Source organism: Pipra filicauda, unplaced genomic scaffold (assembly GCF_003945595.2).
Source record: "Pipra filicauda isolate LSUMZ 115617 unplaced genomic scaffold, ASM394559v2 scaffold202_size1376763_pilon, whole genome shotgun sequence".
NCBI lineage: Eukaryota > Metazoa > Chordata > Aves > Passeriformes > Pipridae > Pipra > Pipra filicauda.
In genome coordinates this window covers 1,330-1,154,762 of record NW_024104313.1, presented here as the reverse complement: position 1 = coordinate 1,154,762, position 1,153,433 = coordinate 1,330, and the positions used below count along the sequence as shown (strand labels likewise).

Sequence of the window (1,153,433 nt, the reverse complement as noted above, 5' to 3'; positions counted from 1 at the left end):
GTTTGGACAGAGCTGTTGCATGTTCTGACCCTGCTCTAAAAGATGCTGCTAGAAATTTCTGCCTTGCCTCCAGCTTCTGGTTAACAAAGTTCATGCTGTCTTAATTTCTCACCATTTAACAAGCTGCTTGCTCCCAAGTGCAGCTAGCTTAATCAAAACAGGCTGTTGTTCACTCACCCTCTGGAACTCAGCTGTCCTATACGTGAAACACGTACAACAGACTTTGCCATTCCTACATAAATGTGAGGATTTGCAAACTCACAGGCTCCCACAACTGCCTGCAGTGCTCAAACTTGCCCCCTCCCCTGGGATGCAGGACAGAAGCATCTTGATGTAATTGTTCCACAGGGCCACTGGGTCATGGGAACTGATGCCACAGGAGACTTACTAGTCTCCTGGGCCTCCCTTGGGGTCCTACAGCCTCCAGAAGCTGGGCTGTCTCCAGGGGATGGACTGGGGCTGGCTGCTCAGCAAGGGGTGTCTGGAGGCTCTCTGCAGCCAGAGGCATCCCTGTGGAGGGGCTCTTGCTCCTCGTCTTGTTCTAGATGTGCCATAACTTAGCACAAGAGTAGAGCATGATGATGGGGGAACAGAAATGCAACCAGAGTTCTTCCTAATTCCATAGGACCTGTTGCCATCTTTAGACTGCCAAGTACTTGTACAGCCTGGCTGGCACCTCTGATTCCACACCTGCTCCCTAGTGAGCTTAACCTCCTTTACCTGCATGGTGTCACTGCTGGAGGAGGCACCTGGAGGAACAAATCGTGCCTGTTGGTGGCTGCTGGCTCATGGTGGGCTCATATTGATCAGGAGGCGGGGTTGCTGCTGAACAAAGCATCATCCCCTTGCTGCAGGCAGTTCATAAGGAGGATGTGCTTGCCTGTCAGCTATTTTTATTAGTATTTGTGCTAGAGCAGTGGCCATGAACTCCTGGCAGACATGCAGGGATTAGTAGCCTCACTGCTGGCAGGACAAGAGTACAAGAGGACCCTGGTTCCAGCCTTTCTTCCCCCACCATGTCCCAGAATCATCAAGTGTAGGAGAGTGATGGGCTTTGCTGCCCCCCCAGCAGGAAAGAGGGGCTGGGAGAAGAAGCTGGATTTGGAGAGAATGGGCAGGAACAGGTGACTGGGAGCTGGAGGTGATGTTGCAGCTGGGGCAGAGACTGGGAGGAAATTTCCCTTGAATCACTCTGAGTGATTTTAATTTTCTAGCCAGGGGCAGGGTGTCTATCTGGTAGGGCGGATTAAATGTTTCTTCCTTCCTTCACTCCTTCCCCCTGCAATACCCAAGCATCAGCTCCCCCCTCTGTAGCCACTTGCACTCCATTTTTTGTGAGGTGAAATACTGTGTCTCAGAAGATTTAGTGGTTTTTGGTTTGTTCCAAGAAATCCCAAATACACCTACAAATGGAGCTTTCACCACAAACACTTGGGACAATTTTGGGAAAAAAATATGGAAAGTTTGCTTTAACTTTAAAAAAAAACTGTTTTCTTTACCAATGGCAAAATATTTTGATTTTGTCACACAGCAAATCTGACACCACCACCTGCCACTTGTTTCACCTCACCTTCAGATCCACTTGTGCTGAAGACTGTGAACTCTTCCTGGATAATCTCATGTAGCAACTTGCTGTCTTTATAGTCTTCAAAAGTCTTAAAAACTCATCCACCTGCAGAATGCATCCCCTCGAGAGGGTCTTGTAACTGAATTCCTGGTTTTCCAACCTGTCCTGGTCTCTTACTGCTCTCACTTTTCCCTCCCTGTCCCAACCTTTAAGGCATTTTGAAGGGCTCTCTAAATGGCTTCTCCAAGTCTCATCTTCTTTAATCCCTCGACACAAAAGAACACCAGGGGGTTTGCACTGCTGGTGGTGATGTTGAAAGTACAAGAGTCTGAATGGCAGCAATTCAGGAAGTCTATGTTTCACAATGGTTGTGAGTCTGACAGCACGGCAAAGATAAAGAATGCCATGGCAGTGACCAAGGTGGTGAGGTCAAGTCTCATTTGGAGGGCTCTTTTAGACAGTGATGAACAAGACCAAACTGGAGGGATATGGGATGAGTGGGTTAAAAATGAAGTAATTAATGGCTGAAGTGAAGATAATTATTGCATTGTTGCTCCCAGAGGCCTCAGCAAGCAGAGTTTGTGAGTTCTCCATTTGGTGAAATCCTCCATCCCACTAAGCACACAGGATAGGCTCCAAGGAAGAGCACACTCATGAGATGAGTCAGGCCAACTGCGCTGGTGCCATGCCAGGGACGGGACCCTCAGGCACTGCACTGCAGCTGTCACAAGGAGGGAACCAGAGTTGTACACAGAGCAGAAAACAACGTCCAGTGCCAAGAGATGGCTGAGAAGCTCCCCAGAAACTGCAGGTAACTGCAGGCCCACTCCATGTGCATGGAGATCACATCAGTGATGGCCAGATAGGAAATGCACAGTAAATTTGCTGCTGTTCATCCTGGAACACAGATATTGGAGGGTGATTGCATTCCCACAGAATCTTGAAGAGGAGCTGGGAAGCACTCACCTGACAAAGACTGCCTTCAGAAATAGCATGCTGTCTTCTCAGCCCTTGGACTCAGTCTTATTATGCTTTGCTGAGTCTGTAATGAGGAACAAATGTTCAACTCTGTCACAGTGTCATTTGAACTGAGAACTGTTTCCTCTGTCAGCAAGTAGAGGGTGTCCTGCCATCAGTTTGTATTACTGAAGCTGATGGTAAAATATCATAATTTCATTTTTATATAGTTTAAAAGTTCATAAGTATTACAATTCAGAGAGATTGCAAACAATTTAATTTTTCATGAGTCCAGCATATTAGAAATAGAATAGTCTCTGAATGTTGCTTAAATTACTGATCTTCATTTTGTGGATCAATATTAGGAATCCAGAGCCCCAAAGCAATGAAAGATGCTTCTCTTCTTCTGATAAAACCCCATAAAGTATGACCATGTTAGCAAATAATCTGTATTACAATATGTTTCATCAGCTACTAAGTACTTACTATGGAAATCAATCTGATAAAATCATAACTATCATTAAAAAAATCACATTTTAAAGTCTTGTTTATGTAACAGAACAGTTTGTAATATTTTACAGAACACAAAGTCGTTGATCAAAGTGATCTGTGTCCCCCTGTGTCAAAATGGTAATTAATGCATTGTGTTAATACATAACTATACACAATGTATACATAACTATGTATACATAACTCACAGTATCATTTTATCTTGCACCTTTTGCTATCTGGTGTAGCATGCTCATATTTATGTAGACTTGGAAAAGTAAAAAGTACTAAGCATCTTTTACCCAATTTATGGTAATAACAGCTGATAATGTTCAATGCTTTGTGCGACTAGGGCCTACATTTTCCATGAGTCATGAACTTGTAATTTGTCTCCAAGGACCTAACCAGGGGTGCAGCACTAATCTCTCCAGTTCAGTGTGCTGACTTCAATCTGTTCTCTATATTCATCAGAAAAGGGGAGAAGCTGGTTGTGTCCTAGGCTTATGCTCCCTGAGGCTGTGTCTCCTTGCCTTGAGACACAGCCTCAATGTCTCTGAGGAAGGGCTGGGTAGTCAACTTTGTCACCATGACCTTCCCCAGTGTGTCCTTTGTTATCTCGTGTCAACAAAGGCGAAGAACCACCTTACTGGTCTGCTTTTATAGAGCTAATAGGGAATGTGCAAGGGCATTTTAAAACTCTATAAGTAAGAATAAAACCCTACGATTGCTCTTTAAAAATAAGCCTATTAAAAAAAATTAAGTTTGGGATGAAGTCTTTATTCTGCTGCATTTGATCTCTGAGTTTTGAATGAAATGGCAAAACCCCTTTAGGCTGTTTAAATATTTATTTGTGGACTCAATTAAAAAAGACTCAGAAAAATGGACTACTAGGTGGCATTGATTAAAAACAATAAGCCAACAGATATTACAATTCAAATTATTTTTCTTCTTTTGCAGGCAAAGTAGGCCAGAGGTATTTGCAAAGACTCTTGTTTTATACTTACAGCACCCACACCTACTATTCTCATATTCGCCTTGCTGGGGCAGAACATGAGCTTTGTGGCAGCCTCACGTGCTTTTTCGTTTCTCATGAAGGAGTAAGTGTTGCGGTCACAACACTTGTTGTTATGGTTGTTTAAGGCTATTCTGGTCTCTAGGGAATCAGGAGTTAGCCACCTTCTTTCTCTGACAATTTTCTTGCTTGCAGGACCTGAAAAACAAAGCAAATGGGATGCTAAAGGCTCCATTGCTTCTACAGGAATGGAAGGTCGCAGATATACCCATGAACTAGATTAAAGCCAAATAAGCAGACTTCATTAGTACCAGTGTTTCAGACAAAGCACTTGAATCCAGAATTCCCAGAGCAGAGTAGATGCAGAGGAGAATATACTGATTTTTTTTCCACTCATCTGAAGTGATATCATCAATATGCTGAAGTGGGAATGCAGGACTAGGTGGGAACTCTTACTTTGCAAAGACCAATTTCTTGTTATTACATTAAAAAATATAATCCCATCTATAAGCTGATCATACTCCTTCCTCAATGTATTAAGGATCTTCTGGCCTTTCTTCTCCCAGTTTGTTCAGAAACTGCAGTCCTCTGATGACCAGATCAGTTTCCAGCCCAGATGCACTATCGTGCCAGAGGTGATACAATCTTGTCAGCCAGAACAAGGTGTTCTGACATTTTTAGATAATGTCTGACAGAAGTAATCGTGGAATTTCCGAGCTGGAGGGAAAAAATGTGCTTCACAGGCAGTTTTCTTCAATTTTTCAGGACAAAAATTTAAGTCAAGATTCAAGCAAATTTCAAGCCAAGGAGTGAGCTTTGCTAGAGGTTTCAATGGGAGCTGCTGCAGTAATTAAAATGTTTAAGATATGTGCTTAGAAAATATTACTTTTATTTTGAATAATGCCAGCATGCTACTTTTTGCAGACAGTGGGTACTTGTGCATGTGAAGAATTGCAGACATTCAGTGGCAGCCACCATGCTCATGGCAAGGGGAACCCCAGCTAATCTGGCTCATGACTTCTTCACCAAGCAAGTGTTGCACAGCCTGTAGATGAGCCATGTGGGAGGAAAGCGAAAGACAAAGCCAAGGCAGGTCACCGCATGCACTTGGAAAAGCTGCAGGGTTGATGTTGTAACTGGAGGGACAGCACAAAAGTTTGAAGCCAATGCAATGGCAGAATTACTGTTTTAAGGTCTGCTTGTTTTCAAATCAGCTGTCAAACAGACAGTTTGGCAGCCTGGGCCTTTATCTAGCTCCAGGAGGACATCTCTGGCTTCTACAGCCATCAGATTATGAAGATATCCAAGTGCAGAAAGGACCAGGGCAGAGGCTCAAAAAGGAAAAACTTCCCCTCCTTTCCCCAGAAGTGTTTCCAAATCCTCATCTGAGCTTGGCTTTGGCATATGAGAAAGAAATGACCCTAGAAGGGAAGGGCCACCTGTTCCTATTTCAGAAGAATTTTTACTCCTATACAATGTTTTGTATGGAAAGAAAAGTTTTGCAGCACATGAACATATGATTTGTCTCGTAGTGCTACAAAAAGTCATGTCTGAGAGCGATACAAGGGGCTGATCTGCTTGTGATATAATGGTGTATTTGAGATATGTGAGAAACAAGCAAAAATATGAGTATTGCCACTCTGGAAGATTGTACCAGCTACTACAGTCGGGGAGTGCTCTCAGTTGTGAACTAGGGCAGAGAATGTATCTCCTGTTGCATTAACATAAAGGACTGTTCTTGGAAGCCAGAAGGTATAATTAGGCTTACTCAATCACATATTTCCACTGGGGAAGTCTGTTTCACCACTGACACAAGGAGATGAATGCTTGAAAAGCCTGGCCTTGTTTTGCCTGGCACGATGTTTCTTCAGGAATCATGCACCTACAATTTAATGATCATCCCAAGAAAGGTTTGCATTTGCAATTATGGGACAGGCAGTGCCACCCCCTCAGCTGTTTTTCCCAGCTGATGAAAATGTGAAGACTGAAGCATTTAAGCCTTGATTGAATAAAGTGCCTGAACACAGGCTAGAATTTAGATGGTGTTACTTAAACCATGCTCTCATGCCATGCCAACTTGAGCTTGCCTTTCAGAAGAGTTTGTGGTTTATATACCATACAAAGCCTTTGTATTCAGAGGCTCCACCCTGATTCTATCCTCAGGTGCACATACCGGTTTGCTTAAGTAGCTGAGAAGATACAAGGAACCCCTGTAAAACTAGTTAGTTGGGATCAGGAAGCACTCTACAGCCTGGTTTTGGGCTCACAAAACTGTACTGTAGTTTAATTCTGCCAAAGCAGGATTAGCACATGGCCATGGAGACTATCACAGGTGATAGGAACAAAAAAAAAAGCATGTTTACAGATTCTGGCCAGCATCTCCTCATATTGCCTTCTCTGTCCCAGTGCAGTCATCAAACCACCAGTCATGATCCAAGACACACGGACTCCAGTGACTCGTCTGCCATGTGAGGGATGAACCCCACTGCCTTGCCATCCTGACATGGTGCTGCCAGTGGCTTGGGGGGTAACCAGCCACTGTCTCCACAGCTTTCCTGGAGCTCCCTATCCCGTGCAGATCATCATTAGCATATGGAGGCAGGAGCAGGTGAGTGCCATGACCTCCCTCATCACCGCTATGTGGGGATGTGACTGCTGGTAGGCCCTTTAGCACCAGCTTCAGAAATTCATTCATCTGCATGGTCCCTGGTACCAAGGCAAGCCACAGCAATAGCAGGAAGGGTAGATGGTGCACACCAAGGATGGCACAACAGCTCTGCACCAGTGCTGGATGTCTGTGCCTTGTCTGCAGAGCCAACGGGGCACTGCTGGCCCAGAACAGTGGTGGCCTGCCAGCAGCTGACTGCTGTGAGGCCATTTCCTTGCTCTGTGCTTTTGCAGTTCTGCTCCTGCCCTATTAATGTCAGTATATTGTTTATTTGAAAAGGAGAGGTCAGCATGTCACCCTTCCAGCATCTGTTTCAGGACTCTGTCACTGGAGTTGCCTTCCAGCTCTGAATGATGGCACTCCATCTCTATGCAGTGTCAAAAGACAGCTCTGATTTTGGTCTTTAGCCATCACAATGTCTCTAAAACTTTCCAGTGCAAAAAAGAGATACAGTCCATCAGGTTATTTTACTAATCTTTTTACCTACTTTTTTTTCTTCTGACTCATATGGCTTCTACACTGCCAACTATACTTTGGTCTCTTACTATTTCTTCCTTCCCCCATCCCTGTCTCTCAAATAAAACAACACCAGAAACTAAGCTCTTCTTCAGCTAGGAGAGTAATAAATTTAATTTTGGCAAGATACATGTATAAATATTATACATGTTGTATACTATACAGTCATCTGGATGATTGGTACATTCGGCCTTGATGAGGAGGTACTGTCTAGCTGTGACTGACACCTTGCTATCTCCTTCCATCAATCCATATTTGGAGGAGTACTAAGGAAACAGCTTTGTTGAGAACATAGATCAGAGACTGATTTCTTTGTAGCTCAGCAGAACAGTCCACATAACAACATAGTTGGAGAAAATGTATTAAGTGCACTTAAATGTGCCTTGAGTCACGCTTGTAAACTCTGCTCTTCAACCTCACTGAGAAGGTATATTCCTGTCAGTGGGAATGTGGATGCTTGTAAACCACAACAAGTTATTAAAAGATTAAGACAGGAACAGTGAGAAAAAAAATATCATAATGAGGCAGAGAAACAGGATAGATGATACAGAGCTGCCAACCTTCAATCTTTTCAGCATTAGGTGCCTTGTGAGCTGTTAAAGTGCAGTTAAGTGCTTTGTTGCCAGGGCTATGTTCCATAGGTTTTACTGGGACTGTGTTGGCCTGGGAGCTGGTGGTAACCTGAACATTTCTGTGATACTCTGGCTCTACTCTGCACAACCAGCTCAGGCCCACTCCATCTCACCATGGGTGCATAAGCAGACACGACTGCCCACTTGGGACATGCCCTGAAGCCCTTCCTATGGCTGGTTCCATTGTGACCAGCAACACATATTGCATGGCCAAGAGCCACACAGAGATGCTGGTGTGTTGCTCATAGGGCAAGAAAAATCATGTGTCCTTGTCATCAAAAGATAAAGGGAAAGCATGACAAGGAAGAAAAAATGTAGTCCTAGGAAATGTATTCAGCAGGAAATAAAGGCAGCAGTAGTCCCTGGAGTATCTAAATTTTGAAGAAAATACTTTCTCTTAACAAAAGACTGAGACTTCAAGTGACTGAATATATTTTAGTCCCTCCTCCCTGTTAAGAGGAGGGAGAAAGCAGTGGTGTCTTTAACCCTTCCAAGTCAGAGGAAGAAGGAACCTTATGTTTTGATGCAGGAAGAAGAAATGGAATTTCTAAAAAATGCAGAACTTCAGGTCCTTTATCTCCAGCTGCAAATTGGTTGGTTGTTGTTCACTACACAACTTATTGTGTTACCTTAACTCTGCAGGGTAAATGCTGTTACCAAACCAAACTATGAATAGAAGAGGACAAGTCAATACTGTTTCTGAAAGCAAACTGATGACACAGCAAAACTTGCTGAAACTTTGGCAAGATGTACCCCTACATCACCGTGGGAGCTAGAAATCCTAATCTGGAGTTCTCAAGAGCAGCCTTTGTTCATGTGCAGGGTCTGAACTGTTACCTTGTTTACTGACACTGATTTCCCTGTGATGACTTACTACAGCTCAGCATCTTGTCCCATTTTTGTTGAAGATATAAAGGAGAAAGTTGAAAAAAAAAATATTTAAAAAAGCCAATACTCCTTGTGTTTACTGTAATAGAATCAAACTCATTTCTTATTGTGTTTGTGAGGTTGAAGTAGTAGGTGAATGCCTTGTATTTTTAGTATTTATATTACTCTGCTATGTAAGTATCTCACAGATTTGAAGTTGTCTCCCAGTGCTCCCAAGTTACTCCCATTTTGCAGAGGAGGAATTTTGATGACATTGAGGAAGTCTGAAACAGAGTAAACACAGGCCTCATGATTTCTACCATCCATCATTGTTTTTTACTCTTGCTACATTGTAAAAGTTTATTTTTTCAGAAAATATAATGGCTTTTTTATATTTTAGGACTCTAGATCTACTCCAGATATATACACTTAATATATAGAAGAGACAGTTGTGTGTTTTCACTCAGTGATTTTCTGACTTTATGCATTAAACCTACTGCATGAGCTTGTTTTGCACTTGTGTTCAAGCTGAATCACCTTGAAAAGTAAAAATTATCTCTCAGTCTGTATTTTGGCTTTGGAAAGAGAGGGGTATTAGAAGCAATTTAAAAATAATAGAAGAGCTTTACTCAAAGGAAAATGTTCAGCTACTTGGGAGTTTCATTTTAAAAATTCATCATTTGGGAAAAATCCTAAAGCAGTACAAAATATTTCCCTTCTGAAATGATGTTTTGATGCGCTGTGCTCTGGTTCATCTCTGTTAGTCAGGCTCTCCGTTGGACACCAAGAGAAAAGAGAAGTGTGATACGAAGTTATATTCCATGGTGCACTGTGGGAGGTTCAGTTCAACAAAGGAGAAATGAGACATGAGAAAACTGGGCTACAGTTTCCCTGCAGAACAACAATGTGATATGCATAGTGAAATATTAATTTTTAAAATACTGAATTAATTAATGGACCTTTAGACCACTTCAGTTCTGATGGAAAGTCCTGTTTTAAACCGGAGCATTGCATAGCAATACGCACCTCATTCAGACATCATTACAAAGCTCTTGTTGTTTACTGCTCATTATCTAATTACAATCATACACAGTAGTTACATTTGCAAGCATGCCATTAGATGACTTGTAAAGATGTTGCCCTAAGGAGTCACAGACCTATCCTGGCTGAGTCCAAAGAGTATCCAGAAAAAGCTGTCAACAATTCCTGTGTCATCTAGGTTAATTTTTTTTAACTACCAGTGCCTCCATACAGCACTTATCATTCTTTAAATAATTTTCCAGTATGACGAATCCTCAAGAGCATAGCTATTTCTCTTGTGCAGAGGGCAGGGAGTTAGGTGGACCACCAGACTCCAGGTGAAAAATCCTGGCTGTTCAGTGAACCCAGCCAAAGAAATTAAGGTTTCACGGTAACATGCATCAAGCATCTCAGCCACCTATTCCTGCAGTGCAGAGAGCAAATAAAGAATAACGGCTAACTCCTGTGATAAGTTGGAAATGCATGTAAATGATGAACATGTGATACAGAACAAAAATAAAAAGGGGTAAAAGAAAGAAAACAGGTAGATTACTACAATCAAGAGTAAACATTATTTCAGGGCAGTCTTTCTTACTAGGAGCAGGCACTTGATATAATTTAGTCTGACCAGCAACTCTATTTCAAGAAGGATTTGGACATCTATTGATGAGAACATCCAGAAACAACACAGGTTGAAGGATAGAGCACCATGGCACCAGACCCTTCTTTCATTAACCTTATCAGTAATACAAAATGTCTTGGTCTGTATGCAGTAACTGGATATAACCACACCATCTTATCTCAACCTAAACAAAGTAGAAAGCTAAGTTTACTGGCTACTTGGCACTCAAAGCTTTTCTTCCAACATTTTGTCATGGAAAGCTCTGACTCATCTCTGTCATGCCTTAGTCACATTTTCTGATCTGTAACTTCTGCTTTGCACAATTAAAACTAAAATGGTTTAAACTGCCTATATTTGTTAATCAAATATACCAAGTTATTACTTCCATTCTTACCCTATTGTCTCCCCAGTCGTTTCCTGTATTGTCTTACATATATAAAATAAAAATGTAGAAACAAAATACTGCTTCCTGTATTGTCTTACACTACATAGCAGTGGTGGCCCTAACGCTCAGTTGCTGTTGGGGCTGCCAGCAGACAGGTGCAGTTTATTTTCTCTTTTGATGCATGATGTTGCTGGGTTTGGTGTTAGCATTTGTGCCCTCAGTGACCAGACCAAGAGGGAAATAAGACATACTGATTTTAGCTAGGGTAGATTTCCACTGGGGACAGACCCCACTGTCTTCAAGGTAAGAGCTGCCACCTGCTAGGAATGTAAGGACTGAAGGATAGGCCTACAGACAGTTGAAAACCCCTTGAAAAAAAAACTATAGGGGATAAACATGAGCAGTAGGAAACCTTGTTATTTTATATTACTTTTCCCAAGCTCACAGCATCACTATGAGCTCCTCACTTGCTGATACTCTCTGCTTCCCACCTCTATCTGATTTGGGAAACTCCCTGCAATTTACTCTGTCTGCTTCCTCACAGCACCATAGCAGAACAGAGGAATGAGCTCATATCCAGAACACTGTGTGTGCTGCACCCAGCTGGGTAAACATGGCCATCTGATATCACATGAATATGTCTGAGCACCCAAACTGGCCAATTTCCCTCTGGTTTTGGGGTTGCACATGTGGAGCCAGTTGTGTCCCCACCACATCCCATCAGAAACATTACTGAGCAGTGCACACCTCGCCCTGGGGCCGGCCAGCTGAATCTCTGCTCCTGCTGACATCGCCCCTGAGTGCCGAGCCCTGGCACGTCAGCCAGGACTGCGCAGGTCGGAAAAAAAGAAGGTGCGGCTCAAGTCAGGAGCAGGAACATCTCCAAATCCTCCCTTGCTCTCAGGACAGTTAGTCCATGAAGTCACACATAAACAAGTCCTCTAACCTTCCACCAGTCTGGGCAACACAGTAATGGGCCAGCCATCTCACTTTGCTTCCAGAGATCTGCACACCATTTTGGGCCCCACCTATCCCTGACTTTCTGTCTGCTATTAACTACCCTTTTCTCATCAGCATTTTCAGAACAAAACCTAAAATTCGTGAATCATTAAAAAACATCTCTGACCAAGAATAGAAGTGTATTCTGAAAATAGCTTTACCAAACTATTTTAGGGGTCTGTATGATCCCAATAGCAACTATAAACTGCTCATATCTTACTAGCAACCTTCTTCTTACCTCAGGTAAGGTTTTTCCCAGCTTTCAGTACACCCAGCTTTCAGACCCTCTGCCACAGGCTCTAAATCCACTTTCATAAACAACATGTGGTGGGTCTTAACCACCCACAAAATAATACGATTAATTCACCTTTACCAACTGAAGTTGTCAAAATGTCTCAGTAGGATTAAGCAGTAATCCTTGATTTAGAGCCTGCTATTCCATACTGTTCTCATGAAAACACAATCTTATGATTGCCCTTAAGAGGATTTTACAACTGACATTAACAGTTAGACTCTAGACTTAGTTGCCTTTGTCTTTCATTTCTTGAATTTTAACTCCTACCACAACCTTACTTTTAGCTATGAACAGATGATCCCTGCTGGCCTCAAAACTTGCTGGTGACACATACTTTCACCTTGCTTTGCAGAAACTAACAATAAATTCAGGTCTCACACTTGTTCCAATAAAACACAATCCATCAATTACCAGCCTTTAGGGAACTGGCATGGACTAGCATCATGGCTGATACAAGTAGGATAAAAGATGTCTAGCAAGTTCTGTGGTGAGTTTTGGGTTAGGGTAACCTTAACTCTAAATTTACCCCCAGCCGAACTCCTACTTTAATGATAATTCTCATATCACTTATTGAGGAGTAACTATAAGTCATAATGGCTCTTCCAGACTCTGTGAGACTTAGTGGGTCATAAGACATTTATGACCCATGCATTTCTTAGAGTCACAGAATGGTTTGGGTTGGAAGGGACTTTAAAGATCATCTAGTTCCAACCTCCCTGCCAGGGGCAGGGCACTTTTCACTAGATCAGGTTGCTCAAAGCCCCATCCAGCCTGGCCTGGAATGCTTCCAGGGATGGGGCATCCACAGCTTCTCTGGGCAACCCATTCCACTGCCTCACCGCTCTTACAGTGAAGAATTTTTTCCTAATATCTAATCTAAACCCTATCAGTTTGAAGGTATTTCTCCTTGTTTTATCACTACATGCCCTTGTAAGAAGTCCCTCTCCAGCTTGTCCCCAGTGTGCCCCTATTTGCTCTCCACAGCACCCTAGAGCCCCCCCTGTTTAGGCTTTGGCCATCTTACAACCCCTCTGTTTTTCAGTGTGCCCCTCAGCTCTCTGTTAGTGGTTTACACGCAGATCTTCAGTCTACACTCTCAAACCTAAGCCCAAATCCTAACCTGTGTTTGAGCTGAATAATTATGGAATGAATTTCAGCTGTGAAGTGGTAATGACTGAATGACCATCAGGAAAAATTGCACTGCCTGAAAGTGCTACCAAAGCTCATCCCTGAAGGGTTTTTGTTATGGCTCATGTAAGTATATAGTTAGGAGATCTGACTCCTGGGTACACAGGGGCTCTTTTACATGCTGGCCCTTGTATCAACCACATAAACCTCTTAATTTGGTTTATAAATCCTAGGTTGTTGGGTTCTGTTTAATGAATGAATTGTGAGTTCTTTACAGGTTACCTTCTGCTTCCAGGAACTGGAGATATAAGAACATGAAATTATTCAAAGACTCAAAAAAAAAAAAAAGTAACACTGCTAACTTCCTTCATAGAACGTATTTTCAAGTGTTAGTACATTCAGTTTACATCTACTGCAAAGCTACTCTGTCCCACCAAGTTAGTATCTGAGAGAAAATTTTTAGGATAAATTATAATTTATATCATACCTTCCTCTATATTCAGTTTAGATTGAAATTAAAAGAGTATCCATGTTGCCCATCATGTCTTTACTGTCAATACTAATTTCTAGTCTCAAGTTCTGTTCAGGTTCCATGTTTTGCTATTGTAGCCCCCTTGGTCAATATCTGAATAGTTAAACTGGTTCAGAAATAGCCGCTCCATCTCTTGGCAGCATCTGATACAAACACTGCAGCAGTCAGCAGGCACGGAGTCGCACTGTGCTATTCACCCTTCCTGTTACTCCCGAAATCACCAAGGATAAGCTGTGTCTGTGACCTATTCCCCTCAAGTTCAGGTTTCACTCGGCTGCCCTGGCCATGTAGATGGCGATTGATGGTGCTCCAGGGACCAGTCATGAAGGAGATGCTGTGTGCGTGAGGGAGGTCTCACAAACCAGCTGGCCCAATGAGACTCGGAGGGCAGGGCAGAGTTGGGTTTGGATTGCATTTGCGCCATGGGCTGCAAACACAAGTACCTGGTCAATCTTAAAATGTTACTCCTATGTATATTTCATTTTTGGGGAAAGGAACAAGTGGTTTTTTTTCAGAAGTAGCTTGAAATTTTTGGTCCTGTAGGTGTTGAATGTAAGGGAGATTACAACTTAAGCCAACAAAAAACAATTAGAAGTTGTTTTTTTTTTTCACTCTGTTCCTTTCCTAACTTGATTCTGACCCTCCATATGGGGTCATTTATTTCTCACACCAGTTAGTAGCTCTTCCCATTTGGGGATTTGGTAGTTTTAGTGAAACATCTAAAGGAGAAGACCAAGCAAACTCTCTCCTTTTTTGGCTAAGAATGTTTGTTCTGCTAACATCTGAATATAAAAAACAACCTAATACTTGGGGCAAAAGCAGGGGACATCCTCAGGGGATTTTTTCAAAGAGTTTATCTGCTCCTAGGTTTGTTTGAACTTTTCAGGGGAGACTGTTTAAATCTCAAGAACAGTTTTTTGGTTTGCATCAGCATTTGTTTTGTTTTGTTTTGTTTTGTTTTTTTTTCTTTGTAGAATAATCTCAAGATACAGTTTTTACCTAGAGGAATGGATGTATGAGACTAACTCAATAATGGGCTACTTTCTTTGCTCTGTGCTTTCTTTCTTTCTTTCTTGCATTAGTTTTCCTTCCTTCCTTCCTTCCTTCCTTCCTTCATTCCCTTCCTCCCTCCCTCCTTTCCTTCTTATTTCTTTCTCTTTCTTTTCTTTGTCTCTTTCCTTCTCTTTCTTTTTCTTCCTCACCTTCTTTTTTCTTTCTTTTTTCATTCTCCTTCTCTGTCCTTCTCACTTTCCTGTTCTCTCATATTAAAATTATAAAAAAAATTTACAGATCAACTTTTATTTTTTTTAGATGGCATGTGGTGGCACAGTTCTAAATTGAGATTTTTCCCTTGGATTTTAACATCCCCAAATAGATTTCCTACTCACTTTGTGTTTGTTTGTTTAAACTAAGTCTCTTGGTATTGTAGCAGCTCAGGACAACTTTCCATATACTGCCATTCAGTTCCCACAAGAGTTAACTCCCAGGCTTTCAGCTAGATGAGTTGGCCAGTTACTGAGTGATGCCATTTGAAGCTCAGCCTCAGATGATGAGCTTGGGACCCTTTATTTGGCATGCCTCAGACTTTTGGAGCAATGGGAGAACTGCACACTTCTTTTTGAGGGAGTCATGGTCACAGTCACTATTTGTTCTCCCTCTTACCAAAGGCAAATGGTTGGAGAAGGTAACCTTCAGCTTCTTCAAGGAAGTTCTTCAACAGCTTCAGGGAAATCTGAACAGATCATGGATGTATCCGGAAGGAGAGGGTTCTTTCCGTCCTTGTCTCTGAACGCTCTCATGTGGGAATGACCTTAGTAAGTCAAGAACTTTTTCCTTTTTGTTTTACTATCCAGAGGAAAACTCCTTTTATACAGTAATAGAAACCAAGAGCTTTCTTGAGTATTTCCATACTTTGAGTCTTTCTTTCAGTCTTTTTTTGTTTTAGTATTTTCATTCTTTTTTTCCTTATTTGTTTTAACTCTTGAAATAGATAGCTTCTCTTCTCCTTTTCTCCTGTGAAGCTTTACTATACTTCCAGCAGCACACTGTTTGAGCTCCTTCCCTCTGCAGTTTTTGCAGAACATTGGTTTTGGGAGGCTTTCCACTCATTCTAGTCACTGCATTTACTTGTTGTATTCACATTAATTTCTCTATCACATGCCCAGCTATGCTGTTTGTTTTCTTCAACTATCTGAGATGGTGGCACGGTCAACATACAGGTGGGATCACAATTAACAGTTTCGTGGAGGTTTAGATGCCAGCATGCCCTAAGGCTTCCCAGGTTGTTTACTGAATGCGCTTTCTTAGACTATGATATCTTAAGAAGCTGTTTTGAAACCAGGAAATGCAAGGCTTATGAGAGAAAATTTATGACTGGGGTGAATGGCTCTGTTTAAATAACCATTGCAAAAGGTGCCCCAGTAAGACTTCTTTACCTTGCATTTGATGTTCTTATATGGGTAAATTCTCATTATGGCATGTTAATGAACAAAGTTGTTTATATGAATAAACCAAGTCAGCTAGGCAAGCTTATTGTCAACAATTACTCCCTCTTAACATCAGTAAATCTGCAAGGGTCTTAAATGTGGCTGTGTATCATCACAGAGGTAGCTGGGAAGTTAACAGGGAAAGGCACATGACATATTTTTATGAAAATCAGCTGAAGCCAATGCTACTAATTCTCCATTATGAGATAAAAGGAGACATAGAAAAGGAGAACGTACCCCATAATTCAGCAAAGCAACAGTTAAAACCATTATAACAATGGGAGGGAACATGAACAACTTGTAATGATGATGATGAACATGATGTGATTAACATCTCCTTATGATGGTTTGGATTTATAATGTTCATAAGACACCTGCAGTTGTGCTAAGTGTTCAGAGTGTGTAAACATGGTTAAATTACGTTATGTTGTGATGAATGACATTTTAAGTGGATAAAAAATTGCTCTCTCAACTTCCCTCCACCTCTGTACTTGGGGGGAATACACTGCTGAGTAACTACATACTATTTTGATTTACTTATTAAATCCCTTTCTGGAAAACTGATGTCGGTATCAATTTTTTTCTTTAGACAAAAAACCTATGAGCCAAATTCAGCTGAAATACATATGTTTAACTTATTATTAGTGCCATTAGTCTCAATAGAGCTGAATAGACCTCTCTGGGAACAATCTAGGGCTGTAAGAAGAGCCACCAAAGCTATTTGTGATGACTGTATCAAGAAACTTTGCAATATGATTGAGATACTCCTTATCCAAGAGCTCTTTGAAAGAATCTCATATGCTGACCCCTGTACAGAAGAAAGCTCAAGATTTCTGCTAGCATGATGGGCTTAGTGATCTTTAAGATTGCCAAAAGTAGTTCTAACTGGGTTTCAGCTAGCATCAGTATGTCAAAACTGGTTTTCCTTTTGCCAAGGCCTTCAAGTAAGACCAGAAATTGAGGGTCCGCAAAACAGAAAGAAAAGGGGGAGGGGAGGAGCACACAATGCTCACAGTATATTTTTATACATATTTACAGAAGGAAGAGCTGTGCTATCCAAACTTGAGCTTTCCCCATGGATGAGTCAAACATAACGTTTCATCCCAGCGAAGGCACAGAGAACATCTCAATGCACAGAAACATTTCTACACAGGAAAGGGTCTGGGAGATATTGACCCCACTTTGGGTAATTATGATCATCTCCTTCCTGGGTTTTTGTGAAAATGGAATTGTCCTCTGGTGCCTCTGCTTCCAGATCAAAAGAAACCCATTCACTGCGTATATCACACACCTGTCCATTGCTGATATCTCCTTACTGCTTTGTACATTTATTCTGTCAATTGAGTACATTGCTGGTTTTGGATTTGCATATGGTTTTTACTATTATATCACCACCATACTATCTATCATCTTCCTTCTTGGCTATAATACTGGTCTCTATCTCCTGACAGCCATCAGTATTGAGAGGTGTCTGTCTATTGTTTACCCCATCTGGTACCGATGCCACCGGTCACAGCACCAATCGGCAATTGTGTGTGCAATCCTGTGGACTCTGTCTTTTCTGATGACAGTAGCCGAATATTTAACATGCAAAGATGATTCAACAAAGGAAAAATTCGACAACGGCAACCATTGCCAAGCACTGCTCATCTTCACGTGGATCCTGACTTTCATGATCTTCATTCCTCTAATGATTCTGTCCAGCCTGATCTTAGTTATCAGGATTCATCGTAACTCCCTGAGACCTCATTCGTCAAAGCTCTACATCATCATTGTGGCCACGGTCATTGTCTTCCTCATCTTTGCCATGCCTATGAGGCTGTTGTATCTTCTGAATTATCACCACTGGTCATCTTTGCTCAGCCAGCAGAACCACGTCACCGTCGTTCTCTCCACCGTTAACAGTAGCATCAACCCCCTTGTTTACTTCTTTGTAGGAAGCAGCAAGAAGAAGAGGTTCAAGGAAAGCCTCAAAGTGGTTCTTAGTAGAGCGCTCACTGATGGGTTGCGGCCGAGAAGCCAGGAAGTTGGCATGAGTTTGGATATAGCTGAAACAATTTTCTAAAGCTTAGGGGCAAAACTCTAGGGGCAAATAATTGGACTTGGAAGGTCTAATAAACCACTGCAAAACTAAAAGTATTTTTCTTCCATAGAATGTAAAAAGCAGTAGTGAAATGGTATTGTTATCTTTGGTGGTTGAGCAATGGAAAAATACGGACTAGAATAAAGATAACTTTTATTTGTATTTTTTTAATTATTCAAACACATGCTACATCCTGATGTGACTATGTCAGTCAAAGATACCACAGTGGAAAAGAGACAGGCCAACAGAGAATATAAAAAAAGGACACAGAAATATGTTATAAATAGTGTGACATTTATACAAGCACCAAGCAGCCATAAATGCTATTGAAGTCATCAGGGCCTGTGTGTATTTGCATTTTTAAAAGTCAAATCCACTAAACACAGGATTCACGTTACATACTGGGATTTGGTTTCAACTGTTTCCAGCTTGTTGAAGTGCGCAAAAGAGCTGCTCCCTTGGGGAAATAGAAGAAGAAATCCACGTATGAGAATAAGTCCCCATACATAGCCAAGCACATACAGTGTAGCTTTGGTCTAGCAAGAAATCAAAGTATATATTAAATAGTCTAATTCATCTGCCTTTAAGGGGCTACTTCAGAGTCTGTTTTCAAAGTATATGTTGCACAATTTCCAGTGACATCAACATGTCTCTGAGTCCTTGGATAATTTGGTACCTGACACATAGGAGTTTCTGCCAATATAGGGATGTTGTCAACTCACAGAGGGCTTTTGCCCTAATTATGAGGGTTGGCTTATCCCCAAAGTGTCAGTGTTCCTGTGGGTTTAGTTATTCAAGGAGTCTGTAAGAAAATCAGTCCCAACATTTGCTGTCCCAGACACTTACTTAGTATTTATCTGTTCTCTGGAGAATATATATTCCCCATGTGTCTCTCTGTTTTATAACAATCGGTTTTGGATAAACAGAAGAAAGGAAGGTGTGCCTCACACAATGAGTGACTGGACACAATGAGTGACTGGGGCTACACCCCAGGCACACTGTTCCAGCTACCTGTCTCCTTCTGCTATATGCCAGGGTACTGGGGTTGGTATTTTGTGGAATTTATTCCCAGGGCCACTTGCCCAACTATAGCCAAGCTGCAGAGTGCAGAGGAAGACAACAGCAAAGACGGGATGGGGCCAGGTCAGCTTTAGCACACAGAACATGGGAGGTCTGGGCAGTCAGAGTGCTGTGGCACTTTCGAAGAGACATATGTTTGCTTCTGGCCCCTGTGGAGCTCCAAATTCATCAGGAGCTGAGACCTCCCATCACAAGCAAAAGCAGCATCTTCAGCTTCCCGCCAAGTTTCCATTGGCACACTTAATAGCTAACTGGGGAAAGAAAAATACAACCTACCCCTCCTTTGTTGAAAGATTGCCAGTCCTGGAATAAAGAAGATGGTAGGTTAAGACCGAGGATTGGATGGGAATTCATACAGAGAAGAGATCTCAGAAGGATAAATGTTCTTTCTGTGCATGTGCCCCTTTCTCCTTACATTAAAGTGTTTCAATATGCCATTGCAGAAAAGACTCAGGAGAAGGAAGAGGTTACCCTTATGTCTTCCTGACTCTCTTACTCCATTAAGACCTTTATCTATGACAGCCCCTCTGCTTGTCCCAGTTTTTGTCCTTGAAACTCTAGTGCCAGGCTTGTCACCTCTATTGATTCAGGTAGTAGGTAAGTGCAGTCTGCTACTCTCTTAGGGCAGAGATCTGCTGTACTGCTGGAATGGCACATCAGCTGAGCAGCTCCCCATTGCTGATGGTGAGTGCAGGATAGGGCAAATAGGTCTGTGGACATGTTGGGAGGGACAGGGGGGAAAGAGTGATGTCCACATGCACATAATATGGGTGTGCATGCACCTGCTGGGAGCTGGGGGACTGTTGGGAAATTTGTCAACACTGATAAATGCCATAAACTTGAATACTAGGATAGATCTAGCCCCCCTATCCCCCCAAAAACCCAGACCCTTCTCTAAAGCCATTCCCTACCCTTACCTCAAGACTCCTTGCAATAATCACATGGAGAACCAGAGAGAGCGGCAACATTGCAGGAAGCATGTTTAAGACATGCTTCCACTGTAACCACACATGTAACTCAGTTCTCTCAAGAGTGCTTCAGGTGAGATAAGGCATATTATTTACAGTATGTAAACATACCCAGATTACTATGCTAGGTTTGGGTTAAGGATCACTGTGCATGCAGCCAGGCACTAGAGCTGAAGATGCAATAATAGGCAGCAGGGCAATCTGGATGCTTATGAGCTGAACAGGTGCTCTAGGACTTATGGCTTCTTACCCCTTTTCACCTGTGCCTGGCCATGACCTCAAATTTTGGCAAACTGTCCATAGATCTGTTCACAGAGCAGACAAAATTAACACTCAGCATGAGATGAACATCCAGAAGGATGAATAAGAATGAATATTTAACAGTTGAAAAATTATTAATGCTTCCCAGTCCACAGATAAAAATAACTTATGGGTGTTCTTTCTTCTTTATCCCAGCACCTGATGACTGTTCTCTGTGCAGACAGGCAAGGGGAACTAATAAGCATATGATTACATGATTTAAAAAGGAAAAAAAAAGGCAAGACAGGGAAAATGTGACAATTTGTTGCACAACAAGGATGTGATTCTCCACCAGCTTGCATTTTGAAAAATTATTTGCATCTGTGGAAGAGGTTGAAATAACATTGTGCAGATCAGATAGTGTAAACACACTGTAGTGGTGCAGAACAGAAAAGATTGTCTTGAGGGTAAAGTACTAGCCGTGGAGTTTAGAAATGTGGGTTCTATTTTAAGGCAGTATTGGCATCTAATTTTTCTGTTCCTCTCTTTCCTGACTATAAAATGAGGGTATATTATTTTGCTCCCAGTGTAGTGCCTCCACATTTACACTATAGACGCTTCAGAACAGCAGCTATCTCTCGTTATCTCTTGTAATGTCCAGGTCAATAAGGTGCAGTCAAGACATGGAATTATTCAGGGAAGTCATGCTGGATATAGCACTTACTTTGTTAAAAGTCCCTTTACCAGACTTCTGTTCTACTTGATACTAATGAGTGTTGTGAAATATAAAAGTATGGCTAGAAATACAGGAGGAAGTCACTTCCCTAGGCACAGAAGAGTTTTTGCTGTTGCCCTGGATGAAGAGGATGATACGGAGCAGTTTGCTGTGCAGGTTCAGGCCCAAAATGATGTGATAAGTTTATGCAGCAGCTTTCCTCTATAACTCACAGAGATGAGGAAGAAGATATTGCCCAGTTTACTTCTAGCCTGGAGCACACCCTGGGAAACCCTCTAAGGGAAATTGAAATGCTTCTCAGTTGCACTGGTTGCTGCTGTAGAAAAAAAACTCTCTCGCACCCTTTCCTAGCATGAGAACAATCTACAAGTGCACAACATTCCCTGGTAAAATGCCTCAGGTCACTTTGTGGGGAGAGGATAAGAGCAACAGTTCAATTGCAGGGTTCTCCAAAAAAATACTAGATAGAACGCCCACAAAGTCCAGGAGCCCGTGATGTCTGGCTCTTTATGTGCACCGGCACTCCTTCTCAAGTTCTCCCACTCTGCCAGTCTCAGGGGGAGCGTAATCCACAGAATGGGTTTTGTAAGCAGAGAGAAGCAAGTATTTTTATGTATAGTCTACAAATAGATGTAAAACTTTTAAGAGCTATGTGCAGAAGATGAAGTGAACACCTTAGTGTCACCGTTCTATCTCAGAACAAAAAGACATTTGCTTAAATGCATTGGAGGAGGGTGCTCTATGCTCTATGTCATCTTTGGTCTATCTGGATTTAATTTTTGACTCAAAGAGTGACATATGTGTTTCAGATATAACTTTTTTTTTAATATTATTTATAGGAAAAAAGTTCTCTTTGTTACAAGTGAAGTATTTCAAATGAATACATACTCTAAGCTCAGTGAAGATACTCAATTACATACTACAGCAAATTGTAATTATTTTGTGAAAATAAATACATACAACCAGTAATTTTTGTTTTGGTTAATACTGATTTTTTTTCCTCCCTGGGCTTGGCCTGGAATGGACCTGCCTGTAGCCAGAGGACAGGCTGAGCCTGTCAGACCAGTGTCTCAGCAATAAACATCTCTATTTCTAACCTTGGCATGGCTGAGGTCCTCTGTAAATATAGCTCTCTTCACTACCTATATTTTTTATTATCTGCTCTCTTTTGTTCTTTGATCTGCTAGCATATACAACGTTTCAGTACAACACTGGCCTCTGTTTCTTAGCAGCATTCAGTGTTGAGAAACTTTTATCTGTACTTTTGCCCACAGGATTTCATGTTGCCTCCCAAAGCACCATTCAGCTACTGCGCATGCCATCCTGTGGCTTCTCCCTTGTTTAATCCCTATAGCAGAAGACTTTAGGCCTACAGCACAGCTATTTTAAGTCCTTGGGCAGTCACAGTAAAATATCCATCTCTCAACTTTCTATCCATCCTGAGTTTCCTACTGTGTACTCCACTCATACTTCCCTTCAGTTTGATCCTTGGCATAAGGCTTGTAAAATTCTGCAGAGACTGGATGCCTCCTACCCTGTCTTCTCAGAGTCACTGCAGCCATTATGTTCTTCTCTTGGCCATGCTCGTGAGATCATGTACCTCCTGTAGCATTAGGGTAACAAAACGCTGCCAAAAGGATTGAACAAGCTTTCACCGTCATCAAACACGGTGTCAGTCTCCTCATTATTGCTTTGTGTGGAGTTGCAAGAAAAATAAGACACAGAAAATTCCTCCAAGCAGTTTTATGAAGCCTTCAAAGATGAATTACTGCTAGCTTGTCAGAAAGCTCCAACACCTTTTTCAGAGACCATGCTCTGAGGCTCAAGCACACATTAGAACATTGTGAAGGTTAAAAGCTAAGACAAATAATATACAGAGAAAAATTTTTTTTTCTTGTTTGGCACAAACTTTCTATCCTATTTTGGATGAGAACATACATGGTATTTCCTAATATTACTTTTTTTCAGCTGCTAAGGAAATAACTGTCTGAAAATTTCAGTATTTACTACTAGTAATTTTTCCATCACAGTGTTTATTCACTTCAGTAAGGGTGAACTGCAAGATTTTCTTTCCCATTAAAAGATCTATCATGTCTTTAAATGTCATGTCAGTACATGAGAAAATGCCAGAAAACCCTTCAAAACAATGGTTATTCCATGTTAATCCGATGAATATTTCTTAACACATTCACTATAATATTTATGCGTATTCTGTTCATTTAACTCTGGTTCTGACTGAAAAAAAGGCAAGGAAAATCTGGATTACTTGCATTGACTCAGGTGAAGATATTACAGATTCAAAACAGTGCAGTTTGGAGATCTTCTTGTCTTGTGATCTACATGTCATATTATTATGATCTAATGCGAATCTCTAATTGAACCATTTATGCAATACTGTTATTTGGTATTTATCCTCTAGTGGCTTAACTGGGCCTTCATATATACACTGACATCTTTCTCTACCCTATCTCCTTCAGCAACTTGTGAATATAAAACAAACAGGGCAATGCCGTGTCTATTATTAAAAAACCAGTTTGTTACTTTTCTTCTAAATGAGTTAATATGTAACCTTGTTTCTTGCACTTCTACTTCAGATATCTTGAAATGTTTTACAGACAAATGTAATGGAAATAAAATGTGTATTTAAAAGACATTTAATGTTGGCCTAAACGTATTTATGAACGTGGCTATGCAAACAAATTATATGCATGGACAGAATAAATCAATAAATTCTACCAAGGCAGAGTGATAGAAGAATCACCTGAATAAAAGTAAACCACATATTTTAGTCCTCAACAAATAGCATATTATGCAAGAAATGTCTTGCTTAGCTTCTTTTCCCCTGAGAGGACTATGAAGAAAATGTAGGTTGGGCCTTGATGCTTTAAACAAAACCAATGTGATTATTTCTCTGCTGTGTATGAAGTTTATTAATGTATATTTATAAATGATGCTGAAGATGGCATTTTGATTTTAGTGTCTTTCAGCTACATGGGAAGGAAGTCACACTACATAGAGCCAGGAAAAATGAAGCAAACCAGAAATTTATCAGCAAAGCAAAACAAGGAATTAATTCACTGCTTCCCATGGGCAGGCAGGTGTTCAGCTATCCCCAGGAAAGTAGGGCTCCATCATGCATAACAGTGACTTGGGAAGACAAACGTTGTCACTTTGAACATCCTCCCCCTTCCTCCTTCTTCCCCCAGCTCTATATGCTGAACATGGTGCCATGTGGTCTGGGATATCCTTTGGGTCAGTTGGGGTCAGCTGTCCTGGCTGAGTCCCCTCCCAACTCCTCATGCACCCCCAGCCCACTCACTGGTGGAGTGGGGTGAGAAGCAGAAAAGGCCTTGATGCCGTGTGAGCACTGCTCAAAAATAACGAAACCATCTCTGTATTATCAACACCATTTACAGCACAGATCCAAACCACAGCCCCATACCAGCAACTGTGAAGAAAATTAACCCTACCCCAGCCAAAACCCACACAGTGAGGTGGCAGGAAGTTATTTTTTCCTATTAGCACATCCTTCTGTGCTGAGCTGCAATTTACATTAGGATAATCATGTTACAGATGAAGTCCCAGATGCTGGAAAGTGAAACATTTCATCTTCAGAAGTTAAAATGTCATTGGAAAAATCAAGTTATTGGAGAGGAAAGCATGATGGATTACCATTTTTGGAAAGAAATGGTGATATTTTTGGAATACATGGTTAATAATAACAGATAACAGCCTGGGAGATTGCTGACAAATATAAGTCAGGAATGAAACAGAGGGGACTGTCAGCAAATTATTCTGGAATAACAAATACATTTGGGGACACTTTCATTTTGAAATTCTGCCTTGCAAGGTGGGACTGTGTTTGCTACCACCACACTTATATCTGCTCATCTGACAGAATACTCTCTGGGAACACAGCAAGGTAGGTCAGCAAGAGCAGGTCCACATTACATGCTAGACTGGTACTGGAACAGGCCACAGAACTGAAGGATGGTATCTAACTCAGAGATGGCTGTTAACATGAGACCACAGAGACAAAAGCTCGTGGGAGATGAACAGACCAAAGTGTGAAGAGAGACACAGAAGTAAAAACATGCAGGACTGGATAACAACATTTAAAACACAGAAGACTCTTTTGCTCTACATTTACTGCATTGGTAAGGTGCCTTGAGGTTAAATCACTCATGATAAATTTCTAGTAGGTGCTTTAAATGAAACAGGATTAGCAGAGAAATCAAATCATATTCCTCTGACATAAAAAACTTTTGCTAGTGAAATTTCATTGACTACCAGCGAAAGTATCACTGGTTTACTCTGGTGAAGTGGTTTGTATCTTACTTACTTATATCTTACTTGCTCCACTTGGTGCCAAATGCACCAAGTAACCCAGGCCCTAGCTGGTGAATCAGATCCTTCGAAATTATAAAATTCTGATCCAAGCATAAATCACCAAGAGTCATATGCCTTGAAAATTGGACCAAAGATGTGAAAAGAGATGGAGGAATACAGAAAAGCTCTATAGATTTGCTCAAGAACGGCCTTGACTAAGGGCATCTTATAATCTTCTGAGCCACAGTACAAAATAGTACTCTTTTCAGTGCGTACACCAAGTACAGCATGTAAGGACTTTCCCAGCAGTACAAAGATTTTAAATAAAGTCTACATGTTCAGAAAAAGTTGATGGTTTTTTATAGTTTCATTGAACAGTATCATCTAGATTAGGAAATGTCATTAATTATCTCTCTAACAGCACTGGGAAGCCTAAACCTAAGTCTGCAAAACAAGGTCATCAGGCACTCTATTCCTCAACAGTCTTATTTTAAATTTTTTTAAAGCAGGATAATTCATTGTAACAAATCAGGAGGTAACTCTTATCAGGAGCTTGCCTTTAAATATGCTAAAGAGAGTACAAGCTGAACAGAAAAGGAAGGAAAAGGAGTAGAAAGAATTAAAGACTGAATAATCAGCAAAAAGGAGCATTTGGAAATAATGAAAATGGGTGTAATATTAGGAAGACTAAAATATAGGTGGAGCAAGCAAGAAAATAAGAAAGAAGAGAGAACTACCCTGTGAGCAGTACATCTGTGCTTTTTGAAGAACAGCACAGCTCCACAGAAGAGCCTTACGAAGTTTTCACAAAGTATAAAAGTAATTATTTTGTTCTGGTATAGTCTTACAGACAGATAGAAATAAACCATCCAGACCTCATTGGAGAAAAAATTTTCCACAATCAAATGTAAAAACAGCTCTGGACGCTGAAATTTTTTTGTTCCTATTTATTGAAAAGACAGAGAACAGGTATGAGTGTCAAAGGAAACTGAGACAGTAAAAGTAGAAATGAGCTGCCTCTCAGCCAGCCTGAACTGCACAGCTGATACCGGCCACATGAAGCAAGACTGTGAGTCAGAAGAATGTGAAATGATGTGACATTTGGCACCTGGCAAGCTGAAAGAAAGAATCCTAGAGCATCTATGTATCCATCATCTTTTCATGATACCCTGCCCACTGAAAACCATCCATAACATGGAAGTTGCAGTGTGACTTTAAGGTATTCTGGGATTTACTCAACGTAACTAGCAGTCATTATGCTGAGCCTCTCCTGAGCAAAAGGAAAAGGTAAGAAAGATTAAGACATTTACATAATTTCAGAATATTTTAATACTGTGCCATGGTATCTAATTAGCTGAGATGCCAATATTGTTAAGCATGGAGAGTAGGTGTTTACATTATTATTTATGAATTAAACATTCCTGCCTATTTGCAAAACATAGTTGAGGATACAGTAATTTTGCCTCCTAAAAGCTAAGAAAATATATAGTAAATGGAAACAGTCACAGGATTGGAATCTGCAAACTTTTACTTTATAATTTTATTTTAAAGGTATTTGTCCTTATAATGTCATTTCAGTATTTCTGCAGCTGTGTTGCTATCCTTGCTGTGTTGCAACTTTGGTTCATTGTTAGGCTGATGCATATGTATTAGCATAGCAGATGAAAGCAGAATTTCTGTTGGTTTTTTTTTCCTTTCCAAAGGGGACTTTTTCCCCCAGATATTTCAATTTCTTTCATTCTTGCTAAATAACTCTTCACATACTTTTCTCTGTATAAAAAGACACTGCTCTGAAGTCACTGAGTCTTGTGAAAATATAGGGGCTTAAGCATACAGAGTGGTACAAAGAATGAAGAATGTAACTCTAAATATCTTCATCCTTTTTTTACTAAACAACTTTGAATTAACTCTTATCAGATAATTTAAATTAACTGTTTCTATACTGCCAGGCCATGACACTGCAATCTTTACATGTATTCTTAATGTTAGCGAGGTAAGCAGTCACACTGTCTTCAGTGGAGTCACTCACATGCTTAAATATATGCAAAGATAATTTTAGGAATAAAGCTTTATTTGCAGAAACCCAGGTAGCTAGTAATATCAGCAGTTACAGTATGTTTGCCTGCTCTGCTGTCTGCAGTGAATTTCCTGGTCAATACATTTTTAATTCAACTTTGTAAGCAGAGGCAGAATTTCCAGTAAATCTTATATATTTGCACTGCTCTGTTTAGAGTGATGCTGATACTGCCAGCAGAGCAGCAAAGTTTAAGAAACATAACCACAGAAATAATAGACTTTGTATTCCTTTTGTCAACTGATTTGTCTTCTTCTGAGCCTTTGAGTTTGTGTCATTAAGCTTGTCTTTAAACTATACAGGCTGGAGTCATAAAAGCAGACAAGGGAGATTCTTAAGCAATCAGATTTGGAGCTTTAAGGAATGCACTGAAGGTTAAAATAAAAGAGCAAGAATTCACAATAATCCGTCATACAGTAGTAGAAAACTATAGAGGATAATAGCATTTACCCAGTCTTTTTCATTAATTTTTTTTTTGGGTTATGAGCAAAGGCAGATCACTTATTGTTTCATGTCATAACTTTCTTTCCAGCATAAATACTGAAGTTCTTCCTCTCTTCATGAGCTGAGGACAATGCTATTAGGTTTGTCTGTGATAAGTCTAAAAGCTAAATTGCCACTACAGCTTAACAGACCAACCAATGTGGTGGTTGGTCTTCCTCCTCCTCCCCTGCTCTTCTACGAGGATTCATCACTTCACTAAGCTGCTACAACTGCTGAGCTAGCAGGAAAATATTCCCAGTTTCTTTTAGAAGGAGTTTTTTTCTGTTGGACTAATGAACTGAATTGAGTGGCTTCACACAAGTATCAGCATCTCATGCAAGCAGACAGGCAGTGGGAAGCAATTAGCTTGACTGAGCTGTACTTCTGGCTCCTCTGGTTGGGTGAAACTTCACAGCAGCTACAAGTGATGCTACTCGGGGCCTCCTCCCCCTGCAGCACTTGCCATGCCTTCCTCTCCCTCTCCTTGAGCTAGTGGTGGTGTTTGTGCAGATACGTAGTGAGCCAAGTCAGTCAGGCAACAGATACAGCTGAAAACTTACACAAAGCCATCAGAATAGGATTTTAGCTTTCAGCCAGCTGACTGCCCTGCTGCAGAACTAACGCTACTGAAAAGGAGGAAAGTAGAATATCTGAGAGAAAAGAGAGTAAAAGGAGTAGATCACAGCAGCCTGGAATCAGGCTAAACTGCCACAGAGGCAGATCTTCAGTGCTGTCTTATTCCCTTGGGTGCCAGGGAATGGGGCAAGAAAAACCAAAATTATTTCACTTGTAGGCCTTTTACATTTCTTTGTACAAATGGGTTTTGGAAAGCATTCATAATTAGTGAAGAGAGTTTCTTCACACAAGTAAGACAGCTGTCTGTTTAGCTAGTGTAATTTTTATTTTTCTTTCATTCTCCCCACCTTTATGCCTCTTCTCACTCTGAACAGTGTTCTTCTTAACTTCTGTAAAATTTAACTGTTAAGTACCTTAACACTCCAGTTAATCTTAACACTCCAGTTAAAATTTTCTAAATCCTGGAAATAATTACACAAGCTCTGGGCCAGATGGCTTTTCTTGGTAGTGCAGGAAGCAATGGAGGTAGAACTGTGTGTGTTCCACTTCCTCCTGACAAGGCTGCTGCCTTGGGCAAGCCACCCCTCCTGTTCTGAAATGGAGTAATTTCTAGACCACACCAGTCTCCCCACTGCATTAATAATTCTTGCAGCCAGAAAGCCACATTGCTGCCGTTGCTTCCTTAGTCTTCATTCCTAATGGGCCTAGTTTTCTGCTCTCTCCCAAGATTTCACAGCATGTTTCAAGTGACTTGTTTAAAACTCCATTAAAGTTTTCCAAACAGGATTTCTCAGACTCGATCACCAAGCCACAGAATGGGTCAGGTTGGAAGGGACCACAGTGGGTGGTCATCATAAAGGACATTGCATACAATTACATCCAGACAGTTCTTGTGTATCTCCAGTGAGGGGGACTCCACAACCTCTCTGGGCAATCTGTTCCAGTGCTCAGTCACCGGCACAGTGAAGATCTTCCTCATATTCAGGTGGAACTTCCTGTGCATCAGTTTCTGCCCGTTGCCTCGTGTCCTAGTGCTTGGCACCACCGACAAGAGGCTTGGCTCCATCCTCTTGGCACCCTCCCTTCAGACACTGCTAGACACTGATGAGCTCCGCTCTCAGTTGTCTCTTCTCGAGACGAATTCCCTGAGCTTTTCCTCGTAGGAGAGATGCTCCATTCCCTAACCCTTTGTTGCCCTCCGCTGGAGCCGCTCCAGGACACCCCAAGCCCTCACAGCGCTCCCCACAGGGCGAGCCCCCGCACACCCCACACGGCAAAGGCCGGCACGGCACCGCCCCGACTCTGCTCCTGGCAGCTCCCAGCTGCGCAGGCTGCGCTCCAGTGGAGGGATGCCCCATCCCCGGGGCTCCCGGCGCCCCCACGGACAGACACACAGACACAAACTCAGACACACGAGCCCGGATATCGCGGTCCCAGTTCCGGATCACGGACTGACTCCGCCCTCCTGGACGCGGGGGGGCGCGTCACGTGCGCGCCGTGCCCGCACATGGCGCCGGTCACGTGAAGGGGCGGGGGCGCGCGGCAGTCACATGACGCGCGGCCGGCCGCCTGCCGTCCCGGGGTACTGCCGGCTATGGCGCCCGTGGCCTCGATGGCGCCCGTGGCCCCGCTCCTCGTCATCGCCCTCCTGGCGCTCTCCCCGCCGCCAGGGGCGGCCGCCGCCGCCCTCAGCGACCCCTACCGGCAGCTGTGCAGGTGGGCGGCCGGCGGGACGGGAGGGGGCGGCGGGAGAAGGGCTGTAGCCGGGGGGATGCGGGGAGAGGGGGCTGTCCCGGTGCCCGTGCCGCCCCTGCCCTCTGCGGGGCCGCAGGAGCGCAGCGCCTGCGCTCGGCACGGTGGGCTCGGCAGGGCGGGCCCAGCCCCCCAGGCGGCCTGAGCGGGCGTTTTGGTGGCCGGTTGCAGGGAGGGTGAGGCCGGGGAGCGGCGGGCGGGTGTCTCGGGTGGGGGCCGAGGCTGGCCCGTGGCGAGCACCCAGCGGGGCTGGGGGGCTGGAGGAGCCCTCCGGTGGGCTGGGGGATTTCGGCGGCGTGAGGCCGGTCCCCGCCGGGACCTCCTCGCGTCGCTCTCTGCAGACGGAATTTGCAGATGAGAAGATGAGACTTGCTCTGTGCAAGTCGCCTGTAGTCAGGACTGCTGGTTTGTGCCACTGTGGCCATTCTAGTGTGGGAAAAACCCAAAGTGGTTTGGAAGGGATGTCACTTGATAGTCACTTGATACTAAGGGTATCATCACGTGCCATTAAGTTACTTACAGGTGAGTTAAGAAAGCTTTGAGAAGTGCTATGTCGAAATGGCACTATTCTTCGTGTTTTGGCATGTTTCTAGTCTAATTTCAGCCATGAATTTAGTCTGGCACTAATATCTTGCTGGTCCTAATTTCTTCATTATTTAGGTGGAATACACAGAGCACATACAAGAACATGTTATCTCAATCAGTGGCACTGGGCAGGCACCAATGTAACACGGTGAATGTAGCACTGAGGGCAGAGTTTGGATTGCTGGAGGGAATAGGTTCTCTGCCTGGTGGAATTTGGGTTATGATATTGTTAAATAATGAAAAAGTAGGTTTGCTTGCAAAATTAACCCATGAGGCTGGCAAAATATGGTTTTGTCAGATGACCAGCCTAGTTGTAGAATTGGGACAGAAGCGAGAAACTATTCTGTAGCTTCTGGAGGGACTTTAACTCCTGACAAACCATTTTTTAAATAAAAAACACCCTAAATGATTTGGTTCTCAAGCAGTTCCTACTTAGAGAAGTATGTTAAGTCCCGTCAATATCTGTCTTGGTTTTGTTGCATGTCTGTGAGGAGAGGAATATTTGAGAGTGCCTTAAGGAGACGTGCAGTCTCTTTTTGGATGCAAATTACTTCAGCTAGTTTCATTTTGTTGCTGGCAAGTGAAAATAGTTTGCAAATAGATAGCACAATCAGCAGTTTTCCTTTTAAGATGGACCACTTCAAAAAACTTGCATTTTCTGTTGTGCCATGGCTTTTGTGCCAACTGCTTTGAAGGACCTATACCTAGTAATCTAGAATGAGTAAAGGAAAAAAGAAGAGCCTATGGTCTGATAGGTGGGAAGTCCCCATGGGGTTGTGGTTAAGTGTCTTCTTAGGTACCGTTGCCAAAAATCTATACCAAGTGAATGATGATACAAGTAACACAAACACACTACTATTGTATGTCTCAGCTGACAGATACAGTGAGGGTGTGCAGGACAAGTCCCTGGCCAACCTATTTTTGTACTGGCTTAAGACAAGGTTTTTATTTTTTACAACTGCTAAGAAATGAGTGTCCTGGCTTTTATGTGTTGTAATAGATGGGCCTGGTGAAACTGCAGCAGCTTCTATGTCTGGTGTGTGAATGTCAAGGTGGGCAAGGAAGAAAACTGTTGGGAGTTAGAAGAGGCACTGGCTCTCCTGTAAGTAAGAGCAGGAAAGCTGTTTTGCAGGGAGAGGAGGAAAGCTGTCAAAACTGTTTTGCGCAAGAACTGTGGCATGAGGCTACTTAAACTTGAGCTGGTGGTTTTCATTGTTTGTTTTGTATAGCCTTACTGCAGTATGCTTGGACAGTCTGGGGAAAGAAGAAAACCTTTAATTGTCTGAAACTTTGCCTAATGTTATGGTTTCGGTAACTGATTTCATTTTGCTTTCTCCTTTGTTCATGTGAGCTCTGACAGCTGACTGTGCTGTCATGTGACTTGCAGTTGGAATTCTCATTTTATCTTCTGCGTAGAGGTTTCTCCAGGATTGCTGCAGTATGAGCACCTGGGAAAGAATACAGGGAACTGGTTGGATATAAGAAGTTGCTAGATAGTTTGGTTTCTTTCTCTGTTTTTCTTATTCCCTTTATGTTTTTCATGTTACAATGCAGGAAAAATTCTGGAGTTGGACTTAAATAACTGTTCACAAAATTAACTGTACTTCAGTAGAAAGCCTGACGTAACATTGGGGGAGTTACTGGAAGTTTCTTTCTGTCCTTTCTGAAAAATTTGTAGAAAATGCTTTGGTTGTGATGGTTGGGCAGCAAATACAAACTGCATCCTCTGTGTGCTGTTTTGCCTGAAAATTTACACTGGATGAGAGGTGATTTAATGACAGGTGATGTTTTTGCTCCCTTGCAAGGATAGGAGTTGTTGCATAACTTCAATGATTTTTAGACTTGTGAATGGAAGGAAATCTCAAACTGCTGTACAACACAGGATTGCTGTCACGCAGACTTCCATTTTTGGGGTTGTAAGTCAATTCTACTTTACATTTAATGTTATGGTTTTTAATAACAGCTCCTAGAGCTGGCTGTATGATGTACAGTTCTGTTCATCCAAACATCGTCTCTTCAGCCTTTGTCATGAAACCACAACTCTGCTCATGTGTGCTGCTTGAAACCCTGGGGTTAGCATTCAGCTTGGCCCTGGTGAAGAAGCATGTGCTGACTACAGAGAGGTGACCTTTGGGTGCACTTGCTCAGCTCTGTTAAGTGCTTTGACATATTGAAGTGGGAGATGTAATAAATAAGTTATTACTGGACTTATTTGCCTGTATGCATGGTTGCTTCACATGCCTGGGAAGCTCTCATTATAATGGTGTGAATGTGATTTCTCAGCACATGAGCCTGCGATAGTTCTTGTGTACTTCAAATTGCTATCCCTTTTCGTAGGCATTCTGTAAAATGATGTAATAGATGTGGTTTAGTGTGCAGCATGAAAGACCAGATGTCTTTTGGATGGAAAAAGCCGAAGAGCTTGTGGTGTAGCTGTAAGGGTATTACACGTTACATGTTCTAGAAAACTTGTCTGAAGACATATGGTGTGCATGATAGTTGGAAAAGGTGATGGGTAAGCTAGGGCAGAACTAAGCATGGGTGGGGATGTATTAAAAATCTCTTGTAGCATAGCAATGGCTGTACTTTGTGCCATTCAAGCTTGCATTTGCTGTAAGGAGAGATTGCTTTGACTGGAGATTTCTTTACCATACATATTTGTGTGACAATGGTAGCCACATCTAATAGTGATTTCTGTGGTGAGTGAGCTGCAAGCTTCAAATTTGCAGTGACCATCCTGGAAATTTTGCTGGTTGAAACTGCCCATAAAGAACTTCAGATACTGTTGAATCTCTTCACTGTTCTGGTAGCTGAGGAGCTTCCATGCACAAAATTCTGTGGATGGATAGTCATGATAGTCATATATGGAGCTGCTTTCTAACTGTGGTTGTAGGTTGCCTTGTCTTTCTGCCAGATCGTCTGTGTAACACCCCCTCAGCAAAAGGAGCCGTTTCAGTGCATTCCCCAGAGAGGAAACTATGCTTTACAGCTGTTTGGAGCAGGGTGTACTGTTCTTCCTAGCAGTCATCCCTCGGGTAACAGTTTAAGAACCAAAAAGCTTGAACCATAGTTGTGAGAATGGTGGCAATAGTCTTTCTGGTACTCTGCTGCATTTGAAGTGGTTCACTAGTGCTCAGACTCTCTGGCATGGGGACACGTGTTGTGACAACCGATAGCCATCTGCACCTCGTCTGACTCCAGTGCATCAGCTGCTGATCACAAGGGAAAAAAAAAAAAGTGGAGCTCTTATTTGATTTTAAAGCTTGCTGAAAAATAGTTTCATTTTCTTTTTCATGCTTTTGCTTCAGTGTCTTAAAACAACACTAGGTAGTTGGAAAGGCTGACCCGCAGGCAAGGTTATTCCCAGTATCTTGCTTGGACCTTGCTTGCACAACTGTTTTTGACAGTGGCCTGGGCTAGCTCTGCCTCCTTCCCTGCCTCCAGCTGCTGGTTCATGGCCAGAAACTACTGTAAGCCAGACTGGGAACTGGTGAGGCTCAGTCCCTTCTCCACTCACACACACCTGTTGTTTTTGCTGAGTTAATTTCGAGAGAGGACAGTCCCTGGGCCCAGCTTGTGTCGGGTGCTGAGGCCAGCAACACTGTGTAGAGACAGGAGGAGAGCCTGCCCTGGGGGCATTGACATGGGTGTGTGTTTCATACCTCGTAACTGTGGGATAGTTCACAGTTGGATTTATAAGAAAAGAGGAGTCATGCTGTGGTTTCAGCAAAAGTAACTGACAGTTTTAATCAAGGCAGACACCATGTTTGAGCCCAGATCTTGAGCTGCACCAGAAATGGTTGCTTGAATGGTTTAATCTGTGAGGTAGCAGCTGTATTAAGCCCCCTGGATCAGAGGGTGCATTGCACCCACCCCATGACCACAGCTGTTACTTTTTAAAGCTGTTGGTATAGCAGCTCCCTAAACTAGCTCAACTGCATGGAATGCAGGATAGCTTAAGCCCTTCAGACAAGATAGCTTCGTCTGGCCGTGGTGAGGAGGTAGTTACATCAGGCATCACCACTGGTGGAGGAGGGTGCTCAGCAAGCTGGAGGAAGCCAGTCCATGTGACTCACATGGCCAGGATGGGCAATGTGATTGCCAACAGATTGTTTCCATTATGGGTTGCAGTGGAGAGGTCAGCTTGTATCTTATTGGAAAGTAGAGCAGATGCAACTTGAAACTATTCCCAGGTACTGATTTAATGCCAGGAGCCTTTTCTCGTGAGAGAAATAATTCTTGCTTTTACTGTGAAAGTTTATTTTGTATCTCTCTGAGAACAGCTGCTTATGCTACCTCCAGGCTGCTGTTACTCCCAATGCATAAATCCTACCTTGCTCCTTACACACATTTTTAGAAAAAAAAACTCCCTATAACTTCCTTGAAAGTAATGCTACTCTGAAACTGCACTAAATTTTCATTTATATGTGCCCTTGAAGTTGTGTTTTGGAACATGATTAAACGTCAGATTTCTTATTTCCTTTGTGTGGAAATAACCTTCCCTGTCCAGGTGCCTGTGAAAGGGTGGAGGGAAGGACTGGCTTCAGAGACTGCTTTGCTTTTGTTCTCTAAACTGCTCGCCTTGTTTCTATTTTGCTTCTGGCCTGTGGGTGAACTGACTCGAAGCTGTTGATTTCCTCTGTTTCATAACATGGAACTGGGAAAGCAAACCCTTAGTCTCTGACTGATAATTCTGTTGTGTGAGGGACTTATCTGTTTTTGAATGAAACAAGAATTTTTTAACTTACCAGTTCTCTATAAAAAAACAACATGCTGAAGAAACACTCCAGCTTGATCAAAACCTTTGTGCTGTAGTATTATTTGTTACATTTTTGTCATGTGCCAAAACCAGTCAACAAAGAGTACCGGAGCCCTTGAGAAATTTTCAGTGAAATGGTGACTTTCTGGGGCTTCACTGTGAAGAAGTTGGGTTTGGACTGAAACACATTTTGTCCTGGATGTAAAACCAGGTTTAGCCTTTCTGTTTTCAGAGCCCTTGAAGATAGGTTCTTCCAACTTTTTATGTTTGTATTGTCAAGCTTTTTCCCATTGCTGAACTTGGTTATTCTGTAGCTTAATTATCATCTTCATCCTGCGTCAATTTTGCCTTTATCCACTTCAGAAACACAAGAGACTAGCTCAGAGAACTAATCAGTACGATTGTAAAATGTCAGATATGCCTGCTTATGAGGAAAGAAAAATGGCAAGTGTTTGTCTAGGATTGAGACACAGTCCTTGAATATTATGTAGTTTTATTGGTGTCTTGGGTATGACTCAGTACCTGGCAAGTTATTTTTGAACCTTATTAGAATATAAAGGCTCATTATATATGAAGATTTTCGTCTTAGTTTTTTGAGTTCACAGAGAGAACTCTCTTGCATCTGTCCCTAACTTGTTCCAGCCGTTAGCATACTGAAATTATTATCGCTGCTGTAGTACAGGGAAGCCAGGGGACCTGTAGTCAGTAATTAAAATGGAAAACTATGTGATATCTTACTACTGACTCTTTGATTAAATATGGGATGCACTGGGTTTGAGAGGAGTTCTCAGAGGTTTTAAAATCTAGAGTAAAGTAGCTGAACTGTTGCTTCCCCTTTCTTACCCAAGGACTGGACTTCAGAGTGGAACAAGAATGATTTCCCTTTTTAGGAGGATCTGGGGTATGATAGTGGGAAGTGGTGCAACACCTATGAGCCAGAGATTAAGAGAAACGAACCTTACAGGTGAAGCTTCACATCAGTTTAGATTTCTAGATTAAGACATGTTTCTGTGGATCAGTTACTCACTCTATGTGAGTTGTAAATAATAGGAATGCCTAATAAGTCACTGTGCTGTCCTCAGTTTTTTGATGTGATGAGTCTATATTAATCCTACTGAAGTTTCCACTGGGGATAGAAGGGAAGCTGGAGAATCTGTTGTGTTACAAAAATCCATAGTGTCCAGAGGATGCAGGCTGCTGCCAGTGCCAGAAGAGGAGTAGCTGAGCCAAGCTGATGGCAAACATTTATTGAGCTGTGCTTCTTTAACAGAGCTTGGCCAGAGCACTCTGCTAGTAAGCCAGGCTGTCTAAAGAGTTCCTGGCTCTAAACTAGCTGACCTGGGCCTGCCTCAAAACTGAGTGATGCTGCATCATGTGACTGACCACATCTCACTGCAGTCCTAGTGCCTGCTGTGAGGGGAAGGGACTCCTTGCTTTACCTCTGAACTATGCTTAATTTAATTTTTTTTCTGCTGTTACTGTGATTTATTCCCTGCTGTATTTAACCAGAGCCTCGTGTTCCTTTCCCAGTTTCTAGACAGCTGACTTTCTGATATGGCTGTAGCTAGATAGTGTGATCTTTCACTGCATCTCTTGTGGATAGCTCTGCTTGGTTTCCAGCTTATGACATTACCCTTCAGAAACTGTCCTTCTGATACATATATAGATATGTATATATATAACATGTAAAATGCATAAAGGTGCAGCTAGGCCCTAATAAGCACTATTAGCATCTTTTAGCCTGAATGCTGTGAGAATCTCGACCCCAATTTTGATCCTGAAGCTGGGTGGCTCCACTGCGGACAGGCAGGATGAAACCTAGACTTAGCACTTCTGCCACTGTTATTGGGTATTGCTAAAGTGCAGTAGTGTGGGGCCTGCCAAAGATGTCTGAGAAATTTATCAGGCTGTCAAGGAAAAAGGATGACTGCGGTGATAGACCTAGTCAGAGTGGTTTTCACAGAGATTTGACAGGGAAGAATGTGTGATTGGGTGTTCAAGAAAGGGAAAAATGGACCTGATGTATGCTCCACAAGTGGTTAAATATGTTCTTGGTCCCTCCACCATAGCAATTATTTCTGGTATTTACAAATATAGAGCACAAATATGAATCTCAAGTTAGTGGTGCTCTTAGCTTTAAACTTCGTTATTTCAGGGACTGCTATCTAGAGGGTGACAGTTAGGACAACATGAATACCAACTAACAGGCTTTTTTTTCTTTTCAGTTACACTTGGAAAGCAATTGATACAGACAAAGAGGTAGTTTACAAAATAAACTTCTGTTATGGTGTTGAGGAGTGTGGAAGCACAACTGCAGTCTGTGCCTATGACATCAAAAAGAAGACCTATCTGTCTGTAGGTAAGTAAACAAGTGTCTTTCCTTCTAAGTAGTTCACAGTCATGTTAGTGGATGGTCTTATAACTATTGCAAACTGTGTTAGCGAAGATTTTTTTCTTTGCTTCTCAGAACAGTGTAGAACTTTGTTCTGTTGAGGATTTACTGGGATTTGGGAAAACATGATCTGGTTGTAGATAACCACTGTATGGGACAGTGAAACGTATCTTATGGTCTAGTTAACTGTAATCTAGTGTGAAACTATGCAAGGCTGTCTCAAGTAGAAATAAGTGCATCTGTCTGTGGCAGGATATGCGCTATGCACAGCTTTGTTTGAAGCTCAATACTGAGCACAGTAGTGGACGGAGCTTGAAGTATAGCTCTTAACTATGCCACAGCCTAAACTGATGTAACTTCAGCGTTTTGTTCAGAGTCAGGTTGCTCTCTGTAATGCAGACTTGGAGTACTGCTACGCTTCTGAGGTGTCATCCTTAAGTTGTTACACACAGAAAGGAAGTCAATTACAAGCAGTCCTGTGGTTTCGGTTACACTTGTGAAAGCTGGTGACTGCTTCAGTAGATCACAGATGTCCTTGGTATTCTGAGGAGTGGTGAGCTTGTGCATGCTGATCTAAATACGAAGCTGGCATATTCCTGTCCACATGCTTGCATATGATTTTATCAGTCAGAAGCACCTTGTGCTCTGAATGTTATTTGTGTACTTATTTTCATGGATATTTGTCACTTTCAAAGTTGCTTTTCTGTTTTGGCTAATGAAACAATAATACATGAATATTGATCAAAAGGCTTTCTGATAGTTGACTGTTACTTCTAATAGAATAAAGCAATAGCTTTCTGAAGAATAGTATCTCTTCAGACTGCCTCTTAGTATCTGCAGATCCAAAGTCTGATTTAGCATGCTTACCAGTCTTGCCTGCCATTGGCAGGCAGTTCTTACAAGAAGCTGTGAGTCTTCAGTAAAGGTGTTTGAGCCTGAACTGGTGGAAGATGGTGTGGAGGAAAATGTCTCTCACCTGTATGCCGATGCACAGCAGCTAACTACTTTCTGTTCTCCCCCTGCCTCTCTGCTAACAGAGATACTTTGGTTTCAGTCTGGGGTCAATCAGTGCTTTTCAAACAAACTGTTAGTGTTGGAACCCAGGCTTACAGAATTGCTGAGTGCCTGAATAAAGGTATATCCAAACCCCAGTTTTCTGGGATGACTGGTTAGATCACGTTTATGTTCAAACTACAATTGCATGTAGTAGCATCCTCTCTGAGGATTGTGACACCTCAGAGCTTTTGATGCTGTTAATGTTTCAATCCTAAAATGTACAGCAAGAATTTTGTTTTCTGCTGATGTGGGTCTCAGCTCCTATGCAGTTGAGGCTTTCAGTTGCCTGTGGATTAGAAAAGAAAGCAGCATCTGAGCATCTGTTTTAACATGCTGCTTTAAGTGAGACTGTAACGTGACAGTTGGAGTGAGCTTGAGGAGGTCTCTTCTTCCCATGGAAGTGTGGGAACTAGAGGCTTGTGTAGGTTTTGTTCCATATTTCTTATGGAAAGAGGAAGGAAGAACAGAGCTGGGTGATGACTATGAGCAGTATCAAATATTCCTCTGTATGCAAACCTTGAATATCTTATTGCTTGACTGCTACTGAATGGAAGAGGATTTAGCAAGAGATATACTGTGGTCTTGCAGAGGCTGTTTGAACAGACTTTCAAAAGTTAATCCAGAAATCCTATTAAAGTAGGCCATGTTTTTAACCACCTTGCAATAAATTAAGAAATCAAGGCAGTGCAGTTAACATTGTCAATGAATTTTGCTTTGTTTTTTTGGTCAAATTGTCTTAGTTTTGTTCTTGCTCATGATTGTCTGAGGCTTATTAGTGATGCCTGCCATGCTTCTTCATACTACCTCTAGTTGCATTGGAGCTTCATCATCATCACACTGGGTTTAAATCATGCTAATGGATTATCAAGCTTCTTACTTGTTAAAAAATTAAAAACGTCACTCTTATTGAGAAGAAGAATCTCTTTGATCCAGGGCTAGGCCAGTGTAAATTCTGAGTGTAGATTCCAGTTATTTAAGACAGCTAAACCCACATATTTATCTTCAAGCAATCCAGATGGTATGAGATTAGCTGTACTCAGCTTTGGGGTACAAGTAAAGGACTTTGATTTGGGAGAAGGGCAATTTGTCAGCTTATAAACTTAAAGTTGTAAGCTTTCTTCAAATATGGGCTTAATTAGTTCTGTTTGTTCTTTCAGAAAAAAAAGTCACTGCAAACAATTGTTTTGTTTTTAAATATCATCCATGCAGGGAGTGGCAGCTCTCAAAGTGATATGTAGCTCTTAGGTTTAAGAGAGCTGCATGGTACCTTGGCTAGCATCAGTGCTGGAACTCATAAAACCTGAAGATGGCCTTTTGATAACACAGGAAATATAAAAGGTAGAAACCACATGTATCATCTTTCTGCCCAGTTTTCTGACTTCTTTTAATTTTAAGACTATATTACTTGGATGCAGTATAGTTTTGCTTGCCTTCCATAAGGGGATAACAGGCTGGGCAAAGCTCCAACAAGTGTTTTTAGGATGAAACATTTGGCCTAGGTGCAAAGCTGCTATCTGCAATGATTACAGATTTGACTGGCTTTCTCCTTAGTGTAGACATAAACAAAAATGGAAAGGGGGAAGCTGGTAAATGCGTTTTATGGTGTTCTCTATAGTTTAAGCCAATGTCTTTGAAGAATTAAAATCCAGCTATCAAAAAAAGTAGACAGGCTGGAGTTACCATGTACGATCTAAAAGGACTTGGTGTTTAATACTAACCAAAATAGGTTTGAGCAGGAACATTTCACTGGCCTGAGCTGGTGCTCATCATGACTTGAAATGTGCTCCACCTTTCCCCTTCACGTCAAGTGCTGTGGAGGAGAGGAATATGCAGTGATGCAGCACTGACCCCAGTCTTCATGCAGCACACAAACTGTGCTAAAGGGAATGGGAAATGGAGGGGATTTGCACCGAGGCAATAGATATGTGCTGGGTTTGTCTGCAGGCAGTGCCAGTCCCGAGGCATCAGTGGGTTCTTTGTTAAGTAGACTTAAGATTAAGTAGAGCCAGCAATGTGCACTCACAGCCCAGAAAGCCAGCTGTATCAAAAGCAGTGTGGGCAGCAGGTTGAGGGAGGTGGTTCTGCCCCTCTTCTTTGCTCTGATGAGACCCCACCTGGAGAACTGCCTCTGGCTCTGGGGTCCTCAGCATAGGAAAGACGTGGACCTGCAGGAGTGGGTCCAGAGGAGGCTCACAAAGGAGGACTGGAGCATCTCTCCTATGAAGACAGAGTTGAGGTTGTTTAGCTTGGAGAAGAGAAGACTCCAGGGAGATCTCATTGCAGCCATCCAGTTTTTATAGGGGATTTGTAAGAAGAATGAGGACTGACTTAGCAGGGCCTGTAGTGATAAAACAGGAGGTAATAATTTTAAACCAAAGGAGGGCAGATTCAGACTATGCATAAGGAAGAAATTTTTTAGGATGAGGGTGGTGAGGCATTGGAACAGGTTGTCCAGAAAGGTTGTAGATGCCCCATCCCTGAAAGTGTTCAAGGTTGGACTGGACAGGGCTCTAAGCACTGAAATAGTTGAAGATTTCCCTGCTCATTGCAGAAAGGTCCCTTCCAAGCCAAGGCACTCTGATAGACTCTTTCTCATCTTGTACCAATGCTATTTGTATAAATGGCATAAAGGCTGAGAAGCTGATAAATAGAAGCTGGTAGGAGGAAGGAGTGAACTGTGCTTGAAACTAGTTGGTAACAGCTTTCTGTTGGAGTCCTGTAGCCCTTGTTCCTAAGGCAGTGACTAGTTTGTAGTAGCACCTGCTGTTGTACTGCTTAAGATTGCAAGTGTTTGCTAAAAGGTAGGAGTGTGATTAGATTCAAACACTATCTTAACTTGGATCCAAGCTTTCAAATTGGAAGAACCACAAGGATCATCCTCGGTTGCATTGTCTTCAGCTAGACTGGTATGTCTGTATACCTTGTGCTTGAAATTAGCCCCTGTCTGTTGAGCTTCTGTGAAGCTATTATATTATGATAACACCCTTTCTTTTTTTTCCCCTCCATTTTTAAACCCTAGGTGACTTAGGCTTGCTGAGTGTTTCTGAAAGTCTTCTGGAGCTCAACACTACACGTGACTGCTTGCAGCAAGGCAGTAAACACCAAATTCAAAGCAATATTAACTTCCTGTGTGGGAAAACACTGGTAAGTCTAAATCCTCTGCTCTTCAATGGAAATAGAAGGTAATTCTAACTTGCTTTTTAGGGAGACTTGCTGTATTTTTGGATGTACTAATTACTGAACTTCCTAGCTTTAAAGAAAAGCCAGTTATGTTTTAGTGTTAAGGTCATGATTTACTTGGACTTTCAAAATTCAGTCCCAGTAGAAAATAGTTGCAGATCTAGAGTTTAGCTCTGATCATGGGCTAATGTTTTTACGGGGATTGCATTGTAGTAGTTTATTAGCGTAATATGGAGGAATGAGTCAACAGTGTACAGGGTGCCATAACAATGTGAGCTGTTGTTTAAATGTTGGCTCTGCCTCAGCTGTGGACCCTAACATGACTGTTTAATGGAACAGCATTGAGGAAAATGGCTGACCTCTGTTGTGGGTCAGCATAGTTGACAACAGTGAGTGTTAGGTTTTGTCTTTACGTTGTTGAACTAACAGTGCTTATAGATCCAGCTGAGCTTCTGAGGAAGTAGTTGTTTGTGAGAATCTGCTTGATGTGATTGGAGATCCCTGAAAACTTTCTAGGGGTGTGTGTTTATGCAGCTCACTTTGGAGTTACACCCCCCACATGCTTAAGAGATAGCACAGCTTGGTTTTCTGTACAGGCTGTGATCAGTTTACATGTTTATGTACCAGAGAGAAGTATTTATTAGTGCTGCTGTTGGCACTGACAGTGCTATTGCACACCCTCTCTTGGAAATCTAGCCAATTCAAACAAAGTGCCAGTGCAACAGAGATTTAAATGCTTCCTGTTCTGTTTTAGCACATGATTCTCTAAACTAAATTAAAAATTATTGCTCAACTTCAGCTGTAACACCAGATCATAATCTTCAGGCTTGTTTTTTAGGTAGCTTAGTTCTAGTACCTGTTCTTCACATGACCTAGTAAAATGATTTTGTAAGAGTGTCTGGAACAACTTCTTTCCTCGCCTTTTATGGCAGGGTTAAATGGAGAGGCAATCAGTTTAAACATGCTGAAGTGCTTCTAGCTGAGGTGATGGAAGGCAAAGTGAAAAATTTGATTGTTTTCTTTTCTCTGAAGTAGAGCTGTTGAGTTGAACATGAAGTCCTGAACCATGGCACAACTGCCATCTTGAGATATATAAAAATGTGTATAACATGAGCCTGTAAAAATAAGTAGATGAGATCAGAGGTGTTCTTTCTGTGTAGCAGAAGAGGCTGCTAATCAGTTGTTTTTGTGGGCTAAAAGAGAGGGAACATGGTAAACATGCATTGTCTTGCTGTGTTCACATACTTATATGCAATTCTATTGGTGTTTTCCTTTTTAGTAAGTAGATGTGACTGATGCTTCTACCACTACGAATTGGCATCGTGAGCACTTCTAAAAGATGTAGTGCAGTTACTGCATGTTACGACTGGCACACATTAATTTGAGTATTGGTGCATATGCAGGCTAAGGATTTGGCATCGTCCATCTTCCTGAGTTTCCAAAAAAAGGCTGTTAAATAACAATTTGCTGTTAGCAAATGCTATTAAGAAACTGTATGCCTTGTTCTGTGGCGTGCTCATTTTTTTCTTAATCTCTTGAATGAACTTCTTATTGTCCTCTTACTGTAAAATAAAAGTGAAGTCTGTTTTTCAAACTTGGATTTTTCCCTCTTTAAATAGGGTACCCCTGAGTTTGTAACAGCAACAGAGTGTGTGCACTATTTTGAATGGAGGACCTTTGTGGCTTGCAAGAAAGACTTGTTTAAACCTGTGAAAGAGGTAATCTATGTACTATCCATGCAGAAGTTACTCTTCACATATTGGATGACTTTAACTTCCTGCCCCTACCCCAAATTAATCCCAACAACTTCATAAACCTATGTTTATATATAGGTTTGTATATATAGGTATATAAAGCATATACGTTGAGGTTGGCAGAGCTGAGAATTTTAAATAACTCTTCAACATTTTCTGCACACAGGATGGTTGTTTATGGTAAAACTCTTATAAAAGCTAGAGCAAAACAGTCTAACTTCGGATGCCTGATTTTAAGTCAGCATGTCTAACTTTGAACTTCCAGAAGTAAAAACCTTTTCCACATACTATCGGGGCTTCGTATATGCCTGTTCATAACTTCTCCCTACTTGTGTAGCATAGTTTTCCTGTAATTTTTTGTTGTTTTCTAGGTCCCTTGCTATGTGTTTGATGAAGATTTGAAGAAACATGACTTGAATCCTCTCATCCAAGTTTCAGGGCACTACTTGGTGGATGATTCTGATGATGATTCCTTGTTCATAAACATCTGCAGGGACTTAGGTGTGAATGCTTGCTTGTGTCACCTGTCAGTGTATAACAACTTCCTTGTAGTGTGGCTCTCTACCAGGGTCTCTATTAAGGTTGTCCTATGTCCAAGGATCAGTATTTTAAGACTTACACTATTTGTTCAAGCTACTTTTGATGATTTGAAGGCTGCTTTCTGTGAAGCCAAGTCTTACTCCCCAAGTATTGAGGTGATCAGAGATACACCCCTTCTGAATAGGCAGGTACTGTTAGAAAAAGTGACTTACACTGGACTGAGTGGAAGAGCGCAGCTTATCTTGTATCTGTGTCTGTTTGCTGCCAAGTAGAACCAGTATGGTTCATAGGGCTTCATGCGCTCTAAATCTAGTACATTTGACTCCAGGTTGTTGCTCAGTTCCTGATGAATGTCCTGAGGTGCATCTCTAATACTGTTTAGGTGCTTGCATAAGTACTGGTGGAGAGCTAGCATTTTGATATCAGTTGAGAGCTGTATACATAACGAATTAAACCAGCAAAATCATGTATTTGAAACTTGCTGAAAAGGCTAGTTTATCTGTGTACTTCCACTGTGCTTTTTACTCTGCAGTTAAATAGGTATTTTGTTGCCCCTGTTAAGGGTTTTGTACTTCTAGTTCTAGTGACAGATGTATTCTCTTAAACATCCCACTAATCTGAAACTTTTTGCTGTCAGGTTTGAATCAGATGACTTATAAGAACCAAAGAAGGAAAAGAGCCTTCCCTTTGAGGAGGGGTTACCTGTCAATTGTATCATTTTAGTGTTGTGAGGGGAAAAACAAAAAAGAAATACTTTGCATGCTTCTAGAAGTTTTCAAAGCCCTATGTATCCAGCATCTGTACAAGCAACTAACTGCAGCTACTTTGGCACAAAGGATGAATTTGCTGTCCAAAACTGGGGCAGCATGAACATAAGCATTCCAGGTTTAGTTTTGTCAGTCTCACATTTTCATGTAGCCCATTTTTTAAAAGTACTTTTAAACAAGGTAAAGCAATGAATGATAAGTAAACCCACAAATAAAGTGGCAGGATATTTCAGGTGGTAGAGCAGGGCTTAGAAACTGAGTTTTATAATCTATTTTCTATGTTCTATAACCAGGAAGTTCAAGTGGAGAGACCAAGAACTGCCCTGTGGGCAGTGCTGCTTGCTTGTTACACAAAGGTCAGGCATATGATGTTGGTCATCCAAAGGAACAGCTGAAACTCCACGGCAAAGACAGGTATGTAATTTTTGTGGTGATACTACTGTGGACACTTCTCAGTCATCTGAGCTGGAAACAATATTCTTGCTAACAGATGAGTCTTCTAAAACTTAACAGTAATACCGCTCCAGTGCTGAAGCATTGGTGGGAAAAAATTGTTCAGATACTGTCAGAACAGTCTTTTTCAGGCCTTCTGTTGTACTGCTATAACAGATCAAAGTTTCTCCTTCGTTGCGAGACTACACAACTGAGTGTAGAACTGGTGTTCTCTGCCCACAAGCAGCAGAGTGAGATTTGACCCTGTCTGCCTGCTGTCTGAGGGCCCACAGGGTAAATGTGTTTGGCTCCCAGTGGTTTTATGCACTGCACTTGAGTCGCTCTGCTGCCCAGAAGTACTTTAAAAGTTGAGAATAGGACCAGATGTTGCCCTTCTGTGTCTTTTGCATTAATGAGTTCTTAACAGAAGAAATTGATAAACAATGCAAGGCTTATTATCCTGGTGGTTGCAAAGCTGGGACTACAAAAAACTGTTTCCTTGTTGCTGCTTCTGTTCTGCTTGCTGCCTTTTCTGCTGGAAATAAATTTGAAATAAAAACAAAACTGCAACAAAACCAAATCACAAGCAAACAAAAAAACCCAGCCAAAAAAGCACTCAATCCAATGTGGCTCAGGGGACTTACTTAGCATGCTGATCTTTGTGATCTTTGGGTCATCTGAGCCCGCTTACCTTGTCTGTAGGGTCAATAGTACCCCATCGACTGCTGCAGTACTGTTTTATCTCAGATGCAAGCTGAAGAAAACAAGCAGAATAAACAAATAATAGGGAGGCCAGAGGTTCTGACCTGTCTGTGATAAGGTTGAGGGTTTTATTTTAATTTACAGATGAAATTGTTAGTCCTTGTTTCATGCTGGGTGAAAAACCCTACAACCAAGTGGCTGACATGTTCTGTACCAAAGCAGAAGCTTATATCTGAGCAAGCACAACCTTATTCTAATATTAAATGCAACTAGTACTCTACAAAAGTGCCTGACAAGCAGACTTTATCTTATTCCCCTTTAGAATTAAAAAGCTCTTCATTGCTTGAGGAATATATCTGTGTCCTCAGGTATAGAAAGGCCAGTTGAAGGTGTGGCTAACCTGAAGCCAGACTGTCACCCTTCTGCGAGCTTTCTGCCTGTTAAACTGTATAGAACATAAATGTTTAGTTGGAAAGTTGTGTTGATCTCCTTGCTCTCTCAGACAAGTCGCCTTGCTCTTTGTCTTTCCTTGTCAGATAATTATCATGTTTCATTCTCCTGCCTCACTTGATCTGATCCAGTTGCCTTGCTCCTCTCAATTTGCTGATGGGTTCATCTTGCTCTTAATTCTGGGGGTAGAATGGAAAGAGTTTATACATACAGAGGTGCTAAAGTGTAGGAATGTGGTAAACCGGAGTGGTTATTACTTTCAAAAGCTGCAAGACTGTTTACCAAGTCTCCTCTCCAGCAGTTTGAGCAGAAAGCTGAGAGTGTTCTTGTGACTGTCAGCTAAATTCTTGCTACAATGTGTGTTAAAAGGCATTCAGCACAGTCTTAACTGGGGTGCAAGAGGATACTGTATTAAGTAATTTTGCTGGAACTGTTTGAGTCTTTGTTTTTTGTTAACTGTAAGACTGAAGGAATGAGAACCCCCATAAAAGTTGCTTTCAGGAGCAGGGCTACTTTGGTATGTTCTTCCTGAGTATCTATCAGGGAATGGGCAAATAGCCTTCTTCTGTACAGTTCACAGTGTCTTAATTGGTTTTTTTGGTTTGTTGTTTTCTATTTCTAGGCTGGTATTGAGTTATGAGAAAATATATAGTGATGAAGAAAAGCCAGACTTCTGCCTAGGCCATAACCCAGCAGTGACAATCACTTTTGTTTGTCCATCAAAGAGGGGAGAAGAGGTAACTTTGCTGTTTAACTGTTTGACTTTTGTGTGCATTTTTATCTTTCATTTTAATTCAGGGTTGAGGAAAACATAAATATTCATGGCTTGTAGATTATGAAGAGTGTGAAATCTTATAGCTTATAGCTGTTGCGTGCAACGCTTCTTTATTAATCCGTCCTTCCTCAGGGGAAAAAGAAAAGCTAGTAAGTGTTATTGCATAGCAAAAGTCACTGAGCAGCCTCCTGAATTCTTTTTTAATGTAAAGTAAAATCTTTAGTGTTAAGCCACAACTCAATTTTTGCAGGACATTGTTTTAGCCTAGCTTCAGTGCAGTATGATGATCACTTTGTTGTGATGCTGGGTAATTTCAGCAATTTACATAGCTTGAATTGGGCCAAAGTGACTATTGCTAATGGTCTGCCATTTCATACAGTGATGCTTTTTGTTGCAGTTTAGTGAAGGAGGAACTCTTGTCTAACTAATTCTTGGTTTAATGTTCTGTCCATCATCTGACCTGGATAGGTACCATACTTCATCCTCATTGCTGCAGAAACAAACCATAGGCTCTTGTCTACTGTGACTTTGTAATGCCTTGCTACAGCTATGCACACTTGTAGTATGGTAGTATTACTAATGATACTTGTGCCTGTAACTTACCTCATACATAGCTGTGTATCTGCCAGTTGTTCTAGTGGATGGCAGAAAGACAGATTTATGATACAAAGTGGATTTCTAATGTTTCACTTCAAAGCGAGGAAAACTGCTTCTCCCAGGATGTGCAAAAATATTTCTCTATAGAAAACTCATCTGACAGAAGTGTTGGTTGAAGAGTTCTCAAATGTCTTTCAGTCTTGATTTGGACCGAGGGAATCAAAGTTGCTAAAACACCAGGGTCTAAAAGTCTGCTTTGCCTTCAGAGAACACTTGATCTCTGCTCCCCCCATTGTGGACTTCTCTGAGGCAAACACAATCCAGGCAATCCAAGCTGTGCTTAGCCATTTGGGCTCACATCTCCACTTTTCCCACCACATTAAGTAAAAGTGCTTTTTAAAGCACTGTTACTTCTGCTGTCCATCTGCTAATGCCCCATACTTCTGTTTAGACTTCAACTAGTTTGCCACATCATTTATAAAACCTGTTTTATTTTTTTCTCAGCAGCTGTTTCTGAGAGGTTAGAAACAATGTTTGCACATCTTAAGCAATTTACAGGTGAAGTAGTTGTTACTGATCCTAAAGGAATGTGACACTATTGCTTTAACAATTATATTTCAAATAAGTCTACTTATAACTTAAATTCTGTTCACTTCCATATCAGAGTGCAGGTCCCAAACTCACAGCAAAAACAAATTGCCGGTATGAAATTGAGTGGGTTACTGAATATGCCTGTCACAGGGATTACCTGGAGAGTAAGGACTGTCTTCTTACTAATGAGCAACATGATATCTCCATTGATTTAAGACCGCTTACTCAATTTCCTGGTAAGCTCACTATTTTTCTTTTTTGTTTGTGGTTGTTACTAACCAGTTTTGCGGTTCCATGTTTAGAGACAAGAAAAATGTCCTCCGTAGATATTTGGAGTTTCATGTCTGTTCTGATGCGTGTTAGAACACTTTTCTGTTTGTCATTTATTCAGAGTATGTCACGCCATATGTCGCCAAAGATGACAAGGAGGAGTATTACTTTTACTTGAACGTATGTGGGAAAACTACTGCAGGTAACTGCAAGGACGGCACAGAATACATTTCATCTTGCCAAGTAAAACCTTCAAGTAACCAGCAAAAAGTGGCAGGAAGATTTCAGAACCAAACACTAAGGTGTGTAAATGCTCTTTAGTCCTTCTAACTAGTCTGATTTGACAGGTCTTTGTTTCCTGCTTTGATGCTCTTATTTGTCATGTAAGCAATATTTGACACAAAATGCAAGTATTTTTGCTCATTTTTGGTAGAAAAACTTCAAAAGTATACCAAGATAGCATTAGCAATTAGAGGAGCCAGTGAGGTGTGCAGAGGCCATTGTCTAGACAGGAAGAGACTTTCACTGACTTTTTTTGTCAGAATTGCAGATTGTGCTGTACTGCCTCTTGCATGCCTTGAGTTTTCTGTGTCAGGTGGCAGCAGAAGAAGCTGATTCTCAAGGGGCATATGTGGACAATAGTTGGCATGAGATTGAAGCAGAGATTAATTCACCTAGATATGATCTTCCATTTTTGTCTGTAAGCACGTGATCTTGAAGGAAGTAGGACTTCTTTCACTTGCAAAAATAGCCACACAATAAACTAATGAGAATACATATTCCACCACACCTAGAGTAGCTTTAGAGCATTCTTTGAACTCTGTAGAAATTAATGAAAAGTGACCAGAAAACTCAGTGGATGCAAGCCTTTGTTGCAGTAGAAGTGTCAGTATTAATGTTGAACAAGCATTTGTTTTCCCTTGGAGTGAGAAAATTAATGAATAAACGAGAGTGTGATTTCTGTTATGTGAAGAACACTGTGTGATTGTGTCTGATCCCATGTTTCTGTCTAAAACTGGCTTTTTACTCAGATACTCTGATGGGGATCTCACTTTAACTTATCCAAACGGGGATGCATGTAGTTCAGGCTTTCAGAGAATGACTGTCATAAACTTCGAGTGCAATGAAACAGCAGGTGAGTTTAACAAGCTGTGGTGGCTCTGCTCAGGGTTTGACTTCTGTGCTTGCTAGTAGACCTTATGCTCAAAGGAATGCTTGCTTTGTGCCACAGTTAAAACACAAGAAATAAATATTGTTACAGCAAGCACTAATTTCTGTTGGCTGATAGAATTGTTTTGTGCTTGTAGTAGCACCGCTAGTATAAATTTACACTGAAGATTGAGAAGATGGAGGTATGAAAGAGTCTTTTTTTCTCAGCCAACAGTAAAATATCAGAAACACAAGTCCTGTGCAGCAATTAATTGTTTTTTTAATCTTCCTTGCTCATTACTAGTCCTTAAATCTCCTTCCTTATCTCTTTCCCCCACTAGAACCCTTACATCTGTTTATCTATTTTCAATGTTAAGGTAACGATGGTAAAGGAACTCCAGTGTTCACTGGTGAAGTGGACTGCACCTACTTTTTTACTTGGGATACAAAATATGCATGTATTCAAGAGAAAGAAGATCTCCTTTGCAGAGTTACTGATAAAAGAAAACACTATGACTTGTCACCTCTTACCCGCAGTTCAGGTATGGCAACGAAAATTAGCTTTCAGTTACTTTTGTCCTAAGTTTACATGCCATCTCTGGTGCAATTCTTTAGCTGAACATCAGTCAGCTTTTGCTGTTCTTAGTGAATTTCTACAATGTTTTTTGCATCCCTCATCCCAAAAGGATGAGTGCCTTGTGAAAGTAGCCATATCCATGACTGCCTTGGTTGCTGCCATCTTAAGTGGTTTTAACTCACAGCATCACAATTTGGGTTGAAAGGGACCTTTAAAGACCATCTAGTCCAACTAGATTCCACTAGACCAGGTTACTCAAAGCCCCATCCAGCCTGACCTTGAACCTCCCAGGGATGGGGCATCCACCATGGGATGGTGGTCTATGGGAAACCTGTGCCAGGTATGGTTCACCATGGCTCAGCAGCTCCTGCCCAATGGCTTGTGCAAGGGGGACACCTTTGGACCCATTCAGAAAATGCAGGATTTGGCAGCTGTGGCTTCATGGAGCAGATACAGGTGTAACCTGAGCTGAGATCAGGGCTTTTGTGTGCTGGAGATGCTCTGAAGGAGAGGTCATCCCACAGATGTGGTTCCTCTGTAATAAGAGGCATTTTGGCATGGGGAGGCAAGAACAATTAAACCAGATGAACTGTTCTTAACTACCCTCTGTATTTCAGAGTTAGCCCAGAACTGGGAAGCTGTGGACAGTAGCTTTTCGGAGTTAGAAAGGAAGCATTACTACATCAATGTCTGCCATAAAGTGTGGAAGAGAGGAGGAGCTTCCAGCTGTCCAGATGGTGCTGCTATTTGCTCTGTAGGTGAGTCAGGGGTTTTGTTTGGTGGTATTTCTGGAGTTTTTTTTGTTCATTCTTTTTTAAGGCTCTGAAGGCTTGGCACTTCCTCTGCAAGTGGAGTTGGCTGCCCTGAGTGCCTTCAGTTATATGAGGAAACAGAAGTTAGGAGCATGTTTCTTTCGTGCTCTCAAAGACTCTAGAAGAAATAATGCAAGTAGCCTTTTCTAACTAAGGAACTCCAGGCATTGTAGCATGGTTTTGGTGAGGTAAAAACACACTCCTAATGATAGGCTGTCTTTATAACTAGACGAATGGAAAGGCTTACTATCTTAATAGTCGAAGCTTCACTTCTTTTCAGAGAAACGAATGTGATGTATTTATTGTCTTTACAGATAAAGAAAACAAGAGTAAGAATCTTGGAACATTTGTATCTTCTCCTATAAAGGTTGGAGAAAATATTCAACTTATCTATTCAAATGGAGACAGCTGTGGTCCTAACAAACAAATCAAAAGTGTCATCACGCTAATGTGCAGACCAGGTGAGAACATCCACATCCTGTTCTCTGATCCAACTAAAAACTGAAAATCATATAACAAGCGCAGATATGAGTGCTATGTACTAGCATGTGCTTTTGTCTTTTATCTCTTTCTTAGCAGAAGCTTGAAGCTTATGGTTTGTTTATTAGGATGATAATAATGTAATTGTAGGTATTTAGTTCTATTTACCTTTTATACAACTGCTCTTTGAAGCTGCACAAAGCACTTTCTTTCCCTTGATGGGAAAGACTGGTTCTCAATGGAGATCAGATACTTTAACTTCCAATAAAGTATCCAATAGGTTTGGTTTGTATCTAAACTGCTGACAGTTATGGAAAGCAGAAACGCAGAAGTTATTGTTGTTCATCTTGATATAATAGCCTGCTAGTTTGACCATCTCCTAGGGAAATAAACCTATGTTCCTCTACCTCAGCCTGAGGAATTTGAAACCTCCAAGTGTGGTGGCTGTTAGGAACAGGTTATGCACTACTTCTCAATAGAGCGATTACTTTATAGTAAAATACCAAGTTTGTGTATCAAAGCAGACATTTTTTCAAATATTGTGATAGTACTCAGGAACAGATTGAGCACTGCATCTTCACTAAACTTTTATTTTGGGGAGGAGGATGCAAAGACTTTGTGAAAAAAATTTTAGTTCTATTTTCAGAGCAGTGGTGTTTTAACAGTTAGTCTTGGTCTGCTCTTGGGGAGAAGCTAGTGTTCTTGGGTTTAAATTCCTAGTTCCTATTGGCAGCCTGGCTGTCTGTATGCGTAACATATTGCTCTTTTGATACCAGGTGATCTAGAAAGTGCTCCAATCTTGATGTCTGAGAGTAAATGTTCATATGCATTTGATTGGTATACTGCTGCTGCGTGTGTCCTGTCTAAAACTGAAGGAGATAACTGTCAAGTCTCTGACCCTCAGGCAGGTATGTATTTCTGTTCAGCAAACTGAAAGGTCATGAAGGATAGAACTTGTGCCTCAGCACTGAGTCATTTTGATACTCAAGAGCAAAGTGAGTTCAGCCTAATTTTAGGCACCCACAGGTTTTTTTACATGCATATGGAAGATCAGAACAGCAAGAGCATAATATTCCCCTAGTATATGTAGGAAAATAGGTATAATGTGTATTTTATGTAGTAAATCTCTCTCTATAAGAAAATATGCTTTTAGTATGTCCATTTTTTTCTGGAACAGTAATTACGTAGACAGAGGCTTATTCAGTGGGAGGTGAATTAGCTGTGTGACTGGCAGAATCAAACCCTGTGAGAGATGGCAGGATAAAATTGAACTGATAAAGTTTATTCCTTACCCATTAGGCTTCTCTTTTGATTTATCACCTCTGGCCAAGAAAAACGGACACTATATAGTTAATACTACAGAATACTTGTTTTACATAAACATCTGTGGCAGTGTGCCTGATGAACTGTGTCACACAAAATCAGCAGCATGCCAAGTAACGCAAAGGTGAGTAACTCTAGTTCTGTTGTCTGTAGTAGATCTCTTGTTGCATGATATGTTGTCTGTGTGCAATACTGAACAATTTGCATGCAAAATAATTATTGTGCTGCCTGTAATAGGTTTTGGTAATTTACATGTAATTTGCAGTAATTACACTGCCACCTATTTCCAGCAAAGTGCACAGACATGTAATCTTGCTTACAGCTAGCTTTTGAGATGGAATGTACCCATTGCTCCCCCCTATGTTTTCCATAGGGCCTGTAAGCTGTAGATTAACTGCTACAGCTGTATTAAAACAGCCTACAATCCAGAGATTCAGGATCAGCTGTATTCCAAGAGCTGGCCTAAAGAAGCACTGCTGTGCTTGGGAGGAGTAGTGACTGCCTTATGCAGAGGTGGAGCCCAGAGCCTGGGTATTGCACCATATGGCCTCAAGTTGTGCCAGTGGAGGTTTAGATTAGATAATAAGAAAATTTTCTTCATGGAAGGAGTTGTCAAGCATTGAAACAGGCTGCCCAGGGAAGTGGTGGAGTTGCCATCCCTGGAAGTGTTCAAAAAATGTGTGGATATGGACTTGAGGATGTGGTGTAATAGTGAACGTGGTGGTGGTGCTAGGTTGACAATTGGACTTGATGATCTTGGAGATTTTTCCAACTTCAACTATTCTTTGATTTCCATTACTGAAACTCCTGTGCCCAGTGTGTACTGCTACTCTGACAGTATCATTGCTGTTATCTTCTACAAACTATGACTGAGATGGTATCTGTACACTTCAGGTTCCAGGTCAGCCTGTTGCCAGAGGTATGCTGTACTTGAGTTGTCTCTGAGTTACTCTCCAGACAAGGATAGTTCACTGCAGACCCTAAAAGTGTTCTCCAGAGGAAGGTGATCAAGCTAGGTCTGATAGAGCCAGTGTTAAGTCAGAGTAAAGAAACACCTAGCTGAGAACTGTTGTGCAGTGCTAGGTCTTCCCTGTGCAGTAGTTGAATGAAGCCAGTTTGAGCCCAACATTAGGGTGTCTGCAGTTTGAATTCTACTTTGGAGAATGAGAACTTGATGTTTTTGTCACTTGTTTAGAGAAAGGAGTGTTAAACTTGTCTGGATATCTAAGCAATATACTTTCCTTTTCAAAGAATGACACCTGTTCGTGTTTTATGTTTACTTTTGGCAGCATCCTATTCATCCCAGCTCACTTAGGTCTAATAAACCTTATTTAATTATTATATCTTATTATGGTATCTTCTATAAACCTACCTGTGTGATTACTATTTTTAAGACTTCTCTTAGAGACAGAATTAATTTTGCATTCTGTTCAGTCTCAAAACACGCTTTTTCTTTTCCAGTAAGGATCAGTTTTGGAGTCTTGGATTGCCCAGTTCCAAACTTTCATATTATGATGGCCTGATTCAGTTGACCTACAAAAATGGTACAGCATACAATGATGAGAAGAAAACACAGCGATCTACCCTTATAACTTTCCTGTGTGACTGTGATGCTGGAATAGGTCAGCCTGAATATCAGGTAAAAAGTTCTATACGAATAAAGGAAGGCTATCCATAAAAAAATACTGGCAATAATTGCTGCTAGGTCAGTACAAGGAGAGCTTTATGTGTGGAAATAACTTTCTTTTAGTCTGCTTTATAAGTACTGGTTATTTCTCTTGTTGCAGCCATAAAGCTTACCTTGGTCACTGAACAGTAAGCTGTTTGCCTGGATCTGGATTCCGGATTCACTCTTCACTTTCCTGTAGTCTCTGGGCCATGTAATTACTAGTGCTTTTGACTGTCTTGTATTTCTAGCTGAAAAAACCCAAACTGGCTGAAAAGTAACAAGTGGTAGGACTGTGTACTGTAATACAGCAGACAGCAGTTACATTGCTCTGCTTCTGTTACTTTGGGAAAGAGTAGTTTTGATGACACAGCAGATGACAATCTCTATAACAGGCCAGACCTACACGAATCAGTGTGAGAAGGTATATCCCAAAGCCAAGGGGAAATAATAGGCTTAATATATAAAGGAATAGTGAGTCACCGTGTTCTGTGTGGAAAGCCTCACGGACCTATTCTGCTGATTTTTAGGTAGAAGATAAGTATACCTACAACTTCAAGTGGTACACTGAATATGCTTGTCCTGAAATGCCAGTGGAATGTGTTGTGACTGATCCCAAAACCATGGACCAATATGACTTGTCAAGGTAAGAAAGTAACATGCAACATAACTTGGCTATTCTAGTTTAGTGTTCTGGGTGATAGCATTGGATGAAGTTGATTTCCTGTGCAGACAGCACTAGAAACTTCATCTGTTGTGACAGTCTTAACTGTAAGTATGTTGAAATGAAGACGGTATTTCCCTCTAGTAAGTTGACTTGCCTCCTAAGATGAAAGTTGACTTTTGGGATGGTTTTGTTTATAAAAACTTACTGCCTTTTCAACTGTGCTCTGCTTCCCAGGAGTATTCTTTCTAATTGTAGCACTTAAACATGAGGGGGAAAAGTTACTTGGAAATATCTTATGGTAGCTCTGTTTCTTGAGACTGACAGAGAAAGCTAAAGAGACTATGAAAAATATGTGTACTTAGAGCAGAACTTTCTCGTCCTGCTCAGATTAGCAAAATCTGAGAAGAGAGGTGAAAATTGGTATGCCATGGATAATTCAAGACCAAATGAGCTCAAGAAGTACTACATAAATGTCTGTCGACCATTGATTGCTGTCCCAGGATGTGACCGGCGAGCATCTGTCTGTCAGATGGAATATAGACATGATTCTGTGAGTAGCCTTTCCATCCCAGCTCAGAGCTGGTTTGCCACATAAGTGACATTAAGGGGTATGCAAGACAGACACATGAATTCTGGCTTCTTGTCCAAAAGGGTATTCTGTGTCCATAATGATGGCATAATCATAGCAGAATGGTAGACCTCCTGTCCTCCTCTTTAAAGGCTAAAGTTTTAATTTTTACAGTGTCATGTTTAACATGCATGATTCTTTACCCTATGTTGCAGAGGCAGACAAACTACATCTCTGCTGTATGAGTTGCTGGGGCCTCAGAGACTTCTAGCATTGCTTTAGAAACAGGCTGTTCTTCTGGATATTTTATTTTGCTTCTGGCTTGTTTTAGATTGAACTGTAGAAAAAATGTGTTTAAAGATTCTTTGTCACCTCCACCCATCTCTCCCAAACTTTTTTTGGCTCTGAGGAGTAGATTATGCAGCTGTTCCCAAGCAAATAAAAAAAAGAGGGAGGTGATGGTTATGAGTTTCTACTTCTGTGTTTCCCTGAAGTGTAACAACTTGTCATGGGACTGATAACAGCTGAAAGGCTGAATGAACACTTTGCCCAAGGCCTGACTGCAGTAGAGAGAGCTGCAGGGAAAGTTGAACTAGAAGCTCACTAAGCTGTCCTAATTCCTTGTTTAAAACACCTTCCCTCCATACTGTTGAAGAAGTTGGTCATTGCCATCATGGCACTTGAGCTAATTATTACTAGTTCCCCGTGCTTGTGATAGTCCTTGTTGCATAAGGCTGTGTACTTGACACACGGAGACGCTTAAGGGCTTCATTACTTCATTGCTCAAGACACTGGAGTAAGAAGTGAGAACGTTGTGTCAACCTAAATGCAGAGTTGTTAAACTTTTAAAAAAGGCAGAAGTCTGTGGACAGAGCTGTTTTGGAGGTGTATTCTTCTGTTTGTTGCTGCTACGAAAAGTAGCTTCTTAAAAATAGGAGACACCAGTTATCTAGAAAAAGTGAAGATTACTTTGGACCTTGGTAGCAACATCTACTGTTTTCTGCTAGTGATTTTTAGGCTTTGCTAAGCATGGCGAATCCCTAAGGTCAATGCTGAGAACACATGGAGGCTTCCACATACTGTGTTTTAGAAAGCTGTACAAGTAAAATTCTAACTACTGCTCAAGACATAGGCCTCCCTGAATTCCTAAGCTATGTGGCTCATGAGATGAAGATGGCTGTTGTGAAGCACTACGAGCACCTTATTGTACTAAAAATAAGAACAACAAAGATCAAACCATGCCTTCTTTTGTAGGTTGTCTTAAATATGTGAAACTTGAATACAGAATGGGAGAGAAATGTGGGGGTATCTACACCTTTGTTATTTTCAAAACTCTCAACATAACCTTCTGTATACAAGAATATTGTAGTAGGTATTTTCTTTTTGATTGTATCTGTAACTCCTCACTTGAGTTTAGAATTGCTGACGTGCTTTTCTTCTAGGTTTCTTACTCTGAAGTCACCACTATTAGCAACCTTGGCGTTGCCAGCAAAGGACTAGTAATTGAAAGACCCGGACACGTTTCTCTAACCTATGCAGATGGCTCTGTGTGCATCAATGCTGATGGAAAGCAAACTACTTATACCACCACCATCCACTTTATCTGTTCCAGGGGCACTCTTGTAAGGACAAATGATCTTTCAGTTATTACTTCATCATAGTAGGTTTTCCATCCTTTAACATGAAACCACATGAAGATGTGTAGTATACAGCAGATTCGTGACAAGGGAAACTTCTTGAGGATTTAAAACAGACGTAAAAATAAAGCTGATGTAGATGCTGGAGAAGAACGTCTCTTGGACTAAGTATTTTATCTTAAGTAATAACTAGATAAAAACTTAACAGCCTTGGTGGACAGTCATATTTCAGACTAGTATAATTAACATGAAAACTACACAGGGACTCAAAACTGAAGAGTTACTTACAAATATTGTGGATCCTCTTAAGGGGAAGAATATCGTAAGGTGAATCTTCAGGCTTAGGTCCTGCATCCTCTGTAACTTTTTGATTGTAGGATTCTTAAATCTGAAGTTTTTGCTGATACAACTCCACATAGTGAAGTTTAGACTGAGAGGATCATTAGACTTAGACTTGCACTGGTTTTGTGAGTCTGCAGTTCTTACTCCCGTCACCTGTTCTTTAGCCCAAGAGGTGTGGTGAAAAATCTGTGACTTTGAGGGGTTATGAACTGCTTTACTTTTGTCCGAAAACACTGAAATAAAGTGTACATAGTTAATTCTCCTGTTATCCTGTTACCTCAGCTAGCAGACTTCTGTTACTTTACTTTTACTTTTTTTTAATAAATCACGGACTATGTATTATACTCCAAAACTCTTCAAAGCTTAAACTGAGGCAAGATCTGATTATGCTTGTCTAGATTCAGTATTGAATTTAATCTGAATATTTGGATGTCTGATTCAGTTCTTGGCTAATGCCTGATGACATGTTAAGTGTTTAACTAGACAAAGTTTTCAGCGGTGACCTTCAAAATAAATAGGGGCAAGGGAAGCAGGGTGGGAATTGTGTGCATTTGTAGTGAAGTCTTTTAGAAGAACCTGACAGTTTCCAAGTGGTATCTCAAACGTGAGAAAGTGTTGGTTATCACGCTTATTCTGGTCTTCTCTCTGCAATCTGTTTCCAGAGTAGCAGCCCAAGGTTTATCGCTATTCTAGATTGTGTGGCCACTTTTATATGGGAAACTGAGGCTGCTTGTCCAATCAAGGAAACAAAAGATGATTCACAGGTGAGAAAGGAAGAATGTAAATGGTATTTGTAGTCTCAACATCCTCTTTTCTTCTAGCACTCCTGATTACTGTGCTTAAATGACTTTTGAAGAAAACTCAGTACAGTGAAGTCTTAGGTCATGATTGAGTCTTGTGATACCTTATTGCTTTCTTTTTGAAGTGTTCCTGAAATGTGTAACCTCTGACCAAAGTATTCAGGTGCTTTCTCTTGAGAACAGTTTAGTTGCTCTAGCATGGAATGTTCCATTCCCTTACAATGTTGCTAGTCAAACTGAGTCTATATGTAAGGGTATATGTATATATTATCCTTGTTTTGTACAGATCATCAAAGGAGACTTTTCTCTTTTCATGCTAAACTACTCAGCTGCTTCTACTTTACGGGTCTCAACACAAACACATTAGTGTGGAAACAACCCTCGGTTAAAATTTTCTTTCTCTTAGCTAACCTGATAGATCTGTTAAATTCCATATTAATATGATGGTATGTGGCTAATGTCAGTGGACAAAAAGAACTGAATAAATGTGCAAAAGAATTGAATGAAGTGTTGCTACTGCCTGAGCTGTATTTGAATTGACCAAATTAAGTTGCTGATTGATATGCAGGCTAGGAATATGTGTAAATCACTACTTTGGTTCTTGTAAAAAGTTAGAGGTAAAACTTAAACGGGAGAAATGCAGAAGGAGAAAATAATTCTGTTATAAATTTTTTTCCAGTCCTGCTCTGTGCGAGATCCAAACACTGGCTTTCTGTTCAATCTGCAGCCATTAGCTTCTGAAAAAGGCTATATGGCTACTGGCGGTGGGAAGAACTTCTTGGTAAGGATTTTGATTGTACAATCTGTTGCTTATGAGTGCTGTTTTTGCATTTTTTTGTCTTGCTTAGTGAGCAAGTGGAGCTTTGACTCAGTCCTTTTATGAAATATGAGTTGGCAGGAGAGCATTGTGCTTGAGGGCAGGAATGGAAGATAACTTCATTCACCTCAGATGGTCTTAAAAGCATTGAACTTCTGATTCATAGCAAACAAAAGGTAGCCACGCTTTTCAGGCTATGCATGATTTTGCCCTTATGGACTCTGTTGCCAATTTATCTGTTGATGCTGAAGAAATTGATAGGGGAAGCCTAGAAAGGGATTTAATCTGTCCATATCAGTGTTTTTAATGCAATATGCATGTATCAGTAGTCCTAGGCTGTCACAAATACTACCATAGTAGTCTCTTTCTTAGTGTGAGAATAAACTTGCTTAACCACATCCTGCACTTCTAGTGGGGAGAATTTGTGGACCCTCTAAGCTGGAGACTGAGAGCATTGTTACTGTATTATAGTTGAAACGTCTGTCATTTCCAGACTGCAGGACAACTATGTTGTTTGAAAAAGTTATTGGCAAGCAAGTTTTACTGATATAGAAATGGCTATGTGAACCTAATTTCTGCAGTTAATACTATGTACGTCCACATGTTTTCAAAACTTCTAGCTAAACATTTGTGGATCCATGCCAGATTGTGGTAAAATTGATGGCAAAACAGCTGCTGGATGTGAAGCAGAAAATCTGACGTTGGTGAGGCTGGTGGAATTGGACAAAACCCTGTATCTATCCAGTGAAGGGTTTCTAACTCTTACCTACAGAGGTCCTCTTCGTGTGGAATTAGGTGAGTTCAGGAAATATGAAGTGGAAATGGATGGTCATATTGTACAAACTTAGTGTGAATGGTCAGTATTCCTTTGTCAACATAGTGAAATCTATCTGGCTTGGTGTTAGTTGCTTAAATAAACTAGCTCATATGGAAATTTTAGAAGAAAATAAAAATCATGTAGAATGGTAATGGCTCAGTTTTCAGTAATACATGTGCATTTCAAAACTATAAAAAAGAGACTAAAATACAGTATATATGTTATTTTTTTCTTACTGAGCAGATGAAAAATACTGGTCCTTGTAAGGAGAAATGGATAGTAAAATTGGGAAAACAAGCAAAATGAACTCTGGCTCTTTTTCTGAGCGAAGTAATAGATTTAAGCTTCAGTTTCATTAATAATGTTCTGTAAAGTTGATTCATATCTGAAAGGTCATTTTCTAGTAAGTGTGTACTCTCTTGCATGGAATTTCTTAAATAAGTGCTCTAGTACTTCATGTACGCCTACTTCATGAATTTTAAGTCTCGTTTGCAGATAAGACTAATGAAAAATGTGTATCTAGCTTTTAGATTTTACCCGCTCTCCAATTGTACTGAAACTGGGCTTCATAGAAAGGAACAGGACACCTTAACAACAGAAGGTTTTGGATTCAGGAACCTCAAATGCTTCTGCATCTACCATTATAACACAAATGGTGTTGACAAATTTTGATGACAAATACTACTCCCTGACATAACTCTGTCATCATTTCTTGAGGACTAAACAGAACTTAACATATCCTGCTTAGATAGCATCAGTATTATTTGTTCTGCAGTCATTACACTGAACTTCTTACAAACAAAACCTCCAAACACAAACCTTTGCTATTTGTGATGTAATTTAGAGGTTGCTGGTACTGCTGATGATATTTTATAGGTTTTCTGTTTCTTCAAATATGTTGAAGACCCAGGGAACACAGTTCAGTGAAAGGAATTATGTTCTTGAAATGTGTCAAGGCATTTTGGTGTTCTATTTGGAGAGGCAGTTGTGATTGCTAGGCACTTTATCATAGCTTTCTAAAGAAGGCTTGCATATTTACAGCTAAAACCCCATAAAATATAAGGTACTGTTTTCCTTGAAACAGTGAGTAAAAAGAAACGGTTAGAAAATTCTGAAGTCAATTGTTAGCTTGAACTTAAATTCAAATATTCCAAACTGAACCATCAGCAGAAAAATGTTTGTTTTACAGGAAAATCAGACACGTTCGTGGTGACTTTCATTTGTAATGATTCGTATCCTGGAGAGCTTAAGTTTGTGCGTGAGGAGGTAAACAGTGTGCTGGACATCCATGATACTTTTTTTGAGTTTCACACAGCTCTGGCCTGTGCTCCTGCTCCTGTAGACTGTCAGGTTACAGGTAAGTATCTGGAATTTGAGAGGGTTCTATCCAACAAATGTTGGAAGGATGAACTGAACAGCAAACTTTTGCTCAGAGGAGGGCTTTAAGAAGACACTTGTTGTGAAGACACTTGTAAGACTTAAAGTCTTTGTAGAAGTTGTAGGGTGGGAGAGGAGGTAAGTTGTTTGAAGCAGACTTAAATGACAAAGACAGGCAAGAAGCTATTTTAGATAATGTCTTTGAAAATATTTAGTCCTTATCGTGACTGGGTAGTGCTTCAGCCCAGCTCTGAAGCAAATGAGTTCATTTTTCTTGACCTCTGTAAAAATGCACCTGTTAGTTGTGGAGTAATTACACTTGGGAAGTAACTGTCAAAGGAACTGTGTTCTGCGTTTGGCATAGTGATGTTTTAATGGCAACAGTCATCATCATCATCATGGCTGGGCTTCACGAACGAAGATTTGGGGAGGGCTCTACCCACGTTTGTTTACAGGCGTGCTGGTGGCTAAAAAGGCCAACACAGGATAGACATGTCTGATTGCAAAAGGCACAGCAGAAAGACTCCTTAGGTGGTATATTCTGCAAGACACGATTCCTTCTGCGTTGTCTTTTCTCCTCAAGAGTGATCCTGCGTGCTTTCTCAAAAGCATCAACAGCGTTAAAGATAGTATGTCTCCCGATTGGAGGCCAGAGTAGACCAGTTATGTTGATCAATGTGGCCAAGGCTGAGATGTTGTTTCAAGGGAGTCCTTGTATCTTCTCTTCGAAGCTCCTCTCGTGGCAGCCAGTGGCAAGTTCACCATAAAGCACCATCTTAGGGAGGCGGTGATCCTTCACCCTTGAGACGTGTCCTGCCCAGCACAGCTGTGTTCTCAGCAACATGGCCTCAATACTTGTGACTACTGTTTGTTCTAGAACAGATGTATTAGTCACATAATCTGACCAGTGGATGTTTAGGATTGTACGGAGACAGCGTTGATGGAAGCGTTCTAGGAGTCACAGGTGGTGGCGGTAGATGACCCATGATTCAGATCCATATAAGAGAGTAGACAATACTATGGCTCTGTAAACACTGATCTTTGTACTTTTCTTCAAGTGTTTATTTCATCAAACTCTTTTATGAAGCTTTCCGAAGGCACTATATGCCTTTGCTAACCTGTTGTCTATCTCTCCCTCAATCTTAGTATCTGAGGAGATGAGGCTACCTAGGTAATTAAACTGCTGGACTGATTTGAGCTCTGATTTGCCAATGGTGATATGGGGATGATGGAAGACTTCCTGAGGTGCAGGTTGATAGAGAACTTCTGTCTTCTTTAAGCTGACTTCCAGCCCAAAGAACTCAGCAGCGTCTGCAAAGCAGGATGTTAAACGCTGCAGAGCTGCTTCTGTGTGGGCGACAAGGGCGGCATCGTCAGCATAAAGCAGCTCCCAGACAAGATGGTTTAAGGTCTTAGTGTGGGCCTTCAGTCGCCTTAGGTTGAATAGGCTTCCATCAGTATGATATCGAATGTAGATACCATCCTGATCATCAAGGTCTGCTGTGGCCCTTTGGAACATCATGCTGAAAAAGATTGTGAATGGCGTTGGTGCAAGAACGCAGCCTTGTTTCACACCACTGGATATTAGAAAGGGCTCAGAAAGTGCATTGCCGTATCTGACTTGGCCGTGCTGATCCTCATAGAGTGAGATGATCATTTTAAGGAACTTGGGAGGACATCCTAAACGTTCCAAAATCTGCCATAGACCTTTTCTGCATCTGAGGGGGTGGGGGGGGCACCGCCTGTGGCCCCACACATCTGGGGAGGGCAACAGTACGTTCTCTCAATGGATATCTAATATGATTCTCAAAATTACTTTGAATTGTGTATTCATCAGTGAAACCTGTATCCTTTCAAACACAATAGTGCTGCAAGTATTAATGAGATCTCTGAGCTTAGGGTATATACCACATTTCTTTCAGATGCTGCAGGCAATGAGTATGATTTAAGTGACTTGAGCAAAGATGGTGAACCTTGGGTTGCTATTGACACTTCAAAGGAAGCGAAGAAGCGAACATTTTTCTTGAATGTCTGCAAGCCTTTGCCCTATGTGACTGGATGTTCTGGTAAGCCAATGGCAAGTGTTTCTTAACTTATGACTTCTGATGTAAGAGCTTATATGCAGAATGACATCCCTGGTTATTTTAGTAGGGTTAATTGAATCCTGCCTGTTTTAATCACTGAACTCACATAGACCTGGGTGACATATGTCAAGAGTACTAATAAACAGACTTTTGCAAATTGAGAGCAGTCTTAATGCTTATCAGGACTTTTGCATTGAGATGTGTGTGAATATATTTGGGAAAATTGCATCGAGGGCAGTATTTGCCAGTGTCTTTTGATTTTATTATTATTTTTTCAAGAAGATAGAAAAGTCAAATGTTGTTGAAGCCTGCTAATTGAATGAGGCCAGAATGAGAGGCTTATGCCATGTCTTACTGAACTTCTAGCCAGTGTAATATATTTAACATCGCTCTAGTCTTTTGTCAGCCTGTGGGAACAGATAAATGAGTGCAGTTTGAAAGATTTAGTGAATGCAGGACAGCCTCAGAGGCTTTAGGCACACAATGTCTCCAACTGTATTTATGAATTAATTTCTGTTGTGTTCTGCTACAGGAGTTTGAGACAGTCTGCTTTAATGCTCAAAGCTCTCTTAAAGCTACCCTATTATGTTATTTTACAATAAATTTAACTCTACTTGTTGAAGCTTTGAACTAAAAAACAGGCTTTTTCCTCTAGGTGGTGCCATAGGATCTTGTGTGAAATATGCTGATAAAAGCAAGAACCTTGGAGTCATTCAGATAACCCCCCAGGCTGCTACTGATGGGTCATTGAGCATTATCTACTTGAATGGTGACATATGCAAAGATAAGCAGCGTTATTCTACACGTATAATCTTCCAGTGCGATCAAACAATGGTAATTTTCTGTGCCAGTTGCTATTAATGAGGCTTTTAGTGCTTGGGGGTACTATATTAAAATGGACAGTGTTTATTCCTCTTAGAATGGAGAGACTGGTTCTAAAAAGTAATATCTTGTGTACAGGCTTTTCCTTTGTCTTTTTTTAAGTGCTTTACTGAACCTGTAGAACACAACAGTGTTGTGGAATCCTGTGAGCTAGCAAAAGCAGCTCTTTGCTGAGAATGAGCGCTGAAATTAGGTAGCAGAGATTTTAAGGCTGTGCAACTACAATTAAAAAAACCCTGCGTGTATGTTTTGAAATTTGCAATGCAGCTATTAATAAGCCCCTTTTATATGGCTCTTTTCTGTAGGGATCGCCGGTGTTGGAACAGGAGAATGACTGTGAGTTTGTATTTGTTTGGAGAACCTTGGCAGCATGTCCTGTTCACAAAGCAGAAGGTAAGTGTAGTTATTTGAGCTTTAAAATATCAAACAAATCTGTACAAGTAGTAAATACTGAAACTGTGTCAGTTTCTTGCCCTGCGATTCTTTCTGTGAAAGGTGCTGGCATGTGGAGGGATGAGCTTTAAGCCAACTAAGTATCCTATCTATCATTAAAACTATAAGTTAGGCCAAGTATATTTGCCTGTTATCCTATCTAGGGAAAGAAATAAAGTAATAATGCTGTTTCTGAGACATCATAGTACTATATTGTTAAATCACAGGGAGACTTCCTAGTAAATATTAAAGCATCACATTTCATGAGAACACAGTTGATTGTGTGCCTGGCAACTCATTCCCTGTCCCTCACTGAAGACTGGTAGCTAGATTTTAAACTTGACACTTGTTAGTCAGTGGGGGGAGGGCCAAGGGGGACAGTCTTCAGAATTTGCAGTTGACTCCAGGATGTGCAACAAGGAGTCACAAGTTCAAGTTCTGGTACTTGATTGGCTCTTAGATGGGAAGTTGAGTGTGCAAGTATAATCTCTGACCTTGCAGGCTTTTTTTTGCAGCTTGTAGTTAATGCCTTATAAAGCATCTAGACTTCCTGTAAAGGATCTGTTGCAACAGTCCTAGACAATTATTGAAACTGCCAGTGATCTCATGTGGCATGAGCCATGCTTACAAGCTACTACTCTGTAGCACGTAATACTATGCAGGACACTGGTGACTGAGTTGTGCTTTTGAAGGGAGGGAAACTGGTGTCTTTAACTTGCTGCCAACTTCTGTGATTGAGAAGACTGTTCATGTGATTCAATCTGATGATTTTTTTTTTTTAAACTTTAGAGCAAACAGTCATTTTAAAACTGAGGACTTAATCAGCAAAAAAGTTACTGAGGTATATCAGCTGATCAGACTCACAAAAACTAGAATTTTCCTAAACCTTCTTTGTAGATTTGTAAGCTGTAGTAAACATTTCTTATGATCAGTTATTCCCTGACTTGGTGAACTTCATAGCTGTTAAAAGAAGATACAAGACTGACATCAAGAACACCTTTTGCTTCGACCTTGTGACCTTGGTGTTCTTTCCAGATAATAAAGCAAGTGCTGGACTTAGTGACTCTGGTTCTGTACTTAACCTTCAGCATAGCTGAAGGAAGAACCTGTGAGGCAACTTTAAAGTTGTTTTTGAACTACAGTATGACTTTTGCATCTTGCTTTAGTGGCAGTTATAAAAGAAATTAGCCATTTATAGTGTAGTCACATAGTTCTAGATATTGGTGATTTCCCGAGACGAGTTGCTTAGCTGAACTAAGATGGCTCTTCAGTGTCTCTGCCCTAAAATGCCAGCTAGTAACTTTTGTGGCCTTATTTGTTCCAGTAAGCCTTAATTGTCCTAAGTGTATTTGGCAAAGCTAATAGATCTTAAATTGTATTTTAAATTCTTAATTTTTCTTTAAAGGAGAGGATTGCCAGGTGAAAGATCCAAGGTATGGCCATGTTTATAACCTGAAGCCACTTTCCAATAAGGACATAAAAGTGAGTACAGATGAGTATGACTACTACTTCAGAGTTTGTGGAGAAATAACAGAACCTTGCAAACCAGAGGTTGATACTGTTGCATCGTGTCAAGTAAAGAAGAGGGAGAGAACTTTCAGAAAAGTAGCAGGTACAGCACTTACAGAAGAAACTTAGAGAATGCGAAGATTAACCAGGATGTAACTGAAGCTACTATGTGATAGAAGAGTGGTTCTTGCTTATCTTGTACCTCTTATGAGACAAAGCACCTCACCACTTTTTCTTACTGTGCAAGTAAAATGGCATATATGTAGTTATCCTGACACTCAATTATGAATGAGCTCAGCCTTACTGAATATAACTCATTCAATTACTAGATCACAAATTTTAGGGGAAGGTTGACATCTGTCTATCAATACCTTATTGTGCATCTTATTGCTGTTTATGTAACCCTGCTGCCAGAGGCATTACTACAGTCATGTATTTACTGGAGTAGCTGTTGACTTTTCTGAACTCCTTGCTTCTAGGCTTACGTACAGAAAAACTGACTTTCAGAAATGGTTTAATCATGATTAATTACACCAGTGGAGAAAAATGTCATAAAATATATGAACGGTCAACTGCCATATTATTCTATTGTGACAAGACTACATCTGAGGTTAGTTTCAAAACATATGTTTCGTGTGCATACTGCCTTCCAGAGTTGCCCTCTTAAAGTATGAAAGTGTATGATGAAGAATATGAAATAGCCTCCTTCAAGAACTGCCTAATAATATCCAGATTAGACAGGAGATTGAAAGGTCCTATGAAGTGATAAAAAATGAAGAATGTTTTGAATTTTCAATTTACGAACAGTACCTTTTGTTGTGCCTCAGGAAGGTTGGGGCATGTCATTCCTTTAGGGGATGCCTGCCATTGTCAGAGCTCTTGGAGAAGTTAGGAAGGGGTGCTTTCCCATACATTACAGCTGTTTCTTTGTGAAAAAAATAAAAGGTAGAAGACTGAATGTGCAGGAAAGCAGTTTTTACATAACCAGACTAAAATAACCTGGTTACTTGCTTTTAGTATCTCTCTTTGTACTTGCACTTTCCTTCCTTTTCTTAATGGTGTGTAGAGTTACTTTTGCTCTTCTCCTTAGTTCAGGGAGGAGGCAGAAGGTTCTAATGGCTGCCCTTTTATCAGAAGTGTGCATGAGGATAAACTCAGGTTTGGGAGAAGCCATGCTTTCAGCTGGTCAGAGGCATAGTGTGGCTCTAAGATTATATATATGTTCCTGGGTCTTCTTGAAGCAAGACCTAATGCATTTTGGTAACTTTAGTGTGTTTAAATGAGAAAGCAAATTACTTTCATGTTGCATTCTTTCAGCCTGTATTTTTGAAGGAAACTCCAGATTGCACCTACATGTTTGAATGGCATACTCAGTATGCTTGCCCACCTGTTAAATCTACTGAGTGCTCCTACAAGTAAGTTGTTCCCACTAAGTTAAAATGAAGCTGTATGATGAAAGAAAAAAATACAGCCTTACTGCAATTCAGTGCAACGCTGCTGCTTTAGCTATCGTGTTTTGACTTAGTAACCAGCTAATGTGGCATTCAGTGCCAGTGCAAAGTATTTTAAGTAATTTTTGCAATTTGTGTTTGTGAAAACTAATTTCACAGAAGAAGAATACTTTGAGATTCTTAATAATAAAATAATAAAAGGGAACTTTTGGGTATGCAGTTATTGATGGTTGAAGGCTAAGTATGCTAGGTTATTGCAAGTATCTGGTTATTATTTAACTGTAGCTAATTTTAAACAAGAATACAACTGCTATCTGTTTGGAACTTTGACCAAACAAAGCTCCAGGAAAAAATGTCATTTATATCTGTCACCACCAAGTATTAGCTCATTAAGATTTGATAAGTGGAGTCAAATGTGGCTAATAATTGGCCCAGAGTTTTAACATCTGGCGTCATTATAGGTTTCCACCTCCACGTAAAAGTGCATTGTAACTGTGTTTGTACTTGCCATGCATTGAAAGATGACATGCTCCAACTAAAAGTTGAATTACTCCTGCATTATCTGAGGGCTGTGTGCGTCTGGGCAGTTACTGTGGGGGTAGATGGCGCAGTGATATATCTCTGTACCGAATTTGAAGTTTCTGGGGAACAATGAGCCTGCAGATTTCTTTTTCAGCATGATACTCTGCTTAGAGTTACTGCAGTAACTTAAGAATTGTAACTTTAAAATACTTAATTTTTTTACATACCTCTTAATCTTTTTGTACAGGGATGATGATGGAAACTTCTATGACTTTTCATCCCTAATGCGACATAGAGAGAACTGGGAGGCGATTGCTATATCTGCTACAACACAGAAATACTATATTAATGTCTGCAAACCCTTAGTACCATATGGTGCTGCACGTAAGAGCAAAATAAAAATACAGTCTTCCTGTTGTAGCTAGGGAAGGCAAAATTGGTAGGACAGTAGTGCTTGTGGCTGTTCTGAGTGAAAAAATCACAAAGCAAAGTATGTGGAGACAGTGGTGTGATTTCATCACCAAAGGGAAGGATAGGTTGTGGATCTGATTTCCATTTGCTTAGAGGGTGAGATTCACTAGCAGCTCTTATCTTCTCATGATAAATGCTGTCCTTATCCAAAGTCTGCTGTAGCTCTTAAAGATTAAAATAATTTCTTGGCACAAGATGCTAACTTCAGAATTTTTCTATGGCATCTTCTGAGTGAATCTGTGTTTTGTGCAGTGGAAGACCAGGTAACAGACTGTAGCCTTCCGCTCTGTGTAGTAATCTACTTCCCCAGTAGTAGCTGCCACTACTTTCTGCATGACCTTAAGTAAAGTGAGGATATTGCTGCTACTTGTGATTTTTGGGGAAAATGCACCCCACTGAGTATGGTTTGGACAGTGGCTTGGAGATATACCTGAAAGTAAAGTAGTGAAGTTTTATTCCAGGCAAGTATGCCTTAGTAATGTTTGGAGTGATAATGCGGTTTTTGTTTATCTGTATAGGTTCCTGTCCTTCTGATGCTGCTGCCTCCCTCATGGAGGGTACAAAATGTACCAGTCTTGGGGAGGTGGCTGATGGTCCCCGGAGGGAAAATGGCATTTCCATTCTGAAGTATATTAATGGAGAGCAGTGTCCAGATAAAATTCGCAAGAAAACAACAATATTGCGCCTCAAGTGTGATGAAAGCAGAATTGTAAGTGGGCTCCTTCTGGTGGAGTTTTATATCACTGTGTGTGTATGGAGAATGTGGGCACCTCTTATCCATTCCCTAATCATCTGTAGTTGAATGGGAGCCAGTCTTGCAAGCAGACTGACTTAGAGGTACTTGAATTTTAGATGCTGTGCAATTTTTGAGATCTTTTTGTACAATCTGCTAGCACAGATTTTACCATCTGTAATAGATAAAATTGTCTGCTTATGTCTTGAAGATGAATGTAGTGCAGGTAGGGAAGTGTTTGAAGTAGTAAATAATGCTATTTGCTGTGTAGTTCTTGCTCTTAGTTCATAGCTCTTGCACACTCTATGCCTTGCCGTTAAGTACACTTCTATTTTCTATTGCCCTAGGCTACCTTTAGCTCTTCTCTCATTAATTTGATTTCTCCTGATAATGATTCAGTACTGTTGTATATTTGAAATAATGAGAGTTAAATACTCTGTCCTTGGATTAATTCACTGGACTATGATGGTCTGTTAAGTTCTAGGACTGGTGTTTGAACTGAGCTCAGATGCAGGTATAGCCCTGTTGCATAGAACCTTACACTGTCACTCTGCAGAGTTGTCACTCTCTCCACTGTTTCATGTTTAGGAATCAAAGCCAGAACTTATAACTGCCATTGAAGATTGTGAATATACCTTCTTATGGTTCACTGCTGCTGCGTGCCCTCTTAAAAGCAATGTGCAAAATGACTGTCGGGTAACCAATCCTGCAACAGGTAAGGAGGAGGCCTCAGGATTTCATATGTGGAAGAGACTGTGTTCTTGAGGGACTTCATTAGAAAAGTGCAGCGGGACACATCCTCTGGATGGTGACTAACAAGCTTATTGATGGTAGAAATATCTTATAAGAGACTGCAATGTCCCTTGGAACATAAATAGTCTATAGTTCTGAAACTAGTTTTACCTCTGTTAATATGAATAAGTAACCGTTTGCCTTTCTAAGCTAGCAGGCAAATAGAGTCTGGTTGACCGTCCTACTAAATTAAGTTACTGAAAGCTTTTAATACAAAGAAATGTCTTGCTTTTGAATCTGAAAAAGAGATTAAATTATTCCCCAATCTCTCTACAGGCCATCTCTTTGATTTGACCTCATTAAAGCGAGAGTCTGGCTATACCATCAGTGATTCACACAACAGAAAGATTGAGTTGAATGTTTGTGCTGAAGCTAAAAGTTCATGTGCTAATGGAGCTGGTAAGTATCTTATCCCCTCTGGTACTGTAACGATTGACTATAGGGTACCCAAAAGAAATACTTATGTTCAAGTTTACAGTAAAATGTGAGGAGCAGGTTTTACTGCAAATGCAGAAGGAGTAAAGGGAACAGCTTTGTGGCTGAATTGCCTAGGAAAAGAACCTAAAACTGTTCTAGGAAGTGAAGCCATGTATTTCTACCAAACTTCATTCACTTGGGCTCACTTCCAGTCTCAATCCCTCTAGTTCCTAGTGGATGGGTATTTTTTTGGACATGAGGCCAGGAATGTAGATATTTCTGCTGTGCCTCTTGGCAATTGTGAAAATGGAGATGTAACAGGCTTCCAGCTAGAGTGAACCGAGCACAAAAATTTCTCTATAGTGATGCATTGCTGGAATGCATCTGCACTGGGCCTTGTGTCTGCACTTCAAACCTTTGCCAATCCTCTTTCTAGCTTTCTGTCCTGTTTTGGGTGCTTCTGAAACATCAGTAAAAGTTAACTTGTTTTCTAAGCTGCTAACTTGCAGATTGAATTACTAAGTCTTTTGGCAAATTGAATATGAGGTAGTATTAAGGCATCTTAAATGCTAGGAATGTTGCTTGTGAAGTAAAGATTATTTTTGTGTAGTTAGGAAATACTGTATCGATTTGGTTTTTAAGAGGCATCTTAAAATGATATATAATATACCAAATACTGTGCTCTGTGATTGATTTAATCTGTATAGATGCAGTACATACAGGTTAATGAAGTGTTAAAGACAATATTTGGTCTTTGTTTCAGTGCAGTTCAGCTCAGTTTAATGGGAACTCCAGATAGTGTGACAAAGCCTATCTTTCATAGGAAAACTCAAGTGAGAATAAAATCTTAAGTTTCCCACAGTTTATATTGTAAGGTGTGGTTTTTACAGGGCAGTTACATCAGACTTAATCTGTTCTGTTCATTTTTTCTTTTTTTTTTTTTACTCTAGCTGTCTGCATCACAGGTGGCCGAAAACCAGTTAATGCTGGAAAACAGAGTAAAACTTTAACTTATGAAGATCAAGTGTTAAAACTTGTCTATGAAGATGGAGATCCTTGCCCTGCAGACCCTGCACTGAAGCATAAAAGCTATTTTAGCTTTGTATGCAAGTCTGATGCTGGAGATGACAGTCGTCCTGTTTTTCTGTCTTTTGATGAGCAGACATGCACTAGTTACTTCTCTTGGCACACTTCCTTGGCTTGTGAGGAAGAGGTAAGGATTACTTTTACAGACAGCACTTGTGGGACTAAATTTCTGAGGGGGGTTGGATATTATATCAGCGTATTTTAAATTCGTTGAGGGAAAGGTCTGTTCCTGTAGTACAGAATGAAAGTTCATACAGAAGTTCTCAAATGCTTTTCATACAGACATTTTCAACACAGATGAACAGTACTTGGCAAAGTCCTGCTCCACATGTTGAATCAAGTTAAAACTTTTAACACTTCATAAAAACCCCTCTGTGCAACCTGCTTAGCTGCTTTTCTGTACAGTTCAAATGGAAGCCATAGAGTGTTGTCTTGGGAAGTGATGGTTAAAATCATCTGATGCAGCAGGCCAACAGAGCTGAGGTTGAGTTGAGGATAGATAGCATCTCTGTTAATGGGGATATTCTTTGTTTCTAGGCAAGTAACTAGTGGCCAGGCACCAGTATGATCAGTTTGCTCAGTGCAAAAACTGATAAATCTTGATAGTGTGAATTTAGGGTCTGCTTTGGCTGTGTAACACGTGTTGTAATAGCATGATTTGGTCAACTCTAGCTGAACTGATGTTCCAGACAATACTTTGTGCTAGTCTTTCTTTAGTTAATGTAGCTAGTTGAATTGTTATCACTATTGGGTGCATGGAGTAAAAGCCAGTAATAGGAGTAGAGGGCTAAATGAGCTGTTGGGTGAATTCGGATCTTTTCTTAACACCTGTACATTACTTTTGTAAATCTGCCTAATCATCCTTTTCACTGCCTTGATTACCTCCACTGTGACTATTGTTCTCTGCATCAAGTTATTTTTCCTCCTCATCATTGTCTCAATACTATAGCTCTTGCTTCCATTTAGGAGAAAACATCTTCCGGTTTCTTTCCCCAACAAGAACTGTCACATGTCCCCTCTTTTGGCTATTCTGGTTTCCTCTTCAGTAGTATGTACCATGCTGCAACACAAATCAACAGTGCCCAAACCCATTGTGCTTTCTAGCCTGTTCATTCCATTTGGTGATCATTGTGCACTTCCGATCACTTTTCACAGTGACCCAGGCTATTTCAGTGTGGTGATAAGTAGGTAGCGTTGATGATTATTGGTCCTAAAATTAAACGGTAATTTTGTTAGTTATTTCTTTTCTAATATCTAAGCAAGAATAGACTTTTCAAATTCCACAGAGGCTGTCAGTAAGTTTATGCATATTTAGAGTGTATGAAATTGGTTCTGAGGAAATGTAGTAGTCAAGCTATCAACTTAAAATAAAATGATTTTATGTTGTTATGACTAAGCTTGCTTATTTGAGGTGGTCCAATGATGTGTGGGAGATGAGGAGAGGAAGGGATCTTATGAAGTGATAGTGACTATGTATGCTGGAGTATGTGTGCCAGAGCTTTATGACTTGGTGTTCTTCTGACAGGGACTCCATTCCATAAGAATGTTTAAATGATCAAGGTTTTTCATGTGCGGCTTGTATGTGCTTAGTATCTATAGACAAACAAAAATTATAACAAAGGCTGCTTTTAAATGTAGCCATGCTTCTGGCCCCAAGAAGGATAGGATGCTTGTCAATAAATCAAAGCAAGTAACAAAAGAATAAAATCAATGACATGTACATTCTTGTAGGTGAAGTGCTCAGTATTGAATGGCAGTTCTGTTATTGACCTGTCCCCTCTGATCCATCGAACTGGGTATTATGAGGCATTTGTGGATGAAGATATTACAGATGTTTCTCCTGACTTTTACGTCAATGTTTGTGAGCCTCTCAATCCTATCAAAGATGTTAATTGCCCCCCTGGAGCAGCTGTGTGCATGGTTCCTGTTAATGGATTGCCAATAGTAAGTACTATGCCTTGAATCACTGAAATGTGCATTTAATAGTTTAATACGGTATCCCTGCCTATAAACCTGATTTGAACTAGGGGCTTGACAATGGGTTAAAGAAATGAAATGCAAAATTAAAATCTCCTCTGCAAAATTCCCTTTCATCATTTTTCCCTGTGAAGCAGTATTTTCCTGTCCTGAACCTCAGTGACTTTTTTGGGTGTCAGAAGATTCAATTCAGTGATAAATATGAAAAATTGCTCCAGAGAATTTTTTTCATAATATAGACATTGGGAAGCAGAACATCTTAGTTTACCATTCTGTGGCTTACTCGATCTCATGATAGCCTGCTTCATACTGCAACAGGCTATGTCCTACCATGCTTCAAAATGCATTTAGTACTTTCATGTAAAACTTTGACAGCTGAATAAATAGCAAGGCTATGATGGAATGTTGGTTAACTTGTCTGTGTTATTACCTTGAGAGATGAAGGCTCTTACCTTTTGAAGGCTTGTTTGTGAGCTGTAGAAGACAGACGTTAAAAGTTGAGATTGTTTTTCATGAACTTTCACATTGATCTAGGGACTGTACTCCATTGTTAATGCTGGTTTTAAGTCATGTGTTGGTAATTTGGCACAATGATGTAAAGAAGAATCTACCTGTAAGATGCAGACCCTCCCTGGCTTTTGTCAAGCTTAATCAAAGGGTGTTTTGACCTTCTCAGCTTGTGTTTTGTTAGGATTGAAATAAAGTAGCTGTTCTTTGAGTACAGAATGCAGTTTTCAAAAGTGCAGTACTTGTGCTCCCATATAAACATGAATCTGAATTGATCTGAATCTCTGGGCTGATCTGAAATCTAGATGTGTCCCATAAGTCTATTAATACATATTTTTACTTGTGTAGGATATTGGTCGTGTTACTGAACCTCCCAAGTTAAATGAAGCAGTAAATGAAGTTCACATCACTTACAACAGCACTACTCCTTGTCAGACAAACAACAAATTGAACTATACTTCTGTTATTGTATTTCACTGCAGCCAAGGAACTAGTCTGGTAAGACATCTATTAAACTTATGTTGATATTGGAGTATAATGGGAAGTGAGTCATAATCAGTGTTAGCTTTGTTTAAAACTAAATCAAGGATTTGTTTCTAGAATGTGTGGATGGACTTATTTCATCAAGGAATATACTTGGTATTTGTATTCTTAACAAGCCAAAATTTCATTGAGTGCATGAACTTTAGGCTTGAGAGTAACAGATTCTGATGATTTCAAGGATGACATTCCACTGACGTAATGTAGCAATAACTTATTGCTGACATTAAACTTGATGCTGTATTGCACCTTTAGATCCAAAACCTTGTACTTGTACCTCAGGCTATCATGAGAACCGGTGTAAGTGTAGAGCTGTTACTGTGAAATGTTTCCCCTGTGTTGTAACCTTTTCCATAATCATACACAGCTTTAAAAATTTGTGTTTAGTTACTTACGTTTTATTTTGTGTCAACACCCAAATGCTAAATTGAGTTTGCATGGTGATTTGAGTCCAATGCTTCTTGAATTTTTTTGAGTGCTTTTAACAAGCTGTAGAGAATACTTGGGTATGATGTTTGACAAACTAGAGCTTGCTGAAGATCGTGGAACCATTTTCCATTAACATGGGGCATGAGCTGAAACTTGAGACAGCTCTGAATATTACACAGGCCATACTAATATTTTAGTTTAAAATATGAGGAAGTAAAAAACGTACTCTATAAACCTTAACTCAGTGAAATTTCTTAACATCCTCACACTTTTGCTCCTTGCAATTAAGCTGAACGTCAAAAATCTCAACCATAATTAAGAAGAAAGCTCGGATACTTCAGTTCCTTCTTTGATTGTTTTCTGGAGCGAGGTAGAATGTATTTCCCCCATGAGTTTTTTGCTACTGGTTGTAATGTAAAGGCATGGTGTTTGTCCTACAGTCAGTGAAGTCTGGCCTTGGTAGTAACTGAGGTTAAATACTGGGTGGGGGGGAAATGCAGAAAGAACAACGAACGTACAAAATTAGACCTAATGTGTCTGTGTTCTTTGGTAACAGGGTAAGCCGAAGATGATAATGAAACTTGAGTGCAGTTTTGTGTTTGAGTGGGAAACTCCAGTTGTGTGCCCTGATAAAGTGAAAACTTCAGGCTGCTCTGTTACTGATGAACAGCTACACTATACTTTTAACCTGACCAGCCTTTCTGGAAGATCATTTGAGGTAATGCCTTCTGGTGGTGTGATTCTTTCTTATTTGTTTATTTGTTTATTTATTTGTTTATACTTTTCTATTGCTGTCAACATTTTAATACTGCAGCAAAGGTTTCTTTTAAGCATCCTGGGCTGTGAGAAAAGACCGAAGCATGTGCTATGATCAGTATTTATATTTCTTGGCCTCTGACAGAGGGGAATAATATTAGAGGGTATAATATTGTCTTTAATGTTTTTGTGAAGGAAGTTGATGAATATACTGATGGAGAGAGGAGGGAGAAATCTTCACCTTTGACAGAATCTTGAACGTGAAAGCAAGACTTTATCTGTGGTCCTGTGTGCTTTATCTGCAGTTTTGTCATACTAAGGAAGGCCAGACTTGCAAAATCGGTCATCGTCTTTTCTTCCTGAATTATGCAAGTGTTGCATGAGACTTGTTTATATAAAGTGCTCCTGGTTTTCTGAGTACCGACTGTAGGCTTTGAGGCAGACTTGTGATACTTCTGGTTGTCTACACAGGTATTTTCTGGATCCAGCAGTTACCATATTGGTGTGTGCAGTAAGGCAACAGGCTTGCCCCAGGGAAAATGCAAAGATGGGGCAGTGTGCCTGACATCTGAAAAAGGTGTGTCATCTTTTGGAAACATGAAGGAAATGAAAATGGACTATAGCCACCAGGATGAAACAGTGATCTTGCAGTATACAGGAGGTGATCTGTGCCCTCCAGGTGAGATTGGAGCAGACCCATTTTTTATGTTAAAAATGTGCCAAATTTTTTTCTCTTTAACATATGAGGCTTTGTTGTGATAAGAGGAAGCAACATTTTACATACGTTAATAGAAACCTGTAGTTTCCTTAAATCACATGCACCGTATTAATCTGCAGCATCAACATCTGTCTCCGTAGAAGAGACAGTGCAGCTTTTCTGTAGGGATGATTGTAGCTACTTGTTCACTACATCTAGTTTTCTAATTGGGTTTAAACTCAATATTTCAGTATTTCTGTTATCTGCCTCTGACTCTTCTTTAGTACTGAAGTACAGGCTTCGGGTATGGTCATGAATATGGATATCCCTGCTGTTCCGCTGCATGTTGTTAAGAGTTTATACCTTTCCTTCTCAGTGACTGAGAAGGGAGAGCTTTGTGTCTTCCCCTTCAAGTACAAAGGAAAGACCTATGAGGAATGTATTACAGAAGAAAAGAATAAGCCATGGTGTGCTACAACTGAAAACTACCAGGGAGATGAAAAGTGGGGATTTTGTGGTAGCGGTAAGTACTTCCTGCACTTCATGTGCAAGGATCTGAGCTAACGCAGGGATTTAGCTACACTAGAATTCATATGTGCCTGGAAGCCTCTTGCAAAGTATGTTTTTCCTTTTTTTCCATCCTTCCCCCTTATAGCAAATGCAAGAAAGGAATCTACCATTATCTTCACATGTGATGAAAATGCTGGTATTGGGAGACCGTACCTTCTCAGTGAGACTCTTGGTTGTGCTGTGACATTTGAATGGAAGACTCAAGCTGTTTGTCCTCCCCAGAAAATGGAGTGCAAGTTTGTCCAAAAGCACAGAACTTATGACTTAAGAATGCTCTCTTCCCTGACGGGGTCATGGATCTTTTTCCACAATGGAAACTCGTGAGTAATGAGCAACTCCCAGGGAGCAGCTTGCTGATCAGTACTGTTGAAGTTGTAATGTGGCATAATATTTCTGTTTGCTTAAAATTGTCAGTGCTTAACACTGCATGTAGATAAAAAACCAAGAAAGGAACCCATTTTATCCAAAGGGATTTAAAATTACGTTCTTCATTCTCACTCCTTCCCTATTTTGGTAGCCTTTTTAAAAGGATGAATAAGTCTGAACTAAAAGCTTTTTAAAAGCTTTCTATTTAAACTGCTATCTTAACAATGTAATTTTGTCATTTAAATGCAATTTTTTTTATTCTTAATAATGTTAAATAAAAAAATTAATTGCTTTCTTTTAACTCAGGTATGTAATTCTTGCCTATAAACTTTAACTTCTAAGCCTCTATGCATCAGCTTAGAAGAAAATATGAATGGCAGGAATTCATCAACCTCTCTAGCATCCCCCCTCTAGTTAGCAAATAGAAATGAACTGGCAAGGATGACAGCATCTAATTCTAAACTTATGATATATCATGAGGTAGCAAAACTGCTTCATTTACCACCTTGGTAGTAATTCCTCTGTTCTGATGTATCTGAGCTGGTGTAGCTTGGAAGAGACTGAATTTAGGATGGTACTGTAACCTTTATAACTGAAAAAACTTTTGGACCTTTCTTGACTCTGTTCCAATTTCTAGTTTGGACCCAGATCAAAATTAACTAATGAACTAATCTGGTAAATGATGAATTTTTTTTTTGCACAGTCTTTTACTTGAAAATGATAGTTAGAAGTAATCTGCCAAGCCTTAGCTTACAGAATAAAGCATGTAGTAATTAGAGATTTAGTTTCTTGCAATTTATCTAGCTTCCCATGAGGATTCTAAAGTTTGTGTATCACTTCTTCAGTTAGGCCTAAATGAATTTTAAACTTTTGTCTACTGTGTTCTCTATAGGTACTATGTGAATCTCTGTCAGAGGGTACATATGGGACCCACAGGCTGCCCTGAAAGAGCCAGTATTTGCAGGAAAAGCAACAATGGAGATGTTCAAGTCCTTGGACTTGTTCATACACAGAAGCTGAATGTGACAGGTAGTTACTTTTTTTCTTGTAGAGAGCTAGAGATAGAAGGTTAAATCTTACAGCCTAGCTATAGTGCTTCTTAAATTATGATGAAGCCTTTATTTTGAAATATCTTCACCAGTGAATCTTTTGTTTAAAAACAAAACCAGTAAATGTTACTACTCAAATGTGGTGTTTAAGTCATGAGAAAACACTGAAGCAGTAAAGAGTGTTGTCATTAAAGCTGTAAGAAATTAGTTGTCCATCTGAACATTAAGAAACACTTTTTTACAGGGAGGGTGCCCAAGCACTGGCACGTGTTGCCCAAAGAGGTGGTAGAGTTTCCTACCTTGGAGATATTCCAAGGTTGTCTGGACATGGTCCTGGATAGCTGGCTCCAGGTGGCCACTACATGAGCAGGGGGTTTGGACCAGATGACTTTCAAGGATCCCTTCCAACCTCAACCAATCTGTGATTCTGTAATTGTGGGAGGGAGAATTGTTTTTGTTCATTCTGTTTGAAAAGGCTTATTCTGCATCAACTAACTTCTTCAATTAAAGCAACATGTGAAAGATGACTAATTGGCTTCACTCTTAAGAAAAGGACTTAAAAAAACCCAACTTAATCTTACTCAAGTTTTCAGTTTAAGGAATATTTTTAAATTGGTGCTGAGTTTGTAAAATTGAGGGAAATTTTCCATCCAGTTACACAAGCAATGCCATGTGTTATATGTGTTTATTGCTTGAGCTTATTTATAAATGGATATCTTCTTCATTTTCTCTTACATTTAAAAAAATGACATCTTAAATGTAAACATTTGTCATGGCCATACTGGTGACCTGAACGCAGGTAAATGCAAAGATATCCAAGGATTTTTAAATGGCCAGAAGTGTGAATGCCTCAAGTTACTGAAGTGCTGTAATTGATACATATTGTCTGTACAGGGGAAAAAAATCCTAGAAGTTAAAGCAAGGAAGTGTAGAGAATGAGCAAAGGAAATTTCTGCGTAAAAGACCTTGAGTGTCACCATTTTTTTTTTTTTCTTCTAGGTGATACAGTGTATATAAGTTATACCAGTGGGCAAGAATGTAGGAAAAACAAGAAAGTAACAACAATTATAGAACTGAAATGTGCAAAAACAGTCGGCATGCCTATGCTGCAGAGGTGAGTAATAAATTAACATACCAGTGATCTTCGTGGCTGCTTCCTTTGTACCTCTCTAGTAAACTCTTAAGTCTTGGGACAGTGAATGTCCGGTCTGTTGGGCAGTCCCTAAAATAATCCTTAGCCTGTACATGCAAGGCTTGAATCTTCTGGACTTTCTTCAACTATTCACTTCCATAAACAAATGTATTTTGTATTTATCTTGAACTTTCTGGGCAAAAATTTAAACATTCTACTTCCAAATTAGATCTGACAATGTCTGGGGTGCTTTTGTTTTCAATGTTAGTCATAGTACTATGACTCTTAACTCTGCTCAAAATCTGTGTATTAGAGAACACTTACTGTAGCTAAGTGATTGAGCTAATAAAACATGCCTCAATACAGTGTATTTAACTAGAAACTGTCTAAAGTGAGGTATGTTTGCATGGATCAAAAATACTAAAAAGGCTTGATGAATTTTTATTCCATCTTGATATTGTTAACTGTATATTGCTTGTAGAACTGGTAAACTAAGCAAGATGCTCTGTAAGAGTCAAAGAACTAGGTAGCAAAATTTGATTAGCTTATACATTTTATCCTGTTTAAATAAAGGGCAGGTTTCACATACTGCAAAAAAGCAGCCTGATATGTTTGTTAGCTAAAAGATTTCAATAAAATCATCTGATACACTGTGTAAATTCTGGAACTTTAAGTAGGAAGTTCAAGTGCAGCCAGATCTTTTAAAGTCTTGGAACTGCAGAAAAATGCTCTGCAATTCTTCAAATAGCTTTTTTTGAGTGCTACTTTACTATTTTATCTTACTCTCAGCATGATGCTTAGGCAGGACACTGTCACGTGGGTTAGCAGTTGTCTCTTCCCTTTCTCAAGATGATAAAAACTTGTTAGTCTTTCCTGGAATCATCAGGTCTATCTTCTGTTTGGTAGGTTTGATGAAGAAAACTGTGCTTATTACATTACTTGGGACACACGTGCAGCTTGTGCTGTGAAGCAGCAGGAGGTGGAGGTGGTGAATGGAACTGTCATTAATCCTGCAACTGGGAAAAACTTCTCTTTAGGTGATATTTATTACAAGTGAGTAAAAAAACCCTAAAGAAATGCCAAAACAACAAAATCCCAGCAAGGACCAAAACCCACAACATCTTAGTCCTGTAGAACTGTATTGCAAGAAAAGAGCTTGGTATGAATATTCTGTTTTGCCTTAACAGTTCTTAGGTGTCAAGTGGAAATACCACTGAATTCACCTTGTACCGATGATTGACTTAAAGTCCTAATTATTAGTGCAGGTCACAGCTGGACTTATGTGTGTGAGCATGTCCAGGTGTACTCAAGACTACTCTAAAGCTTCCACATACTCACCTTGATGTTAGATCTCTTTACTGTGGATAATTGCTCTCTTCCATAGTGTATAGACATTAGTTCAGTGCTAGGAACTTCCCCACCCCACCCCACCCCCCACGTACTCTTTGGCTTTTTACATAGTATCTTTTTACCTGCTCACATGATCCATCAGGAAGTAGGAACCCATGCTTCAAAAGCCTTAAAAGTGAGGAAGGACATCTCTGGAGGAATGGTTAAGCAAGCCTGAACTCAGGAGTGGTAGAGAAAGACAAGCAGTTACACTGACTGTACTACACACTGCACATAACCCTGTTCCAGAATATCTTATAAACTGCTATAATTAACATTAATGCTAGTGTTATGCAAGGAAATCTGCCTATACTGATGTTTTGGGAAGAGTAAACTCTGCTTGTAGGGCACAAACCACTACTGTGCAGGATTAGAGTAACTGAGCAAAAGTGTTGCAAATAAACCTGTTGTGCAGATGTGATGACAGCATTGCAAGCATAGAGAAGGAAATAAAAATCAAACAGTCCTGGATGAAGGAGAGGAAGGCAGGACAAAATTAAAAACTTGGTGTGATGTGAGATTAAAGATAAATCATAATTAATCAAGCTCAGCTTTCAAGCAAGTGGCTAGTACAAATAGCTCAAAGTGTTCTCACTTGGACCAGCAATGTGAAAGGATGGTAGAAGTAGTTAACCTTCTGGAGAAGATGTCTAAGCTGTGCTATTTATCACAGCTACATATAGTTTTTACGGCCGGTAGTGTGTATGAGCCTCTGAATCATCCTTTTGTCTTCAGTTTATCTTAAATCTCTGGAGGTATTTACATATCCACTCACACATTGAGGGCAGTATAACTAGAAAAATTTGCTTTCTGTACTTGCTTATAAAGATTATATTTATGCTAAATATAATTTTATTTCTGATGTTGAGGGAGGAAGCCTCAGTCCTGCATCTTCCCTGGTTGCTGAATAAATCACTCAGCTTGCTCTGGAATCAGCCAGTGGTAGCAACTACCACTGTCGCCGTCTTATCTCTTGGGAATAATCCAAATCTGTGCGTTTAGACTTTAAGGATAGGCTTGCCCTCTGTTTCCTCAGATTATACACAGCTTCTGGAGACATACGGACAAATGGTGATAAATATGTATATGAAATTCAACTTTCTGGTATAAGGAACTCAAGTTTCCCAGAATGCTCTGGAGCAAACATCTGCCAGGTTAAAACTAATGAACGTCGCTTTCGGAGAGTTGGTTCTGCCAGAAAAGCTAAATATTTTGTTGAGGGTAAGTCATTGTCCACCAGACTGAATTGCTTGATATACTGTGTGAATTACTTCATCAGAAAATGGTTCTTGTTTCATCCATGCTAATGCGCATTTCTGTAAATCTATCCAAAGTTTGTCTAGCATAATTGAGGTTGCTTTTTCTTACTGTGTAAGCTCAGTTGCAAATATGGCCTTAAGAGGGGTTTGGGCTTGATACTTTTTTTTGTATGAAGAGCTTGACCCACTATTCCATAGCAACTGTTTGGATCAGCTACATAAAAGTATAAGCTCAACTGTAGATAGTGCAAAGTGTAAGCTGTTACTGCAAAACCAATACGTTAAGTTTCCAGGGTCTCACGTTAATAGACTGTTCTCAAGGAAGCAGTAAACTACAAGGTTTTCTTCTCATTGTAGATGATGATTTGGATGTCATATTTTCATCTGACTCCAGATGTGGTAAAGATAAATCAAAGTTTGTGTCTTCAACCATTTTCTTCCACTGCAATCCACGAGCAAAGGAAGGCATCCCTGAATTCCTTCAGGAGACAGCAGATTGCCAGTATTTATTTACCTGGTACACATCTGCTGTGTGTCCATTATTGTGAGTAGTTAACCATTTTCTGAAAGCAGCTTTTGTCAGCACTTCTCAGCTAAAGGCTTTTTGTTTGCCACAGTGGTTGTGAAAAGAGGGAAAGCTAAGAGAGCAGTAGACTCATAGATAGATGGATGGACTTACTGTTCATATATGCAGTGTTTGGCACATGACCACTAAACAGAAGCTTGTCAGACTGATCTAGACCTAAAACTGGAGAGGCATGGGGGAATTAATATTGTTGTTTTCACTAAGTAAAACATACTGTAGCTGACAGAACATGCTGTTTCGTGTTACTGAGAGGAGGAAACAGTTTGTGGATGAGGTGTTTTGGTCCCTCTTGCCTTACTGTCTGGAAAACTTTGAAGCCATGGCAAAGACTGGCCTTCCCCTCTATCTGCGTACTTCTTGACGCTGGCATTAAAAATCGTTGCGGGTCTTGAAGGAATAATGAGGTATTTCTGCAATTAAATATGATCAGCTAATTTACAGATCTGAAAAGGAGTAACAAGGGAACAATGTTAAAAGCAGAGTGTCTATATTTAGGTGCTTACCACATCCTTGACATGTAGGCAGCCACACTGTGAAGAATGGAGTGACTGCTTCTAGGACTGTTTACTTTCTGGCTGCTAGAAAGCACAGGGAAACTTCATTCTGATTTAAACAGACAATTAGCTATTGAGGGAGTTTAGCCTGTGTAGTGCCACAGTCAGCTGAAAGTTAAATAATTTTTGTAACTTTTGCAGCTTGCTCAAGTGCAGATTTTGTTCTAAAATAGCAGCTTTGTGTAGGTAACTGCTGCTGTGTAAGATCTGGAGTGCTTAATCATGCTCTGCAGTCTTGACTGTAGTAAGTTTTATGCACTATTTGATAGCGTACCAGGATGTAGGCACAGTACATAATGTTTCTGGTTTTCAAGTTATTTTTTACTTAGATGAAATCCCCTAAATTCAGTTCATATAGGTGTTAGGTTGGACTGACAGGATGATGTGGCATGTTTTCTTTGAATCTGCTGTTTCTAATCCAGTTTGATGAAAGTGGTCAATAGATCTTACTTATCCTTTTCTTTTCAATTTATGTTATTAGGTCAACGAATGATCCAGAAAACAGTCAGCACCAGACAGATCAGGAGGCCCAAGTACATAAAGGTCTTTCGAGGAGAAGCCAGGCTGTTGGTGCTGTGCTGAGTGTCCTCCTGGTTGTTCTCACTGCATGTCTAATAATCTTGCTGTTCTACAAAAAAGAGAGGAGGTAAGAAATGATTAGGAGGCTTTAGAAGTTTCTTTGGCAGGACTTGATTTCCTGCCAAAAGTGTAAGGGAAGTAGTAAACTCAAGTTATGTTTTTTCTGTTGGCAGCATCAATTGTCAAACTGCTGGTTCCTTCAAATTCTCCATTTCTCTCTGAAGGTCCATGTAAAGAGGTCTGGAGTATGCAATTTAGTTGGGCTAGCCTCTATTGCGGGCAGCTGCTAATTATGGAGGATAAAACAATGTGACAATATTGTTAGTATTTGATATCCCTCTCCTTTCATGGAGTCAAGCTGGATCCATACAACAGCATCAAGGAACAAGTGCAAGTTCTGCTGTTCCTCTGCTTTCCAGACAGGTTTAGGTATGAAGGCCAGAGATGTTTCGGAATAGTCACCCTGAAACTGTGGTAAGAGAGAAGATGTACATCATCACAGACTGAATTTTGTTAGAGTGATTCAGGGTCAATGTGATAACTTTCAGCTTGCTTGTTGAAATGCTTTACGTTGATGGTAGAAATCCAGTGAAGAAAAGTGAGGGCTAATAAGCAGATACAGTCTTCCAAATGTGGTATTCTTCCCTTTCTTTAGGGAAATTGTAATAAACAAGATAACGAACTGCTGCAGAAGAACATCTGGTGTTTCCTACAAATACACAAAGGTAATCCAGTGACAAAATAAAATGTGTTTCTTGTCAAATTTTCTTAATATGAAGCTTTTGTTAATAAATAATTAACCTTGTTAATTCAGTACATGGAAACCATACTGTGTGCCTTCAGGAAAGCCACATAGCTGACATTATACATATATATATATGTATAAACACACACATATACATTTATATTGTGAAATGGGAAAGGAGGATAAAGTTGAGGAAATGAAGAGCAGTCCATAAGTTGCCAAATGACACGTAAATTTACAAGAAGAGAGCAAAGTCTTTTTCAATATAGTAAAAAGCAGTGCTCTTGAAGTCTTACTGTCTTATGGCTACATTAAACCCAAGGCCATGTGGGGTCTGATAACGGGGGAGATAAGCATGTGGCAACATCTAGAGGGGTAAATATGCAGTCTCATCTTGCTTTTTTTTTTCTTGCAGATAAACAGTGAAGAAGAAGCTAATGAGAATGAAACAGAGTGGCTAATGGAGGAAGTTGCAGCACCAAATCAGAGAATAGAAAAAGGAGGGCAGGAGAATGGTCACATTACTACCAAGTCTGTTAAATCTGAAGCCTTTTCCTCTCTCCATGTGGATGACCTGGACAGTGAGGATGAGGTGTTGACCATTCCAGATGTAAGGATTCAGACAGGAAGAAGACTAGACAAGAGCAAGCACCCACAAAAGAAGCTACCCAGTCTTAGCAATGATAACAAAGCTTATTTGTTGAACGGTGGAAAGGAAAGGAAAGCAAAAGCCAAGCCAGGCCAGCAGCAGGCACAGAACTCTATAAATACAGTATCGTTTCATGATGATAGTGATGAGGACTTACTGAATATTTAATAACCCCTCTTGTGCCTAATCAAATATATATAGAGAGATTATATATAACAGGACAACATTTCCAACCAAATATGAGGACTTCAGCCTGAAAAGATATTTCTGAATTTTGCCTTTAACAAGAAACCATTAAAAAGGGAAGAAGAGAAAGATTTCTTGGTTGTTTACAATGATCTGTTCAGTAATGACTGGATTTCTGACAAGAAATCTGAGTTATGTTGACTCTCTAGCCAGGACGCCTTTTTTTTTTTTTTTTTAAGCCTCAACATAGATGTTAAATGCTCACTTAAAAAAGAGAAACCTTTGAAAGGAAAGGATTAAGGCTCAATGAAGCCCCTGGCTTCTGAGACTCAAGTTATCTGACTACTATTGTTTTAACTCCTTGTATTTATTGATCCTCTCTACTCAGGTTTGCCTAACAGTAACATGTTCTTCCTGCCGGCAGGGTATTATTCTATGGGTTCACCCGTTGTAAGACAAGGAAAAATATAACTTTTGTGTGTTGGGATGATTTGATGTAAATTTTGGAACTGGTCTAATTTATCTTGTAAATTTGAATATCCATTCTAATTTAAACAGATCATTGGTTTAAAGGTGTGGACTGAGAGGTACAATTCTGTATAGCTTTAGCCTGAAATGGTTGCTGTTCTTTGCATGATATTTTTTTTGGTACTGGTCACATGACTGACTTCATCAGTATTTGCCTAAGCAGCTAAAAGCATCCAAAGATTTTTTTTTTTCTTTCCCCTTGATTATGGCTGGACTAGGCTGACTTCATGGAGAACCAGAGTTTTCAAGGATGTAGAGGCAGAATTCCTATAATACAACCTGCACTGCCCAGTTGGTCATCACCAAGAAAAGCCCAACGACTAGAGGAGCCCTAGTCGGCGTAATACCTCTCTCTGGTATTAAGTTCAAGGAAAAAAAATTGTGCCAAGGTTTTCTAATAGACCAATTTCTTGTTCTTGTTCTACAATCCTGGCCATGGTCATTGATTTGAAGTGTTGCTGGTAATGAATGCAGGTCAATTTTCCTTTAGCAGTCTTGCTCTTCTCCAGGTGTTTCCTCAATAAAATTATGGACAATGATAGGGTTTCAAAGCATTGTAGAAGTACATGCGGTGGTCAGAATTCTTTGAAACTTTTTGTTGTTCCTTTTGGCTGGCTTACTCAGTTTCAGCAATGGTTTCTTTTTATAAAAACTCCATTTTGAATCAAAATAGTGTAATATAAAGAATTCAGCAATTTCAATAAAAGTTATGAAGTGGGTATTCCAAATCCCACGCCTCAGTTCTGGAATCCTTCTTAACACTACTCTGTAATGCTGCTTGCCAGCCTGGTGATATCCTTTTCTGCTGTGATAGCTAATACCTCAGTCACGTCACTGAAAAGGAGAACCAATGTTTGATGACAAAAATCAGAATATATAGGTAAGCCCCAGTGGTGTATTCTTTATCAGTCTTGGGTTTCTTTCTCTTGTGTTGTTACCAGTGGAGCTGTAAATCAGTTTGGCTTAAACTGCATCTTGTCAAACTTAAAAGCAGCATTTTTCATATTTAGGATTAGGTGAGTCTGGGGGAAATGAGAGGCTTGGCGGTGCATTTTTTAATCCTGTCAGTTATCATTGCAGTGGTTCTCATCAACGGATGTTGAAGAGTGCTGCTTCCCTAAGTCATCAAGGCTGGCATCTTGGAGTTGTTGGATCCATGAACCCACTGCAGGATGTTATTTCCCATGCATAAAATCACTTTGTGTCATTTTTTCTGGTCATGCCTAACAAGGTGTAGGTAGAACACCTGGGGGTGCTTATTTGAGCCATATCATTGTTATATTTCTAACTTGCATTTGAAAGCAATGAGTGACTTCAGTGCCTGGTCTTGGAACTATTGCCCACTTTTATCTAGGCATTTGTAGGTAGACTGACTGAATCTTACCTTATTTAGAGCTGGATGCATGACTTGCTTCATCAGATTATTTAACTAGTAGGATACCCTACTTAACCATAGGGAGGGAAGTGTTATGAGAATAGCAGGGCCCAAACGAGTATGTACAAATGGCTGGGCCAGGAGCAGAAACTTTACCAGTTAGCATTGCGACTTCTTGTGAAAGGAGTCTCTAAGAAATCCACCTGCCATGCACAGTGCCACCCAGCCCCTCTCTGAACTGACTGTAGAGAGGATGGTGGGAAATCAGGAAAATGGGCCCGGTCTGGATCTAACTTTTTTAGTCCGTGTGGAACTTATGCACAGTATTACCAACTGTTTAAACAAACTGCTAGGAAAGAAGTGATGTGAGGGGTTTTTGGGTGTATTTTTAAGATACAGACTAACGTCTTTAAACTTCAGCTGCTTCCCAGGTAGGCTTTGACTACAGTTTCTTTGGCCCCAGGTGACTGTACACATCCTCTTGCTGAGGAAGGCTGCCAGGCCTGGCTGTGAGTGTGGTGACTGCTGTGCACTTTTGTGCCCCTGTTCCCCTCCGCAGCTCCATGTGGAGCCCCTGTAGCTATGGAGGTGAAGGTCTGGTGTGGGGTAGTGCTGTGCTGGGCTTGGGGTAGCACAGCTGTGAGTGGCCACAGAAGAGGAGTTCTTGGTAACTTGTTACAGGTGTTCTTGACAGAGAAGAGGATGAAGTAGGAGAGGAGAAAGCACATCTGTGTGATGTAGGGAATGATAAAGGGTTGGTCTGCAAAGCAGCTTTCACAGCTGGTTAGGCCACTCTTGCTCTGTGGCTGATGAGACCAGGTTCTGTTTCAATCCCCAGGCCAGAATGGCCTTCTAAGCTGGTTTATTTCTTGGAGTATATTGAGATGAGGTCTTTAAATTTTCTTTTCATTGTTGCCTAAGCTATTTAAATATATTTCCAGGCCATTTTTCACTTTTTTTTCTGTCTTGAGAATGTTAACCTTATGCTTTTCTTTCTGATGGAAGCTGCTGTTGTCAGCAAAAGATACAGGAGTAGCTGGTGTCTATCCACAGGCAGGACAAAGTACCATTGGAACATAATATAACTGTAATTATTTGAGGTGCCTGCAGTGAGGTCCACCTAAAAAGTCTTACAGGTCTTCTGTGATAAAATTAGCTGTTTTGGCCATAAGTATTATATATTATGGCTTCCCACAGCTATTCCCAGTGCATAATTCTGTAGTGAATGCTTTTCTCTTCTTTATCACTGCAAAAATATGGTGAGATGACAACTGTGTTCCCTGGTGTAGGCAGGGAGAGGTATCCTCTGGAAATGGAAGAGTGTGGAAAGTAAAAGATGAGACACACATGATGCTGGAGTTCTCAGAAAAGCTGTTCATTTATTGCCACGTGGGTCAACACATAGACACTTCTTTTTCACAGTGTACTTACCTACTCTTTACAGATTCTGGTTAATAAACTTTGCTCCCATGTGGTGCCCAGCCGCTCTGCACTAAACTTGTATGTTGCTTGGATGTTGGTGGAATTTTCCATCTTTGTTTGCTTCTTAAAAATGCCTATTATTTGAGGAGCTGACTAGCCTAATTAAAACAAAACAAAAAAAAACACCTAAAGGGTTGTGGCTGTCAGGGGCTTTTCTGGAGAAAAGGAACATATAAGTGCTCTGTTAGGGGTTAAATGCAAATTTTGCCTGGGTAAATTAAGGTCTGATTTCAAATGAAACCTAAAAAATAAAGCTTGCAACATGTAGTTTAATAATTTATGGAGTTAGTCTTGACTTTTGGTCAAATGTGTTTGTTACTTAAGTAGCTTTGCTGCCAACTAAATACATCAGTGCTGCAGAGAGGACATAGTTGAGGTTTTTGAGGTGGTTTTGATGCCAAAATGCCAACCCTAGATGACATTTTAGAGCATGTTGGAGAATTCGACAGGTTCCAGAAGCAAACCTTTTTTGTCCTATGTTTGCTTTCTGCTGCCTTCACCCCAGTGTATGTGGGTGTTGTCTTCTTTGGGTTCATCCCTGAGCACCGCTGCTTCAGTCCTGGGGTAGCTGAGCTGAGCCAGCGGTGTGGCTGGAGTCTGGAGGAGCAGCTGAATCACACAGTTCCTGAGTGGGATGGCCGTGGGTCCAGTTACAACAGCCGCTGCAGGAGGTACGAGGCGGACTGGAACGCAACGGGTGTCAGCTGCACTGACCCTCTTGGCAGCCTGGTGGGCAATGGGAGCACTGTTCCCCTCGCTCCCTGCCTCGACGGCTGGGTCTACGACTCCCCAGGGAGCTCCCTCGTGACTGAGGTAAAGACAAATATGCCCCGTTTACCTTGTCCCCTCTGTTACAGGCAAGCTGAGGGTTGTGGGAAGGGGTCCGTGTAGCCTTGGCTGTGTTAAAATATCGCCTGCTTACCTGGAGAAGGGATTGTCTCTCGCTGTGAACTTGCGCCAGGGGCTTTGCAAGTCATCTGGTCTCTGTCCTTGCTCTGAAGTGTTGCCTTGGCTGCTCAGCTTGAGAGCAAAGCATATTTCAGCAAATAAATCCCCAGGTAGATAAAGTCCAGTTCTGAATGAAACTTCTGTCACATGAGAGGTCCGATTGGTGGAGATGTGTAAACAGTGCAGCTTGCAGTGCTGCAAACAAAACTGGACAATGCAAAGGTCTTAATTTCTTCCCCCCACGTCACCCCCCCCCCCTTTTTTTTTTTTAAATGAATAAAGTCTTTCAAAGTTTGTTTCAAATATGAATGAATGGCAGTTGAGGGGTGGGCAGGGGCGGGGGAAGGTAATGGCTTCCCACAGTTAAACTGCTTAAGTCAGGAATAAACTGCAGAAAAGCTGATGGCTGTTTTGTGTTCTCAGAAGGGGTATGAATAAACTGAAAATGGTACTTAAGCTACTTGCTGTTCTTTAGCAGTTTAGGTGCTTTAACTTTAAAAATAAACCAGTAACTGGGATGACAAGCTTGATTTCATAATAGAAAGTTCCACCAAATTTTTAGGGATCATCGAGGTCAGGATTCTTTCCTTTATATGTCTAACACAAACAGAGGAGCAGGTAAATTCTGTGCTCTTTCAACTTTAGAATTTACAGTTTTGTGAGAGTTTGGAAGTAGATATAAGGTGGTGTACTCTAAGTGTATTTCTTTCAGCAAGATATGGGCTGTATGATATTAAAGTGAGGAAGTGAGGCACCTCAAATGAAGGGTGACCCAGGCTGCCTGCACAGCACCAGCTCAGCAGGCACATCTTGCTGCAAAAGGCTTCACCAGGTACTGGGGTCCATATGACCCCACCATCATCTCATGAGATTGTTGGAAGCTGAAAACTTGCAGTCTGTATAGGTTCATGCAGTCATGCTCTCACATCAGTAGTCTTCCCTTTCCTGCTGAAGCGGGTAAAAGGCTAGGCCCATGGGCCACTTCTTTCACGGGATAACCAGACATGTCACATGCCTGTGTGGGCATTTCATCAATGAGTTTCTGGTTGTGACTGTTCCCATGAAAGCTCTCAGGCTCTGTTAAGTTGTCCTATTGTTCTGACAGCTAAGCAAGGGAAAGGTTAGCGCAGTGTAAGACATGTTATTTTGGCCAAAGGAAAAATCTGCATACGGAAGAATATTCTCATGGAAAGCCCCACAGAGCATCAAGAGAAGTATCTGGTTTTGTGTTCAGGTGCATAGATTCAATTAAACCTAGTTACCAGCAGGAAGAGAAGGGATCCTCAGTCATATTAGGAGACGGTTTTGAAGTAACTTAGTAGCTTTTTAGTAGGTTTTCTGTATATCTACAAGTAAGAATGACAAGTCAGACCAGATGGCAAATATATGTGGATACCCGGGCAGTATAAAGCTTGATCCTGGATACAAAATACCCGCTTTCCAGATGCATACAAAAAGCAGTTTGAAAAGCCCAGTGTGATCATCAGATCCATGATGGTTTGATCAACAAAGGCCAACACAAGTTAGGGTGCCAATTTTGACAGGTAATAGCTCGTCTATGTTCTTTCCAGCAAAAAGATGAGATGTGAATTTGAAATACCAGTAAACCATTCAAGGGCTTGTTCCAGTTTTCAATGTTGGACACTTGGCACACAGAAATCCTACTAACTTAACTGACAAAACAGGCATTCACTCAGAAACAAGTTTAAATCTTTAAATGAAGTGAAGGAGACTTGTGGATGTGAGCCAGCTCCTCATTTCACTCTTTTGCTTCTAACTGTGGTTGCTCCTTTAGTTTGACCTGGTGTGTGAGGATTCCTGGAAGTTGGACCTCTTTCAGTCTTCTGTGAATGCTGGATTTTTTATTGGCTCCATAAACATTGGCTACATTGCAGACAGGTATGTGTGGGCTGACAGTAAAACCCTCTGACCTCCCTTATTGGTATTCAGCAGCCAAACTTAGATAAAGGTTGTGCAACTGATATAATCTCTGCTCTTCTCAAAATAAGGCCAGCCACCTGAATGTTTAGTCATAGTATGAGGAGCAAGTATCCTGCTTCTTAGGTTATACTTGGTGGTTGGCACAGATCTGCTCAGCGAGTCCTGCAAAGCCTGCAAGGACTATTTCAGTACTGTATACCCCAGACTTCCTACTGTGCCACATCAGAACCCTGGGTGTTGACCAAACCCAGGAATTCCTGTTTGGGAGTTCCCACTTGATCTGTTACACTCTGTGTGGCTACAGCTTGGGAACATCTTGCTTCCTTTTGAGAAACTTAGAAATTGTTTGCACAGAGATTGCCAGATGGGTGCAGCAGCACTCACTGTGAAAAAGCAGAAATCTCTTTAGCTCCCTGTTCAGAGCCAGCAGTCAAACTCCCTAGCTCAGGCACCTGACGTTAAAGAGGAACAACTGTCAGTATCTGAAGGCCCATTTCCCTCCTTGTTCCTCTCTTGCCTAGGACTGTTAAAATAGCAGGCTCCCAGTTGCTGCAGCTGTGAAATGCAGCCCCCTCACAAGGAGATCCCTACATACTAGAGTTTTGAAGATTAAGATTGTGATATATAAACCCTTTATAAATCTAGTGCATGTGGTAATATCAGAGTCATAATATCAACTTATTTTTCACCCCCAATATAATATTTGTAAATATGGGACTATTCTTTCTTTTCTGAAAGTTTTTGTGGAATTGCAGAGCAACTGTCACAGGAACTTTTCGTAGATTAGAAAAGTAGATAAGTGAGTAATGAGCAAAGAATAAAAGTATGTCTCTATCCCTTGTATAGCAAAATTGGATCCCCCCCACCCCAAACCTCTTACTACTTTAAAATGCCTGTGCTTTCATTACTAGTGGTTTGCTTCATGTGCATTATTTTCCAATCCAGGTTTGGCCGTAAATTTTGCCTCTTAACCACAATTTTTGCAAACATTGTCTGTGGAATCCTTCTGGTCTTTGTGCCCACCTACCTGTGGATAGTCATCATTCGGTTCATGCAAGGGCTGGTCAGCAAGGGCTGCTGGACTGCAGGCTACATCCTGGGTGAGTTCAGGATCTTCTCCCAGGCATAAGACTATCTGCAGAAGATAAAGGAGAAAGCTCAATCCAAAATACCTGAAAAAAAACCATTTAAAAAATTCCTCCCATGGTGTTTTATCTCAAGGAGTTTTCTCCCTCTTTGACTTCTCAGGATATTTTCAAGCACTGTCATTAGAGAGAAACAATTGTAGCTTTCAAAGCTCAGTCAACTGGTGGTATATGAGGGCTGTTACCTTGAGACAGGCTTTTCCTCCCCTATGGCACAGCTCACCTTTGCAGATCTGGGCAACTGGGCTCCTCTTCCTCCCATCACGCTCTGGCTGGGGAAGGTGATGGCCCCAGGCAGACTGCATCTGCTCCACACAGGATGATGACAGAGGAGACAAGAAGAGGGTGGGGAAAATTTGAGGCATTTTTATGGCACAACGAGCATTAAAGGCCAAACAGAGGCTTTGCAGCCTAAAAATAACTGAAGAACAGCTTGTACTTGCTGAGAAACACAAACACGTTGTCTATCTGTGTATCCACTTGTCTGAATGGAGGCTAAGCCATGAGAGGTGCCAACCTCTGTGGATGCCTCTCCCAGTGCCCTGCACCAATTGTGTCTGGTGGTGAAGCACCACTGTGTGGCCAGGTTGGATTTGGGGCCATCTCAGGACCATTTTCTGGTGCAGGGTAGAGAGCTCCATGTGACTTCTCTAATTTCTCTGGAATGGAGTTCAATCTCTTCTATAAAATAGCCAACACCAGGCAATCACTCAAGCAGCAGATTAAATATTTTCAGTACTGGCTAATAGAGCCTTATCTGGGTTAGGACATCAGGTGGCTCTACGAAATAGCTCTGAGTGATGCAGTTCACTGTGATAGTGGTAAAAACTTAAATGTCAATACCCTAAGCCTCCATTAAGTCTTTTAGTGGGGACATCTTACTTGTGCAGTTATATAGTGTCTGATATAAATAAAATTAAAGCACCTATCTCACAGTGCAGACTATCTTCTGCTAAGACGTGATTGCTCCTTCCAGTGCATTTCTAGATGCTTGCTTAAATCTAGATGCTCTTAAATCTTTTCTTGGCACAAGTGAAATCCTTATCATCTCTTCTGGGGAACTTTATGCCATTTCAGAGCACAAAGTCCCTTTCAGGACCATGACTTACCCTATCCTGACATTTTCCCTCAGTTATATCTTGTTAATTCTGGATTCTCTTGAGACTCTCCCATAAAAAAGATATCACCCAGAATCAGCCCCAAAGCCCCCTTAGACTTGTATCCTTTTCCTAAGGGTAGCCGATACTGAATGCCCGGGGAAGGGTACAAGGACAGAACAACCTTGTTATCCTGCTCTCCTGGGGCACTTGTCTACACTTCAGCTGCCTTTGGCTCAGTCCTACTGAGCCTGAGGAGATATCTTTGTGCATTATTTGGCCAAGCAGTATTAGCTACTCTGTAATTCCAAAACCCGGTACTTCCTTTAGCTGCTAAATAACTGCTGTTATTTTCCTAATCAGTTTGCTTTCTTGAAATCATACAACTGCACACAAAATATTGAGTGCACTTGTGCCTGCCTGCTGGAATAGTTACTTTTAACTCCGTATATCAACAAGACGGAGTTGGGTCTATGTTGTGATGTGGAGTTGTAAAGTGCAGATGAATTGTGATGCCATCCTGACCAAGGAGCTCTGGGCCATCCTGTGATACAGGCTGTTCTTGCATGCTTGGAGTGAGATGCAGGCTGAAAGATGGCACTTTGGAAACAAAATATTCTGCTTTGTTATTGGGTTGGAGACATTGTGTATGTTGGCATGAGATTTTACAATGAAATCCATCTGTGCACTTTGACGAATGCTTGATTTACTCAAAGATCTCCATGACAGAGGACAGTACTGAATGTCTTATGCCAGTATAAGACCAGGAGCAGTGTCTTCTTCTCTACTGAAGTTTGGGTGACAGAAAAGCAAACCTTCCTGTATAAGCATGAGGGGGTTTTGTCCAGAGACATGCTGGGAAGCCCATGATTACCAAGATGGTTTCTTCAAGGTGTTAATATGGCACTGGTCTTCCAGTGTCCCCACATAGCAAGTTACTCCTGCTCTGAGTGGTTGTGGCATTCACCTGTCTTTGTGTGTGTTTGCAGTGACAGAAGTTGTCGGTCCAGAGTACCGGAGGACGGTGGGCATCCTCTACCAGACGGCCTTCTCCGTTGGCCTCCTGGTCTTTGATGCCATTGCTTATGCCATCCCTCACTGGCGGTGGCTGCAGCTCACTGTCACCCTGCCGACCTGCTTCTTCCTTCTCTACTACTGGTAAACGGGCTTGTGTTCTACCTCTGCCCACAACCCAAAAAACCAGCTTCTCCTGCTTCCTGAGGCTTGATACTGAAAGACGCTTGGTATTCCTTTTTGGTTGTGCACACCTTTTGGTGCAAAGAAGAGGTTCACAGCAAAAAGGAGAGGGAAATATAGGACCCCTCAGCAACTGAGATCTTATTGAATCTGTGCACCTCACCTGACCTGTGTTTAAAAGACAGATCAATTTGAAAAATACTAGGGGAAAAGTGAATTAATAAAATTTATTATTTTCTTTAAGCATTTCATAAAGGAAAAAAAGTGCCTTGGCATAATTTAGTGGACTCTACACTGAAAATATGGTTGAGATATTGTCTAATGCTAACATAACTGTAATGTGTTGTTAACGTATTATTTTAAGGAAAAAAATTTGCAGTTTTTTGTGGTCCAACAAAAAAAAAAAGCACGTGGGCTCACCTTAATTTTTATTTCTCACCTCACTTTTTAATTGATATTTTTTGGTTTGAGTGCTTTAGATTTTAGAAATTGTCTGGATGTTTCTAGAGGTTAGGAATAGTAGAAAAAAAAGTTTTGCCTTCTTCCATATTTTTGAATTGGTAAGCCAGTTCTAGCTTATTTGCTACTTCTTAACCTGTAATGCCAGAACTGAAAAATGGCTCCCTAAGAGGAGCCATTTGTGGTTTGTGGTGAATGGGATGGCTAAGATGATAGCACTACTCTCACTCAAAGCCCTTCCCTGATTTATCCTTAATAAACTCTTCTTTGATTAAAGCCGCTACCTCAACTGCTCCTCTTCTAATCTCAGCTGTGGGATATACTACTTTTCCTGACTGGGGAAGTGGGAAGTAACAAACAAAACCCACCCACATAAACAAAAAAGCCATCTGCCTCTATTCAATCAAAGCACTCTCTCCAAAGTCTCCATACATGGAAGCACTATGTGGGCTTTATGTTTTGGTATATGTCATTCACTTGTATTGTAGGTGCCTCCCAGAGTCTCCCAGGTGGCTGATATCTCAAGGAAAAAATGACAAAGCTATGAAAATTGTCAGTGATATGGCTAAAAAAAATCAGAAAAAGATGCCTTCCCATTTTGAGGTGAGCTCAGGGTTTGCTTGTGCATGTAAATAAGCATCACCTTCCATCAGTTCCTCCCACCAGAAACCTAATGTCCTATGTACTGGCTCTTCCATAGGATATTAAATTTGAGGAGGAAGACTGTGGAAAGCAGAAACCTTCACTAATTGACCTTGTCAGGACACCACAGATGAGAAAAAATACACTCATTTTGATGTACAACTGGTAAGAATATAATGTGGGAGAGCTGTTTTTGAAGCTCTGGTTTGGAAAACTCCTTCAGGACACTGATCTCTGTTCTCTGACTGACTAACAAATCCAGGATTTTCTTCTCTGCTCAGGTTCACAAGTTCTGTCCTCTACCAGGGGCTCATCATGCACATGGGAATAGCTGGTGGGAACATGTATCTGGATTTCCTCTATTCTGCACTTGTTGAGTTCCCAGCTGCCTTCATCATCCTTGTCACTATTGACCGTGTTGGGCGACGCTACCCCTGGGCTGTGTCAAACCTGGTGGCTGGGGCCGCCTGCCTTGTCACAGCCCTGATCCCTGAGGGTAAGTCACCTGAATGAAACCTTGTGGGGGCTTTCCACCCTGTCATCCAGGTCCTCCATGCTGCTTAGTGAGGGTCCCTGTGCTCATGCAGTGCTAACTGTTTCCATTCCCTCACTTATGCAGGTGAAACAAGGTCTCTGAAAAACACCAACTGACATGGGATCAGAGGTCCCCCAAAATAACACTGTTGTATTAATAGACACCTGCTAAATGACTGGGATACTTTTAAATGTGTTGAATGCATTTCCTCTGCAGATATACATTGGTTAAAAGTGATTACTGCTTGCATCGGGAGAATGGGAATTACAATGGCTTTTGAAATGGTTTGCTTTGTAAACACTGAACTGTATCCAACATACATCAGGTAGGTTCATCCTCCCCTCAGTTGACATTTGGCCTGGAAACAGTTGAGGGTGATGTGTATGTTGTGTTTTATGATAAGTTATCCTCAAGTGTGTCAGAGCTACACAAGTACTGTTGATAGATGAAACACAGTTAAAGTGCTTTAAAAAGGTACCTTAATAAAGAGAACAAATGTACTTTTAGACAGGGGAAAACACATGACTGAAATAAAGGGAACAGTGGAGAAAACCAGGGTGGGTGAGGGATCTGAAATCTCACACAGTGCTTAGATTTGTCCTGCGTAAGGCTCAGAGTTGTGATCCATCCCCTTCCAACTGAAGTACTCTGATGCTAACATGATCCCTTTGCTACTGAACCAGGAATCTCGGGGTGATGGTTTGCTCCTCCTTGTGTGATGTTGGTGGAGTCATCGTCCCATTCATTGTCTACAGACTGGTGGAAGTCTGGCATGATCTGCCACTGATTGTCTTCAGTAAGTGCCACCTTACCTCCTTGCTGGCCTCTCCCAGGGTGCAGCAGTGGGACCCGAGTTTAAAAGGAGGGAAAAGCCACTGAGTCAGCTGCTGTAAGTTCAGCAGAAGCTCCTTGCTGTCTGTAAAACCATAGCTTTCAGTTTATGACAACCTGGAGCTTGTTTATGCATTCATATCTCCTTTGCCCTTATTATTTCTCCTTGCATTTTAAAGGAAGTCAGAGGTGAATACAGGTTCGACAGGTGGCAAAGACCTGAGAAAAAAATTGAGATTAATATTTGATGGATTCAAAGCTGATGAATTACTGCACTTCTGTGAGATATAGTCTCAGTCCAGGAGTCAAACTCTAGAATTTCACATAACTAAGGAATTGCCTATTCAATGGAATACAAGTATGGCTGTTATGCTTCACCTATTCCTACAGTCTGTTAACTCGCTATTGTCCAGCTATTTGGAAAGAGGCTGGTAAATAAATGCAAGATAAGTCCTTGCAGACTAGTGACCTGAACTCTCAGTTCAGGGTCTGCAACACTTTTCTGAGTCTTTAGATCAGCACATTGTTTATGGAAAAATGTATTGAATAAAAATATGCAGTTTTTAACAGGGCACCTAGAAGGTGCTTAGTAGATTTAAAATATATATGCCAAATATGTACAAACTGGGTAAAAGAAATTATCAGTGGAGAAGTTAATCACATTGTTTAGGATATAATATGTTCTGTATGTATTTTCTAATCTTATGTGAATAGCATAGAAATAGAATATGTTTTCTGGCATACTCCTGCAATGGAAAGGGTTCTTTCCACTATAAATCCTTCCTCTAAAGACAGAAGGTTTGTCTGTCCAGTCTGAAGTGTCCTAGTTTGGTGCATAACTCACAAGAGAACTTGTATTTTTGCTGTCTCTATACGGCTGCCACGTACTCCAGAGGTGGCATGGCAGTTTTGCATATAGAGGCTTGAGGTGCACATCTTGTATGAAGAAGATAAGAAAATGCCATTGACAAGTCCTTTCTGTCAGGCTGTAGTTGGTATATGCTTACAAGCTCTTTGTATCTTGTTTGATTTGAAAGCTGTTCTTGGTTTGATTGCGGGTGGATTGGTGTTGCTTTTGCCTGAAACTAAAGGAAGAGTTTTGCCTGAGACTGTGGAGGATGTTGAAAACTTTCACAGGTGAGCCATGAAGATGAACTCTTACCAGCTTTCACTTGAAATTGGGCAAAACCTCTGTCCAGAGGCCCTTGGGGAAGCCCAGGGGTTACTTGGCTGCCTTCTTTGTTTCCAAGAAGTTGATAGTTAATTTCAAGACTCTCACGGGACAGACTTTGGACTCCTTTTACCACATGTTCACCTAGGCATCTGAAAAAAAGTACCCCAAGCCTTTACTGTCTTGCGAATAAAACTGCACTAGTCTCTCAAATGTGGTGCAACAATAAACATTGTGTTTAAAGAAACCTTAATAGCAGAATAAAAAAGGACAGTCTCTATAGTAGCTTCACATGTGGTGTGTGAAGCACCTGCATCTACTAAGAAGCCAGAACAAACCTAGAAGAATAGATAATTTTCTTGGGGCCAAGGCAGAGCAGGTGAAGAACTTGAAGTTAGGTGCTCACTAAACACCTTAATTCCTGGTTGATGTTCATGTCTTGTTATTCTTGCAGGCAAAGTGCTCCAAAGGCCAAAAAAATCTATCTCCATGTCAAAACAGCAGAACATGACTGAAGAAGGTGCAACTCTTGCTGGGTAGTGTGCTTTAGGGCAGTAGCATGGAAAGGTAAATTGGAATAAATAGTCTCTGAAAAGTCTTTCCTCTGCCTCTTTTATTATTTTTTTTTAATTTTTTTTTTTTTTTTATTTCTCTGCATATTCTTTATTTACAATGTTTAGGGTTTTCTGAGGGGATTGTCCCTATTGCTGCATAGTTGCTTCCCTCTCTATACACAAAAATAAATATATTTTATAGCTGGGAAATCTTTTACCAGCTCTGTGGACATCAACATGGGGAAAGATCTTAACTTGGGAATGATGGGATCCATCCCTCCATGAAGTCTGCTTTTGTTTTTTCTTACAAAGGGGCAGCATAATATAACAGAGACTTATGTCTGTTGGCGAATCAAGGTAACTACAAACCTAGTTCACTCATGTTACAACTTGAAATAGATTTGCACAGACTTAAAAAAAAAATTATTTTCTCCTATTTAATTGGCTATTCACATGGATGGATGAGATGGGCATGGGGCAACTCCAGAGCGTGAAGAGGAGTGCATAGGTGAAAGACTCATAATATTTCATAAGGTAATAGCCTTATAAGTGTGCCCTACAGGGCCATTCCTTTGGAGTGAGCGGGGCTCAGGCCTGGGGACCTGCAGGACCCTGACCAGGGGTCCTGTGTCTCAGGGAACATCAGGGACAGCACTGGGTCTGCCAGGAAACACCCAGCAGCTTTCACAAATTTCGTAGTCCGTCCCAGTGAGCAAATGTAACAGACTTGTGGTTGCAAAGCAAAATAAGCACAATGGTCCTGTGATTCCCCTTTGCTGTTTGTGTTTCTGGTCCCTGTCACTGCTGGGGAACACTGGTTTTCAATAAGGATACTGTGAGCAGGGAACAAGACACCTCTACCCTTAGATAGTCACCTGCAGGGACAAAGCTCCCATCTGAGCAAAGCATGCTGAACTCTAGCAGGCAGGGTGAAATTCTGCCAGGATTGCCTCCCAGGGTGGCAGTATGGTGACCTTGCCCTTGCTTTCAACTGACCTGAGCCTCAGTTAATGTTCAGTGTTGCTGTGAGGGCCTCAGAGGCAGGAAAGCATGTTGTCCAGTGAGGCAGAGCCATGACAAGGTTGCCCTGAGAAGCGTAGGGACTGATCAGGAATGACATGACTTTGGCCCAGGCAGTTGCAAAACTAGTGTTTGCTTCAGGGTCAGAGGGGAACGAGCTTGTCCTGAGAGGCGCAAGAGGGACAGTGCCGCGGTCCGAAGAGGGGATGGGACACGAGGAATGGTGCAGGTAGAATCCTCTATTCACGTGTCTATACACGGTCTTTTGTCAGCTCGGGTGGGGAAAGGGCCAGAACATAGGGCGGAGCATGAGACAGACAAGCAGGGGGACAAACCAGGATAGGGACACGGGCAAAAGGGGGAGGAGCGGGGTAAGCAGGGAGCAGGCAAACTCATGGCAAGCCTGGGCATGTCCAGGCTGTGCACTGTGTAGTGTGAATACAATGAAACCACATAATAACAGTAAAGCCCATATAGTGACTGTAAGGTCCATATAATAAAGTCCTGCCAATTGCTGTATGCTTTTCTCCGTGCCTGGAACTGTTCCCGTCCTGAATCTTGCTCCTTCACAGGACAGTGGGGATGTAATTCTGTGTCTTACAGAGCTAGTTTCCTGCTGTGGTTGCAGAGATGTCTCTGCTCTGCAATAAAATAAATCTGTCAGAACAGCTGACTTACAGTTCATTGATGCAAAACCTGTTGAAAACTCTGCAGAAAGAAAATGGAGGAGGCAGTAACAAGTCAAGCAAAGCAAATACTGAGATGAATAAATGAGTAACTACAAAAGCTGACTCTCGAGACCCTTACCCCCTTGCATGGGTTTTATTTCCATGAGCACCGCTACTGCCACAGTAGGAGCTACAACTGTGGCTGAGGTGTGCCTTTGCTTTGCAGTCACCTACAAGTGATAATGGCATTTGCTTCTTGGTGGCACCTTAATGAGCACAAGAGCAAATGTGCTTCATTCATTTCCTTACTGGTGACCTTTGTCTATTTATCGATTGCTTCCTGGACTTGAAGTCTAAGAGATATGTAAAATCAGGTCCAGCTGCACATGGTTGCTCTCAAAATGTGGAGTGGCTTTGTGTTCTGAGTGGGTGGTAGGAGTAGATCTTTTCTAGGGCATGAGACAAGCTTCAGATAAAAGAGTTTGCCAGCTTCCCTTCCTCTTAATAGCAGCTGAAGTTTGTCTGTTCCTAGGGCTGCTGGAGCATAACCAGCTCACTGGCAGGGCTGTCTCTGGAGCTTGGTAAGGAGCACTTCCCAAGGAAGGGCCTACCACCATCTGACTCTGGCAACCCAAGGAGCATGCAAACAGGGCAGTGTCCAGGTTAATGAAAGTGGGACTGGCCCTTTAAAAAGACCCTGTCCCTCACCTAAGTACTTAAACCTGGACTTTACAAGAGCTGTGCCTAAAGAGAACATAAAATCTCCATGTTTCAGAGTACCCTCGAGCCCTTACTAACTGGGTTTTGGAAAGAATTGCTGTTTTACAAAGTTTCTGGCATTCTTTGTGGCATCATCTGATGGGCAGATGATCTTGTGGCCAGGGGCAGCCCTTTCTAAGCACTGTTCTTGTCCTTTGCTGTCGCTGTCAGCACCTAAATCCAAATGCCGACATGCAAGTATAGCTGTTATTTGGACACTTCAGTGCTCCAATCCCATCCCTACTCTATGGCACTGTGTCATCCACATCCTATTAGTGTTCTAAAATATTAAGGAATTGGGCCTTTTCTCACAACTAGAACTGATCAGGATACAAACTCAAATCCCAAGAATATATACAAGTTGATGAATATGATGTGAATCGCATGTTAAATGCTTCCTAAGGGCTGTGGAGAGGACCCTTCAACCTTCAAAAGAACTACAGAACTGATTTTCCAGCATGTTATTGAGGGAGATCTACTTTAAAAGCCATATCCCTTTTTTTTGGCTCATCTTTCCCCCCTGCTTCAGTCCTTATTCCTTACAGCTGTTTGAGAGTTTGACCATGCAAATAACCAAACTCAGGGCATTAAGAAAACGTCAATATGCTTTAATATGCAGGGCACAGTGTCCTGTTATTGTTCATGCTGCTCCCCAGGGTGTCCATGATGGGGCTTCCTCTGCCTACCCCATCACTGATCCCTAACGATGATGTAGTTGTATGCAGCCCCCCCCACGTCCTGAGGCTTTACTGCCTCCAGCTCCTCATCGCCTTCCTTTTCATTTTCCAGCTTGCCTAATATCCAGTCAAATTCTGGAATGCCAAATCTTAAAAGCTAGCCTGGGCTTAAAAAGTCTTTATTTTTGTACTTATTTCTCTGGAAGAAGAGGAGCAACCTAGGAGGAAAAAGGGGCTTCTATATCCTCTGGGCTCCTGAAGTGGGCAGTGCTTGCTGCTGGGTAGCAGGAGCTGTCTCACAAAGCTGATCTGCTGGGCATCAGGAGCCACAGGATTTTTAGGAATGTAGAGGAAATTATGACAGTAAATCAGCTACTGCCTACGTGCTTACTTTCATGCAGAATCAGGTGGAGCTTGGAACAGGTGGTTTGAGCTCATGACTTAATTCCTGCTCACTACAGAAATGAGCTATGAGTGAGCAGCCCAAAGGGATTTTTAGTTTTATAAGAAGTAGAAGAAAGTGTTCCCTCATGAATTTCCCACTCATGACATATGAGTTGCTGCTGCCAGATGCCCCGGAACACAAGAAGCATTAATGTGTTCAGAAGGCAAATAGAAAAATTTACAGGACAGTCCATGAGGGAAGTGAAGCAGAAATGTGAGCAGAAAACGTCTGGCTTGGGAAGTCCCCAAGCCTCAGTGTTGGCAGCTGGGGGAGTGCAACAGCGCCAAGATCACCAGAGTAGGACGGCTCATCCCCTGCATGTGGGGCTGAGGGCTGGGCTTGTTGTGGCTGCTCTCCTGGCCCCCTTCTGCCTCTCTGCCCCAACAAAGGCAGAACCAGGGTAAAACGGGCCATTACTTGGGGGCAACTTTGGAAGTCAGAATGTGGAGATAAATAATTTTTTCTTTACTTCTCTCTTGCCTGTGGAATGAAAGGGGAAAAGGCAGGTAATGCACCTGGTGCCTAACAGTGTGATCCATCGAATAATCCGTATGCTTACATTCATTGAAAACTAGGTTTAACTGATAGCTCATCACTGGCAATTGTTCAAATGAGGTTAGATTATTTTGAAGAGCAGCAGAATAAGGAGTAAATTGGAGATCTTTCTGTGGCCTTGCACAGACCCGACTAGTTTCTTGGGGGGTGCACAGCCAAATCCGTTTATTCAATTAAAACAACACCTTTTATCATCAGTTCAAAGTAACACATGACTCTTGACTAACCACCAAGAGCATCTCACTGCCCATGTGCGTGGGAGTACTTAGTAACTACATTTCCCAGGGTGTTGTTCGGCACCTTTCCTGAAACCCGACTCCTACATCTCCCCCACTCTAAATATTTAAGGCGAGTCACGAAAACAGTGCAACAACAGCGCATTTTAAACTTTGTAAACGTCCTTTAACAATTACCACTCCATCAGCTTGGTCTTTTAACAAACTTACTTATTTGAACCTTTACCTGTAATCTTTGAGACTTGCTTGACATAAATTTGTACTTCCATTTCTTAAGGGTTTGTGTGTATTTGGGATAAACAGCAACTTTATTAACCTGAAGGTTTTTGCATAACCGGGTAAAACATCGACTCTCACTTCTCCAAGGGCCTGCATGTAATTGGTAACCAGGGGAAATTCAACTCCATTTCTAGAAAAGGGCCCTTAGAGAACCAGTGTTGTGATGTAAGTGTAATTTGTTCATGGCACATGAAGCATCTCTGTTCACACACGTACATGTTCACACAGCTTCTCTCATTCATACAGAAGTGGCCACTTCATTCATACTCACCCATTCATACTTAGAATTTTTATTATGTCCCTATTTTTTAACTGCACAGATTTATAAGTGGTTAGTGGTTGCATGTTTTTCAATCTGTCACTTCTGGTAGTCATATCTGGCAACTGTACCTGTTTGGAAAATTTGAAAATGAATTAATATGAAGAATATAAGGCTTAACAAACCTATATCACATCTTACCTACTGTCTTCCCCCCCTTTTTTTTTTGTTATAGAAAACCAATAGTTAATAAACTCAAAGATTTACACACAAGTTATCATCACAATATGTTAACATAACTTAAAACTCAGCATCTCCTGTAAAGAATTAGACTAAGTTATCATCACAATAACACAGTATATAAAACAAATTATTATTATAATATGTTAACATAGCTCGAAACTTAGCATCCTTTGCAAGTAACCAGTTTGTCTGTGATTTCTAGAATGTAGTTAATTTTCAGCTTTTGTCCATCTATTTCTGTTAGCTGCTTTTTGCTTTTGATAACAAACTTAACAGACATGTTAATAACAATTTAAACAGGTGGCTAGCGTGGAAGAAACAGATGTAGAGGTTAGGCAAATGTGCAGTTTCTCTGTAGCTTTTTGTCCAGGAATGGTCAGTTTTCAAGTAAAGAAATATAAGTAATTTTATGCTTTTAACTGTCCTTTAGTTCAAAGTTGAAGGTTGAGGTGATTTTTTAGCTGAAGCTTGAAGCAAAAGCAAAAAGTCATTTTATGCTTTTATCGTCCTTTTACCTCAAGGTCAAAGGCTGTGTATAACTCCATGTGTTGCATGTTTTAACACTGTAAGGGCAGAAGGAATCAAATATTTGTTTATCATTCTCAATCTTCACATGAAATCCTATATAAGTCTTTATATAAATTATCAGGGAATCCTTTTACTTGCTGAAACAATTAGAAAACAATCTATAAACATTTTGAACATTATCTTAATAACAAAATCAAACCCTTTATCACGTTACCACTTGCAAACACAAAGGCAAGCATTCAGTGGTTCCCATCGTTCATAGATATCACAGGAATCAGAAAAGTTTTCTTCATTCTCACTGAAAGCAGTTTGTCTTGTGTGCTCTAGCAGGTGTCCAGTGTTTTGGTTTTGTGGAGGCAAACTCAAAAGGCAATTTTAAAGGTTTTAGACAATGAAGAAGATTTTCCTTCTCCCTCTCCTCGAGACAGGGGCAAAAACCCAAGAAAATTCACCTTCTGTGGCAATAATGTGAATACATTAATTAACAAGGCATGGAGATGCTTAAGAACCTTTTAAATACGTTATTTGAACTGAATTGTCTCAACAGCTGCTTCTATTGAGGTGCATATTTAAGTGTGTGCATGTACCTATACATTTTTCCTTTTTAGAACAGAAAGCACGGGGATTTTTGGATGAACCCCCTGATTTGTTCATTCAAATCCAAACTTTTGGCCAGATAAAAATTGTGGACTTAACGAGGCATGCTCTTTGACCTAGTACCTGCAGACTTACAATCTGATTTGATGCTGTTTTGGATATTTAGTTGACCCCACTTCTCAAGCCTCTCATTAGTAGGTATAAATGCTGATGGTGGGACATAAATTAGCTTTTCTGGTATTTGCCTTCATTGGATCACAATACTGACATGGGCCAGGTTAACAAGGAGTGTTTTCTATTTTCCAGAACAGCAACCAAGAGACAGGGAGAGAATTCATTGGCAGAGGAGGTTTGCACAACTCACTGTCTGGGATGAATGCCATAACCAGGCAAGCAGCCCCGGTCATCACATTAGCCACAGCCTGGGTGTAGCGATGGCCGGTGTGATCCAGCGTTAACATGAGAATGAAGGTGGCTGGGAACTCAACAAGTGCAGAATAGGGGAAATCCAGATACATGTTCCCAGCAGCTGTTCTCACGTACACGACGAGCCCCTGGTAGAGGACAGAACTTGTGAACCTGGGCAGAGAAGAGGGTGCGAATGAAGCCAACCCCCTTGGGAGAAAGTTTATGCAAAGAATTGAGATTTGCAGCTGGTCAGGAGCAAAATAGGCTTAAATCAACAATGATGACTTAAGGGCACCAGATCACACATTTCCATTTGGTCTGCAAAAGCTTTCCCATCCTTACCAACTGTACATCAAAATGAATGTGTATTTTCTGATCTGAGGTGACCTGACCAGGTTTAGAAATGAAGGTTTCAACTTATCTTCATCTTCAGAGCTGAGATTCTGGGAGCATAAATCACAGGACAAGAGATTACAGTGGGTGGGGGAGAGGGTGGTGAGCATTATAATGAGTATTTTCCTCTAGATTGATGGGAGGATAAGAGTTTTCATTTTGCCAGTTAAGTAACTGAGGGCAAAATAACTTCTCTGGAGTGTTGTGGGGAAAGGAAATATGAAGATTTATACAGGCAGTCTTTGTATCTCTGTAGTCATGTGTATGGCATGAAGCAGCGTTTAAAAAAATAATAAATAAGGCTGTTCTGAAATTTTAAGTAATGAGATTTGGCAAGTTTCCTCTTGATTGATGCTACTTAAAAGAAGAATTTTGTTACCTGCTGGATATTTTTGCAAGCCTCTTTTTCCCAAATATGCTCTGCAAAGGTCTCAAGCAGTCAAAGTAAAGAAAATTCACTTGCCTTTGCTTTAGGAAACTGCAGTGATTTTGACCACCAACCTGCTCCCTACTCTAAAACCAACACAATCCTAAAGTCATAGCATTATTTTGCTTAGGGCTCGCAGATGTGCAGCAAATGCAGTGCGGTCACCTGGAAAAAAAGAGGTAGCTGCTTCTTATTTCCCTTGGCAATGTGCTTAATAACTTCCATAGCTTTATCGTTTTGCTTTTGAGCTATTAGCCACCTGGGAGACTCAGGCAGATACCTGCAACACATATAAGCATGACAGCTACAGGGAAGGAAAATGCACATTACTGGTACACAGAAAATGAAAATGGAAGTGAGTTGCTGAGGCTAGAATTCCAAAGTGTATTGAGGATCCATAGGCAGTGCTGAACTCAGTGGTAGCTGTGGCTGCCAGTGATTGCACTCTGATTTGTGCTTCACTTGAATGACAAGGTAGCCTGAATCTAATTCTTTTTTTTTTAAATCTAAACCCAGTTTATTATAGTGTGGAAACATTAGTCTGAGATAAATTCTCTTGACATATTTTAGAAATAGCTAATTGCCTGTGGATATAAAAAAGAATAGCTGTAAACCTGATCCTTAGTTTCTTCCATGTTAAAAATAACCTTTAAAAAAAAAATCAAACAAAAAACCCCTCCCAGTTCTGTTCCCTGATCTAGTTATGGAATTTTCTAAGGAGAATTTTTACTCACATTAAAAAAAAAAAAGTGTGTTAATTGCATTAAAAAATAATTATAATCAATTATTAAAAAAACTCCCTTCTGACAGTAGCTCAAGTACTATTCAAGAAATCATTATTATTTTTTGATGTGTATCAAGGACCCCAAACACAGAAACATTACAACCTATTGAATCACCTTCCTCTTAGGTGATTCAGCGTAAACCTTTGGGCAGAGGAAAAACACCAGATCTCATTCAATATCATCTTGGAAATCCTACATGTAGAGCTATAGCCAATCCCTACAGAGAAACGTCAGCTCTCAGCTACAGTCCCCTGGTTTTATCGGTGTGGTGTGGCATTACTGGCAGCTACAAGACCAGGCACTTACCAATAGTAGGGAAGGAAAAAAAAATTGGGCAGCGTGACCGCAAGCTGGAGCCACCTCTAATGTGGAAGTGCATAAGCCAGGGCGTGAAGATGAGGAGTCCCAGGCTGAAAGCAAGCTGGTAAGTGATGCCCACTGCCCTGCGGTAGTCTGAGCCAACAAGTTCTGCAACTGCAAAGACAAGTCATATGAGCAGAAATAGATTGGTTTGGAGAGCCAAGGGAACATAACTCTTGCCAACTGAGACCCCATGTAGCCCCCGTGCTCAGCTGTGCCCTTGTGTCATGGCACACTGGCCTGGGTTTGGATGGGAAAGCAGAGCTGGTCTTGGTCCCTGGTGGAAATCACAGGGCAAGTCCCGACTCTTACTCTTCCACCAGTCAGCTGGGGACTTCACCCCTGCCTTCCAGAGTGTCAGGCCCTCATCCAGCAACACAGGGTAAAGGTTGTTTTTCCTCAATGCACTTCTTCAATCTAAGAATCAAATGGCAAAATAAAACAGACAAATGTCACTCTCTTGCCTCCATCTCCCTCCTCCCACACAGCTAGGGAGCCTCTCTACCCACCAAGCACGTGATGCAGGGCAGCAAAAGTCCTTCTGGCACCAAGGCTGTAAAACACAAGTGTTACCTTTCACAGCACCACTGGCTGCCTTTCCCAGGAAGGTGCCATACATCTTCACAGTATTTTCAAGTTGTTCTTGTCTCTAGACCTTGCCCTTCATTTTGACATGTGCTCTCCAGCTACGAACATTCCCTAGTTTTCAGAGCTGCCTCTTAGTTATTCAATTTATATCTATGAGCTGGTGCAAGCTTGGGTCATAAGCACCTGCATTTAAGCAGAGAGGTGCAGTTTGGCAATGAATAGCACAGTGTCACTGTCTGCTCTTGTAATATACAGCGCTTTGAAAATCAGATGGCACCAGCGGGGGTCAGCCCTGCTGCTAAAGAGAGGGTTCCTGCCCAGAAGGTGTAATTGCAAACTGCCATAACTGAGGATGTAGCCTGTCAGTCAGCCCCCCTTGCTGACCAGTCCCTGTATCAGGCATAAGATCACTGTCCAGGTGTAGCTTGGTGCAAAGGCCATCAGAACTCCCAAAACCACGTTGATGAGGACTGTGACCAGAAGGCAGAGTTTGCAGCCAAACTTGCAGAGGGAAAGAAGAGAAGAACAAGGCTCAGCCCTGGTAGGATAGGGTTTGAAGAGGCTAGAGAGGGTCCCTGTCCCCCTCTTCTCTGTTAATTTTGAGTAGGAGTCCATATCTGCTCTTCCTTTTGTGACATTTTCCATCTCAGTGGAAGCTCACAGGACTCACCTGTCTTGTCTTCAGGTCATTGCTTACGTCTGGTTAATGATTTAGCTAATGAGTTCAAGAATGCTCTGATATGGCTCCTCAACCCATGTTTCAAAGCTGTAATAGCTTTTTATGGGGATCTTGTTTGCTAACTGTGATCTTTACGTATTTTATCAACCTTGGCTGAGTATTGAACTCTTGAATAGAGTTTTGTACATCCCTGTTATTTGTCATTCCCTGTATCACTGTGACTCCCTGATAGAAATAGGCAGTTTCCAAAAGAAACAAGCTTACTGGAACACTGGAAAGGCATTTGTTTTCTAGCTGGCAGAGATATATATTCAGTTAAAAGTATGAATTATGAAAGCCATTAAATTATTAATTATCCACTAACAAAAATAGCATGATAATAAATGCCAGCCAAAATAAATATCTCTTGTTCTCCACAGTAATATTAACTGATTTATGACCATCTGGATATCTCTTGTTCTCCACAGTAATATTAACTGATTTATGACCATCTGGATACGGTTAAAATTAATTTGTGAAACAAATTTATCGCAAAGATTAACAAATAGTTTTGGTGCATGAGATAAAATTTCATCTCGGACTCTGAGCTTGCATTGCAGTTTGTAGATGTGAGAGAAAATAAAATCCCTTCACTTGTGAATGTGCAAATTCCCCAGGGCCATATAATGGAGCAGCACCATTGCATTTCCGTGGATTCCTGAGTCACAACTTTAAAAGCAGGGCCATCCACCCCTTTTTAAGTGACACATAGACCTTTTGAATCAGGTTTTGACTGCATTAATTTTCTCTTCAAATCATGAATCTTGTTCAACAACACGCAGAAAGCAGATAACCAGAGGAAACAGTTAATCTCATACCTGGCTACATACTGCCTACCTGTCTGCTATGTAGCCAACACTCATGGAGCCAATAAAACCCACAGCATTCACACATGACTGGAAGAGGTCCAGCTTCCAGGATTCCTCACACACCAGATTAAACTGCAAGGGCAACCACAGTTAGAAGCACAGGAACATTCCCCACAACACGTGGCTCTTTGAGGAGGAAGGAAGCCAATGACACCAATGAGTAAACAGACTCCAGAAAAGAAATCTTCTAACCTCTTAAACTGACATCTGCAATAGATCTTCTCCAGATTTTCTCAAACCTTGTGAAAAAGGTTACACCCTGAAAAATGATTGCATAATGACACATAAGGAGAGCAAGAAAGGGAGAGAAACTTCCAACAAACAAATAAATAAGTTCAGAAAAATCTTCTCTTCTCATCCCCACCCATCTGCTTGAAATTTGGAGGACACTTGGAGCATTATTTCCTTCTCAGACACCAAGGTCTGTCTCAAACCATGCATAACCTTGCTGCATAAAAGCAGTGCTTGCTGGGTGCAAGAAATGGAGGTGCTACTATGAGATCTGCTGGGGTGGAGCCACGCGATGCCTGTCTCACATCTCATTAGCACTGTCAAAAGTGGATTTTGGCTGACTTTTCTCTGCAGTAAATGAATACTTGGGAACCTGCTTTTGGTTTACAATTAAGAGGTTACCACTGTGCACCAAGTGAAGGGAGGAGGACAAACTGGTAATAGCTTCTCTACAGCTGGAAATATTCACCCAAGTGTGGTTAGACTTCAGCCCAGAAAGAAGCATGTATGTCTTTTTCTAACACAGACAAGTTTGCAAGTTTGCAGGGGCCATACCAAACAGCTCAACTCTGTTTCCCTGGTGTGGAGAACAGCTGGAGTGCTTTTTTCTGCCCCAGCCCATCTGTCCCAAGGGAAAATGAGGTGGACTTGCTTTGTAACAGTGACGATAGTGAAGCAAGGAAATATGAATACCCTGCCCAAAGAAGCTGTGAAGTATTCAACATTGCACTTTTTAAAGAACAAGTTACAGAAACATCTGTTAGGCATGGTTCAGATATAGCTAATACAGATTTGGGACTGGTAGAGAACTAGGAGAGATCTGTTTTGAGGTCCTTCCTATGCTTCAGGTCTCTACATGGCTTTTAGACTGTTGATATTGATTTGCACAGTTTTTCATATTTTAGGTTATCTGGTTTAGATACTGCAAGTTGAGAGAAAAGAACCCTGCTGTTGCTAAAGCATCCTCTGCTTCTTATTCATTTTAAGTGAGTATCTGTTTTGATTATCACACAAATGTGCAGTTTGGGCTATGGGGTGCTACCCTCAGTTTGCTGATGGAAATAACGAATTATGAGAATAGCCATTGATGAAAGGCTTAATTGATGAGAAGATGGCAGTATTATGCTCACAAAAAAAGCAATAATTTCCCATTATTTCTGTATATAAATCTTTGCTCCAAGTGCCTACCAAGTTCTGGTATTCACTACTTATTAGCAGTAAGACTCAGACTGTACACCAAAAGCAAACTTTACTAATCCAACCTCTTCTAGCTTTAAGCTGTGCAGACAAGAGTGAATTTTCAGAACAAGCTATGTCTTACCTTGGTCACAAGAGAGCTCCCTGGGAAGTTGTAAACCCAGCCATCCCAGCAGGGACCAAGGGGAACAGTGCTCCCAATGCCCACAAGGCTGCTGGGGGGTTCGGTGCAGCTGATGCCTGTTGCATTCCAGTCCACCTTGTACCTCCTGCAGCGGCTGTTGTAACTGGACCCATGGCCATCCCACTTGGGGACTGTGTGATTCAGCTGCTTCTCCAGACTCCAGCCACACCGCTGGCTCAGCTCAGCCACCCTGGGGCTGCGGTGATGGTGCTCAGGGATGAAACCCAGGAAAAAAATCCCCACGTAAATAAGAAAAAAGGTAGCAGAAAGCAGGCATAAAACAAAGAGGGTTTAATTCTCCTACCTGCTCTAAAAAGTCATTTAGGGTTGGCATCTTTGTATGTCACGACTCATTAAAATATCTACCTCTGTTGCTTTCCAGGGCTTTGGCCTTCACTGCATGCTTAAATAACAAATGAAGTGTTTACCCAAAACTCACAAACAAACTAATAATTAACTTTGTCAATTGTCAAACCATGCATTGCAGCCTTTGTTTCTCAAATGCCATTTCTAAACACATTCTGGCTCTTTTCTTTTGCCTCTGTTGTTAATTTGTTTTATATCTGACATACTTGAAATAAAAGATCTGATATCTTAGATTATGGCCATCTCAGTCTGTCACTGAGAGTCCATCAGTGCACAGTAAGGGGTAGGTGGTAATACCACTGTCCAGTATTTTCAGAGGCCATAAATATTATAAAAACAATATGGTTCTCTTCCTCATATATGTAAATATGTACAACTGAAAAACCTTATCCTCAAAATTACGGTGGACATAGATCACTGCTTGCATACTGCTTTGTGGACATAGAAGAAGACAACACAGAGAAAACATAACAGGGCAGATTTCTTTTAGGCACTTAATGGCTAAAGAACAGTGTTGTGCCTCAAATAGGAAGCAGACCAGTCACTGCAGTACTAGTTGGGACTTCTAAGTCAGAGGTGATGAAATCGAACTTACAGGGGTTCACAGGCAGCTGTCCCACACTCAGGGAGCCTAGAGTGGCCCTGAGACCTGTGACCAGCCTTTGTATGCCCATCCTGCCCTCTGCCTCCTGCCCTGCCCCCTGGGGGACAGAGGGCTGAGGCTGCTGCAAGCTACAACCCTGTCTCACGAACATTTTACAGCTATTTAAATTTTGCCACCCTCCCTAGTACTGTTTTGCTTGATTGTTACTAGCACCTCACAAAGTCCAGGCAGGTTTGGGGAAGTGATGCCAGGTAGACTGTTTGTGGTAGGCAGGAGAGAAAAGATCACCCTGATTTGGATATGGCACTTAGTGCCATGGTCTAGTAATCATGGCGGTGTTGGATCAAGGGTTGGACTTGATGATCTCGGAGGTCTTTTCCAACCCACTTGATTCTATGATTCTATGATTCTGTGACTGGGAATGGTGTATACAGATGTAAGCCATGCCAAGCCAGAGAAGCTCTGCTGGCAGAGAACATCTATGCCTCTGACAGAAGACCCATATTGCTCTGCAGTGGCAGGTTCATGAAACAGTGTCAGATGTGACAGGTTTACTGGCTATAATCAGTAATCCCTTCAGTCTGCAGTAGTGAAGCATTACCATGCCTGCTTTAAAACACGTCAGCCTTCAAAAGCTGGGGTAAAGGTTTCTGTACTCTGACCTTCCTGAGCTTTAGATATAGGCTCAAAGGGTTGGGTGAAATTTGAACAAAGCAAAGCCCACCATACAGCTGTAAAAAAAACCAAAACCCCAAACAGATTAAAAGCATACTGATTATGGTAGTATATATAACTGCTGGCTACCAAACAATAGCCCCAATTCAAAGATCTGAAAGAATCTTCTCACAAAATCACTCCTGAAGGCTGAGAAACTGAGGCAGAGAGATCTAGCAGGCTAGCTTTTCAGAGATACTGGCTTTCAGATCTTTGAGAATTTAGGCTAAAACAATTTTCCATTCTGGTGCCTCCTGACGTTATTCTTGCACAAGTAAGCATTTCTTCATTGATTTCCTTCTAGTGAACCATTCTTTCATCCTCGCCATTTAGTAGTGATTTTGGTTCAGTGCTTACCTATGTATTTGAACCTTATCACAGCTCTAATTCCTGTGAATATATTAAGAGCATAGATGTTTAATAGAGAGCTCTGAGCATGATGCTGTTTGCCGTAATCACATGCTACCATGTACCTGAGCAGGACATACTAGGTTCAGAGGAATGTGATGGAGAATCACTGGAAACATCCAAACAAACAGCAAGTCATGCACCCACCAGGTGCACTGCCTGTGCATTGGGGTGCAGGTGCATCAGCTAGGCTAAGGACCTGGTGTAAAGGTCCCATCACCTTTCCTACAGCTTGTTCTGGAACTTGTTGGTCCTGTACTCTGTGAGTTCAGTCAACTCACTAAGTAGGCAGAGGCTGATCCTAGCAAATATCTGCAGTAGTCGGTTGTAAGGGCTCAGTAAAGGGATGAAGAAGAATCAGCACAAGGGAAGGCACAGGACCACATGGCTTGAGCTGCTGGGAGAGGGAAGCTGGAAAGGAGAGGGAAGAAGCAGGGTGGTGTCCTCCTTGTGGTGAAGGACAGACTGGCTGTATTGTAGCTTTTTGTAGGGTTTCACCTGGGCTAATGTCAACCATGTAAAAGCTGAACACCTAGCACCTAGGTACCTCCAGATATATATTTGCATATAGAGCAGGAGCCTACAGCAGTGCTTATTAGCAGATCTGTGCACCCAGAGCTGTTAATAGAATTGGAACACCCCTCAGGACACAGCTGATCTGGACAAGGTGTTGACACACGGGGACATTTCTGACAAATTAACCAGGGCACAAAGTGCTGAGCTCATGGTGGGGCTGACGGCAGGTGGCTAGACAACACCCAATCTTGTGTGAATCCTGCCCGTCAAAAAATGTTTAAGCAAATTTGGACTGCCAAAGAATCTGTGACAAACCAGTGCTTTGCATCATGGGATCTTAGCAATTCAGGTCAGCACTGAGGGCTAGATGTCTAAGAACTGACTACAGAGGGAGCCTATGCACCTTGTTTTTAGGCTGCTCAAGTTATTTCAAAAAGCTTGTGTTTGCACTTGATATTTATTTGCACTGTGAGAACTTATTTTGTAACTGAGAGAAACAAAGTGTACTTTATGGTTGGCTCATATGCTACTAACACATTTTTCTTAGATGATAATCACACTATATTTGGCAAAACCCTCTAGTTTAAGGTTATTTGGGTCTAGTTCCAAAAGTCACAGCTTGAGCTCATTTCTTCCTTGAACATTAATTACCACTTAGTATTGTGTAACCTAGGAATATGTCCCTTGGTGACAAAGACTACTCAGTGCACAGTCTTCACTCCTTGGCTTTTACCAGGGCATAGAGCATGATGTGTTTCTGGAGTTTGTTCTCTGAACAAAACTATTTCTGCAGTCATGAGGTGGCATGGCTTTTGCCAAGAGCAGGAGCACTGTTGAGCTCCTGTACTACTGGCATTTGGCTCCATGAGCTGCTGAAGCACTGTGTGAGGAGCTGTTTGGGCCAGGACAAGGGATGCTTGTGCTGCCTAGGGAAAGAGAATCAGCCATGGGGCAGATTGGCTTGTCGTGAACCTGTACCATGGTTCTCAGGGTCCTACTGCTTTGCTCTGACTTCCCAAGGAGATGGCAAGGTCACCACACAGAGTGCTTGAGGTTTGTACAGCCACTCTTATCAAAGGGTGCAGTGATAACAGGTTACCAAAGGGAGCAAAGGAGTCCCAGCAGCTCTGTAACTACTGACACAGAGCCTGGAGGGTGTGCTAAGCACTTCAGGCAAGACATGCAGGTTTTTTTAATGTTGATCAGAGAATTTTTCCGAGCCCACTCACCCATTCACTTCACAAAACCCTTCCCAGAGCTGTCTGAAAGGGGTAACTACATCCATCAACAGAGCCAAGGATGGACCTGGCCAGACTAGCCTTCCCAGCTCTGGGATGGTACAGTACAAGTACAGCACAGGCCATCCACAGTTATCCTTGTATTTCAACCCAGCCTGCAGCCACAGCCACCTGGACTGGAAAGCCCATGCTCCCAGAGCTTCAGCTTCCTGTTGAGCAGCTGTGTATGACTGCAAAGAACAAGCCCCATTCCCAAAAGGCTTGCATTCTAAGTCTTAGGTTTGTTATTTCTTTTGCATAGTTGAACTGCTGATGCCTGCTTTAAGGGTAGGAGGACCGACATGAGACGAGCAGTGCAAACAGTATTGGTATTAAAAGGCTAGATCCCACTCAGGGGACTTGATTAACAAGTGAGGATGAAGTGAACCTGGGGACTAAGGCTGCATCATAACATACATTTCTGGAGGTGGCAAAGGTAGGTTTTGCTGTCACAACATACTGTGAAGGGTTGACATGGTATTTATTTCACTATTCTCAGTCCAGGCATGGTCAGTCTTGCAGTGGTCTAAATACATTGACTCTTGTCCCACATATAGGTGCTTCTCTTGGACCAGCAGCCCCGCAGTAGTTCATGCTTTGGATAAGAAAGAAGAGCTGAGTTAAGTAGGTTTCATGTGAAACACAGCTCAAAGAAAACTTGTGAATTCGAAAGGGAAGAAAGAAAAAAAAAAACACAGGAGAAAGCAAACTGTCAAGTAGCAAGCAGGATTGCTGCTAGGACAACCAAAAGACACTGGTGTTTCTACAAAGGCCAAGAACTGGCCCTGTTCAGCAAGACTTTAATATGTAGTTAATTGCAAATGTTAAATTTTGCAGTAAGGTCTTGGGAGTGTGATTGCTTAATAAGTTCCTAGATTACACATATTAAACACGTACTTACTGCTCTGCTCAGACAGGGTATCACAGCTGTACAGCATAACATGAGGCATGGAGCCACCGCTGGCACCTCACCCTGACTCACAGCAGGAGCAAAGGCGGTGCCAGGGATTGAGGCTGTCCTTCCTGCAGGGATCAAAGCAGAGGTGTCCTCTTCCTACCTCTGCTCCCAGTACTGCTGCTCTGAGCAGCCTGGGAGGAGAGTGAAGATGACAAGAAAACAGCACATCCCTCACTATTTCCAGTGTCAGGGGGCCCCAGATCCCTGCTGTCTGGAGCTCTGCCCTGGCCTATGCCTCTCTTCACCTCTAAACAATGGGGACAGCACCTATCCAGAGGTGTCCCATTGGGAGGGGGAGGAAGGGCTGCTTCTCTGATGGATGGGGGGCTGTGTGAAGAAGAAGGTGACCCTTTATTTCATCAGACAAGACTGTGATAGGGCAAAGCGTCCTGACCATGGGAAGATAGAGAAGAACAGGAGGGCACGGACAATAGGCTGCTCTTGTCCTTCCAGACCAATTGGTCACCTTCAAAGTCCCCTAACTCACCTCTCTGCCCTGCCTCAATCTGTGACAGACCCCCTGACTCCTCCTGCAGCCCCTGCTTTTGGCTTGACCCCTGCTGAAATCCAATTTGATCCTTGAGGCAGCAAAATATTATTCCCAGTGTGCTGGGTTGTCTAAAACCAGCCGCAATAGAATAAAAAGTGGTATAATATTATGAGAACTGATTTTTCTGACAACCCTGCTCCTTGCGTATCACCTTGCAGCTGTTAGGATCACTGGTGTGAATGTGGTCTAATGAGAGACAAGCAATTACAGAATTCCCCCCCTACACCATACCAGAAGACTTCAGCTTCAGTGTCATTCTTAGATTTTCTGTATGGTCCTCAGCTAAAGCATCACTTCAACACTTCTGTGAAATGAGTAAACACACCCATCTCTCCTGGCATGATTATAAATTGCTTTTTACATGACAGAAGGCCTAGAATCAAACACACAACACTTATTAAAAAGAGCAGTGAAGCAGCTAATACTGACCTAGAAAAATTGTAATTGGAGATCAACCAGTACAACAGATTTAATATAACACTTCTTGCCTCTGAGTCTGAATATTTTTTTTCTGGATGCATAAGGAGTTTAACTATATTTCGCAAGCTTGAATCTTTGGGGAGTTAAGCATCATAAGCGCACAGCTGTGATGCAGTTTGTCAATGTTTGTTTACACAATCGTTATTAGTCTGAACATTTATGTTTCTAGGAGGGCTTTCTGCTCAGCAGGGGATGAAGCTATTGCTTCTGTTCAAATTGCTTTAAAAAACAGTTCTATTGTAGCTGAGAAACAGCACACTGGTCTGTGAGATTTCATGTTCTGGTCTGCTGCATCTGACACCATAGAGGTGCAAGTGAGGTGCAGCCCCAGTAAAAGAGGAGGTATCCAACACTACTTGTCACACCAGGCGCTCTTTGGTCTGCCCTTCTAGAGAAGCTAAGAGTTCCTGCTCTTATGTTTTATTTTCATATCTTATCTTGTGCTGTAAATATTTGGGGTTTGTTATCTTGTAATTTGGTTTTATGAACATTTGTGCATCTGTCTATGTTTATGAGAGACAATGAAGTTCACTGATCGCACAATTCCAGTTGCAGCTAGGAATGAGACAATACAAACACAATAAACACAATTTCTCAGGGTCTGCAAGGACAAAAAAGAAGCAATGGCAAGAAGGCCTCAGTAGTTTAAGTCCAAAGGAAACATACAGATCCAACATTCACAGACAAGCAGTTGGTCTTTGGTAGAGAATTGGGACTGAACTCTACCAACCCATCATGAATGCAGATAGCCCTGCTTCACTTTATCCCCAGGACCACTGAAATTTCAGTGGAACTAACTAGAAGTAGACTAAAAGAGATTGGTCAGAGAAGTAGAGGGAGTCACATTCAAGAGCAAGGAAACTAGCTAGCAGGCGAGGTTGAAACCAAATGCTTGCCATGCGTAATAGGACTTAGGAAATAGAGAGCAACGTTTTCTGGTTGAGTCTTCCCACACAGTGGTAGTTGTCCTGCTGTGCTGCCTGCCCAGTGAGGTTTGGTGCTCCCCTCCCTCCCTGCTGCAGTAAGTGCCTTCATAACTGCCTCCAGTGTAAGAAATGAGGCAGTGAGTGGATATTGGTGCTGGAAGAAGCAACAAGACAGTGATAGTCACAATTAGATATCCAATTTGGGGCAGTGGTAGGTGAGAAGAAGCTGCCCACATGCTTCAGTGAGATCATGATGTGACCTTTGAGCATCTGTAGGGTTGGTTGCCTCTTCAACATGCATCTTTTGAAGTGAAATATCCATGAGAAAGCTTAGCCACTTTACAGCTAAGGGAGTGGCTAGAACAAGATCACTGAACTTGGCACTTTGTATGGATGAACCATAAATTCAGTGTGGGGACACTGTTGAGCCAGAATAGGCCTGCTCTTGATTTGGGAGGAACTGGCTAAATGAAGGCAGGAGAGGTCCCTGCAGAAGAGACATTTCTCAGTGGACTGAAACTAAGGCATGAAGTCAAACACGTTAATCAAGTGACTGCAGAAGCTCAGCCTGTAAGTCAAATAAAGATAAAAACAAGGACAAAGTGCAGAAAGGATTCACAGAAAGAGCCACAAATTCAGATACTGGAACAGCAGCATGTCCCTGTGTGTGTGTACATGGGGGAAATGTGTGTGCAGCGAGGGTCTTGCATTACTCAGCAGGTGATGGTCAAATAGACTCCCCATGACCTGCATGGCCAGCCATGCAAACAGCACTGGTCCCACTCTGGTTTCCCAAGACTGAGATGGCAGAGCCAACAGCACAGGCAGTTTTACAGTGTATACAGGCTGTTCTCCACTGAGGTATTTTGGGCTGAGTGACCTTGTAACATCTCTTATGGCGCAAGATGCCTATTCAGTAGAGATTACCTTTAACTTCTGAATTATTGGGCTGCTCCCATAAATACAAGAGTAAGTGGACTATGAGTGTATCAGGAAATTATGAGACTATATTGTCATTACATTATCTCCCTGAGTCCCTAAGGCTGGAAGTGGGTGGGCAGGGTGGTTAATCATCCCTATGGGGACCACCCAGGTGAGTGGCTATTCTTAGTCATACATGCAACAAAATATGTGCTAATACATACGTAATGTATGTCATACTGTAGGGCCAGACCACAGCTGTATCATAGCAGCATTAATATTTAACTGCATCTGCTGCTCATTTAGAGCAGAAGATACTAGATACTGTGATCTCAGCTTTTCCTCCTGATTTCAGGGTATATTTGCTCTGCAGCCTGCAGCAGAATGGTCCCACACCAATAACACCAGTGCTGGTTCCCAGGTGAGACAGCATTCAAAGCTGGTCTAAATCACCTGGAGGCAAACACAGGTTTCTGTGGAATTAGTGCATGTGACATAGGGTCTATGCCAACTCTGCTTTTACATCAGTTTTAAGGCCAGCCCCTGGATGACAGGTCATACCCAAGCCAGCAGATGCTTTTAAGTCTCTTCAATACTTTCTGGATAAACCATTAACAGCTGAGCATGTTTATGCATATTTTTTACACAGCACTAAGAGCCTTACAGCCACACTGACCAGAGTCTCTGTGCCTGATATTGCTCCTGGTAGTGCACCTCCTTCTGGTAGTGGACACTCCCATACATCAGGAATGTCTGGTGTCTGGGGTATGTGTGGCTTCACTTCTTGTTTTCTTGAATGCCATAGGCACAAAGGGAATAGCAGAGGGAAATACAGCTATCAAGGACAATACCCAGGAGGAGTTTCAATAAGTTTGGGCAGGATAGGTCTGGCTGGGAATGTAGACCTCAACAGAGACTCTTTTCCCAGGGCAGATGTACACTGTGGTGGTTCACACTCTTCTGGGCTGATCCATGCTGCCAACAGTCAGCAAAGCCATGCCCAATGCAGAAGAAATCTGACAGCTACTGAAGATGGAAAAACAATACCGCAGACTCTCAAACTCTGATCTGATCAAGAACATCCTGTAACACTGGTGTGTGCTCTGAGATAATTACAGGTGGCCACTCTGAAGAGGAAAGCTTTTAAATAAGTCATATGATATCACGCAAGAACTTTGTTTAAACTTCTGTCTGCACTGTAGTTTTCTTGGAGTTTCCAGGAACAGTGAGCTCTAGGAAAAAACAATCTTAATCTTAAAAAATAGCCCCTAGGTCTGCTAAATGAAATGGCTGCATAGCAAGTGAGAAGCTAAAACATGTCTGAGAAGTTTCAAAAACTCCAACTCAATGAGCCAAGGTTTTCTAGGCAGGCACCAGGGGTGATTGGCGACACAGGATGAGTGAGAGTGTACCGGAACACCACATCCCCATGGATGCCATAGGAAGGTGGTGGCATTATTAGTTCTGCATTAATAGTCAATGATGTTGATTTTCAGCATTATTTATCTGTACCTGGAAGCACCTGGATGAGCAGTTGTGCTTCCCCTCATTTCTGTGACTGCTTTTGATCTCCTCCTGGGGATAAGACCTCCCTGCTGCCATGGCATGGCAACTGACAAGGAGCCTGTGCTCAGGTGGTACCCACCTCACCATGGTGACAGCCGGTGATGTAAACCCCTGCTCTCACCCTCACAGCTTCCTTGTGAGTTCAGTGTGATGTGGTGAAGGTTTTGCTGTTAGAAAGATGTGACTCCATGCGAGTTGGGCTGATGTCTGTGTGTACATGAACTCTCACAGGGTTTTCTGTCCGTGCCTGCATGTCCTCATTTTTCTCTTTGATCCTAGGGTCACACTGGCCACATGTTGTGTCTCCATTCAAGCTTATTGCATGCCTGCTTCTTCTGCAAACACTCCTCATGATTCAGTTTCTCTAGCCAGGGGCCTTTGCCTCAGGCCCTGTCTTACATCAGGTCTCCACACACACCTCAGCCATTCCTTGAGAACAGACTGTGCCACCCTGCCACTGTCTGCTGCCACCACCAGACAACGGTGTGGCACCACTGAACTGGGAGCCTCAGTCAAAAGCACGCACACACACACACGTGCACGTGAGCGTGCACAGACACACATGCACGCACACACACACAGGTGTATGCATGCATACAGAGTGTTTCTTTTTTCCTCTGAGAAAAAGGAATGATAAAGGGAAACCCACTGCCACCAGGAGAGCATCAGCTCCATCCCTGACCTCAGGCACAGTGACATGGACACCACAGCAGCGGATGTGGTGTAAGTAGGATGCTGGGACAGCAGCTTCCCTGTCATGCTCTAGATGTCATTTTTCCCTGCACAGGAGACCAACTTCTGAAGTCCTGCCTGCAGGGACAATGCTGGAGAGACTCATGGACACTCATGGCTTTGGTGAAGACAGACTTTTTCTACCCTGAGGTTATGGCTTGGCATCACAATGCTGACAGTCAGAACTGCCTACTGAGCTGTTCACAGGGAGGACCAAAGGACAAGGACATCTGCCTCCTTAACTCACCAGGAAGCCCTTCTCCTCTCCAATCCTTTGGTGAGGTCTAATCCAGGCTCTCCTCCTGCTAGGAGCCTTCAGAAGTGGCTCCAAACCTCACTCGGTTTCTCTATAGTTACTCTATGTCTGCAAAGCATGGGAGGAGTTGAAGGCTGCAGCAGCAGGGAAAAGGATGCCCAGATGCCAGTGTGAGCTGTGTTGGTGAGGATGGAGACATCTGTGGCTGCCATGATTCTAGGAAAGGTAGCACAGTGGTGCCTCTGCCCTCAGCAGGAGGCAGAAGCAATCAATACAGAGCTGGACACGACCAGCAGTCCACAGTGACTGCCACTTTCTCCCCTGCCCCCTGACTGGTCTCAACTCTTCCATGTCTCCTCAGGATCTGCAGAGCTGTGGGGCCACCAGAGGAACTCAGCAGCTCTCCCATGGGGACCTGGCCCTGTATTGTCATTGTGCCAGCTAGCCTATTCCCTCTTCCCCTCTATGCCTGTTGCCTGCTTTGCACATCTTTCCCTTTGCCCAGCTCACATGGATTAACAGTGTTTTAGGCAAGTCTTTGCTCCTCAAGCTGCTCTTTGCTCTCAACAAGGCCAAGCCCACCTGCAGGCAGGGAGAGAGGCAGAGGCAGCAGCAAATACCAGCCTGGGACAAGAAGAAACCAAGGAGACCTGGTGAGGGTGAGCAGAGCCAGCCAGCCACCCCACAGCAGAGTAAACCAGTAGCACAGAACACTGTCTCCTTTCATGCCTTTTTCCTTAACCATCTTCATCTCTGCCTAAACAGACTGTTCTGCTTGTTCTTAACCTCGTGCCCCCACTTTTGCTGATTTTACAGTATCTGGAACCTGCTGTATGACAGCATAGAGCATAGCCTCCCTACTTTCTACCTGAGTCATTAATTCCTTTAAACTACTGCTTCCCTTTCACCGTATACTTAATCCTCCTCTTTGCTGCCATTTCTCCTGTTGCTGCTTTAGAGCTCCTCGTGCAGTTATTTTGTTTGTGTAGGTACAGGTCAGAGTCAGCCTTTTGCCAGAATAGCTCAACAGAGCAAGCTAGCTGTGACAGGCCAGCAAGGCTGGGCAAGATGAGGCTTTGAGTAACCTGGTGTAGTGGGTGACATCCCTGCCTGTGGCAGGGGGGCTGGAACTAGGTGGTCTTTTGAGTACCATCCATACCAAGACATTCTATGATTCTATGATTCTATGATTCTGTGACAGGCTGGAGGTGCATGTCTCAGAGTCTGTCTCAGGTGTTACTAGTGTGACCATCTCTACAGGCATCGTGGGGGTTAGACTCAGTGTCTAGTGAAAAAAGACACCACCACAGCATGCAACCAGCAGGAATACTTTTGCTATTTGGCACTACTGTATTTTTTTTTGCACACACACAGTATTTTCTGACAACAACATAAGAAAGCAGAAGTGAAGTTAGACAAATCCAGCTTTCCTTTCCAGGAGAATGGCTTAGCACAGGTAATGTAGACTGCTGTTGCTTAGAGCTTTGCAAGGAAAAAGAAACAGAATCATCACAGACTGGTTGAGGTTGGAAGGGCACCTCTGGTCCAACCCCCTGCCCTGCTCAAGCAGGACCACCCAGAACAGGTTGCCTGGGATCATTCCCAGATTGCTTTTGAGTATCTCCGAGGATGGAGACTTCACAACCTTTCTGGGCCACCTGTTCCAGTGCTCAGTCACCCTCACAGTGGAACAGTATTTCCTGATGTTCAAAGGCAACATCCTGTGGTTCAGCTTGTACCCATTGCTTCCTAAAACATGCTTTTTAAGAATGTGCTCTAATCCCCTCCTGGCAAAAATTCTGCAGTCTCTGTACACAGAAGTCTGGACAAGGCCCGAGTCAATGAATCTCTAAAAAATCTTGGCACAGTATGAACTAAGAGGGATCACAGCTGGAACTGTGGTTGCAAGGCCTGAGGCCTCCTTATGTTGGGCACAAAGCTAGTGTTTTCCCCTGGATTCTTGGCTTTCTGGAACAGGAGAGCAACGAGAGAATGGATTTCTCATATCGTACACAGAGGTTTTCAAGTTTATTGTTTTGTTCAGGAGAAAACTGGACTTGCTTGAAAGGTGCATTCTCAGAGGAGGAAAAATTGAAGTGGAGCAGAATAAAGTAAGAATAAAACATGTGACGGGAAAACCAAGAGAAAAACTTCCCTGAATATAGAAAAATCAGTGAAAGATCATCCGGCAAGACCTTAGACTTCCAGAAGATAAACAAGGGGCTTCCAAGCTGTTACCAGGAAAAATGAGGCATTCCTCATTCCTATAAATTGTCATTTTAATCATGCTGCTGAAAGGAAGGATGGAAGGAAAATGATTGTGAAGCAGAAGGAGGTCTATGAACTTGCCTTTAAATCTCCACCAAGCTGGGATGAGGGCTGGGAGAATGACAGCCAGGACCTGTAAAGCATGAAGTATGTGACAGACAGCCCTCCTCGGATGCACAACTGCTCCGACCCATGCATCACCTTGCACCCCTGCTCTGCCAGCTTGTGCTAGCTGGGCAGTGAGGCTGGGATGGGCTCTGCTTCTCCCCACCCCATGGGAAGGTGGTGAGGTCCACAGTCCTTCTGCATCTGAGGAGAGGATGAGGTCCATGCTTGTGCCTGCTTGCTATGCAGGAACATAAACATCGTGGCTCCACTGGCCCAGAAGCAGTTTGCTGTTGTACATAGCACTTGAGGGTATAGTAATTTCAGGGGTCAGGATGGCATCAGGAGCCATACTGATGCATATATGGAAATTATATGGTAACGTTGCTGTTTTCATTTATTAAACAAACCCAAAGTAAATCACTTTTGCTTTTCTTCAGCTATCATTTTGCTAAAAATACCATATGAACCATTTCTCTAAATAATCTTTTCATAAAGTTCATCTCTGGATTAGTCTCCTAAATCTAAGTTCCAAGGAGCTGGCAGTTAGTCTGGGAACTTTTTGTTTACCGAAACCAGTCTGTTCCCCATCTCCTCATCTCAGTGCAGAGGAGCAGATATGTGGGACTGGAAATATTAGCCATCCTGAAGGATGGATGGTAGGCCTGCCCCCAGGAGGGCTACCCATCATGGCAGTGAATGCCCCTGTCCCAGACTTTCCAAGACCTCCCAAATTCCCCATTCCCAGCATGGAGCTGGGATCAGCAGTGGTCCCATTCCTTGTCTGTGGTTGATAGTGTCCCTTCATCATCCGGTAGTCCCAGCTCTTGGCTACTGCATGGCTGCAAGGGTTGAATCAAGGGTTGCACACCTTCTGCTGAGGTCAGCTGCCAATGGGAGCAACCTTGCCAGTAGGAAGAACAGTCTTTTGCAGACAATGCCTTCCAGTTCCCAGTGCCAAGGGCTTTCCACCTGCTGCGTCATGGTGACACTGCCAGGGACCACCTTTCCAAGTTTTCTGATCGCTGTAATCTGCTTATGCAGGGTCCTCTGTTAAGGTCTGGGTTTGGTCTGCAGACCCTGATGATGAAAGCTCAGCCTAGAAATACAGAAACCTTCTCCAGGACTTCCTGTGCCACCTGCATTATTTTAGCTGGCCCAGCAATCCAAGATGCAGGTGTTACACTTTCCATTCACTCACTGTGGAATTGTTTCATGGGAAAGTGGATACAGCTGCTGCACCCTTTCCAAATACACTCAGTTTGAACTGGCCTTTTTTTCATTTCATCTACTTGCTCAGGAATTTGGCAACTCGGACGAATGAAAACAATTCCTTGATTTTTTAATGTTTATTGAATCAATCTTGCCTTGCATCTCCACGTCAGATATTTAGGTATTTATATGTTTTCTTAAATACACTCAGGAACATTTATTATGGAAGGGAAAATATAATAAATCCTGTGTAATAAATATACTGACATTTAAAATCAAATAAACATTAAAACAACTGAAAGTACTGAGCAACTGAAGTACCCTGTGGTAGGGCCACATATCCAAAAATGCCCATTTAAAGTAGTATGCTAAGTGTTGGATCTTGAACAGAAAGCATGTATGTCCAGCTAAATGCCCTGATGAAAGTGGTCCAGTCCATCTTCCTATTAATAAAACATGCTAATCGAGCAGGAGGTGAGAACCTAGCTGTAAAGAATTCCTTTGTGTTATTGTGCGGCTAGGACAAAGGACACAATGTTACAGCAGAGATAAACTACAAAAACAGAGTGAACTATAAATAGCTTGTTACCACTAAGGATTTCCAAAAACAGCTACAGGAAGATTAGAGAAAAGCACTGAGGAATTACTAGTTCCCATCCATACTTTCAGGATGACTTGAACTTTTGCTGATGCATTTGGAGTGCACTGGGTCTCTGCTGCTGCTCTGAATTTACTCTGCTCCTGCAGGATTTTTTTTCAGTTTCTGCAGAGCTGTTTCTCAGTTCTTTTTCAGTGGTGTTAAAAATAATTTGTTACTGTCTTGGAAAGACAGAAATGGAATTTGCTGAGGTTAAATAATATTTCACATAAATATGAAATGTATGTTAATTCTCCTGTGAGGAGTTTGATCATCTAGATATTAAGGCTCATGCAGTATTTTGAACCTGAATTATCTTCTATATCAGATCATACTGCTTCTACGCAAAGTTGCCCATAAGATGGACAGTGGTGTTGTAGGAGAATTGCTCTATTACCTTTTCATATATATGAATGCTAGCATTTTTGTTACACTGACCAGCTTAGTGGCCTTTTACATTCCCAAGAGTTATCAGCAAAAAAAATGCATTAGAAAGGCCACAAAAAAGGCTTGTTGGGAATATTCATTATAACAGCACACTGGGAAACTGTCTGAAGGGAGACAAAAAAGACTAATGCTAGAAACTCTGCAAGGGTTTTCATGTGTGGTTTTTTTCTCCTTTTTTTTTAGTAGAAGTCCCCCTTCAGAAATATCTAGGGAAACATATAGCTAAAGAGGGGCACCCCCAGAACTCTTCATTGCATTGACACTATCCTTGATAAGGTTTAAAAGTTTCACCTTTATTCTCACAAAATGGATCTAGAACCTTTAATGCAAAGCCATTTTCTTAGTATTTGGAAATATTTGCTTCCAAACTTGATGGAAAGTGAATCACAGGGAAGGGATATGCAATGATGAGGAATCACAAACAGAATCGACGTGATTTTTGCCATCTTTCCAGGTAGAACTTTAGGCAGGTGCAGCTGTGAGGGGAAGCAACCTTATGATTTACAGTTGTCTAATAACATGAGAGGGGAATGTTTTATTTTTTTTTTAGCAAGCCTTTACACCTTTCTCTGGAAAATACTTTGTTTGTTCCATTGTGTGAAATAGCCTCTGGTGAACTCAGCTTGTCTAATCTTATGGCTGAAACACTTGTTTCTTCTGAGCCATTAGCAAGGATCCTGATAAACATGCTGTGGGATTAGGATATATTTATCTGAACAGGAAGGTAGAGCCTGGTGTAACCTCTCCACTGGCCTCCAGAGTGACTGGTGAAGAGCAAAAGGATGAGGGAAGCCATATATAGACTGTGAAAATGTGTGTATAGGAACCCCTTTTCCTCTGTCTTCCCTTCCTTCGTCTGGCCTTGGAGAATCTGATGAGCCCTTTCAGTTTCTCAGCCTGTCTCAGATCCTGAGCTGAAATCCCGACAAGCAGGTGTTCCCACATGTGCATGGAGTGCCACGTATTTCTGCTGCTTTCCCTAAGTAGGTTTAAAGTCAGTGAGGAAGGCTGTCTGAAAGCACCCAAATGTGTGGTACCTGATCTTCTCCAACAGGCAAAGAGGAACTTTGCAAGCACTGTGGTGGTGAAACAGCACTGGATTTGGGTAATAAAGCACAGACCCACCAGAATCCCACTTGCCTTGCAGCAGAGAATGCTTTACACCAAGAAAGAGCCTGTGCAAGGAGAGGTGTGCTGTGTCAGGGAGGGAGACCTTGCTGTTTGGAATGTGTCTGGGGGAGCCTGAGGGGCTGTGGGCACCTAAACCCCATGTTCCTCCCATCCTCTGCACTGTGGCAGCAGGAGGAAAAGCAGAGGCTGTGAGAATGAGCACAGGCTACAGATTTAGAATGGCTTCCTCTCTTGCTGTAAGATTTTTACCTACATGTGCTCAAAATGACAGATACGATCTGTCTTCAGTGTGGCCACTACTGGTCTGGTTTTTCCTCTCCTGTGAGGAGAGAAACAGGAACCTCTTTGCTCCTGTTTTGTTTTTCCTTTCACTCTCTACATTTCCCCCCCTCCTTGTTTGGATTTTCCCTTCTCTTCCCATGTCCCCATTTTCCTCTGCTGTTTCAGCTGCTGTCTTAGCAATGAGTACAGATCCTGCTGGTTGTTGTTTGTTGTATGCTACAGTTCTTAGAACTAAATTTCTTTATATTTGTTCTTGGAGCCAAGATGGTAAAAATAGCCTAAAGTCCATGGAAATAGTGAGGGAGGGGAGTATAATGCATTGTGCATTGCTTTCATGAATTGCCAAAAGGTGGAAACCCTGTTGATTGGAATTGACTTTTCCCATGTCTCCAAGTCAGCCTACAGCTCACTAAGTTGAGCTGGAGGCCTGGGAAAGGACATATTTCATTGAGTAGAGTTGCCACCTTTTTGGAAGAAAAAGAGGAAATGTGGAAGAAGAGAAAGGGGGAGATAAAAGAAGATGATGAAAGTGGGTGTGGGAGGAAGAAGAAAGATTAATAAAGTGAAGGGGAAGAAAACAGCAAAAAAAGCCAAAATACAGGAACTCTCCAGAAAAAGCTGCATGTAATTTAGTGTCCTGACCTGGAATGTAATTGTGCCATGTGTGAGAGAGGGGAGCGTAAACATCTCTAATTGGCCCATGAAGAGGCTCACTCTGATCTGAAAAAATCCACTATTTATTTAATCTCCAACACTGTGCTCCTATATTTTTTCTGTTCCTGTCATCTTCTGCTGTGAACCAAGCTTTGCCATTAACATCTGTGCAATGTACTTTGAGCTGCTACTGCCTGGCTCCCTATTGCAGTCTCTTCTACAGGGTCACCAGTTAGGGTAGGCATGGGTAGTCCCCAAATGCAGGGCTGTGGAGATCCCCACCCCTACTCCTGGCATGGAGAGTGGAAGAAAAGGATGGTGTAGGCAGTCTCCTGGCCCTAGGAGTGAAGCTGACTGGTTTGCACCCCTGCTGCTTAGAGCTATCTAGTCTTCGGTAGTTTTGTCTGGGGGACAAATATTTGGTGCAATATGAAGCTTTAGCAAGCAGTGAGATAACAGTCAGGGTGAATGATTACTGCCCAAGCTTGTTCACAGGCCCTCTTTTGTTTAGCAAGAGGCATATGTTTGTAGGGGCTTTCTGCGTAACTTTATCATGGAACCGCATAACTCTATCAGTGCTGTTATGTAGGATGGTGTCCTCAGGTGCCTGCAAAGTGGCTGATGTCACTGCCCCATTGCCTACAGTGTCTCAAAGAGGACTTTGAGGTTTTTAAGTGATTATCTGATGCACCGGCAAAGGTTATCCAGGGTGTTGCAGTAAAGTTTTAACTTTCTAGGATTCAGTCAGAGTAGGTATTGATCCAAATATCTCATGCTGTCATCTAGGCATGTATAAATGGCAGTCTAGTGCCACGTGTGTACAGGGAGTGTATGTGCCTTCCTCTCTACACTACATAGTTTTCATTCTGTGCCTGAAATAGCTGTGACATTTGGGCTTCTAAACAGAGCTTCAAGTGAAGATGTGCATGATTGTAATTTAGTTCTACTTCTATATCTCTTTCTCCTCTGCTCCTCTTTCATCACCACTTCTGCAACTGCTCTTTCCCTGGCTTGCTGCCTTTCCACTGTTCCCCCTCTCTCTTTATGTTCTCCACATCTATTTTTATTGCTTCTGACTTTTTCACTGGTCATCTTCCTTAGCTCTTTCTTCCCTTACTTCTTTCCCAGTATTAAAAAGCATAATTTTTTACTGGATGCATAGAATAAAATGTTTAAAATGATGCTTTGACCCTGAGATCTGTCTTCAAAGATTTTAAGGCACTCTTTCATAAGGTTACAGTTACAGGCTTTGTATACAAACCCATCATCTTCCTGTCCTTAGATGTGTTCGGCTCTCACAGCATGCAAAACTAAAGTTCCAGGAAAACCATGTGGAAGCTGGGAATTGCTTTCTATAGAATAAATTCACTAATGCACACTCTCATGCAGCTGTCACTGGGATATTTTAGATTTCTTTGACAAACTGGAGCCTTGCAGTGCACTGATATGGTGGCAAATATTGATAAGCGCTTTTTTGGACGGAGAACTGAAAACACAGGTTAACATTGAGGAACCAAGGTCACTTCGACATCACATATGCCAGGCAGTTGAAATGATTTTGCTGAATGAATCTTTGCCTGTATGACCAGCAGTGTAGCTGTGGGGAATGTTAGGGAGACTCCCAGATGTTTGCTGCCATGACCTTAGTGCTGATCTCTCTCAGCTGCTAGGCTTTCTGGCTTCTGGTCTGATAGACTGCAATGCATATGCTATGCATGAAAAGAGCAAAATGGATGAGATGTGTGAAATTTTGACAATCAGCCACTAGATCATGCTTTCTTTTGGGAAAGTAAGTAGCTCCAGAAGCAATGTTGCAAAAGTGGACTGAATTTTCCCTCAAATGAATCTGGTCTAACTCCACTGATGAGAAGTGGCCAATGGGTTTCCGAAACAGGTAAAATGCCAAGCACAGCTACAGTCATACATGGCATACAGGGGAATAACCCTTATGATTCAGAGTTGAGCTAGTATTCTTTAGTGTAATAGTGGAAGGTGTCCTTGCCCATGGCAGGGGGGTTGGAACTAGATGATCTCCAAGGTCTCTTCCAACCCAAAGCATTCTATGATTCTATGGTAATATTCAACAGAGGTACAAGCAACATTTTTTTATTGGGGTAAGGCTCGAAGAACAGTGGTTGTTTAATAAACCCTAGAGCAGAGCTGTGAGAGCAGTCCACAGGCTGATTATCAGGTTCTGTCCCCATTTCGTATCTTTGTGGTGGTCTCTACAGAGACTTCTCCCTAAACACTGGAAGCTGTCAGAAAAAAACATGTTACCTTTGACATCTCACCATGATTGACGTCCTAGTTAACTAGCCCCGTTGGGATAAAAGAGCTTCTCTTGTTTGAATTCAGAGTTCCCCACCTCCTCAGGCACAGACCTGGAGCCAAAGGTGATGCATTCATGGCCTCTAAGCTTGATTACTACAAAACATCATAACCAGGCATCAAACAAAATTCCCTTAAAATCATGTTCTGATACAAGCACAGCAGTGCACCCATCTAGTAATCTACATTTTTGCTGAGCTCATGGCACAGCATCAGTCTTCATGTCTGGTAAAAACCTCATGTCAGATAGCCTGTATTGTAATCAAAGCCTTCCTTGATCTAGATCTAACTGGTTTAGAAATTGTACTTTGCTTCAAAACCATAGACACACATGGTCAAAGTGGTAGATAAAGAGACAAGGTGTTACAGGAAACATCTTTGATAGGTGCTGTCCCTTTCCTCCTTCTCACAATAAAATAGAGTGGCCATGGACCTCATGGTCTTGAACAAAGCCCAAAAAACCACACTGTTGCATATCTGATTTGATTTAGGGAGTTCTGCACAAGATGTGCTCACATGCACACAAAATGCACCCTTCTCTCCACCCTCAAACAAATGGCTGAGTAAAAAAGTGAAATAACTTGTTTTCCATTAATTTTTGAGTAAGAAACACTGTCATTTCTCTCTTAAATATTTGGAAGATTTTGTGAAATGAAAATTAGCAAGGTCATATAAAAGCCTTCTTGAACAGGTAGATCAAATTTTAAAAGAAAAAGCGTAGGTTTTAAATTGTTGTGGTTTGTGACTCACTTTATTTATGCTACAGAAGGGAAAGGCTCTTGCAAAATAAATCTGTACAGTTACTGAAGTAGTGCTTTGGAGAAGTAATTAAACTTCACCACAGTATTAACTTCTATTTGCTGAAGGAAAGATCATAGGTCTCTTTGGAACAACTTTCTTCCTGCCCCTGCCATCCCATAGAGCCTGCATCACTCGCTGCTGCTTTTTACAACAGCTTCTGCACTCTTTTCCATTTAACTCTCTGCTTTATCCTTGCACCTATTTATCTCAGCCACAGTGGGAGCTGGCATTTGCGCCTCACTGGCCCCGAAGGAGTTAACTGGGTTTATTACATAATCTGTTTAACATTCGGGATGAATAGGAAATGCACGCCCCTCCTCTCCTACAATATGTTTGCGCTCTTTAGCTCTCACTTCTCCCGGCCGTGTGTAAGCCTTGTGCCACTTAACATGCCCTGAGTCTCCTCACGTGTGGCCTGCCTGCAGCTGCGCCCCGCTCCGGCTTCGCTCATGCTACCGGCAGCGCTGCACACCCGCGTGTCTGTCTCTGCGTGTCTCTGTGTCTCTGTGTGGACAGACCACCTCACATAATGCCATCTTTTGATGAGGTTTTGAAGGAAGCTGGGGAATTCGGAAGATTTCAAAAGAGGGTCTTTTTCCTCCTTAGCCAGACAGGCATAACTTTTTCTTCCCTGTTTGCAAGCGTGGTTTTCCTTGGGCGGGCACCAGAGAACTTCTGGTGCAGGATCCCTGGGGCAGCTGAATTAAGTAAACGATGTGGCTGGACGCTGGAAGAGGAACGAAACTTCACAGTACTACCCCTGCACCTGGGGAACAAGTCTTCCAGCGGGGAGTGTGAGAGGCTGGATGTCGCATGGGATGACTCCGTCAGCTGCGCCAGCTCACTCGCCCACTATGGCAATCACAGCATGGGCCACCTGCCACTCACCACTTGCCATGATAACTGGGTGTATGAACAGCCCCACTCATCCCTCATCAGCGAGGTAAGGAAAACCCCCATCCTCTAATTAGCAGCATCCATCCTGGTGTGGGATTGCAGCATTAAAATGGGATTGGCACTGTGAGGGTCGTTACTTTGGTGGCTGGTTTTCTTTTCTGGATTTGTTTCATTTTGAGTCATAAGCAAATCAGGACAATAAGTATGATCAAGTGCTGGCATCAGGCTTTTAGGGAAAGGTGAGCTGATCTGAAAGGTGGCTACCCAAAGCCAAGCACCCCATGCAAAGCCAAATACCCTGCGCAGAGATTGCTCTGTCTCTAGAGGAATGTCAGATTAAAATAGAGACTTAAGTCTTGCCTTGCAGCTGAGGCTTCTGATGCTCAGTTTTGGGCCAGAAACTTTGATGCTGTAAACTCCAAGTGTACTTGCTCACCTGGATCACTGTATATTATCTGTTCTTTGTATTTCCAGTACTGAATGTTTAAGTCTGTAGGTAACAAAAAACAACTGGTGGCAGACTGTCCTTCTGAGATCTGGCAGGAGTCAGCAAAAATGATTGTGCTTACTAAAGAAAAAAAACCAAACCAAACACACATTATTGCCCAAAGCTATCATTCAGCTTTTCCTGAATGTTGGTATCAGAGAACCACAGGCTATTACCACTAGTGGTAAGCACTTACAAATGTAGTGGTTTCCTAGTGAGGCTGCAAAGACAATTGGAGATGCTTTCCTAGGAGATCCTCTGTGTAATCTGTAATCATGTGGATGGGCTGTGGTCTGGCTCCAAAATACAGTCTACACACTAGGAGTGTGTATTTTAAGGTCATCCTACACAGTAATTGTCACTCATGCAGTGATGAAAAACACAATGTACTTAGAAGGATTGGCTCATCAAGGTGCACTGCAAAATGTGTCAGTACAGCTGAGGGCTCTAGTTCCTCTCTGTCTCATGAGCCTCCCACTGTGGTTTTTAACTGGGTACTTGCACTAGTGCTGTGTCCTCCAAAACACACAGCAGGGCACAGCAGGCAAAGCCCTGAGCAAACACTGAATTGAAAAGAGATGCCTATCCTGACTTTTCAATTCATCATCTTTTTCCCATCCAGCTGAGACTGCTTTATCCACTTGTAGGCTTAAGTCTCTCCAGAGCAGTAGCTTCATTCTTTCAGCACCATACACAACCTGAGCAGCTTAGCCAGGGTCTGTGTTCAGGAAAAGAGAAATCGGAGCACCTGACTGGCCCTGGCCCTTGGGCAAAGGTTCAGAACTGGCTTATGTGTGTGATCACTGAAATCAAGGCTGCTCAGAGGGCCACAAATGACATGCAGGGAGCTGGTGTCAAACTTTGGTCCCTAATAATGATGTGTTTCTGCCTGTGCTGGCAGTGGTAGCTGGGACTGGGTGGGCAGGAGGACAAATGCTGCCTGAGAGCTCCAGCCTGGCTACGCCTTAAAAACAAAAGTATAGAGATTCCTCTTTTGTTCATAATTTTTCCCCCCCTTCAGCCTTGCTGTAGATGAAAGCATGTAGTTTGTGTCTATAAGATGGTGCTCAGAGTCCATTTATGGCAGCAATTTGTATATCCAGCAAAATCAGTGTGATTTTCTAGTGAGCCATTGGGTACAGTAAGGGAGAAGATAACCAGTGTTTGTGTTGCAGCAATAAATAGAAGTGAAAAGTTCAATGATCTCAGACAAATGCCTTGCCCATCTGCACTTTCTTCCCTCTCCTCTGCTGGGGAGACTCTCCAGAGCCAGGGCAGGGAGAAGGGATGAAGGGATGCTGGGGAAGCACTCCCCACCCATGCCCCCAAAGGTGCTTATTGGGAAAACTGTGGAGCAACAGTCTGCAAGGAGAGACAGGCTGGGACTGTCTCTACCCTATGCTGGGGCAGCAGGTTGCACCATCAGTGTCACTGTGACTCCTAGAGTCTTGCTGGCTGGGTGCACCTCGGATGAGGGGTGCTGGGCTATGACTTGTGGCACTTGCAACCAGTTTCCAGTTTTGCAACATTTTCTGGATAAATCACATCCTACAATGCTTGATTTCTTCATTTAAAAAGGAAGTTTGTAGCATGCATGTCCTGGCTCAGTTGCTTTGAGATCAGCTACTAAAAGGAGTTTGATATCTTGTTAATGAGTTATACATTCAGCAAAGACAATTTAAATCCCAGATTTAATTTAGTGTCCTTTTTCTCAGCTGAGTTTTCTCTAACAAAGTGTGACTCAATTTAGGCACATTTTTGCTCTGTTTAATCAACTCACCAAATACTTTTGTTCTCATCCATCTGCTTGCAAATGCTTCATTTTGTCCACATGTGCAGAAATATTTTTGTTTCTTTCAACTAAAGATTTCTGGTACTTTATGTCTCACTGAATCAACAGTGGAAGTGACCAAGGAGACAAAGTTGAAAGGATGGGTTATGTGACAATCTCACAGACATATGTTCAGGGAGAAAAAGAGAAGAGAGGGAAAAAAAGTCAGTGTACTGAAGGAGCTCTTCCACGCCTATGGCATGCACACACCCAGTGTGGATTTGTGCTGTGACAGGGGAGGTAGAGGGCAAAAGCAGGTGTGTGTTTCTCTGGGACAAGATGTCGTATCACACAGCAGATCTGGCAGCCAAACTACAGGCTACTGCAATAAGTTCTGAGCACCTTTCAGAAGTCAAATCATGTGGCCGAATGGACTGATTTATGAGGAATTGTGAAATGAATGGCATTGCAGTACCTGATTTCATTGATCACGTTGCTCACTTGCCATTCTCTTATCTTAGCTGTCTACTGCAAAGGCTTTTGTGGAAGCATCAGCAGAAGGAAGCAAAAGAAAAAGGGGAATGTGGATTGATAAAAAGCACACATTACTTTGTAAGCAGCACCTGGGATGCCTGCTGCATCACCTGCTGGTGCAGGACTCCTGCTTCTCAGTGCTGGGGTACAGCAGGATGCTGGGAGAACATACCAGGGCTTTCGTCCTTCAACATTTGGGAGAAGAGCAAATTGTATTAAGAAATCATCACAGGAGCACATGGCTAAGCCAGCTAGTTTGATCTAGAACAAAACAGAATATTGCTAAACATTTAGCAACAGAACATTGCTAAAGATTCCCTCTCAAAGTCTTCTTTTGATGTCTAACTGTCTCTGACAGTAGGTCCCTACTTCTGTAGTGGCACACCTAAGGGTCTCTGTGCCCCACTGTTTTAGGTTAGGCTTTTCTGTGAGGGCAATCCAGGTTAGATGAGTAGTTGTCCACTGGTGCTGCACACACAGCCCATTGCTGTGGTGCCCAAATTAAAGTTGAGCAAACCAGACCTGGGTTGATTTGGGTTGATGCAAAGGTTTTGAGCTATCATTTCAAGACACAGCAGTGTTGCAGGTGGTGGATCTGTGCAGAGGACTTTGGCCAAATGCAATCTGCTCCAGTTTGATTGAGTGGGTCTTGCACATCTTGTGAAAATGGAAGACAGGGCTGCATGCATCAGATGCAGCATAGGAATGCAGTAGCTTCTCAGATTTTGCTTGGAGAGGAGGGCTGAGGGGGTAATTATCAAGCTAAATATATTCCAGGTTCATGCCAGCTGGTGCCACCTGAAATGATGCTGGTCAAAGCAGGTGGCTGGCACTGCTTGGGAGGGAAGGCTGGTGACAGCAGCAGCTCTTACAGTGGGAGGAGAGCAGGAAAGGCCTATGTTTCTGAGCAGCAGATGGAGAAGGAGGAAGAGGAGGGGTGCTGAGGGGCTGTAGTGGACCAGGAGGGCCACAGCTTCATGGTCTGGCACAGAGGTCTGGAAAAGAGCCCAGCTCACTCCCTGAGCTCCATAACACTTGAAACAGGAAGTGTGTTGCTTGCTGTCTCCTTCTGGGTGAGCCTTTTGAAGGACATATATATCCAGGACATACAGAAGTTAATAAACCTAACTTTCCGAGGAAACCATGCTGAAGAGGCAGTCGCTGATCTTTAATACTGATGGGCTTTGGCACTATGTTCTTTTATCCCAGTGGAGATAAATCTATCACTCTGCGATAGGGTGTCTGGAAATAATGTGCAAAGGGATTTTTTTCAGATATTTTTTGTTTTGGTGACTCCTAGAGGCATGGGCACGAGCTAAAATTGTGTCTGCAGGTGGAATGGCCAGTGGTGGTGGATGAAAGGAAAAGGGAAGTCTATGTGGTCACCAGCAACTACAGAACAGCTGGCATATTTTAGGCAGCATTTATTAGACCCTTTGTTGGCAGAAGTTCAGGAGAAGTTCAGCAGAAGGGGCAGATTCCAATATGCTCTGTCTGCAGCAAGTCTTAACGCTGTAGATGATGTCATTTTGAGACCTGGCAGTAATTTGTTGCCAAAGTGTGAGGTCTGAGGTGTACAAGGGATCATCTGAACACAGTCTATGCACCTGCTGGGAATCAATCTCCTTAATCCTCTGCTCGCCAGCTGTCTCAGAAATCAACAGTCAGCATTTGCAGAGAAACCCATAAGGAAAGCAAAAATGTTTGTCTTGTAGCTTTTATAGTCACTCAGAGAAGGAGATAATATGGCAGCCAAACTCACGGTGGAGAAAGCACAGCTGGTCCTTTTGCTATCCTCCTCCAAGGCAATAAGCAACGCAATTCACCCTCAATTGTTTATCTAGTATGACTCTTGTTACTGGCATGGCCGTACCCTGTTTTTTCCATTGTCATGGTGGGATTAATAGTAATTGGTGGCGGGAAAGTGGAAAAGGGCAGACAGAGGAGCAAAGGGAGCAGCAATTGCTGAATTACTTTTGAAGCTTTAACTAAGCTTTCCCTGTATGAGAGGCGTTTGAGCAGTTGCTTGCAGGGGTTGTGCCACTGGGGCTGTGTTTCTGCCACTGCCATTGAGACTGCTGGCACTGGCTGAGGTTTTGGGCTTTTTTTTCTTATTGTTTTGAGTACAACTGCTGCTTTTCCTCCTTTAGGAGGTGGTGAGTTTCCCTACATCCCTCTTGTTTTGGCCCTAGACAGATATAAGAAGAAAGAAAGAACAGGTCTTCTCTCTTAGGAGACTCAATGAATGAGGTGATCTGAGTGGCAGGGACACAAAGGTACCAGCTGGGCCCTAGGCCATGAATAGGAGAGAAATATGCAAAGGTTTAAACGCTAATCTGTCCCTCAGGGCTTCAGCCCCAACCCCTGGCAGCAGGGTACAGACTGACTCCATCTGACCTGTTGAGTGCTCAGCTTGAAACAAGACATGAAGAAGGACAGTGTTGTTGCTTTGTCCCTTAGCATTCTGACAGAAGCTTTAAAAGAAAGAGAAAAAGAAGGTAATTTCTCCCTTTCCACTGCATGCACTTGCAGGGGGGTTTGTTGCAGTAAGGATTTGGGAAAGATAGCAGTTTGAAAGGCCAGAGGACAAAAGAGGTGGAGAAGAACTGCCCAGCAACAAATAAGGAACATGCAAGAACAGTCTACATCTTCCCAGGTTTCCTTAAACGGTGAGTATTGCCCTAAACAGTTTGTCACTGGGAGTCAAAGGGTAAACCATTCTCTGTTTGGCCACCTGTATGAATGCCATTTAAAACGTGTGTGGGCTCTCAATATGCTGTTGCAATTGGGCTGGGCAGTCACTGTAGAGCTCTTTATAGACCAAAGGCTTTAATCCATTATTTTGAAATTTAATTGAAACAGGCAGTAAAGTGCTTCGAAACTTCTCCTCAAAGTTGCTACATTTTGAGGAGCTTTTAATGGCATGTTGTTATTTAAAGCAATATATTTCTCCAGGGATAGGTGTGCTGAAGTGTTTTGGGACTTGCTCGGTGACTAAAGGTCTCTAGAGCGTCAGGAATTACAAGTTTGTGGTTAGTCTTTATGTCAAACTAAAGTGTAAAATGTTTGCCTTCTGCCAAAGTTATGAAGAAATGAGTTGCCAGAGCCCCATATTTCCCAGTCATTAGTCACGTACAAGCATTTCTTCTGTTCCCATCTCAGCCAGTTGCCACTCCTTCCTACAGATATTACACCACTAATGAGCTACAGGGAACTAGTGCAAAACCTCTTACTTCTCCCAGAGAGATCTCACTCAGGTGCTTTTCTGCTGCTGTAGAGATCAGCAAACACAACAGCACTGTTCCTTCAAGTCACACCAGTGCCACTGTAAATCTGAACATCTCATTGATGTTCAAGCTGCTAGCAGGTATGAAATTGTTCACCACAGGGATGTATTTCCAAGCAGGGTTGTATTGCAACCTGTACTGCAAGGCTGGCAGGGTGGAAGAAACTGTTTTTCCCAGGTCTATTAAGGATGCTACAGAGTGATGTCCTGAAGGAGTTGGTTCCTGCTGACTGCCTCTTGACAGCGGCTCACTGCCAAGACTAAGATGAAAGCAGTGAAGAAGGGGATGTTTTATCAATTTGGGCAGTGCAACTTGTTTTACTCAACAACCTAAACGGAAAGGGGCTGTGTTCAGGCACACAATGCTTTGTGTCATACAGTGGATAGAAATCAATCAGGCAGGTGCAGAATTGAATGCAGAGATGGATTGCAGGGCTGTTCTGGGGGCCTGCACCTGTGCAGTGAGGGGCTTAGCCAGGAGCATAGCAATGCTGAGGAGAGGATGTGCCCTTATCTGGAGCTGGCCAGCTGAGCTAGATCACCTTTGATGATTGCAATCAGGAGCCAGCTAGCTGGGTTTTAACAGGGTCTAGGTGTAGCCAGCACCACAGATTAACAAATAGGCTTAAGATGAGGGGAAGAAAAACCTAAGGCTTTCCTTTACTCTTCCATATCCTTTTCTCTGCCACTGCAATAAATGTTTTAGCATGTTTTAGAAGTGTAAACATCAGCCCATGCATGGATGGGCATATGAAGGTTCAGAAACAGAGAGGAGGCTCCATGCCAGTACCTTTTGCGGAGCCTTCTAGCAAGGAACATGGGAGGTGTTTTGAAGAAGTGTCATATAGGAGAATACTAACTAACTGAAGGCAGTCTAAGACTCTGGGTAAGGTGTTGCTGATACTTTTCCTCCATAGGGATAACTTTCAGACACAACCAAACCAGGTCACAGCTCAAGCAGTGAAGTGGGTCTGACAAGTGGCTTGGGTAAAGAAAAGATCTCTGCAGGCTGTGCAATTCTCTTTTAAAGGTTACATTCCCCTCTGAAGGTTATGTTTGCAAATGAAAAACAAGACACTAGCAGGGTGATGACTTAAATGTTGGGCGCTACGTCAAGCAACCAGAAATGCTTATCTGTACCACAAGTTATTTTAATACTTAGAAATAACAAAGTGCAGGACTAACTTAGGAGAATATAGTGTATTGTCACTAAGCTTCAGAAAGAGCACATAGCTCCTTAGAAGTTTTCTGTACGTTCTTGTTTAGTAGAATAATACAATATTTGACTATATTGTTAGCAAAGGGCTAGTTTCAGCTGCCACATAAATAATAGGAAATAGCTGTACAGACGAAAGAGTCCTCTCTGTTAAAGATACTTTCCCCTGTTCGTTCTCCTGCCTTCTTTCATGACAGTTTATTCATTGCCTGTTTACAGTACAGAGAGATTAAACTATTTAAAAAATAAATGTATTCTTTGAAAAAGGGTCAAAGAGAGTCCCAACCTCTGCCATCAGCACAGGCAATTGCATTGTGTTCTAAAAATCTTCTTTTAATGATCATCCTCATAAAAAACCCGCTGTTTTCCAAAGCTGCACCTTTTGATACTATTTGCTAGGATCACCATAGTTTCAAAAAGCAAGAGGTTAAGCAGCATTTGAAATTGCTCCTCCATGTTCAGGCTATTTTAGGAAAGCATTGCAATAGCCCTTGAGTATGACAGCTGAGAGCAGCATTTATTCCTCTCAGAAGTTTCTGCAGCTCTTGCTCAAGATTTACAGAAATGGAAGCCAGGTGCTGATAGCTTGACTTGGTTGAAAGGTGGTCAGTCAAACTCCCTGGAGTAATGATGTTGGCATCAGAACCAGGACTTTATTTAAAGTCAGCAGAGATGGGATATCTATCAGGTTGGAAACCCAGGAGGTGCCCCTTGTAGGTTGTTAGGCATCTCTGAAATCTCAGGCCCAGGTAATACTCGCTGGGCATTACCTACTCAGCATGCAAATAGGCTGAGATGGAGCTCAGGATCATGACACTAAATTTTAGTCTGGAGAACTGTGAATAGCAGAAGAGGCTGTTAATCATTCCAGCTCACCCTGTGGCTACTCCATTCAAGCACAGTGCTTGAGCACTGGTGTTGTATATGTGCTGGTGAGCACAAATGTGGTACACTGTGTGTGCTACAGTGACCAGCCCCCTTGTTAGCGATGAAAAGATTCCTTTCAGCTCATACCTGAAAGCAAAAGGGTTTCTCTAGGGTAAATAGTGGCAGTTTTTGTTGTCTGTGGCTTGCCTTGGTCCCGAGGCCTCGTTGTTCCAAAGATTACCCCAGGTATGGATCGAAACCTCCCAGCTTCCATTTGGTCTGCAGTGCTTAGTATTCCTTTATTCTCCAAGAACCTCTAAAGTAATTTCCAGTGCCATGCTGTCCACAGAAGTACTTTGTTTTTAGTTTTGTTTTAGTTCCTAGTCTCTTCGCTTTTTTCCCCATAATGACTTACCCCTTCCCTTTGCCCCCACACATCATCATCCCCATCTCTATTATTGTGCTAGGGAGTTATGGATGCTGCAGTATAAAGAATAGAAAAGTATGGGAAAGCTACACAAAGAAAATACATATTCAATGTATCTGAAATTGACCTGAGATCTGTTTTCAGTTTCCTCAGAGACCACATGTTTTTGCTTTTATCTAGAAGGCACTAAGAAAAATAATTAAGCTATCTCTGTAAGCTGATGTTTTCACTGGCAATAGCTGAGGACCCTTAATCTGCACTAAAGTTATGACTTTGCCACATATTTAACAGCACTGTTTGCAGAAGAGCAATTTGCTTTCCACATCTGGACAATTGATGTGACAATTGCCTTTTGGCAGGGAGGAGCTCTCTCTCTATCTTCACAACCACTTGAAGAGTCTTGCTATGGCTGCGCTTTCCTGGCCCACCAGTGCTTACTGTTGAGCAAGCATATTTGAACTTACCCTTCCCATTCCCTTTTCGCCTTTCCTTTCCATTTCCCCTTCCCGTGTGGACCTATGCAGTTTCTATAATGTTTAGCCCTGAGGATGACAAATAACCCACCTAGATGTTTTATGCCTCTCCCTTGTTCCCACAGTATAATCTTGTGTGTGGCAATGCCTGGATGCTGGATCTCTCACAGGCCATCCTCAATCTGGGGTTTCTGACTGGTGCGTTCATCCTGGGCTATGCTGCGGACAGGTACAGTATAGGCTCTGCTATCATTTGGTTTGCTGGGAGGTGATAGGTATGTGTCAACATTTTGGAGGTTTAATTCATTTTGGATAAACGTCCCCAACCCGTGTTAACAAAACCCAGCCAATGTAATCTTTGCTTCTATTTGGGCTGGAAACTTTATGCAGTCTTACTTACTGATCCTCTTTGGACCTTAAAATGTCATGAAATGAGCTTTTCTTGTGGTTTCCAATGTTTCCTGTGCACATCTGGACTCAGGAAGGGCAGAAAGACAGAGAAACAGAAAGGAAGCATTCAGAGGAGTTTCCTAGACTGATGTTTACTGAAGGATGTTTAAGAGGCACCATTGATGAAGCAAGCAGCTACTTGAGGAAAGAAGGAAGGGGCTCAATGTGGTAACTCTCTCTGTTCATAAGCTGGACTCACATGCTTACCTCCGAGGTCATAGCTCCTGCCAATTGGTCCTCAATTCTGAGAGGGCTGGATGAAACCAGGGAAAAGTCTCTCTTAACCTTACCAGTTCTGTGATTCTTTGAAAAGACATGGGCGATATTCAGGCTTGAGTAGCTAACCTACTCCAGAGTGGGAAGCTCCCATAAGCTCTATTTTGCTCTGAAAGTAAACAAGGGAGCCTAGTTTGTGCTTTTTACTCTATTTAACAGTAGTCAACCTATGCACTGACTGAGAGCACCACTGATTATTTCAATGGCAGAGTATTTTTCTTCAGTTCATAAAATACTTTCTTTCTGCCTGTTTTATTTTTCTTTCAAATCTGCAGTAATTAATAATAATAAATTATAGTACCATTTCTTTGCAGGCAGGAATACTTAAAGACTTATCCGTAATGTCATCTCAGATGACAAATTTTGAACTAGCGAACAAAAGTACTTTTAAGGAAAACCTCATCTTTCCAAGTGATATGATAAAAAGGGAAAAAACAAGGCAGAAAGGAGGCCATGGCACTGACTAATTTAAGATATCTCTGCTCAGTGTCTGGCTGGGCAATTTGACACTAGTGCCTTAAGAGTGTGAAAGAGCAGAGATATTATATCTAATTATTAAAATAAAATAATATATCTAGGAGTGTTTCTTTATTGAGCATAATGTAAGTACTGTAGAACTATGAATGTTGTACGTTGACAGCACTGGGGGAATGTGCTGCAGCCAGACCATTAGTCTCCTTGGCAGCACTCAAAAGAATGGACCTGGTTGAAAATAGCCTGGTTTTTGTCTTGTATTAATTCTTCTCATGAAACAAAATGAACAAACAAATACTGTCACAAATACTTTATGGTAATATAAACAACTATATCAGTTTTCACAGTTTCTTCTTCTTAAAAAAACAATGGAGAAAAGATCTAGTTTTGTTCCAGGACACAGTTGCTATAAAACTGCGGGGAGATTTTTTTTTTAAATTATGGCTTACCTTGGGCACATAATTATTTTTCTTGCTGGAAAATGAGACTCATGAATACATTAGGCAGACTTTGAAAAGAAGCAGTCGAAACCTAAACAAAACCTAGAAAATCACATGGAGCAGTTAAAGTAGGAATGATTGACTTTCCTACAGCTGGCTCCAATTATTATTAGGAGACTAATTTGCGAAAACAGAAATTCCCAACAGAAGTTGCCCTTATCCAAAACACGATCAGATCAAAAAGATGAATTGTAACATATGTGTCATAGTTTAGGTACAAAAAGACAATCAGTTTTCTAAAACAAAAGGGGTTCTGGTGAGGGCATCACCAGTTTTAAAATTAGTGACGTAAAGATAGTGACAGCTACCATCGGGAAAAGAGTTCTGTATTCCAAGGGCCAACCCTACAGAGTTTTAAAGAACCACCCTTTGGAAAAGACTGGTGTCAAAAAGGCACTTTCAGATCTAGCATTAAAATGAAATGTCAGGGGAAAAAAAAGAAAAAACTTTGTCTTTTCATGATGTTCACTTTCTTTTCCTTTTTCAACAGATATGGCAGAATCCTCATCTACCTGCTGTCCTGTCTTGGGGTTGGGATATGTGGTATCATAGTGGCATTTGCACCAAATTTTACTGTACTTTTGATCTTTCGTTTTCTCCAAGGCGTGTTTGGCAAGGGAACCTGGATGACATGCTACGTGATTGGTGAGAGCTGTAATCTTCTTTCTTTCCTGGTTAGGAAAAGTGAGGAATTTTTGGAGTACAAACAGTCTGACTATATCTGTTCTTGATATTTTTTCTTGTTAACAAAGCACTGGCCCTGGTGTCAGCAGACAATGAGTAACCCAAGTCCATCCTAGTTAATGCATTTGTTCTCCAACAATTAAGAGGTGAAGGAACGGAATATGCATATATAAAGGTTTTCTTATTACATAGGAGATCACCAAGATGATAAAAATCTGCAGATTAAACCCAAAATAAACTGGATTCACAAACAAGGACATGGTTAATTTTGGCAGTCTGAACATCTCCCACAGGTGTTCAGAGGAATTAACTGCTTTTCCTCACCGGGAGGACAGATGATTGATCGCTGCTTTCGTTCTTTAGCTTAGATACTTTGATTAGTGTCAGACAGGACACCAGGGTCCATATTAAAATTATTATTTCCTGAAAAGGGAAAAATAAGGAAGCATATTTATAAATAGCATCAAAAGAGCAGGGTTACGGAGTCTTTGATGGATTATAGCCTATCAGTCTGCAGCCTATAGCAATGAAACTCCTCACATAGTAAGCTTACTTTTCACGAGAAAAGGATATTGTTTTGGCATCTTGAATGACTGTCAGGTTCAGAAAGGCAGCCATAGGGCATGAAAGAGCAAGACATTGAGGAAGGCATCTACTAGAGATGGAATGTCAGATTTACTTAAAAAGAAAATCAGCCATTCAAAAATCTACTATGATAATACAAAACACAGTGAAAACATCATTATATAGTGCAAAAACTTGTCTCATTGGTGTTTTCTGTGAGGCCCATGACAACTTCTTAAAATTCCTAGCGGAATTTAGATGAATGAGAGCAGAATTGCAACCAGATGTAACAGATACAGTGAGACCTGTGACCACTGTGGTGATGTATGTGCAAACATTCCTATCTAGTCCTCTTAGCATCTAAAGCCCAGAAGCACCTTGTTTTTCTGGACAATGTCACACTGCTGAGCAGCTAAAGTCCAAGATCCAGTGAAAGAACAGAACTGCTTAATTTTAAACTGAGATCTTATCCTGAAACTTTGGCAAGTGCTCTAACCAGCAAAATGTTTTATGACAGACCCATGGCATCCTTAAAATGTCCAAGCTTTAACAGTACAGAATGTTTTTCAATGCTTAGATCAGACTGCCTGACTTTTTAGGGAGAGGTTCTGAGATATGACATCCTGAGGCACAGTATATTACCACAGCTCTGAGCAAGGTGCATAACTCTGGGAGAGAGTGATTCCCTCTAAATTCCTTCAGGGATCTACTCTTACATTCTGGGATCCCCCAGAGTATTTACCAACCTAATATCTTTTAAGAGGCGTATACAGATTATAGGTTTGGTTGCACAAGGAGGATGGTTGCCATTAATACATCCCCAAAGCTATTGATCTATGCTTCAGGCTGCCCCAAGAACCTCCCTTTGCTTTTATATACAACCCAGCTCTTTCTGGGACAGTGTAAGCAGCTATGTTTAGGCAATGAAGTTACCCCTGAGCTATGCAGACATGATGAATGGTTAATGAAAATAGTCATGGTGTCATATTTCACTGCGTTGCCAGCTGAAACAAATCAATGTTACCTGTAAAATTGTTTTTCCTTTAGTAAAATAAATTAGAAAAGTGTTTTCTATGTATTGTAAACCGACATAAACCCCTCTGCTTTTATTCTGAAGCCTACGTAGTGGTGATAGTTTTGGAACAAGCAAGAGACACTTCTTTGTACATTGCTCATCTCAACTGTGGATGTCCTGTCCACGGGTTTGCATAGGTTTCAGAGCGATCAGACACATTCACAAAATAAAAAATCTGTCAAAAGATTTAAAAAAAAAAAGTCTATAATCATTCTAGGAAATAAACCAAGCTGAATCATACTTTAGCCCTCACAGCAACCATCTATACCAGCTATTAGGTATGGTTAAACACTCTTCCTCCTTGTCCGTATCACCTGCTGGTTGGAGTCCCTGCCTGAAAGATCCTCTTGTCTGGAGCATGTGCTAAAACTGTACTAGGGAGACTACTAACAATTTCCCACTACCCATGATCATGATGCAGCGTTAAACCCCTCTTCTGGCCCCATGTAATTCAGTAGTAAACATGCAGTCAGAAAACCCTCTAACTGAAGAATGGTGGTTGAATTGATGAGGAGGTGTCACCTGTGTTGGCCCTGAACAGCCTTGGTGACATGCTTACACTGCTGAAAACAAGATGTTGGGCTAGACAGACCTGTGACCTGATACAGTACTATTTTTCCTTGTGTTCCACCTCTAATATTCTTCTTTAGAATTAAGTTTGTTTCTATGTTGTTTGTTTTGGCTTTCTCTCTGCTCAGTGACAGAGATCGTTGGTTCCGATCAGAGGATTGTTGGAATTGTGATTCAGATATTCTTTACCCTGGGGATTATGATTCTCCCTGGAATTGCATACTTGATTCCCACCTGGCAGGGACTCCAGCTGGCCATTTCGCTGCCCAACTTCATCTTCCTGCTCTACTACTGGTAATGTTGCAGTCATTGCTCTTGTTATTATTGCCATTGCTATTCAAGCACCTAAAGACTCGTGTTATGGTCCCAAGTCTTCAGAGTGGAAGATGTTGTAGGTTAGGAAGAAGATATTTGCATTTGTAATTCTTCATCAGTGAATCGCAGACATACATTACTTTTGTTTTTCTGCCCAGAGTTTGCCTCTCTGATCAGCTACAGCTGGTCCTTCACAGAACCCTGTTCTGCTTATAAGGTTAACTTGACCAAAGTCTGCTTTTCCCGTCAGCCATGAGATCCCACCTGTACCTCTCATTACCTATTCAGTTCAGGTCTGAACTTGCCCTACAGGTCCCAGTGAGAAAGTGGAATGCTATGCCATGGTAAACACCTGTCTCGGTGTGGTTGTCCTTTGGGCTGGATCCAGCAAAACTAACCCACATACCCTCTTCCTACACATTGTTTCCTTAAATGTTGCCTGCTGTGAACTTTTAAATTGTTAATCATCTTAACTCTAGGCTAGCAGAAATTGAAACACCTGTTGGTGGTATTGCTTTGTGTTCAGTTTATAAAATATGTATACATTTGAGTGTGTGTCTATCTTATATACAACTAGAAGTTTCCTGATCTGCCAATACCTGTTACTACATGTTCTTAGCGTTGACTTTTATTGTTCACTGCTGTTCTACAGGCACCTTCTTTGCTTGTTGGGTATCATACTTTTGACAAGCATTGTGCAAATACAATAGTTAGATTTCTTATTTTTCAGCTTTGCTGAGCATTGATATAGTCTATTTTCTTCTTTCTTGTCCACAAGGATCACATATTTTACAGGAGACTGACTGGAAAAGCAGTCCTCAAAAGAGTTTCTATATCACAAAAACTGAAAAATTATGTATTTTGTGCTAACACAGAGTAAAAGACAAAAGACTTTGGTTTACTCATGATGGTACAGGGTAAAAGCTCTATTTATGAATTCTGTGTTCTTACAGGGTGGTTCCTGAATCTCCACGTTGGCTCCTTACACGCAAAAAGGGGGAGAAGGCATTAAAAATCATGCGCAGCATTGCAAAACACAATGGAAAATTTCTCTCACCACATTACTCAGAGGTACAGTCATCTGTTTGAGCTAGAGGATTTTCTAAGCTGTGTTCTTTTTAAGTGATGGACAACACTCTGTGATGTGTCACACTAGGACAAGTTTGTCAGTCTCACACTTACTTTGTTAATTGCAAGATGGTAAAAGTGAACTGGCTGGAATTATATGGGCTGAAAAAAAGAAATTTGTAAAACAATGAATCAGGTCTTTCATTTGCAACACTCCTAATTTAAAATATTGTGGGAAATATCAGAAACTAGCCTGAGGGGCAATGGCATTTCACAGCAGATGCTGTGAGTGCTGACAGAAAGTGGAGATAGCAGGATCCACTTTCCTGGCTCCTTTTCTAGAACTTCCTTTTACAGCTCAAAGAGAAGATGAAATTAGAATTTAAGTGTAAATTTACTTCCATCCTAATAGGGGCAAAATATGTTCACAAAATTCACAATTGAGAAAGATCTTTCTGAGATTGCTGTTTACAAAATAGGGCAATATATGTTACAGTCCTTTGGCAAGTGGTCTTGACAGAAAGGACTGATGCATTTCAAATAATACTGTTGTGTTATTGCAGCATTTGGCTTTTTCTGCGCTGGGTAGCAATGTTTGGCTCTCAGACCATGATTACTGTGGCATTGGCCTTATGGTTCAGCCACAACAAATGTGGACAACTAGAATGATCATTAAGGTCCCTTCCAATCCAAGCCATTATATGATTCTAAGATTCCTGTGCTGGAGACCCCAGAGCTGGATGCAGTATTCCAGAAGGGGTCTCACCTGAGTGGAGCAGAGGGGCAGAATGACCTCCCTTGACCTGCAGGCCATGCTGCTTTTGATGCAGCCCAGGTTACAAGTGGCTTTCTGGGTCATGTCAAGCCTCTCATCTACCAGCACCCCCAAGTCCTTCTCAGCAGGGCTGCTCTCGATCTGTTCATTCCACTGGGGGTTGCTCCAACCTGGGTACATCACCTTGCAGTTGGCCTTGTTAAGCCTCAAGAGATTACAAAAGGACATAAACCTGTTGAAACAAATCCAGAGAAGGGCCATGAGGATGATCAGAGGGCTGGAGCATCTCTCCTATGAGAAAAGGCTGAGAGAACTGGCGTTGTTGAACTCAGAGAAGTGAAGTCTCTAGGGAGACCTTAGAGCACTTCCGGTACCTAAAAGTGGTCCTACAAGAGAGCTGGAGAGGGACAATTGTCAAGGGCATGAAATGACAGAATAAGGGGCAATGGTTTCAAATGGACAGAGGGCATTTTTAGATTAGATATTAGAAAGAAATTCTTCACTGTGAGGGTGGTGAGGCACTGGAACAGGTTTCCCAGAAAAGCTGTGGATGCCCCATCCCTGAAAGTGTTCAAGGCCAGGCTGGTTAAGGCTTTGAACAACCTGGTCTAGTAGAAGGTGTCCCTGCCCATGGCAAGGGAGCTGGAACTAGGTGATCTTTAATGTCTCTTCTGATCCAAACCATTCTATGATTCTATGAATTATTGTCTTTGGCTGGGGCATATACACCGGTGAGATTCTCACATCCTGGTCAGCATTAACCAGTGCTGAGTGTGGCCCAAGACGTGTAGCCGGAAGCTTGTGCTGCTGCAGCTTCCCCTCCACATTCAGCCCTGCATTGCTACACCCACTTCCTCTCTATAAATATTGGCATTTTCAAAGCGTCATGTCATAAAGAAGATGTGTGGTTTTCCCTGCTTTTTGTTTTAAGTTATATTTAATTTTTTTTTAAAAGTATCCATGCTCATGACCTTAAGCTACTCACAACTGCAGCACATTAAGCTCCACATGTACAGATTTGTACTGGATCTGTTCCTGGGGCCTTTTTAATGTAGAATGCCTGTCATCCTTTTTGCTGTGCCCAGAGGAAAGAAAACATCTCCAGGAAGCACATTAATAATGGAGCAAGTGTATTTCTCACATTAACTCACGTCAGTCTTCTCTTTCATGAAGCAACTCCAGAATTTCCGGGTAAGTGCTGCAGGTGTGGAGAGAGAGGAAGAAGTGAGAAGTGATAGGCATTATCCATCAACGCACTTTGGCTCAGATTTTCTAATACGTATGTATGAATTTCATTGGCCAAGTCCCTTACATGGCTCTGGATGTAGCAGCTTTGAGTTTTTGTTGGCATGCAGAAACCACAGATGACCTTTGTAGGAAAAAAACAATTGCTTCTTTTGCTCTGTGAATTATGACACTAGTACAGTTCAACTCCAAACAGAACTCATTAAGTGTAAATTATAAACTCCTTTTTTCCAGTTGCTCATATTTATCCTAGCATGGGGATTTTTTTCAAACTAATTTTCTAATTCTTGGTCTCTGTCCAAAACCAGAATGAACCGCAACTAGCTGAGTAGGAGCTTCTTTTTAAGAGAGTTGTGGATCAAACCCCCTCCCTTTATACACAGATACATATTTTTTCCTACTATATAGACATACCTAGACATTTCTTTTATACATTAACATACATATGAAAGTATTATAAATATGTCCCATGCAGAATTAAGCATGTGTAGAACTATATATCTTTTAAAATTATTGTGGAAAATTTGATATGTAATTTTGCTGAAACATGAAAATGTGAGGGCAGTTGGTTATAAAACTTCATCTGGGGTTTTCAGATGGTGTATCTTTGGAAATGTGGGCCCTGTCCCTGAATTCCTAACTAGACTGATGTGAATAGCAAAGCTCTCCTTAACTTCAAAGAACAAAAAGAGGATTTTTTTCCCCTATGAAGTGTTGACTTTCCATAGTGATTTTTTTTGTCATCCATAAAGTGCTCAGTCATGCTTAGAGTTATTATGACTTTATTGAGACATATAAATATAAGTAGCAGTTGTGCTGAATTTATCTTTAGTCCTTTAGAAAACTAAAACCATATTTGCACAAAGTTACAACTGATGGCTCGCAGCCTGTTCTTATAAACAACAGACATGGCAGCTTTATAACCCTACTATGAGAGAGTCCAAGGGCAGTGTAGAAACCCAGCAACCTCACCCTGCCTCACAAAGGGCTCTGGCATGCAGCAGAAGTGGTAGTGATTTGAAGAAATCTTCCGTTTCTAGTTGCAGTAGAAAAGCAAGAGGGAGTAGAAAGGAAGTTCAAACAAATGTGGGGCTTCTCTGTCTTAAAAAGCTTTATGAAAAAGTCATGTGTAAAAACATCCAGCCAAATCTCACTGAAAAACAGCTGTGCCACCTTATGTTATAAAAAACAAATAAAGGTGAAAGCTTTGGGCATAGCCCTGACTGAGCCGACAAGACCCTCGGGCAATGCCTTTGCCTTTACCTGTGTTCTCATCCTGGATCTGCATGTTCCCTTCTGCTTCTATATCCTTTCACCCATGTCTCCCCACTAGCTGGGATCATTTGCCTGGGTTCCTGCACCTGCTTGGGCAGCAGATGCCGTGGTAATAGAGAGGGGTTTGCTCCTCTCTTTGCTCTCTTAGGCTTCCTGTCAGGAGGGGGCAATAACTGAGAGTCAAAGCAGCCAGGCTGCCTGAAATCCTCCTAAAAAGGGTACAGCAGGTTTAAGCCCATATTTCCCACAGCTACTTTGAGAGCTGATGGCAATCCCAGCTGTGTCTGCTAGTTCTTGGGTAGTATCATGGTTTGTCCCTGCCTGAAACCACCTCTTCCTATCTTCCTTGGCTCTTCCTCACCTGCCAAATGACCACATGAAAAAAGGGTTCTCATCTGGCTTGGACATCACAGTTAAAAACTGCTGGCCAGAGTTAAAAACAGCCTCCCTCAATGTGCTTAATCCCTTTTTGACCCTGCTAATATTTTGGCTCCACAATATCTACAGTAGTGAACTAAAATAGGTAAACACAAACTGTGTGAAATTCTGCTCTTTTTTGCTAGTGTTAAACCTTCTAACTAATGATTTCATGGAGTGCCTCATTGTGACTGTATTGGAGGAAGTCGAGAACAGATTTATTATACTTTGTAGGCAGTATGAGGACCATTAATTCATACTTAGTAGCTTTATTTCTCCCAGAGTAAAAACCATGTTCAGCACAGTGCTTGGATATTTTAAGAGACTCTGAATTTCACTAGTTGAATATTTTGAAGCACCCAAGCTTTGTCACAGATCTGCAGTTTCTCTCACTCCTCTCTTCTTCCTGCTGCCCAGCTGTGCCAGGAGTGATGTTCCCAAGCCCATTGCTTGCTGCTCACCCCCTCTCTCCTTGCTTCCCTCAACCCATCACTTTCTCTTTCTGCCACAGTCCTCTCCTCTCTCCCACCTCTGGCAGAAGGCAGTTCTGCTCCCAGTGGCCCTGATGTGACAATGACTGCTTATTGCCTTCCAGGAAAATCCAGGTCAACTTGTCTCAGTTTACAACAAGGAAATAATTTTTCCATTCTCAAGTTAAGATTGAGGATTTTTTTATTGATTTTTTGCATGATCATCATTAAGGAAAACCCACAGCCGTGTCCAGTTATCAGCTGTTCCTATATCTGTGCACTGCTCTGGAGTGCTATAAGCAGCAAACTGGCTCGTCAACACCTTTACTCACTGGACTGGAATATTGGTGGTCACTGTGTTTACACAGCAACTCTGCTCCACTGCCTGAGCGCTGACAGCTGACTACTGCTCGCTTGTCTCCTCAGATCACGGTTAGCAATGAGGAGGTCAGCAACCCTTCCTTTCTTGACCTGGTGAGGACTCCCCAGATGAGGAGGTGTACGCTCATCCTGATGTATGCCTGGTGAGTGCCCATGTCAGTCCAGTTTGTTACCAGGGTGGTGGATTTTAAAGAAAGATTCCCTTGTGACTTTTAGGGTCTCTCCAGCTGCTTGCAATCATTTTTTTGCCTATCAACACTTTTTTCCCTTTGCTGTTTAGGTTTGCAAGTGCCCTGATCTACCAAGGGCTTGTCATGCGCCTAGGAATTGTCGGTGGAAACCTATACCTAGACTTCTTCATCTCAGGAGCTGTGGAGCTGCCTGCCGCTTTCCTAATTATAGTGACAATTGATCGCGTTGGCCGGCGCCTGCCCTTTGCAATAAGCAACATCGTGGCAGGCATTGCATGTCTCATTACTGCCTTCTTGCCAGAAGGTAATTCCCTTCCCAGTGTCAGGCTCTTCAGGTCAGTGATTTCCCTCTGACACCTAAGCAAGGCCAGCAAGCAACACAAAACTGCACATTTCCCCCTGGTCCCCACCTCTGTGCATCCCAGAAGAGCTGCCACGTGCTGAGTGGATGCTGGCTGCCCCATTCTCCTCCTGTGACAGCTCCCCCAACACAGGTCATGGCAATTCAGGCACAGAGGGTGTGGTCACCACGTTGCCTACTGGATCTGCCAGCATCATTTTCTATCTGTTAGAAATGTACAGAGGTCCTGCTGGGACAACAGGGACTGAGGACTACCTGATCTGCTGGAGCTTGGGCTGTCGCAAGAGAAGGAAACAAAGAGCACCATCAGGGAATTACTCTGGCAGGACACCTTCCTCCAGCACCTTCATGTATTTTGGGCGGTACCATGTGCTGAGCACAGAGCATCAGGTCCAGGGTTAGAGCAGGAGCATTGTGTGGGGGTGATATGGCCTGAGTGGGGGTTAGAAAGTGGTGGCCTGGGGCCAGCAGCATGCTGCCACCAGTCTTCTCTCAACAGTGAAGTGCTGAGGGGACCCTGCCAAGGTAAGGAGAGGGCAGCCTAGGGATTAAGATACTTGCAGGTGGGACACCTGAGGTCCAACTCCTGCTTTCAAGAAAAGCCTGTTTGTACAGATGGAAAAAGCTGTAGCAGCAGCCTGTGAGAGCCCCCTCACACTGGGATGCTCGTACAGTTCAAGTCCCCTGGCAGAGGGAGGAGCCACATGGACATCACCCTCACCAAGGGGATCTGATGGACTGAGGGGGTGCCAGGGAGACAATGTGGATTTATTTTGTTCTTTCCAGCCTTTGCTTTTCTTACACATTTTGAAAACAAAACTTTTCAGGGCAAAGGCAGCGTCTTGCAACATGGGATGAAATCTGATGGGGATTTGTTTGGTTGTTTTGGAAGGGAAATAAACCCAAGTGTCTCAATTTTGGTTTAGAGCAAACTGAAATGTTTTCTTGTTCTTCCTAGTGAAGTTTTGAGAAAACATAATCATTGGCAGTTCTCTCTAGTGACAAAGTTCCCCTTCGTGCTGGTTTCAGGAATGTTGTTTTCACTTGCCTCCCTGTCTGCCTAGTTGTGTTTAGACCATACCCACCAGAGCCTGAGCAGAGCCAGGAGAGATGGGCAGAGCCAACAGAGCAGTGTCAGGTCCCTGTGCTAGTCGTGTCAGGTACAAAGACAAGCACCAGGGAAAGGAAGGGGAGGATGGCTGGGAGTGGCATTATTAGGAGTGTGTCTAATGTGCAGTGGCTAGACAAATTACAAAGAGTAGGTGATCAGCTCTAGGGAGAATTATTTTACTACAGCACCTCTGGAGATTTTTAAAAAATGTGTAGATGTGGCACTTAGGGACATGGTTTAGCAGTAGACTTGGCAGCGCTTGGTTAATGGTTGGACTCAATGATCTTGAAGGTCTTTTCCAACCTAAATGATTCTGTGATTCTATACAGTTTTAGAGGTAGCTTCCTTGTGGTCAGAAGGCTTTGGGAGGTGACTCAGCAGTGTTTCTTACAGCATAATATCCCTCTACAAATAAATGCTCCTTTCTAGAGCACAATTTGGACACGGTGATGGAAGCTATAATGTTCATTTTCCCACCCATGCTGTTATGCTCCCTAGCATCTTGAATCAATCAACTCAAGTGATTTATAAGTCTTCAAAGCAGCCTCACATGACACTCAAAAGCAATAAATGCCGGTATAGATTGATATCTACAGCAGGCCTTTCAGTCTGATTTGTACTGATCCAGTGTTCCTGTGGTATAACTTCTGCTGACGGGGCCTGGGGCTCTCAGAAATACTCTGCTGGTGTGGCAAAGGACACTTCACTAGTGTTTCTTTTTGAATGAACAGATATCCCATGGCTCAAAACAACAGTTGCCACGCTGGGAAGACTAAGCATCACAATAGCTTTTGAAGTCGTCTACCTAGTGAACAGTGAATTGTACCCTACAACACTGAGGTATGTCAAAAGCTCCCACGAATCTTTCAACTTTTCCCTCTGCTTTTCTGCATTTCCTATTTCACTGCTATTCAGTTAAACCTGATTTTCTCCAGAGTTTCCCAGCTGAATAGCCACTGCTCAATGTGAATGGCATATGCTGATGAGATAATTTTGGAGCTAAGTCTACATTCTGTTCTTTAAACTGCTGGTTAATCTGTTTGGTAGCACCTCTCTAATATTTGGTACTTTTTGTCTTTTCCAGAAACTTTGGTGTTTCCCTGTGTTCAAGCCTGTGTGACCTAGGGGGGATAATAGCCCCATTCCTGCTTTTCCGATTAGCAGCCATTTGGTTGGAGCTGCCTCTAATTATTTTCAGTAAGATCTGATTTAAAATGTACTTTTGATTTAAATATCTTCCTCCTAACAGAGCTTTTCTTCTGGGGCAAAAGTAGCGTGTGGCCTCATCTTCCCCTCAGACCAACCCCTCTCGACCTTCATGCCTAGAGCAAGAGGCTGAATGGCAAATGGGTGAAATGTGTGTGATTTCCACACAGTCTGGAAGAGCTCAGGTCTGCTTGGATAACTTTGCTGAAAGAGCAGAAAAGAAAAGAAACTATGTGAGGTGCTTTAAGACTGAGAAACCTTACAGCTAGGTTCTATAATTGCAGAAAAGTAAGCTTAGACTGCCAAGAGTAGAGGTTGATGACCTTTAAAAAATACTTAGTTTGAGTTTTTTGGTGAGTACAGTTATGACTATGGATGTTGTATTATCCATAACTTTTTATTCCTGTAAAATTCTTTCCCTCAGTTCCATTTTGGAAAAAAATAAGCCCTGAGGAGTAATTCTATGAAAAAAAATTATTTTCAACGAGGACATGGGAGTCTGTGGCTAAACCAGACTTCTAGCAGACAGATGTGATGGGGAAAAATCAAAATCAATAGAATAGACTAAGAAGGGAAATTGGTGCTAATGACAACTTTAGCTGAAAACAAAATTGGAAAGACAGAATTTTGACTTCTATGATCTCTCTTTAGGGGAAATCAGTCTGCAAATGAACCTCTAGCCCTCAAGTGATTTTGTAGTGGGTTAAATTAATGTAGCATGAAGGTGTTTGACTAGAATAGGTTAATCAGAAATGGATTCACTTGAAAGATCTTACTTCAAACTTAATCTGAATAAACTTTTCTCAGTAGACAAGCCCTGAAAATAAAAAAGTAACAATTTTCTTGTTGCTTTTGTATTTCTTCAATGTCCATTGTAGGTATTCTCGCAGTTGTCTGTGGGCTCCTAGTATTGCTTTTACCAGAGACAAAAGGAATCTCATTACCAGAGACAGTGGAGGATGTGGAGCAGCTTTCAAGGTATGAGATGTATTTTCTTGCTTTTACTTGGGTGAGGTTTCCTGAGGATGTTCTCCTCCAACTTTACCAACTGTCACAAATTATTGAGGTTTTCCAAGCGTCAAAGTAAATTCCCTAGTTAGGTTGATGTTATGAGCGAGTGGCATTTTCCTCAATAGAAACCTGAACTTTTCAGTACCACTTAGGAAGGCTGTAAAAAAATGCATGGGGATAAAACCTGTCTTTTTCTCATAGAGACACAAAGTTGTCCTATGCATCTCTGGAAGCAGAAAGTGATAGTGTGCAAGAGAGATATTGCGAAGCATAGCCTGTAACTTTCTGCTCAAGAAAACCAGCCATTACCTCAATCAAAATATCCTATGAAGAAGGGTCTTTTATTATGGAAGCAATTCCACCATTTGTGACATCATTGAAAAGTCATATATGAGATGGATTTATAGCTGAAGAGTTGTAGGCACAGCTTTCCTATTCTGGGCATAGAGCAAGAGAGACTCTTCACTGCACTGAAGACATGCAGGGAACATTTACACCTTGACTAACTATTTTGAGGACATAGCGCTATACATCAATTTTTCAAGCAGAGGCTTTGGATATTACATCAACAACTTTTGCCTGATTCAAGGTGCAAACTAAAGAAAGAGGAAGTGTTCTCTGTAAAAAGTAAATATTTCAGTACTGCAGCTTGGACTACAACTTGAACTACATATTTTCCTGTTTCTTTCATATTTATACCCCTCTCTCCTTCTGTTTCTTCAGTCATTTTGGAAAATGTGGCAAGAAAAAGAAACACCAGGACACCAGCTCTTATATTTGACCTTCGAAGGACAGCACTGAGCAAAGAACTGTGTTCTCATATCCGGAATTTGTTCTCCACCTGCCACCACTTCAAAATCTGCTGCAGAATATGGATTGAACTTCATATTATTCTTCTAAGCATAAGGACATTTAAAACAAGTAGTGTATTTTTCTATGAATATGGAATAAATACTTTTTTTTCTGAGTACGCTATTTGCAAGAAGAGACCACTTTGTGGTTCTTGGGAGAGAACAAGACAGCTGTAAAAAGATGCACTATCCAGCTCAGTGAACTTCTATTTATTTCTTTATCTAATGGAGCCATCTGTTTATTTCTTTTGTTTGGATGGGGAGGGTTTGAAATGGTACTGCTAGTTTAAGATTTAGACGACTTTGAGGAGGAGAGGATGAGTACTTCAACCTGTTCTCAGTTGCTCCTGAAGAATCTGGACAAATAGAAGATATGATGGCTCAGGAAGGAGGGCAGTGATCAGGGTGGCTCTTTCTCTGGTTGGGAGGTATGGGAATCAGCAGTGTGCATCAGGAGAATGTCTCTCTGGTTTGATAGTCATCCACATGGACCCTTTGCAACAAAAGCCCTGCCTCTCTCCTTGTTCAAGGGCTTTCTGAAATGTGGCAGCAGTCCTCTTCCTCACCTTTCCATGGCTTTATGTAAGGGTCATACCCCGCACAGGGCACTAACTCTACAGGTCAGATTGTCCTGCTGCTCATTAGTGCCTTCCCCCAGACCCAACTGGGGTACATGACACTCTATTGTCCTGTCCCCTGGCCAGTGACCGCCATATGTCTGAGGGAAGGGCTTCTGCCTTCTCTCCCCTGTTGGATGCTTTTCCAAACTCCTCTTTCAAGAGCATGCTCATTTTATCCTTTCCAAATCATGCTTTCTGCCCATCCCTACAAACCAAATTCCTTCACCCTCACCGCTGCCAAGGTAACCTGCAATTTCTGTATTCTGTTCATTATTATTATTTATCATCTTTCTGTCTTGGAGATAAATTATTTGGGTTGTTGACAAGGATGTCTTGGGAACATGGGCAAGGATGAGACAGGAGCTTTGGTTAAAGAAGGAAGTGTTAGCTGATCCCAGCTGTTTGAAGCTGACACAGAACAGACCAGCTTGGCTCTCTGGCTCTGCAAGCAGATACCAGGGATAGACTGCCTTCCCTTTCTGCTGTATGACCTTCATCAAGCATTAGGTCCTGGCCACTGACTGGTAAACAATACACCCCTTACAGGGAAGGACTTGAAAAGATATGTTGTTCAAAAGGTATCCTATTACCAACAGAGAAATAAACAAACAAAAGAAAGTCAATGAGGTCTTGTAAAGGGCCTTGTAAGCTCAGAAAATAACATATTTGGCATAAACAAATATAGGACTGAGTTTTGAAGGTTCATACCACAAATAATTAGCACTACATTACAGTCGGTGAAACTGAATGATTACTGCTCCAGTCTCACCATCCTAAGAACATATATAGGCAGGTGCCTGCACAGGAGGATTTCCTGTGGTGAGGAATATACTGTGCCTTTCAACAATTCCAAACTCTCCCTGCCTTTTCCCAGCAACTGCCCTTATCACCAGCTTTGCTGGAGGAAAATAGGACCTTTAATACTAATCTCAGGCTAATGTTTGCATACTTTAGGCAGTTAGTGATAAAGGCCTGTCTTTCAAGGCTGTTTCTAACTTCCTCTGAGGCACAGTAAAGGTCAATGGGATGCTTAGCAGAAGTCAGTAAAGACTGAAAGATATGAAACTAAACAAGCATCTCACAATGTATCTGGCTAATCTAGAAGACAACCCCAAACTAGAGCTACTGCTACAGGGAAAAAACTTCTCCTACACCAACAGTCTTCTGTAGATAGCTGAAGACAATGTCCCAAGGCTGACTGGCAGAGACCAGTGTTGAACTGGAAGCTGCGGGCTTGCCCTGGCCAGGTGCTGTGTCTCAGTGCAGGGTGGAGGGTGCAGGCACCTGTGTGCAGAACTCAGCCTTGCCTTCCCTGCACCCAGCCAGCCCACACCGCAGGCATGACCCTTGGAGAGTCAGGGGGAAGCAATCAGATGTGATGCATTTATTTGCTAAAAATTCATTTTGTAAAGGACAGCAGAAAAAAGCCTCTGTATATGTTTTGACTGCTAAATGATAGTAGGTAGTGGCTTCTGGTGAACCTTGTATTTGGTAATTGCTCCTGTGCTAAGTCTTATCCCTAACAGAGGAATTAAGTCAAAAAATCCTTCCGTCTCTATGAGCCTTTGTGTTGGGTTTAAGCTGTTGTGAGAGAGGACAGATGAGGTGGTGGAAGCAGAGGGAGAGCTTCAGCATGGAGGAACCCCAGGGGAAACCAGCTGCACGGAGGTGCATGCACCAGGTTATGCAGACCACTGTACAGGATGTTGGTTTAAAAAAAAAAAGTTATTCTAAATTTGTATGTGCCTCAAACCACTTTATACATATGGGAAAGTCCTACAAACTTCTCAGGAGGCACATCAGTATTCTTCTGAGCTTCACGGGTTGACACTAAAATGACTGATGTGACCCTGTTAACCCAGTGGGAGGCACCTCTTCAAGTAGGGACCAAACACTGTCAGCTACAGTTATCTTGCATTAGAGGCTCAGTGAGAGATGTGGGGTACACAGCAGACAAAGGATCACCCTGCCATCACCAAAGGCACATGAACAACCTGACCACAGAAACCCAGGAGCTATGTTCTTGCCACCACCAAAGAGGTTCCTTGGACCAACAAAAAGGTGAATGTGCTATTTGGCTCAAATGTGCTGCTGCCACCAAATGTACTGGGTTACTTCATCTAGTTTGTGCAAATGGTTACTGATAAGTGGCAATTTTTATTGCCGCTGACACTCTCGCAGAAGGAAAGGCTATGAAATGACACTTCTGTAGCCACTCAGGCATGTCCAGGCATTTCTAGATAGTTTGGGAAGGACAGCAAGGCCACTGGTTTCTCTGTCTACAAGGCAGAGAATTAACAAGGTATTAACCATGCCTTCATGAGTTCACTACTGAGAGCTTAACAAATCAAAGACCAAGCTGCAACACAGAATTTCTGTTGTCAGGAAAGTATTGTACAGATTTCTTGGCTAGCTTAGTGATCAAAGTGAATATATATGGAAAATATACAGGAGGATATTTGTGCTCAGCGAACACTGCTGACCAGATAGGTGAGTGCAGTGTGCTTTATCAGAGCTGTTCCCACTCAGGAAGGCAATGCCCTGAGAAGATTGTATCTCCCAGAGTCAGACTCCAGATGTAGAGCCGATTCCAGATGCAAAAGCTTCAAAAATCATCCTGCCACCTTACTATGCTTTATAGTTCTCATCTTCCTTTAAGGCTATGGGGAGAAAAAGAAAAAAAAAGAAAAAAAAAAGATGATGCTCTTGGGATGTAACCCATCTCTTTTGTATGTACATACCTACGAAAAATTAAGACAATTTAAAAATGACACATAGCTTGGCATGCCTGGGAGTGGACCTCCACACTGCAGAAAATGGACAAGACAAATCCCACCCCAGGAAGTAGCTGTGTTACTTGAGTACACTCAGCACACCCTGGGGATGCAGAAAGGACCCCATGCAGAGCCAGGAGTCTCCACATGCCTGTAGAGTGCTCCCTAGCTGACATGCAAGGGGTGCAGGATGAGAGCAGGGGTTCATAGCTAGCAAGTGTTTGACTTTGGCAAGTATGAGTCGAGCTTTCCCTAGAAAGCATTTCTAAAGGTTTAAGCTTTCATTTCTTGTATCCACAGACATGTGTACGTGATTTTCTTTTAGAGAAGAAAAATGTACATCTAACAGTTACGTAGTCAGATAAAGTTATACAATGAAATAAATGGGTACTATGGACAACACAATTTTATAGAATGTTAAATGCATTGTCATTACTTGCAGCATGGATTGTCAGCTATTTCTCTGACTTTACTATGGACTAACTTTAGGACGAGTCTATTTTTTATTCACTGCTTTATGTCTTTGATGCAACATTTGTATTTTTGCTGACACATAGATGTCCATGTCAATAAAAAATATGAAAATACAAACCAAATGTGTTTGCTTCTTTTCTTTTTTTTTTCCATCCCATATATTTGATGCTATAAGATGTATTTAATAAAACTTCGCATGCATATAAGACATGTACTGTGAGATTCTTCTTTGGGCTGTAGCGTCAAACTGGTAAGAGGCTCAGACAATTCATGTAAAATAAAAATTCTCCTCCTTTCTTTGTTTGTTGGAAGCACAACATCTTGGGAAATTATGACCTTAGAAGAAAACATCATTGTAGAACTTGATATAAAATTAAAATCCATGTGTCCAGTTACAGTTAAGATCGTGATTTTTGACATGTAATCCAGAGGTGGATAAGTCTCTTGCCAAACATAGCAGACCATAGAACATATAGAAAGAGGGTAACACACTGTCAGTTGGATTTCTTGGCAATAACTATTAATTTATGGCAATTTAAAATGGATGATCATATTTATTTTACTTTCTTATGAATGATTGTAGCTTTACTATTGCACTTGGAATCTTGTATTTCTGATGTGCGTACTTCTTCCCGGGGGGGGCAGTCCATAGCCAGGATCAGTTGCTTTCCATTACACTTTTAATCCAAGGAATATAATTGGAAACTCGAACATAAACACCAGGTTTCATGGGTTGGGCACAGCCAAGGCCCCAAGAGGTGACTCCATGTTGAACAAATTTATCTTGGTCCAGACAGACTAGAGGTCCTCCACTGTCCCCCTAAACAGAGAAAGAATAGGATGATTCCTTCAGTGACAGACCCATGTGCAAGGGTGGCCTTCTCACAGGAGGCACAGAAACAGAAGTACCTCTTACATGTGAGGGCCGCACAAGTTATAAGGAAACACTGGAGTTCTAGCCAGACACAAGTTCTCTATGCATGTTGTTGAACACTTCTGTAAAATCATCTCTTCACATCATCCAGGCATTACATCTATTTTTGGAGTAAGGGGATTTGCTGAGAAGGCATCTGATTGACCTTATTCACTTAAACTGCACCTCCTCTCTCTGTCTTTTTCCTGAGATCTTCAGGGCTTCCTCTTGTTACCAAATGATCCAGTGGTACTGACACTCGGAAATTAGTAGTTCCTTTGGCTCATGTTTGGCCTGCATGGCAGGCTCCATTGCATTTTTCCTTTACTGCTAACTGAGATATCTCAGGTTGTTAACTGAGCTAGCTTGGACACTGGAGGCAGTCTAGTGAGGCAAGCAAAGTGATCTGAGAAAAAAAATCAGACCATTTGTCAATCCAAGTTGGCTCACATACATCTGGCTTGTGCAGCTGTATGTAACCATGTGCTCTGTAGTTCAGACTTATCTGAAAATTTCCTGCCTCGCTTCCTGGCAGCAAACAAGGGAGAAGGGAAAGAGCAGCATCCATGTGCTTTTTTCAGCTTAGATGCCATGTTGCATGGTCACATCCCAAGGATAATTCTGGGCCTGGCCTCTATAGCCCAGAAAGCAAAGCACTATTTTATTTGAATGTGCTTACAACCAAACCACAGAATCACAAAATATTCTCAGTTGGAAGGGACTCACAAGGATCATCGAGTCCAGTTCTTAAGTGAATGGCCCATACAGGGATCAAACCGCACAACCTTGGCACTATGAGCACCATGCTCCAACCAACTGAGCTAGTCTCAGTGTCTCTGATGCTTACAGACTTTCTTACCTGACAGGTGTCTGTGCCACCATGAATATTCCCAGCACAGAGCTCACTGTTTTTGACTCTACCATTCAAAAATTCAGGGCGGTTGCATATTTTATTCTCAATTACAGGAAATCCAGTTTCCTTTAAGTAACCAGTACCAGCAGTTCCTTTGCAAATGAAAACAAAACCAAAAAAGAATGAATGACAAAGGCAATTATCATATTCACAAAACAAACATCAGGATATGGATAAGCAGTAAAATATCATAGTGTTTATGCACTGTGCATAGTACTTCCCATGCATAATATGAAGATATACCAAAAAGAGTAAGCATTATCAGTATTATGGTACTTATCACCCTCTACCACCCATCAACAACTACACTGCACTGATTGACCTTCCTGCTTTCACACTACATCCATGTGGATCCAGTACCCACCGAAATTTGTGGGAGTCATACCCAAGCCATTTTATTTCTCTATATTTGAGTTTTCTGTGGAAGAGATGAGGTAGGAAGTAAACAGTTGAAAATGGCATGATGGGCAAGGAGGCAGAGAAGGTACTGATGCACTTTTCAACCAAGACACAGTGGGAGGTTTTGAAAATGAAGGTTGTATTTGTTTGAGATGTGAACCAGGATGGCTGGGAGGAAAAATCATTTAAGAGAATGAGCAAACTCACATTTATGTGATCAAGAAATAACCTAAATCTAGAAAAACTATCCTTGATAGAATAAAAGCCCACTTTGAGGAAAAGCATAGTGGACTGAGAGAGAAGACTTAGTGGTTCCTTAGGTCTCATACTCCTCTTTCAGTGTTGGTTTAGAGGGTTTCAGTTTACTGAGTGGTTTAGGAGAATCCATATCAGCAGGAGAGAGTGGAAAGAATGGCAGTACCTAATGAATTTTGATGAAATAAGTTTTTCATCAATAGCTTGTGTGGGGCACAAAGAGAATACACTTTGGATTCAAGTATATACCAGTCTCCAAACACTGAGCTTTTAGATGTGTTAAGGCTGTCTCACCTCTTGTATCCCCCCAGCCCGTGACATAGCACTCCTCTCTTCCTCCTAACACAGTATTTTCTTTTGGTAAACAAACCGGGATTACATGATCATTAATGACTGCTGGGCTGTAAGAAACAGGAACAATTGTTAGCACAATTATACTTGATACCACCTTCAGGTTTCTAAAAAGACTTGATATGCATTCAGCCACCTATCTTTGACATTCTTTGTTTCAGGTAAGGGTTTTTTCTGATGTGCAAAACTGTTTTTGTTTTAGGCTCAAATCCCTCAGAAAGCGATACGCACAAGGAAAAGGTCTGAAATTGAGAACAGTTAGAGTATTTTGATACTAAAAAGTACCTATATAAATCCAGGAGAGTGCTTTGACTTAGACTACTGCATAGCCAGCAAAACCTAATTGCAAAGCTATTAGAAAGGGTATGAATTAGTGGCATTTAACACATGCTAAATGTGTTAGCTTGCTCTGCCTACATCCAGTCTGACTATAATTCACTTTCCAACGGGACATTTAGCACACAGCAAAACTTAAGTTCATCTGACTTGCCTCTGGGTGGGTACAGCTAAGGCCCATTTACAAACCCACATTATTACACTGAACCTTCATCTGTTTTGGACCTGCACTGCAGCCGAACAAATCAAAGCCAAAGCACATGTTCACATCTGCTTGCTGCTCTACGGACATACTCCTTGTGATTACACAGTTCCACAGAAAGCATTTCTGATGAGTGAAAAGAGATGCAAGAAGGGCCATACTGGGTATTGCATCAAACGTACACGCTCTTTGCCTGCACACTGTCCAGATCCGGTGGAAGAGGAAATCTCCCTACCACAGCACAGAAACGGCATGGAGTGCCTTCTTGCTAATATTGCATGTTTCAATCCTCATTACCTTATCAAGATAGAAGCATATAGAAACACTGAAAGCTCCTCTAGGCACTATCTCCTCCTTTTCTGCTGCCACTGCCTCCCTCCCAGCAGCTGGCACCCAGCACGTTGCCACCTTGGGTCAGTGTCCCTAAGCCCTCCTCCCCTAACAAGGCAGCCCTCTCACTTTCTGAAGCCCTGGCACTTCTGCAGAAAGGCAAGAAAGAGAGGATCTTAAATCGCTAATTGAACGGAATGTGCAGAAACGCCGCACATTACTGCAACAGCAGCAGAAACCACTTTTTAGTCAACTTGTCCCCTCAGAACAAAGGAACGCTTAAGGTGAAAGGGTACCTGCTGAGTTTTAGCAGAGCAATGTCTGCCCTGCGTGGCTCCTTGAACAATTTCTCCACATCAAGTTTTTGTACTGATGGCTCTAACGCTGCTTCTTTGTGTAATCCAAGGTATACTTTATATGAAGATGGCCGTGAGGACCTATTGGAAATGATTGCACATGGTGAGCTGATGAACACACACCCAGAACATAAACGACTTATGATGTTACTTGGCACCTTGTTCTATCAAAGTCAGATAGCCACCTTTAGTGTAAACTTAATCCCTTATTATGGCACATGAAATCAGGTTGGCAAAAGTTATCACTGTCACTCTGTTTTTCAGTCAAAACTCAGCTTTAATGAATGACAAATAGACTCAGCTCAATTAGAATCATAGAACTATAGAATCATAGAATCTGCTGAGTTGGAAGGAACTCATCAGGATTATTGAGTCCAACTCCTGGCCTATGCAAGACACTCCAAGAGTCACATTATGTGCCTGAGAACATTGTCCAAATGCTTCTTGAACTTAGGCTTGGTCCTGTGAGCACTTCCCTGGGGAGCCTGTTCTAGTGCCCAACTACTGTCTGGGTGAAAAACCTTTTCTTGATATCTAACCTAAACCATCTCTGATTCAGCTTTATGCTGTTTCCTCGAGTCCTGTTACTGGTAACAAAAGTGAAGAGATCAGTATTTGCCCTTCCACTTCCCCTTATGAGGAAGTTGCAGACTGCAGTGAGGTCTGCCCTCAGTCTCCTCGTCTCCAGGCTGAACAGACCAAGTGACCTCAGCCACTCCTCCTACGTCTTCCCCTCCAGATCCTTCATTATCCTTGTGGCCCTCCTCTGGATGCTTTCTAATAGTTTAATGGGTTTTTTTACAATGTGATGCCAAACAAAAATTGCACGCAATTCTCAATTCTCAACTGTTTGCAGTACTGAATTCTTAATTGTTTGCAACCGTCTCAGGTCGGGTATTTGGTCTCTTTTTTTATTCCTGTGATTTTCTATCTAGGATAAAAAGATGTTGGTGTGGGCCACAACAGATACTTACTTTTCTAAGCAGTGAGCAGCAGTAAGAACCCACTGAGGATCTATCAGAGTCCCCCCACAGAAATGCAAGCCATAACTGTAATAGAGCAAAAAGGCATTGGTTTCAGATGGGAAAGTTAATTCTGCTTGTAATTAATCATGTAATCTTTCTAACGTGTGCCTTTACAAACTAAAGACATTATTCCACAATTTTGATAAGAAACATTTTGCTTTCCTTGGACAACGTTTCTTATAATGATGGTAGTCTTCTGTGGACGTTTTTATTAAGCCTTGTATGAAAACACCTAGATCTTTGCTCTTAACCACTATTCCTGTTACTGGAAAACCTTGTGTGCAGTGAGGTTCACCATTTCAGAGATTCTGGTTTTTTCTAGCTCTAATCACAGTCAAAAAGCTCTGCAACTAGCCTTGATTCTTAGTTTTGTTAATAACTTTGCCAGTAGGATCGAATACTGACATGGAAGGACAGATCAAGATCTGTACTAGCCATACTTCAAACTGTTGCTTCTACTCGCAGGATACTGATTCTATTGTAGAATATAGTGGCAGTTTTAAAGTCATTCTGCCTTCTAGTAAAAATGTTTTTGAAATTAGCTGTTTTATTGATCTGATGGGTATTTGTCACAAAATAGAGCATTCTTGGTTGTCTAAATGACCTATCTAAGATTATCAAACATAATGTTTACCCTTGAGCTATTTTTAAATTAAAATCAACTTTATAATGCTGCAACCACATACTATAATATCATATGAGAGGCAATGTTCTTTTGCATGCAAAGTCTAATGTAATGGGGAATGGCCATACCTCGTACGGAGACTAATCTGCCAGGGCCAGGAGTGTGGATGGGAAATACAACCAGCAACAATCCTTTGAGCACACAACTTTTGTCTGAACTTGGATTTTCCACATTCATACTGAGCAGGAGCTACAGAATAAGAAAAAAAAGTCACTATAAGGAAGTTTAATGTATATGCTATCAATTCACTATGAACTCAGAAAACTAGAAGGTGAACATGCTACAGTTGTCACTTCAGCTTTTGATTCTCTTCAGGCAATTCTGTACAATGTACCACTGATATGTTGTTAGGTTACCTTCATCTGGAACACTTAAAAATGCCTGGTAACTTTTTTTCACATACAGTTCCAGTGGTCAGCAAATTACACATGCATAGTTCTACAATTAGATAGAAAAAAACCCAAAAACAAGAGGGGAAGGAGAAGGAAAAAGAGAGAAAGAAAAAAATAAATTCTCTCAACATCTTAAAATGTATTCTTACAGATTCCAGCAGTGTAGAAGTTGCACTGGCGGATGTTTTAAGCTAATCTTGGTGGTAGAGAATGTGAAATTCAACTGTGTCTCTTTGGAACAAAATTTTGTCCACTATTATCTCAGGATCATTTGGTACTTCAGATGTCTCTGAGTTCTCAAAAAGAGTAGTTCATGTTTGACCATGGAAAACTGACTCTTATCAACACAGAATTTAGAATTTGTTGTCAGCAAAAGGAACTAACTAATGAAATTAACGGCAAACACCATGGTTTTTCTGTTCTTTAGAGGAACATCTGAACAAAAAAAGTATTAATTTAAAAAAGAATTATATCAGCAAATGGAATACAATAATTTTCCCCCCTAAGAGTCCCAGCCCAACACTTTCAATGCAGTACTATTTTTACAGCTACTCTGTGTGCATGATATAGAACATCTTTCTTTTTCTTATTTGCTCCATTTTGGGGTTTTGATCAGAGCACATTTTCTTCTGCTCACAGCTGAGAGGATAAAGCAGCAAGAAAGTCACCCTTCTTTGGAGTGGAAACTGCCTCTCTTCCTAAGATAGCTTTTGTTCTTGACAGACGTGAAAGGACTAGAAACCAAAATGTTGCAAAACCTTCTCATTTTACACTTTGTTGTACCACCTCATTCAGATTACTAAATGACTTGATTACTACTAACAAAGACAAGGGCATCTGGTTAAATATTTAGGGCCAGATGCACTTTCCAGACATCAGATATGGTACAGTATCAGAGGAGGGTCGATGTGATTTTCATCCAGAACAGAACCAGAGCCATGTGAGCATGGAGTGCAAAAATTTTGCTGGGATAAGACCATGCCTTGTTCAGCCTCGCCACACACAGAGTTGTTGCCAGGTGACTAGGTAGGAGCAGGGAAAATTCCTGTTGGAATGACCCTATTTTGAAACACATGGCAAAACCCCATAAAATTCAGTGTGCCCCGGGTATATCTTGTGCTGCATTTTAGGCTTTCAGAGAACAAGCATCAATCTTAAAACTTCAGACACAGACTTTGAACATCACTTCCCAAGAGCCTTATTTTCCAATCTAAAGCTATTGCACTTCAATCAGTCTTTCAGACTAATCACTGAATGTCCTCCACTTGTCATAAAAGGTTACAGAAAAAGGATACACTAGTCTTTAAAGGAATAATTACGGCACTTAGGAATGTCACAGTACTCCCAGGCTTTTCTCGGGTCTGTTGTGTAGCACCAAGGTCCATTCACATCTCCATCAGGATTCCTGCAGTACTGTAACAAAGAACAAAGACACCAACTATTAACCGTGCAATAAAAAAGCCTATCAATTAAAGTTCCCAAATAAAATTAATTGTTTTCTTACTTCCTTTTTTATAAGTGACTTCCAATTGTTTTTGTCAAATTATTTTTCATTTTTCTGTTTGCTCTCTGACTTTAGGAAAAGATAATAAAAATGAAATTTCTTCAACTGTCTTCAGACAGTAAGCTTCAATAATGCAACCTTGGACCTCTGAGCTCTCAAAAAGTAGGAGATCTTGACCCCAGATGAGGTTTTCTAAAGCACTAAACTACTCCTGCTTTCACTGCAGTTAGTAGAAGTAGTAGGGTCAGTCCTGAGATCTTCTCACATCCAGTCTGGCTGCATGACTCTGGGGCAGGTGAGTATTATGTAAGCTGCTCTAGCACAACCTGGTGATGCAGGGTCCAATGTTCACTCAGATGTGGGGTGCCTGGTTAGCTCAATCACTCTAGGTTTTTACTGGGCATACTGCTCAGCACAGACACTTCACACAACTGCATGCCACCACATATTTTTTCTAGTTCCCTTCCCTACCCTGAAATATATCCTATGTCTTAGGGAAAAGGAGAAAATATTTGCTACTGAGAGTCTCTGACAAATGTAAGAACCAAGCAGTTATGGCAGGCTGGTTTTCAGAGGGAGTTTCTCCAATCAGAGATGGAATTCATTGCAGTGTATATGATGCCATCACATAATTGACTAAAGCAAGCTCTAAAGTCATGTACCGGGAGAAAATATAGTTCAATCTGGCAACATCAAACAAGCTCTTTATATCACATACACAGTTTGTCACAAATCTAGAGAACTAGTGCTGAGTACATGTGTTGGGACTTTGGAGATGAAGGTTAGAAATAGAGATCGCCTTACAGGGTGGGTCAGGCACATGTATAACATTGTATAATGGGTTGTGGCAGAAGCTGGAGGGCTGGAGAGGGAATTAACAGAGGATAGGGGGCTACAATCCATTATATATCTCAAGGAACTTGCATTGAACATTGGTTTCATCACCATCTCACCTGTCGCTGTTACTACTGAAACCTATGACCAGGTGCTCTTTCTGTCAGAGCAGACAGAGGTTCTGCCCACAGACAGTGGTGGGCAGATAGCGCTCAGTAGTGAGAAGAAGCAAGAGCTCATCTGAAGACCCTTGGTTGTGCTGCATAAGCATTCAATAGAGCTTCTGGTCATCTCTGTGTCCCACAGAAGTACAGATTGCCCACGTCAGCAAGAAATAGCACAATCAGGTTCTTGGATTGAACTGAGGAAAAGAAACTAATTAACAATGACCACAAGATGCTTGCTGAGGAACCCTGAAGAAGACAGCCAAAGCTCAATGACAAGAAGTATTCAATAAACAGTTGTTTACATTTTTATCCAGGCCTGCTCTTGGATGAGTTGTGGGAGTGAAATAGTCATGGCTATGAGGTCTCTGAGAACTCCACTCTTGACAAGTTCTGCCCCTTGCAGTTTTTGCTACTGTGCCACGATAATCTTTACCATTACCGTTAATGCAGTCTGTAAAGAAAGAAAAAAAGGAAATGACTGTTAGCTGTGGGCTGTTTGGCCACATCCATAATTGACGGTGGCGAAGCAGAGATAAATTTGAGGAAATACTACCAGGACTTACATGTCTTACATAATATGTAGACAAGGAAAGAAGGGCAACATAGTGTTAACGGTGCCTAACAATGGTATTTTAATTTCTTTGCATTTTAAAAGTTTTTTTTTTCCATTATCACAGAAGTCATAAATCAAAGAAGCTTAGATTTAGTTGACCCCTCATGACTCCAGAAGTCATGACTACAAAAGACTATGCACACACAAAGTGTTTTACTTGCAGACACTGATATCTGTCTAATGACAAATTTTACAGTAGGTAAAAAGCAGTAATACATGTTCAGCCAAAATTATTAGCCTTCTAAACAGAAAAATGTGCCATAGCAAAAAAAAAAAGAAAAAAAAGAAAGAAAGCTGAAAGCTGCAGTACTCTAACCATCTACTCAAGGGTTGGACTTGATGATCTCAGAGGTCCCTTCCAACCTGATTCTATGAACTGAATTAAAAAAAGTCAGCTGTCCTCTAATGTGAAATGGAACCCTGGAAATGTTAATGCATGGAACAGTTGCCAGCAAAATGCCAACACTGCTGCATTTTCTATCCTTGCTAGTTGCTCTCCCATAGTAGTGTGGACACTAGTAGCCATCTGTTTCCAGTATTGCCAGATGTAGTAGGTAAAAGATGTGATATTAGTTCCAAATCAAATACAGAAACCCTGCTATAAAACTGTAGAAGAATGCTCAGAAAATAAAGAGAGTGGATTCTGTATTTATTTAGAGTTTCCTGTATTTCATTCTCATAAAATTTGTGAAGATGTTTCCATAAAAACCAGCTTGCTGGTTATGAACATCTCTAGGGGAAGCTGGAAGTATTCTCACCAGGATTTGTTTCCAGTGTTGTCTGAGGTGGTTTTGGTAAAGTCTGTGCTTCATGGTCATCACACCTCTTCAAGTTGCAATACTCCCACCTCACACCAGGGTCGGTGGTGTAGCACCATGGACGGCCATCAGCATCTGGGTTTCTGCAGTAGTTTTGTCTCAGGTCCCTACAAATGGAAAGATATTATATTCCTATCCATGCCACTGCTCTGTGGAGAACTCAAAAGAACATTTTAGAAAGCAGGTGTATTACAGAGTTAGCATATATCATTTATCATGTACATTCTGTCATTGCTAATTGAAATCTTTTTTCCAGCATAAAGAAATCAAGGTACATATACAGAGTATTTAAATATGCCAAGTACCTATTCATTAATTAATGCTTATAGTAGAATACCATTTAAAAATCCAGATAAGTAAATGCATACATGTATAGCAAAGATATAATTATTTTTAATTTTTCGAATACAGTAATAGCTTTTAAAAAGAAATAGTTTTTTGCATTTTGGAATAAATAAATGACAAATGCTAGGAATAAGAAAACAACTTAGCCCTTCCTCAAAGTTCTAATGACCTGTGGACAAGGAGAAAGAGACTTAAACTCATGAATAAGCTCAGTATAAGGGAAAACTTATGATAACTATTAGTTGTTTTAGAAGCAATGTAGAACACAATTAATTAGTCTGAAGCATAATAGTGGCAACTGTGGTTCCTGTCAAGATAAGGTCAATGGAAAATGTTTCCACATTAAGAAAAGAAGAAGGGGAAGAAATTATTTTTATCAAGTACACTCCCTTCCCAGCTTTAAAATCATTGTTGTGTAATGATGATGCAAATCAAAACAAGTTCGTGGATGATCATTGCCCAATGAAACCTGGAAATGGGAAATACACATACGCGTTTGGGAAGTTGTCTGCCGTTTTATTGTGTCGGTGAGGTGACATTGAGCTCCAGGCTTGACATTTCTTTCCCGAGAGAGTGAAAGAAGCTGTACCACGGTAAGTCACACCATTGCCGTGATAGCACTCCTCAGTAACTTGAGCCTGCTCAGGCACATCAACAGCTGTAGTGAATAACAGAAACCAGTCTCTTGCATCTTAATACTTTGTTGTGTATACATGAGCATAGAAAGTCAACAGAATACAACAAGCCAGGGTGTTTCACTGACCACCACAGCACGCTCTCTGTAGCAGAATTCTTTTCAGACTCTATATCAAAAGGAAGATTTCAAAAAACGTTTGTAAAAATTTCATGATACACCAGATTAGAGGACTTGTACATCAACTTTACTGTCACGCACGTGGATTTATTTCAGCTAACAAGCCAAATACTTAACATAAGGATGTTATCACTTACCTTTACTTCTTCAGGGTAAGTGATGGCCTGTGTCTTTACCACAGGCTCATATGGAACACACCTGCCTTGTGTAAGGAGAGTTTTCTTCTGATTGCTTTCCATGGAGTCTTGGTTCAATGCTCTTAAATTATCTTAGGTTTTGCTCTAGATTCAATTTTTCAGGAACTAGCATGTAAGACTGATTAACTTTTTCATGGAGAATTTAAAAATTTAGAGGTGAAGGTAATCACTGCTTGATAAAATGAAAAGACTTCTGTTACTGCAATTTTTCCTGATCTGGGTCAGTAGGTGACTCAAAACCTTCTGCACTTAACCACCAGACTGAACACACTGGCCCGGGCTCCACATCAGACCCAGGTGTTCAACTGATACATGGCAATGCTGGCAGTGACAGCAATAACACAACTGAGCAGAGTCACCCAAGATTTCTCAAAGTAAACCACGATGACCCTTCACTTCTGGTTGTTTCCTGTTCTTACCAGAGGTCTCTGGCTCTGTCCCATCACAGGAGGGGATTCTGCAATATTCCCACCGGGCAGTTCTGTTGGTGGTGTAACACCATGGCATCTTCTCACCATCGGGGTTTCTGCAGTAGTTTTCATCTAGACCCCTGAAACAGGAAACCTGGCTAACAAAGGTCTCTCACAAAGATCTATCAAAGTTTGTGAACAAAAGGAGAATGCTCCTTGCATCCCAGTTTACTGTTATATTTACTAGTGGGTAATTGCTGCTGTCATTTACTGATGCCATCTACTATATGAATAATTGCAATTTTGGGTGTGCTAAACCAGGTACCTGCTAGACTGATGGATGAATTAAGATATTGTAGTACTTTGAGGCCAAGAGCAGCACAGCAGGAACATAGCGTGAAAAAATCTAGTCCCAAGCAAATATCATAATTGTAACTGTCTTACTCCACGTTGCTTCACCTGAGCAGGGAAAAAAGTCGATCAAGCAGAGTTTGAAAGTCAGAAAAGGAGACACTAGTACCCAAGAACAAAGTGAATAAAAAGAAATTTGCAAAAATTTCGAAAATATGAGATCCAGTACGTGATGAATGCGGGTGTAACTGAAGAGCTTTGCAATATAGGTGAAGAAAACTGAAGTAATTCTGTGCCTTGGTATTTCTCATAGACACTGAATAACGGAGAGGTTTCACTTACTTGCAGGGATAGTTTTCTGGAGTGCGAGCATGTCTGTGGGGAGATTGAGAACTCCACCGCTGACAGGTATTTCCAGATTCAGTAACAGCTATTGTGCCTCGATAATCTTCTCCTCTTCCTGACAGACACTGACGTCCTGGTGGAGGAACTGGTGGGGGTGTTGCTATTACAGAAAAATGAACTAAAATTAAGCAGTGCCTTCTAGACAGCAAAAAACCCAAAGCAACTAACCAAAACACTTCAAACTTTATAATTACATGGGCTTTTTAGCTTTCTTTGCAGGTTTAAATATCACAATATTTGAAAAGCCCAAAAGGCAGAGAAAAGATCTAAAGATATATTTCTCAACTTTTCATTCTCCCATTTAACTTCTTCACAAGCAGTCCAGTGACCAGAAGACCATTTGCATCTGCCCCTTTACAGGAGCCAGATACATTACAGGATACAAAAGCCAGGATATAAAAGTGCCAGCAGCCCCATCAGAACACAGCTGGAAAGTAAGCAAGTGGTAATACTGTGAAGAAAACTGGGGTGAAAGGGGCAGGCCCATCAGTGATACATACAGGTGTAGGTACAGATGTAAAAGAGAAATACTCTTAAGTAGTGAGAGACAGAAAGGATGAGGTCTGGTGAGAAGTCCCAAGGAGAAGTATCATGGCAAGCCACAGGCCTTTAGGGAAAAAGAGAACTAAAAAGGTGGAGAATTGATTTGGAAGAACAAAACGGAAGCCAAAGGATTTTCAGGAAGAGTGAAGCTGTTGAAAAGAGGAATACCAAGAAGAAACACCAAAACTGCTGAAATGCCTGGTCATGGAAAAACACATCAAGGAAGGGAAATGTGACCATGCAAAACCATTAGAAATACCTGTGACAAAAAAGTCTAGCCTCAAAAGAGCTATCAAAGGTTCATTTCAAGGTGATTAATTCACTGAAAGAATTCACTGCTGAGAAAATTCAGCAGTCTTTTATTCTTTCCTTTATCTTTGGGCCTCTTCTATTTGTTCTAGGTCCTTGCACCACCCTGATTCAAAGCTGTCTAGATTTCTTTGTATCTAGATGTCATTGTATCTAGAAGTCTAGAAGTCAGACTCACTGCAACGAGGAATGTCACAATATTCCCAGCGTTTAGTTGGGCTGGTAGTGAAACACCAGGGCCGAGGTTCACCATCGGGATTACGGCAATAATTCATCTTTAGATCCTTCTCTGGAAAACTGAACAGGAAAAATAAGTTTTAAGATGTGTCACTAATGGCTGTAACAATTATTCTGTCAGGTTCAGGGTGGTCTTCAGAGTCAGACTCACTTTTCTGGGAGGTATCCATGAGAGTGAGGTTTCTGGGAGTCCCAGCGCTGGCACTCAAGCCCAGACTCTGTCGTTGAAACTACTCCATGATAGTTTTCTCCACTGCAGTGCATGCACTCTACTGTAGGAACAATGCAGAATGAGAGCAAGGGAGACAGAAAGCCCTGGAGGAATTGGTCCATAAACAGTCATACTCGTCTGACATGAAGCTCAAGAGCCTGAGCAGAGCACAAAGCTGAAGGACAGTCTTTTTTTTTGAAAATTAAAAGCTTATTTTCCTTGGTAAAATGCCTTTAGCTAGTTGATTACATTTATAGTTCTTCATTTAAAAAAGCCAACATAATAGACTATAGTTTTTAAAAGGCTGAATTTAAACTACTAAGCGGTATTTTAAAATCTATGCCTTGCTACTGTCATGTTTTGTTGAGTTTTGCACTAGCAACTGTCATGTGGTTGAATTCTAAGACTATGATATGTGAATACACTCATATACCATTTTTTTATCTAGGGAAAAAAAAGATTTTGAATAGCTATTTTGAGAGTCTTTTGGTATCTTCCTTCTTGGTGTTGAAAATGTCTTTGGAAAGTTTCAGTTTGAACTAAACTCAAGTTTGGAACAAATATTCAATTAAAACTAAAAGTATCTGAGTAACTTCACATTCTTGAAAACACATCTTGCAAAAATGGAAAGAAGTTAGTATGTGTACTCTGACCTTCACACTCAGGGATGTTACAGTAATCAAATCTGGTATCAGGGTCAGTTGTGTAACACCAGGGTCCCTTTTCGTCGTTATCAGGGTTTCTGCAGTAGTTTTCTTCCAGTCCTGCATTGGGATACTTTTCAGGGGTATAACTGGAACAGAATTAAATGGGATTACAGAATAAGGCAAGTGTCCCAATTCTTCAGCTGAGAACTCTAAAAACTAAATCTTTATCTGAGGACTGTTTTGTAGATCTTGGTGTTTAGAGGTCTCTTAATTGTTAATGTGTGCCATTGCTGAAGAGTTAGAAGTGTCATAGCAATAGACCTCAGGAAATACAGCGGCTCTAAGGCCAGTCATGTCTTTAATTCTTGCATTTACTTTAACTATTTGGTTTCCAGCAATTACTGCTCAGTCAAGATACCATGTAGCGTGTAGTGAATAGTTTCCTCTGGGACATGTTCCCTGGGAGATGCAAGGAGAAGATATTTGCTGAATGTGAGAGTCCTCTGTAGTCTGAATACTATAAATTCTGAATAGAAGGTTACTAAATAAACCCAATTAGGTGTTTTTCATTAAATACAAGAAATACTACCCTGTTAATTGTGGATTCACTGGTAAAATTATGTACTTCTATCCCATCTGCCACATGTTATACCTATGGCCAAGAGAGAAGTCCTGGTGAGATTAATGGAAAATTCTTATTTCAGCAGAACCGCATGCTTACCTATCTGGTATTTTGCTCATGTAAGGACCACAAAATTTAAATGCAACTGCCAAGGCTGACAATGTCTCTATTGATCATGTAGCACCACTTGGAGGTCTCTGAGTTACAACTCAGATTAGAGAAATATCTTATTCTAGATAGGTACAAAAATATTTTATAAGAAGATTTCTAATACCAAACAAATTGCTTACAAGACTAATTAGCACATATGCATGGCTTAACAACATTTCAGAAAAATATATAAACAGATATTAAAAGGCCTTACTTTGGTTTATGTGGGGAATTATCAGCCCACTTCTGGCATCGCACACCTTTCTGAGTTTTGGCTTCTGTTCCTCTGTAATCCACTCCTTTTCCCTCCTTGCATTCTAGAAGATAAACTGAAATGATATGTGCTTATTTAATCAGTATCATGACATGTCCATTGGATTCTAGCATATAAACCCCCCCATTTTCATGTTAATACATTTAAATACATTTAGTCATATTTTGACTTTTTTATGCTGTCAAAAATAATTCACATTATAAAAAACTACTAGTTGTCTGATGCCTAAATTGTACTAATTGGGACTGAAAAATTTATGGGAAAGCAAAATCTTCCATGCCAGAATTCCAGAGAAATAAGTGTAACACAACCTGGTTATTTTGGAAACATGCTATAGTAGGTTTAAATAATAAAATATGCTTTTAACATTTAAATAGGCACTATAAGAAAATAGAAACATTCTCTTTTTCTTACCTCCTATGATGTTGTTATGGTTATGCACAGTAATTAAAATCAAACCTTTAAACACAGTCACCCGAATTCAGCTGAAGATCACAAAACAGATTCACAGATTCACACATACTACTTTACCAGTTTAAATAAGCAATTTTTTTAAAGTTCATATAAATTCAGATGACGTTTTTTTCATTAAAGTTCACCATGTGATGAATGAGATTGAATTAATTCTGAAACAAGGACTCTCTCCTGTACAGTATAAAATGGATAGTTGGTTGAAAGTGCATAAGATATATGTACTTTTTTAGTCTTATATTTTGGAACTTAATAGTACCTTCATGAAAAAAAGAAAAATAAGAACTGAAAGAATTAGCAATGAAATCCCGTCTCTGTATAAGACAAGGGGAATTTTAGTGCTGAATAAGTCTGGAGTCTGTGTTAGTAGCCTTAAAACATTAAATTGTTTTAAATTAATAATCATTAAATTACATAAGAACTGAGAGTCTAACATTGTAATTTTTTTCCCTGGGAGGTGGGAGCAACCATGACCCCAGCCTCTAAGATTTTCCTGGGAGGACTGAACATCACCTGTCCCAGCATAGAGCTGGTGACTGCAAGGGGAGAGACGGCTGCAAAGGCCATGTCTTTCACTCAGGAAGGAATTCGGATCTTGGCATATTCCCTCAGAGCTTCTGCATCTGCAGGTCAGGGTCAGTCACTGTTAGGCAATCCTCTGGGTTGGAAAACTAAGCAGGAAACTCATTTAACATTTCCCTAATGAAGCAATCTATCTTTTAGGTTGTGATCTGTTTTGTCTCAATGTCTTTAGGTAGTGTCCAAATAAAATACTTGTGGAGACCCAGTTTTGCAACAGTTTTTCTCAGCATCAAAGTTGTAACAAAGCTGACATACAAGCATATTAACAGAAATCTGGAGAAATAATGCCATTTTAGACAGACCTGTCTTGTCTAGAGTGAAAAGAATGAATATTTGAATTTGAAATTAAGTCTAGCTTTTCCAAGGGTCAGTAAGTAGATTAGATTTGGATTTAGAGATGTACCTTTGGTCATGCTTTTATTTCAATGTATACACAGGGGAGAGTTTACTCTAGAAACTTTAGCTGGAAGTCTTTTGGATCCCTCAAACAATTTTGCAATAAAATAACATTAAAACCCTCAATTACTGAACATTGAATTGGTCAAGTGCTGACTCTCTTTGTTTGTGTAAACTTTTGACCATTTATATAACCTTTAGGGTCTTTTCTGTCTGATGACAAATGACTAACTTTGATCCCCAAGCTCAACCCATGTCCCTTGGGTTAACTATTTACAAACAGATACGTAGATAACAATTCCCAATGCATCTTTTATTCTTTTTTCTATAACTCAGATAAAGTTAACTTTCTCTTTTATAGTACATACCATAGAAAAATTAACTTTTAAAACTGTCCGTTTTACACTAATTGTCATCCTTTCCTTTGAATGCATTGATAAATAGCAACTAGGTCTCCTTGAGTAATTGCTTCAACCAAAAAAATACTCTTGGTTTCAGCAATAATATCGCAAAAGCATCTGGACTTATGAAAGGAATTTCCTTGTAGTATCAGGACAGCAGCAGCCTCAGGAGACAGTGATGTGATCTACCTAGGTAAAAGCTACCTTTTCCATTCTGTTCTATAACAATAGATTAAATGGATGTTATCATTAGAATGGACACATAATTATTTGAGACTCTCTGCAAACAAAAAGATGAGCAACAGAGAAACCATCTGACACATACACAATAGGCTGTGTTGTTGATGTTCATGATACCAAGGTCCATATTTTGGTTTCTGTAGGTAGGGGTGGAATATTCAGACATTTTGGTCACATCGAACAACAGTTTTTCACACTTTTACTGGTGGGGTTCTGTTTTTCAAGAAACTAAAGGTCTATGTCAAAAAATGTAGTAAGAAATCCTCCCTGAATATTACAGGACCAGTTCTAGCCTCAGTAAATGCAAGGGATGTTTCAAAAATAAACCAAAATCACAGTTCAGATCCTCACAGTAAGCAAACCCAATATGATTGTTTAGATGTAAGTTACTCATTCAGTCTTTTAACTTTGTTACTTGACAATTAATCTATTCCATTTTCCTTCTGCAATAGGAACTGCAGAAGATTTCTTAGCATTACTTGATTTGTCGAAATTCCCACTTGCTTCTGGATATAATAAAAAATGTTATCTTCTAATCATTAAATTACCTGTTCAGTTATATATATATATAAAGAAAAAATGTAGCTGGTCGTAGGCTTCAGAAAATATCAAGTTGAAAAAGACCCTTAGTCATCTTTGGTCCAAACCCCCATAAAAAGCACAGCCAGCTTCTGAGCTGGATGAGATCGCTCAGAGCTTTGTCCAGTAAATATAAGAAAGGTTGAAGGCTCCCCAGCCTCTCTGGGCAATGTGGTCCAGTGTTTATCCTCCTTTTCTGTGAAAAATTACTTTCCTTATATCCACAAGGTCTGAACAAGATCTCATTTGTATGTTAAGATGCAATCCAGTTAAAGTTACTGAACTTCTATCTAAAAACTTCTTTCAGGTGCTATACATGTAACATTATCTTATCATACAAGTCTTTGCAGGTCATCAGAGAAGTAAAGATGCAGTTTACCTTCCACTTATTGTAATTCTTGACTTTTGGTTAAAAATTAGTCTATCAAAACAACTCCATGTTTGCAGCAGCTGAGAACCTGGTTTGTTTTAGCTTTTTGTGTACCTTTTTTTGTTGTAGTCCAATATTTGATAGATAATATTGTTTCCAATTTCTGAATATTCTCAAATGCATTAATATTTTTTTAAAGTTATGAATCAGCAAATGACCAAAGACAATGTTCACAAATCCACCTAACACAGAAACTTTGATTCTATTCAAAATTTACCACATTATCTTACATCTGGAAGATCGCTAAGGAGGTCTTTTCTCCCTTGTGTATTACTAACGTCAAAGAACAACACAATGGAACTTCTGCTACATTAAAAATAAATCACATTCCTTACTGCCTGTATATAGCAAGAACTCCATGCTTGATCATGTAATTAAAAAGTAGTCTTAAACCTCAATGTTTTTTCTACATTTGGTGTAAGGTGATAAATTTTTAAAAGAGGGGATAAAAAATTGGATAGCTGCCATTTCTTAGAGACAGCTGCTATTTCTTAGAGACAGACTTCCTATTATCAGAAAGCGTTAGAGACTAAATACATTTCTATCAAATAACCCTCATCTATGACAAAGATGATCATCAATAAAATATGTCTAAAAGTGGAATACAAAAATTCACCATGTCATTTAATTATGCCATAAAAATAAGATTAGGACAAAAATGCTACCAAATTCATTAACTGAAGAGTACAAACATCATATAACAATATGAAAATATTATAAAAATAGATCATTTTTATCTGAAGCACAGTTAACACTCTAATACTTCTTAAAAACTAAAACAAAGTTGATTTGAGTCCCATCCAAATAAACTGTGAATTTTCTGTAGTGATACAAAAGAAATTATTTGGTAGCTTCCATCAGTTTTTCTGTGGGCAAAGGTCTGTATCAGAAACCATTGCCAACAGAAGTAGCTTCTCCTAGTCCCCTCAGCAGAGATACAGAAGATGCAAACATGGGTTATTGGCTGGTTCAAAAGAAGAGGAGAGAAGGTACTCCTAAGCATTTCCATTATCCCAGCACCTTCTGCATTCCCGAAGCAATAGTGCTCTTTTCTGCTTGTGAACCCCAGGATTTAGGGAGTGGGAAAGATGGTGGAGCACTAATCTGGGGAAACAAAAAAATCTGTACCATTGTTATACCAGCAATGCAACAAATCCCAGGTGTGAGGTACGGGCTGACCTACACACTTCATCTGACCCAGTGAAGGCTTAGCCCCCATTTACACAAGTGTTACGCGAGTCCCTGCAAAAGCATATCTCAGGGAAACAATATAAAAAAATACACAGACATACTTCTTTTTTCGTAAAGAACTGCATTCGTTCTTCTGAATATCATTGCTGTTTTGGTGTTCTCAGACAATGTTAAACACTGCTGGTCTTTACTGGTAAACAAGAAGGCCCTGTTGGAATTAAGAGGAGAGAGTAATATAAGAAACAGTAACTGAATATATGCTTATTTTCCTGAACACCTTTTTGAGTATTCAGTTATCATTTTAGCAAGCACTACAGTTCAGCAATATTTAAGATCAAGTGTGGTTTTCAAATTGCTGAGTAATACAGCTCACATTTTCAGTGGTGATTTTGATTCTTAAGTGTTCATATAAAAATTAGGTTGAAAGAGAACTACAAGAACAAATTATAACAAGGAATAAAGGGAATATATGCATAAGGCACATTGACTTTATTTAAAAAAAATTAGCGGTCATTCAAGGAGCGAGACATTCTACATAAAGTATGCAGCAGTTACCAAGGAGCAGGTAAAACACAACAATCCGAGACCTTAAATTTTCTTGTGATAACTGTTCTGAATCACCATACATGAAGCAACGTAAGCACTTCGTAAGACACAGCCATTTGTCTTTTCAGCAAGTGCCTTGGTTGCAAGTATGCAGAACTGGAGCAGATGGTGTAACCTTTACAGGATCATCTAAGGAAACCTCCTGATAAGCTAAGTAATTCCTAGAGGTGGCTTTTCTGAACCCAAAACCATGCAATAGCAGCATGGCATTCCCTGAGTTGGTCTATACTAGGAAGGCAAATACTGACAAAGCACATTCTGTAGCCCTGCAACCAGCTGGCATGGCCCCAGTCTGTCTGTACCTGCAAATTCACACAGCCTCTCCCCACAGGAGAGGGATCACATCTGGACTTATTGCTGACAACCACGTTCATGAGTTTTCTGGGTAGGGCTGGTTGTCCTGCATCAAAACTACACCAGAGGCTGTTACCCCCAATAAAACCCAGCTATCAGTAATGTTAAATCTGTAAGTAGGGATGGAGTTAATGAGCATGGCCCGACCCACTACTGAGGTGGGATAACAAGTCTGAAGTATTGATCCTAACTGATTGCTCTGAAGCACTGTTGGGAGAACACTGCAGTGCTGGTCTGGTCTGAACACTCTGCCTAACATTTACCTTTCTTCCCACATACCCTTTCCTGCCAGATAGCTCTTGTTCTTGCTTGATTGTAATACATCTCACATAATTAATTACTAGGGAGGCAATAACATGATGTTACTCCAGTGTCAGATGATGGTAGGTTCAGATCCAAGGCAGAAGCTAAGGAATGATACTGTGTCTGAATATGCTTCAAAAGGAAAAAAAATTCCCTGAAAACTGTAAATATATAATGTAAATATATAGACTTGCCCTCTCTGCCTTCCTTCCTACCCTCCTGAGCCATGTGCTACTGAAGCTCTGCCCTCTCTGGTTTTCAGAGAGGGGAAACTGAATCAAAGAGAACGGGTGGTACTTCGCACAGCCAGCAAACTGCTGTCATCCTTCAGCGTTATACCTCTTTAAGTCTCATTTTCCCTTTTGATTTAAAACACAAAGTTATACAGCACATTTAAAAAGTCAGCAGGTATACCTGCCTTGAATAAAAGCCCCAAGGAGAACCAAGTGCTGGAAACAGCCCTGCAGACAGTCAGTCTGCTAAGTTCAAAAGGTGTGCTGGAGAAGCAGTAAATCAAGAACTCATGAAAATTGGAAGAGAAAACCCTCCTGCCCTGTATGCCTCCCACTGCAGTAATGGGTATCTCTCCTCACTGCTCCAGTTTCTGGCTATACTGCTGGAGCTTAATGGGCTCTGAGGCTTTGGTACAGCCTTAGACTCAGAGCAATAGTTTCCGCTAGGGTAGGAGCCTGAGCAAAGGCCAATGGTTCAGACTGGTCAACACCTTTTGTGCTTTCCTGCCCCCTGAGCTTGGTTAAATGCAAGCACAGAGAGAGAGCTTGGCTGGAAGTAGAGTTTAGGATCATTAAGGTTTAGGTGTCTATTTCTTCCTCATAGTATGTAAATCCAAATTCTAGTAAAAGTCAGAATAATGGATTTATCTGCAAGATAGGTAATGCAATGAACATAAGCAGTGCTATTATTGCTATTATTTCTGTCCTAAATGTCTGAGAAACTAATTATGACTCTTCATTGCACAAGGAGCGCAAGAGCCTTGATAAAACCATGTTAAGTTGGTTTTCAGTGTGCCAAGCTGTACAACAAGACATCGTAAAGTTTTTCAATAAAAATTCAACATAATTTTATTAATATCTCTGTTTCTGCAGTCTTTATCCATATGTCCTAGGCATTCTATTTGTATACATATTTTGTTTTTCCGGCAAACCTCAAACATGCATACTCCTAAGAAATCCCTTGAAAGTTCAAACTGGTGGTAAATAAGGCAGATTGCTCCATCATCTGCAATGCAAGATATATATGGGAACCCATGGAAATTACCTGCAAGCAAACTTATTTTCATTTTCACATTGCTCTGCACATTCTTCCTCACTATTTGCTTTGTAAATTTGCTTCATTGGGTTGAGCAGCCAAGCTCCCTCTGTTCTCACATAGTGGTCTAGGATGCTTCCTTGCACTAAAAGGAAAAAGAGAGGAAGAGTGAACTTGTTAATGCTGACATGATTTATTTCAAACTGTCATGTTAAATTTTTTGTCACCTAGTTGTGTAACATCATCATTTATTTGCTGGAATAATTTGGTTAATGGTGAAAAAATATGGATAAATCTTGCCTTCGTGGTATGGTAAAGGGTAGCATCACTGAAAACCCGATGTAAGGAGGAATGTCTTGAACAGTGCTTTGTATCATTGTGAAAGTCATAACAAGTACCACAAACCTAGGGTATAAAGTGATGGGAACACAGAAGGCGACCCAAGGAGCAAAAAAAAGTGAGGTGTTGCAAAAAGAAAGTATTGGCCACACATACTTTGGAGAAAGTGGAGAAATGGGACTCAAGAAAGATGTGAAACAATGTGTGTCTGTTGCTGGTATCTACCTACTAAGAATGACTTCAGTTTTATGAGTCACCTCTTTTTGAAGGCTCTTACTCTTGCGAAGCTCTTACTCCTTGGTCACTGGAATTATAGATGTTCAGTTTGTAATTTTTGTAGTAACCCTGTATTGAATTTACTTAATAATCAAGGTAGCAGCTGTTGTCCTCCATTGCAATGAATTAACACAAGACATTGTGAATAAATTCATCTAACAACTTCTGGGCTACAGCTGTGTGTGAAATACATAGGATACTAAAAAGTACAGCTATGTTTAATGCTAAACTCAAAAAAATGTTCAGGTACAGTCCTCCTTGTAAAGGATTTCTCCATTTAGTATTTTCTTTCCCTGTTACAGCTATGTGATGTCTGAACGCTTAGTTCAGAATCCTTAGTACACAGTACTGTGACTTTAATGATTTCCAGCTGCAGGCTCACAGACTTGCATGAGTCCTGTGACTTTTACAGTTTTTTTATCCGATGAGCAAACGACTCTTCTGACAAATGTTTGGCTCTGGGAGTTACGTGTTCTGCATGGTTTCAGCCCCAAACAGACAGATGGCCAATAGTCTTTGCAGCACATCTGAGTCCTGAGCTATGTTTTTGTGCCTGGCTTTATGCAATTGCTGAATAAAAGGCATAAAAGGCATACAAGGAATGAACCAGACCACGACTGCCCTCTCATACATAACAGCCATGCTGCAGAGAAGAACTTCTTTCTTCTCTATATTTTTCTGACCCCTGTCTGTCTCGTCCATAGCCCAATGCCAGCAGGAGGGACAAAAGGCCTCCTTGTCCCACTCATACCCATGGCCTGTGACCAGGGGCTCCACTGGGTCTTTCCAGCTGGGAAAGGCAACAGCTCCTCCCTTTCCCAAGTAATATTCTTGTAGAGCGAAGCAGGCTCATGAGCCTCCCAGTATCAAATTCCTTCACCTGAGAGATAGCTCAGCCTGCAGTTGAGTGTTTTCTTAAAGATCATTTTGCACTTACAAGCCGGAGCTGATAAAATAGGGATACAAGACAAATTATGCTTCCTCTCATACCACTGCAAAACCAGAGAAATTACTGAGGGTTTTTTTCTGCATGTAGACTAGGGAAGAGTTTGGCCCTAAGATTTGACAGTTAGTTTAACAGTATGGATGGAATAAAAGGATAGCTGCTGAAAAATAAAAGAATACACTGAAATTTCATGTGACAGGCAGAGGAATCATTGATTCCACTAGTTATTTAAAAACAAAAACATTAAGAAGAAATTAGTTTTGAGAGAAAGCATTAAACTAGGTTAAAACAATATCATAGGGATGCTGCAATGCTCTCCACAAGGAAGAGAAAAACAAGTAAAGGATTCCTATTATGGTACAGCTTCCATGCAACCCTATTTCTGTTCTGTTTTGACATTTTGCAATAATATTTCCATTATTATTACAGCATTTGCTTTTAGAAATATTGACAGGATCATAATTGATTTGATTAATAAAAATATTTCTCCCCTTTTCTGCTATATTTATGTGGAAGAACATAATATTTTAAGAAAAAAAAGGAAAACATGCAATCTGCATAAATGTGCAATAAATTTTCTTGCTATTATTTTTCCTATGTCTATGAAATTTTAAAGTCTCCAAAAGATGTATTATTATCTTTTTCAGAAATGCAAATATTTACTGCCACTTGATAAAGGATTTGCAAGTCCTTTATCAAAAGTGTAGTATTACACATAAAAGTCTAAATTCTATATTACTCCCTCCATATAAAGTTATTATTTATTTGAGAAGGGTATTTGATTTGACTGAGGCTGTTCTGCAAAAACAATGCTTAGAAACTCAAATTTAAACTAAGTTGATAATTCTTAAAATTAAGTAACAGCCAGAGGGTTTTATGCTGGGCTATGCCTCTAATATTTCTAGATAAAATATATGCATACCTTTTCCCAACTGTTACCTTTTTAAACATTTTATAACTACATATGTAAAATGCTTGTTTATTTTATTGAGTCTTTTTATATGCATTGGCACACTCATAACTATATTTTTTTATTGCAACCACAACAGTGTGGTTATATGGATACCTGAAAGAAGATGTGTTTTTTGAATCTCATAGTTCTTTAGAGTTCAAGGTTGTCAGGACAAAGAATATTTATATTTGAAATTTCTGCAAGATTTGCAATCTATGAAACCCAAATATATATATATATATATACACACATACAAAGAGTCCTATTCAGTTCTTGTGTGTTATAAATCTTTTTCTACTATCTTCCACAAAATATCTTTTTGCACTTAAAATACTTCAAAAACTAATGCTGACCAGATTTTGGCCTCCCTATCACATGAAATGAAAAATCTCCTGTTAAGATTGTGGCTATGAAAAAGACTGAAATTGCAGTGTGTAGAGGAATTTTTCCTTTCTTTGTGATTCTCTTTTGCACAAGCATTAGCAAACTTTAAAACAATCAAAATAAGGATCACAGTACCTAGCAATAAAAGAGAAAAAAACCCAAATCTAAGATAAAAGGCTGCTGAAACCAATTACAGCCATGTCTTTGTACAGCCCTTTGACAGGCTGCTTCCCAAGGGTGCCCCCATCTCTGGCTATGGGGCAGTTTTGCAGGGAGCCACTGGTTCCCAATGGAGACACCAAGGCTGCTGCTCTTCTGGTGTCTCTAACAAATACAACCCGGGAACAACCACAGATCTCATTCTATTGAGCAGCAGCTTTTGCTGGCCAGCAAGTCCTGAATCTGTCATCATCCAGGGAAATTGTGATGCAGGGATTTGGGGACCTACCTTCACCACATGGAACTTGCAAATGTTTAGGTCTCACCTAGGCAAGGAGAAGGCAAAGGACTCTTACCTGAGCTGAGCAAGAACAGAAAGAGAAAGGCAGCTTTGCTAATCCTCATTTTGGCCCCGCTGGCGGGTGCTGGAAGTTGTGTGTGTCAGTGCACAAAGTTTTATTGACTTGCACTGAAGTGAGGCAGCATCAAATAAACAAGGCAGGAGGATTAAGTTAATCATTCTCCCATGCTGTTCCCCCCTTGCCATGATGTGGCCATTCAAACAACCTTGAATTGGATGGATTACCAAATCAGATTCAATCATTTCTACTGGATGCTATCAAATGCAAAGGCACTTTCTTGTTTTGCAGGATATTTTTTGTTCTCAAATGGTTAGGTCTTTCTCTGCTAGAGAAAAGACAGAAATAATGTTGATGGAAAGCATGGGAAATCATGTGTCCAGGCAAAATTTGAATTTCTCTTGACACTAGAGTCCCAATAGTAAGTTCAGCCATGCATACCTGTATTGATTTATAAGGAGCAACTTCTATTTAATCTCAGGGTAAGCATGATTATAAAATTTAGATAATAGTAACTCTAGATAATAGTAAAATAGTTTAATTGTACTTGTTTATTAAATAATTCCTTCTCTGCTATGTCTTCCTGCCCCAGACTTATTTATTTCTTTTTGGAATAGGACTTAATTTTCATTTTAGTTAATCTTTAGGTTTAAGAGTTGACTCTAAATCTTAAATATTAGCTTTAAGAGCCATGGATAGCAATTTAGTGTTCTTCCTTATCAGACATTTAACCTCACGCTGCATGTACAAACTCATCCAGTGAGGGTGTTAGACTTTGCTCATCTGTGTGTTATCCTGATTTCAACATCAGCTCACTCTATGTTTCCTAAAGTGGCCTTTACCTTGGAAGAGTTGCACTGCAGCACCATTTCTTGGCTTCTCTTGCAGGTTAGCTCACTGGTGTTGCTTCAAAACAACTTATTGAGTCAAATGTGCTAATGACTCGCCAGCGGCAGGAGCAGGATGAATACTGAACAAGGAAAGCAGACTTGAATGGGCACTGCTGGCTCATGCAATTCAGTCTTCTGCAATTGAAGGCCAAAAGTTCACAGAATCATGAGTTCCTTCTAAAAACTAATGAGGCTATCCACTTTCTTGTCATCCTGTTTGCTTTAAGTAGAAATTACATTGTATTGAGGGCTTGGGATAAAATTAGGAGTGCAGGAGTAAATATGTGAGAGAGGTATTCTAGTATGAGAACCAGATTAGCTTTCATTTTACAGATTATGTGAAAAATCTAGAGCTCATCCTGCTTGTGGTCCTGTGCTATTTTTCTCCTGTAAGGTACTGTAATACCATGTTATTTGGTTGTCTTCTGTGATTGAATCTGTATCAATGCAACGTGTAAACAATGGCAAAACATGGTATATCTGTAGAGGCTTGGGATACCACTAATGTTAGTCCAGGGAAACAAAGCAGACGGACCCAAGAGAGGAGCTGAAGGGAGTTGGACTCAGTTCAGGGAAACACGAGAAGTGTGACAGAGAGAATGGTTCAGATATAGTGCAATTATATGTGGGATTAGGTTTATCAGGTTTTAGGAACAATTGCTCATAGGGAAAGAATAAAATGAAGAAGCAGAATACAAAATAGGCTTCACTAGTAAGCAGGCTTTTGAGAGCTATTCAAGTCTGTTTTAGCCCCACATGTTTTTAACAATCTTAACCCTGTTTTCAACTCTTCCTCTAAGTCCTGGTTTCCCTCTCTCCTGCTCTATACCTTTGCCACTGTCTTCTCCACAGCCACAGACAGCATCTGCTCACCAATCCTGGTGCCTCCTTCCCATCAGATATTATCAGATAGTGGTTTTCCCATTATTCCAATACAAAATTTCTTTTCTGCTCAACCCTGCCCTCCTCAGCATCTCTGGCATCTTCCCCATTCTTCTGTAACCTCCATTTCCACTGAGATATTTGTTGGGTTACTGTGTTATGATGCACATCTGGTCGTTAAAGTCTAAGAAAAAAGTTGCATAAGTAGGTGAGTGCAGCTGTTTCTCCTACATGGGAGAGGTTTGAGAAGCCTTGAGTCTTAACTGAGTTTGTAAAACTCATTGACAAATGCTATGAATTAGAGATTTTAATCAGATCAGATTTTTTTACTGGTTTTCAAAACCAAAGAAGCTAATTGTGGTAGCCGAAGGTTTGTTAACACATGTCTAGGATAGTTTGGGAAAATCTGCACACATTATGTGAGCAAACTCTTTTGCAAGCTTTCCTCATGTTAAAGGGCTACATATAGTCCTTCAGAGCCTATACTCCTTCCTTATAGCCTATAACAGTTGCCACTTTTAGGCTTGGTTCTGGTACTTCTCTCAACCTTATTTCCTTGAATCTGATTAAAATGCACCTATGCTGGTGTTGGTGCTCCTGATTTATTTCTGAAGAAAGGAAAGAAGACTTATATTGCCATTTCTTTCAAAGATGACAATGTAGATTTGGAGAAATATTATTAATCTCTCTTAATGGATCTGATCCTGGAAAACCGGACTTGAGAACATTGTCAGCAATTGTTCCTGGTAAAAAAATTATTATTCTGTAAGTTCTCCATAAGAAAAGTTCAAAACAGAAGTGTCTTTCATCTGACAGACTGGCAGTCCTCACTGCTATCTTGTGACAAGGATGTGACCTCTCAAGGCATTGTGTTTGAAAGGATCTCTTGTAAACTGTTGATTTATCTGTCTCCTTTTGTGCCTTTCCTTTTTTCTTCTTTTCCCTCACAGATCCACACAGTGTTTGTTCTCATTTATTTGATCACTGTGAGGCCCACCTGGAGGTGGAAGTTCATCAGATCTTATTTCAGAGTCAGGGTACGTTAGTTAGCATAGTGGTTAAAATATAAACAACAGTAGGAGGCTTTTTAAATAGAAGTTGACCCTTGAAATTGGATTTACTGTAAGCTCAGAAAAATCCCCCTGAAAGAAACTGCAAACATCATCAGTACAGGGCACATCTCTTTGAATAAATTCACATAAACATAATTTGTCTAAATTTCAGAATCAGAAAATGTCAGAAAACAGCCACTTGGATATCACTTACTTGCTAAGAGGAGAGGACCAAAGGCAAGATTCAGTTGCCTTTGAAAATCTTCAAAGGAAGGGAAAATCTCAAAAGGCAGCTCTAAGGAAGGGCACATCTGCAAGACTGGGGGGAACAGGAACTAAATGGGCTTGTGCAATTGCTCCAAAGAGTAATGCCATGGCATAGATCCATGGGCAGCTGGGAAATAAGGAAGGTATTTTTACTTTATTTTCAAACACAACCAGAACAAGTAACAAAAGTGCCCTGGTACACAGAGCCAGAGGGAACTTTGGGTAGTAACCCCAGAGAGATAATGTGGATGGGTTCTACCAGCAGGAGCTGCTGAATGTAAGGTGGGAAGGGGTTCAGAAAGGGAAAAGGTAGCCAAGTTAAAAATACATCCTGTCCTTGCTCTGCACATGAAAGAACACAGAGGGCAGAAGACCTCGTAGATTAGCTCATCTCTGCAATTTCTGGCCATAGACGCTAAGTTATCCAAGGAAAGAAAGTGATAGTGACCGTAAGAAGATACAGAGGCAATATTTTTCCAGCAGTGAAAGCTTTAGTCTTTGAAATGTTCATTTGTTCTGACTGCTGCCAAATATAAGAAAGCAGCAAAATAAAGTCAGATAGACATATGAGAAGCAGTGAAGTTAGGAAGTGAGCAATAGAAAGCAGTGGAAAGATCTAAAGAATTAGCCACTTGGGTTTTTGCATTACTGAAAAAATATCTGGAAATATGAGGACTGTGCAATTGCCTTTAACATAGGTGTGAAGATCATAAATGTCACAGATAATCTGATAGCAGCCTTTACTGGAGGTGATTATGAGAAAACACATGCAAGCAGCTGAAGAGTGAATTCAGATGTAAACACTTATAAATAGTGCCCAGTTCAGCAGCCAGCACCTAGCACATAGTGTGCTATAGCTCTTTGTACATGAGGAACAACTTCATCATGCCGCTGCTAGGCAAGAGAGTAAAAGCATTCTTCATATACTAGATAGAGAACTTTGGAGAAACCACAGCTGAGCTAAAGGATGGCAGACAGCAGAGTGACTCTGTGGGATCTATTGGGGCTGGGAACTATGTGGTTGGGATCTGTTGGGCCTGGGATCTATGGGGTGGACAGCTTTGAGTCCTGCTTGAGTGCCCCAGCATGTAGTGCTCAGCACTAGCGCTGCTTTGGGAAGTAGTTCCGCAAAACTACTGCAGTGATCTGCTGTAGCTTACTCCATTTTTCTGTTAGTGGGAGCACATGCCCTGCATGCAAACTTGTTCTTTCTTGATTTAATTATTCTCCTGCCATCACCACCCTGCCTGTGAGTGCTAGCCACAGCCTACATGTGGGGCTGCACAACACAAACAGAGAAGCGGCACATCATAGGGCCTGAAATGCCACCTCTGTGTCCGCTTTTCTGTTTAGTTCTGTTTTCTTCTTGGAACAGACTATAAGAAAGTGAGTATCTGTTTGCACTCGGGCTCCTCAAAGACTGGTACCCGGCAGGTCACGGCTACACTTTTTTGTGTTTAGCAGGCAAGCAGTTCCTGTCTCTGCTGTTCCAAATCACAGGACTCAGATGTGACTGCTGTTCATGCAGAGAGACGGACGTTGAACTCTTCTCAGTCCTCTCTCTCACACCTAATGGTACAATTTAACCATTTGACCACTCTGTTCAAAATGTTTGGAGTTACTGGGGAGTCCTTGGATGAGGCAGATATTTGGCAGCAGGATGTGGAAGAGAAAATGAAGAAAAGAAGCATAACTACTATTCCACTTCAGGTTAGAAAAGCAGAGAGAGAATGTGTGGAGAGATTTTGCATTTTACCCAATAGTTGACCAAGTGCCTCCAAAGACCCCAGCAAATGCATGGTATTTCTAAGGCGCTGTTTTGGTCTTTTTCTACACACTTAGACAGTTATGTACAAAGATCTGTGCAGCAGTAGTGTGTTTACTAGTGGTTCCACCTAGTGATGAAATCAGCTGTCTAGAAATGTCACTAAGATGAATGTTTATAGCTCCTTCTCTAACAGTTTCAGAAAAGAGGAACAAGGCACCTCCATTTTCCACACAAAGTGTATATTGAAATTTCCAAGTGCAGTTTCTGCTTGTCACTTACATGTCAGTTTATTTCCATACTTGTTCTTGGATCATTAACTTGTATAAAGGAAGGATGTTCTAACCAGTTTAAACTTACTGAAATGAAATGCTAAAAGGGCAAGGCAGCAAATGTTATTGTTAATACTCTATTCAAGGCTGTCCAACTGATCACTTCAAGCCATTTGAGTCAGTGAGATTTTCAACAATATTTCAGCAAGATGAGAATATTACCTTCAGATTTAGTTTAATACTTTGGCAAATTGCATGTGTACGTGTGTACGTGTGCAAGTGTGCACATATGTATGTGTTTTTCTGTATGTGAGTATAACCTACTGTAACACCTCTGTTTACAAGCAGTTTATATAAGTGTTTATGACACTTTCAGTTTAATGGATGCTGTATAAAACTTCTTTATCCTTTAATAATTTTTGTGTTCCTATGCAAAAAGGCCTTGCCATTAGATTCCACAGCTTGCATTTGCTAAAGACAACACTGGAAAAGCTGCTTAAGTCTTTTTTCCCTGACTCTCATGTAAACTCCAGAGTTAAGATCAGGAAATTTTGCATTAGAAATCATGGAAAATTTGCTGATGAGCTTTATCATTTGTTCCTATTATATTTTAATGCAAAGTAAATTTCTGAAAGATATACCATTTACATGCACAATGTGTCCCAAAGACTGTAGCATATCATGTTCTATTTTTGCCATGGGAAGTGCAGACACATAAGGTTCACCACGAACAACAGGGTGGAGGGTGGATGAAAGTGGGGTAAAAACTTGAAGAGATGATGCTATAAGCAAAAGAAGTTATCTTCATAACTTTTCCAAACTCTACAACACCTTTCCTAGTAGCAAACTACCCATTAGTCTTGTAATACCTTGTGTAAGATACCTTCTTGAAAAAAATGCATTTCTAGCACTCAGAAATGTTTAGAGTGTTGCAGTTATCTCTCAAATCTTCGTTCACGAAGCCTAGCCATGATGGTGCAGTTATCTATAGGCTTAAAATACAGGAAAACAAACAAACAAAAATCCAATGGTACATTTGCAAGTGTGACAGAGTAAGAACATACAGTGCACTGAAGCAGACCCAAGAAGCACTGATGAAAGGAAGAGGATGTATTTGTGTGCCAAGGATGCAGAGTACCATTTGATGACAAAATGCTGGTGTTACTACTAGAATCAGGGTCCAAGTTCCTACATTCTGTGACAATGTATTGACACAGTCCTAGTGGTCCTAGTAGTCAACTGTAAATACAAAAATAGATTTATTATTTAGGAACATCAAAAGACTGGTAAATGCAAGAAACCTCGCTAGAAGTAAAATATCAGTATGTGCCTAAACCAGGACATATGACTGATAGTAAATCAAAATTTCCCATGCTGCAAGACAACAGCTAAAACCTCAGCTGGAGAAAATAATGCAAGATTTCCAGACTGCATTCTCACAAAAGCTGAAATCATACCCCAAGTCACAAGATGACACACAGAAAAAATTTAAACAACTGTGGAATCAAGTTAAAGAAGACTTGGAGAATATGGTAAAGTGAAGGCTGGACAGTCTTCAGCCCTTGAGAACATCCTGTAGCAAGAGAATGGACTCCTAATGAGTCTGATGGATTCCTGGGAAAAAAATCCTGTTTCCAAATGTGATATATAATGACATGAAAATTGTTACACTGACAGTCAACCCAAATCTAACCAAATAGTATTGAGAGGTACACTAAAAAAAGTGTCTGGGGAGAATAGCCTTTTTTATGCTTTGAAATCAAGAATGATAGCCTTTGGTTTACAAGAAACAGCAGCAGTATTTCAGTGACAAATGCGTGGGGTTGTTGGGTTTCATGGGCAGTAAGCTGCACATCTGTGCTGCTGCAATCTGTGTCTTACAGGCAGACTGTGCAAAACGTCTGCAGGAAACAGCATCACCCAGGGGGGCAAACACCCAGCAGGCACAGTTCAGTATCTACTAGCAAAAGTCAGTATCAAATACCAGAAATTTCCATTAGACAGTGCCCATAGGACCTGAAGAATGTCTTACAGGAACCAAAAAAAACAAGAACAATAACTGGGTCCAGCCAGTTATTGCAGAGAGTCGGTGCCAATGTTTTTTTAAAGAACAGCACTACTGGCACAACTTGCAAAGCCAACAGTACGTGGGGGATAGAAAGCAAGTGCCAGATGGCAGCAAGGCTTTCACGTGCTCTGGGAAATGTTGTGCTCAAAAGATTCTGAAAGCATCCAAATTTCCTGAGCATACCATTCAAGAAAAGCTTTTGGGACTGCATTACAACAGGAGAACTAGGGGAGATGCACTGAGTACTATGCTTGAGCAAAAAACTGGTGCAACTAGAGTTGAACTGGCGCAAATAGAGTGTGTATTATATTGGTTGACACAGCAAGGGGAGCTGTTTCTGAGTTCACACCTCAGGTTTTCCTCCAACCCTGTCTCACAGGTTGATTAGTGAGGTAAATGGTAACAACAGGCTGCCAAAGTGGTTGTAGGCTGAAGCACGGTCACCCTGTAACAGCCTGTTCAGCTGATCACACAGAAAAAAGTGAAAGACAGCCACCACCCTCTCCAGTTCCCCCGGGTCTATAGTAGTGAAAGAAACTCCACATTATGGGCCACATGTTTTAAAAATGTAGCCTGTTCTTATGGCTGTGGTGGGGGTACAAAACTAAGGGCAGACTGGATGGAGGGAAAACAGGAACTTGGAGAGCAGGACAATATTCAAAACCTGTAAGGAATCAAAGAAAAAGATGCTGTTAAGAAGGACTGTGTTAAGGAACAGCTATTCAAACAGTATCATGATGAACAAAAGAAATTGATGAATGGGTTTAATGGAAACCATAAATAATTCATAGAGAATATCAAGGAGTAAGCAGAGTACGCAAATTTTTTTTTTTAAAAATCACAAAACAAATTTATACAGCCTGATCTCTGCAGAGTTCCTTATAAAAATAATAATAAAATACCCAAATACCAGATAAAGATTTATAATATACTTTAAATCAGACATTCAGCTGGAAGACTAAAAAATACAGAAATCCTTGTTCAGATTACAGGTCCATAGGAAGTGAACATTTCTTCTGCTATTAGGTCAATACATTTTCTGTTTGGAAGTGGAATGTTTTTAAGTGATTCACAGAAAACTGGAACAACCACTAAAAATTCTGGAACTACCTTGGGTGAGTTGAACAGGTGTGTTTCTGTTGATTTTTGATTCTGCTAGAACATGCCCCACTCAACAATTTCCTTTGATCACTGCAGTACTGCTTGAAATACTAACCCAGTCTTTCCTGACGCTTTCAGTGGCAGTCCTTTTCCACTGTTCTGGGTGGCACCCAGATCAGGTTCCAGGTTCTGGGAGGCTTGACTAACCTGCGGGTACCCTTTCTTTCTCCATCTCCCTGCTGCAGAGTGCGCAGGAGCACGAGCTGCCAAGTCTGATAAGGCACGCAGTGGCACCCCGGCTTCACTTGTCCATCCTTCTGAGACATCCTTGCCCTCTGAGACATTTCTTAATTCCTGAACTCTTGTCAGGGCTGAACTGTTGGTGTCACAACTGAGAGCTGGATTTCTGTGCAAGTGCCTCAAAGACATGTTAACCATACCAAATGCCATCCAACTCACCCCTTTGCCCGCTGCAGTGGGTAGTTGTTTTTTCCATGCAAACATCTAACCTAGGAAGGTTAGCTGATTGCACAGCGCAGCACAGAGTTTCGCTAGGGTGGTGAGAGTGGATGGAATTAATCACAAGAAGAAGCAGATCCACCATACCTCCATCCAGTTCCTGACAGCAAAGGCACAGTTCAGCTTTCCCTTTTCTTACCCAGGCTAGCAGCTGGGTTGGAGCTGCTACAGAAAGGGGAGCAGATGCTAGTGATGGCTACAGGGTCAGGCCTGATTTGTGATAAAGTTTCTTGCACTGGGAAGACCTCGTACACAGAGACAGGCCAGCTGCTTGCAGGAGAAGAGAAAAGCAGGCATTTGAACACAGAGGAAGACACTTTCATGAGTTGGAGTATGCCTTAAAAGAGAGGGGTGAAGTAGGAACCTTCAAGATGCTGCCGCATGCAACATGTTTGACTTATACAGGTACCACACAGACACTCTGACAGACAATAGCAATTGGTCAACTTGGCTATTGCTTTGCAATAGCTACTTATGCTCAGCCAGTAATGATGTTTATTTAAGATTCTTATTAATTATGACATGATTTTTAAAACAAGTTTTAAAATCATACTTGGAATATTGCTTCTGACACAGAGACTGTCAGAAAAGTTAACCCGCATCCAGATTCAGTGGGAAGCCATTGCATTCTTGATCCAAGAAACAAAACTAGGAATCTGGACAAAAACAGGCTTTGATGGCTGGGTACAGTCCAGTCCCCAAGAGGTGACTCCATATTGGACAAATCTGTCCTTATCTTGGCAGACCAGAGGTCCTTCAACTTCAGCCTAGGAAGGAAAAGAGAGTATAAAGTGACTGCTCTAGTGATGGAGACACTAGGCATGCAAACAGCAAAATACTGGCAGGATTAATATTGTAACTCTGAAGGCCTCAAAATGTGACTAACCGAAGGACTCGAGAGAGAGGGAGCGTGTTTTATTAGACCTGCTGGAGTAAAAGAATTGCAGGATGGGGGGAGTGGAAAGTTGTTTCCAAGCAGCCAGGTCATTTTCCTGATATGAAGATCTACCAGTCATGGATGTGGGTAAATCCCCAGATTACTCTGAGACCTATTACAAACACACAAATTTTCCACATCCTCTGATCTACTGGGCAAAATTAGTTTAATTGTTTTAATGCCGTTCCTTAAAATCCAAGCATGGCAGGATATGAGTACATATGTCCAATGATTTTTGGCCCTATAAATGAACACACTGCCCACATTCTCAAAGATATAATTTACCCTGGCAATCTGGAACATCTGCTCAGACAGACCTGTGTTTGCTTCCTGACTGTCACTAGTTACCAGCTTTTTATTGAAAAGCTCCCAATATGATAGCCTCCATTAAGAAAACTACATTTTAAAAGTCTTTTCATATACTTGTGAAAATTAGAAAACTGGAATCACTGAAAGCTTTATTTAATCAAGGGACTAAATAAAGACGCGGTACAACTCCAGCCTGTGCCAGAAACAAGTTTCACCTCTATCTCTAAGAACAAAGGAAAGCCCAAGCAGTATATTACAGCCTTTACTTCAGGTGAGAGGGTTATTCACAACACTAGGCTACTATGAGTAGGATATTATCCTACACAATTTCTCTGCTATGCTGGTTGACTGTGTGAGTGAAGAAAAAAAACGCTGTGTATACCTCAGTTCTTAGGCTTCATGCAAAAATGTTGAGTTGCTGAAGCTATTTCTGAGCCTTGAAAATACAAATTATATGCATGACCTGCTTAAACTCAAAGCTAGATTATTCTTACCTCACAGTTATCTATGCCTCCAAATGTAAATCCACCACAAAATTCATTATTTTTGACACTTCCATTCATAAATTCAGGGCGATTACATATTTCATTTTCAAGCACAGGTAATTCAACATCTTTTAATCTGTTATCTGCATTGGTACCTTTATGAACAAGCAAGAAAATATAACAATTATAAATCGTAGCCTGGGTGTTGTGATCTAGTGAAGCTGTGAAGTCTCAGTAATGAAAGAACTGGGATTCATCCCCAGCTCTACTGTAGTCTCTGAGGTCCTTGAAGGACCTTATTAAATCTTCCAACTTTTTTTGAGCTTGGATCATACCTAGCATCAACAAGCAGAGGGTATTTTACTCTACAAAATGTTACTAAATAAATAAAAACATATGCTACATAATCTGAGCCATTGTAGTGCTTTCTAGTTTTTTGCCATGGTGCAGTACCAATTGCTTATTTCAGTGTTAGCCTGTAATTACTTTACATTAATTCAAACTCTTTCAAGCCTAAAGTGTTTTCCAGGCAAGGAGAATTTTCCTGAAGCCAAAGTTGAATTTTCCCAAAATTTAGATGTGGGATTCTGACTGCTCTCCCTCCCCTGCTGATTTGGTGACTAAGCTGCAAGACATGGCGGGACCGTCTTTCACACTGCTTAAATGCAACAATGGTCTGTTGATTTTTCCATCCTAACGCATTTCCAGAAGAAATCTGGTCTGTAGCATTTTTTTGTGGCTGTGATCACTAGAAGATATGAAGCAGCTGCCACCGTGTGGCAAGCTGAATGAAAAACGAAAAACTTTCAAGGTAAGAAAGGGGAAAAAGGTGAGAGGAAAGCCAGTAATTACTGTATATGCTAGAGAAAAGTGTTTCTTAATAATTCTGATGAGTTAGATGACTTACAGTAGAATTAGAGTGATTATTCTTAAGCATTATTTCCATAGCATCAGTTTTGTAGCTACATAACGCCGGGAGGGTAAAAAAGCTCTACAATCTATGTCTAAACTTTTCATGGTGAAAGTCAGAGACTGAGTCACGTTTCGTTCCTTTTATTTATTTTTTTTTTTTAATTTTATGGATGCACACACGAAGAAGAATTCATTGACTTTGATTTACAGGTAGATTATTAAAAAGTGGTGTCTGGAAAATGGGGTGGGAAGGGCACCCCTTGCATATAGCTCAACAAGGCCAAAAATGTGTCTGTGGGAGCTGGGACTGAATGAGGACAGATGCCAGCATCACTGCTGGAAGCTGCAGGGATGAGGAACTGCCTCCTGCTTCAGTAAAAGCAGATCAAAGAGAGCTGGGTATACTCAACCATCAGCATAGGTGGAGTGAGAGCTGGGCACCAGGAGACCACATGCTTGATTTTTAATGCTAGGCTATGAACAAAATTTAGGTAAGGGTTTTACTGACATTAAAAACCTTTAGCTTGAACTCATTTTGCCTGTGCCTCAAAGATGGCTGGATCTGAGCAAGCTCTGACTTAAAGGCTTCACAGTTCCTGGGACGGCACCTTATCTATGATACAAGGTCTTAAGGCTAGTGCTTGGACTTGGGATTAGTCTTCAGACTTGCCCATGTATCATAGAATCTTAGAATAGTTTATGTTGGAAAAGACCTCTTAGATCATTGAGTCCAACTGTTAACCCAGTATTTCCAAGTCCAGCAGTAAAATCCTATCGGTCTGAAGTGAATGCAGATCCCTGTAGAAGTCTATGCAGACAGTAATGTTTAGACTACGTGAAGGTAAGTGCAAGCTTAATTCAGATGTTTAAAAAAATGTATATTCGAAGATCAAAATTAAAGGCAAGGGCATTATTGGAGTATAGTCCTTATTTGTGCCAATACAGTGTATATGGAAGCAGAAGAAAGACTAAACCAGATAGAGATAAAAGGTGGCAAAGTCTTATGTCTACTTATTCTTTCTCTTTTCTCTTGTTTAGTGAATTCAGTTTATGTAAGCAATGAGAAGGGGAAAAGGCAAGCTCTGAGAGAAAGAAATAAAAAGAAAAACGTTGCCTGATAACTTCTGCTTTAGTTAAGTCTTAACTAAAATGTGTTTTTCAGCTCCCATAATTGCACATATTTCGAAATAGTATTTGAAAACTTTCCTAAGTTTCCAATTGCTCCGAATATGTTTTACCTCTTTTTTTCCCCAGGCAGTTAGAAAACATACAGACTGCCGAGACCGTGCCCGCAGCTGTGCCGTGTCCCTGCCATGCCGTGGCGCAGAGGCGCGGGACCCACGGGCGAACACCTCCCGCTCAGCCCTGGCCCGGCACAAAAGCCCTAGAGCCGCGGCAAAAGCAGCGGCTCCGGCTGTGCGGGAGCCTGGGGGCCGGGGGCCGCTCCGAAATACAAGCGGCAGCGATGCCGCAGCCGCGGAGCCCCGGCGCGGGGTGGGGATGGGCGGTGAGCGTCTTGTCTCGCTACGAAAACCCCCTACACAGCGGAGCGGCGGGGAGCGGTTCCGCCGGAGTCGGGACGGGACCGGAGATACCGGAAACCGGGGTAAAAACTACCTCCCCTTCCATAACAAAGTGTTAAAACCATGCCAAGCCGAGACAGCGCGAACTGCAACAAACGGCAGAGCCCTGCACGGTCTGCCGTGAGCAGAGAGGGAAACAGCAGCCCCCAACCGGCGCTGACAAGAGACCCCCTGTGGGGGGGCAATTCTGTCGTCTGCGGTGGAAAACAAGTAACAAAAACCGGGGCCGAGAGGACAGCTCACACCCTTTGTGCAGAGACAGAGCGAAGCTGAGCTGCAAATAGCTCAGGTGAGTCTCTGAACAACTCAATGCTACAGCGCTTTGCTGTGAGCCTCCCGAGAAGCATACAAAATTAATTTGACTTTGTATCTTGCTGTCTCAGGACCTCTGGTAAGAACATTGAAACTTTAAGGTTTTTTCTTACTCTTTCATCAGTTTCCCCAAGACTTTGGTTAAACTGTTGAGCTTGTTAAGTTGTTAAACCCTCAAGGACACCTGAATAGAAGCAGTTGTTGTGACAATTTAGTTCAAATAACGTGTTTTAAAAGTTCCTAAGCATCTCCAACCTTGTTAATGAATCATTTAAGAAATTGTTAAAGTTGTTAAATTCTTAAATACATTTATATCTATTAATAGAAGCTCTGTTAGTAGAAAGCCCTTCGCAGGACTATCAGTCTCTCGAAGCTGGGGACGGTGGATTTCTTGTTCTTTGCCCCTGTCTGGGGTGGGGGAGGAGTGAAGCTTTCAGGAGCCAAAATGATGCTTCTTGCGTAATAGCGATCATCTGTTGCTTGACAACTGGGTGGAGAGAGATTCTGTCGTCTCCAGTTCTTGTCCCAGTCCCTGTCCTAGACGAGGGAAAACAAGGCATAACAAACTGAAATCTCCCCCATCACCCAGTTTAACTCTTATTAACTGTTTAACTTACAACACTATGGGGAAAGAAAAATTTTCTTTGTTGTATAAAATCCTTAAAATTGCCTTTTGAGTTTATCTCCACAAAACCAGGCCATTAGACGCCTGCCAGAGCAAACAAGACGAACTGCTTTCAGTGAGAATGAAGAAAACTTTTCTGTGATATCCACGAATGATAGGAACCACTGAATGCTTGCTTTTGTGTTTGCAAGTGCAAAATCTTCTAGTGTCAACGTAGTAAAGGGTTTGATTTTGTTATTAAGATAATGTTCAAAATGTTTATACTCTGTTTTCTAATTGTTTCAGCAAGTGAAAAGATTCCTTGATAATTTATATAAAGACTTATCTAAGATTTCATATGAACATCGAGAATGATAAACAAGTATTTGATCCCTTCTGCCCTTACAGCATTAAAACATGCAACACATGAAGTTACACACAGCCTTCAACCTTGAGGTAAACAGACAATAAAAGCACAAAATGACTTTTTGCCTTTATTTCAAGCTCCAGCAAAAGGCAACTTTGAAGCAAAAAGACATTGAAAGGCATCAAATGACTTCTACTGCTTTACTTCATAAGGCCATTCCTAGATACAGCTACAGAGAAACTGCGTTTGCCTAACCTCTACATCTGTTTCTTCCACACTAGCCACCTGAGACTGTTTAAATTGTTATTAACATGTTTGTTAAGTTTGTTACTAAAGGCAAAAAGCGGCTAACAGAAATGGATGGACAAAAGCTGAAAATTAACCGCATTCTAGAAACCACAGACAACTTAAACTGATTGCTTGCAAAGGATGCTGAATTTCAAGCTGTGTTAACATGTTGTAATGATAACTCGTTTTATATACTCAGTTATTGTGATGGTAACTTGGTCTAGTTGTTTACAGGAGATGCTAAGTTTTAAGTTATGTTAACATATTGTGATGGTAACTTGTGTATATATCTTTGAGTTTATTAACTTATGGTTTTCTAAAACAAAAACAAAAGGGGAGGAAAAGAGAAAATGCATGTGCATAAACAGGTAAGACATTTAGTTTTGTTAAACCTTATATTCTTCATATTAATTCCTTTTCAAATTTTCAAAACAAGTACAGTTGCCAAACATGATTACCAGAAGTGACAGATTGCAAAGCATACAACCAATAACGACTGCAAAACCCTAAACTATGTGATTTAAATAGACACATAATAAAAATTCTAAGTATGCATGTGTGAGGAGAGAATGTAAAGTGGCCACTTCTGTATGAATGAAAAAACTGTATGAATGAGAGAAACTGTGTAAACATGTATGTATGTAGACTTAGAGATACTTTGTGCTTCATGTGCTTTGAACAAATTACACTTGCATCACAACACTTGTTCTCTAAGGGCCCTTTTCTTGAAATGGAGTTGACTTTCTCCTGGTTACCAATTACATGCAGGCCCTTGGGGAAGTGGGAATCGATGTTCTGCCCGATTATGCAAAACTTCTCAGGTTAATAAAGTTGTTGTTTATCCCAAATACACACAAACCCTTAGGAAGTAAAAGTTCAAATTTATGTCAAGCAAGTTTCAAGGATTACAGATAAAGGTTCAAATAAGTAAGTTCGTTGAGAGACCAAGGTAGGCAGTGAACTGAATTACTGTGACGCAGTGGTCATTGTTAAAGGGGGTTTACAAAGTTTAAAATGTACTGTTATATGCAATGTTCTGTATTTCCTCATAATAATAAAGAAGAGGGGAGATGTAGGAGTTGGGTTTCAGGAAGGGTGCTGAACAGCACCCTGGGAGATGTATTATATTAATATATCACAGTTGTCTATTTTCCTCTTATTCCCCTGGATGAAAAATTTGTCCTTCAGAATGCACTAAAATGACATAGGCTACAGGACATGAACTGACTAAAGAGCACTTGCAAAATGCAGCAGTACAGATCTGAAAGCTGCTGGAGGGGTGTAACTGTTACATTGCAGCCCTAGTCAGTGTCCTGGTTTTGGCTTGCATAGAGTTACTTTTCTTTTTCGTAGCTGGTACAGTGCTGTGTTTTAGCTTTAGTATGAAAATAATGTTGATAACACACTTATATTTTGGTTGTTGCTAAGTAGTGCTTACCGGAAGTCAAGGACTTTTCAGTTTCCCATTTTCTGCCAGTGAGAAGGTATACAAGAAGCTGGGAGGGAGCATGGACAGGACAGCTGACCCAAACTAGCCCCAGGGATATTGCATACCACAGAACAACATGCTTAGTACATAAACTAGTGGGAGCCACTACTTGCTGCTCAGGGACAGGATGGGCATTGGTCAGCAATTGTATGGTGCATCGCTTGGGTTTCTTGGGTTTTATTCCTCTCCAATATTTATTATTATTGTTATTGTTATTTTGTTTCAATTATTAGGCTGTTCTTATCTCAACTTTTGAGTTTTATCTTTTTTTATTTTTCTCCTCACCAAGGAAGGAATAGGGGAATGAGTGAGCAGCTGCATGGTACTTAGTTTCTAGCTGTGGTTAAACCACAACACTCAAGAATTATTTTGACAGATTACTATTTCCTTTTCCCACAGACTCTACAGGAGGTGCCACTTATAGCCAGCTGTTACCAGATGTGGTGCGTGTCGTCGGGCTAATATCTTGCGTCATCGTTGCAGGGGAATCATTTGGTATGGGCTCTTGTGTATGATCATCACACTTCTTGAGATTGCAGTACTCCCATAAGGTGTTGGGGTCAGTGGTGAAACACCACGGGCTGTTGTCACCATCTGGATTTCTACAATAGTTGTCCCTCAAATCCCTGCAAAAATATAGTCAATGGTCATGCTGTGTAAGACTGGAAGTAAGCATAGAAATAACCTGATAAAAAGTACTATACTATACTATACTATACTGGAACTGTACTATAAGGATAAAAACATTTATTATTGTTTTCACTTATTGCAGATATCCTATTAATAGCAAACACATTTATGGCTGTGATGCTGGTGAAGAGTTATATTTCACATGTACGTCAGAGTCATGAATACATTTATGCATAAGGAAACATAATTCAATTACTGGCTGATATTCTGGATGTACCATGTCAATATGCTGAGTACCTAAATAAATGCCTGACATGCCAATAATTTAGTTTCTAAATATATATGTATAAGCACACGCAGTTATGTGAATGTGTGAATTAGTAATAAATATGCAGAAAGATTCATACTGCTGGTGGGCCCTTACGGTTTTCCAATTTTTTTGTTTTTTAATGCCAAAGGGTTCTTTTTAACATTCAGAAGAAGGACAAATAAATGCTTATACAGTTGATCGCCTCTCACGCTCCCAAACACTGTTTCTACTGAATTCAGTGGAACCACTCCCAAGTCTGTGCTTCATGGGGCAGGGAGAAGTAGAATCTCTCTCTTCAATAATTTGCAGGGTTTCAGTATTTCCCCATCCTGAATCACAGCACAGTTACGGAATAAAAAAGAACTGAAATATTTTTTTTTCCAAATATGATAGAACACATGAATTCCACATTTTCGCAATTCAATTTTAATTTTTTAAAATGTTTTTGAAAGTCATCATCCCCCCCGAGGATGTTCCAGTTTCTATACATCAGTATTTTGATGCCTAAATATAACTGAAAAATTCTAATTATTTTGGGTGATAGCATAAAAAACGTAAAAAAATGGACGGATTTTCTCGCAATTGAAATCTTGTTGCTTTCCTACCCTTACTAAAAACTGGCACATTAGTGATTATGGTTAGCTCATCACTGATCCAGTCACTGCTGGTAGAGTTTTGTCAGCCTGAAGAAGACCAATAAAGGGGGAAAATTCAGTGTGCAATTCTGGGTACACAATTCCAACTGCAAAGAACACTTTGATGATATTTCAAAGCATAATGTATCTGACAGTGTGTTTTGCATCATAAATGCTGTGTTCTACCAAGATTAAAAAATGAGAAAGGCCACCACAAAAATCTTAAATTCATAAACAAAACACATATTTCAGCAGATGCCCAAACTCTGGATACAAGTCTCCTGCTGTTGGTTACAGAAGCTCAGATTTAAGAGTAAAGGGATACAGCTATATTTTGCTCAGAATTTAGATGACTAGTTTTTAAAAATGAGACTAACAGAAAATGTTTCTATGTCTTGGAAAAAAATCTCTTTCACAGATACATTCCCTAGCAATGTTTTAAAGCATAGATGTACAAAGATAATGCAAACCAAGCAGCAGTCATTGTCAGAGAAAGAGAGAAAAGGTAAGATAAACATACGCATCTGGGAATTTGTCCGGGGTTTTTTCATGCCTGTGTGGGAACATGGAGTTCCAGGCCTGGCATTTTTTTCCCGATGCAGTGATAGAAGTTGTGCCACGATAACTCTGGCCTTTGCCTCGGTAGCACTCCTCTGTCAGGGGAACTTGTATAGGCACATCTGCAGCAAACAACAGAAACTGGTCTTTTGCATCATAGTTTTATGTTCTTACCGAGTAAGCACAAGAAAGCATCAAACACACAGGATGACAAAAAGGAATGACTCATTTATACAGACAGCATTCAGTGAGACCATCACAGCCAGCAGCAGAAGGGCATTTCCAAAGTTATTTAGAAAATTTTCATAGCTTAACATCATGTGTTAAATGTTGTTCAGTGAAGGCTTCACCATTTGGTTTCATTTTGGTATATGTGAACATGCTAGAATTAAAGATAAGAAAGTTCACATGAGAAATCCTCACAGATGAAATACTGGTGATTTTGACCATGATAAATTTCTCAAACAGACATTATATTAAGCTTCAATCTCTCCATTATCCTTTTTATTGCACTAAGACTTTCTTGTTACTTTTTGTCATTAAATGAATGAATGTTTCAATGTGATTTTGATTTGGAAATAAGACTTTGGAAGCTCCTGTCCTCTCTTTTGTGGCTACTTTCCAAAAATGGGAGTTCCTTTTATTTAGCAGTTTTTCATGTCTTTGAACCTGATTTTAATTTTTTAGTGAACTTGCTATAGTTGCCCTACATTTGGGAAAGAAAGGAATATAAAAAAATAATCCTCTTTTATCCAGTAATTCTTCTGTTGGGTCACTTGGTGATTTACATCCTTCACTGTGTTTTCTTAACCACTGAAAGTTCAATATTTGGCAGGTTTTGCAACATGCCAGGCAGACAAGCATTAACAACAGTGACAAAGTGACTGAAAAAATATTTGATATATTTACAGTGAGAAACAATAAACCTCTCACTGTTTTAAAGTCTTTATTTCAAGTACGCTCCACTATTCATACCAGCACTCTCTTGTTCCCTTCCATCACAGGGAGGAATTGTGCAATATTCCCATCTAACGCTGCTGTTGATGGTGTAGCACCAAGGTCTCTTCTCTCCATCAGGGTTTCTACAGTAGTTTTCCTCTAAGCCCCTGAAACAAAAACACTGGCTTTAAACTACTCATAGAAATCCAGAAGAGTTTTGTGCATGACTATTAACAACTACTGCATGCAGAAGTCAACTCAGTGGTTATATTTATTCTTTTTGGAGATTAATTACCTCATGCATCACTGTTTTGGGACTAATTAATGGTCTTCAAATTTACAGTCTAAATGCTGAAGATATATGAAGAACTGTTTCAATGCTTTCTCATTCTACTCTTGTTGAGGCCAAGGTACAGCAGTAAAAGCTGACTTCGAAACACAAGCCATTGGTGTACCTGACATTACAGTAATAACCAGGCAAGGCTGGATGTGACAGACTGATCCTGGAAGTGTGTAGGAGCACCAGTGCATGCTGCTCTCTGCCCTATGATAGTGGACAGGGTTTCACATGCTCAAGAAAACTTGCAGGATCAAAATACAGAGTAATAAGCCAGGTCAGTCCCAGCTACCCTTGCACATCGATAATTCTCTGAAAACCCAGCTCCTCTGACCTTGGAGCAAAAGGATGTATTGGAGCATGTTGACCTTGGAGCGTCACTCTTCAGAAGAGTAATGCATTGAAAATGTACTGAAACACAGCCAAGGGATTTTCAGTAGTAACTACTTATAACTTTGCAGTGGGATGTGGGTCAGGCAGGTGAGATAAATATATGAGAATAAAGAGGGATGCAGAAAAAGATGGAGAGCAAGACTTGAACAGAAGTAATGAGCACTGACAAACAGCAAGAAAATAGCTTATCAGCAGAAATGAGGAGCACCTGGGCTCCTCTTGTCTCTGCATCTGATTCAATAAGGAATAACCATGTTCTTTGGTATTTGTTACAATGATGAGGTTCGGCATACTTGCAGGGATATCTGTCAGGAATCCAGCCATGTTTGTGAGGTAACTGTGTGTTCCAGCGTTGACACACATTTCCTGATTCAGTGATGGCTATCCTTCCTCGATAGTCTTCTCCTTTCCCTGAAAGACACTGGGAGCCTGGGCCAGAGACTGGTGGGTGTGTAGCTGTAACAGGAAAACACAAATGAAGGGGAGGGAAGGCAAGGAAAATAGTACTTTCAAAAATATATAAACCCCATTTACTTTCTGTAATGTCAAAAGTGCAATTTTTTTTTCTTTCAGCAGAGGTGACCTGGGTTAAAAGCCATGTCAAAAACAAAAAGTACATTTTTATGAGTAGTTGGACAGCCAGAGAGATGTCCTGTGTCTGCCCTTTTACAGCAGCCAATAAATAACTTTGCTGGGTCAAGACAGACTTTGTGCCTGCAGTCCCCTGAGAGCAGAACAGGAAAGGCAGTAAGTAGTCCTGTACAGTCTTGTAAAACCAAGTGAAATGAATATTATACACACAAGTAGGGTGGAAGGGCAGAAAGGGACAAGAAGAAATTTTGAGAGAAAGCAAAGCAGCCTTCAGAGCTGAGCCTCTGGAGTCAGTGACTTGGGAAAGTGTGGCAGAAGGAAGAGTGAAAGAAAGAAAGTGAAGTGGTCTGGCACGTGGGGAACAGCAAAGAAAGTAAGAGTGATGAACAGAGGCCTAGAACCTGCAGAGGGCAAACAGAAAATGAATTTACAGCACATACCTATTATATATACTTTGTATACAGAATTTCCCAAGGAGATAAGTATGACTCTAAAAGGTTGGCATGTTCCTTAAACTTCAAGTTTTAAGCACAGAGTGGAAATGCTATGGTAACTTTCACAATTTATCATGCAGAAGTCTATAAATAGTTATTCTGCCATCTGTAATGGACCATGTTGAAGAGAACTACATCCAGCAAACACGTGCCACTGCTTAGAGCACTGGCAAGTGCAGATGCACAAGAAAGCAAGCTCTAGAGATAAAAACACGTTTTTTTTCTTTTCTAAAAGTGCCATCCAGTTCTACAAATAGCAATGCTACTCTCCTTATTCAGTGCTTTGGAAATATCCAGATTTAGCATGCTCAGCTCAATGGTTTACGCTCACTCACTGATAAGTCAGGTGTTTCCTCGAGGCCTGAACTTGTTTCTCAGGATTCACTCCTTGCTAAGAAAAAGGCAGTGCTGGCTGTGCTGGCCAGACTCGGGTAAAATATCACAGTATGGCCACATGGTGATTTAGATGTTTTTCATTAGTTAACTGATCAGCAGAAAACTACCACCTGATTTAACCTGAATGCCCCGTCTCTCAGGTAAATTTAAATTCTCAGGTAAGTTGAAAAGTAAAGTGGTTAAAGGCAAATTCTGTTTTCCCAAAACATCTTTGGCATTATTGTACTTCATGACACCTACATCCTCACTAACCTTACATGATTTTACATAACTGAAATTTAGCGAGCGATTCTGCGTATTACTGTGCACTTTCCTTCCTTCACAAATGTATCTTCAGGTTACTCAGAACTGAGATTTCTTGTCTTTCCCCTCCTTGCATAATTGTAATGAGAAGAGCTACCCTCTGGAGTGATCTCAGGAAATCAGACTCACTGCAAAGAGGAATTTTGCAATATTCCCAGCGTTTACTCGGGCTGGTAGTGAAACACCAGGGCCGAAGTTCACCATCAGGATTACGGCAATAATTCATCTTCAGATCCTTCTCTGGATAGCTGCACATCGAAAATGAAAGAGAAGCTTGTGAATCAGTTATGGGCAGCTGAAGCAATTAGGCTCTGTCTCCCAGGCTCTGTAGGAATGAATTCAGTGCCGAATGTGACTCACTGTTTCAGGGTAAATCCATGCATATGAGGCTCTTTGGCATCCCAGTGTTGGCACTGAAGCCCAGACTCTGTTCTCGACACTTCTCCATGGTAGTCCTCACCATTACACTGCATGCATTCCGCTGTAGGTCCTAGGCAGAATGGAAAAAAAACAAGGAACACACCAGCCCATGAATTCAGATCCTGATCTATTCCTGGAAGAATATGTTGAAAGAAAAAGAGGGATTTGCTCGAGCTAGTGATGAAAATAATTCAGAAGCCTAGCCAAATTCAAAATGCTTTAGGAATACATGTCATTTGGAGGGAGAAATTTGTCATGTATCTGTATGTACTGATAGCAATGGGAGTTCAGTATGTAACACAGCACTTGGATCAATCTTTACTCTCTTTAAAATAAAATAAATTGCTGGGATAAGAGCAGGACAATATCAGCAAATGATTAAAAAATTTCAGTTCTTCCATATTTACGAAATTACTTTGATAACTCAAGATAATTAGGAAAAAACATCTGTGTTGAGAAATTCTTAAGTTCAGTTTGATTTAAATTCTCATTTGAAAACAACCTGCAATAATTAAGCGCAAACAAGTAGCAGGAATAATATTACCTACTTAAACTAACTACTTAAATTCATTCCGTGAAAAGTAAATATACCTTCTCCGGTGTGTGTGATCTGGTCCTCACACTCTGGGATATTACAGTAATCATATCTGGTAGCAGGATCTGTTGTGTAACACCAGGGTCCATTTTCATCCCCATCAGGATTTCTGCAGTAGTTTTCCTCCAGGCCTGCATTAGGGTGTTTTTGAGGTGTATAACTGTAATTAAAATTCTATTTTAATACCAGTAATTTGGTGGAGCAGAAGGGAAATGTCCAATTTGCTGAGGTAGCTGTGAGCTTTATTCATTCACAGTAAAAATGAGCAAAATAGATTCCCCACTGTAAGCCATAAATGAAAACTGAAAAAAACATTCCGTAACTATCATTATTAGTAGCTTTCTCCCTAAGTCCCAGTTGCCAATAAGGAGTGATCTTACAGCCTACAAGGACTATGACAGTCTCAAAGGACAACTGTTGCCTTTAATACTTACATCCGTCTGATCTAATCTGCTCACTATGACCTGTGGCTCTGTCACGCATTTGTATTAGTGGAGCTACTTCAGAAGTTGTGTATTTCTGGAGACTATTCACCAAACACCAGATCATGCAGAGACCTGAAGCAGGTGACACTAGGCTTCTTCCTACAGTAACCTTACCAGAGAAGACTAAATGGCTTTTAAACAATCTGAACAAGTGTATCCAAGTTTCATTAGGATAAAACTCCAATGCAGATCAGAGGAAACGGAATCTCTGCTTCCCTTCTTGCTTCAGTGAGCCCAGTGGCAGCCAGCCCTGAGAAAACTCTACCTGGCCAGGTACGTTTGGCCCTTGGATACTTTTCTTAATGTTTTTTCTTGACTGTCTGTATTGGAGGCAGGGAGTCATAGAGCTGGACCGGTATCAGTGTTTTTTTTTCCGCACTTCATACCGAACAGTGCAATTATGATCCCACTGTCACCAATAGCAAAATTTTCATCATGTGTTGATAGGAGCATTTCATCTGGTTAAGACACCTCACATTTAGACACAATTTCTCTACCTGACAATGAATCCTTTCCTTATCCAGATCATTGCAGTTCTCTGCGAATAGAGTCAAAAGCATCAAGACAGATGAAGATAAAGCAGTCTTAAAAAGTCACTTGATAACTGCCTTTCGTAACTTGCACTATAAGGCTGTTTATACATATGAAGTTGAGGAAGCTTGGAAGAGTGTGAGAACAGCATGAAGACAAATATAAACAAGGGCATACTTTGGTTTGTGGGGTATTTTTTCTGCCCACTTCTGGCATGGAATACCCCTCCAAGTCTTGGCTTCTGTTCCTCTGTAGTCCTTCCCAGTCCCTCTTTTGCATTCTAGAAGGTAAACTGAAATGGAATTGGCTTTGTTAATTCAATGGTGTTACAACATTGCATGCCTTGAAATTGAAAGTCTGCAGATATAACTGAAGTTCATCAGTTCACGATGAGCCATGCTTTACCGACGTTTTGAACCTCTTGTACATGCAAACATATGTGATTCTATAATGTAATTTAAAACAAATTAGTTACAAACTAAAGAGAAAAATTTCTGAAGCATTTTTACAAAGCTAATAAAATTTAGTGAAGAAAATAGCTGTATCAATTTACAGGTGGTTTTGACATGCAAAAATGCATATTTTTACTATCATAATACTGGGGTAAATAGGAATGTCTTTCACCAGCAGCTGGAGATTCTTTGAAAGGCATTGTTCACAAGCACATTTGCAGTGTGGGTGTCAGGCAACTATTCCTTCAAGAAAGAAAATATTTAGTTATCGAAATACACTTGTCACATAAACGCCCCCCAAACCTTTGATTCCTCTTAGCCTCAGACTCCCAGGTCCTTTCTAGTGGGATTCCAAGACAGAGAGAATGCAAATCATGTTGATGATGCTTTTATTGGCAACTGGAAAATCTCAAGTTATTGAGGGCAGTGATCTTGCTTTCCCCTTCCAGCAATTTACTTGCACAGGAAGAATCTCCCTAAACCCCAAAATATAAAATGGAAATGTTAGAGCAAGGACGAGGTACCAATCTGATAGGAAAAACTGAGTCTTGTTTGAACACCTTGCAATAGTTACTGCAATCACAATGTGTGGCTGGGACTACAAATGTCTGTGCTGCATGTCTTGCGAAAAGAGAGCTTCTGCCTGGTTTGTCAGGGTACTACTGGAGGGACCAAAAGTCTAGTCACTGCTACTCCAACACTGATACCCAAGTCTCAGCATGTCCATCTCTGGTCAATAGCCTTGCCCATGGACTTTGGGGATGTTGTCAGACTCCTCCTAGGTTATTTTAGCTTGTCTAAATAATAAAGCTGGACACATCTGACAGCCAGGGAGAGGGGGTGAAGACTGTATAGCTGGGTCAGGAAGGAAAACAACCAAGTAACTTTCCAGGTCAAATGGCACATTGAGACCACCATGGATTTAGGCCTCAGTATTTGATCCTTCTTGAAGAGTATTTTTAGTGACATAGCTTCTTTCTGTTTGGCCTCCATATTCTCAATTAGTTTTCTGTCCTATACAGGAGTTTGCTTTGCTCGCCTATAACCCCTGATTGTGTTCTTCAAAAGAAGGATGAGATCAAAAGCCAAACTATATGTCAAGACAAAATTAAGGTTTGATTGGGGAAAATGCTCTGCAAAGAATGAGATGTCTCTAACCGAATTCTTCAGAAATGTTTCAGTGACTAAGTGCCAAAGCTTTGATTATTACCCCTACAAGAAGGTAAGCATCCCAGATGACCACTCAGCTAGTAAAAATGCCATGGTTCTTAAACTCTCAAGAGGCCAATTGGAACGAAAGAAAAATGCACTTTCGAAGGTGGGAGTGAGAAATCTAACTCAGCATAATGTAGTGAATGAGTCCACTTTGTGAATTATTCCAATTATTAGCAAGGAGGTGTTCCCATTAACATATGGAAAGTAACTGGCAGACATAGTCATGGAGTTGCCTTTGTAACTATGGACAATCCAGAGTATGGTCTGCATACAGATCCCAAAGCGTCTGTGGTGGGGTAAAATGGAAGTGCCTAGCATTGGGTGGCCTAGTACAAAAAGACAAACTATTACACTCACAAATAGATGAAACATTTTGTGTCAAAGTAGATGTTTTGCACACATATTAATCCAATTCCAAGGAAAATAAATTCTAGCAAAGATTGAGGCCAGACCAGCTGTTTATGAACTCCAAGTTCTGAGTCAGGTATAGGTGAGATTGTACAGTCATTGTGAACCTAAAGGAGTGGCAGAGCCACAGATTTGTCCTGGAGATTGCTTTTTCCCAGCAGACCGAATTCCGTTATATCTCAGCAGAGAGGAGTTTTACAGCAGCTATTTCCTGGTGCTGAGGAGTTGTGGTGGGGACAGAAAACTTTTCTGATGTTCAAGGAAACTAAATGTCTTTATTTACAAATTCGAGTTCAGGTTGGGTGATACTGTGGTTACTTGCTTCTAGGAAGGTGAGTCACTTCTAACAGCCTTCTGAGAAGTATCTCTGGTTTGAGGTGGATTTGGACCATTACAGATACAAAATGCTGCCATTTGGATTATCCAGCGACCTCACAACAATGCTGGCAGCGGTAGCTGTGAGTTTCAGAATGAATGAAACAGTTCTGTATTCCTGCTAGCAAAAAAGAGAAGGAAAATGACTGTACGCTTTTGTACCGCTGCCATAACAGGCACCTACAGGCTGATGAGCTAGTCCCTTGGTGTGAGGAACAAGATACAGTGTCTCCTCCTGGAGTGGACTCATGTGGTGACATTTCCTTTAGTCCTGGATATGGCTAGGAAGGAAAAGCTCTGCTTCCAAGAGGATTAGGAGAGAGGGGGACAGACCTGTACCTCACCCTACAGTTTCAGCTAAGGGTAAAAAGTAAACAAGACAAATCCATCCTGACACATGAGAGGGCGCCAAGCTAGGATTTTTTTTTCTGCAGGAAGAGGTGGTTCCAATGGGGCTATGAGCAGCAAAGCTGAAGGTTCTGACTAAATTTCTAGATTACATGTGTTGAGGAAGGTCACTGGGATGAACATTGAGGCTGGAGACACCAGGCCTGTCTTCCATGGAATAATTTTGGAGGAGGTGAAAATTTGCATGACCCACCTCACTGAAACTGTCACCACCTGCAGCGGTTTGCTCCAGCACTGCAGCAGAGAGCACAAGGATGAAGTTAAAATAGGCTTAATGAGTAGCATCTTGCTGTATACATACTTCTCTTTTCATAAAGAACTGCATCCATGCTGGCGAACATCACCGACATTTTAGCATTTTCAGCCAGTGTTAAACACTGTAGCTTTTTCCTGGTGAATAGGAAAGCCCTGTTGAAATTGAGAAGGAAGCAATATTGACACAGAAAGCAATATTTTAAATTCAATACAAATTATTCAACTAATAATTATTGTTCTATACATTTTTAATTTAATAGCACCGTCCTGTATCCATTTCTATCTTTCAGATACTGCACTCAATATCTGAGACACTGAGTTAGAGTCTGGCTTTTTTTATTGTTCTGAAGTGGCTCATTTATTCAGGACATAAGACTATAGATGAGTAAGTTATTGTGTGGGAAGCTAGTTACTGCATTGGCAAAACATTATCAACGGCATTCTAGCTGCTCAGGTTAGTATCTTTCCCTACAATGGATTAGAAACATTTCATTCTTCTTTTGTGAAAGAAGCCAGCATCTAGCAAAAGAGGCACAAGTAGCTCTCCATATAATGAATAAGAGTGGGAACTTGAACATCTGCTATAGAATGAGAAATACATTGTCAATCCACTCTTTACTTGATCTTGTGGTAATTTATGGGTGAAGGTAAGCCACAAACTAAAGGTACAGGCTGTAGGCAGAGCTGCAGCGGAATGGGGATGTTGGTTCTGAGCAACTGTAGGAAAATACCATTGATATGCAGACATCCACAATGACACAGTTTTAAGATTCAACAGGAATTACCTGCAATTAAAATTTCTTTCTGCTTCACATTTCTCTGCACATTCTTTTTCGTTATTTGTCTTGTAAGACTGTTTATTTCGAGTTAGTATCCAAACACCATCTGTTCTTATATAGTCACCCAGTATATCTCCTCTCACTAAAAGGGAAGGAAAGGAATCAGATGTTAAAAATGAAAATTCTGCAGTTAAGAAGATCTGTGAATTTGAGTCCCATTTTCTGTGTAGCTTGGACAGGTGAAGACAGTATTTATGCTGTGTAATTCTAGGTAAAAGATTGTAAACTAATGTAATTTCTGTCTCCCGACACAATCACAGCTGTATGACTGTAACATGCCATAGGAAAAAAAAACAGCAGAAAAAACATGTAGAGAAGCAGTTCTGAAAGGAGTTATGCATGAGTTTGAAGCTAAGAACAAGAAATGTGAAGTAAGAGTGAGGGGGAAACAGAGAGAGGGAGACTAAGTGGTGTCAACACCAGTCAGAGAAAGAGGAAGTGATACCAATATCAAAGTTTTGAAAAAGAATGAATTAGCTGGATGTGATATTATGACATTTTATGTGGATTGTGCACTCACTGCAGTTTTATTGGTCACTAACTAGTTGTTTGTCCCAAGATGTCTTGCTCTAGATCAAGAAATCACAGTCATAAAATTACTAAATAGCATTTTACAATGGCCACCATTATTTTATTGCAATGGGTTGAGCAGACTTACTAATGAAATTGTGAGGCTGCATCTCTGTTGCAACAAATTAACCTAAGACTTTAAATTAGTAAATGATTAGTATTATTATATCTGAAAGCTACATGTGCATAAGATGTATATGAGGTATCTGCTAATACGTTTAACACAGCTCTAAAACATTGTTGCTCACAATGGATTTTGTCAACTAACTGATTTTTTTTCCTTCTATGTCTATAAAGAATTTATGTTCTGTTCCTAATTTCTATGAGAGTTTATTTCCACCTCCAGCATCAGGTTACAAGGTTACACAAGTGATATGGTTCAATTATTTCATTTTTTCAAGCTAGATTATTATTGATAGATACAGGAAATTCATAATTTTGTACAGTATTCTCACAGGTAATGTTGTGAATCTTTCATTTTTCCACTCATATTAGGCTCAATTCACTGCAGCATCACTCCAGTGTAATTAATTCCCACAACATATAGGTCATCCCTCACCTACCTCCATATGATACATATTCATATGAAATAAAAGGTATTTGGGCCACTAATGAAAGTAAGATGATTAATTGCCTGAGGGCATCTTCTGTGCCTGTTTGCAGAGTTGGCTCAATGCTATAAAAACCACGTGTCTTAAGAAATCCCTGACACTGAGGCCTCCCATATCTAATCCCACTGTTACAGCTGGACTATGTGGAACACCAATAGCCCAGCCTACTAATTTCTCCTGACGGATTCGGTAAACAACTGCTTCCTCTCCTGAATTTTTTTCATAACTTAACTAAGGCCAATGCTCCAGAATTGCAGGAGACTAGAACAGGAAAATACTGCTTTCCAAACTTAATTGACACATCTTAAAAGATAATTCAGATTGGCAGAAGCTTAGATAACAAAAAAGAAAAGGTGAAAAGGTGATGCTAGTTGCCTGAAAAACATTGCAAAATGAAAAATTAAGAAAAGAATACAACAGACTTAAAAATGCATCAGGGAATGTATTAGTCTGACTAAAGTCCAAACCTTTATAAACCCAGACATGGCACATGATAATTGAACAGAATATTCAAATATATGTGAACAAACCTATTTTTTCTTTTATATGTGTATCTTTCCAGACCTGACCAATACTGATCCAGAAGACATAAAAATTGGTTTTAAGGCAGTCGTGTACTATCACTTTGGAGCAAGTCAGCTAAAGCTGATAACAATGAGCAAACAAAAAATCTCGCTTAATCAGTTGTCTTTTACAACCCAGTGATATGTTCCTGTTAGTCTGACCTTAAATGTCTGAGCTATTAGAAACTCATACAAACTGTACTGATATATATTTTACAGTACTTTTTAAAAGTCATTTAAATGCCATAGAATTATATGCAATTTTAAAGTACTAGAGAGTATGGTATCTGATTAAAATCTGATTGAAATGTAAACTACATGTGGAATAATAATTTACAGCATTTGTAGATAAGCTTGAAAATCATATATTACCATTAGTGGGACACCTATCTTCTTTTGGTGTTGTAAAAAAGAATTCTAGACACATTTTTAGAAAAGGTGATCTAGGTTACTGAAGAGTAAGCTCCTAACTACTGCCTTCAGCAAAACAAGGGAGAACATTTTATTAGAAGTGTTTGAAAAATTTGAAATTTCTGGAATATGAAGGAACTTGGTAATTTTTCCTTTTTTTTTAATATTTCATTTCAAAGCTTTAAAACTCCTATCAAAAAGGGTGAAAACCACAATCACAGTGCTTAGCAATGCTTGGTATTAAACCAGTTTTAGCTTTAGCATTTCATCCCAAACCTGCTGAAATTAGAGATAACCTTCTCAGTGACTGCTGTGGGTTTTGTAGAAGCCTTTGACAGGCTGCTTCCCAAGGGTGCCCCCACCTCTGGCCATGGGGCAGTTTTGCAGGGAGCCACTAGTTCCCAATGGAGACACCAAGGCTGCTGCTCTTCTGGTGTCTCTAACAAATACAACCCGGGAACAACCACAGATCTCATTCTACTGAGCAGCAGCTTTTGCTGGCCAGCAAGTCCTGAATCTGTCATCATCCAGGGAAATTGTGATGCAAGGATTTGGGGACCTACCTTCACCACATGGAACTTGCAAATGTTTAGGTCTCACCTAGGCAAGGAGAAGGCAAAGGACTCTTACCTGAGCTGAGCAAGAACAGAAAGAGAAAGGCAGCTTTGCTAATCCTCATTTTGGCCCCGCTGGCGGGTGCTGGAAGTTGTGTGTGTCAGTGCACAAAGTTTTATTGACTTGCACTGAAGTGAGGCAGCATCAAATAAACAAGGCAGGAGGATTAAGTTAATCATTCTCCCGTGCTGTTCCCCCCTTGCCATGATGTGGCCATTCAAACAACCTTGAATTGGATGGATTACCAAATCAGATTCAATCATTTTTACTGGATGCTGGGAAATGTGAAGGCACTTTCCTATTTTGTGGGACATGCTTTTGTTCTCAGATTGCTTGGCATCACTTTGCTAAGGTAAAACAGGGGAATCACAGTGGTGGAAAGTACGGGGACTCAGTCAAAACCTAGTTCTATATAGTCCTGGATATTCGGTTTTAGGTTCCAAAAGTATTTTCAGTCACAGACCTGCACTGCTTAGGTTGGAACTGCAACTGATTTATGCTTTTGTGTAAATCAGTCCCCCAAAACCTGATCCTAATAATGCTAACTCTGTATCAGAATTGTTTTTAACAACCTCCAATGCCATTTCCGGAGGAAAGATTACTTCCATCAGCTTTTTCCCATTTCTGGTTTAGTTTTTGTTGTTCATGACTTAGGAGGTAGCATTCACTTTTTTCAGTGTATGATGTGCTTTTGCTTTCCAGGCAAAGTCACTAATATCTCAGGTCTGCCCAGACCTCAGGGTATATGCAGAATACCCCATGCATTTCAGCAATACAACCTCTGCTGGCCCCAGGGGGCTCAGCTAAGGCAAGCCATGCATTCCCAGCCATAAAGTGCCTTCAGGAGCTTCAACTGGCCAGTCAGTGTACCTTTCAACTGGGATTGGGAAGACAGATGAGAATGACAGTTAGGAAGAAGGTGGGAGTCCCACCTATTCTCCTCTGTGCTGGGAGAATGGTGGTCTGGAAAGGCCATGTAAAATAGCCACATCCCTGTGAGCATTGATGACTAGACAAGTAATCTGGGGTAAAAGGAGTGGTCAAAAGGTACATGCCTCCAGGGCACAGGTGGGAAATGAACCCTGGGCTGGTGAGGAGATAGGGGGGAAGTGGCCTTTTCGCCTCAGCTCTGAGACACTGCAGAGGGCTCTCAGTAGGTAGCCATTTTGTAACCTGTAGTCAGAAAAGGCAAAAGGAGTGACACCAGTAGGAAAACAAGTATTTGGTCTTGGTAACTTTTGTGTTGTGTCTATGTGCCAACACATCAACAGCTCATCCATATCCTTACCTCCACAGTCATTCTTTGAGCATATCATTCAACCTCTACCATATCTGGCATAACTCAGGTGTTCATACAAGGCTTCAGAAAATCAGTGCTTGGACAGAGAAAAGAAACCAAAATTTGCTTTCCATAAGAACACTTAATGGTGGGAGCAAACACCACTCATTTCTGCTTGGCCAATCAGCAGGTCTGTACCCTCCAACCAGCATGTCAGAACATGCATAGGTGAATCCTGGGGATATCCACCTCGTACGCCTGGCTATGGAAGAGACAGGCTCTCCTAATGGAAGACAGGAGTACCTCACAGAGACATTAAAGGGGACGTGAATGAGAAGAAGCAGGACTAGAGGACCATTTGGGAGTGAGCAGGGAATGCAGGATCTGAAGATTTTCCAACTTAATATAGGAAAGATGTGGGGTCACCAAGAGATGCAGGAGGACATGATGACCAGGGATATGAACTGTACGGAGCCAAGTCTCTCTTTTTCTATCACCAACAGTGTTACTTGCTCTGTCCTCAGGTAGCAAATGCCACAGACTGTAGATGCAGAAGTCTGAAACTACTCTAGATCTGACAGTAAATAGCATGGCAAGCCTTTTCTGTTGGATTTAATTTAAATCTTAGAACAATCAAAATCAGAGATATTTTACGCCAATTTTCTATTAGCAATAAATGAAATCACATTTTTGTTCATGAAAACTATGCTGATGTTCTGTGTGGTTTTCTGGAGAATATGCTGTCCTGGTAATGTCCAGAAGGGTGCAGCACGTGATAGTTTTTTTAAAAAGTGGGTGACATTAAACCCCCAGCACAAGCAAAGATGTCAGTACACGCTCTAGATACATTGTCAGGCAATGTTTGTCCACAGGTTTGCTCATATCACAGTACTATCTTACAAGGAAATTTGTTTTATTCAAATATACTTTGATTTTCTTTCTCAGATTCCCCTTTTCCTTCCTACCTCAATACAAGATGTTTAAAGTTGGTTTGAACTCATGTAATGTTAATACGTTCAAAAGTTTTATTTTCCCAAAGCAATACTCTATGTAGAAAAGACTGCATGCAAGTGTGGAATGAGAAAGAGTGAGGGAGGAAAAGCCAAATGTAGTATTATCACTATAAGATACTGGGAAACATAAATAAAAATAGGACCATCTCTTTGGAGGAAAACACTCTACAAATTTTGTGAGAAAGTAGCACAGATTTCATCAAAATTAGAAAAATCAGAAGGAGAAGAAATTATTCCCTTGAAAAGGAAAATAAATATGGATAAACAAATAAGTGAGAGGTAAGTTCAAAATAATGTTCTTAATTTGAAAAAAACAGATATAGAGCTGTGCAGTAATGAAAACAAAAAAAAGTATTTGAATGTCAAGTGTCAAATTATAAAATACTTTCATTATGCTTTCAGCTTGGAGAAGGAGAGATTTGTACATGCTTGCTCATTCTACACTTTTGCTAGGGAACATCATGCAGCTCTGCTGCACTGGCTTGGAGTGTGTATTTTCTTCAAATCAGTGTTGAACTTCTGAAGACTTGTCAGTTATTCACAGAGATACTTCAAGCCACTGATTCAGTAAATTCTGTCAGTGGAATATTGTTTTGCCAATCTGTTTTGCCCTGGGAATGAGGATAGATTGAAGGAACATAGACACCAACTTTAAAGAATAAATGTGTAAGTTCACTATAGTGCAAAACAGTAAAGAATTACAAAAGAAGCAGTGGCTTATGAAAGGACACACTTAGCAATGAATCTAATCATTACTACAAAGACTATCTTAAAGTGATTAAGACAGAGATACATCATCAGTTACCCTAAGTAATCCATTGCCATCATGCAGACTGCACTTCAGCTGGAGAGGCCCCTATCACAGTGAAGGATTGGAAAACCTCTTCCCAGTAACTGGAAAATCCTACACAGTGCGTCCACTTGTAGGGTGAAGCCTCCATCTTTGCTGTGAGAGGGTCCAGTTTATACAGTGTTAAACAAACCAGCTTACATCACTTGATGGGTGTGGAAAAACAATCTGGCTTTCTTCTCTCCTTGGTTTTCCCCTGCAGCCGGCCAGGGCCAGGGGAAAATCAGGAATCAATTTGGATCAACTACTGTCAAATGCCCTCATGGCTTTGACTAGTCTCTAAATATAGAACTATGGATTCATTTGTATCTCAAAGATAAACCAGCTGTGGCCATGTGAGGCCTACTGCTCTCATGGCCTTGGCTGAAAAGAAAGACATATTTATAACACATACAAGCCTTAATAATTATTAATAATATGCTGGGCTAACAAGCATAAATGTGTACTCTTAAAGTATTAGTAAGGCTAATACAGCATCTTGGTTAATAAGTAGATATATGGCTAAATACAATACTAGGCTAAATATAATATTAGGTTGAAAGATTCATCTATAGATCAACTTTAGCCCAGGGTCTGTTCTTCAGGCCCCAGCATTACAAATATAAATATTTCTGATGACTTCAGAGGGCTTTTAAACAGGCCTTGAAAAATTTTTAATTGCCCTCTACTTGGCACTGATGAGGTCACACCTGTAATACTGTGTTCAGTTCTGGGGCCTGTACTACAAGGAAGACACTGAGGTGCTGGAGTGTGTCCAGAGAAGGGCAATGGAGCTGGTAAAGGGTCCAGAGTACAGGTCTTATGAGGAGCAGCTGAGGGAGCTGGGGTTTCTTATCTTGGAGAAAGGGGGGCTCAGGGAAGACCTGAAATTTTGTTTGGGGAGGTTGTGGGGTCTTCACGACTAGAAGTTTCAGGAACAGGTTTGATAAATATCTGACAGACATTTTGGATCTGTACATGTTCTTATGTCATGATGGTTGAATTGATAATCCTTTTTGTTGTCTTTTTCTTCTAATTCTGTGAATTAGATTTGTGACACCTAAACGATTCCTCAAAACAGATGTAGTGCAACTCTTCATAACCAATGGGAATAATCCTCCTTTTTCTGTAGGATGGCTTTTGCACCTTCTGCCTTCCTTCTCCACTGATATACTTCTCACAGTTTGTAGACATGAAAAGAGGAAATATTGCATTTCCAGTACTCCAGATTATTAATTTCAGAGTTGGATTCAATAATCCTTGTGTGTCCCTTCCAACTCAGAATATTTTGTGATTCTGTGGTTCTTGAAATACTCACATTCCCACAGCACTGTGCCCATTACCCACCTTGGTTATATCTACATGCCCTCCTTGGCTGGCAGGCTGCAATTCAGTGCTGTGGGCCATCTCTTAGAGCACTTCAGTTTCCTTTGGGAAGAATACAGCACACTGAATCCTTGCCCCAGGAAGACTGTTCAGAATAACTCTCTTCAAAGAAAGAAGGAAATTCTCTTTCAAATCACTCTGGGAACACACAGAAATCTCCTTTCTGAAAACGTCTTCAGGAGGAGCCTAGAAGCAACATCATTTCATGTTGGTGACAACTTCCCCTGCCCCCAGTTGATTTGCCCCTGCTTTTCACAACATAATTGCAACTTCTGGAGTTGCCTCACCTTGACAGTTCAGTTTTTTTCAGCTGGAGTGCCTCCCAGCTATGATGAGAAATGCAAGTCAGACTTGTTTAGGCCTGATCCCTGGCCTCTGCCAGTTCCGAAGCTGATGAAGGAGAGTTTGTGTCCTGCTGGCATCCACTAAACTGGGCTCTGGCTCCCACCCAGCAGCTGGTCTCCTGCCTCAGGCTCTCAAGCACCCAGCTTTGCAGCACCAGCACCACAGGCATTACCAGCATTCTCCCAGAACCGCTGAAAGCTCCTTCCTTGGAATAGCCCGTTAATGGATTATCAGATAATAAAATGCTCAGAAAAACATCTTGACTTTAATGACTTTGATAAATAAGAGACTGATATTCATTTTAGTCTATATGACCCTCACATACTGGTGAGACCCACCCAAAGGACTGAGTATTGCAATGGTGTATACTCAGAGGAACCATGTTCTTGTCCATAGTCATAAACAGCTGATTGTCCAGGCCTAAATCCTTCCAAAACTGAAGATCTCTATAGTTTTCTACCTTTGGGGAAGGTTTGAGGCACAGGCCTAGAGCTCACTTCCTCCTGCAAGTGTTTGGTCCCATATTTTCTTCCACAGCATGTGGATACAAACAACTGAGTCTTTAATTCAAAATGTACTGCATACACATAAAGTGTGAATTTGTGCCCTTAACTATACCAATTGAGGGGCTGGAAATGGGTCCCCAGAAGACACCTAATCGGTCTCCCTTCCCTCAAACAGAATCAACTCTACCACATCCTTCATGACTGCTGCTTGAACAACCAACCACAGGTTAAAAACCTCCCAGGACACCCTTCCCAGGAAAGCAGCTAAAAACTATCCTTACTGTTAAGGCTTTTCTATGTCTAACCTAAAGGTTTTTGCCTTAGTACAGTTCTTTCGTAAGATATCTTACAGTATGTGGGAAATTAACAAGGCATCGAATAGAATAGCAGAGTTGCAAAAAATAAGCCAGAACAGTACAAGCCTAATATTTCCTACTAGTTCCTCTGCATGGATGGGTTATGTTTACATAATATAGCAAATATAATGGCAAGCTTTTCTTAAATGCATTTAGACAACTGGATGCAATACTAAGTTTGAACTATATCCAGAACATCTCAAGTAAAACACATATAAATACACATTAATTAATATTCATGTAAATGATACATATGCATTACATATTAATGTAAAAGTCAGCATTGCTAAAGCAAGTAGATGTATGACCATAGTTCCTCAAAAAGGTGTTTGAGAACTAGTATCTGAGCTGACATTATTGAGATGAATGTTGTGTCTTATAGCCCTCTACCAAGCCACAGTCTCATGGCCACTTCTGTGGCATGTGGTCCGAGACTTGATTCCTTCAGTTGTGCTCCAGCTGTAGTGGCCAGGCTGCTCCTTATCCCACCTGAGTGTTCACATAAGCAATGCAAAAAGGGCTACAAGGGATACATGCCTGACGTTTACAGTGTTATTCTTGTTTATCCTTCTCCCACAAGTTGTCCTTGAGCACTTTCATTGTAGCTGCAGACAAAGCCAGAGACCTACTGATGTATACCATGGTGATATATACCCTCCTGGCAGATAGTAAACACTGGGCAAAGGGCTCACTTCCACAAATTTAGTTCATAAAAAAACCTGTCCCAGGATTACTTCACATCTTATTCCTGCTGTTAAACATGCTTAGACAAGGCTGGAGACAGAGTAAGTACTACAGGGTTGAATGTAGAGTGTGGCAGCTCCTGCAGACTGTGCTGGTCTCTGCTCAGCCAGGAGAAGGCTGTGCTGGGGACCTGAGTGGTCACCCTGTGGGCCCCACCTGAGTGAGACAGGCATTTCTAGTGCATTGCCTGTGGCACCCTCCCCAGTGCGGGGGTCACTACCTGAAGACAACCAAGGTGGGAGCAGGGGATTAAACAGGAAGGTGAAAATCCTTTCCTGGTGGCAAGGACCATGGAGAAAACCGTTTTGCTCCCTAAGGAACTCCGCATGGGTCTGTCAGGGCTGGGCCTGGCAGCCAGGGCCCATCCCGCCCCAACAAGGACTGAGCAGCTGGGGGTCACCAGGACAGCCCCAGCCCTGGGCATTTAGCACATCCCTGGGGATGGGCTGAGGCCACACAGGTGGGCCTGGGTTTGTGGGGGCCATGGCCGATCAGGGCTGTGAAGAGATGGAGACCAGACCTGCTGTGGTATCGCTGGAGCAGGGGCTGATGGCCCCAGGGGCTGACATGGCGTCCTGGGCCATGGGGCAGCCCCATGTGGCTGGGCAGGGACAGTCAGGGCTGGTGATGCCTGACAGCTACAGGACAGGGAAATGAGGAAACAGGAGCTTATTTATCTCCATCTTGCACCCATGCCATAACTCAGTCATCCCTCTCCTCTGCACCTCCTGATGCCTCCCCAGACCCGCCTATCATCCAGCTCTGCGGGAGAGTCCAAGGTCAGAGACATTTCTGTAGAGAAAAATCTGCAAATGCAGTCTCATTCAGTGAAGAAACTGAAAGTTCAGGACACCTGACTGCCTTTTATCTTTACTCCCACAGATGCACAAATGCATCACCAACAAGGACCTTTTTCCTGATTTTTTTTCTATGCTTACGTCTAATGTGACTTTCCCTGCATGGTGCCAGGCTGGGAGTTGGACTGGCACAGGGAGAACTGGCGCAATCGCCTCTTACAGCCCTTGGGAAAAACTCATTTTGTGGAGACATTTCACTGAGCAAAGAGATAAAAATCTGCTGTGACATCTATTAGTAGATGTTTTATTTGGTTTAAAGTAAATGCCAAAACTGTACATAAGAACAAACAAGCTACAATGCTGGACACTATCTTACATGTAAAATGTATGGACTACATAGCTCTACATTTACCTTGTTTCTTCCATATTTCTCAGGTACTGTGTCGCAATTTATTTTTCTGTCCTAAACTAAGCTTCCCTTTGAGGGAAATCTTATTCCTCCTCATCTGAGGATTGGTCCCGTCCAAACCTCTCCTTTCTTCCTGATAGATGTGGCAGCGATCAGCTGCATATGATGTCACAGGTCATTTGTCAGTGACTGAAATTCACTAGCATAAATAAATATCAAACAAATATGATGAAAACATACATTTAATTTAAACGAACTGTCAGCAGTCAGCTCAGAAAAAAGGTAGGAGCTAACAATGTCTGGCAAAATGAAGACAATATATCATTTGTCCAGTTGTAACACAACCTAAAATGATCACAAGCACCCCCAGCTCCTGCTCTCCAGCAAATCTGAAACTTAGCTCATGTCGTTGGCAACTTTCTAGGAAAAAAAGAAAATTAATAAATTTAGTACTCTCTTTCCTGTAAAGCATATGTTTTTAGGAAATCACAAGAGCTGACGCTGTTTCACCTCTAAAACCACTTTAGAATACACACTGTTGGATATAGTCTCTTTTAATAGCAGTCTTATTTTCCTTGGAAACAACTTTATTTGACATTAAATTCCTACAGCAGAAGCTACTGCCCTTTATATTAGGACATGCTGGCCAACCCATGCTGTAATGAACTATTTTTATTCTCCTCCATTTTCTGACGTAAGGTCATGCCACGTTCTTCCCTGATGAGTTAGCAAACAGCTTCTCAGCACCACGATCCTCTGTCCTCTGTGCAGCTGTTGCCCAGGTTCTCGTCTGGCCTTTCCTCTACTTCTGGGGTTTCAAAGTGTCAGGTTATGCAGATTTATTTCCTGAGCCATTATGCTTTTTTTCCTGGAGAAATCTGAAAAATATAACCTTTAGCTCTGTCTTTTCTCACCTACAGATACTAGGAGAAGGTATTTGTGTAAAAAAGGATCTAAATTGGCTGCTTGTTGGGAAAGGAGGAGAGGCCTGTCTACCTATAGGTAGGACAGTTACAGAAAGTGTCCCTTTGGACAGTTACAGAAAATGTCCCTTTCCTCTTTCCCTGCAATTAAACCTCCCTGTGTGAGAACACATCCAGGGACAGAGCACTCAGAAAACGATAAAGAAAGCAGTGTGGCTCCTCAATCATCTGCAATACTTGCAGATTTGGGGACTTGCAAATGCCTTTTTAAGGTTTAGCCCTACATTTGCAAATTCAATGCATACTTATGTACCCTGTGAAAGAGGCCTTGATGTTCAGAGACATTGTGCAAATGTGATTTCTATTCTGCACCCAGGCTTCACACTAACAATGCAAAACAAGCCAACTAGATCTAGTGAACTAGAAATTAATTTAGCTGTCTGTCTTGAGAATCCTTCCACAAAGCATTCTAGCTTTAATCACCCTTTACACAGGGAGATAAACTATTACCTATGTTTGAAAAATGTCTTTTCTTTCAACAACTTTACCTACTGCTAAAAGAAGGGAGGAAAGAGGGTTGCTATTAAAGCAGCATCTAGGCTTTTATTCAGAGTTAAGGATATTTGGTATTGCTATGATAATATGCTTGGCAAATATAGTGTGCAGCTGGATCAGAAAACTATTTAAAATTCAACGGCTCAGCTGTGTGGCTTGTGGAACAAATTTTTCCTCGCACTGAGCAAAAACCAGGCTTTTTCATCCACTTTCAGGGTACACACTTTTAGCAGTCAGAGTAGCAATTTATCTATGTACATCTTAAGCAAAAAGTCATAGGTAGGTTACAGCTAGATCTCCTTTAGAAAGCTTAGCTAGCCAAACCACATCAGTAAACACATTGATAAAGACAGGGTTACAGGAGTAAAAAATGTACATAGAAGAACAGCTTATTCTCAGAGTTCCACTGCATGCAAATAAAGGTGAAACAGGTTTTTTATTTGCTTATTCATGCTGTGATCATGATCTAAGAACATGGGCAAGACAAGATTTATAGGTGGTGTTAATATTTTTCTGTTAGATCAACTATTATAGTTGAAAAAATTAAGAAGTTTTGTGCACGTAAGTGCTTCTTGTGCCTTCAAGCTCATATAATTTTTTCAGCCATGGCAGCTATAAAAATAGATTAGGACAGTAAAGGTGGTAGCAGAAGAATCAAGAGATCTACAGGGGTGAGATACAGCAGGTTGGTTCATACACACTGTAAGAGCACATTATTTACTTTGAAGAAAATCTTTTTGTATAGGCTTATTCAGAGTACTGAAATCTGATCTTGCTAACCAATTCCATTTTATAATAAATATTCAGAGATCAACACTTTTAATGTGATCCTGGAATTACACATAATCTAGAATTATTTCAATGTTGTTTTAAACTCTTTTTTTTTCATTAATTTTCTAAGAAAATCAGGACTTGTAACAGATTTTGATTTTCTCACTAATAGAAGTGATCTCACACATAGAACACCAAACTCCTGATTGGATTTAATACAAACTTTTCTAAGCAAGAATATCTGGTTTAAGGAAGCTAATCCTAGAAAATTTCTATTTAAGAGCAAAACAGCGTTTTGAACAATTTTGTGACTTTCGTACAATAGCTGATGTAAAGAATTCGGTTTGGGGTTTTTTTTTAAGTTTAATTATATTAAAAGCAACCAGCAACTTCTAAAAATAACTGTTAAAAATATTTGTGTGTTTCACGTTCAAAAGCACGATAAACCAGAAAGCTTAATTTACAAAGGCAAAGGTGAGTCTGACATTGCAACAACTCAGGGTAATACTTAATAAAACTAATTACTGATGGTAATATCCCTACCATGGAGAGAGCTTTTATGAAGAAGGTATAAAATCCTTTATAGAATATCTGAAAGGTCAAATATTTCTGCCTATAGATGAAAAACTAAAAAGTTATGCAGCCTATGCCTTCTAAACCAGTATATAACAGAGAAACAACTCATCAGAGAATAATAGAAATAACGTAAAGACAAAATGGAATGAAAAATATTTACATGAAAATAAATCAAATTAGTAATCTTAAACTAATCTAGTTCTCTACTGAATTGTGATTACTGATGGTAAAAATTGCCTGGATGAGTAAATCATGTTTTGTCAAATTCTTCTGGGTTTCAAAAAATTTTTTGTTTATATGAGTTGTTTGGGTTTTTCCCCTTTCTCTCTCTACCTCTCCATTTTATAGGATTTTCATATGAGAAGTAAAAAGGAATATCTATGCACTGATGGTCTTTGTTATTTAGAGTAAGTCTTTTAGTAAAAATGGTGGAAAAAATCAGCATAGAAAAAAGGCAAGTTTTTGAAGGACCTAGTTAAAAGTTTTATCAGTTGTTATTACATACATGTAAGATTATTAAGCAGAACATGAGTGAAACAATAGGCACTAAGTGCATAGTGATTAAGATGAAAGAGTGGTGATATTTTTAGGGGAGTGATATAGGCATTTAATTTTGTAATGCTTTAATGCTTTGACTTTGAAAGCTTTGTAAGTCAGGTAATAGAGAAGTTTTAGCCTTGCATCTTTATGAGATAATGAAGTCAAGACACTTGGAAAATTCATGTTGAACCATTGTTAGTCTTCTAATAGGAGTGTTGAAAGTACACTACTATCCAATCAAATAAGATAATGAGAGTCTCCTGGTTATATCTTCTAATGCACATTACATAAAATTATATGTATAAAGTGGATACTTCAATGATAAAAACTGCAAGTTTGGTTTTCAGTTAGAAAGTGAACTGTTGCATTAATGTTCTCTTTGATATACATAATCTACTTAGCTTTTGCCATGATGGTAACAACTGTTAGAGTTTTATTTTCTTAGAAAACTTACTTTATATTAATACCTATCTTATGCCACTGTTCTCCTTCTACTGTACATTGTACCTTTATTATAATATAACCAATAAAAATTTGGCCATTGGAATTTAGAAAACAGATGCTGAAGAAGAAAAATAAGAGTCAGGCTGGCTTTCGGTATCTTTGCTAACTCTGTGGGAAAATGAACAAAAAATACATTTTTTAAAAAAGGAAATTAATGTGACCAAACCACAGACAGTTTGAAGTGTTAAAAAATTATTTCTAACAATTCTGTACTCTGTAAGGAGAAAAGCAGGATGATGAAAGTCTTGTGCAATATATATTTGAATCTAGCCCAGAGTACTAGTTAAACATAGGGTGAAAATTATTCCCAAAACTATGAATGCAGATGATTTTTTGGGGTGTATTGACATTTCTAGTGTGTGTATTGACATTTCGAGACAGCTTGTCAGTCTTCTTTTTAGTGATGGCACTTCATTATATTCTCAGAATAATAGCAATGCTATTTGTGATGCACTTGAAATCTCATATTTTGAATATTCATGCTGCTTTCCAGGAGAGGGCAGTCCATTCCTAGGATCCGTTGGCTCCAACCATGTTCTTAATCTGAGAAATATAACTAGAAACTCTGACAAAGACAGAAAGTTTCTTTGGGAGGGCACAACCAAGACCCCAAGAGGTGAGTCCATACTATAAAAAGCTGTCTTGGACAAGAAAAAATAAAGGTTCTCCACTGTCTCCCCGAGGAAGAAGGATAGCATGTACTATCATGCTAGTGATAGTACATCAGTAACCCATAATGTGCAAAAAAGGAGGCACAGAAGTGGAATGAATATATCACCACAACTGTACAAGGGCAAATGAAGAGCACAATTATTGTAAGTATCACAAGGCTGAGGGCTGGATTCTGCACCTGGGACAGGGCAACCCTGGTTGTGTGTATAGACGAGGGAACAAGAGGCTGAAAAGCAGTACCGTGGAAAGGGACCTGGGGGTCCTGGTTCCTGGTTGACGGTAAATTGAATATGAGTCAGCAGCGCCCTGGCAGCCAGGAGGGCCAACCATGTCCTGGGGGACATCAGGCACAGCATCACCAGCTGGTCGAGGGAGGACATTGTCCTGCTCTGCTCTGCACTGGGGCAGCCTCACCTTGAATGTTGTGTGCAGTTTTTGTTTGGCACCACAATATAAAGCAGACATGAAGCTATTAGAGAACATCCAAAGGAGGGCCACAAGGATGGTGAAGGTTCTTGAGGGGAAATCGTATGAGGAGCAACTAAGGTCACTTTGTCTGTTCATCCTGGAGAAGAGGAGACTGAGGGAAGACCTCATTGTGGTCTTCAACATCCTCATGAGAGGAAGTGGAGGCACAAGTACCAATCTCTTGACTCTCATGACCAGTGACAGGACTCGAGGGAATGGCACGAAGCTAAGTCAGGAGAGGTTTAGGTTAGATACTAGGAAAAAATTTTCACCCAGAGGGTGGTTGAGCACTGGAATAGGCTCCTCGGGGAAGTGGTCACAGCACCAAGCCTATCTGAGTTCAAGAAGCATTTGGACAACACTCCCAGGCACATGGGGAGTCCTTCACAGGGCCAGGAGTTGGACTCTATGATCCTGATGGGTCCCTTCCAACTCAGTATATTCTATGACTCTATAAAAGCTCTAGAGGCACACAGGAGCTAAGACTGGACTTTTATTTCATGTAATTTCATTGTTTGAATAATTTCATTACTTTTCATATTTTTATAGAACGGTGTGATAGGTTATTTCTGCAAACACAGTGTAATGAGTCAGACTGTATTTCTTCACTTACAGTCATGCTTGTCCTCCCTCTACCTGTCTCTACCAGTTATGTGATTCACCCAAGAGAGCTTTGAACTCTGCTCTGGAGTAAAAAAGGAGGACAGCCACATCAACGAGATACAGCAGCTAAAGTAATTAGCCTTAGCAGCGTCTGGAACAGACACTCCTGAGCTTATCTGATATAGTATGTTCACGTATTGTATTTCATGGTTACTGAAATCCACAGAAGATACTGACTTCTGAGGTGGTGCAGCAGCACTCGCTAGGTGCTCAACAGGAGTTAGTGAGTTCTCTTGTACTGCATTGTAATCTGCACAGCAGGAGATCAATGTAACAAAACTCAAGGAAGGAGAAAGTGATTCCTTTCACTAAACATCAAAGGAGGTGATTTTACCCATTCAAACTCATTCTCTTATGAACTTCATTTGCTCATACTCCTACACCCAGAGGCACTCAAAGCAACTCTTGACACAGGATCTCTGTGCATCCAAGTGGTCTGCCCAGGATCACTGGGGGGGCATAAGGGATGCTGGCTTCTGAGTCCTCATCATGTTTCTGGAGTTATTTTTGATTAGAAGTGGCTAATTAGTTTTTGGACAGATCTTTACATAATTTAGGAGTCAAGGGCTGTAATGGGGTGGTCCTTTTCTCCAGCCCGTCTTCCTGATCAGTTAACAGAAAAAGGAATGCATAATGGGGTGTGCAGTCATGTAATTTCAGTGCTATAAAAGGAAGGTCAAGGCATGGTGCATCCCTTTCAGCTCTTACATTTTAGTTGGAGGCTAGAGCATATATCACCTGAGCAATAATCTAACAACTGAACTACAAAGATTAACAGAGTATTTTGATTTGCTTAGAGAATCAAACAGAAACTTGAAATACAGTCACAAACAATTGTATAGTAAATTAGTGAATATATTGACAGGACCAAATAACTGGAAAAATACACTTTAAGAGCAATGTACTTTCTATAGGCTTGCAATAAGGATAGAAAAAGATAAGCATACTCAGTGGATTAGGATGAAAAACTTCATACTACAGAGTTGAAGGACAGAGTTTGTCATAGGGGAAACGTACTGGCTGTTTTTATTAGGAAGGTAGTATTAGGTTAGGAATATATATGATACTTTGAGTTTAAACTCAGTTCACTGTATTAGCTGAAAATTGGATCTAGATATATCTTAAATTATTTTTAGTGCATTTGCTATCTCACCATCTACCCACATCACAGTCAAATCCATTTTCTACAAGTTCCTTCAGAGTCTGAGACAAGTGCTGAAGGTAAGTGCATTTAATAAGCAGGAGGATGTAACCTCCAAAGGTCAACAATGACTATGGTACAATTGTGTTCCCTCCTGCTTTTCAGTAGTGCAACGTATTGTCTAGATGGGCAGTCATAAATAATTATGCATATAAATAACAGTGCATAAAAAAGACTAAGTTTGAGAACTTTTTTCTATTGCAGTACTCAAATGTTTTGTTAGCTGCATTGTCTTTTTCCAGAGAATTTTAGCTTCCTCTTCCCCTTCACTGAGAGTTTTTATCCTGTGAACTTGAGGAAAAGCTAAAGTTTCTTTTTGTCTCTGAATTTGCTTTCATTAATCTGTGGTTGTACCTTGTGACATCTCATTTGCCCTAGCACACTCCCCAATCCTATATCATCCACCACTCTTGCCAGACCTTTAGTATAACCTGCCACAGTGTGAGGATCATGCTTTCCCTTGCTGATTCAGAAAATTGCACAAAAGACTGTCTTCTCCTCAGCGACTACATCTACAACCCATCTCAGAGGGTGATCTGTATCCATGCCCAGAGCTGGATGTACTCTAAACTCCCTGGGTAAATATATAGTCTTTTCCTTGTACCTCACTCATCCCATGCTGGAATGTCCTTGCAGTGTTCCTAGTCCTTCCAGCCTTGCTGGTAATGATTTCAGTATCAGGATGTCCTTTGTCTGTTGAAGAGGGGACAAAGACAACGTCTATACTAGTAAACTAAATGTGGCCAGAGCCTGGACTTACACACTGTCTCGTGATGGTGGAAGCTGTTCAAATATTAGGACATTCCCTGGCATAGCTCTGGCCCATACTGGCTAGCATGGTCTCACACAGTGCCAAGACATAGTTTTGGGCTAACAGAGTCTAGGGACTTTTTCAGTAAGCAGTGTAACTGTCCATTTCATTCTTGATAAAACCTAGCCATGTATGTTGAGTCTTAACTGCAGGCTGCACAAATGTTCTGACTGGCTAAGCAATGCCCGATGACCTAGCATTCCTGTCTATTGACAGTCATAAGAACATATATGCAACTGCAGAAAATACACTTTTTTTTTTTAAATTCCCATTTAAACTGAACCATATCTCTCCTAAGTACGGGTTTACCACAAAAGTAAAAATGTTCTCTTTTTCTTTGTCAGAAATTGAGGGAAAAACAGGTAAATCCTGTATAATTTTTAGGTCCAAGGACCCATGAACACATACGCCTGTAAATTTGAGTGGAGACTCCTATCTAGCAGTGAATTCAGTGAGCATTTCCCCACATAAGTGCTTGCACCACGACGACTGGATGGGACAGTGATGACTAAATGGAACAGTGAGGGGAATGGTCTTCCTCTCCCCAAGAATTTAAAAGAACCCAATTAATTTCTACATCTTGGATCAGAACAGTGACAAAATCTCCAACAGTTTCACAAACAGAAACATTTCACACACACAAAAAAATTGTTGTTTAAAAAGTGTAATTTAAGATGGAACATAAAATAAGAGATGAGCTGTTGGCAGGTTTGAACAGAGATTTATGTGGGAAAAAATAACAATACATTGGAAGGATTTGGGGCAAATTACAGACGGGAAAGCTGAAAAGAAGTCAGTTAAATTAACTATATTTGTCTTATCATTTCCATTACAGTTTACAGCTAATGGTAGGCTTGCTAGACATTATGATTACTTTGCCATATAAAACACAGTCCAGGCCACTGATGAATGATGAACTGTCCAATTCTTCCATCTATTGCTCTCTAAGGCACTCTAAAGGCTATTGAAGCTCTTGCAAATATTTATACAGATATGGTTTTGGAAAGCAGACAGCTATTTTGCCATATGTCTGAATTGATGTTCTTCAATATTTTCTTGAAGAGTAATGACAACTCTTAGAATTTCAAGTGCAATTTAAAGGGATCCTCTTCATCTACATTTAGTCCACAATTTGATTTTTGTGAAAAAATTACTGGATGGTCATTTCTAATGTCTGGACATATGATTTTTTTTTTCTTTTTTAATGAAGCATACTCTCTTTTAATTTTGAGTACCATAAGGCAATTGTGTGGAAAGTAATTGGCTAACAAAACACAAAAAATGCAAAACAAACATACACATTTGGGAAACTCCTTACTGTTCTGTTGTGACAATGTGGCATCACCAAGCTCCAGGGCTGGCATTTCTTTCCTGTGAAAGAAAGTGATCCATGGTAATCCAAGCTTCTGCACTGACATATCAGCATTTATAATCAACAGGAGAAATCAGTCCCTTAATTTCTTTTAGTTTGAATTTAAAAAATAACTCCCCTTCCCCCCAATGTTCAGGAAATATTTAGAAAAATCACACAGAGTGGTAAGCAGTCACAGGAATGCTTGAGACTAAAGACCAGAAGGCATTTTTAGAGGTGTCTGGAACGACTTCATACAACAGATGGTACTTGGTAGGAGCACTTGCATTTCAATTTCACTTTGGCACGCAGCATTTGTTTGTATTAGGGTAGCAAAACCTTAACATACAGCTCTAAAATTTCTTAAAATATAATTTTTCATAAGTAAGATTTAGGAGATGATAGTTCAGGATTTAAAAAAAAAAGATTGTTATCCTTTTATTTTTTTTCCTCCTAATTTCACTTCCCCCCCACCCACATGAAATAAGAGACATGGAGCCCAGCACTTTGATTTTACCATATATCTTTAATTGTTTTCCATTCTGGTATATTTTTATATTTACTTACAGATAAAAGGAAAAGTAGTACTCTCTCATTTGTCAGTCAGCAGACTTAAAACCTTCAGCGTCAGATCCCTTCTGATCAAAAATCTCTACTTTCTACTCCTGACTGAGAAAGCTTTGCAGCATGCACATAACATCAATAAACAATTAATGGTGCTTAACAGAGTTTTAGTAGAGACTTTTACATGATCCCACTCCATAACGCTCAAGAATGTAGCATTAGTAGGCTGAAGGAGAAACTGGAAAGAAAAATTTGAAAAGTCAGCTGGAAAAACAATATTGGAGAGAGTGGGAGAAAGTGAGAATAAGGGATAAAAATAAGGTATGAGGAGAAGCACTGCAGGTACAGAGAAGTAGGAAAACCCCACGCTCAGCAGAAGCCAAACCAAAGTCCCTTCTTCTATGCACAGTAACTGGACTTTACCAAACTACAACATTCTAGTGATTCATATGAATACATTCAGTCTTATCAATAAAAATGCTCTAAATTCATATGTAAAGCAAATCCCTGATTCATAATAAAACAAACACAGAACGATCTGAATATTGTCTCATACTTAAATATATCTTACTGTCATGGTTTAATCCTGGACAGCAACTAGGCACGACACAGCCACTTGGCCAGAGCCTCTGCCCTCAGTGGGATGGTGGAAAGAACTGGAAAAGTAGAAGTGAGAAAACTCATGGGCTGAGATAAAGACAGTTTAATAAACAAAGGAAAAGCCACACGTGGAAGCAAAACAAAATAAGGAATTCATTCACCCCTTCCCATGGGCAGGCAGGTGCAGCCGTCTCCAAGAGCCCAGGGCTCCATCATGCCTAACAGTCAGTTGGAAAGACAAGTACCATCACTACAAACTTCCCCGCCTTCCTCTTTCTTCCCCCAGCTCTATGCACTGAGCATGATGCCATATGGTCTGGGATATCCCTTTGATCAGTTGGGGTCAGCTGTTCTGGTTGTGTCCCCTCCCAACTCCTTGTGCACCCCCAGGCCACTCGTTGGTGGGGTGAGAAGCAGAAAAGGCCTTGACTCTATGTAAGCCCTGTTCAGCAATAACAAAAACAGCCCTGTGTTATCAACACTGTTTCCAGCACAAATCCAAAACAGAGCCCCTCATCAGCTTCTTTGAAGAAAATTAACTCTACCCCAGCCCAAACCAGCACATTCTCCACCCTTATTCTGTAGCATTCACACATGCTCAGGTACCACACTATCCAATACAATTTTATTAATCACCGCCCCCTTTCCCATGCTTTGATATAATAAAAAAATACCATTCACTTACTCCATGGACCACCCCTGTATAATGTCCATAAAATGCACATAAATGTCCACAAATCTCCACAAAATGTCCGTTGAGTTAATTTCGTCCATGACTTTGGATTCCATCTGTTATGGTGCTCACTCAGGAGAGGAAATATGGTGTGTTGTGTGGAGTTTTTGGCCATCAAAACCCATACCATTGAAATCACTGGAGTCAAAACCAGCACATTTACAAAAGAAAATAAAAATTGTAGTAGAAAACATATTGGGGAGAATGGAAGAAACGTACATCTCTAGCCTTTATATTCTGGGATGCCACAGTAATTCAATGTAATATTAAGATCAATTGTGAAACACCATGGTCTATTTTCATTCCCATCAGGTTTCTTGCAGTAGTTTTCTTCAAACTACACATGAGCAAAAATTTCATCTCTAAAGCTCTAACAGCAGAATACCATTACAAAATAAGTAAATTTTTCTGGTTTGTTTGTTTGGTTTTTTCCCCCAAAATGTTTGTGGTTTAGTTCATGCAACCGGAAAGCCATTAAAATGGATACTCCCCTTGTGGATCTGATGTGTCTACCAGAATACTTTTCCAAAAGATAAGGTGTCATAAAAAGTCTCTCTATTGCCACGAAAGTGCCCCTAAAAACCACCAGACATATATCCACAGTTGTCATGGTTTGAGATAGCCCCAACATCCAATTCCCTAGCTCCATTCCCCCTCCCACATCTCAACCTAATGTGAGATGGGTTTTTCCAGACAAAACACACCAGACTCAAAGTGGGGGAAAGGGAAATATATTACAATGACTGTACAAATAAATACCATATCACATTATACACATGATCACAAACTATCTCTACCATGACATATGTATTTACAATGGATCAGATCTCTTCGCCCCTCCAAATAAAAGTCCAGGAGGGAAAGAAGGACAGATCCCTTCCAGTCCTTAAACAGCAGCATCTTCTGAGGCAGCAGGTTTCTTCTTCTCATGCATGCAGCAGCTGATAGCTGGCTTTCTGCCAGCATCCACGAGGGAGGTATCCAAGCCTCTCTCTCGGCCCCATCGCCTCACAACCGAGGGGTCTTCCGTGGTCTTCGTAACCCCAGACAAGGTCGTTTCACCACGTCATATCACGAAGACACAGGGACTTCGTGACGGTCTGGTATCTCTTGCAGGGCCTCTGTGCCCTGTCTCTTAGGCTGCCACCGTGGCAGCAGTGCAAGGGGGGGAAGCCAAGGTCAACTCCCCCTGCATTCCTCTCGGAGCTCTCTAGCTCCTTTCTACAGTGCATATCACACTTCAAGGCTCTTCCAAGTAAGAGTCCATCATCTTCCTCCTTCCAGGAGGTCTCAAAGGAGTTTTGGGGATCTGGTATCAGTCTTACCCCCAAGAACTCTGTAGCTCTCAGCTGCTGGCTCTCCTTTCCTCGACTCTCCTTCCAGGAGTCTCCTCTGCAGTGCTGCATGTTGCTTCTGCTGCTTCTTCAGTTCAGGTCTTATCTCTGGCTCTCTGCCACTGTTTCTCTGGTCAGTGTCGGCTGCTGCTCTGCGCCCGTGGAGAAAACATCTCCCGGCATAACTACAGGCACCTAGCCCAGCTTTATGCTGTTCCAGGTCCCTGCAGCCCCCAGCCAGGGGCTGGGAGGGGGCCAGAGGCCCCAAGGGGCTCAGAGCCCCTTCCTCATGGCTCTACAACATGGCCACCTCTCCTACAACAACCAAACTACAACTCTTCTTTTCCGGTCTGGTTGTGGTATGTTTACATTTCTGCAGGAGCGCCCATTGGGCAGAACTTCAAAACTTCCAGGGGTTTCCACCCCTTGGGGTCTACCACTTCTCTTAGCCTCTGGGGAAAACAAGGTTCAAACCACTACAACAGTTTAGAGGGAATTCAATGGTCTCAAAGGGCAATAGTACTCCTCTATATTTTCATGCAGCTGATCTATTTGATTTTTATTGTCATACTTATTGTTTCTAACCTACAAAGTTTAAAAGAGATTTGCATAAAAAACTGTTGATTTTTTTTGGAAGATATAGAGAGGACTCTGACCAAACAACAGAGAGTTTCCAGTAACACAAGCATCATACCTGTGTGAATCTACCTGAAGAGCAAATAGACCTTCTTGCATGATAGTAACATTAATATACTAGCGTAAAAAGGCTCACCAGTGTAATGATACTATTGCAATTTCATTTTTCATGCACTGCCTCTTACCTAACTAACAAAATCCTGTCCCCATTTAAGGATGTGTGAGTGTTATTTTTTCCAAGTGAGTGTTTTGCTTGAATGAGAACCACAAAACTGGAAGCACATGATACCATTTTAATTAAAATGGGACTAATTACACAGTGTCTTAAAAACATATCTGGCTTGCTTACTTTTGTGCTAAAAGAATGAGAGATATGTGGAGGAAATTATTCATTAGAAATTAACCTCAGCAATAAGTAACTGTCTTTGATAATCTATGGTATAGAATTGCTTAAATCACACTAATAAGGGATATTTCAAAAAGGATAATTCATAATATTTAGAAAAACATGAGAAGAACAAACTTTGATGTGTGAAGTGTGCTACTCACCCAGTTCAGGCATAGCATCTCCTTCAGAGTTCTGTCTTTTATTCCTCTCTCATATCCTCCCCCTTCCTTTCTCTGTTTTTTTGTACTCTAGAGGATAAACTGAAACAAAATACACCGCTAATGAATCAATATCACTTTATATATGTCTCACCTAACTGACATTCTGCATTTGTTTTAACACATTTAGGAAATTTCAAACCTTGGTCCTACACAAGCATGCTTGTGTTATTCTACCACCATCGATAAAATAAAATTATAGAGTAAAATAAAATAATAGAGTACTTATACAGGGAAACTCATTAAAGTTGCCCTATTTTCAACATGAAGGCCCTGTTGAAACCAAGAGGGGACAAATGAAGAGCAATAGGCTGTTTCGTTCAAGCTGTTCTCCCGCTACACTTTTTGACAGCATGTGACTTTATCTCCAGCTTCCTGTGTAGCATCAGCATTAAAACATTATTTCTTTCATTTGTCATTAATGGTGACAAACTGAATAAAGCTCATTGTCCTGGGAGTGGTACAGGGTAGTGTTGCTGGAATAGGTAGTGAGAAACACAGGAGAAAACAGGGAAAAGACAGAGCCTCCAGAGTATTGCTTCTCAGGACGAATATTAGCTTAGGGCATAGCAGAGTGTTCTTCCCAATCAATGCCTTGAGACTTAGAGCTATTCCTTTTTAGATCTCACTTGATGTTAGATCTAACTTGCATGTTAGCTTCTTATTTTGTATATGCCTTGTTCACAGAGGAGCCATGAGGATAAATATATGCAAAGTTATGCATTAATCAAACGTGGTAGCATGGAAGACATTGGTAATACATGAACAGTAAGGCAGAACACTTCTCTAACACCCCCTTACAGGATTATAAAGAATGAATGTGTGAGCCATCTGTGACTCTGCATCTCTAATCTCAAATTCCTTTTTGCTTCAAAATAGTTCCAGTTCAGCTACTCATTCATTTTTTCTCATAAAGAAATGTGCAATCTAGCTGGTTCAAGATGAACAGAAGAGAATTTGGGTGGGATGCATACTCAAGAGGAAGTGAAAATTAACTGAATCTCTAAGCAACAGCAAGAAAAGGAAAATGTGGCTTAAACCATCTGACAAGGACATCAAAATAAAAATGTAAAAACTGATTTCAACACAAAAAGTATTCATTATAAGCACAGGAATAGCACAGGAAAATTGATTAGGACAAGAATACAAATAAACTGGTCTATTTGCTTTGCAGACATTTCTCTTAGAAATGAAAATGGATTAATCAAAAATATTTAAGTGGCACAATACTGCAATAACTGGAAGTAATAAGGATGATCAGATAAAATAACTTTCTTAATAACCCACAGAGCACATCCCCACTATATTTTATCATTTCTCTATATGTTTGTCATATAGTATTTCTGAATTATTAAATAACTGTACAAAATGTATTGATATGCTTGTTGCTGTACCTTAAAAATTCAGCTACAACAAAAAAATAGGCTTTTTAATGTCTAAATGAAAACACACTAACATTTTTGATGCTACACAAAAGCTGATTGTGTACTATGTTCACAGAAATATTTACCCCGAATGCCCAAAACTTTTACAGATAAACTAAAAAGCAATATAAATCCTTTTAAAAGTTTATCAAATTGCTTAGCATTTTGTAAATGTGATTACATTTCCCTGCAAGATCTAGGCAATTGAAAATTATATTTTAGTCTCATAAAGTCTATTTTAGTCCTACTTTTAGATGCAATAAAAAAGCCTAAGAAAGTGTCATCAAAATGTAGTTGTAGAAAAGAGTGAATGCTCTGTGCCTTTGCTCTTACTGCTTTTAAAATGTTTGTATTTCAAAAGAGGAGGATTAAAATTAGGTTTGATAAATTGTGAAATATTTCTTAGCAACAGATCATAGAATCAACTGTGTTGGAAAAGATCTCCGAGATCATCAAGTCCAACCCTTGATCCAACACCGCTATGGTTACTAGACCATGGCACTAAGTGCCACATCCATACTTATCTTAAAAACCTCCAGGGACAGTGAATCCACCACCTCCCTAGGCAGCCCATTCCAATGTCTGATTACTCTCTCTGTAAAAAATTTCTTTCTACTATACTCCCTGGCACAGCTTAAGACTCTGCCCACTTGTCCTACTGCTGGTTGCCTGGGAGAGGAGACCAACCCCCACTTGGCTACAACCTCCTCTCAGGGAGTTGTAGAGTGATGAGGTCTCCCCTGAGCCTCCTCTTCTCCAGGCTGAACAACCCCAGCTCCCTCAGTCTCTCCTCATGGGACTTGTGCTTGAGTCCCTTCACCAGCCTTGTTGCTCTTCTCTGGACCTGCTCCAGCACCTCAATATCCTTCCTGAACTGAGGGGCTCAGAACTGGACACAGTACTCCAGGTGTGGCCTCACCAGCAGAGGATAAGCAGATACAGGAGCAGATCCACATTGCAGTGGTGTTTAATAGATGTTATTTTAGCTGAAATGAAATAGAACTTCATTTTAAGACTTTTAAAACTCTAATTCTAAGAACATCAGAAAGACATCCTTGTCTACATTCTATCCTTTCCCCAAAGCAATTATAAAGGGATAGTGACCCTGGATAACAGGGTATCCAAATATGGCAGTTCCTCTAGTGCTATTTCAGTCAGCCATTTTCACACCAGCTTGATTGCAGCTTAATTTCTCAAGCCTGATACCACTTTTGTGGTACTTGGGTTCTATATCTTAACCTCCTCCTTAAATCATAGAGAATTTTGCAGCAGCCTGTTAGGAGCATGGCACTCATTTTCATGCCTGTGGCAGCCACTGCAAAAGATATTTCTCAAGAAAAAGGTTACACCTACAGATTCTGTTGATGTCATACAAGTCTCTAATGTGGAACAAATTTATTAACATTTGTGCTTGAAATCTACATATGACCATTTTCAGAAAGTAGTCGAATGACTTAATAAAGGTCCTTGATTTTTGCAATTCTCAGGTACCATAGGTCTGATGCTCTTGCAGTGACTGGAAGTCTGTCAACAAATCTGAAAATCTCAATTTGACTTCACAAACTTGATACTGAAAATATCTGGCTTTAACTTTACTAACTCAAATGCAAGGGCAAAGAAATATTATTGGAGCATAGAAATGCAAGAGAAAGACAGCTTTCTTAATCCCCCTTTTGGCCTAGCTGACTGGGCTAGAAGCTGTGTCTGTGAGCGCATAAACTTTTATTGATTCCCACTGGAATTAGGCATCAGCAAACAAATGTGGCCAATGAAGTTAATAATTTCCTCTGTTCCAATCTCCATTTTTCAATCTCCAAACATGACCTGGAATGTAAGATGTTACAAAATAATATTTAAACGTTTGTACTGGGTGCTGGGAAAGATAAAAGGCACTCTTGTCTTACTAAACATGTTCATTTCATTTAATTAAAATGTAGATAATATTGCTGAAAATCAGGGACAGTGTCTCTGAGCAGAATCCTAGGCTCTCTGCATGTTCAACTCCAGTTGTCTGTGCTATAAAAGGGTTACATGATAAGGAATACAGGACTGAAAAGGACCTTCAATCTAGTTCTCTGCAACTGGAGAATTGTATCATGCCATCATACATAAAAAAATCATCAAAGTTCATTGTAAAATTGTATATCTTGAAAGCTTATCTCCTACATACTACTCCAAGCAGGAAGGCTGCTTTTAACTCCTACAGCTCTGGTAAAAACATAAAAGCAAGGACTGAGGTAAATTGGGAAGGATTTGGATAAGCTGTCATTTACAAGACTCTAAAATTTCACAGCATTTAGAGTAAATTCTCTCTAACTTAAATTTTCTAATAGGACTTCCTAACAGAAGTCTGTGCTGAAAACTCTTTGAAAGTGCCTGGCAAAGCCTAGTAGTACTCAGTTTCCCTAGAGGCAGGCTCTACCTGGAGTCTCAGGGGCTTATTAAAATGTCTTTCACTTGTGGAAGTTCCTAGCTCTATGAAAAGAGAAAAGATGCTTAGTTTAGGGTGTTAGGTGCCACTTGGAAACCAGGCTCATGGCAGATGAAGGAAAGCCAGCTGAACAGAGGGAAAAACCCCAGTGCGTAAGGTTCAGTTCTTCTTTGATTTGTCAATGTATAGTTGTTATGCAACTGCAATTTTCAAAAAAGCAGGACTGAAAACAGTGCCAGACTCTCCAGCGCTAACTCTCTAGCTGGATCAGACGTATGACGGAATAACCAACATTAACCCAAATCTTGATTGTATTCAAGTACACTTGAGGATAGGAGTAGCATTCCACATTATCTTGACAAACTGGAAGAGCAGTCAGGGAAAAAAAAGGGCAGTGCAAGACCTTAATTTTATCCAGATAAAATAACTGTGGAAAATGTAATGGAAAATATCTAGATGTATAGCAAATGTGTAAAAAGGAGACTGATCATTCCCATTGGTCACAAGCCAAAGAGTGGTTAGTACCAAAATCATCCAGTTTTGACACAGCATTTCCAAAGTTTGAGAGAGGACACTACGAATGGTCAGTTATCCTGAAATATTAGGTGTGAAGAAAGCCTGCAAGACAGGTTTCTTGTCCTCAAGACAAAACTAGCATTTCTGTGGCACTGGGTAGGTAGACACAATAGAAACATTCAAATGTGCAAGAGGCTCTGTACTTATGATGGATAAGCTTAAATTTAAATTTGAAAGACTCAGAACAGAGGCAAAGAACAATCTGTCCTGGCGCAACAAGAAAGCTCTGGACTAGATCAGCTGAAAAGATGTCTTAAGGACAGGTTAGACAAACTTCTCATAGGATTGATGTAGAAAAAGTTGCACTGTTGTAGGAGAGAAGGGTAGAACAGATAAACTTGAGCTTCGGAGCGGACAACCAAAATTAATTCTATTTTTTTTTATTGTAGCTACCAAGTTCAAATAGTGAAACCTGGGATTACTATAGGGGACGAATGACCCAAAATGAAGATGAGAGTGAAGGGACTGTCCAAAAGACAGATTAATAGAGGGATTTTCTAAAACTCAGTACCTCTCCCTGAGCCCTAGCATAGAGTTAGGTGAAATGGCAGCACCATTTCTCGGGAATATACAGGAAAATCTTTTGGTGTCCTTCCTCTACTAGAAAAGAAATGTAGAGTAGAGTTCAGCTTACCTAACTTGAGATCCAGTTGAGATATTAGGTAAATGCTGATTTCTAACTAGTCTGTAACTAATTCATCACCCTTCAGATTCCCTTTCCAGCCAACTGAGGAACAGGTATTTGAAAACAGCTTGTCTGACTAAACATATATGTCTACTTTAGGATGAGCCACATCCTGAGAATTCTCATTTCTCTCATTGACTATAAAATGAATTTAGTGTGATGAACTTGTCAGGAGACATCTACACTGTAGATCTCTGCATTTGATCAGATAAATCCACCTACAGTGTACATAGTCCCATTGAAAGAGGGCTTGCTTCATTTCCATCTGTTCTCAAGAATATGTTGAACAAGTTCTCCTTCCACTTCAACATGTTCACCATTAATGGGATGGGAAAAACAGAGAACCTTTGGCATTTTCAGTCACTTTTTTTTTTCTTCCATTGAGAGACTACATGAGAGAACTTATTTGTCATCAGATCAGTCAGGGAGCTGTGACCACACATCCCTTCTTTGAACTAGGCAGTCAAGCAATCTCTTCTGCCATAATACAAGGTTTTATATAGGACTACAGACTCTTCTGTGCATTACCTTTCTATTTTTATTGACATTTCTTCTTTCTCATACCTAGGTAGCCTAATGCTTCAACCATTTCATTAAGTTAGGAGGGGACAAGTACTGACAATCAGGTGTCAAAATTTAGCTGAGAGGACAAAAAGTGAAGTGCTTTCCCTTGCCTGGAAAAGGAGGAGACTCTGGGGAAGAGATATTTACAAGAGTGGGAGAGATTTTGTATTATAGGCAGGAGTCACCCAGCAGGTTTTGAAGAGCCCAGAAGCTGCTAAAGTTTCAGCATTTTGACATTTTCTTGAAACAGGACAGTGCATACCTGTGATGTTTTTTGTGATGACCTTTGAGGTACTGTGGTACAAACTATTGCTTATGATTAGTGCAATACTTAAGCAGCTTTGTCACTCAAAGTCTTTAGTTAGGATGCGCAATTGATTAATTTCAATGGATCAAAGAGCATTCACTTATGCAGTTTTCCATACTAGTAGGCCACATACGCACTTTGACAAAGTTTCCTTGTTTTCCTTATTACAGATATGTTCATACCATCAAAATAGGTTTTTGACATTTCTGTGTGTTAAGTTTGTCACTAATCACTTTATTCTTTTTATTATTTAGCTTTTATTTTCATGTCTTTAACTGGTAAGAATTTCTTTCCTCTGCACAAGCCAAAATAAAAATGCTAAATAGGTAAATGAATGAACTACTGCTATATTTCCTTCAATGTGTACATGAAAATTAGATCATCAAAGTGCTGCTGCAATCAAAGGGAATTGTCATAGACTTCAATGGAGTCAAAGTATCATCAGCAGTAATATGTACAGACAACTGAGTAGACTTGAAAATGCATATGTGTAAAGAAGGGAAACTGAATAATATCTAGTCTATTTGCAATGCTATTCTCAGTTCAGTGTAATGTAACTTCTTTTTTTTAATGCTTCTACTAAACCATTGTTATGAGTTTGCTAAACAAAAAGACTCCGTTTTCTCAAGAACATATTTGCTCCTTAAGGTATGGTATCCAAGTCTAAATTAATGCACACTTGTAAAACTCAAGTTAGTCCACTGAGATATCTTGGACATTATCATCTGTAATTTATTTTCTTAGAATAATAGTGTACACTGCTGCTTATATTCTGATATTAAAACAGATAGCGTATTAATAATATTTCTTTTTTGTGGGCAAATTCAGTTTATCTGTGTTTCAAGATGTCTTGAGTCAAATTTCACAAATAAATATTTCTTTTACTCTACATACAGGATACTGTACTGAGAAATGACTTACATATTTATGAAATCCTCACAGTTCCTCTTCCAGTAATCATGTCTGAAGAGAAAAAGAAAAAAAATAAGAAAGTACATTTTTTTTATTAGGAATACACACTCACATTCAGGTCTTTTCTGTAGTAGGCAGCACGTGAAATCTATAAGGAAGAAGATCCTCTTCTTTCAAGGAATCAGGAGATGTCTCAATTTAAGGCTGCTCAAGTATGATAGTAACACAGACATGGCTAACTTCCACTGACATACTTTCATTTCAATAGTCCCTTTTTTTACCTAAATCACTTTTTCATGCTCACTGTGTTTGTTGTTCATCAATGAAGAGAGTGAGGACTGAAAATCACTGCTCAAGAATGTGCAACAGCAATGAAAATATCTTCCTTCTCCACAAATTGTTCTCATTTCCTGAGGGAAAAAGCAAAAATAGGAATAAAAGGCATATACCTTCCATATACCTTCCAATTGTTCTACCTCCAGTTTACTAAATATTATACTGTGGTTGCAACTAACTGAGCATTATATAAGAAATGTTGGAGCCAGTTTCTTGTCCGTAGGCAGCAAAAGGACATACAGTGTAAGTATAGACACGTGATCTGAAATCGTACTTCAGTTTGGGCAGACGATAGTACTGAAACTTTTTTTGCTGCTGAATCTGCCTTGGTCTTCAGATGAGCCAGAATGACGGAAGTTAAAGCAGGCTTTCCTTTTAAAAACATGAAAATCAATTTTTGCTGATCCAATCCACTCTTTGATCTTACTACAAATCCGCATAAATTTTCTTTAAAAAAGGGCTGTTTTGTGGAAGTATGGAAAAGTACTGCTTATGACTATATATTTGAAAAAAACATATTAAGAGCACAAGTTCCAAAATATAAAGATCATAGTAACCACATTGTTGCATGTAGGCGGGAGGTATTTGGTTTCTAACTGAGTTAATTTTCAACTTCTTTGCTATTTCCTTGCCCATTCCACTGAGCTAAATTTATATGGAAACTTGATGCTAGTCCCTTCTCTTTTCCCTCTGCTTCTTTCTCCCTTGCCGAAATGATTAAAAGGACCAGAAAGGAAAAGAAGTGATTCAAGATTGAAATGTCAGTGCTGATGGAGAGGAGAGCTGTGCAATGGAGAATTTAAACATGTTACCCAGAGCCAGATTTTCACCTGTTCTCATTTGCAAAGTCACATAAACGTTGCAGAGTATTGTAGCCAGTATTTCCAGAGCCGGATCGCTTCCATAATACAAATGGTGCCTTGCTAATTTAAACCAGCCTGCAACAGTAAATTGAGTAACAACAATGAAGGTCTGAATAAAGGTAAGAAATGCAGCTTGTGAGCCAGATAACTAAATCACTGGCATTTTTTTTCTCTTCCTAGAAAAGTAACTGGCTATTGAAACGAGAACTGATCACAATAGCTTTGCCTTGAATTCATTCCACTCTGGAGGGTGCAAAGGTTTGGCCCTAGTAAGTGTATTAAAGGATTCCTGCATCATTAAAACCAAGTAAGAGAAGAGATGCAGACATAAAATAAAAAGCTGAAGATTAAGCAATTAGTATAGTAGTGGCATAGACATTGGCAACAAAAGAAAAATAAGAGATAAAGCTATGAAATGCATTAAAAAGCAGGACAAAAATCAAGCTTTCACACACATTTGATCTAGAAGACCTCAGTACCCATTAATTATAAAAGGAGCCTTAACATTGTATTTAATTGCAAACACATTTTAGGAAAAAAAAAACAGTAGGGGTAATGAAAGGACATATATTTGAGGGGCTCAAATGAATTTTATGACTTCTTAAAACTTGCTTGTAAAAATCTGACTCTATAAATAGTGTGATAACTGCAGCAAATGAAAATAGGAATAATATCAATAGGAACAATGTCAATAGGAAATATTGATCAATTCAGAACAATATCAATAGGAAATATTATTCAGATTTGTTTTACTGACTTTGAACACATATATACATATACGCATGTATACTTTCTGTTAGGGGTTGCCAAATCTATTATCTTGACAGAGCAGTTCAATGTTCCAAAATACAGCCTATAGCGAGGCTAAGCATGTATTGCCAACACACACACAACCATGTACACATTTACACACACACACATGGCTGGCCCCATGACCATGTGGCCCACTTGTCTTCACAGTAACCAGCTTTCAGCCTCTCTGGTCTCTCCATTAACTGGGCCAGGTTCATGGTTGCTTTGATAACTAGCTCCCAAGCCTCTACCCTAGTTACTGGCTATTTGGGCTGGATAGTCGCTGCTGAGTACACACTGATGTACACACACACACACACACACACACACACAATGTATACACACTGCTCTCTGCATCTGCCACTATGACCCATAGTCTCACTCCAGTTGCTGTTCTTAAACCTCCATACACATATGTGCACACAGAACAGAATGTCATCCAGAAAAGTAGAAATGAAGTTTTGTGAGGTGGGGGAGAGAGTCAGAAATGTAAAAGTGAGAAAACTTGTGGGCTGAGATAAAGATAGTTTAATAGGTAAAGTCACACATACAAGCAAAGCAAAACAAGGAATTTATGCACCACTTTCCATGGGCAGGCAAGTGTTCAGCCATCCCCAGGAAAGCTGGACTCTATCACATGTAACAGTCCTTGGGAAGACAAATGCCATCTCTCTGAATGTTACCTCTTGCTCCTTCTTCCCCCAGCTTTAGATGCTGAGCATGGTGTCATATGGTGTGGGATATCCCTGTGGTCAGTTGGGATCAGCTGGCCCAGCTGTGTCCCTTCCCAACTCCTTGTGCGCACCCAATGTCCTCACTGGTGGGGCAGGATGAGAAGAAGAGCAGGCCTTGATTCTGTGTAAGCACAGTTCAGCAGTAACTAAAACATCCCTGGGTTGCCAACACTCTTTCCAGTACAAATCCAAACCACAGCCCCTCACCAGCTACTCTGAAGAAAATAAACTCTACTCCAGCCAAAACCAGCACAGGAGGAAAATGAGTGTAGGGAACATAAAACAAACCAATAGTTTTTATTAGACAAGTAAATGGAAAATTAGACACACAGCTTCCATTTTAAATGTATTTTAATAGGGTAGGAAAAATAATTTCAATACCCAGCTCTTCATACATTCTCAGGCTGATGTTATACGGAGCCAGCAGCAAGTCATGGTCTCCATGAAGTATGAGTACCTGCACAGCTTCCTTCCACCCTGCACACGTATGCAAGCTATTTCCTTTGCTACTCTGCATTTTTTCCTCTAATATCTGATGTTTCACAGCTCTCCACTGATAAATATATTTAATGACAGTGAAAAAGGAGTAGGATAGCAGTCATGGGGAGTGGTATAACAGACAGTAGGCACAGTGTTGTTCACAGTATCGTAGTGTTCACTTGTTTTCCAAAGTGAATGAGCTTGGTGACCTTTAAATCCGTCCGTTCCTGCTGTTTCTGCAGTTTGTTTCTTACCAACTGCCACTCCACCCAATCCACTGGACGCTGTGGATGTTTGGCACATCACAATTCTGGAACAGGCCATTATATATGCAGTAAGTATAGATTTGTTTTAAACTTTTGTGGTTTGCTTTCTTTAGGTTCCAGTCTTGATTGGGGTTTTTAATTGCTTTGGTAGCTCTTTTTTTCTTTTTTTGTACAAAATGTCACATCCAAAAGAACTGTTAATAATTCATTACTCATGACTGTCATCCTGATTAGTATTGCTATGAGTTCTCCTGGCAGTGATTGGGACCCAGGGCTTGGTGCCATACAGCTCAGCAGGCCAGGAGAAAGGGCTTTGGAGGTGAAATGTGGAAAAAATACAGAAATCTTGAGCTAGGTTAGGGAACAAGAGAGCGGCAAGGCCAAAACCCTTGGTCACTTACACTCATTGCAAAGCTCTTCCATCTTCCCCACATAGCATCTGTCACAATGCCATACCACCTACCTTTCCACCTCTGGTAAAAGCATGTAGAGGAGAAGGAAGGGAGGTGCCATACTCTGCAGGTGCCCCTGATCCAGGTGTCCCTGTGGGGTGGCCACTGCTGCTGGGGGTTGGCACCCTGAATCCTGCACACTTAACCCCAGCATCAGATGACCCACTTTGCATAAAGCAGTGTTTGTTGCACTCCCCATGAGTAAAACAAGGATGACACCATGTGCCAATTTGCTTCCTTGATTTGTGATTAGTGAGTTTTTGCTTGTTAACAGCTTTAAAAATGAAAAGTATTGCCTATCTGCAGAAAGTTATGGTTACATGAGTTACTGGTGAGCCTCAAGGCATGTTCCTACTGAACATGTGGGGCAGCTGGTATTTTAAATACCTAGCCTCTGTGATTTAGTCCAGATCACTGTAGAACGGAGTTCAACCTAAAAGAACCTCTGCATTTTCAGTAGAAAGTGAGCTCTCCTTTTCTGGTCAAGAAACATTATTTTCTACTTGTTCATGCTTTTGTAATCTGTGAAGCTGCAGCAGTGTAGTATATTACCAGAGAGCCTTCAGGCTGGGTTGGGAGCTACTTCTTAGGTGAAGTCAGAGAATAATTTTGTTTCTCTCTTCTTTTTTTCTTTCCCTGGTGTTTGAGATGTGTATTTATTATCCTATGGATGAGAACAAGCAATCAGACTGGGTTATTTGAAGATTTCAGTGTCCTCTGCATCCTAAAAAAACTGACTGAAGTGCCTACATATTATTACTGTACAATATTAGTTACTTACATTAAGTTGACCTCAGTGCAGTAAAAACGTAAATAATTTCTGTATTTGGAGAGGATTTTTCTGGAAAATAAATCCAAAATGATTGTCTGCTGCAGCTTTTCTGAGTTATACATCCAATATGTGCCAATTCAAAATTTTTAGGGACTTATGAGGGCAAACAGAAAAAATCATTCTATATTCACAAAATACTCAAAATACATTTTGATTTTGTAAAACTACTTTGATTAATTATTAAAATATTCCTTTTACAACTACATAGAAAATTCAGATAAACCTGATTTTAAAGTGCCAAATAGGGTGGATTAAGCTTCGCAATACAAAGAACTTTGATGCTTTTTTGGGGCTTTAAGATACTATTGCCTACATTGGATCATTTGTTTTCAGCTGTCTGCTCCTAAAAGAACACATCATCTGAGCCCTACACTCCAGCCTCTGGGTAAATTTGCTTGGCTGATTTTAAAAGCCCTCAAGTGCTGTTGCTCAGCCCAAGCTGCCTTGTACTCAGGCAAGCAACCTGTGAGTGGAGCGCAGACAGGCAGGCAGCAGTCGTCTGCAGAAAATACTTCACTGCAAGGGACAGCTAGGAAATTGTAACTTTTTAAGCCATTACAGCTGTTTCCAAATAGAATGTCATAGAATAGAAGAGCTAGGCAGTAAAAGCATTGGTGAGGCAGCAGCAAATACCTGGAATGATAATCAGCTTTTCATCCAGCTCATCATAAGGGTTCACCTGACCCCCCTTTACAAAGCAGATTGACACTACTAAGGCAGCAGAAGAGACTGAATAGTGTGACTTGTGACGGTAGCAGACATGCCTACAGCTGCAATCAGTGGCTACAGTACATCCCTGCCTGTGTGACTAACAGGCTGGTAGGGATGAGGCCATCCTCTGATGGCCAGAGGTGTGACTGCTTCCCACACCTCTGCTTGCCCTCTTGCAGGCTGGAGTGAGCTCCCACACCTCTCACTGCATACCAGCAGTGGATCAGTGAGTACTCTGCACACACAAAACCTGAGGGCCTGGCTCAGGCCACATGGAGGGTCTAACCAAGCAGACCCAGTGCCAGCAGTGCTCTCTAGCAGATAACAGGGTGGTGTGTGCCAAAAGGAAAGGGAGGTGAAGTCTCCCTATCCCCAAAGACAATCCCATAGCTCCATCAATACTGAGGAATGCTCCAGTGGCTGTTCTTAGCTGGTCATCCATAATAACTCTGGTCAGAAGAGCAGATACTGTCAGAGGCGAGCTGCATCACAGGTCACCTCTGAGTCACATCAGTGAGTCACCTCTGTCTGGCCTTGCTGCTGGCTATGGACCCCCGGCTGCAGCCCACGTGGGAAGGCACAGTCTCCTTTCTGTGAATCATCTTTTCTCCATTGTCCTGCTGCTGCTGATCCCTCAGCTCCTGCCCCAGCATGGCTTGTTAATGTCAGGCACAACTGCCTGAGGGGTGTCCGTCTGGCTGGGGTGCCCCAACTGGTTCCCTCTGCCCGAGAGGGCTGCTGCCCATAAAAAAGTCAAGCAGCAAATCATTCCTTGGAGAGTGACAAGCAAACATACAGCAAGCCTGGCTTTTATTTGGCTTGTGATAGGGTCTGAGCAAAATGACTTGAGCTCACCATGTGATGTGTTTAGACGGAAATGGAAAAAGGTGCAACTTCTGTTGAGTGCAGAGCTGCAGCTCCTGGAACCTGACAGGCTCCTCCAACCAACCAGCACAGGGGAGGTTTGGTGGACAAGTTGAATCAATGAGCCCATCCATCTGTTTCACTAATGGGCAAGAAAAGCCTTGCATTTGGCCTGTGCTGCTGGTGCCAGTTCTGCCTCAGGATGTTCCTCCACCAGAGATAAGCAGTGAAGAAAAAAAGAGGCAGGGAACCAAGGGGTCCAACACAGACAGTTGAACCAAATAGCACAAACACTTCACAAATATTGAGAATGGCAGAGAAGGCTTCTATGCTTTCAACCAGTCTCTCTGGGTCACATGGTGTTAGTGCAGACAAAAAAAAAAAAAAAGATGAGTTATACAATTTTGATGAGAGCCTCCTCCTACCATTCTAATAACTACTTAGTTTTACAGGTAGTCTTTAGGACACAAGAAGGGCATTATAAACAAATGAGATTATTTAACAGAAATAAAATGATCTTCTGCACAGACTGAAATGAAGAAGTTCTACCTGTCTATATAATAAAAACTTTATATTCTTATAATTAATTGCCTGTCTATATAGAAGTCCTTTTAGCTTCTTGGCCTTTTAAACCCCTTCCTTTTCAAGGAACAAGCTGGCATTCAGCATCATAGGAAAGAATCCAAGTTCAGAGGCGTCTTTGTAGAGAAAAAACTGAACATAGTTTCTCTCAAAGGAGAAATTGAGTGTTCAGGGCACTTGGCTAACTGTCATCCTTGTCCCTACAGATGCACAAATGTAACACCAGAAAGGACTTTTTACATATTTTTTTCCATGCTTATGTTCACTCTGACTTTTTCTGCTGGGTACTGGAAGCTGAACTGACAAACAGAGTGTTATCATAATCACATTTTTTAAATCCTCTAAATGAGCATGTGGGTTTTGAATTTCACTCTAAAGCATTTCATTAGGCAACCGAGTTTTCTTTATTTGACATGACAGAACTACAGAATACGCAAATGTTAAAAAAAAGTACAGCCAAAAATTTTGCAATTTTTTATATTGATTTTGCAATTTTTACATATCAGCATCAGGCTGAAAGAACTGAACTGAAAAAAAATCTTACTTTTATTTTTTAGGTAGCCTTGAAAGGGTGGTTCCCCAGGTTGCAGGTATGAATGTTGACTGAAGGCCAGGATTTCATTTCTACAGAGCTATAACATGTAGAAGTATAGAAACCATGTTTTACTTCTTGTGGGGCTCAGGCCTGTTTGCTTTTCAGTATTGTGATATTGCTCAGTTTTATTTCAGACAAAGTTTCCCACAAGAACTCTCTGTTCTGATTAGAGCATTATACATTCTCTTTATATACGTTTGTTTGTTGGTTAGAGGGTTTTTTGGTACTGATCAATACAATGAGAGACTCACCTGTGGTCCATCCTGCTTTCCTGGGCTAGCAAACAGGGAGCAGCTGGTGCCCTGTGGAGGTGCAGCTGTGACTGACTGGCACTTGCACAAGCCATAGTCAAGTGAGAGGGGCTGATTGCTTCTCCAAGGAAGTGTTGGCCGGGTTCTGATTCTGAACATTAAAGTACCCATATTTGGGATTTTTACTGAAAGAGTTTTAAGGACACTGACAACACAGAAAAGGAGGGGCACATTTTTAACATAACAGTCTTAATTTGCATCTAAAGTATATTTATGTGTCAGAAGGCACATATGACAGAGTAGAAAACTTACCTGTATAGCTTCATACGTCAGTTTTAAAACCCTATGCTCTGGAATGAGGAAGTCTCCTAGATAGAGGCCTGCACAAATAAGATTTCCAGTACTTCATTTGCTTATTGTAGCTTTGGGCACAACGATGAGACTAGAAATTGGCCAAAAATGTTACTTATTTAACACTTACAATATAGCAAGTGAAAGATTCCAGCCAGATTATCCAGTATTGTCTTAAAAAAAAAAAGAAAAGGAAAATGATGGTTTCTGTCCCAAAGAACCAACTGTCTAAAAGATAAGACGTGAGTGGATAAGTTCAACAAATAAATCAGATCTGAACAAAAAATAGCAGGAAATGCAGGTAATTGGTTAAGGCTTCTCTAGTCTGTACTCAATTAGGAATACTTTCCACAGTTTCCAAATACGTAGCTTTGAGATCACAGTTTATTTCACTTCAAAAGGAAATAAAATTTTTGCCTGGTGAACCTACCCTTTTGGAAGTTCAATCAATTTAAATACTGTTCCTTTACACATCACACTTAAAGGACAAGTGATAGAAGAGGAGGAGGAGTGCCTCGTAGCAGCTCCTGCCACTCTCTGCCACTGAGGAGAGACAACAGTAGAGAACTTCAGATCCAAGTAGCAATGTTGCATATTGATCTTTGTGGACATGTCCTACTAACTGCCAAGGTCTGGTTTCTTTTTTTAGCAGCTTAGCATGGCTTTCACCAAACATAAATATAGCTGCACGAATAGTGGGAAGTTATTTTTGAACATTTTGGTCACTGCTAAATACAGAATTGCTAACCCAGGCATTCAGAAGTCATGATTCAGGTCCCCAGAACGAGAAGCCTGGCCTAAGTACATGTAAATCCTTTTTTATTTTCTCTCTGTTTTGCTAACTGAAACTTTAGAATACTTCTGGATCATGTCTTCAAGCACTTTTCTTCAAAACTGAAGACAAAAAATTAATCTGAGTTTGTATTTGCCTCTAATTCACGTCATTCCTGGAGCTGGGACTTATAAAAATTATTCCTCATGCTCTGAGGCAAGAGAATTTCTTTCCTTATCTCCATAAGTGTCTGTTAAACCAGTAGAAGGAATTTCTTTAATCAAAAATGGAAATGTCACCAGTGAACAGACAGACCAGGAGAGGACTGAGGCACCATTCATCTCCCACCTTCCTTTGTCCTCACAACTGTGATATAAGGGGAGCACAGTGCCTTCCCTGTACAGGGCTGACATTAATCAACCATGGCAGAACAGCAGCACCTTCCAAGTGAGGCAGTTGCTCATACAGCATAAATACATCATGAATGTCACACAGCACGCAAATTACGTGGCACAAATGTCCAATGCTCTGAGGAATACTTACAACAGGCATTAGCATGAACTTGTTTGATGAATGTTTTGTACAAGTAATCCCAATTTGTGACACATCTGGGAGGTTGCTTTTTTTTTGTTTTGCAATTTTAAAAGCAGCTCATAAGCAGAACAAGGGTCTAACTTTGTCCAGTGAAATGAAAATAATATATTGCTTGTTCAGTCGTAACCTTAAGCCCACTGTGATTTAGCATATTCTCAGCTCCTACTCGCCAGCAAATTTTAAACTTGGCCAATGTTGCTAGTGCCTGAGACTTCTTGCAAGAATGGTTTGTTGCCTTCCTTCCCTTGAAAGGATCCATTTTTAAGCAATCAGTGTCATAAGAGCTGGTGACTGTTTCATTTCTAAGAGCACTCGAAAACATATTTTTGTTGATGAAGCACCCCTTATTCACAGTTGTATTTTTCCTGGAAACACCTCAAAACCAAAGTCATACAGGGGGAACATATTTGCCTTTTCAACAGTAGTGATTAACAAGTTTCTCTTCTATAAAATACTTTTAGCATCCTTTTCTACTGCAAACTGTTCTTTGACGGAAATTAACAAACTTGTCCTAGCACCATAATATCTATTATTGATTCTATTATTCACCGAATATCTTCTGCTTGCTCTTGTGAACTCACTTTAAAGGGTCATCCTTTTGCCTAAATAAAATGACTAAATGCTTTTCAGTAAAAATAATACAGTTTATTTTTGTATGCAGCTCTCAATGGTGGTTGTGTATCTCTTTAACCCTGCCTCCTGCTTAAAAGCCTCAGAGTCTGCTTGATACCTCTGAGGAAACAAATAGTCTGACAGGGAAGGGCAAGGGCAGGGCTTGCATCACCCTGACCCGTTCCTGCTTGTTGAGCCAGCTTGACAGCCCAAGTCAGAGGTTACACCTTCCCTAAACAGGTGTAACTCGAATACTCCTCCAAGTGTACCAGGGAGTTGGGAGGTAAGAACCAGAGTCCCTGAACAATTTCTTCTGGGCTTTCTTCTTGTAGCTGAGTGCTGATGTCCAACCAAGAGGCAGAGCACTTTCCCACCACACTGTGTGTACCCCTACCCTCGCAGATGCCATACAGCATGTAGCATGGGTATGACTCACACCACAATAACCTGAAAGTCAAGTCGGTGTGGGTCATGCATGCTGCCACTACCCATGGAGGTAAAGGGCTGGAGCACTTGTGCAAAGGAGAGATGAGCAGAAGCTCTGCAGTGCAATTCCCCTTTGGGCTCATGGCAGGTCAGCACTTCACAGACCAGGAGCAAGGTGGCCTGCAGCAAAAATGAGCTGGCCCAGGACATGTCTGGCATCAGCTGTAACTTCACCCTCCTGCAAAACCATGGGGATTTCTTGCCCAGTCACTGCTGAATTTGCAGCTCTTTGATTTCCCCAATGTTTTCTTTAAGCTTTAGCCCTACCGAATGCGAATTAAATGCTTACCTAACTACCCTTGAAAAGGTATTCAGAGATATTAACATTGTATTTCCCTCTGTGCCTTTCCATTTGACACAGAAAATGCAAAACAGACTACCTTGGTTTAAAGACCTTGAACTAGACTGAAGTTGTTAATATTAAGTACCTTACATGGATGGAGGCTAGGGGATTTTAGAAATTTCTTTCCTTATCTAGCACTTTAAGGAAATATGAACCTTGAATATCAATGGTTCCTGGTGGCACTAAAAAGTACATGCAGGCTTTTGTTCATAGCCAAAGAATCTGGGTGCTGCTCTGATAATATATTTGGCAGATGGGAAGCACACAGCTGGATAAGCATTCAACAGCTAAACTGTGCAGCCTGTTCTTAGAGAGTTCCTTGCTCTTGGCAAAGAAAAAAGAAGGCGCATCTTTATGGCACTGAAACTGGGTCTTTTTTTATTGACAAGAATAAACGTTTTTCCTACCTGTAGCTACAATAAATGACCCTTTCACATTAAGCTAATGATGGATGTCTATGATGTATGCCAGTAGCAGTTCTATTATTGATGTAGTTATGCTGGTAAAAAATGCACACTTTATTATAGTTTTACATTGCAATGGGAAGAGATTCAATTATGCTCATAAGCACTGCTGGAGTTGTATTCATAGCTCCGCCAGTTTTCCTCACTATAAATACAGCAAGAAAACCCTTTTCCAACTAGTCAGATTGTATAGAAATGAAGATCACTCTCAGGGAGAATGCTTTGGAACAAAGTACTATGTAATCCAAGCACGTGGAAGCTGAAAAAATCCAGCAATATATAGAGGTGAGACGCATGATTCATAAAAGTATCATAACAAATTACATAATCACAGAATCACAGAATCACAGAATACATTGAGTTGGAAGGGACTCATCAAGATCATAGAGTCCAACTCTTAGCCCTGCACAGGACCTTCCCCAAGAGTCACACCGTGTGCCTGAGAGTATTGTCCAAATGCTTCTTGAACTCTGTCCGGCTTGGTGTCGTGACCACTTCCCTGGGGAGCCTATTACAGTGCCCAACCACCCACCGGGTGGAGAACCTTTCTTAATATCCAACCTAAACCTCCCCTGACTCAGCTTCACACCATTTCCTTGAGTCCTGCCACTAGTCACCAGAGTGAAGAGATCAGCACTTACCCACCCACTTCCCCTTGTGAGGATGTTGAAGGCCACAATGAGGTCTTCCCTCAGTCTCCTCACCAGGATGAACAGACAAAGTGACCTCAGCCACTCCTCATACGGCTTCCCCTCAAGGCCCTCCACCGTCTTTGTAGCCCTTCTTTGGACACTCTAATAGCTGAATATCTTTCTTATACTATGGCACCCAAAACTGCACACAGTATTCAAGGTGAGGCTGCACCAGTGCAGAGCAGAGCAGGACAATCCCCTCCCTAGACCAGCTGGCGATGCTTTGCCTGATGCCCCCCAGGACATGGTTGGCCCTCCTGGATGCCAGGGCACAACTTGCCATCAACCAGAACCTCCAGGTCCCTTTCCATGGCACTGCTTTCCAGCATCTCATTCCCCAGTCTGTACAAAAAGCCAGGGTTGCCCTTTCTGGGATGCAGAATCTGGCACTTTCTCTTGTTGAACTTCATATGGTTGGTGATTGCCCAGCCCTCTAATTTGTTGAGGTATCTCTGCAGGGCCTCCTTGCTTTCAAGGGAGTCAACACCTAAGAATCTAAACATCTATTAGCTATTTTTAAGGCAGACTTCTTACTTTGAAAAAAAAATCAGCTAAAATCAGTGCGATTAGCCATTGCTAAATGAATACTTAATCCAGGTTAGTATAAGGCTCAAGTAACACTAGAAGGGCAGTACCTACAACATCCTATTGTCTCTGCTGTTTCATCATTTCTATATCTGCTGGATATAACTATTATTACTAACAGAACCTACTACTAAATATAACATCTGGATACGCCCTGTCATAGCTGTAATTGTATTTATCTAAACATATTTCTCAAACATTCCTCCATATTATACATTAGAAATATTACATTTCTAAATTAAATTACATAAATTTACAAAAAAAACAAAAACAAAGGTTACAATATGTTAAAAACTGGCTGTTAGAAAACCTAGCAGACTTGCTTTGTAACATTGTGTGGGTAAGATGGTTGATTCTTCATGGTTCTGAGCACAGGCAATGTACATTTAAACAATATCTTTCAGATTATTTTTATATGCCAATAGCCACATTGTTATAATCAGCTTCTAGGGCTCTGATGACCAATATGAGCACAACCCTTTTATACCAAACCTTCATATTTTTGCACAAATATAAGGCTCTGCGAATGTCAAGCTGGCAATCAGATTTACTTCTGATTTGTGCTAAAAATTGCAAATAGTATAATGTAAAGAAAACTTATCAGTGCACTTCAGTTACTGAGGTGAAGACCAAAATGCTGACAATCAAATAGGAAAGACATTCCACGGCATATTTAACAGGGTGGTTGTTTGTTACTGCTTTCTCAGGCAGAAACCTTTTAAATTCAAAGAAAGATCATTTGACCTTACAGTTCACAGGAAACTAGACTCTGTGATAATGTGACGCCTACAACTTGTGGCTTTCTAGGAGACTCATACTGCATTCCATCAGAGAGTAATTTTGATAGCTCTGACCTTACCCTCTTTAGCCAAGTGATGAGGCAGGAAAAACATCCCTTTCTGAAGTTTATCTGAGCTAGTTACTTCAGGGAGGGAGATCCATTCACAGTTAAATCCTCTTACTCAACACTCTAGTTGGCAGGCTGTTGTGGATCCAACAAGGAGATTGGAATAGCTGTAATAAACATTGCATGAAATGTAACTCTGAAAAATACTGGTAATATAAATAGATTTTATGTACTTGCCACACTAAATACGCTTACAGGCTATTTCCAAATACAGGCAGTGTGATAATTAAAATGTACCTCAGCAGAGGTACAGTGCCACGAATGGGGAATAGCACATACCCATTCATCAATACCCACATTCATCAATTGTTTGGGTAAACCTCACCCAGAGAAAACAACTGTTGGAATCACAGGAATTTAAGATTTTCAGAATCTCATTTTGTACAAATGAGTATGGGTGTCACACTCATATTTTGCAGAGTAGTAAAGCTGACCACATCAAAAAATCTGACAGGCTTGGTTTATTTGACATGTAAAATGCAATGGTGTATAATTTACACAATTTGAATATCAGGATTTTGTATCACTTGAAGTACAGGTAAGTATAGCAGTCCTATTCTTCTATTAATCTTAACTACCCCTTTAGAAATATAACATATAATAGAGTTACCTTCCATAGTTTATAAAATACATATCTTCTCATTCTGTGAGTAGTCATCTATGCCTAATGAAGACCATGAAAGACCACCTCAGCCAGATGGGCTATAGCCCAAATGTCCCTCTAAAGAGCCAGTTAGAAGATAAATAATTCCATGATCTCATCTCAGGCAGGTTGCAGCTATGCATCATGTGATAAAGTTTTGCAACTGACCCATACTGAATGCTTCCGACAGGTGAACAAGCACGCTCTAGTCAGCAGTCCTTCTCCAACACTAGTGAACGAATAATGCATGCTCACCCTGTCGAAACCTGGGTGCTGAATGTACAGATTAGCACTTTTTTCCTAGCTCAGTATGCCACAACGTCCACACATGGTTAGAAAGTTGGAGTCTTTCAACTCAGTTTGGTCTATTTTATGTTAGTGCCTCAATGTCTAGGCTAAGATGTAGGGCTAATTGTCTGATATCTCTGCTGAGATTAAGGGTGAAGAAAATTTCTCTCCCGACTTCAGACTATCTACAGATAAACAGCAGAAGTAAGGCTCAAACATGCATAGTGTTCAGCATACAAGAGAAGAGGAACTGGGCAGTTACAGGTCCTCAGCTTCAACAAGGTCATCCTGTTCTCAGCCAACATATTATCTCATTCTATTTTCTGTGGACAGAAACAAAAACCAACAAAATTTCGACCCCTTTGTATTCCTGATTATCATCACAGCTGAGAGCAACTCCTGTGGCATTGTATGGCTTCAGAGTGCAATTCAGTGTTAAAATAGCTACTTTTAAAATTCAATGCCCATTGTATCCTCACAGTCGTAGTGAAATCCACCCAAAGATGTTGATAGAAACCATCTTTTAAACAAACAGCTCAGTAGAGAATGTCACACAGATCTCAGCTCCCTAATACAAGGGTCATAATCTGGATTCCTCAGTTGGCTATAGCTGGAGAGACTGCTGTGCCAGGGCAGCATATTAGCGCACATCATTCAATAGTTATTTCAAGTGCTGTGTGCCATGTCTCCCAGCATGGATGTGTCCTAAAATAAACATCAGTACCTGTGAAGAAGAGGAAATGCAAATCAATTACAGAAATAATGATAGTGGCCAATAAAGTTCAAAGGAGAAAAAAAACCTCTGCATTGAAATAACGTCAAACGGCAGGCAATTACCTCTTTACAGTGTTTTATATGGTAGGAACTGTGTAAATAGGATGAAAATAGTTATGTTCACAATGACGTAACAGCTTTTTGAAAGTAGACAGAAGTGAAGTAGACAGAAATGAGGATATAAAATAAAACCTGAGATACTGAAGAATGGGTTACAACTGGGAGTTGTAGAATGAGATACTATCTTACTATTCTCTAGTTAAGATGGCATTGCAACAAATGGAGAGTATCTTAACTCCTATTGCTGTTCGCCAGAACCAAGCCATCAAGAAGATTATTCCACAAAGCTCACCTTGTGAAGCAAGGTGCAAAATTATTCCAGAAGATTCAGAGCAAAAAGAGGAAATGAATCTTATAAACATTTATATGTATGAGTAACTGTTCTCTCAGGGCTGGCCCACTGATTTCAGTATGCCTATTATATAAGTGAACTGATGTGTATATAAATGTTTGCAGGGATTAACATTTAATGAAGATTAAAATTTTCTCATGGCTGCTTATAACTCCATACAGCTGACGCAAACACCAGGAACTGTTTGGGTAAAGGAATATGCCAGCTACACTGCTTTTCTGCAATTACTCCCACTTTATAGAAAGAGCTGTTAGAAGGAGGAGAGATCGACAGGAGCTTTAGAAGATATCCCTACAAAGAGAAGTTTGATATAGATCTCACAGCTGTTTTCTGCTGGGATAACGCAGCTGCTGTAAGGCAGACATAGAAAGAATCTCAGATGCACAACCAGATATTTTAAAAGACACAGCCTGGAACTTTTTTGTGCTTTCTGAGCTGATGGAAATAAACAGCATCACTTTATAAGTTTTAATATAAGCAATTAATCAAACTTGCAAGATGCTGGAAAACATGGAGAGTTGTGTGCAACAATGCACTAAATTACAATGACAGGCACACGCAGAAAACAGATGAATATGCTCTGGGTCTACAGATATGGTCTCAGAGGATAGGTCCCAATTCTTCAGCTTCAGCCCCAATTCTGGAGCTTCTGTGAACATGAAATTACCGTACTGAACATAAATGCAGACAAGCATTTGGTCTTGTTTATAAATGTCCCACAGCTGGTCACTGAGTATGCCTATTATGCAGTTGGGCAAAGAACTATAGTATGATTTAGCAGGAGACAAGCAAGCTTTAAGCAAGCTGACTGTGTTTTTGATGGTCATGTTCAAGTAGCACTGAATTCAGTGTGGCTTATTTTCACAGGTCCAAAATCAGTTCTTGGGAAGACATAAACTACTGTAGCCATACTGTTACAACACGTGTTAACACATGGACATTTTCCATCTCTTTTCATCTAAAGACAATAATTTCTATGTTCATTGCCTTGGTACCTTTGAATACCAGCCAGTGGGTTTAGCTATGCCCAGCTTCACAGACACTAAACCCAAAGACCAAAGATCTGCTTTATACAGTAAAAGCATACTGCTCTAAGCACAACTGAAATTTATACTTCTCTTATGTAGGTCATGCCATTTTAATAATGGCAGAGGCAGTGTTGCACACAGTTGCTTTTTCGGACAGGAAGTACCTAAAAAAATAATACCCAGTTGAAGTAGTAAGACAATAATTCCAGGAATGTCTCTGATCTCCCGCTATTCTTACTAACAAATACTCCTTTAATAGTGATGAATGAATGATATCAAGGCCTGTACAATCCGACACACAGTATGTGAGATGACAGTGTTCAGACAGAAATATTCTACCTCCGTCAAGCTAGCTGGCTCCTATTATAGCCTGGGCGTTAAACCATGCTGCCGAACAAGCCTTGGCAGCGATCATGCGAGCTTCTGAAGTGAATGAATCACAGAGGTAACGGATGATTGAACAGGGGTATATACAGTGTGACTCCTTAATTTCTTTCAGCTTCACACTTCAAATCAATTGCAGCGAACCTCAAATTATATGACACTGGGAATTGAGTTCTGTTTTTTTCAACGGCCCCCCAAACTGATCTCCTCTGGGAACAACAAAACTGTAGATGGAAGGATCTGCATATGCCCAGGTAGAAAAACATCTTGGTATTTTATTTTGACTCTGGAGTAGCTAGTTGCAATATCTACATAAGAAAGAAATGGTGTCAGGTTGTCTTCTAGATATCAAACGAATGTATTTTTCATGTTTTACTTTTCATCACATCGCAGAACAGCATTTCTAATCTGTGACCAAGAAAAAATGAATATTCTATCTTCAGCACATTTTACTAGATCTAGACAAACTATACCTAACAGACTGCTTTCCAACATCTAATTAGCTTTGCTTTGACTTTTAAACAGCTTTTAGTGGAATTAAAACAAATAATTTATTGGAAGGAAAAATTAAATGTACTAAGCTGATTTTGCCAAGAATTTGATTTTTTTTGCATGTAGTTCACAGTGAAGAACAATCTGATTACTACATTTCATTAACTGACTGTTAAAAAAAATAACAAGTTGTGTCTTATTCTGTACCAACATTCATAAAGTGAAATAAAAGTTTGGTCTTGTGACACATACTGGGAGAAAAATTTCGAATATATTCTTATATCATATTTAATTACCTACATGGACCAAATCTTTCCTTTGCTTCAGTAGTATTTTTTATATATAGAAAAGAGCTGTAGAAATGACAAATGGCAAAAGCACAGCTGTATGTACAATCCCATCTGATACTTGTCAGGAAATGAGGAGAATGGAATAACAGAATATATGCCCTAGGAATAGAAAGAAATTTCAAGGGTACTTGCAGTAGAAATTTTAAAAAACTATTTGAAAGACGTATTTTTGTTACTAGGATGCTATTGTCATATCTTAAATTTCTATTGCAAGTTCTAGGACTGCTGGTCTAATAAAAGGCATGTTGCTAGAATAAAAAGCATGTTGCTAGAATAAAAAGCAATTCCTAAGCAATAGCAGCATCTGCGAAAATATCAACCCACACAGATGCTGAAAAAAAGAAGAAAATTCACCCTAAAACTTCAGCAGACAGAAGTTAAACTGAAATAAGCTTGTCTATTTTGACAGTTATCTGTTTCTTGGTTTGTTTTTTTAACCTAGAATTTTGAGGTCATGATTTTGCCACATCAGACAATAAAATCCATTCCTAATAATGTAACTCAATTTTCTGATAGATAAAGACATCATTTATTGTGATGTCTATTTTAATCTTTTCCCTTCTTCTGTTCCAGTAGTGGAACCAGAGTGAACAATTTAATTTATCAATTTCCATGCACCTGTGCAATGCTGTTACGTTTAGACTCAGTAACCAGTAGTCATGGAGACTTTGAAATAAGATGACATTCCTTAAAAGAAACCAAAAATAATTCAAAGAATTTTTTTTTTGCATATTGATTTTTATAAGACCTCTGTAACTTCTTTACATTTTTTCTCTGCTAAATACTATCTCTCTATAGGCTCTGACAGCCTCATGTCATCGGCTGTTTCCTGTACTATCAGCTCCATATATTCCTGCATCTCTTTCAATTTCTTCCCAAGTGTCAAGGTTTGAGATAGCCCCAACATCCAATTCCCTAGCTCCATTCCCCCTCCCACATCTCAACCTAATGTGAGAGAGGTTTTTTCCAGACAAAACACACCAGACTCCAAAGTGGGGGAAAGGGAAATATATTACAATGACTGTACAAATAAATACCATATCACATTATACACATGATCACAAACTATCTCTACCATGACATATAGTATTTACAATGGATCAATCTCTTCTCCCCTCCAAATAAAAGTCCAGGAGGGAAAGAAGGACAGATCCCTTCCAGTCTCTGAACAGCAGCATCTTCTGAGGCAGCAGGTTTCTTCTCATCTCATGCAGCAGCTGATAGCTGGCTTTCTGCCAGCGTCCACGAGGGAGGTATTCAAGCTCCCCCGGCCCCATCGCCTCACAACCGAGGGGTCTTCCGTGGTCTTCGTAACCCCAGACAAGGTCGTTTCACCACGTCATATCACGAAGACACAGGGGGGTCTTCGTGACGGTCTGGTATCTCCTTGCAGGGCCTCTGTGCCCTGTCTCTCAGGCTGCCACCGTGGCAGCAGTGCGAGGGGGGGAAGCCAAGGTCAACTTCCCCTGCATTCCTCTCGGAGCTCTCTAGCTCCTTTCTACAGTGCATGTCGCACTTCAAGGCTCTTTCAAGTAAGAGTCCATCATCTTCCTCCTTCCAGGAGGTCTCAAAGGAGTTTTGGGGATCTGGTATCAGTCTTACCCCCAAGAACTCTGTAGCTCTAAGCTGCTGGCTCTCCTTTCCTCGACTCTCCTTCCAGGAGTCTCCTCTGCAGTGCTGCATGTTGCTTCTGCTGCTTCTTCAGTTCAGGTCTTATCTCTGGCTCTCTGCCACTGTTTCTCTGGTCAGCGTCGGCTGCTGCTCTGTGCCCATGGAGAAAACATCTCCCGGCATAACTACAGGCACCTAGCCCAGCTTTATGCTGTTCCAGGTCCCTGCAGCCCCCAGCCAGGGGCTGGGAGGGGGCCAGAGGTCCCAAGGGGCTCAGAGCCCCTACCTCGTGGCTCTACAACATGGCCACCTCTCCTACAACCAAACTACAACTCTTCTTTTCCGGTCTGGTTGTGATATGTTTACATTTCTGCAGGAGCGCCCATTGGGCAGAACTTCAAAACTTCCAGGGGTTTCCACCCCTTGGGGTCTACCACTTCTGTTAGCTTCTGGGGAAAACAAGGTTCAAACCACTACACCAAGTTTTCTGTAGACCATTCATAAATCTCTCCTCTTACAGTTTTCTCCTACGTTGCTTACTATGGTCTATTGCAGACAAAGGAGCATCACTGTATCAAACTTACTGCCTTGCTTTGCTTGGCCAGTTATCTGCAGTGGTAGAATATTCTCTAAGGTATACCACAAGAATGTGATGCAACTCAATATGCTGGGTTGCCCTGAAGGGGAAGGGGAAGAGGCATGCAGGGAAGTTTTTTCTGGACCTCCTTGTTTGAGAGGCTGCAGTGAAGCCCAATTTACTTCAATAAATTATATTTACAGAAAGCAGTGACAGTGGTCAGTCCCCATTTCCACCTTTGCCAAAGTTCCTTGGGATGTCTGTGTGTCTGCATCATTATGCCATCACATCTATGGCAAAAGGCAGTATCAGATTTTTTTTCCTAGTTGATGAAAGCTGTGTGCTTCTAATATACCGTTACACTGATTGTTTTGATTGAAGAAGCAAAGAAGCTGAAAGATTTTGCCACGATTGCTAAATACTTCTGTGCCCTGTAAATAAGTGCAGAGATGGTGTCAGACAATACCCGTAACATAAGTGAAAAGAATGTTAAAATTTCATCAATGACATTGCGCCTTAGTTATTTGTGATCATACTAAACCCTATGCATACTGTGAAATAGGCAGATTTCCCTTATGTTTTTTATGGAGATGACAAGCAACTTATTAGGTTAGCACTTCAGAATTTCTAACCTTGGCCAAAAATTCTAGAGGTATCTTAAGTAATAATTCTCAACCTGAATACTGAATGTCTTGATGTTTATGACCATCAGGGTCATGATGATCTAGGTATTTTTCTTGAACTGTAAGTGGCTTCCTGCATAATGTTATTCATCTGGTCTTGCATTTTAATGCATGTATTTATTAAGATGGTAAATGTATAGCAGAAGTATAATATGCAATTTCAGCTTTAAAAAAAATCTTTTATTTCAATAGGCCTATTGAATTTGTTTTGTAAACTTTTACAGATAAACAGACAACTTTATCTGGCTTTACAACTGAACTTCAGTATCAGACAGAAAGGTGCAAATTTCTTGTAGAGCTAATTTAATGAAGGAACTGCACATAAAGCAGAATCTAGAACTGATTCCAGTCAAAGTTCAAATTTCCCTCCTCAGAAATAACACATACGGTTTGTATGCACATTACCGATGCTGGGGTTTGATGCTGTGCTTCCAGTCCCATAAAACAGAAAATGAGGCTCCCTCTCACCAACCCTGACAATGAAACAACCCATAGCACAGTCCAGTAAATTACATCTTTCCTCCCTGTATTTCCAACTGGATAACAAAGCTCCGGTTCCCTGCCCAAGGCCGATAAGCAGAGCTGCTGGCAGGTTTAGAAAGTCCAGGTTCATAAATTTAAACAAGTTACTGTGTCAGCAGCAGAATAAAGATCATTCGTCCATGCACCTCCCCAACGGGATCTCAAGGGCCTTTCACGCCTTCGACCTTATTGGATCAGGCCGTGGTCGCTCCAGCCTCCGCACGCGGTGGCCATGATGCCAGCAAGGCTGCAGGGAGCTGAGACCTGCTGAGGTAAACCACCTTCCTCCCAGCAGTTAGAGTTTTCTTCTATTTCTGTCTGCCAGCGATGTGAGATCGCGCAGGCTCAGGGTCCGCGGCTGCCGGCATCGCCTGACCGCTCCGCCGCCGGGGGCGGGGAGGGGGCAGCAGCACCCGCCGCGCCCCCACCACCGCTCGCCGCCGGGATAAACACGGCCCCTCCCGAAGAGTTGTGGGGATGTGTTGGTTGCGGCTGTAGGGGGAAGTGTTCCGGTTCCACAGCGCGCCCCGTCCCCGCGGCTGCGGGAGAGGCGGCGGAGCCGTGTCCGGAGCCGCCCCCAGCCCGGCCGCGGCGGAGCGGGCGCCTCTGGCGTGGCCGGTCCCTCGTGGCGCGCCGTAGCGATGCTGCCGGCGCCGCTGCCCTGGGAGGCCGTTCCCAAGATGGCGGTCGCGCGAGCGGCTCTGCGCGGCCGCGCTCCTGCAGCCGGGTAGGGACCCGCTCCCGCTCCGCGCCGCCTCCGCCCGCTCCTCGCTGCGCCCCCGCGCCGCGCAGCGCGGCCCGTCGCCATGCCGGCCCCGCTGCATGCATGAGAGACGCCGCCGCGCCGGTCTGTGCAGCCGCCGCCATGGAGGAGCCGCCGCCGGGGAGGTCAGTACGGGGAGCTCCGTGCGGGTAGCGGCGCTGGCCGGGGCTGCGAACGCCGGGACAGGGGAGCGCGCTCAGCCTCCCGTCCCTCTGCGCTGCAGAGCCTCCGGCTGCTTCAGCGCTCCTGCAGAGCGCCCACGGAGCGAGAAAGTGTTTCGATAAGAAATCTCTAGCGGCTGCGGTGGGTAAGGCAGCGCTTTGTGGGCGCTTCGCAATTACAAGCAGCTCGTTTCCTTGGCCCCCAGCCGCGCGGCGGGAGCGGGTGTCTCGGGCAGTGCCGAGCCCGGCGCGGGGGGTCGGGGCGAAAGTTCGGGGACTCGCAGGGAGTAGCGGCAGCAGCAGATGCAGCCCCCGGGAGGCTGGCGGAGCGTGACCTGTGCTCCTTGGCTTGTGAACTGCGGTGATAAAAGCGCTGCCCTCTGGAAGGGAGTCTCGTGTTTATAGCAGCCGTGATTAAAATCGGGTTCTCTCTGGCGTGCTGGCGAAAAACAGCAGGATCGCGGAGTATCGCTGCTGGCAACATTGCAATCGATATTTGTCAGAAGAAAGAGTTAAAAAAAAAACCACCTTCACAAAGAAGACTAGTGTTGTGGTGCCTCAAGGTTTTTGCAACTGCTGTCACCTCCTGAATGTGCTGACCTGCAGATTAGCTTTTTGCAACTCTCCATCTGTGCCCTGCTGAGAGATGGAGATGCAAATTACTTCATAGTTTAGTGTTTCCAACTGGCTGTAGAACTATTGCATAAGTCCAAGTTATTAATTCAGTGGCAATTACTTCTTCTTTTAAAATAACATCCTGTTGATGCACTTCTCACTAGGAGGCGTTCAGGAAACGTTTTTAAAACGCATGTGTGACCAATTTGTACTGTCAGGCAGTAGTCTGGTGCATTGTATTCCAGGTGTGCTGTGCTAAAGAGCTGTGTGCTGTCATGTTGCTGAGATCGTTCATGGATACTGCAAGCTGCTGTTTTGTACTGATGTAATAAAAGTGAATTGGTGATACAGTCCAGTGTGGATCAAGGCTATGGAGTTGAACAATGTCTGGTTTGAGTTTTCATTAATGTGTATTAATGATTTGTTTTTCTTACGCCATGACAATGCCAAAACCAGAAGGTATATAATAGTTAATTAAATTTAACAGCAATATTGTGAAATACAAATGTCAGTAGAGCTACTGAATTTATAATCTTCCAAGTTCCATTTTACAGTATCTTCAAAGACTGATAGTGCAGGTTAAGCAGAAAAAGATTTAAAATAAGTTTGTACAACAGCATGACCCTAGACCTGGGCTGTCTTCATGTAGAAGAGTAATCTTCAGGGCCTGAATGGAAACACCCAGGCATTTCCTGTGCAGGGCCATTTCTGACCTCTGGTGGATTCTGGTTATTACAAGACAGTTTATATGAGTCGGATGTGGGTGTGGATAATTTGGTGGCAACTTTACCCAGCAAATGAAAACTGAATTAGTTATTTCAGAGTGAGCTGGTGGGTGGGAAAGGGATGTCTTAAAACAATTAAGTAGCCTTAATTTGTGTAGGGCAGTGCATGTACTCCACTGTGATTCAGTGCAGTGTGTGCTTTGTGTACCAACTTCTCATCTGCCTTAGAACTGAACTGCTTCTCTGGCTTTATGCAGCACTTGCTTTGACTTAAATGTAATAAAAGAGTAAAGCATCTTCTATCTTTCAAACATGATTACAGTTGATTTAAACTTTGGAGTCATTATTAGGTTTAGTCTTGGGTCTGTGAGGTCAGATCTTGTTGAAATCAATGGGACTGTGTGCAGGCTTGGGAATTTGAAATCTCTTTGGTGGCAGATTGCTTTTATTCTTCTTTGTAGAGTATGAATGTGTTCTTATGATAAAGAATTCTTCTGGCTAGCACTAAAGTGCATTGATATAATGCATTCTCTTTAAGTTAAATTCTGCTGGAGAAGTATTCAGTCATTCTCATTAACAATACACCTACATTTGTTTAAAAGAGAAAGCTTATTGATTTGTTGTTGTGAGACTGCCTTATGTATTAGAAATCTGCTTGCCTTTGTGTGAGCATTCTGTGTCTTGTTAGAATATAAATGCAGTGGTAGATTTTATAAATTTAAGGCAAGCATAAAATATATTCATGGCTTCTTTTTTTTGAATTACACAGTCCTTAGTCTTCATTGAGAATCCAAAATCATACTGTTTTTCCCAGGTCTTCCTTTATTTCCTGAAACACACTTTGGGGTGGGGAGAAGGGAGGCTGCTCTAATCTGAAAAATACTGAGGGAACCTACAAGCAGATTTTGATTTTGAGATAGGATTGCATTTGGACACTGGATAGCATGCAGTGGTTATGCATAAATGAAAAGATACTACTGGAAAGTTTTGGGAAGTATTCACATTTAAATATCAGTCCTTATAACAAAACAAGCAGAAGGTTTTCCAGATCAGATGTTTCCAGTAGGTAACTTCGAATGCTAATTAAAACAGATGTTTGGTGTTTTTTGATTATTGCCTATAGACTTTAAATTTCCCAAGCCAAATTTTAGACTTTTCTAAGAATTTTCTGGCACAAAATCCACTATAGAAAACAGTGAGGCCTTAAGCATGTCCTTAGTTTCTTGGGACTTTGTCCTTTGTTTGGCAGCACTGCAAAGGCATGAAGAGCCATAGGAGTAGTGACTTCTGCCGTGGTTACTTGTAGCCCTCTTTTCTCCTTGCATGCATCCAGTTCAAGGGGTGAAAAAAGGAGCAAGGCTGTGAATAAAGTGGGACAAAGAATTGTGAATAGTGTGGAGGTTTCCTCTGTGCTGGGAAACTTTTCAGTAGTCTGTCTATCAGATTTGTTGGCTCTATGATGACACCGAATAGGGCTGTCAGTCTGCAGCATCTGTGGTTTGGGAGAAGCCTGAGGTCACGTCAAGAATTGTGCTCAACCTATTTTCCTGTTTGCCAAACTATCTGTATGACTGATAGTGTATCAGCAGTGAAAGGGTTTAAAATTATTTTATTAACTTAGGATCATAACTATAGTGGGGAAAATTATTTAAGTATATAGAGTGTTACCATACTTTGTTGTTTTGCTTTTTTTCCCCCCGTGCATTTAAATGAAGCAAGATGTAATCTCTATTCTTCATGTATTGCATTTTCTTGTTTACATGTGCAAGATTGGGATGAATGACTGATTGCTCCACCTACACACACACATGAAGTGCTAGTTGAGATGTCTTTGGTATTTGTAGCAGCAAGGATTAGTCTATGTTGTGTGCCTGCTTCAGTTGTTTTTGTGTCTGTTAATTAGTGCTGTCTGTGTCAAGGTTGGTTTTACTATTATGTAACCTAGTGAGATTGACCCTTTTGGAATGCAAACCGTACTATGACGAAAAATGGTATACTGAATATAAGGGAAAGGATAAGGGATGTGCAGTGATTTTTATTTCAGGGAACTAATTGGGATTTTTAGAGGCCTGTAAAGATTTGGCTTCCATGACAACCATATTTCTAAAATAATATGCAAACCATTCTTTCATACTGCATCCAGAATGCATTTAGAAGACAATTTTTCATACTACCTACTGCTAGTCAAGTACGATGTTAATCTCTGTCAGCACAGGAAGATGCAGGTACCTCAGCTCTTGTTTCTTCATTTGCCTCGTTGGATTTACTGTTGTATGTGACATTTATGTTTGCAGGGCTGTTACTTTCCAAGTTCTCATTCTCTCAAGTGTTATCTACATTCATACTGTGTTTAGTCTGTAATCTATTAACTAAATGATTTTTGAATTATTAAAAATAACTTAGAAGCTTATTTATTTAAAGAGTTGATAATAGTCCCATGCTCATTCCTGGCTGACTGCAAGCATAAAGCCAAATAGCAATGTTTAACACCTGAATTTGAGCGTTGCTGAGTTCTTAATGTTCATGCATGTTCAGTCGAAGAATGCTGTGTGTAAGGTCACATCAACTTGCCGTGAACCTTGATCAGGTTTATTCTGGAGCTGGACAAGATGCGATATCACTTTATTGTCCTTATGAATGTCTCCTGCTATCTCAAGGTAGGAGGAAACTAGTTCTGTTCCTTCTGTGTCCTGCTAATATTCAATGCTATTGAATGTCATGTGTTGCTTTCTGATGTGGTATATGTTTATGGTTTATTCTGCCCTTGGCTTGTATGTGCTGCTGGTTTACTTGCTGATGGGTTCTCTGAGAGGTTTTTGCCATTTTGGCTATAAAACATCCATCCATTAGGTGGTAATAAAGCCATAGTTACTTATGCCTCTGTAACTTCTCAGCCACAGCGTAGAACATGCCATGGACATGACCACTGAGCTTTTGGGATGCTCCAAATAATGCTGAGTAATGAAGCTCCATTGCCTCACATGGGTTTTCCAGAGGTCACAGAGTAGTAGTCCAGCATCAGGTGCTTAGGCATCAGCTTCCACTAAAAGCATATTTAACTTTTATAGCTTTGCTTTCATGGTTCTTGTAGACTATGACTTTATCTAAAAGACAAACTGAAACTTTGGGATCAAAACCAGTTGTTAACTTCTTCTTATCTATTATCTAGGAGTGGAACTGTCTGCCAGAAGTTTGTGTGTGGGAGAATGGGAGCAGAATAGCTTTTACATATTCTACCTTTTGTCAGAGGTCTGTGATTTATTTATAGTTGAGCCTAGCACCCTAACACTTTCTGTCATATCTCTTGTCCCAGTAGTATGTAGCTTTTCTTGGTGTAGCTTAAATTTTCCTGAAAATCCAACAAGATGTGTTAGTACAGATTTTTCATAAGTAGTTTTTAATTAAATATACTTTATTTTTTCAGTGGGTAGCTTGAGACCTTAGGATATGATTTGTGCTGGTGCCAAGACCTTAACTGCAGCACTTACTCTTTGGATGATACTGTGCTATGTAGTGCTCAACCATCTTTAGTGAGGAGAACATCTTTCAGAACTTCTTATGGAAAAAAAAAATCAGTTTAAATTTCTTTTTCCCCCAAATAGGAGCTACATATAGTTAAAGTTGTAAAAAGTAGCACTAAGGAAGAAGCATGGGGACTGGAGTCAGTGAATGTTTTAACATTAGTAGTTAAGAGAACTGGGTTCTAGCTGGGCTGGGTGAAGTTCTCTTAGCTCCTGTTTCTGCAGTTCTAAACTTTGATCCGTTTGCAGCTTCACCTGGTAGGCTTAAACATGGATGTGGAAACCTGACAAACCCATCAACATTTTCACACTTTTTTCACATTGCCGAGCAAAGGCAGAATTAAATAGGCCTGTTGATCTTTCTTATAAAAATAAAATATAACATAGTTTTAATAAAATAATTTATCATCGGAAACTCAGATATTAATCTACTGTAAATGCTGTTACATCACAATTTCAACTTTGCATAAAAATGTATAAGAATCCAAGATGGAAAAATTAGATAACCTTTTTCTGTTTCCAAATTTACTAGTAAAAAGAACAGAAAGTTCTGAGTATTATTTTTTCTAAGATGAGAACATGAAGAACAGCCAAAACTCTTACAAGAGCTCTATTTTTTTAATTTTCTTATATTTATTTCTTGTTGGTGTAACTTTCAGAAGTCTTAGTAGCTCTTAGCATTACTTGCAATAAAAAGATATGAATACTGCTTTGCTTTTTGCATAATTTATTTTTCAATCATTGTTTGACAGTTTCTTCTTTTTGAGGTTTACCATATTTTTATAATTGCTCAGCAGGTGCTTCAGCACCTCACCACTGTTTCAACAGCTTTCGTTAGATTTTTCTGTGACTTTGCCTTTCTGTTGTAAATGTAGTAAGCACATAGAAGCTTCTGCCCAAGAAAATAGGAGAATTTTGGGTAAAATGTCAAAGTAGTAGTAATTCACAAAACTGATTCTGGTAGTTTCCAGATCTTGAGAAGCAGATAATTTTCTTTGACTTTCTCTCTTAAGCTAAAATTTGCTAGTGAGTGCGGTAGTGCTGTAAGGAACTTTGTAATGGACAGCACTGGCTGATGAGACATGTGCTTGAGGCCTGTTGTAGAAATGAAGTGTGTCCACACTTGCTGGGTCCTTCTGTTCTAATTAAAAAGCTTAATTGAGAGTTACCAAAGGGGAAGAGTTGTCATTGGGAATCAGTTAAAGCGTAGCTATTTAGCTCTAAGCTTTACATTAGTCTTTTCCCCAATAATGACTTTTTTATATTTTTCCTTGTTGATTTCTGGAGAAGTAGTGGTTCCTTTGTCACCGTGAAGTCCTGCTCTAAACCACTATTTGTGTTGCAACAGAAATACTTGCCTTATATTTCTCCCAGGAGTTAGCTGATCTAGAATTTATTGTGCTTGGTTCTTAACTGTTAGCAAGGTTGTTGTAGTATAAACCTGTAGTTTGGAAGTGGGTGGCAAGGGGTTCGTAGCAGCCTTGAGTGTCTGTATTTGGGCAGCTGTGCTACAGGTTGGTCTTCAAAGATAAACAAGGTGTAAATAGCGAGCAAAGCATGGCTTTTAAAGTGCTACTGATACATCGTGACTATTTTCTGATGGAGTTTTAGTGTTTCTATTCATAGGTTAATTTGTAAATAAGCTACTGGAGCTACATAATCAATCAGTTCTTGGTGGTGATACAGGTATTACCTTAACCATCTTCCTGCCCAACTATTTTGCTTTTATTATTTCTGCAAGTAAAAATTTGCATTGGTTTTGCAGTTGACTCCGATTAGAATTCACTATTGTCATCTCCTGACATCCATCACTTCCCCTCCGTGGACTAGGAATGTCTGCCATATGAAACTTGCTAGTGTAACATTTGGTCTCCTAAGCAAAATTAAAGTGGTTGAAGTTGGGAAAAATCCTGCAAACAAAGACATTCCGGCTAAGCTGGATCGTTTCAGCAGCACCAGTGAAGAACCAAGGGCCCTACTTTCAGTTATACCTGTGCATCTTGGTTGCTGGTGACTTCTGGCCAAGTGGAAAGCGGAAGGGACAGACAGTCCTGTAAATTGCTTCAATGCAGCCAGAATCGAGTGACTGAAGGCACGATTTCACTTTACACTCAACAGGTTGCTTTCTCCCCTGGTTTATCTACAAAAGGAAGCCAAGGTCCTCCACTGCATTCTTTCTGGATCTAGCAGTCACGTGTCTGACAGCTAAATGATGCACCAAAATTGTTTTTTTTTCCCTGTCAGCTTGGTGGCTGAGGTCACATGATGGTTGACTTCTGTGCACAGAGGGCAGGGATGTGCAACATGGGAGGCAAAAGGTGCACGGGAACAGATTCCCCTTCTTGTGTCATCTTACTGTGACCATAATGTTGGTAATTTCTGAGGTTCTGTACTGTAAAATATTGTATGAGTAAGCTTCATTACATTTCCTACTTGATTTTCAAAGTTTTTCTTTTTATTATTACCTCGTGGCTTTTATGCTCTTACAAGTGTCTCTGCCATAAACTGTTCTAATGAAAACTTAGATTCTGTAAGATTTGCATCTGCAGACTTACTTGATGAAAGATGCAAGTGCTTTTTTGCATTTTGTGTCAGCAGTAAATGGTAAAATTACTATCTGTTCTAAGTAAATTCTCTGCCCTCCCACTTCCTGCCCAGGTGTCATCCTTTTTTCCCCGGCATGCTGGTGGTTCATCCCTAGATGACAGAGACAAATGATCACATGTTCTGCCTTTGCCCTGATTCCTCAGGGAGAAAAAATTGTAGCTATGTACAGCTAAATTTGAATATGAATATTTCTTAAAACTGAAATTGTTAGGCTGGTACTGTATCTTCTTTAAAATGTAGTTTTGAAATACTTAGTGAATACAGAAAAGCCCTAGATTTTTGCCTTAAAATGTTCTTTTAAGACAACATGACAAAATATTTTTTCATTTACTCGGATCACCTCCAGGCATTATTTTTAGGATCTCTGTCTCCTTCAAACTTTCTTCCAATTTTAAGGTAAGTTAGAATCACAGAATATTCTGAGTTGGAAGGCACCCACAAGAACCACAGAGTCCAGCTCTTTAGTGAATGGCCCATATGGGGGTCAAACTAATGACCTTGGTGTTATTAGCACCATGCTCCAACCAACTGAGCTAATCTCAGGTTGATCAAGTTTTAAGTTTGTGTTCTTTCCTGCTGTTCATTTTAGCCTTGACATTTGTGTGCTTTAAGTATTATCTGCTTTTATGGTTAGAGAAATCAATGAAAGGTTGAATGTGACCCTCATAAATATTTATGTCTTAGCTTTCAGGAGAGCTGGGAAATGGATGCATTTAACTAGATAGGATTAGTCATCTCCTGTAGAAAGGAAGAGTAGTGCAGCTATAAGGGTGATCATAGGAATACACAAATTGAGTTAGAGAAGCCTGCTTGAAAAACAGAAATGGAAGGAGTTAGCGATCTTGCTTTATACTTACCAACTGAAGGAAGAGTTGGGGAGGCAGCAAGTTCTTCAGAGAAGAATGTTATTATTTGTTTGCTTCGTTTCTGCCTTTTTTTATTTATATATACCAGAAGGAATGGTACTCTGAAGTTCCTCTTTTCCAGTAGAGGGTACTGTTAGATGATTTTCTGCCGGGCTTTATTGTCAAGTTAAGTTATCTACAGTAAAGTAATGGCTACAAGATTCCTTGTGAACTAGAAACTTGGAACACCAAAACTGTTGTTATTGTTCTCCCTTCTAACTTGAAGTTGCTTTCAGATATTTTTGTTCTACTGGTGGGATGTAGAAAGGCAACAGCTAACAGATACTGCTTCCAATTCCTTACCCAAAACCATGTCATTCATTTGCTAAGAAGTGATATTTCCCAGAAGTACTAAAACTTTTTTTTTTTCCTCAGGAGGAAGCTGATTCAGGCTTTAGTACAGATGTGGTGCTTTTTACAAGTCTAATTGCATTTGCCCTTCATAATTTGAAGACTTTCTTGTTTGTTTCAAATTTTTACACTAGAAGAACTTTAAGGAGGACTGTATCTGCAGTTTATCTTTGTGGTAGTGATTCTTGTTCAAACAAAACCCCAAACTTGGTACTTTCCTCTAGCTTATCCAAATTATCTTGAGGATAACAAATTATAAAGCCAAACATATCCTTAGTTTCAAGTGTAATTTAATTATACTGTTAAAAATCTTATGAAGTATATTACCAAGTTTCTAAGAGTCCTATTAATATGTTGGCAGCAATGACAGGTTATTGGTGACTAAGATTTAACGTTGACTGCTCAAAAGTGCTGAGCTCGGGTGTCTGAGATTCAAATGTGAAAACAAGGTCAAGTATCTTCATTACTGTTTTTCAGTTTTAACAGATGTAGAGTTGGGTACCTAAAAATTCTGTTTGCTCTTTGCATTACCAGCAGCTGGGAGATGATGACAGTTCTTATCAGAATATTGTTTATCTTTGATATGGAATGATTGTGACTACCTTTAGGTAGAGCTACCTTAACTTTAAAAAGATGTGATTGGCAGTGTGTAGTGCCTGTGTTTTCTGCTAGTCTAGCTAATTGGGAATAGACATAAATAAAAACAGACTATGTAACTTTGTCTTCCTACTTTCCGTTTGTTATTTTATTTCCAGTGATAAATGACTGCATTTTTCCAAAGGCTTATGGCCTTTATCAATAGCAGTGGTTACCAGCCTTTTGCTCCCTCTCCTACTGCTTCAAATTTCATACGACAGTTTTACCACTGACCCATTTTTGTTTGCAGACCTTTGAAAATCTATAATATTTATTTCAGTTTTCATGATTGAGCTGGAATTGTAGATACATTGCTATCACAGTTAAAAAAGTAAAAATAAAATCCTGTTGTCATCTGCATATGCAAATTAAAGAAATTTTGTATTCTGTCTTTTCAGATTCTGGTTGAAATGCACCCTGGTGTAACATGAAGTAGTTACTTTTTGGAAATGTTCTTGATTTGTTGATTTTTTTTTTTTTTTTTTTTTTTTTTTTTTTTGGTGCGTTCCAGAGCTGTCAAGGTATTTTGCTTTGGTTGTTGCTTTTACCATGCTGCTCTTGCAGCTTTCCCAGTATTTCTGATTTAGGCATCCTGGCTACTATCTTTCCTGTGTTCCTAGGGTAAAATTGCTAAGAAGCATTTTGCTCATTAAAATTGAGGCTAAGAGCAGCCTGTAAACAGACTGCTGTGAAAACTGTGTACTTCTAGTTTTCCTTGTAAGGATTGGGTTTAGACTGTTATTGTCAAATAGTAGCAGCAGTTGTCACATTTCTAGCTTTCACTTTTCCAGTGTATGGCTAATTAAGATTAGGATGGTCCTCAGTGATGGGGGGGTTGCGGGAATCTGCAGTTCTTGGTGGCAAAGAAGAAATTAGCTGTGATTAATGTTTCCCAACTCTGGTTGCAACAGTATTTAGGAACCACAATTCTGTGTAATAACCAATAGTATGATCTGATTCGGGTTTGCCAGCACTGCATTTTGTAGGCTGGCAGATTTAATTAGTCTGTGGTTAGTTCATGACGGTAAATAACACACAAACATTGCAAATGCTATGTCAGTAATCTGTAAAAATTATGACTGGTTTTAATAGCAGAGTGTTCCTGCTGATGATCGTGTATGTCTGGTGTTGTACGGATGAGAAAAACTGATACTAGCATGTAGCTGCTTTAGTTCAGACCCTCTATATTTAGTGCACTGTTGTTCAATAAGGCTTGCTCTGGTGAAACTGAGTCTTTGTGTTCACTGGCACTGATCTGAGTTCTGAGCTGAGGTGTAGTCTTTGCACACGAACCCTAAACTGAGCATGCTGAATTTTTAAACTTGGGTTGCAGCCTGTGCCTTTGTCTCTCTAAGCAGGCTAGCCAGCTTTGGTTAGATCATCTCGTCAGCTGCTAACAGGAGTGGTTCTGTAGAGTGTGATTGCTGTTTTGTGATCTGACTTCAAGTGCTGCATGTTTTCTGCATGTGATCTGACTTCAAGTGCTGCATCTCTGCTATGCTTTCTACCAAAGTAAAGAACAGCTTACTAAATTACCCAGAAAAAATGGCCAAATGTTAAGTTAGTCATACTGGATGTTGCCGTATAGGTAAGTGTGTAATTCAGGTGTGAGGTTGGAGGGTGATTTGAATACTTCTGGCATTCATGCCTTCTCATTGGACATAGCAAGAAACAAAGAAAGTAGAATTATGGAAACATTTAGGTTGAAAAAGACCTCTAAGATCGAGTCCAACTGTAAAGTAATACATCCACGTCCACCACTAAACCATGTCCCTGAGGGCCACAGCTGCAGGTCTTTTAAATGCCTCCAGGGATGATGACTGAAGTGACCAACTTATGTTCTTTAAAGATTGCCTAATTCAGCCTGGTGAAGAGGTTTGATCGTTATATTTTTTGAAGAGGTTGCTTACTTAAAAACAGAAGAAAAACAGTGTTTTCACTAGTCTTTCATAACGAGGTAACTTATCCTAGTTTAAAACTGCCTTGGACACCTAATGCAAGTGCCACAGGATGTGTTCTGCCAGGCCCCACAGGACATCAGCACTCCATCCTATGCCTTGCCAGGCCAGTGAGATCACTGAAAAAATAAATAGCTTCATAAGCACTGAAACTAATGACTTCTGTTTTATGTGGTTTAGTCTCTTGTGGTTGATTTGCCTTCGGCAAAATCAGAGGGGTGTTCTCTAAGTGTTTTCTGCAGTAGGGCTGTTTGCAAGAGGTCTTAGGAATAAAATTTTTCTGGTGCCAAAAAGATGTGAACTTGAGTTGCACTTTCCCACCTCAGCTCTTACAAGATCCATTTTTCTTTTTCACCCGCCTATTTTCACAAGATTTGTAGGAACAAAGTAAGACTTTTTGTTGTGTTTGGTCAGTGGGTGTTGGTTAAATTGGATTGTTGGAAAACACACCAACAGCACAATTTCGGAAGGCAAGGAAACTAGACTAAAAGTGTTGGTAATTGTGTGGTTGCCATTGTGATTAAATTCACTGTAGGGCTCTCCTTAGACTACAGGTGGTGCTACAGTACCACCTGAGTCATTTTTCTTGGGTAACCTCTAACCTTCTTGGGTAATCTCTTTGCCTGCTACCTTCTCAAAGCTCTAATGTGAGAAGAGTATTTCATGCACTAAATGTTCCTGTGGCTTTGTAGAGAACATAATTGTTCTGCATGCTAAGGTATTTATTTCTGTTTATAGCTAAAGATAAACAAAAAGTACAGTATCTGTTTGTTTTTGTTTTGTTAGCCTTAGTGCTGTTCTATTAGCTGGCAATATTCTGGCATGTTTCTTGCTGCAGTAATTCAGACTCGTTCCACCAGAGTAAGTAACATTCCTTATCTGCCTCAAAAATAGAGGCAAGTAAAATGTCATTTGTGATTCAAGTGAAATTGGAGTTACAGGGTACTGGTGCTACTTTGATTTAGATCAGTGTCTTTGCCTCAGTGTGTTTTACTGGAGTTATTGAGAGTTATATAGAGTCAAGTTGTTATTTGCGTACCTGCTTCAGAAATACATGAGAGGATGGAGGCAAACTTTCTTTTCTCTCTTTGAAGCTACTGGTCTGTGTTCTTGTCCCAGGTATGTGTTAAAGCAAGAGAATTCCTTGTATGGCACCATTGGGGAGCGATGATATTTATATGTGGTATCAATGGCATTAATATACTTAATGTTAAGGTCTGTGGAAAATACGTTCAGGTGTCCTATACTAGATAAGTTTTGTGAAGGGTAGGAGAGCCTTTTCAGTCAACTGAGAAGTTACCTTTGTGGTATGCACGGGTTAAGGGGTTGGAGGATGGAAGGGAAAACCTCTGCTGTTGTTCCTGCTGCTGATTAGATTGACTGTCTTGCATTATATTTGCATATTTGAATCTTTGTTTCATATACCTCTTAGTTTAGGCTTGCAACAAACTTTTTCAGAAAGAAATATATTCCTTGTACATGTATGTTTACACTATGTTCTCCTCTACCTATACCATCGTCTTTGTATGTTGCCTATAATTTGTTCGATTAGAAAGTTGTCCATATGGGTGTGAAAACTTGGGGTAAGTGTACGTGGATGTGGCAGTAAAATATAGAAGGTTGACTGTGACTGGGTTTTATGGATGAATTGCCAGTAAAAGTTCTTTAGCTTGAACATCATGGTCTGTCTTGTTCTCTACAGGAAAGAGTGCAAATCAGAAGATGCTACTTGCAAGATCTCTGAATGTGACCCTGAGGAGTTATCAGATGAAGCAAGTGCTGACACCTTCTATGGAACCTCTCCTCCTAGTACACCCCGCCAGATGAAGCGTATGTCAACAAAGCATCAGAAAAATAACATTGGGAGACCTGCTAGCCGCTCCACTTTGAAAGGTAGGTGTGGTGTCTTGAGGTTTTTTCCCAAAATGATCATAAAGTCATAGCAATAGCCTGTCATTATCTGATGGAGGGGGATATACAGAAGATGGACCCAGATCCTGAGGTGCAGTGAAAGGGCAGGAGGCAGCTGCCGTAAGTTGCAACAAGGGAAAAAACTCTTTGGGGTATTAAAAGAAAGCTTTTGCTATGAGAGTACTCAAACAGTGAACAGTTTGCCACAGGGATTTTTGGGTTGTTAAATATTCATCTCAGGAGATTTCTAAACCAGAACTGGATAGGATCATGAGCAGGCTAAACTAGTTTTGAAATAAACCAAGCTTTGACCAAGAAGTTGGAAAAAAATGACCTTCAGAGGTATTTTTCAGTCACTTTTTTTTTCTGCGGTTCTGTGATCTCTAGTAATGGTGTAGTTGCTTCTCTGCCCAAATTTCATGTTCTGAAGCACTTCACAGGCTGTTTATTGAAAAATGCAGTTTTTGGTGATTACTCTTTAGTGTCACCGAAGCAATTAAAGTGTAGTTACTCCTGCTTGCTTCTGCTCACTCTTCAGTCATAAAGTGATAACAAGAGGAAAAACCAAAAGATACTTGATAGGTGGTTTTTTTTCCTAATTCCACTAAGTAATGATATCTAATAATAAAACTTTTGCATCTTAAAGTATGACTTTTTAAACATTTTTTTATTATAAGCAGATACAGAATATGGGAATTGTTTGTTGAAAAGGCAATTTAAAAACCATTCAGTAGGTACATCTTTTCAAACTGTCCTTCTAAGAAAAAAAAGAAAAATGTGCAACTTTACTGGTTTTGTTGAGCTTGGATAGGTGTAAAAAAGCCATTTAAGATTTTATGTTCAGTATTTTCATACAGAACATGCCTAGTTTTGTGTGGGGGGGTGTTGTTATTTGTTTGTTTAATTTATTTTGTTTTTTTTTTTTTTTTTTTTTTTAAATACTTCAGACAAGATTATTTGCCAGAGTTATGGCAGCTTGACTGTTTTCAGTTGATGTTTTGGAAGCAATTTATAAAGTTGCTTCACATGAAACAGGAAACATTATCACAGAGTGCATGGCAAGGATTACATTTCTGAGGTAAAATGTAGGGAAGAAAAAGGTAAATTGTTTAGTGTGAATAAGGGAATACAGTCAGTTCTTTAGTTGCATAGAGCTGTGGAATGCAAGTTCATAATAAAAGAAGGGCCAATACAAACATTTTCCAAAGCTTCTGGTTTCCTTTCACTTCATACAACCTCCAAATGACGTCACTGAAGAGAACATGTACCAAAAGACCTCTTCCTTATACTAAATTGAAGAGAAATATTGTTGTTCTTGCCAGTTAACTGTAGGCATTGGAATTATTAATCTTCTTTAACTTTGCTAAAAGGCACATTTAAAACCCAGGAAAACTCTTCAATTGTAACATTAACTCTATTTAGTTCTGTATTTAGTGATTACATAAACTTTTCTTGCTTTTGGTGATTATTTCTTCTTGTTTCTTTCTGTGCTTTAAAAGAAAGTTAATTTCTAAACAGAGACATTGTGGTACTAAAGAACTATAATGTATTATATTTAATTGGTAGCCTTTGCTGCTGAACACATATTGAAGATTGATAGCTTTATGAGAAATAGGGAGTTGTTTAACCCTGCTAATAGATTTTGATTTTTTGGAGCAAGGTCTCTCTATTTGTGAGAGAATGGTTCTTACTTCTGGCATGAGAATATCCTGTTCTTGGTTGCTGTGTGTCTTAAAATATGTTTGGGTTTTTTTATGATGAATTGGGTAGTGCTGTATAAAATATCTTCTTCTGTAAGGTTCATAAAGTTCATTTTTTTCCCTTTGCCTATGTGAACAATCTCAGAGAAGTTATTCTGTATCATGGAGGAAAAAAAAAAAGCCACCTCAAAACCTAAAACTTGCGGACTGGTTGGTTGGCCTTGAATGTGTGTGCATATGCTCTTATTGAAATAGAATAGGTTATACTTCTTGTAAGAAAATTCATTCAGGGATTAGTTTGATGTACACTTTAAAAATAAATTTGAATTACTTTTCAGATGTTAACAAATAACAGATGTAAGGTATCTCTCCTTTATTTAGACAACTGAATGAATTTTGGGCATTAGGGCCTTACTTACTTGCACCTCTGATATTTAATTTGTCACACCAAATTTCTTGTAACTGGCATATAGTGTCAAAACCTAAATTTTTGCAATAATCTGTTTAGTTTCTGAATTGTTTCTCCTGTAGCCCACAACCTCTGGGAATCACGTTTTCTAAACTAAATGTATTTCAGAGGTACTCATAAGACATCTTTGTATCTCCTGAGGCCATAAATACTTGCTTACTTACTGAACTGTTAGGTTCTCAGGTGCTATGTACAAAGCATTGCCTATGTCTACTTTCTAGTCTAAAACTTCTGCAGCTTCATACTTGAAGGAGAACCACTGCTGACCCTACTTTCTTACCCCCATCAGGTTCCTCACGTTCATTTTATCATATTTTCTTTTAATGACCTTTAAGATCTTGTTCTACCACGTGCCCTCCCTCACCAACCAACAATGACTTGGTTGTGAAACCTCCTGCCCCCTGTAGCATTAAAGGTAATTCTAACTCAAAATTTATTAGTACAGCTGAACTCTTTTTACAAATTAATTTAAGTCTGTATTACAATACCGGAATAAAATTAGTAGCAGGAACTCATACAGTTATAGCACTGATATTTATTGCAGAGCTGTCAGGTGCATTTGAACCATCGGTGTCTGTTTATTTTATAAAAAGAGGCTTCTGAAACAATTTGTAGATTATTGTGCCTCTACTTTGTTAAGAATGATGAACATTTAAGTATTATTGCACTTTGGATGTGTAATAATGAATACTTTTTAACTTACCTTTCTTTCAATGTGTTTTGGTGGAGTGGGGAGATCTGAAGATTAAGGGTGAATGAGAATAACATGTTAAAAATAGAAACTGAAGGGATCTAGACGACCCTCTATGTAGAATGTAAGTTCAGAAAGTGATCTTTAAAAATCTTTAAAAAGATTTTAATTTATTTTGCAAGGTCACCAAGATCCTCAATATCAAAGTGCTGTTAGAAGTTGATTAATTTCTAATCTACCTTAAAGTCTACAGAAGGCTTCCCAGAACTGAGATGAATCTCCCCAAGAGGCAGGATTGGTGCATTCAGGCTGAAATTTATGTATACTCCAGTTTTTATGAAATTGCATGTGCAATGGAGTCTCTTTAATTGTCTTTGACTTTGATCCTTAATAATGCTTTGTTGCATTTTGAGTTTTTGTTTGGGAGGTTGTGTGACAAATGTGTAGAAAATGAACTTGGAAACCGTTCTTTTCCTTTTGATCATACTCTGTTCTCAGTAGATGGCATAGTCAGGATAATGAAAATTCTCTGATGTCCTTTCTACAAAAGAGGTAAAGCAAGAGAAAAAAAAAATCCTGTGGTGCTACTATTGATTTAGATTATAGTAATGGTAACTTTTAAGAATGTATTTTACTTCTATCCATGCCTGTTTTGTTTTATTGGTATTAAACAATGTTATGCTCAACCTAAGAAATGAGATCGGGTGCTGACTTGAACAATGCTTTTTTTTGTTGCTGCAGTCACATCCTTTTTCTTTTCTTACAGAAAAGATGAGTGTGCCAACTCAGTCTTTGCATAAAGACAGTGGGAAAACGATCGAGAATGTGGAAGAGCACAGCTATAAGCAAGGGAAAAAGATCAGAGATGCTCTAAGGACAACAGAACGAGATCATAAGAAAAATGTGCAGTGCTCATTTATGTTAGACTCAGTTAGTGGGTCTCTGCCAAAAAAGACAATTCCAGATGTTGATCTCAATAAGCCTTACCTCAGCCTTGGCTGTAGCAATGCTAAGCTTCCAGTCTCTGTGCCCATGCCAATACCCAGAACTACACGCCAGACTTCTAGGAGTGATTGCCCAGCAGATCGTTTAAAATTCTTTGAAACCCTGCGGCTTTTGTTAAAACTTACCTCAGTCTCAAAGAAAAAGGACAGGGAGCAAAGAGGGCAGGAAAACACTTCTTCTGTCTGGCTGAACCGATCTAATGAACTGATCTGGCTGGAGCTGCAAGCATGGCATGCTGGCCGGAGCATTAATGACCAAGACCTCTATCTCTATGCAGCCCGTCAAGCTATCCCTGATATCATCAATGAAATCCTCACCTTCAAAGTGGACTATGGAAGCTTCTCCTGTGTAAAAAATGGAGCCAGTCTCAATGGTACTTCAGGAGAAGGAGTTTGCAAATCAACACATGGAACTAGTGCTTTGGGTTACTCGAGTTACCATGAACACCTCCATCGCCAGCGGGTCTCATTTGAGCAAGTAAAGCGAATAATGGAGCTGCTGGAGTATATAGAAGCACTTTATCCATCTCTTCAGGCTCTTCAAAAGGACTATGAAAAGTATGCTGCAAAGGACTTCCAAGACAGGGTGCAGGCACTCTGTCTATGGTTAAATATTACAAAAGACTTAAATCAGAAGCTAAGGATTATGGGAACTGTATTGGGCATCAAAAATCTTTCTGACATTGGCTGGCCAGTGTTTGAAATTCCTTCTCCTCGACCATCTAAGGACAATGATCCAGGGGATGAAGATGTTTATAGGGAAACAGAAGTAAAGGAATCCTCAGGAACTTGCACAGAGGAGAGTGATGGGGAAGAACAAATCTCTGAGGAGAATGTTGAAGAACTTAGACAAGCCATTGAGAACAGTTTTACTAATAAGCCAAATTTTGACTTTCAGGACCATTCAAGGAGGCTTGATAGGCTTGAATCTGAGGATGACTCCACCTCTTGGGTTATTCCAGAAGGCAGTGCTGAGGGAAGCTGCAGCCAACACTGTTTGACCTCTATTTACAGGCCGTTTGTTGATAAAGCACTGAAGCAAATGGGGTTGAGGAAACTGATTTTAAGACTGCACAAGCTAATGCATGGTTCATTGCAAAGGGCTCGTATGGCGTTGGTAAGGAGTGATCACCAGCTGGAGGTAGGTTGCTACTAGTGTAAACGGATAACAGGAGTACCTCCTTGCTCTGTTTCTAGCTGCACATGTAGGAATTGGGATCTTATGAAAGTTTTGGTTGTTCTGTTGGTCTTTGAAAGACAGTGTATATTATGAGGCCCAGTTCTTCCACCAGAAATGAGTCTGTTGTTTGACCTGAACTACAGTTTGCGTGAAGCCCAAAGCTGGTTCTGTGTTATTCTCTGTAACTGAAATGACATTTTTATGATAACGTCTTTATTCATTATGTTTTCTAATGTCTAAGGCAACAAATCTGAAAAACTACAGTGAAAAATTAAGCACAATAGTTGGGTTGTTAGGAAAAATCAGCTATGGAGGTGGTCATTTTTCTTCAAGACTTGATATCTTTCTGCAAGATATCTTTTATAAAAATGTCACTACAGTTCTGGGTTTTTTCTCATCTAAATAAACAAAGTATTGTGATGGCACATTATGCCTGGGGACAGATAGGATAAATGAATGGACTCTCAACCTTGAAATCTGTGAAAACAAATCATGTTAGCATGTTGCATTCTTCAGCTGGCTCTTAGTTTAATTATTGTTTTTCTTTGAGTCATTTTATATTCTTAATTAAGAATTGTTGTGAGTTAATAAAATCAAATTGGGAATTAAGCAGTAAATGAAGGACAGTAGGTGAAGTTTCATATTGTAAGATGTGGTCACTACTTCTTTCAAGGCTGAGTATTGTTTCTAAATATAAACTGTTATCTAACTTGTAGACATTTTTATACTAGAAAGAGTTGGTGGTAAGGATTACTTGCCCTCCTTGATTAAAGTGGCACTGTATGTGGGACCTAACCATAAATTCTAGATGAAGGCATCTCTTGGCCAACATACCCATTCTAATACAGATACCATATGTGGTCTTTGATATGTTGTTGATATCTTAATGTTGACTGTCACATTTGCAAAAGGAATAAGAATTGTCTATCTCCCTCAGAGGTTATTTTTTTAGGATTAATAAATTTATAAAATAATTTGATTTTGAAAGTTTTTATTCGTACTGTTCATAGTGTAGGTATTACTGTAGAAATGAAGCTATAAGTTGAATTTTTATTTACTCTCTAATTGGTTTCAGTTTGTGTTCTAGAAAATTTGCATTAGAAATACATAAAGATTTTCTTAGAGTCAAGCGCATGAGAAAAACTTGCAGATATGTTACAGTAACCAAAAGCACCCCAAACCACGTATACTTAGAAAGTTCAGCTTCATATGTAGGCAGAAATACCTTTAAAAAAATCAAGGTAAATAAGACATAGTTTGAGAGAATTGAAAACCACTTGGAGTATATTTATGGAACTGCTAAATACCTCAAATTTTGACTACATAAGGGCTCTTAAAAAAAGTTAATGAAATATTAAGTAGCTAGAGTCTTTCCTGCAGCTTTGCAGAATTAAACTGTTTGGTACTTTAGTGTTGGATGACTTTCGTAAGATGTAAGGTGAATCTTTTCTCCCTCCTTCTCTACCCTTGTGACTGCTTTGAATGTTCATTTTCAGTAATTACATTTTTTTGGAATATTGTTCTTTTTTAAGAAATGACTTCATGACTTAAAGTGAATGTTAGAAAACTGTAGACTTCTTTCCTGCTCCAAAATTTAAAGAAGGTTGTCAAAAAAAAATACACTTTGTCAGAAGTATGGTACCCACTGCAGCAAAAGATGATGTTGTACTAAAATGGAAGAAATGGTTTTGAATTGCTTGGTCTTTGCAGTTGACAATACTTTGGGGGTTTCTTTTAGTGCAGTTTAGTTTGATATTTGTGTGCAGACAGAGTTGTGAGTATTCTGTTAATCTTTGTTCCTTCTGTGACTTTGATATTTTGATACTGTGTTTACATGTGTACTTACACTTTACAGTCTCTAGACATACTTTCATGTCTGTTGTTGCTTAAACACTGTCTAAATCATGTCTAAAATGTGCTTTCTGGAGTCTTCCACTGTGTATATTTTAATGCTCATTTCATCTTAAATATGTGTAAATTTTTATACAGATGGCTATTTTTAGTGTTAAGTTTGATTCGTCATAGACTCTGATACTTTCACAAGGCTCTAGGCACTATACAGTCCATTTTGTGTAGAAGTTGTACAATTTGATTCTTAACGAAGATGGTTAATAGTTCTTACTTTAGTTTACAAAATCAGAGATATTGTTTTATAGAACAGTATTTAAGCTTGTGTACCCTGTTTCTTGTTTATTCTACTTGCTGCACTTTTGAGTATGGATTCTATGTATGATCTCAATAAATGGCTTAGACTTTTTCTTGGTTTTTTTTTAAGAACTATCTAGTAAATACTTGAAACATTTCAGATTAGCCCTGCAGAAGATTGATATGAGTCAAATTGAACAATAGAAGTTTAGGTGTCTAATACTAAGCCCTAATGTCATCTGCTGTTATCCTTGATGTTAGAAAATGATATAACAAATGTATTCAATTTCATTGTTATTCTTGCTCATAGACCAGCTCTTTAATATTTCTTATAAGAACTAAATTTTAAAACATTATATTTGCATCACAGTGAGGACTGTATTTCTTAAGTTTTTGTCATACTGTGAAAGTGTAGTATTTTCATGATTGTTGTTAATGAAAACTTCTTGTATAAAAATCTTTCCCTGGTGCTATTCTAGTGCTATATATCTAGAGCTAGTTTATTTTTAAGAGAGTTAGTAAAAAGAAGACATTAATATTCCATCTAAGAAAATACATTCTTACATGTGTATTAATTTTCTACTAGATAATAAGCTTCAAAGTTGGTTAATTTTTTTTAACTTTCTAGGGAGTACTTTATGATTGATCTAATTTCTGGTAATGTTTTTCTCTCTTTTGTAGTGATGTTACTTGGCACTGAAGAAAAACCTAAAAAATGCTAGTTATGTCTGCTATATTAGTGAAGGATATTTAAGTGTCGTAGTTAGCAGTATGAAATGAGAATAAGAATAAAACAAACTTAATCTGAAATAAATCTTATCCTTAGATGATGACCGGTGTGTTATCATCTTTAGAAGATGCACATGTACCTTAGTCCAGCTTTTCTTTCTGAATTAAACCCCAGAGTGCCTCCATGTACAGCCTTGCTTAGAATGTTATCACCAGATACTTCCGATGTCTAGGATGTTTATTTCAGATAATCTCAACTATTTTCTCTAACTAAAAAATCATTTTCTTTGAATGTAATTTTCATTTAAATGAGAAGTTATTAAAAAAACCAAAACAAAACAACTTAATCTCTTTATATTTTATCTTTCTTTTTCAAACAGCTTCAATTTAAAATCTATCAAAGTTCACAAGTTATTTTTTTAAGTATTTTGGCTAGTGGCATTTTCTTGAATATAGCATTCAATTTTAATGTGGAGTTTTATGTAATATATGCGTTATGTATTTGAAAGAGAACAAGGTTACTCACCTGATATAGCCAAGTGCACACTTGTTTCTCTAGATACAGGCATAACAAACATTAAGTAAGAGATTTTCTTCACTCTAAGGGTCAGAATTGTTTTTCCTCAGACTGGTGATCCTTAAAAAAACACAAACAAACAAACAAAAAAACCAAAACCCACAAAAAACTACCACAAACCCCAACTTTAAGAAACCCCCAACAATATAAACATGGAACTTCTGTGGTTGACTTGCCAGTTAGTAGAATATTACCTTTTAAAAATAGACTTTTATGATACTACTTTAAACAAATGCAAAATCCAAAAGAATTTTAAGGATGCTTTTCACGATACCTCTTTCTTTTTACAGTTTTCAGAGTTTCCAGATCCCATGTTGTGTTCAGATTATGTGCAGTTACTAAATTTCCCACCTTGTTGCGAGCAAAAATGCAGCGCAGTATCATGGGAAGAGTTGAAATCCATGGATTTACCTTCCTTTGAACCTGCATTCTTGGTCCTTTGCCGAGTCCTGCTCAATGTTATCCATGAATGTCTCAAGCTAAGATTGGAACAAAGACCTGCTGGGGAACCATCTCTTTTGAGTATTAAACAGGTTTGCTTCAATTGTTTTTTTAATATGTATTTTGTGTTGGAAATTACTTTGTCATTTCATTATGATACAGTTGTCAGTTTAAAGAAGATTAGTGTAAGAAAACACAATGCATAATTATGTAGTAACTTTTGTAAGTAGTCTTGTATTTCATATGGAGATCTGCTTTTTACATAGTAAACAACTGGTCATATATACCTCTCTGATTTAGGCTTCCAAATCAAAACTGGTGATTAAAAAAATTATTAACCAGCGAAGGTAAATGGTATTTGTTCCATTTGCATTATAAACTATATATCCTTCTTCAGCACATCTTCCTCCATTTGCGTTTCTCTGGCAATGTAAGCAGGACTGGGGAAGTGATTCTTCCCCTGGACTCAGCACTGGTGATGCCACACCTGGAGTACTGTGTCCGGTTCTGGGCCCCTCAGTTCAGGAAGGATATTGAGGTGCTGGAGCAGGTCCAGAGAAGAGCAACAAGGCTGGTGAAGGGACTTGAGTGCAAGTCCCATGAGGAGAGACTGAGGGAGCTGGGGTTGTTCAGCCTGGAGAAGAGGAGGCTCGGGGGAGACCTCATCACTCTCTACAACTCCCTGAAAGGAGGTTGTAGCCAGGTGGGGGTTGGTCTCTTCTCCCAGGCAGCTATCAGTAAGACAAGAGGGCATGGTCTTAAGCCCTGTCAGGGGAGGTTTAGGTTAGATATTAGGAAGAAATTCTTTACAGAGAGGGTAATCAGACATTGGAGTGGGCTGCCCAGGGAAGTGGTGGATTCTCTATCCCTGGAGGTTTTTAAGATGAGACTGGGTGTGGCACTTAGTGCCATGGTCTAGTAACCACGGTGGTAGTGGATCAAGGGTTGGACTTGATGATCTCAGAGGTCATTTCCAACCTGGCTGATTCTATGATTCTATATGTGTCTTTGTTTTGATTGTTTTTCTCTTGCAAATGTAAGACATCTGCTAACATGCAGTAGTCACATAATGAAAGTTAATTAAGAAGAAAAACAACAACAAAAAAAGATCTTTTCCAGCATATTGTATTATATAAATATCTGATATTTGCTGCGGGTAGTGACCCAAGATTGTCAGTCATGTCACTGTTTGAAAATACTGTATGAAGATTTATTTTCTGGTGGCTTTCTGGTACAATGAAGGCTGTTTAGACCAATACTATTTTTCAAAGTGTAGTCTAGGATATACTAGATTTGTCTGATCACCCAGCTCCCTGGCAAGCATAACCAGATCAGGGTTTTATCAGATCATCTTTAAGGGTAAACATTTAAATAAGCTCTTGGACTGATTATGATTTCACATTCCAGTTATTTGCTGCTCCAGAATCAATTGCTCTATTACTTTATGGTCCCAAATGAATTTGTCCTCTCTCCCTCCACCCCACTCTTCCCCTTTCTTCCCCCGTTGATTGAAACCTACAATTTCAACCTTAACAGTGATAGTAACAGTAAAATATTGCATAGCATGCTCTGTTTTTAAGCAAAATATATCCTCCAGAGACTGGAGATACTTTTTTGCCCTTAACATTTTGTGTGCTCCTTGTGGACTTCCAGTTAAGTAAAAATTACACTTTCTTCCTGGAAAACAATGCGTTTGTTACAGACTGTTTTGGTGGTGTATACTGCCTTGCTATTGACATTTGAAAAATGAATTCAACTCAGCAAATACTTGGTGTCCCATGCAATATATCTGAACAGGCAAAGGAGCTGTGGAGGATGTTTCACAAATAAATCTGTTTGTTTCCTGAAGAACTATAATTTCTAAAATCTCGAGCAAGCTTAAGGAGACTTTAATAGCAGACAAATTGTTAATTGTTTTCATTTTGATTTTTGATGCAAGCGAGGCATTCAGCTTCGCGGTCCTCAAGGCACCCTTTTTTTTCTCCTGCATCCGGAGAGATGTCACAGAGACCTGGAAAAATTAGAGGACTGGGCAATCGCCAACTGTATGAAGTGTACAAGGGCGAGTTCCAGATTCTGCAGCTGAGGCAGGGCAACCCTGGTTGTGTGTATAGACTAGGGAATGAGATGCTGAAAAGCAGTGCTGCAGAAAGGGACGTGGGTGTCCTGATTGGTGGCAAGTTGAATCTGAGTCAGCAGTGCCCTGGCAACCAGGAGGGCCAACCGTGTCCTGGGGGGCATCAGACAAAGCGTCGCCAGCCGGTCTAGGGAGGGGATTGTCCTGCTCTGCTCTGCACTGGGGCAACCTCACCTTGAATATCGTATGCAGTTTTGGGTGCCACAGTATAAGCAAGATATTCAGCTATTAGAAAATGTCCAAAGGAGGGCAACAAAGATGGTGAAGGGCCTTGAGAGGAAACCGTATGAGGAGTGGCTGAGGTCACTTGGTCTGTTCATCCTGGAGGAGACTGAGGGGAGACCTCATTGCAGTCTTCAACACCTCACAAGGGGAAGCGGAGAGGCAAGTGCCAATCTCTTCACTCTTGTGACCAGTGGCAGGATTCAAGGAAATGGCATGGAACTGAGTCAGGGGAGGTTTAGGTTAGGTGACAGGAAAAAGTTTTTCACCCAGAGAGTGGTTGGTCACTGGAACAGGCTCCCCAGGGAAGTGGTCACAACACCAAGTCGGACAGAGTTCAAGAAGCATTTGGACAACTCTCTCAGGCACATGGTGTGATTCTTGGGGTGTCTTGCACAGGGTCAGGAGTTGGACTCAATGATCCCAATGGATCCCTTCCAACTTAGCATATTCTATGATTCTATGTCTGTAAGTATCTGAAGGGAGGGTGTCAAGAGGACAGAACCAGGCTCTTCTTGGTGGTGCTAAGCAGTAAGACAAGAGGTACAGGGCAGAAACTGCTGCACAGGAAGTTCCCCCTGAATATGAGGAAGATCTTTACTGTGCGGGTGACCAAGCGCTGGAATAAATGACCCAGAAAGACTGTGGATTCTCCCTCACTGGAGATATGCAAGAACCATCTGGACACAGCCTTGCACAATGTGCTCTAGGATGACCCTGCTTGAGCAGGGAGTTTGAACCGGATGACCCAGTGTGGTCTCTTCCAACCTGACCCATTCTGTGATTTCAGGTCCTTGTTAGGTCGGATCCTGAATACTTGCAGTGAGAGAGGGATTCCACTACTTCTCCAGCCAGTCTGTTCCAGTGTTTAATTTTTCTCCCAGTAAAATGGAGGTTTTTTCGTCCTTATATTTAGACAGGATTTCCTTGAAGCAGCTTGTACCTGTTACCTTTTGCGGGGTCACCATGCATCCTTGTGAAAGGAGTGCCCTCATTTTCTCTGAAACTACCCTCTAGGCATTGGAAAAACGTGATGAGATTGTCTTTGCATATTCTTTTCTCAAGGTTGAATAAACCCAATCCCTTGAATTGTTTGTTGTACAGAAGGAACATAGCACAGTCTTGGTTTTGTAGTGACTGACCTAGTGGGCCCTACTTGAGGCACTGAGACCTTTAAGTGTTTCCTGCTCTTTGGTACTATTTGAAATGTGTAGGAGTACAGTTTGATTGTATCAAGCATACTACTCCTGTTACTCAACTTTTCCAAGGTGAAGTTAAATTTTTGTACTACTAGCAAGTCAGTTATATTTAAGAAAAATAAATCTGATATTCAATTGAAAGTATACACACAAAAAGAAAACCAACACAGATTATATGCTTCTTACAATGTGCTTTTTCTCCTCTCCTTTCTCTCTAGCTTCATTTTTAGCCTTCTTGTCCATATTTCACTTTCAGCACTAGCTTTGGTAATCCTGGTGATGCTGTAATATCAGAGAGCTGTTCTCTTTTAATGGCAATTTGCCATTATTTGGTGGTAGTGTGGTACCTGAAGAGTTCAAGATGGTTCTCAAATTCAGCATTTGTGCTGAGAATTGGATGGGCGTATGTGCACGTGGGTTATTTCTGTTTGGCCATTAAATTAGGTATTGTTTGTCTTGCCCCACCTGCTTTGAGAAAATGATTTATTCTATGAACTCCCTAAACAAAAAGCAACCCATCAAACAAACCAATAATAGTGATAATATTTTCAATTTAAGCTGTGCATTTTTTCATGTGCTCATTATACACTGTGTTTTTGTTTGCCCATTTCCTTATGAGTGTCAAAAGTTGACACTTAAAATTAGAACTACAATTTTTTTGTAAATCCTATATTCTGTTATTTAATAGCATGTCCCTATAAAAGAGTATTATTTAAATAAACCCCTATATTTTTAATGAAGTTTTGTGAGTTTATTTTGGAATAGACTTGGATCAAATGGCAAAAAAAAATCCCCATAGGTTAACACAGAGTAAACTGGATGTTATTGACTGGAGAGTGACAAAGCATGCTAATTTTTAAATATATGACATGTTAGTGATATAAGTGTGTTGCTTTGGATTTCTACCTTATAAAAAGTTTTTTCCTTTTCCACTGAACTTGCTAAGTTTCAAACACAGAGATCAGACTATTAGCTTTGTTTCCGCTGCACACTGGGGAGCAAAACATGTCTTCTGGACTGTAAAACATTCCAAAGACTCTTGTTGTACTAAGAGCATTCTTATGTTTTTTGCTGTTGTGCCATTATCATTTCTCATACATTGACTCCACTATATTGATATATTACTTTGCCAGGATAGCCATTGTAGAAGATTTTTAAAAGCATATTATCCAACCAACAATTCCATTCCCTCTGACACTCCAAACCTCTCGTCCTGTCTCTTGATTTAATGAAGTTGTTGCTCAGAAAAGATCAGGGATTGTCAGACCTGAAGACTAATAACGATTTCAGAACCATACACACTGAGCACTGGAAGGACTTCTGAAAGAAAGGCATTTGTTAGTGTAGGTTTGAAAGCCTCCTTGCTCTTTGTGTTTGTGCATGTCTCTTGAAATAAAGACTAAGCCTTCAGGGAGGGGTGAAGGCTGTTTGGCCAAAGGCAACCACTTCTACATTTGCTCGTGTTAGTTTTACCCAGGGAAGCAACAAAAAACCCCATGATCTGTTTTCAAATCTGGTATGGATTTTGGAGTTATGGGCATCTGCCCAGTCGATTAATAGTGAATTTACTGTAGTAAAACATGTCCCACAGGTCTCTAAGCATATGTAAAACACATTGCATATTATTCCTGACTTGCTTGCATTTAAACTGGTGATATGATGACTATGAGCCCTTTTGCCCCTTTATAAACTAATTATCCATTAAGTTGCTTGCTGTGGCCCTGTGCAGGGAGTAAAGTCTGAGACATCTGCCTCCATCTTCATTTACAGTTATGTAGTACATAATGGAATTGCAATTAAATAATTCTGGAAAACTAGTCACATCTTTTCTGCAGATATGTAGAGCAACCATATTCATTTCAAAAAGCTGTAGAAATCACGTAGTGACAAACTAACTTATTTGGACAAAGTGAACTGACAAATTAAGCTTTCAGTTCCCAGGGAGAATTTAAGAGAAATGTCTTGACTGATGGCAGTTTTTTTGGTTTTCTCTTGCAGCTAGTGAGAGAGTGTAAGGAGGTTTTGAAGGGTGGTCTGTTAATGAAGCAATATTACCAGTTTATGTTACGGGAGGTGTTAGATGACTTAAAAAAGATTGATTGCAACATTGATGCTTTTGAAGAGGACCTACATAAAATGTTAATGGTAAGCTTCAAAAAGGAGAGTCCAATTAAATGTATTAATCTGAATACTGCTAATAAATTCAAGTAAGTCTATTAATCTGAATACTGCTAATAGAAATCTGTTAAGTTAGGTGTAATTATTGGGAGTTTTTTGGGGCTTGGTGCTTTTTTTTGTTTGGTTTTGGTTTTTTGGGAGTTTTTTGTTTGTGGTTTTGTTTTTTTTTATTTTGTTTGGCTTTTTTTTTTGTTGTTGTTGTTCTACTTTGATATAATGTTATTTATTGTTTTAATGGACTTGTAAAGGTAACAGAAGCCAAGGCTGTCTTAGCAATTATTTTAGCAATACCCATTTTTGTTTACTGAACTGTGGTAAAGTATACTTGTAAATAGCCTGTATTTACAGTAAAATGGTTCATATATAGATCTGTAAATTCAATACGTTCAAGCCAAACTTTTAATAAATTTTTTACATCGAATAAAATTAAATACGATTTTTTGACTAACATAATCTCTTACTGTCTTGATATTGCATTCAGGCATTATTGATACCTTATTTTTAATGTGTATTCATTACTACAATTAGTTAAATGTACATTTAAAAGAACTATTTTCAAGAAAAACACTGGGCCTCTGCAAGACACTAAATGAAATATATTTTAGTAAATTTAGTTTAACAAGCAGTCACATTCAAGGCAACAGTAATTTATTCTTCTGCACTTTGTCCTTATTATTCTGAGGGGCAAAAAAGACAACCCAAGATACACCTCAGTGCCTCACCACTAGTGTTTTGTCAGCAGAGCTGTTGGCACCATCTATTGCTGAGCATTCATGTATTTTTTCCATTATGTGCTTTTCAGTGGTGAAAATGTACTGTTTTACCTAAATTTTCTTATGCCCCATGCCTGCCTTTATCTGCATCTGAAATTTCTATACATTTATAGCAGAAATTGCCTGGCTAGGTGAAAGTAAAATGGTTCATCTTGTTAATTTTGAAATTCCTTACCTGTTTTGTTTGTCCCCAGTATGAGAGACATGGACCTGCTCAAGCAGGTCCAGAGGAAGGCTGTAAAGATTATCACAGGGCTGGATCACCTTCACTATGAGGACAGGCTGAGTTTGGGTTGCTCAGCCTGGAGAAGAGAAGGCTCTGTGGAGACCTTAGAGCATCTTCCAGTACTTAAAAGGGGCCTACAAGAAAGATGGAGAGTCTAGTGATTGTCAGGGAAGGCAGTGATGAGATGATGGGTAATGGCTTTAAACTGAAAGAGGATAGGTTTAGATTTGATATTAGGAAGAAATTCTTCACCGTGAGGATGGTGATGCACAGGAACAGGTTGCCCGGAGAAGGTGGAGACTCCCCATCCTTGGAAGTGTTCAAGACCAGGCTGGATGGGTCTTTGAGCAACCTGGTCTACTGAAAGGTGTCCCTGCCCATGGCAGGAGGGTTGGAACTGGATGATCTTTAATGCCTCTTTCCAACCCAAACCATTCTATGATTCTATGATCTTGGCATTATTACAGTGTTGTCTGAAAATACTTGAAACCAATAGAAAGTGTCTTAACCATTTCTAAGGAGAAATATTACTGTATGTTATGAATTACTGAACTGAAACAAATTACAGTTAATTTTTTGGCATCCCATATGATCCTGAAGGGCAGATGTTTGAAGAACAATTGTACTTACCTGGATTTTTAAAACAGTAGTATTTAAATAAAGGTGAGAGATTAGACTTGATATCAAGGAACACAAAGTGTAATGTACAATTTCAAAAAGCTGTTTATTGCACTTATCCATATCCAGAAGGGTATGTTCTGATAAAACCTTTTGGAGGAATCCAGTCAGTGACAGATACAGAGACTGTTATATATATATATAACAGATATAGAAACTCTGGCCACTGTGGATATGCACTGATAAAATGGTGAATAGCAGTACAGCAAGCAAGGTGGTGATGCTGTCGATATTTTCAGAAAGGTATTGTGGAGACATAGAGTTTAATACTTCAGTAGCACTTTCTATTTCCTAAGCCATAAATTGCATCTTTTGTGTGGAAACATGGAGCTCATTTTCAGTCATAGCCAATGAAAATTGTTGTAGAAATACGTTCTAAAAATTGTGTAATACTGAGATTGTTTGTTGATTTGAGAAGTTCTATTCCTTAGTTGCATGTTAGATAATAATTTCTGTTTAAATTACCTCTTTTGTTGTACAGGTTTACTTTGATTATATGCGAAGCTGGATCCAAATGCTGCAGCAGTTACCTCAAGCATCTCATAGTTTAAAAAATCTGTTGGAGGAAGAATGGAATTTCACCAAAGAAATAACTCCTTATATAAGAGGAGGTGAAGCTCAAGCTGGAAAACTGTTTTGGTAGGTTTTATTTAATTACTCTGATTATGGTGTTGATTTCTATCAGATAGGTATTCAAGTCAGCACTTGTTCGAGGTTCCCAGATTGGACTTCTTGAGGCCTCAGTAAGCAGCTGATAGTCTTTGTGAACTTATAGATTATTACAATGACTGTAGCTATAGGATGCAGTATGTGCAGGTGGCCTTGACTCTGGCTATAACAGAAATTACTGCTTCTATGGAAAGTCCTCATTCATGCTAGCCCTGTGCGCATAAAGTAACTGAGGGCCCCAAGACGCTGCTTGTTTCTGTAGGAGGACTTGGCAACACAGCTCTCTTGCATTAGACAGAGTAGGAAGAAGTTTAAGGTGCCATGTTACTGGAGTAAGACTCTGAAGTTCCCCCATTTCTGTTGCTACAGTGATATTGCAGGAATGCTGCTGAAATCTACGGGAATTTTTTTAGATTCTGGACTACAAGACAGTTGTGATGAATTTTGGGCCAGTGCCGATGACAGTACTGCATCAGATGAAATCAGGTATTAAGCCCTTCGGCTTAATAATAACAAACACACTTACTCATGTTTCTATACCTCTGACAGGTACATAATATATTTTACTTCTTAGAATACAAACTTTGTAAATGCAAAGCTCCATAGACTTTATTGCTGTATTTTTGTGTGCAGTATAATGAACTATCATTTTATTTGTTTGAAACGTAGTAACCTTCTCTTTAGTTGAGGGGATGAGAGATTGTTTATGTAATGATATTTAAATTAAGTTTTTTATTATCAAAAATATGCCTGCACAAGCTCAAATTATTTGTCAGTTGCTTGCAAATATTTATCTTCTCTATGCTTTATCTATTAACATATATGTAATAATTCTTATTTTCTAGTGGCTATATAAATGCAATATTATTTATTAAAACATTGTGACTTCATTTCTGCCAATGTTTCAGGAGGTCTGTTATAGAGACCAGCCGAGCACTGAAAGAGCTGTTCCATGAAGCTAGAGAAAGAGCCTCCAAAGCTCTTGGTTTTGCTAAAATGCTGAGGAAGGTAAGTTAACAGAGTGTCATCTTATTTATATGCTTTAAAGAAATTTAGTCTGAAATCATATTCTTTTGTTTTGTCATTACTTACAGGACCTTGAAATAGCAGCAGAGTTTGCATTGTCAGCCCCTGTGCGAGATCTTCTGAATGCACTGAAAACAAAAGAGTATGTGAAGGTAAATTCACATAGGTAATAAGGTTTAGAGGCATGAAAGTGAAGTGAGGATGCTAAGCAAAAATGTCAAAGGATATTGACATGATTTCTGTTTTTTAATGGGCCATCTCTCTCAACATGTAAAGTGTCATGAATTTAATATTGAATTGTGGTAGTCAAATTATTTTCTGTACTTGTGTTTGTGTGAGTGGGAATGCTAGTCTGTGTTTTGGGAAATCCATGTCTTAATTCCTTGTTTTCACAAATATTCTCTTTGTGACTGAGGAAAAACCTTTTTCCTTCAGTAGTACTTACTCATTTGTGAGAGAGGGAGTAATAACACTAAGTAGTGAGTGCTATGAAACAAATGCTTTCAAATTTATAAGGTAAATGGATACATGAGTAAATGAACATGTTTAAGTAGATAATCTGAGACTATGGACCTGTGTTTTGCTTCTGTAAAGCAAAAATATTATAGTGGAGATCTTCTCTAACAAGCTTCCTTGGGAGTACTAAGGACATGAGAAATGCATGGACCATATTCTGTTCCAAAATAACTGTTGCTAGAAAACTGTTGTACAGCAAAAGTAAGTTGAGCCCTTGGTGCTTGATATTTACCGCACAATAAATTTCCACATCTGTGGTGTTGCAAAATTCCTTAAAAATTCCTAGGTCAGCGAGTCTTTATTGTAGTTTGAATTTACGTAAGTCATTTGCTTCAGCAGATCAAATATATTTGGATCTGCTGTTCTTTTTTATCCTTCCATTCATTTAATATATGTGTAATTCCTGTTTGGGAAATAATGCTCTAACTTTTGCATGACAAAATTCTTGTTAGATTTATATAAACTTCGTCTAAGAATAGAAGTTTCTTCAAGGGGAGACCATCAAGTTCATAAGAGAGAAGTTCATAAAGCATTGTTAAGTACATGGATGAAACATATGGCTCAGCAGGGCCCTGGTCTGTGAATTGTGTAAGAATCAGAAAATGGCCAGGGAAATCAGTATATATTTACTTTTAAAAAATATTTTCCCCCAAGTATCAACTCTTGGCAGCTTTACGACACCATATTAATTTTGGTAGACCTTTCAGTTAAAATCGTGTCATTGTTCTTATGCACGTTTTGAAGAAAAAATTGAATCTCAAGTTTGAAACATCTGTGGGTTACATGATCTAGATAGGTTATTTGATTCTCAAGATTTATCCCTCTATGTGTATTAATTCTCCCATTTTTTCACCACTCAAAATGACACACATTTTGATGATGAACACTTTAAATATTGGCCCTCTAACATTATGTAGGGAGTTTAAATTTTTAACTATCTTTTTAGTCAGATACTCATTAGTTTTGGGAATCTAATTTAGCTTTCAGTAACAACCATCTAGTTTTTTGCATTGACCTATAGATAATAATGGTTTTAAAGTATGTTTGCCTAATGGTAGAAATATTGAGTCCAATATTTTGTCTTAGCTTGATGACATCACAGTCTGAAAAGAGAGAATTAAACTTCACTGTGAGTCAATTACCTCATGTCAGATCAAAGTATTGACTGTTTCACTGTTTTCAGTCTGTTTCTGATGCCTGACTTGGTTAAAGTATTGCTACCAATGTGACAGATATGATCAGAAGTAGTTTTTCAGTAGTATCAGTAGTATTTTATTAAAAGAGAACTCTCTTAGTGAACTTAATTAATCTAGCTTTCATTAACGCTAAAAGAGCAACTGATACTTTTTGAGACAGATTTTTGTTTACTCTTATCTTTTTTAGCCATTGAGAGATGTGTGGATTCCGAAGGAAATTTTTATTCTTTTAATATTGCAATCTCAAAAATGTGTGCATCATAAATCTTAAATTAGTGTTGACTAATTTACTTTTTAAAATGTGTATGTATTATACATATGTAGGCACAGATACATAGTATATGTGTGAAAATGGACTTTTTTGTAACAAGATTCCTTTAGAAAAATATGTAGAAGGATCAATTGAAGGTACAAGGAGAGATGTCACTAAAAATTGGTGATCTAGTGGATTGAAAAATAAATTATAAATTACATTGCATTTTAAATTTTAGTGCAAAAATGACTGGATGTGTTGTTTTAATATGCATATAGTACAGCTTTTTAGGATGGAAATTCTCACTGTTGCTTAAATACGATTACATATATCTATTTTATCTATTTTATGTATCAGAGAAGAGACTGAGAGATTTTAATTTTTTTTCTACAGATACAAATTCCTGGACTCGAGAATTTACAAGTATTTGTACCGGATAGTATTGCAGGGGAAAAATCTGTGATTTTGCAGCTCCTTAATGCAGCTGCTGGAAAGGATTGCTCCAAGGATTCAGATGAGCTTGCATATGAGGCCTATTTGCTTATGACCAAGCACAGTGACAAAGACCACGAATTAGATGACAGCTGGAGTGCATGGGAGGGTCAACCAGTCAAAGTAGTGCCACAGGTAGAAACTGTTGATACACTGCGCACTATGCAGGTGGGTTTGGTCTTTTTCCCCGCTGTTTGTGATCTCCAGACTTCTATGAATGCTTACCCTGTCAGATTAACTGCAGTAATATAAGTGAGGCATGTGTCCTTTCGTAGGTAATAAAGTTAAATTTAGGGATAGGATTGATTATAAATTGTGTTAAATGCAAATATTGATGGGATTGTAGCATTTCTGGGCAGGATTAATCTCTACAATGTGCATTTTTCAGGGTTGGACTTTATTATAAAGAGATACTTTCAGTATTTAGTTGGGTGTTCAGTATCAGAAGTGTGGATAAGACTTGAAAACTACCTTTTGTTAAGAAGTCACCAGTCTCCAAGAACACGTTGTGTTTGTGTGCTTTCCACATGCTGAGGTGTGAAACCAGTTACTTTTGATCTTGGTTGAATTGTGACATTTAATGTTAAGTTTCTGTGGAAGTTACTGGATGTTCAACAGTTCTGCAGGAAGAAATCTTTCCAGTCATACTTTCCTTCATCCCAAGCCAACAGTCGTTCCATGGCAGCGGTTCTGCAGCACTCTGGCAGCTGAGCCAGCTGCAGCTCCCTGCCCCTCCTATTCTCACATCCTTATGTTAAGCTAAGTGAATTTTCCTTTTGGTATGTCATGCAGTTCTGTGGATCCCTACCATAAATGGACTCTACTGTCCATGAAGAGAGTGACTTTCCATGTCACTGTGCATGGCCTTTAGCATTCAGAGAGCTCTAGCAATTACAGGCAGTTGAAAAAAATCACTCCTGTACATACTGCTGTTTTTAATGTGCAAGTATGTTACTTCTTCTTTGCCTGTTGTTCAAATGGAACAGTAAATCATACCCTTTGATTAAGTGCTTAGAAGTTCATTGGACTTCTAGCAAAGTTAGTATTTCTTTCAGAAAATGAAAACACCAGTAGATGAAATTTGGTTTGCAGATGGTATTCTGACATATTTAAGTGCACGTAAAACACTGTCTTTGTATGTATTTATATGTGTATAGCACTGTCATTAGTTTTTTTAAATCCAGGGTTGAAAGGTTAGGAAATAAGAAGTCTTTCAGACAGATTGTGTCCTGTGTTTAAAAAAAACCCCACGTTTTGATTGCAAACTAGAGAAGATGTAAGGTGTTATTTGAAAAATATTCATCAAATAAAAGAACGCCATCAACACTTGAAGAATTTTGAGCATGAAAATATTTGGAGATGAGGTATTGAAAATTGGGATGAAGTAGGTCCTGTTTTGTGAGTGACTTGTTGCAGATGCATTGTCTATAGCTTGAAATCAGCGGAGCTTAGTACATGACTCAGTGCTACAGCAAAGGCAGCACTATCTGGGACTGTGGTTTTATAGACTTCTGCAGTATCAGAGCTCTGGTTTCCAAACCCTTTTCTTACATATTGATAATTTTCAAAATTTGAGCAAATATTGTGTGTTAAATGTATGCCTTTCCCTGCTCAATAGTGGGCTTTTGTCCAGAAATATATCGCATTTCTTGGATAAAACCTGTTTTTGTGATGGTTGTTACTTCCATCTGCTTTGAGAAAATAAAATACTTTTGCTTAGCTGCCGCTTCTTTTGTGTATAACTAATCTGAAGATAATTTAATACAGTGGGTCCCAGATTTTTCCAGAAGTGAATAGGAGTATATTCCTCTTGAAAACTTGCTGTGGCATTTGCCCTGATGGGACTCTGCTCACAAGATGACAGTTTATTGGGTTTAGTTGCCAGCATCAAGCTTTTCTGTGTCTTCATGAATAAGTGACAAGAGAGGTCTTTGATATTTTAGAATTTAAAAATAACTGGTTGGAATCTGGTGATATGGGACACATTTTTATAGAGGCAGTTTTGTTTATAAGAACTAGTGGTGTCTTGTTCTTCTAGGTTGATAACCTCCTCCTTGTAGTCATTCAATCTGCCCACCTTGTGAGTCAGAGAAAAGCTTTCCAGCAGTCTATTGAAGGGCTCATAACTCTGCGCCAGGAACAGACATCTAGCCAACCAATCATCGCCAAAGCTCTACAACAGCTAAAGGTAAGCAATTTGAGATTATTAGTCAAAATTGATGGCCTTTGCTCACTGATAAGTAAAAAGTGGAAGAAGATTCAATTGCATATTCTGCAGTTGTAAGGTATGTGCCAATCCTTTGTGGACTTAACTTTCAGTACAATTTTCATTCTGTTTTTGCAAATGACTTGGGTGTGTTTTTGAGCTATATTAGTGTAGTCATTTCTGCACTTGGTAACTGGAAAACAAGTCCATAATGCAAACGAAATATTCATAGCAACAGAATGAATGCATCTTTTTATTAGAGCACAACTGAATTGAAAGAAAATGTGTGATTTTGTTAAAAAGAAATTCTGTCAAAATCAATGATCTGCAAGAAACAACTTTTCCCATATTTGAAGATGGTTGCTTTGGGATGTAAAAGTGGGTAGTCTGTTTATTTTCTCTTGGTTTTGGCTTGGGTTTTTCTGTTTCTCTTTATTTTGTGTATGACGGTTTGTTTTTTTGTTTGTTTGTTTGTGTTACATGAGGGTTTTCTTTGGTGGGTTTGGGGGTTGTTTGTTTGTACTCTGGAGGACCCAGAAAAGCAAAGATTTGTTAGGTTGAAGTGGCAGCCTGGAGTCCCTACATTCAGTAGAATCTGTGTCCATATACCAAGGTGAAAATAGAACTAAAGACTTGGTCACATTACAGATAGTAAAACTCATTTTCTCCTTTCACATCTGTCTGGTTTTGGTTGGATGTTTTTGTTTCATTTGGGGGTTTTTTGTTGGTTTCCCACTTGGCCTTTTGCTGTCTTTGTTTTTAAAGTTAATCTCATGCAAACAAACAAACTTTATTATAGTACTTAAGTTAAATATAAGACTTGCTTAATGCAACTGCTGGAAAGTGTTTATTTTTCCAAGATGAATGAATTCTTGTGGCATTAAAGTACATTTTCATTTAAAATAATGTAATTGTTAGATTCATGTTTGTCTTAGTCTTGTCAACTGGAGAATATCAATAACACTTTGCTCTCCATCCCTTTTTGTTGTTACTCAGAATGATGCATTACAGCTATGCAATAAGATAAGCAGTGCCATTGATAGAGTTGATCACATGTTCACATCTGAGTTTGATGCTGAAGTTGATGAATCAGAATCTGCCACTTTGCAGCAATACTACCGGGAAGCCATGATTCAGGGTTATAATTTTGGGTTTGAGGTAAGGAAACAAAAACTTAATGACATGTGTGTCTAGTAGTTTTGGTAAGAACCAGTTGAAATTTCTGGTTTTGCATTGGTACAAATAAGGTAATTAATAACTCTGTGGAAATACAAATAATTAATAGAACCAGATAATTATTTAGGTTGAAAAAGACCTTTAAGATAATCAATTTCAACCATTAACCCAGCACTACCGGGTCCACCACTAAACCATGTCTACATCTACACATCTTTCAAGTACCTCCAGGGATGGGGACTCAGCCACTTCCTTGGGCAGCCTGTTCTAATGCCTGACTGCTCTTTCAATGAAGAAGTTGTTCCTAATATCCAGTCTAAACCTGACACAATTTGAGGCTGCTTCCTCTTCTCCTAATGCTTGTTACTTGGGGAAGCAACCAACACCCACTTCACTACAGCCTCCTTTTAGGTAGTTGTAGAAAGCAGTAAGATCTTCACTGAGCCGCCTTTCTCCACCTAAGCAACCCCAGCTCCCTCAGCCACTTCTCTTAAGACCTGTGCTCCAGACCCTTCACCAGCTCCATTGCCCTTTTCCTTGAACACACTCCAGCACCTCGATGTCTTCCTTGTAGTGAGAGGCCCAGAACTAAGCACAGTATTCAAGGTGCAGTCTCACCAGTGCCAAGCCAAGTACAGAGGGACAATCACTGCCTTAGTCCTGCTGGCCACATGATTGCTGACAAATGCCAGGGTGCCATTGGCCGTCTGGGCACACTGCTGCTCACGTTCAGTGGCTGCTGACCACCACCTTTTTCGCTGAGCAGCTTTCCAGCTGCTCTCTCCCCTGGCTGTAGCACTGCATGGAGTTGTTGTGACCCAAGGGCAGGACCCAGCACTTGGCCTTGTTGAACCTCATACAGTTGGCCTTGGCCCAGCAATCCAGCTTGTCCAGATCCCTCTGCAGAGCCTTCCTACCCTCCAGCAGATCAGCACTCTTGTGAAAGTTAGTGTCGCCTGTGAACTTACTGAGGATGCGCTCAATCCCTTTGTCCAAATCATCGATAAAGATATTAAGCAGGACTGGCTGCAAAACTGAGCCCTGGGGGACATCACTAGTGACTGGATGCCCATTGAATGTAGCAACACCCACCACCATTCTCTGGGCCCCACTGTCCAGCCATTTTTTTATGCAGCGAGCAGTGCACCTGTCAACACCATGAGCCACCAGTTTCCCCAGGAGAAAATGTGGCACTGCAGAAAACTGATGTCAAAGGCTTTGCTAAAATCTAGGTAGATGACATCCACAGCCTTTCCCTGATCCACTAACTGGATTACCTTGTCATAGAAGGAGGTCAAGTCAGTCATGTAGGACCTGCCTTTCACAAACCCATGCTGGCTGGGCCTAATCACCTGGTTGTGTCCTGTACTTGTTTCATGATAGCACTCCAGATGATCTGCTCCATAACCTTCAGACCGACAAGTCTGTTGTTGCCTGGATCCTCCTTCCAGTCCTTCATGTACATGGGCCACACATTTGCTAATTTCTAGTCAACTATGACCTTCCAGTTTAGCAGAACATCATAAAAATATGGGTTGATTCAGAAGTCTTACATGAAAATAATTGGAAAACAACAGATGAATCTGTTAAATCTGATAAATATATTAAGTTAGCAATGCCTGGAACTCTAAAAAGCTTTTAAGAACTTGATGATTTCAGGTGTAGTCTTGTAGGCTCTGCTTCTTCACAGCGTTTTAGAGGAAATCAGAATCATTAAGGTTGGAAAAACCCTCCAAGATCATCAAGTCCAACCTTGGATTGAATGGCATCGTACCTGTTAAACCATATCGCACAGTGCTGCGTTTACTCATTTTCTGAATACTTCCAAGGACGGTCACTCCACCATTCTGTGGTGTAACTTGGCTTGTCACAGTTTTTCAGCCTAGAATAGCATAATAGTGTACTATGAGGCATTCTTTCAAAGTTTATGGTGGTTCCTTAATGCAGTGCATATAGCTTTTGAGTGCCTGCCTTAGAGTGCAAGCACTATGTTATGCTCAGATGCTTTTAGTGAACTATTTCACTATTTGTTTCCTATGCATATCGTAAAAGATTAAGATTTTATCATACCTTAACATACTTCTAGGGATAGTCTTATAAGAAACAGTATTTATTTGATTTTTTAAATGTACATGTATAACTATCCCCTAATGTTACCTGCAGTATAACTAAAAATAAACACTACTTTGCAGTTCAGTCTCTCATTACAGAACTGAGCGTTCATGTAGGATGTTTCTTCAATGATGTGTACACTATTAACCATCAACACTCGCCTGACATGCACAGAAGAATGCAGTATGGCTCAGTGCTGCCCCTCACTATAATATATTTTGTATCATATACATTTCTTGATTTTATTTTTTTCCTATAAATAAGCAACTGCTTGCATAAAATAATTTTCTTTAAGAATAGGATGTGATTTAACATACTATAGAGTTTTTTTAGCCTGCAAATACTCCAGTGGATATTGCAAACAGTACTTTTGTTCTTATTAATACGTGAAAAGTAATCTTTAGTTTCTTACAGTACCATAAAGAAGTTGTTCGTCTGATGTCTGGAGAATTCAGGCAGAAAATTGGAGACAAGTATATCAGCTTTGCCAGAAAATGGATGAATTATGTGCTAACAAAATGTGAGAGTGGCCGAGGCACTCGACCCAGGTAACAGCCAACTTGTTACTGCCATGGTAGTTTTTGGAAGAACTGAAGGCTTGGGCTCAAAGAGTTGGAGAAAATGGACTGACATCTGGCTGGTGGCCAGTCACTAGGGTGTTCCTCAGGGCTTAATTTTAGGGCCAGTTCTTTTCAGTGTTTTTATCAATGATCTGGACATAGGAGTTGAGTACGCACAAAATAAGTTTGCTAATGATACTAAATTAGGAGAGCCATTGGTTCCCTTGAGGGTATGGAGACCTTACAGAGAGAACTTAATAGATTATGAGTGCTAGACAATAACCAACAATAATTCAACAAGGATGAATGCCAGATTTTGCACCTGGGGTGCTGTAACCCTGGATGTACATACAGATCAGAGGCCAAGAGTTTGGAGTGCAGCCCTTCAGAAAGGAATCTGGGGGTTCTGGTTGATGGTAAACTTTGAGTCAGCAATGGGCCCTGGTGGCAAAAAGAGCCAGCCATATCCTGGGATGCCTTAGGCACGGTATAGCTAACGAGTTGGAAGGAGTAGTAGTACCACCATACCGCCATACTGCATTGGTGCAGCCTCACCTTGAGTACTGTGTGCATTTTTGGGCTCCCCAGTCTAAGAAGGACATAAAAATATTGCAATGTGTCTAAAGAAGGGCAACAAAGATGGTGAAAGGACTAGAAGGCAAGATGTAATTAGGAGTGCTTAAGGATACCAAGTTTGCTCAGCTTAGGGAGGAGGAGACTCAGTTGCTGTCTGCAGGTTCCTCATCTCTCTGCTGACAGGACTTGAGGAAATGGCTTAAAGCTCTGTTAGGGGAGGTTCAGATTGGGTATTAGGAAAAAGTTCTTCACTGAAGGAGTGGTCAAGCCCTGGAACAGGCTCCGCAGGGAAATGGTCATGGCCCCAGGCCTCTCAGTGTTCAAGAAACATTTGGACTATGCTCTTAAATATATGGTTTAAGTCTTATATTGCCTTGTGTGAAGTCAAAAGCTGGACTCTGATGATCCATGTGGATCTCTTCCAACTCAGGATATCCTATGATCTTATTGATATTTTGTCGATTGCAGCTGCTAATTCTGGTAGGTTTAAGAGGAATCAGTGGGGGAGAGCAAGTGGCTGAAGACACTCTAGCCAAGTTACTTACTTGTTTTACTTTACCAGTCTAGGACATGAAACCACTGATGCACAGTCACTGCTGATCAGATAGTTGGGAAATCTTTAGCATCCTTTCTGTCTTGTTTCAGAAAGGAGAATTTAGGCAGGGAATGTAGTGGTTTTGCTTGTTGCTCTGAAACATACTGGGGGTGAGTTGATGATACTGTTTCCTGAAGATAGCACACATATGGGTTGAGATATCTAGCATGGCCTGCCCACTTTATTTGACAGTGCCTTTGCTAAAATCAGACTTTATCTGTATGTAACTGGGTAAATGTATTAATACAAGTTAAAATCTTTACTGTTTATGTATTAGTCCAACTGTCATTTACTATTCTTGGTTGAAACTCTTATGATGGCTTTAGCTGAAGAAGACTTCATTTTCTGTCTTTTCTTTTTCTTTGAGATAGATGGGCAACTCAAGGTTTTGATTTTCTTCAAGCCATTGAGCCAGCATTTATTTCAGCTCTCCCAGAAGATGATTTCTTGGTATGGAAAAAGTTATTCTGCTTATGTTTATTTGTAAATGCTTGTAAAGCTATCAGTATATGTTTTCAGGGGTACTGTTTATAAAACAATGTCTGAATATAGATGCTGTTCTAAAAAAATTGCTCTTGTACATCACTGATGCTGATATCTCTTCAGCTGGTAAGATTCTAAAGAGAGTAGGTTTGTGACTGTTGTAATAATGTTTCAATTTTCTGACAAGTTACTGGTACTGTCTGGGGAGGCCACCTCTCTTTATGTCTTGGGAAAATTGGTAGCAGCTTTTCTACAGTGTTAGAATTTGTAGTTGTCATAATGAAGTTCTAAATGTAAGGTTCTGAGGCTTAGTTAACACCCAGAGTTCATCTATGGGTATGAATACAAAATCACAATTGTTTAAAGATGTTTCTTCAAATTATTCCAACGTGAAACTGACTTTAGCGCATCTTTTGTTTATACTGTGAAAAAAATAATATACTATAACTGGCTTTTTTGTGTGCTCTGCCTTCCTCCTTTTCCTGTGGAAATAAAATTCTGAGAATTTATTTCTCTGATCTTGGTATAGTACTACAGATAAGTGAAAGCACAGTTGCCACAAAATAGCAGAATGTGAATGTCAGCACCTCTGATTTTTATTAATTTCAAGATGTGTTATGAAATGCCAACCACAATAATCTTGTGTAATACAGAAATTATGTAGTTCAGTAATTTCTCACATGTATTTTTATCAGGAACTCTCTAGTAAGTTTTTTGTTAGCCCTCTGTGTGTGTTGCTGAGTGAGGGTTGTCTGTCTTGATGAGAAAGTTAAGCCTGTGTTTGGAATACACAGATACTTTGTCTTTAGGAAGTAGCCCTTCAACTTTTTTTCTTTGACACAGTTTTTAAAACAGACTTTGAACAAGTGGTAGAGAAAGGGGGAACCCAATACCTTAACTGCATTTTTGAACTTTTTCTTTCTTAATTTCCAAAACTGAAATACAGTTAATCACTTGAGGTCACTTTGATTAATCTGTATAGCACAGATTAATCTATTTCACCTAATCTATTAATCCATTTCACCTAGAAATGGCAATGTCAGTCCTAACCTCTTACTGAGAGATTATCTATCTATCTATCTTATCAGATAATACCTGGTGCCTTGGAAGAATGATGATCTAGATTTAAACTCTACATTTCAAGATGATATTCTAGCTCAGTCTGGGTTGGTAAAATATGCCAGACCCAAGCTAAACACTTTTTTAGTTCTTGGTTTTGTTAGTCTAGCTTCAAATTCCTGATCTTCACTAAGTTTTTGAATTTCTGGAAGAAATCTTGACTAGTCTGAGTGACTGACATATACGAGTGGGCTTCATAGCAGCTCTAGCAAAGAACATAATTTTACTACCTTATTGGGAAAACAAATTATATCTCTGGTGTTCTGACAAGTAAATTGAACAGAGGAAGATTTAATAACTTGTCCAGGGTTACATACACAGTGGATAGTACACCTAATAATTAAGCTCAGATTGCCTGAGCACCAGTTCCATGATTTTAACTATTAAAATCCCTTTCATGAAAGTTTTGCTAGCTTCATGGGTACATAAGAAAATTGGATTTCTTTTAATATGTAGGGCTTCATATTTGTTGTTTTACAGACTTTGATCTTATGATTCAGACCATCAAACTCACCTAATTTTTTTAGGTGTCTTCCTGGGGTGGGGAGAGGGGGAGGGCAGAAAAGGTTGTTACAGCTTTTTCCAGCAAGCTTGATTTTAAATTTATTAACAATGGATATTTTTAAGTTCCACTAGCTTTACATTATGAAATGTTCTTTATGATATGTCATTGTTCGGTTCTTATGTAATTTTGACAAGGACAAAAGGCAAGACAAAACTAAGACTTCCTAGCTTAAAAAGACAATCAAGTCAAAACCCTAATGCTGATCCAAAAGTTTAGTATAATAGGTAGAATACAAGGGTGCTTACTTGACAAATTACATACTAACTGATGTAATTTTATTACTGTTAGCTTTACCATATGACTATCAACCCTCTTGTAACAAAACATCACAACGTTTTGTTTGTTTTTTCTAGAGTTTACAAGCTCTGATGAATGAGTGTATTGGCCATGTTATTGGAAAACCTCACAGTCCCGTTACAGGTTTGTACCTTGGTAAGGCAGAAGTTACTGACATTTGTTCTGGAGCTTTGCTGCTGCTGTTACAGAATTTTGATTGTAAAGTACTTTTGAAACGTTAGAAATACCAATAAAAGTATACTTAATCTTTTTGTGATTGTTCATGTGAAACCATTATTGCCTGACTGGTGGTTTTACTCTGGAAATTTCAAGGCTTTACAAATGCTTTCCTCTGATTTTATCCTTGAATTTATGTGAAGTCTTCCAAATCTTCTGGGAAGGGGCTGTGATTTTTAAAGGTTGGGTAAAGTGATTATAACTTTACTTTCATGTAAATGCCTTTAAGAAGGCATTTACAGCTCCTTCTCCTAAACTTTCATTGTGGCACTGTAGGTATTTACATTTTTGATGGACTTTATATCATTGAGGTACAAATGAGTTATATGGGGGTTTGTTGATAGAGCTGTGTGAAATAGTTCTTCAATATAAAGTTTGTCATGGTGTAAAATATATCTTTATAGATATAAATGTTGATTTCATTAGAGCGAAATCAACATATTTGATTGTGTATCTTGAGTAAAGAATATTTCCTCAGCTATTCTTCCCTTTTACACAACTTTCTCAGTACTTTTTCTCCTCTCAACTCCATTGACTGGTTTACTTTTCAAAATACCATGTCATCTTTTCTTCTTTCTCCTGATACCCACTTCCTGGGCAGGCTTGATGACAGAAGATGTGAAGGGAGGGTAATTTGACTCTGGCAAGAGGAGGTTTTTCAGTTTTGATATAATCTCTATGAGAAAGCCTTATAGCTGAGAAACCTTTGGCAATAAAAGTCAGTCTAGTCCTCTGGAAAGAAGCATAGTCTAAAATAAAATGTATCCAAATTCTGTACTGTGATGTAAAACCTGTACATTCACTTTTGATACTGTTGTTGAGAGGGAGGCCCATTTTAGGTGAATGACTAGCATGATGATGCCAAAGTATTGAAACTCTTATAAATGCTACTGCAGACACAGCAGATCACACAAAACTCAATTGCTTAACAGCTTTTGTCTCAGAGGCACAGGGATGACATGGATGGTGCAGACTTGAACAGCAGTCCAAAACTTTTAATACATGTGAAATAAACATAGCTAAACATAAACTGTATTCTGGCTGTAGATATTGCAGATACCCATTTCTATCTCGCGATGAGGAGAAAAATAAGACTTTCGAGTTCCATTTGCATAACATGTTGAGGGACTGAAACCCATTGTGATCTTTACCTCTTTTTCCAAAGCTGAGGATCCACTTGTGTTCACACTACTGCCTCTGGGCACATAACTGGGTATTGCCTTGTGTTTTATCCTGTCTTTTGCTTTGTGAAACAGCCTATGTCCACCTAGGGGGGGTTAGGTTCTGCCTTCTGGGTCTTCCACTAGTATATTTGTGAATTATAACAGGACGACCAACACCTGGCCCTGGCATCTTTTACTTGTCCTAGTAATGCAAACAAGGCAGAAACTCAGCTCACTGAGATGAACCTAGCCTGACAGAAAGTACTGACTCATGGTTTGATCAGCTATCTTGTGATGTGACTGGTGCAATATTTTTTCTGACTACTAAAAGAGGAGTTGAGGGAAGAGACTGCAGACTGCTGTTAGAGGCACTGAATGAGCTAGGCATGAGGATAATTTAGGTTTTATCCTGTCCCTTTGTAACACTTCCTTGGGGCAGACTGTCATGGAGGGTATTAGTATGGGTAAAACTGTCATATGTGTTTTTTTTCCCCAGCTCATTTTGCTTTCCATTATTGTCTGAGAAAGCTAATTCTGATGCAAAGGAAACATAATGATGCTGTTTGGTTTTTTAAATTATTACTTGGTTTGTTCATATTTATTTTGCAATAAGATAACAAATTACGTTTAACTTGTGAAGTTAAAATAATGAAGTTGTAGTTTTAGTGAAGTATGTACACATTTCCTAGTTGCTAGTTTTTAATTACTGGAGAATTTTCATTATTTTATGGATGAGTTAAAGGATACGATGATATGAAAAGTATTAATACATCCAACTGATTTAATTAAAATTGGAATAATTTGTATTTTTCTTAAAGGATAAGAAAAAATGTGCCAGTTCACACTTAATTCTGTAAAATAGGAATTTGTTTTAATTTTGTGTCTTGAAATGGCCCTAGCAGAGTTTTTCTGACATCTGAGTAAATTTGATCCATTTTTATGTTTGCAGCTGTTCATCGAAATAGTCCCCGTCCTGTAAAAGTGCCTCGGTGCCATAGTGATCCACCAAATCCTCATCTTATCATCCCCACACCTGAAGGCTTCAGGTACTTAGCATTAATACAGCATTCAAACTGGTTTGTCCCCTCTTGGCTATGCTGACTGTCAGTAAGTGGAATGCCTTTTCTTTCCTGTTGAGGGCAAAGGAAATAGAAAAAATTAGCATGTAAGTGATCTGAACTTTATCGATGTACTTTTAAGGACAATATAGTTTCTTTTTCTTGATGCTTGCCCACCCCCTTTTTATTGGTGCATGCTTTCTCACTTTGAAGTCATTCTTATCCCCTTTGTATTTCCTGAAAACAATGTTTCAATGTAAAAAGCTGTAATTCAGTGAAAACTGCTCATTAGCAAGACTTTTATTTCCTCCCCCACTTTGAATATCTGTATAACTGCCCCGTGACAGTGCTTTCTGTAGTTTAGCATACACAGAAGTTAAAAACATAGCATTCTGAAATATGGTGGCATTTCTGCGTCATTACCAACCTGCTGTGAATAAGCTTAAAACAATGGATCTTTTCTCTTCCTTTGAAAGAGTTGGCATGAGAATTAATGCAAAAACAGTTTTAAAAAATTTCAAAATAAACATTGCCATGCATAATTTTACACACACAGCCTTATTTTTCAAGAAGATAAGAACAGTGACAAAGTCTACACTGATTATTTTTTTTTTTTTTGGAAGTCACTTAGCTGTTGGCAGAAACTACTACCGCTCTAAAGATTGGAAATTTTTATTTTGAGGATTATTATTACTGTGCGTATTGGCAGCTCATGAAGCCTCTGAGACGCAGAATTATTTGGCGTAGTTCTTTACGTACTGAAGAACTTTTAACACAGGCATCATTATACAAACTTTCAACTCCAAACATTTTTTTTTTTTTTAACTGTTTCCTGAAGTTTTCCTTCTTGCCACAGCACACGGAGTGTCCCTTGTGACGCGCGGAACCATTGCGGTGTTGCTGTCAGTCGCCCCGCTCCCGTCGGTAGCGACTCAGCCCAACCCAAACCTGTCAGCAGTGCAAATGATACCAGGTAGCTCCGCTCCGTGATGTAGCAGTCTCATCCTACATACATCACCCATGTAACTGTCTTCACATACTTGCATCCTAGTAGATCATTTGCACTCTCATCATGTCTTCCACTGGCTCCTTCATTCATGTTTGACTTGAGCAAAATCATGTGTCTTGGAAATCGATGATAAGACCACTTTCAGATTAAAAATGTCTGAACAAGGTGGTAGTTAAAAGCATGCAATTCTGATGTAAATTACAAATTTGCTCAGTAAAAATGTCTATGAAATGAACATATGCCAGTCAGCTCATTGGTATAACTTTACTAAATAATTAATATTGATAACTAACACTTAGAATCATAGAATCACTAAGATAACTGTAAGATACTGATAAGCCCAAGGATTTTCAATTTTTTTTCATGTTAGCTAATAGTTTTGGTATTGTTGTTGTCTGCCATAAATATTTTGAAACATAATGTAGTGGCAAATGCAAAATTAAACACATGAGATTTCAGAAGGATTTTTTTTCTTTTTAAATAATTTCTTGCTACACCTCTGGCTTCTTAGGGTGGTACAGAATAAATATGAAAGAAACCATTCCTGTATCAGGATATGCCCACTCCTGTATTGTCACAAGTGACTTTTTTTTTTGACAAACCTGTCTTTCTTGAGTTTTGACCTTCAGTTTGGCTGTTATAGTTGGTATTTCTTCTTCCCATACCACAGTCAGACCATTGACATGCCTCCCAATTTTACTCTTTTTTTCCCCCTGCACGCTCCCCCTCCCCCTGACTCTGAAAATCCTACTCTTCACACAGTGATATTGTCTTAGGATTTATAAATAGCTTTTTAGATTCTTATTTCTGCTGCAGAGTACCAATAGTTCCTTTGGACAGAGATTCATATGAATAAAGACACATATCTGACTGTATCACACAGCTGTAGAGAAAAGAAAACAAGTAGTGAAGGAACAACACATTGATGGTGACTGTCAGGAAAACGTCATAGTTTGCTTTGTTACCAGATGCACAGCAGAAGCATGCATTAAGCTGTGAAGAAGGAAGGAAGTCATCACTTTTTATATACAATCTTTCCTTCAAGTTTATTTTTATTCTAAGATATGACTTGCACCCTACAGTAGCCTCTAGATGTACAGCTTGTGCGTCCAAGCTTTTTTTTTTTTTTTGAATATATATCCTGAATTTTTGTCATTCAAACTACATACTTTTGTTACCTATCTTTCATGCTTCTGCTTTAAGCTCCCTGTTGAAAAAGACAGAGTAGGCAGTAGTCTGCAGCATTTGAATACCCCTTTCAAATAAGTAACATTCTAGAGAATTTTCACTGAGGGGTTCTGGCAGCTTAATAAGCTGACAGTGTGATGGTTAATTGGTGTTTATGATTTTGACGTTGCAGAACTTGTTCACTTGATAGTTAAGCTAGTCTTTACACAACATATAAAAGGGATATTTTTTCTAGGCTGTGTACAGCACTTTGATCCAAGGCATATTTTTAAAGTTAGTTAATTTTTCAAAGGGAGGTAGGAAGCTAGTTTTTAATAGTTGTAGGCCTTGTTGTGATTTTATACCACTCAATGTAACTGTCATGTTTATAATTTGACACACTTGAATATGATGGTATATTCTTTTAATGTTTTCTGCGTTTGTCCTACACAAATATTGATAAAAATGTAAAGGTTGGCATTTTGACATTTTCTTGTAGTTCTAGAAAATAGTGATTAAGAAGGAAAGAAATGAGAATTCTGCCTCTTAGTTCCAGTCAAATGCATATTGCTTTCATGGGCTGTAACATGAAAGTTGCTGTGAATGCAGCATTTTAGTCAAATTGTCTAGGCCTGTTTTTTAAAGACTTGTATTTTTCTTAGAGCTCTCAGATTTTACTTTTCTGATGGTTGTTCATAAAATATCCCATGGTTTTATGTTTTGGTGTTTTTGGGGGTTTTTTTTTATGCACTGTCTGGATTTTTAAATAATGTTTAGTACCCTGTATGTGCTAGGAAGAATTTGAAGAAAAAAAACTACTAAAGCAGAGACAGAGTTTTGGAGGGTGTTGGGGACTTTCAGGGGTTTTGTTTATTGAGGAAGGCAAAATACTACAACATAATACATTTCTAGCATTTTTTATTTTAGTATGGTTGAAAGAAAGTTGCAGACTTTAACACATTGCAGTGTTAGTTATGGATTTCATTTATTTGTGCTCCAAAAGAGAAATGGAATCTTTCGGATCAAGAAAGCTTTTTGTGGTTTTATATGCAAGGTGTGGAGTCCAGCTGCTGGAATAGCACAAAGACAAACTTTGTACACTTTCCAGAAACTCTTTAGACATTTAGGACATGATTATTAGCAATAAATATCTATAAAAACTGGAATCTAGGAACTTTGTAGATGAATTGTACTAGGCAGTGCATAGTGCACAAATGCCACCATAGTTCTGGTGAAGTTTTACTTAACAAAAAAAAAAAATCGATTTAAGATAAGTAGAAATCAAAATCCAGGGCAGTGATACATTGTTTACATTGAGCTTTCTGGTGTTTATACATTTACACTATGTTCATGCTAATAACCTGATTAATTTCTGAACTAGCTGGGGTTATTATTCATAATTTTATTATTTATCCAGGCCTGAAAACAAAATTTATCAAGTGTTCTTCTCTTTTACTATACTTTTTGCCTATTAATGTCCATAACTGGACACAAACAATAAAAGATCTCGGTGATTAAGATAGGCTTGAAATGGGTTTTAGTCAGCTGCATTCAAAGCCGTGATACTTAAGGTCCTCTGTTCAGCTGCTGACTCATTTTAGAGGTGGTTTAGCTTTGCTTGTTTTTAAGCATTTTGTCATCAGAAATTGTTGCTCTGTATGTGCTGAAAACCACCTTATCCTTCTTGCTGATTAAACCCTCAACTTCCTGAAGAATGAGGATTTTTCACTAGTTCAGTTTCAGTTCCTGCTCAAACTTATAAAATGTAGTTGGGCAGTAGTAGGGAGTGCAAAGCAAACATCATATGGAGAACATTTGCATAGGAATAGTGTCTTCAGTTTTGGCTTCTGTTCTCAAGATTGTCTTCTCTCTTTTTTTTTTTTTTTTAAATTGTTCTTATGCGATACTCAGATACAATTCGGAAGCAGCTTATAGGACTGTAGGGAAGTCCTCTCATAGGTGTGTGCACTTTGTGATGCCAGATATTTTTAATCTTTTTATAGTTGTTAGCTTTCATTGAAGGATTTAACAATGTTGCCCACTTTACAGTAACATTTAGCTCATACCTCTAAAGCATTATATTTAAGGAGGCATCAGTCACAATTCTTCCCCATCATACTTTAAAAATTGAAAGGGAGCCTTGTCCAAAAGGGAGTTATGGTAGAAAGACTTTCACAAGGAATTTATATCTCTAAAACCTGAGTGTATTGATCAAATTCTGGGGCTGGAGAAAGGTGCCTGAAGATCTGAGGATCTAAGTCTCATTTCTCTCACTATTGTTTTCTTTTCTGTTCATGCTTATTCATCTGGCTCTTATTCTGAGGCATCTGATTCTGCTCTGTGCTGTCTGGAAGTACAAGGGCCTCCAAGCAGTCAAGCTGCTGTCATTTTAAGTGTCCTTCCTGCCAACCAGCTTGTCTCTTCCCATTAGTTTTGCCTTAGTCACTATGGAGTATGACTGTATTTGCAGTGCAGTAGGCACATATGAATTCATCTGATAATGTGCCTCACATTAGCACTCAGCTGAATCACTTCTGATTGTATTGCCAAACCTGGCACAAGCTGCATCCTGCAACAGCTGTCTTAGTAGTAGATTACAAGGCATGAAAATGGATTCTGTTGCTATGGGCAAGGACAGCTTGAAGTAGTTTATGCTTTGGAAACTTAAGGCTTTTTCACAGAGTAGCATAACTAAAGTCCTATAAAATGTCTTCATTTGAGGGAAAAGTAGCATAGAAAGAAAAGGGTTGCAGTTTACCTTTCAGCATCAGTTTTTGTTTTGTATTGCTTTCATAGTTCATATCCTAGGCTGCAGAGGTTCTGTCTCTTTAAAACTGCAGCTAAGTTAGCATTGCTCTGAATAAATACCAATGACAAATTAATTAGTATGATGGCTCTTTTTAACAGGGGTTCCAGTGTCCCTGAAAATGATCGACTTGCTTCAATAGCAGCTGAGTTGCAGTTCAGATCCCTTAGTCGTCACTCCAGTCCCACTGAAGAGCGAGAAGGTGATTGTCACAGTAACAAATTGTGACCTGGATGTGCAGATGGTCTATGTCATTAACCTATTTCTCTCTGTTCCCTGTTTCTTACCCTTTTCAAAAATTTTTTCACCTCTTCACATTTAAAAATCATAAGATTTTTAACTTTACAGCTTATATTGTCGAGTAAGTTTTTCTCCTTTCAGACATATCTGCTATTCTCTTGCCTTTCATATTGTTTCTAAATTGTATCTGAAGAGATGGCCTGGTGTCTTACTAAGTCCCAGTGTTCAAAATGAAATTAGTAACATGATTTCTGAATTATATAACCCATTTAATAGTAAATTCTGAAACACTGTTAACGAGGTATGAACTGGACCCTTCAGGACAGTGAAGTGTTTTCTGTCCAGTTCTTTATCACTGCAATATTCATATTAGAAATTAACTTGCTGTTAATTGAATCCTGGAGGAAGGGACCGGGTGTGTGATTAATATCCTGATTAGGGCTCCTCCTTCAGGTTTTCCCAGCCCCTGTATATATGGTATTTATTGCAACAAATACCTTGAAAGATTGTGCAAAATAAAAGGAAGTACAAAATCTGCATCAGAGTTCATACTGTGGTCATCCACACTGGATTTCAAAGAGAGAAATGCCTTAAAAATTTATATTAAGAGGTATAGGGTTTTTTTTCTTTGTTTTTAAGCAAATGTTGAAAATATTGTCTGCCTTGTGCTTATTCCAGTTTTTATGTATCTGTGTGAATTGGAAGCTGGCTTAGGTTGGAATGAATACAGGCCTTATTCTAAAGAACCCCTAGAAAATTGTTTTCCTGTAGCTGTCTTGCATATTTGATTCTGATTAACCTGTCTTGAAGTGCTTCCCTCAGTTGTGGAGGGAGATCTCTGCTTATATATAAATTAAATTCTATTTCATAACTTGTTTTCTAAAGAGAAGTTAATTTTTGATTCCAAGAGCATATATTGCTATATGTGTAGGATCTCAGCTTCTGCTGAATATAGTGGCATACTTAATATGAGATAAAGCTACTTTTGTGCTCACACTGTTATTTCTCTAGAGCCATTGTATCCAAAAGGAGATTCAAGTGGTTCATCCCGGCGGAGTTGGGAGCTCAGAACATTAATCAACCAGACCAAAGGTAGGTGTTTAGGAGTCACTATAATGGAATGTCTGTTAAACTGCATTACGCTCTAATGTAATGTCTGTACTAAAAGGTTGAATTTTACTGTTGATTGTGAAGAGGTTTTCACAGCTTTATATGTAGGAAGGGGAAAAAATAAAATCCTGATGGCAGGTATAAGATACTGCTAACAAGTCACAAGGTGTATTCTCTTGGTGTAGGTAGGAGTAAGTAAACTTCATAAAAGTTAATTCTTTTCAGTTTCTGAAAGATACTAGCAGTGTTCTACAAAGTTACTAGTCAATTTGTTATTACATAGGAATTGCAGAAGTTTGCTGTAGCTATTCAGTTCCCAATTATGAATTGCATGACAGTAGGAGGCACTTCTTCACTTCCCAAGATCTCTCCCTGGTGTGGGATTTTCTTCTTTAGGGTGTCTAACAGTGTGTCCTAAATTCAAGGCTATTATAGGGCCCTTTCCTATTTGTCCTGCTGCTGATTTTCATGAAACTTAGAGTAACTTGATTACTTCAGACACTCCTGTACTGTACAGATACATGAAGCTTGCTTGCCTATATTGTGGCAGAGTGGAACCTTGTGAAACATTAGAAAAAAATTTGTCACATTAAAAACTGGTCTCATTATGTGGCTTAGACATAATGAGGAAGAATTACAAATTCTTGTTCTGAAATCTAGAAGTCTTACTTTTTGTTCAGAACATAAATACTGATGGAATTAGAGTTTGTTTGAACAAGAAAAGAAGAATGAGGGAAAACTTGAAAATTTCTAGAAGACTACTGTAATGGGAACTGGTTTTACTGTCCACTGTGAATAAGCAAAGATTTTGGCTTAAAACTACAGCAAGGCATATTTAGTGTAGAGGAAGTGGTATTAATTATAGGTGGGGAGTAGAATATATTATTTGAGAGTATCAGTATCTCCATCTTTTGGAGACTGTTAGGAACAGGTTAGACTATTGGTGTCAGCAGTGACAGGTGTTTAACTTCTGTGCTTTACAAGGAGGGGATGAAGTAATGCTGCCCTGACATCTCTTCTGGCCTCACTCACTAGAATTCTATTTCAAGATAAGGCTTGAGAGCTCAAGTTTCTAATACCTCTAAATCATTGAAATAACAGATGCTGTCAGTTTTTCTCTGTAGAGCAAAACCTTACCTGTCCTTTCCTTAGTGCTTTTAATGACCCTAACATATTTCCACTATCAGAGGTTAGTTACATGTCAAATGCAAACAAGTGTGTTGCATTTCACACATTTAATTCCCTTGAATCAATAAGAGATGATTAGGAAAGTACCCATATTCTTGTTTTACCTTAGTCTCATATGTGATTCATAAGTGATAGTTTCATATGTGATTGTTAAAATGTCTTATTCTTTTCCTACATCTAAAAACTATTTTGTGAGTCTAATTTAACTCTGGTCACTTCATTTGATATCAAAAGGTAACAAAATGTAACTATGAATATTTCTCAATTGTTCATTACTCTTTTTAGACACTGCCTCCAAGCAAGCACCGATGGAAGCTGTTCAAAAGTCTGTTCAGTTGTTTGAAGAGAGGAGATACAGAGAGATGAGAAGGAAGAATATCATTGGCCAAGTTTGTGACACACCGAAATCTTATGACAATGTCATGCATGTAGGTTTGAGAAAAGTGACTTTCAAGTGGCAGAGAGGAAACAAAATTGGTATGTCCATTATACTTTCATTTATCAGGCTAAAATACCAAACTTAGAATTTTTGAAGGAAATCTTAGATTATCTTTTAAAATCATGGGTCTCCGCATAGGTAATTTCAACTTTACTGAAATTAGAATGTTAAAATACAAAATACTGTTGCAGCTAGGATTTTCTTAATGTAGAACTTCACTGAAATTTTCATTGCTCAAATAAGAAACAAAAAAGGAGAAGGATTTGGTTAGGACAGTTATTTAGATATGATCCTGTGATGTCTGCATATGTTTAACCCTCTAAAATGCTTGAGTTCTGCATTTGGAAGAACCAGAATTATTAATGGAAATGAGCTCAAACTTTGGGATTTAATTCACCAATCTTGTTTCCCCCATATGATCATTTTTTACTCTCTGGCTTGGGATTTTGGGGGGAAATCCTTATGTTCATGAGAAGTTTTCTTTCAGGTCAGCCTGTTAATGTGTTTTTACCTTTAATCAGCTTGAATTCAGGTCGATGAATGTGGTATTAGTTGTTAGTTAAAAGCTACTTGAAGTTTTAAATTAAAATACAGGTAAAGAATGTTGACAAGCTGTTTTCAGTGATGTTTTCTTATTGCAGTTGATGTACCTGTTGCTAATTGAATGTAGTGTAATTAATTGTTCTTATTTTAATTTTGCAGGTGAAGGCCAGTATGGGAAGGTCTATACCTGTATCAGTGTTGACACTGGAGAACTGATGGCTATGAAGGAAGTGAGTACTGTGTATACAAGAATCACTGCTGCTCATGCTTTTTTTTCCTAAACTACATGTATGTGACTTAGCACGCATTGAGGGTTTCTGGACACTGTTGTGAGCTAACTGGGAAAGGATGGGAAGACATATTTTCTTAATGTAGCCACAGCTACTCTTACCACTTTTTCCTCCATAAGTTGCAGTTGCTTAAAGCTTTCTTCTTTCACCCTATAGCTTTCAATTTAAATTTATGTAAAATGGATAATGTGTTTCTTACTAATCTCATAGGGATGTTGTGAACTTAATGAATGCTTGCTTAATATATGTGAACTCCCATTAAGAGATCTTCAATAATTTTTAAATATTAGTAAAGACTGTACACAAACTTGTAGTTTACTTTGCAGTGTTTCCTCTCATGTTTTATTACATTTTTCTTCGTTCCTTAGAGCAAAAGGTAGGAAGTGTGACATTATATGTTTTTCAGCTTCTCCTGTAGTGAGCTAGGTTGAGTCACAAAACTGTTGACTAACCTGGTGGGTACAGAAAATCTGATTTTCAGGATAGAAGTAAAGCTGTGTAGGTGTAGAGATTTGTTTCCCCTACAACACCTTTCTTTTTGAAAAAAAATATGGTTTTAATGCATTTCTACATCTTCAGACAACTGTGAGTGTCAGCTGTTCATAACAGTTACCGTGCCAGCACTGGATGCTACAGCAGTTACATTTTATGAGCCAGTTCTTCCACACACGCAATACTTACGTGATTTTCAGTGTGTAAAAAAGCAGGAGTGGGCTTGTGCTTAACTTGTATCATACTTATTCACTGACTAATACCAACACTTGGAATTTTGTTGTTGTTACATTTTTTTCTCTTAATGAAATAACATTCCCCCCCATCAGTAGCACTCTGTTTCTGTAATTCAAAATTGCTTTCTAGATGTAGATGCTTTTTACAGATTAACATGTGTGTGCTCTTGAGCAGAAGCTCAAGTAAGTTTATAAATACACCTTGTTTGACAGACATTTCACTAGTAGGCTAAATATAGGCTTGCATGCAAACTGTTTGCAACTTCCCAAATAAAAGGCTTTTCTGAATTTCTTAAAGAATAACTTGAGAGAAGAATGATTTATTTTTAAACTGGTTAAAAACACTGTGTTCCCCTGCCCTTGCCCCAGGATTTCTTCAGACTTTACTGTCTTAATCATAGGGTCATTAAAATTGCTTCAAATTATGGTGGACAAGCTCTGCTACAAATGCACAGTATTGCAAGTATGTATTAGGAAATACATAAAATACTTGAATGTCATTTGTCACCTTTTTATAATCTTCATATATTTAATTTTACCACTGTTTGAGTAAAAACTGTATCCTGGAATTGTTACACAGAACCCAACAATCATAACATCCTAGCAACTGAAGGCAAAATATGTGCATTTATTTCTTTAGCAGTTGTCCTGCACTCAGTTAATGAAGCTTCTGCTTTTGACAGTATGGTAAAAGGAGCATCTTCTGTAACTTGCTATTCATTTTGCTTTTCTTTGTGTGATCAGAAACTTTAAATCAGTTTTTCAGAAGACTTGGTAACTTTTTTTTTCTCCAGGAACAATCCATCACAGCATATGGTAGGAGAAGTAATGAAAACCTGTTTCTTTCATGAAAAACTTTGATTTTATTTGTTCCCTGCCACACCTTTTCCTTGCAGCTCCCTCATTCTCACTGAAGAAGACCCAAAGAAATCTCTTAGAATCTCCAGTGATGAAGTACCTGGCAATTAGTCCTTCTTGAATGATAGCTCTCACTGATGTTGCTTTCAGATTCTCTTGTACTGTGTCTGTCTACCACATTTAAGCTAGATGGCAAGCTTGGAAGGGATGTATATCTGCACATATGTGTATTTATACATTTAAGTAACAGCACTTTGTTCTTAAAAAAAAAAAAAAGAAAGAGAAGAAAGCTTCCCCCTCCCCCCCAGTGTTTTTTGGTTTATGTTGAGTTTAAGATGGGTTGTTTGCTTCGGTTTTTTTTTTTTGTTCCTTATTAATGTCAAATAATAACAAAATGATGACAAATCTTCTTGCAGATAAGATTTCAACCTAATGATCACAAAACCATCAAAGAAACAGCTGATGAACTGAAGATTTTTGAAGGCATCAAACACCCTAATCTGGTTCGTTATTTTGGTGTGGAGCTCCACAGGGTAAGAAAACATAAATTTGGGCTTTTTTATATGGCAGAGGAAATATTAAGAGCTTTGTGTTATTGGAGGTTTTACATGAGAACATTCTAGTTCATCCTAATTGTCTGACTGTTTCTGTGAATAGCAGTGTGTCTTTTTTTCTCTGAATATTGAGACCTCTGAAACATAGTTTGGAGAAAGCTTTTGGAACTGGTACATAAACAGAGAAGGCTCACAATAAGTGAATAGAGTGAGTAATCCTGTAGCTATTCTATGCTGTTAGTCTGTTGAACTGCTCTAAAAGCAAGCTATATCATATATGGAATGGTAACTTCTTTGTGTAGATAGCCTAAACCTGTCACTGTTAGTAGCAAAGGTTGTACCAGTATCATATAATGTTAAATCTTGGAAAAAATTTATGCTGGCATTTAAATCTTGATGCCAGACAAGTATTGGAATTCAGCTAGCATGTCTTTAGAATGAAAAAACAAGTATTCTTGCTTGAGCAGCAGAACTAATGAAATGTGTTTTTCTTATGGAGCTGGATTCCAGAGTTGTGTGCTGAGATACCCAGCTTTTTATTATTCTCTGCTTCCCCCATGCTCTTCCCACTTATGCTGGGGGTCTTGAGTCCTGGTGTCTGGCTGGGAAGTGCTGAGTGGATCTGACTGACTTGCTCAATATGAATTAGTAGATTTGCTGACCCACTGCTGGTTTAAAAGGGGACAAAGGCTGCTTTCTGTCTGCATTTCTCTACTTGGGGCCACAAATTTGGATGTCTGTGCCACTGGGTCATTGGTTTCTCAGAATAGTTTCTAAGAGCTTAGTGTCTTTTCCATCTTTTTATTTTAATTGAGTCTGGCTGAAATCGACTGGGCTTGGAGGCAGAGAATGGGAACAGTAACCTGACTTTTCCTTAAAGTGAGTTAGAGTTGGTGTACTTGTTCAAGCCACAGAAAACAACAAAAACTTGCCCATCCCAAGCAATTAAGCAATCAACACATGATGTTGCAGGAACTGGGAGAAAGAGGGGATAAAAACCAAGCCCAAAATATCATTTAGCTTGTTTTTTCTTTTTTCTAAATAAACCAAAGATCTGTTTGGATTTCTCTGTAATATACCTGCAAGATTTCCAAAGTGTCTTTTGGTTGATGCCAAAGTAATGTATTTTTATACACCCAAATACTAGCAGTTATGTACAAATGATGCAGATAGATATGTAGCAGAAATTTTCCATAGCTGTGCAATAGAATATATTAGGTTGCAGCATGCCAGAGAGAATAGAGTTCTGAAGAGATGATTTATTAGATATTCCATGGTAAGAGATACTTCCATTAAAACATTACATGATATTTTCTTTGGTCTTTTCATGAACAACAAAGGACGTAAGGAAAACTTGGTCCTAATTCAGTGTTTAAAAAAAAATAAAAATTATATCCAATCAAATCCGGTTTGGTTCCCACAACAGGAAGAAATGTACATCTTCATGGAGTACTGTGATGAGGGCACTCTGGAGGAAGTATCAAAACTGGGCCTTCAGGAGCATGTCATTAGGCTCTACTCAAAGCAAATCACGATTGCTATCAATGTACTACATGAACATGGTATTGTTCATCGAGACATTAAAGGTAATGTTAACCAAAAAAGGTAATGTTGTTGTTTCAGTGTGGTAGATGAGAGCAGGGGAAAGAATGGGGGAATATATTTGCAGATTTAGTGTGCATTATTTATAAGCCATTAAATGTATGAAGCCTTCCACTGACTCTTGAGTTTACAAATTACTGGCTAGTTACATGCTCTTTTTTTTTAAGTGTAGATCATAAAAAATATTCACAGTTGTCATTTCAAACTCATAAATTGTGCCCATGATTTATATATTTTCTCTGGAGGTTGTTGAGCTTGGACAGTTGTTAAAACAATCTTAATTATTAGTCACCGCATTTTTAGTAATAATGTACTGAGTTATGCTGTTTTTTTCTTGTCTGTGCAAATAACAGTGGTGTTTTCTAGAGCTGACAAGCAGTATACAGTGCTAGAATTGAGCATCAGAACTTTTCCTTGTGATTCCATTTTCCCAAAGTGTTTAAACGTAGTAAATAAAAGTAGTAATAAAAACCTTGTTAAAAGAAGTTAAAGGGATATCTTAAAATTACTTACCTAGTGGTTTTTTCCATACATTTATCTTCTCATGCCTGGCTGTCAGTATTTGCTTACAAAATGAGCAGATGTGGACTACAGTAACTAAAGGGGGGTTGGTTTTGGCATGTGTTTAAGGCACTCAGTGTCAGTCCTCATTCCAAGTTCATTTTTCTTTGTCTGCGCCTTCCAACAACATCCTCCATGTCTAGTTATCTTGGTTTTGTTAGTCTGGCATACTTTGCTCACCAGTGGCAGAAAGTTAACCAAAGGCAGAGGAAACAATGCACACAATGTGCCCTGTGAATGCTCATTTTATGGCAAGGCAGTGCAACCCAACGATGCTGGGTTTCTATGTCCCTCTTGCTCACAGGGTTTTGAATCACCGCAGCAGTGTAGGAGGTTCCCAGTTGCTCTTGGTCCTTTGGCCTCGTGCTTCTCATTTGGGAAAAGAACTAAAGAACTATCTACGATCCAGAGGCCTTCCACCCAGGTAGGCCACTCTTGAGTCAGTTTGGCTTTTTTTTTTCCTAGAAAACACTTTCCCTCACTCCCATTCCCCAGCAATCTTACCTTTTCTGGTTCTCCTTCCTCACCAAAGGTTTCTCTCCAGTTGTGGATTTCCCTTTGTGCTTTTCACAGTGCCCCAGTGCCCTCCTTTGCCCTTTTCTTGATCATTCCATGTCCAGGTTATGCTTAACTGGATTACTCTCTCCTGGAAGCTCGTTGTGATCACAATCCAAGGCTGGCTGACAGGGATTTCTTTTGTGCTGCTCAGTGTCATTGCTGATATCTGGATATATTTCCAAATAGGTCTTCTCTTCAGGGAAATGCATGAAGTGAGAAGAGCTGTTTAACAGAACTGTAATGGGGTGTTATCTGAGGGCATTTCTGTTGCAACAGGTTCCTCCTGTCAAATGTTGGGGAGTTTCTTAAGAGTAACAGCAGTTTTAAACAGAGGGTCACTGCAGACACATCTGTGTACAGACCTTCCTGAAACTTTGTGACAGAACATGAAGACAGACCACAGAGGGTATTTTTACAAAGGATACCTGATGTTGCATTAGAAGGCTTTTGCTCTGTCTCCTTTTATGCTAACATTGCATCCCCAAATTTTCAGGCTAACAGCAGTAAAGAACACTTTGTTTTTAATTTTAGTTCTTGTGTAGATAGGTACTCTTATTTTTCTGATAGGGAAGAATGATGTATCAGACTGTTAAAACTGCTTCCTATGAAAATCTTGCTGTCAGATTACACTACATCTCTCATGGCATGTTTGCTAAACATTACTGTGGATCTGTTTCTTCTAGCAGCAGATAAACAATTCTTATAGTAATTGTTTATCTGTATCCCACAGTTGGTGTCTGCAAGCACTGTGTGCTCAAAAATAGGCTTTTGGTTAGCAGTGTCCCTTTGTGCCACCATTGTCTTTCAGATGCTATTGTGGCATCCAGCTCTATGAGGGTGAAAAATGTAGCAAGATTCAGCTGCCAAAAACCATGGTTTGCCACAACCTGCGGCTGTGAGGGCAAACTGAGGGTCATGTTGGCTTGTTACATTTGTTGTTATATTTTTGCTTAATCTGCATCCATGTGAAAAGTAGGTGGTGCTAGTATGTAGCAGAAGATAGTATTTTAGGATACTCTTTTAATCTTTATCTGGGTATTAAATTTTAACCCCTGTGGCTAAACCCAGTTTCATCAGTTGGAATTACTTCAGTTTTTGTCAGGAAGCTGTTCTGCGCAGTGATCGAGAAGGGTGGAATAGTTAATGCTGAAGGGAACCTGTGGACATCTAGTCAAGCTCTCTGTTCTAAACAGGTCCAGCCTCAGTATCAGATTCAATGCCAAATTTGATCAGATTGGTCATTGTTGAGATATGTGTATCTGCAGGGATGGAGATGCTCTCTTCCAATGATTGATCTATCCCTGTTGTTAGAAACTTATTTTGATACCTCCCTGGAATTTGCAAAGGTTGCTGTTGTGTTATCATTTTACAGTGTGCCCTTGAGGAAAAAGACTTTGCATAGTCTTGCTGTCCTCCCATTACCCAGCTGAAAACAGCAATAAATTCCTCCGTGCAGACGCTCCCCCTCCTTCAAGCTAAACAAACCCATCTTGCAGCCTCTCCTTGTACGTTGTGTGCTCCAGCCCTCTGACCATCTTGATGCCATCTGACCATCTTCTTCTGGGTTTGCTCCAGTACGTCATTGTCTATCTTTTACTGGGGAGCCTAAAAGCAAGTTGCAGCACTCAAGGTGTGGTCTCAAGTGCTGAATTGAGAAGAATTAATGAGACCATGCCTCGTGCGTTCTCTTCAGGAGAGAAGGGCACATTCCTGAAGAGTGCTTGGATTGTGCTTTCAGCATGAATACAGAAAAGGGATTGTATCTGAAGCTTTATTAAATCAGAAACCTGTGAATGAGATAGTCCAGGCCAAAAAGTCTTCATCAGACTGCTACTGTATTACTGTCTTCTTGTTAACTTTGTTGTTAGCTCAGAACTCCTGCCATTCCTGTCTTCCTGATGAGCACAAGGCAAGGAAGGTCATTCAGCAAGAGACAAAAAACTGTTCAAGAGAAGGCTATGGGCATGTGTCATGCTTTCAAAGAGACTAAGTAAAAGAGTATGCCAAAGCTGATTTTTCTCATCCAGGAGTAGCATTTGGCCTGCTTGTTTCCTGAATCAGTTTGGCTGCTGCACTGCTTAAGCACTGCTGAGAAATGTCTGAGCTCCTCTTTTTCTGGAATTATGCCACAGCCTTTAGTGGGGCTTTTGGTACTGCTTTTTGGACTCACAGGATTTCCCCCAAACCCTTTGGACTATCATGCTAGTGCAGTTTTCACTGTGCTTACTATGGGGCTGATTTGGCAGAGGTACAGGGCGTGAAACTTGAGTTTAAATGGTTTTGGTCATGACTGTTGTTTTCTCTAGCAGGAGTATGGCTTCTGACATTAGCTCTTTGTTTGCAGTTTGCCCAGAAGGTTGTCCTGCTGTGGTATCGCAGCAGGAGGGCTGTGCAGAACTGGGCAACCTCTTGCCTCTGCCAAGTACATCCAATGAAGGTGCTTTTGATAGTGTAGGTGTAGGGGGAGGGAAGGAACAGATGGACATGCGGTGCCTTTCTGCTGTGTCAGTGGTGGTCTCTTGCTTAATTTTGCCCATTAACTGTGCAGATATGGTAGGAATTCTGTTACATTCCCAGTAGCATTAACTGTCAAAACTAAAAAGCATTGGCCATCCTCAAAGTACTGCCCTTTTGTCTACTCTCCTCTTACTGAGGTCCTGCTGGATTCTGTGCAGGTTTCTTTAAGAAGGAGACCCTTTTAAAGACTCCTTCCAGAGTCTGGTCTTGGTTTCTGAACAAGCATCTTACAAAACAGAGGCTTCAGCAGACAACACATCCAGTGGAAGCCTTATTCAGCTGACATAAAGTGTCAGCAACATGAATCTTCTAGTGCTGTCTCTTTCTTCTTGGGGAAACTTTAGTTTAGTGCTTTGTTCCATTTAACGGTTCCAGGTGCTTTCAGGAAGAGGGCTCACAGGAGCTTTCATGGTAACACTTATGCTGAATTGTAAGCACTTTTTATTAAAAGGGACAAACTTTGGTTTGAAAGGCCTTAGAAGTAGGTTCTGAACTGTAGGAAACAAAGTTATGCCAATAGCATTCGACTTAGAAGAGAGATTGTTGCACTGTAGCACTACCAGGCTCCACCCACTGTAGGTAGTTGAAAACTGCTTTTGTAGCCTTCTCTGAAATTTTCATGTGGCTTTCTTGAGGAATGGAAACATAGGTTTCCAAAACATCCTTGAAAAAGTGTTTGTTAGTGATGGCTATTTTTTGTAAGCTCTTTGGGCTAAGTGCGCCTACTTTCTCTCTGACAAGCAACTGCTTGAAAATCATTAGAAAAGCTGTTGGCAGTAGTTCAAAGGAAAAAGCAGGTGTCACTCTTCTAATGCCAGGAGTCTTAATGTCTCACGAAGCTGCCTTCTTATACTCCTTTGGTGTGTTTCTGGATTCTCATTCATTCAGGAAACTGAGGGATGGTCTACCCAGCTCCATTACACATGCCTGTGATTGCAGGGTGACTCTGGACATGTATGTCCCTCTGATAGCAAAATGCAGAATCCAGCCAAAGAATTCTGGTGTGTGTGTAGGCATCTGAATGCTGGAAGTGGAAAACCTATGGACACAATGTGCAGAAGAGTTGTATTCCCTGAACCTTAGTTCTTCTTTCAGAACTTGTAAAAGCCTACAATACTTAAAGGTTGGAATTTATTTTTGTTAATCATTTTGCTCCTCCTTTAATTGCAGTTCTGTGTAATTCCTCTTGGACTAAATAGTTATCAACCATTCTCACAATAGTTAGAGAGCCCTTTGAGAAATGGGCAGGATTTTGGCATCATTGACCCTGCACTGCCTTTTTTAACTTGAGCTTTTTGAGGATCTTTTTTGAATATCTTGGGGATACCCAGCCAAGCTAACTGGAAAAAGTCATTAACTAAGACAACACAAAGGAGGAGCAGCCAAGAATTTCTGCACTGACCTATGTTCAAGGTGGAACAGAAGTGAGAAACTTTGGAAGGTTTATTCACATGAACCATTTTTGAATTAATCTTTTGTGTGACTTGGGAAGAGGCTAGGTGTAATGAAATCCCCAACATCTACCTATTCCTAGAGTAGGAATTCTACTCTAGGAATATTGTCCTAGAATAGGAATAAATTCTACACTTTTCTTCTGTGCATACCATCCATCTTAAGAGAGATCACAGCTGAAGCTGTTTCTGCCAGGTGATACTTGCAACCTACTTGTGGCTTCATTGTGATACTTGCAGAATCCAGGCTTTGGCCTGACATATATAGTGAACTCCTTCTGCTGTTTTCTGTTGGCTGTCAACATGCATTTTGGTAGGATGTTGAGTGAAAGAGAACCACAGGTTGTCAAAACCACTTGGCTTATTTTGCAGTGTTATGTTGAGCAAGTGACTTGAAGCCAACTGCAGATTCCCCTTGGAGATTTTTAACTATCCTAGAAACTTCATTCTAGGGTAAGCAGGCAGTATAGCCAGCTATTTTAACAGTAGCCTTCCTCCAAAAATTACTCAGGAAGTAGAGTGCAATAGGAGTAGGCATTTCGTAGTGTATGTAATAAAGTGCTCTAAGCTCCATTTTGCAAGCTGTGACCATATAATCATTAAGGTTGGAAAAGACCTCTAAGGTCACAGAGTCCAACCTTTGACCGACCACCACCACACCAACTAGAACATGGCAGTAAGTCCACATCCAATTATCCCTTGAACACCTCCAGGGATAGTGACTCCACCACCTCCTTGGGCAGCCTGACCACCCTTTCAGTGAAGAAATTCTTCCTGATGTCCAACTGGAATGTCCCCTGGTGCAGCTTGAGATTATGTCCTCTCATCCTGTCACTGGTTGCCTCGGGGAAGAGACCAATCCCCACCTGGCTACAACCTCCTTTCAGGTGGTTGTAGAGAGTCATGAGGTCTCCCCTGAGCCTCCTTTTCTCCAGGCTAAACAACCCCAGCTCCCTCAGCTGCTCTGCATAGGACTTGAGCTCTGGAATGCTCACCAGCTCTGTTGCCCTTCTCTGAAGTTTCTCCAGCACCTCAGTGTCCTTCTTGAAGTGAGGCACCCAGAACTGGATACAGTTCAGCCACGCTAGGTGCTGAGTACAGAGGGACAATCACTTCCCTGGTCCCACTGGCCACGCTGTTTTTGATGACAAGTATGGTATCTCTGTCTTGACTCAGCAGAACTGAAAAGATGGCTGGTGGGAGATTTAACACTCACAAGGAGAAGTGCTGGAATTCCTGTATTCCTGGAGGATTAATTTCTTGTAACAACCTTGTATGGAAAGCTGTTGAATTTGCCTGCCGTACTGCTTTGTGTTTTGAACACTTGTTGTCAACTTCCAGTACGTTTTGTGATAACACAAACCCACCAAAACATCTTTAATGCTATCATGTTCTACACTTAATCCACAGCTAAAGATCTAAGTGTGAATTCAGCTATCATCCACTGTGTAATTTCCAAGGGTATATATATTGAGAAGCCTTCATTCCTCAATTCAACTCTGGTTTAAACAAGTGTTACTGTGTTTTCTTGTGTTTCCTAGGAGCCAACATCTTTCTTACCTCATCTGGACTGATTAAACTAGGAGACTTTGGCTGCTCAGTGAAGCTGAAGAACAATACCCAGACAATGCCTGGAGAAGTGAACAGTACCTTGGGGACTGCAGGTAAGGAAGCTTGTGCTATGCAGGTACTTGTCTACTTACCCATAAAAGAAGATATCTTTGCCAAAAGTCTGGGCTGGAGTAAAACCTTGTGCTTCAGGGAAACTTGATTTTACCTCAGCTAGTTCTGCTTTATATCCAGAAGCCAGACAATCAGTGAATGGTATAACAGGACAGATAACACTGTATTTATCTGGTAATCATAAAGATGCTGGAGCTTGTGTTTTCTGGGGTTGTATCTTTCTCTGCAGTCTTACTGAAACAGTACTCTTCTTACTAAAGAGCTCCTTAATCTATTTTCAAAAAAGGGCAATAACTGAAAGCATGTAGTGTAGCAGCATTTTCACTGTCACTTTTCAAACTGAAAAACATTTATGCTGCAAATGTGTCAAAGAACAAGAAGCTAGCAAATGGCAAAACTTGGCAAGAAAAGCTGAGTAGTAGTTCATTACAGATGTATTAAAAAGCATTTGGTTTACCGAGTTAGTCACTTGATATATGCTGTTCCTTCTGCTGTATGAACTGATGGCATCGTATATGTTGTTTCAAAGCATACATGGCTCCAGAAGTGATTACTAGAGCTAAAGGAGAGGGACATGGACGTGCAGCAGACATCTGGAGCCTGGGCTGTGTTGTTATAGAGATGGTCACTGGCAAGGTAGGGATGTTTCATGTGCTGATGTTTCTTAGCAGTTTCTCTGCAAATTCTGGTCCCACTCTCAGCAATTTGTCACACGTAAGTCTGCAAGTCATGGGGTGGTTTTTAATTTCCTGGAGTACAGAAATACGTGCTCTAGTGGATAGCAAGTTACTCACTAAAGCTTGCACTTAGCAATGCTGTTACCTCTTGCAGAGGCCTTGGCATGAATATGAGCACAACTTCCAGATCATGTATAAAGTGGGGATGGGTCATAAACCTCCTATTCCTGACAAGGTGAGCCCAGAAGGGAAAGACTTCCTTTGCCACTGCTTGGAAAGTGACCCAAAGATGAGGTGGACGGCCAGCCAGCTCCTCGATCATCCTTTTGTCAAGGTTTGTCTGATGACTTCAGCTATAAAAACTGCAGACGGGAATCGGAAGCAGCTTTTAGTTGGCTTCATTGTTTGCAGCGATGCCACCAGGGCTTGGTATCAAGTTGACGCTGTCCAGAAAACGTGGTGTGGAAACTTTCCAGAAGCACATGTGATGTTTTTAGCAAACATTTGACTATAGGACCTGGTTGTGCACCATGCAATGAACTTTCACAGCTGTTTTGATATGCATTATCTTTATGTTGACAAGACTAGTCAGGCTTCAACTCGGTGGTAGCTCATTGGATCTGAAGGGCTCTGTGCTGAAAACTTTAGCAAGTACCTATGTACAGGTTTCTAGAGATAAAGGCCTCCTCCATAAAAAGTGAAACCAGCACATGATAGAGAACTCCACCATCCTTCTGTGTAAGGGTCTGCTTTAAGTTTTTATTTGAACTTAAGTTCATATTGAATGTTCATCTGGCAGTTGGTGTAACAGTCTGCAGTTATTGCATGAACTATGCTGTGAGTATTTAAGTATAGGCAAATATTCACAGCTACAAATTGAGGTAGATTAGTAACTTCTTTGAAGAAGTACAAATGTTATTGAATTCTGTCCCATTTTCCAGCACAAAGTTGTTCACTCTGGTGCTCTGGTTCAGTAATAGTGTGTTTGAGATCATCATACCCATTCCTCATCAGGGCAACTGTAGCCAGATCCCCTCCATCACAGAGGCAAAACAGGGCTTTAGGCACCTAAGGGTTGCATGGTGACAGTGGGAATGGCAGTACACTCGCATATAAATGCTTGTTATGCATTATCTGTGTAACAAGGGAGAAGGAAGAAGCTTCAGAGATGTCTGAAAGGTGCTTAAGAAATTGATTTGTTGTCATCTTCTCGCTGCAGTACGGAGACCACTGAAGTAACTGCCTTTTGCTTCCTTCACAGGTTTGCACAGACGAAGAATGAAGTTACTCAGTCTCTGGCCTTTTTTGTTCTGACAAGATTTTAATCACTACTGTATGTAATATTTACATAAAGACTGTGCTGAGAAACAGTATAAAAGTTGACCTTAACGAAGACTGCACAAGTGACGGGCGTCACTTTCTCTGCTGCTCCTGTACATTTTACATGGCACATGTTGCTCACGTGACGGTGTCCGCAAGTTGGAAGAAGCTGCATGTTTCAGTGAAAGTGCCATTACTACTGTATATGGACCATACCTTTTGTTCTTTCTCCTGTTTCTCATTTGATTGAGAACTGTAATGTTAATATGTAGTATTTTTGAACTCTTTAGGTTCAGAAAAATGCTGTAGTGTTATCAGGCGTTATGGACCTTGTTTTTTAATCTGTTTGAGTGCACTGACTGTGAACTTTTACTGGTTTTTTTGTTTATTTGTTTTTGGCAAGCTTCAGATTTGTTATGCACAAGGCTAATTAATGAAATTTTAAAAAAGTTTTTTCTCAATAAATGGTTTATTTTAGGAGATGTTGGTAAAGGGTTTTTCTTCAAAAAAGGGGGTCATGTCACATTCTAAACTTTTTTGCAACACTTGTGTAAGACTGCTAATCTAATCTAACTGGAATAAGCTGCTCTTATTGCAATAGTCAATGTTTTGTCAGGTTTCAAGATGTGCAGTGCAAGATGCTTCTTACACAAGTGATAACAGATTTAAGGTTCCCCCCCTTTTATGTTCTTCTGAGGAAAGGTGGTGATGGGCAATTCCTGACACTACTTATTATCTCAAGGATAACTTTCTTCTTGAATGTGTGCCATGGGAACAGGGAGTGCTCTGCATGGCATTTCTATGGTCTAGAGAACTGTTTAAAATTATTCTTGTGTTCTGTTTGGCAAAACCAAGAACTCACTGTTAGCTTTATAAAACTGATTTCTGATCCTCGGCTTTGATTTCTCTACCTCACCCCAGCTGTCATCAGTCTCAGATAAAGGAAAGGTAAGAAGCGGTGAGCAATTGGAAGAAACAGCCTGCAACACGTAATCTAGTTGATTGTTTGACTTGCTTATCACAAACTGGTAACTTAAAACTTTACTTGTAAACATTAGTGCAAGTTTATATATTCCTGTTACAGCTTTAGACTTAAAATAGGAACTTGCTTTTAGTATTTGGTTTAATTCTAGTGTCTTGTCTCTTCTCCTAATCCACAAGTCCTTGGTTAGTCCCAGGTGGGGGGTGAGCTGTTGAGGACGTATCACAAAATGACATTTCTAGAAAAGTATGAGCCTTGCTGTGCATGTCACGTGTGCAGTGTATTTAGGCTGTCAAAAAATACAATGCTGAATTTAAACAAAGACTGCCCCTTCTTTTCAGCTCTCTATTTTCAGTTATATGATAGGAGGGGAAGTATGTTGTCATCCTCAGCAAAGGACTGTGAAAGTAGTTGAGGTAGAAGTGCCCCCAGGCTTGCTGTGTTCTTCAGTTTGCAGTGTAACAAAAGTATGTGAGTGATCTGTGTCCTTACTTGCCTTGTTCCACATGCCCTTGTAGCAAACAGGAACTGTGGACAGCTTTTAGGAGTCAGGATAGGGGTGACAAACTGTTACTGGTTTGTTGTTGCCAAGCAAAAGAAAACTCATTCATTGCACAATGGCTTTTCATACTTTTATTTTTGTATAAACAAACATTAAGACTACTTTTGTTAAGGCAGTTGTAGAACGTACAGTTGCTTGTGGGGATGAGGGGCAAACACTGCTTCCTAATGACCTATGTCATTCTTTTAATACAGTGAACTGGAATAGTTTAACTTTGGCAAGTACCATTAAGCTTTCCCTCTTTGTCAGTGAGTGCTGGAAGGGCCCAGTGGTGCAGTTCTTGTGCGCTGGGACTTGGAGAAGTACTTAGGACTGATCAGGAGTGGCATGTTTGGCCCTCAGCCTGTTCTAAGGGTTGGTCCTAGGGAAAGGGGTATGAAATAATCTGAGTACTCTCAGAAGTATTTACATGTTTGGTATTTTCCTCTGGGAGAAGTGGCATTGGATGCAGTTGGAGAGGAAAGGGCTGAGATTCCTAAGGAATATTAAATGTCTTCCCCACTATGTGTTAAATTTGTGACCCTTTAAAAAAGGCAAAACAGCTGGTCTCTGTCACTACATGAATACGTATTTGCTGCTCAGAACTACTCACCTACCACCCTGAGAAAGGCCCACTGTATCTGCCAGGTAATATGTACAGTAAAATTCTCTCTCCCCCTTCCACCCATTTGCAAACTCTTGTGTACAGTGTCTTCAGGTCTGGCTCACTAATGTGCCTGCTCATTACTACAAAATAGCTTCAGACTACACCTTATAATACTCAGTTTTTCACTGTTAAGATTGTTAGAGCAAACAGAGGGCATGTGCTTTATTAAATGAATAGCAGTGTAAGCATGGCAGTATTTTCTGCTCTTGGGCTCTTTTTCATGTCTTGGAAAAACTACAGTAGAGCCCATGTTTGTGTTCATCGCATCACCCAACCTATTCCAGAAAGCTTCAGAGCATAGGGAATGCATGTACACAAGACATGTGAGGAAAAAAGCCCCCAAAACTAGTCTCTCACACTTCCCATAATCTATTCCTTCCTTCACCTTGTAAATTTTCCTGCCTCCTCTACCAGTAAACTTCACTTACTGCCCCATGCTACAAGCACTACTCCACCTGCTCTTTAGGTGCTGCATATTAAAAAGGTGAGTTTCTCTATTATCTGATACACTGAACAGCTCATACATATTTCATGGAATGATTCATATTCTGGTGTATTAGCCCCTGTTTCTTCTGGCCTCAGTTTTATTATAGGAAAAGAGAAATGTTTTCATACCAGCTGCTAGAACTAAGACTGCCCATTTTTTTCACTAGAGACTATCCCTGTTTAATTCTACGTGCAGTGGAAATGGACTGTCTTTGAAAGTGCCAGTCATAATCTCTGCTGCTAAGTATCAGGATCTGTAGACTTTAAAAGATAGTGGTTTTTTCCAATCATAACTGCTGGTATTTAGAAGTCCCCTCTCTTACTTTTCCTTGGGTTTTTTTTTGTGTTCTGTGGGTTTTTTTCTTGTTTTCTGTGATTCTATGAAGTTCTTCTTAGTAATCTGCAGATCCTTTAACTCTGAAAGTTTAAAAACAGGAGGCCTCTGCCCTGAAATCAGTACCAGGAAGGTCAGAGCAACACCATTTTCCCGAGGAGCTTGATTCTAGTTTTATTTAATTCAGAAGGGGGTCTAATCAAGTCCAGACAGATATAAAAAAAACTGAACCATATTGCTGCCCTAGGTCTTTGTCCTAGTTCCCCTCTTCTCCCCAAAAGAAAAGATAATTTAACTATTACCACAGGCTGCTATGAGGCACCAAGTAAACTAATTTATAAGAAAAGACAGACACACAGATTAATTAGGATCACTACATTATGGGTGTGGTGCATACATTTTAATGCACACTTCGCATTATTTCACTACACCACGCCCAGTTATTTTCTTCTCACCATTGCTAGGAAGGCCTAGAATTTTAAGTAGTGTTTAAAGCCCAAGGGAATTTTATTATGTCAGTTTTTCCAAACCATAAATAGAATTTACTCTCAGAAGAATTACAGGTTTCAGCTATCCCTCAGATGTATGGCCTCAGGAAAGAGATGGCAGTGGCTAACTTAGCTCTGCTCAGGCCACAAGGCCAAATTTTGCTCCAGGTTATGCTACTGCAAGGCTCTGATGTCTGGATGTCCAGGGTCTGGCTGAAGTTTTAAAGGACCCCATAGTCACACTGTGGCAGTAAGTTCTAGATGTACAAAAACTCTATACTGCAGTTCTACCAGTTCAACTGAGCTGCTTCAGTCCAATACTGGTATAACCAAGCACAGCATCTTACTGTACTGTATTTAAACACTGACAGATTATGGTTGTTAAACTGCGTGATCTACACAACTATCAATTTTAATCATCTTGTAACAATCTCCTGACATTAAAGCCTGCACCTCTGGTTAGTTTCCAGGTAAAGTCTCTTCATATAAGCACGCCGGAATTTATTTTTTTTCTTCAAAACTTAAGACACTTCATAGGAAAACAAACCAACCACACAAATGCAAACCTGTTGCGGAGAGGATATGAAGGAGTGCATCTTTCAAGCGTGTCATCAGCCCAAACTCCCAGAGAAAAACAACAGGAGCACAAATTCGGATATGCATGGCAATTGCCCATCCTACCTCTCCTCTGATCTCACTTGAAGGACTGTGATATGCACTTAAGAGTTTTCAGCAGTTGCATTTGTTCCCTTTGGATTGAAGCAGTCTCTGAAGATACTACTTTCACTTCTGCTTGTTTTCATTGTTGCCATAGGTGGAGCCCTTGTTTATTTCTGTAACCCCGATCATCCATCTGACACCAACAGAAGCTGCAAAATAAATACAGTTAAAAGCTGCACTGCAGGCAAGGACTGCAAGATCTGCACAGGTGAAAGAGACCAACAGTGTTCTCAGCCTTACAGCAGCACAGCATTAAAGGTAACTGCCCACACTACCCTGGGTGACCTTCAATGGGAGGTGCATTTGATGCTCCCATACCTCCATATCAAGATATTTGCTGATGGCACCTCATGAAGGAAGGCCAGACATGTCCTCTCCCACCAGTAGGGAAGAGGCTACAAGGAACCAACATGGGTGTGAGGCACAGGCATGATATGCTCACCCCTGTTAAACCTGGACAAGGCCAGCTGTGTAACGGGATGCTTTGGGGCTGCCAGTGTTTCCTGGCTTTAGTGAGTCGAGTGATGAAGTGAACTAATGCACATGTCTGCATGCAAGTTGTGGCAGGGGAAGGGAATTCTGCTGGCTTTCAACAGCCCCCGTGCCTGGTAGAGCACAAGCAAGCACAAGGGCACTTCAGATTTTGATAAAAAATGTAAATTGTAATGGATATGTCACAAGAGGCCGGGTTAAATTAAAAGACTTATAGCTGATTTAGTGGTAATAATTCACCATATGCAAGGATTATTTTATTTATTTGTAGCACCTAAAGTGACTAAGTTAAATGCAACTTAGCCTTAACTCCTTGCCTGACAGTTTGGTTTTTTTTGTCAAGGGGCTCAGCTGTCCAAAATATTATTCCCTAAGCTTCTGCTCAGCTGCTGTACATATCCAGAACTGCCATGCTTTTTTCAGGCCTAAACCTACTTTGAAGTCACAAACACCTTCCCTCTGCTCAGAATGCTTTTTCAAAAAAAAACCAAAAAACAAAACCATCCAAACCAAACAAAAAAACCCAAGAAAGCCACAATCCTGCCCTAAAGCCTCCATATCTCTCTTTCTGACTGATGGTGAAAAGGCCCAGTACTGTGAGATGCTCTGTCTCATCCCCATCGGTCTTTACTTCTCTAAGATGACCATGGACAAATTCTTACCAGCCAAGGGACTCGTAATGGTTAAGTCAGAGCCAGAGATCACTAAGAGAATCCCAAGGCTTCATACCACTACCAGGCACCACTTGTGAACAGCAGGGCTGATACAACACCTTGTGTCCTGGCATTTGTTGCTCTTCAGCATTTGAATGGGAGAGGGCTGGCAGCTGGCAGCCATTGCTGCCCTGTGCTTTACCAGTTGCAACTTGGCATTACAATATCAGCCCCAAAAACTTCACTAGAGACTTGTGTTTTGTAGTATGACAGTAAATTGACAGTTTTTAGAGTGCAAGTGGTAACTGGACACCAGAGGTGAGTCACACATGATGTGACACCACGATGGGTGGACAGTGGGAAGCTGGTCTGTCCACAGGGCTGCCCTCAGGTCTTTTGGATGCCAGGAAAGCAAGGCCCTCTCACAGGCAGAAAGCTATGCAGTGAACAGCCCAGAAAGGGAGCTGGTTCCAAGGGAGTTCACTGTCGCTCACACTCCACTGTCAGTCTACAAATAGAAACACACACAACTGAAACAAGCAAAGAGTTTCACTCTCACAAATAGACAAGACAAAAAGAAAACCATCTCTGACATTTAACTGGCCACGAGCTGGGGAAGAGAAGAGAAGAGAAAGATCCAGCATGTAGCCTGCAGTCTGGGATCATAACATAATAGTAAGTATGAAATCATTAGGATTTTAACCACAAGGGATAGAAACAGCATCTGGACATGGACACAGAGCATAAATAAGAGCAGCTGTTATAGCAACCACACAGCACACTGGAGATTTCATCCAGTTCCAAGAATGCCACTGCCTGGATACAAAAAAATACCTAGTTCAGCAGTTTGGATGTCTTTTTTTGACCCACTCCTTTGTCCCTGTTAGAAGCTGCCACTGCCTTCTGTCCTCATTTCACCCTGTAGCCCTCAGCACCCTGGGGAAGGTGGGGTGCAACAGGAAGGGACTGCTCATGTTTGCCAAGCCTGTGGAAGCAAAGTGGGGGTCAGTGCTGGGGTGCATCCCTGGTTTCTCCCTGCACTGCCTGCCTTATCTCACAACTCTCCTGGAGCCTCAGTGCATACCCTAGTGATACTATCACATTTAAGGATTTATTCAGTTGTTTTAAATACAACTATAGTAAGGGTAACTTTGCGTGTTTTACTTCAAGAGGTAAAAGGGAGATCAAGCAGGAATTGTGCCTAAATTATTAGCAGTGATAGTTTAAATCCACCCTGAGAAAAGCATGAGGGAAGCTATCAGCTCAGGCATCCCCGCACTGCTCCACAGCAAATGGCAGAAGGTAACAGAGCTCCTGCCATCTTTTTGTCCATCATTACTCAGCATCCAAAAGATGCAGGAGGTTGCTGAGGACCTTCTCTGCCTGCTGGAGCACTGGAAGCTGAGGGAGGGCTGAGCTAACACAAATCAACAGAGCCAATACTGTAATCTCTTTCTTGGAATATATTTTAGCTCCAAGAAAACCACCACCTCCACACATAGTAAGTATCACATCCTTCAGCAAAACCCTAGCTCAGAGCAAAGAATTTCCACCTTTCTCTCACACCTCAGAATTTCATCTCGTCTGTTACCTTGCCTTTGTACCACACAGCAAGTGCTATAAGCAACACAGCAGGTAGGGGCATAAAAATTTCCCATATATTGTTTGCTGTACACTTGAGTTATATAGGTAATACATTGAAATTAAGATGTGTACAACTAAAGATTACATGAATGGTAGAAATTCCCACTGAATTCCCACTGAGGGCCTATCTTACATTCTATGAAGAGAAGAAACAAGCAACAATAAACCCCCAAATTTTGGGCACCAGGCTGAAAGGCCAGACTGTCTCCACCAACAAGCAGAATCAATACAGGCAGAATCCTGCACATGATTTATATCCTTTTGGAAAATTTACTATAACACTGCTGGCTTGTGCTGTCCTTACCTTCCATCCATCTCAGCCTAGGGACACCAAGAGCCTCACTGCCCAGGTCACATCATGCTCCAGCCCTTTGGTTCACACTCTGCACTTGGACACTGTCGAGTCCTCGAGGACTCACTCACAGTTTGTACTATACAGCACACATACAACAGCTCCCACAGGATCCAAGCTGGCTAATTACTCCTTACACTTAGTTCAGATGAAACACTTCTCTTGCCTATAACTGATATGTAATTGCTGGCCCTGTGCCATCTGCCCAGATGCCATTGTGCTTTTAGCATTAAACATGTAAGAGCTGCTTCTCCCTTTAAAAGCCCAGAAAAGCCCACTCATCTTTTCCCCTTTTAACTGCTGTCGACAGCTCTATAATAAATTACTTCTAAAGCATGAAGGGTGTCCTCCTCAAGTTACCAAAACATGAAAGGCAACCCCTACTGGATTCTTTGAAGCCAAATGAGACTAGGGAAGAAGGGAGGAGGGGGAAAAAAAGAAGCTGCTGTCAAATACAAATGCTGACATTTGACAGACATGCTCACTGCTTTAACACCAAAATATCAGCACCAAGTTTTAAATGGCAGTTGTGAGCTAAGTACATAGATCTCTTGCTATGTGTCCTGTGAAACTAAACCTGGTTTTCAAAAGAGACTTTTGTCTCTCAAACTCTTTGAGCATTTATCTTCTGAAGCAGTGACTGCCTTGTGTTGGTTCAAGTAGTATCACAAAGGGCTCCCGGTCCCAGACCAGTAGTCAGATACGAGGACAATGAGATGATAATTGGGAAAATAAATAGCCAAACTGCTGCACAGCAAAGCAAGAGGGGATGGTATTTGCAGTATAAAGAGGAGACGTCATTTATTTAGGGCTGAAAGAGTTTGAGCTGAACCAGCAGAGCTGGTGGTTATTCATTCCTTGGATCTGAAAGTTAGGGTCTGAGGTATTACAGTCCTTCCACTCCAGCTGAAGTGGAGCATTTCTCTTAAGGCTCTTTCCACCTGAATAGCCAATTACTTACAAGCCAGTAAGTGTTTTACTGGAGGCCATAATAAGATATGCAAAGGACAAATGACAATCTAGAAACAATGCAGAGGATACCAAGTAAAGCACCTCTTAGTAACTCTGCTCTTTCCTATCAAAACCTATGGAAAGGTTTATCTTGTGCTGTCTACACCTATATCAGATACTGCCCTTAAAACCAGCAATCTATGACAATGGGCTATTAGGGATTCCAATAAGCTTCCCTGGAATATCAGGTGAGCTGTCAACTTGCCACAGAAAAAGAATAAACACTACCTGTGCTGCTTCCATTACCGAATAGTGAGAAAAGGTCTACTAGAAGCAATGTGAAAAGCCAGTTTTATCATCTGATAAAGCCCTCCAATCTACAGAAAAACCTTCCTTTTACATTGTTAAGCCACCAGGTCCCAATTACCATTCACACTGGAAAAAATGGCAAATACAGTCCTCCCTGCTTTGCTACAAACTGGATATGCTTGGCAGGCATTTCCAGATGGCACCAAGAGTCACAGCCTCCAAAGGTACGTTTGTGTCCGTGTACCACTGTCTCCCAGTCACTGCATAAGTCACTTCTGAGCCCTTGACTAAAACTGGAGACAAAGTGCAAAATAAAATACTGGTTGTTCCTCTGTCAGAAGATGGTTGCATCACACCTAGAACATTCATGACAGAGATACCTCTTAGGATATAAAACACAGTTTGGGGACAATGGCCTTGCTCCAGAAACTCAGTTATTGGTTACTAAAGTCAATGTGACAGCTTGGGCTGAAGTTTTTTCTGCTTCCACAGAAAGAGACCAATGAGTCCCAACAAGCAATAACATTGGTTTTTAAAGGGATATAGTAAAATGGAAACAGACTATAACATACTAAGATAACTGTTGCTCCCGTGGCACATAATGACACATCCACTTTTAAGCGACCATGATAAACCAGATCTGCTTTTTGTTTGGTTTGACTAATGGCTGCGCTTCCTTCCACTCCCACGGATTCTCTTCCCTCCACAGCCTCACAGCGGTTGCTATCTGCTAGTAAGTGACATCATCTTTCTTATTTCCTGCTCATCAGCAAAAGGTGCCTGTCTGAGTCTATCAGGCAACAGCCTCTACTACAGGCAGTGCGTATTTCACTGCACCAAAGATCCCAGCCAATTACAGGCACTTTGGGTTTGATCACACCAGGATCAAAGTGAGAACAGAGATGTTGCTAAGCACGGGGGTCCTTCAAAGGCTGCAGAGGACTGCAACTTGCACCATCCCACAGATGTGGCAGATGTGTATGGGGCAGCAGCGCACATTGTGCATTCTGAACATGTTCTTCAGCTGTGCTTTTGCAACCTGGGAGCTCAATACATTCATTCTGGTAGCAGACTGCTGCTGGAGTCCTCTGTTAGCTCTGGTGCTACAGATAACCTGAGAATAAGTCCTTTGGATTATCACTGCATTCAGGAGAGGACTCACAGCAGCCTGCTTATTAACCTTTCCTTGTGGCTCAAAGCAGAAGAAAGCTAGGTGAGTAGTAAGACAGCAAGAAAAGGGGAAAAAAAAAAAGGAACAGAACGGCATTCTTGCTGTCCATTCTCAGTAGCATCATAGCTTTTTTCCTTTGCAGGTTCTTTCTCTCCCTTCCTGATAAAGACATGACCTAGGTCACTAATGGCAAAATGGTATTGGACTTAGGGTGGAGCGTGCAGGAGTGTAGTGTCACTCAACTAAATAAGGGCTGAATCCAAATCCATCACAGATGCCACGATGCCAAGCATTAAAGTATCCAGCCCTGAGGTTAAACTCCAGAGGTTAAACTCCAGAAACCCTGAATTATGGAACAATGGTCCCTGTGGAGGGTACGCAAGGCATGAAGCACTTCAGGATGGCACCCAACCACCCACCCTGCTGAGTGGAAGAACTGAATTAAGAGGAAAACGCTGAAGAAAAGATGACAAATTAAAAAAATTTTGCAATGGCTATGCTTCAGTGCACCATTAGGCCACTGTTCCACAATCCAGTATGAAACAGACTATGCCAGCATTTCTTCAAAGGCAGGACAAATGCCCTCCTGAGTTCTATTGCCAGGGATGAAGCATTTGCAATGGTGTCACACCTCATCCTACCCACTGTTGAATATCCATTTTGAACAAGAGCACAGGGGGAGGCTGATCAACCTTTCTCTGCAACTGACAGGGATTTGAACCTGACACCTCCCATTCCTGAGAGCACACCCTAACAACGGTGCTCACTCTACACTCCCATCCTATTCACCAGTCAGAGAAAGGGAGAGGGCAGCACTACTTATGACTTCCAACAAGTAAGGTGGGTGAAAAAAGATGCTTCTAAGTTGTAGTCACTGCTCCGAGAAATTCTCACACATTTTACACAAAGCATTCTCAAGGTAACAAGCACCAGCAATCTCTCCAGGTGAGGACAAGAGCACAGGATTCCCCTCTTTTTTCCTCTACCCTGCTCATGTATCAACCACTATGTTGGACATTATCCTTGCTCTTGTTTTCCTTCCTCTGGCTCAAAGCATCACGAAGTACATCTCCTGTCTGCATGCACATACAAATTCTTCCTTCTCCACTTATCTTTATAAGAAGCCTTAACAGTAGCTGAACACAGTATTTGTTTCCGTGGGCACTTTCTGAAAAAGAATATCGTGTGCCTACCATATCAAGCTCTTCACAATGGGCAAAAGGACATTAGTTGGTTAATCATGATCAAACTAGAACGGGACCTGCTCAAGATTCAGACTTCTAAGAATGCAAAGAAATATTGAACATCAGAAACAGTTTCCTAGGTAGAGAGGAAAGATGCACTTCTGAAACAAGCAAATGCTCCACATTGTTCTATTTCCTCTGTGTTGCTATTCTGGACATGGCTTTTTAATCCAACTCTAATATCTCTGCATTCACTTCACTCAGAGCCAGGAGGACTGTGAAGTTCTGTTTCTTTTTCAAAGGGCATTTTATACAGAAGTTAGGGTGATGAAGCCATAAATACATGTGATGGTCAGTGCAATCATAAAAAGTATTTGCTTTATAAATGTATGGCTTATCATAGAAGGGAACTTATTCTTCAAACAAGCACCCAATCATAGACACTATTTTTCCAAACTGATCTGGTGCTTGCTTCCATGAAGGACACCAAATGACATCTCCCTCCCTTTCTATGGGCCAGTTCCTTGTTTTGTTTTCCTTCCTCCCCTTAAATAACATACTAGTTTAAATACAAACCCAGGCAATTCAGAACTACCACAGGAACTGCAGGAATTACCTGTGATAGTCTACGCCCTGTGCTACATAAGTCAGAGAAGATGGCCATAACAGGCTGTGCTTAAATCATGAGTTCATGGATTACCAGTACATGACACAGACTATGATTAGACAAAAGAATTCTCAATAGAATAAATTATCCTTAAGCCTTTCTTCTAGGCATTTAAAGTACAACCCAGCAAAGCACAACACAAGAAAAGAAAGCCTTTTGTAGGCAACCCACTGAGAAGTCACTGTTTTGATTTCTACAGAAACAGAAAATTTTGTAGGCAGCTCTTAAAAAAAATAATACAATATACAAAAATAAACAAAGAATCTTTTTAACCTATTCCAAGCTAAAGTGGATATAATATCCACCCACAGATGGGCTGTTAACTTCAGAAACCATCTTTATATTTAGCAAGCCTCAATAAATCATATCTGAAAGCCACCCAGTAAGTAATCTTTTTGTTCAGAAAACTTACCTATTATAATGACAAATGCAAAACTAGCCAGTGTCAGTGATGATCCACTGTTGATCATGTTGATGAGCAGTTTGAACAAAGGATATAGCAACAATAAGGCCCAGAAAAGCCAGTTCAAAAGTGCCCATGGTCGATGGGGTGGTACTATAGGGACTGCTGGGTAGGTTCCTGTTCTGTAATATTCTTCCTGGAATGCATCCTAGTAGAACAAAGGAGAGCAACAATTAAATCCCCATCTGCCAACAAAACTAGCCATTTCTGACTCTGATGTTCCACCTGCTGCAGGCTTGTAACCACAGGGGAAGATCAAAGACCAAGGGGATGGCTGGAAAGCTTGTACTTTGAAGTCAATGAACACAGAGTCAAAAAAAAAGAAAAAGAAACGGGGGAAAAAAAAGGAAACAGCATACTTTCTTTCTCCTGCACATAGCAGCCTGAAAAATGGCATACCTGAAGAGTATAACAAGCCCAGTAAAACAAGATGGGTGATGGGATGTACACTCCTGCAGCAATGTTGAATCTCCTGCAAGAGCCACAGCCACTGCCCAAATACTGCTGGTAAGCCAGAGAAGTGTCTGGGCTACATGCTCAGCAGCAGATCCTCTGTTCCCTAATGTTTTCTCCAACCACTGCACTGCTCTAAAACAGCACCCACAAACCAGTCAGAAAAGGTGATCAGACATCATCTTGCCCCATACTCTGAAGAACACCGCCCTCTTCTGCCTGCTTTGTCCCCCAGTCTTGTTCACCTCATTCCCATCATGAAGCTTGTGGAAGGAAGTTTGGGTGCTGAACCTCTCTAAACAGTTTACAATCTCTCACTGGTTTTGACCAAAGGACTCTCCCTTTTTGTATAATATCAGGAAGATAATGGGGTGGGGGTTGTTTTTCTTCTGTTCTGTAGTGTGTGTTTTTTAAAGCACAGAAGACTCAGAATTCAGTACCTTCCTCTAGAGCCCACAGGGGTGAACAGCATTGCCGTTAGTGATCTGATCAACCAAAGATATCAAAAGGGGGTGGGGTAAAAAACCCTGCCTACTTGTTCAAAAGCAAAGATTATTAATCGGTGTTATCACATCAAACTGGTTAATTAATGAAGTCAGCATTAGACTGACATAAAAAGGAACTCTAGTTTAGTCAGAGTGAAGTCCTATACTTCTTCAAAGAAAGGATTTTTGGTTTCCAAAAATTCCAGCAAAGCCAAGATTGTCCTAATCAACACAAGAAGTTTATTTCTACTGTGCTACGACTTTACACTTACTTACACTCCAGCTGACATAAATAATTTTTTATTTATTTAAGAGCAACTTTAGCAATTAGAAGTTGCTACCATTTTATCTATTTCAAAGGGATCATTCAGCTTTAAGAGATTACACAGTAATTAAATACTGCACTCTCTTTACTGAGGTTAGAAAAATTATGACTGTTTTACTCATGCAAGTTAGATTGTACTGGGTTCAGTATAGCCAATTAATTAGTCATCTTCACCAGATCACACAGTGTACGAAGTTTTCTTTACAGTGCCTTGAGGACTTTGGTTTATAACTGCTTTAACAACACAGAGTTACTAATCATCAGTAAATTGAATTCTACGATATACAATTACGTTCCCAAATACCAGCATTACCCAGGAAACTGAAGAATTCCTATTATTGGTATTGCCATTAGAGGGCCTGTTTCTACAGAAAGCAGGACAGGCTTGCTTAAAACAAATGCAGCAGTGTTTCCCTTCTTGGCTCTGCATAGCATTAGGGGCAGCAAAATCACTGACCACATCACAGAGAGGTTTGAGACGTGGAAAACATATACAACAGGCAAAACAATGTGAAAGTCAACACCTCCACTGTGCATTTCACACCTTTGTGAGGGAACAGCTCTTCAGTTAAGATTCCTTATGCTCAAATATATTCACTTTCCCTGCAAAAGACATCTGTGGGTTAATCTGTCTTCTAAGCTTTTGCAAGAGTGCCTATGGTACCCATCATCTCAAGTCAGCCTTTGAACACATAACGTAGCTCAAAATTTCCCGAAATCACTTCACCTACATTAAGCTCCTTTCATTTCCCTGCATACAGACTTTGTTTCCAGTTTGTAATCAATCCCATCCACTCAAGTATTATTTTCAGACATGGAAACATGCTCCCTCTATTGGCCCCACCAAATTTAAGTTACTTCAGACAATGTGGGGGTAATGCAGGCAACATCCATCAGGGAACATCCATCAGAGGCTAACTGGATTCTTTCTCCCAGGAGGTCTGACGACAGAGGTATGCCGCTGCCTTTTCATGAAGAAGCCCACAAAGAATGAGTATCCAAAAATATAGTCTTTGTTCCCAAACACTGGAGTTCTGTACACATGCCCTCTTCAGCTATGCTTTGCTAATTCCCTAGGGCATTCCAGCATATATTTTCATACTCTGTTTTCCATGCTTCTCCTACAAGTGAGAAAAGTTAGAAGCTTGCTTTCTTTTTAATGGAAATTAAGATTCTCAAGCAGAACTTCTATTTCAGGCACCGAGGCTGTAAGGAGGTAAAAAAAGAAAACAAACATGTAAGGGCTAGCTGAGTTGTGACTATTACACAGTACCTCTTCAGACCAGGCAATAAGATCCTCAACTCAGTCCTTGTTAAAGTCAAAGGCACTCTCTAGCAATGGGAGTTTAAAAAAAATAAAAGAAATAAAAGAAAAAGGCAATGTGCAACAGAAATTGCACCTCTGTCATAATTTGGCATTAACTGATGCAGTGTTAGACATACGTGGAAGGACAAAATCCACCTCAGGTGAGGAAGAAGCCCATGGACACGGTGCTTACTGTAAGCCCGGAAAAGGAAGGAGAACAGTGTTTCATTTAGAAGAGCACAGTGTCATTGTTTATCTGGCAAGACTCTGCTCACGGCATTTGCAGCAGTTGCTAAACCAAAACATGAAGTACTAAGTAGCAAGAACATAAACATGCCAGATTCCCAGAGAAAAGTATCTCTGATAGAGGTACATGTAAGTGAGATCAGGCAATGACATAAAAAACAACAAAACAAGCTTTTCTCAAAGATCTTCACTCCTTTACTAATGTCAATTTAATTTAAAAGAAAAAAAAAGTCATAACCCTCCATATCCACTAATTACTGATTTATTACCCATTCCAACTGCTCTGCACTCTGATCACCATGAGTGCACAGGCCTTGACCTCAGTACCTGTGGCACTCCCCAGTCACTAAATCATGCTACTACAGCATAATTCAGCAGACTGTATGTAAGCCTTGAGAAAGTACTGAAAACTTATTAAACTCACTGAGAATAAGCAAAGGCACATGTAACCATAATGCATGATAAAATAGGGACTCTGCTTTCCAGTTGTGTGCACACCTTGTCTTGCTTTGAAACAGGAAATGAAGTGCTGCAACCAAAATAGACAAAAAAGGGGATGAGTGTGTATCTTACAATGAATTACTGCCCTTTGAATACAGATTTGTTACATTTTATCATAAACACTTACTGACTCTGAAGACAATCTGAAACAGAATTCATTTTTAGGAACAGCGCCTGGGCGGCTGCTTGTTATCTGACCTAAAAGCCAATTATCTTTTTTTTAAATGCAGGGCAGAAAGATAAAACGAAACTGCATTTTTACCCTGCAGGGGGGCTTTCATCATCTCAAAACTCTTCAAGAAGTCGTCCCTGCTCTACATTCTGCCAGACTGATTTTACAAAGACATAGGCTTCAGTAAACCAGGAATGACTGCAATGAAATAACAGTTTCACTAATGTAAAACAGCTGGAGAAATAGAGACGTCACCGTCAGAAAAAAATTAAAACCATCCCCAAACAAAAACCCACCTCTAATGAATCAAAAAAAATGCTACGTAACCAAAAAGGTTTTAGTGGAAAGGAAAACTAAACACACATTCCTTCCCTCCTTCCCTCCTTCTTCTTAACAGGAAACTATAGATTTAACCAACCAGCAAAGTTGCCATGAAGAACAGATATGAAGGATATTATGTTATACCGTATCATATAATAGTATATAGGATAGATGTACATTCTGTTTGCATTAGAAGGAACTGAGTGTTCACGAAAGACTGAATAACAGAACAAACCTGAAGTGAATAAGGGAAACTAAGTAATAAGGGATTCAGAAAAACAATTACCATATTCTCATTTATGTTCTTGTCTTACAAATGTCTAAATGGTCCTCAGGAACATGAAAAATGGCTACAAATTCATAGCAGTAGAAAGTGGACTTTTGCAATTTTAAGCAAAAGGACCATTTGCACATATATGCCTCTAGAACGAGTACGAGCCTGTGGGTAACATCCTGCCTTTCTGCAAAGGTGCTGGGGGTTGTGTCTGAATCAGGTGTTATTGGCACAAATTACAAGAAGGGGATCAGAGGCAAAGGTGGTAGATCTACAAGTGAGGTCTCAAGACATATTTGCTTTTCTCATTCCTGTAAGCAAGCTGCTTAGAGGGGCTATGAATTAAAACAGAAACAGTCATGGCATGAAACTGAGAAAGACTAGGACATAATCAATACAGAAATGCTAATGTGGTGTCCTGGGTAGAGCATGACAAATGGCACAGCAGAATTTTGCTGTCCCAGTGAGAGGAAACCAGAGCTATATTCTATCACTTCTAAATCCAAAGCACTGCTGCATTTCAGTCTGAATACATAACTTTGATCAATGTATTGAAGGAAACTGAGCTGCCAGGCCCTCATGCCATACATACCTATGACTCCCACTGATTGAAATGGGAGTGCTGACTGTATTCAAAAAGCACATCCCCCAACTCTTATCTCCTATATTCATAAAAACAAAGACCAGAAGAAACAGATTCTGAAAGACTGAAGGATGCATATGAAAGCATTTGGAAATAAGAAAAAAACTCCACCAGGCATCTACAAACACACAGTCATTATTATTCTCTCCTCATCCTATGTAATTAGGAATCTTAAACACATGCCTTCTATACACACAATGTGAAAGCAATTTATCAGCCTGTCCTATTAATATTGGATGTTTGCCTTGGTTAAAAAGACAGGGTAAAACAAGGGACAAAAATTCTAATACACTAAAAATATCTCATTTAGCGCACAAATTACTTCTTGATTAACAAGGTGCCTTTAAGGGGAAAGAAGACAAGACAGAAGATAATTTTGATTTTTGTATTCTTATGCAACTTTCTAGAGAAGAGTTTTAAAACTCCTCTATAAAGGCTTGTTTAAGCTTTTTTCCTGTTGCTCTTTATAAAGGCAATCATGACTAGTAGCACACGACCAGTTTGTATGCACAGAAACACCCACTCTAAGCCTCCAAAGTAGGCCCACTACACATGGACACTGTAAAGGTCTACTAGCAGTATAAATAATGGAGCACTAGGGCTCACAATTGCTACCTAGACAAAAAAACTAACCTTTTCTTGATATAGTTTGTGGAGCCAGGTAGAACATTCCTGCTCATCTTCTGGGACTTCCTCTAGTGGAATCCGCCTGCCAAAGGTAAACAAGAAAAATTCAAGAATATTAAATACTTTGTCTCCCATGAACAGCACTTGCATTATACAGACAGATTATCCATCTGACAGGAGACTTGCTACATTTTTCTCCTTTTTTTAACTTGTGGTAACAACTCCAAGATTAGCAAAGTATAGTTTGCTTCTAGAGCCACCTTCAGTTCTTAGATATATGTGGAATTTAGAAACTGAGATTTCTGAAATAGTAATGCATTGTGTTTGAGCTCACTAGAGCAACTTTCTAGATAAAGGTTTACAATTATCTGTTTCCAAACAAAGGTTATGAATTAATGAATTTTTTAACCCACCTATGAAGTTAAAGGCTGTACTTAATCAGCTAGGCAATAGAGAGAAAAAACAAACTATTCTTCTTATAACTTATGGTAAAGTTCTCTAGTGTTTCTTCATCAACATTTCCAATTCTTGTAATTTTTGTTATGTGAAGCTTGGTTGGATAATGTCCAGCAAAATGGCTCCTATTACTGAAAAATTCTCTCTTGACAAACCAAAGTTTTCATCTCATCGTATGAATTTTGGTCAAAAACCCTGTGACAGAAAAAATCTCCTACTAACCTCATTTAAGTACACTAATGGCAATATTTAATAATTTTACTTTTTCAATGTAGGATATATTTTAATTAATATCCATTAAGAGCAGCATCAAATTAACTTCCTTCAGCACAAGAGAATAACTTCTCAGTGTTGGGACACTCCTGTTTGCAGTTAATAAATTAACAGGTGTGACAGTACTGATTTGTTCCTTTAGTTAAAAAAGTCTTAAGGTGACAAACATTGCAAACCAACACAATTTAACACGGTCATCCAAATTTTGCAAAATTCCATTCAGTGCAACACCTACGGCACTTCAATAAGCAAACACGGAGGATTTTGAAGAACATCTGTGATAGTCCCCAGCTAATTGCCAAAACAAATTTAGCCATGAGGCTTACCCTGCCTGTAAGAGCTTTTCAAGAAGCTCAAAAGGACAGAAGAGTAAATAGCTACCCTGAGTTGTGAAAAGCAATTTCCATAGTCTGCCAGACTGACTCGCAGCAGGCTGGAATGGTGTAAATGGAGATACAGGAAGAGGAGACGCCCCTGTGCTCCACTGGAGAAATGGCCCACACAGGTAGGGCCAGCTGCTCCTCCATGAACTAGCCAGCCAAGCTGTGTACACTAAACACAAGGACAACCAGGCTAAGCTACCAAGTGGGAGGAGGAATCAAGAGAAAGTTTCTTTTTACCCTTGAGCAAAAACAGTTCTGAAGAAATATTTTTTCAAACAGGCAGAAAAGGGGAGGTAAAAAGAAAAGGTCACCCTATTCCATTTGATGTTGGTATCCAAGATAAACCAATTGGACCAGCCCACTATAGCTCTAAAGGGGTTATGATGAACTCCTGATCACTTGTGGTGTCACTTTTAGGCTCCTATGCTCCAACCCTAAACTATCTCATGTCCTGAGTGCCTGTAGTATGGGTGCTGCTGGTAGAACCTCACTTGGGAATCGGCTCATTCCCATTAAGATTATGGGAATCCACTGGGGTATTCATCACTTATAGAAACATTAATGAAAAGGAATCCAAGTAATGTTTTTTTCATTAAACAACCCCCTGGTAGGGAGGGAGCAGCAGGCAAATACATCAACTATACCAACAAACAGAGATAGGAACAGTCCTCAGCCTGGCCTCCACCAGAGTTGGAACTCCTGTGCCAGAGACAGGTATAAAGCAACTCCATCTGAACACTTAGATGATGTTTGATATTCTGGCCAAGGGAGTGAAAAGAGGCCCTTCTGCTGCTCCTGAGCCAAGAGACAGACAAATGAATAAAAAAATAACAAACAAAAAGTAGGGTAGACACTTATGGGTTCCCCACATATTTGCAGTCACAGAACTTTACAAGAAACCTTTCCCATCCAATAGGAGTTTTTATCTGAAGCTCTGTGAAGCCAGGTTGGTAGAGATTTGCTTTTCATCACCTACTTGAAAACATTCCCTTATTTGTCCAATTCCGACTGCAAGTACACACTCCTGTATGCTAAAAAGGAATTAAACTATGGATTACTTGCCTTACATACAAATCTGCATGATATTTTTTTCCATTTAGAACTCCCAGCAATGTTGGATTTTCATTATTTCTAAAATTGAGGGTAGAATCGTAGACTGCAGAAACTACAAAAAGAGAAACAGGTTATGTGATTACAATAGTAATACAATGGAAATAAGCCATTATCTCTCAGACAAGGAGAATATTTAAATAGCACCACAGTTTGAGCTGTCACCAAGGTAAAAATGACAATGGAGCACTCAACATGCAGGATTTAAGAAGGCCTTTCAGTGACCCTTTCAGAAACTGCACCAGCAGAATGAAAAGGTCTGCTCTACACCCTTGCCTTCTTCCCCATCAGGTGCAGAATGACGGGCATACAATTACAGTTTCTGACAGACTGTACCTAGGACTTCCTAGGAGTCAATGGTTGAAAAACTGTTGTCTGTCTTGACTCACTGTGAACGATGCAACTACCCCCCTAAATAAGGGGGGAAACAACCAGGTAGATACACACTTTATAAACAATGAACAATATATACCCTTTGACTAAGAATAGGTAAAGTGTGTGTGTGTGGGAGACATCCTACAGCAGAAGGGCTTAATGTAACTATAAATTGCTGGGGTCAAAACCAACCCCCCTTTTATGTCCCTTATTTGATAACTCAGGCAGTTGCTATAGGGCAAAGGCAGACACAGAATGACAGACCACATCTTGCATGAGCTGGGCTGCTGCTATGAAGACATGCAAATGTGACGTATATAACATACAAGTTCCACTGAACAAAACTGCAGCCAAACTTTCAGTGTTGAGAAAACTGTTTCTGCAGTTCAGGACTGAGCAGTTACAGCAAAAGCATTTGCAAAGGCCAATTGCAGTTAAACCAGACAGCATTAACAAGCCGTTTCCAAAGAGAAAACATTCACTGTTAAACCACATACAGTGTTTCAAAAAAGTTTTTCTGAACACATGCTTATTTTCCTGATGTCACAAAATTACCAGAGAACAATTCATTTTCCTGACACTGAAATACGCTGTGCGTCATGGTATGAGTTCTAAGATCAATGACAGCAAAAAAACTTCTCTTTTTTTGTCACATGATTAACAAGCATTTCACCTGTAGCTTGCTGTATTTTAAGTTTCCTGCTCCAGAGTTTTGCAATAATGAATAAAAATGCATGTCATGAACCTTTATTGTGAGAGCTCTTGACCCGCCTAAGAAAGACTTTTTTTACATAGCACAGATTTGCTCTTGGTTTTGAAACCTCTCTAGTTATAGAGAGATAAATACGGCTTGGTCGCAGCATTCAGCTCCGAGAAACTCATCACATCATTTGTCACTCCAAAACAGAATGCAAAGCACAGAACAGCTTCAGCACTGAAAGGAAATCCTGAACACAAAGGCCAAACCCCTGTCACTGCATACAGACTGTCCGTCGCACTGACAACTCCATTCTTTTCCTACTACAGTTAGATTCTTAGCCCAAACTCAAAACTGCAACACATAAGCTAAAATCTACTTCTAGCAGACTACTCTCCCTGTACAAGTAAGAAATTACTTTTTTTTAATAAGTATCTGCCTCCATTTTTAAGCTTCTTAGCACAGAAGGATTTTACTAATCTACTCTAATTTACTAATCCAATGTAATTGAATGAAAACAAGGGCTCAGTTTGGTTTATTCAGGGTAAGCTTCTTAGTTTATTCTTTAATAGCATTATTCTAACGACAATAGGGATGCAATAAAGCAAAGTATGATATACAGAACACTTGTTCTTTCATTTTTTTACAAGATATCTCCATTTGAGTTTTTATATGAATTGGCTTTTGTTCAGACAAATTGGAAGATGGTTCTCCTGTTCTGAAAAAAGCTTCTGCAGAGTTGGCCAGGAACATCTTTATATGCTGACAGCCTTACAGAATCTTCCTTTTCTCCAGGGAAAAAAAAAAAAAGAAATCCTATTCCAGTTTGCAACTGGTATATAGTTTCATATTTAGTCCAGTCCCTTTTAATAACACATTGAAATCTTTTGGTGCAAAGCAGTGCCAAACCCAAGACAATGACAGCACGTGCAGGAGTAAAGAGACCTCTGTTATATCCAGATATAACAGAAGATAACTAAAGACTTCAGCTTTTTCATTCTGAAACTGTAGGAAAAGAACAACAATAGAAGTGTCAAAGAAAAGGACTGCATGAATTTAAAATTTGCCAGAAAGCTTCCACAGCCAAAGCAGCACTAGCATGCTGTGTGAACTGCATGTGCATTTTGCAAGTGGATTTTGTAATTATATAATTAGAACTGGACCTCTCATGACTTTCTCATCCAAAAGCTGAGGAGTCCAGAAATTTCACTTTCTAAAACAACTAAAAAATAACTCCATACTATCTTGAAAACATTGCAACAACTGTCTCACTCTTGGGCTAATATAGGCAGCATCAAATGAAGTTTTCCTTCATTTGTGAAATATTTTCTATGAAGAAATTATATCTTAAAACCTCTTTTTCATTAAAAATCAAACACAAGTCTTTGAAAGCCGTTTCAAAGGCTCAGAATAGACATAGATCATAACTAAACCGAAAATTTTTCCAGCCGAATTGCTATTTCCTGTCAAAAAAGTCTAGTTTTTTTTTTGTTTGCTTTCTAATCTCTGCACAGTTTTTTTTCACATCTTTAACTTTGTTCTCTGTACAGCATTCTGACAGAGAACTATGTACTTAAAAAGTAAATAAAAAAGATTTAATTTCTTAACTTCAACCTAAAAGAGAAATAAATCTTCAGATTACGCATCTAGAGAGGATTCTTCTTACTTAACTGTCCTCTTGAATTTCACACATTATTTTGTGGCCATGGAGGATCATGCCAAAATTATGGTGGATCATCTGACAAATCAACCTACAGGGAATGAGTAGACCTACATGCACCTTCATACTAGCACACAATGATCTGAAGACTGCAAAACGGAGGGGAAGGTACAGTGGAATTCACTGTACTTTTGGTATGTTACCACCTTGACACAATCCTTTGATTTGCCATTTCATTGCTCTGGTCAGCTTGGTCAAAAATCACTCATCTTCTCAAACTTGGTAACTTTCTCTGGACGATGACTAGAAGCCCACTTGAAAACAAATAATAATCCAGGACTAAAGTGCAACTCAAGGGAAGAAAAAAGTCATTGCAAGACTCTCAAACACTGTCATACTGAACTCCATGAGAACATCACTCTGGAATTTATTCTCATGCGTTTTCCCTAGGACAGTAGTTCCCAGTGTGCACAACTGGAGGAAAAGGTGCACAACACAACTTGGGCTTATCTACAACCCATCTTGAGGCACATTTTTAAATACAAGTCTTCACTAAATAAAAACAGTTGAAAGGAACTGCCTGATATACACCCAGGCAATAAAAGTAACAGTTAAATATATCTTTTGCAGTATTTATGACATTTATTTTTATGGTAAATCATGTATGAGTGTTTTAGAAACGGATGTGTGCTTCCATTTGTTTCCATGAACAGTACAGGTAGCAAACAGCAATTTATTAAGACAACAAATAGCTTCTAGAAATGAAGCTCCTGGTGACTGTGTCTCTACTACCATAGTGGGAGAGACGGTCACTGACAAAATTATCAGAAAAGTTCAAAAAATATTAAAAGCACTTCTTTAAGAATCAAATTGTGTGCAGAGGTCTGAACTTGTGAAAGTAAATCTCTGAGAAGAAAAGAATTCCATTATCACTTCAGAAAGAAATGAGTTAGGAGGGAAGGTCCTTTACTTGTTCTCTCATGTGAAAGATATTTTTATCCAAACATATCTGCTTATGCTGACAGAAATGGCATCACTGGTATGGAAGCAGCTTCTCACGTATGTACATTGAATAAACTCCTTCTGAAGGTAAGTTTTTCAAAACAGATGGACTTGCCAGGCTCATGCCACCAATGTCTATTTCTGACTACTGGAGAAGTACTTCAGAACTACTTCCAGAATAACTGCATCACAGAGCATTAAGAGCTGATACAAAGTTTTGAAGAGGACCAACCTGTGATCACTGCTACTATGGGTGAATTACCTCTACAGACGGAAAGAACACCATCTATCCATGATATAGTGCTACAGCCTCAAACAAGTGCAATCACACCTTTGTCAGAAAGAAGTGGAAAAAAACCAGACAGAAGCTCTGTCACATCCAGCTGTGAACTGGTCCAAAACCTGTGGCTTGATTTCATTGCTACATGGTGCTCCGGCTCCAGCCAGGGCCACCACCCCTTGTGGGAAATCTGAAAGTGCATTAGCCTAAATAGCAAGGCCCAAAATGGATTCGGGGAGCTCAGCACCAGTCTCTCATTTTTAGAGATGCACAGGGATACTCCACTGCAGATTTGACCTAACTTCTAGATAGAGCTTACATTTCTAGATTATGGACTGTCAAAACAGACTCCCATCACATTCTCTTTTCAAAAAACATGCACGGACTTCCTTGTTATCTGTATATAATAATGTTACAAGGAGTTCTAAAAATAAGACATTGATTACAAAGGTTTTTCAAATGCTCGTCACATGTACCCCTTGTCTCTATAGGAGAGAAACATATAATAACCCAGACAATAACCCTCGTATCTCCATTTCATTGCAAAAAGTGGCAAGGCAAGTAAATCAACACATCCAGAAAAACGTGTAACACTGATATGGGGTCATCAAACCCTCAGAGGTCTGTTGGTTGGGTTTTCAAGCTCAACAGTTTTTGTTGAAACTGTATATGAGAAGCTACGGCTCTGTGCTTCTCCTTGAACCTCAGAGGAAGTACTACCTTCTTAGTGGCCTTACATTGCCTCATCTAGAGAGTCACAGCTTCTGGAGTGAGGCAATGACACACACTCCCCTAAGTATATGAGTAATCTAGCAATCTTGGCCTTATTTTTCTGAAGGTATTTCAAATATTTAGGATCCTAGTAAATGTTACTGTAGCGTATCACATGAACACCAAAAAGTTTTTATAAATGTCACTTGGGTTCCCTACAATTGCTTCCTTTTGAAACATATTCCCACAAATCAGCTATTTGTCCACAATCATGCCTTAATTCGCTTGTACTACACAGAGCAGTGAGAAAAACAAAATCACCACCAAAATACCCTGTCCTTGATTCCCAGCTCAGGGCATTAGAGGTCGCAGAGTTTTGACTCATCTCTTCTTCAGTGCCTCAAGTCTACCACCTCCCTGCCCTCAGTCAAACAGCCACCCTTATTCAAAAGGCAAGGTTAAACTGTGCCCTTAAGGGGGTTACTGGATGCTTCACATATCTTACCTCTTTCTTCATGTATCAGAAAAGATCCAAGCTATGCTATCCATTTTGGGGGTGGAAAGTTGTAGGTGCCTGGTAAGCTACAACAGTGATATGATCTACCTGACTCACAAGAGGATATGTAGAAGAAATATGACAGATAGCAAGACAGCTGACTGCAAAGCTTTTTTTACAGCAACTATCCCAGATATGCCACATGAAAATGTGTCTTCAAAGACAAAAGAAGTTTTGATATTATCTTCAGTCAAGCTAGAACATTTTCTTCTAAACCCATAACCACTTTGTCTTTCTTACGCAAAAGCCTTTTAACAATACATAACTCTACCAACCCCCAAAAATACCGTAATGCTATGGCTACTTAGCACTGTCTTTCCTTTACCCATGAAGTCCACAGCAGACGACTTTGATAGATAGTCTTAGCCAAAAAAAAAATCACTTCAAAGGCAATGTGTGCAATATTCTTACTGATGTCATCTTAAAGGTGGCAAATGCAAGTAACCAGACATAACTGGGGGATGGGGAGCTAAGAACATTAACAAAGAAAAACTTACTTCATGTTCTGTAATTCAGAAATAATTTGTTTAAAAATTTTGGCTACATGTATCTTCAGTCAAGGTCTACTCCCCTTCCTCAGCTCCACAAAGAAACTCTAAAGAGCAAATCTATACAGGAATTTAAAGCAGAATATTTTTTTAAAAATTTAAAAATTATGTCATTTGAGGCAGGTATTTACCACAAGGAAACATTTTAAGAAACACTGCCTCAGATTCTCTACTGATGCATTTGCTTCATTTAGAATAGAATAGCTTAGTAAATACTAAGAAATACTATCGTTTGGCAATAGGTACAAAATATGCAATTTGAGATTTCCCAGTCACAGTCACAGTAACAGAAAACGAAACAAAAATAATAATAATAAAAAACCCCAAGTTGCTTCAGGACTTTATTAGTAAAATCACAGGATACTGGAAAAAAGGTCAGAGAGGATCCCAGGGCTTTTCTGCTAGGACTCACGCTACAGGAAAAAGAAAAGCACGGCAAACTGACAGTAGCTGGATGAAATAACCATTTAGCATTTTTTCCCTGTGACTTTCCTTACCTACATTTCTCAAACACTGCACGGTGACAGCAAATCCTTTTGTTCGTGGCAGTAGGTGATACTTGAGCTTGGGCAGACCTTTGGCTTCGGCTACCTGCATGCTAATTTGGTGCTTCTGTTCTGTGAACCTTGTGCCCTCGCAATGAATCAGGAACTAAAACCAAGAGAGAACTACAGTTAGACAGAAGCTCAGGTCTTCTACATCTGACTGAGCAGAGGTGTCTCTAATTCCCACCAGCACAGTCCAAATTAAGACTGCTAGCAGGAACAGTTGTAGCCACATACACATTTAGGTAATTTATTTGACTGAAGTAAAAAATTTGAAACAAACAACCACACAAACAAACAACAAAAAAGTCAAAACCAAACACTCATCCAACTTGCCATCCTCTGGTTTGAACTTCAGCTTTTAGACCTAATCATCTGCTCTGCTACTTGCTATCAGAATGACTTGATTTCTCTAAATGAGTCACTCAATCTCTACACTCAAAATATACTCCTGTTGCAAATGTTTCACTGATGGTGAAGTGTACAGGTATCATGGTATCTAAATCTTGGTAAGTGTCTACACTAAAGACATTTCTAGGAAATGCTTCAGCACCCAGCTTGCACCCCCTGACTCCAACCCTCTGGCTTTCAGTTATGGCACGAGGACACTGACAACTACACACAGCAACTCTGATGCCAGGGACAGAGCTGGTAACAGATGTAAGGCAGTAGATGCAGGACAACTGAAAGCCTCATGCGCTTATGAACTATACAGTGGAAGTGCTCAGATGTGAACAATTACAATCTTGCCACTGGCAGGCAGGGGAGAGCACACAGATCTTTGGAGATTTACCACTAGCTCATCTGCTTTCTGCCAAGCCTGAACGCAAACTAACACATCAGAGAGCACTGCCATATCACACAAGCTAAGTCCTCAGAACCCACAGCAAAAATATAGCCAACAAAGACAGAGATTGAAGAAAACTAGCCAAGCAGACGGCTTTCAGCCCTAGCTCATCCAAGACCACTTCTACTCATGTATCACAAGCATAATGTTAAGTAGTTAGATGAAACATACCGAAACTGATGAGAAAATCTCTCTAGTCCACTTCCCATGCTTTGCCTGTCTACCTTCCAAGGTGCTATTTTTGTGCCTTTTGACATATGTCATCATACAAAGGCAAATTAAATCTCCACATGCAATAACCCCAGGTGTACATCAACAACTATCTCCTGTATGTAGGTATAGTTCCTTCTTAGTAATCAGTATCTATAGGATAGTGGTGGCTTGTGCTCACTGATTAGAGTTGAACTACCTAGGTGCATAGAAAGGCATTCAATGTCTTTTACAAGTCACAGAGAACAGGCAAATCTCGGTGAGATAAACTGAAACTGAAAACCAAGAATGGCCCCTCTACTACACAGTCTTCTGCCTGGAAGTCATCTAAACATTATCAAAGCACAGCTTAGCACTTGTTTAAATCAATGACAATTAAAAAGAAGTCTGTTTCAGAGAATGAGAGACCCAGCACATACATGTTCATGAAGAAACTGCTTCCTAAGCAATAGGTTCTGTAGGCTCTGGTGAAGCTGCTTAATATACCATTTCTTTAACCAAATTGCCCTCTTGCCATCACTAGCTCGTGAGAACTATGATTTTTCTGATTACTAAGAGAAAAAATTCAAAGGCTTTTCATTCTCAAACCAGGAAACACCAGGCAGGTTCAATACTAAAAAATTATAGCAATGAAAAAAGTAACACTTTCCTGTTGCTGAAAAGTGACACCAATCCTCTCCCTGAAAAACAGTCAATGGCCCCAGTGGGCCATATCTCTGACCAGGTGCCTTCCACTTCTACTGGGCCATGTCTGACCAAGCACGTTCACAGGAAAGGCAAAATCACATGGAAGGGGAAAACACTAGTAGGAACTCTGCAATCTAAGGCAAGAGGGGATCTTAGGTAAAGAATACGGTTGATGTGTTTCAATACAACATCGTCACATGTATCTGTTACACTGCCATGAACCCCCACATCTATCCCTATCCAGGCTCCTGTATTTAGAGGACCATAAGATTTACTGAATGGATCACAGTGCAGGTATTTTTGCAGTGACATCTGTAGGGCTCCATACTACAGAGGAAGAAAACAGACAAGACAGACTATTACATGGGAAATTCCAGAGAAAATTCAGTTCTTTGAGAATACTCTCCTGATACCAGGAAGTTCATGAATCGAAGTTCTCAGGAGCAAGCTGGTGAATATCACATATCATCTATGCCCTTCATTCCTGCCAAGCATTACAGCACCTCACACCCCACCTGTTAGTCATCACCCACCCAAAAGTTTTCAGGGTAGTCCCGGAGATTCAGCAACTTCTGTATGACTGTTTTCCGATCTTCTTCCCACTTGCGCTTGCAGAAGACTATCTCTAGGAAATACCACATCCAGCCAATGATAGGCATGTAGGAGAGCTCCTTCTTTGCAAGCACTTTGGAACTCTGCAAGACAGAATCAAAGCAAGTAAAACAGAGTTAAACCACTGAAGAATTCACTGTGGGTATGATACATGCACAGTTAGACACTCATATATTGGTTCCTATTGACCAGTCCCAGTTTTAACACAACTGTAAAAACAAAACCAAAGAAAAATAAGTTTTTCTCATATGACAGAACAGTCAAATCTAATATCAGGTATCTGCATGGAAGACTTCCAGAATTAAACACATATGTGTGTGTGTTTGTCTTTCCTACACAAATGCTGAAACAAAACAGAAGCCAAATTCCTTCAAACACTGAGATCCATGCAAAAGACCCAAACCATATCAACAGAAATTCTTAATTCAAGCCGATCCTGGACAGTGGCAACTCAAGTTCCTTTAAGAGCAGCTATACTTCTCCTCAGTGCTGGGACTTCTCACCATGACAAAAAAAAAGAAAAAAAAAAAAAGAAGCAGAGTCACAGAGCCATTGCTGTACAACATACTGATATTTGCACACATGGTTTACCAATGGAAAAATAAGAATACTTGATTCGTGCTCAAGTTTGTTCATGAAAGGGCAGAAATACATACAGCAGTGACTTTCTCTTCAAAGCATGCTTCTGAAGTAGGGGGAAAAAAAAGCATTCTTCCTGTCTCACAAGTGTGACAGCCACTGAAGTGATTGGTCCAGACTCTCCACAAGAAGTCTATGATTTATCAAGCATTCAACAAGTTCCAAAAGTCAAATCCTACTCCAGAATTTAACTCTATGATCATCTCAGACTGACATCCCTTTGGGCAGGAAAACTGATTCCACTTGCTCCTTTCCTGTCTTCCAAGCCAAACAGCCTTGGTGAGCTGTCCCATGTTTCTCTTGGTTATTTAATTAACAAAATGGCACACATGTGTGTTGTTGTGTATATAGAAATTGTTGCCTCCGTTTTTCCTGACAAACAGTGACATTTTCTTAGAGGGTAAATGGAGTAATTACAGCCCAGTTTCTAGCCACGATATCATTATAAGCTAGCCCATCAAAATGCTCTGCAGATGGATTCCAGGACATGGCATTTGACTAGAAGAAACTATTTATTGGTAGAAGTTACCATCAAGAGAAAATATTTCTTTTTTTTTTTGGTCACTGTTGTTCATTTGGTTGCTAGGGAAAGAGACTTGACCTAATTCTTTATCTCAGCTCATTTCTTTCATCTGTTCTCCTTCCTTCACAAGGAAAATACCTTAAATAATTAACCTATCTAAAAGCTCGTAAGACTGGAAGGCAAGTGCACATCACATTGCTTCACAAGTAACTGTTACATAGAAGCAGAATAGAAAACTGCAGACAATTCCATTTCTAAGCATGCAGGAACCATCTCTGTCAAATCATTTAATGCTCTATAATAAAGTGCTCCCTCTTGAGCATTTGAGACTTTCTGTATTTCAGTGACGGGCTCGGATCAGGACTCCAAACCCAGCTCTTCCACGAGGAGCAGTTGTAGTATTCAGCACAGTTTTAGTCATGTTTTACCTTAGTCCCTACTACAGGGCAGCAGCAACAGCCTCCTCTTCCAGCTCCCCAAACTGGGCACAGAGAAACAGGCTACTACTACTCTCCAAAGAGCATTTTTGTTGTAGACCATGTACAGTATAGCTTCCATTCACAAGGACAAAAACCAATTCACATGCTCTTCTGCTCCTCTCCACCGTACGTGTCAGAGGAAGACAATCAAGCCAAGGTTTTGCTCAAGAAACCCCAAGAGATGCTAAGTGTTTCTAGCTGAGCAGGGAGGGCTAAAACCTTTGGGAACTACTGTCCACCTCAGCCATAGCCTAGCACAAGCCACTGCACAATGAGGCCAACAGCGAGAAAAAACCCCAACATGCTCTTCAAGTTTATGTACAGTAAGTATTCAGTATCATAAGAACTACCATAAACTAACCTAGGTGTGCTTTATATAGAATGTGCAAGGCCTCCATAGCACAGAGTCAGAAAAGAATCCAGTAGTCCTTCCTCCCAGATTTTAAAATGCAAGAATTCTAGTCCAAAAAACTAACTAAAATAAGTATTTCACTGTACCTATTTTCTAATGTTTTGCATATTTTAAGAAGGGTACAAGTTACACAAGAAGCACACGAGAAGTTGCTACTGGTTTTTTTTTTTTCCCCTCCCCCAGTGGATCCAAGAAACAATACTGTAAGGTAAGGTGTTATGGGCAGAGGTATAACCACAAAAGCAGAACAGATGTCTGAATTCTTCCCCAGGGTATGTTCTTATTCATTTACTGTGCCAATGCATTTTTAAAATTTAAAAGCGCTCTTCTAGACATGTGTGAGTATGATTCCTTAGATGCACATAAAAAGAAGCTAAGTCACCTCACACTGTTTTGTGCACCCATCTGTCCTAGGATTAGAAGGAAGACTAATGACAGAACTAATTAGAGAAAGCAAACTTCTCACTGCATTATACTAGCAAGACTGCTCTCAAGTGGGAGGAATACATTTGCCTCCCCTCAGGAGTTACCATCTCTTTCACAATAACTAGAGCTACAGTCTGTTCTGTTTCAGACATCTACCTGTGCACAGCTCCTGTGTAAATACATGAGGGAAAAAATGCAACTCTGGTTGACTTCAGCTACTAACTTGTTCTTTACCAATGTGTTTTGGTAAAATACGTGACAGTTACCTCTAACCTTCAAATTCAGCTTGTTCAACAGAATAAAATTCATTAAAAAGTGCTGATTTATTCCATGTAAGCTGCCTTCTTGAAGGAAGTTAAGCATTTTCAGTGCTCAGAACTGCATAATTTCAACAGATATTTAATGAAATTACTGCTGGACAGGGACAACTTATATACAGTAATAAAATTTTAAACCAGGTTAATTTATTTTGGCCAAGTTTGTTCAGATGGAAATACACATGAAGTTCCTTCCCCTTTGTGAATGACTGCACCAATATCACAAAAAAAAAGTGTTCTTACAAGCTTATTTTAAAAGCATTTGTCCAGCTTGTTGTCAAAGAAAGAAAATCTTAATTCTGTATGTCCAGCCTCAGTTATTCAACACCTCTTGATCAAGAGCATAACAAACAGCAAGAAATAACTGTGCAAGCTGTGAGTGTCCAAAAAATTTGTTCCACAGTTTCAAAACAAGTTTATTGTAGCTGCAAACCATTAGCAGCAGCAATTTGCCTCATAAGTTATTTGCTCTCCAGGCTGCCCTCAGCACTGACATATTTTCAATGATTCCCACTGCTCTATTTTTGAAATTTAGCACTCCTTCATATTATACTCCTAGGGTATCAAGATGGAAAGATATGTTTCTTTAGTCTCTCAAAGCCATCATTCCAGAAATTTAGTTAGGCTCCTAATTTCTAATGCTTCATATTGAATAAAATTTCTCCATGTTGGAAAGGAAACACAGCAATATTTTAGAAGATATATTTCCTAGCACATGCTAATGTATTGTGTTAAATACAAGTAATAATGCACTTTTGGCTGCCTACAAGAACAAGTACATATTTTAGAATAATAGAATTGTTTAGGTTGGAAAAGACCCTTATAATTATCAACTCCAACCACTACCCCAGCACTGCCAAGTCCACCGCTAACCCACATCCCGAACTGCCATGTCTGAAAATCTTTCAAATACCTCCAGGGATGGGTACTCAACTACTTTTCTTGGACAGCCTGTTCCAATGCTTGATGGAACTCTGAGTGAAGAAATTTTTCCTGATATCCTACCTAAATTTTCCCTGATACAACTTGAGGCTGTTTCCTCTTGTCCCACTTTATACCTGGGAAAAGGGACCAACCCTCACCTTGCTACATCCTCCTTTCAAGTAGTTGTAGAGAGCACTAAGGTCTTCCCTTGAGCCTCCATTTCCCCAGGCTAAACAATCCCAGCTTCCTTAGCTGCTCCTCATAGGAGTTGTGCTCCAGACCCTTCACCAGTTCTGTTGCTTTTCTCTGGACACACTCCACCACCTCAATGTCCTTCCTGTAACGAGGGACCAAGACCTGGATACAGCACTGAGGTGCAGCCTCACCAGTGCTGAGTACAGGGTAACAATCACTTACCTGGTCCTGCTGGTCACACTACTTTTGATACAAGCCAGGATGCCATTGGCCTTCTTGGCCACCCAGGCATACTGCTGGCTCATGTTCTGCCACTGGCAACCAGCACCCTCAGGTCCTTTACTGCAGGGTAGCTTTCCAGCCACCTCTCCCCGCTTCCTGTAGCACCGCCTGGGGTTGTTGTGACCCAAGGGCAGAACCTGTCACTTGGTCTTGCTGAACCTTATGACAATTGGCCTTGGCCCAGTGATCCAGCCTGTCTAGATCCCTCTGCAGAGCCTTCCTACCCTCCAGCAGATCAACATTCCCAGCCATCTTGGCACTGTCTGCAGTCTGACTGAGGGTTTACTCGATCCCCTCATTCAGATCATTGATAAAGATATTAAGCAAGACTGGTGCCAAAACCAAGCCCTGGGGAACACCACTAGTGATCTGCTGCCAGCTGGATTTAATTCCATTCACTACCACTCTCTGAGCCCAGTCATCCAGCCAATTTTTTACCCAGTAAAGAATGCACCACACCACGAGCAGTCAGTCCAGCAGGGCCTCTTCCCTAGTTGACTCTCCCACCAGCTGCATCAGGAAGTTGTCTTCCACATACTCCAGGAACCTCTTAGACTGCTTCCTCTCTGCTGTGTTGTATTTCCAGCAGACACCTGGTAAGTTGAAGTCTCCCAGAAGAACAAGGGCTAGTAATTGCAAGACTTCTCCCAGCTGCTTATAGAACATTTCTTCTGCCTCCTCATCATGGGTTGGGTGGTCTGTAACAGACTCCCAACAGGATATCTGCCTAGTTGGCTTTCCTCTGCTCCTTACCCAGAAACACTTGACCCTTTCATCACCATTGTCCAGTTCTAGACAATCAAAACACTCCCTAACATACAGGGCTATCCTTACCACCTCTTCTTCCTTGCCTATTCCTTCTGAATCCATCCATCCAACTACAGCATTCCAGTTGTGCGAGTCATCCCACTGTGTTTCTGTGACTGCAACAATATCACTGCTTTCAAGCCACACAATGGCTTCCAATTCCTTGTTTGTTGCCTATGCCACGTGCGTTGGTGTAGATGTGCTTCAGTTGGGCTATTGATCCTGGCACCTTTTCTGGGGGAATTCCAATGTAATCATTCTCAGGCACTTCATGGTTTCTTACACATCAACAACTTTGGCTTTTGCTGCTGCATGGATCTCCATGCTCCACCTCCACGGACCTATCAGACCAAAGAACCTCGCTAGCACACCACCTCTCAAACACCAACATGCGACCCCCAGCCTTATCTCTAGCAAGCCCGATTTTGCCCCCTTCCCCCTTCAAATCTAGTTTAAAATCTATTAATATTTTAAAATGCACAAACTACTGTGCTCACACACCTATCAGTCCCATACAATAACCTACAAAAGTCTCTTCTCACACCTATATTTAAGGTCATGATTAGTTTTTCCAACAGCACGCTTCAAAATAAACAACTCAAATAAAATTTGGGTTTCCTGACACAAGGAACAGATACTTAAGGCTAAAATTTATTATATGTGCTTAGTGATTTTTTTATGAGAAATATGGTCCCTTTTGGAAATGCAAATATTTTGATGCAACATGAGCCCCTCAGAATAATGTTTATGTTTCACTGAGACAGAAACATCAGCATTATTAACTTGAAACACTAAAGACACCACAAGATAAACAGAAAACCCAGCATGTTTAGCCTTAAAGCACGGGCGGGTTTTGTCATTATTAATGTCTTCATCTCAGAAAAAAGGTTATTAAATTACTAGAAAAGCTATTTTATCACTGCTTAATTAGATCAAGCAGTGAAGCAGTCAATCCAGGCAGGGAGCATATTAAAGTGCTTTTGGTAAAAATCCTGAATAACACCTCCCTCCTCAGAATATGCCTCTATCCTGAGTTTCATTTCTGATGCACAGTAGGTCTCTTTTCAGTGGGATGGTTAGGAACATCCTTTGAAGAAACTAAATACTACTAATATATTTAAATAGTGATACAGTAGCTAGGTTGTCCACCACTAAGAAGATAAATCCAAGGACTGGAATGTCACAGGCAGGAAATGGGAAGGGCACAGCAGAGTGCAGGGACCTGTCACCATGTCCGCGCTTCTATTACACAACAGAGCAAAACACAGACATCAGAGTTAGCATCCCCCCAGCCATCGCACCAGCATGGGGTGGAAAAGCAGAGCATCCACAACACAACCATCATAGTCACCCTGGGTCAGGATCACAGTAACAGCCCTGTCTCTTATTAGGAAACACTGGTGTGGACAAAGTTGTGTCCTGTTGGGGCTATGCTGTTTCCAACTCTACAGAAAACCAAGTTGGCAGCCCCTCTCCTCCTTCCCTCACAGCTTGTTGCAGCCACCTGTGTGTCACACAGAGGGAGGATTCAGGCATCCCCATGGACATCTATGTTGCCTATGGCAGCATGATGCTGACTTGGCATCAAGGACCCTTATATACCCCTCCTCCTGCACACAAAACTGAGGTCTGGCAGCACAAAGAGGTGGAAATGTGGCTGATGAGTGCCAAGGAATGAAAACAAAACCCAAAGAACCCTTCACAAAAAACCCCACAAGTGGAATATAGATGTGATTGATTGTTTGGGCCCAATGCAGGTTTTCCTGAAACCCCTGTTGCTCTTAGTTTTCGTGTCTGCTTCCTTCTTCTATTTTCCAACAACAATGAAAAAAATCATGTAAGGTTTGATATTGCGCAGTTATACATCCATAAACTAGCAAAATAATAACTTGTAAGAGTAAAAGCAAGCATAAAACTGCTTCTTCATGTGGGTTTCTCCTTCTCCACTACAAATGAACAGGTCTCTGGTTCTCACTCAGTACTGTCAACCCGGTACCTCCTAGAATTTTCAATGGGTGTTCCAAAAAATTAAAGAAAAAAAATTAAAAGTAAAACGAATATTAGAATTGTCATTCTTTCCCCTTCCTCATCTCCATGCACACTCCTCAAATTCTTAGCACCTTATTTGGTTTTTTTTGCTAAATTTTCTTCCAGAGCCAATTAAAAAAAAACCATCATGAAAGCCGAGAACCTCATGTCATAAAAGTAGAGATCTGAGTCCTTAGAAGAACACTTAGGTTCACAAACCTAAAAACAACAGGCAACAGACTATGCCACTCCTACTCCACCTCCAAAAAACAGCAAAAAAATTCCCTAAACCAACACTGATAAAAACAAAGCCACATTGATAGAGCTTTATAAACCTGTTAAGGTTAAGGTAATTTGGCTATAAGGAGAAAGTCAGTACCAGGGAAGAGATACAACAGATGGAGCAGAAAAACAAACAGACTGAATGTTGCAACTAAGACCAGGAGGGGCAGTTTTCATATCATAGTTAAAACCTAAAAGGAAAAGGGACTTTTTTTTTTCTTTTGGGGACAGAAGGGGCAAGAGACATTTAAGGATGCTTAATACTGTTTTCAGATAAACAAAAACAATGTCCTGGTTGTGGCTGGAATAGAGTTAATTTTCTTCCCAGTAGCTGTGTTTTGGATTTAGAATGAGAATAATGTTGATAACATGTGGATGTTTTAGTTGTTGCTAAGCGGTGTTTACACTACATCAAGGACTCTTCAGCTTCTCACACCACTCTGTCAGAGAGTGGGTAGGAGGACAAAAGAAGCTGGAAAGAGACAAAGGTAGGACAACTGATCCATACTAGCCAAAGGGATATTTCACATTATATAATGTGAAATATAAACTAGGGGGAAAGTTGGCTGGGGGCTGCTGCTTGGCAACTGGAGTGTGGTGCCTCATTTGTTTTGTATATTCTGACTCTTTTACCATCATCATTATTTTTGTCCCTTCTTTTCCTGTCCAATTAAACTCTATCTCAACCCACAAATTTTATCTCCCAATTCTGTCCCCCATCCCACAGGGAGCAGGGAGTGAGCAAGTGAATCCATGGTGTTCAGCTGCCTGGATGGTTAAACCACAAGAACTAAGCAAAAAATTACAACATTTAATGGTTTGATTTAATAAAAGTTCAAGCTGTAAAACGCTGAAAGTTTGAACACATGCATGTGACACTGTTAAGAGCATTGCCATTATCTGCCAGGGCTACAGGGTACAGCTGAATGTCACAACAAAGCCATTCTGTCTGTCTGCCTGCTGCAGCCAAGCACAATTAGTTCCAACTCCTTCAGCTCAAAGTTGAAGTCATCTTAGTCATCTCCCTCTCCCCCCTCCCCAGGCATCTCTCTTTTCTTCATTGGATTAGTTAAGGCAGAAAAGAGAGAGAAAGGGTATCTGAAACATGCCAAAACAGAACAGAGAAGCAACAGAACAGATGCAGGAAACAACATGTGCAAGATTTCCTTTTCAGCAGCAGCAGACATGAGATCAGCTGAGTAAGGTGTTGGCAGATACCTAAACTTTGCACAGAAACTTAATGGAGTCTACAATTAAACATCATTAAATAGAAACACCCATCGGCTCACAAAGTTGCTGAGCCACAAAACACTGGAGGCTGGAACACCTTAGACATCTTGCCTGGACACTTGCCTTTTTCCTCAAACTCCTTTTTCTAAACATCAGCCCTCAACATCATGGTTTCTAATTGTGGTGCCACATCATGCTCTGGAAATCGATGTAAGGCAGCACAAAGTCAAACCAACCTATATTCCCCATCCCTGCATATTCGTCTACCCCTGCACTGCCCCAAACCAAGTTCCAGTATAACAATACAGACAATACAATGAGGAGAACTGATTGTGTAGCATTTTCCTTTTATTTTTTTCTTAACCTGGCTTAAGACGAACCTCATCTGGTTGCCCCAACAGGGAAATGAACTACTTTGTTGAGTAAAGACATGTATGCAAATGAGAGCACATAGGAACTACTTCTTCCTGGAACGGTTTCTGGGAAGTAAAACCATAGTATATTACTCAAGACAGAAATAGATTTTTAAACAAAAAAAAAAAAGAAAAAAAATCAACATATATCGGTTCCTTAGAAAATCCTAAGATTAGCATAAATACAAACCAAGTAATAACTGTAAGCATCCAAAAAAAGGAAAAAATACTTTCAGTTAGTGCGATGCAGTTATCCTTCCATGTTGTGGTATTCTTATGCATACGGAACAACACAGACTAAAACAGAATCCTGATTAACTTGGAAAACTATGAAAAAAAATTACAGCTAGTGAGATTCAATCCAACTACAGAGCACCAATGAAAAAACAAGATATTTTTGACCTTGTAGGCCCCTACTACTTTGTACAGAAACAATTCTTTCATTTTCTACATTGGTACTTTCTGAAGATGCACTTGACCCTTTAAAACATAGCTTTATTTAGAGAACTGAGGCCATGAGGCTTACAAAATTAGACAGACTATACTAAAACACCACTGTATAATGAACACGTAGACAGGGGTCGGATTTTTGCATGTACATCTGCTTGCCAGGAACAAGTTTCCCTATATCTCCTGCTGTACCATGCCATCCTCCAGCTCTCTGCTCAAGTCCTAGACATTACAGCAGAATTGTTCTTCAGTAATTAGGATCTAACAGCCATTTTGGTGACATGCAGGCCCCCCATGCAGGGACATGCTTAGGTTCATTATCCTCTACTTTTAAGGTCCCCTTTTAGATTGTTGGGGTTTTTTTTTAACAGAACTGCCATTATTGCAATTTGAAAGTGACTGAAGTGATGCATAAATTTCCAGAAAATGCAAAGAGTTCAAAGGAAAGGCCATAAAAAAATCATAGGTTTGCAGAATCCAAGGTCAGGACTTTTGACAGTGGCCAGCATCAAAGCTAGAAGGATTCTGTAGAAGACTGCCAAAATGAGGTATTAGTCTTTCTTTTTAGGAGGGAGGAACTATTAGATAAATCCTTTGTAGACAGAGAATAGTCACCATCTAAAAATAAAGTTAGGTTAATTTAGATGTGGACCTTTTATCATCCCCATGATCTGGCAGGGGAAACAAAAAGGCAACCCTAAAAACAAATGCACACTTAACTCTTAGCCTAATGTGACAGTGTATTCAACCATGGGTAACTCATTCCTCCTCCATCTCTTACTAGCTATAAGCTGGTTACTGCTTTCACTTGAGATGGCTGCTCTTTCATTCTGAGAGAGGCAGGCTACATCACTCAAACTCTACCTGTGGATTTGTAAGACTACACTGGAAAAAGCAAACAAATTCTATAATTTACTGGGAAAGAATCATGGAACAGCTCATCTTTCTGCAGCACAATGAACCTAGCAAACACACAGAGAGAAGTAACTGTAAGGACCTCCACAGGTTAAAAAAAATATCTCCTTCATCAGCTTTAACTGCAACGTTTTTAAAATTTCTGTGCCCAAGCAATCCTGTTTCAGTACTCCACATACTTGAACTGTACTGCTTTAGATTCACCTCTAATTCTGGACAGTGGTGGGTGAAATTCGAGTGCAGATCTGTTAGCATTCAAAACACACATAACTTGTTTTGGGTGTTTTTTCCACATCCAAGAAGAAGTAACTTATTTTAAATGCTAAATAAACTCACCCCCAAGACCCCAAATCTCTCACAAAAGTTCCATCCACAGAGAAAGTCAATTTCGAAGTTGTGATTAAGGATTACAATGGCATTCTCCTTCCCATACTTGTGGTAACTCTCTGGATCAGTGTATAGGGTGCAATCAGTGCCTGACCACCATTCCAGCAACATCACCATCTCTGAAATAAAAAACAAGAAATATATGAATGTACATAGTATATACAAAGTATATACAAAGCCAAAAATTAGTATCATGTTGAAAACATCAGTCACCTCAACAGCACATAGCAATGAAACGGCTGTAATGAAGAACACGTAATGAGGACTGCTTAAAACACAGCTAAGAGTGGATTCTCAGCAGTAACCTAGTTACAATCATATACATTTCATTTGCTTATCCCATTATCAAGCACAGGCTTGTATTGTAGGCTTTGTATTTGTTTTGCTTGGAACTGTAAGTCTAACCACAAGATTTGTGAATCAAACCTTTATATTTAGAGAAATCTTTCTAGTCTGGGGCACAGGAAGTTGAAGTGAGTCAGTAAAGCCAAGAAACTCAGAGAGCTCTATCTCCATGGAGACGGAAAAAGGAAAACTGAAAGCAATGGCTCTCTCCAAGCAACCCATGTCTTGAGCTGGGGGTGCCATGAGGGTACCATGGCACTAAATGAGAGCTGTCTGTCAAGACTGCAGAGGAGCTAAGGGACACATTTGTTTCCTCTCAAAGCTATCACAAAAGTTCTGAACCAAAGCAGAGGTCTAATGCAAGGGGTTATTCTTTGGTAAATGAAATGTATCTCCTTCTCAGAGCAGAGCTGTGCCGTACGAATGCCTCTGCTGGAAGGATGAGGCTGGAAGGATGCTCCCCTGGCTCAAAACAAGCTGAAAGCACCACAAATCCTTGTTCACTTCAGGAAAGATCAAAACCAGGCCAGTCTTGGAAACACTTCTGAATTTCTTTCAATTTAGGTCCCTTACTGGTGACCAAAACCAGAAAATAGCAAGGAACAAGCATATAGGTATTTCCTGTGAGGGTGAACAAAAAGTAGTTCTTAGGAAAAAAAAACAACTGCAGCTCTTAAATCAAGTAATGCCTTTCCCACTTCCCCAAGATGAAGGGGAGGTCATTCAGGGAGCCCAGTCAGACAAGGCATCAGTTCTTCAGCATCAAGCAGATTCCCTTCCATTCTTTACTCTACATGAGCAACACATCCAGGTGTGCGTGTGACCACCAATGAGGTGTAATGGAGTAATCTGGTTCAATCCAAGACAGAGGTCCTGGTCATCAAGCTGTAGGAAAATGCTGAAGTTGACCGGTTCAAACAGAAGAAAAAAAACAAGATCCAGCCCCCTCTTTCCTTTGTGCTGCCACCACCCATTCCCTACCCCAACATTTACCAGAGCTGGTGGTACAGTCACTGATATCTTTGGACTTCTTTCCCCCTCCCTTAAAGTTGTTTTGCAGCAAAAAGTAGGTGGCTGATGGCAGGGAGGGTATATGAGGAATCGTGCACATAAATTTCAAAAGAAAAACAAAGAAACCCCTTCTCTGTTGGCTACAGGTTTGGTTTTGAAGATTTTTGCACAAGTCTCCATGGAAGATCCTGTAAGTAATTCCCCTGAATAACACTTCAGTTAACTACATGGCTGCGCTTTTAGGGACAGAAGTCATTAACAGTGAAGAAAGCAGAAAGGATGACTTTTAATCCCTTATCCATCACAGTAAGTTACTGGGTGTGCTTGCAAGAAAGAAGATAAGCACAGTACAGCCCTTTCATATAGTCAGGTTCCAAGTCCCATTCATTTCAGCATTAGCTTGCAGGAAATTATTTTATGTACTTTTCTTCAAAAATCATGTATTCCAACACAGGCAATATGCTGTTTTTGCCACAAATGACTGAGGACAGTATATCATGTGCTGATCAAAGGAGTTAGTACCGACAAACAGCTGGCAAGTTCCTATGACACCAACATTTGTTTTGTATGGGCTTGAAATCAGGCAGTCGCGTCTCTTCTAGATGCGGTTTCTTGTTGTTCAGAACACAAAACAATAAAGCTTTTTCTACAGTGTGCAGGAGCAGCACCACAGAGGAACTGCTTAGCAAAAAAAAATGGTTACAGTTCATTCACTGCAAGTCACTGTGCAAAAGGAATACTAGTCTTGTTTCAATACTTTAAGCTTTTTCCTACACACATACATCCCCAAAATTATTTTTTCTTCATGCTTCCTTGGTCTACTTGTAGGTTTTATTAATTTTAAGCCTGTATATCTTTAAGAAATACTGTCCCTACCTAGTCACTTGACAAAACCATTCATTTCAGCTGAAAACAAAGCACAGAAGCTACCAACCAGCTCCAGCTAGCAAGAGATCCCCAAGAAGCTTTTGGGAAGAAGTTACTGATGGTCTTACAGTAGAAAGTTAATTGAGAAGAAGAAACACCATATATCTGTCCTGAGCATACATGCATGTTTTCCATGTTGGTAGATTCATATGAGTAACTTCTGCTTCCTCTCAAGGAAATTCTACACTATAATATACTAAAACCAGTCAGAAGATAGTTGGAAAGGATGATTATGAAGTATTGTATCTGTCACCTCCATAATGCCTGTGTACCTCCAACATACATTAGTGTTCCATAGACAATTTTGTCATTCTCTGTTCTGTATCCCTACTCTCCCTAAATACATATGTACCAACTCTCCTTCCTCTGACAGGCTAAATGGACAAATAGATAAATCAACCTTCAATTAGCTGTTCTCAACCTGAATTTAAACTGAATATTGCAATTTATGTTTTAAGCCTGAAAAAGGATTTCTGTATGCAAATCCTTTACTGTTTTCCCTGTATGTCAACTAGTCTAATAAAAACAATACTTTTGACTGCAAACCATTTATATTATCCATTTTCCTTAACCCTGTCCCAACTGTGTTCAGCCAATCAGACATCATCATCCCTAACAGTGAACATCAGATATGCTACAGCCTCCTGTTAACCATGAGGACAGGAAGTTTCTGTCATAATACTTCATACTGTTCAAGAAATAGCACTTCACACAAGTCATCTCCACTGCTCTCACAAAAGGCAGCGGGGCTCCAGATGTCAGTACTAATTTAACAGCACTAACCAACTCTTCTAGCTTGCATAAACTTGTCTCTCTTAAGCAACAAGAACCATCCACTATCTTGACGGTTATTTGCACTCAACTATTCCTAAAGTAAATAATGAAGGATTTACACCACCTTCTTGAAGTTTAACATAGGTTTCTGGCATGCACATCAGTCATACGTTCTGCTGAGGTGGTCTGTGAGGATGCAGAAGGCATTCTGGAGAAGTATGCCTCAACTGGTTCTGTCACTACTGCTAAGCAAGGTCTGCACTATGAAGCAGACTTTCTGAATAAGAAATGTACATAAGAAGTATCATGAAAACTTTTGCTCCGTCCTTAGTAGAAGGAAGCATCTTAGTAAGCAGTAGCTGGTGTCAGGTTTCCGTGAATATTAGATTATGTTTTTTATTAAATTATTCCGTATTTGATATACACAAGCCAGGAAGTCTAGTACATTCATCTGTACAAGCACAGAAAGGCAGAAGAGATGAGTGCTGGGAGAACAAACATGAAAAGAGCAAGTGAGAAACAAAATAAGGTATTAAGTGTTCCGCAGTGTTCACTAATGCGGCAATTGATAGCCCTTATCAGTTAGTTTGGGCTTGCACAGCAACCACTTTCTAAAGAGACAACCAAACAACTTTCATATTGCGGCATACAGACTCACTCTGGGACAAAGCAAAACACCACCTGATCCATCATACAACTCTCTCCTGCCATGCCTTCATCAAGTATGACCCTGCAACATGCCTTACCCAGGGGAGTGTGCAAGGATTAACTTCTGTATCCCACTGATGAAGTTGTTGAAGCAATGACAGCTTAAATGAACAGCGCATATGATGTTACTCCAGTTCTCATTTTGATGGTTAGGGTGGCATATTGCTGTCGAAATCCCAAAACACAAGCTTAAATGAGGACAGGGTGACCTATATTAAGCACAAGCAAGGGCCATCTTAAATTGATACTCAAAAAAAATCAAACCCAATAATTATGTAGTGGTTACAAATCTGCTCTTATAAAACACCAAAGGTATGAACACGTACTTGCCATCAGGTATTTGAATTTCTACAGTTTCTTTTCAAGGAATTTGCTGATACCAGAAGGGCAGGGAAAAAAAGAGACTTCAAATCTAATACACCCAGACAATACCAAGCCATTCACATAGTACAGTAAAAGAAATTGCTATTAATAAACTTTGTGGATGATACAAAGTCAGAACAAAGTTAAAAATCAAATGACCTTGAGAGGTAGGGTAACAGAAATGGAATTAATTTTGATAGGACAGATCATCGCATATCTTTCAGAACTAATAAAATAGAGCCTCATAATTCGGAAATGACAGATAAGAGAGATATCTGGGAATATTCGCTTCCCACTGGAAGTTTCTGCTCCATTCATATTACGCAGCTCTAAGAAGGAAAAAGATGGCCAGGATACTTGTTCCTGGAGACAAGGGAATGGCGCTTCCAATCACCTTCCGGGGGCCAGGATCTGAAAAATTGAGTATCCAAAGAAGCAAATATAAACTAAGTCAATAGATGTCAGTCTTAAGTTGCATTTATTCAATCACAATTGGCCTCTTTGATATAAGATGTCATTAATGTTTCTGTAATTATAGGACAATCAACATTGTTCACGCTCGGGACTCATACTTTCTTAGGACTACAGTACGTGCACAGGTGTGACTGGGGTTCTTTCGCCACGAGCATTACTTATATGTACTAATTAGATCATCTTAACATTAGGAAAGTTATCTGACTCAAGTGAATCATGTTTAATCCACATATTTAGGAAGAAGCCCTATTTTCACGTAATTTCTCTCCTTCTAGCATGTAGTTTTTCAATAGCCTTAATTTCTATATATAGCAAGTTTATCCTCCTTAGCTGCAAATCAAAAATCAAGAATTTGGGCTTTAGAAAGAAAGCATTTCAGAACAAGAGAGAAAATCCCGTTATTTTTGCTGCTCTAAATCCATGCCATCGATATCTTTAACCTGTATTTTCAGCTACTGACAAGAAGAGATGCCAATTTATCTTTGAGAAGAATGACTAATGATAAAAAAACTAACAGTTGCTAGAGAAAGCAATCTCCAGCACAAACTGTTAGAAAAGTGTATTTAATTATGAAACCGAAAAAAGGTAATTTAAATCCTAACAAAATCTGCAGTGTTTTTAAATAAAGCCTCTAGTTAACAAGAGTTACATTTCACAGAGGTGTAAATAAATAAAAAAGAAGAAACTAATCTCTGCAGAACAGCAGAACAAGAAAACTGGGGATAATGGCTTCTAACATTTCTGTACTTTTCCAGTAATACTTACTTTTGATTTCAGATAACTAGTGCACTCAAAAGAAACATCTACATATTACTAGAAATGATATACTACAAACTATTTTTAGACTTAAGCCACGGCAGATAGCTTCTACTTAGTCTTTTTACGCACAAGATATTCTATCTGAATTTCAATAATGGAAACAAAAAGCTGACTGAGTACCTGTATTATATCATCAGAGTTAATGGTGAATAACCACGGAACCTTTATCACTGAGAACACTGTTCAGAACAAAACCATTACTCATTTTTCACTTGCATTCTCTTAATTCCCTGTCTCTGCCTGTAATCTTACAGCATCTCATCACATGAGGTCTTGAGAGACAAGAACTATGTCCCAGTGCTTATTTTAGCTTCTTAATCCCTATCAGTGACTTTCACAAAATGTTCTTTAGAGAGACAATAAGGTCAGAAACTACAAATCAAACAAATGGCTTTCATGAATTAAAAATAAACTACTACAGTTCAGAGATACCTATCAAGTATCAAGCTGTGATTTTTCTACTGGGTTCAGTCTGTAACCCCTCAAGATAATGTTATCCAAATATATAAATTTACAAAAATTCCCACTTTTTCTTATCAAATAATTGAATACACATCAGAAAGTGCACATTCTGTTAAGACAGACGTATCCAACAATATTACATACAACAATATTACACCACACCTAAGGACATCACTGCCTCTCGATTCACATTTAGTTTGGTTGTGCTTACATTCCTATTTCCTCAAAGCTTTTAGAAAATTAATCCACTGGTGGAACATTGCAACCTGCTCAGACAGCCTGCAGCTTGTGTGCTCCAGCTGAGCAGGAGCTCTGTCCAGGTGAGAATGTAAAGGCACTCACTTGCCCAACCTCTCACTGCTCAGACTGAATGGATATCCACAAAAAACACACTGCAGAAATTCTGTGCAAAGAGGTAACCAGCTTCTTCCTTTTTCATGTCTGCTGCAACTGTGTGTTATTCTTAGAACTATTTGTGTTGAATAACTTTCCTATGAAACAGAGGTTTAGCTTACATGGTACATGGAAACCTTGCATCATCAACTGGCTCCAAGTTTACACTCGTTGATTCAAGTTTCCAAAAAGACCTCTGGCAGCTACAAAAGGTAGGCTGTGCTTCTCTAATAACCCAAGACACTTTCCTATTCAATGCTTTGCAAATTATGAAGGGTAGCAGGCAGACACACCATTTCAAGTAGGTACAGGAGAAATAGTTATTGCTACTTTTAAAAGGCACAATCTGACTTGTCATAGCAGTAACAAAATAAAGATCCATCATACAAACAAGGCATGCAGATGTCAGGAGTAGACAGGCATCACAAGATCAGAAGCATACACACTGTTGATATTTCTGTCAACTTTATGACAGTATTACCAGCACAACAGAATCACAAGAAAAATATCGGGAAATTTTTCAAGATTTAAGCAGGGGTTACAATATTACATTAAGTATACCAGGTACCAGAACTTTATTCCATGACAAACTGATGAAAACTGTAGAGAAATCACAGAACAAAAAAGACAGCCTATCACAAGAGTCAGTGATTTCCTTGACCTTAGCTAGAAAATTCCTTTCTGAATTCTCTTTTCCACCTTTATTGCCTCAACTTTCTCAAAACAAGATCCATGTGACCCACTGACTTGGATGCAGTATTTATCAGCTTGCAAAACAATGGAGGCAAAATTATCCTCTTTTCACCCTCTAAGCCATACACACTTCTGATTTACAATGGATTGAAATACTCTCCTTTTAACTCATGCAGGCTCACGCTTGCTCTTTGCCTAAGGAAGACCTAGAGCTTTTTAAAAACAACTCTTCTTGATGGTCAGCTGGACTTCTCACAGGACTTCAGCCACTCAGAATTAAGAGAAGCACAGTAACAGCATGAGTTCTGGTTGCTATATCAGACCCATCAAAGGCAGACTGCACAGTTGTTAGGTTGCCTGCTGGCACTGTGCCAGAGGTTTTTGAGGTTCTGTGCAGGCACTTAGAACTTCTCTAAAATCTTGCCTAAAAAGCTGGAAAGCAGAACGCCAGTGTAAATAAACACTTCTTAGTATTTGAATTTACTGATCGTATTTGAAGGCTTAGACAATAACCTCCTCTGTTATCAATATTGCTGCTTCATTGTCTTTGCAACTGCTTGCACCACAGTAGAACCCAGAAGGGACACGAAGAGCTTGAGGTACTCCAGTCCTGCCTCATTAGGGGCTTTTTACTTGAAAGTGGTGTATTTTTTACCCGTTCAAATTCTTCTCCAAGTGGAACTGCCACATAACCCAACAGCAGTGGAAGAAAATGTCAGCTGAAGGACAGAAATCACTCACAACCTAGGTTGCTGTGAGTATCTTCTTTCCTTACAATTTCTTTCTGCCTGCCAAGGGTGTGACTGAGAAGCTTGTGAGACAACACTTCAGCCAGATGGCATGCAAAGGCTCTTCCAACAGCCTGGCTCTGTGGGACAAAGCTTGCATGGAGGCTTCCACAGGGGAGAACTCAATGCACAGTCTTCCAAGTGTTGCAGCACATCAGATTGCTCCTTGACATAGTAATGCAGTAAGGCAAGCAAACAGATCTCAAAGTTCAGCAAGGAACTTTGATTTATGACCTTTGTGCAAGAGGTACATACTCTTGAAGAGAAACAGTAGAGCTTCTTCTACTGAGGGTCCAGCCCCAAAACTGAAGAGGAAGCGTCTCTCTGCTCTTAACTAAGAAACAGCAAAGAAAAAATAAATCTAAACCAAGATTCAAACACTGTTTTAAAATACACTTCTTTTTTTCTTCAAATCAGAGCTGGTCATTTATTAAAAAAGCCCACACAACAAGGAATGTGGACAGGAAGGATGGTTTCATCTACCATCCCTAGATGGGCAGGGACAGAAGGAGTCCTATGCTGGCCACAGAGCCCATTGCTCACCTTCTAGATGCAGAGAGTTCAGGCAGGGTATGCAGTGTACAGAAACAGTCTCCAGACAAGCACACAAGGCAGTGTTCTTTTATAGAGCACTGGTCACACACCAGTTGCTGAAAGCGAAGCTCACTGACAACTGCTCAAAGGCAGTTATGCACTATACAGAGCGACTGGCAAGGAATGATTTGCTAAGAGGAACACTTCATAAATGTGCCATTTCGAATACTAAAGTATCCAAAGAAAGCTTCCACTTTAAAGAGGTAACAACCACCTCCTCCCAACACTTACTAAATTGTCAACATAACTTCAAGATAAAAATCACAGATTTAAAAACCAAACTGAAGATTGATAGTACACATGGTTTTTTCCCCTCACTTTTTTTTGTTTCCCTCAAACATTTACGCCAGATCCTCTACTGGAATAAAAATAATCTCCAGTGTAGTCACTGTTACACCATGCTGAGTTACACAAAATAACGACTAGAATCATCATGCCTGTTACAAAGCTAAAGGTTTATCTTTGCTTTGATCTTCTTGTAAATCTATTTGCAATTCAGCCTCAATGCTTGCTTAGTCACAGAATTAAAACCTGCATGTACATGTGCATAAAGTGGCTAGTGTAGTAAGTGAAAAATACATTGCTTTATTAAAACTCTATGGCTGTAATTTTGAAGGCTGATATTACACAACGTTCTGCTGCTTGCTGTGCCTCAGCTCCATGAACATGGTTCATTTAATTTTCTTACAGAATTAAGACAACAAAACACTATTGATGAAAAGGTGATTCATCCTTTTTGATGGAGTGTCATCAGTGTTTTCAGGTGAAAAACACAAGACAAATAAACTATAGGCAGTTTAATATGGCCAAGCTAGGATGTAAAACAGCCAAGCTGAAATTGCTTTGGGAACCAAGATCAGAATCAGATTTAATGTATGATCTTAAGTGCAGAAACCTTCAAGGTACACTGAAAGCCAGAATGGGCTTTTCTCACAGAGGCTATGATAGAGGAACCAAAACCTTGTGGTTAAAATATACATTAAGGCACGTCTCTGCTATTTGAGCCAGCAGCTGATCTGGGTATGAGCCTTCCAATTACTGCATGTGTACTGGCACACCACCTCGATTTCCAGGTTCACTCTGGCTCCTACTCCCGTATTGTCTTCCCTCTCTAAACACACACTGATCATTCAAGTTTAATCAAACAGATTCTCCCTTTCTAACATAACACCCACAAAACGTAACACATGATTTTTCCTCAGGAGAAGAAATTTTAAGTCAGCATATGTATTCCTGAAACAAGATATTTCAACTGATGATGCCTTCTCTAGTGCAGTCCTGAGCTAGAGGGTGAAGAAACTCAGAAACAAGTTTTGTTCATTTCTTTAGCCACTATTCCTTTTAAACTATCTCCATGCTGCAAGTTAAAAGCAACCCTCCCTTCAGAAAAAACCAAAACAGCTGTACACTTCAAACATTTAATTTCACAACTTTTTTCTGTCTTTTATCCTGACATAATCTGTCTACAACACAGCTTCTTCTCTCCAAGTTACAGTGTGTGGAACAAAGCCAACCTCACTAGTACAATGGGTTTAACACAAATACAGATCTACAGTAGTCAGTGTTTTGAAACGTTCTTTTCAAATCCTTTTGGGAAATTAATTATTTAACAGCCACGTGTCAGAGAGATTTGTCTCGCATTTGAAGGCTCCTCTTATGCTTCTTCGTCAAGGAATTTGGCAATACTCCCATGTTTCAACAAACCAGCAGTTCCTCGTATGGGACCAGTTAGTGCAGATAACAAACAAGCATTTCCTCCTGCTCCTCTGTCCACCTGGACTGCCCTCAAAGGTCAGCACACAGCTCCTTGTTGAAGGCATAATGAGGCAGTAAACAGAGCAGCAGGAATGACCTTCCAAACAAAATACCAGAAATCAGCAAAACTGCCCTTCCAGACAGATAAGTTGGTCTCACAGGTTTCTTCTACTAACATTTACTTTTCATATGTCAAGAAAAGACATCCTACAAAAGTACCCACCTGCAACAGGCACTGCTCATATATGAGAGCAAACAATCTTCCTGCTCCTTTTTTGGTCTTCCCTGCTTAAAAATGCAATCATGATTACGGGACTTTTCCACAGCAAGAAATCAATGACATGAACTGGAAATAAAGGAGATATTCCAGCATCCTGACTCTTACTCTTTATATGAAGATCAAACACAGCATTATCATTCCCATACCAGTTGGGACAAAGTACTCAACTTCTCATATTGTTCACAGGAATCACTTTTGAAAAACAGTCCTGAAGATTACTACAGCACTCCAATATCCTACACAACACAGGAATAACCTAGCATATCACCGCTCTTAAAAGAGGTCCAATTCCCATTCCTATATTTCCAAGACAGAAAAAGGACTTTCAAAGGACTTATTTACATGGCACATACATCAAGCAACAGCACAGAACAGGTCTTTCCCATTAAGTCACTAAGTCCAACACTGTAACCCACACAGCTTGGGCTGCTCCTGGAACACTGCCCTTCTGCTCACCTGCACTTGCATAATGATCTATTTATCAACCATCATTTGCTTTCCACATGAAGAAATCTATCACTTCTTAGCAGAATAAAGTCAGTATCTCAAAGACTCACGGATCTGCCCTTCCAGCCTTTCTAATTCCCACCTGACAACTGCATGCACCTACAGGAAGGTACAAGCTATAGCCATACAACTAGGGAAATTTAAATCATCTTTCAGGAAAACTTGAATTTTAAGCATGAATTAATGAAGAGCTTGTGAAGATGCAAGGGAAAGGAACTCTATAGTAAGTTTTAATCCAAGCAGAAGTTTTCTGAACTTTTAGCATCATAAAAAAATATTGAAAATTTAGTGTTATACCAAAAGGAAAGTGTACTATGGTCTCAATTTTAAACTGTAGATAAAATAAAAACATTTGGAACCTGAAGAGTTATGTCAGCTATTTTGCTTGTGTATATCCCTCCACCTTTATGAGCACAAAAGGCATTATGTGTTCAAATAATACAGCTTTAATTGATATATTTTGGTGGGTAGGGCAACTCATTGACTACAATTCAACTTAGATCAGCTTGCATTCAGTTTCTGAAAATATAACCCAATTCAGACAATGAAAGCATTTTTCTGAGTACCGCGAGGTTAACATCTTCCTGCATATCTTTTGCCTTTGTACAAAGAGTAGCAAACCAACAAAGGCTGTCTCATAGGCCCTACGGATAAATGGTTTGAGTCTGCAGGAAGAAACAGATTCTTTAGTTCTCTGTGATTATACTGTCAATAGAGTCTTCTGCAAACTGCAGAGGGTTAGTACATTGCATATCTTCAGATGAGATACTATATGAGCAAAGGGAAATACCTAGAAAATGTTAGAGAATGGTTTGAGATTGCTTTCAGGAAAAAAAAAATCCAGTAAGATAGGAAAGGAGCTCCTTTACAGCATCAAAGCTCTATTAATGGGAGCCCCAGTCAAAAGCCTCACAGCTGCGGATTTCCCACACTTTTCCAAAAAACAAGGATAAGCTTCTTTAGAAGTGACATCAAGAAATTAAGTCTGTACAATCACTGCTATATGACTCCTATAATTTTGGAAGAGGAAGAATCACCTAGGTGTACACTTTCAATGGTGCACATTGCTCCAAAGTGAGTGGGGGGGTAGAAGATGTAGCCAATCGATAGCAAATGAGACACACTGCACCTCAGTCGGATGTTACATTAGTAGATCTACCTGACCAAACCCAGGAGAATTCAAGAGTTCCCCCAGCAGTTCTTCCTATGGAGGTAGTGTTCTTCCCTGGACATGGTTGGATTACTGCTGGTTTGTATTTGCTTGTAACTGGTGATGGTGATCAATGAGATATCCTCTGCATCTCTGCATGAAGTTTACAGGGGATCAAGAGACTACCCTTCAGATTCAGTACTATTTTAGCAATTAAAATCAGGCCTATAGCTAAAATGGGTTTTCTACAAATATGAAGTTTCTTAACAAGAATTTCATCCTCTGATTGTGACATTCATCCTTAATGAACAAATAACTAGTACAAAAATGTCTTCATATTCTGTGCTATGACCTGGATGATCACATACCACGTTCCCAAGTTACACCATGTCAGACAGAAGTACTTTCACACAAACTCTCCACATCTACCCCAGTTCAGGAATCTAAGAAGCTTGCTGGCCAGATCTAATGCTTAAAAAAAGGCGCTAGAAACTTAGTGATGTGTGATGCCAGACACCAAACAGAATGCTATTCACCTTCTATTGCTTCCCTGCCATCCCTCTTTCCAGTGTGCAGGCTATCATCATCACCCTTCTTCAGATCAGGAATCTGAGGCAATAAAAGAAAAGGAAAATGAAGACAAGTGACCTCTACAAAGGCTCCAGCAACAACAAAATAGTATCAGCAACAGTGAAGATGCTCTTTTCATTAAAGATCAGACTAAGTGTCTCTCTAGCTCTTCACTGGTCTTGCATAGAAAGTATCAGTATGAAAAGTTTTTTTCACATCCATTTTCACAGAAATTAGTCCCTTTCTCCTGAATGAAGACCTTTTAGGTTGAATTAGGAACTCTGCTAAAGGTCATGCACAGATGTCATTCAAATAGACCAGTGTACTTGCAATCAGCATGTCATCTTGGTTGATCCATTCAAGTTCACTGTCAATACTGGAACCACTAAGAAAACTGAATAACGGCACTTGCAAGTGGCATAAAATGAGAAGGATTGAAATGTTATTAGTTGATACAGCAAGTTAATGGTAGTAGGGAAAATACAGAGGCATATGTTACACACTGCATAGGACTTGTTCATAGCAATTAATGTAATTCTACTCCACAAGCACAATCTAGAAAAAAGGGAGTTCAAGCTGTGATGAGTGCAGCAAACACACACACGCGCGCACACACACAAACACATAATTTTACTCTACCATTAAAATAATGGAGAACCTGGTCCATTAATTGGTTCCTTCTGTCTTTACAAATTACAGAAAGTCAAGGTTTGGTCTGACTAGAGAACTGTACAGATAACCAGCAGCACTGTCACAAGTCATCATGGCTAGGCTTCGCGAACAAAGATTTGGGAATGTCACAAGTACATAACACGTACAAAACAGTATTAGAAAGCAGGTTGGAGGAAGGCATCAATGAATTAGAGTAGAGGACACTTTAAAGTAGATAATTTCTACTGGAGTTTATTTTTTTCTAGAATTTATCTAGATTGAAACTAACACGGGCTTTTCTTTAGTATACTCGATTTCTACAGTTGTTGCCATGGTTTAGTTTGAGAGAAAACAAGAAAGCTAAGGCGATGGTCTAGCTTTCCAAAAATTCAAATCAACATTTTCACTTTGCGTGACTATCAAATCTGGCCTCCAGTTTTCCCCCATTAGTTGTAAACTTTTCATAATCTTTACCAGTGGCTTTGTATGGATGTGCTATGTGGAACCAAGATAACAAAGGTTTATATGGACAAGTAGCTCTTCAGAAAAATACATTTTACAGAGATTACTCAAAACAATGATGCAAACAGGCTAAGCAAGCAGTCACAAGTGCCCTATGAAAGCTCTTTGCTATATATACGTTGACAAGCATAACTGTTTGCTTTATAAATAAAATACTCTAGGATTGTATTAAGGGCACTGGCATACTTTGACAACAGCAGACTGTTTCTCCTGCAGCATAAGAGGACAATAGAGGGAAGTAGAGGACGAAGAAAGCCCAACCTCTCTGGGGCCTTCTTGCTCTCATCCCTTCCCACCTGCTCAACTGTATCAGAGGCAAGAATTCTCCTCCCTGCCCCAGCGTCACCTTCATATGAACAAGTAAAATGAGCCAAGGGTTTCTCTAAACTCCAAGTGGGCAGCAGGTTGCAAGCAGGGAAACAAATTCTTGAGCATTAACGTGACCCTGATACTACCGCAGAGCCTTATTCAGATGTTCAGTCCTCACTGCAAAGCCTATAGTTGCAGATGGAAGGAATTCGCTTTACTGTGTTATAACAGCCAAACCAACTTGAAGCAGTTCTCAATTTCCTCCAGTTTTGTGGTTTTTTTAGGTAGCTCAGTCATAAGAAGAATCAGTTTCCCTCTTGTTTTTGCTGCAGTCAATGAAGAGGAATCAGGGTGCTTCTTTCCATGCAAACAAGGGTCTTTCCCTCTGTAGAATTGAAAAACTGCAGCCTACATAGTGTAACTTTACCCAGAGGTGTAATAACACCCCTTTCATAGCACAAGAATAGCTATTAGTACTACTATAATTTATTTATGAAGGCAGATTAGAAGCTAAGTCAATTGCTTTTAAAGCTCTTCTGCACCTGTCCACACAACTGTGTCACTGCTGCCAGGTCTTTTGTTTATGCAAAGTTCACCTCATGCGGTGAGTCAGCGGGAGGCCAGTCTGCCACTCACCCTGGGAGCACAAGGGGCATCTCAGCACAAGGAGAAGCTCATTTTCCCCCAGTACAGTAGCAGCAAGAGGACAAGTTAACAACCACTGTTCCACTTATGGGCAAATACCTTCCACCCAGCACCTCTAAAGAAGCCATTTATCCTGTATGTGTATGTCCCATTCTAGTAGTCCTGGCACACAGCAGAATTATGTACCAAACAGCCTGCAGGAGCCCAGCGTGCATTGCTCAACCAAGCACAAACTGATTTAGAAAGGACAAACTACTTTCCCACTGCCCAACAAGCTACGCAGCACATATGGCATGAACCCTAAGACAACCTGTTCCCTCTATGTGTTTGGTCAACTTCACAAGCTAGTGCAGAATAGCTGTGTGTACCCTTTGTGGTGGTTTTCTATCACATAAGGGGAAGAAGGAAGATGTATTCCCACCTCTTCCAATCCGGGCACAAAGAGCATCCATGAGAACTGTATGTATTCCACACTAAGTACTTCCTTCCTTGGCATACATCTTGGCTCTCAGTCTTTTAGAAAAATAAACTGAGAACAATATATCCCTAAATTATTTAAAAATAAACCCCAAGATTGATTGCTTGCTCAACCTTTGTTCTTATGTCATCTTCTAACCACACTTACTTTTAAAATTTTTATTGCTATCACCTTATTGAGGCTTGCAATGTTCAATTTCCTTAGTAGGGTGCATTCAATTGAGTTCAGTGCTAGGGAGAGTTGATCAGGGTTGTCATTTTACAAAAGGGGATTGGATTAACAGGCAGTTGAAGCAATCTAGGAATATATATTTGGAGCCAGAAAATATTTTCTGAAAGTTAGAAGCCCAAAGGCTTTGGTGTTTTGGTTTTGTGTTGGGGGGAGGAAGGGGTGTTGTTGGGTTCCTGTGTGTGTGCGTGGTTTCTTTTGCTGATTGTTTCTTTTGGGGCTTCTTTGTTTTGTTTCTTTAAACTTAAAACACAACCGAGGGTGCCTAACCTTTACTAGTCTTCTCAAGGTTCATTTTAAGACTAACACAACCCAAAGTCTGTTCTTTTCAGGAATGTCCACAGCGTGCAACTAACACTCTTCAGTAAAGGTCAAGACACACAGAGGAAACAGGATTAGAACTAACTGTTACTTTGTAGATACTTGTCAAATGGGATAACAGCATCAAACAGGAAGGGTTTATTTATAGTAAAACATGAAAAATATCTTGGAGATATAAAAACAACCCAAACTGCAATATGGGGAACGGATAAGATACCTTCGGGGAGCAGGACACTTGAACTGAACAAGGCTTCCAATCTGCAACTAAAGAACAGTTACTCAATTCAAATTTCATAAAAAGATGACAGTTTATCAGAACCAGTATTTTTTCATTTGCAACACTCTCAATAAAAGTTCTCCCCAACGCTAATACATAATTAAGTAGGTCAATAAAGAAGCTACACTCACCCTGACTCACAAGTGGTTTCAAGAAAGGCAACAACTTCTCAGCACCAATTACGGAAGGTAACTTGGTGTGCGCCATTATACGTGCTCTGTTCCATTAAAAGCAAGTTGTTGCTCTAGTTAATCTTTTTCACTGTAAATTCAAACTGGAAGCCAAGTTTCCACCTCTTCTTTAACTTGCATTGATGAAAAGTTTGAAGTCCATGGTTTTAGCCTGCTGGCTGAAGTTACGTAGTTACGAAGAGAAGCTGCAGTGCTGTTGCCAAAACTCACAGTAGAGAAGCAGTAGCTCCCACAGCTACATGTGCTCAACTACCACAGTTACTCCATACAGCCATTTTATGGTAAGAAGTCGGTGAATGGTCTGGAGTACAAGTCGTATGAGGAGCGGCTGATAAAAAAAGGATGCTCAAGGGAGACCTTATCACTCATTACAGTTGTCTGAAAGGAGGTTGTAGCGATGCGGGTGTTGGTCTCTTTTCCCAAGTGACGGGACAAAAAAAAATGGACTCAAATTGCATCTCGAAAGGTTTATGATGGATATTAAGGAAAATTTCTTCATGGAAAGAGTTGTCAAGCACTTGAACAGGCTGCCCAAGCTTTGACTCATCATATCTGAAGGCATTTAAAAGATGTGTAGATGTGGTTCTTAGGGACATGGTTTAGTGGTGGACTTGACAGCGCTGGGCTGATGGCTGGACTCAATCATAAGGGTCTTTCCCAACCTTAATGATTCCATGATTCTGTGAATACTTTGACTGGAGCTAGTCTGGCTTGATTAATGTGAACAGAGAAGCACCCTTGACTCAAGCTGTATTACTCAAGTGAGGACAAGCTGTTAATCACAATAACATTAGCTTCCCATATGCAGTATGACAGCAGACATTGCACGAGAAGTGAGAATATTACGTTCTTATATGAAAAAGGAGATAGGAGGAAAAGGGGTATAAGAAAACAGCACGACTTGAAATACAAAAAAAACCAACTTCCCCAAAGAGCACAGTCTCAAACACGAAATGTTCTCCAATTTATGGAACCATTTATCTCTACCGTTGACATCAAATGGAAACCAATTGAACTTGCAGGATCTAAAGACAGCTGCTGCTTTCATTTCATTCTTAAATTAAACCATGCTCGCTCTACTTCACTCTTCGGTTGACTTGGTGACTCAGGCTGTATCAGCCTCTCAAAGCAACATGATCCTTGTCACCACCGCAAAGCACGTACCTCTTTATATTCTCCAATGCTAAGCTTCATTCTCTCCAGCTGTAGGCTGTTTCCATGACTTTCATCAGACCCATACAGACCTGACTAATTTATTAGTCACCACATCAATGGCCCCCAAAAGGCATTATTGTACACACATACTACTACAAAAACCACACCCATTTTGATTAATTGGTCTTTAGTTCTTTGAAATTCTTTTTAACCACATTTCCCCCTTTTCAAATATCACTCAGGTAGATGTGATAAGTGACTCATATCAAATGCTAGCTTGCTCTGTTGTAAAGCTAAAATAAATTACTTTAACCTAGACATAGTTTCTTCTGAGCGTGACTGGACAAAAAATTCACAACATAATCTATTCCAGTGGCGTCAGCACTAAAGACTAAATCAGCCATCCTGAGTACAAAGCCACCTGCCCCACCAAGGATAACCATGCAGTATTACTCCCTCTTACACACTGTCCATCCCCTAGATGAGACTAGATTGAGTCAAACTGAAGGATTCAGCCTGAAGACTAGCATAGCTGATATCTCTGCACTAAGCAGCCAAAAGGAAGAATGGGACAGAAGGCATTGCATGAAAAAATAATAATATACACTTGTATACAGATGTACAGTATCTTCTAAATTCCACGGCTTCAAACATATACTATGCTGCCAGGCAAAAGCAGAAACTTGGTCATATTCAATGTCACTGTACAAACAAATGCATAGTACTTGCATACTCTCTTCAGGGACATGCACAGACAGCAAAAATGACTTTTTTCAGAAAGAACATTTTTTCTACACTACAGAAATAATAAAACAGCATCCCCAATTTATTTGGGGCTATACACGCTGATGCAGTTTTGAAATTTAAGTAAAAAAGTATGTCTTAAAAAAATGCTTTGAATAGTTGCTCATCAGTCACTGATGAAAGATAAATAATCCCTACTGGTCCCCCAGTTGAGGCATGTGACAGATTTCTACTTCAAGCAGCTTATTATGAATACTAACAATGCTTTCCCTTTTCAGCTTCTTAGTAGCAGAACAGGTGACCTGAAAGAAACCATTTTTGCTGCATTTCTTAAACACTGTGTTGGAGAGGGCTGTTTTCCCCAGTATGAAACCATCCATAACTCACTCGGCATTGACGGTGACATCACACTTGAATAATCTTTAGAGAGTATCAAAAGGCATGCATCTTGCAATAGTCTCCTTTTCAGAAAGTACTTCTGAGTTTCAGAAAGGCCCAAGGAAATCTCTCTGGAAGGTGGACACATTTAAAAGTATGCTCCCAGATACTGAACATTAGCATTTTTTAACAGTTTCTGTGAAGAGTTCTCTCTGCTGTAAATCTAGAGCAACTATGAGAAAGTCAGGGAGTGGCAGTGCAATAAAACTGTGCTGAAGCTGCAGTCATAGCTCTTTAAAAGCAAATATATAAGTAGACTGATTATATCAAGAATATTACACACGCTCCGATAATTCACTGTTGTCAGGTGGAGATTCTACCAAACTCCTACTAACAGAGAACAAATGAATGGGTACAGCTCTCATTCATTCCACTGGAATTACCTGTTCAGTCAAGTGACAGTGACTTTTCACATCTCTCAACAGTTTCAAAGGTCTGGTCTTTCTACAACTAATAAATATCCTGAGCTCATGCGCCCAACTCCCCCAGAAAATCAAAATAATTGCAACCCCTGCTTCTTTGAAATGGTTACAGGCTACCTGCTGTATTATACATTATAACTACATGCATATACTGAATACAGACAGATGCAGCTTAAGGTCTGAAACGGCTATTCAAAGAAACAACAGTTCATAACTACTTTAAGAAAGAAGCATATGAAATTGAAGATTTTCCCTTTTTTTACTGTTATTTCCCAGTCCTGAACAGTATTTGCACGTGAAATACTTAAATCAAGATCATAAACAAAATCATGGATGATAAAAAGATTGAAAGCATTATTGGAACTGACTTGTTAACACTATAAGCCCACAGATAATAGCCGAACTTGATGAGATGCATTATTTGGTCAATATTTTTCATTTGGCTTAATGGAACTTGATGGATAGCCAAATGAGAGGCATTCTTTCTTCAACATCCTGAGTCCAGCAAGTATTCCAGTATAAAAGGGCAAAACATTTCAACACAAGAAGACATTTCAACAAAGCATACATCTCTTCACACAAATGCAGGTGCTGTAGGAAGCAGTCACGACCTTTATAAAGGTTACTTTGAAAACCAGTACTTTTCTACCAATTCCCTCAAGACAAAACATGAAATACTTTAAAAAACAAAATGAAATCTTACGGCTTGAAATGCAGTAAGACAGCCTGCAGTTGATCCTCCTGAACAGTTGCTTGTTGATTGGCCAAAGTATAAGTGTGAAGAGTTGAATGAAGTTAATGATCAGTCCTGACACTATAAATATGTAGCAGATCAGAAGGTGGCAAATGAATTGAGACTTCAGAAAGCCAATGATGTCCATGATTTGTTGAGAAAGCAAGAGGGTACCTTCGGACACAAAATTCAGAAGACGACCTGCAAAATCAAATAGTATCAGCAGTTACAGAGTGCATTTATTTCTATAAACAGACTTAATATAGGCTTCACATTTTACATTTAAATACACTAAATACACTAAAATGAAACTTATTGTAGAAAAAGCCCTGATGACAATATTTGCAAAAGTAAGTATGGAAAGAGAATACCATATTCTGAATCAATTTACATTTCACTTTGGAAACAAATTTTCACATTTTAATCCTAATTCTACAAAACTCATGAGCATATGACTCCACTCCTTGGACTACAGTACTCCTCTACCAGGTCTTTATTGATAAAAAATGAGTAAATAATCCACTTACATTGTGATTTGAATTGTCTGTACTTTATAAGACATAAACTGTGACATCTGCTATCTTCAAGAGCAGCTCCAAAGTAAACACAAGCTTTAGAGCCTTGTTAGGATTTGTGCCTTTCTCTACAAGCTATGCCAGCCATGCTCCGTAACCTAAAGGTAGCAGCCCTTTAATTCTAGCCTTATTGTCTTATTTCTGTCTCACATTCAAATAACAGTTGATTTTGGCAAGAGAATAAAAGCTTGGCTATGCACAATACACAGAATTTGTTCAATTATTCCTCGAAACTGCAATTCTGTCAGTTATAATCCATAAACTCAGAAAGGAAACATCAATAACAGCAATGACCCATGACCCAGCAGTGTTTTCAGAAAGAAATCAACTCTTAGGTTACCTGAGAAATGTTTTTATAATTTTGGAAAGGTCCAGTCCAACCTTAGCAGTTGAGCATTCAGAGTAAGTGTCCTCTGCAGGGTATTCTGACCTACTAAACACTTTACTGACTTCACCCCACCCTCATTACCACCAACACTAGAATGAACACATGATCTCTCAGTAAACACCACCCACCCCAGTATTTTGAATACAGTTAAACAGGAGGTGCTGCCATCTTGTACCATTCCTCTGCTGTTTCCCCCTCTGAGGTGTAGAAGAGTTTTCCCAGGGAGGAAGTCCTGAGACAGTATTTCTGAATGTGCCAGTCACATGCAATAATAAGACAGCAGCTGTCAGCATCCCAGGGAATTAATTGATGAAAAAAAATCTTTATGCTTATCCTTTTAGTCTATATGAGACCCCATTTTGTGAGGCACTGAGTCTAGATCAGTGTCCTGAAACATTTGTTTTACTGCCCTTGCTGACTCTGCTTACCACAGCAAAAAGCACACACAAGAATCACTGCAAAGCCTTCGGAAGTTATTTAGCCAGGTCTTCAACCACAAGGAAGACAAAGAAAAATTTAAGAAAGAGAATGGGTACTGTTCTATAATTTATGTAAAGAGTTTATGGCAGTTCCAAGCCTATTATTAGCAGAAAAAATGTGCCCTTTTGTTCCCTTTATCTTGCTGTACTATTCAGTACCACAGCTGACACCAGCTGTAGCTCAGAACGGCAGAACAGGCCTCTATTCCTTGTAGTAACCACTGCCATGATACTAGCAAAAAGCTTGTCCAGCTTTAACCAGCCTTTCTATTAAAGACACGATTCTTAGGGTGGCAGACAATTTACTAGCTGAGGCTTTGACCAAATACTTTGTTTTTGTTGAAGGCTAAGTAGAATGAGAAATGTCTAGTAAAATTCATTGTTGTGTTTCATTCTCCAGCCCTTCCATTGCACACTCTGAAGACTGAGCCAAAAATGAAACAAAAAAAATAAAAATGAAAAAAAGGCAGAAAACTTCTTTAAAACAGTCAGAATGGAAGAAAGTAACCAGTCGCTTACAAGTGGATGGTTTAAAAGACTGCACAGTGTCCAAAACCCTGATGACTGGGTTTATCCCACCATCCTTGGCTAAAACTGGTCAAAAGTCTTTTTGTGTTAGTCAGTCTGCTTAATTCCATCCCACAAAAACACTCTAACATAATTCCCAGAGATCAATAAGGCACTGGATAAAAAATAAAAACAACAGCCATAAATAAAACAGGACTGGAGCGCTATCAACTTACAGTGGAGACCTGAAAACTCACTGTGATATAATCAACAGAAATCTACTGTAGTAAGCAGCCGATCAACAGACTTTGTAACGAGGACGAACCAGTCATTTTGTCCACCAATTAGTCCACCAGTTTTTTTTTTTAGTAACTTTTTAATATAATAGCAGTATCTATCTAAACTGCATTAAAATGTTACATTTATGTGAATCATTTACTTCATGCTGGGTCTTTAAAACAAAACTTCATGGAATTAAAATAAACAAAGATGAGATGACCCTGATAAAAGTTATTGTCTTACAATTTTGTGAAGTCACAGTGGAATCTCAGAAAGCAATTTAGTCCTTGCTTTCACAGCTCAGCCATCAAATTTCAATTCTGTCAAGTTTCTAAGACCTGTTTGTAAGACAAACTAAATTTACTTAAGCAGTACCACTGAAATGCATCTAATCAAGCTTGCTTGCAAAAAGAACAAGAAGCCAGAGACAGTACTCAAATTTTTATTTTCTGAAAAGTAGGGAGACTACACAGAATAATTTTCTAATTAAATGCAAGCTGTTTTTCCTACAGAATTTGCAACTCAAGCACTGTATACAGAGTGCTAGCTAAGTGTTGTTTCTCAGACATAAGCTCGTTCTTATAAGTTGTTTTTTTTTAATATGATAGTTTTTGGACTGTTTTCATACCCAAACTCCAAGAAATACAGTTTATTCTTGGTACAAGCAACAAAAACAATCAGTTCTGAGCTTATGAAAGAGATCTAGAAACTTGCTTTTTAAAAGTTCATGATGAACATCTTCCACTTACTCTTTGTCTTACTAAAGCTCCTCATGGGTAACATCAATATAACACCAGTTTAAGTGTTAAAAGAATCAGGTCTTTAATTCTTAATCCATGATGCTGGTTTAATAAATTACACTGATTTCCTTGTAGATAATGACTGAAAATTACAGCAGTCTTTTGAAAACAAAAGGGCCAATCAATGCATTTTCTCAGAAGCTATTAAGATCAGAGAGCTGCCAAGAAGCTCTATTCTATCAAACACCCGTTAAAATTAATTAGGAGAAAATGGCCAGCTAGTGCATCTAAACCAGACAGGGGCATTCCTTAATAACAGTTCTCCTTCGGATACAGGATACAGGACGAGACTCAAACCTCAAATGTCTGTCTAGGGAGCAAGTCAACAAGCATCTATTCATGTGACTAAGAGACCACATGATCAGGTTTAAAGCAAACTACACAGCTATCCATTCTAACTCTTTTTCCTCCAAGTTTCATTCTTCAGCAAGATCCATTGTGCCTTCAACTACTCTCAGGATTTCCTTCTGCTTAGAAAAACTGATGAGGAGGACATAGAAGTGATATGCAAGGTGAACAATTCCATGCCAGCAGTGGCTGCTGCCAGTGAACTGTTCTATTTTATGCTTTATCTTTTATACTTTCATTCTATAATTCTGTGAAAACAGCAGAGATAGCAACACTTTATTTCACATCCAAGTCCATTTTAACAACACTGCTGTATATGAAACGCATATGCAAAGCAAATCACAGGAAGCCCTTGTGCTCTTCTCTTTCTGTCTGTGAACATCAAAAGTTAGAAAAAAGTGAGGTCATGTCCTGTATGTATTCACCTACAAGGAGAATATCTTCACTCACCACATCAAAAAAATCCCCCAAACCAACCAAATCTGGAGGAAGAATTATCCATCTATTTGCTTCATGCTTAATTAGGGTTTCAATCACTTCCTACCTCCCTCAAAGGCAACTACTAGAGCATTATCCCCTGTGTTGGGTTTATATGACAAGGTTTTGGTAGTCAGGGGAGCTGCAGAGATGGCTTCTGTGAGAAAACACCAGGAGCTGCCCCACATCAAATAGAGCCAGTTCCAGACAGCTCCAGAAGGGACTCACCACTGGCCAAAGCTGAACCCATGAGCGACACTAGTGGCATCTCTGTGATAATGTTCAGGAAAGGATTAAAAAATGTTGTCTTTTTTTTTTTTTTTTTTTTTTTTTTCACAGCAGCTGTGAGTGAGGAGTGAGAAACACATGAGAGGAACAGCCCTGCAGACACCAAGGTCAGTGAATACGGTGGGGAAGGATGTGCTCCAGGCACTCTCCTGCAGCCTGTGGTGAAGACCACAGTGAAGCAGGTTATCCCACTGCAGCCCATGAAAGACCATGGCAGAACAGATATACACAGTGCAGCCTATGGAGAACACCTCACGAGGCAGCAGATGCCTTGTGAATATGCAGCTTATGGACAGGAGCCCACTCAGCAGCAGGTTTTGTGGCAGGGACGGCAGCCCAGGGGGTCCCAGGCTGGAGCAGTCTTTTTCTGAAGAACCATACCCTGTGGGAGGGACCCAAGCAGTAGAAGAGGAATAGCACAGTGAAGAAGGAACAGCAAAGAGGAACTGTTAAGAATCAACTGCAACCCCTCTTCCCCACCCACTTGCACCACTTGGGGTGCAGCAGAGAGGTAGAGTCTACAATCAAGCTGAACCTGGGAAAAAGGGGGGACCTGAGACAAAGGTGGGTTTAGTTTAGGCTCCGTTTTTCACTGCTCTACTTTGTTACCAGCTGAAAGTAAATTATACCAAACTTCCCCAAGTAGAGTCTGTTTTGACCATTACGGTAACTGGTGAGTGATCTCTCTGTCTTTATCTCAACCCACAAGGTTTTTCATGCTATTTTCTTCCCTTGTCCAGCTGAGGAAGGGGAGTGAGGGAGCAGTTTGATGTCAGCCTGGAGGGCAGCCAAGGTCACTGAAGAAGTGAAAGTAACCCAGAAGTTTTTGAAATGGTTATCACAGCATAATGCTTTCCCCTTCTCCTTTTTTTATTTTCTTCCTGCTGTAATCTAACATAGGGAAAACAGCTATGCAAACTCTGCATGCCTGCCAGGATGGAAGTTCTCTCTCTTTGTATGCGTACTCTGCTGGCAAAATGCACAGCAGAGCTGTGTTAGCCTCAATGCCCATCCCAGCAACAGAGGAAAGTGTTTATAGAGCGAGGTAAGGAGGATGACAGCAAGCCCAGGAGAGGCATGCATAGTCTGGGAAGAAGTGGGAAAGATGGGGAGTCACTGCCCAAGTTCTTATGAGAAGTAGCTCAGTCTTGCTCCTTCTTCCAGAAGGATGAAATATTCAGGGAGAAGGGAGCTGGACAAGGAAGCCATAGGGAGTTAAACATAAACACATCAATACAAAACTCCCTGGAGATGCAGCATTTAAGGACTGCAGGGCTTGACACTGAGGGAAGCTATTTATTTGAAGAGAGTAAACTCCTTAAGTTAAGCAGTTCTATTCCAAGCTCCTAAAGAGATCCTCAAAAATTCATCAGGGTGAACTATAGCAGTTATCTCGGGTGCAGAACATGAAGTTCACAAAAATAGCATAGGAAGACAAGTTGCTTCTTTACAGAATGTAAAGAAGTGTTGCTCTTCAACTGTTTCCCATTGGCTTGGAAAAAATACATTTAAGAGATGCATTAAGATTCTCAAGACCTAAATGAGTCTATCAGAGTTCAGCCCCAGACTTCAGTTTCAGGGACCACCATGTCCCTCTGTTTTGTATTTTACTTCTCTGCGTCCACTAACCTAAAAAGTCACTCGCACTGCCACCGAGGGCAATACCACACACACAAGTAAAATTTAGGGACTGAGCAGGGGAGCAAGACTAAACAACAAAAAACTTACAAGACAGAATACTGAGTACTTAAGCAGGATGTGGGCTACGCTGTCACACAAATAAGAGCAACCTGGATAGTTCCTCAAAAATAACCAAGGCAAATAACCACAAAGGGTCTAGGACACTCAGCTATATCACATGTTCATAGCAATTTAATACTTGATTTATAGGCAACATTAAGTGCTTAGTCAAGGTAACCAGGCCCACACATTATTGTCATCTGGCACCCTCTTCTATAAAAAACAATTCCCCCAAAATGTGTTTTTACAAAGTCACTTTACTGGACGATCTGGCTTTCTGCAAAAGTCCAGGTGGCTGAATCTGAATGTCTGCAACAAACTAAGCCTTCGCAAATACAAATATATGTATGTCCATAAGTACAGATGCTTTTGCATTTATGATACAATAAATTTTGTACAGAAGTCATGGATTATTTGAGGCAACTGCACATTTGAGTATACAGACTGAAGTCTGTTTAGTTAAGCATTGGTCCTCAAGGCACAGCCTGTGAGAAATCTCTCATTGGTGAGATCAATACCATCACTGATGTACACAGGAAATTAACACATTAAAAACCACAGAGGCAGCAGGGGCAGTACAGCAGGATGTTGTCACCTGCACTGTGAATGTAGCATGAAGGGTGCACTCATCACCTCTACACTGGGCATTTCACAGATCCAACACAGGAGTAGCTACTGAGTTCTTCAGTGGTTATTATAAAAACATTTCTTTTAGAAAAACCCAGAGAAATGGGGGTATGGAAGAAGGCTGACAAAGGATTATTCAGAAGCTGGTGTAAAACCAGGGTTGCTCTTTTTATTTTTAAACTGTGCTGGGAGTCCAAACATTTTCTTGATAAGAGATAAGCTTTGGAAAGAAGGCCTCTCCTACGAAGACTCATGGCTTATGCTTGTCTAACAGCTCTTGCTTTGTTTTAAAGAACTGTAAAATACATTCACAGCAAAGCAAAGGGTCAGCACAAGGTACAGTAACTGCCCATACTCTCAACAGTCGAAATACCTCCCCAACATCCAAACCAGCTTTACGTGTGAGACAACAAGGAAACATGGATCACATTTAGTTCAAATTAAATTAAATATTAATCCTCCTATTCTTACTCACTGTGAGTTATTTGCGAAGTTAGACTACAAAAGTATCATCTCCTAACTCCAGTTCTGCATCAGACATACATAAGCAGTAGCATCCAGGCAAAGTTTCACATCCACTCAGCAGATGTAGTAGCATGAGCATTGCATTTCTATATGCAAGATCAAATCCTTTATATATAGGATTAGAAAACAGTGTGGATTTTGTCCATTTTTTTCCTGAATTTATCCATCACCTCTGATATGAAAAGCTACAGCCATTTAGAAGATACTAGAGAAGTAAATCTGTCAAGATTTTTCTTACTGCCCCTCTCTTACACACCGGGAACTTAGAACCACACTCAGAGCTTGTGACAGTCACATGGCAAATCCATAGCACAGCTAACACCAAAACCACGCTCTGCTAGTTCCCCAGGCTCCAGCTTTCAATACAAAATGGTACTTCATCCTCCTTTATTTGCCTTCTTACCCATGCTCGAGTTTTCCTTGCAACATCTTCTGAAAGGCCATGCATAGAGATTAGAGAGAGAATAGACACGTTCCACAAGGACCTTCAGTGGCACCAGATGATGCATGCAGGAAACAGTACAACTCACAGTGTATGTACTGATCTAATGAACTCTACTTTCCCTTCCTTTCTCCATTCCTCAAGAAATGAAAACCAAGTATTCAGCAACTTGGATGGTTCTGTACTATAAACTGTAAGGTACAACTTTAGTACCAAGTTGGCACATCTCTCTCATTATTCCTACCCGAGAAGGAATTAAAGGCATTGATAGATGCTACGAGAACAACAAACAGAAGAAAAAAATCATCAGTAATGGGAAAAAGATAACCTTCTTTCCTTAGTACACTCCCATAAAACAACCTCTTCATATTTTCTGGAATTGCAATTTACATTTTAGTAATTTTGGGCAGTCTCTTTAAGCCTTTTACGAAGAGTCTAATTTCTAACTTGTGTGGCCTTGTTGTTTTGTGCATTTAAAAAAAGCCGGAAAGAGTAACTAAAGAATAACCTAGAATTTGTGGCAGCAATAATCTTACAAAAAAAAATTTGTGGAAAGTGGCAGAAACAGGGCATGAATCACTGAGCTGAGAAATACACCATAGTGACACTGGTTTACAAGTGGGACTTCCACCACCACTGTGGGCTGGTAACAGATTTTATACTGTCCCAAAAACCCAGTATAAATACTTTTACCATGGTGCCTTTCTCCAACCAGCTGTATGGCCTGTTGGAGACAACCACGTTCTCCCATTTAGCGGGTCTCAGCCATGCTGCCAACGCTGCCACAAATGCAACATGTACATGGCACAGACCACATTCTTTGTGCTTCTAAATCATAGAGATATGAAGGAACAGCACTGACCTCCTCCATGAGGGAATCCGAAAGCTTCCAGTACAAATCACAAGAAATTGTTAACACTGCTGGAAATTACATGCCATTCACCTAATTACAGCTCCAAGTGAGCTGTTAGGTTATCTTCGATGACAGTAGACTATCTCCTTGAGCTAAGCCATTTGCATAATTTTAATTAATACGACATAACATTAGTATGCTCTTTGAATACTAAGGACACATTAAGCAGAAAAGACTCACAAGGCTTTTTTTTTGATCTCCCAGTATTGATTTAATTTGTCGGTATTCTATCATATGACACTGAAGAGTATGAGGTAGCAGAATTTCTCCTTTATGAAAATTGCATCCCAAAATTGGAAATGACAACACAAACACAAGATGTAGCCTCACCAAGACAGAGATACACAGGATATTAATATTTATTCATTAAATACTGTCTAATGATTCTTTCTGTAGAAAATAGTTTAACTGAAGAATGAAAGTGGCAGGGAAGCTCTCAGATTTATTATTTGAAGAAAACCAATTTTTGCCTTTAAGAGGTACCACCAAATACCTAGAAAAACATCTTACAGCTGAGATGTGGTTGGCATGGTTCCAAAAAATAAGATGCCAGCTTCAGTGAAAAGCTCAGCTGTACCTACACGCAAAACAACCAGACATCCAGATGCCAGGTAAAAACCCAAATAAACATGGTGACAGCTTTACCCATATTTCAGCAGTTCCATTCTACATCAGTTTTCACTCACCTCTGCCTCATGTGATACGAGTGTTCAGAACTGTTTTGCCACACCATGAACTCAGAATACTTTCAACCTCCTCATTCTCCCTGATCATCAGTCCCCTAACAGCCTGATTTGATTTAAGAACTCCAGAGAATAAAAGCCTTTATCACAAACACCAGATTTATCAAGTCCAGTAATAAAGGCAGGTTTCTTTTTGGACCTGATTCAAATCCTGTTGAAGCCAAAAGAAATCTCTCAACCAGCTTCAGTAGTCCTTGTTGTTTACCAAACATTATGACTCCAAACCAATCAATGATCTTGTATTCTCAGCACTTAAAGCCAGGGCTAGTCAAAACCACCTTAAACATCAGCAAAATCATTCTGAGATAGTGCCTGATTCAGCAGCATTTACTTTACTGGATAGCAAGTGTGCAGATGCTAACAGTTACTAAATACACTGCTAAGAATCCAGGAATATTTTTATAAATTTTGCACTAAATTAAGCATAAAGTACATCAACGCCTACTTGGATTTTCTACACCACCTCTGAACAACTGCAGGAGCCCAAGTCCTTTTAAAAGCCTGGTTTTGAGAATTTCTCCTTCTAACTTCAAAATATATTTGAGACAGTTTTACAAGGCTTAAAATTCAAAATGAAGCTTTTCTCTGTCTCCATCTTGGGTGAAATGCAGTATTTATGCACGCGGTCAGAGGCAAAGGCATGTAAAAAACTTACAGTGACACACAGAATCACAATATTAACCCCTGACAACCACCTGTGACTTAAAGGAGTAAAACCTCATAAATGGTTCAAGTGCAGGTGTAGTCCGCTGCAGACAAAATCCTTCTAGACCTTCCAGAAGTGCAAAGCAGCATCTGCAGTAATGGTATTTTCCAAAGTGCTGAAAAGCATGTTAAGAGACAAACTATGATGTGTGAGAACACAGATAATGTGGGGACAGGGGAATAAGCAGGACACAGTTTAACTTTCACACAGTAGCTGTCACTTGAAATCATGTGCCATTTCTACATATAGAATTCCCCCAAATATGTTCTTTCCCTGTCTTTAACAGTAGGTTTTTAAGTTGAGTCTTACCCTTTCTCTGATAGGTAAAAAACCTTGCATAGTCTGCAACTGAATCAGCATAGGAAAACCTTTTCATTCACATGGATACTACTAGAAAAACATGACTGAAATTTAACTTTGTTGGTCTGACTAAAAAGAAATCTGGTACAAGTCAGAAATTTTAACATGTTAATAAACAGTCCCACATGCAAGTGAAATCAGTGCGCTTGTCTTTGCCTGCAGCTCCTTACCTTCTGCCAAATAAACCTTCTCTCAGTGACCTCTATCTCTGACTTCTTTCCAGCCTAGAGCTGGTTAATTGCCTTTCCCTGTTCCTCTTATTTATGCTACAGTAGAAACCTCAAGCCAGGTCAGCCCTTTTGCAAGCAGCAGAAAATTATTTCAGCGTAAAGCTCTTCTTAGCAGAATGTAACAAGACAGACAGAAGGGTGGAAGGTCAAAACAAAGGCATAGAAATAAAAAGGCTTTAAGTTCAAGTTGAAGAGCAGACCACTAGCAGGACCACAACCCAGCATCTCCCAACTGTGGGTTCACTACAGTTGTTAAGCCAGTTCCTAACACATGACTTATGTACCTTTTCAGCAAATCTATTACAGCCATCATCTTTTTCTCACATTATCAAAGAGGGATCTTTGCAGTATCTTCATCCTTGCCACAACAGTTATTCTCACTAATTTCCATTTCCTCTTTCCCTGACCTTACCTTGGACCCTACCTCATCTCTAGTTGGAAGCAGTGGAGGAGGACAGGGGAAAAGCATGAAAACAAAGTGAGTCAGCAGTTTCCGAGCAGCACAGGAGCATTAGTCACAGGTGATCAGGGTACTGACCACACAGTCAGATGTGAATAAGCCCAAGACCACTAAACAACAGATTGGTGAGCAAACTTTCCCAAATGCCTGAAACTGAATCACTGGACAAAGCCACCCCACAGACAAAGCACTTCAGGGAAAAAACCACATACTCAGCTGCCACATACCAGTGCTGAAACGCAACAAAGCACACAGGGTACCACTGTCAGTCTCATTTCTAGTTCCTTTACAAGAAAGCCCACTGCATTCAGCACAGCAAAATCAAACGCACTTGAGAGACGACTGCCTTGACATAAAATATTTTCCCTTGTGAGCGAGGCCCACAGTTGCAAAAGCTTTCACTGAGCAAAGCATATGCACAGTGCACTACTATGCATTGTTGCCCTCTTGCTGATCTGCTCCCTTATCAGGACATACCAACAGCAGTAGCAGGGATGCTGTTAATTAGGGAAGTGTTGTTCTACGTCACGCAGTGGAAATTTGAATGTTTAAATTTTAAGACCAAATTACTAATACAAGTTTTGAGGGCCACAGTGCTCATTTGTAACACAAGAACAGTATCTTGCTACCCCCAGCACAGCTGTGACAGTGTCTTCCTGTATGAAGAGATTTTAAGGGGCATTACTCCCAGTCTTCACCTTCTAGCATTAAAAACAGGGTACACAACAGAAAAAATTAGCCAATCCTTTTCAGCAGGGCAGCATACAGCCATAGGATTCTCATCCATCACCTGCAGAGAATTCTTCTCCTACAGAGCTCTCCTCTGTTATGGTACAGTAAGTACATTAAACTGTAAGTGATGTAAAACTGTCACTCCAGCAGAGCATGCCTCACTCCAGAGATGAACACTGGTTCAGTGCCTCTGCAATTTGGCTGGACAGAACATAACTTACTAAAAAAACAACCTCCCCACCAAACTGACACCTACTACGTTTCAAGAAACACAGTTCATTATTGTCCTCTGGGCACAGCATTCTTTGGTCTGTGACTCTGGGCAAGTGCTCACCTCTCTGCAGTTTCTCCACTCCTAAAATATATTACTTACAGCTTTTTGTGAAGCATTCACTAAAACCTGTTAGAAGTGCTTGCCAACAACACAACTAAACCTTGCTTAAGAGCAACCTTTATCCATCAGCAGCTTGCAACAGTTTCTCTGTTCACTGCAGGCTTTCCAATAGATTCTTCCCCATGAAATTTGGTCCTGTCATCCACAAAACACAGTTAGTTTCACTTTTCGATACAGCTTATTCAGGCACTGTTAATGCAAAACATTCATAGGAAAGAGCAAAGCTATATAAAATATTTACACAAATTTCTAAAGTGAATAAAAATGTTTTAATCCACAGTATTGGAAAACCATGGCATTATATCAGATACAAGCAGCTACAGAAAGCTGCTGGTCAGTAAATGACAGCAAACATTTAGAACACATCAACTATTCTAGTGATCCATGCAGTCAGTCTTTATACACAAGTAGAAAGGTATATATAATCAGACCTCTGTATGTCTACAGCAATCTTACTGTGAACATGAGAAGCTGGAGAAAAAAAAAGGCTACAAATTTTGGCTTAAGTTGTTCCACAACGGTTTCTCTACTCCACCAGTTTTCAATTCTTTTGCTACTCACTCTTAGTGTGAAGTCATTATCAGTACAAGCTGAGGCTACAATCACCCGATACAACTTCCCGAGTAGGATACATCAATGCTTTTAAAGAAAAGCTTGGGTTTCTTTGTTTGAGAGTTTCTGGAGCCGTCTACCTCTTGTAAACCATTTTCAGTTTTCATGTAGCAGCAAGGTTGCTCTCTCCCGCACAAGCACCTGCCTAACGTACATCATGCTTAGATGTCGGCACACTTAAAACTCTTAGGAACGCATAACAAAGATAAAGACCAGAAGTCGGTGCGACAGTGCTGAAACAGACTCTCTTGTGGGGTTGTCCTTTCAGCCATTCGAGTAAGTGCTCACTTGTTGAAATAAATGCTAAAAAGCATAACTTGTTAGCTAAATATCCTTCAACGCATGGTATCAGACGACACATTTTAAGTTCGGGGCTGTTATTTAATTCACCTTAAACATCTTCATGAAGATACGCACACAGGTGAAATCAGAGCTCCGACAACACGTGAGCGCATCACCAGGGAGGCAGACTGCCCCTCCCCTCCGCCTCAGCTCATGGACTTCCAGGTACCGCGGACAGAACAGCCGCCACGACCGACCAGTGACTGAGCCCGCCCGCTCCGGACAGGTCACTGGGGCTCGCTGTGACCGAGCCCGCCCGCTCCGACCGGGGCTCGCCGCGCCCGCTCGCTCTGGAGCGGCGCCTTCGGGGAGGCGGCACGAAGCAGGCGATTGCACCCGCCCGTTCCCACGGCAACCGCACCGCCCGCCCCCTCCCTCCCCAGCCACCGCCAGCCCCGAGCGGGGAACACCGAAGGGAAAGGGGAAGGCGCCGCCGGCGGAGGGGAGCTCGGCGGGGCTGGGCCGCCGTAGCTCCGCCGTTTCCACGGAAACCCCGGCGGCCGCGGGCAGCGCTCGCCACACAAAGGGGGCCAGCGGGCGGCAGGAAAATTGCCGGCGCCCGCGGGAGAAACGACGCGGCGGGTCCGGGCGGCGGCGGCGAGGCGGCGAATAAGTCAGGGAACTTGTGCCCGCATCCCGCGCCCCGCCGGCAGCAGCCGGCCCCTCGCCTCGCCGCTACAGCGCGCCGCGGGGCGGCTGCGCCGGGGAGGGGCTGCGTCCGGATGCCTTTTCCTCCGGGGTAGCACGGCAGGCGGAGGAGGGAGGGCGGCCCCCGCACCTGAGGAGCGCGCAGGTCGCCAGGGGAAGAGCACGTACCTGGCGCCGGCGGGCCTGGGCACGGGTGCCGCGCTGGGGCGCCGGGAGCGGGCGGCGGCCGAGCCGCACCGGCTGCCACTACTTCGCACGCGGCGGGAGCGGGCGGGCGGCTCGGGCGGGGCCGCCAGGCTCCACCCGCCGGGCGGCTCCACTCCGGCAACAGGGCGCCCCTCGCCTCCCTTCCCCTCCCCGCCGCCGCCAACATGTCACTTCCTCCCGGGGCGGCGGGAAGGCGCGACCCCTCGCCGCACCGGCGTCGCCCGCCTTTCGGGGCGAGCCGAGCGGGCGAGCCACCGGCGCCGCTCCGCGCCTGAGGAAAGGCGGCCGGCTCCGAGGAGGGAGTCGGGGCCAGGGGAGCGGTGGCCCGGTGGCGCAGAGCAGCGCCCGTCCCCTGAGGGCCGCCGGTGTCAGGGTTGACCGCTCGTCATCCCTTACCGGGGCAAACGTGGGGGAGAGGTGGAGAGGGAACTGTCGCGCGGTGATGTGCACCTGTGACTATCTGCTTCTTCCAAGCAGAAACCGGGCAACAAAAACCAACTCCCCGGCCTGCGTGTAGAAAGACAGCCAATGGTGTCGATGGCACCCATCCAAGCACCGAGTACCCTGACACACAAGAGTCACTCTATGTGACAGCGCAAACATTTGCTGTCAGGCTCTGACTGTGAAGTGAAAAGCAGCTTCTGTGACTAGAAAATAGCTAGAACTGAGTCTATTAAACACTCAAAGCATCGGAAGGGGATGATGCCTGGGATGACATCGCTGGGACAGCACTGTCAGCTCTGCTGGCTGTCCGGTTATACCGGGGCTGGGGGGCTCCCGGGGCAGGGGGCTGGCAGGGGATGAGCTGGATAAGGCAAAGCGTTGTTACAGCCCCGGTCCATACCAGCCACATGGCATCCCTATTTACCCTCAATATAAGAAATACCTGAAGGAAACACTTGTCACAGTTTAACCCCAGTCGGCAACTACTGTCTAGGCATCAGTCAGTGGCTGGTGAGCAAGAGTATTGTGCATTACTTATTTTTCTGGGGTTTTATTCCTTTCTCTCCTTTTCATTAAATGTATCATTATTGTTATTATCCTTAGCACTGTTGCTCTCAATGAGCAGCTCGAGGGAGGAAAAGCCTGGAACTGAGGGTGGCTGCAGCACAGGCAGTATTCTTGCTAGCCAGAGCACTTTGCCATGATACCTGAACAGAGCAGCACAATGCAGCTCCATTAACAGTCCTAGACACGATGAAGCAACGAATCAGTGTAAACTTTGTACAAGGAATCCAATCAGGAGAAGCAGGAGGCCACAACTGGAGACAGAGCCACAATATTGATCCATCTAGGAAGCAAAGCAGGAGATCAAACTGAAGGCAGATCCATCTACTAGATAGTTCAGGCAGGGATTAAACACCCAGACCTGAGCTTTAAATGGAGCCCTGGTCCATGGGCAGTGTGTAGGTAGGGGTCCCAGGTGAGGCTGCTCAGGGCCATTAAGACCTAGCAGTGCCATCAGGGCCCTGACAGGTTCCTGCTGGTGGGGTGGGTGAGTGTACTGCTCCGGAGGACAAGATTAACCTCCCTCTTCCCATTTGGTCATGAAGGAGTTGAATCCAGTTCACTAGCGTTCTCAGGCAGTAGTCTAACTGCTGAACCATTATCAATGGAAAGAGATTGGTAAAGGGAGTTTTTCCAGACATGTTTTAAAAGTCTGACCTTCTGGCTGCATTTTAAAGAAAGGGATACCTCCAGGCAGAGGGAGAAGACTTAAAATCCCTGAATGAGGTACTTAATTATGGAGAGTGACTGGGTTTGTAGCACAGCTATGTGCTAAGCATCCCCAACTAGCTACTTGAAGCAGCTTTGTGTACTACATGTAATGATTCTTGGAGTGTTATTCCAAGGTATCTCACTCAGTGTCTAGGTGTTATACTGAGAGCCAAGGGTCCAAAAGTCAGGCACCCTGATGCTGAGTGTGGTAGTGTCTGAACATCTTTTATCTGTCCTTAAGACCAAACTCTCTGGAACTGGTTATTTGTATGTTCTGATTTTCTGTGAAGCCATAATAAAAATCTGTCTTCTCGCTTTCATTAGTGTTAAGCTGCAGCTGAATGTAATAGGCTTTATGGATGCTTTACACCTGAGAAAACTCTCCAGTGGAGAGATGAATCCTAGTTTTGATACCGTCGATCTGTTTCTCAAAGGTCTAACTGGGAAAATGTGAATAATAAAACCCTCTTATTTAAGTAAAGTTTCTTCAGGTCTTGATTTTGGTATTCCCTTGTTCTGAGTCTTGGTTTGCAACCTCAATGCAGTTTTTTTCTTGTTGCTTATGGATATGCAGATATTTTATTTGCATTGGGCAAGACTCAAGAGTTGAGTCGGGAACTTATACCAGTCAATGATATCTCCTAGCTATCCATCACTGCCTGAAACAGGTAACTTTCAGTGAGTTTCCCTGTAAGAAATAAACACACAAAACCCACCCAATTCAAACCCCCCTATGGTCCCACAGGGCAAAGCATGCACTCAGTTGGTAAGGAGCCCAGTTATCTCTCATGGCTGAAGTGAAATTAACTGCTTGCTGGTTCTCACAGCTGAACCCTAACCCTGCTCACCACGTGCACTTTTAAATGACTTGTGAATTTGACTTCAGAAATTTTATTGCAGGCAAAACCTTATCTATCCTGGAAAGTTCTGTAGTTCTAGCTATGCCAGCCTAGAGAAAAGAGGAAGCACCCCTGGTGTTGAATGCTGCCAGACTGATAGGGTGGATACTAATTCAGGATACACTATGATATCTGCTGTGAGCAGCTGGACTCAAAAACTCCAATTTGCTCTTGCTGCATGTCTTATGGTTAGATTCTCCAATATCTAATATGGTATGGAGTATAAAAGGCTCATTTCCTGCATTCAAAGCATTCAGAATGGTCCTCTTCTGTGTAGGCTGAGTGTAATAAAGGCTGAACTGCAGGCTGTCCCTCCATGCAGGCAATAAACAGGAAGAGTTTCCTGTACTTGGCTTACTCGTCTTTATGAAAAACTGTGGGAAAGTAATTGTGTCTGAAATCTCTGCTGCTTTTTGGGGATTGATTAAAATCAGCTAACAAGGTCAGGAATTATTATAAGGACTGTTGCATATAGCATGACTGCACTATTTTTTTTCTCTAGGAAACCAGATGGAAATATGTGTACATAGGTTAATATATGCTGACAGTTTATTTAAATATGGAAACCAAAAATGAAAGGTACTGATGCAATGCATTGTTGTAATGATAGAAATCCTAATATAGATGCAGGTGTATCAGTTTAAATAGGCCATTGGCAGAGTGGCATTGAAAATCACACTCATAGCCTGTGTAATAAATTTTCTGGGCAAGTTTTTCTAGTGTGGACTAACCTTAAGTGTGACTCCTGCCATCTTCTCCCCTGCCTCAGCTGTACAGTGGATCCACTGCTTTCATATAGAAAACCCCACTTCCTTGCACAGAAGCCACACAGTACCCACAAATGGAACCATCCTGTTAAAACTAAACACTGGGGCCACAGTTACTTTTAGGATAGACTCATTCTTTAATTGAATAGGTATTAGCAAAAGAACTATGTGAGATGCATTACAGGAATTAAGGTTCAGACTGTCCAATTTGACCCTTTACAAAGACTAGTACCTACAGAAAGAATACTAGCTGAGATAACAAAAAACATTTATTTTAAAATAGTTATTCTTTCAGCGTGCTTTATTTTCTGCAACAAGTCCATGACTATTGATCAATTATGTTGCATTTATAATTTTTAAAGAACACTATTCCTTTAATAAATATCAAAGATCCTACCATACAAAATGTTTTCCAAATTGCCCTCTGCAGAATTAGACCAAATATTTTCACATTTGCTGCATCCACAAAATAAATATTCCTTATATGCATGCAAATATTATTTCTACAGCTGTTTTATGTATTCAACTTGAGCCTACCTATGAGGAGAAGAGGATCCTTTGTTTCTCTTTACACACATATCTAATACAAATGCCAAAGTTTTGTTCTTCTTGTTTTCTTAAAGCTTGATAAAAATGAAGACTTATGGGTAGACCACTTCAGGCTCAAACTTGGTGACGCTGGTAACTGGTTTCATACATACCTATATAGATATACCTGTATGTGCAGGTGACAGAGCAGGTATTTTAGACACACACACAGACACATGCATGCACACACATTCACACGCATACAAACACCTACCCTGTGGCAGGAGGAAATCTTGCAGCTCACATCAAACACAATTCAGAGAGTGACTAAACAGTGAGGGATTCAATGGCACCTTGGAAATGTAGAGATGCAGCATCGATTACTGGCATGGTCATGGGTATGCGTGGGTGAAATTCCTACAAGACCATAGAGGAAAGATCCCTTTAGAGCTGCAGAGGAAAGGGTTATTAAGAGGGTACTCAGGAAACTGTGGGATAACTCAGATAAGAAACTGCAAAAGAAAAATCTTAATCTGAACAACTTGGAAGCTGGAGTAGCACAGACCCTGTAAAAACAGATGCTGCTTATGCATAACTGTTTACATCACGTAAGCAGCACATTGGCTGCTCTCCAAGTCTTCAAGGGCAGTATCTAATCTGCATATGTAGTTACACAGACATTTACAGTTGGAAACAAATCTCACAATCAGTCACTCCTTTTGCTTGTATATGTACATTTTCTCACCTAGAAAAGGAAATATCTGCTTCAGTATGATAAGGACAAGGCTGCTTTATGTTGCAATAATGTGTAGAGATGAGCTATGTGAGCCTGCCATGTTGAACTTTTACAAACTTATGTAAAAAGGCAATCCCTGCAATAAGTTGTTCTGCTTGATGTAGCTCATAATGAATTCTGTAGTAGTGTCCTCACCCTGCCCAAAAAGAGAGCAGCTTTAAGCCACATTTAAAGGATTCATCTTCATTCTGCCAGTGAGCAACTCTAGTTCCATTGACAAATTTACATTGAAGTTAGTGTTAGATTATCTGTTTGTTTAATCACACAGAATTGGAAACATAATTTAAAAAAGACTTCTAAGTTTTTTCTGAGGCAAAATACTCATTCTTACACAATGCTTATCAAAGAATATGTTACCTGCTGCAGCTCCTCTAACTAACCCCGCACCACACTGTCCAGACTGGAAACACAAGACAGGACTCAGCTCTCACCTTGAACAGCTGTAGCAGTCTCTATCCCATGTTCTCCTATGTGCTGCTTTTGTAAAAACAGCTGTATCTGGTGGGATAAAGGGAACTGTCTATTTCCCAAGAAAATTATGAGATAAACCCTGGGTTGGATGCTAGGAAATAATCACTATGCAACAGTCTCAATATAGTGGGTATATTTTTTTCAATTTCTGTGTAATCTGATGTATTTAAAGAACAGATTTGGATCAATTTTTATTCTGTGTAATTTAGTAGAGCCAACTGATTATTCATAAAGACCCCACACTTTAGAGACATTCTGTGAAGTATGAGTCTTGGAGACTCAAGTGTTAAATTTAGTGGTACATCTTATAGACTAAGATAATCTGTGTGAGCAAATTTGACTCCTCAAAAATGGAGCTAACTGGCATTCTGTACTGTTGCTTTCTTTCTTAAAATGAGCCGGTGGTTGATGAAATAGATTTTTAAATAAAAAGGCATTAAGTAAAAGCTAATTGGGTAAAAGCTGAGTACTTCCAGTTCTTGTAAATATCTGTTATGCACATTAAGGAATGAAAAAATTTGAAACACCATCTTTGGTACTAAACTGCAGAAGGAGATTGCATGAGACTTGATAAGAGGAAATACAAACATTAGAAACGTAATACAAGCATTAGAAACTCAAGACTTGGATTAAAAGAGCTAGGTAAGATTTTGTACTGGTTTTTGCCTTGGGCTGTCAAATATCTATGATACGACTGAAAAAATACAGTACATTTTACATTTAGACTGATTTATCCCACTAAATTGAGCAAATCTGTGTCCTGTGTGAAAAGCATATAGAACACTATATTTCCTCTAATTCCTTCCTGTTGACCTTTCTTCCCCACTGCAGCATTGATTTAGGGAACCTATATATTTCCAATGTCACAACAGGAGACAAGTCTTACTTCTTCATTTTCTATGGTTTGGCTTGATCTTGCTCCCAGTGGCATTTCATTGACTTCAGTGGGTGCAGACACAGCTCCAGAACTGGCTATTGAATAAGGATGCTGTATTAAGAAAATTACTAACTGTCAATGAAAAAGATAATAGTTCTTGAATGTAAAACTCTTAAGTGAGCACAAAAACCTTAAAACAGAAGTGTTTTTACATAAAGTAGCTGAAAATCTCATAAAGACATCTGATCGTCTTAGCAGCAGTTTTTGACTATTTCAAACACCACAATGCTTTTCAGACAGTATGTAATGAAAAGAAAACCTTGTTGAAAGAGTGATGTTATACTTTCAGAAGTGAGATTGTCTCCATGTGAAAGACTTTCTGTGTGCCTTGGGCATATACTAATTATTTACTTGTGAATCCTAACCATAGTATTTTATACATGTTTGGTTCCAGTTCTGTATCATGCCCTGCTGTCCTGCAGCCTGTCCATGGGGCAGAGGTTGAAAGGATTTGCCAGAGATGTAAGAAAGGCATGTAACCCAGGGATACATTTTGGTAGAAGCAAACTAGGTGATAATGCCACACCTTTACCCTTTCCAAAACAGTGCCAGCCACTGTGCCATTGCCGAGCCTCTCCATAATCACTATCAGACACAAAAGATCAGGCCATTTCTGTAAGAGCTTGCTTTTGCCTCCAGCTGCTCCCATGTGATGTCTGTATTCTTGTCCACTTCAGTCCCAAGTGTGGCCACCAGCACAAATCACAGCAGCCCCCAGCACTATGAGAGCCCTGATTCTCTGTGTGCTCTAGAAATCAGCCTGTCCATCGCAGAATCATAGAATGGTTTGAGTTGAAAGGGACCTTTAGGATCATCCAGTTCCAACCCACCTGCCAGAGGCAGGGACACCTTCCACTAGACCAAGTTGCTGAAAGCCCCATCCAGCCTGTCCTTTAACATTGTCAGGGATGAGGCATCCACAGCTTCTCTGGGCAATCAGTTCCAGTGCCTCACTACCCTCTAAGTAAGGAATTTCTTCCTAACATCTAAGCTAAACCTACCCTCTTTCAGCTTAAGGTCATCCTTCCTTATCCTATCACTACATGCCATTGTAAAAAGTCACTCCCCATTTTTCTTGTAGGCTCCTTTTAGGTACTGGAGGACCACAATGAGGTCTCCCTGGACCTTTCTCTTCTGAAGGCTGAACAACCCCAACTCTCTCAGCCTGTCTTCATAGAAGAGGTGCTCCAGCCCTCTGTTCATCTTAGTAGCCCTCCTCTGGACTTGCTCCAACAGGTCCACAGAATTCCTATGTTGAGGCACCAGAGCTGGATGCAGTACTCCAGGTGAGGTCTCATGAGAGTGGAGTAGAGGAGGACCTGCTGGCCATGCTTCTTTGCATGCAGCCCAGGATCCATCTTGGCTTCATGGCATAAACTGCCCCATGATCTCTTCTTCCCTTCTATTCTTTGATTCTGTGAAAAGCAAGCCTGGGTGCAGGGAGATAGCTAGGGATATGACAATAGCATGGAGCTAGTTAGCAGTCTGAATCCAGCAAAAGATAGTGGCAAATCAAAGTCTGTTTATTCAGACAACTCCTCTGTGGTCTATGTGAAAATGCAATTGTGAATTTGCAATTGCAATCCACTTCCTTTGGAAAAATCACTGCAGTAGATAGTAATTAGCAACCTCTTACAAACCATTGGCAGGCTGTCCTGAAAACAATCCTCAAGTTCCTTGAGCGTTGCATTGCCTGAAACTGCTGGGTCCCTTGTCACCAATTTAATACATTCATCAAACCTGAAGCAAACACCCTGCTCCAAATACCTCTCCAGTAGGAAGCTGTGCTAAGTAACCTTATGGCTAAATGCCCAAATGGCTCAGCCAGAAATTGGGCAATACACCCACTTGGCCATGAAGAGATGAACCTCTGGGACATGACCACCTAAACCTGGTACTAAGATACTAAAGTGGTACTTTTGAAAAGTCGCTAAGTGAGACCTTATCAGAGGGCTGCCTGCGTCACAAGTCCCTCATGAAAAATCTCTTAGATACAGTACACAGAGTGGACTGTTTTCTGAGAAAGACTGGCTTTGGAGCTCAGCATCAGAATTGCTTAACTAGGCATGCATTTGTATTAGAAGAAGGCATAAAACCCTCAACAATGCAGTTTTACAGAAGTACCGAAGCTGAGTGCAGTACATGTCAGGTAATTTTTGTGTCATGTGTTAAAAACTCATGAACTAAAGGAGATGGATTGCTGTTAGAAGGCGTCTCTTCCTTGGCAGGGAATCTTCAATGTCTTCCTACTGTCATTTGTTACAGGAGTGGAGGTGCCCCAACCTCAAGCCACCAATGTTAACAAAAAAAGGCTTGTGCACACACACAGCCTGGTGAGCCCGTGTCCTTACCAGCTCTTGAGCTCAGCCCCAGCTGTTTGAAGCAGGTTTAACAACTATTCTCAGAGTGATTTGACAGTATTTTATTTGTATGATCACTCCCATGCTAGCAGTATGTTATCAGTCCTACAAACTATACTGATTAATATTTTTCCCAATCTGAATAACGTAGCTAATATAATTTCTTACTCATCAACTCCCAAATGACTAACAATCAGTGGTCCAGGAAACTGAGCTCTGGGAACTGTCAGCCACAAGACAGTCTATGTAAGCACTCTGAATATACTGCTTTTCACACCTTTTTTGAATCAATGTAAACAACAAACCCTCCTAGGTGTAGTATCCCTAATGGTAGCATGAATCAGAATTGGCTACACTAACTGCAGTAAATCGACAGCACTGAGCAATTGCATTTCATTAATAAGAGCATCTCATCAACAGCTGCTCCTTGGAGACAAAGGGCTGCAGCTGGCTCCCTAAGCATTTCTTTCTCTTGCCACCCCCAGTGACTTGTAGCATTTGAGACATCAGTGACCTCATAGTCTGAGTTTGTTTATACACTGGAAATCCCTCTTCTGTCCTGATGTCTTATTTTCCTGTCCCTTTTTCTTCATAAGGGGAATCAGAAACAAAAAAATAAATTAAAAAAAATTATTTTTTTCAACACAGGTAGAATGCCAAACCCATGGCTGAAAAATCTCCACCTCATACTAGCACTGTTCCAAGACCTACATCAGGCAGTGTGATATCATCATGACAACTGGTTAAAAAGTCTTTTGCCGGAGGGAAAACTTTCTACCTGGCAGGTATGAAATGCTTTTTTTTCCTCTCTTACTTCAAATACATAATTTAGCCAAAGAAATTAAATCTAAAACCAAAGCCCATTCATTGGCATGGGTCAAATGATTGCAATCCTAAGTGGACCCTCCTGCACTGAGTTGTGCCTGGGGGACTTTCCACGAATCCACTTGAAATTATTAAAGCTTCTACAAAGGCAAGGGGTTTTGCCAATGCTCAGTTTAGTGCAGTGTAAGGATCTTACAGTCAGTGTTACATTCACTTACCAAGACACGTGAACTTTCAAACAGCAATTCTCTGCATGTTCAGGAATCTCCATCATGTGAAAAAAAAAGTGATGTTTGCACAAGCTCATGGTATAGAATTCTGCACAGAGTGGTATGCTTCATCCAACAGCCAAAAGCAGCTTCTGGGCTCCTGTGCTGAATCCCTGTGTATCACAACTAGAGGAGTCCAGCTGCTTTCATAGCATTTTGTGGATTTTGCCATTGAGTTTCAGCTCTTCTTTTAATGGAATAGGACCTTGTGGAAATATGATGTGTCTCTGAGAGTAACTTGCCCTTTGACTGTGGCTGTTACGACAGTAGAGGTCACAGAAGTGAGGTGGGAGGGAGGAAATACCAGCCATCTGGGTCATGACACCTTAAGGGTATGAACAGTCTTCTATAAAGCTAGACAATATGAAGCACAATAAGGCTTTGTAAGAACAGCTTAAATATTACTAATACTATTCCACAGCTAAATAGGGGCAACAAATGACAGGCTTCGGCAGCAGAGGTTGTTTAATTTTATAAATGAACTATTTTATTCTAAATATTTTTGGGAATCCAAAGGCCATTTCTAAATTAGAAAACAAAGGCATACATAGTCAAGATGCCTCTTCCCACAAGAAAGTAGTTCTGGAAAACCTTCTTGGTCAATTTTTTTTTCTCAAAAGCAATTCAAGTTTATTTCTTTTTTTCCTTTTAGTTTCCTGTATCCTGAAATTGTGCCTAGAAGCTGGTTATTAAGAGTATTTTTGGAAGCATGGCCATCATTACTTTTAAAGTAATTTAAAGAAAATTATTTGGATGCTATCAGCAAATAGGAGCCAGCAGAGTAATGCCAGAGGGAGTGAGTTACCAGGGAGCAAATGCTAATGAGCAAAAACAGAGTAAGCTAAAACTTCCCTGAATTCAAATATCCCTGATGATTACCTCACACTACCACATCTGGCACTCAAGCTGATAAAAATAGAGTTATTAAGAAGATTCCTAAGTATTTGTGGACCAATTGATTGCATTATCTTAATTAGACAAGAGCAGAATTCTTTAATGTTGTGTTCAGCTCACTACCTGAGTGACTGCAAATTACTTTTGGGAAGGTTGTGGCAGCTCCTTGGGGGATGATTTGGGGCAGGTGGGAATGGGATGGACCTGCAGCTCCATAGAGGGAAGCTTTGGACTGGCCTGACATGCAGGCCAGTTGAATGTAAAGTGTAGGGAACCTTGCCTTATGATGGCTGAATATTTATTTACTGATAAATATATAGTTTCTGTGACACTAGGTACTGGTTTACACTAGAGGAGACTGTGGCCTTTTAACTGTGCTTTGCCACTGTAGCTGGGGAGCTTTTCAAGCACACAGACTCTGGCAAATCTTGCAGGAGTATTTTCAGATGTTATTGGTCTCATAGCTGTCCTTCCTATCCTCTTGGGTTATTAATCCTATAGAAGATAAAGGAGCAACATGTGCCCGTGCCTTAACTGCTCCAAGGCATAGGACAAATTTTCAAGAAAATCACCCCCAAAGGTGATCTATGCTAACTGTTCATTGGAATAAGGCAAGTAACAGAAGAAGGGCAGACAGGCACAGTAGTGTCTTCAGCCACTTCAGCAAAATTCTTCAGAGGATGTTTGCCAAGGTCCTTGCTGACATCGGATCTATGCAGAAAGGTATGAAAGGTACAGTGACTGACTTCCAATAGGCAACTCTTCTCCTAAGGAGAGGGGAGAGTGTAACGATCTAACAAAGCTATCACGATCCCAGCTATGGGGGCAAAAACTGGAATCATTTATTGAACATGCGGGGGCTTACATGCCAATGAGGAGGCCGGGTTATTCCAAACAGGGGTTTCCACAATCTATTAGCATTTCCAGTAACAGGGGTGACATAAGGGAAAAAAGGGATTTACATTTCTCGGATCCAGTATTTACATTTGGGGGAAAAAGGATTTGATATTTCCAGTAAGCAGGGTTATACTGGGGAAGGGTGGTCAGCTTTACCCGAAAGAAGGATTTACACAGGGAAGGAGAGAACAATGGGATATCCGATAGCATCATGCAAAGTCTCTCTACATCCTGCTGGGGGAGATCAGGACAATGGATCTTGTCTGGTCTTTTAGGTGGTGGTTTTTCTCCAGCCTCTGTGGCCCAAGGTTTCCTGTTTAATCCTAGCAGTTCCTTTTCTGTTGGTATCTGAGTTTTGGACTGCAACAGGAGAGGGCATGGGTGTGCAACAGATGTTGAAATGAGTCTGAGTAGCAAAATGTGGGTACAGCATGACATTTCAGACTTCGTAGAACTATTAAGTGCTTTAATGCGTTGTTTCAGTGTAGATTGATATGCTACACACACACATAAACAGCAAAAAGTATGTTGCAAAGTCAACCACTCAAAGATGGAAATGCCAGAATTAAAATGGCCTTTACTGCTTCATCTATGGGTCTTCAAATGGTACGTAGGTTTCAGTTTACACAGCTGTCCAGTCCTTTTTCCACAGACCCTGTCCCATGTTCAGAGCAAAGACCAAACAAGCCTCATTTAATGAGGAGTTATTTAAAACTGTTTTATCATCCTTGTTCAATATTTGTGGCAGCAAGACAAGCTAATATTTACTGTGTGTTGTTTAAACCCTCATGGGCATTTTTAATGGTACTGACTGTGACAGTGTTCAAGTCTATTTTCACAACTTACCTGTGAATTGAGGCCAGGGGCTTGAGTCTGATCCTGCCATTGTTACCGTAAGTGGTGAGTAACTTCCTTCATGATTACTAGTACTGTTCTTCAGAAAAAGGAAAGAGAATTTAGGTCTGATTTACAGTCAGCATATTTGTGCTTCTTCTAAATGCCCTCCTTTCCCCCCCCTTTCCCAAGAAAGGTGTGTAGGAACATGGTAGTCATCATCTGGGATGAGTTAGGTTCTCACCAGAGAGATGTAGAATGAACTTAATATCAAGTTCAAAGAGAAGGAATCTGGATTGTCAGTGAGAGAGGGATGTGTCATTAAGTCCAGATATTGTTCTGCAAGTGAAGTTTTTCCATTACCTTTCGTACAGTGTCTGGTCCCATAAATCCTGGTGTGCAGCCTCTTTCAGTTGTAATGCCCAGCACTCCTGGCTGGCAAAGACTGAAGTATGCAGGGGCAGCCTGAACAGCAGCAGACAAAAGATGATAAATCTGTTTTATCATCCTACTTAACAGCTTCCTCTCTATTGTAATACAGGACATTTGATAACCCAGCCATTTGTGTGTACAGGGTCAAAACATTGTCCCTTAGACATAATAGCTAGTAGTGTAATTAATGAAAACTACAGTGTCCAGGTCTAAGAGATTTTGACAGCAAAAAGAAAAAGCATGCCTAATACTTTCCTTTATAGCAAAACTCTTCCAATGGTTTACAACCCTAGACAATTCTCGACTTTCAAACTGAAATTTCCTACCACTGCTCACTCTTCAAGACTCAGTTCTTGACGAAATTACAACGTGCTTGGTTTGTTTATTTAAGGTAATAAGAAGCTAAAACTGAAGCCAAAGTATCTACTAGGGTTGGTTTGTTTGCTTTTTTTTGCTATTAAATGAGAAAATCTGAATAATATTTGGAGCAACTGTTGCTCCTCAGCAACGTAGTACAGAAGGAGATATTTTGTCACAGAATAATTCTGCCAGAGGTTTCTGCAAATAGACATTAATGCATTTTGCTCAAGCCATTGCAAGTCATCAGATGAAGGTCAGAATGCACATTCCAATGTTCTTAATTTCCCGTGTTGGTTGACGTGTTTATAAAAATGTTCATTGTTGATGCAAAGACATCAAAACGGTTGATTCAAAGAATGAATCATGACTGAAGTGTTATTCCTGTATTTGTGGTAGTTCAGTAGGCATCTAGTACCACCATTTATGAAGTTTGCAATTCAAGATTTGCAATGTCTGTAACTAGGAAGTAACAGAAGGACAAAGTTGTACATAAAAAACTTACTTTCTCCTTTCTCACTAAAGTAGGACATGATTGAACTGCACAACATCTATAGCTACAAGGAAAGATTTTAATATTATTATGTTTGCTCTCAGAGTATGGAAGTCTTAGGGTGTCCAGAAACATTAAAGCCTGTTTTGGAGAAATGGTTTCTGACAAGCCATTGCGGTCTGCAGAGTGGGTGCACTGAAGCCAATTACGTGGTGGTGCTGCCATTTGCTAAAATGTTGTATATGTTTTTAAATAATTTTCTGACCAGTGAAGTGGTTTCTTTTTGTTTTCCTTCTGAAAAAAAAAATCCTGTGAAAGCATTTAGGAGATTTTTTTTATTCCTTCTTATCATGTGGTGGGTGAGCAATTGGCTTACAGGTGGAGCACAGAGAGTAATCTGGAATGGCGTGACATCAGACTGGTGACTTGTCACTAGTGGGGTTCCACAGGGCTCCATCTTAGGCCCTGTGCTCTTCAACATCTTTATAAATGACTTGGACACAGGACTGGAAGGGATGCTAAGCAAATTTGCAGATGATACAAAACTGGGAGGAGCTGTTGACCCCCTCAAATGCAGGAAGGCCCTGCAGAGAGACCTCGACAAATTATAGGACTGGGCAATCACCAACCATATGAAGTTCAACAAGGGAAAGTGCTGGATTCTTCACCTGGAATGGGGCAACCCTGGATGTACATACAGAATGGGGAATGAGATGTTGGAAAGCAGTGCTGCAGAAAGGGACCTGGGTGTCCTGGTTGATGGAAAGTTGAATATGAGTCAGCAGTGCCCTGGCAGCCAGAAGGGCCAACCGTGTCCTGGGGGCATCAGGCAAAGCATCGCCAGCCGGTTGAGGGCGGGGGGGAATTGTCCTTCTCTGCTCTGCGCTGGTGCGGCCTCACCTTGAATATGGTGTGCAGTTTTGGGCGCCACAATGTAAGAAAGCCATTAAGCTCTTAGAGAGTGTCCAAAGGAGGGTAACAAAAATGGTGAAGGGCCTTGAGGGGAGGCTGTATGAGGAGTGGCTGAGGTCACTTGATCTGTTCAGTCTGGAGAAGAGACTGAGGGGAGACCTCATCATAGTCTACAACTTCCTCGTGAAGGGAAGAGGAGGGGCAGGCACTGATCTGTGGTGACCAGTGACAGGATCTGAGGGAATGGCCTGAAATTTTGTCAGGGGAGGTTTAGGTTGGATATTAGAAAAAGGTTTTTTCCAAGAGGGTGGTTGAGTGCTGGAACAGGCTCCCCAGGGAAGGAGTCACAGCACCAGCCTGACTGTTCAAGAAGCGTTTGGACGACACCCTCAGGCACATGGTGTGACTCTTGGGGATGGTCCTGTGCAGGGCTAAAGGTTGGATTCAATGATGCTTGTGGGTCCCTTCCAACTCAGCATATTCTGTGATTCTGTGACCCTGTGATAAAGAAATGAGATCTCTATCCATGCTATAGAGTAGTATAGTATATGCTCCGAGAAGCATATGAGGGTAAAATCATACCTGCTATACCTTCTTAATATTCTCCTCAATGTCTATAAAATGCAATTTATTTAGTCCCTACTTGGTGGTCTAAGATGAGATTTTGGGCAAAATGCTTAAAAGTGCATAAATGACAGAAAAGGCAAAATACTCTTTTAACTTCAGTTTTCTTAGATACTGCAATAAAGAGTGGAACACATTATTTTAAAATGTGTTCAATTTAATTTTTTTTGAAGTTATTATCTAGCAATATAGTTTATATTCTGCTAATCACCATAGTACAATGATTTCAATAAAAACCAAGCAAAATATACTTTTAAAAATTCCCCACAAGATGTTAAACTAAATAGGATAATACAAGGATGTGATTATGTGGCAGTATTTCAAACACTGGCACTTACTGATAAAAAACCATTATAATCCCCTCTGGAAACTCTTTCTATTCCCTCCTTGCTGACAAATGGGCCCAGCCTGGAATCTGTCAGACTGAAGATCACTGAAAGCCATCTTTATGCTTTTCCTTCCCTCATCTCTCCCCTGAGTGTTACATACTTTGAAGCAGCATGAAGTGAGAAGGTTGATTCTATAATCCATGTATCACTTGGCTAGTGCCACTACAGAAAACACTTTGACTGTAGTCAGCTGTGCCTTGAATGTCCTCCCTGGAGAGCTGGGAGGTGGAGCTGCCTGTGTCCTGGTGATCTTCAAACAGTAGCCAAAAGCAGGCAGGCTGCTGCTGGTATTGTCCCACCAACTCGAGATTTTTAACAGACATATCCGAGTTAGGAGTGTGGTTGCTTCAAACTTCATCTGTAGTCAAGTCAGAAACAGGCATACACTTGGTGAAAATGAATCAGATAATTTCTATAATTTTCATCACTGATGTGTTTTAATTAATGCCAACCTTGTTCTCCCCATGAGACAGAGTCAGTAGAAACATCACTCAATAACACCACAGGACAAGGCCCAGCTTTTGGGCTGAATCCACCAAACATCTCCATGCTTCCTGTACAGCCCCAAAAGAGGCAGTGGGGTGGGTATATGATAATCCATTTATCACAGCCACCTATCCAAATTTATGCAATAATTTTCCCCTTAAGGTAATAGAGAACTTCTGATCTCAATTTATAGTAGAAATTAAGACTGGACTGGGAATGCTTAATGCTTTGTGTAACCATCATTTAATGACAAAATTATTCTGTTTAACTTCCTTAGCTTTATCTCTCTGACTTCACACTCCCCCATATCTCGGTGAGAATTTCATGTAGCTACTCGGGTCTTGGCCTACCTTCCTTGCTGTCCCCATTTGTGTCTGTGCAGCTGTCTGTCAGTCCTTCCACAGAAGCTTTTCAAAGTTAGCCAATTTCAACCAGGTTTTGCCAAGTCGAAGAAATCTCAGAGGTAATAAATTTATAAAAGTAGGCTGCCAGTCAAGTACAGAAAACCTGTTAGTACTCACGCTGAGTAAAAAAAAAAGTCTTAATCATTAGTTCGACCCTTGTTAGGCATCCAAGCAGTTAGGGAACCAAGGTGGGAGGTGATGCATAGTGCCATGACCACATGTGTAGCAGTATCCTGTGCCAACCAGTGTAAAGCAAACTCTTTGTACTGGGTCTGGCTCGTACAGACCTAATTTTCCTAATAGCAGCCAGTATGGTGCCGTATTTTGGATTTGGGACTAAAACAGTGTTGATAACACACTAGTGTTTTATCTGATGCTGAACAGAGCTTGCACAGCATTGAGGCTTTCTATTTTTCCCACTCTTTCTATTTTTCCCAGTAAGTAAGTCAGGGGTGGGCAAGAGGCTGGGAGGAGACACAACTAGGGCAGTTGACCTGAATTGACCAAGTCAATATTCCAATCCATTTAATGTCATGCCCATCAATAAAACCTGAGAGGCTGTCTTTCTAAAGTAGCCATTGCTCAGAGACTGGCTGAGCATCCATCAGCTTGTGGAAGGTGCTGAGTGATTGCTTTTGTATCGCTATTATTAGTTTTTTCATACCTTCAGTTATTAAACTGCCTTTATCTTGACTGATGAGGGTTTTTTCTTGCTTTTGCTCTTCCTACTCTCTCCCCCATCCTGCTGGGTGTGGGAGTGAGCATTTGGGTGAGTACTTAATTGCTGGACAGGGTCAAAATTAATCTACATCTATGTGAGTTCTACCAATAGCAGTATAGATGAACCACAATGGACAAAGAACAGAAGCATCTTTGGCAAACAATTAAATAAGTTGCCACACTGGAGGTATTCAAACCCAAATTCATTGAACATAGCAGATTTACAGTACTGTAAAGTAGTAAAAAAAAAATGTCCTTGTAGCATGTGGAAAAAACATTTTTAACAGAATACATATACACATGGGGTGATTACCAAAGGATGCTTACTAGCTCACAGTAACTTGCCTGTATCCTGAGATGCACAGCAGCAGTCATCTAGAACTGTATAAATGCAGAAACCAAGAAAAATTATGTCAGAAAGAAAGTGTAGACACCTCCTAAATCAGAAGACTATCATTTGGAAACGAGATGAAGAAGGTTTTGGGTGAGATGGACAATTGTACGATGATTATGAATTGCCAGCATGACATCTCTGTGAACAACATGTTGTGATCTGGCATGGTCAGGAGTGGTTCCACTAGAGACATGGAAGCATAAATGCCACAGAAGGCAGTGGAGCAACCACACTTGCATCCTATGCCAAAGTCCATCACTTATTCTTGATTCTAGGATGTTTAGAGAAATGTTTATTCAAGCTTTTAAGTGTAGCCTATTAAACCTAATAAAACAAGTAAAGTGGAAATATGATTGCTGTCTTCTCCAACCAATCAGGGAACAAAGGGAACAAGAAACATAAACAGGAAAACAAAAACCTTAAAGTTACAAATTATATTGATATAATGATAAATAATTATAAGGTGACCATTAATACCTTGGCATGGAAAGGTTTCTCATCCCTAGCATCTGGGATCGTATGGCAGAATTGCTTTGTCATGAAAGCAAATGGGACTTAAACATTGCTTGCCATGGCACTCTGTAAATTCATGGGAAGACTTACATAACAAGGTACCTGTGATGGTAGGCTGGACACAACAAACCATAAGTCCTTTCTAATCCTGAGATCTTAATAGCTTAAAAAGTAAAGAAATTAGGTAGTGTTAAGTATTAGAAAAACCTCCTAATAAAACCTCCTGGTATAAAGATCTGTGTGGTAATGGCATTGACTAGCAAAGAAAGCTTCTGGATCTGAGACAATAACTGCATTAATAGGAAAGGTTTCTGGATCTCTCTTTCTTCCTGCAAGCAATTAAATAATTCATTGAATAGTTGTCAAAGTTGGAATTTTCATTTGGGAGTAGATGAACACAATGCTGTAGGAACATATATGAAGGGACCTCATAAGATCATCTTATCTGTCAAGGCTTAACTGCTTGTAAAAATATTGCTCTCTTCCATAGTGGGGAGTGCTTACAAATATCAAGTTCCAAGTATTACAGCAATCTACATCCCGGCTAACCCAGATGATGATACAGTTGATGTGTGAGCAGCTGGACTGCCCTAGCCATCACCCATCACAAAGATGGATTGAAATGAGCCCTTCCTGAGGAGGGAAGGGGCTTATGAGTTTTCTAGACTGACAAAAACCTTAAAAAAATAGTCCAGTATAATAGCATACATAAATATGTAAATTTGCTGATCTACAGCTAATTTTGTATAATGCAGTGGTCTACCAATCTGATGTACTTTATCAGATAGGTCCATGCTATAACTGTACTGGAACAGCTAGAAAAGTAGGCTTTCTGTGGTGTAGACTTGGCTTTATATTTTTATTTATTCAGTTCTACCCTGAAACTCACACATTATAGAGGACTGAAAGTGAAATGCCACTGATTGTTTTTAATTTGTGCACAGTAAATGTCACCGAGAAGAGATCACTAGTTCAGGAGGAGATATCCTACCACGCAGGAGCTTATTGCTAGCACTGGTTTGAAGCCTATGTTTGCTTCCTGTAAAATCCAACAGAACAATGCAATAGGAATATCCTTGATTATTGTCCTTTTGAAATAAAATAAGGACCTAAGTGATCAGATAGTAAGCACCTTAATATTTGCTAAGCAAAGCCTGAGTAACATTTTGGTGAAATGTTAGATTCAGTTATATCACCACTAAAACTTGGAAACTTGAATCAGAATTGATTTCAACTTCATTAACTGACTGAGTTTAATGTAAATATCACAGTCATTCTGGCCTTTGAGAAGCAGATTTAAAAAATGAAAAGAAAACCTGGCATTTGTTGTTTTACTGGGCACTTGAAAAATGTCAGTGTAGTTTAGTGAGGTAGTTTGTTTTTTATGGTTTTTAACTCCAACAGCTGTGGAACACATGGACTTCAGATATTCATTAAAAATTTCAAACCTTTTTACCATATTTTGATCTCTTTATTTTGGAAAAGCACAGTGCAGGGCTTTCCAGGTTTAGCTTCCAGGCATAAACAAACGCAGTTGGTCGGACCTGTTCAGGAGCATTTAGCATCCATACCAAGAAAAACATTATATTGGCCCTAACAGAAGAAGTGTCTGAATACTATTTCGTTGTATTGATTGCCGCTTTCTGTTTTGGCACTACCTTTTGATCATTATCCTTAGGTCTTCATCCAACCAGTTTTTGACCTGGTAACCAGAAGCTGTAATTGGCAGGCTGTCAGGATTACTTTTTATGAAGCAGACAATACAATCATGTACCAAGTAAGAATAAGTGTACAGTCTGTTGCTTCAGATGGTACTTAACTAAAGGTTTTTAAAACATATATGACATCACTGCTTGAGGGATTTTAGTTTGCACTAAAACAAGGTGGAGAGAGTGGGCATGAATGTGTTTTGTAGATGACATATTCAACCAACAAAGAGATAAAGAGGAAACTGGGACATAAAATTCTCCCAGAGATCTCCTATGCACTGCTAAAATGTTGAAGTAAGTGGTGTTTTCAGAGTCTCTAAATTAGCCTTTCCCCAGTGAAGCCAGCAGTAAAATTCCCAGTGGTTGTTAATGATGTCAGGTTAGATCACTCTTCTTTAGGCCACAGAAAATCCTACCTTTTAAAAAATTATTTCTTTGTGTCCCTAATGTCACACTGGTGTCCTCTGGACCTTAAACTTCAAATTTGCTTCCTGCTTCCCTGAGCCTGTGTCATCACCATCCCAGCATGCAGGTGGCCTCCACTTTGGTGCAGCCAGATTTCCCCAGTTGTGAGGAAAGGGACGATGTGGATTTGAGATGTTGCCTCCATGTAGTCTGGCTGTGCTCTCTGGAGTAAATTTCTTGACTGTAGAATACAGATAATGGCACTTCCCTGCCAACACGGATTATGTGAATTCCTCAAGCATTCTAGGGATAAAAGCCAAAAAGTAATGTAACAGGTGATGTCGTGCTGCATATTTTATCTACTGGCATAGAATCATTACTCCATTATTCAGAAAAATGGAGACACAGACAAGAAAAACAAATAAAAAGCAAAGAAAAGTGTGCTATTAATAATAATGAAGAAAAATGAAATGGCATATGATCTGATTTCTAAAAAAAAAAAATCTTTCTACAGATACAGAAACCACTACATTAAATATTATTCTCTATATGATTAAATGAACTTCTCTCAACTTGCCTACCCTACTGCTTCTTAAAGCCATTTACATTTTTTCTGGTTTGCACATACTTACCCAGAATATGAGAAGAGCCTATTCAGTGCATGTACTATAGTAGTTCCTGGACAATCAAGCTACAAACTTCTACAGCATTAAACTGTCTGAGGAGGAGGCACACACAGCTGAAAACCAGTAAGTGATACACAAGGGGAACCACACAGGCAAACATGTAAAACACATACACAAATAAACATAATGGGAATAAGTAGACAAACATGTTTAAAAAAAAAAAAAAAGGAAAGATGCTTTTCTAAATTTGTTAATTAGAGATAGAAATATTTCCTTAAAAACTAATTGAGTCAGATAAAATGTAGTACATTTTTCTCTTTTCGTTGAATTGCTGTCAATGCTGTGCTGTCAGATATATCTGGGTGAGGCTGCTGAAGGACCATCAGGAACAACTGGACATAGGGTTTCCTTCTCCTGGAAACTTTTGTCTCGTTTTTCTTCAGGCTTTTCTGTTGCTTAGTGAGGAACTGAAGGAAGCATGAGAATTTTGCTGCCTGGAAACAAAATCTAGTTGTTAAGAGCTACTGCTACTGCTGCTGCTCTAACTCTGTGTAGGGTTTCTCTGCATCAGCTATCACCATATATCCTGTTTTCAGCTGGGATAATTTTTTTCCTAGTAGCTGGTACAGTGCTGCGTGTTTGGATTTAGTATGAGAATAACATTGATAATACACTGGTGTTCCAGCTGTTGCTAAGTAGTGCTTAAGCCAAGAACTTTTCAGTTTCTCATGCTCTGCTGGTCAGGAAGTAGTACACTTGAAGCTGGCAGGGAGCATTGCCAGGACAGCTGACTTGAACTGGCCAAAGGGATATTCCATACTATAGAACATCATGCTCAGTATATAAACTGTGGGGAGTTGGCTGGGAGAGGCCAATCATTGCTCGGGGTGGGGCTGGGCATGAGTCGGTGGGTGGTGAGCAGTTGTATTGTGCAGCACTTAGAATCATAGAATCATAGAATCGATTGGGTTGGAAAAGACCTCCGAGATCATCGAGTCCAACCCTTGGTCCAAATCCAGTCCATTTACTAGATCATGGCACTCAGTGCCACGTCCAATCTGCGTTTAAAAATCTCCAGGGATGGTGAATCCACCACCTCTCTGGGCAGCCCATTCCAATGCCTGATTACTCTCTCTGTAAAGAATTTTCTCCTGATATCCAACTTAAATTTCCCCTGGCGGAGCTTAAGCCCGTGCCCCCTTGTCCTATTGCTGAGTGCCTGAGAGAAGAGACCAACCCCCACCTGGCTAGAACTTCCCTTCAGGTAGTTATAGACTTGTTTCTCTTGAATTTTATTCCTTTTTCTCTTTTTGTTATCCCCATTTTCATTACTATGATTCTGTGATGATAATTATTATTCTTATTATATTTTACTTTATTTCAATTATTAAACTGTTCTTATCTCAACCCACGGGTTTTACCTTTTTCAGATTCTCTGCCCCATCCCATGGCAGGGGCGAGCAGCTGTGCAGTACTTAGTTGCTAACTGGGGTTAAACCACGACACCATATTAGTCAAACACTGAATCAGATAAATTAAGTTATTGTGGGGCTAAACAATCTTCGGAGTTGATATTATGCTTTATCCTTTCAATCTTGCTGCACGTGTTGCTTATTGAGCTTACCACACACAATGATTTATGTGTGTAGTGGTTTGAGCAGCATGGTGAACATGAGGAACATAGCAGTTGTTATTCAAACTGTGAGAAAGTTTGGCACAAAGGGTTAATTCTTCCCAGTCTTCCAGACCAGCAGAATCTCTTGGAATCTGGCCTCTCACCTCCAAGTGCCTCAGGTTTCCCTCCACAAATGCCCATTTTTCTTCAGCTTACATGATCTACAAGATCTGTAGGCAAAAAGGCTTGCTACCATACCAGTTTGCAATATAGATGGTATCTTACTGTTCATATGCAAAAAGCATACCCTACTGCTTGCTCTTCTTTCACAGCATAACTATTATTTCCCAACAGCGACATAATGTTTCTTCTGAAATGCCATTTATTGATTTTTTTAAAGTGTACATTTTAAAATGAAATAATTTGGCTTGCATTTTGCGATGAGAGAAGGCAGATGTATAAATGATATTTTAGTCAAAATCACAGCTCCTGAAGTATTATTTACTCTGAGCTTTGAGATACACTTTTTCTTGAAGAAACCAAGCTACTATGTATTTTCTTCTTAAAATACTTGGTATTTGGATTTCACTGCCAGTTGGAATTAAGTATTAGAGATTTTTATTGTTGTTATAGAGCTGAATTATTATAATGATAATAATTATTGAATATTTCAGCATACATCCTGTACTTAATCCATTTAACACACACTAAAGGATCCTGGATTGCAGTACCAAGAACAAGTTGGTAATTGTTTTAATCTGAAAGATGAAGAAGGTTCAAGGTAAAGAGAATTCAATTAATAAAGGCAAACCTTGATAAAAAGATACAGACTTCTTTTTTTGCTTTATATCACCATAATAAATCACCTTCTTAGAAAATACAGTTGAATGTCATGTGTATTGCTAGTAGAGAACATAAACCTACAAGTTCTTGAAAACTTTCCATCTGCTTATGCCCTCAGGTTGGTTTCCTTCTTTTTTTGTGCTTGAGTCCTGTTTTTCTTCATTACCCTCCATGGCTGCCCAGGACCACTTCCAGAGATGCGTGTGCCAAGCCAGAGAAAGCATTTGCCAAAGCTGGCTTCATGAATGGTAGCAAGCAATGCCAGTTCAGCAAGTTTTAAAAGAAAGACTCCCCTCTCTGTGCAACAGTAGAGACACGAGTGTGTAGGAGCACACAGAACAGGTCCTGTTCGTCCCGTCACGAGCTACACCCTGTCTCTGGCAGGGCTGTTGCCATCACGCCTCTAGTCATGACCAATTATACTACAAATTCAGCAAGCTCCACCATAGACATGCACAATGGGTCTCTCTGCGAGCCTCTGAAGCCAGCAAACCAACCTGTGGCAATGAATTTGCCATATACAATATGGAAAAAGTCCGGCCAGAAATGGACTGGTGAGGAAAACAACTCAAACCCTATGGAAACAGAAGCTTTTACTGTAGTTTAAACATGTCTCAACATGTTTGTGTATTTTCTGCAGTGTCACTGTATCCCTCTCCCAAACACCCCCTGTGAAGCTATTGTCTCCCATACAAGGTGTCCTGGGAAGGTCCCGAGGCGTCCCATTGGTCCTTTGTTTAACCCCTTCCTATTGGCTGTTGACCCCTTACCTGATGGTTTCTTTTGTGTGACCCTGAACTTGTGATTGGTCCCCTTTGACCTTCCTAAAAGCCTTATAAACCCCAACCCCACAATAAACTTCCTCTTTCGTCCGTCCCTCCCAGGTGGTCTGTGTGTGCTCCTTGCGGGGTCACCGGGCCACGTGCGGGGGTGGGGGGAAGGGCATTCACCTCGCAGGCAATGGGGCTGGAAGCATAAGGCCTGGAGGTCTCCCCCTATCCCTCAATTCGCCGTACCAACCAAAGAGCTAAACTTGGATGAGGTGAATTCCACTCTGATACTTCAGAGCTGAAATAAGAGAATCAGTCTAGACACTGAAAACTTGGTTGTTCTGTTCTGGTTTGTTTCAAATTGCAAAATAGATTTTTTCAATAAGTTTTATATATCTTTTTTTAAAACAGCATTTTCACTGCAAAAAAAAGCTGCCAGTATAGGACATTTCATCTCTAATTCACACATCTCTGTAGGTATTCCAGCATTCTTACAGTGTCAGCAGAGAATTAATCCTGGTTTTTCATGCCCTTTAAATTGTGGAAATTATGAGAATCTTAGAGTAAAGAGAAATCAGATTTACAGCCTGTACCATCTCAAACTTTGTGCATGTATGCACAGACACATATACCATTAACACAGAGAAGATCAGGACATGTTCTATTAAAACCTACAGAATTCACATTTGTTTTTAGCAGAGTGTGAATCTGGCCTGTGCAAAGCAACCCTATGTGACAAAGGCCTATAAAGTCAGTCTCTAAAAGTAGATAATCTTGAGTCAATGCTGGAACTTTATTCTTCTTTCCTGTCCTTGCATACGTCTTAGATGAATGCTCATAATCCCATTCTCTGGCAAATTCTTGCAAAAAAGAGGTGTTTCTATTCTAGCCTTATGACTCATGCCTGCCCTTCCCAGGCCAGAAAGAAATACAGGAGCTGATCTACAGTCCATTGACTTCAATGGATCTTGATCCAGGGGCACAAATCATGTTTTTACATAACAATTAAAACATTAACTTGTTAGGGCAGGCTCTAACTCAGTGAAACTTTCTCGTAGTGAATAACTTCTTCTTCCTCTGTAAGAAAGACACTAAAAAAAACGGGAAAGAGATTCAGACTTCTTTTATTCTGAATGTTTTTGAACATGAAATATAGCGATGAATTCCCATATAACACATGATCAAAGCCTTGTGACTTTTTCCCTAGCCTGTTGGCAACAAGCCATGTAAATTATAAAATAGACCCAGGTACAGGAAATCAAACAATGAGATATTCAGAGCTCACAGTAAAATATCCCCATTAAGATAATGTACTTAAATGAGCTACATTGCAGCATTCAATTGCATCTCTACACTTCAATGTAGCTACTTCTGCATACAGTTTAGTTCACCAGTGCCACAGGAAATTTTCACTGGAAAATTATCTTTAGGAAATGTCCATCGTCTTCTTGTTGTCACTTTCTTCCTTTCTCATTTTCTTAATTCTACCAACTTGCTCTCTCATTTTTGATACCTCATGCCTTCATTCCCTTGTTTCCTCAGACTTTTAATGTCTCTTCCAGTTTAGACAGATGAATACTCCACTGCTTTTACCAATTGGATATTTTTGTAGTGAGCATGGGATTTTTTTAATACCTCAAGGTTCCTGCTCTGTACTGATATGAGGCACACCCACATTTTCAGGACTCTACAGTCATGCCATACAAAATATTAGTTCAAACTTGATAAAAGAAGACCATGGCTGTGGCATTTATTTTGTTCTAACATTATGTTTTAATCAAAGGGCTAGTCTCTCAGCTGGGAGTTTTAATCAGTCAAGGCAATGCATGACCCACCCAACATCTTTGTACTCACTTACTTTGTATTCAAATAAAAAAAAGAAATAAGAGTTTAAATTTTTGACCACTTTATTTATTGTGCGTTTTTTTTCCAAAACTAAATTGTGCAAATCCTTACATGGCATGTTGGATGTGGACATTACCAATTTCATTTCAGAATAAGACAGCAATGTAAAGATCACAAACAGTAAAATTGTTCAGGCTTGGAAATACTATTAAATTTCACTTACTGTGTTAATGTTGTAAAATGAAGGTGTCCCTGTGCCCCACACTGTTAGAGCAGCAAATGCATTTTCAGAATTATACCCATATTCTAATACAATTTAGGAGAAAGCTGATAGCGAAAAGCCCTGAGAAGTGTTCTCCTTTCTCACTTTGCCATGTCCAAAGTATTCCGTAAGTACAGGAAAAATGAAGCCCTGTGAGTTTAGCTTGCACAACACTTAATTGGATTCAGTCACCACTATAGCAACAGTCACGGACAGAGCTGAAACCGCGCTCTTAGCTAATCTTCCCATTGTAACAAAGTCTATAATGAGTAGGTAGGCAGGTTTCATGTTGTATGTCACAAATACACAAGCCCAAGTACGGCATAAAGCTGGATGTTTCTATGGGAATTTGATTTGAAAGCAAAACCAGTCCCTAAAGAAAGCCTGTTAGGAAGAAACCCTGAGAAAACACTTAAGAGCCACAGTCTTTTCCCTTTGCCAAAAAAGCTGTTAAGAAAGCCTGTGAATAGGAAGAAACCCTGAGAAAACACTTTAGAGCTACAGTCTTTTCCCTTTGCCAAAAAAGCTGTTAAGAAATACTGCCTCAAAATCAAAATTTGTGCTGAATGAGCAAAGAAGTGGTCAAAGAAAAAAGCAGATCCTCTACCCTCTTGATGCTCACACACTCACATACACACTGTGCAGGCTCCTCACTCTCGCAAGACTGATGGATTCCTGACTATAAATGTCAAGTAAAGTTCCTCATGGTAACCCTGTCTGCTCTCCATGCTGACAGACTGCACGAGTTCAGAAAGTTGCACTTTACCCCTCTTTGTACCACAATGAGCAAGTCTGTCCATTAAAACAATAACTCTCTTTACTTAGTGAATTTAAACCCCTTGTCATAACTTCAATGTGATTTTGGTATGATTGCATATGCAAGAAAGCAAAAAAACCAACAAACGAGGCCAACTTCTGAACCCTGGGTCCCTGAAACCTCTGGGAATTTTGCTTAAGCAAGGAGTTCAGAATTTGGCCCCAATGAAAGCTTTAGCAGCAGCAGCACAGGCTGTCCTCAGCACCACTAGTCAAACCAGTGATCTCCCATGCAGGTTCTGTTCCACTCCAGGCCACAGTTCCAGCACCACTCAAATCTGCACTGAGGGCGAGGACATTTCATGTGCATGCAGCCACCTGCAAAATAGCAATGGAATGGATTTAGTACTTGGCAAACACTTAGAGATGTTAATCAACAATTAAGAGCGTTAAAATCAACTTTCTTAGGCATTCATTTACCAACTAAGTAAAATATTTTATAAAAGAAAAGTACAAACCTGAAGGATATTTCCCTGGGCTACTAAAATCTGCTACTCCCTGTAATATGCTGGTCTTACCTTAGGGACTGCAGGAGTAGGAGGAAATTAGAAAAGGCTGTGCTAGGGATAGGGAAAAGAATGAGTCAATGGCCTCTCAAAGCAGTCATGGAGGCGTCTCCTCAAGGTTACTCTATGCTAGTCCAGCTGTGAGCCAGAAAATAAACAAAATTAAATTTTTTTTTATTTGTATTCAACAACTGCAAGATTTGCAGAGAGTAAATCAGAAGACACAGACTTTAGTGGCTGACTGCTGATTATATAAAAATGACATTAGGAATTTAGGTTGATTTGACCTTTTTAGTATCTGAAGCAGCCTTTTGATCACATCAGTGTTTCCTGTGTGTTGGGCTTCTTACTTGCCCATACCATGAGAGCAGTTTTAATCTCTCTGCTCACAACCTTGATCAAAAGTTTATTTTGTAATATATAAAACATTAACATTGTCAAAGGTCATTACAGAAATACATTTCAAATGGAAATTACGTTGCTTACCACACAAAGAGATCTTTTGCATAATTCAAACTGAGAGAAAAGTATGCACTATGAAGAAATGCTGAAATGTCATCTTGGTTTTACTCCAAATGGTGATGGGAGGTACAGGGAGTGTGTATTCCCTACTGTACAAACTGCTACCCTCACACCACCTTTTTTATAAATGCCACTCCAGAATGTTTCTCAGAAGGCAAAAACTGCAGGACACACAAGAACTGGTTTGTTAAAATAGGCCTGTCTACTTCATCTGACAGAGAGAGAAAATTGTTGTGATAGCAAGGTCTATTCATTAGTTTATATCTTTGTGCAAGAAATGCAATGCACCAGAAAATTTTTTATCTTATTTAAATGTAAACATACCAGTGGCCAGCCTCCATGTTTCAGTTTATTTAAATTTTAGACCCAGTCCTCTCTTACAATTTGTATTAGGCCATCACTGAGTAAAACTCAGTCCTGGCACAGGACTCAATCCCCAATAGACACCCTCTATCAAACGTGGGTCCTACCTTCTAAGCTAGATACATCATGTTATTCTCTGCTACATGGCATCTGAGATCAGCAGTCAGAGTGGAGAGTGTCTCAAGCAATGTCACCTAGAGCTCTGTGAGTACAGCAGTCCTCTAAGAGACATGGATGTGTGTTTAAACTCACTCAGACCGGGAACTCAGCTGTAGGAAAGTGTTTCTCTCTTTCACTTCAGCTCTTATAGGAAAGTTATTTACATCCAGAAACGTTCTGGAATGCCTATAGTTTACACAGAGTATTACAGAAAAGTTATTGGCATTGCCACTATCCCTTGTAAAAGACAGTGTCCACAGATGCATTTGGGGAAGGAAAGCACAATTATTCTCCTGTGTGGAGTCAGTGTACTCCTTCCAAATGAAGACTGTTGGCAGAGTTCAGTGTAGAGTTGTCAGGTTCTTGACAGCAGCCGTACTTAGGCAGCTCTGAAGTGCTTCACTCAGTTTACAAATGGCAGCCTACAAGGTGGCACATGCAGTAACCATGACCAAAGAAGAAAGCAAGCACTGCACTTTTTAAGCTTCATGCATTAATTTGCAGAATGACAGAATCACTGAGGTGGGAAGGTCCCTTTAGAGAACATCCAGTCCAAACCTCACTGCTCAAAGCAGGGTCATACTGAAGTAGGGTGCTCAGGTTGCGTCCAGTTGGGTTTTGAATGTATCCTAGAATGGAAACTCTTTCTGGGCAACCTGTTCCAGTCTTCAGCTGCCCACACAGTAAAAGGATGTTCTTGTGTTTAAACGCAATTTCCTGTGTTTCAATTTGTGTGCATTGCTGCCTGTCCTTTCAGTGGGTACTGAGAATAATTTGCCTCTCTTTTCTTTGTTTCTCCTATCACGTATTTATTTATACAGTCCTTTTTTCATCTTTTCATTGAAATCACAGATTCATGGAATAGGTAAAGTTGGAAGGGACCACAGTGGGGATCCAACCTTGCTGCTCAATCAGGGTCATCCTAGAGCACATTGTGCAAGATTGTGTCCAGACAGTTCTTCCGTATCTCCAGTGAGGGGGACTCCACAACCTTTCTGGGCAATCTGTTCCAGTGATTGGTCACTCACACAGTAAAGATCATCCTCATGTTCAGGTGGAACTTCCTGTGCATCAGTTTCTGCTCATTGCCTCTTCTCCTAGGCACCACTGAGAAGAGCCTGGCTCCATGCTCTTGACATTCTCCTTTAGACACTTAGAGACATTGATGAGGTTCCCCTCTCAGTTGTCTTTTCTTGAGGCTGAATAGGCCCAGCTCCCTCAGCCTCAGAGAGATGCTCCAGTCCTTTTTCCATCTTCACAGCCTCCATTGGACCCACTCCATGAGCTCCATGTCTCTCTTGTATTGAGGAGCCCAGAACTGGACACAGTACTCCAGATGTGGCCTCACTAGGGATGAGTAGAGGGCTTGACCTGTTGGCAATGCTCTTCCTAATGCACCCCAGGATACCATTGGCCTTCTTGACCACAAGGACACACTTCTGGCTCATGGACAGCTTGTTGTTGACCTCCAGGTCCTTCTCTGCAGTGCTGCTTTCCAGTAGGTCAGCCAACAGGCTGTACTAGTGCATGGGGTTATTCTTCCCCAGGTGCACGACCCTGCATTTGCCTTTGTTGAATTTCAGAAGGTTCCTCTCTGCCCATCTCTGCAGCACAATCAGCCAATTACAGTGTGTCAAACATTTCTAGCCTACTACCATGGTTTTGGCATTTAGTATTATGAGGCACTGTTCTGACCTGGGTCAGGCTATAAGCAAGGAAAAGTCTTTTTCTGCTTATTATCCATTTTCAATAAATGTTTTCATTCAAAGGTAAAAAGTAGAACTGCCTTTTTGATAAAATGGGGATTTTTACAAGCAACGTCCCTAAACTTTTGTGGGAGTTGTGTAAATGGTATCAAACAGGAATATCCTGTTTGTGACAAATGTTAACTGCCTATAATTTAACAGTAAAGATTCTGTAGCCCAGCCTAAGAGAAAGTAAAGGTCCTACCACTCCTTCAACCTGACCAGAAGGTTTCTTTTCATTTGGCTGTGCACACAAACTGTTAAATATTATCATCTCTCTATTTCTAATGCAGTTAAAACTTCTGTTTTCAGCCTTGTTTTACAAGTCTGTAAATAAGATTTTTGACCAAGCCCTCTGTTATCTCTTGTCTGCTGCCCACCTTGCTCTCTACATGATGCCAAACCTTGTCTCGCCTTCCCACTCTTGAATTCTTGGTTTTTTCCCTTCTGTTTCTTGTGTTAGAAAGTGTCTCCCACTTTCTATCTGCCAACTGCCTTCTTTTCTTTCATCAAACCCCAGATTTCAGGTTTTTGTCCTATTTCTTCCTCAGTAATACTTCTGCAGTATCACTGCTTGAAGTGTTCTCTTCTTGCAGTTCACAGTGTCTTATTTGGTGTTTTCAGTGTTCCATGTGAATAAGCGATGCCACAAAACTGAGAAGCATCCTCTAAATACTTCTATAATATTTAGGCAATAAATTTAATATATTTCTATTAATTAATTAATATAAATACCATTAAATCTTGGAATAGCATTAACGCATAATGTACAGCCTATTTACCATCCCTGTTCCCCATTTTAACCATCCCAGTGCCAGCAGATTACTTTGCTTCCTACACAGTAAACATCGATTAGTGCAAACTGTCAGGATTCATGTTGTTTCCTTTAATTTGCACTTCTACTATGGGCATGTGACTGGGTTGAGATAAATCTCATCTAAATTCAGCCATATATTGTGTAGACATCTACAGCAGGACTCATTCTCCACATCCCACTTTTAGGTGTGATTCTTCTGTCCTACATTAGACATATGTTCTGCTTCATTGTGATATAAGTTTTACCCTACAAATGTCTATTTTTCCCAGTGACAATAGTAAATCTAGACAACTAGCTGGATATCCAGTCATATGAATGCTACATCCAGTGCCTCATTTTCCCTACCTACAAAACAGCCAGGCATTTTGTGAAGCTTGATTGGTGGTTTTAGAACTAAGTGATTTAGAGTTAATGTTTTCAAGATAATTTAGATAAAGTGACAGGCAATTATTCAAGCTTTGTGTGCTCTCCCTATCTTGGAATAATACTATGAATATGTACGCATGCACATTTATACATTTATTTGGTAAAATGAATTTTAAAAGACAGTTAAATATAAGATATATAATAAATTTACCATTTTTTTCTACTGGAATATTGCAGTTGGGGCATGGCTTGGTTGTCTTCTTGATTGTGTCTCTAGATGCTTCTTCCCATCGAGCTTGCATGGCTGCATGTTCATCAACTACATACCCCTGCAAAGAGAGAGCAAAATCACGTGTGGGCACAATCTTGAAAGGCTGCGCTGGGACATGATGTCTACACTGAAGTGAGAACCATTTACCTGCAAGAAACAGACAGGCCAGGTAGGCTGGACTTTGTGAGAGATGCAGAAGTTCTGCTTCAAAATGCAGACTGTTTTCTCCCAGTGTGCACAACACATGTATTGAGTTAGATCCTGAATTGCAGGATGATGGGGGTAGCAGCAGCAGTGGAAGCATGTGCCTTCCTGGAGATTCTTCCTAAATCCAGCAGCAGCACAGGCTGTGTCCTCCCTGCTGCTCCCTGCCCTGAGTGGCAGGCAAAGCCCCAGCAGGAGGACATGGGGGCATCAGCCGTGCTGCAAATGCACAAAGACAGGTAAAGCAGAAGGCAAGGCGAAGCAGCAGTCAGGTGAATCCAGCTGAGACATGACATGTTAGACACCGTAGGCTTGATTCTGCTTCAGGGATTAAAGCCCGTCCAAGAAAACAAAAACCACCAAGGCAATGCAACACTTGATAATGCATAATGGTGGGGTGTCTGGAAGGAGACTGTTTTTCATAATAAAGCATACGCCTTTGTGTCAGAGGTCTGGGTTTCATTCCAACATAAATCTATGTAAATTTAAGAGGCACGAAGAAGGAACAGAAAAATTTTAGAGAAAAAGTAAAAGAAACCACCCGTGAGCAATGAAAGCTATCAGCTCCCCAGACAGAATTACATAGATGAAAAAAGTCATCATGAAGAGTGTAAAAGGGGCTCCTGTGTTTGTCCTATTTATGACTGGGACAAAATTACATAATCTACACAAGTGGCCTATTTGGCAGTTTCCTACCTAAAATGATGGTACAAGGACAAAAGAGATGGCAGTGCCTTGAGTAATTTCTATCACAAAAGGTTGGCAACTATGTGAATAGTAGATGTAAATAATGTATGTAGGTTCCAGCCTTGAAACTCTGCTCTCTCCATTCGTAATGTGAGTTTTTTCAAGCATGTGGGAAAATGGTCATTTTAAACTCTTTAATTTCTAACAATTTCTGTAACTTCTTTGTGTATACCTTCAAAATACTTGTAGTCTGTCATGTGGATCTAAATATTAATTTAAATGGATAATTTTTTAATATATTTATTTTGAGTAAGACTAAAAAAAGGAAATTGGCTCAACTTTTAAAAATGCAACACAACCATAACTCCTCTTGATTTCTTGTCATCTACTATTGATAAAACCTGTAAATTGTTACAGTGTCAGTGAGTAAGACCTAGATTTTAATCTTGCCTGAAGTGGCCTGAGTTAAAATGGAATAAAAAAGAGCAGCATCTGCAGAAATTTGTTTCCAACTCATCTGGTGGCCATTGCAATATGCATTTAAAAACAAAACAAAACACAAAACAAAACAAGAAAAAAACCCCACAAGCTTCTTTTAATCAGGAAACCTCAAAATTGTGTATTTGGTATTATCTATTTTATTTTACTACCTATATCAGTCTCCTCAACCCATGAACTCCTTTTGTTACTTCTCACTTACTTTTCTCTATTTTGCCAATCTTTTTGATGTAGAGGTGACAAAAGTGTACAAAGTGACTTTTACTTTTGACTCTCTGCTTCTGGAAAGGGAACTCAGCCCTGCACCCTGCTGGATTATTCAGCAATTCGGCAGAAAGATGACCTCTATGCAACAGCACATAAGTAAGTTCTGGGGAATAGAAAAAGCTGCTCAGGCTAATAGCAAAGAACATAATCTAGTATTGATTTTGCAACACCTTGATCTTAAGGAAGGATGACTTTAGCAAGCAATCTGAGCTAGCTCAGAGAGGCCTGAACAGAAGGTGGGGAAAAAAGGAAATGCTTGACCTGGGCCTCAGTTTGCCCAGTGACAGAAACAAGATGGTAGTAATTTAATCTCATTTTCGTGGGAATTCATTACTTAACATCCACGCAGATGATTCAAGATGAAAATCACTATAGCAGTGATAAAACCCTGCTATTCTTTTCAGAATAGCCAAATGGGAAGACCAGAGTATTTTTAATTTTTGTAGTCAGCTCAGAAGAGCTTCACAGTGGCTCTATTTTCTCAACTAGTCCAAATCCAGCCTTTTAATACTTGCAAACATATTTATTTCTTGTCTTCTTGTGTTTGTTGTGACCTAATAGCAAATGACACTGAGGCAAAATTTCACATATCAAATTGCTCATTTCATTTGAATAAACATTTTTAATCTCAGTTCTGAAAAAAAAATAAAACCTTGGGAGTGCTTAGGAATGTCTAAAAGAAACAACCTCTAACCACATATATGCAGTTCACCAAGAAAGAACAAATTGCTGAAAACAGTAGAGTGAATTAACATTTTAATATTTTCCATTGTGAAAATTCTAGCATGAACTAGCTGCAGCAGCATGATATTTTCAGCCCATTAGAGCTGAAACATTCCTCTTTTGCCCAGTCTTGCCGATTGCTAACTTAAAGACTTCTTGCTGCGGGAAGCAAATACAGAGAAATGGCACAGTGATGGAATCCCTCTGATTCAGTAAGGAAATCATACCATCCAGATCTATGAGCCTCCAGTGTTCATGTGCTTTATGTGCTCCACATACAATGGTGGCAAGCACTCATTTTTTCCTCAAACAATAGAAAAAAGGTGTATGGCAATTCTTTATTATCTATTTTATTATCTATTTATTATCTATTTATTATCTATCTTTCGTGTCTATTTAAATCATACTCTGCTAGTCCTAAGCTAGCAAACCTAATTTCCTTTGCAATGACCTAGGTAATAGAGCAGGTCTGTCAAGCAGAGGTGTCTCTCACTTTCCTTGTTTTGCCTGGTCTTGGGTAGGAAGTTCAGAGGTGCTCCAGGTGTGCATCACATCAGTTTGCTGATGACAGGAGACTTTGATCGCTTCTGTTGCTGACGCAACACAATATGCTCTAATTCTCCAATTACTACAAAATATTTGTCCCAGCCCTACTGAAAAGCTACTAGATTTCATCCATGCCACTTTATGAATAATTTTTTTGATTCTCAACTGTGCTGCATATTATGACCAGTAATGAATACTCACAAATAAGAGGAAGCTACAGCAAGAACTGTTGCAAGCATTATTCGACATCCCCTATGCAATATTCCCTTAGTGAGATGGGAGGAAAAGTCTGTCTTGTTATCTCTGGGTAAGAAGGATGTAGATTTACTTCTGTTTCTATGCTGAGTCTTTTGGAAAAACTAACAGGGATAAAGAGACCACAGAGACTGCTGAGGACCATACAGCAATACAACATGGAAAAGGAAAGCTTTTTATGCACTTAATCCATATCGTGCAGTACTGGAAAAAGATCTACAGGGACAGAAAGCATCTTGAAATAGAAATAAAGTGTCCTTCTTAAAGCAGCATCTCATTCAGGTAATAGAGCACACATCAACCTTTCAGTAGAACTACATAAAAGAAATGAACTATGTGTTCACAGACAGCAACTAAGCAGTACCATTTAAGTTAAAAAAATTTATGGCAAAATTTCTAGTTAAAAATACTGGAAGCATTAGATACATAATGTTAAATTCTGACATCCACCAAATTATATGCTGTCTTATGTTAGCATGCTTCTTTTATGATCATGCTTATTTTGCCCACTGTAGACAACATCTGAAGACTGAAGACCCTTGATTCAGAATAGAATATGAAGCTGTTAACCTTATGTTTTGCTTTGCTTTAGTGAATGTAATTTCTGCACTCCTGCTTGTTTGCTCTTGGGGCTTCATTCCTTTCTGATAAGAAAAGAAAGCTGGTCATGCATAACTTTAAAAAAATGCATCCTAGTGCAGCTTTCTTTAAAACAGAAATAAATTTGCTTTGGATCAGAAATGCTTGATTTAAAGCTAATTTTACTTGCAAAAATAAGCTTTTTATTTAACTTAATAGAAATATGTAAAATTACGACTTTATGTGAAATACAGATTTTTAAAAAGGTTTAGATGTCTCAAAACAGAAAGTATTACTCATTTTCTAACATGAATGTGAGAAAAGCTATGTATACTTGAAAGCATTTGAAAGGAAGACAAGAATAATTCATTGTACACAAAGCAATGTTCAGCCCACCATAATATTTAGGTTAACAGAGCCCACCAGAGCTAGAGCTGTAAGCAAAACCAGCCTTATCAGTTGAAGCTGTATCTACAAGGGGTGGTAACAGTCCAACTTAAATTTGTTTTGTCTTCTTAGCTTCTTCAGGGCTGTTTCATGAACATGATCATATGAGTTAACATCCTGCTGTGTTTACTGGTGTCTTCAGTTGTGGGGATAAAAATAGCAGATGTCTAGGGCAATAGATAAGTTAGAGGGATTTTGGAAGAAAATGTATTATTTGAGTCATTTAAGAGTCAAAATCTCACAAAGAGAGGCGTTGAAAGCTATGGGAGTAGTGCTCTAATTTAGAGAGATTTAGGCTAATCAAAACACTAAAATATGGCTATGGATAAGGACCGGAAAAGATATTAATTTCATGAGAATATGTTTCATGCACAGGAAAAATAGAGGTGTCAGTATAACAGTGATCCAGTTAAATCCACATAAAGCAGCTTTGTGTGAACCAATTTGTCTAGTGTGCCTAGGGAATTCTGCTATATAAAAAAAAAAGTGCTGCTTTGTGACGAACTAGTTAAAATTGAATTGATATAAACAGGATATTATGTCAGATACAGGATGAAAGAGACTTTCACTAAATAATATCAGAGTGCTCTGGTTTGGTGACACTGCACATCAAGGTTCTCACTGCATGTTGGGGCCATTCATATAATGAATTAAATTCAGGTAGATGGTGAATATTGAATTTACACTGCTCAAAAGGAGAAAATCTAATCTAATACAGGTCATTCTTATATAACTCTTTTCCATGAGTGGAATAAAGAATGTGCCTTCTCCAGTAAGTGGCAACACAGCTGAAAATGACTGTCAGCTTAACCTCATAAACAAAAGCAGTCTGTCACATCTTTTTTGCTTTATTGCTGCCCAAAATAAGAAAGCTAAAATTCTCTTTATATAGTTCCCATATATTTTTCAAAAGACAGAAAGTAAAGAACTATTCTCAGATTTCCTCTGGTGCATTTTTATTTATAACAGAGAGATTAATTTTACAGGATGTTTCTTGGTTATAGTTATTTTTCTTGCTCCTTTAATTAGGCACCTGTGGGTTGAGATGTCCTGAGCATGACATTGTGAACATACCAGCAATTAAAACCCTAAGCCTCAGTTTCTTTTTCATTTGTTTTAAATACTCAAGAATTCAAGCTAGGTGTGCCATTTTTTGTACAACCATGCTTTATTTAACTTTTAAAATTTACCTGACAGAAAAAAAAATCAATGGCCTAATAATAGATGTTCCACATTTCCTACTGTGACTCAGGACCCATTGAAAGATATTGTATATGGTGAACCTCTTCAGTATCTTTTTCTTTCACTAAAATGCAGTGAAATAATTCATGTTTTTTGTGGTTAGCTTTTACTATTCATCACTTAGGTTATCATTAGCCACTTAGAGACCAGGCTTCAAACCCTACAAGCTTGCTGGAAATCTACAGCATAAGAGGTTAGAAACTGTTGTTCCATGATGGAAAGGGAAGCCTGGCAAGTAATGCCTGTACATTTTATACCACCTACTGTCAACTCCGAGACCTGCACACAGGAGGCAATGGGAGGATAAGATGGGCTGGAGGCTCACCTGCAGCCCAAGTGAGCTGGAAGCTTTTCCAGGAGCTACATCAAAACAGACTTCAGTAGGATGCCAGGTGACGTGACAGGTTTTCCTGGATGTGTGCATGCACATGGATGTGCCATGTTGCACCTGTGCAACAAAAAACATTTCTGGGAAGTGATCAAATGTGTGTGCTTTGGAGCCAATTGTTTGCCTGAGATATCATGCCCGTGTTGGTTTGAGCCCAGAAACTCTGGTTAGGGGTGCAGCCAAGGAGCCCAGGAAGCATGTGTTGATGAATAGGATCAGGTTTGCCCTGACTCAGCTGAGGCACTGACTGCACTGCATTTGGTTAGATCTGGTGGGTTCCCGGGCTGACAGGGGCTCTGGATAAGCTTTATACTGCCAGTTGCAGAACAGCAAAGCTACTGTCTGGATCCTACATTAGCTACCTGAGGACTGTGATGGCTCGGTAACAAAACAACAAACAGTCGAAGTTTGATTTGATGTTGGTGGGTGTGGGGACAGGTTTTGGGATTTGGGTGACCAAGGCCTCTAGCTTATGGCTACACCCAGGACAGGCAGTGTCCCACAGGTTAAGAGTGGAGTTGAAGTTTTACAGCAGTAGCTACAAACTTACACTGAAAGAGATGAATGGCTTTGAACCCATAGCTTTGTGGCTCAATAAAAATCCTGGTAAAGGATTCACTATGCCAGCCCATCCCAGACTGGATGTTTTATCTAGGCTTGGGTTTACAGTTGTTGGCCTAGCAGTAATAGTGGAGTTTGTTCAAATGAGATGAACTAGATTTATGTCCGGGTTTCCTACAAAGACTGGTAGACCGGGTTTATGGAATAAGACATAAGATATTCTTTTAGGTTCAAGCCTTTGAATGCAGGTTATAGGAGGGATTTGTGTACAGCTGTAACTAGAGAAATATATCATGGTGTTTAATTTATTCTCTTTACTAAATTCACAGCAAATTCTGAAAAAGCAAAGTTGCTAAAAAGCTCTTACCTTTTTACAATTACACACTCACTGACGTGGTAGGACAATGTAATCAGCTGCTTCTTGGAGAAAGTTTGTCCACAGAACCCTTTCTAAAACGGTTCTTTTTATAACACATTTCACCCAGTTTGTGTCACTTTTTTCCCCCAAAATATTTATGACTCATTGCCCCATATTCTATTAACTTATTTATATATGCACCACTTTTACACCAGAGTCATTGCTATTGCTATTACAGTTTACATTGCAGGTCTCTTATCAACATGCCCAGCACCAAAATCATCCTGGAAGCTACTCTGAAAAAGTTCAAATCTGATATGTGGTCACATTTTATTGTCCAGGTGCTAGGGAGCAAGAAGGTGCATGGCGTATCCTTGTACAAAGAAAACCAACTAGAAAGATTTTGCTCTATGAAAGTTAATTTTAAGGTGGGGACTTACAGAGGAAACTGGTTTATGAGTAGATTCCCCATCAGCATAGATTGTCTATGTGTGAGGTTAAAAGGGGCCAGGAAGCCTGGTTATGTCGTGTACATAGCAGGGACTATGTGGTTATTTCTAAACCTAAATCTGGCTGGAGTCACCTTTACTGTGTCATTGATTCCACCATGCACACTGTGCCTTTTAATTAATCCAATATGATTCCTTCCGACATCCCAAAGTTCAAACAGCTCCAAGAGGCTGCAATGGTTTTAAAACAAAGCTTCTCAAATGAAGTTGCCACAGCTAAATTTTATTTTCACTGAAATAATGTAACTTACATACTAAGATGGGAAATCATCAGCAATATCTGTGCACAGATCTGGTCTGATACACCAGTAGGTGTATGATACAAGGTCATGATACACCAGCAGTTAAAGCTGAGCTGCTTTCTGCATGCCAGCTGTCGAGTTTGCCTCTTCTACCCCAAGCAGCAAACAGTGCCCTTTAGCTTCCCACCATTATATGGTTCCAAATCCTTTATTTTGACTAGCTTTTCGAAGCACCACATGTGGCACCTGCTTTGTCCCTCCCATGCCCTGCAGCTGCAGTTGCCCTCTTCCTCCTGCCAACTGACTCCATTCCCCTTTCCCTACTGTTCTCCCCCACTTCACAGTCTCTCCAGGTCCATTCCCCTCTCTTGACCTCAGGCTTCCTCTTCACTCTTTCTCATATCTGCCCAAGCACAGGCCCATTTCACCACCACTATTTATGTTTCCTGGACCCTCATAGCTGCGCCATGATGACACCGCCTCCAGCTCCCCACATCCCTGCCCAGCCAGTCATGGGCCACCTGTGGATGCGCCACCCACCATTTTGGCCCATCTCTGTCCTCAGGCACTGCCCTGACAGACCATACATGGAGAGTATTTCCCTGAGACCGATCACGTATCCTGCACCTATTCTGGAGAGGAAAAGTTTAGCTGCAATGTGTCTGGTTGACCCTCAAATCTGACGGGTAGGGGTTGTGGCAATAAACAAAAGTTATAAAATAAATTATATGGACCCAGACAGGAGTCAAACTGCATGAGCTAGAGACAACCCTGGAAGTGTATTATTCCTACCTCGAAACAGATGATGGTCACAAATAAAAAAAATCCTGCTCACTGCTTCAGCAAGCAGCACAATAACAGGAAGTTAGGTCTGACACATAGACTTACGCATCTAGCATGAAAAGGCCAAACAGAACAGACAGCCTGAAAGCAGAGGGGGATAAACATTTACATTAATCTCAGTGAGAGAGATGGAAACTGTCCCACATGCACTGCGCTCCATATATGCCCCACGAATGGTTTGTATGCACTGTATGGAGGTGCTGTGGGCAGGGGAGCTCTGTAGTGATGCTGTTTGGGTGAAACCAACATCTCACCGGTACCTGGGCTTGCCCTCTATCGGTTACCTCTCGCTTTGCTCGCCTGGCTAAGGAAAGGGAGGGAAAACAGTGGCACAGCGGCACAGCACCACCTCGTGGAGAAGTTTAATTAGTGCAGTTCTCTTAGTTTCTTGCGGGGAAAATTGAAGGCCGACCTGTCAATTAACTTCAGCTTAAGTTGGAGTCTAAATCAATTTTGCATAGTCTGTGGTTTTGTCTATACAGGGGAACTGATCTGCACAGATGCAAGAGTTATTCTGGTACTATCATTTAGCTATTCTGAAACAGCTCTTCGAGAGTACAGAAAATTTTTCAGGAAGATCAAAAATGTTCACATACACCGGAACCGCAAAAGTAGTCAACATTCCTAAGTTAACAGGTCTAATTGGATGCAATTCATGTGCTGAGAGAATGGATCAGATGGATGAAGTTCTCCCATTGTTACAAGAAAAAGCTAGGGCAATATTAAAATATTTAAAATAAACCACTGCTTCTTATGGTATTCTGATTTTTCCTGGCACACCTTTATCTCTGCCCTAGAACATAGGAATTATATGAACTCTAACTTTCACAGAGCCAACGTTGTTGAACTCATTCGTAACATGCCATGTCAACTTTCGGTACTCTAGGCAAAACTCTAGGCATAAATAACTTAATGAATATAGGGCTCACAGTTCATGTTGAGATGTATTCAAGTTCTAGCTAAATTTAATTAAGGTAAGACACTGAGTCACTCTCCTACTTTACTAGGCTATTGGATGCTTTAAGTGTCTCTCAATTTCTCTGTTGAAGTTGCTTTGTTTTTCTATAAATGTGAATGGTAACTGGAAGACTGCTCTAAGGTTTCTGCAAATAAAATGAAACTGTTCTTCATAGAGGATAGTTAAGCTGCAAATCTTGTATATATATGGCTTCAAAGAAAGGGGTTGCACAAATTCATGGGAAAAAATTGCTGATAGCTGCTAAAGATAAAAATTACTAGAGGCTTACAAAGTAGATGGATTTTTGGGTCTCATACAGTATATTTCAGTGCAACAGAGGTAGATACCCTGTCTGACTACTAGGGTACAGGCTGTTTAATTCTGTCTCAGCCAGTGCTAATTCCTTCCATAAATTAGAAGATCTTCACTAAAAAGAGAAGAATCTTTACACAGGTAGTGTAATGTCTAGTGCAATGTCTGCAAAGTATGGCATATGAACCATCTCCAGGTAGCATATGGCAAAGCTTCCCAGTAGAACTTCAGCTCCCTCCCAGTCTCCATGTTCAAACAGTGAGAGTCCCCAAAAGCTAGCCTCAAACAGAGCCTACCTGCAGGCACTGACAGGAGCTTGGCATGCCTCACCAAGAGCTGGCTGGATGCAGGTCTTCATCAGCACCTGCCCACAATTCTCTATCTGCCACACAGGACTCTGTGGGGGCCCAGGGCTTGAGTTTCCCCTTAGCATCAAACATGCCAAGACATCTGAATACCAGTTTTCTGCTTCCTAGGAGTGCACCCTGGGCATCAAGCTGTGAGATATTTAGGGGATGTCTTTCCTGTTTTCCTGTTCTTTCCACTTCCCACTTTCTCTCCTTTTTTTTTTTTTTTTAAATTGGAAAGACTGTGGTTTATGTGATTTATTTATTTTAAAGGAAACTTGAATCACAACTGTAGAGAAATACCCGGAGAGAAATACTATTTCCTGTCCAGGTCTATAGCTACAATAGCTACAAAATTATAGAGCAGCATAGAATAATTATCATCTAGCAGCTTCCAGCCTAGACAATCCATTTTTTATTTCTTTAAACTAAAACATAAATTATCAACAGCATTTTTTGCATAGGTTGTATAAAAGTCTTGTTATTCAGTCCAAACTCACATGATTTCCTGACTGGTGCACTGAAAATAAGCTGAAAGGCAGCAAGACTACAGAAAGGCTTTCAAAAGTGTTCACACTGAATAGAGGCAACCCTAAAAAACCCATTGGGAAGGCCTTTTCTTTATCAACGGATGGCAGAGCCCTGTGTGTTTCTGACAGAACTCAGCTACTCTATCAATCAAAGCGACTGAAATCCACTGCAGAGCCAATTCGGTAACTCTGACGGCTGGAGTAATTCAGCATGAACATAATTGCTTTTACTTAGGATTTTAATTAGCACCCATTTGACAAAGGTCACTCTAGCTGGGCCAGGGATAATGATCAGGAATTGTGAGAGCCCTACCTTCTGGACCATGGCTCCCTGAGGGTTGAGGAGAGAGTTGCATTCCCCTTCATGGTATTCTTCTTTACATTCACGGCAGAACACAAACTGGGAAACAAACCAAAGTGCACCAGTCATAAAAACATGCTAGGGATAAAGACAGCAGGTTACAATCATGAAGAGTCATATAGCAGATGATCCCTTGCCCTTCTCATCCCATTAAATTCCCATAATCCTACTAATTTTGCATCTTATTATACACTCTGATCATTAACACAACAATTTTGCTGTTATTATTATACATTTCATTGGTGAAGTAACATAAATGCCATTATTAAAAATGAGATTTTGCTATATGGTTCATTTAGGGACATAAAGTCATACTAGGTACTTATGGCTGTGTTTCTGCTGCAGTGAAATCTGTTTATACAAGAAGGTTGATGGCTGAAACAAGCAGTTCTGCTTTATAGGGTTTGCTAACAGAAATAGTCTATTCATTGTTCTGAATAAAATGCATTCTCCATTGAAAACTATTGCTGACTTTACTAGGGGGTGACCGTCTTACAAAGGCCATATTCTAGGAAATTATATCCTTGCCATAGGCTTTTATAGAATGGTTAAAAAAATGTATAGAAAGGACACAATGATAGGTTACTTAACATGGGGTTTACTTCTAGACCTCTATTGCATTTCTGGCAATGGTTCTGGTTTCATCTTTCTTAAATAACATCGTTCTTTACCTAAGGCTTCATTGAAAAGTAATGTCTTTTGCAGATGAGTGAAACAATTGTCCCTACTTCAGTCTGAGCTGCCTCTGCCACCTACAGTGGTTCATATTTATCAAGTGTAATGCCTTTTCTTTAAACTAAAATGAAGATATCTGTCTTGACATGTGTCAAAATCTTCAGCCCATCAAGGCTACATTAAATTCCGTGTCCTTGCAGGTAAGGGGAAAAGTCAATAATATAAAATGGGTCTCTCTTATGCTGTTTTAAAGATGTGCTGTCTAGATGCAACTCCAAACTCTGAAAGATCTCTCAGCAGTAAGACATTCTGACTGGCATTATAAGCAAGACTGATAAAACAGCCTTGATTTTTACATACAGAGCTACATTCACATGTACTGAATAAAGGATATCAGGAGGACATGACACTAGAACATTTATCTGCCACAAATTCCAGCTTTTGCAATTTCATTTTGAACTCTTTCGAGCTGTATTTTCACTTTCCTAAGAAGCACTGAAAATCATATTTCATTGTCATGCTAAAGAAACTGCACTTCATAAAAAGAAGTATTGTTCAAGTCCAAAAGGATTGATCCTGTTATTCAGAAAGTCAGAGAAATTTGCAGTGGAGGAGTGCATGAGTGTTGCAACTTCCACAGATATCAAACCTAATCATCTGTTTGCTTTTTTGTCACTTCTCTCCACTATTCTGTCAATGATCTAAAATGTTTTGTTTTACTTCAGCCAACACTGATTTGTTAATTCACTTGTGGTTAGCAAACAGCTTCACAATGGAGGCACTTTTTTGCAATATATGTTGTATGAGAGGCTGTGTTACTGTAATAGAGCGTCATTTAAATACGACAATGATTTGCAGTGCATTAGTGGTCAAAAAATTCAGGCATGTTAAACACTGCCCAGGTTTACCTGTATTTCCTACCGTGTATCCTATTCTCTTTTTCCTTTGTGACTTTTCCTCCTTATGAACACATCTGACTGACAACATTTGTTTGATAGGGTTTTGTATACATTTATATTATCACTGCGTTTATCACACAATGCCTCAGTTTGCTTTCCTCACTCCAATCTCTCTCACAAGTGCAATTTTAAACTCTTCATAAACATCGAAAACAGGGAAATAATGAAGAAAGAAAAAACAAAACCCAGGGCATATATTTTGCAAAGACACTCAGGCATTGCTGTTTATTATAATAATGAAATTCATAAATTCATGCAGTACTATTTAAGATGTGAAATGCACTTTCTTATTAGAGAGTCCACATTTTATACTTACCTTTGAAATAAATTATCCTCAGGACCAATGTTACAAATGTTTTCCCCACAGGCTTGCTGGAAATATGCATGATTGTTTAACTGGGACTTTCACTAACAACTGTATATCCTGCAAGTAAGTCTATGATTGAGCCTGCCACATCCTTGTAATGAAACAAAGCCTGAATTTTTTGTAAGACAGGATACTCTTTTCACATCTTATTAGATAATGGATGAGATGTAAAATCAGTTCTGTGGCAAAAGAACACCCTGGAGGCTGATCGGTTTGTCAGAATAAATAGGCATCTCCCAACAGAAATGCATTAAGCACACCCTTTTTATGGCAAAGCATGCATCATAAAGAAAAGGCATGTCACTTAAAACAAAGAGCAGTTTGTGATAGTTTTATTTGTTTTTTACATTCAGACATGAAAAATATAATACATTTTCAGTAACAAAATACAGCAACTGCAAAAATGCTGTCAGTTAGCTTGTATTTTGTGGCTTCATTAATATTAATACTGTTATTTTGCCCTTGGAAAGGAAAGGATTTGAGTTGTTCAGTCAGGATTTAATACTTTTGCATAAATTTAATATTAATAAGTGTTTAAAGTTACTATAAGTAGCATAATTACTAATAATAGTCACACTTTCTTTTCCTTCTTGTGCCAAAAAAAGACTGGCAGATTGCTGTGATAATATAAACAGCACATAAACTTTCTATATCTTTGTGTATTTAGCACTTACTGTTGTTACCCTTGAAAGATTCTTCACTTGGAAAACAACCAACACAAAGAATAAATCCCAAAGGTTCAAACCTACCCTCTAGGTTTATGCATTAAAAAGAGGATTAGCAGGGAAATCCCCAAAGCACTTAAGGGATTTAGGCACTGGAAATTAATATAACCTGTGTGTGGGCTATTACAGGCTTTTGAATATCTGTAAAAATGTATGAGATAGACCCAAGCAGAAATCCTAAATCCAAGTGACCTCACAATAGGAGGTATTAAAAACCTCAACAGGGATTCAGATCTTGTTTTTAAAATCCTCCTATCATTATGATTATTCAAACAAAAGGTAAAATCAGACCAAACTCTGGTCAGTTCTATGGAATTCAAGCCCCATAGATGACATCTGTAGTGCTGCTGAATAAAAACTAGGGTGGTAAAACCAAGCTGCAGTCTCAGTTATTACCGACTGGCCAATTTATAGTGTTTTAAGTTTGAAAGTGGGAGCAGAATGTAGCTCTTTTTTTTTTTTTTTTTGATGAAAGAAAAATGAGTTTTTCACTTCCATGCTATGCTGGTCGGTTTTTTGGAAATAACATTTTGCCATTTCCTTTTTCACAACATTTCAAAGAACTGCTTTCCCTTGGATTAAGCACCACAGCTCTCATTCTCTCCCTTGCCTACTGCAAATGCCTTTTCTTTGATCTCTGATAATATCTCCCTATAGTGCTTATAAAATATTACTGTTAAAATTATCTTTCTTCCAACTTCAAAAAAATACTCCCATTCCTTACAAAAAGCTTCAAGTTTGAGCTCCCTACTGTTATTTTAGAGTTACTTCTCAACTGAGATATTCCTTTTCTTTTTCAACCTTACCTCCTCCCATGTGTCTATACAGCAGAATGCAGGCAAGGCTGCAGTAAGGTAGTCATAGACGCTGTTTAATCGGCAGCACTGTAGGTGCACTGCTAGGGACTTCTGTATAAGCCCAAGTACACACCTAGATTTCTTACTAGCTTTCTGCAATCCCTGTCAAAATGTGAATGGTCATGTCTTCACTACCATAGTCATCACTATTAGTTGTACTGAAGACAGCCTATGGTTTGGCCAAAGTGTGTCTTCCAAAACAAATATTCACGTTTAGATTAAAGATATCAGGTGAGGAAAGATGCACTCATACCTCTAGTACAGTACTTTAATGGCCCTTCAAAATCACTTTAAAAAATTTTATCTAATGTCTACTTTGACCCTTTCTAGTTTCAGCTTCCAGTCACTGCTTTCTGCTTTCCATTTCTCTGCTAAAATATAGAGTCGTTCAGTATCCCATACTTTCTTCCTGTGAAGGTACTTATGTACTGTAATCAAGATACCTCTGAATCTTGTTTAACCTAAACAGAGAAACTCTTAAATTTCTCACTGGTTAAGCCATTCCTCCTCCCTCGCTCCTCCAGGCCCAAGTCATATTCATGGCACTTTTCTGGGGATTGTCTTGTTTTCTGTCATTAATTATATTTGACTAATCTTTGTATCATTTCTGTGCTGGATCAGCAAAGTTTTTTTATTTACTTCTGAATCACTGTTGAGCATTGAATTTGACAGGTTTGCTGACAGTCCCTGTTAAATGCTGCTAGCAATACCCTGCTATGCATTGATTCTTCACAGAAAACACTACTTTCTGTGATCTGCCAGTTCTTAATACTCATGGTCAAAGCACAGTGAGGCATCCATACTGCATCATTTGACAGTGATCAGACAATGCTACTGCTCAAACCATAACCACATCAGTTGGAGCCCACCCCCCTAAAGCCTTCTATTGATATATTATGGTGATTTGCTTAGCAGAATATTCTATAGTTTGAAGTCTTACAAAAAATGAAATTGATTTTGTGCAATCAATTTTTCTTATCAGACCTGCAATCTCATTGTAGAATAAAATCAGTTTCTTTTGTTATGACCTGTTGTCACTGAGAATATATTGACTAGCAATCTTATAAAAATTGCTTTGTCTTCTCTGTTCTTCCACCTTTTTTGATCATCCCTCATTCAGTGGTGGCTGTCTGGACCCTTCACTACTGATGGGAATCATGAAAATTAAAGCTACTGAATGCAGGCAGGATCAACATCTCCATCAGTACTGGAGCAAAACTAGTATGCAAGAAATGCAAAGGTTCCTCAAAATCATAACTATATGAACAAATAAAACCAACACAGATCTCCTCACCTTTAATTTAAAATGGAGAACTTATAAGTTCTATCTTACTTCTCAGGAAAACAAGTACTTCAAGAAATCAACCTTCAGTGCATCTACTCTCTTTTCTAAAATCAAGTTCAAAACCAAACCAAAAGGGTACTACATTATAATTCATGCTAAGGCTGAAACAAACCACAGCTGACAAGTCTTAATTCTATTCTTTATTGAGCTGCCAGAAAATGTACATTAAGTGCTCTTATAAAGTAAAAGGCTATACTATATTCTAAAGAGAATCTCAGGGAAACCATGTATAATGTAAGATACATATGTAACTAAATAAACTTACTTTTATGTCTTCAAAACCAGTTTGGTTATATATTAGGCATCAAAGCAAAATAAGTAGCATTCTAAGATACTTGCACAACTTTGATCACCACAGCATCAGAACATCTTGGAACTGTAAGAAAATCTCTTTCATTGTACTCCAGTGAAGCAGCAGAATACTCCTATTACTGTTTTAGTGACTGAAGACTAATTTGTAGAAAATCTTGGCCACAAATCTCTAAAATTTGAGGATCTTAATTCAGTTGATATGGCTATCCAAATACCACTGAGGATCTATACCAAAAATAGTTGTCCAAGATCACATAGCCACACATAAAGGAGAAGATTTCCAGTTTTTAGACATTGGACTCCCCATTAGTCATCTCGGATCATTCCTCTAAAGAAAGGTCAAAACTTGCCTAATACAGAAAATCAGTAAAGTATTTCCATGTTGTTTTTTTTTTTTCTTTTTTTTTGTAAATGAAAATGTAATGGAGGAATGTAAATAAGCAGTCACCAATAACACAGAATCTCCTATGAGTTGTAACCATCAAACGTTTATATGGTATATTGCAAATGTATAGCTGCTTGGTTTTTATCAGACTAGCAGGACTTTTTCAACCAGATTTTTTTTTTTAATCTGAAGAGTGTTTTATTAAATAGTAACAGAAACAAAACACTGGATAGGTAAAAAATTAATTATCTTCACTGGACAACACGATCATCCAGTCAAAAAAACCCCTTGAAAATGTAAAATATTATAAGGCACCAAGTTTCAATTATAAATGAGCTTTTGTAGTCAAACTATAGGCTGCTGATTGGAGCGAAGATTTATATTGAAAAGATAATCATGCCTTACAGGAAATCAAGGCAATCAGGAAGTGATGTATACAATGACCCAAAGTCATCTCTCTAAACTGTTTCCATTTAGAAAAATACAGCTTCCAAATGCGCTTTCCAAAGTACAAATTATAGTGTTATAGTGAATGATAAGTACCTACAGAATTTTTTATTTTTCTTTTAGAAAAGCCCCCAGACCGCACATTTCACAGGAAAAGATTTTACCATATAGTCTGGTTTTTGATTAAGAGAGCAGTTGGATTCTTGGCTAGATTTCAGACATTCATAAACACAGACTAAGCATTTTTTACTTTGAAGCTATGAACTTTGTTACTTATTTCCATCCAAAGTCAATGAAAACCAACCCTCTCTGCCTCTCCGAAGGTCACAGTTCTTGTTATGCTACTGCTGTGAAGCCCACATCTTGGGTATTGGGTTGACTTTGCCTCTGGCACTTCGTCATATCCAGCACCAAGTGTGAGACCATCATCCACACACCCTGTCCTTTGGTATTTCTTGTCCTTACAGCTAAAAATATTAAAAGCAGAATATTTACCACCTGTAGTTGATATGTTTACTTAGGATTTGTGGCTTTGCCAATTGTCACTTACAGAAAAACCTGCAAATACTACAATGAAGATAAATGCCAGACTAGAAAAAGCATCCATTTTTAATGACACTAGTACTTGCAGAGCAATTTTGGTCTTTTTTCTTATAAAGTACACACATTTACTATGCATATTTCAGCTAAAATCAAACTTTTGTGAGAAGCATGACAATCTGTCAAAACATGGTGTCAAAAATATAGCTGCATTCTGTGTGCAGCTTTTGCAATCTAAGGGCAATTTGCCATCAATACTATAAAGAGGCAATTTTCTATAAACATTAAAAGCTTTAAGTGTAGGACTGCATCAAGATTTCAATGTTTTTTTTTTGGAATCTGAAAGTGCAAGTCTCCTTCCTGACTTTTGGAAAACAACCCATGGCCTCATTCCCTAAGATCTAGATAATGGCATTTACATCTGAAGCCTCTTCTGTGAATGCTGGCGATTTTGTATCTGCAGCCAAATATACTGTCCTGAGCTTGCCTTATATCAGGTGGCATTAACCTAAAAGATGTATTCGTAAAACACACAGCATAAGATCAGAGAACCTGTCCCAGACCTCCCCAAATCTCATGTACTGATTTTATGTGGATTGGCAATCCAACCAGCCAGCCAGCTTTCCAGCCTCCTTCTGAATTGCCTTGCAGTCCAAGTGCTGCAAGGGATAGAACAGAAGAAAGAAGCACAGTGGGACCCAGGTACATCTCTCATATCAAGTGACTTCAGGCCTCTCTGAGGGAAGAGATAATGCTCTTTACAGATTCCTCTACCCAATACCCATGTGTAGAGATTCCTCTACACGTAAGGGTATTGCACAATCTTGTTCTCAGCATGTTGGCTGGGATGTAAGACTTATTAGCCCATTCCAGAAAATAAGAAGGAAAAGCCTATAAAGCATAGTTAATAACAACATTATGTCGTATACTGAAATTATGAAAACCTTATGTTATTGGTATGTATACATAAGAGAGTCGTGTCTTGTTATCCCTGAAGAAATCTACCTGATAGCTGACTACCCAAGCAAACAGGAGTTCAAGCACTGCAAAATTTTAAAAGCAAACCATGGTTTTGGTTGTCAAAACAGGCATAAATGGCCCTGGCAGAGTTGCACAGCTTTAACTAGAAGCAGAACAATATTGTGCCCTGAAGCATCAGGAAGGGATGTCCAGATTGATGCCAACCAAGCTACCTCTGGAAAAGGAAGCCAAACAAGCTTAAACAAATTAGGCAGCTGCCTACAGCAGCAGGCTGCTAAAACCTGCAAGACATTCATGTCCCTCTTCCTTACCTCACCTGTGCCAGAGTTGCGGACAGCAAGCAGAGGGAGCAAGGCTTCTAGCTTGTCATGCTACAGGGACTATGACAAGACCTTAGATGTTAAACACTGCTACTTTTGAGGAGCTCTCTCTAACCCCAGGAACAGCTGCTGCCACAGACTCTGACCCCTCCTTCAGGACCAGCTGTCACAGTCACTCATCTTCCTCTGCTCTTAATTCCTTCGTACCCACTTCTCCTCTCTACCTTCTACACAACAGTTGTCTAGACCCTTTCCCTTCTTCAAGTGGCAAAACTGCGTTTTACTTGCAGCTTACACTGCTGTGAAGCTTTCAGGTAGCCCTGCTGTAAGTCTTACAACCATATAAAAAATCTGTAGCTAATGCAGTTGTAGTGTTTTTGGGACCTGGGTTACTGTCTCTGCATGGCGCTGTATTATGCTGAGTAGATGTTTCAGCACCACTTGGAGCTAGCTTGGGGATGCAGAAATACAGAGATTCCTTACTTCATTTTGCAGTACAGACATGACAAAGAAATTTAATTATTAGGCTCTTGTTGGCACCACTGGAGAGAAAAAAACAATTGTGTATTGACTTAAATCTGTTCCCATTTAAGTAACTTTAGTAAGTGGTACAGACACCTTATCACATCTATCTAGTGTATAATGTTTAGCAATTTCATGCCTGGATGAATAATAAAATGCAAAGTGGATGCAGGTTAATGTAAGATTTCTACAAATAATTTCCATAATAAATTATAAAGTATTTATCTGAGGAAACATTAGGAAAAAACCCAAAATCATTGCCACCTTATAATTTAATCAAATGTCTTAGAAACCAGATGCAAAGGATAAGGAGACTAGTAACTTATGAATATGAGGAACAATTTTAAAGCAAAGATGTAAAATGTAACTAAACCATGATTTTTAAAAGACTTTTTGTAATCTAGTGCCTGTAATTCTCTGTTCTGAGTACTCCACAAAAGAATGCATCATTCCACTTACAACTGATAAAAACAAAAAAAAAAAAAGAAAAAGAGAAACTAACTCTAAATATGTAATATATAGGCATGAAATAAAACATAAACTATGTGTCCTTCCCGCTTATGGTGGTAGAAATCCAGTGGAACAATACCGTACTTACTCCAGAGTAGAAAAATTCAGAGTATGAGTAACTCTGTAAAGAAAATAAAGCTAGAGTGGATATTGTCACCACTAAAATAGATATTAAGACATAATAAAGTTTACATGGAAGAAAACATTATTTTTAAGGAACTAGGATGCAAAGAGGGAACATGATAGTTATCTTAAGATGCTTTTAGAAAGTGTGAGACAAAGCATTTTATAACAAGTATAACAAAATACATCTTGAAAATATTTTTCCTGCATCATTTTACAATTTTGATGTCAAAAGTTGAGGGTTTTTTGCAACAAAGTGGTTGAATGATACAGTAAAATACCAGTTCTCACAAGCTTGAAAAAGACATTTGGTTGCTGAATGCATATATCAGTTCACAAGGAATGTCATGAGGAATGAATTTTGCTGCCTGTGGCTTTCGCTCCTGCTCTAGCAGCTTTGCAGTTCAATTAATATGCCCTTAAACAGTACAACAAACTTATTTCCATATGATAATACTGCTGCTATGCATGCATGCCCTGGGCATTTGAGCATCTAGCTGCACATTTATAAGTGCAAACAGACCTGGAAATATGATGGGTTCATTAACATGGTTCTTGAAACGAACTACTGAACATGCAGCCTGGGAAGCTGATGAGAGCTAAGCAAGTACGCAGTGCATAATTCACAATGAATTGCAATAGAAATCAGGACACTCCCTTCACTGAATGCTTTTTAAAATATCCCTAACAGAACCAAGGTACCCCACGTACAAACTTTTATTCTGTGCCATTCGGACCGTGTTCCTGTAACCATGTGTGAGACGCACATATTTTGTTCATCTTCTCGTTGCTGGAATTTATGTACATTAAAAAAAAAAGCTCCCCCAGCAATATTGAAAACTTCCCGAAGATGGCAGCAGTGACACAAGAATCGACACAAGCTGGCTTTGCTAACCTTTTGCAATTGAAAAAGATTCTAAAAAAATCATAGTTAACAGCTAAGATCCAGTCCAGGGTTACTAACAGCTGATACATGCAAAACCAGTCCTGACAAGACAGTCACATAAAGAAGAAATGGTATTCAGATGCACCGAAACACATAACAAGGAGCAAAGGGCACTCCTTGTTTCAAGGACATTGCATCTTACTTCTCTTGGATCTGGTAACAGCTGAAGCACTGTAAAAAGACTATCTTTCTAAATATGATCATTGAGCAAACAAAATAGCATAAATAATGTATCTTGGATAAATACAGTGCTGTTTTAAGTGTTTTATTGGGTTCATGCTATCCCCTATTTGTAGCACTTGCTTTTCAGAACTGTAAACACACATCTAGTTTATGTGCTAGGGAGAGCACAAAATAATGAACAGATTTCTGTAAGTCTCTCTGTTCTCAGGAAATGCCTAGCTTCTGCACAAGGGTCCAGTGAGCGTGCCTTTCCTCTTAGTGACCCAATTAAGCAAGGCATTAGGATATTTCTCCGAGAGAAATTGTTTTTTGGAGAGGTTGTTTTGGTCGGTTCGTGGGGTTTTTGTTTTTGTTTTTTTTTTTTTGAGGGGGGAGGGGAAAGAATGATCTTAAGCCTTTATTCTGCTTCCAATTGATGTTTGTCTTACAAAGAAGTAAATCCTTTAAAATTAGGGCATAACTAATCTACAGTCATCAAATCCAATCCATACTCTTTCCAAAGACCAACACCGTTCAGTTCAATGGTTGCTTGGTTCAAATTCTGAGTGTGAATAGTACCTTACTGGAAATAACAAATCAAACCTAAACAACACCCCCCTGCATTAGGATGATTCTAATTAGAAGTGTTTCTAAGCCTGAGTATTGACACTGAACAACACTGAGAAACTTTGGACAAATTTCAAAAACAGATGAAAACTTGGTGTTAAGCATCAGTCTAAAATTAGATGTAGCCAGACCTTGGAATTAAATCAACTCCAAGCTCTGAAGGAGTAGATCTGCAATTCCAAGTAATCTAGAAGAGGAATAAACTAAAATAAAAATTATTTAGAAGTGAGAAATTGCAATAATCTTTAAAACCTTCATATTTGGTTCTGAGTCATCATTTTTGCAAAATGTTCTACAAACACTGCTGGAGAAAGCATTGGAATAACAGTGAAAATAGCACGCTTTATCATACAAGGAAAAAAAAGCAGATGCTCTCTGAAAAACACGTCTGATCAAAAATCCAAGACTAGTTGTGTGGTTTCAAGTAATTTTCTTTTGAAACAAGAATTTTTTTAAAATTTACAGGGTTTGGGCTAGTTGTATTCACAGTGTTTATACCAAGTCAATAATATGACTTCTTGTCTGACCCTTCAAACTAATTCTTTTTTGGTTTGTTGACCCTAGTCATTTTCTGTAAAGTAATTATAAAAACTACCAAAAAATGATCCCTGAAATTTAACTCAGAATATTACCTGGTTTACAGGAAATGCAAACAATTTGGCACTTGTCTCAGCACCTTTTTATGAACCACACACTAAACATTTTATCAAAAGAAACTATTTTCGGATCCTGAATACATATACATGTGTATAAAATCAACAAATATTGTCCTGTCACTCTGACAGGTAGCAAGATCCCTGTCTACAAAAAATATGCTCAATAAATATTTCATGTTTATCAAGATAATTTTACAACTCAGCATTTTTCTTACTTTCCTTTGGATTTCTGACAGATATACAAATCATTCAACATGCACTACATTTCTCTAGTTGCCTGGGAGACAACATAGCAGGGCATAAGCAATCTTGAAGTTTTCTGGAGTGCATTGATGACAATTCCTTGTCACAAGTGATGGAGGAGCCAATAAGGGGACATGGTCTGCTGTATCTCATACTTCCATCAAGGAAGAACTGGTTGCATATGTGAAGACTAGAGGCAGCCTAGGTTGCAGCAACCCTGAATTGATGGAGTTTGAGATCTTGAGAGGAGGGTACAAGGCAAAAATAAGGACCATAAATCTGGACTTCAGGAGAACATACTTTGGCCTGTCTAGAGTAAGAAAGACTTGGCCTTGCTGAAGAAGGATCAAGTTAGGGAATATTTAAACAAACTGGACATACCAAGTCTATAGGCCCTGGTGGGATCACTAATGAGTGCTGAGGGAACTGGTCAGCATCATTACAAGGATATTTTTGATTACTTTTGAGTGGTTCTAGCAACTATGGGACGACTGAAAAAAACCCCAATGTGACTTCTGTCTTCAAGAGAGAAATAAAGATGATCCAGAGAACTACAGGCTAGTCAGCCTCAGCTTGGTCATGTGGGAAGCTGATGGAGCAATTAATCCTGGAAACCATTTCCAGGCATATTAAAAGCATGAAGGTGATTGGGAGTAGTCAGCACAGATATATGAATGCAAAATCCTCCTGGGCTCCCCCCCCCACTACTCTTCCAATGCATTCCATCTAAATTTACTTTTTCTTTCCATTTGTCTAGCTACATTTACATCTTGACCCTCCTCATTGCATTTCTGAAACAAAATTCAAGCTACTCACTATCTTTCTTTTTTAATTTTTCCCCCCATGCCTTTAAAAACCTTTTGTCTTAAAAAAAAGTGGTTGAAAATTCTCTTCTTTTTTTGCTCCCTCTCTCTCAATATTTTCCTTTTCTTCATACCTGGAAGCATTACCCTTCTCACATTGCTCCTGAAGATAGGAAAACAACATAATAACAATATAATTACTGTTAGAACTTAATAAAAGCAATAATATCATTATAACAATGCTAACAATATCACTATACCAACCACTAAGAACAATACTACTGTCAAACACACGGTATATCATCTCTTCCTCTCATCCCTGTCCCTGCTCTCAAAAGACTTGGAAACAGTCACATCTGGAAGCCTTCCAGCTACGAAGTCACGTGACTTTGGTGTATTCTTGGGACAGGAACAAAAAGGTATGTGTTTGGAGACATTCACCTTTTCTGCCTCCTGAGGTATGTCCTTAAGGCATTCTATGCAAATGAGTCAATGGTAATTAGAGTAGCACGAGATAAATTCTGTATTCAGGACCCGAACAGAAAGCAGATAATTAATCAAGGGGGGAAAAAAAAAGGAAGAAACTTTGCTTTTCTCTCTATATTATTCAGAGGTAACTGAGTTTGCGGAAATTATTAATGTGTGTCTGTCTAATCCCCAGTACTTGAGCATATATGTCTGTGGTTCTATTCTGTTGCTAATCACAGTATTTTGGCTTTTTGGGGGGGTTTCTTTCTGCATAAATCAAAGAAGAAAGAAACATACTAATGGGTCACTGATAAATAGAAATGTATCATTTTCCTTGAAATAATTATAATCTGGTGGGAAAATGTATTTTTTTTATATTTTCCCCTCAAAATTCAAATTCCTTTGCTATTAGGAATTTAATGCAAAGAAAAAAGAAAATAGACACTATCACTGTATGACCCCATTGTATTTTTGTTTTTTTGGCTTCAAAGAGATCCTGACAGATCACACAGAAAACAAAGAAAGGTTACTTTTGCAAATCATCTTTAAACCACTCAACAGTAATGGCCCCAAACCACTACAGCTCCCAGTTGTCTTATTGCAGTATTTGGGGGCTATTACTGTAGCTTTTTGATAAATAAGCATCATTAGCAAACCTTGTTTGGAGTCTTATGATGTCTTACCTTTATGTAGTATGTTTACTTCAACTGTGTGCCACAACTGAGTGCGACCAACACTTTCTAATTCAATCTCATTTTTGGATACATAGGAGGTTGGAATTTTTCTGTAAGCAGCAAAACAAAAAGAGAAGCATGCCTACTTGCACTGAAGTGGCAAAATCAGGTTTGTCATATAGAGATGGACTTTAATTGGCCCCTGTAAGTTGTGATATGTGTTATTTTCCCACTGGAGAATCAAGTGTGCAACACTTTTCTCAACTGCTTTATGAGAAAATTGTAGTTCATGAAAACCTGGTAGGTATTAATGGGAAAAGGATGCAATTTGACTTGCAATTCAAGTTATTTTGGTTTTCCATTAACAGAAAGTGTTATGTTTTCCACATAAAATGGTCCAAAGCTATAAAATTCAAGGTTTGTATCAACATTTTATTTGATCTCATGGTCAGGGGAACAAGTTGGAAATTAATCCCGTGCTTTGGTCCAGCACATTTTATACAGCCTCTGCTCGTGTACTCTAGCCCTTGTGGAATCCATGTCCACTTCCGGGAGTTTGTTAGATGCTCATCATTTGTTAAGATAAGATTCAAAATTCAGAATTAACAGCTATTTGCTCTAGCTTGTCTACCATCCTGGATGCTTGAACTATCTAGCTGTCTGCTCAGTGAACACACACACACACATACAAAAGCAGAATTACATGACAGCACCTTTTTTTGATGAGTCACAGACAAGCTTCCAAAGGGAAACAACTTTAGAAGATGCAAACCCATGATTTTCTGTATTTATAATTCATATATACCACCAAAACTATTAATATGACAATAGATTAAAAAGAAAAAAAAGGAATTGCCCTTGAAGTTAAGGAATAATATACAAATTTGCTATTTTGTGAAAAGCCTTCCTTTAAATAAGAGGAATTTCTCTGATTTTTGGCAGATGCCACTGCCACTGTGGGATCCAATTGCATGTTTTTGTCTTGCATAATGACTGCTACGGATATATACACATGGCATTACACAAGGAATTAAGACGTATAATTGCATAATGACTGCTAAGAATGCACACACATGGCATTACACAATGAATTAAGATGTATAATTCTTAATGAGAGCGATGTCTACTGCCTGAGAGCAGCAGGCTAGACATTAGGTCTCCGTTAAGAATAAGCATAATTTAAAACATTTAAATAGTCTCACTCATATCAACCTCAAGTATAAGTGGATACTTAAGTAAAATTTTTCATTCGGTCTTTACTCCTAGTCCACAGCAAATTTATTTCATTCAGATTTTCTATGAGTTTGTATTAGAAATATATAAAGCCAAGCAACTAAAACACGTGATTAGTTATATGGAGCTTCCCAATATATCATTCTTTTTACACCTGATAATTGACAAGTCAACCTACAGCAAGTCTTTGTAAATCTTGTTTTATTAATGCCTTGTCTACTGAATTTCTTTCTTAAACGAGAAAATAATTTGACATATTGGCAGTGTTCTTGTTGTTTCTATTGGGCCATCTCAGCCCACTAGCAGCTCTGCACTCAAAATGTGTCCACATTTCTACAGATTTTCAAAGGAAACTAGTGTTATGCCTATCCCTCTCTTGACTTTGGTTGAAGTGCCTTCCCATCACACACATCTGATATACAACGGATGCGCATCTTAGCACTGAACTATAGACAATGGAAGAGCTATAAACATATAAAAGTAGCACTTCTGTTAAGACCCTGACAGTATACTTGTTCATCAGCCACAGAAACTGGAAGGCTTAAAAAGACATATGGTACTCTGAGATAAAATGTGCCTTGTGGGTGTTATGAGGTATAAGGCCGAGGCAAATGCTTCTAGTGACCTGCCAGTGTTATCTTACAGCAACATACACACCTTGGAATATTCTATGAAATTATAAAATAGCCCCAAACTCACAGAAAATATTTTTAAATTTAACAACTAAACAAAAGAAATGAGGTGCAAAATAATTAAATGGCTGTTAAAGAGCAAATAGCTTATGAAATGTTTCACTTCTGGACTGCTGAGGAGAACAATAGGCAAGGACACAGGTGAGTGAAATAAAATGTCATGTACATTCTTCATGCTATTCAGGCATAGCAATTTCTCCAAAAGGTTCTTCATTAAAACAAAAATTAAACAATGGAAGAGATAGTTTGGAAGGATTTTTTTCTTTTTTTTAACAAACCTTACTATATCTCAAGACACACTTCTATTTATAATTCTGATAGGTACTTGAAATGCCATGGTTATTCTACTGTATCGTACCACAGCCCTGTACAGATGCAAATTTTACAGCCTGCAATTTAATTCATATAGATCTATCTGTAACTAGAATAATCCAATGTTTGCAATTAAACAAAATTTAGTGGGTTCATGTTTCCTAGAAAATATGGAATCTTTTTCTAAAGGAGTCTTACAAACTAGCAATCATCACTATTCATTTATCAAGCAACAGTAAGTAATGTATCAACATGCTTGGAAATCTTTCCCCTGCGATATGTTTAGCAAGAATCAGGGACTACTCTCGATTTACAGTGTTTAGTTTTTTGCAGTTATGGAAAAAAGACAAAAAGAAAAAGAAACCTGTTCAGTTATATGGGATTAAATACTAAGAGATATTAAACCAACAAATTCCAGTTCTGTCTTGAAGAAATCTTTCAAGAATGCCATTAACAAAATTTCTTAATGATATTCTTTGGAAACAGAAAATACTTCCTAATTTTGTTAAATAATCAGTTACAGATAAGATAGATGGGAAGCTTGTCTAGACCATCACAACAAACAGCTAATACCTGTCCTCTTTGTCCTGTGAATACATATTGGTTTTGGCTGGTGTAACTATCCAAATATTGATTGTAAATCAACTTTTAAAAATATCTCCCCAACTGACTTGTCTTAATGTCCTCTTGAAGCAGTGGGTTCCACACTGCTGAAGTGCTTCATATTCAAGAGTAAGTTTCTCTTGTGTTTTTTTTTTTTCCTGTGAGTAATGGTCATATAAAATCCATATGCAAGACCAAAATACAGCTTTGATACAAAAGCAGATGAATGAAAAAATACCTCAACATTTAAACAGAATAACATCAAGACTGCACATGATAAGAATTTCTTAAAATATTTTTTTATCTGTAGAGATACTTTATAAATCCACAACTGATATTTCTGCATTTCTTTCATATGATATAATTTACGTCATAGTATATATGCTGAGAGGTAGTATCTTGTTCAAGGGCAAAATCTCTGGAGACAGTTAATATCTTTTGCTGAAACACTTAGTACAGCTAGAATATTGAGCAGGGCTGTGAGATATATACTATCTTCTTCAGTTTTATCCAAACCGAAAAACTCCTCCCTTTTCAGAGCTCTGCAGAATGAAAGAAATTAAGAAAGCTTTTCTATGAGCTTTAGCAATCGAGACAGTTTTGCAGACATTTGTATAATGAGTTTGAGAAATAAGGATTTTCTGATGTTTGATCAGGCTTGAGCTCATAATGCAGCTCAGGATATTTGAAAAGTCTCTCTCTCTCTTCTATCCCACTACCTATTAATGAAATTTATGGAAATATATCTGATAACATGAGGTTAAAATTGGTCCCACAGGTTACCAACTTACTACAGGGGTGTGAAAGATCAGTAAAGACACAGCAACAGTGCTGTTGCATGAGACTTATTTCCATACAAAACAGGATAAAAAAAAGTGAGCTCATCTCACACTCTGACAGGCAAAGTCTGCTGATAAAGAGGGAACAGAAACATGGAGCAGATACATAGTGATGAACACAGAGTAAGAACTTACAAAGTAGAGAACAGAGTGACATGTCCCATTGTTAAATCTGCTCCTTTTTGTGCTCTCTATATCATTTTCTTTTGTGATCCTGTAAGTCTCTATCCTTTTTTCTGCTGTGTGTTCTGAAAGGCAAAGAGATACCTTTTAAAGGCCCTCAATAGGTTTCCCGTAACCTATTTTATGTGATCATTAGCCTTCATTATGTTTCCATCACCTGATTTTCACATTACTTAGCTTCATTTTTTGCTCTCTGTGACTGTGAAAAAAGAAATGCACCTAGATCCAGGTTAGCTTTTTGTATGCTTGAACCCAAACACTTTCAATAGGTTACTATAAAGGTGTTTTTTTCTTTCCCTTTTTTTTTTTTCGTTCCTCCATGGAAAGAAAACTTCATATTATCCAGCATTTCAGTGTTTAACTATTTAAAACTTGTCATAATTTTGGTTGTTCTGCTTTGTTCCTTTGTTTCAAGAACAATTACACCCTGAGGCGCAGGACACAATAGGAGTTATAGCATTTTTGATGCAATGTAAGCGGTGTCTTATGTAACAAGACCATCCCCTTCTAGGCTTTGCTTCACTTTGTTTACCCCAGCAATACAATCCAGCATCTGATTTGCTTTCAGCACTACAGCTGTGTTTTAGTCCAAAGGCTTTAGGGACTTTTTTATAAACAACTCCCAAATCTCTCTCCCATCAAATAATCCCCATTCTGTTCTGGGAAGGATTTTATTTTCTGTGAATGCTGATCAACAAGGTAGCCAAGTAGAAGTTGCTTCCTTTCAACCTTCCTACTTATTCATGCATAGTAAGACCCCAGCACAGTGCTTGTGACACCACTGCTATTTCCAACAAGAGAATTTTTATGTCATAAACAAACACAAGCTCATGGACAAAACCCATAAAGAAAAAGGCAGTTATAAAGAAGAAAGCTAAATATAGACTCATTCTCATGCCATTATCAGCTAGTGGTAATCCATGAATCATCTGTGTCTATTTACTGCATAGTACTAAATAGTAAAATGCATAGCAAATAAATATCTAAGGACAGAGCTTTTGAATGATTTCCATATTACATGACTAACAGAAAGTACAAACGTACTTCATTTGTAGTTGACTCTGTAGTCACAACAATATCATGGTTTTGTTAAGAAAGTTCAGAATGGAGGAAAGGAAAGCTACATTTTGCCTTGTTGTGGCTGCTGCCCTCTAGGTCCTGTGCTGCACTCCTAGGGCAGCAGGAACTTGCTTGCCCCTCCAGTGCATACAGATGTGGGGGAAACTGTGGGAGTATGGAGGGGAACAACAAATGAGTCCTGGCAGCTAGGACATGAATTCAGGGTAGGAATCTTCCACGTGGCACAGGGGACTTGTATGAAGAAGGCAGTAAATTCACAGATAAGTCCTCACAGAAAGCTGATGAGTTCTTAAAAGTCTGGAGGGCTCTCAGGAAGTTTGTTACAGCCTACAAAGCCACTACCAGTTGATGGACTGGAAAGCAATATGGAAATAATGGTGCACTGGTAATGACACATTGAAAGATGAATCTATTCTGTTTAAAATTATTGCACTATTCTAGTTCAGTATATGGGACATAAATATGTATATATAGAGAGAGTTCTGAGTGTACATGGGTGTATACATGTATATAGACAGACTATGTGTACTATCTGGTTTGGTATGTTTTTAATAAAATCTGCCTCCAGAGGTGGAAAATTCTTTCCTGTTTTTTTCAACATGCTTTTCTTTTTATGAAAAAGTGTGCCAGTTCGGGGGGAAGGCTGGTTGGAAGTCCAGCTGTAATATACAGTAAGAATGCATTACTGTCCATCTAGGGTCAATACCTGTTGGGTTCAAAAGACAAGTCAATATTATGGCTCTTTCCTGTAATTACTATTTTATAATGATTAATTTCATTGTATTTGTTTTTCAATCTTCTTATGAGAATCATGTTTAAGTAAATAAATGAATTCTATTGAAATAAATCTAATCACTGGGGACAGGTTTTCATGTCTTCTGAACAACATGAAGCCATATATTAAAACTGACTTAACCTCTAGGATAACGCAATACCTTTTGGTTTGTGTTTGTGAAGGGGTTTGTGAAGGGAGTCCTGCAGCTTCAAGTGCAGCAGATACAGCTGAGATCCACCTGCAAAAAACTGAGAGATGCCCTGCAGTAGGTCTCTTCCAGAGTCCAAAGCATGTCTAGTTCTGTCTCCCACATAAGCTTCCCCATTTCAGTGAAAGATGACTTCAGAGATCCAAAGGCTTACTGATGAGAGAGAAGTATCAGAAGAAGATCAGGCAAAAGGAAGTCTTCAGCCTCCTGTCTGTGTAGACATTCTCAGCCCAACATTTATCAGTCTTTCAGAAGTGTAGCTGAGTTTCCCAGCAAAGGGAAAAAAAGGTAGTAAAGGTAAAAACGGTAGTACCTTCAAATGCTTTTCTAGTCTACTGTTTCTATACAAAGGAACAGTGTTGGTGTGTACTTCAGGCTAGATCCAATAAAGGACATGGGTGCACAGAAGTTAAATACTGCAGTATTTAAAGTCCTAGAATGAAAACCAGACACTTGCACATGTACAACAATCTGATTTAGGTGTTTCAGAGCAGCACAGAGCAGGCAGATAGATGTGTTGTCAGCTCACAGGGACTGTAGTGTGTCCACAAAGGGACTATGTAGATGTACTATGAGAGCTTAGGCCTACACAGAAACGAATAGGTGGTATTTTGCAGGCAGATACAAAGCAGAGAGTAAACAGCCAGTTTTTGCAGTGCAAGTGCAACATGAGTGGAGCTCCCCAGGGGTACTTGCCAGGAGCTGCTGTTTTTCATACCCTACTGGGAGTATGCAGTGAGGTGAAAAAGTTTTCAAATGACAGTGCGTTGTTTAGAGAGGCAAAGATGAAGGCTGATTGTAAAGACACGTAGAGGAACCTTACAAGACTGGATGATAAAGCAGCAGGCTAAATTAATTGTGTATTTTGTGACCTTTTACCTTGATTCAGTACAAGATTTAGGAGGCATCAAATGAAGACAGCAGGAATAAAGTTCAAAGCAGTTGATTGGAAGGAAGTGGTTCCTCATGCCACGCACAATATGCTTGTGGACCTTATTGCCAAAGGTTGTTATGCAAGCTGGAAATCTACACCTTTTCAAGAGAGCCTGGTCAAGTGCACGGCAGACAAATCCAATGGAAATAATTACAGACACACTGATCTCAGGAAGCATCCTTAGCTAACTGGAGTCTGAGAAGGTGTGAGACACAGTATCACAGTTGTTTCTTCTTACCCTACTCTTTCCTTGGGACTTGCATATGGCTGCCCCTGATGGCACCACAAAGGCATGGTGGATCCCGGATCTGGCGCAGCGAGGCCATTCTGCCTCTGCCTGAGTGCAGAGTCCAGGTATGTGCTGGTGCTTGGCACTGGGGCAGGGGCTAGAGGTGCTACAGGGCCAGGCAGGACTCAGTAAGGCCGGATGAGCTGCCCAGGGTGGCACAGGCAGGAGCACAGTAATACTGGCTTCAATTCTCTGTCACACAGACCTAGAATTGGGCATTAATGTGGTACTGGTACCAGGGCAATGGTGCTAGCACTGGTACCACCCATCACTGCTTCCAACAAGCACTGGCAGTAGGAACTTGTCGGGGACTAGAGCCAAAAATGAGGCCCTAGTTCATGCCATGACAGCTATACCAACTGACTGCAGGAGCTACAGTAAGCTGATCTACCCTGCAGCTTATTAACCTATGTTGAGGGTCATGTCAATGCCAGAAGAAACTCAAAATGGAAAGCATTCCTCACTCCTTTACAACTTCATTTGCACTGAACTGCATTTTCTGTGATGCCCCTGCTAGAAGAACAGCTCAGAAACTCATTCTTCATATATGAGATGCTGACTACATAAAAGTAGATATGGCACTACATTAAGTAATGAAAAACTATATATGAAATGAGAATTTAAAACCAAATGCTAAATGCAGGGCTTCAAAACCAATTCGTTTCTCCAGTCTGTTACAAATTATACAGCCTCCAGTATAAGCTTAAAGAAACAGCAGTTCTTGACAGCAGTTAACCTCTTTTTTGATTACTGGGGCTCTTCCAGTTCCTCCAGATCAATAGTGCTCCTATGTATCTTTATAAATCTGAGTAGCAGAAGTTGACCCCATCTTGCTTTTCTGCTGAAAAGTAGATTCAAAAGGATTTTAATGGATATTTGAAACAGGGAGATTAAATTCTCTTTTAGTTATACCATGAATAAAAAGGCAAGAGAGAATGCTACGTAACTTGGTACATTTTTTACCCTTGAACTTCTTCAGATCACAGTTATTTTTGTCATTTCTTTTTACATTGCTTTTTGCAATCCTGAAAGTTTTTTAATGTGAACTGACTAGGTTAAAAGGTGCCTATATTTCATAACCTATTAAAAAACACTCCCCTTTACTTTAAAAAACTGACATTGTTTTTGCATTTTGCAGTTTACTGTTAGAAGCAGTCTGAGTAATTAAATGAGGCAATCCACATCTGCTCTCTTACCCAGTAAGTTTCAACCCAAATTTTACTACAAGACCTTTTACAAGAGCATTGTGCTTTTTTTTTCTGTGCTGTAAGGGCTAATGTGGAAGTTAAAGAAAACAGATTTTTCACTGATGGGTGAATATTTTAAAAGAAAATGTTTATTGATTTTAAGTTTCTTTCCAGGTTGATTATAATCAGAGCAAATGTAATCTGATAATTTCCTTTTAAAATTCAATTATTCTTTATATTAGTATTTTCTATGTAGATACTTCTCAAATGGAGGAAAACAGGCTAGTTATGTATGTATGCCCTCTCATATTTTTAAGAGTTTTGTAGAATTTTGTCACAGTGGATAGAATAATAAAAAGCCTATTTCCCAAGTTAGCTAACAGCTGTATACATCATTAATTTTAAACAGAGGTAAATGTACTTCAACTAAATGTATTAACTACTCATAGTTAAGTAAAATTGCTTGTTGGATGATAACAAGAAAACAAATGCAATACTTTGGTTTCCTTTTACTAGGAACATTACAAAAATCAAGCATATCTTTCCAAAGACAATAGAGGAGTTTTTTTACAAGATGCTGAAGCAGTCAGACAACATATACAGATTCGCAACAAAATTTGGTTTACTAACAGGGCTTCTTTTATGTGTGGAAGACATTATGACTGCTGCATCTATTTTTGGAGCTGTATGTTTGCTTTTGCAAGTAACACATCCATATAATAATATTATCCTCTATATTATTATTATTATTTCTGTTGAAATAATAGTGCTCTAACAGCAGTTGTTGAACTAGTACCTTGATAATAATCTCCAGGGTAGCTAACAGTAATCTGAAATACCCATATCATTCTATTAAGAAATAGAAACCAGAGGAACATCAATTTCTGATTCTGGTTCGGCTTTTAACTGACTCTGCTGTCTCCAGCGAGTCACAACTCCTGAATCTTATAAATTGCATTTTTGAATGAATGTGGGAAGTACTTCAGAAATTTCAGAAATATGCAGACTGAAATCCCTCATGTGGCAGGTCAGAGGATTGATCCCTTCAACTTCTACTTATAGGACTAGCACTCAATCTCACTTTTCCAGGAACTGCTACCATAAAAATTTGAATATTCTGGTGAAGGACCCATGTATTGAAGCACTTCCTAGTGCTTGTGAGATGGTAATGGGGCACTGTAGATTTTGGGAAGCACATCCTGCTGAGAGCAGAGAGGGCAGAACCTCCTTCCACATCTCACAGCTCAGCCGCACTGGGACTGCCTGAGGCATCCAGAAAATGGACACAAGTAGACTCCTCCTGGTTGAGGTGACATGGAGGGTGCGATTACTTACCAGTTTTTATAAGAAAGCTGTAACTAGCAACAAAATGGAGCCAACTGTAACCTAGGAAACTGCTGTAAAATAACCACAGAGCAACTGAGCACAACTGCTGCACATCAGCACAGATGTCAACATCTGGAAATTGCCCTTTAAGCTACCAAAAAACCCAGGGTTTCTCACTAATGAGTTTATAAAAGGGCTATATAAGAGCTAGGAGCTTAGCCCATGGCTCTTAAGCAGAGAACAGGTGTTCTGTGTGCAGCAGAAATCTGCAGCTTCACTGTCTTCCAGAAGTGGGGCTCCTATGGAAACATGACAGCAGCTCTAATTCATGGCCTTGGACATATTTTCAGCTTACCCGTGAGGTTTACAAGCAGTTGTTCAAAATTTATATTACAGGTTATGCACTCCATAAAACTTTAGAAAAAGCCCTTGACCCAGAAAGAACATGTTAAACAAAATAACTGTAAGAGAAAGAATAGTATATGCAGACTGCATGCAAAGGAAAGGTCTAAATTACAGTTTGTACACCTTTAAGAAGATTTCATGACTTTCACATAGTTGATTTTTGTTGTTGTTGTTTATTTTTTTCCTCCTTTTTTCCCCCTTTCAAATTAGCTCTGAATTTCAAACCACCCCACCCCCCAATTTCTGGATCTGACAGACTCCCCCACCTACTACTCATCTCAGGAGTCCTGTTAACTTCAACAAAAGGCTTAAAGAATTGATAAGCTTTTCTCAGCACTCAGAAAGACTCAGTACTTTTTGGACAGAAATATCCCAATGTCTAAGATCAGAAAACCTGTAAATTCTTCAGAGTCATCAAGCAATTCTGAACCTATACACCTTTGCCACATGCAAACTCCATTCCACAGTAATCTTTATTTGACTCCTACAACTCCTAACCAGCAAAAGCCTTTTGTCAACACACAAAATTCTGGACACTTCACCTATGATTGTGATTATTTCTTCTATTCAATCACCAGGAACAAATCCTATGATTGCCTATCACACAATGATAGAGAACCAGAATATGTATTTTCATTTGAAAGACTCCTTTCATATTTTTCGCAGTCCCTTTCCCCTTCTTCCCGAAGTGGAAAATACCGGTGTACTGACTGTGTACAAATTTATTTGAAATATATAAAACACAGAAATTTGGAGTTACAATGACTGCAACCAGAAAATCAGACACTGAAGACTTCTTACGACCAAATAAAGCATAGGCTTTTATAAGGCTCTAAGTAAATCAAGGGAAATTTAGCAAAGTTTTTGAACATCTGCCACCAGATTTTAATATTTAGTGATACAATAAACTGAAATTTCACTCCAAAGACCCATCTCTATTCTATGCTGAATATTGTTAGGAACACAAAGTACGTGTGAACACGGCACATTAACATTGTCAGGAATACATGGCTCTGGGACACACAGTGCATTTAATTACTGTACTTGATGCACTTTTTGAACTGAAAACAGATGAAACATCAAGCAAAAGGAGTTGAGTTTTTAAGACTATTTCCTTCAAGTGCTTTCATACTGTAACACAAGACAACAGGGAATTGTTTGAATAAGGATTTTATATACCTATGTAGCATCTTGGGATTTTTTTTTTTCAGATGAAGCTCAGGGCTGATTATATATGAAAGGCAAATTATTCTCTCGACCAACAGAGGATGGTCTCTGCAGATCAGAATATCAACAGAGAACTGTGGTAAAATTCTTTAGCTGTCAAAGACTACATTATACATGGGATGTAAATGAATGGATTTCAGTTCTAAATTTAGACACTCTTTCCATTTACGGAAAATGAAACTTATTCTGAAAGGGAGACATATCGAGGATTCACTTTCTTTCTAAAATTATCTGACAGCTTCACTGTTTAATGACATACAGCGTGTCAGTCCTCCGAAAATCCATGAAAGCCACAGCTGCTGTGCCACCTGAATTTTACTAATGCAACATTCACATAATTAATTAAACCATAGGTATGGACGAGGCTTTATCAGGAACAATATCAACATACACAAGACCTTGCATCCTGCTCACTTACGATACATTGCCAATGACTGTGACTAAGAAGGTGAGAGTACATATTAACTATGCCTGTGCAGCTGAGTCAAGGCTGCATATGCTAATATGACATTTTCTTAACTTTCGACTCCCAAGCTCTTCATCCATAATATTTTAGTAACAGATTTTGGAAAGGAACTTATTTATCTATAGAAAAACTAATGTTCTTTCAGGGTCTTGGTTATGATTACTTACTCTTCTGAGGCTATACAGTATCAAGAGAGCTTAGCTGTAAGTGTTGAGAATCACAGATAAAATAATATGTAGAAATAACCTCTAAAATGAATTTTCTTCTACATATAATAAAAACGGTTGTATTGTTTAGTTTATCAAGCCGTACTTACAACTAGAAGTGCCTCATGAATTCAACACACACTCTGTTCAGTACCAGATGCATTTATCATGAGTGTTTTTCACCTATAGTTTGAACAAAGGCTTTAAAGAAATGCAGTACAGATGTGGTCCCTTCTCAAAATGTCCATGTCTTTCCACTGTTGCAGCCAGATACAAAGAAAAATTCAAAATACAAAACAAATGAAGGAAAGAAGAATGTACATGGAAACTTCTGGCTCACCTTTTTAAAATTCACACATCTTTTACAATGGATACTTCAGACTGCTTGCAACTGCTTGCAACGGACACGCCAAACACCGGCAACAGCGAATGTCCTCACCCTCCAATACTCTAAATGCGGGTCAGCTTTCATAGGAAAATTCTTTTCCGTTAAATGTCAGACTGCGCAAAATTCAGACTGAAGAATAAATAATAGCAGCTTATCTGAGTAAAGAGAAAGAGATCCTCCTTCGTGACACTCATTTCTATTTCTGCTTATCAGTTTCTGTATCTGTTCTGAGCAATGTGCTTGTCTACGTGCCGGAATGATTCTGAAGTGCTTGCTATGCCAGTCCTGCCTGGCAGGGACACATCAAGGTCACTCAGTCTAGACAGGGCTGTTGGGCAGCATGGAGCTGCTGTCTTCCCACAAGACTTGGTCAAACTCCCTTACAAGACATTTTAAGGGTGAAAGCAGATGATAAGAGCTTTTTTTAAGCCTCTGGCTTTTCTTAGCCTAGGGCAGCTCTTGAATTTACAAGGGCACCAGCTGCTAGAAAGGCTTAAAGAGAGGCAGAGCTGAATAAAGAATCTCCCCAGAAGGTGAACACAGCCCTGGGCACACTGGGGAACAGACATGTTGCTCAGCATATGGCTAGGTCACAAATTTGAAATAACCAGGATTTTGTTCCTGGGGGAAATCTGGACCAAGAGGGAAGGTCTCCAGCTGAACTACCAGGCCCTTCTCTCCCTTTCCAATCCAAATAATAAACAAAACAATGCTCCCCCTGCCAAAAGCAAGAGGGAAAAAAAGAGAAAAATGGAGGGGATGAGGGTTTTTCCCTTGCCGCTAAAGAGTGACAGTGCAGTCCTGCCTCCCCACCCAACTAAAGACAAAGTCCTGGTATCCTTGGATGGCAAAACTTACTATAAGAATGGCCAAATTCAATGCCTTTCTTCACTTTGTAGCACAACTTTACCTATGCACACAGGAAAATCCTGTGCCCAATACAACTCCAAGTATGACTAAAGTAAAGATCTTAGTTCTGAAAAGGTTGTGTTGGCTCACAGAATGTCTGCCGAGGGAGTGTGTAATCTGTGTGTCTCTTTTTATACTCTTGACACCAGAGAAGAATGGAATGAGGGAAATTACATCTGAAATAGCAAATGTAAGGGTTTTGAGTCACCACCCAGAAGCATCTTTTTATAGATGAAAACTGCAATCGTTTTGACAAGCAAAGTGTAGTTGGGTGTTCTTTGTATAATTTGACTTATCTGGGTTTTCTTTTTATAGATCCCTTTCCTGCTCACAATTTCCTGTTTACTGTCTTTTCCAAGTACAACATCATTTGTTTCCATTTGTAATTAAGACATTAAAAATTACAGCAGTGTTCAGTCATAAAAACGGAATAGTGTTACATGCTTTACTACTAGAATTGTTTTGTTCTTACAGACAATGGGGGAGAAGACAGAGAGAAAGCAAAAAATATTTATTTGTTGCATCACAACAAATATGTTTTCCAGGATGGAAATAACCATGAATTTCTAAATTCTGACTTTTCTATTAGAGGTCACTTCTACTTATAAGAGAATGGGAATTGTTATTTGGGACTCTTTATTGCTAATGAGTTTAACGTGTTCTGAAATATTTCTGTGAAATACGACATGCAATTTATTTTTGTGAACATTAGCACAAAGAAAACTTGATGGAATGTTTGCAGTGGGAAGTGAGCAAGCCCAAACATAGTTAAAATCAAAACATATATTTTTAACTTGGTTACTATTCTGGAGAAAAAGCATTGTATAATATTACAGTTCCAAAATGAAACATCACCACTACCAAAAAATATTGTCTTCCAAATTCAGCAATAATTAACAAACTCGGACGTGGAATATTTGCAATAGTTTTAATGCTCTTATGTAACTCATCATTCATTCAGAGAAAATAAGGTAGAAGAGAAACCAATGAGACTGTACATGCACTGCTCTGCTAAGCTCAGCATATTGGTCTAATACTACTGGCTATGGAAGCCCAACATTTGTATTACCATTTGTGAAAACATTTGATTCACTAATTGTGAAAATTTAATAACTGTGTTTTTGAAAAGCTATAGTGTACACAAGGTCTTCCAATCTTAGTTCAATTTGGTTTTGTCTGGCTTCAGTTTTCATATACTGGTTCTTGTTAAACTCTTACATTATTAGTTTTAAAATTCTCTGACACATTAGTGCTGCCTACAGGAAGGGGATCCATCATCATGTTAAGTAAACAGTATCTTCTGTTTACTTAAATGAATTGAGCAGTTTCAATTTTTATGGTATTTTTTCCAGTCCTAAAATAAATTCTATAGCTCTTATATGATCCTCCTCAAATTTTCAACTATTCCCAGTGTGAGGGGTTGACCTTGGCAGGATGCCAGGTGCCCACCCATCTCACCCAGACCCAATACACTCCAGTCAGCTGTTTCCTGAGATGTTCTCATATCCAAGATTCATCTGTTTCTGTTGCATCATCCTGGGAGTGCATGGGTAGTTGCATGTCCCTTACAACCCAGAGATCCTTGTCAAGGTCACCACTTTCTTAAATGTAATATATTTGGGAGGTAGTTGTACAGCTGTGCATGTATATTAAAGCATGTTTTAGTTGTGATCTCAGTTGCTGAGAATGACTACATCTTTGTTTACAGTTCCCACCAGTCTTTGTGTCACCCACAAGTTCCGTGGCGGGTCATTTCCATTCCTCTCTGTATCAACTGATTAAAATGTGGCTTTGTACCAATGTCTATGAGTCCAATGAAATCACTCTCATCCAGAATAATTTCTCATTGGCAACAGCTTTTTGACATCTGTTCAGGACATTGGAATGTCATAAGTCACAAAGTCAAACCCCTTGCAATAAATCATAATGTATCATTTCTACCCAATTATATTAATGAACCAAATCTGTCATGATGTCTGAGGTTTAAATCAAGTTTGTTGACAAGAGTTTCTCTTTATAAAGTCTGCTGTCTGAAATTGATTACTTTTTTGCCCTTTAAGTCTTTATTAATTTAATTTCATTGTCACTTTCTTGTTTTTGTCAGGGATAGGTGTCAGCCTAACCAGTTACTTGGGACATCCTGCTTGACATTTTTCATAGGGAAAAGACACTATATACTGTAACAACAGCTGGCACTTCGTCACTGTTGTTATTTCATTTTACCAGAATTTCCCCTGTTCCAAGATTTACTAGAAAGAGCATCAGCAGACTTTAGATCTCCTTATCTAGGACTTCTGAATATGTATTATCAAATCTACCTATTTAGAAATATGCCAAGCACATGTTTCTGTAGTCCTTCCAAGTTAGTAAAAGACTGGAAAGTCTGCATGTGAAATAAAATAACTTATGATACTTTCTTCCAAATACAGAGCTAAAATATTTATGGTGCACTATTGATAATTATGCTGACTAGATCTAAATATGAGGCTACCAAACTTAGGCTCTCTTTAACATTGGATGTACTCATCTTTGTTATTCTTATCTTTTTAATTTTTCATATCTCTAGAAACCATGCGTATTTATTTAGCTCAGTCTCTAATTTCTTTGATTGATTTTGTATACTCGACAAATTCTAATTGATATTACAATTATCTATTTTTCCTTCATTCTATTTGTCATATACTGTTCTCTGTCTTTGTTTTATGTCTGCTTTAGATAAACTGTAAGCCAAAGCTACCTTTTACCCTGTATCTGCTATGGTCAATAATGAATTACATTTCCTGAATAATCGATCATTAGTATCTAATAATCCATTTCTAAGAGTTCATTTTTCATTTCAATAACAGTTTATATAATATTTAAATTCATATTTGAAAACATGTAAGACCTGTGCTGCAAATTTAGCAATCATATTTTGTAAAAATATTCCTTTTCCATTGTGCTCAAGTGAACACGTGATACATTTTGTACCATTTAATATTTATGTAAGCAGTCACACTTGCAAAACCTTGCTGTAGAAGGTAGGAACAAGCTTGGTGGTTTTGGCCTATGCATTTCAATATTATGATTACTTTATTACTGCCTGCTGTAATTTTCAAAATATTCATAAACCAGTTTCCTTACTAAAATCCCTTACAATTCAATTAAAATCGCTTTATTCTGTGTCTTCCTAATTCAGCCTTTTAGTAACTTCCATGAAGAATTTAAGCTCTGTACCAGTTATTGTAAGGCTGAGAGATCTAGTTAATACCGTATTCCCAATTAATAAAAATATGTGCAAATTATTAAAAATGCTGAGAAGCTGAAGTTATTTATTACAGCTGCTGAGATATAGTCTAATCTATATCTCTACAGATACAATAATTTATAAAGAAATCTTTATCTTCACTGGAGATGGTCAGGGTTTGAGCTAGACCTGCAGCTGGATTTGAACTGAGAGTACTGTAACATTGAGTTTGAACTTCCTGATATTAGACAGAGCACACGCATAGCTTGGTGCCTCCAAGTACTCCAAGTCCTGATTTTAAAGCTAGTGCTTAGCACAGGGAAATGTGGCTGCCATTACTCCTCAATGTTAAACCCTACCCTCTAGTGAAGAGAAAAAGTGCAACTGCACATTTCCTTTTGGGTGTACTGTTTCTTACATGGCTACTAAATATGAATTCTGATAAATTCCTTCTATTAATTCTACAGATGACAATAGGACTAGATATTGAAGCATTTCCCTATTCCTGCAGGTGGCTTATGGTCTTCAGTAGAATTTTTTTTTCATTGATCATCTTTCCAGCTGTCCATGACCATGTAAAACTCAATGAGACAGGATTGCAACTCCTCACCAAAATCCTTGCAGTTGCCTAGTGACTGAGTCCTATTTTTCAAAACTCTCCTTGAACAGACTACAAAGAACTACACAATAATGTAACTGTAACTTCTGAAGCTATTTGAACTGAGTCTGCATGAAGTCAGGAGCAGTCTGCACTGGTAGAGGGGTGAACTGAGTGGCATTTCCCAACTCTGCCACTTTAGAGGATCAGAAATTTATAAAACAATCAGTGGTTAAAAAAATCAATCAGTGAGTGTAAGAGCTCATGAGTGCTTATGGACACATCTACCAAAAAATGAGAAACTTTTTTATTGATTTTGTGAGGCATTTTGATGTGCAGGGTTTATAGTCATACTTGCTCATGACCAAAAGCCATCTATCTCAGAATCAATGCAGCTTCAGAACAATTTTGCTTATGTTTTTGCTGCTCAAAGTATCATGTACTGTGAGAGGTAGTTCATGACAGCATATTTCAGTGATTGTCAAAACTGTTAGTCTGGGATGGCACAGCACACTGTAGCATTAACTGTTCATTATTAAAGGAAAATGTGCTTATCATGGCTCTACCACAGCCCTACACATGAGGGAGGATACTGTGAATGGGACTTTGTTGCTGAACTTCATTAACCTAACCCATATCTTAATCCACACTGAAGTAAGCCCTGTGGTTGATTGCTTTTTACAATCTAGGCTAATTTGTGTAGCGAGCAATTTGTGTGGCTCCCTAGCACTGCTGCTTTAGAGGCAGAATATGATCGAGGAACGTAGATTTCCTCCTCCCGTTACTATGCAAGGTCCTCACAGCAAGCAGAGGGAATCAAGCAGGGCAGGTTATTTCTCTTTTAATCAATTGGAATGGCACAGAGGACAGACAATAATCTTTCTGCACACTGTGTTTAAAGGAAATTAAAGCTTTCTGAAGGATGAAAAACATATACACTTATGAATTTCAAGGATGATAATTATCTACAGTCATATACAAGTGAGGTGAAGAAAGGAATCTTCCTTTGGTTTTAACAAGATCTAAAGCTGAAAACAAACTGATCTGCTTGGAACTGAAATACATCTGAGATCAATGACAATTTGACTGGTATCAAAAACATTAAACAGGTGAAAACAAAACAAGGAACATCAAAATAAAAAGGTTTTGCTTGTTGTTTCAATTTTAGCAACTAACTACAGGGAAGGTCCCCAAAATATAGTTTCATTTGAAAGCTACTTTCATGTGAGGTATCTGAGTTTCAAAATTCTGAATTTTGAGCTTTGTTTGGATGAGATCACATCTCCAATTAAACTAAATACACACATTTGCGACTTTGCAAGAGAAAACAGTGAAATCACTTAAAGATTCTGACTGAGCTCCTTGGGAAAAAACATTCTTACACAGCCGCTGTCCCCACACTAATGCAACTAGATTTTAGTGTACTATCAATTTGTTTGCTAGGAAGAAAACAAAATTTTGAAGGCATAGGACAGATTAATGCTTTCCCCATTACTTGAACTACTGGATTTTGCCCATGATACTATTTAAATTTAGCATCTTAAGTCTCTGAGAGACAAAGAGACAACTAGAAAGTCCTTGATACACCAGAAATAGTGGCATACCATGGAGAGTCAACAGCACTAATGTTTATGGCAATATGAGAATCTTTAATTTACAGCCACCTTGCATAGGTTTGGTTTGGTTTGATGTTCTCAACTAAAAAAAAGATGCCTCCCAAATTGCAATCTCATTTGATTACATTCACAGTTTTCAGAGTTCAGTGTCATGCTAGGATTTTCTTAAGAGATCTGAACACTAATGTCAAATGTATTATCTTGTTGTCTTGTTGTACTGTCCTATATACTAAGATGTCCATCCTGAAGCTGATACTGTAAGAAAGCTTCTGTTTACATATGCAGTGCAGGTAGTACTCTATCTCAATCTCAAAGAATGTGCAAATTTCTGCTTCAAAATGTTCCTCGAAGTTGATCTGTATTGCTGCAGATGTACACAATATTGGAAACAACCTTGGGAAGAAATATTAAACTACAAAAATTGATTTTTTTTTTTTGGTATTGCTAAAGTAATTAAATGTTCTAAACATGAGTTGTAAGCCAAGGATGCCTTTCAGTTCTCAAAACTGTTTTCTCCCAGGTTTATCTTCAGTCTCATTTTTGTTTTCTTTCCTAATGAAAGCAATGTGTTGGCCCTCAGCTTCCAGGGCCACTTAAGAATATTTTCTATGTAAAATATCAGAGCACTAGTTTGAGGTTCCTCCCTCTGTTTCGGCCTTCATCAGTTGAAAGGTAAAGTTGTCCTTTTCTTCTTAACCTAGTCCAGAAATGTGTGTGGGTAGATAAGAATGAATTCAACACTGGTTTCATGTTTTTTCTGTAACAGGGTTTAATAAAGACCTCTTCATGGTTTAAAGGGATTTATTTGTATGTCCTACAGGATGGATCTTTCTTTGAAAGTTTTTCCCAGTGAGAAAGAATAGAAGAAGAAAAAAGCTGAAATGGGCACAGAGAAGCTGTGTAACACATCCAGAATTAAAAGTCATCCGACTCCCATAACAGTCTTAGCCATTCGAATGCTTTTTTGTTTTGTGTTCTATTGTGTACATGCTCCCACATGGTCAATCTATTAGTTTATCATTTCTTAATTACAGTAAAAATGGGATGAACTAAACAAAACTAAAGAGATATGGCATAGCACTGACCTGAGCTGTTTATTTACTTTTTCTAGCAAAAATGGATCCATATATGCCACTTATTCCATAGGAATATCAATTTGCAGGCTGACAGATTTGCTGATGACACTATTCCGCTATACAGAAAAAGGTAACAAAAGGTGTCCTGCCAAAATATGCCAAAGTTTATAGCGGTTCCTTTTTATTTTGCAGGTTTGCATACACTGGACTTCAGTGATTTTCATTTCACAGCCATACCATAAACTTTAAATCTTATAAGGCTGCAAAAATAGCTGCAACTTTTATATAAAGTTTACCTACCTAAAGTATTGATTAACTGAAGTAGCAAAATTTCTTGAAGAATTTTTAAAATGTTTTCTCTCTAAGGGATTTCTAAGTAAAGGTGACAAACAAATTACACTCAACTGAGTTTGGGATTTTTGATAGCAGATTTCCAGTTCCATAAAGGCTTTACAGGCTCCAACAAATAGCAAAACCCAAACATCCATCATTCTAAGAGGTTGCTGCTGGAAGCTCCCAATTCCTCTCTTTCAAATTCAATGTTTTGACAAGGCCTTAAAACTGTGAGTGATGCTTTGCAATCACTGCAGTTGTGCATGGTTGAATCAGGCAGCACTTCCTAAGTGTCATGAACCTTGGTCCCAGCACAAGAGAGAACAGACAATTTCTTCTTCTCCCTCCTTTTAAATCAAATATATTAAAAACAACTTTCTCAAAGCAATCTAGTTGTTTTCTTCCCAAATAGCGTACTAAGTTTTTAGCATCTGACATGTCAGCAATGCAAAAAACATAAAAACCTCACACTTTCACCAGCATATCTAAGAAAAGCGGACGGAAAACATAGCTGGAGGGTTTGGGTGGAGAAGACATACCCTGTGTGACTCTGGCTGACCTTAATATCTAACAGATGGGGCTCCTTATCACTAGATCTTTCTACCGTACAGCATCGATTCTGAAAGAATATGCTTCTTACTGTAGCCTTGAAGGTCTTTAATTTATTGTAGTTTTCTAAGTGTGTTGAACATTTGTGTGTTTAAGGGTATTTTTCCATAGGTCTGAAGGGCTGTCTTTTAATTTCCAACAGTTATTTTTCTAGCCACAAATTCAGCACGGACTATAATAAATAGTAATAATAATAATAATTCTCTGAAGATGCGCTGCAACACCCACCTCTCTTTCAAAGACTAAAGAACACCATGAAATTACTACTTATGCTACATTTAGTCATCAAAGCCTCCTACCATAAGTAGAGTCCTTGAAAGGTAAAAAACAAAAAAGGAGCCATTCTGTGGGTCTGGCATTTTCCCTACATAATTTAAAGGGATCTCTTCCAAAAGGTAAAGCTCTTCCTTTCTTCAAACTTGTTTTAAGACATCCAATCTAGCAGAGATAAAGGAGGCATTAGGTTTCCTCTACAAGTGCTTGCCATGCCCCCAAAGATTAGTGATGGAGTACTGTTCTTCATCCCTGACTTGCACATAATGACTTGCAAAAGGCTGCTCCTGTTAACATTGACCAAGAATCTGATAATTAACATATAAAAAGTAATTTAGCTCTGATCTACATGGCCACATGTCTGTGGTCATCTGGATTTTCAGATTATTGCAAAAATTACATATTTTGCCTTTGAAAATGTCAGAATATTTCCATTCAGGAAACATTTGTCATATCTGCATTGACAAATACCTAATTATTACATCCTGGGAATATAAAAATAATGTTTCAGCCCAAACTGCGCAAAAACAACAATAAAGTTGGATTCTTCCACAAGGTAAAAAAAAAAAAAAAAAAAAAAAAAATTAGCATGACTCTTCCAAGGCACAATGTTGAAAAATATTTTCCTTCATCTTAGTCACATTGCTTCAAATATTCTTTTAAATATACAGATCTCTTGCATTTGATACCTTAACCCAGAGATAATTATTTAGGTATCTACTTTTGTTCTCTGATGGACTAAAAGCAACATTACTATTACTACTATGAAAAGAAAAATAAATGCAACAGTGATTTTGCATTGGGTCATTTATCAGGCTCTTTTCATGCTGCTGAGAGCATCAAAAATTCCCAGACTAGTCCATTAGGGTTAAAAATATTTTCTTCCTTGATCTTCAGCAATTGTATGCAGAATAACTTTGAAGTCATTGTCAAGTCACCAGCTGGATAATGAACTGAGCTCCTCATTTCTTCCCACCAGAATCAACCTCCCTGACTGTATTCTTTTTCTGAGGTACAGTTGACGACAAAAGGATATTAGCATTCTCGTAGTCTTCTTTCTCAAAGGAATAGTATGTATTACATCCATCAAAGAAACTTTTCTCATAGAAAGGCTGATGGAAATGGTTTCAGTACAATCCTTGTATGTTAAAAGACCTACTCATGAAGTTACTACCTATGTTTTCTTGCTAAAAATTGAATGGGTATGCAAGCACCACTAGCAGGACTTGCAGTTTACCTTAAAGATACCACCTCACTCATTTAAGAACTATGTGCCTACATAGTTTCAAAACTGTATCTATAAATTCAAACATATGCTGAGCTGAAACCTATAAACAGGAGTAAGAAATTCCTAAACTACAAAACATCTCATCTTCTACAGCTCTCTTTTTAGAATTTTCTTGGAGAGAAAGTCTATATTTCCTACAGGCAGTGAAATGAACTTGGGATGTCAGTGACTGGTTTTTGTTGACAGATTAATGGACAATTAATGAATTTCTATTATATCTTAAGATGCTTAAAAAGCTATTTTAAGCTTAAATTGATGCAATTAAATAGACTTACTTTATATATATATGTATATATATTTATATATTATTCCACACAACTTAATTTAGCACATCACGTGTGAGAAATATATCAATTTTATTTAGACTATATTTTTAATCCAACCGCTTTGTGGCACTGCAAGCTGAACATAAAACACCCTCAATGTTTTCCGAGTTGTTTAGAATACCTAAGTAGAAAATGGTTTTCTTTGTCTCTTTATCACAATAACATCTTAAAAAAATTATGACATGTCTATATATCTTAACAAAAGAAGCGCTTGGCGGGAGTAGCAGGGACTCAGTTGTTATTTCCAGCTACTGCTTCCTCCTGATACAATTCCACCATTTTGATAGGAACAATGTTATTCTATCTAGAATAACCTATTGTGTCCATTGCATTACAGCTGAGAAATTACACTTTTTCTTCCACTGGAATCTAAACAGATGTGATCTAGCTTGTCTAGGTATTGCACAAAGAAATAAAACACTCAGTATTGTACAACAGCGTATTACAGAGATAAAATGGTGCAATCCTGATAAAGATATAGAAAAGGAAAAAAAATATTATTTCATTGTGAGAGTGTTTTGTGGATAACAAGCAATAAAGCAACTCTTATTTTGTGTGCTATAATTAATGGACAGTGCAGACTGCAGTTTTGTATTTTTTAAGTCTGTGTCATCTCTAACTGTCCTTTGTGTTTTTTTTTTTTTTGTCTTCTTTTCTCTGCAAGTTTTTTCCCTGAGATTCTCTTTTTTAACTAACTTTGGTTTCCAGTTTCTCTTTTCTTTGGAAATCTAATCTGTGATCAGCTCAAATAACATTTTTACAAAGGTGCTGCAGTAACTTTAAAATTGGTTACACTGTGCAATCATACGTCTAGCCCACACTTCAAACTATCCTTATATATTTAAAAATAATAGGACTTGGAAAGGCACCCTTGGAGAAACCGTAAAAAAATGAGGAGCAAAGAGGGTTGGGTAGAGCAACAAAGCTCTGGGAGATGAGTAGATGGAAAAAGACAGAGCTCAAAGTTAAACTTCACCTGTATTAGTGGCATTGATGCAGAATCACAGGTTGTTGTTTGTTTTTTTTATTATTTATTGCTTGCTTTTAGAGGACAGCACATGAAGAATGCCTAGGAAAATGTAATATTTGATGAATTTTTGATGACCGCAATGCTTTAGACTCATTTAGTAAACAGGTGTAAATGTGTGCACTTCCCTCTTTTGTTTCAAGAGTTGACCATCTTGTGAGATAAATTGAGACAGATTTATACATTCAGGTCTGATAATAAATACGCTACTGTAGGAAAAAAATCCAAGTGTCCAGGATACCTTAGGAGTTTACATTTCAGGTGAATGAAAACAAGACAATAAGAAGAAAATAAATGATATACATAGAGCTATGAATATTTAATCTGTGGAGGATGTGCCCCGGGATTGGAAGGGAATTATTGGAGAGTGTGGGGACCAAAAGGGAAACAGGACCCATTTCCCACAGTGGCAACAATGCTGAGGAGCTGCATGATCCTGAGCTCACAGACTGAGAGCACTGCACATTCACGGACAGTGATGACAATCTGCGGCATTCTGAATTAATAACAGTAGCAACAGCTTTTTTTTTCTAGATTGTTCACCTAACAGAAGAAAGTGGAGATGACAGCTTAAGTACAAAACTTGTTAAACTCACTATATTGGACAAGTAAAAAACAATTACTGGTACTTCAGTTTTTTTATCTGAATATTCTGCTAACATGGCAGAGCATTAAAACACACATATCTTTCCTAACATAAATCATTGACTACTTCTTATTCTTACTCACTGCTCATTTCAAACATTTAGTGCTAGTTGATTGTATTGTCTGCATGGCATTGCAATCTGAATTCTCCACATTTCTGCATTCTTAGTCATCCTGCATGTAATCCACTAAACCAGCTTTCTTTACTCATACCACAATTGGAATTTTAAAGCCATTTGGTATCTATTAATAAAATCAGATGTGTTTGAAAAAACCTTTGTCATATATTTAAGGCAATAAGAAGACTGTTGATAGGAAGATTGACTTTTTTTTCCTTCCAGGCCAGATTATGCCCTAAACTAATCTTATTGATACTTAACTTGGGCAGCATGTTTTATAATTAGACTGTACATTTCCACTAATGACTCACCACAGTAGTGATGAGTGAATATTGAATGCTTTCTAAACATTCCTGATGTTTCTCTTTCACAGATCCAGAGCCACTTTCTAATAAGGTTTTAAGTTAAGATAGTCCTTTAATAATTCATGGTATAAATAGGTTGCATTTAAAATAGGTAACATTAAGGCAACATTTGAAAATAATTTTGCTGATACATTATAAATGTATTTAAAAGAATGTAATATGCAAAGATAATAAGGAAAAAAACTCTTCAGAAACCTCAACTCTAAGCTCTACTTTAAGACATAAAATGGGCATAGGTTATCTAAGGTTAAATATTTAAACATGGGCACCTGACATTGAACACCTGTTTCCATATTTAAATTTTAGGGCTATGTGAATTAATATTTCCCAAAAGAAGATGATCCTGCAATTAAGTCACTCTCTGGGACACTAAATATCTTACTTTTGTTTCCATTTCTCTCAGAGAATTTTTTTGCTAGGCTACGGTTCCCAGAGGTACTGTTTTACCATACAGGTTGGAGACAAGCCATCTAATGTGAGAAATGCATCTATATGCCAAGGCAACAAATATCACCAAGAAGCTATTGACAAATACCTACCTATTATAATAGTGAATAATAGTCTATCATTTTTCGTGCCACCATTTGGATTTTAGCGACAATTTTAGACATGAAAATATGTCCCTTAGCTACTTGTCAGTTTTATAAGTTGACTGTAGTAGTAGCACAAGCCGAAACCTTTACACCGGGACCTTTGTCTTGAAAACTAGATCACATTTACTCTTTAATAATCTTCATCTTTTGGTCAACAAATTCAAGGTTTAAAAGTTTAAAAGAAGCACAAAAGAGAAGGACTAACATGAACTCCTGATTTAAAAATAATTAATGATTTAGTTAACTACAGTAATAATCTAAAACTATCGAAGGTTTAGAAAATGTACCTTAGTATTCATGCATTCTGAAGGAATACAATGGGTATGCAATTTTATTCTTTCTCTGCTGACGCTATCAAAATGGACCAAAAATGTATAGCTATATTCATTCTACCCCCAGGCAGCTCTAACTGTGGTATGAAAAAGAAATCATGTATGCTAATAAGTATCAAACAAATGGTACCATAAAATCCTATCCATTTATATTAGAATCCTTTTTGTGATCTGGAAGAAAGTAATGAAAACCCCAGCAAATAGAGTTTACAAGCCTACGTGAGGCTTGGGAACATTTGTCACATAACCTCAGACACATCTATCATTAGAGGTCAGCAGTGAAAAAGAAAACAGATTCCCAGAAGCCCTAAAGAAAAATGTTCTTGAATCAGCAAGGTCATGCAGCAGTGTGTACTCAAGAAACACTAAGGTCTATCACATCAAACAATGGCAATGTATGTGCTATTGAAACCTGAAAGATGGTGGTGGTTAGCCTCAGCTTGGAGTGCTGAACTTTTTCTGTCTAGATACATCTTGACAGCATACTTCTTTGGTCACTCATGCTAAGGACAAATCTAATTCCTTTCCTAGTTTAACTGGTCAGCTTTATCCTCACAGGAGGCAGCATACTTCCAGTGGCAACACAATTTTCCCAGCAAAGCAAGAAGTGCAAAAGCACTACGAAATGCAAAAAACCACAAACCCCTCATGAAATGAAAACATCTGCTGCTTATGGAGGGTCCAGTACAAGGCCTATGTACCACTTTAATCCTCCTTAGATCTTTATGTTGGACCTCCTACTCAGAGGTGAATTATATGGAATACATTAACAAAAGCATGAGAAAGCAACTGTGTAATTCGGAAGGAAAACCCCAGAAAATCTGAAATATATTTCTTTATTATTCATAATGCTTTGGCATGATTAAAGTTAATGTTTTGTCTTTGTGTACTTAATCAAAGGCCTGGTTCAACTTCCTTCACTAAGAACTGCTGAGCTGCTGTACAGGCAACTGTATGGCCTTGCTTGCTGCCTCAGGTTGCTGTCCTCTCTTTGGACCTACATGTTCACCTCTATAGTGTGAAGTCACTTCACTAAAGGACTGAGGCTCCTGGTTTACAGTTCATCTCTGTAACAAACGAGCAGAGTTTGTGGAAGGTACTAACTCAGTTACTTTTTATTAAGTGAACGACCTGCAAAAAAGCCTACAGATAGCTGATAAGAAGAAATTCTTTCAGTGCAATGGTATTCACTCTATCATCCCCTTCCTTTAATGTTGAATGATTCACCTATGATGAAATTGTGAGGACTTCTCCTGCCTCCATAGGGTCCTAAAACACATCATCTCTATTTCCACTGAGGAAAATGGTCAGAGGCGTAGAACTGTCTTTGTGCTTTTATAACCTTCCACTTTTCTGTGGCATAGACTCCTGATCCACTTTGACAGGTTAATACACATCACTTATAGGGAATGTCACCCCTGCTAAGCTAACTGTCTTGCACAGAAGGCAACCTATTGCCCTGAATCAATTCTTTTCAGGGACAGAAGACCTGAAACTGAAGACTCATTCTTGTTAATCTTGTGCCTGTACTTCCTGGGGCTCTTATCCCACACCAATAAAACGGAAAAAAATGATAAGAAGAAAGTAAAAATGCTCTCAGGTTCCCATGAAAAGAAATAATCCTCAGCATCAGTCAGAATTTAGAAACTGATTGTAAAAAGATTATCCAAGTCATCACCCTTGCCATGAGCTATGAATTTCTTTTCGTTTTCTATTTTTGCTTTTTGGACATGTACATTTCAAAATAAATGTCTCCCAAACTTTTTTTGTGAGATTTCAGCCATTATCAGACTCTGAATGATAATTTGTTATTTCATATTGCAATTAAATATTCCTTTTCACCTTTCCTCTGTGTTACATATGTCTACTGGTACTTGACTTATAGCTACTTATTACTATCACTGTTGCATGTTGAACTGCTTTATTTTTGTAATTCCTACACTAAGCAGGTTACGGTGGTTTGAGTCTCTTAGATAACCATCAATAATGTAAAATAAAGTATGTGATAGACATAAGTGAAACGATCTAAAAATATTGACTTGCATGTGTTAAGTACTTGGCATCAGTATTAGCAAGTCAGTACACAAAGCATGACACAGTTATATTACCATAAGTAGTAAAGAAGATTAGTGTGTTTTATCTCTTTATTTCATCACACAGAAAATCACATCTTAATACTGCTTTCTGTGTGGGGCAAGAATGTACTGTCAATTAGTAATACTTCTGTTTCTTACTCATTTGCTGGATTGCTATGAGTAGTAATACTGTAATGCTTACTTAAGATTTTCTCCCACAGAAAGGCTGTTCATCCATCATTCTCTCATTATAAAAAACGCAACATGCCTTCCCCTCACTTTCACCATCATATAATTTCTTTCTCTTCTCCTGTCAAACCAAGACACTTCTCAGATGTTGTTGTCTTTTGAACCTTTATTAAATCTTCACCCTAGTCTTCCTCTTGACTGCTGCCATACTCATTCTTTTCACTCTTTCCATTTTCATTCCCTTTGGCCTGTTTGGGCTTTAGATTTTGCTGACTTTTATCATAACTACTGTCCTTCCTTTGTTTTCACAACTCTGTCCTCTTCATGCTCTCTAGAAAAGCTAGTTGCTCTTTCAGCTTAAGCAACATCTTGAGCAAACTCTTCACTTTTTTTTATTGGTTTTGGGTGGAACAGTTCTAAGGACTTTGTCCTTAACTTATTTTCTTCTCTTTGTATAATATATTTTGGGGTGATTTGTTCTGTAGATGTATGTTTAAGACGACAATTCACAGGCCTCCTTCTCTACTTCATGCTTGCCTTTTCCATCCACACTGTTTTTCATGTATCTCCAATGTCTTCTCATAGATTCCTAGCTATGCCATAAAATTAAATACATTTAAATTAGAACTCTTTATTTTTCTCCCTATTGCATCTTTTGATTTCTGTGGGCAAGAGGACTATCTTTAGATGTATAACTTGCCACTCACCATTCATGTTTACCTCTTTCATTTCTTTCCGATGCTTTGAAGTGTTTTTCCTATTCATACACATACCTGAAAATGTTTGATGAGAGCTGTGCTATCTTGTGTTCTGGTTAATAAAATATCTTCTTTTCTTGCTTGCATTCACACTGCTATTGCAGAGATCATCTACCTAACCAGTAACTTTAGTCATGTCACTCTCCCTCTGCATCTTCCTTCACTTTTTTTTCTTTACATATTTAACCATAAGCTACTTGTCATCTTTGAAAGACCTTTCACAGACTATTGTTTCTTTACATACCATTTGTCATTCACCAACACAAAATATTGATTCTGATCCTTATCAGTCCACTGTGACAATGTCAGTCTCAATCATCTAACTGTGTTATTGCTTTCCACCTTAGTGCACTTCCAGCTCAGAAAAGCTCCCTACAAATAGCCACACAGAATTTCTTTCTCCAATTTCACATCCTTGTCAATGAAGCATCTGTTTGCTTTAATGTCTACCTACAAAAACACATGTGAACAATTAGGACACTTATCTGCTGAGATTCCTGCTTGCTGTCCTGTCATATTACTTCCCATACACCCTCACTTCTCTATCTGTTGTCTTGAGTCTTCTTTTTTTATTTTTGTTACTGGTTTTTTTGATAGCCTTCGCAGCGGGATTTGTTCCTTGGCTAGTCCATATGAATTGCACAGCACAAAAAAGCCCCTGCATGTCTGAATACAGGTATGAGTTTTACAGAAACACCATATTTGAGGTCAGAGAGGGAACAGAATGAGATTAATGAAGTTAACAGTTTCAAACTCAGTATTACACTTATGTTTTTATTATAGCTACTTAATGCTTAAAGCTCTTTTCAAAACAGTTTAAAACTGCAACCACTACAGAAAGTCAGATTTATTATAAAATGCACAAAAACAAACTTTTGCATTAAGATATAAACTGCATTCAACAATTTAAAGTTCAGCTTTGAGACATACTTAGACAAGTGATGGGATAAAAAACCCCCAAAATTCTCAGTTCCCTTTCCTATCCGTTCTTGAAAAATCGTACTGATGATACAAAGTAATTATCAGCAATTTAAAAAAAAATATTATTCCAATACTGATGTCTTGGCAATTGCCTATCATTATCCTTAGTAAGCCTATAGGAGCCACTGTTTAAAATCTATAGCTGTATTCTTAGAAAAATCAAAAACTTTCGAAAGCATCTTGACACGCACTGTCTCTTTACCCTAAATGACAGCGACAAGATGCCCAAGATACTTTCCAACCAGACAACAGAACAAAAGCACACAGATCTATAATTAGGTGTAAATTCTTTGCCTGAATGAAAGGCTATTATTGAGCCTGAAAATGGAGTTTGGAAATCTAGAGTGCTACCTGTGCAATGCTACACATTATAACGAAAAACATTAGGGAGTCTATTATACAGAGGCAACCACACACCCACACAATAAAAGCAGTGTGCTCATGTTGTCTTTTTTTTGTAAAGCTTTTTGGAAAAAATGATAATAATAAAAACATATAGAGCAATTTTGAGTTAGGAATTCAAAGGCCATAAAATCATTATCTGACACAGGGAGAACTATCATATGGAAAATTACTACCTTCAATATTATCTTGAATGCTTGAAATGCTTTACAGAAAAATGAGAAACATTTTTTTCTTATTACTAAGCTTTCAAAAAAATTTTGTATGTGCAGTACCATTCTACTAGAAAGAGCTGCACTTAGCTCTATGGTGTGCCAAGCACTCAGATGTGCAGGTGACAAACAGTATCAACCATTCACAGAAAGTCCTGGGAGCCTGGCTGACTGTTGGAAGCTTCCGATAATGTCTTCAGAATTTAGAAATGTCCTTTCATTTTTTCATCTTTGTGAAAAAGGAAGACTGACATATTAATAAGTAGAAATGTAAAACAACCTAACCGCACTAAGCTACTAGTCCGTGAGACATTATCTCACTGTGCTTCCTACAGTCTTTGTGATCCTGATTTGTTACCAGGGCAATATGATTTATGTACTACAAAACAGTAGCCTGCCTCTCTATTACCCACAGCATCTTCTTAAAAACATGTAAGTTGTCTTAGCACTTCACAATGTCTAAATCAGAAGAAATTATTTGTTTTCTCCTACATTCCACTTAAATCACATTGACTAGACTTATTGACGGGAAACGTAAGGAACAGGACTGTCATGGCTCTATAAAGTAACTGGGGACTTTGCCCCTTTTAAATTTAAGTCACAGTTTCTCAGTAGTACAGCAAAATTGTCTGCACAAAGCATTGTGACAAAGCCACGCTGTCATTTCAGTAGTGGCCCACATGTTTTGAAGTTTTTCAAGGTACTCTCTATAAGTCACTTCTGAGCCATGAACACTGAACAAGAACCAGAAAACTAACGGGAAAAAAAAATCAGACCAATTTCAGTTCTATAATTTATTTTAGTGGCAGAGAAAAGTCTATACGAGTTTTTACTGTCTTTGTTTCCACCACATAACCTTTAGAAAATTATTTCCAGTTCAGCTTTCCCTTTTAGTTCTAAGGCAGCAGCTACAGGACATGTAGAATAAGAATGTCAACCCTTCTCCACTATGAGATCCAAACTACATTTTAAATGACAATTCACAGATGAAATTACAAAATCAGGATCTTAGACTAGTTACTTAAGTAGTTCTTTCAGCTATGATAATAAGAGGTTAGCAAACCAAAAAAAAAAATAGCATAAAAGAGGAGGAGAGAAGTATCTGTGCTGGAGCTGGTAAATTATAACCTCTTCTTATTCCTGGATTCAAAAGCTATCATTGGCTTTAAGTTGATCAAATTCATGTATCATGTTTTTCTTAAAGTGGTGGTGTGCCACTTTTGATTGAGTGAAAGGAAGATGGTTAGGAGTAAAGGAATGCAGTAAACACTGCAGCAGGAGATATCATCTTTACTATAACACACTCTCCATTCCTTTATGATACTTTGAGGGTTCAGTCTTAAGTTGGTATTGAGTTCTCAGAGACACATAACTTTGAACTTTTTACTGTGGAAACCAAGGCCCATTCTGATTATTGTTGGTTTTTTCCCTTATCTTGTTTGGTTGGGGTTTTTTGTTTGTTTGGTTTTTTTTTCTTTTTTTTTTGGGTGTGTGTGTGTTTTTAATATTAAATATTTAAAATATTTTAAAATGGAGAGGTGCATGTTGCTCAGCAGGTCTGAAATCTCAATGCTGTCTTGCATTTCTGGAGCCAGATCTTCAGCTGGTATAAACTGATATAGATGTTTTGTTTCAGTGAAGCAAAGCCAATTTACTTCAACTGGGAATTGAAACTACATCTGGTAAAGCATTCTTGGATCTTGGATACATAATAAAAATTAATATTCATTCAACAAATAGTTACTGTAGATAATTAATAACTGAAACACTCACTAATTTTTCATCTGTCAAGTGGAGAAGAGTCTATTTCAGTTCTATACCAAATATACAACTAGTTTCTAACAAAAATCTGTTTTTCCTTGAATAAATGTCTTCATTTATTTTTGCTAAGGCTTCTTTACTAAAGAAGACATAGAAGGGTAAATTAAAGTACTAAGTGATGGATAAGTTTTAATATAATTTTTCTTTGTTTTGCTCATGTGTACCTCTCTACAAAACATGCTGAGGTTGGAGTGAGTGCAGGTTTATGAAATTAAACAGAAAGACCACATGTTATCACTTTCTCATTCAGTTCACAGGAAACTCCAAGTTGCCTAGCAAGCAACAATAAAAGACAGAGCACTAAATCTGATAAGGTTTGCAAGCACCATCAGAATGGAACAACTGGTCTGAACTCAATAACAAGATGCAAATGTATACATTTTTTAATTTACAGCATTGAAAGTAAAAAAAAAAAGGACAGTCTCTGTGACTGGGCAATGTGTAAGGTACTGTGAAAAGTGCATTCTTGCTGAATGGATCAAATCATCAGCACGACTGAACATCTCTCACAATTAATCATATATATATATGTGCACCAAATGGAGAGATACACATTTTTTGCTTTATCACAGATGCTGCAGCTTCACATTCACAGGGTGCAAAGTTCTTTAAGGACTAAGAGCTATTTTATGTATTTATTTCTTTTGCAATTCCAGTGGTACAGTAGAAGTTCTTACCCAATTTTGCATGCACTGCATGGATAGTATGGAATATGCTTTCCTATTACTGAATGCTTAATGACTTTCTGCATTAGTTTGAAGGCCTAAGGCAAGGAGCGGATGGTTAGTACATTTGACCAGTCATTAAAGTGTCTCTTGCTGGAAAGAAAACCCTCTAAGCCAAAATGGTACTTGGGTCTTACATTAGCTGGCTATCTGACCCCTACACCAAAGTTTTTATATAAAAAGTAGCTTTTTGAATAATGCTTTAAAAACTGGAGAAGGAGGTGGGAAATTCTCTTTTCACCTTGTTGCAAGAAGGTGACACATGCTGAAATCCAAACTGTATGCTAAAGACTGCTGCAAGGATGTTTCCAGCAAGAAAGGGGATAGCCCTATTTTCTGTAGATGGAGGTGAATTTACAGTTACAAAAAAAAAATAATTAAAATTACCATTTTAATTCAACAGAATAAGCTCGAAATCATAACACTTTTTACTTTTTTTTCTGCAGCCTTCTTTGGCAGTGCAATCTGAAAAGTTTGATTTGAAAAGTTCAACAGTTGGTACGGGAGACAGACTGTCCACACTATTAATGTTTCGGGCTTTTATTTCAGACCAGCTTTAGCCTGTCTTGAGGATGGAGTGCTCATTAGCAGCAGGAATGCATGATATAAGCTCCTGGACCTCATCCTTCAGCTTAATTTCTTCAGGACAAAAGGTCAGTTGATGTGCCCTAAGATCACGCTATGATGTGAATCAAAGTGCAGTGAGTGGGAAAAATCAAGAAATTTGCTTCAAATAGGCTCTTCTGAGATGAAACTTTAAGGCTAACACACATTATGATATTCTGAGATATTATGAATTTTAAACAACATTATTTCTTCTCTAAAGTTTGTAACTCTAATGGAAAAAAGAATGTTCTCTCCTCTGCTCCTTTCCACAATTACTCATCCTGACACTTTGTGGAGAGTTTTGAACTGATCAAATACAAGAAAGAAAGACAGAAAGAGAGAAAGAAAGAGAGAAAGAAAAAGAAAGAAAGAAAGAAAGATAGAAAAGAAAGAAAACACATTTTTGTACTAGTGTTGTATTCTAAACAGTACCTTTTTAAATCTTTCTAATCAAAAAAAAAAAGATGAGTACATAGAAAATTAAAAAACTGTTTGCATGAAGGACCCCAACATCTGAAAGGAAAACAGTTTAATTCTTATCTTCTGATTATGGATTAAATCTGTTTCTTCAAATAGTTCACAGAATCACAGAACCACAGAATATGCTGAGCTGGAAGGGACCCACAAGGATCACTGAGTCCAACCCTTAGCCCTGCACAGGACCATCCCCAAGAGTCACATCATGTGCCCCAGAGTATCATCCAAAAGCTTCTTGAACTCTGTCAGGCTTGGTGCTGTGGCCACTTCATGGGGGAGCCTCTTCCAGTGCCCAACCACCCTCTGCGTGGAGAAGCTTTTTCTAATATCCAACCTAAACCTCCCCTGACACAACTTCAGGCCATTCCCTCAGACCACTGTTGCCGCTGTGTTTTGGTGCTGAAAAAAAATCTCCAGGAGCAGTTAATTAGGGGTGAGATAAGAAAGGGTTTATTTGCCAAGGCTAAGATGTTATACAACGCGCGCAGGCCGTGCCTGAGAGGTTACATTTTATAATACCATCCATCCAATCCCAGATGTGCCTACCCTTTGGCCTTTCCTCTGGACCGCCCTGGGTCCACCTCTTTGAAATGAGTCTGGGGTCTTTTACTTCATCATCTTCACCATCTTCAGAGCACAAAGGGTACATAGTTACCTAATTTTTGACCGTATTCTGTGGTTTAGGCCCTGATATGCTGTTCTGTCAACTGTCTAGGCCTTGCCTTGACAAAAGACTAAACAATTCTGCTGTATTCAGAAGCAGGATTGATATGGGGAGCATAGAATGGGGTAAGAGGGTTAGGGAATGTATAAACAAGGGTGATGGAGAAAGGGAAAGGAACAAGGGACAAGGGGGGGAAGGTTGCTGCTTTTAAAACTTACTTATAAAACTTACAAGTCTTACAAATATTAGAAAAAGAAAAAACCATTAGGGGCTTAAGGCATCACCACTGTCACCAGAGAGATCAGTGCCTGCCCCTCCTTTTCCCCTCATGAGGAAGTTGTAGACTGTGATGAGGTGTTCCTTCAGTCTTCTCTTCTCCAGAATGAACAGACCAAGTGACCTCATATGGCTTCCCTTTGAGGCTCTTTAGCATCTTTGCTACCCTCCTTTGGACACTCTCTAAGAGCTTAATGCCTTTCTTCTATTGCAGTGCCCAAAACTGCCACAATATTCCAGGTGAGGCCACACCAGTGCAGAGCAGAGCAGGACAATCCCCTCCCTCGACCGGCTGGTGATGCTTTGCCTGATGCCCCCCAGGACACAGTTGGCCCTGCCAGGGCACTGCTGACTCATATTCAACTTGCCATTGATCAGGACCCCCAGATCCCTTTCTGTGGCACTGCTTTCCAGCACCTCATTCCCTAGTCTGTACAAACAGCCAGGGTGGCCCCATCCCAGGTGCAGAGTCTGGCACTTTCCCTTGTTGAACTTGTGAGGCACGGGATTATATTATTGGGTCAGAACCAACTTAGGTGTGTGTATGTGTGGGGGGAAAGGCCAGGTTGTATCCCACATGGCAGCCCCTGCAGCCTTGTGGAGAGACCCTGGAGTAGCTGTCAATCAAAAGGGCAGCCTGGGGGCACACCCACACTGTGCTCCCTGGAACCCCTAACCCAGCCTTAGGTTGGCTGGCACAGGGAGAGCACTGCCCCTCACCTTGCCCTGGAGCCACAGAGTGGCCAGAGATCCGGAAGTCCCATCTGGGAGGGGTGGTCACAGCACTTAAAAACAGCAGCACATGGTCTCCACCTTGCTCTTGGGACCTGCCACCTGCCTTGTGAAAGGTACAACTCTTGGGTGGTAGCTATTTAATAATCTATTTTTCTCTTATTCTCCTCTCTTCTTACTCTCTCTTCTTCTCTTTCTTTACAACTTCTTAATATTATTAACTAATATTATAATATATTATTTAATTTTATATAATACATAATAATATATTATTAATAATAGTAATATTATCTTTATAACTTGAGACTGGTGGGTTGGACTTTGCTGGGTTGTATGGGTTGGCATATGCTGGGTCATAGCTTTGGTGGAACACTTTGTTTTGACTTTATGTTACCCTTCTAAACTTTTGCCAAGACCATTATTTTCTCCCATATTTTCTAAACTTGTCAGTAAAAGTATCTCCTGAGAAAACTTGTGTAGGTTCTTCCTCTTTGCTCTGCCTCAAGGTAATAAGACTGAAGGTTCTCAAAACATTTGGTCGGCAAGTTTTTGGAGCCTTGTATATTTTTAAAAATAAAACTCCTAGCTGAGCTTGTGGCTCTGGGGCTGGGGTTTTACAGAGTTTCATGTAGTTGGTGGTCAAGGTCTCTCTACAGAGCCTCCCTGCCTTCGAGGGAGTCAACAGCTCCTCTGAGTTTTCTGTCATCTGCAAACTTGCTTAGTACCCCTTCTAGTTCTGCCTCCAAGTCATTTATGAAGATGTTGAAGAGCACTGTGCCCAAGATGCAGCCCTGTGGAACCCCACTAGTGACAGGTCACCAGTCTGATGTTACCCCATTCACTATTACCCTCTGTGCTTCACCCGTGAGCAAATTGCTCACCCACCACATGATGTGTTTATCCAGCTGTGTGTTGGACATTTCGTCCAGAAGGATCCTGTGAGGGACAGTATTGAAATAGTGAAATCCAAAAAGATTATATCAACTGGCTTCTCTTGATTAACTGGGTGGGTTACTTTGTTATAGAAGGAAATCAGGTTTGATAAGCAGAACTTTCCTCTCATGAAGCCGTGCTGGCTGTGACCAATGACTGCGTTGTCTTTCAGGTGTTTTTCAATATGTCCCAGAATAATCTTCATAACTTTAGCAGGAACTGAAGTGAGACTGACAGGCCTGTAGTTTCTGGAGTCCTCATTCTAGCCTTTCTTGAAAATCAGGACAACGTTCACCAGCTTCCAATCAGCTAGGACTTCTCCAGATTCCCAAGACCACTTGAAAATCATCTACAAAACCGAATGGCCCTCTAGTTTTCACTAGCCTCACAAGGAGGCGTGTGTACGGTCATCAACACCAGTTGCTGTTCTTATGTATAATGCTAGGCGTGAGTGGTAGAGATTCGAAAACATTGAATTTTGTCCATCTCTAAAGGGGGGACTGACGCCTCAGAGTTTTTTTGGATTTTTTAACTTTTGTAGCTTTTAGAATAGTTATGTAGTAAATGTAGATTTTAATGTAGCTACATTATATCCCTTACTCTTTATCAATCCCTCTAAAATTCCATTAGCATGTTTAGTCTTCTTTTCAAGGTAGAATTGTAGAAAAACATCTTTGTTTAAGAACTTCTCACCTGACGCCTGAACCAGAAGACATCATGCAGACAAAGCAACCCTCAAGCCCAGAATTTTGGAGGAGCTCCAAGAACTGTGTGTGCTATGAAGACGATGAAGATGAGGAAAAAGGGGTCCCACACGCCCCCAGACCCATTTCCCAAAGGGGTGTGTTGGGGGGCAGAACCGGGGGTGGACAGATCTGGGATTGGATGGACCTCATTACAGAATCATAGAACCACTGTCTGGGTGTGCACGCATGGTATGTATTCCTCTAGGCCATTGGCCTTATTAAAGGACCTACTGTCTTTATCTTATCTTACATGCTAAATTGGCCTGGAGTTTTTCTTTCCGTGGTCTTTTAGGCAACATGTTACATTATGGTGGAATGGTTCAGCCTGGCTTTGAGCTGCTAAGTGCTGCCCAGAACAACTGGAAAGCTATGAAGGATTAGCTGGTAGTACATAAACCAGCTGATATTTAGAATTTGAACCCATGCAGATCTGTAATTTTCTCATTACTTACTATACCGTGATCAGTGATAAAACAGATAATGATGCTTATATTGTAAGGAGATCAACTCCATTAAGTGTCATAACTCTGCTGACTAAACTCTACCCAGTTTCTGTGGTTAGAGCTTCCAGTTAGCTAATTCCAGATCCATTGACTTAGGTTAGATTTATATAGAGATCCCACCAGATTTAGTTAGAGATTAATCTTCACTTAATCCCTTTAAGTTGTGTTCAATTTATTGTCTGCTTTGTTTCACAATTGTTATATCAGACAATGGTATGTCCACTGTTCTACTGAAATGAGCAGGCTGCAAATGAACCCATACTGTTTTGCAGATATCATGTCAAGTGGCTCACCAAGGAACTGTGCAAGGAGGTGTCCAGTAATGACCAATATCAGTTGCTTCACAAGAGAGAAAAGAGACCTTCCATAATCCACTTTCCTCTGGCTCTGACCTATTTATGTTCTGTTTGGCAATTTCTCTTTTGGCTTCTGATCCCATCTTGGAAATTTTTTCAAAGCAACTGTAGATCAAACTTTTCTGAATGGTAGCATTTCTTCAAAGAAGAAGTGAAATCTTTCTGGCGGACACAGTTGTCTCTTCCTCTGTAGCTGTATACCTGTTCATCAATTATGTTTTTTACAGCCAGTTTAATTTTTTTCCTTCTGCCACTGCTGCCTGGTCTATGCGGACAGTTTCATTGTAGTCCATGCAGCTCTGCTTTTACCTTTTCAGAATCAGGTACATGACAAGTCCTTAAATTCAGGACACAGAGCTAGATATTTGGGTTGCACAGCAAGGGCAACTCACCAGTGTGTATTAAAAAGCTTTTCTTTGTCAAGGATAAGTGTGGATGTTAGGAGCATGAATTTTACTACTGAAATGCTGATCTCCCTGCTTGTATATCAGAGATGCCTAAAATACCTTTGGACTTTGCTTGGATACTCAAACCTATAAACTACCTGACACATTTCTTATTCTCACTATTTGCTTTGACAGATAACAATGGGAATGTTTTCAGCAGAAATCCTCTACATCACTTGTTCTAGAACATAAGGACAGGGATGATTCTGCTTCCTCAACTATCTGAAAATGAAAAGGCATTCAGAGAGTGATTCTTTCTCTTGACTCACCAAAGCACTGCAGGGTCAAGGTGTCTGCATCTACAGAGGGGCTATGCTTCAAAAAGTAACCCAAGTAAAAAACTGATTATCAATCTCATACCATTTTAGCTCTCAGTATATGATATAGGAACAGACAGCTGTTTGGAAACTTCATTTCGGCTTGAAACTCTATTATCTACAGTACCACTTGATGCTCCTACATGGATGATCTCTCGGCTGACTGACTCTGGGTGGAGCTGTGCCATCTGAACACATGTGCCTTCTAAATTACTTGGACAGTATTGCTAGAGGTTCAGTGCCAAGTGACTGTAGGTTTAGACAGGCAGCATACCTAATATTGTAAGTGCTGCCTCCTTTGAAAAAATCCTATTCTCTGACAATGCTGAAAAACTGGCTTTACTTTCCATTCAACATGTGATTGCATCTGTTGGTGCTTAGAGAATTCCTCCCCCTCTAGCCAAATCCTCATAGCAATAAATGACCATTCAAATGGTGTTAGACAAGGAGGGTCCTCATCCACCTAGGAAATTAAACCCTCTTTTATTTAGATATTAGAAAAATAAGTAAGTTTGTTCAAAATTGAAAGGTCTGCAGGGACTCAATAGTCACAATGCTTCTTTTGGTATGTCTGATTTCATTCTGGCAAGTCCAATTAAATTAAACATTTTTTTAGAAGCACTGCAGAGTGTGGTATCAGCATACCATTTAGGGAGCCACACCTAACATGCTGCCTACCTGTGTTTGTATTCATATTCACTGTAAAATCTGGACAACTATCAAAATTATGTTTAATTTGTATATTGGCTGTCCAGAAGAGATGCAAGACTGCCAACAATTCAGAAAATGTTTGACTGCACAGAGTACTGATGGGAAGCAACACTGGACAAATTGCTTATGCAGGCACAGTTCTGGGAATTTTCTGCTCCACAGAATAATTAGCTTATTAAATCACTCACTGGAAGGCAATCAAATACCAAACCCTAGCTTCCAGTGAGGACACAACAAAGTTAACGAGTGTGGTTACTATCACTTTGTTACCTAGATTGTATGTGTCGTGGCTGTATCTAGTTGCAGATTTGCAGGAAGAAACGTTATGTATGCAAGTGTGTGTGTGTTTTACAGGAATAGGTTAAATACATATTATTGCTGTTGAAAGGAGTACCTAATCTTACCGTATGGAAATGAACTGCACTGCTAGAAAAACCTTTCCCTTTACCTCTCCATCAAAGTTACAGATGCATCCAGCCTTGGGTGATTTACAAACTCAGTCAACTAAGTCGTAGAAAGCATGCAGCCTTTGAGTTAGTTCTTCTTGGATATAGAATAATAATCACTAATTAATAATCAATAAGATGAATATCTGAGGGACTTATTCAGAAGGAGAACAACTATGTGTATTGATTAATATGGTACAAGGCCAACCTCTTCAGACAAGAGATTTTCTTTTTCCTAGGAAACTTGCTGGAGAATGAGAGAACAGAAAAAAATCTATGACTTTAAATCCATGGCAGTATTAATAGAAGTGAAATTGTTTAAGAGAAATCCCTTCTACTTTTCACTATTGAAAGATGTGTTTAAAATGACAGCAAAAAACCCCAAAAATATTTCTGTGTATGAAACTGCTGTGGTTCCTTATAGGACTTACTGAATTGAGGTGCTGTTCAAGGCACGAACCCCACTCAGACACGAACAAGTGCCAGAGCAGAATTACCGTTTATTCAAACTGCCAAGGTTTAAATACCACACCTGAACATGTCACGTGACCCTCTAACCAGTGACAATCAAGTATTGTCTGAGAACCCGGGAGACCACAACTCCCATGGTTCATTGCTACATTCTTCCTGCCACATCTCCCCCCTCTTTTTATTAACAAGTTGAGAAACAATACATTTTTAACATTCTTATTATAACCAATCTTATTTCAACTAATTATAAAAAACAGGGCCTATCGTCACAAGGCCTTTATTGAACTGTTTACAACTTTATTGGTTCGTGCAATATTCAAACAATCTCAAATTACCCAGGGTTTGTAGGTGTGGATAACCTTTTATCTGAGGGTGACTTTGTGTAATGGCATCATCTTTATTAAAAAGGGAAATGTGTTGGGTTGTAGATGTTGTGTCTGACGTGGTGTTGTTTGAAGTAGTGTTTAAGACGTCTTGCTATAAAGTGTACTTGCGTTCACACACACATACATGCGTCCACTCAACTTTCTCATTCATACTCCGGTGGCCACCGTTTCATTCTCTCCTTACACACGCACTCTTAAACCCTTATTGTGTTTGACTCATGGAGGTTTGGTTCTGTATTGGTTACTGTTTATATGTTTCTTTTGGTTTTGTATTGGTTACTGTTTATGTGTTTCTTTTGGTTCTGCATTGGTTACTGTTTATATGTTTCTTTTGGTTCTGTTGTATCATTTATTGCTTCTTTGTGATTATCCCTGTTTTAAGGAAATGTTAATGTAGATTTACACACATAGGGAACAGACCCATATCTCTTTCCCCCCCTTTTTTTTTTTTTCTTTTTCCCCACTGTGTGATGTCTTTACTCTTGTTGGTCATGTTTCTTCTAATCCAAATCCTTCACTTATTTCTTCTGGTGGTTGTTCCTGTTGTGGTGGAGGGCTAATATAAGGCCTGACACATCTAGAAGGGACCCATTGCAATTTGGTACCCTTGGATACACAGGGTATACCATTGCAATTTGGTACCCTTGGTACCCTTGGAGCATCTTTGGGCTTGTGTTGTATGAGGGTTTTGTTTGTTTTGCTTTCTCAAGGCTCTTGCAGTGACTGTGTATAAAGAGTTATGTGTTTCTGCAGTTGAAATTCTAACTGGTTGTCTGTTTGCTACTTGTTTAAGTTTGGCTTTCCATGTTGTGTATGGCATATTGTCCAACAGCATTTTAAAATAGTGAGAAGTAAATACTTGATTTGGGGCCCCTCTTATTATTATTCTTACCCCCTGGAACACAAAAGAACTTTTTATAATAGCAGATAATCTGTCAATTAGTAAAGTTGTCCTTTTGTGACTTAGAAAATTAAACATGGTAGTTGATAGCTGTATGTCTGCTGTGTTTTGCAATGTTACCTCTAGGTTGTTGGTTCTGTCAGGAGGTGGATGGTGTTGTCCCAGCTGAAATTCTCGCAGTACAAAACCAACAGCTGTAATCGCCAGCAACGCAGTCAGTACACGTGCTGTCCACTTCAACGTCGGTAGCTTTGACTTTGCTGATGGTCTGGGCTTGGGTAGGCAGATGTTCTGTGTGCTTTCCCAGTCTGCATCTTCTTCCTCGAGCTGAAATAGTAGCTGTAGCCATGTTTGCTGTTCTTCCTCTTTTGCAGGATTCAAAACTGCTTGTCCTTTTTCTGGTTCTCTTGTCTCGCTGAGTTCAGTTTGCCACAGCTCAGCTAAACTTTCTAGGGAGTCAATATCTCTTCTTCCTCCTCCATCAGGCCATCTTCGGTATAGAAGCTGTTTTGAGGCTGGTGAGGGCTGTGGGTTGGTTTCTGGGTAGGAGAGCCACAGTGATGCTTTAACTGTTGTGCATTTGTTGTGAGTTGGTTGAACTGGTGGTGACGGAAGAGGCACTTTCACTTCCGCCTCACGGTCGGAGTAAGCTTGCTGTGTCCATGTTGCTGCGTGGTTGTTCTGCAGTGGTCTCATGGCCGCTGCGCAGTCAAAGGGTGTTAGTGGACCACCCTGGCTAAAGGGAGCTAGGAGATTCTCTTCTGTGTCCTCTATAGACTCGCTGTCCATTTGTCCATCATAGTCATCCTCCCCCCTTCCCGGCGAAACACCTGAACCTGGGGGAGGCGGCCTCACTTCCGCCGCGCGGGAGGGGCAACATGGCGGTGCCTCCGGTGCCACTCTCCTTCTGCACGTTGACTGTGCGACTGCTGTGTAACGGTCACCCCGTAACGGTCCAGGGGTAGGTGCTGCTCTGTAACGGTCCCCGGCTCCAGCAGCACCGCTTGCTGCTCTGTACGGCATGGTCTCAACTGCAGCCATGGGCACTGGCATAAAGCCAGCATCCCACCCCACTGCCATACTCATGCTGCCAGCCCCCAAGCCATGCTCCTCCACACCACACGCTGCCACTGCACTGTTCCCCCCAAGGGCTCCTCCTCCCCCCCATCCCCCCTGACCAACGTGCATTCTCCCCCTGCCCCACTCGGTCGAAGGGGGGGCTGGGGTTGAAGGGGGGGGTTGAGGGGAAAAGAGTGAGGGGGGGGGAAGTCCACTCTCCCGGGTGCATTTGCCTTTCTGTAGTGCTTATTCAAGGCTATCATAATGTCCTTCCATGTAGCCAAATTCTTGAGGGCATCTGTTTTTCCCTCACTGGCTTTTTCAATAATTTTGTTCCCTATTTTCCTCCAAGATGACACTTGACAAGGTCCAGTCAGAGGTAGTGCAGGTTCATGCAACGAAATCCAATATAACAAGTCCCATAACTTACTTTCTTCTATGGTTATACTCTGTTCTTGTAAAAGTTGAGAGATAGCTTCAGCTGTTTGTTTGATTTTTGGAGTATTTCCCTCCTGACGGGTAAACCACCCTCCCATATTCGCCAATTTTTGGTTACCTCTGTGCTGAAGCTCTGTTGTCCTTTCTTCTGGTCCTTTTTTCTTCCTTTTTTGTTCCTTTTTGCAGAGGTAACCCAGCGCGCTGAATTCTTTCTTTTCTTCCTTTTGGTTTTGGCGATATGGACACCCCCGGACAGGTTCCCCAGAGCTGCTGCTCCTGGTTGCCGGTAACCTGCTGAAGTCCCTTATCGGACGGCCATTTGAGGTGCTGTTCAAGGCACGAACCCCACTCAGACACGAACAAGTGCCAGAGCAGAATTACCGTTTATTCAAACTGCCAAGGTTTAAATACCACACCTGAACATGTCACGTGACCCTCTAACCAATGACAATCAAGTATTGTCTGAGAACCCGGGAGACCACAACTCCCATGGTTCATTGCTACATTCTTCCTGCCACACTGAATGCTACCGTTGACATCACATGGTGATCAGCTGTGAGAGTGCCAGAGACAAACCAGAATCACTGTGACTTCATCACACTTCGTTCTGACTCTTAGTGGGACATGCCACAATAACAAGTAGGAGGGAACTCCTACTTCATGGTTGTGTATCACCATCCATCACACACAAAAGAGACCAAAAGACAAAAAACAGATGCCAACTTACATGTTATTAACTGAAAAACTACTAGGTGAGCTAAGGTGAACTTCAATTTAATACAAACTGGCATACATTACTCTAATGAAACAGTGAGACTTTCAAGGAAGCAAGGAGGTTTCTTAATTAACTTAGATGATGCTTTTCCTGAGGAAAAGCCAAAAGCACTTAATATTCCAATGCAGTTAACTTGCAGAAAGATGTACTCTTTCTCTTTTCAAAAATATCAAATACAATTTTTAGCCAGGGACAGAAAAAAAGCAGGCCTATTTCTGTCTGGGAGGGTTTTAAATCAAACTTGTTGACTTAAACAACATTGTTTACATCAAGAGACTCAAAGGAAGTTAAAGGACTGATTATCAGGTATTCCATTATCCACTAAAAATTCACTAGAAGTTTATTTTCTGCTTATCGGTAGAATTTAAATATTACTGCAATTAAATATATTTTTTCAATGCATAACAACATAGTTTCAAGAAATTCTGTTCCATTTTGCTGTTTTTATTCAGTGATCAACACCCCAGTCTTTTAGTACCTTCAGGCACAATGCAGCTAATGTTTTGTATGTATTTGTTTTCCTGGGGTGTCTCCACAGGGAACTGGGTAACATGGTATTGCTCCAGCAGGAATTTTTTTTTTGCTGTTTGCATTAGCAGAAATTTATACATATGCCAGGGGAAACAAGGTCAGAGAACTGTCCCTTTAGAGGAATAGTAAGCAGTATTGTAGCTGCTTATTCCTTCTAAAATGAGCAGCAGCAAAGGAAAATTCTTAGAACTGATGAACAGAAAAATATGTTAATCTGTTTACACACACAAATACAGATACACAGGCTAATATTTTATGTAAGAAAAATCGCCACCTTTGAAACAGGCACAGTAGGATCATTTCCCAAGATGAGGATACTTCAAACATCTTTGGCTCATCACCTCAATACTGTAAGTTTTGATTACATTCTACTGACAGAAACCTTGACAGGCAAGTAAAGAACCTGCTTTGCTTCTGTTGGACTCTGTTTTGCCCTGAACCAAATAATAATCACCAGAAGGATAAACTGACCACCTAGAAATAGATAATGCAACATGGAATGGCAGCTTCTGTAGCACTAAAATAATTTAGAAACACAAGACGCATTCAGAGTCAGAAGGATTTGTGCCCCAAAATCTCTTTGATGCTTTTAAAAATCTCCCGCTGTTTTGGTTTTATTGTCTCAGAGTTACCCCGGCAATTCCACACACTGCAATGGAATAATTTGTGATTCACAGTGGAGTACATAAGAGGAATATCATACTCTTCATCTCTACATGACAAAAGAACTTCCTTTTTTTTCCAAGGGAGAGTTTATAATTTAAATGCTCAGACTCAGAAATGGGAGTATGGAACCCCGAGGCTTTGAACAAGCTTCTTAATCTTGCAATTCCAGGCTCTCCATGTGTAAAAATGGGGGTAATACTTTCTCTCATTGTAACAAATAGACATTAATGAGAGTGCCCGCTGCCACTTGACATGGGACAGGTGTCTTACTGCCTGTCTTATGGTCCAAGAAAAGAGAAGAGCAATGCTTTTGCTCATAAAGCCTACAACAAATGGCATTCTGTAATTCAAATATCCAATGTATTCAGAATGTGGGTTGAATAGAAGCACTGCATTAACTGGCACTTGATTTTAGTATAATTTTCCAGTTCTTAAAAGTTTTGGGGGACACGCATCTTTTCATATTTGTCCCTTAAGGGGTACTTATATTTGCACTCAATCATACCGGGCCTGCACCAGTGGGAAATGTATTTACCAGCTCCTAACCCAAAGTAGATTCTTGTGTTCCTTTGAGATGCTGAAGTAATGTGATATGTCTCACAGTTCATCTCCTACACTACGTTCAGCAAAAATCACCTTGGCACTATGCCCTGGTGGGCTCATTGCGTTGGCTTTTGACCTGTTTGCATTGCAGCCTGTATCACTCCCTAGTATTGTCTCATTGACCCATCCCTGAGAGGGATTTCTACTTAGACATCATAAACAATGTATAACCTAAAGATGCAAAGCATCTCATAAATTAAAAGAGAGAGCACTGTTAGCTCAGTAGTTATTATCAAGGAGCTGGGTATTTGGATCAGCTCTTTTCACAGTCCTCTTTCTTTTTCTTCCAGAGTGGTAAACATGGCTCATTGCCTCTGAAAAGAAAGATACTTTCCTGCATGTCTAGTCACATCCCAAGAGGAGAAGCCCTACGTACTCCCTGACATTTATCTTCCTTCCAGAGCCAGGAGAAACTGTAGGGTAAATCCGGTACCCTTCTAGCACAAAGGAAGTACAGTATTGTACTACAATACTGAATTAAATTCTATAGCAAAGCAGACTGATAACTGCTGTTATCAGTCTTGTCCAGTGCTTGCATTGAAACTTGTGGCATTCTGCAAAATCTTCAATGTTGTGAAACACATTCATTGACTTCTGTATTTGTGGTGGGTTGACCCTGGCTGGATGCTACTCTATCACTCCCCTCCTCAGCTGGACACAGGAGGGAAAATATAACAAACGGCTGGTGGGTCAGGATAAGGACAGGCAGAGATCACTCACTCATTACTGTCATGGGCAAACAGACAGTAACTTGGGAAAAATTGGGAAAAAAACTTTGGGGAAAAAAAAAGTTATTACCAGTCAAATCTGAGTAAGATAATGAGAAATAAAACTCTAAATTTAAAAAACACCTTCCCCACGCTGCTCTCTTCTCCCTGGGCTTAACCCCAGTTTCCGTACCTCCTTCTCCCCAGAGACAGTTCTCCAATGTGTATCCTTCCCCAGCTGCAATTGCTGTTCCAGTTTTTTTCCTCCCTTCTTAAATATGTTAGGCCAGTGGTGCTGTCACCATCACTGATGGGCTCAGCCTTGGCCAGTATTAGGTCCATCTTGGAGCCAACTGGCATTGGTTCTATCAGACATGGGGAAGCTTCTACCTTCTTCTCACAGAAGCCACTCCTGTAGTCTGCTCCACTACCAAAACCTTGCTGCACAAGGCTATTACAGTATTAAATACCAAAATGAACATCACACGCTAATGTGTTATTTGTCTCGCTGTTTGGTTTAGGATTTATATTATTTTTTCCCCTCCCTGTACTTAAGTTGCCAAGAAATTTTCAGTAAGAACCATGGACCTTTCCAAAGCCATTGAATTAAGTTTAATTTGTTCTCAGACTGTGTAGGACAAATCCATGACATAAAATCACCACTATCACAAAGCACTTCATTATTTTTAAGTGACTGAAACACTTGACAAATAACACATTCATAGCAGCGCATGCATAAAGACTGCCTAAATTCCCATCTATACCAATTATCCCACAGAGCTTGATAAAGTTGAAATTTATATCTTGATTATTCAAAAACTTTTGCAGAGTTCCTACCAAGGCTCAAGATAACAGAATAGAAGATATTTCAAAACTTGTATGTTTTAAAAATCTTATACTCCTGAATTCAAAATTTTAAAAACAGGGTATAAAAGTTTCATGTTTGGATGCAAATGAAACTATGAAGTATGAGCAGAAATAACAGCAGGAAATAAGTCTACCAGCAGCAGCCTTTCTTTGGGAACTTTTCAAGTTAATCTTATTATTCAATAACTTTCACTACATCAGTGAATCATCATTCTGCTATTTATTAAATTCTTCTGTAGTCACAAAATCCTATCAAGGTTCTCCTTTCATTTTAAATCCATCTGTCAGGCTTCATTCCTATTCCCTACAGACCACTTCTATGATAATAATGCTGAGAAGTCTACACTAAATTGGATAGAAGGAAAATGGAGAAATCCTTGAAATCAAGCAGAGCTCATATTTGTTAAACTGCAATAACCTACTGTACACTTCAGCTGAATATTGTTTGTAATATCCTCCCTTGAGTACTGCAGTAGTGTTGGATACTACTACTTTAGGAAATTGAGCAGAAAATAATATAGTATTTCTTTTGGCTCTACATTCTACTGATATAAGGTGCTGTTTTTTTTTTTTTTTTTTTTTTTTTTTTGTTTTTTTTTTTTTTAATTTAGTTTTTTAAAAAGAAACACCATGCAAGGAATCTTTGCTACACTGCCAAATCCATTATATAGATATAGGATGTGACACAGAAATTGCATCTAGTTGCTCCTGCACTAACTTAAAAGAAGTAGTTCCTGCTGTCCTGGAATACAATGGCAGTGGAGGAATGGTGGTCTCCCCCAGAGATCTAGGGCAAGGAACAAGAACTCTCACAAAAACTGTTTTATTGAAGGAATAAAGATATTTTCTGTATTTCTTAGTTAACAGAGTGAAACAGCTGCTAAGAAGTACTTTCCTACTGTACAACCTATGTCCTCAAAAGCTCTATACATTTGAGCTGACCACTTTTCTCCTTTCCTGACTTTTTTACTTCTTTTCCAACAATCCAACCCCAGGGCCAGCACTGTGCTCCGCTGTTCATGTGAATGGGGAAGTTGGGCCATGGTCACACCACTACTTTTCCAGTCGATCTTGCTACTTGTAGCAGGTCTTTCATGTTTAGCCTTGTGCATGTTCCTATGACTAATAATAATATGTAAATAAACGGAACATTGGCAAAGTAGATAAAATATAAATATGTGCAAGAACAGTGTTTTTTTTCTTTTTTTTTTCAGTAATATGGCTTTCAATAATTTTTTGAAAATAAAATTTTAAACTTTACCTTGCTTATCAAAAAAACTGTGAACTTAAACTGAATTGATTCATGACCAAAATCAAATTTTCCAAGAAAATCTAAAGAAATCGCTGAATGAACTCCTTATAGTTCAACTAGTAAAATTAGGCTCTTCCAAGGATTCTTGTGTTCTTCAAAGATCCTGCAGAAGAAATTAATGCCTGTTGTCATCCTTGCACGATAATGTGGTAATTAATGGTCAAATAATTTTCTGTAGGCTGAGGTACAGGCAAGGGAAAAAATATCATACTTCATTAATCCTCTGGGGAGCTGCAGTAGGTTTTCAGGGAATTTAAATAAAAAAAAAAAAGATGAACCTTGAAAAAATATGAGTGTTAAATAACGTAAACAAAATAGGATGTCTTGAATGCCTAATGCTGAAATAAATGTGTTTACTTGATATAGCCAAGAAATTTTTCAAGATCATTTCATCCCTGTGTAATTCTTCACTGTTTATGACTGCTGAGAACTACTGCTTTGACTAGAACAGCCAACTTTTCAGGGAAAAGGCTAAATACTTTGCAATCAGGAATCACAGGCTTTCACTCATTCAAGCTGTCCCATCATTGTAATCACCATCTACCTGTTTTATGTGTGTAAATTACCAGGCTTGATGAATCCTTGTTGCAGGATTCTCTTTGCATACCACAATTTGGTGTAAATATTTCAAATAAGTTATATAAAAAATCCTAGATCATTCAAAACCATTGCCCAACATGTTTTCAGTGCATCCATGAGCAAGAGCTCTTTGCACAGAGGAAAGCTCAGCTTTAGTATATGCTGCAGTTTGACAAGGAATGAACAAGACATGCAAATGACTTCTTAACACTGAAGTCTTGAAGCTTTTGTACAAATGATGCCACAGACAAATCTGAATCTATGAAAGAATATAAACACATCATATGGAGGCAAAAAAAAGGCCAGGACGCATCAACATGAACACTGTAGTTTGGAGCTAAAATGCACTTTTGAAGCAGAACTCCTAGCCACCTTCACCTCCAAAGCTTTGGTCCACATTTTGATTTTCTTATTAAACTGAACTGAAAAATGTACTCCAAGAGCTCATGTACTGTCATATGCTGCTAGTGGACACTATATAGTGGACACAGGATAGTTTAGAACTAACCTGAGGCAGAAGTTCTACAATGTTAATAGTGTGGTCACTGTGTCTCTGGTACCAACTATTTCACTTTGCAGATCCCCTAATGCAACTCCCATTTGCTAATGCAAACAAAGTCAATACGGACAGGACTGTGAACTATAAAGTATTCAAATAGGGAACGATCCTCTGCATGTTTTGAAGAGATACAGACCTCAAATTGTATGTGTTGCAGTCTGCAGAATAAACTTCATTTTTGTGTACATACAAAAACTTGATTACAGAATCTGCAAATACAAATTACTTCAGATTGAGTCTTCATGCTGCCAAAAGAAGAATGTGAACTGGAAGTCTGGATTCACATTTTTGTCTTGGAGTCTCAGCTGCTCTTTCAAACACTTTCCAGTCCCGCATGAAATGAGAAGTAAAATCTTGATCCCACTTAACCTGAGAATTTTGCCACTGACATAAGTGGGACAGGGGTTTCATTAGTAAAATGCATTTCGATGCAATCCTTATAGACCATTTCACAAAGCTCCTATTAAACTTGAGTTGAATTAAGTGGAAACACAACAACACAGTCACCTAAGAACACACCAAACAGCATTTTTAGGAAATTCCCCCTCAAAGATTATGGTCTAAGGTTCTAAGTGTCTTCTGCTTCATGAACATTCAAATGCCTAGTGCACTGACATGTCTAGATGCCTCCCCTTACAGACTTCATGCATCTCAAATAAGAATATCAGGTATATTCAAGTAAGAGTATTAGGCATAATCATACTAGTGCCACATCTGAAAGGAAAATTTGCAAACTTCTGGCCAGCAACTGATGGTAAAATACGTTCAAAGTTCACACTCTCTCCCAGCAATGAAAGACTATGAAAGAATTGCTTAGGCTGTGAACTCCCATTACTTGCATTCATACACATTACTATTCCCACAAGCATGGAAGTTGAAATAATGTTTTAGAAGAACCTTCTCCTAGGCACTGAGATAACGTGGTCTAATATAATGCCAGGCTGCTAAATCCAATATCATTGATGGATTATCCACCAAACGTTAATAGCTATAAGTGAACATGGAATAAGATAAACACTTTCATTTAGAAGGGGCTATTAATAATCCATAAAAAAAGCAAAGATATTTTCTATATGCTGCATAAATATGGAAAAATGACATCCTACAGGTTGCAAACAAATTGCTAGGAAAAAATACAAAACCACTTCTTTCGTCCTATATTTTGCAATAAAGTACATTTTGAATTACAGAAATCTGTGGCCTAGAGGTGTTGAACCTAGACGGTTCAAGAAACCATCCTCTCATCATTAGGTCTTTGGTTCAGCTCTACCCAAAACATTAACTGATTTTTGCTCAGGAGGTCACCTGGAATGAACTGCTACCCCAAATCAGTTTCCAGAGGACAGGGGTTCATATTGCAAGTACCAACTTTAGTTCACAGTAGAGAGACCAAGAAAATAGAGAAGAGATTTGTGACTCAGCTAATTTTCTCATCCCAGAGATGGCCTTCAGGTCAAAGCACTAGCATGATGACATAGGACAGCCTACTATTTTGTGCATGACTCATGCTTTCCATAGCCATCCATTGACAGTGATTACAATGGTTGCAACCAGCTTATTAGGGAGAAACAAATTTTAACAGACAATAGCCTTTAAAGAAGATATTTAAAAAGGAACTAGGATTCACTTGTAATTTATATAGAAAGAAATACAAGTTCCAGTAATGAGACAGTATTTCTCTACTATGAAAAACAAATGAAAAACTCACTACTAAATAAAGTACATTTGATTTAAATTCCACTTAGATTCCAAATTCCACTGTTATTTATTACAAGATTGCTTCTAAGGGAGCATAAAAGATGCCAGTATCCACTTTTGTTCACTGACATCAACAATGTCAAAAGCATATTCCTTACTAATTAAAACCTCACCTCTATACAATATATCATGATTTGTTAGAAATCAGCAACTCAGATTACCTCATGACTTGTATCTTCCGCTTCATTTTTTCCCTTCCCTGAAAGCAGACAATTCATGAAAATATCCCTATTAGTAGATAATTTCATAGTAAGGAAGTCTGGGTATTCCTTTCCAGTACATGGGAGACTAATATACCACAGGTCTCAATAGTATATTTATATTATGATCAAAAGACACTTTCTTTAATGGTTTTAATTCAAATGGCTGTGCCCTGAATTTGTCCCTGTAACAATATTTTCCAGAAAATTAATATATGTGCATGCTTCTTCATGTCTTTTCTCCTAGTTGGTTAGGGGTTGACAGAATTGATTTCTAGTCTGTGCTTCTGCTTATCCCACATCTCTGTCCATGTTCCTGAAAAAAAGTATGGGTAAGTATACCTTCACCCACAGACACACACAGGCTGTAAGCAACTCACAGAATTACTGTAACTTTACTACTAAATAGCAATTCATTTTCTGGGCTACAAATATGTCAGAGAAACTTAGATGCAAAAGAGAAAAAAGGTGGTCTGATAAAAGCCTTTTTTTAAACTGGAAATGCCAGTAAATCCACACTCATTTAACAGAGAAATACTTTTAAAGCAACTTTTTATACTAATAGCAGGAACATATAACCAATCTTTACTCTTTTAAAATGTGGGCTCTAAAAGTCCATTAATAATACTCCCTAAATAATTTACTTTTGATTCTCCACATTAAAATGTGAGGATCATTAAAAAGATGTCCAGTTAAGGCTCCAAAATAGTAAGTCAAGTTTGGATGGTAATATAAGTGGGATCAAGCTCCTTTTTGTTCTGTGTTAAAATTTAGGCCAAGTGGCTGAAAGTTTTAATGGCATTCCATGTTAGTTCTCAGCAATGTGTTCTTTGTATAAACCTGTTCTATTTTTTTTAAGTTTTGTTTTGGGTTTGTATATTGGATGAATAAATAAACTTGTAATTCTCTGTTTGTACTAAGAGTGAATCTCTAAGACAGTCACCTCATTCATCTGAAACCCTCTCTGTGGATGTTCAGTTATACTAACTGCCTTCTATGAAAAAATTAACAAAGTTGCTTACTGCTGTCAGAGTTTTAGGAGACAACATAGCTACTGGTCATAATAGCTATATAATAGATAATAGCTGAAGTGATCCTGTTTCTAATTCTCCTGGTGGATCATAAACAAAATTGTTCACTGACTTCCTACCAACTACATCATTAAATGACATTTGAAGGAAAGGTTTGCTGCCTGGTCTTTCCAAGAGAAAGTTCATCACAATGAATGGCCCAAAAATAGCATGTTCATGTTGATGTTTTGAGTCCAGTTTGAGTTAGCAACACACAGAGATTCTTCTCTGTTTGCTTCATGGATGAGAATCAGTTGTATGGCAGTCGGATGAACAGTAACAGTGAGAGGTAGGGCTTGCATTCTTCTAGGCACCTTGCAGACAGAAAATATAAATGCAGTTCCTTGCTTAAGTAAGCTTAATGCAGTATAAAGCATGGAGTCCCACAGTGCCATTTTTGCAAACTGTTATTTCAGATTTTATCTACAGTGTAAGGAGCTTTACTGCTAATTTACCTTTTAAAAGTGTAGGACATTATGCATACTTTTTATACAGAGGCCTGAAAATCTTGGTGCAGACAAAAAGCAGATCATTGAAGTTAATTAAATTTCAGTGCCTAAAGTGACTATAGGGCAGGCCAAGAGGCTTGAATAAAGCGGATTGCCAAAGAGCTCAGGCTGCTTGTAAGTGCAGGCCTTTAATAGATAATAGAATAAGGACTGGTGTGAGTGTAACAAGCAGAGCATTCTACTTGGGTATTACTTTTGAATTTCCAAAGGGTTTTGAATAATTTCTGTGATTTTATTCAGGGCTGCCAAATGTGTTACTAACTTGGAATCTAATAATAGTAAAGTTTGTCTAGATGCATTAGCACCAGGAGCCAACTGATTAGTTTTGAATTAAACAAAAATATGTCCGAAAAGCTTGGGAACATGATTTACCTGTAGCCTAATAGTTCAAAAATCTGCCCTAATCATTTTAGTGGGGGAGAAGCTTGTGTGCCCTCATGAAGTTGCGAGCTATGCTGGTGGAGGTATATGCCTCCGGCAGGGTCTCTCATGCCAGACAGGTCAAAACTGAAGGGTCAGATAAAATGTGTCCATGGGCAGGATGAGCTCACTAGCTTTCCAGCAGTCATCCTAGGAGAAGGACAGACATGGTATTTGTTCGCAGACAACTGCAAGAGAAGTGTAGGGAACAGAACAAAGGTCTCTATGTAACCTTTGTTGATCTCACCAAGGCTTTCGATACTGTGAGCAGAAAAGGTCTATGGCAGATTTTGGAACGTTTAGGATGTCCCCCCAAGTTCCTTAAAATGATCATCTCACTTCATGATGATCAGCACGGCCAAGTCAGATATAGCAACGCACTTTCTGAGCCCTTTCTGATAACCAATGGTGTGAAACAAGGCTGAGTTCTTGCACCAACTCTATTCACAATCTTTTTCAGCATGATGCTCCAAAGGGCCACAGCAGACCTCGATGATCAGGATGGTATCTACATTCGATATCATACTGATGGAAGCCTATTCAACCTAAGGCGACTGAAGGCCCACACTAAGACCTTAAACCATCTTGTCCGGGAGCTGCTTTATGCTGACGATGCCGCCCTTGTGGCCCACACAGAAGCAGCTCTGCAGCGTTTAACATCCTGCTTTGCAGATGCTGCTGAGCTTTTGGGGCTGGAAGTCAGCTTAAAGAAGACAGAAGTTCTCTATCAACCTGCACCTCAGGAAGTCTTCCATCATCCCCATATCACCATTGGCCAATCAGAGCTCAAATCAGTCCAGCAGTTTAATTACCTAGGTAGCATCACCTCCTTGGATGGTAAGATTGATGGAGAGATAGACAACAGGTTAGCAAAGGCATATAGTGCCTTCGGAAAGCTTCATAGAAGAGTCTGGTGAAATAAACACTTGAAGAAAAGTACCAAGATCAGTGTTTACAAAGCCTTTGTGCTGTCTACTCTTCTATATGGGTCCAAATCATGGGTCATTTACCACCACCACCTGTGACTCCTAGAACGCTTCCATCAATGCTGCCTCCGTACAATCCTAAACATCCACTGGTCAGATTATGTGACCAATACATCTGTTCTAGAACAAGCAGCAGTCACAAGTATTGAGGCCATGTTGCTGAGAACACAGCTGCGATGGGCAGGGCACGTCTCAAGGATCAAGGACCACCGCCTCCCTAAGATCTTGCTTTATGGTGAACTTGCCACGGGCTGCCGCAAGAGAGGAGCCCCGAAGAAAAGATACAAGGACTCCCTGAAACAACATCTCAGCCTTGGCCATACTGATCACCATAACTGGTCTACTCTGGCCTCCAATTGGGAGGTCTGGAGACACACCATCTTTAATGCTGATGATGCTTTTGAGAAAGCACACAGGATCACTCCTGAGGAGAAAAGACAACGCAGAAAGAATTGTGTCTTGCAGAATATACCACCTAAGGAGTCTTTCTGCTGTGCCTTTTGCAACTGGACATGTCTATCTTGTATTGGCCTTTTTAGCCACCAGTGCGCTTTCAACAAATGTGGGTAGAGCCCTTTTCAAATCTTCATTCGCAAAGCCCAGCCATGATGATGAATAGTTCAAAAATCAGGTTGTCAATAGAAGTACCTGATCAGTCATTAATAAAATGCCATCATCAAAGTAGACAATGTTCTTTTAGGCTATTCAGCAGCATAATGCTAACTTCCTAATTAAGAGTAAATGAATTGCTGAAGACTGTCCTATATATCCAGAATAACAAAGCTTTTTTTCAACAGGCAAAATTTTTTTTTCAATTATCTTCAGAAGACCATAAAGAACTGCTGCATGATGAGTAGACAATTATCACTAAAGCTTGAGAAACATACTTGCATAATTTCCCCTGGACTCACGACACTTCTTGTTGATTGAAGTTAATTGCTTGCAGGACCTCCTGCAAGCTGAAAAGCAATTTTACTTTCATAAAGGGCACTCAATAAACCTATTCTTTTCCTGACCACATAAAAAGGGAATCTGGTTAAGTTCATAAAACATGAAAAAACGGATCTCAGAAAGCTTTATAAAAGAGTTTCTCACATACAAATAACTAAAGCATTAATAAGTGCAAGTTCTCATCACTGAAATTTCATTTAGTCTTTTAGAAGCAGAGAATATTTTACTACAGAAAGTAGAACTGGGTTGTGAAAACTTTCAGAAGATAGAATGTATGCTAGTTTATCCCTCTCTGCTCTACAGCAGCTGTACCACTGTGTGTAGAGGGTGACAATTGCAAGAACCAAATATTCAGGGAAATTTAAGCAAGTTTATAGTAACTTACTGATTTAATTATCTTGATTTTACAATTAACCGTGCCATAACGCAGTGTGTTCCAGCTGAAGGAGAGATGTGGTTCTAAAAGATGAAGTAAAAAATTAGTTCAGTGGGTATCTAACAGAGAATATGGGACTCTCTAAATTATAAAGGGTTCTGTAAGTTATTCCATGAACTATAACACTGTCCAGAATATCAGTGGCACTGCAGGTTGTGACTGTCTCTTTAACAAGATCCTCCTTTCTTGTTACAAGCTTTACAAAGGGTTTCTTTAAGACAGCCTTACAGCCATTCTCTGTATACCTGTACCAGGCTGCCAGCCTGAAAGAGTAATGCTTTATTAGTACACAGAGACAGGTCATCTAACAATGGAAAAATAGCCTAAGGATACTCTCCGCAAGCTTCTGATTGACTCAGATTGCACTGAGGTCGAATACCTACTCTTAGCCATTAGCAGCTGGAGTTTCATTAATCTTCTTACCCTAGAAACCATAGGCAACTCCCCTGGAATACAGTAACATTAGCAATTTACTATTCTTTTATCATGCTTTAAAGTATTCTGGCTGTGACAGCCATTCTTATGTCTGATTTGTTTCTGAATGAAGTTACATTAAAGGCTAAAATTTATTACTCTTCATTTTTGCATCTCCAAAGAGGGAGGGAACCAGTATGGAGATTTTTTTTCTTCTGATCCTTGATTATTATTATTACACTATTTCTGTATATTCTTCTATATTCAGAGGCTTTTTTTATTCTGTGCACTTCAATTTATTTATCTGATAAGCTATTACCTGTGACTTTGTAACTTGCTAAGTTCTATACACAGGATTTCTGCAGCATGTATTAATAAGAAGCAGCAAATACAGCAAAGTAGTTAAAATAGCAAAATCTCTGAAATTCCCAGTCAAGGATCCAATAGCATTGTTAGCTCATCCTGCTTGTCAAGTCTGTATATTTTACAATGTATACTGCAGATTCAATTATGATCTCTAAATTAAGTATTGAAAGAAAGACAGTTATAGATAATGCTTTTTGTAGATAGCATCAGTTATTATCTTGGGAATGGATAGTATCTATCTTTATAGATAGATAAAGATATCTACTCTCTTCTTCCTTTGAGTTCTTCCCTGCTATCCCGCTCTATCTATTATCAAGCAGTTTTTGTGAAACATTTATTGGTCTTTGAAATGAATTTCTTATATTAGAATGAAGAAAACATTTGAAAACCACTCTCTTGAATTTTCTGAGTATCATAGGAGCTAAATAGGGCTGACCTGGCTCAAAATGAACCATGATAATCTACCAGGGACCATTATATAAGCAAGAATCAACCAAAATGCAGAAGCATGTCAAAGGTCCTCCTCAGGGCATTTCCCAGTTGTTTTACATTGCTCAAATACTGCAAAGCAGTGAAAAGTTGAGGATCTGGTTCTTAGCTAATAAAAAATTGATCTCCTAAAATATTTCTGTATCTGGTATGACAGTTAGAACATTTGCCAGAGTAAATCCCCTAGGAAACCTACCCTGCACAGTGTAAGTCTTGAAAGAAAAGGAGTTAACTAAGCAGAAACCAAATTAACCTAGATAATTGGAATAACATGTTACTGTAATCCTCTTGCTTCCTTCCCCTCACTCCACATCTTCTGGTCATCGCTTCCTTTCGTAATGCCATTTCCAAAGTTTCAACTCTGAGACAAGGATTCTAACTTTTCCATGGTATTGGTGGTAGAGGCAGCAGTTGAAATTATGGCAATTCCAATGCAAGAAGTATAGAATTGCATGTTGGAATTATGACTTTGCTACTACAACACCTGCACAGTGACAGAGGCCTGATGACATTCAGTCATCCTCTAAATCACTCTGTCTAAACTCAGTTCAGTACAGTACTGAAGTTTCACCAATGAAACATATATTTGTACTCATGTAAACACTGACTAGATTAGATAATGAACTATCTAAAAAAAATGTATCACTCCATCCCTTACGCTTTTTATCCAAATGGTTTTGGTTTGGGTTTTTTTTGACTGATAAGTGCTTTGTAACCTTTCTTTAATGAAAGGAGACAGTTTGATCCTACTCGTGATAGGAGATCTCTATTTAGATTATGTATATTCATTGAACAACAAATTAGGCCAATAGAACCTAATGTTTCCTTTATCACACTGTTTTATCTGAATTAGGAAGAGAATTATCACCATACTATGTGAAACGAGCATGCGTTCAGCTACGTCCTATAAGTGAGGCTGATTAGAAGTTACTGTGAACAGATGCAAACCAACAACCTCAAATAGTTAAAAAGCTTCTTATGTGACCCTGCTGAAATGTAGCCTTGGGAAAAGTTGATGCAGGTACCATATAATTCAGGGACCCTATAATCCTGGTGGATGTGCTCCCAGCTCATCCTGGGAGTGGCTGGGGTAGGCAGAAAACTGGAAGACCAAGAACATGAACAGTTAACACTGTACAGCACAAACTGTGCCAGACAGCACTCTTCAAATAACAAGTAAAAATTGCCAGATTCATTAGAGAGACACTGCTCTGCAATTTGGAAGACCTAACAATATTTAGTATTATAATTCAGTGATGTAAGACAGACTTCAGAAAAAAAGTATTTAACTGTTTAGCTCTCACAATTTGTTTTAATTCCCTGACTGCTAGATATAAGGTGTAATGTTCTGATATATTAACTCACCAACAGATTGAGAGATCTTTATTTCAACATTAGTAGCACCTCAGGATATTACTAAATTTATTCTCTAATAATGGGGATTCTTGTTCAGATGCACAAGGTTCAATTTGTTGCCCTCCATGAGATTTAGAAAAGAGCAACCCAATGACTTTGTTGCTGTTTTCTATCTCTAGACTGCTGAACAGCGATTATACACTGCAGTCAGGTTAATTGTCTCTGCTCATGAAACATAAGAAATGGTGATATTCAGTTACCTTCACCATTTTGAAATATCAATGAAGAGAAATGTAACAGTACCAAAACTTTCAAGTACTTATCCATTTTTTAACAAAAGTGAATTCCTAATGAAATAAATAGGAATAAACACTGACTAAAAATCGAGCAGTGATTTTTTTTTGTTTTATATTTGAACATTTGACATTTTTCAAGAGCATTTGACATTTTTTCATTTTCTAATCTTGGTCAGATATACAACATTATTAAGGACAATTTAAAATAAGAAAAATCTTAGCAATTCTAGTGAAGAGAGAGTTTTGGCCACACACTAAATAGCATTCTGTAACAGAAATAGGTCTACTAGAGTCAATACAGTTCCTGTTATTGTATGTTACTGATAACATAAAATAATTTATGGTAGTAAAGTCAAGGAACACCATTAACGAACAGGTACGTGATGTAGCAGTCACTGAACCAACACAAAATCTACCACACATTTAACAATCACAAGTAAAAGGATGATGCAAGCTGTCATCACAGTTAACAATGCTACCACAGTCTAACTCTTGGAAATACAATTATCCCTTTGAAGACAGTCCAACCTGTTTATGCCACTTCAATCCCATGTAAACTCTAAAATTACTATTAGGTAAAAACATCTGAAAACCATGGGGTCTCAAACCTTACAGATGACCAGCAGCCTTCAAAATGTCCTGTATATCCTCAATTTCTACGGGCAAGCACTAGAATGGCATTTCTTGTGAGTCTGTAGGCCAGCTGTAGTAACTGCCAATGTTCTTGTGTACCACAGCCCACTCACTGAACATCAGTGAACTAATCTATTCCATCTGTTCAGTAACACTGACAGTCTACAGCTGATTTTTACTAGCTTGAGCTATGTTTTTCTTTATAAAATCATAGCAACTTTTAAAAATTCCTACTTAATAAAGGAGTGACATGGAAATCTACTGCATGACTTTTTGGGATTCTGAAAACTAAATAATTGTCAACATAAGGCTTTCTCCACAGTCTCCAAGATAGATTAAAAAATTACTAGATTTCTTAGTTCTTAATGTCTCAGTGACACTTGATTTGTCTTTCCCAAGGGTATATGATTTTAAATGGTCTTTTACTCTATACTTCACCACATAATACTCTGTGCTTTCATTTTGGTACATTTTTAGTGGATTCAGAAGGAAAAGAAGAATGCTGATGTTATCATTTCTTTAATCCAACAATCTTAAAAGTCAGTTAAACAAACCTATTTTACCAAACCATATGCTTCACAAAAGTGGGTGTTTAACACTTGTGCCAAATTTCTCCAAAAATATTTTAGAATAGTCCCCAGCCAATTGACTAACATGAACCAAACAGGTTTTATTTACTGATAGATTTTATCCAACAATGTGATAAATACCTCTTCCAAAGAAAAAAGCAGGGGCTGTAGTTCCCAGCATGTGGAGGACCTTCCAATAATACCAAGATAATTCTTTTTGATATGCTCCTAGTTATCTTAAGATCCTATTATCTCTTCTCATGCTTATCCTTTCAACAGAGACACTTGCTGAGAACATTATAGCTGAGGGAGAGAATAAGCTATCTTTCTGTTCAAGCCATCTGCCTGTTTTAACAAATTCAGCATGGTCTCTCTCATTTGCTCCTCTTTTAAGTTCCTTAGACACCTTTGGGATATTTACCGGACAAACAGAACTGTCTGAAAGGTTTTTTATTTGTGGTGTTTTGCTTTTTTTTGGTTTTGTTTTTCGTGTTTTCTGTTTGATTGGTTGGTTGGCTGGTTTGTTTTGGGGTGTTGGAGCCTGTTGAAACTACAGAATAAATATTTTTGCCATTCAGTTTTACTTTATAATATCCAAAATCCTTTTCAAAAGATTCAAAAATCCTTTTCCACATGCTAAATAGGGACAGCAAATTTAGGAAGTATGAGTTATATTCCCTAGAAAATTTGAGTCAGCCCCACCAATGCTATTTATGACTTTGGCATAGGTTAGGCAGGCAAGTTGGGTGGATTCTCCTTTTTCAGGCTATATTCACAAAAATCAAGCAAGCACAGGAGCAGATGACAAGGAGACAGCATTTCCCTTTTCCGCTTGAGGAGTCTTGAACCCTAGTCTGTCAGAGGAAATGCACTGAGCACTACTGCATGATAACTCTCCTTGAAAGTACTTCAAAGACCACGAGGTGAACCACATGGGAAAAGTGATTCCTAGCTCCTGGAGAGGAGGGAAGCTGAAGTTCCTTTTCCTCCTTTGTTGATTTAACTTAATTCTAGACCAGAATTTCTGTTGCTTTGGTTATAACTGAAATATTTCTTGCTACAGAAGTGAAATACAGGTTTGGGTCAAATATAAATTTTTTATATGATATTATGTTGCTTTCCTTTGGTGACTTGAAGTCTCTTTCATTAGATGGCTAAACTAAAAGATCAGTTATTCATGTGTTCCCTTTACTAATCAGAGGAAAGGAGTAAGAAATTAATTCAGACTCAGAACACACTTTAGAAAGAGGACCCATCCCTGTCCTCTGTGTTACAAGTATTGAGTTCCATTGATTAGATTTCTCTCACGCAAACTGACCACCTTGACTCAAAGGGCCTACAAAGGCTAGAGTTGAGTCTATTGTGTTTTCAATTCAGTAGCATTTAAACTAAAGTTTATTCTTTTGTTCTTATGCAAACAGAAATACATTTACCAGCAAGGACAGAGAGACAGTGAAAATCATCCATTGCTTTATAATATCCCATGCTAAGAAATAGTATCACAAAAAAAGAATATAATCTATCTCAAATGGAAAATAATCTCAATAATCTCCAAAGCAATTTTAGTAATCTCAATCCTTTTAATTTCAGTGATCCATCTTTCATGGTAAAGTAATGAACGCTTTTGTTAACCATTCCTTTAAAATTTTCACAGAAGTGCTGTGAGAATTGCCATTAGAGAGAACAAAGGATAAGCTGTGCTAACAGGGAACAGTTTTGGGGGGAACACTAATTTCTAGGAGTCCCTGCAACCTCTGTTGTCTACTGGTTGCATCAATTGCTGCACACCCTGCTCTGAAAATAAATATATGCAATTATTTCCTGGACTGCGTTTGCTTAAAATACTCTGACTTTATTGCTTAGTTGCCATGTCGCTGAACCACAAATACCTTTTGATCACAGGGCAAGAGGAGAAACAACAGTGCAAGCAGTGAGTTGCAAAGTTACTGTGGTTCAAGCAGCAGATGGGTTGCTTTCTGAAAAAAAATCTGCCAACTGGCAGGAGAAATGTTAGACTGAGAAAACAATATATCAGTTTTGCAGAGACAGCTTCTGCAGTGGCATTCATTTTTATCATGAAACAAACTTCATCTCACTGTGAGTTTTCAGATGCAGCACAGGTGAGAATTTTTTAATTCCCTCTCTTTTTCTTGCATGCACACACAGACACACACACATCCTAAATGGCACTATGAAAATTCTCTAATGTTCAATCAAATACTAGTTTGTATTTGCTTACAGACTCAGAATTTTTCATCTCTCTACCAAAGTTTCAAATTACAGATTCCCAAATGAGGTTTAACAAATAGTACCTTTTAATGATCTGGACATATGCAGTGTATTAAGTGTAGCCAGTGATAAGATTCACTGCTCAAAGGTCAACATTTTCAGGAAAGCATTTTACTATTATTTCAATAAGAATTTACATACAACAATCAATGAGGACAAAATGTATATACATTACTGCATTTATTGTGGTAACTGTTATTTGCTCTCAACAATAAAGGTTTACATAAGGAAATACCACACACCTCAGACACTGAAATATCTTGTTCTGCACATCTGCTTATGTCTGGTTCAAAGTTTAAACATAGCCCACACTACTCATTGCCATAAAGGAAATTGGAAAGAAAAGAACAATACGAAAGAGCTAAGAGAGAAAGAGGGGAGAGGAGATTCATTTGAGGATACTGAGATTAATACCATATAGTATGTTCATAATTAGTGGGTACTTTGAAAAAGAGCAGCATTTAAATGCTGAAAAATCAAATGGATTAATCAAAAAGCCTTAACAAAGAAAAAACCCAAAAACCAAACAAACCAACCAAAAAAACCCCCAAACCAAACAAAAAAACCCCAGCAAAACCCCAACTCCCCCTCCTCAAAAAAACCCAACAAACAAAAAACCCAACCCAACCCAAACAAAAAACCCGCCCCAAAACTGTCCCTTATATAAACTGTGTCAATCAGCAGGATTATCACCATCAGTAGATCTACTGAAAATGAGATAGCCAGAAAAGAAGCCTTTTACTTCCTTCTGTGGAAGGGGTAGAAGGGCACCTTTTGCATACAAGCATACATGCAGACCCTTTATCAAAAACCTGAAAAATTCCTAAATTGTTTCACAATTTTTTCACTTTTGGACTCTAAAATTAGAATTGTTTGACAAATCTCTATATGCTATTCTCCTCATTTACATTCTGACATCGTTTTTGCTTGGAAACTCCGTTGTTTCCAGATAAATTAAGATTTCGAATTTTCATTATTCTCTATTTCATCATTTCAGAAGCAAAATGTCTTAAAGACAACTTAAAGATTTTCTTGTGTATAATCAACAACAAGTGTATGCCCAGCTCCATAGTGCATTTACCTTAATTATTTTTGAAGACAACAAGAGCAAACTCCATTGGAAAAGCAATTTAGCAGAGAACATAATTTTTTATTCTCATCCAGCTTCTGACCCTGGTTAATATAGCTGTGGACGAGGAGAAAAGGTGATTTCATGTTCCACCTAATCATGACCCAGACACTTTTGGGCCAATCTCAGACATACCAAAGTTTCAGTGAGGCTGCTTTATATTAAATTGACTTTCCCTAGCACTAATCTGATTAATCCAGTTTTACTGCTGCAAACCAATGGATTAGTATAAAGGGATAAGCAGAGGAGTTAAGGAGATAGCCTGGAATATTTCAGATTCTTTTCTATTCCATTAATTTGTATATGCAAACATAAAATCAATCAGGATTAATTTCCATGAAAAGCTACGAAAGTACTCAAAGTCGAAGCATTCATATGCAGTTTTTGAGTTCTTTCTATTGTGATGATTTTTAAGGTTTATGTGGTACTAAAGTTCGATCTAAGCACAACAGCAAATAAATAAGAGCATGTATGTGGGAAATATCTACAGACTTATGCGTCCCACCCCCTCAAGTTACATCTCCAAGGACTTCCCTTTTAGGTTACTGTCACCCTGACACCTTTAAATCAATGTTTGTATTCCTTCATAATAGAGTTTCAATGACAAGACATTTAATGAAAAATGTATAAACCAACATAATTAGCAGAGGAGAAAAGACACAGGAGAAAGTATTTTTGAAATGATGGTACATGGTTTCTCATGTTCATATGGCACAGTAGCACAGAATTGAATAGTTTGTCATATATGTCTAAATAATGGACTGGATGTTAGAAAGTCTCTCGTATTTAGAACTTGGATAATCTTTATAAAAGAACACAAAAATGAAGACAAATCTGCAATATTTTGTGGTGCAGGAACATCAGTTAGATAATATATCGTGTCCTTCACAGTGGAAGTGGAAACTGGAAACCTGCTGGAGACAAAGAGTCCTCCTTTTTCACTTGTGACTATAATATGCACTTATATCTGCAATTCACCATACACCTTGGTTCATGAAAAGAAAAAAATCCCTTATAATATTTGCACTAAACTATTTCCAGTGTGTTTTACTTTGCTTTTTTGACCTATAAGTAAAATCATCTATGCCCTAGTAGGTAAAGGCCCAAACCTCCATGATATTTTTTTCACATTTAAAAAATAAGTTATTATTCGAGGTTTATTTCCCTGTAAAGTTTGCTTTTTTATTACTGCATCTACTGGAAAATCATACATGTAAGAATGAAGTATATACTTACATATATTCAGTTCCTCATTCACATATACCTATAATTCTTCTTAATTCATTAAGCACAACTTTGTGGGTTAGGAACCACGGTGTACTAAGCATGATGCAAGTTAACGACAGAAAGAAAACTCCTAGCCAAAGAATATAGAGATGAGAATTGGTAATGGTAGGATAAACTTTATAGTCAACCTTATTATATCACATCTATAGGCATAGAGAAGGAAAAAACCTGTCCGCAAGTATTTGCTAAAAAACTCCAACAGGGTATCTATAAACAATAATTTTGAGATAGCTGTAACTCAGCTAAATCTAAAATCAAGCACAGACATTAAGATATAGACTGTCACATCCTACTTGTACATTGCTTCCTCTTAAAATCACCAGAAAATTGTTTCCATAAACCATAGTCTAGCTTTGTAAATGTAGATACCCCCATAATAATTTTCTCAAACAATAGGTAACATACATTAACATTAATAAACCACTGAATGAGACTCCAGAAACATCACAATTCTCTTTTGTTAGTTGACTTAAAATCTAATTTAGAATATAAATAGAAAAAAGGCAAAGTGATAAAAGCTATTCAAGGGATTAAAAGTACTTTATGGTATGTGTGAAAAAAGAGAAGATAGACAAAAATAAACCTCAGTTTGTGAGAGTCTCTCTCTACAAGTGGAGGTTTAAAAACTGATACTTAGCAAGAATGTTCTGAAATTGTGTCTCTGTAGGGCATTTTAAAAAAAATCCATTAATAACATGTTTGCTGTTGTTGAAGTGTCTATTATGAGGCTCAGGCTGTGTGAAAGCCTGTCTCTCCACAAGAGAGATATGACAGGCTTGTCGGGAGGGGTAGGAGATGGCTGAAGATGGATATGTGCTGCTCTGTTGACAAGTGGTGGGGATAGGCAAAGAGATGGATCGGTGAAAATTTCCATTAAATCAAGAAAAACACAACTTGCCCCTAACATCACCTCTGATAGTTTCTTAGACCAGCTGCTTTCCTGACACCCTACTGAGGAACAAATTGCTTTCCTAGCAGGACATTTGGACACTCCTGCATTAATAGATATGGATCCCAGCATGCCAAGCCAGGCAAGAAAGCAATTTAATATGAGCAACACTGTCATCTCAATTTAGGACAACAGTTTGGATGCCCTACAGGGCATTGCTACAGCTTCTAGAAGTACATAGTGTAAGACATTCTTTCTGTCTTAAGGCTATAGAAAGCTGGTATTTCTAGTAAATAGCCAAGCCAAGGAGAATGGAAAATGTAAATGCATAGATGACAACAGCATTGTACTGTCTAGGAGCATCAGTTTCAATTCAAAGGCCTTTCATTTCTCTAGAGAACTGCAGCAAAATTTGCAGGGAGAGAAAAGAGAAAAAACCTTGAGGAGAAGGAATAACAATAGATTGTAGGCATTTCACTATCAGGTGTAGGTAAATTTCAGAACAAAAATTTAGCCAGTTCAGACAGCTGCCTGACATAACAGCGTAACAGTGCTCAGTAATAGGAAGGACACAGAAACTTTTAAAATGTACTTTTTGATAGTAAATGCTTTTAAAATCTGTAGCTGTTTTCAGTAATCATGCTTTTACTTTTGCACAATACACTCCTCATTGGAATCTCCAGCTAAAACTAAACAGAAAAATAAAGTGAACATGTCATACTTTGAAAACAGTGTTTGGTATATTGCGTCAAGGTCTCCATTACTATATGGAGAGAAGGGATTGGGGATTCCCTGGGTTACCAGCACCTGCGTTCCTGCAAGCCTTAATTAGTTTTGTGAGACAATGATTGTTTGATTGTATTTGGTAAGAGAAGGAAGTATGAATAGTGGAATCATCTGATGAAGGGAATAACAAGACTTTTTCCAAATCTGACTGTCTCTTTAGGAAGAAAACCTCCTCGAAGTCTGAGGAATTAAGTGGCATTGCAGATAGACTGCCTTGAAAGGCAGTTTTGGAAGGAAATTGAAAACTTAGGGCTCTTGGAAGAGACTGAAGGGTGACTATGAAAGAACAGAAGTGAGCAAATGGGTGTCTTAACTGGAAATAGAGGTGTTTCCTCTATGATAAAGTTATGACCCCTTATCTGGGTATCTTGATCAAGAATACTTTAGAAAAAGTATTTCCTGATCAGTTATCTATTGCAAGTACACTGTTAGTCAAAACATTTCTATCAGCAGTGCAGGCCTAATGTTCTGAGGATGTTCACCTGTGCATGGCAATGTGTGCCCCTTCGTGCAAGTCCAGAGTTACATCATGTGTCCAGATGCCTAATCAGTATCAAGAAGACATTACAGGGAGATCTGCTTCCCAAGAAAGACATGTCCAACACTAAATATATCACTTCAGATATATCACTTCAGCATGGGGTTTCATAGAAGTGCTGATGGTAAGTTTTGTCCTCTGTCTTCAGGGAACCTGCTCAAAGATTCCTCCTGTGACTGGTGCATCTGCACACCATATGCAGACAGTATGGACAGAAACAGCAGCATTGGTTGATTTGCAGCTTGCCAGTTCCAGAAGCAACTATATGATGCCTAGGTAACTACTACTGTGACAAAACCAGCAGCTGCAGTGGAGGGCCAAACACTTTGGTCAGGAGTGCAATTGTACAGGGGGGTCTTTTTGACAATTCTCAATTGTCCTCTCTATTTTTTTATTCAAAATAACAAGGAAATAGAAGGTTGGATCTCCTGGTCACTTTATATATTGCAAGCTCGTTGCATGGCAGCACTTTAAAAGAAAGAGGATGTACGTAATTGAGTGCAATGCACAAAAAATGTGATTCCCTGACTCTACTGGTAGCTCGGCTGCTGGAAGCTTCTTCCTGGTCTCCCATGTGTCACATGCGGTAGTCAGATGGTGTCGTTCAGGGCTCTAAATCTTTAAAGTGATGTTGGGTAAAGTGAAGAATACTGGTCTGTGGAAGCAGTGATTGTTTGGAAGACCCTCTAAAGCCCCAAAGCGTTACGAAGAATATGAGAGTAATAATAATAAAAAATCCCCTGTCCAAATATTAGGAGCCACACAGTTAACCACCTGTGAAATTATGCCATAAAACCTAACAACTTCCATCTTGGTAGGGAAATGTTTAGACATTAGCTTTATATTCTCTAAGCTCTGCTCAGCTCTTCTTGAAATTGTCTTTTTGTGTAAAAAAACTAATCAGTTGCTTGTTAAAACATTCTAGGATAAGCAGCAATTACCACTTTCCTCAGTCTTGACTAATCTTTACATTCAAAATGACACTATATATGACAGAAAACAACACGCAGGTCTCTATGCTGCTGATACTGCCAGGTTTTTTCCCCCGTTGTTTCAAAGCACATGGAATGAAACAGCCCTCTGAGAAAATAAATCAAAGTGCTACTCACTCTAGATGTCACAGAATCACATAATGTGCTGAGTTGGAAGGCACCCACAAGGATCATCAAGTCCAACCCTTAGCCCTACACAGGACATGTGGTGGAGCAAGTCAAGACATCAGAAGAAAAATCCTCCAATTTCCTTTGCTGACAGACCCACATTGAAAAATGAAATAATTCAGAACATTTTTAATCAACATTTACAAATATTTCTAATAATGAAAATCAGGAATTGTAAATTTCAGTAAGAATATTTTACTGGAAGGATCTAGTGCCATTCTTATCTCTGTAGCTGCTTCCAGAGCTTGCTCGCACGAGTAAAAAACCAGAATGTTAACATGCTAAGTTATTCCAGTCCCGTCTTTTAATCTTATTGACTGTGAACTTAATTGGTCACTATTTTCAATTCCTTGATCCATGATCAAATGCTAAACGAGTGCAAGTTCTAAAGACATGACAGCTGCAGTTAAACTGTGCTACATGATAGTACAACTGAATGAGATAACCTACCTGCTTGATCTGACTCTACCTATCATGGTCAGAAAGGGTAGTTCTTGTGGCTTTAAAAAAACCAATTAGCTTTAAATCAAAAGGTGAACTAGAAAGATGAATCTTTGGCTTTTCACTGTCTGTTCTCATTTGTCTTCACTATATGATGTTTTCAAGTTTAAAAGAGTACAAAGGAAGAAAGCTTTCCAAGACAAGTGGTGAGAGATCAGATCTAAAAAAAGGCCATATATGAACATATTTGAACAGTTAATCATGCTCTAGAAAAGATGCTACTCATCTAAATCAAAACTGCATAACATGCTAGGAGGTCCTACTATTATTAAGAACTTGGAACTATCATGAATATCAAACAATTAAAGCCAATGCTACAAGTGACACTAGGGCAAGAGGGAACTCCCTACAGACAAGAAACAGAAATGCTACATGAAAACCTAAGCGCTGAAAAACCAATATACCACAAATACAAATATACTACAAATAAAATATGGAGAGAATTAAGTGAATCTAACTGTGCCCAAAAGATTTAAAATAAATATGAAATTTTGCCAAAAAATTGAGGGTCTTTTTCTGTTTTAAAGCAGAATTAGTTGGAAATACCTGAGAAAGACAGGTTGAAATGCTTCTTCACATACTTGATAACAGCTCTGAAGGGTTTACTTCAAATCTAGTTTGTATAGAACTTGGTAAGAAAGAGGTGAAAGAGTGAAAATACAAGACAAATGATAGAATTGAAGTAGGAAAAAAAGGCATGGAAAACCCACACGCACTTATGCACACACACACACCAAAGTACATCTAGGCTTCTTTAAGTCTGAGAAAGACTCCTACAAGGAATAAGTTGTTCCAAGGGACAGAGGAAAAAACAGCACTGAAGAACGAGCCTGCATGAAAAGGTTTCTGGCGCTCAGTGATGGTGACTTGTTTCCATACTTTAATATGCATTCAAGGGGAAATGCAATAAAAAAATTGCAAGGTTTATGGGGCATAGAATGTGAACAACCTTTGCTAAGAGAAAAGACAGGCAGATCGACAGTTTCCTTCGTTTTATACAGTGCCATGCTTCAAATTACAGAGCTTCCGTGAACATTTTCAACCAAATCAGTTGCTGAATGGGACTAGTTACAGTGTGGACTTTCCTGTGTCATTTCCAGACTGTCCAAAGAGCTGGGAGACGGATCAAACATTTGGGAGCTCTGAAATTGTACAGTGTATGAACTATAGAGATTTCTTTTTTAAAGGTTAAGTTAAATGTTTCTTTGCTCATAAAATGTCCACAGTGATTTTATGACACAGTGGTTAGTTTATTCTGTGCTATCATGAAGTATCAGCAGTGTCATTTCATAAGGAACTGGCTATTTGAAGGAAAAAAATATTATCTAATCAAATCCTGGCAGTGAGAACTCACAGGAGAGGTGAAAGAACAAATGTCACTCTAAGCTAGGACTGGCTTTCTGTAAAGCAGTATTTAGAAAGACTCCATGGGTACGAACTCTCCCTCGGTTTATGTATGTTAGTCACTGACAGTATATAAGCATTCTGCAATATTGCACTTAGATTTTATCTGTTTCACCTGGCTTTTATTTGGGACTTGGTATTTCTAGAGCAGAGTCTACTATAGATTGGAATGAGCAGAGTAAAGCAGCTATGGAGAAGGTTGTTGATGGCACATCTCACCAATTTATCTTCCAAACCAAGTGGAATGGGAAGAGGCTAGAAAAAAAAGACCATTTTCTTGGATAAGAAGCATGTTTAAATGGACATCTTCCTTCTTTAACTGAGTAATAACATGAGAAAAGAAAACAGGGTCATTGTTTATGTTCTCTTTGGTGCGCATTTAATCTGATATTTTGGATTAGGACAAATAATTACTGTGGTTTATATACCTCACTCCAGCATTTGCCTTTTTTACGCTACTACACTGTTGACTCAAGATGAGATTTTGTTCCCAGATCATCTTTTGCCATTTTGCTGCCTCTCTAAGCACTTTTTTCTTTTAGCATACAGCTGCTTGTACTTGTCTACATATAGAAACTTTACATTTATTACTGAATTCTTATCAAGTTCCAAATTGTTCTCTGTCACCCCACTACATATCCTATGTAAATTTAATAGCCTTACACTATAAACATTCACCAAGGCATCAGAGAAAATACTAGAAGTTAACAGCCTCAGGACAGATTTGAAACAACCCTCCACTTTGATTGTGAAATGCTGATAAATAGTCTATACACAGTTTTTCATCTTATGTATTCACCTAATGAAATTATCATCTAGTCTTGTATTTCCTAGTTCACCTATGTGAAATTTATATGAAACAATGTGAGAAGCTTTGATGGATTCAATATAGAAAACATCATCTACTTCTCTTCCACCCACAAGTCCTGTTACTCTGGCATAACAAAGTTAGATTGATGAAATTAACTCCACGCTTCCTGAGACTTTGTCTTTTGGTCCTCTAGCTTATTACTAGTAGTTTAATAATTTGCTACAATTTCCCCTCAGAAATTCAAGTTAAACTCACTGGTCTGTAAGTCTCAGATGAGAGGTTTTTTTTTTATTTTTACACATCGACTTCATGCTTTTGCAATTAATATTCTGGATTTTCTTCAGCCATTCCTACAGGAAACCTTTCATCAGGCCAAGTGGATTTGAAAACATTATTATGCTGTCCTTTCCCACTATAGCTGGTATTTTTAATTCTGTTTCACTGGTTTTAGCTCTGCTAACCATCTAAGCAGGTTTGACCTTTCAAATTTAGATTTAAACAAAAAAGTAAACCCTTTTGCCTTCTTGGACCAGTTTAATGATACGTATTCCTCTCAATGAGAAGCCAACCAACAGCTTCGTTGATCTTTCATGCTACTGTTTCTCCTACGTATTTATGGAAAGCTTTCTCAATAGCATTTGGTTGACTTCATATTAAAAATATTTTATTTCACATCTTGCACTTTCTGACTGTTCCTATGTGTTTTCTATTTTTCTAGCTGTTCAAAATGATACAACCTGCTTAAATTATGTATTCACTTCTTTCTTAATTTTCAGGTCATAAAAAAGGTCATTGAAGTAAGACCGTCCTTCCTTACCCTTTCTAAGTCCTCCTTTACACTGAGATAATTTACCATTGTGACCTTATGATTTCTTTACTGAATTATCAGCTTACTTTTTCTGCTTGGAACTGATTTCTTATCAGTTACCCAAGAGTGATTCTTCCTACTTTCCAGAAGTCACTGTTTTCCTCTAGCTTCACTTCCAGAAGTATGTTTTGTTTGATTGATTTTTTGTTTGCTTTTGTCTAGGGGACTTATTCTAAAAAAAATCTAGTCTAAATGACTCAAACTTTTATTTCAGGAGTTGACCACATTCAAAAGAAAGAATTTAAATACTGCTTTTTTCTGCCACATGACAAAGGAGAACATATTTGAATTACACTGATAATATTTTTGTGATCACAAAACATTTGCAAATATTATTAGGGCAATTTATTTCTGCCATGTGTCATCTCTTCAGCAGGAATACTCTGCATGGGTTAAATGTTTTTTAATGCAGTTTTGAATAGTTATATGTCACACTCTGAAAATAAAGACTGAACTGTTCGATCTCTGTTGACTGAAATCATGTAAGAGATCTTTTGCTAATAATTAATGTCACACCCCACTGGGACAAACACTATTTGCATGGCTTATAAAAAAACAATTCAAAAACACTAATGTGTTTCCCCGAACACTGAAAGCTTGTGATGCATTTTATGAAAAAACCACTGGTGAGAACCACAGCAGCATATAAAAGCTATTATTGTATTGTACATTTATTGCCACGTTTATTTCTTCTTTGATTTAACTTACCAATTACCAGTTGTCACTCCTCTCATAGGAGGATATGGTGAGTTTCTAGCTCAGAGCAATGCTACCTTTTGGCAGCTGCATTTTTTTTTTCATCTCCAAATCTAAAACATTTTCCTGAATAACTTTAGGTGACTATTCATGCCCAGAAAAAACTTCCTGTCAGTGTAAAGGATTTTAAAATAGGATAATGTAGATACTTGAAAACACAAAATTTGGTATCTAATCAATACACATTCATGTAAAAATTCTCCAATGACCAAGTATTCATGTAAAATATCATGATCATGTGGCCAGACTGTTCTTTATATATTTCATGCTTACACATCTTTGTAAAGCCACTCACTCTGTACACACTTGTAGTTGCCCCACTGCTTCTTTCACACTCATGCACTGTAACTTCTAGAAACATTTCATGATATCACAGAATGTTTAGGGTTGGGAGGGATGTTAAAGATCACCTAGTTCCAATCCCCCTGCCATGGGCAGGGGTGTCATCCATTAGATCAGGTTCCTATAAGCATTCCAATTATGTATTCATTTATACAAAGATGTGGCAGGTAGTTTCCCATAATCCTGAATACGCACAGCCAAGGCACATATTATCTCATCTACACTTTTATTCCTTTATGTCAGATGTACCCATCAAAGGATTTAAGAAAACATAGGTTTTCCTATAAAATATGCATTTTCAGATGCAGCTAGGGATGTCCGGAGAACACCCTGCCCCCTCATCTTCCCACATATTAGCTATTATTCTCTAGCTCCATCTCACTAGGGATCAAGCAAGCAACCAACCAGAGGTGTGATACTACCTCACATAAAGTCACAGCTCTCAGCACAGGAAGCAAGTTAATGTTCCTGTTGTCTCCTTCCACTCTATTCCCACAAAACACAGGAGCAGTTTCTTGCTCTTCAAATCAAGAGAGGGAATGAAGATACTGGTGCTTTGGAGAGAGTTTTGAAAATTAGTAAGTGCCCACTAGGTCTTCTCACACCTCACCATAAGGCTTGTTGACCTCATTATCCTGTTTACTTCTCCTTCATTTCTTGTAGGAACTTGTGGATTTTATTTTTGATCTCCTGGAAGTTTTTAAGATTTCAGTTTTCTGATTTAGGTCAAATGTCACTGAAAGACTATGCCACCAACAGGTATATTCAACTAATTTTTTTTTTCCCGGAATTTGATGCTGCTCAATCAGATTTTGACATAAGCATCCTTACCACAAAGATCAAGGAATTTCAAAAAGCACATTCAAGAGACATACAAGAGGTTCCCTACAAAAAATAAGGGAATACCATTTACACTCATTTCAGTCTGAAAGGAAAAGCAAGCAGAAAACAAAGTCTTGTCGAGCTTTCTTTATATATGATAATGTTGTGGAACATGTCCCATGTCTATTTTTTATTTGCAGACTATATTTAATATTAAATACTGGCTTTAGATTGCTGGTCTAAAAGTCAATCTTTTTAAATATAACTATTTCAGGTATAAGAGACTTATAAATAACTTGACTTTACATATGTGTGCATTTTCACTGACATAAACATGACATAGATAAGTACAAAACATGCTAATGCTATTTGATATTTCTTAATGGAAACACCTAGTTTTAGCAGCCTATTTTACTGCTCATTTAGTGGAACAAGTGAGCCACCACTACCTTTAAATTTCACTCTTTATCTCTTCATTTACATCTTTTAAGTGTCAGTGGAATAAATTTGCTATCATGATAGTGATTGTCAGCCAATTTAACATGAGAGTTTTTGAAAAAAAACCCAACAAATTGAATGGCATGAATTATTTAATTTTTGAGAAATAAAGGGATAAATTGGAGTTAACTGAGACTTGATTATCCACCCATGATTTAGTGCCCCTAGTCAAGGCCTTCACTCACAGATATATTATCCTTATCAGAAGTTCCGCTTTCCTTCTCTCTCATGATTGTTTATGAGCACGCACTGCATTCTCGTTTTCTATTATTTCCCACTAAATTACAGTTAGTTACAGTTCTCCAAATCTGTGTCCTTGCTTTTAATTCAGAATATTATTACCGTGTAAGGGATATATTTTATTTAATTTGATCATTATATTTTCATTTTATTTTATTTTCATACTTCGCCCTTGACTTTGCAACATTTTCTTTGCTCCCTTTATTACATCTTAGTGACCTTAGTGACATTGTTAAGGTTAAGATGCAACTTGTATTCTAAACTCACTTTCATAAGCCTATAACTTTTCCCAGATATTCTCTTTCAGGTTGAGTGTTTTTTATGCTTAAGCTTTGTTAGAAGTGGATTTTTGTTTGAAGCTTCATAAGCATCATCAATTTGTTTGGAGTTATTCAACATGAAAAGACAGCAGTCTTGCAGCAATCAAGACAGTTTTTAGATGCCTTTTTTTTTTTTTTGCTCTGATAATTGAAAATCAGCTTTGTTTCAGCACTTCAAAATCAGCTTTGATTGTGAAATGGTGACTTTGCTATCTCTTTGAAATGGTTTTGAAATAATAAAGTTCTGCATGTGACATCATTATTAAATAACTTACTGAAATACTAGTGATGAGGAAAGTTGAACCCAGAATAACTCTGTTCTACTTAACATTATTTTTAAAAGCTGTTCATTTTCTGTACAAGAACTACATTTAGCTATACTTTAAATATTTTTAATGCCAATTTCCTCCCACTCTTCAAGGAGTGTAGCCCAAACAGATGCATTATAGATTATCCAGTCAATCTGGGTTCTATATAGTATATAGAAGTAATGCAACATGTGCAATGAAAAATAAACATTTCTCTTGTACTGGTGAAAAGACAAGCTTCATTCCACAGACATAGTATTGTAATTGTAATTGTAATATGTCTGAAAGAGCTTTTTCTTAAAGGTCCAATAAGAAATTTTATGTAGCTGTAAACCCAAGAGGAGCACTGGGAAGCTTTAGACAATATCTTGTTTGTCTTCACAGAAAAGGTAACTGTCAATGCACACTACCCCTAGCTTTTCTATGGTCCCTCCCTATTGTATGTTTGTACTCTACATTTTGTGCCATTCCTTTTTTCATCCCAAAGAGTTTCATAGTCTCAAAAAGTAATCATTTTATGCCCTCCACATGAAAAAAGGTGTAGTCTTGAAAGAATGAACCAAGAGCATGGTTGAACAACAGAGATTTTATGCATTTCAGAGAGTCAAGGTGTAGCTGAGAAAGGTACTCTTCGACCATTTCTTTGATCACCTAATGAAGAAACATAAAAACTTGCAAACATTTTTAATTGGAGATACTCCTTTTAGTAAAAACGTGTCATTACTTGTAAATTCCAAACTGACACAAATTACTGTTTTTCATATTTGTACTTACACAGAATAGACTTAAACCCCAAATCTCCATTACACTTTTTTACTCTGACATCAAACAACACAAAGACTACAAGTGCCACAAAAACTGTAGAAAGAAATGTATTTTCTGGGATCTATGTGAGCTGCTCATTTTATGACTCCTGTGAGTTGGGTTACAGGTTAGAATTATACCAGACACATAATAAGGATAATTTTTCTTTAGCATTCAGAATTTGAATTTTTTTCCTGGCTAACCTACGAATGCCAGTCAATAGATTCATTCTAATCTAAAGTCTTATTGTTCTGGTCCTATCTTTTTACTCCATCGTTTCTCATTGATTAAGCACCTTTTGCATTTTGCAATACTGTAATAATAGAATTCAAAGTGCCTCAGGAGGCCTTCATATGAAATGTCATATGAAAGGCAATAAATAAGCTTACTTTGATTCACATTTACTTTTCTTTTCACTTATGAGTGATTTCCTGCATTCAGCCCATGTTTCAGTTTCCTGTTCAAATACAGAAAGTTTTTAGATTGCTCAAATAAGCCTCTTATGCAATTAGAATGCTGCCCTCAGTGGCTGCCATTCTCAAGCAGCACATCCTGTTCTGATTGCATTATTGTTCCTTCTCCAGTTACTCAGTGATAGATCTGTTTATTCATAGCAAATCTTTCACTAACACCTAGTTCTGCTAATTTACAAATTCATTTGTATTCATCTTATTGATTAGAAAACTACCATCAGTATAACAAACTGCATAAGCAAGAAAGCTCAGGCACCTCTTGTGGTCCGGGACAGGTAGGCTGCTATAACCAAGACTTTTTAATCTATTAGCTGAAGGAAATTCAGGTTGATTTAAAATGGCTACACTTTTCCATCATGTGAAAAGTGTTTATACTATCAACAGGGAGAATAATCTTACCCTGTATGTAAGTGAGATATGAAGTCAGAAGACAGAGCTCTGTTTTCCAGACGTGCAGAATTAACTGGTGATTCCTATAAATAGTTTATTTTTCCTTCTCTCTGATTTTTGTACCCCATGTCTTTCCTGATGGGTCACATGATATACATTGTCCCCTGACTCTCAGACATATTTCTACATACTTTGTTGAAGAGGAGTAGTAATAAAAAAGTAGTTCAACTCCTCTTCAGATGTAAACTTCCATTATATTAAAGACTTGATAGAATCATGAGTTCATCTAATATAATCTCCTGAGCATTATAAGCCATTAAATATCACCCAGATACTGCTACGTGGAGCCCAATTATTTTAATTAGACAAGAGCACTTCAGTCGTCAAGAGACTAAACTGTAGTGTGCCACAGGCATAGACCAAAATAGACAAAGATGTCATCAAAGCCTGAGGCTCTTGCAACAACAAGGAGTTTCTAGGTGAGAAATGCCCCCCAAATTCCTGGAGATGGTATGTAGCTCATCCACCAACTCTGGCATAGAATATCAAGTCTCTAGCAATAAGCCCTGAGAGAAAATTTTGACTCTCCTTCAAATTTGGTGATCAACATAATCCTGGCCTAAGCATCAGAGTATGATATACTCATTGGCTACTTACAAACAGGAATCTCTCCAAAGAAGGTATATTTTTTTTTGGAGCTCTTTTTTTCTACATTGTTAAAATCAATATACAGTAAGATGTGGATATTTTAAATTATGCATATTTTTGCATTGCATCTACTGTAAAATGTTGTTGCTCTTTTTCCACAGGTAAAGAAATTTGAAGCCCAGGAACCTTTGGCTCTGCAATCTGCATACTGAATGAGTGCCAAAGTCGAGTGTTTGGTATCTCTAAAACGAAAATCCCTAGCACCCTTCAGGGTGACTTAGCAGTTTACAAGGACTAAGACTTAGTTAGACTCCTAAAATCAACTACTGATATAATTTTAAACCTGCCCGCTATTTTATCTCAGTCCTCAATTAATTTAATTAATTTGATTAATTAATTTAAAATGCTTGCAATTTTAGCTCATTCCTATTTCAGACAAATTGGTAAAACTGGAACCGTTTATCTACTGCAAAACATTTGTTTAAAAATCCCAATCTGAGCTGGTTTACATTCACAGAGACCAGTTTTATCCTCTCTAGTTCCTAGGTCCGTGTGTCCAGTCCAGTTTTGACTTATCTTTACAAGCCAGAACTTGATTTTATCCTACTTTACTACAATTTCTGTGACTCAAATACAACATTATTCTTCTATCTGTGTTCTCATGCTAGATTACAGAGAACAGCAGGCTCCATTCCTTTACTGGGTAACTAACTACCTCTTCTCTCTACTTCCTTGCTCCTGTCTCAGAACACATATGACAGATTTTAAATGGTGAACTACTAGGTAGGTCACAGAATAATAAATCAAGCAAAACCACTGAAGACACTGCACATTCAATTTGTAATGTGTATGTACAACAGCCATTTTCCAAATGCCTGCCTGATAGTTAAGTCAGGTAAAAGCAAAGGATACAGAATTTGATCACAGGATATGAGTCATCCCATAATACTCTAGACATCTAACAAGACAAAACTAATGAAGTTTCAGTTTTAGTTCCATTAGAGTGGAAGAGAATCACATGTTTTCTAACAGTATTTTCTAGCTAGTTCTCCATGATTTGGGATGTAAAGGAAAAAGCAGTTATTCTTCTACTATTGAACCAAGTGCAAGTAATTGATTCATTCTCTGTATAAGAAGCATTTATTTTGCTTTTGCTAGTCCTATGAACTAACATGATCCATATTATTAAAAGTGGAAACATTCTCTAGATTGTTTTATCCACTCCCTGCTGACAGTTGAATTTCATATCAGTCACGAGATCAATGAATTGCAGCACTGCAAGATATGGGCAATAGAAATAATGCACCTTGACTGCAATACATAACTTGTTAATTGTACACTGGAATTCTGGGGTAAACACTTTATTAAAACATCAACATTACGCTACATCTTAAAAAGCCTCACGTTTTTACAGTTTATTTTAGCCCATGTAAAACAGTACCAGAAAAAACCCCCTACAAATCCAAAATGAATTTTGGTCAGCCTGAGAAAGTCTGTCATATTTTAGCAACGAAACAACTTGCTTAGCTACTGAAGCATAATGTGTCAACAAGATGGAATTCCACTTTCTAAAGCCTAGAGTGCCCACTCAATAGAAGAAAGCAATACATGATTACTGCTTAGAGCTCGTGGCGCAATGCTAGCAGCTCAGCTTTTAGCCATAACAGAAAATGTCTGTCTCATTTTCATTCCCCTTGAAAAAACTTCCTATACAATGTTATGAAACACTCCTGCTGTGAGTTGATTTCTTAATTGCAGCAATATCTTCAGCTATTACCTTATCCATGGTGATACCTTTCTGGTGAATTCTCTTAAAAGCAAAAATTTAATGACATATGGAACAAGGACAGATACCTGAAATGTAATAACAAAGAGTAACCCTTCAATTTTGCTACAGGTACTAGATAGCAGCAATCTCCTATTTCCATTTTAGTACTTCGCAAATGACACAAAGGTCTCAAGGTCTCCTCTTTTCTGAATTATTCCTCTGTTTTTTCAAAACCTTGGAGCCTCTTATTTCTGCTTCTGCTTCAACTTTCATTCCAATCTTAAAACTGGGAGAAAAATTGAGACCATTGTGCACACAGCCCTTCTTCATCCATGATGTTTTATCCATCTGATTATAAAATTTAAAAGGCTTTTTTCAGTGCAAGTATCTTCAAAGATTGTCTTGAATTACCACTAGTCGACTATCTTTGTATCTCCAGGTATTTTAAGTGTTGCCTATTTTCTCTTTAAATACATTAAAGATTCTTCTGGTACTACTAATGAAGAAAAAAAGTACATGTCCTGAACCAAACATTTATACCTACATCTTTGTTAGAAAATAAAATAAAATGAGGTTAGTCAGACTTTCAAACATTTTGATCAGGCAATATATATGGAGTAACATTATAAAATCGGACTTGAGGGATAGAAATTGCAGAAAGAAAGTCCATGCTGATGATGACAATGCATTGCATTAAAAATGAACTTCACAATAAAAGACATAACTACCAGATGTGGAAACTGCTTTTCATTTCTAGTGTAGGGTACTCGTACAAACTTTTATGCACTTTCATATATATGAAACAGTTCTGAAACCGTATTTGCAAGCTAGTTCAGATTCCGGGGGTAGTATAGGTGCATTCACATACCACTCCAACTGAGATGTAAAATCCTAAATTAAACAACACTGCTACAGAAGTTTAGAAGGACGAACACAACTGACAAAATCATCATCTGCATTTATCAGAATTAAGTGGTTAGGAACTTGTTGTTTGGAATTTTTATAATTCATATTTGTCTCCTCAAAACAAAAGATTTTCCCTAATTATTTAGGATTGGCCTACATGCATATTACTGGGCTTAACAAAGACACTACTGAAGATGAAACTTGTATGCTAGGAAGTGCATGAATAGGAGATGATGAATCACAAAAAAGAACTTTGCAAACAACAGGAATATATATTGCACTTCTCACGTAACTATTTTAGAGTGCCCTCTATTCTATTATGCTTTCTGAAAAGGCGGACAATTATTAATCCTACAAATATGCTGCAATTGCTTTTGACATGTGCTTCCTTAGCCATAGAAGAAGAATGCAAGAAGAAATCAATGAGAAAAAATTGCTGGGTAGAGTGAAATTGCCTTAGGGATTTTGTTTTATGTAATAAAACAGCCTAGGAATTCTATTTCTAAGCAAGATGTAGTATTTATTCATTTTTCAGGGACCTCTTGTAGTCGGCAGCCTTAAAATTTCACCTGTCTTAGAAGGGAACACATCTTTAGTGAAATCTTGATGTTCTTCAATGCACTATGCTTACAGAACAGTAAATACAGCATAAAGGAGGTGAAATAACCCCAGATTTTGTGCTCCCTTTGCAAGGCTATAAAATTTACTTTTAATACACTGAGTTTGAGTACTCACAGACTGGAGCTTCGGGTTAGGGGATCTGAACGAAGAATGACAAAAACATCAATTATGGCAGCTTATTCCTAAGACCATTTAAAATGCCCCCCAGACCTTAGTATAGCTTAGTGTGCTCTCAAGAGTCAGGTCCCCTAGCAAGGGATTATCAAACAACAGACAATCTCTGGAAATACATTCTTCTTGCTCATGCTAGGAATGAATAAGCTCAAAGGGAAAAGACCAACATAGGTTCTGTCTCCACTATCCATAATCTCCCATCTCACCCCATTCCAAGAGATAGGTCAACTGATATTGCACGCTGCAAAAAATTTATACTGTTGTGGAGCAAAAGGTGGGATGCAGGGGATGCAGTTTCACATTAGTCAGTTATCATCCCACTGAAAGATACTGCTAGGGAACGTTTTGCAAGGCAGCTGAGCTGTATGTAGAGAAACCAAGGCAGACTTCTTAGTAAACAAGTAGTATAGTCCCTTTTGAAGATCTATTCTAATTTGTTTTTAACTCCAAAGTTCTTTAATATGTAGTAAATAATATGGTAGTATAATATAAAACAAGACAAAAATGTTTTATTCATAGAGCTTTTGTACGTCTTGTTTACCACAGCTTTTCCTGTACTCAGTGCAGCTGGTACCATATGTACTGTCTTCTATGCTTTGTTGCTGTTTTCTAGTATTAAATACGTCCAAATTTTATAGCTGAGCAATAGAAGTTAGTAACATAGGTCTGATGCATAGTAATGAAGGTAGAACTGTGCATAATGGTAACACCTTAGTAAATAAATTAATATGTTTATGGCTAATGATAAAAAATATGAAAGACTAGACAAGAGTGAGGTCAGTCAGTGGTACCACAACATGGCTATAAGTGAGGACTATTCATAACCATTGAAAAGATATCTGCATGCTATTTTTCAGTCAAGTTATATCTCTCTTTTTGCTCTATTTTTTGCCTGAAAGCCTGAATAGATAGCAGTGCCTGACTGCAGAGGGTACATATGGGGATTTGGTCATAGTCCTTACCCAGTTTGGGTCTGCCTCCCACAGTTGTGTCTCTGACTAACGCAATATTTATTTATTTTGCTTCAGTCCCTGGTGCCCAGCTTATTCTCTATTTGGTTTCTTCAGCCTCTCCTTTTCTAAAATGGCTGCTGAAAACCCTTTTCATTTACTGTCTTGACTTGCTGCTGAAAACCTGTCCTTCCTCCTTCCCTTGAATCATCTCACCGGCTAATCAAAATCCTCATCTACTTGACAATTGTTAGCTACCCTTATATGCCAATTCAGACCTGAACAATCAATTTGTTCTGTGCAGTAAGCAAATATTTCTCTACAAGGGCTTTTGGGTGAATAACAGACTGTTGATGTTAGGTGTAACTTCTGTTGTTAGTAACATGAACTTTACACAAAGACAGAGGTTCAAATACTGCAAAAGATAACTCTATATAACCAAAATACAGCTTAGAGAATGACACAGATATTCACAGAGAATCTTCAGGTTCCCATTACCTTCCTTATTTCTTTGTTTACTGGCTTCAACAAGGAATGTATCTGTAATCTAAGGCTGTACAGGTGAGTATCACAAGACATCTTTTGCAATCTTTATTTGAATGGACAATAGGGGTGTTCATCTTGTGCCTTTGTTTGAGCTTGTAAATCATTCTGTAAACTCACGAGGGAATGCTGAGCTCAGAAATGGATGTTTCTGGATTCCATAAAAATTTTTGGAAGGCCTTCACACTAAGAAAGGCCAGGTTTTATCTGGGAAAAACGACATCACAGTTTAATAATAGAAAACACTCAAAGTGACTACATAAAACAGAGTAAAAATAAAGAGCTTTCCTAACTGTCTTAGTGTGCTTGCAGGTGGATCTTTACCTTCAGCCAGCTTTATCAACAGCAGCTTACTTCAGTGCTAGGACCCACACCACAAAAGTCTTCTGTGACAAAAACTTCCTTGAGGTTATCATTTGTCAGGGTACAAAGAAAGATTCAAAGGCACATATTTTCACCCTGTTCCATTACAGATTCTGAGGAAGGGCCTTAATCTTACCAAAATTTGGCTTACAGACCAACTTACTGCTTCTCATTTCAGCCTCAGTGAATTGTACCCCATAATGTTCAAGATGTCACATAATTCAAAACAAAGGGTGAAGTTAAACTCAAGGCTGCAGATCTGATCACTAGCAAGCACAGCATAGAATCTGTAAAAGGAAACAGAGCAGTTTGCTAAACTAGGCAATATATCAATCCTTTATGCTATGTACACTTTATTTACAGGGCATTTGAAGATTCAGAATGATGATGAATGAAGCTGCAAAACACAGTATGACTTTCATCACTTAAGGCGGGGAGCAGAATAAAACTTATTTGTGATTTTATCTTTTTTAACCAATCCCTAATAGTGAATTCAGAGGCATTCCTTTTTGTTTATTCAGTCTTGTTCCTTATCACCTTTCCAGATTCTGCTTCAGTTTATAGCCCCATGTCTGCTCAGTGAATTTGGTTAGTACTCTGTTTTACATGCACCACTGCATGGGTAGAGAGGAAGTTTTACCAAGGTTGACAGATGCTAACCTACACGACGAAGAGAAGTTACTGTGACTTCCTAGTTCAGCAAACTACTATTCTTCCGTGGTATTAGTTTGAACAATATCAAAACTGCAATAAAAAGTGCATTTTCCACAAGAAAGACAAGAGAAAGAGCATCATAATATTTTTTCAAATATAGATGTTTTCTCTTCTCTCATAGTCTTCATGGAATTCAGCAGTAGTGCCAACCACAGAAAGAGTCACGTAATACAACCATCAGTTAGTCACTCTGACCTAACATTTAATAGGTTCTTTTATATATAGATTTGTCTCTATGTATATGTGTTTCTTGTAAAGTACTTGCTATTTCTACTGCCAAAAAGTCACCAGTCCCTATGATCTGATCTCTTAGCAAAAACATTGTCAAGTGTCATCTGATTTTAATTTCCAGAAATCCACCATCAGTTGTGCATTCTCCTTGCTTAAAAGTAACTTTTATGAGTAAAAAAGAATATTTTTATATTTCTTTTCATCACGTATCTTAACACGCACAAGCAATGTCACTTCAGTGTCACAAACTGGCTATTCTATCTCTCTCTTTTCTTTTTCTATAAAGAAAATATTAATATGATAATGAATGGTTGCTCAAGATCCTGCTCAGTTTTGCTGAGTGCTAGGAGAAGAAAGTCAAAGTGCATTTGGATTTTCATTTGTACGGTTCAATTTCTTACTGTAACTACTCAGCAACTTTTTAAACCAAATAAAGCAAAGAATTATGGAATGGACATATTCTACATGATGAAGTCATCATTCCTAAGCCATAGTGCTATATTTAAATTGTTTACTGAGCTACAGTATCCCACTCTGGTATCAAGAGCAATTCAGAGTCATTGATGGAAAAGAAGAAATACCAACCACATTTCCCCCCTTACCTTAGCATTGTACAGTATCAATTATTTCCCACACTGCAAGAAGGAAAATGTACATTCTTACCCCACAGCCTATTCCATTGCCTGGTTCACACACAATTTTCTTCAACCCTGGCTCAGGAAGCAAACCGGCTCCACAGCTGGGCGTTGGACACAGCACTCCTCCCATCTGCAGCACACATTCCTCAGCCCCATAGCGCTGGTAGCGGTTGTACTGCAACACAACAGACTGGTGTTAAACTTCCAACAGCACACAAAATAAAACTCAAAAAATTTGAGCTTGACGCTAGTCCACATAATTGAGTCAACTGTCCTAATGTCTCACATTCTAAGTTCAGGTTATTTGTCAAAAGTGTAAAACTTCACAGTGTCGTTAAGTTGGGGTGTTCCTCCACTCCAGCTCACATCATACACATCGTTTTCTGGCTCACAGCTGTCATTTTCATCACCAGAAAATTGCATGAGATATTAAACCCAAGAAAACAGCAGACTGTTTCTGTAAGTAACCTCCAGTACTCTTATATTACTATAAAAAATTACTGTAAACATCATAAAACTAGTCCAACAGATAACTGATAAATGCTGTATACAGAATGAAAAGAACACACGGAAAAACCTTCAAGGATCTATAGCTAGAAGTACAGTGTAATGTTTTAGAGCTAAAGGGCTGTAAAAATTTGCCTAGTCAAACTTATTTTAAAAGTAAGCTGATCATTAGGTTGATGATTAAACAAAATAAGATTATTAAACAAAATAATTCTCTGATATAAATTTATTTCAATGCTACGTATATTTTGGTCTCCCCTGGAAATTTTCTTTTTTTTTTACACTTTTCATCTAATTACATCCTAATACCCTAAAAAGCCATGGAAATGCCTTCATTTTAACAATGGAGACACTGACACACAACAATATTAACATGCTCAGTTTACACTCACTGAAAAAAACGCCGGTTCTAAAATGATTGATGCCACTGCAACAACTTTCCCATGTCTAATTTACCCTGCTTTCACCCAGAGATAAGCTGAGCAAGTACAAATCATGCCGCATCCATGTAAATCACATCCACTCTAGGGTTCTGTGTTGGTGTGGTTCCACACTAGTGGCTATATAACCACTGTAAACCAGGTTTCAGATTTGCCTATAAGTCTGGTCTATTGTGGAGAGAAATAAGTGAAAGCATTTGGTTCTAACAGTCCCAAAGAAAACAGGAAAATCCAAAAGGCCAAAGAGGAAGAGAGTAGGTATGAATTTTCTCTGAGAGAAGACTTTATGGTGTGCTAAAGGAACAAAACAGAGCTTTATGTTAGAGCACTCACAACAGTATTTAGTGCTTCATAAGCTTTTATCCCATAACTGCTTATGAAAATCTTGTTCCCTTTTTTTGGAGGGATAACAAACAAAAAAATTATTTCTCTAATCCACATTCCTCTCCAAAGAAATCCCACAAGGAAAATGGAAGCTTTAGGACCAACACCTCTACACATAGCATACAAAGAAGAATTTTAAATTACGAAGATGGTTCTAATACGTATTTTCTGGGTACATTTAAGAAGATTCTTCTCCAAATGTTGCCATAACATATTTTGTTACATTGGCTTTTTAAAAAAATGATATTAGCATTCTTAAAAGACTATAATATATAGACACAAACCCTTTCATCACAGAAAAACAAATTACCAGACTTAAAGTATCCACCTTTGTTAATTAACAAAAAATCCAAATAAAATTGCTCTCAAAAGAAAGGCAAAATCTAAAAGGAGAAAGAGACTTCAAAATATCACTCAGTGTACAAATGACAGCCAGAAATTCTGAATACAGAATCTTGGATTTGGAAAATAATAATATTTTGAGAAAGGTACAAGATGTGTCTCCTTGAGTGTGGGGGCTCAAGAAGTCAACTGGTGTTTTACTGTGTTATTATTATAGTCGACCCTAGAGAAATGGCATAAATATTTAATGTTGGATGCTCTGAATTTTCAGCAGTTTGTGATCCTTGCACTAAATACCTGCTGAGTGCTCTGAGTCATTCTGATGGCCAGAAATACAGGTAATCACAGGTGCAAAACTTGCTGTTGACCTAATTTTTCTTCAGGGGACAGACTGGACCTGAAGGTTAAGAGCGAACTTTGTGCTGGATGTGGGATTGTTAGCAGGTTCTCATTATGAAGGCAAACACCAGTGACACTGTAGCTGAGATTCTGCCAGCATTTCCATTAAAAATTCTCAGCTAAAAAAAAGATTATGCTTTCCAGCCCTTAACTTAGCATGAAAGGCCATGGAGAGATAGATTCCTCCCATCTCCTCTGTATTTTTTTGGGGATACACAAAAGTGGAAGTTAGGTAAAATGGGAATCAATTTGTCTTGTTAGAGAAAGATACAGAAAGGAAATGCCCAGTTTACCTACTGGCAAGATGGACAAAGCTATCGCATTCTGTCCAACAGATTAGACATTTTATGGCACTTCAGCATAGCACTCATGCCAAATCAGGATGGCACTCTCACCAGTGATTTTCACACTATAAAAGCAAAAAAAAGGTCCAATGTGAAGACAGAAAAGATCCTATTAAATGTATTTGCATATCTTGACATCTAGTTACCAGCTGTTTTCTAACTTCAAAGTCCAGATACAATCATAAGATGTCATTTTCCAATTTCTTTTTTCCTTGTGTCTTGGTAAATTAAAACCCAGCAATGGACTGAAACACACAGTAGCAGAACATACACATTTGCTGCCATAACACAATTATGCACAACAGATGTGGATTTATATCCTTTATTCAGTGGCCCGAAACAAAATTATTCACTTTACACTAAGGGTGCATTATAAAAGGCTTGTAAAGGACCAAAATATTTATTAATAAATTATTAATTATTTGCATATAGTGACAGATTATAGTTATTAGAGGCATTTTTCCTATATACCACAGCCATACATATCACACCAGACTGATGTAATCAATATGCACTAAGCAAGTTATTTTTCAATAGCTCTTAAATGTCTTTGGAGCCCATGATCTACTTCTGATGAAATGTCTGGATAAAATATTTAAGGATATTACACCATTGGTTTGCTTGACTCTCAACTGGAGATCTAAAGTAGGATTCATTTAATTTAGTTTGGATTTCTGCAGTGATGATGCTGTAGTTGCACTGGTTGCATAGACTTTTACAATTAACAGGAGAGAGAGGATGCGATTCTTCTTTTCTCTTTTTGATTTGTACATCAGCATGAGAAGAACTGAGCCCTGAAGTGCCCTGTTCTATTAATAATAATGAGAGATCAGACACCTTGCTAGATAATGACACCGGAAATTAGGTGACTCTCACAATAGCTGCTTCAGTTCCAACAATTCTAATCCTAACTCACCTGGCATAAGCTATTCTTAAAACCAAGGTCTATGTATCTAAACACCTTGGACTATGAACCACCTCACAGAATTTTAGGTCTTCAAAAATTAAACATCTAACCTAAACAATTCATATAGACTCCAAATGAATAAGAAACAAGATCTCAATAAGGGAATTTGTCCTGACTTGCATATGATGTCTATGATAGGTAGGATGAATCACCTTGTGGAAGTGCTATAGTTGAAGCTGAGAAAACTAACTTAGGCTAGATATCTAACATGTAAAGAGCCGTTATTAAAAGATTAATCTAACTCTTCTGTACATTCAAAGTATTTCACAGTATCTATTACTCAATTTTTATCAATATGCCTCCCATTTAGAGATGCACTCATCATGTGCAAAATGGTTTTGCACACTACAAGGAAGAAAAATATCTCCAATTATTTTTAGGAAAACCTCTCACAAAGTATAATATATGGGGAACTTGATGGAACTGGCATTCATGGCACCTGATTTCATTCCTGGCAGCAGCACAGCTTTCCTGTGGCTTTCACATAAGTCACTTAATCTATGCTTCTCATCAGTTACCCATTTGTAAAGAGGAAGAATGATACTTGCTGCTTTCACTGTAATGTTAAGAGGCAAAATCCATTAATAGTCATGAGAACATCAAATACTATGGTAATGAGCAGGATAAAATTACACAGAAATCACCAGCCGTCTGCTGCTGCTAGAAAGCAGCTTTTGAGTAAAGCATGTCAGGCATCTATGTGCTACTGTAATAATGTCCTCAGAAATACAGGTAGGCAAGTAGTTGCTGGATTCACCAAATAACCATATTTTACAATACTTATTTGAAAAAAAAAACAACTTCAAAAATATGATTTATTCTAAATCACTGGTGCTAAGACAGCAAAAGGTATATGAACAAGGTAGTTGTAAAACATTCTGTTTTTTCTCTGAAAACTGCATTCCATTGTGAATCTTCCCCACAATTTGTGAATTGTCCCAGTCAGTCCAAGTCTGTACTTTTCAGGAAATAAAATTTCAAGTGGAAAAAACTCCCAGCTCTACTTATGGTATTTTGACCATATAATGAAGTTCTTTTGTGCAGTCTTTGCCTGTGAAGACTTGTCAGGGCCTTTAGATTATAAATTATAGTATGACACAGACACAGAAACTGGATAATAGTAAGCATTTATTCCTTGTTCTCCACTTTCCAGACTGGAATCGTTTCCCTCAATTCTTAGAAGAGTACTGGGTTTTAAACCAGTGGAAATGCAATTAGTTGATGTTATAAATCAAGGATAATATAATGAAATTATTGGGCTGACACAGGAATAATAGGTTTAACTGTATTGCAGTCTTTTCACTTAGTTTGAGATTCAGATACTAAAACAAAACTGAATTGCACCTGGATGCACAAAACTCCTGCAAAATACACTTTGAGAACACAAAAGTATTTCTCGTCGTGTCAGTTAATTTGCAAATTATGCATTAACATCATGAACTCATAGAATGATTTGGGTTGGAAGAGACCGTAAAAGATCATCTGTCCCAACTCCTCTGCCACAGCACACATGCCTTGAGCTACTTTAATTTTGCTTTTACCCTTTGGGTATCATTTTCTTTATTTACCTTTTTCCTCTTCACACCTAAAAGCATCTGCTGATTAGTAGCCTCGCAGAGAACTTTGGGCAAAAATTTAACAGTAGATGTAAAGCCAAAATTTCTAATCTCTGAAATGTAATTCAATTACTTGTTTCTTTTAACTGCATATAACAGTCTCAGAGGAAAGAAAATCTACTTTCTGTAGTCAGATTGTTTTTACTGCTCCTATAAATCAAATAACCATCTGTGTGTTTCAAAATTAGATTGTGGAGGCTATTAGTCCATAATGTAGACTAAGCACTTTATTTATACGTATTACACACATACAAAAACTCCAAGAATTAGTTCTGTAATGTAATTAGGCAACTTACAGTACAAAACCCTTAGTATCCCTTGGACTAGTAAAAATTCTTACAGAAGTGTCACCTAAAATATGGATTAAAAACTGATGGACTGACATGGCTCTCCATGGAGCATCCTTAATTTATTTTTACTGAGTTACTGGGCTCCTTTGCTGGCCAGTGCTCAGATTGGAAGACCAAGTTCAGAGCATCAGCTCCTTCTTATTCCCACAGGAGCACCACAAAGGACACCAGAAAGAGAATCACCTCTAAAGGCCTGGAATTTGCTTGACTGGAGAGTCATGGAAAATTCAGTAAGAAGAAAATATTTTGATAAGAAACTCCTAACTGGACCAATGCACCACAATTCACAGACAAAATTAAACTGGAGTAAAGAAGGGGGAAAAAAAAAAAAAGAAAGACTGCAGCTTGCAGAATGATATGAAGGTAAGCACAGGGTGAGGAGTATGAAAATAGAAAATACAGAAGAGAGGACACTGGGGCAGGTTGTATTGGAAATCAAACTGAATATATGAGAGGTAACATGATGCTGTGAAGAAAGTGGACTTAGCACTGTATTTACAAATCACTTGTGGTCTTCCAGCAGGTATTTGAGGGATCAGTCTGAACAGACTGAATGCTAGAGATAAACATTCAGCTACTTCTTACCCTTGTGGAGCTCAAATCCACATTCCTCTTCCCCCTACAAGTAACAACCATCAAGGCTGTAACTGATGCAAGGAATCTCTTCAGCTGATGTTGTTGCAAATTGTGGAACTGAGATTCACTGCAGTAGATACCGGCTCCCAGGAATTCCAGTTCTCAGGTCACAAAAATGAATACAAGCATATTCCATGAAAGCAGATCAAAGCAATCCGAGGGATGGAAGAAGCCCTAACTTCCATATGCACCTGAGATCCTGAACATTGGGGTTCAAATCTTCCCTCTGAATTTAGTAAAAGCTGGGTGGAAGAGAAATTTGAGTCCTACTAAAAATGACATATTTTTTGGTTTTGACAGAAAAAATATCCTTTAAATTAGTTTTGATCACAAGTACCTTCTGTTTTCATTCTCTTAATTCTTTATTTTAGCTGTTGAACCAAAAATAAATTACTTTTACTTGTCTAGTGCATGGACAGCAACTTAAAAAAAGTGTAAGAAAGTAGAGATATCCTTCTTATGACAAGAACTAAAAGAATAAAGTTCTAATAATCCAGGAGAGACAAAACTGAGGAACTCACATGGATCCCAATTACTTTTGAAGTCAGGGAAAAAACTGGTTAGGAGACATTCAAGGCAGCTCTAACATAGGAAGAAAAGAGAGGCATATCAGTAGTCATATAAAATTGTAAGACTGTAAAATTTGTTTTGTAGTTCCAGCTACAAAAAAAAGGTGGTGTGCAGTGGATTCCTGTGGCTGGGTTTTGGTAGCGGGGGCTGGCTACAGGGATGGTTTCTGTTAGAAGCTGCTAGAACCTTCCCTTGTCTGGTGGAGCCAATGCCAGCCGGCTCCAGGACAGACTTCCTGCCGCGGGCCAAGGCCAAGCCAATTAGGAGTAACAGTAACGCCTCTGTGATAACATATTTAAGAACAGAAGGTTGTTGTGCAGAAAGAATTCCAGCCAGGGAAGAGCGGAGTGAGAACATGTGAACAACAAAGTAGACACCAAGGTCAGTGCAGAAGGAGGGGCAGGAGGTGCTCCAGGCACCGGAGCTGTGGCCCCTGCAGTCCGTGGTGCAGACCATGGTGGAGCAGCTGTGCCCCTGCAGCCCATGAAGGACCATCGGGGTGCAGAGACCCACCTGCAGCCCATGGAGGAGTCCATGCTGGAGCAGGTGGATGCATGAAGGAGGCTGTGACCCCATGGGAGGCCCAAGAAGGAGCAGGGTCCTGCTGGAGACCTGCAGCCCATGGAGAGAGAAGCCCACGCTGGAGCAGGTTTTTTCCTGGTAGGACTTGTGGACCCTGTGGGGGACCCACGTTGGTACAGCTCATTCATGAAGGACTGCACCCCATGGAGGAGTGACCCTCAGGACAGCAGTTTGGGAAGAACTGTTGCCTGAGGGATGGACTCACACCCGACAGGTCCATGAAGGACTGTCTCCTGTGGGAGGGACCCCAGTGGGAGCAGGGGAAGGACTCCTCTCCCTAAGAAGTGGCAGAAACAACAACTGACTGTAACCCCCATTCCCTGTTCCCTTGCACGGCTGGGAGGGAGGAGGGAGAACATGGAAGGAAGGAGGATGGGGAGAAGGTGTTTTTAAGATTATTTTATTTCTCACTCTTTTGCTTCTATCCTATTAGTAATAAATTTAAGTAATATCCCCACTTTGAGTCTGTTTTGCCTGTGAAGGTGATCAGTAAGTGACCTCTCCCAGCTCTTCTATCAACTCATGAATCCTTCACTGTTTTTTTTTTCTCTCCTCTGTCCAGTTGCAGAGGGGAATGAGAGAGTGGCTTTGGTGGGTACCTGGCATCCAGCCAGAGTCAACTCACTACATAGTGTAAAGAGGATCAAGAGTTCAATGCAGTAGCTCAGTTTTAGAGAGAGAATGATGCGTTGGTGATGACAGCTCCAAAAGGTGAGCCAAATGAAATGGAGAGAAATCAGATAATCAGAAAAGTGGAAGAAACTGAGAGATATGTGTAGGTATCGCTCAATATTGAGTAGTAGCTGAAGCCAGGGTATTGGGCGGGAAGCAGCAGAGCTGTAAGGAAGTCTACTTGTGAAAACACAGGTTTGAGAATACTAACAAAATAGCTCTGTTTTAGTAATTACGAACTGGAGAAATTATTCAGTGAAAATCTACTCTGTTCTTTAACTGATGTGAATTATTGAGATATAGCTTATATTTTCTCCAAGTGTAGTTATCAAAAAATCTTGACCCACAAATGCTTCAGAAGCATTTTGTTGATCATATTTGACAGTTTCCTGCACTAAACTCAGCTAATTAATTAGAATTGTCACATGACATTACTTTTGCCTGAATGAGTAAATATATATCAATTACTTTAAGACTGACTTTATATTAATATTCTGTAGCACACACTTGAAAAAAAATTCCTCTAGCAAATATTGCAAGCATAAAAAATAATCAACCTTGTCACACACACATATTGTGTACAAAATCTGTCAAAACCTCTATTAATGTTAAATGATCTCTGTCCACACTGTGTGCTCTTAATACTGACTTTTCATATCTCCTAAAGTTACAGCTCACAGCAAAAACTAGCGCAAGCTGACATCACCATTGAAAAGCATCTTCAATGTGCATCTGCAGATTTCCAAAACAGGATATTCCTTTGCATAAGTTTTCCCCAGCTAGCAAGGAAATGGGTGAGGGGCTGAGGAAGTGTCCCCGTTCAGGCTTGCTCAGATTCCAGGGATATAAACGCTCACGCTACTAAGGAAAAAGTGAGCAGTGATATGAGTTGCAGTAGCAGCTGATAGGAGAAATCTGTTAAAATTGATCATTGCCCTGTCAAAATATCAAGGAACTGGCCGATACATTCTGCAAAGTTGTCAGAGCAGATGATATAGCAGAGAAGTGCAGCTATACATTACTTAGCAGCTTCTTTTCCTGCCACTAGCACGTCATCTGCTTCATCTGTGCTGTGACCTGTTGGGGGCACTCAGGTAACAGCAGCAAATTGCTTGCTCCTGTGTTATTGGTTTTCTCTTCCATCCTTCAGATACAGCTGCTATTTTATTCATGAATTGCAATATTACATTTAAACAATTAAACAAGATTTTTTTTTTTAATCACTTTGGGGGCAAGAGAGAAGTTTCTCAGGGAGTCATTAGGGAGACTCCGTAGTAGTCCACTGTAAGTCATCTTGCTATGTTGATATATTGTAGTGTTTAGGTTTGAATTAAGGTGTTCTCTCTGCTGTCTCTGCTGTCTCTGGCATTGGCTTGTTGAATTACCTGCCTTCCACTGCATTTGGACAGAGCCCATATTTAGTGCATCTTTAGCATATTTTTGTAAGCAGTTTGTACTATCCGTGCTTGTAGAACCATTTACATTTACTTGCAGAGACAGTCAGCCTGACAGGGCAAATGGCTACTGCAGGAGACTAACTTTCTTACATTGTGCTATTTCTCAGTAGCTTCTGACTTAATAAATCTTTCATCCCAATCCTGAGTATATCTCAGTTACTTATGAAATCAAGCAGTTAGCCAGTAGGTTGGGCTGCATTCATTATGCTGTGGGGAAAAAGAGGGATTACGAACAGTGAGATCAAATTGCAAGAGAAAGCTCAGCAGACCTATGGGCAATTAGAAAGGTTCAGGCTTTACCCTTCCTGGGACTGCATATCCAGCAGACTGTCTCTGTCTTGTACAGACCTTTATGGACTGTGAGAGTCTGTAAAAAGGGGGTCCAAAAGAAAGCAGTTAAAGCTGCTTCTGGAGATTTTTCCTAGCTCAGACTCTCTGGCACCTTCTCAAAGGGTCAAGTATCAAGTGGCATAGCAATCTGTTGCTAAATCTATTTGTGTTGCATATTAATTTCTCTGGAAGCTGGTTTTATGTGGTAAGTTAGGTATCCATAATGTGTATCATGTACCAGGGAAGCTTGTACTCTTCTACTTCACCACACAGACTATGATTATGTCTTCCTATAAAACCATCTTTTCGCCACCAACTAAACCTTAAAAGATAGACTTTCCAGCTGGAATGCTTTTTCCTGTGACATACATTCCCTCAGGGAACAGAAGACATGAAAACTTTACGTGTCCAGGAGACTACCAAGAAGTTTGACTATTAGAAAAAGTGTTTTATTACTACACAACTCCTTTTAGGAAATATTAATCAGCAACGCTTCACACTTCTAGTTAAACATATAGCCTTTTTTCCTCAGCATTAGTTTTCCATCAATGCTTACATTTATATGATCCTGAAAGCCACTCAAAACCTTTCTCTCCTAATGACAACAAGAAACATTTTATATGATCAGCATATACAGGAAACAAATACTCAGTGAACAAAAGGTAGAGACCAGCAATTTGTTGCTTGGTCTTAATTTGACTGAAATGTGGTTGATAAAGGTAAGAGAGTTGATGAAGCAGACTAAGGTATTTATCTTGCTGCTGTCTGGCATTTCAATTAATTATCTAGTGTGATGCAAAATTGACACGCCATATATTAAGGGTATGAAAATTTAGCTATCTGGCATGTCTAAAATATAACTGTAAATGCCCAATAATTATTAAGCAGATGTGTTTCCAAAAAGGTCCTTAAGGTTTTTATTCGTGGCCTTATGCCATCTAAAATTTTTATCAGTGACTTGGAAGAAAAGTAAGAACATAGAACATCAGTGATAAAGCTTGTAACAGTTTGAGAAGATGAAGTAACGGATATGTAACATGGATCATTGAGTTCATGGAGTTCGTGCTGCAGGACTATCTGAACTGCTGGCAAACTGGGTTTAAGCAAACAAATTACTTTTCAGCACAGTCACATGTAAAGTTATTTTTCTAGGAACACATTATTGCCCACAATGGCACAGAGTGAGATTTCTGTCTGGGAAGCAGAGTGATGGCTTCTGAGCTGAATCTGAGCTATGCCCACATATGTCCAAAAGCACTAAGACACCTCTTAGGCGAACAAATAGAAATCTCTAGAAGAGAAATTATATTTCTTATTGGGCAGCCACTGGTTTGACTGGAACCCACAAGTTCCAGTGGGAATTTCCACTTTAAACCCAAAGATTCCTTCCTTCTGTCTGAAACATATTTAGCTGACAGTCTGACTGACAAACAGAATCCCTTTTGTGTTTAAGCAATTTTTTTTAGTCCTGTTCCAGGGCTATGGTGGTTTATTCTGAGCTGCATTCATAGGTTGAGGTAACATTTTATTATGATGATCACCTATTGCCTTGTGACAGACAAAGGGAACTGGAAATGCAAAGGACACTGAGGAATGGGAGATATCCAACATAGGAAGCATGCTGGTGGTGGGACAGTGGTGGAAGAAAAGAAGCTGGGAATTTTTTGTCTTTCACTACTGAGAGGTATAATAGGATCTAAAGTCTGCAAGTGATTTGTAAACAAAGAATGGATGTTTTTCTAGGCAATATACTCCAGTTTAAACAAGAATTAATCCAAGAAAGTCATGTAATGTGTATTCTAAAGGAGATCAGAACAGATTATCACAATAGTACATTCTGCTTTTATATTGTGGCCTTAAACACATAAGCACTTTAAAAATATATCAAGATTGGACATGAAGCAGGAATATGTCCCTATTATTCTTTGGCTGTTGCTTGGAGTGGAAGAAAATAAATGATGTTTTATAATACTGAAGTTGTAAGCAGTCTGAATAAAATAGTGTTTAATTATATTTTTTTCTATCTAGTATGCATGATAACAGAAAAAGACACACTTCAGATCTTTTTAAAAAGCAAATATCTAATTAAATAAATATAAGAAATAAATGGATAGTCATGCGAATAAGGATTTTGCCTGAAATTCCTTTCTTTCTTCATTTATATGTATTTTCATTTTTTTTAATCTTGGTTTCTGCACTAACTTACTTCCTGACTGTCAAAGTGTGTGCTAACTTCAAACAAAATCTACTGTGGTATTCAGTAGACTCATTATAACAATGCTTTTGTAGGGACAGAATATAATAATTCAAGCCTCATGGCAATGGTCACTACTTGCAAAGTCCATCAATTAAAATATGTTGCTCTGTCAGTGGTCATTAGTCAGGCTAAGGTCTACAACTCCAGAGCTTTGCCAGTGGAGCTGTCAAGTCTGTCTGGTTCAGCCCTCTCTCTCATACTTGCAGTCTCTTGGTTTAGCTGTTCCTTACTTTTCCTTCAAATTTCTCCTTTTGTCCCACTCCTCCTACTCTGCTTAGCTTCACCTCCTCATGCAGCTCATAAAGTGCAGATATTCCTTTATTTACCAAGCAAGTTTCCATATTTGGTCATTCCCTTCCAGTCCTTGGTCGCAGCTCCTTGTCATACCCTTATCCTTATCATTCTGGTTTCTATTCCTAGATTCTTCCATGAGCCAACCCCATCTCTTAGTCTAACCAGACTTCATCATACTGTGCCCTCCATTTTTCAGGTAGCTCTAACCAGTGTCTGGGCCCCACCAATTCTGGTCATAACTTCTCTTATTTCCTCTTCCCAAGTCTTCCATCTCACCAGATTCCTGCTGGAAGTATCAACTTTGACCTAGCCTGTTTTTTGTCTTTTTTTCTTCCAATTCTTTTCAGATAGACCCTCCCAAACTGCCCTTCATGCTGCCTTCTTACAGAGGAAAAGTCGAGTCCCTGAGAAACCTGGCTTGTGACTCTCTATAAAAACTGATGTGGGGGGCTGGTGGAGGAAAATTGGAAGTCTAGAAAACGTTAACAGCAGCCCTTACTGTAATAAAAAAGGGAAAGGAGAAGCAACATGGTGTTCTAGACAATATAATCTCATCTAAAAACTAAGAAATAAGGTTTTGAATTGACATCTCAGGAGTTGTTCCTACCTCTGTCATAGCCCTCATACAACCTTGTGCAAGTCCCTTGGTTCATTAAAAGACATGGATATTCTCATGTACAACACACTAATGCTGAGCTTTCAGCCACTAGGTCCCTAGCACCTGCAGCTCTATCTCAGGCAGTCAGGCTTTATAACTAGTACCTTAGAAGGGATACTTCAGAGGCAAAGACAATTTGAACTTCAGAAGCATCAAGCATTTGAAAATTCAGCTTGTGTCTCAGAATTTAAGACCATTTCTTAGTATCTCTGTATGTGAATTTCATTATTGACAAAATAACAACTGACCACCCTGTGTTTTAAAGCATACTTAATTTATGCAAATGTCCCTCTACAGAAATAGTTTTCTGAGTGCAAAGCACAGCTATAATTATGAGAAGCACTCTTTTAAAAGAGAGAAAAGACCACAGAAAGAGATGGATAATATCATGAGTAGCTGTAAGTGCCAATCCCTTAGTCAGACTGTTTGTCTATCTGCTGCTTTAGAGAGTCTGTTTACTGCTGTAGTCAAAAGCTGAAAAACTGTGGCAGGTAGCAGATGTACCAATTAATAACCTGTCAAGGCTGACGGACAGAATGAAAAAAAAACCAACTCTCACATAGAACTCCTGTGTGGTTTTTTCCCCACATTTCAGGTCATTGGGGGTCATGAGATACACTCTGTCTCCCTGGAGAGAGATGAAACTGTCTCATTAGCGACTATCTTTCATGACATTAAGATGCTGCCTTTCAGATGCTAACTCACCTGTTCTTCTCCCAGAATTCTGAAGTGATGAAGCTCTTTAATCAAGGAATCTGGACAGCCAGCTGTTGGAAAGAAACAAAAACAAGCATTTTAGAGCTTTCTGTCAGTGCAGTTTCGGCACAAGACACATACACGAAGAGAGGATAGAACATACAGATTACTTCAGATAAAGAAGATTAGAAAGATTAGCCATGGTTCTGCAGGCACCAGAATGCTGAAAGCCCTCTATCAAATAATCCTTCCACATTTCTGAGTGTGCTACCAAGAACACTTAGAAAGGTTATATTCCGAATATTTTAGCCCTTTTCCCAAAGGACTACAAACAAAAGCAAGATGAAAAGGGCAGCACTGTCTGCGAGATACTGCCAACCCTTAGTGTAAGCCAGAAAGCCTGTTAAAAGAGGATCTCACATCAAAACACTTGAGCTGCCCAAAGCTGAATTCTGATTCACATACCAGGTTTGGACTCATTTCTAAGCATAATATAGGCTTCCCCTGATTCCCTGAAGGATTTCAGAGGCCCCACAGATCACTTTAATTTTGGCTGTCATAAATATAAACCATTTCACATATATGTAGTTGTTATCCACACATGTTAATACGCAAACCAAGTACACAGGCGGGGGGAATGATTTGCCAGAACTTTGCAGTGAGATTAATGTTCAGTCACTACAGACTTTCACATCTGTACCAGCCAATAAGAAAGAATATGTCTTGCTATCTGCCATGCACTTTATTGACCTGTTCAGACTCTGGTTATCTTCCTGATGATGAAATCCAAGGCTGTTGTACACCACTTTCGTACATTACCAGACTAATTTCTGACAAGGGATGAAAGTGCAGACTGTGAAAGCAATCTGGGCTTTATTCTTTTTACCATAAATTGAAGCATCTGCTGTTGAAGAGAGAAAATTACTTATAAGGAATTAAAAGCATAGTTCTCTGCAGAACATGGGAACTATGATCTTTAACAACCTGCTTTTCTGCTGATGCAACTACAAATAGCTACTTGTCAGTCTTAATGACTGCCATTAAAAGGATACAAATTAATTTGGCCATGTCAGGAAATCTCCGTCAGCACTGTGGCTTTACTCAGAGCCAATGAGACATGGTCTACACTCACAACTTCTGTTGGCATACCTGTCTTATGGATATAGAAGGAAAAGCCTTTGCACTTGAAAGTAACAACTAAAAAGGCAAAAAACATGCTACAGACACAATTATATTAGTACAAGTCTTGTACCGGTATAACTTTTCCTACTTAGGGAAGAGAGTTAAATGATATTCAAATCAGCTTCTTGCTGGTAAATGTTTTATCTCCATTTAGAGGAGGTACAGTTGGAGAACGTACCATCTACACAATTTCATCAGCAAACCCTCACAAAAGTAGACAAGTTTTAAGGTGGCCCAGTGTTAAGCATATAGTAAGAATTTTCTTTTAACAACTTCTCTTATTAAATATTAAGATTTCTTCGCATTCAATAAAATCTATGATATTCTTATAGGTTTCTTTTCACCCATCTCTTCCCTCCTCTTGCATACAAGGATATTCACATATTTGAATGTGTGAGTTTTAGCTCTAAGTGATTCTTTGTTAATGCATCTTTATTCTCCTCAACCTGTAGGACCACAACACATGTATCACCTTTAATTTTCTCTTATTATTTTCTCCATGCTTAGGCTCTCAGTGTTTATTCTGTTTCTTGTTCTAATGCACTTAAAGTTGTCCTTGCTACTCCTACAACAGAATCACTGCTGCACAGCATTTTTCTGTCCTTTTCACTGGGATTTACATCTCCATCTTCCAACTCATCCAAACCGCGAATGTATCAACTCTGTCTCACTAACTTCTTGACCTGAGGCCTGACTTGCAGTTCAGAGCTGTTTTCTTCTCTGTGTTTCAAATTAGAATTTAATGTCTAAAACTTGATGTTTTCCTTATGAGGGTGGTGAATCATGGGAACAGGTTGCCCAGAGAAGTGGTGGGTGCCCCATCTCTGCAAACATTCAAGGTCAGGTTGGACAGAGCTCTTCGCAACCTGATCTAATTGAAGATTGCAGGGGGACTGGATTAGATGACCTTTAAATGCCCCCTCCAACTCAAACTATTCTATGATGCTATGAAAAACATGCATGTTCAAGTGTTACTAGTCATCCACTGCTGCATCCTCTTCCCAGTACAATATTTTGTATAGTCTGTTTTTCAGAGACTTGCCTGATTTAGTTTTCAATCTTTTCAGAGTTCAGACTTTCACTGGATCCTGCTTAGCTGATTATACAACAGATCCTAAAGTTACTAGCAAAGGAGAGAGAGCTTAAAAACTGTGTTACTGTCGGCATGATGCTTTCCAGCAATGAGTTCAGAAATGTCAAATGTATGCAATATTGAATCATACTGACACATCTTAACAGTCTGCTGTCTGTAAGAAGTACTTTCAGATTGTCACATTTCAGCAGCAATAATTTCAAGAAAAAAAAATCTTCCTTTTCTTTTCTTTTTTTTTTTTTTTTTTTTTTGTATTCCTGAATGTATTTCTGATGCTTACCATGCTTACCATTTCTACTTTAATTTCTCCTGTTCTGTAAGTGGACCTTTGTAAAACATGGCATAACACTGTAATCTATTTTTACCACGTACCTGTGAATTTTGAAAAAGTCCTAGATTATGTTAAATTCCTGCACTCTGACTAGAGACAAAGGTAATGGACAAATGACCATCCCATAAATAAAAAGTAAAGAGATTAAAACAAATACCTATTCTGCTAAAAACATTAAGAACTATTTGTCATCTCACCCATGAAATTGTCCATATATCCATCAACATATTCCTGTATATGAAAACACATGTGGTAACTTGAAAATTATTATTAGTTAAGCACAGCACCCGACGGGTTCACTGGCAAACCGTACACACCAAACATCTACAGAAAAATGTATTTATAAATCTCTAATGTGCAGCTAGCACATGCCAAATGACATAAATAATCTGCACTTTACAGATTTCTATTTTGTATAGAATGCTTTGAGGATCAGTTTTTATGCCCTCTGTAGTACAGAACCCCTTATAATCAGTGGTCTCAACAATTACTGAAACTTTCCATTTCCCTCTTTCAAAATATTACTTGAAAAGTGCAAGCCTTCATGAAATTTCCACAGACATAAACCGAACTGGAATATTAAATAAATCAATCAATAATTACACATAAGAGTGTTAAAAGGAAACGATGCAAAAGCATGGACAATTGCCTTTAATCAGAAGCCAAAACTCAGGATTGAGGACATCTGCAGACTGATAAAATGGTAGCTAAATTGTTTATTAGTTCCCTCTTTCAACTCACATTCAAACCTATGTGTTTCATATGTTCTCAGCTACGATGACTGTTTCAGGTTTCTGCTAACTGTGAAGTCAGAGCAAGATGTAAGAAATATAAAATTGATGCAAGTATTTAATATTTTTATACCACTTTTTCCTCTGTCATAGCTCCATTGACCTCAAAGCAATCAGATCCATAAAACTAATGTGATGTCTTAGGAATGAGCCTGAGTCTAAGCAGGAAGCTGAATTATGAAGGGCTGATATCCAGTTCAAAGCACCAGCAGCTTTATAAACTCACAACAAGTAATTTCTTTGCCTCTATTTAAGTATTTATTACTTATATTAAATTTAAGCATATTATTTGCTTCTAAATGTTAATCATACCCCAGATTACTTGTTTGAATAATTTTGTTCTTGCTTGATTCCCATATTGATTTACTATTTAACTCCAAATGCTGCACTTAGGAATGAAAGGTATATTTAAAGTTACAGAAATTCGCAACTGTAAATTTACAATTTATGTTCTAGTATTCTCTTCATAAAGATACTTTTAATCTGTTCATGAGAGAATATATATCTCAAAGAGAAGAATAAAGAACCAAATTTGGGAAGGACAGTTTAATGCCTCCTAACATCATAAATTCCTTGATTTCAACTGCTCTGAACAAACATTTTCAGCTACACATATAATTAAACTATGATTCTAACTACCATCAATTTAATTACCCAAATCTTCACATATTTTTTTCTCAGACAGAATTAGCTTCTGGTTTTGTTTTTGCTTAAAATTGTCACTTTGTATGGAGAACTTATGTTCTCCAGAGAGAAGGCAATTGAAAAATTAAATCAACCCTTTAATCTTGCATAAATTGGCACAATGCAAGCAAAAAAATGACTGCTGATACAAATACGGCCAACTGAGAACTAACACAAGTGTCAGGGCCCTGGTGGTACCACCAGCCCTGACTTTCCCAACCTAGGACCCCATGTCAGCCCCTGAGTCACCCTCCTGCACCAGGATTCATTTCCAGCTCCCCACAGCCCTCCCCTCCCCAGCCATGGGCACCAGGGAGGTGCCGAATGTCTGGGGTGGGGTTGTCCTGTTACTCCTGTCTGCCTGCACTGGATGGAGGCACCCTGGCTGAATTTTAGCCTCAGAGAATCATAGAAAATCATAAAATTGGACTTGATGATCCTCGTGGGTCCCTTCCAGCTTAGCATATTTTGTGAAAATGTCTTCACTGACCATAGTTACAAACATATATATTCCCATTGCAGGATTCTGTGCTACATATTTTACCATACGTTTGCAGCATTATTTTATGATTTTAATTTTAAATTTCATCTTTCCCAAAATGGTATAGTTGGGTGAGATTCAATTCAATGCATTTAAGCATCAAAATGTTGGCTGTATGAATCTAATATCTTGCACGCTTCCTTATCTATTCTTCTATATCTAATAGGGCATGCTTCCTTTTTAGTCAATTGAAGGAATATACACCTTCACAGGGTAATTCCCATGATTAAGACAAGCACAAAAAAAAGTATACACTTATCTCCATTAACTGAGTAGTCTAAGGTGATTTGGCAAGATTTACACAAGTAACTTTTAGACTTTTAAAGTTATATTATTTGAATTTCACCCAACAGCTCCAATCCCAATCACTTCCACACGTTTAACTTTGAGCATGTAAATTTTGCCTCATATTTAGCTTCATGCAAACTGAGCATTTACATTATGGACACAGTACAACTTCCATTTCTCTCACTTAGAATTTATGTCCATATCAACACTTCTTAATTCTGAAAAATACATCCTTTTGTGGGCTCTGAACATAACCATGTATGAATATCCATCAGTGTCCTTCAAAGGATATCTTTTCATAGTGCTAATTGCTAAACCAAGCTTGCAACTGGAAAATGTCTCAAATACTTGAGAATAACCACTTCATGCTTAGAAAATTAATGGGTGTGTTGTCTTTTTTCTTTCTTTTCCCTGACTTGAGTATAGATATGAAAAATGTTCCATATTCAAAAAACATAAGCCTAAAAATCTGGAAATGCAGCACTTTAATGGCAGGACTTGTAATATAGCAACGATTTTACATATATATATATATGTATATGTATATATATATATATGCACGCTGGCCTGCCATGCATGCACGGCAAGGAATGGTGGCAAGGGAATCCAGGGGAATCCTGCAGTTCAGAGGTGTTTATTATAGCAGGTATCCATCCAGAGCAGAGCTAACCTCTAGCTACAGTGGGACACAGTGTTTGGGACTCCATATGCAAGGTACAAGTTACTCAACACAGCACAAACCAGACCACTCTGTTGAGCGAGCAGGAATGGCAGGAAGAGCACAGCCCTTCACTGTGTATAACAGTGGGAATGAAAACGTGGTAAAAAGATAGAGTCAGGCTAGACTTTTACACAAAACTTAACAGGTTTAAAATGCCATAATTAGTGTGAGTTAATTTGTTACATCATTTTCCCAGTCTCTTCCAACCTGTTCAGCTAATTGGAATACTGTTGTAAAAATCCACGCCTTCCTGCTGTGTTTCTTCCAGTAAAAAGCAATCCTGTATTGGTGACAGGGCAGTCATTCTTACGGGAACTGAAATGATTTAAAAGTATGAAGTGACTTCACTGTGCTTGTGTTAATTAAATATTTGGGTGTTTCAGGTGACCTTTTCTCATTTTTGATGTTATGTGAACGTGAACAAAACTAAGGAGCGTGTCTGGAATGCATAAATATTTTCTTGAAAAGAGAAAAAGATATGAATATCAAGTATGTAATTTACAGAATATAAGCACATAAACCTATCATGCACTGCTTGTGCACTGTGAAAAGATGTAAAAGTATTTTCTCACAGATCCTACAGAAGGGTATTACTATAGCAATTTTCACAGTTTTTTTACAACACTCATGAGCAATACTTATGTAAATAGTAAATTATTGAGGGTTTTTTTTCTCTGTTGCTACCTAGATAATTTGCTAATGTAGACAAACTTAAAACTTCATTAATTTGTAGATTTGTAGTTACAGATATCTTCCTCTGTATAAAAATCTTTAATTTTTAAAGAAAGGTGATACAAATGTCCTGTGAATAATTTTTCATCTCAAGTCTCATGCCTTACATCTGCAGGTCTGAAAATGCAGAGGATTCACATGGGCACACAACATTATCTAGAAAATCAATTATTGCTAACCACCATTAATCATTAAATCACATATCAGAGTCAAAAACCCTCTCATGAAATCAGCTTGTAATCACTAGGTTAAAAAAGGCCTTCTTTATTTTCCTTCTGAATTCTTAATGTTGATCATGCATTCAAGCTGCATTTACAAACAGAAATTCTCTGACCCATTAACTCATACTTCTGCTTCCAATATCTGTTTTGATAGTCTACTGCGATTAGGGTAGGTTCAGTAATCAAGTATTTTTTCCCTAGAAAGAAAACCAAATCACTTTTTGTTCAACCAATGCACAGTGGTTATTTCTTCACCTTACCTATAGGTATTAGAACTTTTCTCAGTAAGTATAATATGTCTTAGATATAGATCTATTTCAAAATGCTACAAGCAGCATTAAGCAGGTTGGACAACTAAAGCATCTGATGATTTATATCCTGTTGACTGCAGTCAGCATTATGTTTGCAAATTGGGGGAAAACCCTCTAGTACCCAAATATCTTGTATTGGCCACCTTACAATTGGTGTAAAAAAATTACATATCCAGTAAAAACAAAAAAAAAGAAAGTAAAAAATTACACGGGATTCTTTACTTGTACTCATGCTATTTCGATAACATCAGTTTGCAGATAATATTCTTCTGTACAGTAATCTAGATAAGTAGATAGCAAGGTAAAACAAATATATGCCCAAAAAGAGACACATTAAAGTACTTTCTTTGGAAAAAATAAAAAAGAAGATTTTTTCAAAAGTAAGAAGTTTTGAATTCTGTCCTTTCAAAGACAGCAGGCATGCATTTAGATTGCAAAGCTCAGCTCTGCACTGAATCAGAGATGACAAGCAATACTTGCATGTGGTTTCTGTACTGAGAGGTCAACATGGTGAAGGTCTCTATGTCTTTAAAAATCTGTCTGAAACTACAAATGGTGGGGTAGCTCTTCAGCTCAAGCAAATTAACATAGCAACAATTAAGTCAACATTGCTTACCTGTATCCATACCAGCAAACAAATTGGCTATGTACACAAAATGCAATACTTTGTTAGAAAGACCCTGTGCCAGTAAAGGACAAATTCAATTGCTAATTTTTCAAAGGTCAATCTGTAATAAGAAACCTATTCTCTTTAAAAAATGAAACAAAAAACAAAAAACCCCCAAACACTCAAAAAACCAAACCAACAACCCCCCCCCCCCCATTTTCTCCTGATTAATACCCTGTGAAACAGTATGATGTTAATTCTTTTTTTTTCTTGATTGAATTCTGACAGCTGAAGGCAGTAAAAGAACCTATACAGTATTCTGCTACCAAAAAGGCTGCTGAAGCTAATAGTCAAGAAAATTTTATGAAAGCTTGATTGCCAGGACACAATGCTTGTCCTGTTCCGACCAGTCATCAGAAATGTTTGTTGCCCAGATGATTAGGTTACAACTTTGTGTGCTCTTAAATTCAAAAACATCCAAAGACAGAAGGCACTTTTTGCTCTCAAGAAGTACTTGTGAAAGAATTCCACAAAGGGACTGCAACAGAGTTGGGAAAGGATCACATAAAGTGATTGTAGCAAATTCTGCTGGCCTGGCTTTCTCACACTGCACGCAACTCTGGCCTTCACTATGCTGTTACTCACTGCTTGTTTTAATGATGCTTTAAAGCCAAATGACTAGAAGTAATGAACCACATTAGCCATTTTCTACTAAGGTCTTTCTTTTAATCTTTACCACAGAAAATATCAGCACAAATACTGACCTGCCATTTCAGTTGAGAACCTGCTTTCTTGCTTCCTTTTTGCATATTTAAAATAACATTTAAACCACAGTTGAACAAGTACTGTTTAGTCACATCAGCATTCAAATCCTGAATTGCACTGAGTTCCACAATGCCAGCAAGTCACTGCTTGTTACTTTTGGCAGTTTTCTGTATATTCTGCACCGCTATGTGACAAACTGTTGAGAGAGTCTGTCAGAAGGGGGAATTTTCTTAAAAAAAAAAAAAAAAATTCAGTACTGCCCAAGAGACTAAGACTTCAGGGCAACCCTGCAATAGTGCAAACATATTTGATGAACAGTCTGTACCATCTGCTTGCTTAATATTCCAGTTTAAATTATAGGTATAAATTCACTCATGCTATTCTCGGTAAAGTCAGTGAATACCAAACTCATGCAACTCAACAAATTCCATGCTCTCTATCTGTAATGAGAAATTGAGCTATGACCTTTGCTGCTCAAATACAGTAGCTCTAGAAGCAAAAATAAAAAGGAGACGCTGTTCTTTTCATGGAAGTACCGACTATTGTCAAATTAAATTTTACGGAAACATTTTTTAATGCTTCTCATTTAATAGAAGTTATTCCTACACTTTCTTTATAACATCAGAGAGAAAATCAATAAATCTAAGGCTCCTGCCATAACCAGGTGATTTTTTTTTTCCACTGAGGTACAACAGAGTTGTTTTAAACTTCTTTTGGAAGACTCATACCTTCTGCCATATAAACCTTGGAAGTGAAAATCTATTGCAGAGATCTGGGCTGAAAGGAGGTCTTCATTCTTAGTTTGCTAGGTTTTCAGCTCAATCAGCTCAATTCATGAAAGGTTTTCTTATCTTTTATTCAAAATGTAGTTGAAATCTCAAAAGCAAACTCTGTTCTCTCAAATTCCCACCTTCACGCTGGCACTGGCCTTTGATGATGATCAGTATCTTTGAGAAGGGAAGTGAGAGGTCAGGAGCTTTCAGCATGTGGTGGAGACTCTATAAGAGAGGAGATTGTCTTCTCAGGGAAAATCCAACCATCCCTGAATAAAAGTCAACACAAGGCACAAGTAACTATAGAATAATTTCATTTGCTAGTTACTGAAGGGCAAATCTTTAAAAGACTGCAATTTCTAAATACCAGAACTAAGCAGGTACAATACAGAAAATGCTAAAAGGTTTCTAAGCTGAAATTAAAGTTCACACAGCCATGTTTCAGCTGATGGCTCAATAAGAGAAGTATATTCTAAAGTCCAAATGCTGAAAATCAGACTTGGAGAGTAAATATTTCTTCTTTTTCCTTTTAAAAGTTGAATTAAGGAAACTGTCCTCCTATAATTTGGGAAATTACAGATAGAAAGAACAGTTTCACCAATTCATATTGCAATAAATTTCCATCTCATTTGTATTTTACTAAGGGAGGTTATTACACTGATTACATAATGTAGAATAAGCCTTTGCACCATCAAGAAAGTTGTGGACAGGTGCCAGAGAACAAGCACAGTTTTCCATCCCTTTAATTCCAAAACTAGCTTCTAAGGTTATTCAAATGAAAATTTTAAAGGTTATTTCCTGTCCCCAGTACGTTAAAATCAATATGCCAAGCTAAAAAATACTCTGACAGAAAACCCAATATGCACACATGTCGATCTCGCTCTCTTGCTTACACACGCATAAGCATGCACAAAATTACTATTGCAGAAAGGACAATATCAAACAATATTCAGTGACCCAGAAACAGCAATGCTTTTCTTTCCACTTTCTCATTTCTTTTTTTTTCCTGGGTATGACGTCATTCTGTATAAACAGTATATAAAAAATGCTATTCCTTTAATCTGTGCAGCATTTACAAGACTTCAACATGAGCCTTTCACTGAGAGCTTAGACAAATATTTAAATTGCTACATAAATGACTCAGACTGCAAGGCAAGCCCAGGCTACTCTAAAAATAAATGTTCATGGACAATAAGCCCATCCAACCAAAAGAGAATTTTAAAAAGCCATAGAATATATTATGTCTCTCAGAATAGTACAGAGATATCTGGATGAATGTCTATGATTTTCTCTTCTTCATACGGATTTTATGACAGAAAACCATTTCCAGAACCATAAAGAATGAAGCAATTGTCTAAAAGTGACCTGCACTCTCATAATGGAGTTCAAATCTTAATTGATACCTAATTGTAATATATTTCTTCCTACTTTGCAGCAGCAATACATGTGTGCATATCTTGCTGTTCTCTGTGAGGAAACATGGCAAAAATCCACTTATGAAATGAGGATGGTTTTCACCTTAATCAGATCAAATTAGGGCAGGTGGCAACCCTGCAGGCAACATAATTATGAAAAATGCCTGTGCTCAATACAAACTGTCCATCCAGTCTTGAGGTCTAATAGGACATCATAGTACAATCTTTTTACATTTTAGTGTCAGCCCAGAAAGCAGAATTCCACTGAGGGGGGACTACACACTGCTCTTATTTTCTGTCTGTACAAATCCAGACAAATAAGACATATGCTCTTCAATATTTGCTCTAACATAAGAATGAGAGCGTTCCTGAGAGTGTAAAAGCTGGTGTGGGATGAAAACTAAAGTCAAATACAGAAGAAAAAGAAATTAAGTCGCTCTCTAGTCAGGCCTAATTCTAATAACATTGCATGAGACAGGCTAATCCTGCATTACAAACAGTGATTCATGTTTCTACTATAAAAACACCTGACAGGCAGCCATAAATACAAGAGATCATGCTGTCTATTCATCTAACAGAAAAGAATTGGAATGACCTGAGAGATTCCCCAAAGAGAAAGTGTTAAGGATTTTTCTGATTTTATATTGATATACTGGCCCTATTCTTGAACAGACCACTCGTGATGAATAGCTGGCAAAACACCTTTGAAATAAGCTGAAAATTTAATGCAAAATTCTACACTACATTAAAGGGATAATACAGCCAGTTTCATTTAGAATATTACTCCTCCGAAGACACCCCAAGCACTACAATAACAAATGTTATATCAAAGATGCACTCAGCAATAAATGCAATATGAGTCTCTGCGAGGCGATTTTTCAGTATGTCAGAATTATAATATCACTCCAAGGAAACAAATTAAGCAGCACAAGCTTGGCTGTTGGGATCACTTTATTAGCAATACAGTGTTTTCTCATAAAGAAGGCTTTGTTTTGGATCTGTCAATGAGATGGTCTATCCATTTTATGGTGCATGACAGTATTTGCCTATGAAATAAACAAAACACTTTAACATCCATCTCTCTTTCTGCAACACTTCAGAAAAAATATTTAGAATAACAAAAAAAATTCCTGATCATTTTTGCTCTACAGTTGAAGTCCAGTTCAGTGTGGGTTTTTATAATCAACAGGGATAAACACTTTAATCACAAGGGATAAAACTGGTACACTACTGCTAGTGAAGAAATACTGAATGATTTCTACTTGATGGAGAAATATCTATTTTTAAATACCCACAGGTTTCTGAAAAATATTAAAAAAAATTCTGCTCTGGATACAAGAAACTGATCTAATTTTTCCCCTTGTATATAGAAGAGAAAACAGTTCTTGCTAGGTGGACAGGCCTTTTCAATGGGTCAGAGAAGGATGCTGTGCTAGCACTGTGATCATAAATTTCCAAGACTGTCACAATTTACCTGAAGCTCAGTGGCTGCACAGGACTGGGAACACCGTGAAAATGGATACACTTTACTACATACAGGGCAGGAGAGAACCCCCACAGCTCAGCATTATGCCATCAGACTCATCGGTACGCTGAAGTGAATTAGTGCAAGCAATTTCATGAGATTATGCTAGCAATTTGGTATAGAACAGCTGCCACACCACACTACAGGATTCTCCTTCTAGTCTTTACTTACAAGGCCATGAATAACTTCTGAGTTAATCCAGAATAACAGAATCTATCCCTGATCTTTACCACCTTACAAACAGATATGCTACACCTAGTCATTAGTTGGTCTTGTCTAATGTTTTTTTAAACTAACAATAATTCCATTAGCACAAGTCCAATGTATTGTTATTAAATCAGACACTCTATATGATACTATTTCTTCTAATATTTGAATTACATCCCCTATTTAGACCATGCTCATTTTTTTCTTTACTTTTTTTTTTCCTGTATTCTATTAACAGTACAGGGTTCCTAAGCTGTGAGCCTGAAGACAGGTATAGGACCAAATCTCCAGCCTTACTAACTGCATATATGAAACCCCACAGGTTTCATATATGCAGAGAGTTGCAGGGGTGTACATATGGGGTTTTTTCCCCTCCCTTTGGTAATGGGTATTGCTGCATCAATCATTTCCAATCATGAAAGAAAAAAGTATTTTTGAAAATTTATACTAGTGGGATTCTACAGTGACATAGTTTGGCACTATGAATGCTGATGCAGACACTAGAAGTTGAGACTGGAATGTCTCTGACCTTGATGCTAACACTTAAGCAGCTTGATAAGCCAAGTAAGAACAAGTAAGTCCTCTCACAGCCCACTTCTTCCCACATGTACAGACTCCTCTTTGCTCAGCGACAGAGAAGCAGAGCTCAGACATGAGTGTCCTCTGTTTTTATTTTCCTTTTACAAAATGGAAAGTCAAGTTATTGAACCTAATGATAAGGTCCAGCCTTTTTTTTCTTCTCATGTCATTAAAATGCTCACTTGACTTTGTTTCATTTCAGGAGATCACTGAATTGCAGTTGTAAAAAATAACAACACTAGGTCTCATTGCCTGCACATTTACCTTTTGACACCACATTAACTATTTTTTCTGTAAAGTACTTCTAAGCAGTCATTTATATGTTAAGTACTGAACTCTGTATCACTTCTGCCTTTCAATATTACACTGCTTGCTATGTATTTTCCACTTGTGTCTGTTATGTCATGGATCAGAAATTCATTCCTGATACTTCTGCCTGGCTCCAGAGTACCATCATGCATGAAATTTCAGAGACACTTTTTTCCTGACTGAGAATTATTGGATATACAGCTATAAAAGCACACATAAAAGCTAAAAGCCCTTGGAAATACTTGGAGGGGAAACAAAACATCCCTTAAGCATCAAATCGGTTGAAAATTCTTCATATTGCTCTTCTACATCAATTCCTGCAGGATTTGCTTTCTATTGCAGCTTAGCTCCTATCTGCTTCAGGAAAAAGATTATCAATTACGATAAATGATTCTGTATGGCAGGATTTAGACTCACACTACAGAAAACTACATCTAATGAGATTATCTGATTCTTTTTTAAGGATCAATAATTTATTTATAGGCAGGGGCCTCAAAGGTTAATTTCTAGTGCTTTACTCACCAAGCTATCCAGCACTCAAATGACTTGTAAGAGACATACAATCAGAACTGGCTAATCCACATCAGCTTGTTTAAAAAAATTGTCAGATTAACAAATCAATGATACTTACACACTATGAAATTGGTTTCCACTTAAAAGCTGACTGGATTTACACAGTTTACATGCAGCACAAATCCTGTTTTCATGTAATTTAGCAAGGATTCTGGGCACAGTGATTCTCCCCTCTCTTGTCAATTTCCAAGACGCAAACCAGCCAGCAGAAATCGTATTGCAGTTTGATGGATGTCTACTGAGGGAAACAGGGGAGGACGGAAAAAGAGCAAAGCAGGATTTTTGATGTTTGGCTACAGATTGCTGTCACTGATCATTTTCCTATCTCTGCTTTCGCAGCTACTTGTGACTTTCCATTTAGAGTGCTTTTCCCTGCTTTACTGGTTATGCCGAGAAGTATGCCCTGCCTAACTTGTGACACATTGATGCTACATTCATGCAACTATCCATTGTGGAGGTTGCATGAAGGTAGCCCCAATGGGTGCTACATGCATGTTTTTTTCACCCATTTCTCCACTTTAATTCTGCTCACATCTCTTACAGTCATTATAAGAGAGTCAACAATGTGGTTGCTGTCAAGCAGTCTCTGGCATTGAATGCAAAAGTAAACTTTGCTGCAACAAATTCTTTGCAATGTGTATGCACATTTTTTTCTCTCTCTCCCTTTCTCACCATATATTTATAGTTCTCCTTTGAAGGTTGTGGAGCATTATCTAGCTTTATTTTTGCTTTTGTCACTTTTGGAATTTGATGGAGAGTGGGTTTTGGGAACACAGCACAACTGAGATCATTAGGACTCTATCCTCCTTCACCGGGACAATAACAAATCAAGGTAGCAAACACCTGAAAGGTACAATATTTTTTGTGCAATGGTCACTGAGTTAGAGAAGCTGTGATATAAAACTGATTCAGATGACAGGTGCTTAATCAAATGAAACTCCAACAGCTCTAATAATAGTTTCCTAACTTCTTTCTATACCTAGAAAACATGATCTGAAGACAAACATAAATATTTGCAATAAAAAAATACACCACAGTGTCAGTTTGCATTTTTTCAGTCTCGTATCTACAGATCCTACTGAACTGAAGGTTAATGCTAACATTTAAAGACAGACTGGGCATAATCTAAGAGGACATGCAACATTTTTACATTTCAGGCTAATGCTTTGTGTCTTTGTTCTTCAGGACAGTCTCATTTAGGAAAGTAAGCTAATGTCATTGACTATCTCAATATTAAATAGATAAATAAATAAATACAGATGAAGGAAAACACGATGGAAGTGGCTGCAATATGTACACAGTACAGTAAACAATTCTACTGAGCACTGTTCTAATTTGTTCCAATCTACCACAACCAATTACTCCTGCCTCAGAAACTTCTTATCTTAGATTTTCCAAGCCAGCTAGCCTCTATTTCTTGATAAAAGACATAGCAGTATTTCAGAAAATTGCAGATTAGATAAAAAAGAGACCCAGTGTTAGAAGTAATTGCCTGCGTTTTTTCCCTCAGCTGAGCCAATCCTCCATCCAAATAGTTAAAAAGCTACCTTCCAAGTTAGGTCTTGGTAATCCATCTGTATGGGCCACAAAATAATAGGCTTGACAATATTGTAGAACTGTTGTTCTTAGCATTACTGTCTGCTAGAAAAAGCTGGGAAAATAATCTTTGAAAGGTCAGCAAGAGCAAAAAAGGAGTGGGTTGAACTGGACCTCCACAATACAGGCTGGACATAACACACACTTATGACACAGATGCAACACTGAGTTCCACAATGCACAAAAGGTAGAAATCATTCAGCTTCTTCCTCCTTCCTCTTCCTCCTCATCCGTCTTCTGGAAAAGATTGCTTTGGGAGAAGCTGGAGCTGGTTGTAAGTACTATCAACAAAAAAAGGTACTGAAATTAAAAAAAGCCATGTCTCAGTACCCTGTCTCTAGCACAGGCCAGTAAGAAATGCAATGAGAAAAGCATAAGCAACAAGAAAAGAGTTAAATTTTTTTGTATACCATCCTTATCCGCACACTGCCATTTAGGGACATCCTGTGATAGAGGATGCAAGCAGATCCCTGTCCTCCCTCTTGGGAATTCTCCATTTATGTATCTAGTCACTTTGAGAACCCTGAAAACTTTTGGTCTCTACAGTATCCTTAAGCATTGAGTTTCCACAATTTTAATTTGCAGTGGGTCAGCTTTCTTGGTTTGCTTTATACGTGCTGCCTCGTAGTTGTATGGCTATCTCCAGTTCTTACACAATAAGAATGGGTACGTTCCTACTAATCTTTTACATTCCCCTTATGATTTTAGAGAACTTCATGACATCTTGATTCAGATGTCTCTTGTCAGAACCTAAAAATAAGCATTTCATCACACGCAAAATATTCCTTACCTCTGGCCATCCTAACTGCTCTGTGTTTAAACAATAGTTAGTACATTCTTTTTCAGAGGCAATAACGAAAACTGCACTTGGTATGTGCAGAGCAGGGTGCACTCTTGATTTGCCACAGAGAAATAACATTTTGTCATTCCTAATAGTTCCTAAGATCTTAATTGCCCTTTTGATTTTCACTTAGTGCTCAGATGATACTTTTAATGAACCACTCAAACAGAAGGCCAAACAAATGAGGCAACAGATGAGAGACCACTGCCACTTTGTCTGCTTTTGCCCTTGAACACTCCAAATGATGCCACCTCCGCTTCTTAAGAAGCCTTACTGGAAAGTGTGTTGTTCAAAAACACTAGCAGTGTCACACTGACAGTCAGCTCTGTAAACTGAATCAATTTGTTACTCCATCCTTGCACCTGAGTAATGGTGTGGCACTACTGCAACCAACATGGGACATGGCCATGTGCTTTATTAGCCTAACTTGCCTTCCTGGCTCCACCAGTGCCTCAGCACTGGGACTTGCCCAGTGACCACAGGGCTATGGCAAATCCTGCATGGCGTGCCCCATTGGCACTGCACGGCATGGTACAGCTGGCCTCACTACTACCCCAGAATCGCTCTGCTTTGACACGTCCCGACAGCAAGTAGTCACTATACAAGACTGCAAAATGCCTTTCCTAGTGTCTAAGGAGTTAAGCATGTGGGAGCTAAGCTGTGATGTGAGGTATGAGGGCAGAGAACAAAATGGACATAAATCTGATAATCCAAAACTAACACAGGAAAAAAGCTTTTATCTAAAAGTTGGAACCAAGGAACAAAAGATCCGGATAGCAAACAAATAGAACAAAGAAAACCATCATCAGCCTCCTCCTTTTTATCTTCTAAAGGACAAATATTTCTCAAAGAGCACTATATTTACCCTGTATTAAGTAGCCTTGTAATTTCCTTATAAAGATCATGTAATAACAAGGAAATTACAAGGATCATTTTATTTTCTGACAGATGAAATGGCACGGGACTGGAAATTCAACAACTAGACAATAACTGATGTTAAGTGGAATTTGTCCACTGTCTCCAAAGCATGTCATCAAGTAATGTAAGAAAAGTGTAGGGTAAGTGACCCTTAAATACGCAGGATTCGCAAAGGTACTGTGTTCTGCTGTATGCTGTATATGGTACTGTCAGCTTCTTGTCTTTTCATCAATGCATAGAGAAACTGAGACAGAAAGCACTTTTGCATATATGCGTTATAGACTTGAATTTCAAAACTATGAAGAATGGTCTCTCTATACTTTAAATGTGAAACCCTGGAGCTTCATGAAGAGAAAAAGTTCCTTGTGAGCTAACCTGAACACATAGAACTTGCCTGTATTGAACTCATGCAGAAAATTCCTGTGGATGTGACAATCTGTGTGGTACCCTCAGCCTTCTTGGTTTTGCTAGGAGAAACAAGGACCTCAAACCTAGTCAGCATCTGACCCATAATAAATGGAAAATGAAATCTCCATTTCTAGCTTAGTCTTTCATCTCAGATCTCTCTACAGGCTAGGTTTGAGGTTTTTTTTTCATCTCTTGTGTTTTGAGGACAAGCTCTTTTTTGATTGGAAATCCTGGTTATATAAATTATGTTGCACTTAGCTGCACAAAGGTGATACATTTATTTTTTTTTATATTGCAGTTGAACTGAAAGCCTTCCTTGTACTAATAACCCCACTGTATTAAATAGTGGGTGCACATGTCAAATTAAACAGATAATATAGTCATTAGTAAATCTACCACAGGATGCCATGTATGAGAGTGATACAGATTGTATGGCAGATTCCCCAAGGGAGCAGGCTGAAGCAGAACAAGAAAACTGCATGTTCTTCCATACTATGGATATAATTACCAATGCAAAACTGGGATTTTAATTTTCTCTCTCAGCATCATGAGCTGTGAGTTTGGCCTAACTTGGTGATCTTACATAAAAAAATATTACACTGCCAAAAATAATTCTCCAACTACCCTCTACAAACAGAAAATCATAAATCCCATGTCTTGAACTTAAGGAATATATACACCGACAATCTGTAGCCAACTCAAAGATGTATTTGACAATGATAAGGCAATGCTGCCATGCAATTACCTTGGGAACCTCCACTGAAGGCAATGACAATTGAAAGTTATACCACCTGGTTCTGAATCCTCACTTTATGACTTTGTGGAGAAAGAACAGTCATAACTGCATGACAAAATATCAGTTCCATATTTTCTGACTTTTCTCTCAAAGTCTTTTTCTTTAATTAACCTCGCTTTTTTACCTCGTTTGCTGGAAAAAGAATTATTAGAGCCCGCTCATTACTCGCTCTCAAGGTTGTACAAAAAGCCAGAGGATGCCATTTAAGTAAAAGCTCTCATGTCATTCTTCTGCTTTAGCAATGCAACTATTTTAAAAACAAACTTTAGAGCCTAGAGTATTTTTAAAGTAAATTTTGTTAATGAATTGTTTTATTGTCAGGATGCAATCTGCAGGTTATTCAGTCTGTAATATTCTCCTGTGATAGTTATAAGTCTGAGTTCAGTGCTCAGAAATGAACACTCTCAACTAAAAAGGAAGGAGGGTTTATCTGGACAGGAGTGTAGATCAAAAAACCAGCAACCTAAATAATCATTTGTAGCTAGTGAACAGAGAAGACCAAATGGGGACAGTTTTTTCACTAGGAAATTTGAAAGTGGGTGTACAGGATGAGCAGACAGGAATTGCAGCATATAGAAAAAACAGAGAACATTGAAGACACACTTTACTAGCAGAGCTATTTTTCATGTCAGGTTTTCTTCAACCTGCAAACTCTCAGGGCCAGACTACTAACGCACTGATTGTGGTTCCTCAACCCAGGTACTGGACTACATTTGCAGGACTATGGCCTATATTTTCCTGACAGACAAGGTCAGAAAGTGGATGGGTTGTTCTGGGGGAGTTGTGGTTACCAGCATCGCACTGACACAAGGAATGAATGAAGAGCAAGAGGGTTGTGCTGAGAGACAGCTGTTGTCAGAGAGATCTCACTGAGATAGTAACATTCATACAGCATGTGGGGCAACATCCAAAACCAGAAGAGATGAATGCATGTATCTCAGGAGTAAACAGCCCCTCTGCAGGAAAAAATATGGACACTTTGCTAGTAGAATGTTATACTCCCGAGTAGTATACAGATATGTGGAAGGAACCAGTGACAAGCCCCCTGCCCCATATGCTAGACACACAGCTGATGTGTTGCTTCTAAGAAGCAGGAGACCACTGAAAAATTGCTAGAGCACATACAAATGAGCTCTGTCCTTGCCCATGTTAGCAGGCACAGACATGAATTGTACAATATATATAATAACGATCTTGGGAAGATCAAAGGGGTTGGAGGCTCTGTGAGCAGACATGAAGAGATGGCAGTTCTAGGGCTGTTCCCATTAATCCTTTTGGAGAAGTGTCAAAGATCAGATAAAGACAGATAAGATCTGGAGGCAAGTATAGGTAGTTTTGACAGGAACATAATTAGTTCTCTCACGCATGGAATGGTTTTCCATGAACACAGCTTTCCAAACAACATCACGGGATAGTTAAAGAAGTGGATGAAGCAAAGTCAGAACTTGCTGCAGTGTCCTTTAGAACTCAGGGAGAACAAGTTTGCCTAAGCAAAACCAGAGAAAAATGTCTTCAAGTCCTTGACTTATAAGAAACAATAACAAACTTAAATAGCTGGACTGACAGCACACTTGATGTTGACAAGATCCTTGCCCCTAAGAAGAATTTTGGGCTGACCTATCACTCAAGATCCTCCGTGAAATCCAACTGACGTTGATAGCTGCAGGGTCTGTGTTCAGTGTTTTTCATTTCTCCATATTTCACATGCAATTTTTCTGACAGTGACATATATTAACATTTGTGCATCACACAATGTATAAGAACTCAGGAAGAATCTGAATGAAGAAACACACAGCATGGAAGAGGTATTAAGAGATATAGTCCTTGTCCCTTCCATCCCTAACCTCTAGAGCTAAACAGAGGCTAATTCAGCTTATGGTGTGATTCATAGTAGCCTATGTAGTATTTTAACTTATGTCAACTGCAGTTAAAGACTTTTTGGCATTGCAAGACTGCTAAGTGTGCCTTAAACAGACACTCCTTTACTATGCATCCCTCTAGAGTCTCTAATGACAGTTCCATAGCTCTGTGGCACCAGTCAGGAAGGGAAATATCAGCTGACTACATGATGTCACCTCAATTTTGCAGTTTGATGAAGGCCTGGATGTGCTCCATGACAGCATGTCAACATTTAAAAAGATAAAAACACTATTGTTGTAGAAAAAGGTAAATGGAGATTACCAACTAGAAATGTGAGCCAAATATTTATGAATCTCATATCTGTACAAAGCATACAGGTTTGCTCATCACTGAGAAAACCACTTCTTCAGTCTCTGCAGAAAAGGATGTGTAAATGTTTCTTTGTATTTCTAAATTCCCTTTCATGTGTATCACACATAATTTTTTAATGAAATCACATTTGTACCATTATAAGGTAATACATTAATAAACATTTAAAAGGAAACATTTTTGGAAAGGCATATCACTGACCTAAAGGTCAATCAGTAACGATAAACTTATAATAGATTTAAAATAAATGTGGGGTATGAAAACACATACAACAAAAAGAAAATTGAAAATACAACCCCCAAAGAAGTAATAAAACCACCCTATCAATATACAGCAAGGTGAGTACCCTAAGACTTCAAGTAAGTAAATCCTAGCCCTTACATCCAGAAGTCTGATTCTAATCAATAATGCACAGCATTTATTGTAAAGAAGTCCAGGGGGCTGCAGTTGCCTTGCAAAAGTTCTGGACGGAAATAAATCAGGACTTTGCCTTATGTGAACTGGGATTTGATGTGACCTTCATGCTGCAGACCTGTCAAGCTGTAGCAATGATGAATGCAATAAGACAGCTATTAGACACTGTTCTAATTTAGACATAGCAAAACCTATTGAGTAATGTCAAATGAAACAAAAAGCAAGACTGGAGTGTGAAAGGGCTTTAGTTCCCTTTAGGTAAAATTCAAAGGACTTTGTAACATCAAGGCCTTGCTGAGCTGAGCATGAAGGCCTTGGAAGTGATGAGGCAAACTATTGACTGAATACAGCAGAATCCTTTCACAATCCTCAGAGGAAGCTTGAAATTTCTACAGGGATGCTGTGTTTTTGCAAAGTTTTGAGCAAGGCAGCTAAAATAATTTTGAAAGTTTGCCTTTCTTTTTTTCCCTTGTCAACAATACCTAAAAGATTAGTTCTTAAGCAAGAAATGTGTGAAGCAAACCATAATTTATTTCAATATTGTTTTATCATCTCAGTCAAAACCATATCTATGAAAAACACTGGAACAATTTTATGTGCATCAATACCTACATAAGCAAAAAAGACATTGGACTGAAAACTTCTCCCCTGAACCTAAACTATTTTCAATATTTTAACACATGGCTGAAAATGCTCCCCAAGCCCCTTCAAACCCTTATGTGGAAAAGCTCAGGATATAGCCCGGTGTGAAAGATCTGAAACATTTTGAGAGACTACAAAGCTGTTATTGGAATTGTCTTTTCAGCTAGACACTGGCTCAGTAATTTTCAGATTCTCCCCTTCACCATTCTGAATTCTGAAGGAAATAGAGGACATTTTAATACCGAAAGGAAATTTCTGCTGAACAGATGTGATCAATTTTTCAGCCTGTTCCAGATTGGAGGAACTCTACAGAAAAGGCCAGGTCTAATAGAAGAATTAAATGGAGGTTGGGAATAATTTTAAGGACAAATTCTGTCTGGGACTTAGAAGTGACTTTATGGTTTCAGAATCAAAAGGCTGCTGGACTCACCATAAAACTTATACTGTTGTCTCCCTAAGCGATAATGGCATAACCATTAGGATGGAATAAATAACATGATGCCAAATGCATAAAAGAAGATCCAACAACCTTTGAGATCCCAAAAGACCAGAAGTGGAGGAAACAGGAGTTGCAATGCTATGAGGATTAACTCCTGCTGGTTTTTTTGACAATTCATTTGAGGGCAGAGCAGGTTTGCACTGAGCTGATACAGCTGGAAGGTGCACACCGGAAGATCAGTTGGGCTCATTCAGCCCTTCAAAGACATCAGGTAATCTAAACCAGATGAATCACTCTCTGTGGAAAAGAGACAGTATTGTGAGCAGTTTGGGCTTGAAATTGCCTGAATGGTCTTTGCAATGTTTTTGCTAAACAGTGTCAAACTAGCCAAAACCCCACCTTAACTATAGGACGAGTACAAATCTGGATTTCCTTGCTTTCATCAGAAATTATACCTCAACAAAGACTAATCTGCCTGAGGACAAGTCAACCCAAGGGAGCTTTAGCAAGTCTAACAATCTGTTGATGCTAAATCAATATTATCAGGACCACTAATACAGAGAGTGTTGCTGGGCCAAAAAAAAAGTCAGACAAAACCCCTGGAAATTTAGGACAAATTCTAGGAGATGAAGAAATAGAAACAGTTTTTCACCTGTGAAAACTAGGTGACACATTGGCTACTTCTGTACTCTCAAATAATTTATATAAACTATTAGAATGAGCCCTGGTGTACTTATGACCCTTGCACTGTCCCAAAAAAGTACCTGAGAATGGTTTCAGAGCACTAACATGCCAGAAATCATTTCCCAAAGCCTTTTTGCATGCAGATGCCCTGGTTTGGAGGTTAGAACTACCTAGCATAGTCATAGGCTGCTTTTGTGCCAGGCAGCCTTCTAGTGCCTGGGTACACATCTTCTCACTTGTAACTCACGGATCTAGGTACCAAGCCTGTGGAAAAAAACTTCCTACTTCTCCTCAACACCACATATGAAAAAGTCCTGAATGTTCCTTTATTGATCTGTAGCGTTATAACACAAGAACAGATTTGGGCAAGAAAAAGATCAATTACTCCTTCAGCTGGACTTAGTGTTAACTCACTATTTTATTCAGTGAAAGCAAAATTTAAGCTCTCTTTGTCCTGAAATGTGGTGTGTACGGCAAAAGGTAAATTCCTTTCAAAGAAAATTTCAGTCCAAGCTAAGAGTGGGAACATAATTTGCTATCTGTCAATTCCTATAAATTCTGTAGAGCCTTAATTTCCGGGGTGACAGTTTCTGAAATCTAGATTTTGATTTATAGTATGTCCTGAGGATTAAAATACTACTTAAGATTTACAATAATTGCAAGAGCTGAAGGAAAGAGAAATAACACAAATCATTTGATACACTAGAACTTCTTGTGTACAAGCTGCTGTATTAGCTTACCATTCAATTGTTTTAACATTCTAACTCAAAGGCTTTTATCAAAGAAATTACCAGTCTTAATAACAGTGTGAATTACTGGCAGTTTACAGATTATTCATTTCTGTGGCCATAGGTTCCCTTTCCTTTGAGACCTTATGAACTTCAACTGCAGTAGATTTATAGCTCTACTTTGGAAATCATTACTTAAATTCAGTTAGGAATTATTATCTTCCCTTACAAATTGCTAACATTAAGTTGCCTATAGTGAAAGGTTTTTATTACAGAGAAAAAATTTATAAGTTTAGATTTAATAAGGGCTTCATTTCCACCGCACAGCAAATATGCAGCAGTATCAAGTCTCAGAAGGAGTTCAAATGATGCCTGATTTCCTAAAAGAGCCAGAAGTTAAACTCATATTTTTTACTTTAGAGCTTTCTCTTCTGTTGCAGAATGTTTAAATGTATAAAACACACATAATTATCCGAGTAAGTTTGTATACTTCATCTAGTATTTCAGTACTTGTGCAGTGGAGGGCTGTGGAGGCTCCTTAACTCTTGCTTGAGGACATGGAAGATCATAATTAGATACTCTAAGGGGTTCAGCTATCATTCCCTTTCTAAAAGGAAGAAAAGATTCGAAAGGATAAATGATAAGACAAGGAATTACAGTGAAGAAAATGAGCATAACACGTAACTGGAAAGCAGTGAGGTACTGCTAGCCAAGAGTACTGCAGAAGTGCTTAATGTTAAGTAAGCATGTAGATGCTTTGCTTTGTAAGCAAAGTAGCAAATCTGGCCACTTTCCAAACAGAAAAAGCCATATAAGAAATATTCAGTTTCCCAGTAGGTGAACTTATATATCTTTTCTGAAAAGCAAGAGACCAAAGGGCTGCATATAAACCTGTTCAAAATGTATATTTTAAAAATAATGTTAATTTCTGTTCTACATGCATGCTTTCACAACGACACAACCTTTACGTGACCTATATTGTCTATAAAATCTGCACTCTTATTCAAGTCTGTTGCTTTGGTTTGGGATTTTTTTTTGGGGGTGGGGGAGGGGACACATGTAATGAGGCAATGGAATTTGTAATGTAATTATTTAAGACATGGCCAGAGCTGCACGTTTTCAGTGATTATTTGAAAACTTTGATTAGATTGGCCACTGCACTATGAAATCAAGTAATGGCATAAGGGTTGCTTCTAGATGCCTTAGCTGTGTTTCTCATGATTTGGTTTGAACACAGATTTATTGCTCAATTTTTCTGGTTTGCAATGCATCATTTTGGAAGAAAATATATCATCTTCATAATTCAGGAGAGTACACTTACTAGTAAAGAACCTTGTAAAAACACTCCTTTAAAAATTAATATTTTAGATATACAATGAAAAAATATTTTTAAATGGTAAGTGTAAGCGTTTGCATTCAAAGTTCCATTGTAAAATTGTTATTATATAATTGGATAAAATATATATCATGCAAGGAATCAAAACACTTCGAACTTGAAGTAATAAATACTTCCATGATGCAGCTTATAAACCATAGAAAGAATCAAGTTTTTAAAAGTAGTTGTCCAAAAACTCAAAAAACAAAGGGTTTTAGTAGTTTTCAGACAATTCACAAGTATGGAATGGGCAAACTTCAGGAAAAAAAAATACATAATTTCAAATGATTGAGCTAACCTGCAACAGAAAAGCCACAGACTTGACTCTGTCTTAGAAGCAAGTTTCATTAATTCATACCTTAACTGGTTCTATAATAACTATACTGTTGTGATAGCTTAGAAATGTCATTGGATGCATAACTGTGTAATTAGCACTAAAAGTTAAATACATTACCATTATTATAACAGTAAAATTTAAAAAATCTGAAAACTGAGGATATTCAAAATAGAAATATTATCCTTAGAATCTCACAGAGAAAGCTATGTTTACCAATTAGCTAAAAATCTGCACTACCTTACTTTTTATTTCAAGTATTAATCAAGATGCCCACATCTGAAAAAGCCCTTCACTTCACCACCCACATACTTCAGCTGATGTTTTTATAGAACATTCATTTGACATTCCAAAGCTCCCTAATCAAACGTTGGAATGCTACCAAAATAGTTCCAAATGTCAGTATTTCCCAAATTTTGACAATTATTTCAAAATGGTACTTGATTCATTTTTAAGCTATCTTTAGAGGGAAAGTTCTCATCATGTACCTTGAATTCTCTTTCAGCTACCCATAGAAAAACAATAATTCTCTGCCTTAACACCCATAGGTTAACCCATGAGATTAAAACCCAGAAATGAGTCTTTGAAGATGTTGTCTCTTTACTCAGTAGTCCCTCGTCCTTTTCTCCTACTCCACCCTGTAGACAGGTTATGCAGCCATTGTATTATATACATTAAATTTCCCCTTTGTACAATACTGGATAGCATTGCTATTGAACACGTAAACCTCAGAAAGAGCTCAGAATAGAAAATTAAAGCAGTTTTGCTAATATTTCCCAAATTTAATTACCTGTTCTCAAAGTGAATACACTGTAAAGCTGAAGACAGTTTGTTTGCCATAGCATGCCACACCTGCATTGTTTTCACTTGTAACAATGCTATCAGCACAAAGTATTAAATATTCCAATGGCCATTTCAAATAATCTATGTTTTCTTTTATCATTTTAAATGTTAATAGCACTTCAAAACCTGTATTCCTCAAATCAGTCACTGGAAAATTTCAGTTTAACGGAGATAATAATTAATAATGAATTTATAATGCAGTTAGGGTTTGGAGTACCTAATTAAAATTGGGTGCCATTAAGTTAATCATTATCTTGTCAAAATACACAATAAAATGAAATTAAATTCCCTTCCTCCTGGCCATTTTTCTAAAGGACAGGTTTTTAAAGATCATCCAAAATTTGAAGGACAATTAGGTTCCATCATATCCTTAATGGTCTAAAAGAGATAAGAAAGAAATTTCCCCTCTCTTCCTTCCCATTATGTTATCCTCATAATGAATTTAATAGATTGTAGAAATATCCACTATTTTTTAAGATACGTGCAAGAAAAAAAAATTGCCCATTTCTGAATGTAGTGGGTTGACCCTGGCCAGATACCAAGTACCCACCAAAGCCACTCTCTCACTCTCCCTCTGCAATTGGACTGAGGAGAGAAATAAAAACAGCTAAGAATTCCTGAGTTGAGATAAGAGCTGGGAGAGGTCAGTGACTGATTACCTTCACAGGCAAACCAAGACTCAAAGTGGGGATAGTACTTATATTTATATTACTAACAGGATAAGAGCCAAAGAGTGAGAAATAAAAGTCTTAAAACAACTTCCCCCTACCCCTCCTTCCATGTTCTCCCTCCTCCCTCCCAGCCGTGCAAGGGAACAGGGAATGGGGGTTACGATCAGTCATTGTTTCTGCTGCTGCTCAGGGAGAGGAGTCCTTCCCCTGCTCCCACTGGGGTCCCTCCCACAGGAGACAGTCCTTCATGGACCTGTCGGGTGTGAGTCCATCCCTCAGGCAACAGTTCTTCCTGAACTGCTCTCCCGTGGGTCACTCCTCCATGGGGTGCAGTCCTTCATGAATGAGCTGTAGCAATGTGGGTCACCCACAGGGGCCACAAGTCCTACCAGGGAAAAACCTGCTCCAGCGTGGGCTTCTCTCTCCATGGGCTGCAGGTCTCCAGCAGGACCCCGCTCCATCCTGGGCCTCCCATGGGGTCATGGCCTCCCACGGGGTCACAGCCTCCTTCATGCATCCACCTGCTCCAGCATGGGTTCCTCCATGGGCTGCACCCCAATGGTCCTCCATGGGCTGCAGGGGCACAGCTGCTCCACCATGGTCTCCACCACAGGCTGCAGGGACCTCAGCTCCGGCTCCTGGAGCACCTCCTGCCCCTCCTTCTGCACTGACCTTGGTGTCTACCTTGTTATTCCTATGTTCTCACTTCACTCTTCCCTGGCTGGAATGCTTTCTGCACAACAACCTTCTGTTCTTAAATATGTTATCACAGAGGCGTTACTATTATTTCTAATTGGCTCGGCCTTGGCCCGCGGCAGGAAGTCTGTCCTGGAGCCGGCTGGCATTGGCTTCACAGGACAGGGGAAGCTTCTAGCAACTTCTAAGAGGGGGGGCCACCCTTGTAGCCTCCCCGCTTCCAAAACCCAGCCACAGAAATGCACTACACTGAAGGAGCAACTGACCTAGTATTGGTCTCCCACCCAAACAGAAGCACAAGCAGCTGTGCATAGCAAAGGCAACTACAGCAGGATGTGTCAGTGGAGGAGCTTTCCTGTTAACTGTTCCCTGAAGGGTTGGGTGTAGAACAGACAACTAGGAAAAGTGTAAATACTATCCCACACAACATCTTTTCATTGTTGTAAGTCTACATTGTGAATTACATAAGGGAACTGCCCATATTAAAAAGAATACTGCAAACCTCTCACCACAACTCTGTTGTAGTCAACCCAGTTATGGTCAACCCAGCTAAATCCTCTGCTTTACATCTCAACATGGCCCCAAAAATTGTGTTGCTCCACTTATGGTGATGTCTAGGAGTTCAGACCAGGGATCCAGAGGCAAATAGTTTAGGTATACCTGAAACTGGCATTGCTGTCAAAAAATTGTTCCATGGAAGTCCAATGTGAAAGGGAGGCAGCAAGGTAAGTCTACAGAACGTACAGCTTTGAGAAAAGGAATATTTCTAGAAAGGAATATTTTGGGATAAGTACTCCCCAAAAGGCACTAGGCACTATGAAAACAAAACAAACAAAACCACGTTATCTTCTGGTATGTCCAAATAAACAGGGATTTCTTCATGAATTGACAAGCTCTCCCAAGACAGGCACTCAAGCTTTAAGCATTCTTCTGTCCAGAAAACTCACAGGAGCTGGTAAGGCAAGTGCTCCCCAACTGGTTTTTCAGTGAAGGGCTATCAAATATTTCCAATCATGAATAGAATCTCTATCTTGTACAAATTTATCACAGAAAAGAAATTCATTAAATAGTTGGTCCTGATGAGGACCAATAAAACTGGTGAGTACAATGTAGTTCTAGACTTCTCGAGGGACTGACTACATAGAACAACTGCAGTCACAAGGCTAAATGAACAGGTTTCTCCAGTCCATCATCCTCTCAGCCATGTCAATCCAACCACTTGTAAACCTGATTATTGAGAGATCCAGGTATCCTAATGCTCTCTTGCTTTGCTTTTAAAATAAAATAGTGACTTGGTTTAGTTCATGAACTCAGAAAGAACTGTACCAACACAACTGAAGTGGTAGTAAAAAAAAAAAGCAAGGGTAAGAAGGGGGAGAGGGTGCTGTTTTTACTACTGAACATATCACTCCATCTAAGTATACCCTTAAACTAGGGGGTCACAGGAGAGGTAAAAGTTAAAGACTTAAGTGAAGAGTCACTGTAACATCATCATGGAGGAAGACAGCAAGAGAGCAACAGAGGACTGGTATAATTCAAGCAATACAATAAACCAAATCTAGAATGAAAGCATGACTCTTCCCTACTAAGGGAACCAAATTCTCCTTCCACAAACATTCTTTTCAATCCTGCATTTCAAAAGGAATTTTCATATGCATTTAAAATCTAATTGCAGAGTTTTTTCTCTCCAGATTCAGTGCCTTTGAGAAAAACAAACAAACAAACAAAAAACCAAACAAAACACTGAAAGAATGTTTAAGGAAAGGGTGATCAGCAAGATGCAGTGAAAAGACTTACTACCTCAGGACAATAAGGAGTATCAGAGGTAGGGGTACGCACTATGAAGATCATAAGTCCAGAATACACCAATTAAATACACAAATTTCAATAATAGTATTTAGAAAGCATAAAAGGTGCAAAATCAAGCATGTGCAGGCGACTTCTGCCTGCCTGTCATTTTTTGGCTCATCGTTAGAAACCTCCAGTGATGTGGTGGGTGTCATGTCAGGAGGGCAGCAGACAAAGAGAAGGCTCACTGGAGTCATGAGGATAACTTTAAAAGAATGAATCATGAGATTTAAGAGATATGTTAGCATTCTGGCTCTGCCCCACTCCTGCAGAGAATGAAAGATTTATTTGAGAGACTGAGAGTGTTATAAATTCTTTGGCTTTTGTAAGGATACCTGCCTTCCTTGCAGGTATTTGACTTACTTAAAACTCATCAGAATGAACAAAGAAACTGAATATTCACCTTTAAATCTGAATACTGTGTAAAATGTTGTGTCACACTTGATTGGGTCATTCTATTGTCATGTCAAGTGTGAAGGAATATTTCAAAATATTCTGAGATGTCACTGCTGCAAAGAGAGCCTTCCATTTATCAAAGAATTATAGAACAGTTTGGGTTGGGAGGGATGTTTGAGGACTATCTAGTCAAACCCCCCTACAATGAGCAGGGACATCTTCAAAAACATGAGATTGCTCAGAGCCCTGTATAGCCTGACCTTGAACATTTCTAGGAATGAGGCATTTACCACCTCTCTGGGCAACCTGTTACAGTGTTCTATGACCCTCTTTATAAAAAACATCTTCCTTATATCTAGATTAAATCTACTCTATTTTAGTTTGAAAATGAGGTTTAATTTCCGCCACTGTGTTTGTGTGTTCTGCTTTGTTGAGTGGAAAACTTTTACCAACCATTTCCTAAATTAATGCTGCTAATATTGCTGTCCATATTTGAGCAAATTAATAAATACTGTTTGCTTATTAGAACACAGTATGCAGCAACAGCATTCTGTTTTATGGACTCAACTTGTAAATACCCCAGCTTCGGCTCTTTTTTAAAATACTGTAGTGTGTAAAGGCAAACGGTAGGGGAGAAATTCAAATTTAAGAGATGTCATTAAAGCTATCACAGGTTTTGTCAATACTCATGTTGAACTTGTGTATAAAATAGTGTGCTGGAGAGGCACTGTAGAAGGTTTGTAATTCAGGCTACCAGACAGAAAACAGTAGAATTGTATTAATGTTGCTGGACTCCTAGAAATTTCAGTCTCTCCACAAACTTGAGGATTTTTTTTAGTGTTTCCTTTCCTTGCAACCAAGAAAAAAGCTGCATTAGAGATGAAAACTCAGTTTTAGAGTTTAACCCTACCTACAAATTATACATCAATACAGAACTAATTGTGCATAAAATTTAAATTCTATTGCAGTGCTACATAAAAATACAAACTGCTCCAATAGTATAATGGCTGGTACTGAGCTTGATCCAATACGGGTTGCCCAAGGCAAGTCACACAATACAATTACCTCTTACATATTCAAAATGCTTTCTTTCGCAACATTATTTTTATTATGCAAATGTATAAATCTAATTTTAACCCGCAAGACCATCTAGAAGATTGAAGCAGCACTCATGTCTTACCTTCACTAAGTGTAATTAAAGATATTTAAAATTTAGTTTGGAGGAATGATTCTAATGCAAGAAAGAAGTAGATACTGCCCTCAACCTAAATTATAAAATAGATATTAGAAGAAAGACAAAAAATGCTTTGATTCAATATGCTCACTTGGTCTCTTTTTATTTCCCCTTTCCTCCTTAAGCAAGAGGTGTTTATTGTCCAGATGAAGGTAATGTGGAAATGGGACTACTGACGAGAAGAATTTCCTGTTTTAAGAAAGGAAGTAGAAGTGCTGAATATTCATTGCCCAGCAACCTGTGCCGACTGTTGTAGTTGCATTCTGATTAGGTGGCATTTTACTCACCCTGCACAACTGTGACTGACGATGGAAACTGCTGAAACAATGAGTGAGACAGACTGGCTGTGTCAGCAAGAAATCAGAGCAGAGTAAAAGCCTGCACAGGAAAGTGCTAGGATAAAAGGACAAAAGGGAAAGTGCCACTCACAATCAAATGGAATGTGGAACTGAAGAGACTATCACTTCGATCTGGCACCTTTCTGTATGATCCCATGATTTTTTATGACCTGGCTGAGGAGAGGGTTTATTCCAGTGCCAAATGGACCTGCCCATTCAGCAGTAACAAGGGATTTTTAGAGCCTCTTCTATCAAGCCTAGACTCTTGACTGGTGAAAAGACATCACAGAGAAGAACTGTTATCCTAATAATCCCTACTGAATATTAACAGTTTTTAATGAAGCCATACAAAATGCACTCTGATCTCCTGGCTGTTATTTTGGGGTTTCTGTTGCAGAATTGTTATATATGTGCAGGGAAAGAACTTTCATGATACAAATCTCAGGAACACAGAAAAGCGAAAGGATGGAAATTTCATTCCTACTGTTTCAGCTGAAACACTGAGGAACCCATTTTTCATTAATAAATAGTAATAAATAAATAAATAACAAATATTCAGGAAAGGCTGTGATAATTCCAGGAAGAAAGCCATCATACAAAGTGCTGTGGCCCTTATCCAAGAAATCACCTTTTTTTTTCTGCAAAGAATTTGTTCTGAATATTTTCTGAATTTTAAGAGGCGTCCAAATCCTTCTGAAGCTGAAAGGATCACAAGGACTGAAACGCACATACAAGAACTGGCAAAAGCACTTACTTGGGTACATTGTTTAATGTGATCTTAAAATGCTATTGACATAGCTAGCTTTGTCTGGATTAGGTTGGTAGATTTAAAAAGTCTTTTTCTTATTTTATTTATTCTCCAACCTTGTTTATTATACTAATGCTACTATCTCAAATTCCCACTTTGTTAATCTACCAAGTGATAACTTGGTGCAAATCAACAGGGTTCTCTTCTCAAAGCTCAGTACATGTAAAAGATAGTTTAAGGTTTAAAAACCTAAACACAGATACTTACACAGAAGTACACTGTTATTTACCAGTTCAAATGTGGATATATTTCAGATTAAATTGTTCTTGAACAAAACCTACCCAAAGATCAAAGAGTGAAATACATAGCTAATGTTTTGTGATGATTTTTCTACTAACATTGCAAAAAAAAAAGAATTACACAGAATTTTTTAATTCCATACTTTTATTATAGTCTTCATTGCAAATTAATAAAATTTTAGTATATTTCCTAGCCTATAATATTCCTTTTTGTTTCCATTAATTTCAAAAGGAAATATAGATCTTTAGGTTTATTTTTTTCTCTTACTTCCCAGAAAATGTAATAATATGCAATAAAATATTGGTCAAACTATACTGACAAACAGAAATGGACTACAGCATTTTGTAATATATCCTGTATAACCTATAGCTCTTCATCCCTAACTCTAATGGAAGAGACAGCAAATGAAAGCTGGTACTCCATTTCATTAGTATGCTTTATGTAGCTATGTTCCTTATTTCTTCTTTTCCAAACATACAACCTTATGTAGGAAAGAACCTTTCCCAACATGCTCATGGACCTACGAAATTCATTAGAATTAGGATTTTTATCCTTTTACCTATTTCCCTGTAGGCTTCTGCAGTCATCTCATTCCCTTCCCTTTCACTTGGTTTTGAAAATCTTCTCCACTGCAGGGACTGCTGTGCTTCTCTATTTCCCCGCCTTTTCTTGGTATTATTTTATGTAATCTTTATTATTTTACCATTGGAATTGGGTAACTGTAAATCAGAGAAAACTCATACTGTGCCGTAAATGCTTGTAAAGTGAATACAATGTAATCTACCTTGTACTATGTCATGGTATATCTAATCTCTGGCCTAATCCTATAAACATTTAATCAAGTCAACTCTAGATACATCATCCCAGTGTCTTAAATATGAGATTTCTGGTAAAGAAAAGACACTTCTAGGAAGGGTTTTATGGACATGCATCTTAGATACAGCTTTAGACAGGAAAGGATACCATGAAGTGAAAGAAACAAGGACTTTTTAGGAATTTTAAGGTCACCTTGGAGCTTTAGGAGCCGCATACTTGCTGAAGCAATTAGAGTAAGAAAATAGGAAAATTTGTTTGTATTGCTAGTTCAATAGTAAACAATTACATTTTGAGAAGATGGCCTCAGTTGTTACTAAATATTAATAGCAACCTAATTCTGGTGCTTTTACTAGTAAATACAATTCATAGTTTGACAGCTGGCTTGTATCTAGAACTAAGACAATCCTTTCTTTTCCAGTACAAAAATTATTCAGATCCACCCTGACATTCTCTTGGCACCACCATTTAGCTCCTAAAGATCCTTTCTTTTGTACGCAAGAGTTTATTATTCTGTTATGCCATTGGTATGAATATCAGTGTTAAAAAACAGGCTGTGCTAAAAATAAAAACTATAGCTGTATCGGTCCTCTGTGAAGTGCTTTTCCAGCAGTGAAAGGGCATCTAGCTCCAAAGTCCTATGTGTAGAAAAGGCAAATGTGAGATCTTAGCTGGAAAAAATGCACTATTACAGGTATTTAAATTCACAGGGATGAGGTAGTGATCCTGGGGAAAAAAAAGGCAGTGATTTTAGCTTTGTATATAACAGCTACAAAACTAATACTGAAAATCCTCATCTGTGCCTAGTCTTAAACGCATGTTAAGAAGCTGAATAGGTGGGAGAAAAATCTACAATGATTGAGGCCTGAAGAAAATGTCTTAGTGATGAATTGAAGAGCTTAATCTGTTACACTTACTGAAAAAGGAGATTGAGAACTGACTTGATTACAAAGGATAAGTATCTTCATCATTAAAAAAAAATGTCAAACCAAAACAAACAAAAAAATCCCTGGATTGTACATGATACTATAATTTATTGGAGAAATACTTAATGAGAACTATTGCTGGAAGCTGAGGCTTCCAGTCAAATCCAAATGAGGATGAAGCAATGAAGCACAATTTCTTCTGTAAGAAGGTAGCTAATTAACCCCCTGGAACTAACTAGCAAGAAAACTGGAAGTTTCTTTGTGACTTCCCAATACAAACCCAGTGCTTTTCTGAAAGGTGTGATTTTGCCGAATAATTATGCTTTGCCAGATTATGGGATTTCAGGAGCAATACACATTCAAATGTGCTAAGTATGATGGTCGATGACACAGGATATCAGACTAAATTATTTAATTATGCATCCTAAACTTAAAATCTACCAATCTATTAAATCAGAACACTGATCTGTGGGCTACAGTTCAAACAACATAGTGATTCAGAAACTGATGGGCACAGAGGATTCCCTAGCAGTGAAACTATTGTGACTCAACTATGTAAAAGGGCAAAAAGATACAAGAAATCCGTGAAAGATGGTTGTGAAGAGCATTCCCCTGGCATTTCTGAAAGTACTGCATGACCTATCATGACAGGGATGAAGCAGAGTAAAATAGTACTTGCCAACTTGCTGTTTAGAAATCTAGTTGGCTGGTATGACATGGTATGCATGGTTCGTGCTTCAAAGAATAGAAAGGATTTTTAATTGGCTAAAAGGTGATAAAACACACTGCCTTGTTATGTGCTAATCTGCCAGACTGAAAAGTCTTCAAATTGCTGTGAAATTGTAGTGAAGATATTTTAACAAGGTATTTGGAGGCTAGGATGTTCTTATACAAAGGTTTTGATAAGATATAAGTACAGTCAATGTAACCACAGAGGATTTCAATAAAATATTGAATTAAATAGGTCACTGTGAACTAAATGATGCTACAGATACAGAAGGAAAGAAAATGTAAATATGTTGCTCTTTAACCAATGCAATAAAGCACACAGAATCTTGAAACATCTCTCATTTAGACAGTTCTGTGTGTGGAAGGACATGTTTAAAAAATAGCTCTTAAAAAACCCTGTAATTTTAACGGCTATTGGTTACTTTGTTCTGGCAGCTCAAGAAAATTATATTAAAGTGCTAACAAATTAGTAGCAATATCTGGCTTTAGAGGAATGCTTCTTTGGCTTTATAAATAGAGAACATTAATTCCTCATTTCCCCTTGAGTTTGATTGTGGCTCTCTGCATTAATTTAAGTGTGTCTAACGTGTGTTGAGTCTTACAAAATTAGCAAGTGCGAACTACATTTTACCAATCTCAGGATAATCTGATGGTAAGCAGTCTATTTTACTAACACCCAAACTGATAAAATATCAGCTTTATGCCAGTGATGCTCCTGACCCCTAATTCTGCCAGATAACCTATATGGAATAATTTGTCACTACTGCTAATAGATCATCTGTCATCAGGCATCTCTGAAGACTTTAAAACAGAAGAAATAATTAAAAAATAAAGACACTTGCATAAGCTTAAAATGAGAGCTTAAATTGCAAAATATGGTGCAAAACTATTCACATAAATTATTCTGAAAACCATAGAGCAAAGGCCCCACTTTAGACTATTAAATGGTGACATTTTTTTCTTTTAAAAAATTCAATTCAAGCTTTAAATGATATTTTATTTCCCCTTTCCTGCTTTTAGTCAAGTTTAGGATTTGTTCTCTTTAACGTGCTTGCAATAAAGAAAATGGGCCCCATAAGGAGCCACTGTCTCCAAACTTATTTGCCATGCTTTGAAAGGTCTGAATGTAAGTGAAACGTAAAGAAAGATAAAATGCAAGAAAGATAAAATATCAAACAATTGTTTCTATTCAAAAGTAGCTGGGCAAGTTTACTTGAAGTGTTCACAGTAGCCTTCATGCATAAGCAATATCACCCTTCACTATTCATGGACTGTGTTTATTTTTTACTGTCTTCAAATCTGCAGCACTTTCTCCCTTGTTTGTACGTTATGGTGAGTGCCAGCCTTCTGGCTTCTCCTGTGTTGCAGTCTGTACTGCAGTGATATGTAAGAATGCATATCTAAAAACATTTCTTAAAAATTAATAGGAAAGTAGTGGGAACCAAGGTTATATAATGTAGAACCTATAATATAACCTCTTTCAGTGATTTAGATTATTAGCTCGTCATAGATGACGTTGGGTTAATTTTTCTCAGTGCTATTGCCCAGCATAATCAGAGCTAGAGAAATATACTCACTGAGAAAAAAGAAAAAAAAAAAAGCCACGGAACATATTGATTTAGTTAATTTGGTTAAAGAAAAAGGAGTAAACACATTTGCTGTGTTTACTCTAATTTCTACAATGCTCTTGTGTACAATGCCACACTATTTCACTGCTGCATGAGCTGGAAAGCCATTTTCTTTCTTCATCAATTACTGCAACACCTGCATATTCACTCAAAGCTGATGGAACATCCATTCATTATTTCCCTAATACTTCAGTAAGTCTATTTGTGTGGAAAGCCAAAGAGCTTCACAAATGAAAAATACACACGACAGCTTGTTAGACATGAGGAAAAGGCATAATTTCCATGTCCACATAGATAGCCCTAAAGTTTTCTAGGCACAACCCAGACTATTTTAAACACTTGCTACTAAACTTCTTGACTTGCTGGAATAGTAACATATGTTCCAAATGGGACTCATTTCTGTTGTGCTTTATCCCAGTTCTGCTGCTTAGTATGGGTATTATAATAGTGAGGACAATTTCCACAGAGGGAAATTATGTCAAATCTCAATCTGCCACAGTACATTAAATTTTGTAGGTTTAATGCTGAGTCCTGTAGACACCAGCACAATTTTCTTTGAGTTGTTATTTAATAGGACATAAAAGTGTTAATATTTTGACTTGATGAACTTGCTTTTTGCTTTCAGAAACAGTTATGAAAAGTTACAGTGGTACATTAGTTACAGTAATTTGGTTTTGGGACAGCAGCAGAAACAAATAAAATCCATTAACAGAGCCAATAGCTACAACTAAAGCTAATAAAAAGGGCGAAAACAATTTATAAAAAGGAGTTTTAAATGTCTACAAAAGAAAGAAAATTTAAAGTGATCTTACGAGTAACGGAAACAATATCGTTGGCCCAATGTTCCAATCTTTTCCAATGTTTTTACTTTTAAAACACTTAGCAATATATACTTCTAGGGTAATGCAGAAATTCCATTAGTTTTCCTTGGTTCCATACATTTATTTACTTAAAATGTTTTTAAGACTTTTGTTAACAGGCATCAAACATGACAAATAAACCACTCCAGAAAAACTGAGACCCTCCCTTATAGTTCTGAGTCTATATCCAGCTCCAAGTTCTCTTTTTAACGGTGGAATAACCATTGATGCATTATTTTAAAAAAAGCAATTCTATGTTGTTGATATTCATGATTTTCTGTACCATTTTCTTTTTCTCTCTCAATCATCTCCAGACAGAGCCATACCTTGAGACATCAAGAATCTGACCTCAACAGCCTATTCAAATATTTCTGAAATTAGGTACTTTGAGTGACATCACTACTTAACAGACCCCAAGGAACAATGCTCAGGACACCACTGTGAAATCGCAGGTCTGCAGATCTTTATGAAGAAAAGGAGGGACTCCTCAAGGGGTGGAGAGGACTAACCAGTAATCAGTAGCACTTAAAAGCAGCAAAAGAAAACCTCATTTATAAATAAGTACACTACACACTGACTTTTTTTCTAGAATCAGGAAAGCAGAATATTATAGTGTTTTCACTAGATCTCATGCAAAAATAGTATGAGAGGTGACTTGGAAATGGACTCAGGGACATCATTGGGTACATATCATAAGTGATCTAAGACATACAGCTTTGCATTCCACACATTATCTGGAAATGATTCAAGACACTATGGGTTACAGAAAGCACTCTAATGATATGATGTGTGCAGTCAGTAGAACCAAGCCCATTAGCAAAACCAGCCATTACACAAATTTATGTGCCCCTTAGGCTACTGCTTCTTAGATGTGGGTGGGATACTTTATTTCCTAAGGGAAATAAAGAAGAGTAACAGTTTGTTGCTCCAGGGGAATGAAACTTGCAGTATAAAAATCAAAAACAGTTATAACTAGAAGCTGGCTCTAGCAAAAGGATTCTTCTCCATTAAATGACAAATAAATTTGGTTCTCTCCTCCTAATTGTCAGAATGTTAAAAATGTCTCTGCAGGCTTTTCTACACAAAGAGGATAAAGCCCAGTAAAACACAGCATAAAGCTGCAGTAGATCTATAAACGCTCAGTCTATTTTGGCCATCAAGTACCTTACTCCTTTTGAAAGCTGCAGTAATGTGCCTCATGTAAATGTAGTTCTAGTGTATGGGTCAACAAATTTTCACAGGAAAAGCTGATAAGGAACATACAGACTGATAGTTGTCAGGCAGGTAATTGCCTACTCTGTTTGCTCTTACTTTAGGGTAAAGATAGCTTATCCATATTTCATGAATATTTGTAACATTTCATCATTACAAGCCCAGAATGTTCCCGATGCCATACGGTTAAAAAAGCAGATTTTCTAACCTCCAGCGGGGTTCAGGAAATTAGCAGCCCTTCATCTACCTAGTGAGGGGGTTACTGAAAGAACACTTGAGGAGGACTCAAATAGCAAGCTTTTCAACTTTTAATGATCCAAGAAGAAACTGAAGAGAAACAGAGAATGTCACAGTTCAAACTCATCTTTCCCATTATTTTCACAGTACGAAACTGACTCTTCGAGTCAGTTTGTTGCTCTGAAAGGAACAGAAATTTCTCCAAGAGCAGGAGCTGAAAATGACAGCAGCACTTAAGACAATAACAGTATTCCTTTACACATATTACAATAACTGAAGGCTGTCAGCTTCAGACACTATCTCATAATTTACAACTCTGCCCTTTATCGAGAGATATTTGTCTTTACTATAGCAAGACACAGGCAAAGAGCAACGAGGAAATCACTAACTTTTAAAATAACATATTTAAGTTTGACAGTACACTAAAAAACCGCCACAGTTTAATGATCTAAGCAGTTGCCACAGAGAAATCTGCCAAAAGAGGTATCAGTCTACAATTTTAATCTATTACTACATGATGATACCATAAATATCTATGCTCACACTCGGTTTTTCAATTACTAGCTTCTAGAGTAGCTAACACTTCCGAGGTACCTTACTTTAGAAGAGATTGGAAGGCTGAAAAAAACAACAACCAAAGCAAACCACAAAACTCCAACTTCCATATTCAGTGCAATTCTAATTTCATTTTACCAGACAAAACAATGGTGGAGACAAAGGGAAGTGAAAGTTGGTCCCCTAGTGAGGGTGTCCTAAGATGCAGATGGCTGGAGAGCCATCTCCCAGATACAGTTGGGAAGCTATACAGGAGGAGGTGCTGCTATAGGCTTGCTCTTACATCCTGATATGATTTTGTCATACTCTTTCTATTACTGACCCTTAAGGTAAACATGAGCCCAGTTGTATAGGAGAGTATCATGAGAGACAAGAATTATTTTCTCTTGCGCTTTCTATCACTAGAAAGAGAGGTACATTAAGTGAGCCTGGAAGCCATCCTACAGTTTTGTAGAAGTGAATCTACTATGAAGAATTAGTGACACTGCTTCAGTTAAGGGGATTTGCTAATTGTATAAAATATGCCCTTCATATCTGAATTATTTGGAAAATCCTAACTCATACCATTACATTTTCTGCCTCTCAGGGTGTAAAGGGTGAAGTTAATTTTAAGATCTGGCTCATTTAAGTGAAAGAGCTCTTCAGCTCAAAGGACAACACAGATTTTGCTTTGGTACTGTTCAGGTAAGGTAAAAGATTTCCCACTGAATAACAGACACACTTGCCAGTACTGTAGAGTCAGAGGAAGTCAAAGAGAGAACAAGAACACTGAGATGAATTGAGCAATTCACAGCTGCTGGAGTCTTGTTTCAAACCATATTTATATCCACTAGATGTTTTCAGCTAGGAACATCAAGGTATGATTAAGAGGCAACTTCATGTCTTCTGACACATTCTGTGCTGCAGACACAAGGTCCAGTTTTAGGGCAGGACATTAGACTTCTAATGTTCTACTCCCTGTCCACACTGCTGCACACATGTGTGCACTTACCACTGTTCTCCATGCTTTACAAGCTTACTACAGGCATGGGATAGCAAGAAACTGGCTAGTCATTTTTCTGTCTTAAAACAGTTTGAAACCAGAGAGAGAAGAGGTGTGGAGTGGGGTCTTCTCAGACTTCCAACCACCATACAGGGACAGCCACCATTCCCTTTACTCCATTAAAACCTTTCCCTCTTTATCCTGTTAAAGATACATACTCAGCCAGTGGGACTTAGACTTATAACTTACCCTTTGGCAGAAAAACAAAAAGATCTTGCAAGTAATAATGAATTAACCTACATAGCTACTCCACTGTTCAATTCAGAAGAGCTCCTGGAGGAAATGGGGAAAAAAATGGGCTGTAGTAAATGTGAAGAAGCCAGACAATTAGAAATGAGAATGTGAATGTCAGAGAGAAGTGCATCTTGTAAAATCTCCAGCCTTTTCTAAGGAAATCAACTGTGTCCATAAATCCAGACGTGAAGAATTAAAGATATAGTCCAATATCTGCAATACATCCTTTCAGATCTGTTTGTTCAGAGAAATGACAAATGAAAAGATTCATTTAGAAGAAACCAAGTTCCAGTCTGTCAGCAGACTGTCAGAAAAAGAACAGAGAGGAAGGATCCTATCCCAATGTTATTCCTCTCGTATAGAAAAAAAAAAAAGAAGCCTGGTCTTACTAGCCTTTCCAAAACCATAAAACCCAAGTAGATTTTAGATAATAAGGGCATCAGATAAATGGTTAACAAATTTGCAAGCAGACAGTGTCAAAAGGGCAGAAATACAAGCAACTAAAAGTAGCAGAGCTAAAAATCAAGAAAAAGACTAGAAAAGCGCAGAAAGGCTAATTTTGTTTGTCTGTCTTGCTCTTTTACCATTCCAGAGTTAAAAAAGCCCAAACATTTTTTGGTCTTTCCATGTGGAATACTTCTGTTACCGTGAGATTGCACTGCTTACTCAGATATTAACACAACTGTTGTGCTGTTACACAGAAGCTGAAGTATAACTGTTAAATTCATTTGTTTACATATTTGTACTCAGAAGTAATTTACAAAACAGCAACAAGCTTAAGGGAAGGCTATGGTTTAAATCCAATATTTGATGCAGATTACCAGTTTGTAGATAATTTGGACTGCATATGTTAGAATTTTATCTTAATCATATTAACACGATAATATTTAATATATTAGGTAGTCTTAATTTTTTTATGTACAATTATATACTGTATATGACATTATATATCATTATGTCACTCTGCCAAACTTCTTATGAGATCCAAAGCTCTTTGTTGCTTAAATTGACTGTTTAATGCATCTGAATTTCTCAAAAAGGAAGAGAATTGATGAATAAACATGCTGCAATAACCTAGTACAAATAGAAGATTAGTGAGCACCTCCAAGACAGCAAAGCAGTACCTTCACATTCTTTTGCTAAACAAGATACTAGAAAAAAAGGGAGAGACAGGAACTCCTGAGGTCTACACTAGCATTTTGGTTATTGCAAATGGCAAAGCGATCTGTTTTTCCCCATTAGGAAGGGTTATCGTTATTATCAATAAATAAGTCTTTGAATGCTTATTACAGTAAACAATTTGAATTACTTTCCCTACTTAGTAGTGTTACCTTGGAGTTTTTGATTTCTTAATTTTTATAGGTTTTAGAAGTAATGTAGTGAATGTAAGTTTTAGAATTAGCTGTATTATATCCCTTACCCTTTAGCATAGTAGTTAAACATATACCCAACCCTATTACCCCAATTCCATATCAATTCCCCTAAATTCCAGTAGAATATTTAGTCTTTTTTCAAGGTAGGCCTTCATTCTGTTTAAGAACATTTGCACCCTGGACTGGACAACCAGATATCACCCAGTCAAAGCAACCTTCAAGCCCAGAACTTTGGACAGCCTCCAAGGACTTTACGTGATGTGAAGAAGAAGAAGATGAGGAAGAGAGGGTCCCAAACACCCCCAGACTCAATTCCCGAGGGGTGGGTCGGGAGTGGAACAGGGCAAAGGCTGGAGGGTGGATGAACAGGGATTGGATGGACACTATTATAAAGATTGTAACTCTTGGGTCAGGGATGCACACGTGGTTTTGTATTTCCCAGAGCCTGAGAGGCTTCATTAAAACCTTCTCTCATCTTACCTCCTATCTAAATTGCCTTGGAGCTTTTTTTCCCCCTGAATCTTTTAGGCAACAGCGGAAAGGAAAATCTGTCTCCTAACAAGGGGAAAAGGAAAGTCACTGTAACAGCCATTGCTTGACTTACCTTTGCCCTTAGAATTAATTTTGAGACATAATCTTCACTCACCCGTCACAAGGGCCCATAAACAATAGTCATGTTGCCATTAGACTATTGATAAATTCCATCTGTACACCAGTCCTGAAACATTGTCTAGAATTTAGGACTGAAATTAGATATATTTTGTCCTTCAAGAGGTACACACACAGTTTATCGTATCAGAACAAAAACCTTACACCATTCTGCTCCAGCTAATCTCCTTCCTCATCGTTGAGAAGCATGGAGATACAGAGATAGAATTAGGATGACACAGTGAAGAAAGCATACTCAATGTTTCCTGGTCTTTACAAGTTTCAGTTTGCATCATTAAACTCTATTTTTTTTTCTCTCTGCTATAAGCTTCTCATTTCTGTTCTACTGAGTGTTGAGTACAGATCACACTTTTGGCAGAACTCAAGGTAGCAGTGGTGACCTCAACTTCGAGCAGCTTGTCTCAGCAAAATCCAGACCTCCTGTTCTCAGGTAAGATTCTGGCAATTGTAAGCAAGGGCTAATCTGGTAAGTATCATTATATTTTCCTTTAAAAACACAGAATATTCTCAACAGGCTATTGGCATGAACATGACTATTAAAATAAAGCAGTCCGTGAGTGTATCCAGAAGCATGAGAACCTTTTGGCAAGAACTCAAGGTAGGCAAACCAAGTGACCTCAAATATGGATGAGGCCTAAAGTTATGCAAGCTGTGGAAGGCGTGACTCAGGCAATATGTGCTGGAAAAACATAAAAAGAAATACAAAGAGTTCTTTAACTCCTACTCTGTTCTCAGGCTTCTAACTATTCAGTTTGTTGGTTAGGCTATACCGGACTTCAGGTTGTGCAAGCAAGTAAAAGGCTAAGAGCTAAAATGGTAACAGATTATTATTTTAAATCATGCATGAGGCTAAAACCAACGTTTTTAGTGTTAGAAGCCTATAGATGAGCAACATTATCCACTAACAGACCTGAGCTTTTAATCCTTCATTAAGAGGTCTAACAGTTCAATAAAACAGCGAAAATTAAAATATTTTAAATAAAATTTGTTTTAAAAATGAGTATTTTGATGCAAGATACACACAATGTATACTTTTTCTCTTTTATTACATGTAAGCATTTTTGGAAGTCACATGAAAACATGATACTCTTTTAAAGAGCTCATCTGCTCCTGCCTATTAATACATGAAATCACAATAATTTCTTATGACATCATAAGTATTTCCACAGCAACAAATTATTTGTGTCAATTGCATTTAGTGAAATAATAAGATGGTACTTAATATTCAAACTTGTTTTCATGTAAGTAATCTTGTCCTTACAAATAGGAGAAACAAAGCTACAAGAAAGCATGTGTTTGAACAATCAGAAGAGTTAGTAAATATACAGAATGCTTTTCTATGTCTGCCATGAAATGCCAGTACACTAAGAAAAGACATTAAGATGTAATGCCAGTACATTAAGAACTTTTTGTGTTATAAATTAGGACATAATGTGGGAGAAAAGCTCCTTCCATTTCAACTCCATTCTTCACTATTATTGCTGCACCGTACCTTTTCATCTTAATGGGAAAGAAAACTCCAAACTCTGCACTATTTTCATGTTTCAAACAGAAAAGTGAAGTAGGATTAAATAGGAAATAACTGGACAATATTTATTTCACACTTCTTCACTTTTCATATAATGAAAAATAGCTTGTGCACCCATATTTTACTGGAATGTTCTTTGTATTAGGTCTCTGATCATCCTAAACAGTGTGGTGTGAATTACTTTCTCTTTGATTAATTTTACTATCTTCCAACCCTTCTCAAATCCCTATCTCTCTTTTAAAGAACCGTTCTCTAATCCTGTACGGACAGAAATTCTGGGTGGATTTAATTTTTACACTACATTGCAATTAGAAAAAATTGTGATGCTACTGAACATGAAGTGCTTTTGAACTGATCTGCTGTTTCTGATACCATTCCCATATTTTCTCTCCAGGAGGTTTATCAACAACTTCCCACGTGGCAGCCCTTAAAAGGTTTTCACTTGGGGCTCTTTAAAGAGCGGTCCTCAGCCATATCAGAGTGACATTTGCAGCAAGTGATCTAGGTGTCCCAGACCTTCCTTTGAAGGTGCCAAGAGATTTAAATAGCTCACACTGCAAAAAGAACGAGACTCTCTAGACATTATTTAAAGACAAACTATTATGATCTTAGCTAAATCCACAGCTCATAGCTTTTTATTAGAGTACCTACAGAATGAAGCCTTAAAATCTTTTAGACTATTGTAACTAAAATTCAGCTTCTAAAAGACTATTGCAATTCTTGCAATATTTCCCTTAGTAGCATTTTCTATTTTAAACATCTGTTAAAAATCAGTAGCATTAACTTAATGGGATAATCTAGCAGGGCTTTTTTGAAATTAATCAAACAAATTAGTACCATGGACTTTTAACAGAGACTGAAAAGAGCTGATTAGAATACCATGCACTGAAGTAACAAGCAGATATGTACTGGGGCAAAGAATTTACAGTAGAAAGATAGGTTTCCATGGTGCAAAGCACATTTAGGGTCTTATAGTTGATGTGTGTTCATAAAGTGATAAAAGAAAGTCCTACATCATCAACTGAGATATGCTTCAAAGAAATAATGGGCAAAATAAAAGCATTTCCGTCCTTCCTGCACCTTCCTCTGTCAATAAGGAAGTCAAATAATTGCATAATGATAAATGACTGAGACACACTGTTCCCAGACATTCATAATGGCTCACATAATACTGTGATGTGCTTCTATATGATTCAGCCAATGGAACAAAACAGTTGGGTGATGTTATTTCAATCCAGTAGTAGAGAATATCTACCTGACACATACATCCTTGATATAAAATAAAAAAATAAATATATTGCAGTTATACTCAATGACTACTTCATAATGCAAATTCTCAAACCATAAAGTTTCAGATGTGGTATGTAATATTGGTAAGACAAACATTGATGAGAAATTCTAAAATGTCATCAGATTCACTATGCATCAGCAATCAAAATTCCAGTCTGCCTGCAAAAATCTGCCAAATGTAAAATGCAGAAGCAAAATCTCTTGTGAAATTTCCAGTTCTTCCAGGTTAATAATAGGTAGAAGCACTGAGAGGAAAGGGCTCTCTCTACCTCATGTGTGCAACTCCTTTCATTCTTGGTTCTTATCTTAATGAGAAAAAACTAAAGGAGAATAAAGATAAAAACTAAGGGGAAGCAGAGTTAATGAGTTTCTTTTTAAATTGTTTTTTATGTAAATATAAAAATGTAGAAATAAGAGAAAAAAGTTGAACTGAATGAAAATTCATCTTTATGTATTCAATGCTCTCTAGTTTTTATTTCTGTTTGTCTTGCTATTCTCTTTTGAGGCTGACATTACAGAAGGAGGTTCAAATGTGTTATGCAAGAGATAAGATGCTTATGATGGTATACTTCTGGTCTTAAATTCTATTCACTTATCATAAATCTAAGGTATGTATTATTTCCCATGTATTGGCAGGTATATGCTGTTATATCCCTTGTCCCCTCAAGTGCTAATTTGACTGCTGGTCTTACAATGTTAGAGTCCTCTTTGCCCATCATCCACTCCTCTTTCACACTTCTCATTTAGCTTTTCGTTCCCTTTAAATCCATCTGCATTCAAAAACAGCTGCAAAATGCTAGAACAGATATGGTATTTTCTTCCATCCACTGTTCTACTAATGTGTTCTACAGCCTTCTTTCCTGCCTCAATTTGGGTCTGTTTAGTTCAATATGTGGAGGGCCTGTTTGCTACTCTTCTCTGCAGGGGCTAGAACAGCAGGGTCCAGTTTCCATTGGCTAATACACACAACTGCAATAAACATAACTAATGACAGTATTGGAAGGAAGTTGAATTTTCTTTTTATTAAAAGATGTTAGAGGCTACAGTGCACCACACAGCTGAATGTTAAACCCCTCACTGAGTGTGGTGGTTAGTCATGGCTAAGCATTGTATGAACAGTCAAGCCCAGGTAAGGAAGTTGAAAAAGAAAAGGGGTTACTTTGCTGAAGGACTGTTGAAAGAATTTTATAGAAGTTAGAGCTATCACTCATTTTGGCAGGTATTTCACAAACAGGTTGTGTCCAAAATGTCCTCAGTTACCAAGGAAGAAAGAATATAAAGCAGAAGAGCCAAAGGTATCAGGTCAGGAGGACAAAGTTCAAAACAGAGCACAACTATGCAACTGTGCACAAGTATTTACACATTTGAATGTCAGATGTTAGGCTGTTATTAGTAATGCTACAACTCACAGAGGTACCTACAACTACTGCAAATTCCGAAAACCTGGAATGCACCTCGGTATTTTTGACTGCACTGATTTGTATCAGAAAAGTTCCAGTAATATTCAAGATACACAAAATTAAACAACCAAACAACAAATTTGCAAAGCATAGCGGTACTCAATCAACGCACTGAACTCTTTAAATATGAATGTTTATTTATCATCTTTCTCTGTGATTTTCAATTAGATTGCACACAGAATTAACAGCCTTTACTGAATATGCTGTGTCATCACACAAACATCTGAAATAAACAGCAACCGGTGGAGTACGAAACGTCTCATAAGAGTTAACAGAGCGTGGCCAAGAATACGATTTGAAATGGGATTCTATAATAAATGAGTCTTATTGAATAACGGTATGAATGAGTTTAACAAACTTGCAGCTTTGTGGCATGTTTTGCTGGTTGATCATTTCTATTTTGTAGTTATACTTTTGCAAGCTAAATCCATGACATTCTTTTTATCTTGCTGATATTACTCCCCCCAGTTGTCCACTTAAATTTACTACATATAAAAGCTGAAAGCACATTACCTCCAAGACCTTTGGGAGGTTACATAATCTGAATCAATTTCATTACCATAAATAAATGTCAAATGGCTGAAATACATTTTCTCTGATTAAATTGTCAAGGGCAAGAACATGCAGGAAGAGTGTCTTTGTTTTACACCTCTTACAGTAAAAAAAAGGGGGCAAAAGAGTGAAGGAAAAAAAATAGTATCTTATGAGTGACCTTCACATTATAAAAAAAGTGAGGCAATACTTTCCAAAGACAAATGAATTACCTAGTAATCCACTTCAGTAGTAACTAAATAATTCTATTTATGGAAAAAGAAACCTAAATGCTCGAATCATATTGCTGTACCTCCAAATCCTGCCCTCAGCTTATGAAGAAAACACACACATTTCCATTTTCCTAGCCATCCAAAACAGAACATAGAGAACTCCAACATCTTCATACCATCCTTGCTCAAAGAATTCACTCTCTAGAAGTGGATAAAGCATTTTTGTAAACTGTTTCCTAATGGTTTATACCTGGAAGAGCTCTAGAAACATCTATTTTTCACCTTTGAGGGCAAGGGATTTTGAAGTAAAACGCTCACAGTCAGTGATTGCTTTTCGTGACTGAAATCTTGACCAAAAGACAATCCTTTCTCTAGTAACAGATGTATAGATCCACCTGTTTAGTATAAAGTAGAACATTCTAAAAAACTTGGATTTGAAAACAGTCACATTCAAGGTACTAACCTTTACATATATTAAATAAAGAACTGTGGATGAATGTGGAAATGCTTATTTTGAAATTTCTTATAGAAATTCAGAGACATGATTTCTAGTAGCAATATAGCACTTGTGACTTAGACATTTATATCTTGTACATGTGTATCTTCCCAACTGTTATTCATTCCTGTGGCTTTAGCTCCTAGAAAATACAAATACTATGAGCATTGTTCATTAGTGTCAAAACACATGTATACTTTAAGTATTCTTCTCATGCATTATGTATAAGAAAGGGTGGACTGACAGAATGTCAGAAGTAAATAGATTGAAAATAACAATTAAGTTTTATCTAGAGGACATGCAATCCCTCAAACTGGAAGTATCACTAATTTATATGTTCTCTTAATCAAAATTGCCTAAGGCAAAGTACAGTTATATTAAGCCAACAAATATAGTTAGTTGGAGTCATGGAGTCACTTCCAATCTACCATCTCCGAGCTAAACCTTAGATGAGGTTGTTTTGAAAAAACAGTCTTGGAACAAACTCAATTCTGTATGTTATGGAGATAGAATCAGGAAAAGGCTAAAAATGTGCAGATTTGGAAGACCAGTGGCCAGACCGTTGCATTACACTCTCTCAACAAGGAGAGAATCAGCAACCAGTTCTCAGTACAGGCAGCACAGGAGAGGGGTAAAATGTGGTTTCTGAATGGCGGGAGGGGTAGCTCTCACTTGTGATCTTGGTCCCAAGGCAGCCCACTGAAGACAGTGAGGAAATGATCAAGGAAGAACACCCTCAAAATCTGCTTTCACAGTTGTGTCATCCATGACCAGGTACCTTTCCTGTCCCAGCTATTCAACTCCCTGATTTGTCTAATGTTCAAGAAGTTAGAGTTAGCTGCGCATCATTCTTGCATAAACTTTTCTTTGGGCTGAGTTTAAACAATGTTCAACATAACTGAATGTGAAGTTGGTTTAGTTGTTAGACTAATGTAGACACCGATTTACTTTTGAGTTAGTATCATTTGATATGGCTGTATTGATTTTACTGATGTGTCTTGTAGATCATTTCCCAGTTTGGGTTTGCAATCTTTATTTTGCTTCCTGTTTCATTATTCATCTTGCGCTTGGTCCCTGCTGTTCACTTGTCTCTCTGTTAACAACTGTGTATAATACAAGGCACAATGAGATTTTAACTGCAGCATGAAAAACTGGCCCCATGGAGACTGATGACTCACCTAGCCAATCCACCACCTGCCTCCAGCAGTGCTCCATGCACAACAGAGCAAACAATAGTGAAGAGCCAAACAAAATCCTCTCTGTATTAGGCCTGCCCTATAGCAGCGAACAGGAGAGGCAAAAGAAAGCTTCCATTTCTGTTTAAGATTGCCGCAATCTCTATCATCAATATAGCACAGTTGCAACACTTCAAAAAAAAATAAAATAAAAGAAAGACAAAGAGAAAACTGATAGAGGCATTTGAAAAGAAGTACATGAGAACAGGAAAATGTAAAAAATAACATAAAAGAAAAAAGTGTCTCATCTCTTGTTCTGTTCAGAGAAAACTTCAGCTTATTCATTTGTTTAGCATCTCTTAGCTGACGCTGCTGACTCAGTCTTGAACAATCTCGTGAGTGACTATCCCTATAACCTTAATCGCCTCCCCCACTTCATACTGCTGCTTGGGGATGTGGCATAGAGGAGTCCAAAGTGAAGGAGTGAAGTTAAGCATGAGAAAGAGGGGAGGAAAAGTATTTGAATGTTTGTCTTTGGTTTTCACTACCCTAATCTATTTTAATTGGCAATAAATTAAATTGCTTTTCCCAAAATTGAGTCTGTTTTGCCCACAATAGTACTTGATGAGCAATCTCTCTGTATCAGCCCTGGAGCTTTCTCATCCCATTTTCTGCTCCTTTTCAATAGGGTTGAAAGGTGCAAGGTGCTAGGTGAGGATTTGGTTGTTAATCAAAGATAACTCACCACAATAGTTCATAGCCTGGTCAGGTGTGACATCGAATCTGAACTTGTAAGCCCTACTGAATATTTAGTGACTCCATGAAGAGAAAGGCAGATATCTCCCCTGCAGTCTGCAGCTTATCTTGCCATAAATCCAGTATTTGGGACACTCTCATTGTCTGGCGTCTCAGTGACTAGGAAGCTAACTGTGCAATGAAGATTAAAAAAAAAGGGAAATCTACATGCAATCCTATAAGTATATATATATATATTCCCATCCTAGTAGTATATCCTGGAAAGACAACAGTCCATGAATTCTCACAGGCTATGATCCACATTTTCAAAATTATTACAAAATGGAGTATACTATTAGAAAGATTGTTGCGCTCATCTTACAAATATGAAAAAAATGTTGAATTTTCAAAAGCACTAAGGAATTTCTTGAAGAAATAACCAAGGGAATAACTAAGCCTTTTCCAAAAATGCTGATCAGAAAAATAAAGAAGTTAGCCATCCTTTCTCTTCAGTAACCAACTAACTTTACAGGTACTATTATTGCCATTGACCATTGCTAATGCCATATTTGGCTAAAAAACTTTCATCAAGGTAAAACTCAACATAGTCCTGTCAAAAAAAAAAAAAAAAATTGTATCAGTGTTTAAAACTTAAAGTGCATTAGAAAATTGAGTTGCAATTTTTAAGACAGAAAAAAAAAAATAGAACAAATGCAAACTACCTCCAAGGGCTGGAATGAACTTCACATGCCACCAGTAAGTGCTGACAACATGTTTGTCACATGAAGATTAGTTTAAATATCCTCAGGGCAAGTTATTACATATTCTCTATAGGTATAAGTAAAAAATGAGTAGCAAGAATAAATGCTGCCTACCTCAGACTGCATCACTTTTTTTGTTATTGTCAAGAACTTAACATAGAAGTTTGGCAATACAGCTGAAAATGGTGCAACCTATTTAGTTTCTGAAAGCTAATATGGCTTGTGCCATAGTTATCTGCATAAGCCATACATCAGAGAATGGGGGAAGAAGTGGAAGTAGATTAAAAAAGCCCAACTGATTACAAACCACATGTTCCAGAAAACATTGATTAAAAAAAAAAAAAAGAAAAAACCCAGAAAATATGACTCAAGGATAGTATTTCTAGGCAAGAGTTCTATTTAAAAAATCAGTACACTACTAAATCAGCTTTTTATGGTTTTGGCAATGGAAGATTAACAAAGAAAGATAGAGCATTTTAACAGCTTTAGCCCCTTTTCTGCTTCTCAAAAACATTCAAGAAAAAACACAACTTACAAAATTTGACATACAAGTCTGAAGGCCTTCATGGAACATTCTAATTGCATATGATTATAAGGGAATATATTCGAATGGCCATAGGGACATATGCAGGTGATGCAGAAAGTAATTTTAGTTTTATACTCAGCAATGCTGAAAAAACAGATGTGATTATTAGTGCCAATTTCACAATATCATTTTGAAAGGAAAGAACATGGGTTGGCCTGTCTAACGATATCACTTTCCAGTTATTGAACAAAAAATACACATTTTAACATCTACACGAATTAATACTGAATGGTTTCCACACTTTTAAGTATCTTCTTTTTAAATCTTATAGAAACTCCTGAGCTTTTAGCAATAATGTGATTAAACAACTGTCACTATTATCCAGATTTCTCATCCCCAGTTTCAAAAGGAGGAGCCAAATGTTCAGTGTTAAGTGACAATTGTACTTTCTGATTAATAATTCTTATTTTAGTGAAGTTCTCCTGCTGGAATATGATATTGGTGTGTGTGGCAATGTAAGATTACACAAGACCTATTATCTGTGTCTGACGCAATAATTTCTTGTGTAAGTCCATAGCTGTATATTTTAATACATATCTGTATTTTTATACAGAGAATAATATGGGCCCTCTTATGGCAAATTCTTATATTCTGTTTAAATACCAAGAAAAATTTAGAAGCTCAAGGGAAATTTATTTTAGGTGAACACATCTATAAGTAAATTTCAGCTACTAAAAGGCATACAGTCATGAAGTTCCTATAAACTATTTTGGACAAGACTCTTCCAACCATGAAGAACTCAGTTCAGCGTGAAACTTAGGCTAAAACATCTGACTGTAACTTTCTATGCAGCTCATAGCATATAGAGGCTGATGAATACTCAGTATCATTTCATGGAGGACAGCATCTTTCTGTCAGGAGACATTCCCTGCAGTGCCAGTGCAAAAGTGTTATGCTTTCATGCAGAACCTGAGAATTCAGCACATTTAGGAGGCAATTCCAGATGACAAAACCATATTTCACATTCAGAGCAATGTGGTACTTACATCAATGCTGCTGTAAGAGTTTTTTAATTGTGCTGGAAAACTTGAACTTAGCAGGGTTTTTATACTAATTAAATGAGGTCAATGACAAGTTTCAGTCCAGCAGCAAAGAGAAAGAAGCTGTGGACAGCCTCTGAATATAAACAGAATTATTGGACTTGGAGGAAAATCCTATATGCTGAATAGCTGCTATGATTAGCCAAGTCATATGTTTGCAACAGATCTCACTGCTCACCCAACACATTTAATGGATTTCCCTGACAATGCTCATTGTTAGTACTCTCTAGGATACAGACACGAGGAGAGGGATCATGGAAACATGCACTTTATCAGACCAGTAGATGAAGAGAAAGATATAACTTCAGCAATTTCAAAAGTCTGCATAAATGGATAAATCAACAACAATTTCTGTAGATAATTTTGTTAGAAATCAAGTTGCATTTTGCATTGCATCTTTACACAATCATTTATCCACAAGTATCTGTGACAAAATGGGTAATCCAACTGACGTGAGAAAATTGACAATTCACAGTTGATAATATTTAACCACAGATATCTTCAGCAAAAAAACTGACACGGAAGATAAGGAACCTTCTACCAGATAGAAGAAGATAAGACATTTCTAACAACCACAGTAAACAATGCTGTCTCAGCAGTGGAGGCATATGACAAAGTAGTTTCCTCCTTAAAAATCTACCATACAACCCTCTGGGGGCACTTGAAGTAAAACTTTTATTCTTAATGAACACCATATAAGAGGACATACAGGGGATGTATGTCCACTCATAGGGCAGATTTTCTGGCAACCAATGCATTTGTTGAATAAGACTCTCCTATCCAAAAAGGAACATGCCATAGGTAGATCAAATGACTGTTTAATTATAGAAAACAGTCAACTCCAGGACAGGTTTCCTGCTGCTGGCCAAGGCTGAGCCAATTAGGAATGATAATAATGCCTCTGCAATAACATATTTAAATATTATTTAAATGTTATTGCACAGATGAAAATTCCAGCAAGGGAACAGCAGAGAGAGAACACCTGAACAACAATGTAGACATCAAGGTCAGTGCAGACGGAAGGGAGGAGGTACTCCTGGCACTGGAGCTGAGGTCCCTGCAGCCTGTGGTCCCAACCATGGTGGAGCAGCTGTGCCCCTGCAGCCCATGGAGGACCATCGGGGTGCAGAGACGCACCTATACCCTGTGGTGGAGCCTACACTGGAGCAGGTGGATATCTGAAAGAGTTTGTGACCCTGTGGGAGGCCCATGATGTAGCAGGATCCTGCTGGAGACCTGCAGCCCATGGAGAAAGGAGCCCATGCTGGAGCAGGTTTTCCCTGGTAGGACTTGTGGCCCCTGTGGGGGACCCATGGTGGAGCAGCTCATTTGTGAAGGACTGCACCCCATGGAGGAGTGACCCTCAGGACAGCAGTTTGGGAAGAACTGTTGCCTGAGGGATGGACTCACGCTGGAGAGATCCATGAAGGACTGTCTTCCATGGGAGGGACCCCAATGGGAGCAGGGGAAGGACTCCTCTCCCTGAGAAGTGGCAGAAACAACAACTGACTGTAACCCCCATTCCCTGTTCCCCTGTACCGCTGGGGGGGGAGGAGGGAGAACATGGAAGGAAGGAGGGGTGGGGGGAAGGTGTTTTAAAGATTATTTTACTTCTCACTCTTTTGTTCTGATCCTGTCAGTAATAAATTTAATTAAAATCCCCACTTTGAGTCTGTTTTGCCTGTGAAGGTGATCAGTAAGTGACCTCTCCCAGCTCTTCTATCAACTCATGAATCCTTCACTGTTTTTTTTTCTCTCCTCTGTCCAGTTGCAGAGGGGAAGGAAAGAGTGGCTTTGGTGGGTACCTGGCATCCAACCAGGGTCAACCAACTACAACACCCAAGGGGAAATTTGGTTCTGGAACAGAATTCAGATGTTTTTTTAAAGATTCTTGAATCAAGAAGAGAGTAGTTTTACAGTAGATCCAGTAAAAATGATTTAACCCATCATTTTAACATTTTATACATGATCTAGCATCATAAAATAATGGAAATTTACTTTCACAGTTTTCATCCTTGAATGGTGACAGGCTAAGAGATTAATCTGACAGCCTGTGCACCAAGTTCAGAAACAAAGTGCACAACTAAGGTACAGTGAAATGTATCTAACAGTACACAATTGTTTGATGTAGCAGAATGATAGTAATACTGCCTATCACCTTACATATTTCCTATTCTGCAAAACATAAAACTTCACTAAAATTTCTTCAGGCACACTGAACTTGCTCACAGAGTATAATCCTCGAGCTCTTGGTCCCATCAAATGGGCTCTTCAGTATCAAAGAAAGCATCTTTGGTTATCATACTGCACAAAATAAGAAAACAAAATTATATTATTTTGCAGATGTGATTTAGTATATCTGATTAGCATGTGGAAATACGAACATTAATTACAATAGTTACTGTGGTTCATATCAAGAAAGTCGTGGTCTGATTGATCCAGCTTTTTTCATTACGCGATGCCTGATGAAAAGATACAATGCTTGCAAACATATTCAAAGTCTAGTACACATAGCTACACTTGTACAGTCATATGAGTCACCAAAGTGAGGCAAGACTTTAATGTTAACTAGAGTTAAAAGATTCAACAGAGACAGAAAACACAGGATTAAAGCTCCTTCTACTGAGGAAGTTCTAGCTACTAAAGAAAGGCTGCAATCAAGTCCAGTTTTGCTATTGTAAATGCCAAGCACTGACAGTGAACCAACTAGTAGTTCACACTTCAGCTCGGCAAATCTGAGACATTTAGAATGAGGTTGGCAGAGTTCATCAGTTGATGAAAAGAGCTATTCTATATAAGTCAATATGAAGGATAATCACAGCTTTCTTTGAACAGTCAGAGCCAAAGTCTTTGTGAAGATACTGGTTGTTATGAAAAGACCTAAAGGAAGACTCCAATTTGTTAACAATCTGACTCTGTTTCCAATATTAGATATAATCCAATGTAATAACTTGACAGCATCTTGCAGGTCAAAAGACACAATCCTCTCTCCCTTCTGGAGCAATGGAATAATGAAATTGAGGTCATCTTCTACATGCTGGCTTTCTAATAAAAAGAGTTATATTTTCAGCACCTAATGATGCTCTTCACCCTTTTCATTTCTGCAAAGAGAAATATTTGCTGTAGAGCCCTTTCCCCTGAGAAGTGAACTCTTACCAGCTCTTTTATATTGGAGATGCAAACATGACTGATACTTCTGAGACCATCTACTGAAGAAAGGAAGAAGGTTCAATGCCAAAAAATTACAGAACTTTCCATTCTAAACCTAATTTGGTTTAAAAATATGGCAGTCTGCTCACCAGAGATTACTGGCTTGAGGTACACGGGGATTTTATTGAAGAAGGGAACCATACTCTGTGCCACTCCAATGTGGCTTCAGAAGGTGTTTCTCATTAAGGGCCTGCACTACTCCTGTATCCATTCCTAGTGAGCAGTAACAGCTAAAACAGTTTGTGATTTTTGCAGACTGTTGGTACATCAATTGCAAGAAAAATCATACAGCAGAATATTGGGATCTGACACAAATGGAATACTGATAGTTAAATCTCTTCTATCTACATGGTTTTAATTAGGCAAGGTCGCTGGAGTGCTCAAAAATCTTCATGTGAACGGAATGTCTCAACATGCAAGAGATGAGAAAGTCTGCTCTCCTATTGAAAACTGGAATCAAAGAGTATACCTTCTGGAATCCCTTGCACTTGTTACTAGGAATGTCTTCTAAGAACCATAGCTTCAAGGATCTTGGAAAACAGCTGCAATTGCAACTGTAAAAAGACTATCAGAGTACTTTTCTAAATTCCTGCAGTAGAACCCCCCCAAAAGACAATAAGTGGGCATTTAATGGAATAACAGTCAGCTTATTATATGCAGCTCAAAATCGCAGCACAGCTGCAGAAACCTGTCCATGCCCTGTGTCGTCCCCCCCCCCCATCCCCCAAGGAACAAATATGTGAAGTCTTAGTTTCCTTGTTCTTCTCAGCAGATGCAGCAGCTTCCAGAGAGGAAGGGCTTCAAGAAATTTAATATCTTATCCTGGAATGCAGGACGTTCTTCCCTCTCACCTAGGCATTCCGCTGTGCCCATCCTTCCTCAAGACTGCACTGTGTCAAACTAAACATGCTGGCTCTCAAACTCTGCACTAACAGCCAAGAAAAAATTAGAAGCTGAATCATGGTGGAGGTTCAAGACCACGCGTTATGCAGAAGCTTATTCAAGGGGAATAGTCAAAGAGGAAGCTCATCTATTTAAAAGCTACAGGAATGACTAATAGGTGTTATATGCCACTATATGAATTATTGCCTTTCCTAATGGTAATTAAAGTAGGCTTTCCCAGAAAAAAGAATCTGAGGGCTTTGAGGCTAGTGGCAATATAGTTGAGAGCTCCCTTTCTAGTATAGGTACACTCAGAGGAGGTAGAATGGAGCATGGGAGCCATAGTGTCACAGAAAAGGACTTTTCATCACGATAAAAACTCAGAGGACAATCTGAATAAAATAGGGTCATGGTACACAGTAAAAAGGTATAATTGGAGCTTTATCTGTAGTACTGTCAAAGATAGGCCACTTGAATGGTTGTGCTGGTCTATGAGGAGCATAAATACATCCTCAAGGAAGCAATAAGAGGGTTTCTACAATAATGAAAAGTTGAGGGCACTCTGCTTTAGGCAGGCACAAAAGGATTATTTCCACTTAGCAGAACACTGGAAAAAAGGGAGAGGAAACAGTATGCCCAACACTTTTTAAAACTACAGAAGGACATGCAGAGACAAGGGGTTTAGCACATGACCCTAATAACACTGGCTAACAGCACCTGCATATGCCAGTGTGAATATGCATACAGACAAACTCTATTACGTTCTCTTTCTCTGCCTTAAAGGAACTTTGCCTGCTGTATTTCTAAAACCACTGAGTGAATTTAAATACGCCTGAAGTAGCCTGCTTAGCTGCATCATCTGAAAAGTTGTGGATGTTTTCCTTACTCACAGAAGTGAGCTGTCCCTGCCACCAAAATAAAAATAAATGAATAAATAAATAAAAAATAAACAAATAAATAAGAAAATAAGATGGCTTAAAAGAAAACAAATTATAAGAATTGTTAAATTTAGCACCCAAGTCCCAGGATTATGTTGACTTTTGGAAGGTAAACCACAAAGCCATAAAGTATCATGAGGCATGCAGCACAGAGGCAGAATGCCATAGTATTCCTGGTGCAAATGAAAAACGCTTATTAAAAAACCAAACCAAACAAACAAAAAAACCCCAACAAAAACCTCTCCCTGTACTATCTGGATGAAACAATCAAATTAAGAATATCTTAATCATAAGGTAACTAACCATGCACTCCTTTCACAAATGATGTAGAACATCTAATATGGATTCATACAAAATGTGCAACAATTCAAACTTAGAACGTCCAATAGAGGAATCAGAACACACCTTTGAAATTAAAAGTTACTAACTAATTTCAAAGTAGACTGGAGAGCTCATTTTTACTAATTATTTTTTACTTTGTTAGAATTTTTTATTAGAAAAAGGAATTTACAGTTTACCTTGACCAGTAATCAAGTTAAATCTTGATTAAATCTTTTTTAAGCATTAAGGCTTACAGAATTAAGGGGTCTTTCTTCTATTAGTGAGAACACTGCAGAGTATTAGTGCAGTAACTAATAGCTGCTGTTGTTTTCAATTTTTTATTGCAAACACTGTTTTATCAATTAGTTGTGAATAGTTTTACCAATCACCTTTAGCAGCGGACAAAATCAATGAATATTTGGAAAGAAAAGAAAGTGAATACAGATGACAATGAAAGCCAAAAAGACAATCCAGGCAATTAAATCCACCCATCCCTTGAGAATTAATCACTTCAGTTTATAACACTGAATATGAGAGTGAGAGGAGTAGGGAGCAGGATGATAAAAGAAGTGACAGATTTTTCCTTAAATCAGTATAAATATTGAAGGTTTTAAAATGCTTGAAATGCTGATGCAGGCATCTTTTTCATAATTTCCGGGAACAGATATTAACTTCTAGATGAGGGGCTTGCTTAATGCTTTTTATCTTTCAACCACAGCAAAGAAATTGGTTTTGTTTATTTACTCAAGTATTAAGCACATTCTAAAATGGAAACATCTCTTGCAAATTTTGCATATTTTGAACCTATTTTCTGTCTCATTCCTTTAGTCTTTTGGCACTCTTTTTTTTAAAAGCAAAGATAGCATGTAAAAAGCATAATTTAATTGAGCAATAAAGATCTTAATATTTTCATGCATCTAAGAAATATAATACGCTTTGCAGTTCACTGAAATAAAATAAATTCAATAAGGTTCTGCTTTTCTCCAGTCATTGTTTGGTTAAGCTTTTATTACCAATGTAGTTCTCATGATGGGTGAAGAAATGACAGCACAGAAGCCTCAAGTCCTCTACCTACATAGCGGCAAAGAACAGTTCAAGTGGAAGCAATGCAAAGTTATTCCACCAGTGCAAATTCACTTCACATTTGACCTAGCAGTGCCATATCTTCTAAAGCAAAATGGTCAGTCAGGTTGCACATTCACTCAATTTATTTACCCTCCTGTGTACTTCCAACTGTGCCAAACTGCACATGATGGCTCCATAATGCTCTTTTCAACATACCCAAACCCAACACTTCAGTAGTATTTGAATAACCTAGGAAGAACCCTCATATCAGGTACTGGAAATCAATATTTCCAGCACCTCCTCAGGGAAAACAGTAGATGAGCAAATGCTCATGAAGAGATAATAAAGATCTACATAAATGAACAAACACTGGTCTGATATTTAAATATGCATCTGATAAGGTATAATTTACATTTCAAGCTTTGATTCAGATGTCTACATTAGTTACAAGGCATAATCCTTTATATTTAATTTCAAATCCTTGCCATGGACTCTTTCAGCACAGTTTGTAGTGCAACATTACGTCCTGAAGCAAAAATCAAAGCCACCATGCAATATATGGCTCTTCTGCAGATTATCCATGATCACTGCCAATGATTATTTATGGTATTATTGTTATTGATATTATTACTACTACCATCAGCATAACATCTAGCTACAGATCAAGTGATTCATGCTGTACAAACCCTAAATAAAATATAGTCTATATTCGGTGGGGCTTGCAGTCTAATTTAAAGAAAAAAACCCAAATAAACAAAACCCAAGACACAACAAAAGAACAAGAACAAGGGAATAAACAGCATCAGAAAGACAAATTTACTAGTATGATAGCCAGTAATCTAGCAGAACACTTGTATGGACTAGCTGAACAGTGCTACAAGGTATATTCACTTCAAGTGCCAGTGCCATCTTCAATGCCATTTCTTTTGGCACTGAAGCTACAGCTGCTTCCTTCTCCTTTCCATTTCTGATTGCTCAGAAAATTAAATTACTCACTTGCCATAACCTATTGCAAGAAAATCCTTGTTAAGGATTCACCATGTGAAAAAATACTGAAATGAAAGCAAGAGTAATATAAAGCATATTGATTTTATTTTCTGCATGTAAAAGAGACCTCCCTTCAGCCATGTTGAGAAATCTGCTACATTTACTTGTTACAGAGGGAAGTTCATGAAAGAACTGCATAAGGACTAATTACAACAAAGAGCTGAGTTCTAAAACCTATCAAAAACAGCACAGTGAATGATCTGAACAGCATCTTTGGCCCTTATAAACGAGGGGCAATAATTTGGTCACTAACACACAGAGCAAACTTGTGAGTTCTATAAGGATATACACATCAACGAGAATAACCTACTCCCCCTTCCAAGTCTCCCACATGAGCTCCCCACTACAGAGATTTTGTAGGTCTTGCCGCTCCATGGGGTTTTTGAGGCATGACACTTTTGCTGGATGTGAGTCAAATGACTACAGGACTCCTCTTATTCTGTCTGAAAATGTAAAGGAAATCCCTCAAAAAAACTTCATGTAAGGTGAGCTCCTCCCACACCAAAATGATGTTTTCATTGCACTCGTTGACTCCCCTTCAGAAAGTACTTTCAACTTCTCTCTAGTCAGTAATGCATGGCATTGGAATTTTGACGTTTAGGTGCACAGAAGAAAGATGATGCTTGCCATAAAACACAAGTGAACCTATTACCCTACATATTCTCTTTCTGTCTCATATTTTGACTCATCTGGATACAACAAACAACAGAAGGCACTATGTAGAACAAACTTCTCATATCTTTTTATTCTTTCAAGCTCTTTGTTACTGCACAATCAATTTACAAATATAGTAGGCAATATTTCAAGTATCAAAATAAGAAAATGGCACTGAAAAAAAAAGAATGAAAAAAAATGAAAATAGAAAAAAAAAATCATTCTGCTCTCCTAAAGTCTCCTTAGGAAGAAAATTGCTCACAACTCAAAACCAGAGAAATAACCATTTAAAAATAGATTCTATCTGCCTGCATCCATCACTCTTTCCCCTGTTTGTCAAGACACTATGGCCTTGAGCTCGGCTTTAATTCATAATGGTAAATTAGGTTCATCTTTTATTTAATCTCAATTAAATAAATTACTGCTAAACGGTCCTTCTGGTAATATATCAACATAAAAAAAATGGTTTTACAGGAGGCCATTCAATGCTGTTCTGAGCTAGAGAACAGCTAGTCTACAGCTTTATAAGGTTTTCATTCTGTTAATATGTATCTACCTCTCCATGAATTTTGGGAGTTTGGTTAACATTTCTGTAAGATGATATTTTTCAAGGAATATAATTTTTGATGGTTTCATGAGCAACTTAAAATTCATTAATTGATATTTAGTTTTATTACAGTTCATGTTGATACTCTTAGTCAACTTTGTTCTGTAGAAACATAGTATTAGATAAGAGTCCTAGAACTTCCCCTTCAGTCTCTTGGTGTCCTTCTTAAACTGCTCAAAACAAAAGCAACATTAAATTGGTCTATTAAAGAATTCTAGACCTAACTATAATGGCAACCTGTAGCTTAATATAAATCAAAACAGTATTTTAATGCCCTGGAAAAGAGGGCTTCTTTCAGTTCATTCAGTTAGTGTGAGCTCAGAGCTAATCAGGTTAATCATTTGCACTCCAATACTAAAGAATTCTTCTGTACCAGACTTTGATTTGGATGCAGCTGTGGAGTATATAAGAGCAAATAAGAGTCAAATTGTATTGATGTGCATGTTCTTCCTCAAAGTCATGGCAAATGACAAATGAGTAACAGCCTCTTCAGGAGAGAGCAGTGATACGGAGTCACAGTGAAGAGCATTTGAGTTTTCTGAAGGAACGTTAGTTCCTAATAGCAGTACCTTGGAAGGAGCAATGTATTTAACCACAGACAAATAAGACCCCTATTTCTAAGTATATTAGCCGAGTCATGTTAATAAATACTAAATTCACTTACAAAAAGTTTAATAAGAGTTAAATCTAGAGATAGTTGTAATGTGCTGGATTTCATCTAACCATATCAGAATTTTTTTGCTTAATTTTGAATAGCTTGTTAAAGATAAAAAGTCTTAGCAGTCATTGAAACAAAAAAGTTTATAGAGCTATACCTTCCAGCATCTCAAGACGAGATGAGAAGTTTAAACCAGGAGAAATACCTTGCAAGTGAAAGATGTCTCAGAAAGCCCTCCTGCTGAAACAAGAAGTTGTGATTGGTCAACTGTCTGATTTAAAATATTAGCTTACAGCAAAAGTATTCTTTCCTTTCTTTGACTTGATTGAGTTGGTCCACCACGAAAACAAGGGATGCAGAGCTTAGATATGCAGAGCTTAGATATCAGATGATACAAATTATATTCCTTAAAAATCCATCTTCCTGATGTAATGGTAAATGAAAAAAAAAAAAAAAAGAAGCAGAATGAATGATAAGAAACTTTGGCCAGCTACTGTATATTATACCTTCATATCTGAAGAAAAGGTACACGATGTGGTTGTTGTAGTTTGTTTTTTTTTTTTTTTTTTTTTTTTTTTTTTTTTTTTTTTTTTTTTTTTTTTTTTTTTTTTTTTTTTTTTTTTTTGCTTCAACTAAAACTACTATTAACCCCAACCAATTAGCTTATAGTAGTATAAACACATTAGTCTTTTAAAACAGAAACTACACTTGAAAAGGTAATTATGGACATGTCCTTAATAACAATAACAATTGAAAATTTGATCTTTAGAGAAAATTCTATGTGTGCATGAAGAAGAATTTAGACAAAGGTCAGACTGTTAATTATAGTAGTTATGCATTTGTACAAATCACAAATTCCCTTTAAGGTTAGAATTAACATAAAGAATAAGCTAAGGCAGTGGGGTTTATGTTGTTCTGGGCCCTTAATGTTATTAAGTTTATGAAATTTATTAGTAGAGTAAAATTTGATTGATTGACCTCATTGGTGTTCAATGCATAGCAATAATCACTTCAAAGGCTAATAGTTTTGTGAGACTACTCAAATCTGAGAATGAAACTTGAAGCTTTAATATCTTCTATCACATGGTCAGAACTCATAAAGAAGCAGCTTGCAGGCAGTCTGTGTCTTATAGTATTCAACTACCTCTGGGAGTCAAGTGTTCCTAATGAATGTTACAGTGTGCTCCAGACAGACTCTACCATGGTGATAATAAAAGACTAAGTACATAAAAGGCAGACATCAGCAAAATAAAAAGTGAATGGTATGCTTTTTGAAGTGGAAAAGGAAACAAAATACTGTGATAATGAACAAACAAAAATCATCAGTGAAGCTTCTCATGAGTTGTAAGAGATGGCATTCTGCTACCTACTAATATAATAGCTTCATAACAGCTTTTCTGATACAGAAAAGTATTTTACCTTGATATTCACAGTCAAGTCTCCTTTCTGGGTGTCCTATAAATCTGCAGTTCTAACTGCCTTAGTGTTCATAGGAGGGAATATTTATATTCTGTGACTTTAATTTCTTCTTCGCTCTCTGTTTTCATCACCCCATCCTCCTCAATGCAAGAACAAAAAAATTCGAAATGAAGTAAACTTGAAAGCAGTGGCACATTGTACTTTCTTCTTAATATAAATGAAGTTTGTTGTGTTTGAACCATAACAAGCCAGGAAGCAAAACAGAGGGTAGAATCCAAGAGAGAACCACTTTCCATGGCCACCTGTTTGAATATGTCTGAAAACCATATCCAACAACTAAAACCATATTTAATATTGTTTAAGTTCTGTGATCTTTCTTCCAATTCCAGTTCACTCAGCTTTCTTTCAATACCAGTTTACTCCAGGTCATTCATTCAGTGAATGTGCATCCAAGAGCAGTTCAGTACACAAATTAAAAATACTTCTAGTTCACATCAAAGTATTATCAGATTCTTTCTGATGTCCACACTAGGTTTTTCAGTTGCAGGTCTACAGTAGATATAGGCAAATACTATTAAAATGCTCCACAAATGTCCATTGTAGTTTAACGGTGAATATTTACTGGCAAGATTTCCCCAAGACACATAATTTCAAATCAATATCCTCCGATGACTTTTATTAGCTGGGATAGTCCCTGTAACACCTCTACTGAATAAAATCTACTTAAACTAAAAGGAAAGAAATAGCATACCTTTTGTTTCTGTTTTGGCAGGTATCATATTCTGGTGGGAAGGTTTTTTTCTCTTTTAGTGAAGCTTGTGGTCCAATGCTCATCCTTTCTGACTTAGGTATGAAGACCAGCAACATCAACAACTGACTGTGCATGTTGCAGAAGCACCTTCTGAATGCAAAGAAGCTGATGGCAGTGGTGTTCTCACAGTACTGTGTATTTGTAGATCAGATTACCACACTGTGGACTATTAAAACAATGTATTCCATAAGGAATATCAACAGTGAGAGATCACACCCTTGCAAAACTGTAACATGTATTTTAAGCCCAGACATTTGCTGAAGGCAAAGAAAGAAAAATGAAATTATCGGATGAAGGTAAATCTTAAAATAGCTTAGTGTCGTGAGTGTGGTGAGAAAATTCACTCCATCCCAGCCAAGTCCTGTACACCTGGTAAGTACTGAATAACCAAATGAAAGGAATTTTCCATATAATTGATGAAACTTGACTGAAAATACTTTTGCTACAAGAATGGCACAGGAAAAAAAACTATTCAGAAGTACAGGAGACATGCATGTTTCATGTGTTCAAATGAATGAGGTCTGAACAAAAAACTCCTTTCAAGAAAATAAATGGCAGCATGACAAAAGAATGCATTTAGCAGAATGGGCAACAAAGCTTACAAAAACTTCTGGGATGTAATTGTAGTCATAAGGAAACCTGCAACAGCCCAATGCTAGGTCAGCGGTGTTCTTCAAGCCTCACAGAGAGGACTAACAAGCAAGCTGCTGAATTCTCTCTCTGCTTGGCCCCTATTGCTGCTGCCCTGGCCATGAATACATTTCTTGATTCCTCTACATATCAGTTTCCCTCACTGGTAAAATGTGAAGAAAAATACTAAGTTTCTTTGTCATAAATTTTGGGATTTACAAAGCCCTCCACAATAGTGTAAAATACTATGCAGTTCACATTCAAGGATTTCAAAGACTGAACAAATCTTTGTGGGTGAAAATACCATCCCTAACGTGTCTCGTTACAAAACCTTCTTTGTCATACACTCAGAAAAATGATTAGGTTTCACTTACAAGATTTCAGAAATGTATAATTTTGTCAAAGATAAGACTGAAATTATGAAAGTATCAAATATCACACTCAGTATATTCAGGATACATCATGAATGAAACTGAAGCTGAGATTTTTGTAACTGTGTTGTCATTCTCAGGATGTCTTATATTAACATGGATCTATCTGGTAAGCAAACCAGTCAAGTAAAATTTTTCAGTCATTGATTCTCCTCTAGTTTAGAAAATCAGGTATATTGAATACATGCATCCATACAGAACAAGCAGAATGTTTTAGAGAAAATCTATTATGTTATTAACCATTACAGTTGGCAAGCAGGCAGTATTTGCAACTTAGTTGTACTACAACATATTTGCAGCTGACGTTAGCACAATATAGAGGGGATTTTCTACTACCACTTTAAATCATTTATATAAGTCATGGCAGTAGGATTAGACCTTAGTTTGATTTTCCAGGTTCAAATCCTTTTCTAAATCTTGTTTTTGTAAGATAACATCTGCCTCTCAACTGATCTGATGTATAGTTCTATCTGTTAACTAGGTAGAATAAGGTAATGAGAATATTTTTAAGAAACATTTTAAAAACTTGTTTCAACCCTCATAGTTACATCTCAATTCCTGATTAGTTTCTCGAGAAAACACCCTGTAATAAATAGGCTAACATTTTTCTCAGGCGAAAAAATGACGTGCGTCTCTCCAGGATGAACCTTGCAGCAGGGCTAGAGCACGTTCTTGGCCAGATCAAGGAAGGGATACAAAACCGAGCTGCTGCAACCAACTGACACCATAACATTGTCTGATGCATGGTCACAAAATCTAAACTTCTTTTTTATCTAAATAGGTCTGCAATTCTTAACTGGAAATAAAGAAAGTAGAGAGCCATTGATATCTAAGCAGAAGCATCAGATAGGTCAGTGAAGCCTTAAGATGCCTATCTTTTTGTTAGGTTCTTAAATAACCATTGACTTGAACACATTGTTAGGATCCCCAGTATTTTTTGATTCATGCTCAAGTACTGTAAAAAAACTCTAAAAAACCCTCTCTTATACTGAGCCAGCAAACAAATTTGAGAAAGCTGTAATCACATATCTGATTTTTAACTTAAAATTTAAAAAAAGAAATTCACTGTACCAAAATGCAGTGAAGTTTGCCATATTATGCATATTCACATTAAAGTACTTTCTAAACAACTTCAGTATCAAGGCTATTAATGCTGTTGCTATTGGTGCAACGAAGATGTTGAGATACAAAAAGTAACTGTATATATGCACCAGTATTTCACTTTAAAAACTGCCAGACATTTGCATTTCAGGAGCTCTAAATTATGCATAGAAAAAAAATGAGATTTTTGTGTAACATTTGACATCAGTTTCCTGTCATAGCTGTCAATTTATAAAATGTTGCTGTCTGTCTCTTAAATGATATGTGACCTGGTAAAATGGAACCTAGGCCATACGGAAGATAGAGGAAGAGAAATGGAAGGAATAATTCCTAGGCACAGTGTCAAGCCTATACATTGACAAAAAGAAATACAAGAGTTTTCAAGAAAAGGAGATATGACATCACTTTCAAGTGATTATGTTCTCCCTACTCTCCACCTTCTTCCTCCATGGTGTAACTTGTCCAGCCCTTAGTTAAAAAAGAACTTTCTGCTGTTCTTAACACTTTAGTTTCACAAAGTATAGTTCATAATGCTTGTCTCTAGGTTCAGAGTTCTGAGTGTCCTCATGGAAGGCAACCTAAGCTGTTTGTTTATATAAAGTTACCAAAATAGAAACTCTCAGGAGTTAATTTTCTAACCAGTCTCTGTCTATCTCTTGATTCAGTTGAAATACAGAAAAAATAATAAAACGTATTTCTCTCGGATTAACCTTCCTTCAAATATAATGTTATTTTTTAAACTTAGGTCACTTTTGTGAATTGTTTCTTAAGGTAAAAAATCCTTTGAATTTTATCAGATTTCTCCTCTTATTAAGGCCAAGCAAAAAAGCTGGTGATTACTGCTTGCAGTCCATGGTTTACCTTTATGAATATAGTAATAACAAAAAACACAAATTTACTTGTACATACATCTTTAAACAAACAAGCCAATAAATCTGTAAAAATAAAATAGAATAACAGACCTCAGGACCTGCACATCAATATGATATCTTCTTTGACAATGATTTGCTGGCTGCAGGGGCAAGTACGGTATTCTTCATCTCCACTGAGATTGTCTGAATACACACTTTGCTGGGAACAAATTAATCTCATTAAAAACTATAAGACATGAACCAACTCTCGGTCCACATAAAATGAGACCATGCCCAGTCAAACTGCTACCCACAAAGTGCTTCACACTTGATCCCTCTCTGTCAGTGTTGAGGAAGGCCAAGGATTACAAGATAGTGAGAGACAGCCAGACCATTTTTCCAGATCAGAACAGAAGTGTCTTGGATAACATGGAAAATCTTACAATATGTTGTATCTAATCTGTAAGCATAACAATAGCAAGAGAGAACTCCAGTTTATAGTATTTTCAGTGTGCCACATAGGACATGGTGCCTAAGAGACAAAGCAACACCTTGGATTTTAATGCCAATGTTACTTGACTGAAAAGCATTCTTTAAAATTCTGACTAAACCAAAACAGAAATTAATGAGTCAGCATCACTTTTGCAGCTCAAGCTCATATTTTACAACAGACAGCAAGCCTCTTCCCACCTGTTTTATGGAATATATTTTTTTGTTTCTCCAAACACATCTGCAGAACAGCGAAAGGGCCGAGCAGAAGTTTCACTTGGTACTGTATATTTCCCTCTACTAATGGGAAAACAGTTTTTCAAGAATAGAGTCAACTCTCCAGAATTCCCACAGTGCAGATAGACTTTACATCTGTTGCTGACTGTCTTCACCTACTTCTTCTTTTTCGAGATAATAATTTTATTTCCAAAAAAGGAGGGAATATGTTATTCTATAAGTTTTAAAAATGTCTGAGCTTCAGGTCATCCTTCCTCTTAGTCACAGATATTCAAGATGACATAAAGGGGGCCTGCAGGAAAGACGGAGGGTGACTGTCATGGAGTGTAGTGATGGAACAAGAGGCAATGGTTTTAAAATGAATGAGGGTAGGTTTAAATTAGATATTAAGAAGAAATTCTTTATATTAAGGTGGTGAGACATGGGAACAAGTTGCCCAAAGAAGTTGTGGATGCTCCATCCCAGGAAATGATTAAGGCAGAGAAGATGGTGCTTTGAGCAACACAGTCTAGTGAAAGGGGGGTTGGAACTAGATGGTTTATAATGTCACTTCCAACTCAAACTGTTCTATGATTCTATAAGAAAACAAACTGGGATGGCCTGGACTACATTCAGTAAAGGAGAACCCAAGATTCAGAGGCAGAGACTATCAACTGAAAGGTGTTTCACATGCCCCCTTGCTTTCCAATGGCAGCCACAGAACTCTCACTGGCATTGCAGAGACTTGCTGAATTTAATAACTATATAAGACCCACCCAGCGGCAGCATCCAATGATTACAGCATGAGAGGATATTGCAACAGGTGCCCAGAAAGAGAGGTCAAGCATTTGCAGCTGTGTCAGTGCGGCAGGGCTCAGCATTCTCTCTCCTCTTTGAATAGGTACGGCATGCTTTCTGAAGGAAGCAGCTCAGAATATTTTGTTTTCATGGCATTTTCCCTCCTTTTGTTTATAAGCTTCAGCCTTACACACACTAATTTTAATTGCATTTACCATAGAATTCACTCATCTAAATCCCCCTGGATCATTCTGTGCTGTTCACAAGTATTTGCTTTATCATCATAGCTAACTTGTTATCTTCTCTGAAGCATTCACACCTATTATCACATGAGAAGTTCCATCACTGCTCCTGGGAATATGAACTCTCAGCTTCTTTCTGGAGAAGAAAGACTGCATCGTTGTTTTTTTATCATTGGAATTAACTTTTGATATGGAACATTGCTAATCAGTTTTACCTGTATACTGGGAACAAGGAAAATAATTTCTATGTTAAAATCAATAGAAGGCAGTAAAATTACTTAATTTTCAAGTGGCTGTGGGCATAACATTTTATCTGTCTCAGAAGTGTCTGTTCCCTACTACTTAACTGTAACAAAATTAACTAAGTAAGATAGGGGTGTAACAGAATACTAAGTTCATAATTGCACAGATATGCTAAAGAATTTAGTGAAACATTAAGGGAAAATTACATTCAAACATGCAACAGCATTGACATGAATTATATCTATTGCATAATATTTTTGTGGTATATATCAGTATCAGAAACTGGCTCCAAGATACATCTCAAGAGTTATATCAGTTTTTCTTTCAAAAAATTCCATATATATAATTTGTAACTTCATTATAGTTTACCAATGTGGAGATTATTTGTGTTTTCTGAATTCCCAGGTTCTTTGTCTGAATACTACAAATTCTCCCTTTATTGCTTTGTATACACACACACACTACACTACTTTCTTCTACTATTTTTCCTATGACGCACATGATTTTAAAGAATACACTAAATCTGTATTTTTTTCCATTACTGAAAATCTGTTGCCTTCTGCTGTAAGAAGAATTACCGAGAATTAAAACCAGTGGAGGTCTTTTGCACATATTATATATTTTTCTAATTTCAGTGTAGCTAACTCATCCATCCAACATATTCAATCACCTCTCTACTGCAAAACTTGTTCTTTCAGATTAGAATAATATTCAAATACAGTAAACTGGCATTTGTCATACCTCTATATTATTGTGAAGGGAAAATGCTAAATTATGTTCCTGTCTGTGATTTCTAAAAGACTGTTGAGTATATTGCTATATTTTAAATTTCAGTTAAAAAACATATGCATATGATGATTTAAGAGAACAAAAGAGGAAGAAACTAATAAAGTTAGAACAACCACCAAATGGCAAGCAAGTTTAACTACATATTTTTTTCTAATGCAGTGATATCTACAGTTAAAATATCTATACTTGCTGCACATTAAGAGCAATGTTAAACATAAAGACACTATTCATAACTCCGCTGTTTGTATGATTCAATCTGCTTCCAGTATGTACAACCCTGTATTTGGCATGTTGAATTTGATTTGCCTTCATGCTGCTAATCCTCCACCTGCATTAGCAGTCAGCAGAGTTTCTTGAGATTTTCTCTGGTCTGAATTTTTTAACTTCATTTGAAAATTTAAATAACCAATACTCAGAGTATTTGAATATCCACAGTGCCTCATGATTTTAGTCATGGAGTAGACGTTGTCCTGTATTTGTGAAGACCAATTCTACAATGTCTGATATCATGCTGCAGCCAGAAAAACTTATTATGGAGTGAATTCCATGTGAAGAGAAATGTCAGGCACAGAGAATGCAAAGTAGTTCTTCCGGTCTACTTAGCCTGGACAAGATTGACTCAGATGGACTATGTTTTGCAATAATGCAAAGTCCAAGATAGCAGACTGGAGTAGTGTGGGAAGCAACAAGTGTATATTTGTTCATTTGTTTTTTGCTTGTTCTTATTTTTGTCTAGAAAAAAAAAATATAAGAAAATGAAGGTAGGAGCTTATAAATATGCATAAAGGAACTATAGGGAGGCAAGAAAATAGTGTTCTCCGTCAGCACAGCCAACTGAGAAACAATGTGAACGAATTGTAGCCAAAGAGATTCAGTTCATCTGTCCCAAGAAGCCTGTAAAGGACAGGTGAACACTGGAGAAAAGGTGAAGCCTATGCTCTTGGAATTTTTTTGAGAACAAACCTGATCACTACCTTTTACGTGTGGCATGGCATAACTGACTTGCCTTTGGGAAGGTGGGTGGACAAAGACCTCTTAAAGTTCTTTCAGACTATAGATTCCAACTCTGCATGTAAGGCTGTGAATTCCTGAAAGGTTTCATACTCATATGCATTAGTTTTTATGGTAGTGCCCCTCAGCCACCTGACAAGAGACCCCATTCTGTTATAGGTGCATCAGCAGTACAGTTGCAACAACAGCCATGTTAATTCTCCAAGGGAGAAGGAAGGCAGGGAATGCACATGGATTGCTGTTATAAAAATTCCTTTAGTAAGGCAATGCTAAAAGGCATTTATCGAAATGAAAATACATGGGAGCATATTTGAACAGTCAGTAAGTAGGAGGCAGTAGGTTTTCACAAACTCCCATATGGAGAAATGCTCCTGTTGTACCAAATTTTTATTCGCACAGTATAAATACATATTTTAAGAGGAAATAGAAAGTCATGTACCTCTTAATTTAGAGACATCAGTTATCAGTTTAGCTGGGCAGACACTAGGCAAACATTCCTTTATATTCCTATTTCCTAGTCTAAGATAATGCTACTATATGTTTCTAATAAACAGCCAGGCCACACAAAAGGACATCAAAAATACAGAGCCTAATGCGACGTCCTTCTCCTACTGGCCCTACTGGGTATATAAACTCTTAATGAACAAAAGATTTTGTCCCTAACATTTACACAACTCACCTTGTGGTACTATTGTAATCAAAATCAGTAGTGATACAAATATTATGGAAAATCTATCTGTACCATAATTAGCAAGATCAGAGCCAGGAGATGTCAGTTACTTCTTTTCAATCATTAAATACTACCAAGTAATACTATAGCATAAAACATATATTCAAATATATCATTATTTTGTTTAGTCCAAGGGCATTTGCACTGTAATAAATGACTACAAAGGTGTTGAAACATCAACTTTTTGTATCTTGCAAAAAGTAAATCTCATGACAGGGCAGATGAACTGGTGTAAAAGACTACCTGATATGGCTAGAAAGCCCCTTAACTCTTCTACTTTCCCTCATCTCTTACACTTCCCATGCCTTTCTACTTTTCCCACCTGTCTTACAGTTTTAAGAAAGAATATGGAGGTAAAATCCAAATTTGGAATTTTCTACTTAATAAGCGGGAAGCCAATTAGAATCTAACTGCTTCCAGTTCTGAAGTACCTTCCTTGAGCAGATTACACTGGGAATTGAATTTGCAACTTTCTAAAAGTTTAAAAAGTGGTATTTAACACGCTTGGCAGAGTTTAACTCTGTATCCCAATGTTTCCATTGGGCTCAGGCCCACATGGAGACATTAGAGTCATACGATTTACACTTACAAAGAAACCAGAAGAAAAAAAGTACTGTAGGTGGATTTTATAAGGACTAGTTAGTTTTCAAATAAGAAAAGAGTTTCATTCTTTCTGCTAAGAAAAGAACAATAGAATTAGAATTTTAATTTTAATTCTTAAATAGAGTGTTTCCACCACTCATTTCCCTTACCACTACTTTGGAAAATAATATCAGCAAATATACGAGTCTTTGGACATAGTTTACCTTCCCCTGGAAGATCAGCTTTTCTTAAAGTTACTATACCAACCTATCAGATCAGACATTGTTACTGCATTTCATTTCTATAATCATGATCACAACTTTGTGTCCATTATATTATGTAAAGCATTATAAATAAAAGATAGCACATTTCTGCTTTTGTTCTGTCCCTTTGTTTTTAGTCAGTCTCACTTTGATTATAAAGAAAGAAAAAAAGTTACAGCTTGAGCTTATATGAGACATCAGTTTCAATAAACTTGCAAGTATATTTCTAGCTCTACATGCAGAACACTTTTTAAAAAGCCTTTATATTAAAAATTAAAAGACTGTCAGGATGACAGTAGGTTATGGCTGCACCATTTTCCCTTCTCATAATTACCATCATAGGTATAGATTCAAACTACAGCATTATTCTCTCTTGTTGCGACCCACGGCACAAGAACAAGCTATCAGAATTTTATTGCTTCATATATTCTGTAAGTTAAGTACAGTCCTGTATGGCTTTGACCTTTTCAATATTCCATAATTTGACTGACTGGCTACTCTAATTTTTCCCCTGTTTACAGTCTCAGAAACCTGTGGGGAAGAAGCAAAATGTCCAGTCAATCAAAATACTGAACACTGTAAAGATCAAAGTAGTAAAACATACTACAGTTTTTCACAGAATATATTAGACATTAAAATTTTCATATCACACTATAAAAAGATAACATTTTCCCCTGAAACTCTAGATACTATAAAAGTGGAGCACTAGTGTAGCAGAAGTGGTATCACTAAACCAAATAACACCATTTATACTACTCATATGTTCTTGGTTTAGATTTTTACACATTTCTTCAAATAACAAGCTCTTTCCTAGCAATGAATTTAAAACAAATTCAATTATAGTTCAATAATTTTAATATAAATTCATGACTTTCAAGTATGTGTTCCAGTTTTGAAAACTGCAGGGTTAGATGCTTCTGACCCTGCTGAATGTAAACTACTAAACAACAACTCACATTTCTGACTTAGCACGATGTGGAATTTTTCTTCTCTTATTTATTTATTTATTTATTTTTCTTTTGTGGCTCATAGACACTGGGAGAGTCTAGTAACATATAGGCAATTTTATATTATTTTTGTTTACATGACTCATTTGCACTCCTCCACTGTTAAGCAAATAGTAGCAGGTAACACACACAAAAAAAATTCCATTGCTTTGCCAATACAGCATTTCTACTAGAAACAAACAAAACCAAGGCATCTTACTATGTCAAAGGCGTTAACGGTATACAATGAACACAAGAGATTAAAAATCAAATGTAAACAACATTGAGATGATATAATCTGAATACTATACGGATTCATTTTCATGTAATTATTGCAGCTTAATTGGGTTACGGAACTATAATGTATTACCCTGTTATCACAATGCCTATTTCTTTATCTGCTTGCTAATGAAACAGATGTAAACAAGATGAAGAGCACTAATATTATTTGATTTGCAATTCTTTCCTTGAAAACACACAAAGAACACTCTTATTATTGATATTCTTATCAAGTAGGTTGTCCTGTTTGTTACCTTTAGAATGCAAATTGCTAATGTGTATCCTTAACGAGTTTCCAAACCAACACACAGTTAATCAGAAAAGTTTGTCCCTATAATGCAGATTTATCAGAATCTCTTTCTCCTCTTTAGCAGCAGGCCACTGCTGTTAACAAAGAGGTTCAAACATTAAGCATCAGTTGCTCATTCTGCCTGCAAGTCTGCATTTTGTGGTATGATCACAGCAGGCACAGTCACCAAGGAAACAAAGAAAAGCTACTTCACCATCAACCTTCACACTGGAACAACAAATGTCTTATATGACAATAAGAAGTTATAATATTTGCAAAAAGGAATATTTAATGTTATAAAATTTACAATTGAATAACACCAGTTGGCAAAAAAACCAGACAAGGGTGCTATCTAATTTACTGCACTGTGCTGGTGAGCAAGGTTTACAGGTAATGGTGCAGACCAGCAAGCACGAATCTTCCTCACCTACTAGTCACTTGGTTATATGACCTCACGCTCTGTGCTCTGCTGTTCTGTCTTTTTCTCCCTATTGCATTACAGCTAACATGGATCCCATTCTGGTTGGTTGGTTTGTTTGTTTGTTTTTGTTTTGGGTTTTTGTTTGTGTTTTTGTTTTTTTAATTGTTGTTCTGTTTTGTTTTGTTTTGGTTTTTTATTTGTCATGACTGCTTCTTTAACCGTCTCACTGAAATGGCTCAACAGAACTATTAGAGCATCTTCTAAAGGGAAAGTCCTTTACAATTCTTGAAAAAAAATACTATCCTAAAAGTTGTCCTACATGTGAATTTGGAAAGAAAACTCCACAACAAGAGGTACATTAGGACTCTACTGAGTAAGACTAGTAATTGGAATGGGGTCAAGGACAAACGACCGAAGTGCTTGTATATCATTCCCTATAGTGACCTGAAAAAATGTTGTAGTGAGGTGAGGGTTGGTCTCTTCTGCCAGGTAACAAGTTACAGGACAAGAGAAAATGGCCTCAAGTTGTGCCAGAGGATATCTTGATTGCATATTAGGAAAAATTTCTTCACCAAAAGGGTTGTCAAGCATTGCAACAGGCTGCCCAGGGAAGTGGTAGAGTCACCATTCCTGGAAGTATTTAAAAGACATGTAGATGTGGCACTTGGGGACATGGTTTAGCGGTGGGTTTGGCAGTGCTGGATTAAGGGTTGGACTCAGCGATATTAGAGGTCTTTTCCAACCTAAATGATTCTATGATTCTATGAATATCAACACAGAGTCCAGGCAAGCAGATAAAAAGATTGGCAATTTGTGTAGATATATGACATGATAGAGGCAAATACCTGGAAGGAAAAAAAAATAGGTCAAATATCATTTTCTTATAAAAACAGTGGGTATTAGCTGGCTATGAATAAACTTAGGAAATTGGATGATGGTTTTTAACAATCAGATGAATATGTTTCTGTAAAAAGATCGAAACTATAGCAGATGAAGAAATATATATATCTTGAAATACAAAGGCAGAATAGAATGTCAAGTGTCTTTATTGCAAATAACTTTTCTGCATCACTTTTTATGGCTTTGGTGGATAGAAGAATTACTTTTTCTCCTGACATTACAAAAGGGGGATAATTATACTTATTTTGTAGGTGTATTTGGTAAAATTTAAGGACCGATATAGAGAGATTTCTCATTGAGTTACACAATGTAAAATCAAGCTTGTGATATTGTGTGAGACAATCCTTCTCCAAAGCAATTGTAGTCATTAAGAGGAATATGGACTAAAAAAAGAGACTATTTCCCCTTTGAAAGCACCTATAATTGCTCAACAGACAATAAAAGACATAAAATTTCTTCTGTCTCAGTTGCTGATCAGAAGAAAATCTACACTGACCACTGACAGTCTGCTTGGCAACACATGCCAAAAACCTTGGGAATATCCTCCAAAATACCACTAGAACATTTATGCTACCATTTATTAAAATGCTAAGAGAAAATTTAAAGTTACTAAATTATAAGCACTGTGCTTCATGGAACAGCTGAAGAACAAAGATGCCAAATCTCAAGCACTACTATCTGGCAGGTAGCCTAACAGAAATCAATCCAGTTCTAAAGGAAAATCTCCTCTACACAAAGTGGAGATTTAAGGAGATGTGGCAAGTAGAAATGAGGTTCAGTTCCAAGTAGAGTTGTTACTGCTACAAAAAGATATCCTTTTTTGTCATTATGCCATAAAAATAGTTGTTTGCTGACTTGATGATAACGTACAAGATGCGGGTAAGAGGAACCCTTTAATCACTTCCATAACTGAAAGTATCCCTTGCAGTTGGGTGGATGGAAACATGGTGATTTTGCCAGCCGATCCTTTCTATCGACCAAGACCTAGAGGTGTCCGCACAATTACAACCTTACAATTTGCTCTTCTTACTATCTAATTGAATGTGAAAGAGGGTGTTATCAAATATGTTTTGATTTATTACTTTCATAACGGAAGATTAGTCTTTTGAGTCTTTCTCTGTGGTGAGAAAGTTTGATGGTGAGAATTTCATTTCTCCAGAGGCCAGTTCAAAGCATAAGCACAATTTTGGTACTCAGTCTTATTTGCTAGAGGGCTTTGCTATCCTTGATTATATGGGAAAATAAAGGCACCCAGCTCCAAAAAGCCAGGACTATATAGGTATATTGCTGTGGGAGAATACTTTCACAAATGAAGACCAGGAAAAACACAATGTTAAAGATAGAGGAAGAAAATTACTTTTTTTTTTTTTTTTTTTTTTAATTAAGGCAGAATGCACTGAAAAGCAAGAGTATTAGTTTCTGAAACTAGTCTGTTTTGTGAGACTATATTCAAAACCTCCAAAAAATAAGATAAAGACATATTTTTTCCCCACCTTACTCTTAGATCTTATATCATCTCACTAAAGAAAAATCTTTGGATGCAGAAAATATTAGGACTGTGGGGAAAAAATACAACCCTATAACCTTCTCTTGCATCCTCTGCTTTTACAAAAGACCTTTACAAAATTTTATGATCCAACCCCTTTCCATTTGGGACTTAAGCCTTAGTGAGGTTTGAATATGTTCTGAAACATTTTTCTTGTGAGAAAGGCTATTTTCATGATGCTTTGCTCCTACAAGCTGGAGAATTAATGGCTTTCTCTCAACAGCCTCTTGTAGAGAGATTTCCAATGCCATTTAGTAAACTCAAGAGGTCTGAATAAACATCTAGATCTTTGTTTTCAACTAGCTAAGCAGCTTTTAAAGTTTACTGAATGTATATTGGTGCCACAGGGATCAGGTAGCATTAAATAACCTTAGTGGATTAGCTGACCTGGGTCTTACTGTGAACTACAGATAAGAATAAGCATAAGTTTAGGCACCAAAGGCAGTTTTCTGACATTCTTTTTCTACTCAGTGAATGGAGACAGCGAGTCCTTCTAATGAGGAGCACTGCTATAGAGTTCTAGATCTCCTTGAGTTCTCAGGATGACAACTGCTCTGTTCTTGGCCATCTCCTCTTTTTTTGCCATCCCTTCAGAAATAGGTAGGTGGAAGATAAATATAAGGCAAGAGTTAAGAAATAAAATAGCATATTTCAAAGTAAGAATATCCCAATGAATGATATGTGTATCAGTAACAATAAATTCCAAACATTTATCTACCGTGTATGTTTTCCACATTATTCCAGTGAGGATTCAATGATATCCATGAGCTTTTCAGATGCTCCATAAAATGGCATACCAAAATAAATCTGTATTTGAAAACAAGACCACAATTGAGCACAAACGAGTGAAGAATTCAAGGACACCATGAGTGGGTGGATACACGCAAAGGAATAGCATATGTCAGCACTACCAATTAACAAGTATCAACTGTGTATCTGGCAGTTTAATTACTTGCTGAAATAATTCTATTTTTGTGCTTTTTCCCCCCCTAATTTCCATTAATTTTTCCTTTTCTCTGACACACTAATATTTCCCTATAAACATTTCCTCTCACTACCTATTCCCTAGGATGATGAACTCCTCCGCTTTTGGGAAAGGGAAGAAAGAAACAAGTGGAACCTCAAAAAAATCCTGGAAATATAGATTTGTAATATCATAAAAATATGAGGGGCATTAAGAATTCTGATATATTTAGACACTCACTGGTGACCTGGAAGTGTTCTGATACAGATTTGTCATAGACCTTCTTGTATGATGGAAGCCTATTAAAGAGAAATCTCAGTGCCAAGCTGTGTAACTGCCTTCCACATTCTACCTCTCCAGATCTCATTTGCCATTTCTAGTGAATTGCCATGTATTTCCTACACAATTTTTTTCACAGAAGACCTGTTTTAAACTTGGTTAATTTGTCTCCTGATAATGAGCATACAGTCATATGATACCAAGTAGTTTAAAATCTCTCTGTAAGAAGTAAGCAAACTCAGCATGAATTTGATCTCAGACCTCCCCTGCTCTTTCCCTTTTGTCTAATGCAGCATATGCAGCATATGTTCAAGTAAACAAATTAAATTTCAACTTCTTGGTGTTATCATTGACAATATTATTTGTCAGAACCCTGGAATATAAACCATGTTTTCTTGATAATGATGGTATTACTAGTTACTGAGAGAGTCCACAGAAGACATTTTTACACAAGGGGGAGTGACTGTAATGAAATCAGCAGAAATAGGGACAAGAAAAACATTATGCAACTATTCCTGAAAAGCTATACAATTCAGATCAAATCTTCTCATTAATTAATTCATAGTTATTCATAAAAAATGTTGAGCATTCTATGAATAAGACAAAGGGAGTATTATTATAGGAATTTACTTATGTCTCAATATGAAAAGCAACATTCATTATGTCCTGAAATTAAATCTCTATATATACAGTGCAATTTTTAATTGTTATTCTAAAACAAACAAACAAAAAATCAAGCTCCTTTTATACATGATGAATGCAAGTTGAAAGATTTATATAGTAGCTTTGGTTTGGTTTTTTTGCTGTTAAAGACAGACTTAAATACAGAGTTGACGCAGAACAAAATTCTGCGTAGGTGGTCCTATGTAAGAAAATGCCATAGTCACATTAACTGCATCACCAAAGAACAGTTATAAGTACAAGTAGGATGTCATCACTGAATTTCAGGGTAACTTCCAAGAGGAACAGAATTAAGGCATAGGATGAATTATTTTAATTGGTTTTATCCTTTTCACCCATACTTTCTATTCTTGTAGGCATCACATTCCTTCCTAAGTTTCCTCTGCCTCATTTTGTCTCCTTTTTACTCTCTTCCCTTTTGTCCTGAAAGACACAGGCTATCTCATGGGGTTAGAAGCAGAAGGAACGAGATCACGGCAACATGCAAATACTCTTATGTTCACGTGCTGGGAAGATAATGCAAACCATTTTCCATCTGTTGACTGTCTTCCTAAGCAAGGAACCAACAGCACTCCTGCCCAAGGGAAGTGGAATGTAGTCCTCTATTTTCTATTCAATTTAATTATTAAAACTCATGATATCTTAGAGTGGGTCAGGAAACAACAGAATATATATGTCATTTCCTCTTCCATTTTCAACTTACGGAAAATGCCAACGTGCTTTAATAAAAAGGTAGATCTCTATGAACCTACCACAAAACTACTCCAGTTTCACAAAGTGCTGGATAAATTGAATGGTTGTAGCAGTCAGTCAACAACTAGCTGCTCTAATACCTGCCAAAGAAAGAGATGCCCCCCTCTGATCAAAGATAAGGTAATACTGTGATTAGTACTGTGAACATGCTACAGAATGCACCAGTGAGTGTTACAAATAAATCTCTGATGTCATCAGACTTGAATGCAAAGGTGAGTCATGTTGTTCCTTTGAGACAACTCCCATCTCAGAGAAACAAAGAGAAGTCAAAGCTTTATATACATGTTTAGGTTTACAGTAAACTGTATTACCATGATTTGCAGAATATATATATATCAGGGGCAAGTATTACATGGCATATTTAAAAGACAGTACTTCCTTTCCTGCTGGAAAAAAAAAAACAACAAACAACTGCCAAAAAATTTTTGTATCACTATGTGTCATCCATAGACAGGAAATCTTAGCAGCGCTGGAAAACAGAGAAATATCAAAAGGTGTGGGGGAAAAATCTTGATGCCCTTGGAACTAAAGAATAAAACTGGAATTAAATCAAGAAGACTAAACAGCAAAAATATAACATTTGGCTTATAAAGTGCTTTTCTTCTCCCTTTTTTAATTCCCTTATGAAGTGCAATAAATATTATTCTCATGTTCTAAACTCCATGGAATTCAGTCAGAATATTTCTACTGTTTTTAGTGGAGTTCAGAACAGTTCAATTCCTATGCCACACAGGTTTATGTGCACAGAGTCAGGGTAAATGTACTGCAAAATCAGTGTGCAATTTACACAGCTAAAAAGACAATGGAAAAAGCAATGACCTCATTGCTGAGAAGCTGGTAGGAGTAAAGAGCCATATTTGACTCGTTATTTGCTGCAAAAACTCAAGGTTTGGTACACATAGTGAGGTTCTGTGCTGTAAATACTCATTGTGCATACAACACAGTCACTTTTCCATATAAAAAGTAGTGCAACAAACCTGCAGGAACAATTTCTCATGGGCTAAGGAAAGCACAAGGAAGCTGGTTTTGCTTCTTTTTCCTCTCTTGATTAGGAAATGGTATAGTTATCTATATGTATCTACTACTTTGCTTGAGAAAATGCCAAAATTAATTTGTGCTTGCTTATTTATCAAAGAATTCCATAAATACTACTAAAATGTAGGACTTATCAGAAATAGTGAAGAGCCATTAGAGAGAAGGAGCTGACCAAAAGTCATTAAGAGATTTCAAGTATTAAGGAAAAAAACCCTCATTCTCAAGTCCAGAGAAACACCTGCTACAACTGTAACTCATGTTGAAATAAGCTGCACAGGAGGAAAAGGGACTAAACACCAGGAGCCCTTAGACAACACACAGTTCCTAGTAAACCTGGAGAATCAATGTGCACTTCAGAAATTAGCATATGGAAATCAATTTAAAAATGCATATTCACTAATTCAGATATCAAAGCAGAGAAACATTCAAGTTCTTTGCTATGATTTATTAGTTGTCTTTGGCTTCCTCAACTACAAATTAAATCAGTGGATAATCTGAAAACATTAAAAAAATAAAACTAACTTAAATATCAGTTTCCTAATACTTAGGCTTTGCAATTTGCCAGACAGACAACACATTTTCAGCTGTGTTAAGTGATAGGAATGTCGGATTTAAAATATGAACAACACTCATACTTTAGCAATTCACAGTTAATGCTTTTCTTTGTAATTCAGATCACTAAATACATACAACTTATTTTTGAAATGTATTGTATTTTATTGTTGGAAAATACCACACCTGCTGAATTTTGTACATAGACACACCAATATTTTTAACAACATATTGATCTACTGTCACTACATTTGGATGTAGGTTTAAGCCACATTCTGGCCATGTACATTACAAAATTCATATTCCTACTCTGTCACATAGCACTTACTGAAAATATCATAACACTCTGTTAATGATTTAATAAGTAAAATGACAAATATGGGTTCGGAATACGAACAGCTTAAGTCTGTCCCCACTGACATAGCTTTATAAGTTACATATTTTTTTTACTTACTTATGATTCAGCCTCCTTTTAATCCACAAATTTGGAATATACTTGGATTTTTATTTCTTATTCCTTTGTGCACTACTGAAAGAAATTCTTATGCCTTATTTTCTCCCTTTAATCAATTGCCTATAACAGATATATATTTGGGTGCTGACTAGCAATGAAACAAGAGTCAAGATACCACCTTATAGACTTACTGACATAATTAATAGGTAGAAAAATAGGATGGGAATTTACACTGCAGCAGTGGATGGCATCACCTATGGATATTCTTTCTGGTGGTTTTATTATTTGAAACTTATGACTATTTAATTCAGAGCTTTGCAGGCTGCTTGGATGGACCTTAAAACTTCAGCAATACACTGCAAACAGGATCAAGCCTAAAGCTGAAAGACTCATTTTCAAGAATCAACTCAAGCAAAGATACCCTTAGGATAATATCAGCATTAGAAGTCAACCGCAGGTCAACCAGATATTAGAAACATACCTACAGAAAAACGGACAACAAATCTCAGTTATTCAGCAAATTTCATATGCTGAAAACACAACAAATATGTTTTATGCTTCATCAGCCACCATTATCAACTGAGAAAAAGTAAAAAGTGGTAAATAGTTCTTTCTGCTTATAGAAAGTAATTTTTTTCAAGAATTTTGCTCCAACTCCCTTCCCACATAAGTTAATGGTAAAACTTCTACTTATCCTTATAGAATGATCAAAAATGTGATACATGAAACTTTTCCACTTTTTGACGAAAATTATGATAGGCTCAACACAAGATCTGCTAGAAAAGTGGTGAGTTTATCAACCTGTTTCATAAACATGAAAAACTTAATGCAATACAATCAAGCCAATACGCAATTCTAACAGAGAAAGAAGTAGCTGAACAAAGGGACTTCCAAGATGTGATGACCCAGGAAGCATGTGATGTGGAAAAAGCAAGAAAAAAAAAGCAGAGATCAACTACCTGTCTTTGCACTTTCACACGATTTGGAAGACTACTATAACATGGAGTTAAAGCTACAACTTGTTGTATGCAAACAATTTGATTTCTTTTCTTTGTAATGTATTATTCCAGGGATTCCCTTTAAAATTTTGTAGTACAGCAAAAATATTTCATGGTTTCCAATAATTCACAGCCACAGTGTTTCAGAAATCACCATCATTGGAAACCTACATGAAGATAAGACATTAAAATTCTTCTACATCTTTTTTTTTTCCACTTGGCAGTTATTTCTCTAAGCTGCTGATTAAACTACCTGAAAACCTGAAAAACATTCAATCACTATGTAAAGATGGTTTTTTGGTCACATAATTCCTTTTCTTAGCAATCTAAGCAGCAATGGTATAGAATAAAACAAACTTCATGAAACATGCCAGTCTTTTACAGCTAATAGTGAAAAACATACCCTTTCCCTGAGCAGGGGGTCATACATGACAGATATAAGTATCTGCATTCAGATGGTTAACAAGTGAGTTAGAAGCAACCATAAAGATCTTCACTAGAAATCAGAGCACTCTGGGAATGCGAATCATTCACTGTTCCCTGAACTTGTAGTAACACAGACTGTCAAATGACTGGCTGAGTTTTTCTATTTTCAAAATCATTCATTAAGGTAAATTTTTGTACAAAGGCAATTTTAGGCTTTTTATCTCATATTTGCTGCCCTCCACGGTGAGGCTGATTTTTCTTAGAATTGCTCCGAATGCAATACCTAATGAGTATTTCCATTTTGGCCATAAGCAGACTCCAAGGCCCCAAAAATATAGAGCAAAATTGCCTTTAGACTGCAGGGGATAAAACATAACAGAGTTTCCAAGGTAGAGATTTTAAGAAATAAGAATGTTTAAGTGGGAACGCATGAAAGGACCTTGACATCTTCAAGTACTGCCTACATTAGATGCCTCAAAAGGGTCACAGGGCACGTGTGAGGGAAAAAGCAACAGAACTACGGTGTTTTCACCTTCCTGTCATTAGGAATGAGAAAAAAAAAAAAGCCTAGGTCTCTTTGCCTGAAACTTAGTTTTGCAGGTATCCCTTGATGAAGTGCTCTTTTCACTACAAGGTATTCTCTGCTTAGAAACAGTACTTTGCTTCTGGTGCCTACTTTTCAAGAACAGTGGTTGTCTCCTCTGCCTGTGCTTTAACAGGGAAGGGGAGAGAGCACATCTAGAGGTTGGATGAAAAGGAAAACTATATTTTCACTAAAACTATGATGGATACAGAAACAGTCTCTCACAAAGCAGGACATTTTCCCTAGTTATCCCATTTGTTGCAGCTTTACAATCATGTCAGATTACAAACAGGACAGCATGCAACGCGAAGGGTGCATAGGAGACACCACAGCTTCAGTTCAGCCTGAGAGAAAAGCTAAAACAGTATGAATGGGCATGTATTTCCATGAAGGACTAAGCTCCCTGTTTAGCTCTAGTTTTCACTGTAGAGTTATGACTAATGAATCCATAATACTGCAGGCAGGTGATTAAATTTTATCATGACAAATGTTCATGTGCTCCTGTATGTTCTATAACTAACATCTGCAAGCACTGGCTTCACTCATTAAGAGAAAAACAGACTCTAATTTTTATAAAATGAAAGTTGTGAAATCTGAACTATCACTTATGAATAAATTGAGAAAGCTATTTAAAATAAAGGTAATTATTGCAGGGGTTTCTGACTCATCCTCTGATGGTGTCTATCTACTTGAAAAGTAATATAACTTGTGACATCAGCTACAAAATTGCAAGAGAGAAGTTACTTTAAGAAATGTCCATCCTGATTCAACACTAGTTGATGAATCACAGAAAAAGAAAATATTCTACTGTTTAAATATTTATCATATTGTTTACATATTAAGGATTAAACTTTTCTTCTTGATTGCCACATCAGTATTATACAGGTTGGAAATTTGTTTACAGTCTCTTACAATAGGAGCACTACCTGTCACTGTCAGATGACATTGTTTTCAAGCCTCTGGCTGGTGACAGCTTTCTTGACGTAACATGACAAGTATAATTGAAACTCTGTTTTCAGATACATTTGCATTTTATTCCTGATGAAAAATGTTTTATGAATCTTCAGACTAACTGGCAAAAAAACTAACTCCTCCTATAACTTTGGCTTAGGATTTGAGGACTGAAATAAACAATAGTTGAAAGACCCTCAGAACAATTAGGTTGCTATTTCTTCAGTGATCAAGACAGAAGAAGCAGTGAACTTACGTCAAGGTAAAACAAGGATGAGAAAAAGTTCTTTTCTTCTGACTGTGGTCAGTATTTTTCACAAATGTTGGGGAACTCTGAAGAAATCCTTCAAAATAACATTTGTTAAATAGTGGCAAACATGAACATGTGAAAAGAAAAGGTAAAAAGAAGTAATTAAGAATGACTATGAGTCAGGGCAATGAAAAAAACTTTCTTACCAGCAGATTGCAATATCTAAAGATATGGTAGAGAATCAGAAGTAACCTGAATCACACCTCTAGTGCTAAATAAGCAAATCATTAAGAATTTTCATATCTGCATCTAAGCTCTACTGTCAAAAGCTGCAGATGTACACATTTACAAAAGATGTAGGTATTCTGTTCTATATAAGAAATACACAGCTGAGCTTATTGTAATGCCTGGTGGTTTAGAAAACTTGACACTTCAGAGTTGCTATTAGCAGGTAAGTAAGACAAGTTATGTTGCTGAGGAACAATGAGGTATAGCAGAGAGATACATAAGTTATCACTTAAAAGAGGAAGATTTGAAGGTGTCGTGACTGCAAGTAGAAAAAGGAAGATATTTTCAGTTGATAGTTCAGTGGAAGTACTATGCTAAAGAGCTGAAAAAAGTGGACGTCTATCTAAACTTCCCAAGTAATTCTAATCAAAACCTATCACAACTTTTCACTAGCAAATTACTTTAGCCAAACACAAAACCACATTATATTTCTAGGGAAAAATGACAGATCCTTCACTCTCCTCTCAATCACAAATATGACGGAAGGTGTTTCCAGTATTTCTGCAAGAGAAACAGATACTGCTCCATCAACATAAATGATTGTTCATATTTTCATATCCAGCTATGCATTACATTCCTGTGCTCAGGATTTTGCAGTATTATAGGATTTTATGTGATATTTATAATTTAAACACTGACCAGTTTTGATGATATATATCCATATAAATCATAAACATAAAATTGCTCCTCTAATGATTCTAACTACAGATTTTTTTAAATTATTATTTTTATTAATTTCTATTTTATTGAGTTATAAAAGTTATTTAGGAAGTTTTGATTTTAGGGCATTGGTTGCCTTGTTTTGTAAATTCTCTGAGAATCAGTACTTAGGACTGTTTCTACTCCTTTTTCTTACAATACACGCAACTTAGTGCCACAGGTTATTACAGGAAGACATGGACAAATTGGACTAGGAGAGGTTAGACAACTTATCCAAAGGAAGTTGGAGTTCATGAATGCCCAACACTTTATCTTTCATGAAATGCAAATAGCTATATATTTCTTGATTCTTTCCTGAACCACTGAGAGGTGGCTCTTGGAGAGCCTGGCATTCACAGCAGGTGGACTTCATGATTGCATCACTATAATGGCCTTGTGTTCTGTGATGTAGTCATAGAGTTGTCAGGCTTTATAGACGATTTCTAAACATAACATTAGTTATTTTGAGAAAAATTATAAAGTATACTGCAAGTACATCACAGGATATGCTTTCAGTTTCTCTTATAGTCCGTCAACATATTCTGTTGCATCTTTTAATCCATGAGATAAAAGACATCTGCATATTCATTTTCCTTGTCTTCCACAACTTTTATTGCACTAAATCAAGAAAAAGTAACAGATGAAAAGTCTCATATACTGATGCAAGATTATTTTGCATTCTCATTGTCCAAGGAGATGTAGTTCTTGTGACAGTCCCTGTCTTACTACAGGGAAGTGAGAATGTGAAGGCATTCAAGAGAGAAGGTCAGGTAAAACTGAGGGAGTTTGATAAAATCTTCGGTAATATCTTGATCCTGGCCTACTCCCTGAGCTGGAACGTACGGCTGATTATTTTCAACACTAATTTGTAGCATTAATGAACAATACTGAGGTAAATGTATGCAAATAAGCAATTAGAATTTATATTTTAAATTATAGGGACCTGCAAATTACAGAGCTTTCCAGACTCTCCACAGCAGTTTCTTCCCTGTGTTCCCTTCCCAGTTCCCATGAATCCTTATACCAGGGTTGCAAAGGAGTACTCACAGAGAAACTTTGTTGGTCTTCAATGACATCGTCACTAAAGAATCCCCTTTTGGCAGAAATGAGAGCCCTTTCCAACACTGCAGCCCTATAAGCCGGTCTAAGGGACCAGAAAAAGGTGTGTCTCTAATCTTTGTCTCATGTGAGCTGTGCCAGTGACGGCATATCTCACCTCACATCAGTGGCATCCCTGCCTCTAAGACAGTGCTGGTGGCACAAGATGGTGGTACATTCTTTACCAACTTGAGGAGAGGCATGGTTGTAAGACAGTAGACAACAATACATATTTCAGCACAAAAGAGCCTTTCAGTTATAAGAAACCCCTGATAACAAACAAACTTAAACTTTATATGCATAAACTACATTTTGTAGTTACGGGCAGAGAATAAGCACAGAATCATTCTATGGCATTTTCAGAATACTTTTGGAAAGATGAGCTGCACTTTAAACAATAACATGAAGAATGTCTAGACTCTAAAAAGTATTAAAATTAATTGGGGGAATATAGATCACTCTATTATGATAGATACACTCTCAAAATGATGATATGATATGATACACTCTACAAAGACAGTAATTGCAAGTTAGCATTTCATCTGCATCTAAGGCTAACAAGATAAAATTGCAAAAAAAAAAGTTATTGTCTGACATCACTGTACATAAAAAATAATATATGTCCTCCATTCCATAAGGGAATTAAAAAGGCATACATTTATTGTACATATGCCAATCTCTGGTGTAACTCTATGGAATTAGACAAGGGGTCATTCGGCCAAATAGCACATGCAAAGAAAATAGGTTAGATTTTAAGGATAGTGTGCAAGCAGATCTGAAAAGTCAATGGGATTAGTCTATGCCTTCATTTTCCAAACAGCATTTATAGTTTTTATAGTAGCACCAGTGAAAGCACACTAACTCCATACTACCACAAAAACTTATTTGTTCAGCAAACAAATACTGTATGTTTTTGTAATGTTCTTTCACAATGTAATGTCATGGCAATAACTGAAGCTAATTTGAAAACTGGATAACAACAGAACTTGACCCTTTGATCTTAAAAAAAAGTTTCAAATGTAGAATGTGTCATAAATGCATGCCATTTGAGAAAAATGCTCATCTAAATAAATGCCCATCAGAAAGACAAACCTATTCCCAGAGATTCCCGGGAAGTCTGCATTTCTCCTTTCTTTCACCTTTTTAGCTTTGTTTCGGGTTTGGGGCTTTTTTTTTTTCTGAGAGGAAATTGGAATGGTTCATCTTTCAAACTAGTCCTGTACTAGGTCCTTGGTTTGAACAAGCAAGAGAAAACAGTTTGCAGCAGCAGTGAAGATAAAAGGTAGTGGCAATTGTTTGAAAGGAAGAAAGCAATGAAATGGACATTAAGAAGGGATCTCAAGAAATCAGAGATCACATTGGATGAAGAACTCCTTCAAGCACAAACAAAAGGGATAAACATTATTGCTAAGAACTTATTCCATATTGATACAGCCTCTGCAACAAATGAACCCAATTGCATCAAGAAACCTGAAGGCCACATTCCTATGGCTCAAAAATGTCATTAAATCCATAAATGTTAGTGCTTCTATTTATATGTGATGCTCAGAGAGCCATGCACCTTCTGAAATTAATAAGCAATGTTTCAAACTACTCCAGCTTCCCCAGATTTAATCACCATTAAAACATCTATGATGGTTCCTCCTCAAGGGACTTAATATTCTTTGATATTCTTACGTATAATTACTTCTTATAATCGGTGCATAGCTATTAAGTGATGTACTGCTAAACCTCCAGGTTTCAAATGAATAAATATTAGCCTAATGTGCTCAATCAATGCATAGAAATAACTTTAAGCACTTTTCCTGCAAGGGAAAATATTTACCATATATCATAGTTAGATTAGCTTGAGGCACTAAGCAGCTGATAGAGGAGGATTGAAAGCCTGGAAATCACTTTAAAAGTCCTTGCATTTCTGTGAAGGACATCTTCAACAGAGAGGGAGAAAAGAAGCAGCAAGCTCTGTTACCTTGAGCTTCCTATAAAACAGAGTACTTAGGATCAGAACCATGTCAGAATATTTGCTTTGTGAGACACAAAATGATCCTTTCTATAGAGAAAAATCACTAGAGGATACAAAGAGCTTCTCGTCTCCTCACTTTACTGAATTTTTCAATCTAAATGACTCCAGCAGCTCTGGAGTAGGTTGTTAATAAATAAAACTCCTCAACTGAAGTTTACTCTGTACATGGGGTCATGCCTGGCTAGATATACAATTAATATTTTACACTTAATTGTGCAACTCTTAAACACCATAGCTTTTAACATTAATAATAGTATTCAAAGAGTACCTTCAGTACTTCTCAGTCTGAAGATGAGGGCCAGATGGAATAATTTCTATATAGCTTAGAAAAACTGCAATACTGTATTGAAAGACAGTTGTTGGATTTTTTCTTTATCCACACTCAATAAAATAAAAAAGAAAATGCAAATAGCATTTTGCAGGTTCTTTCTATCCAGAGAAAACTTTACTTGCTTCAAGAGTAAGGCTATAATCAAGATAAGAGTAAATTTAGCTAAAATTGAAGGCACATTTATATACAAAGCTAGAAAACTACACACTTTCTTTTTCCACTGCATAAGGGAAAGCTTCCTTTATCAAATACATCCCATGTAAATAATAGTCCTAAAATTTTTTTGTTACTCTTTTGGTAATTGTCAAATTAATTCTTATTTCCTTGAATGTACCAAATGTGAGCTGATTGCTTGGATATGTTAAGTGGACTGAAGATATAATTTTCCAACTTACAGGCGGTTCACTATCTGGTTTGATTACTGTTCTTCCTTTTTTAATTTATTATCAAAGTTGAAGACTTTTTTACACATGGCAACAAAAATAACAGAATCCACAGATCTTATCAAAATACTTAGTAGTGCCTTTGCCACTGCTGTTTTTATTCCAGCACTCTTCTGCCAACAAAATTTCTTCTGCCAACATGACTCAGCATTTTAGACACTTCATTTTTGTTTTAAGCATAGAATCATAGATTATGTTGAGTTGGAAAGTACCCATCAAAATCATCAAGTCCAACTCCTGGCCCTGTGCAGGACACTCCAAGACTCACATCGTGCGCCTGGGAGCGTTGTCCAAATGCTTTATGAACTCAGACAGGCTTGGTGCTGTGACCACTTCCCTGGGAAGCCTATCCCACTACTCAACCACCCTCTGGGTGAAAAACTTTTTCCTGTTATTTAACCTAAACCTCCTCTGACTCCAATTCATGCCATTTCCTTGAGTCCTGTCACTGGTCATGAGAGTGAAGAGATCTGTACCTGCCCCTTCACTTCCCCTCACAAGGAAGTTGCAGACTGCTATGAGGTCTCCCCTCAGTCTCCTCTTCTCCAGCCTCAACAGACCAAGTGACCTCAGCCACTCCTCAAACGGCTTCCCCTCCAGACCCTTCACCATCCTCATTGCCTTCCTCTGGACACTCTCTAATGGCTTAATGTCTCTTTTATATTGTGGTGCCCCAAACTGCACACAATATTCAAGGTGAGGCCACACCAGCGCAGAGTAAAGCAGGAAAATCCCCTCCCTCAATCGGCTGGTGATGCTGTGCCTGATGCCCCCCAGGACACAGTTGGCCTCCTGGCTGCCAGGGCACTGCTGACTCGTATTGAACTTGGTATCAACCAGGACCCCCAGGTCCCTTTCCACAGTGCTGCTCTCCAGCCTCTTGTTCCCTAGTCTGTACCTACAAACAGGGTTGTCCTGTCCCAGGTGCAGAATCTGGCACTTGCCCTTGTTAAACTTCATATGGCTGGCTATTGCCCATCTCTATAATTTGTCAAGGTCTTGCTGCAGGGCCTCTCTGCCCTCAAGGGAGTCAACAGCTCCTCCCAATTTAGGGTTATCAGCAAACTTACTAAGTATCCCTTTGAGTCCTGCATCCAAGTCATTAATGAAGATGTTGAAGAGAACTGGTCTGAGGATGGAAGACTGAGGAACGCCACTAGTGACTTGATGTCAGCCTAATTTACCCTCCTCTGATTTTTTTCCTTGTTATACAGCACATAAATGACCATGTACAGGTAAAATACTAAAATATAAACTAATTTAAAATAAAATACTAGTTGTTTGCCCTCCTTTTGAATTAGTTCATGGCTAAACTGTGAGCAATTAAACTTTACAAATTATTCATATTTCAGTTTCTTAAAAAGAAATTGTATTTTTGAAAGGAGTATGTTGCAATCCTTCATGAAAGAAAAGCGTGCTTTCTTGGAAGCTTTATTTAATTGAAATTCAATACTATTCTTCCAATAGAAAATAGTACAGAAAAACATTAACAAAAATGAGCAATTACTTACAAGCAGAGTGCAAGAGGGTAAAGCAAAATGATCTCAACAACAGTTTTGAAAAGAAAGTTTTCTCAACTTTTGCAAGGTAGCTACACAATGTGAGGACAGAATTATGTTCCTTTTAACACAAACTCGTGTTTTATAAATTATTTCTTATTTCATATACAATGGAATTGCTGTCACCTCTAGTAAATCAGGATATTTTTTCCTTTTCTTTAGCTCTTTTTCAGTGCTTTCTTAATGAATTTGATTGCAGACTAAAACCAGCAAGGACAGAAATGACATGTTTCTGCCATCTTAGCAAAGATACTAGATGAACACTAACTGCAAGGAAGTCTCCTCACTTTACTATGGTTCAGAAACTGGAGGAAGAAGCAGGACAAAATCAGGGGTTTGGTGCCTTAGTTGAAAACAAAATTGACAAATGCCAATTTTCCAGCACAGTTTTTGCCAAATTCTAATGTGACTGATATTCTCTTCATTTTTCAGAATAAAATGGAAGGGTCATTTTAAGCCAGAATTTCAAACACAGATAACACAATTTCCCATCACTGGATCATGAGAGCTGAATTCACTATGTTTCCTGAAGGCATTCTTCATCTTTCATTAGCCAAGAAAATCTCTCCAACCCTGATGTCTGCCAGCTTGGTGTAGAAGCCAGCCAGCGATTGTAAATAGACTAATTTCTTTTATTGGAGAAGACAGTTCTTGTTCAGAGCTGAAACACATTGGCTGACTGAAGTAGGAAATATTTGGGATTTACAGTCATTACTTTTCTTTTTTGTTAATGAATACAAATCTTTATCCTCAAGGTTTTCTCACTCTGTTTTATAATGCAACATTTACATGATAAATATCTAACTTCACTAACCTACAGCATTGTTGCAAGGTTTTGAAAGGCAGAAGATGTACATACACTGAGCTAAATTATGTATATCTGTAAAAAAAGCAATAAAAATTCTTTTAGAATGAAGCACACTTGTACAATTAAAACTTCATTTAAGAAGAGATCCAGCATACATCTGCTGAAGCAGAACAGGACAGGAAACAGCTTCTAGTGAAATAATTAGTTTTCTTTCATTTTTTGTGCTAGGTATATGACAATTATTTCACCTCCTCTTGCCCCATCTGCTATACTAGTTAGTTACTACTTCAAACAGAAAAGAATCAGGTTATTTCACAGATGTAATACTTGGAATAATGTATATCTAGGAAGAAGAGATTTCACGAAGAAGACAACATCAAATTTTCTTGGCAAATACAGTTTAAATTCAGTTGATATGAACAAGAGCCTAGAGTCTCAAAAATGCTCACTACTCATCAGCTCTCACTGTTCTCAGTGGGTACCGCTGGGTGCCAAGTGCTTTTGGAAAAAACCTGTCTCTGTACTAGATGTCTGACTTGGAGCTGCAGCATTATGAAGCTATTTTTAAAGCCTGGCCCAATATTATTTATTGCTGTATTATAAGGCAGGGTGATAAGAACTTTTGCCTAGGATTATGTACTATACACTTTTACAGTACTATAAAGAATTATAGGAACATGTAGCAAAGCTAAAATGTGCATTCATGAATGTGGTTAACATAACCAATTAACATTATGCAAGTAAATGAGCTATTTGTTTGTTATTGCATTTCAAAAGAAATAATGTTTGCACGCTCAATTTACCTCATACAAAAGGATCTAATCTGCTGATTCCCAAATACATTGTGATAAGACATGTGCATATGAAATCAGTGGCTAATTGCATATGTAAACCCTATACTGGTTTAACTGTAATAGTTCCTTCTGCCCATAAAAGTGCACAAATTCAGTTTTATACATTCAAATAATCTAATTTTGACAGGTGTCTAGTAAATTGAATTTGCCATTCCAAGATGCACTTAAGGATATTAAAAAAAAAACTTGCAAAGTGTAATTCTGTAATACAAAAGTGACTCGAAATGAATTTTATATTGCTGCACAACCAACTTATTCAGATTCTACTATCTTTATGAGATTTTAGTTCTTAACTCATTATTGAAGCATAGTTCAAGGACGAACGAACTACCTTATGTTCATTATTTGTACTCAGAATTATTTAATAAAACCTTGTTACAGATCTACAGTTGCAGATACTGATAAAAAAAAAGGTTTGCAAAGAGTATCATCATACTCTCATAGCTAAAACCTCGTTTTTTGGCATAAAAGTATTTACTTATGTGTCCTTAGAAATCAAATCTCTGCAAAAACAGCATAACACAATAGGAAAGGGGGGGAATGCTATTGAACATAAACATCTCTTTCACAGTCTCATTATTACAACAGTCTCAGTACAGGTACTTCCTGACTACTCTTCAAATAACACAGAATGAAAAAAAATCTGTAAGGCTATGAATTTAGTTTTTCTTGCAGTAAGATGTATAAATGTCACGACCATGAATCTTCATAGGAAGAAACATGAGGATCAGAAAAGTCCATAAGAACAATCTTCTGGAAGGGGCAAGAAGAAAATGGTATGAGGAAGCTTTCAACAGCAGCAATAATAAACAGAAAGGCATCCAACCAAGATTAATTTTCATATTGTAGGCTAATCATTGAATTTTCAGGGTTGATAGAGAAAATGTTTGGTTTAATTGCAGACAAAATATATTTAGTAGTACTCATAACCCCAGTAAACACTGCACTGCAGTGCCATTGTTTCATTCATTATTCAGAGTGCAAACATAGCATATAGGGTGCTGCACAAACTCCAGATTTTTGGTACCTGCTTCAGTATCAAATGGGTTACAAACTCCTTAGTGACTCCATGGGAATGAATCATAACACAAAGTTTGGAATGAGGCAACTATATCAGTAATTCTGCACCTGGCATGACACATGACCTGCATATTGAGGGAACTGGCAGCCTTGTGATTCGTAAGCATAATCTGATTATGCAGTGATGAACTAATAGCTGTGCTAGCTGCCACTGCCAGCTCCTTGGACAGACGAAAAGCCAGCAGCGTCATATAGTGCACATGTTAAAATCCTTGTTCCTGCTGAATGCAGAAATGCAAAGAGCAATTGGTTTTTTTGAGGCCTACGTTTAGAACATAGCAAATGGAAAAGCCTTTGAAATCACCCCATTACATCTGCATTTACTAAGAAACCAAAAATTCAAGAAATATTAGCCCTGTTGTAGACCTTTTTCCTACAACCATGAAATCAATGTTCGTCTTTATCACTTGGCCAAAATAAAAATGATCCAAAGCACATTCAGATCATCACAGAACTAACACCTTTCTCATTTTCACTAGTCTTCTAGGAAACAGTGAACCTTCAGGATTTAACAATTATCTTCTTTCCAACCTGACCAATCAGTACTAAGCTTCTTGTCTTCTAGTTTACTCCAGCAAATTCACTGCTGCTATGAAAATCCGAGATTCTAGAGGAAGACTCATAAATCCCTAATTATCTGTAAACTCTGTAAAATTTACTGTGCTGAAGTACTGCGGAAATGTTTCCATGGAAACCTCAATGAAAAGAGAACGTCACCTGATTTTCTTTTTTATATCTGATATCAAGTTCAATGAAAGATGTCCTAAGGTTTGCAAACATTTTCAACTGAACTTTGGCCAATTCATGACTTCAAAGAAACTACAGAAAATAAAATGTTTTTTTTTTAAGCTACAACGGGAAACTAAGCATCAGACTCCTGATTGATTGAATCACATGTGCATTCTACTATTTTTAGAGCACAAGTAAATCTAACAACAGTTTTTGGAAGGTAGGTAAATCTGAATGAACATAAATTAAAATTAAAATTAAGCCCAGATCTACCCTTTTGTGTGTATGTATTTGAACATTGTTTAGTGATGCTAGTTGTAGTGGAGCTGTTTCAGAGTTACTTTTGGAAGGTATCACATATGGATCCAATTTCAAATGAACTGCTGAGAAACAGTGTTGCAAAGGTTTATTACATGGGTTTTGTAATAGATCATATATAGTTTTATTAACCACATTTTCATTGGCCTGGAGCTATTTAGCATATTGAAGTGTGATCTGGGTTCCCTGTGAGGAGTGGAAAAGACAAAGAACTAATAAAAGTGGGCAGGGAGAGCTGTTGTATGCTATACAAAACTCCCCACAGAAGCTAGGTCTGATCTCTTTCATAAACACCAACTTGAGTAGGATTCATGGTTTCAGTAAAATAATTGCTTTTGTGTAAAGTAAGCCATAAAGATAGCAAGGACCTTACAGCAGACTATCAGGAGCACTGGAAAGCAGGATTTTATGCTGGACACTCTACTGACATTTAACTTTCTTTAACAGTTTACTTAGCATTTACACAGAAGTTGTAGACAGGAAGCTGCCTACATGCCAAGGGTTTTGTTAGAGAAAAGGCCCTTTTGTGATATGAGGCATTATTTGGTCTATATTTTTTGGTACACTTACACTCCTCTGAAACCTAGAATATATATATATATATACATAAAATTGCTAATCATTCACACTAGTAACAATTAATTTAAAACATATTTCTGGAGTTCATTATCTACAAAACCCTCAATTTGACATGACCTTTAAATTGACTAGGCATTTAATTCAAATTGCATATACACTTTAATTAAATATCAGTTAGGGACAATGATTAAGTGAATGTCTGTCATTTTCAAACTGAAATATAGTTTTCCACTGTATGGTCTATGTGCTTGTAAAGTTTTCTCTACCCCCCCTCTTTTTTTACTGTTCAAACAATAGTGTTATCAAGAATAATAACAATAGCTACATAAACTCCAACAAAATCATGTTAAACACTTTGGTTAGAAACATGGCTCCATTTGTAGCATATGATTACAGTTTCATGTCTGAAATATAAATCTAAACAGGTAAAATTATTAGAATCTGGCCAATATGAATGCACAGGTGGTTTCTGAGACTCACAGATATTAATATAGGGAAATAAGAAGTATTTTTAAAAATATATTATGAAATGTTATTTTCTGTAAAATAAAAGTTTATACAGGCTGGAAAAAGCCTTGTCTGCAGTTTATCATAAAGCCTTGACTGTAGTTTATCATATCAATATTTTTGCCTTCTTTAGCAGCAAAGAATCTTTCCAGGAACTCTTTGCTGTAAAGTTGAAGAGTGCCTTTTCCACTAGGACTAAGTACATTCCTCACAAAAGAATATTGAGAAATTGATAGATTGGCTCAGAAGGGAACAAAACCATAGCCTTCATTTGAAAGATATTTAGTTGAGAAGAAGTACTGTTGTGTGCTAATAATAATTATGAAAAGGAGAAAAGGTGAGAAAAAATGTGAGAAAACAGGAACTTCTGTGACAACACAAGGATGGCCCAAGTTTTGAAATGGTAGCAGAGTTTTTCTGGGAAATTTCTCAGTGTCTTCTAAAACATTATTAATCCAAGTGAGTATATCTAAAGCCCACTTTAAAATAAGTAACTAGAGAATTTAGAAATTAATAGACTAAATTTCTATTTCTTTGGAAACAAGGAAGTTCAGAGAAAATTCGATAAACTTATGCCTGTCAGGTGAGAAATATAAGGTGCAAAATGATTAATAGGCAGTGGTTTTGCTTTTGTGCAAAAAAAGCACTTCCTGAGAGGAAGTGCTTTAGGAGTGCTATTTTAGTCTGCATGATTACCACTTGTGCCAGAGGTAGCAAGCGCTGAGTGGGATCAATAAAGAGTCCTCGGCGGGTAAATACTGTTACCACAAATTGTGCTTTACAGATGCAGGGATAAATTCTTGATCAGTCTAGAAACATTTCTTCCTTTAGTTTCTATCAATTATATTAAATTCTTGAAATGGTCCATACTTTACCTCTTTTTTTTGTTTGTTTGTTTTGTTTTGTTTTTTGTTTCAGTGGTGAAGAAAAGGAAATGAAAACAAAGCAGTTTCACTTGTTAACCTTGTCCATGATTTTCTGCCACTTATTGCATAAAATAGCATATCTTTATTCAACTTAACTCACAAAGGTGTATACAACATCCATACAAATAATTCCACTTAAATCAAATATGTCAAGTGAATATGCATAAATTCCTAGTTCCTTTGAGGAATATGACTTTCTACAAAAATAACATGAACTGTGATATTTTGGAATCACAGTGCTGAGATACAGCTGTGGTAGGAAACCAGCCTGGGAATAAGGAGTGCTGTACTTTATGATGCAAATCATTTCACCTCTCCATGCTTAACTGGAAAGTGAGAATAAAAAACACTATTTTTTCAAGAAAAAGCCAGTAAAAACATTTTAGAATATTGTGCATAAACTTTTGGAAATATGCTTCAAGCGGAAAGGCTATGAAGCAATCGGAAATTGTTATATTTAACTGATTGATATATTTCAAAATGAGAAGGAACATCTGTGTGCACATGGCTTGCTATACCTTCCAAAAAATTTATTCGACTAACTCCGTTTCAAATCAAAAACAATTTTGTTCTCTAGGAAAACATTCAACTTTTATTTTAAAGATGTCTGTGATGAATAATCCATCACAACCCTTGATAATATGATCCACTGTCTAACTGCCTTCACTGTGAATTTTCTTGTCTTCAACATCACTGCCTGATACAGTGAAAACCTTCCACTATCAAAATCTGTCTCCCAAATATGTAGCTGTACTCACTAAGTCATGTATTAAGATTTTCACAATTACACTAAGAAGGCTTGGCCACTTATTTCTTTGTACTCCATGAAATTATTTGTGATATCTATCTGTGACATCTATTATCCCTTCTGATGCAATTTATGAGACTCTTTACTGAATCTTCCACAGTATTCAACCTCTTCGAGCATTGAATGCAGAACTGCAGAAACTCTGCAGAAGCATTACAGAAACTCTCACCACACAGCCAAAAATGGAAGTAATTCATTTTCTTTATGCAGTATTCACCTGATTACATAGGATCACTTTAGCTGTATATACCGTGGCATTGCACTGAGATCAGTGTCAGATTGGTTATTTAATATGACCCATTGAATCTTTTTCAGACTAAATGCTTTTAAGGAATGGATTCCTTGTTTTTGTAAAAATTATTCATGTTCCATTCTCCAGATATATTTTCCTAATGAAATGCCTACTTTTTCTTTTCTCCACTTAGCAAGATCATTGTGGATCACTGATGTTTTCTCACATTTATTTAATTACTCAATCTATATTTTTTCTTCAATTGCTTGTTTAATAAAATTTAAATACAACCAAGAATATATTTCTCTTATACAGCATGTTTCTTTTATAATCTAACAGTTTTGAGATCTTTCACATAACTAAAAAAACTTGTCATGTGCTTTGTGCTCTTCTAGTACATTAAGATATGTTGCCGTGTTAAACTGTGTCAAAAGGCTTTCATAAGCCTTTTATTTCAATATTATTAATTTTTAAATAAAATTTTTAACCTCATGAAAAATGTAAATATTATATTTAAAACAGATTTTTCATACATAATTTTTAGTTGTTTTTAACATTATCCTTCTCTATATGTCCATTACTTGAGTCTGAAAGCAAAATTATTTGAGTTTTCTGGTTTCTCCTTTCTGAAACATTTTTGCACATTAGTTAGCTTCCTTCTCCCTTTAAAATTGTTCTCCAAACCCTCTTCTGTATGAACATTAAGAGTCTGCAAAGCTTCTCAGCTAGTTCCTTTTAACTAAAGCTGTGACATGAGGGGCTCCAGCTGTAACACCTAACACCATTTCAAAAGAATAATGTCAAAAAAGAGGTAAAATACTTTTGTTGTTTTAATAACTGGAGGATATTAGAAAACTTGAAAGCAAACTATGCATTAGAAAATGAACCATAACAAGACTAGAAATGTATTATAACACTTGTCTAGCAGAATCTGATTAATCTTATTGGGAATCTCCAGAAAAGCAGATTCAAAATGCTTCAATAGAGAGCCTTGAGAGGAGACCTAGATGTGCCAGGAAGTCTGCTTATTTACAGGCTTGTCACACCACTTCCTATTAGGTGTCAGCCTGTGGTATGGGGAAACACTGCTGCCTTTCCTAAAGTCTCCTTGAGCGTGGAAATTGTAAAAAAGTCTATTTTTGAAGAAAAGCCAATAGCCAGCCTCTAAGAACATGCTTCCTCGCACGGAGTGGGAGGCCCTCAGGGAAGTGCTGCAGCAGCAGAAGCAGTAGTGAGATGCTGAGGGGCCACCCTGGTGTGGGCCAAGGGGTGACTGCTCTTCCCCAGGCACTGTTACTGTGTGTGTGGCCACCTGTCTCTTCCACTGCGCCGTGGGGTGCAGGTCAGCAGCAGGCTCCGATACCCAGTCCCACGTATTTGAGGAAGCACTGTTAAACCCTTTCACACCACTGAAGTTACGTTGCACACTACATGTTATGCATGATCAAATGGCATATAATTTTTAAAACAGCATATTTTAGGGCTGAATCAGATTTAGCATTGATAAAGCTCATTTAGGATAAATCGTAACACTGTATTCACCCTGTCCAAACAAAACTTACAGTTCTGTTCCTCTTTTAGAAATCTGTCTACCTGCTTTTTAGCAACTTCAATGCACTCACACTCTTCCAGCAGCAAGATGAACTTATGCCTTTCTTTTTGTTATGCAGTATCATTTACTTGAGTTTTCCTCCTTGGAAATTATCTATATAAATCAGTAGCATCTGCTTTTTTTTTCCGCAAATATACTATGACTGTGGTAGTTAACAGGTTTCCTTCCCTAAGCTTTCAGACCTCTTACCTCTGTTAACATGCTTTGAAGTGCGACAATTACTTACAGCTTGACTAAGAGTGTAAAAAAGGGATATATTCTGGCACACCGTCCATTTCTCAAAACTGTGTTTAATGTGGAAACAAAAAAGAAATACTTCTCAATATATTAACAAGGATGTTTTATTAATATAGCTTAAGAGGACTAAATAACTTACGGATGGCATTTTTTGGTTCATTTTTCTCTACATTTTCAGAAATACTGAAGTAAGAAAAAAGTTCTGAGATGAGTATGACAGATATGTTAAATCAACAAAAAAGTTAAGCTTAGGTAGTAAAAAAAACTAACAACCCTGTGAAACAACAGATAGAGAGGATTCCTAAATCAATGGAAGATATATTTGCAACAATTATTTTCTAGATGAAAAGCCTGAGACTGATTTCTTAAAGCATTAATAATTAATAACTTTGCATTTGCACTATGTTAGGCTGCTACTTCAAAATCACATTGGCTTACAAGATTTTATAAGAATCGCTAGTCTGACAGACACTTAAAGGTACATTTTCAGCACTGTGCCTAGGAATTAATATTAATGGGATTTATGCAACAAAGTCCTTGAGCACCACTTTAAATATTACTCTGCTGAGTTACTAATTCAGTATGATTGCATAAGTGTAAGTGAAAGGAGAATTTTCATGTAATACTTTTATATGAGCTAAATATGTGTAATAGTTTGATCCTCTCCAATATAAAACAGAATAGTTGCATTAAACCACTGATTTGAAAAAAAATTATTCTATATTGAAGATTTATGTTGGAAAACAAATTTCTTTGTATAGCAAATGAAAATGGTTAAATTCACCGTATTAATATGATATTTATCAGTACAAAATTGGACTTGTGGAGCATAGTAGTTCTGAAGAGCTGCTATCTAAAAATGAATTGCACAAAATTGAGGTCTTGGACCAAATTTCTTTCTACCTTACGAATAATCTGATTCAAATATTTTGTCTGTGTCCCATCTCACTGCCATTTTTAACAGAGAAAATACCATTAACTTGATCAAATGCAGGATATAAAAATGAATATTGTATTCATTTGGTAATAGCATATTACAGTTTAAATTATATCTCATATTTTGTTTATTTTTATACAGTATTGATATATTGTTTTATTTAAAGGTGGAACCTTATTTATCAACAAAGAAAAAAGCTTTAAAAATAACTTCCAGGAAACCCCAAACATACAGGAGAACCTGCTGCTGTGCCTTTTCTAAAGCCAAATTCATAAATCTCAGGATTTTTCCATATATTTTTATCTGTTTTTCCCTGTACCTTTTGACTTCTAGGAAAAAACCAGAAACTAGAAAAAATACATAAAAATAAAAATGAAAGTTAAACCACATCACAGAAATGTACTTCTTAAGTCACCAAGGAGAAATATTTATATCTATAGGCAGTTACAATCCCTATCTGAAATTTATCATGCTCTATCATTAAAGTGTTAGGGCTGTTAACATTCACAAAACTTATTCTAGAATGGCAGGTTTCAATAGTTAGAAAAGTTATATTTTTCATCCCAAACTGATCTTTGAACAGTTTATACCCATTTGCTTTTATGTCAACATAGTTCTTTAGCTCCTCTCATGCTCTAATATTTATCATCTCTGCAACATTTCTAGGCAGTAGTTACATTCCGCCACAGATCTTCATTTCTCTAGGTTTAAGAGACCAGATTCTTTTGGCTTCAGTCACACTCTCCTTTCAAACTCAAAATATGTTGGTTACACCACGTTTCCTGAACCAGCAACCAGAACAACATGTGGTATGATGTAAACACCTGCATATACTACTGTGAAATGACACATTGCCCACGAACTTACATAACCTCTTACATTTTTTTTAAATTTCTTTCGTATTTGACACTCTAAATGTTCCTCCCTGTATAAGGCTTTATATATAACACAAAGTTAATACAACTAGACAGGTTACCATCAGGTATGAGAACTGTGCTGTGATAAATGGAGGTCCATTCAGAATGGTGCTGCACACACTCAAAAAGCTTGAACAAAATGTCTTCACTGCTATGGGCTAAGAGCACTACCAGGGCACTTATCATAGCTCAAGTGATGCACTGCAATTCACAGAACAAAAAGTAAACCTGAAATTCTTCAAATTTTACCATGTTTTATCCCTTACTGCTGACTTCCACCGAATTATTAAGCCAGACAGCAAAAAAAGTCTGATGGAATGGCTAGCCACCATCAGCAGTTTTATTGTTAACTGCTCAGCTAAAGGCACTAAGAGTTCAGTAAGTCAGCAGAGTCATCAGGCACACAGTGACAATTGGTTTTGAATAGCTTGCTGCTGTTACAATTTCTGGTAGATAACAGCACACTGAGACAAAGCCAGCACCTCTAGTCCTGTTCTTAAGTGGTAAATGAGAGTAAGCAATCCCCGAGGAGTTCATGAAATTATTTTTCTGAATTTGGAACACAGGTATACACTTTCCTAAATTTGTAATCTCACTCAGGCATATGGACACATGGGTGGCTAACCACTGCTCTACAGAAGAATTGTTATTTTCAAATATTTTTTGTAACAAATACATTAAAATGATGTTTCTGAATGTCATGCTTTGAACAATAATAATTTCATTGACAAAACAAATTCACTGCTTATAATAATGCTCCTGAAACCTTAGTAGTAAGGCAAGAAAGACCACTGACACGCCTTGGACACTCCATTCTGAAGAGTTTTCTAACTTCTAATCTTGCAAGTATCCCTTGAATTGCATATATGCAAGCCCACGCATCCTCTCATGACCACACTCACAGCTATGGCACTAATTTTCAATCCTGAAAGTTTTATATTTATACTGTACAGTGATGAATTCACTCTCTTTTTGTTCTTAACCATGTTCTGTATTTGCTGATGTGCAAGACCCTGTTGTCTGGAATACAGAGGATCTTTATACCATACCACATGCACATAAATAATTATCCATGCAGCAGTTTCTCACTTGTACTTGCTTTACAAGACCAAGAACGAGAGGACAACGAATGTGGTGTTACACATATTAAATAATTTTGCTATCCCTTAAACACTTCCTAAAATCAAATCCAATGAACTGTAAATTAAAAAAAATAAGCATAATTATTTGTATAACTCAACTTGAATCTTTCCTTGTGTAAGAAATCAGCAGATCAAAAAACTTTGAACATGTATATTTTCACAATCTTCATTACTTGACACATCAGAGAAACATTTACTAGCACCTTGTGTAGTAAAATTGGTGTTCACTCAATAACAGAACTACATTTCATCTATTACTACCAACACACAGCAATGGTTTGCAATTTTAGTGTTAGGGATGAAGGATGTGTTTCCCTTGGAATCATGCTTGTTTGGGCTGCTGCTGTTGAAATACTGTGATTTCCCAATCAAGATACTTTTTTATAAGTCTGGCTGTGCTTTTTCTCTCTTCGATGAGATATATGTACCCCTTATTTCTTTGTGTGCATACTTCACATGCAGTACATGGAAATAACAAAGGTGAGTCCATAATATATACATCAATTTAACACATGAAATAAGTTTTAAAGAAAGTCTTACATAGACCTCATAGAAACAGTACCATAAGATGCTTGAATTCTATCTGGTAGCAGGCTTGGAAATGAGTAAGTTCTCTGTGGTAATTATTTTCAATGCGAAATGAATAATTCAGGGGCCATAAAATGATGATTTCAGATTTGGGAATTACAAAAATACTCCTTGGGAGATCTACTCAGATTCCTATGTAACCTTAAGCTAGCCAAAGCCTTGATGCTTCAAACTGCCCATCAGTAAGGTAGGAATATTAATACTTCTCTTTTTTATGAGTGTAATTTGAGAGCAGTAATGAAAGCCATACAAGAACAAAAAATAGTAAATCCACCTGGTAAAAGATACTATTTCCTATTACCAATTAACAGGTAGAAATAAGCCTGCACCTGTGGCTTATTTATCTTTCTGTGTTGGGTCATGTCTACTAAGTACTTAGAACTTCCTTGTAGTTGTTATTCAAGTATTTGGCTAGGATAAATCTCCCTTTCTGTGAAGTCTGATACAAAAAAAGCAGGTATTCCCCCCACTGTTACTTCAAATGCATGAAATGTGGCTGTGAAAGTCGCAATTTGCGATCAGCCACAAGGAACATATGAATTGAACCAAACCTGACGCTTTTGTCTGAATTCTTTCTGATGGCTATAAGGAGAGATAGAATTAGGAAAAAAATACTTTAAAATTATGTGCTCTAAAATCATTACGGCAATGTAGCTGGAGACTAGTTTTTTATCTAGCTTGCATGAACAACTGAGCTTATGTAGCATAATAAAATAATAGTAATACCATTTGTGATGTTCCCTAGATATTGATAGCCTCATGAGCATATAAATGAACTGAAGAACCTAAGAAGGGCAATCTGCTTCCAGTTTCTTTTTCAACCTGCTCTTGTTTACTAACAAGGATTCAACAAATAAAAAATATAGAAGTGCTGTACTGATCCATCAGTTCATCTAATCCTTCCCTTTTTACAAGACAGATATTTCCAGTCTCTAATTTTAATTCTAATCTTATTCTGCTTCAGCAAATATAATGGTATCCACTCACTGATTATAGATAAAGTTATAGCAACATATTTATAGCTTACATGTAGTATATTTTTACTCATGTCATACCCTGTAGATGGGACTGCATTCGTAAAGGGTGATGAATGCAGAATGAATCACTTGAACTTTCCTCTGCATAAGGGAATCACCTTTCATAGTCAAACATTTTCATTCTATAAAATTTTCCTTCCTTTTTGCCATTCTGCAACAAATAGAGTCACAAGAAACATGTTCAAATATGCAATTCTGCATACATTGCGGCAGAGAGATAATGGAATATGTTAAGAATTCCTGGAAGAAAATTACAAGGACCCAAACCTTACAGGACAGAAAGGAAACCCGTATCCTTAATGTAGGCATGGATCCACCTTGCTCTCCAGATCCCTGTGAAGTACATGCAAGTATTCACATTTATCACAGTAAGTCCCTGTCCTATTCACCCTGTCCCAGGAGTAATGAATAATAGGCCAACATGTGTTAGGACTGATAGCAGAATTTCATATTGCACCATAGTACAGTCATAGTGCTGCCATGTCTCTACTGATGATTTGCAGAATACAAATACAGAAGTACATTGAATATACATATATAATATACATAGTACCTGGGCTAATACCTTATAAAGTAAAGCAGAACAACTATGAGCATGAAAGAACAGTGAAGAGAACTGAAAAACCTCTTTTCCATGGAGTTAATGGCTGACAGAAACAACACTGTGCCAAGTGAGTAATAATGGGAGTTGCAGAGGATATCAAAGAGTAATGTCTCCTTCTGTTCAAGAAAAGGACAGTTTTCACCTTAATTTAAAAATAATTGTTTTACTTATCTAAGTATTTCTTACTCAGTAGCATCAACTAGATGGCTGAGAAGGGACCTCTCTTAAAACACACTCTATAACAGCACAGATTTATGTCAATTACCATATTAACTATTTATTCTAGAATAACTAGAACAGAACACTAATAGATACAAAACCAAAATGACAGCTGTGCAGCGCTGGCTAGGAATTCCAGATAGAATGTAGGCATGCTTAAAACAGTGTGCTGGGTTTGGCTCGGTTTAATTTTCCTCATAGAAGCTGGTGCGGGGATGTGATTTGGATTTGTGCTGGTAACAGTGTTGATAACACGGGGATGTTTTTGTTATTGTTGAACAGGGCTTACACGGAGTCAAGGCCTTTTCTGCTTCTCACCCCACCAAGTGAGTGAGCTGAAGGTGCACAAGGAGGTGGAAGGGGACATAGCCAGGACAGCTGACCCCAACGGAACAAAGGGATATCCCAAATCATATGACATAATGCTCAGCATATGCAGCTGGGAGAAGCTTGGTAGAGGGGGCTGATGCTTGGGGACTGGCTGGGCATTGGTCAGTTGGTGGTGAGCAATTGTTTTCATTTGCATCACTTGTCTTTCTTGGGTTTTATTTCTCTCTTTGTTATTTTCCTTTCACTTACAATTTATTGTTATTATTACTATTATTATTTTATTTTATTTCAATTATTAAAGTGTTCTTATCTCAACCTATGAGTTCACTCGCTTTTACCTTTCTAATTCTTTCTCCATCCCCCATGCCAGGGGACAGTGAGTGAGCGGCTGTGTGTTACTTATTTGCCATCTGGGGTTAAATCACAACAAACAGCTTTTAATTTCTGGATACAATACAACAGAATGTGTGCTCATATGATATTGATCTCACCCAAGGACTTCAGAGACATGCCAGCTGAACACACCTGGCAACACTCCTTGAGCTTTTCTCTTATTCCAGATATTAAATTCACAGAATTTGGCTTCCCACAGAGCTGTCTCTGAATGCCAAGACTGAAGCATTTACTTCTTAAAAATAGCAACCTCTGTCTCCCAGAGCAATTTCTATTTTTCCATGAAGCCACCTAACAATGGAGTCTAGGCAGAAACTAGTATTGCTCCCATAAGCACTTCTACATCTGCTCAATTTAATGTTATAGTGTATCAATCACAAACACAAACAAAATTTAGACATTTTATGAGCTTTAATTTAAGCTTATATGATTTCTCATGAATGATGTGAGGTTTTGTGCTATACCTAGATTCTATACCTGATTTCAACAGCCGGAACCACCGCTATTTTAGCAATATTTATAATTAGATGATTTCATTAAATACTACTCTCCCTGTTCTTGGAATAACTGCCACAAAGCATTATTTTTTTGTTTTTATACTACTGGTCCAGATATTTGATAGATATTAGAAGTGCAGCCAAAGTATCAAGTACTTAGCAGTATAGACATCAGGTGCCAGGACAATAGAGTGCTAAAGATACTGGCAAGCTCAGTTTTGAAATATTGGCCTGATTCAGGGAAAGTGATAGCAGCAAGCCAAAATGCATCAGTAATACATTCTTTCAAACAAATACTTTATCCAAGACTTGAATTGTAAGCATTAAGCATTGGGTGTTAGTCTGTTGTGCAAATGAGGGAATTCCATTAATTTTGTGAACTTTCTGAAAAATAACTGAAAGGTCCTGGACACAGCAAGCAAATTGCAAGGAAAGAAACTGCTCAACAGCAGGTTCACCTAAACTCAGAGCTACGTGTGCTGGCATCTTGCTGGCACTTGGTAATAAGTGGAGCCTTGGTTCCATCATGCACATAAACAGAAAAATTACTGGAGGCATTTAAAGATATGATATGATAAAGCCAAATTAAACACTGTATCAATGACTGAAACGACAGATACACCTAAAGACAGAATACTGTAGACCTGAAAAAAAAAAATAATTGAGAAGTGAATGGTAGTTAATGCTTGAGGTAAGTAGGCTTAAATTTACCCTGAATTTAAAGCTTTGAGGGCCACTCTTGAAAGTAAATATATGGTGTATGCTCCTTGAGCATTATTTTTCCTGGCATCCCTGATGAAGATGACAACATGTATGCCAAGCAAGATAGTTGATTAAGAATCAGCAGCGTTGCCCAAAATATTTATATCAGAGAGCTAAAAAAACAAACTACCAAGTACGAATTTCTGACATTCACACTAGCATGCAATTTCATGCTAGTATCATGATACTTCATTACACTGTGGAGAACTTCTGCATCAAATCTGGAATGCAAACCCCATTACAGTCAAAAGAACAGTAAGTATACAATGTTGCCCGAAAGACTCTTGCACACCAGTCTAGTAAAAAAAGCATTTCTGGTAGCATCGCTCTTCACATCATTTTCATAGTTTTTGAAAAGGCTTCTTGTCCTACAGAGTTTACATTCTGTTGTGTTTTAGAAATACTAGTCCCCAATTTAGTACTCCCAATACAAAGACCATGAGCCACTCCCCTCCCTCGCCCATCCCCTCCCAATGGGAGTCACAAAAGGCAGAGACCATGGGTTCAGATAAGAACAATTTACTGGGAACAGCAAGGGGATAAGAAAATGAACAGTAACAGCAACAATATTAATAACAAAAGTATACAAAAGAGGGGGTGATTCACATTCAAAATGCTCACTGTGACCCCAAGACAATAAACAATGGCACACAATGCCACTATGCTTTTATGACCAGACACCACACCCTTCTCGGGAGCCAGAGACTCTCTTCCCCTCACCCCTGACAATGAGGTGAGGTGGTACAGAATAACCTCTGGGTCCTGGTCAAAACTAGGACACACTCCCATTGTAATAAGTCATCATGAAAACAAAGAAAGGAAATGTGAAGGTAGAGCAAGGAACATGCTAAAGTGAAAGAAAATAAGTAAGCTATATCATAAGCAAACAGTAAAGATGTAAATGTTAATAAGCAAGAAATTCATCAAAGCACCAGAAAAGTAATGAGCATCATAGGAGAGAAGGCCAGAAGGAAGAGTGAGCCAATAGGCATCAGATTTACTGTTGTATTTGACGGTCAGGAGTGGAAACATAAAAAGGCAGTGGGTATACAGGGACAAAAGAGGACGTAAGAAAAAATACGAAGGTCTCTTTGGGACAACATAAAAGTTCAGATGAAGCAGAATTTAACAGTGCAGATGTAGGAGGCAGTGACTTGTTAAGTCTGACAGCAAGACCTTATGTCTCAGAACAACAGTATGCTGACACCAGACTGATATTGTTTGATTGCCCCTGTATACATGTGGTAAAATCTAAATGGTACTACCTTGTGCTATGTGGACTTCAAAAAAAATCTACAACACTGTCAGGAAGCATACCTCAATTGCATTCTAATGTATTGTCTGACTCAAATATCCTGCCCTGAGGACTCAGGAGCATTGTATCTGTAAGAGCTGTCAAAAGTTTTGGTTTAACATAAGAAGTTAACTTATAAAATTATGTCCAACTTTGTTTACGGAAAGGCTTCCTTCCATTACTGCTGCATGTTTCATTATTTCATGGCATCTAGGACAGGCATGCTCCTGAGAATAAATAAATCAGTTAATAAATACCCTGTGCCACAATCGCAGGTTTTGTCACTACACCTAGGTCCACTGAAGTCACAGATTACAGAATAAGGCCTGCATGTGACAGCCAGTTCAGACTGCTTGGTTGCAAATGCAGGGCACTCTGGTCAGGATTCTTCCATGACCCAGTTTCTTTCAGGAAAACAGATAATATCCACCTGGGTCCACAGAAGGTAGGATTCAGAGAAATGCCAGTATCTTTTCAATAAAGAAGGTAGATGTTGCTCAGATTAAAAGGTTCATATAGAAAAGGCAGACATATAAAGATGATCTTCATGAAGAAACAACTTTCAGAAACCCGAGAAGATGCTAAAAGATGAGAGGTGTTCTTCCTGTTACTCTTGGGGGGGACTGGTTTTTATTACAGCTCCTACCCTTAAGAAAACTGGGATCTGAAAGACTGTATCCAGGTCAAGCTGCACCATGTTCACTTTGGTATACTTTACTTAGTACTGATCATTCAAACTAAAAAATCCCAATTTTTGCAGTATCTCACACACAAAGTCTGTGGATCCCAAACTCTTTCACAAGTGTTGAAAATGCACAGAAAAAGCTTGTGTTCCTTTCTTAGATAAGCATGTGCTATCTGGCAGTTGAGAAAATAACCAAATCTTTAGTCATCAGAGAATCCTTCAGAAAAGATTCATGTTGCAATAGATTTTTTGGCTGATACTAAATTTGCATCTAGATGAAGGAGCTCTAGGCACATAAAGACATGTGGACAGGGAGAAATGCCCATCTGCTATTGACTCAGCCAATTAACAAACTGAACAGACTTTGAGAACCTTTGTTTATTTTTCCTTGATGTACTTGTGCTCCTAACATAAATTCATCAGAACATTCACAAAAGAATTTTAAGGAAGACAGAAACAACTTTATGTAAAATGGAAAATTATCAAAGAGTCAGAAAGTATTTCCTTTAAGAAAAGCAAAAAATTCTTAACATCGTTACAAGAAATGATTATATTCAGCTCTCTACCAAGCTCAAATGCCTATTTTGGATGCATATGCAACCTATGCTATTTCTCACTGATATCTCAGAAACAATTATACTATTAGAATTGCTATTGCGGCTAGTTTAAATTCATTCCAACCCAAAAGGTGATACTGAATTTAGTAGCCCACGTTTTAAGCAGAGCAAACACAAAAATAGTGTAACTTAATCAGTACTGCTGCTTGAGGGTCTCTGGAGCCCATTCCTAGTGCCTTGTGTACCTGGGAGGTTGCCTTCTTACACCTGCCAGAGCTGATATTTATGATGGTGCTTCCAGTCAGTAGAGATTAATGACATCAAAATTTTGGCAGAAAACAGGAATGAAATTCTGTTCCAAATCAATTTACAGCAGCAGTAAAAATCATTTCAAACCTGATTCAAGAAAGGCTGGCAATGTCTATTCCAAAGAGGTTCATTTTGTTTTGCAGAAAGAATAAACAAAATGCAATAGGAGTTTGTGGAGGCAGAAAGCTCTATACCAGACTGGTTGGCAACAACTATTTCAGGATCCAATAGAATTTTTCTCTATCTCAAAATAGGATGGTCCTAGAAATATTTGAATCACCTGCAAAACAAAGTCATGCCTTACTGTGCATGGGGAAATCAGACTGGACAAGGAGCTAAAGTAGATTACTACTACATTCTTCAGAGATGCCCACTGTAAGCTTTCATTTCAATTTAAAGCTATATTTCATTTGATTCCCAAAAGCACGCCTGTGGAAAACAACTACAATCTCTTGAGACATTTCTCATTCTTAGAGAAAGTTAGGAACTACTTGAGAAAGTGACCTTGACAGTAACAATCACAACATGTGACATCTGTCAATAACCTGGATACCTTGCATCTGGGGACATGGTATAGGTATTCCCAGTGACAGCAATGTTCATCATCTATAAGGAACAAAAGTGAGGAGAACACACACAACAAAAAGATAGCAAGGAAAGCAAGAAAACCTGGCACATATATTTCAAAGAAAATTATTTTCTCTTCAGGTTTGGGATTTATGCAAGGCAGAGCATTAGTCTGCACTCTGGATTCAGTCTATGTTGGGAGGCATTTAGTGTTCCATGTCAGTGAAGGATGTTCACTTCATAAAAGGAGAGGTCCCCGCATATGTGAGTTTCCAAATTTTGCTGTAAAGCAAAGAGGGTTACCCCTTGTCCTCCAGGGAAAGCCCTATTAAATGGAGATGAGCAGGAGATTCAGTGTGTTGTCTTTCATCATAAATCTGTCAGGTTTAATAAATAGCCACTGAAGATGATACAGCATCACCCACCAGAACACTAGGGAGGTGCCTTAATTTGATCTTTAGAATTTGCTCAAATCTCAACCAGAGGTTAGGGTCATTGGCTTTATAATAGGACATCCCAAATTTCCAGGTTGTCCCTCTCTTTTCCCTTCAGTCTTGAGCACATACATAGACGCATATACACTTCCTGGACAGGTTTACTCCAAAAACTGTTAATTATACATGAGCACTGATATCGTGTAGCATATCTAAACAAAAAGACAAAACTATAGGCCAAGAAAAGCCCACATTTTGATGCTCAGTTCACTGAAGTCCATATCAGTGTGTTAGTAACACTATATTATTAAAATATAGAGGGACCACAAAAGTAAAATACTGCAGTTGTGTGATTGTCTGTAACATTTCATGCACAATTTAAAATATTCTTTTACTTAATATGAACCCACACTTAGTAGCAATAAAGAAAGAGAATAAGGGAGAGTATGCTAGCACATGTATTTCTAATAGAGGGGCTGTAGCAAACAGTGAAGTGATCCAAACCTAGAGAGAAATAATCCCATATATTCCATGCTATAGCGTTACTAAATGAGACTCTCAAACACAGTCATAAATAAAACCCATTTCTTTCCAGTTTGAAAAGAATAGGCTGGTATTCTGTTCTAAATGGAGCATTACAATGCCTGTTCTTTGTTCGGCCCTTCATGGAATAGTGTGGTGTGTAAAATCTCTTTTAAAAGCAGTCTCTCTCTCTTTTTGTCTTTTAGCTACCATGGATATGACATCATTTTTGCCAACCGTTGCTAAGTCATGAACAGAGGGAGCATTTCTCACATAGAGGGCAGGGTATGAGCCAGAGCTTCCAAGAGACACAATGTTCTCTTTATGCAGCCAGGGAAAACAGTAAGAGAGGGCTGCTGATGGTCTGGGAAATGGCGGGCAGCCACCAAGCACACAAAGCTCACTGCGCTGCCTGGCCAGTTTCAGTTCCCACTAAATTGGGGACCTATTTTCTCATTTCAATGAAGGGAAAGGGAGGGAGAGAGGGGAGCAGAGGAAAAAGCCCTTCATCTTTGCCACCCAACCCTTGCTGAGGCAACCGCTGATCCTTCACCCTTCCCAACAAGGGCTGCACCCACTGTTGGAGAACTGGAGACAGAGTGCTTATGGTGGATCCAGGAGCTGTTTCTCCTAACCCCAATGTGTGCTGCACCTGTTAACCATGAGTATTATGTGTGAGGAAAAAGAGAAGTTTTCAAAATGAAAAGACGTTAGGTCTAAAAAGGATCCAGATCTCAATTATGGTCAAATTAAGAACCACTGTAAGACATATGTTTTCTGGATGCCTGCTGACTTAAATGCAGGTCCTGAAGTCCTAAGTTTTTTCCTAGCAAGAAAAACTACTGTTGTGATCAATGCAAATATCATATGAGAAAGGATTTTCAGTACATGAAATTTGATTTTTTCACACACTTGCATAGGGACAATGACAAAGATTATAGTGCTACAGCTTACAATGTTCAACACATTAAACCTTTTGGTAATTGAAAAAGGTTCTACATATTTACTTTACAGAAAATAAATCAATGAAGCCTGTTTTCTGCAACACTTACTTCTGCACCTCACTACTGAAAAAATGGCTAACTTTCTTCAAGGTTTGAAAACTTTCATAGGTCACATTGTGTGACTTAGAGTGAGAAAAGGCAAATGTTCACATTTTCTTTAACAGAAGAGATGATTTTTTTTTTCCTTATTGCTGCTATTCATCACTTACGAATTTAACTTACAAAAGACAGGCTACAGTTACTTTTGCTTAGCTTTGTCCTAGAAGAAAAATAGAATTTCCTGCATCTCGGATAATGGCACCAAGCAGAGAAATCAATTGTCTTTTGTTTTTTGAAAATATGAGTGCAAAGGAAAGGGGATGACATTTCTCAAAGAAAGTAGAGGGAGTGGGGGGGGAATAAAAAAAGAAAGATGCTGTTCAGTAAGACTGAGGATGTATTTAGATTCAACCTAAAGTATTACTTTTCTACTCCATCACAGCTAAGGTTTCCATAGACTTATATCTTCCATTGGGATCAAAATTTACTCAGATTTCCTCACGAATAGGTAAAGATTTGAAATACATGGTCCCATTTTCTCCAAATTTTTATTTTGTGCAAGAAAACAATATGAGAACACAAATACATGTTGACTGAAAGACCCTGCTTCAACTTTCCGTCCCTGGAAAAATCACCAGTAGAGGACACTAAATGAAAGATTTTCATACTCAGAGACGTGAGGTTGCCCTTAACATGGTTAATGGCAGAAAGCTCATACATTAAGAAGTAAAATGCCTCCAAAGTGAAGTATCCCTTCAATACTTTCAATAATTTTGGTCTCCCTACAGAAATAATTTTAAATAAACAAATTTCATCAACACTGGCACCTATGTGACACAGGCACATGTTTTGCTGACACATGAAACAGCTGATATGTGGTGTAATACTGTATCAGTTAAAAGATATGCTGTGTGTATGTATTTCTAAATAGAGATGCATGTGTAACTTGTGAAAAGAAGTTTTAAGTGTGACCTTTTCAAAACAACTGTCATCAATTTATTTAGAAACAGACTCAATACTTTGACAGGATGGGATTGGTATATAGGGCATAGCCTCTGGCATAAAAAAGAGACTAAATTTCTAGCTCCTGTTCACACTTGGATACAGCACCATGAATAAGCAGTGAGCTTCTGTCCTCAGTCATCTAGGAAGGCCTTGATCTTGCCCTCAAATATGAAGGCAGGTGTCTTGTAAAATCAGCTCCTTTACTAGCACTGCATCTGATATTACAAGACACCAAGCCATGTGTACTGGCTTACTAAAAAGAAAACTCAAAGTGCATGAAATAACCCTCTTCCAACAAGCCTTCCTGAAACAAAAAAAACCAAAAGAGATGAGAACTGAAAATGGGCAAATGGAAATAACCCTGTGCCCCCATCTTCAGTTTAAGAAGGAAAAAAAATGTCAGCAGATATACATATAAATTCCCAGAGTTCAACTGAATCACAGCATAAGAAGTAGGGAATTTATATTAAGCCTTTTAGAACACTTCGGACTCAACTGGTGGCATTTCTTTTGAGTTCACTTGCGCCTGAATGCTCAGGAAGGAAGCAAAGTGAATGTGCAATGTTGAGCTTGCAGGATATGTTGCTTCATAGGGTGCTGGCATCAGCAGGGTTCATTTTCTTCTCAGACCCGAGAGCTGCACAAGTGTATTACTGTGCGCTTTTGTGCAACACTAGGGAAGCTGGAACAATTCCACAAACTATATGGATGAAAAGATGGAATGCATCATCCCACAAAAATGCACTCTTTTTTCCTCTTCTCCTCCCAAAAGATCGCTTAAAAGGGGGAAAACGTGATCTCTTTTGTAAATCTTTCACAGTCCTTTATTTTGTGTTTGCAACGAGTTTTCTTTAAGCAAACATAAAGTTGGAACTCAAATATTACAGTAATGTAAGGAAACTGTTCTTGTCGTGAGAATTCCCAGCACTGCAGATTCATGCTCTATTACACATGCAAACTCAATGTCTTACAGCTTTGCAGAAGACTTTTAACTCAATCTAGCTTTCTGCTGTATTTATTGGCATTCATTTGTTCAAAAACTTAAATTTAGTGCTCCCCTCTTCCTCAACAGACTATGATTTACGTGAATCAACCAGATTTACGTGAATCAACACAAAAACCTGTGGATTAGCAGGGAAAATATCCTAAAACAAATAATTCATCTTTGAGAGTAACTTCTCATCAAAATTCACAACCCTGGAAGTCTATTTGCATTAATTATTTAGGACAGTTTACTAAGGAGAATATTAATAAAATGTCTGCTTCTTTTTTTACCAGATGAACAATTTTTTGCTAATTAGATACCGAATAACTAGCATCATCAGGACTGAAACGTGCCACCAGGGAAAAGAACGCTACTAATGTAATGAAACATTTAAAGAGATAATGAACCTAGTCAATAGATAATCATGAGGGTTTTGTCATAGAAAAGTGTGATTTTTCATATTTGATGAGGCTGAAGCTTATGGACTCCTTGACAAATTGCCATAAACAAAAGTTCCATAATGGACACAGACCAAACTGGTTTATAAACGTGTTTAAAAGAAAACAGGAATTGGGCTACTTTCTCTCTGTTTTGAGTGACATGTATGGTGGCAAGGTAAAAAATGAACAGAAAGACTTTGATGTATTTTGCAGCATGATTATACCGTATCCATGGAATAGAAAAAGTTAAAGCTAATGAATCTTTTCAAGTGAATTAAATGGGTTCTATTAAATACTCAATCATTTTCTAAAATCAGTACATTGCAATATCTAGAACACTTCAAAAGTGTTAGTGACTGACTAGCTGTGCAGAAGAAATCTCTACTCCCTGCAAATATTAGTAACTCCACTAGCACTACTAAGAAGCAAAAAATTGCTATTAATTTTATAAAAAATAAATGAACCTTAAAGGATTGTTTGAGGTTGTTCCTTTTGAATACAGCAGTAATTTCAAGTAGCTTAGTATGCAGAAAGTATTTCAGTATTTATCTAGGGATTTAAAAAGCAATTTTAATATTAAAGCAGTGAATTGGACCTGCCTTATCAGACCTTTTAAGGACAGTGCCAATCCCCCCTTAAATTAAATAAAATTAAATATATAACTCACATGGTATAATCTAACCCGATGCAACCATATTTGTTCTCTATATGTCCTAGGATTGTTTTGTTCATGGAAAAGACATCCTGCTGATGATATCCTTTTCATACTTTAAGAACTAAAATCTTGTATTTAAAAAGCCCTGCACTATTAAAGTTGTGAAGCCTTGAAGTGTTTTAAACATTCTATATAACAGTTAAAACCATATTTACAGATACAGTACATTCAATAGAATATATGAATGTATAGATCAAAGTCCTTTTCTAATTAGAATCTGGGGTGCTAATGATTGAGGGAAAAATTGCAAAATCATAATCTGATAAAAAGTACTATTCAAAGTCCCAGTGAAATTAATCCTATGGAACCATAGGAATACCTTACTATCATTTACTTCCCTTCTATCAAACCATGTTGGAGCACCACTGACTGACTCAACTTCTTACGCCAAATAAACTAAGTTTCACACATCCACTCATGTCCCCTCCAAACAGCAGGGGCTGCTGTCTAGTCAGCTACTTCACCTGATGGGTAAACAAAAGGAAATGGAAAGCACCTACAGAATAAATAAATTAAACCTTGTATTATGGCCCATGTATTAGAAAGGACTGAGCATAATGAGACATCTCATCAGTGTAAGAGTAAAAGGAAAAGCCATATTAATCTCTAATCCTCTTGGAAATGATCCATTATAGATAGCCTGATGCAGAATTTTGAGAAGAAGTTCTTCCACTATAACTTCTTGGACATTTTTCATTACTGCATGCTGCCAGGAAGACCTGAGTGACTACGTTTATGAGTTATGATGGCACAGATTCAGAACCGTGGACGCTACCACACCTGTCCATCTTACCCTCTGGTAAAGTCAGACATCACAAGATGACAAAACTCACATTGCTCCATATTCTCTGAACCTAAAAACTTTCCATTCAAAAAGGAAAGTTTTGTCTTATAAGAAATCCTGAAACATATACCTATAGGAAGGATATCACCCCATAAAACAGGTAGAATTTTAGGTCTGGAGAACCAGGAATGTTTTCAAGTAAAAAAATTGTGCAGCAACTAAGGTAAGAAATCACTTAGATTCTCATCCGGTGCAAACAGAACACTGACCTACAAATCTACTTTACTTACTCATTTTTCCTTTCAAATATCTTTCTATTTTCTAGCCTTAAACAGAAGTGGAGAAGCAAGCGTTTAGTAAGTAAACATGACCATACTCAACTGAGACAACAAAAAAAGAGTTTTGAAATCCAATTTCCAGGAAAGTCCAATTTCATGATACATTTTTCCTGAACTTCTATCCTAAATGAACTTTCAATTTTCCAAGTTTTTTTGCTCTCATTCAAAAAATTTTAATGCTGACGAAGTTTTTAATTTTATTTCCTCATTATTAAAAGTTCTGGTGGACTGCTGATCCTTTGTTTAAATGTTTACATCTGTATAAAAACCTACACGAGTGCAAAAAGAGTTATCTTAAACTTGGTTACATAAGGAAATACTTATACCTCAGATGCTGTATAGCTGTTGCTTGTGATGCTAAGAAGTCATGTGCTACCTGAATATCTTTAACATATTTATATGAAGGACTGCATATATATTGGATTCCAAAAAACAGACATTCACAATACTTTTAAACTGTAAATTTCTGACACAAAAATTTGGAGTTAGTTGCACTTTGCAAAATCTCTCTTGACAATTCTGTATAATCTGACATGCAGAAGCCAAAATGCAGCTTCAGGTTGCAACCTAGAATGTAAATTTCATCTGGGGAGAAATACTTTTTCTGGAAGAAAATTATTATTATTTGGTTTCTCTTAAGGAATCAATTCAATAGACTCTTGCTCTCTACTATTAAAGAGCATGTCACAAAAGTAACACAAGCCGTAATATGTAAGGACACAAATCAACCTTATTTGCCTGGCTTATACTGTCATGATATACTATTGTGATAAAGTTATTATTGCCCTTTTGAAATAGAAAAAGATACATTAGACAATTCATTGTGGATATAAATTCACTGGAACTAATTTGGTCTAACCTATAGATAACTTGCACTCTTCCTTTAAAGTTATAGCAGCAGTAACCTCACAGCAACTTAATCACCATAAAACCAAAATTAAGTGCTTTCGTTTCTGAGCCATGAGTTAAATTTCTGTAGAAATATTGGTTGGATCACACAACTATGGTCCAACAAGAATAAGTTACTGTTTGAAACCCATGGATGGTGTAGAGTCTTAGATTTTACACAGAAATGAAAGGAAAGCTTTTCTGTAGCTAATAGACCCAAGCATATAGGTGAGTGAGTAAAATCACCAAGAGGGTGACCTCAATAGCTTGCACCAGTATCAAGAGCTCAGCTGGAGAACTCTTACTTATTAGTGAACACATGCCCCATATAGATGTATCCAAAATGGCAGAAAATAGCACTATTTGTAACCTATATTAGCTACATACAAAGTCATATAGACACAACATACATGGTGGAAAACAAGTATGGAAATACATGTGCATATAAATGTGTGTATTTTTGAATATGCAATCCTACAAAAAGAAAGCATAAACTGTTTCTCCTGTGCTGATATTGGTCACCCTCTGATGTCCTCTGGTTTATTTAGGGATTATGTTTACACGAAACTGGAAATTTCCATCCATTTTTCTCTAACTCAAATATCCACCACTCACCTATAAGCTGACCCCTGGTCACAGCTGAGATCTCTAGGCTGTGAAGAGATCTTTTATCTTTAAGGACTGACCTTAGGCCTCTGATTGCAATGAGCCCAATGGGGGACCTAAATAGCTGCAACATATTCCAGTGCTCATGTGAAAAATTCTGCTCATCAGTGGATGGTGAGGGGGAAGAACCCAAAACAAACAAACAAACAACAAACCCCACAAATCAACAAAACCCACTGAAACCTGCAACTAAAACACTATATGTGACTACATTAAGAAAGCATTTTATTCAATATATCTCATGTTCACTTGGGATCTCACATTACTGTCTATGTGCTAATTTTACTGAAAACACGGTCTGGTCTGTTTTCATAGATAAAGGGACTGATTTGTACTCAGTAAGTGGTGGTTTTAGCACACTGCAGTGCACATGGTTCAATATCTAAACATGATATAGAGTTTAGAATGAAATTCCATGCCTTGCTTCTTAAAGGTTTACTCGTGCTCAGTCTTTACTTTACTGCAACCTGAATCCTCCTCTTGATTTAGTGTGTGATATAATATATGAACCCACAGATACAATACTTTGCCCTTGTGCCCTGAGGATTGTGAGTCTCAGAAAGCATGAGAACTCTTATCAGAAAACCTAATAGGGAATCTAATCCTGCAGATAAGAATAATGTGGAGTGGGGATATGGAGAAGGGAAGAGGTGGTGCAGAATCCATTTAATCACTTGAATGATGTTGTAAGCTCTTCAATTTATTAAATTTATCTACTTTCCATGGCTGGTTTACATGACTAGATAAACATCTTCTTCTGGTATTTTGATGGAATCATAAAAGGGGAGGAACTTTGAAAAAATAAAAATCCTAAAGACCTCGATAGTGTTGTACTAAGATTTCCAGTGTTTTTTCCCTTTAACTAAAATCTATAAAAAAAGAATAGTGTGGCATGGATTTATATGCAGCACTCCCAATTGATTTCAATGGGATTTGCTTTGAAAAATCAATGGTGTGACACACCACAAAGATAGAGATTAATTTTTTTCCTATTATAAAAAGACAAAATGCATTCATTATGAGAAATCACAAATTGGGTTTTAGCATTCATTTTGTTTCATTATGGCATGTACTACTTAGAAGTCAAATAAAAATACAACTAGAGAAAACAGATCCCATTTCTTTCTTTGCAAAAGAAAAATGGTATCTAAAAGACAAGTAGTAGAAGAACAAGATAAAAACAAAGGTAGTGAAGACATCAACATCAAGTAGATAAAAACAGTACTAATGCATTAAGCAAGTAAAACAGTTTATATAGAACTGTTATTCAGCTGCGTTGGGCAGGTCATGTCTCCAGGATGAAGGACCACCGCCTCCCTAAGATCTTGCTTTATGGTGAACTTGCCACCGGCTGCCGCATGAGAGGAGCCCCGAAGAAAAGATACAAGGACTCCCTGAAACAACATCTCAGCCTTGGCCATATTGATCAACGTAACTGGTCTACTCTGGCCTCAAATCGGGAGGCCTGGAGACACACCATCTCTAACGCAGCTGTCTCCTTTGAGAACACACGCAGGATCACTCTCGAGGAGAAAAGGCAACGCAGAAAGAACCGTGTATTGCAGAATACACCATCTAAGGAGTCTTTCTGCTGTGCCTTTTGCAATCGGATTTGTCTGTCACGTATTGGCCTCATAAGCCACCAGCGTGCCTGCAGCAAATGTGGATAGAGCCTTCCCAAATCTTCGTTCGCGAAGCCTAGCCATGATAGAACTGTTACACATTAAATAAAAAAACCCAAGCAAACCAAAGTGAACTTTGCAAAGTTCATATTTATTGTTAGCTATGACAAAAACTAAGCAATATATTCATTTTCACAAGAAAATATTGAAGGGGATATTTGAGATGTTATATATACTATCTGAGAACAAACTACCAACCTTTCCACTTGGACAGTTATCAGAAGATCAAAGATAAGCCTCTGGTGCATTTCCTGCTAGAGCACAGAGGCCCAATTTTTATGAACTTGAAAACAAATCCTGAACCATAAATATTGAAAGCCATGACAACTGTCTTTATCTGATGGAGACTGATACAGTGTACCAGAATGTTTATCCTCAAAACCAAAATTAAAATTAAAATTATAACAAAGTTAATAATTATACAAAACTAATAATTATACAAAACTGAAGGGCCTACTTCACTTGCTTTTTCTTTTTTTTGGTCTCATTTTAAGGATATAAGAAAGTGCTAAATTATCTTAGGTCGTACAAATATAGGACACATAGCAAATAATCTAGCTTCCAAAAGCACTTAATTATTTCTTTTCCAAATCTAAACCAAAAACATTGCATCAAATTCACCTACAGCCTGTATTTCTATGCTGTAATATACTGATTTCTGTGAATACTTTGAGGGGTTCTCAATACTGTTACTCTGAGAGACTTTGCTGAAGCACACAACAAAGAGGCTAGTTAGTGCTAGGTGGATAGTTCAGTAATATTGTAACCTACTATGGCAATAGTTGAGAACAACAGCCTAACTTCTCTATTCACTATTTTTGATTCACTGCAACAAAACAGAATGTTCAGACCTTTCAAAAGTTTTTTAATTTTAATAATACGATTGCTTTGTTCAACTGTGTTTGGGGAGTAATTTTTTGAAAATTTTTTTTAACACTTTCATTTCTTCAGCTTATTGAAGGAAACAAAACATTGGATTATCTTTTCAAGAAAAAGAGCTGAAGACAAAACTGTTATCATCACAGAAATAGCTTTTTCTGGTTTTAAGTAACCAAAGTTCTAATTAGTTCTAAAAATAATATTCTATATAAGCCGCATGAAATTCACATGAAGTTGTTATGGCAACTCTACTTTTTAACAAAAGGAAGTAACAGAAGTATGTACTTAGACAGAACTGATGGAACACCATCCTGTTGAGGATCTTAAGAAAATATAGAACCACTTATGCAAAATTATTCTTGTAATTATTTTGTTTTAGTGTTATGAGCCTACTCTTTTGGGAAAAGATACACTGTCCTCAGAAAGTACATTGATATGATCACTTGTTATTGTGATCTCTTTTCTTTTTCTAGCTTTTATTAGCCATAAAGTGAGTTTGCCAAAAGTATTGTGTACGGACAGTTGTTATGTTTTAATTTCACAATATTGGGAGCAAAAAAGGATTGAGGAGATTCTCAACTCATCTCTAGCGGTCAATGCTTCTCTGAGAAAAGGACCATGAGTGTTGTCTATAATGGTGCTCTGGAAACACCCTCTTATTAGCATCAAATGGGTTTTAAAATGACAGATTTAATTCCAATACCAATGGCACAATACAAATGATAGGATGATAGTTTTGTTATTTCTATATAAAAATGTTTCCATAACTTTAATGAAGATCATAGTCACTGGACATCCATGTTCCTTATTCATTCTAGCAAAGAAAATGCATCCATTCATACTTCACAGACTGGGGTGGGGGGATTGCTATATAGAAATGAAAGGCCTTGCTGCACGTAGCTGAAGATCTCCATTTAGCACACATACAAAATCCTACCTACATTTTTTTCCTTTCCTTCTTCTCTTACAACCTCATCAGTGTCTTCACAATGTCCATTTAATCTTCAGGAGAACAAATGTCACTTTGCTTTGCTTCATTAATTATACTTTGCATACTTTTTACGTATTACAGCCAAAGTTTGTCCCGGTGGTCACATACAATTGTGATAGAAGTGGCATGTTACAAGCAGCAGTAACATACAGCAATAACAGAAAAAGAAAAAAAAGAAAAAAAAAGAGAAAGAAAAAGAAAAAAAAGAAAGAAAGAAAAAAAAACAAGTAAATGTGGCATTTTCTTCCTGAAGCTTAAATGAATAAGCCCTGAAGAAAAGTAATGGCAGAGCAAAGAAATACTGTGAGCCAACTCTGTTTTGATGTAGATAAACAGAAAGGAGGAAGAATAAATCAGTCAGAGCCCATATTCCATTGAAATTTCTAAGCTGTACTGAGGACTACTTTGCTCAAGATTGTGCTCAACAGACAAAGACCCAAGTTAAGGGCAGAGCAAAGACAAACTGGTCTAAGGGAACTCCAGGAGGTACTGTGCCTCACTGCTTCTGTTTTACAGACTCAGGGGTAACTTTTTATTCAAGCTATTCAAAAAGCATTAACTCAGAGTCTCATCAGCTCATTTGAAAACGGTGACATCTTCTTGGAAGTGCAAATTCAGAAAAAAAATCTTCCTTTTGGTGTAAGCTTAACAGAGATTTCATTGAGTAAGTGCCAATTTTTCTACTACACATTGTTAAAAGTAACAAGGAAGTATGAGGAGGAAAGGAGAGGAGAAAAGAGTTCATTGAGCTCAGCAAATTGTACAAAGCTGGGTCTATAGAGTAGTTCATTTAGTCCTTGCAAAAACATTGGATTGCATCCAAAACGGAGACTCTACAGACTTTCTTCATTGCAGAGTGTCAATACATCCAGGGAGGTTTGCCTTCCCTGGGAAGAAATGAGCATTTGTCTATCCTTTTTCTGGTCCTATGAAGACTACTGTTTAGGCTTGTGACTGAGCTGGCACAGGTTATATGTATGGGCTGCCCAGGATCATCATAATTGTATGGATCCGTGAAAGGGATCAGTGGCATGTGTCTATTCACCAGCACCCTCCCATCCCACCCCCAGCTTTAAGAAATGACATGTACATAGTCTCTGTTTACTGTTAAACAGAGCTCCAAGAAAATGAGGAAATTTCAAAGTTCAGTTCCAAAGAAGTGAGAACTCACACGGACAAATGAAATCCTTCTGTGGGCATAATGCATACACTCATTTTGGCTATGGCAAGAAGTACTGCTTTGTTACTTGTTGTGGAAATTCTAATTCCATGTCATAGGGGAATAAGCTGTACATGTATAAAAGATGTAGCTTCAGCTAAGATTACCTGGAAGTTCAGAGAATACTTATAAACCTTGCATGCCTAGGATCAGATTTTTTATCTTTTGAAGATTTGTTTGGGGAAAAAAAAAGAATTAAGTATTTTATGGGAATGTTTTATCTCCAAAGGGTATAAATAAAAAATAATTAAAAATGGAAAAAGAAACAAAAGGAAAAAAACCACCTAATGCAGAAGAACTTATTCAGCACTACAGCAACAGCGACTGTGGCCTTGCTTTAGGTTGTAAAAATATACAACAGCTGTGTCAAAATACTACCCTGTGGAAACGTAAATTCTGCTGTCTTTGATGCTGACACTACTAAATCTGAATTTTACTGACACTGTGTTGTGTGGCAGCCAGTAAATTTTCTTTTGTTCAGTAAGTAACAGAAACCACAGCCCATTCACTAAGAATAGTGGTTTGTATGGACATAATAGAGTTTTCAATACTCGGGGATGCAAAGAGGGACATCAATAAAACTTCTACACTGGACTTCCGGAGGGCAGATTTCGGCCTATTCAGAAGACTAGTTCAGAGTGTACCCTGGGAAACAACCCTTGAAAACAAAGGGGTCCAGGAGGGATGGACATGCTTCAAGAAGGAAGTCTTGAAAGCACAAGAGCAGGCTGTCCCAGTGTGCTGAAAGGCAAGCCGGTGGGGAAGACGACTGGCCTGGCTGAACAGGGAGATTTTGAAGGAAATTAGAGTAAAAAAGAGAGCCTACCAATTATGGAAAAAAGGACTGGCTACTCAGAGAGAGTTTAGGAATATAGTTAGGTCATGCAGAAAGAAAATTAGAGAGACAAAGGCACAACTTGAACTTAATCTTGCCACTTCTGTGAAGGATAACAAAAAGTCCTTCTACAGATACATCAATAGCAAAAGGAGGGGCATGGAAAAATCTCCAGTCTTTATTGGACATGGGTGGGAATATAGTTATCAAAGATGAGGAAAAGGCTGAGGTATTTAACACCTTCTTTACCTCAGTTTTCAACAGTAAGACAGGTTGTCCTGAGGACAGCTGGCTTCTGGAGCTTGTAGAAAGAGATAAGAAACTGAATATCCCCCCTGTAACCCAGGAGGAAACAGCGACCTGCTGAGCCACTTGGATCCCCACAAGTCTATGGGACCAGATGGGATCCACCCAAGGGTGATGAGGGAGCTGGCGGAAGAGCTCACCAAGCCGCTCTCCATCATCTACCAACAGTCCTGGATCACTGGGGAGGTCCCAGATGATTGGAAGCTGGTGAATGTCACGCCCATCCACAAAAAGGGCTGGAAGGAGGACCTGGGAAACTCCAGGACCATCAGCCTGACCTCAGTGCCTGGCAAGGTTATGGAGCAGATCATCCTAAGTGCAATCACACAGCACCTACAGGATGGACAAGGGATCAAACCAGGCCAGCACAGGTTTAGGAAGGGCAGGTCCTGTCTGACCAACCTGATCTCCTTTTATGATCAGGTGACCTGCCTGGTGGATGAGGAGAAGGTTGTGGATGTGGATTATCTGGACTTCAGCAAAGCCTCTGACATCATCTCCCACAGCATACTCCTGAAAAATCTGACAGCCCACGGCTTGGACAGGGGCACTCTGTGCTGGGTTAGGAACTAGCTGGAGGGCCGGGCTCAGAGAGTGCTGGTGAATGGAGCTGCATCCAGTTGGCGCACGGTCACTTAGTGGTGTCCCCCAGGGATCAGTGTTGGGCCCAGTCCTGTTTAATATCTTTATTGATGATTTAGATTGAGTCCACCATCAGCAAATTTGCAGATGACACTAAGTTGGGGGGGAGTGTTGATCAGCTGGAAGGCAGGAGAGCTCTGCAGAGAGACCTGGACAGGCTGGAGAGTTGGGCTGATTCCAACGGGATGAGGTTCAACAAGGCCAAGTGCCAGGTCCTGCACTTTGGCCACAACAACCCCCTGCAGCGCTACAGGCTGGGGACAGAGTGGCTGGAGAGCAGCCAGGCAGAAAGGGACCTGGGAGTTTGGATTGACAGGAAGCTGAACATGAGCCAGCAGTGTGCCCAGGTGGCCAAGAAGGCCCAAGGCATCCTGGCCTGGATCAGGAACAGTGTGGTCAACAGGCCCAGGGAAGTGATTCTTCCCCTGTACTCAGCGCTGGTCAGGCCACACCTGGAGTACTGTGTCCAGTTCTGGGCCCCTCAGCTCAGGAAGGATATTGAGGTGCTGGAGCAGGTCCAGAGAAGAGCAACAAGGCTGGTGCACAAGTCCTATGAAGAGAGGTTGAGGGAGCTGGGGTTGTTGGGGCTCAGGGGAGACCTCATCACTCTCTACAACTACCTGAGAGGAGGTTGTAGCCAGGTGGGAGTTGGTCTCTTCTCCCAGTCAACTATCAGTAAGACAAGAGGGTATGGTCTTAAGCTGTGCCAGGGGAGGTGTAGGTTAGATATTAGGAAGAAATTCTTTACAGAGAGGGTAATCAGGCATTGGAATGGGCTGCCCAGGGAAGTGGTGGATTCACCATCCCTGGAGGTTTTTAAGATGAGACTGGATGTGGCACTTAGTGCCATGGTCTAGTAACCACGGCGGTAGTGGATCAAGGGTTGGACTTGGTGATCTCAGAGGTCCCTTCCAACCCGGCTGATTTTATGATTCCATGATTATTCAAATTTTCATTCACACAGAGGCTTTCTTTTGGTGATATATTTTCTCTCTGAGAACATTTTGTACTACCTTTCTAAAAGTGTACTGAGAATTTTAAATGGTGATTACTGATATGGCAAAACTACAGTGGTTCTCCACTTGCACACACCTCCTCACCTATGTACTTGCTCTTTTACCCTCTTAGCTATATCAAGGGGAAAATATACTACCTTCTCAAAGCTGTAGAAACAACGAAATATCACATAAATATAAATCTATTGTTCTTACAGTTTTAAGATTGTTATAATGCATTCTCTTTGGAAACTTTGCAACATAAATTAAATTCATAACTTTATAATAGATAGAAGGCCATTAAGGAAAGATTGTATTGACTAGGGTTCATGGAACACATTCTAAGAAACAACTCGTTTTATTTTAATCAAGTCTAACTTATAATTTTGGCTGCAAAACAGCTGAACTATCTGGCAGAATAGAGGTAATTTATGATATTTTAGGGAAGCATCATGCTCTGATCTGAAAATGCACAGAGGTTCAGTGGACTCAATTTTTACATTTAATTAAGGTGACTTCCAGATTGGACTTTTTAATTTAATAATCATCTAAACAAATGACTCTTTATTTTTTGCTAAAGTTCTTAATTTCAGTAATCTACTCTGAAGCCAAAAGCCACTCACACTGATATAGTAAAAAATTGTTTAATCAAAGGTTACATATGATGATAAATCGGTATGGCATTTGTTCTTCTGCCCTTTTAATGCAAGCAAAATAAGTGAACTTCTAATCAACCTGTCCAATGACTCCTGATATCAGTAAAAAATTCCTTATTTTAGGTTACATATGATGATAAATCGGTATGGCATTTGTTCTTCTGCCCTTTTAATGCAAGCAAAATAAGTGAACTTCTAATCAACCTGTCCAATGACTCCTTTCAGACCTCTCCTTATTTTACAAGATACTACAGATAAACAAAAATTACAATTATGCGATACAGAAAGCAGAAAACAACACTGAACAAAAATCTGAGGCATTTTAAGACTAAAAGGGTATGGCTAGATAATAGTCATTATCTTACTGATAGTGAAGTAATAAATTGTAGTCATTACCCTACCAGTAGCTAAGTAATGAAATGGGTTGGTACCTGTGATGAGACACACAAATTTGGAAAGCATTAGGTCTTTCTCTTCCCAGTAGAGCATATACTTGACAATGTGAAAAGGGCAGTGTGGAAAGGAAACCAGTCAGGGGCACAATGGGAAGAAATGCACCTACCCTCAAAATGCCCCTCATATGACCACTCTCTCTTGTTGGATCTTCCTTGGACTACTGCTTCTATCCTGGTGTCGGAGTAACTAGGTGTGCCTTAGGTCACCTCAAAATCATGGAAGATCCCCTGGGAAGCACCATAGTGAGGGTGCAGAAGGACTGGCCAAAGACTGAGGGGGGCAGGGAGGAGCAACACATGCTTTAGGGATCAAAGCTATTCTCTATATCCCTGCGTACTTCATCAATGATGGATTAATTCTCTCTTGCACAGATTTTACACTGTCATAATTGTACAGAAATACCATTGGCCTGAAACTGTATAGGGGTGAAGATTCAGAATAATTAGTAAAGACAGTAAGTAGTACTTACATACAAGGTTTGGAGGACACACTGCCATTGTATGCAGTGTGGGCAGTGTACACAGGCCCTTTATAGCCGTACAGTATGTGGAATCCTTAACTCTCAAAGGAAAAACAAAGGGAAGGTGAGACTGAAGTGAAATAAAGACCTCCAGAAACAAGGAAACATCTAAAAAGTTCTCTCTACTATTCTCTGTCATCAAAGACTTGTCTGTAGAACAATATCAGAGCATACTCACCATGTGTTTTAAGACATGCAATAGGCTTCATCTACAACTACCTGGAGGAACTTCCAAGGAAAGAAAAGAGAATTTACTCAAATACTATTAAAGGGATGAAAGGGCAAGTTAAGGTATCTCTCCTAGCAGTAATATAAAAATCTGTTTTGCAAAAGCCTGATGTACTAGGAATGTCTTTTTTTCTAAAGTGCCCTGCATCTTTAAGTGACCACAACTACAAGTCGTTTACCTTAAAACTTTCCTAAGAATTGTCTCAGTTTATGAATTTTTATGAATTTCTTCACTGATGCCAAATATTAATTGAAACAATTAACTGTGAAGAACATGTGGGTGCAAAAATATTAGTACCACATAATTCTTTCTAGTTAAGAGGTCCTTACCGGATTATTGCAGAAACGCTCTGGAGTTCTAATTACCTATGGAAGTCCCACAAGGTTACTGCAGAACATGGTAATTAGACAGTTGTAATATAAGGTGTTAGCAGGGGATTGAGGATTTGTGCTAAGAAGCATGGTGCTTTCATGGCTATTTACTGTGCAGAGTACCAGAATTTAATGGAATTTGGTGGAAATCTCCAATGACAAGTGTAGTTAAAAGGTGGGAGAAACATCTTATTATGCATTCAGCAGCTGGTGAGCGGACACTAATTATACTACATCATGATGTTTATATGAATAAAAATGACTCAAGATTTTTATGGAATTTTTAAAAATCTTGATCAAATATTCAATGCAAAATATTTATCAATTTTTTCTGTATAAATAATACTTTTGTTTACCAATAAAATACATTAACATTTACCAGTAAAATAGTTCTCAATTCTGTGTATGAAGTGCTTCATACAAACAAAAGGCTGTTTGACCATTGGTCTATCACTGGTAAAAAAAATTAAGTCACTTTCTGTAATAGCACACAATAAAATGATGTGGCTGATGCGTGCAGAAGCCTTTGATTTCCTAGCTCAAAGGACAAGGTCTCCGGTGACAGAGGGGTGTTAAAAGCAAAAGCTCAGGACAAGTACCTGTACCCCTGGCATCACAGCAAAACACTTGAACTATTCTGTTGTGACATCCCATTCAGTAGAAGCAATTCAGTATTACTAGTTTTTAACTATATGTAAATGTATAGACAAAATACAGAAGTGGAATGCTCTTTCAAAAAATACAGAGGCAGAATTGCTATTTAAATATACCAGGATAAAGAGTAAATTTGGAGTAGTTGAAGTTGAATTAAGCAGCACTACTGCGAAATGACACGGATAAACTGGAGAGAAAAATGGGGTCCCAAGTGTTTTTCTTCTATATGGTTGGGGCATTCTAAAAATGACTTTGCAGTTCTGAAGCCATTCACATACACCAGTACTGAGGGAGAAGGGGAGTGGGAAAACTTGACACAAAGCTCCAGCCTTCTTCCATCTTTACAACTCTATGAAGTGGATATATAACCCTACAGATGGAAATTACTGGACAAAGTGGAAGGTAGTGGAGAATCCACCTCTAAATGTCTTCTTAACATTTTACATGACAGTTATTATAACTCATTTGCTCACGATGGCTAACATTCAATCCAAAAAACGCAGTCTTCCACAATGCTATAGGAGCAGTCGTTCACAAGACTGTACAAAGGTGAAATTCACCTTTCTTAGCTAAGCATACAGCAAGATTAGATCACCTTCATTACAAGAACGATAACATTGCATTTAATCTTCTTTATCCTCCCCTGTCAGTAAAATACACCTCTCAGCTTTGTATGTCAGGCAGAATAAAGAAAGCTTACATAATTCTGAAGAGCACCTAATACTTAAATTTTTAATTTAAAGAAAGCACATTTCTAACCGCCTAGGCACATGTATCTAAAAAAACCACGTTTCTATAGCTATTATTACACTTAAGCAGATAACCACAGAGATGCACAAACATCATAAGCTTCCTCTAACATATATACAAATTCTTTTAAAAGAAAAAACTTTAAAAGAACGTTCTAGATAAAACTTTCACTAATATTTTTCAGCTCCTTTTTTTAATCACAGAAAACATTTTTTTGTTACTCTGATTCTGAGTACATGACCTTTTAATATATCATCTTGCCTGCCTCTGTACATCTTTTGATTTGTGACAACAAAATAACAATTGCTAGTTGCATTAGTTCATGATGGTGACTCATCTCTGCAGAAGTTAAATCCTGGCTCTTATGATCCTGGTCCAATTAAAGGAAGTTTATTTTGCCATTTTTAACTCAACATTAATTTAGAGCCTGTTACCTTCTGCAGGTCGTTCTAACGGGATTGCTGTGGAGCTGCCAAGATACAAAAATCCATGTGTGTCTGTTTTTCAGTGGATTGAGGAGACAATATTCTCCCAGACAGAATTTGGAAAAAATAAAAAAGAGAGAGAAATTTACCACGAATGACTGTTTTCTTTCAGATAATCAAAGGTCTTTGCAATCATTAAAGCAAGGAGTTAAAAGCAAAGACAGAAAGCTGCTGAGTTGCCATCTCTTACCAAAGGACTTATTCTGAAAAGCTGATCTCTTTTTATTTGATATAAAAAGAATGGCCAAAGGACCTAAGGAGAGAATGAGGACAAAAGGAAGAAGACAGAAGGAATGATGAAACTGCTTGAAAGCAAGAACCAGGCTGAAAGCACATGTGTCTCCTCTAACACATAAAGCCACAACAGAAGGATGGGATGGTTGGAAGGCTAATGCTAACAACCAACCTTCTCTGGCCCAGTTAGGAATCCCAGTAAAGTATGCTTTTTCTCCTCTCTGGGAAATAAATATCTCACTTTAAGAAGGTTAGAAAATATTAATATATTCACCGAAAGTGGCTCCTATCATCCACTCAATATGTGCACGCAAAAGTTTCACAGCACAGTGTATCTCACAGCTTTCCAACGGATTCTAGGTAGTTTTGTTTATTGATTTATTGCAGTATGTGAAATGTAAACTGATTTTCTCATTATTTAGATGTATCCACAGCTTTCATATCCTGGGCACTGACAGGACATAACTGGCTAGCAGTTTTACAACACATTTACACCTTGGGGAAATATCTTTTCACAGTCTATACTGGAAGTGCTAATTGACTTTTATTTCCTAATAAGTGTTGAAACTAATAAGTTCAGAAAAGCTGGTGCTTTCAAAGAACTGTAAATTGGACATTAAGACATCTTTCAAACTGTCTAGCCTATATGTGAAAATCTTAAAGAGTCATATCTAAGCTTCTGACCTCTGGACTAAATTAATGAAGTCATTAATAAGTCAATCACAACTGTCATAACGCAGGATGCTGAGAATCTAGTAACATTATATATGTAATTACTACTAACGTAAGTCATCAGGAAAGTAATGCAATTGCCTTTCCCTGCATCAGCAGAATGGCAGTATGGAAAAAAACCTGAGCTGCAGCTAAGATATTTAGGGCACATTTGATATTATGCCTCAGGAACCGAATGTTTTTTAAATGATCTTGCAGGGAACTCCTGACAGTCTCTTCCCTCACCTTCTCATACCACAATTCACACAGTTTTTTAACACACTGAATGATTTTGCAGAGGAGTACAAATTAAAATTATCACAAGTCCTGCAAAAATAAGCAGATGGACAGAGGAAAGGTACCTTGTAAATGTCTAAGGGAAAGGTGGATATAAGAACTCAAAATGTATTAGATGGCAGAGAATCCACAAAGATAAATGACCTTAAAATGACTCTGTCGTGAGAGATTTTTCAGTCAGTGTTTGTATGTTCTTAAGATACCACAGTTAATTGACCAGGAGTCACAAATCTGAGAGAAACCCTTCTATGGTTTCCTGCAGTTGAGAGAAGCCACTGCAACACCAAGCCTGACTACCTTCTACTGCAGTGTCAAGAACAGAACCCATCTTCAATAGTTCTTGCCTTAGAGGTGAGCAAAGCTTTAGAAAAGGGCATTACAAAAAGTATATTGAAAATTAGGAATGGAAATTAAAATAAAAGAGAGAAAACAAAGAGAAGATAACATCCCCCTCACTGCAACCCCCTTTTCCCCTTCCAAACAAAACCCCACCTAAACCCTGAATTCTGTGTATCTGTGCCAAGAAAGCAGTGTAAAGGGCTTCACTCACCCATAAGGTCACTGCAAATGGTGACATCAGGAATTATGATTGGGACCCATGCACATATAAAAAGAGAGAGCTTGATCAAATGAAACTGCGCTGTGTTTCATTCACTCTATAGATTCTGATTCATTCAAAGGACATTAGCAGTCACAGAGCTGACTGCCAACTGCTTCTCTATTCAGTGTTTATAATTGGAGTGGAGGTGGGAGGTGATAAAAGCAGGGAAGAGGCATAATAAGACCAAAGAACAGAGTGAAAGGTAAAGCTGGCCAATGGAGTTAAAAAGAGGGGATGGAAAGCAAATTAGATACCTCATGCTGCCAAACCAATAAAACAGTGAGAGTCTGGAAAAGAAGACAGAAAAGAAAATTGGTGAAGTTCAATCAGGAATGGAGACAAAATGGCCCAGTAAGAATAAAATGAGGCTACATAGTAAGAATAAAGACAGCTACACAGGAGGGAACCAAAGAGTGGAAAGAGAGTGTCACTGCACTGAGGACATTAGGAGATCTCAGCTGACTAAAGGTGAGAAGTAAAAACACAAAGGAGTGGGAGAGAGATAATGAGGGGAGATATGTTAAAACTGAAAAATTGAAAGAATACCTGCCATTTAGGTATTCCAGTAAACCTGGGAGGAAACACTGCGAGCTGAACTGGCAAGATCTGAAGGTGCACAGAAAGAATGTCAAGTAATGAGACCAAGGGATTTCAGGGTGTGTGTAAGATGATCTAGTCATGCCAGCAGAGACTCCTTTCAGGTTGACTAACTTTATCCATCTTTATTTTTTGTCCCACAAGCACATTTCCTCTTATGAGCTAGAGTAGCTTTTCATCAAGGATGCTTCCAGTAGAGTAAGCAGTCATACTTTTGGAGCTCTGAACTGCTTGTTGGTTTGCAGTTTGGTTTGCATGTCGCCAGCACCTGACGACTTCCAGATCTGAATGTACAATTACATCCTCTTTGCTTCATCAGGAAATGAGTTTTAGCACCAGATTTCCACTAAGTAACTCTGATTATGAAATCATATTTTAAAAGCCAAGTAAGTTACAATTTATGTAAAGTGCATCATAAATCCTGTAGAACAACCAGACATAATAAAATTTCTGTATTAAAAAAAAGATAGTGGTAAAGTAACAGAAATAATTCCATTTTCAGTTTATGCTCTGAAGTCTATAGGTCTGATCTCACATCTAACATGTAAATGCAAGTTTTAAAGTAATTTCAGAGGAAACCTGAAGTACATTTGACTAATATTTCATTAATGGTCTATGCTGTTGGACTGAAACACATGGGCCCACAAAACCAAAATGCTCAAGAATCACATTTAACAAAGTTTTTTGAAATCAATATATCTTTCCCAATAGACAAGTCTTTCAGGACTACAGATCTCATTGATGCTTCCATCTATCACTAATATTCTCTCTCCCAGCTAGATCACTATTCAAAAGTGTCCTATTTTATAACTAAGTCAGACATCCAAATTTCTAACTTTTTTTTTTTTTGGCATATAAAACTGAGTTTTAGAGTCTCAAAATTAACAGTTTTGTAAGCCTTAGCTCCATTCTGGGTGCTGTAACACCATATATAACACGATCTGTTATACTTCTCTGTTATTTTCCCCTAGAACTGACATCTGAGGTAACAAAAGCTCTTTCCCAGTCACCAAGGATTTTATAAGCATTATCAGTAATGTAGTTGATTGCATTATTTGCAGAGAATACTCAGCCATTTACAGTGAAGAAACAGACAGATGCCGTGCTGACCGCTTCAGAGAGCAGGAAAGGACTATTAGAAATGGGGCTTCTAATAGAGCCATTGTGTCCCATTTCACTTCTAATAACTGTGATCTCTTTGTGTCCTTCAGCAGGGTTTCCAAGATGCTAACCACTCAGAGCTTAATAGCCATATAGATTCTCACTAGCCAGCAAAACTAGATGACAGAATAATTTTCTACTAACTTTTTCTTGTGCTTATATTTATCTCAAATGTAATTCCCACAATATCTAATGGTATTGCAGTGTCGCTTCTCTTTTTCACCTATGTTTAGTGACTCACCCAGTCATCTTTAAGTCTTGCAACCCTACGCACTGTTTGGTTCATCTCCCTATATATATTTCAGTATCCTTCTCACTGAATCTTGGTCTTTCAAAAGGTTTTTTACAGTCCTATAAAATGCATCTTTTTTTCCTGTTAAAATTTTCCTTTAACTGTTATTTTCATTTACTACGTAGATTCAAGCTTACAGTAGTAAGAACCATTAAAACTCCTATTGAGATAGAGTGGCAAACAAACCCTTCCTTTAAGTTAACTTCATAGGTTCTGAGTAAAGTTGATACATACATGTAAAAGCAATGAGACATAAACATCACACAGAATTAAGATAGCCCTAGTGTCAAATATCATTTATTCCTTTATTTATTCTTTAAATGTTGTTTTAGGACTTGGGACATGTAATTAAGAAGAGATAAGACAAAAAGAAGGAAGAAAAGTGAATGACCAGGTAGTCCAGAAGTAAAAGGTGAATTACCAGGGTATGCAAAATGAGTAAACAGGCAGCAGTGGAGTAAAACTAAGGAGGTGGCTTGAGAAAACAGCCATTCTACAAAGGGAAGAGGCAATTGGAACAAAACAACAGCTGTCTGAAAGTCCCCTTCAGTTTCTCAGAGTAGATATATTGGCTTGAACATCTCTCTAGTTTTAACCCTGAAGGCCAAAAGGTGGAGAGAAGGAAAGTATGAGCTACACTGCAACTTTCCCCAGAGTGGAGTAACCACACTGAATCATACCACTGTGACCTCTGAAGAGAATAGAAGAAGGAGCTACTGCCAGTTCCATGCCTTATTCCTGAAGCCAACAGTCTCTTTTTTACTTCTGTAGCTACTCCTACTGGCTACACACCATTACCATCTTTCCTTTATGTTTTCCTTTATGTTTATTTCTCTTAATATCTATTCTCACATTCATTTCTCTTTCTATACCTACATGAGTTTTACATTACATTGTACCACATTATGGTAGGTTTTTTTTTAAATAAAATGTGGAATGAATGAACAAAACAACAAACAGAAAAAAAACCAGAATATTCCACAGTAGGGGACATAATATAGGAATAAATCTTAAAAAAATTAATGTCAAATAGAGGTAGAAACTCCTAACCACAACTGACCCACTTGCAAAGCATGCACGCTTCACATTATGTTGTTAAATGTTTATAGTTTCTTATTAGTCAGTGGTTCAGTTATTCTAACATAACATAAAAAATCATATTCAAATTACTTCATTTGGAGTTGTGGAGAAATATCTTAAAGGAATATATGACTTCATTTAATGAAGTAGCAAAAGCAGTATGACAATTTCTGACATTTCTTGACTTCTAACCTAAAAGCTATATCTTTCTATATACACTTATGTGCATGTGTGAGCGTATACATATATGCATTCTGTTTGAATATATATGCATACTTGTCCCTTACACATACAAATGTTTATATAAAATGCATAACTTGACTTTGTAATGAATAAAATAAACAGTGGCAAAACCATGAGGAAGCTATGCAAGTCATCCTAACGGAGCAATATTAAGCCATAAAATGCCATCACTCATCCTGTATTCTATATATATTTGACAAATATATTCCTATAAACATGTTAAAAAGAGTTTTACAAATTTTATTAGTATTATTTTTCATATCCATCTGCCTATAGAAACAGGCTCCCTTAGTACTAAGATTCCAACTGTAGAGGGCCCTGAGGGAGAGGAATAGTATAATTTTTTCAAAAAACTCTCAAATTATGCAAAGCAGATTTCCAGCATATAAAGAGTGTCATAATCTTAAAGTCTGCTGTGAGCTAAAAGCCAATGGAAATCAAGGATTCTTCCCTAAGAGAATAATCCATTTTTATTCCTTAGATTTGCAAGATATCTCTAATCGGCACAGCTCTAATGCTGAGAAGACAAAAACATGAAAAAGAAAAAATGTTTCTCTTGTAAGTTGTACTAAAAACTGTGCAACTTGATATTCCTCAGTTGTGGAATTGTAAATGCATCCCCACTTAAATCCTGCTGGGACAAGAGCAGGGGAGTTGATTAAAGTGGCTATAACTGCACACAACTTATAAATGGTCACACAAATACCTAATGCTTTACACAATGTGACACACAAGTACAATAAGTGACCTTTTCAGGAGCTGGACTGACTGAGCAGACACACAAGGTAAATTGTGTACAGTGATATTTGGGAGCAGCCACACAGGAAGCTTACTGCATAACCTGACTTTAAATTTGCCCTTTTACATATAGGTTATCAACACCTGTTATAAACAACATAAACAAAACCCAGAGTTTTAGTTTGCATGCATGGAAATGGAAACAAATGTTTTGGCAGTAATTTTTCAACTCTGACTTAAAAAAAATGAGTTAAGATTGTTACAGAAGGGCAGTTTCCGAGCGATGATTGTCTTAAAAAGCCTGGAAGATCTCATTTCTCCAAGAGAAAGAAAAAAAAACTGTTCTAAGCCTAATAGGCAAGTAATATATTTACATTGCAAAGGTACATTTCTCTAGCCATTTAAAAGGAATGGAGGACTTTTAAAATAAGGGGAAAGCCTCATGTGACAGAATTAAAAAACTTACAATATGTGCCTAAGAGAATTTTCTTTCAATAATACATGTTTAAACATGGATAAGTACTGTATTAATTTGTTCTTGAAAGCAATCAGTTTGACTGTAAACATATTTTTCTTTCAGCTGTGATAATTTTATTATTATGTAGAGGTATTCAACATAGAGTAGAGTGATTGAATTTGAGCTACAATGTAAAGCTATTCACTAGGGGATTGAAAAATTCAGAAAAGTCAATTGATTTATATAGAAAGAATGGTCAGAGAAAGATTTAGTCAATATAATAAAATTTACCTGATAAAGCTAAATAATAATGTATGTCCTTTAATGAAAAAACTTAAAAATGTAATGTAAATCTAAATAAAGACATACTTGTGCATTTGAACTGCATTATCTTCCCCAAATAATTTTTTTATCACAACAAAGTTGACATAAAGTGAAAGAGAAATACAGATATGTGTCCATATCTGCACACATATGCAGCTTGACAGACAGGGATTAGAAACATCAGTCTAGAATAACTTTAGTCCTTTCAGTTAATTTTATAAATAGTCAGAGCAAGTTAAATCAGGATTACTCTTCGCAGGTGCAAATCATTGCATTAAATTCTGCTTGGATTTGCCCAAATTTCTGGGTGTAAGTCTATGTCTACATGCTGCCAGATCAGCAGTTTGTAAGTGGGAGGCTGAAGCAAGCCAAGATTTCAGAGTTATCTCTTCCAAATTTTTCCGGTGCATTAGCAGCCACTTTCTGGCCGCAAACAATACCATACTGCATATGTCATATTGTTAGTACTATGTCTTAATTTCAGATGTAAAACTGCCTCTCAAAATAGAGCAGAGAGTGAATTAAAAAAGAATGTCATCATACCAGAACTGTGAGAAACTAGAAAAGACAGAGTACCATATTTCCAGGTTCCTTGGATATATCACAACATATGGTCTAGAGAACATTTTATACATAACAACTCTCCAAAATACTGAATTGTCATTCATAAGAAGACTCTTCTGTGCTTTTGAATTCTGAGGAGTAGAATTTAATCTCATTTTGTGTCTATTGTTGGCATAAATCCATATTTTCCAATAGTACCTATGATAAGACATTTATCTAAGAAATATTCTTTGTTTTCTGGTCTCTATTTAAATGGCCAGGAAGCTTCCTACATACATATGTGCCCATCAATCCCCATCTTTTTGAATTTGGGAGAGTTGTGTTACTGGGATGAGTTGACTATAAGGAATTTCAATGTTAGGATTAAAACCAAACAGTTTCCCCATCCTAGATACTTTTCAATTTCAAGATTCAAATGTCTACTTTTTTAAACCTTAGAATTTTAAGCCATGAATAATTTTAGTTTATATTCTCAAACACCAAAATCCATCCCAAATTCCCATTAGTTTCACTGGGAGTCATCCATCAAAAATCTGCCATTTTAAAAATATGTAACTCTGGTAATTGCAGGATAATAACTTACAGTTTAGAACACTGTTCTAACAGGACTACAAAGATTTCTAGTACAAACAAACTGTGACTCTCATTTGCAACTTAATGTTGCTTTCAATTATTTAACCTAGGAGATAGTATTAATTACACGGTACTTTTAATTACCATAGTTAAAGCAGTAATTATCTTTGAGAGAAATCTTGGTTGCACACCAGTCCTGATTTCCAGAATACCAAAAGTATGAGTACAAATCTCCTTACATTCTAGGTAATATCACTTCAATTATCCTACTTTCAGTCTGTAAAAAGTGATTATCAACTGCTTTTGGCTGCTTTGTGAGAGGCACAGAAAGTGACCTTAACAAACACATAGCAGCTGCAGGAGGATCATGGTAAAGTTAGGAAACTCTCCCAGTGCAAGAGGGGAAGGGGCTGTCCTGAATTGCATGGTCATAGTCTGTTGAATGGCATCACTTACACAACTTGTATGGCATCTAGAGAACAAACCCAGCATAGAGGTATCCCATACTAGAGGAATACTGTTCCCTTCCCAAATTTCAGGTAATGTCCAGGCTCTGGTGCGGCTAAAGTGAAAGCACGGGTTAAACAACCTTTCATTTGCTCTAAGGTTGGACCTTGCTATCTGCACTAAATCTCAGTGTTGCGCTGCTTCTGTCTGCAGTCAGAGAGTGTGAGATCCATCCACTGTGCCATATATTCTTTCAATTATACAAGTGCTGTGAATGCCTACTATTTTGTAAACAAACTGAGAATAATATAGATGAACTGGGTTTTGTTTTCTCACTTGAATGTGGAATCTATTACAGAATGCTGCTTAACTGGGATTTAGTATTAAAAGCAGGGGAACAAAAGAGGGAAAATGTTTTCATGAGCTTCATCCAGCACGTGAAATTCACTGTTTTGTTTTCTGTGCATTTGAATAGTCATACAATGCATGAGGGGTTGAAATCACTTTCGAATACAATGTGTTTTGAAACTGTGTTTTTCAGGTTAGGGTGTATTTCCAAATATGCTGTGTAAAAAGGCAAGGAAAATTGGTTTACTTAGAAATAATAAAGCAGTTCCCTGAATCAGTCCATCTTGGTGACATTGATGCTATCTAGCAATGAGGTTGATGCATGAAAATTCCTTTATGTATGCAGGTTCATGCATAAACATAAGCATTTGAATACCAACCAACCAGGTTAAGCATGTGCTAATTATGCATGTTCCTGTGCAGATGAGCAATATTCCTTCCATTGGTGAACGCCTAATATAAGCAGCAGAAAACTCAGAATTTTCTGAAAAGAGGGAAACAAAGGAGTGAACTGCAGATTAACTGTGAGAAAAGAAATGAGTAAAAGGTGGGGGAGTTCAAGGTTACCCTAGGATGAAACACAGAAATGGGGACATACATAAGAAACCTCTGTTAGAATTTCTTCTTATTATTTATTGTGGAAGACATCCAACTGAACAGAAGAGGTTTGGCCCTTTAGAGGAAACATTTAATTATAGGCATAATGTGACTGCTTTGTCCTCAGCTTTTGATGTTGCTTCTGTGATGGGAAAACGGTTTAATGTAACACCTCCATAAATCCTGATGAAGTTGGGAGAGATACAGAGGCTCTGACCAGTTTTCCAAACCAAAATACTAACATTTTTTTATTGAAAAAGAGTCTACATTTGTTTTGATAATGAAAATATTTTAAATGCTGATAGTATTTTGCATTTTTAGTAGTAAACCATAATTTACTTTTTAAGAAAATGCAATGTCAAGAAATTGATTCTTCAGATAATTCCTCTTGACTAGATTTTTTTATTACAAAAATTCTACATATCATTAAATAGAGTAAACATACCATTTTTAAATACTTCTGCCTTGAGGTATTTTCTGGCAAAAATTATTTCTAACTTTTTAGAAAAATAAAAACTAATTTCTCAAGTAGACTTCTGTAACATTTAAAAATGCACAGCAAATCAAGTCGCAACAAGTAAATTCAGGACAATTTCCACGATAGTTTATGGAAACTAGTCTATAAATTCTTATTAAGAAAAAACTCAGAGTAAAAAGCACAAATTGAGAGAGGGAAAAACATATACGAGTAGAATGAAGAACTCCCTGTAGACTGACACACACCATAAAAAAAATTACTTATTTTAATTCTGATATATATTAGACATTCAGTTCTCTTGCTAGTAACTAGTTATGGTCAAAATATGCAACTTATTATTCATACCATCATAACAGAAAACCATCACGTCCAGTGCAAAGATGCTATGCAGTTTCAGACCTGAAATGTGATCTAGATTTTAAAAACTCATGACTTGATTTACCTTGATTAATTAGTGGTCTCAAAACTCCCTATTCATACAGCATTCCATATAAAAATACGGCTGCTTGCACTTCACTGCTCATCTTCCCATTGAAAATAGAAGACCTCAGAATGCTAAAGCAGAATAAAATTTGAAGCTTTTATAGAAATCCTAGAGCACTGGATAGAAAAGTAGACAAACCACTGCATTTGCTACTAATATATTTCTGCGTTCTCTTGGTTTGGTATTTTGGGATGGTGGGGTGTTTGTTTTTTTTTTTTTTTTTAAATACAGATACTCTCAAGCATAATAGATCTGTATAGAAAGTCAAAAATTTCACACTACTTACCCCAGAGGCTAGAATGACTTCCTTCCCAAATAAATAATTAAGCAGATTTACAAAACACACATTATTTTCCCAAGTGACTGGAACGGCTCCAAGCGATTAAATACATAATTAGGTTGTTTTTCTAAAATGCTTATTATTTACCTGAGAGTCTCATCGCAGAATCTGTGGTAAATACTGTCTCCCTGCTAGTAGTTATTACCAAAACCGCCTCTATAATTTTCAGCCTTCCTCCAGTAGTGATATCAACAGAGGATATTACTTGGGGCAATGGATCATGAAAAGCAAAATCTGACTGTGCCAGGCAGCCTATTTAACTGACAAGCTGAGCTTTCTTTGTACCTGGAATTGCACTCTTTCATATTACAAACACAGTGGAAAGCAAATAAAAGGACTTTTTGGTACTTTAGTTTGTGTTTTAACAGCCACAAATTCTGCTGAAGGCTGTGCCTATGCGCTATTATGTGCATGCATGGCTACAGAAACAAAGACAGAAAAAATCCCCACACTCTTATTAACTGTTTTCTACCTGGTAAGGATAATGAAGGAAACATCATGTGTTTGTCAAAAAACAAAGCAAGCCTTTGTGGCCCCCACTCCTTTTGAAGCAGAATTTTCTTTCCCAAGCAGCTGTCTTCGGCCAAGTTACCACAGCATTCCAGCCTTGACTTGTAACTACCCCCATTGCCTCTCTCTAGGAGGCACAGGGTCATAGTGCCAGGCATGCAACAAGTGAATGTGAATATTCTCGCTCACCACCAGGAAAGGAAAAGGGCAGGCAATAAGATCTAGCTGGTTCACCTATGCAGCCAAGGGACAATACCAAATGCCCTTTTCCTAGTGATCACAGACAATAAAACTGACTCACAGAAGTGAACCCTTTTCATTACTCCACCTCCAGAGTCATTTTTCTTTACACTTTTACCTGCCCAGAGGCCTTACTGTTTTGTGGTCCTTACAGAGGAGATAAAGAGTGACTGGAATCTCAACTAGAAAAAAAGAGGGCAGGAGGAAACAGCAAGGCATGACAAGGTGAGGGAGAGAAAAGAAAGACAAAAGGAGAAATGAAGAGCAAGAGAAAAAGATGGAAAAAAATCAGAGGGCATGCCAGCAATATTTAGGGATCAGCAAATAAGGTAACAGAAATGGGCAGACAGCAAAGGGAATGGCAGTGAAGGACAGAATAGAAAATATATTACTTCTCAGAAAGGTAAAAAATAAATAAATCATGAAAACAAATAATGTAGAATCAGGATTCTTGGGGAAAAATAAAGACAATGAACAAATAGAGAAAGAAATCAAACAACTAAGCAGAAGACTTACTGTGTGTACCTTTTTCACTATATTTCCCAGTTGTTTCATTTGCCTGTTTTTTAACACCATCAACTAAGCTATTTGTGTTTTACACGCATACGTGAATTCACAATCACAACCAAATATCTTAAATAGAGGTGACAATTTATTCAGATTTACAATTTGGTGTCAATACAATAAAATTCTGCCCTGGACATTTTAGCTATTTCTGTGAAAGACTAACAGTAAAAACATTCTTGAAGCACTGGTGTCTCATGCAGCATGAACCACTGGAGTAGCTGAGGTGTGCACCAAATGGCCAGAACTACTCACTTTGTCAGGTCATTGCTTTTATAGTGCCTCATTTTTTATGAGGTTTAAAAAGAGACATCTAGGGCAAAGGGGAACAGAAAAGAAAAGAAAACAAGTACTGACAGGCAGATAGTGGGTGACTGCACACACACTAGGATGCTGCTAGATGGTATCAGTTTCAAATATAATTGTTTCATAGCATTCTGATCTCTGTTACAAATAAATAAGACTATAGCATGCATCTTAGTGCTTCAGTCCAGGCCTGTTCAAAGGAACCTAAGGCTTAACATTCCACATACTATATAATCTTATGAATGTTGTTGTATTACAAGTTATTATTTACTGTTGAAATTTATCCATGAGCATTTGCAGTAAGCAAGGTACATAAAAGTATTGAAAGAGAATGTGTGAACATTGTCCAAACTCAAATTGTTATTGAAGGACATGACTAGCAAAGGTCTGGCAAAATTTCACTTCCATAAGCATTTAAGAAATGGGAAAGTCCTATAAGAGAACCTCATTCACCCTCATTTTCAAGCCATTTAAACAATGTATAAGCAAAATATAAGTTCTACTGTCATTCTCAACTAACTGTCATTCTCTCTAACTGTATCTCATCTGCCTTTTATTCCCCATCTTGGCTATGAATCAGATTGAATCGTGTACTAGGAAAGTCCCTTTTTAGAAGGTGTCCCTTATTCTGCCACCTAAACTCTGCAAACTCCAATGTTAATTTCCTTACAGATATTTAAAGGTCAAAACATAAAATATTGCAGTAAATATAGGGATATTAAATTGTTCTAGCAGACCTTATTTTCTTGTTAATGTCATTGAAATAATGAGGCTACATTGATTTTAAAACTGGAAAATGAAACATAAACATTTCTAACTAGCCCAAATTTATCAGGCATCAAAGCAAAAAAAGCAAAGTGTAAGCCCCTAAATAAGTCCTTTACAAGAGCATATTAAAACTCCCTATCTGCTTAACCACATATATTTTCTATCTTAAATAATCTAGACTTACTTGCAAATAAGCCTACTCTGTCATCATATGGGGGCAAGCCATAGTTAATAATAGTTAATAATTTCCACATGTATAAGAAGGGAAGGAAACAAGGCTACCAAACGACAGTAGGTGACATGATGGCTTTTTTTAATGTGAACATGGATTCCCCATGGGCCAGAATGGGAATATTATTATTGCATATAAACCTTTCATCCACCACCACTTTCATTCACCAATATATTGGAGTGTATTTGACCCAGATATGGAATGAAAATCTCCTTCCTAAATTGCACACCTATTTATTTGTTTACTTTACCCCCCTATTTATTTGTTGTCTTGAAATATATTGCTGGGGAGAAAGGATTTATTGAAATGCAGTTTGAACCATGTTACTTTTTATAACCTTCGCTTGCACCTACATTGTGCAGTCATTTGACACATCTGCTATATCAAGAACAAATCTGATTGAGGAGTTTTAATAAGAACTTGAATCAATAAATTATAACAGATTGGTGATTAGTACTATTATTTATATGCAATATTTTTGTACCCCTTAAAATGCTGATGTCTGCTTCACAGGGATTAATTATTTTCATAATTTTGTCTAAGTAGTAATATAGAAAATGTCAAAAAGAAAATTAGATTTTCACTTCTCAGACACAGAAATTTAATTAAAGCCAACTTCTTGTTGAAGGGGAATGTCCTTAGCTGGTTCTCTGATCTGGCAGCAGCTCTACATTCTGCCATGTGGGAGACCAAGGCTCAGAAAGTGACTCAGGGAATATTAATCACTAGGTTTCAGAGACTAAACACATGCTGAATGTGCCACAGTTGGTCCCAGCAGGTTATTTATGGAGTATGTAAGTTAGCAGACAGCAATGATTTCTTATAAAGGCTGACGCTTGCACAGCCCACCTCAGAGATGGTGCTATACTGAAAGAAACCCTCTGCTTAGATAAAAACTGATCCATTAGGAAATCTCTAATTATCCAAGCATGAAAGGTCAGCTTCCCTTCATGCTGGAAAAGTGTAAGATAAACACCTCAAGCACATTCCAGCTGTAAAGATCAACATCTTCAGTCTGTTGGACATTTTTAGGGCAAACTCAGCTGTCTCCAATCTGTGGAAGAAGAGTTCACATATAAACTACCAAACTACTGTCATGTAAAGCTAAAGTCCCAGCCTTGCCAAAAAGTAAGAGAAGCCGGAGGCATTATTTACTCATTTTGACTACCCTCCCTCTTTAGATCTTTTTTCTTTCATGCCTTGAACAGTTACCAATGCTTCTCCTTAATTCACGGCTTCTTCAGCCTCTCTCTCAGTTCTTTCCCTTCATGACTCCTCTTTTACCTATTTCCTGAATATTATTCCTTTCTTCTATTTATCTCAATTATTCCAGTTTTTCATCCAGAGACTTCCTCATTAATATTAACTGCCTATGGACTAGAATGGGAGCACCGAGCAAGGCCATTCAGGACTTAGAGCAACATCCAGGGACAATTGAATGCGGTCCTGGTTCAAAGTTAATCTGCATCCATGAATGAACACAAAATTTTCTTGTTCAGAAGCTGACCTTTCTTTCTTAAAAAATATATTTTTTTCTGGAGAAGACAGACTTTAAGGAGATACAGTCAAAATCATTGTACTTGCTATAGCAGTACTTACATAAGATGAATTAGAAAATAGCTTGAATTAAAAACCCATTCAAGCAGTTCAGTGTAAATAAACTAACGTAATTACTTGATTTTATTGTTCATGTATGTGATCATTTTTCTAAATCAGGTGGCAGTTTAAAACTGAATTTTCAACCATATATGCACATCAAGCGATCATTGTAAGACGAACCAGTATGAGCGGAAGTGCTTTCAGTCGGAACAAACACTTTTCATTTCCAGAGTCACAGCTTTCATTGATTCCAGCTGAGACAAAAATTCACCTCCGCTTCAGCTGGACATAGAAATAACAAAAGACAGATAGACCCCTTTGCACACACTTTTGCTACTGCTCCAGCATGGTTATTTTACATTGACACTGGCCATCTTATTTTATAAGACAAGAAGTCTCCTTTGAAAGTTCATTTCTAGTTCCTCTTAAAGCCAATTAATTTCTAAGAATGATTTTTTCATTATCTCTTGTCCTTCATTACTGCTAACCAGATTAGGCCTATGTGCACTGTCATCCCTATGTAATTTACAAATGAAATATATTGCAATAGAAGAACTAGTGAGAGATAAAGGAGAAAAACACCTATGGGAAGATATTTTATGCTGAATTTAATTACGGCCACTCAGTTTTCCCTAAGTATTACACTGTAGTTGTTTCCAGAGAAGAATCCAATGCCTGCTTCAAGTATACCATGGGATAAAGCTCTGCTTGTTCTATAGATTTGGAGGCTGTTGAGATAGGGAGATGGGTATCTGCTGACACAGAAACAGCACAAACACTTGAGGGAGCAAACCTCAGATATCACTGCTTGAACTTCAGTCAACACTGAAAATGGAAATGAAGGAGTTGCTGTGACTTCTAACCATGTCCTTTGAGCTAGTCTCATGAGCTTGTGCCAGTGAAGGAACACAAAAAACCACTTGATACTCTGTTAGTTCATGTTTATTTTATGACCACAGTGAGAGGAGAATGCAGAAGAACACAAAAAATTCTTCAGGAAACTACTTCACAAAACTTCTGCAAATTCAATTAATCATTGAGAGTAAAAATCTGGTTTATCTATATGCTTTTAGTTCCCTTCTCCATCAAAGTCTGTTTCTGTACACTCAAATATTTCATACCAACAAAATAATGCAAAAAGTTTATAGCTGTCAAGAATTTAACAATCCCTAAATATTAAACTTAAGGAGCACTTGGAAGAAAATCCTAAAGCTGCAAATATGTGTGCTTTTCAATTCCTTTTATTTTATTCCTCTATTAATCACTGCCATTTCCTGCATTTTCTGATTTCCTAAGGTACCTCAAATGTTTTTAAGCAGGATTATTGGAGAACACAGATTTCAAAAACCGTTGACATATCGAAGCTTCACACCAGGCAACTCATTTCTTGTACCAATTGGTGCACTCTTCCATTTTAGGACCCACTAAACTATACATGTTTCTTCATTACATTCTTGAGAAGGTTCTGTTCATAGAACACTGACCTTCACTTAAAAATCCCTTGCACATACCCCCCTGAAATTTAACAGAGCTTTTATCTGCAACAGAAAAGATTCAAACACACTATCCGGTGTGATCAAATCAAACACAGTTTTTCTCCTCCCTTTTAGTTGCAAACTTTGCCTAAGCTAACTGTTTATTCTCCCTTTTTCTTAAGGGGTACTATGATTTTGAAAGATGATTCAGAGATTCACGACTGCATTGATGCACCGTTATTGTACAAATAGTATGTAATGTGGATAAAAAATTTAATCTAATCCTAGAAGCTTTCTTTGAACGGAACATGGTTCTTGAGGCAATTAATTATACTTTAAAGCTTTAGTCTTTTTTATTAGCAGTTCCATATACAAACTAGGGTAAATCTATTTATTTATTTATATATCTATGTGGTAAAATCAGATTACTTCCAGATACAATAGTGTTTTACAGTCATCAGGAGAACTGCATCTTTTATCTGGATTCCTTTGAAATATATCATGCATATGATTACTCATAAGAAGTAAAGTGATGCAAAGACATTTTTGTAAAGTGCCTACAGCAGTGTAAAACCTTGCCTTTTCTTGGCGTCACCAACTTTTCTTCTACCAAAGATCTGTGGAAGCCTATTTTACCAGGGGAACCAAGACTCATAGAGCTGTAATGCTATTTTAAAAATGAAACTGTGTTCATAGGAACAGTATGTATTTAAATGGGGTAATACATTGTATATTTGTATGCAATTCCTGCTTTGAGGTAATGCTATAACATTCTTTGCCCTGCATAGTAACTAAATAACCATAAATGATCTTTCATGCATATGCAAATCTATCCCTCTAAGCACCTTATTAATTATTTCAAAGATACTTGGAGGTCACCACTCATGGAAATTTCTATGCATGAAGCCTCATTAATACAAGACACCACACAGAGAGATGGGATAGATTTTTGTTGCCATTTAACAAGGGCAGAGAGTATAATCTCTAACGTTTACTTTTTTATTATAATGACCAATGAAATTCAGCCAGCTCCTATCTACAAGTCCTTCCTCTTAGCTGATACAGTGAGTTTGAATTGTGAGGTTGCTGCCACACTCCCCTGAACAGCTAATCCTATCAATGCACCAGTTACTGTGCTCAGAGCTCTGGCTGTTCTCAGCTGGAGTAGTGCCGGCTGGTGCTAGATTAGCAACTAAACACTAAGGAATTAATGTTGTTCTTCCAAAAATTACAGCAATGACACATTTTGTTTTGGAACAAAGTGAAGTTATGACATTATTGAGGTGATACATCATAGCTCATCAGCTGAGACGATAGCCTTCTTTTGAACATATATTATCTCCTGCTTAATTAGTCCCCATAACAGGAATCAAAGCAAAGCAAGGATATAACCACACAAAATACCTGAATGCAATGACAAAATGCATCTTCTGGCATATCTGTGCCAGGAAGCAAGAAATTAAACCTACTTGAGAAGTAGTGTTTATCTGAAATCCCTAGATCCTTTCCAACTCAAGTTATTATATACTTGTGATGAAAACACTGATCTTGTCTGTCACAGTGACCCTTTGCTGTTGCAGCTGCTGTTTATTTTTATTCTGCTGTGTGTGTGGTGCTTTCACCTCTAGGTTGATCCAATAAAAGATATAAAAAACTTGCTATGTTGGTACATTCCCTTGATAGAAATCGGGAACAGCGAGTCAAATGTTAATGGAAACTGCAGGCTATGTTCATTATGTTATCTCTATTTTTGAAAAACACTAGAATGAACAGAACTAATTGGAAGTGCAAACAATTTAAATACACTTAATTACAAAATCAAACCCTCCTGTATAGATCGAGGGCAATGTGTGCACATCTGCCTTGAAGAAATGGGCTAGTTTTTAAGTAAAGTCGCTCTTACATGAAAATCATAAAATAATTTTTACGAAGTCAAAACTTCAAGACCTCTTAAATACTACTTCAGCATTAGTCTGTGATGTTTAAAAATACATGCATTAATGCAGACTCTTTTGATCTGTCTGTGCCTCCTGGTCACCTACTATAACATAAATCTCATCAGACTGAATATGACTTTGTTTTGTACTCCATTTAGAAGCAGGCTCAAATCAACATCTAACCTTTCAATAAAGCTCAGGTCTAACACTTTTTACTTTGAATTATGCTCTGTTAGATATAACATGCATTAAATCCACATTGCCGAAATAAGAAAGAAATGTCTTTTTTTGGCATGCCCCACGGTATTCATTCCTGGCAAGGGAAATTCATTTTAGGCTTCACTGAGGTAATCAGAGAAAGCTGTGTCAAACAGCATTTTATCATCCTCACATGTAAATAAAAACTGCAAATTGCAGTTGCAAAATGAAGATTGTGAACTGTAGACTGTAAAAATGCTATCTTACGCCATTCAATAGAAGGATCATGATAAGTGAAAAGAAAGTCACATGATACCGTTCTGAATATTTCTTAATTGAATTAACTGACAATGAAAGCTGATGGATTCATAGCTATGAAGAAGGCTAATAACCTTTGAATAGTAAGAAGGGGTTCATAACTCAGGGATGTCACCTCTTCATAGGTGTGATGAAACTCAGTCTCATGACTTTTTCAAAGGACAAAAAATAGTCATTAGCTCTTAAGTATAACAATATTAGAGACAAATTACTTGTATATGAGAAAGCTAAGTTCTGGTAGCTGCAGAAATGAACCAGTGAAGTTGCAACAGCCCTGCTTAGGTTCTTCATTCTGCAAAGCAGTTTGAAAGATAGTAATTCCAAATGCTTTTCTTTTTTGATACAGAACTGCTAACACAACAGAGAGAACTGATGGAGGTAGCAATCAATGAGAAAGAAAATGTATTGCAATTGTATTATTATTACTACTGCAATTAGAACTACTTTAAGGCATAGTATTTTGAAAACAACTTTCTGATTTGAGGAGTCCTGAAGCTTTGAGATTAACAATATTTTAGCACTCCCATATTTAGCTATTATAACACTTAAAGTATAACACAGCTGAGGCTAGACTGGTAGTAATAGCTTCTTTTCCATTCCCTCAGCTGAACTCTCACTTGAACAGCAGAAGTACACTCATACTTTGTGCATCCTTTACAGCATCCCTTAAGCCAAGCCTATGCCTTCCTCATCATTGAAAAGACTGAAATCACATCCCTGAGCATTCCAGCTCCATCTTCTTGCATATTCTCCTCATCCTACCTCTACTCTGCTTCTACTGTTCAATTCCCATAATGTTCAACTGAAGCCAGGTAACACCTGAAAAGTGAATTTAGTAAAGCAATGTAAGGATTAGAGAGAGTTAAGCACAAATGCAGGCTTTTAGCAAGGCACATAGAACTCGGCATTAGGAAATAACGGAGGCAATAAATTCACTAGAATACAGGACACTCTGACATGAGGGAACATGGGCATGAACGGGGAGAACTAGAAATGTTAGCACACACAAAAAAGGACATATGGAAGAAAACAAAGGGAGATAAGAAAAGGGACAAGCCAAGAAATCAGGAACTTCTGCCAGACACTGGAAATCCCTGCCAAATGCACAAGGAAGCTACCCAAATTAGGGAAGGTTCAAAAGTTTATGAAGATGATGTTGAAAGTACACTTGGGTTCACGATGAAGCAACACAGGAACGACCACCGAAGTGCTCCCCAAATTAAAGACCACACCTCTAACATCGCCTCGACTCCGCCCATTATGAATATTAAAAGTAGATGTTGCAATGTAATGAATATTCATAATATGTGATGCAATTGCTTGGCAAAAAGTGTATAAAAAGCTCAAATTGTAAGTTTCTCGTTGGAGCAGGCTGTCTAGGGCAACCTGGCCGCTCCCCGGCGGTAAATAAATACCTCCTGCTTATAGACTGAAAATTCTGTCTCTGAGCAGTTCCTCCGCGCCTTTTTTGGGGCACAAATTGGCATCACAACTTCAGCAAATAGAAGAGAGGAAAAGACTGGCTTGCCAGTCACGGGTAAAAACTTCTGAAAACTTCCCAGTCTCCTCTCTGAGAGAAAAGAACTTCTGAAGTGAACAACTGGAGCTGAAGATATATAGAAAAATCCTAATACAGGTTTTGTGCAGCATGACTAGCAATGGGTTTACAGACAGAAGAGGTGGAAGAGTCATTAGTTTGACATATAAGCCTGAACTGGAGGAAGCTCTGTGACACCAGCTATAGCAGCAAGGAGGCTCACAAGAGAGGAGAAAGGTGAGCTGCCTGCTGCACCACTGGCATAACTGATTAACCTAAGGAACTAACAGAAGAAAAGGGAAGAAAATCAATGAAAGAGGGGGGGGAAAGGATGGATTCAACTCAAGCAACTTATTAATTTGCGTGGGAGCAGGAAATGGATTAACTTTTGGAGAAGCAAGGAAAGAGGTTGAGAGTATAGACTAACCACGCAGTACTACAGCAATGTTAAGGTCGAGGAAAGAGCGTTGTTCAGTTTCTCATGACAAGTTTTCCTACACAACATTAAAAAGTGTTTTGTGCAGTATGACATCAGTGCGTAAATACAGTAGCAGAGTGAACTGTTGTGGGGGAAATAAAATGGGACCTGGCAAGACAGCACATAAACAGCAGTTCTAGTGAAATGTGAAGATACGTTGCTCGTTCGCTCTTGAAGCAATAAAAAATAAATGATTTTAAACAGTTCTTACTAATGTACTTTCAATACCCTCAGGGCATGTTCTCAGGTTAAGTAGATGCTACTGTCCTAAGAAATTTTGTCAATTTTTCTCCCATCTAGTGGGTTTTGAAACTTACTTGTCAGCCATTCAGGTAACCACGCAAACCCATCTCCTATTCAGCTTCTAATATGCTGGAAAACTATTCTCATACCACAATACAGGACTTGTAACAAACATATATGCACACATTCAAAATTAGGAACAGGAAAAAAGAATTCCACATATAGAATATATTTCTTCACAGCACAATTTTTGACAATTTTGCAGCCAACATGCCAGTGTAATTGAATCAGTTCTCAAAATAAATCTTCCATATTCTGTTTAAGCCTTCATTTAGTTAAGTCAAACTTTGTTTCCTACTCAGGTAAAACATGTAACCTGCCATCTTCTCAGAGCAATCTACATTTCATTCAGTGAGGTGAGAATTAGTAGTAATAACTTTATCACCAGGAAGGTGATTTAAAATTCCCATTGCAGCCCTTTTTTATTAATACTTAGGCCAGGAAAGTTAATAATTTACTTAATTTGAAAGTGAAAATGTGGAGGTGAAGGTGTTTCGGTTTTTTTTAACCAGAGGACAATGCTATCATCTGCTTGCACTTCATGATTATAAAATACTGATGTGAAGAAAGTATACATTTGATTTTAAAAGAAACACCCTTTGGAATCCAGTTAATTCTCCAGTTCGCTTGCTTAGCAAGAACCACTTCCATATTCAAATATTTTCTCCAAGAAAAAAAAAACAACTCCTATGAAAGCAGTATAATTCCACTGATACCCTCAAAACTAATAAGTGATTAAAAAAAACTTACTCTGAAATCAAAATCACATAAATTTAAAAAAAAAAAAAAATCATCTGAAGCATACCAACATACCTACACAAGGGAGGGAATAGCCAAGCTCCGGGTCATGGATGAACTGACGGTCATTCAGCATAGTCACACAGTACAAATGGAAACAGTCCAGGCAAATGACATGGCGATGCACACACTGGAACACAAGCACAGGACTCCTGTTAAAAGCAAAACAGTGAAAATGATGAACAAGGACTGGACTGAACTCCACAAAAAGCTTCATTTCAAACTTATAATTTAATAATAATTTTTTCATTCATAATACTCAAGGTTATCACACACATTAAATTAGAATTTAGCCTGGCATATTGCAGCACTTTTAAAAAGAGATGGTTTCTAAAATGAATCAGATATGAGGAAATGGAAGTTAAGCTTTTACTGAAAGTTGAAACTTTGAAACTGAAAACTGGAAAGAAGTAAGAAAAGTGCTTTAGTAACAGGAATCCTTTGTGCAAGGTGAGGAAAGATCACATATGGTAAAACATCAAATGGTGATAGGTAGGATACAATAGAAATGAAACCAACTAGGAAAACTAAATAGGATTTTGTGAAGACCACCCTGTGCCTTCAGTCTCTCAAGGCCACCATTTGAACTCTGCATAGAGGGCACTCCCTCAGTAATAATGAGTAAAGTAATTCAGCTTCTGTTCAGAGGTATGGGATTCATCTGAGGAAGAGACACCTAAACTTAAGTGCTGTATATAAATACCAATGCTGAGTGAGAAATTCCTGCTACAGTCAATATACTTAATGGAGGCTGGAGTTCATCAGCCTCCGGTATCTGTATTAGGGTGAGCTGAATCACCAGCTTGGCTCCATTGTCTGTATTGACTAAGTCTCCATGGACCACTATAGAAGTTCAGACACCTGCCACAGAGACAACTAAATATGGCTATCCCAAGCTTGACAGAATACTGCTTATGGACATACAGAGAGGAAACACTTGGAAGGAGTGAGGACAGTTTCATTCCTGAGTTGGCCTGCAGTCAGAAACTCTCCCTCTAGTGGTGGTCAGAGCAATGAGAGGCAGTGGTTCCAAAAATCCTGCCCAGGACCAGTACACTGGAGGTCAAAGAAAAATTGAGTAATACAGAAAATATTACATACACATGAAATGTGCCTTCACTGCAGGAACACACTGAATTAAGCTAATGGATTTGCTCTAATGTAATTTATCTTCTGCTAACTCCTGATGGATGTATCTTAACTGTCAATTCCAAAGTAATGTGTGTTCGACAATCCTGCTTGCTTATCTCTTATCCTTCAGGACTATTATGAGACCTCAAGTCTCAAAATTGGAAAAATAAAGAGAGGGATGTTAAGCTGAACACAACAGCGAGATACCTATTCAAATGCTGAATTACTTTACTCCTTTAATTTGCCTGTGAGCAAACACAGGTAGAAATTTAACACAGTTAAATTTTTTTAGTAACTAGGAGGAAAAATAATTATTTTTAAAAACGAAGGGGGGAATTCTCACACATTCATGGTACTCCATGAGACAGATATTAAAATACATCAAATACAGCAAGACTTGTGATAAAAGATTAGACTTAGCAACACAGATATATCTTCTATAAAACCTGCTAGATGATGCTTTGAAAACTGACTGGAACAGTAAAACACCAAGCCCTCAGTGTGGGGATACAACTTCAAAATGTAATCAATAATTTCAGATACTATATACAAGCATTTAATCTTCCATGAAAACATGTTTTAACTTTGCACATACTATAGTATTCATGGCAGAGTGTTGGTATCTCCAAAAATATAATCTCTGTGTTTTAAGGATTTTGTTGAATAAAGCAGCTTAAAAACTGAATTAAATAAAACCTCCCCGTTACTAATCCTTATTAGTTGCCCACTTGCTGTTCTGAATGTACCAAATAATAATTTTAAAAAGACAGCTGTAAGGCAAAATGAGAAGCTCATCTATATCAGTTTAGCTCTGGATGGCCCCAAAATCATTACAGAGAAGTGGAGGAGCAGTTATCTAGTCCTGACAGTGCAAAAGTCCCCATGGCTAACCTGTCAAATGTAACCTTTAGAAAAACACATGAAAGTTTTCTTCCTGAAATGCAGCTATAATCAAATTTGTCTATAGCTTTAATGGATACCTTACTTCTAGGGTTAATTTCTCTTTTTTATTGTGTCTGTATCTTGAGTATCTTTTCTAGTTTCAAGGGAAGTTCCCTGGTTCTAAATTCACATTTCTCTGACCTTCATTTCAAATACAAAATGTATCTCATGTGTGGGGTGAGATCCACAAGAGAAAGCCATCAAAAGTGGAGCATCTTAAAGAACCCAGGCCAGAAGTGAAAACGGTGTTAATTAATATTTACGCCTAAACTTGTATGAAACCAAGACTAATAGCACTTCATTATGCAAATTAACTACTATGATCAGTTTCTACTGTAAATTATTTTCTAGTAATTGATTTTTCTTCTTAATGTATTAAAACTGTTTGAAATCAAAATTATATTGTCCAGAAAGGGCACAGCCATATATGTACACATTTAAACTGCATCTTTAGGAACAATGTTAATCTTAAAACATGCTACTTTTTAACACTATCAGACTCCAAGCAATGTGTACAAGATAGATATAAACCTGGGTTCTGACTATGTCACAAAACACATGCTGTTACACTGTCCACTAATTTTGCAGCCCTTGGTATCCGTGTCGTAAGGTTTTGAGAAACTCAATCTGTATGCACTACAAATTTATCAAAATTCATTTGGCATTGGAACAATCACTGCACTCCAACATTTGCAGATTTTGTATCAAAGGAATGTAATTCTAGTTTAAAAGAGGCATAAAAGTCTTGTTCCTGAGATCAGTAAAGATGAAGATGTAACTATTGTGTTCTTAATGCCCATATGAAGCTAGTAAATACTCATTTAGGATAACTCCAAGAATTATTGATAGAAGCCTTGCTTGAACCAAACACAATTTATTTTAGAAAGTAGTATTATGAAAGTAAAAAAAATTTGCCATATAGTGTAAGAAGGGCCCTTGCTCGATCTAACAATTGGCTAGTAATGTAAATCTGATATATATTTTAGAAGGTATCTCACAGGTTCCATTTACATAATGTGTTTGGCTGAATTAGAGGCTTCATGAGAATAATATATAAGAAAAATGTTTCTCACAGCAAGGGATAAATTGGTCCTTTTTGTTCACCAATTAGGATTGTAACCACTTTTAAAAATTGAAAATCCAACATTATAATGCATCACCGGAAATTTCCATAATAAGTCACTCGCTCTTGTGCTCAGATTCCTTTTCATTAGAATTTTATCAGCATACATTGCCTTAAATGAAAAAGAAAGGAGACCCTAAATGTTTCTGCTTAATGTTACTACTGTTGGATAACTGTGTAGCACAAAACCAGCACAGATGGAAGGGCTTTCTGGTCCATACACTCTTTTGTCCTTCTCCCTAAAGCAGCAAGATGCCGATAATTTTCAGGTAGACTACCACAGTATACCAGCTAAATAAAGATATGAAGACTTGATCTTATTTAAGATAAGAAGGCCTCTGGAAAATAAATTGTTCTAGTATACCTCAAAATCTCATGAGGATTATTAGTGTATTGATAGTGAGTCCAATGGTTATGCTTGTGAGGTGCTACTTAGCATAAGGAATTATTTGTAGACATAACAGTGGATAAGTTGATGTATCTTTCAATGGCTACAGAAAAATACATAGGGCAATTAGTCCCTTGCTTGGTCTTTTCATATTTTGAAAAAAACTAGACTCAATAAAGGTTAAACAGCACACCACAAATTTCAGACCATTATTTTTTTTAGAAAATGTGAGTAGCCACAGTCTGAAGCACTTCAGAGCAAGGAATATATTTGAGCCTGCAGTAATATGTGAAAATCACATTGGACAAATCTGTGAAACCCCCTTGAGGTCATTTCTAGGTGACAGTTGGATTTTTCTCACCTCAATCTCAAAATCTTAACCAAATAATAATAAAAAAACCTTACCAGATGTCTGTAAGGCTGCCTTGCTGGGATTACAGTCAGCGAAGCAAAAACAGCCATGTGGGATTCATTTCTGTGCAGTAAATAAATATGAATGCACACAGCTATATCACAGCCTTTAACCCCACCTATAAGTACTATATTTATCATAACACACTTCTGCATTTCTAGCACATTTTTCCACTTTGGAAAGCTTCCTGTACTTCAAAAAGCTTTCTATATAAGTACCATGAAATAATTTCATTTATAAATGGATCTCTATGTCATTCCGAAATGGATTTTTGTTAAGTTGCAGGTCAATAGCATCCAAGAAAAGGTGAATCACTGAAAAAAATGTGTAAAGAAAAAAAAAAGGAAAGTATAAACCTTGGTGACACAGACACTACAGGCACTCTTCTGCTTCATAAACAATCAAAGTAATTAAACAGAAATACTGTCCTTGCTGCCCTGCTCAAGGCAGCAAGGGCTCTACCCTTGTTGCAGAATGGAATTACAATGTCTAAATAAGCCAAATTATTCATCCATCACATGGCTTCCTCATAGAACCATATATAAGAAGAATATAGTCTTTTAATTCATACAGAGCTGGTGTCACATCTGGCTTTCCTGTCTACCACATACATTACACCGTCTTATTCAAAACTATGGAAAGAATTGCCAGTTTATGATGGTTTAAGTGCATGGTTTTCTTACCATGAAAATATTTCCAAGTACTTTTTCATCGAATATGTTACTAAAATCCATTAGAAAGATGCTACTATGTATATAAAATAGGAATATAGAAAATATAGAAAAATTACCACAGTGATTTATGATTTAGAACTTATGCAGTTTGGAGGAAAGTACAGCAGCAAATCCTGCTTTCTAATGAGCAATATGTGATTATGAATAGAAATAGTGCAGTTGCAGGCAACCTGTAAGTAACAATGCAGGTCCCAAATATTTACGAAAGAGTAGGCATCTAAAATGGGTATCAAGACCTTACAAGAGAAAAGAAAAAATTATAAAGTACTAAGAAAGAAATATCACTGATATGACTTTGCAGTGAAGCATCCATTTTTCACAGACTTTTAGGACCACAAAAAAGTACATCCCTGCTTTTCCTTTCCTAAGGGATAAAAATAAATCTTTACATAGACTATGCTAATCAAAAAACTCAGTATACATAAACACAGTATTATCACAAAACTGACCCGTTAAATCCCTTAGAACAACAACAAAAAAAGATTTTTTTTTTGTCTTTGATCACTTGCCACACAATGCATCAAAGGTCATGAAGTGAAGGTTACGAACAGCATGTGACATCACTATGTGTGCTTAAATTTTCTGGCTGTGCTTCTGTACAAAAATGTATTCTGACCCACAGCTGTTAACTTAAAGGGGCATCAGCAAGTGAAATCTGACCTATTTTCTCTTCTATTATGTTACATGTTTTCCTCTAAAATGTGCTTTCATGTTTCTTATTTCTATTGGAAGGCAGCGCCAAGAGGCCAGAACCTCGAAACAGCCTGACAGTAATAAACCAGAATATAAGAGAGAAAAACAGGCATGCTTAAAATTAGTACACATGATGGCAAGTACTCCTTTCAGCAGTGTTCCTGTTAACTCTGTTGTTAAGGTTTTTTCCAGGCTATGGAAGTGACACACTTTATTGCCTATAAAACTCTGATCACTGTGGCAGGCAACAGCATCTGCCTCCTGAGGACACAGGCAAGGGAATTCTATGTTACATGTAGTGGTACATTCTATATGTGCTATGCCTGCTTGCTCAGACATGCCTTGCATGAGCTCCATGTTCAGACACAATAACCACCCTTGGACTAACAGTTGAATCTTACGATACCAGGAGTAGACAGTCACTGGGTTGGAGGAGAAACTTCCTGTAATCAATCAGATTAGCTGTTTACAGTGCTCCTCTGCACAGCAAATAACTAATAAATCAGTCATGCTTTGAAAGCAGATCAGTAGAACCTGCTCCTTTTCCTTCATCTGTCCTTTTAATACCTCACCAATGCTCCAGTGGAGAGAAAAGGAAAAGATCTCAGCAATGGAAGCAAAAGATGACAAATGTGAACAAAACAAGCAGCCCATGAAGCCCTAACCCAAGCCCTTGCCCTAACCCAAGCCCTGGTTAGCTTGCTGGTTACCCTTTATAGCTTGCTGACCTCCAGCTTATTGTGAATCAATTCATCCATACTGGCTCTTTTGTACGCAGTGACCTCCCAAACCCATGTCACTTGTACCCTCAGCTTTTGCTACCCAAGGCTGGCAAATGCTGCTTTCACGCTTCCCTGGATTTCAGCTGGCTCACAGCAGATTTTCCTATGCCCCGAGGCAGCACCCAGCATTTAGCAGCACAGTCAAAACTGTATATCCCTGACAGTCTACAGCAGTTTGCCCAAGGATCCTTCCTTTCACAGGCTCCTAACTTTCTGACTAGAGATACTTGAGTTTGACAGATTAGAGGCAACTAATGAAGTTGGGAGAATGATAGGATATCACAACAAGAGGAAGAAGAGCTAACTCGACCTGTACAAGCAACACCATGTGATCTTTCAGGAATCAAGAATGAATAAATGAAAAATGCCAAAATGCCTTTGTACCCTAATGGCTTCTTATTCTACTGATTGGTCCCATTGGATCTACTGAAGTCCCATTGATTTCTTTCAAGAATTGAAACCTTATTTGGTTTTACTTTCTACAGTTATGCTAGTAAAATTAACATTGTCAGCAAATGTTCTTATGCCACTGGAAAAGAACATTGGATATAATCTTAAGGCATGTTATCATATTATACTCTTCATTCCCTGGGACTCCAGGAGGGACCAGGACTTTTGGATACAGTCTGTCACCACTGTGTAAATTTCAGTTATTCCCTTCCAGTTAGCTTTGAAAATACACCCCGGAGCATGACCTTTTGGATTGTATTCCTTAACATATATAAAAGAAAAAAAGATTGGGAAAAAAGGAAAGAGAGAAGGGGAGAAGAGGGGAGAGGAAAGAAAGACATAAGAGGGTGCAATTATCAGAGAACACTTTCTACATCAGCATCTCCATTCAAAGGGAAGAAGAGCAAGCCTTGGGCTAGCAAGTCTCATAGAAAGCATTCTGACTTGGCAGATTTTAAGTGTACAAAGTAGTCAATTATCCTTAAAAATCTGAAGAAAATAGTTTGCGACGTCCACTAGAAAATTATACTAGCAGTGAAGATGGCTTCTTTATGTCATATTCATATTGTGAATTTTTGTTTCTGATCTTATTATGGCCTTTTGTCACACCTGTGGAATTTAAATGCCCAAACATGCATGCAACTCCATGTTTAAATTTCATTAACCTCCTCCATCTTTTCCCTGCATGTCAACCTCCAGTATTGCAGGAATGGAAGAAAGGGTATTCACAATACTGTTTTACAATATCATCTCTGAAAATCCTGTGGAAGCTGTTTGTGATGCCAACAAGAACTGACTTATGGAAGAAAACACATTGTAAGAAAAAAATTGTGGTGGCATTTCCTCTGTTCTTTAAGCAGAAGAGGTTTTTAGTTAATTAAATAGTGAATGTCACAGAACTTATATGAAGACACTTGCTGGAAAAAGAGTGTGTCCAAAAGGGCATGTGTCTCGGGAAGCATCACTAATACTTCATTTTGGTCCAACTTTCCCTTGCTTTGATGAAACAGTTTACTGCCTACCTCACACTTAGCTACTTACATGGACTGACAAATGGTGAGGGAAAAGAAGTATGGATTTTTCATCTTACCTCTTCCTTGTCCTCACTGAGTATTTGCTTAAAGAGGACAAAGCAAGCAAAATCTACAACTTTCTTGGATACTATATAATAGCCACAATTGTCAGCACTAATGAATAGTTTTCACATCTCATGTCTATCCCAGAACACCTAGGTCATTCCCACAGAGATTATTCATACTGACTCTTCTGTTACACTCTCTCTCTGTTAGAAGAAGTAACCTGGTCTCGGGAGAGAAGACAGATTATAGGTAGAAATTTGATACATATCCCAGTATTTCAGAGAAATAAAGAATAAGAAAGATAAATTCAAAAATATTAATGGGCATTTACTAACGCAAGTTTTCTTTTACCTTAAATTTTCTTTTGACCACTCCCTTGACACACCATATCTAGCTGCATATGAGGTGGGGTCTGGATTACAGTCTAGCTATCGGAAAAAAAGGAGTAGTAAAAAGAGTAAGGAAATAGAATGGAAAACAAGGAAACCAATACTTTACATAGTAATAAATAAATAAAACTCATTTAACACGTGATATAATATCCTGGGGATGCCCTGCAACGCTTATGGATAATATCACTACTTAACTTCATGGTCCACCTATTCATAGGCTAATAAAACCATAAACTATACAGAGGAAGTTTTCATTACAAATGGTGGATTCCTTCCATTACAATGACAAAGAGAGTATGTTTGTATATGGGGTCTAACAGCTGGCTGAGCCCTAAGAATCTGTACACTAAAATGTGTCCAAGGAATACATTTGGACTCTGTGACAAAACCCTTCCTGCTCCTTCTTTTGTTCAGGGAACAAAGCGAGATACATTATTACTCAAAACATACTGACAAAACAAACAAACAAGAAAGCATCACTTAATTCAAAATGTAGGCTGAAATAACAAACATTTCCCAATAGAAATGTTTCTGAAATTCCTGCATTTTCTCTGTTTCAAATTATAGAACAGCACTTGAAAAAAATGTAACCCCACCTTGGTATTTACCAATGAACATTGGAAATTAGATCACTCACCAGTCCCTATCCTTTACTATTAAGTGAAACATTCATACTAAAGTACTTTTTCTAATAATTTCAAATATTATATATGAAAACTGTACTCCATGGTATATTTTTTAGAGTTTTTATAGTCATAAGTTCTTAAAAAATCATCATTGCTTAAAAGAGAATGACATTTACCTACTTTGTTTCAAAAAAACACCAAACAAATCAGGACAAAGGGAAATTACTTGATTGGATTTTGGTTTTTACTTTAGATGCCATGCAGAAATAACCTCTGAGATTAAGATTGTGCATGGTAAAAAATAAACAGGGGTGTTTTTGTGTTAGTAATCAAGAGAAAAGTACATTTGGTAGACTGCAGTCTGTAGATTCTGTCAGATAAAATAAGGGGAAAAAACTGGAATACATGAATGCAGATTTCCTGGTTCGAAACCCTTAGAGATGCTGAGAAAAAGCTTTAACTATGAAGTGAGTCTCATTCCTTTGATATGTTTCAAAACAACCTAAAAGGCCGCATGGTGGATAGCTCCATTCACAGAATAAACTGCAAAAACTTCTATGGGATATTAAATTCCATATTCTAAGTTACAACTCATGTACATGGCTCATGTAAACATTATTCAACTACACTATTACTGAGTTTACATGTGACAATATTCAGAGAGAAAATGTCAATAGAGTTTTGATATTTAATTTTTAAATAATTTAAATTCATGTATTTTCTAGCATATATATCATTTACTGTCAAACTCTAGTCTCACAAAGACATAAACTTTTCTGGTAATGATGAAGAAAACCTTGAAATTCAGTGATGAGAATTGGAGGGCACGTAAAAATGCAGCTGTGCAAATTATGTTAACAAGTGGGGACAGTAAGAGAACAAACTTGTCTAAGTCATACATCCTCCTCTCGTTGTCATGTCATGTATTTGAAAGTAGTTCATGCAGAGGATTTATGCTTTCTTTGAGAGATAGGGTGCTGTCTTGAGCTCAGCCCCATTTATTTCTAAACAGATGAACATAGCATAGACTTTGATTAACACAAAAGCAGAGACTGAATCTGGTAGAAATTTGGTGCTGTTTCTCTGAAGTTATGACAGAAATGCATTTGGTTGCAGTCTGCAAAAGAAAAATTATATGAGGGCAATGAAAAAACTACACAGAGCACTGGCAGTTAAGTTTCCAAAATGACTATTAGAAAAGTTAAGACTTGCCACTTCTTTCCTAGATCTGATTCTGTTTGCTTATAATCAATTGCTAAAATGTCATTTACTGTATCTGACCACAATTTGGTCTTACACATCTTTGAATAACTACAAAGATATAACTCTGTGTGAAAAATAGTATCTTATATTGACAGGAGCAGACCAGGTGTCTTAATAACATCTAAAAAAAATTAATTACACAGCAGCTGCATATAGAAAACATGTTTGCACCTGTACATCTGCTTATTTTATATGGAAAACATTCTGCTTTAGCATTTATTGGACATATTTGCATTTTTAAGGGGAGGATGACAGCAATTTCAATTCTGAAATAAAATTAACTTAGAAAAGTTTTACCCAAACTTCCTTATCTGTAAAACCCTCCACTCCAAACATCACAATAAAAATCTTTTCCATACTACTTATTCAGGGGTTTGGGGCACTGGTTAAGGCCAGTGAATCTCACTGCTATGCTCTGCCTGGCCTTATTTAGAGTTTAGAAACAGAGAGAATAAAAGTTCATCAGCCAAGTTAAAGCTTTAAGTGCAATAAAGCACCATTTTTAGGATGCTCACAGTACTACATCCATGCCAGGCTTCCTAGCAATTACATCTTTGACTAACAGGTACTGGAGCTGATTCTGCTTCATTCCTCCTTTGTGGCAACTTCATACCCTGCAGGCAATGTGCAGACCGAGAAGGAAAAAACAAACAAATGAACAAACCAAAACCAAAACCCCCAAACCAACCAACCCAACAAAAAACACCAAAAACCAAAACCAACCAAAACAAATACAATCCCTGAAATGACAATTACTAGGAATAGTCATCAATCCAAGTGTATGGATTCAATACAAAGCTCTTCCAGAAACTGCCAAACCCTGTGAGGATGATTAATCCTCCCAAGAATATTCGGGCCAATTCTTATCAAAACTGACTCACACATTCCCCATTATGTAAGGTAGCAATTATGTTTCCCACTCTGTCTTACATTAGCTAGCCTGACAGTGATCCGTTCAGCCATGTGTGATTCATTAGGTTTGCCTTCTGTTTCTAAACATGAGCTATTGAAGAGAGCTGCCCTTGAACCCCAGCCTGCTTTGGCAAAGTGTGAGAAGTCAATGACATTTCCTTGTCTTGTGGCATCAGAAACGCAGCAGCCTCCTGGCGCTCTGAATCACCACACCACACGTGCTCAGCTGAGCACTGGAGCGACACAGGTTTTATAAATAGTGCCTATACAGGGTTTCAGTGTACTTGTGTAAAGGACCTTTTTATTTGAGGGTTGGCCTCACTACAGACAGCCTTGTTACACGGGGTGAGGTTTATCGGATTAGAAGCAACACTGTTAGTATTCAGGACACATTTCCAAGTGCATATGACATGTCAGCTGCTTACATATCTTCCAATTCCGCTTCACATATTCCTTTTAAAGTTAAACATGAAGTGACAGAAGTGTAGAAATATCTGTGTCCTGCACTCTGTGAACATAACAGCTAAAAAAACCACCTTGACATGTCAGCTGACAACAGAAAAAATATCCCTGATCTCTGCTGAGGCATTGTGATTCCAACATCAACTACTTGTAACAGAGAGAAGAACTGAAAATATAGAATCATGAACTTCACAATTAAATACATGCATATAAAAAGCATGAAGAATTTTGTTTGCATGCCCCTAGTCACAGTTTCAGTCTTTGCTCCTCTTTCTGTGTCTGTACATTTACTTACTCCACTTTACAGAGATCTAAACACAGGGTTAGCTAGTTGTTTATTTCATGCATTTGTAACTATTTTCTTTTAAAAGATATTTTCCTGCATCTTCCACTGACCGATACAACGCTTCCAGCAGCTAGTTCTTCCATCATTTGAATAAATGAAGCACTCCCTGCAACAACTCCGCTTCCCTCCAAGATTAATTCTCTACTATTTACTTTTTTTTCTCTCTTTATCCTCCAGATTCCTCCTTCAACAGCTCTGTAGTTCTACCTTCACCTCTTGTTTTCAAATCAAGGCCAGCTTTATGATCTTGAGTTTCTTTGGGGCCAGGAATCTATTCCAACAAAAGAAGACGACCCTGCCATGAAAGTGATGCTACATGACACTTTTCTTATTAGACTGATTCTGTATTTACTGAACAAACTCCAATTTTCTAGAAACACATTGGTAACAGCTTTAAATTCATTTATGATAAACACAGCATGTTGTACAGTGTCAAAGGATTTCTTCTCAGTGTTATTCACATTTAATTTTACATTCAATTAACTACCAAGAAACTTTTTACTTTTTAATATTCAATTTTTGAGAAGCTGTATGAAATAAGGTCTTTTGTTTACCTGGATGATGAGGTTGGTTATGCTTTAAATACAAACTGTTGGAGGGTGTGTGGGAGAGTTTGGGGGGTGGAAATGAAGCTGTACATCTTTAAAAGCTACAGATGCCCACATGACCTTCAACATCCTGTACATGCTGTGAATTGCATGGGAGACATTTGTTATGTACCTTGAAAGGTGAAGAGCTCCAGCAACCTTGTCGAGATTCTTATCTGTACTCAGAGGATGGGGTCTAATTTTAATTTTGCTTAGTTCTGCATTAATTGTAACTGACTACATACTGAGGACAGTGAAACCGTAGTCAGCTGTAAAACCAGTGGGAGATCAAAATTTTCTGGTAAACAAGGTACCTGCAACTCTCTCATGATGTTTCTCAAATAATGGGTCACAAGTGGAACAACTGGGAAATTGCCATAAAAATAGCACATGTTAATGGACCAGTCTTAAGGAGGACAAAATCTTCAGTCAGGTGTTACAGGTAACGGCAGTGCACATTTTAAAGATAAGATGAAAGGACACCTATTACAAAAATACCTGTCTTTGAAACGGGCAAAGAGGACACCTAAAAAGTTTGAGCAACTCATACCTAGCCATTTTATTCAATTCACTTGCTTTTATTATTTGCTACAGTTATTTGTATAACCATCTTATATTCTAAAAGGTCACTATTCTTATCTGTCATGGATATTGTAGAAAAGTCTAGCTGAGATAAGGCTAATGTACCTGTTTCTGAGAAGTAAATGTTCAAATGTTTTCTGATGGTAATATTAATGCTCCACAGTAGAGGTGACACTTAATCACCCCACACATAAACCATGTGCAGTGCAATATACAGCCTTGGCTGCAGTACCCATGAGACAGTGGAATTCTGGATCCTGAAAGGAGGAAGTAGAACAAAATGCAAGATTACAACCCTGGACTTCAGGAGAGCAGACTTCAGCTTCTTCAAGGATTTAGTTGGAGAAGTCCCATTAGATAAAGCCCTGGAGGGAAGAGAGGTCCAATAAAGCTGGTTAATATTGAAGGATCACTTTCTCTAAGCTCCAGTGGTCCATCTCAATGCTGAAAGTCATGCAAAAATACAAGGAGGCCCTCATGGATGAACATGGAGCTATCAGGAAAACTGAGACATAAAACAAGAGTCTATAGAAAGTGGAATCAGGATCAGATAACATGAAAGGAATATGGAAGCACTGCCCAAGCATTCAGCTAGGAAACCCAAGGACTACTTGGAATTGAATCTGTTGAGATGTCAAAGGCAACACGTAAGACCTATGTATATGGCAAAAATACAAAGTCCTGCACCTGAGAAGGAATAACCCCAGGCACCAGTATATGATCGGAGCCAAACAGAAAGAAAACAGCTTTGCAGAAAAGCGCCTGGGGCTCCTGGTGGACACTGAGTTGAACATGAGTCAGTCTCTTGCCACAGAGATAGCCATTGATATTGTGGACTACATTAGGAGGGGTGTTGATCCTATTGCTCTACTCAGCACTGATGAAACACACCTGGAATGCGGGGTTGAGTTCTGTGCTGTCCAGTACAAGAAAGGCATGGAGTTACTAGAAAGATTCCACAAAAAAGGCCATTAAAATGATTAATGGATTGAAGTATCTCTCATAGGAGGAAAGGCTAAAAGAGCTGGGACTGTTTATCCTGAGGAAGAAAAGCTCCAGGGGAATCTCATCAATGTACAGATATCTGAAGGGAAGGTGTAAAGAAGATGGAGTCAGGCAGTTTTCTGTTGTGCTCAGTGACAGGACCAGAGGCAAAGGGCACAAACTGAAACACAGGAGCTTCTGTCTAAACATAACGAGGAACATTTTTACTATGAAGATGACCAAGAACTGGTACAGGTTCCCCAAAGAATTTGCGGAGTCTCCATCCCTGGAGATATTCCAGAGCCACCTGGAAATGGTCTGAGCAATCTAGATGATCCTGCTTGAGCAAGGGCCTGGAACAGACGACCTCCGAATGTTCCTTTTAACCTCAACCAATTTTTGAGTCTGTGATTTTGTGAATAAGATATTACAATACAGTAGAACACATAAAGCTAAAAATTACAGTAGGTCATAAAAGTAGTGCAGAATTGCACTGTTCATTAATAAAAGACAACTAAATATAACTGAATATTGTAACCCCAATCTGAAGAGTGTGCAAAAGGGCTCTGGGTTCTGGGCAATGTACTATTTAAACAGAAGAGAGGTATAAGAGAGGATTATTTTATTTTGTTCATGTTGGGATGGTATATACTAACTTTAGCAAGCACAGTATCCTTTCACTCCCATGAGAAACAAAACCGCTTGCAGGGCTCCTCTGTACCCTTGTTTAATCTGTGACACTGCAATTGGAATTTGTCACTCTAGGAGCTACATTTGATGTTACAGCCTGAAGCAGAGCTCAACCAAAATAAACAATCTGCTCTATTCTGCTTAGACTAATACGACAGTGATGTAAGCTCCAGCACAGTGGAAAATGCATAAATGGGCTGCCACACAGCACACACACGCATACAAACAGCAACACAGCTCAGAAGTTTTATTACTTATACACATCATGTGTAAGAAGCCTTGCTTGGACTTTGGCTGTGCTATGCAACAGTATTTTTTCTGTGTGTTAATGTGGAAAATATGCTTATTGTTTCAAATGGCCCTAGGAATTTTGTGCCACACTGAGAAAATATCTTTATCTTGAAAAAAATAAATTAGTTGAGTCAAGAATTTGTTCCATGACAACCTGCACACAGTTATTAGGGTGGGAGAGCTGAAAAGGATTATTTTATCATAAACATCCCACAGTGACACAACCGCGCAAATATTTGTCCCAATAGCTTGTGTGTGAATACAGTATTTTTTGTTCCCTCTCTGCCTTTCTCTGGTTTTTGATTTAGGGCCTCTGGAGCTTTGCCAATGCTAGGCTGTTCGTTCCACTTGCACATACAGGCTCATTAATGCAAATAGTCACGTTGAAGCCCTAATCTGGTTATTCCTTCTACTCAGGATCACTTGATCAGAAGGAGGATGGGGAGGAAAATGCTGTACATAATTCTGTTAAATTCATCAGCCACAATGGCTGACCTCAAATCTAGAGTCTTACATGCAGTCATTTTTCCTTTTCTCTGTCCCCAAGCTAAGAGAGCTCTGCAAAGGCAACTGACTGAGCAGGTCACATTTTTCTATAAAGATACAAGAGGTTATCTTGTTCAAGTAATTTTATTTCAGGAAAAAAAGAGGATGGAGTGAAAAGGAAAGCAATAAGGTCACTTCAATAACATCACAGAATATTTTCTAACTGTCTTACTTTCTTATATTTTCAGCCTCAAAGATGCATTTTCACATAGAGCATTTTTATTTAAAAAGACAAGAAAAAACATCATCAACACAAAAAAGATAACTATGTGTATAAAGCAGCTCGTGAAAGTTAAGGGCTTAAGAACAAAACACCTTTTCTCTCCACATCAGGTACAATTTATATGGCCCTAGTGCAATGTTTCCAATACCATCCTGCCAGTGACCTCATCTCGCATCTGTAAAAACATTTTCTCAAAGGATATGAGGCTATCTGTTCTGGGTGAGAGCTCAGCTCCTGTATTTCTTTTTATCAGAGACCTCTACATGAGCCCAGCTGAAGTGTAACAGCTAAAATTTAAAATTAATGCTATGGAAGACACTTAAGAATCAGTGGCCACTCTTCAATATTTTGCAGAGAAACAGCCGGCCATTTATGAACACCCTGCTCTTCTCCTTTGCCCCTGCCTTGCTGACAGCCCAAGCTGCGAGGTGTTTACTTCCTTGCACTGGCAAGGCAGGGCTCAGCTCCCAGCTGCCACTTTGGACTGTGCCATAGGACCACAGCACTGCAATATTAGCAAGTTTAAAAATCGCCTTGATTTTTCAAATTCTTACTTTAAGCAGCTTCTTCCACTACATCCTACTACTAAGGGCACTGTGCTTTGAGTGCACTTGTTTATATTCTGAAGCTGTATCTCAGACTGGATGTGGGTATTTCCCAAATCCTCCCTTCCCCCATCAGCAGATTCAGTCAACAGAGATACTCAGGTCTACCCCTAGATGGAGATACTGTCCACAAGTCGCTGAGCTGGGATTACAAATTCAACTCTCTGAGCACAAGAAACTAAAATTAAGTACTGACTATTTATTAATCTCCTAATTTATGAACCCCCCTCACCCTTCATACATACTTCTCTGGCCTGGGCTGGCACACATCAGGGATCATATTAAAGCCTTTAACTCTCTCTCATCCCTTTTCTATCCTGCATCAAGAGCTATTTTCCAATCACATAAAACTCCGAAAGGAAGAGCTAACGGCTGCTCAGAGAAAGCTCTGGATGCTTCCTAGATTAGGAGCAGACAGTAAGTGATGCAGGGACAATGCTGTCATCACGAGAACCTATACTGATGTTTCAACAAGATATAATCATGTAGAAAATACCTAGGGGATGCATGTATTAGTTTTTCTGTTTAACTCATATAGCACATTTATTACCATGCAAGTTATCTTCTTCATAATATTTTCTATTTTCAGCTTGACACTTTTCTTAGCTGGTTGCAACTAACTGAAAAGTCGAAACAAATCCCTAGAGAATATGCTTGTTACCCTAAAAAATTAATTTTATTATTTTTTCCATGTTTTTAGCAAGATCTCAATAGTGATTTCATATAGCAGAATGAACTGTGATCAAACAATTCGGTTTGCATATTTACAAGTCCTTTTCTACTTCATTGCACTGTGAACCTGTTTCATGCTGACCTGCCCTTCTTAAAGTCATTTCCATTTACAGTAAGAGTGCAACTCACTGACACATAAATTGGAGATATTTTATATCCACTATGTGCAAGTATAAATGGACAAAGACAAGAAGTAAAGAATTCATTCCTCTATGATTACTAGTCTGTGCCAAAGTGATTATTATGCTATTTTTTCCACTCTAAATTGAGAGAGAGAGATTCTGCAGTTTGTTTCCCAGAACTACTTCTAGAAAGTCTGTATGTTCAGCTTACATAAAACAAATTTATGGGAGAGTTGTTAGTACTGTTGTACGAGAGGATAAAATGATTCCACGCTAAGCAAATAAAAAAAAAAAAGAAAGAAAAAATGAAAAGGAATAAAGAACATGCATAGTGGAACAAAGCAGACAATCAAATAGAAGTAGACAGAATAATTATAGATGTCTGAATAACACTCCAGATGGCATTTTGGGCATCACAGTTAACAAGCAGACTGTTTCAGGGGACCAGCATGTTAGCACATTATTGCAACAACTGGAAACCAGCAGCTGAAGCATGTCTGCCTGATTATCCAGGGAGCAGGCTACAGGCAGCAGCCAAAACAACAACAAAAAAATACATTGTCTGGATGCTTACTGGTATCACAGGTTCAGGAACCCATTTTTCTTAACCGTAACATGCTTAAAAAAAGCTACCGCAGACATGACTAACACTCACTTCATGAGGAAGTGGTCTTAGGCCAGTTAATCTGGTCTAAGTTCGAGCATTCAGAAAAGGTATCTTTTTGGCATTAATTACCCCATCTATACACTTACATTAAAATTTTTACACTTCTGCTCAGATGAAAATCAATCTGTTCCTTATGCTTTTCTCCCTCTGTGCAAATTTATTTTATTAAAAGCAACAATTATAGCTAAAAAGGAGTTTATGCTACAATTTCATTTTATTCCCCTTTTCACCACTGGAATCTGCAAATGACTTCTGCAGTTGCAACAGTTGGAGCTGAATGTTAAATCGTATGCCAAAATAAGCTTGATACCTTGTCAGTTATCTTCTCAAATGAAATTCATCATCTTCAGTACAGCGAAGAGTCCCATTGCTGATACGCAGCCCTCAGGAAATGTATTTCAGGGATGGAAGGTCTGATATTTCTATCAAGTAGAAAGACCTTTAGCACCCATGCCATAGTAACTCTTAAATTTATTCTAAAACGGCAATTCTGTGAAAACATAATATATGATATTCTCCCAAATATAAAAAATAATATGCCTTTTTACTTTCAATTTCAAATTGAGGTTACACCGTAGAACTCTTGCAGATCCAAAATCAGAGACAAACTTCACAGAATCAGCTCTGGAATCAGAAGCTTTAGCTTCATTCTTTTTCTTTGATTCCTGTGTTTAGGTTTTCCCATTAGTGACTCTTCAAGTCTCTTTGTCCCTGAACAAATCTACACATAAAAATCCAATCAAAACAAAACAAAAAACCACCACCAAACAAACCAGACCCTTAACAGTAATCCATGACATATTAGCAAAGTAAATATATATATATATTTTGTAATTTCTGTAGCTCATGGTATGGTTTTAACCACATTAAAAAAATACAATTCTTGACTTGGTTTGTAAAAAATCCCCTAGTAGATGCTGCAGAACACATTTGTCAATTAAAGCATTTGCAGAGTTCTCCTACCTTCCCAAGGATATTAGTTGCTTGTCCTGAAAACAGAAAAAAAATATGGTAGGTGGTGGTTTGTTTTTTTTCTCTTTTTTAGTTGGTTGGTTGGTTGGTTTTTTTTTGTTGTGGTTGGTTTTTTTTTTCCTGGTATTCTTATGTCATTGTATCAGAAAAAAAAAACTTGGTCTGGAAAAGATAGTGAAAATATGCAGTAGTTTTCTAATAATATGTGATATAAAACCAGATTTATCTATGTAAACACTTTCCCACCCTCACTGAAGGATTTCTAATTTTAATATTGAAAAAGCCTGATGTTCCTTAAGGTTGGCAGACACACCCTTTCCTAATACCTTTTATCCTCTAGGAAGAAGGAAAATACATCAGAAAAGAAGGCAACTTATGACTACTTCATAGTGGCTACTTTAGTTCTTGATTTCTCTCTTAGTAGCTATTTCAGTTTTTCATAGAATCATAGAATATCCTGAGTTGGAAGGGACCCAAAAGGATCAAGTCCAACTTCTGGCCCTACTGCAGGACACTCAAAGAATCACATGTGCCTGAGAATGTTGCTCAAAGTCCTCTTGAACTCTGTCCGGCTTGGTGCTGTGACCACCTTCCTGGGGAGCCTGTTCCAGTGTCCAAACACCCTCTGGGGGAAGAACTTCTTCCTAATATCCAACCTAAACCTACCTTGACACAGCTTCAGGCCATTCCCTCAGGTCCTATCATTGGTCATCAGAGAGAAGAGATCAGTGCCTGCCCCTCCTCTTCCCCTCACAAGGAAGTTGTAGACTGCAATGAGGTCTCCCCTCAGTCTCCTCTTCTCCAGGCTGTGGAGTGACCAAGTGACCTCAGCCACTCCTCATATGGCTTCCCCTCCAGGCTCTTCACCATCTCCGTTGCCCTCCTTTGGATGCCCTCTAAATAGCTTAATGTGTTTCTCATATTGTGGTGCCCAAAACTGCACACAATATTCAAGGTGAGGCCGCACCAGTGCAGAGCAGAGCAGGACAATCCCCTCCCTTGACCGGCTGGTGATGCTGTGCCTGATGCCCCCCCAGACATGGTTGGCCCTCCCGGCTGCCAGGGCACTGCTGACTGCTTTTCAACTTGCCATTGACCAGGACCACCAAGTCCCTTTCTGCAGGGCTGCTCTCATCTCTCATTCCCAGGTCTGTACCTACATAAAGGGTTGCCCCATCCAGGGTGCAGAATCTGGCACTTGTCTTTATTAAACTTCATACAATTGGTGATTGCCCAGCCCTGTCATTTGTCTAGGTCAATCTGCAGGACTTCTCTGCTTTCGAGGGAGTCAACAGCTCCTACCAATTTAGTGTCATTGGCAAACTTACTTAGTATACCTTCATGTCCTATGTCCAAGTAGCTTGTCTACATTCATGTTAAAAGAAAATAACTACAAAAAATCTAGAAAGACAGTAATGAAAAAAGTAGAGGTAGGGGCTTTGCTTGGTAATATATATTGGATATGATGTGTGTCCAGAGTTGACAGGGTTCTGTGGTTGCCTTTTTTTTCACTTTCCATTATGTTTACTGGCAGAGAAAAACAAATAAAAAACCCAAATCAAAGCAAAATGTAACCTGAAATGCTAGGAAATTAAACAGAAGTCAGAAATCAGCCAAAGGTATTCGTTCTCAAAGCATAAGCTTACGTTACACACTTTAAGCTTAATTAATTAAGAAGTAAATTCAACAAGGAAATGAGTATTTTTTATGTCCACGTCAATTATGTAAACTTTGCAGGAGAGGTTTTAGCATTTCCTGGACTAACTCTGAAACCCTGCATGCCAGATAAGCCACAAGGGAAAGAAAAGGCATAAAAAAGAGCTTGAAAATTTAAAGGCTGCCAAGTCCCCTATTGTCAGTTCAAGAATTCCCAACTGCCCTGTACATAGAAATCTCCTTGAGCAGCATCTAGATCACTGAAGTAAATAACGGAAACATTAAAGAAACATAAAAGAAGCATAACAAAAGTTTGGCTTGCCAGCATCAGAGCAGTATCTCACATACTTGCTCTGGAGGAGATATTAATAAGAAATGGCCCACCTCTGTCAGACAGGATCTTAATGGAGTTTGGATTCTAATATGCTTTGGCATTCCTCTGACCTCCTTTGTATTATGAGTAACTTGTCCCTCTGTATCTCCCTTTACATGCTGCTAAAACATTTGACAAAACTTCCAGAGACTTCTGCCATTCTACCATTAACCTCACCACCAGTAAAGCTGGCTTTTCTGTGAGTTAAATTAATTTCCTTTATCACAACAGATACACAAAACTTCTCCCAAAGCCCAAGAACCCCCCAAAACGCACTCAGAATTACGGTTTAAATCTTGTCCAGATTACTCTTCTGTTTTTATTTCCTTCTGTTACTTATCTTGAATGTCTTTCTTTGAGTCCGCACCACAATTTTTGGAAAGTGATATATTCAATGTAAGCCACATATAACAAAAAGCAGAAAGCAGAAGAAAGGTTGTCCTTATAAAGGGTATTTTCACCTGGGCTGTATCAGCAGAAAATCTCCACAATCCTGAAAGAGCACATGAAGCCATATCATGGACTCTGGTTATGCACAGTAATATGCTATATACTGGCTGTCTTCAGGAGAAGTCTGAGATTAAATTCAGGAATGTGTCTCTGAATGGATTCAGTGATCTTTGATGTTAGGGCCACTAAGGAATCACTAGCAAAGATGGTTTCTGAGTTCCAAAGTTTCTCAGGATTTTTCAGTATAAATCCCCTGCACTAAAATAAATCAAAGTGTTTACAGCAGAAGGAAGATACTCATGAAGCTTCTATGAATTGTCAGCTCATGAAAATGCACTGTTTTACAAGATGCCCTTAGATAAAGGTGATTACTATTCATTATTTGAATTATAGTCATATCAGAAGACACAGGGCAGATTGATACCTCATTGTGCTGGGCACAATATAAAATACAGAATGAAAGACAATTCCTGACATAAGAAAGATAAGAATCTAAATAAACAAAAGAGATAAAAAGGCATTGGGAAATAAAACAACTTGTCTAGAATAATAGGTACTTTTTTACCAGATGAACAACAGAGACAGTACGTAGGTGGCCTGAATCAGGATGAATGTCTGATAGCTGTGCTTCACAGCATCACAGTGGGGAACAGAATGAGTGTCTTTCACAAACAATCTAAATCAAGACATTTATCTCAAACAGAGAAAAATAACCAGAGCCTACCATTACCACGATTTCCCTGGTCATGGATTCAGTGGCTGGAATGTCCCTCTTACATTCTCAGGAAAACTCAAACTGTGAAAAATTTACTCATTTCTTGGAAAGAGAGACAAAGGGAAAACTGATTAGGCAGCCACCTTTATCTGTAGAGAGATCTGCACCAATGCCATGCAGTGTTGGTGAATGGAGGAAGATAACCCTACAGAAGCTTCCATTTAATGGTTTCTGGGACCAGCAGAATATCACAGACCAGAGGGAAATTGAATTGAGAGATAAATTTTGAATAAGAGTGTTTTGCTGAGGAAAGTAGAATTTACCAAACAGACAACCAGATCAATCATTTGTTAAAGTAAAAAAAAAAACAAAAACAAAACAAAACAAAACAAAATGACAACAAAAAAGGACAATAGCTTAGGTTCCTAATGAAGATAGTTTATTAATGTTTAATCTGCTCCCTTGTGAGGCACAGCAAAAACCCCACAGTCTGTTCTGATAAGAGGCCTTTTTGTTTGTGTTCCACACTGAAGACCTGGATTTTGAATAGGTAAGAAGCTGATCAGGATAAAAGAGCCTGTCAGAGTGCAGATGAAAACTTCTGAAGTCCACCATTGTTCTATATCTCACTTTGGGTCCTCAGTCCCTCATTTTCGATATATTCATATTCTGTCATCAGAATTTTTGTTAAAATAATGCTGTAGAAGAGTGAGCCTGTAAAATGAGACTGCTAAATCCCAGCTTTATTCTCTAATGACTGTCTATCAAATATGTTCAGATTACCTGTCAAAGACAAGATATTTTTAAATTTCTAGTTCTTCAAGCCATTTGGAAACCCAAAAATCCCAGCACTGCTGGCTTTGATAATCACAGTAAGAAAAAATAAGCAATCAGAATGTAGCTGACAATCACAATAATTATGCCAGCAAAGTGCAGTAACTTGCACCTTTATAGTAATTATGTCTTTCCCAGACAGAAAAAAAATGCTACACTTATCAGTAAAATAAGTAAATAGAAATATGTTACATAGTTACGAGTTATATAAAGCTATTTTTTGTCAAAGCACTATAAGAACTCAAGAATTTGTAACATGTATTTTCATGAGGGGATTGATGTCCCTGCACCTAGACAAAAGCTTCAGGTTTGGAAAAAGTATGTTGAGGTTCTTCTGTCAAAGATATACTGGATATACACAGAGAAGTCTTTTCTATGCAGACTAGAAGAGAGATTGAGGAAAAATTATCCTACAACAAAAATCCTGATATAGTTACCATGTTTGAAGTCACTGTATTAGCAGATATTCTGTTCCAGAACAACATGTTATTGTTTAGAAATACAGCAAGATATGCAGACTGAAAAAGTTATTATGAGAATAGCTTTTCCATTTAAATCCCTTCTTGCAAATAAGTCTGTAACATCCATATTTTACCAAGGAAGAGCTTAAGCAAATAATATTTCCCTACCTCAAAAAGGAGGGTAATTAAAGAAAGAAAAATCCCATTTGTGAATATGTGTTTTAATTCCCTTAGTAATGAACCCAATATAATGGATTTTGAGTAATAAAGTCAATACTGAAGCAAAGGATGTCAGATGTATAACTTATGCTGCTTACTTAAAACCAATGGAAATGTAAAGAATAAAACCCCCAGCTTTTCACTCTCTAAAAATAAATCACTGGTTTGAACTGCATAAAATACATTATACTTCATTATATCACTGCAGTATTTCAGAAGCTAAGGGCTGAAAACTTCTTGGAGGGTGGGCATTATATAAACATTTGCCAATTGAATTTGCTGTATTACAAGAATAATACTTATGAAACCTAAAAGAATGTCATCATGACTGGTTTTGCTGGAACTCTTTTAGTACCTATTCCTTATGACAAAGAGTTCTTTTTATTTATATGGGCATCCTTTCTCAGAGGGCATTTTACTGAACATGGCTTTATGCTCAGAGATAGAAGCTTCCAGGGCTCTGATATCCATAAAGGTAATAAACAGCTTGGTAGCATTGTCAGGTGCATCAGAAGTCTGACAGGAGGAGAGAAGGGAAAAGGAAGGATTGATTTGAACTAGTTCAGACTATGAAATTTTCCAATGCAGATTATTTTTCAATATTATTATATTTTTACTAAAGCCATACAAAACAGACTATATACTTTTGCCAGCATTTGTCATCTTTCCTCTTACATGTCTCAGTTCTGCTTCATTTGTTTTTCTGAATTCAACTCTTTACATATGGCATTAAATTACAGTTGTACAGGTATTTATAGCTGTAGCTGAGGTAGTCAAGAATACTGCCAAAGAAGGCAAATGAACCTGCATTTTTCTCTTTTTCTGTTTATTTTTCGAGGGGATAATTTTTGGTTCTTTTGTTTTGAACTAAAAGCTTCAATTACTTCCTCTGCAATACTAATATTCTGGATGATAATGCAGATAATTTTCTAACACTTGTGCATTTCCAGATGGAATTATAGAAAATTAAAAGGAAAGCTGATAACTGGATTACTAACATTACTTAGGTAGTTACAGGATGTCTATTCTTTTCCCAGAAAAGAGAAAATAGAACAGAGACCTGAGCACTGAGAGGAGTTTCTCTGACCTACACTGCATATCTGCTCTAAAGATGAGGTAGTCAGAATGCTTTGAGGAACAGCTCTTAGGTGTGTGTTAACTTAAAAAACACTGTAGGGTGTAAAAAGTCACTGAAGAACATATATAAACTGTCTCCATCATGACAGGCAGGCCTTCTATATACACAATAGGAATTCAGAGAGCACTGTATTTGCATACATGACAAAGATATCCAGTTCAGTGCTGAAAATACACTGGAGACTAAGGACTACCCTGATGTTCAAGTTAAGTACATTATATGTTTTACTGGACAGAATTTGGGAGCAGAAGTGTATAAGTAGCTGAGACTCTGTCTATATATAAGGTAATACAGAATTTACTTATAGAAGGAACTCAGCTAGCTTTATCCCACTTAGATACATACTGGAAAACTAATGAATTGAAGTAATATCACACTCAGTATGCAAACAATTAAACTGTATTTATTATTATTGCTGTTTTTCAACTTCTAAGCTTTCAAAAAGCAAAGTAGTTTGAATATAGTCTAACAATTCCACTGAAAATTTTAACCAAACAAGCCTGCCCTTTTTTCTCTCTTTATTAATCAATATTTCCAATCCATAGGTGCAAAATAGAACTAAATAAAATAAGAACTTTAATAATACAAACAGAACAGTACCTGTTGAGAAGCAACTTAAATACTCCTCTTGACTATATTAATGTTCTGTATAATGATTTTGTCACAGTTGTTTTCTAAAAGATACTGTATATGTCATATCAAGAACATGGAGATTATACTTGAGTCTGTTTAAATGAAACAAGAACTGGCATAAGGTTAACTGTACTGTTGTTGCAGCATACAGTTGTAAAGACAAGCCAGTGACTTTAAACTGTTCACAGTATTTATTATCTGAATGCTGCTGCAAAATGCATTTTTATAGCCCTAGCACTTGGTAAGCATTAAACAGCTGTCAGAGGAGACTTCAAGAGTAACCTTGCTAGGTTTTAACACAGGTTTCACAGCACAGCCAGCCTCACTGAAATTGCCTAGCTCAGGTATAAGCAGCTACATACATAAGTCTTACGTAAGTTACTGTGTCCTTTCCTGTCTTTACATGATAGCAAAAATCTCCCCCACCCCATGTCTCCAGAGACGTATCACTTGATTCTTTGTGCTTTAGCACACTGAATTCCCCTTGCATCTCTATGCACGTGAAGGAGTGAAGGAGGTCATTGCGGAACTACCAGACCTTGAGTGGTTTAGTTACCACCCTGGATACAAACTGTGCAGGTCATCGCTCCAAGAGAATGAGAAATTATACATCTGGCTGTGCAACACTCCAAGTCATACAAGCTAAAAGCATTTTGAACAGGGACACACTATACCCGGAAAAAAGTCTAGTCTAATTTTTCACTAAGGCATAACCTGACACTAAAAAAAAAAGGATATACTACTAGTACAGTTCAGTGCTTTCATAATACAAATAGGAGATACGTGTAAACTATGAAAAAAATAAAAAGAAGATACATATGTAGGGAGAGAGAGACTGCACGTGCACTGTTATGTGTAAGTAGCATAGAGGAAAATAAAAATTAGTCTGAATCATGAAAATTCCATGTCTAGAGCTAATTGGTTTGCAGTTCTCTTGAACTATGTCTGCTTTTCCTTAGTTGTAATTCACCAAATAAAGGACTTGATTACAATGATCAATGATGCTTTAAATGACAAAATGAAAATTCAGAATAAGTACAAGCAGAATTACAGGGAATATAGGCACAAATTTATGCTACTTGGTCTTCATCGTGCTTTGAGTTTGTAAACTTACGAACAAGGCAAGCCTGCAGCATCCGCAATCAATAATCAATTCTCATAATTACATCAATATATTGAGAACTTAAATGAAAACCATTTCCTCTAATATCAAAACAATATGTTACTGTAAAATACTTGATCAAGCTCCTTCAACAACTGTATATAGCTTAGGTTTAATTTATTTAGGTTTTTGAGATGTTGAACACATTGCACAGCAGAATGCTAGGCGAGGAAGACTACTCATGAACAATACTTTGGAAATATTTGCTGTGAAGAAAAGAACAAAGAAAATCAGAGAGAAGGAGATTGCAATTGCTAGCACTGGAAATATTTTCAATGTGTTGCTGATTTAGAAAGTAAAATGGAAAGGTGCTGTTGGATGTTTTCTCTAATGAGGAAGAATGAGAGGACAAGATCTTAATTAATGTAAAGGAGTAGTACCTTTAACAGAGAAAAATGACAACTATTTGGAATTTAGAAAATGCTACCAAATTTTCAATATTTGTGTGTAGTATAATACAGAAAAAAAAAATCAGCAAACCCCAAGTTCTGACTTGTGAGAAAAGCAGGTAGATAGAAAGCTGGGTGGGTCAGCTGCAGGTCACAAGACCTGGGAGCCAATCAGACGCTGCTCAGTGGGATTTTTCATTTTTTAAAATTAATTGAAAAAATAAAGCTACCTATGTGAAATGCTTCCTTTTTCAAAGTACTGCATTTCCCTACTACACCATTTCCTCAGTGAAACTTCTGACAACTTTGATTTTAATTCCAATTTTGGGCAAGTCCCGCAGGCTGATTGATTCGGGATCAGGGAGTTGGTTGGAGTGAAAGCACTGTCAGCAAAACTGGTAAATGGATACCAGGTGGACATTTTGGAAAGCAAAAATGTGGATTACTTTGGATCCCTGTTAAATATGAGAAAACAGAAAATTTTCAGGTGAGCTAGGGAGGACACTGTGGGCTTCTCCCATGGGACACAGATTTAGAATGAAGAAGCAGGTTGTCATGGTTTGAGATAGCCCCAACATCCAATTCCCTAGCTCCATTCCCCCTCTCACATCTCAACCTAATGTGAGATGGGTTTTTCCAGACAAAACACACACCAGACTCAAAGTGGGGAAAAGGGAATATATTACAATGACTGTACAAATAAATACCATATCACATTATACACATGATCACAAACTATCTCTACCATGACATATGTATTTACAATGGATCAGATCTCTTCTCCCCTCCAAATAAAAGTCCAGGAGGGAAAGAAGGACAGATCCCATCCAGTCCTTAAGCAGCAGCATCTTCTAAGGCAGCAGGTTTCTTCTCATCAGCATGCAGCAGCTGTGGCTGGCTTTCTGCCAGCATCCACGAGGGAGGTATTCAAGCTCCCCCGGCCCCATCGCCTCACAACCGAGGGGTCTTCCGTGGGCTTCGTAACCCCAGACAAGGTCGTTTCACCACGTCATATCACGAAGACACAGGGGGGTCTTCGTGACGGTCTGGTATCTCTTGCAGGGCCTCTGTGCCCTGTCTCTCAGGCTGCCACCGTGGCAGCAGTGCGAGGGGGGGAAGCCAAGGTCAACTTCCCCTGCATTCCTCTCGGAGCTCTCTAGCTCCTTTCTACAGTGCATGTCGCACTTCAAGGCTCTTTCAAGTAAGAGTCCATCATCTTCCTCCTTCCAGGAGGTCTCAAAGGAGTTTTGGGGATCTGGTATCAGTCTTACCCCCAAGAACTCTGTAGCTCTCAGCTGCTGGCTCTCCTTTCCTCGACTCTCCTTCCAGGAGTCTCCTCTGCAGTGCTGCATGTTGCTTCTGCTGCTTCTTCAGTTCAGGTTCTTATCTCTGGCTCTCTGCCACTGTTTCTCTGGTCAGCGTCGGCTGCTGCTCTGTGCCCATGGAGAAAACATCTCCCGGCATACTACAGGCACCTAGCCCAGCTTTATGCTGTTCCAGGTCCCTGCAGCCCCCAGCTAGGGGCTGGGAGGGGGCCAGAGGCCCCAAGGGGCTCAGAGCCCCTTCCTCGTGGCTCTACAACATGGCCACCTCTCCTACAACCACCAAAAAACTACAACTCTTCTTTTCCGGTCTGGTTGTGGTATGTTTACATTTCTGCAGGAGCGCCCATTGGGCAGAACTTCAAAACTTCCAGGGGTTTCCACCCCTTGGGGTCTCTCTGGGAAGGAGACCCTGTTGTCGAGTTTCGGAGACTTGGCAGGAAGCCAACTCCAAACTTGCACACAGGTATAGAAATAATTAGCAAAAAGCCCACAGCTGAAAGTAGAAAGTGAGGCAGCAAAAGTGGTCAAGTGCAAAAGCTTAAGGTATGCAAAAAGAGAGGACTTATATAGGAGAGTCAGAACAGTCACTAAGGAATTGGGGGAGTGACAGCAGAGCTGAGTGAGGGCTCTCATGAGAGAGATGCTGAGGAAGAGAAAAAGGAAGTAGCCTAGAACAAGAAAGCCAGCCAAAAGTTTGCATGAAATGCAGGTAGGCTAAAACACTGACACTGAGCCAGAATAAAGGTAGTTGATGGCTTCATTACAAGCAGGTTCTCTGGAGTGGAGAGTGTGGCATCTGTTGAAAACACACAGGGCAACACGGTCTAATCTGTTCTGTACAGATACTTCCACCATGCTCACCACCATAATGCAAATGCCCTCCAGCAGTGCATTAAGCTACATGATTAACATCTGCTAGGGGTTGTGTTAATTTCCATCATTCTATCAGGTAATGCAAAACCAGTGAGAGTTAAGGAAGCCCTTAAAAACATGCCTTTTCAAGGCAGGAAGTTCCTTAATGGATAGTCAGGTTAATATACATCCCACTGAGTTCTGTCAAAACTAAATCACTCTCCTATGATATATTTCTGTTTATCCAGATATTACAGTGTTTGTTGCAGATAGCATCATGACATAGTCCTTGAAAGGCTAAGGGTTACAGGAAATAATTTTCCAAGGAGGCTGCCTACAGTTTACAGCAAAATTTTACAAAGACCCATTTTAACATGATTCCAGTTAAACCCCCAAGGCCTGACACTTCTTTCATTTGCAACTAGTTGATCCTTACGTGACACTCACTACTTTCAGTACTTTTCCCTGATTTAAATCTGTATAAGGAAGAAGAAACAGATTTTCAAAATCATGGCCAACTTCACCCACATTGTTCAAACTCACAAACCACAGGCTGTGATCCACGTATTTTGAACTATATGGAAGAATATTTCCATGAGATCAAGGAACTGAGCAATGTCAGCTTAGATTTGTATTATCAATGCCATGCAGAATAGACCATTCTAATGTGAAATAAGCCTATACTTTGAGCTGGCATTAAAAGGAGGCACTATGTGCATTGCGAACTCTGAATATGAAAAGAGGCACAGCAATGCCATGAAGCCTATGCCTGCTTTTTTCACTACAATTCTAAACAAAATATATCTAAATCACACTCTGATGATATTTCTTTAGAACTGCCACAGCAAGATTTATACAGGTACACCTGGAGACTGACTTTCTAACACCCATGATGCATATTCCACTGTTTCAAAAACTGATTATAACCATTATATTGGGTTAGAGACTTATATTAATTTTAAATTATCATAATTGAAATAAAGATATATTTTGCTTTGACAACTTTTATGAGTTACCCAACATTACCATCTAAATCAAAATACTTTCAACAGGTAAGTACTTTTTAAATGCTTCCACTGTGTGGCTTTACAGATGGAAAGATGCCTAATTTTAAGTTACAGCACTGACTTCTAAGCCTTATGGTGTCTTCACCATCTGATTCAATAAACATGACTGCATTTGCATTAAAGCACTAGACAGCGAGATGCCCCCCTAGTACTTAGTTTCAGCTTACTAAACACAACTCAAACCTTGGATCATTGTATCCCAGACTGTGATAAGTATGCAACTGCTGGTATGTTTATCCAATGTTCCACACTTTACCTTGGCAATATCTTTTTGAATAGCACCTGAACCAACTAGAAATCTGGCGGCTACCAACTTATGTATTTTTCTGCTTCGTATTTGCTCTTTAAGTAGCTGAAATCTCTGTCTCACCTTCCAGTAGCAAGTTAGCCCAGAAAAGATTAGCAGAGTGACCATCCAGTCTAAAAGACAGACACATTATTTATTGAACAGTTACTTAAACACTTTGGCCATTCACTTTCAGTCTATCAAGTAATTGTTTAAATATTGCAAAGAATTGAAAGTAACCCTGGCAATTTTCCTACAAGGTGCCTGCCTAACTACATAACATATAATTGTTACTCTCCATCACAATTCAGCTGGTGTTTTTATGATTCAAGGATCCTGATACAAGGTATTCTTCAGCAGCATATTATTTTTCTGATGAGGTGGGTACCACAGAGTCAGATGTCTAAAAGGCCTCTCTTTACTACTTTCAAAAGGAGACAGAACTGCATCATTATTGTCCTCAAGATCAGTAAAACATGTGGGTGGCTGCATGGAAACATTATTATACAGTGTGGGTAATTGCTTAGTCATGCCTTTCAGTTAACTAAGCTTAAGCTTACTTTTTTGTCTTGATTAGCCATGCAAGTCAGCTTGAATATTTCACTTCTGGAAGAAATTTCACAAGCACCTCACTCTTCATTTTATTGTCTGAACAGAAAACTGATATTGATAAAGAACCCTTTTCTACAGTACACAACTTCACTACAAAATCTTTTTCTGCTAGTTTTATATCTTAAAGAGAAAAAAAAGCCCAAAACATTAGCAGGGTGTACACCGGTCTTTACAATAAGCTTATTGTTGCAAACTAACTGTAGTCAAAGGTCTTCAGAAAGAAAAAATTCTGATAAAGCTTATATATGTAAAGAAAAATCAAAAAGTTTGACACTGTTCTCTTCCATGGATTGACTCTAACATTTTTAGCACAGTATATCCTAATACACTGGGAAAAACAAAAAGAAAAGAAAACAAATTGTTTTCCAAGATAAAAACTGTTTCCAGCATTAAAATCTAGCTCTATTTCCCTCAGCTGTCATCTGTGATAAGGAAAAGAAAGACTCAAAACTCTTGTTCTTTTCTTCTGACAGCTGCTATTCCACAACAGGCTAGCTATCCTGCTGTGGTCTGACACTTCTTTGTCAAGAAGGTTGTTTCCTCTACACAAAGCCACCTGATGCTGCGAAGACTGGAGGGCTAAAAGGGCAACACAGCCACGGGGATGACTAAGGATGGGACTTTCAAAAAGGCTTGAGTCACTTATGATCACAGATCCCACTGACAGTCAGTGAAGTCTGGGATCCAAAATCACTATATTCTTTTAAATATAGACAAAAGAATTCTTTATAAGATTTTGTCTAGCTTATAATGAATAGCATATAGGGAGGAACACAGAAGAGAAGATGGGGTAGTGTTCTGTAACTGTGAAATGCAACTCTTTCCAGGTTTTTATTTCTTGCATCCTTTTTAAAGAAAGGTCTTTATTTTAGATAACTCAACTCCTTTTTATACATATGCTCTAAACACTCTAAAAAAAGATGTTTCATTCTGCAGAGCTCACATAAAGATTTAGAAATTATTTCAAAAATCTTGGAAGTTTGGATTATGGGTGACGATCAACATTTTTCTTTAGAACATTCTACCCTTGATTCCCAAGCACAAATCGCACCAAGTACAAGAAATACAATTGTGGAGAGGGGACTTGCTTATATGGCATGCAGGATTCTTCACTCCTGTTCTTATAGGCATAGATTAAAGAAGCTGCAAGATTTTTCAGAAGAATGCCAAAAAGCCAAGCACCTCAGAAGACAGCTGGGAATTTCCGGACAGTTCAGATGCATTCTGGCCGTATTTTCTCCGGCAGCAGCTTGACAAGGGGAGGCTCAAAATGACCATTAGCTATAGGTTGCCCTTACATGAAATAAGAAACTGAAAAATCTAACTAAACCTCATCACCACTTATTTAATGCTACCAAGACAACAAATGCACGTGGCAGAACATAATGTCAGCTTGGACTTAGGATAACTTGTACAATTTTCCTTGCAGTAAACCTCGAAAATGTTTGCTGTGCTGGTTTGTGCCTTCCTCTGGAATGTCAAATGCACTACAGAGCAAAGAAAAAGGTCAGAAAGAGTTTGGGGCAAAAGTACTGAAGACTTAATCCTGCCCTGCATAAAGATATAGTATGCTCTGTGCAGTTCAACATGCCAGTCTGTATTTCTTGCCTCTGGTTAGCAAACAGTTCAACTTAACTGTAGCTCAAGTTAGGACTGTGATAGCCAGCTTCAGCTGCTGTCAGTCATGCATCCCCTAAGGAATTTAATCATAACCATAATTTTGCACTGTGACTCTGCAAAGACTTTGTCATTAAAAAGATTGATTATCCTTGTTAGTAAAGTTTTTAAACTTTTACATATGACAGTTTGTTCTCAAAGCTTGGTATTGGGAAACGCTTGCTTAAGATAACTAGGCAACATTCTAACTCATGCTTTTTTCTTTCCTCTGCTAGAATAGCTTCCTGATTCTAATTAATTAATATGAGAAGCCATTGCAGCTGCCAGAAGGATATTATATATTTTTGAATGGATGCAAAAGCTCTGAGTCATCTTAACTTGAAGAAAGTTTTGAGATCTCCCTTTTTTACTGTTTGGCATTTTCAGTGAAGTGATGTGGAAAGGGTAAACTGATTTATACCCTAAGGTGGCATTACTAGAAAATAGCTCAGGCCAGGTTGTCAGAAAGTAAGGTTAAAAGTTAAAAAATAGTCAGAAAGCTGATGCACTACCTCAAGTGCAATGGAAGAGTCAGCTGGAGAGCTCTGCTCCAGTCTCAAGCCTAACAGTGTGAGGATGCTGCAGACCCAGTGTGCAGATAGACCATGGCAAAATGGTACAGGGTGAAGCAGCCACCAAATTCAGAGCGCTGCAAACACTTCTGTGGGGTCTTGCAGCCCACAAGTAAGGTACAAAAGCAATAGGGTTTGTTATTCCTTGTTTCCAACAAGTACTGAGCTTATCTCTTCAAACCTAAGAGTCAACAAAGAGCAAGTAAAATCAGCAAACTGGGCTTGAGGGTCTGCAACACAGACAGATACACTGATCCAAACAAGAAAGATAGCAAGGCAGTCCAGTCAAGCCCCATACTGGAAAGAAATTAAATTCAAATGTCCTTTACCTGATGGTGCATCCTCGTTGCTATTATATTTCTTAATCTATTCAGGTAGACAGACGCAAAAGTGTCAGAATGATAAAACTGAGGCAGTTGTATGAAAAATGTGAAAGAAATATTATCTGTGTGTCTCCTTTAAACCTGTGATCTTGTGCAGAGCCATTTTACACTTAAATGATACTGTCCCTGATCAGAATTTCCTGCGATACCTTAGGGGAAAAAATACATGCAAAACCACTCCAACAAATGTTTCTGAATGCAAAGGTCAGAGAAGAACCAAACTGTTTTGAAGATTACATTATCAGGAAAGATTCCCAGAGTGAGGGAAACATCAATAAAAATAAAAGAGTCCTGAGAACACTAGCTGAAAATTGTTTGCTTGCAATTATTCCATTTATTTTTGTGATGTGCCTTTCTGTTGACACATTTATCCCAAAAGGATACTCAATTTTCATGGTAAAAATATCATACAAAGACTATGGAATTCTCTTTCAATGAAAACTGCAGAAGCACACACTAAAAATACAGAAAGTAATTTTCTGATGCTGACAACACTGAATCTTTATTTCCCTGGTTATCTCTGCTATTCAATGATCAAACTGCAGAAGGACTAAAATACTGGTATTTTGAACAAACAGTGTAATTAGTAATTTAACCAATGGGAGGGGGGAATCTATCAAGAGTTCACTTATGTACAGAATTTATTAGTTTAATATGCACATCTTTTATTCTGCAGTTTGTACAATTCTCTTCATTAAAAATTGCAAAATATACAGATATATATTCATGCCTTAGAGAATTTTTTCTTGAAAACAAGTTTGTATATAATTCATAATTATATAATTAACATATATTAATGTTATTTATATGTATATAAATATGTATATATATATAACATATATATATATGTTATATATAATATTAATAATTAACACGTGCAAGAATTTAGGCTACTATTCAAACTAGCCCAAATGTGCACATATGTATTCATTTAGAATGTCTATCTACTTATGCAGATTAGATAACTCTGTGACTTTTTGCATATTTAATTACCCAATTAGTGCAATAAATTTGTTGGGTTTTTTTTTTTTAATTTCCGGTGAAACAGAAAATAGATGATACTTAATAATTTAGTTATTTCAGCCTAAGTCTAATAGTGCAAACCTGAGCTCCCATGAATTATTTCCAGCACAAGAGAAGAGCTTTCAACAAAAGAAATTACTGACAGTGTAATGTTTTGCCAGGCAAGTCATTATACCGGGAAAGTAAAACCTACAAAGTGCCTAATCTAAAAAAACATTAGTCTCAACTTCTCTCTCACAGTCACACATAGAATTTTAAAGAAATAAACTGCCAAAACATGAATATTGCATATTAAGATGCTAATTTTATCACTTCTGCAGATTTTTGGACAAGGATAAGACAGATGAAGACAGATGCCTGGACTAATATTGAATCTATTGACTGTTTTTACTGTTGTCAATTACAAAAAACAATCTTTTTTTCAGAAAGCAGTTGATGATTTTAAAAGTCCTTGTCTTGTTAGGGCTCAAATAATCCCTTTTCAAGGATTTTGAGGGCTTAATTCATGGCAGTTCTTGCACAAGATGAGTTTCTAGTACTTTCTAAGGATGCTCATGTCAGCCCCAAATTAAAGAACCCCTTTACCATCCCCACATTTTCAAACATTAACTGTATACTGGGAACAAATAGGGCCGATCTATGAGAGACTGATACTTCTGTACTTAGTACTGCCAAAGAGAATTGTTATTAATTTCTAAAATTATTACATGAGATGCCATAAGATTTCTTCTTTTTCTTCACTATTGACAAATATCAGTGAATGCTTGAGTGGTGAAAAACAAAATGAGGATGCAAGCTATTCCCTGCATACTGCTGAAAAGCAGCTGCATATTCCCTTCTTCCATGTAAGACAGAATATGCTGCCAAATATGTTACAGAGCATCTGGTCAAGAATGAAGCATATAGCTGATGACTAGGTGGTAAAACTAAATCTCAAGAAAATGGGTATGGAATCATAGAATCAGGGACCTCTGAGATCATCAAGTCCAACCCTTGATCCACTACCGCTGCAGTTACTAGACCATGGCACTAAGTGCCACATCCAGTCTCTTTTTAAAAATCTTCAGGGACGGAGAACCCACTACTTCCCTGGGCAGCCCATTCCAATGTCTGATCACCCTCTCTGTAAAGAAATTCTTTCTAATATCTAACCTAAACCTCCCCTGGCACATCTTGAGACCAAGCCCTCTTGTCTTGCTGATAGTTGCCTGGGTATGATACCATCAGAGTGGCAGAAGCTACTGGAGTTAATGGTAAGTTTATACATGGCCCTTTTTCTGAGATTGTGCCTACTTTATAACTCAAATTTGCAATTTGGGAATACTTTGTCTCCTGTTGCTACTAGAGAATCAAACTTTTAGGGTGTTTCATCATGATTTTTCATTGTTGTGTAACCAGAGGACTGAAACCATCCAATTCTTTCCATCTATTTGTGTTGAATTCCCAACCCTTTCCAGTGAGGTATCCTAGCCATGAGTTTATATATTCTTACTTTAGGTGCCTATATAACACTGCACCTGCTTTAGGTGCCTTTAAGATGCTATATCAGGCAAATACTGAATGATAAACGGCTTCTATTGATGAACACTGGATGGTAATTATGACTTACTATTTGCATTACAGTTGTGGCTTATAGTTTGCACTAACATCAAGGCTCAGTTTACCTAGGTAGTGAAGAAAAACATTATAAGACATTATTCTTTCTCCAAAACATATGTAATGCAAAAGATGTCTAAAAAATAGAGTAACTTAGGGACATGACATTGTTTGTATGATACCATTCAGAAGTGGAACGGCAAGAAGAATTTGCACCAGACTTGTTCTCTTGTCTTGTAAACAACATTTCATCCACTGGATAAAATTGTGTTGCTGTGAACAATTCTCCTCATGCAGCTTGCAAGGTATGATTAATTTTGCATAAGCCATTTACAAATACTACCCTAAATCTTATAAAGCAGGGACTGCAAGGTAATTAAGGCAATTCGATTCTTCTTTGAGAGCATACAGATTCTGTATTTAAGAACAAATCTTGAATTTCATCAATGATTTGTGGAACATGATTATCATATCTAAAATATCTAAAATGAAAGTAGAATATAAATTATCCAGTATCATTATAGGGATAAAAAATATTTAGAAAGGACATGATGATTCACACTGATTTAGACTTTACCAGGCTGGCATGCTTTATTTTACAGTGCAATATAAACACAGTTTCACTTTTTTATTGTTCAGCTCTTTCATATCCTGTAAATGGCATTAGATAAGTCTATAAATAATAATTTGGTAGCTAATTGGGCCACAGCCATATTTTTTCTTCTTACTTCCTAATGTATTCTATGCTATAAAAACAGAGTGAGGCTGCTAACGCTAGGAAAAATAAGCACAATTAGCCTTCCCTATATGTAATTGCACATTATGGTTAATTGCACAATATCTGGTTAAGTGGGTTGGTATTATACTTTATGGGCATAAATTGAGGAAAGTCAGATCATTGAAAAAAGTCAAAACTGATAGTAGAAAACTTTTCATATAATACTACAGTATTTTGCATTCCATATTTATGAGGAGACTTCCAGAAGTTTTAGTGAGGCAGTTCTCCTTTATCCTTACTCTTCTCTATATGCGCAAGCAGCTTATGTGCTCAAATTCAACTACTGAGGAAGGAAGAGAAAAATCATATTAAATACAGTTAAGCAAAATTTGCTCTCAGATTCTTACAGGACAGAAAGTAAGTGCTAATTACAGACTGTATTAGCTGACATTCCTCTTTCCTAGACTCATGTCAAGAAGGCATGTCCTACTTTTAAGAAAAATACTACCAGGTTGAGTATATATGGACTGCTCCAGAACTTTGAGAAGGATTCTCAAATGAATTACCCAAGATTTAACCAAACTTTCCCTCATGCTCTAGCTACAATTTTTTCTGAATTAGAAGATGGAAAACTCAACCTATCAGTGGGTACAGCCCTATAGGTTTATATGGGCATAGATACAGAAACTGTATGGTGACCAACACTTTGGTGATCTTTACCCTTGATTCTGATGATCTGCATTTTTACACACTTTTATTCCAGCTATCACTGATAGGTATCAGTAGTGGAAACTCAGGCCACTGAGGTTTTGAGATGTTGAAGCACCTTAGATTTTACACAAGGATCTGTTGCTTTCACTAAATGAACTTTACTGAATAATGGTGTGATTTTTTTGGATTACCCTACAACTTTTTATTCAAATGGACCAGACTAAGTTTACCTGATGAAAAAGCCAACACTCTGCCCAAAATTTGACAGCAACTGCTATCAACCTGAGAACTTCTTTTAAGAAATATAAAACCAACCAAAACTCCAAAGAACAAATGAAACAAGCAAGAACAACCATCTTTCCTTCTTTTTTGTTCTTTTTCTCTGCATTTAATGTTTGATCTGAAAAAAGAACACATGATTTTTTAAGTAATCTCCAAATCTTTTGGTGGATAACATTAAGAGGATATCATCAAACAAAACAGGTTTTCTACTTTATATGTTTTTTTTCTCACAGTCAGGCAAAGAAAGAAGCTTACTATCCTCTGAGAGCTTGTCAAGGCTATGAGTCTCCAAGACTACAATAGTAAACACAGAATACTAGGATGCAGTTTGAACCAGGGCAAGTCAATAAGCTAAACAACTCAGCAACAGTGTTCCCTTGGTCTCATTCAGGATGGAAACTCAACATTCATTCTTTCATCTCTTACTCCTGCAGTTTATTTTCATTCCTTGGTTGCTTCTACTGTGTTTTGTTATCTATGTAGCCCTGATGCCATATGCTGCTTATCCATGGTACCGTTCTAGTATTTCATACACTTTAAAAATTGACTAAGGTTGTACAAACTCCGTGCCAGAAAATATTTTCTGTTGGATTCACAATCTAGTTTGAGTAGCTTAGAAATTAGGTCTCTTCTTGATGGTGTCTTCTACAATAGTCTCCCAAGCAAGCTGGGAAAACAGTTCAGGTAAAATTTCTATCATGATATGCACACATCAATTAATACTTTCTCAGAGCAATTATCAGCCACAGGCCTTGAATCTTCATCTATCCAAAGTTTACAACATTTTGTAGGACTGACTAGAGAACACGCCTTTCACCTATAGCACTAGCTTTGGAAAGATTACAAATGCCAAAGAGACAGAATCAGAGTTGAAGAGATAGCCCTGAAACGAACCAGACAAAGAAAAAAGAGCAACTTCAGAAAAACAAATGGAGACTAAAAATGCAGAATAAGTTACTAGGCTGCAGAAAGGCATAAATAAAAAATTGAACACCTCCTTAAATAAATACAAACTAACCATGAATTACAGAGTACAATGAGACCAAGTTGAAACATACCTCAACACAGCACGTTATACGACATATGTAATACACTGAGGGCAATTATTGTGCTCTACCCACTGCTGAAGAATACTCAGCTGGCATATTCTGCCTAGTTTTGAGCAATGCAATTAAAGGAAAATATGGCTAAATGAGTTTTTTTCAATGGAAAACAACAGAACATTATCTTTTGATAAACATGAGTTATATAGAGAGACTGAAGGAATTAGCTGTGTTCGAATAAGAAAAGAGGTAAAAGAGGTAGATATCATGGAGTGTTTCCAATAGGTAAACAGTCAGAAGAACACAGTGGCCCTCTGCTCTTAATACCCACAGGGTAAAAGACTGAAAAACATCAGCTGGCCTACCAGAGCAGAAGATACAAGATACCCTCATAGTAAAGAACAGATACTCCATGGAATGGACTGCTTGGAGAGTACACGATCTCCATCCTCAGAGGTCTTTAGGAGCCAGCTAGACAAATATCAGCCTGGATTAATTTCAGCATATTTGATCCTGCCACGGATGACAGGTTTGATTAAGTAGCCTCATGAGGTATATCTACTTCTACATTTCCATGACAGTCTTCATTCTGACTTTTCTAATCAAATGAAGTCTTAAGCTTTTCAGTTCTTCATCTCCCTGTAGACTCACACAGGTTTTACTCTATTTTCCCCTTTCTAAAAGCAATGTTTAAAAAATCCCCTGTGCTTACCACAAGTTAAATAACTTCTTTAGCATTCTCAAGTAATTTGAGCACTGAAATAGTTATCTCTATTCTAGTTCTTTCTATAATAGTAAAAGTAAATAACAAAGTTGTTAGGAAATGTAAAATGAACCAATGCAATGTACAGATGACATCTATTACTAAGGACAAATAGGTAATTCACCAAAACCTAAAGATTATAAACAACAAAATAAACTCAACACCAATGGGTGAGGGGGTGTAAATTTTGTATTACTTGACCTTTAACTCATGTTTCAGAAACTTGAAATTTCAATTCCTGAAAATTGGCCTTTTTAAAATATAGCAAATTATATGAAGATGCCTATGAAGCGATCTTTCTTATAGCTAATAATAATTCTAAATATTATTTCAGTCATTTTATGAAATATGTCTATTTTTGACATAAACTTGCCAAGCCATTATATTGACGCAATTTGGAGGTAAACACTAGACAACTGGTTAAATAGAAATTGAGTTAGAAGATGGTTTTTAATTAAAGATTCTGTTCTATCATTTTTCTTTTGTTCTTTCGTTGTCCAGAGGTCTTCATTATATGACCACAATCTTTTCTATACCATAGAACATTAACTGGAAGTGGAAACTTTAACAACTAAAGCAAAAGCACTGAAAATACTTTTTCAAAGCCAATCTGAAACATTTTATCCAATCTAACTAGGAATACTAACCGTATTCCACAACACATAGTGCTTTGCAACTACATTAAAAAAAAGTACTGAATATTTGATAGGAATCAGAGCTGGTCTGTTTGATACAAGACACACAATCCCTGAACCTCCTATTAAATTTGATCATGAAAACTTTTATAAGGATAAATAGAACCAAACCAAATACATGAGGAATAGTATTAAGGAGAAGCGATAATAACAGAAGTTTACCAAATTTTTTTCAGCTATAAATTTGGCTTGGATTAAGTTTATAATCATCGTATTTTGATTCTGTGTTTGCTCAGGCTTTGGAAAAATTTTCAACAGTTTGTTAAAACGCAGACAAATCTTTGCCTGTGACAGTTTGATACTAAAATATAAATGGAGAAGAGACAAGACTTTTTAGTATTTCTAAACTGTGATGTTTTGAGGATATTACCTAAGAAGATGTACATAACATTGGATATGTAGCCAAAAATTATATACTTCTCTTTTTGCTTGTAAAGTTTAATAAGAATACTGACACATGATTAAATCAAAACTCCACTTTTTAGTCATACAAATATTTTCAACTTTGCTAAACTCGGTTACTTATTTATTAGGAAGATGCACACTGTGTTATGAGTGAACAGAGAAGTGCTATCAAGTATACCAAAGTTTATAAATGCAGGTAAAAGAAGTTAATTGCAGATAAAATTAAAAGTATGATTCTTGCATGCATAATTACTCTATATGATTCCTGTAACAACTTTTTCTCCAGTGGGCAGTAAAAATCAGGAGTTAGGACAATTCACATACTACATATTTACAGTTCATCCTTGCTATACAATTACTCTTTATTTCACTAACCTAAACCAACTCCTTTTCACCTTCTTTTCATATTAACTTCCAATACATGTGTACGTCAGCACCATACCCAAAAAGATTGAAGTTTATTATTCTTTGGACTCTCTCAAATGGTGGAAGTGGAGAAATTCTGTCTCAACACAGAGACTGTTCCTTAACACGGTCCATGCACAGTAGGGTATACTAATTCTGTATGACCGTACCTCAGATAATTATCAATTTAAAAAATAACTAAAATTTAATGGCTGGATTTTGGTAAAGAATGCTTTAAGTCCATATGGATGCACATTTTGTCCTCATTAAAGATAAATATTTTCCAGTTGCATTCAATGTCAGATGCTATACAAACTCTTGTTTAGGCTCATCTATGCTGTAGAACAAGCAGGAAGTTCATTTCTCACACCAGTAGAAACCAAGATACTCTGCTTCTGAAACTGTAAGTTCGTGGTTTTACCAACACCTTTGTGGTGTTGCCAAGAAGAGCACAAAGCAAACCACAAAGCTAACAAATAACTCACACAATCTCTCCCTGTGCAGCATCCAATCCATCTAGGCTTTCTATACAGTTAAGATGTGAATTTGCTTATTTCTGCCCATTAAGAACAGTTTAGATGTTTTTATTCTTAAGAGTTATCAAAAGTTTTCTTTTTCTTATTTCCTAGAATTAAGTTCAGTAAAATGTATTCTAAATATGATTCCAGTGCAACACTGATCCTCTAGGATGTCTTGAAGACCAGTTCTAAATTAAATACATTAGAAACAACTCATAAGGAATTGAGGAGAATGTCCAAAGCAGCTTTGCAGTAGGTCTTTCATGAATGGTCCTAGACTAACTGAAGAAGTCCCTTCTGAAGCTTGTATCTAAGACTGACTAAAAGACTTATTAGCAAATAAAATATGCTATTTCTGCTTGTATCAAGGGTTAAAGAAGACACTCAGGATGTTTCTGCTATATTCCTGAGGCTGCCTCAAGTGTTGATTTTCAGTTTTTCTTTCCTTCAGAATCTGCCACAAATGTAGTAAAAGAGGGTAGCACAAATGACATAGATATCCATGCATTAACATGACTGGTGAGAAGATTAATAGGGAGAATTAATCTGGGTATTAAGTAGGTATTACTACATACTATCAGAAAATGAGAAATGTTAGATGCGCATATCATGTGATTGAGCAGGAAAAAAATGTGGTTATCAAGCTAAAGATTGTTTTTAAATGAAATTTTAAAGGGGATGGAACTGGAATATAAACTGGGACACCTGCTTTTTTATGATTATTTTTATTATTATGATGATGTTCATACCTCTGGCTTATACCGTAGAGGGAATTTCAACACTACAAAAGTGGTGATAAAGTAGCAGAAGTAAACGATTCAGTGCTGGGGTTTGAAAACAGTGCAAGTAATAGGGAATTCAGAGCAGCTGTCCTGGTCCAGATTTACATCTGATTAAGAGATCACTGGACTCATGGATGTAAACAGAAAACATATAATCAGGTCCAAGAGAACAGGAAATAAGAATATTCAAAGTTCTTATTAAGTACACTGAGCTGCTTCCCCGAACAAGGCTCAATAGAAGTTATTTCTGAGTAATACTGTGACGAATGGAAGGAGAAGTGCAGGAGTGATAGGACAGCTTCTTTGCTTATTTCTTTTCTGACAAGGTTGCCTGAAAGTATTTTGTTATGAATGAAGTATGGAAAACTAGGAAAGGAAGAAGAATCACTGGAATCAGGAAAAATGTAATAAAACATCAAATGATTCTCAAAATTTTACTTTTAATTCTTCTGTTGACTCCTATGAATTGATAGGGGACAAAAAGAATGGTGAACTATCATACCGAATGCTCTGCAGAAATATCCACAGAGGCAGACACAGCTGTGCACAGCTGGCACAGATGTTTTAGTTTTATTTTTGTTAGCTCTCAGTCAGATTTTAGGGGGAGATTACTCACAGCTGTTGCACACAGAAAAATAATGTACTGGCACTAATCCTTATCTACAATGGACTCAGTACCAGTACTAGAGGTAGGGTTATTTGCTGCTCTAGGCAGAGGTAAATGCCCATTTCCCCTCATCTTTCAGACAACAGTCATTAACTGCTAAAGCCCTAGGTGAATGTTTTTACAGTACCATACTTATCCCTAGGAGGTACTGCTATGACACTTTAGATGAGTAAGAGCAGTATCTGCCGTCACATTCAGAAGGATAAAAATTGTAGGTCAGAAAAAAATTTGTCCCTATGGTTTAGTATTACACAACTAAGTGCCTTATATGTTTTTACAGCTTTCTTTCAAATATCTTTCACTACTCATTTTTGGAAAATGACATTATATGGAATGCAAGAATTCTCACATAAAGGAAACCTACATTCTTATGATGTTTTCACTATGCCTATCTTCTCCTAGTTTGAGTTATTATGAGGTAATCAAACTTCTCAAAAATTAGGCAAAAAGAACATGTACTGGATTCAATTAAATTAGCACATATAATCTCATGTATGGTTCCCCCTTGGTGTTCAGGACAGACTAAAATATTTCTTTATCCATTTTGTTTTCTGAATAAAAAAAAAAAGACAATACATTATTACATTCCTATAGTTAAGACATAATTTTGTTTTTAAATGTAAAGTAAAATCAAGTAAAAATATTCTGCAACAAGACTAACTGGCATAACTGCCTGCTTAAAAACTTATCATGTAATAACTGCTATTTTATGTTTCGGCAGAGTTCTTCATATGTACCATAACAACCCTACTAGAATCAATTAATATGATTCAATTTTACAAGAACTGATATGGTTTAACATAAATGTGGAACTCAAGTATATGACAATTGCTGAACAGGTGAATTCTAGTGTGTCAACCCATCCCCACTCCTCACCTCTGTACCCCTATGCTCCCCCCCCCTCCAAAAATAAAAAACTATGCATGTGCTCCAAACACGTAGTGATAGACAACCTGCAGTGGTCCAGATTCTATGGATGCCTCAATCCTTCAAAACTTAACAAATGTATGAGAGGTGACTAAATTCCACATATGGGAGGCATGCAATTCTCCACCTGCCTCTTCTACCATTCCACTACTTCCATATTCTTTTCATGGATGCCACTTTTGGAATGGCATCTCTATCTTCTTAAAAGCCATGCCATAGTCAAAACTCAAAATCAAAAAATATCTTCTCCCAAATGTGTTCTCAGTCCTGTCACTAAGGCCAATTCTCTGCACCTTACTGAGTCTTTGGGCATTTGGAAATCTGCCTTCTCTTTCACTTGATCTGGTTCTTATGCACTACCATGACTGAAATTTTGGGTGAGCAATAAAAGCAACTGCATAATGCTAATATCTGCCCCTGTGTTCTACAGTGAGTTACAAAGTACAGAAGAGGTAATAGTGCCACAGCTGTGTGAAAACAAATACCTACTCCTGCTGTGTCCTTTCAGAGACTGTTAGCTGAACACTCACTGCTAGCCACCAACCAGCATAACACATTTGTTCTGCTGTTTCCCTTACGCAGCATGGTGCTCATAAAAGAGCTTCATAAAATCCAGTGTGAAACACGAGAAAGCACCACCAGTGCATATGATTCCTACAGAGATCATACAGGGAAAAACAAAAAAGCAACTCTAGAGGGAAAACAAAGTGAAGCTGAAGTCTGATAGGCACACTTGACCACATACAGGAACTACAGATTTTCCAGCAGAGCAGCAGTCTTCCTACAAACTTGTAAGAAAGTAAATCTAGTGACAGTGTTATTATAAAAAAATCCCAACCTATTCCCAGGAAACTTGTCTTCCACAAAACATTTCCAGAAATTGCTGAGTTATGCTTGTGAGATTGCTGTGAAAGAGACTGAAATGAAAAACTGAACTTTTATACAGATGTTGTCTACCTTGACTTCAGCAAGGCTTTTGACACTGTCTCCCATAACATCATCATAGGTAAGCACAGGAAATGTGGGTTAGATGAATGGACAGTGAGGTGGATCAAGTGATAATTTTCTAAATCATCCAGGCTAAGATCCCATTCTTGCATAATTATATATTTACATTCATATTGTTTTTTCAAGCAGAGTTCCCAAAATAGATGAGATTTCAATATCATGGTTTACTTCTTTCATTTGAGGCATTCCTGGAAGTCTTCCTAATGATGATCAGCTTTCTGTGGCTAGGCAAGACGCTAGTACACCAGAGAAGGAATATTCCTATTGTATGTATGAAAACTGTCCCATAGATACCTGTTGAATCATGCAGGTTTAACTGTATTTTTGGGTTCAAAAAGAAATAACAAGGCAGCTGCAAGGTCTTTTCCCTTGCAGTAAGAGGTACAGAGTTTTTTTCAGTGAGAATATTCACAACTGCAGTTTTAGGCATGGTAATGCTCATTCCTATCCAATTCCAATAATGTTTGCTGACTAGAGAGACAAAATCACTGTTACTACAACAAAATCACCAGAAGTGCTGCGAGGATGCAATTGTTCCTAGGTGTTACTTGTTTGTAAACTGCTCTGAAGCACCTCCCTAGGAAAATTAGCTCACCCAGTCAAGAAAGGGAAACAAAATGTAAGCAGGCCAAATGGAATAGTCAGGGTCAGTGGAACTGCAAGCATACTGAGGGGCTTAGGTCTGTTTGGGGTAGACAGCTGGATCAGTCCTTATTCAAAGCGAATAATTTTATGGAATTTTGGAAACGCTAATATACATTTCAGACACAGACAGGAGTCCTAAAGACATGATAGGAAATGCAACACAGCAGGTACTTCATGTCCCACACTGGGATAGTATTCCAGTGCCAAAGCTGGATTAAACATACGTATTTGAAATGGTGCTTATATTGTGTATGTTTCATACAAAATGACATATGAAATATACTTTAACATGTAACACAGCTACATAAGAATGAAATTCATTTCCACTTTAGAGCAAGATTGGCATTCTAAAAATTTCAAAGGGAATGGTTTTTCAGGGGAGGATGTTTTCACAATTTGAAATGCTGATTGATCAAAAGGATGTGATTCAGATCTCTGGTAGTATTGAAATATTTTTCATTTATCTGAACAGTTTACCATAAAGGGCATCAGAATATGAGTGGGCCTTCCTTCTTCTGCATCTGACATCTGATGTATTTTCTAACAACAATAAAATTGGTGTTGGTAGGTGTTAAGCCTAATTTATGAAATAAAAGTTGTTCAGAGATGACTAGGATTTTTAACACAGGCCTATTATGACAAGGCAGATTTTGGGTGAATGCAGTTCAAGATAATGAAATGTATTGTGGGCAGTTATCAAAATGGAAGGGCTCTTGACTAAAGTATTTTGTTGAGAAAACTAGTGCCTTAATTTGTACAGAATAATCACACTAAGGCAGTAGATACGCATAGCTGCTCTAATTGAGGTGGAATAGCCTGCATACTTGTCCCAGATGACTTGCTATGAGCAAACTACATTTAGATTAAGGAAAACCTGAATATATTTTAAAGTATTTGAAACTAGACACAAACTAGATAAAGCTCTCTAGAATTTCCTGTAATGTACTGTAATATTGTGTTCATTTGCAAGTTTAAGGTGAAGTTTCATCTTACAAATCGTTTTTCTTAGTTACAATTCATCCTCAATTTCCATTTTTTGTGGTTTGAAATTCACTGTGAGTTCACTGAGGCAAGCATAAAGCGCCCAGCTTGCATTACTAACTCCATGACTCTTAAAATGCATGTAGAAAAAGAAAGCGTAAAGTACTATAATTATGTTGTGCAGCTAAACAGCTGTTCACTTTTTTCTCCTACAGTGACTTCCATTTCTAGTTGAGTGCCAAATGCCATTGCAAGGGTTCATGCAACATGGAGGTTTATTTGTTTTTTTCGTGGAAACAGCATTTTTGCTTTTCCTTTTTGTTTTTCAGCAAATTTCTGTATTTTTCTAAGATAAATGCCACTCAAAATACAAACACACCTTTGCTTTTAGTATTTTAAAAAATAGGAGTTTTCAATACTAAGGCTGGCATCAGAAGCACAGGTTCTTCTGCTTACAAATTAACCCAAAAAAACTCCACTAAGCCTCCCATTCAAGAAGTTAAACAACAAAGGTAGCAGAAAAGCTTCTTCAAGTACAACCCAAAGTCCAGATGTCAATTAAACAACAGTGAGGTATAATACTTTCATCCAGACCAAATAAGCCAAGTACACTGGCATGGTTTTCACTGTAAACAGCAGTCAGTTTTGCTATCACAGCACATTCAACTGTTATTTTCCAGAAAATCATTCATTGGCTTCACCATTACACCAATTTCCATGATGGACCACAGCCTCTTGTCCTAGTGATAGAAAAAGTGCATGAATGACAGTCCTAAACCAATAGAGAACAAAGGGGAGATATTTGACAAATAAAATTTCTGCTCTCGCAAGGCTTTGCATCAGCATTTCTTAATAGATTTCTTAAAATTTATCAAATAAAATATTTTGGATCATTCACTTGTAGTGAAAAGAAACATACAGACAACATTGACTTTAAACTTTTTTAAAATAGAAATTATTTTTGAAAGGATTTTGATGGAAAAAACTGTGGTCAGTCTTCTTTGCAATTTCTTATTTTACAGTTTTGGAGTGCTTGACTTTTCTACCCTCATAGTCTTTTGATGAAAACAAGACATCATCAATACAGTACCTCATAAATTCTAAAGCATCTCAGGATATTCTTTGTGAGATAGAGTTAAATTACAGTAATTTTTACACTAACATGAATATGTGATTTACCACCTTATTTATGTGAAATTATATACATACATATGTATAATATTATAATTAGATTAAACTCTCAAATTTTATAGGACAATTACTTCAAGTATTAAATATATATCACTACTTCAAATTATTTTTATATATATATTTAATACTTGAAATCATCATTCTATAGAAGTTGAAGAATTGTACAATTGTAGTCCTATAACAGGTGTAGAACAGCTGTAGCCAAGCACTGAAAAACAGAGAAACAGCTAACTTTTCCAGTCAGTAAGCTGCTGATCATTACTGAGACATTCAGAAATCTGCAGCTGTTGAAGTGATATTTAAGTCTGCTTCCAAGATGGACAACAGGTGAGAAATATCTGGAAGATTACAATAATTGCCAAGGTCAGCCCTCATATACCAGCACGAAGGGATGTATCAAGTCACAGAACTACCTCTGCTTGCAAAGGCAGTCACTCAGAAAGGCCACTGTAGTTTCCACATCTGGGTGCCAATCTGAGAACTTAACAGAGATAGAGCAGCCAGTGCTACTACTGACATTGTCCTGGGAATGCAACAGCTACCCAGAAGCCAGGGCAGACTTGGCAAGTATTAAAATAATTTACTTCTTGAAATGAAGCTTGCCATAACAAAACACCTCTCCCCATCCTTGTTTTCAAACAGCTTCAGCCCATGCATTCTGCCTTTTGAATACATCTGCATTTGTTTTTAATTCTCCACATGAATCCAACCACTACTTCTGAAAATTTGCCCTCTGTTTTCTGCTAGATCTCAGGGGTAAGCTAATTGCTGCATGTGACAAAAAGAGACATATAAAGAGGTAAATACGCTTTATCTGAAGAGCAGCACTATGAAGAGGAATTGTGACAGATTCTTGACTTTGTTGATTAAATATTTATTTTAATTGGCAATACATGAAGTTTATTTTCTCCAAGTTGAGTCCATTTTGTCATGACAGTAATTGGTAAGGGATCTTCCTGTCTTTATCTTGACCCATGAGGTTTCTTCCTCCTTTTCTTGATAGCAGAGAGGGAGTAAGCAAGCAGCTGGATGGGAGTATGGCTTTTAGCCAAGTCTAACCCACCACACAGGAGGGAAGAATTCGCATTACTCTTAGTATGTCCTGATTATATCATAGGGGTCACAACAAAACACCAAGTGATTTTCCCATGCCCAAGTGGAGTTGCCGTTGGAGAAGGTTACAGAGGTATGTTTTATACTAGGCCACACAAAGAGAGTTACTCATTCTTTACAGACTTTGGAGAACTTTATAGAGTAATTATCCAGCATCCCTAGTTTCTAATATCTCTTTTCTTAGTTCTCCCTATTATTGCAACCATTTTTGTATTTTTCTGAAGCCCATAATATACAAAAAGCTAATTATCCATATCTTTTTTCCCACAACTTACGTTAAACTTAACCTGTTTCCTCATCTTCTGTTGTCACATCTTTCTGCCTTAAGTTCATTCCTTAGCTCATGACCACAAGTTTGGCCAAGACATCAAGCAGCAGGTCAGCTCGACCACAAGTCAGGAAATCAAACAAAAACCATTTTCTGGAACAGAAATCTCATTACCCTTCCCAGCCCAAGCTCACTCGGACACCAGGGTGCCTACAGTTTACTGTTAATAATAAATAAAGCTCCTTTGGATTATTTTTAAACAATGCTGTTTTTCAAAGGGATAACAAAGCAGTTTCATGGCTACTCTGCACTCACATGCATAGAACTCATTGCTAAGAAAAGGCAGCAGCTGCCACTCCAAAGCTGCATCAGTCCATGTACAGATGAACAAGAGCACTGCATTCGCTTTGCTGTGCTATTTTTCCTTTGTTGACAACATCACAACTGTGCTCCTGAAAGCCCTAAGGGAATACTAGGAGCTGCTTCAGCTGCTCAAAAGAATAATATAAAAGTCACTTCCCCCCCCTTTTTTTTATTTATTGAAAGACAGTTTACTTGTGTTAAAAGAGCGAAGCGCAAAGGGACCAGGATGCATTGCCAGTTGCTCTTTACTCCCACCTATCTCCCATCATTCAGTGTGTACAGGCATAAAAAGAGTCTCAGAAGTGGTAAAGATGAGATCAGACATCATGATGCCAAAAAAGACCTTCCCACACAGACTGAAAGAAATGCTAAAGACTTCTGGTAAAGGAAAAGTCTGGAAAGTCTCGACTGGCCTTTTTCTTTTTTGTACCCTAACCTTATCTTCTACTAGCAATGCATGGCCTCAGTGCAGCACCTGCATTCAAATACTAGATCCAAGACATCACATTGCCACTTGTACCAGACTGTCATGGCTGTGATGCATAGTTAGCTGTAACAACTACAGTTAAAAAAGGTATATACACTTTCCAATAAAGACTAACATAAAGCCAAGTTTTTCTAGTGCATAAACAATAATAATACACAAATATCCTCGAAGAAAAACATCTATAATACAGATCTTTATTTTGTAATTTAATTTGCAATATCAGCCTTTCTTAATGATGCCAGTTTATCTACCCTAGTAAGTTGTTGCTTCAGTAAACAGTTAAAATTTCATTGATGACTAGAATTTCCCTTTAGTTTTAAAGGGTTCACAGGGCTGGCACCAAGAATATTGTACAATATGTCTGTAGGTTAAATAGATATTATCAATAATCTAACTATTTTTATAGATCTGTAAAAGGATAGTATAATATTTAGTACTGCGATTTTAAAATGTTATGTTTAATTTTAAAGTGTTTTGTCTTCTGGAACTTTAGCTTTAAAGATTTTTTTCTTTTTTTTATTCTCTGACAGATATTTTGGAAGTCAATTAATACGTTAAAATTACATTAACATGCAACCAGATTTTTTTACAGAGCAGAAGACAAACTATTTTTTTCTCCAGCAGTATTCATTATTTTTATTCTCTTCTTTTAGAAAACTATATAGTAGTCATGCAAGTCATTATATCCTCACTAATAAAGCTACAGTGATTTTCTTACTACACACTACCTCAGTAATGAGAACTGTCTTTAATAAAACTGTATTTTGATTATTTTTTCCCAAAGTGATCTCCTTGATCATAAATATTTCTGCAATTCACAACTGTCTCCAAACAATGGCTCAGAAGACTTTCCTGTATATATATAGACATGATAACAATTGGATATTGTTTTAGGGAAAAACTTTAAAGGATTACAGCATTGCAGAGTGTAAAGAGGTGTATGCAAAGAAGTTATTAAAAATCTTCCTTCCTAATCCATTAGCCATTTTATTTACCATACATGATTGGAGGCTTCCATGGAAAGAAAAGTAGGAAAGAGATCTTCTATCCGAGTCTTGCTTGATATGAGATGTAAATAACGAAACTCAATCTGCTCTTTGCACATTGCTCTTGAAGAAGCTGAACAGATGTTTTGTCGCAACACACAAAATATACCAGATACAGATATTAAAGATGCTTTTTGGGAAAATTACTTTGAAACTGTTACGCCAGAGATTATATAAAGATGGTTTTTCTCAGCAAAGTCTGATCTAATCACAAGTGGAAAGCCAATTTACAACAAAGAACAAAAAATAAAAAGAGGAGAGACTTCTTTTAAAATACTATTTTACAAACCATACTCACTGATATCGTGAACTGTAAGTAATATATTGCCTTAGAGAACATAAAATAAGTGCTAAGTATCCACCTTAGAATACAATCTTCCTCTTCTCTGTGGAAGAATTCACTTGCCTCAGTGCAGGCCTTTGCATGAATACCTACCATTCTGGCACAGTAAAAAAATTAGCCAATTTTAATTGAAATTAACTTTTTTCAGTTCCATTCAATGGATATGGGAAAAAAAAAAAGGGAAAAAATCCCATTTTGAGAATGATGAATGATCTCTTGCTCTTGGTAGGTGTGTGGAAACACTGGTCAATATTTCACAGTTATGAACCAGACCTTTACAAACCATTTCCAATTGACAGTTGTTTTGTTTTGTTTTGGTTTTTTAAAACTATTTTGTCTACTGATATGTTATGTACAAAAGTACAGAAAATACAGCACACATTCTTACCTAGCCCTAAATGAGACAATGAAATTTTTTGAAGGTCGCAAAGGAAGTCTGTATAAGAAAGGGAACACGAACCCAAGTTTTTCCACATTTAGATTGGTGACTTAGGCATCATCTTCTTCTTACTTCTTCTTGTTGACATTGTTTATAACCCTGTGGCAGTGGGCCACAGATGGGGTCTAAGTTACACAGACATTTGTGATAAAGAATGGGGTTAAAGTAACAGATCTCTACTTTCAGATCGAGAGAATAATCCTTTCTCAGTATATGTCAAAAAACCCTGTAAATGTCTTACAGGTTTATTCTGATAGCATGTATATAAAATAAAAAATTTTGAAAAAAATTAAAGGAGATATATCATTCCTACTTTGCAATTGATAAGGGATTAATGTCTCCAAAGCCTGCTTGGTTTTATCCACTTCCTTTCTCTTGATTTTTATGCTTTGTCCCTGTTCTTAACCTACGCCCCAGAGAAAGAGTAAACAGCTGCTAACAGTGCCAATAACATTCAATAGTTCATGTTCCCTTACTCTTTACCCAGGCTGAAGTAACCACATTTGGTATGCATTCCACTCTGCAGCATCCCGGAAACCTGCAGTTTGAACCTGTTTTTCAATTTAGCAGTAATGCACTCTGAACAGTAATATGTTACAGAGCCAGCTGGTCTTCCTTAGCCTTTTACCCTCTTTTAATCTTTTAGTGTTCCATGGACAACTCATCTACTCTTGGCTGCTGTAACCTTCGATCATGTATCATATTTGTTGTACTCTTTTACACTGCCTTAACCTTCCTATTGTAAAGGGCAAAGGCACTGCTATTAGCATCAAAAAACAATGTAATCTGTCAATTAATTCAGAGATTTGAAATAAATCTGCCAGTAAAAGAATGTGAACCATCTTTGGTGTGTATTTAAAAACAAAACAAAATCAAAGATGAACAAATGTAGCCAGTTTAAATATTTATTTCCCTATTACAGGTTTTCATCCATAAGCATATGCAAGTATATATATGCAAGTATATACACCTATACATCCATACACCTGCACAGATGTGCAAATGCATGTGCAACTGTTCACAAACACACACATGCTCTGTTTGCATATGAAGACACAGAAGAGCAAAAATTGTGGGTTTTACACAGCGATTTAATCAGAACGATTATCACTGCAAGAAATGAACACCAACAACAGAAAGGGAAACAAAGACTACATAAGAATTTTGAGTCCATCATCAGCAAATTTGCTGATGACACCAAATTGGGAGGGAGTGTCGACCTGCTGGAAGGCAGGAGGGCTCTGCAGAGGGATCTGGATAGACTTGAGAGATGGGCTGATTCCAATGGGATGAAGTTCAATAAAGCCAAGTGCCGGGTCCTGCACTTTGGCCACAACAACCCCCTGCAGCGCTACAGGCTGGGCACAGAGTGGCTGGAAAGCAGCCAGGCAGAAAGGGACCTGGGGGTACTAATTGACAGGAAGCTCAACATGAGCCAACAGTGTGCCCAGGTGGCCAAGAAGGCCAATGGGATCTTGTCCTGTATCAAAAATAGCGTGGCCAGCAGGAGCAGGGAAGTGATCCTTCCCCTGTACTCTGCGTTGGTGAGGCCACACCTTGAGTATTGTGTTCAGTTCTGGGCCCCTCAGTTCAGAAAGGATATTGAGGTGCTGGAGCGGGTCCAGAGAAGAGCAACAAGGCTGGTGAAGGGACTGGAGCATAAGTCCTATGGGGAGAGGCTGAGGGAGCTGGGGTTGTTTAGCCTGGAGAAGAGGAGGCTCAGAGGTGACCTCATCACCGTCTAAACTACCTGAAGGAAGTTCTAGCCAGGTGGGGGTTGGTCTCTTCTCTCAGGCACTCAGCAATAGGACAAGGGGGCACGGGCTTAAGCTCCGCCAGGGGAAATTTAAGTTGGATATCAGGAGAAAATTCTTTACAGAGAGAGTAATCAGGCATTGGAATGGGCTGCCCAGAGAGGTGGTGGATTCACCATCCCTGGAGATTTTTAAGCGCAGATTGGACGTGGCACTGAGTGCCATGATCTAGTAAATGGACTGGATTTGGACCAAGGGTTGGACTCGATGATCTCGGAGGTCTTTTCCAACCCAATCGATTCTATGATTCTATGATTCTATGAAACTGGCCTCAAAGCATAGAAACAAAAATGACTGACTTTGCAGTAAATAAACATAACTCAGAGAAAAATAAAGTATTTAAGTTATATATGCATTAAAAACCTCAAACTTTTCAGATCTTGGGATACAGAGCACATTCTGCCTTCATGCTGTAAAGTGTCTTTTCTGTTCTTTTGGTCTAGTGAAGATGGAGAATCATATGGATTTCTCTGCAAACATTTAGAATTTTAGTAATAGAGAATGTGATATTAGCAGTGATCATATTTCTTGGTAGGATAATTCTAATGCAGTTCTCCTAATTCTTGTGTTTCCAGTGATATATCCAAAGGAAAGGGTTTCCATAGAAAGAAGCACTCATACTGTTGTACTGAACTAAGCATATTAATTACACTGCAAAGGACTCTAGTATGGTTAGGCTGCAGCAAAGAAGGCATAAAATTTGATTTTGTGTAAGCCTGTTTGTGATGTGTTGTAGAAAAAAATAAGTTATGAATAAACACAGATGTTTGCCTTTTTTTTAAATTTAAATTTTCTAGAGATCAATATGAATCAAGAATACTTAGTAAATATAATTTACATTTTAAAAAAATTGGAGTGTGGTCCTTTTTCTCTTAAGGATTAAAATTATCAAAATTTATTCACAGTTTTCACAATATTACTACAGTTTGAAGCTATTTCTGAGTATTCAAGAAGCACAATGTATGAACTGAAGGGAAAGGATGTCTTTTCAGCATCTGCTTAATTGGTAAAAGAAGTGACCAGAACATCACACATAATGAAGATTCAGGTGACGCTGTTTAAGTTCTACCATTGTTAGTTTATAACCTTGGACAACGTTCTCAACCCTTCAGAATTAGAGCACAAACATGATTGTAAGTACATGTTAAATAGGACAGTTTTAAGCCTGAAAATCTTAAAATTTAATATCCTAATATGCACTCTGGAATCTCAGAGACAAACCTACATAGTACATTTCAAATTAAATTTTAGCAGTAAAAAAGAAGTAATTTGTGTCCTAGCAATGTCTCTCTATTTCTTATTTTAGCCTGACATCTGGTATCACAGCAGATTTCTGCCACCTGCAAGGTCAGGAAAATGCAGACATCTCAACACTTACTGACTATAGCAAGCATTATTGGAAAGATTTTTATATGGGTTGGAAGGCTCCTATTTCTTCTCAAATGTCTCACCTATACAAAATAATAGCTATGAAAAAGGCAATCTTAAAAAGGCACAAAACTGTAAATGAGTATTAAAATGATCCTCCTGATTAATGAAACAAACAATTACGGCGTACAACCCCTTACGCGAAACTAAGTTGGAAAGCCCTCATAAACTCAGACATCATGGCTTTGTAGTTTGTCATTCTGCCACGGTATACATTAACCTATACCTGTAGAGGATGCTGTGTGCCAAGTATAGCCATAGTAGCTCAGCAGTATATTATACACAACTTCTGTGTCAAGCACAGATCTCAGCAGCCAAAAGCTTCATGTGCAGCTTCAACTCCCCAACTCCTAATGAAACACATCACTGTGCTACAAGCTATCTCAAAAAAACCCCAGCAAACTCCCTCACTTTTGAGCAAATAAACTGAGTTCATTAAGCTTAAAAAGTCTATTGTTTCCTTTGCCATCTGCTAGCTTATTACATCCTGAAGACTTATCTCAGCCTCATGCACCATGGTTATTGAAATATCATCTGTTCACCTGTAATCCTGATAGTTTGGAATAAGAATATTTGTAGATACTAAACAATAGAAAGTAATTTCTAAGAGAACTTTCCTGCCCTTGTGCTGCTGTTTATAACTCTTCAGCTGCAGACTACCAGAGAACCCAGCCCCACTGAAGCAGCAGAGACAGAACAATCATGATAATGGGGTAGGCAGCCAAGCCTAACCTGGCACGCTAACTGATGAATCAAACCATATACTACAGTCACTTGAGACTTCTCTCGGAATATTGTTTTCTTTCCTGTTAGGATAGTGAACTCCCTAACCTCCGTTTCAGGAGGATATGTAGCTCTTTGAAAGAATATAAACAACAGAAATAACTCCTCTTGCTGTTCTTTTAAAAATACGTTTGTCTTCTCAATGCCATTCCATAAAAATGTATTTTAAAAATGTATTGAAATCCCCCTTCCAACAACAAAGTAATTTTTCAACTCATAGTCACTTCTTTTGTTTTCTCATGCAAAACTGACTTTTAGCTCTTTTAGACTCAATGGGCCAAACTAATTCTTGCCTTATCACTGGAGCTTGGCAAAATTACAAGAGGAAGAATTTGGACCAAACATTTCTGTATAAGATACAGCAGCAGAAATATGCCCAAACATTGTAATCTTTCCCATATTTTGTTCTTAAGCTGAAATCCTAAAAAAACCTGCTCCTACACAACCAGTTTGACTCTAAATATATACATAAGCCCGTAATGATTATAAAAACAGCATCAAATTTTTGGAAAGTAAGCAATTGTTGATACTACTGGAATAAAAGGCACTGGCAAATAAGTGCCTGTGATCCATTCTGGCCAAAGCCTGACAAAGGTAATTCAGTTACAGAAAATATATTTGATGGAAACATAGTTTCATTTACTGAGTTATTCTGAGTTGCATTTTTTCCCATCTCTGTTTCTGCTGCTTGATATTTAGATGTGGACAGAACTTCTATATATCCAGATGGACTATACAGCCTTAGATTTTTATTATATTTTGGTTTTAAATTCATGTTACTCCTTGTTTGGTCACAAGAGGCCAAGCAAGAAAAGAACAGCACAAGTATGTTAATACCATTTGTTATTCGTTGTATTGAAATAACCAGATGTCTCAGTCAGGGAGTTACACTGCTGTTGTATATAAAATCAAAGGCAGAGGCACAGATGATATTTCTCTTGAGGAGCTAAGTACCAAGCTAAAGCAGGATGACAAAAATGAGCATCCTGAGGTCTGCCCAGAGGTGGGGTTGAATTTCTCTGCCATCTGCTGCCTGCGGGAGCTGCCCTGCAGCTGGCTGCCAGCACGCCACCACAGAACCCCACACTGCACCATGGCAGGAGGCATTCCTGAATCTGGCTGCCAACAGAAGCAGCAGTGCAGAGAAGACTTTTGTCCCTACTCTGCAATTGACTGTGTCAGTTGGAGAAGTTCTCTAGACCAGTAGTTTTAAAAAGAAATGCCTGGATATTAGCATTTTGTTAACTCAACAAATAATCTCACTGATAAAGGATCCAAGTTCCTTGAGAGTAAACAAGACTCAAGAATTCAGTAGTTATCAAACATATGCTGCTTACTTCAGCATCCCCACGTAACCCATAGCCTTGTATGTGTTGATTCTGGCTCCTCCGTTACACCATTATTTTACCTATAAAATAGATTCATTAAACTCTTACCTGGCATGGTAGTTTGGTTTGCATCAATTACCACAAAGCATTTGAAAAAACTAAAGACCGACTAACACAACCCAGCATACTCTTAACTACTGACTCTTGACATTTTTCAGGCAGAAATAAGCATGCCTTCCACATCTGTAATACAACTTGGGGCTTGTGATTCATGGTGGTTACAATTAATCTTTTAAGAGACGATAAAGCAAACTGACTTGCCTCACCTGTCCATGAAAACCCCTGCCATGAAACAGAGGTGTATGAGTATTTACATAGAAAAAAGCCCAATAATTCATCAGAGTCTGGGTCTGGAAAAATATCTACAGAGTCATTAATGTGCATTTTTCTATAGCAGAGATAAGCAGTTACCCGGTTAAAGGCGTTGGAGACTATTTGCACTAATGTTGCTAACATATGCTTGTAGAATCAGGATCTAATTTCTCACAATTGCAATGTTCCAGAATCTTAGACTTCTACTCTGTAGGAACATGATTGTTTTGGGCAAGACTTCTCCTTGGGGTATGTGTCCTTAATTTATTGCTGCAGGGTTGAGTAATGTACCCATCACAGAACCATTCATGTTTTATTAAAATTAATTTCAAGGGAATGTTGTTTCTAGGAAGTATGTATACGCTATTTAGATGCTTTGGCAGAACAATACCAACAATAAGGAATAATGAAAACATTTCCTTTTTTCATTCCTTTTATCTCAAGACAAATAAATTCTAGCCTCAAAGTATACTAAGAAAAGGAAAGAAGCAACAAAAAACTCCTGCTCTTTTGTCCCAGTTCCTCTGTTTTCTCCTGTCTGTTTTACATTGTTCCTCCTGGAAGGAGTCCCCCTTGGCTAACGCACATCTTTAGGATATATCTGCACATCTGGGTTTGCAAAATACAAAAGTTGTTTGTGAGACCTGGCTATCCCTATCAAATTAGTAGATGGTTTTTCTTTAATCTCATCTCTGATCTTCACAAAAATATTTCTTTTAAGGGGTCTGTTTTCAGATCTTTGCTAGGTGTGTGAGGACAGCAGAAAATAATTGCTTTGTCAAGGAAGATAATTTATTGTCTAAGAGACTATTTTAAGGTGAAGAGATGCCACCCACTTTAAAGATGTCTCATTTGCTAAGTGATAATTACAGGCTGAAACTGAAAATGGAAAGAAAGAAATGGTGATGTTTCTTGGAATATTTCAACCCCTTTAAAGTGAGGCTGATCCGGAAACTCCCATTTTACAAGGAAGAGAGAAAAGAAATGGGAGAGGAAAGCAGTCCTATCATAAGAACTAGAAGAGATCAGACATTTTTTTTTTTTACACAGTTGGCACTGTTTCAGATGCACACAGTAAGACAGAGTCCATACCTCACCATGTACAAGTACCCATCCCTACTATGGGCACTACATATGCACCAGATGTGGTATCAAAATAGTCTGTATAGAAGAATCACTTGTCAATGCTGCCTATTCTGAAAACAACTTTTAGTGTGGTCAACAGCTTTTGGTATAAGGAGAGTAAAACTGTTAATTTTGTTATTGTGTCACAATACAGAGAAAAAGGAATAAAATTAAAGTACAAAATTACCTATCAAATTTGCTTGACAGGTACTAATTCACTTTGATCTATCCCTCGCCATATTTTCACTGGCAGGGAAACCATACATATTTATAAAAGTGGGAGCAGGCTGCTGTTGTTCTGTTTGTAATTTACAGCAACAAAGAATTCATTTAGATTACCATACTTGGAAGTCCCAAGGTGACTCTGCCGTGGTTACAGGCCCCCTGCTATGCAGGATACCTAACATAATAAAGAACAAAGCAAAACAATGCTACACTGAGACCAGGGCTCCTGGGTAATCAATTCAGGTATTTACAGCTGAAACAATAGCTCTGTGCAAATCAGCATCATTACTACAATTTGCTGATAGAAACCCCAGGGAACTCAGGAAGCGTCTGCCTGCAAAGCAACTGATTAATCTGAGTTACTTATGTTTTGTTAAAGCATTATTGTTTCCCATCATAATAAACAGTAAATGATTGCTTAAGAAAAGGGCATGGGAGGTGCAACCAAATGTGCAAGCTACACATCTCTTCTACCATTTTGGCCTGTCTTATTGGTAGGCAAATGTACCTGTCAAGAAAAGGTTGCCAGTTTCAATCCTGATATTGTGAAGCACCACTTCCAGACTCATGTGATTTTTTAATTTATTTTTTTTAATGCTTGCTTCTAGTCTCACAGACTTTTGAAAAAAATGCATAAATGGGCTCAGGGAGAGGTAGTTTAAACAATCTACTGATGCTTATAGTTTTGGCACATATATAGGGCTTGTTGTCTCCCCATTTTGCTCTTTGCATTGAAAGAATCAGGCAAAGAAAAAACAACTTCACTGGCACTGTCTCTCCTCTAGTGCTTTGTCTGATGAAGGCAAGTTGTCCTACCAGACCACATTCATACACAGCGGAAAAGACCCCAATCCTGCATATCCATGTATTTCCTTAATGTTTTACTAATACAAAAAAAATGGCATTTAGGCACACTTCAGAATGTTCATTCTCAGAACTAGCAATCAATCTTTTAGAGAGGAGGAAGCAGGCTGACTTGCCTTGCCTGCCTATGAAAACCCCTGCCATGAAATGGAGATGTCTGACTATTCACATCAAGTGTGCGACACGCCTTAAACTGATTTGCAAGCTGTTCATAGAAAATTGGAAGCAGAAATTACTTCTTCAGTGAAGGATGTTTTCAACACTTCCCAAAATATACACAACTTTATTTTAAGGATGTTTCTACCTATAGAAAAGTTATATGGTCGAGTTGATACACTGTTGCCTGTGGCACCGTCAAAGTCATAATTGTTTAAATCTGCTTTTGCCTCAGCAAATGAATAGTCACTATCCAACTGTTGCTACGCCTTCTGCTGCTGAAACACCTATGCAAAAACCAGGTAGTTATACAGTGTCCAAAAATTTCTCAATTTCCTGCTAGCTACAAGTACATTGCCTTTTAAAGTGAGATACATAATAAATCTCAGTCACTAGTCAGTTCACATAAATAATATCTGTGCTTCTTCTGTGCAATATTTTTCAAAAGCATATATTCTATTTTAGTTTGCTGATAATAAAAAGTATGAGACCAAAACAACAGGGAACATATGATTGTGAGAATAAACTGAAATTCCTGTAATACAGCATTTGCAGTATGGATACATTCCCTCACACCAAGCAGGACTCTAAGGGAAGGAGAGAAAGTCTGGAAACATCACCGCAAATTAGGGAGTTCTGTCTTTTTCGAAAAATGATGCCAGAACCAATTCATACGGGCTTTTGGATCTGGGAAACCTCTGTATCCTGGATAAAACCGAAAAATACTGCAAAATGTATGGGGAGTCTCTTCACATCTGAGCAGTCATGTTCCTTAGTGAAAAGCCGAACCATTTTTCCTTATGCTGAGACTCCTATTGCTGTGTTTACAGGATGCACATGTCCAACAACTCTGACATCATATAGAGTAACACAAAAATGATCTTTCTTCAGACACTACCAGCAGCAGCAAAATTCCTTAGTCAGTGACACTGTCTCACTGCACTTATTGGGATCATAACACTTCACAGACTGATAATGAACTGAAGTGTGATTGTACAGTTTCTGGAAGAACACATATCTGAAAAGTATTATGGAAAAGAGCAATAAGAATAATGCATCCCTAACAATAATCTAAGCTAAGAAACAAAATAAGATTTTATTTTTTTTAAAGCCTAACAATAGCTTAGCTAGAAATGATGGCACTTGACATCCAAAATACAGGTGACAGTGGTAACATTTTAGGGGCCTACTAGTATTGTTTGAGTCTAAATTGTGAATGGGGTTGGAAATTCAGTCTCATGGTTGCTGATTTCTAATTATATGTTAAGGGTGTAACAAAAAAAAAAAAAAAGAAGAAGAAAAATGTCACCTATACAACAGGCTGGAAATACATAGGTACTGCTGTGGGATGTACAATAAGAAAAAAAAGAAAATAGAAAAAACCATACATGGTAGCTTTGTCTCCCTATCCATTCAGTTCTCTACCATCTACTAAACTAAAAGCACACACATTCAGCTCAATCACTTGCAAAACTACAATGCTTAGGAAGTTCTTTGTATTTTAATTTTGTAACATTAAAATTGAAAAGGCTGAAAAAGAACTATTTAGATTGTTCCTTATAAATATAGGGGGGAAAGGGTTGTTCAGGCCATGGCAAAGCTTTATTTTTCATTGTCTTACTAGCTTATGATTTGAATAGAGATTCTGATATGGCTCCATGTGAGAGATTATCCACCCAAAGCAACTACGCTTCTCCCAAAGAGATACAGATAACTCAGTTTTATCTGTCAAAATTCAACCTGCATTTTGTTACCTGCTTTTGCTTTCGCTGTGCATAGTATTTTCACAGGGAATTACAGAGAGAGGAAAGCTCCTGTCATTCACTGGTCATACATAAAACTATGCTATCTCTTCTAGTTGCACTTCTAATTCAAAATTCTCATAGAACTGAGTTTTCAGAATTGCTATCCAACACTTAAAGTATCAGCTATTTAGAGAAATAGATTCTTGTAGCAACTTGGAAGCAGTAAAGAACAGAACTCATTTCAGCTCACATAGGACATATGGTAGCCCTAATTTCATTAGTAAGTTAATTTTTCAAACAAATGGTCAGTTGCTGCAATCAATTTCAAATGAACACAGGGCAGAAGAAATCTGTCAAAGATGGAAAAAAAAAAAAAAAAAAAAAGACATAATGAAGTATCAAAAAGTGAGTAGAAACCAGAGTCTGCACAATCTCCAAGAAGATATTTATTGGAGAAAAGTAAATTATTTTGTGGATCTAACAAATGAAATATGAACAATTCTTTTGTCAAAAGTTGTTACCTAGCGGTTAGTCAAGCTTAGTCCAAAATCCAAATGCTACATGTAAAAGGAGATTCACATGGAAATCATTTTCATCCACTCAGGGTAAACAGAGCTACAGGCAGTAAAAAAATCACAACTGGGATTCAATTCTATGTTCGAAGCATTATACTTTTAGTTCCAATCAATTCAATGTAAGCTCACATAAAAAGAAAAGAAACAAAAGAACAAAATAAATAGAGAAGCCAAGTCTAGGATGACAATAAACAAAAAGAAGTCAATCCGGCCCAGAGAACTAGCGAAAATGAGAGATATAAAGGATAAAAAACTAGAGTTTAAAAAAAAGCATGCCTATTGTTTTGGGACTGAGAATCATCAACTACCAAATAGATCCTTCTGCAGGCAACTGATATTGGGAAACATTTAAATTACACATTGTTTGATTTCCCTTCCCACCCTCTGACAAATACAGCCCATAAAACACAGTAAAGTCCACTTTTTTCCCCCCATATTTCATGAATTCAGAATAAAATACCATCATGTTCAGTGATGGGCTTGACACTTGTTCCATGTTTTATATGATAGTGTAACATGATAGTGTAACATTAAGTAGTGAGTAGAAAGTAGATTACAATATTTCTTAAATACTGAAGTTTCAAAGCACATACTAAAAAAAGAGTATATACTAATTAAGGAACGATTAAGTAAAATGGAGTGCCAGCAATTTTAGTGTAAAAGATGAAAAAAATCCCTCAAGGTAAAATCCATGAAGATGTAGAATACAAAGTTCAATAGGATATTCTACTAGTCCTATTCTCAAAAGTCATTTAGTCTAGACAAAACCTCAGGGGTTTTCTTATAAAACAATCTTACAGTGGAAAGGTAACCTTGATAAGCTTATCAATATTGTTGTTTGTTTGTTAGGTTTTTTTTTTTCCTTTTCTGAGCACCTGGAATACGTGACACTATGAAAAGGTCAAGTTTGGGATATAAAAATGGCCCAAAGCAAGCAGTGCAATTTTGTAACTGGCACAAACCTGGCTGTGATTCTGGTCACTAGAATGATCCATCTGGATAAAATGTAAAGAAGTACAAAAATGACTGCAAGAGATCAATCTACTTTTGTTCTGCTTTTTTGTCAACTTAGCAGCATCCCAGAGCTATGAGAATTTCAGCTTTATATCTGAATCAATTATTAGGCATTTAATTTAATAAGACTTTACATTTCAAGACAAATACATCTGTGTTTGGACATTCGGTTAAAATATGCTTTGTGAATTATTTATTTCACTCCCTTGAAAGGCAAAAGTATTTGAACAGTCATGAAGCAACCTTGATTGTCAAAATATACATGTAGGTCACAAAGTAAGCAAAGCTTCAGCCAAAAAACTCTCTTTTCAGAAGTTCCCATGAAATTATGGCTTTACCTAGAAGGCATCATTAAAAGAGATTTAGAAAAATAGAATAAAATAAAATAAAAAAAGGTTATTCTGAAGGCAGGAGTTAAGAAGTTGTTAATAACTCACCCAGCACAGAAAATTCATGTCATAGCCATTTAAAATCATGACAATAAAGCTATACTCATAAAATGAGCACATAAAATATCTTACTCTATAAACCTTTCTAATTGCATTGTTCTAAAATCAAACAAAAAAATCTGAAGGTTGCCAATCAAATACAAATACACTAGAGCTCTGGGGTGCTTTAAAAAAAGGAAAAACTTGCAGAACGAAGAAGAAATTAAGTGAGGACTTTCAGGGTAGAATGAGTTGGAGAGGTAAGTACTTGGCAGAGTCAGGGAGAATATACTTAAGCATAAGAATACATAAGCAACAAAGCATCAAGATTTTGATAACAGCAAATCAGGTTAAGAAAAATAATACTTGAACCAAAACCACTACGAAGGTCTGAAATTTTCCGTGGAAAGAATATAATATCACTATGAGAAAGAAAACACTATGGTTCCCAAGACAGACAACAATTATTCTGCTGTTTTTTCTTGGTAATAACCTTTAAACCATTCACTTTAGAAAAGGGAACATGAACACTAGGGGGAATGATGTCTTTGGAAGTTTATATATAAAAACTGCATTTATAGATATGACTTATTCTTTGTAAATTGTACAGATGATAAAACCGAAGGCCAAGGCCAGAATATATACTTATTTCTGGAGAGGAGAAACTACAGAGATTTCATTTAAATTTAACATAAATATAAAACAGGCTTACTGAAGGGCAATGTTCGGTACCTCAGCTGATGCCAACTCCTTTGTTTCTACACTGGTTGTGTGAGAACAAATCCTGAACAAATCTGCTGGTGGTGACTGGAAGGATAATCTCCACAGCATTCAAGCAGAACATGAGAGCAACTCTTGTCAGCTTCAAAAGACAATAGGATTTTGTCTGCCACCTCATATAATTGGTCTAATTCTAGAAAAGCATTTGTTTCAGTATAAATTGCAGCACTCTATCCAGAAAACAGTTGTAAATTTGCTGAAGCATGGAAAGGGGGAAAAAAATTAATGCTGTTCAAAGAGCATTTATGACAATATCAACAATCATTTCAGATTGCAACTGCATTTTCAAAAGTGGCATTGATATAATAGCCTAATAAAACACTTAGAAACTACTTACATGCAGGCAATGCTGTAGTTTTAAAGTCCAAAGGTGATATAAAGTCTAAATGATTCCTAAATTAGGCATTAGGCTTTCTACTTCCCACACTAAAATACAGTTATACAAATATGTGCTAGCTAAATTTCTGTCCTGAATTCCCACCAGACTAACTCCACATTCACAGCTAAAGTATGGCAGCACATCTTAAAGATGTGCAGAGGCAACAGATACTCATTTACACAGAAGGAAATCATCACTTTAAACATCTCATCAGGATTAACCATGCCTTCACAAAGCATGAGGTTACATAACACAATTGCCCCTTCCACATTTTAAACTAACTAAATATGAATTATTTATTAAAAAAAAATCTATTTTTTTGTTGCTCAACAAATCAAATAAATTCATTAATTATATACTGCTGTTGTAACATCCTATAACCAGAGATAATGGATTTTGACTACTGACGTGTGTTCAAAATCAATTTCATAACCAAATAACAAATTTCTTTTTCTTCAGGTTGCTCAACAATGGATCCATGAATTGACAATTATGTATAAAAACATAATTGAAAAAAAATCTTTCCACTTTAAAGTCCTTTGTCTTGGAATGCAGAAGGATGCTGCTCTTTATTGTTTTGGGTTTTTATCTCCTTGTCTGAAATTGTAAGCAGTTTTGTCCAAGCAGCCACAGTTTTTCAGAAAAATATTTTCTGAATATGTACTGTTTAAAATGTATCAAAATAAAGAATGGATCAATCTTTTTTTACAGAAAAAAAAAAAAGAAGAAAAAAACCCAAAAAAACAATCACCCAAAAAACTAAACAAACTCTCTGCACTAGGTCTCAGACCCAGAATCAAAATCCTATCCGTGATAGCAACATTCTCACCTGAATCTGATGTTTAATCCCTAGTCTCATGCTGGGGAGAGATCCTTTAAATCTTCTAAAGACAGGGAGAAAAACACTTCTTTGCAACCTGCTCCACTGATGCTTTGTTTGATTTAACAACTTTTGACCAGATATTCATTTTCTCCATGAAGTAATTCTAATAGTGATAACTCTTATTTGAAAACCTACAATTTTTCTGGAACCTGAACATATACCATATTGTTGGCTGTGCAACAGCTCTTGCTGGTTGCTTGCCTTTTCCAAAAGCAATTTGCAAGCAGCAAGCCACTACGGTAGCTGACTCAGTGCAGTCGTGCCAATTTATGCTAGCCCCACTAGCTGGGCAAAACAGCAAGGTTGTATACATTTTAAAAAAGCATAATGACTGCAACCATTTAGACAAACTTCTCTCGTTCCACTTAGACCTACAAACCCTTTCAAAACCAAGAAGCTGTTCTGCAAAGGGAAAATTATAGTGTACCAAGGACCCGCAGTTAAGAAAAAATAGGCTTCCTCACTTAGTTGTGTTGCAAGTCAAAACTGGAAGAAGGCAAGCAAGCAAACCTTCCAATATTTCTTTCAGCACATGAGGGAAGCAGCTGGCATAATCAGACCCAAACTGCACAAAGGTGCAGTAGTTCCAGACATTTGTGCTCTCCGGCACAGCTGAAAATATTTTTTAATTTTTTTACTTGTAGTTGTTGCCAATTTTTTTCTCCGACAAGTACTGAACACTCAAATGAAAATGTTAGCATAGGTCTGAATTTGCAAAGTCTTCATTTATTTACTTGACTTTGCACAGGCAGCTATTGCAATGGCAGTTACACAAGCAGTCTTTCAGATATCCAAGGCTCAAAGTGGAGTGTGTGTCAATACTTACAGAACATTTAAACTCCAGACAACTGAACTAAGACCACATTGTTACTTCTCTGGTTTCTGCTGTTAGTTTAAATGACCATTCTTTTCTACAAACCATTGACTTCATGCTTACTGTACTAAATGGCAGTGCTACCCCACACTAATAAAACTTAAATATACTGTCATGAAAATAGCAAAGAAGGTTTAAATATCAAAGAAACATGATAGTGTATGGAGACCAAGAGTTATTTTTTTAAAAAGAAACAACAAAAAACCTCTCAACAACCCAACAAGGAAGGAAAGTTCCAATCTTTAGTTCCTAAAAGCTTTGTATTTTTAGCTTCTTAATTCCCACTAATAAAGTAATTCTTCAGTTGCCTCAGTTCCTGAAATTCATCCACCTGCAGACTGACAGTTACTCCCACTGAGATTTTGCAAGTAACTCCTTCCCTGATATATATGTACTTTTGTTCCTGGCTCTCTGAATTTAGATATTCTGACCTAATCTTGACAAGCCACCAGAGAGGGAAAAAATTGTAAGGGGCAACTGAAAAAAAAGCTAATGTGAATAAGTGTTAGCTCTTCTGTTGCTGTATTTAGCCAGTACTTACATGTTCTAAGTCAAGCATATATTTAAATAACATCCTATACTAGAACTTGAGTAGTCAAAGCTTTGCAGAATCAATCTTTCCTTGGCATCTGATTATATGCACAGTAAGAAAAGCCAAGCTAAAATAAAATAAATACAACTGAAATTCAATGTTTAAAATAAAACTGAATGCTGAAAAAAATCCTGCAAATAGATCTTACCTGTAGGATGTTTTTCACTCGTGCATATAGTAAAAAATAAGACCGACATCAGTAAATGCTAAGTACAAACTTTTGTTTTGAGATTGCCATTTTTATGCAATACTTTGCCCAAGTGATAAAACCTACCACTTAACATTGGTAGTTAAAACGAAGGGCAATACAGTACTGCCCAATCTGCTTCATACTGAATTTTTAAAACATCTTCTTATAGTACAATTCAACTACATGATTGCTTACTGCACATATAAAGCAATTAGAAATTTCTTTTCAAATGAAAAAATGAAATAAAGATGTTTGTTGGTGTAAAAAATGTCCTCATGAAAATTTTTGGCAGATCTAATATAAAGCCTTCTTTCCTTTTGTCCTCCCTTTTCCTTTTTACTTATGATTAAAAAAAAATAGGAATTTCTTTGCAGAATCTAATAAACACAGCAGGGAGAAGGAGAGGGACAAGGGAAGAAAAGTATTCAAAGGATATTATCCTAGCTTCCTTAGCAGCTTAATACAATCTTATGAATCCTGTTGAAAAAGAAATAACATTTTCATACATTTGGAAAAGAACAAACAAACTGAAAAAGGAAAGGAACATGAACAGAGAGTAACAGTATCTTATTTCTCAATCAGTATGTCAAATCCGAAGGAATGTTCACTTTTCTGTAACACATTTTGAAAGGCCAAAAATATTTTCCACCATGCTGAGAAAAATAATAATTTTCATCAGAAATATTTTAACATGTTTTAGTACTAATGCTAATACTTTAACCCTTAGATAAATACCATCTGAATTGTAAATATGCATAATATATTTTCTGGAAAACAGGAAGGTCTGAGACAGTATGATCAAAACCACAAATATCTCTCTGAAAATAGGGGGTCATTACAAGGGAGGTCATCAGTCTAAACAGCCTAGCGACGGACAAATCATATAAAATACATCTTTTTGTATGCATACAGATTAGCATAGATAATCAGAAAAGATGGCAAATGACTGAAGAAAGAGCTCTCTCCAGTGATACTCATTCTCATGACTGCAGACATTTCCAGAACTGTCTTATTCTCATAAAAATAAAAACAAAATCCCCCTGAATAATCACTAATAGATCTGCTTCCTGTGACGAAAAGCATTGTAAATCCTACCTCACGCTGACAGACTCATTAAAGATATTCCATGACTACTTCTTGGATGAGAGGATATCACCCAGAAAATGTAAAAGGATTAGACTGGATGAGTCTAGGCCCTGATCGAGCAACGCACAGACACCTGCATTTATATCTCACTGATTTTAATGACATTATTCAGATGAAATAAGCTACACAGAAGTTTAACTGTTTACTGAGATGAGGTCACAATTCGGTTCTAAAAACTCAAACCACCATAGAGACCCTACCAACATAATAAGGAACACCTCTATAGAAATATTTTATTTCCTGCCATTACAAGCAACACTAAAAAAATTATTAAATGAAAGACATCAGAGAAAAAGAAAATGATTTCTCAGTAGATTAAATTTCTGTTCTTTTTCCTGGGATAGGGAAGTGCACTACAACCAGAGCAGAATTTGCCAAGTGGGCACACTGCCTCAGTGGCACATGGAGCTATCATCTCTCATAGGTGCACAGCACTTCTAACACACTAATGTCTGTATTTTCTCCACATTCTTTCTAGCTCCAGAAACACTGGAATATCTTAACTTTGACAGACAAAAACTGCAACAAAAATGTCTCAGTTTTTGGTACTTGGACTTTTTATGAGGAACACAAAAGCAGGGATGGGGAGAGTGCTACATTTTACTCTTCCTGAACCTTGGCACATTACAGATGTTCAAGACCAGCTACTCTTCAGACTTGCCTTCTGTTTTCATTTTAGCACTCACACAAAACTCTTTTAATGCCCCCTGCTAGTGTTATGATTTATTAAAATAATATCCCTGTTTGTGTAATACAAATTAGACTTAAAAGATATAAAGACTGGCACCAAGATTGAGAGAGGTGTGTAGAGTGCTTTAAATCGTATTTTGTTTTTAACTGCTCAGACTTTCAGAAGTGGCGTTTCATTAACCGAAACATAATTCAAATACAAATGTAGAGAGTTAGAAAGTCAAAGGTACAATAATTTACAAGACTCTAATTAATGAATTAATTTCAAAACAAGGTTTTCACAGCTTGCCAATGTCGCTAAATAAAAATAAATGTACTACTTTTTGCATGTAGCAAATGGTGTATTTTCAAATAGTACTTCTTATCGTAGGAGGAAATGAGATCTTAAATCTAAAGTAAGATACTGTTGAAATAGTGATTCTTCTGATAATTGAGGCAATCGAATATAGCTATCTGGATGTTATTAATGTTTTAAATAACTTTATTTGAATTCATACTCCAAAATGTTTTGGAAAAAGTACTGATATTTGAACATGATTGAATGAAAATTACTCCTACTTTTTTGAGTCTCACTCTTTTTCTGTTCTGGCTGGACAGATGAAAGTTCAGAAAAGAAAGTCTAAGTGAGACACTTTTCAGTTTCTCTGGGCTATGACTGAGAATTTGTAGCTCAAAGGACAGGATAATATATTAGAAAATACTGGTGCAACCATACAATAAAGCAGATAGTAGAACAAGTACTGTTGATAGATCACCCCTTTTTGGGTGCCAGTGACACCAATAATGACAACCAATTTATTTAACTGCTTAAAAAGAATCAAAATAACAAAATAATAATTTAAATAAAACTGTGGAAGAATGATCATAAAATGTAACATAAAAATATCAATGTTATGAAGGACATGTTATTGAATTCAAAGACCCAGGTTCTCTGGGTTTCTTTTAACATAGGCACTTCTGTAAATTGAAGACAGCTGATTTTCACACAGCCATAATGCAACATCTAAATTCAGAAACAATAAATGAATTGTTATGCCTCTGACCAAGGAACTCCTTGAGGTCTTTTCAGAGGACAGTAGCAGAAGGTCTCATATTTTGTTGCTTATCTAGGCCAATCTGAACATCTCATACTGGGAGAAACCTTATTAAAGTGCTTCCTGACTTATGTAGAGGCAGCACATCGACTGGGAGCAAATTCCTGTGCTTGTATCAGCAAGCAGGCACATTGCAGTCGTGATTTTTTCTTATTTTCACCTGAAAAAAAAAGGCAGACTTTTGCAGTATTCTAATTTTTGTCAAAAGCTATACAAGTGATGTCTAGAATATTTCCTGATACTTTTTTCGATTGCAACATCTAAAAGTTATTGCATTAAAATGGAAGAAATGCCAACAAGTTGAATATAGAGTGGTTTTCCTTTTAGAGTTCTGCACTCAAAGCACTCTGCATGCTTTTCACAAGAACCACTTTGTGTTCAAGTTTAGGTTACTATAAGTCTCCTTAACTTTTCATCTTACTGTGCTAAAGTTAATGAAATGTAAAACCAATAAAACAAACCAAAACATCTGAGTAGCTGAAGAAGACACTAAGCATACCAGACATACAGAGTAATCTGTCTTTAAAATATAAAAGAGAGGTTGTAATAATTCATAAAATCTGTAGCACAAAAATTAAATAAAGAGAAAAATACTACAGATTGCCACAAGCCAGAATCACCTAAGAGCATTAAAAGAGAAAGGAATGACCATTAGATACTCTAAGTACCCCTCAAGGGCCTGTATATGCTTCACTTGCTTTATGTGAAGCCTTGCATCTCTTAGAGTACAATCTTGTTAATCAGTTTTCAAGGTCACAGCTGAACGCAAGAGGGACAGGCCGTGCACTTGCAGAAGATACTTATTTCTGGAAAAACCATAGCTCTATTTACATGAAAATGATCTGCAGTTATGCAGTACATAAGTCCTAACCTTCAAACACTTATTCCCATTGGTATAATAAAAAAATACCCACTGATGTGTCATTCCCATTTCAATCTACAGGATAGGCATGATGGGATGAAGAATGGTAGTAGATTTAGCTTTCTTCTTTCTTCCTTATGTTGCCCACTGTAGCTTCCTCTTCCTTTTAAGGAGGAGGTGGGAGAAAGAAGAGTGAGTGGTGGAGAGGGCATAGCAGGGAGCACACAGGCAACAACCAGAGTGCCTGAGGCATAAGGAGGTAATCAGTTCTTACAGAGAAGAGCTCAACAGCCTTGGCATTCACACCTGTAGGACCTGCTAAGGAGCAGTTTATCATAACTATTCTTTGCTAGCCACAGAGCCCACAAATACTAACAAAAATGCTTACTTGAAACTTTCTCTACTCCCAGGGACCACTATGCTTGCCTTTCAGAGACGGTGAAGAAATTAAAGCTTTCATGAAAAATCAGTTTCATTTACTACCTACTGCAGAATTTTGATTCCTGTTTAAAACGTATCTTTTTAATTACAATTACTTTAGCACAAAAATATGTCCCCACAAAACAATAAAACTATTTTTGGTTGAAATTATAGACATATTTGAAGGACAAGACAGAAAAAGAACTATTTCTTGAAAACTCAAGGATAGAAGCCTTTAAAATGCTTTTTCTCTCTTCTTATTTTGAAATTTTACATTACACAAATGCTTGTGTACAAAGCATTACAAATGCTTGAACTGAATAAATGATTTTTTGAAGCTGTTTTACTTTTATATAACCAGATTGAACCACATTGCAGCTTTACTCTCACTACATGCTTCCTGACCAGGACACGGTCAGACATCTTTTGAGGCATAAATAGTACAAGTGAATAGATAAAACTTATTTTGTCAGAAAATCCAATAAACATCAGCAAGTTTAGAGACTCCATAGGGAGCAAAAGCATAGTCTTGCTCCTGAGTGTAGTTCAAGATTAACATCAGCATTGTCAATCCATTTGCAAGGACAGGTTGGCCAGATTCATAAAGGTGACATCTCTGAGTGCAGTCAGTTTTGCTGTACTGTGTATCTCAGCAGGCTGGTCCTGGGTTTCTTGGCAACTTTTGGATGATACTGCTTTTAGTGGTCACAGAGAACATACCTTCTGGGAAGCGGTTTGACTGTTCTCTTTGTTGCTTCAAACAAAACAAAGAGGAATTTGTAAAATGCAAATGGCATTTGCATGCCAGAAGAGTGCTGTCTGGCTCCTGCTTTACCAGAAATATGGGCAGATTTGTCTCCTGTGCAAAGTGAAATAAGAATAGGGTAGTTGGGAGTGTGATGGGGGGGAGAGGGGGCAATGGGGGCAGGGGGTGAAGGGGGAATGTTTATAAATGTAATGCACTTCAAATAACTAAGGATTGCTTACAGAGAAGAATCAGAGTTCCATTTTACTTAAAAAAGACATGTAGGAGTACACACCCTTTGAGTGAGACAAAATTAAAAAGTGACTCGGAGGAGGCTGTGCATTCTTCGCATAAAGAAGCAGCACTTATACTAACTGGTATTCAGCAGAGTAGGAAACATTTTTCTCTTATCTTGCTATCTGGCAACCCACATTTTCTCTACTATTTTAATCACTATTCACTAATACTGAACTCTTCCAACAGCCTGTCCAACTACAGTCACAGTCGATCTTCAGAGATCAACTGTAAGACTTATTTTCTCTGCAAGAGAAAGTTGTGTTAGTGTAATTGGACAAATATTTAAAAAAAAAATCAAACACTTTTGATAGATAAATATGCTTGTTTTCATTCTGCTTACTCCATTTCAGAGTGTGGTGATAAGGAATTACTTTAACATAAACTAAAAGAAACACATTAAGTGCAAATATAAGTCTTAGCATAGGAGTTTATACCAATATAAAAATGTGGGTTTATTGGTCTCATTTTTTTTGTAGCTATGACAATTTATTCTACACCATGGCTCAAAGAGAAAAAAATGCAGTAACTCTCCCTCTTTATTATATGTATACAAGTGAACATATTTGTCACACATATTCCTCAATCCCTCCCTGTTTTCCAAGACAAAATCTGTACCTAGATGCCCCTGAATGTGGTATACATCACAAACATGATTCTATAATTTGAGAGTAGTACGTTGCCCCAGACATCTATTGAAAGCAACACATGAACACTTGCCATTGTAGTTCATACACATTATTTTCCTAAAACGTTCATTTGAATTAGGCATTTTTGAAATCTGGTAACAATTCCTACAGAGCTTTTTCACTGAGGAACCTAAAGACTCTTAAAGATATTACCTAGGACAACTGTCACTGTTCCATATTACATCATTAAGTGACTCTACGAAGTGTCAAGCAACATTTAATAAAGTTCCCTACATACTATGACAGGTTCTCTGTCTTATGAACAGTTCTTCATGTGTTTGATTTCAGAAATTACATCCTGGTACATTTGCCCAATTTGCCCTCTTTTCAATTTTTGCTAAGTTTCTGCAAATAAAATGATTCTGTTGTGCGTATATTTAGGTTTTTGCTGCCAGGCAGTTTCATTCTTTCTGGGACATTTTCACTTCTGTTTCTCTATGCTGTAAATGCCAACCACATCTTCCATAACCACTTCCCCCCCTTCCCCACTTTCCAGTTTTTGCTAAATTACAATGATCAGAGTTTAACAATACTGCTATAGCAGATGCCAGTGATCTTGCTATGATTTTATGACTCAAAAATAGCCTAAAAAATATAAACCATAATGGAAAGCAAATGCTCATATTACTTTTCTCTCTACAGTGCTTTATACAGCTAAATAGACAGAGTATTTATTTTTCTGTGTATCTAAAGCTACAGTTAAATTCATTCTATGAGATTTTATCCAAGACATAGCATCCTAAAAGAATTATTCAATTATCAATGTAAATGCTAACAAATCACTCTTTATGATTTTCTGTCAGACACAGATTTAATAGCTTTATTTCTTCCCTGTTAAACAATTGTATTACAAAGTCTTCAAAAAATTAGGTTTTAATGGACTTAATGTTCACCATTTTTCAATACCCTTCATAGGAGTGCTTAGCAATTTACTTATTTTTATTTGACTTCTGCTTCAATAACAGCCTACACTCTGTACATACTTTTCAATTCACTGAGTTGCCTGTATCTTCTCAGTTTCTTTTGTCCTAGTGGAATGCATTTCTTTCCTAAACAACAATTAATGATAAAAAACAAAAAAATATTTTCTCAAAACTAAACTCAATTAAATAGATACTTACTAGCAGCAACTACAATAGTTTCTGTTCTACATACATTCTTTCTCTCTATGACACTGAAAATGAAGAATAAAAAAAAAAGATACTTGGGCAAAACTGAATTTGGGAAAATTAAATGGAGAAGATGTACTCTGTCATATGAAGTTAGAAATGCTGATTACATAAATCAATTCATAATAGAAATAAAATTCAGCTGTGATAGTTTCAAACACTCATAGCAGAGGCTGTTTCAAAAACACTTATTTGTATAAAAAAACTTAGATACACCTATATGTACAAATATATATATAACTGTAAAAAATCAGCAATGAGTCAGGACACTCCATCCCATGACTCCTTCATACCTGTGATAAGTTCTTTCAGTTCAGCAGAAAAATGAATTTTCTGCTTTTACTACTTCAGCTGATGTTCAGTTAATCAGGAGAGAGTAGTTTTGCCCCCAAGTAGCAAAAGAGTAGCTGTGAAGGGGCCAGAGCTGGAAAAGCTGGAAATATCCAACACATACACTTCTCATTTGATTCTGCGGATTGTCTCTCGGAGATGTGTTAGATTTCAAATCTGCCTTGATATGGTATAAACAGTACATAACTGTGCATAAAATGGTAAGCAGTACACATTCTTCACAAAATCAGCTTCTTAGAGAAATAAATTAATATATATAAGTTTAAAAGACGTTACTTTTTTCCTATGCGCTATCAATCCACATGTGTACATATATAATTGTGTGTATATACACAACTAAAATGCAATGCTGTATCTGAACTATATTTGAAAACAATTTTCACACAACAAAGACAAGTTACTTCTCTATATTTAAATTTGTTTCCAAAAATGTTTGTCTCCCATCTTCCATCAATGATTCATTAATGACACACTGAATATTTGTTACTAAATGTCAATTCATTAAAAACATTAAAGCAGTGACATTTTTTTTAAAAAGGACAGACTTCTCATTGTTGCACTTGCTTTTGTAAAATTTTCTTCATCTGTCACATATTCGCATTCAATTCCTTATTGTTGCCAATTTTAAAAATATGATAAAAGAAAGTCAGAGACAATAGAGGCAATGGTACAACAGCTCTCAGCTTATTGAAGTGCAAGATTAGCCAAACTGCCACCTTACAGCAGAGAGCAATAGCTGACGTTCCTCCATAAAACCTTCCTATAATACTTCAGCTGAGACCTCAAAGAAACATCTCTCTGTAATTTGTTCACCTTGTTCATTCAGGTCTCAGGTCTCTGCTGAGATGATGAGGATTGCTAATTAGTATAATCTGTGATGGTGTCTCTTTGAAATACAGATATTTCTTCAAAAACAACTGGATTGTGACCTCCAATAACATTTCTCATAGGTCACTACACTACTGTCAGAAGGTGATAATATTCAGCTATTACTGACCTTGCCTGAAGCAAAACTAACCAGAAATGAAAATTTTTTATCTTCTGTGTTAAGGAATTAATTTTAAAAAGAAAGAAAAGAAAGTCCCAGACACCTGAACCTGCAGATGTCTATGAGAGAAAAGGCATCCTGTGGGCTTGCAAATTTCAAAAACATCTCTTTGAATAACATTTTACAAACATTTGCTACTCTGCTTTTCTTAGACATTGCAAATGAATTCTAACTTTAACATTTAAACTTACAGTACTTGCACAAAAATTAGAATCATTAGCAATCATTTTTCATTGATTGCTTTTATGCAAGTAGTCAGACTTCCTCAGAATATTTTGCAAGTGAGAAAATGAAATCTTGGATGTGGTATACTTGGATATCCGATACACTAAAACTACTAATTCATCCAAATCCATTAACACTTTAAAGCCTTTGTGTCTTGCAACATGCATAAAATATATAAGCAAAGAAATCTGCAAAAACAGTTCACTGTATTAATCATGCCATGGATAAGAATGGCAAAAAAGATACAACATCTAATATAGAGCTTTTTGATAATATTCTGCAATCTGCAGGCTTCAGGTGACATATCAAATAAAAAATGAAATTGATGACATGTATTGTATCCCATATGATTCTGGAGATGTACATTATTGAAATAATTCAAATTAAAAATAAAATTCACTTGTGACTACCATATAAATTCTCAGCCATGCCTGTTTTAAACACACATAAACATACCATAAGCAATATATATTTATATTCACAAACACAAGGGTAAGTGTAAAAAAAAAAAATCAGCAGGTAGTCAACACATTCCCTTCAATTTGTCCTTTCTCTCAGCTGTACACTAACACAAATGCCAAGCAAAGGATTAACGTAGAAAAAACTCCACATCATAAAGAAGGAAAAGTAGGCAGGTTTTGTTCTACCAGCTGGAGGGAAAACAAGTACATGCTTTATGTTCAGCAAAGGAAATGAATGAGGTTGCATAAAATCCTCCTCACCTGTCCCCTGCCAGCAAAGGACATGTACAATATGACAGCACAATAGCTTTGCCAATCTATTCAATTCTTCACAGATCTCTTGAAGCTGGAAGGTGTCCCACTGAGATGCAGTTGCAGTGCAGATCCTAATAGATTCAGAGGCAAAACCTAAGAATTGCACTGATGTCCTGTCATTGCCAAAGGGGGCTGCTGCATCCTAGTGATTACCATTCAATAAAAAGGTTAAGGCAACTGAATTTCATGCATGAGGCACATCTTCCAGAAGCCCTTGGTACAAGTGTTTGAGTCTAAAGTCCACAGCGTGCACCACCAAAGAATAAAATATCAATAGAAATGCCAACAAAATGTTTTCTCTGTATGGTTTATCTTGTATCAGAAGTCAAATACTATAGCTGTAAGAAGCAGTATTCTATAGGCCAACTTACTGGGGGGAAAAAAAAGTTCTAAACCAATTAGTAACTGTTCTTAGTTTTACATTTGATTAATTTCTTCCTTTAAATAAGTGATTCTTAAGAAATCTCATTCATTTCAGGAACTTCAGGAGAGAAAACAGTAGACATTGTCCCTGATGGTCATAGTGCTTAGACAAATTAGATTTACTTCTTAGCATTATCTTTTCCCACTCCTCTTTGTACTCAAGGTATATAAAGACAACAGAATGAAATAGGCAGACATTTGGAGCATAGGCCTTATTATCAACACAGCTCACAGAGAGGGAAAACATACTTTAAATAGATGAGCTAAATATAGATTCAATAACTTCCTTGGACTATAATGGCTCGAGATGTAAACTTAGAATCTTTTACCCCAGAAGCGAAGAGAAATAGCAATTATAAGTCTAAAACAAGGTGATATTTAATCTTCTGAAAAATATCACATGGGCAATGTCTTTTAATGGACACGGTCTGCATTTTCATCTCAGAAAACAGGTCTCTTCAAATAATAGCAAAATTGACCTGAATCAAATTTGTTGTACAGCTTCTTCACTTTGAAAATGTTAACAGTTCTGAAACAAATCCTTATTAGAAGCTGAATTTCGGAAATTGTCTCTTGAGCTGTAACACTGAATTCAAATAATGAACTAAAGATTCTGGAACTATTTGTGTTGTAAAGATTTTGAATACCATTGCAGATCTGCTACTTCAGATATTTCTTGACATAGTCACTGCTATATTTCTTCTCCGATATTCTTTCCCACTTTTTTTTTTAAATCCAGACTACATTAATACCATATATATTTTACAGAAAGAAAGAAAGGTAAGGCAAATTAATGCAGATGTCTCTGTTTTAGACTACAATTGAAGAAATACTTTACTTCAGAGCAACATACAACATCAATGCACAATATGGGACAACATGTAGCGGTCAATAAGGAACATGGCACACCTATATCAACAATACTGTCATAAAGATCAAAATATGACATTACAAAAATCCTAATTCCCATAATAAACCTCAGCAGCTGGTCTTCTTTTGGCATATTAAATTCACAGGTAAAAACCACAACTGAAAATCATTCACATATGTATTTATTGAGAAGCAAATTATTCTATCCCTTACCAATTTGGGAACACTACCCCATAAAAATAAAACTCATCAGTCTCAGTCCTGACTCTACAATAAAGGAGATGAGCAAGAAGCAGTGATAAGAGGATGACACAAATTGCTACTGGAGGGAAAAATTTTCCAAGTTGTACTTTTTCTTCAGAAAAAAACAGACTGAAAAAAGGATGGCTGATTAAGAGATCATGAGTAGCTTAAAAGGCCCAAAGTAGTCCCACCAAAACCAGATTAACACTGTTATGTTAATGACACACAGAGTCATTAATTTTTTTATTATTTGAAGGAGATACTGCATTTCCAACAGGACTTCACTTTCTTTCCCTCCAAGTACTGACCTTATCCATTACTCTCCTGCCCATGGAGTCTAATATGATCAGAGTCTGAATTGATTTGGCTGAAAAGAATTATGACAAAGACCTTACATTGCAGTTACCCTTGAAGAACAGCTAGCATATGCACTTCTAACTATCACCACTAGCAATATGAAGCTTTCATTTTCAACTTCAGTATTAGGAAGTACAGATAACAGAATAACACATTACAAGACTCCATTGTTTAAACAAAGCAAAACATTCCTTTGTTCAACACTATGAAGAAGGGATTTATTTGATTTTAAAAAAATCTGATAACACAGCAAATACTTCTCCTTCCAGAGAATTCTTTCTACCCATTAAGTGACAGCATGTCCTATGTATCTTTTGCACTTATCTGTATCTGCTGAAAGCTAAAAATAATGGTGCCTTTAGGAATTGTACCCTACTGAGTTTGTGAAAGATGGCGTGAGGCATTTCTGCTCTGCACATTTTATTTTTACACTGCTTAAAACTGCTGTTATTCCTGAGCCTGATTTATGGGTACCCTGGGGTACTCCTAACCCCTTTTGATGTTATTTCTACTGGAAACAGTTGACAAAAGCAGAACTTCCCTCGAGGATTGCACAGTTTTAGTATTTGTTTCAACTTTCAGTCATTTGCTCAACCTATTAAAGCTTCTTCAAAGACATAGAATAGCAACCCATCACCTTGAATGCTACAGAAAAAAAAATGCATAAAGGCTGCCAATTCAGATTAACTCTGCTGTAGAAAAATAGAATACATTGGAAGGCATTACACTATATGGAAAACTGCCTATGGATTTAGTATAGCCCTATGAGGGTATTTGGCTCTGAAGTATTTCACTCTGGTGGTCAGAGCTGCATGAACATATTCATAGAAAATATAAACCTAAGGCAATAAAAGTGTTCCTAATGTAAACTTGAGAACGAAAACTGGCAATAGACTTTAACGTTACTTCCACCTTGTATTTTTTCCATGTAACAGAGTACACTCCTGCTTTAAATATGATTTTTATGAGGTTTGCTAAAACCATACAAATGCTGTGCCAAGTATCTTGGAGCTTAATTGCTCTGCCTGTGGTGGACTAACTGTCCATGATAAATGGACGGAACCAACTAGATATACGGTGTACAAAAATATTTCAGAAATACGTAAACAGTACCTGGTTGTCATCTTTTCCTGTTTTATTTTTTTCTTCAGAATAAAAAGGTAGAAAAATGTATTTTGAAGAACAGATACGATTTTTTCATTTTATTATAATGAAGCTAATATGAAGTAATACCTAATGTACTGAATACAGTTAATCTTCTTTTCCACCTGAATGCTACAGAATGATGAAGGTAGGTTTCACAAAATACTACAAACTGCAGAGTGCCCTGGATGCTACTTTTCAACTGCATAAGAGTGTTAGAAAGTAATTGCCAGTACAATCATCTAATGTTTAACTAAAGTTAAAAGATTATGGGTATTTGTGTAATGTCTTGGAGTTATATATAAATATTACAAGAATCCTAGGTTGGAGAAAAGAATTAGGAACTCAAAAAACTGAGCAGAGATTTCATAAAGTAGCCCAAAGATTTTACAATACTTATGCAGCACTGATAATTTATTTCATTGTCCAATCTCTCACTCTTTGCAATGGTGAAAGGCTTACATTTGATCATCCTTGCAACAGGCAAAAGTTAAAATCAGAAACTAAAATAATTTCTTAGTACTTGAGTCTGCACCCTTGCCGCAAAATGATGAAGTACCAATTTGACAGAGACTGATATTTAGCCTTAATTTAACCTGTACTTGGGATCCTGTTCTGTGAATACACCGCAGAGGATGCTGCCAAAATCAGCTCTTTCCAGAAGACACACCGTATGAATCAGCAGAGTTTGAGTGTCCCTTCCCATTTCTCCCTTCGACAACTACCATTTTGCAATTCTGCTTGGTATACATTTTTATGCAAAATATCTCCTAATCAGTAGATAAATGTGTTTCAGGTAATTCTTCACTACAATGGTAGCTGTCTTTTTCGGGCAATTGGTTTTTAATCCATGCATTTGCAAGTAATGGGTATTCTTGAATGTATGAGCCCAAACACCATATGCAAAGATGGATTACAGTATTTAAAACTGCAATAAACAGAAATATGAGAACAGATGCATTTTACTTTGATTTATAGAACAAATATCAAGAAGTTAATTTCTGCAGGAACAGTGTGTCCCCCTCGAAAATCAAGCTTTCTTTCACAGGCTTCTGAATACGTATTAACAGAAAATATCTACACAGTTTTGCCACTACCTTGAGCACTCGAGGTTTTAGTTAGAGCTTTAGCAGTCAGATTTTTTACATGCAACACAACTAAGGTAAAAAAGTATGAACTGTAATTGTACCAGCAAAACAAAGAACACTTCTGAAAATATGGCCCACTTTTCACCACACTACCAGGGGAAAAAGAATCTATAAAAAGGAAAACAAACAGAGGATAAAAGGCTCTTTGGAAGTGATAAGTACTTTGAAGCACTGAGACTGTGCATCTCTGACACTTTTTGTTGTACTTACCTAATATCAGTGCATGTTATACATGTGATACAGCGACTGTTTGTTGTAACGAGGTTCAAAGCCACGGATGTTTCACTGTCAGTGGTTGGGTGTGCTCCACATTTAAAGTAAAACTCCTGAAATATTGAAGGAGAGATAAAGAGAAGATTATGTACCTGCTGTTCATGTCCTTCCTTTATCTTTGGCTAACTGACATTTGAGAAAACAGACAAATCACCACTTCCAACAGCAAAGGAGGACAATCATTAGGAAAGGTTTACAAGGGATCCTTTGCAAAAATACCAGTCTAGGTGTGTATTTTGTTCAGTGACTTTCCTAGCAAAGAAGATATCTACTTGAGTACTAAATTCATATCAGTGTGACACAGTCTGTGATTTTCTGGATTTACAGAAAAAAAATGCTTCATTTAGACTTCATCTAAGTATAGTCATCAAAGGCAAAATACTATAATTGCCAAGATGCATTAATATTTCCACTTTTTTCATTACAGATATTAACATTTTCTGAATTCTACAACACAGACTTTTAGCCTTAAATTAGTAAACTCTGGCCTTGCTTTTGTAATGTTGGTAATCTTTAAGATACAATTTTACCATCACATAAAAGGTAAGCTCTAGCTTTCTTGGAACACATATTACATTTATATGGTGTTCGAATTAAGTTGCTTTAGTCCATACTGCCCTATATAGCCTCTTAGACTGCCTTCATTAGCATCCTACTTTTCACACAACTGTGTGCTTTGTTCTCTTTTCCATTGCACCCCAGGGAAAGCCATAGGAATCACACCATTCTTTGATAAGATTTTGTTATAAGAGATTGCTTTAAATATCCAAATCACTCTATGTATATGTAAATAAAAGCTGTCTGAAGACATGTGTTTTGCAATAGGAGCCACAGATTACAGTTTGTAGTTTCTTTGTTGCTATGAGACCTTTCTTCCAATATTGAATTGTAGAGGTTTGTAATGAAAACATAAATACTGGTATAAATGAAGTGTGAATGGGAAGGTAAGGGCACAAAAGCATTGGAAGAAAGGATGAGAAGGCATAAAAGAATGACAAGTGTTGATGGCATAAAGAGATTAAGAAAAAAAGATGACTGTCAAGACACTCAGACTTGGGAAAAATCCTACGAAAAAACAGGGAAAACAAACAAACAAACAAAACTGCAGCAAGAGAAAAAGATACAGGCAGCAAATAAATCAGCAGCATTTCCTAGTGACTCACAGAGGTGGGACAGGATGAAGGAAAAAAATTAGTTACTGTCAACTTCTTTAGGGTGAAAAAGTCACATCCAAACCCCAGCATTAAGAACAATCCAAAAGCCATGAAAAAGACCTGCTTGGTGTGTGCTAGCGTCACTCCAAGTTCCTAGCTAGACTATCTGGACACATATCGTAACACTTGTCAATATATGAATAAAAGAGAATGTGTGGATGAGTGTGGATGAACAAAATCAGTTTTGATTAATACAAGATCACCTTTCTCTCTATAGAGTTTTGCATTGAGATTTATTACAATACTGTACTAAAATTAGTCCAGACAGGTGCTGTTACTTTTTTAATACCTGCAGCCTTGCAGTAGGGAGTTTTTCATCTGCAAAACAGTTGTCAATTACTGGCTTTGTTTCTTCAGTTGCAATCACTTAGACACATTGTGTATTTCTACATGTGGCAAATCCACTACTATACAGTACTGTACCACTCTAAGGTAGAGACTCTGGTAACTGGGGACATGAGAAGTATTAATGCAACCTCCGTCCTAGGTTAGTCAACCCTGTTTCTCACAGAAGCACTGATACACGAAACAGATTCAACACAAAATATTCAAACACGTCTATAAGGACACAATACCTGAAGCATGTGTAAGTAGCAGTTTAAGAGAAGTATGGGGTAGGAGTACAGTTTAAAGGCAAGTCTATTTTTTAAGCCAATTGTTGACAAAACTTTCGAAGTAGTCACCTGTATATGTTTATATACATCTAAATTTTTTGACAGATAAATTATCTTTCTGTCCTGCTTTATAACATCAGGAAGTAGTCCCAAGCAAGAAAATATGCTTAAAGTTATCCTTCAACAAGACTTCAGACTTTCCAAGTTTTTGCTCTTGTTCAATACCCAGTTACACACGCAGTTTGTAAATATTAGCTTAACTTGAAGCATTTCAGCTTCAAATAAGTCAATGGAACTACACATTCATCTGGAATACATGAAAACCTTACACAATCTGTAACTTCAATTTATTTTCAACCTTTAAAAACTTATCCATTGATCTTTGTATTATTTGCTAATGGGTTTTGGAGCTTGAGTTTTCTTTACCCTTTAATTTAATTTTACTTTTGTTTGAATTAAATGGTAAGAAAAATTTATTTCAATGCAGAAGTCTTGAAATATATCTCCTTACTTCAGTACATCTTCTGCATGCAGCTAAAAGAATATTGACAACTAACAACTCCAAAACAGGTAAACTACAGGCAAGGAAACATATAAAAGGAAATTAATTTTTGATAAAAGTACTTACCACTATAATAAAATATTATTTGGGTCACAAACAAAAAGAGTAATATAGGTATTAAGCTCTAAAACACTCGAACTAGGTTTAGACTTTTTTTTCCCTGAACAATATCTGTTTGATGATTCTAATTACTTTTCATAATACCACACAATTGTTCTTGTCATGAAAGCAACTTGATGAAGATAGAAATTAAATAAAGCAACGCAATTCTTATTCCATGGAAAGACAGACAGACAGACAGGGAAAAAATAGTCAAAAGTCTTATGTTACATTCCCAAAATACTTTTGCCGTATTATTAGGAAAATTACTTTTCTGTTTATCAGCCCAAAAACTGCTTTAAGAAAACTCTTCTACTAATTAAATTTATTATATGCTTTGGTGTTGTTGAATGGAGAACATTATGTAACGTGAAAATACTGTTTAAAATAACAAAAGAAAATATTGCCACTCTCCAAAGCTATTCATTTAAAGACTCCCCGCTTCACTAAACTGCAATTAAAGACAGAGTAAATCTTAATATTAAGTGTAAACAGAACAGAGGAAAAAAAATTCCTCAAGATCATGTATCAAGTATTTGTTCAGAAAAAATCCTGAAGATTAAAGAATAAAACAATTATTCAAAAAAAATGTGTTGAGACTAGCAGTACAGTAAAACTAACCCACTTATAAAATGTTCACCCTTGCAAAATCAAAAGTTGTCAACACAGACAATCCACAGTTCTACAAAATCAACACAACATTCTACATGTGTAGGCCTGAGACCTCAGTGCTGTGATGGGAGTTTGGAAATATGGGGAGAGATGGGAATCTGGAAAACTCGATATGCTGAGTGCCTGACAGTTCTGGATTAGCGTGGACTCCATTTTCACGATTTTTTTTTTCTGTACTAATACACATTCCACTTGTTTAAAGGCCTTTAAAAGTAACAAACTCAATTGAGTTTCCAGTTGTATACAAAAGTTTATGTTGCCTGGTTTACATTGCATAAATACATAATCCATTAATATTTATTTGTTACATCTACCAGATCACCCAGAAATTTAACAGGTTTTTTTGTGCCAGGGCATATACCTATGAAGCTATCATGACAGATAACCCATCGGCACAAGTTGCTTCTCAACTACTTCCAGCAGTGAAATTACTGAAAGCAAAATATAGGAGGAAGAGTTTAGCCACTTTTCACTCTCCACCCTTGTATTTCATCAGGCATGTAAATGTAGCTATTCTTTTATTTAGTCCTTCACCCAGCGTTTGATAGCTTAAGGAGGGAAATTTGCTGCATTTTTTAATCCAAATCACTTATGTTCCAAGGTTAATCTCTGAACAGGTGTAGAGACCTTGGAGCCAGTAAGTTTAGGACTAACACTCTAATGTTGCCACAGACTGTAAAATTCATACAAACAGTTATTACTTCTTAAAATTGATACCAAAATGTCTCTCTAAACTTAACTTATGCTATATGAGACAATACTTTTAAAATATTAACTTTATAAAAAAAACCTCAAACTTTACAGAATAACAGAAAAGGAATGGGCAAAAATTTATGCAGTCTCCATCACTATCTGACCACTTCCAATATATTTTAAAATAGAAAAAATAACATTATTCCTCCTTTATGCACTTGCATTATTTGGCACAAAAAATTCTGATGAATGCTTTTTTTTAAGTATTTGTGTTAAGCAATAAGGATATCTAGAAATTACTGCAAAAGCTGAGTCAAAATTTAGTGCTTTTCTTAGTTCTGAAAGTGAGTAGTTTTATGTTCACCTTCTACTGCAGTGAGCACCTTTAGATCATTTTCTTGCCTAAAGGCATAGGTCCCATGAAATTGTGAACATTCTATTTAACACTATAAATGTCTTCCTTTTGGCAGTGTATCTGATAGATTGTTATTCAGAGAAGGGAGCAGACATCACTCTTACATACTCTGTCATATTCTTCACTCCTGTTATCGCTTTTGTGTCACACAACATCATAAAAAGTGCACGAGGGAAGAAAAGGTTCAAAGATACACGGTCACTGTTAGCTACTTTTTATGAAACTCAAGAAGTAAATGCTGAAATTTATCAAAAAAATAATCTTCTTTGATCTTTTACCAAAAATATATCTCTGTAAATTCTTTTCACACAAAACAGGGGTTTACATACCTCTAACTGCTGATGATAAGTAAACTGCCTTCTATATGATCAAGTAACTAACACAAGTAAGACCAAAGACAAAACCACCACAGAGAAGGCAGGGTGCGAAAAACAAAAAGGCCTAGAAGAAACTTTACCCTTTTGATACATATCCAGTTTACTGCACTGTCAGGAAAAAAAAAAGCATTGCTCTTTTCTAAGAAGTACCAAGATAGCCTGCACCTTCGCTGAGATTCAACATATACACATGAAAATACAGGTTCCTACCCTTGTTTCTCATTCTATGCTGTGTAGGTTGGCTAAAATTCCTAAGGAAGCTCAGCAATATTTCTTTCTCCCAGTTCTTAATAAGCTAGAAAATAAGGTGAGGGCCTTATGGTATTTTTCCCCTGGATTACCTATATGTGTGTTTATTAAGGACTGATAGGCAAAGCCATTTATGAATGTTTTATAGCCACTGAAGGTGTAGTTTTAATTTTTTCAAATTAACAGTACCCTTAAATGTCATTGCAACTGTATCACTATAATTATCCCCCTGAAAGACAGAAAACTTCAATGTCATTGTGGCACACCTCAGTGATAATGCTTCATTTGCTTTTAAAATTGAAAAATTAAGTAGATATTCAGATATTTCAAATTGAAAGAAATCACTCCAGAACAGCTATGGAATCAAATATTTTTTCTGGGATGTTCTGGGAAAGACTGGGCTCAACTCTGGGCAGAGACACTTTCATGCTTCCACATCCTAGAATAACTACAGGCAGTGGTTTTTCGCGCCATAGGAATACCTCAGTGGTGAAAACAAATAAATAAATCTAAAACATCACATGTTTTAAAAGCACTGCTTTTAAAGTTAAATAAGTAAAAAATATTATAAAATTGTTTGAATTATACTGGCTAACCAGTATGAGGAAGGTTTTACAGCCAAAGAATAATTCTTAGAGATTTAATTCCTAAGTGATTTTGTGATAGACTCGTGAATGCATTGTATATACAAGACTGCTACACTTTCTTCGGTGAGCCAACAGTACTCTGACTTGCTCAAAATAGTGGTAGTTCCCCTATGCACCTCACCAGGTATTACCAAGAACCTCAGATCAGGTATTGAGCATGATGAACATCACCTAGTATCATTTACTTGGTAAATGCTACTCTGCATTGTTTGGTTTTACTAAGCAAAGACTCTGAGACCACCTGTTAAGATCAAAGGAAGAAAATTATTAACCATAATTAGATGTTTGCAATAGAATTGGGTTAAGAGTAAAAAAACCCCACATAAATAAAACAAAAGCATTCACATAGCTACCTATATTTCAGACAAAAAATTTCTTCTGTCTCCTTTATGTTTGGAGTCCATCTGGAAGTGTTACTGCAATACTTGCAGTTGAGAAGCTAACCTTAGGCTCTGGTCCTGTCATCAGCACTACTTCCTTTTAGGATACTCTCCCTTCAAGAATATTTCTCTCCTACTTGAGATTGCAATCAAAATAAAACCTTTTCTTGGTGGATTTCCTGTGATTCTTAAACTTGATGCTTGATCATGATATCAATTATGCAAACACTTCAAAAGGGCAGATAACTTCCCTAAACCGAAAAATGCAACCACCCCCCAGGCACAGCTAACTGGATCACCTCCTAGGCAAACAATGGATAAATACAGCTCTCATGGACTGCCTCAGTGGTTAGAACAAAAAAACCATTAACTCATTTCGAGGGAAAGGATTTGTGCATAGTATTAGATTAGCATTCAAACTGCACCATGTAGGTCCGTAAGTACTGTTTTAATGTTAAAGAAATATATAAACTGATCACTACAAAAAGTATAATAATGCACGTGATTAATTGCTAATTCTGTTTAAAGTTTAAGCAGAACAATATGCAAGGTTATTAAGTGACAGTGAATTTGAAGGTCTTTAGCACAGATTTTAGCAATACTGTCACGCAAATAACTACACTCAGAAAACATTTCTTTGTCATAAGAAAAAAATCCAAACTTCTTAAAGTAATTTTTCCTCTTTGAAAGAAAAAGTCCTTTGAAAAACTCAACACCTGATCTCAGACCTACATGTTCAGAATGGAATCAGAAAAATCAGCAAGAATGAAAAGAAAAGCATGCCACCAATAACAGCAGAGTCTATCACATTTTTACATGAATTTTCATAGCCTTTCCATTTTCAAAGCCACAGAATCCCTGCTGTAGAACATGCAGGAGAATGGCAGTTCACAGATCCTGTCAAAAGTGCGAACTTTGAAAGAACTGCTTTTATGGGATGCAAAGAGAAATACTGATAGTCCAGGGGAGATCAAATATTATACAATAAATCTTGTTAATACTGCTGTTAATTAAACTGACCTCAAAGATAAGTTTAAAACATCTTCTGATGTGAAGAAAGAGAGTAAGGTGCTGATATATTAAATTTCAATGTCTGTAAGTAGTATATATTTATTTAATTTGGCAAGAGACAAAAGCAGCATAAAAATGTAGAAATATAAGCATCTGTCTAATATCTGCTTTCTGACCAAACCGCCCTGCACCTATCAAAATGCCTCTGGCTAAGAAGAGATGTTATTCATAATAAAAGCTCTTTAGGATGAGTATCTTCCGCCAAGTCTTCACTGAAGCTCTCAGAGTATGTTTGGTCTTGGTGAGTACATCAGCTTTGACCTGTGTGTGGGGGGGAGTTAACTTTTAAAATTATTACTACAGTTTTGAGACAAGCACCAATCAGGGGCAGAAACGGTAGCCTCCTGTGTTATTCAAAATTTTCTTTTCTTTTATTTTCAAAAATAACACTTGCAATCTAAGTGCCAATCCAAGTGACTAAAACCCACATATTTCAGAGAAAGAAGTGTTAATGCCTCTTTATAATATCTCCTTTTTATTCTTGGTTGAATTTAATTAAGTTCATGTAAGAAAAACATTAAAAATACACAGTTCCACTGCTTTCTCTCAGAATCAAACATATTCACCATATCATTTATTCAGTTGGGAATATCAAGAAGAATTTGTTGCATATCAATTATTTGAACAGGTAGCCTTTGATATGGAAAGTACCTTGAGTGTAGATGGATTATTGGACAGGAAATGTACATGTTATCACATGCTTTACAAGACCTAGTATTTTAGTCCTGACCAGGTCACCTAAACCCAAGTTTAGGCATACAAAAATGTATCTAAAGTATCATCATAAATTTTATCAGACGTTTGCAAGGGATACAAAAATAGTAACAGTCTCTACTGTCATCATACCCAGATCCCACTTTTTTCCACATTCTTAAAAAAACCCCACAAGCAAAAAACAAGCAAAAAAATTTTTGTTTATGTACTTATTCCCCTTGCCAAGTGACAACATTTTATCTTGCATATTCCAGAATTCACTGGAAGAACAGAGGTATAGTTCAAAAATTCATAACAGGCCAGTTATAGTACCATTCAGTTTTATTCAGCCACCTAAATGTGATATAACCAAGATTATCGATGATTGAAAAGATCTTATTATACATTTCTGAGGGAGCCATCACTTGTTATATGTTATTTTCAGTGATTTATACTAATAAGGTTGTTTCTGCATAATGGTGCATACAGCTTGCATATCTATTGTCTGCACTAAAAAAAACCACCAAGCCAGCTATTACTTTTCAGTTATTGATTTGTATTAAAATCTAAAAAGAGGAGATGGATATATTTGAATATAATTTATTATATGGGTTATTAACGATACAAAGTTATAATGACATCTGGCCTCTGAAGATAACATGCAACTATTGTAGGGCTTTTGTGTGTAAGGAAAGCAACAAGAAATGCAGTACCTATCGTGCATTATTCTTTCCCTGTCTACTCGAAACACACAGCACAAGTGCCTTCGGAATCCCTTAGCTGCTGCTGCCCACACAATACTACTTCAACCACAAAGTACTCTGTGTGAAAGTGACTTTTCACATTTTTAACAGCAACATTTCTCATTTGCTTTGCTTGTCTAAAGGCAACCACACACTATACTTGCTTCATTCCTCTGCAAGTGGTGACTTGAGCTCAAACAACCCTGTCACTAATTCTGCTGTCATTTCTTCAAGTAGCAATATTTCCATGACACAAACACAGAATGATCATCATGTCCCAGTTCTTCTATCACCCATTTTCTCAAAGTATAGACAAAGAAATGAGGGCTGTAAGGCATCCTGACTCCTTATGAAATGGATCTTTGCCTGGAATGCTACCTTGTAGTGGAATCAAAGGCCCTTTAGACATTTGGCCAATCACCAGAAATGCATAACTAAAAGGTCACAGGTACCGCAATGTCTGTGGCATGTAAAAATACAGTAAGATAGTTGTAAGTAAATAACTTTTCAATTAGAATGGTTATGCTTTCATATAAAATAATGCGAAAGCTTTGCACATTTCTTTCCCCTAAAGAATGCAAACTCTCCCTTCTCTTCTCCTAACTTTTTTCACCCATACATCCATCCAACACAATCTCTGATCAACACAAACTTTTAGGCTGAACCAAGACTTCAGTTGTCAGGAAGATTAAACTACCTAGCCCAGCCTCCAGAACTCAATCCAAATTGTTCTGTTGAATCTGTTCACCAGCATGCATGAAACAGATTATTTTGTAAAAGTTCCTTTGAATTACTTGAACCACAGAAGAAGTCTCAGTTACAGAGTAGCTACTTACAATATATTATAATTATCATATCCTGAACATTAGTGCTGATTTCTAAACTTAAACTTTCCCATCAGTTGCTTTTAAAGTAGAATCCAACCATCTAAATTCGTTATCAAGTGTCTCTTGTAGAGAATAAAGCCTTTATTTTGAGCTTAATTTCCTCTGCCAAACTGATTTGAATTTTTATGTGAACAAAAGCCACAAAAAGGGCTCAAGGAGGGAAGAAACTAGAATATTACATGATATCAGATCCTCAGGCTGTGTTTCTTATGGCACAAAAAGTTGCTTCCAATTACAGGTTTGAGTGATTTGTTTATTTTCCAACGATGTTAGCAAGCACTTCAGGTAAACACTGATCAAAAATCCAAAATGACTACAGAATAAATCTAAAATGTACAAGAAACAGCACTCCCATACTTGAATTGTAAATACTGTACAGGTGACATTACGTTGTAAGGTCTCCCAAAGAATCTTAACTTGAGCTTCAGAGAAAAGCCCACAGAGTTAACAAATCAAAATATCTAAGTAAATTATGTAATTTCTTTAACTGATTGTTACTTTTTCTTGAGTATTCTATATGACAGGACAAAGTCCATGGTCTAGTCTGTAAACGCTGATGTGTTTCTGCAATATATGCAATATATTCCTATCCATCTGATCCTATTACAACTGAAAAATTTAAGTATTGTCTATCCCTTGATATTGAAGAAACTGGGCAGGTTCAAAGCTTAGAGAAAAGGTATTTTTAATGCAACATCCATTTTTAAAAATGACTGTTATTTTTGGTTTTAGGTTTTCAGCCTTTAGCTAATATCCCCTATGTCCTAGAGCCTCACATCCATCCATTAACCACATAGATGATCTACAAGTCTGTAACACAGCTGAAAGACAGTACTAAGACACCTTTCATTTAGCACTATGGCTGCCTCAAGGGGAGCATCAGTATTTATGTGATGACACTGGGCAGACAGAATTAGGCTGTAATACTGCAGGAGTGGCTCTTTGCTTCATCTGTGTGTCTCAGCTTTGAAAAATTGGATGGTTTGTTCTGTCATCTTTCCAATGCCGGCCATAGATCAGGATATGAATGAGAACAAACCAGCCAAGACACTGTCCAGTTATGATGGAAACAGTGAGAGGAGGAAAGGGAGGAAATGGCAGAAATGTTATTCTCTCCTTCTGTACAAGGTATGCTTCCCTTCTCTGAAGATTCAAAAATATGCTAGTGGATGTTTGGCACCTCCTGAATATTCTTTGAATAGGTAATGGCTTTTTTTAATTCTATTTGCCACCCAGGAGCTTGTTGTTTTTCTTTTGAAGTATGTTCTTTGTCATGACGATACATTCTGTTAGCAATCCTGCAGCTATGCTGTCCTAAGTCTTAATAGAGTGCTACTGACTTACTGGGGTTTATACTACTAATGTTCTCCTTTCTACAAAAAAACTAAAGAGCAGGTCTTGTGTCCCAGCAACACACACAGAGGAAATATCTAACCCATAGAGAGCAAGACACATGAAACATTAAGGTTTGAGGATATTCTGCAGAGGTTTTCGAGTAATTATTTTTTCAGGTTTGTCCAGTTGTCAGAGTTGATGGGGTTGGGTGTAAATTTAGATGTGTTTGTTTGGGTTTTTTCCTTTCCCCTGAATTCCTGGTTTAAATCTTCTACATGGACTGAGCAGTCAGATGGAATATTTGTACTGCATCACACAAACTGAGGCTTTCTTAAAACAAGAAGCAACTAAAATACCCTGTATGATTCCCAAAACATGAAACACAGAAAACGAAGAATGATGTTAAATACAGTCACATTAATAGACAGATGTGAATAGTTGATTCATATTGCCATCATCAAAGGAGGGGAGAGGACTATGCATATGTTTAGTTAATTTTATTAGTTTCAACTAAGTAAAATCTATACATAAGTCCTTACACAATGAACATTACAACTGTTTCTTTCATGTTTGTGCAATGAGATAAAGAGGTTTCATTAGCAAGATAAGCATTTTAGACAGTGTTTTAAAAGGCAAAATTTGAACTACAGAAACACCTCTAGCAGAAACACCTCACAAACCTATTAAAATTTTCAGTATATAAATGCATGATTTGTCACTTCAAACTTATAAAATACATATTCAGTGTTTTACATGACTCATATATTAAAAAAAAAACAAATGTAGCTCTCCCTGGAGGTTCTTATAAGTTACTAAATATTCTAGAAAGGTACAGAAAGCTGCAGGAAATTAATTGGTTAGAAGGGACAAACAAAAAAAGACACAATAACCCCCCACCAAAACAACTCTTCTCTTTGGTTATCTTTGTACTGCAAAATCACTAAAGCTCTGCACCAAACTGACTTTGTTCTCTGGTATTTAGTCTTATGCTGTCTGTTGTCCTTTTTTCAAATAGATTTTCTATATGTAATGTATATGGATGAGCTAGATGCAATATATATGCAAGATGAGCTAGAAAGCGTAAGTCACAGTCGGAAATTCATGAGTTTCTGTATAATCTTGTAAGGAAAAAAATAAATCTATGTTTGTATACTCTTACCTATAGTTTACAGCATAAGAAATCTAAAAAACGCAGTAAATAAGTTAAATAACATTTAACACAACAAACTTATTTCATGTACATTCCAGTACAGATGAAGTCAACATTTCTCAATAGATGACAGCACAGTGTCAGATTTGAAAGGGTATTTTCTATTCTTAAAACCAGAAAAATGTGGAAATTTTTCCTTTAAGACAATTTAATACATAGTTATATTATCTAGTGTAGATGGCTATTTGCATAACTTTAATATAATGCTGATGTTGCCTTGATAGAATGCTTTCACTAATATGACTTAATTTGTTTTTTCCAACAAGCCATTTTCTATTGACACCATCTTCACTGTAAAAACAAGGAGAAAAAAAAACCTTAGTTTTTCCTAAATTAAAAAACAAAACAAAACAAAAACCAGAAGAGAATAAGGTTATATCTACACTACCAAACAGCTTATTGTTAAAGAATATCCAAGAGCATTTCTGGGTGACTGAACACAGTCATCCATATAGTTGCAGTGTTAAGAAAGGTCTCTGACACGTTTTAGATGGTGCCAAGTAGCATCTCACACAAAGCAGTGTTAAGGGGCGAGCACAGCCAGGTACAGTACAAGGTCCCCTGTTTTGGGGACAGAGAAAACTTACTAGCTGCAGCTAAGCTATGCTGGGCCATTTCGCCTTCAAGCATGAGGAATTTTACCGGCAACATTTGACCTTGTGGTCCCCCTAAGAACACTAGAAGGGGCATTGTTTGCATCTCCCTCTACTTCTGGAAACACACTTCTCTTCCTAACTGCTGCTAATTCCCAGTCCGATTTCCTGTAGTTTTCTGACCAGCCAGGCAACTGACAGCAGGACTCTTCTGCTCTTCTCCATTGCAAACACTTTCTGCTCCCTGATTTCTCTAAGCAGGTTTCTACTTAGAATAAAATTCATGCACTTTCTCTAATAAAAAAGTAATTTTGTTTGAAAATGTGACTAAAATGGGTTTATGTGACAGCAGTATCTTTAAATGAGAGCATGAACAGTGCATGAATGGTATAAAACGTTTTCCACAAACAACACAGATTAAGTTCTGCATTTGATATTTTAAAAATTATTTTTATTGTAAGATTTGTGTTAGAAACTAAAACTGCCAGAGTTTAAACTTGCAAATTACCTCAAAAATGTATTTAGAAAAACCCACAACAAAAAAACCCCCACAATTTTTAAAAGTACTTATTACTAAACTATTTTACTTCAATTTTACATAAGGAAAAAGGATAATCTGAAAGATACAGATGCGTGACCAAAATCATTGCCAGAAAAATAAAAGAAATAGACACATTATCATGCACATTAAACAAAACAATTGTCTAGATGCCTTGTCTTATTCACAGAATTTCAAACACACCATGCTGAGTCCCCAGTTCTGGGAGTACATGGGTCCTTACGGCTACTGAGTGCACCACAGTGACGTGACAGCATTCACACAAATTGTCATGAACTCACACTCTCCAGAGCACCAGCACCAAATGACAGAATGACTAGTGAAAATTAAAGCTGACCCTGACTTACAGGTATGTGGTGGCAGAGTCAGACACAGAAACACTGATCTGTTTTGCTGCACTTCCTGGGTAGGATATACAGCTTGCAGAGCTAACTGAGCCAACAAGATGAATTTGGCCTCATGAATGTTGTGTTCATACAAACATAACTAGTCTATTATAACATTTATTATGACAAATCTTTCTTCAGACTCCAAAATTCTCCCACTGATGGCATAAGGAATTAATCAGCGAGCGTTCACCAAGCATTGCCATGAGCTTACCACTGCCTTTGCCCTGACTGCTATTCTTTCTGCACAGACAATATCTCATTTAATAGCAGCAATGTTCACTAGGTAAGCTTACAACTTGAAAACAAACTTTCCATCACACAGCTTATATATTCATGAACATATAGTACATAGGTAAGAAGACCTTGCATAAGTACTTTGTGTAAAATAATCCCTTCAGGGTAAATCGTAGTTAAAATGAGAATTACAACTGTCTGTAAAACACACACTTCATTCAAATGTTTGGGCCTGTGAATTATAAAAAATATGTCCTTCCAGTTTCTAAGAGAAGTTACAGTTGGATATCCAATGTTGTTTTGCCTTGTCTGCTTCACATGTTTACAGTTTTAACTTCTCATTTAACCACTATCACACTATGACCCAGTCTTGAGGAAACAAACTGCATCACTTCTAAAACAGTCCCTAACACAGAAAAGATGGTCCGGCCCTTAATACGACAAGTAGCCTGTCCAGTCACTTTTTTCAGATCCGTAACAGGACACACTCCAGCAGCACCTTGGAAAACACATACATTTACACAGAAAGCAGAAAACCTGTATTCAGCTCTTTCCTGAGCACACAGAGCTCTCAACTCAGCTCCTAGGAGAGTGGGTATGGAACTGCTTTCCTAGAGACACAAATATGTAGCTCATGTGCTCAATATTTTACCCAGCCTGACACGCAAAATGCTTAATTAGTGCAGAATGGAGAGGCTGGAATGAAGACGGTACAGACCAGGGACAAAATTCACTACACTCAAGACGATTATCTGCAAAAGAAACTAAGCCCAAAAGAAGATCCCCTGTGTGCTACTCCTGTTGGTTATTCTGGTATACTTAAGACACAAAGTACAGAAGCCACAACTACTCTCAGTCGCAAGCCCAAGAGGGCAGTGGTACCCTTTTGCAGTAACTAACAGGTAAAGCACCTTTTTCTCCATCGACTGTGTGAAACAAGCAGCAAGTGTTTCGCTTATACCAGAAGAACATGCTCAATAGAAATGAATTTCAGAGAAACACACACTCCCTCTAAACTACACTGGTTCGGATCCCTGCACTGACTGTTATCAAGAACAAGTTGTGGGCTATGCCTTTACCTTGTTCGAAGCTGGGAGACCAGTAACATTGCCAGTGTCAAGTGAAATTTTTCCAGTGTGTGCTTTGCTTGTTCTTGAGTAACATAAGAACGGAGAAGAGAAATTCATGGACAGTAAGATGTCACAGATATAGCACACTAATGTTTTCATGAGATTGAAAGATAGTTCCTAACCCACATCGTTTATTCTGAGCCTCTCCCAGTCACAGGAGCTTTCTCAAAACCAAAATGAGAAACAGGCCTTCAAGGTGTCCCTGCCCATGGCAGGGTGTTGGAACTAGATGATCTTTAAGGTCCCTTCCAAACCAAACAATTTTATGATTCATTCTAAGCATACTCCAAGTTGGGTAAAAGTATTCAAAATTAACTCAGTATCTGATACATAATTAACTCAGTATGTGATATATAATCTTCAAAATAATAACCCCTCCCCAGCATATATGATAGCAGAGGAAAAATTGTTACTTTAAATGTAGCGGCAAGTATTACACTAATGCCTGTGGGCATTATTTGCTTTTAAGAGCTTCTAACCTTCTAATTTTTATCTTTACTTTTTTCCGTGGGTGCTTTTTTGGGGTGGTTGGTTAGGTGGGGTTTTTTTGCATGGGTAAGAGGATAATATGGACCAAATGTTTTCCAGCATGGTTCTTTTCTTATTCATATACTTTATATATTTATTTCTGTATATTTTCAAGGAATACTTATGACTTTTACAGTTACTTACTCTACAAATTTATTAAGTCAGGTTTCTCTGGGCTAGAAAATCAGTTAAAAGAGATTCTCAGAGAATTCCAGCTGTACAAATGCTCCAACAAAAACTGTAAATTACAATAATTAAGTTACCACAACAAATCCTTATTGACAGGTTACTGATCCTGTAAACAGTGCACTATTACTTACCAGTGTTTAAGAATAAGCTTCCAAAAATCAATCTGTTTGTGGGTGCCGCCTCTAAAACACTTAAAAGTCGCAGCACCTTTAATAAATATCTCCACAGTGAGTTTTATTATTTTTCTACTTTGAAACCTCAAATTCATGTGGGGCCAATATTTCTGTTCCTAAAGAATGAGAAATGCACAATTATAGTTCCTCCTAGTGACGATGTTTCGTGAAAAATTACTTCTTAGTAATTGCCATGCAAGCACTAAAAGTACCTGGATTTTCTTTAAAGCAGAAGACAATAAAACACATTGATGCAACTTGAAAACTTCGGTGCCAATTCTGATATTGCAAGGGTGGGCTAGCAAGAGAGTGAAATAGCTTTATGCATCAAATGGAAGAAACACACTTTTCACTAGAACACTTTTCCTCATCCCCTGGCAGCAGCTTAAGCATCTGTAGCTTTTAAGAAAAATTTGTAACCACGTACATTGAAGTACCACAGTGGCAAAACTCAAATATTTGATTTTAGAATGCCCTAAACATTTACTGAAGTCCCAAAGAACTGCCATGATGTACAGTACAACTGATCAGTAGAAGTAATTAGTCTGAAATATGATATTTCAATAATATTTGAAAGACAGCTGTTGCAATCTTTACTGCCAAAGACTGTGGATAATGCACTCTTGAAAAGTTCTTGCTTTTTTTAAATCATATGTTCTAACTGTCCATTGTGCTCAAGCAAGGGAAACACTTCACTTCCAAGCATCCTCCCAGCAAAACGGCCAAAATATTGAGTATTTCTAATGACATTAAAAGCTTCACTAAAGCATTTTCATATATATTTATACAATTAATCATTATGCGTTCAAATTGATGGCCCAAATGGGGCAGGTGCTTCAAGCATACAGCATTGTTAACCTTACAAGACTATTTTTATATTTAAAGCTGGGGATATACGTTAAGTATCTTTCTGACTTGGGCCATTAAGGCAGAAAATAGAATCCAAAAGACATTTTTTTATTAAAATTTAAACTTTCTAGACTCAAAACAACTGAAGTTTTGCTTATACCTGGTTTCTCTGAGCTAGAAATACATGTTATATAATGAATACAACCCCTTTTGCCATGCCATTCTCATGGCAGTTATTTGAGAATAAGCCATCACATTAGCATGAACCATGAGAGAAAAAGCCCATAACATGTTGCAGCAGTTCCAACATAAATTACCTTGCAGCCCCTGGTGAGAGAAGCTCATAGGTGATGCCACTGACTATATTATCTGACATTACCACATCCTATAAACAGTGCATGCTTATTTTGAATTTAGTTCTGATTTGTAAAAATGAGCTAATTTCATAAAGTACATGCACAGAAGTAGACGACACAAATTCAAGAGTTTACAAACTGGTCCAAAATCAGTCACAGGCAAAATTTCTCAGAAACAGACCAAAAATAGAGTAGACAATTGTTAATCAAAATTTAATACCTTCCCATTTTAGAGTCTCAGATCAGATCATTGAGCATGGAAACTATAGGTGAGAAACAGATTTTATGCCAAGGTAAATTTTATGGCAGCTTTTAGACCTAACAGAATATCTCACATAGCGTGTCAGCCTGAAAACTGACACAGTTATTAAACACTCAATAATAGTACTTGCCACATGTGAATGAAGAAATTGTGCTCTTGCATATAAACACTGCCTGACATTTGAGAAGAGACGTTGTAACCTAACAAAATCACCTTCATCTGATTGGATTACTGACAGATGATTGCAGGAACATGTTGCATGCTTGAGCAGATATCCAAGGTTTCAATCATCAGTAATGAATTTGCAACAGCTGCAGACAGTAACATACTGTTTATATGTCATGTGCAGTGAGCAACAAAAGATTCAGTGAAAGTGTTACTGCAATTCATTGAATTACAGAAAGATATCCCTGAACACATTAGACACATTGCCACAGCACATGCAGAAATACGTATCAAACAAGCTGCATTTGAAAGAAAATGTGGCTCTGATTTGTTACACAAGCAACAGAGTAAGCACAATATTAGGATTTGGAACTGACTCCACTGTATCCTCCCGAGTTTGTTTCTTTGGTTTCAATATTTCATTCATAGGTTTCAATTATTGCTTCCCAAATTGTTCAGGTCCCTGAATGCCTGCATGTTTCCTAAAACTCAAATAGAACAAATACATGAATGGTATAATGGCCTCAAATAATATGTGGAAATTACTTGTTGGGCAACATACATCATACATAGAGCAACTGTAACACTGCTCTCACTATAGGCTCAAGACTATATAATGGCAATAACACATGCTATGTGGGAGTCTCACACACCTCCTTCCCATACCTCTCCCCAATGCATAAAAATACAATACACTGAATTTGAACTTCCCTTCCCTTTTGCATTCGTGCTAAGTGTAACTAAGATTCAATAAATACCTATATACGTAAATGGAAAAAATTTACATAGATGACAAGAAATATTTTGGTCATATTTATTCTTTATATCTCAGTCTAATAATACCTGGTTTCCCTAAGAAAACTGTTCTGGTAACATCTGGTTATTTCACCACATTATATCATGGAATAGTCCATTCAACCCAATATGTTCTCTCTAGTAGGAAGTTAACAGAGATGCCTAGAATGTGTGCTAAAAACAATAAAAACTCCACTGAGATAAAACTTAAAATAGTATTTGCTGAGATTATGTTCCTAATCTTCAGCAATTTGTTGCTCAGAGACTTTGTAAACCAGAAGTCTCTTCACAATCATTCTCAATGGATTTTTCTCTCATTATTTTGTCACTTTTTGAACACATTGTAGTGTACACCATATATCATGGAAAAGAATTGTGCAGTTTAATTACAAACCGTGTAAAAAGGAATCTCCCTGTGGTTGTTTTAAACATCACACAACTGTTGTTGGAAAAGAGCATTACATCAGGCCGAAATAGGATGTTATATTCTTACAATGTTAAGTCTTTCTGACAGTCAACACAGCATGGGTACAGAAAAAGTTCCCTGCTGCAGCACATCATCAGCATGTTTTCCAAACATTTCTAGAAGTAAAATATCTTGAAAATATTAAAAGTGCATTTACATTCAGTTTTGGTTTGCAAATACCAAACTACCTTTCAGCATAGTCAATGAAATATTAAAGAGCTGTGCATAACCTAGGATTTGGTCAGATGAACACAAGCTGTGCTCTGCTCTCTTCCTATAACATCAGAGCCTTGACACTGACAGTCTCAAGGAGGATATAAAAATGATCATTTATAAAACATTAACTGCTTTTTCAGTGAATCCAGGGGCATCAAAAAAATTGAAGAAGAGCTGTTGACTTGTTAATATACATATCAGTCCTTCCCAAGCTCTCACTGATTCCTGCTACAGGACAAATTGTCATCTCAAACTGCCTCTCATCAAATGATGAAGCTTCTACGCTATCTGAAGAATATTTCAAGAACTCTATAATTGAATGAAACGTGAAGTTCTGTTCAAAACAACTGCTTATTTTTAAAAGGCAGTTTTCAAGGGCAATGCAAACCTAGCAGCTGAGCACAATGACACAAATTGCTCATATAAGACAGAATAAAACACTGAAAAAATTCCCTGAAAGCGTGCTTAATAGTCATGTTTTCAAGGTAAGGCTTTCTGGACCTGAACCACAAATGCAAAAAGATAATGAGCAACAAAGGTGGTGGTGTGGTTTTTTTTGTTGTTGTTATGTGACAGTGTTAACAAGTAAAGAACAACATCCAAAAGAGCAGAGGATTTGTTTTAAAAAAAGCATTACAATCTTCAGCACTTTCTGTTTGATCTTTTACAAAATTGTGACATTTCCACACATGTAAATAAAAATGGTGGTATCAGTCCAAGCAAGATGAGCTAAACTTACTGACACCATTAAGCACAGAGCAAAAATTACTGAGTTCCTTTGGGTTTGCTAGAATGTGTATGAAAATTTCAGCTCAGAAAAACTATTAGCAGTTCTTAATTACTGGTGATGTGAGAAAACTGACAAACAGTTCCAGAGACCTGCCTTAATCTCAGTTTAAGGACTTCTATAAAGGCAAAAAAGCTCATTATTTAAAGAAAGGCCACTTTAAAAAAAGAGTCAAAAGAAAAAATATAATGAACATATAATCAACGGATCTAAATCATACTTGCTATGTTTGCTAGTCATGGGTTTTGATGCAGACACTGCCTGTGGCCCATAAGAAAACACCCAATATATTGTGGAAATATGAGGAGTGAATAAGTATTCACTTTTCTTTTTTAAAAAAATTAGGACAGATTTTCATTTCATAAGCTACAATTTCTATTTCCAAAATAAATAATTTAACTTCTTGTCCCTGTATGGAATTAATTCTATTTTATAATTCAGTTTTTCACCTATCATTGATTTTTCTGAACTGAGAAGTGGAATAATAGAATTTCTTTATAAAGAAAAAATTGATCTACTCCAGAATGTGGTTACTTTGAGAATATCTGTAAAAAAAAGATTTAATTATGGTTTCCTAAAGAAGAATCTGAAAAGAAACATAGCATTGACATATTTTGGAACAACATGCAAAGAACTCCAAAACATATTAAAGATCTTTAAATACTAAGAAAAGTAAACTGCTGTGTATCTTTCTTCACAATCAAGCATTTGAGGTAAATACTTTTGATCTCTGCTTGCTATCAAGTATATCAATTTAAAGGCCTTGTATTAGTATAATACAATCACAGCACCTTTGCAGGTTATTCCAAAGTGCCAAGGTGCTGTTTTCAGTACTGTTCCCCTCTTCTCTCCTCCTCAGAAAATGCACTGGTGGCTTAACAAAACCACCCTCGCTTTGGCCCAGTCCCAGAGATTTGACATAACTGGCATAAGTGAAACCTGGTGGGATGAGACCTCTGACTAGAGCACCCTGTTGGATGGTTACAGGCTCTTCAGGAGAGACAGGCAGGGCAGAAGAGGTGGAGGTGTGGCACTGAATGTAATTGAAGGGTTGGAATATATGGAGCTCACAGTTGGCAATGGTACAGTTGAGAGTCTCTGGGTAAAAATCAAGGGGCAAACAAATAATGCGGATGTCATCGTAGCAGTCTGCTATAGACCTCTCAGCCAGGACAACGACACCGATGAATTATTCTTTGACGAACTAAGGGACACTTGTAAGTCAACTGCCCTTGTTCTTATGGGAGACTTCATCTTGCCAGAAATTACCTGGGAACATCACACAGCTCGTACAACCTAGGCCAGAAGATTCCTCAAAAAGCTGGATGACAACCTTATGGAGTTGTCATCCTAAGTCGACTCAGAAAGATGCCCTCCTTGATCTGCTGCTTGTCAACAGAGTGAATTTCATGAGTGAAGTGGAGATAGGTGACTGCCTTGGCCACAGTGACCACAAAGTGAGAGAGTTTAAAATCTCTGTTGACAGAGGGACAAGTACCAGAAAAACCTCAGCTCTGGACATGAGCAGAGTTGACGTCAGGCTGCTCAGCAAATTAGTAAGTAAGGTCCTCGAGGAAAATGTTTTTGCAGGTGCTAGGGTCCATCAGTGTAGGTCACTTTTTAAGCATTGCCTCCTAAGGGCAATTCCCAAATGTTGGAAATCAAGTAGGTGAGGCAGAAGGTCAGCTTGGCTGAACAGGAATCTTCTCTTGAAGATAAGGCAAAAAAGGAGGGTGTATGCCCAGTGGAAGTAAGGTCAAGTGACACGGGAAGAATTCAGAGATGCTGCTTGCTGCTGCACGGAGAAAATTTGTGTGGCCAAAGCTCAACTGGAGTTGAAGTGGCCAGAAATGGGGGGGGGGGGGAGGGGGGGGGGAGAATTTTTTCAAATATATTAATGGCAATAGCAGTATAGAAATATCATTGGCCCATTACAGGATGAGGATGGTCACCTCCCAAACAGGAACAGAGACAAGGCAGAGGTGCTTAATGCTTTCCTTGCCTCTGTCTTCAACACAGATGATGGACCAAGGGGGTCTCAGTGCCCTGAACTGGAAGACCATGACTGTGAGAATGATCATTTCCCAGTTGACCCTGAACCTGTGCAGGATCTGCTGCTTCAGCTGGATTCCTACAAACCTACAGGGCCTGATGGGATTCATCCCAGAATCCTCAAAGAGCTAGCTGAAGTCATCACAAAACCTCTCTCAATGATTTTCGGGTGGTTTTGGGAATATGGAGAAGTTTCAGCTGATTGGAAGCTGGCAAATGTTGTTGCAATTTTCAAGGGCAAGAAGAAGGATCCTGGAAGCTACAGGCCTGTCAGTCTAAATACAGTGCTATGTAAAGTTAAGGAGTTCTGGAAAGTATTGAAAAACATCTGAAAGGCAAAGCAGTCATTGGTCACAGCCTTCATGAAAGGAAAGTCCTGCTTATCCAACCTCATTTCCTTTATGACAAGGCACCCCATCTAGCCTATTGAGGGAAGCCAGCTGATGTAATCTTTTTGGATTTCAGTAAACTTTTCCATACTGTCTCTCACAGGATCCTTCTGAACAAAATGTCCAGCACACAGCTGGATAAACACATCATGTGGTGGGTGAGCAGTTGGCTCACGGGTCAAGCATAGAGGGTAATAGTGAATGGGGTAACATCAGACTGGTGACCTGTAACTAGTGGGGTTCCACAGGGCTCCATCTTGTGCCCTGTGCTCTTCAACATCTTTATAAATGACTTGGACACAGGACTGGAAGGGATACTAAGCAAGTTTGCAGATGACACAAAACCGGGAGGAGCTGTTGACTCCCTCGAAGGCAGTGAGGTCCTGCAGAGAGACCTCAACTAATAAGAGGACTGGTCAATCACCAACCATATGAAGTTCAACAAGAGGAAGTGTCAGATTCTGCACCTGGGATGGGACAACCCCAGATGTTCATACAGACTGGGGAATGAAATGATGAAGAGCAGTGTCACGGAAAGGGACCTGGGATGCTGGTCGATGGCAATCTGAATATGAGACAGAAGTGCTCTGGCAGCCAGGAGGGTCAACTGTGTCCTGGGGGGCATCAGGCAAAGCATCGCCGACTGGTCGAGGGAGAGGATTGTCCTGCTCTGCTCTGCACTGGTGTGGCCTCGCCTGAAATTTTGTGTGCAGTTTTGGGCACCATAAAGATAAGGCATCACAAAGATAAGATTTTAGGCACTACCAATAAGAAAGATGTTAAACTATTAGAGAGCGTCCAAAGGAGGGCAACGAAGATGCTGAAGGGCCTTGAGAGGAAGGCGTACAAGGAGTGGCTGAGGTCACTTGGTCGGTTCTTCCCCCTGAGGGTGGTTGGTCACTGGAACAGGTTTCCCAAGGAAGTGGTCACAGCACCAAGCCTAAATTCAAGAAGTATTTGGATTATAGTCTCCGGCACATGGTGTGACTCTTGGGGATGGTCCTGTGCAGAGCCAGGAGCTGGATTAATGATCCTTGTGGGTCCCTTCCAATTCAGCATATTCTATGTTTCCGTGTGATTTATAGATGATTTAAAATACAGAGCTTTACAGGAACACAACCACATCATGTCATCATTTAGGGAAGCTTTATATGAGATAATCTAGGCAATTATCAGCACGTGAACCTGACACCACACCTATATACAATAAATAGCTAATAAACTGCTCAATTAATAAAAGAAGGATGTGTAATTAATGTCAGTCAACAAGGTTTTATAGTAACTAGACTCTATCAAACTAATCTGACATTTTTATGAGATTACAAACTTAGTGGAACAACATAATAGCGATGTGGGAATTTACCCAGATTTATGTGTGGCATCTGATACAGCACTGACATTTTGATTAAGAAACTAGAACACTATGAGATCAGTGAGACATTTAATTGATAAGTTTCAAAATGTAATTTCCCACAGTGAATCATCAAATGTCTGTTTTTCAAGGTGACTTTCAGTGATCATCTCCTAGCCCTATGCTATTCAAAACATTTCCTAATGATCTGGGATAAAGAAGGCATAAAGAAATAAATATTTTAGACGGCACAAAGTCTGGAGGAGTGGGAACAATGAAACTAAAAGTCACTGACAAAGCCATATAAACAGCTTATCTGAGATCAAAAACATAATATGCATTTTAAAACAGCCAGAAATAAAGTCACATCACTGAAAGTAAGGGCCATTCTGTCCAGCAAGGTAGCAACTTGAAATGACTAAGGCTTTTGGTAGATGATCAGCTAAACTGGAACCCTCAGGATAATATTATGGTTAAATTGTCTAATCAAAGAGCTGAATATCAACACAAGTAAGCAGAGTGTATCACCCCTGAAGTTGGCACTGGTGGCATCACTACTATAAAACTGCGCCATATTAGTATTTCCTTTGGTGAATGGATAGGTTTGTGAAGGGAAGAGGCTTTAAAATCAGAAAATTCTCTGAAATTGTTTGCCAGTTTGCTCTTCTTGTATCACAAAATAGAAAAGAGAAGAAAACTAAAATGATGGGTCTGGTCTGCTTGTTATTTAGCTTGCATTTATGTTTTATTCCTTTTACTTGCCATAGCACTGTGAATAAAATAATATAACAGTCCCTAAACAGTAAAAGCAGTAGCCAGAGTATCTGGTAAACATGAAAGATATTCTCAAACTTGTATTGTATAAAATATGAATAACTCTCTTCTACAGAGGATATCTCTTTGATATATGGAAAATGATGACTTTTTTTACCTCAGTCTTCACTGGTAAGTGCTCCAGCCACACTACCCAAGTTGCAGAATGCAAGGGTAAGGATTAGAAGAATGAAGAACCATCCACTGTGGGAGATCAGGTTTGAGACCATATAAGGAACCTGAAATTGCACAAGTCCATGAGACCTAATGAGAGGCATCCATGGGTCCTTAGGTGGATGAAGTTCCTAAGCCATTATCCACCCTTTTTGAGAAGTCATGGCAGTCCAGTGAAGTTCACAGTGATTAGAAAAAGGGAAATATGCCCCCCAGTTTTAGAAAGGGAAAAAGGAATGACCCAGGGAACTGCAGGCCAGTCAGTCTTGCCTCTGTGCCCAGCAAGATCATGGAGCAGATCCTCCTGGAAACTATGCTAGGGCACATGGAAAATAAGGAGGTGATTGGTGACAGCCAACATGGCCTTACTAAGGGTAAATCTTGCATGACAAATCTGGTGGCCTTCTATGAAGAGGCTACGGTGGTGGTGGATGAGGGAAGAGCAACTGATGTCATCTACCTGGACTTGTGCAAAGCGTTTGATGCTGTCCAACACAACATCCTTGTCTCTAAACTGGAGAGACACAGATTTGACGGACAGACAACCGGTGGATAATGAATTGACTGGATGGATGTACTCAGAGTTGTGTTCAATGGCTTAATGTTGAAGTGGAGACCAGTGATGAGTGGAGTTCCTCAGGAACTGGCACTAGGAGTGGCACTGTTTAACATCCTTGTTGGCAACACGGACAGTGGGATCAAGCATGCCCTCAGCAAGTTCACCGATGACACCAAGTTGTGTGGTGCTGTTGACACACTGGAGGGAAGGGATGCCATCCAGAGGGATCTTGACAGGCTTAAGAGGGGGCGCATGCACACCTCATGAAGTTCAACAAGGCCAAGTACAAAGTCCTGCACCTGGGTTGATGCAATCCCGAGTACAAGCACAGGAGGAGAATGAACTTAGAGTAGTCCTAGGGAGAAGGACTTACAGGTGGTGCTGGTGTACAAGAAGATAACCTGGCGATGTGCACTTGCAGTCCAGAAAGCCAACTGAATCCTGGGTTGCATCAAAAGCAGTGCAGCCAGCAGGCTGAGGGAAGTGATTCTGCCCTCGACTCTGCCCTCATGAGACCCCACCTGGAATACTGTATCTAAATGTTGGAGCAAGTCCAGAGGAGAGTCAGAAAGATAAATGGGGCCTGGAGCACCTCTCCTACGAAGACAAGATGACAAATTGGTTTTTTTCCGCCTGGAGAAGAAAAGGCTCTGGGGAGACTTTATAGCAGCCTTCCAGTACCTGAAGGTAGCCTACAAGAGAGCTGGAAAGGGACTTTTCATAAAAGCATGTAGTGATAGTACAAGGGGTCATGGTTTCAGACTGAAAGTACGTTTAACTTAGATATTGGGGAAGAAATTTCTCACTGTGAGGATGGTGAGGCGCTTGAACAGGTTGCCGAGAGAAGCTGTGGATGTCTCAGCCTTGGAATTGCTCAAGGCAAGGTTGGATGGGACTTTGAGCAACCTGGTCTAGTGGAATGTGTCCCTGCCCACATCAGAGGGGTTGGAACTAGATGAACTTTACAGTCTCTTCCAACCCAAGCCATTCTAGCACTCTATGAAGACTGGATAAAGAAGTTGTTATAATGGCTGAGGGAGTTGGGGTTCTTTACTCTGGAGAAAAAGAGGCTCAGGGGTGACCTTATCACTCTACCTGAAAGGATGTTGTAGCCAGGTGCAGGTCAGCCTCTTCTCCCAGGCAACTAGTGACAGGATGAGAGGACATAGCCTTTAGCTGTACCAGGGGCTGTTCAGGTTGGACATCAGGAAGAATTTCTTCCCAGAAAAGGTTGTCAAGCACTGAACAGTCTTGTGGCACTTAGTGCTGTGGTCTAGTTGACAAGGTGGGGATTTGTCAAAATGGACTTGATGATCTTGGAAGTCTTTTCCAACTTAAATGATTCTGTGATAATCTTACTCCACAAATATTAAGTTGTTACAAGGATTCTTATCTGGTATTTTAATTAGCACTCCTATTCCATCATACTAATGGTAAATGTTTTTTAATAGCATATGATATCTGGACCACTCTCTAAAGCATAAGGCAAACTAACATGGTTTCTTTGTATTAAGAAACATCCCAGAATTTTTTAAATTATTCATAGTAATATTATGACATTGAAAATATTATAACAGCTCCAAGGACAGACAGACATGGCTCCTTTCACAAATAACCAACCACATCATTGTACACACAGAATAATGAATAAACAATATAGCAATGTATCAGAGCCTTCCTATAATGAGATGATAGTTCTTTACTATATTCATACTTTGATAACATCACTAAATTTACTACTTTACTCGTGATACTCTGCTACAGAATTTATTTCTGTTCTCAACTGAAATTGAGGTCTAAGCTAATCAAAGCAAAATGAGATGAAAACAAGCATATTTCATCTGAACGGTGATGTTTGAAAAGAATAGCTTTGGATGCTTGAAAGAAAAAATCATTTGGTAAGCTGCATATTTAAAGTGTACAAGCTGAATACTATTCCCTTGATTTCTTAGTCCAACCTATTTCAGATGAGCATAGACTCCCTGTGGAACAGACTGACTATGAAAAGATCACATAATATTGCTCTCCTCAGCGATAAATCTAATGATAATAAACAAGCAAGAATAGGAAAAATATTAATGAAAAATGTTCAAAAATTTAAATATAATAAAAATAAAATGGCAAGATTCAAGTTACACAGGAGGAATGGGAAAAAATAATAGAAAAAGCTACATAATTAAAAAGCAGAGCACGGCTCTTGTTGCAAACTTTTTGCTCCCAAACATAGCCTCCAACACAGATGCTACAATACAGTGGAATCTGACCATTTAAAATCACATATAATGACCATATGCTCAAAAGTGGAATATAAATCTTTGCTCTGGACACAGGAGGTTGCTATAAAGCTTGATATTTAAGAAAATCCAGTACTCAGAGATGACAGAATCACAGAATAAGCTGAGTTGGAAGAGACCCACAAGGATCATTGAGTCCAACTCTTAGCCCTGCACAGAACCGCTTGTAAAAGTTCACAGAAGTCCCACTGCTTCTTTCAGAAATGGTTTGTTGAAGCCTAACTAGGGACTGGAGAAGAGATAAATTGCTATTCAGTTTTGATGATGGACATTTGATGCAGTCTTCATCAGGTTTTCATTTTTCCTTATTCCCAATACCTTAAGCCATATCTAACCTATAATTGTCTTTAACCTTTTCATTATTATTTCTGAGATTTTCTAATCTACATCAACTGGTTTGGCGCATCAAGTGAGAATCCCAACAACACAAACAGAACATTAGTACTTTTTCCACAGGTTTCTAAAGTTCAAAACCACTTGCCCTATATTTTGCCTTGAAGACATGGCAATGTGTTTCAGAAACTGATGCATGTTCACTGGAGTGTAGGATTGATGTGTAGCTGATTCCCATGAAATCACCAGTTCAGTGCTTTACAGTGGTGCCACAGCTCTCTGTCTACCTATGAAAAGACGCATATTATTTGTATGGCTCTTGATGACTTTTACAAAGCATAAGCCTAAAAAGAGAAAGAAAATGTAATAGCCTTTTTATATACAGAAGTAGAATAGCCCTCTTTGCAACCAGAAATTCACTTCATTGAATGATAAACAAAAATGTTCTGTATGTATATTAGAGACCGGAAAAAGTTTGAGTCTAACAAGAACACTCCTTCAGTAATATCTTATTTGAATAAGGAAAGGTTGAATAAAGCGTTTAGTATCACGTGTTTTCTGATGACTTGTAAAGACAAGCATGAATCCACAAAAATTATACCAGAAATACTCTCAAGACATGTTTTAGTGGTGCACCTGGCAGTACGAGGTTAACAGTTGGACTTGATGCTTTTAAAGGTCTTTTCCAATCTAAATGATTTTGTGACTCTAAGCTGTAACTAAATTATGCTCATGTGAGAAAAGTATCTGCAAATTCACAGAACCACACCTCTTTCCAACCATACCTGCGCAGCTACATACAGTGCTTCTGGCTGAAAGTTTTTTGAGAAAGCCACCAAAAGTACAAAGTTCTCTCTCCTAATTTGTGAAACAGCTTGAAATACTCCAATTTGATCCTCATTTAAAATGTGTCAATCAGCTAAAGTAGACTCTTCCATTTTCTAATTAATATAATTAAAGTTTGTTTTAAAAGTGACTTGAGTGTTCTACAATTGCAGCAACACAAGTATTCACACCAATTTCATCTTTTTGAAGCTGTAGAAGTTCAGAATGAATGTATTGTTTCTGATATACTGTAATTATTATGAAAAAAAAACCAACACTGAGCTCTGCTTTGGACAATCTGTGTATTTTAACTGTTTCTCAAAGCACTTGACTACTCATTTTGTTTCATAAACTAGTCTAACATTAAGTCTCTGAAATGAACACTGCTCATTACCTTTCCAGGATCCATATTCTCTGTTTAGCCATTTTCACCTGTCTTTGTAACTTTTTGTATTTCTGGCTACAGCACACAATTTCTCAAGAGCCCACTAACCCAGGTTGTGGCGTAACAGCTTACAATCAAAATGAATATGAAAAGAAGCTGTGGGGAAGTATCCCAGGCAGCACATGGGACCGATATACAGTGTTCCAGGTTCTCCAATTTCTCAGTCAGAATTCAGGCATATTTTAAGATATTACAATTGCAAGGTTACCTTTTATATTTATTTCTCTTGCAATTCTTTTGATCATAATTAGGAATTACAACTATTTACAAAATACTTTTTTCCCCTCACTGCAAGCTCAAAAGTAGTTGAGTTCACAAATAAAGCACAGAGAATAGATCATATGAAAATTTTAATTAAGTTTACGTTGAGTACACCCACAAAAATTAAGGAGATACATTTCATATTTGGGAGTACATTAGAACACATCAAATCACAGTGCATTTATCATCAAGATAATCATATCTTCTGGTAATATTTGAAAAATTTTATTTAACTGAACTGAAATTTGATTTCCATTGTTTTCTCATATTGTCAACTACTATATTTACATTTTTGATTCCAAAAGAATTAAAGTCTGTAATTTCTGTCAGAGAGACTAATGTCATATCAAAATAAAAATAAATTAGTATTCAAAGGAAAATATAATTACCTTTTGAAGGTATGTTGCAAACTGGTGTTTATGAGAATTTAAAACTGACAAAAACCAATTTTAAGCAAAACATGTCTTGGGGAGAAATAATGGAGCAATCTTTTTTTTTTCCCCCTTAAACAGCAGTATTTGCAGTTTGTTGATAACTTACAACTAAGAGCTTCAAAGCTTCTTCATTGCACATCACTGAAAAGAAGTGTTTACACTGTGGAGCTACTTAAGAGAGACAAAACATAATTGCACAAACTTTATCATGAAAATGCAAAAATGAATATTTAATGATAAAATATGATTTAATTTTTCAAAGATCGTAACAGCCAAGAAAAGTTTAGAGGTTTCAACCTATGATTTAGTTAAAGGTTATTTTTTATTCTGTTACAAACAGTTAGACTGTATTACCAGAGCAGAAAAGAATGACAAATCCTGGAAGCACATCTGTAGGATCCCTATCATTTCCCGCTCAGCAAGATACAAAACAAAAGTCTCAGTGATTTAATCCTTTGAACTGGAAGATTTCCCAGGAAGTGATGATGTGTTTTCACAGTGAGTGAGGCTGAAAAAAACCAAACCATTCAAAAGCACAAGAATGTCTTTCAGCAACCAGAGGACCTCAAGAAGCCACCAATTCAAATACCTGGTGCAGGGTCACCTACTGGATAGGCAGATTAAAAAAAAAAAAAAAAAAAAAAGGTCAAATTCATTTCATTGCCTAATTTTTCTTGACTAGATGTATATTGCCAGCGATTGTGGTTGCAAATCATAAAAATTTGGACTGTTCTTGCACCTCAGTCTGGTTCAGTTCTAACACAATTGATATAGTGGCTTGTAGCTGATAAAGGGCAAGTGTGTCTGGAAATAAAGTTTGGAAATAAAGGAGCAGCACATTTTTTCAATAACAGCCTTATCCCTGTAGTTCAGGTGGTCTGAAGCTGCATTTGCAACATATCTGCCTAATATAAGGTGTCGCCTGAATTTTGTTCAGTGATGCCTTACTGAAAGATAATACTGATCCTTGGCTCTGCTAAATATGCAGCTTGCCAGAGGCACTGACAGCAACTGGAGTCATGGGACTTGGTTGACTGAGTATTGGTTGTTTGCCACAACATTAGCCAGTTAAGATTTTAGTTTTATGGTCAATGCTTTTTGTCTTCTCTCTTCACAAAGGATGCTATCTTGCTTCATTTTTTGCTTTTAAAAAATAATAACTGATTCACTGAGGCAATGGGATGTAGCTCAGGAGATAGGGCTGCCAAAAGTGTTGTTATTTCAGTACCTTTTTCACAAATATGTTGGATAACAAAAGCCATAAGTTGGTAGCTGCAAGTCAGTCAGATATATTCTGCAAGTCCCACTAGGTGACAAAACTGGGAATTTTAATCACATGCTTTTGTATATAAAGGCTCAAGCTGGATACCTGCCAAGGAGACTTCTCTCCTTGTCAAAAGCAAGTTTTACCTTCTTCATGTTCCTGTGTCATCCTTAAAGAAAGAAGAGAAAACAGGAAGGACTTCTTCCCAGGGACAGAAGTGGCACAGCGACAACAAACAGGTAACAAAGTCAGGCAGTCAACCCTCTTGCACCCAGAGTATTTCCTGAAGCATATCAAAACTGGGCAAGGTACAGCCAATCTGCCCAGAGGCAGAGTGGTGCTTGCTTTTACACTCCAACAGTACTACTCTGAGAATACCACTTGAATGTCTAACACTGACCACTTTCAAAAGCGTGGCTGAGCCACTATTACAAGATGCACAGCAGGACGCAGAAGCCCAAAAGCTGCAGTTTCTGTTGGCTGCACATGGACGCAGCCATAAATCCCATGCTGCTAAACAATCATTTGGTGCCTAAAGTTAAATAAAAGTATTTCCTGACGCCATCTGTGGCCAAGCAGGAGACATCTATGGAACTGTATAGACATGCCCCTTTACAACCGTCTTGCTAGGGAAGACAAAGAGAAGGCCGCACCAGAGCAGGCGAGAAACTCTGAAAAAAGGCGCTTACGTAGTCCCAGTCTGCAAATCTTTGATGAGTAGAATCCTTCCATATATATGAAGTTTCGTGTTTGTCTTTAAAAATCTATGTCCAGAAGGAACACTCAAATTAAGCTTTTTCCTGAGAAGGAGGTATCTCTTAAAACATTTTTAGTATTAAATACTATAAATATCTTAATACATGAAAAGATGTAAGTATGCATAAGTAATGTTTTAAAAAATCTTCATTAAGAATTTGAGATACCTGTGGTCCTTCTTACTCAGTCTTTTCATTGATGCAACTTCAGTAAACAAAGGAAAGAACAGCAAAAAGACATGGGAGAACAGACTGTAAAATAATCAGTGTGAAGAACCCACTCCTGTGGACAAAGCCTGGAAATCAGATATGCAAGTTCTGATATACAAGATGACATGGAAATTTGAAGCTTTCAGGGCAATGATATACATAATAATTCTAAAATGAGCATCGGCATAAACATTTAAGTATTACATTATGCATTTAACCTATGCATACTTGAAAATGTAAGAGTTCTACTTCAGTGCAAAAGATGAGATAAAATTATTTCCTCCTTCATTCCAAACAGCAACTGACTCAAGTTCCTCCATTTTGCCAGACATCAGAGGTATATTATCTGATGTTGAACAGCTCTTTTGAAGTACCATACATGTTGCTTTACATTTATTACTGAAATTCTAACATGGTTAGAATTGTTACAAGGAATTATTCTTATAAGCGCCACCGTACTTGGAGAAACATGACAAAATCTTACCGCTACATTTCCATTGCACCCTTGGGACTGGCAAACACCTCTTATTCTGTTGGGAATCAGCACATCATCCCAGCAAGATGGGCCCTGCAAACCAAAACCAAAGCATATAAAGGTTTTAATTCACTTCGTAAGTAAACACATAAAATTTGATTTCATTGCTGCTTTTCCTACCCCCACTTCCTTTAGATTTTAGCTAGACAGTTTTGTCATTATTACAGTTCAATCAGAGTATACAACAATATTCACCAGTAAAGCTCAGTCACAGATAGGACATATGGTCCCTCCACTCTAAGGTCAGTGTTGTGAACAGGAGCCAAATAGTAGGTTTGTTTTCTTAGCTTAAGACAGAAACTGACTTAATCATAATCAAAAAGCTGCAAAGACTCATCTTCTGATTCAACACTGTTTACACGTTGGCCTGCAGCTGACTAAGAGGAAAATATCTTTTTTATTTATTAACAGTAAAAACAATAATATGAATTTTGCAGTCACCTTTTAAGTTCTTATCTCCGAGGGAAAGTTAGTGTGCTACATGGCATGGTGCTCTCACTCTCTGCAATAATTTCCTCACAACATTTCTCATGCGTACAAGAGCACTTTTCACACAAAGCAGCTCACTGTTCGAAATAAAAATGTCATCTTCCACTTAAGGTATGCTAAAAGCATATATACAGGGAACTAGGAGCATAATCCCACACTATCAGCGACTATCAACTGTTCACTCACTCTGTAGCTAACAACTTCCTATTTTTACCTCCTAAAAACCTTACCCTATTCATCACTTCTTTATTTTAACTGTTATGATGGGCATAAACCCATAAGAAAGTCAGATTCATTTAACTCTTTTGATAACATTAACCGGACCTAGCTTTAAGTCAATAGTGTTGGGGTTTTTTGTTCTAGCAAAAGTCAGATCAAGTTCTTAAGGGACAAGCAGGAATTAATCCAGCAGGAAAAATGGACTGACAGAATATACTGGGTTTGTGTCTGTCTGGCATTGATGAGTGGAGAGAAAAAACTAACAAAACAATAAACCCCAACCGAACAAAGAAACCCTATACTATGCCTCATTTTCCACGTTTGAAAAATGAGGAAAAATCTTTCCCACATCTGCGCTTGGCATTATTCAGGGCCATATTTTATTATTAAGGCTAACTTAACACACCCAAAAGATTTAGTGTGCTTGAGAATTTTAGTTTTCCACCTTCAAAACTAAAATAGCAAAAAAGACATTTATCCTTGAAAAAAACTGTGCATTCAAAATGTTAATGTTTCTTTAGCAACAGCACTACTAAATGTCATTGCTATAATTGCGTCAAAATACAATTAGGAATTCTGGTGAGATAAACACTTTGAAATGCAATTTTTCTATCCTTCTTTCTTGAGTCTAAGAAAAGCCTGTCAAACTGCAGGTCAGCCAATCACTTTTGGTGTTGTAACACTGCGCACTGTAGCGTTTGCAATTATTAGTTTGCATTAATCAAGAACACACTGTGAGAGGAACAAAGTCTTCTGATTGTGAGATTAAAGCAACTGGCCCTCTTGTACCCAGCCAAATGGCTCACAGAGGAAGCTATGCATTAAAAGAGATACATCACAGAAGACTTTTCCGGTGTATAAATGGGAAAATGACAGAATAAAGAAAGAAATAGAAAGAACACCACTGAATAGAAAAAGTCATATCAAACATAGTTGAGTATTTCCCAAATAACTAGGTATGGAAATTTCTATGCTTTGGGCATATGGGAGTTGTTCCTTCCCTTTTTGAGAGGGAAGACAGGAAAAAAAAAAGTTGGAAAATGGCATATTAAACTTGAACTGAAACTCCTATGCATCATAGGGAGAATGGGGGGACTGAGGTGTTTTTTTCAATGTATGAGGGAAGTACTGGAAATCTGCGTACATTCCACCAGGTTATCGTATTGATGCCCACTATAGTGGACAGTACAGTACACTCTACTCTCAGAGTACTTTCCTTCCAGTAGCCAAGATGCCATTTTTTATTGTAGAACTAAACCTGAATTTTCATTGAGGACCATGTGGAAAAAAAAAAAAAAAAAATCTTCAAAACCAAAAGCACTATCTCGAGATCTCAAATAACAAAATTATTCAAAATGCAGTTGCTGGTAGAACTGTTGACCTGTAAAGTAAGTGGAAGGTCAGAAGCAGAGGTCAGCAATAGAAACCAGTGATTGATCAAAGACTCTGAATCATTTAAAAGACTGAAAACTATCCACGTATTCAATGCTTTGTATTTTCCCTGCTTTATATTCTCCCCTAGTGAACAATATGCAGTAGAATATCATTAAAACACATCTTTGTACCTGCTACTATCTACATGAGAGACATAAATCATTAAAATGTTGAGCAAATGACCCAACCAAGGAACAAGTATTAATGCAGAAGAATTTTTAAAGCTATGTAAGAAATAATTTCAGGTCTTGAGAGAATTTAAAAATCAGCATACAAGTCACTAGAAATGTGCTAAACCTGATGCAAACCATGCGAACACTCAGGCTCCTCTGCAAAACTATGGCTACTGACATGTCTATGTGAGCGTATTTGAAGAGCTTAACATTTTATGACGACTCCTTGGCATGATTTCAGCATCTTGAGACAGTAAGACAGAAAAAGCTCCCCAAAATGCTAGAAAAATTTATTTCCTTTTAGCCACTCTAACCAGGGTATCCACTCCAAGCTACCACAATTCACTGCTTCCAGCGCCAGTATAGATGAACAGCTCTGCCCCCCAGACAAAGTAGGAACCAAGATGTATTCTGACAGTAAGCATGCACCTCTCCTAGAAGAAAAGGCTGAGAGAACTGGGTTTGTTCAGCCCAGAGAAGAAAAGGCTTCAGAGTGATCTAATTGTGGCCTTCCAGTACCTGAAGGGAGCCTACAAGAAAAATTGAGAGGGTCTTTTTACAACAGCAATGTAGTGACAGAGTGAGGGGGAATGACTACAAACTAAAAGAGTAGGTTTAGATTTAGGTATTGGGAAAAAATTCCTTACTGTGAGGGTGGTGAGGCACCAGAAGAGGTTGCCCAAAGAAGCTGTGGATGCCCCATCCCCAGAAGTGTTCAAGGCCAGGCTGGATGTAGCTTTGAGCAACCTGCTCTAGTGGGAAGTGTCCCTGCCCATGGCAGTGGGGTTGGAACTAGATGATCTTTTAAGGTCTCTTCCAATCTAGGCCATTCCGTGATACGCAAACACAGTTTACCACAGGCGATAACTATTGCATAAACAGCAAGAGATCCCCACCAACTGTAACAAACCTAACCCGTAGAAGAGACGATAAAAACTTCTTACTATTATTTTCTTCTACTCTTCTCAAAGCAAGTTTGAGCTTGCTTTCACAATATGAGCACTTCAGTCTTTAAAAAACAATTTTATAAAAGGAACACACCGTTTCCTACAACAGTATAAACATTTTTACTAAATAATCAGAGCTGTTTCCCTCAGCATCACCTGCCTAAAGCTTGTTTGCTTCTCTAAAATCTAGCACCTTCCAACATTTTTTTTCTTATTATGCTACTTCCATAATATTTCTGATGAAGGGTGATTTGCAAGACAACAACAGAGTCAGATCCTAGAGGCTCATGAATGTCTCAGAACAGATGGGTAAGGCTGGAGAAGGGTCAAGAGCTGATAAATCCCCAAGGAACTGGGCAAATTCTAGAGTCAGTGAAAAGGAAGAAAAACACAGATGTTTTTATTGGATAGACAAACTGCTTTATGTCTCTCAAGCAGTTTATCTGTCTATCAGGCTATTGATTAAGCCTGAAGTTACCATTGGTAAACCAGTGCATTCATACTTTTTTCTCAGCATCCCTAGCTCTGTACATGATTCGCTTTTCACATTTCACACTTGTGATTAGAATGGCATTGCTGAATGCTAAGATGGTTTCTTCTGAGCAGTGTATGGATATAACATTTAAATAAAAGCTTTCATCCTGTTTTCTTAGTGCAGTAATGGAGATGAAAAATTAAGACTTTTAAATACACCAATCCAGATATTATAAATTCTTAGCAGGCTTAATTTAAAAGAGCAATCTGACCATCTTTTTAAGCACTTACTAAGAAAAATCTAGCTGTTACATGAGCAACACTCAATTAGACTCAGCAGAAAAGATTCATATGGCACATTTCTAATACTAGAGAGTCTGGATATTTTATTTCAATTCTAAAGAAAAATCTATTTGAATCATAGCAATCATGTAAAGCTCCATATTTATTTAATTTTTCTTTATCTTGACAATCATGAATACAACTAGACCATGTTATTAAATAAGCTACTTGCTAGAGCAGCCCTATGGAGAAAGACTTGGGGGTGATGGTTGACAAAAACCTCATCATGAGCCAGCAGTGTGCACTCACAGCCCAGAAAGCCAAACGAATCCTGGGCTGCATCAAAAGGACCATGACCAGCAGTTCGAGGGAGGTGATTCTCCCTCTTTACTCTGCCCTTGTGAGACCCCCACCTGAGTATTGTGTACAGTTCTGGTGCCCCCAACATAAGAATATCGAAGGGTTGGAGAAAGTCCAGAGGAGGGCCATGAAACTGATAAGTAGACTGGAGTACCTTCCTTAAAAAGAAAGACTGAGAAAGTTGGGGCTGTTCAGCCTGGAGAAGAGAAGGTTGCGTGGAGACCCCATAGATGTTCCAGTATTTGAAGGGAGCCTACAAGGTTGAAGTAGAGTCAATCACATGCTTTGAGTATTTGTTGGATTGAACCTACTGGTTTGATTTACAGTGGTTTCTTAGAGATGCAATTTTCCTTTAAGAGTGCCCAGCCTAATTAGTAAACTGACAGTTTTATGTCAACAGTTATAACTCTTTCAAAATGAAGTAGCTGACAATTTGCTGAACTGCTCGCAATTGTGCAATTAAGAACATTTCCTGCATGGTAGTTATTTCAAATGAAACATGATGGTATCACATCTCTAACTGAAAATAAAGGTAAGGAGAGTACAAATACTTTCTATTACATTATTTTATTGATCATTACTTTTTCTTTCTTATCACAGGTTTTTTTTGCTAAAAAAAAAGAAGAAAAGAGAAGAAAACCCATTAATCAGATGATTTTAGTAAGTTCTTGTCTTTTCTTTCATACTGTATCATACTACAAGGATTTGCAAGTCATTCTACTGATCTCAACTAAATAATGAAAGTTCATACAAAGACACCCAAGATAAAAGTCTCCAGAGTCACCTCTTCATTTATAATATTTTACAATGTGAATGGTGTTGCCAGAACAAACAATTTCTTATACAAGCAAAAAACTTATTCAAAATGTGCTTTTGAACAGTTATTTTGGTTGGCCCACCCCAGCAGAAAGGGGCAAAAAGATAATTCAAATACAACAACTGCAGCTGAGAAATTGAACTATAAAGTCCTGCTGCTGCTAGACTTCTTGAGAGTAATGTAGCTAAACTTTGGTCTTGAATGAGAGATAAAGAACTGAAAAAAATGGATGTAAAGTATCCTAAAACAAATAATCAAACTTCATTCAAAACAGTCTGTCAGACTAATGATTACTAATCTATCAATGTTTTTTGTCTGGATAGCATTAAATGTTTTTTCTAGAGTGCAAAAAGAAAACACAACTAGAGAAAATATCTATAATTCTCTAAACATGCCATGTATTTACTGTGTCCATTGAAATTATAACATTAAAAAATCCACAGTTACGAATGATAACACCAGCAGATGCCATTGAAGTCAGTACATCCAGAAGCAGACTAAAACCCTCTGGCTTCAGTTGCTGTTGCTGCTGTGGTGACTTTCCAGGGCTCCTTCCACAGGGAAGTGGGCAGATGAAAGGGAGCTAACAGACAGGAGAAATCAAAACTTCCAATACACATCCCTCTTCTCACTCCAGTTGGGATGTATTCAGTCTGGCCCAGAAAGCTCAAGGTTATTTGAGCTACTACAACTCTCAACATACAGAAAATAGTCCTCCATGTATTAAGGATTTGTGGCTGGGATCAGAAAATGCAAAGGCCATTTTGTTTGTCTACCCAAAACACTCCTTGTGTTCCTATGGTTTCCACTCCCAAGTCAAAGTTACAAGCTATAAAACGACTAAATCTGAATTAAACTTACTATGTCTCTCAGCTTTTTCTAAAGCAGCAGCTGCCTGGAGCACATAGATTTTGTCCCACGGGACTTTCTGGGCAGTGAGGAGCAGCCCAACGGAAAGCCCTCCATTCCCTCTGCACCAGTGGGGCCAGGCTGCACGACAGCTCTATGCAGGGTGAGAGGGGGCTGCTGGGGGCTGGTCAGTGCCCTTGGGATCCAGACAGACTTGGTACAATTTTAAAGAAGACGTGATTAGCACACAGATAAATTGTCAGTAACCACATAAGGAGTCAACCTCTTCAAGTCAGAGAGCTCCAGAAAAGTGTCGGTCATTCAGAGGTGAAGCACCTTTAGGATCGGGTATCAAATCCTCTCATCTTTGAGCTCTCCATAACTGAGTGGTAGGATTAAAATTCAGTAAACATATCCGAACTTCTGTATGAAAATATGCTGCTGACTGGAACTGACAATAAATGAGGATTACACTGAACTTTCTATTCCTTAAGGCAAATCTCTCAGAGCAGAGCAGGTGGAAGATACATTTTCCCCGTGAAGGTATTTTTTTACCAGTTACTACTATAATTTCATGTCAAACATGAAACCATTTCATCTAAAAGTTTTGAACTACAGAAACATTTAAACAATTTCATGCATTTTAGGTAGAGAAGATCGTGCCAGTCTTCTATCTGAATCTGCAATCTGAATACATCATAACCCATGTCTGCATGGGAAATATATGGACTAAATGAAGAAGTACACAAAAACGCAAAATCTAAGTAAGCCAATATACAAGCCGAGGTCTGCAATTAACATATTGCAAATAGTGCAAACTAGACACCTTATAATTCAAATTCATATGAGTTGCAGTTACACAAAGGCAATAAACCAAAGATGTAAAATAAAAATCCAAGCCTCATGACTATTCCACAGTAATAATTTAATTCAGATGTGATAATTGCATGTCACATCATTCAAATTTAAATATTTTTCTTTACAAGGATTAAAAACAATTTTAAAAAGTCTTTGGACAGAGAGATGAAGCCAGAGCATTCCCATTGTAGGCAATACCTAGAGAAGCCATCAGCCCATTGATTCACTTCTGTAAGTCACCATTAGACAACATGTCCAGAGACAACAGTCAATTCAACTACTTGTGCTATGGTAAATCCATATCTTCATAAATCAGTTGGATGCAGGACTGGAGGGGATACTAAGCAAGTTTGCAGACAATACAAAACTGGGAGGAGCCGTTGATTTCCTCTAAGGCAGAAAAACTTTCCCCTGTAGAGAAACTTTGTCTAATTAGAGGGTTGGACAGTCACCAACGATATGAAATTCAACAAAAGGAAGTGCCGGATACTGCATCTGGGATGGGGCCACCCTTGATGTCAGTACAGACTGGGGAATGAGATGCTGGAAAGCAGAGCCACAGAAAAGGACCTGAAGGTCCTGGTTGATGGTAAATTGAATGAGTCAGCAGTGCCCTGGCAGCCAGGAGGGCCAACTGTGTCCTGGGGGGCATCAGGCAAAGCATCACCAGCCAGTTGAGGGAGGCGATTGTCCCTCTCTGCTCTGCACTGGTGCAGCCTCACCTTGAATATGGTGTGCAGTTTGGGCCACCACAATAAAGGAATGATATTAACCTCTTAGAGAGTGTCCAAAGGAGGGCAATGAAGATGGTGAAGGGCCTTGAGGGGAAGGCATATGAGGAGTGGCTGAGGTCACTTGGTCTGTTCAGTCTGGAGAAGAGGAGACTGAGGGGATACTTCATAGCAGTCTACAGCTTCCTTGTGAGGGCAAGAGGAGGGGCAGGCACTGATCCCTTCTCTGTGGTGACCAGTGACAGGACCCGAGGGAATGGCCTGAAGTTGTGCCAGGGGAGATTTAGATTGGATATCAGAAAAAGGTTCTTCCCCCAGAGGGTGGTTGGGTGCTGGAACAGGCTCCCTAGGGTAGTGGTCAAAGCACCAAGCCTGTCTGAGTTCAAAAAGCATTTGGACAATGCTCTCAGGCACATGGTGTGATTCTTTGAGTGTCCTGCACAGGGACTTGATGATTTTGATGGGTCCCTTCCAACTCAGAATATTCTGTGATTCCCTCCCATTCCCATAGAAAGATACAAACTCCAAGGATACTAGATACATTCTTAAAAAAAAAAAATAAAAGAAAATTAAAAACCACCCCAGAATCTATTCCACGTTTTTACTAAGAATATATATTTCTCAACTAATCAACACAAAAGTCTAAAGCTAAAGAGCCACTAGCAAGACACTAGCAAGAAACTAACTTCATAAGGTAATCAAACCTTTTTTTCAGTTACTGCACCTATATAACACTGTAAAATCAAGATTACACACTACAGTATCTGAGGAAAATAGATTGCTATATCATCCATTTTTTGATTTTACACATAATCAGAAACTCTGACAGACAAAAGCATACCAATTTCAGCAAGAATATTCCTGTGTTCCAAAAGGAAAGGTAATAGGATACCAAAGACTTCTTTTTAAAAGGAAAACAACTAAACGAAATTACTCTTTGCTATTTTTTTCTGAATTCTATAGTTACTCTCAACTTTACATACCCACCACAGCATTCACAAGCAAAAGCCATTAAGAAATACAGGAAACGCTGCATCAGGTGCATTATTCAGATTCATCTGAGATTCATTTAAGATTATATTATTGCATGCATGGTGTTTCTAGGGTTTGCTTTTTCCCTCCTGCTTACTACACATAAAAGAAATGAAAAGATGATTCTTAAAGCATTTTACATAATAACATAGCTAACGTTAAAAAATTAAGATTATGTCAGGCAATTCAGGATCCTGTCTTTCCAATCAAGGTACTGCATATACAGGAAGGAGTTGATCCAAACCACTCACGGAATCATGGCATTCTTTAGGTTATAAGGGACCTACCTTTTAAGGTCATCTTTAACTATAACAGGTTGCTCAGAGCTACATCCAACCTGACCTTGAATGTTTCCAGGGCTGGGGCATCCATCAGCTCTCTAGGCAGCCTGTTCCAGTGTCTCACCATCCACATTGTAAAAAAATGTCTGATTTCCAGTCTAAATTTACCTTCTTTTCAATTTAAAAGCATTACCCCTTGTCCTATCACAATAGGCTCTACTAGAAAGTCTGTCCTCATCCTTATTATAAGCCCCTCCTAACTATTGAAAGGCCACAACTATGTCTCCCTAGAGCCTTCTCTTCTCCAGGCTGAACAACCTCTCTCAGTTTTTCCTTACAGAAGAGGTGCTCTAGCCCTCAGATAGTTTTTGTGGCATAACATGATTTATTAGCACAGAGATACTTTCTTATAATCTAGTATCAAATACTCTTTTTCTTCTCCTAAAGCAGTGTTTTAAAGACTGCAGCGCAGCCTTTTTTCCCCATCATATCTCTCTCTTACCTGTGCACAAATTTGAATTATTTTGAATTACTCTTGAAACATTTTCTACATATTGGCACAACCGGAAAATACTTTAAGTCAATCTTTAGGATTTTCACAAAAAAAAAAAAAAAATCACAGACAAGGTGAACCAACTCAGGCTAAAGGGGCATTTGGAACCTAAATCACCCATTTTCTGATAGAAACTCTTGAGCAGGTCCCTTGTGAGAGACTGAAATGTTAAAGGTTAAGGACTCAAGCAATTGGCCATTTGCAAAAGCAACAGGTGCTTTGCTGAGGCCAGGTTTGCACCCCCCAACCGAAGGGGAGAAGGAGAGTTTTTAGATGTGTGGTGGCAAAACCTCTGATCTGCATAGTAACAGCCCAGGTGGAGAGGGGATGAGGACCATTCACCAGAGGATGACCACAACAAACTAACCTCTGTTTAGCAACAAGCTGTGTTTTGAGTCAGATAAGGGAGAAGACCAATAAGAAACAGATCCTGTAGAGGTGGGGTAATGTTTTTTATCATGCTAATGTCCTACCTCACACAACTGGCTCAGGCCAAAACTCCTTTCTGGTAGAGGTATCAGAACATTCATACATAAGTCTGAAGGTTTCCATCCCTTTCTGATGGGGCATAACTGGTTCAATTATGCTGACGTGAGAGACAACTGTCATGTCTTAGGCGTCATAAACGATCAAAGATCCCTGAAGAACCCCCAGACTCATTTCTGGGGCCCTTCAGAAGAGGACTGCTCGTGATCCACAGTGTTGCAACAGATCCACAGTGTTGAATCAGACAGTTTAAAACTCCTCCCCTGGGGAGGTACCACAAACCTGAAGGTATATTAACTCATTGAACTCTGTATTTTGGGGATTTCCCCCACCCGTGACGGATCAAGACCGCAACCAAGAGACTTTGACCAACAGACATTGAAATTGCAACAATCGAGTCTCGTTGCTGGATCCACAGGTGGTGACATCTTTCTACTCTTATCCTTTCTTTCTCTTCCTTATGTATTTTCTTAAGTGCTATATTTATACTTTTATATTGTTGCATTTCTATAAATAATAACCAAAATGTCTACATATCTCCTTTCACTTACAACCAAATTTTTCTAAAATAAGCCCTAGACATACACACACACACATCTACATATATGGATATATAGATACATACACACACCCCCACACACCAGTCAGTGTTGTTTCACTCTAATCTGCCCTAAGGGATCTATTAACAAGAACCTCAGCTACTCCCACCTTCAGGGGCAGGTTGTAACACCTCTGCATAAAGGTAAATGGTGCCACTAACACCTGAATTTTGTAACAGCCTAGTCTTGTTTGTGCATACAAGGTCATCTCTGTGACTGTCTTACCAGATCAGGCTTTGAAGGATATTAAGTTGAAGAAATATCTCATTTTTATACCTGCTCTGAATCATTCATATAATTCTAGGAGCTGATTTTCTTAAATAAGAGGCATTTGGGGCATAAGCATTGAATTTCCCAGTGCTCCAGTGTTCTGAAAAAGACACCTACGAGGCAAGGCCAACACAGCTAGGCATCACTGGGATAACTCTACCCCACACCTAACCTGTTTCAGGCCCATGAGTGCTTTTCTAGGTTTAGCTTTTGATTTCCTTTCACACAGTACTGTATGATACACTTTGCTACAAAATGAGTAACTCTCTAATCATGGATGGTATGTCTGAAGTCACTTCACAAGCATTAGAAAGTATAGAAATAAGTTACTTTAAAAGGTGACTGCTATCAAGATATTTTGAAATGCATAATTCAGGACAAATCGGCTACATAAAACATCATCTAATTTCATGGTGAAGTTCAGATTTCCCCTGAATTCTGAACAGCATGATTAAAAGATTTTAGATTTGTAGACAAGATATCTGTATTTCATTTGTGAAGGTTATGACTTGCATTCAAATTGCTGACTCCATTTCAGGCTAAGACCACCTATAAAACCAAGTATGCTAATCACTTCAGAAAAGAGTAGGCCCTTAGACACAAAATCAAGTTACTTCGACACTGGCATGACAGTCATTTCAAACTAATTTGCATTTCTACGGATTTTAATACACTTAATTCTGGAGACAGAGTTCCCTTTTCTTTTACTGCAATCTTATTCAGTATCTGTTTCTTTTGTCACAGGGGAAGACAACAGATATATTATTTAAATGTCTGGCATTTTATAATAATATTCTAACTATCACTGTGATGTTGTTTCCCTTGCTTATGGCTCAGTGTAAACTGTGACAACAAATAAAATTGATTAACTAGAATTAATATTATGACTTATTCACAGTTCAGTGCCTATGGCAGTGGCTTAATCAGTACTTTTTATTTATTTGTCATCATCAGGCTTAGCTATAACAAATTTAGTTATAGTAATGAAGAGGATCTGGAACTCGCACTTTAATCAGAACACAGCTGTGCAGTACACCACACTATATATTAATAAAAACATGCAGAACTTCCTCAAAAACACACACACTAGCACAACTGTTCTTTATAACTGTGTTCCACCATTGCGGGTCTTACACATTTTTCCAAGACTCAGTGTCTTTATGAGAAACAAGTTGTTTCTCTTTATTTCAAGTTTTGGTCTGATCTGAACAGACACTACATCTGCAGAGCAACTAACAGACCAAAATTGCACATCTGTAGACAAGATAATTATAATTAAGGGAATAGCTTCTCTTCACAAAGATAAGGCATATGTAATCCCATCACCTTTATAGAATGCGAACTGTAGACAAGAAATACGAGTGGATTATCTCCTTGTTGCAAAAACTGATACCAGATACTACACAGCGCACAACTCTGAAGAAAACCAAAAGGGTCAAAACATAGAACACTTTTTGGATAAGAGAAAAATCAAGTAACTAGTCATCTTCCTACAACTTCTCTTTCTTCTTCCCTCAAATTATGAGGTCTTTTACTTGTTTACACCTAGAATTTTTTAAAAAACCTACAAAAGGGATGCCACACAAAGCTAATTTTCTTTTGGAGGAGAGAGGGGTGGTAGGAGGGAAGGGGAACAGCAAATTAAAATGGGATCTAATGTTTTGTCTCATAGTAATCAATCAGCATTAATTTGTAATGTCACTAAGAGTCAAAATCAGTAAAATGGTACTTTATAAATATACAGAACTCTACTATATACTAAGACTGCTATTTTACAGATCAGGGTTATGCTATCTTCCTTTTAATTCATACCAATATTCTTCCACTAATTCCACTTGAACAACTGCTGAGTTATCAATACAAGGTCATAAGTTTTCCCTCTTATACCATTTTTACAACTTTGCACAGTAATGGAACACCAAAGAAATATTCTGGAGCTACTGTGCATTTAGACAATATATTTATATCTGAAAAAAACCTACACCCCCGCCCCAAAGAAAAAACAACAACAAAACCAACCAAAAACAATCCACACTTTAAGATTTTAAACAAGATAAAATAAAGAACACAGTCATGCTCTCTGATTCTTGAGTTTTCACCAGCTAAATTCTTCCAAGCTTCCTTAAGTGGAAAAACACTTTTGAAAATAATTCTTATTCTCCAGAGCTTTAGTGCTACTACCAGATAGTCTACAGATGGACATTTATGCATGATAACTATTAATAAGCATTTAATTACACTGTGCAAATATCCATGCACTGCACTGGACAAATTCCCATTGGGTATATCTCCTTTGAGATAAAGGGTCACACAAACACAGAACACAATCCTATTACAAACAGGAAAGAGAAGACAGCAGTTTTGTAGTAATCAAATTATTGTATTAGATTAAGTGTTTGTAGTCCAATATCTAATAGGAATAGCTGGGATTTGAAAAAAAAGGTTTCTGCTTAGAGTTCTCGCTTGCCTACTGAGTAGTTGTAGGAATGACACTTTCTCCCTTGGCCCACCATTTTCTAAATCCACAATATAATAATTTTCTTCATCTTGCCTCAAGCAATTGAGAAGTCCTCACTTTTAAATTTGGTATAATTCATAATTTAGCGTAAAACTAGAAAATACTATTAATAAAAGCATTAATTTAAAAATAAAAAATATTACAAAAAGGAAAAATTGAAGTAGTCCTACTGGCTCTTGTTATAAAATTATATATTTCCAATGAAATCAGAAGAAAGATTTGTCTCCACTTAAATCTTTAGAGAAAAAAATAAAAGATAAACTAAAAAATATTCCTTAATCATTATTCTCTGGTACTTTAATTTTATTTCTCTGCAGCAGACTTAGAGATTGTATTTCCTAATACACTAGAACAAACTGCTTGATTTTAAGCTCAGAAAAATAAATTGTAGCCTTTTACAATCATAGTTTGCAGTTAACTTCTTGTGTTTAATGTAAGCATAGAATTAATCTATCAACTCATGCATTGTCACTTTGTCTAGTTATACAGTATCACCACAGAAAATGTGCTATATTTAAAAAAATATGCATGTGTTGGTAGGTCTCCATGTTTCCAGTATTCTAAAGCATCTCCTTGGAAAGCTAACTCCAGGCAGGAGGGGGAACAACAGCAGCAACAACAACAAAAAAGAAAAATATGACAAAAAAACCCAACCCTTAATAGCTCCTTTATAGATGTTTTATGTCTTTTATTATAGCAGTTCCCATTATTTCATATTGATATGCATATGCCAGCTATATTCAGCCTTGCCTCATTTGTTATAAAAGCAATGACCTTTCAAACACTTTCCTAGTCTTCCTTTAAAAGAAATAACCACAAACATGCATGTGAGTGTTAGTGAAGTGGAAAATTAGCCTTTTGAAACAAGTAAATCATCCTCCCCACCATATTAAGGAAATCGTAAGACTGAACAACAACAACAAGCAGCATGCTGAACCATGTAAGGCTGATTTAATGTGCATGCTCCAAAAAAAAGTCCTTGACATTGCTAATGTTTGTCTTGAGTATAGGTCCCAGAGCCAAACCTCCATCTGGAAGAGATTTGAACTACCATCCAGAGGCATTTCAGGATCTGAACCAAAAGGTTTACAGCATTACAATCCAGTTAATTCTATTGCTTCTAATTCCAGCTGGACTTAAAGTCTTATCTCTGCACTCCAGGCCTTCAGATACAGCCTATCACAGTAACACCAATTCCCAGAGAATTCAACTCCATGACCCAAGTGAGATTAAATCCCTCCAGATAGCCCCAGTAAATGGCTCATAACTCGTTTCTGTCACTTTTGGTAATGCCTTTGTACCGTGAAAGAAACCAGCAAAGGTGTAAATATCTACAAATTATTAACTGCACTTTTTCCCTTGACTCCTATCAGCGATTCCAGTTGTCTGGCTCCTGCTGAGAACATCACAGATATTTACAGGCTGTACTTTCTCTTTACATACTGCACTAATCAGCTACTGAATCTTTGTACTCTATACCTGAGTGCTGTTATTTTGGTTAAACACACAAACAAACACAGAGATATAAATAAATAGAGAAACACCAAGGAGGAGATGCATATTTGATGTTAGTTGTACTTAAACTCCCTCAAGTCAGGTAATTCACAGCACATCTTGTGTTGATAAGTTTCACCCAAAAGAAAGCAGACATAAGCTGAAAGGGAGTATTATAAAGTCCACTCATAATTACATACTTAGTTTTTACTTATCAGGACACATTTATTTTAATAATCTGAAGACACGATTCCCAAATATTCCTTCAGAACAAATGGAAGAAAAAGCAAAACACCTTCCGAAAATATTGTAGAAATATAATGAGAAATTCCTATGCAAAGCAAAACCTGCACATGCAACACAACCCTGGAAAGTACTCAGAGATAGCTCTTGTCAAAGGTACCAGTTGGTTTATTTTTTGCTTCATGGGTTTTTTTTTTGTTCAATGTCATTTCCCCAGAGAAGGGAGAAGTTGGCTGATGGGGGGGAGGGGGGAACAAGAAGAACAGAATAAAGAAGGGTGTAAGTAAACAGAATCATTTCCTAAAGTAGTTTTTTCCCCCAGGATAGGGGGATAGCATAGGATAGGAAAAGTAGCTTAAAAAGTCTTTAGAAGCAGCAGATGCCCACCTTGAAACACTGTCATTGCACAACACTCTGTTGAGTTCCCCCTTAGTACTTCTATTAGGAGTTTCCCTTCAAGACTGCAGCAGAACACAGGACAAGGAGTATCACATAAAATGGTGAGCAAGATCATCGCTGATGGTTTTATATCAGATGCAGCTGAGTTCCCATATCAGAAAGGTGACTGCCAGCTGGGAGCACTGAGCCACTGACAGGGCTATTGGTGGACCCTTGATGAAAGCTCAAACTAGGCACAGCTGCAGGCCAAAGTCTTGGTCCTGTGTGCTGAGACAGCACCTGGATTCACTTGCAGACTAGGCACACAAAGTTGCCTAGGGTAATGCAGGAAAAAGTTGAGGCAAGCCAGAGCTGGGAATAGGAGCTCCGGTCTCTGCAAATGCCAGTGGGTACACTTAGGTCACGTTCTTTCTGGTAAAGAACAGGGAATGTGGCAAATGTACTGAGGTTAGTCACATCCATACTTTGTAATCAGATACTGGGGGGTACCAGTATTGCTGGGAAGATGCACAGGAGGATTCTTCTCTGGTGGTATGTCCAGACAACACTATACCCTCAACTGCTTTCAGGGGGCTCCCACCTAAACTGGCTAAAGCAGGTATATGAAAATTACTCAGAATTAAAAAATCCCAAGGAAGCACTTTCTGTTTAACAGTTAAAGCAGTTGAGGAAGCTGAAACTCTCTGTTTATGGTTCATTTAGGTACCTTTAAGTAGAACAGGACACTGTGCCTATGCAAACCCAATGAAGTTAGACCTGCAAGATTAATCAGCAAAAAAGAAATGACTTGGTGTCAATGAGGCAGGTGACTCATATTTGGTTTTAATACAAAAATTATGAGAAAACCTAGCCAGCACAGCTCAGTTAGGTTAGCAATTGTAAGACTGTGTCCATATACTAAAAGACAGAATGCTTTGGTAATCTTCTATGTGGCACATAATCAAATAGCATAATAAAGGTACAAAACTGGTCCCCATGTTTAATAATCTGTATATTATAATTCATGGGATATAGATCCAAAGAAAACCCTGTAAATCCATCAGCATCCCACATATTTTGTTTTACCTGAAGCAAGCTTTGCAACTCTGAACTAGGTAAATGACATGATGGATTAACCCAGCTGAGACTGTGTTTTTATTTGACTTCAATAATATTTATGCAGATTAGCAACTTCATTTACTGGTATTTATCCAAAATACAGAAACTACAAAGCACATTTTATTTCTACTTTCTGTTTACCCTTTTTAAGTGCCACAATTTTACCAATGAAAAAGGCAGTATTTTTTCCTACATTAACACCAGTTGTCTATCTTATGGCAAGAGGCTCAGATTTTTAAATATTTTAGATATTCTACCACTCAGTTTTGGAAGGCTTTTGCAACTAGGACAAAGACTCTCTGTGGAAACGTGGCACCAATAAATCACAATTCCACTGACATTCATACCCCTATTCACCTATGACAATTATTCAAATATGAGTTACATGAATCACATGAACATCTGAGAACACAAGCAACTTATATCTTTGAAAGTCTGCTCCAGAGACACCTACAGCAGTATTTATTTAACTAAATATAGACATTTATGTATGAGCAAGATTTCCTATGTTCTCTTTATAATGGAGAAAAATACACAGTCTCAGAGTTGGATCATCTTATTCTCAAGTAAATATAGAGTTTACTTGATGTAGAGTTGACTCAAGAAAGAGTATCTGTGTGATAAATGTTTATGCTTAGGTGACTGAATCTATCCCTTACTGATACTCAGTTCAGAGGGAAGAGAACTGTATTTTGGTTTTGAGATAGAAATTACTGAAGAGTTCTTTTTCATTAAAACAACTGCTGATTTTGTTTGCAGCTTTTCAGGATGTATGATGTCATGGAAAATCTGATTCATTATAGAAGGGGCTTTATAGCATTGACAGGTCTTTAGCACATATTCATACAGTAAAGAAATAGGTATTTGAATCCTAATAAAGGCATATTAAATAAGAGATAATAATGAGAATGGAAAGTAGCATTACCAACATACAGGAACATGTCTGATGGAAAAGTTACTCTTTCTAGACTTATACAAATCCCTTTGGCCACAATGCAGAGTATAGCACACATGTTGTGGACCACAACATGTATCTGAAGGCAGAAGTACACAGGAATAAGCACAAAATCTCCAACTAGAAATACTTTCAAAACTGAATAAAAAGTATGTTTTTGTGGGTCAGAATTAGATGCTTCCCTGTCAGTTAATGTTCAACTTGAAAAAATAACCAGTAATTAGCATTTTTTATGGCCCAAGGATGAATAAGTGAAACTGCTGGCTAAGAGAGAAGTTTGCTTCATGGTTTTGCACTTCCTGAGAATGCTGGGAATATTGATCTGAAATCAGATTTATCAAATTATTACAACTGTATAATTGAGCATCTAGTTAAGGCTGAAAGAATCTCTTTCTTAATAACATTTCAGTTAGATTTTGCATCTTCAAGAGAACCCTGTGAATTATTTCCATTCTTACTTTGCTATGTAGTTTACATTTTCATTTGATAATGCTAATTTTTTTATTAAAGATGACAAAAGCCTAGCCTTCTAATTCATGACAATAGTTTGAACAAAATTAAAAGGGCTTTCTTGCATGTGATTGCATGCCAGAATACTGTAAGCCAAATTGATGAATACATCAAATGCCAGGGTAACACGATCATCTATCAAGCTGTAGATGGCTAATACACTTATAGTCATTCATACTATAATGCACATTAATGAGCATTGAAACAAACAAGTAGCAGATCCTAGAATGCCTTGGACAACAGTACTGGTCTTGAGCAAAGCTGTGTTTCCCTCTTTCACCTATATTTATATGGTTCCTCAAGGGTGAAGGTATGGGGACTACAGTGAATTTTTGTTGTTAATAATTAATATGTAAAAAACAAGAATACATCCTGTTTTTCTTGAGCTTTAATTACACCTCTGTAATGTCATGAAAACACCTCTTTATTTGAGCGGGTGTATTTATTTAATTCCTGTGAGAGGTCACACTGGCTCAGCAACCCGCTGTCACAGCAGTCCATCTGCTTAACCAAGTCAGGATATATTGCTGTGGCACAGCAGGGAAGGAATTAAGCTTTCAGAGGAGAAGAGGAAAGTTGAGTTCAGCCCTGTTAAGACTTTATCTCGAGTAGGAAGCAAAGAAATAGAGAGCCTTCATAAAAGGACAATTAAAGTATCCCAGGAAAAATCTTCTGATAAAAAAAATTAAATTTGGAGGTTTGTACTTTTTGTCTTTTGCTTTTGGCAAAGCTGACAGTGATTCTAACAATACCAAGGCTTAAGATTATGCTCTACACAAAAGAAGCACAGGAATTTAATTTTAGATTATAATAAAATCTTTTTATTTTTAGTCCTTTCTAGACTATAATAAAAAGTACCAGGACCTCTGCTGTCTTTGACAACACAGATAGGAGCATCACTTTTCATTTTCAAAAGAGCTTGCCATTTTTCACAGCAGAACATACTTTATCCCAAAGTACATTTTCTAGAAATGAATCTGGTGTATTGCTAATGTACTGTACCAAACAAGTCATCTGTGGTTGATACACTTCTTATTATTTTTAATATTATTAAAATATTTTCCTTAGAGAAACATTTTTGTTCACATCTATGTAATTTCTAGCTCCGGGCTGCACTCCTTAATCACTAATACGACACATTACAATTTCACAAGAACAAATAAAAATCAGAGTTATGCACAAAGCTGAGAATAAATGTTAAAATGTACTGCCAATCCACAGACTGGATATGAATTGTGTCTTTGCAGTGCTTTTTATTTCAAAGCCTTGTAAAAAAAGCAATTCTGAGACCTTGCTGAATGCAGATCACATTTTTAGATACCTAACTTAAAAGAGGACTTAAAGGTCATCAAGCCTGATTACATTCTGTTCAAGACAATAAAGTGCAGCCATGTGTAAATTATTATTGAGCATATTAATAACGACTCATGGTAGATTTTTCATTAGAATGTAATGTTTCCTTTGCTGTAAAGTCAACATTATGATCTACAGTTATTTCTTAGAGCTCTTTTTATTAAACTAAACAGGAGGAAAGATGCTTTTATTTGTACCATTTATGTCTGCATGCAGTATATCCAATAGCAAAGTTACATTAAAGACTGCCCATCCCTCTGCTATTTCAAAATTCTCAATCACAAATTTAACAGGAAGGGTTGTTTCATACAATACCTAAAAACTTTGCTATTATCCCTAGTATTTGTTTTGTCAAGGTGGGATTACCATAAATAAATACAGTGTCTTATGACTTAAGCACTACTTTCTTTCAATCTGTAGCCATGTTTTTCCCTCTATGCATGATCATCACATGCCTCTATTTGCTTCTTAAAGGGTACAGAAAAATATCCTTGCCTGCTCTTTAGAAGATAGCCACTTCAAAGACTCTTTTGAAAATGAACAGCCTTTAACAATGTTTGATACAAAGCCAGAAAAGGGCATGGGGCTAAGTAACGGAGGGGGAATGCTTAAGTTAGCACTGTGGGAAATAAATGCCAAAAATTGAGTTTATCACACAAATGAAATTCTCTTTTCCTCAAATAAATTTCTGCTCCACGCATGCATATAGCCAACATCCTTCAGTGCTGATATCCATAAAAAATTGTCTTTGAAACCCTGTTCTCAACACATCAACTACTTCTTGCTTCAGTACTTAGACAACTGCGTCAGATGTGGACTTAAGCTCATGATGACCTTCTGGATCTGAGTTTTGGAATTGAAAGTCTCTGAGCGTTCGGTTTACAGATTTGAATGAACAAGCCATATATGACTCTGTTCAGAAGAAAGAGAGCAGGTGCTGCATCCAGTCATCTTCTGTTGGTTTAGGGGCAGACAAGAAGATAGCACTATGTTTTCCATTACATAGTAATGGGAGAGTGATTTGGATTAGAAAAAAAAATAAATATTAAAAAAAGCAAATTTCTTGTTTTCTAAAGACCAACACTACCAGTAGAGGGAAAATTATTAAAGATCGTTAGTGTACAGCTACCAAAAAAAGAAGCTTTTAAAAAGAATAAGACAATGTAAGAGAATGAAATGGTTTTGGGGTAGCTTTATGCTGTAATTTAAATAGATTGTAAATCTTTACCTCAAGAGCAACATAAATCCGAAGTTTTTATTTTTTAAAAAAGTAGAATTAAGTAATTTCCACAAAGAATCTCATACAAGATAGCTAACTGGAGGCTATAACTACAAATTACAAAATAAAGTATTTCAAGGGTTTCAGTAGATAATTTTGGCATGTTTGCATGCTGGGGGGAAGCATGACTGTGCCTAAAAACAATTATGTCACACATTATGATACTAGAGAATGTGAGATGACTAGAATAAGAATCCCAAATGGAATGTTTCCAGATCATGCTGGTCCCGTTATGGAGCAATGGAAAGGATTGTAAGAAAAAACTAATTTCTGCACCCAACTTCATTGCTAAGGTCCTCTCTGGTACTTGGAAAATTTCTTATTCTGAAAATAATTTTTAGAATCCTGACTTTCAGGGGTGCTTTATACTACAAAACAAGCTAATTACAGATAGATATTCAGTATTAATTGTGATTATCTGGCTGTAGAAAATATACTTTGGATAGTGAACACTAAGAATCTACATATATATTTATTTATCTTAATAAAAAGGATCTTATTTTGAAGAAAGTAAACCAGTAGGTGAGTGGATACTCTGCAAAAGTCCATCACATTTTCCATTATTTGTTTACATATCTAGAAATTTAGTTGTAACCTGCCAACTTTTGGCTTCCCTATTCCACATTAAAATTCCATAGGACTATAAATAATATTAATTACTACTGAGACATTGGAGGGATTTTATCAGTTCATGCTTCCTCTATGTTTTAAGTTGCTCGAGTGGAAGAAAAATAGTCCACCTGTGAAGAATTATTACTATTAGAATGATCCTTCAAGAAAGGCAGCTATCAGTAAGACAAGAAGGCATAGTCTTAAACTGTGCCAGGGGAGGTTTAGGTAACATATTAGGAAGAAATTCCTTACAGAGAGGGTAATCAGGCATTGGAGTGGGCTGCCCAGGGAAGCGGTGGATTCTCCATCCCTGGAGGTTTTTAAGATGAGACTGGATGTGGCACTTAGTGCCATGGTCTAGTAACCACGGCGGTAGTGGATCGAGGGTTGGACTTGATGATCTCAGAGGTCCCTTCAAACCTGGCTGATTCTCTGATTCTAAGGTATTCAACTGAATGTTTAATGGCATATAGTGCCATTGACCTGGGCCAACTATATGCTGAAAATTGAATATAATTTAAAACAGATATACATAAAGAAAAAAAATCAAAGCCATATCTGTGGTTGTGTTTCCCCAGTCTTGTTCTAATTTAACTTCTGACTAAAACTTTAAGCTAAACAAAAAGTAATGCAAAATCCAGAATCTTGGTTTCTGGATATAAGCAAAAAATATTCCATAAATTTTGCTTCATAAGATTGAAATGTCAATTATTCAATGAGGCTTTTAGTAATGCATTCCAAAAATTGCTCTTCTAAAACTCCACTAATCTAGTTTTTGTACTGAAAAACTAATTAGACAAAAAAAGAGGCAAACAGATGTAAATGATGAAGCTAATACAGACCTGAGATTAAGGTTTGTGATCATATTACCATTTCTCAGTTTTTTCTCTCCTGCATTGTCAACCTCCTTATTCTTTAATTGAAGTTTCTGTTTTAGCTGTCCAGGAGCATTTATAATATCTAATATAGATCTGTAACTCCATACTTCTCAAAATAATATATACAACCATTGACAATAACTTGCTCTGTCAACTACTAATATATTAATGCTAAGGCAAGTTATTCTTTATATAACCAGTGTATCCATAAAAGCCCTAACCCAGCAACTCAAGCACAGGGTTACCTTTTAAACATAAAAACACTCTCCATTGAAAAAATGAGCTTTGCTGCACCTGGGTTTGAGCGAATGATGCTTCACAGGATCACAGAATCACAGAATATGCTGAGTTGGAAGGGACCCGCGAGGATCATCACGTCCAACTCTTAGCTCTGCACAGGACCATCCCCAAGTGTCACACCGTGTGCCTGAGGTGCACGTGTGCTGAGAAGCATCCAAATGCTTCTTGAACTCAGATAGGCTTGGTGCTGTGACCACTACCCTGGGGAGCCTGTTCCAGCACCCAACCACACTCTGGGGGAAGAACCTTTTTCTGATATCCAATCTAAACCTCCCCTGACACAACTTCAGGCCATTCCATCAGGTTCTGTCACTGATCACCACAGAGAAGAGATCAGTGCCTGCCCCTCCTCTTGCCCTCACAAGGAAGTTGTAGACTGCAGTGAGGTCTCCTCTCAGTCTCCTCCAAGCTGAACCAACCAAGTGAGCTCAGCCGCTCCTCATCCTGCTTTCCCTCAAGGCACTTCACTCTCTTTGATGCCCTCCTTTGGATGCTCTCTAATAGCTTAATGTCTTTTTTATATTGTGGTGACCAAAACTGCACGCTTTCTGAGTCTTACTCACATTCCTGAATGTACATAAATTTTGCACATTTCAGGGTATCACTGAAGTAAGAAACATGTTGTGGATCCTAACACCCACAGCATTGTGCTTTCAACAATTTCACTGAACCTGCAAAGTATGTTAGCTCACTGAAGGTAATGACAATTCTATGTAGCTTAAAAGTGAGATAAATTTCTGATATATTTAGCAAAGCAAAAAGAATCTGAAGTAAAACAATGAGTTCTGATGCATTATAAAGCAGTGACAACAGTGAACCCAATCTGATCTGCAATGATCTGGAGTATTTTGTCAAAAGATCAAAATCTTACCCAATAAATATACAAGTTTATTCTGCATTTGTATAGCCTACTGTTTCTGGGTTTCTCCCCTATTAAATTCTTTTGCTATTGTTTATACCAATTTGTCTCAGAATGCTTTCATTAATCTTTTAATATTTATGTTTTCTAGGGATAATAACTGGGAGCCATAGCAGAGGCTAATCCAAAATTAATTCTATTTTTTGTTTGTTTTATCTGTAATTGCATTGTAATAGCTTTCTACTTGGCCATGAGAGTAATTAAAATGAAGCCAAAGTATCCTATAATATAGAGACTTTCACCTAAACAGGATTTTTAATGAAAATATTTGTGTAGCTCCCAGTTACTGTGATAAGGAATGTCAAGCATGAAAGAAAGAGGTATTTAAACTAAGTAACTATTTCAGACAAGCATGTTGATAACCAATGTTGCTGATATCTTAAGGTAAAAAACATGGTTTATTGGAGACAAATTTAAATCCATGGAAGAAATTTATCACCACAATCAGTGTTATTTGCTTACTAGACAGATGAAATGTGTTTCAAAAAATGGTTGCATGCGTCCATACATTTGCATTTTTCCCTTCTAAATCACAAAGATTACTTCCTATTTATTTCCTTTAAATTACCTTCTTCCTGAAATAAAAACACAGGATGGCAGAGGCACCAAATGAGTTTTCTGCAACTGCGAATCTCCATAAAAAGTTGTCAAATTCAAAGCTGTCTATAAAATATCTACACATTATTGGACCATGACCAAAACACATCTTTTGTATCCAAAAGCAAACTGAAGATGTGCAGTTTAAAACAATACAAACAAACAAACAAACAAACAAAAGAAAAAGCCTCAACTGTATTGTTACACAGTGGCTGACAATTAGTTTAACTTCAAGCACATAAGCCGATTTTATCACACAGGCAAAGCGAGAGATTTTATTGTAATAAAAAGCAACTGTATACATTTTTTATCTAGCTGTGGCTTTTTTCATTATTTATGAAGAGGGGGAAAACCTCAACCCCAACAATCAAGCCAAATTATGTGTCTATGTACTGACGTATCCTTGCAGGCCTTCGCAAATTATTAGCAGAAACCCTGAAAGCCTTGTATAATAAAACCTAACACATTTTTTACATAATTCCATCTTTTTCATAACCCCTTGAAAATACCCACACAATCACAGAAGTGATGAAGTGGGAAGCAACCCTTAGGGATCATCTAGACCAAGCCCCCTGCTCTAAGTAGGATCAGCTGGAGCCTGTTGCTCAGAACTGTGTTCAGTTGGGTTTTGAATATCTCCAAGGATGAAGACTCCACAGCCTCTCTGAACAATTTGTTTGAAAGTGTGACCATGCCTCTTGTCCTGTCACAGGACACCACTGAAAAGAGAATGGCTTGGTCTCCTTCATTGCCTCCCATCAGGTGTTTACACACACATTACTTGTATGTTAAACATTACAATTAAAGCCATTTTTACTACGGTATTTTCATATTCATCTCTGAGCTCTTGACTCTTTTTTACTATGATTTCACTCCCTTCCCATAATAATTTTTTACAGTGTCCTCCTTTTCCCACAATTTGCCATTTGCTTCTCTACCTCACTGCCTACTCTCTTCTTCCCTTCCTTGCCTAATAGCCTTTGTTCCAGTCTATCAGCTTCCCCCACCAACACTTATTTCTTTACATCGCCTTCTGTGTTAGGTCCTGTATAAACTTTCCCTGCCTCTGTCCTCTCATCACTTTCTCACTCTCTTCTCCACTCCCAAATTTCACTTACTGCTCTCTTTTTTATTCCCTCAACCCAGACCATATGAATTTTCACATTTCCACCAGCTTTCATCAATGCCTTTTAGGGATAGAACAGAAAAACAGCAGACAGTGCATGTCAGAAACCTATTGTGTAATGAGCTCTGTCATGACTGAGACTCACTTGCTGGATAAAGCAAAGCAAATCTATAAAATAACCACAGGCTTATCTCCCACAGAAATACAGGGCTTCCCCTCAAAAGGGGATATGTGAGGGTTTACTGGCAGGTGAGCAGAGAGGGGTCCAGGGCTTGCTTGGCGGTGGCAGCAGAGCAGCATGAATGTGGCAGCTGGCTAATTATGCTGCAAAGAACTTGGCTGGTTTTCAACTCCCTTTCTGCGTTTTATCAGAAGATGTGCTGGAGACTGTGGACCAGGATGTACATGATTCTTAGAGATATTTTTTTTGATGTTCCTTCAAGTGAGGAGAAGAAACAAGGGCTGGCTCTCGCTGCTTGACACAGAAGATGCCTTCATCCACATTTAAAGTCTAACTAAGGTGTTCTGAAAAAAAAGGCTTAAGGACAGATGGAAGCCTCAGATAAAAGCCTTTTAGGAAACTATTACAATTAATAGCTATACAATAAGAATTACAGAGTAAATTACATCCAAAGAGAATAGAATGACCCTATAAATAATTTCCTAACCTACAAAATTATGCCTGTTATGACCTCAAAATAATTGCTTTCTATATAGAACAACAAATGTAATAAAAACACTTATTACATGGAAAAATCCTGAAAACACGTGTTACTCAGAAACATTTTACATCAAGTTTTCCTGAACTCATATTCATTTTTTAACATGTGAAATTTCATCAGGAATGTCTCGGCCCATTATACTTGTAAGGTAAAATTTGTTCTATGCAATTTGCCACATAAAGCATATTTCAGATAAAATATTAAAAGCTAGTAATGATCAAGAGCACTGAGGACCAGAAATTCTAACAGATTTAAAAAGAATTGTACTTGCTCAGCACCTTTAAAAAAGATGAGTTAGTCCAGCTTTGCATTAGTGTGCATACCAAGGCAGCACTGCACAATTTGAGTGTGCATAATTATTATCTTATGCCTTTATAAAGTCACTCAGTGATGTGGAATCAACAGCATTTGGAGCATTCTGCATGCCTTAAATTTTATCATTAACACTTTAAAAAAATAAAGCAATAAATTGCAGTTGCACCAGTTTCTCTGCATAATTGTTCTTCTGTCCCAAGTTTCATGCACCATTTCTCTGTCTGCTTGCAGCTCACTGACCTAAGAATCGGGCACTTCTCTATGATGGGAAAAGTCATGCCTGACAGTTCTCTACAGTAAAGGCTCTTTATTGCTCTGCACCTTAGTTTAACCATCTGCAAAACATACAGGATAACAATTTCTATTTCAAAGCACAATCAGATGTGTACGCAATTTGAATTAAGTACTGAACAATGATTAAAATAAATATTATCATATCTGGGAAGCTATATGAGGTAATGGAAACTAATGTCACCACAGCATGTAAAAAATACAAGAAAATAACGTGTATATCAAAGAATCATGTTTAATTTCTGCATTCCCTTCTTGTCAAGAAAATGTCAAATATAGAGAGAAAGAGATAGAAAAAATTATGAAGAGAAAAAGAAAGCAAATCCAGACTTTCGCTTCACATTTCAGTCTATACATTCGAAAGATATTTGTGGTGATGGCAAAGATCGGTCCTTGAACCTTGCAAATCTGTAAAAGATTCTCCCGGAGAGGAGCTGATAAGTTGATTTTAAAGAAAGATCCTCTCCATATGGCATTTCCAAAACACAATATTTTTTAATGTTCATAAGAACAAGTGAGTTCAACGAGTTTAAAATCTCAAAAAAGCTATAATAGTTCAAATGTTTTAATTAAAAAAATAAAAATCTGTGTATAAGCACATATAGTTTCTCACTTATGGGCAAGAACTTATTTGATCCTCAGCCTTTAAGGAGCACCTGTAGGATTTTGTTCCTTTAGAAATGAAGTACAAAGACTTCTCAGGGCTGGAGCTGAAAGTGAATCACTGTACAGTTTTGGTTAGTTGCTTAAGTCATGTTTATGTGAGAATCGCTTCTCTTAAAAATGCCACATGCCCATCGTTATGAGAAAAATAGAATGGAGAATATTCTTATATGACTTTAAAAAAAAAAGGGAAAAAAATCAACACAAGTGACAGCATAAAAAATTATCTGCCTTTCTTGAGGGGCTTTTGGTGTTGAAAAAAGGACAGTGAATGAGAAAGCTAGGGAATGACAGTGAGATGGAGTAAAATAGAGGTATATTACTTTTCTGACTTATCTGTGGCACAGCTAAGTCAGCCCCTTGTTGACTCTGTTAGCTCTATACAGATGGTGCTTTTTAAGGATGAACTGTCCTTGAGTGGTGTCTCCATCTCATAAGACACACACACATTTTACTATAACATCAAGCATTAGTTTCTTGTTTTTTCACCTTTCCCCCTCTCACACTGTTGTAGAGTGAACGGCAGGTTTTACTGACCTTTATATCAGCAGCTTTCTCTTTGGGGGATTGAAATTGATGTTTCAAAGGACAGTCCTTGCTTTGTTATTTAGGAACACAAAGTCCCATGACTACAGAAGATGCTGAGGTTAAAACCTGCTACAAATGCCAACCTTAAAACTGTCAATGTGAGCAAAGGATCGCAAGGTGGTTCTGCCATCACTGATTTGCCATTTGTATTTTTCAAAACTGTAACCTTATTATCAATCAACCACTTGTTACCATACTATGTTGTTATTTTGCAGTGAGGGTTAAAAGAAAGGCAGGTAAATTTGTACTGGCAGTTAAAACCAAGGGGTAGTACCGGGAATAGTTCATACCTAAGAATAAATATGTTAAAAAGATATTACAGTTATCCTACACTGAACCTTATGACCATGTGAATTTCAAAGCTGCAGTTGCATCTAAAATTTCACTTAGGCTATGCCAATCTAAAATTGCAAACCCTATTATTGCAGTCCTGTATTGTCACAAAATCATACCATTAAGATTAAAGCATGCTCATCTTCATGGGCCCAGCTTTTTAAAACAGAGTTTAGATTTGGGAGTTACACTTGGGTGTACTAATTCAAGGTAATGTGACAGAAAGATAAAGTACTTTGTATTTGTCACCCAAATCCAAAGGTGAAGGGAATGCTATGATCACCCATTGCTGCTACCTTAACCGTCTGGCAAATATCAAAACGACTTTATCTTGTCTAAAATTCTGTCTTATGCTAAGTAACTAAGAAGTTAGCATACCTTTTTTCTTTGTCCTTGTTGGAGTTTAACTTTTACTGGCATTTTATGCAAATTATTCCATATTTCTGAGTCAGATGCAAAGCACAGTGGTAGAGAAGCTGAGGTGTTTCACCACAGCTCCCAGGCTTCCTTCAGACTTTTGCTGAACTTTGCTGTGGGCAAACATGACCCTGTTAATTTAGATTGGGAAGTCCCCTGTTTGTGCACACACTGTTAAATAAATACAACTTTTTTTATCAGTTACAGAAACTAGTTCACTCTAATACCATCCTTCAGGATGAAAGCACAAGTCTCGAGCACAAGTCCTATGAGGAGAGGCTGAGGGAGCTGAGGTTGTTTAGCCTGGAGAAGAGGAGGCTCAGGGGAGACCTCATCACTCTCTACAACTCCCTGAAAGGAGGAGTGGGTGTTGGTCTCTTCTACCAGGCAACCAGCAGGAGGACAAGAGGAAATGGTCTTAAGCTGTGCCAGAGGAGGTTTAGGTTGGATATTCGGAAGATTTTTACAGAGAAACTGATCAGGCATTGGAATGAGTTGCCCAGGGAGGTGGTGCATTCACCATCTCTGGAGGTTTTTAAGATGAGACTGGATGTGGCACTTAGTGCCATGGTCTACTAACCACGGCGGTGTTAGCTCAAGGGTTGGACTTAATGATCTCAGAGGTCTTTTCCAACCCGGTTGATTCTATGATTCTATGATCAAGTCTGACAGAACTTTGCCTTTCTTTTTGTCTTTTCATTTTTATCATCACCCATTACCATAACTAATAACTAAACTTGCAATAGTTTAATGAAATTCTGCCCCTTTTGTCTTTGTGCTATCTTAACATATTTGGTAAGACAACTCTGAAATATCTGCAACTTGCCTATAATACTTTCTTAATGTTAGAAGATCCACTCACTTCTTTTGATCATTATGATGGTGTTTCTTATGCAACTGAAAGGAGATAATTCCAACAGAACCTAATTGCTAGCAGTCAAGAAAGCAGATAAATACTTCTGAAAGACCCATTCCCTCACCATCATTAAATTGTGCAAGTGCTATTTGCTCAGACCATGTTGAGAAAATTATGGGGAAAAAACACCACAAAGAGACCTCAGAACCTGAGAATACCGAGTAAAAAGGTCCCAAAAGGACAGAAGGAGAGAAAACAGAGGCTGTTTGGAAGCTGACTGAAGCACACTTAACAGAAATGGAGTATTTGGATTAAGAGTGACAAGTACAGATACTTGTTTGTATGAAAATCACCTTCACTTCTTACACATTGCTACTACTATTGAATTAAAGAATAGTTCATTTCAAATAAGCTGCTTGAGGACACAAAATTAATCTTTTCCCAAAAGATACTGCATAAATAACTCTAACAAAACCAGACATTCTGGACAATTACAACTGGCAGCAAGGCTGCAGTGAATTGGTAAGGGAGCCATAAAAGCTGTGGCAGGGACTATTACATTGAAGAGTTCAATGAAATGTCTTTAAGAAATACCAGTAATGACAAAACCAAATAAATAAAACTACCTTTGTGCAGTAGAAAACTGTAGTTTCAGATTTGTAGTTTTCAGAAATGTATTCATACTCTATAAATCCTAAAATGAACTAATATTACATTTCTACTTTTTATGTTTGGAAGATAGCACAATAAAGAGAAGGAAATCCAGCGTGAGGCTGCTTGGCTAACCTTACCTTTTGAAAATGTTTCTTTCCACAGGAATATTAGCTAAATAGGAAAAAAAGCAGAAACAGCTTCTTCCTGAAAGTCTTTAATCTTCCAGACTTTCAAAGTATAAACATGAGCATTAAGAAAAGCTATGTTATCTGACCTGAGACATTTACAAATATATATATATATATATATGTATATGTATATGAAGCAGAATAAGAAGATGAGAGAAATAAAACCAAATTCTAGACATGGGAGTGCTCTTGGAAAATAACTATCTGCAGTCCTCATGAGTCCCATAGCATGGGTGTAGTTCATAGAAGAAAAACCCATAAGCTCTACTGCTAGTTATAGTCACAAAAAGAAAGCTCTTTGTGGCCAGCCCACCTAAATATCCTGAGCTAAATGGAAAAAGGACAGTGAGACACATAAGTGCTGCCTGTCCTGTCCATCCTGTCTCCTAGATTCATGACCAACTGAAGGTAAATAGATGTCACTCATCCATACAGCCTGGTCTTTGCCAGAAATTCTACTAAGGCCAGCAACTGAGAAACTTAGGGCTCCTACAGGTTTGGGATTGTCTTGTGATAGACTTAAGAATCAAACCCAGCTTTCTCAAGAATCCAGCCTTTTCCTCTGGAAATATAGACTCCTTGCTGCAGCACACCATTCCCACAGCTCAAATATTTGACTTTGCAGAGCTTCATTACATGTCTCCTACCTTTCACTCCACGCAGCACTCCATATAGGAACAAATAATTTTATTATATAATTTCTAAAGCTATTAAATATTACAAATACAAGAGGAGATTCTCAAAATAATTAATAAGCTACATGATATAGTTCTCTTTCTAAAATATGTATTCTTTCACATTGATGGAATTATGCAGATTATTTTAACTAATAAGCTTAGAACTGAAAGGAAATGGGGTGATAAAAACCCTGTGCAGTGAGCTTCATGGCCAGACATTTGGGTTGTCAAGCATATATTTTGGCCACAAAAACCAGAAAGCAATCAATTCTGCAATGATTATACTACTACTAACTTGTTCAAATCCATCTTTGTCCTGTGTGCTCTAACCATACAACAAAAATAATGCCTATGGGTCTTATCTACAAGATGTAACACTGAAATCACTTATATATTCTTGTGTGTACGTGTGTGTGTGTGTGTGTATAATCTGTGTTCCCTGGTTTGTTTTTTTTAACCTCAGCTGCTCTTCTTCCCATATCTGTTCTTACATCTCTTCATTGTATAAATACCATTTATGGCATTGTTCTTACAGCTAAAAAGTACCTTTTTTTTTCTTTCAAGGTTGTTATCTTTTGATTAGCTTTAATATCTATGTTGAAAGAGATGCTGTATATTAACACATTCATCTTCCCCTAGCAGGAGTCACAATATATGTGAATGTAAGCACGCTTTAGTAACTAGCCAGCTCTGAAATGACACTGGTTATCCATCCGAATAGCACAGACTACACAAGGCCAGCTGGACCTAGCATGATTTGGGATGACTGAGTGCATTACTTTTCCTGGAGATAAAATGTGTCACCCCAGGGGATCACAAAAAATATTTTCCAAAATTATTTTTATAAAGTTTTTTTCCTAGCTTTCTAAAATCCAGTTACTTAATACCTTGCTGATAGTACTATAAATTACACTTGGGAAAACTATCAAAAGAGGTAAGACACAGTATTGGTATCTTATTTCTTGCATTTCTTGGTGATTTTGCATTGTTAAACTGCTCATCAAATTTTTCATTGAAGCCATTTCATAGACAATAGAACAATATTCCTGGTTGTACTGAATATGAGGCAGCTAGCACTAATAAAATTGATTTTCCAGCTTCTCTCCCCTATAATATTTGGCAAAGTCAGATGCAAATTGCATCCACCTGTACCAAGGAGATTTTGACTTCCAGGAGAGCATAGAAAAACTTACTGACAGGAGAAATGTCTTACTGTCAAGGAGACTCGGGAGGATGCATATATTTTACAGAAGCTGGTACCCTCAAGTCTTCCTATTCTCCCAGGAAAATCCTCTGTTTCTGAGGATGACGTACATGTGGAGCTTTGTGTTTACTTCCAGTGTTGTAACATTTCTCTGAACAGACTTTCCACCATGACGAGACTATCAGACACAGTGAAGCACAGGTTCCTCAGTATTAATTGCTCCTTTCAAAAGAAAACACCCAACTGAATTACAAAACGGATCACTGAACAATTTCAACCAAATCCTTTTCTGTAAAATATTTTCAATGAAGATTTAAATGTCTCAAACTAAAATAAAATTCAGACTAACGTCATCTCCCAGTTGTTTAGACTGAGTCTTAGAGAGTGAAACAGAAAACACTTGCTGTGACTAAAATTCTTCTATCTTTTGTTCTCTGAAACTTTCAGAACGAGGTCTCAGCAAAATTATAAATAAAAAAGCATTTTGTATTAAGTTACTATTTGAACTTATGCAATAGAAGGCTTTATAGTAATAATTTCAGGTCGTCATCTTGATTTTCTCTACCCAAACTTTCAGAGTCATTTTCAGGTAGGCATTTACTCTAAGGAATGAAAGAAGGTCTTTACCCAAAGTTGTAAAATATTTTTCATTGTGTTTGTTGTCAACATGTTATTTGGAATTAAGTTATGATGTCAGCTCTTTTTTCTAGTCTAAAAGAGCAGCTAAACTCTTCCTCTTCCTTGGCTTCAAATCAAGTGCTGAAAGACCAGGCCACCTTGTTTTCTTTTCTAGTCCAGAGTTTCAGAAAAAAATAAAGAATCAGAAAAACATATTATGACAGGTAATCATTTGCAAACATACAACTCTTTCAACATCTGCCATGTTCAGCTTCATTTTATAGCATCTGTCTTGGCAATATAAATTGTGCTTGGCTTCAGAGGTGCTTTGTGCCACACAGTGAAGAAAAACAATCATGACAACTGAAAAATAAAGCACAGTATGGGGGCAGGGAGAGAGAGAGCTGAAAATGTAGAAGCTGTTCACTTTTTCTAACTTTATTTTAAAGGAATTTTATGTTAGCTTTCCTGTATTCTTCACTGGCAGTATAATTTTGCCAACTGAAGAAAAGTGACAACTACTGCATTTCTGAAAGGTGCCAAACAACCTCAAGCATTTTCAAAAGAATCCCCTGAAACAGCTGCACGAAATCAACTTAGTCTAGCACACGCAGATAAATTATGTCATTAGAAATTTATCGCTACAAGAAGTTTGTGGGTTTTTAGACACAGAGGCTATATTATAACCATTCCAAAAAAAGTAGCAATTGGGAAATATGAATTTCACATGGAAACTACAGGAGAGAGAAGGTAACTGCGCAGAATACTGCATCATCATCACAACTCACTGTATTATTAAAAGGGTTACCTTAATTTTCTTTTTTAAATATGTTAAAAAATTATTGTTATGAGCTAAAACACATTAAAAATAAGCTTTGCAATACACCTCATACCATATACACAAAGTTATAATCAGTCTATCTCAACTATATTTCCCAAAAATGTACAGACTACACATAGAAATGTTAACAATATTAACACATACTGTTCATATGTGTGTAAGTATGAGTCTATGTTCTTTTACGGTTTTGAAAATAGGTTAACCAAGGAATAAAATCATATATTTGTAATAAATTCTCATAGAGTACAACATTGTGCAATACAAAATATTTTAAAATTTTTCTGTAAGCGGCAGTTTCATTTTCCTTGACCATACTGGTCTATATATGTGCACTACCCTATAGGCCAAGTCCTCCATGAGTAACAAACTCTTGACACAAAATTCTTCAGTGATGAATCGGGAACTATGTAAGAGCAAACCTTTCCTTGAAATTTGAAAAGATAAAAAAACTTTACCTAAAGCTCAAAAAAAATTTCTTTTGTATTAATGAAACAGAAAGGGAAAAAAAAGACATCAAATAATAAGACTTCTACTGATAACAAAGCACATAAACAAAGTTTAGTTTGTGCTTGAACCCAGTCTTTTCAATAATATATTTGAATGTGTGCTTACATCTCAGAGGATTTAATGAGATGCCACTCATAATCAGACATCTTTAAGTTACCTACATACTGTCATCCAATATTCCATTTAATCACATTTAGCAAAACATTTGTTTCTATCTGTATCATGACAAACAATCTTATGAAAATTACTAAATCACTCTCATTGTTTTCTCCGTCTAATTTTTCTTTGTTAAAGTAGTTTAATAATTAATGAATTCAAGCAGGATGGAAAAGAAGATGTTCCAGGGGATAGAATACAGTCTTGGAACCACTACACCTTTTTTTTCAGCTTTGTTATGACTTCCAGGCTGCCAGGGTCTGTAGGGAGCTGTAAGGATCCAGATTGATCTCCAACAATAATGATGTTAAAATGAAGCAGCTTCTTCTTTACTTCATTCAGTTGACCTCCTCTAATCTACTAAGGAGCCCCCAGACTTTACTCTGAAACACTAAGCAAGCCTTCTTCAACTCCTCGGAACTGCTGGATAAATGAAAAGTCTCAAAAAGTCTGTTTCTAATTTTGTGGCAGATCATGTTCGCTGGCTCTCACAGATGCATAAAACAGAGCAGTGTATTTCTTTCCGACTGAGCTCCTGGAGGCCACCACAGAGGTAAAAGCCTCAAATAGAGCCTTACACGTACTTGGGAATCTGTCCAAACACTGGTTTGCAGAGGTTGGGGAAGAGAGGGGAAGAAAGCAGTCCAGAAAATATGGTGCAAACAGCCTATTTTTGAGCCTAAGAGCTAAATTTGTGCTAGTAAATAAAGTATAAATTACTGAACACAGAAACAGATGGGTATTAAGAAAATAACCAAAGCATGATGGAAATGATACTCATCCAAGTTACAACTCATGTGTGTAATCTCTAATATACAGGTTTATCTTAAAAGGACACCATCAAGCTGTTCCTCATAACATTTTCAGTATGTTACTTTGCCACAAGCTTGTGGAAAGTTTTGCATCGATAGAGGCTGAGCTATTGACAGGCCAGATGCAGCACTGCCAATGTCAGAGGGCGCTTTCCCCACTGTCCTGGTTTTGGCTGGGATAGAGTTAAATTTTTCTCAGTAGCTGGTACAGTGCTGTGTTTTTAAATCAGTACGAGAACAATGTCGATAACACACTGATGTTTTGGTTGCTGCTAAGTCATATTTATCCTAAGTCAAGGAGTTTTTTGTGTCTCATGCTCCGCCAGTGAGGAGGCATACTAAAAAGCTGTGAGGCAGCAGCATAGTAGGGACAGGTGACCTAAACTGGCCAGAGGGAATATTCCACACCATAGAACATCATGCTCAGTATCTAAACTGGGCAAGTTACCTGGAAGGCAGCCCAATCTGGTTTCAGGGATGGGGTCAGGCATTGGTCAGTGGGTGGTGAGCAACTGTATTATGCATTACTTGTTTTTTCCTTTTATCATCATTATTTCCTATTATTACTATATTTTACTTTGTTTATTTACTTTGTTTCAGTTATTAAACTGTTTTTATGTCAACCTCCAAGTCTTACTTTTACTTCTCCTCCCCATTTCACCAGGGTGAGTAGAGCAAAGCAGCTGCATGATGCTTAGCTCCAGCTGGGGTTGAACTACAACACCCACCAAGACCAATGCTGCAGCTCACACCTGCAACACAGGGACCCCTCTGCAACACAGGGATCTTATCGTTTTAACTTGCTTCTGCTTTTTGATGACTTCTTCAAAGTGCTGCAATCATAGAACAAAATGAGATGAAGTGCCAAAACTCGTTGCCATTCTACTTGTGCTTTGCTAATCCTTGAAAGATGTAAATTAAAATCTGTTTCCCTAACAGGAAAAAGAAACCCCAAACAAGGTTTTTCTATTTGTCAGCATAAGACTGACAGAAAAATATTCAGACACTTTGGTGAAAAAAACAAAAAAAAAAAGAAAAGGAACCCCAGACCTTGTACATTTGCTTGTAAGTTAAAATGCAAACAAATAATTAAAATAATTAATTATTAATTAAATAATTATTATATAAAACCAATTATATATATTTATTATATATGAATATATATATATTTATATAATAGATATTATTATATATAAATAATAATTAAAGCTTTTGAAAATATAAAACCATTCACTGAAGTACATCTGATGATGACATCTGGCCAAAGCAAGTCCTTATTACTCTACCAATACAACCATGTTTTTGTAGCACATGTAACCTAGTTCTAATTAATGTGGTTCAATTGTGTACCAAACAGCTTGCTCCAGAGCAAATTAAGCCATTGCTGTACTTCCAAAATTCCTCATTAATAGAGTTTACGGGGGAATTTAGAATACCTTATGACTCAACAGGAGACTGAGTCCGGGGAAAATGCACACAGAATGGCAACAGATTAATGTAGTGCCAAGCTATTCTCATTGGCTTTTTAATTAGAGAGTAAATAGGAAGGCAAATAACGTGCAGAGGCAACAAAAATAAATGCTTATATTCAAGTGACAGATTATGTTTCTAATAACAACAAAACATGTTTGTTGCCATGGCTATTAATATAGTTTAATTATGTCACAGGTAAGATTTGTGTATAAATCATATTTAGGGCATCTCACACCAAAGAGTAAAAGAGTTCATCAAAATGCATTTGGATAGACACTTTATCATCCTTCATATAGCAATTATTTGGAAATGCAAAGAAACATGCACCTGTCTCCAAAGGCGGTTTAAATTACAGATTGGCACGTAATTTTTAAATCTTTTGTCATCATAAAAGTACAGAAATCACATGTTCTTTAGGACTGGAAGGAGAGAAGAAAAATTAATACTTGGGTATTTTGTGTAACTGAGAGGTATTCACAGTCTTATGCTATAAGCAAGATGAATGAGTCAGGAGGGGAGAGGGATGGGATGAACAAGCCAGAGTAAAAAAATGGATTATTGATTTTAACTATCAGACAGACATCAAACTGTGGTAGTCATGCATAATAAGCAACATATGATTCAAATTTCTCTTTAATTTCATGGATGCTCTGCCTAAGAGGCCTCATTGGTTTTGATTTTTTTTTTTATTCATGATGATTTGACAAAATTAGCTTTTGCTGTTCCTTCCTTTATTGTTGATGCTTTTATTTTGCACAGCATTTTAAGAGAGAAAATGGACTGGTAAATGTTACTGGAAAAAGGACAATGAAAAACCAAATTGCTCAGAAGTCAAACATGACATCCTAAGCTACGATTTCCACTGTCTGTCCAAGCAGCCAGAATCAAAGTGATGACACTAACATGATGTTTTCTGTTCAATTCCTCTGGTACAAATATGCAACAAAAAAAATTTCTCTTTGTTATGTATGATTTTTTTCTCTACAAGTTATCATGGCTGGGCTTCACGAACGAAGATTTGGGAAGGCTCTATCCACATTTGTTACAGGCACGTTGGTGGCTTATGAGGCCAATACAAGACAGACACGTCCGACTGCAAAAGGCACAGCAGAAAGACTCCTTAGATGGTGTATTCTGCAAAACACGGTTCTTTCTGTGCTGCCTTTTTTCCTCGAGAGTGATCCTGCGTGCGTTCTCGAAGGAGACAGCTGCGTTAGAGATGGTGTGTCTCCAGACCTCTCGACTGGAGGCCAGAGTAGACCAGTTATGTTGATCAATATGGTCAAGGCTGAGATGTTGTTTCAAGGAGTCCTTGTATCTTCTCTTCGGGGCTCCTCTCTTGCAGCAGCCGGTGGCAAGTTCACCATAGAGCACGATCTTAGGGAGGCGGTGGTCCTTCATCCTGGAGACGTGCCCTGCCCATCGCAGCTGTGTTCTCATCAACATGGCCTCAATATTTGTGACTGCTGCTTGTTCTAGAACAGATGTATTGGTCACATAATCTGACCAGTGGATGTTTAGGATTGTACAGAGGCAGTGTTGATGGAAGCGTTCTAGGAGACGCAGGTGGTGGCGGTAAATGACCCATGATTCAGATCCATATAAGAGAGTAGACAGCACAATGGCTCTGTAAACACTGATCTTTGTACTTTTCTTCAAGTGTTTATTTCACCAAATTCTTTTATAAAGCTTTCCAGAGGCACTATATGCCTTTGCTAACCTTGAAAGCACAGTAGGTGCATTTAGCAACTTAAAAGCATTGTAGTCTGAATCCTTCTAGGAAAGAAGAATCAGAAGCATACCAAATTTCTTAACCTTCCAGTCTAATTTGATTTAGTTTTTAAATGGACCTACTCGCATAAAATTCATTCTGTGTTCAAGAAAAGGAGTAATTTTTGGAGGATAAATTGTTTTTCTAACAGAATTATGAATTAAACAATGAATGCGTCTTAACTGCAAAAGTATTGTGAAATCTTGATAAAAATAAGAAAAAAAATCCTGGTGGACAGCCCTTTGTCTAGCATGACTGAAGAACTGCTTCCTATTTCTATCAGATCAGAGAAGATTATTTGCTTTATGACAGTCATGACCCATTTTAAGACCTGCTCCAAACCAAATGAATCAATGGCAGTATCACTGTCTGCTTATAAATTGACAGGCTAAAACATGAAACCTAAACAATAATATTGCCTTTAAGAATGTTGCCTCAGAATGATACTAGATCCAGAAACCATGTCTGGAATGTAAAAAAGAAGGAATGTGATAGTTAAGTGAGAGTAGCAAGGGAGATGAATGAAATTTGCAGTATATTCAGTGATTCAATACTGAAGTTTTAATAAAGCAACATCTACTTTCCTATATTCTTTTGAAACAGTTTTGAAGGCAGATCCCACCAAGAAAGAAATAGTATATTTGTGATCTCTCAGAACCTGAGAAACAGAAGGGAAAATTATTATTACCAGTATTACATAAAAGGAAAAATACAAACATAACAATTTAAACCTATGGCATATGGAAAATGAATAAGACCTTCTATATTCCCACTTCTCTGCAAGTATGGTAGGATAATGTAGTCATACTGCAATATGTACCTACTGTGGTACAGACATAAAGTAGCACAAATATTAAGTTAATTCAGGTGAAACAAAACCATTCCTGAGGAAGACCTCTTTTTTTTTTTAATTTTTAAATATAATAAAAAACATTTATCTTAACAGCTTTTATAAGGCATGAAGGATCATCTTTAGGTGTCACAATGGACACAGCTTCAGAATTTGCTGTATGTGACTCCATGAAATTAACCTTGTCTGGCCTAATGTTAGCCAACGGCCTTTCTTTTGCATTTGGCTTTTATTTTTTGTGTGTGGAATTTTTGCTTGGAAGTTAGAATTTATTCTTTCAATGCTCCATCAGCTACCCGTGTTGGAACTTGTTGGTTGTAACTGTTTGATTAGTTGTAATAAACTTACCTTCCTATCTGCAACACACTGTAACAGAGAGGTGCAACTTAGATGACTAACATGATGCATTATTGAACAGCCCAAATTAAAAGGGAATACAAGTAAGTCTGCTATCTGTCTGGATGATGGATGTTCTTTGTTTTCCTCTTTTTAAATCATGAATCTAGTTTTCTGTCTCACCAGTTCAGCTTGTAAATCCTCCACAGAAGATTTTTAACATACCGGGTTTCCAGGGAAGTGGCAATTCTCTCCATGCCAATGACCTCTGATATTTGATATCCTGTCCCCTACTCTATTTTCCTGTATCTGATTACATATAGGGAAAGGTCAGATTTTTTACTTCAGTTATCAGTGTGTTCGTTGGAGCTCACAATCAAATTAAAAACTTAGTATGGAGGAAAACAAACAAAAGTGACCCCTTACCCTCAGCCCTACAGCTCTTTGGCAAGTCTGATTCTTTCTCATATTAAAATCCCTCAAAATAAGCAATGAAATTTAATTCCATAAGCTAGGAATAATTTAACTCTCCCAAAAGCCTACCATGATGGCAGGAAAATCAAGAGGTAGCTCAAGAGGGAATTATATAGAAACAGATTAAGCTGCAATGAAGTTTGTTCACATTATTAGAAAACCTGGAGACTTTCCTCAGAACTAATTTAAGATTCTAATGTATCTTGTTCTTATGCCAAAAAAAAACCAATTTACCCATAAACAAACCCTAAATACTTGTAACTGTTCAAAATCAAAGGGTATCAAATATAGCAGTACCTTACAATACTTTTAATGTTTTTCCTTATTGCACAAATAGCACACTATTGGTATACCAATGCTCAACAAAAGATGGTGATGTTCAGAGGATTGAATAAGTCCATGCAGCATTTCTAAATCAACTGATCCCTTGACATCGAACGATAAAATTTTGACACAATGGCTCAGAAAATCTCCATGTAAATAAAGATAACTGGCATGTTTGGAAACCAACTGTAAGATTACAAGAAAGGTATGTAAAAAAGGTGCCAGTACCTAAAGGAGGAGATCTGACTTCTGGCTGGCTTTAGTTCAACATAGTATAAGCTGATGCCAAGGTCAAGCTGAGAATTTCTTGAAGGTTTCCTTTAAATGTTCAAAAATTGGCATTCTTGGATATACTAAACAGGAGAGAATAGCTTAAAGAGAGTGGGAAATTCACAGAGAAGTATGGGTACAAAATAATAAAATGTCATGCACATCGATACATATTTAAAGGTAAAATGATAATTCTATGGAATATATTCAGAGACCAACCCTTTCAGAGACAAAGAGAATTCTGAAAGACACGATGTGGTGTGGTGTCACAGGAGGTGATAATATAGAGATGAGTACCTAATGGGAATGAAAAGGGTCAATATACATTTCACCTATGTGCATAAAAGATATTCCATCACTGGAAAGGATGATAAAATGTATTTCCTATCTAGCTCATGCATGATGGCACCTTTGTTTAATTCTGTTTTCAGAATATTATTGACAAATGTGCACACAACAAGTAGGGTAACAAATGCCTACATATTTTAAGGTCGTACCTTGATTAAGAAAGAATAAATGATTAAGCATATAACAAAGAAGCACATAAGAGTAATCTGCTAAGCAAGAGAAATGCAAATTAACAAAAAAAAAAGCCTTGAAAATTTATGTAAAAGCTTTATTATTGTTAGCTAAAATATGTGCATTTAACAACTATTAATCTATCAATCATCAAATAGCCTAGTGAAATAGGGATGCATTATTTCTTTTTTTCTGTTAGAGAATATAGATATTGGGTTCCAGTTCAGTGAAGTATTTACTGAAGTATTAAGTTTAAGCACTTGACTAATTCCAGTTTTCTAACTGAACTACAAGTATCTTACTCATTCAAGATTAGAGTTCTTAAATATCCATGCTCATGAATAAAATGGTAGGAGAGACAAAATCTGAAGTTCTCTGAGGTTTTACCCCAGTGCCTTAGCTAAAGGCTGATTTTATTTCTTCTCCTACTCATTAAGCTCAAAAAAAGAGCAGCAGGAGCCAAAGGCACTTATGAACACAACCAGGAGATTAGCAACACTGGTAAACACTGAATATTGAGCTATCAAGCATTAGCAGAGAGATAAAGCAGCACACTATTATGTTTTTTTTCCCACATCTTAGTCAATATTTCTTACATGTAGCAGTAAACATTCTCGTGTTATTCAGTACATTCACAATGACATCTACAGTATTAAAACATAGATCAGAAAACATAAAGTTTACCTGTGTGCATGGATCTGAATTTGCAATGCATGCCGAACTGTTTTCCTTTTGCTCTTGTCTATTATGTACTTAATAATTCAAAAAATCAGCTCAGTAAAGAATAGGACTGAATACCAAGTTTCCCATATTATTATTCAGTAGGAAAAAACATCACCTTATTTAGAAGAACTGAACAATTGTATATTTAAAATACTGAAATTCAACCAGCATCTGTTAGCCTCTAAGGCAGCTTTCATTAAGGCCATCACCTCTTCATGAGTCACTACAGGGAGCTATCATTAACATTAGCCATGATTAATGAGGATGTTGCCAATTACAATTATTCCACTCCAAAGCCTAGCAACATTCTGACAGTGTCACATAGCCTGACTACCACCTCCATCCTCTCAATTGCCTCATTAAAAGAAATCCCTGTTGCAGTTTACTTTAGATTATAATGCAAAACTGGAGCAATTCTGGGAAGTTCTCCTTGGTTACAGGAGAGATGGGATGGTCCTTTCAGGTTGCCTCTGGAAAGTACTAAGATGCAATCACTGAAAGAAGAGTCTGCACCTACTTAACACAGGGGAGTTAAAAAAATCAGGTAAAAGATGAAATAAACCTTTATTTTATTACTGTAAATCTAAAGGAACTTAATTCTAATCCGTACATTTCAGTATGTTGCTGTTGATAATTCTATTATTAAATGCCATTATAAAGAAAAGTCTTTGAGAATTTATTTTTCCCTATTCTCTGATTTTTTATTTCTTTTTTAATTCTTTATTGAAGTTAAGTGGCACGGTGTTTTATGTTTGTGTCCTTTGAATGGATCCAAATTGGGAAAAATGTCTTCTCTGTTCGGTTCTTCCACCTAAAATCTTTCTCTCCTGTCAAGTGGAAAAACTACAGAAGAGTTCAAACAGAAGTAAGTACAACAATCAATTAACTCATTTTCTCAGGAACACAAGCATTTTCCTGCTTTGGTCCTACCAGATTATACTGACCATATTTCCACTTTACAGCCTGTCCAACATTTGGGCTCCATCAGGTATGTGTAGCATGGCAGTAAAACAATGGACTGCTTTAATCACACCAAATGTATATTAGGTAAAGGAAATAACTTCTGTTTGATGCGGAGTTAACATAAAACCAGAACACATTAGAAGGATGTGCAAGTAGCCATGAAGGAACTGAAGACCTTATCAACAAAATGAGAAAAGGCATGTGACCTGGCCCTACAGCATTCACAAAATCATTTTTGTTGCTTAATTTGTGTTTTAATAAGTCTCTATAATAGTTTGGAATCTTGACAAAAATAAGCAGTGCAGTAAAACTGGAAAACTAGGTGAAAATTTTTATTAAATACATTACAAGGGCTATTTTGGAGTAGCCAAATATCTCTACCAAAGTAACAAAAGAAATCCAAGATAAGTTTTTTTTAAATGTCGATTTGTTTAGGCAGTTCAGCTCTGAGGCTTTCCAAAAATAAAATTATGGCCACTGTGCTAAAAGCAATCTTTTATTTCCTGCTACTGTAAATGCAAAAGAAAAGTGTTAAAACATCATTAAAGCTGAAGCTTAACCTCACAAAGGAAACTCATTCCATTAAATCCATGATACCCCCATGCTGAAGGACTTCCTAACAATATTGGACTGTCTTTGTGCTTATTCCTTTGTCTCTTGTGTTGCTTGGAAAACACTGTGCCATTAAAACATACTGCTTGTAAAGGATTTGATGGTGCTTCTTCTTTACAAAGTGACAGTCCCTTACTGCTGAGTAACTAGACACTGAAAATACAGCCAGCAGATCTTAGTCCAGCTTCACAGGCTCCTGCTTGCTTTGAGCTTTTGGTCAGCTTAACCACTCCCAAGAAAAACTAATTTTGGTAAATTTATTCCATAATTTAGAAAGGGCACAGTGAATCTTGGCCATCTATAAAGATTGTATCCGAAATTTAATTTACTATTTTTGTTCGTTATTCATACTCTTTATTTTATTTACCTAAAACAATTATTGGTTGCATAAACTAATATTAAACCAGACTTGCAATAAATCCTATTTTTATTAAAATAGGAAAAAAAATCACATTTTTAATGCCAGTGAAGTTACATATAAACCCTTTTTAAGAACTTTTTAGAAGTTTGAAAATATTATTGAGAAATTAATTCTTCACTTTACCATGTTTCATTTAGAATCTTCTCTGTGAGTAAAAATCCCCCAAAAAGCAACTCAGCACTTTTATTTACAAACAAACATCAGTGTACTCTCTGGTACTGTTGAAAATACTTCAGTTGGGAATCTGTCTCCATACAGTCTATGCTGTGCTTCAGATTGAAACACTAAAAAACTTTTTTTTGCTTTGCCAGTAGTAGAATGTATTGTCAAAAATCAATCATAATGTCTCTGTTGAAAGTTTTGGTTGAAAGACAAAAATTGACTGAGACCTAACTATTTACCTTTAACAGGGACCATTCTGTTGTACTGAACACCTTGCAAATACTGAGAAATACATGTAGAAATGGCTACTTTTCTTTTACTTCCTTCTGTGCTTAGGAGAAAATATTTTGATTTGTTTCTAGACTTGTTTGAAATAGTACGAGAAAAAGAGATAGAAAGGAATATGCAGGAAAAGTTGCTTTAAGGAATTTGTATTGCATTTAATTCTGAAATAGTCCCACGTGCTAGCTTCCACTACAATTCTGTTTCATCACCTACCGCCTCTACAGCATCTGATCACATAGACAGCTTAAAGCACTTCCACTTTTTCAGAAAGGATGCACTATGCTTTGCATCCTTATAAAGGAGTCCTTAGCTCACTTAAAACTTGGATTTCAGAGCCAATTTGAACCTTGGGGAGCACAGACCCAGCATGAAACACATGACACAGGCACACAGGGAACTGTCAAATGGACAAAATATGTCAAGATGCAAGGTGGAAGGAATGTCTGTGGTCTCATGAACCCTAAAATCTTCCATCAAAGCTATTTTGTTCAAGCCAATATAAAGATTACCCTTTCATTCCTTTTGATCTGCCTATTACTAGCTTTATGCCTAGTAGTAACTATTTTCTATCTATTTAGCTGATCAAAGTGGAGTCCAAGAATGTAAGTTCCATTTGCTTCCAAAATCTTGTCAGGTGGAAGCACACAGAATCCTTCACAATAACCAACAGGAATTCTGTAACTCATAAGACATCAACAAACAAAGTTGTTGTGGGGTGAATAAGCAAAATAAGATGACTGCTAAGAACCTTCTTAGCATCTACTGGAAGGCATGCAATATCTGCATGCCACAAATGTTCTCTTAAAATCCAGTACAAAAGTAATCTAACACAGGAAGCAATGGATAGAAAGGATTCTACTTAAAGTTCAAAAAGTCATCAAAATAGCTTGTTTTCAGTATCTAGGAAACTTTAGAGAGTACAACAGACCACTTGTTTCTTGATGGACAAAGAGGTGGTCAGCTAGTTAGGTTTTGTAAAGGACTGTATGTGTTAAGCAGATGCCATATTGTTGCCAGCACTAGAAAATATTCGCCTGTGTACCAGCCGGCTTGTGGCGAGATATAGTTTATCTTGAGTTTTCATATTTCAAGCATGCTTGACAAGTGAAGTCAAGGTCTGCAGTGTATGCTCACATATATGAGAACTCAGTGTTGTTATGAAAGGTGGACTCACAACAGTTTCTTAGGTAAACACTAATTAGTGACTGCCTGTTAGAGGATCCAAACATGACTGTACGGTTAGAGAAAAGTTAAAAAAGCAGAGTGCCAACTCTGTGTGTTCAAAGGTACCTGCAGTTCTAGAGCAGGGTGCATTGCACCTGTCGTTTCCCAGCCCCAGGGTGCATAAAAGTTAACTGGTTTTTTTTTTTAACTAATGATACTGAAAAAAAAATTTTCCTATTGCATGCTAGTAGTAGTGGGGAGGAAAAGGTAAAGATCCAAACACCTACTAAGAGCAGCAAAATTGGCACAGGCAATGAGGAAATGCACAGACACACACAAATGCAAAGAATGTTTTGGTATATTCACTGATGAAAGTTATCAGAATGTTTCCCAGTTTTGAAAAGCCTCCTCTTATCATTATAGGAAGCAAAAATTTGCTGAAAACCTTCTATGGTAAATGTTGCTCACTTGTTCTCATTAATCCAATTCAGTGTTTAAAAGTGCCACAAGTCCCTACAACATTTTCCTAATGACTATCACTTTTTGACGATATATCCCACCGTTTTTCTGTAGCCTAAGTAACTGTCTTAAAATCCATTACCCCTAGCAGATACAGAAACAACTTAAATGACAGAGCTCCAGGCTAAAAGAAGTGAGGTGGAAGGAAAACAGCAGTTGGGATCTTCTGCAGTTGAAGACTAATATAAAATCCTGAAATACGCTTCAGTTGACTACACAAATAGGCTACAAAAAATTCTAGTGGTTTTAAACCAGACAAAACCCCAGAAAATGAACACAGCATATTGTGCAGTCCTAAGCAGCTCTGTAAAACAGTGTGACACTTGGAAAAAACACATTTAGTCCAATAGGGTTGTCACCATAGAGCCTTCTGTATGAGAGAGTACCACTAAACAATGTCACTTCTACTTATTGCTGTCACCCACAGTGAGCTGCAGATCTTACTAATCTTACTAACCAGCAAATGCATCTCTCTAACCATTAACACAGACATGCGCTTAAACATTTTCAAAGCAAATTGTGTAGAAAATGAGCAGACAATGTGCACAAGTGAATGGGAATGTGCATGCCCAAAGGAAAGCATCAGCCAAAGGACATCTACGAGCACGCAATGACATGTTGCTCAACAAGAGTCATGTTGACAGCACGCCTAACTTCACATTTGGCTGGAAGAGAACACAGGAATTCCCCAAATGTTTTTCTAAGCACATTTTTGAAGGTGTATGCAGTCTTATTCTGATTTTACACAGAACAACCTATGGGGAGAGTAAGGTTCATTTCACAGACCTCTTCAGATCCCAAAGTGCATGTGCCCAAGACAAATAAAAAAAAAGACTTTTGTGTTACTCAGCAGAAGTTTCTTATCTGGTTAGTTCTTTATATTATTAGTGACATCCAGCCTTCTGCTTAAAAACCTGGCAGTCAAGATATGGTAGTTGCTTGTGAAAAGTGGCTGAAAAATGGGAGGTTTGCAATCAGAGATGGTTTCATACTTAGCAATTTTCTGAAGTTCCTAAGAGAAGACTCATCCAGCCACATCTTATAATCAGGAGTCTTCCAGAAGGAAGTCTAAATTGAATTATGTTTTGCTCAGAACAGCCTTAAGACAAGCTCTTGTGTACCGAGATGAAAAGAGCACCATTAGATGACAATAATTTAACTCATATGTCTTTAATTTTAAAAAATAAAATAAAAATCTATTCAGTGGACCTGGAGTGGAGCTCTAGGAGTGGCTTCTCCTGTTGGAAATGCCCCCATAATGAATCTTTTGATATGTAATTCTTTCTGTCTCCTTTTCTGAATTGGGAGAATGCTCTAGGGAACTTATGCTGAGAAGGAATACATTTATTTGCCATGCTGCCTGCTGGAGCAGCTGTGTCCTAGGCCTCAGAAAACTGAACATGTTCTTGAATGTTGATGATTGCAGAGAGAGAAGTTTTTTTTTTCATATCTTTGAAAAGCAATGCCAGATGTTAAGCAGTGAATTATCTGAAATATGCGACACCCAATAGGTATCACAGGAAAAAGAATTCTAATGGGTGACTATTTCAATATAAAAATAGGATTTTAACAGGATTTTTTTATGATATACATTACTAGGGGGGAACTAGGAGATCCCCAGTAGTTGTTACTCTGTATTGTATAAGATTCAAAGTATCAGTGACGCAAAAGTGGAATTACTCAGTTTAGCAGTAACAACTCTGCCCAGTCTCTCTGGTGAACATGAGTATATGTTCAACAAAATAATTAAAACATTTTAAACTAAAACAATTTTTAAAAAATGAAAGTGATAATAACCATCTAGTCTAGATCAAGTATATTTCTGCAGCTTTTAGGCAATACTAGTAATATTTTTTGCTCAGATTTCATATGATCTGCTAGTACCTGAGGTCAGATATCCTGAAAACTTTCTATATCTATTTGTGATAATTCTTAGGTAAGTTCTCCAGTTTCAAGCATTTTCCACCACGTATTAATGTCTGAAGTTCTCAACAACCTTCCAGTACACCGGGGGAGCTGAGAGCTAAACAGCACCTTTCCAAAAAAAGGTGGTCCTGAGGGATAACAAACAAGCAACGTGCGCTTGTGGCAAAGAACAGATGGTGAACAATTCATCCTTGGAGATACTCATAGCCCAAGCAGACATGGTCCTAGGCAACTGTAATCTGTTTGGGGCTGAATTTGAGTTCCTGCAGAGAGCCTGTACAGGAAGAAGAATCTGGATCCCTGAGTGTGACACTTCCATTACTCCTGTTTACACTGGAGTCATCATTTAGAGTGGGCTTTTTTTTTGTTTGGTTGGGGTTTTTTTTGTTTGTTGGTTTTTTGTTTCAAAGACATCAGTGGAAACAGGAACAGACTCAAAAACCTAAATATCAGTCAGAGTGTGGTCTCAATATTAAATGCTGGATTTCAGTGCACAAGAGAGAATGTCAGGATCTTAAACTAAAGGAATAAGATGCTCTGGTAATTGGCTTGAGCTGGAAAGGATTCTATAGCTCAGTAGGAACTTGGATAGGGATCCATCAGGAGATTACCCCAGATATAGCAAAAGATCAGAGAACAAAATATATTTAAAGTGCTATAGTTAGAATGGAAACGACAGTTTTACAGGAAGCTACTTCTTGTCAGGCACTTTCGCAAGTGAAGAAAAGAAACAAACCAGTGCAAAACAGAACATCCCCTGTCTCTAATAAATTCTATCTACTCCACAACGTTGCCTGCATTTTCAGAAGATCTTTGCCCCAAGTTAAGCCAATCTATATTCATAAACACAGTAAGTAACCTTTGTGTGCTCTGTGACAAATTCTGTAGTGGTTTAGAAACTCTCAGAAGTTGATGACATTCATCAAAATAGATTCCAGAGGACTCATACATTTTTCTCAAGTAGTTTTCCTAAAAGATCAAAGCAGCATTCATGGAGCTTGCAGAGTCACAGAAAAGCAGCGAAAGGATTTAAGTAATTATTAGGTCTGGCAAAACAGAACTAATATAAACACTATCACTTTACCTCCCTCAATACCATAGCTATTAATGATGCCATAGTTATTGATCCATAGAATTTCCATTATAAACCAGAATTTTCAGAGGTGGTATAAAACCAAGCTGTTTTCCTGAACCTTAGACATCTCAGCCCAAATGCCGAGATTTTATTAAATCCTCCACCTGCAGAGGAAAAAGCTAAACATTTCCCTGCAATTTAAGATGCTTCTAAGACATAAACAGTTTCCTTTTTTCTATTGCACTTTTAAGAAATATTCAGAATAAACAGGGAGGGGGATTAAAAAACATATTTATGATAGGTATGGCATAATAATGTTTCAAAAATCTAAAGCTATTTCTCTGAAGTACTTGACTAATATGCCTTCTCTTCACTTGGAGGTTTAAAACCTTGCTTATGTTCTTTTACTATCACTAGGTTACAATAATGCAGTAGTTAAAATGTGTACTTTGGAAAAAACCTTAAAACATACATTTTATGAAATATATAATCTGCATTTGATGAATTTAAAATAACAGGCTTAAGACTGTGATGGTTGGTCAAAATCAACACAGCAGAGAAGATTTCCATTGGAAAGGACAGACAAAATCTTTCAGATTTAGTCCACAGAGACTTTTAATATGTGAACAAACCTCTCTAAGTACATATTTAGAAAAATGATCAGAATATGGCCTTTTGGGTAAATAATATGTAATTATAAACACTCTGAGGGGATCATTCAATGTCTTACATTCTGGACTCTACATTAAATACAAAGAGCAAAAAACCATGATGGCAGAATTTTTTCTCCTGTGTATTTGGCTCCATGTAGTGTCTTCAGTTAAAACTCTTCTTTAAAGAAATGCTGTCAGTGCTGTGTCACAACAATGACAACAGAACACAAAATATTTTGGATTCCTGATTTTCAAGAACTAAATTTAATTGTTATGATTAGGAATAAAATAAACACTGGTAGAATATAGCATATGCTAGGATATAACATATCTTAGAAATACTTTCAGAAAATAGATGTGACACTGCAGCTTAAACTAAAAGTCTTAAAACTATGCACTTCATGTGCTACAGCTACCTTACAGGCCTAAGATACCCCACAAGGAAGGTTTTTCATGTTTTGCAAGTTTATTTCAGCAGAGAGACTGCAAAATATTTTGGTAACCAATAAGTTGACTTATTTTGAAGAAAACTCAGTGTTATACTGATGATTTTTGTCCAAACTCACCAATATAAAATATCAAACTAAGTTTTTTACTAGTAACTGGATTGTATATTAAAAAAAAAGAATTCTTCATTCTTTACACAATCTTAAAAGCTTTTACCAATTTATTTATCTATATTTTTTTATTTGTGTAAGACACTAAATTCAGAGAGAATATGCTCCTTTCTCTGTGTTCCATAGAAGAGCAAAGATTATGCTTGGAAATCCAGCTGGCTGAATAGGAAAACTAAGTTGGCAGTAGCCATGCACAAGCCTAATAAGATTTTCTGAAACAGCTCCTGAGCAAACAGTTTTCATCCCTCCACTGCTTCTGTTTTCTTGTACCCAGAAGTTTGAAGCCAACTGTTTGTAAAATACTGACTGCTTTATTTTGGGTCAATGTTTTTGCCAACAGCTGCTCCACTGTAAAACTTTGCATTTAGTGGCGAGTACAAGGGGAAAAAATAAAATAATGAAGGTGAGAATGACACTGTGGTACCTGAGAGCAGTTAAATGCAATGGCAAAGAACACAGCAGTGTCCCAGAGAAAGCAAATGATTTAACCGCATGGCTGCCTACCTCATTACACAGAGAAATATAGTTTTGCAAGTTTTGCCTTCATCCTGTGCTGTGTGGAATAGCAAATCCCAGCATCTCATACAACAGCTGTTACAGTGAATTTATGAAGTATATACTCTTCATCTTCCTCTGTACCTTCCCCTCCTTTTTTTCCCCTTGATCAGGCATCAGCAAAATAGGCATGACTGAATCTGTTTTCTACCTTTGCCATTACTTATTTATGTATGTCTGCTCTGGGGCTATACAAGATGGTGGGAGATGTGGGAAACATTTTGCACATCACTGTTGCAAGATAGTACTAGTATAAATGGCACTGATATAGCAAAGTATCTTCCCACAGGCACTAATTAAAAAGCAATAAGCTCACTTGAGAAGTATTTGCTTCCATTTCTTTCCTTCAGTACTCAATGCACTGAAGTCTTTCTCCTTTCTTCCCTGATTACAACTACACATTAAAACCTGACACAAATAAAGGTACGAGATAGAAACTTTAAAAAAAAAAAAAAACATAACCCAAATCTCTTTTGTTACTTTCCCGTGCAAGCTTTTGTATAATGAGTTACAGCTTAAAATTTCTGCCTAGAGAACCTTATTTTTAGAAATCTGGCTGTGAAAGAGCTGCTTTTTAACAGAAGCCTGGGTTCTGAAAACAGGCTTCTGACTTGACTGCCAGTTTGTTTGTGATGAAATATCAATGTTTTGTATATTTTCTGCAAAATGTAAACTTCTTTAATAGTTATCACATACCCATCACTGTCAGGGATGAGTATTACAACATGTGCATAAATTGTATATTCCTATGTGAACATACAAGGTTAGCCGGATTATATTCTGACAGTGCAAGTAAATGAAGATGGTTCACTTTGCCCATAAACATAATGCAGACAACAGACAAAGTAAAAACTGGGAACAAACAAATGAGACCTCAGAAGTCACAAATGAGGAAAGAAATGAATGGAGGAAGGAGAGGAGAGGGTCGGAGAGGAGAGGGTCAGAGAGGGTTGGAGAAGGTCAGAGAGGAGAGGGTCGGACAGGAGAGGAAAGGAGAGGAGAGGGGAGGGGAGGAGAGGAGAGGGCATTTCACTGTTATTTATGCCTATCAACAGTTATTCATTTACTTCCTACAATTCCAAACTGTCTCTTTGCTTACACACCTTGCCACCATATAAACACATCAAATGCAGAAACTCCAATTTTGAGGTAAATTCCTCAGTGCCTAAATAGGGACCAAAACAGGGTTTACTACTGAGGAACCAAGAACTCACTCCTTGCTTTCCTGCTGAAGGGGACAGGTGAAGAGTCTAAGCTTAAGGACTGAGTCATAACCTACAACTCTACTTCCTATAAGTCTGTAAGTCTTCTTGGTCTCCATCTCTCTGAGATAACATAACTAAATTCAATAAAGTGCATTTAATTAATTGATTAACTTTTAATTGAGACTTTAAACAGGAAAGAACTGCCTGATCATCTTGTGTAATGGGATGCTGAAGTTCCTACTCTGTTTTTAATAAAAAATAGGCCTCATTCCTGCAATAGACCTGTAGATGTAAGAATGCCAGACCTTTAAAAGGGATGTGTTAGGTACTGGTAGAAGTTTAGACAAAGCAAACTGGAGTTCAACAGTGGCTACAGACATACCAGAGAAGTGGAGTCAGCTGGCCAGTACCTAGTTTCTGACCTGCCTCTGGGGTAAAAGTCAGCAAGTTTAAAGCCAATATGTACATCTACCCTACACTACAGTCTGCAATGGAGAAGTGTATGAGTCTGGTTAAAATCTCTCTCCCTTATGCCACACTGTATTTCAATATTTGAATTTATGTCTTTCTCTCCCCATGTACACCTATTATATTCAGCAAGAATATAAAGCATTTTCCTTTAGAAAGACAAATACTGTGAAAATGTAAACACTATGTAAATTGCTTACCAAGAATTTCACTTTATCTCACCAAGAAAGAAAAAAGAATATTCTTAGATAAATAAATAGACTCTTTCCTTAAAACCCTAAATCATGAACTAAAGAAATAAAAGCTCCTAATAGGTTGGAGAGTAGAATTGGTAACACAGAAAGAACACAAGAAACTTTGGCATTATGGTATCTTATCTGTTGAAGGAAACCATATGTTCTAAAAGTTATATACTTGGTCCTGGGGTAGGGGAAGAAGAATGATAACAATTACAGTACCATTAACAGATGTACTTTACAGTGGGATTTACAACTTCTTTAGAAAGCGTTTTACAGCTGACCCTTCAGCACTGAGGCTGGTATGTGTCACAGGGGTTAGGAAGCTCAGCTACAATCACCATCATGGGTAAGGTTCTGCTCTGCTCTATAATCCATGAGGAACGTCTCACTGGCAAACAACAGGCTAGAAAATTAAAATGAATTCCCAAATACAAGGGTAGACAGGTGGTGACAGGAATCTAAATCTAGGAAACTAAATTACCATTTCTGTAAAACTCTTGGCACAGTTAATGACAGATTTACTTTTCTCACAAAATAAATTTTCAATTCCAGCCTTGTTACTGACACCTGAACTGAAACACTTGTGTAGCAAATAGGTCAATTTAACCAACAGGTTCTGCTCTTTAACCAGTCCCCATAAGATTTTCTGGTACAGCAGTCCCAGAAGTAGTAGTCTGTAGTTTGTGGCTTTGATATGGTCCTGAATAACTGCTGCAGCAAATACTATTACTTTCTAAACCCTATTACAAAGACAGAAAATCAGGATGGAAGGTTTCTACCACAATGCAAAGGCAGAAAAGGATTCCTTCAGTCAAAGTATTTTCCAAAGGTAATGAAGTGGAGTGTAAAACTTTTGAAGATTAATTTTTCACAGAGGATTAATTTTCTTTCACTATTATGGGTGAGGATGAGGTATAACTTCACTCAGGACAAATATTACATGTCTAAAAGTTTTACTTTAATGTAAAATAGTTATAAGTGATAGAGAATAAACCTTCTGCTTTTCATGAACTTTCAAATTCTATAGATACCTGTATTGGTTACTAAAGACTAGGAAGAATGTACTACTATAATTTTACAGTATGTAGTTGACCATGAGGAAATACTGTATATTTATGAATAAATAAACATACATAAAAAGTACATAAAAAGACTCTGTGTACAGTAACACTGTAATTTTCAAACCATGAATAGGCATAAAATAATGTTAAAATAAAGAAAGAACTATGTTCTTGTTTATTATACAACACCCCTGTTTACAGATTATAAATCTTTATGTATAAGTGTTATCCAGACATTGCACACTGAGATTGGTGTCTGAGGAGAGTCTTAGCCAGTGGGTCCTGCAGACACAAGTTGGATCTTATTGTTTACATGATTTTACACTATACTGAAACCGTAAAACAATATAGTGGAAGCCAAGTGCTACTTTCAATCCTATTTGCTTATCTGTTGCTATTTGTCCAAAAGAGACCAATGATTCTCTCCACATACTCCCAAACTGAAATTTTATTCTAATGTAGACATGCTGCTGGTTGTCACAAATGAGAGGCCTCTTCCCTCATGATTCCCATTTGAAAGGGATTTTACACATACACACACACCAAACTCAGTTTCCCCCATCCTCTCTCAAAAAGTCCTCATCTATGTCAGAATTATCCCTCCTCTCTTGAGTCTTGTTTGCAAAGTGAAAGCAGGAGGACAGCCAAGGAAGTTGCTACATATGGTCATGTCCTTCATTTCATATAGAGACTGATTACAGTAACTTTATCAAAATTTTAACAGCATAGTTGAGGTTGACATAAGGTTGTAACAGATCACAAAGTAAGGTTTTTTTCCATCTGTGTGCTTCCAATTTTTGTACAAATATGAGATAACTTGTTAATAGGTGTATTGTGTTCTGCTGAGCTTTAGCTCTGCATGGAGTAGGTAGAAAAATCCCTATCATTTCATCTCAAATGTAAAGCCATACCTAGAGATTTCATCCCATATATTTCAAGAGAGTCAAATGCCAAGAGACAGATATAGAAACTATAAAATATCAGAGCCATTGACAATAAAACATATTAGATATTGTAAAACAGTAAGAATTAATTAAATAAATCCTTTCCTTTTTCCACTTTATTCTAATATATTTTGTTTTCAGGAGGCTAACTAGGGTTTTTACATCATTCCACTAGATTTTTCAAGCATATGGTCAAACGGAGAACACAGTGACTAAGTAGTAGACTTCCAGCCTCAACAATCTGCACTTGAAAAGGAGCAGATCCATATGGTTTTCTCCTTCTCTTTCTCTCTCTTTTTTTTTTTTTTTGGTGCGTTGTGTACCAGTTGCTAAAACACTTGTCCTTTTTTACATAAGACACAGCATTTACAGGGGCACCTTGTGCTGTGTGAGACAGTTTCAATTCCTGACAGCACAGGAAGCTTAGTTTACTCATTAAAAGGAGCCTTTCCCAGTAGTTAATCTACTGTCTTAGCTTTTACCAGCAGCTTTTGGATTTATGCACACTGTGTAATTGGAGAATGTTTATGTATAATTAAAGTACATGCAGACAGGTAAGTCTATTGCAAATTATTTTTCTAAGTGGAATGCATCTATTTACAGTAAACTAATGCCAAGATTGTTGCAGTCTAATTCCTAACAGATCTAGTTTCTGAAATTGCTAGCTACACATTGCTGAGACTCATTAAAAGTCAGTATCAGTGGTCTGAAGATTTTTGATGTTTTCTTTATCATTAATCTCTATGTCACTGACACAGAGCAGGTTCTGGACCAGCCATTTTCAGGTAAAATCTTCTTTCTTCAGATGAAAGAATAATAAATACAAGATCTTCCATTTTATCCATGTTAGTCATTTTATACACAGATTATTCATATGTGCTTTGTACAGAAAATCCTGGCTACAAGACAAAAATACCAAACTAGAGGTGAGGCTGCTCATGCAACATGCTCTAAAACTGAATGTGATCAAGCATATGAGGAGTGATGCACTTCCTTTATTAATCACTACTTTACTATTTCGAGGTGAATCTTTAAAGAGAAGGGAGCACAGAGTACTCAGTCACATTTATTCTCACTTGTGTATTGTTTATGGATCTCACATAACCTTATTACTGTAAAGGGAGTAAAATCAGGCCTTGATTTGACTCACTAGCCACAGTAGCCCTTCTTTTTTGAGAGAAGCCCCCAATTCAATTTCTCGCTAGAATGGATTTTTCACAAATAAGGATAATCCTTCATTTAGTGTTCACACACTTGGTTACCTCTTAGCATTCTTCCCTGTCATATCAGGTTTTCAGATTTTATTAAAAATTGCCAGAATTCATTTATGCATTAGTTGGTTTTATTATAGTTATGGACGAGCTGGCATTCAACAAATTTTGCATTAGGAAATAATAGTCATGATTTTATCAGAATATAACAGAACCTATACCAAATTTTACCTGCATTTCTTGTGACACATTACTGTCCATGCATGTCCAACATATTCAGCCAGCACAAAATGAGTATCTGTACTGGCAAAAAGTAAACTATTTTTCACTTTCCCACTCAGGGTCCCTAATTTCTTTTATCAGAGAACACAAGGCAAAATGGATTGTAGATAACCATGTGGCCTCCCTGAAGTATACATGAAGATTCTGCTCACTGCACAAAGTTAAGGTACAATATATGGCTTATATTCTAAATAAGAAAGCTACAAAATGTCAATTCTCTTCAATGACATATAGAAACTGAAATATGCTAGAAAGAAGTAAAAGCAGAAGAGAAACACAAGAGTCAAGCTGAAGGAAAATTTTTCCAATAGAGTACAAACATTTTAAATAAAATTACAAAATTTGTAGACTTAAAAGAACCTTAATCTAGCAATTTCATTCTGAAGTAAAGAAAGTCTATGAATTCTAATTTCCTCTTTAAATTACTGTTTTGCCAAAATTCCAAAGTCATCAGTCTTAGCCTTTACCACTGGGCCTGAATTCCAGGAAACAGCTTTTTAAACTAGCCAAAAAACCCAGCGCTGAGATAGAAGGGGGCAGAGAACCTGCTGGCTCTCATTTCTGATCACAGCCTAGAACCCGAACAGTCCCATCCTGCATTCCTCTTAATTTCCTCCATCTGAAACTAAATTTTTCAAATCAAGCAAGTCAAAATGTACAGAAAGAATACGAATACCTAGAATGAACACATTGCTCAGATGAGGACAGTTCAAAATTGTACGTCCTCTTAGCTGCACAGGCAATCTGCAACTTGAGGGAGGACCAATACACTTGAGGTAAATATTGAAAACATCCCCTACCATTTATGACATCTATATTGGTAACAGAAAAATAACGTCATCTTTGGTCATTTTTTCGAAGTTACGGACATTACTCTGCAACAAGGCAGCAGTACTTTCAGCTGGCAGGTTATGTGCAGAGCTAAGCAGCAAAAAGCCAGCAAAAACCTCTCTTGGTGCTCTTCATAGGAACCTGAGGCATCAGCTAAAATGCAGTGCCTTACTCTGAAAAAGGTAACTTCTGCCAACTGAGCTGACTTTTTTGACAGCACTTATGGAAATAAGGACATGCAGAACATACTGATTCTAACGAATCAAGCCTGAATTCAAATTTTTAAAGACAGCAATAAAATCTAGAACTTGGAGATGTACAGACAAATTCAAAACAACTGCAAAATGCTTTCACCATCAGATCATAAACAGCTGATGTGCACAAGCAGATCAAATCAAAATATACCACTGATACTCTCTTCTCTCATCTTTTATGATGGTGTGCAAATAGTCTAGAAAAACTTCAGGGTTCAATGTTACATGTGTATTTGTATAGTTAAAAACAAACAAAAAAAACCCAAACAACTGGACTCCTAAGATAATCAAATTCTTAACAGAGAAGCACTTACTAACTTTCAAAAATACCCCCAAACCAAACATAAACACCTCCTACATTCAGGATATACCACTATACTCTTTTTTCTGCGTAAAGGAGCAAGCTTTAAACACGTGCAATTACTATAGGGAACCATGGATGTCTTCTTTTGTTCAGCTGCTTACAGCAAAAAAACTTAAATGAGTACTAACAATTTATTTGTGGATTACTAACTGGTCATCACCCCCAAGAAGAAGGGGAAAACCATCATTAGAACACTGCATACCTCTGCCAAGAAAATTAAATCAATATAATTACCATGGTTGTGGTTCCATCATGTTAAAGATGTTTTATAGTAATGAAGCTCTGAGGAAAGATTTAATGAATCTGACTTTAATACCTTTAGATCACAACCCTAGCAATATAACTTAAAATTAGCTGGTTTTTCAGTTAAAGAACTCTTGAGTTTTTACTTGCATAATGTTTAAGTACTCTAAACCTTTCTTATTGCATAATTCAGTCCCAAACCAGGAAAAAGCCCACAATCTCAGACACTACAACTGTAAATATTTGGAGGGATTACTTCTGCAGTGAGGTAGAATAGAGACCTGTTTATAGTTCTTTTAGAGGTAAGTAGTTTCTTTAATATGTTTTAAATTAACCTAATTAGTTATCAATACTTTACATCAACATACTATAGATAATAATAATAATTTAGAACATGCATCAGCTTCTTAATGGAGATGCAGGAGCACTTATAATTTGACATTTGCTACTTCTGCTACTAAAATACCTTACGTAAATATACTTATTTTTTCCTTTTGAGCCAGCTGGTGCCTCAGATGTTCCAGCACCTTAAAGATCAAGAGGAAAATTATTGACCCTTTAGAATTGTTTAATGTTCATCATTATGAAAAATGTTGAAATAATGTAGTGCTAGCATGCTGTCTCTGTCCCCACAGCTATCTAAGGAATAATACTGGGAAGACAGAAGTTTGGCTGTTCTTTAATAAAGAAAGCAAATTAGGAGAGTTATGCACAGGGACATCTGAATCTCAGTGGCAGCTGCCATATTAAAAAAAAGCCCCACTGTCACAGCCCATGATTTGTTTGCTCTGTAATATATTCCAGCAACACATCCACAGCACATTTTGGTCTTATTTAGTAGAAAAGGGGATCTAAAAGAGAGAGAGAGAGAGACAGGAAGACGAGATCAAGAAGGATTTACCTACATATGTAGCTCTAATGTTTAAAATGCTGATGAATATTCATTGTATCTACTTTTAGCATAAAAGGCTAAGAAACTTTAGAAAGAGGGCCTTTCTTTGTGAGAGAAGGAGTTACTGCATGGAAGAGAGGGCCATCTTTACATGCAGTTAAGACAATACTGTCATAGTTGCCAATAATTAATATGCAAAAAAATGCAACTTTTCATTTCCCTGGCCAACAATACACATTTGCGAATGCAATATGCAAGCAGAGAGAAAGAATGTTCCCTCTCTGGTTACATTTCTGTCTCAAAGAATATCCAAAACTAAAGCTGAGTAAGGCTTATCACATCTGTTGGTACTCCTTTTTTTTTTGTTTGTTTCCCAAAGGTATACATCTAAACAAAAACCCATAAAAAACATTAATAGAAATAGCACAAGACCTATAAAAGAGTGAAAAATATTAGAGTCCACATTCTGATCTACATTTATATGTTCAGAGAATGTGCAACATTACACAAAACCAATTCGAATGCAACTAATATTTTTGACAAAACAAGTGTTACTCTGAGCGTAATCCCGGGCCTTCCATGATATACTGAAATAGACACTAGGGGTGATCTCGTCTCTGTGCATAAATATCTGAAGGGAGGATGTAAAACAGACACATCCAGCTCTTTTCAGATCTGTCTAGTGACAGGACGAGGCAATGGGTGCAAAGTGAAAGACAGAAGGTGCTGCCTGAATGTGAGAAGTAACCGTTTTACTGTGAGGATGACAGGGCTGGCACAGGGTGAGCAGAGAGGCTGTGGAGTCTCCATCCTTAGAGATATTCAAAAGGACATGATCCTGGGCAATGGGCTCCAGGTGGCCCTGCTTGAGCAGGGAGGGTTGAACCAGATGACCTCCAGAAGTCCCTTTTAACCTCAACCATTCTGTGAGTCTGTACTTCTCTGACATCACAGCAACTGGAAGGACAAGATACACCGAACACCATCTGTATTACTAGGCATAAATCTATCCTCCCTGGTAAAATGGTGTGATTCAGAAACTCATGTAAAAGTCCTCTCTGAAAGTAAATTTGGTAACTATTTTCCTTTTCATTTATGACTGTTGTCACCCAGGCTGGAGAAACTCACTGTAGGCTGCACATTAAAAGGCAGTTTTATTTCACAGCATGACTTGAAGCAGTACATAATACTGAAGTCATTTTCCCTCTCTCCAATAGCTGGTATTTTTTGTAGCTTTTGAGACACTTTATAATATGTAATATCACAGAAAACACATACTGCAATAAATACTATAAATCATGCATCAATATCTCAGAGCTTATAACAGAATTAGGAGTTAAAATACAATTTCCTGTCCCATTAAAATGAAAGAAGAACCTACATTATTTTACCAACATAGAGGCAAACTGTTCTGTTTGCCAAGTTTATTTTGCATGAAAGAATTGCTGTTCCTGTCTTTTGAAATGTATGGAATATTTTCTTTTTCATAAATCAAATATGTATTTGTTTTCATTTACTGTATATTACAATTGATGTGCAATGTAATGAAATTTTTCTTAAGGGATATTTAAAAAGTAAAGGAAATATATAGCCAAAAACCTGAATAAACCCATGTCAAGTCTTCTGAATCCTACCAACTGTTCTCTTCAGATGGAGCTGAGCACTTTGGAGGCCAGCCACAATGGCAGTGTCACTATGTGAGACAGGTGCAAGAGTGAGGCTGTCCTTTAAGAGGTTCAGTGGGAATTGAGACTTGGAGCCAAAGATAGAAGTAAAGGAGAAAGAAAAAAATGCTTTTAAAATAATTTTGCAGTCACCCAGTGTTGAGCTTTTTTATTTCTGTAAGTGCCACAGTATCTTAAACAGGTCCCAGGAACATTCGTTGGAGCAGCCTTCCCAGGGTGTGGATGGATTTGGCAAAATCTAATATATCATCAAAGAAAACAGACTTTTAAAAGTAGAAATGTAGGCATTTTTTTTTTCTTCTGATAACCATAGTATTAAAAGCATTGAAGACACTGGATGAGCAATGGCAGAATCAGACCTGTAGACCACCTGCGATCATTCTTAGGAAAGTTCCACCAGTAATTCCAAATTCTGAGTCAGCTTAGCACTACATTTATTTACTGCTGATGCTCTGCACCAAGTCACTGTAAGCAACATGAGAACAATATGGAAGAGTGGATGACATGAGTTCCTTATGAGGATGGCACTTCTGGAACTACAGTACAAAATACCAAAATATTAGCCTCCTTGGTCAGGCCAATTAGTGATAGATTCTCCTTTGCTACGATGGAAAAATATTCCTTTCTGAGATAGATTTTGTTATTGGAAAGTGCTCAAACTATCTAATGGATATGAAAGATAGAGGTTTTGTATCTAGCACGGACTTGGATGTGAAAGACGAACAGCATTAGGAGACAGGACTTACTATCAAAGTATAGTTCTGCATTAAGAGTCTCAGCAGTTCATATTCATGATCGATCTGTCACTATCAGATCGGTTTATATGAAAAATGAGTGCACAGAAGAGTACATTTCCCTGTGCAGCAGGTAGGGAGAAGATCAGATTATGCCTGATTTCTCTCTGGAATCCTGGCACAGCTGGGCTTGGCCTACACAACAGAATAACACATCTGTATCTTAAGATGTTCCATCACCCTCATAAAACACTGGTTCACTAGAAAAAAAACCTTAGGCGTATGATTAAGCGTGCTGACTTAATATAAGTAATGCAAAAAGATTTCCTGAATCTATGAAAACCCTGGAAAAAATTATTCCAAGAGCTCATTTTCTCTGCACTAGTCTTCTCAAGGCAGCATTAACATCAGTGCCCAGTTGTGGTAATTTAGATGTCAGAATTGAGACATTTCCCATTATTTATGTAGAAAGAAGCACATATATTGAATACATGTAATTTCCTGTAAGTACTACTTCTGTCAGCCAAATGCAGGGAAATTAAGCTATTTTTGTACTAACACATTCATTAGCGGGAACCCAAAAATAAATGGTTGTTTCACATTTGTTAGTTTGACCGTGGAAAACACATTACAGTGGTAACTTTCTTATGCACAGTATTCAGCAGAAGTAATTTAACACATAGTGTTTGTCATGTGTTAGCTAAAATACATCAAAAACATTTTTATCCTCAAAGCAGACATGTAATTTTGGAGAGACAGATACCTACGTCACCCAGTCTCAAGAATTCAATCACATTTTTAATATTTCCCTAGCCTGTAAATGAGATCACACTTTATCACATACACTTCAATGAGTGTTTATTTTGCAGTTTAGCTTCAAAGGACAAATTGATTTTTTGTAATCTGACTGCAATATTACCCCTGCAGTGTAACCAGCAGAGGGGAGAAGCTGACTCAGCATCGGTAAGGGCTACATAATTTCAGAGGTGCTACTTGTCCCCTTCTCTTTCAGTCAGCCTTGCTCCAAAGCCATAAGCAGTACTCTTTCCTTTGTCACTGAGCCAGGATACAAGTAATTAATTCCATGAAAAAGATGTGATCTGAAATGAGCAGTGTTGACGGGTCGTGTACTGTGGAAAGGAGTTTCACAATGATATATATATATATAAACAAGAAGTAAAAGTAAACTGCCTTTTTATTTTATATTACTGAAAATCTCTGCTAAGTTTATATTCATCAAAAAGAAAACACCCTGTTTAAATAACTTAAGTGGAGTTAGGAAGAAAGAACTCAAAAAAATTATTGTATTAAAGATCTTTCTCTTCCTAGGAAATACGAAAGTATCAAATTCCAAATGCCACACCACCATCTATTAGGAAGAGCACTCGCACTGTCTATGACCTGTTATTCCTCAGTCATTGAAAGGCACTCATAAGACCACAGTGCTTTTCCCTCACAGAACTGGGATGTACCTCACAGCCTATTCTAACTGACAAGAGACCTAAATGGCAAGCCTTTCACGTCTGCAGAGAAACAAAATCCAGCAAATGCCCATTTGTTTGTTAGGTTAAGATGAAAAGCAATAGATGAAAGCAACACCCCTAGGAGGACAAATGATGGAGGAGCATTTCTGTGGCAGAGACAGTTTAACAAAACCTGTGAAGTCAGGAGGTTCCTCTGGAGCGCAGAGGGCAGGGACAGCAATGGGACTATTCACACCAAATGTCCTGTAAGTGCCAGAAACTAAGCCTCAGCTGCAGGGAGCTAAATCAGATATAACTCCCTGCGTCTGAAAAGATCTGATCTAATGATGTGAACTATAAGGAACACTTGGAAAGTATAGAAGAAGTTGTGACAAACTCCTTTGGGTGCTCGCACTAGAGAATTTACTGAAAACTCAACCAGTACTAACTACCAAGGACACAGTGAGAAGAATGACCAAATAGTAATGAGTCCCCGCATTAGAAATGGCCTCACAATAGCACCTGTGGCTGAGTAGGGAGACCTAAAGTCTGTATACCACACTTCAATCCACAGTCTTACTCTAGTTGAATTCAGTATTATGACAAATAGATACCAAATCAAATGTCTTTTGTACCAGGAGTACATCACAGAATCAATTACACTGAAAAAGTCTGGGTTTGTGTATAGTTGGTGCATATCAGTTTGCAGAATCAGGCCTTCCATTCACAGATACACATTTTCCTTTTCAATATAGAGTTAACACTGTGAATATTAACACTCTTATGGCTCCAAAAGAAGAACTGCAAATGTGACTGCTATAATTAGACTTTCTTTTGTGGGGTTTTGTTTGTTTGTTTATTTTAGGTTTTCTGTTGCCTCCTTGTTTGTTTTTCGGTGGTTTCGTTTTGTGGGTTTTTTTCCTGGAAAGAAGAATATCATAATTATCTGAATCACGGCTCCTGAAACAAATTGCAGAATTGTATGATATGAAAAAAAAACCCAAACAACCAACGAACACCACTGTGAAACTAATGACTAAAATTTTCAGATTATATGAAGAAAGTTACTGGTAGGCTTCTAGGTGGTCTACACCAGACTCCCACACTCAGTCTTTGCAGACATGCTTTTGTGCTTGATTAATTAGAGGAACTAGGGAGAGCTGATACTTCTGCACTGACTGATGTTTTCTTATAATTAAATCAACCTGGTATGTATCTTCCATAAAGCATTAGGTCATGAAATGTTCATAAAACACCAGCCTAAGTGTCAGATGAAAAATAACAAGTTTAATATTTAGAAGGATGTCTTTGGTAAAAATAAAAACAGTGGGCTCTTTAATTTCACAGAAATATAGTATCATAAATTCACTCTAAGCATCATATATTAAAATAATGCTATGCAAATAGGCATGATAGTTAAATAAGGTTTTGGAATAAGACTGTTTAAATGAGTAAGTAATATTTTAAAATGTAAGTCAACACACCATGAAAAAAGAAAGCTCAATTTAATTAAGCTGGTCATTTGTAGCTTAGGTAGGAAAAGAATTAGCATGTAGAGTAAGTGAAAGTTGTCCAAAGCTTTATGTGCGTTTTACACAGGTATTCACTTTCATCTCAATAAAAGAACTAGTGTAACAGATGCTGGCTTACACGGTGCTTTGGTGCTTACAGCATAAGAGAGATTCTCAAGAAACTTGCTGTGTTGCCATGTAAAGGTCAGGTACGGTTCAGGAAGAATGGGAGGAAAAAAGAGAGCCACAAAAATGTGGCTTTGCTGGCAAATCCGTAGTATAGTGGTACAGACATGCTTTTTTTACAGTTTATTCATGTAAACTTTATTTTGACTAATTTCTCTATACAAGGAAAATAACTGTAGAACCAGTAGAGAAGATGTATATCAGCAATCACTGACACAGTCCAGTGGGATTGGAGGCGAAAGGTAGAGGGTTTGGGATAATATACTAACTTGAACTTTTTTTGATATGCAAGTCATATCATTTAAAGTCAAACGATTGACAGTAAGATTTTCAGCTGGACAGAACTTGCCTATTGTAGGCTGCAGAGCACTGAAGAAAGCAGAGCACTTTCTGTATGGGCCACACTTCTGCCTGGCCTTAACACAGAGAGGCCTCTACACAGTACTGAAAAATAAATGAGTCTTAGTACATATTAGAAGCGTCCGCGGGTGGAATTATTTCCTGTCTCCCCGGAACATAGACCAGAAAATGACAAAAAAAGAGGTTCACAAGGGCCAGGCACCTACCAAATCTGTACCTACTCTTTACAGCCAGAGAACTGAGGTAGACGCTATGTATTTATAAAACAAACTGACTGTTGAACAGCACATTCATGAGACTAAGTGTGCCCATATTTCAAATATTGCATTTTGGAAGTCCAGAGGACTGACAGCCCAAGCTGCAAAACCAGCACGCTCACTGTTCCTAACTTCTGTGTTCTGCTTGAATTTGAGAGACAAAGAATGATAACAGATTTTCTCTGTTTTGGGAGAAAAGTAACAAGAATCTTAAGTGCAAATTAATTTCATAGACAAAACTAAAACAGACTAAAATTATCATTTGATACTCTCCAAAAGATATCTCCCTTTTGTCTTTTGTACTTTTATGCTGAAGTAACTTCTCAAATCTTCTGAAAGCTGGGATTTTTTTAATCAATCTTGAAAACTGGAACAGCTTCCACTGCAAGTTTTCAGCTATTCTTTTCATATTTACTGTACAATATGCAAATAAAAAAAGAAGCTGCTGTAATCTGCCCATTCAATTGAATTTATCAGCTTGTGTATATTTATTGTTTCATTGCCCCTGTACATGCTAAACAAATGTGAGCCCATGTACATTCCAGGCAATTAGAACTTATTGATAAGGATACCATACTCAAACTTTTTATAATAGTTTCCAGCATGGAGTTATGAGGAATTCCTGGGAGACAATAAAAGGTTGGATATTTTGTTTGTTTGTTTGGTTGGTTGGTTGGTTTTTAAGTCTCCAAAACAAATAACACTGTTTAGCAGATACTATACAAGCTGAAAAGTTGGGAAATTTATTAAAGTTTACTTAATAAAAGGAACATAGAGATTCCAAACCAAACAGTATAGATGTGAAAGTCATCATTCCCAAAAGTGGGTATGCTGAAGAAAGACACTTAGTCTAGCAAAGGACTCATGTTTTGTGACGTCAATGCGATGCACAAGATTCAGACTCATCTAGTGATAACAGCAATGTCTTTCAGCAGCACTGACTGCTTGTATTCCAGCTGAATACAATGTTGCCTGTGTTTCTATCCATCCCACCACTGAAAATGTACATTAATGGTGACTTCTCTTGTGTCTTGATTTATATGTGATTAAGGCTATACTAATCACTAAATGCAACTTTTGAGAGAAAAAAAATCCCCTTAGATGTGTTCATCTGGAACACCACAAAATGCAACTCTCTGAAGCCTCTGAAATACATCAGAGATAGTCAGGTAATTCAGGATTAGCACACAAAGCTTGAGGGAGTTCGTTGTTATAGCTTTTTGAATTGGATGTGTATAAGCATGGTACGATTTATTCTTTTCAATGAGAATAGAGGAGTTGGGTTTTTAAAGACTCTTATAATGCTATTACATGTAGAGACATTGAAGCACTGAGAACATGAAGCTGAAATTAACCACTTTAAACCACAGTGAAAGACAAATTTGAACACCTGCACATGTGCCAAATATGAAAGTCCCTGCCCCAAGCTATAGCATGGTACGGCTCACTCTCCTTCAAAACCTAAACCTCTCACAATCATAAACTTGGTTGACAAACACTGATTTATGAGAGAGAAGAGTCTCTCATTCAACAGTAACAGAACCAGTAAAATTCAGCAGCACTTAGACCAAAAAAAACCCCAAACACAAAAAACCAAATCAAACCAAACCAAAAACCCAAAAGAAACAAAACACACACAAACACAAACAAACAAACAAACTACTGCACATTCAAGTCAAAAAACACTTTCCCATTTTAGGATGCGAACCAAGCTTGACAGATCTCCTACTAACTTTCTAGTCCAACGCAATAAGTTTCCTTTGGCTTTACATGCAGCAACTAGGCTGGAAGGATTAACATTCTCATTTGCACAGCCACTCAAAACCTTCCTATCTCATTCCATAACGGCCACAAATCTAGATCTGAATTCAGGTTTTTCTGTGGCCTTCACAACTGCTACAAGCTTTGAATAAGCATCTATAATCCCATCGTTTTGGCATACATGTAGTTGTATACATTGCGCATACTACCAGGTTAATCATTAGCCCTCAGAGGGGCTATGTCTTTCCAGAACTGGAGCTCTAGTCTGCACTTTGTTCCCTGCATATGATGCAAATAATGGAGATAAATAAACGAAATTTTCAAAAGCCTTTGAATTACTCTTCTCAGTTTTAAACAGTAAGAAAAAAACAAGTAGGAATACATATATACGTAGCCACATGTATGCAAACAGAAAAAACTAGATATATCATTTCCATATACTCCAAAACCTTGAAAAAAAATCCAAAAAAGCTTACCCTATCCAAGGTCAGGGTTCCTTGTTTACACACATTGCAGCGGACCCTCAGTTTCCCAGGCTTCACAGCTTGGCAGAAATTTTTGCAAAAAACGTAAAAACTGTTGTAACTAACTGCACCTGTCAGAAGGGAAAAACAAACAAACAGAAAACAACCACTTTTGTTGTATACTGAAAATCAGTAACAAACTGTTGTGAAAGGTTTCTATTTGACTCTTTAAGTAATAAGTTAAAATAATTTTACTTTCTGAGGACAGTATTATGATCATCTTATTTTGCCTGGTCTAGTTCTTAACACCTTCCAGTAACTCCTGCTTCTTGACCAATAATTACAGGTGGACTATACTGTAACTCCTAGGAAATGCATTCTGTCTACAGTTTAAGCTTACCACTCATGAGCACCAACTGTAATCTTTGGCAAGTGGTCTATGAGATTAATTACCTCAGCTCTCCATAATTTGCATCTTACTTGTCTAGCTGCAAGTTTTATGAGGTCAAATTGCATGAAAATTTCTTTGGATGAAGTTTAAAAGACGAGTTTGACTGATATCATAGAAAGAAAACAAATATTTAATTTAGCAAATTTACTTTTATTCATGGAAGACTGAAAGCCACTTCTTTATCCTTGCTGGCAGATGTATAACCTAGCAAAGTTTGTAAACTGCTGCCAAGATATTAGGCCAAGTAAATTTTCAAGGAAAATGAAATGAAACGCATTCTGTTTGTGAAACTATGGAACAGAATGTGATATGCAGAGAGTTGTGGAAGCCCAGGGCAATGCTAATGAATTTGATTTCACAGGCAATGCTGATCACTGCTTGGAATGAAGCACTTTTTAGAATGCCTACTGCTATTCCTTAGGAAATTTTGAAATATCCATGGCATGAATTAAATCTAGATTATACACCTCCAAGTTCAGAGACTCAAGCGTATTATCAGAAGTTGAACTAAGATCAGAATAAAGTTTTAAACAGATATTTCTCAATTTCAACAGAAGATTTGACCCATTAACATTGGGGAACTTCAGAATCAGTAGCAGTCCCTTAGAGATGAAAACCTTTTCACTGTCTTTCTCCCCATTCTACTATTTTTCCCTACATTCATCAGCATAGTATATTCTATTTATGTACACAGTAAATATTACCTGGAATAATATTTTTAAACATGGCTGACCTGCTTTATTTTTACGTGTTTCTCACACAGTAAGGGTCAGACCCTGTGTCCTGCCAATGCAAAATGCCTAACAAATACATGTTATACCTATTCATGGGTGTCCTAATATAAACGTTCTCAAATATCATATGAATGTAATTAAAATATAATTTCAGTGTCCGAAGCTCAACCTCAGAGTACTATGTCATCCAAAAAAACTTGTTTACTATGAAAGACTATGTAGATGTCTACAAAGAATGCAGATGTATACACTGCTGAAAGAAGAAATTTTGTGATATTTTTTCAATTCTTCAGAAACATAAGTTACATAAGAGTACATCAGTGATGTATCCAATACTAATTTTAGTTAACTAATCTATCAAGTATTTTCATGCTTCCCTGGAGAATAATAATCACCATACCAGAACATAAAGCACAACAAAACCTAAATTTAATTCAGTTTCTGTGGAAAATTGCCACACGTCCATATATTCACACACATACAAACTAGTAGAGGCCCACAATAAACAAGATAATTTCAGCCACTTATTCCTGACTTGATCTCAAGGTGAAGGAAGTGAGACCAGAACCTGTTTTCTTATCCCCAGTCCTCTCCCATTGTTCCAGTTTCTTATAGGGGTTGTCTCATGGGACTACTGAAACGGCTGCTTCTGTTCACAAGTAGGGGCACTTATCCTGAGTAGTTCTGTGGTGCCACCACTTGCTGTCTTAGTTTGTTCCTACTCTCCAGAAGGATTCCTGCCAGAAGGATTCCTGCCACGACTCTAATGAAACCCTTCCAGCTAAACAGAGCCATCTGAGTACAAGAGCCCTTACAGCACAAAATATTTTGTTAATTGGCTGATGCCTTTCCTGATCCAGTCCTCCACTCCCTGATGTCTTGTGTCCCTGTCTCACATTTTATGCCAAGTTTATTTCAAGCATTAAAATACTTGAGGCAGGAATCATCCTCTGTGTCTTTGTGTTCTAAGCTCATTCCATCTGGACCCAAAAATAAAATTATTTTATTGATAATATTCTGCAAAATATTCACAGGATAGTATGGCATAAATCAGCATGACTGAATATGCAGTAAAAAATAGTAGTCATAGGAGAGGCCTAAAATGAGACATATTGCTGATTTACTATAGAGGATAAATCTTATGCATTAGCTTGATATTTGCTCTGTGCAAAAATAGACTACATTACCTCAATAGTCATTTTTCTTAGCACTTTCAATTTTGTTTTCCTTTTTCATGAATACAAAAAGTCCCTCTAAACACATCCCCTATGCACAAATTTGAAACACGAGAAACAAATTTATAATCTAATGGGTTGGAACAGTTAAGCAGCACAGAACCATTCAGAGGCACAGAATAACTTTTGAAATGTCTGCTATAGCAAGGAAGAAGGAAAGGAACAAGAGGACAAGAGGAATGCACTGATTTTAGAAGGAATATGTTAAATGGAGTTTTCAGCAACCCATTCACTATTTTATGCAGATGTGCTGATCACATTCTCACAAAGCTCAGTTACATTATTACACTTATGTCCTGAGCAGCATCACCAGGCAAAACAAAGACTGAAATAAAAATGCAAATGCTGAAAGACACCTAACAATGCAATACTGATGGCCAGCATTAAACTCTTTATTGACTTGTTTACATCATTGCCTACATTAGCATGGCCCTTGGCTGAGACTGCATCCCACTGGGCCCCTTTTCAGAGGGGAACTGAAAGAAACAGGAACAAGGAAATCTGTCTTATGCACCAGCTCTGACATATCAGTATTAACAAAAAATGTAACTATGGTACTGTGCCAGTAATCACTAAAACTGCTGCAGGACCAACCATATAATAAATGTATGAAGTGTACACTTGTGGGGTGTATAACTGTAGCGGGTACTCATCAAGCCACTCTATCACTCTCCTCTGCAACTGGACAGAGGAAGAGAAAATATAACTAAGGGTTCATGAGCTGAGATAAGGACTGGGGGACATGCCTCAGCAATCGCTGAGTCAAAACAGACTCTAAATGGGGATATTAATTAAATATACTAACAGAATCAGAGTAGGAGAATGAGAAGTAAAATAAATCTTAAAACCACTTTCCTCCCACCCCACCCTCCTTTCCAATTTCTACCTTCTCTCCCTCAGCGGTGAAAGGAGATGGGAATGGGGGTTACAGTCAGTTGTAACCACAGGTTACACAGTTGTAACCACAGGTTGTTTCTGCCACTGGTCCGAGACAGGAGTCTCTCCCCTGCTCCCCGTGTGGTCCCTCCCATGGGAGACAGTCCTTCACAAACTTCTCCAGTGTGGATCCATCCTACAGGCAACAGTTCTTCACAAACTGCTGCAAAGTGGGTCATTTTTCCACAGGGTGAAGTCCTTCAGGCACAGGATGCTCCAGTGTGGGTCCCCCACAGGGCCACAAGTCCTACCAGGAAAACCTTCTCCAGCATGGGCTCCTCTTCCCACGGGTCAGCAGGTCCCTGCCAGGACCCTGATCCAGCATGGGCCTCCCATGGGGTCACAGCCTCCTTTGGGCATCCACCTGCTCTGGTGTGGGTCCCCTCCACAGGCTGCAGGTGGATCTCTGCACTCCCATGGTCCTCCCATGGTCTGCACCACGGGCTGCAGGGGCCTCAGCTCCGGCACCTGGAGCACCTCCTGCCCCTCCTGCACTGACCTCAGCGTCTGCAGAACTGTACACATGTTCTCACTCCACGCTTCTCTGGCTGCAATTTTCATCTGCTCAAATAACTTTTTTTTTTTTAATCCTTCTGAAATATGTTGTCACAGGCATCACTATCATTCCTGACTGACTTAGCCTTGGCCAGCGGTGGGTATGTCCTGGAGCCAGCTGGCATTGGTTCCACCACACATGGGGGAAGCTTCCAGCAGCTTCTCACCGAAGCGACCCGTGTAGCCTCCTGCCACCTGGCCACACAAACCCAAAAAGTTTAATAAGAATTCAGGAAACAATCCCTACTTTGCAGTTTTCACTTTCAAATATTATCATATAAAGCCATTTATGACAGGCCAGTTTTAGTAAAATGCTTGGCAGGTTTCTCTATCAAGTTCATTTAATTACGTTGTTTTTACTGGCAAAAAAAATGCATGAAGATATGAATGCAAAAGGCTGCTCATTTATGATCTATGTCAGGACCTGTCTTCTCATCCTAGTGAGACACGGTCTCTCTTTTCTACCTCTTCAAAGCTGATTCCCTCACAAATATCCCATAATAAAAATAGTCTTAAAACTGTTCTCTCCCTTTAGTATTTTATATGAAAAGAGAAAGTAGCTTTCTCTGATGTGTATCCCAGTGTTTTGTACTGTCTCCCCATTTAGGTTTTTTAGCTCCTTACTTCCTTTTTTTCTGTGTTGTTAATGATGACCATGCTGTGAGAGCTTTGTACATGTTAGTGATAGCACAGATCAATTATTCTGATATGCATGACTAGTTAATGAGAAAACATTAGTCATAATGACTATAGACCTGATCCTGATATCTCTAATCAGTCAAAACACCTATTATCATCTATATGACTGTTTAAGTGAATAAAATCTGAATAGGGATATTAGTAGCTAACCTACTGTTTTCATTTGAACTGCATTTTCATATAGATGATAATGAGTACTGAGTCTTTTCTATAATCAGCTATTTAAAAGAGGACACAGCTACAGGAAGTCTTTCAACAGATTGAAAACTACATAAAGCTAGTATTGTTTCAGATTCCATTATATTTACATTTAGACTAGTTGTAATTTGTAAAATGTAGACTGACTGTCAGAGACCTCAGACTATTTCTGCAATTTGCACTCACGTAATGAAAAATACACAGTTAGAAGTGAACAAAAAAAACATTCTTCCAAATGCCTTCACTTTAAGGACTTTGCTTGATTCAACACAGTAGGAGAAAAAACATCTGAAGTATAAGCCTACAAGTCTCAAAGTAGTGAGAATTTCCACATAAAGCTGAATTAAAAAAAAATGTGGAGGTTGCACTACTACACTTGAAAAAGGAGAAATTACTTATAAGATCCCATTCACTTTCCAAAAATATAACTGGAATGTTCTGCCTTTAAACTTTTTTTCTTTAACCACTCTTCTTTAGCAGCAAAGATTTTAGAGAGCATGGAACTTTCATCCCCAGACCCATGTATGCAGATGAACACATTTATGAAACTTTTGTACCCGTTCTTGATTATACTTATTCTTCATGACAACTATCTAATTTAGAAGATAGAAATGGCATTAATTTAACAGCTATATTCGTCTAAACTGATTGTGTTATATTCTAGTGAGAAAAAGACACTTTTACAGTTTGATTTAATTCATCCTAAAGTAGATATAAAATGATACAAACATGTCAGATAAATTGTGTCTAAAAGAGTCTGTTTTTTTCTGTTGTGGGAATTTAGAACCACTAGGTCTGGTAGAAATATCTATATTGCAAACCTCTAAAATTAGGGGAGATGAATGCCACTTGGTGTTGCTGTGCACAAGAACTCATGAAAAAGAGCTGCAGTATTTTGAGGTATGGATAACAATACGAAATAGACTAAACAGGAAAAAAACCCCAAACTCACCATAATTCTTTTCCTTGAGATTGAAATATGATTTGCAGAATGTCTATGGACCTCAGGTAATTAAAGTATATGGAAGACACAGCTATTGAGAAAAAACAAAAGGACTTGTCACTGTAACAAGGACTAAAAATTTAAGAAGAGTTGAGATTTGGCTGAAGAGGGTGTAGTGCCTGTGTGAGAGGTGGCGTATCAGAAGCACCACCCTGACTGCTTTTTACATCATTGAAGGAACTGAGTGTTACCTGTGGTGATAACAACTGGCTAAAACTGGTTTATTTGCAGTTGAAGGCAGGGACTTCTGGGTTTAAGCCCAAGCACATGAAAGGAAGCAAAGCTGCTCCAGAAAACCATGCCTAGGTGGCACAGATCATGTACTGTAGGCTTCAGCATTGAAAAGCAGATCTAGTTGAGCACAGTTTCAGCAAATAAACTACGAAATGTTTAAAAATTAGACCACTGGTCATCAAGAAAGTCCCAGATCGTGCCAGAAAAGCAAGAAGATATAAATCCAAACACAGCATATCTAAAAACATATCCCAGGCATGGAACAAAGGTAAGGACCTGAGGTTAAGTGTAACTCCTGGACCAGTGGGCCCACTGAGGATGGGGAGATGAAAACCCCTGACAAGGCTTCCAGCAGCTCTTTCTCACACAGTTCTTTCCATAAAAGTCTGATCCGGGGTTACACAACTGCCCATTTCACAGCTGGCCTTTGACAAGATCAGTTAAACACCCAAGGGATGAGGGAGATTGAAGAAATGGCAGTCTGTTGGTGCCTTTACACCAAAGAAGTGATATCCCAGAAAATACCCATGTCATGTCCAACAAGAAACAAACTACTCACAGATCATGGGAAGGGTAAAAAAAAAAACAACAAAACTATCATCAGCTTCTTAAATTGATAATGTCCCAAATAAAAAGAAGCTATATTTGAATCTATAGAATGGATGCCTGCATTTGCAAATTGAAGATGAAACTGTATCAGTTATTAATAGTTTCAAATATGTGACATTTCACAAAGGCACATCCGCACAGGGGATACTACACAGTTTTGGCGACCACCTTTTTGACAATACAGAATGTAAACTTCAAATTTCTGTTCTTGGTCAGTTGGAAATTTTATTCCTACTGTAGTGTACAATCACAGTAATTAGATACGTCTCTTTTGATTGAAGTTCAAAAATCAGTTTACTCTCAGTCAAAATAATGGCTATTCCTACTAAGATTCTTCTCTGTATAAGCACTCTAAGTACTTCCAGTGTCCCAAAAAACCTTGCTCTACTCAACTAATGTTGCCCAGATACAGGTACTAACGTATTTGCAAGTAATTGCAAGTAAGAAAGGGCAGTAAAAAGCAGAAACAGTATTGCTGTTAGCTTTGTTACAGTCTCTTACCCTATTACAAAACATTCTGAAAATGTTTGTTTTTCAGAGCACACAAGGAATAAACAATCAGGTAGCAAAGCTTATGGAAGATATTTAATTTATTTAAGGTACTAAAACTTTATACCTGGAAGTGGTCAAGGCCTGATTGGATGAGGCTTTGAGCAAACTGGTCTAGTGGAAGGGGGGGTTGGAAGTAGATGATCTTTAAGATCTCTTCCAACCCAAATAATTCTAGTATTCTAAGATTAAAAGCCTTCCTCAGCAGTTTTTTTTAATAGAAACTATACTGTTACTAAATGAAAAATTCTCTTGTGTTCACGTAAATGGTTAAAACACAGGAAATAAAGGTCAGGAATAAAATATCAGTTTTCTCAGGACAGTCCCAAAAGAAAATTGTTCTAGGACTTGAGTATTCATCATAAGGAAAAGAGAAATGAATAGTGAAAGGACAAAGCTGGCCAGTGACATGATTTTATTCAGGATAGTAAAAATGAAGGCCAATTGGAAAAATACATTGAAGACTGTAGAATGCTAAGTGACTAATAGCAAAATGAAAAATTAAATTCATTGTTGATAAATGTGAGGTAATGTACATAGGAAAAATAATTTTATCCAAACTGTGTGGTCTTGACTAGTTATTACCACACAGAAACAAGATCTTGGGGCTGTAATAGATAGTTCTATGAAAATGTCAGCTCAAGGATTAGTATCAATCAAAAAAAGTAAATTGAATGCTAGGATTAATTAAGAGAGAAATGTAGAAATAAAAATTAAATAATAAATAACCCCAACCCAAACAAAAATCAATCAAACAAAAAAATCATCCGAGAAAACAGTGCTGTACAAATGCTGTAAAAATCCATGGTGTGCTCCATTTTCAGCAGTACATGCATGCAATTCAGCCTTTTTTATCTCAGAGTAGGATACGGTAGAACTGAAAACATACAAAGAAGAGGGAATGGATAATCAATAACATCCATGCCACAATCACTTAAACAGCTTATGACTTTTTGGCCCAAAAAAATGATGGTTAAATGGGGCTTTATTAAAGATACACAAACCCATAAGAAGCATAGACAAAGTGACCAACCCCCCAACACTGGGACAGCATCCTGGACAGTATCACTACCAGACTGATTTATATAAGCTACTGGCAGATCCTATGGATTGACAGTAGGGTGCTATGCTAGACAAATCTTCGATCTGAGCTGGTGTAGCCACCGTCAGATTCCACGTGAGAAAGAGATGGAAGCAATCTGTTACTACATTTCCCTGTGCTGCTGTGTCCCTTCACAGAAACAGAAGCCTGGCTCTGCAGTTACAGATCCAGTGCTCCAACCTATTTTAAGCCACAGGTTGCTACGGAAAAGGCACAGGACAGTCCTTCTGTGCAGCCCAGACCATGTCCTCTGCTGAAGACATTGCGTGTTCCTGTCCACGAAAAAATCCTGACCCATGAGTCTTTACCAAATCATTTTCAAACTTTTCTTTCAAAGTATAAATATTTATGCTCTTGGTTTTATCAACAAGAGCCCACAAATACTGAGAATATTTAGCTCTGTTCTATCTGATACTTTAGCAATTAAATGACAACAGGCTTCTGTACAAATCTTATGAGTTTAAAATAATAGATTATAAATGTTTATGTATTTTCTTTGAACTCCTTTGCCTTTTTTTTAATTTCAAGCTGTCACTTTACAATTTAAAAACTTTGTGTTCTGCATTGCACCTTAGTTTTCTGAAAAACATTTCTCCCACAGTAATATCCTTTAAAATATTAAGTGTCTTCATGTTTTGATTACAAAATTATCATAACTTCTATGTCAATGTTGTTTAGAAAGTGCTCTCTATTTTCCGTTCTTTTGCTAATGCTTTCCATCTCGTTATTAGTTGTGATCCCTTGCACATTCAAAACAGGAAGATCTTTCCAGCTATTTTGTTTTGTTTACCTTTATAAATATTAGTTTTTTAAAGAAACATTATTTTTAATACTTTTTTAAATATTCAGAGACATTTTCAAAGAGATTCCACCTGATGTAAAGAAACATATAACCAGTTACCAGGTAATAATGGCCAATTTTGATAGTTGAGCATACAAAATATCAGTTATTTTGCAACAGAGTAGTATTCAACATGCACCTTCTCGGGCTAAAAAAAACAATTGCAAAATGTAATACGTTTCAACAATAGTTAGAAAATATGGAGATTAACACTTTGTTTAAATTTTAAACATTTAACATGAATTGATGATTGCACTGGCCTATGTCTACTCTCAGAGGAAACCACAAAAAACAAATACAAATAATATACAAATGACAAAATACAAACTTCCAACCTCTCTACTTAGAAAAAAATTTGAATTTGCCAAATAATATTATTTGTACAGAATAGATGTTTTTCAGAGATAAAAAAGTGAAACACGTATATATGGAATTTACGAATGCAAAGACTTGCACAATCACAATTGCAAGCAAAACTTGATTGTATTTAGAGAATGATATTATTTTATAAAACAGATCAAACAGACCTTTCTGTAAATGGAAATAAGTGAAATTCATGTTTCAAGGTTATATTATAAGCTAGAATTTAGAAAAACTTCTGTTTTCCCTCTTCATTGCCTTTTTGCATGAGACCAAGTGATAACCAGCAGAGAAAGAGGTCAACAGATCTATGTAGACTTGAGCAAAGATACTGTGCTTACACACATACAGATACAGACAAGCACTTACACTCATATAAATCTGCCTAAAATTTAACATAAAGCTTTTAAAAATATTAACATATATCAAGTGACATTTATCAACTACTGGAAAAATAAAATAATTTTATTAATTATACATTATAAATTCCATTATTCAAATTGTGAAAACAAAGCTATAAAAAGGATTTTAAAGAAAGAGTTCTCCCAATATTGTATCTATTCTTCAAAATTGTCTTAAAACTACTTTCAGATATGCATACTTTTTAAAAAGAGTTTCAGCTTCAACTATTATGCAGATTTTCAGAGATTTCAATTTTAAAAACTGATCCATAACCTATATTTATAAAACAATAAATATATATTAATGTAGGGCAGCAGATTGTCATAAAGGCCTCAGAAAATACTCTAATCAGCACTTAGAACAAAAAACCCACAGATATTGACAGGCCACAATCCAGGTGAAAAGAATGACAAATATTCAGGAACCACATTATAGAAGGCGTTTTAAGCTTTCATTAAATTGAGACGGATAGTATAAACTAGTCAGCTAACTGCTGACCAAGAAAAAAAGGCAAAAATATATTTGGAAAAGTATTTTAGATACACCTTGTATAAATATTAATTACAGATACAGCTTACTGTGAAATGATTTTAAGTAACACTCTAGAAGCTATGAATGGAATTGCAAGATAGATGTTTACCCTAAAATGTGGGTGCAAAGCCCAGCAGGAATGGAGCTTATAACCAAACAGATACTCCATTCCTCTACCACAATGTCCAATATTGAGAGATAAACTGAATAAAAGGTTTGCCAAGGTTTTCATGATTTGTTGACCAAAAGACAGTTCCCAGCCTGAATGAGTAAACATAGAAGAAAAAGCATTAATTCATTATAAACAAAAAGAAGTTAAAGAAAACTTGTCTCTTTGCATATCATCCCTGTTTGGACACCATACTAATCCTGTCTGCATCCTTCCAGCTTTAATGAATGTACTGCAGGCTCAGTAAGGTTTCAGACGCTGGTTTCAAGGATCTCCACCAGTGATACAAGGACAAACACAAAATTTCTGTCATCAGTTGCAAGACGATATTTTAAGTCTGAGCACACAAAACCAGACATCTTCAGACGTTCTAGAGATTATTGTAAAAGTCATACTACAAAGATGTTATAATAATATTTCTGTTTATACAGTGCTCTACTTAAGGGTCTGTTTGGAGACCACTCCAAGACAAAGCTATTCTTTTTTAATTATACTGTATGTAACCATTGCGTATTTAAATAAAGAAAAATATGACAAGTAACTACTTCTCTTATAACTACAGCTAACGCTGCATGTTTTTTCCACTTCCTTAACAAGCACTACATCACCATTCTAGCAGAAAAATAAATGACTAGTGAAAACAGGACTGTCCATTAATGTCCTAAATAACTTGCCAGTGCTTTTATTCTAACAGTTATTTCAGTGTGTAACAAAATGTTGCACAATAACAGAGTACCACAGAAGCTGTCTTTTTGATTGATCTACGACGCTACTTCTCATTCTCAATGCCCTGCATGTCAGGCTCTTCACTCTGAAGCTTGCACAGAACTAGAATTTTAATGAAAATTTACTCTCTTAGAAATAATGGGGACCTAGAAAATGGCTCAGAAAAGATGTATCTATAACTCAGCTGAAATGACAGTTTCTATACAGACAGAAAATACCAGCACCAGTACTTTTACTTAGTTTCCAAAGCTTGCTATTAATGACAAGGGTAATTTACTATTTCAGTAAAACTAATATTTTGAGGAAGATCCTTAGTTGCTTTTACAGAAGTGAAAAGACTTATATTAGTTGACAATCTTTATCCTAAAGTCTTGTCTAGAAAAATAGAAAATATTGTGTGAAAATGACACTTTACCATTCTGTATTGTCCCAACATAATGGTACAGTTGTTGCAACACCTTCATGTAATGCAATACCAGGACTATGTTGAGAAGAGTAGGAACAGATTTTAAGAAAAAAAAGTCAACTTAGAATTTCACATTTGCGTTCAAATATGCTCTAAACTGAAATGTTAGATATGCAGCAACACTCTTTTGCTTTTAGAACACAGTTTTGAAAATATAAACATAAGTCAAGAGGCTTCTTTATCTCTACAAACCATTCAGCAAAAGGGTTTGGGAAGAAGACATGCAGGCTTTCCAGGCTATTAAAACCATTAAAAGCAATGAGCAGTACATAACAGCTCTTCAAAGCAATACATACTAGAGTTTCCAATTTTGACACATGCAAAGAGCTAACTTCCTCCTGTGGAGGAAGGAGAATGCAGAACAAAGTATTTCAGAAAAGAAGGAAAGACAGACAAAGAGAAAAGTAGAGTGTACTTGCAATTGCACTTTAAGGTCAAAGCTTGAACCTCAAAGCTCCTCCAGCTCTGCACTAACAAAATTCCCCATCCACAGATTAGCTGAGAGGCAGCAAGATTCATCACATTAAAGTTAAATGTGCAGAAAATGGAATCATAGTAATCCTCACTGACATGTTTACATGTACAGTCTGCTGAGCATCTACGTCTGTTATTTGATAAGAAGCATGGAAATAATAGTCTCAGACTTTGAAACAGTGATACAGACTAATCCTAGCCCTGCAACTCTTACAGATGTCTCGTCACATCTGAAAATTCCTCACAGTGAGGTGATGGTACCTACCATCTAGTGAGCTCCCTTGCTGTGCCAAGATACATAATTCTACCTACGAAAACTTTGAACTTCAGTTCGTGACCGCTCCACACTGTGCTTTGGGGAGATGCTTCAGGGAGGCTTTAGCCAGAAAACCTGTTGGCTTGATCATATTCATAAACAACAGAAAACACTTTATTATCCAGAAGGAATTAAATGGCTTCTCTATCAGAATGAATTAAGATAATATTTAAATACTTAGAATAACTCAAGATGAAGTTTCTAAGACTATAAGTAGATATCTGTCACTATAACTCTTAATTACCCTTTTTTCCCTGCAAACCTATGACCAAGTGAGAATGCAGTAATATGTAGGCCCTGTAAACTTTCTCAGTAGGAGATATTATCAATATACATACTATTCATTAATCAGTATGTTCTCTGATTCATCAATTATTAGATTTTTTTATGCTATATGTACAGTATCTTTAAATGCGATAGCAGAATTAAATGTTCATTGCATTTTAGACACTACAGTGCATAGTGATTCCCTGCTCAAAATTAATTTAAGCTCAGTCCTACTATCACTCTTCAACCTGTCAGTTTAGAAAACCACTCTCTGCCCCATATTAGCATTCCTACCACACAACCTGTTGAGACCCCACTCCTCACCCTTCTACATACAGCACAGAGCTTTAGCCACTGCTTGTTACCTTACTATGGGTTAGTGTGACACTGAACCAGCCACTGTCATCTTAACTCTCAGTTGGTCCCTGGGCTGCCACACCAATCAATTAAGCAAATTGATTTTGGAAAATCGTTTTGTTGAAGTTAAACATAAATGCTTAAAGACTGTTTTGCACATTCTATTTGAGATGTACTTAATCTCTACAAAAGCCTGTTCCCTTTCTCCCATTTCACATGGATTTAAGAAAGTCTTTTTTTTTTTTTCTTTTTGCTTTCCATACAGTACTTTTGACATTTGTGCTGAGGAGGTTCTCCTTTCTTCTGATGAATTCCCAAGTTACTCTACAAAATAAAAGACATTAATGCAGATTCTAGAGACAAGTTTTCATCTTGATGCCTCCCTACTTCCTTCATCAGTAACTGTTTGATTTCTAGTTGATTCTCATAAAGGATTATAATAGTCTAGGAAACAATCAAGATATCATATCTACATCTCCAGTACTTAGATTCCTGTTCTACTATGTATCTGTGCAGGAGGTAATCAACCCTGCAGTTCTGCCATATTTAGAGTATATTTATGTGTCATTTAGCCAGAGAAAGAGACTTTGGGGCGACTAAAGGAGAACAGGGGTAGTAAAATGCAATATGGGAGATTAAGGAGAAATAGCAAAATGATACTTATTGTTGGATATGGTAATATTTAATGAAGATGTTTTATTTCACTACATATTGCTGGACAAATATAGATCTTTGTGCCTGGATGGAAGATATAAAATGTGTTTGTTCACATTTATACTGCTATATTTAGTGTACTTGAAAAATTTCTCTTACAGACTAGGAGACAACATGTGGAAGACAGGTAATATTTCTTTGAAACAGAATTTTTTGCATCTCCATCCTAAATATTTCAGAATGGTTAAAGTTATAAAGATATTGCTCAAGATGAGACAAATATGAGCTCAGCTACAGCCATCACTGTGTTCCTAACAAGTTGAAAATCATTGTGAACTATGTTCTGGGGTTTGGAAACGAGGATAAGACATATTTACCTATGAGACATATTTACCTATAAGACATATTTACCTATAAGACATATTTACCTATTTAACTATTTACCACAGATTACTATTTACCACATATTACTACCACATATTACTACCACATATTTACCACATATTTACCACATATTACTACCACAGATTACTATTTACCACATATTACTATTTACCACAGATTACTATTTACCACATATTTACCTATAAGACATATTTACCTATTTAACTATTTACCACAGATTAGGTAAGAAGAAGGATAAAAGTACAACATCCATAATCATTAAACAGCATCAAATCATTAATTCAGATCTCAACCTTACACAGGTGAAGACAGAGGGGATTTTGCTGTTTATTTCATTATTATTTGCATGAACACAACATTCTTTTTAAGAGAAATAAAATCTGCTTGGGGAAAGTCCCTGATAATGTTAATCAAAACTTTCACCTTGCCATATCTCCAGGACTTTGTTTAAAACATTACTGAAGTTTGATTCAGCTACTTTAAAAAATAATTAGTGGAGGCTGGAAAGAGTTGCAGTAGATAAAAGCTCACTTGCTGAGTGATATACCTTTAAGTCAGAAAAAACTGTGGTGAACAAAAGGAGGAACTGCGGCTACCAGTACTTTGGTTGCTCAAGTGAACTTTTAAAGTCTTTTTATAATTTTAGTTAAACCACCTTCACAGCAAAAAAGAAATAAAATAAAGTCACCTAACAACAAAAGCCAGAATACCGAGGCTTATAATAAAATCCTTGACAAGTTTTGCAGTGTTGCATGAAGCTGAAAATCAAGCTCAACTTAAGATCCTATCTCCATATCCATAAGTTCCTTTCTTCTTCTCTGTTCTTGTCTTTTGACAGGTAAATGTCAAGACCCACAGAACAAACTGTTGCACAAGTATGGCATGATGGAAGCTTGGAAAGCGCATGTTGGTGCTCAACAAATATGTTGGCTTTCAGGGATCCCCGGGGCACTTTGCTTGGGGATGCAGCTGTCACTTTTGATATTTCAATCTTTATTTTGCTGTATGAGAGGCTAGTTAAAGTTGAACACACCCATATATATATATACACATATATATAAACAGATATATATCTACCATATGACCTTGAATTTTAGGTGGAAATTTAGTTGCAGATACTGCACTCCAAAAATGCAGATATTGTTACAGGTAGATAGACTGTCAAAGCTAAATTTGGAGCATTCATCTGCAAAAACCAGTTATAGCAGCAGTTGATCATAACTGCTAATATATTAATAATATATAACTGAAAATATAATATATATTCAGGGAATCTGACATCTTCTCAAGGTCAAAGACCTAAGACTGAATACCCAGAGAGATGTCAACAGTATGGATAGGCTTGTAAGATACAGTTTCAGGCGTATCAGTGAATACAAAGATTAAATCTTTTTTTGAACTAGCATTTGAAAAGGTTAGTTTTGAATCTTAAAGGTTAATGATTAAACAGGGACTTCCAGATCCTGGGTACCTTACTAAGAAAACTTTGATTCTGACACAGTAGCTGTGCTAAAAAATGGGGCCACAGCACACGTAATCCAGCTCACAAATATTCCAGACAGTTTCACTTGCAGGTCACTGTAGCATTCTGTCTCATAAGTGAAAGGCAGATCAAGGAAGATATTTTCTTAACTCATCTTCTTTTGATCAAAAATGCTGTAATCCTACCTAAGTTAAACTTTCTGTCCAGTGCCAGTAGATCCCATAGAATATCAACATTCCAGAAACTTGAACAAAATATTAATAATTACAATGATAATTGTTGCAAAACATGTCTCTTTTATTCTGTTCCAACTGGATAAAATCTTAGTTGCTGGGCATAATATAGGCCCAGTAGTACTGTTGTTTCATGACGAATACATAAGGATGAACAAGGTTTAAGCAAAAGGTTCAACGTAAGGTACCACAGTGCAGGAGAAAAAAAACCCCTGCACTGAAGGATTTTTGGAAATCCATGTAAGGCTGATATAGAATCTCAATTTCTATGTTTAGATATTCTCTAAAAGAAAGAAAGAAACAAACAAAAAAAAAAGATAAAAAAACAGAGGCATACAGGATGAATAAAAACAATTGAAATCCTAGCTGGCAGTCTCTGAAGAGAAGCCTGAATGGACACAAAGGCCACTACCTTGGCATCTCGAACAATGATCACCCAGGTAGCAGTGAAAATGTGAAACCTTCACTGAAACAAAGGTGATGGTAAAATTCTAAAACCTTTTGGCACAGCAATGCAGGATCATGCACTGATTTTAATTCTGCTTTTCTGTGAATATGAATTAGAACCTCTGAATTAACTGTCCATTTTCCAACCACAACCATTCTGTTCTTTAAAAAAAAAAAAAGGAAAGAAAAACACACCAGAGAATCTGTCTTCCCCTGCCAAATGCAATGATCTTTTTCTTTCAGAGAATTTTTAGTCCCATTGAAGCTATTTGTCTTTATAGAGAGCCAGGTGTGTTTTGTTGGCCATTTTTTATCTTCTAGTATCAACTGTTCCATGTAATTACTTTCTGTAGATCAAGCCTTTTTAATAGGTCTGTTTTCCCCATGTCCTTGCTGTGTGCACAGAACTCCCAACAACACTAATGAATCTTGAGCACATGACTTTAGTGAAGACTATGCTTCGTGTCATTTTGAGTGGTAAGAGCTCATAACAGAGACTATGTAGTGCAAGCACTAAGCTGCACAGTAGCAGCAACCACTGTTTTTTTAATGAACTTTAGGCATTCTTCTTAGAATACCACGACATAAAGCCTGGAGGAAAGAGGGGCCCAAGGCTACTTAATATTCAATGCTCACCTCTTCCAAGATTAGGAGCAATGAATCCCAACACAGAGGAAGTCAGGCAAAAACACCAGGCCTGCATGGACAAACAAGGAGCCTACAAAAGGAAGCCTACAAAGGGTGGAAGCAAGGAGAGGTAGCCTTGGAGGAATAAACAGAGATTGTCCGAGCAGCCAGGGATCAGGTTGGGAAAGCTAAAGCTTTGACAGAATTAAATCCGTTCAGGAACACTAAAGGCAACAAGAAAAGTTTTTATAGGTAGGCCAGTGATAAAAGGAAGACTAGGGAAAATGTAGGTCCTCTCAAGAAAGAAACTGGAGACCTGGTTAACCAGGACACAGAGAAATCTGAGGTACTAAAAAACTTTTTGCCTCAGTTTTCATCAGGAAGTGCTCCAGCCACACCATCCAGGTCGCAGAAGGCAAAGGCAGGGACAGGTAGAATGAAGAATCACCCACTGCAGAAGCAAATCAGGTTCAAGAACATCTAAGGAACAGAAAGCTCACAAGTCCATGGGACCTGATGAGATGTATTCTGTGTGTCCTGAAGGAATTGTCAGATGAAGTTCCATCATATTTGAGAAGTTGTGGCAGTCCAGTGAAGTTTGCACTGACTGGAAAAGGGAAAAGGACAGGCCCAGGGAACTACAGGCCACTCAGTCTCACCTCTGTGCCTGGCAGCATCATGGAGCAGATCTGCCTGGAAACAATGCTAAGGCATACAATTATTTTTGAAAACATATATAGTTTTGTTTAATCAATACAGAACATTTTCCACCTGCAAATGTCATCTCCAGCTGGTGGCATAAAGGTGCGAGCCATGTGTTTGCAAAAGAACATCCATCCCTGTCATCACCCATAAACAATCAAAATACAGTGCAGGAACAAAACTGTTCCACCCCATCCCTTGACACATGAGAGTTAGCAAATGCTACTTTCTTTAATTAACATGAAAGGGCCTTTAAAAACAATGAAGTAATTAGAGTCGTTCATGACAGATAATTATGTCACGTAAAGAAGAGCATTCCTGGAAGTGCTTTAGCATCATTAGAAAAGAACATTTTTTACGTTTTTCCTCTCAAATGAATTTCACAGACATGCAAGATGTGAGCAAATGGCAGCATTCTCATCAGTGTTAAAAGCGTATGATACGAATGAGGTCTCCAGCATGGCACTGGCTGCAATAAATTATCAAGTGTGTGTTCTGTTTTCTGAAATGGGTTCAATTTATCATTTTATAGAAAAGGTTCCATTATGCTAATGTCTTATGAAATCACTTTTTGCTGTTGCTGGAAGGTGAAGAGGAGATATCAATTTTTATATATAGAATGTGAAAGTCTTGCAGCAGTGAATTGTCAAGGGTTAATAACCCTAACAGAAGATACAATTGACAGAATTGTCAAAGAGCAAACTTCCAAGGACTTTGTAATGATGAATTTTCATAACCCTACTAGAAGAAGAAAAAGCAGAATAACTTTCTTAAGTTTAACTATTTCAAAAGAAATGTTGACACAACAAGAGAAATGTTGACAGAATTAGCAATAGTTAATTGCTGAGCTGAAAACTTATCCTCTGTTTTCTAATTAACCCTTGAATTGACACTGGAGATTGTTTAGGAAGTGGTTTTCCAATGAAGGTCAGATTAGAAAATACCATTATCATTCTTGTCAACTTGCCCAGACAACAGACATGAAGGATAATCAGACAGGGGTACAGGGGTGATTACCTGAAAAGAGGAATATGTGTCTCTAAATAAAACTTCATAAAATAAGAATGTTTTTCTTCTTTTGAAGTACTGGATACAAAACAGGCAGGTACTAAAAGAAGAGAACTAGACTTAGATAGACAGTTGCATAATCCTGCATAGATCCTGCATAATAATTCTTTTGTGGCTGAGATGTGATTTTTAACCACAAAACCTCTTTTTTTCCTGTGCTTCAGAAACATTACTATATTATGAATAACATTTAAAAGGAAGCATTGTTTTAGGGGCATTCCTTCCCATAATTCAAGAACCTACAGCAACTAATCAAGGGGATAATGTAACAAATATTGACATTAACAGGCTGCCCAGGTAAGGGGTTGACTAGAGGTATTTAAAAGATGTTCAGAAGTGGCATTTGGGGACATGGTTTCATGGTGGCGTTGGCAGTGCTGGGTTAATGGTTGGACTCAATGACCTTAATGTCGTTTCTAACCTAAACAATTCCATGATTCTATGATTGCAATATATTTTAACAGTTGAAAAGAAGTGGAGCTAGAGAACTGCAACCATTATCTCAATGGATCATCATAAGCACCTATCTGGATCTCACCTTCAAACATGGATCACAGTTCAATGACTTCTGCCATACAACATTTAGCAAACAACTTGGAAACTCTTAAAATTTTAGAAAAGTTCTCATTCAACGCATAGGAAATATTTAGTGAGATTGATTTAAAATTAAATTCAATGTTACTGTACCATATAAAAGTGTTATTGTCATACTCTTCTCTTAATATACACATGGGTTTTTAGATCTCAGATGCACATACTTAAAAGATGGTTACTTCTGAAAAACATGTTATAACACTGTGATGATCTAGTCAGACACAACGTGTTTGCATTTTGCATTAAATATGTGAGCAACATGACCACCAAAGGGACAACAATGCGTGTAGTTGCACACATCTTTGTCTCAAGAGGCAGTCAAGTGACAAAAGGTTGTAAAACAAAACAAAACAATACAAACCAAAACAATGCAAGCATGAGGGACTGCAAATTGGGAGAACATCTTCCAAGTATGGAATACCCATAAACAGTGGCTGACAAAACAAAACCAACTAAAGCAGCGAGGAGCACAGAGAAGATTCCCATTCAGGACAGGGACAAGTAATATAAAAATATCAAATAAGAAATGAAAAATGGAGAGGAAGGAAGACAAGCCTGCTTTAGTTCCAGTTTCTTTTCAAAGAGCTCTCAGTCATGATTAGTTGAACTTCTGTGACTACAACACCAGTGCAATGAAAATGGCATCAGCTCTGCGGTACGGTACACTAACAGCCAATTTAAGACAAAATGTCTAACAGTTAAAGTCTAATAGTTTTGTGTATGTAATGATTGCACAGTGATAGCCATTAACAATGAGCAGGAACTAACCACTGACACATGCTGTCAATGCAGAAATTTTGTAAAGTTTTGTCTTGAAGTTTAAACCAGAATTGTACAGACAGTAAATTTACAGTGTATAATGAAGACAAATACAGCCTTTCTTCCTGGAAATTATTTACCAAAATCAGGACTACTATGTTATTTCTGAGCTGGTACTTTATTCTGCATTTCTAAAAAAGTATTCATACCCTTTTCTGGATGTAGATTGATCCTCAAACTAGTATTGCACTTAATATTTAAAAGTTTGTAACATCATGTATTATAAAAGATCTAAATTAAATATAGGCTAAATCACAATGTGTTGCATAATGCACTTTCATTTGCATTAAAAGTGGTTTAATCCTAATACAATAGTAAACTGTCTGGGCATCAAATCCAAAAATACATAGTAACCTAACTAGTTACTTGAATATGTCTACAGAAAGAATACATTGGTTGCATATTAAATAATTTACTACTTTTTCTTGTACAGCAATATAAATGTTATTCAAATGGATGTCTGTAAGAAAGAACTATCATAAGAATCATGTAACCACCAGGAAATGGTGTATTAATATTTTAAAAAAATTAACAAAGGTCAGTGTAAGTACTCTAATAATTTGTTTTTAGAACAAAATTTTCATATCTCTGGGAAAAAGGACCTAATTACTGAATGTAAATTGTACAGAATACTGATTTTCCTTCCTCAAAATACTGATTTACAATACTGTGGACCTAAAGTAGATTTAATTAATTAATGTTATAATTAACCCACAAATTATTTGTACAGATGCCAAAGGAAAAAATCTTTATACTGATTAATTTCTTTTGAAAAATTGCAGTTAAATTACAGGAGAGAAACTTCAAGAATCTTTTTTCTCTTTTCTAAGGAAATAGTAAATTCTTAGATATTTGGTTTTATCACAGAACAAAGCAACATTAGGTCATAGGAAAATAAGTTCATTGTTGTCTCAGTTTTGTCTGGTGCAGTTGCTCAACACTTACAGAGCTTCATGTTTCTGAGTAACGACAGAAATGTTGTTGCCACACTGGAGTCCATTTTGAATGGATGAGTGTTCATGTTTTGATGGCTTTCTCAAACAGGGGATAAGAAATTGCTGCAGCTTTACTCAGCTTTGTACTGGGTAGTGGCACTCAGCCTAACATCACATCAAAATGGGGAGGGAGACGTACATCATACCATTGCCCAATCTGGAACTAATTTGATATTATAAGCTTTATAAAACTTTATAAAGCTGTAAGTAATTTTACAATATTTCAGGAGTTTAGAATACTCATTTACTTCAAACAGATCTGACACAAAAATTCTTATTCTTTTAGGCTTTTTGAGTAAAAGAATAATAATAAAATGTAATATCAATTACAGAGCACAGGATTTTTTAACACACAGTCTTCAGAATACTATTGAAAAACTATTTGTAGTGTCAGCAATTTCCCTGCCTAAATTGATACTTTTTTTTTAATTCATCAGAGCTTCTCTCAAAAATATGCACAGTTTTGATTGCCCAAATCCTAAATTGTGGCTTTGCCTTCTAAATGTTTTTTTCCCTTCTAAATGTCTCTTATACCAAACTCTTACTCAGAATGAGAACGAGTTCACACTTTCTGCATCACTGACAAGACTGTCTCTGGCAATGACAGTTTCACCTTCTTTATCTCATATTTGTGTTATTTGTAAAGATAAGAAGTTTGAACAAATATTAAGTTTTGAGAAAGCATTTCCTAACTAAATGGAAAACAATCAATCCCTCTTTTTTCTTGAGTGTACATCTTGGCACACCTAAGTCAGTATATACCAGTACTTTATTTACTCTTACATGAAAAGAGGAACATGGAGAGATAAGGAAATAGAGGTGCCTTGCATGCAAGCATTTGTAAAGGGTTAGCTAAAGAACATTAGGATTTTCTTTGGAACTGGTGAGACGAGCATTTATTTAAAAGTTGTAAAGAAAAAAACCTAAGTAATGATGACCAAATCCAACTGATTCAGACAAAATAATAAACTAGATGATAATGGATTAAATTAAAAATTAAATAAGTAACAAGCTGAATATCATACAGAAAACAGATGTTGTCAAACTATTTTAATTTTTTCGATACTACAAATTTGCCTGACATCAGTAGCTGATAAATATATTTAGAAAGGGAAGCAATGAGATTCTGCAGTCTGACCTCCTGCCTAGCACCATCCATACTAGGCTGAAGTCCAATCTTTGTTGCTGGACATGTGTTTCAGAAAAAATGTTCCATATTTACTTTTTGATAGTAAATAGGGTGAATTCTTACAAGCCAGGATAACTTGCATTGGTGGTTATTTTCCTGGCAAGTTAAAATCTATGTGTGGTATTTATATTTGGTGGTTTGCACTTTCCAAGCAATGAAAGCTTAAATCCTTAAACAGCTGGTAAGATCTAAGACTCCCATGTTACCAAATTTCCACTCCCGTAAATGCCACAAGATTATACCAACAAATATAAACCAATCATGACCTGCACTTCGTAGGATTCTCATGACTGTTCTTGTGAATCTTTTAACAGTTTTGACATCAAAACAGTGTGCTATTTTAGTTTTCGTTATGCAAGTGTCAAAAGCAGAGAAAAAAACATTTTCTCCACTCCACTGTTTTCTGTTCATACTTCCAAAAATCGTATTAGTTCTCTTGGACCTGGTATCATGATGCATTCTCATATTCAGCTGATGAGCCATACAAATCCTTATGTTTTTCAGATTCAGTGTTTCTCAGGTAAAAATCAGAGAATCAAAGAATTTTTAAGGTTGGAAAACACCTCTAAGATCGAGTCCAATCATTATCTCTTCATCCTATATACGTATCTACTGATATGCAACCATTATGGAACATAGTTTATTTGCTTACATCTTGTTTATCAAAACACTTTGTCCCAGACATTGGACAGAAATAAACTAGGAGGAGGTCACCTGAGCTTTTTTCACATGTGCATTAGAAATCATGTAATGTTTTCAGAAAAAAAGAGGAAAAAAAAAAACAGAAAAAGGCATTTTTGTTACCTTACTTTGCAGAAAGAGGAAACGTGGAAATCTTTGATGCAGAGATTATTTGGATACATTTTTGTATTTTTTTCAAAAATGTTCATGACTTTCAAACTTCTGAATTTCTCATAGAGGAACAGACAGTGTACTCTATAAACACAAAGCAAGAAAGATGCTTCACCAGACCAGTCAAGAGTTGATGTCATTACTCACATTAGAGTGGGGGTGAGCTGAGAGGAGGATGCTCTGTTATGCTCTTCTGCAAGGAGTAAATAAAACCCATTCAAGGAGACACGATGCCAGGCTGTAAGGGCTTTCGTCTCATCAAGTGCAGCAGTTCATAATACTTAAGTGTATTGCTTCTGTAAGAGCAGTACAACATAACAAGAATTGCCTCTCTCCTAATATGTCTGGAAAAATTTTACATTTTGACCTCCAAGCATTCATGTAAATACTTCAAAAATACTGTTTTTGCAGCCAAATGCTGCAAAAGCTTCTGGGAGAAGCTTTTCTGATGCAAAAATTACCACGAACCTTTTTCCACAGAATTCAAAGGAGGGCAAATAAAACAAAAGCAGGGCAGGAACACTGGCTCAGTATCTTGTGGTAACGAGCAGAAATAACTTAGGCTTCAGGAGACATGAAGTCTCAGTATTTACTGCTACAGTTACAGAATAGCTGTGTAGCATGTTAGACTAAACAATAAGAAGTTAATAATTAATAAATCCTTGGCCTCTAAATTGTACATTTAAACTTGCTAACTACTCATCAGGTAGTATCTCTCACACATAGAAGAAAAAAGATTATACTTGGTTCAGCTGTATAGTTTGCTACTGTAGACTGTTCACCACAACCATCCACCTCCTAAGACAACAGCTTGATAAGTATAATTTTAACCATCAGTGATGGTACTTGCCTTCTTCAGCCACTCATTCCCACTACTATTAGTCATTTCAGCTGTGTCAAAGGAAATCCTCACTACATAGTAAGGTGTATTGGAAAAATGATATCTGGAATAATTTTCTTTCTTTCTTTTCTTCCTTTCTGTCTTTCTTTCTTTCTTTCTCTCCTTTCTTTCTTTCTCTCTTTTCTTTCTTTCTTTCTCTCTTTTCTTTCTTTCTTTCTCTCTTTTCTTTCTTTCTTTCTTCCTCTCTTTTCTTTCTTTCTTTCTCTCTTTTCTTTCTTTCTTTTTCTTGCTGGATGATTTTTAACCCAGACTGTTCCTTAACTTAGGGAATTAAGTGACAACATATCTACAGATTAACCCCCATCAAACCCATAATAATAAAAAAACCCGACATTAAAGTCCCCCACGTTGAACAAAAGCAGTAGAGCTGAAAAGGACAAGTTTCCACAGTGTGAATTTAAACAAGGAAAGAAGATAATAGGCCTTTAAAAAGTACTTATTATTAACATCCTTCCAGACAGAATTATTGGTAGAGTGGCTCTTTTCTTTTTCTTATTATAAAAATAATTTATAACCTAATCCCAGATAAAATTAGTCCACCTATATTATCAATATATTTTTTCCTCAGCTTTCATTCTGCCATGAAAATATTTGCTGCAACACACCAATCAGTAGAAGGCACCAATCAGTTTGTACCTGGCTTCACAGGTAGTCTGTGCAGTCTGTGGACAAACATGTCACATGAAAAATTTTGAAAGTCTATACACATGCATAAACTATTTTGTAGAGTCAAGCACAGCTATTAAAGCCCTGTACATATCATGTAGAGGGCTGAAAAAATAAATATGTGGTAACATTTAAAAGCTTGCATTTTTGCCTTGCTTCTGAGAGTAAGCCCAGTCTGAAGCCCTGTCCCTAGTTTACCGGATTTAAATGAGCATGCACCCCTCTTATCTCATTACTCATTCAGATTGGGAGATGTGGATCATTAAGCTGGGTACTAATTTGCTCCTAAACTGCACTCATTCATCATGAGTTGGCAGTGAGAGGTTGACCAAGTCAGTTGTGGAATACATCTGTGACCCTCCCATGGATTGTGTATTTTCTGCATGAGTTACTTAATAAATTCTCTGGAAGTTATTTTAACAGTTTTAGTAGCCATTTTTGTTAAGCACAATGATTTCTGTGGTCAGGTCAGATACCTGGTTAGATATAGAGGTTGTATTCAAAACTCATCTTCTATAATCTCAATCTATGTGTTTAGTATTACCTTCTTTATTGTGTCAAAAGGGTATTTCTGTACTGTTCTTCATAAAACGACATTTCTGATGGACTATTATGATAAATCACAACAGAATCTGGTATTGCACAGAATGTTGTATCTTCACTGGGGATAACGCATTTGTCAGTAAGGGTTATCTAGACTGGGTGAGGAGGGGGTTTCTCTGAGGAGATTCATGTAATTGCTAAGGGATTCTTATATGTGCTTCTGACTTAAGCTTCTCTCTCATGAACACATTCTGCAATAACTTAACTTGTGCCTCAGATTATTTTTCATGATAAAGATATTTTCAGCAATCATTTGTTGGATGAAGAGGTACTAAAATCCATAATATGATTCATCATCATGTGTTGTGCCAGCCATGTTTTAATAAATAGTAAATCTATTGTAAATATTTTTACAAAATGTATGATTATGAAAACATCACAACAGATTGGGAATTAAACACATTTGCAACACATAAACTGCCCAACATTCTAGTTAAGGAAACTTCTGTAATAGAAATTTTACAGAGACTACTTTTTACCTACTCATAGACGTCTGGGGTTTTTGCCAGCTTATAATAATTTGTAAAAATATTAGCATAATACAAGCTAGAGACAGGAGCAACATAAAAAATCACTCGTTTTATACACAAAGCAAAATTGGATTCTTATCACCTCTTAATATTGTAGTATTTTTGTTTAATAACTAAAAGAAACCACATATTGTGTTTTTTTTTTCCCTTGGTGTAGAACTAGAACTGTTCACCCTTAAAAAGAAGTAGACAAATATTTATATATGTAAATTGAAACATACTAAATCACTGAATTACCTAATTTTTCAGAGGGAAGAGAAACACTGCTTTTTCCAGGATCCAGAATAACAGCCAAACCTTCAGATAGTGATGGAAGGATGCTGGTACTGAGATCTACGCGAGTTAGGCTTTCAGGTTCTCTTTCCAAGGCTTTTAGAATACCTCCAACACAGTTATTTTCTGTCCCCTCCTTGTTCTGACCGTTCTTCTGTGGACTCTGAACAATATGAACAATGCTCTGCTGGGCCAAGTCACACTTCTGCAACACAAAACAAAAATCCCAATAAGTAATTAATTGTGACATAATGGACAAAATTCCTCTATCTCCAACGTGTTATTTGCTAAATTGTCTCCAAGCCACTTTGTGGAGAATTTTAGTGGACGGTAATGGAGTTTAAAGCAAAGCGACAAGGGTAAATTGCTGGAATCAGGATTACTTGCATTGCCAAAAGGGTCACAACACTTACAAGTTTTAAACATTTAACAAAGAAATGGCGGACAGAGCCAACAGCTCTAAATAAGTCTGGTTTATTGGCACAAATGAAAAACTCCAGAGGTAGCACTACTAAATCAAGCACTAATAATATTCAACGCTTAATAGGCACTCGCACAGATAATGCTGATACACACTCTTCATGTAGCAATTTAACGTCAAATTTGATTATCACAGAGAGTTCATGAAGATCTCTCAAGCTACTACAAAGTATTTTTATAAACAGAAACAGGGAAGATGATGCTACTGATGGAGACTGATACTTATTGCTTCTATAGATAGCTGATGTCATTGCAAAATCTCTCGATTTTTGAGCAGTCTTGGGAATATGGAGAAGTCCCAGCTGATTGGAAGCTGGCAAATGTTGTCCCAATTTTCAAGAGCAAGAAGGAGGATCCTGGAAACTACAGGCTTGTCAGTCTAAATACAGTACTGTGTAAAGTTATGAAGAAGATTATTCTGAGAGGTATTGAAAAACACCTGAAAGACAAAGCAGTCATTGGTCACAGCCAGCATGGAAAGCCCTGCTTATCTAAACTGATTTCCTTCTATGATAAGGTAATCCACCTGGTTGATCAAGGGAAGCCAGCTGATGTAATCTTTTTGGATTTCAGCAAAGCTTTCCTTACTGTCTTTCACCATATCCTTCTGGACAAAATGTCCAAAACAGTTGGATAAACACATCATGTGGTGAGTGAGCAATTGGCTCACGGGTGAAGCACAGAGGGTAATAGTGAATGGGGTAACATCAGACTGGTGACCTGTCACTAGTGGGGTTCCACAGGGCTGCATCTTGGGCACAGTGCTCTTCAACATCTTCATAAATGACTTGGATGCAGGACTGGAAGGGATACTAAGCAAGTCTGCAGATGATACAAAACTAGGAGGAGCTGTTTATTCCCTCAGAGGAAGGGAGACCCTGCAGACAGACCTCGATAAATTAGAGGACTGGGGCAATCACCAACCATATGAAGTTCAACAAGGGAAAGTGCCCAATTCTGCATCTGAGATGGGGCAACCCTGGATGTTTGTACAGACTGGGGAATGAGATGCTGAAAAGCAGTGCCACGGAAAGGGACCTGGGGGTCCTGGTCAACAGCAAGCTGAATAAGAGTCAGCAGTGCCCTGGCAGCCAGGAGGGCCAACCGTGTCCTGGGGGCATCAGGCAAAGCATCACCAGCCAGCCGAGGGAGGCGATTGTCCCGCTCTGCTCTGCACTGGTGTGGCCTCACCTGGAATATTTTGTGCAGTTTTGAGCACCACAATACAGGAAAGATACCGAGCTATTAGAGAGCATCCAAAGGAGGGCAATGAAGATGGTGAAGGACCTTGAGAGGAAGCCGTGTGAAGAGTGGCTGAGGTCACTTAGTCTCTTCATCCTGCAGAAGAGGAGACTGAGGGGAGCCCTCATCACAGTCTACGACTTCCTCATGAGGGGAAGAGGAGGGACAGGCACTGATCCCTTCTCTGTGGTTACCAGTGACAGGACCCGAGGGAATGGCCCGAAGTTGTGCCAGGGGAGGTTTAGGTTGAATATCAGAAAAAGGTTCTTCCCCCAGAGGGTGGCTGGGCACTGGAACAGGCTCCCCAGGGGAGTGGTCGCAGTCTGGCAGAGTTCAAGAAGCATTTGAATGATACTCTCGGGTGCATGGCGTGACTCTTGGGGATGGTCTGTGCAGGAGTTGGACTCGATGATCCTTGTGGGTCCCTTCCAACTCGGCATATTCTGTGTGATTCTGTGATTCTCCCTAATGTAATTTTCAGTTTAAATCTGGGTTTAGATATAGACTCAGTATGAGTTTCCCATTGTTTCATGAAATGACATTTAACTGTTGAATTTAGAGTTAGAGAAAGCCTGTGGAAGATCTCATGACTGCTATAGTCTTTGCTGATAAAACAAAAGGATTGCTAGCAATTTTAGCCCAATTCATGATATCATTTTGTTGTCTCACATATATATAAGTTCTTCCTCTTTTTCAGTCCTCAGTAGAGGTGATTCTTAGATAGTCTTCCCAGATCTTTTGTTTTAGAAAAAAAGCAGGATGAATAAAGATCTTAAGAAACATCTATTCATGATAAATCAGGATAAAATTCACATCTTGTACAGCATTTTCCTAATACAGAACAGAAAAGCAAAATATTACATCAGAATTAGAAATCACAGAGAATTTAGAAGACCTATCATTAATGAAGGGCATTCAAGAAAGACTTGTATTGATCTCTCCACAACACACCTTGCAACAAAATTTGTTCTTTTTTGCGTGATACCTTCTGGAGATCCACACCTAGTTCTCTAGTGTCATGAATGAACCACACACAAACATCAATCTACACAGAAAGTAGTTTGAATTTCCCTCAGGAAATTAATTTTCCAACTCTTTGCAGCATCATTAGGTTGGCCATCTCTGCCATGAAATGTCAAGACAGACCGCTGACTACATTTGGGAGGAACAGAAAGAGAATTCTAAAGCATTTGCCTCTGTATCTACAAAATATTTAGATGTTTTAGTTTAGACTGTAGTAGTTTATATTACAGATGCAATTATTGCATGCACTTTTAATTGCAAAAGATTCCTTTATAGATATTTTAGTGCTGTTTCTACCCTTGTTATTACCCACTTTCTCTTCTACCACATTTTCAACTCTGGTCTCCTCTCTGTTTGGTGGTTTTCCTTCATTCTCTTTAATTATTTCTCAGTACTTCTCTCTCCACCCTTGCAAGGCATTTCTAAAAGATAAAAATCTGTTGTTTTGTTTTGTTTTAATTGAATTTTTAATAACACACTCTCTCCTTAGTGAAGCAGTAATCAGCTAGCACAGATTTGTCAAGCAAAGACGCTGCAGTCTTAATATTCAATCAAAGCAGTTATTAGATTTCAACTTTAAAACATTATGTTGACATTAAAGGTCTCCTTTTTTCTGTACAACTTGTTGCCCTCAGCATTTTAACAAGATCCCTTAAATAGTTTAATAATTTCATTCATTAATAAAAAATCCAAAACATGTCTGTCACTCTAAAACTTCTCCAACTAAGAATACTGCATGACATTAAGGAATTTAATAACCTAAGAGAAATTAATAATGAATTTAGTAATCTAGGCAAATGAGGAGCTCAAAAGTGATTTGCTCAGTTACAGTGAGAATTAAAAAAGAAAAACAGGTATATATGTAAAAACTCACACCTTCATAAACCCCTAATAAACTGCCAATCAGTCATACTCTGTTTTAATGAGCATCTTTTCTGGCAGTTTTGCTTGTTTAAGCAGACCCTGTCCTGCCTTTCATTTTTCTCCCATCATCTACTATCCTTCTCAGTTTTTTTTAAAGCTTGCATCAGTTCCTGATTCAGTTCACATCTTAATGCTGTGCAACATTTACACTGAGGAGATGGTGCACATGAGAGAATAAGAGGGATGGCTACGGCTGCTTAAATAAAACAAAATTCCCCCACACCACCACAACCTTTTTCAACCACTCCTGCTTGATCTTGACTGCTGTACACATTTAGATGCCTGGTTAAAATTGACTGATCTTTTAAAAGTATACATTCTTTTCCAGTTCTTTTTTTTGCAAGCTGGAGGGTTATGTGGTTAGCTCAGAAACAAAGGAAGGGATGACAAAACAGAACTCCAACTTTAAAGATTGAATATCAGTACTGATGATGATAGTGTAGATAATAGTCATGGGAAAGCTTAGTTAGGAGATCTCAGGATAATTTTTCAAAGATAGTGGGTAGGAGAAAGAAACAACATCCTCATTTATACACTTTGCAGATTTGATATGGAAGTCACTGAGCAACAGTAAACATGGAAATCCAAATCATCCATTTTGTAATGTTGTTTCTCATTACATTTGAATTGAATTTGGCTTGTGTTTAAAGGAGGAAAGTAATTCCCAACCTTGGTGAGAAAAGTGATAAAACAGCACAAGAAGAAAATAAAAAAGGGTTGTGATCACATCTTAATTGTGGAGAGATCTGGATGGGAATATCATCTAGCATTGACCAGAATTTGGGTGATTAATACTTTATAGCAGACTACATTTCACAGACAATAGATGGGCTAGGTCTGCAGCTTTTTCTTTGAAGTAGAATTCAAACTATTTCTGTAAATGTTTAGGTTTTGCCTCAGGTTACTATTGTAAGATACAATTGTTTATGTCAATGTCACTTTCATTTTCTTCATGTATTTGTTTTACGCCTCAGGAAACATTCTTTTGAGAATATCTACTATTAAAGATTCTAGAGATATTGTCTTGTCTTATCTGTTGATCCAAATTAATGCCGGTGATCCATATTCCAAAGGGGAACACTGCAAGTGTATATACTGTAGATTATGAAGTATTTCCCTCGCTAGAGCAAAGGGAGCTGAGACGATCCAGAAATAATGAAACTCAGTGTTAAGGACTGGTTCTTTAGAGACAATGACGTTTGGCCAACTTGGGAAAATGAATTCATAGCAGAAGAAATTAAAACTTGTTTCATTCAAGCCTTTTGCTTTTTTTTCTTTTTTTTCTGAATTCTCAAGTTGAACTTCACAAGGCTGAGTCAGCACGTCTTGAGTGAGTAACACAATATTCTTTGGTGCTGACAGCTGTGGGCTAACTAGAAGGTCAACTGGGGAGACTGAACTAAATTATGAAGAGGGAAAAGACAATTGTGTTTCAGTAACTCTGAAATCTCTTGTTGGGCTCTGGGGAGACCTCACTGCAGACTTTCAGTACTTAAAGGAGGCTTATAAAAAAAAAAAAAAAGGGAGACTTTTTACATGGGCAGATAATGGTAGGACAAGGGGGAACACTTTAAAAGAGAAGAGATTTAGATTAGATGTTGGGAAGCAATTCTTTACTGAAAGGGTGGTGAGGTACTGGAACAGGCTGCCCAGAGAAGCTGTGGATGCTCCATCCTTGATAGTGTTTAAGGCCAGACTGGGTGGGGCCACATAATCTAGTGGGTGACATCCCTGTCAATGGTGATGGGGTTGGAACCAGATAATCTTTATTGTCCCTTCCAACCCAAACTATTCTATGTTTCTGTGATTCTGACAGATTTCTGTTAATTATTTTCTTGACAACATATTTTGATAGTATTATCAATACTGAAAGAAGTGTTCTCAATCTAATTAATATATAGTCCATAAGAGAAGTCATATTTTATGAAATGCAATACACCTTTTGAAATGTTTTAATAAAAGAAGCACTAGAGCAGAGAATAGTTTGAATTTGAAGCTTTGAATATAAATATAAAAAAGCTAATGTCTCGTGGTGTTTTGTCTTGGAAGGGAATTTGAAAAATTTTCAGTTTAAGTTAACAATTTCAAGTTAACTTGGGAGTTTTTAGCTATTGGGATTTTTTAAATTGCATAACAATCACAAAAAGAAATTCTTCACACTCCACTACCAGCAATTCAATTTGAACTTCCAACTTTTACATTATCTGGAGATCCACATCTTTGCCCATAGATCTCTGGGGCCTATTGTGGAAAGGATAACAGTTTGCCTAATTGCTCCCTATTTAGATCAAGCAGATAATAGACTGCCTGATACCACTCCTTAAGAGAGTCACACAAGGTCACTGCTCAAGAAAACATATTTTAAACTTCTAGGAATAATCAACAAGAACCAAAAGGTTGGCTTTCTGGTTAGTTTTTTTCTTAACTGTGATGCATTTCAGCATCAGACAGGAAAATAGGGGGAACATTTTCGTCTCATTAATCTGCAGGATGAATGAAATAATAAAACTGTTGTCCAAAGTATGCATAGCACAATACACCTCTTCAAACCAATGGGACCCTCTTAAAACTACTGATGACACACCAATTTTATTGGAAAAATCTTTTCTTTAATGGATAATGTAGAGGGACATTAAAGATTACCTTCTAAACAGAAAAATAACCACATCAAGTTCCCAGAAGAGAGAAAAAAAAGCCCACCAAGACTTACTGTACTATTGCTGTAACCCTCTCACAAGGACAGAGTCCAAGTCTCAAAAGCAGCAGACACAGAAAGGAAATCAATTGGAAGAGCAAAACTATTTCTTTCCCTAATCGCAGGGAATGCAAAAAAGCAAAAAGAAGAAAGCAACAGCAGAAAATAAACTTTAGAAAAATACACTTTACTACATAGGAAGTTAAAGCTGATATATTAAAGTACTTGAAAGTAGAGACTATCTAAAATAAAAAATACAGATATAGCAATACCATTTTGTTGAGCTACATTGATTTAAGAAATCGGAAGTAAGATTTGCAAGAAGACCTAACATCTTTTATTTAACCAGTTGATACAGAAAGAAGAATTAAATAAGCTTTTGGGCTCAGAGACTCTTATGCAGGTCATGACAAGGGAAAATCTGAAGGGAAAATTAAGCACTGTTAAAATAATGAAGCAAATCAGCACTTTGATCTGATATCACCATCCATTTGTGTGAATTCTGTCTACTCAGTGGCAGTGAACCAAATACTGCTCCCCGTGGGGCAGGGGATAAAAGCCAGTACACCACTGGGCATAAATTACATAGACCACATAGCAGTTAAATTCCAGCAATCAGAAACTACTTCCTATTTTATGATGCTGTGGAATACATATACATTTGACTTCAGTTCACCTTTTCAACATTTTCAGAGTTATACATTACTTTGCTTCTTTAGCATTCAGAATATCGTGGGTGCTAAGCAACACCTAGAAATAGAAGGAAAAATAGAGGTATTATTGAAAGCACCACACATTCAATTAAATGTGATGAAAAGGCAGAAAATCCTTCACTTAGCAGAATATTTGTACCTTAACTGTTATCATCTTTTCCTATTCAGTTCTTACGGTAGTTTAACTATTCACAGTGTCAAAGAAATGGAATAAAAGGAAATATATACAAAAAATGTGCTATGGAAAAAGATTCATCGCTTTCTAAGTCCAAAACCTAGTATCATTTTAAGGACTACTATTAGAGTCCTTTTTCACATGGAGTCCCATGGAAAAGACAAGGGATAATGAGTACAGGTTATTCCTGGGGAGATTCCAATCAGAACACAAGAGGAAAATTTTTCCAAATGAGAACAATCAGCCATTGGAATAATCTCCCCAGGGTAGTGGTGGATTCCACAACGTTGGACACTTTTTAGATTTAGCTGAACAGAGTGCTGGCCTATCTTGTCTAGACCATGCTTTTGACAAGAACAATTGGACCAGATGATCCTTGAGGTTCCTTCTAATCTGGTATTCTATGATTCTATCAATTGTTCTTACATAAACAAATGAAGTTTAGAGGAATCCAGAAAAGGCTTCTGAGTAAGAAATCAGGGCCACTCTATGTAACCTCCCCTAGAGAAACATTTAGGTTCTGTGAAGTTGTCACAGTCCTGATTGTGTTTGCCAATTGATAATTCAGGATTACAGCAAACAGTAAGTATAGCAGTCATATTGGTATATATCCCAATGTATTTTCTCTTCCTATGAGATTGAACTTTCTGAAGACATCTCTAGAGACTTTCCCATATGTAAGTGCCAGGAGAGAGGAAGAAACTCCATTTGCACTTTGTAAGGAAACATAATCCTAAAATTCCCAAGGTAGTTGTTTAAAACCATAAATCTTACTATTGCTTTGAACGTCCACATGGAACATGCTTGCTATCAAGTACCTTTTTATGTAATGCTATATAAAAGGAGTTAAGTCATACACATTTAAATTAAGATTCTGTTGTGTTTTAGCAAACAGAACAATGGATGTTGAACAAGAGGAAATAAGTAGATACAGTGTGATTTATTACAGCTCCTCCAGCTAATGGTCCCTCCATGTAGCAGGAAGCCTTGACCAGCGTTTACAAAAATAAAATCCTCTGATTACAGTCAAGTACAATGTTATATATTACAAAGGTTCAGCTCTGAATGATACTCTTTAAAGAGAAGCAGAAAACTTACAAACTGACTAGTCCCTTAATGAGTTAATAATTTGCTGGAAATGTATTCAACCAACAGTATTTAAAATTTCTCACACTAAATTTAAACTAAGTCAGAATTCCCCCTCTTCCTTCACTTACAAATCACTTTACGCTTCATTTCCATCTTTTTCAAATTATAAGACACAAAAACGTAATGTTAATTTCTAGCTCAGTGGAGGGAATGCAGAGATAATGCTCAGTTAGGAACTCTGCAGGGTTATTACTTTTTGTACATAATCTAAGACCTCAGCAATGCTATGTATATATTTCTAAATGGCATTACTAATACCATGACATCATTAATATGAATGTAGATTCTTGAATGTAGATCTTATAGAACAAACTCCTGAAAGATAAGTTAACCCCTATAAGAAATAAAAATGTTTTATTGGCAGCATATGAGACAGTTTACAACATTAAAATACCTTCTTAAATTATTTTTATTCCCTTCAAAACTCTGCATAACAATCTGCAAAAGGCACAGAAGAAAGCCAGATTTTTGATATTACATTTACAAAGCTCTTAGTATCTCCACAGTGACACTAAGAACATATCATGTCGATATAAAATGGAAGAGAAATAGTCAAATGAACACCAAATTCACATAAAACTTTTCTCCTCGATAAATGAAGAACTTTTTCCGGCTTGTAATTTCATATATTGTGCATGAAGAACAACCTACAAACACACCATTTATAATAATGCCTGTATAGAAAGCAACAAGACAATGAAAAGTTTATAATGCTATACTAAAAATTAATACAGTTAAGCTCTCATGGCTGTTTGTTTGCATCCTAAATGCAGTTGAGTGCATCTCATTATTAATTTATTTTCCACACTGCTTAGGCATTATCTCCCTAAATAAAAAAAAGAAAGCTTATTATTTACCAGGTATGGATTGTACTTTTTGTTGCTCTAATCTCTTCCCAAGCCACACAAGTAACAAGTGTATTCTGTAAAACGCTTGAATGAGTTACATTTGGGCACATTTTAGTCTCAGTTAAAAGGTGATAAAGGGTACTAACCTCAAAAAAGGTCTCATAAGTGAGACATTTTTCTGTTCATAAACACTGTTTGCAGTCTTTGGCATGCACCATGGCCTAAGGACTTTATGTGTTTTGATTAACATAAGATTTAATTTTTATTTCCTCTTTGCTTTAAATTCTTTGAGAAGAATTTCTCTCAGCAAGGTAGACATTGCCAGTCTGCTCACATTTCTCTGTCTGCACTTAACGCACAAATTAAGCATTAGTGAGTAGATACAGAAGTGGCCTCACCTAGTAAGTGTCAAGATATTAATGAGACATAAATTGTATTTGAAAGGAATTTGGGAAATTCCCTTCTCCAAAGAGTTCTGGAAGAATTCCTATGTATAGTTAATACTCCACTGTAGAAATTTTCTTATGAATTTACTGTCTAGTGCATCAAAAGTTTAATAGTTATAAATATTTATTTCAATTTCTTCAACTAGTCATTCACAGATGTCTTTTTCATGCTTTATGGCCAGCACCTGGTATTCATCCCAACCAAAGAGCATTTTGGTCTTCTACTTCTCCCACTTCATGCATCTATATATCAGTTTGAGCAGCTGCTTTGAGAACAGCCATAAATAAAGCACTATGCATCATACTGAGCTTACTTGGTAAATTCTTAACTCACTGGTATAAACATGGACAAGAAATAAAGTATTTTCCAGAGCTTCCCCTGATTTTATCTGAAGACTTGCTTTTAACCTAGCAGTTTCTATGACAGGTGAAAATGGTCTTAGATTTGATTTTTGGGATATGCCTACCAAAATATGCCAGCAGTATAATGCTGGAAAATCTATGCAGTGCAACATTGTGCAGCACGGCTACATATCCAATTGGATGTTACTTGAGGGTAGAAGAGACTCGGAGGAGTTTGCCAGAGGTATAGTTAGGTATGTTACAAAACAGACAGTTTATAGATTCTTCACAATCTCTAATAGGGAATCTATGCCATATCAGAAAACATATAAGAAGTTAATCCCTATGCCCAGCATATGTGGGCTTAGTTTGTCAATTCTTTCCTTTCTGTCCCATATGCAATCATGTCTTATTTTAAAAGGGAGAATACTCATGTTGTGGTTTAACCTGGCAGGCAGCTAAACACCCCACAGTCACTGGCTCAATTCCCTGCACTCACCCACCTCCACCCTTCAACAGGATGAGGGAGAGAATTGGGAAAAAAAGTAAAATTTGTGGGTTGAGATAAAGACAGATTAATCAGACAGAAAAGAAAGGGAAAAAAATAATAATAGTAATAAATCAAGTGATACACAACACAATTGCTCACCACCCACCAACCAAAGCCCAGCCAGTTCCTGAGCAGCAGCCCCTGGCCAGGTTCCCCTTTGTTTATATACTGACATACATAGGATGCCATGTTATGGAATATGCCTGTGGTCAGTTGGGGTCACCTGTCCTGGCTGTGCTTCCTCACAATTTCTTCTGCCTCTCAACCTGCTCACTGCTGGAGTGGTGTGGAACCTGAAAAATCCTTGACTCTGGGTAAAGACTGCTTAGCAACAACAGAAACATCAGTGTGTTATCAACATTATTCTCATCCTAGATCTAAAACCCAGTACCACACCAGCTACTGGGAAGAATATTAACTCTATCCCAGATGAAATCAAAATAACAAAGCGACACAAGCAAGGTAAATACTATGAAGATATAATATACATAATTAAAATTTGCTATTAAGATGAAAAGATCCTTTTTATACTTTCAAGTAATCTGTGTGATTTTTCAAAGAAAGTCTAGCATAAATGGAAAAAAATTACATAAATGTGAATCCAGACTGCTAAATGACCAACCTGTATATTAAATATACCATTATAATAGGAGAGCATCTTGTTGAGTCACAGATGAAAGATGGCTTTGAACATTAAAACAAGAGAATAACAACCCATAAAAAAAGATAAAGGAAACCTGCTTTAAGAGTGTACTTTTACCCTTACCTGGAAAAAAAATGTTCAATTTCCTCCAGAGGCAAGTCAATTCTAAGAGAGAAATCTTCAGTGATATAGCATCAAGCTATGAGAGATTCAGTATTCAGATGTAGTTAAAAAAGCATAGATTATTAAGACAAACAAGGTTCCTGAAAATTATTTTGAAGATTTTTGTATCATGGTACTCTCTCTTCTGCATACATTCAGTTTGCAACATAACACACGCTTTTTATAGGCATGTCACACATAAGTTCTAACTCTTACTTTGAACATCTAGAAAATCTAGAAATATTAAGACCTTTCCATGTGGATTCTGAAAACACGTGCAGGAAGAATGTTTCCAGGTCCATCAGGTTAAGTCTAAGCAAACAAGAAAGCAACCTAACTTACATTACCAAGGAATGGAGACCAAAAGAAGTAGCTCTCCACAGCAAAGTGGTTTGCATTGAGGACCTGACATCCACACTATAAAGTTTGTGGGCTAAGGTTTTAGGGATGCTTGGGATGTTTTTGAGTTTAGATTACCTCTAGTCTTGCCTCTCTTTTGCAGCTATAATAGATGAAGTTCTGAAATTCATCTCCCTGCTTAGTTTCAATCAAAAGACACCTACTTCATTTGCTCTGAGGATGCTCCATGATGTAAGCCAAAACATGGTAAATGGGGATGAACAGGAGATCCATTTCAAAAGCTGACTCCTGTGAACAGGAGATCCATTTCAAAAGCTGACTCCTTTTTCAAACTAAGATACTACTCCAGACACACACTAATTGTCTAATTCTGAGCTCTCATCAAAGGCATCAGCAGAAACATTTCAGATTATCTGAGGGGTATGTACTACTGTTATTTAAAGGTAATAGATTTATTAAAATTATAACAACTGATGGTCAGTTACAGACTTATGTTCAGTGATTTGCTGGAAGTTACATTTACTTACATTTATAGAAACTAAAGGAAACACATAAAGTACCACAGAATGACTAAATGAAGATCAGCAAACGTAGGCTGCTCTCTCTTCACAACTAAACCACTTCTGTTTAAAAGATTAGTGGACCATTTTTCTTACAGTGTGGAGATTCAGCAGGTTTTAAAATAACTGTTAAATTTCTACTAGTGTATCTAGTAAAATTGCCACAGTGGTTTCTCCAGAGAAGCAGACCTGGTTTGCTCAGCTAGCTCCACTAAAAATCAATTTAAAAAAATCTATTATTTTAAAAACAAATACCTTGTTAACAGTTGTGCCAAGAAAGCATACAAACTCCTGTGAACTTTCCTTAGCAATAGGAATTAAGTTTTGTAAGCCTGAACTTGTAAAACATCTTTGTTTTAGAGCTGAACAAACAGTACAGTACAGACACCTTTTGAAGCTGGAAAACAGATAATTCAGCCACACAATAAAGGGAAGAAAAAAAGCCAATGACTGTCACACTGCAATAAGATAAAAGAGAGAGACTACCAACAGAGATTCTAGCTCTTTGTGACAGGGATTGTCATGTCAGAACATAACACAACACTCATCATCCCTGTCTTTTAGCACACTTTTTATCACAGTGGATGGATACTCCAATGAGCAAGTCACACCACTTACCCTCACAGCACCTCTTTGTGTTAATTATTGTTTCATGGTGTGAGAACATTTTCTGACTTCAGCCAGGGACCAGCTTTATCAGTCCTAGAAATCTCACCTTACTGAGAAGTAAGAGGGGATGCTGCTCTTATCCCTCAAAGGGTCAACACCGTAATCTGTGTAGCAAGGGATGCTACACATTCAGCTTCCTAAAGCTCTTTGATCTTGCTCAGCCTCATCTTAGGTCCCTCTCAAAAAGGGACTGAGAACATTCATGCCAATGACAAACACAGGCACATTTCTTTCTTTTTTTTCTTTTCTTTTGTTTTCATCTTCTTTGCCTTGAGTGAGAAAAGCTCTGAAGTGAATTCAGTGACACCATGTGTGTGTTTAGAAGCACACAGTTAAGAGTGATGTATAGCTTATATTTCCATGCTTTTATCAGTGTCCACTCAAATGATGCTGGAGTTGGCTGGCTGCAATTAACAGGATGTAAACCCAAACCCCTTACAAGTATAGCATAAATTATTCTTTCTTCAAACAAGCCAGCACTGGAACTGAAAACAGAAAAGATGCAGGGGAAACATGGATGGGCTTGTTTGAATGGATATGGAGGGCCAGACATCTGGGAGCTTTCCTGTGTTCCTACCAAGGGAAGGAATTTCCCTTATTCAACTCTGATATATTTGTGTAAGTTAAACACAAAGGGCAGCAGGCAGAAATCATTAAATATTTCTTATTCCATCTCTAAAATGTTTGAAAATGTGTATTTTTTAAATTCAGGTAGGGGACTGAAATTACTTGTATTCTAGACAGTCATTCCTCAGAGTACCCATGGCTTTCACACCTTTAGGTAAATTTGTACCAGCAAGAATTCCTTTACTTTGACTTTTTCTTTTAGCGCTTTCACTTATACTGTGACCGAGAAGGGGAGGGACTAACAAATTGGGCTAAAGTTTGCAATGTTATCTGCAAATAATTAAGACCATTGCTCAGGAATTGGATGCTGGGTGTCACAAGGGACTGCTAGTTCAATATTGCTTTCTAGATATTGCAGGACGGCACTTTCACACGAAACAAGCAGGATGAAAGATTCCTCTGTTGGGTTTAAGCTGCACTTCTTCAAATTTTAGCACTCTTTTGAGTGCTTCTGGAAATACAGCACCCAAGCTGTGTATTCAAGATCCTGTAAGGATCACTCTCACAGCCCTGAATGCAAACTGCCTCAGGGCACTAGTTGTTGCTATTTATCAACTTTAAAGATACAGACATAAGGCACTCATAAAAAAATGTGGAATTTTGCACCATAAAGCTTTATATACAAAAACCCCCAAATCCTGAAAAATCATGCAGATTCTACAGCAGAGGGCCAGTGTTCTTAAAGATGAGAGTGCTGCCCTTGTAAACATGTGTTGTCATTTTCTGACAGCTATGGTGACAATCCCTCCACTATACCAAAGGGGAAAAAAACCCCTAAGAAATTAATAAAAGCTATATTTTCAAAATTATGTTCTACATCCTTATTCGGTGTTTATATTAATCATAATACATCAGTGTTTCAGGAGCTGTGGCACAACAGAGACCTTGTGGGATGAGCAATCCTCTGTCAGCCTCCACTGTCCAGGATGCATGCAAAACAAAAATGCACATCTTAACTTGGCTTAGTATAAACACCGATGCACCGCTTACATGGGCAGTCTTGATATACTTACAAAGACAAAATGATGCAATGCACTGTTAAAAACTGTCTTCTCATTATTAAAAGAAAAAAAAAAAAAGGTAATTTTAATCTGTCCTCCACAAGTTGCACAAATTGGTAAGTGATAGAGATGAGAACGTATTTAAGTTACACTTGAAGGTTTCTCTAAATGAACATATGCAAATGCTTGAAGCCTAGGGGCAGCTCTTTCCTGCACTCAGGACATTTACATAGTTTTCCAAGCTAATATTTAATCTAGTGTTCAGTAAAACATCACTAATTACTTTCATAAATTCCTAACATTCTGTGAGATGTCTTTTCCCTCTGAGTTGCAAAACAGAACTTTCAAACACCTTCCTCAAGGAAGTGCAATGATTTTCACTCTATAGCACTTTTAATTGTAAGAAAAGAGAGTTTTCAGTTTTCATCTTACCACTTAATACTAATCTTTGTAGCTTTAAAGAACACTAGAAATTATATTTTGCAGGAAGAATTTGGGGGCAGGAAGGAATCGGGGTATTACAATACAAAGTTCAGTAAAGAACTAGTGTGATCTATAAGGGTAACTTGACAAGAAGGAGGAATAGCTATAGTGAGTGATCAAAAGGCTCTATCACACTCGCTACACCTGTAAAATTAGTGTGAGGATCCATTAATCTCCTAGTCTTTCTAGATATTTTTATTATTTCTACACAGATATCGAGTTTTATAACACAAGTGGAAAACCACTAGGAAACCTACTGCCTTCATTTCCAATAGGGCTGTCAGCACAGTAGCTCTAATGACATTTGTCCTCGAACTACAACGCTCACACTAAGTAACTCACACTATATCATACAAGCAAAGCAGAGGAATGAAATTTTCTAATACGTAGTCACTTTATAGATATTATTTTATATATGCTTATGATGTCCTTCACTGATTTTCTCTCTCACATCAACAGTTCAAGTATGTTCAAGTATTTCAAGTACTCTCTTCTAGAAAAGTTTTCTCTGGCACTAGCAATTGTATATGATTCACAATCCTCCCCACAGCTGCTCTTCTGATCTGACCTCAAGCATTTGATTATTGTAGCAGTCCTGCAATGTGTCAGGAAAAATAAGAAAATAAAACCACTAAGGAATGTGGCGGCATCTGCACAGTTAGTGTCTAGACTGAACTGTAATACAGTGTGGTAGAATTTTAATGGATGATGCTCCCCTGCTTCATGGATCCCTCTTCTTACCCTGCTCTTGCATTTTATATTTATATTCCCGTTTGTTTAAATTAGACATAAAATCAAGTCCCACATCACGCAAGAATTCTACAAGAATATTGCAGAATACCTACATAAGTAATTTCTTTTATTGATTTAAACCCTTAAGGTCTATTTAATGGATTTTAAAAAAAAAAATAGGGCAGACTGCCCTGGCACCAGTCGATGTAATTTAACACAAATCCAGAGAAGAGGATTGATCTTACTGAGCTTATCTCCAATATGGTTTACAAATACTGACTCTTAGTGTGTTAACTTAGGCCCTCTTTGCTCTGAAAGATATTTTTATACCTATCCTCATACCAGATGGGCACCCAAGTATTTTATAAAAGATGACAGAAAAAATACATTATATAAAGCTGAGAAGAGGCAGATTAATATCAAAAACAGAAAAAGAAGTGATGAATTTGCCTGAACCAATCTTGTATTTCATGACCTCATCATGCAGAAGCTGCCTATCTATTTCAGAACAAGCGATAAATATTAAAATGAAATTTTTTTTGCATGTCTTTTCAAAAGCTTCCAATATCAATTGTTTTCACAAATGTTTTCTCCTGCAAGCAGTGAATGCCTCTTCATCAATCTTTTATCAAAAGCAATCTTGTTCTGATTTCAGTCTTATCAAAGAAACTTCTCTCTCTCCTTTGTTGCTCTTTTTTTTCCTTTCTTGGCAGAAGGTACGTGAATATCATTTTACACATGACTGTGGCTGCATCTCCATCGATCAGGAAATAAAAAGTAAGTCTGAAGGATATATTGTGACCCTGCAGCTCTCCAAACAACAGAAACATATGTGCCCAATAGCGACAAAGTAGGAAAGCACGAGTGCATGCCTACATGAATGTGCTAATATTCCTTTTTATAAGGAATTCTTGCATTGCCAAACATTTCTAAACAGAGAAAATGAAAATTTAACATGGACTTGACTTCCAGATACCTTCCTGACATGTCCATGAAGGTTAAAAGAGAATATAAAATATCCAAACACCAATACAGCACAGAGCTTGGGCTCTCAGTGTTACTTGTCCACGTGGCAGGGTTTTGGTAGTGGGGTCTGCAGTGGGAAGCTGTGCAGGCAGAGGCCACGAGCTGCCCTGTGCCAGCCACAGCTAAGCCCAGACACCTCTAGACCCAGTGACAGCAACACATGGTGTGCCAAAACTGCAGTCAGGCAGGTTAGCTGGCAGCACCCCAGCTCCAGCCTATTTATGAAATACCTGCATGCAGCGGGGTGAAGAAGATGCACACGGAGACTGATGCCTGGAGGCATGTGGCTGAGGAGACAGATGTAGATGTGCTGTTGAAGGTGCTGTGGAGGAAACATGGCCAGAGGCCTTATTTGAAGCAATAACCCCATGTCAAAAGGGATGTCATAGGGAACATCAGCCCACAGGGGCAAGCCAAGCCATGGGGAGACCCCTGAGGGACTATAGCCCATCGGCACCCCACATTGTGGAGGGACACCTCTGAAGGACTGAAGTCCACAGGTGAGCCTTGTCGGGTAGAGACACTATGAACAAAGGACAGAAAAAGGAAAACCAGCAAGGAGTATCACCCAGAAACCATTATGTAGTTTACTTCAACCACCTGTGCTGCCCACAGCCTCACCAAAGAGACTGTGAGGGACTGACCATAACCAGAAGTGAAAATAAAAGGACTTCAGACGAGGAACAGGAAGATGAGGTGTTTATGGGTTCTTTTTTTTACTCAGTACCCAACTCAGTGATCAGAAGGTTTTGTTAATTGACCATAAATTAAATCTAGTAAATATTCTGAATCCAGAATATTTTGCCCGCCAGACTTGCTCGATCTCCTTGAGCCCATAATGCATTCAGAACTATTCAGTCTGAAGGCTGATTTTAAATGGCACCTAGGACTGTGGGGGAAGAAAACATTCTGAACAAATACCATATGTTTTCTGCTGCTAAAGCTGGACAGCAACCAAGGTTTCAAAATAGCTGGACAAGATCCTCAGTTTGTACAAATAAATGTCATTCCAAAAGTCTCACAGCACACCAAGGCCAATGCACAGTGACAGAGCTCCAGAACAGGGTGAGCTGCTGCAGTAACAAAAGTTTGAATATATAATGATTTTCATAGTAGAGAGAAAGAGGCTGCAAAATTCACATTTTTGACTCCTGAGAGAAAAAACCTCAATAACCATAAATAAAACCACCTTAAGAGAAAAGGGAATAAGTTAAAAATTAACTTAAATTCATGGGCAAATGACTGGAGGCTTGTGCTCCCCACACAAGTGCTTTGTGTGTGTTTGCTTAATAAATATGCATGTACTTCAGACTGTTCCTGCCCCTCACAGAAATAATCTTGTCTTGAACATCCCAGACAGAGGAGCACTAAAGAGGAAAAAAGAGCTTCCTTTAGATGAATCCCTAAATGAAATTTATAGATGTAGAGGCACACTAAGCTGCTCCAACCAGATTCTCAGCTTCTGGGCTGCTAAGGAGAAAAGTTTCATCGTAGGAAAGTGTTAAGTTGAATCACAGGAGAAACAATCCCAGTGACAGGATCATCATAGAACCCCACCTTGTCATGATGCCTTCCCACACAGGCAATATATATGTGAGCACAGATGAAGACAGGCAGGAGGACTCAGTCATTAGGCACATAAACTGCTGGGTTTTGGGAACATGTTTTGACTTGATCCTACTCAGCACAAAAGTGGCAGAATTTTAGCATGCTAAGAGAATGCCAGAGACAAGCTGATGATTTGTCAGTGTTTATTCTGGGGGTAAAAGATTCCAGAAAGAGAGGGCTATAATCATGAATGGCACACAGAAAGCGCTAAAAGAGTTATTCAGTCTTAAATATCAAGGAAGAATACAACAAAAATGCCAGGTATAACCTAAGATAAAGGCTGTAATTTTTCATAAAAAAAATTGTATTTTATTTCTAAAAGGCTGCCTTGTCTCAAGGTGCAGAGAAGTTCAGGGCGTTGCACTTGAGGGCTAGAAAATCACCCTGAGATGGGGAAGTAGAAAATTTATCTCTTAGAGCCAGCACCGTGTAAGGACTCTTCCCTGTTATGTTATTTATATTTATTCCTAGTGTTTTGTTGTTTTTTTTTTTAACTATTCCTAAATCCAACAGGATGCCTAGAGGATAGATTTGTTAACCTTTCCTTCCTAGGTGAGGCGCTGGTAATGCAAAAGAATGTAGAAAATGTAGAGAAAGCTTAAATATGCCAAATGCAAACATTTAACATTTTCCTCATATTCCTGATGAAAAGAGTCAAAATTTTGCTAACTTGAGGCTGGAGAGAAAGTATGTGTGATGCTTTCTCATCTGGAAGTGATTAGTAGCTATCAGGTTAAACCTCTAGCTTAAGTTTTCCACCATTTATTCCTAAGGCAAATCTATCCAAGTGTCTTTCCTTTTGATTTTCTTCTGTAACATGGCATCGGTAGCAGATTTGCAATTAATAACCAAGGTCTCAAAGATTTGAGCAATGAAAGTAAACATGATAATTTTTTAAGAATTGCAGTAATTGTAATGCCTTTCTCTAAAGACTTCTGTGTTTCAAACTATTACTAGAGAGTCTCTAGTTTTATACAAAACAGACGGAACAGTAGAGCCTAACTGATGTTATTTTGAGGTTTGTATATGAGAATTGTCACTGTAAATATGCTTTTCAATACTGAAAGGCAAGATGACATTGTTCAAGGAAGGGAAAAAAGTTGCTAAATTCCCGTAAATTTTGAATTTTAATGTTTGGATACGCAGAGGACAGAAATCACACTCTGGAAAGAATACTTCAGCAAATTCTTCTCACACTTTGCTTCAGCTCAATTTTTTCAAACAATCTTGAGGTGCCATCTATGAACACATATAAAGTCCTATAGAATATACACTACAAACGTGCATCAAAAGTATTTGTCATTAATATAATTTGCAATAATAATTACTGAACCCAGGGAGAAACAAAAAATGAAGATTCCCATTACCTGCTGTGAAAACTCAATGAACTAATTTCTATTAGATGTTAATTCACATTTGTGTTGAGGTTTTTTTTCATAGGGATGAGGTACTAAACATACAAAAGCATTTAATGAAAATTTCCTATAGGCTGAGGGTTTATTGTGGCAGTTCCTCAACACCAGTCATTATTATGCTCTGGTTTATACTTTTCATAATATAATGCTGCATTGTAAGTACCTGGAATTATTTTTTTTTCCAGTAGAATTTTCAGGGGAAAATCTCAGCTTAAAGAATTCAGATGCTCGTAGGAATGAGACTAAAGAAAGATGCAATGTTTTTCCCTCATTAGAAACAGTTCTCATGATAATGAACTGGGTGGTGATTGTATAAATATTCAGTAACTGGAACAGGATATTGTACTATAAATGTGAGAAAAGGGCTGAGAGCTTAATGATACATGAAGTTCAACAAAGAAGTTGTCAGACAAGGACAATGGGATTTGAAGAAAAAGCCTGGGCAAATGGTCACAGGGTGAGAATCCATGAGTAGAGAGGGACTAGATACCAAATGGGAGAAAAGGGAGAATGACATTCAAGTCAGACTGAAAAAGAAGTGAGAGAAATAGTCATGGTCAAAGAAAATAAAACAGTTGAAGGCCACTGGATCACATTTCTTTCTTTAAATCATGATGGAACCTGGAACCTACAATCTCTGTTGTCAGAAAATATAAATGAAACTAAATGGCAAAGAATCTGTTTTTCCTCTAATCCTTCCCAGGTTATAATATATTTTCTGTTTACTCTTTATTCCAAGACAAATGCATCTTGACAGAAATTATGTCTTCTTTTCCTTCTGCATTACTTGGCTGTCCCTTAATGAGAACAGACAGGCTAGAGTGTTTTTAATGCTTGTATGACAAACGGCAAAAAACAGCTCATCTAGGGGAATGGCTATGATGGACACATTCCTGTTTGTGTTTAAAAGTGATTAAGACAGTGGCAATTTCAAGTTCATCTGTTTTCCTCAGAGGTCTGAAAAAAATAAATAATTTGAAAAATTTTGCCAGATATAAGAAAAAGTTGGGGTTTGCTATGTCAGTTATCTGAGATATAATATTTATGCTATTTTATTTGCTAAAATGGTCATATTTAGAAGGATGTTATTTTTACAGGGCATAAGCTGTTACCAGATTCGTATGCAATTGGACACAGATGAACATAAAAATTGTCATCACAAACTTCATTAGGAACTAAGAGGGTCATATCTCCATATATCCAGAGTAAACAAAAGGGACAACATGCAGTTGGCTAGACTCAATCCACTATGGGAGCCTGCAGAATGTTACAAAATTAAAATCTGGTTCTGAACTGTAGCTCTAACTTTATATAGCAATTATTATTTTGGTTTCTGAGAACTGAGAGTTTTAATCATGTAAGAACTACTAAACCTTTTTTTTTAATTATTATTATTTTTTCTTTCTTTTAATACAACAAGTCCACCAATTACACCAACCCGCACCATGAAGAAAAGAGTGAATAAAACCTGATTTCCTAAGCATTTTGATTTCACATCCCACTGATCCTACTTTAACATCTACAATTTCCCTATGCATTCCTGCGATGACTCTCTCTACTTGTCTGCCGCATTGCCAGGTCATCCCCATATCCACAGATCTTGCTGGATTTCTCTGTGCTTGCTCACTCAGCCTCTGACCCCACCAGCTGGCAGAACACAGCCTGGATTCCTCAGAGCTCACAGGCCCAGGACCAGCTGGCCCTGCTGCCAGAAGGAGCGGATGGCAGTTGAAGTCTGCCTGTCCTCTCCTCAGTAGGGACACTTGTTGTTTTTCTTCTCTAATGAAGACCTGATTTTCAAATTTTTTTTTAATCCCTGAGATTATTACCTTCCTGTCAAGTTTGGCTGATATTGCCCAACAGCTTAGAAAGTTAATACGAGAGCAGATACAGGCAGTCAAACAGGCAGATGTGTACACAAAGGTAACACCACGACAATAAACCGCACTTCCCTAGGAAAAAAGCCTAAAAGTTACAGTCCAATGACAGCAAAGCTGTACTTTATCTTCAACAGCAGCTGAAGGGGAAACAGGAGGGTCTACTGCTTTTATGAAAGCTATTTCTAGGGATATCAGTGACTGATTGCACTTTGCATTATAACAGCTGGGTGTCCTCATTTCTTATGTCAAGTGTTTTTCAGTTTTCTAGTTGTGACATCATGCTCCACAATATGAGGCTCTTATATAATTTTTATATGTCATACAATGTATAATTGCATTTCCTTATGCTCCCTGTGACTTTACCAAAACTTAGGACATCTTAAGGGCTAATCTATAATCAGTTAATTAACACTAAACAAACAAAATAAACTTTGAAGATTAAAGCATGCTAGGCCTCCTGTATTGTTTTGTTTTTTTTAAATCAATAATCTAGCTCTGTGCTGATGCATAATACATGCAGTTCAGAAAATACAGAATCGAGTCTGGTAAATCCCTGAGCTCCTAGACACTGCTTTATGCTTGGGGTATTTATGCAAACACTGTGTGGGATGGAGAAGAGAACTGAAAGGAGAAGGGATACAGGAGAGAGTATGGCAGAATCTCAGAATATTCTGCAAGGGAATGTCAGCTTTAATGCATCTGACCTTGGAAGCTGTAAGGGACCGTTTTGAATGTTACACCTAGGTACAAGCCCTCCCTCTAGCCCAAATGTTACCGTGTCCATGGTATGTGAATACATCCTTGTGTTGAGGATACACAGCTTTAGCCCAAGGATACACTGATGTGTTCTGGATGCCTGTTTGCATACACATCCTAAGGCAACCCAAGGGCAGCTGTAGTCACCACACAGATGTACAGAACAAATTATGTACCGCATAAATTACTTTTGCTTTTACAGTAACATCAGCTGACTTGGCCATTCTTCCTTATATGCATGCCTCTATGGAGTCCGCAGTCATCTCAGAACAAAGCCTAAACACCTCTTGGAGCTGAACACAGTGAGTCCTGTATCTAGATCATTCAGAAAAGTGAATAAAGGTAAAGCAGCAGACTAGATATAGCCTGCATGTGTCCACCCCTCTACCAATGCATATCACTCAATGTCTCTTCATAATTTTCTAGCATGATCCAATCTGGGTACACAAAAGTTGGGTCTGTTGCATCGATGTTTGCAGGCACTAATCCCTCCTGTTCCATCCGTCCTCTAAACAGGCTTTTATTCTGACTTGCCCAAAGCAAGTATTAGTTCAGATTGGAATCAAGACACTTCAACATAAGGGATCCTATCTGCTTTTTTCATATCTTGGTTTATAAAACTGCAGTTAGTAACACATTTCATTCCTTTGTTGTTTTTCCTGACATAAGTTATCGTTTCTCTGTTTCAAGAACAAACTCAGCAAAACTATGTTATTTTCATATTTAAAAATGTAATACTCTAGTTAGCGAGATCTAATACAAAGAGAGTTCTAGCTCAAGATGTGCCCACTTCTTTCAGAAAAAGTAAAAAAATGTTAATTAATCCAAAAGTTGTGTTGGTAACTTTCATCAGTTGCAAAGTAGTACATGGCTGACTTGATATGCAGAGGGAGGGAGAAAGAGAAACAAGCCCGAAAAAAATGTAAGAAAGGGCTTTTCATTATAATCTAGGCTGGAAAAAAATGTGGGAAGATTGTTAGAGGAAATTCCATAGGCTAACTTATCTTTTAGATATTATTATGAAGACCTAGTTAAGTTTATAGTTATTTAAGTGAGTAGTTATCTAAATTTTACACACAGGCACAGTAGATTTTTGTACCAGCAAAAAGATGCACAACTGGATAAACATGTACTTATGTATGCTTTGGATTTTCTTAAAATAGTCTCCCTGTCTTCCTGTTCACACAATTCTGTTTATTGATTTAAATGTATTATATAGAGAATACAAAATCTAACCAGGGAAAATTGATTCTGAATCACTTTCTTACTAGCAAAGAAAGTGATGGCATTGAAGACATTCAGTTCAACAGTCAATTTTGATGCTCATTTTTGCCAGTACTTGAACCCAAGGGACAGACTGGTTGAAAGAACGCTGAATGCTTTTAAATAAGTAAGTTTAAAAGAGTTATGAATGCTAATGTATAGAGGAAAAGACGATGGAATATTAAAAAATAGTAAAGAACATTCAAGAGATCATAAATAGATGCTACAAACAATTGATACAGATGGTAAAAAACAGGAAAACTCACAAAGATCAACAAGCAGTTTCATAAGAAAATGCAGTAAGAGATAAGGGATAAAAGCTACATACTACATACTTATGTATGTAGTGTAAAAAGGAAATGAGGGAACAAAGTAAAAAGAGATGTGACTAAATGGAAAACTAGAAAGTCAATAGGTGGTGTGCTACAAAATCACAACTTTGGAAGGTCATGACAGAGCCTCAACATTTCAGGCAGTTTGATGTAACAAGCTGCCAAAAAAGGGTAATTATGCCACAGAGACAGAGGGCAGAAGCTAAGTCCCAGCAGGTGTTCAGGCTGATGTCCCAGCAGGTGTTTAGTGTGGATGCACCCAAGTGTCTGCCGTGACACAACAGCATCGTGAGTCTGACTCAATTCACACCAACTGATTTTGGACCCAACACCTTATCCTCTCTGTATTAAACAGCATAGATATACCCAGCCAATACATAAGCAAACATAAAACTTCTGCCTTCTCTTTGGAAATTACATTACCATTCTTAATTTACAGATTTCTTTCCCCAGTATTCTTTTTTTCATGGCTCACATACTTCCCATCTTTTCACTGACAAAAATCTGAATTTTGCCTTCTTACTTCATTACTGTAGATATAATATATACCATCTCAAAAATTTGCATAACTTGCTGACTTTTTTAGACTTTTTTCAGTGTGGATCTGTATTTTAGGCCTTCTGAAGTTTGTTGATATACATACCCAGAAGATTTGTGTAAGTGTAGCATTAGTCAAGTTGTCCCCTCCATCTGAACTTGTGTCTCTTTTTTTGAGATAGTGAAACACTTCCTTCCTAGTTAGTGTTCTTTAGTTTTCCTTATGCTTCAAGACTGATTATCTTCTGCTCTGCATATTCCAATACAGGATCCACAAAGAGGAATGTGAATGTGTGTTGATGAAAACAAACAGGATACACATACTTCCACCTACCAAATGTCACTGCAAGGTGGACAATTTAATTTAGTACTGGTACTAGCTGAAATAACTTTTGCATACAGTTATATGTAGAGATAAAGGCACTTAAGAGTTCTATGAACTTTTCCAGTTTCTGATGTAAATCAAATACCTAAATGTTTAATCAAATGCTTAAGAAAAAACAAGTAAATTTATAGCACCAGCAGAGGAATGTTCGATCCCTAAACCAATTAATGGGTTTCCCTCAGCTATATTCAGGACTGTATTAGTGACATATATTATTTTTAATTTTAATATATTATTTCTCCCATTTCTAATCAGATTAAATATAACTGAATACAAAATGAAGACAATAGATCAAAATGTACTTCCTCATAATAAATTCTTACACAAAACTGTGCTGGCAAATCTATCAGAATGGGAATTCCTAAAATAAAGTATCAAAAACAATTGGCCAAAGTATCCAGTTTCTCAGTCAAATCTGCTCTGGGACTAATATAATCATGAAGAGGATATGAGAAATAAGGAAATAATTTGTATTTCTACATCTGTGTTCTAGCCTAGAATCAGATAAGTTATAGAATCTGATGGAATCATTCATGGGGTTTAAAAAAAAAATAAATTGTTGAATCTAATGCATATATTATTCATAATCATCTTGCATGTTCTGTACATATAAGCATATTTTATAGATGCGTGATGCTACCCCTGCAATTTAGTGAGGGTGTATTCAACAAAAATTACCTTCTGACTTCTGATCTAATATATTTGAAAACCTCTGTGTCTAAAGATAAGTGAAAGGAGATTTTCAGCTGCACACACTGCAAAGTTAATTAGTAAATATTCTCAAATGAATATATTTGTCATGCAGTAGCAAACTAGCACAGATTTCAGCTGTTCCAAATGTTTATCATAGGCTTTCATTGTCAAGAGAAAAAATCACTTTGTTTAAAATATACTCTGTTGTTCGATGGTGAAATGACAACAGGACTTCAAAAAGAACTGGGCAACAAAATTAAAGAAATAACACTTTATATTGATGCAAAAAGTAATGAGAGACCAAAGACATAAAATGAAAATTATTTCACTGGGAAATAAGGAGGGTTTTAAAAAGCATTCTGGAATAAAAAAGGAATTTGAAGAGTGATATAGCCCACTGACAAATACTGAAAACACTGTGTTGACACAGAAATAATATTGATAGCACAAAAGAAGTGCACAAACTATTTTTACTCTCCATTTTTGGAGAGGAATGAAGAGTAATTATATCATATAAGGATGAAGAAGTAATTTCCATCCTAATAGCATCTAGGGAGGATGTTGAAACATCTATAAGCAGTTTAAAATCAAAAGACTTGGGTAGTCTAGGTTCGAGTATTCTAATGAAGTAGATAGGAAAGATCTCTGACTTCCTTATTTCAATTTTTACTAAGTGTGAGACACTATTTTGTAATGCTGAAAACTAGCAAGATAACCTGCTTGCTCCAGTATAAGACAGGTAGCTGGATGTAAATCCAGAAAAAAAGAAATTCAAGTTTACAAGTAATGGACTTTATTTAAAGCTTTTAAAATGTATGTATTATTCACTTGGGTCAACAAAACTTTATGGAAAAGCAGATCTTGCCAAACAAAATGTTTCATTTTTTAACATGGAAATGAGTGGCTTGGCTAAGAAAGATAACTTCCTTTACTAGCAAGGCTAATTTAAGGAGTTGCTTCTCCTTCTCCCTCAGCCTGTTGCAGAGCTGTTCCAGAATCCCAGCTGATTTTCCATCAAGTCTGTGGAGCTGCCCTGCAAACAGGATGAGATACTTAAACTACATTTGAAATAATGCCCTCTGCCCTCATTTTTAAACTCTTCCTCACTTCTTTAGACAATACAATTATAGTTATATGAACCTTAATAAAAGTCACGGGGTTGCATGGCAAAGGCAGGAATGAGAGATTAAAGGTGAAAAGGTTGATTCCTGTGAGCTAAAATTGCCACCAAATTGCCTATTTCATAGACCTACCACATAACTGACTGCAGCAACAAAATGTTGTTGTAAGGATTCATTCTCAAACAGGGATCTTCTAAGAATTTTTCAACAGTCATTGGTACAAAGCAAGATGCAACACTTTTTTATCTACAGTATATTAATAAATACACAATCATATGTGATGTGTATGGCTTTAATCTCGATTATTTTTATGATAAATATAAGAAGTTTGCAGAGGAGAGAAAAAGATTCAACTGGTGGCAAAAAAATCACAAAACAAGACAGAGATCACAATCTGCTGAACATTTCAAAATAAAACATATATTACTTGGTTGCATAAGGTAGACATATGATATGCAGAATGAGAAATCATTTAAGGCATACAGCCTAACAACAGAAAGACAGAAAAAACTAATGGTTTTTACATTAATCAATTCCACATCTTAAGAGACACTTTGCAAAAGAAATTAGCATCCAGACTGTAAAAATAAAAGGCTCCTTTAAATGTTACTCCCAGTAGATTTACACTAGTATTTGCTTCAGAGACTTTTATGGAATTGTCAACACTGGTAAAGACCTGATAATTCAAATCTTCAAAAACAGATCTATAGAAATTCCTGCTAAGTTGCTAAGGGGAAAAGATACAAATGCTATCACAAAAGACACAAATTTGCTGAACTGTTCTTCTTTTAAATGAAATATTGCTTCTAAATATAGAATGCACCTGTTATATATGTGAGCGACAAAAGCTTGTGTAATCTCTTTCAGTATTACAGATCTTTCTTAATAAAGCCAGAAACACTTAAATATTTTCTAATTTCCCATAATGCTGGTAATTACCATGAAAAATTAAATAGATGACATTAAAAAAGTGTCAGAGTTTGGTGCTTTTTAGTCAGTGCTGAACAGCTCTGGTTTTCTAACTTCCTGATTGACAGCATTTCCCATTCTGTTGATAGCTCAATATGTCCAAACTCTTGTAATTTGGTTTGGTAGTGCTAACAACCAAAATCTCATGAATCGTAGCCCTAAACTTCTGAATGATCAGGCCAACATAATATCAGTGAGAATCCTTATCAACAGATGCCTATATGGGTCCTCTCAGCCACCCTCCCTGACACTGCTGTGGTTCTGTCTGCACTCCATGCTGAGGACACATAAAGAAAAAAACAGGAGAAAATTAACCTGACAATAAAAGGAATAATTTTTGCTGGATTAGGGTGTTAGCCCAGATCACAGAGGAGTCCACTTGCTCAGCTTCCCTGGCTATGAGCAGGGAAAACAGCAGGGGAAACAGGGTGAAGGGAACGGGCCAGGTCCCAGCTGGTCCCAGCAAGTCACTGACTGGCTCATTTATCTGCTGTTTCTTACACACATGCTATCCTGCTATCAGCTTTCTCTTTCTCCCATGCAGGCAACCTACCAAGTAACCTCTTTCGAGTCTGTAAACAGGCAACTTCTAGATCTGTCTGGCTTAGCTTCTGCTCAGGTCAGCCATGGATATGTGGTCACTGCACTGGAGAGGAATATTTTACCAACCTCACTAAAGCAAAGAGTCTTATGAAGCTTCTTCCATTAAACAAATAATGGTACCTAATACATACATATCCTTTAACTAGATTTACAATTGCATAAAGATGAGAGAACAGTCTGATGACAGCAATTACGCAATTGCTCGCCTAAGCTCTTTAAACTAGCATCTATTGAACACTGCTCTTTAAACCAGCATCTGTTGACCAGTACTCCCTGACTTAAGAAATAGGATAGAAATAGAATGTCTCCTATTTGAGATACATCTGAGATTTTTTTTGTTAGCTGTATTTCAATCAGAGAATTAAGAAAGACTAAACATAAATAAAATCAGTGAATTTTTCAATATCACATGATAGGCAATTATTTTAAATTGGCGATATAAACTAGGGTCTGGTTATAAATTCTAAGAATCATATGATACCAGTAACTTAATGAATGGCAGGCATCAAACCAAAGAAACACAAACAATATCATTCTGGAATTTAATTTTTCTTTAACTTAAGACTTCCCCTGCATGAGAAACCATAGCAATATTTTTGTCCCTATCAATGCTGGACTGATTAGTCAGGATCCATATCTTTACTACCTACTTCCTGGCTCATTCAGCATCACCTATCTCTCTACCCCCACATTTTAACTGTTTTCTCGGAATTAAATGAGTTGTATACTTTGTGTAAGAGCAACATATAAATAGATCTCTGTAGACTAAAAAAGTTTCCACACTTGCACTCTGCAGGATTCAGCATCAAGAGAGGACACCTACGCTCAATTTGCTCCCCATATACACAATTATACTAACACATAGGGATTTAATGCTGTAAGACCAAATGATCCAAAGAGTTCTCTGTAGCTGGAAGTCTCCTTGTCCCTGTAAAAGAGCAGAAGTCTCTGACTTTACAGGAAGTGTTTTTATTTACAGTGTATATTCTTACTGATGGTCTTATAAGCAAATCAGTCCCTATACCAAGCTCTATCCATGCTGTCACAGCTGTACTGGTCATTCCAGCAAACCCAAGCATAGTAGAAGATAAAAGAGAGAGTAATATGTGAAAAAAACCTCCAAAAAACACTAGAAAGAAAGCTAGGAGCTCACCTCCTGATTTTGAATCTGTTTCACACTTTCTTCTTCCTTTCTACAGTGTTATGGTAGGAAATATCTATTTCTTTTTAGGTTGCAGTGCCCTTATCACAACATGTACATCTACAAAGATCTATAAGGATCACTCTTCACACACTGTCAATATATAGAACTATTCATCCCTATGAATTCAGGAGACATCTGACAGAAAAGCCAAAGAGCAGTCTAAGAGGGCCTTAGAGTCTCTCTTGTCCTTAGGTCTCAAAGACTACGAGTCACACAATGCTAAGAGACATCCAACTCTGTGTAGTCTTACTGGGAGACTTGCCAGAGTACCTAAAGTCAGAATACAAAAATACAATATGTACAAATCACTTCACCATCAAAACACTGTGAAATTTGGGCTGTAATCTGGCAACTGCTGTGACAGACTCAGCAAGTCAGGAAAAAAAGGGATAAAATCTAATCCAGCTACAACCACAGAAAACTGAAGTCAACAAAGCACAATTACTCTACCTGGAACTGAGGCAGGGTGTGGAAACAGGTTCTCAAAGATGTCAAAAACCACATAATCATCATACCTTTCAGGTTGCCTCTTTTCTGTATGCTTGAATCAAAAGGTGACAACAGTTGAAGGCTGAACAACAACTACATAAATAAAGATTATAACAGACATTACATATAGACGGACATATAGCTTGGCCTGCTACAATTACAATAAAGCAAAACTCTCCATCCAGTATGCCAGAAGTTCAGTTCAATCTTTCACCAAGACCTGTAAAACCAGTGAAAATGGTTTGGTTCTCAGTCCCAGGACATACTAAAGTGAACTTTAAATTATTTATTTTGGTGTCCATGATAGTGTATTTCCTTGGCATCAGCATGAAACATTGTTTATCACTTTATGATGCTATATTTCATACATTTTAGCCTATTTCACAGCACATCCATGCAAGACCGGAATGTTTTAGAAATCACAGTGTTTTAATTTCACAACAATCATGCATTATGATTTCAACCATGTTTCCAAGGAAAATTCCAGTCTATTCATTAAAATTGACTCACATGACTTTCATCATACCAACTGATGTAGATAAAATGATATTCCACTCCTCCCTCAGCAACTTTGTTGTCTCCCCGCTTCACACTTAACCTCCACAATAAAAAACAAATGCTCCCATACCCCCATTGGCCTGGGCAAATGTGTGAGTAGATTTAAAAGTCTTTTTGAACGTTATGGTCATTAACCCATCATTTAAGAAAAGAACTTTCAGATTTCTTTATGCTCATTTTTAAAACAAAAGTCAAATACAAATTGGTGAATTTGGTCTGTGAGACACAAGAAAACCACCATCTGGAGCTGACTGAGATAAAAAGAGAGGAAGCTTCCTTTCATCAAGGGTCATACCGAGGGTCATAGTGAAGTGCTAACAATAACCTGTTGCTTTAGAGTCTGCTTTAAAATCTTACGTGCTTTGCAAAAGAAAAATAAAGATTATATTAGCTACCTGGTGATACTAAAGATTAAAAGAACTATTTATTATGAGTCTTTTATGGAAGCATCAGCTTTAATTTATAAACAAAAAAAAAAAACAAAAACAAAAAACCAACCAACTAAACAAAATAAAATCCACCCCAAAGCCTCTGGGAAATAAAAGTCAAATATAATTAAACAAATAATATTTTGATATGCTGTTAAGAGATACTACCCAAAGGCAAATTCTAAAGCTATCCTTTTATTAATTGCCTAAGGACTAAAAATATTAATGATACTTACAATGACATACACCTTTTATATTATGCAAATCTTAGACCTCAGCTTTAATCTCCTACTTAACAAGTGAGAATTGTTCTTGCCTCAGGTCCCTACTACTCAAACTTCAAGAGATTAAAAACAGCTCCCCAAACCATGCAACTTTTTTTTGATATGAAACAACCTAAGCCTTTATGAAATGGAAAAATGGCAGCAAGGAACTTCAAAATAATGATGTTCCTCTGTTAAAAAAAATGCCTTTATTTGAGACATCAGCCATTTTCTCTATGGCATTAGATTCAGAAACTGTGACTGTGGAGCTCTGCTGAAGCCCAACAGCTGGTCAGGTGAGTAGAGATTTCTGTGTAGATAAGTACCTTTGTAAGGATAGCAAAGCACCCTAATTCACAGAAAACGGAGACATTTCTTTGACACAATAGATATGCCCACCTATTTCTGCTTTGTCCAGGACCTTTATTAAACCAAGGGTGTATGGGATAAAACAGGGCAGCTCAGCACCTTCTCTGTAGTTTGGCAGGCTATCCTTAACTTGGAAGATGCTACCTTCAGCTACTGTTTTAAGAGTCTAAGAAAAGTCTTGCTCAGAATCAAGGGTTGAGCCATGTTATTGTTTAAGAAATGTTATTTCCTTTGTAGTTCAAGGAAGTAAACCAAAAGATGTTCCATAAATTCAGTCCCAAGAAAACAGTATGATTTTTGCAGTACCTTTCCCAAAAATGAACTCTCCTTTACCCACAAATCCTATTTTAAAACATATGTGAATCAGTACAACGTGAACTGAAAAATAAATAACTGTTGATCATAACTGGTTTGAAACTGAATCAAAAATGCTGCACATCTGATTAAAAACAGACAGGAAAAATTTATGGGTTTATTAATTTTGGAATGTGCCTGAATACTGACTTTTTTGCAAATTATCTGTGTTGTGGGGTCAGAAGATGCAAAGAGTCAAGATGTGATGGGAGAGTTAGGTAATACAGGCAGAGTAGTCCCAGAAATTATAATCACTTGTGGGATTTCACACCACAGAAGTAATACCTTTAGAGGTTAAAGTACCCAATAAAGAAACAATTCTGAACTTGTTGAGGGAGAGAGCAAGTTCAGTAGACAGAGAAGTTCACTGAACTAAGTACAGCACTGTGAGCAGAATAGCTTGAATTTCCTTATGCATCTGAACTTTAAGCATCTATTGTAAGTTGATCTGTAGTCAAGAAAAAGAAGCTGTCACCCACAGCTCTGCCTGGTGGTTGGCTGGCCTCAAAATCATGGCTTACAGGTACCTCTCTCTTTAGGCTTTCCTTGGAGACTTAACTCTCATGGGTCTATAATAGCTTTTTTGATCAGATGAGTATCTTCCAGGTTCTTTTTTCCAAACAGTCCAGAAACCTTATACTTCAGTTTTAAGACTGGAACAGTCCAAACTAAATCACTCACTATTGCAAAGAACTTTCCTTATCTTCTCAACCCACTTTACAGAATGATTTCAGAAGCAACATCACAGCTACAGCTGAGCAGGAGGTTAGTGAGAGTAGGACTTCTTAGACCCATCATACAGACTGTGTTTGTGCCACAGCTCAAGATGCCAGTCTCTAAGCCATTGAGGTATCTGCTTTGCTTAGGCCACCTTGGGACAGGTTAGCCCCATCAGATGGGTAAGAAGAATGCTCCTGCTTGGAGGGGAACTAGGTATGTTCCAGGAGGAAAGTTTGAAAAACTAGACTGTAAGGTGTGTCAGGGACAGGAAAGATTAAGAGAAAACCAAGGACAGAGCCATGGAAAGAGACTCCTAGGAAAAGGAAGTTGAAAAGCTTTAGAGGCAATAGAGGAAAGACCACTGTTTGTCACTCAGAAAATTGAATTGGCTGACACTAAACTGAACCCATCCAGAAGGATACAGTGTGGAAAGAGCAAAGATGTTCATAACTGCTTTTATTTCTATTCCTTTTAATCTAAACACCTTGAGTTTTCCTAATTTAAAAACTTATAAGCTCATGAAAACCTGGAGTGGGGAGCAGCTGTTGAGTGAGTGAGAGCTGCTGAGTGAGTTTAAAAGACTTTCCCCTTCAGATACTTCACCACAGAAATAGGTCTAGGTAAATCCTGTTGAACACCTTTTCAACCAGGCTGGGTGTCATCACATATTTAGGAATAAACACAGTAACATTTGCAAAGCAATACCTATGATTTCTTGGTGGGCTCAGAATATTAAGAATAATTCCTGTTCTTACAGATTTCAGCATTCGAGTAGACCTTAAATCTTGAGTAAAGTAGCATCAGGATTCTCTAGAGAACATTTACTGTGATTCAGTGCAGTAAATATAATTACAATTAAACTAACTTATCATAAGAAAGAAGTACATTTTTTATAGAGTATCTTTGATTTGGTTAATATGAAAAAACTGTGTATTCCACAGTGGGTTTCCAATTCATAATTAATTAGTCATTTTTATTGACTTTACTTTTACAAATATTTTGTTTTAAACAAAACCCAAGAGCTCTGTAAATTTCATTTGCATTTTGTTCCATTTCTCTCTGTTGCCAAAAAAAGCCACTCACTACTTACCTCTATCTGTTCAAAGAATTTCATATAAATTCTGAACTATATTTGGAGCCTATTTATGATAAGTGGGAATCCATTTAGCCTTACATATTGTATCAATCAACATGGCAAAAATGGCATGCAGGTAGACTTAATTAAAGAATGAGAGAAAGACTTCTTGAAATATAATATATCACAAGGCTGACTATTTTACAAAATCTTTTAAAAAATTATTGCCATGGCTGGCATATTTTTCGACATTTACTTCCTATATGTAGTTCAGGTTATTATTTCATTTTGACATATTTTTTCCATGAGACATTTGTATCCAACAGACAGACTGACTATGCATGTGTTTGAATGACAAATATTTGAAACGTTTCTTCTCTGAACATGGATATATATATTCTCTACAAAGAAAGAAAAGAATCAGGTCACAATAAAAACCCTATTGTTTCGTCTTTGAATAACAAGGGAACAAAAAAGTTTGCATTGCCACAGTTTATGCTTCTACAGTTTCTGAGAGGAGACAAATATTCACATCACCAAAATACACTTATATTCAATTTTGCTGAAAATCTTTTTTAAAAAATGATGGATATAAAGACTAAAGATGACAAAAACAATCACAAGAGTTTTCCTGACAGATTTATACTTACAATTTTTATAATCTTAAGGGAATTTAAACTACAGATATGCTGTTACCAGTAGACAGAAAAAGATGGTGAGAAGATTTCCAGTATAGAACCGATACATTTTATGAGAATCAAAGATGACAAGCTCACAAGTTGCAAAGAAGCATAACTCGTACCGTGAATATTATTCATCAGATTGAATCCTTTTTCAAAATATGCCAGGGGATAGTACAAGGTTGACAACTGCTCTCTGGGAAGTTTTATTTTGTCAAGAATTTCACAGATGTGATTATGCTGTGTAATTTCAATATATTTTACCAGACTCCTTCAGGCATGGTTAACACTCTCCTGAAAAATATATCAACAAAATTGGTGAAGTACTTCGACATATTCAGTGTCACTTACATTAGGCTGGCTGAATAATTGCAAGAGATTTAAAACTTCCTACTTAGTTATTTGGCACTATTTGCTTATTTGTTATTTGTTGCTACTTGATTATTGAATGTAGTCCCTCGCCATAACAGACTAGCATAAAATGTAGTTATCCAGAAAGGTACATAAGAAAAAATATTCTTTGCCCTTCACACTCGACAAGTGAGAACTCTACCTCAATGTGTTATTCCACAAACAAATTTGAAACATAAGTACCAAAATTCATAAATTAAAACAACTGGTGTGCCAAGAAAGAATGGAAAATACAATTGTTTTATGTTTGCACTGGAAGGGAATTAATCAGGCAGAGAAAGTTGAGTAATTCAGTGAAAATAATTAAACCATGCTACAAACACCAGAAAAATCTCTTCAGTCTAACCTAAGCTAACATGGATGAAAAATTCATCTTAGTCATCTCTTCAAGGGCTGTATTGGGTTTGTGTGGCAAGGTTTGGTAGGGGGTAGAGCTACAGCAGTGGTTCCTGCAAGAAGTTGCCAGAAGCTTCCTCTCTGAGAGCCAATGCCAGCTGGCTCCAAGACAGACCCACTGTTGGTCAAGGCCAATATCCTCAGCAACAGTCTCTGGGATAATGTATTTAAGAAGGAAGCAAGGGGTTAGGGGGGCCAGAGGGGAAACAGTGCAACTGCATCCTAAGAGAGGAGTCATGTGAGAGAAACCTCCCTGCAGACACCCAGGTCAGTGAAAAAGGAAGGGGAGGAGGTGCTCTGGGCATCAGAGCAGAGATTCCCCTACAGCCCATGGTGCAGACCCTGGTGAGGCAGGATGTGCCCCTGAAGTCCATAGAGGAGCCCCACACTAGAGCAGGTGGAAGTCCAAAGGAGGCTGTTACCCTATGTGAAGCCCGTGCTGGAGCAAGCTTCTGGCGGGAACTGTGGATCCATGGAGGATCAGGACTTGTGATCCCACAGGGGACCCATGCTGAAGCAGTCTGTTCCTAAAGGATTACACTTCATGGAAGCGACCTACACTGGAGCAGTTCCTGAAGAACTGCAGCCCATGGGAAGAATTCACTATGAAGAAGTTTGTGGAGGACTGCCTCCCATGAGATGGACCTGATGCTGGAGCCTGGAAAGACTGTGAGGAATACAGCGAGGATGGCGAGACAGCTCAATAGTTTGTCCAGAGAAAGTGTCATCAGTGGAAGTATACAAGGCCAGGTTGAATGGGGCTTTGAGCAACCCAATCTAGTGAAAGATGTCCCTGCCCATGACAAGGGGTTAGGCTAGATGATGTTTGAAGGTCCCTTCCAAACCAAACCATTCTGTGATTCTCTGCTTCTGAGCTCTTCTCCTGAGAAGAAAGGAGGGGCAGAGACAATGTGTGATAAATTGCCTGAAACTTCCCTGTCCCCTTGCACCACTTCAGGGAGGAGGTAGAAAAATTGGTGCGTAAACAAGCACTTTCCCTGAGAGATTTCAGAGAGCCACTAAAGCTTCCTTGACCAGTATCTAATCTCCGTCTGTGACCAAATCTGCATTACATATAAAAATAAATGCATTTTTCCTATTGCCTAAAGTAGACCAGCAAAAACACTGAACCATGAAATTATTTAAATGTAATACAAATATGTTACACAAGCATAATGATTGATGTTTTCTTTAATTATGTCTAAGGAATATCAATAAATTCATCAATTTTTGCAGCTGCACATCTAATGTTTATATCTTTAATTTCAGGACTGCGCTGTCATATAAATATTTTAATTTGTTCTTTTTGTTCCATCATGAAATAATTTTCTTTCTTTGCCTCCACAAATCTTCAAACAACATTTTCCACAACCTCATTCCGGTTTTAAAGATGCTTCTATAATTACACAAGAAAAAATATTACATGTCTCCTTTGTTGATTTTCAGTACTTGAGTGATCACAGAAAGAAAAAAAAATTAACACAAACTTTTGCAACTGTATGGAAGAAAGAATTTATAATTATAATTGTATTAGGTTTTACATTTGCAATAAATAGATATACATTTCTTAAAGTGTGAAAATCACCTGAGAGCAACTTGTATTAAAATAATACATAAAGTCAAGGGAGCTCTAAATAAATTTCTCCAAGATAAATTGCTGTGCTCTTGGATTAGGGCTTTTTAAATATTACATTCTAGGCTCTGTCTCTTGGAGTATTCCCCATATTCCAAAAGCTCAATACAGGTGGAACCACTGTCTCATCAAAGCCAAAAGATGTTTTGACATGTGCCTCAACATGGCTTTGACCTATTGTGAGATCAAAAGATACAAACATGCAGAAAAAGAAAGCAAAATCACACATAAACCCAGTGTTGTTTCTGAATTTTCTTTAAAAAACAATTTATTGTCTCTCCTTTTATAAACAGCTTCAGAATTAGACCAATTTTTCATGGGATAGTTGTATGAAAGATAACATGTCACCAGATCCCAAACATTCAACTAAGGTTTACAGTTGTGTGGGTGTGTTTCAATGTATTCTTTTTCTTGTCCCACGTATGTATATCAATGCTTTAACAGCTCAAGTCCTCTGATGTTTCAGTGGTGTGTTTATATAATGCAGGGCAGTTTATCCAAATACCCATTCCTGTTCTAAGAGTTAAAACCACCCATCTGGTACATAACTTGATGCCAACTGTTAAGGACTGAACTGACAGAGGATCATGACAAAATGCTAATTCACTTCATGTTTTGCATGAGAACAGTAGAGTGAATATGGAGGCTATTATGTGAAAATATCTGCCTCATCAACAGCATCTCCTACTCTTACCTCCAGTCAATGACTCAAATAATGTCATGTCAACATTTTCAGAAAATGCGTAAGGAATTTGGCAGCTGCTTCAGCTTTCTGGCTCATTTTACGAGTAGATCCACAAAACCCAAATCAAATAATCCTTTCCTTCAAAGACTGTTCTCTGAAATAATATCAGGTACTGAAACTTGCTTCTGCTTTAGTAGTGGGAAGTTCAACTAAGTGCAAAGGAACTAATACGGATTTGAATCTCCAAAACTATACCTTATGATATTAAAAGAGACACCTCAGAAATCTTTCTGAGAGTTTTATGGATTAAATCTATAAATATGTCTATTGGAGTCAGGGCTCTGATAGCACCTCCAGCCCTCACTGTCCCTTCCCAGCCCCCAAGTGCTCCCCCATGGTCCAGGACCCCACATCAGCCCCTGTCCCAGCAATGCTGCAGCAGGGCCAGTCTCCAGCACCCCACATATCTGTCTGGCCTTTTCCCAGAGTGGTGCCCAATGCCCAGGGCTGGGGCTGCCTGTGCCTGGCCAGGGGTGGGACTGGTCCTGGTCCTTGAAACCCCCAGCCCCCAGGAAATCCTGACACTTGAGTAGCACATTCTTTAATCAGTTATTTATTCTACCTCATGGATTAAGATAATTAAAAAGTATATTAAAACTGTTACATTACTATTATAAACTGCCTGTATTAGCCATACTTTCAACTGAGTGCTTTCTTTGGTCAACCCAGCAAAAGGATGGTTTAGTGATGGTGAAGTGCTTGAGACTGCCAGGTTAAAAATACCCTTCAAGAGTGTACAGTAAGACTAAATATTTAACAAACTTCATTAATACAGCAGGTCCTGTAGGCATAAAGAGTCTCTATTTGAAAAAGGACAAAGGTCTCAGTTCAAAAGACATGAAGCACCCTGGTAGGCCCTGAGGAGGATAGTTACAGGTGCAGAACATTCATTGTTGTTCCTGCCCCTTCCTCTTGTCCATTAGAAAACCACAACTATTTGGTATAAGTTATGGTCCAGTGTTTTTTCTCATTTCAGTCTCACTGTGACAAAAACACTGGGAGATGATTTTAAAGAAACAATAATTCATGACAAAAGCAACCAGAATTTCTCAGCTGCAGATCAGTGACTAAGATGCCTGTTTCATTCCTATCTTACAAACAGGCTGGTGTAATGCTTAATACAAACATCAAGAATCAGCCTCAAAATCTCATATTCTGATATATATATGATATATATATCCTAGCCTTTCTTTAAACAAGAACATAAACTCAGCTGGCAAAAGGGCCATCTATCTTAGCAATCTTATTTTCAAGGCGGCTGCAAACAGCAGATGGGAGAAATACATTGGGGCAGGCATATATGATACTTCCCTTTCATTCTTCAAATCTCCATTTATCTTCAGCCCAGGGATTTCCAAAGCTGGATAGTGTGAATTTCCTACTGGTAAGACAACATTCCATCTGGATCATGGCATTACTTTCCAGCTTCTGTGCTGCAAAAGACAGTCCTTATAACCGATAATAAAAACTGAAATAAAACTGAAAATAAAACTCAAAGAAATCTGCTGGCTGATTTTAAAGCATGCTCCAGCTCATTAAAATTTGCAAATTAAAAAAAAAAAAAAAAAAGTGTCAGAATAAAACCAAATAATTTGAAAGAGTACTAAGGAATTCCACCACAGATAATGAGATTCAAAAAATCTATCCTCCATGTATCAAGAATTTGGTTAGATACAGGAGCCTTTGTATAAGAAAACAGCAAAAAATATACTGTTACCAAACCTATTGCTGAGGTTTCTCAGTGCAGTCAAAGCTCAGCTCTATGGAGATGTGTTCACATGTACTTTTTTCAAAGGTTCATATCTCTTTGTAATGCCCCAATTTCTGCTTCTGTTTCAGTAACTATAGTTTGTGGTTCTGCTATCATACAACTACAGCCGAGAAAACGGCATCATTTTCAAAAATAATAACTTTCTTCCAGATCAAAATCTATGTTTCTGTCTCTATCCAATTTTAGGATGACACAAGGTCAATATTCCAAAGCAAAAGATTCCATTAAGTTTCAATACTTTTTCTTAATGTAATTCAAGAGATGACATACTATTAAATATGTATTTTCAAAATCCCAGGTGGAGACTGGAAATGCTACTAAAGCTGTCTGGAGCAAGGCTCTGTAGCTCTGCACATGTCGATTGCTGAAAACTCCAATTTCTAGTCAGAGTTTATGAAAAGCATTAAAATTCCACAATGTCACTGACTACTGCCAGCATGAATTGAGTCTCAACATCAGGTTCTGCAATTTATATGACTAAATGAATAACTGTTACTTTTTCTTAATCAGATAAAGATGACAGCATAAAACCCAGGCATTTTAAGTTGTCAAATATCTACTGAGAAAACTGAAGAGAAAAAAAAATCACAAAACATTTTAGCAAATTTTTCCAAGTGTTACATTTGATTGTGTACTATAAATTTTTGATTGTATACTAAGAAAATTTTTCAGCATTATCAAGTTTCTCTAAACATAATTTATATAATGTACTTTAAAGCATGGACTTTTTAAAAAACATAAATTAATGACAGATAAGACTTTTAAAATTTCTTTTTTTTTTCATAACCAAAGCTGGGAAGGCTGTTACGATAGTATTCATAGCCCAATGCAGTCTTAAACAAAGAAATTGCTACTTTGCCTCCATAATACCTCTCTCATCGTCATTGGCAGCTGGAAGATCAGCAGGTTTTCATCTGTTATCATTAGTTACTGGGCCTGATGATGATTACTGTGCCACTTGAGTCTGGGATCAAGCAATTAGTACTTGTAGCTGAGAATGGGAGCCTTATCACAGCTTCTGCCACTCTGATGATACATGTAATGTAAAGATCAAAACAAGTTCTGTATGACTGTATTTAGTGTGAAGTTTGTACTGAAAGTCCTGATGGAGAAGCATGTCGAGATCCCTGAAATATTAGTAAGACATTGCTAAAAGTTGTCAGTTATTAAAAGAAGTCTTTTGAGTACAATTAATAATGCATATACATCATAACCTGTAAAAAAATACCCTATGCTGAATTGTCCAAACCTGCAGAGAAGCAAGGTTCACCTGAGATTGCATCTTCGCCATAAAATTTAAAAACATTAGTTCTTTATCGTGTATTCTATCATCTCCAGAACATCAGAGCTGTCCTCACCTTACAGTCACATGCAGAAGGACACACAGAATATTTGCCAAGACCCCCACCAGTGTTGCTTTGGCCCTGCTACACTGAGTGGGTGCCCTCCATCCTCTATGGCCTGCAGAGTGTCCACCTTAGAAATGCCCAGAGAGAGACACCCAGAAGGAGAACTACACTAAATTTATCACAGAGAGTTTTGCCAACTGCTCTTCCTCCATATGTTGCCTCTCATACTGTTTCTATGAATGCTCATGGAATGCCTATAAATGATGTCAGAAGGAATCTCAAGTTTCAACTGCTCCCCATCCATACTATTCTAATAAAGACATGTTATTACTCACATAACACCACAGTGCTATAAAACATGGGAAACAACTTTGAAATAAATTCAAGCTGTGGCTAAAAAAATCTGCCAGAGATGTACAAGACGATGACAATTCCCTGAATATCTCCAAATATTAAGGGATGATAGAGGAAACACATTTCTTCTGGGAACCTAACATAACACACAGTGAAGAAACACAGCAACAAATATGGATAGCATGAATACCTTGAAAGAAAAGCTATTAAAAAAACCCCCATAATTACTCTGGTTCTCCTTCAAGAAGAACAAGGACTGGTTTGATGAAAACAATCACGAGATTGATGGAGAGATAGACAACAGGTTAGCAAAGGCATATAGTGCCTTTGGAAAACTCCATAAAAGAGTCTGGCAAAATAAACACCTGAAGAAAAGTACAAAGATCAGTGTTTACAAAGCCATAGTGCTGTCTACTCTCTTGTATGGATCCGAATCATGGGTCATCTACCGCCACCACCTGTGACTCCTAGAACGCTTCCATCAACGCTGCCTCCGTACAATCCTAAACATCCACTGGTCAGATTATGTGACCAATACATCTGTTCTAGAACAAGCAGCACTTGAGGCCATGTTGCTGAGAACGCAGCTGCGCTGGGCAGGGCACATCTCAAGGATGAAGGACCACCGCCTCCCTAAGATCCTGCTCTATGGAGAACTTGCCACCGGCTGCCGCAAGAGAGGAGCCCCGAAGAAAAGATACAAGGACTCCCTGAAACAACATCTCAGCCTTGGCCATATTGATCAACATAACTGGTCTACTCTGGCCTCCAACCGGGAGGTCTGGAGACACACCATCTATAACGCTGCTGATGCCTTTGAGAACGCACCCAGGATCACTCTTGAGGAGAAAAGACAATGCAGAAAGAATCGTGTCTTGCAGAATATACCACCTAAGGAGTCTTTCTGCTGTGCCTTTTGCAACTGGACCTGTCTATCTCACATTGACCTTTTTAGCCACCAGCACGCTTGTAGTAAATGTGGGTAGAGCCCTTCTCAAATCTTCGTTTGCGAAGCCTAGCCATAATGATTCTGTACAGAAAGAAAATACTGATTTAAAACTCTAAAGAAAAAAACCATAGATTTAGCACTGAACAAACTTTTCCAGTATAGATAAAATGAGAAATTTATTTCATGCTATTAAGATTAAAGCAAGTATATATTATAATTTATTATTATTTTTAGAATGCTACCACCAAAATTCTAGTATTCTATCAGTAAGTAGAGATTTCTTTAAATTAAGATGGATAAATTTCATCTAACTTTTAAAATTTCAATAATTTCCACTTTGATTCTGGGCACTGGCTTAAGGAACATTTAATAACTAGCATAAAACAATTATTGTTTGGTTTATATAGTGTAAGCCTTTACTAAGCAATATTTATGACATCTACACAGAACAACTTTATTTTCTACATAGAAAAATTAGTGAACTGTGGCCACTTCAATTCTGTAAACTGGAACACAGCCAGTGTGCCACAGTTCTGAGAGTTACATTGTAGAAGGTGACAATCACTGAATAGTAAAGCTTTTTGTAAAAAAAAAATTTCTATTTAAAAATACTTAATTCACTGGACTATGACATTTTCATTTATGGCTCCAAATTTTCAGGAATGAGGAGAGAGAGAAAAAAAGAAAAAGGAACACTTTTATTTGGAAATAACAATTTTTTCTTTGGTTCAGATATGACTAACAACTTTTTCCTATGACAGAATCATATTATTAAATATCTATAAATAAAATAAGTAAAATTGTGCCTTGGATTAGAAAATGTCTAATAGACAAAACTTTCCTTTTTTTCCAAATTATAAAAATGAGGATATGGATAATGACAGGAAGCTGAAGCCTGAAGTTTAAGTGCATTCCTACAGTCCATAAAAGAGAAGAAAAGAAATCTTGAATCTTGGAATAGACAACGGTTTGTCCAAGAGGCAATGTATCAGGGAAATTATAATAATCATTTTGGTGACCATCATAACATGACTACCAACCTACATATTTTTTTAAGATGGTAGTTGAGTTTTTATACCATGTATTTTTACAGTTAGTAAACAAAATAAGTTTATTCCTATAAAAACTTAAAAGGAGATGGAAGAAGACTGAGTCTGACTCTCTTCAACTGAGCCACTAGTTGCTATTAGGACACTCATTAAAAATATGGAAGAATTATTCTGGCACCACATCAAATGTTACAAAGATGTAAATCTTTATCTCAAATACTGTGCTGTTTTTTCATGAAAACACTTGAATGTCATCAGATCTGAAATGGAATCAGATTTCCAAATGCCCGTATGTGTTGCAAAATGGCATTTCTGTTTTTTTGGCTATTACTACTGATTGCATGACTTCCATGGACACTTTTGACAGAATTGACAGTTTTGAGAAACATTTCTATTGTGTAAAATGAGCATTTTCCAAGGGAAAATTACTTCACCAGATGTAATTAATTTGCTTTAATATATTCTCTCGCAATCTGTTTTTCACAAGAAAGCACAAGGTACTCGATTCCGTTGTTAGAAGCAGCAGCAATTTAATTTCAAAACAAAGATGGATGTATTTAAATTTCTGAACAATTCACCTTAAGCTAACAATATTTGCCTTGACAAAACTGCCTCATAAAGAAAGGCACATTGTAATTTAACTGCCTTGGATCAAATGAAGCTAGTGACAACACCATCCTCATTACATTATTCCCATTTTATCTTAATCCGTTTCTAAATAGTGATGAATTTCTTAATCTCATTCAAATATTTCTCACTTCCAAGAGATGACCATGCCTTAGTGTCAAATATGAATGAAGCCAAACGTCCATACTTCAAACAAGGTTGTTAAAAGTACCGTACAAAAGCATATGTGCAGGTGCAGATTTAATACAGAATCCCATTTGCCACAGTTTTCTTAGATATAATTCTTAGCATTCAAGAGCTGAAAAAGTTGGATTGTTCTCTAGTAGATTTTTTTTTTTTAATTACTTGGCCCAGCAATATTACAAAATATTGTGAATTTAAACACATTTGTATAGATACATTCAGGTCATGTCAGTTTTAATCACTACAGTTTCTAGTTACTATTAAGATCGCTACAATATCTTGTTTTGCTATTATTAGTCATTCTAGTTAAAAGCAATTTACACTTGACTATGCTTAGACTCCTCAGGGCTTATTTGGAAAATGTGGCATTCTATATAGATGTTATATATGCATCATACAAAAATTGAAGCAAAATATCTAATTTTATACCATGTTGTTGAATACAGGACACAGGCATTTGACAACAGGGTCTTTACTTCCAGGTTATAAGTTCAAATTCAACATGAAGCAGAAAAGATAAAGATAACACCAGGTACCAAACTGCTCATGACTTGCATTAAATGTAAAATCTGTAAAGCTCACAGATTTTAGAGTCAGTGGGGACTATTATGATTCTTAGTCTGGCTCCAGATTCAGTACAGGTCACAAAGCTTTACAGAGTAATTTCTGCATGAATTGTATGAGGTAAAGAATTTCTTTTGGAAATGCATTCTTCTTGGTTTACAGTTCATCTGATGAAGAATTTACCCCACTGTATTATCCCCTTCACTGGTAAAAATGTGTCAGTGGCCATTTAGGTAACAGAATGTTAAAAACCACTTTAAAAAGAGAAGACCAAAGCCTTTCAGTGGAAGTGGCAATGTAAAGGAATGTACTTGCCCTATGCAGATGGAGCAGTGCTCACAGGAAAAAAAAAGGTACTATCTGTGAATAAAACATAAAGAGAAGGGATCTGCAACCACAGAACCAGATTCCTGTGGTTTACACACCTGTTTTAGACCTACCGCTTCCCCTTTATTATGCCTTTTTGTTCAGTGTTTGTTGTTGATTTTCTTGTTAGACACACCATTGCATTTTTTATTAAAGAAATACATTTCAAGTTGTATAGTTGCGTCCCAGCCTATTAATCAACAATGTAGAATGTTTTCTTTTGATTGAAAAATAGAGCACAAACTGCTTAAAGTGTTTTATTTTAATGCTCTATAAGCAGTGGCTAATACTTCGGCTATATAAAATGAGTTATTGATATTTCAGTGCAGAAAGCTTCAGGTTTTTTTCATTTGTATATAAATAGGCTCTAAATTTCAATTATTTTCTCTACAAAAAAGGTAGAAAGTAGAGATACAAACATAAATTTCTCTTATATCCTTCTCAGTCACCATCATTTCACAGTCTAAAGTACAAAGCTTTTCTTAGCCACCTAATGAATGAGGTTCTTGTGTAATTGATTGCAGGGATATGATTGAAGAGCACTAACTTTTGCATCATTTAAAAATACCAGTGGAAAACAAAGTATGTAAGCTTTAGAGACTAGGTAACACTAGTGAGTGAAATATTTAAAATACCTTTTCTCTCAGGATGAAAAAAAACAAATAAAAAAAATGTTTTTACTCAATTTAATGTACACCTATCTGCCTGTGAGACGTGCTCATCTTACTGAATAAAGTTGTAGAAGTGCTTTTCTAAGTTTTCAAAAGTTTCAAAGTGCTTAATTTCATCACAGGCAGAAGAGAATAAAAAAAATACCACCCTTCTTTGTACATAATGATTTTGATTGATCCCTTGCCAATAAATCAACACTACATAAACCAGTGGAGAGCAAAGGGGTTGCATACGTGGCATTCAATGTAGACTTTGAAAATGGTATCTTTCTTCTCCCCAGCATTCTAATTACTAGTATATAGAAAATAAAATTTTAGCTTAAAGCTCCAGCCTCAGGCTGTGCCTTCTGAGACAGCAACTAGAATCTTCCTGTAAAGTGAAAAATTTCAAATACAAGACAGAAGAAGAACAGAGAGAACACCTAAGCACAGTTTAAAGCTTCAATGAATTTTTTTTCCAGATAACGTATTTTAAACATAGTTATTACTTTGGGGAGGAATTCATCTGTTGCATTTAAAATTTTCAAGCATGATTTCCTACCTTCCTACATGTTTTCAATTTTTTCTCCCCTACCAGGGAATTAAAATAAATCAATGTAGGTATTTTTTGCAAATGGATTTTAGACTTAACTGTATGGAAAACAAATATTACCTGTTATCCTCTCTATCCAGCTGGTTCATTTTTCTCTTCTGGATTTCTAATATGCCATCTCACAGACAACAGACCAACATCCTTACTCTGCCCTAGATCTTACTATATGACACTGAGCATCTGAATTAAAATATTTTATAGTATGAAAAATATATTTTTGACATGCCAAGTAATTCTTAAAAAAATTATAAATTCTTGGAGTAGTAATTTATCCCACAGCTTGGATTTAAAAAAAAATTAAAAAGGTTTCAACTGATGAGGTATCACAACTCATATATATCAAAATCAGTTCTCATACACTTTGGAAAAAAAAAAACCACTTCTTTGCTGAAAATAAACATTAGTTGTCAGCTGAAAGAATTTTGCAAGTCACGTGTGCCTGTAAAACGATGCTTATAATAGAAATGCCTCTCAGCTACAGCGGTATTGGGTACTTCAGCACATCTTCTACTTTGATGTACAGCCAATACTCTGACATAAAAACAATAGTCCTTCTATGTTTTTCTTCTACTAACCTGTTGTTTGGTTGTTTTGATGATGTAAGAGTAGTGCACATGACAGGACTGATAAGGAATCCAAATATAGGACAGCCTGTGTCTACATCCCGTTTATATAATCCCGTGTTTACTCCTATGGAAGCTGACACAGCTGCAAGAAAGATACTATATAGTTCATTATATCTTAAAAGACCTTCTCTGACTAGATAGTTCACTCTGGCACTACTTCTGAAAAACACCTTTACAGATAAGGACTTCAAAGTCAAGTTCTCATGAATGTTCTCATTTCAGGAACCTTAATGAAGCATCACAACTACAGCAGTTTGCATGTTTCTGTTCTATCATTTCGTTTTTCTATACTTCATGACTGGCCACTCAAACAACCACAGTGCATTTAAAATTCATAAATGTATGTTAACATAATAATAGCAATGAAGGGAGGTTTTTTTGCATGACATTGAGAGGAGAAGACAGGAGATGAAAAAGGTTTTGCAGCTACAAGGTGTGCTATTAAATCCTGAAGCACATTTTTTGAGAATTTCCCTTGTCATCACTTCACAAACACTCTCTAAGTTATGAGCACAGGTATGGTTTTGCATTCCCACCTTCCATTACCCACTGGTATCAGAAGCTGAACAAGTCTGACACTTTAACACCAACTCACTGCATTCTATCTAATTGTAATTTAGTTTTGTTTCACCTAGGAGTTAGCTATTGAATTTGCTTTGGTATTATTGTTTCTGGGGGTTTTTGTCTTGATTATCAATTCTTTTAACTTTCAATTCCTCCAAAGGGTTGATTAGCACTGTGCAATATAATGGGGAAAATTACTACCTTTTTGCCTTGCAAGATTTAGAAATGGCAATTATAAAAAATTCTCGTTACAGCTTTTGCTCTGAAGCCAAGAATTTGAAACAAAACTCATACTGCCTAACTTCAGCAATATTGTTTTGTGAGCTCTCCAGCAAGCCATTTCTTACAAAATTCACAGTAAGGGCAACCTATTTTGCTTTCTGTCTGTAGAGGGATACAACTTTGTTTTCAAAAACTCCACGTCTTTAGAGATTTTAGACTAATTTCAGGCTGCCTGACTACCGTAGTTTGTGTGCTGCCTAATTTGTTACATTTGCTGCCAAATCCACTGTTCCACTATGCTTACACATCTCAGCAGTGTTCTTCATTAGGACACATTGCAGAGGATGAGAAACTTTATTCTTTGCATTTCCATAATTAGACATATCCAATCACACAATATCTGTAAATATCCACCAATAATATACAGTTTCTTTTTATAGCATTAATGATAACCAATTTATTAGACAATCTTTTATTCCAATTATGATATTTTTTAGCACACCTGTGTTTCTAGCTTTCTGATCTCTAATAAACATCGCTATGCCTTTTATTTGAATGTCCTGATATTTTCCCATTTCCCTGAGCTTGTTTTCAGTCATGTTTGAAAGTTAAATTTTAAAAAACATCAGATCTTGTAATATCTTTCAGGTTCTTGAACAGGACCTGGATTGCAGGGAGGCAGAATGGATGGACTCTCCAAGCAGATGCAGAAGATGCATCTCCTGCAATAGTTTCGGAACTCCAAGGAGAACCAAATGGATACTGTAAGGATACGGATTCTAACGTACATTCACTCTTGAGATCTCCATATAACCTAAATGGACCTAAATTTCAAAACATTTTCTATTTTATGAAAATGTTAATACAAGAATGCTCTCAGTTAAGGATCTCTGGTCAGTGAACACACTGTTGAGATAAAGAATATCATTTGGCCTACAGAACAACCTCTATGGGATACCAAGCCACTAGAAACTTTCAAAAAGCTAAATGGACAAAGGTAATATCCTGCATATATCCCACAGCTACCAGATTCAAAAAGCCCTGCAGACAGACTATATAGCTTCCAAATAATTCCCTGATACTTCTGAGTTTGACACTGTTCTAGAGAAGTAAAAAGTAAATTAAATGGGCTAAAGTCTAATCTCTGTTTCTCAGGCTGGCAACACAGCAGTTTTTATTCACTTGCCAGAATTGCTCAAAATAGAACAGTAGCATCTAAAGTGCCTATTGGGAACAGATCCCAGCATATGCTGTTGACTCAAGCCACTCCTGAGAACTCTCTGGAGTGGAGCAGATCAAAACTATGCCGGAGAGTATGCTAGTAATAAAAATGCATGGATGGCTGCTTAGCAGTGCTTGAGCCCTTGCCATTGCCCTGCTTCATACTCAAGTAAACATGCAAGCCAGGTGACCAATACTGATGCACTGAAGTTGTTGTACTATAAACAGCAGTACCAAAACTGTCACTGTTTTTCTAACATATCACATGATCCTTGTACGCCTGCTATGGTTCATGTGCTTACATAAGACTCTGAAGAATTCAGCTGAAGTATCAAAGTCAGACTGAGGAGTCTTTACAAAATTATTTATTGGCATAAATTTCACCTCTTTTTATAGAAGCACTAGCTTGGGGCCCAGTTTTCACATGTCAAGACAAGTGTGACTTTTCATATGAGGATTTAAGTCATATGCACAACTGGCAAAAAATGATAAATATAAAGAGACAAGAATTGATGAAGCTGAGTTGTCATGAAACACCCTAGATAGAACATTATCCATGGAATTGTTGAAGTTGGGTTTGAAGCTGATCTCAGTCTATAATTAAAAAAACAAACAAAAAACCCAGAAAAAAAACCACCCAGAAAGCAGATGAGAAACAAGCCTGTATAGTCTCCTAATTTATCTTAGAGTTTAGTATTAAAATATTAACTAAGGATGTGGAATTTCCTTAGGCAAAAAAGATATTTAGCAAATTATGTAAAGACATTGAGTAATTCTATCTCACTGAATTTCTATCTCACTGAATTTCACTTAAGAGTGAAGTTCTAGCAAGGTCTCTCCATAGCAGAAGCCTCCAAGAATATGCACAGAATCACAGCATATGCCTTAAAAGGGCAAGCACAGGAGGTATCAGAGGCCCAAAAGATTATTGTACAAACTGCAAATGGAAAATTACAATCTCTAGGATTTCATGCCAATAAAAGAAACCAATCTGTTTATATAACACAGATGAACTATACCGATACACATTCAGAACACAAAGGACATAACAAGGAAAATCATCAAGACAGTTTCCTAAGCTGGACAAGTCTCCTTTAGGAAGTATCTAACATTCCCTGTTGATTACAAATAGAACTTAGGCAATTAGTTCAGGTTAGACACTTAATTTTTAAATGGCTACAATGAGGAAAAAGGTACCATGTTCTGTTTATGGCCTTAATTTACTGAAACAGCAGCTTCCCAAAATAAAAACTGCTTCTACTCAAGAAGACATACAAAGCTCCATAAAGGAGAGAAAACTTGATAACTGAATGCAAACTTAGAGAAAAATTCCTAAATAAGTGCATTAAAAACTATGCTGATAAACAAAACACAATGAGGTTGAGGAGATATCTACTATTTAACACAGATACTATAAAAGAAAACAAGAACATTTTCTGTGTATTGAAAAGAATGTGACTGAGTTTTTTTAGTCCTTTACTCTTTCAGTAGGGATGGATAAAGGCACTTAGGATGACTGTGACCTAGTATCCTCCGAGAATTATTAGGTCACAAGCAGATTGCCTCAGATGAGAAGCTGAGTGTCCCATCAGTCCACATGACTCCAGGAACCAGCAAAAAACACCTACTATCTAGTTTCTTCTCCAAGTCCTGCCTGAAAGGCACTTTGGCTTGGGTTTCTCTTTCCTCAGAATTATGGCATTCGTGACCTTAGAACTTTACCTAACTATTTCAAGTCAGATCTAACATGGCAAGAGTAGTCAAGCAAGTAGCAGTTGTTTTGTACCCTAAAACAATAGCAGAAAATCAAATCTATGGGAATTGAGACTACCATTTGAGTGGATCCAGTGTTTCACTACACATAGCTGAAACTGCTGTTCTACACACTTTCCAGGCTTCCTAATTCATACTATGTATATTATTAATGGCAAAGTTGTAGAGGTGAAGCTTTCCCTATACGAAACAACGTCATGGTATCCAAACCACAGCCACATTTCTTCATTTATAAAGGTATTTTGACATTGCTCATCTCAGTTGCATCATTTATATAACTGATCTGTTAAAATTTATGACCCTTCTAGCAATAAATAATGGAGGTTGCATGAAATTATTTCAGTCACAAACTGAAGGGAAATTCAATACTGTAAACTCAGTCAACTGGAAACCTGAATTTCAAATCATATGGCAAAATTTATTACAACAAGATGTGCAGCAGTTCTTCTATTTATTTTCCCCCCCTCTATGCAAATACCCTCTTCAATCAATGCAACAACTTGACTTTGGTCTGTTTCAGAAATAAAATGTTTCTTACTCAGGAAACTTCCTTACCACACTCAGTACCTGTATTTTAACTTCTGCCACATCTGCCCTTTGAAAATTTCCGTAAAGGGTACTTTAACCATAAGCTGGCATTATACAGTTTATTCTTTCTCAATTAAATACAATAGCTAAAAAACAATTCTAAGTTGTTAGGTGCTCAAACACTGCAAATTAGCATCTCCTTTTCCTCTTAATAAATAAATATACTTAGTTTATATATGGAATTCTTAAAAATTGGGCATTTAGTTAAATATTGTTCTCACCAACTTAGACAACAGGAAAGGTTGAATCCTTTCGGAAATTTTCTCTCAATCGTGTATCTACATCCCAGTCTGGCAGAGGAAAGAGTAGAAATGAAAGGCCTACTTTTATATTACTTTAAAAAAACAACAAACTTTATTATATTAGTGGGTAGTGACTTAATCTTTCCACATGCATGGAAAAATTCCAGGTTGGTAAAGAAGCAAGGAGCAAAAGAACTATCTAGCAAAGCGCTTCACCTTGACTGACTGCACCAGGTCTAACAGGTGTGTAGAAGTCCTAACCGATACACAACAGAAGAGCTTTGGAGGTGCAGGGAGGGTACTATTATGTACAAAAAGAATGAGAAATAGGTCAATGACTGTTGGATGAGAAATCTGACTTCGTTAGATTGGAAGTATTGTAAACATCACAGAATTAATGAGAAAGGAGTATAGTTAAATGAAAATCCTACAATAGAAAGAGTTTCTACATCATGAGCAAGCCTGTTTCTTCATATAAATAATTTAATAATCCCTACAATCTCAACACAAGACAGTTTCTTCTACTTTTAGGACTCTCATTACAGAGCAGAAAATGGATTAAAAACTGTTTCGCAACCAAAAATGTATCTGCTTCACAAGTTACTGAATGTGAAACAAAGCTAAGGAAACTGAATCAAATGACAAAATCTGGACAACTATGGCATTGACAATGAGACACACAGTTGTATTTCAACAGTCTGTGAAGCCAATACTAAATTGGCAAGAACAAAAGGAGATTTTTAAACCTATAGCATGCAAAACAAAGATTCATTTTTAACAATTATATTGGTTTTATTTCTCAGGATCACTCTCCTCCCATTTTTCAATACTATCTGAAAAAGAACGGGAAGCAAAATATTTTGATCAATGTAAAGCCTTCTTCAGGATTCATAAAGTAAAAATTAAACCATTTATTATAATCATCATATTCCTAGGGCTGCTAGGAACAACCGCAATAGTGAAAGCCATCAAGAGCCATTCTTTATTTCACTAATTTTCCCTTGTCTTGGAATGAGCTCTTTGTCATCTTACTGCAGTGCAGCAAATCAGATTGTTGTGTTGGGCCTTCATCCTTGATTTCATAGAAGCAGGGTACCCTTGTCTTTGCAGTCATTACCCCAAAAGATTGCTGCTTGTATTAGATTCTATTACTTTTTTTTCTTATTAAAAATGTTACATTCTATCAAATGACAGTAAATCTAATTCAGAAGACATTGAGCTGACATCAAAATGCTCTGATTAGAAACTCCCTATTATAGAACTAAGAAAACATTAAGGATTAACAGTTGTTTGGTTACACACTCTGAAAGTAGTCTTAATCCTCTATTCAAAACTGAATTCACTCTTTACAAATGAAGATGAGAAACTTGCTGTTCACGGAAGTTATAAAACTCAATGAGATTTTCATGCTCAATTATAGAAAGACTTTTGTTTTTGTGTTTAAAAGATGGATCTTCAATCACTCTAGTATATCTGGGGGACATGCTCTCAAGGTTATTATCTATACTAACAGCCAGTACATACACACTATCAAATGGACAAGAAATAATCTCAGAAATACAGAAGAATTTGTTAGTTCAACTGGAACTAAATTAGTCTTTTATTAGCACGAAAACATTTTTGGATAGTTTTCTGGTTAGACTGTACTTTCAGCATAGAGCCATATGCCAAAATTTATACAGACATTTTCTGTATAAAGACTCAAATACTATGGAATAACCTTTAATATGATCATTCTGAACAATTTTACAATTTTTCTTCTATTTAATGATTAATTTGCATTATATGTTTTCCATATCCCCACATTTTCATTATTTGAATTTTCTATGAAGTGAAAAAAAATTAAAATATTTTCTGCTCATAGCATGCATGACTATTCATTTCACAGAGCTCCACTAAAACTTTCCAAAGTGATGAACAAGGACAATGGATTAGTACGTAAAAGGCTGAACAGAAAAGAATACAAATATAGAAAAAAAGCAACAATCATCTGTACATGAAGAACTAATCTGTTTGAAATGCCAAAGAAACCACCACCATAGTAACTGTCAAAGACATTTGTCAATTGGAACTTTAAATCAAGGTCCTATACTATTGCATATAAGCAACTGTATATCATATTAGTCCTTATCCTCCCTTTACTCAATGACTAAACTAGTAAGTTTCCTTAGTTCTTTGTGTTCATCTGAAAACCCAAAAGTATATTTGAAAGCTGTTCTTACACATCTGTTTATGCTTCATTTTCTTTTATCTTTATTTTTGTGCAGATCTATAGAAAATTAAGTTTGGCTGTCAATTTTGAAATACCTGCTGTTTCTTACAGTACTTTGAAATTTAAAAAACGGTATTGTTTTCACAGTCTACTCTTACCTACAAATGGAAAAGAAGTTTGAAGTCAGTTTTTATCACTGAGGTATCTTCTGAAGTTTTTAAGGAGCAATTCCTAAAAAAAAAATTACCGAAAGAGCAAAATCATACTGTGAGCAATAGTGAAGCTTTCCTGAAGTGCTCAGTACCTAATTCTAATGCCACCTCGTGTTCTGCAAAAACTTTCAATAGTGAAGCAACTGAACACTACTGTTACTTAATGTCTTACCTAATTTACCAGAAGGAGATGAATGAAACCATTCTGGTTTTGCTTGCTCCTGCAGTACAGCATATAAATCTAGTTGGTGCAAAGCCACTTCATTGCTATGTCACCATATGCTTCCCAGTAAAAAGGGTTGGAGAAATGAATTCACATATGAAAAGATTCAACCCTTCTGTTTAACTTAAGGCTTCACTCTCTGAAGAAGAACAGGTTTTTTTGGAAATGATGCTCTGAAGAAGATGCATGTACAGTGTTTGGTACCAGTCGAAGTTACATAATAACGTATCTTTCCTGATGCTTAATGAATTAAATGAAGAACAAAAAAAAAAAAAAAGAACTACTTTTACTCTTTAAAAGTATCTTTAAGTAATTTTGATGTTTATTGTCAGTATATAACAGCTGTCATCACGATACTTGCCACTGATCAACATCTTAGAAGTGATGTGGGTGATATACAGTCCTTTTGTGTATATAAAATGATAAAACTCTTAATACGGTTCCACATGGAAAGATGCTTCCATCCATCCCAACTTCAAATAGAAAGAAATATGAATTTTACATGAAAATGAAGAATTCAAGCACTTCAGAATCCCTTTTGTGATTCATTTAGATAGGTAACTAATTGAATTTCATGCTGCCATAAATTTTCAAAAGGTCACATTGAAAAAATCAAACCTATGAATAACTGTAGAAGTTGTCAGGTTTGAAGCTGGCGATTTTGGCAGTCAGGATGGGGGCAGCTGGAGCTCTGGCTACCTAACAAGTTGTGATAAATAGCTTAGACACTTAAGAGATGAAGGTTCTAAAGAGAAAATAGGTCTTTCTCTTTCCAATATGAACTCTGGAAAGGGAACTCTGGATAAGAGCCAGCTCTCCTACTGTGTTCTTCTGAAAAACCCACCTAACCATATTTTTGCCTAACCAACTCAGTTTAATTTAAATTACTATTGTTCACAGTTCAGCAATGCTTGAACCACTCAGCTGAAATTTGGGCTACATTTTAGTAGGTTGCTCAGAGAAAAAAAAAAATTACATAAAGAGCCTGCAATAGATAAGACACTTGCAAAAACACAAGGCACGGGGAAAAGTCAGAAAAAGACAAATGGCAGAGCAAGTTTCCAGGTCTCCAAGAAAAAATTACTATTCTTAAGCCCATGCTACTTCTTCCATTTTTAGAGGAAAATGTTGACATTTCAAAGACAACAATTCAGATTCATACTTCCTACCACTACATATAAATGAGGAATTTCCCATCTCTCTACCTCAGAACAAATGTTTCAAGCTGCCTGAATGATCAGAAGTTCAGCAGTACACAACCACAGCTCCTGCTTACATTCTTCTCACAGTTTGGAAAGTTATCTTTGGAGCAGTAGGAAATATTGAAATGAGTACTTAGAGCCTCCTGCACCCTGCTATGATGGGTGATCACTATGACAGATCCGCAGCTTTGCAGTTGCATACTGTGTGGACAGAGAGATACATACATATAACATTTTAAAATAAAGAATGAAATCAATGCTGCTAGTGAAGGAGGCTGAAAGCAATCCTGCACAACGTCAAATACACAGGCTGGTCTGCCAAGCAAAACACAGTGGAAAAAAAAAGCAACAGCATTATTGAATTAGTTATTGGATCCACAGACTCACATTTAGCAAAGGGCTCAAGTGGCCAGAACAAAATTGTCAGTACAAAAACCAAAGGGAAGGGAAGTCTCTCCTAGTAATAATATTTTTAGCATGTTGTGAACAGAAAGAGGAATATAAAAGCATTACCTTTCACTTTTGTATTTTGCATTAATTTCCCCTACTTTTCTTGATGATTTCCTTTAGAATGACTACCATAACCTGTTACAAAACTAGATATTTTGAGGTGTTAGGAGTAAGTTTCCTGAAAAAATTATCAGCAGCGGTACTTATTTATCAAAAGCAAAAGGGAAATCATTATATAAAACAGTGGCTTTCCCTAAAAGTCTACAGGAAGACTCACAAGAATAAAATAGTGGTTTATAACACAGCAGTTATAACTATCTTTTCCACAATCCTAGGTTAGTATGTGACACTAACTTTCATTTGGAGAAAGGAAGGTGTAATTCATTTTCTCCCTATAATTATCTGACATTTTGTAAATCAACAAACTTCAAATGTCAAAATCCATTTAGATGAGTGAGAAAGGACTGATGCCATGAAAATTAAAAGGGATCTCAGGAGGCACTACATTAAAACACACTGCAGGAAAAAAATCAAACCACAAAAATCTAAAATATTTTTTACTCTTCCAACTTCATTTTTTTTAACCTATGTTTATGAAATATAATCAAAGCTAACTCTCAAAGCAAAAAATGGTAGGACAGATATCCTGATTCTAATCATTAACAGTACTTTCTTCCTTTTTCTTTCCACTCACAAGCCATTCCACTGATATTTTAATTTTTTTTCCCTCATGAATGGAAGTTGGTCTTCATGATAAAGAAGATAAATGCTAACTTTTAGAATAAAACATTGTGAAAGCTCTGAGATTTAGTGAAAATTAGAAGCGAGAAAGAATGTCCAACATTTTAAAAGAGCTTTTCATCACAACTGAAGTATTTTCATAAGAAACTTTGGCATGTCACTCAGTACCTTTGAAGTTGGCTTCAGAACAAAACCATCTATCTCATTAGCTGGGCAGAAATGCCTTTCAAAGAGTGGTGAAACTACGGCTTGTAGACAACAATCAGACTGGAAATGCCTGCATTTTTGTATGTATTTGTACTTACTATAGCTAAGATTTTAGAAGTAGGTTTAAGTTGTTTAGAGACATTAAAGAACATTCTTTCTTCAATCCCAGAGCTAATCTTGTTAGCTAGGTGTGAAGAATTGATGACATACCTTGAATGAGTATGTGTAGAGGAATCAGTCAAAAGTATCCTACTAAATTTTGGACCAAATGTATTAAGACTCTTATACCAAAATCTACTATTTTCTTCTGTTGTTCATGTCTATGTGGTAAGGGTAAATATCAAAGTCACACTTCAAGGCAAACAGAACACAAAATCAAAAAATGAAAAAAAATTGAGAATATAAAATTAGGCTTCAAGTATCATTTCTAGACAGAAAAGATGATACTGAATGAATCTATGAAATCACATCCAAAGCAGTATTCTATGAAAACACTAAAGACTTGGAAAAAGAATCAAAATAAACCATGAAGTGTTTCAGAGATAACTATTAAAATTACATTTTTCTTAAAATTTAGTTTTTAAAAATAATTTATTATTTATTAAAATACATAGCTGCCATTTTATGTCTTAAACAAGACTATGTAATTTTATGGGATTGTATTCAATGAGAATGTCAGTACTAGTCAATGACACTCAATTTTTTACACGCAATCCTTTAAACCTGTTCAGAAATATTTTTATATTATTTCAATTACTGTAGCTGCATTTTATAGTACATTAAAAACTTGTTCCCTCTTGCAGTAATTGAATACATTTCTTATAAGAAGATTGTGATGTTACCCTCTGAATATTTTTTTATTCAGTACCTACAAAACTATTTACACAGTTTATTGATAAGACTCAAACACTATTGAAATTATCACAATTCAAGACAAATGAGGCCTTTCCATAACTGCAATTCAATTGGAAAGATATTTAAACGTTAAAGGAAGCTCAAAGCATTTCTTCTTCCTTTCTATTTTGTTTTTCTGGAGCACTGACTAAGCAAAATAAAAAAAAAAAACAAACAAGAAAAAAAATGTTCATTCAGATCAACCAAATATCCAGGATGGAAATTTTCATTTACAACCAAATTAACTTTTTACAATATTTCAGCAGAGTCAATTGTAGAGGCAATGAGGAGGCTGATCTTGCATATCTTTATCCACCTGAAAGTCCAATTAGCATGAGTATTTACAGTAACAGGTGCTTTGAGAGGACATAATCTTTTTCATACATCCTCTGAAAATAATATTGAATTGAATGTATATTTAGTGATCATTGGATACAACAAGTTTGTAAACAAAGACCACCTTGTTCGCCTTAGAAATGTATCCAGAGTTGTGGAGTTGTCTGTGCAGTTTTTCCTGTTAATTTGACAGGTGATTTGCTGTCCACAGCTCCTTAAAGATATTGCAGACTGGTTTTTGACCAGGGAATTGATGTCAAAATCAATTAGATAAGCAAAGTTTCTCTTTTTCCCCACTGTTAAGTAACAGCTAATGAATAGATAGGTAGGGACCACATGCAGGATACACAGGCCAGTGTGCCAAAAAGTTAACAGAAAACAGCCTTGAAGATCAATAGATACACTGTCAATTGCCTGTAAATTAAAACAGGAAATGAGACACAGAGAAATACACTGGAAATCAAAGAATCCTTTCCTTCTAAATCTCCAGTGTACACAAATTAAACAAAAGCAAGAAAAAATGCCAGCTGTTCAAATAAATTACAGATCAACACAAAGGAATCAAGTCCAGCCAATGCACACTGCAGCTGTCTGCAGACACCTAGTGAGGAGAACAAGCTGCTTTCCAGCAGCTAACAGTCTCTGGGGCAATTTATGTAAAAAGTACCAACAGGAAACTGAATTATGAGCTTGCTTTTCACTTATGAAATGAGAAACCAACATAATTCTTGCTCTTTATCCTTACTCATTTCAGAAAGTAATGTAACAAAGCCAAATCCACACCTTTATTGGCTTACAATCTTAAGTGCTATAGGAGAAGGTAAATCCCAGAAAAGCCTGGTAACTCCACTGGCCTCCTAGAAAACATAAAGAGTAGCTATTCATTCATCAGACAAACAGCTGGATCTGAAATATTCAAAGCAATTAACTTTCATATTTTATACTAATGTGTGACCAAGAGACAACAAGCTTAGGAGGTTCGTTCCAGCACTTCTGTAATTAACACAAGCTCCTAAGTTACCAGCTAGGTCAGCTCTGTCAAAACGGGGACCAGCTGGCAAAGGAATTGCAAACTTCAAAGAAAGCTCTCCAATATCCAATCACAGAATAAAAAAATACCCACTCTTAGTACCTTATCTTGGAAGCTCACATTGGTTAGATGGTGACCTTTACAGGATTACCTTAACATGGAAGGAAATCAGTCCCTCTCTGAAGTGTTCTCAAATTTGTAACAGAAAATGGCTGCATGAATGATGTTTATGTTGGTAAAAAGGAAGGAAAGAAAAAGGCTTAAATGTCTCCCAGCATAAGCTGAAGCTCTGATTTACTTTCAAAGGAGCGATGACAGCCAACTACCAATTTACAGTATGCAACACAACACTCTCGCTCCATCGACTAGGGCAGAATGCAGCTTCCAGCTTCTTATTCTTTTCTTTTCCCCCCTTATAAATTTCCTCATTTTACCAGTATGAATAGTCTGACTCTTTCAAATATTTCCTTTGTTCTCCCCCCTCCCCCAAACATCCTGTTCAGTCTGGCAACAAAGAGTAGTTCAGAGAAAATGACAAAGATTTAAAAGACATTTAAAAGCAATAACTGCTGTTATCCTCTATTTATCAAGCACAGGTGGAGAGCGTAAAGTAGATATGTCAGACAGTTTTTCAGTCTTTTTATAGAACTAAAACATTTCTTATGCTGAAAACATTTAGCTATCAGCCATTTATGTATTATTATACTTACTCAATCCTCAACAGGTATGGAAAATTTTCAGCTGTTCTAGAGAATTAAGAAAAAGCTCTTCTATTTGAGGATATTAAAGATATACTATCTTCTTCCTAATGTCAGCTTCTGTTCCTGTGATTCAAAAGCCCAATTTCTGCTCTTACTGCTGATATATTGCTTTTTGCTATTCTATCACCCTAGCCTGGAATACCAAATTTACTTTAGATAGCCACAGAGTCCATATACAGACCAGCAATCTGTGATCCTCTGAAATCAAAATAGCTTATAGGGGAAAAAAAAAAGGCATGAATAATGTGTCATCAGTTAATTATTTTTTTCTAAAGTCTTTTAATTAAAGTAAGTAGCCCTGCCAGTTGTTTTTAATTCCCTCTGGATGCTGAGTATACAGCAAAAAAAAACCCAAAACAAACATTAAAACATGAATCAATTAAATCCTGAAAAACAAAACTAGTCTTCGGTATGGATAATATGTTCTTTGAAAGCAGTCTCACAATTTCTACCACTAATGTAGTGCTATCATTAATCACAGGTTTCATTATGTAATAGAAGATGATCCTTACTAGTTTTCAAACATTTATATAAACAGAATACATAAGTTGTATTTACATTAGCATTCTGGCTCAGAGTATTGAAGTTAGTTTTGAAAAGAATCACTTCACTTTTTCAGGTTTTAGTGCATAGGTCAGATTTCCAGAGCAGTTTTTGTGCATGTTAACTAGAGTCTCGGTGAAGAAAACTGAACAAGGTGTGCACAAAATGCACTTCAATCCCCTGTCAGCCAGTCCCTTGGCTGACAGTTTTGAAATATATATGTGATCTAGAATACTTCAGTCCATGGCCCAGAGTAAATCTAAACCCGAATTAAAATCCCTGAACCATATATACTAAATACGTTGGTGCCTTAATACAAAATGTTTGACCTACTGATCCCTTGCTATCCCACTGAATTATCTGTTAATGTAGACAACAGCCATGCAAGACTACAGAAAATATGCTAGCATGTTGCAGAACGTGGACTGAAATCAAACCTCACACAAAGAATCCTGAACGCAGAATGTTCTGAACATTGTTAGTCAAGCCATGGCAGCACTCTAACAATATCATAACATTTCCATTCGCCTTCTGGGAATTGTTTCACTTGTATATTTAGCATAAAAATCCCTATGCAGTACTTTGCATTTTCAGCTATCTTAAATTTAGGTAGCATTTCAGAATATGCAGTAGATGCCTATAAAATATTCTCGTACTACTCCTACTAGCAACAAGGGTGACATTTATTTACTCCATTTCATCATTGTTCAAAATAACTAGATGTGTATCAGGCCTACTTATTTGTGACCGATTATATATATACAAAGCTCCTGGGATGTTGTGGCACTTCAGGGCCAATTTGCAGCAAGGATCAGAAAATTTTGCACCTCTTCAATGATAGCGAGAGCTTGGAGATGTGGAGACAGCACAGGCACACATGGGGAAGCTGTGCAAAACCATCATACCCTCTTCAATCTTTATTGCTTGTACAGTGAAAATTTTATAACCTCTTCTGCTAACAAAGTTCTTCCTTTGAGACTGCAATCATAGCTCCTTGCAGATGAAAAATCACCAGGCAGTAAGAAGGACCCTGGAAGGCCAGGCTAAGTGGCTAACATCAGGCTCTGTGCACAGGGCTGGCCTCACTGTGGTGCAGCGTAGCAGTGGACCAGGCTGCTGGAATGGGGCTGTGAGCAGTGGGGCCAGCCCCCCTTGCTGGGGAGCTGCCTTTCACCCACGCCTGAGGGGCTGCAGCCCTGCCTGTGCTCGGCCATGCATCTCCTGGACCCCGACTCACTTCAACCTGCTCCACTGCTGTAACTCGCCCAAGCTCTGGCACAGCACAGGACAGCAGCCTCACCACTCTCCCTAAGGGACTCACCCACATATCGGTATCGTGTGTCAACTACCTCACAGAAACACACAGTCTCAGAGAGAGACTGACATACTTCTAGAGTGAATTAAACAAACATAATAAAGGCCAAGCTGTTCCTATCAGTGAAATCTCAGGCTAAAATCTCTCGAGGTTAAAAATCCTGAAATTTGTAAACTGATTAAGATTTACAGTGTTTTCAAATAAGCAATAAGGTGGAAGGCCATTTGAGCAGAGTGTAGAAGTCAGATGGCTGGGAGGTACAGTGTTGTGGCTAAGACTCTGGATACCCAGCACAGGTGAAGCTCCATCCCTCCAGATCCCTGGTCTCACAGCTGGGTGCAAGCTGAGACACACTGAGATGAAAAACAGCATGTATTGGTTTGACCTTCAGCGTGTAGGCAGGGAAAGACAAGCAGTACTACAATATTTCTGAATGATCCATAACAAGATAATCAACTAGAAATAAGAAATTATTCCCTTTGCAACATTAAGGTAGAAAGGGTATAAAAATACAAAGAAGCTGTTTCTGGTAAAAAAAAAAAAAAAAACAGCAAGACTGAATTGTTTTCTAAAGAAACATTTAAAACATTTACTACTGGACTTCTTTTTGTCTTGTACTATGTTTTCTCTTTGAAAAAGTGTTTTCAATTTGCCTGAAGCAATTGTGAGGAGAGTTCTTTTATTCCTTATCTTTTAGTCTTCCTATCTTTATCCTGTAAACTGTTGATACTTGGATGTACTGTGCTTTTGTTCCTTGGGTCTCATTTTCATTAACAATTTCCTTCTAGCACTTAATGTGTTTCAGCTACCATGTCTTTGAGTAGCAAAAAGGGCAAAAGTCATCTCTTATTTTGCTTTGCTACTGTCACTGTACATAGCAGCTTATTACCTTCTTGTTCAATTACAGATACTGTTTCAATGCCTACTATGCTTTTTAGCGCATTCCTAAAGTGTTGCTTTCCACATGTATACTGTTCTTAAAGACTTCTGCCAAAGAGGCAATCCTAGAAACTTTTTTTTTTTAAAAAAAAGATTATTTCTTCTTTCTGTTTCTCCAGATGTTTCCTAGTATTCAGTCTTTACACATTTATATGCTTTTGGGAATTTCAAATTTACATCCAGAAAAGGGTAACACTTGTAGGCCTACCTCAAGAGTATTTTAATTGCATTTACCTCAGGTAACAGTCATGATGGAAATGTAAGAGGCATATAATTTTATACACCCGTTTGTTCAGGGAAGCTTCTTCAGTCCACACCAAAGCCTCTGCCCACACAGAACTGACAGTGCAACTATCACCCGTGTTAGCCAGACATGTGGTATGGCTCCAGATGTTACTGGCATAGTAACCCAGATAATGTGCAAACATACGCTTAATTTCTTTATAGTGGAGTTTCAGAAAAATTTCCACTGTAAAGCTGTTAGCTAATGACTGCATTTCCAAACAGTCTGCCAGTAGAAGAAGCTGACATCTCTAATTTGAAATGCCAGGTCAGTTAAACATTTCATAAAGGGATCAATAAATCCATAAAGTTTGGAGATATTTTTTGGTGTATTTTCAGTTCAGTAACTGTAGTCTAATTTTCACTGAATTGCCAGCTAGGTGGTTAAAAACTGGAGGGCTAAAAATGACAACGAATGAAAGATGAGCAAAGTAAATACACAACACTAAGAGCCAACTATGCTAGATGAAATTATGAATTCAGATATTAATTCAACTGATACACAAAATGCACATTCAATTATTATGATTTAATGTCTTATCAACTGAAATCCATCTTTACAACTATATGTGATTGGTAAACACTATGAAGGCAAAATTTTATGCAAAAACATAGAAACAAACAAATGAAGAACCTGAAATGTACTGAAAAGATAGTGCCAACAGAGTCCAGTGCCAACATTATTCATCTACTAATCAACAGAAAGTAAAAAAAACAAGACACAGTGCTAGAAAACACTTGAAAAGTGAAAAAAAAAATGTCAAGACATTCAAAAAAGACAGAAAAAGTAGCCAAAATTTATAAACCTACCCCTGATTAAACTCTAATTTTGTCAGTATTTGCTCCCTATAAGGAGCTATAATAAGGAAGTAACTCTCACAACAAGCACGGAATGATTTAATCACAAAACGAGTTTCAAAGAAAAAGTATACTTTTTGCCTTTTCTATTTACATTTTAAAGAGTTTAAGTTTATATATTTTATTCAATAGATGACAAACTAGAAAAATCCATTACCATTTAATGTGAAATTTCATGAAAGCATCTCAGTTTAGTCTAACAACACTTCAAAGAGAGATTTCGTTAAATCCAATAAGTAGGATTACATGCAGATGTCAATCAATAGGTGCTCCATATCTATCTGTATTTATAAAAAAATTGAAATGTCATGCTTAATAATTACTTTTTAAATGTCCTTCTTATCTAACATAGCTTGAATAAAATTGTGCAGAAACATGTTACGGTGTGCCTGTGCTCTGCAGACTCACAGTAACATTAAGATATCACCTTCGGTTTCACAGTGCATTCGTGTTTGTTAATGAAACCTATTTTTTGCCTTGAAATCCTGGGTATCTTGTATAAACACAAATGTAAAAAGATTAGAAAAAAAAAGTGCCCAGACAGATCTAGGAGTAAAAGTAAAAGAAACCAACTAAAATCAAAACAAACAAACAAACAAACAAAACCCCGCAAACTCCAAAACAACTATGGAATAACACAAATTTTCTTTAAAACATTTCCATTAATTGAAAAATTAAAGAAATCCAGACACCTTTTCCTTTCAGAGACGTCTACTTAGAATAGACTTTTCTTCTAGCTAAATAAGAAAAGATCCAAATGAAAGGCAAAAAGTATGTTGAAGTTCACAGTTAAACATATTTTTAAGAGGTGGTGTATGATATGGTTATCTGGTATTTGAAGTCAGTGCAATATAACTGAGTTTGTTCTTCTAAAAATATTGGCATATTCACAAAGAAAAAACCTTATGCAATCCAACAAGCTTAGGTTTTCCTGGAGCCTACAGTGAATTACAGCACTATAGTGGTAAATAAGCAAGCAAGTAAACAGAAGCTACTCAATTCTGCCTCCTCTGTGGAAACCAATTAAACTGAGTGATCAGTAACTCCTTTCAGTGCAAGTATTTCTCTTAACCAGTCAAAGGGTCACACAAGTAGGCTTCTGGCCAACGTTCCATTCTGCTGACACAGCCAACTTTCTATGGCTATATGTTTGTCAGTGATAAATGCCAGAGGCAGCTTGCTATTGAGATTTGACTGTAAAGGTACCATTGTGTATCAGGAACTTGCCCTCAGGGTGTAATGGGAAAGCCAGCAAAGTGCCAATTTTGCGGCTTTGCTCTTCTGTTTTTCTACAGGATATAATTCAGTTAAATACATTCTCTGACAACATTCACCAAAAGCTATTGTGGGCTGTGTATGCTCTTTCATGGCTATCAATGTGCAGCACAAATGGAAAGTTAAAAAAAAGTAAAAATCCTAAACCACAATAACAAAGGAAAAACAGTATCGTGCATGTTACTTATAAAATCAGGATGCTATGGGATATTTAGCTGTCCTAATGAAAAGAAGGAGAGTGAATAGAAAAGGCTTTAATTTTCCTTTGTAGTGGTCAGGTATAGCCATCTCTCGGGTATCTCCCTGCTCAGTGTCTGAGTGAAGCAGCACTAGAGAACAGAAACCAAATGGGAAAGGAGCTGATAGTGCACAGATCCATTGGTGCCTCAGGGATGATCACAATACACAAGCTCCCTGGAGTACCATGGCTACAGGCAAATTGCTTTATGCCCACAGAATATCTCCCTCCAACAGACCATCTGAACAAATAGATGCTTTTATAACAGTACAAACAGCAAGGTAAAAGAAGACTGTGGGTTCAGCCAAACAAGCAGCATTTCTTGGAACCCCCTCTTACCTTACTTATCTGCTCTTCCCAGGAAGCTCATTGCCTGATGAGCCCCTGCTCTATCAATCCCATATTGATAGACAGTTAGACAACAATTCACTTAAAATTTCTTCAAACTAAGGAAATACAGAAAGGTCATTTAAGTCTATTAAAATCTGACAGAAAGGTTTTCCACTGCACACTACAGACAGCAAAACCTACCAGTCCTACTTCATCTACAGACGTACCTTTTAGGGAACAGGTCTACAATACTGATTTACTCTAGGGGAATTACCAAAAGTTTCCACCAATGCTGGTATCACTTCAGCAGAGCCTCATAGCCTACAGCAGAGCCCAAAATGTCCTTCAATATACCTTACTTTCAACTGAGGTTACTGAAGAGAGGCTTAGGAGCCTTTAAGATTCTTTTGCTTGGAAGAAATGTAACTGCTGTGGACTGCCATGAGTATTTGAACTTCCCAGTCTTTGCTTGTAGTTCTAACTACTGTAATTTACATCCCTATGTCCCAAAATTTTGGGGACATAATATTTTGCAAGGCACATTTTTCTGTCCCTTCTTGTAGGCAGGCTACTTCCAGTGAACTGGGACTTCTTTGGTTAGCCAAGACCACTGGTAAATGAAAGTGACTCAATAAGCACTTCCACCAGGTCCCTCAGTATCCTTGGGTGGATCCCATCCGGACCCATAAACTTGGGGGTGTCTAAGGGGTGTAGCACACCACTGACCATTTCCCCTTTTGCTCTGGGGGCTTCATTTTGCTCCCCATTGCAGTCTCCCAACTCAGGGGGCTGAGTACCCTGAGAACAAATGGTCTAACTGTTGAGGACTGAGGCAAAGAAGGAATTAAGTACCTCATCCTTTGTCACGGAGATTCTCCTTCAGCCTCCTTTTGTTGCTGATGCATTATAGAAACATTTTTTATTGTCTTTTGCAGCAGCAGCCAGATTAAGTTCTACATGAGTTTTGGCCCTTCTAATTTTCTCCCTGTATAACCTAAGAAAGCACCAGAGGTATTTAATTAACATCTATTTTATTCTATTACATCTTACTTGAAGCTGAAAATCATGCATGAAGAATTTTTCTCGAATCCTCTTAGTTTAAGCTAATCAAGTGTTTAGTGCTTGATAGCTGGAAAAATTAAATTGCAAATGTGTTCTTAAAAAGAAAAACTAATTCATTTATAATGAAAATCACTGGAAGAAAATAAAAAAACCCCACACAGTTATAGTATACATATTTTTAATCTCAATTTTATATTTCAGGATCCAAATTTACAGTGGGTCCTGATGCCACCGTAAACAATTATTTTTTTTGAAAGATGGAATAAAAGGAAAGATTTAATGTCTTTTGGTTATATATATACATAAGCCTACAGTAAATAATAACATCCAGCTTCATTGAATGCTTTGGTTGGTATTAAAGAATACATGTAGGACAACGTAAAGTTACAAAACTAGAACATAATACCTGTTGTTTGCCAAACAAGAAAACAAGGTCTGCACAAGGCTTCCCAGGCATTTTTCAGCTGTGTACTTCATCAGAGGATGTTAATTTTTTTAATTAACTGTAGAAGAATACTAGTTTAAATAATTTGTTTGCAGGGACAGGTTTCTTCAGTCAAGAATGAAATTTCTGGTGTGAGATCCATGCATGGGCCATGCTGTGAGCCCAGGTTCTCACATCACCACTCAAATCAGCCTGTGCTCAGCAGCAGGTCCCAGCCAGCTGTCTAGTGCTCTGCTAAGGCACTTCACAATCGATACCCGAAGTTTTAAAGTACCAGTTCTTGATCCTTTCTACAGCTCAGGGGTTAGGTCAGTCAAGTATAAACAGGAAGACTCAGATTCAGGCCCTGCTTTGAATACTACCTGCAAAATCTACCATAATTTGAATTATCAAAAGAAAAAGGAAACAAGAAAATATTCTGTCATATTTTTAACAAAACTGACTTTGAGATGTCCACAGTGGAAACAGTGCATACAAGTTTGATAACTGATGGGTCTGTGTGCAGATGGAAACTGCTTTCTGGAATTTGTACTGTAAAAAGAGGAGAGTTTTCTCATGCCTGCTCTTAAATGTTTGGAGTTTCTGTCAGAAGTTTGTTGTCCAGACCTCTTTGTCAACACTGATAAACAGTGGTTTTTTCTCTTCTGCCACAAGACCCATGTCTGCATCAGGATTTTACCAGCATTACTGAATCACTTGTACTTTTATCCACTTTTTAACCTACACAGCTATCCCTGCAACTTCCTAAAAGCAGAGTAAGCCTCTCTGCATGTCTATTGACCAATTATTCTGTGTGTTAGTTATGGGCTAGAAAAAAACCCACAAAATGAGAAAAGAATTAAAAAAGATAATTCAGAAGAAAACATAGAGCTAAGTGAAGGCAGTATGAGTATTTGTAAGGAAAAATTACAAAAGATACTTATTCCAAAATACTTCTGAACCACTGCCAATCAGCCTCCTTAGATATCTAGATCATTCAACACCTGGTGTTCATGAAACACACATCTTTCTGTTTTCTTCTCAGAAAGAAATAAAGATCTCCATTTTCCATGTGAATGTAAATGTATCAACTGTTAATATTGATACGGAACTCACACTTTCCCTGGGTGACAAAATTGCTGGTAACTGCAATTTAATTTATTGGTTTAGACTTCAGAAAAATATAACCACAATAATAGCAAATGACCGTGCAACAGTAACACTACTGACTTATTTGTTATCATGCAGAAGGAAATTTGTGTCCTTTGTTACTTTCCCTTAGCTATAAACCAGGAGTCAACGCTCCTTCACATGATGAACTTTATGAAAACAAAAAGTATCATGAAAAAAGAAAAGTAGCATTAAATTCATAGTATGCAAGTAGTGAATGAGTTTTTCAAATTAGGTGCCAAATTTTAAAGGCGACATGAAACTCAAATGAATTTTGGGAAGAACTGACTTATTACATCCGAATCCCAATGTCACTATGCATTCTTTGCATATCTCTTTTTCATTTCAGGTGGGTACAGGGTGTTTCTTCATATTATGCCTAAAACTACCTTTAAATTCCCTTTATACTGATAGACAGACTTTGATTTCCCTAGGTTTTGCATTTACTGCTTTCTGCATTAAAAATATTCCCAGCACGTATTATGTAAGTGGAGATACAACCTAATTAAGCCTGCCAGTTAGATGATCCCATTTTCACCTGATTATAACTCAGCACTTACTCCAGCCCTCCAACACAGTAGAAATCCATATCTCTGGACACAGGAACTAGAGTCTGATTAGTCAATAAGAAAGCTGTATCAACAGACTCCCCCTTCAGCATTAGCAGCAAACTAATTCACAGAGAGTCTGGTAGCTCAGGGGGGCAGCTGTTTAGTTTAAGAATTCAAGTCTCTAACATCCCAAAAGACACTGCCAGATGAGGTTTTCAGTAGTCCAGTCTATTGCAGCTTCCTTCTTCAATCTCTTAAAAGAAATTAGGAACTGTCTGCAATAGCATACTTTATAAGCACGCTGAAGTTGCAAAGTCCAGCACTTGCAAGCTGGGAAATGCCAGACTTACACAGTTGACTGCAAATTTAATTCTCTCCTTGCTACTCTCGTATCTACATATTGTGATATAAATTTTAATTACCCCATTGGATACTGTTTTTTCCACAGGACATCACTCAGCCCACCAGCTAATGCAGACAGGCTGAATTAACATTGTACTGACAGTCATAAAAATGCCATTTTCAACTTGCAAGTATTTGACTTTGCAACCAAAGTTACATTCTTTTGACACAAATCTGAATAAAATTTGAATTATATAAACACACATAGATTTGAAGGAATAATGCAGAAAGAGGGAGATGAATTATTTATATGTGACTGGCATCAATGCAATTAATGAAAATAGCAGGAGGTGTTAATATCTACATGGTTGAATATGCTTTGCAAATACAAAGTCATCATCATAATTTAGATATTTCAAAACATTTCACAATGTTTGTTTCACCCAGAACATTATTACTTGTGACCTTAACCCTTCCAAGATAATCTGCAGAAACTGCAGTACAAGAAAGATAATGAAGACCAAAAAGAAAAACTGGTACACACTAAAATGTGCTCCTTATTATTCAAGTTTAGCATAATCTGAAAAGGGAAAATATGTCCTTTTGTAAAAGATGAGTGGATGCCTTTCTAAGATGCACTGGGGTTATAGTGGCATTAGTTTTACATAAATATCTGTACATAAAAGCTGGAACTGAAAAAGAACCAGAAACTGACCTGAGAGATGCACCAATGTCAAAAGCTCCAGCCCTGTGGCATAGTCAGTCAGCCAGAAAATTGAGGCTATATTTAGTTCACATTTTCATGCTTTTATTAGCAAAAATCATCTGTGGTTAGAACAACCCAGGTTAAACTTGTTATTTCAGATTAAATGAGTTTTTAACATGGTATTTGCTTGTTTATGCACAGAAGTGAGTCCAATGTTTTCTCCAATTTACAAATCTCCAAATTCAAAGTCATATAACTGATGTCACATCAAAGAGTTCCTTTTGTCTCATCACTTCTAGCTATGATGCATCATGTTGTTATTAGCTGCACTACCATAAAAAGAAAATTATGGAAATGCAAATAAAAAGGTTCTCATTTAGAAAACAAATCCCCACTGTTCTGTTGTTTTATAGACAGTGCTGAATTCAAGCATTTCCTTTCAGAGAACAGAACTCAGTAACAAAGATCTTTCTTTTTTTTTTTTTTCCTCTTGCAGTGGATACTTTTAATCTCAACAGGTTCTGCTACATACAAAAAACTTGATTAAGAATAAATATTCATCAAGTAGGTAAATATATAATCATGTGATTTTATTGTCTCTATAACACTGAACTGATTACTGCTTTTCTTTCTGGCTAGCTGCTCTGAAGGAAGTTTTCTAACAGTTTCTACAAAGCCAGCAAGAATTTCTAAACAAGTAGCCATCTTTTTTATTACAAATAGAACTACATTATACAGAAAGTCTTATGTCACAATCATTCTACTTCCTTTTTAAAATAAATTGCCCCATCTTCCAAGCCACATTTAAAAAAAAAATCAATCTGAAGCACAGGAGACTGGATTCAGTCTTCATTAATTGCTTCCATGCACTGCTGCTCCCTGGATTCACAAATTTGCCCTGTCAGCAGCAAATCTAGAATACTTTTCCTCAGTCAGCCTTGCTGTTTCCTGTTCCATTTCCCTGAGTCCAGCCCCACCGTCAGCTAGCAGCCACACAGTTACAAGGCCAGTTCTTTCATGATTTCTGAAAACACAAGTAGAAAATCTTCACTCCTCTTTGAAAAAGGACAACTCTTTTGGGAAGTAAATTTAATGCAGGACATTAAGTAAACTCATGCTGTCATTAGCGCAAATATCAAGTTCATTATAGCAGATGTTTCATCTGAGGACTGCTATATGTTAAAAGCTAAAAACAAATGTGCAGAGCATTCACCATTTGATTTAGTGTGTCTGGTTCCAGGCTTAAAAAACTGAGGCAGAAGTGGCTCCAGGCATCGTTGCCTTGTCTGTATGTAGCAGGGGCAGGCTTCTGTCTGGGACATTCCTGAAACACATCCTGCACACAGCCTGATGAGGATCATTTTTATCAGCACTTAGACATGTAAGATCTTGGTGAAGTACAGAAGGCAAAAGCTACAGCTAATGCAGTTAGAGACTGAAAAGAGCTCTAGTAAGGTAATAGTAAGGAACCTCTACCATATTGCACACGTTATTACAGAAACATCTTCATTTAGAGAAGTCAGTTTATGTGATTCTAATAAATTATATTGCTTTCTCTCAGCTTTCCAGTTCTGGAATGGACCTGCTTTTGGTGTCTTCACGTAGAGAACTGCAGGTAAAGCTCGTTATCAGGAACAGTGATTTCTAAAGTTCTTGTAATTCTCTACCCAAAGTAAGAGCACAAAGTACTTTCCTCCCTTTCCGGCCAAAAATAATTTGTTGTAATAATAAATGTGAACAGTAATTAAAAAAAAATAGAAATAACAAACTGTGTTTAAAAAAAAAAGAAATAAAAAAATTCACGTTTTGAAAAGTTAGTTCTAAACCTCCTCTAAACTGTTTTTTGATAGCAGTGTTAGTTTGATTTATAGAACTGCAGGTTCTAAACTCTTCTAGAAGCAGTAACAACAGTCTGAAATAGATGAATAAAAAACCAAAAAACCTCTAGAAGACTGTAAGAAATCCACACTACATGATCTCCCTCAATCTTGCATAGTCCATGGTATAAGGAAGTCCAACAAATACTACTTTAGAGAGCAAAAGACTTTGTCTTAGCCTTATTCCCATGGAGATGCAAGGTTCTTTCTTTTGTGCTTAAAAACCCCCTCCTCTGCCCTTCCTGGAATAGGCCAGCTAGAAAACACTTCAGACAGTGATCAAATACAGAAAATGTTTTCTTTAAAATCGAAGTTCCAAGTATGAACAAGTGATTTATGACCCTACACATGACGATGCAACAAACATTTATACAAAAAATGTGACTCAATATGAAATATCTGTTCACAGAAAAAGGCTAAAGAAAGAAGCACCAGAAGCACAAGAGAAAGAAGCTGTGATATATATAAACCTGGCAAACAGAGTTAAAGGAACAGTTCAAAAACAATCTGCACTTTAAAGAAAAAAATATTAGCAATTTCATTTAATGTATAATTTCAGCTGACTGAAATGATCTGGAAAGTCTTGCAAAGACGGTTACAAAGGTTTGAACATGTACTTGGCTCTTGTAAGATCAGTCTCACACAGAACCCTAAAATGTAGCTCCATGCTCTTGCAGCACCCTAGCAGCACACAGGCAAACAACAGGGTAACACTTGCTACAGGAATTTCTTACTATCTGACACTTAAAGTCTCCCTTTCATCGAACGTATACTCAGTTGTTTCTATTAAGTTCATTACATTGAGTATTTCACAGAATCATTAAAATTTACTCCAATCAGTGAATTTTTTTCTTGCAATAACTCAGTAAAAGAAAGTATTTTACATTTACCAGTATAAGAATGTCTCAAAACTAATCCATCCAGAGTGGAGCCGAGGATTTAATGTATAAAATTCAGTTCTGGGAGAGCAAGAAAGCATGGCTGAATTTTCTTTTTACATTGTGTATGCATTTATAGTATTGTAAAAAAAGAAACAATCTAATTTTATTTTCATAACTGAAAACAAGTTCTCAGCTGAGGAGCTTTCATTGAGCCATATATATAACAAAATAACTCATCAATGAAAATAAGATTACTGCATAATCAAACCTTTTATTTTTCCTGAACCACTCTAAGATCTCACACTTTCTACCTGTAGGAATAGATACTTTCTCATGAGAGAAAAAAAATTCCTACTTCTTTTTTTCTGGTACAGAAATTACCTGCAAAGAATAAATACTGAGGATTGTTTTGTTGCGTTTTTTTGTTTCTGTTAGAGAAAGGTTCCTCTGGAAACTACTCAAATTCCATTGATACTTTTTCTTTTCCAACAGTAGAGGGTCCTTTTGACCTGTTCATTCTTTCGCTGGAAATCACAACTAATTTACTTTACATGCCAAAATTATTCAAGCTATAATAATAATAATAATAATAATAATAATAATAATAATAATAATAATAATAATAATAATAATAATAATAATAAAACATAATTTAGAATAAGAAATACTGTGATGCTGCTCATTTGAATGAAAAACCGCTCCATGAGAATAACAGACTATAATTTCAAGGTCTCCTCTCCTAAAGAAATCCACAGAGAAAAAAAAAAAATAGTTAAATATTGAATTCAAACATGAAAATAATTGGGTTACCTTTAAGGTGAAGTGGTTCAGTCACACTTTTTATCTGGACCAAGAAAACGAATAAAGGAAGGTTGGTTTTTCACCTGTGTAACTTTTTTTTTTTTTTTGAGTGCATTCTTACTTACTCTATACATCCTTCCTTTAATAACACTTGCTGGGTCTGCCCTCTGCATGCAGTTTTAACTGAAATAAAAGGATAGTGTACGTTGTGACCTTTCTCTGCTTTAGACTTCCCTGAGTGTAAAGATCCCAGCAGCATTTCTGCAGCTCTAGAGAAAGTGATTCTTTGAAAAAAAGTAGTCAGACTTCTGCTTAAACACCACACAAGGTGGTATGGCAGCCACAAACAGAACAGTCTTTGTAGCTTTATCATTATTTTTTTAGACACTTAGACAGGAAACTATCACCCATGGTGAAAGTACTTCTTTTCTAGCTCTCTTGACTGGAGATGTGAACAGAAGAAATCTTTCAGAAGAGATTCTTCCGGCACTTAATTTCAAGCTTAACTGACATTCAAATAACACTCTGGGGGTCTAAAGGGGACTGTAATAGAGACCCTGTCTTGAGAAACAAAAGAGGGGAGGGGTCGGGGGGGGAGTATGTGAAAGATCATCCAGGAACAATGGCTTTCTTCTACCATCCTGCTGGAAGTCATGACCATAGATTCAAACAGCTGGTACATTAACAATGTAAGGACTAGAATAATGTGCCAGCAGGACTGGGTCTTTTATCACCAGGGCAAGGGAAGAAATGCACAGAAGATGAGCTTCCAAACAAATCCTTGAGGAACCTTAGGGTGAAAAAATAATAATTCTCCATGTATAGGAGGTATCTAGGTACAGCTGCTCATAGACTTTGTGAGAAGTGGAGAAGCTACCATCACAGTAAGCAATGCAGAATAGCAAAGCTGTATGAAAGGGACTCACTACACTGAAAATCTGGATTTACCTAGTGGAAACATCCCTCTTATTAATCATACCGTTCCTGACTGGGGACTGCCAGAGCAGTCTAATCCCTAAAGCCCTCCAGATTCTTCACTTGAAAAATGAAAGCAGAGGTTCAGTGAAGAAGGTGGTCTCTTAGCCCTTTAACATAAAGAGGCAAGGATCTAGATACCAAAAATGTCTTGGTCAGCTGGCAATAGCGTAATCACTCAAGCAGCATCTTTCTTTACACTGAGTGGAGCACTAGCAGAGAAGGCACCTGAGAAACAGGTTTATCAAAATCTCGAAGGAAATAAAAATGTATTTAACAGGAAAACTAAAACAGTAAACTGACTCTTCCTGTTGATGTCAAGGCAAAGCGGAAGACATGAGTTCTGGAAAATGACTCTTTCAGTGACATCCCAGCCTGACATTAACGATCAGAAAGTTAAAAATAACACAGGCTGAACACTAAATCTAAATATATAATAATTAAAACATCTTCACTTTGATTGGTCCAAGAAGGGTCCAAAGAATTCCAAATCTTTAGCATACACTAAATTGATATGGTGTATCTGATGTCTGTTTCTTAACTGAAGATTTTATAGGTTCAAAGCACAAACCAATCTTCCTTCTCAGGTAGGGGTCCTCTTAATGCACAGGGTCACCATCTGTAAACTTCAAAAAAATGTCTCACATTTTTTCCATGGAGCTCCAATCACCTTTCTTTCTCTCAGCAATAGCTGCTTTGATACCCAAATAACGACCTGACAATGAAGCAGAAAGATTCTTGGAAACAGACAGGGAAGGGGATGTTTTACGGATGAAAGAAATGTGGGCAAAATGACCATATTAATGAAGAAACAAGGGGGTGAGGTTGAAGTGGGCTGTTACCTGAGTGTTGACATTATTCATAATGCTAGTTATATGTGAGAGTTTCAAAGTCAATTTATATTTGAAATGTCCCAGAAAACATATGATGGTGCCATATAACTTGAATGGGAATAGCAATAAAGGCAGAAAAGCAAGAGTTAGTAAAGCAAGAGTACAGTCGCAATCTCTAGCCTTTCACATGGAAGGTCTGGAGTAATCTCTCATTAAAGCCTGCTTTTACCAGTTCACATGCCAAACGAACTTTCTTCCTTGAATATGGTGAATATGGAATCACATTTCTAAGATTTCATAAAGGTGGCTTCCTAAGAGGATACAGAATCAATGGGAAGGGAGGAAAAAGGTTTTTCTTTTATTCTTCTTTGTGCAGAGTTCCAAGGACTTACTCCTTCAGGGAACAAGACAAGAATAAGAATCAAATCCTTGCCTCTCTTGTAATAACAAAAAACAGTCATTTCAGTCCCATCAATGAAATAACATAGAATAGTGTCATGGTTTAATCCCAGCCAGCAACCAAGCCCCACACAGCCGCTCTGTCACTCCTCCAACAGCAGGATCAGGGAGAGAATGAGAAGGATAAAAGCTAGAAAACTTGTGGGTTGAGATAAAGACTGTTTAATAGGGAAAGCTGTGCACACAAGCAAAGCAAAACATGAAATTAATTCACTGCTTCCCATGGGCAGGTGTTCAGCCACCTCCAGGGGAGCAGGACCCCACCACATGTAACAGTGACTTGGGAAGACAAACGCCATCACTCCAAACATCCCCTGCTTTCTCCTTCTTACCCCTACTTTATATACTGAGCATGACTTCTTATTGTATGGCATATTCCTTTGGTTAGTTTGAGTCACCTGTCTTGGCTGTATCTCCTCCCAACCTCCCATACACTCCCAGCCCACATAGCCAATGTGGTAGTACGAGAAGTAGAAAAAGCCTTTGCTCTGTGTGAGCAATAACAAAATCATCTCTACATTATCAACACTGTATTCAGCACAAACCTAAAACACAGCCCCATAATAGTCACTGTGAATAAAATTAATTCTAGCCCAGCCAAAACCAGCACATGCAGCTAGATAATGGAATTGATAGGTAATGGAATCAATAATAGATCAATAATTGTAACAGAAAATGGAATTTGTGCTGTGTGCTAGAGTAGCTTGGAAGTACATTAAAATTAGTATGATTATCTTAATGTAAAAAAATAACAAATCAAAAAAAAGTCAACTACTGGGAATTTAAGCACTCAGAAAAGCAAAACAAAAGAGCATCTCCATAATTAATGAAATCACAATAACATACTGAAATAATAATTACAGAAGAAATACAACAAAACAAATATTTTAGAGTTAAGAAGAAACTACAATCATACTGTCAAATAGATGGCTTAATAAGTGGCCTGAATGTCATCATACCTCCTAGCATAACTCTTCATGGGAAACAAAAAACATGGATTTTTTTTAGAACAGTTTTGCAGGCAAATAATTTTTCTTTTCAAGTTTAAATTCATTTGAGACAACTGGGAAAGAAGGAACAAAACACTGCAGTACTAATGCCTGTACTTAAATCCAGGGAGGACTCTTGAAACTCATAAACTTGATCGTATGCGACTCGGCCTTATTTGGCTCAAGAAGAAATTAATTCTAGATAGAATACTCTGAACTACAGAATAAAGGTGAAGAACAAAACAGGACAATTTAAACTGGAACAGTCTGGAAAGCAGACTGGCAATTTTCCAGTGGCTGTTTCTTCATCCACTGTTTCTGAAGCTGAAGTTTATTCATTGGCAGCCTTCCTGGAGCTCATACCTGTGTACCTTGGGCACAGGACACAGTTGCCTTTATCCTCTCACCTAACACAGGATACTCAGCTGGTAGCTGTAGACATCATTAAGCTGTTTGTTCATTGAGAGAGTCCTAACTGTTCTGGAAAAAGCAGGATGTTGCTCTGCGCTCTCAATATGTTAAGATGCCAAGTGACATCCACTTCATATTAGAGTCATACTGTAAATAAGGAGTGTTAGTCCTTGAGATCAGCAAGATACCTAAGTGTGTGCCAACCTGCCTGATAATGCATGTCTTCTAAACTGTAGAATTCGGCATGTAATGCCAGAATCTTGCATTACAGGGAAACTCATTATGAAAATAACCAGATATACTATCAAAAGACTTTTTGCTTAAATATATTTGGAAGCTGTAAGTGCTTTCTACAATAGCATTTTTGCATGCATGAGAATGTGTTTTATTGGAGAACGCTAAGGAATACATTTCTATTTCCTGACATTTGCTAATAACAAAGAAGTAATTGAGACTAATCAGTGTTAACGCTTGCTATTAGAAGTCACAGACTAAATAACCACATTATGCCATACACACAATAGCCAACACTGTTATAGAAAGACATTTAGAACTTAGACTAAAAAAAGTCTGTATACTTTCTAATGAGTGTCTAATGAGGGATAGTTAATGCTGAATCAAAAAATGTGTAACTTCATAATTATATAACATAAACACATTTCATTGTGACAAACTGGTAAAATATTTCACAGAAATCTACATACTGCAGGGACCAGAACAGTGAGGGCATAAGAACAGCAACTGTTGACTGATCAGGCTGAAGTTGGAAGAGGGACAGGAGAGAATGAAACCATCTGCCAAGGCAAGCTTGGGCAATGAGGGCCCAGGGAAAAGAGGCAACATCAGCTCCAGAGACCAGAGTTTAGTGCAGGAATTTTTAAGAGCAAATTCTATTGAAGTGGGTCGAAGAGCCTCCAGTATAAATGCAGTAAAATCACCTTAATCTATATTTAGCTCTTGCATTTAGTTATCTACTTAAAAGAATAAGAGTACTTGTAAGCTTACTAAAAATTGAACTCATGTTTTGTCTTTATGGGCCTGAGGATTGAAGTCTGAAGAATATTTCCTTTTTTGATTGTTGTCTTTCTTCTATGGATTTAAAAAGGGAACAAGCACTGAAGAGAAGTTATTTAGGAAGTTAGATTTTAATATCATATAGGAAGATTAGGGAAGTTAGATTTTAATATCATATAAAGAAAGGAAGTTAGATTTTAATATCATATAAAGAAATGCTTTCCATAAATTAATATCAAAATAAAATACTTCATTTATTTTTAATTAGCAGATTACTCTTAAAATAGTGATCACTTCAAACAGAAGTGTCTGAAATAAGCAGATATTTACTGTGACCTCCTTAAGAAATGTTGCAGTATGGGATTTCTTTTTTTTTTTTTTTTTGGTCTATATTTAACAAAATAAAAAGAATCTGAATGGGATCACAGAAAGGAGCATAAATATCAGTTATCTTCCATCTTCCCTATCACTCTCAGGTTTAGTATTGTCTTTCCATCATATCCTGAGCTTTGGTATTTTGCTCTAAGATTCAAATTTTGATAATACTGCCTGAGTGTTTAACTACTCACAAAAAAGTCTACCAAATATGCTAATAGCAAGTCAAATTCCCACATAATTTCTTTTTACTTAAGTTTCCAAGACTTTATAGTTTTGTTTCAACCATTTCAAAAGTGAGAGAAGCAAACAAAACAACACTTCCTAATACTGGAAGAAGACTATTCTGTCTGCATGTGTCAGCAGTGGGTATGTTACTTATTAAATTCCATTGATTTTAAATCACATACAAATATAAATTAATATCTAAGTATGTGTTTCTCTTCCTGATATGCTTAACTGCCCAAGTGTGGCAGCAGAACTGAAAAAATATGACATTTTTTTCTTTCTGCAGAGAAATACCCAATGGAGACAATACCAGATGTGTTCGGTGACTGTGTGATATTTATAAAAACCCCAAATATTTTCAGAAAGAATAAGAAGGACTTTTCAGCTATTATCAAAAAGACACTTTAATATTTTGACAGGAAGGTCCCTGTTTCCTAACCTGAAGAGAAATAGCAAAGTTGTCACAAGGAATGACATGCCTTTATCCGAGAAAATGACACACAGATAAAACCTATGGTATGTACATTGCCACAGAACACAACATCACACTAACTCTCACAGTTATATCATGATGATTTTATAGGTTCTTCAAAGGCTTCCTAGAGTATGCATGTTCTTCCTGTTTCCTCTTGTCAATGACTTGAGCTAAAAAAGTCATTCAACACTTTCAACATAGGCAGAAGTAAAATAGATACTGTAAATTATGCAGGTATTCTGCCAAGGTGAAGTTAAGGTAATATTTGTTTGACATTAACAAGTTCAATGAAATAGTAACTAACTGAAAAGTAATACATTCCGTGCTGAAAATGAAGACAGGAAGTTGTATGAGCAAGTGAAAAGGTTCTTTGTGTGGAGGGTGGTTGGATTATGGAAAAAGTGACTGAGGCCAGCAATTTAGCTGACATTTATTGGTTCAAGAAAGAGTTAGCAACAAACATGTAGCAACATACCATATATTTGTTTGTTTGTAAGGAAGATACACTGATCTCATATTCCATTAATTTCCCTATTTTCTGGACTAGTCTTTTCCCAGCATTTACCAAAAGCCATAGTGGGTTCTTATGCATTAGAAATTTGAAGCAAAGCATGCTAAAATATTATTAGCCCTCCAGTTGGCTAAAATAACACTTTTTACATCCAGAAACTGGCAACTAATTTGGAGTCTTATTTGGAAAAAAAATGACCTTTCAAGCTAAATAAGCACACATTTTCCTCAGCTTAATTCTATTTAAAGGTATTTAAAATTCATTAAATTAAAATTTATTTTTAATTTTATGCTTGTAGTTAGGAGGCAAAATATAGTATAAGCTATTAATTTGCATTGCAAAGACAGCTACTCTATCAATCAAAATGGGATAAATCAGGGCATCGTTTGAGGGGTTTTTTTCCCCCCTCCGCACACGTAGCAACAATTATCTCCATAAGGTATATCTCTTAGTGTTTCCTAGGTTCTCCAGAGCAGGGAAAGGAGATGCCACCATGACATGATAATTTTCTGTGGCTGTTTTGGTATGGTAGAAGCATGAGCTGACTGATGTCTCAAGTGTTAGGCACTTAGAATTCAAGATATTTCTAAATTATTCTGTTTCTGGATGTGCTTATTTTGAACAACTGCTGTTCTGTTAAAATCATATTTCAAAGAAATATTTCCCAGATTAATTCCATGTTGTTTATGTCTGGAGAATACAGAGATTTTGTTCATTTGGTGCTCAGTTACATGGCAAACCTTAGAATAAGACAGGGTATTATATTCTACAGCTTGATTCCATGTCTTCTTGTCTTGACAACTGTTAGCAATTGAAAACCAGCATAAAAGGGAAGGACGGGGAAATGATTACTTCCAATTTCAAGCAGTGCAATTCCTACCTAAAAGCTTTGGGTTTTTCTGCTCACCTAGAATTTGAACACCATTAGCTTCTGAAACACGAAAAGAAATTGAAACGACTAAGCTTTATATTATTAAAACCTGTAATACATAAAAAGTCCTAAAATAAAACCAGAATATTTTACGAATAACAATATGAATTGTCCCACTTGAACCACAAGTTTAGCCATTTTGGAAAGCATTTTGTCAACACTGGTGCAGATGCCCAAGTTATTAAAAATTTGAAAAATATATAAGAGATGCAGTTAAGATGGATACTTACCGTAAATAAAAACACCAGTAGAAATTAATAACTTGCAATCAAAGTTCCCTCCTAGATCTTTTTGATACTTACAACAGGGCAAACAAAACAGTGGCTTTGGGTCTAACTTTCTGCTGGGAGTTAGAAAGACTAGAAAGTCATATGTGTATATATATAAACTGTACATTCAACACATGCAGTCTATATAGAACATAAAAACTCCTCGTGGTTATGAAATTTCATAAATTGCCCTAAAACTTAACACAAATGAACTACACGTTATAATGCTCCGAAAATTATATATGCTCTCGGGACACATACATACATAATTTTGAAAGCATGGCATCCTCTAAAGAAATCTATAAACCTATAGATCCTCTAAAGAAATCTATATATAAATCTATAACCTTTAATAGTTATATGAAATCAATCACATCTGCAGTTACAATTAAATCACTTTCATATAATGATATGTCAATGTATTTTCTGTATCACGTTGCAATAAGGTATTTTCAGTGAGTTTTCTTATTGTACAAGTAGTAAAGCCACAGTTATTTCTCTATGGAAATCTCTCATGTTCATGGGTCAGGGCAGATAGGAAATACAGAATGGAGCTAAACAGAATCAGTTATAAACTAAGGCAGTCCAAATGTAACTTTGAATTTGGGGGGTTATTTTGCAATGGCAAGAAAAAGTTTTTTTGGCTTTTTAAACCCAATTTCAAGTAATTCTATCTTTCAGATTTATGTTAAGTTTCACAAATGCTTATCACAGAATCACAGAATTGTTAGGGTTGGAAGGGACCTCTGGATATCATCTAGTCCAACCCCCCTGCCAAGGCAGGGCCACATTATGGACACCTTAATGTTTGCAATCATCATTAACATATGTCCTTGCTTTCCAGTTTTATTGTTTTCAAACCAACAGCTGAAAATTAACTAGGAGTGAGCTTTATCTGTTATTCACTGACAGAATACATGACAAAATACCCATCTTCCTACTGAACTGAAAAGGAAGACTGCTGTAGGCAGGAGGGAAAAACATAATACCTCGCCTCTTCCACAAACATTCAGTTTAAAACGCTAACATTGCTTAACACACAGCATTTGACCCATCTTACATAAAAGCATAACAAATTGCAGAAGAAGATGTAAAGTACAGAACAAACAAAAACATCAAAGGCCACACATCTAAATAGAAGTTTGATAAAAAAAAGAATGCAAGTTTGATTCATACTCATTCAGTCCCAGGATAGGAAGTCTCCAAAACACCGGTTCATGAGACCTCAGATCATCAATCTGAGCTCCACGTTGGAGGAAATCTTGACTACAGCAAACACAATTGAGAACAACAACAACAAAAAAGTTTGAATGAGAAGTGAATAAGCAGGGTGTCCAGAAGGAGTACTTTTTCTTACATAGTCAATGTACCTTGACTTCACAAGAAAGAACCAGAAAGAACCCCTCACACAGTCTATATAACAATAGACTAAAACTTCAAAAGCAGCAATATTGGCAGATTGCACTGTAAGTCATTTGGACTCATAGCAGCAGGTTGTAGCACCTTGTGCAGCTCAAAATCAGCAGTCCACATTCCAGGATGAAAGGTTGGAAATTAATTAGCACACTCTGATAAAATCAAATCACATGGATGTAAATTACTGTTACAATGAAAAATGATCACAGATTAATTAGTATAAATATAAATGAATGTCACAGGCTTTTTTCTGACTCATGCAGGAAGCTTCTAGATTAACATAGCCAAATAAGTTGTGTCTCTAAACACCATTATCCTCAAGAAAACGGAAGTAGTCCCTTCCAAAACAGCATAAAGTTACAGAACTATAAGGATTACTGAGTTATAGGGACATTAAAAAACATATTTCAGCCTCCTCTCTGTAGTGTAAGAAGTCAGGACATGACACAGAATTCTTCAACAAGACCTCGCATGCTCTCTCTGATATGCACCTTTTAAAAAAGACATTGGTATGCTGACATTTCAAAAAGGATCAAGAGAAGCTACCACAAAGAGATTTCAAAGTGGGCAATGGCAAAACAAGGTTCCAAAGCAAACCTCATCCTTGTCTCATTTTAGGAAAGGTTATTTCTCTCTCAAATACTCTTTTTTCTAAACTCTAATGCAACTTCTCTCATGTAAGCAGCACTAGAAACCCCAGTGTTGACTAATAGTCTCCAGTACAGTGCAACGTTAAACCTGCGGATACTGTGAACTAGTGAATATCCTGCAGGATATGTTCTCTGCTGCTAGAAAAATTCAATTTTTAATTTTAACTATAAATACACAATACATCACACTAAATTACCTTACAATGGAAATAGCATGTTCCTAATGCAGTGAAACAATGGAACGTATGAAAGTTTCCATAAATGTGAACAAAGCGAACTCTCTCTCCAGTTCTGTATTTCTTTTATTTATTGATAGTAATTTTTTCAATATTTTCTATACCCCACAGGGGCCTTGGAAAGTCAATCCGTCTTTCTAATAGAAAAATAACACTTCTGAGAGATTTGAATTATGTCAGGAGATAAGTAATTCACAGATTGCTTTATGACTGACACATACACAACCAGAGACACAAGGAGATTAAATCCTGTGGCTACTTGAGGCATGAACCCATTCTGTGTCAATCTTCCTCCATTTGTTTCTGGAGGCTGATGCCATGCAGTGCTCTCCTTCAGGGAAACAGGAGAGAGCTTTCATTTGCATTCACTTAAATAGATGAGATCAGCACTGAATTCCATTGGAAATGGACACTTCTGGCGATCCTGCTTTTTTTACCTCTACAGTGATAAAGGATGGCATTTACAGAATGGTCCTCTGAAAAGCAAGTGCAAAATCAATGCAGGAATATAGTGTAGGAACTAATACTGTTATGTGCTACTGCATCCAGTTTCTCCACTCTTCTGAAATCAGAATTAGAACTCGTAGCTCTAATTCATAATAAGGCTAAATGCCTACTTGGTTGAATAATATTTATTTGACCAGCATTTCTGGTTGAAAATATACCCCACCAAATCAATGGTTACCGGTTCACCTCCCCAAATCTTGTTTCCAGTAATGTATTTAGAATTGCAAGCACTTCTGCACTACATAATTTTTCAATTGCCTTGTTGGATTATAGGATAACATTTCCAGTATCTGCCTTCAATAAAAATGGTAATAAATATTGAGTAGGCTGAGCAAGTTTAATATTTTGTTTCAATTTATTGTTGTAGGTAATGCATTCACCGCATAGCTCAAGTCAGGTAAATGAGCTGAAGTATTTCCTAAATTGGTTTCCCAGACAATAGACTGGCATGGATTACTGCTCTTCAGTTTGGATTTTTTTTAATTTTTTTTTTAAAATGTACTGAAAAAATTTCTAGTCTTTTTAACTTTTAAAAAATATTAACATTTTGTGACGTAGAAGTCTTTAATCTTATCTGATGGCAGTCTTAAAGAATCACTTGATTCTGATGACCCACTAAGTGGATCTACCACTGAAGGTAAATTTCTGTAATGTAATCACATCTCTTTTGAAGGTGATAACATGTTCTTCTCTGCTATTTTAGGTGTCAAACCTTGAATGCAGTTCTTTATATTGTCCACAAATAGCCTTACATCACAAATTATATTAACACACTGAAAATTTCCTATTCCCCCATTTATTGTTCTGGGTTTTTTTAAAAATATGGGCTTACCAGTGGTTGCTGTCAATTCATACGCTTTTGCAATTCAATTCCTTGTGTTTCCTTGCTCTTGCAGTTATCTATAATATATCTCAACCTTCACTTTATCTCTTGCCTATTTCCTGACTGGTAGGACAACCTCAGATACTTCATGAACCCTGCCATATAATAATTTTTTCTTTGGTTGCTCATCTAATCTCCTCACATTTAGTACATGCCATATAATTAAGCATAATTCTCTCTGTCAAACCCTTCAGATCTACCTGAAACCTTTTTAACTGAAATTCCAACAATACTTCAAGACTTCTGATTCTCAGTCTGGAAATGTCTAGATCAGCATGGCATATATTTCCACAAGTATCCTCTCTTCCATTTGTTATTGTTCTGTGTTGTTGTACCACTTCCTCAGTTCCTGTATGTCATAGTGACAGTAAAAAAAAAAAATAAATTATTTTTAGAAAACTAACACAAGTTTCAACTACCACTTGGTGACCAGAACAAAAATTACACCAATATTACAAAGCTGAGCATCTTAGCACATTCAGAAGAAAGGCACTAGAGTTTTCACTATTCATAAAGAAGAAGGGAACACTTTTATAAATAATAAGGTTTCCAATGGTCATTTTAATTTATTGACTGTCATTTATGGTCATTGAAACATTTTTGCCATAAAATTCTGACAGTAGAAACATTAAGATGCTTTAAAATTGGATTGATTCTTCCTTTCCTGAAGCTCTAACACGTTAAATTACATGTGCTTAAACTGTAGTAATAAACACACTGCTGTAAGATAAACAGTAAATAAAGACCCCAAATCACTATCTAGGGTAATGAAAATAAGGCAGGAATAAAGGTTATGTGATATTGGTTAAAGAGGAAAGCAGCTGCTATTGTCTTTATTTAAACACACTTGCACACATTTATTTCTTTTGTACGCACAGTTTGCTGCATATCTGAAAGATATAAATGAACTGATTGCTATGTTAAAGATGGCAAGGTAATACAGTAAAAATATTTTTATAGGATAATGTGAGATGAGCTATATAAGAAAAAAATCATGAAGTCAGAGTTCCGGTATATCACGCATACCAAATATACGACAATAAAACTTTTATATGTTTCCATCATAATGTTTTATGTCAAATAGTTAAGAGGGGAAAACTGTATTAGAAATGTTTTTGAAGTTTAAAAATGTTTCATTATTTGTATCTATTTTTGTATTTATTCTACCATAAAACTAGCAACTGGGTTTTTTTCAGTCTCTTCATGAGAAGTGTAACCAAAAAAATTGCCAACATTTACACATCTTTTCAAAATTACCTAAAATAATTACCTAAAAATTACCTTTTATACGTTGTCACACATATATAGACAAACTGATAGAAAGACATGTATGAAGTCCAATATCTCACAAGAGGACCTGGCTGTTCTCATGCCAGGAACACAGCTGTCTGAGATGAGATAGATTTCCCACAAGGCCTCCTCCACTACCTGTAGCTACTCCACTGTCCTGTAGCACTACAGCCTCCTGCAGACCTGTCAGCTTCTTAGTTAGACACAAGGAGATCAGCAAACAAGGAGGTCAACAGATAGCACAGAAGCACATCACCCAGTAAGAGACAGAAATCATAGGCAGAAGGAAATGTTCACTCTTTGGCAGGTAGAGCAGATCTGCAAGGCACCTTAGTTTTGTCATTCTCTCCCCCCATTATTTCTTGGGCTGGGAAAGGGAAAGATTAGAAAGAACTATTAGTTTCCTCAGTTGGTTTAACACTGCAATGCACAACAGATGTTGGATGGGAACAGGATTTCAAAGAACTGGAATTGATTGGAAAAAGCAGGAAACGTGGCTTGAACTGTGCAAAACTAATAATAAGAAAAGCAGTACAAGTGAAGAAAACACTGATCAATTTATTCAGGAACAGCACTGAAAAAGGACTCAGCAGAAACGGGAATCACATCCGTACCTCTATGGATGGGAGGTATATAATTTTGCACTGGCTAAGAAGCTTCCCCAGGACAGTAAGGACTGTGTATGTGCAAGAGAAAAGGGAGAGAGAAGGAGAAGGAGACAATAAGTGAGAGGTAAAATGAGCATGAGAGAATGAGAGGGAGAATACTGGCTCCTGGAAAGTCAATGGCTTCATTTTCACTAAATCAATGGAGCCAATGTTTTACGTGGAAAAATGAAATAACAACCTGCTCTGTATATGAGGAAAGTGCTTCATTTGTGGAACAGGTACTTTCGCTGCTTTATTTAGTCTAAATGAGGAGAGCAAATTGTATTGCTCCATTGTTCTCTTTATTACTGATTTTTTTTTTTTAAACACTTTACATTCATTTCTCCAACGGGCTTTTAGAGTTCATAAGAAAGCTTCTAGGAATTGTAAATTCGTCGAGGATTGCTCCAAGGATACATAAGAAATTATATAACTACTTTTGCTTCAACTTCTTTCCCTTTAAGCCTGTATTGGTGTTAGGCCTTTGCTGTCATAGTGCAACAACCGTGTTCTTTTAATTTATTCTCCCCACCTCCCCATCCCCTCCCCCATCAAAACTATGCCTTACAGGGATAATTCTGCCTCTCCTGGAGTAACGAGTATTTTCATTTATGATGAAAACTGAAACCAGATATGAAGCGCCTAAGTTTCCCTCCCATATTTTCAACTACAATGAGAAAGCTTGAAAAACAAAAATAAAAGAAGAAACCCCAGAACAGTTTATTAAATAGCTGTGTGACCTTGATAATTACCAATATAAACATATTACAGATGAGATTTCAGACAATCAGAGTTGTAAGTAAGCAGATTTAAGTAAGTAAAAATAAGACTAAAGCAAAGAAATTATTCCAAGGAACTTCATTCCACCTTTTTATTGAGGAGGTACATCTGGTATGCTATTTGCTATTTAAAATATATTTCCAACACTGAAGTTTACAGTTTTATTATCCTGACACAACATTCTCAATGTTAAAAATAACCCCCAGATGCTCTGTCCCAATTTCCCATTTCTTAATCCAGTATCTTCAGTATGTATAGTGTGAATTAAATCCTAATATTTTAGTTATGAATTAGGAAATACAAAGTGCCTATGGATCCTCCCTTATAAATGTACTCTACCAGAAGAGTAAATACTATATTTTTCTTTTGAAGAAAAAGAAGGAAGAAGGAAGGAAATGTCCCTACTACCCCTGACCTTCTGCTTATTCAATGATAGTTTTTGGTAACAGTGTTCAGTAGGCTAAACATTTTTTCACCAAAGCAATTTAGAAAGGTGACGAATGAAAGATGTGGACTGACCTTTCTCCTACTGTCACTATTTACAGATTCATAAAAGTTAGTACTGACTGCCACCACTTGAACAACTGCAGCTTTTTAAAGTTTTTTTTTCTTGCACTTTTTCTCTCCTGCAACCTAAAGAAGGATCCAAATCACAAAATGGACAAAATTGTAAACACATGAATTGGGTTATACTCATGATCAGGGAGAATGATTTAAAAAGTGCCTGTCTAATGCAAGCATGTAGATAGAAAACAAAAGCCCATCTAATATTAGTGCAATTTTCAAGATAATTTCATTCTGAAACACTATGTATGTCTTGAGAAGAACTTGAGTAGTTTGCCAGAGGAGTTTCTTATCAACTTGTCGTATTTCGTGCAAATAGTATTGCAATTTCTCTATCAGTCCAACACAAAGCAATGGCTCTTTTAAAAATGGATTTTGTAAAATTCACTTAATGACCCCAATGTCGGGAATTTTAACTGCTTAAGAGAAATGAAGTTTAAAAAAAAAATCATCTGCTGCCTGAACACATTCTCACATATCAGAAATTAATAACAGCCATAGAGGGAATAGAAACTCATAAGACTCCCAACTTACTGAAACTGTTAGCAAAGGGGAAAACAAAAGAAACTCATATTTAGAAACTAGGAAATTAATCTAAAAGGGCAGCACAGGTCATTCAGAAATATTATGAGTCAGTAAGATTCCTCTAAGAATATTGGCACCAGAAACCCTATGCCAGGGAACCATGAACCAGACTGAGCAGACAAGACAGAATTCATCTAGATGCCAAAACCCAGATATATGGAGAAATTAAATACAAATCTGTACAGACTGCACACTGCAGAAAATTTGCCACACTTCCTCCTCAATCATTAGCTGGCCAACTAAAACACACTAAGAAATGTCAGAAGAACAGAGAAGGAACCAGCAAACTTCAAGGCCATAATAGAATCTGCAGCCCGCTCAAACATGGCCCATTCACATTTCGCAGTTATTAAACTACTTGAAGATAATTTATCCCTCATTTAGCTATAGTTAAATATTTTTTGTAGCATTAAAAAATGTAGCATAAAAAGAATAGAACAGGAAAGCATTTAAAGTCAGAATGGAAATGTGTTATCAGGCTTGAAGGACAAATCTATTAATGCATTTAGCTCTTGATCTGCCAACATATATCCTTTTCAAGAGATACGGAACATCTGTAGACCTGAGCTAGCCCTGACTTAATATAACACTAAATATGGCTACACAGTACTTTCCCCATTTATTATGGGCATATAATACCATGAGGACCATCACAAGTCTTGAAAAAAATTTTTTCAACAGCTCTCTATTGTCACAGTGAGTCTGCAGCCATCAAAAGAAAGAAGAGTGGGAGGCACTGTTAGCCTCTCATTTAGCCAAGTCCACATTAGCTGGCACCACAGATGTGGCATCTCTAGATTCCTCTGTTACTATAATATATCTAAGAATTATTCAGCTAGCTTTTCCTATTTTGAAGAAGTATAAAACACATCTCTTCCAGCTTTAAAAAGAAGAAAAGATCCACAGGTCGATCAAATATTGACCAAAAATACTGATTCAGACACGCACAAATAAAATCATTTTCTCTCTTTGGATTTCACATGCGATGATTGATTCAGTCAGTATGTCTGTAAGCAAATCTCTACAAATAGCATTAAAGTATGCAAATGTTGGCTCAACTATATTCCGTAACCCACAAAACTGCTGAACATCAAAGTTGTTCCTGTGAGTGATTTGGTATCCCGTATATAAAACTGTAGATTGCAACACGAGGTAGTACTTGTGTTTGTCAAAAGACCCAATCCAATCTTAGTGTTCAGTGGTTTATAACTAAACATCGGGGTTTTTTTGCTGGTTAGGGACACATTTTGCACTGTGTCACCTGGTTTCTTCTTTGAACCTTCAGTAAAATGAACCAGGGAAATATAAGAACTGCTGGAAGCTCTGCTGTACTGAGCTGTGCTTAGAGTAAGAAAGTTGCCACACATTTAAGTACACAAGGTCCTTCTTTGATGAAATGCAATGTGGCGTTGTTCAAATACCTCTTCCTGCTAAAAAACAGCACCATTGCTCCTTAACACTTCTCTTCCTTTCTCCGTATAGATGATTATCTATGCTGCTACTCCAGTTGTGCCATTCCTTTTTACTCATTTCCAGTTAAGCTTGTGAGCTCACAAATCAGTGTTCAACAATAAATTCTAGTCATGTTTGTTTGTTTCTTGAATGTATGTATAAATCATTTTAGGCAAGCACCTATATGGATGGATGCAGTTACATGCAAATTCACGTGAAACCTATGCTCCAAACCTTGAGCCTATGCTGCAGTCAAATTCCAGCTAACATTGACTCAGAAGCTGTCTCAGTGGAGCACTGCCCTAAAGCTAACAAGTCCTTGCACTAATCATGTTTAGTCTTTCTCTGTTTTAAAGAACAGTTTTTTCTAGATTTACTTCATAGAGGACACACTGTAATGGTACAAGACTGGGAAATAGAAGACTTAATTCTATCCCTGTTTTGCTATTGACTATGGACAAATTAAGCTACTGATTCCCATCACATCATTTGTCTGCTTTACTCATTTACACTGTAAGCTCTGCAGGGCAGGGAATCTCTCTTGCAAACTGTTTGCGAAGAGCTTCCTCACACAAAGGGATTTTGAGTTCTTCAAGAAATGAGAAGTCTGTACTAATGTAAAACTGCTGCTATCACCAGTAGTAAATTTCAAATTGTTTGCATTGAGCAAAACTGTGTAATAATACATACTACCTACTTGGCTTTCAGAAGCTTTGCTAACTAATTTTGCCATTCTTGGAGGCAATGACAATTTTGTAAGCAGTCACTCCCTGTCAGGACACTTCAATGTTCCTGATAAGCAGGTACCTCCTGTTTATTCTGTTGGTGACTCTGTTATGGTTCTGTTCTACTTTCACTATTATTGCCCCAAGAAGATCTTACCACTATTCTCCCATACTCATGACAGCCTTCTGAAAGGATTTCTATTTTTTGGTCTATATTAATGAATTACTTCCAATTATTCTAAAGTGAACTGTAATCAGTAGGGAGCTCTTCATCATTGAAATGTTTAGCACCCTTAAAATTACACCATTTGCTACACTTTTAGGAAGCAGCTTATTGCTCTAATTCCTTCCTATGAGATTCAAATTTGCAGGTTCCATTCTTCATCCAGTCATTACCAATATTTCCTTAACATGGCTCTAATTTTATGATGTGTGCCTTAGTCATTAGCTTAGATACTGATCTCCTCTGTGCACAGTTGAATCGGTGTCTAATCTTCCTCTCTTTTTTCAAGGACAAAATACTTATCTGCAGTACCAAATTAAATGTCTCCCCACATATTTCACTTCTATCCTTCCTACAATATTTTATTGTTGTTCTTGATATCAAATTACTTTTTTAAGATCTCAGCTTGGCCCTTTCGTTCTTATAATAATTTCTCTTTAATTTCTGTCCATTCCAAAGCTTCATTTCTTTTTCACAAGTTTCAGCTACCAGGAAAGATTTTTCCGTCTCTCCAAACAGGAAAACAAACACAGCTTTCACATTCTCAGTTATGTTTTGTACCAGCTATCTGAGATACTGAAGTAGCTGTCAAGCCAAATCTAGTTGTTGTGTGAGCTGTGAAACCAGTTAAGTTTGCTATCCTGGAGTATTTCCTATATCCCTGCCCATACTTATGCAATTATTGCAGCTTTTCCCAGGTCCTCTATAATCTGATTATCTGTAATTCCATCAGTTCTCCTTCCTGACCTCTAGTCTTCCACAGTATTTTGGGTAAAACAGTTCAAAAGTAATTTAAGAAAAACAGAAGTACAAAATGGTCCTAATAGAAAGTCTATGTTATCATATAACAAAATAAAGCATCAGCTGAGTACAAACTAATATTATATTTTCTTGTTCTGATGCAAATCCATGGGTCTAGAAAACAAGTACTAGTTAATTTGCTCATATGTGATATTAACTCTGAAATTATAGATGCGACATAAATGCCAGCAGTTAGTATTTCACTAGTACCCAAGCTTTATTAGCATTCAGCTTCTTATGTAAAAAAACCAAATAGCCTGCCATAGGAACCCAAACACCTCAAATACTCAGCTCATTTGTTCGTGCTGACAAATTTCAAAAATAAATTTACATATACTAATATACAACAGAAAAAAATGCAAACATGGAAGCAAAGGAAGAATACACCTAATCAAATATCAAGAATAAGAATGTAGTTGATACACTGCCAATGATATTAATCATTGCAATATTTAAGAAACCTAAACACAGAAGTATGGATTATACCACCTGAAACAGCTTTTGAACTTCCTATCTGCTTTAGAAGGCAAGAGTCAAAGCAATAATGTCTACATCCAGTTTACCAAATAACAGAAAGTCTTGACTACACATGGTAATTCTGACATTCCAATGAAATTAAGCAATCAGCAGGTCTGTATATCTGGAACACAATTTTTAATTTACCCTGGCTACAGACCGTATGTTGTAGCCCACAACAAACATGGTTGCAAGTGTCAAACTGGGTTGAATACCTGTGTTTCATGCTGATATAAAATGGTAGTAATACCAACACCTACAGCTTCCGAGGAAAAGCCAAGTGATTCAGAAGCTTCTGATAGAACAACACAGACCCCCAAATCTAGCAACTGGCAACTGACAACTTCTACAATTCACATGATTTTTTTATTTTATTCTTACTCTGTCGTATATGTGTTTTCACATATAAGTGAAGCACACCGATGTATATGCCATGCATGCACGCATCAACACTTTCACAGCTGATGCACTGGAGACTGACAATTCACATTTCTATACCTTTGTGTGCTGAAACTCCCTTCACAAAACAATAAATATCCTACCTAAGGAGAAACAGTGATTGGTCATCAATACACCAGTGACTTTCTGTACCCAGGCTTAGCAGCCATTCTAAGTACAGTAATACATCTGAAGTATGAGTGCCAATTAATCTGAATAGTTCTGCCAGGGAGGGATCCCTTGTACAATCACCTGCACTACTACAGATTGCATCTGCAGCTCTTTGATACCACTGCAGAAGGACAGCAATTTCATTAAATCAGTATTTGCACTCAGTTGAAAGGCCAGTAGGTTTCCCCAAGTTTCCCAATTGTCTTAAATGTGTGATCTTATGCTAAACCCTGCCTATGAGAGTGAACTGCCAAATGCACATACAGGATAAACAAAAATATTTATAAAGTAAGTGTGGCTGCACTGGTGGAGATAGCAAAGAGCAAGTTGAACCTGTCTTTGAATGCTTACTACTGCTCACCACAGATGAACAGCCCTTTGCATTTATTGAAGAGGACAGTTCCCTAACTTTCAGAAGCTGAATTTAAGACACCTACTTACAGCTGCTCTTCTGTGCTCTCTGCTCCTCTTTCAGCTTTACTCGTTCATGAGTTCAGTGGTTTAGAATACACTTCTGTGGGCTTTCTGATCTGGAACCACCCCTCCAGCAGCACACACCTGTGCAGACACAGCAGCACATGGAGCAGCAGCAGCCCTGTAGCTATCCTCCAGGGGTCACAATTGGGTTACAAATTCTATCAAATGTGATGACTGTGCAGCTTGATTTAGAGCAATTTATTCACATCCTTCTTCATTAAGATTCAAATGGAATAAGTAAGATAGAAATTGAACAGACACAGAAATTGTGCATGGTTTGCTTCTGTAGTCAGTAAACATTTATTCACTAGGCACAGCTCTCTCTCGTGCTCTCTCTCTCATATTCTCTCTCTTTCCCTACCCTTCCTGCTTGCTGTTTTAATGCATAATTAAGAAGGTCAGAATTAATGAAGCAGTGTGGAGTAAAGTTCAAGGAATCCCCAGGCACTATTTATTCTATTAGATCTCAGGCATGAACATCAGATTGGCAGCATTAGAGGCAGAGGCAGTGTAGCTGGCAGCAGTCCAGGAGAGAAGCTACCAAGGGATTCTTACCTGCAGTGTCAAGTCATTGCTGAGCTCCCTCCCTGCAAAAATCACCCGCAGCTGGTCGGCTGGAACTCCCTGTCGCTGGGCAACTGCCTCCTTCAGCTGGAGGATGCTGGCATCCGAACCAACCTCCACCGGGAAGCCATGGCTGGAGTTGAACCTGACAAACACTGAACAAGAGCAAAAGAGCTTTTTAAGTGAGAATTTCTCATGATGTGTTTGTACTAGAGTGACTACGAGAGGCTTACTTTTCAATTTCAGGAAGCATGTACTATTTTCAGAGAAAAGCTATTAATACTCCCTTGTAGCATTTTTAAACTCATCCCAGAATAGGTAGTGATCACTAAATAAAAAACATTAGTTTCCCCTTGGCAGTATTAGCAATTACAGAGAACATTTAGAATCAGAAGAAATCCCACTAGGCAGCTGCCTAAGTAGCTGCTAGCTGGCACAAAAGATTTTCAGTTCAGTCCTAACCTTTGCAGCACACGTGCTTCCTGTGCCCCTCGTGCTCCTCCCCAACGCATATATCAAATAAATGCAGGAAACTGAGGTATGCTCTAGAGCCAAAATATATTAAATTATACAAGGGAAAACAATTCCTTGTTACAAGGCAAAGCACAGTCATATAAACTGGTTTCCCACTGATATAATTCGACAAAAGTAATGAGGGAGAGAAAATCACATGCTAGAAGACATCAGAATCACAGAATTCTGTGTTTGGGAGTGTTGTATTACAGCACGGTCTTTTCAGAGTTCACTAAAATATCTGCAGTACATAATTCCTGTCAGCATCCACCTTCAGTGCAGAAAATCACTACTGCACCAGTCATATCATTTTTAGAGCTGCAGCAACTGGTTTATACATCCAGAGAAGCCCAGCAAACAAACTCATAAGCTTCCTGCCATTCAGCTGGCAGAACTGTTTTTCATAAGGAGTCTGAATGTGCTCATAGAGCCCATGGTCAGGGGAATGACTACAAGAACTATGAAACAGGAAAAAGCCTCATTACATCCATATCAGTCATGGAGATTGTACAAACAGTAGACACGTCCCCAGTGGAACACTTCGACCAACACCTTCACAGGCAGGAAGCAAAGGAATTAGCAAAACACGATACAAAACAAAAAAACCATTTATATCAATTAGATAGTGGGTACCTGTCACCTAAACTGCTTGGGTATTGATTGCAACCACCAGTCTTTTTAAAGATTTATTTCTGCAGTATTTTAGCTGAAGATGTTAATCCTTTGCATTTTTGTTGACTGACAGAAGCATAAGCTCAAAAGTATTTATTCAGTTTAAAGAAATAACTATTTTTAAAACTGAAAATTGGAATTCTATGATTTTTCAAACATATAGTCTGCCTGACAACTCCAAAGGTGTCAGATACTTTAAGAACATTTGACTATGGCTGAGAATGCTGCCACTGTTTTGCTCAGCAGCCAGTGTTGCAGGTATTTGCAATTTCATGTTTTCAGTTCCGATCTGGCTAATCTTTAAGGGATAAGGCCAGATACTAATACAATTTAACACATCATTTTAAGTTTTGCACTTGAAAGCATCCCCTTAATGTACTAAAATACAAGGTAAGATTGCACAGTGCAGTGTCAGGCAGCTGCCCTGCACTGTGTTATGCAGCCTCCTGTAGTACATCTTGGTTTAATTTCTACTTAAAGGTGTTATGGAAATAATTGAAGTGTGCAAGCTGTGTATTCAGACTGCTCAGAAGAATCAGTAAAATTTGAATTTTATTTTGATTATTGTTTGGAGAGCAAAAGAGTATGTATATGGCAAAAAATAGTTACAGCTAATGGGAACTGAACAGTTCCCATCTTTCCAGGAACACTCATAATGCTCCACTGTAAATAACATTATCTGGACCAATAGCAAAATATACAGTTAAATCAATGGGGGAAATACTTTCTTAATATGCTATGCTCTGACTATCTCACTATGTTTATATATATATATATATATATTGTTAATACATGTATATAGATTACACTCACATACATACATAAAATGCACACATGTGCATCTCCAAGACTCCTTCCTAACTAATACATAATCCTCTTTCTCCCTAGTCTTACAAAAGCCAGTGCTATTCATTGTGGAAAAAAAAAAAACCAAAACCAAAACTCCAACAAAATCAGCAGGTGCATTGACTCTGCAAATCACATCTAAGAGGAAAGTGCTTGATAAAAGAAGCATAAAAAAGCATAATTTAAATTAATTAAAAAGCAGTACTTGTTTTTAAAGACAGTATAAATCCAACACACTTACTGGAAGCTTAAGTCAAATTTGACATCAAAAATCCCAGCACCTTCTCTCAAATAAATTTATTTTTATTCACTTACAACAGGTATAATCCCCATTGTCTATGAGGTATCAGAAGTTTACTATCACAATTCTTACCACATGCAACCACTGAAATGAGTATGAATGCAACATTTTGTACTCCAGAGCACAGAAGAGCACTGAAGAATGCTAGAAAAATGCCAGAAAAATGCTAGAATGCCGAAATTTGTTTGTTGGAAAGTTCTAATATGCAGATATTTTGCCCCTAAGTACTTTTACTCTATTATATAGTCTGCAATCCACCAACTCTTTTTAATGTAAAAGAACAGAAGAGAATTTTGCTTACTTGCACAGAGCACAAAAAGATTAAATATAAAAAATTCAGTCTGTGGAATAAAACCAGAATTTCATTAATACAGTATTTCAAGCTGTCTTTTTAGGAGAAGTAGATTTCTTTTCTTTTTGCCATTTCACCTCAAAAATTAAATAATATTCTTAGCAACACACGGTATTCAAGAGATCACAGGTGAAGTTATGAAGACATTTGAGACCTCTCTAAAGGGAGGATTTGAAAAGGTTTTGAATTTAAAGTTTCATCTGCTAGAATTTAAATAAATATTTAAATAAATATTGGCTTAACAAGAGATCAGAGAATTTACCTGAGGCCTAAACTGCTGATGGAAAGCCAAAATAAATAAACGGAGTTACTCAGATACAAGTACATGGGGCAGGTGTGTAGAGGAGCTGCAGAACTGCAAGAGAAGGCTGGAAGAAAGCTCGGGGGATGGCACCCCTGTCAGGATCTCAACAGGCCACATTTCAGAGCCCTGGATTCAGCAGCCTTTCTTCTTTGGCAAGCCATATGAAAAGTGCCAAAGACTTAATCCCCATTGTAATCCAACAGGTTTTCCGGTTCTGAACGGAGAAGATAAATATAAAATGTTGGAGAAGCTTAGGCCTTGCTTGTGAACAAACTGTGAAGGCACAGTCCTGATATACAGAATCAAAGTAAGTGAACTGTGCCAAGAATGAAAACAAGTTGTAGATGTCTTTACATTGCTACATGCAAAACACAAATTTCCTTTTTAGTTTTGACATAAAATAGCCAAGTCGTTTTCTTCCTAAACTAATGAATCACACACACAAAAAAGCTATAACATACAACATATAATCTGTGGCAAAAGAATGCACATATTTAAACTTTAAGATCTTATTGCCGAAGATCTAATTCTCCATTCTTCCTATAGACAAAACAGAATGTTACCAAAGTTTAACCCAAAGACGGTGTGAAATATGTGAAACTTCTTCTATTTTTAAAAGCCCCTTCCCTACTGAGGTGAGATAAAAAGACCTTTGAAATGTATTTTCCTAAGAATGGGGAAAAAAAAAAGTCTTGTGACAGTCTTGTCTGTGGTGATCAAATCCTTTGACTCGGCACAGGACTTGAGAATACAACTCTTCTCGGGTCAAAAACCTACATCTAGACTATTTCACACTTGAAAGTATCATCCTTTCCTTTTCAGTATTAAATTTGTCTCATAAACCATGATTAATAATTTATCCAGTACAGTTGACCAATTTAGTACCAATTAAAAACAGGAAAACGCACAGAAAGGAGAAGGTAGAAATCCAGAGAACATAAAATTCTTGCCCCTCTGGCAAAGTATTGTGGAACTGTTCTGGAAGTCCCTCTGTTACCACACAACTGTGCATCACCTCTCAAGGCACAGGCTGAAGGCAGCTGTTCCAAGTACTTTTTTTATTTCAATAAATAAAATAAAACCATATAAAACATATTTTTTGGATCCCTGGGGCTCTTCCATCTTCAATCATACAAGATATTGTTCTAGTATTTTAATCTTTAGATTTAATTAGCTTTAGATGCATTTGTAGACACTATAAACTACCAGTGAATATCAGTTGCTGCCCGAATTTCTACAACCTAAATTGTAGACATGCAATTGTAGGACATATGCGGTGTGAGAAACTAGCAGCAGAACACAAGATAATGGGATGGCACTACATCTTGTTCCACAACTTTTTATTGTTATTTTCTTCTTTTCAGTGTGCCAAGGGAACTGAAAAATGGGAAAGAAGTAAAGCAAAAGACTAAAGAGGAACAAAAACCAGAAAAAGATGAGTTGGGGAGACTCTGAGAGATGAGGTCAGGAGTGGAAAGGAATAGCTCAGAATTGTATTAACTTGTAATTGGTTTGTATTACACAGCCAGTCAGCACATGTTAATGAAAGTCCAATCAAAGGGTTAAACAACTTTTGCGAAGTTCTTCGAACTTTGCCTTTCCACAGCAACTTAAGCAGCCTGGAACTGGTACAGTCCTTTTCTTCACAGATCTGTGTATCTAAGTTTTGCACTGGAGTAGGAGACCTTCCCAACACCTTTTGCTCCCCAGAGCACTGGAGAGCAGGTTGGTTCAGTCAGCTCCACTTTAATCTCTACCCTACTTCCACTACATCAAGTCCCACTTTGGAGGCTGTCACTGTCACAAAGTTCTGGCCAACTGGTTTGCCTAATTTTTTCCTGACATAAATACGTGATAAAATCTCATCATCAATAGACCAACCAGTCCCATAGCAATTCATGTATCCTTTTCATCAATTAGCAAAAATATCCTCAGCTCCCTCCAAGAAAACTCTTTAACAGATGTCATTTCTTCAAAAAGTTGCCAAATTCCAACAAATTGGAGCCAAGTTGAGATAGCAGGATCCTGAGTCTTGATGCCCTTGCACTGAACATCCTGCCAACAACTCTCTTCTTCTTTAAAGAGGGAAATCCAATTACAGAACCTCTGCTGTCTACAGAAGGAGTGAGATAGTGTCTCAGAGACAAATGATTTCACACATTTCAGCCTGTATGGCTGAAAATCAACAGCTTGAACACTACCTCAAGATGAGTGGGTTGTCATTGCAGATATCGATGCGCTGGTATGACATTTTCCGGGCAAAATGCCCTGCTGTATATTTTGCACCAAATCCCGACTGACAGGTATATGCAATGAAGTTAACCATGACTTAATGAGTTACCACTCACTGCTGAGCCATAATAACTGGAAGCATTAGACCTCCTTGATCATTGCATTTGTGAAATAAAATTAATGCACACTAATGTAAGCCAACTTCACAGCCGCAGCAGAAAAAGAGCCTACACAGGCAATAAGTGGCAACTCATTAAGCCAGAGTAATTTGGTTGCTTCTGATCATTTGTAAATTACCTTCACCTAACGAATGATTTTATGATGTAGTCACACATAAAGAGCAATGTAGTAATCTAACATAAACAATGTCTATAAAACCCCATCCTTGGTGAGGTTATTTCTCTCCTTTAGCAAGGAATAAACTCTCTCCGGGAAAAATCTTTAGTGATAGCTAATACCAAATGAATATCATAAAAAAATGTTCCTGATCATTAACTCAAATTTCAAGATTGAGATTTCTGATGGTTTTATTTACTTTTTAAATAAAAGTCAAGATTGGTTTTTATTCAAACTATTGTTCAGGGACATTGAGACAGAATTCTCCATAAATGCTACATATGTACCCAATGACTGTTTCCTACGAAGTCATGAGCAGCGTGGAAAGGGTGAGTAGGGATAGGGCACTCACTTCCATCACAAGATTTAGGAGGCGTCAAATTTATATAAGCTACGTTCAATAGTGGCAAAAATGCTCTGTTTGCCCACAATACTAGCAGCGGACCTTCTGGAAAACTCTGCCAGAGAAGTGGTAGATGCACGATGTATAAATTTGGCTCAAGGGGAAAAAAGAAATAGGCAGTTTCAGGCAGCTCAGTAATCTCTCTACTGGAAACAAAAGAATAGTATACACTACTATGAAATAAATACTTTATGTGTAGGTTTTGAGCTTAGAAAAGCAACATCTTTCAGTCATATGCTGAGCCAAAGAGGAACTTATGACTGCAAAGAAGGTAAAAAATAACAGATACCATCACATTTTTTTTTTTTTTTACTTATTCTTAAGAAAATACATTTTAAAGCTCCTGTCGTTTGAGTTAAAGATAGCTGGAAGAACATCAGGGAGCAATATCATCTATGCTTGCCCTATTGTCTTTCTTCAGAAGGGTCTCTCTGCTTATGGTCACTGCTGTAGACAATAATACATGGGGTTTAACAGTCCCTTCTTCTGAACGACTACGGTGCTCTTCTGCAGATGTCCTGGGTTTATATGTCCATACATGTACTCCAACAGAATGTAAGACTGAGTAAAATCTAACCAACTGAGTAAAATGCTACCAACTAATCTAAACCAAGAATAATGGCCAGTCTTCGCGAGCGAAGATTTGGGAAAGGTCATTAACTCTTCCAGCCTGCGCAGTGGATTTTTAGGTGAGACACAGCGTGCGCTGAACTGAGCCCACCCTTTAGTCCTGAGGTTCATCTGCCGGGGCCGAGCAAAGCTTGGACAGTGGCAGTGAGGTCCCCAGGATGTAGGTTTGTTTAGAGTGACCTTCTCTTAGGTGGATTGCCTACCAAGGCTGACGAGCTCCACCTGCCCAGGGGGCCGGGAATCGAACCCGGGTCGCAGCGGTGAGAGTCAGACACTCTAACCACTAGACCACCAGAGGCCAAGAATAGAGGCAAATAAAAAAGACAAGAGTTCAGCACTAGTCTCTTCTTTGCCTCCAGAGCTGTGCATGCACATGCAGTTGCTTTCTTGTATTGCAGTGAGACAATTTTTAAACTCAGCAATTCTCACAGTAACCTAATTTTGTTCTAGGAAGTATGCCTCTTAATCCAAGACACATGCTAAATTTGTCCAGTAAATTATTTCCTGTGAATAATTCACTCACTTTTACTATTCTCTTTAAAGCTGGAGGAATGCATTGCTAGCTAACCCAACACTACAATTATGTTGGCATTTCCTTTATAAGTCTCTTAAAAAATGCTATTTTTCTAGCTATTTTTGCCCTGATTTACAGGCTGCTTAAGTCAGCACAAAGCTGCCATGAACTTCCTTGATACAAAATCAACCTAAATTCATTTTTCATTTTAAATAGATGCATACTGTTCTTTAATGTGCTTGGACATGGATAAGAGTCTTTCAATTCCACATATTTCAAGCTCTATGCTACAGTTTTCTGTATTAATAAGAAGTACCACATTTAAAAATAAAATGTATACTCTTGCAGCTGTTAAATTACCCCTGTCCTGTGGAAGAATGGGCCAGTATTTTTGCAAAGACTGCATGAGTTCAATGAAATACGCAAGAGGATTAGAAAATCTCAAGTAGGACTACTGTAATAACTTTAAGGTCATAAAAGGAACCAAGAAGGTGAAGACTGCAGTAGGGAAATTCCACTGTTTTAACAGTTATGCTGATTTGCAGCTCCATAGGAAATTTAACGTGATTTTCTTATAATATCTACATTCTGCTAAATACTAGAAAAGTTGTTGGACAGCTGAGATCCAGACAAAGAAATGAATAATAAATATGACAGTTGTTACACTTAACTAAAGAAGGAGCTTTCTAACATCATGAAGTTTATTAAATGCTCAGTATAGGACAAAAAAAGTGTAAAAAACTTATAAAATCCACATTATAATATGTATTGAAATGGTATCTATGCCATTGGAATGACTATGTAGAAACAGATTAGTTCCACATACAAAAAAATAGAAGTCCCAGAGAAAACATATCTACATACTCACCAACTGATATGAAAACCTTTGGTTTCACTTTATTTCTACAAGAGCTACTACAAATAAAAACAAGCCAAAACTCAAAGGAATAAACATCGTTACAGCCTTGGACAGTGGGCTGTACAACTAGTACATGGTTGTATGCTGTACAGCCATGTGCACTGCTTGAAGGGAGAGGATGAAGCCAGCTACTCTGGAGAACAAAATCATAAGGGCTTATTCCCTTGGTGTTTACAGGTCTAATGTCAGCTTTTGAATATTCAGGATTCTTTGCTTTTACTCATCCCATTTGAGATGATCCCAGTATCATTACAATCATGTCCTGATTTGTTTTAAAATGCACAATGTGCAAACAAAATTGTATTTCTTCACAGAGCACTTCATTTTAGGGCTATATGCTGCAGCATCTTTTTTTCCTTAAGTATCTTTCCAGTTTACCAATGATACTGATAAATAGTTCTCTACTAGCAGAAAAATAAGATTTGATGTTCTGGGACAGTCCTGTCCCTGTCCTTCACCTTTGAACGCTAACCTCATCCTACTCCTTTTAAATCGTGAGCACCATCTCTTCTCCCTCAAGTCTTCTCACCAGTAAAACTACAGCAGTGGCACAGCAGGCTTAGGAGAATGCTTTTGCTCTACAGAATAGCCTGAAGAGATGCTACCAGGGAGGACACTGCAGGCACCACCAGCCCCGGCTGTCCCTGCCTGGCTTTGCTGGGGGCTCCATACTCCGCCCAGGGCGCCCAAGGTCACAGCCCCTGCCTCAGCCACGGCTGTTCAGTGCCCAAACCAGCCTGCTGCTGTTCCTGTCTGGGCTTCTCACAGAGCCCTGACCTGGCACGGACCTGATGGTGGGTCACTGCTCCGCCACACAGTCCTCGGCCACCCGCGGGGACACGCACATCGCCTCAGCTCTCCCACCTCCTGAAAGGCACACGCTGTTGATACTCCTGAAACGATCTGGAATCGTCCTCAGCTCCTTACCTTTTAAAAAATGTGTACTGTTCCAAAACATACAGCACTTCTGCAGCAACTTGGAATTTACCCTGATAGGTCCAGTGTAAATTCATTTGCCAAAATTACATCTGCTACAGATGTAATATAAAGATTAGTTTAAGATCCTAAATAATTACAGAAGCTTTAGTAAAACTATCTTATCTGTTTGCTCCCTGGAAGGAAAATTTAACTCCTTACATCAAAAGAGAACTATAAAATGATGGGTTGCCAAAGAAATTTATAATTGTGTCATAGAAACGCGTACTCAGCTTTTCATCTGAATTAATTAAAAAAAAACAAGTTCCTGTAGCTAAGCTTAAAGATTTACCATATATCAAAGATAATTTTCTCCCTATTGAGTTTTTCAAAACTCTTCCCACCCTTGTTGGGTTTTTTCCAACATCTACTTTTGCTATCTCACAGCCAAATAACAAACACCTCTAAGTCCCTGACACAACAAAATACACTGCAGCCAGTTTTGCCAGGCAAAAACATATGGCCTGTAATGACTGCCAAAAATAGTCTGTCATTCCTTCTACAAAACTGCTAGTTAGCTGGAAAAGAGAAACGCCATTTAAAATATCTCAGTCACACAAGAATCCTACAGATTCACTGCAGTGTCTGAACACGTACACGCGGAGAAATTAATTGGGCCTACTTAAAAAATACATAATAGTCATTTACAATCCCCCCTTAGATATATTAAATGTTTACTTATATATACATATATATGTATGTATAAACCCCTCAACTCAGAATGCTGTTATTTCAGTACAGACTGAAATCCTCATTCACTGAGCAGACATAGACCTGAGCTTGCTGAGTAAGATGAGAGTAGAGGCCCCAGTTCACAAAAATGCTTACTGGGAACATGACTAAAATACTATTGCAAATATGAAAAATTAAAAACTCCAAACCATACTCAAATGTCAAAATACAGTAGGAGGCCTCAAACAGGTAAATGATGTATATAGTATATCAGCTGAATCAGATGGGATAAAAGTTGTGAAACATTTCAGATACAAGCAACTTTGTTTCTGCAACACAAAGCAAAGCCAAAGCATGTACATATTATAGATATGCACAGCAAATACTGAAGACCATGTGGAGCTATGCTGTGACACAAATCTGCTGAATATGTTTCTTGCCACTTTAACCATTCTCTGCCAATCTGTTTTGCTGGATTTCCTTTACTGTCCAATGTATCAGCACCTTTGAGGCAGATGACATAATGATTTCTCTCTCTGGTAGATCTAGGTCCATAGCTGATATAAAGTTAGATATTTCAAGGCCTGCAGGCTTATAATTTTGAGGTATATATAACTGGAAAGCTAAGAAACAATTGGTTTTGTTTTTTGGTTTTTTTTTTAATTAAAGACTAAGATAGCTGTATAAAGTAATTCCATAAATTTTTAAACGGAGGCCTCATAATCTGAGGTTTGAGCTTATTGCCATGATAGAACAAAATATCTCAGATATCAGAATAAGAAGACTGTTTATCTAATTCAGGTCATAATTACCCTGGAAGAGCATTTTCCACTGGCACATGTAATGTGCTGATGACAAATGTTTTCTGGGTGTGTATCATTTTATGAATTTCAGATAAAGAAAATTATTAAAAAGATTTGCTATGTCAAAAGCAAGATACACACAAATTAAAATGTGAAATGACAGCTGAATTGATGATGACAGGATGAATCAGTTCCTTCTTGGTGAAGTGAAAGTTTATTTAAAACAGCTTTTAAGTTAAAATATCCATTTCATTAGATCAAACCGAATACATTTTCCCCCTGAAACAGAAGCTCAGAATGCAAATCCAAAGAATTCTGAGCAAGGCATGAAGTCAAAATTTCTGAACACGGAGAAGACTAAATCTACGTTTGATTACATATAATTCTCTATACATGGGCTATTTTCTGTCTTACATTATACATGCTGAAGCTTTGTGAGAGGCAGCATCTAACCTTTGTAAATGGGTCACACTGCTACCAAGATGTATCTGCATAGCACAGTTCCACAAATTCTCTTGTAAAAATGCTGGTTTGCACACTTTACATCCATGGGTGGAAGACAAAAATGCACCATCATTTCTGTGAGGCATGTGAGGTGCACTACAGTTTGAGAGAGAAGAGCTTTTCTGAACTTTGTTTAGTTTTAAAGGCTGATTGTGCTGACCTAGTCTTTTAGTTCCCTGAAGAAAATGAGGTAGACCAGTAACAAGTTATTATTTTGGGCTGTGTGCTGTGTTTCCATTGTCCCTGTTGTTAGGTGGAATGATGCTAGAAGAGCAACTTAATCTTCTATGTGATTTTCTCATTTTCAAAACATATTTTAAAGCCTGAAAGAACAGGCAGTCTTTTTTGATGAAAAAATTACAAGTTCTTTGTTCTGACTCTGAATATTTCTAGAAGAAGATCCATCTCAATGTCACAGACACCTCAATACTTCTCAAGATTTCCTTTCTTTCTGTCTTTCTGACAAAATGCATGCAGCTGCAGCCTATCACTCCCTGTGCCAGTGCATTTGTCAATTAGCTGGAAGGAAATCGCCCAGTACACAAAGCTGAGCTTATGATCAGACAGGAAATTATGGTCTATTATGCAATTTTATTCTTGTCTGTGATTGACTGCACATCAAATGGCCACTCAGTGGCAGCCACTGACACTTGATAAGGTAAAAATAGTTTTGTAAAACCAGATGGTGGAAGCAAGACACCAGCAGATCAGGAATGCTGAGTCTACTATACTTTACGTGAGAAACAAACCAAAAGGATTTTAACACACAGTGGTCCTTTGCAGTATATTAACATTACAAATGGTATGGTGTTTTCAGCAGAGTGGAAATCTCCCGAATTCTAATCACCATTTCCCTTCACACCCTATTTAGAGTGGTATGGGCATCAGCACTTGTAAATAGGTAACTTTTCAGAGCATATGCTCCCTATATGCTCTACCAGCATATGAAGTTATGAATACAAATAATTCTGTATGCAAATAACCTCACAGAGCTCAATAAGACTTTTTATATTTTTTTACAATGTTTAGGGAAAAAGTGATTGTGATGTATAATGTCAACATACCCATCCTAGTAACACATTTTTTAACAACTTATGAACCCAACAGTGTCAGCTTAGGCAAGTGATAAATGTGTAAAAAAATAAAATCAAAACAAGGTTTATTTAAATAAAGTCATTAAATGTTTTAAGCCAATCATACAGTTGAAACCACATCTTCGTAATGGCATGTGGAAGCTCTGAATAGCAACTGAAATTAAAAAATAAATACTGTGGCAAGCAAAAGGGCCAAAAACATTACAGAACTAGGTAATTTGGTCAGATATTTAGAAATGTATTTGGAGGAACTTAGCAGCAAAGTTAAATTAGGAAGAAAGAGAATTCTGAACAAAAATTGCTGTTTTAAACTGTGTATCTCAAGCATTATGTACAAACGTGGCAATATTCTTGGAATCCTCATTGTAGAAAAGAGAAGTAAAATATGGACTTATTTCTCCTTATAAATTACTCTCCTACACCAAAGAAAAAAAAAGTGCTTTTCTTTAGGTTCTCCTTCCTCCAAAGAATTAATCATAAATGGTACAGCTGGATCACAACTGAATAGTTAATAATTCTCAAATAAAATAATAATTCTCATTATGGAAGAAGGAAGACACATTAGTAAGAAAAATACATTCATAAGACTTAAAGCCATTATTTATTTGTAACACACATATGGTGGTAATTGCAAAACAGCAATATTTATCATCACATAGATGAAAGCCTTATTTTCTTTCTTGAAAAACTCCAGAAGACATAGCACATGATTTCCAGAGAATTAACATTTATGGGGGGGGGGGGGTTTCTTTAAATTTGCCAAAGACATTGTTATTTAGTTAATAATGCATCCCATGTAAGATTTTTTTTGCATGATTAATGCAACTGAAACAGCAACAACAATTAACAGTTACACTGTTAGTGAAACTGTTTCCTTGTCATGATAAACAACTTCTGTAAGGATATTACTTCCAACAAGCAGATCAACTAAGAAGTGTATTAAATCAGATTTAAAAGGTAGTGTTACCTTCCCCAGAATCCAGCTTTCTGAAGCCAGCATTCTTAATGTGCTTTTCACTCCTAAAGCTCGCTGGCCTAGTAAGAGGCAGGAAAAATTTCTAGAATCCTACAAGTTTCTGGCTTTCACAGGTTGTAGGAGCCTGGACTGCAGGCTAATTCTAGGCAACTACTGGATTTGGGCTACTCTGGATATTCATGAGTAGTGCTCTGACTTTTTCATGAAAAACTGTTAAACCTTTTCATTGCTATTTTAGCAATAGCATTGACAAAGAAATGGATGCCTTGAAAAACACAAGGGAGCACTAAACACAATAATTTAACAAAGTGATAATCTTTACCTGGAAATGCCAGGAAGACCCAGGAGACTTCAGAAGCCTGAGGAGTGTATCCAGACAACACCAGATAATTACTCTGACTCATAAAAGTTTACTGGAAAAACACAGTAAACAAATTTCAGTGCACAACAGAAAAATGCGAGAGACAAAGGGAATAATGATGCTAAGAGAGAACATATAGGAAGCAAAAAGAAATAAATCAGAGGATGAAGAAAAGGCTTCTCCAGGAATAGAATCATAGAATGATTTGAGTTGGAAGTGACTTTAAAGATCATCTAGCTCCAATGCCTCTGCTGTGGGCAGGGACACCTTCCACTAGACCAGGTTCCTCAGAGCCCCATCCAGCCCAGCCTTGAACACATTCAGGGATGGGGCATCCACAGCTCCTCTGGGAAACCTGTTCCAGTGCCTCATCACCCTCACAGTAAAGAATTTCTTCCTAATATCTCATCTAAACCTACTCTCTTTCATCCTAAGGCCATTCCCCCTTGTCCTGTAAAAATGCCCTTTTAAAAAGTCCGTCTTTTTTACATGCCCTTGTAAAAAGTCCCTCTCCATCAGTCATGTAAGCTCCCTTCAGATACTAGAAGGATGTCATCAGACCACCCCAAAGCCACCTTTTCTCAGGCCAAACAATCCCAAGCCTCTCAACCTGTCCTCATAGGAGAGGTGCTCCATCACTCTGATCATCTAGGTGGTCCTTCTCTGGACTTGCTCCAACAGGTCGATATCCATCCTGTGCTGGGGACCCCAGACTGGATGCAGCATTCCAGGTGGGGTCTCACAGAGTAGAGGGGCAGACTCATCTCCCTCAACCTGCTGCCCACACTGCTTTTGATGCAGCCCAGGACATGATTGCCTTTCTGGGCTGCAAGTGCACATTGCTGGGTTATGTCCAGCCTCTCATCCACCAGCACCCCCCAGTCGTTCTTGGCAGAGCTACTCTCGCTCTGTTCATCCCCCAGCCTGTACTGATACTGGGGGTTGCTCCAACACGTTGAACTTGGCCTTGTTGAACCTCATGAGATTCCCATGGGCCCACTTCTCAAGCTTGTAAACTGTATAGTTCCAAAATATTTAGTACTTTTCTTCAATATGTTCTGCTCTCTTAGAGCTCAGTGCAACTCTTTTTGCCACCTAAATGAACTGTGAACCTAGAATTCTGCAGCTCAACTGATTCAATAGCTTTTCAAGGGGAAAAAAAAAAGGAATGCTTGCACAGTTTGTAATGCTCCAGAAGAGAACATTTCTTTCTGGTCCCCTGTAGATGTCTTTAAGAGAAGCTCATGCCAATATAATACATCCAACTTGGATTCTTCTAATACTGATGGGATAATGGAACTTTCTACTTAGAAAGTGTCACCCCTTACATTAGTTTTACCTGAAAGAGTAAATTAAATACATATATATTTGCAATGACATAGAAACTCTTCCAAAATACTGAATTAAGCACAGATCTAAAAATTACTCAAAATTCGAAAAAGCAGACACAATAACTTGGACAAAAATGGAAAACAGCTTTATACAAGCTAACTGAATTTTGCAAAACTCTCCTTTAATATATTTATACTGATGTAAACTGAAATTTAATACTGTTATTGTAATGATTTCTTGAAGGTCATAACAAGAAAAGACTCAGAAAACTGCATGAAAAAATGAAAACCAATCCCAATCCTCTTTTGAAGGACACAGCTGCTATGTCTTTAATTACCACACATGCTTTGCTATGTCTTTAATTACCACACTTTGCCAGTGCAAGCTTTGAGAGCACCCAGAAACAGCCAGAGACCAGGAGCAGAGCTGACCACATTACAACCTCTGCTCTCTGGCAACATCAACACAGCCCCCCTGAAAATACAGGAGCTTACGTGAAACACATTTGAAATGCCGAAATACTGTGCAAAGATCATCTGGGAGTTCCATTAGGAGTCACTTGTCATGTCTATATTACCTATATTTAAATACTGTCCTTATATATATATATATATATGCACTATATAGACATATACACATGTAACATACTGTGCATGTATGTATATGCTTGTAACTGAAAGGAAAATTTCAAGAGTCTGTATCATTATGAAAAAGGCTAAGAGCTGCAACAAATCTTATTTTCTGGATTTAGAAAACTTCCCATTCATAATTCAGTTAAAAAGCTCATCATATCATGTATGTGGACTGGCTTGCTTATTCTACATTGACAGTAACTGAAGGAGAACGGGGCACTCGTTTTTGGCACCACTCAGTTTGACTGCATTAAATATAGGCCTAATTGTTTAAGAATTGTTGAACTCCTCTCCACTGCTGCGAGAAATGCAAGCACCTGTACAGAGCGAGATGGAACACCCAATGCTAAAATCCAAATGCTAACCTTTTCTGAAGAGTGATATGCAGAGGAAGTCTAGCCCCGTATGCAGTTCACTAAATCATGTAGTAAATATTTCTGTCACTAAGTAACATAAAGAAAAGACTGGTTTGATCATTTTGACATTTTCATTAAATCTCTATTTAACCACACAGTTTAAGAACTCTGAAAAATCATAGAAAAATTATACAAGAAAGCTTTTTATTTTAAAAGTGGAGCCAAAAGGAATACAGCAGATATGGTATCCAGTCATAACCCCATTAACCCCACTTCAAAAATACTGGGGCATCAAGAGCCACAAGATTCATCCCAAATGCTGGAAAGACAGACACAGAGGCTGCTCTAGGTGTGCTGTAGTCCAGCAGAAGGACATTAGAGTAGCTTTAGAGGGCTTCAATTTTTATTCAATTATGATGATGTTATTAACCTATTTATTTCCTTGATTATTTACTCTAAAAAAATTACCACCTTCTTTTTTGTCTGATCAATGTTATGCTTAACGTCAGCATCCACAGTGATTGCTGTAATCCTGACAACTGCCTGAAGAAGTTCTGATCTAGTGAACTATCACTGCAATTCACTGCATGAGACACCCCACTGTGTTCATGTTTGCAGAGAACCATCAGCCCCACTACAAATAAAGCTTGACTTATTTGTAGAAGGAGGGATTCCTTGCAAAGGTCCCAGTGAGGTTGGGGATATTAAATTAGCATTGTGCATTGTTTTGAGAAACTGTGATCAATTATTAAACCCTTACAATGGAAGAAGACTCAGAGGAGATGGCCAAGGGCAATGTGCCCCCAAGGCACATGGCAGGATGTAGGGAGTGACTGGTGACAGCTGCTGCAAAGAGAGCTGAACTTGGCTGCATACAAACAGACCCAAAGGGTAGCTTTGGTCTAGATAAATATATCTGAAGTCAGTTTAGTGGAAAGCAACTGGTTATGTTAATTTAATGAACCAACCAATGTTCACGCACAAGTTAATTCAAAGAGAGCAAATTTCTTCCTGCACATGCTGGAGCAGCGCAGGGGGGTATATATGCACCTCTGTCAAACATAGAGTATAAAATAATAGAACAGTAAACAAAAAGAGCTTTGGATAGCAATGGGTTTGAACTGACTTCACACTCCATGTATTCCCTCCTGGCCCCTGAGGATGCCCAGTGTCACGACAATGAGCCTATTATACAGACTGGCAACAAGATTCACATTCACATTGTGATTCAACTTTATACAAAAAATGCTGTGTTCTGCAAAGTGTCATTTGTCCTGGCATTGTGATTTACATATATTGTTGTATAGCTCTGCTACCCCAAAATCCCATGTAAAATCATACAATCTCAAATAAGCAAATTTGTTATTAAACACTAAACCTTCCACACCTGGAATATCTAAAAGATGGTCAATGAGTAATGGGCTCCAACAGGAATAGTATCCTATGCTCTACATAAAATATTCATTTATTTACTCACACCAAATCAACATTTAAGATCTAGATGACTACCACCAAGTAGTGAAAACCAGATAATAACAAATTGTGTCTAAAGGATTATTTTTAATACAGCAAATAAGATACTAGGAGTGCTTACTTCTAGTCTTACTGTGTTGTGAACTAACAAAACCTTTACTAATCAATACATCAAACACACTAAATAACAAAGTCAGAAGTTCATAGCCTACAGATAACACAAGTGAAAACAAGCTCAATATTGAAATGTAAGCCTATGACCTTCATTTGGTTCTGCAGCTGTGTCATGAGGGGGATTTACTCTCCCCTGCCTCTTCACTGAATAGGTGATACACAACAGGTCATTTTCAGTAAATTATTTTCAGTATTAGAATTCATCAAGTTAACTGTGGTGCTAACTGCAACAGGGCTTGTTCCCTAAATAGTGTTACTTTGTTCAACATGTCATATCAGAGTAAGTTAAAGCCCTTTAAGTAGGCTTTTATGCTGAGGCAAAGCATACATTAAAGTGATGAATTGGTGGGAATCCTGATCAGAGAGAGGTAAATTTGTATTTCTTGCTTGAATAAATTTTACTGTCTTGCATTTGGTTTGTAGATTACAGGAGCATGCATTTGGTGACAAAACAGGCCTACTCAAGCAGCTGGATGCTCAACCGGCTCTCAATCATTGTCACGACTCAGGGAGTAACTGCTTTTTTTTCAAGCAACTATTGTTTGCAGAAATAAATCATAGCAGTACAAAAATAACATAGGGGAAACTACATACTATATTTTTGTTAATTTTATCTGCATACATACTGCATCTGACATCTCAAAAATTAATTTTTCTAATAGGCCGTTCTAGTTGTGGAATAAGTCATCTCATTATCAGCTGGCCTCTGGCATTAATATCCAGCTTCTTTCAAAAAACCTTAAAACCCCTACTGTGGGGAAGCTAAATACAATAAATAATAAGAAGTACTACAGAGTTCTTCAATAATAGATTTGTTTTGTGCTAGGAATTTCTGAATATGATTATAGTCAGAAATATCAAATTAACTTTAAAAATACTAAATAACTTATGTTGTCAGAAGGGATTACAGATGTTTTCTTCAGCTGTCGTACCAAATCATTCCCAGCATAATGATTATCTAAGGACTGATGTATATCCTTGGAAAGGGGAACTGAAGTTCCATCGTACAAAACCCAACCAACCACATACTAAAAAAATCCTGTTCTATAATATTTCCTAATTCAACATACATATTGTCCTTCTGGTAATGGTAGTGATGGTAACAATATTTCACCACCAGATCCTTCTTGAAGGTACGTAGCCTATCTACACACTGGCCACACACTTTTGACTTTCAGATTCAGGTCAGTCTGAATACAGTACCAAGCAACATCCTCCATGTACAATTTTAATTCTTGTGGTTTGAAATATGTTTACTAATGCCAAGCATGAAAGACACGAAGCAAGCATATACAAGGGAAATGAAAAAGCTTCAGGAGCTCCACTGAGACCCCAAAATAATGCCTAAGGGTAGAATCAATCTTTATGTTAACAGAAATGTTGGGGCAGCAATTGTCTCTGTCAGAACAATCATTCTCTCAGATAACAACAGGGTGACAGCAATCACTACGAGTTTTTCCTTAGGCAATCTGCATAAATGTGCAGACAACTTGTTTGGGCCTCACTCCTCACTGTCTAATAACTCCTGCTAGGGAAACATGTAGTTGCCTTGGGGAAAGCAAGGCAAAACCAGAACCTTGAAAGAAAGTTACCCCTTCTCAAAGCAGATCCAAATACAGGGGCATGAACTAATGCCACCTTCTTTTCTTTTCCTTTTTTTTTTAATAGAAACTAAAACATATCCAATCTTAAGAAAATAAATCGTACATTCAGTACACTAAATAAATAAAGTAGTTGAATCTTCCAGTTATTTAATGTAGACTTTCATCAATATGGTGCAAGGCAGACTGCATGACAAAGAAGTAAACATAACCCCCAAAACCTTACATAAATACTGTTGAGCTTCATCAAAATTATCACATCAAAGAATCTGACTTTAGTCACAGATACCATAGCTTCATTAATCAGCAGCTGAAGTACATAAATCTGCATTTTGAGAGGTATAACTCAAGAAGGAACTTTCCAGAAGCTTCCACATTTGTCACAGAAATAACTTAAACAAAAACAGGGAGCATGAGAAAGTACTGCTTTCATTTCGATTTACATATGTTATATGTAAATCGAAAGTTCTTTGATACTGAAGCTAATGTAAGACAGATCTTTACAGTGTAGGAAACATAATTTATCACTCTAAGAAACAACATGCACGGATCTTAAGTGCTCAACATGCATGGACTTTAGGCCCTACACCTACACTGACAAGAGATACTCCCAAAAATCTCTTGAGACACAACCTATAAACAAAAAAAGTGCAATTGAAGAGACCATAATCATTTTTAGGGGCCATTAAAAGATAAATTGCCTTTCTAATTAACACTATTCACAAACATCTTGGAAATATCTTGGAAATATTCTGCATACTTCTGTGAAAAGGATTATGTAAATAACATGTATTTGCAAAACTTTGCCCAGACTATTATTTATTCAGTGAAGCAGTGTAGCAGGTCTATGCGGTAAATAATGTAGGTTTTAAAAATCATCATCCATGTCACAATATAAATTTACCCAAAAGCCAAGCTTTTAATTTTTTTTCTTATAAATAGTGCAGACAATAAAAAATGGATATGCATAACTAACATCCGACCAGCGATATAATGTCTTTTCAGGTGACTAGTGTGTACATACACGATGTAGGTGATGTATTGTTTTATATGCAATTGCTGCTGCAGGTAAACACTGCATACTTTATGAGTCTGAATTAGAGGACTGACACCACAGTTTAACTGACATGAGCTTCTAACTTAACAGATATTTTTTCAGCACTCTATAAAAATCAACACTGGAAACGTACTGTCCTTAAATGGTGTAGAAACCAATTTTACTACTAAAATATATAATATTTTGTTACTGCATTTCCATCACTTTACCTATTTAAAAGTGAAACATTTAACCAAAATTAGTTCTCTAGATCCCCTCTCAGACCATGAGAGCATTTGTTCCCCTAGCTATAGAAGGAACCCAGATGAATAGGTTGGCCCTGTGTAACAGCAGTGCTGTTGTACTTAGTCCAAAGATGTGATTGTGACATAGTTTTAAGAAGATAAGATGCCTAAAGGCTGATACAGACAAATAAAAAGGAGACAGGCTTGAAGGCACAAGAGCTCCTGCTCAGATCTGAAATAAAAGCTTGCAGACTTCAAAGTTACATGGAAGTTGACAATGATGGATCTGTTTTGATGACCCTGGACCGCCTGAAAGGGGTAGGTACACACTGCAGTACATTGCATTAACAATGAAAAGGTTACTGGCAAAAGTGACAGCTGATGAGGTCCTAAGTACTTGATTAGTTTTAGCCATGTAAAACTTTGTTATTTATCCATGAGAGCATTTGATGCATTTAAACTATCACAGACAGAGCAGTCACCCAGGCTATATCTGTAGTCAATGGAGATAAACCAGTTAGATAAATGACTCTGTCAAAAAAGATTTCATTTCTTCAATGAAAAGCTGGTCTAAGATCAATCCTACCCTTGGTAAGCATTTCCTGAAACAATGCATACTATTTCCCCACCTGATTCATGCCTATTAATCTATTATGGCTGGCCACAGGTATATCTCCTACATACTCCATACAGGGAAGTGGTACTTGAAAAAAAAAGTTAGGACTTATTTATACAAAGCATCTTCAGATTATGTGACACATTACAGCAATTCTTTGCAAACACTGCAACAGGGTCTCATTTATCTATCTTAGTACCTCAATGTATAAACCACAATATTTAGGTTAATTGCACCTCACTAAATGCATCATATGCATACGTCAACCCACACAGACTTGGATCTGCTGCGTATGTTATTGGTCTCTATCCCAACTCTACTTAGAGACATATTGTCCACAGTCTAAAAACTAACTGTGGTAACCAAAATATCTAAATTAATGCGATGCTACTTTCTTAATATTCAATATAGGGTATAAGGCACTTATAAAGCATGTGGTTCAGTAGAAAGAGAATCCTCTAGGAAGCTTCAGTGAAAGAAATGGATGACACTTGCTGATCTTTCTATAGCCTTTCCCATGAAAAAACCTTCAATGTTAATGTAAACATTTTACTATTAGATGGGATTTACTGACGGTATTCCAACAAAAAATTAAATGTGTATGGTTATATTTTTCCTAACAATATCTCTTTTTTTTTTCATTCCAGCAGAATCTGCTATTTATGTATAGCCCTTAGCTATCAGCAGTCTTTACTCCCACAAAACAACAATGATTTTTTTTTTTACAGTATAAATGCCAACTCCATGTAACAGAGAAAGAAAGAAACATTGGACAAATTCCATGAGTTATAAATGGTCCTTCAAGAACTCTGTCTGAACTCAGTGTGAACGCAGAACTTCCGCGCCCCAGTTCACAGCTGCACTCGGTGGACCATATTTTCTATTAAAAAAAAAAAAGGCTGTGAGAATGTTACAAAATGAGATGACTTATCCCATTAACGTTTGGTACATGCTCACTTTATGCGTAAACAAAATTCAATACTGGCTTTAGCACTTTTTTCTAAAACTATCTACAATTAGTTCTATCTCTTGGTAAATTTATTAAATCATTTGGGATTTATTTAGATGAAGTGTGTTACATAAATACAAATCAATCATTACTAAATCAGTGGTGGTGTTTACTGAAAACAAATTAGAGACATTTTAGCTGGAAAGAAGCAATCTGCCTCTATGCACAATAAATTCCTCCCCTGCATTCCTCTGTCCTTCACTCCTCAATATTCCTTCTTCCTCTGAAGTTCCACAACAAATGCTTATGAGAAGACCTTTACTTAAAGACAGAAATTCTTTTATGTTTATAAAGGCCTGACTTCAACCTAAAAGATTTCAAATTACTAGCTATGTAAATGTATCTATTGACCTATCTTCCAGGATTTAACTAAGTCAAACAGATGTTAAATGGTGAAATCTGAAGGAAGGTTCCAAATACTCCTCGTGTTTCTACTGGTTTTGACCCTGTACTTTCTTATATTTGAAATATATATTTGAAGTTATTTGAATATTTCAGTACCTTAGTTGTTGGACATCTCTTTTCTGTGTTAGAAATACTATGTTTATGGTTAATGCAATGTCTTTTACTACAGTTTTCTTGCTAAAAAATATTATTATATACCCTTGCAGTCATATAACAAGTTCTTCCATAAAATGAAAACTATTAGAGAAAACAACTGTCTTGGAAAAAGAATGAGCTGTGGTTCAGTTTGTTACAAAGCTTCCAAGACCACACTGCAGAGCCCTCACAGACACTGTGTTGATGACAGGACAGAACACCTTGAAGGAAAAGCACATTTAGCTGAAATGGGTGAGCAAACCAATCAATGGGACTTCCCCCTTAAATGATTGCTTCACATCATCCTGCATCTGGCATATCCCTCTGGGAAGATGGGATCTCAAACAACAGAAAAAGGCTGCTGAATGTTTAGTAGGATGCATAATGCCTGTGAACATGAAAACAATGAAACATAGACCATTGCTTACAGCAGAAAAAGAAGAGAGCGAAAATTTAAGCTGTTCTCTAAGAGACTAGATATGGTAGCATTTTCTGAGATTAACTGGCGAACTTATAGAATACAGAGAGCTGGTATAGAAAGGATGGATTTCAGCTGAACCAAAAATGAAGCTGAGTCATTGTCACTCAAGTAGACCAGTGATATAAACTAAGGGGAACAAAAACTAGTACAGAAAAGCCAAGCGTGGAATGACATATCTTTCAAGGCAGAAAGCAATAAAGCAACTTCAAGAAAAGAGAAAGAAAAAAGAAAAGCTAATATGATTCAGGCCTTAAACAGCAAAGAGCAATCTTACCAACTACAGTTCAGTTTAAATACCAATTAAAACATCTGAGCAGACCAAGATCAGTGTATTTCTACTCAGTGCATTTCTACTCAGACACCAAAAAGATATATAAGTAAAATGGAATGCTTGGCTCTAATTGACAATATAAACTGGGCAGGCATGTCTGGCACAAATGAAACAAAGTGGGCAGCAGGAGACATACAATACCCAGGAATTAGTTATATTAAAATAGACCACAAGAAGCGCCTGTGATGAATTCCTAATGCATGTTCAAGAAAGTCTTGAGACTAATGAAATTAACTGAATGAACGTGCATCGCAGAATTCCTACAGGTTGAAACTAAGTGGGCTAAAAAAGAAGAATATAGTTCAAGGACTACTGTATCAGTCTTTCAACTAACATAGAAACAATGACTGAATTTGTAAAAAAAGGTCATTGAGACGCAAGAGCAGAAAACACACATTAATGGAAGAACACAGTCTCATCTCAGAGAGGACTGTGATGTCTAAATTTTCAGATACTTTCAGTGATCATTTCTAATCTTGAATGTAAAGGACTTGTCCTAGTTGAAATACAAACTGTGATCATAATGCACTAAAATTAAACAAAGAAACCTCTTTACTATTACATAATATACATAAGACACGCAAAGAACTATAGTATAGGAAATTAAAAGGAGGAGCTAAAAGGGTGAAACACTCACATCAGTAGATTAAGTGTTCAAAGACTCAAGCTCAGTGTAAATGCACGCCAGTTCTCACAAAAACTTTAATCTTACTTTAGAGAGTCATAAAAGTCATATGGCAAAATAAAAGGCTGTTTGAAATAATAACATACTTTTGAAAGATGGACGTTTGTTCATATGAGGAAAACATTAAAGAATATGCCCTCACAAGATTTTTGGGCTACAAATGCAGCCCAAGAGGATTTTGAGAACTGTCTTGCAAAAAATAAAAAATTCAGTAAAAATTTCTTTCAAATACATCTTAGGCAAGAAAACTGCTAAAAAGTCTGTAGAGTCATTGAATAATAATAGTGTAACAGGATCTCTCAGGAATGACTCAGCTATTACAGAGAAAAGTCCAGATTTTGGGATAATTTGCAGCCCATGTTCACTATGCTAGAGTTTAAGTAGATCTATCTATCTTTGGAAAAAAGAAATCCAAGGAACTTTATCAAATGGAAAATAAGAGTGAGAAATACTAAGACATAACCATAACCAGCAGCACTTCTCCAAGACTTCTGAAGAAGTTTAAGTATATAATTGCAAACCTACCAACTACTCGGCACAAGACAAAGTTTAAGTCAAGTTCAGGCCAAATGTGGCCACAAGGTTTTTCTCAGTGGCAGAATACGAGGGAAACAGGAGAACACAAGGAAATTCCAAGTCTCCTGGTACAGTGAACAAGTGTCTATAGAGTTTTAGTGGAAGGAAATATTACAAAGATCTCCTTCACTGATGGAAAGGATGACCATGAGAAAGAAGAGTAATCTGGTCAAAAACATGCATTTGGATTAACAGAACATTCCACAATATCCCTTATAAGAGACTTAAACAAATTAAACATCTGATAAAGAAAAATGCTCTTGCATGGACTATTGCCTGATTTAAAAGTAAGAAGCAATGGACACAAATGAGTACTCAGTTTCCATTACACAAGATTACTGGTAGAATCTGTAAATTCTGGGTCATGCTGGACCCTCTGTTGTTCATGACAAGTATAAATAAACAGGGAAAGTGTTAAAAGGTAAGGTGACAAAGTTGTTTACAACAGAAAAATTGTCCAATAAAAAACTAAAACTAATTTACCAAAATGATAATATTGAGAGATTTGTTGATTAGATGTTACTAAAGCTTATAACACACCTGGAAAACATAGGTCTAAATGTGAATGATGAGCTTTAAAGTAGATGTTAACCCAAGGATGGAGATTTTACGTAGTTTTTGGAACCATCAAATTAATGGTAGTTGAAAAGGCAGATTAAAAGTAAGGTTTATTAAAAAAAGGGTACAAAGATCACAAAAACCCCTTCAATTTGGTACTGTATCATTATAGCATTCTTTCATAATTTGACCAGCTGCATGAAATCTTTACTCCTCCATTTCATGAAGAAGTCCCTGAAAACTACAATAAGAATAATCAGATGTTTAGTATCTATTGAGGGAGAAATTAAACTGACTATAATTTTTCACACTGTAAGAGAAGTTCGGAGATACAAGGCTACGTTGTATATTATGGAAGTCTGTAAATACTGGATGGCTGTAAGTGAGGGCAGAAAATCGGCAAAAGTATCATTTGGCACTTTTCTAGCTGTAGTCATTTCCTTATCATCTGCTACAGGGAGATAAAATTCTGAGATACATTGACCTTGCTGTGATTCAGGATAATCAAGTCTGATGTTTCTATCATTGCCTTTGTAGCTTATGATTTGAAACATTTTAAATTTTGGTCACATTCAAACTAAAAAAAAAAATAAATGTTCAGAAGCTGCCTAAAACCAGTGCAATTTGAGAACATACAGAGGCAAACAGATCAGAGTAAAATGGCTGACATAATGGCAAGTAGAAAGTGGGAATCAGAAATCAGAAGTGGATATGATCATCAAAACACAAATGGAAGAAAGAGGTCCTGATGGACTTTCATAAGACCAGAAATGGCAGAGAAAGATTGCAAGAGGAACAGAAGGACTTGGGGGCCTTAAAGCTAACACAGGCTAATATGATCAACAAAATCAAAACCAGACGGAGGGTAAGAAAAATTACTTGGAGGCTCTGAGAAATGATGAAGACTGTTCATTTTGAGATTCTAGCATTATACTGTGATCAGAAAGATGGAAAGAGCAAATGTTGGACTGAAGTGAATGTAGCTGGAGTGGGAAAAAAAGGAGATCGAGCACATGCTCAAGAAGATAACTAACCAAATGGGAAAGAGATGGAGAATTAATTCATGGATACTGAAAAGAAGGATATATAGAGTTAATGGGAACCACAGAAAGAGAAGGACAGTTTTGGGAAGGAGAAAAGAAGATATACAAAGTGGACTGTAAAGAATGACAGGTGAGTTATGGTTGGTTGCAGTGAGAAGTAATCAATTATCTTGAAAGCGATTACTGTGGAATTGCTCAATAGTGCAATGATTCAATTAAACTGTGAAGTAATTATATGATGAATCAACTACTGCATGAAGTAAATAAGGAGAGAAATAAAGTAGTATGAATCAATAACATAGATAATCAGTAATGGAGTGACATATTCAGTAATGGAGTGAACCAGTTATGTAAATAAGTACATATGCAATGAATCAATTATGGGATTAACTAATTATTAGGGAAATAAAAATAGTGTTAATTAATATGTCTACTATTTAAAGAATATAGCCACTAAAAAAGCATGCTGAAAATATTAGTCTTTTCACACTTTCTTCTCTTTCACACTTTCCTTCTCCAGGCATAAGAAAGTACATGTAACTGTAAACTTCCCTTCTTTTTGCTCTTCAGAGAGCTCATTTTCTTGTATCTATGGTAGACTTTGTTCAGTCCTTAGCAATGGCTAGGGGACTTGCTATCACACGTCACAGTTAGTGTCAAACATATGCACTACTTTTGGAGACCTTTAAAGAACAGAGATGCCATAAAAGTCTGTACACTGCAGACTAGAGGCAGACATCTAATAGTGTGGCATATGGTCCAATGTACAGTAACATTACTCTCTGAAATTTCCTTTCTTTCCATCAGACTACGTACCCTGTGTCATCTGAGATGCACCATGGGGGAACTTGCACGTGGGGCTGGCGCATTGGGCACAGAACACATGGGAGAACGTTCGCTTCAGCAGGAGGTGACACCTGGAGGCCAGGTAAGAAGCACGAGAGGACCTTGAATGGCACAGCATAACAGCATGTAGGAAACACAATCCAGTCATAGGTGCATGCTCTTAGGGTAGAAGTCACTGCTCTTGGCTTTTCTCTCAATTCACAACACTGCACTGTCTGTAAAGACGGAACATCTGGTGATCCAAATTGGAGTATTGTGCAAACAGCCAAGCACTCCTATCAGTGCCTAAATTAATGCATCTTGACTTATTTCTTAAGTGACCTTAAAGCACTCATTCATGACAACTTAGATATTTGAATATTTTTCTTTCTTATTTCATTTTCCACTAGTCTCTCTCGAATGTGAATTATCAGAAGGATACCTGCATGGTCAGTGAGTATTTGCCAGCATTCTTTATAATGAACAGGTTCTTGGTCTCTGGATAATATTATCGGATATGTTGATAAAAATAATAATCAAAAACGCGCAAGGAAACACAAAGGCTAATGGGAATGAGTGTACCAAATACAACATATCAGCATGAAATATCATCCTAAGAGTTTAATATCCCAGTATGACTGGATCATCTCCACTCCCTGGAAAATGAGAACATGACAACATAAACCCAAGAACAAGCATTGCTAATAAATCTAACAAAACCAAGAAAGCAGCATATAACTGGAACATAGCAAGTGCCATGTACATATTTAAGAAACTGATAAAAGTAGTCCTGGCAATTACAGACTCATTAATCTTACCTTAATAGCTGAAAGGCTTTACAAGACATTTTGAAGCGAAGTATAATTAAACCCATAAAGGTAAAGGAAAAACGAAATAAAAGGCAATATAAGTTTACAAAATTGTAAAGCTCTGTGCCAAGCTAAATATGTTTGTTTCTTATAAGACAGAAAATGAAAATTTAATTGTTCTGGAGTTCAGTGGAGCTAACACATGGCAATGAAAGTGCAGAACTTGTATTACTTTCTCTCTAATGTAAGATCTTAAAAGCTAAAAAGGAAAAAAACCCAATGTGTTATGCTAGAATAATTTTGTTACTACAGTTCCGTAAGTATCTGCTTTGAGATTAATAACACTAACTATCTGACTTTGACTTTATAGATACTTAATTTTTTAAATTTGTACTTTGCAAAATTGGAATGTATCAGCACTAGAGCATAGGATTAAAGAATGGGATGATACAGAAATTTGAAACAAGGTGAAAATATACAGTATTTAAGGGATAGTAGAACATTCCACTATAAACCAGTGTCGTCTTATGCAGATATGGCCAGAATTCATGCAGTAAATAATCACAGGAAGGCAATGAGGCTTTCTAAAGGACAGGTTTCTCCCACTTCTTGAAGTTCTTTTCTAATTATCAACATTCTTCTGAAAATATGAACATCAGAAATGGCCACTGCATTCAATAATGCTTCTGTAAATGTCATATATAGGTGCAATTACAACTGATGATCCTCTGCTTGTGTAAAGGAATTATATTTCTTCTATCAGCCACCACGTCGCACTGAAGCTCATGTTCAATTGAGCAGTGTCCTTGATGACCCTTACGTTCTTTGACTGTTTTCCAAAAGACCATCCTGAAAAGGTGGCACAAACTTTGCTTCATGAATTAATTTTTACTTAAAACAACCCTGGTCAAATTTGCCAATGTTAACGTACCATCCAAATCACCTTGGAGAGCTGATCTACTATAGCTATGTAACTAGCATACCTTCTCACTTCACCAGTGTCAACATTTGGAAATTTTATAAACTGTGATTTTATCTCTCATCGTCATTCAAGAATACTCTAGTATGCTCCTGAGTGCTAGAAATAGCTTTATAGTGGAAATGAAAGCACCTTTAACTCCAGCTAAAATTAAAAAAGGATCACTCATTTATTCAATGAAATGTGTATCAATAATTAACTCATTAACATATGAGTCACTGGCCTAAAAAGCCACACAACTGAAGACCAATTCCCACACTGCTAGCAGTGTTCTATCATCAGGAATAGGCAATACTACTACTGAGTGGATTGTATTTTTAGATGTGAGTTAACATGCTGCAGACCCCCAAAGACTATTTCTGCTGGAATCATCTTTCCTTGCAATGGGGATTCTTAGCTTGAGGCTGAATTCCTTGTACATACGTGAGCATGTAGACTAGTCAGCTCAAGGCTATACATTTTCTTCAAAATCATATCCTTAGACCTTGCAAACTCTGTACGTCTGCACTATCTTTGGAACCATTTGCTTAGAATTCAGTCATTTCTTTTGTCCACAGTGTTTGCTGACATAACTTTTTAAAAAGCACTATTTCTAGAAAATTACTTCTTTCTACCTTTTACCACTCAGATTTTTAAATAAAAGAAGTCCCTAATGCTCTTAAAGAGAGATTAAGGATGTCAAAATCACCCTGATCCAATGGTTTGAAGCCAAGAAAATCTTTTCATACTGCTAAAATATCAGAGGCACTGCACAAATGAACATGAAAATGTTTAATCTAAATTGCTCTTAAATGCTGACTACTTAGCAAACTATTTTCAGCTTATAATGTAAACATTCAGTGACACACTGGTAGAAAAATTTAGGTCAAATATTTCTTTTATTTTTAACTGGTTTTGGAAAGTTTATTTCTATTTAAGAAAAATGAAGTAAATGATGCCATTTGTCTGTGAGAAATTTTGGCACTACTATCTTTGTGACCACCTGTCCAGTCAAATTTTTGTTTCTCTTCACTTTGATTTGTTTCTCTTTCATTAGACATATTTATATTTAAAGAAAACAATAAAAATTTATAATAGAATCTTCCTTAAACAATACCAGCTTGTGCTTAGAAGTGAGAATTTATTCTTGTCATCACTGCCATCTGCAGCAAAATGACCACTGACTTTAACAGATACAGGGTTTAAGAGGATTTTTGCTGAACTTCATTAATTTTGCATGAACAGGGACCTGTTGTCTTTAACATTAAACAAACATAAATGTAAGGAACAGTTGCTATCCACAAGAACCTGCAGTCTAAATATTCATTCATCAGCTATTACAAGTCCTTACCTGCAAAGTAACATAGACTTTTTTCCTTCCTCATTGTTACTAGCACTGAATTGCTGGATGAGGAATTAAACTATCGATACCCTCACACTAATTAATTCCATGCATATGAACTTAGTAGATTGAGACGAACCAGAAAAGCTGCAACAGGGAAAACACTGGAACATAATGGCCACGGCTACATGACTTCAAGTCAGAGAACTCTGAGATTAAAAAGTGAAGACAGCTGCCTCAGGGCAACTTCACACAAAAACAATCAAATCACAGAATAAAAATACCATGGATTAGAAGTGCAAGAAAATTTCCCAGACTGCAGTACTTTTGCTTTGATTTGGAATTGTATGACATGATAATGATTTTTTTTCCAGCAGGTTGCAGGACCTTCCCATGGTACCCTGTTTATTTGCTCACAGACAGTGTCAGGTGAAGCAAGTAGAAGGGGCAAAGAAATGTCTGTATTTGTTATATACCTAAGTTTGTTGAAAACTGTATATACAATTTTTATTTAAGTAAATAAAGCTTATACTGTTTTATCCAAGAAGGAAATTATAACTTCTTCTTACAGGGAGATACATATTTTCTACAGGTTGTTTTATAATATAATTTCTGAAGCAAGGTTCAAGTATTTTATTTTTTTTTTATTATATGTGTCATGTGTTTGGAGTACAAAACTGGAAAAATGACATCTGGAAAACCAATGTTACACATGCAGATTACTGCATCCACTGACCTATCAAATTATTTCTATAGGGCACTGAGAAAGACATGAGTATATAGTTTTATTCAGTCTTGCTATTTGCAGTAGGATTCCTGTTAAAGAAATGAGCTACTGCTATTTTTGCATTTCTATATATAGAAGACACACAAAATGACAGCCTTCTTCATAATAAGCATTTATATGCTTACCACAAGACCAACAGAAATCCCTAGCGTCAGTGAAAATTTGGCATACAGAGAACCCAAAGAGTCTACAGGGTTGAAGCTGAGCTTCCTTGTTCTATAATGTGATTTACTTAGAACATGGATTAAGTGAATTTGAGGGACAGCCTTGAGGAAAATTATTTACTGCCCAAGATATTGAGAGATAGAGGACTCGGCTGAACCCATTTTGGAAAATATATTTTTTAAAAAAAGATGTACTAATTTATATCTTACTGTCTATATGTACATACCGTAGGCCAAAAGACAAAGTAGAAATATCTTTTAGCATGTCTGTATGATTAGGATACATATTTTTCTTATTAGATTACATTAATGAGATATACATATAGGATAAAATATTTTCAACCAACTAAACTCCACAAAAAAGATTGAATGTCCAAACGTATTGTCTCCGATATAAACTGAATCTTTCCAATTAAAAGTGCTGCAATTCTTCTTTTCTTTTAATTGCATTACATATTTTCTGAGCAATGACTTCCATTTCATTAAGGGACACTTTCAATTCAAATCCAGCTATAAATTTAGGTACTTGAAGATTCAGATTTAACGAAATCACAGATTAATTGAAATGTTTCAGTAACAATCTGAAAGTCTAACATATTATTTTTCTGGTTTTACACTATAATTGCTAGAATTTTTGCTGTTTTGTGGAAAGCTAATTCTGGGTTTGCTTTCAATGAGCAGGCAGTAAAAGCATAATCCTATTTACTGCAGCAGAAAAATACGGGCCAACAAACAGAGCATCTCTTCACTTCCAATGTTATACAGGACTTCTTGGACTGGCATTATGTAGAACTTCAAGCACCAGGAGAGACAGGCCACCTCTTTTCAAAAAATAGCCTCTTACTATGGATATTATTGCCCTTGTTAACCTATAATACAGGATATATAAAAAAAAGTGACCAGCTCAGCTTTCATTCAGAAAAATGGATGATGAAAAAATGATGATGGCACCGGATATTTACTTCTAAATAAATGTGTGTATGTTAATATCCTAAATTGCAAATTACAATGCCGATTGCAGACACGGTAGATCATTGTATTTACAAATGTAGAATTTCAGATGTAAATCTGTAATGGGGCTGAGCCCTATTTTTTTTTTTTTTTTTGCTATGTAAAAGACCAAAAAAAAAAAAAAAAAAAAAAAAAAAGAGAGCAAACCATAGTAGTCATTCCTGAGCTAAAACTGCATGATTGAAGCTTTCAGAAAGCAGAAATAAGGATATCAGTATTTTATATACATTTTATTCTGGCTTTCTCAAGCATTTTCTCAATCCAATGAAAATCTGAAGCAATTGGTTCTTAAAGTATAAGTCAATAAGGGAGGACTTTTGTGAGATTACTTATAAAGATTTCTAACCCACATTCTTGTAATCCAAGGTTATTGCTTGTATCATCAGACTGACAGGTTTATCTTAATAAGAAATGTTTTGTGCTAGGAGAATTTATGTTTTTATGCTCAATTACAGTTTTATGTTGGAGGTATTAAGTAGGCAATAAAAAGAGCCTGCCTTACATCTATTATTCATTTTTCACATCCACAGTCATGAAGGTAAGATACCCCTGGAAATGTCTTCCCCTAGTCTTTATTAAGCAAACAATTTGTATTAATTTTGCTTATCGCAAACCCTTCCATTTTCATGTGGGAAAATGGTAGGTCATAAATTACATAACCCTACAAGAATGGTATTTTCCATGATGCCTTCAGTTAGAACTGGATTCCCATGACATGAAACACTGTATAAATGTAAAGGGAAGTAAGACAGTCTCTGCCACAAAGAGTTCACAATCTAAAGTCAACAAAACATAAAACAGAAAAACTGAAATCCAAGACTGTGCATGCCAGCAGATCACGTTTGGAAAAAAGCACAATTTCGTTCCAAGCAAAATGAAGAATATAGCATGCAAGCATAATATACTAATTGGAAATGTAATAAATTATACAAAAATAATAATAAACATTTGAACAGTCCCTGTATCTGAATTTTTTAAAAGGGACTACACATTTTTCTTCCCCCACCCCTGCCAATGTAGCACAGTACACACTGCTAATACAGATGAATAATGTGAGACAAAGCTCAACAATCACAGTTTCCTGCAGGTTAAAAAAAGAACCACAGTAATTATGTTCATTACCATGACAGGTAAGTTAGAGTCCAGTAAAAGCTCTAAATGTCCTTTGTGATCTCAATTAAGTTGATACTAACAAGAATGCCCAAGGAGAAATTTCAATGTTAACTTTTACCTCTGCTCAACACACTGAAATACTCTAATGCAAAAACTGCATACGTCCCTATCCTTTATTTCAAGTGACAGTCTCTGCATTAACTATGCCCTAATATTTTAATCTATTGGGCTAACCTATAGGAATCACAGGAGAGAACCTACTACTGATCATCAGGTAGGTTTTGATTTTACCATTTTTGGGTTTTGTCCAAAGCGTGCATTAATAGGAAGTACAGAATCTTTCAGCAGTGTGGTGATACATGTGGTCACTAAGCCCTCACAAGGCAGCACAGTGAGACCTGAAGCCTGAAATAGGAACATTTAGAGGAATAGAGTAACCCAACCATTCATAACTTCTCTGTAAATTATATTGCTTAGATTCCTTAAAGATGTAGCCAGTAATCAGGATGGATCAATGTAATAGCAAAGGAAAACATACTTAGAAAGATCTGGTTTTTTGAATGCTCACAATGCTGCAGCCTCATGATTTTTCTAAGTCATCATTAACCATGGGACATTCTCACATGATGAATTAACATAAGATATATTCTCATGGCTACAATGACATCCTGTGAGGGAGAAAAGCCACGTTCAGCATTCAAAAAGATCAAAATTCAGAAGCTCATTCAATCAGACATCTATGAGGCTAAAGATGTATTTAGTTATAGATGTACCCTGAAGCCACAACTTGGTATAAATAAACAAACCCCATGTAGGAAGCATTATATTCCACAGCCAAGAGGCCCATCTTAAAATCTGGGAATGATTATTATATGTCTTTAAATCGATATCTGCCAGTCCTATATTTATATCATGATTATTTGGCCACTGTATAATTCTACGCAATTTTTTCCCCCAGATTTATTTCTGTGAAATAAAGCACAGTTTTGCACCAACATTTTTAGGAAATGGCATGGGGAATCTGACCAGTCTGCTCTTGTTAACACGACCAGATAACAGCAAGTGATATGAGAAGATTCAAGTGTAGCAGTGTGTGAACAGATTTTCCAAAACTGTCTCTGCTGAGAGGGTGTCTGCCCCAAACCTGACAATGCAAAGAAGAAATTATGAGTCACAGTTTGCTTAATGTGACAACTAGCTGGATTAAACAGTAGCCAAGGCTTACCAAGAAGGTAAAAGCAGGAGTGAGTTTGAAAGGAAGTATTCAAAAAGCACAAAAATTCCCGAGTGGGTGGAAACCTTGGTATCAGCAGCTGCCAAACAGGGTTTGATATTGCCAGAAGTTGCCCAGCTGGCATTGCAACCCCGCCTGCCAAATGCCGCCCCTACCTGCCCTACAGGGACGGATCCGACAGCACAGGGTGCAACATGCACGGACTCCTGGGGTGGTCTCTCACCAGCATGTTGATCAGTGGATCACAGGGAGCAGTGCAAGCTATGTGGGAAGGGAGGGGGGAGGTGTAATTATAGGAATTGGCCCTCACAGGAAAGGGGGTGCTTGTAACCCAGCCCACATGGCCCCGTGGGGCAGCATACATCCAGCTTTGAGGTGTTTGTGTGTGCTGAGATGAGAACTTCCTGGAAACGAGTCCAGAAGAGTGTTCAACAAATTGTAAGAATATGTTTACAGTCTCTAGGTGTCTCATGTTGTGGTTTATCTGTTGCATTGCTGACATTGATCCTGTAAGTGTAGTTCACTGACTGCCAGTTAATTACATCTTGTTAATAAATCAATAAACCTCTTTGATCCTGATTTGATTTGGAAAAAATATGCACGGTTGTTCATTGCAATGAGGCTATTCCATTTTGCTATGATTCCTATGAAAGCAAACATAATCCATTCTAAGAAAGCCAAGTGCCTGCTTTCTTACTAAATCATAACTCACTTCTGAAATGGACTTGAGCATCAGGGCCAGACGGTGTAATGCATCACTATCTACACGGTGGTATATCACAGACAAATGGGAAGAGGTATTGTGGGAAGTTTTCTGAAGGTGAAAAAACAATCCTCTCCAGCCTGCATGCCTGAAGTTAGAAATAAATCATTGTCTGTGCCCAGCAACAATGCATTCTGCAGAAAATACTACCTAGGTAACAGCCAGGGTCTCTTCTAGCTTTGATTAGCTACACAGGTGGTGTTCAGGAAAATTTGCCGTTCACTTGAGTCAGCCTTCAAAGTTGCCACTCATAAAGGAGGCATGGCAAAGAATTCTATGCAGGTTTGAAAGCACTTTCCTGATCTCAAACATTATTTTGCTATATATTATGTTCTTCTGAATACACGTTGTTTAGGACAGTTATTGATTACAGATAAATGAAGTGTGCAAAGTGTGACTTCATCAAGTATGAATTATATAGAACTAAAAATACATAACTATAATATTCAATCTGTAATTATCTATGTTCTTTTTAGTATATTTGTATACCACTAATATTGCTAGAATTCCTACAAACTGTATTGAGAATAATGTAGTTAATGGGACAAGTGCAAACAATTTGTATGCCTGGGATTTGAGTTATCTCTAATATTTGGAGAGGTAAAAAAGAATTTTTGAATTTTAAATACCTTATTATAATAATTGGGTGTTTAAAAAAATACATCCTTTAAAAATACAGGCAAAAATAGAACAAATTATATAAGAAAAGGGTAATGCCTCCCTCCCTACCTGCTGCAAAAATAGGAAGAGGCTGTAAAAAACCCTCAGAACCTTGTCCCACAAAAAATATTACAAGGGCAACAGACTGTTCCCTGTGCAGTTTCTTTTCTTTAATCTTTCAACATTTTATAAGAAATTGAGGGGAAAGTAGTTAAATCAAAATTTCAACCCATTTCAAGAGGCTAAAAATGACTAAATTACTGTAATGCACTACCATATTGCTAAATGCTCCCTCATCAGGCTCACATAACCATCCTAAAGCACTACTTCCAGAATCCACACATCAACACATAAACCTCCCCATGTTTCACGATTTGAGCAACACATTCACATTATCAGCATTCAACTGGTTTGCATCATGCAGAACCTTTACAAAGCTCACAGTCTCAGCTCCAGTTCCAATGTGAGCTCTGGTACAGAAGCATGAATATTCATACTCCCAGATACAAAAACCAGCAGCTCAGTAGGGTTTGGATAGTCACAGAACAGAGTTCCCAATAATTTTCTCTGATTCTGTCCAACACTTTCTGCAAAAGCCGTGTCTACAGATGTAAATAAGGCAAAACTTCAGTCTCAGATTTGTACAGATGCACTTTGTCCAGGCGTCGTACCTGTTAGGTCATTCTACTTTGGAAGCAGAAAGAAATCAGGATTCTAAAAGCCAATCTCCATCCTTGGGAATACCATTTCTAAAGACTCACTCTCTTGGAGAGGGAAATGCCACTCTGTGAAAGATGATCCTTGAAGTTCTACAATGAAAATCAGACATGATGACTTCCGTTAGGCAAGGCATAGGAAATAGGTGTTTGTACAGTAAGCATTAGTGAAAGATCTCATATGTCCTCGCTCCCTTACAGAGTTTAGGTAGAAATTTGAAGATTTAGAATTAGGAATTTAGAGATGGAATTTAGAATTAGGAATTTAGAGATGGAAGAAATTCTAGATATATCATTCAATCTGGAAGTCAACACTCTCCCTCCAAAAAAAAACCCCAACAAACCCTGTAAAAATATAAATACTATAAACCATAGCCATCATGATCTCTTTGGGCTTCCCCACTTATTTGAGTGCACATGCTGCATTATGTGTGGAACACCACACCAGGACAGTACGAGAGATGTGTCAGGGCCGAGAGCTCACATCCTGGAGTGTGGCCCTCTGTGCTAAGGTTGGGCCTCTGGTAAGAGAGAGATGTTTCAGAAGCCTCTGCTGCCTTGATGATCATCAAGAAAACGCTAGAAGAAGCTCCAGAAGCAGAGACTCCTCCAAGCAGCTGTGCTAAGGAGCCTCATATGCTAAGGGGCCCCACACTTCTGGAAGCTGCTTTTAAGCTGAAGCTCTCAGCTCCAGCCTCTGCCTAAACCATGTGTCTCTGCTGGCCATGCACTCCCTGCATCGGGCCCCTGACTCTGACCCACTGACTGAAATTCCTGGCTTGACCTTGAACTTTCCTCATCACTACAGACTTCTCTGGTGATCTGGTCTGCTGGTTCAGCCCTGGTTACTGTCATTGGACCTGCTCTATCCTTCCTGTTTGAATACTGTGGCACTGCTTGCTAGCCAGCGAGGCCACAGCTTCTGCCTGCCCTGCTATCATGCTCAACTCCCATCCTCCCCTGTCCTGGGGAGCAACATGACAAGATGTAATCGGGGTATGTTGTTTAGATTGGGATCTTCAGGGCACACAGGCAGGGAACACCTACCAGTTCATGAATTCCAAAGTCTGGAGAAAAAAAACATTTACAAAAGCACTTCCTGGAGCTCCCAAAGGAGCAGCCCATCTGCACCTGCACAGATAAAAAAACTGCTGCTATCCATGGAGGTTTAACAGCAAGAAACTAGGTGTCATTGATGCTGAGGGTTTTCAAGGTTTGTTCTTTTTTAAATTAAGAACTCAAAATTAAAATTTAAATTAAGAACTCAAAACTTAAACACACCCTATTAATCCACACCTTTTCCTGTGTTTAGGGCAACATGGTTTATCCAAAGCCATATAAGAAAAGAAGAGTACTGGATCTGGACATCCCAGTAACTCAGCTGGCATCTTAATTTTTAAACCATCATTTTTATCTATATATTTTGTGGGGGTGAAAATGACGGTAGGAAAACTAACTGAAATAGCGAGCTCTTGATCTGGAAAACTGGAAAAATTAAATGATAACAGAATGTTCCTTTTTTCAGCAGGAAAAAGGATTATATCTCTGTGCCAGTAAACAAGACTGTGAGACTCTGCCTCTGAGGAATCCTTTTCCTGCCCTCTCAGGGAAGATTTGCTTCACAGTCGAAAGTGCAAACAGAGAGCACTGCCCTTGAGCCTCACTACTGGAAAGTCCAGTACAGAGATTGGTAGTTTCTCAAAGGCTGTTGCAAAGAGATAGGACTAAGCAGTTGTCCATATCCATGGGGTATAAACCAAGGTGTAAAGGAGCTTAATTGCAACAAGAAAGACTCAGGTTAGACATTAGGGAGAACTAAAAAAAAATTGCAAGAGTAGAGGAATAGATAATCTCTCCTGGAATAGATAATCTCAGGTGATTGTGGAATCTCAGTGGAGAGATCAAAGAAACATCAATGAAGAAACACATTTGTAGAGTTAACTGAAGAGAGACAGAGCAGGGGAAAGGGAATTAGATGACATGTTGAAGTCTCTTTCAGCTCTGTTTTTTATGATTCATGATCTCTTGATTCTTACTTCGGAGCTGATAATGGTTATCTGATGAGTAATCACCCAGTCTGAGTTTCCTTTAGGAAAAAAAAGAGTCCCGGTAATCAAAACCTGCTGATAGTACATCCAGCTGAGCAGTTTTTTATTCTAATATTCATAAAAAGATTCATATTCCTGTGCAACAGAAACATATATATATACTGCCCTGTGCATATAAATATATTCAAATGAGAACCAAAGAGGAAAATCACTCCCTTACTAGACCTCAGAGAAATGGCCAGTAATGAAACCAAACAAAAAGAGTAAATAGAAGGAAAGAAAACTCCTCTCCAAGAGATACATTTACAGGAAACTATGACATAGCAATTAAGAGAATATAAGAACACCCATTACTGATAAACCCTAAAATCCCTGGTTCGGCCTTACAAGCACAGTGAAGGATTGGCTGTTGGCTACACAATAGTGTGACGTGGTGAAATGAAAGTACTTATGATTTGTTCTGAAAGTTTTGAGTTTAACAACTATTTTTAACAGCAGAATTACTAAAACCAGTTTCAACTGTCCATAGTACATTAATAATACTTTTTTTTCTAGTTCACCTGCTATACCCAAGGGTATACGTAAGGTGCATAAAACAAATGCAGATGATACAAACGGAAGAACTGAGTTTTACATCAGGATTAGAAATGCTATCATAGGATGACAGAAAATGGACAAGATCAAAGAGGGCACATCTGAAGTTTTCCTTGATGCGATATCTAGAGTCTGCTATCAAAACTGCCAAATGTGTACTCTGTCAGACACTGAACACCGTCACAAAGCAACAGCTGCACAGTTGGCCACACTATCAATTTTTTACTTGGATTAGATGAAAACTTGGTGAATGATTGTATACAGTTATCTATATTTGACTGTTATTTTAAATATTGCAGGGAAACGGAGTGAAGTTAACTTGTTCTTTGAGGCACAAAGAAATGAGCCTTACCATCAAAAAAGCTGTTAGGATTATTGATGCTGTACAATGCTAAAGCTGGCAAATATTTTCCTGGGTTTAATATACCTGTCAATAGTGAGCTACTGGGCATACAAGGACACATAGCCTAGGTCACAGCTAGCACTTCTTGCCATTCACAGCCAGCTACATCCTGGTTCTCCAATATTCCTTATTGTCCACCTTCTGGTGTTTGCAATTCTGGCTTTAAATCCCAGATCTCACAGTCAGCTTCACAGACTACAGTAGCCTGTGTAAAGACTTCCTCACTTCATACATCCTGCTGGATTTGGGACATGGAGTTCTTTTCTTTGGTAACTGTGATAAATCACGAAAATATTGATTGCTCTAATAGAGTAAATCAACATAGTAAAGAAATTGAAATAAATACAATTTTAAAAAAATAATTAAAGGTTAGCATAATTATGCACAGTCTGATCTACCTGAAATTAAAGGAAGACATATCTTACTCAGATCTCTGATGGGGGATTGCTCCACCTCTGGAATTTTTTTGTCTCAAACCAACAATAATATCCTGACGAGAATATCAGACATATCCTGCATTTTTCCATACAATCAAAATTACCATATTCCTACCATGTCAAACAGATGCAATATTCCAAGAGGAAACTGTTTAGCAAACTAGCTGATGGATCAATACTTCACAGTAAACAAATGCAGCAACATTCTTTATATTTTGGAAAGTGACATACTGGCCATATCTTAAGTCCTGGAGATACATTTCCTATCTGTATTACCAGTGGATTAACATTACAGCACTGCAGCAGCCCAGTGAAGATGTACTATTCTAAAATAAGTACAGGTAGCTCCAAATCTGTCAGAAAAGAAGGAAACGTGTCTTAGAAATACCATATGTCTTCCTGTCTTAAAAAGTCTTTGCTCCTACTACAGTGCCCTTGGCCATGTAACGGGGTTTCCAGAAGCAGGTAACACAAAAAGACCAGACTGAGCTTTGTGAGAGAGCTGCAGGAGGTCCACCACTGTCCACGTGCCCTCAGAGGTGCGCCAGCCTTGCCTGAACTCTGCCATAGCGGTGGCTGTGTGGGGCAGCCTACGTACCCCCTCCTCACTTGTCATCCCAACTCGACACTCAACCTTGTTTTCCTTGTTTTTATTTCGCAAGCAATGGGGGGGTTGTGATAAGCTCTCTAGCCCCTTGGAAACTGAAGGGTTTAGTTAATGGCCCAGAGTACACATTCAGCATGACTGGTCACTCCCACCTCCTTTTCTCTGCCCACATGGCAGCATTACTGACCCAACTTTTATAACAGAAGTTTCCCCACCTGATTCTCTAGTTGTTTCAAATGGCTTCACAGACAAAGTACATTAAACTAAGAAACTACTGGCTCGGCTGCTTTGAATGTAAAGGCAAGTTCAAATGAAAACAGGAAAAATGCCTAATCTTCATTGTGGAACACATATGTCAGCTTCTGCTAAGAAACAGTTTTAGTCAGGTGAGAACTCATGCATTTCATGCATTCGTAGACACCCACGGGATTTTATTTCCCCTATATTTAATCCATCTGTAGAGCAATTCAGTCAGTCAGGACAAGTGATATAGGCACTTCTTTATAGACGGTGTTGACAGCTACTACTTCAAAACCTACTGAATCATAGGGAAAATCTAGGGGAAGTTATTTAAAATACAAAGTTTTTGAATACATACTTCTGTAGAGTGTACAGTTTCTATAAAAGCACAGATTTTGCACCTCCACTAAGGACAAAATAATTGTGATTTTTTTTTAATATATCCAACAGATTTTAGGAAAAAAATATTTTAAAGTAAAAATAAATACGTATTCTTTTTAGATTCTATTATTACTTCTTTTAAGAACTAGAATGTAAACAGTAAGCTTGTTTCACAGTATTAAGTTAGTTTCCTGATAAAGGACATTTTCTTCTGGTTTGAGGGAGATGGAAATGTTGTACTCTAGACAAGTTCCTCTTAGCCTCACTTTAAACAACACAGAAAACTGTATTGTCAACAGCAAACTTTCCCAAGCTAAGTAACATTTTCTTGTCAAAGGAATTCATCAGATGTATTGACATGCTTCTACCCTACACTATGAAGGATATTTAGGAACACGCTCTGCTATTGATATTCTTGTAATAAGATTATGCTGCTCATTCAATGATACTGTAAATAAAAGCAACATTTTAACACAGTTAAGTCAATGTGATTTACGTTTCATATCCTAAATGGCTTTATTTTCAATACTAAAAGACATTTCTGTCTTCATTGTCAATAACTTTTATGTTCTAAGTGCACCTTAGTATAAGAAACTAAAACACTTGAGTTAGCTTCTGTTAAAAAAAATATTTCTTTTATCCAGGTTTTACATTGAAGGTTTTTTTTGATTAAAGGATTTTGATTCTTTGTGCAAAGCATCTTGAAAGAAGTAAACTTTTTTCCTGTAAGTTGCTGTGGGGTTTTTGTGGGTTTTTGTTTGTTTTTTCAGGGATTTTGCTTGTTCGTTTGTTGGGGTTTTTTTTTAATATATGCATAGATGCCTTCTGTAGCTTGCTTTCCTTTACAGGTTATGAGATCAGATATAAATCAAAAAAAAAAGGTGGAAATATGGCCTGCGATAATAATTCACAATGGAAAACACATTTGATGTGATACAAGAGGAATTGCTCTTGCTAAAAAGCTTCTGAAATATTTTTGCAACTTTTACCATAAATTATGTGTTTCTTCAGGGCAAAGATATAATAGTCTGGAACATAATCATTTTTTCCATAGTACAGTAAATACAATAATCTCCACAGAAGGCACTCAAGAAAAATCTTACATCACATTCAGCTGTCATCTCAGTTGAACAACTGAAAAGTAACCCTGTAACTTTCGAAATGCTATTTTCTCAGAGTAATACAGTTTTTCAGATTAAATATTAAGAATTTGATAAACGATGACAAACCTTGAACTGATTAACAAATCAATTTCTCTTACTCACTGTTTTTCCTTAAAAGAAAATTATATAAACTCGAGAAATAGATATAAATATTTTTATTCAAAAATGGACAGAAATTATTTCTGAGTAAAGCTGAAATTATTAGCTTTACGATTGCAAACTGAGAGAGCAATTATCCAATAGCTTTTCTTCTAGAGAACGATCAGCTTTTTATCCATGGTTGCCAACTACGGACAATAAAAAGCACTAAGATGTTTGCCATCAGTACTCAAATTGAGTAGCGCGATTTGTCATCATTGCATAAGAAATAAACACCTGAAGAGTTATCTTTTATTGGTGGTTCTTTCACTCTATTTCTTTTAGTAATTTAAAATAACCATACAAAAGAATAGCAGAAGAGTTGAATACAAAAGTTTCACAGAGTCCTTAGAAACGTCCAGTTGTACTCACTGCTGCTATGGAAGCAATGCCTTTCTTTGTGATGATGTGGCTGTACAGTTCTGACATTTGCTTGACCACACATACCATCATTATATCTATCCTGTGTAATGACCTAAAACTCCAAAAAGATAAGGTAATATTTTATAAAATCACTACTAGGCAATATTTTGGAGATCTGACTCTTTCAGAATACAAAGAAGTTGTATTTCCTAGAAAAACCCCACAAATAGGAAATGCACTGTCCCAATTTCTTAGCAATACAATCACTGTGAATGTGTCTCACTTTGCTCCCCCTCCCATTTCCCGTAGTCCAGTTTTTTATAGCAATTCTTTAATCAATGGAGAAACATCATATTATCTGCTCAGGTAATCAGAATTCCCTTGGCAATCTACCTGGGTGTCTAAAATACCACCGAGATAGGTCTTGTCCCACAGCAGACACATCCAACAGAACCCCTGTACCAAAAGGCTCAAATGCATGAGTAGTGAAGACAAAACCATCAGAGAGCGATCAATCTGCAAGTCTGCAACATAGAGAAACTTTTCCTAAGAAAATTTTGGGCCCTGTCTTCATTGTTCTTCATGCTGCAAATTTACAGTGAAATTTAAATGTGGCATTTAAAAATGAAAGGTTGAAAACTGTAGCTCTGATGAAAAAGTAGCTTTAAGGTAATATGACAAAAATCCAGTAAATTCAGTAGTCCTCTCTGATTCCAACAGGTTCGGTTTTTAAATTCCCTGAAAGACCTGATTTGTTTTATATTTTACTCTTGGCAAGCCCAAATCCTTTACATTCAGCAAAAAAATGTAGGAATTTTAGTGACGCCCTGTTTTCTGGAACATACTTATTTCTACTACTGAAATGGCTTCTTTCTCTTTGTTTTAAACAAAATGGATGCTGATAAGATGGTTTCACATGCAATCATGTAACATTTTGCCTTTGTTTGATTTTTTGCAGTACTAATTCCCAAACAGTGTTGATGAGGTTCAGATTGAGCTTCTAGAAGATCTTTGTGCATAAAGTGACTACATTTAGCAAAATGTTGCTGGCAGTGGGGACTTTGGTGTTTATTGACAGCAGATCAATATGTATGGTGTTCATCACCAAACAATTATTTCTTTGAACACAGCTGAAAACAGTATGCATGCCATCCAAAGAGTTTGTCCTCTCCCAGGTAAATTACAAGACGGTGCAACTTGAAGAGAGCACAGTATTAGCTTTATCACTACTAATACATAAGTTATTTATACATGCACAGACACATTTCCTAAAACCAGTAATGTTTTCCAGCAACTGTATCTGCATTATAGTATGGAATATTAAAAAAAAAACCAAATCTACAATGTTTTATTTAGGGATATAGCCTGTATGTGTAAAGCCCATTTTCTTCAGTTCTTTAGATGGTGTAACACACATACAGCTTCTTCTAAAAGAAAATTTAGCAAATGTCTTGAAGCTTTAGGGTTTTTTCCTAAGAATCACTTTCCAGGTTTGCATTCTTACAGCAGAGTTGATGAAAATATGATTACTTTTCATGACTCCTCCTCTGCTGCTGGGTAGACACATTAAAAGACATAGCTGTCTATCTCAATGTACACATGCCATAGTAAAATGTGTGTTATTTACTGATAAAAACCACATGACAGCAGTTTAAAAACAGGATTTATTCTGTCAGTCAAATTAGGGAGGCAGAATATTCTCTATGCCAAGTGATTACTGTCTGGGTCTAAGTGTGGCGAACTGCCAGATCAATTATAATGGGAGAGAAGAGGAAATATGAAGACAGATTGGCTCAATTCTAAGCAGAAGCACCACTAAAAAAGAAACCCAGGGACACTTTAATGCAACATCCAATTACTTAAGAGTGCATCCTTGGCCTACACTGCAGTTTTTGTTTACATGATTTCTTTCTACACAGAGTATTAAAAGGGAAATCAGTATAGAGTAGACAAATCAGATGTAAATAAAAACCACACTGATATAACCTGTACATAGATGCTTCTGAGATGTAAATTTCTGAATGTCAGTTTTTACAGCAAAAACCTAGAAATATCATGGGAAAACATACTCAGAAGATATCCGATAAAATCTCAGAAGTGATTACATTTAATATAGGACCATTTTCCCCTTTGATCTGTAATTGATTTCAAGGGGTGGAAAGGAGGAAGCCTAGATTGCTCTTCATACCCAACATTTTCCTCTGGCATCCACTATTTTAATGAATAATTTATCTTTCTCAATACTGGAAGAAAAAGGATAGTAGTGGGGCTGGTAGATTAAAGCCACCTAAAACGTATCTCTGATGTTAGCTATTTTAAGAGGAATTTTTTTTTTTTTTTTAAAGGCAGACAAATGTGTTCTGCAAGTCTTCTCTTTCCAAGAAGATGACCAAGAACTTAGCATTCTGGAGGATCAGTTTATCAGCTCTGTGGTCTGATCAGTCTTCAGATGAAGCCTGAAAGATTGATCCAATTCCAATAAAAGTTGCTAAGGTTAGTAGTTCACAAGTGGTGCAAAATTAGCATCTTATCATTATATCATAGTTGCAAAACTTCATTGTTTAGATTGAGACATACATCTAAGAGCCTGCAGCTCTCACCATCATAAATAGTATCTGGCCAAATTAAAAATTAGTATCAAAAAATGGGTACCAAACAGTGATATGAACTAAAGATGAATCTTTCAGGATTTCATTGTGGAATAATTACATTATGTTGTTTATACATGAAACTACTAGATTTCTATCTTACAAAAGTTTGTAATGAATTCAAATTCAGAGAGGTGCAGAAATGTGACATTACGAAGTTCAAGAGATTTGCACCAGAGTAAAAGGAGAACTAGATCCATTACTTTGCAGCCTGCTGCATGATGTCTGTTAAAAGGATGCACAATATATTGGGTCTTAAAGATATCTTTCACTAGACTTTGAAGAAGATTTATGATGAAAAAGGGAATGAAACAGGTTTTCTACTGAGACTCAAAAATGGTAAAAAGAAAAAAAGATAATAGCATGAGAGCCTTAACATTTTTGAATCATTAGGGAGAACTGTTCATCTTTAACAGAACAGAGATTTAAAATGAGTAATATTGCTATAAGCATTTGAAAATAAGCACAGGAGAATCTAATGCTAAGCACTGTCAGCTTGTACTCCATTTGCCATTTTTTAACACACCATTATGAAAACGTATTTATCATCCATAACTCTATCTTAACAATGCAAAGTATTCAAAAGAAAATTACAATTTTATACAATATATATATATAAAACTGGTTAACTGATGGCTTCAAATCAGGAATCATCATACCCTGAAGTACTCTTTGTTAGGGGGCCATTTAGTATTGCATAAGAAATTGGTGGCAAAATACCGTTCAGTTAACTGTAACTCTGAGTAACTGTTCAGTTTCAATCCAGTCTGTCAATGTGTGGAAATGATATTTCTATCTTAAACATGAATACAACTCCCTCTATTTCCACTTTATAACTGTAGTACATAAAATAAGAACGATCAGTGCTGGGATGCTGTCATTTCTTTCAAAAAGATACTGAAAAAAGATTAAGAGAATGAGCTGTGTGAGTGATTAAAAATTAGAACCTCCATTGCAATTAGACGAGAAAACAGCAATCTATGGGATGCTTTTTTTTTTTAATCCATGAAGATGTTAAAATGGATCCAACTGCTAATAAATGGAGACGAGAATTAAGACACATACACACACATATATAAAAATTATTTCTCTGCTAAGGACAATTAACCACTGAAATAATTTACCTGGGTAGATAAGGAATACTTCATGAGTTGAAGCACTATAAGTATGGCCAGACATCTTTCTTGAAGACATGCTATAGTCCAGACAGAAGTTTTGAACATTGATGCCTTAAAGTCCATCTGTTTTTCTTTATTTTCCTAATTTTTATGAGCTTTATAAGTAGTTATATAGTAGAAGTAGATTTAGAAGCAGCAGCACTTATTCCCTTACCCTTAGCACAGAAGCAACATAGATTTTCAACCCTATTATCCCGTTCCATGCTCCCCATATCAATTATCCCCTGAATTCCAGTAGAAATGTTTAGTCTCTTGTCAAGGCAGGCCCATTTTGTTTAGAGAACATTTGTACCATGGCCTAAACTGTAAAAGTACAGTCAAGAACTGGGTGAATATATGCCCCCTGTACCCTGAAGAAGATGATGGTTGAGGAAAAGAGGGTCTTGAAAAGCCCCTAGCCCCAATTTCCTAAAGGGTAGACTGGGGGTGGATCAGGGCAAAAGCCAGTGGGTGGAAACATCTGGGATTGGACAGACAATATTATAAGTTGTAACATCTGTACAGAGGGACTTGCGTGCGTCTTGTAATCTTTATGCCTAGGCACAAACTAAAAATCCTTTCCTTATCTCACCTCCAAAACTAATTTGCCTCAGAGTTTTTTCCTCCTTGAATTTTCTTTAGGCAATAACATAAAGCAGAAACTAGTAAACAGCATCCTTTGACCTCTGCTCAATAGATCAAACCTGATGACCGCTAATGGTCCTATGCCAGTATAACAATTTATGCATTTTAAATGGTTCTCCACATTACCATCTACTCTTTCAGGATCCAGAGTGATGAGTCTTCTCTTATGACTGCTTTATCACCACCACATATCACTAAGTTCTTTCTCTTTAAAGGAATTTCATTTCCCTTTGTCAAGAAAAATTCAAGATATATTTCTCACAGTATACAACTTAAGCTGATCTAGTAATTAAATTGAGTCAGCAGAGCAACTTCTAAAACCACTCACACTTAAAAAAGATGTCTCACACTTTAGGCCAATAGCAGAAGATGCATGTGCAGAAGTTAAGGACAGCCGTCTGCTTTCTAAGGCACATGAGAATGAACAACTGTCTAAAGTATTCGACAAGGTCCACAGTTCCTGCCCCTGTGAGCCAGGAGCACTCTAACACCGATGTCAGGTTTTTTCTTATCACAGGGGAGACCCTAACTGGCTCTAAACACAATCACAGAATCTGTCTGCACTTTGTTCATGGCCTGAAAAATCTATATTTTCTATATTACTGGTCTGACTCCCTTGGTTCTGCCTCTACCTAAATCATCTGGAGCGTACAGTCAGGCATAGTGCTGGCATATACATCCCAGTGGATGATTAGCCCAGCAGAGGCCTTCCTGAACCTACAGATGAGGTGTCCCCGCAACATTAAGGATACATAGATAAACACTCACACAGGAAATGTCATAAAGGTCACATGCATGTTTTTAGCTGCATCTACTTATTTGTCAGATTTACAGGTTAGATAATATCTTTAATTATAAGATCATACCATAGTTCAAATATCGGTCAAATTACTCATGGTGATTATAATGTTGCATCCCTACATTTCTGAAATTTAGTTTATGTGGAACTATCACTTATATGACAGTTTCATCAAGGCTCATACATTGTGGTGAACAGTTCAGTCTTCCATGGGACCAAACACAGAAAGAAACTATTTGAGAAACAGCATTGGTTTTTAATGCAAGAATTCAAATTGTACTTAATACAGTAATTCAAATATCTAGACATCTGTTTTAATACTACTCTGGATTTCTTTTACAGCACTAAGTTGCTCACTGATTCATTGCAGTCAATCAGTTAGCCTTTAAAAATCATATCAGTATCTGAAATGTATTGCTATGGACACTAGGTAGATTCCTATCCAATTGAAACAATTAATATAATATCAAGTACTAATAACCACTGAAGCACTGTCCTGGTAGTACCTTTTTCCTCTTCCCAGAAATTGTGTTTTTATCCATTACATTTGTGTAATTCAGACAACTGACCCTTTAAGAGTTCTGTCAGTATAGATGAAAAAAAAAAAACAGTCTTCAACAATCGGATAAAAAACCCTAAAAAACCTCAAGGAAAAAAGAAAGGATTATTGAAAAATGAAGTCCTTTCTGCAAGCCAAAATTCTGCCACTGACATTTCACAGATGGTTTGTGTTGAAATAAGGGAAAAAGTTGTATATGTGCGTCTTTTTCTCCATGTATAAGTTCCACAATGAAATAATAAATACTCTCCTTGTTCTGATAACTCTCATCTTCAGTACTACTATCATAATAACCCTTGATCTAAAGACCTCAGCGAATGACCACAACTCACAGTGGGTGGTAGGGCAAGTCAGTAGCTCTGCAAAGAAACTTGCTTTGAATAGCAGATACAAAGTGCTAACTGGTTTAGTAGCATAATATAGTCACATGAGTTTTAGAATCAAAATACTGTCCCATAAATTATAGAGCACAAAAATATTAAAAACTACTACTCGTTTATTTTTAACTATTCTATTTTTAATTTACTTCTGGAGGTTAGAGACATTTTTCCTCCCTGAAATTAAAGACAGCAGAAAATATCATGAACAGATTTCCTCTTCAGTAATATTATTATACCACCTGCTCACTGCTAACCTGTCCATAAGCAGAAATCCAGTTTCCCTAGCCCTGGCCACTAAGCCTCTTTGATGCTTCCATTTGCCTTTCAGTCAGTCGATGAAGCAAAATCAGCCTCTTCTAACTACTTGGAACTGACCTTAACAATACAGAATCATCAACTTAGAAAATAATTTAGTTTGAATATAGCCTCCAGAGGTTATGCAGAAAAATTCCCACCTCAAAGCACAGCAAACTTTCAAGTGTGTGCAGGTAGTTTGGGGTACCATGGATGGAGATCCCACAACCACAACCTATCTGAGTAACCCAATGAAGATCCTTGCCACCCACACTGGAGTTTTTGCCCACTATATTTAACCTAATTGGTTCCTGTGTTCTCACATGGCATAAGGTGTCTTTGCAAAGGAGACTATTCCTTTTTTTGTGTGTACTGTGTACTGCAGAAATCATTGTTCTCGGTCCATTCCCTGGAGTTCCACCTGTCAGAGGGAACATTCTGACTGTCCCACCTGATCTCCCATTCAGTAGCTGACTGAGCATGTCACTACTCATTTCAGTCAAAATTAAACAGGTTGGGAAAAAAACAGCTATTAAAACTGCTTATGCAACTCCATACCATTGACTGTTTTTTACTTTATTTTTCCCCCAGCTCTTTCAACATTAAAAAATGAGTGCAGTTTTCCTTCTCTGTGGTTTCACATTAACTCTTTTAAATACATATTTTGCTTTGTATAATTTCCATAGTTTTAGTATTTTCATAGGTTATACAGTTCTTAATCACGCAGCAAGTCACAGTATCACACAATCTGCCAGGTTGGAAGGGACCCCCAAGGATCATCAAGTCCAACATCAGTCCTTTCAACTTGATTTCCAGAGAAAATGTATTTGGGCAATTATACTGATGTGGGCTGGAGTAGACTTAATTATCTTCACAGTAGCTAGTAAGGGGCTGCGTTTTGGGTCTGTGCAGAAAACAGCGCTGATAACACAGGGATGTTTTTGTTATTGCTGAGCAGGGCTTACACAGAGTGAAGGCCTTTTCTGCCTCTCATCCCACCCCACCAATGAGTGGGTTGGGGGTGCACAAGATGTTGGGAGGAGACACAGCCAGGTCAGCTGACCCCAACTGACCCAAGGGATATCCCAGACCATATGGCATACCACACCTGCCTGCCCATGAGAAGTAGTGAATTACTTCCTTGTTTTGCTTTGCTTGTGTCATGGCTTTTGCTTTACCTATCTCAACACACAACTTTTCTCACTTATACTCTTCTGATTCTCTCCCCCATCCCACTATGGAGGGGGAGTGAATGAGCAACTGTGTGAGGTTAGTTGCCATCTGATGTTAAACCACAACACTAATATAAATTTTTACCAGTGGATGTTTAACTATGTCACCTGAAAGGCCTACAGAAACATGTCATCAGGCTAATTCCTTAGCAGATGAACAAATAAATCAACATTCTTTACAATTACTTCCCTTTACTCAGAGCTATGATTTATTGCAGTTCAAGGATCATCTGCTCTTCCTTGTGTATACTACCTTGTAAGGTGGATGTTTACATCCTAGTGACCTTTCTTGAGGCAAAAAAGTACCTTGTATTTTACCAGCTGTTTACTAAAAGGATACTCCACTTTTCAAGCTGTGCACTGATCCAAAAAGGATTTCACTAAAGGTCTAGTTGTTATAAGAGAAACATGAACTTACTAGTACTCAAAAATGAATACTTGCATGACTGCCAGCATTTGAATGAAGTGACATCTGGTCAAGCTGTTGTCAATACATATAGGTTCACACACATGCCAGTCATGGTGCTAAGCAAGTTATTTGGGGGACTGCCAGAAAATCTTAAGGACGCAAACTCAGTATAGGAGGCATGCCATTCCAAAAATTACATACTAAGGCACAGAGTAACTTACTTTTTAAAAAGGTGTGAGCAGTTGCCAAATAATACAAGTTGAACACATTAAAATTATTCTGAAATAATATTCCCATAAAGCCAAGTCTCTCGGGATTCATTTGGAAAAACATATCATAGGTATAATGAGTGCATACTATGTGAATTCCATCTAATGATATCTAACTCTTTTCCTTTAATGCCAAAATTAATCTTCTTGCTATCATTCCAAATAAAAAATAACACTTACGTCCTCTGAAAAATAATTATTCCTTCAACAGACAAAAGTTAACTATCAGTGGTATTGACTATTCTTGTCTTCTCCATAAACATGTGCTGGGTACTATCATAAAGACAATCATTGAGGGCAGGACAAATATTCCAGAGAATTAAACACAGGAAGAGATATTCTACTAAAATCAATGCATTTGCATGACTTTATATCAAGTAAGATCATGGCCCAGCAGCATGGAATTCTTGTGTACCAGGAAAGCCGAATTTAACCTTCTGTATTGTATGAAAGTCTGACGGGAGAAGTATGAAGGACTGTATTAGGGACCCCAATACATCACTTGGTGTCTTTTTGACATGCCATCACTTAATATTTGAAATGATTCTTGGTTCAATTACTTCACTCCCATTTGCCAGCTTAGATGCAGTAAAAGGGCTTTCTATTTGAATTCCAGCTGCAGTAATTGAACTAATTCATCAGTCTTAACAAAGCCAATAGCTTTGTCCTCCAATCTCCTTCCCCTCAAACCCATCAACCACACTAATCTAAGTGAATGTAGCTCAGTGATCATGGAACTCTGAACATATTTTTTTTTTACTGTATAATTGGCATGTTTTCTATTTCTTTTTCTGTTTTTGTTTTGTTTGGGGGTTTTCATGTGTGTGTGGTTTTGTCTTGTTTTACTTTATATCCCCTATATCATTTTACAGTTACTAATGACTAAAGCAGAAAGTCTGACTTCACAAATCACAAACTTCCTTGCCAGCTTCAACAATTATTTCAAAGACTGATATGCTGGTTCAGTAATGTTTTGTCACTCAAAATAACTCCATTTATTGTCTCCCTCTCTACAGGGAAACCATTCTTCAGCATTATCCCTCACTGCATGTGTCAAAATCTACGAACTCGGAAAAAAATCCATTATTTAAGTTAAAATATTTATATATTATGTAAACAATCCTCTGAAATTAGGAAAGGAAACTGTAAGACCCTCAAATCATTACAGTTTGCTACTTCACTTCCTGATTGAGTAGGGAGCATTTCTATTCATAAATCTTCAGGAGAATGGTTTTCACCTTCCTCTATTTGTCACATTGATCATGTTTCCATTAGATGTTCCCCTTTATGTGAATGGGGGAACATTTATGTAAAGGGGAACAGATTGTTCCCCTTTATGTGAATGGAGCAATATTCTTCTAGATTCATCTTTTTTCCTTAGCTTGCTAGAAGTGTTTCTTTCCTGCACATGGAGTTCTGTTTTCCAGTTGCATCCACAAGTTGTTGAAAAAAATAAAAGAAAAAAGCCTACATCAGTTGTATGAAAGAAGCCTCCACAAGTACAGCAGAATGGAGCTGATTATTGCATACAGAGAAATCTATGTAACTTATTTAACTTCTTCTGAACTTCAGCAGTTCACACAAAGTTTTTATATCCTAAGTGTAGATGACTTATCAGGGGAGATGATGCAAGGATGTTTTACCACTGCTCTATGATTAGCTCATTTAGGTATTTCTTACAGTGTTCAGGCATAGAGCTGGTCTGGAGCTACAGATTTAATATATTGACAGACCACTTACAAAAAAAAAAAATTTTTGTTTTTTTTTTAAATTTTAGAAATCATTATAAAAATAACAAAACCAGTACTGGCCATTGTTACTACGAGTACTTTTGCATTAGTAATATTAATTAGAAAATTAAAATTGTGAAGGCAAATAAGGCACTGAGAGAGACATAAAATGAGGCACAGAGAACAATTCAAGCACGTCTAAAAATGTGGGCTTAAGTTTGATTTCTGAGGTAAACAAACTAAAACCATTTTTTGCCCTTTCTTCCCTCTAGTAACTTTTGAGTTCATTAGTTTTCAAACTATTTCCAAAAGAGTAGAAACACCGAAACATAAAATTCCTAAACTTTAGTGAAACCTGAAAGATGTGCAGATCAGAAGACATTAAATCATTACTTTCTCAGGAAAAAATCAAACAGAAGGTGGATATTATGTATTCTACTGGGTAGAAGCCTACTTTACAAGTAGTTTGTGAAAATGACCAGCACAAAATACCGCCAAGAGATTCCACAACTGTGGCAGAACTAAAACAATTTGTCTTTCTTCTGAGTCCCAAGACAGTTGCCATAGATTTGTTTTATCACAGGAAAAGAAACAAACAAAAAAATCCAAACCAAACACAAAAACTAGTAAACAGAAGACCTCAACTAAGTCATCTGAGAGCAGGTTCCATGCTGTGAGCTGTGGTTGCATTTGAACTTCAACAATCAACCAGCATTGGCACAGCTCCTTTCCCTTTCCCCGTCCTCATTCCCATTCATTTCTGGAAGTCCTCTTCTAGAAGGCAGACACAACTATCAACTGAACTGAAAGACTTTATCAAAAGTTTCTTAAATAATCATATAGTTATAACTGATAATGCAGATGCATTTCAGTGTAAGTTAGGTTACCTGCAGCGTCTTTGGAAGTGGGTTAAGGTCTACACTGCAACTCCAGCTGACATATGGTAAATAATATCCCTTGGCTTAGGCCCCAGACAATTCTTATGTAGCTCCACTCATCAAAGCACTGCCTGCTGTATAACATTTCTTTTTCTGGGAAAAAAATGTACGAGCTTTTCCATCGGCAATTCTAATTCAAAAAACTTTTTACATGAACGGCACATTTCAGTGCCATTCATTACAAAATGAATTAATATGGTCCAAGTTATTCCTCGTGCGGTGTGCACAGGACACAACCATGGCAGAAGAGCAACTTGCAGAACTGAAGTCATAATATAAACATGAGGCTGTTTCTGAATGATGCTAAGCTGATGACCCTCATCTCATTTCTATGTTGGCTTTTCTGTTTGATCCTAGATTCTGTTTGATCATACCCAAAAATGGCAACACCTGATGCTTTGCATGGGGTTGGGAGGCAACTGAGTGTGGTAATACAGTAATTAATTACTACAGCTACCTATTAGTTCCAGTGACCTCCCCTTGCATTATATCAGGCAGAGAGCAAAATGAAAGTAGTTAATAATAGTACCTTAGCAATTAATGTATTAAGGTAATTTTCATGTGACTCAAAATTTCACCATGACTTATACATCCATCTACAAATGTCTCATCATGCCAGTTATGGTTTCTGAAAATCATTAAAAGGAATACTTTTTAAAATTAGAAAAAGGAATCTCTGTTAAATACAAATTCTTAAAGATATGTTGGATGCCAAATATTTGTAAACATCTGATATATTACAGAAACCCTGAGTTTCTATAGCAGAGATAGTTAGAGAGCTGAAATTTTAAAGTGGGCAAATTGAGATCCAATTTAGGCAAGCATTTAAGCTGCTATTTAATCAGAATGCATTTGACTTTCATGAGGCTCAGGCCTATGTTGACCTGTTTAGCAATGTTTGCCTGGATTTCTATTTTACATCTGAATTACAGAAGATTAAACACATAAAATCTTAAGAACCGTATATATGCATTATTTAATCATAGTAAAAAGAAGTACTTTAGGTGCTCTGATACACTACACATTTAATCCAGCATCTGAGATGATGATCACTGCAACAAGCATTGGATCAGGTCATGGATCAGCAATATATGTCAAATGCTGTCTTCGCCTAACTCATTATTAAGTACCTACATTTACGGAGTATAACCATGCATTTCAGCAGGCTATTCTACTACTCAGATCTTAAGTGCCTACTCTTAATAACTCACCTGAACTTCCATTTCTTAGCTTCAGGCTACTGCTTGACTCCAGAAAATGAATAATTAACTTTTTAGATTTTTATGTGCTCAACTGTCTCCTAGACTATTTTAATTTAGGTACTTTGGTCTCACATGTGTCTTCTTTGAAAAAGCTTGTGTAAGTTTTGGTTGCTTCCCTGGTGGTTTTTTTCAGTTTTATTTTATTCTTTCTAAACTGTGGATACCATGGAATCAACATAATTCAATTAATATGCAGTATGCTATCTGTTTTATATCTTCATCTGACTCCTTGTGTTCTTCATTGTCTTTTATCCCTCATTTTGTACTGATAGAATTTCTTCTGAGGTGTAAGAATTGCCCTTTTTTAATCAGAATGAAAACCACTCTATAGTTCACTCTGAAATGTAAGAGCTTTCTCTTTAAAGAATGAAGGCAGTTTTTAAATAGCATGAAGGAACATTACCACATAGCATTTCACATCAAATAGACACTACCCTATCCAGCTTCTAGAAAGTCTGCTCAAATTACTTTGCACTGAGCAAGTCCATATGGCAAAGCCAGTATATTCTTATTGAGATATCTCTCATTACAATGAAAAGCATATCTTTTAAGGGAGCTTATTGTTACTTAAAATGCTAAACAATATTAAAAGGACATATTTAAAATACCGGCAGCAACGAATTCTGATTCAATTTTAATAGGTGTTATGAGATTTCTGAATATCAAAACTAGCAAGAAATGTTGCCTATTACAGCAAACATTAATTTTTTCAATCCAGGTATTTTAAGCCTTCTATAGGACAATCAGTACCAGAGAGAAGGTTATTCTATTTGTTTCTTCAAAGTTTAGTGACATCTTGTGCAAAATGTTCTCCTCTTATGAGGAGAGACTACAGGAGCCGGGCCTGTTTAGTCTGGAAAAAAGACTGAGAGAGGATCTCATTAACACATATAAATATCTCAAAGGCAGGTGCCAAGAAGATGGTGCCAGAGACAGAACAGGGAGTAATGTACATAAACTAAACCACCGTAAGTTCCACCTCAACATGAGGAAGAACTTTACACTGAGGGCTGCAGAGCACCTGAACAGGCTGCCCAGGGAGGTCATGGAGTCTCCCTCTCTGGAGCCATTCAAAACCCCCCTGTACATGTGTCACCTGCTCTAGGTGACCCTGCCTTGGCAGGAGAGTTAGACTAGATGATCTCCACAGGTCCCTTCCAACCCTACCTATTCAGTGAATCTGTGAAAATGGGTATTTAGTCTGTTCCCTTCCAAGTCCAGTTCTTTTTCTTTTATGAAATCTTCTTAATGCAAAATTTACAAAAGGATGTTATCATAAAGACAAAGAGAAAAAAAAAAATTAAGTAAAAATATTTTTTTTCAATTCCATATCGGTGATGGTGTCTCCATGGCTACCATTCTCTTTACTGGGAAAATACTGTATGGAAAATTTAAAGACTTAAAAAATCAATTTTCAAAGCATTTGCTGGTCTTGCTGACCTTCTTTACACTCTTAATTTCTATCTACAAATTGTTGGTGCAAATCAAGATAAAAATGATATATTTTTCTTTGCTTTAGGCAGTTTAAAAAGAAATCTCTTCCAAAGAAGCTCTCAGGTCTGATCCTGAAAGTGTTCTATTTGCTGAATGAATAGGGACTGTAACAAAAATTGCAGGATTACTCTGAAACATACACTGAAATGAAAATGCAGGTCAACGGGAAAAACAAGATCTCAGAACACTAGAAATGCTTTATGATAACATCTCAAAACTACATAACATACTTCCCAGGGTTCAAAAAGAATAAGTTTTTAATGTGAAACCAAATCATGTAAATGCCAATCAACTAAACTACCTCAGTCTCAAGAATTGTAAGAAAAAAAAAAGGCCAGTCTTTCAAAGACAAACACATTTAAACTAAGAATCAGGTAAATCAAATGCAGTAAAATATAACAAACAAATTGCCAGTGGTATTGCAAAGTAGGTGAAATAACGTACAAATTGTCATTTTGACATAACAGGACACTCAGCTGCTGGGCAGGAACCTTAATCCTTGTTTCCACATTATCTACCATTGTGAGAAGTATATTTTTTAGCAGTCTTTCATTTTATGTACACTCTGCACTGAGTTTTCTACATGAAGCAACAGCAGTTTGGCACTTACGTACTTATGGCCTTAAAACATAAGTTTTCACTGCCGTGAGAAGTTTTATTCACAAAATGAATTTACCTATTCCCTACAACTTCTGAGGAAGATGTTTGAGATGAAAGAATTTCCTAGTATGGGATGAAAGAGATTAGCATGTATTTATTATGATATAGTTACATGCTTAAATGTTGCTTCTCAAAAAGTGCATTTTTTCTGCCAAGACTTACTTATATATATAGTAACTCATTTTACTTCTATGCATGATGTACATATTAAATATCAATTTAAGAACAGATTTTAAAAGCTTTTGGAAGTCAAAAGTCATGTCTGATGTTCAAAGACATACATCATTAGGTATATAATTGAAAAAGCCAGACTTGCAGAAATATTGAATATATCTTCAGTAGACTTTCCAACAGAGTTCTCTACTGAGATCATAAATTATGGCAAAGCATTTTGCAAATACTAATTAAATGTAGGTTTGCCCATTTTACTGATGCAGAAGCAAGAGGGACTAGATAAACTACAAGACAGAAGTCAGCATCACAGCCAAGAAAAGGTCCCAAAACTCCTGACTTTCAACGATTAAGAAATGTTTTTCTCCACACCATGCTCAAACACAAAGGACAGCAGTCTGCTATTCAGAATTGCTGTAAATGTAAGCATTTAAAAATTACTTTAACTACTTTATTTTTGAATTCCTAAATTATATAAAAAATATTATCAGGTTCTATATAATGAAATCTTGGGTTTCTTTCGAGTAATAAAATTAAACACTTTAACTTTTAAATATTTTAAATGTAAAGGGTGCTTTTAGCTTTCAGGCACTAGAACCTGTTGTAAGCACAAATTAAACTTTAATTAAATTACTTTAATAGGAATTTTGAGTGTTCTGCATGCATAGTTTAGAATTGTACAATTTTATAACAAGTGTAAAGTGATCAAATGGCTTGCCTTTAATAGTTACCATCACATTAAATAGATTTCTAATTACACTATGGGTTCCAGAGAGAAAACTACAATTAATGAACATATGACCCAAAGTCTTTCAGATTTACTGAACTGTGGGAAGTTTGGCATATAACATGCCAAATGGAAGTGGAACAGTGAATGAGGAGGGTGAAGTGGAGCATGTTGTGAATTCATGTAAAATTTTATTTAAGCTGTTCATTCAGTCCCAGTATGGGTCAATAGCGAGGAACACAGCTGCAACTGAAGTCAATAGAAGCCTGTGGCACTATATATAATGGTAGTTAGCTAAGGGCCTGTTTTGACAGACCACTTCAGTGTCTCACCTAATTATCTAGATTCAGAGGAAGGCGAAGTACATGTAAAAACCAAACAACTCCGGACAAAATTGTATACCCAAAGGGCAGAGGAACACAATATAAAAGAGGATATCGTCTAACTGTTCTCTCCAAGTTTTACTTCTTGTGATTCATGGGGCTGGTTTATGGTATAATTCTTGGGGTTGTCTTGAGCAGGGCCGAGAGCTGGACTTGATGATCCTTGTGGGTCCCTTCCAACTCAGAATATTTTGTGATACTGTGATACTTTTGAAGAAGAACCTGACCCATGAGAACATGACTCAGTATCTTCAAAGCTCAGAGGGATTCCCAGAGGTTCTGATGGAGACTGCAATTTTATTTTTTAGTTTACCTATTTTTAAACACTACAAATCATAAAAACTAACAATTATACAATTGCCTTAAATTCAGTAACATGAACTCAAATATTGGGAAAGCAGAGGGGTTTTCAACATTTTCCTTAACTAATGATAATTTCATAGTGACTGACACTTTTTCTTCTTGAAAAATTTCTAATCAGCTCTTTCTAATCTCTTTTTTTAGGCTTAAATCTTAATCTTACAATTACACAGTTGCTCGTCTTCGTATGAATACTTTCAGCTAAGTGTGTGTCAGAAGAAAAAAGTTCTCAATTTTTTATAGTAATAATATTCTCTGTTCTTGCTTGCTTTAATTGCTTCTTTTCATCTTGACTATTTCAGTTTTCAAATATTCCTGCACTGGCTTTCCTACATAACCATTGCAAACACTTTTCACTTGTGTGTGCAGAACAGCATAACACTCCAGAAAAAAAATTTACTGCCAAGTTGGTTTCTTGGGGTTTTTGTTAAAGAATTAGATAATATATTACAAATAAAAGAAAAAAGCAACTAAGACCTACATCACAAGATCAAAATGCATGTGCTCCTCTTTTATCCTCCCAGCTTTAGTTGACTTCTTAAGTTAGAGTCTAGTTAACTGGGTAACTATTCTCTGTGTTAGAGCACTGTCGGCTCTAACAAAGACAAAAGAAAAAAAAAATTAAAAATGTTGTTGTCCCTTACTAGAAATCAAGTCACAATGGCACAGATTTTCTTCTCAATGCAATTCCAAATCACGGGCTGCAGTTTATTTTTGTTTCCTTAAATTTTTGTCTGCCAGGTAAGTATGTTGGGCAGAGTTTTCATCTCAGCACCATTTCATCAACTCCAGATTAAGCATTCTTCACCAAAGCAACACAAAGCAACTCATCAAGAAAATATATTGGCTCTCAGAAGAGTATCTGGCCTCGAAAATAAAGAGATATTACACTTTAGAACTACAAGATGTCCAGCATAGCTCTCTATTTTCTAACTGTAGTGAGAAACTAAATCCATATTTCAGATGATGTATTTCATATCACTCTAACAGAAACAGCTATAGTTGATAATTATTAACGATCAAGTTAACTTTGTAACTGTATGCCTATTCTACATTATCTACCAAACTGTGTGAGGAAAATAGGAAAGCTAAGAAGTTTTTTTATTCTTTAAATAAACACAAGTGATGAACAAAATCTTCAGAGATTATCAACCAAACAGGATTATGTTATCTAGAGTCTGGTATACATCTATTCCAGACCCACTCAAAGTGAGAGAATCTATTGCCCACAGACCCACGTACACAGAGGGGCTGAGCCCAGTCACATTAGTTGGATTGGAAGTGTAATGGTCATAAACATAACCACAAGAAAATTCACATTGTGATCTCATCTTACAGCATGTGTTATCTTAAATTATTTTTTCTAATTAGGATCTGTTTGATGATCCATCCAGTTATATACTACTATCTAAAGAGAAGTACATTCCAGCCAGGAAGACCCATGATAAAGAGGAGACTGGGGGCAACAGACCTGCAAACAAGAATTCCCAGGAGGTTAAGTACAATTGTGGAAACGAAGATTTCTCCAATCTGACTTGAACATATGCTTGGGAACAATTCAATTAGCTAAAGTAAATGTCTTTCTTTTGTGAATATCCAGTGGTAGTTACAGTTATAAGAATTTATTCTAGAACAGCAATGGTGGACCATTAAAGATGTATTGAACTTCATTTAAAAAACATATATATGTTAGAGGAAAATTATTATTTCCACCTATTGTGTCCTACTTTGAATAAACTGCTCTTCTAAAAATTATTTTCAATTAATAGAAAGGGAACATTATATATAACAGCAAGAATCTGAGCAGCACAGATGCACTCCTTTGCACTAGGTTTTGTACTATGGAACAGGAAGAGCCCATGCTGCAAGTTAAACAATACATTATTAGGTTTTTTAAAGTGTATTAGGTCTAAATGAAAACCTACTAGCACCTGTTGAAAGCTGCAGGTCTAAGATCTGAACAGTTTTATCATTTACATGGAACTTTCTATTTTTTACAGAAATAACCAAGATTACTTGCTCCATTGTAATAAAATAGTAAGCCATATGAAGTGCAAAATCAATTTTGGCATATTCATAAGCTGTGAATCCTGTCCAGGAGGCCAGCTGCCAATACAGGAAAAAATCAGTGATATTTCCAAGTAACATCAAGTGCATGTTGGTTTTTTTTCCTCCTCTTTTATTGAATGTATTGCTATAATATCAAGACCAAAGACAGCTGGGAATCTGACAGTAAATAAAACTGTGAAGCCAGATTTTTCACTTAACTTATGTAAATCCAAAACAGTCTAGAAGCTTATAAATATCCACTCAATATAGTGAACACACATTAAAATGTTTTTTGTTTATCATATTCATTTTTTTTAATATTGCCATATGTTATGCTGCTGTCCCGGTAACCTGTAAATTGGTTTAACTTGACAGCCAGGTGGGCTGAGTCCCAGTATTGCAATTCCCAAGCAGGCCCCTGTAGTGGCAGCAGCAGTACTTGTGTGTTACGATACAGCAGCAGCTGCAAACACTGATCCAGCAACATGCAAAAGGAACTGGACAGCTATTTCTGAACCTCTCAAGCAAGTATTTTGTATCTCCTCCAGACAAAAAGCAGCAGACAATAGGTAAGCACTTGGTGTGTTTATTCCAATAAGCCATCAGCTGTATTCTGCTGACTTAAAATTGATAAACATCGTCAATAAAATAGTTTTTAAAGTCTTCGTTATAGGCTATACCCCCCTTTCTTCTCTCTCTCAATATTCTATAACTGGAAATCATCCTTTTTATCCAGGTGAATTATAAGTTTAAGAAGCAAGATGTGATAGCCACGGTCATTACCTTACTCACAAGTTGCTACACATCTGTTAAAAGAGCCATAATCACCTGCCACAAAAGCTCAATTCATTTAACCATATAACAAATTAGATTGGATGAGAACCCTGGAAATGATCCAGTCTGACCTCATGTACGTATACAGAGTCTTTTCAGGAGATATCTTACTTTTCCTCTGCCATTTGGGTGGCTTGTTGGACATGCAGAGAGGGAATACAAATCTTCCTCCCAGAGAAGTTGAAAGGGGGCCTCGGCTTGAAGCCACTGTTCAGAGAACAACAGTGTTAAATGACAGAGGAAAGGTCACAAAGACACTGTTGTCTTGACCAGCTACCCTCTTTAATGTTAACTATCCTTCATAAAACCTTCCAGAGGCCCTGTGAATCAGGCAAAAAGGTGTCCAGTAATTTTTTTAGGTGACTCCTCAACACTCATACATTGCTTTTACTTTAAATCGCTATTCCGGTCCTACATTAATATGTCTTCATTATATATTCATGTCTAAATTTGATTTTAATTTCATCTCCATTATTCCCTGTCACTCACCAAGATCTTCACCAAGCAACTGGCAAAGATTCAGCTGGATCAACAATGCAACATTAATGTCCATGAAAATTTGTTAGTAACAAGTACTTTTAACTGGATTACAAAGCTAATGACTTTGCAAGGCACTTTTTTAATCTCACTTCTAATTCCTCAGTTGTGTTTTCATTCCACCATCCCACCTCTCTTTTTAGCCCTCTTCTAAACATTATTAAAATACAGACACAAACTTAACTAGGTGACACCCCCCAAAAGAAACTGCGATTTTTTTTTGTTCTGAAATAGCAGGCTGAGAGTATTATGCTCAGAAACAGTTCCCTTTGTAGAAAGGATTTACTGAATAATGAGATTATTTCATTCACAGAAGCAAGTAAAAGTTTCTAAAAATCTGAAAAAGTACAAGTTATTTTCTCTACGTAAGCCCTGAAGTTCAAACGTTAGCAAAAGGCCTACCAAAATTGATATTCATGCTTTGAAGCACTAATATAATTTGTTATCGATTCAGTCAATAAAAACCATTAATGGAATGGAAGGTTCCCATGACTAATCAAATCAATAAAAACAGTAATATTAATCCAGACTTGCATCAGTATCTAAAAGCCAGCATCATCATCCAAGCTCAGATAGAAGTAGCCAATAAAATGGGGGTTTTGCCAGCACTACTCCTTGATGAATTGAACTTTGCTTGATGATTTGAACAATGCTTCACTTTTGTGTGGTTTTATAACTATTATAGTCAAGTGAATGAAAATCAAAAGCACAGTATAGCTTCCCATCAATTAATATATGTAACAATAATCTTGGTTTTGGTATACTTCACCTTGAAAATAACTACTGAAATGAGATTATTTTATCTGTGCCAATGTACATTTTGTTTTAGTGATGTTTGCACAGAGGTTTACATGGGATTAGTAAAATTTGACACTTATTAACTACTTCAATCACCAATGAAAGGCAGCACTTTCCAACAGGACTCAAAGTATGAATTAATTAACAGTAAATGTACTCATATACTCACAGAAAATAATTGCTTGCTTCAAAGGCCGCTATCAAACAGCAGCTTATTATCCACTTTCATATGTGAGGTATGTGGATGACAAATAGTTCTTATTTACAGCCAAATGTAATGACCCTACATTTGCAGATATATATTCTATATCAAATAAATCTCTGTTAGGTCTTAAGATTAAGCAGTAGCAAAATTAGTTGGATATTTTAAAAATCTAATATTCCCAAAGTGGAAATAGCAAACACTCTGCTGCTGGAGGTTATGAAAATTAGGTCCTGATGACTATGAAAGACAGAAACATTCAAGAATAAAATTCCCGAGATTACTGTCCTGGCCAAATTCCAAAGATGTAATTGTTTTCTTGGTACTTGAAAATTCCTCAGGGTTTATCTTTGATTACTTATTCTCCATATTCTACACAATTCATATGTTTTCTACATTCCAGTTTCACTTCCAAAAAGACAGATTTCACCAGTCAGTAGCATTCTTACAAACCTTACCCTTTCTTCTTTAATTTTTCAAAGTGTCTTGCAAACATTAATGAAAAAACTGAGTAGAAATACTTTTTATGCTACAAACAATGCATATAATTACGTAGGTTTTATCCACCATGCTTAGCTTTATTGAAAAGTATCTCAGGAGTATGTCAGCTTCCAGTTCTTCAACTACTACAAGCTTTGTGGTCTCTCTGAAATTGAAACAAATCCCCGTGACCCCCATCAGAAAAACGTGTGTACTTTTTGCCTGGCCCTCTGCCATAGTGGATCTTCATTAAAGGTGGGAAGGGATGTGAAATCATAGCCGTTGCTTTGTCTGTGTTAAAATTCCCATTCACTTCACAGAGATTGGGTTTTTACCTACAAGTCAGATGTTTTCCTGGACTAGAAAAAAGCTGGACCACGTGGAAATAATTATCTTAGAAAGAAGAATATCTGAATAGCTCCTGAAAACTTGAGATAATAACATATCATAGCAACAACCTTAACTTAGTCTGAAAACTGTCTGCAGGGAAGCACAAGAGCCTTAATTATGAAGGTCAGTACAACCAGTGCAATTCCGGCTACTCATGCTGGCAGAATGCTGATGTGGTATCTCAGGTATGAAATCCAATTCATTTTGGGTGATAGACAAACTCAGGTGTCTACATCACATTTTAAGTATCACCACTTTTCATTTTTGAAGTGCTTTAAATGATGCAAATAAGATGTCATAATATATAGGAATGATATACATATTGTAATGAACTGCCTCTGTTGATCAGATACATTTCAATTGTATTTGCTGAGCCTGAAAGAAATTCATTTGTTTGCATGCAGAGACATAGTATTTCAAAATCTTGGGAAACTTTAGATAAGGAGAGTGAAATTACAACTACGAGCCAGAGGTCCCTGAAATCTCATGTCAAGCTAACCTGTTCATGATGTGACATTAAGTTCAGGCAGCATCTAAAGGCTGTACTATGGACACACACTGTACACAGGGAAACATTTGCTCAGCTTGTAATTTGAGTCTCACTCAAAAACGCCCTTTTGTTTCAACTAAGTGTGATGATGTGACAAAGTAATGAAGATGGTAAGGGCTTAGATAGAATTGCGTGCCTTAAGTCCATTTAGCTGTGGCCAGTGGGATAGGATGACCTTTTCATCTTCTGAAGGACAGTAAAATATTTTCTTTCTTTCTTTCCTCTAGCATATTTTAACTGGAAAACTAAAACTCTTGTTTTCTGATTCCCAGAAATTCTTAGACACTGTGTTAAATACACAACTCAAAACACTAACAAGTATTCTCTCAGGTACCTCTTGTAATCCATATTTGTTGAATAAAAGCCTTCCAAGTTGAACAGCTGAGTCTACATCCACAGCTTTTTCTTCCCCTCTCAGTGCCCTACATGACCAAGCTAGCATGAAGTACGGAATATCGATTAGAAGTGTACTATGGATTCCTTGCGCTGCAAGTTAAATTACTGTATACTGTATATTTTTAATTTCCCACATATAACAATAAACATGATTGATTCTTCAATTTCAGAGCATCGTTTTGGCAATTAAGAAAATAAATACCCTTTCCACGTACAGCTTGCCTTTTCCTAAGTAAATGTCTGCAGTGTATTAGCTCATGTGTGACAGACAAATAACTACCTATCCCTCTCCCTGTAGGCCTCATTCTGTTTTCTATTTCTTTTTTTTATTTATTTAGGACCTGCCATTCATTTTCACACCTGACAGTAAAAACCTCGGGACGTGGTTGTTGTGAAGAGGATTATCTTTCAGATCAATGCTGAAATTGATTCCAAACCATGCTATTTATCAGCCTGCAGCTAAAGCACTGGGAGTCAGGAAATATTTCCTCACCTTCAAATCCATTCTTATTCTGCTGTTGGAAAATCACAATACCATGGTCTCCATTAATACGCACTATTTCTATTTCTTGAGCACATGGAATATCAATGTCGAAGAGACTGTGCTGGTAGTTGCATTATCAAATTCAGCCCAGAAAGACAGACTAAGGAAACAACAGCGTGATTACTTTTGCACTACTGCTGAACAGTTATTGATGCTAACTAGGAATATAGCCTTACTATGACATCTGACATTAATGACTCTCTGCATTTCACATAAAATACACTGTATAATTTTATCAGCATCATATAATGATACGAGAAACACATATGAAATGTCTCTTTTCAAAGCCACACTTACACACTAGTTTTCTGTTGCTTGACGACTCAAAAAAAAAAAAAAAAGAAAAAGGCCAATTACATTGCATGATTATGTACACAAACTACAGAAAATTAAAACAAAAAGACTCACCAAACCCTCTAAGCATAATACAACAGTCATGCAGGTATGCAAGGTCAAATCAGTTAAACCTTATCCTGCTTCTCTGATTAACAATCTTCATGATGAACAATTAGGGACAATCTGATGAATGGTGAAAGTTAATGAGAGTCTTTCCATTTATTTCAGGAACTATATCAAGCCTTTATTTGTTTGAGACTGTGGTGACACTCTTAGCTCATTATGACATTATTTAAATTGTTGTTTAATACTGTCTGAAAGTACGGAACAAAGCCTGTGGTGAAGCTTGAACTACTGTAGTACATAAGCTCCATATAAATAAAAATTACAGTGTAATTTACAATATGTAAAGGCACAAAAAGTGCCTTTAAAGTAATTTAAAGTAATGTGAAATTACATTTAATTACATTTAAAGTAATGTGAAATAACATTAATATATGCTGAATATAAAGATTATAAAAGGTAGTTAGATCAAGCAACACTGGTTCTTCTCACTTGGTTTTTTTTGTAAGAGAAACCCTGCAGTTTGTGACTAAGATTCTAGTGCTTCAGTGGCTCTGCCAAGTGTCTCAATGGCAGAATGGGGATGTTTTGAATTCCACTAGAGATACAAGCTGAAAATCATTAAAATAAGATCAAATTAATTAAAGCTTAATATTAAATATATTGGGCTATGTTTAAAGTGGATACTAAACTAGTATTTTTCAAATTCAGACAGCAAATTAAATATCCATTGCCAAACAGCTCAGATGTATTTATAGGAGGCTAGAGTTCACGTCTTCCTGAGAGCAAAGGCCTCTCTCAAAGTTTGTTGAAACAATGAAAGCAAAACAATAGCTAAATTTGATTATTCAAGATATAATACTTAACACTTTTCAGGCAGATTTTATCTCTGAGTTTGTTTAAATGTATCTCCTAATTAATCTTTAGGTTATATGTAAGTTATTTTCACCAATTATCAGACTAATATAGATGTGGTTTGATAACAAAAGATATCCATAAACAATTCTTAGAAAGGGTAACTGGTAGAATTAATGCCCTACACCTTCTTGCTTGAACTTCAACACTTGTAGGAAGTTGTAATGTTGAAGATGTGCCCCTAATGAAGCAAGATGACCACTGCAGTTCTCCTCTGATGACAGAGGTGAACCTTGTGGCTTATACCACTGCTGTGCACTCTTCAGAATTTTATAAAAAACAACGTATCTCTTCCACAAAAAAAGACAAACTTACCCAAAACAATTAGTGACACTCCTAGAAGGAATTTAATGACCTACAAAGACACAAATATAGTATGTGCATGTACTTTTTACAGTCTTCTATCAAGATTGATATTGAGCTTGGAAAAACAGCAAACACTACATAAAAAAATTCTGAACTATTTAGAAATCAATTCACCTCATGTGTACACTAAGGGAATATGAAATCTCTTACTAATAGCCACCTCAGTAAATTTTTCAGCATGATCGCATTTTTCTTTTTATTATATCTCTTTATCTTTTTAATTTAAATTACTCCAAACTTCCAAAGAAAACGTGTGAAAAGCAAACCTGGAAAAACAAACCCTTCAGGTTTGGGCTTTCCACCTTCAATTCCAGTTTCTCATACACACTATTAATCTTGAAACAGAAGGAAAAAGGAAGCCACACTGTTCATAAAATTCTATTCTTGCAGAAACACATGCAACACATGCAGCCTGGAGCATTTACTCATATTTAGAACAGCAAAGCACTCAGCAAGATGAAAGACTGCAATTTTTTTATGATCGGTGTTGAATGCACAAGCACTTATTTTAAGTATGATCAATACAACCCAAAATTCCTAACAACACTGTGTTATTCATGAATTATTCTGATTTTTTCACAGAGAAATGAAAAGAACAATGTTTTCAGAGTTCATAGAAATACATTTATATCAATGAAAAGAAAATCATATTTAAAGGGGTTCTGTTTCCAGTAGAAGTGAAAAATTACGCACTATGTCTAGTAACAGGATATAAGCCAAACTAAGTCTTATCACACATATACACAGAATGATTGGAAATTTGTATTGAGAATTGTAACATTTAATTTCTAAGATAATACTCTGAAAGCAGCTCACAACACTTCATCAAACCACTAAAAATACACTTATTTATGTTAAAAATACAAAATGGGTGTTTTGTAAAGATGGGTTTGCTTTGGAAAGTGCATTTTAACTAGCTTAACTGTGTCTTGAGCATATCGGTGAAGAGCTGTCACTGAAACATGCTGATTAGTGAGAAAATGTTGGATGAAATGGCATTATTATTATTATATAGTAGATTCTCAGGAACAAAACCTCCTATGACATTATTCCACTGATTTACACAGCTGTGACTAGGGTTCAAGCCTTTTACTTCTGGAGTAATAGGCTACTGATGGTTACTTTTTATCAATTTAGGCAATTATTTCCCACTATAATTCTTGACTCATTGGTCTGTCTACTTATTTCTAATACAAAGAAACATTACTCACATAAATGTGATCTTACAGGTACATATCACTTTTAATAAAATCCCATTAGCCAAGGAAAATGAGTCAGTTAAGAAATTATGAGAGATCCACAATGTCCCAGTAACTTTATAGCTTAATTTGAGTTAGGGTCAGATCCCATCCTCAGACTTAAAGTTTCAGCTGAGGGCTGAAACTGACTCCTTTTAATTAAATGTTGGGCAAAAAATTGTCTTTGGTATTCACAGATATTTGCTGTATCTGTGTCTACAGGCAGACATATTTCCACATTATGATGCAACACACTGATCAAGACCCTGCACTTGATTTAGGGTATCTGGATTCTACACTTTGTCACAGTCCTGCTTTGTGATCTTTGAGCAATGTATCACCATTTATATCGGAAGTCCTGATGCCACCATATCTAACTTTAAGGCACCTGATCCCAACATGGAATTTATAATCTAGGGTAAGCATGCAAATGACCTATATAAGGAAAGCTTATAAGGAAAACAGGATTCACAACCTGGCTGCAAAGCGGAATTCCACCCGACCTAGACAGTGCAGCATGCTGTCCTTTTGTAATGCAATACCACGTATATGCAGCAACTACCAACAAATAAGTTTTCCAGCCTTGAAACCACAGAAACTGTGTCAGTATATCAGTTCAACAGAACTGAAAAATTCTGCAAAGTGCATGCCTAATTGGCCTAAGCACTGAGATCAGCTCCTGAAGGCATGTAATTTCCAGAATATAAGCTAGAACTGGGCTCAGAGTTGCACTGGAGCAAGTGGAATGCCTTTACAAAGTGCTGCACTGCACAACAGGCAGGTTTAGCAAGAGAGGAAGAGGGTGTTCTTCAGTGTTTACGTTTCTACAGCAGACCTGCAGGCAAATGATTAAAAGAGATTTGGCTTGTTACCTTCTGTTTACTTAAACGACTTAAAAAAATATCCCTCCAGGTGTAGACAACCAGCTTAGTCTGCTCTGCAGCTGAATATGGAAAGCTTACACAGTTAGTATCTTGGAACACTCATCAAAGATTTAGGATACTCTATCCACCTGAATTAATTTAATTTTATGTTTTCCATATCCCACCGTTTCTTAATCACTTTATGTTTGGTTCCTTAAGCACCAAGTAAAGAAATTCATGCCTGCTTATTTCAGGTATACCCTTGTGACTGAAGGGATCAAAGTCTACAGAGATAAGGAGATAGGCATCGTGATTTAGTATCTGAACGAATGAAATCAGGCACCTGAAAACACAGGTAAATGGAGGCCAGCATCACTGTGCAACTTAGGTTTTTACATTTAGCAGTCTTTACATGAAATACAGTAACAGCACTGAGAACAGGGAACAGAAGTCAGGATTATCACTTTATCAAGAATACTAAAGCTAGGTGTCTCACAAAGCCGAGGCTGATCACCCTGCTTCCAGCCCCACAAATCTGCTATTTCATGTTGTGCTGTGTACTTTCTTCAAGAGAAGGGATAAAAGATGAGTCTCTGCCATGACAATCTTATCTCTTCTCCAGTGGCCAAGAAGTGGCCAATCCTCTAAAAGGTTAGTTTCCACTACTGCAGACGGAAGCATGTTTACAACCATGGCTATTGATTAAATGCTGTAACCTCCATGTTACAATATAAATGGTGGACAGAACAATTACTGTGACTGATGTGCTGAAATCTGTTATGTTACGACATGCATTAGGCATAGTCCAAGGATTTCTGCTGCACTGGAGTGGAATGTCTGGTTTATGAACTACGAAACAGGTTTAGGTATGACATAGGGGCATAGAAATGGTGACCCTACAGCATTCCTAGATAGTGAGTACTTCAAGTAGGTTCAGTTGCAGATGTGAAGCACATAAACAATTTCACTGTCAGGAAACAAGATAATAGTGCACATTTGATGGATCACATACTTAGATTTCACATACGAGTTTCTCCTTTTATCTGGGACCTTGCTAGTCATGGGTGGTATCATTCCAATATTTTATGACTGTGATTAGATAGATATACAGACAGACAGAGATCTTGACAGTGCAGTGCTATTAAGAGCAGGTGATGTTAAGCCCTGCTCCTCTATAACTTTCCTGTGGTAAACTCTTGACAGCAAAAACTCCTCTTCTGCCTGTGCTTGGGGTCACTGATTCTTCGCCAGTTCTCTGGAAACAAAAACCTTTCCTTAAATGCTGCCCTCTCTCTTATCCTGTCATATTCCCAAAATGTCTTTTTTTTTTTTTCTTTTTAAGAACACAGAAAGACACTGTCTTTTACAAACCAGAAAAAAGAAGTAACCTGTAAACATATTCATGTTTAACCAATGAAAGTACAAATCTGTCCTCACCATGATGAAAAAAGTCTTGCATTTTGACACTGAGCATTTTGGACTGTCTTTCTCTTTTCTCTTTCTTCCTCAGTCTTCTCTTTTGGTTTGTTTCTTTGTTTGTTTCTGACCACTGGTCTTTTTTTATGCTGTCACTTTTCTTTAAAAGACTTAGGTCTTAAATGACTTCCATCTTCTCATATACTTCTGGAAATATTTATAAATCTAGTTTTTGATACCTGTCAGATTACCTTTTAAAAATGGTTATCCATCCATACATCTACAAAGACTAAGACTTCATTCTATGGTAAGCAATTCAAACTTAGACCTAATGCTGAAAGAAGCTGTACTGTTTCTTTCTCAAACTGAGTCTTAGGACAGTGCTGGTCACACTGAAAATTATCCAAGTATAAGTCACTGCACTAAAATACTTTCCTCAGGGCAGACACTTCTTCTCTTTTCAATGACCAAAACATAGTTAAAAGATTCATTTCACGAGGGCATTACTATACCTGTCTAGCTGTGTCTTTCAGTTCCTTTCAGTGGGGTTACTAGAGTAAAACTGAAATAATGCAGTGCTTAATCAACCCTAATATATGCCCCTGATAGCTTTTTGGTTTATTCCAGCCCGTTAACAGGCTATCTGGTGTGACAGTGCAAGAAGATCATTATGTCTTAATGAGGCGAATAAAAACAAAAAATATGCAGTTGTTGCAAAATATTAGAATGGACTCCAGGAAACACCACTGGATATTTAATGTACTATTTTAATGCTTTATTTGTTGCTATCAAATAAGTCTTCAAACTTCAATTGTGTAGTTATAAGTTATCTATGATATAAATATTCCTCATGTTAAAACACTCGCTCATACTTTCAAATGTTGGAAATATATTTAGAATTAATTACAGGTGTTGTTCTGGTATTATTTTTGTGGTGTAGTGCTACATATTTATGTTATTAATCTGTGCTTCCCAGTGTATAGCATTAAAGGATGCACTATAAATCAGGTTATGCTCAAATTCGAAATTTGTACCTTTTTTTTACCTGGAAACAGATATGCTAGAGGTTTCAAAAATGTTTTAAAATCAATGCTTACAATGACACAGCTTTTGAAAGTATTAACTTAAAAGACCACATATCCAAAGTCACTCAGGTACCTACCTGAGTTGAGCAGATGCCTAATGATACTTCCAAGACAATCTGTCTCCCTGGCCCCCAAAATGTTATAGAATTGCATTAATTCTGCTACATTCATTTTTGCCGACAAAGGACTTCTGCACTGTTCATTTCAGCATCCCTCATGTCTTTATATGTGAGTGCCATTTAACTGAGGAAAAAAACATAACAAACTTTAATACAAATTTTAACAAATTTTAATAAATTTTTAATAAATTTTAACAAAATTTAATACAAACTCCAGAGAGGATTGAGGTAAGTTAAAAAATGTAAACAGAAGAAAATATATATTAAAGCCCTCAATTGTTAATCATATATCTACAACAGACAAAGTTGTATTTGAGTTAACGTTGTCTAAATATACATCAAAACAGACAAAATAACTGGATTTGAGCAAATTTAGGAATGAATTTTTGTCCTTACATTTTGAGAACTATGTTACTAAATGATAATGAAACTGTATGCAAAGTTTTAGGAAAATATAAGTGGCCAAAACAGATTCAAAAACTTGGAGATGTTGACTAAAGACTACCTAATTAAAATTAGATAACCCCTTTGCACCTAAGGAAAGAGCTTGTTTTGTAACTGATTTTATATATTATATTCCTTAGCCAGAATAAGTTTTACACATAAAAATTTACACATAAAAATTTTTTAGGTTGTTTATAAGCTATGTAGACATGCCACTAAAATAAGCAAAAGAATCTACAATTTGTGTAATGCATGCAGGACTGTAATTATAAAACAAAACCAAACAAATCTGCAGGGCTACAGCAGTATTCTTTCTGCTATTAGAAATTACTGAAAAAATCCCACAAACCACATACTTTGTCAGTTCCTGTGATAGCAAGCTGACATAAATTTAAAAGCAAACCAGTTTTTAGTTCTGGGAACTGAGCTTTTGCAATCAAATTTTTGTGGATATTTTATCGTTGCATTTTTGTTTGGGTTTGTTTTTTTGTTGGTACTTTTTTTATTATTATTCTTGAAACTAAAATGTAGCGCTTTTTCAAGTCAAACACCGCATTCAGGAATATATAATAAGGAAATTATAAAAATAAAGTTGTGATAGAAAGAAACCTATTTGAAGGTACTTTCTAGCTGTTCATAAAGTAACTAACATTCTGTATATTGAAAACTGTGTCCCCACATACAGGTGTATATATAACTCTATATGCACAAAGGCCTCATTAGTCATTCTGCTTACTTTCAGATGTAGACTGACCTTAGAGAATACTGTAAAGAGATACTGTATGACCCATTTCCTCAACATCATTGGATAGACCTCTCTGCAGGGTTGGGAGGGACCATTTTTTTGCCTGAAGAATGCTGCCCTTACAGACTTGACATTTTCCTGACTTCATTTACCCTCCAGAGCTGCTTCCCATGGGACCACAACTACAGTTTCCCGAATAAGGATCTTCACTCTGCTGTTCTCTTCTTCACTCCTCTCAGGACCTTCATGGTCACTATATCCAAGGCTGTCATCAATTATCACATTTTCCCACACCTATTTTTTTGCTTTTTAGTGAATGGCAGAATCCAGCTATGCATGACTCTTGCTTGAGCCATCCAGTACCATGCCAAGGAATTATCCCCAAAACCTACCAGAAGTCTTCATGGCCAGACTGTTCAAAATCTATTAGGGGAGGTGGGAAGGAAAGAGGGAGGACTGACAAATGAACTGATAGGGAACTTGAACAAGCCTCACTTCCCTAGAAAATTGGTTTAATTAGCCATACAGAGAATTTTTACCTAGTGTTACCAATGGAAAAGTAAAGCAAATGAGCTCTTTTACCCTACCAAGTACCTTGTAGATTCAAATGCTAAGCAGACAACATATTGTATGCTTTGCACAATTGCAACATTAAGTGGCAACTTAGCAGCATTAAACCACAAATGAAAGGGACATAAAAATATTGAGTCTTTCAAAATGGAGTTCAACGGGCAAGCTATCAAACTGTCACTTTTTCTTATGGCCATATATAGGCCATAACCCAATGTTTTAGTGTACAAATTCACAATTCAAACACTCTTTTAGAAGTGACCTTAGAAACTGTTACACAGATACATTGGGCATCCATATCCCCCAAAATAAAATGGAAGGGAAAAAAATGTCTTAATTATCCAGGATCTAGTGTCCCAGTCAACACTTCACACTCCTACTCCCAGTACTGCACATTAAGAAGTTACTGCCCTCTCTTCTTTATTCTTGCAGCATTTACATTTCAACAGTCACAAACTGAAAACTCTGTCTAGGTGATGGTAATTAAAAGCTGCTACACAAATATGAAATATAAAATAATATAGAAGAAATCAAATTTTATTCTTCCTATGTTATATAAATTTTCCCCTACAGTTAGGAATCTAAAAAAAAACAAATTCTGGAGGGAAATTTTATTGCAGATTTATATATCCTCTAGTTTCAATATAAAAGTGCTGACATACATCTTTGGCATCACAAACACAAGGTCGTATTATTTATATTTTTGCAGAATCTTGAAAGAATATTTTATTTCTCTTCACCTTTCTCTCCCCTCAAAAAAAATTAATTACTTGTCTATCACTAAGATATGTATCTTCTTTTTTCTGTTCTGTGACTACTATATTCTAATATGTAAAGAACTACAGAATGTTGAACATCCAGTGTTCACCTGAAGAAACAGTATAATAATTTTTCCACAACTCTTGAAAGTGATCTGAATTAACCTGGTAGAAGTCTCAATGGGATAAAGACAGGTTAATACTATGGTTAAGAATTTTTTTTTGTCTAGACTGCAATATACCACAAAAGTGAAGGACCTAGAAAATAGGTATACTTATTTTTTGTCAACTAAGCTTAACAGCATACACACCAACACAACTGATGTGAGCAATTCTGGATCTGAATAGCAATACAAAAAGTAGCAGTTATTCAGGAAAAACTGCTTGCAGCTGGACTGGATACACCCTGAGACTCTTAGCAGAGCATCCCCACTGATCCCAGCTAGAGAATTCTGACAGATGATGGAATATCATTGCTCTGAAAAGTCCCAGATCGCTCCATTTTATAACTAAAACCATGAACTCCATCAGAAAGCTAAATCACCAAATACTAAGAACATATGGAGCTATAGTGACTTTGTCAAATTATTACATTCTGTACTGAGTATAGCTCAAGGCAAGTGCTTAGTACAATTTCAAAGACATGTAAGGTCTGCATTTAAATGCAAAGACTGCAATATCCTGATTTAATACCTCTTCCTTACTGCTACTACCTGGCTACTGTTTTAGCCAGCTGTTAAACCAGTTGTGTGACAATTCAAGTTGGAAAGAAAAAGAGCAGTTGAAAGCTAGTAGGTGAAAGATAGTATTCGTGCTTTTGAAAAGCTCCCTCAGTGTTAGAGACACATCCTTAAAGATAGAATTAGTTTGTCTACTGCTGGTTTGCCAACTTGAAATTTGAGAATGAGTCACCTGAAGAGTCATGTTTTCATCACACCTCAGTGGTGCCCTGACACTGAAAAAGGTATGTACCTGAATCTTCATCCAGCGAGACAGAAAAATAGTATTATTTCTTTTTTATTTTTCCTGTGACTTAAGAAAACACACACAGATTTGCAAACTAGTTGAAATCTCTAACACCTCTTTGCTGTTGCCAGATGGCACAGTTCTCCTGAAGCCAGCAAACTGCCTGATTTACAGCAGCTGAGAACAAGCTGTTTCTGATAAAAGGCATCTCTTTCATTGGTAAAGGGTTATCAATTTTCTCAGCTCTCCATACCTAATATAAGCATAACCAAGCATCCTTTACAACTAACATTTAAAAAGTAAAACACAAAAGCAAAAAAACAAACAAACCAACTCCAATCCCTTCCTTTTCTTGTTTGTATGCAAGTTGGGTTTTTTCCCCCAGATAACCCTGCTGATATCTTAATGGCTATAATCATGCATGCTGGTATTAGTATGCTGGTACTAGTCACACAGCCATCACAGCAAGAGACCTTACAAAACATAAGCTCTAAAACTTTCTGACCACAGATAAGAATTTAATGTGAGCTTGTAAACTTAATGAATGTTAAGGCAGGCTTAACAGAAATATAATGCATGAAAATGAAATACGGGCTGGTTTATTATTCTTTTAAAAGGCTACAGTAATTTATTAAGCGCAATGCATTCATCAGAACTAGAATTTGACAGACCCATAGACATTTTCATCCCTAATAGATCAAATTAATCATAAAACACATTCTATTTTCTGCCCAGCTCCCTTCTGTTAATTTACTTCTTAGCATTAAATCCTGAACACCAATGCTAATTTTAAGCATGTGAGAGCCATAAAAATTATTAACATGACCTGGTATCCTTGCTTACTTAATTTTTCTGTTTTGCTAAATATAAAGATTACATTTATGTGGAAAAAAAGTTCCAAGAGAGTGACAGTTTAAGATAAATTACTGAAAACGATGAGTGATTTAGTACATAACTACATTATAGAAATAAATGGAATAAGTCTCATAAGCAAATGAGAGTTGCTGAATTTGTTTTAACTGATTCAGGACACAAACAGTGCTAAACTAGGCAGTCTAACTGCCATTATCTTTATGAGAACATATTTCCAGTGTAAGTGTGCATAAAAGAAATAAGGCAATGTGGTAGCATTTTTAAATTCACAGGTAAGGCTATTTACTTTAAAAGAGAAATGCCTTCACCAAAATCTAGAGAGTCCAATTTGTCTACAGGTTGTGTGAGCAGCATTTTTTCAGCCTTTTCCAAGAATAGGTTTTAGTGGCATCTGTGACCATATCTGATTCATATTAAAGTAACATGAATACTATCCCTGACAGATGACAAGAAAACAGAGGTGTTACAAAGTACCTAGCCATCATTCTCATTGGCATCGTGATCTTAGATCGGTTTAGATCAGATATAGCTTTTCCTATCAGAGTCTTGGCTCCAAAGGAGAGAGAAAAGCAGAATGGACCCATGATATGCCTGGTTTTGGATTGTGTCAGTGTATGAAGTTCTATTGCATCAATTTATTTCATTTCCTGTCTGTTTACTGTTCCTGTTCATTTGTTTACACTCAATAAATATGTTTAGTTATATCCTCATTGCACTGTGTTGCAGGGCAAAATCTGGATGAGTTATCATTTACCAGCCTCTATTCTCAGTGACAACATGCAGCAAGATAAGACCACTTAAATGTGTTTCCAATAAAGTACAGCTTTTGGTATTTTTTACTTGATCTATTGCGAAATCACAGCTTGGTCTCATAGAATGAGACTGTTTGAATTCAAAGTAACAATTAGGCACACTAGTCTATATATGAAATAAAGAGGTTACTCTGTTCTGTCCCCTACACAGAAACAAAGTCTTCTGGAAACATGAGCAGAAACACTGTTACAAACAAAAATACAGTATATGGATTCTATTTCTAGGAACAGGAAGGTTCTCCACAGAATTTACAGGAAGAATATTAGCAAACTTTTCCCCTTTTATGAAAAAGCGAAGCAGCACAGATTTGAGATTCAGGCTTTATTCTACACCTGATAGCATCCTTATAAAGTTAAAAATCAGAATCTTTCACTTTCACCTTGGGTGGGCCAAAAATCCACATTTTTATTTTAAAAGATAAAAAGAAAAACAAAGAAAGTACTTTTTCTTGCACTACCCTTGAAGTCGTGCTGGTTTTATGCACAAACAATTTAATTGAAAAATTCATGTTGTTCTTGTAAATTCACAGAAACACGAGCAAAGCACTCAAAATGTAAAGGAACGTGTCTTCAAATTACTAGTAGAAATGAATGCTAGAATTCATCACTAGAAAAGAGCAGTTACTCCTTTACTGAAAGTAGTCTTCTGTCAAATGAAGACTGAAAATTATTATCATAGTAAAATGACAAATCTGAAAAATCAGCTGACCACAATGAACTGTGATGAATGTTATTTAACTTTAGACATCTGCACTTTATGTAACAAACTGGTTTTGACACATAGTCACCAAGAATACTAAAAAGCGTGTTTCCAAAGGAACATATTTTCTTCAATGAAATATCTCAGGTTTGGCTTTATGATTCTTTAATGTCAAGCAACCTTTGAAACTGCAAACAGTATTTTAGTGGTGATTATATCTGCCTAGCATTAAGCCTTTGAGAAAAATATGTTGGGAAAAATCAGTAAATTTTGAATCGCAAATATCAACTTGACAAAACAATCTATGAAAATAACCACTGGATGCTAGTGTAAACTGTGTAGAGCTATGCTGTGTTTTATTTTTGTTGTTGCTTTTCTATATGCTCTCTTTGTTGCCTCAAGTCATTCAGACATATTTTCCCTTTTCATAGGGCAGAAAACAGTTGCTATCAAAATAGCGTTTATTGCTCCCTGAAGTGCATGGTATTCAAAATATCTTTGTGGCTGTGGTCTACTAAATGAAAAATAAATATTACCAACAGGTAAAATACTTTTCTATTTGTTTTATATGCTTCTTGTTGGCAATGTAAGATATACAATTTAAAAAAATCTGGAGACACAACTCTTCCATGTCTGTGAATGGAAGTACAGACTCTTTTTACCAGTTGATCAGCTACAATTCTGAAGGACAGCTTACTTGGCTTGAGAGTAGTCAACAGTCTACCCTTACTGATACTGCTTTGCTTTCTGTTCAGGCTGCCACCAAGGCAGTGTAATCAGGCACTGTTATCTGTAAAGAGCGTTAATTATTTTCTTAAATTAGAAACACTAAAAAATATACTCGGACACAATAAGTTCCAAGTGCTTTTGGAGGAATATGTACACCATCACCTATCTGGATTGACTCAGAAATGACAGGAAATTCTTGCATTCATCAATTCACCGTAACAGCTGTAATGATCTACTTCCCATGCTGCTCCATTTTAGTTCTTCAGCCACAAAATGCATCATCTAAACCAGTGTAAATCAACAGAACTTCAATTAACCCACTCAAGTAACAGTGATATAACCTAACTTAGGGCCTGACTAAGGGAACACTTGCCAGGACATCTACAAGCATTAATCTGTAAGTCCAACATGTAAGAAAGACCATAGTTGAAGAATCTTATCCTTTTATCCATCCAATAAATATAGCATAACTCTCAAATCAAATTTCCTCATGCTGTTATGTTCATAAGTACAACTGCTTCTGTTCTGAAGCAGCAGTCTAAAGAAGAACTAGCCACAAACTGTGATGTACTTGGAAGCCAGCAAAGGGTGGGCCAGAGTCCTCAAAGAGCATGAAGGACATAGATCCTGGGCTGAAGGTCTACAAAAGCCAGATACAGCTGAAAGCACAGAGAGAATAGAGCTAGAGCAGGAAAAATTTAGGGCAGGAAATAAAGTACAAGACAGGAACATGTATGACAATTACATGTAGTCTCCTTGCCTCAGACGAATTCATGATTTTTTGAAAGAGTTGGAGTGGGTCTTATAATTCCAGCACCTACCAATCCTGTTGAGTCTTAACATAAACAATGGGGGGGGAAAGTCTAAAATACATCAGATTGCAGCTGTTGTAGCACCAAACTGAGAGGCAAAACTTAACACTTTGGCCTAGGGCTACACTGCTCTAATTTTTGGTCTATAGCTAATCTAAGTTCCCATTTGTCTTGAACAGTCTGTATAAATTCTTCTAAATCTTGCTCAAAAACCAGCTGTTACCTCATGAAAAGGTGACTTTGTCTCAGTTTAGATTCTTTCAATATTCTATTGCTTTTACCAACAGGATGATGGCTAAGTTTTTTCACCTTTATTTTTTTTTTAATAAAGGAAGCTATTTACTACAGATCTGTGTTACTTAAACTATGGATGCTTTGCTATTAGTGTCATTGAGCACAATGAAACCTTTACATGAGAGATTCATTTAGTGGATTGCAACTTTGCCTACTCCTAATCTAGGACAAACTAGAAGGAATGGAGTAAAACTGAACACTTCTGTAATCCATTGTCTGCCTATACTTTGCCAAGTTTTAACATTAAGAAGAATATTGCAATGAAGTAGGAATACCAGTGGAGCAGTGGCATTTCCACTGTAACACTTACTTCAATTATCTGCTCCTCTGATTAGAAAACCTGTCTCTGGCGGCCACAATTCAGTGAATAATTTGATTTCATAATCTCTACACGCATTTTTGCGCAATGGTGATATGAGTTATCAAAGACAGCATTTCAGAACCTAGACAAAGACAAGCCAGAATGCATTTTTCAATTTTCAGTGCTTTTTCTATTCTGAGAATGTTCGTCTACTTTCACTTTTTTTTTAGAACGATTCAAACTATTGATTAGATTCGAAGAAGAAATGGGTATTACAAAAATCATGCTTTTAAAATAATGAAGTACACAACTTCTGAGATATTTCCATACTTATAAAGAGCATCGATGCACTGTTTTGGCACTTCTAGTACATTGGCTGTCATATTCAGATCAATGTTCTTTTTATTTGACAACGCTATATGGAAATTTTGTTTTAGCCTTTCCTATTAAGAACTGCGAACTTCAAAAAAAGGAAGAGATTTTGAAGAAAAGAGAAAGCAGTATTTATATGTTACTTAGGGACTTTTTATTTTACTATTTTTTTTCATTAAGTTATTAAATTATTAGACTGCTTGTATCTGGAGTTCTATAAATCTCAGACTAAAAAAAATAGGTTTATGTTGAAGACTGTAAGTAAGAAGTGAAGAATTTCAGACATGGCATACTGGTCAATATCCTGCTGTAACGCTGTTATGTTTGACTGATTCCTCTGCATTGCCCATTTGTGGGAAGTATTCCTGATGTAGAATCATCCATAGTAATTATGTTTCAAAAGACATTCAATAAAATTATATAATCAAGTCTATTTGATTTGAATTGTTAAACTGGTATGGTTGCCTTCTGTACCCAAAGTTTTTAAAAAGAAAGCCTCATCTATCCTAAAGAGTGAAATCTTAAGCATTTTTTCAGGCAAGGACCTCATGGTGCTTCTCTTGTAAAGGATTCCACAATATACTTTAAAGGAAAGATATCGAATTATAAAGAACATATAAGATAAAATTCCAAGTTAATTCATTTCTCATGTTTAAAGTAACATTAGTCAGATAATTGTACTATTATCTTAAATACATTAGTCACAGATATAGCCATAGAACTATATTTTAATTTATGTACTTTTGAGAGACTGAAGACCTGCACTTTATAGAAAGCTGCGTCTCAATTTGAGCACCATTCAACATATAGCACCTGCTATTTCTTTCCTGTTCAGTGCAGCAGTGCAAGTACAATTGCTATGTGTACTGTAGCTACTCATTTTACCTCATTTGTAGGCATAAACACATCAAGACAGCATTAACAGTTTTCTCATGGTATATCTTGCACTGTGATATCAAAGTTTTTGATATTATGGAAGACAGAAGAACAAACACTATAGTTATTACCCTTTCTTCTGATCTCTGATTAATGAAGGGGAACAGATGGTGTCTCCAGAGACCCAGAAGTAGTTTCTGGAATTGTGTCCTAACTTGCTCTAGGTAAAGTCTTCTTACAGTTTTTCTTATAGCCGTCTTCTCATATTTCCTTGCAGATTATCTTTTGTTATGTCAGCATTTCCTTAAAATCAGTTTGCAACTGCTTATAAAAATATTAGGTTTACCGCCTATTAGTATACATAGTATATAGAGTATATTTCTTAAATACTGCAGAAGTAGCTAAGCAAGTAAACATTTTTAATCAAAACTCTCCGTATCAGTATGGTTGCTGCTCTGCTACTAGTACAAAAGTCATAGAAATTAATTAATTCCACACACAAAAAACACCATTCTTTTTTCTTCTTTCATAACCAAAAGGTTTAACTGAAAATGTAAGGTTCAAAACAGTATCAAGTGTCCCTATATTAATTTGTTAGAAATTGTATTGAACTGTATGTACTATTACGATAGTATAATTTAATTCCATTGTGCCACTACACATACTTTGGGGGACATTTTCTTGCATAGGAAACAGAATGTTCATTGTACATGTTTGTAACTAAACAGTAACTCTCATCAAGTAAAGTACAAACTTTCCCTGATGTCTAAAGATGATACTTTATGCAAGTTTGTTTTTTTCTTGTACAATAATCTTACTTATCCATAAAAAAGACTCCATTATTTCACAGATTTTATTACCTGAGACCTGATAAATTAGTTATCTCCTCTCAAGAAATATGGTAACAGCCAGATGTATTTCAATGCAATAGCAGTAATCAGAGAGGCCATAAAAAGAAAACATTTCTTATAATAAATGAACATGTGGTCTCTAAATTAGAGCACACTGTTTTTAAACAGAACTGTTTTAAACAGAACTTTTTAGGAGATTAATTTTGAAACATGAAATACTTATTTTCACATCTATATGTTTCTATTTTATTACATTTTTAATTCACAGCAAGTTGCAAATCCTTCAGACTTCGACCAGAATCTAATGACTATGTGGAAATGCTGCGTAACTCAAATTTAAAAAAAAACACTCAGACTCAGTCTTTCCTTGGCAAAGTACAAAGGTTTTTCTCAACAAGTATTTCTATCATGACAAATGTTTCAAATTTCTTTTCAGTCAGTCACATCAGTGTTTTTCCAGGTATAAGACTGACAAAGCAGAAGAGTAACTGCCATTAGGTATTAAAGTAGCTTTTTAAAGATACTGGTAGGTGAACTCCGTCAGCCCAAAGTGATCTTATATGCTTGAAGTACTTCCATTCACATGTGGAAAAGGGAACTCTTCGAAGTTTAATCATATGGAGATCCCAACTTGCTGACTGTGAAGACCTAGAGGCTATGCTGGCTGGGACTAGCTAAATGAAAGGTGGATGTCCATATGTTGAAAATAAATAGGAGTCAGTCCATTGAGCTAAGGATTAAGAAACAGAGTAACATTTCTAAAAGTATATTGTGAAAATCGGTAATGCAAAAATTCTGTATTGCGGGACTAGTATAAAATAAGGAAGTTAGTTTAGCTGAAAAATGCTTTATTTTCTATGGAGGTTGGATTTAAACTCCTATTTTCTCCTTAATTTCTTCTATTTCTTATTTAGCTGTCCCTTATCCTCTAATCCACACTTCATATTTCATTATCTCTTTTGCTGACAGTCTCACTTCTTAACCTTTCTTTCATTAGCTTCCTGGCTTTTTGTCCTTCGTGCTATTCATTACATTAATTTATCTTTGCTCTTATCTCCACAAAAAGCTTCAGAACAATGCTCACATAGCATTTGAATTCCAACTAAATCCAATCATAGATATTATATGTCATTGCAGCGGTAACTAGACCTAGTGACATCCATATCAACAAAGATGAGCACTGCTTCACGTCTTCAACTCTAGTGAATTTCTAAGAATATCATCCCTCCCTGTGCTCACTATAGATCCTGTCCAACAAGTGCTCTTGACCTAGAAGAGCTGAAGAGAAGCAAAACCTGTGCTATGTATTTATTTACTAGTGGTGAGGAATGTTACCACCACACAGGTCAACTCTCACAGTGTGCCTGGACTCATAAGGTCTCTATTACACAGTGCAATAGAACAGATGGGAAGCCCAGACTAGCTCCAAAATGTGGAAGAGTACAGTCTTTTCAACATGATGTTGGTACCCAGCGGATTTAGTCCTACTGAGGACACTGCAACCCAGCTCACCAGCCCACTGTGGCTCCCTGAGCCTCACACCATTCCATGATGGAGACCAGCGCAGAAAAAGTGTTTCCAGAACCGGCTATGTGAGAGGGAGGTGGGGTTTTTTAAGCAGTCAGTAATGACTAGAAGAGGAGAGCACGTCAACATTCGATGAGCTGAGAGAGACCTGATCCTGCAGTTATACATGCACAGCTTATCTTCTGTTCCTGTTCTCGCTCAGCTACGCTATGGCTTCTCATGTTCTCAACCTGCAGATTTTAGAACAGCAAAGCTGACACAGAAACACCTAAATGCCCCCAAGGACTACATAAATAGAAGGCTCTATGAAATGCACATACCAAGTGGATGTTTGAAACATACTTCTTTCCTACTGCCATTATGGTAACACTGTTATCTGGCAGTGATCTATTCTTGTACATTTATTATCTCAATTGAAAGCATATATGTTTTCCTGAAATTACACTTCTGCATTCCTCTTTAGCCATGAACAGGTGTTACACCGCAACTCCCTAAAATTCAACTGTAAAACTGTAAATAATTGTATAATTAAAATCTTGAAATTTTCATAGTATACGAAGATCTATGTCTCTAGTTGATGCAAACATACAAGAAACAATAGTAAAATTATACTTCTATAGGTCTCCTGCTACCTATAATCAGAGGTATGAATTAAATTACACCTGCAGGAAAAAACCCCACCGAAAATAATCAAAGCATGTTTATGTACTTATAATAATTTATAAATCACATGCTATTTTAATATCAAATATACTGCGTAAATAAAATAACAATAATAATAACTTAATGACATGAGAGGCCTAGCTTGTAACAATTTTTTACAGAAAAGTAAGTAATGCACAATGCCTGACCATACAACCTTTTTGTCCTGTTGGCTAATTACCTACAAATTGCTGTACCAATTTTACTGCTGCTGGTTATTATTAATCAGAGTATGTTTTCTCCTGAGTATTGTTCCTCTCTTTCACATCTTTTCAACCTCACCAGAGAAAATGAATTCAGCATTCATGATATTTGGATGCATTGAATTGCAATGGATTTCTTTACAAAAATCAATTGAACAAGGTGAGACACCCTCCAAACAAAAAGCTGACTGAACAAAAGCTACAGACATACACATTGCGCCGCTTTAAAAGTGGAAGCTGAAAATACTCAAAAACAGTCATATTTGCATTAGAATTTTCTTTGGCTGCGTAACAACAACGTAGCCCTGGGCATATAGTCCTACATGCATTAAAATTATGTAATATTGATTTTTTATATAGAAAGCAATTAGCATTTTTAATGATTCATTCTGTAGAAGCCAAGTTTAATTTGGGGGCATCTGATTCTAACAATACTTCCCCATCCATGTACTAGAATTTAAATTGTAATCATTGCTTTTGCAATATACAAATTCTAACATAAGTATTGATTATGGAAACTATGATTGTAGAACATGGCTGAGGCATTCTTGCCAACTAGACAAAACTAAAAGAATATGTAAAATTCTTTTTTAACCATCCTGCAGCACAGAAGAGTCTTGAAGTTCTACTCATTAATTAACACCTAATTATGCAAATTCAGATCTACGATTTCAACAGGTAAGAATAAATAACTTTGCCTAGCTTATTTATATTATGCACTTTTTCTCCTTCATATGTTTGTACTGTTTAGAAAAGAAATCAACTTTCCAAGATCAACAATTTAAAAAAAAAAAAAAGAAAGAAAACAGCTTTAATCTATGTTAAAGAAATGTTCACCAGTTGGACTTCCAGGTTTAGCTTGCCAAAACTACTAACTAGAAGACAATGATTTTAAAAGTTTGCTTCAAATCATTCCCAAACAGGAGCTGTTCCGTCACAGTTCTCCAAATATCACCTTTCTGTTTTGAAAACAAATTCCAGCTGCCAAGGAAAAATCTATAATGAAAGTGTTACTCAAATTCAATTGGCGAATTATTTCTGACAAAAAGACATCTGCTCAGAAGATTCCCAACCAGCTGCTCTCTAATCTTTTCTCCTTCAATATTACAGCCTTCTAAGCCAGTGGTCTGTTCCCTGTTTCTAAAGCGATTCCCTTTCCCCAGCAATTCTCAATGTCAGTGATTGGGAGATTTTTTTCCCAGCTGTTTTTTCACACAGTGCGCTTATAAACTTGGAACTCCTTCCTGATGCCTATCTCATTTCAGTTATTTACATGGCTCCCACTGCCAAAATACAGGGTACCAAAGTATTAAGTACCTTTTCCCTACCACTTTCAGTATCAGTTGTTGAGGTGGCAGGAAAATTCTTTGAAATAAGAACATATTTCTGGTGAGGGAAAAAAACTTGAAGAAATTCAAGCCAAAGCCTCAAATCTGTGGCTGAATTGTGTAAAGAACCCAGATGAGACATCTCTACTGGTAGTAGCTTATCCCCAAGAGCAGTTACAGCTTTCTTCTTTTACTCACTTTTTCATCTGACTGTTTCTGTGTCTTTGAAGGGCTCAGCAGTGCCAGTCTCCAACAGTCAAGTCTGACTTCGTTGCAACAAGGCCTTCTGTGGCATGAGCCAATTAATGAGGAAGCATTATCTTTCTCCTGTCTGCTTTACTTCTTTCCCACAACATGACCAAAACTAGGTTAATTAGCAACGTGCTGGGGGAAATAAAATCACTTTATTTAGATTAACAGTTTTGGGCTGGCCTCATTACGAAGTATGGGACTATTAATGAAAAGCAAAAAATGGAATCACAATCCTGATTTAAGTTTTCAAATAAATTCCCTTTCAAAGAGTTAGCAAACTGGAATTAGAAATTAGGGGTTTTTTTACTATTAAAAAAAAACTAAATTAAAAGATGGTAGCATAGATAAAATACGTTTATAACTTTTTTTGTGTTCAAAGATATATGTTTACACAGAATACAGCTGTATTTTTCTACAGATTCACATACACAATAAAAGCTGTTTAAAAGGTGGAAGGAAAAGATCTACCACCCACCTGGGAAGCTGACAACATTGTATGAGTAGATTAAAAAAGACAATGCATGCAGTTTCACTACAACTAGCTGAAATAATTTCCATCAGAGTTATCACTTCTTGAGTTAACCTAGCTCAGAAGACAGCAGTCACAGTGAAAACACAGACACGACACAGATTGATTGCATTAGCAGCACTAAGTAAGTATTGTGTTCTTAACTCAATCCACACTACTCAAACTGAAATTTAAAGCATCACTAATCCTGAGCTTTACATTTTAGGTTTGGAATAAAATCATATAAATGTAATTGGTGAATTATACCCTAAATTAACAATGTATTGAACACCAGCCTTAGAAATTAAACCATAATTTTCTTAAGTGCTGTAAAACAGCAGAAGTCCCTTCCTGCCAGCACTGCTATGTCATTTTACAGTATTTGAGGATCTGCCTCAAGGCATAAAGAGAACAAACAGACTTACTGACCTGATGAGAAGGGATTTAAACTAGGCAAACTGGAGAAAGTTTATCATCACCTAAAGCAATAGTGCAGGGACTGTGAGAAATAGGTCAGGGCACAATATGATGAGGGAGGCTCTCCACTTCCTCTTTTGAAAACAACGTGACTGAGGATTCATCCCAAGCATCTCTACATGAATACATGTAGCATGGGATAAAAACAGAAAGAATGAGAAATCTGTGCATTGTTGTAGAGCTATAATCTCATTGGGATTAGAGGGATGTGGAGGCATAGTTTGCATGACTGGAGTACTGCTGTGGATGGTAACAAGCTCTTCAGGAGAGGACCTGGCACTGTAGTCTGTGCAAAGGAGTTGCTCACAAGCGCAGAGCTTTGTCTTTGAAAAAGCTCAGATCCAGCTCAGAGAGCACTCCATATGCTGCAGGGCCAGCCTGGAGAAGCAGCTGGAGAACTGGTCTGACAAGAACCTCATGAAGTTCAAAAAAGGTAAATTAGCCCTGTATCTGGGACGGAATAACCCAATTACAGTATAGCTTGTGAGCAAGCTGGCTAGAAAAGACCCGGAGTTCCTAGTGCACAGTAAATTGAATATGAGTCAGCAGTGTGCTCTCACAGCCCAGAAACCCAGTGACCTAGGGGCACTGCATTAGCAACGGTCTAGCCAGAAGGTGGAAAAGTGATTATTCCCCTCCCTTGAGCACTTATGAGAATGTACCCGAAGTCCTGAGACCGGTTTAGGGCTTTTCAGCCTTGGAAAAGACTTGATATACAGGAGCAAGCCCAGCAGAAGACACTGTGTAAAGATGAAGTTGAGAGCACTAACTCATTCAGCTTTAGACACTGAGGAGGGATCTTCCTGTCACGTTCAGCTTCCTGACAGAGGGCACAGAGACAGCGCAACCAGACTCTTTGCATTGGCACCAAGGGATGGGACAAGAGGCAACAAACTGAAAGACAGAAAGTTCTAGTTAGATAAAAGGGGGAAAAAATTACACCACGAGGGTGGTCAAACACTGGAACAAGGTTCCCAAGAGAGGTTGTGCAGTTTCTACCCTCAAAGCATTTCGAGACTGACCAACATGACTGACTCTGGTTTAAGCAGAGAGTTGGACTACGTTATCTCCAAAGAGCTTATAACTCTTTGGAGTTATAAGACTTATAACAAGAGCTAATATTTGTTTCATTGAGTAGCCTACAAATTTACAATGTAATAAAGCTTTTGTTAAATAGCTGTTTTGTTGTTTTTCCCCCTCCTCCTGTCCTTCTTTCCATTTTCTTATTCTGTGAGGAGAAAAATTAGACTTTGTAAGACTGAAATCAAGTATAGCCATACTGGCCCTCTAGGGATAAACCCATCAATACAATTACCAATGCATTTCTTGAAAGAAGCGTACATGTGGCTATAGAACTAAAATTGTGAGTTTACAGACCATTTCTGTCCAGCAGAAATGTCATTTTTATGCTATATCTCAAATATATTCTGACACTACCACCTTCTATCACGCTGTTTTATTATTGTTTCTCTGTTTTACTTAACAAAATAGTATTTCTTTTCATTACTTTACAGTGGGAATGTTTTGATCCTATTTGGCTGGTATTCGGCGCATTCTGCTGTCATTGTGATTTATGAGTTTGCTAGTTCTAACTTGTACCAAAAAAAAAATCTTCCACAAAGGGAAATAATTTGGAATTGCTTAATATGCCCCAATGAATGTGCTAATTATTTCAGGGAAGCAGATTTGCTGTCACCTTTCATTGTTGAAAGCAACACACTCATGCCAGGCTCTAGTGCTATAGAAATAAATACCGCAACTGTTTAATGTATGAACATGTTATTGGCCATGCACAATGAGTGACTTAATTTGTTCACCATCCAATGAATTTGAATAAGTCTTTTTCATGATTTATAGCACATACTGTCTTATAGCTTGCAGTTTGTCATACTCTAAAGGGTCTTGGGATACAATTTTATACAACGTAATACATTAAAGTTAGTCTTAATTGTAAAATGCTGCAAAACACATCCTCATTGCATCATATTGTGGCCCTGGGGCCCTATAATCAGATTTCAAGGGATGAAGTGAATAACAGTGGTTCCTAAGCATAAAAGGGAAAACTTTAGGGAAATTCAAAGTCTAAGGAAAAAAAGAGTAAAAGCGATATTATTTTAAGATAGCGCACAAAGCAGCTTGAGAGCCACCTTAAAAATATTCAATTTATATTTATTCAAATGTTGTGGCATGTTACCCTTGAATTATGCTTCAAAATATGTTATTTCAGAGGGTTGGGTATAGAGGACAGTATTTTAGCTGTTGATAACACTTGTGCCCATCTCTTAGAACACATAATATATTCCGAGCAGTAGCTCTGTCAGCCAGACCTCTGACTCCAATATGTCTGTTTTCTGAATGTTTTTAATGTAAAGCTTAACTGATCAATAATCAGACACTATCGACAGGCAAGTAAATAAAATATGGTTTTCATCGCTTGTTTCCTTGATTTCTTTTAGATAATTAAAATATAAAACCTTTTCATTGCTAAAATACAATCAGTTGTTGGAAGCTGTCTTAACTTATATCTGCAGACTTATGTATAATGTTTGCAGCTCTAACTCTGCTTACCACATGACCACTTTAAAACCAAAGGTGTTTCTAGTGAAAAAAGATACATATTCCACTACACTAGGTAATGTATTATTATGTAATGTGTTACGTGCATCATTATGTGGATGTTAGGTTTTCGTTTTGGACTGTATTTGCTTTCTGTATTCATTTGCAGAATTTTTAGTAGTATTAATGTGTAGCACTCATTTTAGTAGCATTTAGTAGCATTAATTTTTCATCTTTAGACAGAAGTTAAAAATGCAGTGTACCTCTCTGCTGAAAAACAAATCAATTACTAATTAATTCAGAAACTCTGGTGACCTAAGTGTTAAAAGTCTATCTCAGCTCAATTTTTGATATACTGGATACATAGCATACTCAGAAATACAGCACTTCTAGCTCCAGTGAAGCACTTCACAAACATCTAACCTGGATGACATTGCTTGTACATGTCGTTTAGTAAGACATCTACACTCAGGACACGATGTAAATATATACTTAAATACTCTCCTGATATTATGTAGTTTTTGTGAATTGAGAAGTCATCCCAGTAACTCAGAGAAAAAGAACAAAGGCAGGTAAGTCTGAAATACCCATATACAAACATCCATGATTTATGATAAACATGTCCTACAGAAGTATTGGACAAAGCTTTAAGCTGCTGCATTATTCTATGTGAAGCTTTCAGAATGAGTTTTCAAGAGCTCCTTGCAGCTGTACTGGCAAGGAATTGAAACTCACACTCACTGCAAATGTTGTAAGACCTCTAGTATTTGAAAGCACCTTCAAATACAGCTCCTGCTCATCTCACTAGGAAAGCAGAGGTTTGGCCAGTCTTCCCAATCCCCAAATGTCCTGAAACATCTCTGAGAAAATGCTCTGACCCTTACTTACCCCCTCCCCTTTTTTCCTTTACAGCACAATAATTTGTGGCTCTTCGTCTAAAGCAGTAGTTGAGGAATGGGGTGAGGAAATATGCAACAAATAAAATAATTAAGGTGGGTTTTTTTACTGTCTTTAGCCTTTATTGCCTCAAATGCAGACAATCATTTGATACGAACAAACAAAAATTTAAAAGATTGAAAACTGCAGGTTTGAAAAAAAACCAACATTAATCAAAATCTATGCCAAAGCAGTAAATGTGATAATTTAGCAACAATCTGCAATCCAATTTACTGTACAGGAAAATAACACTGTGACAGCAGATTTCAATGCCTGCTCCCAGCTATTGCTAGCTGTACTACAAATTACTTCATATTTCAGCGTGGCCACAAGCAAAGGGCTTGCTAACATTACGATTCTTCCTCTCTAAATGTTAAGTAGAGCTCTTCACTCACAGTTTCACTATTTTATATTTTACATGTGACACAAGAATAACTGAAGGAGAAATCTTCAGTAATTTCCATTCCAAATATTTTAAGTTCTGAATTCTCTGAGTGCTGGTAATACAGAAGGGTTTTCCCCACCGTCCCCACAGTTTCCAGGCTAATAAGATGTATGACAGTGGGGATACTGCAACACTGAAGACAGGTACTCAAATACATTATCTGCATTTTACTTTAGAATTGCATGTTACAGTCCAATCAGTATCCTTATTCTCTAGTTTAAAGAAAAAAAAAGCTATGACAATTATATGGAAAAAAATTGTACAAAGCATTTTCAGGTGACAAAGAAGTCAGAAATTAAATCTGGTTCTTCACTGCCTCTTCAGATACTGAATTTGAATGCAAAGTGAAAACATTGTTTTACACAAGTCTTATACAATACTTAAATGTATTAGCAATAATGAAGAAAGAAGTGAGATTGGGAAAAGAAATGTGTTTTCTTCAGAACTGTTTCATTTCCTAAAGAACTAAGTGGGTAACTGTAGGTTACTATTCACAGAATACTTTCTGATGAAGATCTGTTAGAATCCTGAATTACTTTCCAAGTAAACAGCTGAAAACCCTTATCAGTAGATAAAAAAATAAAAATATTTTCTTATAATACAGTATGGAAACAAAATAGATAAAAAATCGGTTTTGTAGCATTGTTTTGTAATCACATTACTAAAATAATAAACAATATAATGTCAAAAGAAGCATTTCCCCCTTGTATACACTGCCTTGCTTTTTAATTGTTTAATTATCTGTCACCTGACTACTTTCTAGCCATTGCTTCCACGAAAGATGATAAAAATTTTATGTTTGCCCTCATTTCATGCCATAAATGTTTTACAATTTCATGAATATTTATTCTGTTTGTTTCAGAAGTTAGTTAAAGACAAAGGTGTTTGCAGGGTGTTTTTTTGTTATTCTGCAGTTTGCTTTGGTTCATTTGAATGATTTTGTATAACTGTAGTTGACTGGTCCTCATTTACACAGTATTCACTCCTACACTGAAATGGCAGATAATTTTTTTTGTTTGTTTTGGGTTTGTTTTGTTCTTAGCAACATTTCACCAAGTACATAGAAAAAAATCTCACAACATAACTGACCTCGTAGCCTGTAAGTCAGCCTTGTCACCAAGATTTGCAACAGTCAAACTGCTAACATGTCAGTGTCACCACAGAAGTTATTTCATTTTGCAAATGACCACTGAAAAGTCTGGATTGAATAACCACACAAGACAACATTTTTTTGCCAATTGCCTCCCTGAAAACATTACAGTCATCAGTCAGAAAAAGAATGGTACATCATCCTATTACTTACCAGCAGCCATTATTTTTAGCACATAAGATGATCTACTGACTTACCAGCGTTTATATTTGTGAGCCAAATTCTCTGCAGAGATGGAAGCAAAGAAACAATATTTGAACAGCTGCTGCCAGGAGGTTATAAGCAGACTGTTCTGACTTTGTTCATCACACGGCACACACACAAGGGCTACTATTCAAAGTCATCACCCTTCTGGGACAATTCTTTCATACTTCAACTAGGAAACCTGCATTTATGAAGACTGTATTCATAAACCCCCACTCTTGCAAATATTTGCTTAAGAGTACAGTGCTCAATAGCATGAGTAGCCTTTTGACTTCAAAGAAATACACATGACAAAGGACTCCAAGCCAAGTGTTTTACTGTTGCAGATAAGTATTTGTAAACTAGATTTATAAGCGCTAGGTCCCAATAGCTTTTGAGAATGTGAATGATTAGCACTTCTGTAGCGCAAGACCTTTTTTTGGTCTTATACTTTCCCTACCCCAGCCTTTCTATGCACAGAAGACATACTTTCTCAAGTTAATCAATTTAGAAACCAGCAGAAGGTGGCTTCTCTGAGTAAAAGATTTTCTTAAATTATTTCCTTATATTGATGCCACGTTCACCTGCAGGCATTGTCTTAAGGCTTGTTACCAACTGTATTTGTCAGACTATCAGGTGATTTTAGTTTCACAAAGGCAAACAACAGAACAGAAGAGTCCTGGAGTGTATTGACTTTGATGCAGGGCCACCACCTCTCACTGCTCAGCAGTGTGTAGCCTCTCTCAGAGCCCAGAAGTGCCTCTGCTGTGCATCATTAGCTACCACACACCTGGCTCAGCTGTGGGAGTCAGAACAAGTACCGTGTTGGGATGGATGCACACTGGCACAACCAGCTCCCACACAATTTCAGTTTCTTCAGCTGAGCACGGTGAACCACACAATTTGCGTCAGTGTTGCCTATGAGCTTTCATCTTAGAGAATGCTGTCTGAGTAGACACCTTGACAAAGATAGCTGTCCTTGAACTATACAAAGTGGGGCCACATATAACATGCACCCTTCATTTTTGTTTTTTTCTATAGTGGCATTGCTGCACCTACTTCTTCAGAAAATACAGTTATTGCAGCTGGTCATCTGACAAAACCGTGGCCCAGAATATATTATTCTTTCCAAGATATGGACACAGGTGTTATGAGCAGCTACAACAGCATACTTGATGCCTGCCCTCTGAAAGAGATTTCTCCATCAATAAGATTGAACTACCACACAGTCTTACTTCCATTAAATTTCCAGTTTCTTTCCATTTGAATTTTAGGTATGAACTAATGGATTAGTCCTGCCACTTCCTGCACTATTCTATAAGCCATCTTTCTGAAATGCATGGGAGACCAATACCAGAGAAAGATGAGGGGAAAAAGGAGTCTGACAGCATGACAGACGGGGAGACTGGGTTGAGTCATAGAGCTATTAAGGCTGGAAGAAACCTTCTAGTCCACACCACTGCCTAAAGCAGACACAGTTATATCAGGGTGCTTAGGGCTGTGTCTAGTCAAGGAATAAATATCAAGGAAGGAGATTCCACTCCCCAGACAACCTGTTCCTGTTAGTACTCTTGTGAATTATTTTTTTCCATAATATATTACTTCCCTTTTTAGAACTTGTGCCTGTTACCTCTTGTCCTCTTATGGTGCACTTGTGAAAAGAGCTCCATTTCACTGTGCATCTTCAGATGAGACAGTAACACCACCTCTTCTTAGCCTCCTCTTCCTAAGATCGATACAGCCTGTTCTGTCCTCACACACTGCAGGCTCTGGTGACACCTGACTGGATTCACACCCCGTCTAGAAAGCAGCTGTGGTACCAAACTATTTCATGTCATAGTATCTCTTCCCTGCATCGGAGACCCATGTGCAAGGTGCAATTATGAAGCACATCCATGGAGTACCAGCCAGCTATGCATTGTCCTTCCTATGCATTGGCTCCTACAGAAGGCCAGAAGCTAGATTATGACAGAAGAACATAAGAATAAGGTGTGCAAAAGCACAAAGCTGGTGTTTACACTATTACAGTTCACAAAAACTCTTAATCTTTTACTTTAAAAGGAAAGTATTTCAAAGCAACTCAGAAGGCAGCTTTGCAACTTCCAGGCTCTTAGTCTTCACAGGACAATCTGTAACAAACTTGAATGATCGAGCTCCAACTTTGAAAATGCTCCTATAAGGTGAACACTGCTATGAAAGTTGCCCAATAATCATTATTCTTTCTGAATCCTCCTTCCAGATGTACATACCAGGTCATCGTTAGTCTGTGCATATTCTTGCACCTGCCACACTTCATTACAAAACTGAAATTTTAAGCAACCAATTAACTCGAAGTGCTGAATATTGTGCTGCCAGTAAGTTAATGCCCAATTCAATACCTGGCATTGCTTGCTCCAACCAATGGGTTATTAAAATCTGATCTTTGAACTGAAAGGTCAGAAGGACAGCATATATATAGAAGTATATATATATAAACAGGACATGACAATTACACAGGAGTCATTAGTCTGAATCTAGTATCCTAGTAACAGTATTCCAAAACTAACATTCAACATCCATTTTTATATTAGAAATCATTATATGAAAAAATGAGCTAATGTGGCTCCTACATTAACTTGGAGAGAGGCAGGAGCTCATTGTACGATTTGAGATATAATGTTGATGTAGTACTTTTCTGAAATACAGTTTTAAAAGTCCAAGAAAAAAATAATCTAAAATTCAAAATGTATGACAGAAAAGTCAGGAAGTTGAACTGAAAGTGCATTTCTTAGTCCACCTGAGCTAGTCAAAATACATTATTATTGTAACTGTTCTAAAATTTAGAATGTACTACACAAATGAGTAAACTCACATATACTCTGAACACTGAGACTTTTTTTTCAGAATTAGTATTTAATGGCATATTTCTTTCATTATTTCCAGAACATGCAACAAATTTTATGATGATTATAATCATGCAACATTTCACCCATCTTTGAAATTGTGACATTTCTTGCACATGGGAGAAACACTAAAATTAATAACAGCATTTCAAGAAGTTACAGCTCAAAGCAAGAGAAATACAAATCTACAATCAGTAAGATGTAACATCTGCACTCTGCCCCTCAAAAAAAAAAAAAGGAAAAATGAAAAAGATTAATTTGAAGTCAAGTAACAAATATTGCCATTGATTAAGACAATAAGATTTCGAGGGTAAATCAGAGATGAGATATTTATCATGCACTCATGAAAATTTACTTCAAGTATTACTATCTATAGATTTGATGACTGACATTCCTTGACAGCAAGAAAGATGCTCATGCCCTGAGGTTTCTTCTGAGCATGGTTTCCACAGAAAGAATTTTACCTTATTGAGTAAAAGACTGAGTTAGTTATACTACAAGAAAACAATGACAAAACCCAAACAACAGAAAACCCCACAATCCTTTCCCATTACAAAGCACAGGAATTTTTCCCCATATGAATAAACCTCAAATTTTTCATATGAATTTATATCCACATTTTGGATAACATTTGTTTCCTAAATGGACTGGATCTATAGATTATTATTAAAAATCTGAAAGTTTTCAGGCAACACAAATGTATTTCCTCCTTCACACTAACAGCACATGTTCCAGTGCAACAGGATTTTCATAGCAGTGTATTTCTGGGTTTAGACAATGGATAAATGTCTTTAAATATGAACATCCAAAGTGAAAAAAAGATGCATACAATCTAAGGTCTCATACATATAGTGAAGATTGCAAGAAAATCACTTCAAAGTAAAGACTTAACATTTAAAATACTCTTTCTGAACATACTGATAAGTCTACCTAGTATATCACTAAAATAGATTTTTTTAAAAAAGGACAATCTCTACACCTACAAATATCTGTCCAGAATTGGGAGGTTTATTATTTTATTATTTATTATTATTATTTTATTTCTTAATGTTATGTCATTATGTTATCCATCACCACAGTAAAATTATTTATGATATATTTTCATATATACTCAAATATACGTAGGTATTCTATTATACAGTGGGGCATTAAAACAAAGGAAGATACAAAATCCAGAGCAAACAGATTTCAGGTAGCTCACATGGCCTTGTTAGATATTTTTGTCCCTATGCCATAGAAATGCAGAAAAATGGATTTTGGTTTTGAAAAATTCTAGCACTGGTCAAAAAAAGCAAAAAAACCCAAAACAAACAACTTCCCCCTCCCAGAGGTTTATACACTCCAGCTGAAGAAAGGTCTTAAAGGTCTAATTTCCCATTTCAATTCAGAACTGAGTTACCTTTGAGGTAAAAAAAAAATATTAAAAAATCCTACTACTCTTCAAGGACAAATCAGTAGGATAGTCCTATAAAACTTTCAGGACCTTTAAGAGAGATCTCATTTTAAGAAACAGAAATACACAGAGCACTCTCAGTGACGTTCCCTGTAGTTTGAACTGTAATGGTTTTATTTTGTTGTGGATTTCTCTGAGTTCTTTTAATGGCAAGCCCACAAATTTATTTCCTTGCCTACAATTTTATAAGAGCTGGGTTTTTATCAGAACTGATTAGTAAAGTGAATCTAAATCTCCTTCCTTCCCAGTTAGTAGACTTCATATTTTACTAACATATTCAAATTTTACTAACATAGAGGCCCTGGGATAAAAAAATTAATTCTACGGTTATAAACAAAAACAGGGGAATTGAAAAAGCCCCTTTGGAGTTCAGTTACAAAAAGGAAAGATTCAATTAGTTTGAAAATCTATAGAACCACAAGACAGAAATATTGGAAATGATGAGCCAGACTGGAGGTCATCATCAACTGTAATCCCAAACAGCATTTATTCCTCAGCTTGTATTATTATTCCTTTAGAAAACATAATGAACAGCAAGCCACTAAAAACACAAGGAGACAACTGCACTTCAGGAAAGTAAGCTCTCTCATAATTATTCATTAATTGAATAAAAGGTAATGTTAACCACAGTAATATTTTCATTGTCTATTTAGTGTTCAGTGCCAAAACAGAACTTGCAGGAAAATCACAGTTTCTGAATATGTCTATTTATGTAAGATCCCTAAAGGCAATATAATATGATAGGGTAAATATGCAAATAAAAGCACTTAAAATACATTTTAATTCCATAAAGGCTAATAGATACATAGTAAAATACTGTGATGATACCTAAAGCTAACTATACTTTGACAGAGTGAATGTGACTCATACCATTTTACACCACTATTGTTCTACTCATTTCAGTCATTTACTCTTAAAATGCACTACGCAAATATGAGCCACACGAAGTTGTTTCAGCGCATACTCCTTCACAATTGGTACCACAATTCAAAACAAAACTGAATTATTAACAGGCAGCCACTTCTTTCAAATATTTATTGGAATTACTGCTATCATAGAAGCTAATGAAAGTGTGACAAAATGAATTAAAAACATTTTGAAAACAATCTTGTACAATGGACTGATTCATTCAAAGTGATTTGTAGTTGAATATTCGACCTATGTTGAACTCTAAATCAATTTATGTCTTCAGGAGATTTCGGAACTCAAGATGATCATCTAACATTGCCTTGAATAAGATTCAGAAATTACTAATAGAAAGCACTGCTCATTCCTTCTTAACGTGTTACTTTCTGTAACACTGAATTCTCTGTTTATTGGTGATATACATTCAGCATATAAAAAAGTCTCTTGCTATATATTTTATGTTGGATTTTTCATTTTTTTTAGTTCAAGTCTCCACTATCCTAACGACCTATTTCTTTTTGTGATCCTACTCATTATATCCATACTACTAATAATTCTTTGTAACTTTTTCAGATGTTTAAGTATCTGCCTGTGCAAACTGTGATTCTTAGCTCTAGTCACCGGGCACCATAATTAAGCCTGACGGGTATAATGCTGCAAAAGTCCACAGATATATTAGTTAGCGTGCAATATATATTAATACATTAAGCTAATAGACTTTTAACTATGTTTGCAATGATGACTGATTAGATGTTAAATTATGCCTGAAAATTGAAAACTTATCAAATAGGAACAGTGTTCATATTTCATTTCTATATCTAGGGTTCAATGCTTGTAATCACTGTATCTTGAACTTTATTGACCAATATACCGTCAATAAATTTGAACTCTCCTTATGTATGACGCAGTTTTCTATTTCAAATACATAGAGAAAAAAGAAAAATAACTCAAAGACTATCACAGTACAGTCAATTAATGCACCTTAATCTATAAATCATTTAAGGGATTACTCTAGGCTATTTAATTAATCCATCAACAAGAAATGATTTATCTGTTATAAATTGATTTCTCTCCTCCACCCTTAACTGATCTTGCCATTGATCTGTCATTCTGCCCTCAAACAATTTCAAATTAAGTTCTTCATTACTTAAGACTCGTAGTATAGAATTTCAAGACCCCTAACCTAACAAAGAGTCCTAAGATTCACTAGATGTAAGTCTCTGGATAAAAGAATGCTAGTAAACTAGGAAAATAATATATAAAGCAAATATTAGATCCGTATCATAGCCTATAACGCTCTCTCCCTTTGGTGACTGTTTTAAATTCTTCTATAAAATAGCAGGCTTTATTAACTACCTATAACCTTTAGATTCTATGTGCTGCTTTACCTGAGGTGCTGTAATTCCCTTCTCTACTGACAGGAACTCAGTAGTAAGACATGTTGGGTTGCAAATACTGCCTTATGCTCTGCAGTAATCAATGAGCAGACAAAACAATCCACCTTCAATTAATACCATGCTTTTTTTTTTTTTTTTTTTTAAGTCTAATGTGAACTATCAAGACAACTGAACAGGATTTCAGTTCTGTAATGTGCTGGACTATGCTCCAGAGTTGCTGTGCACCCTCAAAAGCCATGTATTCAAAGGGAACTGATTATGTTGCACATTTTATATGGAATAGCCTGACTGGGGTTTCAGAATAGATTAATTTTCAGACTGAATGTATCTTCCTGCAATAGCTAAAGAGGTAAGAAATCTTCTTCAGTTGCAAGTTGAGTTCAAGTTAAACTGGAAAAATAACCAAAAATCATGGCTGTGATACACTGTTGTTTTCTCACACTGATGCTAATTAAACAAATGTTCCCAATGCTAATTGCTAATAGACAATCATAAGACGTTACTTCACTTCTCTCTTTATTTAGTCTGAGTAGGATTATTTTAATAAATCTTATATTTTACTAAGCTTCATCTGTTTCTATTATTTCCCCTATTTAATTTACAAAATAGTTGTTATTTTTGTCTTCATAATTGTATAAATACTCTAAAACTACATATCTTATCTTCATTGGGTAGGAAATCCATCATTCCCGTTCATTTCAATATTACACACTCCTGCTTGCTTCACAGAAACATAGATAAGGTTATCTATGCAGAAAAGTGATTTTTAACTTGCTGGATGTGCCACTGATTAGAAGTAAAACTAATGAAACCCCACACATTACGCTAGTTAAGCATTAAACTTGATGGATACATATAATATGGCCCTATTTCCCAAGGTTTCAGTACGGAGCTCAGAAGCATGAACTATGGGATGCTACATCCCTCTTCTCAGTCATTTACACCCAACACTCATTTTCGTGGGAAAGTTGGTAAACACTATTAGTTTCTGATTTCAACATTTTCATTTGAAGTTTCTACATTTCTCCTAAAAACTCTTCCAGAATATCATTGCCTTCCTTTTTTACCTCCTTGGCATAATGCTTTCCTTAACTGTGGCCTGCTGTTCTAGTTAACACAGAACAGGTTCCTCCAATCAATTTTTTCTCTATCTATACATGGGTTCAAAAGCTAATTAGATAAGTACAAGTAAAAAACCTTTACCATCACCTAGTAAATAAAAGTGCAGCTTCAAAGTTTGGCTCTGAAAAATCCTAAACCACAGGGAAAGACTGAGGAATAACTTATCTCTGAATGTCTACCTTGCTCACAAATCCTTCCAAAATGATGTGCAGCTGCAGCCTGTCTTGAAATAAAAAAGAAAAAAGCTTTATCGGAAAGGGGCAAGGGGCAGGATTGATAACGTCTGCAGTGCATTAAGACTAAAAAAAAGGGGGACTAGAATGAGAGACATTGGGAAGAATGCCTTCACAGTGCTCATTGACTTCTGAAGACACTATCAAACTTTACTAGATATGGGACACTGGAAAATATGGGCTGGTGTTATGCTCCCAAAATATTTTCCCCTCTCACACCAAAACACCAGACTATGGATACAAAACTCTTTCTGAAACTCTGCAAATTAGAGGACATGTCTCCAAATGGCTCTAAAAGGATATAAAGTAGTTGTTATTAATTTATTAAATAAGCTTTATTAATTTATCAAAGAAAAATACTACTATAATATAGAAGAGTACTGTGACTTTTCGTCAATGTCATAATTTTCTTCATTTTTATGATATGAATTATTTCCACTTGTAAATATAAAGACAAAACAAGCAACAGATATTATTTTGGGAGTGAAATGAAATACGTTGGAATCCTTAAAAAAACCCTAACAGATGTAAATGGCTTTAAAAGTATTAATATCACATATAAAAGGAAAACTACCATAATATTCAAACATCTGTTTGTCAAAAAACCTAATGGTAGGATGAAACTTTGTCAGCCCTATGACAAGATTTGCCTAATATCTTCTTAGTGCACAGTTTAGCCATGCTTAACCATCTACCTGAAACTGCAAGGAGTCAAACAATCTACAAAGATCAAGAGAGGCATGTTCTGGGTTCCAAGTCACTCCATCAACAAATAAAGCTTCAGTGGAAAGATCTTCCAAAGCTCTTCCAAAACCTTTATCAATTCCCACAAGTAGCCCATCAGTCTTCTACTGCCCATGCTGAAAACAATGATATGAATTTCTAAGTCACCTTTATCAGGAAGCAACAGTAAAACTACTCAGTTTCAACGACAGTGTTGTCAAAGACCTATAGACCAGGACAAATACTCAGAATAAACCTTTTATTGGAAGTCCTCATATAAAAACATTTTAAACATTTTGTTTGATTTTTAACAAGTTACGATTCATTTTTGAGTTACTTTTTTGCCCTACACAATTAAACTACTTCCAGGAAGAAAAATGTGAGCATATAAGGATTTATACTAATAAATATTTGGAGTTAAAATCACCTATCAATGCACAGTGAGTAAACTCCAGAAAGATACATTGGTATTTACAAAACCTACAAAACTAAATTAGTATTTTGTAAATGTCATTTTAACTATTAAGGACAATTCAGAACTCTTAAAATCTCTTATTTTTCCACTTCACTTATACTTTTAAATAAAAGTACATTATTTTCTATACATAACACTGAGGCTGTCAGAAATTATATCCCAGCATTACATTATGTGGTATACATTCTTGCTCTTAAAAAGTTAGTCAGAAAAAATAGTCAACTGTGCTATAAATTAAAGTCCTTTGCATCTGAAACAATCTGCAAACTCAATTCAATGCCTGTCAGATGAAGCATCCAAAATATAAAAACAACCACACACCTGGGTCAAATGATACCCTCAGGTTTCTGAAGGGAGTTCTATGGGTGTAATTCAGGTGTACAAAGGAGTTGAAATCATTAGCACCAGCTGAGACAAATCACTGCTGGAGCAAAGAAGTTAAGTCCCCACAGATGTAGCAAGAGAATCTGAGAAACCTCAGAATTGTAAGACAAAAGACTAGAGAAAGGGAGAAGAGAAATACAGGGATACAGGGTCATCAAATATGGCATAAATTAGTAAAGAGGGATAGAAAATGTGTCTAAGAAGAAGACTGAAAAGTCACCTGGCAACTGAAAATATTGCAATGGGGAAGGGGAAAAGAGATACTAGAAAATGTTCAAGAATTAGGGAGGTGGGGGGAAAGGAAAAAGTAAGCAAGTAAACATCAATACAAACCAAAAGAAAAAAAAAATAAGGGACAAGAAAAGGACAAAGAAAGGTCAGATGGCATATGCTGGCATAAAAGGTAAAGAAACATACTATTTACTGATGTTTAAGGTCATTAAGAGCTTCAGTTACACAGCTTTAAACACTTCTCTGCTTACTGTGAATATATGGGTGGATGGCAGTCCCAGAAGTTCTTGTCTGCTGCAACAGAAATGTTTCTGTCCTACAGCGCAATCAATAAAAATCAATTGGCTGATAATTGCTTTGCATCAAATTAAATTATGGAGGGCTACATAGCTCAGGGGGTTGGAAATGAGATGTGGAGCCTTTCACCTCTGGGGTCACTGCTACAAACACAATGCAAGTCAATAATGACTACAAGTTGTTACTTTTGTGTCAGTAAAAAAACCTGATTTTAAGCTGTACTAAACCGCACCTTTAGTGCTTTATAACCTCGGAACTTTGTTTTGCCAATCCCTGAACAAAGCTGGATGAAGCTCCCAATATTTCTCATGTGACCTTTGTGCTGCCTGTGATTACAATCGACATAATTCCTTATCCTTTCAGTAGATTGCAACCCAAATAGTCTGGTTACTTTTCAAACCAGTTTAAAAAATTGAAGAAGACTATAAATTAGAATTAAAGAATTTATCAACGTAATGGTTTTGAGTTTAGACCTTCCTTCCTGGTAACCAGGAAGGAAGGAAGAAAGTATTCTATCCTATTCCTTCATGTAACCCAGCATATAAATAGATGGAGAGAGAAGCCTCTTCCTCTCTTCCCTTCCGGCAAGGTTTGGACACAGCAGACTCCCGCAAGGCCGGTCTTGCTCCTGTGGGGGGAGTTGAGGCCTGGCTGGGCCTACGGGGCCTGTTGTTCCTGCTGATCCGGGCTCCGGTAGCGTGGCAGCGGCGTTTGGGCAATTGTGCTATCCCAAGGAAAGTAGTAAGATATTCTTTTGCTAATTCTTTAGTTTGCTAGATCCTGAGGTTTTTTCTTGGTTGTGTATATCTGTTTTGGTTTTGGGTTTTCTGTTCATTTTTTTCCCTTTCCTTTTCCCTTTCTCCCTTTTGGGATTGTATATAGTATTTCAACTGTATATAACTGTAATATATGTAAATACATATATTTTAATATAGTTTGGCTAGTCTGGATCTTTTCATAGGTTTTTCCTCCTTTGCTCTTTGCTGGACATTTTTGATTTGGCAGGGAGCCAAATCAAACTTAGACAATCAAGATGCCAAAATCATGTATAGTACTTTTGTAGCCAGGGCCATTAAAATACAGAAACCACACATTTTCTTTGACTCTCACCAACAAGAAAACAAACAAACAAACAAACAAAAAACCACAATCCAACATAACCTCTCCACTCAAAAAACCCCCACATAGAAACAACCCAAAACATCACTAAGTTTTGTATCCCTGTTGAAGCATAAAATCAAAAGGGAGATAATGCAACTTTCCAAAAACATTAGCTTATCATACATAAAAGATAACTGGTTTTATTGTGAAAGTAAAGTCTGGACAGTACCTCTGACATGCTGAAATCTAAACCTGTACAGACAGGCATCCTTCAAACCACTTACTTGGTAGTGGTGCTCCTACTTTTACTAAAATGCATTCTGTTTTCCAATATCTAAGTTTTGTTTTCAATTATATTAAGGAAATTATTATTATCTTAATTTACTTATGAGTTTCAGACTCCAGATTTGACTTATTCCTAATTTAAACTTCAGCAGACAAATACTTTTAGTCTGGCACTATCAGCTCTGTGCCATTCGTAACTATCACTAGCATAACGAGCAGACTGATGTGGGCCACCATGTGCAGATGGAATTGCTGCAGGAATATGAAGACAAAGACATGGATTTGCATGTTCAGAAGACCCAAGGAAAACATGAATTCTTTTCCCCACAAACCTTATTTTTATCATTCTGAGAATTGTGCAGCCTTTACAAGGGCTGTGCTAAATGGTGGTAGTGGTGGGGAGGTTCCATTTGCCACAAGTATCATAGAAAAAAAATATTTATTTCTTTCTATTTCCCTTTCCTTCATATATCCTGGCAGTGAAGAATGTACACCACCTCCTCTGGACAGTCACGCACATCTTTAAACAGTAAACCAAAGAAACACACCAGTGTTTGTAACATCCTTCAGTACTTACCTTTACTCAAGTATGCCAAATATCTGTTTTCAAGAAAGGAAAACAGCATGCTTAGTATTTTCAGTGGAGCAGAAAAGCCATAAAGAACCCGGTTATAAAAAGCAGTCTGTCTGTACCTTCATGCTACAAACACTTTGATTTATATACCACATTATGAAATTGCCACTCTTCCCACTACAGAAGCAGGAGATTGTCTCTTGCTTATCACATGAGGAACTGAGCAAGAGAAAATAAAAAAGAAAAAAAAACCAAAAACTTTTTCTCAAAAACATCATCAACGTCTCAGTGTAGTTTATATAGCAAACTCCTTAAAACAGAGTGCAGACCACCATGGGGGTAACAAGCAGTACAAGGAATAACAGCAATATAACAGCAAGTACCTTCCATCACAAATCACAGCATAAGGAACATCACTCTTCGTTCAAGAAGGACCAATCCTCACAGCTCAGTAAAATTTTATAAGCAATACCAAACATAAAAATACTCAGTAGTTTAAAGATGACCGTGCAAAACTGTGCTAAGCAGCACACTGACACTGATTTTACTTCAGTTAAAGGAAACGTAAGTCTTCCTTTTATACAATGTTCTAGTCATGAGAGCACTCATCTGATTTCCAGGCCATGGTCACCCTGAAGCCACAACTTCTTTCTAGGAAAAAGCTCTAAGCTGTAGAGAGGACCAGGAAGAGAGTTCTTCCACTCTCACCACAGCTTCAGAGTTACTGTGTGCACAGAGGGATCACAGCCTACAATTTACACCAACCTCAGCACTTAAAAGTATCCATTTCTAACGCCCCATGAATTTTGTATTCTACAGAAGGTCCCAGTTTCAGCTGTAGGGATGGCCTGTTTCCCTGTCCTAGCTTGTCTGGGAGCTTGGAATACATTTATGGAAGCAGATAACTGTACTCACAAGCAGTTTATCTATGGCTTTCATATGGCTTTTTTGTGCTCTCTAACCACGCACAGCACCTGTTTGAATTGAAACCGATGCTATCTAAGTGAATTAGCTATGCTCAGACACTGACTAGGAAGACTAATTATTCCAGGAACTCAGATAAAGTACCTTCAAAAATGTATCTAATTTACGATCTATCAACTCCATGCAGAATTTCCCATGGATACTAAGGTGCTGTACATCTTGAAGAATACAATTACTGGTATTTTCAATTCTTAAGACTTTGTCATCACCACAAATAAAAATACTATAGGTCTATAATTCAGATTCATCATAGATAATCTTCAAATTAATTCAGGAAATAAATACTACTTTATGAATCTTGATCTGGAAATCTGAATCAAAGATGTTGCAACTTACACTGTTTAAAAAATATTGGTCTAATTCCTCACTCTGTTTGAAAGCTTAATCATTTACAGTTATTCACTACATAGTTTTTCTTCTAGCAGAGTAACTACTGAAATAATTTTTCAGCAAGCTTTGAAACAGTTCATCATGATTTTTTTTAAACATACTTTTTATTGGCATAAACCAGTTTGTTTTCAGGTTGATTTATAATGTACATTTCCTTGAGTGTTATTTTTCTACAGCAGCTCTTAAAAAGCTGTTTCCTTTCACAGGTATGTTGCAAAAACAAAAAACTTGTACATAAAAAATAATGTGCCACTATAATTTGAAAATATTCACCTCATTCACATTCCCCTTCCTCCACTAAAAGATTTATAACATGTCTAAAATAGGAATTGATGAATTCATCAGCGTCTGGGACATTTTTATCATAATCAATAATATAATTTTACCCTTTAAAGGGGTTTTCAATTAAAGTACATTTTTTCAAAGTAATTTTATTTTATCATAAAAATAGTTTCTGTGCAGGCTAACATCATTAACTCATTTTAAACCAGGTGCTGTGCTGTAACGGACAGTAACCTGCACAGCCAAACAACAATAATACTATACTTAATGGAAGATACATAAAAATCATTGTGCTGTTTCATAGGTTAAATATTATAAAGTAAAATATTCCTTAGATAAATAAGTACAACTGTAAAGATCAAGCACCATTACACAAGTTTAGAAGTCCATTATCCAACAATGAAGAATCTAAGGACAGCAACAGAATATCAACATAAGGGAGGTAAGCTGGCCTGGCTCCTGCAAATCAGTTTTGAATGTTCTCTTAGCTCTCAAGAAAATCCAGGACAAGACAGTCGAGCAGCTTCCACAGGAAGTTAGCTGTAAAAGATTTCTTGGATGGACAAGCCTGCCAGAAGCTGCAGAAATGGAGCAGACAGACCATCAGCAGTCTCTCATCAGATGATATTAAATGGCAACATCAGAGCTAACTTTGAGTTTTATCTCTTTGGAATCTGGTCAACTAGGCCAGGGAGTTGCTGTAGGGACCTGAAGAAGGGAATGTTTTAAAGGAAAAAGTATTTTTAATGCTATACAGCAAGACATTTTAGAAACAAAATTTAATAGTCTGGAATAAGATGAACAAATATATATGAAGTCATGCTAAACCAGAGGGTTTTGTAGTCCATTGAACACATACTCCTGCTGTAGAAAGTAAATTAAATCAAGTGGTGTGATCTGATTATCTTCAAGGATTATTTGTCATGGGCAAACTACTGGTTCAGGTAGGAACAGACTGTTACCCTTCAGCTAAGTGGCAGTTATTGATCTTTGCTGGCACAGCCTCATTGTTACATGGCTTCACTGTTACGGAGAGGCTGCTGGCTTAACGTCTGTCAGTCTGGGAAATAAAAGTACCCTTTCCTTAGGAAAGATAAAGGGAGGTAATTTCAGGGTCCTTCATCTTTTCCAGAGCAGTACTGCTCAGAAGCCAGAAAGTGTATTTTCTTTGTCTGTGGCAATTAACTAAATCTTGAACATCACACAGCTTTTATGGCTGGATAATACATATACCTAGACAGAGGGAGAAAAAATCTGGTACTAATGGTAGCAGTGGAAACACAGCTTTCACCCAGAACCATGATCCTACACCAGAACAGAGCTTTCAGAGCGAGGAAAGGAAAGGGTGCTGTGGGGGAGACCATGGGGTACTCTTTGAAGCTCTTTGAGTTTTGGTGGCACTTTTGAGAACATTCTTAATTGAATGGAGAAACAATTGCAGAGAATTTGAAGAGGAAAAAAAATAATGTTTCTGTAGCTTCAAGAACAGACAAAAGCCTTGTGATCTTGTCCAGGGAACTGCTTTACATGAATCTCCACCCAGTCTCTGAGAGGCAGTATCCTGGACAGAGCTTAGATAGCTATTTCTCAAGCTCAAGTATCCAGTTTGTTTTGAGGCAAATCTCAAGACAAATACACCAAAAACTACAGATCAGAGAACTGTACTAGATGCAAGCAAAACTAGGACTACAGAAGCTCAGGAACAAGCGCATAATGCCACTGCTCCTCACTCTTGTCAAAAAATATTTGCAAGTTTCATTTGCAAGTTCTTCACATAATTTGAAAACTAAAAGTTACAACTTGGTATAAATCTTGGAAATTTCACTCCATTTGGCTTGGAGGTGGAAGCTGTAGCTTCCCTTACACTATTTGAGCTTAAGAATCAATCAGTTTCTGTTTGTTTATATTTGGAAGCTGGTCCTAACAAGCTTTTTCACACAGGAAATTCCTCTTCCCACGTTAAACAGCCAAACAGGTATGAATCCAGTCATGAATTATCATTGCAGAATGGTAAACACACAAACACCAATCAATTAAAATAGAGGAAAATCGTTTTGATATATGTCCCCCATAGTGGAGAAGGTTACTTCCTGGGATGCACCGTTCTGAACACCTTCTATCATTATTTTACGCATCCACCGAGGCTCCTTGGTGCTGCGCATTTCAGTCCCAGCTGGGAGATCCAAACGCATAATGACATTCTAGTGGGTTCCTGAAGCTCAGTCAATGTGGCAGGGGAATCAGGCTCCTCTGAGAGGAGTGACAGCAGATGCCCTCCAGGGGAGCGACAAACCCCGTGTCATCCCGGACTGCCGTCATCCCGGGAACACGCTCTGGACTCAAGGAAGAGGTCTGACAGGCAGCAGCCATAGTTTCAGCTGTTTCCTTTAGATCTCTCCCAGCAGGTGTCACTACGATGTAGCATTACCATAAAATCTTAAAGTAACAACTACAAAAGCAGCAGGTTTCTTCTTCCTCTCTATGACAAAGTACCTCTGGAGACTAATTATGTCAAACCTGAATAGTCTGCAAAAATGAGCTTTGTGAGGAGAAGGTGGGGAAAACTGTTAGCTGTGTATCATTTCCACATTTTCTTGTTAAATTGTTATACCTCTGGAAGAGATGTCTTTAGTGAAGTGGTTAATTTAATACAAAGACTCAGCATTCCCTTCATAACAGTAGTGTGCACAGATGGTTGTATCCCAAACTCCATCCATCTATTTCAAATTGTTATAAAATGGTTGTTGAATTCTATTCTTTGGAGAGATAAAATATATTCATAATAAATATGGCACCCACAACAAAACTTCTAGCAACTGGTTTTGAAAATTAAGAAAAAACAAACCACACAACACACAAAAAAACCTCAAAACAAAACAAAGAAAACGCACAAACCAAAAAACCAACATTTCAAAAGCAGTCTCTATGCAGACTCTGACTGTCCTACCACCCAGCTATTCTGCAGGCATTCAGACACTTCACTGTAATGTCTCAAAAATCAATAGCAATTTATTCTCTCTTTGGACCCCAAGCAACAAAAGTAAATAATACTGTCACCTCCGGTCTGCCTTCTAAACATGGCCACAAACAGTCTTGCTACTATACTACAACCCTCCAGAGCTCTTTATCTATGCTGGCTTTGCAGATTGTATTGGCTTTCACAAGGGAAAAACATGCAAGACATCAACACAGAGAGGTCAAGTTCCTGTACTCCAATAAGCCAGGCTGCTGAGTTGGAATTAAGAGAACGGTTTGGCACCTGTCTTAGGTCAGTTTTGCCTACATTATTACAAGGAGAAAAGAAAAAAAGAAAAAAAGGCAATATTAGAATTTTGTTTTGCCATGCAACAAAAGGGAAATCTGTGAGGAAAACTTTGAAAGAAGGGTTGGAACTTCAAACTTTTGCATCATTTAATGGTACTTCCTACATTAATTTCTAAAAAATTGGAGGCTTTAAAATTCACATTCCTTACAATGCTACTGAACATCTCAGAATATTCAAAGTAATCCAGAATACTGACTTTTTTTTTTTCAAAATAGTCATAATTTGTAACCAACATTAAGAAATCAATTCCCATCTCATTATATGCCAGCCAGTTTCTTCCAACTGATCACAGCATGAGGCATGTCATCATCATCACAGGGACTTTACAAACTTTCAAACACAATCAAACTGTTAGATATGAAGATATGCTCACTTAGGAGATCCTGTGTGTATGTGTGTACAACGGACTCTTCTCTTCCCAAGGAATAGTATTTAAATATGCTTCTATCTTTGCTTATTTAAATTGTCTTCACTAGCGGATGGTGTGTTAAGCCCCTAGAGCAGAGAAATTCTCACCACCACCAATTCTGTTTCTTAGAAATACTGATTTCAATTCATATATAATAAGTTCAGGATGCATCACGAGCTCATACAAGCACCAAGTCCTGATTCAAAGAAGTCCAGCATTTCTTCCGTGGTGGTTTGTATCAATGAGCACAAAGACAAGGCACAGGCTGAAGGCAAAGCGGGAACTGTAGGGCTAAGAGAATAAAGTTTGCTTTCTACTCCTCCAGTTTTCAACAACTTTCTATGAAGTAATTTCCCACTCTAAAATGATAAATTGCTGAAACGTACAAGCACAATAAAAATATCTAAATTTAATGGATCTCATAAGAACTCTCATTACCAGCCAGGTCAGAATTGTAATTTCTTTCAACAGGGAATAACTAGTAAAGAAAATGGGCAATTCCAAAAGATTTTAGGTTAATATCTTAGGAAAAAGAAAAATCTGAGTGGATTTTACGTGACTATATGAGAAGAAATGAGCAGATACGAAGACTGTTTATTGACACAGGATATCTATCTATCTATATACACCCACACACATTTGTCTATTCAAACGGCATTGTGAACCAATGTTAGAAAGAAACTCTGGTAAACATTAGAAGGGGTACGTATTAATTATTTCAGAAATCAGTCCAAAATGCAGAAAACCCAACAGCCACTAATGTGACAGAAAAGCAACAAAACAAACTGAGTCATAAACTGAATAAAAAGGGAAGAAGGCTACAGAGATTTAATTCCTTTTACTGTGAACCACAGCCACAATGAATGGAAAGTCTACTATTGTGAAAAGCAACAGTTATGGTAGAGCAAAGACAGCCTGAACAGTAGCTTATTATTCAATTATTCCATTAAAATCTTTAAAATCTGTAGAGTTTTTAATGAATATTTATTAAGCACATTGGCATCTGAAATCAGACTGTTGGTATGTAACTGTTGGCATGGCTGATACTCGTTCAATCCTCTGCAGGCTCTTACGAGATCCTTATGAAAAAAAATCTCACAAAATAAACAAATATTTTTATCTTTAATCTTACAAGAAGCTAAATAGCATATGAATCAACAAAGCAACAGTAAAAATCAGGAGTGTTTCTCTTCTGTTCCATTTGTGTCCCCCAAGAAGAGCATTTAATTTAATTTACTATTGACATATTTTTCATTTGCAATTCTCTGCAGGTGTCAGTGAATGCAGTGCTTACTACACCTAGCACTGGGAACAGAAGACAAATTTTTGAGACGGGCTTAAATCATTACAGAAATTCTTTGGTGGCTTTGAAATACCTCAGAACAGTTCTGACAAGTGATATAAGCTTTAACACTTTCAAGAATATTTCAAAGAATAGTTCTATTGTGCTTAAAGGAACGACTCCTGGCTTGCATCAGAAGCAGCGTGGCCAGCAGGTCAAGGGAGGTGATTCTCCTCCTCTGCTTCAACCCATGAGACCCCACCTGGAGTACTGCAGCCAGCTCTGGGGCTTCCAGCATAGGAAGGATGTGGACCCGTTGGAGCCAGTTCAGAGGAGAGCTATGACAGGGGTAGGAGCAACTCTCCCAGGAAGACAGGCTGAAGGAGTTGGGGATGTTCAGACTAGAGAAGGTTCCAGGGAGGCCTTATAGCACCTTCCAGTACCTAAAGGAGATCTACAAAAAAGCTGGAAGAGTCACTTTTTACAAGGGTGTGTAGTGACAGGACAAGGGGCAATGGCTTCAAACTGAAAGAGGGTAGAGTTAGATTAGGAATTGGGAAGGAATCCTTCACTATGGGAGCAGTGAACAAGTTGCCCAGTTCAAGGAGTTAAACTCATAAAAGTAGCAAAAAGGGGAAAACACAAATACTTTCTGAATTAGCTCAACACTGAGGAAGACAATTGAGAGTACTGGCACATGGAATGTGCTGGAACAGATGATTTAGCTGGGTTTTTTGTTTTGCCTACACATTTTAACAAGTTAGCTACATTGTGAAACTGCAACCTGACTGTATAGGGGACCAAAGCAACTAATATGAATGGTCAGTCATCCTAAAACATCAGCTACTGACACTGCTAAATGAAATTAGATTTTGTCTTTACGAAGAAAAGTTTTTTAAGTTAACATGAGTAAACTAACTTTGAGTTCAAAACTGGAAAGAGGATTAAAAATTTCACTAATATCATGGTGAAGCCAGTACATTAGCCATTACATATTATAAACTGTTAACTAATTTTTATTTATCACATAAAAATCAGAGTGAATGTATTTACGCTAACTTTAAGGGAGCTGTGCAATGACAAATGAATTGAAACTAGTTTTGCGTAAATAAGAATTAGGAACAAATATTATTTTGGTGTGTATTGTTTTTTATATATTGCCAAATCCAGTACAAGCCCAAATCCAAGTGTTACTCCTTACACTCACAGAAGTAAGTCAGCACACACTGTAGGAATGTTACTATCTCACCAAAGCTCTCTCTTTATAAAAAGTCTTAAATTAAAACCAGTGCTGAGTGCATTTCATTTCACCCATCTGTCCAGTAACGAATTTGTTATATTAAATAATTTATTCAGCCATTTCCTAATCTAATCATAATTTGAAATATTAGAAGAAATTAATGTTTGGAATAAATAAATAAAGATGTTTGGAATAAATGTGATTGAGGCAATATTGCTTTAATGTTTTGCCATATTTATTTTATCTGCTGGCCATTTCCTCTCCTTGCTGTAGATACAAAGTAAGTGGAAAAAAAGAGTGAGGAAGAGAGAGAGAGAGGAAAAACATAAGGGAAGAATGGAAAGCTTGCCTGCATTTTAAATTTTGGCATACCAATTGTACCACTTCAAATTTTTTTCCTTTTCTTCAGGAAAATAAAAGACTGAAAATTCAAATAACCTGCTGCACCCAAACACTGCCATTTTCAAGGGATTAGACCCTGTCACTACAACTTTCAAATTCAAGTACCTTAATTATTGTCTAAAATTAAAATGTTTCATTTTTGTCTGTCTTCTGATAAAGTTTTTATAGAGGCTTGTCTAATCCAGTATCTATATCTATATGTGCACACCACGTGTGTGTGCATGTATTTCCAATAATCAACTATCACCCTCTCTTAAAATGCTGGGAAAAGGGGTAATTTGGGGCCTTTGTTGACATGAGTCTTCTCATTTCACATCTATTCAGGCAGGAATTTCTGACATCATAAGGCCAAGTGAGCCCTAGCCTAGAATTTACAGCCTACTATTTATAAGGAACTAATGAGAGTTAGCAAGAATATTTACTGAGTTTGTAATGGATCAAATGCTTCCCTTCTAACCAAATCTCTACTAATTGCTTCAAGTACTAAAAGCTACCCAAACAAATTCAGAATTAAGAAAGTGAATCATTCTAATGACCGCTTCGCCAATACTGCCAATAAGGTTACTGCTAATGTGGCCACTTTTCTTTAGGATGTAAATAGAAATTGTTAACTAGATTACATCTCTTAGATAACTAGTTTTGACTGCTTATCAGTTTAAGTCAGATTAAGATTTGCAATCTAAACACAAATTTTTTTACAAGACATTACTTTGCACTTCCATTAAAAGCGAAACGGACTGGCTAGGACAGCATACTTCCTTCCAGTCTTCCCCAATTCTTTTCTTGAAATCTCGGGACACGAACTTGCCTCCAAACGTGATCTTATCAGAGCAGAGGTGCACATGACTATATCACATACTTGGGAAGCCTGAAAATACAGGCTGAAATTATCAAGGGAAAACAGCACTTTATCACAAATTTGAGCACTCAATGAAATTTTTATAAATGCAATACATTCTAAAAGCTTTAGATTTTTATAATCCTGGAGTATTTTAACTAGCATAACTTGTAACAAGTTTAGGGAAATATTAGTTCGAAGGTCAATATTTCAAAATCAAGATTCTCAACTGACCAGTTGAGGTCCCCTCAGCAAGGTGCAATGCTTACAGAGAAACCAAAATACTCTACTTGTACTTTTGACACTGTAACAGTGTGTGTCCTGAACAGCGCCCCAGACTTCATAATACACTACAAACTATTCTTCTCCTGAAGTCTGACCCACAGCTCCACAACAGTTCCAGTAACAGAATAAGAGTTCACACCCAGAATTCTTCAAGGGAAAATAAAAGATTTTTTTTTTAACAAGCTCAAAAAAGAAAATGTACTGTCAAATCCAGCTGTTTGTGCCTCTCTTTGCATAAAGCTCAAATGATGCTTACAGGACAGATGTAGTTTTGTGGCTCATAGCTGAGCATAAGCAGAGACTGCATATTATAAGCAAGCTGTATAGCACACTTCATTATTTAGATTGCCTGTTGTCTCCTATTGAAAGACCTTGATTCAATTCTTTTTTACTTTATTGAGTTTTGAATATCCAGAAAGAAATTTTCCATTAAAGAAATATTAAAAGAAAATAAAACCTGTTTCAAGGAGTGATGGAACATATTAGGGAAACATTCCAATAGCATGATTTTTATCATTGAAGACAATATCACATATCCATATTTAAAATCAGATTTCAACAGGACACAACATACAAGGCACAGTCTGAGGTACTGACTGAAGAGAAATTACAGTGGCTCATTGAGTGCATACTGAACGAGACAGAAGCTTGGCAGAAACACACAGGTGTTCAGTCTACATTCATAAATGTGTAATGTTAAAAATAGATTTATGCAATATTAGCATAATTAGAAAAATGTTTACCCTAATATCAGAAGAAGATGGTAATAGGAAAGGTTTCTGAAGGAACGGTATATTTTGGAAACAGCATAAATGTTGAAGGAATAATTTCATTCACACAAAAGGCTTAGCAAAGAAAACTAAAAGCAGATCAAGGGTATCATCTCACAGGTAAATACTAATGAAGAGTTCATTCACTACAATACTTCTAAAACCTGAAACAGCAGAATTTATTCAACAATCTTAAAAGACACAGAACACCTAACATCTCCTTGCTGTTTTAATGAGTAAAATCAAAGAGAAAAATACAACTGATTCTGAAGTCTAAGAATTACAGTAGAATAAACAAATATTAATATATCCAAATTTTTAAAAAAGCTTTTTCTTCCCTTACATGCTCATCATACATTCTTACCCATGCAAAAGCTGGATTTGAAAGAGTACAATTTTATGATTGTAAGTTACTTTTCAGTCTGTTGGCATAAAGAAGCATTCAAACACATTTAATTTTAAGGTTCTTCTCAAATCCACTGACCATCTATGAAAAACATGACACAAAAGAAATATGCCATTCTGAACACACAGGAAACCATATAATAACAAGAGCCATGAAAAAATGAAGATCCACACTTAAAATAATAGTTATGGAAGAAGGAAACAAAATCCACAACCCAAAAGGTTCTCTAGCTGGACAATTCCATCTCTCCTGCCATCATCTCAGAGAAATATTTTTAAGATTAGTCTCTTAATACATAGACAGGAGAGTTGAACTACTACTGCACTCCTCATTTTTGGCCAGAAGCTCCCTGCCTCCTTAGAATCTGAGCAGCAGAGAGGAATGTGTGCCAGCTCTACAACTACTGTAATTCAGTGTAACATATCTCCAAATCAACTTTTAATGTTCTAACTGGAATCTTAAAGTCTGAATTTCAAAAGAATCTAAACACCTGAAGCTTAAGTAACACAGTTTTCTGCTACAACTGGGAAATTTATGCAACCCAAAAACAAATTCAAACTAAGCCAACCAGCAACTTAAAAAAATAAGAAATGTACACATTAAGAATACAAAAGTGGAGTTCCTTAGAAATAGTTCATGTCATTTTACTGAAAGAAAATTATAGTACAGTGAAAAGAAAATCCTAAGAAGAGCCCAACAGGGAAATACTAAGGTGCCACATTAGTACAGAGCAACTTTTTTTTTTTTTTTTGGTAATAAGTGCTTTTCCTCTGTTAGAACTACTGTTGGTTTACAGGTTAAAAGAGAAGTTTCAGCATGTTTGTAAACAGAGGAGTAATGTGGACTCAACAGAAAACTAACAGAGCTTTTGAGAACTAGAATACTGTAAAAACAGAATCAGCAAGGCTTATGAAATAACTGCCCACTCTGTAAGAAATGTACCTGTTTCTAACAGATGTATAAAACTACTTCATATTATCAAAATTTAAGTAGCTTAAGAAAAGACCTGTTGCAGTAAAATCACAATTTGATTCCTAGCATAACTCTAAGAATGACAGTTTACAGTCAAGAGCCATTATAGGTAAAATGAATTAATGCACCTAAAGTGAAATATTCTTTGTCTTATGAGGAAGGTAAACAATTTGTACAAACTTATACTGCCAAGATGGTTACTGCCCCATACAAACTCTACTGTGGGTGAGGCTGCATATGCTAAAAGACAGACAGTGCTGAACATACAAACTCTTCAGCTATACTTTTGGATGGCCAGTGGTAAAGTAGCCAAATTTAGGTTGGATATTAAAGATCATTATGCTTTTAAGTTAAGCAGTTAAGTGACAAATGAGTAAAAATAAACATCACTGAGAAATACGGATATATTGCCAAATATTAATAAAGATACGACAAATCTTATTTTAAACACTCAACTCAAAGGTAATATTCTAGACACAAATATTCATTATTAGGTCTTTAAAACATCAGCAACAAATGTTGCACATTTCACCAGTTCTGGAATTCTTAAAGCACTTACAATTTTAGCTTGGTTGATTTATTGTTAAGACAATATTGGTTTTTAAAAATAATTGAGGGTTTTTTTGTTACCTACTATATTCCTACAGAGAATATTTTTCACTTGTAGCATATTATCAGCATACACAATAGATGCAATTTCACGAACTTGCCATTTTCTCTTTCAGCGCAATCGAAATGAAACCGTAAAGGTTAACTTCACAGAAAAGTACTTGCCAACTGCATTTGGGTACAAAGACGGGAGATTTATTTATGGAACAATGCTCACCATTATCCTTTCCAAATTCTACAGCAAGGCTAAATCTTGATGCATTCCCGAGTCACCCTTTCCCCCCTTTATTGTTAACAAGTAGGAGTATGTTTTTAATGCTTCAAATTTGTCAAGATCAGGTGAACTAAATGGTTTTATGGAGCACACCATTCCAACTCCTTCAGGGGATATAAAACCACATTAAACTCAGCTTGTTATTAATAATTCATGGAAACTTCCTTAGTTCACTACAGGGGCATCACTCTTAGGGTATCATTCTTATTGAAACAACTTAACAGAGAAAGTCAGATAAACACTCTTACCATGAAAATGAAAAGCCACCTACCATGAACCAGGGACACTGAAAGCCCCAAAGAATTTTAATCCTTACAATTTTCAGGCTAAATCCAGCATTCTACCTTCTTTCTAAAAGCTGATATTAATTAAATAGATCACTAAAAACAACAAAATTCCACCTATCTACTGAAATTTGGTTTATCTGCAAAGCCAAGTGTCAAATTTTCATACATTAAGCTCTACTGCATGACAGCTATTGATGTTCTTCATTACTCTGAAATAGACCCGTTTAAAAAGAATATTTTACTTCAATTAAGGCTTAAACAAAGTATATCCCATTAAACATATATATGATGCAAAAATATTATTATTTGAAATTTGAACACTTCTTACTATAGTAAAAAAATACCTACTAATAAAGCAGTAACCATCGACACCAATTACTACACAAAAAGACCACAAGACTTTATTCTTCATGGTCACAGAATAGATGGCGCTTACAGATTATGTCATGTATTACTAATATACTTGGATTTCAGTGCACATGAATAACTACATAGACAGATTCAGGAAAAAAATGGTATTCAGTATAAGCACATTAAGGTAGAGGCGAGGCACTCAAACTACATTTTTGTAATTTACTCAATGGAGCAAAATTTGCTTTGACGCATCAGTAAACCACCATGGATAAATCAGATTTATCCTTACACAGTTAATTAATTCTGGTGTAGAAGGAAAGCAAGTCCAATAAGCTTCAAAAGCTTAGTCTACCCCTCTGAGTAAAATAATGACCTATGCATAAAAACCTTCTACTTGTATGAAAATTCAAAATTCATCTTTGGTTCTTTAAAGTAACAAGAGAAAACACTATCAATGTTTTAACTGCCTTGTCCCCCCTGAAAATACATTTTGGTATTAAGAAATAAGTTATTAGTGAGTGGCTTGCTGTAACTTGCAGCATCCGGCACAGATAAAAGCTTAAAAGAGCAAAGCCTCAGAGGTACATGGGACTTAGTGGTTTACTGCTAAGGTTTCAACATACAAGAAGAAAGAAGACAGTCTTTATTGCCTGTATCATCATTCCACAGAGACATTATCTACATACTTTTAAAGGCAAACTTTAGATGAATCGGTTCTGATAATGCTGGAGAAAACAAGGGAGGTCAGGCTTTTGGGTACCGATTCTGTATCATCCTCACAATAACTACTTCCTGGTGTTTCTCATTCGCTCCCTATTCAGTAATGCATTAGCCCAGGAAGGCTGCGTTTCCTGACATAAACCCCAAGGACAAACAGAATGTTGTTACTGCCTTATGGCCAAAACAGTTGGGAAGCCTTCTCAAAAAGTCACTTGTTTCTTCTAAGATAGTTTATAACTAAATCCAGCTGGGAACTAATAAAAGTGACCCAAACTTTCCTTCTGAAGAAATCAGCATTGTCTTATTTGACTATAACATCACTGTTGAGTAAACAAGGTCTAATTCCCTACTAAGAATATGCAGCAAACAGATATGCACAACAATTTCATGTAGATAAAATGAACAAAGTAACCAAACATTTCTTGATTTTTTTTATCTTAACCCCCCTTTGCACAAGTGGCAAAGTAAATAAAAATTCTCCCTATGTGCACAGTCCTTTGTCCTCAAAGGGCTGCCTATTCACATTCATGTCTAGAAGCCAAATAAGATTTCAAAAGCTGTATTCACACGAAATCAACTGTCTCATTTTTTGTGTATGGCAATTGCATCCTAAATTGGTTTACAGCTCGCTGTGTGCTTTCTTAGTTCAGGAAACTGATTATATGAACAGTTCTAAAATAACACATTTGAAATGAAATGGGAATTGATACTGAATACTCACTGCACACAGTGATACGCAAGGACATCTTAGGTTCCTACCAGAATTAGAGAAATAGTTCCAATATTACCCATGGAGAGAGCTTAATTTTTTCAATTTTACTTACATTAAAAAGAAATGCTGATTTCTTAACGTTGAAAAATCAGAAATGGAAAACGTATGTTGGAACTATTGTCACTGTCAGAAGAACAAAGGGTAATCCTAAGCTTTCAGAAGTGGAGTACATAATGAGAAACATCTTAAGTCTGTTATCAAATACAAGTAATACCAGCAACAAGAATTATTAGCAGCATTTGAGTATTAGTCAGCATTTTGAATGTAAAACTCTACACAGTTGAGAAGAAAAAAAAAACAAATCCCAAATGTGTTCATGACATGATTTTATGAAGCCAGTGTCACAAAACAGCCTGTTCATTTTAATGTAAATTTCCTGTCCTTCAGTCAGGATATTACCTAACAACCCAAAATCTCTGCTGAAGGATAAGTAGCAGAGTTCATTTATTTGATATAAAGTTAAATTAACTGTGTGGTTTAAAATACCATTCTGAAGTATCTGAGGCTTAATTTTTAAATGTGAAATTATTTTTATCTTCAGATCAGTAAAATAAAACCAGTAAATTTAATCCAGAATTAATTCAGAGGTGACATTTCATAATACCTAAGCAGAGCCACACACACCCCACAGTAAAATCAGCTTATGTTAAGTATATATGACTCTCAATAACTCTCAGGTACAGATGGAAGAATAAAGCTACAGACTGAAGAAGTTAGCTGAATTCAGACAGCACGGGTAAACTCTCAGAGCAGTGCTGGGATCAGCTGTGTGACTCCAATTGATTTTAGAACACGTCTCAATACTCAAGTGTTGTATTTATTTGTTGAACAAGTAAGGCAACAGAAATGGCTCCAGAAGTGCCTCTCCTGAGCTTCAGGTGTTTTATGAGATTGATGTGGCCACAGAACCATGCTATACTTGAAAATTTTGAGTTTTAATGTTATTTCAAAGCAGCACATGGTACTTTTATAAGGCTGTAATGTGTTTTCATTTTACCTGTACTGAAAAAAAAAGAACGGAGAACAGCAGGAAAGCAGCTATTCTAAGAAAGGGAGGCATAAAACGTAAACATAATGCAACAAAGAAGCAAATGAAGAAAGTCTCCCTTTATTAAAAATATGGGAAACAGATTGTGTTCATCTTGCTTAGGGCCAAGAGCCTCATTGTGGGGAATTCAGCCAGGCTCCACCACACAGCTCACTAAGGAGTTTTGCTGTGTTAAAAAGTAAACCAGATGGAATATTTGCTTCCAACAAGATAATTCTAATGGAAATTGTTAGAAGTACTGTAAAAGAAACTTTTCAGCTTCAATTGCTCTTTTATTATGTATAATGAGGCAAGTAGAATGAAAAGTAGACCATGAAAAAAAAAAAGTCAACCAAAAATTTAAAAATTCCAAACACTAATCATTAGCCAAGCTTAGAATTTTTTCTGCCTCAGAACTCCAGCTACTTACATAAAGCACACAGCAGACTAAAGCCAAATCTTAAACAGTAGCAGAGTTAGTAGGAATAAAATACCTTAAATTTAGGTGGAGTATGTAAAAAATACTCAGCTTGAAGGTCAGCTTGTAGTTTCATACAGTTTGAATTAAAAATACATAGCATATTAACACACTAATACACTAGGGCTTGGTGAGACCATAACAGACATGGCCTTTTTGTTCAGGACCATTAAGACAACATCTCCTGTTCTTAAAAGACCCTGTATTTTCCAGAGGAGGTACAAAAGACAAAGAAGAAGGTAGACGAGGTATAGTTCTATAGTTCCTGGTTTTGTCATCTTGTTGTACATCTGACCAAGAATTTTTGAAGTCCTGTGCCCTAACTGTGCTAGAGCAAAATGAAAGATTTGTTTTCCAGTTTGTTTGGGTTTTTTGTTGCATCAATATCTTAGGCTGTAGAGCCTGAAAACTGTTCTTGGCAGTAAATACCTTTTCCCCCTTAAGCTACACCCATTTCATCACAGCAACAAATTCATTCTTTAAAGAAAGGATAAAGGTAATAAAGGCAATTTTCTGTAAACAAAGCAGCTTAAACACATACTGAGCCTGTGACTTCTGAGAAATAGGGTCAATTATCACAGACAGACAAGCTCATGCTTCAGTTATCTCAATCCAGTTTGCCAAGGAGAGGCATCTACCACTAAGAAAGTACTGTTAAAATGGGCAATATATATTTTCTTTTTTTAGAAAAAAAAATCTTGCTCTCTCATACTAAAAACTGCTCTAAGCTCCGTTTTCTTCTTCAAGAACTGGTCTATACCAGACTTAAAAATTCTACACAGTCTTTGACTTTGTCCTGCCATGTTTTTTCAATCAGCCAGAAAGTAGACTGGAATGAAATTGCTATGACTGGATAAATGAAAATCAAATTTTTTCAACATTTATTTTCAGTAATCTAATTACAAAGCTTTTAGTAATAGTGTAATTACTTTGAAGTTCTGAACATATGTTTCCACTGAGAGTATTCCACAAAGGACACTGTATCAGAAAAGGGAAGAAATGGTACATAAATATACCAAAAATATTTCAGCTTATAAAAAAAAAATATTGAAAGGTGAACCACATGCCAGGTATGCAATACAATGTCCAATATGAACCACTTTTGTTTTCATCCACAGTCCTTTAACACCAATAAAGACAATGGAAAAGTCTGATTCTATGACATCAAAACATATTCACAAAAAGTTACTGGATTGACATTTAGAAAATAAAAAAACACATAGGAAATTATTATGACAGAAAGCACCTGAACACTGTTCCTTGAATTTTGAAGAGAAAAATTCAAGCAGGTCTAACGTTTGCACTAATGGAAAGGGTGTGTTAGAGAAATAGCTCACACAATAGGCTTGAAAAGCCTCAGTTTCTTGTGATTCTTACTCTAGTGAAGTTAACTAAATATCCTTAGCTCTATACACTGAAAGTTATTATATCTGATATATTAGATCTGACATAAACAGTTCTATTGACTAAATTTACTAGGAAAAAAAAAAGAATCAATGAACTAAGAGAGGGAATTCACCACTGAGCAAGACATTTAGAAATGCTAAACAAAAGATAAAGAAAACAGCAGCACGAACAGCAAGAAGATATTGGAAAGAAAAAAAAAAAACAAAGTAAAGGAAGTACTGGAACTACATCATAATGCAGAAAAGCTTTACATTTTTAACAAAACAACACTCACATTGCTCATCGCAACACTGATGAACAAAACAAGCATATTTTTGTTTCTGGAAAGACAAGTTTGCTTTTTTTGTTTGTGTTTTTTGCATATCACAAACAATTCACAAATGTAACTGAATTTAGTGCATAAGCCTACTCTTATCTAGCACACAAAAAAAAAAATCGGACATTTGTAAACCCATGAATAAGTTTTCACAGATAAACTAAAGCAAATGAGGACTCGTGGTAATAAAGGTATTGCTCACAACACCTTCACAATAACACAGCACAACCAACTCCATTTGATAGCAAGTGCTCTCTAAAAAGCTGTGCTTTCATTTCCTAAACATTAATACATTATAACCTTTCTGCCCTTTAAACTGCCATGGAATGACAAGCTCTTTCCTCAATTAGGATCTTCATTCATCTTTATCAGCTTCTGAAGTACTTAAACAATTAATCAAATCAACTTCTAAACACTTTTCTTTCATATACTCACGTCAGGACTGCTTATGCTCTCAGCAGAGGGGTCTAGGCTTAGAGCCTGGAGGCAAAGGCAAACTGTGTCCCCAAATTGGAAGAGAATGTCAAAACAATTACAAAAAACATAGAATAAAACAAAGCACAAAAAAATCTGTGTTGTTTCCTTACCAAAAGTTCTATGCTATAGGGACAAATAATACAAAACAGAAGAACTTTCAACATATTCAGAAAATAAACCCACAATCTCATTGGTCAGATTTCCAATATAACAGTTAAAAAGGGAAGAGGTGAACGGCAAGGCACTCCTCAAGAACATTCCTTTGGTAACCAGCTTTGTTTCATCATTTCAATTTAGCTCAAACCAGCCAAGTACAGAAAGTCAGCAGTATTCCTCAACAATGAGAACAGGAATACAGACAAGAGGTGTGTGTTAAAAACTGTATGCAGGATCCAGATAATTTATACCGGAGATGTTTAATGGACAATGCCCCATGGTTCTTTTTAGATGTGTGTGTCATCATCATTATTCTTCCTCTTCCAAAGGTAAATGGAAAAGAAAATAATGGCATATATTATAATAAACTCAGAGGTCAGGAGAGGGGATGAAAGCTTTAAAATAGTTTTAGAGTCAGAGTCTTAAAATTTCCTTCCTTGAGATTGTTAGCATGAATAGATGTATTCAATTCTGCAGACAGCCTCAAATAGTTCTGAAGTCCAAGAGCAAGGTTCTGCTGTAAAAAAAATAATCTAACTGCTTAGAAATAAAAAGCAGGAAAACAGTTAACATAATTTCTCTGAAGCATATAATTTATGATGTCACTTGTTTTGGAAGGCATTGTGATATATTTAGAAGGAGTTGACAAAGATTTTGTGTCTTATCCATTATAGGCCTGTAGCCACTGTAAGAAAAGACATCACTGAAATGTCTTACATAAAGCTACCATGTACTTAATGCATCATAATTGTGACAAGTTATTTACTGCAATCTTTTGGCTGAATTCATGAGAAATCATTAATCAAACTGCCTTCTTCAAGAAGAGGTACATGTTTACCAGCACAAATACCAGCTACCACTGTACAAATTGCTCAAGGGCATGAAATAAAAGCCAGTCTCATGATTAATTCTTCATTAATTTCTACCCTTAAGATCACTGACATCGAATTTAATATTTGACTAATGACTGGAGAACTTAAATGATTCCTTGTCTTGTCATTTTAACAGAGATTTTGTAATAACATGGCAAATATCTCACAGTTATTTTCATATGCCTCAAAGAAAAACTTTGGTGCTACAATTTTTCCTGGGTCAGACTTTAACAATATTAATGTAAACACGAACATGTGTTGAGAAAAACAACGGAACGTAAGAGTTACTGTTTAAAACCTGGTTTAGTACAATCAGGCAGGCTTCAGTCAAAAGGTGTACAGTAATGAACTAAGTCTTTCTCCATCTTGTCCAGCCTCAGGAATCAAACAGGTAAAAGGCTACGATGCATTTTTCTATATCAGATAAATCTAATGGATTTTTATCCTTCTTTTGTAAGGTCATCCATCTTTCCCTTCCTTTCGAACCAATCGAAATACAGAGGGACTAGGAAAGGCCTGAAGTACAACATTCAGAAACTGAAAAATTGTAAATTATAGATTTTAAAGGACATAATTTTCCATACTAAAATTTAGTTACTTAATGACTATAAGTCCTCATAAAGCACAAACATTTGCCCCACCTACACTGTAGTTCAGAAGGAAAAAAATCATGTATTGTGAAATAACTGACAATTATATAATTAAAGCTTGACAACTAATTATCTCCACACCAACCTTTGTAGTGGTATTCTGTGAATTGTGGATACATAGCTGCACATTTCTGACATTACCATTTTTTTCTTCTTTTAATGGAAAGCTGTATACATCACTGGCTACATTTTGTGTTAGAAGTTGATTTTCAGTCCAACAATACTTATACACAGTACATTAAAAAAAATATACCATTAAATAATAAAATTGATTGAAAATAATGAATTTATCTCTTTTACATAAATCTGTCTGGCAAAGTGACAAAGTTCCCACTAAAGGTTTTACTCTCCCTTGGGCTTCTCCTGAATATAACAACTTGGAAGGCCTGCACCATTCTCAGAATTATTTGCTTCTGTGGCCTGACCATTGACACAACTGACAGTTTCATGATACAGTGTATGGTAATCCAATTAATTTATTTCAGTAAATGAGGATATATGTGGTTCCAATTAAGAAACCTACTTTGCCTCTTGAGGCAATATTATCACAACAGAATCAAATAATGTCTTTGGCTTCCAATGTATCTACAAAAGACACACACATTACTTTGGCAAGGACTCTTAAGTAGTAGTATTTGCTGTTATTCTTTCTAAAATATTTTCTAAATTTTCATGTTTTGTTAGCATAACTTTTTTCTGGGAATAAGTGGAATTTGAAATTCTTAACTTTATTCTCATCTCACAGATAGGCTGGACCAAAGGTAATTGATAGTAAGTTTACACATTACATATAAATATACATGGGAAATGATTTTAAGAAATTGTCAGATCAATATTCTATCTGTAGGGCCTTATCTGAAAAACTCAGCACACTCATCAGAACTCCCTTAGCCACTGCTTAATTAGTTTCCAACGTGCCTCAATATTATAATACTGTATCCATTAAAAAACCCCAAAACAATTAACCAAAAATACCGAAAAAAGCGCAAAGAAACCCCCACTTTTCCTCCCCCTTGCTACTTTTCTTTCGAAAAGAAATCCAAGCAAAAAGCCTTCCCATCTCTCTTCATGGAAACAAAGAAATCCAGAATGCTCATGTATATCTAACAAAACCCAACTGCCTATTGAAGATAATCTTCTTCAAATGATACTAACTTTATAAAACTTGGCTGATAGTCACAACAAAGCATTTTGTAGGAAAATAATCAATAAAATATAAACCCAGTAAAACACACAATGTTTCATGATGCAATTCTGTACACACAGTACAATACAGCTCCTCTAACAGATGAAAAAAGCCTCAAAACAACTTGAGCAAAACAGCTCGCATATGGAATACAAGTAGCCTTTGACAGTCTGAGGTTTAGGTTTTGTTTCATCAAACTAAACATTGGAAAGATTATTCCGCATGCTCGTGAAGTAAGTGAACTACAACATGAGTTACTTTTTCAGTGAAAAGTACATATTGTAGTGGAACTGCCCATAGCATTACATACACTGAAATAGAACACCAAGATGACAACAAAAGAAAGAAACCCAAAATTGCAGCATAAAACCAAAATATCTAAGTAGAAAGTTCCCAAAGTACTTTTCCTTCAGTTGCTATGCTAGCACCATTCTTTTCTGGTCTAAATACATTCAGGGAAATTCTGAAAGGGTTTATTCTTATTTTGCTTCCCCAAGGTTATTTTCATAACAAGGAGAAATATTTATGCAGAAAGTAGATTACCAACACACTGAAAAAAGGTGCAACACAGAGGAGCGATCGGTCATCCAAATAGCTAAAACTTTCACTCAGGCTCCCATTCCCCTTTAACTTGATTACTGCCATACCAATCATATTTCATTGTCAAAGCCCTTCGCTACCTGCCTTTACCACCACCTGCATCTCCCAATCTCCACAGACATGCTGACCTGCCAATGTTAACTACATAGAGCCCATCCGCTACGTTTTTAAAACAGTCTGGGGACTCCTCCCGTGTTTTTTTGCTCTTTAAGAGGTATTTCCTTAAAAATTCCACGAAGCTGCCCTGGTATCATCTTTCTTTAAAATCAGGTTTGGTTTTGTTTTTTTTTTTACCATAGTACTTCTTGAAAACTCAAGAGGAGGTGCTTAGAAAGGTAATATCATTGCCAGGGCCATTGACTAAGAATCAGCTCAGCTAATCCAATTGTGAGTTGTCACTGCCCCTGTGCCAGCATTGGTTTTCAGCTGATCCAATGGTAAGCAAATGTAGGGTATTAAATAAATAAAATAAACATAAAAAACCTACCACAAACAAACCCAAAATCTCCCATGTCCCTAATTAAGTGGAGGTTTTGAAACCTCAAGTCACTCAACTAGCTCAGTCTGGATTCAAATTATCATTTAAGGAATCTGAATGTGTACAAGTCCATGGGACCTGGTGAGATACATCGGTGACAAAGAAGGGAAGGAAAAATAAAGATTGATTAAAGGAATTAACTATCATGTTACCGTGTGTTGCACAGTTACATTATAGCATTAACTCAAGAGAACATAAAACATTGCCAGAGATATGATACTTTAAAATATTTTGGAAAATACATCATGTGCTTCATCGGAAAGTTCTCTTAAACACACAGGTAAAAAAAACTGAGCACAGATGACACAAATTATCTCACCTTTCCCCTCCAGCCCCCAATTTTGCCATGGTATTCCCAGCTCACAAGTGTTTAGAGGAGACTTTTCAAAAAGCAAGAAACTGGACTAGGTCTCTACATCATATACTTTGAGGACAATTCCTGTATTTTTGGAAGGTGGGGGAGTGTATTGTCCTGATTTTGGCTGGGATAGAGTTAATTCTTATAAGAATGGTACGATGCTGTGTTTTGACTTTCCTATGAGAATAATGTTGGTAATACACTGATATTTAGTTGTTGCTAAGTAGTGCTTACCCTAAGTCAAGGACTTTTCAGTTTCCCATGGTCCACCAAATTGTAGGTGCACAAGAAGCTCAGAGAGAGTGTGACCAGGACAGCTGACCTGAACTGGCCACAGGGATATTCCATACCACAGAACATCAGTATACGAACTGGTGGGAGCTGGCCTGGAGGACGGGCTGGGCATCAGTCAGTGGCGGTGAGCAGCCGTATTGTGCATCCCTTTGTTTCTCTTGGGCTTCATTCCTCTCTCTCCTTTTCATTACAATTATCATCGTCATTAGCTTTAACAGCATTACTATTGTATTTTACTTTGGTTTAATTATTGAACTGTTCTTTCCTCAACCCACAAGTTTTACTTTCTTTTTCCCCCACCCCCACCCGCCCTCGACTCCCCTCCCCATCCCCCCCGGGCAAGGAAGGAGGGATTGAGCGGCTTCTTGGTACTTAGTTGCCTGATGGGGTTAAACCACGGCAGGTTGCAACTCATGCAAAGCTTCGTTTATAAATTTGCAACTAATTAGTATGTACGTTTTATAATCAATATTCACAAACATTTCCGTCTGCCACAGTGAAAATAAAATTATCATTCATCAGTCATATAACATTTATATTCATGAGCATAAGTAAATATTTAGATTTCAGTGTGAGGGCTAGAGGCATCCACTCTGTAACCACATGGGCTGTCCCTCAGGTGCACTCAACTTACTTTTCTGAAGCATAGAGAAGCAAACACACACTGTAGTTCTGTTAACGTGTGTATTTTATATACTACAGCAATACACCATATCAGCAGACAACACTGCAAAATTAAAAAACAGCAGAATACCTAACCCTCTGTGCTCTCCTTAAGCCAAGCCTTTAATTTAAAATATTCTCATCTACAAAAGGCAAAAATAGCCCAAATGACAAGAAAGTTCAGGAAGCAAAACTCCACAACTAGGAAGAGACTATTTGCATAAGTATTTATACATACTGAAAACCAACTGCTTTTAACTTTCTTTTTAGCTTTAACAAAGCTGATAGAAAAAGAACATTACCCACAAACTTATGGCCATGTGCGGCTAAGAAAAAAAGAACACCTAATTGAAAAACCCATAGGATTCTAGGTCACTTTCGAGATGTTCAATTTAAAAACAATACATATTTTTACAAAAAAACGCATGGTTTTCAACTTCACTGGGTCTTACATAGACAGCAATTATGACACCTACAGTGATGATGAAACAGTAAGTCTGAGGACAGTAAGGAATTGTTAGATTACACGTTCACCCACTACATTTTATAGGTCTTACTTTAAATAATTCATATTGAGAAAGTGAATGTGAGATGAAATGTGTAATTTGTGAATTCCCCAGGTAGAGGTTCATCTTACAAGGAACAGGAGAAAAGCCACTGCTGGAACAAGAGATTCACGTGTTGCACTAGCACTGCATAGGCACAGAAACCACGCTCAAGGACCACAGGGTCAAAGTGCCAACACTGTCCGGCCCAAGCTGCTTCTTTGTCATGCCACCGCCAGCAACCACCACGCCCGACCAATAACACGTTTTTATAAATGCTGGCAAGGCAAAAAAGTTCGCAGATCACACAGAACCTCGCCCAAAGGTATTCACAGTCGATATACGGAGAAGGAATAAAAACGAACTTAAAAATGACCTCAGTGTCAAGGCCTTGGCCAGGCCCCCCTCCCACAGGCGGGCACTGACCCCTCTCGGCCCTCTGCCCCCCGTGTCCCCGCGCGGCCCCGACGGGCGCACCACGCGCTGTGACCGGCGCGCGCAGCACCGAAGGCAGCGCCGGCTCGTCCAGGGGCGCGCTCCCGCCCCGCCGAAGCAACGGGGGAGGCGGGCGGGGAGGGAGGGGAATCGAAGGGAGGCGAGCCGGCCCCCGCTGCCCCCCGAGGCCGCAGACAGAGCAGCAGCGGCGGCGAAGGCAGAGAAGGGGCGGGGAGGAAAGGGCGGACCCGCATCCGGGCTCGCTCCCTGACGCGCTCACTCACCGATCATGGCGGCGAGGGTGGAGAAGGGGGGCCGCGTACACGCGCGCGCACGTGCCGGCCGCGCCCTCCCGCTCGAGCGCTCCCCCGGCAGCCGACCGGTGGAGTCGCGAGACTGCGGGCGGGGCGGGGCGGCGCGGAATACGCATGCGCCTCCATGAGGCGCGCGAGGCCCCCTGGGTAACGTAGTTCTTCGCCACTTCACACCGGCCCCTACTCTGCCCACGTGATCGCCTCTCCCTCCACGCCCCTCCAGCCCCCACCTTCGCTAATGACTTTCTCCCTGATTGCCGTCTGTCGCCTCGGTGTTCGGCGCACCGAGAGGGGGCACAGCCGGGCGGGGCCGCTGGGTCTCTCTCCGGCTCCCTTTGCGCTTCCCAGGCGGGTTGTTGACGCGTTGCCTGGCAACGGTCGCGTGTCCGGGGGACCGCCCGCGGCGGCCGGTGCCCAACGGACCCCGTGAGGGAGGGACCGCAGGGCCGCAGCCGGCGGGGGCACAGCGGCCGGCGGGGGGGGAGAAGTCCCCGGGGGACAAGGACAGCAGGTGGTGATGAAGGGCTGGACACGGTGGAGTAGGGGGGGGACGAGCTGGGATGATGCAGAAGGGGTCCTGGAGGGGGGAAGGAAGGCGCGAGAGGGGTGTGTGGGGGTATCGCTGATCCTGAAAAGAGCGGAGTTAGAGCTGCTGCCGCCTTCTAACTGGCTGGGCACGGGGCGCTGATGTTCGCTTGTTTGTTCCAGTCCGTATTTCTCCTCTGGTCCGTCGCGGGCGCCGGTGGGGAGATGGTAGTGGACAAGGCGGGCTCCGGCCCCTCGAAGCCCGCAGGCGACAGGTGCCCCCGGCAGCGGGAGAAGAAGAACAAGGAGCAGGCCTGCGACGGATTCACTATTAGAGCCATGATGAAAAACAGCGTGGTACGTTTGCTGCTAGCATAGAGGTGACATTAATTAGCTTACCTTAACGTGTCCAAAAAGCATAGCCAGTTAGAGCTGAGCAAAAAGCATGTCAGGAAGGTGTGCAAGTTATAGTAAAACCTTGTCTGGGTTATGCTGCTTGCTGAAATTACCTTCAGAATTTACAGAAGTGTTATCAGAAGATAACTCTGTGTGTGTGGTAATTGTGATGCTTCAACTACCAAGCGCATTGCTTTGGTGCCATCCTATTAATCTGCTAGCCTATGGGCTTGTGTGAGAGGCTCACTGCCTTGCTTTTAGCAATATGCTGTGAGGTGCTACTGCAGTAATACTCGAAAGTGTTTCCATACACTGCTACAATGTGGTAAAAGTTTCATGTGAATGTTACATAGGATGGCAAAGATCTGGACAATACACTAGTTTTTAAAATAAGCTTGAAAAATAATAAAAAACTTCCGCACCGTGTAGGATAATACTAAACTGGAAACAAACATTAGTTCTCCAACTCATAGTTCAAAGACAAAGAGGAGTTGATCCAGTGTGCTTTATTTTAAGCTAACAGTCACAATTTCTAACAAATTTAGAGGTTTGCGAGTTAAAATATTAGTATAAAATTGTTTTATATTGTTTTATTTGTCTACCTTTGTCAGAATTTAGGAATAAAAAAAACTTCAACTAATACAGAATGCAGATGTTCAGCATGTAAGCAGATGAAGTAATATGCACATACATCTGTGCTTAAACTCTTGAATTGTATTTTTCTTTATTTGGACACTGTTCAAGGTGTTAGCAAAGTCTTGAATTCTCAAGGGGTTTTTTGGAATCGATATACTATTCCAACAGAAATTAAGAAATACATTTCCCTTTTGCTGAAGTGGTCTTCTTGGAGCAGTCTCTCTGGTCTTGTTATCTGTAAGAGCATTCTCTTAGAAACCCAAACACGTCCATCTTTAAACAAATTTTAAGTAAAAATTGTGTATTTAAAGAACTTTCTCCCATTAGTAGGACTAAAATATGTTTCACCTTAGTTGGAAAAACACAAGGCGAACACAACAACAAAACTCTTTTGTTTTAAAGATTGTTTGGTTTGTGTTTTATTCTAGAGATTAATGGAATAGACTATAATACTTCAGCAACTTTAAGGATTAATTTTTAAAAGATGTTTCCTCTTCTCTGAACAAAATTCAAGTAATGGATATTTGCACATATTTGTTTTCACCTTGATATGTAAAAGACACTTAATTTTGTCTAGAAGAATCAGCAGTTTCAATGGAGTTGGAGAAATATATATTTAATTTTTCAAAAGGATCTGTGACTTGTGAACATAAGTAGCTATGAGTTTAATCAGAATGTAGGTTTCCTTTTAAATATTTATAGAGTATTAACTTTTATGGCTGCATTTCTAACTTCCTAAACATGAGCAGAAGGTTAATTCACGGGTAAAGTGGCTGCCTTTGGAGCTACTTGTTGAATCACAGAAGTTACTTTCTTTGGCAAGGACCTCTGTAGATCATCTAACCCAACCTCCCATTTGAAGTGGGCCTGTCACTAGCACTAGATCAGGTCAGTCATGGGTTTTCCTCACTAAGCTGTGAAACTTGCCAACTTCAGAGATTCCCTGACCTCTCTGGGCCATCTCTGCCTTGCCCACCTACCTGCCCCCTTGGCCTTTTCAGAGGTCGAGTTTGCAGTGTTCTGACCTGCTGCACAGGCTCTGCTCATAACTGGGTAGGCAGCAGTGAAACTGTTAGCCCCGACACTACAAATCTCCCAGGACCGCTATGTTTTGCAAAAGCTCCAAGTGAGGATAGGCAGCCACCGGAATCGTTTCCAGTCAATGTGCAGAAAAAATCAGTGTAGAGTAGGGAATATCTCTCTTGCTGCCACTCTGTGCAAAAGTCTGTGTCCCTCTTCTCTTTTCCTACAACTGGTTAAATGGAGCTTCAGATTTATTAAGTGCTCACATGTCAGAGGTTGACATCGTTGATAAAGTTCTCATGGAAGGCTTAGGAGTTGACTGGAAGGTTGAAAGCACAGCAGGAAAATATAGTTAGGACATGGTGATTCTTTTTGTTAGCAGCATGACAAGGCATAGGGTTGTCAGCAAACGTGTTTGGCATCTCCAGGTCAAACCACAAGGTACTAATTAATAGCTTTGGTGCAAGCGTGCAGTTAGTCTTAAACTCTTAGTGTGGAGTCTTAACAGGTTACCATTATACATATATGAATGTAAATGTTCTAGTAAAGGTTCCAGAATTCTTTGATGTTGCTTTTGCAGTGTTTTATTAAGCTGGTTTTTATGAAAGTTCCTGCTCTTACAGCCAGTAGTAAGTGCAGAAATTAAGTACTTCCAATACTGAAGACTTGTCTCAGCTCTCACTAAATCTAAAGTTTGCTTATTGAAATACAGTACTTAATAAATATTCACAAAAAATATTCCTGAAGAAAGTGTTTAAGTTATTCCAAAACTGTAAATTAATATAGTGGTTGAGGTCAAGAGCAAGATTCAATAAAAGTCCTCTACAGTAACAAGATTCAGTAAAGGTCTTCTACTAACAAGATAGGTATTGTGACATTTACATTTTAATTGTTCTGTCCTCCAAGTAGAATCAAGAATACCAAGTTATGTACTGATAGCTCACAGGTACTGCATGTAGAATTAGGAATAAAATTAAAAATGAATATATAGACTGGCAAGTAGGAAAACGTCTGAACGTGAATGTGGGCAGCAGGGAGATATTTCTCTTCCCTTCTGATCCTCTCCAGATGATATTTTTCCTATTTTTTGCAACTGTACATAAGAGAATAAAGTGTTAGTGTCCCTATTTTCTGTAATGCACTAGTGATAAAAGCACTTTTTCAAGGATAGGATTCATTCTATTACTCGAAGAAAACTGTAGAAAGGGAATTCCAGTCTATCTGCCACTTTTTAACAGATTCTTAACCGAGAATTTATAAGATTACTGAGGTGGAAAAATCTACACAGAGGGAAAAATCTGCATGTCTTTTTGAAGTGCTGTTACCATGCAGCAGAGAGTTAGGATTCATAGGGCTAGAAAGTGGCAAGGTAGGAAACTCACTAGGCAATATATTTTAGTGCGTATGTAATTCATGCAGGAGTTTTGAAAACTTTGTCCTTTGGAATTTTATGTCCATCATTGCTTGCTAGAATGGACCTGATGATATGGAGTGGAATTGGAACTTAAGTCATCCCTCCTGAGTTCTGAGCCCATAGCCCATAAAGCTATGAAAGATTGTTCTTTCTTTTTTCTTTCTTTTTTTTTTTTTGTTTTCTGTTTTACCTGAACCTTGAATTCCTTACTGCGAAACAGCAGAACTTCAGCAGGAAAGATGGAGTTTATCTTTCCTCTACAGGTCCTCTGTTAATAACACTTTTACCATGTAAGTTGAAGTATCCTTCTGTAGCATGTGAATTTGAACTCCTCTGGCCAGAGTACTGAGTTTGGATTTTCTACCCATCTTAGAGTACAAACCAGCAGATTTTATATAAAAAATATTACTATTACATTCATCTGTATTCCATTAAATCAGTCAGAAACTGCCACTAGGAATAGGCCACAGGGATAGAGTGAAATTGTCTACTAGATGGCCTTAGAAAGAAAGTAATGCTAAGAATTACTGTATTTCTGTAATGATAAGAATTACTGTATTTTTAAAACCAAAGCAGCTGTTCAACCTATGAGAGTCTCAGCTATGTGCCAGAGCCCAGCTTTCATCTCCTGAAAGAAGTATAACTGCTCATAAGCAGAAAAATGGTTATTTGGATTGCACTTCTGGATTTTCATTCTTCTATTCCTCATTTAGGAGTCTGTGGTCTGCATGTATTGAGATGAGTTCTTAGTCTTTGTTGTTTAAACTCTTTCAAGCCACGATCAGTGATGTGTGTTGTGAAGGGCTTTTTTACACTTTACCATTTGATAATAACTCATAGCAAGAGTTTAATTTTAACCATAGAGAAAATGTGATTTATTTACATTCTGAAACTTTTTAATTTGACATTCTATTTATAGTCATCCACAGGTGTAACTGAAACTGCTTTATTTACCTTGTAGCAGTAAAAGTTTCTAATCTGATTTTGAGGCTATAGGAAAGAATTGTTTACAAGAAAGAAGTATCTTTCAATTATAATAGCTAATTTATTGGAAAAGGCAGCGTGTTTTGGCATAAATAGATGTCAAGTTAAAGGAATGTTTTGATCAATGTTTATCAAGAAGTTAGCACCTCCATTTGGAGGAACTGCTCCAGTTTAACAATAGTAATTGCGTACAATCTACAAGTATACTTCAGTGAACAGTGAGACAATTTAAACTGTCACTGCTCTGGAAAGCAGTTCTATCTTCTTCCTTTTTCAGTCTGTTTAGTACTGCTGCCCCTTATTGTGTCCCCATTTGTACAATGTTGGCCGATCAGGGAACTGATCCTGCTGAAAAATACTCCAGGCTGTTGAAGCTAACAGCATTGAACTGCAGCCTTTGGGATTTAGGCAAGCAAAGCTTCTGCTTCCACGAACCTCATCTGTTTTGCCCTTCTCTCTCTCTCCTGACTGCATTCTTCCATCCCCCCTTTTCCACTGGCATTGTTTGTCCTTCAAATACAGAGAAGGTTGGCTCAGTTCTAACAGCTCTTAAGTTAAAATATGCAAGGAGAAGGGAAGCAGGAAGATGTCAATCCAAGTTGTGTGGGTGGGAATGTACCTTGGCAACATCGTGGTCTTAATTCATTTAAAACCAATTATGAAATTGAGTTCTAGCAGAGTAATTCCACAAGCATTTAAAGCAGCATAAAATTGTACCACAATTGAAAGGCGTGGTCTTTGTCCCTGAGCATTTATTCTTTGTGCAGTATGAGGTTTTGCATGGCCTTGCAATGAATTAGAGTGGGGCCCTGGTTAAACCTGGATTAAAAGCAGCTCAGCACCTTTTTTTTCCATCACAGTGCAGCCTTGACATACGATTTGGTAACAGTGTAAGCTCACAAAAGTTGTTGCTGCTACAGCCCTGCCTTCTTCTGCTTCATATTTGCACCTCCTCCTTGTGCCAATACGCAGTCATGCAACTGGATTGATGAGGCACTTGATTTGCATTAGGCTCAAACACAAAAAGCTTCAATGCAAGGAGGTTTTTATTTCCCCTCATAAAGTTATATTCTTTTCCAATTCCATGCTTGTGTTTACTGTAATGGCAGCTTTGAGAGTATAATGAAAAAGTAGAATATACAGCAAAACTACTAACACTTAAGGCCATAATGCCTTCAAAAAGCTTCTATTTCATATTATGCTTTCCAGCTATAACTTACATGGCTTAATCATACTACTCTTGTTTTCTTAAATACTTTAAAATCAGCCTTTATTTATTTTTGCAAATGTGGTAAGAGGTTGGTATTGCTCATAGCTGCAGTGCTAGGATGATATGATCTGCTCAATATCCTAAGTATGAAGAAATCATGCTGTTTTATCTATGAAAATCTGTTACATATTTGAATCTTCAGTAAATCTTCTCTTATAATTCAGTCATATGACTTAAAATGGATAATAAGTAAATTATTGGCTAGATTCTGTTTCAGGTTTCTGATTGACAATTCTTGTCTTAAATCAGTTCATTTGATTCATGATATTTTATGCAGAAAAAGACCTTGGAAGGTTTTAAGTTTCATAATTAGGGAAGGTAAATGTAAATTGATTTTAAAACATTATGACCATGCTGTTTCAAGACTCCTAATCGCTTTTTTATGAACTAATAAGTAAAATAATCTATACAATAAAATAAAATATTCTATATAATAAAATAGTTGTCTAATTATTTCAATTCTTGCATCGGAATGAAACTATTTTAAACTTTGCTAACTGTTTATAGATTTCATACAGGTTAAAATCCTGCAGTGCTCTGAATATATGGGTATCTTCATCTGATGCTTCTCTGAATGAAGAGGGCCTTTTTTGGTTTTGAGATTTTTTTTACTACAGATATAGGAATTCTGAACAAATTATTAGACAATAGTTGATAACAGTTATCTCTGAACAAGATTTTGAGCTGTCAACTTGCTGAGGAGGGAATTATCTAAAGTCAGCATTTTCCACATTTAGCTATCCTCTACGTGGGTTGCAGCCTTCATCTTAGTATTCTTCATATTAGTTGACTGAGAATGCTACAGGATACCTGGAGTGGGTTCAGTGAAGAGCCATCAAGGCAGGATCTGGAGCACATCTTCCAAGAGGAGAGGCTGAGGGGAACTGTATTTCAGCATGGAGAAGAGAAAGCTGCCAGGATACCTCATGGTATTAGGTCCTAACAGACCTAGTGACCCAATAGCTGTGAGAAAGCTGTCAGGAGGATGAAACCAGCCTGTTCTCTCTAGTGATGGGAAGACAGGAGATGTGTGTTGAAACATGGTGTTTAGGATGGTGGAAAGCTTTTTCACGATGAAGATAGTTAAGCACTGCATCAAGTTTCCCTGATGTTGTGCAGTCTTCTTGGAGGTTTTCAAGACCCAAATGGAAAAAGGTCTGAGCAACTTGTTCTGAGATAATCTTGCCTGGAGAAGGAGGTTGAATTGGAGTCTTCCTCAGGTCATTTCCAACCTGAGTTTTCTCATGATTCTACTACTACTTCCATACTATGGTGGTTTGTGGTCACTCCATGGCTTTGCTACTACTAAGGTCAGACAAATTAGCGATGACTAATTTACTCTCCATTTGGGCAAAGAAAAAGGCATTTGAGGGTTTTTGCTTTAATAGATTTGCTGCTTTTCTGAAGGTGTAAGGGGGTAATAAATACTGCAACTCCCTTCTGACCATCAGAAAAACTATATAACACCGTATAGTTCTGGTTATATTAGTGAACTACATCATAAATGTAAGGTTGACTTTATGAATACAATTGAGTAAGCCTGCATCAGGGCTTGGGTAGCAGCAACACGTGCTTATTAGCTGGGATTAGCTGCAGCTAATTCTTGTTATATGGTCTGCTGCAAGTATGCAGTGAGTGCTGCTGCCAAATATGCAATGAATGCTTGAAGGAATTGAAGCAGCTGGCCATGTCTGTAGCTGTCAACCTCGGGATGCTGTCCCTTGTCTCGCAGTCTCTTCTTGTCACTGCTGTAATTTAAACGACATTGGAAGCTTTCAGTGGATGAGACGAGATGTAGCACGGTGGCATTTGCACTAGAAAAAGGAGCGCAGAAACGGAAAAGGAACTGAATGTGATTCCTCAAAGTGGAGACCTGGCTGATGATTTTTCCTATGGCTGTGCTCCCCAACCTTATGTACCAATGTGCTAAAGACAATTGTTGCCTTACTGCAGGCAGAGAGTGCTGAAGTCCATACCAAGGAAATAGAAGTTTTCCTTCTTTTCTTAACTGATATTTCCAGTTTAATATATACACTTAGTCTGTGTTTAACTGAAATTATCTGGTAAGGATTTGAAGGGGTCAGAGAGATTTTGCTTCTTTCATGAAGTTTTCCTAACCACTTTAAATAACAATTATTGCAAAGCCAAAAAAGAATGTAGTGAACAATACTGTTGGTGCATTGATAAAATTTCTAGATAATGTCGTAGAAAAACTGCTGTGATAGACTGAGTGGTTCTTCCT

The 1,153,433-nt window shown here is 38.1% G+C and overlaps 9 protein-coding genes, 2 long non-coding RNA genes and 1 pseudogene across 21 annotated transcripts; 7 read left to right on the top strand and 5 right to left on the bottom strand.

Moving 5' to 3' along the window:
• The first annotated feature begins 17,250 nt into the window (after positions 1-17,250).
• MAS1 (MAS1 proto-oncogene, G protein-coupled receptor) lies at positions 17,251-18,240 on the top strand. The gene has a single exon (XM_027724735.1). The coding sequence runs from the start codon at positions 17,251-17,253 to the stop codon at positions 18,238-18,240; it is 990 nt and encodes a 329-aa protein (XP_027580536.1).
• Positions 18,241-30,346: 12,106 nt separating this feature from the next.
• Positions 30,347-87,995, top strand: IGF2R (insulin like growth factor 2 receptor). The gene is made up of 48 exons (XM_039380800.1): positions 30,347-30,460; positions 38,066-38,199; positions 42,308-42,432; positions 44,088-44,186; positions 44,594-44,723; positions 45,823-45,943; positions 47,736-47,850; positions 49,150-49,312; positions 49,468-49,648; positions 50,378-50,481; positions 50,873-51,037; positions 51,690-51,830; positions 52,199-52,345; positions 53,141-53,272; positions 53,664-53,811; positions 55,149-55,326; positions 55,884-55,999; positions 56,408-56,570; positions 58,031-58,210; positions 59,230-59,331; positions 60,047-60,148; positions 60,805-60,979; positions 62,191-62,358; positions 64,301-64,444; positions 65,118-65,296; positions 65,650-65,737; positions 67,182-67,388; positions 67,765-67,895; positions 68,603-68,700; positions 69,506-69,642; positions 70,248-70,438; positions 71,051-71,177; positions 71,531-71,653; positions 72,622-72,884; positions 74,489-74,701; positions 75,590-75,739; positions 76,767-76,928; positions 77,438-77,645; positions 78,040-78,186; positions 78,319-78,553; positions 79,492-79,628; positions 80,648-80,762; positions 81,687-81,833; positions 83,206-83,390; positions 83,786-83,972; positions 85,050-85,214; positions 85,803-85,872; positions 86,308-87,995. Exons 1-48 carry the CDS (start codon positions 30,357-30,359, stop codon positions 86,707-86,709), a joined length of 7,404 nt encoding a protein of 2,467 aa, XP_039236734.1. The 5' UTR covers positions 30,347-30,356; the 3' UTR covers positions 86,710-87,995.
• Positions 87,996-90,180: 2,185 nt separating this feature from the next.
• On the top strand, positions 90,181-100,676 carry LOC113992315 (solute carrier family 22 member 2). Of its 3 annotated transcripts, none has more exons than XM_027729495.2 (11): positions 90,181-90,925; positions 92,856-92,959; positions 93,947-94,101; positions 96,233-96,401; positions 97,388-97,502; positions 97,600-97,706; positions 97,823-98,037; positions 98,293-98,401; positions 98,760-98,872; positions 99,945-100,044; positions 100,533-100,676. In XM_027729495.2, the coding sequence occupies exons 1-11, from the start codon at positions 90,515-90,517 to the stop codon at positions 100,591-100,593; spliced, it is 1,659 nt and encodes a 552-aa protein (XP_027585296.2). In that variant the 5' UTR covers positions 90,181-90,514; the 3' UTR covers positions 100,594-100,676. The 3 variants fall into 3 exon arrangements, with proteins under 3 accessions (XP_027585296.2, XP_039236735.1, XP_039236736.1); XM_039380801.1 differs by having other exon boundaries at positions 97,385-97,502; XM_039380802.1 differs by lacking the exons at positions 93,947-94,101; positions 96,233-96,401.
• Positions 100,677-103,769: 3,093 nt separating this feature from the next.
• On the bottom strand, positions 103,770-113,392 carry LOC113992339 (annotated as a pseudogene).
• A 20,200-nt stretch (positions 113,393-133,592) lies between these two features.
• On the top strand, positions 133,593-162,410 carry SLC22A3 (solute carrier family 22 member 3). The gene is made up of 11 exons (XM_027729528.2): positions 133,593-134,140; positions 143,281-143,384; positions 145,346-145,500; positions 147,877-148,042; positions 149,017-149,134; positions 153,740-153,837; positions 153,975-154,189; positions 156,089-156,197; positions 156,442-156,554; positions 157,442-157,541; positions 158,298-162,410. The coding sequence occupies exons 1-11, from the start codon at positions 133,727-133,729 to the stop codon at positions 158,353-158,355; spliced, it is 1,650 nt and encodes a 549-aa protein (XP_027585329.1). The 5' UTR covers positions 133,593-133,726; the 3' UTR covers positions 158,356-162,410.
• On the bottom strand, positions 162,304-188,211 carry LOC113992332 (plasminogen). Of its 2 annotated transcripts, none has more exons than XM_027729526.2 (19): positions 188,136-188,211; positions 184,733-184,868; positions 182,293-182,399; positions 177,842-177,956; positions 176,862-177,001; positions 176,149-176,269; positions 175,939-176,057; positions 174,846-175,008; positions 174,162-174,292; positions 173,224-173,389; positions 172,327-172,493; positions 171,258-171,406; positions 169,770-169,863; positions 168,127-168,247; positions 167,323-167,397; positions 166,289-166,429; positions 165,068-165,174; positions 164,066-164,211; positions 162,304-163,113 (listed from the first exon to the last, which is right to left on the bottom strand). In XM_027729526.2, exons 1-19 carry the CDS (start codon positions 188,182-188,184, stop codon positions 162,952-162,954), a joined length of 2,409 nt encoding a protein of 802 aa, XP_027585327.1. In that variant the 5' UTR covers positions 188,185-188,211; the 3' UTR covers positions 162,304-162,951. The 2 variants fall into 2 exon arrangements, with proteins under 2 accessions (XP_027585327.1, XP_027585328.1); XM_027729527.2 differs by having other exon boundaries at positions 176,149-176,266.
• Positions 188,212-201,110: 12,899 nt separating this feature from the next.
• Positions 201,111-205,251, top strand: LOC120323165. Its single transcript, XR_005563369.1, has 2 exons — positions 201,111-201,469; positions 204,640-205,251. It is a non-coding gene; the product is annotated as an uncharacterized LOC120323165 (long non-coding RNA).
• On the bottom strand, positions 201,826-218,643 carry LOC113992335 (plasminogen-like). Its single transcript, XM_027729530.2, has 12 exons — positions 218,595-218,643; positions 215,756-215,891; positions 215,017-215,123; positions 212,035-212,149; positions 210,838-211,001; positions 210,187-210,316; positions 209,956-210,074; positions 208,336-208,498; positions 207,349-207,479; positions 206,336-206,495; positions 204,676-204,866; positions 201,826-202,029 (listed from the first exon to the last, which is right to left on the bottom strand). Exons 1-12 carry the CDS (start codon positions 218,641-218,643, stop codon positions 201,962-201,964), a joined length of 1,533 nt encoding a protein of 510 aa, XP_027585331.2. The 3' UTR covers positions 201,826-201,961.
• Positions 218,644-268,527: 49,884 nt separating this feature from the next.
• On the top strand, positions 268,528-336,539 carry MAP3K4 (mitogen-activated protein kinase kinase kinase 4). Of its 5 annotated transcripts, none has more exons than XM_027729497.2 (27): positions 268,528-268,866; positions 281,923-282,113; positions 285,758-287,136; positions 290,917-291,159; positions 296,624-296,770; positions 298,962-299,119; positions 299,519-299,635; positions 300,058-300,157; positions 300,244-300,327; positions 302,534-302,800; positions 304,671-304,820; positions 305,835-305,996; positions 308,541-308,674; positions 310,229-310,307; positions 312,378-312,444; positions 314,650-314,746; positions 315,615-315,731; positions 319,842-319,942; positions 320,992-321,072; positions 322,564-322,755; positions 323,420-323,490; positions 325,553-325,669; positions 327,117-327,276; positions 333,921-334,043; positions 334,592-334,698; positions 334,894-335,073; positions 336,001-336,539. In XM_027729497.2, the coding sequence occupies exons 1-27, from the start codon at positions 268,805-268,807 to the stop codon at positions 336,019-336,021; spliced, it is 4,707 nt and encodes a 1,568-aa protein (XP_027585298.1). In that variant the 5' UTR covers positions 268,528-268,804; the 3' UTR covers positions 336,022-336,539. The 5 variants fall into 5 exon arrangements, with proteins under 5 accessions (XP_027585298.1, XP_039236738.1, XP_027585300.1 ...); XM_039380804.1 differs by having other exon boundaries at positions 315,597-315,731; XM_027729496.2 differs by having other exon boundaries at positions 268,557-268,866; positions 312,378-312,456.
• Positions 336,540-337,659: 1,120 nt separating this feature from the next.
• AGPAT4 (1-acylglycerol-3-phosphate O-acyltransferase 4) lies at positions 337,660-408,761 on the bottom strand. 4 transcript variants are annotated; one of them, XM_027729510.2, is made up of 9 exons: positions 408,688-408,761; positions 394,875-395,105; positions 375,127-375,296; positions 364,390-364,551; positions 362,065-362,218; positions 355,691-355,793; positions 353,523-353,598; positions 348,113-348,311; positions 337,660-340,426 (listed from the first exon to the last, which is right to left on the bottom strand). In XM_027729510.2, exons 2-9 carry the CDS (start codon positions 395,050-395,052, stop codon positions 340,341-340,343), a joined length of 1,128 nt encoding a protein of 375 aa, XP_027585311.1. In that variant the 5' UTR covers positions 395,053-395,105; positions 408,688-408,761; the 3' UTR covers positions 337,660-340,340. The 4 variants fall into 4 exon arrangements, with proteins under 4 accessions (XP_027585311.1, XP_039236740.1, XP_039236739.1 ...); XM_039380806.1 differs by lacking the exon at positions 408,688-408,761 and having other exon boundaries at positions 395,079-395,098; XM_039380805.1 differs by lacking the exons at positions 394,875-395,105; positions 408,688-408,761 and adding an exon at positions 387,757-387,820.
• Positions 408,762-435,185: 26,424 nt separating this feature from the next.
• Positions 435,186-1,145,819, bottom strand: PRKN (parkin RBR E3 ubiquitin protein ligase). The gene is made up of 13 exons (XM_039380803.1): positions 1,145,652-1,145,819; positions 1,145,174-1,145,454; positions 1,015,436-1,015,599; positions 921,704-921,944; positions 895,497-895,615; positions 828,350-828,433; positions 796,092-796,207; positions 714,711-714,847; positions 562,843-562,904; positions 549,358-549,507; positions 451,096-451,182; positions 440,227-440,344; positions 435,186-435,855 (listed from the first exon to the last, which is right to left on the bottom strand). The coding sequence occupies exons 1-13, from the start codon at positions 1,145,807-1,145,809 to the stop codon at positions 435,746-435,748; spliced, it is 1,827 nt and encodes a 608-aa protein (XP_039236737.1). The 5' UTR covers positions 1,145,810-1,145,819; the 3' UTR covers positions 435,186-435,745.
• LOC113992330 lies at positions 508,768-511,178 on the top strand. Its single transcript, XR_003542208.2, has 3 exons — positions 508,768-508,861; positions 509,701-509,765; positions 510,975-511,178. It is a non-coding gene; the product is annotated as an uncharacterized LOC113992330 (long non-coding RNA).
• Positions 1,145,820-1,153,433: the final 7,614 nt, after the last annotated feature.

Excerpts from the sequence above, each read along its gene's own strand:
- MAS1 (XM_027724735.1), top strand. The coding sequence starts at position 17,251 with ATGGATGAGTCAAACATAACGTTTCATCCCAGCGAAGGCACAGAGAAC.
- LOC113992315 (XM_039380801.1), top strand. The coding sequence starts at position 90,515 with ATGCCAACCCTAGATGACATTTTAGAGCATGTTGGAGAATTCGACAGG. Across the intron at positions 94,102-96,232 it reads GACTGCAGGCTACATCCTGG|TGACAGAAGTTGTCGGTCCA; the intron begins GTGAGTTCAGGA and ends GTGTGTTTGCAG. Across the intron at positions 97,707-97,822 it reads CTCATTTTGATGTACAACTG|GTTCACAAGTTCTGTCCTCT; the intron begins GTAAGAATATAA and ends TTCTCTGCTCAG.
- LOC113992335 (XM_027729530.2), bottom strand. The coding sequence starts at position 218,643 with ATGAGGATTAGCAAAGCTGCCTTTCTCTTTCTGTTCTTGCTCAGCTCA. Across the intron at positions 215,892-218,594 it reads TCTGTTCTTGCTCAGCTCAG|TGAGAGGAGATATACTGGGT; the intron begins GTAAGAGTCCTT and ends CTTCCCTTTTAG. Across the intron at positions 212,150-215,016 it reads AGTTCTTTATGAAAAGAGAA|TTTACCTTCTAGAATGCAAA; the intron begins GTATGTATACAG and ends ATTCCATTTCAG.
- MAP3K4 (XM_039380804.1), top strand. The coding sequence starts at position 268,805 with ATGAGAGACGCCGCCGCGCCGGTCTGTGCAGCCGCCGCCATGGAGGAG. Across the intron at positions 287,137-290,916 it reads GGAGTGATCACCAGCTGGAG|TTTTCAGAGTTTCCAGATCC; the intron begins GTAGGTTGCTAC and ends TTCTTTTTACAG. Across the intron at positions 299,636-300,057 it reads ACTGCATCAGATGAAATCAG|GAGGTCTGTTATAGAGACCA; the intron begins GTATTAAGCCCT and ends CCAATGTTTCAG.
- IGF2R (XM_039380800.1), top strand. The coding sequence starts at position 30,357 with ATGGCGCCCGTGGCCCCGCTCCTCGTCATCGCCCTCCTGGCGCTCTCC. Across the intron at positions 51,038-51,689 it reads ACCTCTTACCCGCAGTTCAG|AGTTAGCCCAGAACTGGGAA; the intron begins GTATGGCAACGA and ends TCTGTATTTCAG. Across the intron at positions 72,885-74,488 it reads CCTTGGCTTGTGAGGAAGAG|GTGAAGTGCTCAGTATTGAA; the intron begins GTAAGGATTACT and ends ACATTCTTGTAG.
- SLC22A3 (XM_027729528.2), top strand. The coding sequence starts at position 133,727 with ATGCCATCTTTTGATGAGGTTTTGAAGGAAGCTGGGGAATTCGGAAGA. Across the intron at positions 145,501-147,876 it reads GATGACATGCTACGTGATTG|TGACAGAGATCGTTGGTTCC; the intron begins GTGAGAGCTGTA and ends CTCTCTGCTCAG. Across the intron at positions 148,043-149,016 it reads ATCTTCCTGCTCTACTACTG|GGTGGTTCCTGAATCTCCAC; the intron begins GTAATGTTGCAG and ends GTGTTCTTACAG.
- AGPAT4 (XM_027729510.2), bottom strand. The coding sequence starts at position 395,052 with ATGGACATCATTGGCTTTCTGAAGTCTCAATTCATTTGCCACCTTCTG. Across the intron at positions 355,794-362,064 it reads GCAGTGTTTGAGAAATGTAG|TTTCTGCAGTCTACGATTCT; the intron begins GTAAGGAAAGTC and ends CTCTTTTTGTAG. Across the intron at positions 348,312-353,522 it reads ACAAACTATATCAAGAAAAG|GATGCATTCCAGGAAGAATA; the intron begins GTTAGTTTTTTT and ends TTGTTCTACTAG.
- PRKN (XM_039380803.1), bottom strand. The coding sequence starts at position 1,145,809 with ATGGCTCTAATAGTGAATCCGTCGCAGGCCTGCTCCTTGTTCTTCTTC. Across the intron at positions 796,208-828,349 it reads GGTGCAATGGAAATGTAGCG|GAGTTTTACTTTAAATGTGG; the intron begins GTAAGATTTTGT and ends TCAATATTTCAG. Across the intron at positions 562,905-714,710 it reads CTATTCCCTCCCTTGTGTAG|CTGGCTGTCCAGATTCCTTG; the intron begins GTATGTTGGTAT and ends TCTTTCCAACAG.
- LOC113992332 (XM_027729526.2), bottom strand. The coding sequence starts at position 188,184 with ATGAGGATTAGCAAAGCTGCCTTTCTCTTTCTGTTCTTGCTCAGCTCA. Across the intron at positions 184,869-188,135 it reads TCTGTTCTTGCTCAGCTCAG|TGCAAGGAAGCATCCTAGAC; the intron begins GTAAGAGTCCTT and ends TTTTCCTTTTAG. Across the intron at positions 168,248-169,769 it reads CTGTGACATTCCTAAGTGCC|CTCCTGCTCAGTATGAATGT; the intron begins GTAATTATTCCT and ends CTTATTCTGTAG.